General features: G+C 45.6%; 2 protein-coding genes and 1 pseudogene across 5 annotated transcripts; 1 reads left to right on the forward strand and 2 right to left on the reverse strand.

Moving 5' to 3' along the window:
* Nucleotides 1-121,748: 121,748 nt before the first annotated feature.
* On the reverse strand, nt 121,749-307,787 carry RELT (RELT TNF receptor). 4 transcript variants are annotated; one of them, XM_086933843.1, is made up of 12 exons: nt 307,676-307,783; nt 205,862-205,960; nt 187,564-187,677; nt 184,980-185,158; nt 184,513-184,598; nt 179,893-180,153; nt 166,125-166,205; nt 162,855-162,936; nt 159,462-159,698; nt 157,820-158,003; nt 152,594-152,643; nt 121,749-125,287 (listed from the first exon to the last, which is right to left on the reverse strand). In XM_086933843.1, the coding sequence occupies exons 2-11, from the start codon at nt 205,913-205,915 to the stop codon at nt 152,596-152,598; spliced, it is 1,326 nt and encodes a 441-aa protein (XP_086789969.1). In that variant the 5' UTR covers nt 205,916-205,960; nt 307,676-307,783; the 3' UTR covers nt 121,749-125,287; nt 152,594-152,595. The 4 variants fall into 4 exon arrangements, with proteins under 4 accessions (XP_086789969.1, XP_086789970.1, XP_086789971.1 ...); XM_086933844.1 differs by lacking the exon at nt 307,676-307,783 and adding an exon at nt 213,221-213,623; XM_086933845.1 differs by lacking the exon at nt 152,594-152,643 and having other exon boundaries at nt 307,676-307,787.
* Nucleotides 307,788-369,515: 61,728 nt separating this feature from the next.
* Nucleotides 369,516-941,818, reverse strand: ARHGEF17 (Rho guanine nucleotide exchange factor 17). Its single transcript, XM_086933847.1, has 21 exons — nt 937,103-941,818; nt 623,162-623,239; nt 539,056-539,238; nt 470,860-470,976; nt 463,836-463,928; nt 451,279-451,455; nt 448,756-448,806; nt 441,742-441,851; nt 436,694-436,779; nt 434,173-434,291; nt 429,123-429,336; nt 428,668-428,741; nt 427,640-427,833; nt 421,731-421,981; nt 415,799-416,045; nt 410,673-410,759; nt 403,783-403,850; nt 395,343-395,491; nt 386,946-387,120; nt 378,892-379,149; nt 369,516-374,295 (listed from the first exon to the last, which is right to left on the reverse strand). The coding sequence occupies exons 1-21, from the start codon at nt 940,964-940,966 to the stop codon at nt 374,102-374,104; spliced, it is 6,789 nt and encodes a 2,262-aa protein (XP_086789973.1). The 5' UTR covers nt 940,967-941,818; the 3' UTR covers nt 369,516-374,101.
* On the forward strand, nt 465,041-467,778 carry LOC147693639 (uncharacterized; annotated as a pseudogene).
* Nucleotides 941,819-1,153,433: the final 211,615 nt, after the last annotated feature.

The following is a 1,153,433-nucleotide window of genomic DNA, read 5'->3' on the forward strand; positions in this document are numbered from 1 at the left end:
GTCATAGTCCGACATCACAGTTGCTCATCCAGCTCGTCACCCTCTCCATCGTGAGGATAGGAGTCCAGCAATTTGGGAGCCATACCCCACCCGACATGTGTCATGGCCCTGAAGGACTAACTTGTGTGACCCCTAGATGATGTAAGCACTGCTGATCTCACTGGAACCTGCATATTCTCAAAGCTAGACTTATTCAAAGGCTACCACCAGCTGGAGCTTGACCCACAGTCCCACTACGTTACAACATTCTCCACCCATCTGGAGCTATTTTTTTTTACAAGTGATTAAGCTTTGGGGTATTTTCAGCAGCTGACATTTTTCACCCCGAGACTTTTTGCTTTTTCCTAGCCTGTTTCTGTGACCTGGTGTTGGTGATTGTAGGCCTCTGCGCACTTTTTCACGGTGGTAGCTGTCTCAAATGGAGCGAGGAATACTGCTTCGAGGCACAAGGATTGTCAGACCAAAGATCCTTCAATGACAGAGAGTCAGCCTGGTACATGAGCCTCACAGAGGCTTGGTGGCAACAAAGAAAATCCTGAGAGAAAAAGTATGGTTACCGGGACTTGACCGTCTGGTAGAAGACATGATCATGTGATGCTTGAAAAACAGTTCCTTGATGTCGATAGATCAGTCCTGGGCTATCACGGTGTCGTGAACAAACAAAACGAAACAGTTCTGGCTGACCGCGGGGTCATGGGCCAGCTACAGTGTCTGAAAGACCTGCAAACAATGGGCCCGATTCACAGAATGAACCTAAGACTCAATCCTAAACTTACTACTATTTTGGTATTCACAGAATGCACTTACTACTTTTGGCATCCACAGAATGAACTTAAGACTCAATCCTAAACTTACTACTATTTTGGTATTCACAGAATGCACTTACTACTTTTGGTATTCACAGAAGTTAGGATTTGGTCTTAAGTTTGTCTTAAGACAAACTTAAGACAGACTTAAGTTAGGATTTTGTCTTAAGTCTGTCTTAGGTCTGTCTTAAGTTTGTCTTAGGTCTGTCTTAAGTCTGTCTTAAGTCTGTCTTAAGTCGGTCTTAAGTCTGTCTTAAGTTTGTCTTAAGACAAACTTAAGACAAAATCCTAACTTCTGTGAGTACCAAAAGCAGTAAGTTCATTCTGTGAATGCCAAAAGTAGTAAGTGCATTCTGTGAATACCAAAATAGTAGTAAGTTTAGGATTGAGTCTTAAGTTCATTCTGTGAATCGGGCCCAGTACCTTTTAGAAATGCAGGGAGTCGGCGAGCTCTCGTGGAGCTTCCGAAAGCCCGGCGTCCGCAGAAGTCAGTTCCGGAGGTCGGTGCAGGAGTCATCCGGCCCTCGAAGTCACATGCGTTGCAGACCGAACTCCTATCTGTTGAAGTCAGGAGAGCTGGCTTTAGTAGGCATCGGGTGTTGCGGTGGAAGTGCAGCCGTGCGGTGTGCAGTGCCCTCAGGTCGCGGTGTGAGCAGCGGCTCGTGGCGGTGTCAGATGGCGTCGTTGGTGAGACCAGGGTCGCGGTGCTAGGTGAATGTGGCGCTCGTCGCGGTGCTGGCAGGTCGCGGTGCAAGCAGCGGCGTCGTCTTTGCTGAAGCGCTGTCGTCGGCTGACGGACTGGATTCGATGGTGCCAGTGTAGGTAGGCCAAGGCTGCGGTGCGGGATGAGGGCGGTGCTCCGCAAGATCTACAGGTGGATCCCCACTGAAACCAGAAGGACGGTCACCCAAGTCATCGTCAGCAGCAGGCTGGACTACGGCAACACCCTCTACGCAGGAAGCACGGCCAAACTCCAGAAAAGACTCCAACGCATACAAAATGCCTCGGAACGCCTCATTCTCAGAATCCCTCGCCACAGCCACATCACCGCCCACCTGAGAGACCTGCACTGGCTCCCGGTCAACAAGAGGATCACCTTCAAGCTCCTCACACATGCCCACAAATGACTCCACACCTCCGGACCGGCATACCTCAACGAACGACTCACCTTCTACACCCCGAACCACCAACTTCGCTCCGCTGGACTCGCCCGCGCCACCGTCCCATGCATCTGCCGAACGACCACCGGCGGCAGATCTTTCTCCCACCTCGCCGCCAAGACATGGAACACCCTCCCCATCCACCTGCAACAGACCCAGGACCTGCTGACCTTCAGGAGACATCTCAAGACCTGGCTGTTTGATCAGTAGTTGCTTCAATCCCTCCCTCCAGCACCTTGAGACCTTCATGGGTGAGTAGCGCGCTCTATAAATGCTTGATGGATTGGTTGGTTAAATGTCCCATCCCGCCGTTATCCCTCTTCTTTCATTATCTTTATGCGTCTCTGCAGTCTGGCGCTACTTAGGCAACTACTATATGTAGGACCCGGCCCTTTAGGGAGGTTCACCCCGAGACTTTTTGCTTTTTCCTAGCCTGTTTCTGTGACCTGGTGTTGGTGATTGTAGGCCTCTGCGCACTTTTTCACGGTGGTACAGTGTAAAGTGCGTGAGCTCTCTGTATGTGTGGTGAGTGACATGCCCTCCCATAGGAATGAATGGGGAATATATATGCCCATGGTAGTTCCTGATGTGTGGGGAGTGCAGGGGCGAGTTTGGTATGAGAGAACTCGTGAGACTGAATGCTGCGAAATGGTATATGCGGCATGACTGTGTCTAGTCTAGAGGTGCCACTTTTAGAAGTTGGTATATTTGTGTAATTTGTGTCTGGCGTGTGATTGGCTGGTGAGCCTGGCCCAGAGTGCCTGGGCCTGCTTGTGGATTGACTGTCTGGTTTGAGGGTGACAGGGGCTGGGGAGCCCAGGAGGTTGTCTGAGTCAGCCCATGGATGAAAGGCAGCATCTGCTGCCAGGGAAGTGGGAGGAGATGGCACCTGATAGTGAAGGGCTGTGGCTGCCTGACCACAATGCTGGCTCCACCTCCCACTGGGCGACTGTCACCTCTGTCCCTGATACTGAAGAGACTTCCCTATAACCAGTTCTAGCTGGTTCTCACACTGCCTGCACAAAGACTTCAAAGACTTTTCCCTGTATAAGAAGGGGCTGTGTCCCCTTCCAAGTTGTTCTTGTTTCCAACTTGAATCTGCCAGGGGCGTGCTGCTGCTTGGGCCCAGGGGAATCCCTGGGCCAAGGGGAATCCCTGGGCCCTGCCCAGCCCCTGGGTGCCTGGAGGACTTCTGGGGGACCCCTCTGCCTGTCCTGGAAGGATGGGGAACTTTGCTCTGCCCTGGATACCTGATGGACCTATCTTGAACTCTGGAGACCTTTTGCTGGGTCCCCTTTGCTTCCCTTGCTGCTGGACTTTGCTGGTAGCACTGGGGGAGTGCTTTGTTTGAGACAGAGACTTTTTTTCTTTGCTATAGCACTTGGGAGCGCTTGATTTGTCTTCCCTAGCACTTGGGAGCGCTTTGTGCTTTATATGAGCGTGTCTCTGCCCCGCATTTTGCGTGGGGAATTGCAGGTGCCACCCTGCTTTGTGCCCGATATCGCTATATTTTTAGTGATGGGTGCCACCCCATTTATTTACGTGTCTAACGGGTGCTCACCCCGTTTCTACGTTTAATTTTGAAACCGAGGGTGCCCACCTCTCGTTATGCCCCTTTGTTCACCGCCGCGGCCCGAGCTGTGTTTAATGGCCGCCGAAGAGAAGCATTCCTCGAGAGCGGCGCAGCCATTGGCTGGCTGTGGGAGGCTCGTCCCGTGAGGCCGCGCTGTGATTGGCCAGCGCCGGAAGCAGTGCTTCGTCACCCGGGGGCTCGTCCTAGTGAGCCGCGCTGGGATTGGGCCTCGGCAGGAATAGAGAAAGTGCAGCTGGTCTATCGCGATCCGGGGCTCCGGTGAGTTATGGAGAGCCCCGGGGCCGCCACGAAGAGGAGAGGACACAGCGCGAGTGGCTCCCTTGCGATGGAGGGAGCCCCGGAAGCCCAGCTACACGCAGCGGAGATGCCGCAGCAAGAGAGGAGACGCGTTGCTCCCCCGCCGAAAGAAGCCCCAGTGAAGACGCCGCCTCACAGCAGGCATCCGGTGAGTGTGGGCGTCTTGGGCGGGGGTCTCCAATGGATGTGTAGAGCGGCCCCGTCTGGCAGCGGGCCGCTCCCCGGTGTAGGGGCGCATTTTCGCAATTTAGAGCCCAGAGAGGCTCCGTGGTATTTGTTTGAGCCCCGAGGGCTCTGGGGGCCATTAACTCTTGAGTCCCCCGAGTGGGACTCCAACGACGGGGCAAGACTTGTGTTTAGAGCCACGGAGGCTCTAGGGGGCCCATCGTTATTTAAAGCCATGAGAGGCTTTTGGGGGCCATTTTAGTTAAGAGGGGGCATCGGGGCCCATTGCCGGTGCCCACCCCCTCATGCCTGCGAGAAGCTTGTGTACAAGCCCAGCAAGGCTCGAGGTGCCACATTTGTTTTAAGAGCCCAGGGAGGCTCAGGGGGCATATCTGTGCAAGAGCCTGTGTGGCTCCAACGTTTGGGGACATGTGCGATGCCCAGAGCCTGTGTGGCTCCAGCAGTGGCGCAGTTTGCGCCTAAGGGTCAGTGAGGGCCCTGGCGCAGTTTTGATGATTCCCAGCTGCCCAGCAATTAGTGGGCAGTTGCACCGTTTAGGTCTTGGGATTTCACAGGTGCCCAGCAAGTAGTGGGCACCTGCTACGTTTAGGCTTGTGCTTGGACTGGCGCTGCTTGGCAGCGCACCCTGACATTTGGACACAGGGCGTCTGAGCCCCAACAAGGCCAGTTGGCCTAGGGACTGCCACAGAGGGTGGCTTATGTAAGTTTTGCGCAATTGTATGGTTATTGCACCTCTGAATGTGTTTTCTTGCATCATGTGTTATTCCTGCACCTCTGAATGTTATTAGGAATCATGTGATTTTTGCGCTATTGTATTGTTCTGGCACCTCTGAATGTTTTTAGGCATCATGTGTCTTCCTTTCTTTCCCTGCGCTGCACCTCTGAATGTTTTAGGCATCATGTGTCTTCTTGCGCTGCACCTCTGAATGTATTTTATTGCATCATGTGCTTTGTTCTTAACACCGCTGAATGTGTAGGTTTATGCATCATGTGTTTCTCTTTACTGCTCCTCTGAATGTATATTTATGCATCATGGGTAATGTGTTCTTTCCTAGACCCCTAAACGCTGTGTGATACTTAGGTGGTTGTCCTTACACCTCTGAATGTTTTAGGCATAATGTGTTTTTCCTTTACTACTCCTCTGAATGTGTTTCATGCATCATGGGTAATGTGTTCTTGCTTATACCCCTAAATGCTGTGTGATACTTAGGTGGTTGTTCATTTTAGTACAGGTGGTCCTAGTAAGGTCCTGGTTCCTTGCGTGACATTCTCCTAAGGTGGTTAGGGTTGCGTAGGTGGTACTTACCTGTTACCAGTAGATACTGGTTGTGAGTTATAACTGTTACTTTGTGCTACAGTGATTTTATATCCTATATTCTAATTTCTACTAAGTGCTAATTCTGACAGTGGCCCATGCGGCCCTGTCCTGTAAATAATCCCATGTGAATATTGCCCGTGCCAGTTGGCACCATGTATTTTGTGTGATACTATCTGATGTGTTTTTACAATACAAAAGTTATTTTATAATAACCTTGTGTGGAGTCTCTTTTGTGGTGTGCCTAGTATGTTGTTGCTGTTGTGTGCTGGCGCAAACGCTTTACACATTGCCTCCGAGTTTAGCCTTACTGCTCGTGCCAAGCTACCAGGGGGTGAGCAGGGGTTATCTTGGCGTGTGACTCCCTTGCCCTGACTAGAATGGTGGTTTCTGCCTGGCTTTGGCGTCATCCTTAGCCTACCAGAAATAGCCAGTTCTAACATTGTTGGTCAGCGGTGTGGATTTGGACTTGTGTTTGCGCAGTGCCACAGCGACAGCTGGCTACATTACAAAACTCTGCAGTTTATAGATAGTCACATGTTTGGGATTATTGTTTTTGATTTTTGTTTTTCCTCAAGAGTGTCATTTTCAAATGTGTTTCTGCGCTTTATGTTTAGTGGCAGATGAGAGAAATTGACAGGGCGGGACACCAGTAGAGGGGGAGGTTCCCATAGATTAGGAATCCCTTGCTGGTTCCAGTGCCCATCCCTGGTCCTGTCCCTGTGTGGGTAGATGGAAGAGAGGGAGTGTGGAGGAGAAATGACTAGCTTGGGAGGGTGGTTATCCCCTGAGTGTAGTGTGTGTGTCTGGATTCCCCAGTATGGTAGGATCCAGTGGTGGCAGCTTAAATGTGTCCAGTGCATGTGAAGTCCCATTCCCAGTTCCCAGAGTATGGTGCCTGGTGCTCAGTAAGAGGGGTACAGGTTGTGAGTCAGAGGCAGCGAGGAACTGTCTCACCAGTCTGGAGGGGGAGTGTGTGGATGAGTGGTGTCTTGAACTGGAGGAGTTGGTGTAAGTTTTTTTTAAGGAGCTTGCACTTGAGGTGTACCTCTGGTGGTGTGCAGGAGATCCTGCAGAGGCACTGGACAAGAAGGTGGATGTCTGGCGGTGTGCTAGATGTCTTGCAGAGGCATTAGGAAGTGAACCTAAAAGTAGTGGCTTGGGTATCTGATGATCCTGTGAAGGGGAGGAGGTTCATGTGTAACCCAGCTAGGTCCCAGTAGTATGGTAGGGGTATAGGGGCTCACGCCCTGTCTCAGTGGAGGCGGAGTGAGTGTGGGACGGTGTGTCCCACGTTGGCCCGAAACCCTATCTCAGGGCCTGGAAGGTTACCTAAGGGAGCGCCAGGTCAGGGGCCTAAGCTGTACATAGGTCATTTGAGGAGGATCTTCCTGTGTCTAGAGGACGGGTAGTGTCTGTAACCAGAACTCCGGCGGTCCTAGTGTTAAGCAGTACCGCTCCTAGTGGAGGGTGCAGAAGTCCTGCTCGCTGAGCATTTGACCGTCTAGAGTGCTTGCCCATTTTTTTTTGGGGGCCTCTGGAGGTTGTTCCCCGAGGAGGGGGGAGGCCAGGTTCAGGTTCAGCCTGACCTGGAGGGAAGGGCATCTGTACTCAGTGTCCTGACCGGTTTTGGCTTCTAGGGGTACCGCTCCAAGGTGGGAGGGTGCAGAACTCTGGAAGGGGGTACAGAGGGACGGTGTACTTCTGACCCTGGTGCAACCTGAGGTTTTAGATCCTAGGTTGGGAGATTAGGAAGCTTCCAGGTCAAGAGGAATCTCTACCAAAGTGGATCAGCTGAAGAGACTGAGGGGGCTGCCCTTGCTGTGTGATCTGGGGCTCACCTGCAGTTTGTTGTTTCCACTAAGGTAGAGGAAAGGGGACTTTGCTGTGTGCTGTGTCCCCCCACCTGCTTGAAGAGGAACAGTGCTGTTGCTTTGTACCTCAGAAGTGAAATAGTTTCCAGGTGGTAGACCAGTGATGGAGTGAGGTCGTGATCTGGTAGGAGAATTGTGTTCTGGTGAGTGCTTCTCTGTGAGGGTGCGGAAACCCAGAAGTAGAGGTAGGGTGGGGCATTCTTGCCTGTGACCTCTGGTCAGCCTGAGGGTGTGGTCCCTAGGTTGAAGGATCAGTGGTAGTTGTAGCTACACTGAGAGAGAAAGTGGAGAATGGCTATTGTGTGCCAGGGGTTACTACCCCCCGCTGGATTGGTGTCAGTACAACGCGATGTATTACAACGCGTTCCGTTACAACGCGATTTTTACATCGCAAATACCATTACAATGCATGCCATTACAACGCATGGCATTACATAGCAGATACTTTTACAACGCATGGCATTACATCGTAAGTATTGGTAAGTATATCTTTTTTTAAAAAAAAGGAATAAAGTTAAATAAATTAATTTAAAATAATAAAAATAATATAACATTTTTAAAACAGTAATTAATTAAATTATAGTAATTTAATTAATATTAAAATTGATATTAATTTAATATATTTAAAATAATATAATTAATGAAATATAAAAAATTTATAAATAGTAAATAATATAATGTAATTAATTACAATAAAGATAATTATAATTTAATTAAATTATAAATAATACATAATATAATTATATTTAATATAATTAAATAATTTAATCAATTAAACATTTTTAAATAATATAATTTAATTATAATCGTTTATTAATACAATTAAATTAATAATTGTAAATATAGTTATAAATGTAATTAAATTAAATAAAATTAATTTAATTAATTTAATTTATATAAAGTCGTAATACCCCTGTACCCCAAAACCCAAACCCTGCCCTAAAACCTAAAAACACCCCTGTACCCCAAAACCCAAACCCTGCCCTAAAACCTAAAAACACCCCTGTACCCCAAAACCCAAACCCAGCCCTAAAACCTAAAAACACCCCTGTACCCCAAAACCCAAACCCTGCCCTAAAACCTAAAAACACCCCTGTACCCCAAAACCCAAACCCTGCCCTAAAACCTAAAAACACCCCTGTACCCCAAAACCCAAACCCTGCCCTAAAACCTAAAAACACCCCTGTACCCCAAAACCCAAACACTGCCCTAAAACCTAAAAACACCCCTGTACCCCAAAACCCAAACACTGCCCTAAAACCTAAAAACACCCCTGTACCCCAAAACCCAAACCCTGCCCTAAAACCTAAAAACACCCCTGTACCCCAAAACCCAAACCCTGCCCTAAAACCTAAAAACACCCCTGTACCCCAAAACCCAAACCCTGCCCTAAAACCTAAAAACACCCCTGTACCCCAAAACCCAAACCCTGCCCTAAAACCTAAAAACACCCCTGTACCCCAAAACCCAAACACTGCCCTAAAACCTAAAAACACCCCTGTACCCCAAAACCCAAACACTGCCCTAAAACCTAAAAACACCCCTGTACCCCAAAACCCAAACACTGCCCTAAAACCTAAAAACACCCCTGTACCCCAAAACCCAAACACTGCCCTAAAACCAAAAAATACCCAAACACCCCAAAACATATACATCAGTACCCCAAAACATATACTCCTATACTCATACTTATTTTAAAAAATACTTAAATTAATATATTTAATTTATAATATTTAAAAACGAAATAAATATTTTTTTATAATTAATAATAATTAAATCAATTATGAAATATTAAATTAAAATTTTAAAAAAAATTAAATACTTACCAATACTTACGATGTAATGGTATGCGTTGTAATAGCATCTGCTATGTAATGCCATGCGTTGTAATGGCATGCATTGTAATGGTATTTGCGATGTAATAGCTGCGTTGTAACAGCATTACGTTGTAAAAGATGCGTTGTAGCAGTAACACACCCCCCCCGCTCTGTGGATTGGTTAGGACCTGTGATATTTGGATGGCCTAGGGCCTGGTCCTGGCTGTGGATGACTAGCGAGTACCAGTGGGGTATCCTAGTTGTGTCAGAGAGTTCTTGTTTGGAGGAAACCATGTAGGTTCAGAGTGGCGAAAAACCGGAGGGTGTCCCTGCCGTGCGGGCCCGTGTCCGTGTTTTGTCGCCCAAAGCAAGGAAGCCCATCAGTGGAGTGATTGGTCTACCCTGCGTTTTGGCTGGAAGGGGGTTGTGTTGGATCCGGCCTTTTAGGCAGGTTCATCCCGAGACTTTTTGCTTTTTCCTAGCCTGTTTCTGTGACCTGGTGTTGGTGATTTTAGGCCTCTGCGCACTTTTTCACTGTGGTACAGTGTAAAGTGCGTGAGCTCTCTGTATGTGTGGTGAGTGACCTGCCCTCCCATAGGAATGAATGGGGAATATGTATGCCCATGGTAGTTCCTGATGTGTGGGGAGTGCAGGGGCGAGTTTGGTATGAGAGAACCCGTGAGACTGAATGCTGCGAAATGGTATATGTGGCATGACTGTGTCTAGTCTAGAAGTGCCACTTTTAGAAGTTGGTATATTTGTGTAATTTGTGTCTGGCGTGTGATTGGCTGGTGAGCCTGGCCCAGAGTGCCTGGGCTTGCTTGTGGATTGACTGTCTGGTTTGAGGGTGACAGGGGCTGGAGAGCCCAGGAGGTTGTCTGAGTCAGCCCATGGATGAAAGGCAGCATCAGCTGCCAGGGAAGTGGGAGGAGATGGCACCTGATAGTGAAGGGCTGTGCCTGCCTGACCACAATGCTGGCTCCACCTCCCGCTGGGCGACTGTCACCTCTGTCCCTGATACTGAAGAGACTTCCCTATAACCAGTTCTAGCTGGTTCTCACACTGCCTGCACAAAGACTTCAAAGACTTTTCCCTGTATAAGAAGGGGCTGTGTCCCCTTCCAAGTTGTTCTTGTTTCCAACTTGAATCTGCCAGGGGCGTGCTGCTGCATCGGCCCAGGGGAATCCCTGGGCCCTGCCCAGCCCCTGGGTGCCTGGAGGACTTCTGGGGGACCCCTCTGCCTGTCCTGGAAGGATGGGGGACTTTGCTCTGCCCTGGATACCTGATGGACCTATCTTGAACTCTGTAGACCTTTTGCTGGGTCCCCTTTGCTTCCCTTGCTGCTGGACTTTGCTGGTAGCACTGGGGGAGTGCTTTGTTTGAGGCAGAGACTTTTTAGGTTTCGCCTGCCGAAGGCTGCGCTCTGCGCAGCTTTTCGGCGCAGGCGAAATCTATTGTTTACAATATGGGCTTCAGAAACGTCCCCTGGCTCCCATTGGCTAGCTCCAAAAATGGAGGCTAGCTATTGGGAGCCGGATCTGTCCGTCAAGGCCGGACCAGATTCGGGGGCGTTCCCGCGATTTTTTCGCTCTCCACCCACTTCTGATCGTCATCGCGGCCGTGGGCGGGGTTTATTTTTTTCGTGCGTCCATGTTTGTGTTCGTCATTCCGCGGCCGATCGCCGCCCGAGGAAGTCCAGGTGAGGGCCTTCCTTGCCCCCTCCCGCTGTCCGTTCCTTTCCCGCCCCCCCTACCGCTGTCCGTTCCTTTCCCGCCCCCTCCCGCTGTCCGTTCCTTTCCCGGCCCCCCCTCCCGCTGTCCGTGTCCTCGTCGGTGCTTGTTAGTTATGTGTGCAGCAGAGATTCGTATTTCTTGTTTAATTATAAAGGCCTGTCTGCTGGCGGCCCTTCTGAAGAGAAGCTGGTATTTAAACGGAAGGTTCTCGGCTATCTTTGTCTACATAATAAAAATAACGCGCACAAGAGCCAGCGTCGCTGATGAGTTTTTCAGGCGAAGATAAAAATACAGTATCTTTTGTTTTCATTTGAGCCGCTTTCGGTTCCTATTTCTAGAATTTAGACTCCGAGTCTTTCCTAGGACAAATAAACCAGGCTCACGCGATTAGGAAGCCCGAGTCAGACATCTGGCATTTTAATCTTGTCACATGGCAAATTTTACCTGATTTGTTTTTTGTGTCGAGCGCGTGTGTCTGGGTGTCACAGGGAAAGGAACGAAAACACTCTGAGACCCTACTGTTTATCTTTGCAGGCCCGGAGTCCTCCTTTTGGCCACAATGCGTGACGTACACATCGGCGTTGGTGAGTGGGGTGAAATAACAACATACAGGGCCCATTGTGCCCTTTCTCTGCTGTGCAACATCTACTATTATGGCTTGACTTTATTGACTAACCCGTGATAACATCGCCCCCAAATATCTCCTTCGCAACCCCTGCAATCAAAACACATGCAGTACAACCTCAGCTTGCCTCAGCGTTCTTGACAGCACAATGCAAACGTGTCAATACCTAGCCAATCACAGCATCGAACACTTGCCCCCGAGTGTGTCAGGACTCAAACTAGCCCCCCCAATGAGACTGGTCGTAAGATAAGCGAGGGGGGCTTTCTGCAGGAGCCCCCGCGTTACTAACAAGTCAGTACTATATCAAGTATCCATTTTATGCATCTGCTGTAGATATGGTGTTGCGATTATATTAGAATTTCTGTTGTCTCTGCTCTGACGTGGAAAAATGTTTATGCTGCAGGTGTATGACGTCCCAGGCTGATGTCTACACACGCAGCGCGTGCAATGTCTATTTGTTTAATGTATAAGAGAATGCAATGCATTTTTTTTAGTTTAAACGCGCTGCAGACTTCATTCAAGTAGTCATTTCTACATTAATTATCAGGACTGAGTGGGCACGCGTGCTTTGTAACTTTATTTATATTTGCAGATGGAACAAGAGAGAGTGGTCACATTTACTGTCAGTGCACACAACGCTAATGCAGCGCCCCTCCCCTGCCCTCCCCCAGCCAACACAACCTACACGCCATTATTCACAATTGTACCCATTCATATTTTCACAGTCCTTTCCATATCAATCCTGGCGTTGCGCTGTTCCTTCCAAGCAGCAGGGGGTCCAAACAAAAACACAAAGCTGTCCTTTAAAGTGTGGGTTCACGCGTTCATTTTCTTTGAGCGTGTCCTCGCGGTATAGAGACAAGAACTTTCCAACACAAAGCTATGAGTCCCGCCAAGTACACAAAATAAGCTGTGTGGGGCTCCAAGTAACACGGCAGCTGTTTTTTAAATGCGCGCGCTGCTTCGGTTTAGGGAAAAGCCTTAAAGTTGGGAAGGAAATGGCGCAGCACACCCCCGTAGCAGGTTGCTGTGCCTTTTCTTAAGCAGGGGCGCAGAGCGGGCTGAGGTTGCGCAGATGCTGCCTTTGTTTAAAGGGACAGCAATTAAGGGCAGGGTGGACACACGTTCGTAAAGCGTGCCCTATTTTCCCTTGATCGGCTGTCAGAGGAAGAGGGGGTCTCCTTAAGACGCCCCCGTGGCCACTTCCAGCTGTTGGCGAACATCCTGTCAAGAAAGCGGGGGCCCAGCTTGGAGCCCGCCTCTCCGGGGCCTTGGCGACTGAATAAGCTCAGAAAGCAGCGCCTTCGCTTACTGACCCCCGCGAAGGCCGGCCTTTTTATCCAGGAAAAGGGTGGTGTTTTTATGGCGCCGCTTTGTGGTCCAGGCAAGCAGCCCCCAGGCCCAAAGCCAGCCATGCACCAAGCCCAATCTGACCTCTGCTGTAAAAGGGTGCAGGCTGCTGTGAGTCAGACACCCTCCCCAACCCCACCTAGTCGAATTGAGCATTCAACAGTTCCGCCACTGGCGCTAGGAAACCTGCATTGGGAAACAACGCACTTTATAAAATAAAATAAAAAATAAGAAAAACCTCTGTACAACGCGGGGTCTCCAACACACCGCACCCAACGTCTGCCAGAACGAGGGGTGCAGCCTCGTGGGCTCTGTACACTGCGCCTGTGCAGTGCGGTTCACTCGACAAGGCCCCTGTGCCTGTTGTGGTATTGGGCTTTCCTGCAAGAACTCAGTTTTAAGGGAACGGACTGAGCAACCCAAAGCGAGTTTCGGAGGATTTTGTAGATCTGTGCCTGGAATAAAAAGGTATAAAATCCACCCCAAATTGAAAATTGCAGCTATTTACCTTGTAAGTACTTTATTTGCTGTCTTTTACTTACTTAGGTGCGCTATATACGATTGAATAACACGTGAACTCAATTACGAGTTTTAATGGTTCAAATGAGTTATTAAATATTACATTAAAAAAAATGTAATGTTTATTTTGTATTTGCTTTTGTTTTTGGGTTCTGGCTTTCCTACCATTTCCCTGTTAAATACGGGTGAGATAGACAGCAGTGTGAGAAAACTTTTATTTATGTTTTGGTTTTTGAAACATAAATAAAATGCATTGTTATTTGCAATGTCAATAGCTCAAACTCGCGTAAATACGCGACCTATTGCATTGCAAATGCAATAGGTCTCGCATTTGCGAGAGATTAAGCTATTGGCATTGTAAATGGCAATGCCATTTATTTATCTGTTTTCAAAACCAACACATAAATAAAAAGTTTGTTATTCACAATGCCAATAGCTCAAACTTTTCCAAAGGCGAAACCGTTGCATTGTAAATGCTTGTTTTTCTTTGCTATAGCACTTGGGAGCGCTTGATTTGTCTTCCCTAGCGCTTGGGAGCGCTTTGTGCTTTATATGAGCGTCTGGCAGCGGGCCGCTCCTCGGTGTAGGGGCGCATTTTTGCAATTTAGAGCCCAGAGAGGCTCCGTGGTATTTGTTTGAGCCCCGAGGGCTCTGGGGCCATTAACTCTTGAGTCCCCCGAGTGGGACTCCAATGACGGGGCAAGACTTGTGTTTAGAGCCACGGAGGCTCTAGGGAGCCCATCGTTATTTAGAGCCATGAGAGGCTTTTGGGGGCCATTTTAGTTAAGAGGGGGCATCGGGGCACATTGTCGGTGCCCGCTCCCTCCTGCCTGCGAGAAGCTTGTGTACAAGCCCAGCGAGGCTCGAGGTGCCACATTTGTTTTAAGAGCCCAGGGAGGCTCAGGGGGCATATCTGTGCAAGAGCCGGTGTGGCTCCAACGTTTGGGGACATGTGCGATGTCCAGAGCCTGTGTGGCTCCAGCAGTGGCGCAGTTTGCGCCTAAGGGTCAGTGAGGGCCCTGGCGCAGTTTTGATAATTCCCAGCTGCCCAGCAATTAGTGGGCAGCTGCACCGTTTAGGTCTTGGGATTTCACAGGTGCCCAGCAAGTAGTGGGCACCTGCTACGTTTAGGCTTGTGCTTGGACTGGCGCTGCTTTGCAGCGCGCCCTGACATTTGGACACAGGGTGTCTGAGCCCCAACAAGGCCAGTTGGCCTAGGGACTGCCACAGAGGGTGGCTTATGTAAGTTTTGCGCAATTGTATGGTTATTGCACCTCTTAATGTGTTTTCTTGCATCATGTGTTAGTCCTGCACCTCTGAATGTTTTTAGGCATCATGTGATTTTTGCGCTATTGTATCTGGCACCTCTGAATGTTTTTAGGCATCATGTGTCTTCCTTTCTTTCCCTGCGCTGCACCTCTGAATGTTTTAGGCATCATGTGTCTTCTTGCGCTGCACCTCTGAATGTATTTTATTGCATCATGTGCTTTGTTCTTAACACCGCTGAATGTGTAGGTTTATGCATCATGTGTTTCTCTTTACTACTCCTCTGAATGTATATTTATGCATCATGGGTAATGTGTTCTTTCCTAGACCCCTAAACGCTGTGTGATACTTAGGTGGTTGTCCTTACACCTCTGAATGTTTTAGGCATCATGTGTTTTTCCTTTACTACTCCTCTGAATGTGTTTCATGCATCATGGGTAATGTGTTCTTGCTTATACCCCTAAATGCTGTGTGATACTTAGGTGGTTGTTCTTTTTAGTACAGGTGGTCCTAGTAAGGTCCTGGTTCCCTGCGTGACATTCTCCTAAGGTGGTTAGGGTTGCGTAGGTGGTACTTATCTGTTACCAGTAGATACTGGTTGTGAGTTATAACTGTTACTTTGTGCTACAGTGATTTTATATCCTATATTCTAATTTCTACTAAGTGCTGATTCTGACAGTGGCCCATGCGGCCCTGTCCTGTAAATAATCCCATGTGAATATTGCCCGTGCCAGTTGGCACCATGTATTTTGTGTGATACTATCTGATGTGTTTTTACAATACAAAAGTTATTTTATAATAACCTTGTGTGGAGTCTCTTTTGTGGTGTGCCTAGTATGTTGTTGCTGTTGTGTGCTGGCGCAAACGCTTTACACATTGCCTCCGAGTTTAGCCTTACTGCTCGTGCCAAGCTACCAGGGGGTGAGCAGGGGTTATCTTGGCGTGTGACTCCCTTGCCCTGACTAGAATGGTGGTTTCTGCCTGGCTTTGGTGTCAGCCTTAGCCTACCAGAAATAGCCAGTTCTAACACTATACTTTCATGCAGCAGAACGTTAGGTATTCTTTTTTGATCTACACGTTTACGTCATGTGAGGCGTCAACATGAGAATTGACTCATTAGCTTTTCGAAACACCTGCTCTAGCTGATTGTCTGGAATTCTTCACTTTTGCACCAACACCATTGTTGATTATGTTCGCCCAAGAGCATCTCACAGGTCCAGAGACCCATCTGACTTCTGAAGATGAACTGGATGCTTAGGTTTGAGGATGCAATGAAAGGAACTTTTAAGGCTCTGACGCCCTCTGTGGGGTATTCTCCTGTGGCCCAACTAAAACACCCTTTTATTGTAATAGGTATGCTCCGAGTCTGCTTAATTTATACTTATTATGTGTAAGCTTTCACACTGTTTTTATATTAAAGATTTTAATTTGAAACTTTATGTTTAGGTTTTGAGATTTGTCCCAAGAAGGCCCTGAGTTGAAATGTGAAAACAAATAAAAACACTGTGACATTCTATCATAAAGGTGAATACAGTTAATAATGGAGCTTACAACAATTTATCACAAATTACATTTGTGATAAATGTCAAATCACGAGTCCTAAAAAGTGGAAAGTCAGGTATACAGAGCAAATGTCTTCATGCTGAGGGCAGCATTTCATACCTTGGTAGTTCATATTCAATATAACATTCATAATCACAGATTCAAAACAATCCATCATCTTCATGCTTACGGTCAGTCATATAAAATTGTCTTCACCAATGCATTTGGGAGTCATCAAACCTCTTCTTCTGAATTTTTACATGACTTGTAATCATTAATTAAAATCAATATCAATACGGTGCAGGTGGCTGACAGGCTTAACAACTACTAAACATTTGTGCACAGTTCCTTATTTTTAATACCGTATTTATAATAGTTTTCAGAAACTGTACTTGCTCTTGCCACTGCAGGATTTGCTTATCATGTGCTTGTTCCTAAAAAACGTATTTTCCTCCTTTCAGGTAGACCAATTAGGAGAGAGAAACAACAATAAAGGGCTAGGAACAAGGTAAAAAGTACCAGTCATTACAAAAATGTGCAAATTAGGACTACCACAAGTATAACATGAGAAAATTAGGTGAAAACACATACATTAAATTGTCAAAAGATGCAACCACAGAAATGATTAAACTAATAGGGAATCATTATCTTTAAAATCAAGCTAAAGACAAAAGTTGGATAGATAACAATGCAAATAATTCCTTCATGAATAAAAGTTCAACAATACTGCTTTTTTATAGTGTTTGAAAGATCTATAAATCTGTGGAACACCTGTTGGGACAACTCATATTTTCAGGTACAAATCTGATTTTACATCCTCTTTCAATATATGTAGCTATCATACTTTATCATACTTAATCCTTTGATTAACTGGATTACATACATACTAGACGAGACAGGCGTTTTATGCCAACTTACCTCAACCTCATTGAAACATAATGAAGAAATATTATGTTCACAATGGACATACTGAGTCTATACAAACATATAGAACATGAGGAAGGAGTAGAGGCAATTGAATGACACCTGCTGAAACACATGAACAGCATGGGAGCAAACAAGGAGTTAACAATCCAGGTGATGAGAGTTATCCTTTACAATAAAAATGTCAGATATAGTGGACAGTTTTAGGCTCAAATTATAGGAACAAAAAATGGTTGCAAATGGAGTTTCAACATATACTAATAAATCCCTACACTACTTTCAATTAAGGTACACGATCAACATTTAAACACCAATACTTGCTCTCACATGATGGAGCAGGTACGTTGACCATGTGTTTTATGTATGGGAAGTACCTGGAGATAGCTTTTGGCATTCCATAGAAAATGAAATGAAATGAAATGAAAATTGGTACTTGGAAAGCACACAGCTACTCCACGGAGTGTCCCGGCGCTAAAGGACCACCTGGTAACAGGCAACCAAAGCCCAGAGGCCAGCCCGCCCATAGAGGACAATTGCTGAAACAACCAGGTTTTTAGCTGTCTCCTAAAGAAGAGCAGGTCCTCGAGCTACCTAAGATGAAGAGGCAGACGGCTCCATGTGTGGGCAGCCAGTACTTGAAAGGAGCGACCACCAGTCTGGGAACGGGCACATTTTGGAATAAGCATTAGGGCCTGTCCCAAGGACCTCAAAGCATGTTTCGGCTCGTAGTGCTGGACCCTTCTCCTGAGATATACAGCTCCTGTGCCATGAAAGGCCCAAAAAGCCAGAACAAGGGCCTTAAACTGTATCCTCTTCTGAATCGGTAACCAGTGCAAGGCTTCAGGTGGGTCATCATACGTATTCTGGATCCCACCATGAGAATGGCTCTGGCCGCCGCATTCTGTAGCACCTGCAGATGGTTCAGTAAATACTCAGGTAGGCCCAGATACAAAGCATTGACATAATCCAACCCGGATGTGATTAAGGCCTGTACTGCGGTCTTTTGGTATTCAACCGGTAGCAGGGGAAGGAAGGTATTTAGCATTTTTAACATGCCAAAACAGGTGCTAGCAACAGTTTGAATGTAATACTTCATTGTTAGAGTGTAGTCAAACTTGACCCCCAAATTCCTCACAGAACTAACGTGAGCAGTGGGAGGGGACATGTTGCAAGTCCACCATTGGTGCCATGATTCGCAAGGCCGGCAACCAAAGAAGATAATCTCTGACTTTTCAGGGTTACATTTTAATTGGTTATGCCGTAACCAAGAGAAACCCTCCATCGGACAGATGTTAATCTCGTTGCCTTTAAAATCCGTCCCTTTGTCGCACTAAATTAGCAGTTAAGTATCATTGGCATAGGATACTATCTTTGCGCCATTTGACTCAGCTAATTGTGCGAGCGGGCGATATAAATATTAAAAAGGGACGGGCTCAAAATAGATCCCTGTGGAACCCCCACTTTCATGCGCAGAATGGGGTATGAGTAGGGGGGACCAGATTTCCTGCTGCCTGAATGAGAGAAATAGATTTGCATTACATATTGGAGAACCAAACATCAATTTTCTGGATATGATGGTGGTATAATCAGATCCACAGATGCTTAAACAGCATGAACATCTGTTTCTAAGTTGTAGAGCTAGAGGTTACTAACATAACATACTGCAAGAACGACAGAATCAATCTACTGAAAAGAAAGGAACTAAAGACAGAGAAGAGTAGACAAACAATATTTCCACAATACTCAACATTTTCTTATAAAGTGAGTAAGATTATTGAAAGGCATTAGGAGATGATATACAAAGCTGATTTATAAAAAATGTTTCTTCAGACTTACCCATTATTTTTCAGATATCATGAAGCTTGAGGAACATCCTAATACAAGCTGAAAACTTAAAGAAGTGAACAATCCAAAATAAGTTACGACTGCACTGTTTGTCTTGTACAAATTTCAACCAAAAATGAAGGTAGAGGTGTCAATATATTCACATTCAGGAAAAAAGACTAAGACTATGAGGATTTTCACCTGTGACACTATATGTAGTATCAAATGACCCTGTGGACATCTTCACATAAAGCAAACATTCAAGAAGCAAAAGACCAGGTGAAATTAACTCAGGTCTAACATACTGTTACATAATCAAAAATCACAACTGAAATTCCAAACTCTGGAAGAGCAGAGTAGGAAACAGACATATTTAATATAAAAGAGAGATGCTTTGAAATCATTTGCTTGAAACGTTAAGGTCAGGAGGAGGATTGAATGTTTTACATGTTGCCTGTAATGTAGAGTCAATAGATGGCTGACCCAGATTGGACAAACTGGAAGATCTAATGAACTTTAAAGATGTACTGTGAACTGAAAAAAATCCAGAATCTGCATAAGTATTTGTTCTAGCAATTATTTGTTTAGAAGTGCGACTTAATTAAGAATGAGGGAAAATAAAGATTACAAATACAGAACAATAAACTGATGCTCGGATTTTTTTGTTTGTAAATCTGTTTTATTGGGTTTTATGATTAGTACAGCATAAGTCATATTAGAAATAAGCAGTGTTGGGCACGTCAATTGATATTTAGCGCGGGGATGCCTCCGGGTCACCAGGCGCTTTATAAATCGCTAAATAAATAAATATAATGCACAGCAGACACATAGCATTTGTACATTACTCGCACGAAATAGCGTACTGAGTGGACACAAATGAAACTGACCGATACATGTGCAGCATGATAATCATATCACAGTCCACAAGGAAAATGTCCACTGAGGTAGAAATGCTGGTGAATGTCCGTTGCCGCACATATATGCATGTACTGTCCCATTAAGCCAGCAGGATACTGACGCTCGCTTGCAGTTGAGTGCCAATGACAGATTTACTGTTAAACAACAAAAACTAGGAACTGTGAATAGAAAAGAACGGAGCGAAAGGAAAAGAAAAAGAGAAATGCACAATGTGTGCAACTAAACATGTAGCCCGTAGCCCCCCTTTCATGTTACCATGTATAGTACGATCTGTGGTTCGTGTGTCCAGCAGCAGCTAGCTGCCACCCCATGTCTAGAGGCTGTATCAGGTGGATGCCCCAGGTAGTTCGGGTTTACCAGTAAGAGAGTGGCGCGGCGAGTACAACACTACTGAGTACAAATCTGAGTGTTGTCCAAGGCTGGCGCGCCGGGGAGGTCTAGTGGTGGCGGCTGGAGCTCGAGGTATATTGTGTCCCAATAGGTGGCAATGAGGTCCCTGCGTAATCCTAGTGTCTCCTCACGCCTAATTGCTAAACATTCTGGTTTGGCCCACGCAAGCATAGAGTGGCGCCAAGCTTGCACATGTGGAGGGTCATGCGCTTTCCACCTTTTACTAACCAGCTGCTTGACCACTATCATCCCCAGATCGAAAAATCTGGACGAGACCTTCATGCTGGGGGTTCTACGAAATTTGTGCAGTAGACATGTAGGCCAAGTGAAGGGTAGCTCCCGGTCAGTGCACTCGTGCAGCAGAGTGGCCACTCCCCTCCAGTATACCTCCATCCTAGGGCAAGCCCAGAACATGTGTAGCAGATCGGCCCCTATTTATCCACACCACGGGCACGCTGCATCTCTGCAGTGGAAGTATTGGTTGATTTTCGCAGGTGTGAGACATGCTCTGTGGACGATATAAAGCTGTATCTGCCTAAAACGCATGTTCCTGGGGATGGGTGTGGGGCTTTCAAGTACCACAGCCCATTCTTTGTCTGTAAACTGGTTACCCTGGTCTTGTTCCCACTTGTGGCGGAGCGGGGCAAGGCTCAACGCTGTGTGAGCTCGGAGTGAGGCTGCGAACCAGCGTGTTAGGTGTCTACTTCGCCCCATGATATGCAGAGATTGCATGGTGAGATGCCTGTGTGGCTCCGCTGTGACCTCTCCCATTTTACCGTGAGTGAGGCCACTAGTGCGCGGTGAGTGAGAAACTGCCCAGGTGGTAGCCCCACTTCATCAACGAGGGTTGTGTAGACCATGAGTGTCCCGTCGTGGTATAGGTCCCCAAGGGTGTGGATGTCTTTATCTTGCCATTCCCTTAATGCGATGGTTGTCAACACTGACTGCCCACTGGGAGTGCCCCCCAGGGGTATCGCCGGCGCATAAGGGATTATGCTGCGTGTCAGACACAAGCTCCTACAAAAGCAGCTATAGGCTACTGCGAATAGCAGATGCTCCGGTGGTCGTGGACGTGTCCCAGGGTGAAACAACCGGACTATGTGTTCCAAGGGATAAGGCGGCTGCATAGTTGCTGTGTCCGTGCAATTGCAATCTGACAGCCACCGGGCTATCCATCTCAGTTGGGAGGCAAGATAGTACTACTCGAAACAGGGGGCTGCCAGCCCGCCCTGGTTGTCGTAAATATTTAATTTACCGTCTTAATTTCTATGCAGGTAAGTACTTAATCAATAATAACTCAATCGGAAAGAAAGAAACAGAGTCCGTGGTGTTAGAGTTCTTAGGGGTTTTATTCCTTAAAAAGGAATCGTTCCGGAACTGGATATCAGGTTCCTGCAACCACAAAGGGTCCAGGAAGGGATAGAGCAATATTTTATTGACAATACATAGCTTATATACTTAATTTACACCATAGAAACCAATATAGGAGGCGTAACAGCTGAGAGAAGACAAGATAACAGCATCCACGTGTTACTAGTACGTAATCAGAAGGTGTGGACTAGGCGTGAACTAGAGGTGCGCGCTAGAAACGTCACAGGTAGGTGTCACATGGGGGTGGCACTAAACAGAAATGTTGCAATGTCAGCAGAAATCGGAGGCTTGGATGCGCGCGCAGCTGCATGACGTGTGATTGACGTGAAACTGGAGGGTGCAGGGGACTTGACATTTACACTGACGGAAAGAGACAGAAGTCTGGCATGTCAGATCAACTTGTACTTCTATCATATCTGATATCTGATGTTTGGGAACCATATTATCAGAACGGAAAAGGTCTCTGGGGCAGAAGCTATTCTATACTGACTGTGAGTGCGTGTATAAGCGCCTGAGTGTCTGCATGAGAGGCGTGGGGGCATGGGCCTTCCATGGGAGCATGGTAACAGAGGCTATGAATTACTTGCACGGAGACAGGCCGGCCCTTCTGCTCTGCAGCTGGGAGGATGTTTACTTAAACTAGTAGGCAGGAATGTATTTTCGAAGGAGCGGAACAGATAATTCGAAGGTTGTAGTCAGTCTTGGCAGGCAGCAGGCTGAGCTAAGCGCGGTGGGCCGCGCTGGAAGTAAGTCAGAGTTCACGGGTACAGAGACAGCCTGGGCTGAGGCTTTCAGAGTCAGAAGCCAGAAAAAGGCTCGATGGCAGAAATTCAGGGCCTACTTTGCCAGAGCTGAAAAACGTGTAAAGTGCACTACAAAAAGACGTTGGCATAGCATACTTAGGAACGGACTATTCAACCCATTCAGGGTGGGTCTGAAAGAGGACATGTTAACGTTGGACGCAAATGTATTTGCGTCTTCATAGCTGGCACAGGAGGGAAGTTACATGCACTTTAAGCTGGTACATGGAGACGGTGGGGTACACGCTAGGGAACACAACTTGACCATAAAATTTATATTTCCTCATTCCCTCCTTGTTCCCTACGGACCCTTCATGATATATCGATCCTCATGAATCGATCAGTTTGTTCTTGTAACATCATTTGCTCTTCTTTCTTTCTTTGACGTTGTGAGAGAAAACTAGAATGTTCAATACAGGATGTGGCGCACAGTCCACAAATCGCTGGACCACACTGTAGGCACAGGCAGCAACTGAATACTAGGACTAAGCCAATGCCTAGGAAGGATAGGATCTTCCATCCCCAAGCTGTTAACGTTGTCCAGAACCAACCGGACCAAGTCCAGGTGCCTGGATTCTGATGTATCAGATTGGCAATTTTATGAAGACGTGTAATAGCTTTGTATACAGATGGCGCGTTTTCTGGAATGAAAACACAGCAACTTGACCCGATGACCTTACAGGCTCCACCTCTATCTGCCAAGATGACGTCAATAACAAGACGATTCTGAAGGACAACAACCCGCATGGCGGACTGCTCTTCGGTTAAGTTACCTAGGGCGGAGGCAGTTTCATTCACTACTGCTTCAAGGGTTCTAGTTAATCTGCGTATTAGTTTACTATTTTGGACGGGGCCTAAAAAGAAAAAGAATCCTTTATTAAAATCGGTGTATTGTTCCCATGCCGTTTCTGTGTAGTCGACAAGCGTGAGATCTCTTCGGAGTCTATTCTTTACTAGATTTGTGTTTCTGTGATAATCAGGAGGAGCTAGAAAAACAGGTGGCAGAAGGAATGCAATATAACAGGTACCATCCCAATCTGGAGGTAAGCGTATGTATGCGGTATGACCACAAACAAAATAGGAGTGACGGGTAGCTTTGAAGGACGATTTACCATGATCACTGAATTCGACCACAGTAGTACATTTACTATGACCTAAGTGTACTGAACCCTTCTTCCTGACACATAATTCACCAGTGACTGGTAATACTGACATAGCGGGCAGAACTGGTGCAGCTTCTGATTCAACAGTAAGAATCATAAGGTTAATTGTGTAATTACTTAATCCATATACTTCATTTTCTAGATCAGTTCCTATTCTAGTGGGGAGTCCCTCCTTATCAGGGTAACAGACATCGAGCAGAACTAAGTTCAAGTTTCCCCAAACCCAGCTCCCTTGGAAAACAGCAATATCAGGATCTAAGGAATTAATTATTTTAAACCATGCACCACAGGAGCCATTGTGAGTGAACGGGTACGGGAAGAGGGGCAGAGCTCCCTTGTAATTCTGGTAGGGAGGGAGTCGGCCACATATCCAGCAGTTTGTAGCGTTATTAGTCTGATGGGAATGATGTAGCATACTAATGAATGTGTTGTTGCGCAGCGCAAGTCTGTAAGAAAGTTCATGTGGAGGTAACTCGCTAAAAGAATGTTCAGCAGAAACATTGTAAGCAGATTGTTCACGCTTGAAAACAGGGCAATAGATAGGAAGTAGTATACTTGCAACAATAATCAGAATACTTAGAAAAAACATGATTAATAATGTCACTATACAGTGACTACGCAGTGATTTGCAGTATGTACGTTTCTTGAATTGTCTCTCTCTCTCTCTATCTCGATCTAGGGGATACATGTCAGAAACTATTTAACCGATTCACCTAGGGGAGGACTTAAACAATTAAACTGTCTGACTTGCTAGACCGGAGCTTTAATCGATACTCCTCTTGGGGAGTTTTCTCTCGTTCAGAAACTTTAAAGTCACTAGGCTCGATACAGTCTTTGGAAGGGGTGGACGAGCCTGGGTCTGGTTTCAGTTCATTGCATAGTTTAATGTGGCTCGTGTGGATCCACCCCTTTCTGCCCTCCACTTTCACTGCTGTCCTCGTAGTAAGAAGAACGGTCTTCGGCGCTTTCCAGCGGGGCTCCAGCGGACTTTTCCTATCGAAGTTCCTTATTAAAACCAGATCGCCAGGACGGACATCATGCGGCTTTACATCAGTGTTGTCAGGGAAGGCTGCGGCAACCTGTGAACGACATGATTGGAGTGCAGACATCAAGGAGGCAAGGTAATCTGTCAACATATTGCAATCAACATCAGTAATTTTCTTAGGAATGGGCGTCCCCCACATATTCGGTGGTCTGCCAAAGACCACTTCGTACGGGGATAGTCCTGATCTCGAGTGGGCAACCATTCTCATGTAGAACAGTGCCACTGGCAGGGCGACTATCCAGTCGACCCCTTTCTCTTGACATATTTTACCAAGGCGGGTCTTTAATGTCTGGTTGTGCCTCTCTACAAGGCCTGCGGCTTCGGGATGTCGGACACAATGGAATTTCCACTGGTATCCTAGCAGCAAGGAAACTTGCTTCATTAATTCGGATGAGAATGGCTGTCCGTTATCTGAGTACACGACACGAGGCATGCCGTACCGTGGGAAGAATTCACGAACCAGCTGCCTGGCAGTGGTCGGAGCAGTGTAATCTGGGACTGGATATGCTTCGGTCCAACGGGAAAGGGCACAAACAATTACGAGGACATATTTGAATCCTCGACAACGGTCCATCTGGATATAATCCATCTGGAGGACTTCAAAAGGGTGATCGGGAGGATGAAATCCACCTTGCTCTACAGGGACGCTTTTACCTGGATTGAACTGACAGCAGATCATGCAAGTACGCACTTTCTGTTTTGCTGCTGCTCGTAAGTGTTTATTGCTCCAAAGATTTTGTAAACTGTCTAACATCGCTTTCTCTCCTAGATGTGCTGGACTATGTGCTGTATTGATCATGACTTGAACCATAGAATCAGGGAGAAACCATGTAGATTTTCCCTTCGTCATCCAACCTTGATCCGTCTGGATCCCTCCTAGTTCAGTCCATTTCTTTATTTCATCAGGGGTAGCATGTGTCTGAATATCGATTACATCTAGTGTGGGATCCCTGACTGTCATACAATTTGTTGGTCCTATTGTCTTTGTCATGTCAGTTGTCTGAGTGTGAGTTAATGCTGTATGCTTTGCTGTCTGGTCTGCCAGGTCGTTACCCTGGGAAACAGAGTCTGTAACTTTAGTATGTGCTTTACACTTCATGACGGATATGCCTGAAGGCAGATGTATTGCTTCTAACAGTGCTTGAATGAGGGGGCCGTGTTGGATCTTGGTACCATGAGAGGTCAAAAAACCTCGTTCTTGCCATAACATTCCGAAGTCGTGTACAACTCCGAACGCATAACGGGAATCAGTGTATATGTTGACATTTCTGTTCTTGGCTAGTATACAGGCTCGGGTCAGAGCAATAAGCTCTGCCGCTTGAGCGGACAGTGTGTCAATACGATGTGTTTCTTTTACTTCGGTTTCAGTGGTCACTGCATACGCGGCCACTAATTCTCCTGTACTTGTTCTCATACATGAACCATCCACATAAAGTGTCAGGTCTGGATTTGTCAGTGGAACATCTGTTAAGTCCCGTCGGGGCTTTGTTACTGCATTAATGATCTCTATGCAATCATGCGGGGCTGGATCTGTCACAATTGAAGGTAACAGTGTTGCGGGGTTCAGAATGCTGCAGCGTTTGATTTCTATGTGTGGCTGGAATAGCGTTAATTCATAACCTGTCAGTCGTGCTATAGTCAAGTGTTGAGTCTGGGTTCTGTTTAAAAGAACCTCTACAGAATGTGGAACTTGTACTGTTAACTGATGTCCTAAAACAATTGAATCGCTCTGTCTGATTGCTAATGCTGTTGCTGCTACTGACTTTAAGCACGCAGGGAGTGCCTGGGCTACTGAATCCAATGTACTTGAAAAATAAGCGCAAGGCTTATGTGAACCTGCTTGGTCTTGAGTGAGGACAGACAATGCTGTGCCATCACGTTCTGTAACAAAAAGTGTGAACGGTTTGCTGTAACATGGTGTCGCTAAAACTGGTGCTTGGCATAAGGCTTTCTTTAATTCCTCAAAGGCTTGTGTGTGTTCCTGAGTCCAAGGGAGGACAGTCGAAGTCGCTGCCTCCTGTGTTGTTAACTGAATGAGTGGTTTAGCTAGAAATGCATACTGGGGAATCCATTGTCTGCAGTACGAGGTGAGGCCTATGAAGGCCCGCACTTCCTTTTGCGTCTGGGGTTGTGGCATATTTACAATTAACTGAATGCGATCGGGAGTGAGCTGTCTCCCCACTTTGGACAGCAAGTGACCCAAGTACACAACTTGCTGAACACAGAATTGTAGCTTTGAAGGAGACATCTTGTGTCCCTTGTCGGCCAGAAAATGTAAAACTGTCAGTGATGCTTGTTCACATTCGGGCTCACTTCGTGCGGTGATCAGCAGATCATCGACGTATTGCAGTAAAGCGGTGTTAACTGGCATTTGAATACAATCTAGTTGTCTTTTCAGTGCTTGACTATAGATGCTGGGGCTTTCTGTGAATCCTTGAGGTGCGCGGGAAAATTTGAAAGTTCGTCCATTTAAACTGAATCCGAAGAGATATTGGCTCTCTGGATCAATGGGTACACTAAAGAAAGCGTTCTTGAGATCAATTACAGTAAAGAACGTTGCTTCAGAATCAATAGCAGTCAATAGGGAAGAGATATCGGGGACCACAGGGTACTGTGGTACAATGCATTTATTCAGCTCTCGCAGATCAATCACCAGCCGATATACTGGCGGTGCATTGGGGTCAGTACGTTTAAGAATTGGAATGATGGGTGAATTACAGATATTGGAGTCGGTCTCTACGACCACTCCTTGGGCAATGAGCTCTTCAATGATTTCCAGTAAAGCCACTACAGCATCAGGTGGTAACTTATATTGTCTGATTCGTGGTAAGACAACTCCTGTCTTGAGTGTAACACGGTATGGTGTGATATGCATACAACCTACATCAGTTGGGCCTTTTGCCCACAAGTGATCTGGTACATTTTTCAATCTGACATCAAACTCTCGTAATACATAATGACCCTTGAAATCCCGCAGAAAGAGTCTAACTCCCTCCGGGGAACAGCATATTATGGCTCCTAGAGCCTTCAATGTTTTTATTCCTAACAGATTTTCTGGACATGATTTCGTAAGTAACAAGTCTGTAACTCGTGATAACGGACCCACAGCCAGGGGGATTGGTTCTGATACTTCATTTACAATGGGCTGTCCTGAAAAACCAAGGGAAACATTCTGTGAGCCTGAGAGGGGTGCCCCTGGGACTTCATCATGGCTTATTGTGGTGCGGCTTGCCCCTGTGTCAATTAAAAACTTTCTGTCTTTTCCCAATACTTGACTGTGCACATAAGGACCTTCTTGATCTACAGGAATTTCAATAAGAGGCAAACCCAACTCCCTCTCTAGGCTGTTTCATGCGTATCGTTGGTAATCGGGGTAAGCAGCTTGGGCATACTGGTACATCTGTTGGGAAACTTGTTGAGTCGCGGCAATGGGCTGTGGCTGTGATACCGCTACTGTCTGTGCTGTGTGAGATGAAGCATGCATAGGCTGCGTGTTCTGCATGGGCTGTACGTTCTGTGAGGTCTGTTGCTGGGCCTGATCTTGTCTTGGTGGATGCGGTCTCTCTTTAGTTTTACCTGTTGATATGTTATGCTTCAGAACTGGACATTCATGTACGTAGTGACCGGGCTGCTTGCAATAGTTGCATGTCCCTTTAACGGGAGCTGCGGCGTGACCTGTCTGGGTCGTACCCTTTCTATGGCCGTCGGTAGGGACCGACTGGGCTACTAGCATTTTCATTTTCGTGTCTTTCATACGTTTCTGTTCCTGATCCTGTTCTTCTCTAATTCTGTTCTGATGGTATTGTAACATTTGTAACATCTGTGATGGCGTATTTGCTTGCCATGTACTCACGACCTTGTATACGCGGTTTTTAACTGCTAACAGGGAATTCTCAACTAACTTTGATACAAAAAGATGCGGGTACGACTCGCTACTTGGTTTAAGACCACTATTAATAATAAAACATTTCTCGAATCTTGAATAGAAATCGCTAGTATCTTCGTCGGGTTTCTGTTTACATGCTGAGATTGCATCCCAGTCTTCTTTTCTTGTTGTCAGTAATCTTGGCAGAACCTGTACTATCAAACCTGGTAATGCTTTAGTTTTCTCCCCAAGGCCTACCCCTGGGACACGTTTGTTCTCTTCGTCTTCTATTTCTGCCCATACAATCTTTTTCTCTCCCACCTCCCATTCCTTTTCCTTTCGTTTCTCGTAGATGCCCGTGGGCAGCAGTACCTTTAACATTTTCATGATATCTTCGTATGTGTAATCCCCCATCAGTAATATGTCTTTAAGTTCTCTGTGAAAACCTGCAGGGTCTTATTCATGGCACGGGACTAGTTTCTTCATTTCTAACAGTTCTAACTTTGTCAGAGGCGTGTGTACATACACACGTTTCAAGGTATGATCCTCACCCATAACTGGGTGCACTTCTCGTAAGGGGTTCTGACTTTCAATGCCATTCAGACGTTCCATATGATACATTTTTCTTTCTGGAGGTGGAGCGGGAACATATTCGGAGCTTATAAAAGTGTTGTATCTATGTCTTTGTTCTAGAATTATTTGTATTAACTTGGTACTTAGACCTCTCCATCTATCCATGAGAAGTGCTTCTAATGTTTCGTGTAAGGGACCTGGATCAGAATGTTGGTTTCTGTATTTCGTAAGGAGGTGCTGAATCATGTATACACCTGCTAATTTCTGCTCGTCTGGGGAAAGGTTCAGGAATGTCTGTGCTACGGTGTCATCATTGTATATATCCGGATTGTCAGTCCATAATATGGCTGACCGGGCTAGTTCTTGTTCATCCATAGAATTGAGTACATGGTACCCCATTCGTTCTCGGAGCCTTTTATCAGTCTCCTGGAACTGATGTTCAGGAGAATTCGGGTTTGTTAAGGCAGAGAGAAAAACTCTCTTGCTTTCTGGACGAATGCCTTTTCTAAGGTAAGTTCCCTTACCTACATACGCTATAGTATCTGTAGTCTTTTCTGGTTCTTCAGGTTCTTCTTCCCCCTCAGAGGAAGCCTTTTCTTTCTCTTCTTTGTGTATGTCTATCACTGCTTTTCTTATTTTCTTGTACATACTGGCTATGCAAGTCCCCTTGTCATGTTTTCCTTCAGATATATTTTGACCCCACCTGTTGAGTGCATCTAATTCACCCTGATCTGTCTCAGGCCTGTCTCGTTCTCTTATTAGGCAATTTATGAAAAAACGTAGTATCTGTGCTTGAACGTCAACTTTCTGATGCTCCATGGCATCCTTAATACTGTCTGGGTCTTTCCCAGTTTGAACAAACTGATATATTCTGTCTAGGCGCTCCTTCATTCCTGCAAATAACAGCAGGAAATCAGTAGCAGATCGTAACCGTAGTGATGCCATCATCATTCTATCGTCTTTGCCGGGTACTGGATCGTATCTGCAAACTGTAAGGTTTTCTTTGAGTATGTCGAGGCGGGGTGTTTTGAACGTGAAAGGACTCTGCATATCCTTAAGGTTTAATCTGTGTGTTAATGGCGGGGTCCGAAAACCCCCGGTCGCACCTCCTGAGGCGGAAGCTTGGACATTATCTCTCTGTGGAGTCTGTATCTGGACTTGAATTTGTCTTTTAGTAGAGTCAGGTAGACGTGGTTTCGGTAGATCAATTTTAGGTGCGGGAAGTGGTGGAGGTGGAGGAGTAGCCGATCGAACGGGAAAACCTGGTTGCAGTTGTGGCAGAATTTGGTCTGGAGGCGGGTTGACACCCCCGTCTCCGTCAGTAGGCGGGGTGCGAACAGGCAGATTGGTGTAAGCGGGTGCTACATCCTCTAGATAGGAATTCAGGAATATGTCTTTAGTGGTCCTGTGAGTTACTTTAGTTGGAACCAATGGTGGCGGCAGATTTTCCGGTATTTCTGAAATGGCCTCAGGCGAACCCTCGGCCGCGAGATACATACCGTTTACGAGATTGTTTCGTGCACGGTCTACTTGCTCTGATTTTACTCGGATCCCTTCAGTAACTAATTCGTTTTCTTGGGCTTTATCTGATTCTTTAAGTCTGTCTTCTCTACGTAGTTCTTTTTCAGCACGCTTATGTGATTCCTTACGCCAAAACTCTATGGCGTCTTTCTGAGATTGTCTGGCTTTCTTTTTCCATAATGCTTCCTCTACCTTCATGATGCACTCGGCATCCCATGTTCCGGTAACTGGCCATCTGTGTCTCTCGTCTAGATGCTTAGTATAATCGGCCCATAAATCTAGATATAATATGGCATCTATGCCATGCTTATGGTACATAAAATTTCCAGGAGTGTCCCTAGGGGGGATAGGAATTTCTTCCTCTAGTATCCCTTTCCTAGTTCCTATCTGCTTTAACTTGTTGAAAAACGGCATCTTGTTTACTTAGTACTGAATGCTCAATCCTTGCTACTTAATACTGAATACAGCTAGTTATACAAGAACACAATAATGCACATTAAAAACAGTCACACTCATACCACGACATTAATCACATGAAAAACATTTGAGACATATATGACTACCCCCTATACCGGATGTACTGCTAAACAGCACAGATACACTGTCAGAGACAATGCAAAAACTTGAATAACCGATGTACTGCTAAACAGTACAGATACACTGTCTAAAAACAGTGCAGACCGGACTTGTGTACCCAAACCCATCTAGATACGTCCCAGCAATGGTACTCACCGGGAAGCACGGAAACAGAAGGCCTCGGAAAACTCGACTGGACTCGACTCGACTCGACACGTGGATACTTCGGAAAACTGGTGGGCCTCTTGACACCTCGGACCTTGCTTCTTTCGGCTAGGGTCTGGTCGGGATCCTCCGCACTCCTCACCGCCTCGTCTGGGTGCTGATCGCAATCTTCGTCACCTCCGTGGGCCAGAGGGAGATACAGGAAATCCTGCCGGTACGCGTAGTTTCCTTCTAACTGATGGCAGGGGACAGAGCTTGCAACGCACCAACCGGCGCGTGGGGTGGGGGAGGGGTTCCTATTCGGGCGCCAAAATGTCGTAAATATTTAATTTACCGTCTTAATTTCTATGCAGGTAAGTACTTAATCAATAATAACTCAATCGGAAAGAAAGAAACAGAGTCCGTGGTGTTAGAGTTCTTAGGGGTTTTATTCCTTAAAAAGGAATCGTTCCGGAACTGGATATCAGGTTCCTGCAACCACAAAGGGTCCAGGAAGGGATAGAGCAATATTTTATTGACAATACATAGCTTATATACTTAATTTACACCATAGAAACCAATATAGGAGGCGTAACAGCTGAGAGAAGACAAGATAACAGCATCCACGTGTTACTAGTACGTAATCAGAAGGTGTGGACTAGGCGTGAACTAGAGGTGCGCGCTAGAAACGTCACAGGTAGGTGTCACATGGGGGTGGCACTAAACAGAAATGTTGCAATGTCAGCAGAAATCGGAGGCTTGGATGCGCGCGCAGCTGCATGACGTGTGATTGACGTGAAACTGGAGGGTGCAGGGGACTTGACATTTACACTGACGGAAAGAGACAGAAGTCTGGCATGTCAGATCAACTTGTACTTCTATCATATCTGATATCTGATGTTTGGGAACCATATTATCAGAACGGAAAAGGTCTCTGGGGCAGAAGCTATTCTATACTGACTGTGAGTGCGTGTATAAGCGCCTGAGTGTCTGCATGAGAGGCGTGGGGGCATGGGCCTTCCATGGGAGCATGGTAACAGAGGCTATGAATTACTTGCACGGAGACAGGCCGGCCCTTCTGCTCTGCAGCTGGGAGGATGTTTACTTAAACTAGTAGGCAGGAATGTATTTTCGAAGGAGCGGAACAGATAATTCGAAGGTTGTAGTCAGTCTTGGCAGGCAGCAGGCTGAGCTAAGCGCGGTGGGCCGCGCTGGAAGTAAGTCAGAGTTCACGGGTACAGAGACAGCCTGGGCTGAGGCTTTCAGAGTCAGAAGCCAGAAAAAGGCTCGATGGCAGAAATTCAGGGCCTACTTTGCCAGAGCTGAAAAACGTGTAAAGTGCACTACAAAAAGACGTTGGCATAGCATACTTAGGAACGGACTATTCAACCCATTCAGGGTGGGTCTGAAAGAGGACATGTTAACGTTGGACGCAAATGTATTTGCGTCTTCATAGCTGGCACAGGAGGGAAGTTACATGCACTTTAAGCTGGTACATGGAGACGGTGGGGTACACGCTAGGGAACACAACTTGACCATAAAATTTATATTTCCTCATGGTCCGTAGGCAGATAGAACTTTTTCCTGGTCATCCTGTGCCTAGCACCACCCCAGATGAAATCTCAGAGCTGTTTCTCAAAGGTAGTGAAAAAGGAGGCTGGGATATACATGGGCAGGTTCGTAAAGTAGCATAGGAGCCGCTGGAGAATCACCATTTTGGTAAGTGCTATCCTACCCATCACAGCCAAAGGCAGCTAGTTCCAGAATCGCATCTGCAACTTAATGGATGTCACCGCTCTACTAAGGTTCCCATCATAGAGATCCCGCGATCGGCTGTGTGTGCGAGTTGCTGTGTGTCTAGGGCCTCCGCGAACACCGTATAAAGGCGCTGCACAAGTGAGACTTGATATGCCTTGTAGTATTTGGATGGTAGTCCCTCTGGCCCCGGGGTTTTCCCTGAAGCTAGGGATCGAATGGCTGCACCAATTTCTTCCCATGATATCTGCTCACTGAACACTTCACAGAGCTCTTCTGGTACTGTGGGAAGCTGTAGAGGGTCAATGAACCTAGCTAGGTCTACCCCATTACATGTACATCGGGTTGGTAGTGGCGTGCGTAATGTTGCATCAGGGCCTTGTGTATGTCACATTGCATAGTTAGCAAATGACCCATAGGGAAGCGGAGTGACCCTATAGGGGCATACGCGTGTTCCTGACGGATCAGCCAGGCCAACAGCCTGCTCACCTATCCGCCGCAGTGGGGGTACGGGCTGTGTGCGCAGTGCAATTATGGAAACGGAGTTGCTCCATAAGGTCTGCGTGTTCAGAGCGCAACGCCTCTAGGCGCCGCGAGTCAGGGCCCGCCCCTTCACCTTCGTGTTCATAGAGTATCAGTTGGGACTCAATCCCCGCAAGGGAGTCAGACAGTTGTTTGTGCATGTTCCATGTTGCCGCTGTACAATGGCCTCTAATTGTCACCTTAAACGCCTCCCATTCGACAAGCGCTTCACTAGCTGTGCCCTCATTTAGCTCGAAATATTGTAAAATCAATGTACCCAGTGACGACCGAAACCTGATGTTAGGATTTATAATAAGAATTAATCTTTTTTCTGACAGACACCTACTGTCAAGATAAACAGAAAGACATTACAAAGTGGCTGCATCACTTTGAAATAAAAAGGCTGAAATCGCAAAAGTGTTTTTTCTGTAAATAATATTTTTTAAAGGAATTATTATACAAATGATGTGAATATAGAACGTAAACACAGCCCCATTAGAAGAATCAAATAGAAACATCTCTAATAGAATGTCTCGCAAAGTCATGCTGAACATAAAGAGAGCAGTAGATGGTGGACACACCTAAGCCATGTAGAAGCTAATGTGCTGCAGAAGTGGCAGCAAGTTTCTGACTTAAGCATGTGAAGACGGAATTAAATAATAAAGCATAAGTGGATAAGTCATGGTGCGCATAACTCGAAATCAGAGAAGTCTGAAAGGCACTATGGACCTGACTATCACATTATGCACAGTCAAGAGGGAAGACAGTTCATGACTTGAATATGCCAGGGACTCGCAGGTCAGGTCGACTCTGTCTTCATAATTTTTAAATTCTAGATGAACAAGGACAGGACCATGCCTAAAGTGGGTTGCAAGTGAAGTCCATTCTCTGAAAAGTATTATACATAGGGTATGTAAGAATAAGAAGTTGTGTAGCAAAAGCATAATTGTCAATGAGAGAAATACTTTCACAGTACTGATCTTGAATTTGGTTAATTAAATTATGTGAAATACAGATCAGGTAAAAACCCTATAGGAGAAACTTGATGATTTTGCATGACTGGTCATAAGCGTGACGATAAAGTATTCTTTTGAATGCTCTATTATGCATATAATGATACTTATGAAATTCGTGTATAAGCCTATATCTGAAAAGAAGAAATTAAGCAGACTTGAAGAATAGTTATTTCTTTGAATGGATTTTTTTAGGTGGGCCACAGAATAAGACCTTGCATTGTATTCTTTGAGATTGGCATTTAAAGTACAGAGATCCAAGAAACAAGTACTACCGACAACAGATGGTACTGAATGCCATTTAGCCTCCTTGGGTACCGGGATTGGGTTGTCCTTTATTACTGGTTAGTCCTTCCAGACATTAGGAATTTGGTTTAGAGGAGGCTGTTTGAAATGATGTTTGAAAATAAAGAAAAAATGACATTGAATTCTTGAGCGTGGAAAGGATATTTAAAGGGTATTTGAGTGTAGCCTAGATTTAATGGAAGCTTTTGTAGGGGCTTGGTGGTAAACATATTGGGGGCCCCTCTCTGGTGCATGAACAAGGCCTCTGGACATTTTCAAGGCATTACCAGTATGTGGTATGTGTGTGCAGATACTGTGTGTACTTTGGAGTAAGAAGTATTAGCTGATGTCTCTAGTGTGTATGTACTCCACTCCCGTAGGTAAACGTGTGTGAAAGTGCATTCAGTTGTAAATTTCGTGTTCCCGCAGGCACGCTGAATCGCGTCATCCCCCGCTTGAGGCCCGGCTCCAGTTTTGTTTGATGTTAAGCTTGTGGTGTAAAGTCGTGTATGCAGAGAGTTGAGTGGGTGACAGCACGCACTGGAGACGCTGCGCGTGTGGGAAAGTGCAGTCAGTTCAAAGGTTAGTGTCCCAGCAGGCGCGCTTACTCGCGTCATCCTTCGCGTGAGCCCAGCTCCAGCCCTGGTTGATGTTGTGCGCCTGGTGTCAATTTGTTTATGCAGAGAGTTGAGTGTGTGACAGCGCACAGGAGGTGCTGCAGTTAGTGTCCCCCGCAGGCACGGTCCTTTATGCAGAGAGTTGACTGGCTGACAGCGCGCAGGATACTGTGCAGTTATTGTCCCCGCAGGCACGATCAGTCGCGTCTGCCCCCGCCTAAGCCCGGCAATTGCCGCATCCATTGGCCACGCCCCTTGGCCCAGCGCAATTGCCGCACCCATTGGCCTTGGCCATGCCCCCAGCCCGACGCACACATTTGTTTTCCACATGCCCTCAAGGCATGTTTTTTTTGGGGGGATGTGCTGCGCGATTGTTGCCGTTTGTCGCGCCCATTGGCCACACCCCTTGGTGCCACGCAATTGCAATTGCCGCACCCATTGGCCTTGTTCACGCCCCCAGCACAACGCACACTTTTAAGGAACACTTTTTTTTGTCGTCATGCTGCGCCCCGCCCACGCCCACAAGGGACTACTTTGCCGTTAAGGTTCTTTTACGTTTCTAATGTATATGTTGGGCAGCTGTATAGCCTATGTCCATCTGCTGCAACTGTCCTTTCCAATGCTGTATTGGGTGTTGTGATTGGTGCTGTGGTTCCTGAGGTTACCCGCCTCAAAGGTTTGGGCTCTCTCTTTATTATATTAGTATATAGATTTAGCAGCTGCAGCAGGGGACCATGAGAAGAGCAGGCCTGGGGCAAATGGCCCCAGCTGTTCCAAATTGTGACTGCGCTGGTTTAACTCCATGACCACAGGGTCACATTCTGGCAGGCTTTTCAGCCTCTTATCCTTCCAAGGTTGATAAAAGAGCGAAATGGAGTGGAGTTACAAAAACAGCAGCTATGAGTGCCAACAGAGTCCCCATGGTGAATAAACACTTTACAAATACACATTATCCGTGTACATCATTTGCCTGTGTTTGTTTTTCATAATTATGCACCTACACCTTTAAATGCTGAGAATACTCTGAAACAGTATTCCTCAGATCATTCTACACTGAAGTGCCTTGAAGCTAGACTGGTTTCAACATTGTTTGAGCATCATGGCGAAAGAGAAAGAGAGGTAACTGGCTAAACGGCGACTGGGAGAATAAGGAAGACAGACTGGTAGATAGGTAGATAAATAGACAGAGATAAATAGACAGATAAATAGACAGAGATAAATAGTCAGAGAGAGAGAGAGAGAGATAACAAACAGCAGCAAATATTTGCACCATGATAAGATTTACTGCTAGCAGAATACAACCACATTTAATTTAGAAGTATTGATTACATTTTCCATGGAGCTCATCAGTATTGGTCCCGTGCACGTGAGAGCAGTGGCCTTTCTGGAACAGAGAGACGGCCTTTGGTGTATAATAAGACAGGAGACTTCCCGCCCCCCAGGCGCGACCTTTTGCTTCTGCTGAACGCGAAGCTCTGGGTAAACATGGCTCCCTCACTAGTGACGTCGGGTCACTGGGTAGCAGCAGGCGGAGCGGCGCGAGGCTTGTGTGCTACCGGTGTATCTGGTGGAATTAGAATGTTTGGGGGCTTCTGTGTTGTTTAATGAGTGAGAGCTCTGAGGGGGGTCAGTTTTTGGCTGACTGACTGGGAATGACTGAGCTCTTGCTGTGGCGTCTCTTTATATTCCAAATGACGGACGTGTTATGTTATGTTTCAAAATTATACAGCGCACGATTACCAAACGTGTGAAGAGTTGGGCTTAGCAACAGATTTATAAGTGTTGTGGGTTGAGGACCTTTTTACACAGAGAATTATGGGGAATGAATATAGCCAAACCAGGTGTTGTAAAATAATAGAAATGTAGAGGCAATTCCCAATTGGAGCCAAATTAATAATCCACGATATTAGGTATATTAGGTATGTTCTACCTGAGATCACCTTTTTTTTGCAGCATAAAAATAAATATAAGTGCCCATCAGAAATCAGTGTTCCTGGCAGAAACACTGGGCACAGGGGAGATACATGTTTACATCAGAGGAGAGATTGTACTTCTAAAAATTTGATTTCCTTGTTGATTTGGGTAGAGGGGCTGATACACAAACGTACGTGCGTTTCTACTCCCGTTGGGGCATGTGATGAGAGCAAGGGGATCTCTGGTGTTCATAATTGTGACCTGGGCAACCTTAAAATGACAACTGGTGGCGCAAAGAACTTGGGCAAAATAAGACCGATCGCATCTTTGATTCTAGCCGTAGCAAAAAAAATCCTATTCAAACTCTGGCTGTGGGTTGATCATCCTCAAAACACATTAGGATCTGGAGGACTCATAAGGGTAGTCAGTACCACCTCCTCAATTATCCCAACACACAAAAACTGACTGCCCCTGGAACCAAAGTTGGGTGTAGTGAGTAAGGAGAACTTTAGAGTTTTAGAACAAAGGTGGCATGCTTTAGCCTCGGGCCTCTCCTAGCACAACACTGAATATTCAGGGAGTAAGATAGTACCCACTGAATTGGTGGGGAGTTTAAAGGGGGCATGTGTTTTTTATTGGAGTATGAATAAATGCCTAACTAACAAAGGTATGAGTAGAAAATGCAGAGGGGAAAATGAGTGTGTCTTAAAACTATTTCCTGGGTGGCATATTGTATTTTATTATGTTCCTCAGAGATAGGGTTAGAAAATATGTGGGGAATAATTGTACAGACTTCTGGAGGTCGACACATTTCTACCTACATGAACACTATTATGAGGTGTCAGTGGCATTCATCAGGATGTGTTACTCTATCTGCTAGAAAGTGAAAAAATAAAACTGTAATCACAACCTGTATCTACATGAAGTGTAATGATGTTAGGTACGTTCCTTATGGGTTAATAATCTGTGATCTGTAAAAACAATTCTGACATCCGTTAGATATCATGTAGTGCTGACACTGCATGCAATTATTGTTTGTAGTGCAGACAACACACCTACATCATGAATGGGTGAACTGAGGACCACTGCAACTATAAAGTGTACATTAAAAGGTCTCCAGCTTGTTGATGGAGTCAAAGATTGGGGCAAAAATAAGTCTATTAGTCAATAAGTAGAAAAAAAAGTGATAGGTAAGTGTGGATTCATAACTTGTCCCCAGTGTGAGAGGAAATGAATGCATATGATGCCGTGGTCACCAGGACAAAGATCAGTGCTTCTAGTAGCTGAGTTTACTCTGCGGATGATAGCATATTGAAGTTGTAGGTTTGAAATGCGTGTAAGTTATAGAGCATAGTGTAAAGAGCAATTTGTTTCGACGTTTATAAAAGAATTGTTTATGAAAGCCTCCTCTGATTCTAGGTGTGTCGCTGTCCATGGCATACCAACTGTTTATAAAATAGAACAAACTGTTTATGCAATAGACCAGCGTGATGCCAGGGAGAGGTGCAAGGTAAAAAATCTACTCATAAAAATCTATTGCATGGTCACACGCAAATATCATGCTACGTATACATAACCGCGTGGTTCATTACAGCGCCAAGTATGAGTGGCATGAAGCGCCCTCATTTTCATTGAATGGGATGGCTGCTCATAGGAAAGAACTGTATGGTTAGTAATTGAATGCAACCAGTCGTTTATATCTCTGCCTTGTCCTGTATCGTGGAGTGTGAGTAAGTGGCTTACCACCTGTGAACTGGAGGGTGCCTACTGCATTCTCCCCCATGCCGGCTACTGGCACCACCATGCAGCAAGGGTGATTCCATAGTCCGTTCCGAATGATTTTTTTATGTGTGCGTATTGACATCAAACATTGTGTGCCTTCGTGGGAAATATAGAGGCTTATGTAGCCGAAGCTTGCTCCGCCACAGCGTCACTTTATTTTGACACTCCGCTGGTGCAGGCATCTCAATCATATCTGTGGGGACATGCCAAGCCACTTTGAGTGACTTTGAAGGGTCTCTTAGATATGGAGTAAGAGAAAGCAGTGCAAGTCGCTGTGTTGCCTCACTCTTCATCAAGGAGGTGTTCCATGGGCATTGAGGTGGGTGTTCCTATGCAAAAATACGTGGGGAATAATTTTACAGACTTCCGAGGTCGACACGTTTCTGCCTACATTAACCCTATTATGAGGTGTCAGTGACATTCATCAGGATGGGTTGCTCTATCTGCTAGGAAGTGAAAAAATAAACTGTAATCCCAACCTGCATCTACATGAAGTATAATGATGCCAGGTGCGTTCCTTATGGGTTATTCATCTGTTAACTGTAAAAACAATTCTGAAATCCATTAGATATCATGGAATGCTGCCACATTGCATGCACTTATTTTTTGTAGTGCAGGCAATACACCTAAATCACGGATTTTGATGCTGTCCCAGATTTACTTGATCACATAAACCTAGGGCAGCTCAAAACCTTATGCCTCCCCAGAGCAGGCGTAACGAGGAGAAATATTTTTATTTCTCCTCGTTTTTTCCTCTTTCCATGTGTGTTGCATTCTACAGCACACATGGAAAGAGGAAACCATCTCTTGGGATTGTTTTTGTGCAGGAATGTGCCCCTTCCTGCACAAAAACAATCCTCCCTGCATTGGGGGCGCCATTGCACCATGGTGCAAGGGTGCCTGCATTGGCGCTAGGCAGCAAATGATGTGCCAAGCTAGGAGAAAAGGACAGGAATGCACCGTATTCTATAAATACGGTGCATTCTGCCCTTTCATATTGGCTTAGGGCAGCGGAGCAAGAAGCCTTGCGGCGGTGCCCGATGCCAATTTCCCATACATTAGGCCCTCAGTCCCATGGCAGATCAAACTATCAACAAGCCATTGAGTCATCACAAAGACTGTGCTGATATCGAGGTTTAAAGTCATGTGACTCCGTGGTTGGCTACGAGTCTTGTGGTGTTCTGCCTTATAGGAGTTACCAATATTACCCATGAGACGTGGTATGCCACACTTATTCTCTTCTATATATTGCAGTCGTGCAGAGACTGAATCAATAACATCTTAATAAAACAAACACTATTGATTGGTCATGACCTAATAAGGCTACAGTGTTTATACGGCAATCCCGAAGATCACTTAGGTCACCAAAGTCTATATAGAAATGGGGATCGAGGAACAGTAAACCCCATAAGGATTTTATTACAACCTCTGTAGTGAGATAAAATGGTCTGATCAGGTGGCCTCATTATTTAGTGTTTAATCTGAGAAAGGGATATCCAGGGAATTTTTTCATTCAAGCCCAGTAGATCAGTTTCCAACCATTGAATCCAGCTTTGTTCTTGCAGTAGTAAAAGGTCAGACTAGTTAATTGCATTGCTGTTAATTTTGGGTTTATCAATCAATATTCATGCGAAAAAAATTTCTGTGTGTGTTTAGCAGTGATGACGTGAATGGTTAGTTTAGTGGTTCTTCGTCAACAACGTATGTTGCTTCTATGATAGCTGAAGAAGACCTTCACCTTCCTGGTTGTCATGGCAATGTACCGCACTGAGCTAGGATATAATTACCATATAAACAACTCCCTCATGATTACAGTCGGTGCAGTTATGTTGAACAACAATCGATGAAAATGTGTTCGCTGTCACAGTATATTACCTCGCGTGATGTTCCTCTCTCATATGAGTAGGTAAACCTTTTAGCTTTTTAAAAGAACCTTCACCCACTAACACTAGTTAGTGGCATGTTTCATCCTAGGGTTCCCTTCCGAGACGCCTAGTGCATCTGGGTGTGTTGCGACGCCTGTAGTACAGCGGAGCGGGTTTTGTTTGTGAATCTCAAGTGAAAAAAAGTGATTTTAAAATTGCCTCCAGACTGCCAACCATTCAAGGTGTTTTTCAATAATGGTAACCTTCGGCAAGTTTTAAAAACAGTGGTGGATGTGCTGTGAGATGGTGAATGTCTCCCACGTCCTTGATCTACATGTTTCAGCCATTTTATTCAAATGCCCAGTGGGTCAATATGACTTTCTTCAGGACCAGTGCCGCATGCGCGCTAAGACAGGAGGTGCTATTATGACAGCTCGTAACTTACAATACTCTTTATCACTCCTTCTGATTTTCTGTGGTAAAGACAATTCGAGAAAGACATCATGGATACATGGGAGCAGTTGGTTAACCTCTTCCACGCTGATGACGAGCTGGGCTCGTCACGTAACATGCGATTTAAGAAATCTCAGCGCAGGAGCGGAATTCCGCTAGCGCGCATGAGGTTAAGCTGAAAATGAGCACTGCCTGTGCAGCGCGAATAAGCCATGCACTATGTCCCAAGCACGCTGGAACCTACAAGAATTCACAGTGAACTTGCTATCAACATGCCACATTAGTTTTCATGCAGTGAGTTGTTTTATATATTGACTATACAGGAGTCTTCCTTCATGGCTCCAACATACGTGTTTCTTTGGCAGTGTGATGTACTTGGACATGCATCGCGTGATGTGTTCAGGCTTAGAGTATCTTAAAACATTTTTTAAACAGTGGTATAAGAAACGCTATGTTTCTCATACGTTATATGTGCACAAAGTAGGGAAACATATTTGTTGTGCGGAATTCCCTTACAACCTGGAAGCTCTGAGGGGGGCAGACCCTATAGTCACCCCCTGTGAGGTCACAAATATAGTCAGATACTGCCCTTGTCTCTCTGGGCGTAAATGTGGCTTCAGAACGACTCCCCCATTTACATTGTTAAGTTCTCTTATCTACTATATACCTCATTTGGTCCTCGTAAGCTCCATATCTTTCTCTCCTGATAGCCTCGCCGGACTAAATACTTTTAGCCGTCAGCGGGGATGAGTGCTTCTGTGTGCGCCTGATGTGCACGTGGGCGCCTGTCAGCGACACGTGTTTGCCGGCGTCCATGGACTGTAGTCCGTGGTCGTGGCCAGTCTTTGTTTTTGTTTCTAGCCACACGCCTAGAGGATGTGGTGGATCTCAAATATATCTGTGCTTGTGGGTAGGCTATGTGTTGTTACTGATAATCCTGACATACAGCAAAAGCACAAAGGGGCAGATTTACAATAACTGGCGCATCCCCAGGGATGCGCCAGTTATTGTGCGCCGCAGCTCCGCCACCCATGGTGCGCCGCATTTACAATGCGGCGCACCATGGGGCAAAAACGGCACAGATGCGTGACGCATCTGTGCCGTAAAGGTGACGCATTGCTGGAGTAGACGCAGCTCCAGCAAGGCTCAGGGGTGCCCTATCTGTCCAATGTGCGTCAAGCCTTATGCCTGCTTCAAGCAGGCGCAGGGTTTTGACGCAGCATTGGGCAGATAGGGCAGATTAGGCATTGGCCTAAAAGTGACTGAGTGAAATCTTGTAGATTTCACTCAGCCACTTTTGCGAGGCGCACCTGCCCCGGAATGCCCACCCTGCGCCGGAACGCCCACATGTGGCGCAGGGCTTTACAACGTGACACATCTGCCTAGATGCGTCACGTTGTAAATAGGTCACAGGGATGCACCACGTTTACACCACCGTTGCGTGACGCAAACGTGGTGCAAGTCCAACATAAATCTGCCCCAAAGTTTCTAGTTCCTAATGTAGTAAGCTTTAGTGCTAGCGGTCTGCCACCAACCACTCACTACAAGTTCTGGGTGAGTGGTGGGTACCAAGCCGCTAGCATGACTAAGGTTGCCCCACTAGTAGTGCTCCAGTGACTTACCTGCACATGTTTAAAGGTCCTTTCTGTATAGGCAGTGATTTTTCGTGGGTTGCAATCTAACTGCATAAGATGAGTCACAAATTGCGACTCACTACAGTTACAGGGATGGTGGCCTACTAGGGTCAGCAGACAACCATGTTTGTGATCATTTTTCGATAAAGCAATTGTTATTTTTTTAATGCAGCCGGTTTTTCCAAAAATGAAAACTTTTACAAGGGTATTTTAGGAGTAAATCAATAGTTCTTGGACTAGTGCCTACTTCTAAAAATGTTTTAAACAGTCACAAAAGAGAAAAGGTCCCTTAGGGACATCTCCCTTTTGAGAATAGTTACCACCTGTTTGAGTTGTGGGTAAAATATCTGTTTTGCAACTGGATTTTCTAGGCCCATTTAATGATTCAGAAAACCTTTTTTGGATCTTTAAATGGGCTTAGTACATTTCAAAAAGGGGTTTAGAATTTGAAAACCCTCTGATTTACAGCAGCCGAGGATTGTGAATGCTGAAACTCTCAGTACATGAGGCCCCAGATTCCTGTAGGTCCTGAAAAAGATTCAAGAGAAAAGACATGTCTTTGCCGAGCCGAGGATATTTGTCTCAAATTTAAAGGTAAGGTATTGTTCAGTGGTGGGTCTCTCACCATGAGTGATAAGCCATTCACTCGGGATATGAAGTCAGTATCGAGAAGATCAGCCATTGAGTACCACAAACCTTTGGTAGATTTGCATTTCTAAAGTGGTGATTTCATGCAGGCCGGCACCAGCCCAAGTAAGGACTTAGGACCAGATGTACAAAGCATTTTAATAGTTGCAAATGCAAAAGTGTTAATACTTCTTATGTACTAATCCCATTTTAGGAGTTGGAAGAGCTGTTCAGGATCCTAAAATGGGATTTTGAATAGATACCCATTCAGTATCTGGAGTAGGCGTGTTGTAGGTATCCCTTCAAAATACCAAGTCAGTAGTTTGCGTTCATTGTTTTTAATACAGTCCAGTTTCATTTACAAACAACAGGGTGCATTTAAAAACAGTTTGCATTATTACTACCCCAGTAGGCAACCATCCCAGTGATTTTCCAATAGCTGTGATTAATATTCACAAGGTAGGCCTTATTCCACCTACTACGATTCAGATTTTAAAGAACCAACGTACAGTACATAGGTCTGTTGTTTAAAATCTTTACTGGTCACAAAAATATCGGTCGCAATTTGCGACTAGTATTTTGCGACCAGATGCCCTCTCCTTCACTGGGAGCCTGTGAATTTCTTCTGCGCAGGAGGAGGAAGCTTGCATCTGCTGGCTTCTCAAATGACAACTGTGTGGCCTCAATCAGCAGCATATCATGGAAATATTAGAGAAGCTATTTTTATCTAATGTGGTAAATAGTCATGTTCAGGTTCCTGTAATGTAGGGATTTGTCTATAAAAGGTTACTGTAATTAGTTTTCTCTTTTTTTATCAGCGTGCTTGTCCATAAAATGTACCACTCAATTCCATTTGCTCTTATTCTGTACAGCAGATATGCACTCAAAAAACCTAGTAGGAACTCAAAGCCATAACATTTGTAGAGAGATTTAGGAGAACTAAGATACACTGGGGCTAATGTACTCAGCTCACCACTAATTGATTGCTGTTGGAAGGAAACAGTCAAGGATTTATGATCTGAGAAATAGGTCAATAAATGAACAGACAAAACAAGTTAGTTACTGAATGAACAAGGCCCACAGGGCATTTTCTGGCGAGCAGAAACTTATACAGTCGGATGTGATCCCCATTGGTCAGTATGGTGCTAGACGGCCCTCCATGGCTGTGCCCCCCAGCAGCCCCCAAACAGTTGTACAAGATGGTCCTGAGATGTAGCGTGGAAGACTCTTACAGGCACATGCATCAAAGCTATTTGCGATTGCAAACGGTGCAAATCGCAAAAATCGTCCGTTTGCGATTGCAAAATTAGCTTTTGCGATGCATGAAACAACTTGCCACTCGCACTTGAAATAATCGCAATTATTTAAGAGTTTTTAAATTGCGATTGCAGTTAAGGAATCACAATTTGCGATTCCTTAAATGCAATGCAACAACCACTTGAGAATAGCGATTTCGCTAATAGGGGGAGCAAATTACCATGAAGTTGAACTTCATTGTAATTTGCAAAAACTTTGAAAAATTTACTTTTGTGCATTTTTTAAAGTTTCATGTGCACAGATCAATTTCATGGGTGCAACAGGGTGTCATTTTTACACCCTTGCACCCTGAAATTGCATGTGCAATTAGCGAGGACCTATTGGTACTCGCAAATTGCGCATGCAATTTCCCATTCATTCCTATGGGCGGAATGAATGGGAAGCCATTCCTCATTTGTGACTCGCAATTTGTGAGTCGCAAATAAGGAATTGGTAGGAATCGCTATTTTTATAGCGATTCCTACATGCATAGGCTTTTGCGAGTCCTTAATTGCAATTCCTTAATTATCGTAATTAAGGACTCGCAAAATCCTACCATGATGCATGTGCCTGTTAGTGGCAGATGGTGTTCTTATTTTTTTACATTCGTCATTAACTGGCTTCTTCTTGAGTGAAAACAAGGGAGAGACTAGGTTACCACTCCAAACTTTTAAACCAACAGCACAGTCATGTAGAGGCAGCAGGGCTATTGTTTTTACATTAAAGTGAGGCGCATCTAACAATGCTTAGTAACCATAGCATTCAAAGGCTGCCTGGATCTAACGGGTGGTTGTGAACAGTTGAGAAAGGAGTAAGATATGGATAGAGAGAGCCCTACCTTGGGCTTAAATATGAATCTTGGTTGGTGTAGTGACACGATCAAAGTGCTGCACTTTACTTGTTTTACAAAGCACTTTTTTGAATTGTAGAAGATATAGAAAAAACCTACGGTTGATAAGGCAATGAATACCCAATGGTTGGTGTTGTCCGCACAAAAGAATGAACCAGGATTTGAGTGTTCTTGAATTTGTGAATTTCCAGCTAGAGAATAGTGCCCCCTCTTAGTTACTGGATGCTGTAATGTGGGGTTTTGTTAATTGTTTTTAAGGTGAGGCACATAATTGTGAATGCTATTTCAGTGTAAATAAGAAGAGCTTAGATGGAATGCAAGACTATTGGGATGTGATAGAATTTTTAAGTCTCATGATCTAAAGCTCAGTACCATCAAGAACAGCTTCAATGCTGGACAGAGTCAATATCTGTGGATTGATCAGTACTGAACTTCACAAAGCAAGTGTTGAGAAGACCAAAACAATAGAGTTGGAAATGTATAGACTTTGCAGTCATATGGGCCTTTTGGGCTGTCTATATTGCAGAGCATCCTATTAAGGATAGTTTGAGGATAGCCCCATTTGTAGAGTTGTTTCCTTCATATGCCAAATGGGGATGGCATTGTTTGGAAAATAAAAACAATCAGCATCCAGGAATTGATTTGGTTCTTAACCTTTTTTTTCGACTACTAAAAACCGTATCAAGATAACCTTGATTGGATCGGTCTGGTCAGCTGGTGGATTACAGTGGTGATCTTAACTAAAACCAATATTTGTCTCTTAAAATGGATAGATAATTGCAATAGATAAAACGGATAGCCACAGGCAAACCTTATACAACAGCCTGATCATCTTATAATTCATTAAACAATTAAAAACTTTCTGAAACTAGGTTCTCATAAGCCAAAAGAGAACCTCACATCACTGTTTAATTCAAAATGTTCATTACATTTAGCATCATGAGACATAGACTTAGTAGCACATAACTTGTCTGATATCCAGTTTCTCATTATTTGCATTCTTGCTGTTAGAATATCATAAAATGTTAATCTCGACTCACAGTCCATCACACTTGTCTCTTCTATTCACAAAATAAATAATTGTTGTTGGACCGGGCCCTCTCTACAGGGTCACTTCTAAATGTTTTGCCTTCAGCCCTCATGTTTTGGTGAATTTGTTTTTGTTGGCTTTCGGACTAAGTGCACTTTACCACTGTTAACCAGTGCTAAAAGTGCCCTTTACTCTCTACCTCAAACATCATATCTTGGCCTACACCTCATTGGCACAGTTAATGTATTTCTATGTCCATAGTATATAGTGTTACATATACCCAGGGCCTGTAAATTAAATGCTACTAGTTGGCCTGCAGCACTCATTGTACCACCGGCTAAAGTAGCACCTTAAAAACATGCCTCAGGCCTGCCATTGCAGCCTTTGTGTGCCGTTTTAAACTTCCATTTATACCTGCGAAAATAAACCTTTGGCCAGGCCCAAACTTTCATTTTTAATACCCACAAATCACCCCTAAGATAGGCCCTAAACCCTTATAGGGCTGGCTGAATGTTTTTTTTAAAGTTGGCCATGTGAGTTTCAGTTTTTCATGCCCTGGTAGTGGAAAACTTCAAAGTTTTTTTTCACTACTGTAAGGCATATTTCTCCCATTGGCTAACCTTATTACCTTTAATAAATGCTAACTTTGGAATAGGAGTAGATAGAGATATGCTGTTTAGACTCAAATTATTTGTAATTTAAAACCATCTTTAAAGATAAAATTGGATTTTAAGTCACCATTGTGAAAGAGACACTTTTGGAAAGTTCGTATTTATCTTGTCCTAGCCATTTGTGGCTTCTGCCAGTGTCCTGAGTCACATGACTGGTATAGGCTCTGCATTTGGGGTTTGTGTATTCCTCCCAAACAGTGACACATAAGGGACTAGGTGTGGACAAGATGGGCCATTCTGTCAAGATGGCTGGAGGCAGAGCTGCTCCCTGTCCCACTCACACTTCAAAGGGCTTGCCTCCAGCACATACAGAGGAACCTTACACCATCTCTTTGTCACCCTAGACAGTTTGGAGCCTTGACAGGGGAAGGGAAGAAGTTTCCAAAGCTATATGTGGACATAGGCCAGGCTGCACTCCCAAATAAAGGCTGGTGCCAGGTGAAACAAACAAGATGATAGCCGGAATGTTGCACATTGGCAAAACATTCACCCCCCAGTCACAGATCTGGGTTTAATCCATCTTTATTTTGCTCACCACGCCACCTCAGTTCAGACATGGCCATATGCAAATCAGTCTTGACCCTGTGCCTCATTGGAACAGTCCAGCCCGAACTGCCAACCCAATCAAGCATCCTAGGATTGGTTTCTGGCTATCAACCATCATTAGCCAGGATAGCTTGATTCCAGTGGCGTAGTGAGCACGGGACCCTCGTCTGGGCATACACTTCCCACATAGGGAGAACAGCAAAACACACAAGATGATCGATGGAATGTTGCACATTGGCAAAACATTCACCCCAGTCACAGATCTGGGTTTAATCCATCGTTATTTTGCTCACCACGCCACCTCAGTTCAGACATGGCCATATGCAAATCAGTCTTGACCCTGTACCTTATGGGAACAGTCCAGCCCGAACTGCCAAGCCATGTCTCTCCTGGACCGGAATCAAGCATCCTAGGACCGGTTTCTGGTTATCAGCCATCATAAGCCAGGATAGCCTGACTCCAGTAGCATAGTGAGCACAGGACCCACGTCTGGGCATACCCTTCCCACATAGGGCGAACAGCAAAACACACAAGATGATGGACGAAATGTTGCACATTGGCAAAACATTCACCCCCAGTCACAGATCTGGGTTTAATCCATTGTTATTTTGCTCACCACGCCACCTCAGTTCAGACATGGCCATATGAAATCAGTCTTACCCAGTGCCTCATGGGAACAGTCCAGCCCGAACTGCCAAGCCATGTCTACCCTGGACTGGAATCAAGCATCCTAGGACCGGTTTCTGGCTATCAGCCATCATCAGCCATGATAGCTTGACTCCAGTGGCGTAGTGAGCACGGGACCCACGTCTGGGCATACCCTTCCCACATAGGGTGAACAGCAAAACAAACAAGATGATAGACGGAATGTTGCTCATTGGCAAAACATTCACCCCCAGTCACAGATCTGGGTTTAATCCATTGTTATTTTGCTCACCACGCCACCCCAGTTCAGACATGGCCATATGCAAATCAGTCTTGACCCTGTGCCTCATGGGAACAGTCCAGCCCGAACTGCCAAGCCGTGTCTTCCCTGGACCGGAATCAAGCATCCTACGACCGGTTTCAGGCTATCGGCCATCATCAGCCAGGATAGCTTGACTCCAGTGGCGTAGTGAGCACAGGACCCATGTCTGGGCATACCCTTCCCACATAGGGCGAACAGCAAAACACACAAGATGATGGACGGAATGTTGCACATTGGCAAAACATTCACCCCCAGTCACAGATCTGGGTTTAATCCGTCGTTATTTTGCTCACCACGCCACCTCAGTTCAGACATGGCCATATGCAAATCATTCTTGACCCTGTGCCTCATGGGAACAGTCCAGCCCGAACTGCCAAGCCATCTCTTCCCTGGACCAGAATCAAGCATCCTAGGACTGGTTTCTGGCTATCAGCCATCATCAGCCAGGATAGCTTGACTCCAGTGGCGTAGTGAGCACGGGACCCACGTCTGGGCATATTGGACCCTCAGACCACTCTTCAGTCCTGGACATGTGGAAGTCTCAGAAGAGGGACTGCAAAGCTGCCCTGTTGCAAGAAGGACTGCTCAGCTACTGGAAGGACTGCCTTGAAGCCATGAGGAAGGAAGGCTCTCCCTGTTCCTTGAACCCAGGACCACAAGAGTGATTCCAAGGACTCTTTGGCGGCCTCCAGTGTGAGCAACAGAGACAAAACAAGCTCCTGAAGCTGGAATGAGTCCTAACACCCTAAGTGGTGACCCCTAGGTCCTTGGCAGTGGTGTTGCTGGTACTTCACCAATACCCGGGATTGAAAAACTTTTTCAACAAAAACTGCTCTGAAAACCAACAAGAGTCGGGGATCAACAAAGCCGACGCTGTCATCGCACCCCACCTGCGAGACATCATCAACACATCCTTCGACACCGCCACCTTCCCTGAGAGCTGGAAACACGCCGAACTCAGCGCTCTACTCAAGAAACCAACAGCGGACCCCACCGAACTCAAGAACTACCGCCCCATCTCGCTCCTCCCGTTTCCAGCCAAAGTCCTCGAGAAGACCGTCAACAAGCAGATGGCCGCCTTCCTCGAGACGAACGGATCCCTCGACCCCTCACAGTCCGGCTTCCGAGCCAATCACAGCACCGAGACCGCCCTCATCGCCGCCACCGATGACATCCGAGCCCTGATGGACAATGGAGAAACAGCGGCCCTCATCCTCCTAGACCTCTCCGCGGCATTCGACACGGTCTGCCACCGCACCCTAGTACAGCGCCTCAGCAACATCGGAATCCAGGACAAGCCGCTAGAATGGATCATCTCCTTCCTCGACGGAAGAACACAGAGAGTCCGCCTACCACCGTACAAGTCAGAGGCCTCCGAAGTTATCTGCGGCGTCCCTCAAGGATCATCTCTGAGCCCCACCCTCTTCAACGTCTACATGAGCCCCCTCGCGGCCATCGTACGCAAACACAACCTCAGCATAATCTCCTACGCCGACGACACCCAGCTGATCCTCTCCCTGACCAACGACCCCGCCTCCGCCAGAGCCAACCTGCACGAAGGGATGAAAGAGGTAGCCGAGTGGATGACGACCAGCCGCCTGAAACTGAACTCTGACAAGACGGAGGTCCTCATCCTGGGCTCTTCACCCTCCGCCTGGGACGACTCCTGGTGGCCTCCCGCCCTGGGCACCGCACCAAAACCGACAGACCATGCACGCAACCTGGGCTTCATCCTGGACTCCTCCCTCTCCATGACCAGGCAAGTCAACAACGTCTCCTCGGCGTGCTTCAACATCCTACGCATGCTACGGAAGATCTTCCGGTGGATCCCCACCGAGACCAGGAAGACCGTCACCCAGGCCCTCGTCACCAGCCGACTGGACTACGGCAACGCCCTCTACGCCGGTACCACCGCCAAGCTCCAGAAGAGACTCCAGCGGATCCAGAACGCCTCAGCCAGACTCATCCTCGACATCCCACGAACCAGCCACATCACCGGACATCTGAGAGACCTTCACTGGCTCCCCGTCAACAAAAGAATCACCTTCCGCCTCCTCACCCACGCACACAAAGCCCTACACGACCAAGGCCCGAGCTACCTCAACAGCCGGATCAACTTCTACGCTCCCAAACGCCACCTCCGATCAGCCAACCACGCCCTCGCCGCCGTCCCCCGCATCCGAAGAGCGACTACAGGAGGAAGGTCCTTCTCCTACCTGGCCGCCAAGACCTGGAACTCCCTCCCGACCGACCTGCGCCTGACCCAAGACCACCTCTCCTTCAGGAAGAAGCTGAAGACCTGGCTGTTCGAGCAGTAGCGGCACCCCCCCCCCCAGCGCCTTGAGACCCTACGGGTATGTAGCGCGCTATATAAGTGTCACTGATTGATTGATTGATCTACCTGCTAGCCAATCTGATGACGGTGTATGTGGGGTTGACTTCACCGCAGCTCCCATTATGTTCTCTGCAGCAGCAAATCCCCTTCAACAGTAGCTTTTGATGAAGTTATCCAGCCTCGTGGCGCACTCTTTGGCTACAGCCTGCGGCTGCCCCGGAGGAGCATTTTGACTTCCGAAAAATTGTCTACGTCCAAAAGTAGAAATCTTCCAATGGCTTCTCGATGACAACGCCTCCTTCTCAGACACAGCTTGCTGCCTTGCCCCGCTGAAATCTTTACCTTCTCCAGGAACTTTGCTGAAATTGTTCTGACCCCAAAGGTAAGGTGATACTGGGCCCAATCCACCCCCTGTATCTGAGCCAAGCTCCATCGGGGTCAGCCTTACCTTTTGACTTTGACCCAGACTCTTGCAACCAGATATCCATGATTGTCGCTTTGATCTTTTAGGCGCTAGATTTCACAAAAAACCTTAACCATTCATAACTCCGGTTCTAGTAATTGGATTTCATTCTTTTTGGTGTCATTTTAATTATTAGAAACTCTATATAACTAATTGGTTTGGGTTTTTTCTTGTGTTTTCTTGTGTTGTGTTTTCACTTAATTACTGTTTGTGTTCTGCAAAAATACTTTACATATTGCCTCTAAGTTAAAGCCTGACTGCATTTGTGCCAATCTACCAAAGTGTTAAGCATGAGTTAATTTTGTAACTTATATGCCTACAAGGATTGTTTTTGTGCAGGAATTTGTCCCAGTACACAGTGTTCCAGTGCAAGACGAGAGTAGACATGCTCCATATCTTTGAAAACATTGAGCATTTCTGCTCTCTCTCTTTCACGTAACGTGGCGCAGCAAAGGAACATGCTACGACCCTTTACGTGATCTAATAGTAAATGTGCCCCAGGATCTCCCCCTTCCTTTTCTCCAATCAAAATATGGAATTTGTTTTGTGTAAATGCCCATCATGCATAAGGTATTGCATGAACAGGCTCCATCACTTCTAGTGAACAAAATCAGTATTTACTTGTGTTCTCTGTTTTAGTGGTCTGAATCTATTTGTTGTTTCTAATGCCAGAACTACCACTTTGGAACAGAGGGACTTTGCTGTGGCTGTTATTGAAGAATTGACTATTTGCCTATAGCACTCTGGGCTCAACAATCATTTACTCAATTCAGAAACATACTAAACCCTGTTTGTTTAAAGCAGATATTAATGGATCATAATTGCTCTCTCCAAATTGCAAGCTTAGGTTCCTCATTGGAGATGTATTACTCTTCGCGTCAAGAAGCTGTGTTGCATGCACAGACCAAGAGCAGCAGGGACTGTCCACCCATGTCTGGTTGATTGTCCACAATAGATCACCTACCCGCAAAGGGTTCAGTGCAGCACAAACGATGTGGGTAGTAGGGGCTTGTCTTCTACGGGACCTTGGGTGTCTAGAGTGAATGGGCTCTCGGTGATGAGTTGTGCACAGGACAAAGACTTTCTTTAGTAGGTGCTTGGCATCCTCATTGGGCTTGTGTGTCTGGAGGGAGTGGGCTCTTCGCGAAACTTTCTGCACAGGGTGAAGGCTGTACGTAGTACGAGCTTCACCACGTAAGAGGGCTCGAGTGTCTGCATGGAGAGTACTCTTGATGAACAGTTGTGTACTGGGCGACGTAGGGGCTTACCCACCTGTGTCTCATTTAGTGCATTCAATAACAAAAGGAGCTTAGAGGGAATATTACGGGTATTAATGGGAAAAGCCCTCCACTCATCAAATGCAATCCAAAAGATTCCCAAAACCCGGGACTGGTGTTAGAAATTATCTAGCAGGCATGCGACTTTGATCCGCCTCAATTCTCAAGAAGTAGAATTTGGGAAAAACACCCGGTATTATTTCTACATTAAGGTGTTTGTTGTCTCTAATGCCTTACCGTCCTGAAACAGACATTCTAGTCTGTCGTTATCGCTAATTGTGGGGGGTTCATAAATTTTCAACTCGGCGCAACCCAAAAAATGTCAGCCCTGTTTAGGACCATACACAGAACCACACATGTACCAAAATAATAAGTGAAAAAATGAGTGGCGGAGAGGAAGGCACCTCACGGGCGAACACCCTCGGGGCAATCTGGTCAGATATTTACCAGAGACTTGGCCCCTTTCTCATCATAGGCGGCCGTTACTATTACAGAATTTTGGTGAGTAAGTGAGAGAAAAGAAAAGAGAGAAGGTGCATATCAAGGAGATTTAGAGCGTGACTCCTTGGACCAACAAAACAGAGTGAAGAATAAAATCAACAACCACACCACTCGTACTACTTTTATTTATGAATCGGGTGTGCGAAGTTGAAATAAAAAGGAGGGTAGCTTAAAGTTGCATACCACTACCTGTGACCCTCCTTTTTATTTCAACTTCGCACACCCGATTCATAAATAAAAGTAGTACGAGTGGTGTGGTTGTTGATTTTATTCTTCACTCTGTTTTGTTGGTCCAAGGAGTCACGCTCTAAATCTCCTTGATATGCACCTTCTCTCTTTTCTTTTCTCTCACTTACTCACCAAAATTCTGGAATAGGAACGGCCGCCTATGATGAGAAAGGGGCCAAGTCTCTGGTAAATATCTGACCAGATTGCCCCGAGGGTGTTCGCCCGTGAGGTGCCTTCCTCTCCGCCACACATTTTTTCACTTATTATTTTGATACATGTGTGGTTCTGTGTATGGTCCTAAACAGGGCTGACATTTTTTGGGTTGCGCCGAGTTGAAAATTTATGAACCCCCCACAATTAGCGATAACGACAGACTAGAATGTCTGTTTCAGGACGGTAAGGCATTAGAGACAACAAACACCTTAATGTAGAAATAATACCGGGTGTTTTTCCCAAATTCTACTTCTTGAGAATTTAGGCGGATCAAAGTCGCATGCCTGCTAGATAATTTCTAACACCAGTCCCGGGTTTTGGGAATCTTTTGGATTGCTCTCATTTAGTGCACACAAGAGATTGACTCTTCGCAAAGAGTCCAGTACAGGCTCTAGGCTGTGCATAGCGGGGCCTTGGCCACCTAACAGGTATTGCATGTCAGACGGCAGTGAGTGTTCCATGAAGACTTCTGTACAAGGCGAAGGCGGAGCGTTGTAGGGGCTTGGCCATCAACGGCTCATTAATTGCGCACAAGAGGTCATCTATGTACACATGGCCCAGTGCAGTACGACGGCTGAGCGTGTGACGGGCTTGGCCATGTGAAGAGACTTGAGCTTCTGGAGTGAGTGGGCTTTTGGTGAAGGCTTCCTACCAAAGCAAAGGCTGTGCGTTGTAGGGGCTTGGCTACCCATGTTTCATTGATTGTGGATGAGACGCATCCGAACTACAAATGGTCTAGCTCAGAGAAAAGGATGTGCGTAGTTGGGACTTGGGTGTCTAGATGTAATGAGCTCTCCATGAAGACTTTTTCTGTACAAAGCGAAGGCTGTGTGTTGTAGGGTCTCGGCCATCTGAATCTCATTGATTGTGCACAAGAGGCCGCCTAAACGCAAAGGGTCCAGTAACATGGCAATGGTTATTTGTAGTAGGGGCTTGGCCACTTAGTAGCCTTGAGAATCTGGATCGAGTGGGCTCTCGGTGAAGGCTTCTGTACAAAGTGAAGGCTATGCGTTTTGGGCTCTTGGCCACCTGCATCTCATTGATTGCACACAAGAGGTCATGGAACCAAAAAGGGTTCGGTACAGGGTGAAGGCTGCAGATAGTTGGGGCTTGTCCTCCTAATGGGTCTTTCGTGGCTGGGTGGAGTGGGTTCTCCATGAAGACCTCTGTACAAAGTGAAGGCTGTGCACTGTAAGGGCTTGGCAACCCATGTCACGTTGAGTGCGCTCAAAAGGTGTCCTAACCGAAGAGCGCCTGTTACTTTGCAAAGGCTGTGCGTAGTAGCGGCTTGGCCACCTAATGGGGCTTGAGTGTCTGCAAAGAATGGGTTCTTTGTCACTTGGGCACACAGGAGCTTGTTTTTCATTTTTTTCCAAGGCCCATGGTACACCCACTGGAGCCAGCGCAGATCCCTGTGCGCTCTTGTGGGAGCCCCGCTGGAGCACTCAGGGGCCCATGCTAGCTCCAATGGGAGTACCAAGGGATCAGCAAAGGCAAATGTTTAACTTTTTTTTAGGTCCTGGACAGGCTCCCGGTCACTTTAAGGGTGTCAGGGTTCCACTACCCTGCCCCCATGTAGCTTAATTTAGTTTTCACTCTTTTGTCCCTGTGTCCTGCAATTGCGGCTGCAACATCTTTGTGAGCGCGGCAGGCCAGCCCAACACGTTTCTGCAGTCAATAGACTGTAACCAGCACTGTGAAACATGCATCACTCCTAGGTGTCCTGGTCGGCACCCACCTCCTTACCCGGGCAGCGTCAGGGGTCTGTTTGTTTATACTGGCCGCCAGTAGTGAGGCAGAATGGCGGAGTGGGCAGGACAAATACAGCTTGGGCACCGGTCTCACCTCCCTCCCACCCCCCATGACTTATGTTTGTGGACTGCATGCATGGGTGCTTGTCTGTCTGTTGTTTTGTTTGGATGGATGCCTGTATGCTTGTTGGCCTGGGGATGTGGATGCAAGCCTGTATGTCTGCTGGCCTGTCTGAATGCATCCCAGAGTATCATTTGTTAGTTTTCCCTGGGTGCCTGTTTGATTGCTGATCTGTGTACATGGGTGACTGTATTTTTCATGGAGTCGGCTTTTTCAACTGGGTGTCTATGAGTCTGTCGGTTTGTGTGCAAGGCAGTCTATAAAACCACTTGTCTTTCCAAGTGTTTTCAAATGTGTGTTGTTTGTGACCGGGTGTTTGTATGGGTGTGTGTGTGTTTGCGTGTGCCTATGTGTAAGTGTGTGTGTTGCGTAGGTACTTTTATGTCTTTTGTTTGGCATGGCTTCCTGCTTGTATGTCTGTTGGACTATGAACATGGGTGGTGGCAGTTGCCTTGGTCTTTGCATGCATGCCCCCCTATATATGCAATTCTCTGTCTCAATCAGCCTTTGTATGTATGATTTATGTTGAATGTGTGCATGCATCTTGTGTGCCTCTTCCTATGTTTTATACAAAAGCCAAAACTATTGCCATGTTAATCACTTCTCTTAAAAAGCATTGGACTGGAAGGGAGAGGAGCCTGAACACTTTGTTAAGAAACAACAAATGTCATTTTAATAAGCTTGGCACATCCACTCTCTCCATGCCTTGGGTTTGATCAACTTGAGGGAATCAATGCAAAGATAATCACCTCTGCTTCACTTGCTGCTCCTAATGAATCCGCCCAATGAGCAGCCCTCTCCCCCCAGCAAGCATCTCACGTACCTTTCCTTCTGTGAAATAAACCTTGGAGGGGATGATTAGCTTGACAATTAGAATTAAGATTTACTGGAACATTTATCTGCTTTCGACTTTAACTAGAAGTTCTGCCGTTCGGAAACTCTAGAGGACATATTTTTTCTTCTAAATCCATTAATTTCCAAGAAAACAAAAAGCGGGAACATTTGTCTCAATTCTGCTGGGAAAGGAACATGATGACAGCCCAGGGAACACAGAGTCTGATACTAGGAAAGCTATATGCGCGCGATATCACATGCATTATATATCATATTACAATTATATCACACCCGCTACATCCACCTAACCACTTCATCGCAAGGTATGTCGAGTTAAGTACAGAAGGTGAATAGAGAAGTTATTAGGGTTAGGGAGGATGATGTAAAGGTAAAAATAATAAGAGGTTACTGTGGAGTTTTAATGGAAAGACATATCCCTACCATATTGCATGCATTATTTCATATGACAATTACATGACATGGACGACATTACCCAAACCAGTACACTTCAAGGTATGTGTACTTAACTACAACAGATGAACAGAGTAGGTATTAGAGTTCTGTAGATGACGTAAAGGTACAGTAATAATATTAATATACTTACCATGACGATGGGATGTTAGGCCATGTACTGGACGCAATATAATTGTAGGTTGAAATTTGGACCTCAATATAGTGTCATACAGCCTTATCTCTGCGGTTGAGGCCACTCTGCCAGTGGATACACCTTCAGAGTTAAATATGAGCCTTTCCCCTCACCACTCAACTCTTGATGTGAGCCACAGTCTCTTAAGATATGTGGGAGCGAAGCTGGTGGCAGCAGCTTCAAGCGGGAGCGCAAGGCTCCTCCGCCACTGCAGGCTTTGCCGAAATTAATTAAGCACACAGTGAACAGTGATACAATTGCTAAGCTGAATACATTACTACTGCCGTCTCTCCCAACCACATGCACACTCTCCAACTGAAAATGGCAGAGTCGTTAATCTATCAATAACTTATAACCATCTCAATATCTCTAAAATATTGCGATACGTGTGACGCCTCATGTTTCTATTGAGGATCGGACTAGGGTTGTTGAGCCGACAACTTCTTAGATCTGTGACTTGAGTCTAACACACATGCCAAATCCCAGGTCTTGGAAGACATGTAGGGCCCTTTTTTGGTTTTAAGTTTCTTTGGCAGCTATTTTGTCCACTAAATTGGCGGATGGATTGGCTTCGCTCCTGGGCATACTTACTATGGTGATTTGACCAGTGTGTGTGGCATCTACACCCATTACCCTGTGCTCCGGGGACTCCAGGACTGCTCCCTCTCAGACCCCAGTGCTTCCCTGAGCCAGCATTCACCACAAAGCCCAGCATTGGGGGTGCAGACTGCCATCAGCCATACAACTCAGATTTACTACCATAGGATTACTCTGATGTATAGAAACAGAATTTACAGGAGCAGGCCTAAGGAGCTGAAACTGTTGCAGATTTCCCTATAGTGCCTTTTGTGAATTCCATTAGAATACATTTGCTCGTGGGAAAAAACCCAATCAACTTGTAACTAACTTCTTTAAAGTTTTTTTAATAAAAATGTGTTTCTATCTGGAGAAGCCACTTCTTCATACACTCCCGCCAATTTGGGGGCGTTCTCTCCTTGTAGCCTGCAGTCCACAAAGTTTCTGTGGCAGATACTCAACTCACTGATCTAATCGTCACATTTCACAAGCTCTTTTTATGCAACACACAGAGAACTCAAAACCTCGCTGGATTTGAAAGCAGGGGCGGCCTCTCCGCTAAGGCGAAGGAGCGTCGGCCCACTGCTTTAAAGGACGCAAAGGAAAAATACAATGATAATAACTGAACGTTAACTATTGCAGGTGCAGTGCAGCCAGTTCGTTAGGGTGGGGCGGGGCAGGACAGGGCTGGGCTCCCCAGAGGTCGAGGGAGGAGAAGTGGTGGCTGCACCTTAAGTGCGCATGATGGTTTTTACAGCCGTCTCGGGCCGACCCGCTGTATCCACAGGCTGTATTGTACAGTATGGGTGGAGAACATGCTCAGCTTTCCAGTCCCTGTCTGAGCTCCGAACAGGGCCGGACTGAAAGCCGAAATCGGCCCTGGCAAACTGCTTGTCCGGCACCCCTGTGAAGCAGGGGAGCCGTTTACAAGGGCCGATTTCGGCTGATTTTGTTACAGGGGGCCGATATCGCTGGCCCCCAGTAACAAACACTGCCCCCCATGGGACCAAAACTGTCCCCCACCCTGGCAGCCCACCGGGGAAACGCCCAGAGTCCGCTACAGCCAGTCTGGTCCTGGCTCCGAATCACGGCACTCAGACCACTCACAACGCTGCTGTAAGGCAGAGTTGTGATTGGTCAGGGATTCTGGGAGGCTGTGTGCTTCCTGGTCCCTGCTGAAGGAGAGGCGGCGGCTGGCGACAACGACCACCAGGTACATTTTCTTTTTCTCCTAATCCTCCACCCACTTTCCCCCAATACCGTTAGCTACCAGCCGCCACTGGCCTGACCCACACTCAGAGTGAGGATCCTTTTAATAGATGCACAGCAGGCAGTCTACCGGCATCTGTTTCATAGGTACTAAAGTACCTACAATCAAAATAGAGGCAGAAAACACAGAGGGCGCACCCCCTGCGCCCTCAGGAAAGAACCGCCGCTCCTCTATTGACTGTAAAATGTCTGAAAAATAAATACAGGTTCTAAGAAAACGAAAAGCAAGTGCTACTAAAGGACATTTCTGCCAAGTGGCCCCACGTAAGTCAAAATAAGTTTGTTCTGTACGTCTTGTATGCATTATTAAGGTTATCATACATGGATCAACCAATTAAGTATAGAAGGAGAAAGGAGGATGGGGAAGGGCATGGCCGTTGGCCCCATATAATAGCCGGTAACAAATGATTAGTTTGTGCTTATTAACTATATACATACATCTCCTTGAAGCCTAAATTGATTGTCGGCTCCCTAATAGCATACAGCAAGTTGAGTAACATAGATGTCCAGAGGTAAAACAACTCATTGGTATGGGACATCATATCGCTCGCTCAGAGTTGGTTACAGTCTCCAATAGAACCATGCGCCAGTTCCTGAAGGAACAAGGAGGAAGGATACACGTAAGAGGGGGGTTACGAAATAGGAGAAAGAAGTACCGTCATGCATGAGGTAATAGGCATAGACAAATTACTATGAGAGGTATTCAGCTGATAATCTAGAGTTAGGAGAGGAGTTGGCCTAAGCGCTAGGGCGGTCGACCTCGAACCTGGGGGACTGGGTTCGAGTCTTGAAATTGACGCTGAACATCCTGTGATTCTGGGCAAATCCCTTAATCTCCCCGTGCCTAACAAAAATGAATGTGTCCTCACGTAACGCAATTGGTGTTATGTAAAGCTCTCTGATATCCGATACCTTCGGGTTAAGTTTGCACTATATAAAACTCAGTAAAAAAAATAAAATAGTTATATTGAGATAATCGTAATTTGCTTTGCAGTGTAAAAGTAGTTAATAGTGGCATATACATCTGAATAAAGGGCTAATTAATATAATTAATTCATGCATATAATTTACTATGGCAAGAAAGGATGTTGAGGTGGGAAAGAGATACCAATATGTACGTTCAACTTGGAATAATATATGGAGAGAAGATACTCAATTTCAGGTAAATGTTAGTGCGGGAAACATCCTTTAAAACAAAGCCTGAATCATGCTGTGCCTGTACAGCACCGTCAATAGAACAAACAGGTCCTTACCACGCATTCGTTTAGCACGCAACTCGTTACTGCGACTTGCTTTAGGGGGGCACATTGGTGGAGTGGTGTTGGATTTTAAGTCTAGCACCTTTCCTACTGTTGCGCAGACTGGAGTTGGAATAGTAAATGAGACTATTCCAAAGTCTAGCACCCCCGAAGGCAAGTCGTTGTAACTTTGTTCTAATGCCAGCGTGATGAAGGCATGTGGGCTAAACGTATGCAGGATTCCGTCAAATATTCTATACATAGTCTCAAATGGATTGACTCGTCTGAAGTGGAGGTGACATTTTCAAGGACACTCCCATCTGCGGATGTGGAATACCGAGTTCCACCAGAAACAAGCATTTGCAATGCAATAGGTCTCGCATTTATGCTAGTTTGAGCTTTTGACATTGCAAATAACAATGCCTTTTAGTTTTGTATTCGTTTTAAAAACATAAATAAAAGGCATTGTCATTTAGAATGCCATTGGCTTAAACTCGGGTTACTGCGAGACCTACTGCATTGCAAATGCTTCTTTGAATTGCACGAGGAAAATAAAACGGCAGCCTCTTGTCAAAATGTATTTAAATGTAGAGTAGCAGACTATGCTTTTTGAGGCGGTAATACATTTTTTAAATTCTCCTCTCCTAGTGACGAAATACATTTTATTGGCATTGTAAGGCAAATAATTCACATAAGTTCTTTAATTAAAACCACCCAAATTCTCTTTTTGATGTTGCAGTATTCATAGAGGGAGGCTGTCCTTTGTGTTCACCCCTCTGCATTTTAAGCTAAGTCCTTTTATGTGTTCGCAAGTTGCAGTTTGTGCCTCGTGTAGTGTTTCTTTCAGACCAGTTAGTGATGCATTTCTTACTATTCTCTCGGACCTGGCCTTTTAAAAACCCTGTGTATGCAAACTGCGTCACTGTGCACGGTCCAGCGGCTTATAATGCGTTTGAGCGGGGATTGATGGTTTCCTCGATCGCACTGACTCAAAAAATATTAATATTACAAACTGGCTAGGAATGAGATTATTACATTTGGAAAGCTCAAACCGACCTCAATTTTATAAACTGGTTTACTTGGAAATGGGTAATCGGGATGGGATGCGCGGTTAGGAGGAACAGTTAGCGATATTGAAAAATTCAAGGAAATGCAGTTTTCTTTCATTAGCAGATAAAATCATAAAAATGTTTAGCTCTTGCATGCCTTCCAATGCACACAAATTACAGCATATGTGTGTAAAAATACCAATTCAGGGGACGATTTGGCATTTAAAAATTACGGAGGGGGATTAAATACTGATCACAGCGCGGGGACACGCCGGGATGTCGTCACCAGGCGCTTTATAAACCCCTTTATTATTATGTGATCTAACTAGAGGGGCTACCCCAGATCGATAGATGGCCTAATCACAAGTCCATTGTCCATTCCGGGAGAATCAACCTATTTAAAGAGAGGAGTAAAAAAGATAATCTAACGATAGGTCTCTCGTGGCCACTGCGCGCCGATTGATTATACAGGAGGGAGGGAGGGAAAGGTAAAGCGCGCCATGCGCGTGCTGTGTTGAAACGCCGAGTGCACATCGCCTGTTCTGGCTCGTGCACATCTGCTGTCCCCCTTCGGACGCAAAACCCATAACAATAGATCTTGCCAAGGCAAGCAGCGCATGTGCTGCGTCGCTAGGCGAGACCTAAAAAGGGCCAAATAGGAAACATGCTGAGTGAGGCACAGTCCACAGGACACTCCAGGAGTTTAATTAGTTCTCTTAAGGGGTAGATTTCAGAGTGAAATCGGGTAGCTTTTTTCAAGAACAGTTAGCCTTGGAGAGCATTATTTTATAGATATCCCTTGAAGTTTGCAACCAGTTTGAGGTTGACATAAGGCAGGAGGGCAGATGCTCCAGGATACTGAATCTGTTAACAAATGTCCACCAAATTGACCTCACTGGGAGATTCGCTTTTAAAAGCCTTCGTAGAGAGTGTAAGTGTGTTTTAATATCAAGATGTGATTCCCGTCCTAGAGTATGTGTGACACTGGCTAAGGATACATTTCTGATTTGATCCCTTTGTATGTAAGGAGACTTTAGAATAGTGCTTTTTGTTTATTAAACAATAAACAGTAGCTTACACCTGTGTTAGAGGTTGAAGTGCCTCTGATTAATTCACATAATAAATGAGACATTTTAACACAGTTGTGTTACTTCCTTTCAGCAGGGTTGCACACACTTTGAAGAGGAGTAAATAGTGTGCATCTTTGATTAGAATTTGTTGGACACTGAAAATAATGTTTACTGTCTATTGGTGCCAAGTGAAGGTTTGATTTATTTTGCTTAAGTGGTCTATGTAGCCATAAAGTGCTCTTGTACCATCTCTCCTATAACACATCCTTATTGCACCATTTAAGCAGAAACTTTTGAGTCGGTGCAGTCACCGCACTCAACACCGACAAAATCTCAGTGTCGCTTCTGAGTATCTCCTCCGAACACATTGTAGACCCATTGGCCATAATTCTGGTTCCTCTCCTAATAATGGTTGTGGCACTTTTTTCAACTGTGGAGAGCTCTATGCATCTTTACCAGACTGTTCACAGTAATTTGTAGAAGTGGGCCTTTTCTATTTTCGAGATTGTATGTTTAATGTTGCTTTGTGATTGTGTTAAACAGTCTTTTGGTTAAATATTTCTATTGCTAATTTATTTCGGTTCACAGAGGGAACAATCCAGTCACCAAAAACACGCCCCATTCCCAAGCCAGCAGTTAAAGTCCTAACAGGGCCTCCCCTTAGTGAGGCTGCATAGTATACCCTCAGAGTAGGTGGGGTTCTTATGTCAAATGAGGCAATGTCAAAGGTCAGTGCAGTCAATATCAAAGGAGTGTGAGAGGGGTTTACACAAGTGCCTAATTTGTAAAAATATAAGTGCCAGGGCCCTCGTCCGGAGGCCACTGCAGCTTGCACCACCTACTGCCCCCGCCAGCCCTGGCAATGATAATACCAACACAGCTACCAAATACCACAATCCTGTAAGTGTGACAGTTCAGACTATTCCAGGTCCCCAAAGCTATAAGAATGGCTTGGGAGGCAGGTATTAGCCATTTTTTTTATGTAAATGGAATTAATAACTGTTGTGCTCAACTCTAAATTAGACAAACATTACCACTATGTGGCATTCTCTCATAAGTGCTGGTGTTGCCCTTTAAGTGGAGGTGTCGAGCATCGGAAACCATCTGCTCAAATTAAGCATTACTTTAGAGACTCACCCTTCAAGGGCCACCTTCCATCCAGGGTGCCTCTGGGAGTGCAGTCAACCAGTCCTACCAGGTCTTTGACAGAGATCCCCTTCACTGAAATACTTAAAACCACAAACAACTGCGGTAATTATGAGACCAGAAAACGAGATTCATTTATTGTAATAAATGACATCCCTTTTCCCAAATTAATGGTAGGATGCGGATCTTTTAAATGTATATAATCAATGGCATCCAACACACACGCAATGATGGGAGGTTGCTTGCAATAAGTCTAACCACTGTCAATAGCTCGGGGTAACACTCCAATCCATCGGCCTTTTAAGCACCGCAGAATAGACCCAGCCACATGCAAATCAGCTTGAATCTGGTCCAATAGGAACAGTCCAGCCCGAACTGGCAGGTCAGGTTCTCTCTGAACCAAAACACAAGTAACCCAAGACCAGTTTTGCCCTGGTTGGGGCTCTTCAGTTGGGTGTAGCTTGGTTCCTGTGGAACTGTGAGCAGGGGACCCATGTCTGGGGGGGAATGGTGGCCAATAGAACAATGGTTGGGAATGCAGACCGAGCAAGTGCCAGTGGTTAGACATATTGTAAGCATTTCTCCCTTCACCTTCTGTGTGTTTGATGTTAGCAGTGGCAGCTAAAAGAGTGGTACAGAGCTCGCTCAGAGTTAGGCGGCCATCTTGATTGGTGTGCAGTCCTGGAGCCCCCCTTTAGGTTCTGATGGTATGGAATATTCTGGTATCATTTCCCGCATGTTTGAGCGTGAGTGCTCTCTTCAGGTACAAAATCAATCCTAGGTGTCAACACTGATTAGGTACCAGGGGCCTCATTTATGAAAAGTGACGCATCGCTGCGTGAAAACAGCGATGAGTCACTTTTCACTGCGCACTCCTTGCGACACCAATGATGCGTCATATTTAATGTATGACGCATCATGTCGCAAGGACTTACAGATACGTCAGTATTTCTGACGTATCTGTATGCGCAAAAGTGACGCATTGCTGGAGTGTGTCACAAAAGTGACGCAACTCCAGCAATGCGTCCTTTCACATGGGGAAAGCCCCATGTGAAAGGGCTTGCGTCAGTCTTACGCCTGCTGTGAGGCAGGCGCAAGATTTTGACGCAACAGCATCCTAAAAGTGACTCAGTGAATTCTCATAGATTTCACTGCGTTACTATTACGAGGCTTTTTGCGGGGGAACGCCCCCTCTGCATACATTATACCTGACGCAGGTATAATGTGGCGCAGGGGTTTAAAAAGTGATGCATCTACCTAGATGCGTCACTTTTAAAATATGGCGCAACAAGGCGCATATTTTACGCCGCTGGTGCGTCACAAAAAGTGACGCATCGGCGGCGCAAAACTGACGCAAGGCCTCATAAATAAGGGCCCCGGCGTGCAACGCCCATTGGGATCAAAGGGCTTCAGCCTTCAGCCTCACCCCTCCCTCCCCCCCGTCGTGTGTGTCAGCTACGGCTGAGACAGCTTCCCGCGCTGGTGACCTTCTTATTGCAGCCGCACCAGAGTATTTCACCGGTCTTTAAAAGACCATTTACTTGTTAGCGAGGCTTTGTTGAGTTTTCACCCCTTCTTAGAGCCCCTGCTTCTCCACTCTGCCTATTGCTGGAAAAATTACCCCTGGATTCTAGTTGCGCCTCTGTTAGGTACAGTGGGGCAGATTTATGTCGGACTTGCTCCACGTTTAAGCCACCGTTGCGTCAAGTAATAGCGGTGTAAATGTGGCGCATCCCTGCGACCCATTTACAACGTGACGTATCTAGGCAGATGCGTCACGTTGTAAAGCCCTGCGCCACATGTGGGCTTTCTGGCGCAGGGTGGGGCCTCGCAAAAGTGGCTGAGTGAAATCTACAAGATTTCACACAGTCACTTTTAGGCCAATGCTGCGTCAAAAACCTGCGCCTGCTTGAAGTAGGCGTAAGGCTTGACGCAGCATTGGACAGATAGGGTACCCCCGAGCCTTGCTGGAGCAGCGTCGCGCTTGCGTCGCAACTCCAGCAATGCGTCACCTTTACGGCACAGATGCGTCACGCAACTGTGTTGTTTTTGCCCCATGGTGCGCCGCATTGTAAATGCGGCGCACCATGGGCGGCGGAGCTGCGGCGCACAATAACTGGTGCATCCCAGGGGATGCGCCAGTTATTGTAAATCTGCCCCAGTCTTCTTAACGGGGGGAGGAGCAGGGTTTTAAGAAGACGAGGGAGAGGATATAGTGCAGTCCTTTTCTCTCTTTCATCCCTTTCTGAAACTTGGGGAACAGAGCACTTTGTGTTCATTCTGCAACCCCTACTAAGACAATAGGGATACTGAATTGTTTTCCCTTAGGGGGTATCTGTGTCCATGTTAGGACAGCTCCCCAGCACTTACACACCTTGAATAGGACCCAGCATTTAAGCCCCAAAGAGTCTGTGTGAAGGTCACAGAACAAAAAGCCCACGGGCTCACATTGCCCAGTCTGTTCCTGTGTCTCTTCTCTTGTTCACCCCGAGTTCACTGGACGGGGGGGCATCTGCATCTGGCCTGAGCTCCAGAGGACGGGAGGCTGCTGGACTCACACAGGCCTGAAGGATGCAGCAACTGGGATGCTAAAATAAGCACCCTGCTATGGCAACCGAGGGGCTGTCAACAGCGCACTGCAAGGCAGGCTGCATTCGGTCACACCAGGCCCCGCCCACAGCGCGCGCCATCACTGAGGGTCACTTTCATGTTGTGTATACTGCTGTGCACGCCCTGTATGTGTCCTGTATACACACACCACAAACCACTCCTCTGCAGCTGTGCTGCAGACATTCATAATATAAACTTGGCTCAGGACAGTGATGTCGGCGAACGTCTTTGTGATGTTAAATTCAGCTGGCTGAATATATGGATAGATGTTTTTTAAATGTATATTTTGGGGGGGGGGGGGAGGGGGTTTATATAGCGCAAACTTGACCCAAAGGAATCAGGTATCAGAGCGCTTTGCATGAGCACCAGTTGCGTTACAGGACACATTCATGTTTGTTAGGCGCTGGGAGATGACGTGATTTGCCCAGAATCACAGGATGTTGAGTGTCATTGCTGAGACTCGAACCCCTGTTCCCTAGATTTGAGGTTGACTGCCCTAGCTGTTAGGCCACATCTTCGCCATTTTTGACTGTAAGAGCAAGTCCGAGAACAGTGGCCTACTTTGGTCAGAGAAGACATGCACATTGACAAACGCCTGAAATGTCTGATAAATACATACCTCTGCGATTGTTCCAGCACACACAAGGGAATATTTATGAAATAGTGGCACAGAGCAGCGCGTTGCTGCACTGCACTGCGTCACTGGGAAAGGGCAGGAATGCGCTGCACTGCACTGCATCACTGGGAAAGGGCAGGAATGCGCTGCACTGCACTGCGTCACTGGGAAAGGGCAGGAATGCGCTGCACTTCACTGCGTCACTGGGAAAGGGTAGGAATGCGCTGCACTGCATCACTGGGAAAGGGCAGGAATGCGCTGCACTGCACTGCGTCACTGGGAAAGGGCAGGAATGCGCTGCACTGTACTGCATCTCTGGGAAAGGGCAGGAATGCGCTGCACTGCACTGCGTCACTGGGAAAGGGCAGGAATGCGCTGCACTGCACTGCGTCACTGGCAAAGGGCAGGAATGCGCTGTATTTAAAACATACCGCGCATTCCTGACCTTTCCCCCAGGGCAGGTGCATAATGGGCTGCCTAGCTCCGAAGCAGGCACCCTTGCATGCAGGAAGGGACATTTTCCTGCATAAAAACAATCCTGAGAGGCATAATCCTCTTTCTGCAGCACACATAGAACGAGGAAGTAACAAGGAGAAATACAGATATTTCTCCTCTTTACCCCTCTCTTGGGGAGGCGTATCTTTTTGGCACATTTCCAGATTTACAAGGCCTTGTAAATCTAGGAATACATAAAAAAGATGGCGGTTGCACAGGAACACCCACGCAACGCCCATGGAATACCTTCCCAAGGCAGAGTAACACAATGCAGCAATTTGAGCTGTGTTGTGTACTCCAGATTTTTGGAGCCACTCTGAGCCACGCAACGTGGCTTGCAAGGCTTCAAAAGTCTTAGTTAAGGTTTGCGTCACTCTTGCACCACCTTTAACCCCTTCACTGCGGCGGCTATTCCGCCGCAGTGCTAAGGGGGTGGGGGGGCCGTGCGGCGGTCCCGTGCTCGTGACGGAACCGCTCCGTCACGGCACGCAGGTGAGCTGTGCTTGTGACGGAATGGTCCGTCACGGGCCCGCCCGCGCTTCAGAACATCAGCGCAGGCGCGGAATTCGCGCCGCGCAGGCGTGGCGAGAGGGCCGTGATGGAACCGTTCCGTCACCAGCACAGCTCACCCGAGGCTCGTGATGGAACGGTTCCATCACGAGCATGGGGAGGGTTAATATAGCCCTTAGTTCCTCGGGACAATTGTTATGATAACTGCATCCATTAACTACTCTTTATTTTACGTAGAAGACGTAAATGAAATATCCTCTTTTTGTTTCAGTAAAACTTTACAAGCTTCAGACAACGGTATTGAGCCTGTTGAAAGGTCTGCTACTGACTCATTTTGTGCCTTGTTGGCTTTGACGGTAAGAGCCCCCTCCCCTAGTGAATTAATCTGCACATCACCATGGTACCTTTGTCTTTTGTATTTCTTGCCTCTCTGATTTCAAGTGTAACCTTCTACTGGGGAGATACACTCTTCCACCCATTCTCTGCAGATGTCCCCAACTGTCTCCCTTTGCCCTTAGCACCTTCCTGCTTGGTGACCACCTCCAGGAAGTGATGTCACCATTCAGGCTGGACTGCTGACTCTTCAGTCCTTGCGTTCCCTATGGAATGAAATGGATGACAGGACACTGGCCAATGACAGCAAATCATTCCATCCACTTGGGCTGTTCAGATTTACTTTCTTTTCGAAAACAATGTCCTCTCTTTACTAGTCCAAGTCAAATTTGTTGTCAAGGAGGTGCTGAAAGAAAGAACTGGGTTAAAGCGTAAACTGCATAACTGATTTCTTTTAACTATCCTTTAAAAGCAATGCAGATTTGGTTGACTTTAATTGTATTAGAAACATACATGAACACGCTCGGCATTCAGCTTTACTCATGTCCTTGGCCCAGTTTTTAATTCCTAGGTATGCATTGGATATAGGGTTGCCATTATTAACCGGCACCACTGGTACTTTAATGTCCTGGCTAGTACAAAAATAAGCAACATCACCTAAAGTCTGTATTTTTAGCCCTTAACTGTACATACTTCAAACAGCAAATATAAATAGAAAGCACTTTTAAATGTGTTCTAGAGCTGCTTTAATGGTCGCAGGATAATAATTAAAATAAACTAAGACCCAAAAGTCATGTTACAAATGCTCAGCTTGAGCAGTGATGGAGCCAAACCAAGAGTCGTTACACTCTGGCTACCTTAGAAGCTTCAGCTCCTATTGGAATGGCAAGTTTGGGGGTAAGTGAATTGTGAGCTGTGCTCACCAGGGCTATCGGGCAGATTATGCACTCTAGCGACTGCAGGGAGCCCTTTGGCAAGGGGGCAGTTCTAGGTGGGGTTAAAAGAGGTTGGCATACGGTGTACGCTCCTCTTTTTGGTATGTGGGTGGCACATTGGCTACTTAGAAAAGATAGGCAGATTTGTCTGGGAGCAACCGTGGGCCCAGTGAGGCTTAGACAGTGCTTAATTTGTAAAAAACATAAGTGCCAGGGCTCTCGTCAGGAGGCTACCGCAACTCGCACCACCTATTGCCCCAGTCATCGCTGCCAGTGACAGTGCCTACACAACTGCTAACCATCACACTCCTACAAGTGTGACAAGTCAGACTATTTCAGGCCCCCAAAGCTATAAGAATGGCTTGGGAGTAGGTATTAGTTATTTGGTGTATATTGTATTAATAAACAACTGTGGTTCTGCTCACCTCTAAATTACACAAACAGTGCCACCATGTGGCAGACTGTCATAAGTGCTGGATTTTTACAATTAGGTGCCAAGCACCAGAAACCACCGGCTCAAATTAAGCACTATTGCGCTAAGGACCGGATTTAGATTCCGGTGGATGGGTTACCTGTCAGAACGATGACGGAAATCCCATCTGACAAAATATAAACCCCATAGGATGTTGTGGGATTTATTTTTCGGCAGACGGGATCGGGATCAGGATCCATCCGCCAAAATCTAAATCAGGTCCTTAGTGCGGAAGCAAGGCTGGTTCAAGTAATGAGGTGGTGGAGGATTTGCTAGCTTGCACGGAAGCCAGCAGGGAGGACTTCTTATTGCCTGGAGTACTGAACCAGGCTTGGTGCCAATGCAGGCTCAGACCACGTGGAGGTCATTGGATGTAATTTCTGGTGTAGTATTTGTGTGCCCACACCCACCGATGAAGATGAAAAAATCAAAGGACAGTAAGTCGAGTGGCAGAGCAGAGGGAGGCATGCCACACAGGTGGCATTGCTGACACTGGTATGGAGCAAAGGCTGAAAAGGGTAGGGTGTGCTCACTCACCACACCTGCAACGAGTGGCACGGCAACAGCTCCCATGGTCCATTGGGTGGTGTGGCACCTTTTTGTCTGGCCCATGGTGTAGGTAAGGTGGGTGTGGTGCGCTGCGGAGGTAGACAGGTGGTGCTATGGGGCAGTGTAATGCTGTCCCATGAGTAACTTGTCAGTGAACACAGCAATAGTGCTTGGACCTCGGACCATCACTGGCAGAGAAGAAGGTCTAGCTGCCAGTGGGAAGTTTAGGGAATGCACGCAACAAGGTGGCATTTACAGGGCAAGTGATGAGAGTGAAAGGGGTGGGGGACAGCAGTGCAACTTTGGGTCTGGAACAATGGTGTTGAGGGTGATAGGGTAGTGGGGTGTCTGCACAAATGCAATTGCAGAGGGGAAGGGGAAGGGGCAGAACAGAGTTGGGTTACAGAAAGGGGTGAAGGTGGGGAAAGGGAGGATATGGAAGGGGATCTGAGCATTAGCATAGAGATCCAGGAAGTCAAAACAAAAAAAGTGGTACTGGGTCAGGTGGCAGGTAAGGTGGGTTATGAAGGATGTGTGTTAGAGTTGGGAAGGAGCCAGGAGCAGATGGGTATGAGTGCAAAGTGAGGATAGGAGTGCTGGAGAAGCAATAAGCATAGGGCTGTGTTGGACAGGACGCCAGACGGATATTGTTGAGTGGGATATGGAGAAGAGAATGAAGAAGAGAAGCAGCATCCGGCAGCAGGGAGAGCTGTGTGTGGCTCCCAGACCTCGACTGGAAGACAGGGTGTGGTCTGGTGTGTTTGAATCAATGATGTCAAGGGGCAGGTCTGGAGAAGTGCAGGGAAGGTCTGATACAGCCCCCCCCCCCGAAGAAGCGGACAAGGGGTTTATGGGTCCTTGACTTTGATGACCGCTGTCTGGGGGTGGGGAAGAACCCAGTAGAAATAGTATGGGGAGGGAAGAGACAGAGACTTGTTGGACTATGGTGAGGAGAAAGATAAAGTGAACAGGAGGTGGTGGTAGAAAGGTAGCATGAGCAGCATGATGAGAGGGAGGATGGATGGTGGTTCTGGTCTGAGGACCTAGGAGCGCAAACCCAGTGATGGAGGTTGATGTGTGTCTGGAGTCAGCAGAACCACCTGGTGTGTGGAAGAAGCTCGCCGTCTCAGGGGATGGATGTCAGGCTTTGGCAGGTCGCCAGACCTCGGTGCGGGCGCCCAATCACAAGGTCAGATCAGAGTGCTGAAAAAGGAAGGCAGGACCAGCACATTGGAGACGGGGTGTGATTGGATGGTGATGGGGTGAGCTGGGACAGGTAAGGGAAGAAGTCCGTCTGTCGAAAGGATAATGCATGATTATAATGGTAGATAAGGGTATAGGGATGGTGCAAGAAGCGAAGGCGGCGGCATACGGAAAATTAGTTACAGCATTGATAAGTGGAAAAAGTGATTTGAGTGAAGATCTGGAAGATAAGGAGAAAAAAAGGGAATAAGGAAGTGAAATTCAAAACAATTCCATAAATAAGGGTGACAAAGCATTTGGGTGCTCATTTAATGTCTGCAACAACAAAAAACGATTTGGAAGGGCAAATACATTGAGCTGGTTTAATTGTTGCATAGAGAGGTGAGAGCTAAAGAGGGATTGAAGGAAGAGCAATGTAGGCTCTCTTAGGGGCCGAAGGTGCCTGTGACTATTGAGAACTGGACATAGACATGGATTTGTGGATGCGGCCGACTGCTCCCATGAGACCCGCCACCGCTACATGTCAGGCCATTGGTCTGCCAGGTAGTTTAAAGGCCCTTTTGGGAATGGCTCATCCTGCATATGCACATGTAGTGGCATATCTTAGTAGATATGATTGTTGATCAAGATGTTGATGATAGATATTTTGCTGTTTTTCTCTCTCCCTTTGACGCAACTGCCCTTCGTTTTGCCAAAAGTTAGTACATATGCGGCATACTGTTTAACTCACTGAGCTATCTTGCAGACATTCAGCTATTTCGTTAATTTGGTGCTACATTCGAAATCAAAATACCCAAACACCATCATCTTTGTTAGGAGCAACAGTGCCCTAGTGAGACATGAATACAGTTATACGGTTATACGACTGAATATCGACCTGCAAGAAGATTGTGGACAGAATCTCAAAAGGTAAGTGCATATAGGGAAGAACAGATTTACTATTCCTATCTTCAAATCTTTGGATATTCAAGGAGCACACCATGAAAATGATAGTTTGAGCCCGGGGAATCGTAGATAATGGCCCTTAGCTAAAAATGATTTAGACAGCGAAATGGAAAACATTCAGGGAATTCATATGTCCAAATGAGTGAAAGAAATTAAACAAATAATGTTTGGTCACCCAAATCAATATATTTGGCTTCCCCTATCAGGTATGTACCCAAAAGCAAGTTAAAACACCAGGCGACCAAAGATGGTGACCTTTAGATCCTACAACGAGAAAACATCAGAATCATGGACATGTGAGGTGCTTCGGTATTCATCAAGAGAGAAGTAATAGCATTAAGTTTTCATTTCTGCTGAAACAGCAAGTAATAAGATGTTATTAATGTAAGAAGCAAAGCAAGATGCAATGGAGGTTTAATATGGAAAATGAGGACAGAACAGCTATTTTTTCCCAAAACATTAAAAGTGATATGCCTTATGCCAACATGCTATGAAGGGTTGGTAATATGACATGCCGATCCGCATGCGGCGGGAGTGTTTATAGGCTGATGCCTGCGGCCACACGTTTTCCACGTTGAAGATCCTCTCCTCTTGACAGGATATCATCATCTACTCGAAGCCTTATCTTCAGTACTTGTGTATTCCACATCCATGAGCTTCTAATATATGCAGCCTTGTCTTTTATTCGGAAGAGCAGAAGAAGGAGTTCCTTTAGTGCAGATTGAGAATAACCGCACCGGTCATTCATCGGATTTAAGTCTTTAGTAAGTCCACATTGTGACCAGATAATTCAAATTATTTGTCTCATCTACTTCTGAGTACTTATGAAGGGGAAACATCCTTTACAACAAAACTTTTACCACGCAGTGCTGTTACAACGCAAGTATTACAACAAAAACCTTTACAACGCATTACACTGGGGGCTCTAGGATAGTCCCCTCCCTTGTTGTTTTATTCTTCACTGATACATCAGTCTGTGCCCTGAAGAAGGAGGGTGGTCGGCTGACCACTTTACACCGAAACACGCATCAGACTAGCGCTACAGCCATTCAGACATCGAACAAAAGTTGGATTTAGAAATGATGCTATTTTTCTTTGTGGATGTATATGCTCCCTGCCGCTTTACCTCACTCATGCAGGTTCTATTTCATCCCTGCTATTTCCTTTGCTATCTCCCTTTGTCACTGTTTTTCTGTCTTTCTCTTCATCCTCTTTTGTGTTTCTCTCTCTCTTGTTATCGATCCAAGTCTGTTGAGAAAAAATGAGTGCGATGGGCCCCACCTGAAACCACCGGCTCAAATTAAGTACTGTTTATTCTTAGCATTTGCTAGTTTAGAACGTAAACAAACATTGAGAAAGCCTATAGTTCTTGTTTTATTAAGCTATTACCTCTGCCAATGATTTTACTGACACTGTGTGAATTCGCAAAAAGAATAAAAAGATAAAAAGGCAAGCTGGCAGGGTGCGTCATTCCTTAGTCGTGTCCATGTTTCACCACGCATGCACATCTACTGAATGATGCAGAGGCCCTTTAATTTAAATTTTTATTTACTGGTCCAAGATGGCGTACGTTGTTTAGATCAGTGCATTTTGAAAAATCAGTTGAGCTAAAGCACATTTGTCTAAGCACTGTGACCCATCAGCAAAGAGGAGTTGCTGGAGGCTCTGAATAAAGTTAAAAAATATTGGGGCAGATTTACAAGCCCCTTGCGACACATTTGCGCCGTCGTTGCATCACTTTTAAGATGCAGCGGAAGCATAAAGATTAGGCCAATTTACAATATGACGCATCTAGGGAGATGTGTACCGTTGTAAAGCCCTGTGTCACATTATACCTGGGTCAGGTATAATGTATGTAGGGTCGGCATTCCCATGCAGGAAAGGTTTGTAAAAGTGACGCAGGGCAATCTACAAGATTTAACTGTGCCACTTCTAGGACGCCACTGCGTCAAAACCTTACACATTTTTGAAGCAGGCATAATGAGTAACGCAGTGTAATGAGAATAGGCCGAAACATTCATTGCTGGAGTTACGTCGTGCTTGCGGCACGACTCCAGCAATGGGTAACTTTTGCGCCAACAGATGTGCCAGAATTTCTGACGCATCTGTCAATCCTTGCGCCATGGTGCGCTGTATTGGAAATACGGCGCATCCATGGTGGCGCAAGGGTTTCACAGGCAGGCGCAGGGAAACTGACGCATCTCTACAGATGCGTCAGTTTCTTGTAAATCTGTCCAATTACATTTATGAAGGACTGCAAAGTGTGGGAGAGCAGCTAAGGAGTGGGTGGAGTGACGCAATGGAGTGTGGGTGAGTGGTCGAGGGGAAAAGCAGCACACGAGTAAAGGAGCAACGCTGGGGGAGAAACACACAAGGGAGAGAACAATATGGGTGAGAGGAGAAGCACAGGTGGGGAAATGCAACAGGGCGCATTAGGGAGAAGCACAGGGGAGAGATGGTAGGGATAGAGAAGCACACAAGGGGACAGCTGGAAACCACATGCAGTCTCATGGAGTGCATAACCAAAGAGAAAAAAAGCATTTGCAATGCAATCGGTCTCACCTTTGGGACCTTATATGTATTTAGCTATGCAGCACATTAGCCTGAGTGCTGAAACATCTACTGTTCTTTAACATGGAGGAAAAGTAAGCACCAAACTGTGTGACACGGCTGGTATGGGAACACATGGAAATAAATATTGCCTTTCAGCCAGAAATGGTATAGTCCAAAGCTCTGTTTTTAATATAAAAGCAGGGCTTTCGGTGGTCATATCACTGAAAATACAAGATTTGAAAAAAATATTATTGTCTACGGGTGCTCGTGGAAGACAATTTCTATGAACTGAAATCTAGAGAATGCTAACGTGATTCTGGTATTTTACTGACCTTTGCTGGTCGTTTTCTATCAAGAAAGTTAAATAGAGGTAGTTACCAGAAACATTTAAAAAAGAAAGCCCCTCAGCAGAAAGCAATTCTGGTATTCTACTGGCCTCTGCTGGTCGTTTTCTATCAAGACAGTTGAATAGAGGCAGTTGAACAGAAAAAAAGTCCTTAAGCAGAAGCAGACAAGTCCTAGGGCTGATCTCCAGAGCCCAAAAAGTACATACTCATTTAGGTATATACTAAAGTATATACTAAACTAAAGTATATATACTAAAGTATATACAGGAGGTCTCTAATGCTCGACCTAAAAAGTGGTTTCCTAAAAGTGAGCAGTGGAAGGATAGAAGCCAGCCAATCAGGGAGATGGTAAACAGGCAAGATCGTAAGGCTGGTACATGGAATACTATTGAATGAGAAGCAAAGAGATGAAACCGACAATTAAGCCAACCAATGGTAAACCATGGGTGGCCTATAACCCCTGGAAGATGTTGGTAAGCCGAGAATAGGCCTTTTGCAACCAGGCAGCTTTTTCTGTCTGGTAGGCTCCTCCTACTGTGTCATCCTTGATTAGACGAGTCATTCCTCCGATGATAAACCATAGGAATACCGCCATCCCTCAAGTCACCCCATCGTAACTGCTGAGCATTCGAAATGGGAAAGATGGGGTTGGTAGGGATGCATTATGGAAAAAATCTGCAATCTGCTCAGTTCTACACCATTATTTAGGAATGGAGCAAACCCCACGTTACCCCAAATGTTGTCGAGGCACTGTCACGTGGCGTTTTAGCAAAGTTCAAAGGTATAGCAAACTGGTATAATAACTCGAGTATTTAAGTGATTCCTATGCAATAGACAATGGAGCAAAGCCATTTTGCACCACCTTTCAAATTTGAAAGCAGACTTTGGCCTAGATTTAATAATTTTTCAGGCAATGTAGCTCTGAAACCGTATTTGCTGTGCAATGTTGTGTAAGCGGGAAACAAAACGCAGCACCAAATCTGCTAAGATTGGCCCGCAGCTCCTGTCCTCCTCTGCTCTAATAAGGCTGCCTTGGGCACAGCACAGCCTTGCGCCATGGTGCAGAAGTGTGTGTGCGCTGTCTAGCAAAGGAGCTATACTGGACGTATACCCTTCCAGTACACATTCCTATGCCTAGAAAAACTCAGAAGGATCCCACACAATTGGATGCCTGCTTTGCAGTGCAGCACAAAGCAGTGCATTGTTTTTTGTTTGAATAAACACACTTGCCCTTGTTTACGCCTGCTTCGAGTAAGTGTCAGTGTTTGACGCGTGACTCTGGCTACCTTACTAGGCCAGACTTTGCACCGAAACCTATAGGTGTTTGCACTGATACACCCCTCTAACACTCCCATGACTTAAAGCGATACAAAACGGTGCAGAGTGGATTTTACACTGAGAAAAGGCCAACTTTCAACATCAAAACGCCTTTTGCAAAGTGCCTGAATAATAAATACCATGGGCCACTTTGCGGGGCATTGCATTGGCTCAACGCCTTAGTACCTCTGTGCCTAAGTTTCACATTAGAAAAACAAAAAAAATTTTGCTCCTTTTCCTGTTAGGTAAGCAGCAATCACAGCACACTATAATGTTTCCCATTTTTGACTCATCTTTAGGCAATGTGGCCATCAGCAAAATCTGATGTTTGCTCCATTCAATGTAACAAATGTTGCAAAAATGGTGCAAAAAAGACAGGCCTGATTTTCCAGAGTACTAATAATGCTTGATAAGGCCATTACTCCCAATGCCATGACAAGATAAGTGGAATTTTAGAACAGCTTACGATTTTGGAAATTCTGCCAGTGGAAAAATGCATGGAACACCCACAAACTAACACGTTTGTTGGATTCACAATTGTTTCCACTCTGGAAACAATAGTGAAGTTGTTTCCAACAAGACAAGAATAACTGTGCCTCTAGGCAGGAATGACCCTCAGACTTCCTGAAGGTTGAGGGATGAAACAAACCCTAAAAGAAATAAATGTCCAAATGCACCTTTTGATTAACGTAGTGATGCAGACTTTAACAAAAAGTGGAAAATCCACTCAAGTATATATTGTTCACTAAAGGTACTCTTGGAAAGTACAATTCCCAAAGATACCTGACTCTCTAGAGCAGAGCTTTGCGAACCAGGCCTAGAGAGAGTAACAAAATACCTGAGGCCAAGCACTCCACCCAAGACCCTGCCAACATGCCACTACTGTTGAATGGGCCGAGCTCGTTGCAGAGCTACACTGTATACATACATGTGCTACACTCTATACATACTTGTACAGCTATCTATTTTACACAATCCTTGATGGAGTGAAACAGAACACTCTTCGTCAGTGGAGGTTTGGCAAATGAATCTATTTCACCGTGTGGGTATTTGCATGTGTGCACTACACATTTTACATTAGACATGTGTGCAACGTGGGGTAGAGGGGTTTGCTCAGAATCACGTGATCTTTGGTCCAGTGATGAAGCAGGGATCAGAACACAGACGGGCAGGTTCCAAGGTCATCAACTGAACCACCAGGCCACATCTCTTGGGAGAACTTTGGCAGAACCCTCTACATATGCTAAATAGAGCAGTTCCAAGATGGCCGCTTATATGGCCACTATCATTCCCTAAGGCGTGCTTCAGCTACCTTACATATTTTTTCCCATATTGGCTCTCTCATGCCAGGCTATTCTTTCAACTAGGTGTCACATATGGATATGCCACAAAATGGCTTAGGGTCATTCTATATCACGCAGATGCAACATTTGACTACAAAAAACATATCCTACTGTGATTGGGAACAAACAGTGCAATAGAAATGCTGGACGGATGCGTATAAATCGCTGAGAATACCGCAGGAACTGCATGTTCCATCATGTCTTAGCTTGTCTGAGCCATCACAGAATGGGACCAACCTTAGCCAGATGAGTCCCGACTTGAACCGCCATCCCTCTTCCTCCCAGTACCAGACAACAAACAACTCAGAACAATTTCAGCCTCATTGGGCTTCACCAGTGAGGTCAGCTTACTGCTCTATCATCAGCGAGCAGGAGATCCACATATGGGCACGAACGCTATGAAGGATCCTCGACAGAGAAACAAAATGTGATTAAAAGGTTTGAGCTACAGAGAGGCCTGAGAGGGGGATGTTGGCTTGCTTGATGAGGAGGACTGGACGGAGGCCCTGGCCTCCCCGTGGGGGGGGGGGGGGTCATAGCGGTACGACAACATTTTTTTTTAACCCCTTCCATGCTGATAACGGCCGGGAGCCGTCATGGCACACAGTGCTCATGTGCTGATGACGGCTCCAGGCCGTCATGATCGCACCCGCGATCGGAATGTGTTGCACAGACGCAGAATCGCAGCCGCGGGGTTAATTTTCAAAAAAACCTTTATTGAGAGTATTCAAAACTGACACAGCAAGATGCCTACATCCCAGCGGTCCAGCATTGCAATACGATGAATTCTTTAACCAAAGGCCGTGAGGGAAGGAACACAGCAGGCCGCCTACAACCTCAACGTGCCGGCCGCATTAGGAGGGCAAATATTATGGTCTGCTATCAATATAGGTCACAAACGAGAAACAGGAAACAATGTGATCCGGTATCCACAAAAACATCGCCATCGGTCGCCTATTGTGTCTAAACAGTGCCAACTCCGTATTTAAGTATTATCCGCCACCCAAGCATGTTGTCCCAGCTTGATTAAACAAAAACCACCATCAGAGCACTGCACTCACTTCTCCCCGATCACTAAGGAACCTTCAGGTTCGCAATGCTCCACCACGTCTTGTGTAATGACCTCTTCTTGACGGGGGTCAGAGTCTGTGACAACGGTTTCGGTATGTGCTAAAAGTTATGTTTGGAGAGGAGCCCAGATATCAGGCGGGCGAGAGGAGGGTGGCATAAGTTCTGCATAAGTGTGTAGCTGCTCCTGGCTATAAATAAGGTCATTCAGCCAATCTTTAAATTCAGGGACCCGACCCCTTCCCCATCGACAGGCAATCCGTTGTTTTGCCAAGAGGAGAGCTAAGGAGGCGTATCTCCGTATCTTGGCAGGGTGCTGTTCTGTGTAACCTAGGAGAGCGGTGAGGGGGTCATCGGGAACATGTGTTCCAGTCATTTCATCTAAAGCGTGTTGGACTTCCCTCCAATATGCACGGACAGGCGGGAAGCTCAGGCTAAATGCCCGAAATCTGCACCCCGCACCGCACCTATCACAGCAGTCATTGTCTCGCAATTGCAGGTGGTGTAGACGAGCCTACTTGTAATACAGTCGGTGAATATACCTTTAATTTATGAGGCGTAGTCTACTATTGGCAGAGATATCGCCAGTCTGACGGCAAGAGAAGGCCCACTGTTCGAACGTGAGGGAATGTCCCACTTCTTCCTCCCATTTGCTCACAGCTGGGGCAGGGTCATCCTCCCGTTCTCCCTTAGTGGTGCGATAGAGCAGTGGTACTAGGTGCTCAGGAGAGGTCTGCTGTAAAAGAGTGTGAAAGGGAAGCATAACGGAGGTTCTGACGGGAAGCATTGAGTGAGGGTTCGCACATCTTGTTGACCCCAAGTGAGGCGGGAGAGCCTACACAGGATGCAGCAGCACCCCCCTTCCTGCGTGACCGGTAGTGTGATTAACGCTGCGGTGTACACTGGATTTGGTTGTGTCGCCGTGCTACCCGAAGAAGTGAGAAAGAACGTGTAATTTGAACCACGCCTGTTCTACATTACCCTTATCTGAGTGGACCCATTGCATATCTAAGGTATAACTTCCGGTACTGGGCCTAGAAAGAGATTCCCGCCCCACCCTCTTGTGGGTGGTGACGTGTACTAGCTGCCGACATCGGCCTGAGAATTTTGTTTGGGCCCTAAGGAATAGAGTACCCATGTTCTGATGAAGCCTATGTCATCTGGCTGAAACACGACTGCGTCGACACCTTTTGCTTCGAATGGAGTCCCCTGTTACAAATTAAAAAAGATTTGATTTTTTTCTGATGTGCACCAATACAAATATAGATTGGGTTGATGTTCTAACCCCTTGGTGCTTTGCTCTTGGGACTACCACTTTGTCGTGCACTCCATTGTAAATTAAGAGGAGGCACTTACTTGAATTGGTGTATATATATTCTTATATATTTCTTGTGTTTAGGGTACAGATAAGCGTTTGTTGATATTGTAAATGTTGTGTATATTTGTATATGATATATATGTGATGTTTTGTATATAGACTGTTGGTTGTTGTGCCTCCCTTGATGTCCGCTCATATGTGTGTAGATGAATTAACATATATATTTTCTCAATATTTAATTTGTTATTCACAAGATAATTAATTGTCTCTTGTTTGAAAATTAAAATTGGATTGATCCCTTCGGTACCCTTTGTTGCTACTTTCTCATCCTTGGATGTCTCCTGCTCAGGTACGGGAGGGTTAAGTGGGCAGAACCCCTAACCATTTTTTTGCTAGTCTGACCGGTAGATCGTGTCTCCCCAGTAACTGCGCCAGCGGAGAATAAAGTATAGGGCATCGAAGTTTATGCGCCGGTACGCCTACATCTTATCCAGTTCAAATTTCTCGATCTGGTTTATTTTACAAGAGTCCGGTTGTGAAGGCCGGGTATGGTGTCTTCCTCGGCATGCCTTAGATGTGAACGCGAGAAAAAGGGACCCTGATACACGGTCTGGCACTGTCCTTCCTTGGCACGGTTCTGGAGAGGAGTGATGTCCTGCCTCTCAGAGGTGCTGGGCTGGGATCTGCCCCGGTCGCCGAAGTTAGTATTGCTAAATGTCATGGAAGGGATTGGGGGCAACATTTATAAACACCATCTTATGTTGTTGGGGTTCACGTTGGCGAAGAGAGACATCGCCAAGGCATGGAAGGCTCCAACGCCACCCTTGGTGTCGGTATGGAAGAGGGGCCTGGACGTTTAATGGGCTTAGAGCTCCCTATCTTCACGGCAAGAGGGTGCCCGCAGAAGCATTTTAAAAATTGGAAGCAGTAGGCTGATTATCGGGGGTTGCTGCTGGAGCCGGTCGCTGCAGGGGGGGCCCTTAATCCAGATTGATGTTACCCCGTCGATGCCAATGGTAATCAATTGCATATATAAGTGTATGGTTGCAAGTGGTGTGGGGCAACACCATGTTCCAGTTGGGTCTAGGAGGTTGTTAGTGTGACGGGGGAAGTTGGAGGTGGGTTTCTAAAAGGTATTTTTTCATCTGTCTCTGGCTTACAGAGCCCGGCTCTATATGTGTCATTTGATGATAAAATCTGTTTAAAAACAAAAAAAAAAGGTTTGAGCTACAACTTCTAAATTACAGGGTATACCTTGATATGTTCATTGGTGCTTGTCTTGTATTTCCCATTACCGAAGAGGACCGACATGATACAAATGAGCCCAACACTGAACCGATTGGAGCAAACTGTATAAGAAGCAGGGACTAAATCCCCTCTACGCCAGACAAAATATGAGTGTAGGTCCCATTGTGTTTCAGCTTTAATCCATAGACACTACGCGAGGGGTAAACTGTGCTCTAAAGCCATTCAGCCTATTGTTATCTTCATGTGTAACCCATGGTTTCATTCAACCATCCATGTCACATCATTGGCCAATCATGGTTGACCCTGGCTTGGTCGTATTTTTAACAGGGTATTTGCTTGGACTTGCATCTGAGGGGAAACATCCTATACAATGGAACCGTTACAACGCGGTACGGTTATAACGCAGGATTTACAACGAAAGTCGTTACAACGACTTTCGCTGGAGGGCGCTCTAGGATAGGGGATAGTTTAATTTACTATCCAACACCTTCCCTACTATCCACGGGGACTGGAGTTGGAATAGTAAATTAAACTATTCACTATCCAGCACCCCCCAACGCAAGTCGTTGTAACGACTTGCGCTGTAAATCCTGCGTCCTAAAGGTACGCGTTGTAACGGTACGCGTTGTACCGTCATACATCCGCATCTGAGTCCTGTGACACTTCTGAAGTGTCTTTGCGACACCCGAGTCTTCGATCCTCACCCTTCACGGTGGAGAGACTCCTCCATTTGAGAGTTTGGCTTCGTCTTCCTACACCCCCTTAGGTTTCAGCGTCCATCACTCCCTCCATGGCCCGTCTCTGCTGCTCCCCATGCTTGTTACTCATTAACAGCGCTCTCTGCACTTGGCAGAAATCTCCAGAGGAAATTAGAGCTTGTTATCCTCGCAATTGCAGAATCTGATTTACCTGATCTTTGTACTCCGTCTCAGGGGAGATTTATTTGCTGCTCTCTGAAATTGTGTGTAATTTGAACAGGATACTCGGTCTGCCTGGACTCCCGGCGAGCTCTCTGGCGCTTCGCTATATTTTTTATGTCCTCTCTATTCTGCTGCAGCATTGGATGATGGGAGACAAGTCATGGCTCTCTCTGGAGTGGGGGCATTGGCAGTCTATGGAGATGTTCTCGTGCCCTGATGAATTCGCCAGTAAGTTGTTGTGTAGACAACAAGAAAATTGCCTACCCACCACAATTTTTACACAAAGTTCAAAAGGTCAAAAAAGCGTTTGTCAAGTTTGACCAGGTATTTATTAGTACCAACTATTTGTATATATTTTAAATTTATGAAGAAAAAAAAATTCGACAAAGAAAGGCACTATACATCCATATATTTACAATATTGTACATTATAATTTACAAACAAATGTGTTTTTACTGATATATTCGAATATTTATTATGTATAGTGAAGTCGATAATTTGATTTAGTGATATTTTAGTGGTCTATATTTTAGTTTTCGATATTTTTGATTTTGTCTTTATGTTTGTTGAAAGTCGATATATTTTATTTGCGATATTTTTTAGGGTAGATAATGTTGTTTTCGATGTTTTTTGTTGCGATATTGTTGAGTCGATATTTGTGTAGTTTTATGTTTAAGTATTGGGAGTCGATATTTTTGTACTTGATATAATTTGTTTGTAAATTATAATGTACAATATTGTTAATATATGGATGTTTGGTGCCTTTCTTTGTCGAAATTTTTTTTTTTCATAAATTTAAAATATATACAAATTGTTGGTACTAATAAATACCTGGTCAAACTTGACAAACGCTTTTTTGACCTTTTGAACTTTGTGTAAAAATTGTGGTGGGTAGGCAATTTTCTTGTTGTCTTCATTTAAATAGGGTCCAGCTTACCCACTTGTCCTTATGGGCCTAACCCCTTAGGTTTTCACAGTAAGTTGTTGTGTGGCAATGAAACATGTCAGCCGTTCACACTAACATGGCCTAAACATGTGACTTGGTTTTAATCATGAGTCTAGCATGGATTGGAATAAAGATATATGCTAGATGTCACTTTTAACTCATTTTTAATATATGTATTTTTTGTGAGGAAGATAGAACAGTCATTACTTCCTCTGCGAGAAGCTAAGGAGGCTGATGTGTGCCTTCGACTTGACAGAGGCACACAAACAGCGCCATTAGATTTTGTCCTTGTGTTGGTCCCGCCACCTTTTTTATAGGAAAGGTGACCAATGATGAGAAAGTGAGCCAGTTGGTGAGTAACAACCAACAGATTCTTGGTGGTTGCTTACGTTACGGTTACGGCTAGAGCGGTTGACCTCGAAGCTGGGGAACCTGGTTTGAGTCTCGGCAAATACGCTCAACATCCTGTGATTCTGGGCAAATCACTTAATCTCCCCGTGCCTAACAAAAATGAATGTGTCCTCGTGTAACTAAACTGGTGCTCATGTAAAGCGCTCTGATACCTCGGTCTATAAAACTCTAAAGAAAAAAAATATATATTTTATTGATGGGGAAGTCCTTTGTCACTGAGCCTGGCAAAAGTATCACACATAGGCGTAGGGGTAGTATCTGAATGTATAACAGAGCAGGACACGCCCCTTAAACTCAGATGCTTGGGGTTGCCTTTTGAAAATAAAATATATTTACATCTTGTGTGACAAGTATCAAGGGCTGTGGAGATTACATAGGTTATGGAGGTTGCCAAACACACCCTGGGAGTAGGAAGGAGTGTGTCACGGTGGATCATTTTGATGTGATGCACTGGCTGTGTCCACACTAACCTCGCCCATCTTCCTCTCTGCTGTCCTTGCATGTTTAGGGTGCCGCACCCCTGGAAGCAGGCAACTTTTTACCTTTAAGTTGACTTGAATGTACTCTAAATTAAGAAATTGTGTTTGGGGTTTGCAATCTCTATTCAGAATGAGAACCCCCCACCCAAGAAAACCACATTTATATAGCTTGAGCACAATGTGTGGGCTGGGCTGCTCACACAGGAGCAGGGGGAGGAGTGGGGGGCACACTGTAAGTGCGCATGAATGTTTGGCAGGCAGTCTCAGCCCGGCCAAACAGTCATGCGCACTTCGCATGCTTTCCTCCCAGGATGTGTTACAGCATAGGTGGAGAACATGCCCAGGACCCCACTGCCTGTCTGAGTGCCAAATCACAGCAGCATTCAGACCAATCACAAGGGAGCCTGGGTGCTTCTTGCTTCCTGTTCCGGCCAGGTGAAACGACGGAGGACAGACTCAGTTAAATGTAAGTGCATATTTTTTTTTCTGCCTCTGTCCCCCCGCCTCGCCAATCCCAATCCGTGCCAGCCGGCTTTGCTGGAAGCTTCCAGAACTTCCTCCCCACCCGACCCATCCATTCTAAACATATCTACATGCAGCATTGAGTATGTATGTTTGCTTTACTTAGCATTTCATGGTTAATATTACTACATACATTGCACTTTCTTTGTATGAACATTATGGGCCTCAATATGAGCGGGCTATTTCCCCCACAGTGTCACTCTTCCCTGTGAGTTACAAAAACCAGGGTTATTATTAACTAAAACGTATAGATATCAGCGGTGTCAGTAACGAGCAGGTGAATTGCAGGGGTTTTTGAGGTGTACTCTGAGGAAATGCTCAGAAATGATGAATTACGCTCAAGCCGAGAGGGATAGACTAGAGGACAATATTACCATGGCAGAAGTCGTAGAGGTCATTGGTTAACTAAAGAAGAGGATAAGCACATGATGGTTGTAACATAGTACATTGCAATGTAGACCACCTGGTTTTTATGTTATTTTTGATTTATAGCGATGCTCCCTGAGGAAGGGCTCTGTGCCCGAAATGCATAGGAATTAAAGCTAAAATGAAATGATGAAATAATTTCATGAACGTAAGCCTACAAAAATGAACAAGGAGAATAAATAACGATTGAATTACAAAAAAAGAGGCAAATTTCATTTGTGGAGTCCTAGTTGTAATACAAGCAACCAGAAGGTGTGCACATGGGGATGCAACTAATGAACCTTTAGGAGCACATGTACCAGGTTGAATTCAGACGTCCAGGACAGGAGGCGTTACCCGTATAGCACTCATAAAATTTTTTTGAAACTCAAAATTAATTTGGATTAAATAATGAAGGCTGTGCACCAATCTCCACATCATTTATAAAGACTGGGAAAACCACGGGCCCTCATGGGCTCCCGGGGGAATTTTTAAAGGCACACAGTACCCTATCAGCTCCACATTTACTTACAATATTCAAGGTTTCCAAGGAAACGGGACGCTCTCACCGGACCTTAGAATGGCAACGGTGGTGGTGATACCCAAAACTGGGAAACCCCAGGATGAGTATCAGTCTTACTGTCCCATCTCATTGTTAAACATAGAAACCAAGACACTGGCTTCCATCTTTGCGACATGTCTTTTAACCGTTATCACCTCCCTGGTACAGGGTGACCAATCCGGCTTTATGCCAAAACGAGCCACACGCTATAACCTGAGACGCGTGGCTAACTGGATGGATGCTGTCCGAGATCGAGAAGAGGCTCACCTGCTCTTGTCACTCGATGCTGAGAAAGCGTTTGACACCGTCCATTGGCCTTTTATGAGATGCACGTTGGAGAAATTCGGATTTGGCCCAGAGTTTAGGGAATCGGTGGAGCTATTATACACGAATGCAGAAGCTAGAGTTCGGGTGAATGGCGCTTTCTCGAGCACCTGGCCGATTCAAAGGGGGACTAGGCAAGGAGGCCCCTTTTCCCCCTTACTGTTTGCCCTTATACTTGAACCCTTGGCCTGTGTCATCAGAGCCATCCCGGGGCTGGGTGGTTACGTGGATGAAGCCCATCTGATGGACGACGAACGCATATCACTGTATGATGACGACATTCTGTTATGTGTGACAAATCCAAAGGAGACACCCCCTCAAATCCTTCAAATTGTTGAGGACTATGGGCACCAGGCCGTTTATAGGATCAACTGGAGTAAATCCACCCTATACCCAGTAGGTGGGGTGGTGGAGCCGCTGGCCTACTCTAGCTGCTTGCGCTGGTCAACGGAGGGCTTTACCTATCTAGGTCTCTATATTACCAAGGATGTGGCAACTAGCCTAGCTCACAACCTTAGGTGGGTTTTTTCCAACTTCCAGGAAGATGTTAAGAGATGGAGGAGGCTTCCACTGACGATTAAGGGTAGGGATGCCATGTATAAAAGGATCACACTTCCCCTGTTGCTTTACGTGCTGCAAAACACCTACAGCAAACTACCAGAAATCATGTTTAAAAGTATAGATAACGAACTGCGCCTACTCCTCAGGGATGGGGCCCAGGCACGCATTACACTACAAGCACTCCAAAGGAACCAATATAATGGGGGTTTGGCCCTTCCGGACATTATGGCATACTATAGAGCATCCCATCTCATTGTAATCAATGAACGGATTCATGCACCTGGGGACCACCCGACGTATAGGCTGGAAAGACTGCAGTTCAGGGAGCATGCACACCTGCACTATCTCTACGGAGGTAAGGGAAGTAGCCGATTGTTACAAGCAAACCAGAGGACGCTGGAGGTGTGGAAAAGCGCTGAGCGGCAGATGAACTGGGACCAAAACCCAACCAGAGAGACACCCCTATGGGAGGGGAATAGACTATTAGAGATCAGAAAGCTCAGGGGTTTTAGACAATGTGACCTAATTGGTATCTCCAAAGTGGAGGATGTCTTGGAGAAAGGTGTATTGGCCTCCTTTCGCTCACTCCAAGTCAGTTATCAGCTCCATGACACTCAGGCGTACGCCTACCTCCGTCTGAAGCATGCATGGGCGGCAGAAGGGCTGGATAGAGAGACAATACTGTTCAAGTTCAAGTTCAGGTTCAGGAATTTGTATAGCGCACTACTCACCCAGAGGGTCTCAAGGCGCTTGAGGGAGGGTGGGTACATTACTTATCGAATAGCCAGGTTTTTAGTTGCTTTCTGAAGGAGAGATGGTTCTGTGTAAGTCGGAGGTGAGTGGGGAGAGAATTACAGGTTTTGGCCGCTAAGTAGGAGATGGATCTTCCTCCCATGGTGGATCTGTGGATGCGCGGAATTGTGGCGAGGGCTTGATTGGATGATCGTAGTTGGCGGGTGGGTGAGTAGAAGGACAGTCGTGTGTTGAGGCATTCGGGTCCTAGGTCGTAGAGGGCCTTGTGTGCGTGGGTGAGGAGACGGAACGTTATTCTCTTGTTGACGGGGAGCCAGTGGAGATCCTTCAGGTGACCGGAAATGTGAGCATGACGGGGAATGTCCAGTATGAGTCTGGCTGAGGCATTTTGGATGCGTTGGAGTTTTTCTGTAGTTTGGCTGTGGTCCCGGCGTAAAGGGTATTTCCATAATCCAGTCGGCTGGTGACCAGTGCGTGGGTGACTGTCTTTCTTGTTTCGGTGGGGATCCAGCGGAAGATTTTTTTGAGCATGCCTAGGATGTTGAAGCATGAAGATGAGACAGCGTTGACTTGTCTGGTCATCGAGAGGGAGGAGTCTAGGATGATGCCCAGGTTACGTGCGTGATCTGTAGGTAGGGGTGCTGTACCCAGGGCCGGTGGCCACCATGAGTCGTCCCAGGCAGAGGGGGATGATCCTAAGATGAGGTCTTCCGTTTTGTCTGAGTTAAGTTTTAAACGGCTGTTCTTCATCCATTCGGCTACTTCTTTCATTCCTTCGTGTAGATTGGTTTTGGCGGTGTGGGAGAGGATCAGCTGGGTGTCGTCTGCGTAGGAGATGATGTTGAGGTTGTGTTGGCGCGCGATGGATGCGAGGGGACTCATGTATACGTTGAAGAGGGTGGGGCTGAGTGAAGATCCTTGTGGTACACCACAGATGACTTCGGTGGCCTCTAATTTGAATGGGGGGAGGTGGACTCTCTGGGTTCTTCCGGCGAGGAACGAGATGATCCAATCCAACGCTTTTCCTTGTATTCCGACGTTGTTGAGGCGTTGTATGAGTGTGCTATGACATACTGTGTCGAAGGCGGCGGAGAGGTCGAGTAGGATGAGGGCAACTGTTTCTCCGATGTCCAGTAGCGTTTGGATGTCATCTGTAGCTGCGATGAGGGCGGTTTCGGTGCTGTGTTTGGCTCGGAAGCCGGACTGCGAAGGGACGAGGGACTTGTTGGATTCAAGGAAGGCGGCGAGCTGACTATTGACGGCTTTCTCAATGACTTTGGCAGGGAATGGGAGGAGTGAGATGGGGCGGTAGTTCTTAAGTTCAGAGGGGTCTGCTGTGGGTTTCTTCAGAGGGGTCTGCTGTGGATTTCTTCAGAAGGGCGCTGAGTTTGGCATGTTTCCAGCTTTCCGGGAAGGTAGCGGAGTTGAAGGAACAGTTGATGACATCGCGGAGATGGGGTGCGATGATGGAGTCTGCTTTGTTGAAGATGTGGTGGGGACATGGGTCGGTTGGCGATCCTGAGTGAGTGGAGTTCATCAGGCGGATGGTGTCTTCAGTGGTGATTGGGTTCCAGGTGAAAAGGTTGTGAGAGTGCTGTTTTGGTTCGGAGGTGGGTGGAGTGGGCTGTTCATCGGACTGGTTTTCAAAGCTGTTATGTATGTCGGCGATTTTGTTGTGGAAGAAAGAGGATAAAGAGTCGCAGAGGTATTGGGAGGGAGTGATGTCGTTGGTGCCGGCGGTGGGGTTGGTAAATTCTTTCACGATGTTGAATAGTTCCTTACTGTTGTGGGCGTTGTTGTCGAGTCGAACCTTGAATGCTGATTTCTTGGTGGATCGGATCAATTGGTGGTGTTTGCGGGTGGCGTCCTTGAATGTGGTCAGGTTGTCAGAGGTTGGGTTTTTTCTCCAGGTTTTCTCGAGGGTACGACATAACTTCTTGGATTTCTTAAGGTCATCGTTGAACCAGGGGGCCTTTTTGCTACCTTGTTTGATCCGATGGTTTTTCAAGGGTGCTAATACGTCAGCGCTGTGGGTGATCCATTGTGTGAGTTTGGTGGCAGCTTGGTTTGAATCCGATGATATGGCAGGAGGGTTTTGGTTTAGCGATGTGAAGAGTTGGTCGTGGTGATTTTGTTCCAGTTTCTTCGAGGAATAGGTTGTGGGGGGTTGTGGGTCGTGGTCTTTCTGTAGCTGAAGTGAACGCAGTTGTGGTCTGTCCAATGGAGAGCTGTGGTGTGATCGAAGGAGATGTGTTTGCTGGAGGTGAATATAGGGTCGAGCGTGTGTCCGGCAAGGTGGGTGGGGGTGTCAACAAGTTGTTTGAGTCCGAGATTGGCCAGGTTGTCCAGAAGGGTGGTGGTGTTGCTGTCGTTTTTCTTTTCCAGGTGGAAGTTGAGGTCTCCCAGTAGAATGTAGTTCTCGGAGGTGAGGGCATGTGGGCTGATGAAGTCGGTGATGTCTTCGTTGAATTGTGTGCGGGTTCCTGGTGGTCTGTAGATGAGGGTGCCTCTAAGTGTGGTCCTGGGGTCGGTGTGGATCTGGAAATGAAGGTGTTCGGCGGTCGCTAGGTTATCGTCGGAGCAGGTCGTGATTCGGATGGTGTTCTTATGGACGATGGCGATGCCTCCTCCTGTTTGGTTGGTGCGGTCTTTTCGGATGATCTTGTAAGCGTCCGGGATGGCTATGGCGATGTCGGGCGCTGATGAAGCGTTCATCCAGGTTTCTGTAAGGAAGGCGATGTCCGGCGATGCAGTGTCGAGTAGGTCCCAGAGTTCAGTGGCGTGTCTGTGGACCGAGCGGGTGTTCAGCAGGATGCACTTCAGGTGGTTGGAGTTGGAGCTGTGTTTGGAGGTAGTGGATTTGGTGTGGGTCCTGGTGCAGGCGAACTTGCAGGAGTGGCAGGCGAAAGGACCATGGGTGTGTCCTGGGGCAGCTTCGCAGCATTGTGGTGTGCGTCCGGGGTTAAGGGCAAAGAGGGTAGCAGCGTCAAACGTTATGCGGGAGGAGTGGGTTTTGCGAGGACCAGGGAGTCTGGCGCTGGGCGCGGTCCAGGCGCGGACGGGCGTAGACGGGCTTACCTTTGGCGCGCCTTCGGCGCGCATGGGGCGTGTCCGCTGCGCGTAGGTCCATCTGTCATAAATGGATATTGGAGAGGGCGGAGGGAGGGAGGGGCAGCTGGGAGGCGGGAGCGAGGTGGGGGGACGGGCTGGAGGCACAACCACCAAATGGCAGCGACAACAAGGCAAACAGGATGAGACTGGGGCACGATGTGAAAATGCAGCTATGGGCACAATCAGGCACAAATTAAACTAAGGAAGCTATGCGGGCAATGCGAGCAGTGGAGCGCTATGATAGTACACAGGCACAATTCACAATTAAGCACAAATATTATTATAGACAATGCGAACGCTTGAGCAAAATTAAGCGTTACAAAACTGAGCAGGCAATTAAGCGCTACAAAACTGAGCAGGCAACAATTAAATGTGAGTCAGGCTGGTCAGAATTGTTTTTGGCAGCAGTGGGGAGCAAAGCACTACGATACCAAGAGGAGATACCAGGGAGGAGCGACCGCTACTACAGGGGTCAGGGGTCTAACATATGCCCTGTTAGAGAGTCGACTACTACAGGAGGAGATCCCAGCTAAAGCTATTTCATATACCTATAAAACGTTACTCAATAACATGCCAGACAAATTGGGTCCCCTCCGAGCTAAATGGGAAAGAACCACTGGGGAGCGACCCTTGACCCCACCAGGTAGGTCGCTCCCCCTCCGCACAGCACTGCCTGTGCCTCCCTGCCCCAGCTGCCGCCGCTGAGGAAGTTCGAGGCCCTCCACCACCCGCAGGCTACCACCCGCGCCTCATCCCTGGTGGCCAGTGGTAGGCCGCAGGTAGGTTTGTTCATCCTCTGCTTTATTGCTTTTATTGTATTGCCTGTATTTTCATTGTTTTTTTGTTTTTTTTTAAAACCTTTATTTGTGCAATGTTAGCATACAGTTACGGGCCTACAACCATCCTGGCCGGCCTCGACATCAATTCGCAGCACATACGCAAATTATACGACAGCTCAGCAGTCCACCAATACAAAAATAGCAGATATTCCGTGCAGCACGTAAGGTAAACGTGACCACCGAGATGCAGGAGTAAATAAGGTTCATTTCAAAGTTAAGAATATGAAGGATCAGATGCTATTCAATCGAACAAGGACACCGAGTGGGCAATGCACATCAGGATGGCGACATAGCGAATAATCAGAATACCAGTGCTAAAATAAATTTAACAGGATAATGGAATACATATTCACACGTCGCACCAGTTAGCGCCCACCCCATGAACATGGGACAATCCTAATACCTCTTGCATTACGACATTGAGCGAAAACAGCAAGAGGCACCACAATGACCCACCATACTGACCCAAAAGAGGAAAGAACAGAAAAGGGAAATAAGAAAGAAAGAGAAGGAGAAAAAAGAGGCCCATAGTAACTAAGAGAGGACAAAACAAAAAGCCCATCCCCCAACCCCCCACCTTGCACCCCTGCAGAGGCTACGGCCTACCCCCCCCCCCTAGCAGCGTGCCTGTCGCCCATAAAACGAATACCCGAAATATAGATACAGCAAGAGAAAAAGACTTTTAAACTAGATAGAAGGGAAAACCCATGAAAGAAGACAATAACAGAGAAAGAACACAGCGAAAGAAAGAGGGCCATAGAAATAAAGAATACACAAAACTAAAAACCCCCCCTTTCCCAACCCCCCCACCCTGCACATCTGAAGAGGCTACGGCCTACCCCCCCGCCAGCGTGCCCGTCGCCCCCCCCGAAATGAAAACCCCAAAGAAGGGAAAAAGCGGAGGAGAGCCATCAAAACTGGGCCCCGGCCATCCCCCGCCCCGCTCGCACTCAGTAACCCAGGATCGGTCTTAAATAAACCCGGGGAGTGTCAATCGATTATAGCAGTATTAAGAACAAAACAATAAAGCACACCCCTCTCAGTCGCTGGCTAGGCATCCGTCCCTTAGCATCTGGAGGAAATTCACCCCTGACCCGCTCTAACCCATCCATTGGTACATGTCAACTGATCAGTCGCCATACAGTACAATCCCACATGATCCGACGCGCCAGGAGAACAAAGCAGAACCAACACTTCAGGGGACTCCAGCAGCAAGGAACCGACAAAACACAACTCACGAATGTCCAGGTCTGATAACAAGGTTCCAAGTCCTTTTGACAATAATAATCAATTGTTGATCTATGCTTTAGTGCTGGGATTATCAATTCTGGTGATTAGGAATATATTGATGTTTAGAAACTTGTATAAATTATTGTAAAAAGTTGTATATATGGTGAATTTAAAAAAAGTGATAAAAAGCAAAATAACATTTGAGTGAGAAAAAAAGTAATTAAAAAGAAGTTTTATAAATCCACAATTTTGGGTATTTCAATCTATATAATAACAATATGAGATAGAGTTCTAGAAATACACACATAACCCGGTGTTCAAGTGAACTTTCAAAAAGTCCAAGTCACGACACAACCAGGGCCGCAGAGGATAGAGAGCCACATCAACAGGGTGCAGAGGCGGTGCAACTCGGGTGGGCAAAAGCACTGTTCCGTGGAGATGTTCCGCCTGCGGTGTAGTTCCAAGCCCCCACACAGCACTCGTGTAGTCGGCAGAGCAGAGCCCGTCTCTCATACCTGCCAGGGCCCCCCACGTAGCCAGCTGTAGTTGTGCAGCAATAACCCTCGGTGCTGGTGCAAAGTCGTGCGTGGCATCTCTTGTCTGATGATCATCGGGGCTCCCATTCACCGATGGGACAGCAATGGCGTCCAGCTTCTGTCCAAGTTCTCTGGCTCCTCCCCTCATGGCGGTATGGAGGGAGCCGAGAGCAACAAGGAGGTCTCGAATTGTGGGCTCCATCGTGCGTGTCTGGGCCAATCTCCGTATCTCGTGATGTAGCTCCTCACTCAGTGGAGCACCAAACACCCGGATACCCCTCTCGGGTCAAAGCGCCAGACAAAAAGCCACTGTCCGAGGCCCCCAAATATGGTGGCGGGGTTCTCTAAGTTCCAAGGAGAGCAACTCCTCCCGGGGAAACTGGGGCAGTGGCCGGGCTAAACTGCACGTCAAAGGTCAATAAACTGTAAAAAGTCCACGGAATTACGGCGCTCAGTCCAATCCCGGAGCGCACAGGAGGTCAATCTGACAGGGCGTTACTAGGCTCGGGTCGATCGACTCACATTTCCCGGCTGACCGTCACCTTCCCCACTCCAGCAACCGATATTGACGCTGTGCTGTCCGGCTGCGCTCCACACGCAACGCCCCTGTCCCGGCACTAGAAAGGCCGCGTGGCGCGGGAGGAGAGTTCTTCGGTTTCCGAGCTCGCAGGAATTCCCGGACACCACCGCCAGCGACAGGAAAGCGTCGCATTAGTAGAAATGCGGTCCTGGCTCAGGATGGGCGTCAGGATACGGGAGCGGGGCGAGGAGGCCCCCGGAGCCGGGCGTCTAGGCAGCCGTCACGGTCGCGGTCGCCATCTTGGCTCCTCCTGTATTTTCATTGTTGTGTCTGTGACTGCTGTTGTCTGTCTTCCCCCGCTGCCTGTAGGTGGTTCGTACCCCTTTTTCTTCCCTCTATTCCCCTCGCTGTCCCCATGCTCTCTCTGCCCGGTCTTTCCTTCTGTACCCCTTGCTGCCCCTGTGTTTCTGCCCGGTTTTCCCTTCTGTTCCCCTCACTGCCCCTGTGCCTCTTTGCCTGTTCTGCCTTCTGTTCTTAGCTGCCCCTGTATTTCTGTATTCTGCATTTTGCCTCTGCGCCACTCATTTTCCTGCTATTTCTGTGCCCTTTTTGCCTTCTGTGCCACTCGTTTTTCCCTCGTTTTTGTGCCCCTTTTGCCTTCTGTTCCACTAGTTTTTTGTTCCCCTCTTGCCCTCTGTGCCACTCGTTTTTTCCCTCGTTTTTGTGCCCCTTTTGCCTTCTGTTCCACTCGTTTTTTGTGCCCTTCTGCCTTCTGTGCCACTCGTTTTTCCCTCGTTTTTGTGCCCCTTTTGCCTTCTGTTCCACTCGTTTTTTGTGCCCTTCTGCCCTCTGTTCCACTTGCTTCTTTGTGCCCTCCTGCCCTCTGTGCCACTCGTTTTTCCCTCGTTCTTGTGCCCCCTTTGCCTTCTGTTCCACTCGTTTTTTGTGCCCTTCTGCCCTCCGTTCAACCTGTTTTTTTGTGCCCTTCTGCCGTCTGTGCCACTCGTTTTGGTGCCCTTTTGCCTTCTGTGCCACATGGTTTACCCTCGATTTTGTGCCCCTTTTCCTTCTGTTACCTTCGTTGTCCCTCAACGCCCTCGCCACTGCATTCCCTGCGGCCCTGCCCCTCTGACTGACAAATGCCCATTCACTGCCCCCTCCTCCCGCCTCCCAGCTGCACCTCCCTCCTACCTCCCCATATATGTGAGCCCGTCTGCGCCCGTCCGCACCTGGACCGCGACCAGCACCAGAGCCCCTGGCCCCTGCCACGACGACCGCCGCCACTACAACGCCAGCACTCTGCACGCTCTCAACTCAGGATGGAGCCACACCTGCTTCAAGGCCGCCCCGAAGTGCACACAAGCGCTTCACCTGCCGGAAAAGCAGCTACACCAGCGTCAGAGCAAACGAACCACCTGCCAAGAAAGACCCAAACCACCTCCGATGCATACTACTGAACACCCGCAAAGCACGCAAGCATGCCGTCGAGCTCTAGGACCTTCTGGACACAACATCCCCGGACATCGCCTTCCTGACAGAGACCTGGTTTAACAACTCCTCCGCACCCGACATCGCCATAGCCATCCCAGATGGCTACAAGATCACCCGCAGAGACTGCACCAACGGAGTCGGAGGAGGAATCGCATCGTCCACAAGAACAGCATCAGGGTCTCGACTAACACCGACGACGTGCTCAGCACCGCCGAACACATGCATTTCCAGATCCACACAGACCCAATTCCACCCTCAGAGGCACCCTATTCTACTGACCCCCCCCCGGACTCCGGCCCCAGTTCAGCGACTCCATCGCCGACTTGATCAGCACGCACGCCCTGACCTCCACCGACTACATCCTCCTCGTAGACCTGAACTTTCTCCTTGAAACCAACAATGACAACAACTCCACAACCCTGATCGATAACCTCGCCAACCTCGGACTGAAGCAACTAGTCACAACGCCCACCCACTCCGTCGGCCACACGTTTGACCCCGTCTTCTCCTCAAGGCCGTACGTCTCCATCAGCCACACCACCGAACTCCTCTGGACCGACCACCCTGCATCCACTTCGCCTTCCAGAAACCCATCACACACCCCGCACCCAACAGATTCCCCGCCGCTGCTGGAGCAAAATCACCGAAGACCAACTACATGCAAACCTCACTCTCAGCCCACCCACCGAACCCTCCAACACCGACGATGCTGCCCACAGCCTCAGATGCTGGATCGAGGACTGCGCCAATACCCTCGCCCCGCTGAAGAAACACCCCCACAGAGACACCAGCAAGAGGGCCAGCTGGTTCACCCCAGAACTCCTAGCCTCCAAGTAAGCCTGCCGGAAACTAGAGAAGAAATGGCACAGTGAACAAACTCCGGACAGCCACGCAGCACACAAGGACGACATCCGCAACCACCACCACCTCATCCGGGCGGCCAAGAAGACCTCCTTTAAAGACCGCCTCGACAACAACGCACACAATAGCAAGGAGCTCTTCAACATCATGAAGGAACTCTCCAACCCCAGCTCCAACACCAATGACATCCCGCCATCGCAAGCCCTGTGCGACTCCCTCGCCACCTTCTTCCACCGCAAGATAGCAGACATCCACGACAGCTTCAACACCGAGACAGGTCCAACAGACAGCAACACAACAGACCCTCCGTATACCATTGACCACGACCCCCTGCTAGCTTGGGCCAGCGTGAGCATCGATGACACCATCAAGACCATGCGCTCAATCCACTCCGGCTCTCCGTCAGACCCATTCCCGCACCACATTTTCAACAGAGCAAGCAGCTCCATCGCACCCCACCTGCAATACGTCATCAATCTCTCCCTCGAGACCGCAACCTTCCCAGAGATCTAGAAACATGCCAAGATCAACACCCTACTCAAAAAGCCTAAGGCAGACCCAAAAGACCTTAAGAACTTCCGGCCCATCTCTCTGCTCTCCTTCCCGGCCAAGGTCATCGAAAAAACCGTCAACAGACTAACCCAGAATCGAAGAAAACAGAATCCTGGACCCTTCCCAGTCAGGGTTCCACAGCAACCACAGCACCGAGACTGCCCTCATTGTTGGGTATGTACATATGTTTATGGGAGCGGTCACGAGCGCTCACAGATGTCTGGTAGCTCGTGACAAGCTCGTGTAGTGGGACACTGTGTTTGCTTTTGAATATGTAGAATGTTGGGTGTTAAGACTGGGGAACTGTTATGGTCATTACTAGCCTGCAACCTAAGACGAGAGGATCTGAATAAACTCACGTCCAACTTCAACTACTCTTCTGCGTGATTATTGGCTTCCCTACACTGGCGACGGGCGGGATTCGTTACCTGCATCAGAGGGACATCAGAGGAACAAGATTTTTTTTTTTTCTTTCTTCCCTGAATTTTACCTCTGTATGAGATTGATTTTGCGCTTTCTGGATTACTACGGAACAGCGCAAGACTACTACAATTCCTTGGGAAGCGGAAGATTTATTTTTTTTTAAGCAGGAAATTTTAGAAAGATTACTCACTTTTGTGTGGTGGCATTATTTGAAATTGCCAACTTCGACTCGCGAGCAGTGTTGTGTTGCCAGCGTACGCGCGCAAGGGTTCGCGCATGAGCACTTGAAACGACGTTGACCCAGCGCGACGTCTGACGTCATCGCGCAATCTTAGGAGCATTAGAGACGTGCTAACTTGCGGTGCAGAGACGCTCTTTTCTAGTCTTGCTGATCTCGTTGTGGCTCCTTTCATTGCGTTTCAACGTGGAAACAACTACGTGCAGAGACATCCTTTCATCACGTTTCCATCACGCAGACTTTCAGCTTTTGAGGAGAATCGTTTTTTACAACGCGAGTGAGGAAACCACACTGAGGAAAAATTACCTATTTTAAAGGTTTTCAGTGACACGCACACTGCGTGTTTTGACTGTAATTTAAATTGTTTATTGTGAATTTAAATTTTTAATTTAAACTTATTTTTTTTATTTTACATTTAGACTTATTTACGTAAAGTTTGTTAAATATTTGAATTTAATATGTCTGGCATTGTACCTCCTCCTTCATTCTTGTCATCACCTGGTGAACCACCCATGGCTTGGGAGATTTGGGAACCTGTCTTCTTAGCCTACGTAGATGTGTTGGAAGAGGGGGAGTGTGAACCAGAAAGGAAGTTATCACTGTTAAAACATTGTTTGGGTGGAATAGCTTTGAAAGAGTTCAAAACATTACCAGTACTAGTAAATCCCGGGAATATTAATGTGTATGAATATGCTTCATTACAGTAAAGTTTAAGATATGGGAAGAAAAAGAATATTGTCATGGAGAGGTTTATCTTTTATTCTCGGAAGCAATGCACAGATGAACCTGTAGAAGATTTTGTCTCAGCGTTAAGATCCTTGGCTGTTACGTGTGATCTCGAGCACATATCCTATGAGCAAGTCTTAAGGGATCAGATTTTGATGAGGACTAATAACAAAAAAGTGCAGGAACGCCTTTGGACAACGTCCGATTTGTCTCTTAATAATGCCATAGATATTGCGAAGTCAATAGAACATTCAGAGAAGTTTGTCAAGGAGATTAGGGGCAATGATAAAAGTGATGTCTTTAGTGTTTCTAAAGATTTTGACAAGTCAAAGAGAAGTTTTTCACAGAAAAACGAATTTTCATCTAGAAATGATAACAAATTCAGGAGTCAAAAACATGACAAGAAAACCTCAAAGTTATTGTGTTTTAGGTGTGGAAGCGATGGACACTTAGCGGATTGTAAGAATTGTCCAGCCTTAGGCAAAACATGTTCAAAATGCTACAAGAAGGGCCATTTTACAAGATTTTGTAGGTCATTACCGGGGAAGATGAATTGTATACATGAATGCTGCGAAGGTTATCAATTGGATGATGAAGAAACATTTCAAGTTAATACTGTTATCAACGTATGTGAGGATTAAGCATGAGCGAATTTTGCGGATCTCGCGTTCGCGAATTTTGCGGATTTGCGGATTCGCAATCCGCAAAATCCGCGAATTCCTGCGAATTTGCGGATTTTTTTATTTTTTGTGTTCGCCCGTGTTTCTGCCAGTTCGCGAGGGTTTTTACAATTTCGCAATTTGCGAACTTACCTGTCGGGTCGCAAGTTTTGCGAACTTGTTGTTTCTACGTGTCCAGCCGGTTTGGGACACTCTTCTTCATCACTGCCACTCTCTGTCACCACTGCCACTCTCTGACTACTCATGCCACCCTCTGGCCCACCCATGCCACCCTCTGTTTCATCACCACACCCTCTGGTTGTCCAGTGTACATTATTTTCGGCAAAGCAAAGCACACCTTCCCTGCCTCAAGTGACCTGAATTAATTTGGGGCTGATTAATGTGTCACAGAATATTTTTTTAGCTGGCACCTGCTTCCTTAGTGCGCCCTGATTAGTGATCTTTTGCACTTGCTAAGTGCTTTCATTGTTGCAAAATTAGTTACAACACCTGCCCTGCCCCAACTGACAATAATGAATTAGGGGCTGATTAATGGATTTTAACTTCCAGCCTGGCTCCTGCTTGTCTCCCTTAGCTGTAATTCAGGACCTTTGTGGCATATGTGTAACTATTCTGAGGTTCAGAGCAGGGTCACATAATAGTTTCAACTGGCAACTGAACTCTGGAGGGGCCCCTCAGGAAGCACTACAGGAAATGGCTACTAATGATGAGCCTGAACTTTTGAACCTGGTAAGTAGTTACTTTCAGTTTTGCTAAGATCGTATTTCTGCAATTTTGCACTTATTCGCGGGGCGCGAACTCACGCGAACTCAATCGAACAGTGCGAGCTGTGCGAGCAAAATCCGCTGCTCGCGGATTTGCGGATTTTGCGGGAGATTCGCGAATCTCGCGGATTGCGGATTTCCCGAAAATCCGCAAAATCCGCGAGCGGAACGGATTTTCCGCCCATGCCTAGTGAGGATGGAGATTGCACTAAATTTCCATCTTGTATTATAACTATTGATGATGTGAGTTTGGAAATTTTCGTAGATTCATGTGCATGGTATACCATCATTTCTTTAAGTGTTTTTCGAGAACAATTCCCGAATAGGAAATTACTCGAATCTGATGTATCCCCTGGTGGCTACACTGGCCACAAAATTGATCTAATAGGTTATTTTATTGCAAATATACAATTTTCTGACCGACACACATCTGGAAAAATGTATGTGTCAAGATCTGGGTTATCACTTTTAAGTTGGCCACACCAACACCAATTAGGGATGAAAATTGATCCCAGAGCTAATCCTCCTGTTTATGTTGTGCAACCGTTGAATGTTTCAAGTGATGCTGGGGATAGTTCACTGCTTGTAGAGAGCTTACGTAAATCTTTTCCTAATGTTTTCAGTGGCACTTTGGGTCGGTATAAAGGATTCGAACATGTCATCAAATTAAATGAGAATGCCATTCCTGTTAGGCATAGAGTAAGGAATGTTCCTCTATCCTATAGAGTCAAACTTAAAGAAATGCTAAAAGATTTATGTGAGAAAAACATAATTGAACCAATAGAGTCGTCACCTTGGGTTTCTCCTATTGTAATTTCCATTAAGTCCACTGGCGAACTTAGGTTATGCATTGACCTTCGCAGTGTCAATGGTGCCATTTGGGTGGATTCGCACCCCTTACCCAATCTTCATGAAATGGTTTCGACCCTGGCTGGTGCACAAGTCTTCTCGTGTGTTGATCTAGCCAGTGCCTATCATCAGGTGGTACTAGCTGAGGAGTCTAAGAACATAACTGCATTTATCACACCTGAGGGTTTATACAGGTTTTGTCGCATGCCTTTTGGCTTGGCGAGCGCAGCCTCAGTGTTCCAGAGGCTCATGAAGGATACCTTGGAGGGTTTGAGTGGTGCCATAGCATTTCAAGATGACATTTTGGTGCATGGAAAAGATGTAAACTTGTAAACTTGTAAACTTGCAGATTTATATAGCGCGAATTGTTGCCCGGAGGCGTCCAAGCGCTGAGAAAGCCACAAACCTACTGATAGGCAAAGGAGGGGGACAGGCAGTTAGTAAGAGGATGTGAACAGAAAAGTCTTTAATTGCTTGCGAAATACTGTGAGGTTAGGGTTGGCTCTGAGATGGAGTGGGAGAGTGTTCCAAGTCTTGGACGCGTTATATGCGAACGTCCTTCCGCCAGATCTAGATCTTTTTATTCTTGGCACCACTGCCAAGAAGGTCTGGCTGGAACGAAGACTTCGGTTTGGGATGTAATGGGTGACCAGATCACGGGTGATACTAGGGCCCATATTCCAGAAGGCTTGATGGGCTATACATAGTGCCTTGAACAAAACTCTCTGCCGAATTGGTAGCCAATGAAGGCTAGTCAGTCCGGCCCTCACTGAGTGTCTACGGGGGATTTTGAGCAGAAGACGCGCTGCGCAGTTCTGTACAATCTGCAGCCTGCGTAGAGTATATTCTGGGGCGCCGAGGTAGAGTACATTATTAAAATCAAGGCGTGATTGTATGAGACCTTGAATGGCTACCTGTTTGGCTTCCATGGGAAGGAGAGGAAATATTTTATTTAGCACCCTCATGATGCCAAAACAGGTGGCTGAAAGCTTTGTGGCTTGCACATTGAAGGATAAAGATCTGTCCAGCCACACTCCAAGGCTTTTGATGTTATTTTTGGGGAGTGGAGGGGGACCTAGACAGGGAGGCCATAGAGAGGGAGGAAGGACCAGATCAGAAGGGCCTAAGAGCATCAGCTCTGTTTTGTCCCCGTTCAACTTCAGGGATGATGATGACATCCAGGTCCTCACTTCCTCCAGGCATTCTCTGAGCCCACCTGGCGCAGTATGGTTTGCCTCCTGCGCCAGTGAGACCACTAGCTGCGTGTCGTCCGCATAGGAGATGATCTTAAATCCGAATGGGCGGACGACGTCGGCTAGTGGTCTCATGTACAGATTGAACAGTGCAGGGCTCAGAGAGGAGCCCTGAGGAACACCGCACTTTAAAGGCCTACTGGAGGACACAGACTCGCCATCAAAAACCCTAAAGGATCTGTTCTCCAAAAAAGATTTAAACCACGCCCAGGCTTTATCCTTAATCCCCGCACAGGCCAGGCGGTTCAGTAGGGTGTCATGACTGACCGTGTCAAACGCCGCGCTTAGATCAAGGAGGATCACTGCCACTGATCCTCCTTGATCCAGGATTTTTCTAGCTTCCTCGGTAACCATGAGGAGAGCGGTTTCAGTCCCGTGTTTTGGTCTGAAGCCCGTCTGCGTGGGATCTAGTATGTGATAGTCTTCCAGATAATTCACTAGCTGTTGATTAATGTATTTCTCTAGGACCTTGCTCACCCATGGGAGCAAGGAGATGGGGCGATAGTTGGCTAAGTCAGACGGGTCCAAATTGGGTTTCTTAATTAGTGACCTGACCAAGGCTTGTTTCCAGACAGTTGGTACAGTGCAGGAAGAGATGGACGCGTTTAGTACCTCCCTGACGACGGGCAAGATAATCCGGGATGCTGCCATTAAGATGTCTGGTGGGGCAGGGTCGTCCGGTGAGCCGGATTTGACACTGAGAGCTAGTGATTCAAGGGTTGAAAGGTTCAGTGGGGGAAAATGGGTTAAGATGTGTTGGGAGGGAAAGGGGGAGAGGATAGGGGAAGTATTGGGTTGGATTGATAAGTTAATTTTTGGGGAGGGAAATGCTGAATAAATCTTGTTTACTTTCTGATAGTAAAACTCAGCAATATTATTGCAGTGAGTGACAGATTTCGCGACCTGCAACGCAGGGGGTGGGTTTGTTAAGTTTTTAATGATCTGGAAGATCTCTCTAGGTTTAGATTTGGCCTGCAGGATTTTATCGGCGAAGTAAGTGGACTGAGCTGCTTTTATTTGGGTTTTATACTCGCTAAGAGTTTCACGGTAGCGGGTTTTGTTGTCTGCTGAGTTGTCTAAACGCCAGCGTCTTTCCGCCCTTCTACAGAGACGCTTCTTGTCCCTAAGAGACTGCGTATACCACGGGGCAGTTTTATGTGGACGCTTCAGTACAGTCTTGCTCATAGGGAGAGTGATGTCAAGGGTGTGAGTAATCCAGTTGACATAGGCCTGATTCGCTAGGGTAGGGTCCTCCTGATTCTCGGGTTGTGAGCTGGCAAGTTTAATGGACCAGTTATCAACCACGAGGCGCGACCAGGCTCGCCTGAGCCTTGTAGTAGGGGCTGGTGGTGGAGTTTTAAGTGCGGTCCACCTAAAGGGGATCAAAAGGTGGTCTGTCCAGGGCAGGGGAATGCCTGGGTCCACTGTGATGTCAGGACAGTTGGTGAAAATTGGGTCCAATAAGTGGCCTTTGGCATGAGTGGGGGTAGTGACACGTTGGGTAAGCTGTAGGGCTGCGAGATCCTCTAGTAAGATGATGGCTGTATGGTCAGAGGGGGAATCAAAATGAAAGTTTAGGTCACCTAACACGGTGAAGTTAGAGGAGGTACTAACTCTGTCGGCCACACTAGATGACAGTGATTCATGGAATTGCTTCGGGGGGCCGGGCGGGCGGTAGATAAGGGTGCCCGAAAAACAGCTATTGGGTGAAAGATCGATATTAAAACCAATACTTTCGCAGTCTGAGATAGTCTCCAAGGTGACTCGGCAGTGGTATTGTTCCTTGTGAATAATAGCCAGGCCTCCTCCTCTCCCTTTAAGTCGATCTTGCCGTGTGATTTGGAAGCCGGCAGGGAGGGCATCTACTATCGCAGGATCGGACTCAAAAGTGAGCCAGGTTTCCGTCAGGAATACTATATCTGGGGTGTGTTCCTCCAACATCAGGGCCATTTCTGCGCTATGTTTGGGCAGGGAGCGGCAGTTTAGTAGGAGCATGTGAAAATCATGCGTAGGCGCAGAGCAAGGTTTAGGTTTGAGCGATACGGAGCATGTGGGGCAGGTTACCGGTAGATCCTCGGCTTGAAGAATATGTCGAGTACAGGTGTTAGCAGAGGGCCTTAGTCCATAGAGGGTTGCCGGGGTGTAGCATCTGCGCTGTAATGGCTGGGGGGCAGGAGGAGTGGCCCATGGCCCGGACTCGGCGCGGACGAGCGCAGACGAGCTTGCCTTATGCGCGCCTTCGGCGCGCAATCGTCGCGCCCGCTGCGCTCGTCCGCTGCGCTTCCGGTATATACACATGTTTATAGCAAGGGGCAGTGCAGGGGCATGGCCTCGAGTGGGCGTGTCCCAGTTAGCTTGTGAGGGATACAGCTGGTGTTAAAGATGACATAGAGCATGACAATAATTTGAGGTGTGTGATTGCTGCTTTAGCGGAGAAAGGTCTTACACTACGTCTTGACAAATGCAAATTTAGGCAAAAAGAGGTGGAATACCTAGGGCATACTATTAGTGGAATGGGAATCAAACCAAAGAAAAATCATGTTAAGAGTATCACGAATGCTCCCGTGCCCACATCGAAGGAACAACTAGTGGCTTTTCTAGGTCTTATCGAATTTTATGCTAAGTTTATCCCAAATTTTTCAGTTAAGGTTGACCCGTTCAGGTGTTTATTGAAGAAAAATGCTAAGTTTGTTTGGACTGATGAAATGACAGATGCTTTTCAGTCTTTGAAAATGTTTGTTGTGAATGCTCCGTGTCTCAAACCTTTTGTGGTTGGTGTGAAATGTATTATGATGGTAGATGCAAGTTCTTCTGGTCTTGGTGGAGTACTTCTGCAGAAGGATAGTGAGAAAGAATGGGTTGTTGCCTATGCGTCAAGAGCCTTGAGAGATGCCGAAAATAATTATTCTGTCATAGAAAGAGAGTTACTGGCTTGTGTTTGGGGAGCTGAGCACTTTAGACCTTTCCTATGGGGTACGAGATTCTTGATAAAAACTGATCATAAGCCCTTGGTGTATCTCATGGCTCCAGGTGGAGGCAGAACTATGTTGGCGCGTCTTGCAAGATTAGCTTCAAGATTGCAATCTTTTCAGTGCAGTATTGAGTGTGTTCAGGGTAAGGCGAATGTACATGCTGATTGCATGTCCAGATTGATTTCTGATACTAATCCTCCTGAAGTGGTTAATGAAGAGGAGTGTGAAGTTGCTTTCACTTTTCATGATGTCAACTTAGTGTGCGGTGAACGGTTTGCCTTGCAGGAAGATGTTTGGATGGAAGAGATGAGTAAAGATTTGGAATTGTGCAGTGTCAAGAGGTATCTTGTGCATGGTTGGCCGGAACAGAGGAAGTTATCTGGAAATATGATGGGTTTTTTTAAGGTTCAGGAAGAACTTGCTGTGGAAAGTGATTTAATTCTTAGTGGTGACAAGATTGTTCCACCTTTTTCTATTAGAAACACTTTACTTGAAATTGCCCATGAGGTACATTTGGGGATATCTTTCACCAGAAGACGTTTAAAGGAGTCCTTCTGGTGGCCAGGGATTGACTCTTGTGTGGACCATTTTGTGCGTTCCTGTTCTTATTGTTCTAACAGTGACAAAACAGCTGTTGCTTTACGTCCTGAACCTTGCCCCATTTACTTACCTTCAGGTCCTTGGCGGAAACTGGGGATAGACATCATTGGGCCTTTTGGTTGTTTACCAAAACAGGAAGCATTTGGTATTGTCCTTATAGACTATTATTCCAAATGGCCAGAGGTCAAGATGGTTAAAGAGGTCACTTCTCGTCAGGTGATAGAGTTTTTAGATGAGATTTTTTGCAGAGAGGGCATTCCTCAGGAAGTTGTGACTGACAATGGTCCGCAGTTTGTGAGCAAGGAAATGGAACAGTTTTTTGTTAAATGCGGTATCATTCATAGAAAGATTGCAGTTTTCCATCCAGAAGCAAATGGCCAGGTTGAACGGTTCAACCGTGTGATCAAAGAAGCCATACAACTTTCTATCAAGGGTAATTTGAATTGGAGAAATGCATTGCAATCTATGTTGTTAGCTTACAGGACTTCACCTAATTCAGTGACTTTGGTCACTCCTTTTGAGCTTTTAAGAGGACGGAAGCCTAGCACAAAGTTAGTTCCTTGGTGGTTAAAAAGGAATTTAGCTGGTTTTGAGAATTGTTTGAAAGTGGATTTTGAAGCGGTTCAACACAGGGTTCAGTTGTACAAGGATAAGATGAAACAAGATATGATTAAGAGGATTGGTTCTACGTCCAATCGTTCTATTAAGGTGGGTGATCTTGTTCGCATTAAAAAGAAAGAGGGTGTGAGTAAAGGTTTTCCTGTTTGGTCAAGTCCAAGGAAAGTTATTGAAGTCTTTAGGAATGCGGTCAGAGTTGATGGTGGTTCTGTGTGGAATTTGAGCAGAGTTTCTCTGTTTAATGGGATTAGTCAATCGGTGGATGATTTTGACAGCAATGTTTTTTTGGATGTTGGGGAACAAAGAGATAATGGGGATTGTGTACATACTGAATGTAACCCGGATAATACTAGAGTTACACGTTCTCATCGTTTACCTGTTCGGTTTAATGATTTTGTGATGATCTAGTTTTTTGGGTTTTTTTTCTCTTGTTTTTTTTGTTTTCTTTTTAAGGGAGGAAGGTGTGTTGGGTATGTACATATGTTTATGGGAGCGGTCACGAGCGCTCACAGATGTCTGGTAGCTCGTGACAAGCTTGTGTAGTGGGACACTGTGTTTGCTTTTGAATATGTAGAATGTTGGGTGTTAAGACTGGGGAACTGTTATGGTCATTACTAGCCTGCAACCTAAGACGAGAGGATCTGAATAAACTCACGTCCAACTTCAACTACTCTTCTGCGTGATTATTGGCTTCCCTACACTCATCTCAGCCACCGACGACATTAGGACCCTGCTGGACAACGGCGAGACCGCAGCACTCATCCTCCTAGACCTCGCTGCCGCCTTCGACACTGTCTGCCTCCGCACACTACGTGCACGCCTCCACGCCGCATGGATCCAAGACAAGGCTCTGGATTGGACCACCTCCTTCCTCTCCGGCAGAACCCCGAGCATCCACCTCCCCCCATTCCGTTCCAAAGCCTCCAAGATCATCTGCGGCGTACCCCAGGGATCCTCCCTCAGCCCGACGCTGTTCAACATTTACATGGCCCGCTCGCACATGTAGCCCGACAGCACGACCTCAACATAATCGCCTAAGCCGACGACACTCAGCTGATCCTCTCCCTCACCAAGGACCCCATCACCGCCAAAACCAACCTCCACGAAGGAATGAAGGCCATCGCTGACTGGATGAAGACCAGCCGTCTGAAGCTGAACTCAGACAAGATGGAGGTCCTCATCCTCGGCTCCAACCCTTCAGCCTGGGACGACTCCTGGTGGCTGACGGCACTGGGGGCAGCCCCGACACCCACCGACAACGCACGCAACCTGGGAATCATCCTTGACTCAACGCTCTCAATGACCAAGGAAGTCAACGCCGTCTCCTCCTCCTGCTTCAAAACACTCCGCATGCTCCGCAAGATCTACAGATGGAGCCCAACAGATACAAGAAAGACAGACACCCAGGCCCTCGTCAGCAGCAGACTCAACTACGGAGCCCCGACCAAGTTCATCAAATGACTACAACGCATCCAAAACGCCTCAGCACGACTGATGCTCGATGTACCAGCGCCACGGCCACATCACCCCCCCCTGAGAAACCTGCACTGGCTCCCCTTCAACAAGAGGATATCCTTCAAGCTCCTCACCCACGCACACAAGGCACTCAACAAGACTGGCCCAGACTACCTCAACAGACGGCTCTCCTTCTACATCGCCAATCGCCAGCTCCGCTCCGCCGACCTCTCACTCGCCACCGTCCCGCGCATCCGAAGAACAACCACCGGTGGGAGTTCCTCCTCCCACCTCGCCATTAAGACATGGAACACCCTCCCACTGAGCCTACGACAGACCTAAGACCTACTGACCTTCAGGAGGATACTCAAGACCTGGCTGTTCGATCAGTAGCGCCCCCCCCCCCAGCGCCTTTAGACCCTCGCGGGTATGTAGTGCACTTTACAAATGATTGATTGATTGATTGATTGACTGGGAAGCGGCACTCATGCATCCACATGAGGTGGCAATTAAACTATGGTTGTGCCTCATCTAATACGAAATACTGCACCATACCTATTTTGACAGGGCAAGAGTGCAAAATATACGGAGAGCTCCGAATTCAGATTGTCTTAGATGTCACAGGGAAAGTGGAACATTTATACACACCCTTTGGGAATGTAATACAGTCTGACCGTACTGGGGAAAGATTGTGGCAGAGCTCAGTAATAGGAATCCAACTGGAGCTGGAACCAAAGTTTCTCCTTCTGGGAATTCCTACGGAGGTGGATCTCCCGAGACGGGATCACTGACATAATATCGAGGGACAGAATATCGACCATCAAGAATATCGTTGAAAAAATATCGACAGACAAAATATCGAGTTTCTATCTACAAACAGGTAAGCACAAAAATATCGAGTTAAAAATATCGTTTACTAAAATATCGTTTTTAAAAATATCGACTTTACTAAAAACAATGTTAAATTAAATTAATATTAAAAATTAATTACTAACATATACTTAAAAATACTTAAATTAACTTATAATAATTAAATAATTAATGAAAATTTTAAAAAAAATGTTTTAATTCATATTTGTTAAAACATATATATATATAGTAACAAAATATAATTAAATAATAGCCAATATTATTAACGTAGAATAACAAAAGTGTAAAAATTACTATTCCCACTCCAAAGAGTGCAAACGTAGGGAAAGCATTGGATAGCGTAGGGGTTAAAATTACTATTCCCACTCCAGTGGGTGCAACAGTAGGGAAAGCGTTGGATAGCGTAGGGGTAAAAATTAATATTCCCACTCCAGTGGGTGCAACAGTAGGGAGAGCGTTGGATAGCGTAAGGGTAAAAATTACTATTCCCACTCCAAAGAGTGCAACAGCAGGGAAAGCGTTGGATGGCGTAAGTTTAAAAATTACTATTCCCACTCCAAAGAGTGCAACAGTAGGGAAAGCGTTGGATAGCGTAGGGGTTAAAATTACTATTCCCACTCCAGTGAGTGCAACAGTAGGGAAAGCGTTGGATAGCGTAGGGGTTAAAATTACTATTCCCACTCCAGTGGGTGCAACAGTAGGGAAAACGTTGGATAGCGTAGATGTAAAATTTACTATTCCCACTCCAGTGGGTGCAACAGTAGGGAAAGCGTTGGATAGCGTAGGGGTAAAAATTACTATTCTCACTCCAGTGGGTGCAACAGTAGAGAAAGCGTTGGATAGCGTAAGGGTAAAAATTACTATTCCCACTCCAAAGAGTGCAATAGTAGGGAAAGGGTTGGATAGCGTAAGGGTAAAAATTACTATTCCCACTCCAAGGAGTGCAACAGTAGGGAAAGCATTGGATGGCGTAGGGGTACAAATTACTATTCCCACTCCAGTGGGTGCAACAGTAGGGAAAGCGTTGGATATCGTAGGGATTAAAATTACTATTCCCACTCCAAAGAGTGCAACAGTAGGGAAAGCGTTGGATAGCGTAGGGGTTAAAATTACTATTCCCACTCCAGTGGGTGCAACAGTAGGGAAAGCATTGGATAGCGTAGGGGTTAAAATTACTATTCCCACTCCAGTGGGTGCAACAGTAGGGAAAGCGTTGGATAGCGTAGGGGTTAAAATTACTATTCCCACTCCAAAGAGTGCAACAGTAGGGAAAGCGTTGGATAACGTAGGGGTAAAAATTACTATTCCCCCTCCAGTGGGTGCAACAGTAGGGAAAGCGTTGGATAGCGTAGGGATTAAAATGACTATTCCCACTCCAAAGAGTGCAACAGTAGGGAAAGCGTTGGATAGCGTAGGGGTTAAAATTACTATTCCCACTCCAGAGAAAACAACATTAAGGAAAGTAAATACTTCATATATTATTTTTAAAAAAAATGAATATCTATTATTAATTAATTTAAAATAATTAAAAATGTTATATAATATAATAATTAATATATTAAAATTACTAATTAACAATAATTATTTCAATTGATTACCTATTAATACAAATTAATAAAAAATTAACAATAATTATTTAATAATAAAAATTATTTACCAATTATTTCCAATTAAATAAATGTAAATAAATTTAAATATTTAATTAATTATTATTGAATTACTTCCCACCCTATTCCCCTATAAACCCACAACCCGCTACAGAAAATAAATTATTAAAATTAACATAATTAACAATTAATCAATTAAATTAAATTAATTGGCAAATAAAAATTTTATAATTACCCATAAATACTTAATTAATAATTAATTCTAAATAAATACCAATAAATAATTTTATATATTTAATTAATTATAATTTTATTACTTCCCACCCAATTCCCCTATAAACCCACAACCCGCTACAGAAAATAAATTAGTAAAATTTACATAATTACCAATTAATCAATTAATTAAAAGTAATTACCAATTAAAATTTAATTAATTAACAAATATAAATTAAATAACAATTAAAAATTACTATCAATAAATAAATGTACATATTTAATTAATTATAATTAAATTACTTCCCACCCTATTCCCCTATAAACCCACAACCCGCTACAGAATAAAATTACGCAATAATTATAAAAACAAAATTCATTAATTAAAATTAATTATAACATAAATATACACTTTTCACACATATTATAACATAAAAACACACTATAAAACATTAGATATTATTAAAAAATCGATATTTTCAACTATCTATATTATATACTTCGATATTTTAACTTTCTATATTTTTAACAGTCGATATTACATCACTTACCTTAAAAACGATATTTTGGTTATCTATATTCTGTCCTGTCGATATTTTGTCCAGTCTATATTTACAACTCGATATTATGTCCAATCGATATTTTGGACTCGATATTATGTCTGTGCACCCCCTAGACGCAAACTCATCCTGGCCAACCTGGGGTTTGTGGTCGCCAATCGTGACATAGCTAAATATTGGGGTGGCCCGCAACTACTTACTCTGAATGAATGGAGGGCAAGTCTTGATTTGTATATGGTGGCGGAACAAGTAACCTACAAGGCTAGGGGTTGTCCACGGAAATTTCGGAAAATATGGGCACCATGGATAGAGTACTACGATCTAGACTTGGGAGGGGAAGAAGGTAATGGGGAAACCCCCACCCCCTCAGAAAGGCAGAGGAAGGAGCATTGAATGATGTAATGTTTGCCTTACTACTGGTACCCAAGAGCATTGTAAATAAGACCCTGTATCCCTTTTGCGCCCAGGCTATTCGAACTTGGCCACAGCTCCACCGGCTGACGGCATTTTGCCCTTCTAATTGTCTTACTATGCTGCTATGGATGGATATCCACTGTGTGTTGTGTATTCATGTTTTGCTTGATATTTTGTTTCGCAATAAAAAAAAGAAAAAAAAGAAATTAATTACTGGGGAATCAGTAATGCAGCCCCCAATTGCCTCAGTAATTCCTCACTTTCCCACAGAGTTTCACCTGGACGTTTTGCCTGCCTGGAGCAGCCGTAGAGTTTACAGGAGAAAAATGCTGGTTCTTGGAGATCTGAGGCTTTTTGGTGGTGCTAGCACCTCATGTTCCAGCCACATCTGATTCACACAGTACTAGCAAAGGTACCAAAGGCACAGGAGGGAAAATGTCCCACTCATTAGCGGTTCTCCTGCTCCTAACTGGCGGGAAGAAGGAGAGATGCTAATAACAGAAGCATCTTTCACTTGATTAAATTTGATTATAGGTAAATGTTCCCCTATGACGTTTCTCTCTCCTAAGTTTGGGGAAATACCCTGAGACCAGATACAAGCGAATATTTTTGCATGTTTTTCGTTTGTCTTGTTTGTATTTTAAATATTTGAGACACCTCATAATTCACTGATATGTGAGACATAGGTATTGCTATTGAGTGCTGATGAATGCCTCTTTCCCTTTAATGCTCGATAGGAAGGCTGAAACATGTCGACTTGACTCAGGATGGTGGAATACTATTTTACCTATTACATCCACTTATCATGGTTCAATCTTTGACACACTTAGAGGCAATACAATATTGATTGTTGTTTCAAGACATGTCTGATCTACTCTCTTCAAAACTATCCATGCCCCTATATAATGTGCTTCAGCCATCCTGAAATGATCATTGTCGGGGTGTCGGCAGGCCCGATGATAAAGCATGCTACACACTGTGGGTGAGGGCTGTCCTTGCAATTATTCTGTGTAACTAGAACTTCTACCAGTACCAAGCCCAAGCTTTGAGCTCTGTAGTCTTATAGTTAACTCAAAAAGGTTTAATCGAAACTACAGCCTGGCACCAAGATGCTAGGAACAACTGACATCCTTGGGACGATGTACACCTTACAATCTATCATGGAACAAATCACAATACACCCCCTTCCCTTCCCTAAAAGAACAAGAAATGAAGAGAAAATGACAAGGGATAAGACAAAGAGAAGAAATAAAACACAAGCACCAAGAAAACCCACGGTAACCAACCAGATCACATCTCATAGTCCTCTAGGTACGTGGGTGCACTCCGAGTCCTGGTACTCTGCCGAGCATCCCCACTACTCTCCCTCACATGACCACATGACCACCAACACTAGCACCTCCTATATTTCTCACAACCGGACTCACCCCCACATCACCATCACCACCATGACCACTCAGAAACATAGCACCTGAGCATCTCCCTTACTCTTTCCTCATGCACTGTCCTCCTTTTTGATACAGAGCAACATTCCTACAATTCCACTTTTCTCCATTGTCCAAAGTGCCCATTTTAACAATGTGAAATGGACCCTTAAATTTGGAAAGACCCCTCACAGTTTTTCCTGACTGAACCTTGACCCAATCACCTACACCCCAAGTCTGCAGCAAATCACCCCGTCAGGTTGCATCTGACCATCATGCTTAACCCACTCTCTCAACCAGGAGGGAACTAATTTGGTGCCCTTTAAACAGCCACGCATATCCAGCAAAGGAATCCTCTGTGTTACACTATGTGTAATTGTCCTATACACCTTCACCATATCACTCACCATGGCTCCCACACCCTCTTGGTTGGCAACGGCCAATTGTATAGTAGCCTTCACCAACTGGTTGATCCTCTCCGCATTCCCCAGGGGGTTATATAGTGATGGGTGAGAGTGCCTGATACCACACAGTTTAAGAAATGTTGTCGTCTCATGCAAAATTAACTGGGTGTCATTATCAGTCACCAACACAAGTGGGACACCTTCTTCCTGAAAAATCTCCTTCAGCATTGAAATGGTGCTCCTTGTGGTGATGTCCTTCAAAAATGTAACAAAAAACACTTATGATATCCCTGACAAATCTCCCTTTGGACCAATAAAGTCAAAGCAAACTGAATGCCATGGTTTACCAGGGTCATCAATATGCTGCAAGAAAAAATGTATTCCCCACTTTCAACCTCTTCTCAGTCTCCTTGCAACTACGATAGCACTCCACCTATCTTTTAACCTGATCATCAAGACCTGGGCACCAAAACTCATTCTTGATTCTCCTGCTAGTCAAGCCTTGCCTCAAATGTGCAAGGTCAAATGACTTATGCCTCAACCCAACAGTAGGGAAAAAGCGATCTTCCCTCGTGATGACATTGGAACCACACACCAACAACACATCCAGTACCTTAAAATAAGGCCGCAAAGACAGAGATAAAGTACTCTCCCTTGTGGCTCCACAACAAACCAAAGAAAACACTTCTTGAAGAAAAGTGTCCTTTTTCATCTCGTCCTCACACTGAGCCATGGTGAACGGACCAAAACCACTCACCACCACATCCTGCACTGAAGCTTCTGCCCCTTCTGCCTGAAAATAATTCATGACATTTTCACGATCCACAGTCTCTAATGGCAAAGCTAGCCTTGAAAAACAATCCGCTTGGACATTCCTCCACCCTTGCACAAATTCCACGGTGTAAGAATATTCCTGCAGGTGCACCCCCAGCCTACCTAATCCGGCTTACTCCTTGCCTGCACCTCCCGAAGACAAAATCTTGATCAAAGGTTTGTGACCAGTTCGCATAATGAAAGTCAACCCCCACAAATAGACCCTGAAATATTCAGCCCCCTACTAGGAAGCTAACGCCTCACACTCTATCACTAAATAATTCCTCTTGGCTTGGGTGAAGGTGCAACAGGCATAATCAGCTGTCCTTTCTTTCCTTCCATGGAGTTGTGAGAGTACCACCCCCAACCCACTGGCACTGGTATCAACAGTGAGTATACACTTCAACTTGTAGTCAAACAGAGACAGAATCCCTGCCTCGCATTTATCAGTCTTAATAGTGAGAAAACCCTTCTGATGCTCACTCCCCCACACAAACTTCTAACCTTGCCTCAATAATCTCCTCAAAGGGTCTGTCCTGTCCACAAAATTGTCTACACATTTAGAGTAGTACTCAACAAGCCCTAAAAAGGAAAAGGGTTGATCTTTCTCTATGGGTACAGGTGCTCCCTTTATGGTTTCCAAAAGAGATCTTTTAGGATATAGTGTGTCCTAAGTTTTCCGCTTGTTTACGCAAGAACACACATTTATCTTTATTCAAAGTGAGACAAAACTCCTCCAGTTTTTTTAACACCAATATCAACGTAGCATTATGTCTCTCCACAGTCCCTACCATCACCAAGATGTTGTCCTGGAAATAGACAACAACTTTCACTCCTTCAAAAATCTTAGCCATCATAAGCTTAAAGACACTTGCTGCCGATCCAAAACCGAACAGCATGCAAGTGAACTGAAATGTGCCTTCGACAGTAATAAACGCTGTCAAAGCTTTAGAATCATCATGCAGCTTGATCTGATGATAGGCACTTCTCAAATCCAATATTGAGAAATACCTACCATCTTTTCACCAAGGACAACAGCTCATTCATATTAGGAAGGGTAAAAGACATCAGTCACAAACTCTAAGTTGAGCGTCCGAAGGTCCACACAGAATCTCAGACGGCCGTCAGACTTCTGAGTAAGAACCACCAGAGAAATCCATGGTGAAACCTCTCCAGGTTCAATATTCCTATCTTTGAGCATGTTATTGAGCTGTGACTTAACACTCGCTCTCACAGCAAGTGGCATGCTCCTAAGTTTGTGTTAACAAGATCGTATGCACATACCCCTTCAAACATCCAAGCGACTCTTTTCATATACAGCTTCAGCATTCACCAGCACATCCTCTATAACAGTGTCCTCAACTACCATATTTTGGTTTATGTGCTCTGGGATTGATCATAATATTCAAATCAAATTGGTGCATTCATCCTAGAATCGGTGGGCCCTACACTGACACATACACTTCGCCCCGGTGTATCGTTCACCATATTGGATAGTATCCTCCGTATAACCCCCCCCCCTCCCATATCAATGGGTGTGCCTTGGTATCCTGCCGGGTTAATATCTCTAGGCAACAACTACACATTACCCCATTGTTACTTAAAGATCTTTTGGGGAATGATGGTATACATTGAACCAGTATCGACCATCAACTCCACGTTTTTCCAGCACACAGCAAACATAGCCAGGGGTCTGCACATACTTCTGCTGTCACTCATTTGACCCTTTACATTGGAACCATCAATCACAAGAACCTCCTCCACACTACCCACCCTTGGCTTGTTTTCCTTGTTCCCAGCATTGATTACTTTACACATGCAAGCATATTGACCTTTACACCCACACCTCCTACATTCTTTGCTTACTGCAAAGCACCTTTTTGAATCCGAAGTATGATACCCACTACCAAACAGTGCATACTCCCTCTCCTTATTTTAGCACCAAACAAAGTTGCACCCTTGCCTTCCTTTTTTTTTTACAACACACACCTCACCCTCAGGACCTGAGGAGCTGCCTTTCATGCTAGTAACACCATTCCTATTTTTAGTTAGTTCCTTCATGAACTTTTGCGACTCTTCAATGACTTCCGCCATCTATAGGCCTTTCGCTGCCGATAGCCTCTACTGGATCTTTTTATCCTTACACTGAACAATCATCTTGTCGGTCATCGCGTCAAATGACTTTTGATTGAAAGTTCTCTGGGGCAACAGAAAAGACAGTGGAAATAGAAAAGGGGCAAGATAGTACAACATCATGAAATTAACAACAGATGCACCACAGGGAAACATTAGATTCACATTACCAAACACTGTCAGCCTGAGATCAATGTAAATGCCAATATTAGAGTCAGGGGGCCTTTCTCCCATGTCAGGCACAGTAATTTAGTACTCTGGCAATGATTGGCCTGAGGAAACACCCACTGGAGGGCAGCATCCCAGAGACCTGTGCACCCTTTTCACACCCAAGATTTCAAAGAAACATTCCCTTCCCAGGAGCAAAGCCAGTAAAGATTCAATAAAAGGCTCTGGCTTACCCATGGCAATGGTTTCTGGAAGGCTCACTCTGTTTGTGTTGTTTCTGTGTGATCTGGATTCCAGATCTTCATTTTTTGTCATGACCTTCAAGAAGTCCCGTTCAAGTTGCTGCACCATAACTTAAATGATGGTGTTTTTATCCTCTAGAGTAGAGATTCTAGATTCCGCCGTACTTAGGTGTTCCCCATGCTTATCAGGGATTTCTTTTATGAGGTTCATCTTTGCATTGAGTTGTTCTATTTTAGTATCAATTCCTTAAGGCTGGATTTCATCTCTTGAGGGATCGCCTTTATTTCCCCGTCTCCAGTCTCGCAAGCATCGGGTAGCACAGGAGTGGCCTGCCTGGACCGTGCCCCAGCCTGTCATCTCCGCTCAAATGGCAGTTTACCCTATTTGAGATCCGGCTGTCCCATACTGGGGGTAAAGCAGAGCTCCTCATGGATAGTGAGTGGCAGAGGTGACTCCAGGATGTTCTCTCTAGGTGAGGATGTGAGCTCCGTCACCTGAAGGAACAGACTGTCACCAAGAGAGGGGCGTCAAAAACACCATCCAGCACCCCAGGATCTTTTGATAGGCCCCGTGTCTCTCCAAGTGGCTCACACCTGTAATGGCTCCGCTGTCAGGTCACTGCTTCGTGGTGTTGCACCTCTCCCATATCACAGGCCAGACCATGGGGTCCTGCAGGGAGAACCGGCATAGAGAACCAGAAGGTAGAAATTAGGTGGCAGGTTGCGCAGGCTAGGTGGTGCACAGCTCCATAGCATTTGTTAGGTTTTGGGTTATGCCTCTGCCCACAATATCAGACAATCTCTGTGGCCTTCAAAATTCTGCAGGGAGTGTAGGTATCACATGCCAAACTAGGGGGTGTTGCAGGGAGCACCGGAATAGAGAGCCAGCTCGCAGAAGTTAGGAGGTAGTCATGCACAGGCCCGGGCACGAGCCACTCGCCCCCTCCGCCTTGTGTTATTGACCTCCGTAGCATTTGATAGGTTTTGAGCTATGCCTCTGCCCGCGATGTCAGATGATTTCTGTGGCCTACAAAATTTTGCATGGAGTTTTGGTGGTGATGGGGGTGAGAGCTTCCCTTCATCCTCCACCCTAAAGGGTATAGCATGGCCCTGTCATCAACATTGCGGCCCATTCATATGACTGGTAGGCCAGCAGAGTAGCTATAGACTGAGCTCATCTCTGCCACGTGTCTGGATTGCGGCAGCCACGCAGGTCACCAGAAAACCCCAGGCCACACAGTGATCGGTTCCATGAAGCGTGCACTGATGGAGCCACCCTGAGAGAGAGTGTCTTGGGTGCTGTATTCAGTCTTTTATTGCATTTTAGTGTAGCAGGTGAGAAAGAGCTCCGCTCTACGTGGCCATCTTGGTTGGCACCTAACCCCGCCCCTCTAGATTGTGTGTATTCAATGTACATCCTTTGGAATGGTTTAAGGCAGCAATCTATTGTGCTATGTTAAGTGTAAACCTAAGCCATGTTCTGAAGTTATCTGACTGGTGGCAGATTTCGATAACCTTTCGACACAAAGGACTATAAAGCTGTTTCTTGCTTTCTGTTTCATGTTTTCAGTGTGCTCAAAAGGGGAGCAAAAGAAAATGATTTACCAGTAACAGTTGTTGTCTTGATGGTATGCATTAACCCCTTCACTGCGGCGGCTATTCCGCCGCAGTGCTTAGGGGGCGGGGCGGCCGCATGCTGGTGACGGAGCGGCCGCATGCTGGTGACGGAACCGCTCCGTCACCAGCGTCGGTTGCGCTGTGCTTATGACGGAGCGGTTCCGTCATGGCCCGCCCCACTCAATGGAACGCTCAGCGCAGGCGCGGAATTCGCGCCGCGCAGGCGCGCCGAGCGGGCCATGACGGAACCGCTCCGTCATCACCACAGCGCACCCGCAGCTGATGACGGAGCGGTTCCGTCATCAGCATCCAAAGGGTTAAGCCAAATACTCTCTTACAACAAGCAAAACACCAGAATACATGGCGAGCCAATGCTAGTTTCAGACTACATTTTTAGACGTTCATTGTGGTCTAGGCTGGGTGAATCTTGTCTGATTTTATATCAAGCCTTCAGATTGAAAGATAAGCATTGGCAAAGCCAGCAGGTCGCACCTTTGAAAGAAATTAGCAAACCTTTAGGCTTTGGCATTCCCTGTTGCCGATGCTGTTAGGAACTGGGTTCAACAAAGGATAATGGGGTGGAGGGAGGAAATCAAAGCTGCTGAAGGAACAATGAAGGAGTTTGGGAAGGGGCGTACATTTAAAAAATAAAAAGTAGTAAGAAGCCCAGCAGGATAAGGAGGGGCAGGGGAAGCAACAGAGAAACGGGGAGAGCGCAGGTTCGAGAATGTGAGGACATTTTCTTTTATTTAGCTTACAACAGTCAGTCTCCTGTGTCGTTGTAGCAGATGCATTATTGTCTTTAAAGTAACAAGGACTAGCAGTGTTCCTTGTTGCAGGTTTCCAGCTTTTACATAAAAGGCTATGTGTATTCCCGGTTCACACGTCTGAACTGGTTCAGCAGGAATAAAGTGATCCTGCAGAGTTCAGCAAAAAACACAGTTGATGGACAGAATGCAGAACAATGTCTTACATTCACCCCAGTACAAAGATCTGGGCCTAAATCCATCGTTTTTTGCACTCCACACCACCCTAGGTCAGACACTGGCTATATGCAAATCAGCCTTGACCCTGTGCCTTATGGGAACAGTCCAGCCTGAACTACCAAGCCATGTCTTTCCTAGACCGGAATCAAGCATCCAAGGACCGTTTTCTGGCTATCAGCCGTCATCAGCCTGGATAGCTTGACTCCAGTGGTGTGGAGAGCCTGGGACTCACGTCTGAGTATACCCAGCACACTCGGGATGAAAATTGCAAAAAACACAGTTGATGGACAGAATGTAGAACAATGTCTTACATTCACCCCAGTACAAAGATCTGGGCCTAAATCCATCGTTTTTTTGCTCTCCACACCACCCTAGGTCAGACACTGGCTATATGCAAATCAGCCTTGACCCTGTGCCTCATGGGAACAGTCCAGCCCGAACTACCAAGCCATGTCTGTCCTAGACCGGAATCAAGCATCCAAGGACCGGTTTCTGGGTATCAGCCTTCTTCAGCCTGGATAGCTTGACTCCAGTGATGTGGAGAGCCTGGGACTCACGTCTGAGCATACCCAGCCCACTCGGGGTGAAAATTGCAAAAAACACAGTTGATGGACAGAATGTAGAACAATGTCTTACATTCACCCCAGTACAAGGATCTGGGCCTAAATCCATTGAGCTGCACTCAAGAAGAGAATATCCAGCCCGTCCCCATAGTGGACATCAGCCAAAAGGCAAAAGAAAGCCCTAATTCGATGGTTCAGTGGCGGTTCCTCGGTTAAGGCAGAGGAGCGTCGCCCCACTGCTCTCTCAACAGTGAAAATATGAAAAATAAAATGATAATAAAATAGCTTATCGTTTTATTTTTCCTGGCTGAGACAAGTCTAGAGTGGGGCGGGGCCATCCTAATGGACAGGAGCAGCATGGAGGAGGAGTGGTGGGCACTGCTGCAAGTACCCATGTCTATTTATCCAGCCGTCTTAGGACCGCCAAACCAACATGCGCACTTAGATCTCTTCACCCGAGCTGTGCTGCACAGGCCAGTGCAGAACAGGCACTGGCTCCCTGGGCCGATATGAGCATCAAAACAGGCCGCTCAGTCGAATCCTGGCGCTTCTCTCATGCTTCTCAACCTATGTCATGAAGTTTTACATTGTGCATGTATTGTGAATGAACTTTCTAGTGTTCTGATCGTTCAAAACCCTTCCGCTATTGTTCCGTTACTGGGCCTAGTCTTACCTGTTTGTGTAAAGATTCTTTGTTAAATATTTCATACTACTTGGACACATCTGGATAGCAATAACATGGACGATGCTCAATGCCTTATTAGAATGGGTTTGTGTTTCTGAACTTTAGAAGTGACATTGACGACTCTGATTTGTCGAATAATTTTTGTGTTACATGTGATCATGGCACAATCAGAATCAGACTGCGGTGTCCTGAATTTGTTATGCAAGAATTGTGTAAAAGAACCTCTTGATTTTGGGGGTGTGAGTCAGAGATTTCCCTTAACCTCGGTCAGCTAGGAATATAGTCTGATTTATTTCCAATTCTTCCGCTCATTTGGGGCTTAAAATATTTCCGATTCTTGACTACTCTGTATAACTTTGTATTTAAGCCTTCATAGCTTTTATTCTCTACCACTTGTTTGTGAGATTTTTGTAATAAAACCCTTTATCTATTCCTCTGATCTAGAATTCAGTTATTGAGTGGTCACTGTACTTTCGATTACTCTGCTAAATGGATGTGGGGAGTGTACCTTTTTACGCAAGATGAAATGGGGCAGAACTGTACGAAGACCCATTTTCTAGCCTAATCGCGAAATTGCAGAAACTGTAAAATCTCTCACTCCACACATCCCTTGATGGCCTAGCTATAATATGTTTGTGCCCCCTTTTGTGCGGTCTGGGAAAGACATCAATCGAACCAGGGGACCAATCACCTGATAGTGTCTGGTTTTTTTGTGGTTAGTGAATTTGTGCAATGTTAAGTTACAAAATGTTTTGTGTGACTTGATGCAATAGTATAATAAGTTATTTTTAGGTGGATCTTTGTGGTCTTTATATTTATATATAATGTAGGTAAATCGAAGCACTAGCCGTTCTTTCGACTGAAAAATTGTCCATTCCTTGGTCAGAATATTGAGCTTTTTTTACAAGCATCACAACCCAGGTGTGCGTCATATGACTCAATGTTGGCCTGATAAGGATGTCTTAAGTTTATGCTAGTTTTTACTGGGTGTGTTTTAGAGTGTATGTTATTGTGATACGTGACAGGTCCGTTGATTTGGTATCACTGTGCAACTATGTGGTCTTGATGTTGTTTACGTGTGATGGTGCAGGCGTTCTCTGTACTAAGCTCTGTCTTAGTGCGACCAATTGTGGGTGAGATTATAATGAAGTGTGGGGTTACTGTTGGGTATGAGGTATTGTAGCATGAAATAAAACAGTTGCACAGTAATATTAGGTTTTCCTTGGTAACACAAATCAATCATGATATTTTGAGTATTCCGTGAGCACTGATGATTTGATTACGAGTATAATTTCTATGTTTCTGTGGTGTGTTCACTCACCCAAGCATCTATAAGATTGAACAGGCTAAGAGAAGTTCCTCCATTAACACCTTAGCTGCGTCGAACGTTCAGCACCCAGTGCTTAATGTTCGAATAACGAGCGCTGGCCCGTCGGCCAACGGTCGTTCGCAGCACTGGGGAGGTAGCGTTGCAGTCGGCCGTTGGCCGACGGCAGCGCTTAATGGGTTATTTAAGCTTGTCTTTTATAGAAAACAACCTTGTGTGCACTATCTATTGAGGACAAATTATTCAGTGCTCTTATCCAACAAAACGGTTCTCATGTTATTGACCTAAGGAGGCTGAACATCTGACTGTGCACGAGAGACGCATGAGGGCATATTTGCTAAAAATTCACGCAACGCAGGGCAGCAAGCAAAGATGCTCACACTCAGAGACCTGAACACAAAGGACTCCACCCTGCAGCCTTCAAAAGCACCACCATTCACAATGGAGAGCATCAGTAAACATGCTTTGTTTTCATTCCTTTGAGGGGGAAAATGATGAATAAATAAATTACCAAGCAGTCATTTGAATAACTTTATTTCTCAAGTTGCAGAAACAATTTGGTCTACAACTGCTACAATAAATAAAACCAGCCAACGGCTCCAACTCATAAAAAGTTTCAACTAAAAGCAGTTCGTTCCCTCGTGATTCAAACGTATAAATAACAGAAATCCGGTTGTTAAATATTATAAACAATGGTCGACGGGCAGGCAGCAGAACAAGTCAAGTGTAAACGCACAGCGGCCACTGAAACCACACGAGTAGCATGTTTGGCGCCGTACTAGTCTTAATAACATAACGTAACAAAACTTACTGTAAACATGGATTTACAAAATCAATAATTTAAGTAGCATTTTCTTTACAAAATAAAGCAGTTCGCTGGCCACAGTAGGAGATGAGGCGATTAATGACCCTTAATTCTGAATATTTTGTGGAACCTATGTCGTGGTATGTCTACCGAAGGCAGCAAAAGAGTGTTGAACATTGTTTAACTTCTAGAGGAATTACAACAAGGCACAGGACAGACCTTGCGACCAGGAAAATATGATTTTGCAGCTTTGCTTCCTGGCGAGTCGCACCTCAGCCCACTATCTGCGACTTGTTGATCTTCAAAAAATAAAGAATGGCTGCCATAAGGGCCAGACCACGTGTTCCTGAGTGTCTTATGTGCAGTGACACCCAGTACAGATGGGATGGTCGGTAGTGCAAGCAAACCAAGGCAGTGGGAAGCAATCAGCGGCAGAAAGGTGTTATCATCTTGAAAAAGAGGTAGGTAGTGGCAATAGTAAAAGGCTTTCTAGCCACCAACCAACATTAAAAGTATGTGTGAAGCAACTTTAGAATTATAAACGTGCTAAATTAATAAAGCAAGTACAATGTCTCTTTCACCTCACCTCCCTTTGTAGCTTCTTCTAGCAACATACAGCATATGTTTTTCCTGAGCCAACCAGCAGATGGCGGAATAATGTACAGCATGTGAATCTAGAATAGGTACATGTTGCAATAAACCTACACTAAGTACGCTACAGTGATATTTCTCCCAGGATACACCTGGCTATCCACAGCTGTAGCTTAATGGTCTGCAATACATATGTGTAGGGGTAAGTCAGTTCTGAAATTAGCAGGTCACGATTATCCTCACCCTCCCTAGGGACTGTCCCATGCAGAACCTGGTTACAACCAAATGCGAAGTACAATGCTTGATGCACGCACTCAGAAACCTCTTCATTGGTTCACAGGTGAAAATCCAACAGCACAACCAGTGAGAGACGTAGTAGACGTAAACACCTGGGTAGTAGTGGAGAAATACCTCCAAGGTGAGGACGCCTTGGCATCGTCACATTGGGCCCACTGACCGCCATCTTGCATGCAGTTAAAACCACATTCACTGGGCGTGCAGTTGGATAAATCATTTTGAGGGAAGTTGGCAGTTTGGGATAACTTCCCCGTTTGTTAATTTATGAATTTAATGTTGCTGATCACTAACATCAACATTTATGTATGATATGTAGGCAAATGAGAATAACTTAATGCAGATTAAAAACAAAATAGTGGCATAAAGATCTTTGATCATGTAACTCCCTCTCTGATACCACTGTCCTAGCTCAGGCACCACCTGCACTATGGAACTCTTTCCATAAAGAGACATAATTCGAATGTTGTGCACAGCTTTGTTTGTGAAAAGTGTTTGTATTATAGGATATTCTCCCCTAAGACTTACTCAGTGATGGAATCCATACTTCTAAAATTTACTCTTCTAATAACATCATCTGTTTGTTCATCCTCTATCCGAATTAACCCCAAAATATACAATATAGAAATTAACCCTATATTGCATTGGCAGTGTGAAAAATAAATGCAGTTGCTTTAGGGAACTCAATTAAGCAGGAAGGTAAGAAGGGCCTGCTCAGTTATGTCTACCAATGTGTCAAAACCAGGCCTGGGCGGTGAACTCTGTGCCGTTCACGGAGTTTTCTGTACTCCGCGGAGCTCGTGGAGTGCAGAAAACTCTGCCCCACATAGCGCAGTAGAGTTTTTTCCCCGCTCGCCAATGGTAAGTCGGCGAGCAAGAGCTGCTGCTCAAAGTAGAATTTCTACTCAAGCAGCAGAAAGATCAGTGCGAACAGCAGTTCACACTGCACTCCAACGCTTGTGGAATTCCACGGTGGCCCAGGCCTAGTCAAAACATATTTCACAAACAGCGATACGCAAATTGTCAAATAGTTTGTGGCTGTGCAAAGCCCCCTGGGGCAAATTCTATCTGTAAAACTCATTCTTCAGCCAACATAGTGTTGTTTTCATTAAATAAGAAAACTATTCTTCTCTTCAAAAGTTGCCCATTCAACTCTAAAACCTTGAAAAATCCTATGCAGTGGAATACGTACATCTCATCAGAATGAATTTGTTATATTTTTGGAGTTCAATGGGCATGTATACCAGTGCCATTTGTTAGGACTCTCAGTTTCCTACTTCAACGTCAAGGAAAACTTAAACAAAATATATCTCTTGGAACATATACCTTAGTATGCAAATCTATATGTGGTTGCTTTTCTGAGTAGGTTGGAATGAAAATATTGTTCGCAATGTTTTATTCTTTGGCTTTATACATTCAGTAGACCTTGAAATTGCATCTACTGTTCGAACATTTGCTGACGTGTTAAATTGGTTGGTGCTCACGTCTGGTCGCTAGTGGATTTTACTTGTTGATACCTAGGACAGTGAATTCTGATTGCCTGTCTCTCTGGCTGTCTGCAGAATGTCTGAGCCTCCCTTGTACCAAGCTGCCACTGGATGCGGATGTCGCAGTGATGAACTCTGATGGAATATTGTGATATGAAAAGGCTCCTCTCATCTATACGGCCATTGTACCTTTGAAAAGAGGCATGAGGGAAGCGTTCCATCGAGGGGTCGAGGGGGGTTTACCTGCATGGAATACTTGTTAACACTTACAGCATCAATTTATGCTGCTCTTGGGACATGCACACTCCCAGCACAAAATCATTTTGCAAGTACCAGTACAAGTTTGTCTTCGAAGTCTTCAAAGTCATGACTTAATCACGGTGCTATATCGAGTTGACTGTAGCGTGGAAGGCCTCTGTTGAACTGAATTGCCAGTGCAAAGCACCTTACGTGCAAATTCAGACCAGCTTTCAACTGATATCCTCCCACGCCAAAATGACCCAACCCAAAAATACTTTTCCTGTCTCTACCAAGAATACTGTCTTCTTCGTGAAAAAATACTTGGATCGTTGCCATGGAAGCTATTGGCATGTAGTGGTTTTTTTACGCGTTGTAACTAACTAGAAATATACATCCCCTCCCCAGATTCTTCATAAAAATAAGTTTCGTAATGGAAGGCGCGTTCTTGGAGAAATGATCCCCTGAACCACAGCACGTTGCAGTTTCTGCCATCCAGATCTCCTCATGGAATGTGCCTCGTTTTCGACTTCTGGATTCCCACAATTGTCTTTCGCGTTCTCACTAGAACTCTTGGTCCAGAAGCCTTGAAGGGACACTTTTTGTCAGGTCTTGTGGTTGGTGAGGCAGTCAATCGACATCCTGGAGAAGACAGAGGGGAGTCAGTTAAGACAGGAGACACTTTCTAAACAAGGTAACATTAACACAACAATCTTGCCCCCAATGACATTGAGGGGACGAATCTAGGCAGTAAGTTTGAAAAAAAAGATGGAAAACAAAGTGAAAACCTTTAAACTTGATCATATAAACTTTACATACATGCAAATAGTTTAAAAACATTTAGGGGCAGATTTATCAACAATTTGTGCCTGGCAAAGCCAGAAAAAATTACGCAAACTGGTGCAAAGTGTTGCTTTTTTGTTTACTTTCCAGTTCACAACCTTTTTTGCGCTGGAAAGTTACCAAAAGTAACACAAAGTAGCCTTTGCATGACATTTCGTGAAGGGGCATTCCATGAGAGGTACATGGCCATTCCTACGCTACACCCATAGTTTTTAAACGCAAACTATACTAACTATACTATATACTAACATTTGTAGGCATGGTTTTGCACCAACAAAATATACCTCCTTGAGTCAGATATTAACATGGAGAAATGTTTTGATCATTCCAAACTTTGAATGTATGCTGTACGGTACAGGAAACAGAATGTCTGAAAGATTTCAAATGTCTAAGCATAGTGTGCAACCACACACAACACACTCACACACCTTTTTTGTGTATAAAGGTGTATTTGTGGTGCACGGCAGCCTGTTTGAGAGCCTGGTTTTCCGCTCTATATTCCCCTTGGGAAACACAGTGCAGCAACTCTGGGTGCGGTGCAACATTTTTATAAATCTTTCCTTTAGTTAGATATTCTTCCACATTTAAACAACCTTGGGTTTGACCTTACCTCTAATTCTTATGGCAACTAGATGCCCTTCCCCTTAGAGCTAACCGTGACCCTAACCTGAGGCCCAGGTGTACACCCACTCGTGGCCTTCGCGGGGCAGCACTTGCAGCTTGTGCTGCACTTGTTCAAGCAGGCAGGGCTCTTCAAAGTGCTGTTGTAAGAGTGCCACCTAAAGCACACCATGTTCTAGGCTCAGGAGTTGTTTGCCTCTCTGAGTTATGGCACACAACGCCTTTTGCAGGTTTTCTAAGGAGAGGAGTGTTATTGTTAGCCGCTCAGTAGAAGTGTGATGCTCACAATTGCATCTGAAAGGCCATCTCTGCCCTCTCACTCACTGGGATGTGTAACACATGATTGTCTACAAGAAAAGAGGGAGAAAGCCATGAGCTATATTTTACTTTTCCGTTCACAGCTCTGTGATTTGGCAGTATGACAAAGATACCGTCATCTATTTATTTCACCAAACAGTGCAAGTTGCATTGTGGGTCTTGTAATTTTGCATTCAATAGATTCACAATGGGCTCAAAGGTACAAAGTGCTGTTGGCTACAATGCCAGCTTTGGCTGATTGTCAGCCATGTTTTAAGTTTTTACAATGTCATCTTTTCAGGTATGTTTTAAATTTTGCAAAATTGACTACCCCATTTTCATGCATAAATTGGAGAGTAAACTTGTTTCATATATTTTATGAGGGTTCACTCTTACTCACATCATGCATTAAAGCAAACACTGGAAATGTGAATCATTTTTTCTTATGTGCAATGGAATATTTTACACCGAGATTCAAGACACAATAAAGGTAAAACATCCCTAACACAATTAAGTTAAGGATAGGTGGCAGCAGCAGAAGGAACATAACGCAATTCTCTCACAAATACAAGACAGGGAGCTAACACACTATGGGCCTCATTTATGAGAAATGCCGCATCGCTGCGTGAAAGCAGCAATGCGTCACTTCTCAGTGCGCATTCCTTGCGACATTCCTGATGCATCATATTTAATGTATGACGCATCATGTCGCAAGGAGTTACAGATACGTCAGTATTTCTGACGTATCTGTAAGCACAAAAGTGACGCATTGCTGGAGTGTCACAAAAGTGACGCAACTCCTGCAATGCGTCCTTTCACAGGGGGCAAGCCCCATCTGAAAGGGCCTGTGTTAGTCTTACACCTGCTGTGAGGCAAGATTTTGACACAATGGCGTCCTAAAAGTGACACAGTGAAATCTCAAAGATTACACTGTGTCACTTCTACGACCCTTCCTTGCGTCAATACGCCCCTCTTGCATACATTATACCTGGCGCAGGTATAATGTGGCGCAGGGGTTTACAAAGTGACGCATCTTTCTAGATGCGTCACTTTGTAAATATGGCGCAACAAGGCGCATTTTTTTTGCCATTGGTGCGTCACGAAAAGTGACGCACCGGCGGCGTAAAAGTGACGCACGGCCTCATAAATGAGGCCCCATAGATTGAGTTAGAGGCATTAAATAACTGTTGTATAATTTCCAGAAACCTACAAGAAGTATGAATGTCCTGGAAGAAGCAGTGAAACTTCTTATGGAAGTAACATACATTCACGTTCTCATATCGATGACGAATGCTCACCTACCTAGCGTGGCATTCTTCATCAATGGGTTCCGTATCTTGCACTGGGAGGCATTCAAGGATGCTGCTGTTCTCTGTTTATACAGTCTCCTAGCTCTGGGTTCTCTAGTTGGGTGCGGTTTTGTCACTTATGTCGACATTTATGTTCTCCCTTTGTTAACCTGTCACACCTATATTAAAATTATATGTGGGTGAGCTAAAAGTATTGTTTTTTGGTGTCTCTCTACCACAACTTTAAAAACAGAACGGTTGAGCACAGACCCTTCTTCTCTTTTCCATGGGCATGTTTTGGTCCTCGAATATTACCCCTCGGTGTTAAGCATCTTCCCCTTGAATTTAGGTACCTAGGTATCACAAATCAAATATTAGGAAACAGTCACTTCCAGTGCATGTTCAGTAGTCTCAGAACAGAGGTGAGGGGACAAGGGGCCACATTTCTTAGCCCCCACTCCTTAACCCCTTGCCCGCGGCCGGAATTCCGCGCCTTTGCGGCACATTCCGATCACGGGCGTGGTCATGACGGCTCCCGGCCGTCATCAGCACACGCCCACCGTGACGCATGACGGACGGGAGCCGTCATCAGCACGCAAGGGGTTAAAGAGGCCTTGCAACATGCTATTGGGGAGGCTGTCCGCAAGTGCACCATGTTTCCGAGGGCGAGTCACTGTAATCATAGCCTGTGCTATGAAACAGGCCATGCACAGCTGCCAAGCCAATCACGCAGCTGACTTGGTGTTGGAAACAGGCAGTGCCGGCCCCTTCATTAGGGCGCAGGAGTGTCACCCTACCCCGTTTCAGTGCAGCAAAAGTGAAAAATGAAATGGTAATAAAAGGAATTACCATTTTATTTTCACAGCTCCCAGCCCAAGCAATGTTTGGGGGCGGGTCATTGTTGCTGACTGACAGCAGGGAGTGGTACTCACTCCACCAGTTTACACTGCTTGTCACTTTAAGCCGCTATCTTGCGACGGCCAGCCTGACATGCGCAGTGTAAACCTCTACACCTAGCTGTCTCAGACAGCTGCGTGAAGAGCAGGCACAGGCCCCTTGTGGCTGATGAAGCGTTGAGGCAGCCTGCTCTATCCAATTCTAGCGCTGCTCTAATGGCACCCCTCTGCAGCATGAGAGTCAAGGGTGGGAACTTCCGCAGGAAGCATGCCGACGTCACCGGATGGACACCAAAAGGTGGGACGTCGACGCCCACCTGGGCTACGAAAAAAAAACAAAGAAAAGACTGATTCCGGACCCAACCACCAGACCGCGGAATAATGCACAGCATAGTGAATCCAGAAAGATCTTCAAGCTGCAAAACTACACCGACAAGTAAGAGACTATTCTTTGCCTTCAGTCTTAATTCCAGAGCTCTCAGTCACGCTCTGTTATAAATTTTGTTAACGAGCCATGATTGACAGCTTGGAATGTGAGCCAAAAGTCATTGTGATTTATTAAAGTGCCTGCCACTGTGTTTGGCACTCAGCTCAACGACCCTCCACTGTTGAGTCACCGCCCGAGTTCATAGGCCTTGAGACTCAAAGCCACAAACCAAATCCCAAAGCATCTCCGGCTTCGCTACCAGTGCCAGTAGGGCAGCGGTAGTAAGGTGGTGGCGGGCGGGTCCTTTAATTCTCCACAGCCTTCTCTATATTGCATCTGAAAAAGCAGCACTTTGGAGGTTGAGGAGAAAGGCACTTAGCTCATCCTGGATCTCATGGTCTGCTGCAAGTGTCGCTAACTGCAACTATATGGTTGAGGTACAAACTTTTACACAAAAAATAGTGGTTTGGATTGTTTCACTTTAGCACCTTAGATTATGTCATTGCTCTGACGTCCTTTACTAGAGTTGATGAAGCAGACCCTTTCTGCTGCAACAGTTGTATTAATGACTCGAGGGGCAAGTCAGTTGTCTTCTTTCTCCTATATAAGCCTTTGTTTTTCATGGCTGGAGGAACATTATGGTCTATTAAACCATACACAAGAGAGATCGTTGTACAGTATGCATCCTGAACTGAATTATTACAAGGTGTTATGATCCTGAAAAAGGAGACACGGGAAAGAAAAATAACGCCTAGGACCAAACAGTTTGGTCAAGCCTGGAAGCTAGGACTGAAACCAGGTTTCCTGACTAGAAATTGTGCAGTTCTGATCAGTAATGGATATCACGTCCATTCCCCCTTCAGCATGATCACAATTCTTTAAATGACCCAAGAAGCAAGTCATTTGTCTTATGTTGCAAATACATGGCCTTTTATGTTATACATGAAGCAACAATGTGGCCTATTAAAAAACGTAAGAGAGCAGTTTATGTATAGTGCACTTCCTTAACTGAATTATTTCAAGCTGTTCTCAAATATGAAGATCACAGAAAAAGGAGGGAAGATAAATAACTGCCCAGGGCCACACTGTGTGGTCAAGCTGAGAAGCTGGGACTGAAACCAGGGTCTTGGGGTCAGCACTAGGCCTTAGTGGAGTTCGTGGAGTTCTGCTTGCGAACCCAAAAACTCTGCTGCACTAGGCGGAGTGTGCAAAGTTGTGCTGTTCGCGCTGATATTTAGCGCAGGGTGTTTGTCCAGCTCTGTACAATCAGCGCAAATGGCACCGCACGCAGCGCATTAGGGCGCTGCTTCTTTCTCCCGCTCGAGTAGATGTTCTACTCAAGCGGCAGCTTCCTCAAAGACAACGGAAGGTTTCTCAACGCGAGCGTTTGCGGCCATCTGCGACTGCCCGCATTGAGAAATCTCGCTGGGAAGTGTTCTGAAGTAAGACTTTCCCCGCTCGCCAACTTAACTTTGGCAGGAGCGAGCGAGGAACTCTGCACGCTATGCAGAGCTCGGAGTGGGAAAACTTTGCAAACTCCACAAGCGGAGTGGAATTTCACATCCAGGCCTAGCAGGATCCCACAACTAGTGCCCGGGGTTCAACAAAAGCTTCTGGCTGGCCTGGGCACGTTAGGCAAGAACATTCAAAATATCCTTTGTATTTTATAAGATGGGGGCAATAGTACTGGAATGAATGAATGAATATGTTTTATAAAGCGCAACAGCTGCTCCAACAGGAGTGTACCGGCGCTAGCTACCGAAAAAATGAGACTGGAATAAACAAGCCATAAAATTGGTCTCTGAGGTAGTAGTCTGAAGATGATCAGGAAGAAAATTCCATAGCTTAGAAGCCGGAAAAGAGAATGCTCGACCTCCAGCTCTAGATCTGTGTGTTAGGGACGCACAATGAGTATTGGTAAGTCGAACAGAAGTTTCTGAGGGGTAGGTACTTTTTAATCTTATTTTGTATGTACAAAGTGCAATTCTGGTATGATGCTTTAAATGTAAATAGAAGGATGTGGAATCCTATTCTTTGGCTAATAGGAAGTCAATGTAGTGTCTTTAAGTCCTTCCTGGTTGAGTGCCGTTGTGCAATGGTCGGCACCAACCGTGCCGCAGCATTCTATACCCGCTGCAGTCCGTTTCTCAGCTCTTGAGGGGACCAAAGGAGCAGGACATTTGCATAATCTAACCTTGATGTGATGAAGGCACGGATGATGTCTTTCTCAACTTGAACGTCTTCTCAAAGCTTTCAATAAGGCAAAGCAAACTCCAGCAGTGGTTTTGACTTGGGGCTTAATAGAGAGTTGTGTAAATCTTGACCCCCAGATATTTAGCAACAGCCGTAGGGGCTGGAGCATTACCCAATTCTTATGGCCAATTTCCAGTCATGGTAAGTGTGCCAAAAATGAAGATTTCAGGTTTCTCAGAGTTTAGGCTTAGGCAGCTCTGATGCATTCACTTAGCTACTGCCATAAGGCAGCTCTGGAAACTGTCTGTAAGTGAATCGTCCAGGTGGTTAAAGGCATACATCAATAGAGTGTTATTTGCATGAGACACAACGTTGAAACCCCAAGCTTTTACAATGGAGGCAAAGGGAGTAATATAGATGTTAAATGAGATAGTGGAGTAGTGTGGCTCACTGGTTAGAGGTGACAGACCCAAAGCAGAGGTCGGCCCGGGACCAGGGTTTGATTCCCGACGCGGCAGCGTGTTGGGCCAATGTCAGCGGGCTCGATAAATCTCGCCTTCGGTGCCACTCTAACCATGGGTTCCACTCAGCAACTCTGGGCAATAGCTTGCTTAATCTCCACAAACGGCTCCATCAACGTCGGGGATGCCTGGCTTCACCTTGGGGGTTCCCAATAGGGACCATCTCACAGGGAAAGCCAGGACAGGTTCCCCAGCGTTATACAGCGCCAGGAAACCTACGGGTAGCAGTGCGCTTTACAAACTCAAATACATACATACAGATCGGGCTCAGGGCCGAGTCATGCAGGACACCACACTTGGCCTTCGGAAATGCAGAAGTGAAGCGTGGTAGGAATACAGCTTGTTTACTAGCAGAGGAAAGGTTTTTACCAGGTCCAAACAGTACCGGCAATACCCCTCTCTTCAAGTAGGATGTCATGAGGCACCGTATAAAACGCAGTAGATAGATCCAGCAGCACTACTATAGATTTTTTTCCAAGGCCAAACCGTGTTTTAATACAATCTGTCACCTCTAAGAGGGCTGATTCTATGCTGAAACTGGCACAAAAGCCAGAATGCGAAAGATGCAGAAAATAATTCTTGTCTATGAATTTGGTGATTTGAAGACTGACTAAAGATTTGAGCACCTTTCCTAGCACGCGAAGTAGAGAAATAGATCTATAGCTACTCGGGTTTAATGGATCCAAGTTAGTCTTTTTTAGCAGTGGAAGCGTCATTGCCTTTATCCAGCTTGAGTGGACGGATACAGAGTCTAGGGAAAGATTAAAGAGAGAATACATCTGCAAATTTAGTTACTCAAAACCTCAGAATGTGCGGAGGGCAACCATCTAACGGAGAGCCAGAACTGGCTTTCCGGATGATCATTTCAGGATCTTATAGTGATATCTTATTTAAAAGAGTTGTTGGGGAACATTATCCGGAGCCTTTCGAGGTGATCTGATAGCGACATGATTCTCATTATATTTACATTTGAGTAAATATTACTAACTATTTCATGGAAGAAACTTGACAGATTATCAGCGCACTCCTAGGAGGAGGGAGGAAACACCACTCTTCATAGAACAGGCCAGAAACTGTGCAAGCTTTCCAAAATCTGAGGACAGGTACTCCTTCCCCGTCACAGGACAGGAACAAATTGGACAGCAGCAGCACAGGCTTTACTTCCACACAGAACCGGGACTGAAAGGCAGTAAACTTCCCTCTCTCACAGTCGGCGATACATGCAGTCTTCCATTTCTCACAGAACCGAAATTTAATCTTTCACAGAACAGGTACAGTTATGACATGAGTGACATACAGGTTGCAGACAGATCCTGGAGTTGGTGCTTAACCCGTTTGCTGCCTTAAACGTTCCTCGCCAGTGCGGAGCGTTCCATTGAACGGGCCGGGCCGCGTCTGCCAACGGATGTGCACAGCACTACGGAGGTAGTGCTTGCGACGGCCGTTGGCCGACACCCGCAGCGAACGGATTAAGTCACTGAGATGAATGTATAGGTGGATGAGTGAGTGAATATTCGAGTTTTGACAACATTCTCGCATTGATACTATTCCAGGTCAGCCTCCAGAAAGTCCTACTGCTGTAGTTGGAGACCTGCAGTTTGTGTTGACTCTTTGGTGTGCCATGTATTCGGAAGTAGATTTAAGTCATTGTTATTCGGAGCAGCCGCACTACAGCATACCTAACTATGCTCCAAACAGGCAGACAAGCGCCAACCTCTTCGAAAAAGTTCTGAATGCACACGTCCTGTGCAATCCCAGACTCAGTGCTGCATCTGCTCAGAAAGTGGAGGGCCACCAGTGCGTACCCCTAGCAGTAACAGTAACACTAACTTTCACTCCTCACCCCGTTGTGTATTTTGAATGCTAACCCCCTCCCTTGATCTCCAAGGGTAAACTGTAACCTTCATACTACCCCCATCAGTTACTCGTTACCACAGCCCTAATTGATACAGTAAATCGTCTGCCTTAATTTATCTTCACGCTGTCTCTGTATCCAACCAAAACCTTTCCCTTAACACATCCCCAGTGTGAGGACGTTCCCCTGCCTTATCACTCACCTACCTCCTTTACTTGTTTTCCAGCATTTTTAGAACTTTTGTTTCAGACTAAACATTTACAAACGTTTTGCTTGACATATCTTTAGTTTATAATGTTTTCTTTCTCACTATAGTTTTCAGACTTTATACTTGAAAGGGAGTGGTCAGGTGAGCCAGTTCTGGAAATTAAGGATCAACATGTTTCAGTACTCAGAAATAGGCTAGCAGCTCTCCGACGTTTGGAAAGGTTTTCTCATCACACACAATAATTTACTAATCCCTGATCAGCTTTTGTTTTGGACATCTGGCTGCTCGTCATTGAGCCCTTATTCAGGGATATGATGTCAACATTCCGGCTTTTCACGGTTGGCTATGACTAAGGTGCCCATGGCAACCAGACAGGCACTTCCCCTTACCGGCTCACCTGCAGCGGGCTGAAGCCGTCACCTGAAACAAGGTCACCGCTCACTTACACCCGTTAATCCAACAGGCTGGGCGGAGGCGGGGTGTAGCCAGTGCTCAAAAGAATGACTGGATCCCCAGAATTTAAAGTGAGTATCTATCAACAGCCGGGCTGGGGAGGATTCTTACCTGCCAATTCATACGGTGACACACAATATAGGCTTCCATCCCACGATCACATGGTGAGGAGCCAATATCACACTGTGGAAGGGGAAACAAGCTGAAAATCACTATAAATGGTAGATTTCAAGTTCGTTTTCGGAGGCTTTGAGCTGCCAACATCCATTTAAGGAGTGTGAAAACACCCTAAGACATCCGCACCAGCCTCAGCAGGCTTCTTTTTTGTGTGGCGGGGGGGGGGGGGGGGGGGGGGGGGGAAGAGGGCTTGGGGGTTAGGTACGTATCGGCACGAGGCCCGCCCCCTCCTCATGCGATGAGATTTTCGTTAAAGTTGGCAGGTCTGGGTCTGTTATGTTCTCAATCTAGTTGGCATTCTAGCCATATTTTTATTTATTTATTTTCATTTTAAGTTTTATATAGCGCTAGAATCGACTCTGAGGCGTATCTCTGTGCTTTGGACGCGTATCATATACATTTGCGGAGATTGCAGAAATTAGAAACAAAAAAGGGTAGCTTTAAGTAGCTTTCTAAAATGAAGATGATTAGAGCCTTGATCTCTGCAGCTGCCTTCCGGACTGCAGCTAAAGGTTATTAACACCATGCGCGCTAGCGGAATTCCGCTCGCACGCTGGGTTTTGCGAAAACGCACTTTACGTGACGAGCTGGGCTCGTCATCAGCGTGCGAGGAGGCTACGCCATGACGAGCCCAGCTCGTCATCAGCGTCGAAGGGGTTAAAGGGGTCATCCAGTGAATTATGTCACAATAGGTCTCAAAACCGAAGAAGACAACAACAAACAAAGGAACACGCTAGAATGCCTATTATTGATGTTTTATTCGGACTGGTTAAGGAGAAATGATTTTTCTCTACACTGGCGGCCCCTTTCACATTGACATAAAGAGCATACTGGGTCTGCCGACGGGCCGCGTGCGAAAACATAGAAAGCAAACAAATCATTGATGAACACATAGAACCAAAGATGGGAACAACCTCTTCATCTTTCTAGAAGATCTCATTACAAATGTTTGACTTGAACATAAACTATCGAGCACCTGCCCTCGCGCATGGAGGCACTGGAGTTAGACAAATTAGCCCAGTCCAAGCATTTGTGCAAGTGAGATTGGCTGTAAATGGGCTGTAGGGTGAATATTTTGTGCAAAGATGTAGGCAGGGCCTGTTTACACGTGCCCCCAAGCCATCAATACATTACACCTCAGGACATCCCTTCAGAGAAACAGTACAGGTTACCACTACCAAAACAGATCATGCATACATTAAAAACAGAAATGTATAGAATAGTATGGTGAAGGCTGCAATGCCTATGATATTTGAGAAGCACCTTGCCCCAAATATCAGAGGACTGGAGTTGGAAAAGTACTTTGCCTAGTCGTGTATTGGCCAGATTCAAAACCTTTTCCATACATCTTAGGCAGATAAAAAGCATCACTTGGCAGGAAAAGTCCAATTTCTAAATCAAGAATAGAGGGGTTTTGCCCTAGAAAGTTGGATTTACTTCCATGGAAATTCTGGCAGTATTGTGGTGTTTCCTTGTGAATGTTTAGGGGTGTTTCAGGGTGGGTCTGTCCCTAAAAGGTGATGAACACTCAAAATCTCGCAAGTTTTTATGCATTTACCAAAAATGTGCATGTAGTTATCCACCCAAAAAAAGCGTGTATGTTACACTCAATGTCAGGAGTAAATGCAGTATCAGGGGGTGGGAATAGGAAGGAAAACCCCAAAATTGATAGGATGCAGGAAGAGGGGTTTTGCGACAGGGAAATGATTACCCCTGCAGGTACCCTGGACCTCTCAGTCAAGAGGACTCAATTGCAAGGGGAGTCCTGGCTCTGCCTGTAGATATCCCAGGATGCCTTGCGCTCCTGCACCACTCATGTTGACTCTGCAGTAACCGCTTACACCAAACTCTCTAAGGTACTGTAGGCCTTCTGAAAGGGGAAAGCATTAGAACACACAATGAGGACGCATAATTAACTTGAATTTAGCAGAAGAATTGGAAATATTGAAGTTTCTCAAATGTTGTTGTCTCTACCATCCACTCTCACCCCTCCTCCCTCTCTCTCTCATGACCCCTCCCCGTGTCTGCTGCAATTAACCTTTGGGAGCTACGAAAAGTGGCCGAGGCACCAGGAGAGCCCCTGGGCTTTCAAAACCGACCTCCTAGGGATCCAGCCCACCAGGGAAATGCCCAGTGGAATAAAAGGCCTGTCCGGCCGGGCATCACCACCCGGCTACTGCCTAGGGCAACACGTGGCCTAGGATTCAATACTTTCGAAAAAGCCAGACCTCCTTGGGCTCCAAGAACCTCTAAGATTCCAAACTCTTGTCAGGTGTGACTGACAGCTGCTAGCGCCTCTGACCACCTTTGTAGTGTCCACTGAACCTACAACCTCCCCGACTCTTCGTCAAGGGACTGGTCATACCGTCACATGCCCGTTTTGCCAGCAACAAGAGATCGTCCTTCCCAGAAATGTAGGAGTAAAACAAACTTGGTCTGGAGTAAGATGCAACTGCTCCTAGAAAAGAAATTCAAGTAAGAGGCACAACGAGCGACGAGGTGCAGGTGCTGCCATGGGAGATGTTTCTAGTTATGAAGAAGTCAGATGCTGCTAACTCGCCCTGGTTTACTACCTCCGACTTTATATACACCCACGTTCCCCAAATACCAAAGCAGCTGTCTATGCCTGTAGATCACGCCAAAATATATACCTGCTTTGGAATAATTTCTACGATTTTATCAACTTCAATATGATAGAATTCTGAAACATGGACTAAAATCTCCTTCCTGTTAAAGGCAGCTTGTAGTAGATTGTAGTAAGTAGCTGGAGACCACAGGAGTAGCAATAGAGGTTTATTGCAGGAAAACAGAAAGAAGCAACCTCAACACAAGCTGGCCAGGCACAAACTGTCACCAGCTAGAACACTAGAAGGAGACAGAGCCATGCACATTCTGGAATGAGTGACACAGGTAAGAATTATAGTGGAGCATGGAAATGGAAGAAAGATAAATATACAACACATCTGACACAGGTAAGAATTATAGTGGAGCATGGAAATGGAAGAAAGATAAATATACAACACATCTGACACAGGTAAGAATTATAGTGGAGCATGGAAATGGAAGAAAGATAAATATACAACACAGCTCTTTGCGGCAGGCTCTCTACCCACTGAGCTACCTACCTTTCCAGCTGAGGAAGATTGTATATTGCTACACAGAAGTTTTGCAGCATGTTATAGCAGACGGGGGCTGTGAGCTGCACTCCTACTTCTCCCATGCTTTGTCAGGCCCACTCCCCCCCCCCCCCCCCCCCTCTCTCCCGCCACCACCCCCCTGGGAAGCCTGTAGAAGCCCGGGTCTGCATCTGGCCTCCAGCGTGAGATGGCACAACACGGAACCTGAGCACAAATGTGTGACGTGCGGGGGCGGGGCCGTGGGGAGGACTCATCCGCTGAATGTCACACGTAGGGTATGAGTATTCCAATCACGGCCGCCATCTGCCCCCGCGCCCCCTCCCGGCCGGTCAGGAGGTCGCCCGCTGGCCCTCAGCTTCGGATGCTGATGGCAGGAGTGAGTCAGCCGGGCTCGGAATAGCTCGAGGCGCTATTTCTGTCCTATGCGTTGAGAGGGCCGAATGGAGCCTTCGGGGAAATCTAGGATACAGTGCCCATACATACACGGAGACCCCGTTACTCGGAAGGGGCCTCGGTTGACGTACCCTGGAGGGGCTGTAAGAATATGAGGCCCTGCTCCGAGCGCTCTCGGGCTGAGTGAGGCGCAGCCCCGCAGGTGTAAGGGTGCATGCTGTGGGGCTGCTGCTCAGGCCCTGCAGGTGCGGGGGTGCATGCTGTGGGGCTGCTGCTCAGGCCCTGCAGGTGCGAGGGTACATGCTGTGGTAACGGTGCTGGGAGGTGCCTCTGCAGAGCTGCAGTGGGCCTCAGCTCCTCAGCCCTGCAGGTGTGAAGGTGCATGCTGTGGGGCTGCTGCTCAGGCCCCGTAGTTGCAAGGGTGCATGCTGTGGGGCTGCTGCTCAGGCCCTGCAGGTGCATGCTGTGGGGCTGCTGCTCAGGCCCCGTAGTTGCATGGGTGCATGCTATGGGGCTGCTGCTCAGGCCCTGCAGGTGCGAGGGTGCATGCTATGGGGCTGCTGCTCTGGCACTGCAGGTGCAAGGGTGCATGCTGTGGGAATGATGCAGGGAGGAGCCTCTGGAGAGCTGCAGTGGGCCTCAGCTCCTCAGCCCTGCAGGTGTGAAGTGCATGCTGAGGGCTGCTGCCTAGGACCCGTAGGTGCGAGGGTGCATGCTGTGGGGCTGCTGCCTAGGCCCCGTAGGTGCGAGGGTGCATGCTGTGGGGCTGCTGCTCAGGCCCTGCAGGTGCAAGGGTGCATGCTGTGGGGCTGCTGCTCAGACCCCGTAGGTGCGAGGGTGCATGCTGTGGGGCTGCTGCCTAGGCTCCGTAGGTGCGAGGGTGCATGCTGTGGGGCTGCTGCTCAGGCCCTGCAGGTGCAAGGGTGCATGCTATGGGGCTGCTGCTCAGGCCCTGCAGGTGCGAGGGTGCATGCTATGGGGCTGCTGCTCTGGCACTGCAGGTGCAAGGGTGCATGCTGTGGGGCTGCTGCTCAGGCCCTGTAGGTGCAAGGGTGCATGCTGTGGGGCTGCTGCTCAGGCCCTGCAGGTGCGAGGGTGCATGCTGTGGGGCTGCTGCTCTGGCACTGCATGTGCAAGGGTGCATGCTGTGGGTCTGCTGCTCAGGCCCAGCAGGTGTGAGGGTGCATGATGTGGGTCTGCTGCTCAGGCCCTGCAGGTGTGAGGGTGCATGCTGTGGGGCTGCTGCAGGGGCTGGGAGGCGCCTCTGCAGAGCTGCAGTCCTTATGACCCCCGGCTCCTCCCCCTTCGCCTGCAGATAATTAATTGCTCTCTCCCTCGCCTGCATTCTGCTGCACTGCTGAAACCCCTTATTCATCCGGGTCACCTGCAAGCACGGCAGCGTGACAGTGAAATATGGCGCAGAGTGCGGCGGGGGGGGGGGGCAGCTGGAGCCGGCAGGAGGGGAGAGGGGGGAGGGGTGGGGGCGATGTTTGAAGTGACGGCTCGTCTCCTCCCTCCGATGCCTTGGCTGAGGCGCTCGCCTCCCATTGATATACCCTGTCTCCCTTTACACCATGTTAGACTAATGTTCTGATGTGTTACCTTTGCCTCAAATTGTAAAGCGCTCTGATATCCTTCTGGATCGAGTTTGCGCTATATAAAACTTTATAAATAAATAAACCTATAGCCTCTTCGTAGTATTTCCCTTTCCCCCATTGCACCCAGCCCCTTCCAGGGCAGTGACCCATTTCCATCACACAAGTGAGTCTCCTTCCTTGCCAGTCCCTCGTCTCCATCGCGGAGTCATTCTCCTTCATACCCGAGTAGTCACCTTTCATGTTAACCCCCTCTCATTCCTGTGCTTTGCCCCCATCACATGGAGTCAGCCTCTCTTCCATGGCTGTGTCTTGCCTCCATCACATGGAGTCAGTCTCTCTTCCATGGCTGTGCCTTGTCCCCATCAAGCGGAGTCAGTCTTCTCCCATGGCTGTGCCTTGCCTCCATCACATGGATTCAGTCTCCTCCCATGGCTGTGTCTTGCCCCCATCGCATGGAGTAAGTCCCCTTCCATGGCTGTGTCTTGCCTCCATCACATGGAGTCAGTCCCCTTCCATAGTTGTGTCTTGTCTCCATCACATGGATTCAGTCTCCTTCCATGACTGTGCCTTATCTCCATCACATGGAGTCAGTCTCCTCCCATGGTAGTGCCTTGTCTACATCACATGGAGTCAATCTCTCTTCCATGGCTGTGTCTTGTCTCCATCACATGAAGTAATTCTCCTCCCATGGCTGTGTCTTGTTTCCATCACACGGAGTCAGTCTCCTCCCATGACTGTGTTTTGTCTCCATCACATTGTGTCAGTCTCTCTTCCATGGCTGTGTCTTGTCTCCATCACATGGAGCCATTCTCCTCCTATGGCTGTGTCTTGTCTCCATCACATGGAGTCAGTCTCCTCCCATGGTTGTAGTTTGTCCCCATCACATGGATTGAGTCTCCTCCCATGGCTTCGTCTTGCCTCCATCAAGTGGACTCAGTCTCTCTTCCATGGCTGTGTCTTGTCTCCATCACATGGAGTCATTCTCCACCCTTGGCTGTGTCTTGTCTCCATCACATGGAGTAAGTCTCCTCCCATGACTGTGTCTTGCCTCCATCACATGGAGTCAGTCTCTCTTACATGGCTGTGTCTTGTCTCCATCACATTGAGTCATTCTCCTCCCATGGCTGTGTCTTGCCTCCATCACATGGAGTCAGTCTCTCTTTCATGGTTGTGTCTTGTCTCCATCACATGGAGTCAGTTTCCTCCAATGGCTGTGTCTTGCCTCCATCACATGGAGTCAGTCCCCTTCCATGGCTGTGTCTTGCCTCCATCACATGGAGTCAGTCCCCTTCCATGGTTGTGTCTTGTCTCCATCACATGGATTCAGTCTCCTTCCATGACTGTGCCTGGTCCCCATCATGCGGAGTCAGTCCCCTTCCATGGCTGTGCCTTATCTCCATCACATGGAGTGAGTCTCCTCCCATGGTAGTGCCTTGTCTCCATCACATAGAGAAATTCTCCTCCCATGGCTGTGTCTTGTCTCCATCACATGGAGTCAGGCTCCTCCCATGGTTGTGGTTTGTCCCCATCACATGGATTGAGTCTCCTCCCATGGCTGTGTCTTGCCTCCATCACATGGATTGAGTCTCCTCCCATGGCTGTGGCTTGCCTCCATCACATGGACTCAGTCTCTCTTCTATGGGTTTGTCTTGTCTCCATCACATTGAGTCATTCTCCTCCCATGGCTGTGTCTTGTCTCCATCACATGGAGTCAGTCTCCTCCCATGGTTGTGGTTTGTCCCCATCACATGGATTGAGTCTCCTCCCATGGCTGTGTCTTGCCTCCATCACATGGAGTCAGTCTCCTCCAATGGCTGTGTCTTGTCTCCATCACATGGAGTCATTCTCCTCCCATGGCTGTGTCTTGCCTCCATCACATGGAGTCAGTCTCTCTTCCATGGCTGTGTCTTGTCTCTTTCACATGAAGTCAGTCCCCTCCCATGGCTGTGTCTTGTTTCCATCACATGGAGTCAGTCCCCTTCCAAGGCTCTGCCTTGACTCCCTCACATGGAGTCAGTCTCCTTCCATGGTTGTGTCTTGTCTCCATCACATGGATTCAGTCTCCTTCCATGACTGTGCCTTGTCCCCACCATGCAGAGTCAGTCTCCTTCCATGACTGTGCCTTGTCTCCATCACAAGGAGTCAGTCTTCTCCCATGGTAGTGCCTTGTCTCCATCACAAGGAGTCAGTCTTCTCCCATGGTAGTGCCTTGTCTCCATCCCATGGAGTCAGTCTCCTCCCATGGCTGTGTCTTGTCTCCATCACATGGATTCAGTCTCCTTCCATGACTGTGCCTTGTCCCCATCATGCAGAGTCAGCCTCCTTCCATGACTGTGCCTTGCCTCCATCACAAGGAGTCAGTCTCTCTTCCCCGGCTGTGTCTTGTCTCCATCACATGGTTTCAGTCCCCTCCCATGGTAGTGCCTTGTCTCCATCACATAGAGTCAGTCTCTTTCATGGCTGTGTCCTGTCCCCACCATGCTTAGTCAGTGTCTTTCCCTGGCGTTGTACTGCCTCTACCACAGCAAGTCAGTCTCTTTCCTGGTCAGTCTTCACCTCCATTACACCTGCTCCTTCCATGCCTGTGCCTTGTCTCCATCACACCCAGTCAGTCCCATCCCCTAGTAATTCCAGGCACCCATCACACAAAGGCAGTTTCGTAACCTGCCAGTGTCCTGTCCCTCGGAGGCAAGTCAGCCTCCACCTCCTCCGGTAATTCCCCGGCTTCAGCACCTCAAGCTTTTCTCCTTCTGAGTCAGTCCCCTCCCTATCCCCCTATCTCCATCCTACCAAGTCACTCTACTTCCCGGGTAATCCCCTGGTTACATCACATAGAGTCTGTCTCTATCCAGGTAAATCCCATGTCTCTATCACGCTGAGCCAGTCTCTTTCAGTGGTAAACCTCCTGAACCCCTCCGCCCCCAGCCTCCATCAGAATAAGTCAGCCACCTTTCCTGGTAATCTCACACCCCCATCACAGCAAATGACCCTCTTTCACTTCTACCAAGGCACTGAGAAAAGAGAACTCTGACAGGACTTCTGCCTGTCTCTGTCCACATATGGGTCAGGCGGAAGTGACATCACTTCCAACGCAAATATTTAGGCAAACACCAGAAGCGTGCTTTAGTAATGTTGTTAACTATGGAATACATTATGGCTGATCCGCCGACCAATCAGAAGTGACAGATCTGCCGCCACGTCCGGCGGGGTTAACTCTGCGACAAACTGTCACGGAAATGTTGGCAGACTTTCACAGAGAGGTAACGCTGGTGGCTCTAATATGCTGGGAAACACCCTTGCTAAATTTGTGGGCAATGACTGGGTACTGAACGAGTACCACCCTCTGGAGGAAGACTCTCATTGCTAATACGCAGCCCTGCCAAGTGCCACGCATCAGGTGTTAGACTAACGCATTTTAATATGGTGGTCGAATTCACTGCATTAAAATGCATTATTCACGCATTTTGACCTTCTGCGTGCGGAGGGTGAAGCAAGTAAGTGACAGCAACAGTGGGAACGGCATGTGCAGCCCGCGGCGTCCGAGTGGTAACGGAGGGCTGGGGTAAACGTGACGGCGACGCACAGCGAGCTCCGGCGACCTGGTGGCTCTAGAATGACGTAAGCAGAACTCTGGAGTCAGCCCCTGGGGCCGAAGCCTGCGACACATACGCATCCTGAAACATTGGCAGCTATGCACACCCCTTGCGGCGTGATCATGTTGTTACACTTTGAGGGCATGCAGCGGCATGATGTCGCACATTGGCGTTTTCTGTTCTCAACTTCACAGTGCAGGGGACATGGGGCACGGCAATCATCAGCATTCCCGGTCTTCTAAATTGGAGTCAACTGAGTTTGGCTCCATTTCAAACATGGCTGTTTAAAGTCCGTTCTTGAGCCAGCATAGGCTGACCAGGCGTCCCGGATTTGTCAGGACGGTCCCTGTTTTTCACCAGCTGTCCGGGCAGATTTCGAGAAATGTAGCTCCTGTCCCGGTTTTTGGAGAGGGTCGACTAAACACAGGGGGAGGTGTTACAAAGCAGGGATAGTTACCCGTTGTTCCAAGAAAGCAATTTAATTCACAGGCAAGCTACTGAGTTTAAAAAAATGCATCTTATGTATGTCCTTACAGCTTGTTTTGTAATTTTCTGCTGAGGAGCGCTGTCATTCTGTGCGCTCACTTGACCTAAAATTATAGTCCTTTTTCAATTTTTGTGAAATGTCCTGTTTTTTTCCTTTAAAATTCTGGTCAACCTAACCAGGCACTACTCAGACTTCCAAATCTGAATTCCCCTTGGCCCATTTCAATGTGGCAGTGATTGGCTCAGCAGACCGCTGACCTTGTGACGTGTTTCATGTACTAACATGGCCTCTTCGGCGCCAGCCTTAGCTCCCTGGTCTCGGGCTCCCTGCTTTGCTCGGCCACACCAGCTGTGTGGAGAAAGCAACAAGAGGGTAGGGTTGGGTCGGAGTCAGATGCTGCCAGGCATTCCATCACCATCGAGAGGCCAGACCATTGGCAGAGCTGGGAAGTAAACCGGCACTTACCTTCCCGATTTCATAATCGTTGGCGAGAACTACTGTGCCTGTAAACTTTGTAATGTGTTTAAACAGAGAGAGACCCCTTGTCAGCAACCAAGGGAGTAGAGTGCTATCAGTACAAAAAACAAATTATCCCTTGATTCACCCAATCAACAAGAACCCCCTATCAATAGTGAAATTCTTAATTCATATAAAACACATAGATAAACTAAAAAAAGATCTCACTCAAAGTCCCTGAACTACTCAAACAATGCTAGTACTGTATCATGCAGTGCAAACAAGTCAATTTATTTCTTTAGTACTTGTGAATATTATTAAAACACAAATATTATAAAAACACCTATAACAAAACATTATGTTTGATTGAGTGAATGAAGGGATAATTTGTTTTTTGTAAACGTTTTAAAGACAAAAATGAGCGTGATAGATGCGCTCGCTGTGTTTTAGCACTGGTTGTTACCATGGTGAACATTTTACAACATGGGGGCTCTTTATTTAGTTGGAATAATAAGTTCTAAATAAGCCTGTACATCTTGTGTTTACCCCCGGAGGTGCTTTACGTATCTTATCCCGGAGGCACTAATGAGAAAAATTCCCCATAATGTTTGGGAATTATGATATTAGATGAAGCAGGTAAATATAACCAAGCCACTCTATCACAGAACAAAAGAAGTTATATTTACAATTGAGTGGAAAATAATATCGTGAGTGGTATCAACCCCTTCGCTGCGGCGGCTATTCCGCCGCAGCGCTAAGGGGAGGGGGCGGTCGCGCGGCGGTCCCGTGCTTGTGACGGAACCGCTCCGTCACGGCACGCGGGTGAGCTGTGCTTGTGATGGAACGGTTCCGCCACGAACCCGCCCGCCCATTATTTCGTCAGCGCAGGCGCGGAATTCGCGCCGCGCAGGCGCGGCGAGCGGGCCGTGACGGAACCGTTCCGTCACAAGCACAGCTCACCCGTGGCTTGTGACGGAGCGGTTCCGTCACAAGCATGCAACGGGTTAATTGCATCCCAGGGTACTTCTGAAAAAATACTTTGAAGTTTAGCTTTGTCCGTTCTCTATATTTGCAATAGAAAGTACCCGATTGCTTTCCGAATGTATTTATGTAAATATTCTGGGATTTTTATGATGTTATTACATTTCTGGGTGTCTGTGGGATATGGATGGAAGAATCTTCCCCAGAACCCTCCCTAGGAAACGTTTCTTTCCCCTTGAGGCCAGTCAGAGTTCAAGTTTAATATCACAGTCACACATTTGTTTCACACTTCGTTCAGGTTGCAAGAACACTTTCGTTTCTGGTGCTTTGCAGCAGCTGTAAGATCTCCTTACAGTTTCTGGTTGCTCAAATGGGTGACATTTCTGATATTTATATATTTTTCCTGGTCTTCTTGCTTGGTTTTGCGCCTGAGCAAAGTGTCACTCATAATCGTTGAATATCACTCACAATTTCACTGAAATTATGAAAATGTCACACAGACGCTGTCTGAAACCTTGGCAGCTATGCATACGTGGTGCCGAAAAAAAGTCCAAACACATTGGTGTGGTTCGTCTTCTAAGCTCTACACCCGGCTGCAGATCTCAGATGCAAACCAGTTGCAATCACAGAACACACGCTGAGAAAATACACTAAACAACAGAAGAGAGATGCAGTTTCAACACCAACCACATAAAAGAAACGAAGCACTTCCAACTTGTTTGTTCATTTTTTAAGATATTAGAAAGTTCCTTTGAAAGGTATCAGTGTTAAACGCACACCAGGGCGGATTGGCAAATCACCGTCCACGTGATGCAAGCTCCATCAATCCCTCGATGGGCTGCACCTGCACCTGCTGTCTCCTGCTCAGGAAAGGTGACCCCATGTCGGCTCTGGACAACACCAAAGAGGAGGCCGGGAGGAGGGGGCAACAGGGGGAGGGGGGAGGTGGCGGCTCCCTCCCTTTGAGGTGAGCTTGCTTGCTGTCAGGATTTTGAGGCCTTCAGAAGTTGAGTGACAGTAGCAGGGTCGGGTTGGTGACTGGGGCACTCGGGCAATGCCCGAGGGACCGGTGTCCAGTTCCAGCTGTGTGCTGCTTTTTTGAGCAGCCTGGGGGGTGGCTATTTGGGTGGATTCTGCATTGTTCGGATACAGCCAGCGGCCCAGTGGGTGTCGGAGTGGCCTTTCTGGAGGTAGATGGGCCTCCATTACCTCCCTTTTACGCACGGGGCAGAGGTGTCACTCCCTTTCTCTCCCTGGGCCGGCCCATTAATGTATGCATACTGAGCGGGGGCAGGGGGCTTGATCAGAAGTGGCCTCACTTGTTTTCAGGTGTGTTTCACAGTGTAAACTAATCCGCCCATTCCCCCCCCCTTTTTTTTAAATAACATTTTGCTGAAGCAGTGTTTTGCGGAAAGGCAATATGCATTTGTGGGCCACTTTTTTTTAGCCTGCCCAGGCCGATTTTTAATCCCAATCCAACCCTCGGCAAAAGGCATCGCTTACTTGAGCGACCATTAATGGCGCGCCGCGTTATTCCTTTGGTTCCAAAAGAGCGGGTATTTGACGGACAGGAAGGCAGCGGTGGCACGGGGAAGGGCTAGGAGGTTTCTCAGAATAGATCAGCCCTGTCCACTGACCCCTGTCCTTACTCAGAACCCACCCACGGTTCCAAGGGGTGGCGGGCGTGGTGGAAGGATGGTGATAAACACACCACACAGATGTTTGAGCACTAGATAACTCCCAAAGCATAACGTTTGAAGAGATGGCCGTCAGGGAAGAGGTGTGGTGCAGTGGCCTGGGCGGCTGACTTCGGAACCCCAGGGCTCATGGTTCGATCCCCGGTGCTGATGGCAGATCAGCTCAGCACCATGTGACTCTGGGCAATAGCTTGCTTAATCTTCCCAACGTCCCCCAGCACCATGACACCCTCGGGTAATTGTTTGCGCTTTACAAATACTGGACATTTACATAACACCCAGCACTGACGTGAACTTTCAATGTCTATTTTCAGCTTTTGAAAAAGTCCATCACGCTAGTGGTGTTCGGAGTTTAATTGATGTCGAGGGCCATTTCAAGTAGCTACTGGGCTTGTGGTGTAACTACTAGGAGTAACGTTGGAATACACAATTACCAGCTGGGTCTGGTGGCTCAGTGTACTAATGCATCCACTGCAGGGGCCTGTGTTTGACCTCATGGTCACAGGTCAAATCCCAGTGGGTCCACTCCGCCTTTCATTCATTTGAGGTCAATAAAATGAGTACCATTGAGTTGGGCAACAATATACATCTGTTATTTCAGCGCCAAGTTGCCCCGTTGCTGGGGTGAACGTGCGCTTTACGAATACACATGTTACGTTATTTTATGAATAGCACAATGAATCCTGTCAGCCGTGTCCTGATTGGTTGCTGAAGCATCAGTTAGCCCGATGTGCAGCTATGCACGTTAGAACGAATGCCTCACCACTGCCAATGCTCACTTCTGACGAGACGGCTGTCGTAACGGCGCACGAGTAACGCCTGGTGACAAATGGCATGAGAGGAAGCTCTAGGGAATTGACCAATTGCATACGTTTGAGGTTCTATGACATCTGACAGTGGCACAAGAGTATGGTCCTATAACAATTGACATGAGGGTCTATGGGACTGACCAATGGTTTTGAAGTGAGTGTCTATGACGCGGGCCAAAGGGTGATCTGTTGGCAAATGGCGTAAAAGTAAGTCTTCGGCACGGACTACTCGCAGAAGAGCGTGGTCTATGGTATTGGACAATGGCAGGGCAGTGTGGTCTGAGCTGCTCTGGGGATGATCACTGAGAGTTATTAGAAAGAAAGAGGAGAAGAAAGAAAGGGGTGGTTGTGGTACGACAATAACAAACCCCAAATGTATGTCTAACAGAGGCAAAGCAAACCACATTCTGTCCAAGTCCAAGAACCTCAGAGAGCAGCGTGAAGGAGGGGGCATCTGTGGGTCAAAGCTCGAACCATGGACAGGAGGAGAATTGATGATTTACCCAGTCATCCACTTATTTAAACTTAGTGGTATATACTTCAAGTTAAGGCACTTTGGAAGCAGGTCTAACAAAACAATGTTACAACTGTGAGGCTTGTCTCTTTAATTGCCCTCTTTCCCCATTCCACATCTTCTGCCCCATGGTTCTCCTTTACAGGTGTCTTTCCTTCTCTATTCTCAACTGTTGCCTTTCTTCACCATTCATAGCATTTGTACTCAGTGATACCTCCTGCTTAAACCCCCTCACTCTCTGCCCTCTGTACATGGCAGTTTCCCAACCATGGCCTTTTAATCACGATTCACTCTAAGGTCTTTCTTCCCACTGCATGTCATTTTATCTATGTCTCTCTCATATCTCTGACCTACATGACTTCCACACTTTCACTCACGCCTCTTCCCATGAACGTCTCTTCCCATGATCAATCGGATATGTTCACCATCACACTTTTTTACATAATGTGTCTTCGCATATCTAATGCACCTCTTGCAGTGTCTCTTTCGGATAAACATGCCTTTTCTAATTTATATTTCTTCTTCTAACGCCTCTCTTCAATGCCTCTCCCCTCTCCGTATGTCTCTTCTGTCACCTCTGTGTTCCCCATGTCTCTTTCCCTCTCACATTTCTTCCCTACCTCCTGCTTATTCATATTCTTGATGCTTCCTAAGTCAGTTGCATCTTCTCGCTTCTCTTCTAGTCTTTTCCCCTTTTGTCTCCTTCATTCCCCCATGTCTATTCCTCATCTCATGTGTTCCTCCTCTCCTCTCTGTTCTCATTTCAGTTTCCCACACTCTCTCATGTCAGTTTTCTCCAAGCCTTGTTTTTTTTTTCCTCTGCCCAGGATACCTTTTCTCTCAATGAGTTGCCATCATGACTTCCATTCCTAGTCGGTTTCCTGCAGACTTCCATATCCCCTCTCTGCAGGTTCCCAGCTCCACTGCCTTGCGGGTTCCTGCCTCCTTTTTCTGTAGGTATCTGTATTCGCTGCCCGCGTGATTTCCTTCTGTTTCTTCCTTAACCCCCTGCAGAACCTACCTCTCGTCTCGTAGGCTCCTGCCTTCGTTCCCTGGCAGAGTTCATTGTGGGTTCCTGCCTCAGCGTCCTGTATTTTCTTACCTCCACTCCTTGCAGGTTCCTGTTTGAATTTCCTTTCTATATTTCATGTAGGTTACTGCTTCAACCCTCTCCTATTTCGCCTCCTCACCTTCCAAGTCCCTGCTTGCCTTCAAAGTAGGTTCCATATAGGTTTTCCTTGTTGTAGTTTCCTGTTTTCTGTATGGGTACCATGTAAGTTCTTGCTTCTCCTTGTTGCAAATCATTATCTCTCTTCCCTTCATACTTTCTATGCAGTTTACTGCCTCAACTCTCTAGGTTGTCACCCTCCTTGGGACTTCTGTATGAATTACCTATGTAGTATAAAGATTTTTTTCAGTGTGGGACAAGCCCAAGTAGGCATCAGACCCGGTGTAAATGGATTGGACAACAAGGATGAGGAGACACATTACACTACAATAAGCAGTTGAGGGGGTTATTCAAATACAAGATACAGGTAAAAGACGCACCCCCCATTGATAAGCATGTGTAGTGTTTACTTTTGTATATGCTCTCGCGGCGTGCACTCGGTATTCCAGTTTGGAATTATGGAGTTAGCGCTGTGACAGTACCTGGAAGAAGTTGTGGCAAGAAGACACGTTTCATGGTGGTGCTCTTTCCAGAAATAAACTTACGTTAAGTACATCTTGTCGTTGTGCCTTACTTAACAGCATGGATCTGTAATTCAACTAAGTAGGAGACTGCTTAACAAGTTGTCCCTGAGCAGCTTGAAAAGGTACAAATGTGATAGGTAATCAGGGTACCAGAGGATTTTCATGTGTCGGCGGTTCTAGACACAGGGCACGGTCTTGGAGACTCAACATGTCTTCTCTGTGACTTTGTCTCTTGTGGGCCACACATTGAGATATACAGAGCTTCTCAGCTAGAAGATTTGTTTTACATAAACAGTTTAGTGCCAATGGTTTGCAACTCCGGAGAGAGCACGTCACACTGGAAGCCACAGGTTTGTAAAGACAGAGGTAGAAAAGGTTGAAGATATTGAGTAAGTAACCTGTGACTACCAGAGACGTTTCAACCTGTGGCACAATAAACCTGGTTGGGTACAGACATTGGGCCGTTTTGGAGAAGGGTACATATGGGTTTCCTAGACTGTGGTACTAAAATCTGTAACAAAGCGAATGCATTGACTCTCATAAAACTTTTAAGCTTGTGGGGAATTAGATGTAGGTTTGGGGAGACAGTAAAGCAGAGGAATCTCGGAAGAGGTTAATGCCAGAGATATCCTAGTATCTGGTTATTACAAGCAGCGTGGCCTGACTTAGTTGCGCACACTACCCTTGGTGTTCTAACACCTATATATAAACCAACAAATCTTTTGCAGTTTATCTTGATATTTATTTGTGATGTTTCACACAATATTATCTTTTACTCATTAATTAAAAAAAACAAACAATCGTACATGTCATATTTTTGCACACTCAGTGCATAACAGAATAAATAACCTCTATGTACATTGTTAATACAATATTTTTCACTAAAATGATATAATATAATTTTCGCAAATTCATTGTTTATTCAATGATGGCGCCCAATGCATTTCGGGTTTAAAATAAGAGAAGTAGAGGTGTGCACCCCCATTTATAAATATTACAGAGATATCCTAGTAACAGACGCCAATGGACACCTTCCAAAGCTTTGAGTCAATCCCCTGTCTATGAAGGGTTAAGTTTTAGTTGATATGATGCCATTTATACATTCATAATTTTTATTCAGAACTCTGAGTCTTTCATTTTTAGAATGCATGCTACGTTTAGTATTGCTGTATGCTTTCAACGTTATGGAATACCACAATGCTGACCGTTCACAATGCCCGCCTCAGTCATTCATTCCAAAGATTGGATAGCTTGTGAGGTTGGATCAGTCTAGCAAAACTTCAGAAGCAGGATGAGGCAGACAGGCTCAACTTTCTCCTTCTTGCATCTCATTTGAGATTCACTGGGAAGGAGAATCTTTTTAGCTTGATTTATAGGCACTCATCCTGCCCTTTCACCACTTTGTTTTATGGCTTTTCTCTAGGCATGTAGCACAATCCTCGCATGAATGAGTGTGGCGTTGCCGTGTCTCTTGTGGCTCCGAACCTAGCTGCCGATTGATGAGAATGTGGTGAGCATGATTCTGGATCTGCCCCGTTACTTCTCTTCCTGGGACGTTTCTGGGGTGAAATAGGCTTAAAAAAAAAGGAGTGAGTTGCTAAACCACATGCTGTCGGCAGTATTCTAGGGGTGGACTGACAACAGAATGTTCATGGGCCCGAGGAATGAGGCTCGGTTGGTGAGACAAGTTCAGGACTTCAAAATTCAAGGGAAGCAGTCAAAACAATTCATAATGTTTGAAGACCACTTTGGTTTTTCAGACCATGGAGACTTTGATCCTCAATGCAACCACCTCAACCTCATGCACGTCAAAAGTATACAAGGTGGAAAAGGCGACCGTCAGCTGGGGCAGGAAGAGGAAAGATGCCCAGAAGCCTCATAAGAATTTTCCTTATTTAGATTTTTAGATAATTCATTATGATCTCACTATATAGCTGGGTATTTCATGTTCACATATAGCTTCCCATTTGGCTCCATGACTATTAGAAAACAACCTCTTCTATGAATTCCACACTATATTTATGTCCTCCACAATACTGGTTCAATTCTATTAGTGTTTTCAATTCTGCAATGCCTGTTCTGATCTCTAGAGCTCTAAATTAAATAAATGCTCTGTATATTTACACACTTTTATTTTATTTTTATAGGGGCTTCCTTTCCGAGAGATCTTAGATCGTTCGCCGTGGGTGAAATAGGTGACGGGGGTCTAAGTGGGAATGGTAGATTGGTCTGGAGACACATGTTACTCTCACTTCTGGGTAATGGGTAGTAGTTCCCTTTAGGAGAATTAAATACAAATATGGCCTGCGGAAGGTGTTTGCTTGAAGCCTTCTGACTCCTAACAACATTGAAAGTGAATGAGGAAGGTTGGCGAGGGGGGGGGGGCAGATCCTCTGGGCCAGTATTACGCGCAAACACATGGTAAGACAACAGGAGTCAAACAGTAAAACAGGAAATACTTCTCAGAATATTTCAGGAAGCAAATGCAGTCAAGAATAAAGGTGGCTGTGTGGGTGGTCGATAAGTGGAAAGTCACAAGTGAGACAGTGGCGAGGAAAGCTGGTGAGTCCCCAGGCTGAAAAATGGTATGTGAAAAAAGGGAGAAAGCGTGTCACCGACCAATAGCACTACGCATCGAGTCCGGCAGCCAGTAAGCAGAAGCAGAGACCGAGGTTTAGTGAGTTCAATAGCACAGCACAGATCCCCACAAGTGTTAGAAAGCAGAGATGGTGGCCAGGTCTAACACTCTACAGCGAAAGAGCCCAAGCATCCTTGACCCGTTATGACTAGCAGCATGGGCGTGATTATTACCTTCAGAGGACCAGATCTTTCTCTCCTCGGCTAATGAGGTGCATACTGTCCTGAAAGGAAGAATCGTTAAATTTAGAAGAATGCATCTTCAAACAGGATCCAAGCATCACACCGCTGGTAGACGTCTCCATTTGCTTCGAGGAACACATGACTTCATTCCAACAAACTCATGCGAAGATTTGTTTTCTCTTCTTCCACTGATGCTCTTATAAAATTACTCTAGCAAATTCACATCAAACACCACCCAGCAACCATAAGCACAAAAAGAAGAGGGTGTTTATGAGGAGGCAACAGCACAGGTGTGAACACGTAGCTGGAATTGCATTTTTTCCATTGCCACGGTTCTGCTGGTTTGAAGATTTAGTGAGTCACAGGGTCCACCAGACTGATTTTCTCTAATTCAAGGGTGCAGGTCCATAAAGCGTTGCATTTGAATGGCTTCCCTCCTGATGAAGCCCTTGCCAAGTACAGTGATTACAACGGAGATGCGCAGAGGAACTGCGACTGTCGGACGAACATATTGATTGTGCTATCTCCAGATGTTTACCTAACTGAAATCCCTTGCAACCTCGCTCTCCATCCCCGTGCAAAATGTAATGTTAGATCTAAAATTTGATTGTTTCTGAACAAGTGACAGAGCAGGGCCCCCAACATATAGTGCTACATGTACATATTAAGAGATGACAAAACTCCAATTAAAACAAAGCACTTAAGAGACATTAATTTCCCCATGCCCAGCCCCTTGGTCTATCCTGTACTCTGTCCTGAAGGCGTAGCCGATGTTCTCGTTTCTACAGTGAGGGGATATGCATGGAATTGGGTTATGGAGCATTGCTCTGCACTGTGCGGGCTTGTTTGCCCTGGTCTCCCAGTCTAAAATGTCTCTTCTCTGGACCATCTACCAGCAGAAGGATGGAACCAGCAAGTGCTAAACCACCCCACTCTACCAGCCCTACTGAGTAGCCCACTGAGGAACAATCACCCAGAGCAGGAACGTGGAGATACACAAGACTGTATGTTGGTATAGAAAGAGAATAATAGTGAAGTTGCAACACACAGTGATTAAGTGACTTGACCAAGGTTACAAAGTACACCAAGCAGCTGAGCTTGTCTTAAACCCACATAATTCTAAACCGAAGGATGTCATGAACATTTGTTTCTATGCAGGGATTGTGCACGAGGTCCATGGAAGGCTGGGGAAGGGTTGGTGTATTTAAATAAAGACTTTTCTGTGGGCACACACCTGTCTGAACATTACCAATTACAGGTGCAATAGAAACAGAGGCTGCTCAGTGACTTGTCTATGAGCACACACAGAGTCTGGGAGGACCTGCAATGGAATAATTATACTTCTGATGCTGCCCTTCACTCGACCACATCTTTGACACCAGTGGCCGACTAATCCAAAGACTTATACGGCACGGAAAACAACTTGAGTCATCATTAAGTACACTAGCATACAGATCTATAAACAGACTGAGTCACATGGCTCTAACAAGCTCCCAAGCCATCCCAGGTAGACACCTAGGTAAGAGTGATCTGCCCACTGGCCAGAGGATAAGCGCCCTGCTTGGAGTTGTCTGCTTCCTGTCCAGTTCGAATCCTTGTAACTTCTGCTTCGATGATTTTACTCCTGCTCTTCGCGTCACCCTGGGGCATAGGGCCTGGAAATCTCAAGATAGGCAAGCAGTGTGTGATGTGCAGTGGTGCCACTACGTCCCACTGGGGCATGCTCCCAGGCCGTCTTCAAGTCTTCCTAGATTTTGTTGTGGTCGTAAGCCACATATGTTAGAAGAGGATGCATGACAGCGCAGATTAAGAGTCGGATATCACACAAATCCTTGTGAAGAGAGTGGTTAGTCGAGCTTCATGCTCGTAGATGAATGATGGTCAAAGGTCCAGGTGGAACTGCCTCAAGGATACAGGATGCTAATGCAATGTTAAATAAAATGACTTTGAGGGTAACTCTACTCTAGTTTCACAGTAAATCGCTAGAAACCTCTCATTCTATCTAGATCAATCAATGTATCAAGTTAAATGTGTGTGCCTCCTATCTATCTGCATACTACCTAACTATCTGCAAAGCTCTATATATCAGCCTATCACATTATCGCTTTCATAGAGGGCATGTATGTCCTCGTCAGCAAAGTAAGACCTTTCTTCACAATTTCCTTGGTTATCAAGAAATTGGCCCCAAAGTGTTTTTTGGAGATTCCGCCATTCATTCCTCTACCCTACAAGAGTGAAAAAGGTGAGCGACAAAAGTAAGGGCTGAGGAAATTCCATGATATGAATTGAGGAGGTGTTGCAAAGATAACAGATCATATAAGTTGAGACTTGCGTTGGAAGCACACAACTAATATGAGCCTGTTTTTCTTCGCATACGCATGGGAGAAAGGGAAGGAGGAAATTCGCATTTATGATTTATTTGTAGTTTGTAGGGGTGGACATGCACCCTGAGACCTCTTCAATCGTATATTAAAAAAGGACTAGGAAAGACACGGAGGAAATACTGTAAGAGCCGGAGACTACGTTGGGTGTGCTTTCCTACAAGACTCACAGAACACCCAGATTAGAATGGCCAGCTTTCTTGGGTTTCAATTAATATTTATGTCCTATTTAAGAATCACCAGATTAGCCAGTGGCATCTGAATGCTGGTAATTTCTGCTACTGTGGGTTACATGAGTAAGAAATCTGTCCGGGAAGAGATTCTCTGAGAAATGCAGAAGTTAAATACTGCTATAAGCTTGACACTGTCTCGCAATTAACCCGCTGCTCACCAAAGAGCGGTGAATAGTGTCCTGAACACAGATAGTCCATCAAAAGCCTGAAGAACAATATGTGCTGGAAATGTCGGTGACAGTCCTGAATAAGGTGTCTTGAACTCTGTGGCACTGTCTGCTGTTTGAACTCTAGAACCACTCACAGCGTGCATTGAACTGGGAACATGATGCAGCAATTGCAAGTTCTCCAGCCCTCAGCATGGACTGTGGTGGCAGCACAACCTCAACCGCATGGCCCACACCTTCACTAGCTTTCTCTTCCAGGACACAGAGTGCCCTACAGACGTCCTGCTTCCTTCGAAGAGATGCAGGAGTAGTCAGGGCATTCTTCACGACTGATGCCCACTTTCGCAATGGCGGTTCAACTTCAGTGGCATGACCAGGAAAATCCCTGGCTTTCACATCTAACACTTTACACAACATATTGATACAGCGGATGGGCATGTGACCCTGAACTCCACAACATAATATTGATCTATTCGAACTTTTCGATACAGAGGTGTAATCTTGTATACTTCTTGGAATTTCATGTTACACCAAATTCCCCTAATTTTGCCATCATGCCTCGTCGCATAGTTTCAAGTCAGTTCAGGTAAAAATCCTATTGCGGATGTAGTGAACAACAGGCATTGTTTGCAGCAATTGTAATTTTTGTGCTATACTTTAGTGTGAAGTACCAGATTTGCATTTTGTGTTATTTTGCTACATTTTTATGAAATTTGGCATAATTTCACAAGAGAAAAATGTGCAAATTTAGCAAACACCCAATAATAACATACATGTGTGAGAAAGGGTGTGCTGAAATAGCAGAGAGGAATGGGAGGGAAATTATATTCTTCTTTACAAGCCTGCTACCAATCAATAAGCTTCCATTGAATAACTGATGGCCGGCAACTACAGTTCTTGGTAATCAATCACTCGATGGCAGCTCATTGACTGACAGCAGGCCAGCTATGGGTTTCCATTCCCGCTAGGTAGACAACTGAGGAACACTTCCGTTATAAAGCACAGGCTGTTTTTCACTCCGTGTCCTGGGCCTACTGATAAAAGATAACACGCATTCAAAACAGAGGTTGTATGTGAAAATATCATATACATATGTCATCTGCCATATGTATTGTGGGATGTATGACGTTACAACGCATACTTTTACAACGCATACCTTTACAACGGAACATCCATTACAACACATTCCATTACAACACATGCCATTACAACACATTTTTAAAAACTACCTTTACAACGCATTCCATTACAACGCATACTACCTTTACAACGCATACCATTACAATGCATACAATTACATTGCATGTATGGTAAGTTTTGGATAGTGTAGTGGTAAAAAATACTATTCTAACTCCAGGGGGGTGCAACAGTAGGGTAAGTGTTGGATAGTGTTGGGGTAAAAATTACTATTCTAACTCCAGGGGGTGCAACAGTAGGGTAAGTGTTGGATAGTGTTGGGGTAAAAATTACTATTCTAACTCCAGGGGGTGCAACAGTAGGGTAAGTGTTGGATAGTGTTGGGGTAAAAATTACTATTCTAACTCCAGGGGGTGCAACAGTAGGGTAAGTGTTGGATAGTGTTGGGGTAAAAATTACTATTCTAACTCCAGGGGGTGCAACAGTAGGGTAAGTGTTGGATAGTGTAGGGGTAAAAATTACCATTCTAACTCCAGGGGGTGCAACAGTAGGGTAAGTGTTGGATAGTGTAGGGGTAAAAATTACCATTCTAACTCCAGGGGGTGCAACAGTAGGGTAAGTGTTGGATAGTGTAAGGGTACTATGCGTTGTGATGGTATGCGTTGTAATGGTATGCGTTGTAATGACTGCGTTGTAATGACATGCGTTGTAGTGGTATGCGTTGTAATGGTTGCGTTGTAATGGCATGCGATGTAATGGATGTTGCGTTGTAAAAGTTTTGTTGTAATGGTTGTTTCCCATATTGTGTACTAAATATTGTTCACAAAAATGTCATCCATTTGTGTGTTAAGTTTCTATTATTTATTCCAATGGGGTGATATTTTTGTAGAATATATGTAGGACACAATATCTATCCCGTAAGTTATTCTGGTACCACATCAAGGCGGAGGATTCCAAGTAGCGCTCAGTCAAAAAGCTGCAACATTCAAGACCTTCCAGTTCCTTTGGAATTAGTTCGTAAGACCACTCCAGACCGAGCCATCCACAGCACCCGATTAGGGCAGGTTGCTAACGCAGGAGCTGCCTCAAAACAACCCTGTCCTCATTCACCAAACCTCAGGAAGACTGCAGAAACTTCTGCAGCAGCATGTAAGAGAAAGGGTCTCCAGCTTAAAGATCATACTATTGGGTACAGATTTTTTTGTTTTAGAAGAAAATAATTAACAGTTCTCTTAAAACAAACGAGATACACAACCTCCGGGAGCTGAGCAAATCTAGCCCTGGACACAGATTACGCACCTCTTGCTTGTTTTCTGCTGGTTTCAGCCATTTCGTCTTCACACCATTTCCGAGTAACGTCTTCTGCTCCACGGGAAGGCTGGGCGCGACCTCTGTGGTGTCGTGGTTGCTAGACTCAGAGATGGTTTTCAGTTCTGTGGGGTTCAAGCTCTGTCTCTGCTCTGGTATGCGAGCTACTCGGAACCTAGAACAAATGTATTATGATGAAGAAGGATGAGTACAAATATATCTACACAACAAAAAAATGTCAGCAATATATTCTTGCTTGGCTGGAGGAAATCACGTTTCAAAATCTTACAAACTGGACTGGTTGCCCTAGTTCCTCTGCAGGTCTACAGGTGTTTGAATGTTGCATGCAGGGTTCAGAAGGTTGCTAGACCTCACGTCTACGTTGAAGGTGCACTTCCAGAAGACCCACAAGCTCAGATAAATTAAACTTTCCCCCTACTTTGTTTTTAGCATCCTGTTTTCAGTCACATTGAGCTGTGCAGTCCTTATCCAGTCACTCTACCAAAGATGAATATCCAGTGTAGCTGGATCATCAACCTGCCTCCTCCACATGTGCATACCTAAAACGGCACCTGATTTGCCTTTGAGAAGGATCCCAATCTTATTACCCAAAATCAGTTCAGTGTGGTCCTCTTGTGCCTGAACATTCTATGCCTATGGCTCCACCCTATCTTATTACCACTCAGGGAATGGACAATTTGTCATCATGGAGGTGGAGATGCTTATTACAGCTTCAATCCCTCTATGGTTCACCAAGTCAAAGAGTCCCTTTGGACATCACTTGCCAGACAAGTGACGCCCAAGAAATATTTTGTTGTGGCAGGACCCAACCATATTATGAACCACACAGCGGGATTGGCCTTCATCACGAGCAATTGTGCTCCATATTTGGGTACCGCAGGATTGTGCTTGGAAGAAGGATGGTGAGAGCTGCTTCTAAGTGATCTCCTTACTAGGTTCCGTTTTAATCTTTTTTTCAGGTTAGTTACTTTTCCTAACATCCAAGATTGGTCTCATACACTTATTCCCTGTCCCTGTGACGATATTTCATCCCAATCGACAATGCACGTTTTATTCTTTTGTAAATTTTATTCTCTTCCCAGAAAGGCCTGGATTTTGCCTGTTCTTAAATTATTAGGTCTCAGATCTTGTAAACCTGCATACCTGTTCCTGCAATTCCTGGAGTCAAGTTTTACTGCAAAATATATTGCAAACTTTTTAAAAACCTGTATTACTTATCGACATAATTATGAGTAATTATTATTATTTCTTCAGTCAATGTTAAACATCTATTCATTTTATTGTCCTATTATACTTTCCCTAAATCATGACTGCCTTACCCAGTAAATGTCTTTTAAAATGTATAACAATGTATAACAATGTTTTAAAATGTTTTTTGTACTTTTTATGGTTGCAAAAACAAATGGCAATCGAATAAAAGTTTATGAAACGAAACAATTGTGATAAGGAGAAGAGTGTACAATGAGCTATAAAAAATGGAAAGTCCAGAAACATCACCTAAAAACACTTTGAGCTCCAAATCCCATAAATGTAATGAAGAGTCTGAAAAATTGTTCAATCACACAAGAGTGTCAGTGAATAAACTACACATGCTAAAAGTGCCCTGACTTACCTTCCCACAGAGAGGATGGTGATTTCTCCTGGTCGGCTGGCCTTGACTGCTGGCTTTGGGGGCTTTGCTGGCAAGGCGGCCATTGCTGCGGCCGTCTCCGGAGATAGGAGCACCTCTGGCCATTTTTTCTGACTGCAGCGTGAGCAGCAGGAGCCGGAGCGGGAGCCAAGGCCCTGCACCGTGTGGAGGTGGTGCTGGTGCTTGCAGATGTGGGGTATCTGGGGCAGGAACTGCAACCTGTGGAGAGAAGGCGGGGGAGTGAGATGAGCAGACACATACCGAATGTCAGCATCCCTAACACAAATAGTAACCTCCCCCTTGTTCTGTGAATGGATCACCCCGGAGAGTGTTCTCACACGTACACATGATCAAGGCTAATTGCACTAGGAAAATAGTGAACCTAAAAGTATGTAGCGTGCAGGGCTCGAGTCGGGGATACAGGCAGGTACATGGCGTCCCCCCACTCTTTTTCACAGGGTGGACGCTGGACCCCCTGCCAAGAAGTTGGGCCCCACAGAAATATGTTAAACTTGTCCCAGTGTAAGACACTGGGACACATTCAGCAGCACATGCAGGCAGCAAGGGAGTCTTTTTTCACCGCCAGCTGGGCCGAAGTTAAGGGGCCATCCGGCCTCCTTTTGTTTGTATATGCTGACTGGGGGCTGCCTGGAAACTTACATTTAAATGTAAATACCACAGAGGGAAACAAAGGCACACAGCTTGCCTTCTCTTCACAGCTACTTAAGAGAGGCATGCTTTTGCCTTTGTTCTTTCCCTGTGGGAAACATCCTTTACAACGTAACTGGTACAACGCAGTACCGTTATGACGCAGCTTTAACAACGAAAGTCGTTACAACGACTTTTGCTGGAGGCCGCTCTAGGATAGGGGATAGTTTAATTTACTATCCAACACCTTCCCTACTATCCACAGGGACTGGTGTTGGAATAGTAAATTAAACTATTCACTATCAGCGCCCCCCCAACACAAGTCGTTGTAACGACTTGCGTTGTTAAAACTGCGTCGTAAAGGGACGCGTTGTAACGGTACGCGTTGTACCATCATACATCCGTCCCTGTATATAAATGCAGACACTGTAAGACTGTCAGATGGGTTTGTCTGTCCCAGTTTTTACACAAATAATTTAAATTGTACTATTTTATTTCTTTTATAGTGCTACGTCGCTGATGTCATGAGGTCATTTGCATATTGTCTTACTTGGTCAGTCCCCCCACTTCTTTTTATAGGACTTGTGCCCTAGTAGCATGTCCTGTGTAAACCTGCACCCCACTGAGTACCTGGTAATCCTCCAATTACCCAAACCTTTGTGCAGTCCTCCTAAGCGTTGTAGCTCGGTTTATGCTTGATAAATCCTTCAACATACATATATAAAACGTATATACATGCACTGCTGTATTTATGTTAGAGGCAAGTCAGTTTATTTTATTCAAATAAACAGTAATCATCTTGTCTGAATGTTTTGCTATGTTATGCCTCTTTATACTCCATTTTGTTTTGTTTCCATACATTTTTTTTGTTTTTATGCTCCATATCTTTCTCTTCTGTGCCAATTCCTTTCTAGTGTTCTATACCATGCCATGCTCGTGTATGCTTCTATAGTGCGAGTGCATCTCAAGGGTGCTCTAGTTGGCGCTATCTGTTGTATGAGTACTAAAACCTGCCTCCTGTCATGCTTCGAATCTTTCTAACATTCAGCATTCCTCTTGGATTTCTATGGGGCATTGCAGCATGTGCCTTAATCAGATTTCTGACTTTCTAGAGCTCTGTTTTCTTACCTTGGCCCATATATGTCCCACTAGAACTGCATCCACTGACTTCTATATACAGGAAGGCTGGTCTTGCATAGACTATAATACCTGGGGAGACAGCCTGCTTCTGTGTGTCTCATAGTCATAACCCTCTTTGTTAACCCCCTGGTCTGCCTTTGCTATTTGTGGATGTGGTTTTCGTGACCTACAGCTGGTTGGGATGATGGACCCTTGTGCACCATCGTGCTGCGAAGGTACACCATGGTGGCATCTCAGAGCAATGAATTGGCAAAGTCAGGGGAACAGTTCAGTGGCATAATGCCCACTGCACACATAATGTCTCAGATCACAGCCTCAGTTGAAGTTGTTTAATTGACCCCAGAAAGGTGGAGTTCATGCAGGTCCTGACAAAAGTCAAATCCATTTTCTGTTATTCTTTAATGTGTGGCTTTTTCTGTATACTCATCTACTCTCTTATTCTCCTTTTAAGTTTTACTCATTCCTCTTTCTATTCAATACTATTACAGGTCAGAGAGGCGATGCAGGGACGACTCACCCTTTCATCCTTCTGAGGCAGAATACTAGCCTTACAACTGTGTTGAGTGTTAGCAACATCTGTCAATTACACTGAAGACTTGTCTCTTTTGTTGGTGTATTTTTCTAGTTTAGACCTGTGTTGTGCCCTAGTGGTTCCGAGCGCCATGCTAATGCTAGGTTAAAACAATGTTATATAAACTCGTAAATATGTAAAAACATGTACATTGTTATGAATATAAAACACTACAGCCGCACTTTATTCAAATAAAATTGAATTATACCTTCAGCCAGCTACCATATACCCATCTCCACTCTTCCCTCTTCATATCCTCAGCTTCCCTCCCAGATGCATCTGTGTTTCTTGGACCTGCTCCTTTTTAGCCCTTCTCATCTGTCCCTATTTACGCCCTCTCTCTGCCGTCTCTCCTGCTCACCTCCAATCCCATATCTTACTGGTGAGCTCTGCAGAGGTAAAACATGGAACCTGCTCACTCTTGAGATAAAATGACTAAGCAGAGGGCCTGATTTAGATCTCAGCGGCTGGGTTACTCGATCACAACGGTGACAGTTATCCCGTCGGCATAAATAGAAATCCCATTATATCCTATGGGATTTATATTTCGGCAGACAGGATATGCGTCACCGTTGTGATGGAGTAAACCGCCCGCCGAGATCTAAATCGGGCCCAGAGTCTTGACAGTAAGAAACATACGTTTTCAGAAAGGTAGCGGGTGAATACAAATTCTTGCTGTCGTAGATCCCTTTCATGAAAGCCCACTTAGGGGCCGAGTTGTTAGGGTGTTCATGCAGGAGGCCAGATCATAGAAGCACATCCCTCTCCTTCACTTTCCCTGTACCCCTCCTCACTTAAACCATGATCCTTTGTGAACCCTTTAAGTATTCAATCACTCCTTTACAAACAGGGAATACTGCTCTGTTGCTGGGCGTCTCTCTGTCCCATGCTAGCTGACACGTTGCGACCCCTCAGACCTTCATCAGGCACACAAACTCTTGGATTCTGAACAACAAGCCATGCATCGCAGCGATAATGCACACACAAGCAGCGCACACTTATCTGCTGCCACTTACTTGCTCGGAGGCTTGCTGCTGGTCGTCACAATCTGTTTACTCTGATAATCCTTCAGCAGTTCTTCTAGGGCAACTGCGTTCTCTGAGGGGAAGCAAAGACAGGGAGAACTCAATAACAGCGATGCTGCAAGCGTTGCTTACTAGGAAATTATTGTATTTGTTACGTGAATCCCAGAGGCTCTTCAGTTACTGGAATGAAGTTATATTAGAACATTGGAATGTTTGGCGCTCCATTGAAGGTCATGGAGTGCTCTGGGCTTATAATGGCTGGTAGAAGCCCGGAGCTCCAAAATTGCAATGTTTGTTCACAGCTGTTGCTGATTTCAATCTCCTTGGGCTCCGTGAGGCCTTTGTTTTCAAAATTAGAATATAATGCTCTCTAGGGGCGGAATGTTCTAATAGCCTTACAGCCCTTCGTAGCGGACTCTACCAGCCAATACCGTCCATTAAAGGCCCGCTCCCTTGGTAAAGGCTCTCGTCTATACGCTGGAGCAAGCCTTTAATGGCCGATAGAGTCTGCTACGGCGGGCTCTAAGGCTATAGTAAGGACTTCTGTAACACAGATCAAGATTTCTAAAAGAAAGGACTATTATAGTCCAAGATAATCAGATGACACTTTAAAGTCACGGGAGAAACAATTTACGATGTGCAATTTTTTTTAATAGCAAAAGGAAAGGATTATCTTGAGAATCTTGAAGAGTGATCCCTTTTCTGATGCTGGAGGTTGGAGTTTGATATATGTTCCCAGGCACCCAAGGAAAGATTTCTTTATACAACAATAATGAATATATATATATATATGCCCTTTACTCCTTTAGATCTTATACCTTCCTTTCTGTAAACTATATTTCTGTATTAAATACTGTACTGAATACATTTGTTTTTGAAAAATCAAAACAGTAGCAACAAAAAATAAAATTGCTTTAACCAGTGCAACTTTGGCTTCGTAGCTGTTTAAGTTATGGGTAAAGCATGCGGCACACAGGTTTAGTAGTGGGAGGCAGCAATAAGTCTCAAAGATCACAAAAATATTAAAGATTCAGGGCCTCATTTATGAAAAGAGTTGCATCGTTGTGTGATAACAGCGATACAACACTTTTCAGTGCACCCTCCTTCCGACAACATGGATGCGCCGTGTTTACTGTACGGCGCTCCATGTCGCAAGGATTTACAGATACGTCAGTATTCCTGACGTATCTGTAAATGAGGCACATTTTGTACGCTGGCGCACAGGGTTCATAAACAAGCCCCCTCAGTCGTTACAAGAGTTAAGGAGCTCCAGAATGTCATCTGTAGAATGTCCAATGGGAACAGTTTCGGAGCCCGCACATTCGTACATTCAGCTCCTAGAAGAAGGGGCAAGTTTGTCTCCGAATCTGCAGCTGAGCAGACTGCAGGTAGCTTTATTTTCTACTATCTAAAGGATGCTCTAAAATCAACCTTTGGGTGCCCGCATGGGAGCCTTGGATGTGTCCTCCTCGTGCATGTCGGCGAGCCTTACTACTTGGAGACAGGCAGATACTTGGACCGGGGGCACATCAAGTTTAACAGAATCAAATATCGACAAAGTTTCAGCTCTGAATTAAAAATACTAAGCAAATACAAAACCTAAACAAAATAAGGACAGTAAATACAGTTACACTAGCATATGGATCACATATGAGTTTGTGATGGAGAAACTACCCAACCAGCTTGAAACTAAAGAGTATATGTTAAAGCAAAATAAATGTGTGAGCTGGAGAGCGGTCCGTCCTGTAACAGTGCTGAAGATGAGGACCGAGCGCGTTCTCAATCACTGGTTCTTCTTCACATCAAAATAAAGGGCATCAAAGTGGCAGTAAACGCTGGATCAATGCACCGCCTGCTTGCAGCATAGCAATGGGTAGCACTCCAGCAGGCATGAGATTGAGGGATGCTGCGTGCAATCCATTCCTAAATGTCATGCATGGGGGGGCCAGCAGCAATTCTGTGACAAAGAGGAAATTATGGATAAAAGCTCTCGCTGAGATGTGCTTAGTGCACTCTGCTTTGAAGAGACTGGCAGACAAGAAGGCAGGCTCCGCTGCTCCTTGCGTTAAGAATGTAGGATAAGAGAAAAGGGGACTTAGGGGATAGAAGCAGGACATGGCCGATTCTAGGAGCTCTAATTCGACTGGGTCCCCTCACGGGTGGCTCCTGTGTTTTGGGGTTATCCAATGACAGTGAAGCTTTTGGTCTCACAAAGGCTTTCTTTGTCTATGTGACATGTATTTGTTGGTAGGACTGGTCTCCGATGGTCAACTTCCTCCTGATTGAGTATGGTGATATCACCCATCGCATGCGCGATCACTTTGCCTCAGTGACAAGATAAGATGTCCACTGCACGTGGAGAGATCTAGAAGATCATTTTGCTCTTTATGTACAAAGGGAATCATGAATCAAGTCTAGCAAAATCAATATTAAGTCCCATCGGAAGCAAGTGGGATCCCAGGGATGCGAAGACTGGTCCAGAGCAGCAGATCGCATCTGCAGAAATCTAAACGCAAACAGATTCAATCATAGGTGGGCAACATGGTGCAGCAGTTAAACCACAAATTCAATCATGTAATCATGCGAGAAGGTGGTGTCTCAGAGAGGACATCAGAAACCCATACTGGTTGAGAGCATCACCAGGGGACTGTTCTCATTGTTTCTGTAAGTGTCCTAGTACCAGAGGCCACAAGGTGATGTTGGAATGTGCAGGCTCCGGCCTACCATCGGAATCTGTTCTGCAACTAGAAGGGCAGTCACTTTCCAGTGCGAGCAATAAGCACATACAGATAAAAGGCCTGATTTAGATCCAGGAGGACGGGTTACTCCGTCATCATGGTGACGTACATCCTATCCACCAAAATATACATTCCATAGGTAATATGACATTTATATATCGCCGCACGGGATATCCGTCATCGTTGTGACGGAATAACCCATCCGCTGAAATATAAATCAGGCCGAAAGTATAGTCAGTAAGAGCTGGGACAGTGGTGTAGGAGCCGGAGAGAAGCTGAATGCCACATCTATCAATCAATTAATCAATCAATCAAACAGGATTTATACAGCAAAGCTAATCACCCGTAGGTTATCAAGGTTTAGTGGTCAACACTAAGTGGAGGATAGGCTAATTAGAGCACCCTAGAAGCTTTTATCTGCTTCCAAGCGTAGATACTGTAGTTCGGATTTTGGCACACAAATACAGAAGTTGCTCGATCGAGGTATTACTCGGCACCCTTCACGGCATTGCCTGCCACTCACCTTTCTTTTCTGTGATGAGGCGCACCAGGACTCCGATAGTGTCCTCATTGGCGTCTTCCACTCCGAACATAGGGTTGTTCGCTGGAAAGAAACAAACAACTCTTAATAAATGATGCTCAGTTCTCGGATATCCTCCAATAATGCCTCAAATCTTCAGCATGCCCACCATTGATTGTACACAACAGATGAAAGAAAAACATTTTCTTTTTTGGGTACCAGTAGTTCTCTACCCGTCTTGATGCGCCCACTCTTCAACATGCCCACCAGTGATTGAATACTGGACATAACAGACGAGACAAAAAAACATTGTCCATCTTGGGTACCAGCAGCTTCTCACCACTCCTGATGCCCACAGACATCAACATGCCTTCCAATGATTGGATGGTAGACACAAATGAGGAAACGAAAAGTCATTGTCTATCTTGGGTACCAGTACCTCCTCACCACTTGTGGTGACCACACAAATAAACATGGCTATAAGTGCTTGGGTAATATATGCAACTCCTGAAATACAAAACAATGCCTAAAGATGCGCCCAATGACCAATCATATGTTTTTATCTCTAGCCAGTCAGATAGCAGTATCCTCTTCTCAAAGTGCATGAAAAGTGGGTGCCACAAAGAATCACGACTTCAAAATGGCTCCTGCTCGTCAATGGTAAAAGTGCTGGGGGTCAGCCAGGTCAAACCAGGGAGTAGGCAAGTCCTGTGACAACTAATGCAAGAGGTAGACCATCGGCCTCTTTTTTGCCATGACTGTGTATTGTTTTTTCTGTAACCGTTACACCCCAAGAGTGGACCCTACTCCCTGAGGAAGAAGAGTGCAGAAAAACAAAGCCAATGTACTTAGGGGAAGATAAAGGTAGGGAATACAAACAGCAAGAGACGCAGATTTAAAAACTCACCGGAATACCAAAGCAGAAACAAAATGTAAGATATTGTACAACAAGCACTAGCAAAACTAATAGGCCTGGCGTTGATTGCCAGTCCTTAACAATGCTTGGTATATTGTCATGTGTTTATGAAAAACTTTATTGTCTTGGGAGCTCCTGTGTACCTGCTAATACACGAAAAAACACCTAGACTAATAATAAAATAATTTTTGGTTTCATAAATCACATGTTGCCGTAGTAGTCTCTGACACTGAATGGAACTACTTCACGTGCTCCTTGTGAAAGGGCAGGATGCTGTCAATCACATTCAAGTTAGCCAGTGACTGAAGTGGGCTGACCCGCTTTCCCATGCTGTATGCTGCAGTGAGCAGAATGAAAATGTGAGTGATACAAAAACAGCCCAAAGGATAAAGAGGGATGGCTGAAAGTCCCTACAATTAAGTATATTATATATCTAATTTTAATAAAAGCAAACGGTCCTCCTAACTAACAACAGAACTAAAAATTACAAGATAGAATAACAATAAAGGCTACTTTTGGTAAACCTGGGACACAGTCCAACATAACTCAAGAGCCCAACAGTTTAGAAGCTAGTCCTAATTGAGGGAGGCACTTGTTGGATATTATAAGTTGTTTTAGCTATTTATTTAACACCCAACACAGAAAAAAACTATTTTTTCTCTTTCCCTTTAAAGAACATGTGATCCTTACTAACCTCCGGAATTGTACTCATTCATCAATATCAGAAGGATGAAAGGATAAAAGGTCCACGCAGGGTTTCAAAAATGTCACTTGCAGCTCACAAACACAGCAGGCACTCAACCTACAGAGCTATCCTATCACCTACAAAGATTGAAAACATGTGTTGTACTGAGCACATCACCTTCCCTCCCCTTTCACATCTGCGGTTTGGGAGGACGTTACACAACTGTGGTGCGACAAAACAGTGAAATCACCCGCAGTGGCCCAGACAAGAGGTGGCCCTCTCCCTGACTGGCCAGCGAGCCACTTGAAAACAAAAAAACAAAACACACTCATCGACAGATTTGGAAAGGGCGCGGACATGTAAACAACCACATGCCGGCCCGGTGTCCCCGGCACTGCGACATCAGCCAAAGCCGCTGTCACAAATAACACACGTCACTGCTCCAGACTGGCGGCTACCAAACGTTTCCAATCAGTGTTCACAGCTAAATTGTCGGGTGAGATGCACAACACGACAAACACCTGATTAATTGTGAAAAAGGCTGCTTTAATGAGACAGGACTGTTCTGATACCACATCTTCCAGCATAAAACAAATATCCTCAGAAAAAACATGTCCACAAACTAACACCCAAGTGGACCAAAGGCTAGAGCGGTCGATATCAAAGCTGGGGAACCCCGTTCCAGTCTCGGCAGGGACGCTCAACAACCTGTGATTCTGGGCAAAATCACCTCATCTCTCTGTGCAGGACAAAATGAATGTGTCCGTCTGTAACACAACTGGTGCTCGTGTAAAGCGCTCTGATACCTTCACCGAGTTCGCGCTATATAAAACTCCCCCCCCCCCAAAAAAAATACCTCCCTCCCTCTCGAAATGCAATCACCAAATAAACTATTCCACATTGCTAAGTGACGGTTTGCTTCAGTGCAAGTGTTTTTTTTTTGTTGAACTTTCGGACTTGTCGTCCTTGGTTTATAATGGAGTAAACAAGACTAACTACAAGTCCCTACATTCAAAGAAAATAAAAAAAACCTGGGAGCAGATATACAAGCCCCTTGTGCCACTTTTGTATCACTTTTCCCATGTTCAAAACGACGCAAAAGTGGCGCAAGGGCCTTGTAAATAGGTCCACTGGACTGCAGAAGCTGGTCACGCATGGACCTGGGGCTTGTCAGCTATGTTTGCATTCGAGCATCTTCACCCCTGGAATAGGCCTCTGTTGTCCCTCTCCTCCCAATATCGCCCCCGAACCCCCCCGGAGGGGGGGGGGGGTGCCTTGTCTACCCAGCCTCCCTGTCAAGCTTCAAACAGCTCCACACACTGTCGCACGAACAGTCACGAACCCTTCGGAGAACCGCTTCTAATCTGTCACGGCAGCGGCGAGGAACTACAGAGATAAGCAAAACTTACACAACAGCTCGCCTTACACCCTCTGCCATACTTACCTCCCCAACCCGTCTAACACTCCCTCCTCTCCCCCATAGTAGGTACTGCGAGAGGGCCTCGCAGCTGAGCCTGCTCCTGGTGCGCTGTGAAGGGCCACGAGGAACATTTCCCAACACCCCAGTGCTTAATTTGAGATGGTGGTTTGCAGTGCTTAGCACTGACACTTAATCATCAACAAGGGCGCTTTTTTATATGAGGACCAGTTAAGGACACATTACTTTATGGTAGGCACAGGGAGATTAAGGTCCAGAAGTACGGCCATTGGCATTAGTGACTCGCTATTTGCGAAAAATGGTTAGTCGCAAATTGCAAGTCGCTAATGCCAATGTACAACAGTGTCAGAGACACTGTTTGCGATTCCCAATGGGGTTGCAAAATGCTAGCCTCCTGAATATTAATGAGTCATTCGCAATTTATGACCCCATTGGGAATGGCTGACCCTCCTAGGGCTCAGCAGACCTCCATGTCTGGGACTGCTTTTAAATAAAGCAGAGTTTTTTTTAAAATGTAGCCCGTTTTCCTTAAAGGAAAACAGCATGCATTTTTTTAAAAAATGACACGTTTTTGTTTCATTTTTTAAGGGCAGGCAGTGGTTCCTGGGGAAACATTCATACATGGCTTGTGAGTCGCTATTAGGAAGGGAAAGTCCCTTATTTTTTTATTTTACAGAGTTTTATATAGTGCGAACTTTACCCAAATCGGGTATCAGAGCGCTATACATAGCACCAGTTGCATTACATGAAGACACATTCATTTTTTTGTTAGGCACGGGGAGATTAAGTGATTTGCCCAGAATCACAGGATGTTCAGCATCATTGTCGAGACTCGAACCCAGTTCCCCAGATTCGAGGTCGACCGCCCTAGCCGTTAGGCCAACTCCTCTCCCCTTTCTAATAGCGAGTCGCAAAACACAATTTTGCGAGTCACAATTTTTAACAAATCGTAAAATAGTGTTAGTACATGGTCATTTAGGTTTATGCATGTGCAAACGGGTCACAAACCCATTTGCGCATTCAAAACTGGTCGTATATCTGGCCCCCTGGGATTTGCCCAGAATCCCAGGATGTTGAGCCGACGTTGAGACTTGAACCCAGTTCCGCAGCTCCGAAGTCGGCAGCTCTAGTCATTATGCCACATCCTCTCCCCACTTTCATGGTTAGTAGTTGGTTCTGTTTTAGGCGGCGCTGACAGGAGAAATGGACTGCTTCCTCCTGATGAGAGCCCCAGCATTTTTTTTATTTTTATAAAGTAATCCCTGTATAGCCCTGATGCTCCAGGCCACTGATTCATTCACACAACAGGATTTCACAATACAACTCTTGAGCTACAAAAATATTGTGGCACTGACAATGGGAGAACAACATTACACCAGCACAACAATTTGAAATATAGAGGTATGGGTAAATATGATGGTCAAAGTTAGGCACAGCGCAAAAAAATAGCCAATGACGAAAGGGAAAAATTTAAATTAGGGGAAGGAGCCTATGGGGCAAAGGGGGGCTTTCATATATAGGTAAAAAAGCAGAATGAAATCAAAGTTTCCACCGGCTTCCTCAAAAAAAAATGACCTGAGATTATTGTGGGGAAATTAAAAAGCATAAGAGCCATAGATCAGAGCGATTGATTGTTCCAAAAAAGAAACCACATAGAACTGAGTGTCAAGGTTGCAGCTTCAAATGTAAGTACAGAACTGCTTCTTATGGTATCTGCCCCACTGACCACATACACTTCATGCTCCACTGGTCTGTCGGTTTGTGCCTTCGAGAGGCTTTGGCACGCCTTCGTTAGCCCTAGGCATCCCAGTTGGTGGGATAATGAACACAAACCAGAGTCCAAGTAGTCAGGTAAGTCATTAGGTATGCTGTGAATCTAGGAGGTTTTCTCAATTTCAGAAGTTGTTAACCATGATGGCTTCTTTATAGAAAATGTAACCATCACCTTAGTCAATGCTGTGTCCCTCCATGCCGTGACAGGTCATCGTGTGTATGTAAATTGAATCTGTTGACCTTAGTGGGAGTGCTAAACCTGTCTGGCCAGTGCCAACTTTGGAAATTTGCAGCACACACCTGCTAGTCACATGTCTCCACTCCATGCTTGTAACCACATCTATATCTAAACTGACTCGCCCTAGCTTGCCCTGAACGCATCGGCCACTTGAGAGCTTCCGCCGCGAGCTCAGTTTCAGTAAGTTAAAATGTGTCCTCCAGGAACCACCGTATACAGCTGCAACCTTCCCAACAGAGCCCGGCAATGCAAGAGCTTGAGCCCCAGGGTCTCCTGACATGCAAGAAAGAACCGGTGGAATAAGGTGTCCAACACAACTACTGCGGGAAACCAAACACCATGGTTGGGGCCTGCTGCAGACCCAGCGGTAGTGCATCTATTTTTGAATGAAACGTGTATCCTCCCTGCCGGTTTACACGTAGACTGCCCACACAGTCTACTATAACTGGAAGCATGTTGGTCTCACATATCGCATCACAACCACAATTAAATAGCATATATGTTGAATAACTGATCTATTAATGTAAATGGAGGTCCATATTCATCAGTCTCTTTGGCAACGTATGCCTTGTACAGTGAAGTGAACCAATGCATCTCATTCTCGACCTCGGCACCGCAACAACAGGCGAGGAGTTGGTAGCCAATGGCAACCACAGCTCGACAGACATCAGAAATAGTCAAACCAATTCTTAATCCTGAGTCACTTTTGTCTGAAACCAGTCATTCATATCCTCTGTAGATGATAGTCCCACTTCTATTTCACAGTGCTTCACTGCGTTATAGATAGGTTTGTGCCTTATTAATATTCATACACATATATGTGCATATATGTAACGCAACAGAGCCTTAGATGCAGCACTACACCCTGTCTGTGCAGAAAGAAAAGGGCTTATGGTAGTGCACGGGTGGGGCTCGCATCTCATGGAGACCCCTGGAAATGGAACAGGGAGAAAGCCTGAAGTTGATTCAGAGCAGCCTGGATTGTTCTTAAAGTGTAACATCACTAAATGTTGTAGAAGTGTCGACATGTCGTCACAGGCTCACGCGATGAGGAGGATTAAATGTAAACGTTTGTGTATACCGTGTAGAGTCGTCTACGGCTAGATGTAAGAAATACTGTTTGGCGAGTCCTCAGTGGTCCACGGATGGAAACGAGCAACCCATTTCCACACAGGAGGTTCTTTGAATCGGGTGAGGCCTCCTCTGAGAAGACCTCTCCTCAGTCAAGTGTTCATCCATGGGGACCCTTTACCCTACTATCAAGTGAAGATTCCAGGTGGGAGTTCCATGCCATCACTGGAATTCCTGCCCAGAAAGTGCTTAGGGCACACATGTATAAAATGATAAAAAGCACAACTGAACACCAGTGTGAAAGTGTGCATTGCTCTTTGTCTCTGCTTCTCCTGAAAATGCTCTGTTCCAAAGGCCTACACACAGTGGCATAGCAAGGGGGGTGGGGTGGCGGTCCGCACCGGGCAGTACGAGCATTGGGGGCGGTGGCATTGAAGTCCACCCCCAATCTTACATGAGTTTGCCACAGGGGTGGCAAACGCAGGAATCATCGCCATCCCCTCGCTCTTCACCACGGCCATCGCGGGCGGCAAAGTGCCTAGCTACGCCACTGCCTACACAATCATATCAATTCATCCAACCACTCTAGCGGGCAGTCGGACTGTGCCCATGTTCGTTGGCTGGCAGGATGGGCAGCTAAACTGGTTTTTCCTCTTGGCTGTTTCTAGTAGTGTGATCTCCAGACTAACAAGCATTAAAATAATTTGAAAGTATTTCATTGAGGTGCATGTGTTTTCTTTCCTACAGCAAGAGGGGGGATGCATAATTTGTGTCAACTACAGTCTGGTGCAAATGTTCATGTGTGTGTCGATCCCGAAGTCTCACATGGGGCTAGATGTAGGTAACAGGGAAATACTGATTCCTAAATACCGAATTTTACCGATTGGGTATTTAGGAATCGTATTCCAGATGTAGTTAAGAATTTGGTAAAAAATACCGAATTCTTAGTATTCGTTATAACCGAATCGGTAATTGAGATTCGGTAATATTGAATACCTACCCATTCATTCCTATGGGCTTGGAGGCCCATAGGAATGAATGTGAAGACATTCTGTATAATACCGGGAGGTATTCCAAGGGTGCCAGGGTGTCCAAAGGACACCCTCTTGCACCCCTGAAATGTGCATGTGCGCACATGTGGCACACATGCATGCCCTAAGGGTATGGATGTGTGCCACATTTCAAAAAGCAAAAAAGTGCTTTTTGAAAGGAAATCGCTATTTACCACCAACTTGGGGTTGGTGGTAAATAGCACTTCCTTAAGGCTGAGGTGCACTGTTTTAAGTGCTACCTACATTGTATTTAAGGAATCGGTATTACTGATTCCTTAAATGCAAGGCCATTAGGATTCGGTATTTACCGATTCCTTAATACCGAATCCTTCCCTACATCACAAATGCCTAAAAACCAGTCGGTAACGGTGAAATTTAACGAATTTCACTGTTGCCGACCGGTATTGGGCCACCTACATATGGCCCATTATCCCATGTCCATTATGCTAAGTGTGACCAGTTTTGTTTTTTCTTTGAGGTCTGGGACTTGCAGTTTTTAATTTCTCAGGTACTCTGAGAAATACAACGAGCTTAATTTGTGTAGAGAGTGCACAAGCATCCTTAGTGGCGTGTCAAGATCATCACCATTTTTGATAATCTGCAACTTTGGCATCTCCATTCACAACTGGGTGCACAAAGGGCAGTTGGCTTGCATTGATAATGGGCAGGCGAAAGGCATTGACACAGGGGTCACCTTACATTCTTCAGAAAATATTGGCTCAATAGGGTGAGCCTTGCATCACTGAAGAGCTAGTAAACAAAAATGATCTATTTGTGCAGACCAGAGCTGGGCGCACCAACCCGGATCTACACTCCATTAGTAGATTGCATTGATTGCGCTAAAGTGTGAGTATTGATGGGCGATGGTACCTTAAGGCATCACCTGTAAACAAGGATATCCACAGGGCTTGGGAGCTACAGCCATCCGCCTTCGGGAGTGTTTTGTAGACAGGGCACATATGCATTGACTACAATTCCTAACCTGCACTGGACTGTGGAATGCAAAAGGCCTCAGTTAATTTCATATTCTTCAATTTTATAATTTACACAAATAATGCCAAGAAAGGCAACAGTGCCGCAAGTGTCCCAGACGGCGACAGACCATATATTCTTTGTAAGGGCTACTTACAGGAGGACACTGTCACATGCAATTCACCATGTGCGGGGCAACTTCAAAACAGTATAGATCGGCGAGGATAGGGCTGTGGCGCACAGGTACTCACAAGTATGTACTCACTTATACCAGACTTAGGAGGCTCCACCGCTGCACCTGTCCCCAATAACCACAGGGGGCAGCAATGCAAAGAACGCTGCACCCACGCACCTTTCCATAGAAACAGCGCCCCAGTGACACACGAAATGTCTCGCCATCGACCAGCCCCGCGGAGACTCGCTACACGTAGGTAAAACAACCTGCTCCTCTGGTGACATTACCTTCCAATTTGTGCAAACTTTGCTTCCTTAACCGATGCCAATTAGCGAGTAAAGCTTGCAGGTACCTGTGGTCCCCGGAGAGAACACTGTTTGTTCTGGCATCTTACACTGCTCACTCGCATCCCACGGCTCCCAATTACTAGACCAGAGCCGAAGGCTTAACGGAAGCGCCATGCCTCTGTGTTATGGTGGTGAGGGGGCAGGGATACAGCATACGCTCTCCGCGGAGCGGGAGCCCTTTCATGACACCTTTTCAAGATGGAGGACAACAGGTCACGTGGGAGTAAGGAAGTCCATGCCAGGGCAAGGGGACGAGTGAATATGGCAACTCGCCCCAAGGCAGGCCTCAACAAATTTCTCAAAATCAATGGCCAGAAGTGCTCTCATGTACCCCCATTCACCGGATGAGAGAAGGAACGTCACCGTGAGCAAGTACTCTGTGTCCGTGATAGACCATGGCTGCAGGAGATGCTCTATAAGCACTGTGGATATCAGATGTTCTCCAACCCACTCCGACGAAGCTCATGCTCTCCACCTCGAATAGAAGAGGGATACGATGGCCTTTCCAGGACTCACTCATGTGGCCTGTAGATCATTTAAGATGCTAGCAGTGGAGACTTCAACTCACTGAGCCAGCTTTCCGGTAACCACCAGCCTGATCCGAAGGACGCTGCGGAATGGCTCGCTGAATTGAGGGAAAACACTATCACAGATACGCATTATATTACAATCCTATTGGCTGATACTGACTTATCATAGTATCACTGACCTCGGGGGCATCCAAGCGCTTTACAGTATGTCCTGTAATGGACAATAGCACTCTACATATATGTTAAAGAACTGGTAACTATAGGTCTTGCATGTAGATGTGCTGTCAATCTGGACCTTATAAAGGATGTGGAAATTAATATACTATCAGTTTTTGATACATAATTCATATTTAATACAAATATTTCGCAATGGTGCCCAATAAAATGCAGCATTTAATTGTGCTGCACACATGAAAATACAAGCAGTACTGAAGCTGCCCACAGTGCCTTCTGATCCCTTTCTGTCCTCTAAGCGCCATGTCTAGGGTTACTATTCCTATAAAATGGTGTGCGTCCAAAATATGTGCCACCATGTCGAATCCGCGAGTAATGAGGAGGCGCAGGGAGTGTTAGGGGTGCATAACTATTTGACGTGTATATTTTCTCTTTATGTGGCTTAGCAAAAGTGCACCCTATATATCTTGTACCTAGTTGAAGGGCCTTATAACAGGGAAGACAATGTATAAATGCCCGGATATCAGTCAGGAACGCGGTGGGATGGACATGGCTGGTACTGGTCCTGAAAGCCTGGCCTTGAACAGGTTGTACAACGGTAGAACGCAGGTAAATACATTGCTTGTCTTTGCCACGCATTTTTTAGCACACATGTTTTTACTGCGAATATGCATATGCCACTTTCACGCATTGGTTTTAGGTTTAAAAACAATGTATTTTTGGGGGGAGACACCCCACCTGCCCAACTTACCTTAAATGTTGTGGTATTGGCATGCGTTAATGCATAATTGCGGTAACAATTTGTGTGCTAAAAATGCATGGTAAAGGCACAACAAGGTAAAAAATTTGTTGTAAAGTCTGTTTCCCCCGTGAACGGGCTGCACAGCAACAATCACATCAGGACATTCCTTTTTCCAGATGTGACCTATACACTTGTTTCTACCTATCACTGCATTTAGATTGTGTGAGATGGGTCAAGTGGACAGTAGTGGCTTCCTCTGCACAATTAGTAGCGAAAAGACTGTCAGGGCATGAGTAAAGATGCGCTTCGTGGTACTTTATTTACAGCTCCGCACGTGTTTTGGGGGAGCACAGAAACTTTACTCCAATTTAGCAGTGCTACACCGCCCAAAGTTCTAAAACCAGCAACAGCAACACCAGGCAGAAAAAAAAATGAGGGGACTTTAACAAAAAATTATGCCATTCCTTCAATTGTGTGTTATGTGAATGAGCTAAAGCTAGAATTGTTTGCATTTCAGGTATTACCCAGGCTAAGCCTCTCTAAAAGCAGTACGTCTGTCCATAGCCCTTAAGACAAAGGCCCTGATTACAAGTAAAGGGCTAATTCAGCTTTTGAGTGGAAATTCGTGCTTGCGCCCGAAACAGGATTCACAGTTGGACGATATTTGGCAACATGCTAATTGAACATGTGTGGAAACTGAGTACCTAACCCTGCTTGCCAACAAGATTTCAGAAAGTAAAACTAATTAAGAGTCTTTTTGGCAAATAACACAAATTTCTGATGCAGCCTGGAAAACGTTCCAGGTTCGCAAATCAGAATTTTATGTCGCTTGTGAACAAAATCTCCTTTCGTCTGCTGTAAACTTTTGAGCAAATAATGATGGATACAAAGAATTGCACAATTACACTTGTGCAATTAGTGCATGGGCTAATAGGAACAGGCGCTAAACCTGAAACAGACGTAGCCAAGCACAGATGTATCTGGCCATAGTTTGAATTGTGTTGAGATAATTAGCTCCTGCAACAGAACAAGAGAGCTGCTCACTCCACTGCAACAGACCAGAAACTGCCCACAAACACCTTCTTCCCCACCGCATCCACCCATCCCTTGCGTCCAATCACTCCTTTATCCATACGTTTCGAAGGCGTTTGGCAAAGCATTACTGGGGCTGTGTAATTCTGTTTACATTGATTTCTCGGAATGATGCTCCTAGCTGTATCGCGGCAGCTGGAGAGAGGCAGAAATGGAGATTTAGCAACAGAGAACTGCTGGTCCACGAAGGTAACAATGTTTAAATAAATTACATTATCTGCAGAAGCCCTCTCTCCGCTCAGCTCCATTCAGTTACAGATCCCGGAAACTGTCCATCGAACGGGCGAATGACGCCATCTTAGCTTCACTAATAGAGAAAATGGCCGCTTAGGTGTTCTTGCCCTCTCAGATCATGGACAAAAAGTGGTGAGGACTGAAAACAAGGGTTGACCACATGTGTTTCCAATCCTACACAGTCCTGACCACCAGAAAGGGACGGGCCTTTAAAGTTTTCCTGGCACTTTGTATTCTGGGAATTTTAGTCCTGCTAATCCCACTATAAAATCAAAGACTACAAACCCCAAAATGCAGTGCAAAAATGTGGGCAGTTGAGCTACTCATGCATGGACTTGGGATACATGAAGGCCCTGCAAACATAGGTGCTGGTAGAAGGGATGCGAGGGGGTGCTACAGCATCCTCAAAATAATCATGCTTGAGTTCAGAACGCGAATGAGCAATAAAGTTGCCTTTAAATGTTTTTTTTCCGGTGACAATTTCTGTATGTCCAGAGCCAGAGGTGAAATGTCAGGCTGTCTTCTGATAAATTGTTGCTTATTCTTTTAACCTGGAGATTAATGTTCATTTCTTTCACTTACTGCAAAGTTAGAGAATTTTGTCAAGTAAATTATCTGAAAATCTTGCTGGGTTACAGGGAGTGGAAGGAAAGGACATAAGGTGTCAAGTTTTTCTAAGTTACAACATGTAAATACCTGTAAAATAACTGTACAAATATTTCAAAATATATCAGCGGTTAGGAAAGCCCAAATGAAGCCCATTTTTGTATTTCTGAAGTGTAATAGAAACAAAGATTTTTAAAGGATCAAAACAAATCAAGACACTTTACTTGGTGATGTGTAAATGGTAAATATTTGCTGAAAACCGATTTCCACACATTAAAGTTATATCAGTAAAACTACATGTCAGTGCGAATTTTGAAAATGTGCTGTTTTTATATGATGGTGTGCCACCACCGTATGCTTTAGGAATATTTTTTGCAACCGTATGCACTAATATCTAGAAACCACACTCATAGACAGCACCCTTTTCAGAGCTCGACCAAGAGCACACAGCAGCATGCGAACCGGGGGAAACAACCATTAAAACGCATGCATTACAACGCATGCTTTTAAATCGCATGCCATTACAACAAAAATGGCTTGCTGTAGGAGGTATAAGGTGTTGGATTTAACTCCAACACCTTCCCTATTGCTGCACAGACTGGAGTTGGAATAGTAAATCATACTATTCCAAAAACTCTAGCGCACCACCAACAGCAAGTCAGGGGAAAAAATTGCGTTGTAACGGCATGCGGGGTAAAAGCATGCGTTGTAACGTCATACAACCCGAACCAGGACCAAAACACACATAGGAGAACGAGAACAACTATAGCCTTATTATCAATCAATCTTTGCTGGTATCTGGCAGAGGACTCACACTACTCCTGGCTCAGCCGTCCCCGTGATCCAATAAGAGACTCTAATGTTTGTACCCCAGGCATGTGGTGTGGTAGCGTACTTTCTCTGCAATGCATTTTTTAAGCTTGCTGTACCCGATCGGACACATTCATTAAAATTGTTCTGAGTGGACCTCTACTTCCTGTTTTAACCCCACATTTTTACATTTACACTCACTAGGGCCCTCACACGCACTGCACCCATTGGCCAGGAAAACAGATCTCCGCTAAAGGGCCCCATCATGGGTGCCAATGGGGTATTTGAGCGTCGACCCGACGAGGAGCAGACCCAATGATGAAGCAAGACACCTAGCTGACTGGGTGTGTGAGGGTCTTTTTCCGAAAGGAGGACGTTTCCTCCTGCCTACAGTGAGCATAATATTTCTCCATACACACATCTACCTGTACCATCCAGTAGGAACAGCATACCACTCTGTTTTGTATTGCACCCTCCTCTGACCCTACGTCACAGTGTAGATGCATGCCGGCTACCACGCCTTCTCGCCAGAAAGAGCCCTCCCCAACCACATTCAGGCCAGAGAGCAGATAGTCCCTCTTCCAACCCCTATGGTACTGGACGTAGATGTGTGCCTCCTTACCCGCCTTCTTGCCAGATAGCCCTCCTCGCCCAGGTTCAATCCAGTCAACAGGTACACCCTCTTCTAACATGTATGCCACTGTGAGCACAGGAGTGCCGGCTTACACACCTTCTTGCCATATATAATTCCTCACCAGGTTCAATGGGCCATCAGGTACCCCCTCTTCTAACCCTCATGCCACTGCGTGCAGATGCGTGCCAGCTTACCCACTTCATAGCCAAATACAATTCCTCACCCAGAAGGTACACCATCTTCTAAACCCATGCGACTGTGTGCAGATGCATGCCAGCTTACCCGCCTTCTCGTCAGATAGCGAGGCCTCCTCGTCCAGTTGCTTCTCGGCCGTACAGTGGTAGCCCTTCTTCTTCAGCAGGTTGCAGAGCAGGATGCCCAACAGGCCCATCAGGCAGAAGACTGGCACAATGGCAAGCACAGCATACTCGGTCCCGGACTCCTCCAGGCCGCCTGTCTGCGTCCCGTTGATGGCCACTTTAGTCTCTCGTTTCACTAGGGAGATCGCTCCCTTTTGAGGTCGATCAGGAGAAGCTCTAAAGCCTAAAGTGGAAGAGATAAACCGGGACATGGGATGAGCATGAAGGAGAATAAGACAACTTTATAAACGTGCCTTAAGGCAACCTAAATCACCTTCAAGGCAAAGAGGAAACAAGGACTTAAGACCACAAGACCTCAAAGAATAGGATCTCCCTAAATGGTGTAGTGAAGGCCAGAGCACAGGGTTTTCCTCATATTCTCTTTTTTTCTCCCGTGTCTTTCCTCCTCACTTATATCCCTCTTCCACCATTTTCATCTTGCTTTTCCCTTACCTCCTTATTTTGGTCTTTCTGCACCTTTACTCTTCCATTCACCAGACTTCCCTTCTACTCCAACTCTTACGCTCTTTTTTTCTCTCAATTGAATTCCTGAACCCTACATTCAATCCTTTTATTACTCCCTTTGGTGTTTCTTTGCAATCCTTCTTTTTATCTTCAACTCTCTTTTCCTTGCTTCATTTCTCCAGCTTCCCTAGTCCTATCTCTCATTTTTCTCATTCTCAAACTGCTCCTACCAGTTTTCTTTCACTTTTGGAACCTTAATTTCTTTACACATGCACCTTTTCTCTACTTTACCTCACCAACCCACCCAACTTTTCTCTTCTTGACCTGTATTTTGTCCTACATTGTCCTTTTTGTATCCATCCTCGTTTCTCTTTTCCTTAATCCCTGCTTACCCTTAAACAATTGGGTGATTAATTCCCCCTTCCATATGTGTATAATAGCCTCTTCCATTTTCTTCTTCCATCAGAAGATTCGCCGTATAAGGGTTCTATTTATATTCCTTCACACCTCCAGCCCTTCTTCTGCATTCTCTTCCTCCTTTATGCCCTACTTTTCGACTGTAAAATGCATCTTGTTTTCTGCAGATGATACCAAGTCACGTGTAGAAGGGTTGCCTAATGCACCACTGTGCTGAGACCACAAAATATACTGTCTTATTTACTGTAAATAGAGGCGGTTCTACCTGCTGGATTCAGGTAAAAAAACTGAAGAGTAAATGCCCTGTTCTTTTCATATTGCTCAATACTTGCCAAAGGCTTGTTTCTGGGATTTCCCAATCCTTGTGTGTAGGAAAACTAGTCACGGGGAGATACGCAAATGTGCAACAGTGTGGTTGAAGTGGGAGCCAGGGTTCCTAGCATGGACAAGGCAACAGTGTTTGCAGTACACAGGGACAAAAATCATTCCCTTGGCTGCAGCCCATTTCCCCATCCTGACCTGTTGTCAAAATAAATATTATTCATTATGATTGGGACTGTGAGTGACTGGCTCTGTTCTGGGCCACAACCCCTGAAACCAGTAAACCGTGCCACTGTAATTATACGACAGGAAAGGGCCAAATTATGAGGCAGGGTTGAGTAAAATATGCGGCAAGAAAAGGCAAATTATGCTGCATAAGGCGGCACATTTTGTAATAGTTTTACTTCATTATTTCGTTATTTCTATACTTGATAACACTGTCTGGGCATTGATCGCACTTCAATAGTACCAGTAGCAATAGGCAACAGAAAGCTGACCAGTCCAGCTTTGCAAAGGGCCTTCCACTGCATGGCAACACGTGTCACATACTTTTTAGTAACTTTTGAACCGTTTGGGCTACAAGAAATAGTTTGGGGGATAAAATATGCAGATTATGGAGCAGATGATGGATTATGAGGGAAATGCGTCAAATCTTTAACTATGCGAAAATCGCAGTGGCTGCACAATCGCATAATTCCAGTGGCACCGACCATAGGTAACCATGACTGGTCAATAGCAGGCGGTCCTGCTCTTTGGACTAAGGAGAACTAGAAGACACAAATTTGGATGAACTGACCATACGGGTCTACTCTTGGCCAACACCAGCTATGCTTTGACCTCAAGTGGTGGCCAACCCAATGGCGCCTGCTGATCATAAAATACCACGGTGTAACATCAATCATAATTACCAAGATATGTGCTTTTTCAGTCAGACCAAAATACTCTGCAGAATGCAAAGGGATATTTTTGCTCATACTCTTTCTCAGAGTCCAAAGGTAAATAAAACATTTTACAGTTAGAAATTGGTGTCCAAAAACCCGGTTTATGTAACAAAATTGTCTCTGAAATGGAAAAGAAAGGAAAGAAAAGGATAGAAAGAATAATAATAATAAAATAAAACGAACAAAAGAGAAAAGAAACAGAAAAAGAAAAGAAAACAAGAAAAAGAATGGAAAAAGAAAAGACGTTGTGCGGCTCACAAGAAATGTCTTCTGTCTTTGACAGCGGCTGCACATAAAGGGCCTCCAGTGTAGTGCTTGGGATTATGCATCACTCGTCGTGTCATCAGCCTCGAGTGGATCAGTTTGGAGAGCTCCTATTGTTAGCAGCTGCACGAGAGAGACATCACTTATGAGGGAGAGAAAGAATGTCTGTGTCTCTGGCCAGAGCTGACAACATGTCCAGGGTGAAAAAATGACGGAATGGAGTGCACCCAGAGCAATCACAAGTGGCGAAGATTAACTCAGCATTCCATCCATCACATTTTGTTCTTCTCAGTGAGGCGCCCGGAGTGCCAGGGATAAGCCCAGACTTGGGTCCCGAACCTGACTTTACTAGTATAGGGACTAACGAGGCACCTCCCTGATGAGGGCCCATAAGGCTCAAACACATCTGCCTTTGTTTTCCTGTCCAGTGGGGATGGGGCCTGGCAGTTTGAGATGAACTTTTGGTGCGGGCCAAGTCTGGTTTGCATATGCATGGCAGGGGATTGTATTGGCATAGTAAGCAAACCAATCCTGGGAGAGAGAATGCCCAGGGTAACTATCAGTGGTGGGACCCCTTCCCAGTGTGTGAGGGTGGAGAGGGTTGCACTAATGCATTGCTCAAACGTGCCTGTCAGTGGCAGCACCTCGCCCATCCTTCTGAGCTGAGGGGTTTATTACTGCTTGCACTGCCCCCTTGCTGCAGAGGAGGTTGCCACTGGCACTGTTGCAAGCTGCCAGCTGAGGGCGCTGTCAGCGAATACCCCTCATTGATTGAGGAAGTTGTCATTGTTAGCGCTGCCTCTTTCCTGATAAAGGCGTTGTCACATGAAGCACCGCCCTCTTCCTACTGAGGACGTGGTCATTGGTTGGACTGCCCTCTTCTTCCCAAGAGCGCTGTCATGATTTGTACAGACGCCCTCCTGCTAACGGCATTGAGGAAATCATCACTGCTCTCGTCCTGTGGAAGGGGTCATGGCTGCACCGCCTCCATCTTGTTGAGTGTGACTAGAGGGCCATGTACTGCTCTTGATACATGGTACTGAATGACCGTTCCGAAGACAGCCTCCCTGCTGCCCAGGTGCAACTCTGCTCTGGTGCATGCCTCGGCCTTGGTCCTCAGGATGGGGTGGAAGAGTCTTTTAGTTTCCCTGCCTTACTTGGAAATGCCTTTTGCCATTCAGTGCCCCACCGGGAGTGCAGAAAATTGAATTAAGAAAGGTGAACTCCCAAATAATACCTTCTTTCCCACCCCTGGAGCTCCTTTCCGGTTGTGTGGGTCACGCAGCGTAGAGACCTCAGGAGATGCCATAACATTTAGATATTCAAGGGGAGAGATGCTATGCTCAGTCAATCCCTGGCATACGTACTGGTGGCCACAGCCTTCTGTTTGCGGAAAGGTGCTTGGGGTAGATGGAGGGAGAGCCTGGCACTTGAGGTCATGGGACTTGTGAAGGCCTCTTGTTTTGGGTGAATGAAATGCTCGGTCTTACGGTGGAGAATGGCACCCAACATGGAAGCGCTCATCAAATCAGCCACACAGTGAATAATGTCTCTACAGTTCTTACACCCCAACCAGATCCCAGACAAAGGGACCTTCTGAAATCCTTGATTGTTGGTCATTCATGGTTGGCTGAAGAGAACAGCTTGCTTTTCTTTAATTGGAGGACTCCTTTAAGGTGAACCAACCAGTGAATGATGTCACAATAGGTCTCATAACCCAAGCAGACATCACCAAACAAAGCGACATTCTAGAATATCGTTTGTTTGTCATTGTTGGTAATGCAATACTGAGTAAAGAGAATTGTTTTTCTCCACACTGGATGGCCTTTTTAACTGTAATGAAGCCCGAAGAGAACTGGACAGTCGAAGAGAGACAATATGGTGGAATTGATGCAGGCATTAATATACCACTGGAATGGTCTAAGACTGGGGACGCCAATGCAGGTTCAGCAGAGTTAGACCCAGGCCAGATTTTCAAGAGATCTACATACGACTGATCATGCAAACAATCTAAATGGCGCTCAGTTACACAGGCAGCGATTATTCTGAAAAAATGACCTGGGTCCAAGCCCTCCTTGTTCTACCTTGAGAATCGCAGGACGAAAGTACTTTAGTGCACTTCGTTTTCAACTAACCTTCACATCCAGAGGTGTCCTGCAAGGCGGAGGAGCAAGGAAGGCATGCCGCAAGATGGCTGGCCTCTCCAGCCGGTGCGTAGAACCTGCAAGACGAGGAGGTGTTCAGTGTGAACCAAGCAGCTCCGCTCATGGCGGATTCTCAGCTTAGAGGATGCCCCAGTTCCTCCATACTATGAGCAGAATCATCCAAACACAGACAAACCCATGTATGTACACACAGACCTATGCACCTGATAGTAACATGTCACTTCCTGGAAGCAGCAGGCCACACTACTACAACAGCAGACAACAACAAGACAAGCTGTGAACACACCAGGCTGTGTCTTATCAACTTTTCTTTTGAGTTCACAATTCCTTTTTTTGCATTCTCTGCAGAAACACTCACAAGCGCTATATATGCCCTTCAGCTTGCACTGCTCATGTGCATCCACTGTGAAGCAACAGACAAGAGAGGGTCAACTTACCCAGAAATGCAGCCTCCGCATTGGCTGTTGGTGGTGGCTGTGCCAGGCTGCACCAGTACCCTCTTCACCGTCTCACATTGGGTGTACGGTTGGCATGGTCCTGTTCCATGGATGTCCGAGAAGGTGCCAGGGGGGCAGGCACGACAGCCCATCCCCACGCCTGTCCCAAAACCACACGTCTATGAGAAACAATAAAAACAAATTCTGTTAAAAATTACGTTTGATCTCATCTTGCCTGCTGTTGTGCAGAATGGTCATAGACATTTCGAACAATGGCGATACAGAATTATAAAATGGCGTAAACGAAGAGAAATTGTGGATGTACCATGTTACAACGCATACCATTACAACTACCTACTGTTACAACGCGACCATTACAACGCATACCATTACAACGCATAGCGCTTTGAGGTGCTGGATAGTGGTAAGTATAATTTACTATTCTAACTCCAGTCCCCGTGGACCCTAGGGAAGGTGTTGGATAGTAAATTATACTTATTCCCTATCCTAGAGCGCCCCCCAGCGCAATACGTTGTAATGGTATGCGTTGTAAAAGTCGCGTTGTAACAGTATTGCGTTGTAACAAATGCGTTGTAACAGGTGTATACCAGAAATTGTTGACTGGGTCGATCACCCAGCTTCCAGGTATAACTTTCAGGTCAAAAAGGTCTAACGAAAATGTGGCATAGACAAGGTGAAGTTGACCACATTTCCCTAGGGCTGAACTGCGTAATGCTGGGCAGATAATTCTATTGACTGGTACTTCGTTTTTGTAAATCAGGTGCATCCGAAGCATGTTTTAGTGTGCATTAGGCAGAACCTTAAGAGATTCCAGGTTTTGGTAGGTTTTCTGCTGGTAGTTTATCCAATCACTTTTCTCCTTAGTATTCTGGTACTTGTATTTCTGTACGTATAACGGGAAGAGCAAAACAACCACTCCTGGAAAGCAAAGGAAATGTTGCACGACTGGATGAGCTGTGCATGGGACACCGTGCGAGCTCTGAGTATTGAAAAGCTACATTTATATTTTATCACAGCAGGGCTCAAATTTTCCACAAGTGGATACGGAAGGCTCTTCCACGAAACTGCTCTGATGTTAATACATTTGTATCTATCATCACCTCTTGTATTCTATTTGTTGCAATTTGAGAAGTAATCCATTTAGATGCACCACCTTTATCCACACATATAAATAGCATACTATCAGGGCCACAAGAGCATTCACACTTGGCAGAAAAGGGGAAGATTCCTGCGTCACGTGTGTTTGCGCGCTCGATACGGAATGTACGGCAGCGAGACAATATATTTTGGACAGAACAAGGAACCCAATATAACTACTGCCAGAGAACAACAATAGACCAACACAGAAGACCTTCGTCATCTGAGCCAAGGGAAATTTACGAAAGACTGTGTCAGGTGGCACAATGAAACCGTGGATCTGATGGAGTGGAGGCCAGGCCCGTCCAGAAACCCCTATTACTTATGTACTCATTACGCAAAGACCCTGTTATTTCTGAGTGAGGTAGATGCTTGGCTACTTGCCGATAACAACTATGCTGCTAGTCCAGTATGTTAACCCTAGAGTTGGCATACAATATTCAATATGTAATGGCCTATTACCCTTACTTGTATTGAGCACTATGGCGGAACCTATTGTCCGGTAGTGCTGTCAGGAAGCTGCAGTGTCCTTCAAGGTAGCTGGGGTCGTGTATTTGGTCGGTGATAATCTATCATCCAGTGTTGTGTTTGCGTAAGTTTCTTTCGGGTTGAATAAATCGAGATATGCCTCGCAAAATAACTTTCTGCTCAACCACTGTTTGCGGGTGCATGGGCCATAGGACTTTGCGATAATGTTTTTCCATTATTCAATTTTTAGTGTTGTGGCTGTTGATGCTGTGTCCTTTTCAAACTATGTCGTTTTGGTGTCTTGTGCAGGCGTGAGCTGTCTGTTTAATCTATGTTATAGTTTGTTAGTAGAAATGCGTGTTCTGTTGGTTCTCTGCAAAACAAAACAGCGATTACCCTGGGGTTCAGAATTTAACAAGTCTGATCATTGTTATCCTACCAAATGTGGCACCACAAGCTGATTTTTGAGGTTTCTGCATCAAAAGCCACATGTACTGATGTGACGTGGTATTCTCTGCCAGTTGAAGTGAAAGTTGTCAGGTCTGACCTGCCAATATGTACAAAGAGGACAATAGCAGGGGTGCAGAGTTTGACCCCAACAGCAAGTACCAGGCACAGTAAAGTTCACATTGCTCCTTATTCTGACCCCTGCGTGAACCCGATTTGCTCAGGCACCAATTATCTGGCCACCCCGTAAACAGAGAGGACAGTCTGTCTGATCAGAGAACCCAAAATGTCTAATGTGTATGGTTCAGGCGGGCCTGAATGCATCTGTCCATTGCAGTCCATGAAGAACAGCATTCTTAATGGTAAACAAAACAGTACACATAAACACAATCTCAAGAAAAAACAGAACAAACTATGAGTTCCCACCACTTCAGTTCCTGTTTTAGGAATCAGAATGAGGAATAACTGAGGCAGGCACTTTGTGTCGCCTCGGTCTGACTTCCTGGCTTACCCTATCAGCTTCCTGCCCAGGCGGGCACTCCGTACAGGGTACACACTGCCCATCTTCCGCCTGGTACTCACGTTCACCACACTCTAGCAGGAACGCCCCGTGCCAGTTCAGAACCTACAGACAAAATACATCAAGGTCAAGACAATTCATAATGGAGGGAAACCGTGCTTTAAAAACCATGGCATACGTGTGATTACTGTGCTGATTTATTTTTGTTTTCAATGTCTGTCCTCAAAAAATTGCCAAAAAAATAAAATGGGATGCTCAAGTGGTTCTGGCTTATTAAAGTAGTGGCACAAAACACTACTGTAATTTAATTTAACTTTAGGAGGGAAGGTAATGCACCTGCTGCAGAGATATAGGTGATTCTGCAAGGCTAAGGGTGTAATACTTTAAAGATAACGCTAGATGTTACGAGGTTTGCTGGAGGGATACATGTGCAGCTTCTAGTCTCATGTTTAAATCGTCATAAAATAGCTCAGTGGGATAAATAAAGCATGTCTATTTCCTTTGTGTGAACTTTTCATAATAAAGTGATCAGGCCTATGTAATTTGGCATAACTTTTCTCAATGAACAAATTAGACCTACAAGCTTTTCACCATAACCAACTCAGACCTACTGTCTTGAGCCTAAGGTTTCCCATAAGGCATATGTTAAGTATTTCTTATTTTAATTACAAATATGTATAGTATTATGCTGGTCATAGCTATATAATTTTCCTGTTAAAAAGGATATCACTGTGCAAATATTTTATCCCCATGGTTTCTGCAAGTGGCTCACCAGAACCAGACCCCTTGCCTAGTTTGCAAAGAGGTGAGATTCCGTGTACCACATTCACGTCCAAGCCTACTTTAGCATCAAATGCCTCACCAATTACTGCAGGAAACAAAACACTTCCGCCTGCTTATGGTGCCTGGTTGTTGCAGACCATCTCCAACCACAAATGGATGACACAAACCCTTCTGATGCTGAGGACACCAAATGGGGCCTGCCTGGGAGCCTTTCTCTGATGGTCCAGGCTTGGAAGCTTTAAGGCGGATGGATCCACCCTTGAATGGTATCGAGCACTCGGCACCCCGACTGGCCTAGCCTGTTCCGGTAGACCAGAGAGGGTTAATTGCAGGACCACGAGCTGGGGGAATTGGGATCTTTTGTTACTCTCCCCACTTGGCAAGACTCTTCTGCTGTGCTCTCTAGCTAGACGCAAAATGGGGGCTGGTCTGATAAAATCTGACAGGGCAGTTTGGTTCCCAATCTGGGGCTGACATTCCACGATACTAAATCTCTCCAAGTGCTTTAATACAGAATAATAACGTCCACCTTGAAAGGTCAACCTGTGCTTTTCACAATAAATGTCATTCCTACTTCCTTTATCATTCTGTTTCATTATAACAGATCAGGCCTACAGTCTTGATCATTGGCTTGCCACTGTAACTAAATGAGTCCTGCTGAATGAAGTATAAGGTTTTCCACAAGACAAAAAGTACAAAGCAAGCACTCTTTCAGTGGAAGCAGACGCCATCTTCCCAATCACATGAGGTACTCAAGGCAACCAATGTGTGGGCAGACCCCAACGCCTCAAACAAGAAGTAATTCTAAAAGCTCTTTTTCTGTTGATCACATACGGTAGCAGCAGTAATGCTGCCGGGCCAGACTAAAATAGGGGCACCTTTTGTAAGTATATGTTGGTGCTGGTGTTGATTTGAGGTACGGCACTGGCTGGTCTACACCATCTACGAATGAAAAACCCTCCCCATATTCTCACTCAGTTTCACAGCAACTCTTAACCTTGAACACACAAATGCATAGGCACCGTCAGTCGGCCGAAGCACATCCTTCTGTTTCCATAGCAATTAATGGAACAAGAATATTGCTTTCTGGCTGACACCATGCATAGCAGGGCCCATCACACCAGCTGGCGATGCGCGGTCTCTATTATGGATGAGGGTGCGGGAACCAATGGCGGTGACGGTCACACTAATGCGTACATGGTGCACACACCTGCCTTTGCTCCGCGTCACATATCCTTGGGGGATTCCCAGCCAAGTCAAGCAGCACCTGTCCCAGGAACACGCTGTACCTCTGTAGCAAGGGGAAAACGGGGGATTGGCAAGAATAACGGGCCTGCGATGTAAACTTATCCAGGTGAGGCAGCTACAGGAGCAGGAAATGAGTCTCCAAAAATGTCCCACAACTTGTAGGATCAATCCAGAGAGTGCTTCTAAACTAGACATCTACCAGTGATTAATTTGAGCTGGAGTTTCCGGTGCTCAGTACCGGCACTTAATTGTCAACAACGATGTTTGTGACAGTCTGCCACAAGGTGGCGCTTTCTGGCTAATTTAGAGATGTAAATGTAAATGTATGAAACTTATATAGCGCAGGACTTACCCTGGGGCATCTCCGCGCTTGCTTAGGGAACCCGTCCTGGTATTCCCCTGTGAGATAACCCTGGAAGGGTATCCACAAGGTGAAAGCCAGGCATCCCGCCGCGAAGGGCCGATGTGGAGATTAAGCAAGCTATTGCCCAGAGTCGCAGAGTGTGAACCCGTGAGTCGAGAAGGCACCGGAGCGAGAATTATCGAGTCCATGGGATTATTGAGCCCAAGACCCGCCGAGGCGGGGAATTGAACCCTGGTCCAGGGCTGAAACTCAAGCTCCAGGTCTGCCGCCTCTAACCCCTGAGCCACACTTCTCCACCTACAACAGGTAATTATTAATTCAATATATATTGAAAATGACTATTACCTGCTGCCCATAGCTTTGGAGGCCTGAAATAGTCCGAATTGTCACACTTGTAGGAGTGTGATGGTTAGTAGCAGTGTTTTTACTATCATTGGAAGCATGGCTGGTGTAATATGTGGTGCAAGCTTCAGGGGCTCCTAACCAGAGCCCTGGCGCGTACATTTTTTGTTACAAATTAAGAACTGCATCTAACACATCTCTACTAACCATACAAAACTAAGCAATCATCCATAACCTATCAATAGAAGTCCTAAAACATTAAAAGAAGGCGCCTAGATAGAGCAAGCCCTCAGATGCCTTACTAATGCTAGAAGGCAATATACAAATGCTGATTTATTTATTTACTCATTTGATTTGAAAGGTTTTATAAAGCGCGAACATGACCCACCAGCTGATAACATAACACATTCCCTCGCCCTTTTCCCCTGGCAATGGGGACATATTTGCTGCTTTTAGGGGCACCCTGGGCTCCCAGGGTGGCACCAATTAGGCTTTCACCCATTGCCATTCTGTAGAACCAGCCCTGGCATCCTCTCACAAAAGGAACTCTGTAAACTGCTCTCTAGCATGGTCCCTTGCTCACTTTGCCACTGGATTCAAGCAAGCCGGGCTGAAGACGGCTGTAATGCCAGAAACCGGTCCTAGGAAGCTTGTTTCCAGTCCAGGGAAGGCATGGCTTGGCTGTTCGGGCTGGACTGTTCCCATGAGGCACAGAGTCAGACTGATTTGCATATGGCCATGTCTGAACTGGGGTGGCAGAGTGGGCTAAAGAACGGTGATGGATTAAACCCAGATCTTTTAACTGGGTGTGAGTGTTTGATTGGTTCAGATGCTCCGTCCATCACCACCCCCTTTTGTACTGCTCTAGCATGGTAAGCCAGCTTTATACTGAACTTGAACTTGAACATAATGCCACCTAATGCACCTTTGTACAATTGTTCTCTCTACCAGCTCAAAAGAGGACAGGGCTTCTGTATTCAGAGCTGTCATAACTGAAGGCATGGCCTGATCAACTCACTTTAAGGTCAAAGTTTGCCCAAAGGCATCAACCACAGGCCACAAGGGTCAGTTAGTGGCAGAACATGCTACCACTATGTTGCTCTATCTGCAGCCTGCTTTCTTACGCCTATGAACAGTACCACTGGAAGTATGCAACTCTGCGGGCCTCAGCATTTTCCGCATAGTTACTGATTTGCCATATTTGCCACATATCTCAAAATCTGCTGCATGATTTTCAAATTGTAACAAAAACAATGTGTATCTAAGTCAAACAGGTCAAAAGTTATTACAAATGAAGGTGACTTGCTGCCTCTCAGTGGATGGCCCTTTTCCAAAGGTTGGTTGGTCACCTTTCAGTTGCTTATGGCTGTATTTGAGGGTTCATCTGTTCCCAGTGGGTTCAAGCCTCTGCCCAGGCAGTGTTAACGTGTAAAAACAAAACAAAATAATGAACTTATACGATAAGAAAATGTGCCACGTCATTCCGTACAATGTGCCCTTTTCCTGCTGCATAATTTAGTCATAGCTGTTGCCTAATTTGCTCCTCCCCTGTCGCATAATTCCAGCGGCCCTGCCTGTGATTAATCGAAGCTGACACAGAGTCTTTTAAAAGTAAACACGCCTTCAGTGCTTGCTCGCGTCTGTTTTTAATCCACTTATTTCAGATCAGCGCAGGGTCACAGAGCTGGCTGCAAAGCAAAACCGTACCCGGGAGCCGCGCCTCTTGCTGCAGCAGACAAGCCCTACGCACTAGAAGGGGTTGGCAGCATGCCACTTTCCCTGGCGAGGGCAAGCACTATTGCTACCCAGGGCTGAGGGCATCAAAATGCCACCAGCCTCAGGTGTCACGAGTCCTTGTGCTGCCTCTGGCATCACCGCACAAGTGATTTCAGACTCCACGTTTGCTTGGAAAATCCTACTGCCCCTCGCAATCCCACCCCGCACTGCCCCTGTCCCACACTGCCCCCATCACCTTAGCCGCCATCTTGCAAAATGGCCGAACTTGCATAGTGCAGAAAGGAGCACGCGCGTGTTCACAGATGGTGCGGTTCGCACCAGGGCAGACGGCGCTTCCAGCGCGGCGCCGTGCCGCCTGAGGCCATCTGTTCCTGACACTTCCCAGCCTCGCTGGCTCTGCACCAGTCAGGCTGCGAGGGCGGCATTTCTTTTACTTGTTGATTTTATGCAGAGCTCTGAGCATTTCTGGAAGAACACACTGCACACAGCAATAGCAGGTCGCTACAGTGGACACCTAGCAGGCTGGGTGGCTACCTAGAGAAGGGGCTGGGCTGATGAGGAAACAATACATGACTTACTTAAATGCATTAAGGTATTGTTTACATATATAATGTGCGTGCGTGCGAGGTGCGTGCGTGCGTGGGAGGACATCACCCTCCCACGCACCAATGGCAAACACCCAGTTGCAACTTATTTTACTAAATAGTGGACACATTTCAGAATAGCGCCCACGCACACTGATGTCACCCCGCTTGGTTCACGTCTTCATGCTACATAATGCGTGGCTTTTGTAGCGCATGCATACAACCTGCAGGTCCTTCTTGGCCCTACAAGATTTGGGTTTGCAAGCTAAGTAAACCTTGCTGTAGCCGAGGTACCTACCCTTTTGCCACTGAATGGATGGATCAGTTGTAAAACTGCTGGGGAAACATTCCATTGCACTTGAAGGGCATCACTGCTTTTAAAAATAGCAATGTTCGGTGACTCCTGGAGGGACACGTGATTCTCTGTCTCCTGGGCTTTCCAAAGTGAAACTGACCAAGGAACCCTCCTACTTGCTAATAGCCACTCATATAGATTTTGTTTTATCACTCAAATAGATCAAATATGCTTTAAAAATGCACAATGTTGCAGTGTTTAGTCCCAAAACTTTCAGATCTGTTCCCAAAAAGTATCTTGTGTGGACCCTTCCGTTCATTAGTGAAGAGCGCTGGTGGCTCAAGGACCACGGTGGACGGTGACCAAGGTGGGGATGGACAGAACTTCCATGGAAGGGGGTTATTGACTATATGGAGGACGCCGTCCAATAAAAACTGCAGCCAATCCACTGGCCTTTGTCACTGGGTGGTATGCCCTGATAGGTTGGAATCACTGCTTGGCACCCAATCTCTTAAGGGACAAAGACTCCCAGGAAAGAGGGAATTCTTACCTCCCAGAATGACACTCACTGGTCCAGAGCGTACAGACTTCGCTATTGGATGGAGTAATCATTGAGCAATGTCAATATTGCGCCATTTTGAAGGTGGTGAGGGGTGGTTGCTGGCAGACCAGGAGAACTTTTTCATCTCAACCCAAATCATTCTGAGTTTCACGTCCCTCGGGGATTCAGAGGCCGGCTAAACGTCTCCTAAGTTTGACGGGCCAGGTCCACCATTTTGGGACCTCCTGAATATTTTGGGCAATTTAAAAGGTCACTCTAATTATTCAGATTACAAAACTGACCCATGAGAATTAGCAGGTCACCTCGAGTTTGAGAGGGTGACATGCAAATATTGACAGGTTTATTTTAAAGGCTTATTGTTCATGACTTTTTTTCTTCCGACAGTACAGGCAGATTTACTAAGATTCATGCAACGCAGCACTGAGTGAAAACACGCGGCATAGTGCAAACTGAGTTCATCACTTCAGTGTCATATTTACCACACGTTGCACCTTGAGGAGGACACCACGAGTGCAAATGCAAATAGATCTGCACACGTGTGATGCCAAATGCACTGTAGCATTGCACAGGGCCGGTCCGAGGATTTTCAGGGGCCTGGGCAAAAGGGAATGTGCGAGGCCCCTGAAATTTACCTAAGTGACACCTTCTGATCTCGGGAAGCTGCTTTGTGCAGACTCCACCTGGGCCACAGCCCCTCCTCTAAGCCACCCCAAGCACCTCTTGTACAGCCTATTTTGGACTGAAGGTGTGAGAATTACTTGGGGGCTGAGTGAAACCTGTGTGGGATAAGGTGCTGACAATGGGGGCCCTGCCGAGTCTCTGATTGGGCAGCCTGAGAGGTGTCCCCCTCCCCATGGCCTTCCCACATCATCCCTTAGAGGCCACACGAGGGGGGGGGGGGGGCCTCTCCCATTATCCCAATTGTGAAGAGACGCATTTCTTTCACTCTGATCGGCAGGGGTACACACACGAGGACTGGTGGGGTGTTAATTGACATTGTGGGGGGCCCCATCCTGGCAGGCAGAGTGTGAGGCCCTGGGCAGCTGCCCACACTGCCCATGCCTGGCGCTGGCCCTGACATTGCACCATGGTGCAAATGCCTTTGAGCAGCATCTTTTGTGACTTTTGTACTCAAGGTGCACTCTTCAGTTCAATTAGCTTCACATGATGGACCTCCCGAAGGTACAGAGAGTAATGTATGTACTTTGCATGAGTGTTACGAATATTACATGTTAAAACAACATCCAATGTGACCCATGCCAACCTTTTACCATTGCTGCACCTGTTTTTATTTCACATTAGCAATCCACACTATGTTAGGTTGCATTACTTTGCAAGACTTTAGTAGGTATAGCTTTGACCAGGGCTTTAAGCGGGGCGGGTCTCACCGGGTCTGAGCACCCACATTTTTTTTAAGGAGGCCTCAAAACGGGTCTCCATCGGGCTCTGTTTTGTGCCCTGGCAAGTGGAAGCTTTTACAATATTGTATACAACGAGCCATAGTTGCTGCTTATTTATCTAATGCAACAAACAACCATTGACAAAGGAAATTGTCCTGACTTGTAGGTATGATGTTACTTGTTGGTTCATATATCTAGCTGCAATGACAGAGACAGCAAAATACAAGTCGGGCGACACACTATGCTAAGAACTGATTTTTTGCGTAAATCTTTTTAAGCAACGCCCTTAATCACATTGGCCACGCCCCTTTGAGAGACCCGCCAGTTTTTTCATCCCACTTAAAGCCCTGGCTTTGACCCTTCTGGTGGTTGCATTTACACAGTGCCTGCCCTGTAAAGCCCCCTTTCCATATATGTGTTCTCCAGGGCTTCAGAGGCCAGGTGGGTAATCATGAGGTTCGCTCTACATTACGCAATGTCATTCTGAGTGGGCAGAAACTTTAGGCGGGAAAGGCTGTTGATCAGCGCTATTGTTGGAGTTGCAAGAGAACCCACAAAGACGTCAGTGAATATGGACCCTTGGATGTGCACATAGTTCATCGAGCTCTGAGACGACTGTAGAGTTGGGAGCCTGATGGGTTCTGCGCACTACATTTTGTTGAGTTATAGCCTGTCCTACATTGTTTTTTATATGAGATATCAAACCCGAAGCTTGGCGCAGAGCATCATTATGACGGGATCCACGTCCCGCTGGGACTTTAGGTTCCAGGGATTCTGCGAGCGAAGCAGAAGTTTCAATTTGAATACTGCAAGATTTGCAGAAATGTTATTGCAATCTTTGCAAATACTTTATCACGCATACTGCAACCTTTGTATACATCAATTTGTGCTTTATATAGTTTTACCAGCAGATCTGTATGTCTATGCAAATTTAGTGGTAATTTCAATTGAAAATATGCGGTCTGTAATGACAGTGTGTTACCACACCGGTGTTCCAAAAGGGACACCGCTACATACTGCAGCCTTGAAAGACATATTGCATGAATAGACTCCAATATCAGATATTACCCTCAGTGAATGACTGTCCTCACTGAGTAAAGCATGCTGTAGAACAGCGTTTTTTAACCTTTTGACATCTGTGGACTCCTACTTAATGATTACTAGAATCCGGTGACCTCCCACTGACTCATTATCGGAATCCGGGGACCCCCACTGAGACATTATTGGAATCCGGGGTCTCTAAGCAATTTGGATGATTTGTACCTCAAAACAGTACACAAAAATGCAGAAACAAGCATTCATCAAACAAATACACAAATTATTAATTCAATATTCTATTCAATTCATAAGAAATATATAAAAATATACATTTTCATGGCAGAACATTTTTATTCAATTCACAAATATAAGAAATATACATTTTAATGGTAAGGGTGGAGCTTTCCAAAATTCAGTTGAGGACACCCATCGACCATATTATATTCTGTTTGATGCACTTATATTGCTCCGCGAATCTATCTGAGGAAAACAGCTTAATTTTTAGCATCCAATTTCAATTTCTTTCACACTTACAGAATGTGTTCACATTTTCAAATGTACATTTTGCCTCTTTATTTACATATATGTTATTAATCTGTTAATATTACTTAATTTTCTAAGCAGTCGTGGACCCCTTTAGTAGGCGTCAGAGACACCTATGAGCCCGTGGACTACAGATTAAGAACCACGGCTGTAGAAGAATGTAGCTGTTGGCACCACTGAGTGTGTTGGGGTTTTAATATAACACACAGCATGCGAAGCCCTGATATATGTGTGGGGGGCACTGATATACTAGATTGCTGCAGGGTCTTTAATATTACATACTCCCTTGGCAAAGGGCATTCCTCATTGGCTTGGCATGCTGAGTGAGGAAGAATGTTGCTGTTGGCACCTCCTAGTGTGAAGGGATTTCCTCACTGGCTACGACAGGCTGTTGGCGGGTGTTGTTATTCAATGCTGTGGACATCAGTGATTTAGAGGTGCAAACAAAATCTAATAACTGAATTTATTTTGGCCTGGAAGATCTTCCTCTTGTCTCTCTAAGTGGCAGGGAGGCCTATTCTGGAATCGACCCCCTTTTCACAGTATTTCAATTGCCTGTTGGATCAGCCTTCTGACATACCTACATGAGTTCAAAACACCACAAGTTAGCGTCAGAGGTGGTAGAAAAATACAATGTGGCGGGGGCGCCGGTGCTGGGGCGCCGGAAGGTTAGGATGCTGTAGTTCCCAATAACCAGTCTATGTAGGTCCTGCCAGATCTATAGCTGCCAGGTTACGCCCATTTCATGTACGACACCTTGAACGAGTCCTTGGTTACTAGCCAGAAAACCGTGGCGCTATGCAGTATTTATGACCATATTATAATTATAGAAACAGAACTACCTGTTCCAATATGCAAATAGATTGTGGCTTAGAATCAAGCTAGGGTTGGGTGCAGGAGACCCCCTGAGACTTGTGTACCCTGGTGGCTCACCTTTTGAAATCAGGGCTGATACTTTATTAAGGCAACTGTGGGCAGCTGCCTTACACTGCTACGACAATAGGGCACTAGATAGCAACCAATGGTCTTGAAACGGCGCAGGTAAGGGAGGGGAAGCATCCAGACAGCAACATGCCTTTTGCCTATGGTTTAGAAAACCTTCTGGGAATCCAATCTTCAATCTTCATTCTGGAGATGGGAATTTGGGGATGTGCCTTTAGTTGGGTAGCAGCAATTTGGCCGCTTGTGTGTGTGTGTGGGGGGGGGGGGGAGTGGGGAGGGGTGGCAAGGCAGATGAGAAGCACTGGAATTTATCTGCTATTTCTGTGCAATGATTGGAAAGCAGAACACATGCGTGAAGAGACCATGAAATCAGAAATTAAGATCAGCTTAGCTTAAAAAAAATAAAGTATGAGTCCCCTATCGCCTCCTTTCACGTAATTATAAACCACAGTGTAGTAAAAATAACAGCACAACCAAGCAATGCCATGATCTGCTCCATGAAATTTAACTTCGTATCCATAGGTGAATTTTGTAGGCGAAAGGGAGGTGTAAAGGTCGAGGGGGCGTAGCAGGGGGTCCACAGATACACCCTCATTTCTTAAATAGCACAGTGCACGTTCACAGGAGTGCCCACATTTCAGAGTTGCCTGTAGACAGCTGCCCATGGCTCTAGGGCAGGGGTCTCTTGCCCCACTCTTGCCTCTCCAAGGTACCAAACCAGTGAGGGAAAAGACACGGTCCTGGAAGGCAGATCTGCAGAAAGGAGTCTTCTGTATTTTGGGGGATTCTGAAACTGAGAGATGGGCAAAGATCCAGGCTTGAAAATGGCCTCAAAGAGCAACTCTATGTTTTTTCCTAGTGATACTTTTGAGATTGCAAGTGGATTCCTGCATGGTTCCTAAAGGAAGCCTGGGAGATCCCTACGCGAACAGGAAACGATGTCCAAGCTGAGGTTATTACAAATGGCTTATATATAGCGCTTCATACCGCACCTCTGTTGGTTGTAAGTAATGTAAATACAGTCTACAGGATTTTGTAGAAGAGCTGCTGGTTAAAAATAAGACAGTAGGACCTTATAGAACCACTAGGAAATCCCATGATGACCTTAAATGGCCTGTCATTTATACCAGTTACATATATTATTTCTAAAGGAGTTTCATAGACTCTGGGGTTTGTGGTTACAAGTGTCCTGAAAAGCTCCTTACAAGCATCTCTTCAACCATCACCAGAGGACTCTTGCAACTTTGGTTTTCTAGGGAACGTAAATGCAATAGATTACTATCCAGAGTCCTCCGGCTGTCAATGGGGATCCCCACATTTCCCGTGCTGCTCTTACCAGTAAAACTATTACCTCCTCCAAAAGGGGTACACAACCACATAAACTATTTATTAACATTTTTGAATTTTTCCTGTGTTTTGTCGATGATCTTTACGATTTTTATTCACAGGTACATCGTTTCAGGGCTATCTGCTCTTTTTCGATTCAAAGGAACTGACATGAATGCATTCTTGTGTTTGCTAATTTAAGTCTTGTTAACGTAACTGGTGTACATATTTTCTGAAAACGAGCTTCATGCCGAGCATCGTACCATTGACTAGGCAGAACATAAAGTTTAAAGATGCTTCTTTCTGCCTGTATGTGATCAATCTGAATCTTTCTTGATCCCAGCTTCTGGTTTAAGGTGACATCAGCTGCTGTTTTTTTAGGGTATTTGTATTTATTTACCATTGCAGCATTTTCTAACAGAAATGCTGCAATGAGCACAATCGTATGTAAGGAGAGAAATCAGTTTCGGTACGGAAATAAGAGATGGGCGAGTGCAGTAAGGAAGAGAATGACGATGGTCTCCGCTGTCCTCAGCCACCAAAGGGAGCTGGGTTCAGATCCCCCAGACCTGGAGAGGCTGAAACATGGTTCCTTGTAGGGTCCGGGATCTGCAGTGATTATATCACATGCGCCGAGACACCTAGTGCATGTATGTGTGCGCTATTCAAGTGCAGTGAGTCACGAGTATTCAATGATCGTACTATCATCGATGTTTACATAAAGCGAGTATCTTACATATTTACATCACGTAGGATTGCACTGGGTTATATCCAAGACTATAGGAGTAGTCGGTCCTGGTTAGTGAAAGAGGGGGGCTCTTTCGTCGCTTTGGCCCTTGAGATGCAGTAGATGAGATATTAAGGTGGCCACAAATTAGCAGGGGGATCAGATCAGAGATGGTTACAATGAGGAAGAAAAACAGAAGGAAAGACCAGAACCTCGATGCTGGACCGGGTGGTCTGGTGGTTCTCGGGTGCTCGTCCGCGGAACTCCTCACAGGCGGTAAATATAATTTTCTCTCTGGTAAACAGAATATCAGTGGATTTGCAGAAACATGGCAGGGGAGGAGTAAAGGAGTATTGTCCTGTCCCATGCACGAGTGACCCTGTATCTGCCGCTCCGCACGCGTGACAAGGCTGGAAGCAAACCGCGTCCTTTTCTTTGTTCGGTCAATGCTGATACATCAGTTCCCACAGCGTTGGCAAAGAGGCAAATCAACAAGCATTTCTACAGCTTATCGAGGCATGGGGCAGAGCTTGAGAATAAATACAGCACCTAAATCCTGGGTGCAGCGAAAAGATGACTCACAGACGAATCTAGAGGTGTGCGTCAGCTGCAAGCAAGTAGTGTCAACCACAGGTTATTCAAGAAGAAGAAAAAATACCCGCCACCTAGTTATTTTTACTCCACATTCACACCATAAACTCTGCAGTGAAAGCGATTAACACCAGTCTTATTTTTGCTCCTCTTTCTGACATTACTGTCTTTTATTTTTAGGAATCCGAGTAAACAGGATTGCGGGTACGGAAGGCTTCGTTTACCATAGGCACCATCTAGGATAAGGCTTGGAGTTGGTGGGGGAGGCTCACTGGATTTATGCGGCAAGGGGGGACCAAATTTTGAAGCATGGTTGACTAAATTATGCGCAAGAAAAAGATACAATTATGGGGTGTAATGCGGCACATTTTGTGATGGCATTAGTGCATTATTTTGGCTTTTCTTCACAAATCAACAGTGCCTGAGCAAAGGTTCACCATCCATAGAAACAATTTAACTCTCAAATACAGTGTTTGGCAATTGAAAGTTGACCATTCAATTTTTGTTAATGGCTTTGCACTGCTAGGCAACACGTGGCAACTCATTTTAGTAACTTTTGATCCGTTTGGGCGATTAACAATTTTTTGAGGTAAAATCTGCAAATCATGCAGCAGATGATAGATTATGTGGCAAATGCGGCAAATCCATAATTATACGGAAAACATTGTGGCTTCAGAAACCCATAATTTTAGTGGCTCTGATGGCAGGCAATCAGGAATGAAAGTCTCACCAGTTCATCAAGGGTGCTTGGGTTTTTTTTTGGGGAGGGGCATGCATTTTTTCGTCTGATAGCCTGTTTATGCTTGTTTTTCAGATTTTGAAAACCTGAATGTTTTATCTATTGGCAAAAGGCCCTGGAGTTTGGAGTCAGGAAAGACCAGAGTCAACAGGATCTCAGAAAGAAAACAACTTTGTCAGATGTTCAGACTGTGACTGGGCAGTTCCTAGAAGGAATTATGGGACTGATTTAGATTTTGGCAAACAGGTTACTTCGTCACAACGGTGACGGATATCCCATAGGTCGAAATATAAATCCCATAGGATATAATGAGATTTGTATTTTGGTAGACGGGATGTCTGGACAAGGTGAGTCAGAGAAACAGCCTCAACACTGACTCGCGTGAGACGATGGGATCTTTCGATAGCTGTACTGTTTACTCCTTTTGTCACGTGTTAATATGGCGACCTGAAATGGACACAAGACATTTGACAGGGGTCTTTCTATCCCTTTATGTTTGTCAAGCTGTGAAATGACCAGTACTCAGCAAGGGAATAGAAACATTAGATATTGGTTGATGTGGAGTTTCACGTAGGCACAAGGCTATCTTGGTCTTAGTTGAGGGCACACCATCAAGGAGATATGTCATGAAACGTCTGTGGAGGGTGCCATGAGGGAACAGATAAAGTATCTAATGCCTCTTCTAGAGAAGCGGTCTGGAGTTGCGGCTAGATGTACTTGGGCAGAAATGCAAAGACCTGGTGCCGGAGCTGGTCAAGGAGGGTTTGCTGGAAATTAGAGAGAGAGAGAAACTGGAGTCCTTCTACTTTACTGTTACCACAGTCCAAAAATACCAGTCCATCTGCGGTTGGCATACAGGCACCCGTGCAACGAATGCGCATGTGCTGTGAAATATGAGCGTAATGAGACAGCAAGTATCTAGCTCCTATGAGTAACTCACCACAGGGGCAAAGCTTCGAAGAACTGGCGTCTTCACAAATAAATACTGGATGGTCCCATGGACACAGGCAAACACCCCCCAGGAGGACTGAGCGATCGGAGGGATTCCCAGGCAGTTCGACCCTAAAAGGAGCCCAGAGGGAGCGGAACAAATCTACTACTAAAGAAAATTCAGATGTGTAAGTCAGTATCAACAGCTGTATCGAAGCTTGATTGGCTTCCTGTGAGGAAGAGAGTGATGTTTAGGGCCTTGTGCATGGCACACCAGACCTTGCATGGTGATGGACCAGCATACCTGAGAAAAAAAAGTATTGGTACCTCCCCAGAAGAGCTGTGTACCTGGCAAATTCTAAGACAGTTAATGTCTCCAAAATCAGAAGGAAGAATTGGGGTGGAAGCAACTTTATTCATGCCCTGTCCCAACTCTGGAATAAGTTACCTGGCCCGCTTAGAGGTCAGTCTAACCTATTCAGCTTTAAGAAATACTTTTGAAAATGGTTATTTTCTCAAACACTCTGGTAGTTGTAATCCTTATTTGTGCTACACACGGTAGCACCCGCTTCCCCCACAACTCTACATCTTAGATGTCAGCGCCAAGACGCCTTTGGCATTCGCTCTATATAAATTATTTCAATATCAAGTTTCTTCTAAGCGCATAATTCGGTTTCATGCTGCAGACACAAAAAGCTCCTGAGTACACAGAAGTACGGGAATATTTAATCACTTCCTCTATAGAGCTGCATATTAAATGAATCACATTTCAGCCTATATATTTGGTTAATGGTGCACTAAAATGGAATATTTGGCCCAATTTTTTCCCACGTTCTAGAAGAGAATGTCCTCAGACACACCTCTTGTGCTTGCAGGGGGCACAGTGGGCGTTCTCCGGGGCTCACAGGGCCGCTTCAGCTCCCAGCCTGACCCTGACGAAATGAAATCCACCCCAACGTGAAAGGACCCTCTCTCTGTCTGAGCCCCTGTCCTGGGACAGCAAGAGTGGGCGTGGGACAGAAAACCACAAAGCCAGAAAAATGACAAAACAGTGGCCAACTATCAGACGACACGCCTGAGCAAGAGCAGCCCTGATTGGTCGGTTTGTTCTCAGCTCAGGCCTCCAGAGAAGTCGGTCCATTATTCGTCCAAGTATTTCGCAGAGTCCGGTATCAGGTGCTCACAAAAGAAAGTGTCACCCAAGCCTGTGCCAGTGGAGGTCACACCTGTTGAGTTTCCTTCCAAGTCAGCAGACAACAAAGCCCTGGTGCACCAGAGGCAAAAGTCGTTGCGTATATAAAAAGAAACATGACCTTTTCTTTCTCCGAGAGTAGGGATCGGTAGTGAATTTCAGGACGCCGCGTCCGCGGAGGGAGGGCCTTCTGTCCGCGGAGGCGGGAAGCTCTCAGACCGGGGACCGCCATGAACTAACTGAACCGCCATGTGCCCCAAAGCACCACACTACTTCCTGTGGGGGAGGGCTCCTCAAGAAAGATGGCGTGCACCAGTGCTTAATTTGACCCAGTGGTTTCCGTTACTGGGCTCCTGCACCTAATTGACATGGTGAAGCTGTCTGGCTAATTTAGGTATGAGCACAACAAAAGCCATTTATTAGTACAATTTACATTTACAATGACTGATACCTGTCTCCCAAGCCATGGAATAGTCTGAATTGTCACACTTGTAGGAGTGTGATGGTTAGGTGTTGTGTTGTTACTATAATTGGCGCCATCGCAGGGACAATGTGTGGTGCAAGCTGCAGTGTCCTCCCGACGAGAGCCCTGGCACTTTATATTTTACAAATTAAGCCCTGGCCTGCACACCTTGCACAGTGCAAGCCTTTCCCAGTAAGAAGGATCACTTTGTGCAATCTTCGCCTGTGGTCCCGGAAAAGTGGGTGAGTCTTAGAACAAACGCTGGTGATGATATAGGTGTGGAGGAAATGTTCAGGAGAATTTCGAAACATGAACAATGTCCCTGTTCCCTTTTCAGCCCAGAGAAGCTGAACCACACACAGCAGGTGGGGAAAGAAGAAAGCCCAACACAGTTGCTTTTATGAGCATTGGAAGAGGCCCGAGTGAATTTGTGCAATTTACTTTGTGGAAATCACACGAAATTCCTGAAAAATGATGCGAAAAGTCGATTCAGTGCTTTTCACTGTTTTTTAGTGTGAGTTCATTGTGCACATAAAAAGAGTGCAAAATTGCATGTGTTCACATGGGCTCCCAGCTTTATCTTATTTATTTTTTTGACATTTCTGTCTGTGTTTATCCATATTTCTTTTTTGATCATTTCATCTGAATTATCCATATTTATTTTGGGTTTTGTGACAAAATGAAGCTGAAATAAGTATATTTCTACATTTATTTAACCAATAAGTATGCACAAAATGCCTAAATGCCTGCCCGGTTTAAGTGATATAAACACACAGATGATAAAATATGCACCTATGTGAAACATCCAAATCTTAGTCTCAAGGTTGTGTATATCTACTGCTGTTTAACCCCTTCCATGCTGATGACGGCCCCCATCCGTCATGCATTACAGTGCTCGTGTGCTGATGACGGCTGGGGGCCGTCATAAAGCCATTGATTCTTTAAAAGCCTAGCACACGAGGAAAATCGGCCCAGCATGGAAGGGGTTAAGATTCATTACAAAAATTATTTTATTTTGTTCAAACCCCCATTATCTTTTCAGTTGTGATTGACAGCATTTACAATCACCCCCCCCCCCCCCAAAAAAAACACTTCCCGTTTTTATCCACATTTAAAAATAATTACAGACAGGAGAATACATTGTTTTCTGTTTGTATTTATCTGTAGAAATCAGAAAAAAACAGAAAATAGAGAGCCCTAGCCTTAATTAAAAGACTGGCATTATAGCTTAATCTTAAGCATTTTGTGTAACAAGCGGAACACGACATGCCAGAAATGATACAAGATATGCTGGTTTAAACTACATGACAGTTTGGGTGGGGAGGCGGGACTTTCTCGGTGGCCGCGTCCAAGGTATGGAACACCCTCCCCGGGGCCATCTCCTGCCTTCAGGCCACACCCCTTTCCATAAGGCCTTAAAACCCTGGCTCTTTACTCTCTAATGGAGGTATGGGTCTTTGAGGTTGTTACTCCTGTTTTCTGCTTTTTCCTTCTTCTGTAGGTGTAACCCTATTAGCGCATAGACGCCTCCGGGCAGTTGTTTGCGCTTTATAATTTTTTTTCATTTAGTTTCATATTGTTTAAAGAGGAAGATGGGGAACCCGTAGACAGGCCCGCTCCGCTCCTTCCGCAGGTGTGGGAACTTGAGATCCTGTTACTAGAATTATATCTACTCCTTAATGCCAGGACCCAGTCGAATGCACAGGACTGCGTCAAGGCTGCAGACATCCATGCCCATAAACGGAGGCACTGGGACTCTCCCCCAGAAAGTGATATTTTTAATGACATGGTTTTTAGCTGTTTTCATAATTTCTTTATGCTTTCCGATATTCTTTAGTAGGAAAGTCCAAATAGGGCAACTTGACACAGGACATTTAACCAAGACAATGTCTTCCAAAGGCCAAAAATTGTGGAACATTCACCAGGCACCATTTTTCATGCCTACGGCTTGACAATGACACGTTTCGGTCACACTATGACTTTTAGTACTAGTACTACCAATGATAGTAACAATAATATTATCCATTTACATAGCATCTGCTATAAACCGGACTGCTTCTTGCCGCGTACTGCTAGTTTTCAGTAATTCAGCTCACTAGTACTCCTGTTATACACCTAAGCAGGACAAACGACTAACTGGGGCCTGCTGAGATGTAAACCTGTCACCCCCGGGCTGTACACAGGACTGTGGCAAGGGCTCCAAACCCACTGAGCTATCGCCTGTTCACATATCTCTTTACTCTTTTATGTGTTAACCCACTAGCTAGTGATAAGGCAAGCAGTAAGCACTCTAATTGGTCAGATTACAAAAACTAATATAAAAAGTCTCAAAAAATCCAATGCAAGCTTGCCAATGCTGGAGTTTAAATCTATGCCCAGCAGGCTCTGCACATATCTCTGCAGCAGCAGTTGCTCAACCCACTGAACCATCCTACCAAGGTTCCATCAGAGCCTCAGCTTTGAAAGCGACAACTCATACTCACAGTGACAAGCAGAGCCAGCGCCATCCGCAGGCCGGAGTCGTGATTCATCGTCATTTTGGAAAGCCTTTTCACACCAGACAGGTTTCTTCACAGGTGAGTCTGCAGAGAAGACAAAGAAAGAAAAACATGAGTCAGCACTTCAGTTTCATGCAGCGACAGCTATTTGTATAAATAGTAGACAATGCTCTACGTCACTTGGCAAACTGGTTTTCAACCGTCTATAGTACCGCCATCAGAGCCACTGGAAATATGCGATTCCGCGCCACAGCTTTATTCACGTAATTATGATTGGCCATGTATGCCAGATAATACATCATCTGCCGCATAATCTGCTGTTGTTTCTAGCTCAGTCAGATCAAAAGTTACTAAAAACGTGGCGATGTGGCTCCACTCACAGTCCAAGGCCCTTTGTTAAGGTTAACTGGTCACCTTTTGGCCGCATTTCATCTGCATTTGGTTGTTAAATTGGTACTTATGAGGTGAAATATTTCCCCAGGCAATTTTACCATGTGTAAAAATAACAAAGTAAAGGAGTAATGGTAACCAAAAATGTGGGGCATTATGCCTCATAATTTGCCTTTTCTTGCCACATATTTTTGTCTACTCTGCCGCACAAGTTGGTGCTCCCTTGCCGCATAATTCCAGTGGTCCTGAATAAAGTATTAGTGAACAGCAGCCCTTCCATTCTTCATGTAGAGATTCTGTAGGACAACCTGGACCACCCTACAACTGTCAAAAACTCTTTCTGAGGAAAGATGGAAGCATCAAAGAAGACGCTGGCATGGCGGTACAGACAGGGATCCAACGGTGCTCCTTTTCATAACACAAGCAGGACGGTGGCAGCACGTCCATAGCACCTCCCAAGACCTTATGCACAACTCTGACACTTCCCATGGAGGACACACTACAATCCTGCTCTCCATCAAACATGCCTACAACCTGCAGCTTAAACTAAACTCTGACAAGGCAACCCCACTTGCAAACAATCCATACAATGCAACCATTCACACACACTCTGACTTGCACTATGCCACATGAAGCAACCACCTATGCTAGCTCTGGCTTGCCCCACACTGGACACTGCAGCCGTTCGCCTGAGCTCTAATGTCCACTATACCCGGGCGATGACTAGAAGGGCTACAGAGCCACACAATGCGGATCCCAAGAGAAAAACCAAGGCCTTCAGTCCTCAGAAGGGGTTTCTTTGACTGGTTGCATCTAACTGAGCCACCAGTTGTAAGGCTAAGTGGAGTTAAACACTCAACCACTGGCAAGTTCCACAACACACCCATGTTGTCATTACAAAACTTCAGCTGTAGCCGGATCATGAATCAGGAGTTTAAATGTACTTCATTATAAATAACTTGATTGAGAAGATGGGGCAGTAAACATCTTTAAAATAAAAGAAATCCATGGACGACAACCTAGATATGTATCTATAGACGGCATGAACCAATCACTTCACCGACGTGTAGTGCAATGCCTGATAAGTTGCAAATCAGGCAAGCGAACTACCAAAGGAGGACTCTTTCGAAAACAGTGCCCTGGGGCTGTCCGCAGCATGGACTCCCAACGAGATCCCGAAATATGACAATATGGTCACGTAGCATGAGAGACCGAGTTGGGAACTGGCGCAACATCTGCATTGGGCATCGCTAATAATTTGTGGAGGGTGGGCGGGTAGACATGGTGCAGGTTCTTATGTTCTAACTATTTACTGGATTTTCTATTACAAAGTTCTGTACAGGTATACAGGCCGGCTTAGCCCAGATATGAGGCAAAAACTCAATAAAATGTGTTAGGAAAAAAAAGTGACCTGGGGTGCAATAGATTGTGTGCACCAATTTTCTGCACTGTCGTGGTTGGCACTTTGGTGTTAGAGAAAGAGCTGGCACAACATAAGCGTTGGCACAATCTGAAAGCAAGGTTCCCTCATTTGCATGGGGGCGGGAACACTTTGCTTCTGCGCCTGTGCTTTATTACAGATGCAGGCCAGCGGCAACTGAGCTGCTAAGAGGCATACAGAGGTGGAGCACGGTGAATGCGCCCGCCTGAGGGCACTCTGTAAAATGAGGCAAAGGAATCAATGGAGCCCGAGGCAACACCCAGCAGGGGGGTGAAGTCACTCACTCATTACACCAGTGGTGCATTGTCAGAGGAGGGGTGCGACAATCACTGTTACATCACTAAGTCATAAGGATTGTGAAAAATTCAAGCGTCTCACAAACAACAAGTGTAGCAAATGTATTCAGCAGAGGGGTACCGGCGTAGCACGTACCTGGATTTTGAATCAATTATCACAAATATATTGCTAAAGCATGGTGTGGTAGTGCATTGTTGTTTATAGGCAGCACAGTTTCCATTGAAATTTCCACTAAATCTGCAGAGACATGCAGTTTTACTGATAAAAAACTATATAGAATCACAAACGATAAGGTGTGGAAATTGGGTTTCAGCAAATATTGTTTCCACATCACCAAATAGTGTCTTTGTTTATTTGGATCCTAAATTGCAGCTTTCTACACTTCCTGTACTGCCGCAAGATTGTCACACAGTTCCCTTTACAAAATCCTCCCACTTTGCAGTCAGAAAATGAAAAGTAAACACCAATTTGACATTTGACCTCAGTCTTCGAACACACAGCAAATGTGAGAAGCCAAAAGGCAAAATTAAAAGGCATATTCAATGCTCCTTCTCCTTCTGAACTCTAGCATGTTTATTTTGGGTGCGCAGCAGCAACCCCCACACCTCCCCCCCACCCCCTGTTCCCTTGCTTGGAGCACCTGTGGCATATACCTGCAGGGATATCACCACCCCCTTCAAAAGCAGCAGGCAGATTGCCACCTGCACAGTGAAAGGACGATTGGTGGCTTCAAACAGAGGGTGAACTATTCAGTAATGCTGCACAGCTTTTTTACTGTACTAGAGTGCACAATCCCATCTGTGCGTGCCGCATCCTGTTAAAGGTGTGTTGCAACACAGACCTGGGGTCACCTGGACTCTATACACACTATAACTCATTTTCACCCTTAGTGGGATGGGTATGCCCAGACGTGGGTCCCAAGCTCTCCATGCCACTGGATTCAAGCTGGTCTGGCTGATGAAGGGTGATGCCCTGAAATCGGTCCCAGGATGCTTGATTCCAGCCCAGGGAGGACCTGGCTTGGCAGTTCGGTCTGGACTTTTCCCATGAGGCAAATGGTCAAGACTGATTTGCATATGGCTGGGTCTAAACTGGGGTGGCATGGTGATCAAAATTCAAAAGAATGATAGAGTTAACCCAGATCGCTTGACTGGGGGTGAATGTATGAATAATTCAGCATTCCGTTTGCGTAGCACTTGGCACAGCTGACCTGTGCAGGCGCCCACGGTCCGCACACGGTGCGCACCGCAGACCTGGGCAGGTGCCCGGGCTCAAGGGCACTGCAGATCTGGGCAGGTGCCCTGGCCCCACACACGGTGCGCACCACAGACCTGGGCAGACGCCAGCGCTCCGCACACGGTGCGCACCGCAGACCTGGGCAGGCGCTCGGGCTCCACATATGGTGAGCACCACAGACCTGGGCAGGCGCCCGCGCTCCGCACACGGGGGCATATCATCAAGGGGGTTTATCTCCTCTTTTTTGGCTTTAAAATTATCCCCCTATTACCTAGCTGTCGCTAACACCAGTTAGCGACAGCTAGTAGGAGATAGCGACCATTTTGGGCCCCACTTTGCATGTCAGTGATATTTATCACTAATGACATGCAAAGTGGGCGTGCCAAGATGTTAGCGACTGGAAACAGTCGCTAACATCGCTATCTCCTATTACCAACTTTTGGAGATATTCGCGCTAAGCGAATATCTCCAAAAGCTAACACCTGCCCTGAGCAGTTCTTAGCCATGTTATCCAATGGGAGGTGGATAACATGGCTAAGAGCATTAGCTCGGTAATGCATGAATATCGCTGACTTTTCAGCGATATTCATGCATTGCGGCCGATATTTATCGCATTTGTGATAAACCTTGATAATAGCAAGGTTTATTTGCGGTAAAAATCGCCGCAGCTTAGCGGTAAATTGTTGTCTCTAACCAAGCAATAGCGATAATTATCGCTATTGCTTGGTAATATGCCCCACGGTGCGCACCGCAGACCTGGGCAGGCGCCCGGCTCCACTCGCAATGGCATCGCCAACCTGGGCAGGTGCCTGGGCTCCACATATGGTGCACACCACAGAGTCAGACACGGGGAGGCCCTGCAGAAGGTGTGATGCTTCAACCCACTCTGCGGCTGCTGCGGTCGCCTGCGTCTGGGAAGCTTTGTTCACAGCGCTGTATCTCGACCCCCATGCCTTCTAACCGCTCTCAGAAGTAGGCCAGTCTCCGCAACCGTTCGTCTACCCGGGAGGGGGAAGGTTAGCTTAAGCCCAGGCCGGCTGATGCGACACCGAGCTCGGTTAGTGCCCGAGGGACGAGGCAGCAGAGCCTGCCTTGTGCTCTTCGGCAGAATCTAATCATGAGACATCGGCGGGTACACGGTGTGCGCTGGGACTTCGCAGCAAAGAACATCCCTCGTTGCGTCTTTTCTGACCCGAGCGCCTGGTGCCGGCGCTGGGCCTGAAAGCAGCAGCCGAGCGGGGCTTGCAGTCGGCCCTTTCTCAGGGAGGTGACGCTGCGAGATATCTGTGCTGCAGGCCCAAGCACCGGAGGACGGTACCCCCTGTCTCAGTACAGCGCGCCTGGCGTCCCTTCACCTGGTATTACCAGAGTCCTCCAATAGCAGCAGTGGGGAAGGTGCCAGCCCCGCCTCTGGGGGATTCAAGACCAGCGCACAAAGCGACTCAGGGTTGAAATATCACAATAACATCAGGGGCTGCGCACAACCTCGGGGGGATTATTTGGAAAATGTTGCAACTTCTGGAAGATTGCAAATTGTACTCTTCTTTTCCACATTTACGTGGCAATCACGACTTTTACGAGTATATTTGTAGCAAATATCCTTATTAAACCCTAAGAATATGGTTTAGCTTGTAGGTCACTTTACAGAAATCAGTTACCTCCTCAGTACGTGTCCTGTTATTTTAGGATGGTATACCACACCCAGTGAACACAAATACCGTTAGCGCAGCATTATTGCACCATTCCGAGTTCTGCATCCCGTAATGAATGCACCCTGTAATGCCCAAGGCCACTGGAATTATGCAGCAGGGGGGAAAACAATTTATGCAGCAGAATTGACTAAATTATGTGGCATGAAAAGACACATTATATCACATAATGCTGCACATTTTCGGTAATATTACCTCAATATTTATTAAACATGTTAACACTGTCTGGGGGAAGGTTTCACCTCATAAGTACAGGTTTGAAACCCAAATAGAGCAGTAAGCAACAGAAAGGCGACCAGTCGACCTCTGCAAAGGGCGGTCTTCCACTGCGCAGCAACACGTGTGACTGCGAGGAAGCACGAGTAGAGACAGGGTGCAAAGAGCACCTCTACTATCTGGTTCTAGCCCTCACTATATCTTACGTGGTGGACTTAAGTGTTAGTTACTCCCACCGAAAGGGGTAGCCAGGGCCGGCGCTAGGCATGGGCAGTGTGGGCAGCTGCCCAGGGCCTCGCACTCAGCCCACCAGCATGGGGCCCGCACCGATTGTGTGCCCTGTTATTTCCCTGCCTCCTTGCAATTAGGGTCTATGGGAGGGGTCCCCTCCCTGGGCCTCTCAGGGATGGTGTCTGGAGGCCTAGGGAGGGAGACACTTCCCCTTGTCCCAATTGCAAGGAGACCCATTCAGAGCACTGCGGGAGGCCCATTGTACAGGATCTTAGCGCCCCCACAGTGTTAACTCAAGCAATTCTTACACCTATCAGGCAGGAGGTGTGAGAATTGCTTGTGAGCTGAAAGTTAAAACTGGGGGGATGCTAAAATCCTGTACAATGGGCCTCCCGCGGTGTCTCTGAATAGGTTCCTTGCAAAGGGTCACTTAAGTCACTTAGAGGGCCTCCGCATTCACTTTAGGCCCAGGGCCTCGCAAATCATAGGTAGCGTCCCTTTGGAGTTTATACTCTTAGCCCAGAATGATGCTCACAAGCCCTGAAGACGCCACGCACTCTCGCATGGTGATGACGTCACTGCAAGTTCTCCAGCATTGCCTTCAATGTAGAAAACATTAAGCAGGCACCGTCAGTACCGAGACAGTGTATGATCGAACGGGACATTCACTCATGCAAATGTTTGCATCCCTTGCATAGGTGAACAGACAGCCAGGACACACATCAATGTTCACTACACGGCAGCATCAGAATTATAGCCGGATTAATGTCACACCAGAAAGTAAAAACGTCACCTCAATTACAGAGGAGCGAATCGAGAATGCATGGGGTGTGGAATCTTGCAACCAACGTCCAGATATATAAAAAAAATGTATACGTGTATTTCAAGTATGTAAGGTCGTGTTGAATAACTGCTTATGGGAATACATCAGGGGGCTGGTTAGGTTGCACACGGCAAAATGAAGAATACCGGGTCCAAATCCCTCCTACAAAATATTGTTTATATTGTGTGATCTTGGGCAAAATATTTTATTTCTCTGCGGCTCGCTGCCCCATCATGAAGTGTCTACAACAGGCTCAGTTTCAGTGCACAACGCTACATAATTACATGGGTATATGCATCACTTAACAAATTAAAATCTAAATTATATAACATCTATACCTCGAGTGTCTGCAGACCTCACTCACACACCTCCCGTTACCTCCCACGAAGACCTTAACTGCAACCAACACAAGATCAAGCAAGCTCCGGGGCAGGGCTACATCCGCGGTACGAGGCGCTATTACATTCCTACAATACAATAATACGAAAATAGCGCTTTGTTGTTCCTCCCGTCGTAATTAAGTTAAAAAAAGACTCTTGAGTAGGGGGAACCAAGATCTGTATTCCAGCATTAACAGAAATCACAGCTGTTAATGCAACTCCCAGAGCAGGCCCGGCGCTTATTCCTGCTAAATATAAAGGCGAGTGAATGCAGCATGTAGGATATTTCAAGGGTTCCCATACTCTGACAGCCCTACAGTGCCACACACAGACTCATAGCATAAGACAGTCTAGGACATAGCGCTTTGCACACTCGTGCACTACAAGTGTGCAAAGCGCTATGTTTTATTCATTCACAACAGGCTCGCCCTCTTCAACTCTGGGGGAGCAGTCAAGATCCTTAAACACAAGGACTGTCCGTCTCACAGCAGGCCCCACCATGGGTGGGCAGCTGGGTGTCGCTCAGTTATCACCCCTTGCTCCATGGCTCCTTCCAGCATCTGGAGGAGGGAAGGAACTGGAGTACATCTGCTTCAGATTCCTCAAGTGTGCTCATCTCACCTGTGTCAGCAACTGGAATGCTTGTCTTTATGTCTCGGTGGACCGTGCGCGCTCCTCGAACTCTTTAGCACGAAGTCCAAGATCACACAGTGTCGTCCTGAACGCCGGGATCTCCTGACGCCAAGCGGCAGATGAGGCTACCTGTGCCTCCCGTTACCTGCCGGCACCTCTCCGAAGCTGTCAGCCAATGGCAGCCCAGTCTGGGCTCTGGAGATCAGCGGTCTGGCGCGGACCGACAACTGCAATTAGATCCCGTCAGCAGCCGCGTCTCTGCTGGCTCATCACCGGGGGAGAGCGAGTCCTGGCAGCGCACTCTCATTGGTGACTCACCCGTGACCTGGAGCATGAAAACCCACTCTGCCTGTCTCGAGCTCGGCTGTCAGAGACGAGTCCACAGGTGTGCGGTGCGCTCCAGGAAACGGGGCCACTTATTCCTTTCGGGAGGGGGGCGGAGCCACCTGGGCCTTCCTCTTCCCGCCCCACTGGACCAGTTCCCGCTGGAGGCTGGGGCCTTTCCCATCTCCCCGGAAGCATTTAATTTTAATTGATATTCAACTTTTGCAATCGGCTGCTTGTCTCCTTCTGGTTACTTCAGAGCGAGGAAAGTTTTGGCAGAAAAAGTCAACTTTCAGCAGTTTGGGTCTGAATCGGTGAGGTTGGTGGCTTGTCCCAAGTTCTTCAGTCATGACCAAACGTCAGGTCCAGATTTACAAAGGTGGCACTGAACACACTGCACCAACCAAAGTTGCTGCGTTGCGCGAGTTGCGCAAGAAAGCGCCATATCTACTAAGTCAGAAGTGACGCAACGGCAGCGTAAATGTGTCGTAAGGGGCTTGCAAATCTGCCCCATAGGGTTTTGCGTTAAAAACCATGGGGCAGATTTACAATAACTGGCGCATCTCTGCATAGTAGCAGAGTTGCACCAGTTATTTTGCGTCACAGAAAAATTGCCTTGCGCCACCATTGTTGCGCCGCATTTACTATGTGGCCCACCGTGGCGCAAGGATGGAAAGATGCGTGACGCATCTTCTGACATATAGGCAGCGCATTGCTCCAGCAATGGTTAGGAATGCCTATTCCTAACCTGCTACGTCACTCCTTATGCCTGCTTCAAGCAGGCGTATGGTTTTGACGCAATGGCTTCGTAAAAGTGACTCCGTGAAATCTTGTAGATTTCACTGCTTCACTTTTACATGGCTTTCCTACGTCGGAACGCCCACCCTGCATACATTATACCTGACGCAGGTATAATATAGCGCAGGGCTTTACAACATGACATCTCGCTAGATGCGTCACATTGTAAATATGTTGCGTAGTGGCACATTGTGTACGACACAGCTGCGTCACAGAAGTGACGCAACAGTGTCGTAAAGATGTCGGGGATTGTAAATCTAACCCCATGGGTGGTTGCGTGGGTCCGCCCATGTCCCACCCTTGGAATGCCCACTTGGCACGGAGTGACGCAAAGTGATGCTTTGCATTATTTTGAGGCAACCTGCGTGGGAAAGTACATCCCAAAATACATTTTGCGCCGGGTTGCGTCAGTGCAAAATGTTTGCCAATCTGAGCCTCAGTGTTAGGTTCAATGACAGGGTTTGCGGTGAATCCTGAAGAGAGTTTAGTTTGACTTGCCAGTAGGGAGGACATTACTGTCTTTCTAGGGCTGAGGAAAAAACAAGCCATTCGCATACTGTATATTTATTTCTCCAAGAATATCTTTCTACGGGTGTCTCTCTGGTTTCCAGCTCCCTTCATCCTGTGGCCGCCCAGGACGACGGGAAAACCCCGGGAGGCTGGAGGGCTGGGGCCTGGCTGCTTTTATGGCTGGGTGGACTGAGGGTTCGTCAGCAAAATCCAAATTTGAAAGTAAGCCCAAGGGAACGATAACTTTTTCTAATACACCCAGCAATAATTATTTGCTGATACGGAGAAATAATCCTCCTAGGTTGTTTGATACAGCCCGGATTCTTGGAATATTTAATATATTCCTTTTCTGAACAGTGTGCAAAGCTTTTGGCTTTTTAAGAAATGCATTTGCAAAATCGTGCTCTGAAATGCCATCTGGGCCCATTTTCCCTGAAACAACTTCCAACCTCCCGGAAGAATGTCAGACCACGCCATTCACGGCCAAGTGGAGCTGGTATGACCCTTTTGGGTTCCCATCGCCGCCCTGCTATTGTCTGGTGGCCTATGAGGGGTTAATGTGGTGGAACAGACCAGGTCTGGCTGTGGAGTTAGGCCTCTGCGCGCGGGCTGCCTTGCTTATATATTACAGGCTGTGGCATCAGACGTGGTCTGTGGGTCGGTGGAGCCCTCAGATTTTCCGGGTCACACCTGAAACTGTCCAAGCAGAGGACGAAAGGGCCTGTTCAGGCTCCTGAACCAAGACCGCTTGATTAGGTAGCCAGGCTTTGAGAAGTACAAACATATGGTAAGTTAAGTAGGTGGTAAGATAGCTCAGCGAGCTACAGATCTGCTGCCCAGATGTTTCTAATATATAGGTTTACTTACTGCAAAACACAGCGTTTTGGCCTCAGAACAGAGTGTGGGAAAAAGTTAGCCAAAAGGCCTGCTTCATTTGAATAAAAGTGACACCGGATATTTTCAATACTGCAAAACCGATAGTAAGTGATATATGTAAAATATATTTTATTATTACGTTGCATGTGGGCCATTCCCTGTGGCAACATTCTGTGCGCCTGTGGGCGGAGCAGAGACTGGGGCAATACCCCTGAAGGGCATCTTGTCTCTTCTTTTTTTCTGTGAATTGTTGCCAGGCCCGCCAGGAACCTCTTTCTCTCTCTCTAATAAACAGGGCCACTGGAATTATGCAATTTTACGACTGCAAAGTTTTCTGCATATTGGTTTGTCGCATTTGCCGCATAATCCATAATTCGCTGCGTATTCTGAAGATTTTAACAAAAACATGTTTTTAGGTCATATGGATAAAAAGTGAATAAAATTGCTGCAACCTGTTTTGCAGCACAGTGGAAATGGCCTCTGCAAAGGTTGACTGGTCATCTCTCAATTGCTTATTAATATATTTGAATGTTAAACTGGTACTAATGAGGGAAACCTTTGCCCTGGCAGTGTTAACATGTGAAGAAATGACACAATTATGAAGTAATACTATCACAAAATGTAACGCATTAGGTTGCATAACTCTTTTCCTCTTGCATAATGTAGTCAGCCATGCCGCATAATTTGTTCCTCCCTGCAGCCAGTGGCCCTGCTAATAACGAAGGAGTACACACCTCAAACTGAACTATCTCCTGGCGCCGCCCTTGAATAATGATCCCGGCAAGAGCTAATTTCAGCGACTTGAGAAAAAAAAACGCTGAGTCGACCATTCTAGGAATGACAATAATCATACACAGTTAATTTGAAATATCCGCTGCAAGTGCACGAGCCGCTGAACTATCTTAACGCCTTACACCTCGGTTACACCAATGCTGCTGATAATAAGTTAGACCATATAAACAGGACTGAACTACCTGTGCTTAACACGATGAGGTCATTTCAGTAACTTGAGAAAAAGAAAAACAGAACAGCTGAATCGACCTTGGTAGAATGAACCCCCGTGATGCAAAGGTTACTCTCAAATCTCTACTGCAAGGGCATTAACCCACAGAACTATCTTATCTTCTTATACCTCTATTACGCCAATGCTGTTCAAAATACATTAGGCCTCATAAATAACACCCATCCCATCCCAAACTTTACTATCTCTCATGGCTTTTTCTTGCCCAACTCGATGTGCTCGATTTTGTAACTTGAGTCACCGAATCTAGGATTCAGACCAGTGATCTGCACGTTACTCACAAATCTCTGCAGCAAGTGTATTAACCGACTGAGCTATCCGACCAGCGTATACCTCTATGATAAGTCTCTAATGCCGAGGTACTGACTGCAGCCTGTAATTATCCGCGACTGGCCTACTCCAGGGGGGAGAATCCTGCCTGTGTGTAATAGAAACCGCGAAATCCTGTAAACTCCGGGCGCTCCGGTGTAATTAGAAAGCATTTCTGCCGGTTGAATCAGGTTAGCCCTGCACCAGGAGCCCCATTACAGCCTCACATTCTTGGCACCCGGAAATCCACTTGAGGGAGCAGCTTGCTTTCCGGACAGGCCGGCTCCATACAATGGACCTCTGCGGGGGTGGCTTTCTGCACCCCCTCTGCACAATGGGATAACCCGTGCAGCCGCACGTGCAGCGTTGGTGTAAATGAAAGCATCAGGTTAGGTAACAACTCGTGCTAATTACAAACGCCGCTCACGAGATGTATCTTTGATGGTAATATTAATTATCATGTCGAGTGAAGGGCATCATTAAAGTGTTCTCCAGAGCAAATCATGTTACATAACTCGATTGTGCTTTATCAAGCGAGGAAGGCTGGCAGGGTGGGGGAGCCCATGTGCAGCGGAAGCTGCAATTATCGGCTGAGCAGAACACCTCTGCCGCAGGCGCATGAGCACACTCAGATTCGGATCTTACCAGAGCATCCTTTTCTGCTGTTTCTGCAAATCAAATGTGATTGTTTGCGGTGCCTGGCAGACAGGGCAAGGCTTGGCTCCAGTAACACAATAAGGGATGTAGACCTGCAGGCCAAGCACGTGCACATGTCATAATATTTAAATTGCACTCAAATTGACACAAGGCTGTGCATTGTTTCTTGATTCTTGTAGCGCAGGCATTGTTTTTAGCTCAAGTGTTAGCCAAGATATTTTGATTTTACAATTATATGCATGTTATATGCACATTGAAAATTCAACCAGCTCTGTTCAGTCACTGGCCTGTTATTGGGTCACTCAAAATCTTCATCCATTCAATTACAGCTTACAGCAGGGGTCATTGGGCCAGCCCACTCCAGCCATTGGCTAACTTCATTGTGAGTGACAGCATTCTGCCCACTGACAAGGAGAATATCCACACACAAAGTTCCAGGTTCAGGCAATGTGTGCTTTTTGAGACCAGAAAAACATATATATATTTCGTGGACAATGTTTCTTTTTAGAATGACAGGGACCCAGTGGCTTGCACGACAATAAACTATCGCAAAACAAGCATCGACAAAGCAAAAAGCCTGGCAGTCAGTACCCCATCTATTGGCTTTGCCAATGCTTCCTAGTAAGTGTTTTAAATTCAATGTCCAGTGCTCTGACACCAGTGGCGGCTCCTCCGCTTTCGGAGCAGTGTAAAATGCAAAAATAAAATGATAATAACTGAAGTTATTTCTGTATTTATCATATTATTTTGGCATCAGCCAGGTTGGGCGGGGCGTTGCTGGGCTCCTGGGACGTCTAGGAGGAGCAGTGGTTGCTGCACCCAGACCAACAGTCATGCTCACTCTTCATGTTCCCCACCAGGATGCTTTACACAACCTGGTGGGAAACATGCCCAGCCTCTCGTTCCCCGTCTGAGCGACGAGCCACGGTGCTCAGACCAATCACAACATTGCACTGCACTGGCTTAGGGAAGGGAGCATGTGTGCCTCCTGCTTCCCCGCAGAGAGACGAGACCCACCCACTCCGCCGGGCACGCACTCGACCCCATCTTCTCCACCAGCAACCACGTCTCCATCAGCCACACCACCGAGCTCCACTGGACCGACCACCACTGCATCCACTCCTCCTTCAAGAAAACCACTGCACACAACCACCAGCAAAGAATCTCCCACCGCAGCTGGAACAACGTCTCCGAAGACCAGCTTACCACCACCCTCGCCCGAGACCCATCGACCGATCATACCAACACTGACACAGCCGCCCGCAACCTCAAGAGATGGATCGACGACTGTGCCAACACCCTCGCCCTGATCAAGAAACCCACAAACAGATGCATCGACGGAAGAGCCATCTGGTTCACTGCCGACCTCCAGACATCCAAGCAGACCTGGCGGAGGCTAGAGAAGAAATGTCGCCACGAGCAAACACCGGACAACCATGCAGCCCTGAAGAACGCCAGATGCGGACACCACCAACTCATTCGAACCGCCAAAAGGACCTCCTTCAGGGAACGCATTGCCAACAACGCACACAATAGCAAAGAGCTCTTCATCATCGTGAAGGAACTCACCAACCCCAGCTCCAACGACATCCCGCCGTCACAAGACCTCTGCAACTCCCTAGCTACCTTCTTCCACCGAAAGATCGCAGACCTCCACGTCAGCTTCAACACCCAGACCTCATTGACAGCCAGGACGCCCCAGACTCACCGCCCCCCAGTCGCACCAGTCGCCTGATCTTCTGGAACCATGTCAATGACAAAGACACCAACAAGACCATGAGCACCATCCATTCCGAATCACCATCAGAACCCTGCACCCACCACATTTTCCACAAAGCGAGCTCCATCATCGCACCCCAACTCCGTAAGATCTTCAACAGCTCATTCAAGACTGCAACCTTCCCGGAAAGCTGAAAACACGCAGAGATAAACACCCTGCTCAAAAAACCCAAGGCAGACCCAAAGGACCTCAAGAACTTCTGGCCCATCTCCCTGCTCCCGTTCCTGGCGAAGGTCATCGAGAAGATCGTCAACAGACAACTGACACAATTCCTGGAAGAGAACAACACCCTGGACTCTCCCCAATCTGTATTCCGCAGCAACCACAGCACCGAAACCGCTCTCATAGCCGCCACCGACGACATCAGGGCCCTGCTGGACAACGGCGAAACCGCGTCCTTCATCCTCCTGGACCTCTCGGCCGCCTTCGACACCGTCTGCAACCACACCCTATGCACACGCCTCTGCAAAGCAGGAATCCACGACAAAGCCCTAGACTGGATCACCTCCTTCCTCACGACAGAACCCAGAGAGTCTGCTTCCCTCCATTATGATCTGAAGCCACAAAGATCACCTAGGGCATACCTCAAGGATCATCCCTCAGCCCGACCCTCTTCAACGTATACATGATATCGCTCGCCAACATCGTCCGATCACATGACCTCAAAATAGTCTCATATGCCGACGACACCCAGCTGATCCTCTCCCTCACCAAAGACCCCGCCAGCTCCAAAACCAACTTCCAGGCAGGGATGAAGGCCGTCGCCGAATAAATGAAAACAGTCGCCTGAAACTGAACTCGGACAAGACGGAGGGTCCTCATCCTCGGTTCCACTCCTTCCGCCTGGGACAACTCCTGGTGGCCAGCCTCGCTGGGAACTGCGCCGACACCCACCGACCACGCACGTAACCTGGGGTTCATCCTGGACTCAAACCTCTCAATGACCCAACAAGCCAACGCGGTCTCCTCCTCCTGCTTCAACACCCTCTGTATGCTTCGCAAGATCTACAGATGGATCCCCACTGAAACCAGAAGGACGGTCACCCAGGCCCTCGTCACTAGCAGACTGGACTATGGCAACGTCCTCTACGTGCGAACCACGGCCAAACTCCAGAAGAGACTCCAATGCATACAAAACGCCTCAGCACGCCTCATCCTCGTTATCCCTCGCCACAGCCACATCACCACCCACCTGAAGGACTTGCGCTGGCTTTCCGTCAAGAAGAAGATCACCTTCAAGCTCCTCACCCACGCTCACAAATCGCTCCACAACGCAGGACCAGCATACCTCAACAAGCGACTCACCTTCTACACCCCCACCCCCCCCGGCAGCTCTGCTCCTCTGGCCTCGCCGTCGCCACCGTTCCACGCATCCACCGAACAACCTCCGGCGGCTGATCCTTCTCCCACCTCACCGCCAAGACATGGAACTCCCTCCTCATCTACCTGTGACAGACCCAGGACCTGCTGACCTTCAGGAGACTCCTCAAGACCTGGCTGTTTGATCAGTAGCCGCACCCCCCACTCTCCCCCCCCCCCCCCCCCCCTCAGCGCCCTGAGACCCTCACGGGTGAGTAGCGCACTTTACAAATGTTTGATTGAATGATTGATTGAGTGGAAATGGGGGAAAACCAATATTGTAATCCTGGAAAGGACCTCGAAGCTGGAGGACTGGGTTTGAGTCTCGGCAGGGACGCTCAACATCCTGTGATTCTGGGCAAATCACTAAATCCCACCCTGCCTAAAAATTAATGTGTTCGTCTGTAACGCAACTGGGGCTCATGCAAAGTGCTCAGATACCTTCGGGTTGAGTTTGTGCTATGTAAAAATAAAAAAAAGGGGATGTGTAATGTTCCCGAGTGGAAGAGGGGATATTTAGCGGCCCATTGGGATGGCGGGCGGATCGCCCCCGCCAGGCTGGTGATAGCCACCGCCGGCCTGGCGGGGGCGATCCGCCCACCATCCTTGCCCTGAAAACCCCCGCCATATTAGGATGGCGGGGGGCATCGCGGCGGACGGTAAGACCGTCCGCTGCATTCCCGCCCCGGTCGCCTTGGTATAATATGGTGGCGGTGTCTATGAGACACCACCAGCCATAATATGATGGGCCAATTGGAATGCCTTTCCTTGGCGGCAATGCCGCCACGGAAAGGCATGCAGAGAATCCCTGCGGGGGCCCGTTGCAGGCCCCCAGGGACTCCAGGGGGTGGGAGGTGCACATGGGGGTACCTATGGTATCCCCCGCATTTCAAAGTGCAACATGGCAGGCACCGCCTGCCATGTTGCCTGTCATGTTGTGCTTTGAAATGCACAACGTGCATTTTTACCATTGAGGCGGGCGGCGCTTTCAGCACCGCCCACCGCAATGGTAAAAATACAGGATGCGCCTGCCACTGTGGGCTGCGCATCCTAATGCCACCATCGGGACCCCCGCCCTTATGGCGGGTAGTCCCTTTTTCCGATGATATGGCGGGCGGACAAAGTCCGCCCGTCATCCTAATGGGGGGCCTTAGTATTTTTGAGCGAGAGAAAATATGTGATATTGGTAAGGTATTTAATAAGAATGCCTTTTGTCAGATAACATATGTTTGGTTGGAACCAGGCATCGAATACCTCTCTCATGGCTTGCCCATCCCCTCTTCCTACCGCTGCCTTTTAGGTCACACCCTCCGAAGCCTTTATTTTCCGGGTTTTAAATTCTAGATCAGAATTTCCTTGTTAGAGAGTTCGTCATCCTTGTGAGCGAGTGAAGTACATTCCCTGACACGGGGTGTCCCACACCCGATGTCCAGGGTAAGCAGCTAAACACGAATGTCATTGGGCAAGAGCTCGGATTTGGGTCGACGTCACAGAAAAGGAGTTTTCACGGTGTTGCAAGAGAGTTCCCGGGCCCCGGAGCGCACAGATGTTGCACAATCACTTCAGCGGTGCAGGTCGGGAACCGCATCTGGACTGTTCTGAGGGTTCACTCATCCTAACCCAACAAGGTCTTTGGCACCACACGTGTTCCATGGGAAATCACGATGCTCTTGTCATAAACCCAGATTGGTGATAAATTCTGTCCTACCACAATACGCATTCACGTGGAATCCGGTCACGTTTTTGTTTTTGGTTAAATTATTTACAAAACGACTGTTTCTGCTTATACTCTCTTCCCTAGGCCCAGAGTGGGAACATTCCAGAAGATTTTGCAGGAAGTCCAACAAACAGCACACTAAAGATCCGTAATGAGGCAAAAAAAAGTGTTCTATCACTTCTTTCATTATCCTCCCCTCTTCTCTTCACCTGATAGAGCTTTTGCCATGCATTTCGAAGCACAAGTACTTCATCCAGAAAAAAAAAAAAAAAAGTGGTCACCTTCTCACAAAGTGTCAGAATATCAAAACGTGGATGGTTCACGTTCATCCCCCACATGCCCTCGGCCTCCACTGTGGCCACCCCACTCCGCGGTCTCCTCAGGCTCGGGGCGTCACTGGGGCTCGCCCCGTCCGCGCCGTGCCAGGGTCCTCATGACGCACAGTAGCCGGTTCTCGTTTCGTCACACGACCCTTCAGCAGGGCTCGCTCTAGGATGAAGTCTTTTGTTAAACTTGCATTTGTGTTCACATTAGGATGGGCTCTTGTCGAGGTGCGGCCCCGAGAGGGGGGACTCGCTCACATCTAGGATTTCCCATGCTTCAATCAAGGCCAGAAGACAGGAAAACAAGCATTTGCAAATTTCTTTTTTTTGCACATTTTTAAATAGCGTGAACTCGACCCGAAGGTATTAGAGCGCTTTACATGAGCACCATATTTACATTACACATTCAGGCACGGGGAGATTAAGTGATAAAGTACCCAGCCACGCCTGAGTGGGAGGGTATCATTATGCAAGTTTGGCTTGAAGCAGAGCAGGCCTTTGTGGCGTGGGCGGGGAATTAGGCGCCCTTGTTGATGGTAGTGAATTAAATAAGGCAGCAGGGGGTCCCTTGTGTTGACTGGTCAGTACCCGGATGAGCAGGGACTGGGAACACCACCCCCACCCAAGGCAAACACCCAAGAAACATTGTTTACAACGCAGTGTTTACAACAATACCATTACAACGCAAGTCGTTACTACGACTTGCGCTGGATGGCGACTGTTACGTGGGCTGGTGTTGGAATATAAAATTATAATAATCCTCAATCCGCGCACACCAACGGAAGTCGTTGTAATGACTTGCGTTGTAATGGCAGCGTTGTAAAGTACAGCGATCTAAAAGATTGCATTGTACTGACGTACATACCAAACAACCCCCCCCCCCCCCCCCCCCCCCCCCTAGCACACCTCACACTGGTTGATAGCTGAGCTGCCTGGGGGTGGGAGGGGGTGATTGTTTTGTTGAAGGTGTGTGTCAGCAAGGGTCAGAGGGTGAAGGGAGGGTTAAAAGGGTGTTGAAAACATCACCCACCATAAGATAATGAAGGACTAAAACCACTTTAACCTGGCAAATCAGACAGAAACAAACAGGCAGGGATAAGGACAAGACTGGAGCAAGATGAGAAGGGCGCTGCTGTTGGCATAACCTTAATGCAAATATATAACAACCAAAGAGTAGACCAAGTCTAGAAGGTGGTGTGTATGACTGAGCAAGTGAACATGCAACCAACGAAAATGCATGCAGGTGGTGTCGAATACTGTTGACTACCCGAGGTTTTGAATAAAACCCATCAGACCGCCCGTTTGGTGGAAATTCATCATTTAGGGCTTGGTACATATTCAAACCTCTACCTGGCCATTTTAGTGCCAGGGTAGCATAGAACCTCTGTGTACAATGTTCCTCACTATAATGATGTTGGTAAAGTGCAGTGCTCAAATAATAATGGTGAGTAAAATTGACTACTGAGCCTTAAAAAAAAATTTTCAAAGCGAAGGTCAGAGTGTCAAAACTTAAAACCACGCCCTGTAGTTGAAGATGGAAACTACTCTGTGGCGCTAAGCAAGGTGGTCACTTAAAACCACGCCCTGTAGTTGAAGATGGAAACTACTCTGTGGCGCTAAGCAAGGTGGTCAACATGTTTCTGCCTAATGGGGAACTACCCCGGCTTTCTTCAGGACCTTTCTCATGTAAACTTGCTACTGCAACAAACATTAATATGTAAATGTGAGGAATAATGAAAAGTAGTGCTTATAAAAAGTCACATAGCTACCAGGAACTTTTACATTCCAACGTTCACTGGAAGATGAGAGACAGGACTTCTTCCCAGCTTTGTGTGGGTGACGACCCCACCTCACCCGGCAACCGCTCTGGAGAATGAGGCCCCGCTCTGTCCGTCGGTACCCCTGATGTTGAACGAGCTCGTTCCTGGTAGCTATGTGACTTTTTATAAGCACTACTTTTCATTATTCCTCACAATTACATATTAATGTTTGTTGCAGTAGCAAGTTTACATGAGAAAGGTCCTGAAGAAAGCCGGGGTAGTTCCCCATTAGGCAGAAACATGTTGACCACCTTGCTTAGCGCCACAGAGTAGTTTCCATCTTCAACTACAGGGCGTGGTTTTAAGTGACCACCTTGCTTAGCGCCACAGAGTAGTTTCCATCTTCAACTACAGGGCGTGGTTTTAAGTTTTGACACTCTGACCTTCGCTTTGAAAATTTTTTTTTAAGGCTCAGTAGTCAATTTTACTCACCATTATTATTTGAGCACTGCACTTTACCAACATCATTATAGTGAGGAACATTGTACACAGAGGTTCTATGCTACCCTGGCACTAAAATGGCCAGGTAGAGGTTTGAATATGTACCAAGCCCTAAATGATGAATTTCCGCCAAACGGGCGGTCTGATGGGTTTTATTCAAAACCTCGGGTAGTCAACAGTATTCGACACCACCTGCATGCATTTTCGTTGGTTGCATGTTCACTTGCTCAGTCATACACACCACCTTCTAGACTTGGTCTACTCTTTGGTTGTTATATATTTGCATTCTGGGGAGTGAGTAGACAGGTCGGTAAACTATCCCCTTGACCCTCCACACTGTTTGTTTTTTGAATAACCTTAATGCACACAGCTCCGTGCGCCCCTCAAAATATTGGCGCCCTGGGCAGAGGCCCAGTTCCCTCATGCTAAGGGCCGGCCCTGGTTTGAAGTGTGTCTGTATTGGAAAAAAAACATTTGAAATAAAATTTTGTTTGTGAGAGAGTCAGATTCCAAAGCCTTTTAATTAAGGTTACCCAACAACTGTATGTCATGGAAAACGGTGCAGTGCATTCTGGGACTTGTAGTACTGGTCCCTATTAGTTGATCCATTTGATCTGATATACCTGAAAACAGCGATTTGTGGAAGAAAAGCAGAAAACTGGAGCATGTTCTCCGTGGTGACGTCAGAGCCGTCTGGAATCCGTAAATATGAATATAATCAATTTTCAAGATTAGTAAAGGAGAGAAGGAACTAAAAAAAATGCTACATTCTGGGACCCAAAATAGAGGTTTTCCTCTATGAAGAGGAGTTGTTGGGGTATGCTACAGCTTTCCCCTTGGGATAGTTACACTTTATGTGTACACACAGCACTGGAGCAATTATGCAGCGAAAGGACTTCATTTTCATTTAGTTTCATGATTTTAGCTCACAGGGTCTTTTTTGACAAACCCATAGCACAGTTCAGCTGCAGGAGTTACTGCTGACAGCTTTGGGTCTGGTGTAATTACCCACCCTCTGCATCAGCGAGCACAGGCGAGAACTAATGCTGCTGAATATTGATATGAACGTCAGGAGACTGGTGATGCCTTTTGAGGGATTATCAGGAATAATTATATGAGGAACTTTTAGGGCTTTTCACTTTAAGGATGTATCTCCTTAATGTCACTTCTTGGGCCTGGTGGCACATTTCTCACTTATGTGCCAGTCAGTGGGACTGAAAAGCATTCTTATCACTGCCAGCAGAGACCCTCTGCCATCCACTGCTAATTGGCATCTGCATAATCCCCTGTCGCTTCAAACCTATGAGCATTAATCTCTTGACACATTCAACAAAACTGAAAATGAGTGCAGGCCAAAGCTTGTCTGCAGCTCTGGAGCAAGGAATTTCATAGCCCCAGACAACATGAGAGTTTGCACCCCTCACTAACAGGGCCTTAATTAGAGAATTTCTTGCAATCTGGTACCCTCTTGTGCTGGTACCATAAGGCCAATTCGCTGGGCAAGGCGCTTTTCCGCATAATTATGGATTTGGCCGAAATTGCCATATAATCCATCATATTGTGCATTATTTGTAGCTTTAAACAAACAATCAAAAAAAGTTCTAGCACAAAAGGATCAAAAGTTACAAAAAATGCTGCAATGTGTTGCAGCTCAGCAGCAGACTTTAAGCAGGTCACATTTCAGCGGCTTATTGCTGCATTTTGGTGAAAACTTTGCCCATGCAGGGTTAATGTGTAAAAGTGACAAAATAGTGAACGCCGCTTAAAAATATGCTGCATTACAACACATATTTTGCCGCATAATTTAGTTAAACTTGTCACATGCTGCATAATTGCAGTGGCCCTGTGCACCACTTCTCAAGGCTAGGGTTTGGAGTTGGAATGCACATGCAGTTAGAGGCCAGATCTCTTCTGGTGAAACACAAGCTCCCTGTGGAAGTCCTGGGTGACGCCATGTATCCTCGAACCCAAGATCACAGCTGAGGGTGAGCACGTAGCTAGCATTTCTTCGGCACAGCTCAAGTAATGTTATCCTGTATGGCCCCTTCCATCGCCTCCCTCTCCCCTTACCCAAGCCCCCAGGGTGGGAATCCTATTTCTGTTGGCAGCTGCCTATCACTGAGCTGCAGTGGGTGATGTCATCTGTGGTGTTACGTGCGTGGCCCAACGCAGTGTATGAGGGGCAGAGTTCTGGTTTGTTTGAAACTCTCTTACTTTTAAGGTCAAGCCTAGCGGCAGCGAGCATGCGCTGCTCGCTCTGTGAGGCATGCTGTAGTAGAGCATGCTGTGGAAGCCTCGCCCACTATCCTCTCATATTTTTCATTGGCTGATGTAATTGTCCTTGGCAAATGCTGGCTTCTGATTCATTATGAGGCTTGTTAGGCCCTCCTTGTTACCGCCTTGTCACCATTTGTTACTGTCCATAACGACTGGACATTTACTTGGCATGTTACATGGTCGGCTTTATTTAGGGGGTCAGAACTATTTTGTTTATGGGCACTTATGGGGACAATGGCAGATGCTATTTTTTTGTATTTGTTCCCTGAGCGCGGCGCCCGCTTTAGGGACACTGCGCTCAGTTTATTTATTTATATTTCATTTTCATGTTGAGCACAGCGCCCACTTCTGGGACACTCTGTTTGTTCTTGTTTTTTTTCAAACTTTCATTGTGAGCGCCGTGCCTGCTTCAGGGACACCGCGCTCTATTTGTTCTTGTTTTTTTTTCTACTTTAAAACTGAGCGTAGCACCACTTCAAGGACACAACACTCGGTTTCTTTCTTTCTTTTTTTTACTTTAACACTGAGCACAGCGCCCGCTTCAAGGACACTGCGGCGCGCTCAGTTTTAAACTTAAATAAACATTTGCAATGCAATAGCTCTCACATTTACGTGAGTTCAAGCTATTGGCATTGTAAATGACAATGCCTTTTTTTATGTTTTAAAAAACAAAAATAATAGGCACTGTCATTTGCAATGCCAATAGCATAAAAACTTGCGTAAATGCGAGACCTATTACATTGCAAATGCTTGATATTTTTTGTAGTGGGACTTTTGGGTACTTCCTTAACTTTTTCTACATTAAGAGTAAAAGAGGTCGAGTACTCTCTGTCCCTGCACATGGGTCATGCAAGCAGGGCATGGACGTAAGACCGAAATATTCTAACAATGCTTAATAGAATGATCATATTGACCATTTATAAATCTCAAATAACTGGTGCAACTACCCAAATTAATGGAAAGCACTCCGACCCAGCAAAGATGAAACGTGCGCCAGCCCTCCGAAGCTAAGCTGTGGTCTGCAGGTTACAGCCGGAGCCTGGTTCTCGTCGCTTAGCATCCTCTCTTGTGGTTGCACCATCAGCACCAGTACAGAACTCTCCTCTTGCAATTAGGGTTGTCTAAATTATAAATGAACTTTTTTTGCATTATTTAAGCAACGATAACGACCGTTTTGTGCATTATTTAAGTGACAATAATAAATGAACGTTTTTTGCATTATTTAAAAGACATTAATAAATGATAGTTTTTTGCATTATTTAAGTGACGGAATGTGGCCCTTCATTGCTTCCAGCATAAAAGAGGGGTGGCGTGATGTGCTGTTAGTCACCCTTCTTTATTGGCACCAACAGGCCCTCAAGGACTGCAATCCAGACACTCCATAGGAGGTGGAATGATACACCAAACAGCCAATAGCATGAGGTGGGAGGGATTACTAGCAAGAGGTGGACTAAACTCCACTCTGCCTGTGTGTTAAATAATTGGTAACAACAAATCCAGCTACGTGGCCCAGTCAGACACAACAAGTTGTTATGTCTGACTTGACCACAAGGTAAAATAGACAGGATGGCTCAGATGTCGGCACAGTGAGCGGTCCCTACGGCTGCAACAAAGGTCCCAAAACGTCACGCTGCTGGAAAGGGCAGCAGGCCAATTTTTCAAATAAAGGCCTTCGCTGGTGGGGGCTAGTGGCGCGTTTCTATTTGCAGTAACAATGATGGTCATATTTTTTTAATTTATTTGTCGTGCACGCTGATGGTGCCTGCGTCCATTAAGGGCTGTAATTAGCTGCCAGGCAGAGAGCGCCAGTGATGGCGCCAGTTCCGTCAGCATTCCTGACGCCAGGTGAGTCAATGTGTTTCTGTGGAAACAGCGGTGATGCTGCAGAGGCAGGTGGGGGAGGGGCTAGAACAGTCGCTGTTGCCCTAGATCCATTCTGATTTGTGGGTACTCACACACAGTGTGTTGAAAAAAAAGAGCGCCCTGAAGACACTTTATTCAACCCATCGTCTTTCTGGCCCTCTTGCATATTGTATTTTAATTGTATTGTAATTGCATTTATATAGCGCTTACTACGCCTGATGAGGCGTCGTAGAGCTTTTCAGCGAGTAGCAAGCTACTCCGCAACCCATAAAGGATTAGTGTTGTATTAGTATAGTGAAATATGAAAGTAATTTGAGTGGTGGATAAGTTAGTTAGTTATTTGAATTCAGAAGGATAGCGGAGGGATAGAAGAGGGAAACAAGGCTTGTATTTATATTGTGCTTGTTACCCCTGATGGGGTGTTGAAGTGCTTTTTTGGAGAGTAGCACGCTACTCCGGAAACCCATAAAGGATTAGTGGTGAATTAGTATAGTGAAATATTAAAGTCATTTGAGAGGTGGATATTAGTCAGTTATTTGGATTGAGAAGGGTAGGGTAGGGATTGAAGAGGATAAAAGATTTGCATTTATATAGCGCTTGATGATGTGTTGAATCACTTTTTTGGCGAGTAGCACGCTACTCCTGAATCCATGAAGGATTAGTGTTGATATATAGCAGGGGCACAACTAGACCCAAATTTTGGGGGTGAGGCTAAGATTTTGAATTGTATGGGCGCAGTGATCTCCAGAGCCCGTGTCAAAATGACCCTTTGGGGACAGCAATGTAACAACGTTGCATTTTAATGCACATTGGGGCAGTGACCTGGCAGGATGCAGAATTATGTGTTCCATTTTCTAGGACAGTCAAAGGCAAAAGAAGTATTCTTAACTACACTGGGCCCTTTGGGATGAGTCTCAGTAGAATCAGTTCGCGAGACAACTCTCCTGCTGTCATGGGCAGATGCTAATTGTTAGATCTGGGGGTCTCTAGTTGGCAGAGGTAAGTACCTTAGACCAAGTAGGGACCCTTGCTTCTAGTCAGGGTGAAGGAATACACACAGTAGATAACCTCCGCTCTCCCTCTAGGTAGCTTGGCGCGAGCAGGCAGGCTTATCCCCAAGGCAATGTGTATAATATTTGCACTCAACACAACAATAATCCCCAATCCACCACAAACTGAGACCACACAGGTAAGTATATTTTATAAAAATATATATAACTTTATCTAGTTTCAGCAGCAAGAATCATCAATATACATTAATTACTTCTTCAGGTAAATGTTGCACATAATCTTAGTGGTTGCACTGGTGAATACTTTGTCATGAAACTTAATTCTTAAGGTTTGCACTTGTTGTCATCAGGAAGCTTCTTCTAAAGAAACAAATATGGTCTCTAGTCTCTTTATCAGTGATCAAATAATGCCACTAATCGTTATTGGAATTGCCCTCAAAACGAGCAATAATCACAATGCCCACGTACGTCTTTGCATGTGGCCTTCAGCGCTGCCAACGCGCTTTCACGCAGGGTCCAGGGACTCTCTCTTCTCCCCGGCACAGCCTCGCGCTCTAGATAGCCTACGGCGCACCGCGCCAAACAGATCTCGCTCGCCCCCGCCCCGGCCGGTCCCCTTTCCTCTCCCGCCCGCTCTCGACAATCCAACGAGCGGCGGGGGAGGCGGTGCTGCTCACCTTGGAGGGACGGCTGGCCAGGGGTGCGGGGCGCTGTTAAACTCCCTCGGCGAGGTCGGCTCTTCTTCACGGGCTGAAACGCGGTGCTTCTCCGCTCGTCCAATCGGTGCGCGGCTCACTCGGCGAGCCCCCTGCGTGACGTAGGCACTCCTCGAGGGGGTGACCACTCACAGCGCGGCTCCACCGGCGAGCCCTCCTATGACGACGCGACTCCTTCCTCCAAAGCCAATGAGAGCTCAAACCAGGCGATGACGCTGCCGCTAGGGAGCCAATCCCAGCGCGGCGTTTGGTGAGGGGGCTCGGCACTCCGGGCCAATCAGGGCTCTGCTCCTTCGGTTCTCGCCCTCGGCGGCCCCGGCCAGATGCCGATTTTCTCGGGGATGATTCTGGACACGGGCAGCGGCGGTTCCTAGGCGGCCAGTAGAGTGTATGCAGTCAGGAGCGGGCAGAGTGTTTGAGAAGCCCCCACGCTTGCTAGGGGGATAGTTCACGGAGGGGACACAACCAACCTCCGGTTCTCCACCACAACGTGCCGATGAGCACGACGATCTTCCTCCTTGGCCACAGCTACTAGTCACGCTTTCAGCAGGATTGAAGCACGATCTTCTTGGCGCAGTTTAGTTACAAGGGAACCTTTTGACCCTGGGTTCCCAGACAGGAGGCCAGCTCTTCTCAGGCCCTTGGAGATTCAGTTGCAAGACACAGCACACAGCAAAGTCTTCTTAGTTCAAGCAGGCAGGGTCACAGCACACAGCAAAGTCCCTTTCTTCTCCTCTCCTTCAGTTGGACAGCAGGATAGGTCAGCCCTTAAAGCACACAGCAAGGCAATCTTCCATCAGCTCCTTCAGCAGTCCTTCTTCTGGCAGAGGTTCCTCTTGATTGTAGAATCTGATTTTCTGTAGTCAGGGGTCCTTCTCTTATACCCCAAAAAGGCTTTGAAGTCCTTTGAAGTCTTTAGAAGTCTTTGTGCAAAGGGGGCCCTGAGCCCGGTCCAAACCAGTTCTGGGGGTCTGGGGTGTTTCTGGTTTCCTTCTTCCTCCCTGTCCCAGGGACAGAGGTGACAGTCGCCCAGCAGGAGGGGGAGCCAGCTTTGTGGTTAGGCAGGCACAGCCCTTCACTATCAGGTGCTATCTCCTCCCACTTCCCTGGCAGCAGATGCTGCCTTTCATCCACGGGGCTGGCTCAGATAACCCCCCGGGGCTCTGCAGACCCTGTCATCCTCAACCCAGACAGTCAATCCACAAACAGTCCCAGGCACACAGAAAGGTTTAGACAAGAGAACAGCCACTTTCTAAAAGTGCCATTCTCAAACACAGAATTTAAAAACAACCTTTACTAAAAGATGTGTTATTAAATTCTGAGTTCAGGGATATCTTTCACTTATGTCCCATCTTGTTCCTATGGGAAGATAGGCTGGGATCCAATGGGACCAGCCTCCCCCATGTTACTCTATGGAGCAAGATAGCCTTACAGCAGTGAGCACAAAAAATGGCTGCTGCTCACTACCAGAGCATGTTACCTGCACTAGTACATGCTCTACCTTATCCATGCACTGCACCCTGCCCAGGGGGGTACCTTGAGCCTTCCATAGGGGTGACTGGTGTGCACAGACAGGGAAGGGTTAGGCCCAGCCAGTGGGGACACTGGCCAGGCGGACATGGCAGTCCACTGACTGCACACAGGCCCTGCGCTGGCAGGCCTGAGACATCATTTTAGGGCTACTCATGTGGGTGGCGCAATCTGCGCTGCAGGCCCACTAGTAGCATCTGTCATCACCAGCCCTGGCACACACAGTGCACTTTACTAGGGACTTCATGGTGACACAAATATGCCAATCAGGTATACCCAATCAATATGACAATTTACAGAGGGAGCACTTACCCTCTGACACTGATCAGCAGTGGCAGAGGGTCCAAAGCATCTAAACCAGCAAAAACGAAATCCAGCACAGCATCAAAAATACATGAGTCAGAGGCAAAAAGATGGGGAAAAACCACGCCAAGGATGTCAGGTCTAACACGTGTCCCCTCCAGCTGAAAGTGGGGAGAACTACCCAACCTCTTGGGAGTCCTCATCACTAAGGCGGAAGAATCTGGACAGACCATCAGCATTGGCGTGCTCTGTACCAGGGCGGTGCTCCACCGTGAAGTCCATCCCCTGTAGGGAAATGGACCACCTCAACAGTTTTGGATTCTCACCCCTCATATGCATTAACCATCTGAGGGGCCTGTGGTCGGTCTGAACACGGAAGTGAGTCCCAAACAGGTAGGGCCTCAGCTTCTTCAGAGCCCAGACCACAGCGAAAGCTTCCCTTTCGATTGCACTCCATCTCTGTTCCCTGGGGAGTAGCCTCCTACTAATGAAAGCCACCGGTTGGTCTTCACCCTCCTTATTGATCTGTGAGAGTACTGCTCCCACGCCTTGCTCTGAAGCGTCAGTTTGCACAATGAACTCACTTGAAAAGTCAGGTGCCTTAAGCACCGGTGCTGTGCACATGGCAGTTTTGAGGGTGTCAAAAGCAGTTTGACAGGCCTCAGTCCAATTCACTTTCCTGGGCTGATTTCTAGATGTCAGCTCTGTCAAAGGGGCTACAATGGTGCCATAACCTTTGACAAACCGTCTGTAATACCCGGTGAGACCTAAAAAGGCTCTCACCTCAGTCTGGGTCTTGGGGGGTTCCCAAGCCAGAATGGTATCAATCTTTGCCTGTAGGGGCGCCACCTGGCCGCTCCCCACCTGGTGTCCCAAGTACACCACAGATCCCTGCCCTATCTGGCACTTACTGGCCTTGATAGTGAGGCCTGCCTTTTGCAGAGCCTTCAACACTGCGCAGAGGTGTTGCAAGTGTTCCTCCCAAGTGGAGCTGAACACAGCAATGTCATCCAGGTATGCTGCGCTGAATTCCTCCAGCCCTGCTAATACCTGGTTGACCAGTCTCTGGAATGTGGCAGGGGCATTTTTCAACCCAAAGGGCATGACACGAAACTGGAAGTGCCCCTCTGGTGTTGAAAATGCTGATCTTTCCTTGGCCCCCTCAGTTAAGGCAATCTGCCAGTAACCTGAAGTCAAATCAAAGGTGCTCAGGTACCGGGCAGCTCCCAACCGATCCACCAGCTCATCAGCTCGGGGGATGGGGTGCGCGTCAGTCTTGGTGACCGCATTGAGCCCACGGTAGTCCACGCAGAAACGGAGTTCCTGGGGGCCACCAGGGGTAGCAGCTTTCTTAGGCACTAAGACCACTGGGCTAGCCCAGGGGCTGCTGGAGGGCTCAATGACCCCTAGCGCTAACATCTTAGAAACCTCTTCTTTGATGCTAGCCCTGACCTTGTCAGCCACTCTGTAAAACTTCTGTTTCACAGGCAGGTTGTCACCAGTGTCCACATCGTGGACACACCAGTCAGTGACACCTGGGGTCAGGGAAAACAGGGGGGCGAACTGACCCAAGACTTGGCGACAGTCCTGTTGCTGCTCTGGGGTCAGGGTGGGTGAGAGTATCACCCCATCAACTGACCCATCTTGCTCCTTGGTTGCCAGGAGGTCAGGGAGAGGATCACTATCCTCCTCCCCTCCTGCATCTGTAGCCATGAGCAAAGTCACTGCTGACCTCTCAAAGTGGGGTTTGAGGCGGTTTACATGCAACACTCTCAGGGGCTGCCTGGGAGTCTTCAGGTTAACCAAGTAGGTAACCTCGCTCTTGCGCTCCACCACCTCATATGGCCCAGACCACTTGTCACGGAGCGCACAAGGCTCCACTGGCTCCATCACCCACACTTTCTGCCCAGGTTGGAACTCCACAAGAGAGGTGTTCTGATCATACCATCTCTTCATTTCCTCCTGGCTAGCCTCCAGGTTCTCTTGAGCGAGCTTCCTGAAGCGCTTGGTCTGATTGCGGATGGCCAGCACATAGCTGAACACATCCTGAGGGGTTTTCCCACGGGATTTCTCCCACCCCTCCTTCACCAGAGTGAGAGGTCCTCTGACAGGGTGGCCGTACAGCAACTCAAAGGGGCTGAACCCTAAGGATTTCTGAGGCACCTCCCTGTATGCAAATAACAGGCATGGTAACAAGACGTCCCACTTCCGCCTCATGGGCTCCTCTAGGCCCATAATCATGCCCTTCAGGGTGCGGTTGAATCTTTCAACCAACCCATTTCCTTGAGGATGGTAAGGTGTGGTAAACTTGTATGTCACTCCACACACCTCCCACAGAGACTTCATGTACCTAGAGATGAAGTTTGTACCCCTGTCAGAAACCACCTCTCTGGGGAATCCCACACGGGAAAAGATCCCCATTAAGGCACGGCCCACCACAGGGGCTGTGACTGTCCTGAGAGGGACTGCTTCAGGGTATCGGGTGGCATGGTCCACCAAGACCAGGATAAACCTGTTGCCTAAGGCTGTCTTGGGGTCCAGGGGCCCCACAATGTCAATGCCCACCCTCTCAAAAGGGGTGCTCACCACAGGAAAGGGTTGGAGGGGTGCCACGCACTTCCCTCCGCTCTTGCCACTGGCTTGACAAGTTTGGCAAGACTTACAAAAGGCAGCGACGTGCTTCTTCATCTGGGGCCAGTAGAAGTGGGTGACAAGCCTGTAATAGGTCTTGTCTTGCCCCAGATGTCCTGCGAGAGGCACGTCATGAGCCAGGCCCAGTAGGAAGTTCCTGAAGCGCTCGGGTACCACCAGCACACGGGCTGCACCGGGCTCAGCGAACTTAGGCTCACTATAAAGTAAGTCATCCTCCCAGTAGATCAAATGTTCCTTGGACCCCAGGCCTGCTGCCTGGTCTGCAGCCTGCTGCCGCACACCAATGAGGGAAGGGCACTCCTTTTGAGCTTGGCAGAATTCCTCCCTGGAGGGACCACCATCTTGCTGCCACTGGGACAGCTCAGGCAATTCCCCTAGTTCGGCCACCTGTTCCCCTGTAGGTTCCAGGGCATCCCCCTCAGGTTCTGCTTCCTCCTGGACCGTGGGAACAGTGGGGGCTGGTTTCCCGCGCCCTCTGCCCCTTCCTCCCTTGACAGGTCCCTGGGCCATTGTTCCAGGCTCCAGTTCTGCTAATCCACCCTTACTGGCTGCCATTGCACGTGTGGTCACACAGATCCACGCAGGCAAGCCCAACATTTCCAAGTGAGTCCTGTGCTCTACATCCTTCCATGGAGAGCTCTCCAGGTCATTACCTAACAGACAATCTACAGGCAAGGCATCACTTACAACAACTTCCAATGTACCGGAGACTCCTCCCCACTCAAATGGAACACGTGCCAACTTGCAGAGGCGCACTGAACTGTCAGCTGCCACCACAGGACGGAGTACATCGGGAATGATCTGCTCTTCAGACACCCATTGACACCTGACAGATGTCACACTGGCCCCTGTGTCTCTCAGAGCTTCTATCTCTTTTCCATTGATGGTCACCTTCTGCCCATATTTCTTAGTGTTTAAGGGCAGCAAGGTTTCCTGGGCCATCTCTTGGTCTCCTAAAGAGACAAGGGTCATCACTGCTAACCCCTCCTCCCCACTAGAAATCAAATCCCCTCCCAAAGCTACACTAGCTAATGCCGGTGTTGGAGCACCAGTGGGTGCTGGAGGTTTCTTTGGACATTTGGGGGCAATGTGCCCCACCTCCCTACAGGCATAGCAAGTAGGTGGGGGCCTGTTGTCCTGCTTGCCCTTATGGGGCCAGGACTTCTTAGACTTGGGGGGTTGAGACTCTTTCTCCTGGGAACTATTTTGGGGCCCTTTAGAAGACTCCTTTTGATTACCCGTGTCCCCCCCACTCTTCTGCTGGGGACCCTGTCCACCCTTGGCTGGGGTACTTACCACCCCCTTGTGGACCCTGGTGCTAGTCCAGCGGTCCGCCTCTTTAGCAAGCTCACTGGGATCAGTTAACTTGCTGTCTAAAAGATGCTGGCGCAGCTCTGGAACACATAAACTACTTAAGTGCTCCCAACTAATCAAGTGACACAACCCCACATAATCAGTAACTTTGCTGCCCTTTATCCAACCTTCCAGTGCACGCGTGTACATACTCACACACTCCACCCAAGTACTTGAATCAAGCTTCTTGAAGTTCCTAAACTTCTGGCGGTACTGTTCTGCAGTGAGCCCATACCTGAGGCACAAAGCCTCCTTCATGGAGGGGTAGGCTAAAGTACCTGTTGCTTCTAAGGGTGCCAAGACATCCCTCCCAGAGGCCTCAAAGTGCTTCCATAAACCTGCCCCCCAACTTTTCTCAGGCACTTCATTCATCTTTAGGGCTAGTTCATACGCTCTAAACCACGCATAAATATCCTCACCCCTCTGATAATTCTGTACCAGATCCTTTGGTATGTATACCTTACCCGCCTGTACTGGTTGTGCGCTGCCACCATTAGAGCTGGACCCCCCTTGCTTTTCTTTGATGTCCAGCTCCCTCATGATCCTCTCATGAACCAATTGGAGTTTCTTCTCCTCCAAAGCGAGAGCATGTCTTCTCTCCTCCGCCGCCTTCTCATTTTCAAGGCGCATTCTCCTTTCATCTGCTTGGGCTCTGAGTTTAAAAATCTCAATCTCATGAGCCCTAGCTCTCTGATTTTCCTCCACCTCCTCTGGAGAAATAACCCTACTGGAACGGTTGCTGCCAGCCTTAGATGCTGGCCGCGCTGGCAAATCACTGAGCGAAAAAACATTCTCCGGTGCGCCTTCCACTTCAGTAGCTTCTTCTGAGACATGTTTGGCCTCCCACCAGGCCCTTAGAGCTTTCTGCAGCTCTTCCTTGTTTGCGCTGCCCTTTGCTGGGCATCCAAGCTGTTTGCACAATTGTTTCAGGATATCCTTTCTGTAGTTGTACAGCTCCTGAATTTCGAATTCCACTTCCAATTCTACTCTCACGCTTGCCGCTTTCACAGACATGATGCTTCCTAACCTTTTCAACAAAAGGTTTCACCAAAAAGAAAAGAATCTTGCGCAACCTGTGCTGCTAAACTAGACTAGTGATGTACAAGAGATCACTGCAGGTCAAGTGCAATTATTAGTTCAGAATCCGCACCGCTGTCCAACAATGTTAGATCTGGGGGTCTCTAGTTGGCAGAGGTAAGTACCTTAGACCAAGTAGGGACCCTTGCTTCTAGTCAGGGTGAAGGAATACACACAGTAGATAACCTCCGCTCTCCCTCTAGGTAGCTTGGCGCGAGCAGGCAGGCTTATCCCCAAGGCAATGTGTATAATATTTGCACTCAACACAACAATAATCCCCAATCCACCACAAACTGAGACCACACAGGTAAGTATATTTTATAAAAATATATATAACTTTATCTAGTTTCAGCAGCAAGAATCATCAATATACATTAATTACTTCTTCAGGTAAATGTTGCACATAATCTTAGTGGTTGCACTGGTGAATACTTTGTCATGAAACTTAATTCTTAAGGTTTGCACTTGTTGTCATCAGGAAGCTTCTTCTAAAGAAACAAATATGGTCTCTAGTCTCTTTATCAGTGATCAAATAATGCCACTAATCGTTATTGGAATTGCCCTCAAAACGAGCAATAATCACAATGCCCACGTACGTCTTTGCATGTGGCCTTCAGCGCTGCCAACGCGCTTTCACGCAGGGTCCAGGGACTCTCTCTTCTCCCCGGCACAGCCTCGCGCTCTAGATAGCCTACGGCGCACCGCGCCAAACAGATCTCGCTCGCCCCCGCCCCGGCCGGTCCCCTTTCCTCTCCCGCCCGCTCTCGACAATCCAACGAGCGGCGGGGGAGGCGGTGCTGCTCACCTTGGAGGGACGGCTGGCCAGGGGTGCGGGGCGCTGTTAAACTCCCTCGGCGAGGTCGGCTCTTCTTCACGGGCTGAAACGCGGTGCTTCTCCGCTCGTCCAATCGGTGCGCGGCTCACTCGGCGAGCCCCCTGCGTGACGTAGGCACTCCTCGAGGGGGTGACCACTCACAGCGCGGCTCCACCGGCGAGCCCTCCTATGACGACGCGACTCCTTCCTCCAAAGCCAATGAGAGCTCAAACCAGGCGATGACACTGCCGCTAGGGAGCCAATCCCAGCGCGGCGTTTGGTGAGGGGGCTCGGCACTCCGGGCCAATCAGGGCTCTGCTCCTTCGGTTCTCGCCCTCGGCGGCCCCGGCCAGATGCCGATTTTCTCGGGGATGATTCTGGACACGGGCAGCGGCGGTTCCTAGGCGGCCAGTAGAGTGTATGCAGTCAGGAGCGGGCAGAGTGTTTGAGAAGCCCCCACGCTTGCTAGGGGGATAGTTCACGGAGGGGACACAACCAACCTCCGGTTCTCCACCACAACGTGCCGATGAGCACGACGATCTTCCTCCTTGGCCACAGCTACTAGTCACGCTTTCAGCAGGATTGAAGCACGATCTTCTTGGCGCAGTTTAGTTACAAGGGAACCTTTTGACCCTGGGTTCCCAGACAGGAGGCCAGCTCTTCTCAGGCCCTTGGAGATTCAGTTGCAAGACACAGCACACAGCAAAGTCTTCTTAGTTCAAGCAGGCAGGGTCACAGCACACAGCAAAGTCCCTTTCTTCTCCTCTCCTTCAGTTGGACAGCAGGATAGGTCAGCCCTTAAAGCACACAGCAAGGCAATCTTCCATCAGCTCCTTCAGCAGTCCTTCTTCTGGCAGAGGTTCCTCTTGATTGTAGAATCTGATTTTCTGTAGTCAGGGGTCCTTCTCTTATACCCCAAAAAGGCTTTGAAGTCCTTTGAAGTCTTTAGAAGTCTTTGTGCAAAGGGGGCCCTGAGCCCGGTCCAAACCAGTTCTGGGGGTCTGGGGTGTTTCTGGTTTCCTTCTTCCTCCCTGTCCCAGGGACAGAGGTGACAGTCGCCCAGCAGGAGGGGGAGCCAGCTTTGTGGTTAGGCAGGCACAGCCCTTCACTATCAGGTGCTATCTCCTCCCACTTCCCTGGCAGCAGATGCTGCCTTTCATCCACGGGGCTGGCTCAGATAACCCCCCGGGGCTCTGCAGACCCTGTCATCCTCAACCCAGACAGTCAATCCACAAACAGTCCCAGGCACACAGAAAGGTTTAGACAAGAGAACAGCCACTTTCTAAAAGTGCCATTCTCAAACACAGAATTTAAAAACAACCTTTACTAAAAGATGTGTTATTAAATTCTGAGTTCAGGGATATCTTTCACTTATGTCCCATCTTGTTCCTATGGGAAGATAGGCTGGGATCCAATGGGACCAGCCTCCCCCATGTTACTCTATGGAGCAAGATAGCCTTACAGCAGTGAGCACAAAAAATGGCTGCTGCTCACTACCAGAGCATGTTACCTGCACTAGTACATGCTCTACCTTATCCATGCACTGCACCCTGCCCAGGGGGGTACCTTGAGCCTTCCATAGGGGTGACTGGTGTGCACAGACAGGGAAGGGTTAGGCCCAGCCAGTGGGGACACTGGCCAGGCGGACATGGCAGTCCACTGACTGCACACAGGCCCTGCGCTGGCAGGCCTGAGACATCATTTTAGGGCTACTCATGTGGGTGGCGCAATCTGCGCTGCAGGCCCACTAGTAGCATCTGTCATCACCAGCCCTGGCACACACAGTGCACTTTACTAGGGACTTCATGGTGACACAAATATGCCAATCAGGTATACCCAATCAATATGACAATTTACAGAGGGAGCACTTACCCTCTGACACTGATCAGCAGTGGCAGAGGGTCCAAAGCATCTAAACCAGCAAAAACGAAATCCAGCACAGCATCAAAAATACATGAGTCAGAGGCAAAAAGATGGGGAAAAACCACGCCAAGGATGTCAGGTCTAACACTAATGTTTAGGCACTGTCAGCACACAGGATGCAGAAGCTGCAATCCTGGTGATGCACAGTAACCCTGAGGCCCAGCTCCTCAAATATCCTTAGCTTTTGACACTCCCATGGTCTAAAATGCAGCACACATTGGAAAAGATGTTAGCAGTACGGCAACACGAAACACCCAAAAAATCAAAAAGCGTAAGTATCCATGGTGGTTCCACAGCAAAGACCAGATACCCAAACCTGCAGCCGAACGATAGACATTAGAAGCAGCGGAATATAATATAATAACACCTTTTGTGAAAATATCTGCCAAAATAATTTTCTTTTTCAAGGACCATCGTCCTGTGGACCTTTCCTTCTGCCTATGACCTCCTCGAACCCGACATTTCTAACCCTGATGGTCTCTGTCCTCCCTGCAGCCCCACTGTCCCTCCCAGTCTAGCTGTCCCTCTTCATCTGTGGGCACAGCGCAGTGTCCTAGGTAGGATCATGAAAGGTTTCGCTGTTGACACTCTAGAGAAGATGGACCATCTCCGGCCTCAGCGGCTCGCCCGGCCCGCCCTGGTACACTGTGCGCTAAGCTCTGAATCCGCCACCCCACACACGTATGTCTGCACTCTCCCGCTCCCTTCCTCCCTGTTAGTGGTTAGAGGCCTAAGACAGTGTATCATGAACCACTGTTTCTTCTGTCTTGGAGAAACCACTCCCCCTGCAAATCTCCTTATCATTCCCGTTAGTGTTTCTCCTCAATTCCTCTCTCCTCGCCCTTGTTTGTCCTTCTCTTGCCGCCTTTTGGCAGCGCTTTGAGGACCCCTTACGTCACTTGAAGAATTATCCCGATAGCTATAGAGGAGATGAGCTGTGGACTTCCCCATCGGCCGTCAACTACCCAGCCGGACTTTGGGCAGACTCTCCCTCGTCTCTCCATCCTATTTCCTGCCTACCCCTTGACCCTACCCTTTCAAGCTTCATTTATCTTGTCTTTACGCTCTTGAAATATTTTTCTAGTAACTGATGTAACTGGTAACGGATTTAACTTTGTAACTTTGTGTGGAACCTTATGTAAAGCGCTCTGATACCTCCAGGTCTATCCAGCGCTATATAAAACTCAAATAAATAAAACAAAAAATTTACAAATAAGAAGCATAATAGTTTAGGACGGCCAACAACCACAGCCCCTGATCATTGACATGCTAAGCCATCACTTTGAAGCAATACTGGGTTACTTTCACTCAGTATCACTTTTGGGTATTACAAGATCTTTCTCTCTCTCCCTCTCTCTCCCTCTCTCTCTCTCTCTCTCTCTCTCTCTCGGTCACTCTTTCTATGAGTCCTCCTCTCTTTCGGTCTCTTATTCTCGAATCAAACTTGGGCCTCTCTCTCGGTCTCTTACTCGCCCACAGTGGAGCGTGAATGTCAGCACGATGGAAAACTACTGTTCATTCCTAAGAGAAATTGAGAAGGAATATGTAATTGTCACCAAACAGTTCTTCATCTCTCCTTCCTCCCTCCTGGCATCTTCCACACCTCTCAACCACATAGTACGACAGCCCCTGTATCCTACACCGCTCAGAAGTTCCTCCTCTGCCCCTCATCCTACACTCACGCAGCACTTCCTTGTCCTTTATCCATCTCTCTTCACAATTCCCACCCTATTCTCTCTTGAGGATTTGCCCTTAAACACCCAGAAGATTATTTACAAGCCCTTTGTTCCGGCGGAACGTCACTTTTTCCCATATTAAAAGTGACGCACCGGCAGCGCAGGGAACTTGTAAATAAGCCCCCCAGTGTTTAACCTGTGCCGGAGCTGGGCACCGTCACTAATGCGGCTTGCCAGCACCGGCAACAACCACAACTGATGTTCAAAAACTGCTTTATTGTGGCCTGCTGGTAGGCGGTCACCTGGGGGTCATATGGTCTGATGCACAATTGGGTGAGTATTGGTCCTTATGCCCTGATGAATTTGCCAGTAAGTTGTGTGGCACTGAAACATGTCGGCCGTTCACAATAAAATGGTCTAAACATACAATTTCGTTTTTATTCATGAGCATCAGAATAAAATAAAGATGTATGTGATATGCTTTATATGACTCATTTTAGTCTTGTTTGTGAGGAAGATAGCATTGTATTTTTTCCCTTAATGAGGGCGACAAGAAGTTGATGGTTTTTGGTTGTCTAGAGAAAAGTCGTACTCAGTGAGCACCATTAGCGTTTGACATGGTGTTTTTATTTTTTTATTTTATATAGCACGAACTAATCCCGAGACATCGGGTATCATACGCTTTACATGAGCACCATTTTCGTTACAGATGGACACATTAATATTTTTTTGTTAGGCGTGGGGAGATTAGGTGATTTGCCCAGAATCACAGAATGTTGAGCGTCGTTGACGAGGCTTGAACCCGGTTCCCCAGCTTCGAGGACGACCGCTCTAGCCGTAAGGGTACATCCTCTCCCTGGTTCCTCCTGTTAGTATAGCAAACTGACCGATGATGATACAGCGAGCCAGTTGGTGAGCAACAGCGAACTGGCTGGTGGTGCTAGCTTACATGAGGCCCTTCCTATATATATTTTTTATTAATTTTTGATCTGCAGGTACCTTGGCACCGGCCTTAAAAAAAGGTATCACACCTGGGCTCAGGGTTTGACTCTAAATTGTTATTGGAGCGTGACCTTCCCTAAAAGTGATGCTTTCTTGAGGGTGGTGCCTTATATACACCTTTATATCATTTCTGTTGGGTGTGACAAGTATCAAGGGCTTTGTTGTTGGTACTGATACAGTGAGTGAAGGGCGCCCTTGGTATTTCTTTAGTCCTTCTGTGGCTCCTTTTTGTGTTTGACTTCTAAAAGTACTGCCCTGCCACCTTACATGTCTTCTCCAAACAGAACCAAGACACAAGAAGTCTGCAATTCTGGGTCATTTCCAATGTTTTCTTCAAAGGTTGCTGGGAGAGTGGATTTTTCAAGGGGACTGCAATTCGTTTTTATAGCTGACACATTCTGCAACGTCAGAAATGAGGCCAACTTAAATGGGGGGTGGGGGTGTAGGTTGTCAGCTGTTCACCATTCCTGCTCCATCTCCTGGGGTTACAGACCCAGTGGTGCCCCATCAGCAGTCATTTTAGACCTGCCTGGTCATATAAAGGGGTTGCAGGCCATTGGTGTCATGAGGTGGATTGTTGTTCTGTATAGCAGCACTATTCCTCAGTCCTGCCTTTTGCTGTGTTCAGCCTGTTTGAAAGAACACAGCACCACTGTTTGTAGAGAACATTTTTTGAGAGTTTTTATTTGTTATTACCAACAAACATAGAAACATAGAACACATATTAGTAGAGTGCAAGTTCAACCCCCAGAGTTTGTTTGTGCTCTTCAATGGTAATGCTTCCTCAGCACAATGGTACTCATTTCATCAACCTCAGAAGGATGAAAGGCTATATAAACCCATGTGGAATCGAACATGTGAGTATGGGGGTGCAAATACAAATCCTTGGAGTGGGCACATTAGCTCCTTGAGCCACCAGTGCCACACATAACTGCTATTATATCACGTGTTCCGGTAAGATAATGGTGTTCGAACACTGAAGTAACACAGAAAGAGTATAGTCTTTAGCTGCTATTGCTGTTCATCTCTGCAAAATTGATCATAAAAAAAATCAAGCAACAGCAGGGGTTGGACCGGCTGAGGGCAAGGATGGCTAGGTTCTGTTGGTTCTGCGGACTGGCTCTCTGTTTTGCTCGTGTGCATGTCCTCAGAGCAGCCTGTGACCACTAAGGGGACACTCTGAAAGCCCACTGGCTTCCTAGAAGTCACTGTCTGCAAGCCATGCTGACTGATTATACTTCTTATTCCCCTGCTGACCTCTGACCCTCTCCAAACCCACTGACCACAGCCCACTTTGCGGCGACACCTGACACACACTACAACCCTAACTTACTCAGTAAAACCACATGCCTTCCACATACTCTGCAAACCAGCTAACCCACAACACATTCTACAAATCTCACCACCCTAAAACACAATGCAACCCTCATTGTGCACACAATATATTGCAAGCATGCGCCGCAAACAAGGTACAATACAACAAAAACAGTACAATTCATCTGTAATGCCAGAAATAAAGACCTATTTAGAAGCCCTAGTGCAGTAATGGCGGCAAGAAAGAAAATGTCTTAGCTAGAACAGAGTGCAGTGCTTTAAATGGTCGGTGTTTTTATTTTTCTCAGGCTGTGTGGTGCGTGAGTCTTAATCTGTGATCTGCAGGAGGAGTAGGAGACAGTCTTTGGATAATCTGGGCTTGCTTGGGTTCTGGCCTAAAAACTGCAAAAAATAAACTGCAACCTTTGGTGCCCACCTTCGGCTGTTTGTATTTGTGTGTTCTAAGGGGACAGCAGTGGTTGGTTGGACCCTTCTTCCCCTGCATCTGAAGGTACAGTAGACACGTAGAAAGAACAAACGGAACCTCGTGACGCGGTACCATTCTCTGGCAAAATAACTTCGGATCCAGCAGGACTGCAGCCCTCGCCCAGTGAGCCCAACCCGGGGGGGTTTTATAAAGCCCTTTTAGCAGTATGGTCGCTGCACGCCTGATATATTGCTATAATACATCGAATGCACCCCTCCTAAATGGGCTGGTCCTCCCATTATGCAATATTCTCATCCATGGAAGTTTTGTCTATTGTACTATGCAGTAAAACTCGGGAACACTTTATGCCAGCCCGCCCTTTCCTAGAAACCAGTGTAATGTGGACATTGTGTTCAATGGAGGCGAACCAGGACACCATTGATAGAATCTACTGGACTGTTAAATGAAAGCCAGGTACTGAGAACCAATGATGCTCCCATGTTCAACAAGTTTCCCTCAGACGGTCATGCACCAGATTACATTTCCCTATTCACCCTATGTACTAAACAATCGTGGGAAAAAACACCCAACAATTAATACTGACGTACTAAAACACTAATATGTTTTTTGCGGTGTAGCGGCAAAACACTGCGGCTCTAAAAGAGAGGGATCGCAGTGGTGACAAAATCATAGGGTATTTTCACCTAAACTTTAAATGGGATGAATACATTATTTATGGTGCAGATTTACAAATTCTGCAATGGTGGCCTGTCAAAAGTCTATCAAAAATATGGTGGAGACATTCCTCCCTTCCAAGAAACACAACAAAAACGCCCTCACATTGTTGTGTGGTGCGCCAGTATGGTTGATGGAAGTGTGCGCTGCCGGGGGGTCCCAGGTTGCGCCACATTGGAAGGATATGTACCTATCAGACCTCTCCCATATAAATCCCTCCTCGTCTTGGTGAATGTACCCTCTAACTAACCCCACTGCTGGTCAGCATATCTCAAGCTGGTCCAATTTCTCTAAGAAAACCTGGCGGCCATTTTGGCTGGACTTCCATTTGTCGGCTGTTCCCGTTGCCCTGATAGTGGTATGTGTGTGGCTCAATGATTAGAGCGGCAGACCCTGATGCAGAGGTCTAGCCCGGGACCAGGGTTCAATTCCCCGCCTCGGTGGGTCTTGGGCTCAAAATTCCACGGACCTGATAATTCTCGCCTCAGTGCCTATTCCCATCATGGAGTCCCACTCTGCAACTCTGGGCAATAGCTTGCTTAATCTCCACAACGGCCCCCACAACGCTAAGGATGCCTGGCCTCCACCTTGGGGGTGCCCAGGAGTGGACGCCTCACAGGGAAAGCCAGGATGGGTTCCACAGCGGTATTCATACAAGCGCCTTGAGACCCTTGCGGGTGAGTAGTGCGCTATACAAGTAACAATTTAGACACCTCCATGCCACTGGGTCTGGGGGTTTTCTTTTAAAGTTCATTGTTGTCACGTGCTTTGCTTCGATTGGTTAAGGACAACTCTCCATTCCATTGGTTGGTACTAATCTCAGAATGTAATGATTTAGTAAGGAAAAGCACAGAGTGGAAACACGGAGGCCTGATATGGAGCTGGGAGCTAAACCTTCTTATGTACAACCAGGGCTGGCCTTTAGCATAAGTGAGCTGGGCCAAGGCCCAGGGCGACAGTACTCTGAGGGGCGCATGGAACTGTGTGCATTAAGGTTATGCCAACAGCAGCGCCCTGCTCGTCTTGCTACAGTCTTGTCATTGTCCCTGCCTGCGCCTTTCTGAGTGAGTTAAAAGTGGTTTTGGTGAGGTGGGGGTCTTTAACACCCCTTTAGCTCCCTCCCTTTCACTTCACCCTCTCCCCTCCCTGTCCCTGTCCCTCACCCTCTGACCCCTGCTGACACACATCAACAAAACCATTATCCCCTAGGCAGCTAAGCTATCAGTGATTTAGTTGAACTGGGGGAGGTCCGGGAATGTTTGCCTTCAGGGGCCAGGCCCTGCTCATCCAGGGACCGACCAGTGGACATAAAAGGGACCCCCTGCTGGCTCATTTAACTCACCCCTTCAGCATGGGCGCCAAATGTCTCCCGCCCAGGGCGCCGTCTTAGCAAAGGCCGGCACTGTACAAATCACAACAGAGAACTACAGGCCCCGTCTTCAGGTTTCCGCCTGCTGTGGCATTACTGATGCAATTATTAAATAAATGTGTTTTGTGATTCTGTTTGCTCCTTTAGTGCCGGTTTGAAATGTTTCCATAATGTGCACGAATTAGCTGAGTGGGATGACGTCAGTGGCGGTGTGTGCTGTAAAGTTTGTTTGTGTAATGTCATCAACGTCCGCCTGCAGGCGCTTCTACAGCCTGACCCGTTATCGGAAGTTACGCATTACTACATTTGCCTACCCGGAGCACATCAGGCCAACTTCCGCCCTCATCTTCTGCTGCTCCTGTGCCTCGAGATTTAGCCAGGGATGTGCAGACGTCACGTCCACGTCCCCCATCCTCCCCACCCCCCCTCCGCCGTTCTTCCGTGTGCACCACACAGGCCGACACCCGAATCTCCCGCCTGCCTGGCCTCTCTCCTGCCCCTACAGGGCACCACAGCTGCCCCGTGTCCGTAGGCGCTATAAGAGCTCGCCTCCAAGTGTGGGGGCGGCGCCCCTGCAAGGAGTGTCCCCCCCCCCCTACCTCCCAACGACTGCACTGCTGACGCTCGACTCTAACTCTGTGCCAGAGGGACGCGTGCACTGTACCGCCACGGACGTCGAGGCACCGCAATGCCAGGGGTAGCAGAACTGATAGCAAGCGCCCTTTGACCCCCAATGACATAATACATTTGACCAATTGAGCCACCTTCAGCCCTTTCATACCATATTTGCTACCGAAGGGATAGAGAAAAGACAACATGTGTAAGGGAAGCTTGCACTGCAGATGGTGCACACAGGGTTGGATTGGGGTCAAAACTAGGCCCGGGTACCCTTAAAAACACAAAAGTGGTACTCTCTGCGTGCTTGTGGCTTGCGCCGCTGAAGCCCGTGTGGTAAGAAGAACAAGGTACGTGTGAGTGGGAGAGACTCTTGCACTATTGATGCCTGTGTAAGAGGCGTCTATTGTCCATGCGAGAAAGATTGCACCGCTGATGCACGCCCGTGACTCCCACTACTGATGCCTAATTGGTATCATGTCGATGCCAAGAGGCAGGCGTGCTGCCCCCGCGTGTGGTGAGTTTGTGAGACCGACGCTTGCACTGCTGGTGCACCTGTGGTATCCCTACTTCATAGAAGCTCGGGGTAGGCTTTGATTGTATTTTATTTATACTTTGTCTAGGACGGAAGCAGAGGATCCGGTCCCAGGACAGTCGGTGTAAGCCACACCACGTCTGTCACACTGCACAACACCACTCGGGAAGCCTGCCTTCTCCACACTGCCAAGAGGCCTGCGAATGGATGTGCGTCTGCGTAAACTGGCCTCCTGCAGGCAGACAGTCAGGGTGCCAATGGCTCCTGTACGGACACTCTTGGTTTGTAAAATCGTGCACCAAGAAGACATTCCTGATTCACAGCGTGGTGAACTCTGGGTGGAGAGATAGCTCAGCAGCCCGAGTGCCTGCTGCGGAGAGCTGTGCGGACCCTCATAGTGTCACTGTAAAGTAACCAGCGCGGCAGCCAGGCTCACCACTTCAAATTCCAAAGTCAGTTTTGTGACCAGGATTAGCCCCTCCCAGAGTCACAAGTATGGAGTCATTTCACTTTATGGGGACAGTGTGATCAAATGATTACAAATTACAGAAAGCCTCCATGCTCCCCAGGTGATGACTCAGCAATGTGTGACGTAGAGCAATGCCCTCCTGACCCCTGGGTATTTAAACTCCTTGTAGCAGTGGAAGCCGGAAGAAGGGGTTGTTTCTCAGATAAATATAAATGTGCCACACGTTTTCAGGGAAGTTAAAAAGATTAATTTTTTGATTCAGGCACATAAGAAAAGTATTTTCCTTTCTTCCTTGAAAGGTGAGAGGGTGCAGGAACGTCAGCATATAAATAGAGTATTACAGCGTCTAATTTCCGTATCCGACAGCTCACCTGTAGCCCGGGAGGGGAAATAACTTCACAAGACCTTTGTTGAAAGGTGTCCTAATTAAGGATGCAGTTTTACAAAATTACATGGCGCAGTGGGCGAGGCGTGTAGGTAAGTGTAGCGCCGCTCCCATGGAAGCAAAAGCACGTGTATGTTTATAGAGAGGCGCTTTGTGGGTTCATAAATGCAGAATATGTGAGACATGAAGCGAGCTCATGTATCCGCCGTGAGGCAGTGGCTACCGAAACCTGAGGGGGGCCCCCTGTACCTAGTACCTGGGCCCCCGGTACCCAGTCAGCCCGTCACCAGTGCTGGAGAGGGCCCCCTGGGCCCCCCCCCCCTCCCCCCCCTCCCAACCCTGCTACAGAGGCCACTGTTACGGCTTTGGATTCTATGCAGCGGACACCCCAGAAGGCCAATGCCCAATGGTTCCTGCTAGATCGAATCTGTACTTATTACAGTTTAGACGCTCAACGCTGACATCCGCGGTGCAGTACAAAGCGCTATATACAGAGTTATATTACTAAGCAATATCACAATGGAGCTTAGAAAGGGAATTTAAATGACAATTACATATTAATGAAACTAGTTTGTCAGGGCACCCTTCCTAAGATTAGAAACCAGTCCCTGGGCTCAACTCTGTGCTCGTCCCATCTGTCCTGGCAGTCACCTCATCACTTCTAACCATCACTGTCCCCCCAAAACTCTTTTAGCGTGCCTTGTACTCCCGTCCTTTTCTTCCACCCCTTCTGCTCCCGTAATTTTTACTTCCATTCCACCCGCTCTTCCAGTCCACTTCCACCAGCTGATCCATAACAATCTTTAATTCCACCCCATACCCTCCCAATCTTGACTTCAATCATACCGAGCCCCCCTAAACTTTACTTCCACCATTTCATACTTTCCTAATCTTTACTTTCATGGTGCAGGGCTTAATTTGTAAAGGAATGAGTGCCGGTGCCCAGGGCTTTGCTCAGAAGCCAGCGGTCGGTGCAATGGAGTCGGTGCGTCCAATCACGGAGGCTGCGCAGACACACACCCAACTCATGCCTCGTGCCTCTCTAATTCTCTACCAGACACCCCCTTCATCTCACTCCTACAGGTTCCTACCTCCTCCCTTGCTGACAGTTTTCAGTTTTTCTCTTCCTTTGTCTTTCCACTTTATGTCCCCCCCTCTTCCTCTTGTAAAATGTCTGATGCAGAAAAAGAAGAACCGGCCCCAAACATGAGTACCAGGAGCCCCCACCGGCAGCCACCAGCTCAAATTAGTAAACAAGAGAGTGGGGAACCCAGTAAGCCCGTGGAGGCTTGGGTACCCAAGTATATCAGCAGGTAAAGGTGCCCACAAGGGATTCCTTCTTATTGTAGTTTTCATGAGTTCTGTGGTCAGTTGCGATTAGCTCGGAGCAGTAGCTTACCTTAATTATTTTGCAAAAATGATTCCTTATTTTGACGTGGATTAATCAACGCTCTACCAATCTTTACTTCTATCCATTCCTTATCCTCTCCCAACCTTTACTTCCACCTTTTCAGCTCTCCCAACCTTAACTTCCAACCTCCAGCTCCCTCAATCTTTACTTCCACCCCAATTTTTACTTCCAACCGTCCACTCATCACATCTTTACTGCCACCCTTGGCTTCTCAATATTTATTTTCACCTCCTGTTCACATGATGTTTACTCCCACTCCCTACTCATATTTCTTCATTTTTACGTCCAACCCCTCCGTCCTCCCAATCTTTCTTCGGCCCTCTTCGCTCTTCCAATGTTTCTTCCACTCATTCTACCCCTTAAACTTCACTTCAGCTTCCTCTGCTCCCCCAGTCTCTCCCCCGGGGACCCTCTGCTCTTTTACTCTTTACTTCCATCCTCTGGCCTCATAATGCTACTCTGCCCCTGCTCTCAGTCTTTACTCCCACCCTCTCTTACTTCAATTCTTTACTCCCACCCTCTCTTACCTCACATTCTTTACAAACACCACCTCTACTTTCCTGGTGTTTACTTCTACCCCCATACTCTTCAATCTTTAGTCCTTTCCCTCGCCCCGCAATATTTACTTCTCCTTTGGCCCAATCCTTACATACGTCTCTCTCTCTCTCTGTCTCCTTCCCTCTCTCTCTCTCTCTCCTTCCCTCTCTCACTCTCCTTCCCTCTCTCTCTCTCTCTCCCTCTCTCCCCCTCTCTCCTTCCCTCTCTCTCTCTCCCTCTCCCTCTCTCCTTCCCTCTCTCTACTTCTCTCTCTCCTTCACTCTCTCTCTCTCTCCTTCCTTCCTTCCCTCTCTCTCTCCCTCTCTCTCCTTCCCCCTCTCTCCCCTTCCCTCTCTCTCTCTCCTCCCCCCTCTCTCTCGCTCTCCTCCCCTCTCTCTCTCTCCTTCCCTCTCTCACTCTCCTTCCCTCTCTCTCTCCCTCTCCCCTTCCCTCTCTCTCCCTCTCTTCTCGTCTTCCCTCTCTTTCTCTCATTCCTTCCCTCTCTCTCTCCCTCTCTCTCCTTCCCTCTCTCTCCCTCTCCCTCTCTCTCCTTCCCTCTCCCTCCCTCTCCCTCCCTCTCTCTCTCTCTCTCTCCTTCCCTCTCCCTCTCAAACCATCACAGATGCACAAACAATGCATACATCGGTCTGAGAATCTGTAACCACTGGTTCACGCAGAAAACTGTTTTCCAAGTATACTACATGTGTACAAACAACCTTGCCCACACCTCGGAGAGACAGTGTGACAGCCTCTACTTTCCAGAACATTCTGGCTTTAAAAATATGCACTTCATAGTACCCACTGTCCGTGCCAGTCTCTTCTCGCCCGTTACCCTGGCTACTGTCACGTGCTGATGAAAAGTTTACAGAAAAGGAAAGATTCTTCCAAGAAACGAGAATTTGCAATAATAACACTGGGTGGATACACGGCGCGAGCGCCAGCTGAACGGCCCTCGCCTCTTAATAGTACCTGGAATTGTTATTAAACTTAATGCTACTGGGATTTACTAGGATTTATCAATTTAGAAAAATGTACAAGTATGAAGTTATTTTCCTGCTTAAATTCGAGCCTACAACCTTTAGTGGGGGCCATGGAAGGTGCTTAACCCACTGAGCTATCCACAGCAAACCCCACTAGTCCCTGCACCTATCGCCATTCTGCTGGGCGGCCAGCATTCCACCTTTCCCTACTATACATCCCGGGCAACTATTTTATAACGTAAGCGTACTCTATGTAAAGTTCCACCCATGTGGATATCAACCGTCATTGGTTCCTTAATGGCCGCTCCTGCCCTGTATGTGGATCCGAAGTCCACCAGGCGCACACTATGACCCAGGCGGAAATTCCAACTCGGATGGACTACTGTTATTAACTCTGCCTAGGACTTCCAGCAGGGGCGGCTCTAGGCTCATGGTGGCCCTGGGCAGGGAGCGTAGGTAGGGGGCCCCGGAAGAGGGTATCCGGGCAGGGCGGAGCGCGGAGGCCAGTAAAGAGGGGGGGCTAGGGGTTCAGGGTGTTTAGAAGTGGAACAGATGGATGGTGCAGTGAGCTAAAAAACAGTGATGGATCAAGCCCTGATCTCTTGACTGGGTAGGAGTATTCTGCATCATTCAGAAACTCTGTCCATCACCTTTTCCAAAATTGATTTTATCCACACTAAGTGTGGGAGGGTATACTCAGATGTGAGTCACTAGCTCATTGCACCATCAGGATTCAAGCAAGCCGGGCCGACGACGGCTGAAACGCCAGAAACCGGTCCCCGGAAGCTTGTCTCCTTCCCAGTATAAGAATTGGCTTGGTAGTTTGGTTTGCCCTGTTCCCATCATGCACTGGGACAGGAACAGACTAATTTGCATGTAGCCAGGTTCTGAGCTGGGATGGTGCAGTGAGCTAAAAATCGGTGATGGATCAAGCCCTGATCTCTTGACTGGGTAGGAGTATTCTGCATCATTCAGAAACTCTGTCCATCACCTTTTCCAAAATTGATTTTATCCGCACTAAGTGTGGGAGGGTATACTCAGACGTGAGTCCCTAGCTTATTGCACCATCAGGTTTCAAGCAAGCCGGGCCGACGACGGCTAAAATGCCAGAAACCGGTCCCCGGAAGCTTGTCTCCTTCCCAGTATAAGAATTGGCTTGGTAGTTTGGTTTGCCCTGTTCCCATCATGCACTGGGACAGGAACAGACTAATTTGCATATAGCCAGGTTCTGAGCTGGGATGGTGCAGTGAGCTAAAAAACGGTGATGGATCAAGCCCTGATCTCTTGACTGGGTAGGTGTATTCTGCATCATTCAGAAACTCTGTCCATCACCTTTTCCAAAATAGAAGTGGAACAGAGCCAGAGCCGCCAAATCCCTGCCAGGGGCCACCACGAAAATTGGCGTGGCGTGGTGCAGGTGCACAGCTTGCACATGCCTAAGGCCGGCCCTGCTTCCAGCTTAAACATTCCAAAGAGGGCAACTCGTTCCAAACATGGCGTCCGGCATTATCCTGGGCTTGCCTCCTTGTGCGACCAGGAAGGTGCTCTGGTGATACGAGGGGCTTCCGGCACCGCGGGTGGTCATGAAGCCATGACTGATACAGCAGCGGATACGGCTGCCCACCAGTAGGCGATCCCAGAGGACACATGATGCAGCGAAAATGTGGTCTTCTTGCCCTGAGGAAGGTGCCACAAAATTATTTGGCAATGAAACATGTCGACCGTGGTTTTAATCAAGTGCAGAGGGACGGCATGAATAAAGTAGAATAGCCCCATGGGCACGTTTTTATTCTAGTGGTCACGAGACCTAGTGAGTGCACAGCAAACTTCTAGATAGAGGATCGGACACACTACGCCCCCCTTCCAGTTCAAAGTACCATGCATAGACCAACTAACGCGTTTCCCACGTTGGATGTGTGATGTACAGTGCAGCTCACGTGCACAGTGGGAAGAGTTAAGAGAAATAAAAGCATTTCTCCTTTTAACACCTGCTTCAAAGTGGCACCATTTTTAGGTGCAAAACCCTGTCTAAACTTGTTAGTAGATCGCGTTTTGCACCAAAAAGCACGAGTCGTTGCATGGGAACGCCCATGTACCACCCAAGTCTGACGCAGAGTAATGTAAAGCAGCCCTTTGCATTACTTTAAGGCAACTTTTCAGCGAAAAACAAGTTTTGCGTTGGAAAGTAATTCCAACAAAAAAGTTTTGCGCAGCATTGCGCCACTTTGTGACGCAAACCCAGCGCAAAGGGTTTGCAAATCGGGCTCCTATTTTCTCTCCACTGGGTACCGGTGATAAAGTACTTTATTTTAAAGGCTCTTTGCCGGTGCTGCAGAATCTACAATGGCACCAGCCCAGCACACCTTCGTTGCCACTGGTTGGATACACACCGGCAAGAAGTCTTTGTTGGATTACCGCAAACCTCCTACAACCACCTCAGATCAAGAACGCCAGGTTATAAGCAGGAGGTTTTTTTATATCTTGCTGCTAAGTAATCGTTCATTCAATCACCACAGTCTTTCTTCAGGTGACTAGTCCTTGTGCCTAAAGATCCTCCCTATATATTAAGTAATTTAATTTCCAATTTAATCAAAATTAACTCTAACGCACACCTCATTATTCATCCGTAACAGGGTGGGGCAATTAAGGAGGCTCTCCAGGGAATTACACAATTATTGTGACCTTTCAGGGCACTAAGATATTCCCCCTTGTCCCTTGACGACAGAATATTTTCAAAGAAAAAAAAAGCAGTGGCAAAGTCAATACGTCTGGCCTTGGCTGGCAGGCTTTTACATTTACCAATGCTTTTTTTGTTTTGTCATTGTTTTTGTAAAACTTTATTTTTGGAGGCCTAAAAGCAGAAATATTTTGGGGTCTTCAAAGGCACATTGCAACAGTAGTCCATGGGACTGAAGTGACCTACTCTAAGTGAGGATGTGTTCCTTGTGAAAGAAAAGCTGTAGCAAATAGCTGGAGTGGGCTCACCCATTGGCCCATGCAGTGGGCGGAAGAAAATGTGAATGACACAGTAACAGACCAATGGAGGAAGAGGGTTGACAGAAAGCCCCTATAAGAGAATATTATTGGCTAACACCAGTACTTAATTTGAGGCAGTGGTTTTCAGAGTGGGCCACCGGCAGTCATTTTTGGGGACCCGCACGCACTTTTCCACATCGGACATTTGCGGAGCAACACAGAGGGAAAAACACACAAAGTGGAAGACAGAAAAAACATCATGAAGGGGGAAAACGGGAACATGCGAGAGAGAGAGACAAAGGGGTTGGGGTGCCTGGTAGTGAATTAAAGAGGCATCCAGCAGATTCAAGACTATGGAGTCTTGATATTGGGTTGCCAATATTTAATTGCTCGACCACGGAATTCTGAGCAGAGCTTCGGGCACCGGCACTTTCTTGTACAAATTAAGCACCGGCTAAAACCAGACCTAAAAATGCACTTTTCCAAAAACTGGCTTTGATTAGGTTCCTGAGAAGAAGGTTACTAAAGTAAAATGAACTCGAGCAGACAGCAGAATACATTTAATGAGCAGGCACCATCGAATCTTTTTTCCACACGTCTGCTCGTGTGTGTTCACCAGACGGTTGAAGTTCCCAAATCCCGGCGCAGTGGACTCAGCCCTTTCAGCTTCTAGTGCCGCTCCACCCGGCGCTGATTTTCTTCGCCTAATGATACCGTGTGACCCTGGGCAGGAGACACGGCTCGGCGCGGGCCCGGGTTGGCTGCGGACGGGCACTTGTGCTAAATGCACGTTAGCAGGGACACTCCTGCAACCACTACAAATTAGGGCGCAGACATGTATTTGTGCACAGGGAGCGTCCAGGCGCGTTATTTTAGGTGTACGTGCTGTGCTGGTGAAGCCGGTGAACTGCACCGGAAGTTACGTGTGTATCCTGTGCTAGGGCGCGTCTGGTAACAAAGCAAGGCCTTCCTTTGTTCTTGTGGAGGCGGCTGTTGTATTTTACCCTCGGCTTTCCGGTGCAGTTCTGCAATCGCAATCCTTTTGTAGATACTTCCTTAGGCAGACACACAGTAAACAAATGCACACTTGAGAAGTAAACAAATACTACAGACAGAGGGGAGGAAGTTGCAGGATATACCGAGTGTGTTTGAGAGATGGGATAAATCCTTTCTGGTTTCCTACCAGAGAATCCGCGGGCATGTTAAGCCCCTCCCCCTTCCTTTCAAGTTTCCCTGTTTTCACTCTGAGGTCTGTGACCCTCAAGGAGCACCACGGGACCACTGGGTGTTCACTGACAGAGCCACGTGGTGCTGCTGGCTGGGTTAGGTGACGCCATGCATGCCAAAAGACTCGATTCAGATTGGACACACCCGATTTTAGAGAAAAAAATGGCTTTATTTTAACTGCCTCCATCGTGGAAATTGCCTCTTTTTTTATTAGAACATTGGAATGTTGAGCGCTTCATTGAAAACAATAGAGTCCTCCGGGCATCAACATTCCAATGTTTGTTCACAGCAGAGGCCTCACGATTTCTACCCCCTCCGGCTCTATGAGGCCTTTGTTTTACAAATAAGCACATTCTGCCCTCAAGGGGCGGAACGTTCTAATAGCCTTAGAGCCCTCCATAGCGGGCTCTACCGGCCATTAAAGGCCCGTTCCTTTGTTAAAGGCCGAATAGGCCTTTAACGCTGGAGCGGACCTTTAATGGCTGGTAGAGCCGGCGGGCTCTAAGGCTATAATGGAACTCAATGGGGAAAATACATTCCCCCAATTTTTTTTACAAAATCCCCCACTTTCCCGGTCTAAAATGTTTCATATATGCGTTATGACTAGAAATGGGGTCATTAACAAAGCTACAGACTTTATTTGGTCTTGCGTGTGTTATGTCCCACGACTAATTAAAGCAATAGTACTTGCTTGGTAGCTCTCTGAAGTTTAGAGCGCAGGCTTTTCCTGTACCACTCGGGCGAAGCCTACAGGGCCTGGAATGGTCCCATGTGCAAGGCTTCTAACCACCACCATGAGCGAATAGTGCGTGGTAAAAAGCCAGAAACAAATGGATGAACCGCCCTCTTAAGTGATTTGACCCCAAGACCTTATCCGCTCCTTAGAAAGGTAGCAACTTTGTGGCCCTCTGCCCCTAGCCAAAGTAAATTATTCTATAGATTTTGTGTTTTTACACCAACTGGACATGGCAGCAGCAAGGAAACCCATGTGGACCGTGAAAAATTGGTGAAGAGGGATGGCTGCCGCACAGGGGGCATACATGTTTTGAGATAATGTAGCACATTTTGTAATAGTATTACCTCATTATTTTGTCATTTTTTCACACATTAACACTATCTAGGCAAATGTTTGAACTCATTAGTACTAGTCTGACACCGAAATACAATAACAACAACAGAAAGGTCAGCCTTCCACTGTGCTGCAACACACGTTGACACGTTTTAGGAACTTTTGATCCAGTTGAGCTGAAAACCAACACTTATTTGTTAAAATCTGAGGATTATGCAGCAGCTAATATTGTGAGGAAAATGCAACAAATTCATAACTATGCATGAAACACAGTAGTCTTAAAATCTCATAATCCCAGTGGCCCGCACATAGACTGCAAGGGTCACAAATACCACGGAAAGACGAAGATTAGCCATGGGCTAAACATTGACTATTCCTTTCTGTATGCAGGTGCTAGGCTATGGGGCTAGCGGCAAACACCCCATAAATTATCACTGACCCATGCATTTATATGGGAGCAGTAGCCCCGGTAGGTTTGGTGGTCCTATTCCCGTAGCCATTTGGGTTTAAGGCTTGTTCAGCCTGTCTCTATATGGAGTAATCTCAAAAGAGGTCCCTCTGGTTGGACACTGACTATATCAGAATTTATTGTGCTTGTAAATGTAAAAATGTAAATTGATACTTGTATAGCGCACTACTCACCCGCAAGGGTCTCAAGGCGCTTGTACGAATACCGCTGTGGAACCAGTCCTGGCTTTACCTGTGAGGCGTCCACTCCTGGGCACCCCCAGGGTGAAGGCCAGGCATCCTTAGTGTTGTGGGGGCCGTTGTGGAGATTAAGCAAGCTATTGCCCAGAGTTGCAGAGTGGGACTCTATGATTAGAATAGGCACCGAGGCGAGAATTATCAGGTCCGTGGAATTTTGAGCCCAAGACTCGCCGAGGCGGGGTATTGAACCCTGGTCCCGGGCTAGACCTCTGCATCAGGGTCTGCCGCTCTAACCATTGAGCCACACTTCTCCACCGCTCCACTGCTTGAGACTTCACGCCGCCTCCCTTGAACAAGGCAATACCAGCTCCACCACACTCACCTCTACTTAGCTTTCTGAGGAGCATGCCACTTCCGCTAAAATCTGGACTTCAGGTCCTGCCCCTCTACTTATCTCCCACATCTCCGGGACCCCACCCCCAGTTTATATTATCTTCTCCCTCCCTACCCCCACTGAGCAAAATGCACCCCCAGCCAATCCATATTGTGTTCTTCTTGAATTGCACAGCGCTTCCTCGCTTTGCAATTAGGTTTGGCACTATATAAATCTCACTCATACATGAATACACCCCAGGGGTTGCAGGTTCCTGTCTCACTGAGGCATCACCTTTGAAGCTGCTCTCAACCCTCCCCCCACACCAGGATGTTTTTGCTCTGTATCCTCAGCAGGCACACATCAGCAGACATTTCTAGGTCGAGCCTTCCATGCACATCTGTCCTGCAGTAGGACAAAGAGTGTTGTTTTCAGGATGGCCTCGACGCGCAGAGGATCACCCCTAAGTTATATGACACACGCAGCACAAGGGTCCTCTTGTCCCACAAGCGGGCACCACCATCTGCATCGAAGCACAAAGACACTTTTTAAAAAAATTTCTTTAGTAGGTTTTCTCCAAATCAGCAGCTCGCATCCAAAACAACAAGTATACATTTCGTCCACCTCAGCCGAAGTGATGCACATCACAATAAGAATACATGTCAACGATAATGCCTGAGTTCGCAACCGTGGAGAGTTCTCAATCTTCAACAGTATCTACGGTTTTGTCTTTTTATGTGCATAATCAAACCCAACGGTGTTAAACTCCTCTTCCTGCCTCCCATCCCAACCCCCTTTCCCAACATCTCCCCTCGATGGAAGCACGAAGACACTTGAGGCGATCAATCCACCATATCACAATTAAGGCTCAGTTTTCCATTTTTACTGATTTTTAACAGATAAATAATGATAGAAAACAATGTGTTTCTTGTCTGTATTTATTTTTTAAAAGCGGAAAATTACTGAAAATAGTGCTTTTTGGAAAGACTCTCCATGCTATCTCATGAATTCCAGGCAAAAACTGAGCAGATAGATAGAGAGAGAGTTACAAAACAGGATCAGATTTTCTTAAATACAGGCATTTGTTAACATATATTTGTAGTATAAAGCTAATATGCACCCATGGGCGTAATTTTTTTAATATGTGGCTGCTAAATGTGCTAAAACGCAACAGGCTTCCACGTATGAGTGTCCGCTTAAGAGTTATTTAAATGTGGAAATGTACCACTTTCGAACTCCATTCATTCTTAAAACACAAAATAAATATGGATAAATACCAATAGTATGGCAAAAAAATAAATATGTATAAATACAGAATGAAATGTAAAAAGAACAAAAATGTCATGAAACTGGGAACCCTAATCATTAACACCAGTGTTTATTATTTTTTGTCCTCTTCACAGAAAGTCCAATGTACCACTTGTGCAGTCACCTCTGGAAGGTGAATTTTTATTTATTTATTTATTTATTTATAGAGTTTTATATAGCGCGTACAAGACCCGTGGGTGTCAGAGCGCTTAACAAGGAAAGAATAGCAAATAGACATTATAGTAGCAATAATAACAACAACATATATATGAGGTAGAAGGCAATATAATGAATGGACGTGATTAGATATATAAGTTCTTAATGTCTGTGCAATTAGCATTGGTCTCGAACCAAGTTCGGTGAGGTAGAGTTATAAGGTATTCCAGTGCATAACAGGTTAGTATAGATTAATAAATCAGGTGAGGTAGAGGTTTTATAGTTTTTTTTCAGTGAGATAAAGTTATCAGTTTACAAGTCTATGAGGTAGCAATATGTGTCTAGCCTCGGCTTGAACCTGGACACAGTCAGATGTCAGGAGTTGCTCTTCCAACATTCATGAAGCGAACAATCCTCTGGTAGCGTGAATGCTCGTCTCAGTAATCCGTAGGTCTCTCTATGTAGGGTATTTACTCATCAAGTGGCTCTTAAGTTCTCTTTTGAATGATACTGTATTTTGAATCTTCCTGATGCTTGGCGGGAGAGAGTTCCAGATTCTGGGGGCAGCTCCAGCGAATGCTCTGTTGTACGTCTTTTTCTTGTGGAAAAAGGCTGGTCGCAATAGCAACTCTTTTGCGCTTCTAGTTGTTCTGTTACCTCCTGATAGCTTGAGTTTTTTGGCTAGGTATAAAGGCGTGTTGTAGTGAACCGCTTTATGTGTAATACAGGCCATCTTCATTTGGATTCTGGCTTCATAGGGAAGCCAGTTTAGTGCTTTCAGGTGCGGAGATATATGATCGAATTTCTTCGTTCCCGTGATGAGTCTTGTCGCTGCGTTGAGGCAGGCTTTTAGTGGTGCTGTGGATGTTTTTGGTAGGCCCGCTAGTGTGGTGCAGCCGTATTCGATCCTCGAGATAACTAGTGATTGGATAGCCAGTTTTAGATCTGACTCTGAGATAAAGGGTTTCAGTTTTCTTAAGTAGTTTAAGTGGAAGCGGGCGCTCTTGGCCATTGAATTAATATGGTCTTTCATGTCAAGGTTTTCATCAAGGGTAATTCCTAGTGACTTGGCTGAGTTAACTAGTGTCGGGGCGCAATTTAACGCCGTTACCAATTTAGTCCATTCCTTAACATCAGGTTGGCTCCTTGTCGGTGAAATTAGCAGGAATTCTGTTTTCTGGGCGTTTAGTTTCAGATGGTTCATTGTTAACCATTGCAGAGCTCTCTTTAGTGTTTTGTTCATTAGGTCAATGTCCTCAAGGGAGGCGATCTTTATGTATAATTGTGTGTCGTCAGCATACATGTGATAGGATATCTGTGATTGTTGAAGAATCTCCGTGAGAGGTTCTACATACAAGTTGAATAGATCTGGGGATAACGTTGAGCCTTGTGGGACCCCGATTGCATTGGGGCTCGGGGAAGAGATTGCTTGATTCACCAAGAATCGCTGAGTCCTGTTTTGTAGGAAGGAGTTGAACCATTTCAGCACATTTCCGGACAATCCCATCCTGTTTTGTAGCCTGGTCATTAGCACTTCATGGTTTACCGTGTCAAATGCTGATGACAGGTCTAGGAGGATTAGTAGGCATGATTGATTTCGGTCTAAGGCTTGTAGGGCGTCATCGACAATATGCAGGATCGCAGTCTCAGTACTGTGTCCTGTTCTGAATCCTGATTGGCAGTCATCAAGTAGTGAGAATTTTGCGATATGTTGACTTAGTTGGCCCTGTACGCATTTTTCAATGAGTTTGGCCAGTAGTGGGATGTTGGTCACTGGTCGATAGTTGTTCGGGTCTGTTGCATCAGCTGTCGGTTTTTTGATGATGGGCACTACCTGCCCTGTTTTTAGGCAGTCCGGGAGGGTTCCTTGTGCAAGTGAGGCATTTATTATCTCGGTCCAGATCGGGACTAGAGTGTGGCTGATTTTTCTTACACACTTTCCCGGTAGAGGGTCTTGATAGTGGTTGTTCGATCTGAGTTCCGCCAGCGTTTTGGCGATCGTTCTCTGGTCATATAATTCAAATGTATCCCATTTTGCCATATTTTTTGTTTGGAGATCTTCTGTTTCGACATTGGCCTCATTTTTAGGTGGGGGAAGGGTCATGAGGTTTGTTGCTGCATTTGAGAGTTCAACCTCTAGTAATTTGGATTTTTCCGTGAAGAATATGGAAAATTCCTCACAGCTTATGGGAGTTTTTGTCTTCTCTTGAACTGTTTTGGCTAGTTTGTTTGACTGTAGTTTTAAAATCTCGAAGAGTTTTCGAGGTCTGTTTGTGGCACTGTCCAATTCCGATCGGATAAATTCTTTTTTGGAGTTGATTATCTTTTTATTGTATTCACTTCTAGTTTTCCTGAGGGCTTTCAGCTCCGGGGAGGAGGGATGTTGTCTCCATTTCCTTTCGGCCATTCTCAGTTTGCGCCTGTCCTCGTTCAATGACTCATTAAACCAAGGATTTTTTGGTTTCTCTGAGATCTTTTTCATTTTTTGGGGCATGGTGTCATTGACAATGTTACCAATCGCGGTTGTATAGTGATCCGTCAGCTCGTTTACATTTTTCTTATTGCAAGGTGGTTTCAGATCTTTCTCACACCTTTCGACCAGTAGTTCAATATTAGCCTCTTTTGTGTCTCGGATCAGTTTCTTGAGCTTGCGTGGTTGCACGGTCCTACCCTTTTTCATTGTCGGTATCTCAAATGTTATGACGTGGTGGTCAGACCAGTCACATGGGTCTATAGTGAGGATTGATGCCTCATCTTTTCTTGCAATAATCCAGTCTAAAGTCGCTCCTTGTGAGTGAGTGGGCTGGTTGCATGCTTGTATAAGTTTTAGCTCACTGAGGAAGTCTTTAAGCGAGTTGACCAGTTTGTCATTGCCGTCATCCCAGTGGAGGTTGAAGTCGCCTAGGAATATGTTGTTGGCATCCGAGTTAGAGTTGGTCGTTATGATCTCCATCAATTGTTCTGTGAACTTTGCATTCTCTCCTGGTGGGTGATAGAATGCGTGCAAGATGCAGCTTTGATTATTTGGTGATCTTACATTGATACCAAGATATTCGCAAGAGTCTAGTGGGTCAGATTGGAATTGGCAGACCTCGATCTCTGAGCGGTGAATGCAAGCTATGCCACCTCCTACATTCCTTGGTCTGTCCAACCTGACGATGTTATATTGTGGTGGTATTAAGAGGTCCATGGTAGGAGATGATGATTCATTGAGCAATGTTTCCGTGAGGATGGCCAAGTCAATCTCCTTATTAATGATGAGGGCAGCTATGTCTGATGCATGTTTCGTTGCCGAACGACAGTTAAGTAGTAGACAATTCAGGGGTTTCTGAGATTTTACGCATTTTCCCTTATCGGATTCGGGTGCGGCTAACTGAATTTGTTTTAAATTTTGGTGAATTGCTTTCCTGTCATTCTTTCTGGACTTTCTATTGGGATCAGTGGGTACTACTATGATATTCTTCTCCCTACTCCGGGCAGGTTGTTCATAAGATCGGAGCAAAGTCAGAGCTTCTTCATTAGACACGGGCTTGGTCCTGTTAGGTCTGTTGGGTCTGAGTATCAGATTCTGGATGTGTGAGACCTTGGTGTGCGTATTTATCGCCATCTCCCAGATTTTTCCACTTGTCTGTGAGATTTCCATCGAGTTTTGTGTCAGGTTATCTACGTTTTTCTGAAGTTCCTTGAGTTGTTTCTGTGTTCGGGATGATTTTGCATGTGAGATAGCCCTAGCTGGATTGGTAGTGGAGTTTGCCCTTCTTCGTGGGTAATCTGATCTGTTTGTCACAGATCTTTTCTTAGTAATCTTGATTTGGTTTTGAGTTCTGGTTCTATAAGATGTTCTATGAGAGATGTCCCCATTAATTCTAATGTTCTGGGGTGTAAGGGGTGTTTTTGTGGATGAGGGTCTCTGGGGCTCAAGTCTCATCTTCGAGGGAGGATGGAGTGGGTCCATATCATCTACGTTAAATCTTTCGATAACTTCGTAGCGGGACTCACTTGTCATATCATCTACGTTAGATCTTTCGATAACTTCGTAGCGGGACTCACTTGTAGCTGGGGTACAATCTAATTCAGGCGCGTTGGAGTTGTGCATTAGCGGCAGCGGCTCTTTCCTTAGGGTCTGGTTCTTCTCTTTATTTCGAGGATTAGTGGACAGCGCTGTCATTACTATCTCATTCTCTGGTATTATCATCGCGTTTTCGGTTAAATCTCCGGTGTTACCAATTTGGTTGTTCTGGCCTTCCGTTAGAATGGTGTCTCTAGTAGTGGGATCGTTGCTTCCAAGTGTGGCATCCGGTAATGTCGCGTTTTGTTGGTAGCTTGGTCCTTATATGCGTTCCTTTAAGTTTTGGAAGGCTATCTCAAATTTCTCAAGTTCTCTGTTGGTTGCTTGTATCAGCACAATTCCTGTTTTATACATGGTAATGCATAAATCTGTATTACTTCTTTTAGTTAATGAGGTCGTTATTTTTGTGCCATATGGTATGTTTTTTATAGTTTTAGTGAACAGCATTTCTGTCAGGACGTTGCGCCATTTAGCTGTTTTGTCAGTGTAGAATATGAGGTCGTTCATCATGCTGCCTTTGACTATATCATAGTATGGGTCAGAGAACAGCATGTCCGGATTTTTTCTCAAGGTGTTGTGTTTGAATTTTTTGGCAGCATTTTTGGATAAATTTGCAGGATAATCTATGCTCTTTGCGTTGAATCCATGCGATCCTTGGTATCTTCCATCCATGTTCGCTCCACAATGAGGGTCTGCAGGAGCTTATTGACACTTTTGCACTGAGTAGTTCCTAGCTGGTGTATCCAGGGGATCTAGAAATCAAGTGACTCAGTACTATGGTTTCCAGATGTAAAGTATAGTTTCCTTAACGGTATAGTCTACTCTTATTGTTAAATCTTTGTAGGCATGTGGGAGGTATGAGTGACTTCCAGCCAATTATTTGAGTGCATCAGTACAGTTCATACAATCCTTCAAATCCTATGATCATATTCATGGCCGCCATAGTAGCCGGGCACAGGATTTCAGAGCCACGCACAACCATGTTCACAGTACTGTGCATAAAACTACGATCACTGTACGGCACAGAACCAACATTCCTACCACAAAAGTTTGAGAATCATCATCCTGGGCAAAACCTCCAACCCAACACACCCCTACCGTTAGTTCAAAGTACCATGGTTCCACAAACCGAGAGGTCACTCATTCTCAGTGAGAGCCTACAAACTCTGGAACTCACTCCATACGCGGATAAGGAAACTGAACAACACCTCACTTTCCCAAGGCAGAACAAACTTGGCACTTAAAATGTTCACACCCTTGGGTTAACTCCGATCAGTATTATGACATCTGTAATCTAACTACAGGTCTCTTAATTTTCACATGGAGATTAAAATCTACATGTGCAGATCTGTGGGAAAATGAGGGATTAGCATTGAAATCAGATCATAAATGTCTGATTCTCCAGGAAGACCTCATTTCTAAGGGGAACTTCAGGGTCGTGGTTGTAATGGGATGGATTTTACTAGTCCCCTTGGTATGGGTAACTCCAAGGGTGGTAACATCTGGGGCATTTTTTGTGCCACAATGATACCTAGGAAACTCCAACACCTATCAACCACAAAACGGGTGGACCACACCACAAACAAAATAATACATATTACAGGTGAAAGCACAACAACAGGAAGCATAAAGCTGCATGAAGTGCAGGCCAGCTCTCTCAAATACGCTAAAATATGAGCAATGCCACACATGCTCGGTTACTAATAGGAAAGGTGTTGTGACCTCACACACCTCACCAACTCTTTCCACATAGGTCCTACTACAACCTCAGTTTCTACAAACATGCAGAGCCACCTGTATTCGCCCCTGGCGGTTAGAGTGCCATGATGTTACAGTAGTGGCAGGTGAGCACTATATGGAGCAAAATGAATTAAGAAACCCTGAAGTGATAGATCAGATTTGGGGCTTGAGCCAGAAGGCCTCTCAGCCAGATCCTGTGCCATATGGACTCGAGCGGCACATCATGGATGAGACCCAACAAAGCCCTACCATATTCTGGGTTGCTTCTGTTCTCAGTCACAGGGGGAACAGCAGTTCAGGATGGACTGCCCCCTGTTTGGCTGGCGCCAAAGAAATATTGGCAGTCCCCTTCTGTAAACTGGCACAGCTAAAATGGATGGTATGGAATGCTACTTGGAAGACTTCTCGGTGGCCAAGATTCATTTACGCATGCCCATCTACCACTTCTGTGCTGTACACACTACTCAGTAGTTATTCAAAGCAAAGATGATCTTTATAATGTCTATGAGCGATGGGCAGGGTCTCAATAGATTCCCCGTGGACCTTGAAGGTCCTTTTAGCCAGGACGGCACCGCCAGGAGTCAGCAGCCTTAGTGTACCACACGGTGGCAACACCAAATTATTGTCAACGGTCTGAAAAGTGGCCCTTTTAGAGTGTTTAAAGGGTTTTGGGAGCGCTCCAAGAGGCAGAATTCTACTTAGCTTGGACCGCTGAAGATCCTTGTTGCAGCGTTTGTGGTCAAAGAAAAAGGGTTTTGGACAGACCGTACCTGAGCTGACCTCAGTGAATGTCTGGACGCGCCAGCCTTCACAAACTTCTTTAGATGAACAGGTGGATCTTCATAATCTTATCACTTTTGTAATTATTATTGTCATTGTTGCCTGACCTTCATCAGAGAAAGATCAGCCTTCTTCAAAGAGTGGGCCAATACAGGGGTCTCTGGAAGGGGGGCTCACATGCTGTCTCTTATGAAGCAACTATATTGAGCCATTGTGAGTACAGCAAAGAGAGAGTTAAAGCAGTCCAGACACAAACTAACACCCCAACTACTGTCTCAAAATCATGTCATTCAATGTTGTTCATCTTCGGGATCTGAAAGAACCCGCCGCTACCTACGGTAGCATTGATCGAGCCGCTCGACGGGACACAACCAGGAAGGCACAAATGTGACCCTGTGCTTGGTAACACACCTCAGTTTACCATGTGGAGTGTGACCGGCTGCACCATGGGCTTCCAGTGTTACACATAGATAGCCCATGTTGGCTGCAGATCAAGGCCAGCAGTTGTAATAGTCATATTTAAGCCCAGTCTTTCTTCTTTTTCTATGATTGCACAAGGCCTTTTTTGAGGGATATTAAGAGAGGGAAAGAGACACGCGAGAAGAGAGAGAGAAATAGGGAGAAAATGTTTAAAAATTGGAAAATAAAGCACAAAAATGTATTAGTAAAAAATAGTGTTGGGATTAAAGAACAACGCCGGCATGCAGTGTCTGTGAGTGTGCGGCGACTGTACTTGGGTAGCGTACTACAAGGGGCGGCTCTAGATTCCGGTGATGTGGAAGCCTTGAACCGCTGCTTCATCCGCTCTTGTGATCTGAGAGCATGGGCAGGAAGCTTCTGTGTCACCAAAGGAAAAAACAAATGACCACACAGCGACAAAATAGTTTGCGTGACCGGCATTTCATTCTCGTGCAGTACACTACAGACTATTGCTTTCCGGGATCCTAGTGGATTCCAGCTGAGGGGCGAAATGTCCAGTGGAGAAGGGTTCATCGGCATCTGTAGACCACTAAAAGAGCAGTCACGGTGTGGTGGCCACCACCCACCACCACTGGATGACCGTAACACCAGCAAATGCCCAGCACAAAAGGATCCATCTCATACTACACATTGCCTCTCTAAGCGAGCTAACAAATCTGATCTCATCTCTCTGGCCTCATACTACACATTGCCTCTCTAAGCGAGCTAACAAATCTGCTCTCATCTCTCTGGTTTCATACTGCACATTGCCTCTCCATGAGTCAGCGAATAGCTCTGCTCTCATCTCTCCGGTCTGATACTGCACATTGCCTCTCTGAGTGAGACGACAGCTCTGCTCTCCTCTCTCTGGTCTCATACTGCACATTGCCTCTCTAAGCGAGCGAACAGCTCTGCTATCATCTCTGCTCTCATCTCCCTGGTCTCATAATGTTCATTGCCTCTCTGAGTGAGACGAAAGCTCTGCTCTCATCTCTCTGATCTCATACTGCACATTGCCTCTCTAAGCGAGCTAACAAATCTGATCTCATCTCTCTGGTCTCATACTACACATTGCCTCGCTAAGCGAGCTAACAAATCTGCTCTCATCTCTCTGGTTTTATACTGCACATTGCCTCTCTATGAGTAAGCGAATAGCTCTGCTCTCATCTCTCCGGTCTGATACTGCACATTGCCTTTCTGAGTGAGAGGACAGCTCTGCTCTCATCTCTCTGGTCTCATACTGCACATTGCCTTTCTGATTGAGAGGACAGCTCTGCTCTCATCTGTCTGGTCTCATACTACACATTGCCTCTCTAAGCGAGCAAACAGCTCTGCTCTCATCTCTCTGGTCTCATACTGCACATTGCCTCTCTAAGCGAGCTAACAAATCTGCTCTCATCTCTCTGGTTTCATACTGCACATTGCCTCTCTATGAGTCAGCGAATAGCTCTGCTCTCATCTCTCCGGTCTGATACTGCACATTGCCTCTCTGAGTGAGACGACAGCTCTGCTCTCCTCTCTCTGGTCTCATACTGCACATTGCCTCTCTAAGCGAGCGAACAGCTCTGCTATCATCTCTGCTCTCATCTCTCTGGTCTCATAATGTTCATTGCCTCTCTGAGTGAGACGAAAGCTCTGCTCTCATCTCTCTGATCTCATACTGCACATTGCCTCTCTAAGCGAGCTAACAAATCTGATCTCATCTCTCTGGTCTCATACTACACATTGCCTCGCTAAGCGAGCTAACAAATCTGCTCTCATCTCTCTGGTTTTATACTGCACATTGCCTCTCTATGAGTCAGCGAATAGCTCTGCTCTCATCTCTCCGGTCTGATACTGCACATTGCCTTTCTGAGTGAGAGGACAGCTCTGCTCTCATCTCTCTGGTCTCATACTGCACATTGCCTTTCTGATTGAGAGGACAGCTCTGCTCTCATCTGTCTGGTCTCATACTACACATTGCCTCTCTAAGCGAGCAAACAGCTCTGCTCTCATCTCTCTGGTCTCATACTGCACATTGCCTCTCTAAGCGAGCTAACAAATCTGCTCTCATCTCTCTGGTTTCATACTGCACATTGCCTCTCTATGAGTCAGCGAATAGCTCTGCTCTCATCTCTCCGGTCTGATACTGCACATTGCCTCTCTGAGTGAGACGACAGCTCTGCTCTCCTCTCTCTGGTCTCATACTGCACATTGCCTCTCTAAGCGAGCGAACAGCTCTGCTATCATCTCTGCTCTCATCTCTCTGGTCTCATAATGTTCATTGCCTCTCTGAGTGAGACGAAAGCTCTGCTCTCATCTCTCTGATCTCATACTGCACATTGCCTCTCTAAGCGAGCTAACAAATCTGATCTCATCTCTCTGGTCTCATACTACACATTGCCTCGCTAAGCGAGCTAACAAATCTGCTCTCATCTCTCTGGTTTTATACTGCACATTGCCTCTCTATGAGTCAGCGAATAGCTCTGCTCTCATCTCTCCGGTCTGATACTGCACATTGCCTTTCTGAGTGAGAGGACAGCTCTGCTCTCATCTCTCTGGTCTCATACTGCACATTGCCTTTCTGATTGAGAGGACAGCTCTGCTCTCATCTGTCTGGTCTCATACTACACATTGCCTCTCTAAGCGAGCAAACAGCTCTGCTCTCATCTCTCTGGTCTCATACTGCACATTGCCTCTCTAAGCGAGCTAACAAATCTGCTCTCATCTCTCTGGTTTCATACTGCACATTGCCTCTCTATGAGTCAGCGAATATCTCTGCTCTCATCTCTCCGGTCTGATACTGCACATTGCCTCTCTGAGTGAGACAACAGCTCTGCTCTAATCTTTATGGTCTCATACTACACATTGCCTCTCTAAGCGAGCGAACAGCCCTGCTCTCATCTCTCTGGTCTCATACTGCACATTGCCTCTCTAAGCGAGCAAACAGCCCTGCTCTCATCTCCCTGGTCTCATACTGCACATTGCCTCTCTAAGCGAGCTAACAAATCTGCTCTCATCTCTCTGGTTTCATACTGCACATTGCCTCTCTATGAGTCAGCGAATATCTCTGCTCTCATCTCTCCGGTCTGATACTGCACATTGCCTCTCTGAGTGAGACAACAGCTCTGCTCTCATCTCTCTGGTCTGATACTGCACATTGCCTCAGAGAGTTGGCAGCTCTGCTCTCATCTCTCTGGTCTCATAATGTTCATTGCCTCTCTGAGTGAGACGACACCTCTGCTCTCATCTCTCTGGTCTCATACTGCACATTGCCTCTCTATGAGCGAGCGGCAGGTCTGCTCTCATCTCTATATGTAGGTGTCACGCCAGCACACTGCCTCTTCTTGATAGCGGGCCTGCTCACATCTCACTGGGTGTTTCACCAGGGCATTGCCTGTCCTTGAAGGATGGGTAACTTTGCTCCCAATACCCTACGTGTTGCACCAGCACAGTGTCTATTCACGAGCGAGTGGGCATGTCTGCGCACATCTTTCTGGGCGTCACTAACACGTGAGCACACGGCCTGAATGAGTAGAAAGAATAGCAACATACAAGCATATGCCAATTATACTCTTCATGTCTTGGCAAATGTAGCTCTAAATGTGCCCAGCAGAACAGTACAGCGTGCACTGTACCAGAGACTTCTTAATGCAGTAATTTAATTTAATTATCTCCGGTGCTTCTAATCAGCCACATTCCGGCTGCACTCGCTTTCAGGCAGGTTCCAAGTACTCAGAGTGTCACACCTATTGGGTGCCTACAAGAGATGGGTGGGTTTCCTCCCACCTCTCCGGCTGGCAGGAGTGCACATTGCCTTTATGAACGTATCTTCTCTTTGTCACACTTATTACATCTCCTGGCCAGATGGGTGGGTCTTCACCCATATCTCTGGGTGTCACAGCAGCACACTGCTTCTATGAGCGAGTGGGCGGGACTTCGCCCATCTCTCATAATGCCACACTGATCACCAGTCTGATGAACACCAGCCTAGAAGAAGGCCTGTAATAGTTTTGTGCATCAGGCGGCTCACTGAGTTAATTGCTCGCTGTTGACATCCGCAGGTAATGAATTGACTTGGAACCCCCGGAAGAGGCAACTCAGCCCTTCATCTTTCCAAGGTTGGTAATAATAGCACCTATTTTGCATAATTTAAAAAAGAAATATTTTTTTAAATAAGCAGTACATAAAAATGAAATATGAATATTACGAGACGGTCTTGCAAGAGATGAAAGTCAAGCTATGAGAAAGCGGGGGGGAGGGGGGGGGGCTCTGGTCTTGTGTGTCAGGGCGGTGCTCGAGTCTGAAGCAGGCTCTGCGCACATCTGCATCCAACCAGAGAGACCAAGGCTGAGGTCCAGAAGTTTAAAGGCCCTGTCTAGGACTGGCACCTTCATAAGGCAGGTATGGCTGCTGTTGCACAACTAGATGCACAACTAGATTGCACAACTAGATGGCGCAAAGTCACGATAAAGACACAAACAAATTGTATTTTTAAGGTTGTGAGGTAGGCTCAAAAGGAAAATAATTTTTGCCTGAAGGGCCGAAATACCCTGCGCAGTTCTAGCTGCTGCTCCACCCTAGCAGCTCGGGCCCTTCTGACAAAGGCTTCAGAATGGGTCAGGGCATTGGTTTTTAGAGGTGGTCCTCCCACTCCATGTTATCGTGGACATCATTTTTCCAGTTCTTGGCACTTGTGTGTCAACCTAATGCTTTATGGCAGGGCACAAGTCCTAAAAATAGAAGTGGGGGGACGCTGACGTCACAACAGGAAGTGACATTACGAAAGGTGGCTTGCACTCAGTTGCAGTTTATAGTTATTGAGCTCCCGGTAAAATAAGTGGGGGGATGCCGTCCACCCGCGTGGTACCCCGACTCGAGCCCTGGCTCTTGCCCGGAACATAGGATTGGCAGGGAGGTGAAACTGACCAATGAGTAAGCTGTTTAGAGCTTATAAAATCAATGGTCGAATAGTTTGTAATGGTCACCGGAGCTAAAGGACAGGACACCTTACTGTTGTTGAAATGCTTAATTGTTGGTGAATTGTTGCTAATCACTCGAATAATGATATATAGGGTCAGGGCACAAGTCCTAAAAAAAAAGTGGGGGGCGCTGTCACCGGAAGTGACGTCACGGCAGGAAGTGATGTCACAAACGGTGCTGAGCTCCTCGTCCCAGAGAGGCCAAAGAGTGAAGTCCAGCTGTTTGGCAGGGGGGACGGCGTCCCCCCGGTAAAATAAGTGGGGGGACGCCGTCCACCCCCGTGGTACCTCGACTCGAGCCCTGCTTTATGGGTATTGTAGTCCTGGTTACTGTCATTGAATTCATAAAACTACAACACCAGGTGGCAATGGTTGTAAGTAAAAATCCCACAATAGGAAATAGGAAACAAGGTGCCCATGATGGCATGGAGTGAGGTGCCCACCCGATTGTTGCCGGTCAGTGAACCCGAAGCAGCTGGCTCCATCTCTGGGGGTTCAGGCAGGTTATGCTGCAATTATAAAAAAGCACTGGGCAAGGCACCCCTGCAAGACAGGGTGAAACCGATGGCTGCTGCCAGCCAGTCCCCTACAACCCCAGTGAGAGTGTGACACCCCAGGTTCAGTGCCCTTATGAAACCCCGACATGCCTCTGCTCCTAGAACGCCCCTGCAGCCCTTGGCAGAAAGAGGGGGTTGTTATTAGCCCCCCCCCCCAAACTTGTCCTGGCCCATGATCTGATCAGTATGCTATGTGTCTTTTATGAGAAGAGTGAGGGGGCGGTAGGGGCCCTGGATAGTTTCTCAACGTGTGTGTTTACTTTAGCTTTTCTAAACCTCTCCTCATCCCTTGCTCTCTCTCAGCCGCTATCCCAAACCTGTGCCCTCATTCTGTTCTTTCAGGTATCCTCCTGAGTGTCACGAAGAGAGGAGTCCTCTCAACATGAACTATAACTATGCCTATGTAACTATAACTTGCACATGGGTAGGGTACCCCCTTTACTGAAAGCAGCCGCCCAGTGCTGGCTTCTGAATGGCTTCACTACATTAAAATGGGCGATGTGGAACCTGTTAGTACTTGACAGAACATAGGGAACCCTGACTGTTCGTGACTGATGGCGTATCCTGGAACCTTTGTTGGTGGCATTGACATGAGACATTCCAGAATCCATGCTGTTGCTGATTGTTGTTGCTGAACATTCTGGAACCCTCGGTGTTTGCAATCAGTGGGCTGTCCCCTAAAGCCCTTGCTGTTAGCGACAGATGGTACATTCTAAAACCACTAAAACCAGTGATTGGTGGTACATTCAGGAATTTCTGCAGTCACCTACTGATGGTACATTCCAGACCCTTGCTGTTTAGTGACCGATTGTACATTCTGGAACCACTACATTCAGTGATGGATGACATATTCTAGAATCCTTAGTCACCGATTAATGGTACATTCTAGAACCCTCAGTCCATTGTCAGTCAGTAGTACAGTCTGGAACTTTTACAGTCAGTGGCTGGTGGTACATTCTGGAACACATCCTGTCAGTGGCTGAAGGCACATTCTTGATCCCTTTCTGTTACCACAGATGGGACATTCTGGAGCCTTTGTTGGTGATTCTACAACTTGCGTCGTCAGGATTGACTGAGCCTTTTGGGACTCTGGCTGTTGGTGATTTTAGGCATTCTGAAACCTCTGTTGCTAGATGTCGATAAAGGGATGAGTAACAAGAACCTTCTTTTCCTTTTGGCAGGGCGGTCCCTTTAACTGGCTCTGGGAGACGGCGAGGTCACCCTGGGCGTCATGACGCACGCACGCGGAGCACCACGCGCATTACAGAAAAGGGAGCTCGTGCTGACTCCTTCCCTGACTTGGCTTTTCTGAGAAAGAAGCGGGGAGGAAGGCAGCGCGGTTTCCACCCAGAGCAAACCACATTTTCAGGAAACGGCGTCACATCAGAAGAGCAGCAGGCCGGTTTTGGTTCCCAGACCGGCCCTGAGGCCTGTGTTCTGAGGGGAGAAGCAGTCACTGCAGGCTTCAGTGAGCACTGGCTGGCTGCGCCTCTGTGCGATTTGTTCTATTTGTATAAGCTCTTCCCGGTGTGACTTTACAACTTGTACTTTTGTAATTTTTTTTCCTGTGTGTGTCTTTTATGTAACTCATGTAATCCTAAATCCTTATGTATTGCAACTGGTTCTTTTGTAAAGCACTCTGACACCTTAGGATAATGTTCGTGCTATAGAAAATCGCATTAAATTAAATAAAATGCGAGGCCGCTCAGCTCTGTGGTTCCCGCTCTTTATTTATGCCTGGCTCTATTAGGTATGTCCCTGCCTGGCTCCAGGCACCTTCCGCCTGTACCACTAGATGCAGAGACGTTTTAAGGCAAGGGCAAAGTGGGCACTGGCACAGAGACCCAGCCTTTTAGGGCCCCCCCTTATATAACTTGCGCTGTTCCGCAGAGATGTCTTCCCCAGATAGCCTTGAATAATACTTAAACCTGATTGTTTTAATTATCGTTTTCCTTTAATTTCTTTTTAATGTAGGTGATGTGCAATTTTATTACCGATATTTTGCAGAGAAATGTGTTTATGTTAAGTGCAACATGCATGAAAAAGTTTCTTTTTGATCAAAACAGGACCTCAAATATGAGAAATGGGAGGGTGTCACGGAGATTATGGGTAGTAATATTAGCGGGCAGCTGCTATGTTATAATATTGAAAACACACATCACTATTCCTAAATATTAGATGTAAACACATTTAGAATTTGGACCAGTGTGCCTGTGCACTGTCAGTGGCCTGGCCAAAGCGGACATGAAAGAGCTGAATTTGCATCATAAATTCAAAACGGTTCCAGACAGGGGCCCCCAAAATATGTTTAGCCCAGGACCCCAAAATCCTTAAGATGTCCCTGTCTAGATGCACCCTTTCATGGCCTCATCTGCCTGTGTCTCTGGAACCCATCTTCTCTGTTACCCAATGCCCACAACACCGTACATGTGTTGGGTGCAGCCTCTCGCATCTCTGGGTGACCCCTGCTTCCATCTCATACGTAGCCCCCTCTGCCTGTATGTCTGGACAGGGTCGGCTTTAGTGCTGGACACGCCCCTTACGACAATGTTTGAGCCTCCCAATGATATGCGTGGATTCCCTCACCACCACCCGTAACAGTGTCTCCAAAACCACTCTCTCTCCATACAGTTCTTATGTTTTATAGCACAACGCATACCCCAGTGTAGGGTGTCAGAGCACTTTACATCACATAAAGACAATCATGCGTTTGTAAATCAGTGTACATCACATAAAGACAATCATGCGTTTGTAAATCAGTGTATAGGAAATGTTACATAAGACAGGACAGGTGTAGGATTCACGTCAGCCATACTGGTAGATAGTATAGTTTAAGTCCGGAGAAGCAAAAACTCAGAATTTAAAACGTGGCACCATGGTTGGGGTTGTGTTTACTAATAAGAAAGATTTATACCAAATGAACCCTGTTTACAACATTAGGATAATGAAGGATGGAGGGAGGAAAGGACATAATTTTCTAACCCGTGGGTACTCGCAAACATTTTCTCTGGGCCAGAAGGTGTGGTCAGTGATGTGACAGAGGGCCGCATTGATGCCGGATGTGTGCAGTTGGGCCCAGATTGGGTGTGTGTGTGTGTGGAGGGGACATTGGTAGTAAGGTAGGTGTAGGGGAGGCAAAGCATATACATCAAGTTGCTGAATTGCACAATGTGAAGCCAGAAAACCCGGGATTAATCCCGGCTTCCCCACTTTTTCCAAATGGTGTGATTCTAGGCAATAGTTTCATTTCACTTTCCCTCCTTTTTCTTCATGATCAGATATACGAGGAACTAGAAATACAGGAATTCGGGTTGCACGCTGTACACAACCTCCCCCTTTGTTTGATTTAATAAACTGTAATGTTTTGCTGATATAATAGGAACCCAAAGAGTGCACATCATTTCAAACGTGCCTCTTCCGTTCACTATTGTCATTCTTGTCCCCAGGGTGAGAAGAATTAATGTTGATAAATTTATGTTTGAAAATCATCACTTTAAAAATAATACTTCTCAATGCACCATTATCATCTGATGTACTAAAGTGAAAAGGTTCTCCATATTAGTTAGATACACTTTTTGAATTTGAGACTTTTTCATATTGTTACACTTTTACTGCGGGATGGCTCTAAAAATGAATGTGCTCCTAAAGTTAAGTGCTGCAGCACTCAATAGTTACTTCCTTTATTTGGCACCAATTAACCTTGATACTCAAAGTACGGCCCGGGGGCCACATGCGTCCCTCCTGACCTTCAGATGCAGCCCCTGGTGTACAGAAGTACTCATCTGCTGTTTACTAGAGAGATGCTAACACACAAATATGTTGAATAAACAGGCCTGTGTTTATTTGAAGGTTAATTTGTGCCAAATAAAGGAAGTAACTATTGAGTGCTGTAGCACTAAACCTTAGGAGCACATTCATTTTTAAAGCCATATGTTGAATAAACAGGCCTGCGTTTATTTATAGGTTCTAACCCATACCTGGCAACATGCATGCAGCTCTTTGGTGACAGTTAATACCTCAGTGTGCTATATTAGGATTGTAACCTATACACTGCAAGTAACAAAAGGATATCTGCGACAAAAGCAGTAACCCACTGAACTAGCTACATTATAGGCTCTTTGGGATCTGCATGGTACGCGCTTTTTGCACAAAATGACGGGTTGGATGCTGCCCAGAACTTTTACCTGTGGTTTGGATTATTTGCAAACGTCCTCCCATCACCTTTTGTGTGTGTGATTAAGTTAGTGCCAAATAAGTTGGATAGTTGCATGTCTGATGCAACTATCAAGTGTCTAGAGTGCAAAATGCGAGTATTAAGCACTATATTATTGGAACTTCGACTACTGTTACATTTTGAGTTTGCAGGTGTGTGACTGTGGTTTAAAACACATTCCATGACAAAATGGCATAGACAATTTGAAATTGGCATCTAGGCCCTGACGTACTAGCCTATTTTGCAGTTTCAAATGCTGCGATTGACAAAATAGGTGTGTTTGTGATTGCAAAATAGGTGTTTGCTATGTACTAATCCCGTTTTAGAAGTCTGTAAAATATTACTGATTCCTAAATTGGGATTGTGTAGGGATACCGATTCAAATTGTAAGCAGCGTGTTGAAGGCATCCTTATAAATAGCTAATTAGTACGGAAAACAAGCTTCATAAAAAAAGAAAATGCAAAAAACAATGTTATTTAAAAGGCAATCACAGACATAAGGGTCTGTAGATCCTAGTACGGCCCAGCCTTGTGATTATTCGTAGTGAGTCACAAATTACACCCTGCCTAATGACTATTCATTTGTCTGCAATTCACTAAGATTCCTTACTTTGCTAACTGACCAATTAAGTGCAAACATCTTCATAAATTAGGCCTCTAGTGCTGTGAAGCCATAACGGAAGAATGTGCGCTATTTACGTGCGTGTGGCATAACACAAAACAATTAATCGACTCCTCTGGCAACCTCAATCTGATAGGTGCGCCTTTGCAGCACTCTACTAAAAAGCCAAAGGATATAGGGGCAGATTTACAATAACTGGCGCAACCCTGCATATCAGCAGGGATGCGCTAGTTATTGTGCGTCACGGCTCCGCCACCATGGATGCGCCGCATTGTAAATGCGGCGCATCATGGGGCAAAAACTGACAGATGCGTGACGCATCTGTGCCGTAAAGGCGGCGCATTGCTGGAGTTGCATCATAAGTGCGACGCAGCTCCAGCAAGGCTCTGGGGTGCCCTGTCTTTACAATGCTGCGTCAGTCATTATGCCTGCTTCAAGCAGGTGCAGGGTTTTGACGCAGCATGGGCTCAAAAGTGACTGACCACTTTTAGGAGGCGTTCCTGCACCGGAACGCCCCCTCCCCCCCCCCCCCCCCCCTTGCGCAGGAACGCCTACTTCTGGTGCAGGGCTTTACAACGTGACGCATCTCCCAGATGCGTCACGTTGTAAATACCCCGCAGGATGCGCTGGTTTTGTCCCGCCACTGCATCACAAAAGTGACGCAACAGCGGCATAAAAGAGGCACAAGGGGCTTGTAAATCTGCCCCATAGTGTCTGCACGTAAACGTGCAATGAAAATACACACATCCATGTTCTCTGCAGGGAAGCGAGGCCACGTGCCATCTACCATGTATGAGCCGGAGTCAGTACTTGAACTAGTAAACAAGACGTGACCACCCAGGTCAGGGGGCCTCTCACTTCGGGCGTCACTCGCCTTTATCTCTGCGAGCAGGCCTCAGAGTGGGGCCCACGGGTGCACGCACGTCTCCAGGCGTGCATCTGTCGCCCCAAACATGCCGCGTGCACCACGCCCTTCGCCCACTCGGGGCACAATTACAGGTGCAGGCGCCGGGCCCCCGGGCGAGCTCGAGACATGACCGCATCCCGCGGCACGTTGAAGTGGGCACCGAGCCGCGTGCATGTGCCTAGCTCAGCCCTTCTGTGCGCCCACGGGAAGCGGGCTCGCCGACCTCTTCCGAAAGAAATTATAAGCTGCCCTCAAGATGGAGGGGTGCCAGGCACAGCCGAGGGCATCCTCTCTGCAGGCCGTGGCAAGGGAGGACCCTTGGCAATAGTAACTTGTACTTGCAAAGCGCTTAGACTTTAAGCTTCGTAGCACTGCAAGTAACATTCTCCTTTCGTTGATCCATAAAGGATAAAACGCAGTGCTTGCATCTATTGGGATTCAAACGTGGGGGCAACTAGAACACAGACCTCACCACCAGGTGCATTAAAATGTGTGCACAAATGGTTAGTACACACGTGCAGGGCCGCGTCGCTTCCCACACGTTCTCCTACCTACAGCAGCATTTAGGCACAGCTGCAAACCATTGTCTGTCATACATGCACATAACACTTCCCACGTTGCCTCAATGCACTCAAACACTTCCTGTCTACACTCACCCCAGCACTTAAAGCTTCAGGCCCCTTAGTCCATTCTTCATCAGGGCCTTGCGCATGCGCCGCAACAAAACAACGTGAGCACACATCTGGTGTTCACACGTGATGTCACACGTCCACCCATACTGCCCACAACACTGCCCAGATAGCACCCTCTGCTACACATAGCACTTCGGCACCTCTTCAGGGAGAGGAGGTGTGGTATGCAGCCATATTCTCACTCCTTTAAGTGGTGGATGCAGTGGGTAATTGAAGGGTTTTACATATCTAGTACATCTTTCACCTCTCTATGTCAGGTGTGACTCCAATTGCAGTGGGTCTGATATGCTTTAGTATAGGTGGCTTCCTTAGTCAAGCGCGAGAACCTAGTGCATGGCCTTTATACAGTATATTGTGGAAGAGGACCCATGCAACTAAAAAACAAAGGTGGCAGTCTCAGCAAAGAGGCCAAGGAAGGAATGATCAATAAGTGATTTTGATATAGTGGTGCATTATTTGTTTTGCCTGTTCTACCCTCGTAATAGCAGCTGTTACGATTACATATTAAAGTATACAACACAAAGCGATGGATGGAATCCTTGAATTACTCTCAGCCAGTGGTAATTTCTCGGGCCGCATCATAGTCCAACGTTGTTGTCTACACCGTGCCTCCTCAGTTAGAACCCAGCCATATGCAAATCAGTCTTGTCCCTGCTCCAATGGGAACAGTCCAGCCCGAACTGTCCGGCCAGGTCCTCCCTGAACCCGGAACATACGCAACCCAGGACTGTTTCCCCTAGTTAGGGGTCTTCGGCCGGGTATAGCTTGGTGCCAGTGACCCAGTGAGCACGCAACCCACGTCTGGGCATACCCGTCCCACATAGGGTGACACACTAAAGTAGGCTGCTTGTGTTCTAATCTGGACTGTCCCTGTTGGTGCAGGGTCAAGATTGATTTGCATACGGCTGGGTGAAAAGTGGAGTTTCATGGTGTGCAAAATAACGATGGACTGGGACGTGGCCCTGGTGATTACCTGTAGGAAGGTGGCTACCTGACTATGGTTACCCCAGATTTTTTGCCCTGTGTTTAGCTGGTTTTCGACTTAGTTGGCCTGGTTCCCTGCTAATCAGGGCCCCAGGCTATCTGCTCTCTCTGTAAAACGGATTCCATGTACCCTAGGTGCATAACTAGATTGGCTTGGGTCACCTTATCAGCCCCTGTACAGAGCACTATAGGTGCCCAGGGCATAGGTGCATCCAAGGCCTACCAGGGGCTGCAGCATATCTTTTGCCACCCCTGGCTGGCTATCTAAATTGACACAACTGGCTGATCACTCAGCTGGGGCAAGTGGGTGTAATCACCCCTTGCTTAGATATAGTATACCTATATCTAAACCTATATCTGGACACATATATAGCCTGTAAGCCACTCCTATGGAAGGCCTCATCAATCCTGGAGGCAGAGTGCGTGGTTTTATGTGAGATGGTGCTCTGGCGTGAGCTGAGCCTGTCTGCAGCCGTCGGGAACAACTCCCTAAGCTGATCCGGGGTAATGCCATACCATATACTCTTAAGCGCATTATAATCCTCGCGGTTATATAGCAACTTTGGTTTGGCTTTATCAAAACATGTCGTGTAAGGTGTCATACGAATTGGAATACTACCCCCTCGCCAGTTCTGGCGACGGGGGTAGCATTCCACCCTTCTAGAGGGAGAAGACATGTTACTTTACTGAAACGCGGTTAATTTAAAATGAGCCTCAGATCCACAAAATGGATGCCCCTGCCACAGACACGGGTCTGACCTCCTGCTGCTGACCGAAACCCGGCAGAGGAGGCCTGGACAAAGAGTTTCCTGTCACAGGGCGGTGTCAAACCACCCCAGACAGGAGATAGTGGATTGGAGTAGGGAGGTTTCAATGAAACCAGACACTGCCTGGGGAGCACAAGGCTGCCCCTTGCAGGATCCGGCCAAACCGGTTCTGGGGCCTCCCAGCCCCTGTCCCAGCGCGGCCAGGATCAAAGGAGAGGGGTGTAACCACCCCCTTCCTGGGTCCCACCCATAGGAGGGGACCTAGCAGGATGTCCAACCCCCTAGATTCGAATAAGAGGGGGAGCAGTCCCAACGGACCTCAGATCATCCTGAAGAAACATAAGAAACGAAATCTGGACCCTTCGACTTTCTACACGACGTGAGAAGACCGAAGAATCTCCCTTGTGGTCAAGGAGTGACCACCCTGTGCAAACAGGCACCATCCAGCCCTCGACCCTTGCTTTGTTGCAGTTCCCGCCGGAACTCGAGCGACAGAGATCGACGAGATCAAGCTTGCCTGCCTTCTACCTGCCCGATCCACAGTCCCTGCAGAGCTGAGACCCGTGGAGGCGACCGGAAGCGTGGGGCACGCCATCTTGAAAAGGCCACGAGACGCTGACCGTGCGGCCCACGAGTGACCCTCGAAGCTGTACACCGGGGTTTGAGAAGCCCCAGCCCCGAGCTCCACTTGCACCAAAGCTCACCCCTCCACACTCGCTGAGTGCTGCGTGGGGCCCTTCTGCTTGTGTGCGCTCGACGCGTTGGCCCGGTCACTTGCCAGCTGGCTTGTGGCCCCTGTGCCGACGAACTTTGAAATCCGACTTGCTTTTCTGGTTGCTCCAGATCTGCACCAGCTCCTGTGAAAAGGAGCACCCACTCTGACCCTCCTGGTTCGAGTGATAAGCAATCTCCCGGTTCCGCGTGGATTGCTTTTGCCAAGTGCTGTTTGCTACAATCTTCAAGCCGACGGTGCTGACGGCGAGAGCCTACGTGGGACAGATCGTGACCTGCTCCTGGACGTCGCAGATGCCCCAGAGCCCACGTGACAGCGGAGAGAAGCCTATCGACAACCGCCTGATTGCGCCCGACATTGCCTGGTTCCGTCCTGGTTCCACCCTGGTCACTGCTGAGTGACCCAGACTCTGTCCCCTCTGCTTTCAGGTACTTTTCTACATCGATCCACCCTTGGATCGCACCGGACACTTCTGCTTCACAGCGCCTGCAGCTGCAACAGCTCCAAGCACCCAGAACCTGCGTGACAGAACCCGACGCCACTTCGACCCTGTGCACCCACGGCCTGTGGGTGAGGTAACTTTGCAACGCCGGTGTCTTTACACTGGTACACACCTCTAGGGTCTGTGTCTAAAGTTTTGTGTTCCTAGGTTCAGCGGAAGTATCTTTTTATTCACTTTTATTGACTTTTACGCACCATTGACAGTGCATTGGTGCGCGCCGCACTTTCCGTGCTGCACCCGTCTCCTGTGGGCTACTCCCGACTTCTTCATTGCTTGTCCTGACTGCTCCCAGCGAATCTCTAGGCCCTAGGCCTAACCATTGTTCGTAAAGTGTTACTTATACCACTTTTTTGATATATGGTCTGAGTGGCCACCCGCCCTCATCCATAAACGTGCAACTTTATATGTGTAACAGTGCTTTTGATTTAACGCTTGTGCCCCTTTCCTCATAAAGAGTACTGGGGAGTAATTTAGAAATAAATACATATATTTTTATAATATATACTTGTGTGGTGTCCTTTCATTTGATTACAGGATTGTATGTGGTAAAACAGCTCGCTTAACACGACCTCTTAAGTTAAGCCTTTAAGGCTGCTTAGTCCATGCTACCACTAGGATAGCTTGTCTACAAGGTTGACTTACAACCTGACATCTTTGGGGTTTGTTTGGACTGATAACCAGTGGTTCCAGAATTGGAAACACTACCTATCAGGCCAACTTCTCACATTACCAGTGACTGAGAGTAATTCAAGCATTGCATCCATCATTTTTTGTGTATACTTGTACATAGGGTAGTGCTACTCAGTGCATCAACAGTAGAAGGATGAAAGGCTTCGGAGGCCCGGCCAGAGCTCAACCGCGTGGCTTTGAAGGTGAAACCAGATGCTAGCAACGTGCAATTTAAGACAACCTGCACTGCTCTGTGGTACCTCTGCCCCATGAGCCCCCAGGGCCACCCACCCTGCTCCTTTCAAAGCCAGAGATCACGTGATACCTCGTAATAGGTCTGAGGAGCTTTTACAGACACATATTTACTATTTTTAGTCTGGTTACTGTAGCTTTAAAACTCCAAAAGCAAGGGGAAAGTATCGGAAATGAACACTATTGCACAGTTCAGCTCATCAGCCAGAGCTTGGCAGAACAAAGTGGTGTGGGGGGAGGGGTGAAAGGAAGAGAGAACATGAGAAGTGGAAGGAGAGAGAGAGTGCCAGGTGTGAGGCAGCATAAGTTGCGGGGATGGAAAGAGGCCCTGTCTGGCCAGTCCGCACACCTGACAGGTGTTTCCAGAGAGGAGCGGGCGGGGGAGGGGGTTGCGCGAAAGAGAGTGAGGAAGAGTCTTTTCCCGGCTCGGCCCATCTGCCAGGTCTTGGCAGTGAGGTGGGGCAGAGCGGGCGCTGAGAATAGAGAGCGCAAGGAAGAGGCGCTACCTCGCTGCCCGGGCCACGTGCAGGCCTTTGCAGGCTTCCATAGCGCCTCGCTCCCAGAGTCTTAAATCTGGTGCCAGCTGCTGTCTGAGGGAGAGGCTGGCATATGTCACTTAGGGTCTTTAACGGCAGAGCAGATGCACGTGCCAGAGAGTGTCCGTCAGTCGGGAGGCGACCTGGGAGGAGTAGAGCTGAGGTTTCCCCAGATGACTCCCTGTTACCCCTCACCCTGTTAACCCCTAAGGCCACGTTACTACAAGACTGCACATTACCAAGGGGGCAATTCTCAGTCTGAAGATGTCCTTTTACAGACCGTTGTTTTTAGGTGTATTAGTCCTATTGATGCCGCTTAAGTGAAGCAAGACTACAGCTCCCAGAATGCATTTTGCTCTTAAACAACTGAACCTCGGGAAGCTGCCTAAAAGCCCTTGAACAAAATATAGCAGGAAATGCGTGGGCAGTTCCTGTGTCTGTCCAACAAAAGACGAATAAACAGTTCTCAAATTAAACCCCAAAAGTTTCGTATGCCATGCATGAGGCAGTCACCCAGTCCAGGGGTTTCCTTTGCGACCTAGATTTTATAATCTTGTTCGTCCCGAATGTGTATCTTATTTTTTTATTTGGGGAAAGGCCCCAAAAACCTCCCCCATTTTTTAATTATTATAGTGATTTATTTTCTGAAGGCAACCTTTTTTTGCAACCATACCACGCTATTCCCTTACCCACTCCTAAACCCTAAAAACACCCATACCACCCAATTCCTTACTCCCCCAAACCCTAAAAAACACCTTTACCACCAAATCCTTTAGCCACCCTAAACCCCCAAAACACCCATACCAGCTTATACCCTTGCCCACCACAAAATCCTAAACACACCATTAGCACCCAATAACCTTAGCCACCGATAAACACTAAAACACCCTAACCACCACCTTTACCCACTCATAAACCCTAAAACACCCTTCCCACCTATACCCTTAAAACCTAAAAACACCTTTACCACCCTATCCCCTTATCCCTAAACCCTCTAAAAAGACCCTTACCACCCAATACCCCTACCCACCTCTAAGTCCTAAAATGCCCTTACCACCCTATCTATACCCTTACCCACTGCTAAACCCTAAAAAACCCTTACCACCCTATACGCTTACCCACCCTAACCCTAAAAGTACCCTTACCAGCTAATATCCTTACCCACCCCCAAACCATAAAAATACCCTTACCACCCTATTCCCACCCATCCTTAAACCCTAAAAACACCCTTTCCTATATACATACACACTCACACTTACCTTATATATACTTACTCTTGTGTGGTAATAAATGTGTGGTAAAAGCATTATGTGGTAATGGATGTGTGGGAAAGGCACTGCGTTGTAAGACCTGCTTGGTAAAGGCTGTTTCCCGTTGGTCCCATTTTAAAATCAAAACTACGCGTCCCTTGATGCAAAGCAAAAGACCAGGATTGGATGAGCTACTCATGCATAGAATGAGAATTGGGAAATTTGAGAGCTCGGTCAAGTCTGTCTGGGATCCATAGACCGGTCCCAATGTCACATCCCTCTGGCAACACCTGCAGCAACACAGCCCACATTGTTTCCGTCAAGCCCGCAATAGCCACGTCCTGCGGCATTCCAATATGCCCCCAAGCCCGCCCCCCAGAGTTATCACGTTTCCCAAACTTATGCATGAACAGCTCAGGCAGCCCTGAATTTCTGTGTATTCTGGAACTTTTAGTCTTGATTTATTAACGGAGTAATCGTCAGTGCTTTAATTGGGCGAGTACTGTCCGGTACGGAGTACCAGCACTTTTTTTTGTGAGAGGGAGAGTTCAGGCACTTCTCAAGAGAAATGCTATACTTTTAATTGGAGAGCACCGTCCTTTCTCAGAAACAAGCAGGTACTCTGGTACAGAGTACCTGCATTTCATTTTTTCCATTTAAGGCACTGGTAATCGTTACTACAAATCCCAGAATGCAAACATTGCATTGTGTCAGACTGGTGGTAATAATGTGAAACCTTTGCCCAGATAGTGTTAACGTGTAAAAATGTGCAAAAAGAACAATTGATGGACAGAATGCAGGACAATGCCGTACATTCACCCTAGTACAGAGATCTGGGCCTAAATCCATCGTTTTTTTCCCTCACCATGCCATTCCAGCTTGAACCCAGCCAAATGCAAATCAGTCTTGACCCAGCACCCAATTGGAACAGTCCAACCTGAAATGCCAGGCCAGGTCCTCCCTGGACTGGAAACAAGCATCCTAGGACCGGTTTTGGGGTTTCACCCCTCATCAGCCAGGATAGCTTGACACCAGTGGCATGGAGAGCACAGGACCCAGGTCTGGGCATACCTGTCCCGCTCGGGGTGACAAATGCAAAAAGAACAATTAATGGACAGAATGCAGGACAATGACATAGATTCACCCCAGTACAGAGATCTGGGCCTAAATCCATCGTTTTTTTTGCGCACCATGCCATTCCAGTTTGAACCCAGCCATATGCAAATCAGTCTTGACCTGGCTGATGAAGGGTGAAACCCTGAAACCGGTCCCAGGAAGCTTGTTTCCGGTCCAGTGAGGACCTGCCTTGGCTGGACTGTTCCCATGAGGCACAGGGTTAAGACTGATTTGCAAATGGCCAGGTCTAAACTGGGGTGGCGTGGTGAGCAAAAGAATGATGGATTTAACCCAGACCGCTTGACTGTGGGTGAATGTTTTGATTTGTTCTGCATTCTGTCCATCAAGTGTGTGTCTTTTGCATAATTTGCCTTATCTCCTGACGGGTATTTTGTTCCACCCCTGTACATGACTATACGATAACATCTTATATGGGCCTCGTGGCAGGGGTGGGGTGGGGGGGGGAGGGCTTGTAAACAGAGACACAAGTCAGCACCAGTTGAGTTTGCACTTTAAGTGACCGGCCAATGAGGCTTCCGCTACAAAGTGAATACACACTGTGGCAGTGAAAACTGTCTTCTCACGCTGGAGAACCGGCCTCCTGGTAAATGATTAGCGGGCCACCGGTGTTGATGCAACAGATGGCTTCCAGGCGGCGCCCCCTCCCGAAGCAGGAATGTCCCCTGCGGCAGGAGGGCCGCGCGCATCACAGAAGACAAGAGTGTAATCCCTGACGGAAACTCCCTCGTGGACTCACAGCGGGTCATGAGAGAGGGCGGGGCCACGGACAGCTGCCCATAGCTGGCATGGGTGTCCGCGTGCCAAGAGGTGGGGGGATTCCTAGGCCCCTCTTTCCTAGATTACAGCAGGGCGGCATCTTTTTTATTTAACTACTTAATTCCATTGACAGAGCTCTCCAACGTCCCGGGCCCACGTGTAAGCGGCACAGCAAGGCCAGGTTTTTGATTAGCATTAAAAAAAAATTATATAGCGCCAACTCGACCCGGAAATATTGGGAGGTTTTACACGAGCATCAGTTGCATGACACAAATTCACTTTTTCATAGGCTCGGGGAGAATGAATCCCTCGAACATGGGGGCCACCCGCCATTACCCTGAATATTCTCACCGCCAAATTAGGATGGCGGTGAGAATGGGAAAGGTACCGCAGCCGACGGAAAGACCGTCTGCCGTGATCCCGCAAATCGGTCCTTTTCCTCCCGCCTTGCGGGACATGCACCGCCGTGGGCATTAGAATGCCTGTCTTTTTCGGCGGAGATCCCGCCCCAAAAAAGACAGGCGGTGAATGCCGTTGGGGGCACATTGTGGGCCCTCGGGGAGGTGTGAGGGGCTGCTACCTATGGTACCACCCTGCAATTGCATGTGCAAGGTGGCAGGCACCGCACAGTGCCTATCACGTTGTACATACGTATGCAAAACATGTGTTTTTACATTGTGGCGGGTGCTGCCTCTCGCCGCAATGTAAAAATACGGGATGCCCGTAATTTGTATTGCGGGACCGTCGCACCTATGGCGGGCGGTCCCCTTTTGACGATGCTATGGCGGGCGGACATCGTAATCGGTCCCATGGTTCGAAAGTCGGCAGCTCTGGCCCTAACGCCACTTCCACTCCACGAGACATCGGCATTCTGGGAGGGGTAGTCCTGTGTTATGCAATTGTAAAGCAGGACAACTCCCAGAATACAAAGTAACATACCAGGCGTGCATGAGATACTCACGCATTCACATGGGAAACATGAGAGCTCTGCAAATTCTCTTTATACCGGGCCAACAATTTCGCATCTTTCGCCACTTTGAAACTTTCCAAAAAGTTTTTTGATCAACGCTCAGCTTTTAATGAAACACCAATCCTCATCTCGAACTCTAAGCATTCTAAATTTTAGAAAGACGAAAGAAATGAGGAACGAGCTCGAGGTATTTGCTCAGGATCACAACACTTGACAGGATTCTGCGAATCCCCTTGCTACTTCTAATGTTAATCTTAAAACCAGCATGTTTCTTTCAGCAGCTGCCTTTTCTGGATTTTTGGCTTGTTTTCTGCTTAGCTTCCTTCTGCACGCAGAGCTTTGTGCACGGACGAAAAATACTTCAAAGACCTAAACAAACACGTCCTGCCCCAGCTGCCTAGCTAGAGGCCCAGTAGGGAAAAGACGCTTTGGGAAGAGTTCGTAATGCTCTGTGAATGGACTTCTGTTGAACTAATTTCCCTTTACCTTATAAGAGAAAGGAAGAGCCCGCCTTGGCAGACCGCCCATCCGTAGAAAATAGATCTCACGAACAGACAAAGGCTATGCTTGACACCATAAGAGAGTCTTGAGATTCTTAAACAACTGTTGCATTCTGGTACTTGTAGTTTCAATTCTAACACTGTAAGCATGGACTCAAAATTCTCATCTTGCAAAGTCGCCTTAAAAAGCCAATGCCAGAGGCAAGCCTGCACCGAAGCCGGTTGTGTGGCTTGTCCACTTTCTATTTCTATTTCAGACTACATCACCCAGAGTACATTTGCCCTTGAGAGCCCAGGACTGGAAATACTGTCAAGGCTCTTGTGTCGTTAGGTGGCCACGAAGGCTCACGTAGGCCTTCTCAGGCTGCCCGCCAAAGAGAAACACCTGATTTTACACTAACCTGCTCCCTTGCATCTGTAGACTAGCGCTATGAAAAGGCAGCAAGGAGATGACGTAGCGCTGTAAAAAAACCCTAAATACATATACAAGTGAACTACAAGTACCAGCGCTTCCGAGCTGGCCTTTTAAAATAATTTTTAAGTCCAAGAAAGTACCAAAACACCAGGGGCCTTATTTATGAAGGCCTTGCGTCAGTTTTGCGCCGCCGGTGCGTCACTTTTTGTGACGCACCAGCGGTGTAAAAAAATGCGCCTTGTTGCGCCATATTTAAAAAGTGACGCATCTAGGTAGATGCGTCACTTTTTAAGCCCCTGCGCCACATTATACCTGTGTCAGGTATAATGTATGCAGAGGGGGCGTTCCCCCGCAAAAAGCCTCGTAATAGTGACGCAGTGAAATCTATGAGATTTCACTGCGTCACTTTTAGGACGCTGTTGCGTCAAAATCTTGCGCCTGCCTCACAGCAGGCGTAAGACTGACGCAAGCCCTTTCACATGGGGCTTTCCCCATGTGAAAGGACGCATTGCTGGAGTTGCGTCACTTTTGTGACACACTCCAGCAATGCGTCACTTTTGCGCTTACAGATTCGTCAGAAATACTGACGTATCTGGAACTCCTTGCGACATGATGCGTCATACATTAAATATGACGCATCAGGAATGTCGCAAGGAGTGCACAGTGAAAAGTGACGCATCGCTGTTTTCACGCAGCAATGCGTCACTTTTCATAAATGAGGCCCCAGGAACTCAAAATGTATAGAGAAGTTTAAAGTGTCCAGGGCTCTTTGCTAAAAAGACAGGCTGAGTGCATCACGAGTGACAGAGGGCTACTGGTCAGGTATGGAGATCAGTACATCGCACCTGCACAGGGTGGGCATTCAGTGAATACAAGGGCCCCACTGTCAATTCTCTATAGAAGTAGGCGACAGGCAACTGACAACAAATTTGTGAAAAAAGCTGCCAAAAATGCAAAACTAGACAAATCTGCATTCATGTGTATTCTAAGTGCAGAATTTGGTTTGAGAAAAACCGAAGCAGACTAGAAAAAATGTCATTTTACGCCTTTACACTGTGAAGGCCTGTCTATAGGCAGCGATCCAAGGATTTCCAACGTAGGCATAGCATTTCTGATTGGCCAGTATCAGCCAATCAGAGTGGTGTTAGCACCAATTCCAATTGCTTGAAAGGTTGGCCCCCCACACTATATTTTAGGGCCGTTCTATTTGGCTCTTGGTATGCCCTCAGACTAGCAGAGACGAAATGCCCCAGACTCGTGTGTCGATTGGACTGCCGCCTCCTGGTTTTTTTGGTGTGACAGGATACTATATAAAAAGCAGATTTTCCTGAGGATTTACTTACCACAGAAAGATAAATAAATAAATGTGTCTAGCCTTAGAACTGACTTTTCCACTGTTCTTAGTCATTTTGCACCAATGGGGTATGCGTCTAACGTAGGGCGACCAGGAGCACCCCTCACGTGTTTCCCAGGTCCATGCATTGTGTTGGTCCAGTCCAGTTTTTGTGTGTAATTCTGGGACTTGTAGATCTGTTTAGACCATTATAAAACAGGACAAGTATAAGAATTCATCACACGAATAGTGAATACATCACTCGTGGACCTGGCAGCTAGGCAGGAGCTCCAGGTTTGATGTGATAGTCCTAGTTTTTCAGCATTTGTCGCAGAAGATTTCTGTGAATGTAACTTGTGACTGAACGCAGAGGAAGGCAAGTTTTCATGGTTCAAGTGGAGAAAAATTAGCTGCCCCCTATCAGAAAGCCATTTAGTTAAAACCGATTATTCCGTCTTTAAAAATTGAATTCAACCCAGAATTTAATTTAATTTTGAATTTAATTCTACTTTGTGCTACTGCTGTCAATTAAGTCTCGGTGGATGAAAACATTAGTCCTACTTCTATGTTTGTGGTACATCCCTGTTTTTGGTATTCAAGCTCTGGTCAGCTAGTCTTGTGTCTCCAGAGAATGCCCCTTCACATACAGTGTCAGGGGGTTCACCTGCGGCTGATCCCTGCCAGGTTCACGAGGAACAACCTTTGGTTCATCATCAGCTCTGCGAATAATCTTCTTACGGAGAGTCCCGGGCTCGCCGCCAGCCCCTGCTCTTCGCTCAACATCTATCTTGTTTTCTGCCAAGCTGTTGTCAGGACTATCATCGAAAATAAATTCAATTAGTCTGGTAACAAGACATGTGGGTTAGTCTTGCTACGTGCAGTCCTAGTTCCACATGAGTACTTTTTTTTTGTTGCAGTTTTATATAGCTTGAACTTGTCCCAAGGGCATTAGAGCACTCTACGTGAGCACCAGATTGCATTACTTCTTTTATTAGACACAGGGAGATTGGGTGATTTTCCCAGAACCTCAAGATATTGAGTCGATCCTGGAACTCAACCTGGTTCCCCAGTTCCTACGTTGGCAGCTCTGGCCGCGAGGACACACCGCCTTCCAATGGCTGCTGTAGTGCAGCAGGAGCACAGAGGGAAAGAGGTGGTGCATGGGCTTCCAGGCTCTAAATGTTTACCTAGGCATTCATCTCACTCCCTGGAGCAGATTTTTTGTTTTTGTTTTAATTAGTTGTCAGATAAAATGTTCATGAAATGAAGAATTGAGTTTGAAGATCTGTAGTCTGCAGAAACTATGATACAACACAACTAGTCAGCAGGCCCTGAAAGAGGAGGACAGAGAGAGATTCTCTGTCAGGAGGTACCTGACAGGGGAAACAAACTGCTTCTCCTCCTCCTCAGACTAGGGCAGGATAGCTCAGCAGGCCCAGGCAACTGCTGTAGAGCTCTGTGTGTAACATGCAGGTCACAGGTTTAAATCCAACAAGATCCATCTGCCTTTCATTCTAATGAGGTTGATAAAATGATTGCCAATGAGGTAGGTGAAATATCCTGTGCTCACCGTGCCTCTGGAACCAACCAGCACTCGACTGACGAGCCACATTCAGGGCAAAACCGATCCTGGGTTGCTTGTGGTCCAATGCAGGGAGGGCCTGGCCTGGCAGTCCTGGCTGGGCTGTTCCTATTGGAGCAGGGTCAAGACTGATTTGCATATGGCTGGTTCCGCACTGAGATGGCATCATGGGCAAAAGAATGGTGGATTGGAATGCTTTCCCGAGCGATTGCAAAAGATTAGACTTATTGCATCACCTTCTGTGTGCTTGATGTGATATATATCACCTATTATTTGTCAGGCGACATTTCTTTTATGGTGGAGCGCTTTTAATCGGGCAGAAAAAGCCACCCATCAATGGCCTGTCCAACACGCTGATGAGATGCAATATCACTGACTGGCACCTGGGGCTATCTGTGACCCCGTGCAGCGGGCATCACAAATAAATTCTGCTGTACCACTGAGAAATAAAATTAACTTTGATTTGAAGCAGGTATATAGCATAATTTCAATATTTTTTGCCGAAATCAGGTGGTGGTATTGTGAGGCTGCATTGTGTACAAGGACATTAAAGAAAATCTGTGTAACGAAATTTAGAACTATATGCAGAAGTGTAAAAGTATTGTGGCATGACCAACAAGCAGGGAATTAATATTAGCCTAATTCGTTATGGACAGGTGAGGAAAAGACTGATTCGACTCTGTGGAAGATTACGCAAGCTTTTTTTTCTAGAGGTGGGCAAGCCAACAAATTAACAGGGAAAGACGAGCTGAGCCAAGTGTCGGCGTTCTAAGAGCCAGTGCATACGCCGAGCCAAGAAAATATCTGGCATGCAAATCATGCAATGAACATCATGTAAAAATACACTCTTCAAAATTTTTAGAAGTGTATTTCTTTAACATGCGGAAGTGTTTCACCTTAGTACATCAGATTATAACTCTGCATTAAGAGGAATCAAGTGAAAGTTATTTAACCATGAAATTTCCTGCCACCCCCCCTCCCCGCCACTGACAACCAAGAGGCCACTCAGTTGACATGCGTGCCATGTATGTGTCCTATATTCATAATGTAGGTAAAGCAATATTATAGTCTTTTAAATCAAACACAAGAAGTTTTTGTACAGCGCACATCCTGAGCTCAGATAGTTCAATGTGCTCTTATAAGCAATAATGAAAAAAGGTGGCTCCGTGAAATAAAATATTTGCCTAGGATCACACAGTTTGATCAATCAGTGAAGCTGCGATTATTCAATGTTTTTTTGATTCACATTGTACAATTCAGGCACCCGATCCATCTATCTCTCTCTCCTTTTTTACATCAACGGTTGTGCTTTGCCTTTATTTTTGGCACACGAGGTTAGAGAGTGGGTGGCAAGCCTAAACTACCTGGTAGCTCGGCTCGATCTGGGCTCGAGGATCAAGAAGACCACGGGCTGAGCCAGGCATGTGGCTCGAGTTTTCAGTGGCCTGCTCCATGCTACCGTTTTAAAGAAGTGATTGAAATCGGAGTGTTGTAGCTGTGCGCCCCAGGCAGGTTGAAATGTACCCCTAAGGTTCCTGCAGAGGGTGCTGGGTCCATAATGTCTGGGGGAGGGAGGGGAGTGGAAGTACAAACGTGTACTTTGATTGCGTTGTTATATCCTGACAATATTACTGTAATGGGGAGTAACATTTTGATTTCCCCTCATCTAGCAGACGGGCTACATGCCGATGTTATACCGCACAATAATAAATGCACATTTCACAAGAAAGCCTTAAATAAATAAATAAATATATATATATATATATATATATATATATATATATATATATATATATATATATATATATATATATACACACACACACATACACATATATATATATATATGTGTGTGTGTATATATATATATATATATGTGTGTGTGTGTGTTATATAATTGTCCAAGCCTAACCACTGTTAAAATGTAATCCTGTGTCACTTTAGTATTTGTATATATAGAACTCTAACCACTAGTATATGTAGTAGACCTTTGTACTTACTACCATTCCTATGTGATTTTAGAGTGTATCTGTTTGTGTCTTTCCTTGAGTGACTTTACAACTTGTACCGTACATGTGAAATTTCTTCCTGTTTATATCTCTCCGTTGAGTGACTTTACACCTTGTACATTTGCAATTTTTCTTTTCTGTTTGTATCTCTTATGTAACTCATGTAAGCCAAAGTCCTTATGTATCTCAACTGGTTCTTTTGTAAAGCGCTCTGACACCTTTGGGTAATGTTTGCGCTATATAAAATCGAATAAAATAAAATAATTAAAATAAAGTTTGTGCCCAGGCCGGGCCCACCCTCTACACCAGCAGCAACAGCTTCTCCCGACTTCAATTGCTGCTGACCTGCGCACGCAGCCGATTCTGGGCAAAACACACACAGGAAGGTCACTTCCGCCGGATCCACTCCACTTCCTCACTTGAAGGCCCAAAAAAAAAAAAACACACAAAGTTCCATTCAACATTTGCTTCCGGGTGTGAATGAAACACAGCAACCCGCTCACAAAATGGCCCTCCCACTGCAAAATACGACGAGGAGCCTTAAACTATCACATTACAAAGGCCCAGGCCCTGAGGGGGAGGATGGAAAGTGCGGCTCTGGGGAAGCGTGGGGTGGGGGCGAGGGCTCCTCACACATGACAGCAAGTTCATGACACGCTGGTGCTTGGCCCCACCGCTGCAGCTGCTGGGAGAGGTGCACCGAGGGCCCTGATAGTTACACTGTGAGCACACTGGGGCTTTTAGCCGCTGTGTTCAGGGGCGGATTGGCAATGCGGGCATTCGGGCATCGGCCGAAGGGCCGGTGTCTCCGTGCCCTCTGTGGGCCATTTTTTTCTCCCCTTTCCCAGCCTCACAGTGAAGCTGCTTTCATTTCTCGGTCCCTGTCTCTGTGCTCTCTGTGGACTAGGAAAGGGGAGGAAAAAAAAACAGCCCACAGAGGGCACGGAGACAGAGAGAGAAATGAATGCAACTTCACTGTGCGACCACAGTCACCCCCTGCCCTGCAAAGCAATCACGCTGAGGGTGGCTGGGGAGGGGGTGATTGAAAAAATCGGCCTCCCTGGGGGCCAGGTGTTGCGCAGGCCTTTGAGCCATTTTCACCCACCCAGCACATAAACAGTGTTAGTTTCAACACCTTGCCCACAGCCCTTCACATTCAGGGCATAGTGGGTGAGGAAGAATGGGTCTCGCTGTGGGGGCCAGGTGATCTTTGCAACTTGCACCATCTTCACCTCAGCCCCCCCCCCTGGCTACCATCAATGACCCAGCAGCTGTGTTTTGTGCTCCCCTGCCAGGACATTGCCCTGAGGCCTGGAGGGCTGGGGAGGGCTGATTAATTTACTAATTGCAGGGGCCTTACTGCTATTCATGTGCTCCTGAGCTGAAGGTCTGGTGAGGGCTGAGTAGGTTAGTAATAGCAGGGGCTTCCTGCTTATTAGGTGCTCCTTCCCTGGAGGGCTCGAATAATTTTGTGACAGAAAGGACCCTGGCTGTGTTCACCTGTGAACTCTACACAAACCAAGAGCGGGAAACAACAGACCGAGGCCCCTGTGAGCAGCTAGACAAACAAAGCTTCAAATGTGTGAAGGGGACACCGCAGGCTCTGAGGGACCAGGGGAGCACCGATCCACCAGAAGAGAGCCCCCTGCTGGCCAAGTACACCTCCCCTAACCTCCCAGAAGAGCGCCCCCAGGCGGCCAGGCACATCACCACTAACCTCCCAGAAGAGCGCCCCCTGCTGGCAAGGAACACCTCCACTAGCCATCAAGAGCACTGCCCCCTGCTGACCAGACACACCACTACTAATCTCCCAGAACACTGCACCCTGCTGACCAGACACCACTATTAACCTCCCAGAGCACTGCCCCCTGCTGACCAGGCACACCACTACTAACCTTCCACAGGCATCCCCAGTGCAAAGAGGAGGAGAACGCACAACTAAGCAGAGATCGGGTGAGATCAAGCATTGCGGAAGCGCGGCTCGAAATCCAGACACCTAATGGCGAAGGGGAGAGAATTGCACAGCTTTGTGGCAATAAAGCTAAAAGAGGGTCCTCCTCTTCTGCCTCTTTTAACTTTCGGGGCAGTGACCAAGTGCATGTTCAAGGAGCGGAGCGTCCTATTGGGGGCACAGTGGGTAACGGGCGGCTGAAGGGTGGGAGGGCCTCTCCCGTGAAGGACTCTATGGGCAATGCAGAGAGACTTAAATTCAATTATTTGAGCAACGGGGAGCCAATGCAGCCCCCCAGCCCCTGCCGGGCTTTAATTGGGACCTGGGGATACCCAGGAGCATGCGTGCAGCTGCATTTTGCACCACTTGATGTTTCTGAATGGTTGCCTCGGGAGAACCCAGGAATAAAGAGTTGCCGTAGTCCAGGTGGGAAAGAATTAAAGCCGGGACTACAACCTGCCACGAGGTTTGGCGGAGCAGTGGTAGAATCTTGTGCAGCTTCCACAGCAGCCCCAAACAGCTGGCTGACATTTTACAATACACGTGCATTTGAAGACAGCAATAACTGCAGTACCCATCCCCTCCTCTGGGGAAGCAATTTCACTGCTGCCCTTCCCATCTCTGTCTCTCACACAATACCCACCACCCTCAAACACACAACACCCCAACCCACCCCACAAGATACCAGAAGGCACCCGCTTCAGTGCCCAGGAAAAAAAACTTAAAATGTTCAAGTTTTGCAAGTAGCTGAACCAGTCAAGGAACTTTTTTTGCACGTGCTTAGTAGGGTGGCCAACTTAAATACATGCCAACATCTTAGAAGAAGGAAGTGGGAGATAAAAAAAAAAATAACCAGTAGAATGTATTTCCCCCATTGACTTCTGTTGCAGCAGATACAATTTCAGGCAGGAGACAGCCAAAGTAAAGCCATTTTTAGCTACATAAACCGAGAATCTCCCGCCTTAACCGGGTCTATGGCATGTATCCACTTGGATAGTTTGCGCGTACGGAGACACCATGCATACAGAAAGACATCAGAAGACGTTTGTTGAGGAGCGTGGAAGCCAGGAGTCATACAGCGCCTTTCTTTTGGGGTTTCACTCCATAAATCCCATTTTAAAATCAGGCCAGGTTGAAAGATATAACTTGGCCATAATCATGCTTATTGTTTATATTTACTATGCCATACTGCGTTCCAACAGGATTACCACCTCATGGAGTAAGCCATAACATCTCGCTATTGCCACGTTTGATAGACAAGTTTACAAAATTAATAACTCTGTTCACCACATGGAATAAAATAGACTTAACCCCTTCGCTGCGCGCGTCGGCCAATGGCCGTCGCGAGCACTGCTTCGGTAGTGCGGCGCACGTCCGTTGGCCGATGCGCCCTGCCCACTCTTCAGAACTCCCGCACCGCGGCGGGATTTGTGTTGCGGGTTAAGGAGTTAAACCCTGAAACACCAACGGTAAACAATGTTCCCCACTGCGGATTCTGACCGTAACCACCCAATGACAACACATAAAGGAAAGGTCTAGCCCAGGGGTCTGCAGCCTCTTCTGTAACAAGAGCTACTTATGTTGAAAGAAAATCATCCCAAGCTACTAATATTATTAGAGTTATAGTAGTGATGACATTAGACAGGATTCTGTTAGTGCCCCCCCCTATGCAAGAATGCAAGCAGCGGTCACCTCAGTGAATCAGGCAGGGTTGCCAGAATTTTTTTAAAAAAGGATGAGTCACCTTGGAAAGGCTTTAAAAAGTAAATACATGTTCTTGGCCATATAGCAATGCTGCTGGTGCCAAGAACATTATACAGTTAATAAGTCTCACCAATGCCACATCATTTATCACTCAGATATCAACTTAAAAAAAAAATATTTAGGAAATTCAATAATTTTTCATCATGCATCAGTTTATGAGCTAGGAAAAAGCACACATTATCGTCTCAAACACACACTTTCAGTTTTGGAACAAATATATTAATTCAACCAAGCAGACGCTTAAACTTTAGTAGGCTGGACTGCAACCTAGAGGAGCTACTCACAGGTAGCTGGAGATTTACTAGTAGCTCACGAGCTACTCGTTGGAGAGGCCTGGTCTAGCAATTCGAACACGTTTTTCCCTTATTATATGGAAATAATGGTGGAGCTCAGAAAAAAGCTCTACACAGAAGTGAAAGCTACATTATATAAATGAGCCTTAACAGAACCCTGACAAGGTGGGCAGGTCACTGGGGTGGTCCAGCGGGGATCCTCTCTGCACTGAACTAGCACACTTGCCATCTAGTCGCGGCTTTACTACTTCGGCGAAATATGCTGGAAATAGACTCGGTACTCTACATCGGATGTATGACGGTACAACGCGTACCGTTTCAACGCGTGCCTTTACAGCGCGTCTTTAAAAACGCAAGTCGTTACAACGACTTGCGTTGTTGGGCGCGGATAGTAAATAGTATACATTTCCTATTCTAACACCAGTATCCGCGGATAGTAGGGAAGGTGTTGGAATAGTAAATATACTATTCTTTATCCTTTAGCACCCTCCAGCGCAAGTCGTTGTTTTCGGCTTGCGTTGTAAAGGACGCGTCATAAAAGCACTGCGGGGTAACTTCCGCGTTGAAAAAGATGTCCCCCTCTACATCTGGAGAGGGCCTACAACAGTGATATTTCTTGAAGGATAGATTCTGGGCGATGGCATTAAGGACCATGTCCTCCCTAGTGGTGGGCGAGTGGGCTAGCTCGAAAGTGTGGAAACCAGAGATGAACTTTCTAATCCCAGCCTTCCCATTCGGTTAAACTGTGTGTCCTTGGGCAATCACTTTTTGAACTTACTCTTTCTTTCTTTGAACTTTCTGTCAAGACGAGCATCATTTTTAATCCATGTAAACACTGCTAGTAAATATCTAGTTACAAACTGGGCTAGCTATTAGCTGGAGGTGGATTAGAGACATTACCTAGTCTCCTGGTCTAATCACCCAAATGAAATATGGTGGTAAATTAGACACAGCGCCAGGTGTGATCCTCCTCTCCTGCTTGCCCTGAGTGGCATAACCAGGAAAGTTGGCACCGCCAGTAGCTCGACGTGGGCACCGGGACAGATAACACAAAAGAGGGGACAAACATGCAGAAAATTGGACAGTTGACCACCCTAGATGGGATTTGTAGTCCTAATTACAGAATGTGATTTCTGGACTACAAGTACCTGAATGCAAAGACCAAAGCTGGAGTGGACGAGCTATTTACGCGTGGAATGTGGACACTTGAGCTGTGACTGGTCAGTACATTAGTGCACAATGTGACACCTAGTGAAAGATGATATTGCAATGTCTTCAAATGGCTTAATAACAAATCATTATTTTTGTGTAGGTCTAGCTGTTTCTTTTCCTTTCCAGTCAACTCTCCGCCTCCTAGACGCCCTCGGGCATTAGTTAGCACTTTACAAATATACAATCAAATCAAATCATTGCAGGTGTCACGTGTGAACAGACAGCATCCACACTCTAGTGGGGCAGTTTCCAATCCTGCCACCCTGGGTACAAAAAAGAAAAAAAACTGAGAAATGCTATGGGACATTTTGCTGCCAGACTGTAGCCTAGCTGAGCCGACTCCGCCTTTCATCTTTCTAAAGGTCGATGCGTGAGCATCAATACAGTTGTTTCGGATGTGCTCCTTATAAACTGATACAGGGGAGAGGTGGCTCAACCTGGGGGCAAGGAGAAGGTCACAAGGTCTTGTGCATGCAAAGGAAAGTGCGTCATTTCCGGCAGAAGGGTAAGTTTGGTGGTGGTGTAAAGCTACCAGGTCAATCCATTCTCAATTTCCTCGTCTAATTTTCAGACCAAAAGCACAAATGTGTCTCGTCTATACTCCACATTTCATCTATTACTGATCCACAGGTCTCCTTTCATGCCTGGGTCAAAAACAAAGTGAAACCTGCCAGTAAAGAGCATTGGGGCTGGACGGCCTCCCATAGGAGACGCGGAATCCCCATACAATGACACAGAACAGGTGGCAAAATGCTTATAAAAAACAAGCACTGGCAAAGCCAATAGGTCTCGCCTTTGTGACCTATTGGCTTTCCCAGTGTTTTTTAGCCACGCCGAATGCCACCCACTTTGCTGTGCAAAAAGACTAAAGTTTAAAAAAAAAGCTGTGACGCACTCGCCATTTTGTTGCGCTCGCACCACACATGAACGTGTCAATATGATTACGAAGGTGTTTTTTTTTCTTTGTAGTTAGTTAGGTGGTGGAAGCGTTATATCGACGATGTGTTGGTGGTGTGGAGAGGCACTCTTGATTCGGTCAAAGAATTCCATCTGTGGTTAAACACCGGAAATCAGTATCTCAAATTTACGATGGAGGCACATAATGAAAGAATTGCTTTCCTAGATCTGTCCATTTATGCCACACCTGCAGGCTTGCAGAGTGAGCTTTACAAGAAACCCATGGCGCGCAATTCTCTGCTCCTATACCAAAGCTATCACCCTAAATCCTTATGCCAGAATTTACCCTATGGACAGTTCCTACGGGTTCGTAGGAACTGTTCCAGTAAGGAGGATTTTGAGACACATGCGAGAAAACTCAGTACACAATTGAGGGAGAGACATTATCCAAACTCGCTCATCAAGAGATCAAAGAAAAGGGCGATGAACAATAATAGAGAAGCTCTCCTCGAACCTCCCATTGCAAAACCACTGTTAGAAAGGCTCACATTTGTGAGCACTTTCAATACAAGAAGCAATGTTATCCAGAAGATTGTTAGAAGACATTGGCGCCTTCTCAATCATGGCAAGGAGAAGATAGCGCAACCCTTATTTGCCTTCAAAAGAGCCAGTAGCATCCGTGACCGGCTTGTACACACTCGCCCCAAAGAGATCACTAAAAAGATTGGTGAAACCTGATGGAATCTACCCCCTGTGGTAGGGCACCATCCTTGTGGTACCTGTTCAATTTGTCCGCAGACTAAACACACAAGCCAAATAGACATAGGTACAAATAGACCTTGGGTGCAGAACAATTTTACAAATTGCAACAGCAACAACCTAATCTATATGCTGACATGCCCTTGCTCCATCCGGTACGTGGGCATGACCACTCGAAAAGTTCGCACAAGAATGCTAGAGCACAAGAGCTCTTTTCGCTGTAAGAAGTCCAACACCAAACTTACAAGACACTTCCTGGAGCATGCACATCTGGAAACGGACTTCCAATGGACTGTCCTTGAGAAGCCCTTTATACCAGGCCATGTAAGTGATGTGTCCGGTTATTTGTTCTTAAAGGAACAAAAGTGGATTCACAGGCTTCAGTCTGACAAATGTGGAATGAACAATGACATTCCTTGGACCTTGCTGTAGGTTGCCTTCCCTAGGTCCAACCACTCTTTTACAACAATACAACTGGAGATGTGAGTTATTAATCCCATCAACACAGTTATGGCAGTGATAGGCATTAATTGCAGCTATAGCTATTTCACACAAATGATCTTTTTACCTCAAAGTGAGTTTTGCACGAACCAGCAGGACACACTTCTGTCATTGACATACACCACAAGAGTAGTCAAGATTTGGGACACACATTAATGGATTTAGGGACACTAATAGTCCATGGTGTGTGAGGACTAGTATGGATGTTCTATTGTATATACATAAGTTCCCTTAGATTCTATATGAGCTACGTTACTCGCTAGGTACACAATTGCTAGCATCAATAACGGAAGGACACACCATGTGCTGATGGGCAATATGCGATGCGTTTGATATGCACTGCTCCGCGTCAGCAAATGGGTACATAAGCAACCCTTTTCAAATTCTAAGAATATTGTTACTACTCTTGAGAGACAGTGCAGCCTGTTAATAGACATTGAACCATTAAAATGAAGGACATAGTTCTATCTAGCAGTTCCCCACGTGATGTCTTCTGTGTGTTATAGCAGAAATGCGCTTTTGGGTCACTTATTCTTCAGTTGAGGAGAGGACTACAAAGAGGGAGGAAATGACCTCATTCCGTAGTTCTGATCGCGAGTTCTCGCGATGTTTCGAGCGCTAAGCGTTGCCCTGCAGTACATGGCTAATATAAGAGGAATGAGTATGCCCCACATAGCATTCTCTCCTTCGCTCTATTTGACAAACAGAGGGAACCTCGGGGTTTGAATATGAATATAACAGTGTAGTAGAATGTTATTTGGGCGAACTCAGGCAAAGAGGACTACAAATATGGAAGAAATGATGTCATCCAGTAGTTCCTAATGCAAGCTTTCGCGTTCTTTCGCGCTTGTCGCGTTTTTTTGAGTACAAAGTAGTGCGCTTTGATTTACACCATATAACATATGAATTGAGTAGATCCCACAGTATATTCTCTTGTGGTTCTAACTGATAGGGAGAGTGAGCCCTTGGGACATTATTCTCAACTTAGCAGCACAGTACAATGTTACTTGAGAGTATTTTTGATGGAGGGATACCATACAAACACACCTCCTTGGAAACTATGAATGATGACACCATCTACCAGTCGGTGCCTCCCCCAAGTCTCAGATGGAAGCTTGAGGCACCGACGGATAGGTGAGTCCTTAAGGTGTTCATAGTAGGTGATAGTCAGCTTGTACAGCTGTATAAATATTTTATTCACATTTAATGATACATAAAGAGTTTTCAGCCTATTAGTTATCCCACTATGATTAAGTTACCAGTCTGGATGAGAATAGATTGGTGTCTAGTGTTTTGAGACTCCTAAGGGCTGGGCACACAGAGTTTTGGGGTTTGAATTCTCTCACATGGTGGCCTTAGATATAGGGGATTTGTCCCACAGAAATGAGGTTGGGCATCATAATAAGGTTTATTTACCTTGCTTGATGGCGCTCTATTTCTGTTTTACTTCCTATATCTACAGTGCGGGGCCTCGTATAACCTGAGCACGGTCCAGGTGAGGTGAGGTCCTTTCCCCTACCAAGAAGGGTGAGCATTAATAAATCAATCCTTTCTTTAAAAAGGTAATTTTGGTGATACACAATGCATAAGTGAAGGACACAGCTAATTTATAATAATGTCTATACATTTTCCTCCACAGAATTCATATTTTCAAATTGATATGGAGGGGTAATGTCGTTGGTTGTTACAGGTCGTACCGTATTCAACCTTATTTGATCACATTTTATATATTTCTCCTTGGTGATGGTGGTGTTTTCTTTGTTTTCACTACTATGAGTGCAACTATCGTAAGAACATAGGCCCTGACGAATGCCGAGGGATTCAATACCCAATAGGCAGAAACATGTTGGCCCTCTATTAGACAGATATTTGCTGACTGTCTTTCCTTTGCACTGTTCTGGTTTTTAATTAGGAGGCGTGTCTTGTCCACAGAATAAAGTTATTACTAGGTGGACACTCCATCCTATTTTAAAGTCACAATTTTTCTGTTGCACTGTTGTTTAATTTACCATCAAAGATCAGCCATCTCAGACGGTTTGTTTATGTTGGTTGTCCAAATCCTTAATTAGCAACCAATGGTGCGGTGTTTGATGTCCCAATGATCAGGGGACCAGCCTGACATGCACCAGGGTTTGGCCAAATGATAGGACTGATCATTGAGTCAATTTGATGGAAACCCTTTGCTAATCGCTTTGAATTTGTTGGCCAATTTTGAACTGTCCAAGCTGTGTTGGTTTTTTCCTTATGCACTTAGTATCAACCACTATATTGCAATACGCTGTCTTTATGTGATTTATACACTCCGAGATCTTGTTGACTCGGTTTGACAGCACAGCCTCATAATTAAGCTGTTAGACCCCCTGTGTTTTTCTGTGTTATACAGTTGGTAGTAGCTGGGGATAAGAACCAGGTATGGGTCTTTAAACTTTATATCCCTGTGACCCTCTTTAAATTGTTGTGTTGTTGTTTATTAGTTAGCACTTTTCAAACATACAATCAAATCAAAACATTGCAGGTGTCACGTGTGAACAGTCAGCATCCTTACTCTAGTGGGGCAGTTTCCAATCCTGCCACCCTGGGGATAAAAAAGAAAAAAAACTGAGAAATGCTATGGAACATTTTGCTGCCAGACTGTATCCTAGCTGAGCCGCCTCCGCCTTTCATCTTTCTATAGGTCGATGCGTGAGCATCAATACAGTTGTTTCGGATGTGCTCCTTATAAACTGATATAAGGGAGAGGTGGCTCAACCTGGGGGCAAGGAGAAGGTCACAAGGTCTTGTGCATGCAAAGTAAAGTGCGTCATTTCCGGCAGAAGGGTAAGTTTGGTGGTGGTGTAAAGCTACCAGGTCAATCCATTCTCAATTTTCTCGTCTAATTTTAACACCAAAGGCACAAATGTGTCTCGTCTATACTCCACATTTCATCTATTACTGATCCACAGGTCTCCTTTCATGCCTGGATCAAAAACAAAGTGAAACCTGCCAGTAAAGAGCATTGGGGCTGGACGGCCTCCCATAGAAGACGCGGAATCCCCATACAATGACACAGAACAGGTGGCAAAATGCTTATAAAAAACAAGCACTGGCAAAGTCAATAGGTCTCGCCTTTGTGACCTATTGGCTTTCTCAGTGTTTTTTAGCCACGCCGAATGCCATCCACTATGCTGTGCAAAAAGACTAAAGTTTAAAAAAAAACCTTTGACGCACTCGCCCTCGCTATTTTGTAGCGCTCGAACCACACATGAACGTGCCAATAAGATTACGAAGGTGTTTTTTCTTTTCTTTTTAGTTACCGATCCGATGGGTAACTAAAGAGAATATAAACATGCAAAGGCATTTTTTTAAGCGGATTGATGGGCAGGGCAAGCATAGCAACTGATGTTAGAGTGGGCGGTGGAACGCTGAGAGGACGCAAAGCAACACAAGGCCAGGTGGTAAAGCAATGCAGAGAGGCACGCTGGTGAGCGCAGGAGGCAAGGACAGGCAAAAGCTGTAGCCGAGCAACAGAAAGTGCAGGGGAAGAGACGAATATGAGGAAGACGGCAGGAAAACACATGCACTCTAATGGAGTGCTTCACACAGCAAAAGTAGTGCTCGGGAAGCAAGTACTGGGAGCATTAATGGCTGCTAACCAATCAAAGAGACTGTGAAGAGGCAATGCTCCATGGGTGGGACGAACCCATGATTGACAAGCTCGGGCATGAATAAGTGGCAAGCAAATGAAAGTGATGAGGAAGGCCAACCAATGGTAAGCAACGGGCAGCTTCAAGCCCCTCCATGTTCTTGGTGTCACAACATGCCTCAAGAGGCGGTAGGCCCGATCTAGGGAGGGTAAACCCTGGATCAAAATATATTTATTTATGTTGTGTAAGGCTCATTCTATGCCCAGTCGGGGCGGGAGAGCACTGTACAACATGGAGAACCAGCATGGAATAAGAGCAGGGAGACCAAAATAACCGCACAAGAAGACGCCAAAACACTGCAATGCAGCAAGACCATAGATGCTGCTCGCTTGTCCTTGCAGCTAGAAGTGCAAGGCCCACAAATGGCTGTGCAGATTCAAGTGCAAGGCCCAGAAATAGTCGTGCAGGCAGATGTGCAAGGCATGCAAACGATCGTGCAGCCAGAAGTGCAAGGCATACAAACGGACGTGCAGCCAGAAGTGCAAGGCATACAAACGGTCGTGCAGGCAGATGTGCAAGGCATACAAACGGACGTGCAGCCAGAAGTGCAAGGCATACAAACGGACGTGCAGCCAGATGTGCAAGGCATACAAATGGCCGTGCAGCTGGATGTGCAACCAAGCAGCCGTCGGTGCAACACAGAGAAAACTATATAGAAGTGATACACGTGGAGGTGACCCTAGAGGGGGAAGGGCATGACGTGCCACGGTGCAGTGCCGCGCAGTGAGAGGTGACACTAATGGTGCTGTAACTGACGGTGACAATAAGACAGTGGCGCACATAAACGCACGGCTAGGACTGAAAAACACAGAAGCCAGACGTGTTCGTGCAGTCAGAGGTGAGGGTTCACAGAACGTTGCAGCTAAAAGTGAACGATGCGCTACGCCGCACTGGGTCAAGCGCCTAGAAGTGAAAAGTGCCACACGAAGCCATGCGGTGTCTCGACAGTGCCACAAAAGATGCAAATATCTCGGCCCTTGCTCCTCTTTCTTTCCGCTGCTGTTTTCCCTCAGATCATCCCAAGAAACGAATATCTGCCCGCAGTCGTCAGCGCCCAAAAGCAAACAGAAAGCAGCGCTACATATTGACAACGTGTAACTAGAACATACTCCATATAAACAGTTTACCCCTATCTCTCAGGTCCAATTCAGATCTTACCTCTTTTAGGAAGCACCTAAAAACTTATTTGTTTAATAAATAGTTCTGTTCTTGTTCTGTCACTTGCCTAGCTGTCCATACACTGTTAGCTTTAGCGCTTGGACGCCTCTAGGCAGCTAATTGCGCTTTACAAAACACATTTTCATTTCACTTCATAAATCTGGATCTGGCCCGGTTATGTCAGTTAGAATCTGCAAATTGACATGAATATGACATTAAAATAAGTTCGAAGATATTAATGATAATCCGCGAACACACAGCGCTCGAGGCGCTATAGATACCGTGCACTTTACAAACAGATGGCAAGGGATGCGACATAGACAGAACATGCTGCACATCACAAGCTAGAGGGACGGTGTACACTTTACAGCAAGAGAGAGGCTAGTAATGGTAATCCGCGTACACACAGTGCTCGAGGCGCTATAGATACAGTGCACTTTACAAACAGATGGCAAGGGATGCGGGTCACTAATAGACAGAACATGCTGCACATCACGAGCTAGAGGGACAGTGTACACTTTACAGCAAGAGAGAGGCTAGTAATGGTAATCCGCGTACACACAGTGCTCGAGGCGCTTTAGATACAGTGCAAACAGGTGGCAAGGAATGCGGGTCATAGCGCATAGATGGAACATGCTGCACATCACGAGCTAGAGGGACGGTGTACACTTTACAGCAGGGGAGAGAGCTTTACACGCCCCGTTCACCAAAAGCCATATACATTGTCGCCATAAGATGTACCCAGTGTACAAAGGTAGCGAGGCGTGCAATGTACGTAGCAAAATAACAGGTACGTGTACAGAGAATACACAAACTGTACGTCACAGCAAAAAGCACGGTGTACGTTGGCAGACAGAGACTGTGTAAAGTACTTTTAAACAAACACGCTATATATATATTACAACCGGAACAAGAGTACTTCTAAACAAACACACCATACATTCGGAACAAGAGTACTTTTAAACAAACACACCATACATTCGGAACAAGAGTACTTTAAAACAAGAGTACTTTAAAACAAACACACTATACATCCGGAACAAGAGTAGTTTTAAACAAACACACTATACATCCGGAACAATAGTACTTTTAAACAAACACACTATACATTCGGAACAGTGCCCCACAACTCTGAGCATCACGAACATCACAATGCCCGTAAACACGTTGAATAACCCCCCCCCCCCCCCAAAAAAAACACTATACACGACGCGATTGAGGTTTACTCCACAGTGTAAATGTGAGAATGGTGCATAGGACCAGCAGACATGGGACACAGGTAACCACAAGTACATCACCCCACCTGCAGTAGAGTACAGTCTACCGTGACCTTACCGACCCCTGAGCGCCCCCGGAGGGACCATGCCTACAGTCCCCTATAGAGTACACAGCCAGCCCTACAGTGCCCCTATAGAATACACAGCCAGCCCTGCCGTGCCCCTATAGAATACACAGCCAGCCCTACAGTACCCTTATAGGACCATGCCTACAGTCCCCTATAGAGTACACAGCCAGACCTACAGTGCCCCTATAGAATACACAGCCAGCCCTACAGTACCCTTATAGGACCATGCCTACAGTCCCCTATAGAGTACATAGCCAGACCTACAGTGCCCCTATAGAATACACAGCCAGCCCTACAGTACCCTTATAGGACCATGCCTACAGTCCCCTATAGAGTACATAGCCAGACCTACAGTGCCCCTATAGAATACTACAGTGCCCCCATAGAATACACAGCCAGCCCTACAGTACCCTTATAGGACCATGCCTACAGTGCCCCTATAGAATACTACAGTGCCCCCATAGAATACACAGCCAGCCCTACAGTACCCTTATAGGGTCATGCCTACAGTGCCCCTATAGAATACACAGCCAGCCCTACAGTACCCTTATAGGGTCATGCCTACAGTGTCCCTATAGAATACACAGCCAGCCGCACAGCGTCTTTATAGACTACACAGCCAGAGGTACCGTGTCCTTATAGATCCAAGAGCGCTTCCGGAGATGTCGCCCGCAGACCCCTATAGAATACACAGCGCTGGCCGGTGACCGTTGCTCCCAGCGCCTCCTCTCACGCTCCATCCGCAGCCGCTTCCAGGCGCTGCGGATGCTGCTCCCTGAAGGTCGCGGTTCTGTCCGCACTGCGCACAAGGACATCTTACCTGAGCTCCTTCCTTCCCGGGGGTCCTTCAATCCGGGGGCACCGAGGGCAGGGCGGCACCGGGCACGGGCGGCAGGACAGGGAGGACAGTCTTCAAACTCTTTGCCGGTTCTGGGGTCTTTGTGACCGGCTCATTTGCATAGCCGCGCCCGAAGAGTCATGGCCCCGCCCCCTTCTCACCCTCACAGAGCGGGAGGCGGGATGCTGCGGTTCTTTGAACTGGACGGGCTCAATAGGGATGCGTTAGCACCGGGCAGCGGGCGCCCCCTACCGGAAAGATCCGGGTGTGCAATGCGATGAATATTCACGGACCGTTACTCCGAGGCACAGAGAGGCTGGGGAGACTGGTCTGGTGCATAAGAAGTCTATGGAGAAGAGAGCAGAGGCGAGCACTGAAGCGCACCAATACACCCTAAAGCTTCAAAACCATACTTTTCCGTTTATTATGAATTTTAGCCAGCCCCTTATTAGACCCCATTTTTACATGTTTGCCCTTGTTAGAAATTGGGTTGTTTGTTGAGGGGTGATCCTTTCTCAAGCAACAGCTATAAAACTTGTTTCTGTGAACCACAAAAAGTCATTAAATTAACCAGTGCGCAACCCTGGGTAACTTGGCACAGAGCAGTTAAGTTTAACTTAGAGGCACAAAGTGTGTAAAGTGTTTATGCAGCACACAAGCAGTTATAAAGTGCAACCACAACACAAGAAAAATCACAACCAATTTAGAAAAATAGAGTAAAATTTAACAAATTATTTGACGCCAAAACAATAAAAATCCAATCAGTAGAACTGGAGTTATGAATTTCAAAACTTTAAAGTGAAAAATAGCACCTAAAAGAACAAAGCACTAACCGTGAACATCAGGTTGTGTGAGACATAGGCAAATTCAAAAATTATGGCCGAACATTATACAGCTCAGTTCGGATGCACGAAATGGAGGGCCTGGTCTTCGTTTACCTTCAGAATTTTTTTTTAGACAAAATGCCTGAAAAGTTAAAGTTCAGTGGGGCAAGGCAGCTGGCAGTGTCCGAGGAGGAGATGTCATCGTTGGGGAGCCGCTAGGACGAATTTGCGGTGAAGATTTCTACATTCAAATTAAGCTCAGATTTATTAAGGGCTTGCGTGGTGCTTGCATAACACAAGCACTTGACTGGGATTTACCTAGCCATGTAAAGCCACTTTGCGTGGCTCTGCATGGATTAGTAAATAGCCACCCCGCGTAAAGGATGCAGTCCATCGGTTCAATATGGGTATTCCCATTCATCCATCCATGGATTTTGATGCAATCCTAAATTTACTAAGGCCAGTAAACCAGGAATTGCGTCAAAATGGTGCGCCTCCCTGACCCAGGAGCAACCAGGAGAAATATCTTTATTTCTCCTCTTTATTTCCTCTTTCCATATGCGCTGCATTCTACGCAACACATAGAAAGAGAAATATGCCCTTACAGAAGGTATCCCTTCCTTCACGAAAAGAATCCTGCTCGTAATGCAGGCCCCATTGTGCCATGCTGCAATGGGGCCATCATTGGTGCTAGGCAGCACACAGCGTGCCAACATCTTTGTAAATATGACACATTTCTGTCCTCTCCCTGTTGCACAATGCAGCGCAGCATGCACACTTAATGCGTTGCTTTGCAAGACTTTCTAGTAAATCTGCCATTGTCTCTTATTTTGAAAGTTGAACATTTCCAATCTCCAGCATGACGTAGCTGCAGGCTGTAGCTGATGAGTTCATGATTTTTTGCTTTGGAGAAGAACATAGCGGGAGCTACAGAGAAGTCAGGCTGACCGGCGATGCACCATGGGCGGATCGGCGAGCAGGGATGTCTCAGTTTACTACCAGTTCTCAAGGTACATTTTGGCTGAAAGTCCCAAGTTTTGGATTTGAGCACGTTTAGCACGCCTTCCGAGAGTTCAGGTCCTCCAAGAGTCCTTCACAGGTACAGAAGTGAACTTAAAAATGGGTCTGACAGTCCTAATTATATACCTGGCACCAGCTTTGAAGTGAAAGAAACTTATGGAGTTCCCCCCTCCCCCAGATGGTGTTGCAATTTTCTTCCTCTCTGCCTTGGTCCCAGAAAGTCTGGGGTCACAAATGGGCTAGTGTGAAGTTCTTTGTGTGTGGGCTGAGCACCTTCTTTAAAGTGCAAGTCAAGCTATGCACAGCTCCACCTCTTCCATCCTGACAGGCTGGTCCATCCTGCCAATGTCCAATCCCCCTATTGTGTGATTGTCTGTGAGTAATACGCAAAGCCCATATGATAACTACACCTAGTCATGTGACCCAGGAAACAGGCTGCAGGCACCACAGGGTTTGCAGAAGAAAATGCCAACTTTCTAAAAGTATATAAAAAAGAAAGCGATGGATAGCATGCTTCAATTCATCTCAGTCCCTGGTGATCGCTTGGGGTCGCATCTGAACCCCTCATTCTTTGCCCACCATTGCCACCTCAGTTTGGACACAGCCGTATACAAATCAGCCTTGACCTTGCTCCTTATGGGAACAGTCCAGCCCAAACTGCCAGGCCAGGTCCTCCCTGAACAAGAAACCAACAAGCAGTTTCGTCCTTATTATGGGCTCACCAGCCAGGTACATCTTGGTTCGAGTGGCACAGTGAGCACGGTACCCAAGTATACCTGTCACACTTAGGGCATCAAAAAGCAAGGTGGTGGATGGAACGCTTGAATTATTCTCAGCTACTTACGATCGCTCAGGGCCGCATCCCAATCCATTGTTTTTCGCTCACTATGTAACCTCGGTTTGGACTGAGCCGTATGTAAATCAACCTTGAGCAGGGCGAAACCAGACCTGGGTGGCTTGTGTTCCGGTTCAGGGAGGCCTGGCTTGGCAGTTCAGGCTGGACTGTTCCGATTGGAGCAGGGTCAATACTGATTTGTTTCTAAACCAGTTCTCTTTTCAGTATCAATAAGAATGAAAGAACAAGTTGCTCACCAACAAAAAAAATATGTGGATGTACCTGTTGTGTCTTTGGTATCATGGCACGTGCTACCCAGTTGATGGCACAGTCAAGTTTCGGAAGTCCAGACTCATGTTGAGGACTCAAATAGACTCTCTGTGAGTAGAGTTGGCAAGTTAGTGGGACAAGTACGTACAGTCCTCAGCAGGGCTTGACTGGCCATAGCGGGCACCAGGCGTTTTCCTGCTGGGCCGGTTTTTGAGTGGTGGGGGCCGGCTTTGTTACTGGGGGCCGGTTTTGCAGCAGCGTTGCAATATCAACCCCCTGTAACAAAAGCAGTAGCAATGCTGCTCACTAGCACCTCTGTCCACCCCCACCCGGGGCTGGTCCAACTGAATTGCCAGGGATGGTTTATGTTCCCAGTCCGGCCCTGCTACTCAGGTGACCCAGGGTGCCTTCCACAGCCAAGCAGGGATTCTGCAGTTTCTAAAAGTTAAAGGGCTCCTAAAACCACGGAGAAGCATCTTCCTGCTGTGGGTATCCAGGCCCCTTGCCCAGGTAACCATACTGAGACAGACCTGCACTGGTAAGGGGATGCATATCACCAGTCTGAAAGCTCTCCTTGACCAGGGAATGCCCACAAAACTGGACACTTTCACATTTTCCTGCCTCTTCTTAATTCGTTGTCCATATTTTGGGCCATATTTAGCAAGCTTTTGCTTTGCCCATGCACCACGCAATGGGGTGCAAAAGCGACACAAAACCTAATTGATATTTATCAAGCTCCGCAAGCAGGGCCAGACTGGGAACCAAAACCGGCCCTGATAAAGTGCTCGGACGACCCCCCCCCGGGGCTTGGGGGTGCCGCGGAACTCTTTGCCAGGGCTGGTTTTCGGCTGATTTTGTTACAGGACCGATTGTGCAAAAACGGCCCTGTAACAAAACCGTCCCAAAACCTGCCCCACCCGTGCGGCACACCGCAGGATTGCCCGGTGCCCGTTACGGTCAGTCTGGCCCTGTCCGCAAGGCCACCTTGCGGACAGTGGAACTCCCTTCCTCTTGAGCTCAGATCTACAACTCTGTACCCTCAATTTCGGAAGAAACTTAAAGCCCACCTATTTGACAAATGCTTTAACTAAACCACTTGGTGTTCCCCCCTTCCTCTTCTGTTCCCCTACTACTACCTTGGAGATCTGTCTATTGCAGCGCCATGAAACCGCTGGTGAAAGTGCGCTATACAAATATTTTAAACTCAAACTCAAACTCAAACCTTACGCAGCACTGCATTGCTTGCTAAATCTAGAGTAACGCAAAGCATAGGAAATTGTTGCATTACTCTGCGGAAGGGCGGTATTCCAGGGGAGGAGCCTGGGTGTTTCCCAAACATTCACCCATGGATTTTGGCTGGGAATGCATCAAAATGCTAAGCCTCCCCATTTGAGGCGTAATGAGGAGAAATATCTTTATTTCTCCTCTTTCTCTGTGTGCTACATTTTGCAGCACACAGAGAAAGAGGAAAATGCCTCTCAGTATTGTTTTTATGCAGGAAGGTGTCCCTTTCTGCAGAAAGCAATCCTGCCTACAACGCAGGCACCCTTGCACCATGACACAAGGGTGCCTGTTTTGGTGCTAGGCAGCCAAAAGTGTGGCTGGTGTAGTTCATAACAGCAAACCATCAACCACATGCTCCAGAAACACCAGGGTTCATATTAACTGCAAACCATGTACCACATGCTCCGAAGACCTCAGGGTTCAGGGTAAAAGCAAACATTCTACCACATGCTCCAGAGACCCCAGGGTTCATATCAACAGCAAACCACCAACCACATGCTCCAGAAACACCAGGGTTCATATTAACAGCAAACCTTCTCCCACATGCTCCAGAGACCCCAGGGTTCAGATCAACAGCAAACATTCTACTACATGCTCCAGAGACCCCAGGGTTCATATCAACAGCAAACATTCTACTACATGCTCCAGAGACCCCAGGGTTCATATCAACAGTAAACCACCAACCACATGCTCCAGAGACCCCAGGGTTCATATCAACAGCAAACATTCTACTACATGCTCCAGAGACCCCAGGGTTCATATCAACAGTAAACCACCAACCACATGCTCCAGAGACCCCAGGGTTCATATCAACAGCAAACTACCAAACACATGCTCCAGAGACCCCAGGATTCATATCAACAGCAAACCATGTACCACGTGCTTCACATACCCCAGGGTCCAGATCAAAAGAAAACATACTACAACATGCTCCAGAGACCTCAGGGTTCATATCAACAGCAAATATTCTACCACATGCTCCAGAGACCCCAGGGTTCATATCAACAGCAAACCATCAACCAAATGCTCCAGAAACACCAGGTTTCATATCAACAGCAAACATTCTACCACATGCTTCAGAGACTCAAGGGTTCATATCAACAGCAATCCACCAACCACATGCTTCAGAGACCCCAGGGTTCATATCAACAGCAAACCATCAACCACATGCTCCAGAAACACCAGGTTTCATACCAACAGCAAACATTCTACCACATGCTTCAGAGACCCAAGGGTTCATATCAACAGCAAACCTCCAACCACATGCTCCAGAGACCCCAGGGTTCATATCAACAGCAAACATTATACCTCATGCTCCAGAAACACCAGGTTTCATATCAACAGCAAACATTCTACCACATGCTCCAGAAACACCAGGGTTCATATCAACAGCACTTTCATGTTAATTTAATTTCCTGCATCCATGAGCCAGGAATACATAATAAACTCAGTTTTCTTTAGGGGACTCACTTGCTTCCTTCAAAGAGGTTTAACCTGTCCCTCCATGTCCCCTGGAGCTACCTACGCCTTAAATTTGCTATCTCTGTTAGATTGTCAATGCAAATTCCTGTGCTTATGCTTCCCAGACTTCCTCCAAACCCTTTTTTCCTCTGACTGGAAATCAAATGAGTTCTTACATTTTTATCAACTTCTGCAACTGTCATGTGCCTTAGTTAGACCCGTGCAGGAATGCTGCCTTTTTTACCATGTACAGTTTTTCTAAGTTGTCTTCTCTGTTGCACGATGAATTTTGAAACACATTTGCATGCGTAACCATGCAGGATTAGTTTCTCTGAAACTACATTGCTTACAAATTCCACCTAGTAGGAACATTATCTTGACACCTTGAACGGTGCACAGACATAATATCGACTCCAAAATATCGACTGGACATAATATCGACTTGTAAATATAGACTGGACAAAATATCGACAGGACAGAATATAGATGACCAAAATATAGTTTTTAAGGTAAGTGATATATTATCGACTGTTAAAAATATAGATAGTAAAAAATATCGATTTTTTAATAACATCTAATTTTTTGTGTGTATTTTTATGGTATAATATGTGTGAAAAGTGTGTATTTATGTTATAATTAATTTATATTAATGATTTTTGTTTTTATCATTATTGCGTAATTTAATTCTGTAGCGGGTTGTGGGTTTATAGGGGAAGAGGGTGGGAAGTATTTTAATTATAATTAATTAAATATTTAAATTAATTTATTGATAGTAAATTTAAATTAATAGTTAATTATTTTATAATAGTTAAATAATTAAATTTTAATTGGTAATTAATGTTAATTAATTGATTAATTGGTAATTATGTAAATTTTACTAAATTATTTTAGTAGCGGGTTGTGGGTTTATAGGGGAATAGGGTGGGAAGTATTTTAATTATAATTAATTAAATATTTAAAATGAATTATGAATAGTAAATGTAAATTAATAGATAGTAATTTTATAATAGTTAATTAATTAAATTTTAATTGGTAATTAATGTTAATTGATTAATTGGTAATTATGTAAATTTTACTAAATTATTTTAGTAGCGAGTTGTGAGTTTATAGGGGAATTGGGTGGGAAGTGATTAAATTATAAATAAATAATTAATTACATTTATTTATATTTAATTAATTTCAAATAATTGTTAAATACTTTTTCATTATTAAATAATTAATTGTAAATATTATTATTAATTCGTATGAATAAGTGATCAATAGAAATAATTATTGTTAATTAGTAAATTTAATATATTAATTATTATATTGTATACAAATATTAATTATTTTTAAATAATTATTAATAGATATTCAATAATACATTTATTAATTATTTATGAAGTATTTACTTTCCCTAATGTTGTATTCTCTGGAGTGGGAATAGTCAAGTCAAGTCAAGTCATAAAATTTGTATAGCGCACTACATACCCAGAGGGTTTCAAGGCGCTTAGGAAGGGGAGGAGGATTATTTGTCAAATATCCACGTTTTAAGCTGCTTTCTGAACGCTAGGTGATTCTGGGTGAGGCGAAGGTAAGCGGGGAGTGAGTTCCTTGTTTTGGCAGCCAGGTATGAAAAGGATCTGCCTCCCATGGTGGTCTTGTTGATGCGAGGTACAGTGGCGAAGGCTTGGCTGGAAGAGCGAAGTTGGCGGGAGGGGGTGTAGAAGGACAGTCGAGAGTTGAGGCAATCTGGTCCGATGTTGTAGAGTGATTTGTGTGCGTGGGTAAGCAGTCGGAAAGTGATCCTCTTATTGACGGGTAGCCAATGGAGGTCTTTAAGGTGGCCAGAGATGTGTTCGTTGCGTGGGATGTCTAATATGAGCCTGGCTGAGGCGTTTTGGATTCGTTGTAGTTTCTTCTGGAGTTTAGCGGTGGTACCTGCGTAGAGGGTGTTTCCGTAGTCCAGTCGGCTCGTGACTAGAGCGTGGGTGACTGTTTTCCTTGTTTCGGAGGGGATCCAGCGAAATGTTTTTCTGAGCATGCGAAGGATGTTAAAGCAGGAAGAGGATACGGCGCTGACTTGTCTGTTCATTGAGAGTGAAGAATCCAGGATGACGCCAAGGTTCCGTGCATGGTCCGTCGGGATGGGTGCTTTTCCGAGGGCTTCCGGCCACCAGGAGTCGTCCCATGCCGAGGGGGAAGTACCTAGGATGAGGACTTCTGTTTTGTCTGAGTTCAGTTTCAGACGGCTTTGTTTCATCCATTCGGCGACTTCTTTCATTCCTTCGTGTAGGTTAGTTTTGGCGGTGCTGGGGTCCTTGGTGAGAGAAAGGATCAGTTGAGTGTCATCCGCGTAGGAGATGATGTTGAGGTTGTGTTGGCGGGCGATGGCCGCGAGGGGGCTCATGTATACGTTGAAGAGGGTGGGACTGAGTGAGGATCCTTGAGGTACTCCGCAGATGATTTCAGAGGCCTCGGACTTGAATGGTGGGAGGCGGACTCTCTGGGTTCTTCCGGTGAGGAACGAGGTGATCCATTCCAGCGCTTTTCCTTGGATTCCGATGTTTCTGAGGCGTTGTAAAAGGGTGCTGTGGCAGACTGTGTCGAAGGCTGCAGAGAGGTCGAGGAGGATGAGGGCGACTGTGTCTCCATTGTCCAGTAGAGTTCGAATGTCGTCTGTAGCTGCGATGAGGGCAGTCTCAGTGCTGTGTTTGGCACGGAAGCCAGATTGTGAGGGGTCGAGTGATTTGTTGGCTTCGAGGAAGGCGGCGAGCTGGTTGTTGACAGCTTTCTCGATGACTTTGGCCGGGAATGGAAGAAGCGAGATGGGGCGGTAGTTTTTGAGTTCGGTGGGGTCTGCTGTTGGTTTTTTCAGAAGGGCAGTGAGTTCAGCGTGTTTCCAGTCTTCTGGGAAGGTAGCGGAGTTGAAGGAGCAGTTGATGACGTCTCGGAGGTGCGGAGCTATGACGGAGTCTGCTTTGTTGAAGATGTGGTGAGGGCATGGGTCTGTGGGGGATCCAGAGTGGATGGAATTCATCAGGCGGATGGTGTCCTCAGTGGAGATTGGGTTCCAGGCGTTGAGGGTGTTTACGGGGGGAAGATGGTCAGCAGATGGTAGGGTGGGTTGGCTTCCGGGTTGGTTGTCAAAGCTGTTGTGGATGTCAGCAATCTTGTTGTGGAAAAAAGAGGCTAGGGAGTCGCAGAGGGTTTGAGAGGGGGTGATGTCGTTGGAGTTGGCCGAGGGGTTGGAAAATTCCTTGACGATGTTGAAGAGTTCCTTGCTGTTGTGGGCGTGGTTGTCCAGTCGATCCTTGAATGCTGTTTTCTTGGCTTTTCGGATCAGTTGGTGGTGAGTACGGGTGGCGCTTTTGAAGGCGTCCTTGTTGCTGGTGGATGGGTCTTTTTTCCAGGCCTTTTCAAGGGAGCGGCACAGTTTCTTGGACTTCTTGAGATCGTCGTTGAACCATGAGGCCTTCTTGTTGCCAAATTTGTGTTGACGTTTTTTCAGTGGTGCTAAGGTGTCGGCGGTGTTGGATAACCAAAGGGTGAGGTTGGAGGCGGCTTCGTTGGCGTTAGAAGAGAGGGCTGGGGAGGTTCGAAGGAGCGATGTGGAGATCTGATCCGTGGTGATTTTGTTCCAGTTTCTTTGTAGAGTTGGTTGGAAGTGGATGATGGGTTTCGGCTTGTTGTAGGTGAAGTGAACGCAGCTGTGGTCAGTCCAGAGGAGATCCGTAGTGTGGCTGAAGGAGACATGGTTGCTGGAGGTGAAGATGGGATCGAGTGTGTGACCTGCGATGTGGGTGGGGGAAGTGACCAGTTGTTTGAGTCCGAGGTTGGCTAGGTTGTCCAGGAGGGTGGCGGTGTTGCGGTCGTTGATCTTTTCAAGGTGGAAGTTGAGGTCTCCCAGAAGGATGTAGTCTTTGGAGGGGAGCGCGTGTGGGGTGATGAAGTCCGTGATGTCTTCACTGAATTTTGCGCGGGGTCCTGGTGGTCTGTAGAGGAGGGTGCCTCTAAGAGTTGTCTTGGGGTCGATGTGGATCTGGAAGTGAAGGTGTTCGGAGTTAGCGAGGTTGGCGTCGGAGCTGGTAGAGATGCGGATGGATTTCTTATGGACGATAGCGATACCTCCTCCTGTATGGTCGGTGCGGTCCTTGCGTGTGATCTTATAGTCATCAGGGATAGCGATGGCGATGTCAGGGGCGGAGGAAGCGTTCATCCATGTTTCCGTTAGGAAGGCGACGTCAGGAGAGATGGTGTCTAGTAGATTCCAGAGGTCAATGGCGTGCCTGTGGACCGAGCGGGTGTTGAGAAGGATGCATTGTAGGTGGTTGGGGTCGGGAATCTGTGGTGTGGTCGTAGCGGAGAGGTTGTCGGTGCCGCTAAATTTGCAGGAGAAGCAGGAGAACGGTCCATGGGTGCGTCCAGGTGCGGCTTGGACGCAGTTGGGGGCGCGACCGGGGTTAAGGGCTAGGAGGGTGGCGGCATCGTAGGTGATGCGGGAGGGCTGGGCAGCGCGAGGGGCAGGGGGTCTGGCGCTGGGCGCGGTCCAGGCGTGGACGGGCGTAGATGGGCTTACCTTTGGCGCACCTTCGGCGCAAATTGGGCGCGGTCGCTGCGCGTGGACGCTGCGCGCGGGAACAACTGTCATATATGGATAGTGGAGGAGGAGGGGCGAGGGCGTCTCAGCTGGGAGGCGGGGCGGGCTAGCTACGGAGGACAACAATCATCAAAATGGAGGCGGAGGGGTCTGGGCGCCGATAGCGCTTGGGGAGAACGCAAATGCTGGGAAGAATTAGGCTAAAAATAAACTATGCAGATGACGCTGGCAAATAAACGTGGAATAAATGCAAAGCGGCGGTCAGAACACACAAATATTAAACTATTAAGATAACGCTGGCAGACTAACGTGAAATAAATGCAAAGCGGCGGTCAGAGCACACAAAAATAAACTAAGCAGATAACGCTGGCAAATAAATGTGAAAGTAGTTATGGGCAAAGCGCTGCAATAACGATACCACGGCCTCAGGGAGCCTCAGGGGAGCGACCACTCTGCTGGGAAGCGGAGATCGAGTCACGGCGCTTCCAGGTGCTGGAGCGCTGTTTGTTGACTGTGGGAGGGCGTCTCAGCTGGGAGGCGGGGCGGGCTAGCTACGGAGGACAACAATCATCAAAATGGAGGCGGAGGGGTCTGGGCGCCGATAGCGCTTGGGGAGAACGCAAATGCTGGGAAGAATTAGGCTAAAAATAAACTATGCAGATGACGCTGGCAAATAAACGTGGAATAAATGCAAAGCGGCGGTCAGAACACACAAATATTAAACTATTAAGATAACGCTGGCAGACTAACGTGAAATAAATGCAAAGCGGCGGTCAGAGCACACAAAAATAAACTAAGCAGATAACGCTGGCAAATAAATGTGAAAGTAGTTATGGGCAAAGCGCTGCAATAACGATACCACGGCCTCAGGGAGCCTCAGGGGAGCGACCACTCTGCTGGGAAGCGGAGATTTTAACCCCTACGCTATCCAACGCTTTCCCTACTGTTGCACCCACTGGAGTGGGAATAGTAATTTTAACCCCTACGCTATCCAACGCTTTCCCTACTGTTGCACCCACTGGAGTGGGAATAGTAATTTTAACCCCTACGCTATCCAAAGCTTTCCCTACTGTTGCACCCACTGGAGTGGGAATAGTAATTTTAACCCCTACGCTATCCAACGCTTTCCCTACTGTTGCACCCACTGGAGTGGGAATAGTAATTTTAACCCCTACGCTATCCAACGCTTTCCCTACTGTTGCACCCACTGGAGTGGGAATAGTAATTTTAACCCCTACGCTATCCAACGCTTTCCCCACTGTTGCACCCACTGGAGTGGGAATAGTAATTTTTACCCCTACGCTATCCAACGCTTTCCCTACTGTTGCACCCACTGGAGTGGGAATAGTAATTTTTACCCCTACGCTATCCAATGCTTTCCCTACTGTGGCACACACTGGAGTGGGAATAGTAATTTAAACCCCTACGCTATCCAACACTTTCCTTACTGTTGCACTCACTGGAGTGGGAATAGTAATTTTAAGCCCTACGCTATCCAACGCTTTCCCTACTGTTGCACCCACTGGAGTGGGAATAGTAATTTAAACCCCTACGCTATCCAACACTTTCCCTACTGTTGCACTCACTGGAGTGGGAATAGTAATTTTAATCCCTACGCTATCCAACGCTTTCCCTACTGTTGCACCCACTGGAGTGGGAATAGTAATTTTAACCCCTACGCTATCCAATGATTTCCCTACGCTTGCACTGTTTGGAGTGGGAATAGTATTTTTTACACTTCTGCTACCGTACGGTAATATAATAGTATCTTATTTAATTATAGTATGTTACTATATATATATGTTTTAACAAATATGATTGTAAACTTTTTTTTTTATTAATTTCATTTATTATTTAATTATTATAAGTTAATTTAATTACTTTTAAGTATATTTTAGTAATTAAATTTTAATATTAATTTAATTTAACACTGTTTTTAATAAAGTCGATATTTTTTTAAACTATATTTTTGTAAACGATATTTTGTACTCGATATTTTTGTACTTACCTGTTTGTAGATACAAACTCGATATTCTGACTGTCGATATTTTGTCCACGATATTTTTGCAAGTCGATATTTTGTCCCTCGATATTATTTCAGTGATCCACCTTGAACATCACGTAGAAGGACTCAACACACATTGTGCAAATGTCATTATTGTTTTCATCCATAAGGCGACGCACCTATCAATAGATGATGACAATGTCTTCTTCACGTTATTACGGATGGCCAATATTCCCAATGATTTAATTTAGTGGTTCCTAATCTGGGGTCCGGGGATTGTGGGGGAGCAGATGGGATCAATGCCTGTTCCTCCTGGCCTCCTCACTAGGCCCCACGAGGCTGTTGAATGCTGCCACGTCCTGGGTGGTGATACAGAAAAACAGACACTGCACCTTGCAACACAGTTAATATGCCAAGGTACATTTCACTGCAAAGTAGCAATTGTGTGAAGCAATCCACGAGCCTACATATTTACTTAAGAAGTTTAAATAAGACTCACATGCATGTGTCTATATGTATATTTATCTGCATATATCTACATAAGTGTATATCTATATTACACCGTGGCAATAGTGACTCTGTAGTTATGGTTAAGGTGCACTTTCCATTGAAAAGACATTTTTGGATTGCTCATAATCATTGGTATCTTGGGAGAATTCTATCCCCTCCCTCACTTGGTTTGTCCTGCCCGTACTCCTCAGCTATTCAATACCTCTCTGTGCTGGGCAGCAATACAGAAAAAAACAGACTTCAACATGCATGTACATTAATTTGTCTAAGTGCATTTCTTTGCAAAGTAGCGATTGCTTGAGGCAATATATTTGCCTACATGTTTATTTAAACTTTCCAATTATGACCTCTCTCTCTTGATGAAGGAATGCCTATATATGTGTGGTGTTTTTATGTGTGTTGTGAGTGTGTGTGCTACTGGGGAGTTATAGTTAGAATCACGTTTAAATAGGAAATTGATTTTTGGTTTGCTTGTAACGTTGGTGCCCTTTGACAAATCTTCACAAAACTTTACAAACAAAAGTTCTCATCCACCTCTGCTCATTCCTGGAAAGGTTTGGGGTGATCCGTCAAACGAAGGGCGAGAAAAAAAGAGGATCCCAAAAAGCGTTTTCCCCATCTATTTTCCATAGAAAAGTGAGACACAGCTACAGCCAAAACCGCTAAATAGAATTACATTAGATTTGTCAGAAAGCTAGATATTGGTCCAGAAAGCATTTTTTTTACGATTTGTTATAAACCCATTCTGTATTTTATTTTACAGAGTTTTATATAGTGCGAACTTGACCCAAAGTATCGAGTATCAGAGCGCTTTACATAGGACCAGTTGCGTTACATGAGGACACATTCATTTTTTTGTCAGGCACGGGGAGATTAAGTGATTTGCCCAGAATCACAGGATGTTCAGCGTCATTGCTGAAACTCAAACCCAGTTCCCCAGATTCGAGGTCGACTGCCCTAGCCGTTAGGCCAACTCCTCTCCCCAAACACAGGATCAAACACTCTTGTGGGAGGAAGAGATTCACACTAGTCCCACGAGAGCACTCGATCTGATTGACTGGCCGTAACTCAAACAGAAATGTTGCTGCTGCCATTACAGGACTCAGGGACTCAGTCCTGAAAATTAAAAAATAATTGAGATATAAGAAGACAGGGTAGGGATACCTTGCTCCCTAGGCCTCGCAGGGAAGGGCCATGAAGGACCCCACCTGGGATCAATTTAAAAAAAAATTATTTTAGGGTGCTGCCATCACATGGTAGTCTCTCAGGAGTCAGTGCGGCCCCTTGTGCTCTCAAGACAGGTCTTGCAGGAGCACAGGCGGACACCCTGGCATCCAAGATCCTCTCGCAAGAGTCACATGAGATCAAAAAAAGAATTTGATAAAAGAACTTTGAGCAGCAGGGGTTTGGCTGCCTTTGGGGTGTTGGGCACAGGCACAGTCGAAGGCTGTTTGCAGCGGGGGGTTAGCCACCCGCATGGGGTTCGGCACAGACCTGGCCGTATGCCAGGCCCTATTGCCAACTCCAAGCAGTGCCCAGCAAAAGGCAATATGCGGCGTGGGGGGTTGGAATAGTTACGTATGGTAATACAATCTTACTTTATGTAAAAAAAAAAAAAAAAGAAATTCACTGAAAAAAAACTACAATTAAAGTGAGGTTATAGTTACGCATGGTAATAATATCTAACTTTGTATTAAAAAAACTTAGAGATTCACCGAAAAAAACACAATGACTGTTAAAATGCAACATTTTAAACAAAAACAAAACCCACAGAAATTTACCAGTTATAGTTAACTGAAGAAAGTGTAACTAATACCCTCGCCATGACTGTCTATGACCTCACATATTATGTCACTCATAAAATATTATATACCATCATTGATAACAAAATTACACAATTGATGACGACACTTTGCATGATGGGGTTGGAGTTATAATTTCTTCAGTTAACTATAACTGGTGAATTTCAGTGTTTTTTAGGCTGAAATGTTACATTTTAACTGATATTTTCACTTAACTATAACATCACTTTAGCCTTTCATTGATCTATGTGTGTGTGTATATATATACATATATACATATACATATATATATATATATATACACACACACACATATAAACGTTCTGTTATCTATTTGCTGCTTTTTAATCTGATGCTGTACAAAGAGACGACAGCGACATCTGCTGGCTAAAAGTGTGTAGCTGCAGACTGAAAGTAGTAGTTTCATAGAAGTTGATCTTGTGACTCCCCAATCCTATTAAATAATGCATGATTCATTTTTCTTGGAACACACATCAAAGTAACTCCACGTTTCCAAGAATCGCACAAACTGGAAGGAAGGCATCCTGTTTTAGCCGCATTGTGTCAACAATCTTTAAGAAATAACCCAGGAGAGCATCGCAAAGACAGAAATAGATAGCCCTGGGGATCAAATTGCTGCAGTGACTGTGGTGAGAGCACAAAACTGATAATTTTCCCCAGCTGCTAGACAGCTAGCTGCTAACAGACCAGTGCACCCCAGGATCTGACGTTCACATTTTCGCATTGAAAGTAGCAATCTAAAAGTCAAACATGCCGGGTATGTCTGGTTGTACTCCCGACATTGACTGGAAGGGTCACAAACAAAATGCAAAAATGAATTCATACCTCAAATGTCAAGTGGAAAAAACAAGGGAAAGTCATCGGGTCTGATGCAAATGCCAACTGGAACAAATAGACCCAATTACACCGCAATTGCCAGTTAGAAGGTGCAACTGGAACCAGTTGAATTGCTCTATGTTTCTTCTGTTCAATCAGAAATCCGAAACCCTTAAGACAAAAACTGGATCCAGTACAACCCATTTGTAACTGGTGAAGGGGGACCTGCATCAGGGAAGGATGCTCATATCAGTTGCTATGGTATATGAACAGTGGTTCTGCCACCTTACAATGTATCTTTTCTGTCCCCCTGAAGGAGGGACTTTCAACACAAATTGATGTTTCATGTTTTTTGTATACCTTTTGTAGTATTTTTTTCCAATACTTATATTTTTCCAAACTGATGCCATTCTGTTTCAGTGTTGTGCTGTTTATTCGTTTTGTGAGAGTCCCACCCTCAGGAGGACAGAAAAGATACATTTTAAGGTGGCATTACCACTGTTCATATACCATACTTATCCCCAGGTTCTGCGCAATACTGGGTTACCCCATTGAGAATATCAACATCTCAGTTGCTAGGCATGTGTTTGTTCAGTATAGTGGAATGTTTTTTACATCCGTCATCCCCCTGCCAGCTGCATAAACCCCCAGGTCAATGCAAACACGTTCCCTTGAATTCATCCACAGGAGAGTGCAGTCACTTTCAGATCACAGCAGAGGTGGGCGAGTCAGCACGTGCACAGGGAGGGTTGGCACAATGCCAACCCAGAGGTCTGGTTTGGCTCTAAAAACAAAGGCATGCGCCCAGCCAGCTAAAGATTCGTCATGCAAATGTCATGTAAAAATATCCCGAGGATGCTTTCAGATAAAAAATAGGTTATTATCCGAATGCTTGGTTCACTTTGGTGCATCACTTTACATTAATACATTTGCACCTGTTGATGGAAATCGTGTTTACACATGAACTGTTGTCAGTTTGTCATGTGCAATGTGTATAAGACCGTCCTCACTATCAAAAGTAGTTTATTTCGCTAAGATGTACCATAAAAAAACAGGCAATAAACACAAAGACAAATGAATAACATAGTACAAAATGTATCTCTGAGTCTAAAACAGCAGAACACAATTTAACAGCCTTCGGTAGAAAAGGCCCTGTGTCAACACAACCCCAGGCTGGTGGCAACCTCCTGAAAGTGTTTAATAGCCCCCCTACATCTACAAAATGCCCATGTTTTAGTACCCGGAGAAGAGACTGAATTCCAGCCAATCTATAAAAGTTGCAAAAAATATATATAATGCGTAATAGATTGTATCAAATCATTGTCAGAGCGACATATAATAAGAGAAACAGAAAAGGACCTCTCTTGCGAAAAGAAAAGCTTTAAACAGCAACGCCAGTTCTAAATCTGGCTAGCAAATAGTGTTCATTCACATTAGCTACCCATTCCAAATAGGACTTTAAACCGCATATATAGATTTAACAATAAAGACCTATGTTGTTGTATGTGGAGCAGTTTAGACCCATGTTAATCGATACATAAATTAGGTTTTTAAGTAATGCAACCTGACCTGAGAGCTAGATTTAACAAAAGATTGCATTGCCTCTGCCTCACGCAAGGTGACGGAAGGGTAACGCAATCCTTAAGTTAGATTTACCAAGTCATGCAAGGCCACCTTGTGTTGCCCTGTGCTGCTCCGGGAAAGTGTTATGTGGGTGGAAAGTGGGTGTTACCACACATTCACCCATGTATTTTGGCCCATTCTCAGATGTAGCAAGACGGGTAAAACTGAAAATGCGTCAAAATTGTACCCCTTCCCGAAAGAGAAAAAATACCTTTATTTCTCCTTGTTGTTTCCTCTTTCTGCGTGTGGTGCATTCTGCAGCACACGTAGAAAGATGGAAACACTTCTAATGATTGTTTTTGTACGGAAAGATGTCCCTTCCTGCATAAAAAAAAATCCTGCCTGCAAGGGAGGCACCCCTGCCCCATTGGAGCAAGGGTGCCTGCGTTGGCAGCCACTAGTGCGCCGGTGCCAGGAGAGAGCAGGGATGCGCTGTATCTCGATAGATACGGAACATTCCTGCCTCTTCTTGTCATGCAACGCAGCAAAGCAAGTTGTCTTGTTGCATTGTGTGATATTTTAATAAATCTGCCCCTGAATTCTTAACTGCATCGGATCTGGCACTCCATCAAAATGAGGCACATTGAAGTAAAGAATTTGAGTAAGATAACACAATTTAGTTAAGTGTGAAAGCCAGGATTCGAACCAGGTTTCCCTGTTACATCTTGTGCTCTTCATCCTTGCACTATATAAATGCAAATCTTTTTCCCTCTTCTATCCCTCCACTATCCTTCTCACTCCAAATAACTAACATATACACCACTCAAATTACTTTCATTTTTCACTATACTAATTCACCACTAATCCATTGTGGGTTCCGGAGTAGCGTGCTACTTGCCAAAAAAGCGCTTCAACGCCTAATCAGGGGGTAGTAAGTTCTATATAAATTATTTCATGACCTAAATTGCTACACTATGTTCAATAAATCCAAGTATTATATACAAAGAGACGACAGCGACATCTGCTGGCTAGAAGGAAATTTAGTGACTGGGATGCTTGTCATAGTTCAACAGACACCATGAACTAGGGCAGAGGCGCATAACTAGTCCTTCCGCCCCAGCCAGGCTCGCCCACCTATTATCTGGTTTAGTGTATGCAATCTTCGACGAGACGTTTTTCACAAAAATCGCTCTTTACCCTGTGAAAATTCGCCCGACAGTGTTCATTGCTCGTGATCTAATAGTCGATTTTTTGGGAATGAGAATAGGAAACATACTTTGTTCGGGCTAGTTAATCTGATCGCTGAAAATAGAATCACAGCGACACCTAGTGATAATAACTGAGTAGAGCGCGATGGACCAAAGTGGAGTTCATTAATTCAGTTGTCTAGGCAACAATAACCAAGGGATAACACATGTTCAAAAAGTGATTTAATTAGCAAGCACAAAACACCTTTCCAGCTCTATTGTGTCAGAATGTCTTGTAAGAAGTAGGTCGGGAAAAAACAAAAGGATTTTGAGAAAATGATTAAAGAGTCGGTAGTAGAAACTCCATGACAATGAAACCACCAATTAACCTTTGTTTAAACACAGATTAGTTTGGAAACAATTCATGTGGCTGCAGTTTTCTAGGCTCCATTCCATGGAAAAGAGGTGATTTTTTACATTTTCACCCATCTATGTGAGCTGGTCCTGTTCGGGTGGCGAGTGACAGCACATTGCCGATTCTAGGTCCTGGCCCTGAGAATGTTCGTCCTTCCAAGGCTGTTCTCACTTGTCTTCTTGGTTGCAGAGACCTCCTCTAATATAGCCTTATAGCTCGCCGTAGAGGGCTATACCGGCTTTTAAAGGCCCTCTCCAGCGTTAAAGGCCCCGAGTCGAAGGCGAGGGCCTTTAACAAGGGAGAGGGACTTTAATAGCGGTATAGCCCATCTACAAAGGGCTATAAGGCTATTAGAACATTCTGTCACTAGAGGACAGAATGTTCTAACAAAAGAAACAAAGCCTTTTGGGGGCGTGAGGGGATTGGAATCCCCTCAGGCTCCCTGAAGCCTTTTTTCACAGCCAGAGCTGTGAACAAAGAAACATTGGAATGTTGGAGCTCCAGGCTTATACCAGCCATTGGAGCACTCCATTCTTTACAATGGAGCTCCCAACATTCCAATGTTCTAATATCGATTAATGACATTTATTATGCACACATTATAGTAAGGTTTATTGATAAAGGTACCTAATTTACATGTGTTTTGATTGCCTTTTCAAAAGTGGCTAGGGAGGACATTTGCATCAAGGTATATGGCCCCTAAAGGAGAAGTCCCTCCCTTATTTACACTTGGAATTCCCTCTTTGTGCTGGGTTGCAGTTCGGATAATCTGTGAATCAGTGCGCTATGCAGATGTATATAGAAAAGCCAAATAATAGAAATCCATTTGTAATCACTCAAATAATTGAAAATGAATACAAAGTAAGAACAAATGAATAGAAATAGAAGTTCGAATAACAGGAAAATAATCCAAGAACTCTCGCAAAAAAATTATATAGATTCACCACAAAAATATTTGTAAAAGAAAGAAATACAAGTAATATAGCTGTTATACTGCATCAGATAAATAGAGGTTAGGTGGAAATGAGAAGACGTTAGTGAAAGGGGTTCTAGGAGTTCTATATACATGCATATAAATATATATATATATATCATGTGGAGCCTCAATAAGAATCTTAAACTTGCAGATGGACATTTATTGTCTTGATCTCTCTTTCTTCCCACTGCTTCCTTCCACTCTCCCTGCTGCTATTGATACAGGGTAAGGGGCACCACACCCCTGGAACCACAAAATAACATCCCACAAAGTGAGATGTATAGGGAGAATGCTGGATGCTCTGCTCTTCATAGGATTCGCATATTTGAAAATGGAAGGTATGGACTTGTACTTGTTCCCAAATATGATCCGTGGAAGGGTGGGGTTCAGGACTGCGGCATCAGTGGTCTTTTCTTCTTGGGGTGGGCAGGAGGTGTGCTGTGTAGGCCCACTCTCAGTACAAACCAGGGGAATACATATTCCAAATTCTTTTATAACCTTGGGGTTCTTGTCCTCAACTCATCTCTGCATTTCAAATGTATTTTTGTGGTGCCACTCAACAAGTATGACATTCCTTCAGGTCAAGAGAACAACATCCCTTGAGTCCAGCAGCGACAAATGTGTTCAATGCTTACAAACCATGTCGTAATAAAATATTCCATTTGTGATATACAATTTGTTGAACCAAGATCAACATATTATATAGACATATGTTGAACTACGGACAAGAACCGTCCAGACACTTCTGCATCCAAATTGTCAAAAACCCATCACCACATAACAAATAAGATAAGGGGTATGATCTAAAATTCCTCGACAAACTATAGACCACCTGTAACTGAAACTTCCAGGATACTTCCTGCATCAGTGAAGCTGCCACAAAGACTCAACGTTATCGCAGAAGATTGAAGGTAGTTTATAAAATTGATTCGAAAATGCAAACCGTCCCCACCAAAGACCCCCCCAAGGCTCTTGCATCTGCGACTCTCGGTTCTGTTCCCTCCTATTACAAAACACAGCATTCTTCATCCTTATTCTCTTAGGGCCTCGTCTACAGGGACACAGCACGGCGCCGCAAGCAATTTAGCAGTGACGTGCTGCGTCATTTTCAAAGCACAGGGATGCGTCATATTACCAATAACATGACACATCCCTGTGCTGGCACACAATTGGCTGCCATGCGCCAAGGCAGTCACCCTTGCGTCATTTTGCAAGGGTGCCTGCACTGCGGGATTGATTGTTTTGTGCAGGGAGGTATGCCTTCCTGCAAAAGGCAATAATTATTGGCATTTTCCTCTTTCAATGCAGCTCGCATAGAAAGAGGAAAAACAAGGGGAAATAAAAGTATTTCTCCTCGTTGCGCCATTCCTACGCCTCCTCTGTTGTATATTTGGGAATATGCCAAGTTCCAAGGATGTTGTGTAGGAACGCAGAGTAATGCATGAAAGGGGCCCATATTTACAAGGCCAGGAGGAGTCGTGCAGGGTGACTTTACATGGCCTTATAAATATGGGCATACACATTGCGGCGCCGGTGCATCAAAAAAGGTCACGCATCGGCGGTGCAATGGGTTTGTAAATGAGCCCCTTTGGGCCAGATGTACGACCATTGAATTTTGCAACTCGCAAATTGCGACAAATTGCGAGTTGCAATTTGAGAGTCGCAAAATTCAATGTACAACAGTATCTCAGACACTGTTTGCGATTCCCAATGAGGTTGCAAATTGCATGCCTCATGAATATTAATGAGGCTGTCACAATTGGCAACCCCATTAGAAATGGCTAGCACTCCCAGGGGTGGTGGCCTGCTCGGGTCAGCAGACCACCATGTCTGTGACTGCTTTGTCAATAAAGCAGTTTTTTTTAAAATGCAGACAGTTTTCCGTGAAGGAAAAGGGTATGCATTTCAAAAGGAAATTTTTCAGTTTCATTTTTTAAGGGCAGGCATTAGACCCTGGGACCACTGCCTGCCCTTAAAAAATATTTGGGCACCCATTCGGTAAGGGATCCCCTAGGGACCCCATCCTGTGTGCGAGTGGCTTACCACCCTTCTGAGAAGGGTGGTAAACTGCGAGTGTTTTGCAACTGCAATTGCGGTCGCAAAACAATCATACATTGGGTATGGACTCGCTATTAGGAAGGGACGCCCTTGGCACGCCCCTTCCTAATAGCGAGTCACTAATATATTATAACTAATAGGTAAGCGACTCAGAAAATAGGGTTAGTACATTGGGCTGACCATTTTTGCGGTCGCAAAAGGGGTCGAAATCCCCATTGCGACCGCAAAATACGGTCGTACATCTGGACCTTAGTCTTTAAGTCCTCAAAGATGTAGTGCAAGGCCAGTTAACTCAAATCTTGCCTTCACCATACAGAGGATGAGCCAACCAACAACAAACCTCAAGCACAGCAATGATCAATTGTCAAACCAATTAGCCTCACACAATCTTATTGTGGTATTCCTATTGCTATTCTCCATTATCAGAATTGTATGTGTGCTTAAGTTCCATCCTAGCATAGTATGGAATGTTCTGATGTCATTAGGGGTTTGAAGGATGCTGCTCAGTTGGAGCTTACTCTGGCAGCTGTTGGATGGGATCCTTTGTACCTGAATAAACTTCTGATGAAGTCTACAAAGTTTCCTCATATTGCTTTATATGGGATGTATGATTTTTAGCATATCGATGTGGGCTCATCCTAGAACTCATCATCCTTTGATTAAGTGATAACAGCGGCTGCATGATTTTCCTTTATTCTCTGAGCTATAATTTCCATTCAAATTTCTCAGAATGGTTGCTCGAGATTTGGTACTTTTGTGGAAACAAGAAGAATTCAAGGAAAACTACTTGTTGCGAGTTTTAGCATTGGAAAGTGATTTGCTGAATGCATTTATTTAGTCAGAAAGTGGGGTTTTATTGGCATGATTCAGCTTTAATACTGTACGTGTTGTGACTCAAACTTTTCAAGGAAAACATTTAACTTTGCATCAAATACCATTTGCTGGATGCATAGATTTGCTGATTTGTTGGAAATGTATACATTTGAAGACTTTGTATTCACTCGGGACTGGTGAAGATAAACTCCTACCTACTTATCAGAGACCATTTCACCAATTTAATTCCTGACTATGGCAGCGTTTTGCATATTTTTCACAAGATAAAGGTACAGTGTGCTAATATTTATTTTGTGATTTCAGCAGGTTACACTCTGTGGCAAATCATTTTTAAAAAGATATCAACAGCGATTTGCACGCTCACATCAATATTTTATTTCATCTACGGTGACTGTGATTTGGACGCTTATCAGAAGATAAAGGTACTGTGGGGCTAATATTACATTTTGTGGTCATAGCGAGTTGGTGTCTCTTAGTAAGTACACTCTGTGGCAAATCATTTTTTCTACTAAAACACCTCAACAGCAATTTGCACGCTTATTATTGACAGACTGTGAATTGCATATTTTATGAAAAGCACATAATTTTCATCAGCGATTCGCACGCTTACATTACTTGAGCATTCAGCTTTATTGAAGTGTGGCCTATATCATTAAACGATGTAGAATGTAACGACGGCACCTTTCTTCTTGGAGTCACTGGGTGATCCTCAAATTAGATGGAAGAAATGGAAGCGTGTTTTCGAGAGATATGCCAAAGTTTGTGGGACATCATTAAGTGCTGAAAGAAAGACTTCACTTCTTTTACATTGTTTGGGATCAGAAGGACAGGAAGTGTTCGATCATTTACCAGAATTACCATCTTCTGAGGTTAATGGGTTGAATGAATATGAAATTTGCATTTGTAAATTGGATAAATATTATTTGCCTAAGATAAGCACGATACTTGAAAGGTATCATTTTGGGAAACTCACGCAAAAAGATGGGGAAACTGTTGAAACATACATAACAGACTTAAGAAAGTTAGCTTCATCCTGTAAATATGACAATCTAACTGATGATCACATACGTGATCAATTTATGTTAGGCTGCAACATGGAAAAGGTGAGAGAGGAGTTGTGGCTTCGAGATGAGCCTACTCTAGAGGAGGTTCTTGGAGTTGCGAAGAGAACAGAACACTCGTTTAAGTGTGTTGATGTTCTTAAGAATGGTGATGTAAAAGAGGAAAAGGTTTAATCAGTTAAAAGTAAATTTCACAAATCTAATCCAGCTGTGGAAGGTAAAACTAATAGAGAGGTTAAAAATGAAAGATTTAAAAATAAGGAGAAGTTCACCACATTGAAATGTTTTAGATGCGATAAGGTAGGGCATTTAGCTAATGATAGCAGATGTCCTACGCTAAATCATATATGCTCCAAATGCAAGAAAAAAGGTCACTTCTCTAAAACATGTAGGACGAAAATATCTCCCAGGGTGAAGAAAGTAGAGGTGTACGAAAGTAACTCAGAGTCTTCTCAGGACGACTTCGAGTGTGGGCAGATAGTTGTCCAGATTCAAGATATGTCCGCGAAGAGAAATTGTCCTTTTGACGACATACTCATTGAAGGTGAATCAACAAGAGTCCTTTTTGACTCTGGGGCAAAGATAACTATAGTTTCTAATGAATTCTATAACTTAAAGCTTAAGAATAAAATCAAACTTGTAAAACCTGATATTATTCCATTAGCTTATGGAGGTGAACCAATTAAGCTTCATGGATACTTCATGAGTGTGATTGAGTACAAGGACAGAATGATTGCAGGGAAGATTTATATATCTAAGAAAGGAGATAGTTTAATAAGTTGGTTACATCAAGGAGATCTAGGTGTGTTTCACATCAGAGAAAATGTTTCGGTAATTCAGAAATCTAGTTCTAGTTCAACACTTGAAAGTGATAGCAGGAAGGTTCTAGATTTGAAGCATGAACATACTTCCACACATGTCTGTATCAAGGGTAAGGAAAATGAATTTGTGTTATCCCTCATTGAAAACTTTCCTAAAGTGTTCAAACATGAGTTGGGATGCTTGAAAGGGTATCAACATAAAATCAAGCTAAAGAATGGATCAATTCCTGTATTTTGTAAAGTGAGGAATGTTCCTTTGTCTGTAAAAGATGATATGCAAAAAGAATTAAAGAAATTGATGGATGGTGGAATTATTGAGGAGGTTGAGGGAACGGAATGGTTGGCTCTGGTGGTGGCCGCAAGAAAACCTAATGGCGATCTTCGTCTATGCATCGATTTGCGCCAACTAAACAAAAATGTGGTGATCGATAAATATCCTTTACCTAATATTCATAAACTGTTAGTGTTATTGGGTGGTGCTAAAGTATTTAGCACCATTGATTTAACATCTGCGTATCACCAGATAGAGTTGGACCAAAACAGCAGAGACTTAACAGCCTTCATTACGCCTTTTGGCACTTTTAGATTTAAAAGGATGCCATTTGGTCAAGTCTCAGCCTCATCAGTATTTCAGAGAGTAATGAAGAGAGTGTTGAAGGGTTTACCTGGTGTATGTGTTTATCAAGATGACATTTTGGTATTTGCCAACAATATGGTCGAGCATGATAGTAGATTAATGGCAGTGTTACGCAATCTGAGTGAACGTAATCTCACGGTGAAAAAGGAAAAGTGTACATTTTGTGCGGACTCCATAAATTATTTGGGTCATAGGATAGATGCAAACGGGGTTAGACCAAAAGAAGTCATGATTGACGTTATTCAGAAAATGAGTCCTCCCAAGTATAAGGAAGAACTTATGAAGTTCTTAGGCATGGTGGAATACTATGCTAAGTTTGTAAAATACTTTGCTGAGGTGACTGTCAATATGAGATGTTTATTAAGAAAAGTTGTCAATTATTGTTGGTCTCCTGAATGTAATGCAGAATTTGCTGGTGTCAAGAAATGTTTAAAAAATGCTCCATCCTTACAAAGTTTTGATACCTCTCTCAAAGCTAATGTCACCAGGGCCGGACTGGGAACTGAAAGCAGCCCTGGCAAATTTAGCCAGACCAGCCCCCATCCAACGCGTAGCGAGCGCGCGCAGCGTGCGAGCCCAACCACTTCTATTGGCTATTATACACATTTCCTATCTATGAGATGCCCTTCTTCACATTCACTCCTGTTCAAGTACTTTCAGCCAGAAACAATAATCTTCATCTAGCTATTCATCATGCTTTTTTTTTTTAAACGTGTTCTTTCCCAAAAAGAAGGGCATTCTCCCCAGTTACCTTTCTTTCCCTTGCTACTCTTTTTCCTAATCCTACCTTCTACGCTTTTTCAGGGGCGGCTGGTGACATTTGAAAGTGGTGAGGCGTAAACTAATTTGCATATTGCACCGAAGCGAGCGAGCTCAGCGAGCTAGCCCGAACCACCTTGCATCCATCCATACATCATTCATGCATCCACCCACCCACCCATCCTGCATCCATACATCATTCATTCATGCATCCACCCATCCATCCACCCATCATGCATGCATCCATGCATCCATCCATCATTCATGCATCCATCCATCATTCATGCATCCACCCACCCACCCATCCTGCATCCATACATCATTCATTCATGCATTCACCCATCCATCCATCATGCATCCACCCATCATGCATGCATCCATGTATCCATCCATACATCATTCATGCATCCACCCATCCATCCACCCACCCATCCTGCATCCATACATCATTCATTCATGCATCCACCCATCCATCCACCCACCCATCCAACCTGCATCCATCATTCATGCATCCATCCACCCATCATGCATGCATCCATCCATGTACCCACTCTCCCTGTTCAATTTCCTTTGCTGCAGCTCTTAGAAACTGGCCAATCACGTTTAAGCTGGGTCCCCCAACTCCACCATCTAATATATTCACATTCATTTTACTCTTACTGTAAACATCCGTGGTCTCTTTGGAGGAAAACTGACCTGACAGGAGTCTGCGAGAAACTGGCTATAAGTTTGTGATTTACATCCCCACTGAACTTTTTTCACACTGTCTACGGTTGATTAATAGCCACATTGCACACATCCGTACAGGGTGCACTCTTTACTTAAGACTGCACGCTTTTCTTCTTTCAGCACTGCAGTGCTGTCGGGCATCTTAAACAAATAAAACACGTCAAAACACTTTTTTCCTCCTTACTTGCGTGTGGTCACTCTTTTGCACACCTCGTGTCAACAGGCTGCCATGTCCGCACTAATTGTTTCCATATTTCAGACAATCTTGGCGCTGCAGGGGCACAGGTTACTCTAGGCCCACAGCACGCCCATTAGGAGACCGAAGGGCTCCTAATGGGCATGCGCAAAAAAGCACGAACACAAGTGCGCATGCGTGGGCACGGGTAAAAAATTCACCCTCCGTCCCCACGCATGGGCAGTCGTGTTGCTGCCTGCCTGGTGACAATCATGTCAATCAACATGACGCCTCCCGACGTCATGCTGACTGGCATGCATTGTCAGTTCTCCCTCTGTGTCTCCCCCGCCCCTATGGACGCACCGCGCCTGCGCTTTTTACTCAGATGTCAAATTCTCCATTCTTAAACTTTTGCCATTTTATTTGCCTCTCTTTTTCCTCTGCTCTCTTATCCTTTCAGTTCTTATCCTCCTTGTCTCTCCCTTTTTCTAACCCATGTTCTAAATATATTCTCCCCTCTCATTCCATTGTGTTCCTTTCTTTTCCCTTTCATTCTTCTCTACCATTTCTCCATGATCACCTAAGATTCTTTACTTAATTCCTATCCTGGTTAATGCGCTCTCATTCCTCTCTCCCTTATCCTTGTTCATCCTTCCTTTCACCTCATTACTTGATTCAATTCCTTCTCTCATTTCTTCCTCTTGTTTCCTCTTCCTTCCACTCTGTTTCCCCATCCTCAATGACCCACTGTTGTAGGGTAGATTGCGGCACAACTGAATTCTGGCAGAACATGCAAATATTCACAGGCATCAGCGCAAACTTAGCTATCACCCCCTCAGAGGTCTGGGAAAGGACCGGTTCCCATCCAACTCCCAGCCCGGGGCCTAAGCCCTTGCCCCTTTTACTTTCCCAGGTTCAGTAATTCAGGGGAACAGGTCATAAAATGAGGAGTGCCACATCTGTGTGAAACTTGTCTCTAGTAAAGGGAATATCTACATGCTAATTCCAAAACTGTTGTTTGATTAGATAGAGGCGAAATGGAGGCGTTGATTAAAAACCTCGTCGTGCTTCAACATCCTCCGCATGCTACGTAAGATCTTCCGGTGGATCCCCACCGAGACCAGGAAGACGGTCACCCAGGCCCTCGTCACCAGCCGTCTGGACTACGGCAACTCCCTCTACGCCGGAACCACCGCCAAACTCCAGAAGAGACTCCAGCGGATCCAGAACGCCTCAGCACGACTCATCCTGGACATCCCCCGCCGCAGCCACATCTCCGGACACCTGAGAGACCTGCACTGGCTCCCGGTCAACAAGAGAATCACCTTCCGTCTCCTCACCCACGCACACAAAGCCCTACACAACCAAGGCCCAGGATACCTCAACAGCCGCCTCAACTTCTACGCTCCCAAACGCCAGCTTCGATCGACCGGCCATGCCCTCGCCGACGTCCCCCGCATCCGAAGATCACCACAGGGGGACGGTCCTTCTCCTACCTCGCCACCAAGACTTGGAACTCCCTCCCGACCCACTTCCGCCTGACCCAGGACCATCTCGCCTTCATGAAGCAACTCAAGACCTGGCTGTTCGAGCATTAGCGGACCCCCGTCCCCTAGCGCCTTGAGACCCTCTGGGTGAGTAGTGCGCTATATAAATGCTTTGATTGATTGATTGATTGATCTGAGAATAGAGAAAACACTCCTTTTGTTGAGGTCACAGACTAGCTCCAGCACCAACAACAACAACAACAAAGGAGTTTATAAAGCGCCTGGTGACGCCATCACGGCGTGTCCCCGCGCTGTGGAAAGAAGTCAAGTGAGAGTAGGGAGTTACAGGGAGAACAGGTGAGTTTTTAAGCTTTTCCTGAAGGCGGTCTCCGAGTCCGCTAGAACCAGAGCCTGCTGTATATAAGGACTGTAGTCCCAGATCACACCAGCATCCGTCTCTATAGAGCAGCCAACATGGGAAAGGTAAGAGCACATTTTCATGAACAATATTTGACGACAAAAGCAGCCAGCCTTTAATGTATAGGTTGTCAACGCGTCAGGTGGAAGCATCCATTAAAGCAGGGCCGCTTTAGCACTGATGGCAGCCTGTGCGACAATGTTTGTCGGCGCCCCCCCCCCAATTACCACCTCCGCCATGGATTACCTCATTACCACCATTTGACAATGCCCCCCAAGTTTCCAAAACCACTGTCTCTTAGATTCATTTAGTTTTATAGCACCTCACATATGATTTTAAGATGTCAGAACACTTTACATCACACGCATTGCACAGAGACAATCATCACTGTGCAAATCAGTATATAGGAAAGGTTACATATGACAGAGGCCTACAAGGAGTAGGAGTCACAGGTCATCCTTGCTGGTAGGCAGTGTAGTTTAAGCACAAATTCTGAATTTAATTTAATTTAAAATGTAACACAATTGTTTCATTAATAATAAGATTTGATTTCTCCTTTGATTTCTCCTCAAATGAATCCCTTTTGTAAAATTAGGACAACGAAAGACTTGGCAAAAAAGATATGGCTCTAATATTTTCCTTGCAGTTTACATGCAGCAGGCACATTAACCCACTGTGAGGATTCATAACTTCTACTAGTTAAAATTGTTGGGCGTAGGAGACCAAAAATTTAAAGCCCTGCTTATTGTACGCATTCGATACTAAGGAGTTACACAATTTACTATCTTTAAACCCTCCAATCTCTCACGTCACAATGCCCTGGGTCTGCACAATGCACTCTTACTTAAGTTTGACAGAAAGACGGAGCCAGCACGCGGTGTTTCAATATTATGAGCACGCAGCCAATGGATTTAAGGATTGCATGCAATTAAAACGACTGGACGGTGTCCGGTCCAGTCGTGAATAGACTCACCTGCGGGCGGCAGTCCAGACAGGGGGAATATAATCAGGGGGTGTCTCGCTCTTTCCCAGTCTCTCCCTGGCCTCGGAGATGCCTGCCTCGCCTCCTCGACCTCGGAGGTCATACTGCGCACACTTTTTATTGCGTGAGCCAGCCAAATGCGCATGAGCATCACAGGCAGCAGACTTCACAAGTTCAACTAACTAAAACCACAGCGCGCAGACGCGGAGGAGGTGACATCTGCGCGCTGCCTGCGTCTACGTCACTCATCATTATCAATGATCACATGGTGAGGTGTTTTCTAAAATAAATCATAACAAGTCCGGTATAGTAGGCTGCCTGCTGCTGCCTAAATAAAATTAAAATCGGCCGGCGGGTCACTGCTCACGTCACGTCACGGAGGGTTGTTCTTAATGCAAATTAATGTTATGTTTAGCTTTATTTTGTACGGTCGGTCTGACACAGCCAAATCGGCCCCCAGCAACAGAACCGGCCCCCATCATAAAACCGCCCCCCAACCCATCCAGCCTACCGGGGGATTGCCCGGTGCCCGGAATTGTCAGTCCGGGCCTGAATCTCACGACGATGCTAGTGAGAGGGGTTTAGGTGCTGTATTGCAGCAATGCGGTCCATCTGGTACTAAAACCATAATGTTTTTGTCTCGAAGTCCCAGGGATCCTGAGACTAGATATTCAGTTGTAGAAAGAGAGGCTTTAGCAGTTTTTTGGGCTGTGAGGAAGTTGAAAAATTTTATATGGGGAACAGAATTTGAGGTTAGGACTGACCACAAACCCTTGGTGGAAATCTTTGAGAAAAAGGGCCTAGATTTGATTTCTGGCCGAATTACCAAATGGATAATGGGGCTGCAAGAATATTCTTTTCGCATTAGATATATTCCTGGGGTGGAGAATAAAATAGCGGATGTTCTTTCTCGCCTTGTTCCTGAGGTCGGTGTTGAAGATTCAGACGTAGATGAAGAGTTTGAGGGTGTTGACAATGAGTTTGAAGAGGAATGTGTTTGTGCTTTGGATTTGGCAAGTATAACTGAAGAGAGATGGGTTAATGAAGTTGGTTCAGATGAAACGTTGAGTGAAGTTTTGTCTTTATTAAGAGATAACTGGGTTAGTGCTAAGGCAGGGACTTTGTCTATAAGTCCGTTTTGGTACGTGAGGCATGAATTATCGGTCAATAGAGGTATACTGTTTCGAGGCACGAGATTAGTTCCCCCGGACATTCTTAGGAAAGAGTTGCTGGACATGGCTCATATTTCACATTCCGGTATTACTAAAACTAAAGAGAGGTTACGGAGCACGTAAAAGGTGGCCCGTTATGGACAAGTTCATAGAGAGAGCGATTTGGGTATGTGTTCCTTGTGGATTATGTGATAAATCCAAATTTCCTAGAACTCAACCCATGGTAGTAAGAAGACGTCCTACGCGTCCGTGGGAAGACATTGCATTGGACATTTTAGGACCCATTCATAGTGGTGGTTCCCAAACCTTTCTTTTGGTCATCATGGACATGTTTTCTAGGTGGCCTGAGGTTTTCTTTTTATCCAGTGTGGAGACACAAAGTGTGATAAGGTGTTTGAAAGAATTATTTTCGAGAGAGGGTAATCCAAGATCTATTCTGTCAGACAATGGCGTGCAGCTAATATCCAAAGAAATGGAGGATTTTTTGATGAAAAATAATATTGTGCATAAAACTTGTTCGTTATATCATCCTGAGGGTAATGGAATGATTGAGGGGTATAACAGAGTGTTAAAGTAAACTATTACTCTTGCAAAATCTATGCATCTAAACTGGAGGTGTGAAGTACGTTAGAAAGTCAGAGTATAGATTAACCCCTCATTCTACAACGGGAAAATCTCCTTTCTTTCTTTTTCGGGGAAGGTTTGCAAATACTTGTTTGGAACCATTTTGGGTTAATGATTATTGTAGACTTGAAGGAAGAGTTGAAAGTGTGGATGGTCAAGATTTAAATGATAGAGAGGAACATAAGGCTCAGCAAAGGAAAAGGAATTTTGATGCAAAAAAATCTGTGAAAAGAACGGTTGTTACGGTGGCAGATTGGGTAGCTATTAGACGTCCTTGTTTATTTGGTGGTGGGAACTCCAAATATCTCAAATCAATGTTAGTCATAAAGGTTTTCAATAACGCTGTGAAAACTCATGATCACAGGATATGGAATCTTAATAGAGTGGTCATTGTAAGATTTAAATCAAATGGAAATGATGGTTGTGGTGATGGTTCTAAAAAAAAAAAAGGATGCTCACTCTGTGGAGAGTCAACGTGCTTCTACCAGTGGTAGCCAAGGAGAACATTCTGATAATAACAGAGATGAGCACAATTATCTTCGTCATTCCTTTAGGACTTCAAAACGTCCTACATATCTAAAGGATTATGTATAATGTTTTGAAAATGTTGGCATCTGTATATAATTATAGGAGGGAGATGTGTGGTATTCCTATTGCTATTCTCTATTATCAGAATTGTATGTGTGCTTAAGTTCCATCCTGTAATAGTATGGAATGTTCTGATGTCATTAGGGGTTTGAAGGATGCTGCTCAGTTGAAGCTTACTCTGGCAGCTGTTGGATGGGATCCTTTGTACCTGAATAAACTTCTGATGAAGTCTACAATGTTTCCTCATTTTTATGGAAATTCTACACTTATCAACAACCATCAAGAATTCCAAAGAGGGGGAGGAGCTACGACAGCAAACAAGATGGCCGCTTAGTCTCCCGGCTCCGCCGACCTCCGTCTTTCGCTTGAAGATCCTGTCATCTATCCTGATATTCCGCCCCATATCCGTGTCTATGAACTAACCTGCAGTCCGATGGAGCAATCCCGAGACTTTTCCGACATTGTGGAGTGGAGTAATGTCGAGGTTTGACTTGAGGCCTAACCCAGTCTGGAAGCCGGGGTCTCGAGTGCTGGTCCAGCCGGGTCCCAGTTGAACAACAGCGGACCGGTGAGGGCGGCGGGGTCCGGACCATGGAACTTTCAACATCTTTTGGACTGCTGTGCTGCCGATCTGCTGCCTGGTCTCGTATAGAAGGTGAGGAGACGAGTGTCGCCCGAGGCGGTGTGGTGGGGGTCCCTGACCCGGAGGCCTAGTGTTTGCATCGCCGGTGCCTTTGGGTTGGGGACTTGGTGCGCACGAATGCGTGTTGACGATCTGTCCCTCACGGTTCATCCCTGCTCCGCCTAATCCTCCCCCGGGGAGATCGGCTCTCCGAGGGGATCACTATGCCTGATGTCATGGGAGACCCGGTGGAGCGGGCCGAGTGCGGCCCGTCGTTGCGGTTAGTGCTGGCAGCCCTCGAGGCACTTCAGGTGACTATGGAGGCCCAGGTCTGTAAACTGATGTCGGCAGCAGCTGGAATTAGGCGATTGGGACCGGACCCTGATTCGTCGCTCTGGACTCGGCGGCCAGCTCTACTCCCGATAGACACCCTAGTGGTGTATTCGGACCCGGTGCTTGGAGCTGTGCCTGCCCCTACAGAAGTGGAACTGATTGAACATGCTGAGATCTGTGTATCGACTATATGGTCGGAATCCTTGGTTTTGCTACCAGTGGAACATTTCACTGCTGTTCCCACTCTGGAAACTTTTGGTCGAGACTGTGAACTGCGTTGGATTGTATCGCACCCCCTTCCCAGCTGGTTCATCAAGATGGCGGAGGAGACAGTGTCTAGCCTTGGAGTCGGGGAGGGGCATCGTTGGAACTGGCCATGTACTTTGGGGTTTGCCATCCTTTCTCCATCTAGCAGACTATATTTCGGCAACTTCTATGTATATTTTGACAATTTGTGGATGGAGCTCTACTTACCAGAGGGAGTCAGCAAGTTTGATAGACGGGGTCAAGGCTGCGACTGTTGTTTTGGGTTTACTATTGTGGTTTCATCGGTAACGGGATTTGCTTTATTAGGTTAACGGAGACCGGGCGGGGTTTATAGTTTCCTCCGGTGTAATGTTCTATTGTGTTCTGCTCGATTGCGTCAGCTTTGTGGGGGATTCTTTGTTAAGGCGGTGGGGGGAGACCGGGAATGTGTACGACAATGCCCTCCTCCATTTCTACTCTTAGTGTAGGGGTTTAGTTTCTCTTTTATATCTCTTCGTTCTTCCTATATTTCGGGTTTCAGTTATTTGGGGCGACAGGCACGCTGCTAGGGGGGTAGGCCGTAATCATTTGCAGGGGTGCAGGATGGGGGGTTGGGGGAGGGGATTTTTTGTTTTGCCTTTATTGTTTCTATGGCCTTTTTTCTCTTTCGTATCTTTCCTTTTATCTTTTCTTTCGTTTCTTCATTTTTCGGGTCAGCGTAGTGGGTCCACTCTTGTGTCTATTATCGATTTTTCTTTATCTGTGCCTATACTTTCTACAGTATATCAGTATCAATGGGCGGGCGCTTAACTGGTGCGAACTGTGATTGTATGCTTGTTTATCCTGCATTGTATGCCTTAGCGCCACTGTTCTAAATGAGATCGATCTAACTGTGGATGTCCTACTATTTTGCCCGCCCTTTATGTGACTCTGTGTTATTGTATGGCACCTGATCCTTTCACTTTTTATATTATAAAATGGAGTCTTTAGAATCCTGTTATTTGCTTGGTATGCTCCATAGCCAGTTTCAATCGAATTTGTGGTACCTTCGCTTCCCGGGCTGCCGAGTCGTGTCCTAACTGACTTGCTGTGATGAAACTGATTAGCGGCCGGCCCTGGTGGTTGTAGGCCCATATTTGTAACTGTTTGAAGTAACAATAAAGGTTCCCCCCCCCCCAAAAAAAAAAGAATTCCAAAGAGAATAAAGACCCGGCTCTTCCCAAGTTTTCATCTCAACTCAATCCCACAACAAGAGGTAGGAAAGTGCTATAGAGCTGCTACCATAAAATACAATATAATCAGACTTACCATAACCTGACCATATGGAAGCTTTAATAATGAAAGCACGGAGAAATACGCTGCTCTTTCTCCCTCATACCTCATCAAAAACCATGCACACACAAAGACAGGGCCTCAATCACTATATTTTGATGCACTGCAGCACAGCAAGCCTTTCTGATGCACTGCCCTGAGTCAAAATAAAAGTGCACACATGCACAGTATCTACAAGATACATCGCATTCCTGTCCTTCTCCCATGCGCCAATGCAGATATTCTTGCACCATGGTGTAAGGGTGCCTAAGTTGCGTTGTGTTTGTTGTTGTGCAGCACACAACGAAAACAAAAAAACGAGGAGAAATAAAAGAATTTCTTCTCATTGCACCACTCCTATGCCTCCCCGGGTGAAGAGTAGGATTGTGATGCATTACTGGGTTTATGACACTTTGTAAATAAGGGAATTTTTCCAGTTCCTTGGATGGTGCGTGGGAACACCCACAGCAAGCTAGTACTCCCCCGGTGATGTTTATTCTGTCAGTGAAAAATGTCATGTGGCATGCACACTAAGTAAAGGCATGCAAAGGCAGTTTTGTACTTGCCAATCCAAACATAACTAGAAAAATAAACCCCCCTGATGAAGGCCCAGGACCTAACAGGCCATTAGTGTAGGGCTGAAACATGTTTGTGATTTAAAGGGTCATAGGAACATAATATCCCCAATGCCCCTTTTTAGTTATTTTCAATTGTTCCCATCCACCCCTCTAATAAAGGGATACCTTGGGAGTGTATGTGGGGTTTTAATGTAATTGTTACTCCCCACTAAACAATAAGAGCTCCCTGGAACATAGTCGAGCCCACCCCGACTTTTAGGGGCAAGGGTGAATCTAATGATGAAGCATGCCACTATTAGAGTGGGCGAAGGTTATTGATATATACAAAAATATTCTTTTCCCTTTTTCACACATCCTTTTAAGGTGGTGTACAGACGTGGCACATAACAACCCCCTTCTTGAAAAGATTCCCTGGCACTGGATGTCAGAGGAACCTGGGCAGAGCGACCAATAACAACTGCTCCCGTTGGGGTCCTTCCAATGTACTTAATAAACCCTTATTTGATAACCAGTTGCTGTGTGTGTCATTCTGTAAGTGACTACATTTAACACTGGTGATGAAGAGAAACTGAAGAAGGGAAAGAAGACATGAAGAAAGTAGGAGAAGAAATGGTGACAGGGGACCAGAGCTATTTAAGGGGTATGCAAAGTGGGCAACGTCCAGGTGCCCTACCTTCCGACAGACTCCTGGTAAAGAGATCAGGACTGTTAGAAATCCCCAGCGCGCAAAAAAATGTGGTTTAAAAATTGACAGCTGGGTACACATCTTCACAGAAGTTCAATGTGCATGCCCAGTGGGTCGAACAAAAAGCCCTCATGCTCACAGGCAGTTGGTGTGAATCGAAATTAAATAAACCTTTGTCTCAAGTTTCTTTCTTTACTTTAATTCATGTCACGTCTTCGACCTCACCTATCTTTCTTTACCACTCTCCTCGACCTCTGTGTGTACCTACCCCCTTTTGGTTTCAACTCTCTCTACTTCATCTATGTTTACCTCACCTTTGTATTAAAACACCTATGTCTATCTCAGTTCTATCTTTCACTCACAGTCTCACCTCTCTCACTACCACTTGCTGTGTCACCACTACAGCTCTACTCCCTCTTTGCCAACTCTCTTTGAACCTCACTGCCCTGTTTCCATCTCTCTTTTACTTCATCTCTCTCTTAAAATGTGGTCTCTTTTCCTTAATTTTCTTACCCTCCCTCTATCTCTCCATACCTATCTACCTATTTAAGCTTACTGTCTCATTTCTCTTTGTCCCACCTCTCTCTACCGAATTCATCAATTTGCCTCATCATTTAATCGCCAGCTCACATCTGCAGCTCCCCTCTAGCGCTGTTCCTTCTACCTCACCACTCTTGTTTTTTACATTATTTTATGCTAACTTTTTCTGCACCTCTTTTTCTCCATTATTCTTCCTTGTCGGGCGCCAGGACGCTCCTTCGCTGGAGCATCTGTGCGCTTAGTAAATGAGCCTAACATTATTCCTTCCTCTCCGCCTCTCATCTCCTACGCCACTTCCATAATTCACTCACCCTCTGTACACCACCTTTCTATCACTACCTCAACTCTGTCTCTACCTCACAACTTTCTGTACCTATCTATCCCTGCAACAACCCTACTTCTCTCTCCCTACCATATCCCTGCCTCTTTATTTCACCCTATACCGCTTATTCAATTACATCCTTTACCCCTCGCTCTGACTCACTACACTTCACTTGATCTCTCCTTCTATACCACGCCTTATTTTGCCTCTCTCGCTCAACAGTTTGTCTACCTTACATCTCTCTATTCGTCTTGCTGACTCACCCCTCGATTGCTACCTCTACATCACCTCTTTCTAGCTTGCCCATCTCTCTGGGTTACATTCTACTTGCCTCTAATGGTCTACCACTCTCTAAAACCTTACCTATCTTTCTCTCTTCCTCTACCTCCAGGGGCGGCTCTAGGCTCATGGTGGCCCTGGGCAGGGAGCATAGATAGGGGGCCCCGGAAGAGTGGGCCCGGGAGGGTCGGAGCCCCCAGAAGCTCAGGAAGGTGTTTTAATAAAACGTTGAAGTGGAACAGAGCCGGATGCCACCAAATCCCTGCCAGGGGCCGCCACGCAAATATATATCCATCCTCAGAGGATTATTATATTAAGGATATATATTGGCGTGGTGGCCCCTGGGGTTTGGTGGCCCTGTGCAGGTGCACAGCTTGCACATGCCTAAGGCCGGCCCTGCTACCTCTCTATATCTTCTGTTTGGTTACCTCACCTTTCTCTCTTTACCTTAGGACTCTCTCTACCTCGTTTCTGCTTCTACTTCCAGGGGTGGCTTCTCTGCTGTGGCTGAGGAGCGTCACCCCAATGCCGAAATGCAGCCGTCACAAGGAAAATAAAATGACAATAAAACTATTTTATTGTAATATTATTTTTACTTCCAGTCCGCCGAGTCGAGGGTGCAGAAGGGCACGGCTGCAGCGTCACACAGCAGAGGGAGGAGGAATGGTAGGCTCTAAAAGTGCCCATGCCGGCCAAACCGACATGCACACTTCGATATCTGTAGGCTGTTCCTTGGAGATATTCTAGTGCTCAGGGGCACAGGCTCCCAGTCCCTGTTGGAGCGCAAAACCGGCTACCTCAGCCCAATCCCAGCACTTCTCTCATTCTGGGAGCCGTGCTTGGATTGAGTGGGGTCTGTAGTGTTGTAGTGTTGGGATGGGAGCAGTGGAGCAGTGGAGCAGCGCAGCGTGGGTTGGGAGAGGATCGCGGCGGCCGGCAGGAAAGGTAAGTTTATATTTTGATTATTATTTTTTTTCCTGCACCCCCAACCTCGAATTGGCCGCAGCCTCCGCAGTGTACTTCATCTTTCTTGCTACATGTTTCTCTAGTTTCCTCCAGTTTCTTTTACTTATCAGAGTTGGGGGTTTCGGTCATGCGAGAGACATGCACACATTGAAAGAGGAGAGGTGGAACAAGCCTAGGTAACAGAATGAAGGAGAATATTATTGAAATCTATTAGAAAGGTGGAATTCGGAGTCGTGCTTTGATTTTCATTTTTGCAGCAAGATTCCCAGTCGTGCATGTGATTTATTTCTAAATACGAACATCTGACAAGGTTATAATTTCGAGCACCATCTGTATAGGTCTTATTGTAATGCTGTGCACAGGTTCACTAGACATTGGTTAAAGTAGCTGCATTAACTAATAGAGGTTTATAATGTACGATAGTGCACTTCCCACTGATTGATATAACTTGTACTTAATTTTCATTTCAGCTGTGAGTTATTTTATATGTAGTTACCTAGAAGGTGAAAAATCGAAAAAGTTACAGTTCAGTTCAGTTTTAGTTTATTTGATTCAGTTCTCTTGCGAGAACAACAAATTTTTAGCAATAAAATTACAATTTTGGTTTTAAAATGATCTATCTAATACAATTTTAAAAATGATTAAAAAAAGTTATACACTTTGATACACACGAATTCATTGGGTGGAGCATTGCAGAGGATAATCAAGTTCTGAACAGAATTTATATTACATTTGATTTTAATCGGTGTTATGTATCTGTTCCTGGCAGCCACAATAATCGGATTTGGACAGGCAAAGAGAACATGTTCCAGATCTTGCACCCCACCTTTGCATAAGTCACAGAGGTTAGACCCTCCTCCTTTTGGCAACCATTTGATTGTGTATGATTTCAGGGGTAGTATTCCAAATCGTAGTAGAATAATACTTCGCCGGACTACATGATTTAGATTTAAAAAAATATATTGTTGTGTTTTTTTTTAAGACGATTGTATCCGCGTACTGTTTGTACATTGAGAGGGCAGTGCAATTTTGCTTGTCGAGGGTCATGCTTAACCTGGGGGTAAGATGCTTCAGGCATAGTTTCAATTGGGCTGGTGACCAAGATCTTAGCATATCTAGAGTGACAGATGATAGTTTGAAAGCTCTGCATAAGTTTTTAAAAAACACATACTTCGGAGAGTCTGGGTCAAGTGTTTCAGTTTTTAACAGAGCTTGTAAAGAAAGTTCCTTGATCAGCATGGACCAGGTTATATGCCCATCTAATTATATTTGTGATCCCTCTGGAAAAAGAGCTAACTAATGATAGTTCGAGCCGGAGAGCTTGAACCAGCACAGCTTGCGGAATCCTGGTTAGTTTCCGCACGATTTTCCCTTCTTTGATATCAATTTGTTTCCATTCGTTGATTGGAATATGTTCTATTGCATATGATAGAACGGCTGGAATTTTAGAGCTATAGACCTGTAGCAAAGAAGAGAAGTGTCTTTGGCCGGTAGAGGTATATAATCTTTGAAGGGCTCCTAGGTGGACATCTGCTTTTCGACCCATTTTTTGCAAGTGAGGCAGGTTGTGCAGGGACTGGGTAAAAATTCTCCCGAGATATATATATTCTTTTACGATTTCCATTGGCTTTCCCCCTAGTGTCCAGTTATATTTGACATGAGTCTTCTTTCCTGTGAATGGTACTATTTTTGTTTTGGTGACATTTGGAATTAAATTATTTTCTCCAGTATATTTAGTGAGTGCCAACAGATTTCTTTGGAGCCCAAATGGGGTCAGGTCTAGAATCACTACGTCGTCTGCGTACATCAAACAGTGGATTTTAAAATTTGCAATCTTAGGTGGAAAATTGTTTACCTGATTAAGGTTTTCCGGTAGGTCGCTCAGATCTAAGGAAAACAGCAAGGGAGCTAATAGGCATCCTTGACGCAGACCATTTAAAGTTGGTATTGGCCTTGTAAGGCCCTTCTCTCTCCCCATTTGGACTTGGCACCATGTCCCAGAGTGCAGTGAGATTATTAGGTGAAGAAGATTTTGAAGGATTCCCATTTGCTGAGGTTTTTTCCAAAGTTTGTCTCGGTCAACCCTATCAAATGCAGTCGTAAAATCGACGAAGGCTGCATACACTAACTGCGACTTTCTGATCACGTATTTTTCTAGTAGTGTTTGGAGTACTGCGATGTTATCGGTCACCGAATGTTTGGGTCTAAACCCAGCTTGGTTAAGTGGAATGGAGCCGGTAGAGAAGGCCCACTCTTTTAGAAAAAGTTACAGAATATTTAGTTTTTTAGCCATGCCTCTGACCACGCCCCCACATTCACTCTTCCCACCACCACCACTGCAAACAGCATCACAGGTCTCATACTTTTTTTTAATGCACTTCGACCAGTGCTTATTTATTTATTTAAAGTTTTATAGAGCGCGAACTTGACCCGTGAGGGTATAAGAGTGTGCTTAAAACAAAACCTCTCCTGGGTGCATGCTGGTTTCTGAAAATCCGCGGCACTAATTGAGATGGCCTCAGGTATGCCACCTTCTCTGTGCCTGTAGGCTGGGGCCCAGCCCGCAGTACTGTAGGGGCTGCCGTTCTAAGCTAGGGTGCGAAAGAGCTACCTGTGATGCCCTGATGTAACCAATGTGACCTGACCCCGTGACCCTGCTGGCCTGCTCCCAGTGCAATCAAAGGTCACATCACGAGCCACAAAAGGGAGGTGATGGCACCCCTGTATTCCCCACCATCCCCCCGGACCCATCTGCCTTTTATTTTCAGCCTCAGCCCGAACCTAAACCCTTTGTTTTTCTATCGGATGATGAGGCTGTGCTGGCCACTTGGTCCCACTTGCTGTGACATCACCACCACCACGCGATGTGGAAGAGAGGACAACTCCAGTGTTTTAGTCTATTTGCCTGGTGTCAGAACCTAGTTTCCCGGCTACAGGGCACACAGGAGTTACTGGGCCTTTTACCCCCGATGTCACGGGTTCCACCCTCCTATGGATCCCACTCAACTGGATCGAGCGCCCACTTCTGCACCGGACTCTCAGCTTTGTAGCGCAGCTCGAGCAATCAAGGCTCCCTCAGGGAAGGTCAGATACAATTCAGTGAACACGACTCATAACTCAACATGCGGGCAGAGTGGCAATGCAACAATGTCCAGTCAAATACTTGTTTTTGTATAAAAAGAAGTATTTTTATTCTAACTCTACGCATGCAAATGTAAACGACAAAAAGCAATAACAAGATCCCCTTGAGGTTGGGGGTCTGATTTTAAAAGCTATTTTCAAGATGTCACTCATATAAAATTCAATGCAGCCTGCAAAAAGGACGGCCATTGCCTTGATGAGCTAATCTGTATCAACATTAGGACTAACAATGACTTTCTAGGACTATGCTATGAGAAAACCTAATCATGTAGACCTATGCATTATGATCATATATTCCTACGTATTGGTTTGACCAGTAGCTTTCAGTATGCTTGCTAAACTGGCTTAGAAGCCATGTTATTCAAGGTTATACATTTGCACATTTCTGCAAAATGTGACCTTGTTTTCAAATCCGGCAACTGGAACCAGGATTTTGGGAGAATAACGAGCTCTGTATTGTATTCATAAATGAAATCTTCTCCTCCAAGACGTCCAGCGCTTTCTGCCACCTGCTGACTAGATACATTTTTGCTGAAAGTAATTTCTGTCACGTGATTAGGTTCCATAGACTTGGATTGGGAGAAAGCCTATATAAACTGTACACATTTTATGTATATTAGAGTTATGACCCAACTGAGCCTTTTCTAGCGAGAGCCCTGGACAGCTGAAATGACAATTGTCTTTTAATTATTTTGCTATGCGGTTGCTGAAATTATGCATTAAAAGCACTTTATTTGGGAAGCCCAAAGTTCAGACAGGTTTTTTTAATAGTTTGGACGGGGGCAGCCCCCCGCCGTGATGGAGGAGGAGCATCACCCCACAGCCCGCGCCAGCATATCTCATTTTATTTATTCTGCCTGTCTGAGCCCTGCAATAGCTATAGGGGTGTGGCGGGCGGGGCATGTCAGGGAGGAGGAGTAGAGTGCACTTATAAGTGCGCATGTGTGCTTGGCCGGCCAAACGTACATACCAACTTTTGTTTCTCCAACCCGGCTGTGTTACACAGGAGGGTTGGAGAAAAGGCACAGGCTCCAAAGCATGGTCTGAGCGCAAGTAAGGCCGCTCAGACCAATCCTGATGCTGCTTTCATGTGAGAACTGCACCTGGATTGGGTGTGGAGCCTGTGCCTTGAGGGCCCATCCCCTTCCAGCCCTACTGTGACGAGAGGAGCAGCGAGGTACCTGTCAGTGGGAGTGGCAGATAAGTCTATTATTTTTTTTCTTTGATATTATCTCAACCCTACCTCTCTCCAAACCGCTGCCCTCCTTTCCGGCTGCCTTACCACTTAAGATAGATGGCAGCCGCCACTGAGTTTTAACAGCTATTTTGGTAACCCATACACATTTTACTTTGCACCACATTGCCGCTGGAGCCTGCGTTGAATGCTGGAACCTAGTAGAGCAGAGACGTGCGGCACAACAGGGGCTGCAGAACATAAAAGGCTTTTTTTAACGAAACAATGTGTGCCTAATTTACATCTGTGGCTTCGCTGCTGCCTAAAACACAAATGGAGTCATAATTTTCATGGATGTTTGAGCCAGGGCGCCAGCTTGAAAGGAAAAATATTTTCTAAAACATTTTAGGGTAAATATTAGATTTGCAAGCAGTACAAGATTAAAAAATGATGACATCCCCTTTTGAAGGAAACGTGTATAATTGATTTTAATCACTGCTGCAGAGTACATTCACTAGGCTGTGGCAGAGAAACGGGATTTGAGAAAATGCTTTCCTGCACTTCCTACTTCTCAACGACTGTTCATTTTAAGACTCAGACCACTAAATAAGGCAAATAGATTTAGTAACTTGCCAAACAAAAGTTTTGAAGATTTCGGCAATTATCACTTTTCTGAAATGGTGTCTACTCTTCGATTTAAAGTAAAATATACAAATACAATCTGGTTTCCAAAAGACAAATATTCAATTGTACATGTGATCATTTCGGTTAGTAACTAAGCAACTAAATGCCTTTAAACCTCCATGTTTAAAAAAAAAAACGCCGACTTCATTTCTTTCACATTTGAAACACGGAAGTACTCAGTTAACATAGCGTTTTAAGATAACGCTGGTCGCATTAAATTCGATCTCTTTCTGCATGAATACAGTGTCATACATGCAACGTCACCAAAAATTCAGAGCAGTAGATAGTCATCACAGGTCAGACAGGAACAATAGTACTAATCTTAAACAATTAGAGAAACGTGATTTTACCATTATACAACCATGTAGTCTTTTAGAATGTATACGTGTATCAATGAACTGAGAATATGCTTATACTTTTTTTATGATTTATTATTGGTGAATTCTAATTGTGAATTATATGCTGTAGAGCTAGCCTAAATTTCCTTTTCTGTTCCGTTTTATAGACCCCTGAGGAAGGGTCCCATATGACCCGAAATGCATAGGGTATATGTGGAATTCATGAAGCCGTATTCAAAAACTAATTATATATAAACAATTTGAGAAGATAATGGAATTCTGAAATAAAAATCATTCTTAAAAAGTGTACAAAGAGTGGAACAATATTTGCTTGAAAAAGAAGAACTGGATAATAATAATAATAGGGAGTCTTGTAAAACGCTTGGTGACGCACAACGGCGTGTCCCCGCCCTGAGAGAGGTGCGAGGGTTAGCAGAGAAGAACACTTGAGCGTAAGGCAGCTACCTGGCGTACAAGAATGTCTTTAGCTTCGCTCTAAAGATGGACTCTGAGGGTTCCAGACGCAGCGCGATGGGGAGTTTGTTCCAGCTAGAGGCTGCCAGATACCTAAAAGATCTGCCGCCCATCCGAGCTTTGAACACTTTGGGAATGGACAGGCGCCCTGAACCAGAAGATCTAAGGGAACGGGAGGGTTCATATCGTGTCAGCAGACCTTGCAGAGGCCGAGGTGCCCTGCCATTAACAATACGATGGCAGGTGCAAAGCGCTTTAAATTCCACCCTGCTTCGCACCGGAAGCCAGTGCAGGGCTTGGAGCGCGGCTTTAGACGCTGATCTTCTGGGCAGTCTAAGAACCAGGCGAGCTGCGGCATTTTACAAGACCTGCAGGCGACTCAAATTCTTCTCCAGAGTCCCTAGATAGAGTAGGTTGCCGTAGTCCATTTTGGACGTTACTAGTGCATGCACTAGTGTTTGGCGGGCTTTGATGGGAAGGAGCTCCAGAACCTTCCTGAGACTCTTAAGGATCCCAAAGCAGGAGCCAACCACTCGATTAACCTGGGGACCGAAGGTCAGATTGGTATCAAACCAAACACCTAAATTCCTCGCCTCCTGGCAGGGAATTGGTGTCGGACCCAGGCAGGGTGGCCACCACGCCGACGTCCAGGCCGCTTGGTCTCCACCCACCACCAGCGCCTCAGTCTTGCCTCCGTTGAGCTTGAGGCAGTTAGCGGACATCCAGGCAGCGAGATCTTGCATGCATGCTCTGAAGATGTCCGCTGCTAGACTAGGTGCGCGTGATAGGGAGATGACCAACTGCGTGTCGTCGGCGTATGACACCAAGCGTAGACCGTGGCTCTCCACTATGGTGGCCACCGGGGCAACGTACAGATTAAAAAGGGTAGGACTCAGGGACGAGCCCTGCGGCACTCCCTGGTCCAAGGCTACTCGCTTGGAGTAGCAGTCGCCCTGTCTGACTTGGAAGCCGCGGTCAACCAGAAACAATTGGAACCACTTTAACGCTGCACCTCCTACCCCTCCTTTGTTCAGACACTGTAGCAAGGTGGAATGTGCTACAGTGTCGAACACTGCGCTCAGGTCCAGAAGAATCAAGGCCATGGTATGGCCCTCATCGGCGCCTTGCCTGATGGTTTCAGATGCCATTTGCATTAACTGCAAATTATCCACCTTCTCTGCCACTTTGGAGAAATAAGGTAGTAAGGAAATGGGGCGTAAATTCTCCAGCTTTTCGAGGCTGATGTTGGGCTTCTTACGAAGGGGGAGCACCACAGCTTGTTTCCATTCCCTAGGCATCTTGCTGGACCTGAAGGAGACATCCAGCAGGTGTCTAATATAAGGTTCAAGTGCCATCAGACTGTCCCCCAGCCGTTTGGGAGATACTGGGTCCTGTGGAGAGCCTGATTTCACTGACCTACATATTCTGATCAGATCTTCTGCTGGAGGGCAGGTCAGCTTGAGCAGCAAGTCCTGGCCATCTGCCTCTTTTATTAATTCTTCAAACTCACCCCCTGCAGAGGGTCGAGCAGGGAATGCCGAATACATTTTGGCTACTTTGTCGCCAAAATATTCTGCAATGGGATTACAGGTGTCTACTGAGCAGTCCTCCGTACCTGCTGAGAGCTTGGGGACGGTTAATGATTTGTAAACACAGAACAACTCTTTCGACGAGTTCTCTGCATCCAGGATCCTGTTGGCATAGTGGGCAGCTTTCACTATCCTGATCAGGTTATGATATGCCCGTCTATTTACGAGATATCTCTCTCTTGCCTGATTGTCATAGGCTACCCTCCACTGCCTTTCTGCTCGCTTGCAGTCCCTCTTGGCTCCACGCAATTCCTCGTTAAACCAAGGTGCCGTTCTCTGTTTCCGGCCACCCTCCTTCGTCCGGCCAAGAGGGGCCGTGCGATCCAGGGCAGCCGTGATGCGGTCATTGAATAGTTTATTAGCTGTCTTCGCATCAGTACCTCCGGGAGGGCCCTCCGCGGTGAGAGCCATATTAAACTCTGACAGAGAGAACTTGGCCCATTTCCGTCTTTGGTAGTTGAGGGGGGTACTATCTGTCTCCTTGTGTTTTGGGAGCTGAATTACAAATGGCACCAGGAAGAGGTCGGTCCAGGGGAAAGGCACAGGTCGCGCCACTGCGACTGCATCCCAGTTCGCAAATATCGGATCTAACAGGTGTCCTTGCTGATGAGTCGGAGACTGACCTTTTAACTCTAATTGTAAGGCCTGAAGGTCTTGTTGGAACTCAGCCGCTCCTTTATCCTTCTGATCCTCTAGGTGCATATTAAAGTCACCAAGGAGCAGAAACTTGTCTCTCCGTAATGCTGCCTCCGTAACACTCTCTAGAAGGTTATCTTTAAACCTTGGCAGGGGTCCCGGGGGACGATAGATCAAATAACCCTTAACCGTGGTACCCCCATTAATTTTGATGGTGAATGCGCCGGCCTCGCTTTCAGCTATTTGGACTAATTCTAGATGACAGGCAACTACTAATAGTCATTATACAAGTGCACACACCCACCAAGGGTGGAATCCTCCACCCTTCCTTGTGACAAAATATCAATATAGTGTTTCCAGACAAAACACTGGGAAGGAGCTGCACAAAGATTAAAAACAATTAACTTAAAAAAAATAAGTGCAAATAGAGTGCACCGACGGACTTAAATATAATTTCAAAAGGAACACATATGGGTTATTCTAAAAATCAATGTTTCTATCTTTCATCTTTTCCTCCTACCATCACACCCCTGCTTATGTTTCCACCCTGGCCAGCTGGCATTTCCTATAGAAGCAATTTTCAGATGACTGGGTGTAAATGGATCTAACAGTTTCTGGCATACATTGGGTTGTGATAAAATTAGATATATGAAAGAGATTAGTTTCCTTGTGACCTGGATCTGTGTTAAGGTGCCAATGACAATGAACGCATTGTTTGGGGGGTGGTGAACTCCCCAATCTTTTTTTAAGTAACGCTTAAAATCTGAGTTGTTGGAATGGGGATTTCAGTAAAATAAATGGAGATGAAAGCACTTGTAGGAGGGGTATGTAGATTTGTAAGGCACGCCCTCCCCTGGACGGGGATCCTGTTGCTGGTGAGGAGGTTTTCAGAACAGGAGACCCCATTGAGGTCCGTCAATGGAAGGCACTTTCCTTGATTAGAGGGTCAAATGAGACCAAGGAGGGTGGCAGAGGGTGATCTGAGAGGCATGTAGTCTTTTTTCGGCTTAATAGTAACTTTCTTCACATTACATTTACGTTAATGGAGTCCCCAATTTGTTTTTCAACCCCCCCTTCTTACCTATTCCTAAGCATTAGTTTGTGTGGGCATTTTTAACAAGCATTGGCAAATCTAGTAGGTTTTTCTTGCATTCGCAGTTATGAATAAGACCAATTGGCTTTGCCAATGCTTGTTACAAAAGCATTTCATTTGGCAAATTACCAAAGACACATGTGATGTAGCCAATTACATGTTGATAGCCAGTGTGTAACTAGCACAATACATAACAGAGTTGACACTGGTATGTGTAAGGATAAGGGGCCTGATTCATGTTTATTTCATGCAACGCAGCAAGACAACTTGCGCGCTGCGTGAAAGGAAGAGGGTGGGAATGCCTAATACTTACCAATATATGGTAAATTCCTGCTCTCTGCCTGCACTGGTGCACAATCTCCTGCCTTGCACCAACACAGACATCCTTGCACCGTGGGGTATGTGTTGCTGCGTTGTAGGCAGGAATGTTTATGTGCACGAAGGGACACTTTCCTGCACAAAAACAATCCTCTGAGGCCTCTTCCTACCAGTCTTGGTAAATATGGGAATGCTCCTAAATCCATGGATGGATACCTGGGAAAAAACAGGCCCCGCCCATGGAACGCCTTCCCAGGGCAGAGTAATGAGAGGCAGAAACTTGCACTGCTCTGCGTCAGTCGAATTTTTACCAAGCAACACAGGGCCATGCAAGGTGGTCTTGCGTTGCTTGCTAAATCTGACTTAAGTATTGCGTTGCCCTTGCGACACCATGTGTGACACAAGACCAACGCAATAGAGTGATACCTCTGGCCCATGGTGTTTTTGCAGGATCTGTGTCGCTGGCCACCTGCACTGACTCACTGCAGGGTACATACATATAGTCACTATCCCACCAAACACGCAAAGCTCACCAAAGCTCTCACTCACACCAGTTCACCCATAACCCACTTCAAGCATTCACTTCATGTCTCACAAAGCACCCACTCACAGGTGCTCAAACAAGACTCATGCACTTCTAGCAATACACATGCATGCACTCACTGTACATCTACTCACACCGACCTTCATGCACTGGCATCACCAGTCATCCATTCACCAGACGTGGTGTTAATAACGACTAAGGAGCAAACTCTCCAGATATATTTCATTTCATAAAAAGCAAATTAGAAGTTCAACGTGTTGCAAAGTTCAGCCCCCGCCACCAAACGCACACAGCCATAAAAGCTCCACTACACATAGAGCACATCTGTAGTGCTTACAGGTATCACAGTTGAAAACTCTACAGCATGTGGCGGTCCGTCTGATCCTGGAATGAGGTAATAGGAAATACTAGGGAAAATTGTTGTCCGTCCATACACACCCAGGATCTGGAACCCAAGATCCTTATCAATTAAGTCTGCCCCAAAGCTGCTCCAGTTTAGTAATGAGCTAAAGACACATCACTTTAAAGAACACTACATCACCATGCAGTAACAGCTCATCCCTGGACCCAATCTACCCCTGTAATAACCAGTTGATTGCATCTTTGGATTTGACTCAGTACAGCCCTCTGCTGCCTTTGGGGTACGTTCACTAGATATAACCAGATACGTAGAGGTTTAACACCTTCGGTGCTCATGACGAGCTCCGCTCATGACCCCCGCAGCGCTCCCACGCTGGGATAATTCCCCTACTGTGCTGAACGTTCTAAAGAAACGGGCGTGGTCATGATGAGCTCAGCTTGTCATGAGCAAAGCGCCACCGTGCAGCGTGACGAGCTGAGCTCGTCACGAGCACCGCACGCGGCCCCCTCCCTCCCGCACCGCGGGGGAATTAGCCCCGTGGCGAAGGGGTTATAATCTTAGGGGGCTAATTTAGCGTTTGGCAACAAGGTTAATCCATCGCAATGGCGGAGTGCCCTATCATCAAAATGAAGGTTTTCCCTCCTTATTTACAATCGGGCAGACATTAAGCACGTCAGCAACGGAGCCTATCCCGCCTCGGTCACTGACATACTTAAAGTGGGCGGTTGAATTGCCAATTTTCACTTTCACTTACCAACATGAAAAACCTGCTAGTAAGGGACACTACAATCGTTTAAATGACCCGCATACTGTGGGGTAAGGCTGCAATGAGAAGACAATGGTGTGGTGGTCTTTCGTTTTTGTTTTTCAAAAACAAAATCCCACTTTGGGATTTTGGTTTTGAATAAACAAAAACAAGATAAAAGTTTTCAGGCGTCCGTCAAGTTTAATCCTCACTTGTGCTCCCACCTACAATTTGCTGGCAATGTGCAACTGTGGTAGATACTGATAAGTACTTTACCTTCTTGTTTAATACCTGAAATAAAACTTCTGCACCATAACAATCCATCTAGGCGTTAAATCCACACCAATTTAATTGGATTATACAAACTAACCAGGTGCATAACAAGGGGAGGGAAGTTGGGGCTCTTTACCCTGCAGTTTTTGTCGCAAAATATATTTAAATTTTTTTTAAAGCAGGCCTGGTCTGAGCCTTCATGAGCCAGCTATCATGGGGGAATCACCAATTGGCGACAAATTCAGTGTTTTGTCTTTCCATAGTGAACATTTTTATCTCAATATGAAATGCGTCTTGGATTACAACCTGATGGAGCGAGGTGGCAAACGAAAAATTTTGTGTATCCCTCTTGAAGTCAATGTCCCATAACAATAATATTCACTAATTACATGTTTTGTGAAAATAATCAACCATAGAGTAAGATGCACACATTATTTTATTTTTACACACGGGAATACTAATTTTGCAATAAAACTAGCTAATATGTAATGTTATTGTGTTCTGAACTAATGTGCTGTTTAGTTATAAACAAAATGCTATTTAAATGTGCTTTTTGTACATGTTTTGTGAAAAGAGAGGGTCGATTATGTAAGCATAAAACGCATCTGTGTGGCTTATTTGCTAGGTAACAACTAATGGGAAAAATTAGTATGGTGGGAGGTAAACAGAATGGGTTTCAATTCAATAATTAACATGAACCTGTGTTTGTTTCTATGATAGTACCAAAAAGTGGCCTCTGAGGCCACAAAGGCTCTTCGTAGGATTTTTTGCTCTTGGTCCACAAAAGGATCCCTCACACATTACACTCCTTATGTGTAGTCTTGCACCAGCTACACAAGGAAGTTTCCTCTCTGCCACTGGGCTTGTTACACACTTGGGTAAGGATCAACTGGTTAGCACATACGCTCTACCATGATCTTGCTTGAGCTCCAAATACCATGTTTCAAAAATATACCATAACAAAACTCCATTCTATGCAGTTTGCACAAAATAGTTTACAACAGCTTTATCCTGGCCAGGATAAAAAAAAAAAAAAAAAAAACATTTGATTGAAGTTGACGGTAAACAATCACATACTGCACTTGCATATTGATTATAACGTATGGCATCTTGAAGATATTTGCAGATCAGGAAGCCATTTGTTCACCCAACCCCAAGTCCCACCCTTTGCCTTCCCAGGCCTAGTTTTGGCTCGGTAGTCCAGGGTCAATTCTCTTTGGTCATCCCGGTGCATGGCATACAGTCCGTTCCGCTTGCATGCACCAGTCCATATTCAATGCCCAATGGATCGTTCTGGGTGCTGCCCTGCTGACCCATAACAAGCAGAATGTCTCTATTATTCACCATCAAGGCCACATTACAAAACATGAGGGGATACCCGGATATTGCCTGTTCCCCCACATTCCAAAACACACCACCTGTGCGGACAGTTCGATTGGTTGTTCTATTACTTCTTCCATGTATCCCCGTTTACTGTCAGAAGGTTCTTATGGCCGGGCATTCCCATGTAGAATGTACCAGTGCCCCGCTTTGGTTACAAATTCAAAGACACCTCTCGTCGGAGGTCTTTCCCATGTTGCGGAGCCTGGTCCGTACATAGTACGCTCTATGCAATATCTGAAGCTGTACGAGTCAGAAACCTGCTCTTATCGCCACCTCCCTGGGACACCTGCACGCATCCTCACAATCCGTATCATCTATGAGCCCCACTTCCCTTTTAACCTATTTTAAGGGTTGCAGGCTGTTCCTAGATAGGGTTGCATAGATCTGTGAGACTGCCTGCTTGTGTAGTGGGCTGCCAGGATATTGCATTCTAACAGTTTCCTTGGCAATTTCTCCCAGCTGTGCCGTGTGTTTAGGCAGAGAGTGTTTCACATGGATGTGGACCGCAGAGGTCTCCCTCCCTGGAGATACAAAAATAGCAATATTCAGGAACACAGCAACATTCACCATTTTGCTCAGTTTAACTTGCTCAGACCCAGGAAGAGGAATCCTGCACTTGCCACAGCCAGGCTGAGATGAGCACTTTAGCACATTTGAACTTGTCACTGTCTGACACAGAAGGCCCCACTGAAAGTGTTGAGTGGTACTGTTAGCAGTGCCAGGCCCAGCAGAACACCTTTGAACTAAAGCTTGCAGCTGTCAGACCCAAAATAATGCATATTAGTACTGGCTCATAAGAGCAGTTTGGCACAATTAAAGCTGCCATGCCAGAACATGATGGATGCATGCCACTCTTGCCAATGCCAGGATCAGAAGAACACTCATCACTGCATGGGTCACAAGGACACACTGCAAATGTAGCGTTCTACCCTTGACATATTTTTATTTATAAATATTCTTAGTGCACAGCAAATGCCAGGGGTCCAGTTTCTAGGTGTAGCCCATAGACTTGATAGAGAAATTAGCTTCTTATGGTAGCAAGTTAAACATTGGCAATAGCATACAGGACAAGTATCACAGTTGCAAATGGCAGGGCCAGTCCTAAATAAATACTTTGCACAACTGAACGTGCACTGCTAGACCCAGCTGCATGCTACCCTAGCCAGTGTCAGTCCCAGAAAACACTCTAACATTGAACTTACAAGGACAAGAAGAATGATCCAGACTACTGCTAGGCCAAGACAGGGGGATGCAGACAGGGCATAAGACACAAGAGTGCACCTGCACTTTATTCTGCAGCAAGTCATGCACCCCCATACCATGGGCTGCTCTCCTATAAAACCTCGTTGCATATGTAGAACATACATATGCAAAGAGATGTCAAACACTTATCCTTGAATCAGTCAGTAATAATAAAGGAAATGTGAGTAAACATGATGCTTTGGACTACATTTAATAGTTCTTGAAGGAGCAGTCCTTCAATGGCATGAGTGTGAGTGAGTGAAACCACTTGAATAGCACAAACACCTACTTCAGGCAGAAGAGTCCCAGGACTATTGCAGGTGCGAGTCCTGGGTATAGACCTAACGTGAAGACTAGATTTATGTAGTTGCATTTTCAAATGTAAACCAAGAACATTTATTTTTTGGAAACTTCTGCCATGCCATGACACTTCAAGTAAGGAGCAATTTTCCCGATTGTGCAACTTCATTGTTGGTGTGTAAAATATATTTAACATTTTTAATAATGTGTTCTACTTTCAGGTCTTGAAATAGGTTCTATGGAAAAAATAAAATATGGCACAACTGCAGACAACAGTAGAGAGCATCACACATGTGGTGAAAGAGCGGTGCAGGTCCAAAAACTTGTGCTGATGAGAGAGAGGTGAAGAGTTCACTTGAAAACAGAATGAACAACTTGTAAGGTCAGAGTTAAAGGACAACTCGCGTAAAGCAAACTTGACAGAATTTATGGCCTTAGCACACTGGCACGCATTCTGTCTTTTCAATATATTAAAACAATAATTAGACAATAGGAGCAAGAGATTGAATTAGCCAAGAACACACAGAATCCGATAAGCGGTATTAGAAGCACAATGATAAAGCACACAAGTAAATAAATACGCATTCACCACAAATACACATGCATTTAAAAGAAGAAGAATTTAGTTTGCTAAGCATTGTTAGAACTGCAATAAAGGATGTGTAGAGAATTAGGTTAAAGTTTAGGGTCACAAGTGACTTCATGTTTTTCCAAAACCAATGTGTATCAATATGCAACTGCCTAGTAATTCACAGTTTGAACTTTTGTAACAAACGTTGTTTGACTCTGTATCAAAGTAGCTGCCTCGAAAAAAGCAAATTGAGACTGGCTGTTTACCTGTGTGGAGACGGTCGCTCTCCCTGCCGCGACAGTAATGAGCTGTTTTTACATTGCTAAGAGGAGTCTGTATTTTTCTCTGTTTTTAAGATACCCTGCAACATAGGTCTTGAAATTAGATTTTTAAATGTGCCTGGCAGACTATACATGTATTAACGGAGTGGCAATATTGGGTTACTTTTGGGCTATCTTTTGGTTGGCTTTGGCCTTGAGAGGTATTTCATAACATATTAACACTGTGTGCATGTGCGACAGCCAGTGCTTCCAGTGAATGAGTTGTTGGCACTTGCAACACTAGCAAGAACTTCCAGTGCCAATAGATGCACAGGAGGAGTGTGGTTTCTGTAGCAGTCAAGATATATTCTGCTAATACTCGGCAAGTGCCACATGGAGAAAATGCCAGCAAGCATACAGTCTGATGGTTGTAATTTTTGGTAGCTGCTGTTGGTGTTTACCAGTGAAGTTACAGCAGATACTGTGGTGTCAAATTGAAAGGGAGGGCAGCAGTGGAGGGATGGCTGCTCCCTTTCCTTTGGGTACATGCAATACACTGTGCAGCACAAAGGGGGATATGAAGGAAGAAAGCGTGACTCAGAGCAAATGCTGAGTGGAAACACCTGCTCTCTTCCCTCAACACATATTAAGGGTCTTTGGCATTTATTAATATGGTCGTGCCCAACGTGGAGTTTACAAACATACTCAACTTTCAAACTGTCATGCTTCATATCAGGGACTGGATGAACCACAACCACCTTAAACTCAACCCTGATAAAACCGAGTTGGTGTTGACGGGTGGCTTATCCAGTCCCTGGTCCCCCCTTTTCTGGCCCCCCTCTCTTGGTTCTTCTCCCGTTCCCTCCTCCTCAGTTAAAACCTTGGGCATAAAACTTAACTCTCAACTCACCCTTCACTCCCAGGTCAGTTCTGTGGTATCTTCCTCTTTCCTCTCATTGCGTACTATACGTAGGGTGTCCCGCTTCTTCACTTTTTCTGCCCTCAAACTTATCATCTTGGCCATGGTGGTGTCCCGCCTGGACTATGGGAACGCCCTGTATGCTGGTATCCCTGCATACAGCCTGCGTCGCCTACAGCAAATCCAAAACCAGGCGGCCCGCCTGGCCTTCAATCTCCCCAAGTTCCACCACTCTACCCCACTCCTGAAATCTCTTCATTGGCTCCCCGTGCGAGCTAGAATTCAATTCAAGCTCGCATCCATCACCTTCCTGGCCCGATCAGGTCTGGCGCCGGCCTTCATATCCTCTGAGATTGTTTCTTACGCCCCCACCAGGGCCCTACGTTCCTCCTCCCAGTCCCTCCTCACCATCCCACGTTTCCGGAGAAAGAAGTGGGGCGGATCCAAATTTGCTTTCCTTGCCCCCACCCTCTGGAACTCCCTTCCCCTTGAACTTCGCTCCACCCCCCTCTACTCACAATTCCGCAAATGCCTTAAAACCCACTTATTCACCAAGTCCTTCGCATAATTGCTCCCTCAGCCTTCCCTGCCTCTAACCTCAGTCCCCGTTAGCTATAGCGCCAAGAAACCGCTGGTATACGTGCGCTTTACAAGAACTTTCAAACTCAAACTCAAACTCAAACACCGGTAGATCTGAAACCCACCCATGCAAATGCAGGACACTGATGCATTTCAACAGGTTAACTTAAAAACTACACAGAGGAGTACGGTTGTAGTCACCAATTTGTCCCCAGGATCAGCAGAAAAGGAGGAGCTCAACTCCAATTCACCTACTCAGGGAAATTGGGGTTGTAAATTCATTCACAACATGCTACTCATACACTGCAATGGTGCCTGGTTCATACGCACAACCCTCCTGGCCCGTAAATGCCTGAACATGACTGTTGTTGCTGCAGAACTAGTCCTGGCTGCCTGGGCCAGGACTTTCTATGACCCATTGTCCCTGCACTGAGAGCAAAGTATTTGTAGTTGATGACACTGCCACCTACTGCAAGAGTTAATGGACAATACTGAAATGTAACGACACTCTAGAGTGTACGCTTAAATAACACTGGTGCTACCTTCATACCTCTATATTTGGTCAACATCCATCACATCTTAGTTCTTTATTGGCATTGGCCCTCCAGCTGAGCCTTCACAACCCACTTCTTCTGGCAGCCCTGGCATGGTGTGATGGAGAGCAAGGCTGGGGCCATTACCTCCCAGGAGCATCTGTGTTATGGAGGGGACCTAGAGGGCCCAGATGCATATCCTGAAGCCAAGTTATCTCGGGAGATACTGTGCCCCGTGGAGTAGGGAATAGTTGTTATAACCAGTTGATATCCAAACTTTCAGTAACATTTCTAAAATTTCCAGATCTCTGTAATAGTAATCTTTTTTAGAATGTTTTTCAAGTTGCTATGCTTAATTATTCCTTTTTTATGCAGCCACATTTCAAGAGTCTACTGTTTCCATGCTTTCGGATTTTAAGGTCCCCCACACCTTAAAGAGATCATACTGGCCTTTATACATTGAAATTGTCCTCATGTGGGGTTTGCAATGAGACTCACTTGAATGATTTGCTTTAGAACGATGATTAATGGCTGAAAACTTCACGGGCTAACGACACAGATATTAAAACCGATATAAAGCTCCCTAGTTTTCTTGAATTATCTGAACATCCTAATCATCATTCATTCACATTCCTATCGACTCAGCCACTTATCCTTCTACAATCAGTGGCATTGTTGCCACTGAGTTGGGTGATGCCGATAACTTCCTGTTAGAATCCTTGCTGATTGGCTGGAGGATGGAGAGCAGCGAAGAGAACCAAGAAAGGCAAAAGCTCCCAGTGCTGTCTCGTCTCAATGACCAAGGCGGCTCAAGCCAACCAAGCAGAGCTGGCGGAGAATCACCAGGAGAGTGGGTCTCATGGACACAAGGGGGCCATCTTTGGAGGAGTCACCTGAAAGGTGAGTCCATTACAGAGAGACAAGAGTGCAAAGCAGGTCAGCTCAGTAGAAATGGAGCGGCGAAGTCCTCAGCTGCCTGACTTGAATACTTGGATGGCTGGCCCATGACATTTTTAGGGCTCCCCCAATTTACTAAGAAAACTGATGCCAGTCTCCAAAGGTAAGGTCTGGATAGTGGCGGATCGGGTTTGTTGCTCTAGGGTTGTAACTGGGCAGCTCTCGAGGGGGTGTCAGGAATCCGGATGTTCATGCTCTACGGGGATCGTGTCCAGTGTTGGAGGGTATGGTCACATATGTCAGACTCCATGATACAAGATTATTAAGGGCCGGCCTTAGAGACTGGCAGACGGTCGGCCTGGGAGGCGAAGGAGATTAGAGTCACAGGGTAAAATAGGTCATCCCTTTCGGGGCAAGGTGGAAAGAGCCAGAGCAGTTTGGAAAAGCCATACTATTCTGGAAAGAGCTGGAAGATCGTAGACACTTCCAGGTCATTGACTGCCAGGAAGGTTTAAGCACCAGTCACAGCAATGCACTTTGCCAGGAACAACAGTTGATGGGTTCTCTATATTTGCATTCCATTCTCTAATTTTGTGTTGCTTCACTTCTTTTTTCTTTTTCTTTTTTTAGAGTTTTATATAGTGCGAACTAGACCTGAGACATCGGGTATCAGAGCGCTTTACGTGAGCACCAGTTTTGTTACAGATGAACACATTCATTTTTGTTAGGCACGGGGAGATTAAGGGACTTGGCCAGAATCACAGGATGTTGAGCATCATTGTCGAGACTCAAACTCAGTTCCCCAGTTTCGAGGTCAATATCTCTAGCCGTAAGGCTACATCCTCTCCCAGAAACGTTGGTTTCTGCCGGTAGTTGGGGCAACTCAGATGAACCCTTCCTTTCACAGATACTGAAGAACACATCTCTAGTCACCTGAAAAACCTTCACTGGCTCCCCGTCAATAAGAGGATTACTTTCCGCCTCCTAACCCACGCACACAAAGCACTCTACGAAATTGGACCCGAATGCCTCAACACACGACTGTCCTTCTACACCCCCTCCCGCCAGCTACGATCCTCCAACCAAGCCCTTGCCACTGTACCTCGCATCAACAAAACCACCATGGGAGGGAGATCCTTCTCCTACCTGGCAGCTAAAACCTGGAACTCACTTCCCGCTCACCTTCGCCTTACTCAGAACCACCTAGCATTCAGAAAGCAACTTAAAACGTGGATTTTCGACAAGTAACTCCCCACCCTCCTTCAAGCGCCTTGAAACCCTCTGGGTATGTAGCGCGCTATATAAATCTCTTGACTTGACTTGACTTTTTGTATTGGGTTTTGGGACTGCATCCTGGTTGTCTGTGGGATATTCACAGCCTCTACACTTCTATACCCTTGCCAGCTATTCTGTTGGTACTCTCAAGACATTGTTTCCTGTTGTAGATAAGTATATTCAGATAAATGGTCGCTAGTTTTATAGGATTTTTGGGGACCCCCAGTTACCGATTGTCCTTACCGCACACCTTCCACCAGTCCGTGCTCCTGAGGTTAGCGGGCTGAAACGCTTATAGAGTTTTTCCTCGCTCTTCCCCCATGCAGTCACTTTAGATTCTGGAGTTCATTACAGATCTTATTTGACTGAAAGTAGGTTTAGCATCACAGCCCTTGGCCTGAATTCCAGAGAACTCCGGACACGAGGACTTTTAGGTACATTCCTAATGAAGGCTCAGTGCAGCCTTCAGCCTGACGGTGTGTACACCTGTTGACGTGTGATGTTGTGTGAGATTGCTAGGACCTGACCATACGCTCAGAGTGAGAATGTATATGATTATGCTGTGAAGGGCACTCAGCATACAACTACATTTCCTGCTGCGCATTTGTCCCACCACGTAGCTGGTCTCTAAGATTTACTCCCCAGAGAAGCAGAGGTTAAAGAAGCTAGCACAGTGAGCTCAATTATTCTAGGAGGACAGGGAGCGGGCGTGAGGGTCAAGATAGGCAAAGGTCATGCATAGCGCCAGACCAGGATGCTCATAGCCTGCAGTGCCCAATGAGAGACAACGTAAACATTGTCGAGAACCAAAATGCCTGAAAGGAGCTGGGAGACAGGACATGTCCAGTAGTAACTCCTCATATTAGAGGAGATATGGTGGGGAGTTCTATTAATTAGATACTAGTTTGCACTCCACCATGAAGTGTCAGTCATGGGTTTTTGATTGACATTCCTACCTGAGAGCAGGCTAAAGTGGATTTAGCAGCAAGTATGATGCATTTGCAACTTATTTCATATGATAGTTTATGCACTAATATAAACACAAGTGATTGTGCGTGTATGGAACCTGTGCACTCCTGTGCAAGTTGATTCTATACGAGCACATTAACTTTCACGAGGTGCGGATGGTGCAGGTGGAGTAGCCCCTGGGTGGCCAATGGCTCCTTTCCTAGGCCTTGCATTTAGTGCACCCGAGCAAGAGTAGGAGTCGCGTTCAGAATAGTGACGTCGGGGCGGTGCAGGCCCAGGAGGAAGAGAAGGGAGAGATTACAGGCCCTTCATGGTCTTGGAATATGATTGGCCTATTGGATCAAACATGAACTAGAGGTTTCAATCAATCAAAGACATTTATAGAGCGCACTACATACCCGTAGGGTCTCAAGGCGCTGGGGGGGGGGGGGGGGGGGGGTGCCGCTACTGCTCGAACAGCCAGGCCTTCAGCTTCTTCCTGAAGGAGAGGTGGTCTTGGGTCAGGCGCAGGTCGGGAGGGAGGGAGTTCCAGGTCTTGGCGGCCAGGTAGGAGAAGGACCTTCCTCCTGTAGTCGCTCTTCGGATGCGGGGGACGGCGGCGAGGGCGTGGTTGGCTGATCGGAGGTGGCGTTTGGGAGCGTAGAAGTTGATTCGGCTGTTGAGGTAGCTCGGGCCTTGGTCGTGTAGGGCTTTGTGTGCATGGGTGAGGAGGCGGAAGGTGATTCTTTTGTTGACGGGGAGCCAGTGTAGGTCTCTCAGATGTCCGGAGATGTTGCTGGTTCATGGGATGTCGAGGATGAGTCTGGCTGAGGCGTTCTGGATCCGCTGGAGTCTCTTCTGGAGCTTGGCGGTGGTACCGGCGTAGAGGGCGTTGCCGTAGTCCAGTCGACTGGTGACGAGGGCCTGGGTGACGGTCTTCCTGGTCTCGGTGGGGATCCACCAGAAGATCTTCCGTAGCATGCGTAGGATGTTGAAGCACGCAGAGGAGACGTTGTTGACTTGCCTGGTCATGGAGAGGGAGGAGTCCAGGATGAAGCCCAGGTTGCGTGCATGGTCTGTCGGTTTGGGTGCGGTGCCCAGGGCGGGAGGCCACCAGGAGTCGTCCCAGGCGGAGGGTGAAGAGCCCAGGATGAGGACCTCCGTCTTGTCTGAGTTCAGTTTCAGGCGGCTGGTCATCATCCACTCGGCTACCTCTTTCATCCCTTCGTGCCTGTTGGCTCTGGCGGCGGCGGGGTCGTTGGTCAGGGAGAGGATCAGCTGGGTGTCGTCGGCGTAGGAGATTATGCTGAGGTTGTGTTGGCGTGCGATGGCCGCGAGGGGGCTCATGTAGACGTTGAAGAGAGTAGGGCTCAGCGAGGATCCTTGAGGGACGCCGCAGATGACTTCGGTGGCCTCTGACTTGTACGGTGGTAGGCGGACTCTCTGTGTTCTTCCGTCGAGGAAGGAGATGATCCTTTCCAGCGCCTTGTCCTGGATTCCGATGCTGCTGAGGCGCTGTACTAGGGTGCGGTGGCAGACAGTGTCGAATGCCGCGGAGAGGTCTAGGAGGATGAGGGCCGCTGTTTCTCCGTTGTCCATCAGGGCTCGGATGTCATCGGTGGCGGCGATGAGGGCGGTCTCGGTGCTGTGGTTGGCTCGGGCCACTGGAATTATGTGACGGTGGTGGACCAAATTATGAAGCAAAATGCAGCATAATCCGCTGCAGTATTATTTCGTAGTTTGTCATTTTACCAACTAATAATAATCAATCAAAATACTTTTTTTGCGGCATACATGCAATGAAAGTTTTCACATTTTCAGCTCACATACACATTCCTAATACTGTCTAGACCAAGTTTCCCATTATTCATACAAAATTTTCAATTGATGAGAAATCTCAGCAAGTAAAACGTAACCAGTTGCCTATGTAAAGTTTGTGCCGCTGCACAGACCCACGTGTGCTTTGTTTAGTAACTTTAGATTGTTTGAGCTACAAACATCTTGCAGTCACTGACTTACAGTCTTGCAGGGAACCAAGAGACTCTGTTCTTTCAGGTGCAGATCCTCTTACGCCATTGTCGACAAGCCGCAGCAATAGCCCTGGGACATGTTTGGCCCAATGGTGATTAGAGTCAGCCTAGATCTGGCATTGCCAGCCCTTGGGTTCTCGCGGGTCCTGTCCCAAACGCCGAAGGTACCACTCATTTTCCAAGGGCCTGCTGAAAGCAAACATCTCCTGGGCACCCCCTTGGCATTCTGCAGCCAGTTCACTATCAACAGAAGATTCCCATTTCATTTCACCTGAGGGTCCAGCAGCTCCTCATGTTCTACAAACACATCTTCTATCAGCCTGGGCAACAACACTCTGCCACCTACCTGAAGTTCTGTCCAAACACAAATCTCTGTCACTCACCCACCTTTGCAGGCCTTCCTGTAGGGAAAGGGTCCCTGCAGTGACAGTGAGATCAGATGACGTTTACATCATGACTTATGGGGCTCATGTATCCTTTGGTGGGTGAGCTACCAAATCGCAGAGGTGCCAGAGTTTCCATTTTCACCATCTCCAATTAATAAATTGAGAGCCCCGCCATTCGAATGGAATAAATGCAGATAGTGCATCCACTGACTCGACGGGTGCACTCTCAGCAAAACTGCAATAATTTAGTTTTTTAAGGGACAACCACCAGAGTAGGTCTTTGTTTCTGAAAAACTAAAAACCAAGGTTGCTGAAGCGGAGTGAGTTTTCTCCCTGCATGTCAGGGACATTGTTCCTTGTTTTCTGCCTTGGGCTTGCAGTGTGGTCAAAGGCAGGCCATATCTGCATATGAAGCCCCCATCCTATCTTGGGCGGTGCTTGCCAAGTGGTTCCCCCGCCTCTAAAAGAGGCGGGGGAACTAACAGTGGGTCAGTCAGGAAACCTGCTGTTTTTTGGTGGGCTACCCTTATTTTATAATGACTTCAAAAGAAGGAAGGCTCGCAGGACCCCTCGTCAATCCCAGATCTCTTCCGGTAGTGACAATTATGACCATCAGCAGAACATTTAAACAGTCTTCAAAAATCCCTTGCAGGATCAGGGAGATTGAGACGTGCGGGTGTTGTCCTTCTCTAGTCTTCAGTATCATTTTCGTAGAGTGTTACCAAGCTCAGAGGAAGGCAGTGATGTAACTAGAGGTTGATGTAGTGATCGGACTGCGTCACAGTTATGGCATGCTGGTCAGCAAGTGAGATGGTGCTTTGACAGAAGGTACCTGTCTTAAGGAATAAGTGGGTCACCAGCTCCCAGAGAACAGGTCGATCTACGCACAGTCGTAGGCCTTGGTTGCTGGGTGGACATGAGTCTGGTGGATGACCAAGCATCAATGAACTGGTAATCTCAATCAAGTAACAAGAGGAAGAGGTAGGACCTTCACAACCTGAAGCCCAGCAACATGCAGAGGAGTCTTTACACCTTCTATGGTGGCAGGAAAAAGGCAGCTTGGAACACTATGGGTGTCATCCACTGATACACTTGCAGCCATGGTACAATCCTCAAAACCGGTCCAATATGGTTTCCAGAGTGGTTTATAAATTCAAAGTTGGCCAAGTACTGAAGTGAGGCAAATTGACTAATTGAGAAATGTGCAAGACAAAGCTTAAAACATAATACAAACATATGGAAAAGAACACAACTGAATGCATTTCTGGAAAAGCTGCTTCCAAACATCTTCAACCACCCTGCAAAGTGGTGAAAAGAGTTGAGATACATCAGTGTAAAGTCTGACACCAGTGAACTTTAATTACAAAGAACCCACAGTGACAAAAACCGCAACAGGAATAATGTGATAGTCATGACAGGTCACGCGACTTGCTGTACTTCAGAATAAAAAGCAGTCCTTTCGGTTTCTTCTTTGTTTCGTGTGCTGTAGTAGTTATAACTTATCTGTGGAGGCACTCCTGCTGTGCCTGGTGACTCTTTAACAAGTATATAAAAATAGGCCATTAAATTCATATCAACAATGAAAGACTTGAGAACGTTATGTACAGAAGAGGCACTATATACCAAATATTTACATTACATCAGGGTGGCGTATCACAAACAGGCAAAAGTTAGTGGGTAAGAACAGTACGGATCAACAAAAAAATGAGTGATAAAAATCGAACTGTGTTTTTTTGTATAGTAGCCCATGTTTCATAAGGTTGTGCATTTGCAATATTTCAGGTCTGGGTGTTTTTAATCTGCATGTTATGTGGCAGGTCCTGACATATACTTCAGAAAGGTGCATAGCCCACTAAGACTCAAGGCAGGCAGGCAGACAGACAGACAGACAGACACACACACACACTCACACTCACACTGAGACAAAGCAGGATGTCCTCTTAAAGGCATACATTCTTACTCGAGTGCCTGCTCTTTTCAAGCTCCCCTGAAAGCCTTTTGAGTCCACACTTGCAGACTTACCTCCAATGTTCAAACAAAAAGTTGAGTCTACTAAAGCCCCCACTAACATCCCTAGAGGTGTGGCGCACTGATAGAGGACTAAATGTGGTAATTAATGGCACGGGTACAAGTGGAGTGATCTTTGTTTTTTTGCAGTGCCGTCTACAAGTGCCCTTATGACAAGTGAATGGACGCAGACGATCCTGTTACGCCTCTATTCCTGCTAGTGCCAGCCTACTGAATAGTTAGTGACTTGGGCGCGTGCTTCTCTTACCCATGTTCACATTGTGACAGAGCATGTGCCAAAACACTGCTCAGTCGTTCGGCTCAAGCACCTTTCTAGGTTATACCCACAGACCTGTCATAAGTCGGCTCTGAGGCAACCATGCACTTCCCTACTCATTGCTAGGAGGCTGCACACTTTTCCCTTGACAAGTGCATAGTGTTAAAATTGACCACCCTATTGACTGTTAGATTCTCATGACAATGAAGTCTTCGAGTTAAATAGAATTACTTTCCTCAGCATCGTACATGGGGAATCTGGTGAACTGCTAACCACCCGACTGTTCGCAGCATTTCAAAATAGAGACGTGAACCACAGTACGGTCTAAGGAACACTTGCCTACAAAGTAGCTGTAAGTGCTATCCTGGAACTCAACAAATTCCCAGTTCATTAGAGCAGACAGCTACCTTTGGAAGTGAGTTGGCAATGCACCTTGCTTATTATCCCATACTACCTATTTTGAAAGGTCACCCATGCTTTATTAGACCATCTCAAGTTCACTTACTTTTGCTCGCACCATCTTCTTACCTGACAGAAGGCACTTGAAAAAAGACAAATAGACAAAGCCCATTTTGTAATTTTTAGAGATTTGGGGCAACTATCATCAACCCACAACATATCGACAGAAATTTGAAAAAGGTTTACTGTGATTTTGCCCAAATATAAATTAATTCGGCAGATCCTTGGTGTAGCCTTGTATTTTATCAACAAAGAGTTAGGGCTTGGTGTGCCAAGCACAGTACCAGACTCACTGCTTCCTTCAAATCACTGAGGATTAAGATTTTTGTGTCCAAATGGAAGAAGATGCAGGATACAATCCTGATTTAGCAGAAACAGATCCCAGGCACACAAAAGCCGCTTTATTCCATCGCAATCAATGGAAACTAGCATTTGGACATTCCCAGATGAGTGCTTGCTTAGTTTGCAATATGGTTTATAAGTCCCCACCTGATTAACAACCCTAACAGGTAGATGAGTGGTTATCCATCAACATAAAATCACTTGCTGATTAGTACTTCAGAAACACAGTCTGGATGAAGCAAGGTGACATTTGACCATTCCCCAATTAGGCTGCACAGTACAGATCAACAACTGCTGCCAATTATTAACTATTTGGATGAGCAAAAAGTTTTTTTTCACAATAGGGAAAAGGTAAAAAAACAAAATAGACAAATGGAAATTTGTTACTGGGCATGTAGAGCTACGACAAAGTGCAATTCGAACAATTACCTAGATTATCTTAAATTGCTGAGCACCTTCTACTGTAATTTATCTGCAAGAATTTGCTTTGTGGCAGAGTATGCAATTAAAGAGGAATCAGTCTTAACGGAGGAGTCAACCATTTAATTCCCTCACTGCTATGTTTTTTTTGTATTTCATGTGTTCATTCAAGCACGCAGCCTGATTCAGAGCAGATTCATCCTCCTTTGCTGCAGAGACCTATCAGCCATAACTTGCCATGAGAAAGTTAAAGATAACTCACAGCCTGGTTCTGCACCTCAGGCTTCCAAGAGTAACTCTTGGGAGACTTTTTTTTACACAAGCAATCACTCAAATGGTTGAAAGGACAGCATGAGAAGACATGGGTTGCTGCTGAGATAGACATGAGTTGTTGATGAGATAGACACGGGTTGCTGCTGAGATAACATTGGTTGCTGCTGAGATAGTTTGTCCACACTAGTACACTAATACTCTTCAATGGTCCCTGGGAGAGTGGGTAACTCAGTCTGCATAGGCTTTTGTTCACTATTTTTTTTTTAGTTCAGTATGAGAGGAATGAACACTGGAAAATTTGATTATCTATTCCATGCAGAGATTTTGTTGAAGGCCCATCAACATCACATTTGAAACATTCATGTATAGACCTACTTCACGTCGAGTTACTTGTTAGGTAAAACATCTAGTCCGCAGGCCGAACCCTATCCTCTCTCATTTTCAAGCTACATCATCAGCTGTCCTCTTATGCCTTCTGCCCACAACCAAAAGACCTAATCCAATTACACTGCCAGGGGACTTCAACAAATGTATCCGAAGGGCAGGCGAGAACATTAGCTCTTGATGAGACATGGAAGCGTAGGGCGGGTTAATACTGAACAATCGCCAACGTTGCACATTTGATTCAGTAACTTACAAAGCTGCTTTGCACTTACACATAAATACTATACAAGAAAGGCCACTGAAGTGCTCCATCGCACTCATCCTGCAGATTCACAACTCACACTTTCCAAGAATTATTTTTTTCTTCATCTCCAGTACACAGCGGAACAGCCTCACTACAAGTCCTCCATATAACATTCAAAAGAAGTCCAGCCTGAGTCTTTGAAAGACAGTCAGTTCTTACCTTGCCTTCCCTCTCTCAGGAGCCTCAATAAATATTGCACATTTACTTGCTCATGGATGCCACATTCTCTTAAAATCTGTTAATTCCACTGCCACTAACTAACCAAGCTCTTCGCTCAGTGGGCCTGGTTAGTTGCCACCTTGAAAGCGAGATACATGTCCTTTTGTCACTACTAAGTTTTCTGGAGTAGCCTTCGTAAACAAGTGCCCAGCACATCACAGGCCTTAGGCATGACGCTGGCACTGGGTGATGCAGAAGAACGCGAGGGACATCTGCAGGCTAAGCCTCCCTTCACAACATAAAGCACACGGACGATATAACACACACTGCATGACAGCAAATGCCCTGCCCCCATCCAACCATTTTCGGTCACACAACTTAAAAAAAAGAATACGTTTGTAAAATGTTTTCCAAGAACAATAAATAATAATTAAAAAAGAAAGCATTTACGAAAGGTTACAATGCCGGGAATGGATGAACCACGACTATCTAAGCACAGTGTGGATGCAACTAGGAAGTGGAGATAATTCAATTTTTTTCACATGATATAACTGAGATAATGGAGGATGTGTACAGGGATCCAACCGTGAACAAACAAAAATAAAATCTGTAAAATTCAGTCTCGGTGTCTGATTTCCAAGGCTTTTCCTGCCTTTCTGTGGTTCATTGGCAGCAGCTGAGGGTGGGGGCAAATAAAAGACGAAGGCTGTTGCAGTTTCCCAGTGTTAAGAGTGTGTCGCCCTATTGTGAATTGTCTTCCGCCACCGGCTCTTCTAACTCCTGCTTGGTTCTTCAAAACAAAGCACAAAATGTTCCATTACTTGACGACAATGGAGTGTGTACTGTACCGTAACAACCGTATGTCAGCGCTGAGGGTCTGCCGTACCGACCCCGCTTCCTCCATCTGACACATCTGTAGCTTCTGCCTCCTCCTTGTCGTTTCGGGTTCCTACCTCCATGTAACATTCTGACACCAAACAAGGTCCATAGACATACACGCACACAAGGCAGCAATCTCCGGTTGTGCGAGTATGGACAATATATATATCTATATATATATTTTCAACAATATACACCTATGCATGGCAATATGCAGTTCTTCTGCTGCTCACAAAACCTCTCCATGTGATGGAACTTTTGCCACGTCCACACGCATGCTGAACGCCCAGGGTGGCGGTGTGGCACACCAGAAGGAGGAGGGGTAAGACGACAACAAGAGGGGCAGTGGTACTCTGGAGATGATAGAATGGCACTTTCCATCAAAGAAAAGAAGCTTGCCAATGGCAGCGCAGCAGTCAGACCCGCCACAGGAGGAGGTGATTGGTACTGTCGTCTCGCCCCACAGTTTCACTGCTGTTGGTGAGCCGGAAGTCCTCATATCCGTCACCTCCACTGATCACAAGGATTTTGGATTTGCCTTGGGGGACAGTAGGAGTTGGCCGGTGTCTCGCCGCCTCTTTCTTTTCAAGGTCCGTGAGCTTCTCAATGACTGGCAAAAAAGAAACCGTCAGTGTTAGGTTGCGCATTTTAACACCATCAACTTTAACAAATTTACAAATTTTATTAAGGTGATTAAAACCCTACAATGACTCATTTAATTTTCCTAGCTACACAGAATAATGACGTAAGCTTTTTTACTCAAGAGTGGGGATATGAGGTAGGAGCTAAATTGACACCTTCAGAACCAGTAAATCTCATTTCTATTTCTGGCATACCCACTACAATTTCATTATCCTCCAAAACTAAATATTTCCCAGGATTAAATTTATTTTATTTATTTTATTTTAGCGATTTGTAAAGCGCCTGGTGACCCGAGGGCATCCCCGCGCTGCATGGAATATGAAACTGCACACTTCAAGTCTGATTCATAAAGGTAACTTACACTTTTGAGGAATGTACACTTTTGAGTAAGTTAACCTCAGTTGCTTACTGACGAAATCAGAGTGCAAGTTAGAACCAAAAAAATACTAGAAATTCCAGGACCACACATGGCCAACCTCTGGATCTGCAACAACATTCCATAGCAACGCACTCCCATAGACAATAATAAAGTTACGGAATTAAAATTGTAAAAAAAATGTAAATGTTAAACTAAATTATATAAAATGAATAAATATAATTTAATGTAAAAAATATATACATATAGTTCATATTTATTATGTAATTATAAAATATGTTAATATGCTATTTTGAATTTGAAAATAAAGGTCCTCGATGGTTGTAATATTCCATCTTTTACTGGATCAAACAAATGCAAGGGATGCAATACTTGACCTCATCCGATCTTGGGGTACCTTCTCCCTGGTTCCTAAATCTAAGAGCATTTGTGTTTTCTAAATCTAAGAACACTTCTGGTTCCTAAATCTAAGAGCACTTCTACTTCCTCAATAAACATGTCTTGTTTTAGTTCTATTCACTGATCTCTTTATATATTCAATAGATTGGCACAGTATTCCACACTCGTGTTCCTTTTCTGGTGGTTTCTCCATTGGAAGAACTGGGAAGAACTGTAATCACCCTCTAATAGTTAGGATTAAAGCATTCTCAGACATGATCAGCACTTGGTGTAGGCATTACCTCCTGCTGTGTTTAACCTTTTTCTATGTGTGCACCTCCTTACGCAACTCTCAGGTGAGCCCTCGACCACTTCAATTGTTGTGAGAAATATTACCAATCACTCCACAGTGCTTTTACTTGCTTGAATCAGGTGTGGCTCTTAGAGGTTGCTTTCTGTTGTAGATCTCATTAGGATTTAACCTAAACTTCAGAGCATAACCTAGCTATGTATCATCTAGAAGGAAAGCCTGAAGGCATTTAGCTTAAGAAATATGGTGCCAACATTTGTTTCGCTGTTGAAACCAGTTTTGACACAGATAGTGCCTTCAGTGACTTAATTTTAGATGCTGGTAGGTCTTGGTGCCAACTTAGGTCAGCCCTGAAGATATTCTCAATTTTGAAGCAGAGGCATCAGTCCAATTTGCAGTTCGAACTCTTAGGTGATTGATGTGGAGACTCTGGCCTTTGTTTCCAAAAGGATATATTTTTTCAGTGACATACTTGATCCCAAGCCTAGATTTTGCACATTCAGAGACAGAGATTTGAGTGTCCTCCTCACATTCTAAGAAATAATAGATGAGATGTTATGGGATGTTTTTTGTTTCCAACTCCAAGCCCTCATACTGTTTGATCAAAGGAATCAGCACCAGCACTTTCATCAGGATAAAACCATCACCCATTCCCACCTGGCACCGAGGGTCTCCATTTCTTTTCTCTCACTCCAAGTGAGTCTTAGATTTGCATCTTATAGGGTAAGTTGTGGTCAATCAAAAATGTAATGCTGGTCTTTTCATCCAAACCTTTTTTGGCAGCCTGAACAAAACCTAAAGTTTGACCTAAAAAAAGAAGTTAGGACAGAAAATACCATTTTAAATGTGCTTTACACATATGCATACAACTAGACTTCTGTCTGACCAAGAGGATCTCTCAAGTGTATTTTAAAAAGTCGGCTGTCGTGGATGGGCACAAGGGCTCAAGAGAGCTCCATTCTTGCCAGATTCCTTGGTCTGGCTCCATTCTCTTGCGCGGTGTGAAGCCACTTCCAGCAGCAGAAGTTCCAGGAAGCTTCTACTGTGACTGTGAAATGCTGTGCATCTTAGGCAACATCTTCTTTCTATTAGTAATGCTCCTGGAGTAAAGGAAACCAGACGGTCATACTCCCAGTTTCCTGGCCTGCAACAGCTGTATCAGTCTTGACTGGAAGTGGAGGACCAGCTTTCCCTATCTTGCCAGTGAGAGGGAAAGATGGGCCTGCTTGAAGGGGACAGTGGAGTGCAGGATGGAGAGATGTGCATTACGGTGGACCAGATCTGGAATTTGTTGGTGATGGAATAGAAGCGACTCCCATGAGCTTGGAGGAGACACAGGGGAAGGGGCCAGTGGAACATCTGCAGACCTCCGGGCATTGGTGCAGGCCTCGTTGCACCTATACAGTACTTCCTACCATCCTGGTAACATTTGAGACATCCTGTGATGGCGTCAGGCCTGTGCCCGGGGCATGCACCTTACACATGTACATACTGCAAAACTGAGTCAGTCCCACGAGTGGCCATTTTAGACTGGATAAAAGTACACACAGAATGGAAGATGAGATAAAAAAAAACGACTGGCAGTAAAGACTTTTTTGATCTGCATGACACTGCACAGCAAAGCCCAACAGTGAGATACTATTATTCTGGATTAACAATGTTTTTCTTCAGGGAAGAAGGCACTAATGAAATCCATTCATGAGCTGCATGTCGATCTGAGTACCAAGGTCCAGAATGCGTCATCAGTGGTGTAAACGACTGGTGTGAAGATGAAATGTTTTGCAGAGACATTTGTGGGGGGGTAGAAAAAAAACAAAAGTGAGCAGACAAGACATGACTCTAGAGAACCGACTGTAGGTAACCTTCACTCCTTTGCAAAGGGAGTAGAACAATTTCAGAGCGGCATGGCCAAACACGTCGCGTATGGACAGCAAACATGTGGTGCTGTGTAACGTGCGTTGAGGTGCTCTGATAAGAAACGTCCTGCGACTGCCAGGTTCTTTTATTTGCAGGCTTGAACCATAGGACACTAGAATGGAAGCTAAATTGTCTGGATACCTTGCTGAGGAAGGTGATTTGGACTGAGTTCTATTTGTGCTGCTTTCCTAGGGGAGTGAACATGCCTTCTGAATGTTCAATGATGTGTCCTGGTTAGAGTTACTTAGACCCTTAGCTTTCTCCTTCGCCCACGTTTGCGAACAGGTTACCATGCAGAAAATTGTAGGTTTCAGTTTTTCTGGTGGGTACGAAATTTAAACTTCATTGGGGGTCTTTCCTACAGTACATTGCCACTCCCAGCTCTGACAGAAATGTTGGTGGATTATTTCGGTAATAATTTTCCACAAAAACAGATAATCATTAAAAAAGAATTGCTGTCCTCCAGTCTGATCAAAAAATTGTTCTGCTTCGAGTGACACTGGGGTTCAAGTAAGGGTTTGAGAACGTGTTCGGAGACCTACTTGACCATGAATCAAAACCTAAAAGACTGAGCTTCTTTTAAAAAATACTTACAAGGAAAATGTAAGGTCCAAAAAACAGTGTGGTAAAATATGCAAAGAATCTGCCTCCATTATAGTTCCTGTTGTTGTTGTGTGGGAAATAATGTCACCCACGGCTGACTGACATCTCTGCTCCTCCTGCAGAGAAGAAATCTTTCTTTGCGCCACATAGCTGCCTAAAACTATTGGGGGAAAGTTGGGTGCTTGGGATTCATTCTAGGAGACAAGGTCTGCCATCAAATCTAAACAGAAAATGTCTTGAGATGCAATTAAACAGAAGCAGAAACGTGTTTACATAAGCATTCGCGAACTCCGGGCAGGTTTAGAGACGATGTAGGCTTTAGAGGCAAATGGACCATTCTGTTGGGCTTTTGGTCTTCATCTTCCAGCACATACTTTGTTTCTGTCTGTGTGCTTTAAGCTCTGGGGACTGGCTGGTGCTGTTTGGTAGCCTTACTGCCACATTTTAATTAATTAACACAAGCCGGTTGACGCTCATAGGAGCTCTGGAGGCGTGGGTCTAGAGAGCTGAAGTCATCTAGGGAGCAAAACGACTTGGTTCAGCTTTAAGGTAGTTGGGATGATATCCGGAAGAGACACCTCTTCGAGCTCTCCCTCTGGAACTAACTTCTCTTTGGTTGTCTCCCATTCTCTGCACTTAAAATTGGGCAGCTGTCATCTTTTAAGTTTTATTTGTATGTTACTTCTGAAGTATTTTGCTGCCAGATATGCACTGTACAAAAACACCTTAATAAATAGGTGGTACTGCTGCTATATCAACTTTTACAACCAGCTACCTGCTTGTGCAAATATATCTGAATCCATTTCAGTGTATCCAATCCACTGGAATTGGATATATTACTGAATGCATACAGCATTTTACTTAGATGCCATGGTTACGGATCATAGGAAATAATGCAACATAACTACATCATAGTTCTCTTCTTAAAATGTCACTACTCATCGTGAAAGAGACAAGACACATTTAGCATGTGTACTTACCGGACTCCTTTGGTAATGGGAAAAGGACATCAAAACCATCCGGTAACTCAACAGATGTCAGGAAGCGGACATGTCCAGTGTGACCTTGCGACAAACCAACCGGGATCAACGGCACCTTTAGGGAGGTTGAGTTGGAGGTTATAGACAGGGTAAGCACTACTCCGGCACTTGTTCCGATCCAGAGCAGATCCTTGCATGCCAAGAGGGCCGTGATTCGAAGGCATGCTGCTTTGTGCTGGCGAATAATAGCATCGGAGCCTGGAAACCAAAGAGAGAAGACAATATCACATATTGTATCACCCCCTTTAAAAAAAAAAAATAATTTGTAATCTTCTATTTTTTTTATTTTTTTTTGCAGAGAAAAAACCCTTGGTATGCATAACAACTACTAAACATATGCAGATTTGGCTATTCTACACACCGAGATGCATTTACAACCAAATAAAATATGAGCTCTAGAACCAAACAAAGAAATAATTTGGCCAGTAAATTCAAACATAGTGGTTAAAAAATATACATAACCATTAAAAAAAAATAAGAGAGGAAAGCATAGATTTCAGTGGTTGGGAGTATTTGTTGGTAATAGATTGAATAACGAATAATAATTTAAAGGGTCCACAATGGAACTTCAATTCTAGCAGCCCCCGACCAACAAAAGAAACGAGTCATAGTTGTTTGCTTCTGAGCGGATTAAGGAGGTTTGCTAAAATAACTATTTTGAGACATGCTGATTGCAATGATAAACACCATCTAACATACAATTCATGTTCATATCCCTGGACAGGACATTCCTTTCAATTCCTAGAGGCTTTTTTTTGCTTGTGTGATTAACCTAGATTTATGAATGAAAAGTTGTTTCATTGATAAATGACGTGCATTTTCTTCTCTGATTCCTACCATTTAATGCTTAAATTGTAGGTCCAACAACCTAGGTTTGCGGTATCTCTCAATGTACCCTTAGGCCCTTCAGATTTGTGTTCCATGATATGTGATTAGCCTGCTAATGCAAGGGCATATTCACGGGTGGTAGATGATCCTGAATACAAGGACAAATCACTTTTCATAAAGTAGAGTTTTGATGGTTGCCCAATGTCACTCTTTTCTGAGTGGCATCATAAAGACATAGTTACTTACCTGTGGGAGCAGTTTTGTAGCTTGAAGAAGTTTTTGGATTCACATGCTGTGCATTTTTCTGCCATCTAGTGGTTGGGTCTGGAACTCTCCTTGTATGATATACTCTTTTTAGGTCTCGCCTGAGCCAGCGTTCAAGCGCTGTCTGCGAGGCATTTAACCTCTGAACCCTCCGTGGTGGGCGGAAAGCTCTGCAAAATGGTAAAAAGTCTCTGCAAGCATGCAGAATTCCGCAAACATGCGGAATTGCTTGTTCCGCCCATCGCAATGCGTTTTTCCTGTTCGCGAAAGCTGTTAGCGGGCTCGGACGTAAATATCTCACAAACACGCATTTTGAAAGCACACACAAGCAAAAAAATTCTGCAAAGCCGCGGAATTTTTGGCAATTCCACGTTCTCCGCGGAATGCGAAATTACCCAAAATCTGCGAGCAGAACAGAATTTACCGCCAAGGCCTACTCTGAACATAAGCTCGTGCTTTTATTTTTTTAATCACCCGCAATCGGCCTTAGCGTGCGTCTTTCTAAGAAAGACAGCACGCAATTGGCCCAAGGGAGGTGCATGTCCTGCCTCCTCTGTCCCCTGGCCTAGAGTGCTCGGGAGCAAGCAGCACCGCCATCTGTTTCCAATTATCGCGCCCTTATTGCCATGGTGATCAAAGAAGCAAAGTCCTGTGTTTGTTTACTCTGAGGTCAGACTTGCTATTCTTCTGTGGAAATATCTGACATTGGGGCTCCCAGCTGCCCATTGTCCCAAAAGATATCTCTGTGCCTAATACAATGTGACCTTCCATGTGGTGTGTTATAAAAAAAATAATTTCTCTAACATCTATCAGTGAAACAAACCTATACAAATATCTGCTGTAATGCGCAGTTGATGGTAACAGTGCTATTTTTGCTACGGTGCTTCGAGTCCATGTATAAAGCTTCTCAGCAAGTCGGGTCGCACTGCGCTTCTGGCTCCTAGAACTATGGCGCCCCTACCTCTCTCCCCCACCACCCTGCCGTGTGACATTTGGCAGGTGCAAGTTAGGATGTTGCAGACAGATGACAAATGGCAGCCAGTCCTGCAGCGTGTACCCCCACAGGCCCTACTACCCGGATGGATTGCACTGAAAGAGCCCTTGATAACACTTCCGCCGGAACTTCTCCAGGCCCAGTTGCGCAGCCCAGCGCAGGCTTTATACCCAGGGCGCTCCGGATACACAGTTACACGGTCTGTATGGATAACACTCTGTGCTGTATGAGGCACGGGATTCACTCGCCGCCTCTCCCTCCCCCACCGTTGGCAGGACAAAGGAGAGAGGCTTTTTTCTGTTTCCACATCGTGCGAGGGGAGTACATCACAGACCCCGGTAACAGAATGCTGGCAGCAGCAGAGATGGCAGGATCAGGGTGTGACTGGAGCTTACTCATGCGTGTCACTGAAAATAGCAGCACGTGTAAGGCAGCCGAGGTGTCCCCCACGTTGAGAATAGCATTTATTAGGAGTGTGAAAGCGAGTGAATATAAAGTCTCATTCCTATTTTAAAAAACTGTATTTACTGCGAGCTGGTGTGGATTGTGCTGTTCGCTCATATCCTACCTCCCTACTTCCACGCACACAAGATGAAGTGCAGGCAGACTTATAATAAACTCACAAATATGAAAAGGCGACATGCACCCATGCAAACGGTGTGCAGGTAGAAATACAGGCTCGCTGACACGTACAGCTCGAAACTAAACACAAATAAAGGCCGCTTTTCTTTTCATTTCTATTTACCCCTGGTAACCAGCGCGAGTGAGTTAACTCAGCCCTGGGAGTCGTCATATTGTCAAAGCAGAGGACAAATCTCTTTCTTTCCAAGTTCACACTGGGGTGGAATTATTGTCCAATCTCTTTATTACCAGGCATTAGCAAATTGGCAGAAAAACATGTAAACTCTATTCTGGCTGCCTATGTTGATAATAATAATGCTTTACACCCCATTCAGACGGGATTCCGTAGTAAGCAGGGCACGGAGACGGCCCTCCTTGCTGTGGGGGAAGAGGCAAGGAAAATTGTGGATACCGGAGGCTGCGCTGCTATTATCTTATTAGATCTCAGCGCAGCCTTCGATACAGTAAACCACTGCATCTCTCCCATTTAGCTGTGAAACATTTCCTAGTTGTCGGTCTTCTTGCCTCCCTGAGGGCTGCCATCACTTTCTTGGGCAGTTCCAGATGACCAAATTCTTTGTCTCCAGGAGCCATGCTGCTAGACTCTGTGTTTGGTTCTGGGTGAAGTACCTTCCCTCCCTGCATCGAAAGCAGGTCTTATGAAGCCGGCAGTATCTGTATTTTGTGTTCCATCTCGATCAGATCTGAGAACCAGGTTTGTCTTTCCCACTGGGGAGCGATGAACATCAGTGTCATCTGTGATTGTCTGCATTTGTGGATCACCATTGATAAAAGCGGGATCGGGGGAAAAGTGCAAGCCAATTTCCTTGACAAGTCGATCGACAGCACATTCTCTAGGGAGTGAGGGTGTGGGGGTCTGGCTGCAAAGAACTGTCATTTTGCGTTTGCGGGTGTTGCAAACAGGTCTATTTCTGGTGTCCCATCTTTTGAACACTTTCTCGATCACTGAGATTTAACTTCCACTCATGTGAGGTGCATGCTTCCATGCTCATTTTCTCCGCTTCCAAGTGGTCTACTCCCGATAGAGGTATCGTTGTTATGGTTATCGGTCTCTAGATGGCCCACCTCCATATCTCCTGTGCCAACTTTGATAGGGTCAAGGATTTTGTCCCCCCTTGCTTGTTGAGGTAGAACATTGTTGCAGTGTTTTCTGTCTGAACTTGCATTGATTTGCTCCACAACTGCCTCTGAAAGACTTTTAACACTGTCCTTAGTTCCAGAAAATGTATGTGCTGTACCGCTTCTTCTGGTTTTCAGACCCCTCTGATGTTGAGCTTCCCCATATGAGTGCCCCATCCAGTGTGTGGCATCCATGATAATGCTCACTGTTGGAGTTAGTGGCATGAAGAGTCTTCCTACGGTTATATTCGTCCTGTTCTACAACATTATTTCCTCCTGTACTCTTTTCTTGTCAATCACTAGATCGTCCCAGTCGCCTGTTGCTTGTGACCCTCGGCTTTTGACCAATTCCTAGATTTATCTCATGTGCAGCCTTGCATGTTGTATTAATGGGATGCAGGAAGCCATCATTCCCAGCACCTAGTGACACTATTGTAGCATAAAGGGTCTGGCATAGTCAAATATCATACTTGTAGGATGTGTTGATTAGTAGTTGTGTTAATTCAGTCACTAGCGGCACATATTGGGGCAAGGAGTAGTGCAAGCTGCAGTGGCCTCTTGACAAGGGCCTCCACTTATTTTATTTTTTACAAATTAAGCACTGTGATGGAATAATGCACCGCATGTGAATACAAAAAAAGATTGATGCTGCAGAATACCCACTGATGATGTACCCAATTTTGGCAAATATTGCAAATGACGCACATGGATACGTGATTTGCCAGTATCAAATAATTTCATAAACTGGAAGGGTGAGATTTTAAATATTGGGTCTTTGTTGAAGTCAAGGAACACAGTCAGACTAGACTTCAAACCACACAGGGCAAAGGTCAAGCTGACCTCAAGTATGTTCTGGAGGGTTCCAGAGCAACATGTTTTGATTTATCTTCTAGCACAAAAGAGATACTTGGTAACCTATTTGTAGGCGGACCTTACTGCACGAAAGATAAACAAAAGTCTTGGTTACAACAAACTCCATTTCCTGAGAAAAGAGCACAGGAGTGGTGCCACCTAAAGGTCAAGATCCTGAATTTACTTCCATAGATGAATATTGTGGAGAAGTGTGGCTCACTGGTTAGAGCAGGCAGACCCTGAAGCAGAGGTCAGACCTGGGACCAGGGTTCAATTCCCGACCCGGCAGGATCTTGAGCTCAAATGTCCACGGACTCGATAATTCTCGCTTCGGTGCCTGACCTAATCATGGGTTCACACTCTGCAACTCTGGGCATTAAGCTTGCTTAATCTCCACAACGGCCCCCCGCGGCGGGATGCCTGGCTTTCACCTTGGGGATGCCCTGTAGGGGCTATCTCACAGGGAAAAAGCCAGGACGGGTTCCCAAGGCAAGCGCTTAGAGACCCCTGGGTGATAAGCGCTATATAAATCCAACATACAATACAATACAATATGAAAAAGTATATGAATCCAAGAAACTGGGGAAGGGGGCTCTCACAGAGAACATTCTAAAAGACATGCAAATGGCTTCTGTTTTCAGCTGTGGAGAGGGAAGTTTAGACAGAGTTGAACTTCCAGCAGAACAACTTCAGATAAGTAAAACCCTCGGACTTCGTGGGTTCCCTATTTAACTTTTTATAGAGCTAGGAATTGAATACATTAATTGAGCTCGTTTACAGGAGCATGGAGCTACTGCCTCCCAGAAAGCATTAATTATGTGGCTCTTCACAGTGGGTACATTTGGGAAAAGTGTAGATCAAATCACCAAATCCTCCCAACCCCTCAAAGCACAGGCTTAATATTTGACAAAATGTTTGTCCAACAGGCTGGGAAGGCGATTTCTTTATTGAATTCCAGCTTTATCCACAAGGCTGAATCTGAGGAGTTTGCAAACCACCCTAAAAACTACCCTAAATATGATAGGCCGGAGGGGAAACTCGACAAATCTTCTTTTCATATGCAAGAAAGGCCTTTCACTCTATTGAATGATGCTTCATATTCAGAGCTAACAAATGAAAGCAAGTCTGGAATTACATAAAAATGTGTCAGGGGCAAACCAGATGGCACAGCAAAGCTTTAGAAAAGCCAATAGGTTCGGTTTTTTATTAGGGAAGTGTTTAGTAACAGTTACACAACTTACTGGGTTGCCCTCAGATGTCCTACAAACAAAATTACATATTAAAGCAGTATCTTGGGCTACCGTAATTAGAAAATTAGGAGCAGGGCCCTTTTGCTGATAGAGCTGCATTAGCAGAGTTAAACTGTGCCCTCAAAGAAGAGTGGTATGCACAGAGACAGAAAACTAAGCGTTGTGTGTGGATTTCAAAGATCTACATGGCAGAATATTGCTTAGTAAATACTTTTAAGATATATTAATTTAATTGCATCATTATGAAAGTTCGATGTGCTCACAAGTCCTTAGTTTGTGAGCAAAAATGCAGCAAAATCTAACAACATGTTATCAGGGCAGCAGAGAGAACAAATGAACACACAAGAACAACTAGAGAATCGCACTGTGTTATTATTATTAGAGGCTAAGACATCCAAACAACAGCACTTCCTAAACAAAAACGCTATTGATCAACATTTAAAACTTTTTTTGTGTCAGCAAAGTACCACGTGTAAAGTAAAGATTACAACAAAAGTCAATAGATCAAAGAATCCAAAATGACTTTTCTTTGCAAGCTACAGGTTAAGTTGCATCCACAGCGCACCAAAGGGACTAATGGACCGTCATCACCAAAACCAAATGGGAACACACGTGGGACAAATTTCACCATCCTTGAAATACAATGCGCTTGCGACAGCGTATCCAAACAATGAAAAAACATGAAAAACACTTAAAAGCTGATGTGGGCGGATCCAAACATGTCTTGCAAACACCAAAATCTATCAATAGCCAGGCCTAGAAAATAAATGAGTTATAGCTCAAGAGTATTCAAATTGTGAAGCGGCAGGAAAGGCGGTCTCTTTTCAATGTTTCTTATTCAGGAAACACCTAGAGGTTGTAGCTAAAAGGATTAGAGGAGACCCTCTTCCTAAGAACTTCAGTTGCCCAGAAGGGAATTGGCACAGGCATTTCTTTATGAGAACGACCCGTAATTATATCGAGGGAACTCAAAATTATAGGCTCTCCGGGGGTAATGGCAATGAGTAAATTGGTCAAATTTCATATTCCTCATTCACTAGGACCAGAGGAGGAAATTCAATAAGATGAACAAATTAGAGTGGAAATAGGCTGATTTTGATGTCTATATAAAGACTGAATTAACAGTAAAAAAGAATCCTACCATGAAGCCTACAAATGTGTTTAATGACATTTGGGGCCTGCGGAGGGGACTGGGATAGCCATCTTGTTTAAAATGATTTTGCCAACAAAATTCCAGTATCTTTTGCAAAACTCATCCTTCGCGATATCAAAAAATCAACTCTAATATGATGGTGCACTAAATCTGCAAGCTGCTGCAGGATGGTAACACCATTAAAAGGCTCTTGAATGGTGAATGATGACGTGACCGGAGTACCCCAAACACAAAAATAATATTGGGTGGTGAACGACAGAGAGGACCTCACCTGGGGAAAAGAGAAACAACAAAGGCCAGAATATTAAAAGACAATAAAATATTTTTATTTCTGGCACAGTGGCAAAATGAGGAAACTATGCAAATGCTCATTATTTAAGAGTTCTCCAAAACAGTTTCACTGCACCCTATCCTCTTGCCCCTCTCTGCATCTTGACCATGCATATGTAAGAAACAAGGTGCAACAGGTGTGACTATTGGCACGGTTCACGCCTTCCTGGAGCAACATCATAAACATGTGATACAAAGCCACAGATGAAGCAACACCTGCAGTCCGTATTTTCAGTGCTAAGAAGTAGTAAAATGTTGCAAAGTTTGTGTTTCTGACAATTCAATGATCAGCTATAAATGTAAAAAAAACTGAAGTGACACTTTTTTCAGGATAAGGAATCGCAGAATTAAATTCTTAAAGGCAAACATAATTCAGGATGCCTTTCTTGCTGTATACCTTATGAATGATTTACAAATGTTACCCTCAGCACAATCATTATCAATAAATCATGACTACACAATTTCTGAACAATCTGCAACAGATCATAATGTTAAATGTGTAATCAATAATGCGGATTGTATCCTTTTGTCTAAAGGTCACAATCGCTCTTCATTGCCTTACCTGCCAACATTTTGTGGACTGGCGGAGCAACGTCCACTTCCGCCAACTGTTCGTATGTGGTGGCGTGGTAGAGTCGCACCTGTGCGCTGCTCTGAAGCGCAACCCAGATGCCCAAACAGGAGCCAACAATGCAGGTGACACTGCGGTTGCTGTCCTGCCCGATGGTAAATGTGTGCTGTATCAGGAAGAGAAACAGAGAGCCCATCAGAGACAATGCAGAATCTCATGTTCCGTGCAACCAAGAACCGATGGCGGGAAGGACATCTAAAAATAACAGGAATCTGTAGTCTATTTTTGGTACAATGTCAGAACCAATATGAAATCCATAATTCAGACTTTCTAGTAAAGAGAGGTCTTGACCTACATACAGTACTGTAGGTGATACGTAACGTTTGGATGCCCAATAAGAATATTTTATGTCTGTTTTCTGTACCATTAACCACGTCAGTTTGTGCTATGATTTCTTCTCTCTGCCTTTCCCAGTCCAGTTTGCCGTCTACTGTTTTCTTCCACCATCACCCTCTCTGAAAGGTGTTTTCCTGCACCTTTAAGGGACAGATTTGCTTTGGTTTTGCTCTTTTGTTACTTGGCAAGGTATATTCAGATCTTCACCTTCTCTGCAGTCCTTTGGTCAACACCTTGCCACCGTGCATTTAGGCACGCACATGGCAAAAACATTTTAGCCACGTTGCCAAGTGACTGCTAAAGATAAAGAAAGGCATGGGAACAAGGAAACAGAACCTGGCAGAACCATTCAGTCATGGCGTTTCAATTACACTGGTGTCATTTCTGGCATTTCACATTGTGCTTTTCATTAGTGGCGGCTGGTATGGAACGTGGGTGGAAGGAAAGGAGAGATGAAAAATAAAAAATAAAATTTAAAAATGTACCTCTTGCGCCGTCTCTCACTTTCTCTTTCTGACTCCAACTCCGGAAGAAGCAGAAAGCACACAGGCTTCCCTAAGCCAATTACAACACTGCTGTCACCATGACAGCAGCGTTGTGATTGGTCTGAGAGCAGTCGTTCAGCGCTCAGACAGGGACTATTAGCTTGTGCTGGTTCTCCAACCAGGCGGTCCATTACAGCCTGATGAAGAACATGCAAAGTGTGTATGACTGTTTGGTCGGCACAAGACGGCCGGCCAAACCGTCATGTCACTTATTGTGCACAAACCACTCCTCCTCCCTGTGCCATCAGCCATGCCCCGCCCTAACCTAGCCCTGTAGCTACAAAAAATAAAATGATAATAACATTGTTATCATCATTTTATTTTTCCTGTTTCCACTGCTCTGGGAGGAGTGGGGCGATGCTCCTCCGCCTTAGCTGAGGAGCCGTCCCTGCTATTCATGCAATTTAAGAAATTTCACGCAATCACACAAGTAAATCCAGCTAAATTCGCACATTTCTAGTTTTGTCATGAAGGGTGCTGGTGCCTGTGGTAGTTACACCAGTGAGTCCACACATAAGGAAGTTCCAAGTAGATTTATTGTAGAGATAAGACAGCTTATACATCCACAGTAGGCAGGTAATCTCCAACTGATCATTCCTGCTTACTCACATTCTACGTGACATACTAAACACTCTACATGACCTATGATCATTCTAGGAATGATCTAATACAGGGATATAACACACCTCCCCCTTAAAGAAACAAAAAAAACAACAAAACAAAAAAAAAAAATAATAAAAGAGAACCCTACAAGAAATAACAAAAAAAAAACAAATACATATCCAGAATGCTTTGTTCCCAACTTTTCTTTTTTTTTAAGAACATACAAAGTCTTTGAATTTTTCAGGAAAATGTTTCACCCTAGAACTGCTGCGTACAATAGGTTCCACATTACAATCCAGAATACATTCATCAGAAACAACTTCATCCACTGAAGAAGCAACCTGAGGAAAAACATTGCTGTTAATATGGGGAACAGTTGCATAGGAAGACTGCAAACCATCAAAAACTGCATGTGACCCAGGAAAACCTGAATCAATCTCAGTCAATGGTTTACTTCCTTGAGACTTCACATCTGAGCAACCATTCCTTTGTTGTTTTGAAACATCAGATTTGCAAATCGATATGCGCCTAAAATTACAGATTTTCCCACCTTGCACTCTAACAGCTTTAGTGAAAACTTCAGTGACTTTAACTGGAGAGGACCACCTGGAAACACCCTTTGGAATAATACCACCAAACTTCACCCTAACTAGATCACCTACAGATATTTTGGAAGAAACATTCTTCTGAGGAAAATTCTGTGACATCTTTTCTTGGTATTTACCAACACGATCTCTAACTTCCTTCATGTCTAATTCTGAATACCCAGAATCCTTCGCCTTCAACCACCAAGGGAAAACTTTAGTGCCTGGCTTCCTACACCGCAAAATCTCAAAAGGAGATAATCCTGTTACAGAATTAGGAGACATCCGATAAGTAAACAAAGTGGCTTGTAAAGCTCTTTTCCATTTCAGACCACTTCGCAAGGCTAATTGGCAAGACTCTTTAATTACTCGGTTGAAACGTTCCACCTGGCCATTGGATTGTGGAGAATAATTGGAGACCCTCTTATGTTGGATACCACAAGTTTTCAGAAACGAAACAAAAACTTCACTAACAAACTGTGGTCCATTATCAGAAACAACTTCTTCTGGCAAACCCTCTCTACAGAAAACCTCATTCAAGAATTCCACAATAATTTCAGAATTGACCTTTTCAACAATTTTTAATTCGGGCCATTTTGAGAAATAATCTACAAGAACAACACCAAACATATCCTTCCCTGACTGATAATTGAAAGGACCGATAATGTCAATTCCTAACTTCCTCCAAGGTCCAAGAGCAAATTCAATAGGAGAAATACCAACAGAGATGGGTTTCACAGACTTATCACTCAATGAACAAGGAGAGCAGTTTCTGACCCATCTGTCAATCATGGCATCCATACTGGGCCACCTGTAAAATTCTCTGATCCTTCTCTTAGTGGTAGACATCCCCATATGGCCCTCATGGGCCAGACCACAAATGGAGTCTCTAATACCACTCGGAGGAACAATTTTATCTTCTCTATATATCATACCATCAATTTCCATTAATTCGTCCTTTACCTTATAAAAGGAAGCTAAATCACCGCTCATTCTCTTCTCTTCAGGCCAACCATTTTTCAAGAAAGTTTTAACTTTCACAAGAGCCAAATCTTGACCCATGGCGGTAGTCCAATTACTCTCGGTTATAAGGTTTTCATGATCTTTCCCAGCTATTAAGTTAACATCACACAAGGTGAATGCCATATCACACTCATCAGAGCTATTCTTGTCAGAAGAATTACTAATGGGAAAACGTGACATGCAATCTGCATGCACGTTAGAGCGTCCAGGAACATAAACCACTTCACATCGATATTCTTGCAATTTAGCAGCAAGACGTGCAAGGCGAGCAGTGAGGGTTCTTCCACCACCAGCCGACAACATATTTACAAGCGGTTTGTGATCTGTTCTCAATGTAAATTTTGTTCCCCAAAGAAATTGGCGAAAATGCTGAGTCGCCCAAGTGCAAGCGAGAAGTTCTTTTTCTATTGTGGAATAGTTAAATTCAGCATCTCGCAATGTTCTGGATGCATAAGATACCACACATTCACCTAAATGATCCTTTTGCATCAACACCGCACCCAGGCCCACATTACTCGCATCCACACAAACTATACACTCATTATGGACTGAAAAAGGTTTCAGGAAAGGAGCATTGATGATTTTACTCTTTAAAGTGTCAAAGGAAGACTGTTGTTCTTTACCCCATATAAATTTAGCTTGCTTTTTCAACAAGGCCCGTAAAGGGTGCACAATAGTAGAATAATCTTTAACAAATTTCCCATAAAACTCAGTAAGTCCTAAGAAAGACAGTAATTGCTCTTTAGAAGAAGGAATAGGAGCATCAGTAATGCTTTTAACGTGATTGAACTTCGGTTTGATGCCATCTTTAGAAATCTCGTGCCCAAGATACTCCACTTTCGGTTGTCTAAACTTGCACTTATTAAATTTCAAAGTAAGACCTTTTCTTTGGACGTTAGATAATACACAATGTAGATTGTGATCATGTTCTTTAAGATCTTTACCGAAAATTAGTATGTCGTCTTGGAACGCGACAGCTCCATTACAGTCGGCAAGAACTTCTTTCATTAAACGTTGAAAGACAGAGGCAGCACTGGCAAGTCCAAAAGGCATCCTCAGGTATTGAAACATGCCCTCTGGAGTCACAAAAGCCGTTAATTTCTTTGATTCTTCGTGCAATTCAACCTGGTGGTAAGCACTGGCCAAATCAATTGTGGAAAATACAGTGGCACCAGTGAGTGAGGAAATCAGTTCATGAATATTCGGGAGAGGGTGTTTATCAATCCATATTTCTTTATTTAAACTGCGGAGATCCACACATAGGCGGAGCTCACCAGAACTCTTAAGGGACAAAACTACGGGAGAAACCCAAGGAGAGGACTCTATTGGCTCTATGATATGTTTAGACACTAGATCCCCCAATATTTCCTTAAGTTTCTCACGGTATGCTAGGGGAACATTCCTGACCCTGTGTCTAACTGAAACAGCATCATCGTTAAGAATAATCTTGTGTTTGAAATCTGTAAATTTTCCTAGAGAATCACTAAAAACCTCAGGAAATTTTTTTTAGTGTCTTCTACAAAAAGAGCATTATCACCTAAATCACTAATGCTTAGTATGGATGGATCACCCAAATACACTGGAGGATTGGCATTGGGGTCGAGTTTGATCCCCAATAACCCCTGATGTGGCCACCCTAGGATAGCGACACCTTTGGTAGCTACATATACTTTCCCTTTGGTGTACCTATCTTCTACTTGAATATCAGCCCAAAAAAAACCTTCAATATTTATTTTCTGCCCAGAATAGTCACCAGGAGAAATGTCAGGATATGATAATTTTCTATCACCCCAAAAACATTTGAAGAGACTCAAACCAATAATGGAATACCATGAACAAGAATCCATCATTAAAAGAATGGGTTGATTATCGATTAAAATAGTGTAAGAGGGAAATTCTTTTTGTTCCGATTCATCAACAGACAAAATACAATTGAAACTCTGTAAAACTTCTTCTTCTTCTTGAGAAATGTAGTTAACCCTTTGGGAAGAACGACACGCATTGGCAAAATGACCTTTTCTCTTACACTTGACACATACTCTGTCCCATGCTGGACATCCTCGGTAATTCCCTAAATGGTTTGAACTGCCGCATCTATAACAAGATACATTTCTCCTGTAAGAAAACTTATTATCTGTAACATTCCTATTATCTGGAATTTTTTTCTCATTGTCTTTCTTGGAAGGGAACTTATTAGGACCAGATGAAGAAGATTGACCTTTTACCAATGCAACTTCAGTCTCAGGGACTTGTGATTTAGATGTTTGGCCCCTAATCTCAGAAACAAACAGTTCTGATTGCTCAATTCCCTTCGCAATGTTAATGACAGCACTTAAGGAAGATTCCGTGCCCAGCCAAAGTCGCTCCTGAATTTTCTTACTTTTTGTGCGCATCATTATTTGATCTCGTAGAACTTGTTCGTAAGAAATAGTCTCAAATGCGCAAGAACAAGCTAACGAACGTAAAGCAGAAACATAGTCTTCGATCGATTCATCTAGTTTCTGGACGCGGGAATAAAACTTAAAACGTTCCATGACTGTATTTATTTTCCTGCCAAAACGGACTTTCATTTGTCTAGAGGCTTTTTCAAATACGTCAATATCTCCAGCATCATCAATGGGCGGAAGATTATCAAATTCTTTGATCCCTGCTCCACCAAGGCAGTGTCTAAGGAGTGCTAACTTGCGCTTTGCTGAACACCCATCTTTTTCCAGTACATCAACATAGGCTAAGAACATCGGGTACCATAGATCCCACTCAATACTAGGTTCACCAGCAGTTTGTAAAAAATGAGGTGGGGCAGCAATATTGGACATTGTAATTATCACAAATAAAATTTAAAATTGTCGTTATTATTATTATTTTTTTTTTTAACTATTACCTTGTTGACTGTTGACAAAAGTAGTCGATACCTGCTAAAAGTAATTTTCAGTTGACTGCACTGATCAAGCTGTTTTGTTTTGAACAAACGCTCCGTAATAGAGCTCTCTGTGAAAAAAAAAACGAAGAAAATTAACAAAATGGCGGCACGTTGCTGACGTCAGACGTCAGTAAGGTGAAAGGGTACTACCCAGGGTGCACTTCGTTCGTCCGCCGGAGAGATGCTCACAGTCGCGGGATTGTTGGGTGCGCGATGGAGTCTTTGGTGTGTTGCTAAGACACACGAAGATTCAGTGCTGTGGCGGGTGCGCAGGATTATGCTGCCGTTCAAATGATGCACCATCCAACGGTGAGATACACAATGTGCGGATGAAAAGAATAATTTGTACGAAAATGTAACTTTTCACTCACGGTTGTAGCCTCGTTATCAGCTTTCTCCACTGAAGCATTCCCGTCGGCAGCAGCTTTTCTGAATTGCTGTAATTGCTGTTCTTGCTGTTTTTCAAGTTTTGATTTGCAAGCTTAGAAGAATAAACGTTGCTGCATAATCATCTAGCGCGGCAACGATTTTACCGCGTGTAAGATGCAGGCAAACAGGTTTCTTTAAGGAAAAAAAAAACTCCTGACTTTGAAATAAACTTTTCTCAATAGTGAGCGCTGTCTTGAACTCTTCTACTGTCGGTGGTTTTGTTCTCCCGATCGTCGCCAGTAATTATGTGGTAGTTACACCAGTGAGTCCACACATAAGGAAGTTCCAAGTAGATTTATTGTAGAGATAAGACAGCTTATACATCCACAGTAGGCAGGTAATCTCCAACTGATCATTCCTGCTTACTCACATTCTACGTGACATACTAAACACTCTACATGACCTATGATCATTCTAGGAATGATCTAATACAGGGATATAACAGTGCCTATTCATATGTATTGTATCTGTTACAGTGCTTTACAAAAGAAAAGAGAAGAAGTGCATAGATTTTGCTAATACTGTATAAATGAAAGTGATGGGCTTTAGAAACTGAGGCAAGTTGGTGAAGAAAGTTAAGCAGATAGTCAAACTCAAACAAAATGGCAGTTGAGATAGTAGTGTAATAGCTGCAGTGGGGGGGGAAGATGTGTGACAAAATAGGAAAAAAGAGAATTTTAGAATTTTGGGATTCAATTTGAAAAAGTGGGCAGTCATCCAAGCCTCAGCAATTGAGACACGATGAAAGGTTTGCATTTGAAGCTCAGTGGAGAAGGAAGAAAAAGTAAAGCAAATTAGGAGTTTCTACATGAAAATGTGACTTTAATCCGAAGGAGGCAATCATAGAAAATAAGAGAATACTATAAAGAGAAACAAGTACTATTAAAGCCCATCGGTCCGGCATCTGCTGTCAGTCTTTTGGCTTGTTTCGTTTTGACATCGTTTTTTCAAAACATTCTTCTTCGAGAAACATTGGCCTCTCATCCACCTAAAAAATCTTGGCTAAAAGCAAAAATATGTTTTGGTCTCAAAAGCACACATTATCATCACATTAGGCTCTGGCATGGAAGGGAACTACCTTGTGTGTGGATGTGCTCCTTGTGAAAGAGCAGAATGTGCCACTTGTAGTTAAGTTAGCCATAGGCAGAAGTGGGCTATTCTTGCCCCACTCTATATGCTATAGTAGGCGGAGCAAAATTGTGAATGTTACAACAACAGACTAATTGATGATGAGGGCTGGCCGAAGGCCCCTATTAGCAAGAATGCCTTATAATTCATTTTATGATATTAAAAGGTCCTGTCTAATGCAAAAAAGTAGGTGCCCAATGGAGAAAATTGAGAAACACCATGGTGAACAGGATAAGGGGCAAACATGACATCACACCAAGATACTGAGACGGTACGATGGAGTGAGAGTCCAATCTCCATTTTAGAAACCAGCTGTCTCTCCAATCACACAAAGTTACTAAACTAATAGTGCTAGTAGAAAAACAAGGACATACACCATATTTTACATGAGACAAGAAGTGAATCTAAAAACAAAATATCTAAAATCTAAACCTGAAATCATGATACTGGTTGATAAAAATATACTCCATCTGTCGTATTGAGATTAAAACCTAGGCTCTACTGTCTTAGTGAAGACTTGGAAGTTGACATGGCACTACTCAAAATAAAGATACCCGAGAAGATGCACTCTAGCTTTAGGGTTTGGCCCCATGTTGTGTAAATATAATATAATAATAAGAATTTTTGTGGTATGTGCTATGCTCCCTCAGAACCTTAATCTTCTATACATGTCAATAAGTTAAAGCGCAAAGTGGCATCAAAACTGTTGCAGCGTTGGCAATCTCTTTCCCATCAACAGGCATGCAGAAAGCCTCCTTACCTCTTGCAGGAGTGTGGACGTGTTCAGCACAATGATCCGGTTTTGGCACCCGCACCACAGTTTCCCCAACACTGCCACCATTTTTGTAACCGGACTTCCAGGGGATCCCAGGGCGAGCGATTTGGAGTTTTGTGGATCCCAAAAGCTTCCTGTGAAGGATAGAAGAACATATAAGTGTAGGGCCGAACAGAGCGGTGTCGAGCCTACAGACAGCACAAACACGTTGCAACTCGTTAATGAGTCCTCTTGGTGTCGCTGGGCCACTGAGTCGGTACAGCTTTAGAAATGGTGGAGAGAAACTACTACAACATTGTGATCAGTAGGACACTGGCCACAGGCTAATAATCTGAGTAGCCGACAGTTTAGTGTCAGAGCAGCAATCAACAGCGGTAAATTACTTCTGCAGAGTATGCTCCTTATTTGCTGCTAATGAACTAAGGGAAGTGCGTTAGTGTCTAATTAGTTCTAACTGCAAGGCAAAAGAAAAAAGCAATGCTCAGACACAGTGTGAGCTCTCAGGTTGGTGGCAGCTCCTGGGGTTTACTCGAGTGATTCAGTGTGAGAACGAGCTGATTTTCGAGCTACTAGCTCGCCATTCTTGTTTTAAAACGTGTCAGGCCACTGTATGCACGCAGGCATGAATGCGATGTCTGGGAATTATGCATTTTAAAAATTTCGTATAAATTGTCACTTACCTTGTTGGAGCACTGATTTTAAAGCGCCCACTTTCCGCTGCATATTTTGTACATTTCCACCCTTCCTACGGCCTCCCTCGCCCCGTTCCACCGCAGCTGACAGTGCTGTTTGAGTGGAGGGCGAGGCGCCATCTTGGGCTGAGTTTCCACTGAAGCCTGGCCGGAGTTAGCGGTCTAGCGCTTCTTGGGGAGGCTGGGCATAAAAAGACACGCAAGGCTGCGCTCTCTGTGAGCTCTCAGGTTGGTGGCAGCTCCTGGGGTTTACTCGAGTGATTCAGTGTGAGAACGAGCTGATTTTCGAGCTACTAGCTCGCCATTCTTGTTTTAAAACGTGTCAGGCCACTGTATGCACGCAGGCATGAATGCGATGTCTGGGAATTATGCATTTTAAAAATTTCGTATAAATTGTCACTTACTTTGTTGGAGCACTGATTTTAAAGCGCCCACTTTCCGCTGCATATTTTGTACATTTCCACCCTTCCTACGGCCTCCCTCGCCCCGTTCCACCGCAGCTGACAGTGCTGTTTGAGTGGAGGGCGAGGCGCCATCTTGGGCTGAGTTTCCACTGAAGCCTGGCCGGAGTTAGCGGTCTAGCGCTTCTTGGGGAGGCTGGGCATTAAAAGCAAATGTGCTTCCGGGAGCGCAGCGGACGGGCGCAGCGGGCGCGTCGATGGCGCGCCGAAGGCGCGCCTAAGGTAAGCCCGTCTGCGCCCGCTGCGCCCCGGCAGCGCGCAGGGCCAGAAATGCTGCTCGGCCTGAGCCCCAGCAGGCGACCCCCCACATAAGGTATAGCAGAGAGGCTCTCCAATCCCTCAACAAAATCACCTGTGATATCGGCAAGGCATGGGAGGTCCAACATTGTGCTAACATGTCCTGTCCTGTATGCCAGTTCCAACTTAAACCGGACCTTCCCTCCCCATACGACCCGGGGAAAAAAGTGGAAGATCCCCTAATCCGAGCTGCTCTCATTAACGCCCGGTCCCTAGTCAAACACACGGAAGAGGTCCGCGAGCTGATACTCGACAGCTCGCTTGACCTCTTATTTGTGACTGAGACCTGGCTGCACACTCATTGTGCCCCCACTATTGAGTTAGCTATCCCCAGGGGCTTCAAAATTACTAGGGTGGATCGCAGCTCTGGTAGGGGAGGAGGACTGGCAGTTATCTATAGAGATAGATGGTCCCTAACCAAGGAATGTACTGGGGTCATCGAGGATGGGGAAGCATTGGAATTCTCAATTGCCCTCACGCCTAATTTCACCTTGGGTGGGCTTCTCATCTATCGCCCTCCGGGCGCCTTGGGCTCCTTCATTCCATCATTGGAGGAATTAGTGGTCCAGAGAGCGCTGAGATTCCCTAGGTTCCTGCTCCTGGGGGACTTTAACATACACACGGATGTCCCTTCAGCCCCTGGGGTTAGTGACCTTGTGGAATTATGCACCTTAGCACAGCTAAAAATGCAAGGACCGGATGCTACTCATTGTGGAGGCCATTGCCTCGACTTGGTTTATTCCAATTTTGGTGCTATCATCGAAACTCCTTCCCCAGTTACATGGTCGGACCATTTCTTGGTGAACTTTTCCTGGGTAACGGATAGGGCTCGCGCCACAGCGGATAAACATCAGCCCCCCTTCCCCCCTAGGATTAGTATCCCAGCCCTGGCAACCTCCCTATCCCACACCCTGCCGGACAAATCGGGAAATCTCGAAGAAGCTGTCGAGAATTTCTCGTCATGGATCAGCACCTCCGCAAGCCGGTTATCGCTTACCAAAGCGAAGATTCGCCCACGAGCCACCCCGGCTTCCCCCTGGTATACGGATCAGCTTAAAAATCTAAAAATAAATTGTAAAATGTTGGAAAGATTGTGGAGAAGGGAGTATTGCCCGTTAGCAAAGACAAAACTCCGAGCAGGGCAAAAAGATTACTATGCTGCAATTAAGAAAGCCAAGGGAGACTACTACGCAGATAGGATCTTTAAAGCTAAAAATAATAGTAAAGAAATATTTGCCATAGTAAAAAGTTTCACGTCCCCGGTTGCAGAAACTCAGGCAGCCCCCCCCTCGGAGGAGTGGTGTGAAAAACTGTCTACTTACTTTATCGATAAAATAAAGAAAATTCAAGACAGCCTTAAGATCATTGGCTTTGCCCATCCCCCACCTGCTCAGGCCACACAAGAACAGGACATCTCTCCCCCCCTCCTCATTCCTTCTATCGACATAAAGACCAAAGAAGTAATGTGTTCTTTCACAGAGGTTGAGGTGAAGGATGTCTTGACCATTCTAAAGGCGCTGAAATCAGGCTCCCCGGCGGACCCCTGTCCGGCCAGAGTTCTGAGTGGAGTGGCGGAAATCATTGCACCGATAGTCACTGACCTGGTTAACGAATCTCTTTTAACAAGTAACGTACCATCTCAGTGGAAACAAGCCAAACTTCTCCCACTAATTAAAAAACCTTCCGCAGACCCCCTGGCTGCCTCCAACTACAGACCCATCTCTCTGCTCCCTGCAATAGCCAAAGTCTGTGAGAAAGTGGCTTTTCGTCAACTTCAGAGGTTCGTGGAATCCACGGGGGCATTACACCCTGCCCAGTCAGGTTTCCGCTCCTCCTTTAGTACTGAGACCGCGCTAGTGGAGGTCACCGAGGCTATTAGAGACTGTCTGGACGGGGGCGGCAGAGCGGCCCTAATTCTTTTGGACCTCTCTGCCGCGTTCGACACGGTTCCACATGTCCAGCTGATCTCTAGGCTAGAGGACATTGGCATCACTGGCGCGGCTCTCAAATGGGTCAAGTCCTTTCTCACAGACCGTTCACAACAAATCTGGCTCCCTCCCTACCAGTCATCGATTAGCAAGGTGGACACTGGAGTCCCCCAAGGGTCGACTCTAAGCCCCCTGCTCTTCAATGTATACCTGACCCCCCTTGTACATCTTGCAGAGAGTCTGGGTGCTAAAATAATGGCCTACGCCGATGACACCCAGCTTCTCTTCACGTGGGACAAGAACAACCTCGATACAATGAGAGTCCAATTGTGCCTGTCCTCAGTATTTGCCTGGCTGGCCAAGGCTGCCCTCAAATGCAATGAGGACAAGTCGGAGATTCTCTTGTATGGCCAATTCCCAGCGGGATTCAGGGAATCCATCTGGCCCACTGGATTGCCGTGCCCGTCTGGAAATTGCGGAGTTGCTAAAAACTTAGGGATCTGGTTTGGCGCCGATCTGTGCTTTCGAGATCAGATCTCGAGATTGGCGGGAACCTGTTATGGTACCCTTATTACCCTCCGGAAGTTCTTTCCACTTCTTCCCCAGGAAGCGAAGGAAACAGTGGCTAGAGCACTCATTCTTTCGCGTCTGGATTACGCCAACGCATTATATGTGGGCGCTCCTGATTTTCTGCTTTGCAAACTGCAAGTAGTCCAGAACGCGACAGTGAGGCTCCTATACAACATCCCCAAATGCCATAGTGTACGAAGACAACTTGCGGAACTCCACTGGCTTCCAGTTGCCCTCAGAGTGCGCTTCAAAATCCTAACACTAGCTTTCAAGGCCTTACACGGTCCATGCCCACCATACCTTAGTGCCAGGTTTGCCTTTTATCAGCCCCCGCGTCAATTGAGATCTGCTTCCCTCAGACATCTGGTCACTCCCAGATTTAAGAGAGCCCGTCTGGGGGGAAAATCCATGACGGTTAGAGCCGCCCAGCTATGGAATAGTCTCCCTGACCATCTGAGACATACGACAAACCTTACATACTTTAAAAAATACCTAAAAACCTTTTTATTCAAGCAAGTCACGTAATCCACATGTCTTTTCTTGGCATCTCTTTCGTTTCTGACACTGAACTTCTCTCGCGCCAGGACAGTCTCGACTAGCAGTGCGCGTTATAAGAAATATATAACATAACATAACATAACAGTGAGGTTCACACAAGACTATGTTCTGTGTACTTAACTCAAGTTCCTCAAGCCACATTCATAGGTGGTAGACCCAGACATAACAAGAAAGAAGCAGCTGCAGACACTTAACATAACACTTGAGTGAAACTTTAGTAAGGATGTTGTACAAAGTATGACTGGATAACTCTGAGGAGGCCCTAAGATTATCAACATTTGATCTACATCATATGAAGTCTCTGGTGTACCCTTATGGGTCATTTGTGGATGTGGTAACCGCTTTTAGAATTATTCATTGCTACTCGGTACCCTTTTATCTTAACTTTCACAACCAGTACACTCTGTTCAGGTACTCAAGGTCAGATTATACAACCTTAAAACTAGTAAATAAATTAAATTCCCTTGAAGCATTTTGGAAGATTCTGGTTCACAGCAGAACCCTGGTGGATACTAAGACATAAATCAAACTATTCTTTAGATGATTTTTCCTACTTTATTTTACGAGCCAGGTTTTTTTCCATCAGTTGAACCATAATTGAAGCTTCAAATTTGTACCTATTTTTGATAAAACTGTTAGGAATTTGGGCATCAGAAGCTGTAGTGAGCCAGAACGCATATTGAAGACCGATACATCACAACAGGTCGTCTTTTGCTCTAGCAGGTTCTTATTTAGTTTATACCTGACAAGGAATAAAGTTGGGCTAAAGTTTTAGCGCTAACAATTCGTTCTTCCAATGTTTAGTAGAAGAGTATTGCACTTGCACTTTCCAATTTGATTATTTTAATTGTGACTAAAGTCCGCCTCCCTCTGACAGCACTTTTGTAGTTATTGAATGGAATACTTTTTATATTTTAAATGTATTTATGATTATAGATAGGTTTTATGGCGAATAAGGAACGGATTAGAAACTTGTATATTGATGCCCTTTTGTTGTATCCCAACCTTTGAACTAATTCTTGGATCAATTTTGGTTATTGTAAAAACTATCTTTTATGGTTGCAAATGACCCAAATAAAGATTAATGAATGAATGAACAGTTGGTCTGCCTCTGTGAACAGCTGGATAGGAAGTGTTGCTCACACTCCCCTAGAGCAGATTGGGCCCTCTACACTTTTTCTAGCAAGTGTTAGTGACATTTGGTCACATGGCGTGGTGCCAACTGTTGGCAGACATAAGCGCAATTGACTAGCAGTCCGGGGTAGCATTTGAGGCAGAACATAGTCCTTGCTGCAGCCCGAAGATTTTACTATTTTCTTTCAGGACTAAGACAATTTTCTTAAATGTATTAGTACAATCAGTACCGTTATGTTCAATGGCCAGGGTATCAAGTCATTTCACAATACTGTCATTCAAAATATTGGATCCGTCCTCCTCTTCATCTTGTTGATGAATGTTTCTTTCACCCTCAAAAGCCACCCCTGTAGCATTTACCCGCAGTTGGAAAATGGCCCTCTATACAGGGTCACCACAAACGTTTTGACTTTCTCCTCTTTGTCTCACCTCATTTTTGTTGGCTTTCAGGCTCTGAGCACTTTACCACTGCTAACCAGTGCTAAAGTGCGTGTGCTCTCTCCTCTAAACATGGTAATATTGGTTCATACCATTTGGTATTTTTAATTTAATTATAAGTCCCTAGTAAAGTGGCACTACATGTGTCCAGGGCCTGTAAAATAAATGCTACTAGTGGGCTTGCAGCACTGCTTGAGTCACCCACCTAAGTAGCCCTCTAACCAGGTCTCAGAGCCTGTGTGTGCAGTTTACACTGCCAAGTCTATTTTGCAAAATAACCCATTTGCCAGGCCCACACCATCCTTTTTTATACATATAAGTTACCCCTAAGGTAGGCCCTGAATAACCCAGAGGGAAGGGTGCAATGTATTTAAAAGGCAGGACATGTAACTATTCTGTATAAGGGTCACCACTTTTTATATTGTTGACCAACAATCAGCTGTGCATGATCGCATTTGTTTAGAAAAACATTGGTGATTGTTTTCAAAGCATCCATGATTGTTTTAAAAACATCAATTTTAGAAAACAAACTTAAGTGACCACTTTAGTATATAAGACCCTCACTTCCCCCAACAAATTAGAGAAGAATTCCTTCCAAGCTGAGACGGGGTCCTGCATGCTGAATCTTCGACATACAGCGGTCTGACATCCGTTTCGGGGTGTCATCCTCGAAGCAGGGACTGGACCTTCATTCTAAACCATATGGTGAGGGGGCTGGGTCATCCCTAGGGGTTCCTTGGGTACATATACGCATATTCATGCTACACTTACAGATCTAGGCAAGGTACATTTAGGCAAATTACTTAGGGCGCCTTTTAGGAATATGCGAGTGCTACTGTTTTTATCTGAATTGCTTATGTTCATCTTATTAGCACTTTGGTAGAAATGTATCTACTATTTACTATATGGGTACTTGCAATCTCTTTCGTATGCTTCTGCCTCCTGATTGTCGCAGTACACATGTTTGCCGCTGGTCCAATAAATACTTATTGAAACGTCCTAATCGCCATCATGTGTATTTTCGGAGTGTAAGCAAGCAGGAGTGTCTGAGCGAAATGTACAGTACTGTTTTCCACTTTCCCTGAGGAATCAAGGTTGTCATGTTCAGTGGTTGCCAGAAACTATCTACACCACTGTAGACTACAGGGGGGTATTAGTGGCACTGTAGAGCTAGATGGTCTAACGGCTGACATATCCTGTGGGGGTGTCCAGAAGAGGTTTAGACACCAAGCACTCAGTTTAGATCATCCATAAAGCGCAGATCCTGGGAATTACTAGGAACTACACAACATTAGGTTTTACATGTCCTGGAAGTGAAAAACTCTCTCCCATTGGATAACATTAGGATTACCTTCTTTGAGAAGTGATAAGATCTCCAAGTCTGGTGTCTCTGGAATCACAATTCAAAATCACAATTTATGGTCAAGTTGGATTTTAAATTGCAATTCTTAATATGCCGCTTTTATAAAGTTAGCAACAAAACAGTGGGAGACCCAATATACCCTAGTGGGCTTGGGCAAATAAACTAGTAATAAGTGATAATGCCTAACAGGGATTTCATTTATAATTCCTAATCAGATTTCAATTAAACTCATAATTTGGGTGTTGAACTCTACTTTGTAGCTCAACCTGGAGTAAACCTAAACATCAGTGAAATTATTCATACCTTGAATTTTCAACTAGACACTTTTGAGAAACACGGGTATATCTTTTTTAAAAAAATATACAATTTTAATGTAATCATAAGTCAATAGGGTACATTCAAAAACAATAAAAGACCATGATGGAGGAAACATAAAAGAACCTACAAATCATGAGTGTGTACATCTATTCCAAATTAATATATCAAGGGAAAATGAATCAAACAATTGATAACAATTCCTAGGAAGCAATCAATGCTGGGGAAATAGATGGGATTTAGTCTTTTTTTTTTTTACAAATTAAGCCCTGCCCCATGCAGGATGGATAGATGGCCTCTGAACTATATGTGAGGAACACACCCAATTAAAGTTAAAAGGTCAGATTCAAAACACAAGAACTGCCATAAGTACAGGTGATATTGAAATGATTCAGGATGAAAGCCATGTAGCTCTAACCGGTTCTATGTGCGTTTACAAAAAGGATAGGCAGACCCTTGTGTTATCCAAGCTGCACAAAAGTGTTAACTTCACAAATTATTAAATGCAATAAGTAGACATTCATGATTTCAGGGCTGCTTGTCAAAGAATTGATTGTCTTTGAGTTTTGAATGATGATATTTAAGATGGTGTCTTTTTGGCTGCAGCACATATAACAGAAGATTTTTCTGTTGGTCTTACTCAGTTGTAATGCTTCGGAATGTCCTTACCTGCCTCTCTCTGATACACAATCAGTTCTCCATTGGCCAGAGACACGAAGACCTGGTTATCGAGATACCTGTGCAAAGAGAAGAAGAGGGGGACAATCATCAGCAAACAACTTAAAAGCAGCCATTTTAAACAATGACAGATGGCGCGGGCGGGAACAACCCTCCCTTTATAGAGAGACTGCATACCTGACACGGTCGACTGCCACTCAAACGTCACTTTAAACAAGAGGTGATTGTCTGCAAAGAACGCTTCATTCAGGCCCACATTTACCTCTGAGTCATGCCTAGTTTTCTTTATTGATTTCATGGTAATGATGTCATGCGTCACACTTGCCAGTTTCACTGCTTTTCTCTTGTATATTGTTCTTTAATTAGTTCTGCAGCTTTACAGAAATGCAGAAGGAGTCCTTTTATATTAACATTGTTACTTAGAACAAACCTTGCCAGTTCCTAACACTGTCGTAACTTTCTAAACATCCTTTTAGAGTTTTACTCTGAGCATGAGTATGCCCAAAAGCCTGAGAATGGAGCTTGACATCAAAACTCGGGCAAGGGCAGTGACGCGGGCAGAAGAGGAAGTGGACACACACATTTAAGCATTCCAAAAGAGAGAGCAAAGAGAAGGGGGCAGACAGTCACCAGGAAGAACCAGTGAATGCAAATTACCTAAACTAGGTTGGGCAGCATAAAGAAATATTAATCAATTGACATAGCTGCACAGAAGGACAATATCCCACAAGCCTACCATTGATTTTTAGTCTGACCGTATGTTTTATTTACCGTTTGTACCACAATGTTATATTTTCACACATTTGTCAACTGATGTTGCAGTTATTACACCAGCTCATATGACAGGCCTGAGGTGGATGGAAAGAGAATCCCAGCTGGTGTTGCTGGGATTAAAATGAGTGATCTGGAGGCTACTCGCAGATCTGATTTGTGAGTTCTGCACTCCCTAAAGCCATGTTTTGGCTTTTGAAATGATAAATCATCAAAAGAGCACAGCAGTTTGTGGAGTATTAAAAGGCGAGTGAACCGGCTTCGGGTACTCGACTGCCATCAAGCAGTCGCCGCAGTGAAGAGCAGTGCAAAAGAAATAATGTAAGCCAAAAGGCAGACATGATCATACACTCTGAAACAGAGTTCTTCAAGGATTTATGAAATCGGGTATTACTAGGCAACCCTAAGAGAGGTGTGCTGTAATATTTTACAAAAATGAGAAAAACCTGCATACGAGTTTACAAAGAAGCTTCTCATTTCATAGGATTTCAAGAAACTACAGCCGGACCTGTGACTTTGTAAAGCAGTGCAGGCGTAAGCCCAGGGAGGCACTGAACGACAAAGCCCAAGGCCTCGAAGGCTTCTCGTACCTCCACATGCAGTAAAAGCTGCCTACAGTGGAGGTGATGGACTCCCACATCTGGAAGGGCCTGTAGTCTTGGACCTCCCAATCTATTCACATAGTGTCTGAGTTTGTAAAGAGACAATGAATTAAGACACACCAGTAGAATTGAGTTTGATGCCAATAAATGTACTGAACTGGCTTTTGAACTCATTTAGCAAACTACAAATTTCAGAATAAAGTAATGTCAACCATCTCTAAAGGCTACATCAGCGACAAAAACATCAGCAAACAAAGTAGAATCACCCGATAGCTCTAAAACTGTTCAAGCAGACCAGTCTCCATTCTGAGCTGGCCACCAACACAGCTGTGGTAGCATACCTTGACTTTGATACACAAAGGATTGCCTTTCCTTTCTGTCATGCTATGCAGTGCTAAATCCCTAAGTGCTTGTTTCCAAGTGCCCTAGAGATTGTTCTGTAGTATAAAATATGCCCTTTGCACTATTCCCCTGCCAAATTTGAAGATTATCAATGAAGGTCTGGCAATTACTTTACACCAGCATCTTTTAGTGTCAGTGTGTCGAACAATACTGTGTACTTACTCATCACTGGAGCCTATGACTCCTCAATGTTTTCACTTTCTGTTAATGTGCAGGAAGTAAAAGAGGGTATTGCGTTCTGCCTTCAAGCAATTTACTGCATTGCCGCAGGTCAATAAGATATTGAGTCAGACGGTTCCGAAAAGATAGTGGGTTAGCTCTGTGGGCTAAGTACCCATTTGGAAGACTGCAACTCAAAGGTTTATATCCCATTAAGGATAATTTAACATTTTATCCTTACAAGATCATTAAAATCAGAAATATTGAATTGGGGAAGAATACATCTAATAATAGCACTAAGAGACAGTTCAGGTTGGGATGTGTGCTAAAGAAGAAGGTATTTTTTAATTGAATAGTTTTGTCAATATAACGGTCATCAATATTATGACATCACTACGACTTGCATAGCACGTTGTGTTCGGTCCTGCACAGAACATCTCCAAAAGCGTGTCACTATCAGTCTTAAAGACATTCTTGGTGAATCATTTACCCTGGAAAGCAGCAATAAAATGTGGACCTTATCGATAGTCATATTCTATAGAGGGTGAAAAAAGTACATAGGTGGATCGCAAGGAGAAATGCCCCCCCCCCCCGAATGCACTGGGGGTTATCATCAATTACTGACAAACTGGAAAAAGCTTATGAATGATAGGAAAGTGCAGAGAGACAGAATGGAGACAGAAGGGGTGTGAGAGAAGCAAAAAAGAAAGCAACTCTGATAAACACGGGGAAAGGATGTGAAGGAGGCAGAACAAGTTTATTAAGATTTGAAAAAGGCCCAAGTGTCTGCGTGAAGGGAGAATATTCCACAATGGAGATGTAGAATCATCATAGGACTTATGATTGACTCATAAGACCATTACCTAAAGGACCAATGGGCAGTTTAAGCAGGTCATAAGCATCCCTAACAGGGACTACCAGGCATTGACAGAGTGATGGGAACCAACATTTGGAAAAGTGAAGATCCATCACTAATTGATCCACTTCTGATACAAAGATTGATGATTTTGAATGTGTTGGTTTATGAAACTGTTGGCCACATTTACCCTAAGTGGTCACATGGCTGATGGGGGAAAAAGTGTGTGAGACTTACAGAAACACTGACAATGCTTCATTACCATTAATGACCAGAAAACCTGGTGACAGTGTTTATAGAACGTGTTTTAACTGTCTTGTGAAATTAATGCTGATACACAACTTCCACAAGAAGGACGTCTGAGCATAAGTGTCATAAGTACAAAGGATTATCGATTTATGTCTGAATGTGGAAACAGCCCTATCCTCTTCTGTACTTAACAGGCAAATCCCCTATATTCCGTTCAAGATTCAACAATGACCATCGCTGGCGTAGAGGAAAAAGACAAGAAACAAATCTGACGTTTTCAATCACCAGTCACACAGGACAACCTACTTCATCTCTGGCAACATGGGGCCAATTCATCAAGTCGTAAAAGAGTACTTGGGGTACTCTTTTAAATACGCTTACAAAGCCTTCGTGATTCGATCTCAAAACATTTAAAATGGGAATAAAATTGGAATATTCAAGTAATATTTATATACAATTAGTACAAACAGAAAGGATAGTGCCCTCTTGGCAATTTTACTAATAGGAAGCAAATCAGGAAAGCATGTGAGAGCACGTACATTAAAACTCCTGTAGTACAACTTCTCGTACTTATAAATGCTTTTGTGAATCTGCCATGTGGACTTGTAAAGCACAAAGAGTCCTGCAAGAAATCCGTGGTTGTTTGATGCTGTGCTGCACATACAGGATGTAAGAAAGGTGCCTCCAAGACCATCAATCAAACATTGTCATGTTAGTGGGACAATTGCTACTTAAATCTTCTGATTAGTAGTGTCAAAAAGCGCTACTTGGACTTGGTAAGGGGTCAGGCCCTTTGGGCCTGACTCCTTACCTTTGGGGGCCCACGCACAACAAGGGACATACTCTTGACCAGGTCTTCTCGACATCTCCTTTGGAGGTGAAGGAGATTATTCCGGTGCTTTGGTCAGACCATAGACTAGCCAAATTTTGGTCAGGGGCACGGCGAAACCGTCTAATCCCGTGTCTCAGCAGCAGGGCCGAGTTCCCAGGGCATATCATCGAGTGACTCCAGCTATGCTGGCTCAGGCCGCCCTGGATCACCCATGCCCCCTTACAGGAGATTTGGAGAGGGATCTGGAATCTCAGCAAGTATGGCTATTGGACAGGCTAAATGATCTTGCCCCGGTGATGACCCCCCGCTTAACATCTAAGCGTGTCTCGGCTCCCTGGTTCACTGCGGCACTGTCGACCGCTCGGCAGCAGTGCAAGGCAGCTGAAAGAGCCTGGCGATCACAATATGACTCTGTGGCAAGGCTGACTCATAAGACAGCGGTTAAGGCCTATCATCGGGACATTCGCCTAGGAAAAAAAGCCTATCTGGCAGGGAGGATAGAGGCTGCCTCTAACTCCTGTAAGGAGATTTTTACCATTGTCAGAGAATTTATGGCCCCTCGATCTAATGCATCCCAAGGTGTGCCTTCTGAGTCCTGGGCCTCTGATCTTGCAAACTTTTTTACTAGCAAGATTAAACTTATCCAGGATTCTTTCATTTTGGTGGCGCCCGTGGGGCTGACCAACCCCGAGGACGACTCAGGCTTATCGGCCCCTCTGGGCCCTGTGCTGGCCGTTTTTCCATCCATCTCAGCCCCTGCTTCCTTGGTGCTTATGGGCAATCTTAAATCTGGGTCGCCTCTGGACCCCTGCCCTGCCAAATTCTTGGCAAAAATGGCGGAAGTTATAAACCCGCTGACGAATCCACTCCTGAATCTCTCGTTGAGCCAGGGAGTGGTTCCGCAGGCCTGGAAGCAGGCAATGGTCATCCCTCTGCTGAAGAAGCCTGGGCTCGATCCTGAGGTTCTGGCCAATTATAGGCCTATTTCTCTCTTGCCTGCTTTTACGAAAATTTTGGAGAAGCATGTGCACACGGTGCTCTCCAATTTTCTGGAAACTCATGAGATTCTGCATGCCACTCAATCTGGCTTCCGCCCCTATCTAAGCACGGAGACGGCGCTCCTGGAGGTGTCAGAAACCATTAAAGGGGTTCTGGACTCCGGGGGCAAAGCCATGCTGGTTATGTTAGATCTGTCGGCGGCCTTCGACACCGTCCCCCATGAGGGCCTTCTCGCAAGACTCTATGAGATTGGCCTACGGGGGACGGTGCTTAGCTGGTTTTCATCTTTCTTAGCTGGCCGCCGACAAACGGTCTGGGCCTCCCCAGACTCTGCCGTGATGCCGCCATTGGGAGTCGGGGTTCCGCAGGGCTCTGTATTGAGCCTGACTCTTTTTAACATCTTTATGGCCCCTCTGGCGGCGTTGGGGGAGTCGTTCGGGGCCCAGATCGTATCCTACGCCGACGACACCCAGCTCCTCTTTTCTTGTAAGAAGGGAGGAGACTTTGATGGAGAGAGTATCCGGGATTGCCTTGGGGCTGTTTTTAAATAGTTCCAGCTGAACAGCCTCAAGTGCAATTCCGATAAGTCTGAGGTACTCTTCTTCGGGTGTGCATCGGATCCTGACTGGCAGGCTTGGTGGCCCATTAACATGTTCCCTCTGTCTTGCTCATCCCAATTAGCTAAGAACCTGGGGGTCAAGATGGACAAGGGTCTGACGCTGAGGTCCCAGATCCTAGGTGTGACGGGTACATGTTTCGGCCTCCTCAAGATGCTCCGGAAGTTTCTGCCTCTCCTGTCTGAGGAACACAGGAAGCTGACTGTGCAGGCTCTGATCGGCTCAAGATTGGATTACTCCAACGTCCTCTACTTGGGCCTGCCAGAGTATCTGCTGCAGCGGCTTCAAGTTGTGCGAGGGCCATTTATGGCCTAAACAGGCGAGCCAGCGCTGCTGGCCTTTTGCAGACCCTACATTGGCTGCCTATCCGAAAACGGATTGCCTTCAAGGCGTTAACTTTGGCCTATAAAGCTCTTCATGCGGTGGGAGCTAAGTATCTCCAAAGGAGACTCGCCTTTTACCACCCGGCTCGCTCTCTCAGATCAGAATCTCTGTTTCTGGCGGCTGTGCCGCGTGTAAAGAGAGCCCGCATTGGAGGCCGCTCCTTTGGATTGCTGGCGTCACAGTTGTGGAACACTCTGCCGCTGACGCTTCGCGGAGCTACTAATTTACTTGCTTTCAGGAAGGGCCTTAAAACTTGGCTGTTTACCCTCTAGGCTGTTTCTCTTCTGCTCTGTTCTCTATTATGTTGTTTTATTACTGTGTTGTGTTATTCTGCTGTAGGTCTCTTTTTCAAAAAGCGCCGGGACACTCTTTTTGAGTAGCCGTGCGCTATATAAGAATAAATATAACATAACATAACATAACATTATGATTGGGGTCCGAGCATGGATTTGTGACTGGATGAGCTCCAAAATGTCATCTCCTAAAGTTCGCACTTGTATTTGCAGAGTGAGATCAATCAATGATGGCAATCAATGAAGGACACTAGATCTGCAATTTCATGTTTTTTTTGTATGTTGTTCGATTTATTTTCGTCATATATTCAACAAGTGATGTCATGTAATGTTTTCGGTGCACATAAGTCTTGTCCCTTGTTATTGTGTTTAGGAATATCATTATTATATGTATGATGTTGCTGGTAAAAAAATATTTCATATACGTAAGCAATGAAAAAAGTAAAAGCCTAAAAAAGAAGAACATTGATTTATTCTATTCAAATTTACACGAACAATACATTCTGACGCGATACACCCAAGTGTGCAGTTTTGCAAAAAACATTAATAACAACAGGTTAAGTCACAGACACCGGAAGGAACAATTCTTTGGTTCCTTGGCTCAAAGAAAGATTTGATTGATGGTCTGGGAGGCACCTTTCTTAGATTAATTACGGGCTGATTCCAGCCTCTAAAGTCCACAACTGAATCCCTACCCCGTAAGATATACGCACTTACAGGATGCACATGATGGAGGCAGAGTGCTGCATCTTCATACTGTTCTTGCGGTTCCTGATGTTGTCCGAAGACTGGTAAACATGGATGCTGGAAAACACCAAACACAAGAATGTACTAGGTTAGTGTTAGTATGAAATAAAAAATAAAAAATGAAACGGTTCGAGTTCTGAGTATTATCACTTTGGGACCAATCAATATATTGTTTTATCACATTTAGATGCGATTAATTAAAGTGGCAATGCAATAAACCTATTTCATCAATGTGGAAACACATGAACACTCTTTTATATCTAAAATTCCACAATAGGAAATGCCATAGTGAAAGGACAAGTGCAAATGCATAATTCTCTAAAACTTCCAAGCACAACTTTAGATAGTTAATCCTCCAGTTGTGGATTGCCAATGGTAATGTCATTTATCATATATCTTTCAATACATTGCTGGTGCTGTTGTCACCTCATAATCAATGAAAACCCCATATAAAGTGCTAGCGCATTGTTACACAAAATAGAAACAATAGCCACGTCAGAAATCATTACCAGAGTTGGTGTTTGCTGATGGGCTTGATGTAATTCATACTGATAAAGTGCTAGTGCTGCTATTATCTTTTGATGATCACAGACCAATCCAAGTAAAGTGCACATGCATTATTGCACAATTAGAAACAATGACCACATCGTAGTGTTTTTACTGGATTTGGCGGTTGGAAGATGCAAGTGCATGATAGTTCAAGAGAACTTTCAAAATATGAAGTGCAAATGCCTCATTAGACATATGACCACATTCAATTGATCAACAATCTACTTTTCAGCAGTAAAGTGCAAATGCATTATAACACTCATAAAATCAACAATCGCATGGCAGTGCTTTTACATTGATTATCAGGACAAGAAACTTCCCTCTAACATAATCTTGCTGAGTTCACTAGGATAAAGTGCAAGTGCAATCCTTTCCTTTAAAAATTATCATTATTTTTTGCTTGAACTAAAGTGCGACCCACACTAATATACCAATTTATTAAACTCAAATTCTCCTTTGAATTTCAAACAGGCATCTTAGGTTTCTGTAACTGTACCTCCTGTGGACCCACCCTTTCTATAAACTGTATACTACTAGGGTTTTTTTTCTCCTTGTTTATGTTATTCTAAAATGAAATAAATTATACATTATCTTGATTCTTTGGTTCCGTGATATACTCTTTCCTTCCTCGTTTCACCATTCCTCTATTGTCCTGTAGTTTCCTACTACTTTCTGGTAGCTACAAAGAACGATTCCTTTTAAATATGTACATACTGGTCCTCTTCGGAATTTAGGACAAACGGAATTTTTGTATTGAACATTACAATGCACCTAGACTCTAGTTGTCTTAGTTTCTGTTCTCGGTTTACACCTCTTCTATTCTTTACAACTTGTCCTATTACGTAGTATGCAAGATCATGCACATTTCCACCATGTATCTCATTAATATTCCTGGCAACGGGATAACTTTTGTCATTATTTTTCACCGCCCTCCGGTGTTGAAGAATTCTTATATGCACCATTTGAATGGCGCTGCCCACATACAATTTGGGACAAGAACATTGCAGTACATAAACCACAAACTCCATGGACTCATAAATAGGGGCGATTGAATTTCTTTTTTGTTTAGGCCATACTTACAGGCCTTACATTTCAACATTTTACAAAGTTCGGCCTCGCCTTCCACCAACCTTTCGTGTTCACTGTCTCTGGGCTGCTCACTACCAATTCCTGTCCCATGGATTTATCTCTCCTGAATGTTAATTAAGGCTTTGTGTGAGGTTATGCTGCTCAGTATGGGATAATTTTTCACTAGGTGCCAATGTCTATTCAAATAGTCTCTCACCCTGGCATGGTAGACATTGTACCCAGTGATCATTCGTAAATCAATCTTACCAGTACTTTTTTCAGATCTAGCGGTCTCTCTCTACTGATCTTCTCAACTTTACTTTGTGCTTGATTCAGCACTTGAGGACTATACCCTCTCAGTAAATCTCTCTGTCAAATCGATTTGAGCTTTTTTTAAAGATGAAATCTCACTGCAATTTCTTTTCATTCGTAGGTGCTCTGTATATATATATATATATATATATATATATATATATATATATATATATATATATATATATTAATTTTTTCAGGTTTATGTAGCACGGCTTATCACCCGTGAAGGTATCCAGGTGCTGTAAATGGGCACCGGGAGGTTAAGTGATTTGCCCACAATCACAGGATGTTGAGCACACGCCGAGACTCTAACCCGTATCACCAACTCCTGAGGTGGCCGCTCTGGCCGCTGCACCACATAATCATTGCTACAGTTTGCAGCTAATATCTTGGCTACATTCTTGATGTTTATAGCTTATTTTCCTCAGGTCAGAGATCTGTATTAGTCAGTGTCGGTAAATTACTGCTTATCAAACCAGACATCCTTTGTGACCACAGTCGTCAGTGAAGCCCAGACTGTAGACCCGCGGTCTATACTCACCAGCCACTGTAATCCCAGGACAAGGCAATCATTTGGAAATGTTATTCCCCTTTTCATTTTTAAATTATGAAAATGGATCAAATAATCTAGGATCTTATACAAATATCTATAAAGTTTCAAGAGCCCACACGACATTGCACTTTATACCCCGCTCTAACTCTAAGAGATTATATTAAATGAAAAGGCGCCCACTTGTATGAACTCTATGAAACAGGTTTATGATGGTAAGTAGTGAAAGATTTAAGTATGCAGAATGATTCTAAGGAAATAAGATTCTCTCCTTCAAATGTGACTACAGGGTCTCAACACCCCCTCATTACTGGCGAGCATCCCTAATGGATTTGTACTTGCTCCTTCTTTTACGCACTTAACACCACCTCCCTAAGAGACATTTTCTCCTCACTTAGATTTTTGTACCATATTTAGGCTGATAACACCAAAATCATCAGGAACCAAGGTAGACTTTTTAAAAATCAACTGATGAACTCAGTTTCTCGATACTTAGACGTAAAGTTCGTAGAAGGGATAGAATCATATTTAATATGGGTCTCAAACATCGAACATTGATTTTATCTGACCCGTTTTAGACTTAGCACCTTGCACTTTATGGTAGCCTATCCACAACAGGGCATCTAATTTCAAATCCTACCACTTTGTCCTTGCAACAAAACTTCTAAGCAAACCCTTGCACAATTTATGTTCTTTTGCAGTTTTTATGTGTGTCCCAGACTACAATATTTACGCCCATTGCCGCGTACTTACGGCTCTAGTTTATCTAATGTATGCTTGTAATGTCTTTAGCTTTTGGTCTCAGAGTATTGCTGGTCAGTCAATATTTGTTATGTTGACAAGCCCTCTGAATCAGAAAAGTGGAGAATTACACTAACCCCGAAGAAACTTGAATTGCTTCATGTAAGGACTAATATTTATGCCACCTTTTCTGTACTGAATGCTTTTGATCACAACAGAGCCCACAATTTGTCTAATTCTTTTAGAGATACATTTATGCATTACAAATTTTGACTTATCAATAGTTTTAAATATTTTTTGATTTATATATTTCCATGTCTGTTCAGTTGTTATTTGTTATGTTCAAGAAGGTCTCAGAACCAGAAAAGCGTAGAATTACACTAACCTTGGTGAAACCCGAATTGCCTTACTCCAGCGTTTGTTTTTTTATTTATGTCACCTTCTCTGTATCGAATATTTATATCCTTGATCAAAACAGAATTCCCAAATTGGCTAATCTTTCCATAACTACAGAATTGTTTGGTGAATTTTGTTTTCAGCTGTTTAGCATCTTGTGTCTTTTATTATTCATATATTTGTATGTCTGTAGTAATGATTCACGTATGATGTTATCCTTTTATGGCTTTTTAGCCAAATTAAAGTTTTTGAACTGAAATGACACCAAAATCATTTTCTTTTTTTGCACCCTGCATTTAGTAACGTCTGCTGAATTATCTTCACAGCCACCAATCACTGGATAGCCCAACTGTGCGGCATGTTAAATCCTCAAAAAAGTAGGTTGTGTATTTCCCCTTCTCAACTACACCAATCTTGTTGACTGATTCAATCCACTTCTCTTCGGACTCAAAGATATTTGTCCCTTCTACTAGAAAGTCTGATGTCCCTTTCAGACCTTCCAAGAAGTTGGAATCCTTCATCACCACTAACAGAAAAACTGCATGAAATACAGAACGTATACAAGATCCACCACCCCATTCAGTACAGCTAAAATCCTCAACAGCTCACTTGTACTCAACAAACTAGCTTACTGTAAAAGTCTAACTGAGGGCCTCTTCCATATTTAGGGCTTCCCTAATATTCCTTTGACCCACACACCAAAGCCTTAAATTTCACCACAACAACCTCAGATAATGTTTTAAGGCACACTCCTAACTCCTATCTGAAAAAAGAAAGCCATATACAATTTAGTGACACCTGTATAACAAGGCACCAAATGTTGTTGTTCCAAATTACCTCTCTGATAGGCTCTCCTGTTGCTCTCAAATCTGAAATCTAAGATCTGCAAGTCATAATCCTATAGTTCTTCCCAAGCTGCCTGCTGCAACTTCAAGGTCCAGGTCATTTTGCTTACTAGGCCTTCTATGCCAGAGCTACCCATCACCTGAGATTTGGACAACTTTTCCTGCAATAGTTCACAAACGCACCAAACTGTCATCTAAGATGTGCATCTGTCTTTGCCAAGGATATTCACACAACTGGTACAATTGTTCCTCGCCACAAGAGATCCGGTGTGCTATTTGTTACCTAAACTATCCATCTGTGTTATACACGTGTTTCTTTCATAAAACATTTCTCTCCAAAATCATTCAGATGTTAACGAAAAGATGGATAATAAAAGCTTGCTTCTCAAATTATAAAATGTCAACCGAACCACTGGCTGGAGTGACAGTGTGGCACGTGCGTCTTTAAAGGAAAATATGGTCTGAGAAATGGGGTCTCTATACTTAGTTTTGGCGCTTAAAATAAAGCCTGTTCTTTAAGCCGTCTCACCTAGGCCATGACCAACATATCACTTATTTGCTTGTAACCTTTGGTGGCCTGCTCCGCCTGTGCTACAATTCTAACCACTTTGCACTTGGTGCCGTCAACGTACCAGCCATCTTCTGTGCCAAGCCACATTGAGCTCTGATAGGCCTCTGGGTCTATGCTCAGCAAATCCTCCAGGCTTCCCCGGGTGAAGGACCCGCGGCTCGACCGTCTCAGCGCTTGGCCATCGGTGGGGCTCTCACTGTTCCTGTTCTGGTTGAAGCTGCCGGGGATGGGAAGGAACGAGGGGTCCTGCTCTTCTTCAGAACTGGTTGTCTCTGCTGTAATGTCTTTGGAAATTTGGATTTCTTCATCTATTTAAGCAGGAAATAAAACATATGATGGTTACGCAGTGTAATAGAAGGCTGCACTTTCAGATCATACCAAATCCTATCTACCACTTCATAACATATTCATGAAGCGCCATCTGGTCACACAGGAGGGCATAACTATCTGCCAACTGGGTTAGAAAAGACTATATTTAGTCCAGGCTGGACTACTGGCTCCAACCAAGATGAGTCTCTTCCAAGGTCAGCACGTTTTTCACCATTCCACCTGCAAATATTACTCTTATATGAAGGGCATGCAAGGGTTGAGGAAGTGTTGTGGTGGAAATCAACATGACTGTACACACGCGACCCTTCGTGTTCCACCTGGCACCATTGCAGAGCTAAATGGTAGACCCCAGAAATAGCATAAACCACACCTAGGTAGCTTGCATCACAGAAAGGGGCATATCTCCAGACTTCCCATGCATGGCAGTGCCTATCAGGGACCACGGCAACCCTCTAAAGTACCTCGCTAACGAAAGGGAAATCTTGAGGGTTCGCTCACCTGTACTGCAGAGCAGGTCAGTGGCAAGTATCCACAGAGGACTCCATGAGTCCTATGCAGGGCAACAGAATGATCTTGTGCATAAGGACAACTCTCTGCCCCCTTGCTCGCCCTCTTGCCCCATGTCATAATCGGGTGACAAGCATAGCCACAAGATTTCGAAATGAAAGATTGACAGGTCATTGGCGGGGATCCTGCTATCTGGCTGGCAGTATCCTGCATCCTCCAATGGCTTGTCTTAAGCAGTGTGTACACACATACACACACACGTACACACACACACACACACACACACACGTTTTCCATTGAAACAGTTCATTTTTTGTCGATGTAATTCATTTAGATGTGTCTTACCAGTGCACTTAATACGCCCTATTGAATCTCCTGTAACCTAAGCCGTATTAGCAGTTATTCATACCGAATGACCTTGTGACTGGTGTTTGTAGCTTATCAGATTCATCCACCCTCAGTTTCACACCATTCATGGAGGAGACACAATTCAGACATCTAGCACCCATGCTGTAATGAGGGATAGCGCTTAAAAGACAAATATCATGCTTCCTGCAGCTGCCAAGCTTTCTAAGACTTAACCCATGAAATAGGTTCCATTTCTATTTAATCTTGATGCATAAAGTGCAAACGTGTGAATGAACAAAAGCATTAAGGTGGAGTAATTTACATTACTTTGAGCATACAGACAGCATTACAGTTTTAATCAATATGGTGCAGAGCGGTAGCAGGCAGAGGGATTATTTTTAGCAACAAATAATGGGACGGAAAGTTGTTCTTCTTTAATTGTAATTGTATTTATATTGCTATACTGGAACCGAAAATAAATTAGTGGTGAATTAGTATAGGGAGATATTAAATTAATTCGAGCGGTGGACATATGAGTTTGTTATTTGGATTGAAAAAGAATTGTGAAGGGATAGAACTGTTTGCCTTTATATAGCGCTTGCTTTGACGTGTCAAAGTGCTTTTTGGCCGGTAGCACGCTACTCCGGAACTCGAACAGAGTTAGTGGGGATTAGAATAGGAAAATATGAAAATAATCTGAGTGGTGGACATGATGATGTTAGTTGGATTGAAAAGGATAGTGGAGGGATAGAAGAGAGAAGTGTCTAGAAAGTGGGTTGTTTGGGGGGGAGCTCATAGCAGTAGGGGGAGGTTTGGGATGAGTAAAGGGGAGATGCAGTGGGAAGAGTCAGAGGAAAAAGGTTTAGAAAGGCCTGATTGGGAGATCTGAACAGTAAAAGAGGTTTGAGATTATGCAAGGAGGGGTAGAGGAGTGAAGAGTCTAGAACAGGTTATTTTGGGGATCATAGTAGTAGAATGAGGTTTGAAATGATTCGGGTAGAGGATATATTGAGAGAGGTATAGGGTGAGATGGGTAGCGCGTTGGAGATACTGAATTAGAAGTGAAGTAATAAATATAAAGATACATAGGTATAAGGAAGTATATGTGTATAAGGAAGGTAATATCTGTAGATTTAAGTTATATTTAATAAACTCAGACTTTTAAGTGTGCAGTACTTTAAGTAAATGTATTTGGTTTTATATATTTTTTCCGCAATTCAATAGTGAAGCAATTCTAAATAAATAGTTATGATAAAAGATTTACTTAATTTATGCAGTCATCTATATACATGTTAAACATAGAATAATATAACCATAAGTAATATGTACATTTGTTAAGCAGAACTAACGAATATCTACATATTTATAAGCATAATTATACACATTTATACAAAGCAATACACATATGTATATTCACATCTATAGTTCAAATAAATGCTTATATAGAGAGGGATATGCTGTATATGTATGCTTGAGTATGGTAGTTATATGGGTAAGAGCCACCATGAGTAGTCTTCTGAGGATAAGGTAGTTATCCATGGGTCTTATGTTAGAGCGTAAAGAGTTTCGTAGTTTGGCTGCCCGTACAGAGAAGGATGTGCCACCTATGGTTTTTTTCTTGTATGGTGGGATGTTGAGGCGAGGTGCCAATCTAGAGCAGAGGTTCCTTTGTTGAATGTATTTGGTGATTTTATTCCTGATGAAGAGCGGTGTTGTTCCATGTAGCACTTTGTGGGTGATACAAAGCAACCTGAATGTAGATCTTTTAGTAACCGGTAACCAATGTAGGGCATTCAAGGCAGGGGAGATGAGGGTTTGTGGCTTTATATGTAAGAGTAGTCTGGCAGTCAAGTTATGAATCTGTTGTAGTCGTTTTATAGTTGTCGCAGATGATCCGTGGTAGAGGCTATTGCTTAATCCAGTTTTGCCAGAACAAGAGAGATGGTAGCTTGGACCTTGTGTGGAAATCCCAGGTGGGGGAAGACGCGTCGCAAAGTTTTAATAGTAACAAAGCTTGATCTTGCTAGTTTGTTCACTTGGGCATTCATAGATAGCTTGGAGTCCATGGTAATTCTGCGGTTTCTTACTTCCTCAGATACTTTAGTCAGCGTTCCCAGATTGTCAGGCAGCGAGAGGGTAATAACTTTTCCTATCGCCACACGTGAGTATTTCCGTTTTGGAAGCATTCAATTTGAGATGGCTCCATGCCATCCACTTATCCACAGTTCTAAGATAACTGAAAATGTGCGAGTTTCCAATGTCTTTGGGGCTTTCCAGTTTAAGGAGTATTTGTGAGTCATCTGCTTAGCTATAGCACGTGAGATGATATTCATTGATCAGTGCCGGTAATGACTTCATGTAAATGTTGAAAAGCATGGGTGAGATGATCGAGCCTTGAGGTATCCCTGCTTTTGTGAAGTACGGTTTGGATGAGAAAGGGGGGTATTGATGACATTATTTCTGTTTTGAAGGTAGGATGTGATCCAGTTGCGAGCAGTGCCCTCTATGCCGGCTTCGTAGAGTCTTTGTATAAGAGTGTCATAGTCAACTGTGTCGAAAGTAGCTGTGAGGTCCAAGACAAGTAGTGCAGCAACCCCCTTCTGGTCAATTGTGTTCTTATGGTCATCCCAGATGGCAACAAGGGCAGATTCTGTGCCTCTTCTTGGACGGAATCCTATCTGTAAGTCTGAAAGTATGGCATTATCTTCAATGAATTGTGACAACTGGGTGAATGCAGCTCTGTTAATCCATGTGAAAGGTATTTCAACTGGCTGGTAAGTCTGGATACCAGGATACTGATCTAAAGAACCATGAATCTTCCAAATGAGTATCGATACACAAGAAACATTCAGAATCAACAGAACATGGCCGCCGAAGTCAGCCGGTTGGAGCAGGGAGAGGGCGAGAGAATGCTCCCTTCTCCTCTGAGGTTGTCTTTGCCGAATGTGAATTACCATTGGTATCCAGTCTTATCAGACAGTTCAAATACCTTTCATATGGATTAACATCTCCCCACTGGATCGATAATTGACACACCTACGGTATACCACCCACTGAATGGGACACCACACCCATACATGACAGGACTGTCTGCCCTCTCGTCTCCCTCACTTTGGGCGCCTGGCTGGGCCTCTCTGTGAGTAACCCTTGCTTTTCCAACACTTGTCCTGAGCCACACATTTTTTGGTGTGCACCATTCACACTGACAGTCCATTGTTCGCATTTCAGGTGTTCGCTATTATATGGTCCTGATGATTTGCGGTCGAAACGCAGTCGACACGTATTACAAACGAAATACTCTTTCAGCCTTTATCATTGTTATCGAGGACTGCTAATTCATCAAGTAACCTTACCTGTGGTCATTCTGTACAAGTTGAAACCGTTTTTTTTTTATAAGTCACTAACTGTCACTCCCCCTACTCTAGGTTCTAGTTCACTTGGGACACTGAGCACACTGTCTGTCTGATTTTATGATGCACAGAGTAAAAGCTTAGTAAAAGTACCTTTGAAAATCTATAGTGTGTATGATCTTGATTCTTTATCCGACATTCCATCCCCACAAGTCTATGCTATTGAGCGTTTTTGGTATCAAGTATTGTGCACATCATCCACAGGAACCGTTGTTCCCTCATAAACACCTTTCACACCTCAAAGTATGCACTATGCAAGACAATAAGATGCAAACAAAAACATAAAGCAACACACCATGATGTAATAGTTAACACTCTTGGGGGATGTGAGATTAAGTAAAACATGTGAAATAAGGCATGGAAAAGGCCAGTGAAGAATAGTCTCATGTAGCACCTGGACAGGATGAGCAATCATTCCTGGATTTCTCGGGGTGCTTCCTTGTCTTCAAGTCAGATAGACACAAAATACATTAAAAAATATATATTTTTCACCCTTATCAATGCTGTAACCTGTGTTGCATTTACCTATCAAGCCTTTTTTTCCTTCAGTATTAGTCTTTTAAAACGTTTTTTGTAAGTGCTTTTGCTACTTATGTTGTCCTCCATTTTGTTAACTCCATCCCACAGGAAATTACATCAGAGGATGACAAGGAGTACAGCATGTTAATTTAGTGCAGCTGCAAAGTTGCAAGATCTATGACTGCAATTCTTGGTGGGAAGGGGAAATAAAATGCAATCTGTTACATCTGTAGCTGAAAAATGCAATGCTACTATATTTTCTGTCAGCTTCCAATGTTAGACAAAAAAGACAATTAACAGTAGAAGGCAGCAGAAGTTAGACAATGCTTACATAAAAAAATCAAATAAGGTAACAGAAAATGCTGTCATCAGAGGTACCTCTAAATTACCAACAGTAGGTATATTAAAAAAATTAAAAAAACATTATGCGCTCTTTAATCCCACATGTTGCTATTTGAAACCTTTTCACATTATCTCTCAATGTATTACCCACCCAAACCCTTTTTTCTCTGTCAGCTCCTAGAACCCTCTGGTATAATTACCCTCTCCTCTCCGGATCTTCCTTTCAAAAGCTTTCTTTGCCACTGCTTTTCCTCCTTCCCTCTCTCCGATTCCCCTCCCTGCTTTTGGGCAGTACTACAACAGCATATATGTTCTTTTTATGCCCAACCGTTATTGTGACTCTTTACTTTTGTTCCATTCTACCCTATCTTGTGTTGCCTTCTTCCCCCCTTGTTCCCCTCAGCATCTTGAAGTGTACTTATAGTTACTCAAATACGAAGCAAACACAGTATAACATTCAAGAAAGATTGCATTTAAACAGATTGTTTAGTAAAGTCTGTAAGTGCCTGTGTATCCCGTGCAGGGGACCGTACTCACTTCCGAAGCTGGAGGAGATGGTAGAGCGACTGGCCTGACTCTGCAAAGTGCCCGACGGGCTTGGCGAGGATTCGTCATCGGTGTCGTCGCTGTCGAAGGGCATCAGCTCCCGGTTGGCACTGTCTACGGGCTCCGAGAGCTCTAAAGATGAGCCGGATATTGAGATATGAAGGCACTGCTGAGAGACATGGTCTTCTGGTGTGGAAGGTGCAGGATCTGAAGCCGGCCTCCCCAGAGACTCTGTTCGCTCTCTGCTAAACAAAGAACAGGTAAGAGAAAGTGCACACACAAACACTCCATAGATATGCAAAAACAGTCTTTGCAATTATCTTGTCTGTGAGGGAGTTGACTCCTCATCATTTAGATGGTTAGGACTAAAGCAATAATGACAAAATCTGGGCAAAATAATAAAGCTTTCAATTTTGCTAATCTTCCATCATGGTCGCATTTTAATGGAAGTGCTAGTGGAAAGATAATGGATGGAGGTTTGAAATGATAGTAGGTTTCTACTTTTGACTATTTAAAAGAGCTCAACAAAGGCCATAGCATTGAGATACAAAAAGTCCACTAGCTGGAGGCATGCATGTAAAGGTACTCTACAGAAGAAGCCATGATGTAGCTTCACGGGTTGTATGTAGGTAGTACGCTAGTCTCCCCATTCAGCTTACATAAAAAGCGATGGGCAGTAAGTACAAGCCAGAGTTGGTGAATAGACCGAGGGTTGACGAGGTGAGTCTTGGGCACAGTGAGGGGAGATGCTCAGAGCTATACAAGGACTGCGGAGGACTAATGTGCAAGCAGATGAGGCCCAAATTGTTATGGTTTGGGCTCACAGGCCAGCATTCGGAAAGCAAAACCAAAATAATGACCATTGAGAGAGAGTGAAGAGGAGCCAGACTGGGTGAAGTGGTGGGGCGGTTGCGGGAGTTAGTTTCAGAGGAAGGTGGTTCTCGGATTAGAATATGTAACTCAAAGGGGGGAGGTAGGGGAGATAGACAAAGGGACTCATCCACCATTCACCATAAATAAATAGAGACCATCCGTCACTTTTGGACTTGTTTTCTACTTCAGGTTTTGGAAAACAATGTTTTTTTAGATAAACCTCACCCACCAGGGCTTACCCTCCCCTTGGTGGCATGCTTCATCATTGGGTTCTTCCCGTTCCGCTGTAGAACGGGGCATGCTGTGGCCTCCGAGTTATGTGGGAGCACTTTTGGTGTTGTTTCTGATAGCTGAAGAGAATGTAAGAAAATAGGAGTGGGAGAGTGTTGTGTGGAAGATTAAAAATACCTGGCTAGACAAAAAAAAATAAAAAATACCTGGCTAGTAGGAAAAATAGTTTTATTTGTACCTCTAGCTGGTATGGTTAAAAAATGAGGCAAAGAGTGAAACCCAATAGAATTATGTCCCTAAATTTCAGAGGTCTACATGTTTCAAGGCCTACCCCAAGACTATTAATCGGGACCAAGGATTACTACTCCCTGATTCCATTCCTGTCAACACTCTTCGAAAAGGAACAACGATGGGTGGTTAGATTAAATACACACATTGATGGTCTAAACGAAAATATACCCTGGGGCCGGTTTATAAACCAATACAGTGATCAATTCCAGAAACCTGCAGGCCAACCCACTGTTTTGGACCCCTCTAGGAAAACATAATATGTATCTTTTTCTCCATGATGGTAGGTTATTCATTGTTACTTGTGACATCTAATCTATGTTACAACCTTACCAAGAATGCATTTGTAATTCTGACTACCCTTCAATGAATCCACTATATATTGGATTATTTTCCACATCACCATCTTTTTTTTCATTTTTTTTCATACCACATCTAATTTTTTAATATCAGATCTCTTTTTATATATGCACTCCCAAACTTTTTTCTATAGATTAAAAGATGAAGCTATCAACTCCTATCCAATTTTTAGTTACATCCTAAATATCACATGCTATGGGTACAAGAACCAGGAATTGGTTCCATTTACCGGCGGCCATCTTGGACGGTGGGCGTCTTAGTCTTTCACAGGCACGAGTACACCGACGTTATCCCGGCAGCTCTTCCACCATATACATAGCTCAGCGTTAACACGTCGGCAACTTTGGAGCCATGAGCGGCAGTCCCTATGCGATCCAGCAAGGGAGTAGCCTTGGAATAGAGAGTTCATCATAGCTGCTTTTCAATAACAAAAGCACCTCTCAAGAGCAGTCTCTACAATAATATGCCTATGCCAATGCCTCGTTTCTTATCTTGCATTCTCCACAGTGTGTGACTACAGGAATCCCTCCCCCCACCATTTTTGGACTCAGATGCCGGATTTATGCATTCTACATGTATGTGTCTACTTTTAATTTACTTGTTATGTTTATGTTCTGGACTGACAGTCCTTTGGCTCCCACATACATATGTGTGCGTGTGTGCCTTTTTGTGTCAAGTTTTTTAGTAGCACTAGAAGTGTACACTTTTATCTACATTGAAAAACATCACGAGGTTCACAATGGTGATGTTCTCCAATGATCACAATATACAAGCATAATATGTTTAATATGACCAGGAGCCAAGACAGACTAACTTTCACTTCGTATATCCTTACAGATCTTCCAGATTTAACACCAAATTGATGCTGTATGTATAATTTCTTTTACTTTTCCAGCACGCAATTGCTTTTCAACTAGTGTGTTGACAGGAGTGAAATCAGGGAGTAGTAATCCTTGGTCCTGATGAAAAGTCTGGGTTAGGGCTTGAAACATGTAGACCTCTAAAACCCAGGAACATAATTCTATTGGGTTTCACACTTTTACCCATTTTTTTTTAACTATACCAGCTAGCGGTACAAATAAAACTATTTTTCCTAATATCCAGGTATTTGTAATCTTCCACACACAAAAACCCCACTTTTCTTTTGTTTAGATTCTCTTCATCTATTAGAAACAACATAAAAAGTGCTCCCACGTAACTCGCAGCACACCCCGTTCCGCAGCGGAATAGGGAGAGCCCAATGATTACGTATGCCATCATGGGGAAACCCCAGTGGGTGAGGGATATCGAGAAAAAAAATAGTTTTCCAAAACGTAAAGTGAAAACAAAGTCCAAAAGTGACTGATGGGCCCGGTTTGTTTACGGTCAAGTTCTCCAGATTGGAAGCCAACCAAAAGAGAAAAGCTAACCACACTAGTCCCAGCCAGGCGTAAATGACTAAGTATACACCCTCGGGCTGTGCACTGTATTAGACAGTAAGACAGAGGCAGTGGGTGAAGATACTACTAGTTCTGCTTTCCTTCTACGCTCTTCCGTTCACCAAATAATGCTGTTGTGCATGGAAACAGTCTCTAAGCTAGTGACACACCATTTGTTGATGTTGGCAGAGCAAAAAAGTAGAACGTCTCTGCTGGAGCTCAGCCAGCGTCAAAACCTAGGTCTTCCAGGGGCGTAGCATGGTAACAAATTTTTCCAAAGTGGAAGGAAGCTGTCTCACTCTAAGCCCACCAAGACACTAGCCAAATTATACAGCTGGATAAGATATGCAAACAATTTATTACACACTAATACATCTCTTACTCTGACGAGCTACAAGCTTATACCCGTTAGCATTTGGAAAGACCATGTGTATGGGCCGCCTGCAAAGTACGGCCACAAACCGCTACAAACACTAAATAGGACAGCATGCCTTACCATGGGTGAAAAACAAAGAGACAATGTGAAAGCAGCAGCGTTAGCAAAACAACAGTTCCACTATGTTTCAAGATCTTCAGTGCAATGCACAGAGTAGTTTGGAATGTCGCCTCAGCGTCTTCAGAGTAACAGGAGAGAATTCTAAACAACTACATTGCTAAATATATTTCACGTTAAGTCTCACTGTAGGTTAAATGACAACGCCCTGAGGAAGTACACCGGCAGGGGTGCGTCCCTTCTTCTGGATTACTCGTTTGTTTGAAAGGATAGAAGATATACTGAGATTCATAAGTCTCTGAATGCCATGTTATCAACATCTAGCCTTGAGGATTTCCCAGCATAACTCATGGAGCAGAAATTATTAGGATGCGAGTTATGGGCCTGGTTGCAGCAAGCACTCTGTAAAGTTTCATGCAGCATGTGACACACAATAATACTTCAGCTATCACACAATATGAGTCACAGAGCTTCACAAAACCTGAAACATATGTTATCTTATAGCTATGGGTATGTGTACAGTGTAGTGAAAACCACTTGGTGTTTTATGGATACTATGATATACATTAGAGGTGTCCTACTCTCCAAAACACATTTCATGTAGGTGAGCAGTGTGGAAGATGTGAGTTATTCTTTTGGAAGCGTTTCATAGCCAGGGGTGGGTCTTGCAAACTTCCAGCCCAACCCATGGAACATTTATTGGGTCCCATGTACTTGGCGCCAACTTCCCTATGTCAGCTGATGTTTGCCAGATACAAGTTTGTTCCAAATGATCATCTTATGGAGAGCAGGTTATTCTTTCTTTTTAACATCTGTGTGTAGTTGGCATGAAGATCTTTTTTGGCGTTGATCTGCTAGCTGTCCTGGAGTTCCTTAGTCTGGTCGCTTGATACTTCTATGCTATCACTTGAGGTCAGGTAAGGTGCCTGGTGTTATTCTAGTGTGGTCGGGTCTTAGCCCTTGCTCCCTGATCCCATGTTTCTGCTTGTCCCAGTTTCAAGGATGTGGAATACAAAAATGGCAAATTCCTGTGACAGGAACCCTAAATCCTGGCTAAATGTTTAATCCTCTGTATTCTATGTATCGTCTGCATTAGTAATTCTTGACACTGAAGGAGTAAATGAAATTCAAAGAGTAGGAGTGTAGTCGGACATATGTGTGGTTGGGGTTCCTGTAGTCAAACCAAAGTGTATGAGGTCTTTCTCTTCCAGGTTTCCTAATGTACAAGTAAAGATCATTACTCACTTTTTGACTGCCTGCTTATAACAAAGGATATTCTTGTATTATTACTGTTACTTGCCAAGTGCCAGAGTTGAGTGCACTGAAAGTTACTAGACAGCTGCAACATCGGCCAATGTGGGGTGTGTTTAGGGGCACAAGGGCTTTTGTGTGATGGTGTTTGGATGGCTGTGCAGGTTGCTTGGTTGTATACTTGTGATGAAGAGAGCGAAGGAGTGTTCTTTTGTTCCGACTTGCTGTTCTTAGAAGGCTCTGGTGTATTTGCTATTGGGAGGGACAATAATTGTCACCTTGCCTTTGATTGGTTCAAGTTAAATGCTTTGGAATGTAGAGTGGTGATGCTGAATATTGAAGAGGATGGTAAGGTTTGATTACGGGTGCTATATGGTGTGTTATGCTTAGTAGTATAGGGAGGAAGAGTAAGGGGTGGTGTAAAGGGGTAGATAATATGTCAATAAATGAGGTTCGGGCTTCTAGCAGCGGGTAGGTGATGGAGGGGTCGACTGACTGAGTGATGATCCGTCCAGCTCACTCGTATTATGAGTTACAGGTTCTATTGTCTTGTGTTGTTATATGTCTATATGTATGGGATGGGTAGGTAGGTAGCTAGTAGAAGGGACAATGACAATAAAAATGTACATGCTATAATTATATGGCGAACCAGATTTGCTTGGTGAATCTGTGCACAAATAATGATAAACAGTTGTGATACTTTTGGGCAATTTAATTATTCAGATGTTTAACCTACAATAATGAAGTCAAAAAGAACCTCACTGGGTTACTCAAATGAAATAAATTGTAGGACTCGAATTATTGTTTCCATGTTTGATAAATATTATGAACACATTTATATGCAAGCGGTATATTCATAAATAGGTGCCACAAAATAATTCCTCGCACACACACGTCATCCAGACGACTTAGAGCTATTTCAGAACCCAATGTGCATCATGTTACGGAAGAGACTTCTACGTCAGCACATGCAGGCTGGCCTTTACCTGCTGTTCTTCTTCAGGCCTGGCACGGAGGCGATGCAGAGGATCCGGGCAGAGCAGACCGCGATGCATGCTTCGACAGTTGGTTCGTTCTTAATGCTGAGAAGGCACACCTGTCCCACGTAGCCATCGCTGTTGCACACCCAGACTTCATGGGCATTCTCCACGCTGCTGTGACTGGGCGATGCGCACGAGAACTGCAGGAGGCAAGCACAGAAGACATCAGGGAACAGATCATTGATGTCAATACGTGCAACATTTTATTGGAACCTTCACAAGATCTACAGACAATCAAATATGTAATGTATAGAGGTTCTATGTTTTCTTTATGGACACACTCAAGCCCACATTTGTCAGCCAAAGAGGAATCCTGAAAAGGCATGACGGTGACACACAACTACATATGCAAAGGAATAAATAAAGAAGACGTGATGCTAAAGCTAGTGGCAGATCTGAAGAAATAGGCATGATAAAAATAGATAGGGGTGAGTTTTCCTTTGAGGTCCAATTCTTTTTAATGAAATTAGAACGCAGAAGAGGGCAAGCAAAATGCTTAACGACAAACTTAGAAGATACTGGAACTTTCTAAGGGACAGGCACTTGGGTGTATGACTATTCTGGCTGGCATATGGTGAGGGATGTCTAGACAAATTTTCAAATGAGTATGAATATCATCGAATATGAAGTCCTGGGACACCGTCCCGGGTGATCAGCCGCACTACATAAATCCACTGATTGATTAATTTCCTTGGTAAAACACTGCACACTTTATGTATTTTTATATTTTATTGCATGTATTAAAGCTGTGAGTAGTGTGACATACATGTGAACATGTGCTTCTCGTGCCAAATTGCTTTTGGATGGCCACGGGGTATCTAGGTATAACACCAGCTGAACAACCATCGCTCCTTGCAAAAAGCATCAGAGAAATTGGTTTAAAACATGAAACTTCTGCACATTTGATATTTTTCCATTAATATTGAAACATATGCCAGCTACGGTCAGTGAGCGACTTGAGCATGCAAACATACCTGCATACCGCTCCTGGTCTTCATGATGGGGATAGCCTTCAAAAACTCGGGATCCAGCCGGTTCCTGTTGGAAGCTGTAAGTCAGAAAGAAATAAGAGCCACAGGTCCTTAGGTGACTCGTTGATGGCAGATTTTTTTTACGGCCATTGTTTCTGCAACTCTAGCCTAAAACTAAAAGTATTAGTCTGCAAATTCCCGTCTCTATGTTTCTTACCACACTTAGACCTAGACTTTATTAATAAGCATGCCTCCCTTGCCTTGCCTCAGAATAGACCCGCAACATATTCATAGACTTCGAAAACACAATGGCTACAACATCAAAATATAGAGAATTCAGCCCCATGTCCTCAGATATGCACATGGGAATATGCATATCAGACGTCATAAGGTGCAATGGTGAAGGAAAGTGGACCTGCCCCTGGGACGCCTTCCCAATCTAGATGAGGACCATTTACCCAGCTTCTTCTTGGTATCCTCGAACACCTGCTCGAAGTGATTCCGGCCATCGGGATTGGGAAACTCAAAAATGAAAGACTCGGTCCCATCGGCTTTGGTTGTGGTCAGCTCCATCTTGTTTGGTGGAAATGAAAGAGAGAAGGAGAGCGACTGTTTCTCCGACAGTTCTCGGTGGACGGCGGCCATCATATCCTTGATGACATCATCAAGGCTCTGCGGGGGGAAAAAGAGAAAGTGAAGGTCTCTAAAAATAGAAGAACGAGAGAATAGAGGCAGTTGAACACAGGTTCAATTTGTAATGAATTTTACAGACTAACGCAAGATGGCATTTTAATTTAATTGGAGCACAGTCAGAAAGCATTTGGTTATTAGATGTACGACCAGGTTTGAAACAAGGTTTCTGGAGTTACACTGAGTCAGCCACTAACCTTAAGGAGAAGCAATGTTTGGGGCCTGAGAACAAAGTATAGAGGTTTCACAGCAAACCTAAAGGCTTACATAGAAGTCCAAGCATGTTTCCAAGCAGTACCACTGCTGTAAGAGATCACATTCCCATGTATGTTTTGCTAAGGTCATAGGAATATCACAATAAAAAGATCTAAAGCTGGAACAGACCACTTTATACAGGTGCAAAAACCGTATCTGGCGTTGATCATTTCCAAGCTGTTTGCCGACAGTCTGAGGACTCTACGTTCAGCCACAATTACGTGATCTATGTCATGGTTTCAAGGAAACAAGCACCTTCATCCTTGATGGAATTAACTTTGTGTTGTCAGCCAATCAGGGTACAGCATGCCTTCCAAAATTAATCTTTCAAACATCCTCTTGCACAGTATGCCCCCTATGGACCTGACTTGTGACTTATGCTGGACAGCTCTTAGTTTTTTTTTGTCAATTGCAGAGACCTTCTTTCTACCAGGCATACTCTCCAACTTTGTCATATGAGAAGTTCTGGAAATATTGTCTTTCGAGGGCGCAGTCATTGTTGGTGCAGCAGGTACGTCACACCGGATCACATGAACAGGACGACTCGCATAGGAGCCAAACTATTGCTACATAACTGTGACTTTGAGCAATTGCTTTGCTCCCATTGAGCCTCACCCCATCAGGAGAGGAGAGCCAGCCACTGCCAATATGGTGCGACATAAATAAGAGAAGTGCAAACTGAAGTGAATTTGCGGGCATTATTTGGTTTCATCAAACTTGGGACAGGTCCACAAGCAACAACAAAATACTACACAAAAAACATCAGCTAACCCATCTTCCATGACTGGGGGCAGATCAAGCACCAACACTTGTCTTTTATTTGAATCCTTTTTAGATCACATTTTGCCCTGGCTTGCCTAAGCAATATCTGAAGTTTAGCTTGAGCACTTGGCCTTTAGAAACTGTGGTTAAATGTGCTAGGAACTAATGGTTTACATCTTATTGCTGCCACTGCCAAAAACTCCAGAAAAAAATCCTATGCCTCCCAGAACATCTGGAGGTGGTGGGATCACTCGTTTCGCTCCGTCAGTTGACTTTGGGCAGGCCACTGTCTCCAGTCAACGAAATCAAGACAGAGTAGGTTTTGTGACTTCCCTTCAATACCTCCTATAAGGCTACAAAACAAAAACTCTTTCCCTGTTGCTAAATTGTTTTGGTTTGGAACGCCCACACAAATTAAAAACACCTGTGCAAAACACCTGTGCAAAGTCTAGCAGACTCACAGAAGAAACCTGTACATAAGCCTGGAAAATGGACAAAGTAGTGGTTTTCCCTAAGTCCAACACGATTGTATTAAGTCGTAAGCTAATTGAGTACAAACACACACAAATTCATTGTTCAGCATCCAAAGTAATTTTGAGGATGTCAGACCCTCCATGCTGGGGCTGCAGAGCACACAGGGGCTACTGGGTATAGCCGACGTGGTTGGGGTCATTTGCCACTGGGGTCCTGAAGTTCGTCCTAGTAGGGTTCTGCAAACTGGACCAATTGCACCCTTTCTGTGCCTGACTCTTGAGGGAGGGAGTGTGGCAGACAAGCTCAGAACTCAAAACTCGGCCAATAGACACAATAAAATATTGTTCAGCCCACTGCTCCTATTTAACCGCTTCGATGCGGATGACAAAGCTAGCTCGTCATGGGCGTTACCTGCGCTGCGCGCATGACGAGCTGGCTTTGTCACGTAACCCGCGAATTTCGAATCTTCAGCGCGCAGCGGGAAAACCCGCTAGCATGCATGCGGTTAAGGAAAAAGAAAGCTTGCGGAATCACAGGATGGCGCTACGCATTTTAAAATCTGACACTACCTCCCTTGTCATGGTCTGCGGGCTAGCCAAGTACTTGGGCAGTGCTTGGCTAACACGCACCAATCTGCTAACGAAAAAGAAGACGAAGAGACAAAGAAGAGCAAGGTGGCTGCGGGCCCATTTTGAACTATTGTTTTTATTGGCTGTATATTAACTGGTTTAATTGACTTATTGTACATATTTTTTATGATAATTTTTATATGATTTTATACATTGGTTGTTTATAAAAAATGTTTTTTTAAATTTATGAGTCGAGAATGTATATGCTTTTATGATAAATTTTTATCGAATAAAGTACATACAACAAGAAAAATAAACTACTGTAATTTCAAGCCAAAACGAAATAGTACGTACTTCAATGGGGCTACAATTACAGAGCTGCCCTAGTAGTTATCTCACTGAATACTTCATAGGTCAGTTCAATAGATATGTAAGCCATAACAGCTTAGCACTACTAAAGGTTAGAGTTCTAACAACAGATTCACCTTTGCCAAATATAGACACCGTCTTAATCTTTGTGAATTCCGGCCCGTGTTACGTGCTCAACAGAGATGTTGTTCAGGAGGCACAGGGTGATGCAATTGGTAATCTCGCACCTTCAGCCTTGGCTCAAATAAGGGGGAGCCACTTGGCCACTGAGGTTTAATAGTGTGCTGGACCTGCTCGGCAGGTGCTCGTCTTTAGCAGTTGCTCACTCCAGGCTGGGTGCAGGTCTTTGGTGGTTGCAGCCTCTCGGATGGGTGCAGGAGGATTCTTGTCTTTGGCAATTGTGGCATCCGAGCCAGATGCAGACAGATGCATAAAAGCACACGGAAAAAGGTCAAGGCACCCTAGACCTGCACCGGTATTTTAGTAGTTCTAGATAGTTTAAATCTTCAGTGGTAGTGCACGAGCTGACAGATGCATACCTTCGTTCATTGACAGATGTTCATGTTTGGCAGTTACATCCTCCAGTCCAAGGGCAGGATGTCCACTTCAGTGGCAACAGAAGCTCCTTGTGGGGCTACACACGTCGGCAGTAGCACAATGCATACAGATGCCGCGGGGGTCCTGGACAGCACTATGTCATTCTGGCTAGTTGTGTCTTTATGCAGTTCACCAAGGGGACAGCACTGGGTGACCGCTCATGACACAGCTTTGCTCGCAGTGGTAGCCAAATACTTCTGTGTGGTCCATACACTGGGAACACAGTGGACGTCTACGCCTGGTCAGTGTCTCGTCCTGCACAGCCATGAAATCTCTCCTTCCCTCTCTGAGCGGACAGGCAGGCTTCTAAGAACTAGGCGGACACTCAGCTTCTCCAGAAAGTTGTACAGAATTCAGGTGATGTCCCCTCAACTCCGGGAGATTGGCTGTCATGCATACGCCAACAATGGTCACAAAACAGCTCTCCAAGCACTCTTCAGAGCTACATTTCAAGATAAAGTTGGAACTAAAACAAAGTGAGGTGGTTTGGATTCTACCTTTACTCATTTAACAGGCAGGAGATGTGGATCAAATTGTCTAATGGCTTGGAGCAGGCTCCTTTTCTTCTGTCCTGTTCTTGAAGTAGTACAGTCACAGACTTTGTGCCAGGTGACATCTCTCACCACATGTAGTGAAGAGGCTGGCTCCATGCAGGAATATCTAAACCATGAACATGACGACTCTGCAGCTGGCTGTAATCAGCCTTCCTGAAGTAGCAACGCGGGATAGACATAAGGGCAGGCCCATGCATAGAAAACATACCACCTTTAACAGAAGAATCTGCCAGTTCACTCCACTCCTCTAGAATTACCAAAGGACAATTCTCATGTAAATCCAATTGCAAACATTTGCTAAAAGGCCCATGTGATATTTCTTAGGGTAGCCCTGTCTCCATCCTCCCTTACTTCTGTTCCAGGGTCACAATCTTCCAGCTACAGGAACGCAAGCAATACCTTCCCACTGTCTAGGGAAGCTGAGCACATCTTCCATCTCAAGTCAAACTAAGGGCAATCCAAAATGGAACCCATTGGTTTCAGCAAACATGCCAAAATTGCATACAGTTTCACTGTTGTGTGTGCACCACATACACAATGTACACACACTCTTGAAATGCACATGGAATGTCAGAACAGGGGGTCCAAGTGCCGCATAACACAGAATGTTTATCCAAGTTCAAAGGAGGCTGGTAGGCCACATTCCTCTCTGAGGCGCAAAAATGAGTAAACACTTTGGGACCATTCTTTTGCAAAAATCGGTACTCTGCCACCACCCTTTCATGTCAACAACTCTAGACCTGGACCGCATTCCCACTGTGATACAAGATGACACCCTTGGCGTGCTCCTCAAGGTCAAATAATCTGTTCTAGACCTTGGTGTTAACATGGTCAATGCTAGTTTTAGAAAGCATGTCAGATTAATATGTTGGCTAGGGAAGTGAAAAGTCAGGATACCAGCTCCACATGCATTTGGGTTACCTGCACACCTGTGTACTATGCAACAGGGTCAAAATCTAATTTTTGCTAACTGTGTATCTGCAGGACAACACAATGCTGGGTAGGGCATCCTCTACATCCAGGGAGCTTTCCCTTTGAGAAGGCCCCAGGTCAGTGTCCCCCTCCCCCAGTGCCACTTCTGTGTAATGCTTACTTCATAGAATAGATTGCTCCCTAATCAGCACTGTCCCCCACCAATCCTGCTCTTCCATAGTTCCCATTCCTCCCAACTGATCCCCTGCTCCCAATTCTTCCTCTTCCAGAGTCTACCCTGCAGTTTCCCCAACATTGCCCCTTACCTGATGAGGGAAGCTGAGGGTCTCCGAGAGCTTGCTTATTTGGCCCATTGTACTCAGGTCTTCATCCAAGCGGCTGATGGCTTTCTGGATGCTCTCTTTGTTCGTGGCCTGAGACGCCCCTGGAATATCAAAGAATAGATTAGCTTAGAGGGGGAAAACAATGATTTTGTATAAGGCTACTCATCCACCGGTTTCCCAGATCCCCTCACAGTGACGCTGCAATTTCCGTGAGTATGAAGTACACAGCATGGGGGACTCTCCCAGTTTGCCATTTGGTTGAGTGCTTTCTCTGGACAAAGTCAGCAAAGCAGCAGAGACAATCTCCAACCCTAGGACTGTCGCTTGTTCTGCTAACCAATCAAAGGCAGCCTTTCTCGCTGAGGCTGCTGCTAGAGGTGGAGATTTCTCTGGTCCAGATGGGTATGAGGGGAGGGTATGGTCTCAAGGAACAACACCAGTCCAAGAGGCTCTTCTTCATCACACCACCTCTTTTTAGTGGTTGCTGCCTACACGCCTGTGAGGCTCCTGCTCTTTGCACTCCACTCGCACCAAAGCTTGGACAAGTTTCTTGCAGGTTTCCTGTGCCCAGAGAGGGATCAGCAGACCTGAACAACTGTTAAAATGGGTGAACAGGGCAAGGGAAGCTTTCAAGGTAACATAAGAGATTCCCTAAGTGGGCCACTTGTCAGACGGTGCACAGGACTGTGTCAGCTCTGAAGACGATTACTTCTGTTTTTAGACTGGGTCAGCTTTCTGAACCTCTATATCTTCACAAGAGATCTTGGTACAATATTTTTCTGAGCCACGTTTTGACTTTTGATGATCAATTATGTCTTTTTCATCACAATCCGACAATCAAAACACAAACGTTTCAACCAGAATGGTCAAGTATAGTTTTTTGCCGGAGAACAATATTTACGTGAAATGCACATACTACTCACAGTTCTCGTCTCATCTGCATGTACTCCGCATTAATAAAACAACACTACTTCGCACAGAGCTAGCTACAATTGGAGTCAGGTTGGACCCTACAGGCAGCTTCTTCCAGGAGTGGTGAAGAGTGTTTCAGATTTTGTGATAGAGCTTGGTGTGGGAATGGAAAAGGGAATTTTAGCAAATCTCAAAGCTGCTGACAAGCCCTATTCACAGTCAATCACAAATATTTTTGTTTAGTTTAGTCGCTGTTCTGATTTTGAGGATATTACCCTGCCCACAGTCTTTGTTGGAGTTTTAGTCTAGGCTACATCCTCTTAATGTGATTTTAGACTGCTGGACGCTCGATTACTGAGTCTTAGTCAAGTTAACTTCCACAAATAGGATTTTAGCACCACACACGACTAGTTTGTTTGGTTTTAGCAAAGTTCACTGTCATAAATTGCACATTTAACTTCAGTGAGGCATTCGCTGTTTGGTGTTTAACCTCACTCGCAATGTGTAATTTGGATTCTATTCACATCCACAGGTTTTTTGATAGTTTTAATCCAGGTCATCTTTGCCCATTTGCCATCTACCATCAAAGCTCTTTTTGTGCTTTCTTTTTTGGGATGTTTTTTTTTGCGGTTATGCACAAGTATCACTCGGGCCATAATCGGACAAGGTGCAGAAATTGGCTGTTTCATAGGTAAAGTTTTTCCCCAATATATAAGGTATTACGAATAACTAGTAGATGAAAATAATAAACTAGAAAGCGAAACAATAGAAAGATGAAAGGAATAGATTGAGAGGGAACCCTAAAGGGAGAGGAAGCGATGGAACATATATGAAAACAACTGGAGAGCAATGGGTGTGATTGGCGGAGAACCCAATGCAGTGAAAACATGTGGAATAGGCTGGGAACTCTAGGGCAAACGTTTGGGGTATGTAGGAAAAAAGAAAAATTATTGGACTCTAGTGTCCATGGAAACCAATATAGGGAGTTAAGGGAAAATCATAGCGAGGAAAGGGGGTGGTGATAGAGAGCCAATAGAGAAGTGGGTCTGGGTGTGTAGGAAGCCAACAGAGGTATACAACAGTGAGATGAGATACAGGGGACCAATAGAGAGCACAGCAGTAGATGAGGTCATGGATTGGGGCTCAGGTGATGAAACCATTAGCACTTGGCAGTCTCCCCTGGCCTGCACGCAGCTCAGCGTCATATTAAGGATTTTTGAGCCCCGGGCAAGATATATTATGGGGTCCCATGTTCATAACAATATAGAATTTTATTTCCCACTTTTATGCTAACTGTATGCCGGATGATACCAAACAAACTTTCGGAAATGGATCTGGCCCAAAAAACTGTTGAACTGGGTCTTTCTGAGGAACCCAAACATCCTTAAAATGACATTGGGAAAAGAGAGGTAGAGGTAGTCAGAGAAAAGAGAGATTCAGATCAAGAAAAAGAGAGGAAAGCTAGAAAGCGAGCGAGGGATTGCATTTACTTTCCCAGGGAGCCCCTTGGAAGGTGGGAGTCCTGGGCAATTGCCCACTTCGCCCATTCCTTTTAATCGTCTCCGAGTCCGCGCCCATTAATGCTACCAACCTTTCACGATGTCCACGTCTTCCAAAGGGAGCTTCCAGAGTAGCTTGTACTTGCTGGCTATGTCGATCATGCTTGCCGCAGTGTAACTAAAAAAGAAACAGAAAAGAAGCGAATGAGAGGGGGGTTCTCTCCATGTAAATGCTGCGTCCACAATATGTACTCTGGGGTACGCAACGCTCACCTGACAGCCTACTTTTTGTTACAAGAGCTCCGTGCACCAACAGAGTGGAATAATGCCCTAATGTTTTGATTACAGGCTCACTGAATGTGTGCTGGCGGAGGTCATTAACCCGTTCAGCACGGCGCAAATTCCTGCGCTGTGCTGAAAGTTCCATTGGGCCTATGGAAGCATGACGGAACGGTTCCATCATGAGCACAGGCCAACCGACGCTCATGACGGAACCGTTCCGTCATGAGCATGGCAGGGGTTAAGCAAACATCTGCATACGCACAAGAATACTATTATAAAAGCAGATTACTTAGAAACATAATGCGGTCCGCTTAAAAAAAAAGACACCTCCCAAAGATGTTCAACTACCACAGACATGGTTCACCTTGTTTAGAACTACAAGTCACTGTTTTGCATTTTGAAAGTAATAAGGAAAGGAAGAGGTCAACACAAATCAGCAATGTTCTTCAGAGGGAAAATATATGACTGGGGCATCACATAAGAAATTATGACAATTTGGACAGCGAGAGAGGAGAAACATAGAAAGGCGGCAGGAAAAAATATAAAAAAAGGAAGGAAAAAAGAAAGGGAAAAAAAAGTGGAGATAAATAACTCTTACAGATAGAACATCTCTCCAGCACCAATATGCAGAGGCGGTCGGACCTCCTTGCTTCACTCAATCAGTGCCTTAAATGTATGGATAAAGGAGAGGGCATTTTATGTTTCTGCTTATTCCCTTGAAACTGACATTGACCCAAAAGGAGCTCAATCAATGTTTTTCCCCATTTTTTGTTTAACTTTAGTCTAATCGAACTAAACTCCAAGTCACAAACAAAAGCACCAAGAAACTGACCCCTTCTCTGCGGCCCAGCTTGATGGGTCCCCTCACGTCAAGGTGGCGAACAATCTGTGACCCTTGTTAACACAGGACCCAGGTTTCCGAAACAGGCCGTACTTGCCGCTGGCATCTTAAACTACCACAGCATATTTTGATGTGCATTGATCCAGAACCCTATTCCTCAGTGCCTATGGTCCTATCTAGAGCCCTTTAGATTATGAAAAGCCACATCCATAAACTGCTCCAAGGGCTCGAGGGGGTCCAAAATGCAGCTTCGGCCCTCCAAACAGGATGGAGGTGACGGGCCATAGCAGCTAAGTCTTACCTTACAGAAGCACTCAAGCGCTATGTTCTAGCACCAGAGTTATGGGATGGCAGCGCATACAACAGTGATGCTGGTCGGGAATTTTCCCATTCTGTTTTACTCCTGCTCTAGTTAGGATTTCTTCAGGATATTAACTAGTTTCCTTTTCTGTTATTTTTCTTTTAGCTGTTGTGATTATTCAAATAGCGCCAAGAAACCTAGACGAATATGCGCACACAAATGAAATGTAGCATAACATATAACAAGGATATGTACTATGTATAGTGATTTCAAGATTATTATTTCTGTGTGTCAGTGTTCAGGGACTAAGGAGACGTACTATGAAAAGTAAACAATGGGTGTGCATGTGTATGTACAGGATTTACGTATGTGTAATGAATGTGTGTGTGTATCAAGGAACAAAGCATATATAGTATGTTATACTATGGAGTGATAAGGGAACCAATATGATGAGGCATGACACCCAATGGTGAGTGAGGGTCATCCTAAAAGGATTTCTCCTTCACTTTTCTTTTCTGATCAGCTTTGATTTGTTTCACCTATAGCCAGTTTTACAAGGTGTGATATTCTTAAAATGCTATTGCCATGTATAGGAGAGTGGCCCAAATGCCCTGCATGTCCAGCCGCCACCCTTCTAGTGTAGTAAATGTCCTCTCCACTGTTCTTGGGTTTAACTTATGTACTTGTTATCTTGACTCATTTATCTTACTTGGAAGGAACCTACAATAAAGGATCTTAACCTACACAGTTGGACTGTGCATCTTCCTTTACCACACTAGTCTTATCTACATTGACTGTCAACCGATCCATTCCATTATCTACTATACTGAGAGAAGGCGGTCAGAGCCTTCACACCGTGCTCTCTGATGATCACATCCTGAGGAAGATCTGCTCTCCTTCCAGGTAGTAGCGAGTCAGCCATGGCGGCTAAACGGGCTGGGAGGGGATGGATCATGGACAACAGACAATAGCTGCTCTACGCAAATGACGTTTGCCTACCTGTCTGCATCATCTTTCTCACTGTCTTTTATAGGAATTACTAGAGATTGATAATTATGGAACTGCAATGATGCAGGGGCCGGGGAGGGCCGGGGAGCGCAGGGATCGAGGAGCGCAGGGACCAGGGAACACCAGGACCAGGGAACACTAGGACCAGGGAACACCGGGACCAGGGAACACCGGGACAAGGGCACACTAGGACCAGGGAACACAATTACTAGGGACATGGGTATGGGAGAGAACTATTGAGAAGCTAGGAAGGGTTTGAGCACCTTACCCAAGCTAGACAATGCACAACTCTCACAAATGAGTGCTTGTGGCCCCCACTGGAATAAATTAAGCACTGGCGATCTGGCGCCTGAACTAGCCAAGTGCATGCTCAATACATATAAGAATACTGAAAGTCACTGAGGAGTTCAAAATCATATAGAGGCCGAAGGCCAAGTTACTTTATAATGTTATGGCACTCAGAGATGACTTGCAATATCCTTATCATGTACAGCAGGGGGTACTTTATCCCATATAATACATCGTCACACCCAGAGGCGCAGCTAGAGCCAAATTTCAGGGGGGGGGGCGGGAGACTAAGAAAAAATTGGGGGGGGGGGGGCTGAACCTTTAATCAGTAGGCAGAGTGGAGCTGCAGGGGCTCTTAGAAGGGTTGAAACAACTGCAAGGCCTAATTAACATTAAAATGGTATTTTAAAGACCTGTGAAACGTTCGGGTGCGGCTCTGTGTGTGCCCGGGATCATTCTCATTCCGGGCTGCCACACACGACGGGCGGGGGTGGGGGGGGGGGGGGGGGCTGAAGCCCGGTGAGTCCAATGGGTGTTGCGTGCCTGGTCACACCATCACCCTTTCCACAAACCACGTGAAACCTTGGTGCGCAGCTCTTTCATCTGGAAGCATATTATCAAAAATGAAGAATAAAAATAAAACCTTTAGCGCAAAATTAAACATGCAAAATTAAACACACCAAAAACATGTTCGATATTTGTGGCAAACTGATATTAGAAACAGTTCAATACAAGTCAGTTTAAAAAAAAACTGCAGCACCTCAGAATTTGGAGAAACATACTGGAAGATTCTAGCTTTTTTCTCAGGAGTACAAAAAATAAACATTCTCTCTGCTTGTCATTATAAGCTGTTAAAATAGAGCCGACAAAAGAAAAACAACCTTCCGTGTTTTCGTTGCTTTAAACCGCTGCTTTAATTATACCCCATGACCTGACCTGCCTTTAATCTCTGCTGCAGGCTCTAGCAGCAGACATCGTGACGTCAGAACTCGATGGCAATAACTTATTATAGTAGAGTTCTGATATAATCGTCGTCTGAGTGCGTCACAAATCACCGATTTTCGAGACAGCCGATTATAGATGAATTACAAAATCCCACATTTTATAAAACGTTACATCTTTGTACCGAAATGTGCGCCACATTGCCCAACATGAACACTAGGTGGCGCCAATAAGCCTATATTGCAAGTACTTATTAGAGGTACAGCATAACTCCAACACATTTCATTGAACTTAGATAGATTTTTTTTCTACGTGCATTCGTTTAGAAAGGTGCAAAGGTAGGGTCCAATGAGTTACTAATATATAATGTTAGTTACTAAATGTAAACTTTATTTACTTTGGCAAAGAAAAACTGTATCACTTTTATAGTCATTCAAATTTTCCTAGGAGCAATATGGCAGTGACCAATTTCAAAGGTTTTCAGAAGTAAACTGATTGATGTGCGTGTGCCCTCCCAAACCACGTGGGCACTCCCCCGCCAGCAGGCTGCTGGCTCCCAGGAATGCAAGCTATGCCAGGGACCTGCCAGGAAGGCAGGCACCCAGTGGCCGCAGCTGCAGCTGATGGAGGTGAGCGCCTCGCGCCGAGCCCTGGGGCGGTGCCAAGCCTGCTCTCCGGCGGGGGAGGAGGGAAGTAGGAAGCTATTCAGAATCCGTCCTGTGGGGGAGGCAGGCGGAGGAATGCCACCTCCCTTCCACCCGTGACTCATGGGATCATACCTGCCCGCTCACCTCTGGCAGGCTCGCTGCTCTGGGTTACTCAGCAACACTACTTCTGCCCGCCCCCCTCCTGCAGAACGGGATCAGTTAGGCCTGCCTGAAAACAATTTTAAGCGCTTGAAAGCCAAAGATCTTATGTTAGTAAGGGTCGCAATATAACTCGAATGATAACGAAAGTAAACATACGCAGAGCATGGGAGAGGGGACCGTGCTATAGTGAACTATTTTCTCCTGAGTAAAATGTTTACAAAGTGCCGGTAAGCAAAAAACCTGGAATTTAGGGTTTACTTATAGAAACTGGAGTGGCAGCACGGATTTTCACAAGTTATGGCCCTTTCCTTTTAAAAATTCTGTCTGTGTGCGGTGGTCATCTCTGGAACGCCAAGTCATCCTTAGAATTAAAATGAAGGCTCCCTGTTTTCTGTTTCTTTCGATTTTTTACAACCTACAGTTAGAATACAAATCCAAACAGCTTAGTTGTCTTGCTTGTCTTGAGAGAACCAGTATGCATCTATGCTTCACGCATTACTTCTTGCCCCTCTGAGAAACATGTATGATCCTAGAAACAGTGGGTTTGTAGAAAGAGCCATCTTACAAAACTAACCAAAATGACATCCCTCAATCAATGTTCTGGCAACAGATGTTGCCAGATGATGGCAACAGAACAATGTTATGGCAGAGGTAATGACTGGTACTTACAGGCTCATGGAGCTGCGGCGGAGCGACCCCGACTTGCGTTTCAGCGTGGTGCAAACCAACAAGTCTGTAAACAGGAAGAGGGAGCGGTCTTTCTTGCCACCGACAGCCTTCTGCAGGAAAAACAGAAAAGAATGCATCACAAAATACTGTCACAACATAGTGTTGCATACTCCTAGAATTGCAACAAGTTTATAAACTGATCCCTAGCTTTAATGACACCCAAATGCAGCCTGCAGTTATTGCAAACATCAAGAGAGTGAGCTCAGAACCCAAGAACCTCTGTTGTGGAGTAAAGACATGAGAAAATCACTGTATCAGCAAGAAACCCATAACAGCAAGAAATGAATGCACAATTGAAAGCCATCAGACTGTGTGTGTCTGCAAATGCATCAAAGATGACTTGAATGGGTGGAATTAGAAAGCAGTCTCTCTTCGTCCTCTGGTATCGATTGCACAACATGTTTTTTTTGTGGTGTTCTTCTCTCAGGTCGCGAAGCACAGGACACTTGGACCAATAGGACTAGTCAAAACACAAACCAATCTTAAAATATGTGGGCTGATTAAATTAGCTGAAAGGCCCGACACCTTTTAAGAAATGTGCTAAATGGCCAAAATAATCACAAGATGTTGTGTTCTATTGCTCTTTTGGATGTGGAGTGAGTGTTTTATGGTGCACGTGACTGAGGAATGTGTTCAGCATCTTGGATAAATTGGTGCAAAATATTATGAGGACTCATTTCAGACATATGTGTGTAAACAATAATCAATAATAAGACCCAGGATGAAGGCTTGCATCTTTTCTTCTGCTTTTCAGGACTTTGCTTTGGCTCAGTGATTATGAGACATGGGGGTGGGGCTGTGGACATGCCGCAGGAAGCAGGAGGGGAAGTGTAAGGCTCTCGGCTACGGCATCACAAATTTGTAACATTTTCTTAACACACAATCTACACCATCAAAGTCTGGACCCAAACCAGGTTCTTCAGGATATCCTTAATACATTTTAACTTCTGTTAGGGCTGTGGTCTGGCAACATGGACATCAATTGAGAGTCGCATCTGCGACCCCTAGCTTGCCCTTTAGTACCTTTGGCAGAGTCCATGGGACCCCTGACTTTTAGGGTGACGATTTACTACTGAAAAAGAAAAACAAGAACTTTGCTGTAGTGGGACCTGCGTGTCGTGAAAGCGCCGAACAACGCTACAGCGATTGACTTACGTTTACTAAGTTAGTTTCGGTTTCGTTTTCAGCTAGTGTTAAGTGCTTACCTACTAATACTAACATTTGCAATTTGCAATGCTTAGAAATGGCAAAAGTGTGTATGGAAGCACTGTATGAACTAGGTATTATTATTAGAACATTGGAATGTTGAAGACAATGGAGTGACTCCAGGCCTATAATGGCTGAAATGAGTCCGGAGCGCCAACAGTCCAATGTTGGTCTTTCTGTTTCTCCCTTCTTAATTTACAATATTCTATCCATAATGGGTGGAATGTTCTAATAGCCTCATAGTCCTTCTGTCTTGGGCTTTACCGGCGGTAAAGACCCTAACTCTCATTGTAGGCCTTTACCTGCGGCTCGGGCCTATAACTTCAGTTCAGGGCAATTAACCGGTATATGCCTGGGTAGCGGGCTATAACGCTATATTAATATTATGTAATAGTGCATTTTTATACAGCACTTCGTACCTGAAAACAAAAACATTTCTAGAAATATTTAACAACACTTGTCCCAAAAAATCACTGAAAACACAAACTAATACAGAAAACACTTATAACTGTTCAACATGCATTTCCATTGTGGCTTTGGATTACTATTATTAATAATAATAAAAGTATCCATCATGTGGGTACATGCAGCCTGCGTGCAGACTTATTTTGAGCGAGAGAAGAGTCTACACATGCATTTATGAGGCATTACAAGGGTATGTGAGCCTACACCTGGACAAAGAGTTTGTGTTTGCAAGGAGGTTCTGTCTGAGGATACAACATCTTTGCCTTGCCATATATATTGATGTGACTTTACATTAGATTTTATGTCTGGGCATTTGAGACTATGTATGTGTAGAAAGCTGGCTCTCTATATAGTGCACTAAAAAGAAGTACCCTGCGCAGAGAGTCCAGAGGCTCCCCAATTGGTTTACAGAGGCTGAAGAAGATAATAGTGTACGCTTGTCAGAGGATAGTGCTAAGCATTTGCTGTACTCATAGAGGCGATAAATGACACACACTCAAAAAGTACATCCAAGACCAGATTAGAAAAATAACACTTCTATTTATATATTTTGTAAAGCCAAGAACTTCGTTCAAAAGTAAGCACTGTTGGGTGCCCTAAGAAATGGGATAGGAAGTGGTCCCATTGGAACAGACATAGGGGAGATATATGTGTGTCACCCACAGTAGAAATGGAAATGCGCCGGCAGGTACGCCTGGTGAGAGATGTACCCTGAAGACTGCTGACTGATGATGACTTGCAATTTTCTGAAGTTATTCTGCATTGTGTTGTTCGATCATGTACTGTATTAATGTGATTTATTTAAACAACGAATAAGGAAATTTACATACAAAAAAAAAGTAAGCACTGTTTTTATTAGCAATTGTTACAGGTAAGTAATTATTTCTAGGTGTGCGCCTTTACGCACAATGCAGTCATATGGAAGGCACAGTCATATATGCATTCCAATAATTACAGTCAGTTTCAGGGCAGGTTCACCTTCTGGGTTTAGAGTTGTGGTGAGCAAAGTTCTAAAGTACTACCAGCCGTTCTTCAAGAACGGCCCAAGTTTAGCTGGCAGCAAGGTGCTGGTGACATTGGTAGCTGTGTGCTACTGAGAAGGGGGCCACCTGGAAACAGCTGCACAGGACGACTTGGGGACAAGTGCGGAAGCTCTCAAAAGGGAGTTGGGTCGCAAGGGGTCTTGGAGCAGGGGGGCCCAGCTGATTCTTTGGTACCCAGGCCAGGCAGCTCAGGTGCAGAGTGGCTAGGTCGGCTGGTATGGTATGCAAAGGTGCTCCTTTGTGTTAAGGACCAACAGCTGGCAGGGGCAAAATCAGGACAGCTGGGCCACTCACAAAGTAGGTCTCAGTGATGTGGACATCCCTCGACGGATGCTCTGTCATGGTTCAGCGAGAATCCGGACTGGACTCTCACTGTCAGTGTTTGGTGCATTTGGTCTGGTACCCCGTGGGTTGGTGCTGCACGGCTCTGGTTGGTCCTGGTGTCTTCACACTCGGTGGGGAGACAGATCTGACCTTCCACAGCACGAATACCTTCTCCTGGTTGTCTGCGGCGTTAGCCAACCTGGGGAGCTGCAAGTCAGTGAACCGGACTCTGCTGGTCTGTGCCTGTTGTCTAAGGGTAGTAGCTCCTCTGCTCCAAGGTAGACTGTAGGCTATTTTCGAAGTGCTGGCAGACTACCCGAGACTGTGGTAGGTCTTCAATTTGCAGGACGAGTCACTCCATTGCGACTGTCAAGAGAGTTGCGAGCAGGCAGGGTTTCACGTCACAAGTTTGCAGTGCTTCTGCAGTTCTCGCAAGGTTTGACTCTTCTTCATTCTTCTTCCCTTGATCTGTCCAATCTGTGTTTTTGAGTTCAGGGGGCCACCTAAATGCTTTATTTAGGGGCGTTAAGGGGAGTGACAGGTATTAGCCAATGTGCTACCTACCTTTAGGGTGTTTACACTCTATATGGCCACTTCCTTCAGGAAATGGGCCTAACCCTGCCCCTAGAAGGCTAATTCTGTCCAAAACAAGATGGAGGAATCTGAAATGGTGGTGTGCACACCATCTAGTCCACATTAGTAGTGGTGCTGGTTCGGTGTAGTCTTACTAATTTTCCTGCCTGTCTTGCTGCACACTACACACTAGTGTTCGGTAGGTTTTCAGGGGGCACTTCCAAGGTGCCCTCTGGGTGCATTTATTAATAACTCCAACACTGGCATCAGTGTGGGTTTAATAAGATGAGATATTTGGTACCAATCATCTGGGGGTACAGTGAACCCATCATGTGTTTGGGGTATTCAGAATCATGAGTGTCCAGGCCATGTACTCATTATGGCTTCCCAGTGCACTTGTGATATCCAGGAGTGAACTTGGATATCACGGGGACGCACAATGCTCATGCAGATATGCCCAGAAATGGGTATAGTACATGCTGCCTTAGGGCTGCGAGGTCTGCTGTAGGGGTCACTTACCTATACCACACATTGTGCTTCCAGGCATGGCACCCAGGGATGTGTGCCATGTCGATTCTTCATTTTTCTCTGCACCAAGACACGCAGGCTGCAATGGCGGTTTACGTGAGCTTGGTGAGGGGTCCCTTAGGGTGGCCCTATTCATGCTCAGTTAAAGGAATACAATGCAGCTGACCATGGTTCAGCACCTCAGTTTCAAAGTAAGTAGATAATGTAATTGTCCGTGCAAACACGTCGCCTCACTTTCACTCCACTGAGGACCAGATAAATAAGTTCATGAGGAGAAGGACGGTGCACCAGAATGAAGTCACAACGCTTCAAGTATATCCAAATATATCCTTTATTTTTATATCAGTTTAAAATTCAGTCCTCAGCCAACGCGTTTCGTTCCGAATAGAACTTCGTCAGGGCTCCGTATTTGCCTTGAGGTCGAATCACTGGGCCCTATTAACCCCAAGTGTAAAGACTGATAACCAACGGGCCAAAGTAGCGGCCATCCATCCATGTCAAAGTCGAAGTGCTCCCTTGTAGTACCGAGTCCGGTTTTTGTAAGGTTCATGCTGCAGCCCTTAAGGACCCTCTTTAGTCCCAAAGCCCTAGGTACCAGGGGTACCATTTACAAGGGACCTACATGGAGTCTAAAGTTGTTCCAATTGTGGAACAATGTTATAGTTTAGGGAAAGAACACTAGTACTTGGGACATGGTCAGCACGAACCCAGTACACTTTCAGTCAAAGATGCATCAGATACCAGGCAAAAAGTGGGGGGTAACCTTGTCAAAAGCGGCACTTTCCTACAGTCTGGAAATATGATGATTGTACTTGAGCATTATATGGTTGCGTCTATGATGGCATGCCCCTGTGCTGATCACTGTTGTATCTCGGGCATACAATGCAGCATTCTGCTTTATATATGGGTGAAAACTGAATAGCGTTATCTAATTTAGTCTCTTTTCTAATATGGTAGCTTGATTTTTTTGTAGGCCTTTCAAATTCATTGATATCACTTCTTGGAAAGTTAAGCAATGTTGAGAGCCATGAGATGAGTTCCTGTGATGTCATAAAGGGTGTGCCAAAGTGTCTGATGTCACTTCTGCTACTCCTGGAATTTTCGTGAATCGAAATCCATGTCTGGCAAACCTTTTGTTTCACCCCTTCGATCACACCAATCAGCTGCTGATCAGGCTCCATCAATTCCAACATGAAGAAGGAAAAAGGTATAATTCCCTCCCCAACAGCATCTATGTAGCATATGCCGGCATCCTCCCTAGACACAACTCCAGCAGGGCCGTCCTGGTACTCCAGTCTCTACACTGCAGCTAGTCTTCTCACCAGAGCCCTCCCCTTTGACCAATTACCCGTAGGCCTGATGGCTCGTCACTTGCTCCCTGGAGAAGCTCACAAGATCTTCTGGAAACTAAGTGAATCATCCACTTCAACCAGCTGCCAAACTTGGTATCAAACTCCTCCTTAGCTCTAGTGAAGTTCAATAGAAGAGGAGTCCAGTCAGTGCTGCTCACCAGAGACCACAATCTTTCAGAGAACAAACATCTTGAGGCACTCCTTGAAAAAGCACCACCCCTTGCGTCTTACACAATTCCTCCCACCGGTTGGCTACTTACTCTAAACTCCTGCATCCCATAGCCCTCTCAAACCATCTGTTGTGGAGCCCTCCTTCTTCCAATCGTATTTTTCAAAATATAATGCTATATGCCACACTTATGACATTTCTAAGCATTGTAAATAACAGGTGTTACTATTGCTCATTGTAAATGTTCTCCAACCTCTGAAGGATGAAAGGTCGAGCTGGCCTTGCTGGGATTTAATCTTGAGACCTGCAGTCAATGGGAAAGCACAGGCTCGCCACCCAATACCGGCTCTGCTCTCATGCTATGATAGCAGCACCAGGATTGGTCTAAGTGACCTGGTCTGCCGCTCAGACAGTGACTGGGAGCCTGTGGCTTTTCTCCAACCCAGCTGTGCAACACAGCTGGTTTGGAGAAATAGAAGTGTTCCTGCCTGTTTGGCCGGCCTAAGATGGCTGGCCAACTGACATGCGCACTTACAAGTGCCCACCATTCCTCCCGGTCATGGCCCGGGCCCTGCCCTACATACGCATGCCTAGGCCAAAGCTAGTCACAAAAAAATTAAATAATATCATTGTTTTATTCTCATTTAATTTTTCTGTGAATGACCGAGCTATGGCCCGACTCTCCTTCGCCATTACGGAAGAGCCGCCCCTGAGTTAGACTATGATGAAACGCAGGGATACATTACTTCGAGCCACATTCAAAGCTTGCTACACCAGAGACTTCTTTGTCGCCGAACTGGGACGGTTTAAAAAGTAATGTTTATATCCATATCACATCACCATTGTGCTGTAGGAAATTCTGTGGAGGCGCGAAAGAGAGATCGGGGTGGGAAGGAAGGCGGGGAGGGAAGAAGCGACCAGTTCTCTTGCAAAAAAAGTTGTTTGGGGGGAAAACATTCTGGACTACAAATATAGGAATGCAAATAAAAAAATCTGTAGTAGACGAGTTACATGGAACTGTGAATGGTCTGTAACAACCTTGTATGAAGTGGGTTAAATACATCAGTATTTTCTAACCTTGGTGCTAACATATCATAGGCTTAGTGACACTGGGAGTTCCGCCCTTTAATAAGCACAAGACTTCTTCACCAGAGAGGTATGTTAGGAAGTTAGTTCAATAAAGGAAGCAAACCCTAGCTCCTTACTGGAAGCACATGGATTTCCTTGTTTGACCGAGAAGTGCCCTATTACACCAAAGTACCAACAAGCATTCGCCAAGGGAAGGAGCTCTTACCACTTCAACCACCATTTCCTGGCGCAGGAACCTGCGTAGAGGTGCTTGGAGCTGTGGGAAGAGAAAACAGTAAGTGGTCGATTGGCAATATTCAACTGTGCTTTTGTCTGGAGATAGCAGAAGCGTGCATGGCAGCTGGGAGCAGAAGGAATATGGTTGTGATTGCAGCATTAACATTTCTGTCTGTAGTAATAACCTGTAGAAATAAAATTATACATCAGGGAACCAGACGTACGGGTTGGCCGAGCATGTCCACGAGGCACGTCAAGCAGCCGTTACATGCTCGTCTTCTATCCTGGAGAGGCTTTTGTTTCTTTGGAAGACATCAGTGGCCTTAAAATAACCTAACAGTGAGGCAAGGACTGCATCAGGCACAACTGAAGGCCCTTAAGTGCGAACTCAAGATTTCAGCCTACAACATTTACGGTCTAGTGAATGCTCCACTGGTCTATACAGGGGTCTGAGACAGGGATGGCCATATGAACTCAGGACAAGGAGCTCTATCTGGGTCAAAGATCTTACACATATGTTCATGACTAGCATGAATGGATTACTTATGTAACCGCCGAACAAATAGAATGATTGCTTATCATGGTCACGTGGTAGGTCTATTAGACATGGTTATCCACTGCAAGGTTAAATTGTAAAGCCGAAGTAATATTATATGCATGTCGGCTGTCTACCAACAACTGGAATGACATATGTAAAGTGTCTTTCTGTGCTAACATGTTTTCATGTGAAATACTCAATCTGTAACATGTACAATCTCTCCAAAAACCAATAAAACAGATTTAAAAAAAATGAATGGATTACTTATTATTGTAATCTACTGACATATTAAACTACGCCTGGCAAGGACAACAAAGCAAAGACAATGGACTTGACGCATGGGATGTTTGCAACTGTACATTAAGTACATTTTGGGGATGTGTGGAGTTGTAGTGTCAGGCTAAGCCTGGAAGTCTGCAGCTTCACCTCAGGGGTCACACCGACTTGCTTATAGGCAGTAGCCGGCTCCTTCAGAATGGGGCACAATTTTGCAAATGTGAGATTTCTGGGATATACGGAGTTCCACAATCCTTACATCTCAGTAGCCTAAGATCACACATTACAGCAAGAACCCAAGTCTTCTGAGCCCACAGGAGAAACATTAGTGAACAGATCCCCTTTCTGAACAGGGCACATTGTGAGACCATGCATTTGATTGATCAGTGACTGGAGCAGCACGATGCACTTCAATTATCCTCAAAGTGAATACACCTCTGTCAGTACTACGGGGTATAAACATACTCTGCACCTTTCAGTACAAGCAGTATGACACAAGGACAAAGTATTTAATGACATTCATTCTCACTAAATGCTGTTACTGTGTACTGGGGACAATTCTAAACAAAAAGGCACGTCCTTTTTCTAGGGTAGAAAATGCTGTTAATCTACTTATGTATGTGTGTATTCATGTAAGGAGCTGCCATCAACATGTCGCTTCACAGCTCAAAGACAGTTCCATACAAAAGTTAAAACATTTGCAGATAAATAAGGTCCAGCCCCTTTGTAAACCTCAGAATAGGTGCTTGTTTACTAATTTTTATTGCCATCTAGAATGTTCTGGAGTTATAGATGCCCCTCTCTAGATCTAAGGAGCCTTGATACTGCCACCCGTGTAGGCTGGAGCACAAGGAACAACACTAGGTGTAGCCTGACACTGAAAACAACGGTCTTGGCCCCAAACAGATGCTATACACAAGGGTGGTACTTGAGCCAAGTCTTGACTAGGGATAAATTCTACAGAAGCACTCACTCACCTCTAGCTCAAGGACCAGGGCTCTGGAGTGAATACCTAGTGGTTTTACGAGAGGCAGAAATCAAATCAGGGTCAGAAAACATCGCAAGACAGCTCTTTCGCGGCGATAATGGAGGGGCCGTCAAATACGAAAGATACCGTGCTCTCCAGAACTATACCCTACCATTCCAGAGGAGCAGCATCAACCATACTCTAACGCCATCACTCAAATGCATACAACATGGCTTATAGAAACTAATACAACAGGTGTAAGCCCAAAACCACTTTTTTTGTGAACGTGAGAAATCGGGGTTAATGCTCTAGTCTTCACTACTGGCTTTAACCTAAAGGAATTTGTTCAATGGGCAATGTGTTGTATCTAGGCTTCCGGGGGCAACTTATTTTTCTCCTCCCTCAATACGCTTTAAATAAGGTTACTAGAGGACTCCATATCTTCGGGTACACAATGTTCCAATCTCAGGAATGGCCAAATGCACTCTGGGAATTGTAGTTTGGATGTCTCCATTAAATTCTAGATTTCAATGATTTGTCGAAAAACGAATTGGACATTAACATGGAGTCCACATTGACAGAGTTATTTGGCAATCTTGGTTTTAAAGGAAGCCCTTTCTGCTCTTCCCTACCCTAGCAAAGTTACTCTACTTGTATTATATTGCTCCGATGTCTGTCGGTGAGATATATACTAAACAACTACACATACGTAGAGATATTAAGACACCTACATCCTCCATTCCTTCGATGTGCGCCTCCACCTCCTGCACGATCCTGGTGTCCCTCTCGGCTTCCTCCGCACTCCTCATTCCTTTATTGATCCGCTCCGCGAGCTGCTTGATGTTCCTCTGGGCATCCATCAGGCAGGGGTGATCTGGGTGGTCCTCGGGTGTGTGCTTCAGCAGGTCCTAAAAAAAAAAAAAAAAAAAAAAATTATAAAACAGTTACATATGGAAGGACGAATCCCAGTGGGACCTCTCGGAGCTCAGGAAGGATGAAAACGAGAACTTGCACAAATAAGAAGTGGAAAGAAGGCCACACAGCTTCGGACACCAACTTGCGAGACCAAAATATGGAAGAAGAACTTCATCCAGAAATAAATAAAGCACTTGACACAGTACTGCAGGAGACAAGGGGATTATCCTCACTTAGGATTTCTCTCTCCAGTCTTGCTCTCCTGCTTATCTTGATCCAGGGCTTAATTACGTTTTAGGTTCAGATATGTACCCTTATAGGTGATGCACCATAGCTGGAAGGTGGGCCTGGCTTTTAATGGTACCTAATGGAGTTTTCCGAGAATGGGGGAGGTATGGCTGAAATTGTTTGAGAAGGTAAGGGTTCTGACTGCTGAATTCTTACCTCTGATGATGGAGTAAGGCCAGAGAAGAGTGTGGAGCCCAGCTAGGATGGATACCAAATATCAAGTCTGGAATTTATGCTGCAATGTAATTTTTAATTGCGTTAGATGTTTTATTTTTTTGTGCGAGCCGAGGAAGACAAATGCAGCTTTCTCTGCATTACTAATGTGTGGAGGAAGGTTAGGGAGGAATCCAGGGTGCAGTGCTTAATTTGTGCCAGTGTTTTCCGGTGCTCGGCACCAGAGCTTATTTGCAAACACCGGCCCCTACTAATAAGAGTCCACCACCTGGCGGCGCTGCATGTTTCATTTAAAAATTATCAGCCCGATTCATGAAACAAAATTGCGCTCGCAAAGGGCCAGATTCTGAGAATCTGGCCCTTTGCGAGTGCGATTTCTGCATTTGGGATTCATCATCCCAAATGCAAAAATCTCTATTTGCGAAATCGCATATTTGCGAGGAATTGGATTTAAGGAATCTCTAATAGAGATTGCTAAAAAGCAATTCATCAACCAATTTTAAATTGCGAATTCACAATATTTGGTCGCTATTTACCACAAAGTCTGACTTCGTGGTAAATTGCGAAAAAATAGAAAAAAGCACTTTAGTGCATTTTTCTCTTTTGCATGTTACACACACACATGTCCTTTGGACATGTGTGTGCGCAACACCTGTGTAAATTTGCATTTCAGGGGTGCTACAGGGTGTCCTTTCGACACCCCTGGCACCCTTGAAATCGCTATCTTATTTGCGATTATCTAATTGCTAATCGCAAATAAGCATTAACTCCCCATTCATTCCTATGGGCCTTTAGGCCCATAGGAATGAATGGGGAGTTATTCCTTATTCGCGATTAGCAATTTGCTAATCGCAAATAAGGAATGTGTAGGAATCACAATTTATTTTGCGATTCCTACATGAATCCCGTTTTGTGAGTCTGTAATAACAATTCCTTATGAATCGCTATTAAAGACTCGCAAAACGGGTCTTTGATGAATCTCATTAGTGGAGCATTTCATGGTTTAATTTATCTTAAAAAAAATATAAAACTTGGACTTTAAGGTGACATGCGGGTTGCACCAACTACAGTTGCCCCATGAGACATGCTGTAGGCCCTGGCACTTAATTTTTTTGAAATGAAGTACTGAAAGGGCGGTTCCCATCAATTTTAACCTTCTTGAGAGGGTGGCCCAGCTTGCATTTCTGTGAGGGGTAAAGAGGAAGAACTGCATTTTGCTGGGGTTGAGAAGCAGAAAGTTTTCAGCTATCCAGTTGTGGAGTGCACCGGGCGTGAGCGCACGCAGCACAGCTATGACGACAACAGACGAAGTTGAGGCCAAATTGCGCGTCATGACCACAGAGAGGACACTCTGGACGTCTCGAGAATCCGACTCAGTGGCTCCTGATGCAGACTGGACTGAAACGGTGGGAGGGGAGGGAGAAAAGGCCCTTTGTAACAGGCCACAAACTTGGAGAAAACTGATTTCACTATATTTCTATCTACATAATAAAAAAAATACAATAGCTACATTCCCATTAGCTTCTAAATGTGAAATATGGACCAGCATTTACAGTAAAATCAGTTTGTTCCATTTTTACTCTAAACTAACAAAAATAACAGTTTTACATATAGTGCTTTATACGGCGCTTCTTTTTCTAAGTGCTGAAAATAATGGGTGCTTCTGTAACCCATTTTAATGTACTCTGTTTACCGACCTCAAAAGTCAAAAGGATGGAAGGCTAACTGGGTCTGTGAGCTTTAAATCACTGCATGATTCTCGGAGGCTCGTCAATTCAACTATCTTGCAATGCCATAACCTTCTGGCAAAGGAACTGGATTTAAAAAAAGCAAATGAACTAACTGGAGCAGTCCAGAACTGAACTTCCCGCTCAATTTTCAAATGGCACCGCCATCTTGCATTTTACGGTTTGTAAATTTTTAGAATATTTTATTTCACAATAAGATACTTTTCAAACTACCACTCGTCGACTGCTCAAGCACCTGATTGCGTTATGCACGAACTTCTAGCATTGTCAAAAAATCCTAAAATTCTATTTACAATGTATTATGGTGGTTTGTATACCCTTTTATGATTTTTACTAAAATCAAATAAAAGTATTATGACTTGACACTGCATGATTCCATATCAAGCGTGCAACGCACTGAGCTATCTCAGTGTAACATTAGTTTGCACTGCTAAATTTTAAAAAAAAAATTTAATTCAATGGCTCGAACTTCTATGTTAAAATTAACGCTAAATGATGCATAAGTGATGTATTTGTTGCACACAGTTTCACAGTCCGTTTTCTCCATTTGTGCTCTGGTGTAAACATCTTTCAGTGACGACTGACGAGCGCTGTTGCAAAACCCGTCTGCTCCATGCCGCAACTACACAAGTGGAAAAAAGTTGCAGATGGATTTCTCCTGGTTTCAGTTTTTTGCAAAGAATCTGTGACACGTGCCCTGGGGCCCAATCATTGCATTAGCCCTTTGGAAGGCTTTCCAGTAACACCACCGTGTGCACATATATCAAGGGGCCCCTGTAGGAGGAAGTCCCTGACGGACGGACGGACGGACAGATGTGGAGTGGGGCTGCCACAGTGGGGCATACCTGTGCGACAGACAAGATTAATGCAACACCTTGGTACTAGAGATGGGGCGGGGCCAAAGGTCAGGGCGTCAAATGGTGCGTGAAGGCACAGCTGGAGCCAGACAGGTGGCTGATGGGAAAGTCAATTTAGAAATATGTTGAGATGCAAGGAAGGAAGACAGTGAGTGGCAGGACAAACAGGCGAAAAAACAAGCTAGATCACAGCAGCAGCCAAGCAAAACGGTTTTATGTGCCTGCAAAAAAGAAGAAAGTTGAAGGAAAGACTTCCTGAGGAGGAGATCAGAGGGAAAAAGGTGAGACTATTGAGTGAACCATTCAGGAGAGAGTGGGTGGAGATGGTCCATGTAAAACCAAAACAGGGAGGCACTTAGTACCACTTTACTGGAAAGTCACTCAGGACCAAACAAAACCATACACTTACTAAGTTACCTCTTGAGATGCAGGCCGTAAAATAACTGTGGAACAAGAGAGTCAACCGGAGAATTTAGGAATTTTATGAAGTGGGTCCCAGGCTCACTGTGCCATTGGATTCAAGCTAACCTGGCTGATGAGGGGTGAAACCCCGAAACCGGTCCCAGGATGCTTGTTTTCGGTCCAGGGATGTCCTGGCTACGCGGATCGGGCTGAACTGTTCACATGAGGCACAGGGTCAAGACTGATTTGCATATGGATGGGTCTAAACTGGGGTGGCATGGTAAGCTAATGAACGATGGATTTAAGCCAGATCTCTTGACTGGGGGTGAATGTTTGATTTGCTCTGCATTCCGTCCATCATCTGTGTGTCGTTTACAAGTCTAGCGCATGCCATCTTAACCTATAAGGTTCATCTCCTCCACTGAGTCCATCATCCTCTGTCATCTAGGACCACTGGATGAGTTCTTCTACAAGCAACTGTACCTGTGTCACTCAAATCTGTGGCTGTCATATTTTCAACCTCAAGCTCTCAGTCATTACAATCTCTTCTGCAACTTCTCAGGTTGTTGTTAGTATAAGTTCCCCATATCTTCTTGTCCCGACCCACATTGATTCTCCTCGCTGGGTTTGTCTCTGTTAAGATAGCAATAAGCAATCTTCAAATTATTCCCATCACTCTCAGTCGTTCTTTTCCATTGGCTCCTTGTGGCTGTGTATGCCTGCCACGTATCTGCATTTTCGAGCTATGGTTTCTCTTCGGTTCCATTTCGGTCGTTCATGCCTGGCTTCTCAACTATGCCTATCAAGGCCTTTAGTTACATGTCTACCTCCATCACATGTCCTAGGAAGCCATTATGTGCCATCTTCCAGGCAGAAGCTGCAGCTACTTTTTGGGACTTACATATATTTGAGGGAGAGGAGTTGGCCGAACGGCTAGGGTGGTCGACATCGAATCTGGGGAACTGGGTTCGAGTCTTGGCATTGACGCTGAACATCCTGTGATTCTGGGCAAATCACTTAATCTCCCGGTGCCTAACAAAAATGAATGTATCCTTATGTAATGCAACTGGTGCTATGTAAAGCGCTCTGATACCCGATTCGGGTCAAGTTTGCGCTATATAAAACTCTAAAATAAAATTAAAATAAAATAAAAATTTGCCCCGTGAGGTGCTCAGGTTCCTACTTGGAATGTGGGCGAGTCGGTAGGAAGGTGCTGAGAATGATGGTGTTGGTGCTCCACAAGATGGTGTATCTCTGCTACCCTAGGTGCTACTGGCCCAGGAGATGGGTCATATGGATCACATGAAAGATAACAATCGGAGGAGTCGAGGGGTTGAAACCACTGGTCTAGTTTTTGATGCCTGCGGGAACCCTAAAGGACAACCCTGAATACACCCATAATGTATTGTTATCTGGGACATGGCCTAGGGGTTCAGGCTGCACTGTTGCTATTGGAGTCTGACCAAGGCTGAAATGCATGTGGTTGATCTCCTTCCGTAATGGCACAGATGGACTAAAATCAACGGAATGGAATGTACCCGGAGTTATTAACAGAGATACAGATTAATTCAGTCATTTCCATCCGTCGGTTCTTTGACTTCATAGTTTCCTTTCAGCATTTTGACAAATCAGGATTCTTGAAAGGTGTAGGACGGAAAAGACTGATAACCAAGCGTGTCTGTGCTTATACAGAGCAGATATCAAAGGAATGGTTGAGGGAACCCCTCCCCCCCCCCCCCACAGTGCTCAAAGGAAATTAGTGAGAAATTCAGTTTACGTTTTAAGGCACTATCATTTTCTGCCACAATGTGCAGTCAGATTGAAAATGTATTCACACACCAGAAACTTTGGTTTTACAGGTTTTTTCCAGGAACCCCAGTAAAGAACACCGGAAAGACGGCCAGCAGACAGGTCCAGTACGAGTCCTAGCAAAGCGTTGAATGGAACAGCGGCATATCACTTCTGGAGACATGACACGTCATGAGATGCTGAGATTTTTCTCTAGAGGCACTTTTGCACAAAAATCTAAAATGCAAAAAATTGCATATTCCCAAAACAAAAACTGCAATTCTAATAAATCCCATCACCCATCTGTACTACATAACAACCGCTGCTTTGTGTCAACAGGCTGCCACTAACATGGCAGTTGTCAACGCAACATAGTTATTTATCAGTTAACTTCTCAATTCAGGCTGTTGACAAAAGGTGACAGGAGATGCAACTGTTGCCCACTACTGATATATTATTGTCAAATGCATAGTGAAAACAAACCAGAAGGTCAACTCATGGCCATGCATGGGAGATCCTGTATTAAACCTGCATCACCATGGCAGGCCCATGAACATCAAAACAGTGGGAAAACCCATTTCCTATAATCTCTCATTGGTTGCCCTGCAGGTGTCAGTGGTTAACATGTCTTAGGCTAGCATACTCTTACAACATTTTAGAGTTATCACTTGTAATACCGGAGTAGCAAGTCTTCCTACTTAAACAGTAGTGGTCTCTAATGCAGTTGAATACATTTGCAGGCACATTTCTCAGTAAAAAGACCTCTCTATGAATCTACAAGTCTCTGTCAAAAGTCAATAGGTCTTGGATTGGCTTCCAGCCTTTTGGCTTTGGCATTGCTTGTTTTGTCATTTGTTTTGTCAACATTTTTGTTAGAGGAGTTGCCAATATGTAGACATTTTTTTTTTTTTTTGCATAATAGCAAAAATATTTTTTGCTCCTAAAAGCCATATGGCGCCATATCAGCCTATAGCATAAATAGAACTTCTTTGTGGACTGATGTGCTACTTTGGAGAGAGTGGAATTCCGTCGCTTACAGGGAAGTTAACCAGTGGCTGAAGTGGTCTAATCCACTGCCCCATGTTGTAGCGGGCAGAAGAAAAATGGGAATGATACAACAGACCAACGGATAAAAAAGGCTGGCTGACATCCCCAATAAGTAAGAATATTACATATGCAATTATTAGTTAGTGGTCAGCCTAAAAAACTTTAAACAAAAAGTAAGATTTCATCCATAGGCGTTGAGGTAAACAAGAGTTGCCACTTGGCTGTGTCACAGCGCTCTCTGGTTTCTTCTAGTGTTATGCTATACCAAAGTTATTCTGTAGTGTGGGAACTAGCCCGCGGAGGGCACTTCAGCCCATTAGCGCAGTGACTTGTCAGTCTGTCCCCACTGCAAGCAGTTGAGTATGGGAGTCACACAGGGTGCGGACCTGGCTATGCATATGCGCTGGGATAAGTAAATTTTCAATCTAAAGGTGGGAGACCATAGATACACTGATCTGAAACAAGGTAGGCTCTCAGGAGCTGGCAGCAGAACAGAAATTTCACAGTGTGCAAACTGTTAATAGCAGAAACAGCAGGTGCATGGGGAGAAAGTTGAGAACTGAACAGAAATCGTACTGCCCGACTTCCATGTGCAAAGCAGATGGTTCTGCTGGAATAGAAAACCTAGAGGAGAAACAGTCGCCACGTTCTTGAAGATGCTCAAAGAAAACTCACCAAGATTATTGCACTGAGGGAGAGACAGCAGCTGCCCAGGAATGTGGACATTTAGCAAGCACAGGTCGCCAGTAGGTAGTTATAGTTAGGATCTAGTTTCCACAGACAAAGCGTTTTTAGTTTTGCTAAGAATTTTTACCCAGATACTGGTTTCAAATTCCTGAATTTATCCGTACATTCATTTTCCCAAATGTATCCCTAGTTCTTCCCCACAATTCATTCCTCTGGTGGACTTTGTGAAAAGGTCAATGATGTACCTAGATTCCAGGCGCCTTAGACTACGTAATCTATCACCTCCAAGCGGATTTACTGGAACATGATCTAAACCAAAGTACTGTAATTTGTTCCTATCACTGCGATGGAATTCCGCAAAGTGGCGTGCCACCGGGTATGCAGGATCCGATAAATAGTATATGGCTGCTTCACTGACAACCCGGGAGAATGGACTCAGTAGGCTGCAGGGGTGTCCTGCTCATGCAGGGGCACCCTCTCACTTAAATGAAAAGGGCTGCAGGAATCCTCCCTGGTAAATTAAAAACAAATACTTACTTTGCATTTTAATTTAAAATTTGAGGTAATTGCAGATAAAAAAAATCGGAGCTATAAATTAATCACCACAAGATTAACCAACCCTGATTAATTAACTTGAAAAACCACCTGGAACCCTAGTTTTATAGCAGGATATTTCTGAAGCAGGGGTGTCCAACATTTGTCCAGAGGGGGCTAAAATGCCGATGTTCATGATAACCTCGGACTATGGATTGAATCTTTTCTGCTAAAGTGGTTTCTTCCATTGGGTTCATAAAATTATTTTTGTAAAGTGCTTTATCCTTTGCTTTTCGTGTTTCCTGAAAGGCGCTAGCAGCAGATTCGGAGGATGAAAATGAAGACGGCCTCACAGGTGGAAACAATGCAAAAAATGTGTTTACCCTCTTGATTATGAAACGGTGTCTCAGCCTTGAGTGATCTGCTACAGCGCGGCGCGGACAAAAATGCTTAATAAAGAGAGAAATGCGGCTGCTAATAAACCGAGGGGTGAAAAATGAGTATTTCCTCGTCATCCATCTGGCCAGGGTGCTCGACTCAGTCACTTTAAAGTATGCGAAGTATGCCTGGTACAGGGACAGCTGGAAGCCGAGAGCTAGCACCGCTGCCCATCGTGAAATTACCATTCTATGCCACTTATGTGAAGTATGCCTGGTACAGGGACAGAGGCAGGTGAAAACTGAGAGCTATCCCTGCTGGCCACAGTGAGTTTACCACTCTATACCATATGGAAACTACATTTATGCGAAGTATGACTGGTGCAGTAACCTGGGACAGCTGAGCTAGCACCGCTGCCCATGATGAGACTACCACTATACGCCCTTGTGGAAACCCCACTTAAACAAAGTATGCCTGGTGCAGTAACCTGGGGCAGCTGAAGACTAAGAGCTAGCACTGCTTCTCACGGAGAGATTACCGCTCTATGCCCTGGTGGAAACCCCACTTATGCGATGTATGCCTGATGCAATAACCTGGGACAGATGAGAGCTAACACCGCTGGCCACCGTGAGATTACCGCTCTGCACCCAGGTGGAAATCCCATTTATGCGAAGTATGCCTGATGCAATAACCAGGGACAGCTGAAAATGGAGAGCTAGCTTTGCTGGCCACAGTGAGATTGCCGCTCTGCGCCCTGGTGGAAATCCCACTCGTGCGAAGCATGCCTGGTGCAGTAACCATGGACAGCTGGAAGCTGAGAGCTAGCTCCGCTGCCCATCGTGAGATTACCGCTCTACGCCCTGGTGGAAACCTCACTTATGCAAAGTATGGCAGGTGCAGTAACCTGGGGCAGCTGAAAACAGAGCTATCACTGCTGGCCAACATGCGATTACCACTCTACGCCCTGGTGGAAATCCCAATTATGCTAAGTATGCCTGTTGCAGAGACCTGGGAAAGCTGGAAGGTGGCACAGCTGAGATTACCATTCAATGGTCTGACGGAAATCCTACTTATGTGAAGTATGCCTGGTGCAGTAACCTGGGAGAGTGGAAGTTGAGAGGTGGCACCGCTGGCCATGGTGAGATTACCGCTCTGTAGCCTGGTGGAAATCCCATTTATGCAAAATATGCGTGGTGCAGACAGCTGGAAGCTGATCAGGTGTGCTACTGGACACAATGAGATTACCGCTCTAAGGCCTGGTGGAAAACCCACTTTGGCAAATAATGCCTGGTGTAGTAACCTAGGGAAGCTGGAAGCTAAGAGCTGGCACCGCTGGCCATGGTGAGATTACCACTATACACCCAGGTGGAAATCCCACTTTGGCAAATTATGCCTGGTGTAGTAACCTAGGGCAGCTGGAAGTTAAGAGCTGGCACAGCTGGAAGCTAAGAGCTGGCACCGCTGGCCATGGTGAGATTACCACTATACACCCAGGTGGAAATCCCACTTTGGCAAATTATGCCTGGTGAAGTAACCTAGGGCAGCAAGGAGCTGGCACAGCTGGAAGCTAAGAGCTGGCACCGCTGGCCATGGTGAGATTACCACTATACACCCAGGTGGAAATCCCACTTATGCAAAGGTGCCTGGTGCAGTAACCCAGGACAGCTGTAAAATAAGAGCTGGCACCACTGGCCACTGTGAGATTACCGCTCTACGGCCTGGTGGAAATCCCACTTATGCAAAGTAGGTCTGGTGCAGTAACCTGGAACAGCTGGAAGATGATAGCTGACACCGCTGGCCACGGTGAGATTACAGCGCTTCGGCCTGGTGGAAATCCCACCTATGCGAAGTATGTTTGGTGCAGTAACCTGGGACAGCTGGAAGCTAAGAGCTGGGACAGCTGGAAGCTAAGAGATGGCACCGCTGACCATGGTGAGATTACCGGTATATGCCCTGGTGGAAACTGCAGCACTGAGGCACGTCCTGTATCTTGCCTGGACCTGGACGGGAGTTAGCAGTACCTGGCTAGTTGGCTGTTCTCAGATCCTGGCTTGATTTTAGGTGGATCTGGTGGTTACTGGAGCACAATCACATAGGCAACTTCCCTGTTTTCATGTTCAGTGGCAAACCATGGTTAACTATGGATGATCACGGTTTAGCTTCATTTTTGTCGGTGCTTTTATATTGAAACTAAAAAATTATTTTTTCAACTTCGTGACCTAGGGGTACTCCCTTTTGTAAACTGGGAGCGGTGATCAATCAAATACACTGGCCAAGAACACACAAAAGTTCATTTTACAAATTTGGTTCACAACTTTTGACAATCCCTACTCTAGAGAGTGAATAACCTAACCTGAGGTTATCCTCAAGTGCAATACCTACCTCTAAAGGGAGCAAGGGCAATCATGGACCGAGTCAGTGGTTTATGCATCAACTTAGACTCCTAGAGTGTGTCCATTTTTGTTCCCTAGGTCAGGGGCAGTTGACAAGAATATTCCATGGACCTCATTTCAGCACCAACTCTAAGTTTCTTTCTCTGCTTCTATTCATCTGTTGACTGATGATCCATCACTGGACAGCTTAAAACCAGTGTGGTCTGTGGATTCTTCAGTATGCGGAGGCCACCGAGCAGAGAACTTGTCTAGTGGACTTCGTATCCAACCCATGATCATCGTCTTTGTTATTCTACAGGGAGCCCCTCTGCCTCCGACTCCATCCTAAAATCAATCTTGAAGTGTATTCCCTAGGGCAGTCTCTGTTAGCAGCCCTATTCCACTTATATGTCTGCGCATCGCCAAAACACCCATTATTGAATCTTTTTTCAGACATTAGCATAAATTCAGTGATGAAAGCAAATATCTGTGCGGATCATATTTCTGTTTTACAGGAACAACGGTCCCCAACAAGAAATCAATGTCAGGAGGATTATTTATAGAAATATAATGATATCTGTATTTGGCTATCCAACTGGACATGATTGTTTACTATGAAGGAATAAAGGAGCAACATACAGGTGGGGACATGTACAACATAGAAAGGAAAAAACTCAGGCCTTACATGGAGCATGGCCAAAAATTAAATCAATTGGGCCAACAAACGATATACATTGATGTGCTCTAGCACATACAAATACAAGTATACAGTTGTGTTTAGAGTGCTTAAAAGTCAACGTTTCGATCCCTTTAACACATTAATGGGGTCATCTTCAGGACTACAAAATAGTTGCCTGAGCACCATGCCTGTTTTAGTCATTGCACACAATTCTAGGTCAGAGTCCTGGCTTAGTAAGAAGAGGGTCCTCCTTAAATTTACACTCGGAGGTAACTAGGCGATTGGGCCGCCTTTCTGTTGATTGTAGACGATCCTTCATATTAAACTATCATGTCCATTTGGATAGACAAATATATACATCATACCATTTCTCTATAAATAATCCTCCTAATGTTGATTTCTTGTTAGGGACCGTTGTTCCTGTAAAACATTCAATTCTCAAGGGCCCTGACCATTAATTGGGCTGCCTTGTTTTTGTAAAACACGATCACATTTCTGTGACACAGAGCTTCACGTGTCTACAAGAACAAGCAGGTAGGCTATACCCAAAATGTACTTAGCCTGTGAGGTAGTGGAATGCACAGGACAAAGCTGCCCAGTTGCCTAGTAACAATTATTCATAAGTGGGTGTGTCCGGACTATGAATAATCATGAGCAGATGGGAGACCACACAGTATCCTATAGAGAACCGCAGTGGGAACAGGTGAGAGCCGCCTGCCTCAGGAGAGCAAAGCACAAAGAAGCTGCACTGCCATATAAATGGTAGAAATGCCCTAAACAAGCACTGGTAATGTACAACATTTACAAACGCAAGGGGAAGGGCATCATGTCAACAGATCAATGTGTCTTCCTGCAATCCCTAACATATCAAATAACGTTTTTCACTAGATAAGCAAACTACTTTTACCAATCTGCGCAATTAAAAAATATAAATATTAAATTAGATTACGCCATGGCTTACACTTCTGGGACAATGTAGGTTTGTAGGAATTGGGACAAAAGCATCTATAAGAGAAAAGTTAGCTATTTCACAAACTCTCCATAAGAAAATGTATCTCTCACTGTAAGTGGTTTAAATTTTGTTTCCAGAGAGTGCCGTAATGGTTCGTAATGACAAAGAATATGCTATTTTATTTAAATAAAATGTCTTTCGAAGTGTTTCAGGCTAGACATTGGGAACAGACAGTTTGAAGGGACAGTCAACGTCATCCTTACCTTAGTCATTACAGATATTTAGAGATGATGAGTTGATATTAACCCCTTAAGTGCTGCCGTCGGCCAACGGTCGTCGCGAGCACTACCTTGCCAGTGCTGCGCACGACCGTTGGCCGACGGGCCAGCATTCGTTCTTCGAACGTTCAGCACTGGGCGCTGAACGTTCGACGCTCCTATGAGGTTAAGCGTTTCTACTGCACCTACCTTTACAATCAGCTCATAGCGAGGGATTCTTTGAACAGGCTTGATCATTAAATCGGACAGGGCTTGCTTCTCCTTGTGTTCTCTCATGCATTGCTGGAAAGAAAGGAATGAAACTAAAATCAGCGCCATGTCCTACATATCACAATAGCCTACAATCTAATATAATCTCGTTTACAGTGACCCACATGGTCATTATGACATACTCATGTTTATTCAGGGAGCAAAAATGTACCTTTTGTACACCTTGCCTGAACAGGCCCAAGAACCTGACTTTTGTCTACTCTGGGTATGCACCCCTCACATTAGACTTTAGTTGAGACCGCGTTGTTTCCCCCTACGTGAAGGGGACCATGAGTGGAGTACAGATTCGTCCGAGAGGGTCTCTATGGGAAAGCCCCATACCTTTGATATCGCTGTGTTAATATTTGGTAGCAAGTGTTTCAGCATTTGTGATACAGATGATAGCTATGAATGACTATTTGGGGACCAAGCCTCCTTTCTTGCTCACCAGCCGGTATGGGTACCTTTCGGGGTAGCTTTGGCCAGCTCAACAGAATCCTACTCCGTCACCTCATTAATTGGACACTTTGCATCTTCACACCTCTTTTTTGCCATCGCTTTGTATTAGTTAATTATCGGGCCCTTTGATTAGCTCATGTGGTATACTATAAATTAGCTCTTTAATTGCCACAGAGATCTTTTCATTAAGAAACTCTGTTTCTGACGAGGTTGACCGCAGACCCAAAACTACTTTCAAGGTTCCCAACCTACTATTCCCAAACCTGCTGATGGCAGGCATCCTCATCTGCCCGCTCGAAGAGCATGTGAATGGTAACATCCTCCGGCATGACCAGAGTTCAGAATTCAAACCACGCAGAAGCACAAAACCCTCCTTGGTCGACATCAGGCTACCATCGCTCGAAACAGCCCTGAGCTCAAGATCCTTCTCAACCTATCAGACGCATGACACGAGGGAACTGAATTACTCCTGGAGAATCTGGAAAATGGGCAGGATGTAAGGCAAAGTGGCAAAACTTCATTTCAAACTAGAGCCCACCAATGACAAACATCGCCACCTCTGTATTAACTCACGCAGCTTCACATACTGTGCCAGATGGTTGCACGCGACACCCAACTATATATAGGCTTGGTAGCGATGCTCAATAACAACTCAACGTAACCAAACGTCTATGGGAAATATATGAATGGCTAAGCAGAGCAACTTGCACCTTAGCGTCACAAACATCGTCATGCTGGTAAACAGTGACACACCAAGTGTTTCTTCTACCTACAGGATACGAGAAGAACCTCTTCACCAGCAGAAAAGGTACACATTTGGGATCTGGTCTGCACATTGCATCACACCGCTCAGAAAAAGAATAACTATAACTTTATGATGCGGAGGAGTTTCCCCTCGGAAGATACAACTAATTATACTAACCAGTGCCTTACTTTTTCCCCAGTTGTTGTTTGGTTGACCACTAAAGAAGGAAAATCAGAAACTACACACTGTCGAAAAGTCATGCCAGCGGTGAATCTAGTCCACCATCTACCAGGGAGGAAAAAAAACAAACTGGATCAAATAGGACCCGAGCAGGAAGAAATAACTCAACAAAAGATGTTATCCCTCTACACTCGTAAACGCAACCAGTCCCCCACCCCAGAGACTGAAAATAGCAAGGAGGTAGAGTCATTGGAGTACTGGGTCTGGATCCAACACCAACACCCACAGTGAAAAACCAAGCACGCTTGTAGGGTTAAGGGTAGCCTGAAATAATCTTTAAAAGGAAGACTTCAACTGACACCAACCCAGATCTTGAAGGTTTCCACCCCCTTCAAGATGCAGTCAAACACTACATAAGCATCACCTGAAGCACCAATATCACAGACCTCTCAATCTGCCGCTGTGGACCCCTCTTCCCGGACGAGAGGTCTGTGGATGGAACCCTCTTTTGAAGACTTTCAAGTATTGCCAAGTGGCAGCAAGGTGGTAAGTCAACATTCCACAATTGATAAAATAGAATTGATTCGACAATTCGACAGTGAGGTAGTGTGGCTCACTGGTTAGAGGCGGCAGACCCGAGAGCAGAGGACGGCCCGGGACCAGGGTTCGATTCCCGGCGCGGCAGGTTTCTGGACCAGGGTCAGCGGACTCGATAATTCTCTCGCCTCGGTGCCCACTCTGATCAGCGATCACACTCGGCAACTCTGGGCATTAGCTTGCCTCATCTTCACTAACGGCCCCACCAGACCGCCGGGGATGCCTGGTCTCACCCTGGAGATACCCATTAAGGGACCATCTCTCAGGGAAGCCAGGAAGGGTTTCACAGCGGTCGAAGCGCGGAGATACTCCCCCGGGAGTGATTCTAGCGCTATATAAACACGCAAAATTAAATTAAATAATGAGAGGCTTATACCGGCCTATTTCTGTACTATACGCAGGTCTTACGCGATGCAGCTCAAATCCGCTTGTATCTGCTCAAGCGTTAGGCTCTGGATCGCCTAGGTCGCCGTTACGGAAACCAGGGTGTTAATATTCACTTATATCAGCTCATCAATTGCTCATATTCTATGACACCCAAACTTCCAAACTTTAAATTGGATGGGAGTCCTCATCATCAGGGTGACAGGATATTTATAGCACCCATACTAACTATCCCGAGAATGATACAGATTACGTTTATTGTAGTATTATTTCACAAGGAGGGCCCCATTACCATGCAGATTGCCTCAATACCACTTTTAAAAAACTGGCATTTTGCGCAGTTCCATTGACAGCAAATCAGTAAACAGATGACAATTAACAAAAGGGTGCAGATTACATTACTGAGAAATGGACAAATATCAAAGCTACTATGCCGGAAACTTGGACAGACTTGTTTTACCCGAAGAGTGACCAAAAGATCACCCCTTGTAGGCCTGAGAGCAGCATTAAGAGACGAAGAGGCAAGAGGAGATGTAAGCTTCGGAGGAGGAAGGGAAGGCGTGGATGCAGGAAGAGAAGAGGATGGAGGAGGAAGAGAAGAGGATGGAGGAGGAAGAGAAGAGGGTGGAGGAGGAAGAGAAGAGGGTGGAGGAGAAAGACAAGAGGGTGGAGGAGGAAGACAAGATGGTGGAGGAGGAGGAAGAGAAGATGATGGAGGAGGAAGAGAAGATGATGGAGGAGGAAGAGAAGATGATGGAGGAAGAGAAGAGGATGGAGGAGGAAGACAAGATGATGGAGGAGGAAGAGAAGAGGATGGAGGAGGAAGAGAAGAGGATGGAGGAGGAAGAGAAGAGGATGGAGGAGGAAGAGAAGAGGGTGGAGGATGGAGGAGGAAGAGAAGAGGGTGGAGGAGGAAGAGAGGAGGAAGACAAGAGGGTGGAGGAGGAAGACAAGAGGGTGGAGGAGGAAGACAAGAGGGTGGAGGAGGAAGAGAAGATGATGGAGGAGGAAGAGAAGATGATGGAGGAGGAAGAGAAGATGATGGAGGAAGAGAAGAGGATGGAGGAGGAAGAGAAGAGGATGGATGAGGAAGAAAAGATGATGGAGGAGGAAGACAAGATGATGGAGGAGGAAGACAAGATGATGGAGGAGGAAGACAAGATGATGGAGGAGGAAGACAAGATGATGGAGGAGGAAGACAAGATGATGGAGGAGGAAGACAAGATGATGGAGGAGGAAGACAAGATGATGGAGGAGGAAGACAAGATGATGGAGGAAGACAAGATGATGGAGGAGGAAGACAAGATGATGGAGGAGGAAGACAAGATGATGGAGGAAGACAAGATGAAGGAGGAGGAAGAGAAGATGATGGAGGAGGAAGAGAAGATGATGGAGGAGGAAGAGAAGATGATGGAGGAGGAAGATGGGGAGAACAAAATGGAGCGTAGGAGAACGCAGGGAAGTGAAGGGAGGAACGAGGACGACAAGAATGGAAAGGAGCAATACTGGGAAGAGTAGAAGGAGGTGGAGCAGAAAGGGATGATGATGAAGGTGGAGCTAATGGGAGAGAAGGGGCACAAAGGGTTATAGAATGGGAATGTAGAAGGAGGGAGCGGGCGAGATGGAGGATGTGGAAATGAGGAAGTAAAAGACACAACTTAAGAGGAGGACAGCTAGTGTAGGCCATTGTTAGAATGTAAGTAGGAAAGGTTGAAACAGTGGTGTTTTTACTGCCTTGCAGAAGCCGCAAATCATGGGGCAAAGGCAATATTTTCTGAAAGCGAGAACACGCTTCGACAGGCCTAAAAGTGATTCTCGAAATTTCCCTGTCCACAAAAATAACTTCGGTCTTGTCAATGTTTTAACTTCAACAAATTTGTTTGCATCCATGTGTTAGTAGCCAGAAAAGTCTACAACTAGTCTGATTTTTACAGATTATTAAGTTCATGTCAGACTGCAGCCTGTGGCTATGTGGGTAAAAAGGTTGTTCTTGAAGGACCGAATTAATCCAGAATTATTTAAAAATCCTATGAAGACTGGTGCTCCCCAGGGATTGACCCTGTCCCTCCTTCTTCAGGTGCCCAAGCTTGAGCAAAAAAACGTGTCTGAACTTAGAGCATCTGTACACCCATGACCCATGTCATTCTAGCGCATTTAAAGGTCCATACCAACAATTCAGAGACTGTAATCCCTCAGTGACCCTGGAGATCGCCAATGAGGGGAAGTGGGATGGAACCCTAGCCATTAGGAAGATCTGGTGATATTTTGGTACAAAAACAATGACATCACAACTTCATAAACATTTTAACAATAGATATCAGGTGGAGCAACCGCCAGATATTGCCTGTGATTTGCCCATCCTATTGAGGGGCCAATCTGCAGGAGCGGTTGAACCACGGGGCTCAAATAGGCAATTTATTTTTTTTTACAAAAGTTTTTTGTTTGCTTCACATTAGCCTGGAAGTGTTGGTTGAGCTTTCCCGAAACTGTTCTAGGAGAGATCCTCTGCTTCCCAACCTGTGCTTCAACCTACATTTTCAGATGTATTTCCCAACTAGCAGGATACTCTAGTTCCACTTTCTGTCCCATTCCTTCCTCTCCATAAAAAATAATGTTGCAATGTCTGGATATTCATAGGTCTCTGTTCGTTTCAAGTGTACATCATTGTTCCATCACCCTGATCTCATCTTTGTCAAGGAACAGATGCGGACTTCACTGGGAGCACGTGGGGTGGATTTTCCATTGTGAAGACCACCCAATCTGCTGCCCAGAAGCTGGTACACGAACCCCCCTACCGCCCACAGGGCTTGAGAGCTTCTACACCAGCATGCTGGGTTAAGATATGCAATGCATCTACTACAAAAACCTGCACATTTTTGTACGAAACCATCAGGTCTTGGGAAGGGTTAGAATTTGCTTCTGAATCAGGAGAATTTAGTTCAGTGACTTTAATAACCAGGATGAGAGTGTGTGTATGTGACAGTGTGTGTGTGAGTGTGTGTGTGTGTGTGTGTGTGTGTGTGTGTGTGAGTGTATGAGTGAGAGTGTGTGTGTTTGCATGTGGGTGAGTGTGTGTATGTGTGTGTGTGTGTGAGAGAGAGAGACTGTAAGTGTGTGTGAGATTGTGTGAGTGTGGGTGAGAGTATGTGTGTTTGTGTGTGGGTGAGTGTGTGTGTGAAAGTGTGTGTGAGTGAAAGTATGTGCGAGTGAAAGGGTGTGTGAGTGAAAGGGTGTGTGTGAGTGAATGTGTGAGTGAGTGAAAGTGTGAGTGAGTGAAAGTGTGAGTGAGTGAAAGTGTGGGTGAGAGTGTGTGTGAGTGTATGTGATAGAGTGTATGAGAGAGAGAGAGAGTAAGTGTGTAAGTGTGTTTGTGTTTTTCTCTTCAGGCCTGCTGGATTACTGCTTGGTAAATCCACAGTGTAAGATTTGTAAAGATGAAGGCCGGAGAGGTGGTAACGATGTGACGACCTACTGGTAATTCTTATTCATCAGAGTCCAAAGCTTCCTTATCACAGCCCTTGAGTTCCTCGTGCAGTAGGAAGTTTAGGCCTTCACCACTGACTGTTCTACACCAACAGATGATTCCTGGCGCTGAAGGTTTTACAATAAACAGAGGACTTTAAAAAACAGACAGAGGACAAGCTATTTGCCTGCCACCAAAAGCAAGACCCATCATCTTGGTGTAATACCTGCACTCACTGCACCTTTACTCTGCACCAACCAATCCTGGGGAAAACAGAAACCCCTCTGAACTACGCAAGTACCTCAAGCACACAAATGCAGATGTGACCAGGGGTCTCCTGTGAGTGTGTTGCGGTCTTTCGGTATGTGTGGTGTGTCCTAAGTAGGTGTGTGAGAGAAAGGTTCAGAACCACAATGAAGGCAACCCTGAAACTTAAAGATACTGCTGAGAATACAATGACAACTCAAAAGGCGATTGTAACTACCAAGCAAAACTAGGTGTTAACCAAGGGAGAGTCTATCAAGCTGTAACTGTAAATCATCGACATACACATGAAGTTTGTTACATTGCTGGTGTTGCGAATCATGCACAATTGTTTGTGTAAATATTATAAGGAGATCTGGGCAACCATTTGGGATCCCCACCGCAGGCCACTACTAAACGTTTTGTGAGTTCAAGCCTAGATTTCATGACCACAGAAATGTCACAGATTAGTACCCCATGATTTAAAAAAACTAGAAAACAGATTTTAAAATATTTCTGAAAGCTATTTTAGCTGACCACGTGGGATCAATCCAGGTATGAGTCATTTGCGAGGATTAGGCAAGCAAGGGGGAGTCTTAGGGAGCTACTTAGGCCGGTGACTCTAATGACAACCTTTGAAAGTAAACCCTTTGGAGATAAGGTTATTGCTTCTCTGGACATCTAGCAATAATCTGTAAACAGGGGAACAGCACATCAGCCAACTGAACTTAAAAAGCAGACCGGGAGGAGAGGCAGGAACAAGGTGGATTCCCCAAAAACAGGACACTTTCTGGAAAAGGAATGTTCAGATCGCTTTATTTTTTCTTAAATTGCAGTGTACTTTAGAAGCTTGATTGGATCACCCCTTCCCCCCAATGATGTATTACACATACCTCCAGGAACTTCAAAAAGGCAGGTCTTGCTTCTCTGGCGATTCTTACAGCATCTTTGGCATTGAGGAAATTGTCGATATAAGCTGAATAGATCTTCACGAGGATGTCTTTGGAAAACTAGAGAAGAGAAAAAAAATCAATGAACTACTGGGCTAGTGGACCACTGAGCACAACTCCTCCAAGGCCAAACTTGCCTCATGCATTAGCGCTCAACCCGCATTTAACTTTGTCTGAACAATGGTGTGCTCCAGGTTTATTTCGTGTTCCTCCAATGCAAAGCCCGGTATCCTTGGTTGGTGCTCTTCAACTAGGACCTGAGGTGCCAAGGTGAGGATGAGTGAGAGCCCAAGGCCTGTGATTTCTTCCTCATAACAAAATTGTTTCCATAGTCAACAAAAACACAAGCCCCTTTGAAGGGCCACACTCAGTAAACCCTGATCTCAAACTACTGTTGGTTAAGGCGTGGATGAGAAACGTGCATGATTGCTTCTCCGATCCTGGGATAAGGAGAGGGTGATCCTGGGACAAGGAGAGGCCGATCATTGTCAAGGAGAGGCCGATCCGGGGACAAGGAGAGGCCGATCCGGGGACAAGGAGAGGCCGATCCGGGGACAAGGAGAGGCCGATCCGGGGACAAGGAGAGGCCGATCCGGGGACAAGGAGAGGCCGATCCGGGGACAAGGAGAGGCCGATCCTGGGACAAGGAGAGGGTGATCCTGGGACAAGGAGAGGGTGATCCTGGGACAAGGAGAGTACGATCCTGGGACAAAGAGAGGCCGATCCGGGGACAAGGAGAGGGTAATCCTGGGACAAGGAGAGGGTGATCCTGGGACAAGGAGAGGGTGATCCTGGGACAAGAAGAGGGTGATCCTGGGACAAGGAGAGGGTGACCCTGGGACAACGAGAGGATGATCCTGGGACAAGGAGAGGGTGATCCTGGGACAAGGAAAGGCCCGCTCTCCTTGTGCCGGGATCGGCCTCTCCTTGTCCCAGCATCTGGCCTGTCAATTAGGGTAATATTGACAACTGGCCGGCAGGAGGCGGGCCACTTGTGTTTATTATTTATTTATGAGTTTTGTAAAGCTGTGTGTGTGTCTTCTTAGTTACTCTAGAGAGCTTAAAGCGCTAAAAAGGTAAAACAGATAAAGAGACGGAGAGGATCATTAGAGTGAGTGGTGAAATAGACCTTCACCCGATGTTCTTCCATTGTGTCGTCTTCTACGTGCACTTGTGTTGAATTTATTTAAGCCTTTGGATGGGGTATAATAGAAGGCTGAGACAAATGCCATCACTGTAGTCAAGTCATAACATGAGCGCTTTTACGAGCGTCACAATGTGCAGGAATGAAAAGGGGGTCCATCTGAAAGTTCAGAAAAGGCGTAGAGATGTGAACAAAGTTTGGGCACAGGCAAGTGGCTGACAGCTGGAGGATGGTTAGTAATGTGGGTTTAAACTGGTGATGTTAAAAAAATTACTGAAATTAAACAAACATATTGGGGGGAAAAAAGCTCTGAAAGTCTTTGCATAGTATCTAGCTTCATTAGATATACAGGAGTTGTGTGTTAAGTCTGTCTTTATTGTCTATGGTCCACTGCACTAGACACTGAAAAAAGCCTCAGCATACATACAACTGACAATAGCCATGCTGAGAAATAGAGAAAAAGGTCTAGCATAAGCAAGGAAGTATGATGGGTATTTTTTTTATTTTGTATTGCAAGCATAAAAAGGAATATGTCATTAACCAATAGTGGGTGCCTTATGCTTGCAACAGATTTACATTTAAAAAACATTTGCTGATGCAGTTGTTTTTACTAATGATTTTTTTAAACAACAAGCTTTTCAGTTGTGTTATGCATTTTAATTGCATTATTTAAGAAGATTACCTCACCATCTAACTAATTACTCAAACGGTAGGCAGCTCCAATGTTACACCTTCACAAACACTTTATAACAAATGTTCAAAATGCAGGTAAAAAACAGCTGGTATTTTATAATTATTATTTAAAGAAAACATAAAAAGTATATGGTGAAATGAATTAACAACTGAAAAGAAAAAAGCTACTTTTAAATGGGTGTGGATTATATTCTCAGACTTTGTGCAGTCACTCAAAGTGAAGGGAACCAATGGATAAAGTAGGCTGACTTATTTCCCCATGCTGTGGTGGGCGTAAGCAAAATGTGAGTGACAATTTCATAGACCAATGGATGAAGCCCTATGATCACAAGCCCCATCGAGGCATGTATATTATGGATAATTTAGCGCAAAAACAATAGTCTGGCGATAGCCTTAAAAAAACTAAACTAGCATTGGCATAGCCAATATGTCTCACCTTTAGGACATTATAAGTGTTTAGCCATGCAACAGTTGATGTTGCACCAAAGATATTGTGCAGCATAATTAAATACTTATAAGGTCCCAAAGGCTAGACCTATTAGCTATGCCAATGCTTGTTTGTTTTTAGAATCGAGCCCTTTAGTATTCTGGGACCAGCGTCCCTATAATAGGCAGCCTCTAGGTGCTGTACAGTGCGAGCTCAGTACAGGCTGCTCTGTTCTGATTAAGCGTGCTCACACTAAGTGACATCACTGCAGAATTAGCATGTGCCTTCCATGTGCACATGCATGCTCTGTTCTGATCACTTAAATGGCGGTTACTAACAGACACCTCGGTGACGCGTGTGAATGGCCTGTTCCACTGCTGCTTATCTTGTTTCACCCTATGGGAATTAACTTCCACTCACCTCTGTCCATTGCAAAGATATTGATTCACAAGCAAAAGCACTTCCTTTTATTATATTTCATCATGAAATAAATGTCGAACCCTCCTTTGGGTGCAGAACACCACGTGGCTCTTTTATAACTGTGTGTGCAAGAAACAAAGCACCACGTTATAGCAGTTCTGCCGATGGCCCCATTCTGGGAAACACCAACAAGTCATTACTCACCCTCCCCCGACATCTCCGTTTCGTAAACCTTTATTGCCAATATATCCCCAGGCCGCTGGCACGTGCCACTTTAAATACTGTACTTTATCAGCACCCTTCAGCGGTGTGCTTCACGCCTGCCAACATGCGGCGGAAATAGAATGAGGCATGTAAACGTATTCCAAAGACACTCCCGGTCAGCGGTGTGTTACCAAGTATGTTTATACAGTGCCATAGGCACAGGTGATGCTGTTTATAGTTGCTGCAAGTAACTGGTGTTACAACTAGTTTCCATTTTAAATGTACCGTGTCTCTCCGCATTAGGAGGCTGAAAGACTGAGCAGGTCCTGCCAGGATTTGTATTAGTGACAACTGCGGCCATCTTGAGTACCCCACTCTCAAGCTTGTCTCATGATGGTGGTTTTAAATTGTGACAACCAGATCTTAGAAACAAGCGCATCTGTGCATGTCTGTGTCAGGGTGGGAAAGAGAAGGACACACCTCCAGAAAGGATGCAGTTTTAGGGGACAGGTCATGTCCCAGTGGAGAAGAACAAACAATAACAAGAAAGCACGAAAGTGAAAGCTGAAGCTAATTAGACAAGCGCAGCCGCGAATGCAGCTGCAGCGTCCCGGGAGTCGAGTGGGGCACGCGCACGATCGCGCAACGCTGCTCGTAACCGCAAGCCATAGGCCGGAAGTCCAGAGCGATTCCAAGAGGTCGTTTTATCCTAGAGCAGCGCATGCGTGCTGCGCTAGGCTCGACCTACAAGCAGAGCAGGTTGAACAAGTAGTAAGCACACAAACGAGGCAGGGCAGAGGTAACTTTTGGAAATCAAGAATGGAGTTCTGAAGATGGGGTGGACGGTGTGCATATGGAGCATTCCCCCTTTAGAAATGCAAGGGAATAAACAAGCAAACAATAAAAGAAAAACTAGATACATGAGGGAAAAATAGAGCAGCAATATTGAAAAACAAATGTAAGTAAAATATAATTATAGACATTACAAATGAAAACGTTGAGAAACCGAGAAAAAACGGAGCTGGTTTTGAAAAGGTACTTGGGAGAAGAGACTTTGACCTGGGAGACATTTACTTTAAATAAGCAACTGCACTCTGTACAGCGAGAGCTAAGAAAGAGCCCGGATTATGCAAGCATGGAAGAGGTGAAAAGACTATGGCGCTCATGTTCCTCCTCTGGCAGGAAATGACGCAAAGATGGCCGGTGATACGCTGGCTAAAGAGACCATCAAACAGCACTGCTTTGATCCCACGTGTGGTCCAGTTAACAGATTTCCATTAACTGACGATGGAAATGAATAAATGACGCCTCCCTGCGTTTCATACAATGTACAGATCATGGGCAAGCTGCGTCCGCCGAGCTCCACAGCACGATAACATAGTAAATTAAAAAGCAAGAAATCAATTTATAACACACCAAAACAAAGAGCTCTTCTGAGCTATTAAAGAAAGATAAAAGAATTAAATTAAAGTCTTTCAGACTTGTTGTTCTCAGAGGCAAGAGTTCCCTCGGTGAGTTAACCTCGTGCGTCACACTCGCCCCACACAGCACGTGCGCCTGGAGGCCCTGGCAGCAGAAAGCGATGAAAAACGCAGTATACTGATGTAGATTCACAGCTATGCAAAACTCGTTGCTACCTACAATTGTTAGCCCGTCCCCATCCGCTAGCAGCTCCAGTGTAGGGTGCCTGGGGTCTAGGGCTAGGTACTACGTATGAGCGCACATCTGCATGGCAGCTGTTCTGTCAAACGGAGCCTCTGTCGTCCTTTCCAACGTGCTCCTGTTTAGGAAAGGGAAAGCAGGGAGTTTTTAGACCTCGCCTACTGTCAGCCTTACCAGTCTGTTGTGGATGACCTACTGTCAACAATACAAATACAAAGAACATACACGTTGGTAGTAGGGGTGCGGGGGAAGGAGGGTTCTGCAACACCCCCAAAATAACCACGCTGGAGCTCAAATGAGCCATACATATGCTGTCAAATATTGGTTTTAGCTGCTCATATCTGCTGTGCTTTGATAGAAGTCAAATGTCAGGCAGTTTTATCCAGACAAACACTCTACACCACTCCACTCGAGAACACTACACCACTCTACAACACTCTACTCCATTCCAGTCTACTTCACTCTACGACACCCCACTCTTCGACACCCCACTCTTCGACACCCCACTCTTCGACACCCCACTCTACGACACCCCACTCTACGACACCCCACTCTACGACACCCCACTCTACGACACCCCACTCTACGACACCCCACTCTACGACACCCCACTCTACGACACCCCACTCTACGACACCCCACTCTACGACACCCCACTCTACGACACCCCACTACACCCCACTCTACGACACCCCACTCTACGACTCTCTCCTCTTTGCCCTAACTTTTAGCCAAGCTGAACAGCAGCCACACTGGGGTACAAGCTGTCTAAAACCCATTGGCAAACCCAACAGCTCGTGCACACGCGAGAGCTATTGGCTTTACCAGTGATTGTTATGACTCCTGCCCAGGCAGGCTGAACATTGACACTGTGCTCCACTGGCGGTGCACCACATGGTATTCCGCCCCACATCGGGAGTGAGCAGTAGTTACTGCCTATTCAGGAACACTGGTCTGAGTTTTTTCTTTGACTGCGGTGACTGAAGAGGGAAGGACCTCGAGGGAGGCCACAGCATCAGGATGATGGGACGCAGGCTGAGAAACAACTGACACAGAGGAGACATTGTCTTTTAGAGATAACCAAGTGCATGATTGGGTGAGGGAGAATCATCATTTTAATTCGGGGGCATAAAAACTGGAGCACTGCGATTTTTTTTTTTTTTTTAAAGGGACCCTGGCCTTTGAGGAGAGGGTGGTTATCAATGGAAAAGCAGAGAAAAAGTTTCCAGGAAGACAACAGTTGCACTATGTAATAAGTTTTCCTTAACAGTCATTTTATTTTTGATAAAGCTAAGGACCCTAATTTATCTGATGACTTTTCAAGAAGTTTCACTTACCTTTCTGTTCTATATTATTCTATTCCTTTCCTACCAGTAGGAGCGAGTTCTCGCTGTCTCAGTCTGATGCTCTACAATCAGGCTTTCTTTGGTGCTTCAAGGGGTCAATCAAGTTATCGAGCACCTGCCCAGTTGCTTTTGGGTCAAACATCAATCTGGCTCCATTAACCCCTTCACAGCTGGGCAAATTCCCCTGCTGTACTGGGGGACGGGGGGCGCGAACAGCGCCCACCTGCTCAAGAGCCACGGTGGTCTTGGGCTCATGACGAGCTAAGCTCGTCATGACCACACCCGTTTCTTTAGAACACTCACACAGCAGGGGAATTTGCCCAGCATGCGAGCGTTCTAACGGTCATGACTAGCTCAGCTCGTCATGAGCACACGAGCACCGTGGCTCGTCTTGAGACTCGAAGGTGTTAATACCCCGGGTTATAGAACCTACCCAGCATAGCCTTTGCACACTTTAGTAGTGTTCTGGCTTGTGAATAGATTTCCAGTGACCGCACACCCATGTGTTCTTCTGCAACTCGCCTGATTTTTAAGGCCTTGGTCTGATGGACGTAAGTATCAGAAAAGAGAACCACCCCCTCCACCCCCCCGCCCCCAACTGCAACCACTCTTGGGCCTTTGTTTTCCTAGATTTAATACCCTCCCTCCGCTCTCATATTTTATCTCACTTTATGTCTGCAATGATTAAAATATAATTGCTGATTTGTCACTAGGTTCACACCACAAGTCACAATAGCTAGTCTGGTCCTCGGCATCCCACACCACCACCAAACAGGGGTGTAACACAGGTCCCGTAGCCCCCGCGATGTGGGAGGGCCCCGAGCTGCAGGGGGCCCCCTCGGCACAGTACTCCGGCCCAATAGCTTCAGAATAAATCCTGAGAGGAAACCCCTCCATGTACGTGGCACGGGGCCCCCTCAACTTTCGTTATGCCACTGCCACCACATAACCCAACACCTACCAGAACTTCACTGGCTCCCCGTCGAAAAGAGTGTGACCTTCAAGCTCCTCATTCACGCCTACAAATTCCTCCACAACATCGGACCCCAATACCTCGACAAAAGAATCTCCTCCTACACACCCAAGGATCTTGCCCTAGCTGAAATCCCGCACAGCCAGAGCGGGACGGCGTTCCTTCTCTTACATCGCACTCAAGACCTGGAACGAACTCCCTGTCAGCATCGGACAAACCCCCACACTGCAGGCCTTCAGGAAAAGCCTTAAGACCTGGCTCTACAGATAAAACATAGCTGCGCACAACCCCCCCAATGCCTGGAGACCCTCGCGGGTGAGTAGTGTGCTCCACAAAATCCCTGATTGAAGTCCACGTAAATCATACGTTTGTCACAAAGTACTAAAAATCGGTCAACATCTAAACAGGTTAAATAATTTTTCAAAAGTGAGTGTTCAACCTAGAGTTTGTAGGAGTTGGACAACAGCCGAGTAAGGAAAATATCAGGTTCATGGAAGTACCAGGTGGTAAAGGGGCAGGTTTTAAGACGTTTCCACGATTTAAAATGTTCCAGACTGCAGCATAGGGTCCATGAGATTGTATTTCTCGCTGAGAAACTCTCAACCACCTTTCTTGTTCCTACAAAACCTGGAATTAGTAGATGTCCAATTAGCAGTTTGAAAAGAAAACTTGAATCTGGGAAGTTCTTTTTCATAAGGTGAGACGAGTGTCCATAAACTGGTTACAATATAGTCTTGAAAAGGAATCCAGTGGACACCGGCAAGCTTTGGGAAGAGTACATAAAAAGACTCGCAGGTACAAATTTGAGGACACCGGTAACAAATACGACTGCCATATTTTGTAAAGATTGAAGGCAAAAAATTAGATATCTTAGACAACTCAAATATAGAGAGTTCTCCTAATTTAATCTCGACCTGATGACTGCGAATACTGTTGATATGTGGCCAGCAAGGCTCTCCGAACCTGTTCAATTTGAAGAAACAAACTGGCGCTGTGGCTGTATTCCGAAGGCGATCAAAATTAAAATGCAAAACACACATTTTCACTATTTTTAGCCATCGTGGAGCAAACTCCGAGCTCCTAAGGCCAAAGGAGCTGAGTCCAGACATCCGAGATGCCACCCACAATCAAAGCCTCATCTGAGTTCTGTTTGACGCACATACATGTCCATAGGGCATGTATGTGCGCCATATGCACACAAATGCTGATTTCAGGGGTACAACAGGGTGTCCTTGAGACACCCCTGCACCCTTGAAATCATTCTCATTTTGCGATTAGCAAATTGCGAATCGCAAAATGAGATGTATTTCACAATAATTCCTAAGGGCCTCCTTGCCCATAGGAATGAATGGGAAATTATTCCTTATTTGCGAATTCGCAACTTGCGAATTCGCAAATAAAGAATATTAAGAAATCGCAAAAAAATAGTGATTTTAAACATACATCCCATTTTGCAATTTCTAAATAGCGATTCGCTAAAAATCGCTATTAAGAAATCGCAAATAGAAACGATGATACATCTAGGCCTTAGATTCCAATATAGATTTTAAAGGGGCCATCCAGTGCAGAGAAAAAACAGGTCTCTTGACAAGTCCCAAATCACTAACAATCACCAACAATAGGCACTCTAGAATGTTGCTTTGTATGATGATTTCTCTTCTGAGATGTTCTGTGACAGGTCTCTAGACAGTGCTGAATCAGTAACAATATCCAACAAAAGGCATTCTAGAATGTTGCTTTGTATGATGATGTCTGTTCTGAGATCTGCTGCACAGTTCTCTAGACAGTCATAAATCAGTAACAATCACCAACAATAGGCATTCTAGAATGTTGATTTGTTTGATTATGTCTGTTCTGAGATGTGCTGTGACAGGTATCTTAACAAGTCCTAAATCAGTACAATCACCAACAATAGGCATTCTAGAATGTTGCTTTGTTTGAGGAGGTCTGTTCTGAGATGTGCTGTGTTACATCATTCACTGAATGGCCCCTTTGAATATAAGGTCCATTATTCAATAGGCATCTGTTCCTCGTCACCCCTGCAATCTGGGGCCAAGGTAGCCTCATTGAGCGTGGGCCCCTCAGGAGTGCCCTAAAGTAGACATGATTGCCCATCCCACCCCCATACAGGTACTATTCTTATTAGCAGCAGCCCATTAAAATTTGGCAAACTGATAATTCCATCAACAGTAGCTTCTTTCCCTGCATCGTCTGCTCTGTACTGTATTCACTAAGCCGTGATAAAACAAGCATTAGAAATGCAATAGGTCTTGCATTTTTTGAGTTAGATCTATTGGCATAACTCATAGCTACCAGACAGAAAATGCCACTTTGCATGTGCTGAACAGAGCATTGCTCCGGGAAACGGCCTGAAATCCTAAAACGATGTTGATAGCCTACAAAGTAGAAAGGCAGATCAGGATGACCAGGAGGAACCACAGACGTATAGGGATGGCCAACGCATGCAAACAATGAGTAAAATCATCTGGGCGTGACCCAAGCATGCAAAGGTGGGAGAATCAGACCCAATGCACCAATAAAAACCCGGTATTTCTAAATGGCACAACAACAAATAAATGGCACTTCATGGGCATGCCAAAAGCTGATAGAGGAGAAAACAACAGGTCATGCAGACAGTGCGTGCACACTGCCTAGGCTCGACCCGAAAAGAGTGCCATGGGCCCTAATGTAAGAATGGAAAATAGCCCTCCTTTAACCTTCCCTCCTCTTTATGATTTCCTTTCTCTTTCCCTCCTTTCTCTCATTCTTCTATGCTTTTTCTCCTTTTCTCTCCTCGCTCTCCTTAAACCAACTCCCCTCTTTTCTTTCCATTTCTCTCTCCCTCAGTTGTACTCCCCTACCCCCACTATTCTCTTAATCTAAATGTTCTCTATATCTCCTTGCTCTCATCTATATCTTGTCTGCACTTCGCTCTCTATCTTCCATCTCCTTCCTTCTGTTCTTTCCCTTTCTGTCACTTTTTCCTCTTCTTTCTAATTTTCGCTCTTTCCTTTCACATATATCACCCTTTCTAACCTATCCTCCCAGTCCTAATTTCCCCACCCTGCCCCTTCCGCCTTAACAGTAAATAATGCCAGGACTTATGCAGACTCCATGTTTAAATCACCCAGAGTAGGTGCCCCGTAACCTACCCACAGCCGATACACGGCAGGCTGGACCCCTCTTCCACCTATTGGCTCCGGTGCCACTGTACCACTGATAGCTAGATCCCTTCCATTAGGCTGACCTAAATGGGGTTCTTGCTCTCAGTATTTCCCTACCCTGTCCCAATTTTTGCATTTAGTAGAACATGCCATTAAGAGCCATTTTGCGCCTTCTCACACATCTTGCCCTTTCGCGATAACATGGAATACCATTTCCCATTCAAGACTCCTGTTGCTACTCGGCACTCTACACGTCATCCAATGGCATCATGGCTTGAATGTATGTTCCATGATTCATGTACGCTACTGGAAAGTACCAGCATACATGACCTTACAAGGTATATTCACTGCTTTCATGGTAACATTATTCAAGTCTTTATTCTTTAATTTATGTTCTTTCACCTCTTTGAGGTTCTTTTCTGCCATTCCTGGTTTCTGACTGTTGCGACAGAGAAGTCCTCTGTGTGGTGTTGGACGTGTACCCGTGTCCTGAGCCCCCAACTCTGTTGGCTGGATCCCTTGAGCTGATTTTTGGTATCATTGGCAAACACGGATCATGCTTGTGTGCCATGACATTTGTTTGTCCCGCAGATTGAGGTCTTGCTGGGCAGAGAGGGATGCCCAAAGCGCTACTCTCAGTGGTGGAAGGCTACTGCTTTCACCAGGAGTTACGCAGCCCGAGCGCAGTGGTGGCAGCATTCTGTGTAGTGATCCGTAGGAGTGAACAGGTCCTTTTTAGGTCGAAGGCCTAAAAGGCTGCGCTTGCGCAGTCTTAGTAGCACAGAAGGTCCCGCCTCCCTGCTCTGTCTCTCCACCATTGGCTGGCTTCCTAAATGGAGGCCAGCCATTGGAGGAGAGAGCCATCCCTCCAAAGAAGCCCCGTCTTTTTCGGATTTGGGGGCGTCATTTTTGCTGTTCTTTAGACAGTGACGTCGTCCGTCACTCAGAACAGCAAAACACACCCCCAATTCCGAAAAATTTCAGAAGCGCCGGCCGCCATTAAGCGGTTTGTTGTAGATGAGGTAGGTCGCATGCTCCTGCTGTCCTCGTTCCCGCCCCGAATCCGAAAGTCGTTGTGGCCGCCGTTTTGTTTTTGCCGTCTTATTTTTGTTTCCATTAGCAGAGTGGCTGATGTCAGAGATAAAGGAGCGGGCGCGCGGGGGCCCTTTGAAGCTCTGCGTGCACTCATGACATGTCCCGTGGGCTCGGCCGGTCTCGGCGTATCACGGAATCATTCTGAGAAATGTCGGGTTTAGATTTTGCAGACATCGGTTTTATTGGGGAGGGGCGCGGAATACACGTTCTGAAAGAAACAGTAATGCGTCTCTTGGGAGTTAGTGGTGGTTTACTGAGCACTCCGTGCCCCTTCGCTCCCAGCGCCCCCGGGCTGCTGCGGACCTCTCCTCCCCGCGGTGGAGACGCCTCTGGAGGCTCTTGTGCGAGGCAGGGGGCGCGCTGCTTCACCACCTCTGAGTGTGCACAGCCCTGCGCGGTGCTAGTGTGTCCCTTCGTTCTGTCCTGCTGCTGACAAACACCGCCGGTGTACAGAGTTAGCGTCACGTGTGCATTCATCTGGCGTCTGCATTGCCTCGGTGGACGCGCTGTGTGGTCTTGGCCCGCAGCTGTACTCCTAAAAGTGCCTTCTTGCTGAGGTGTAATGTGCAGCTCGGTGGGCCGGCGCGAGGTTACTATCAAATGTGTTTAGTGCCCCTTAATTCACACTAAGTACAATTTCGTCAGTAATTAGAGAATTAACGAGGGCGCAACAGGCTGCACGTTTATTGCCGATGGAGAACATGGGCGCCAAATGGAATGGAAGTGCTCGCAGCATGCGCCGGGATCAGTTCTAAGCCAGCAGCGTTTGACACTTTACTCCGCATGCACTTGTTATTTGGGGAGTTGGGGAGTCACGGGCCATTCAATGTGAGGATCGTTTTCGGTCAAAGGGTGGGGGTGGGGGGGGAGACCTCCCCATATCTGCGTAGCATCATGCATGACTGAGGCCCTAGCCCCCCTTCCGTACACACCACACATTTTACAGAGGTTGTGTGGTAAAACGGATTAATCCGCGCACTGCCTGGGTCAGCTCGGCTTTACGTCCTCTCTCTTTGTTGCTTTTATGTCCCGGTTTGGGGGCAGGGAGTTTTTTTTTACAGTGCGGCATTCAGGTGTTTCTAAAGTGGCTGTTACCTGCCACTGCATAAGCCCCAGTGTCGGTTCTTCGCGGAGCAGGGCAAGTGCCAGCAGTGTCTGCCCCCGGGTGCACTGCCTGTCCGCACACACAGACCTGGGGAAAGCATGGAGGCCCATTGCCCTGCCCCGGAGCACCACACCAGGGGGCAGCCCCACGACTCATGGCTCTTTACAGCCCTGTTCCAAAAAATACGCCACTGCCTCTGCCCTACCGCGCCTGTGGCGGCAAGCGCACCAGTGTCCTGCCCGAGACCACCTGGAAAGAACAGTGCTCGTGACACCCACTACTTTAAAACTGTCCGAAAATAGCCCCACTGTCCCTCCGTGCACTGCGCCAGAGCAGGCATGCCCAACCCTCTGCCCATGGGTGAGGCTACTTTAGAGAAGTCGCCGCGTCCTTCCGCGAAAGAGCCCCCAGATACGTCAATGTAGCCCCCCACAAACTAACGTGACCAGGGGATGTTTTCAACCTACCGCTGGCGAGTTTCATTTGTGACGATGGCTCAACAAGGTGTGGATGTAAGAAACAAGCTTATCGAAAGCACGCAGACTAACACAGTAAAACAATGCCGCTCATTATCTCATACATTTTATTTGGCCTTTAAAACCAGTCTAAAGTGCTATTACCAACGTCCACAGGTTAAAAGCGTGTCACTTTCGGCAGTTTCTAAGCACAGTTGCACTTTCAGAAATCATACACGTGAAAAATATAATAGTAAAGCAGACTTCAAAAAAAGTTGCTTTCCGTTTCTGTGTAACTGCATTCGTTTGTTGTTTTCGTGAAGCCCATATACAATCAAGAGGCCACTTCGGATCATAAACCCCCTTCACCGACTTCCGAATATACAGTGGATGTTAAGAGTGTGTAGTTTCCTAATCAATATCTCTATCAATCACTTTTATATTTGTTTGTCATGCTATGCTTACAAATGCAAGGATTATACTACAAGTATACAGTCACTTACGGTCTAAAACATTCACTGCTTTACGTTCCTAGACAAGTTAAACCATGTGAATGCTAGGTTTCGTTATTATTACATACATTGTATAGATATATTTACATTCTTATGCATATCAAGGACAGTGTCGAAAGTTTGACTGTACAATAGGCCTGTTTCCTTTTATCTGTGGAATATCACGTAGGCGTGATGTCACTTTCTCTGAAGTCACTGCATTTGTCGTCATTGTAGATGCTAATTTAAACAAAACTACAGAGTGGTGTGTGCTGTTGAGTGCAGAGTGTGAGTGTGTGCAGAGTGGTGAGTGCAGAGTGCAAAGTGTGAGTGTGTGCAGAGTGGTGTGTGCTGTTGAGTGCAGAGTGTGAGTGTGTGAAGAAGTAGGGTGTGCTGTTGAGTGCAGAGTGTGAGTGTGTGCAGAGTAGTGTGTGCTGTTGAGTGCAGAGTAGTGAGTGCAGGTGCAGAGTAGTGAGTGCAGGTGCAGAGTAGTAGGTGCAGAGTAGTGAGTGTGTGCAGAGTAGTGAGTGCAGGTGCAGAGTGGTGTGTGCTGTTGAGTGCAGAGTGCTGTGTATTGGCAATGTAAATGACAATGCCATTTATTTATGATTTAAAGACAAAAAAAAGAAATGTCATGAGCAATGCCAATAGCTCTACCTTTAATGATGCCGAGACCATTGCATTGCAAATGCTTGTTAACCTGTGTCACTGGAGTGAGGTCTACAGGCTCACGTCCCTCTGCTATGTTCGTAACTCACATTTGACCTACATCATTTAGATGCAAAGTGCTGCGCAACGCTGGAGTGTTGACTCCGTGCTGGATGTATGTGTGCCTGAGAAGGGTACAAAGCAGTGCTGTGCAGTGCGTGCAAGAGGAATGCATGTACTGGGCGTATGTATACCTGTGACAAGTACAATATATGAGAGCACTAGTGCTAGGCAGTGTGTGCATGGTAAGTGCATGTAATGTGTGTATAAACCTGCAAGAACTACAGTACATAAATGGTGTAGTATGAGCAGCGCGTGCATGGTGAGTGTGCGTGCTGGCTCCATGTGTGCTTGCAAGTCGCAACAGAGAAAGGCTACGGTACTGAGCATTGCACATAGAGTGAATGTATGTACTGAATCTGTGTGTGGCTGTGGTGGCACAATAAATGGGGGTAACAGGGCGCGTGCTGCATACATGCACTGAGTGCAAATGTGATTGTTATGGTACATGGAGGACTCTGGGTTCCATTTTGGAAAGCCCAGATTCCTTGGTGAAGACACGAGAAGTAGAGGAATCCTCCCAGACAGATTTATATATTGCTTCTTTCTTGTGAGCTGGGTGGGACACACTGGAGCGGGTAGAGAGCAAGAGACCACCCCCCCCCTATGCACTTCAAAGGGTGCCCTTTGATTCACATGGAAGGGGCCTGGCCACATAAGAGAAGAGAGATGGGACTGATAAGATAATCCTACAGAGTTGGGCTGGGGCCCATGATGAATCTTTTGATGCACTGACACTGTAGCAGACACCCAGGTGTGACCTCTAGTCACTCCCATAGCATGTGCTGTGGAACTATCAGCTTCGGAGTCTCTCCTGCTGTGACAGACGGCATTCCAAGAGGAAGAGAGAGAAGGGAGCACTTCAAAAGAAGCAGAACCCCAACATAAAAACACAGTCACTAAATCACATTTGTTGTCTAGAAATGGACTATAAGAAGGGGAGGTTAAGACCCCAAAAACTCATTTGCCAAGTAGCCAGACAGACTGTGTGAGGAGGGGAAGCTCTGCAAGACTTATGCCTGTGTCCAAAACTCCCGATGCGAGGTCTGAGGAGACAGCTGTGCACAGAACCGGTCATTGCACATGTGCAGGGTCAGGTAGGCAACCAGGGGGTATGCCAGGAGAGGGCTGCAGGAAACCAGCTGTGAGTGCTGTGCGAGGAGAGTGAAACCCGTACCGCCTCATTGCAACTTCCCCGTATGCCAGGAGGAGCTGCTGTGGAAGTAATTGCTACGGACAAAGTACAACAAAGTGTGCAGGCCTTAGCGGTGACCCCGTATAATAGGATGGGCCGCCGTAGTATCTGTTGCTGCGCAGTGAAGACTGGGCCTTGCCAAAGGGAATCGTAGCAACCCCGTATGCCAGGAGGAGCAATCGTTACCATGTACTGAGAACTTCGGCTGCCACCCAGAGAACTGAATGCTGCAACCCACAGGTTCAGAACAACTGTTGATACCTGCCCCTGACCTGTCCCGCGGACTCAGTAGGATACAGAGAGGACATCACCACATCGCTGGGACCAGATCAGGAGCACCAGAATCAACCTACCTCTAGCCCTGTTAGACAACAGAATATCCAAGCTAAGCTCCATGAGGAGGATACTCTTGTTTCCCCACTATCTTATGCCTATGTATGGAAGCTGTGATGCGCTGTGGTCATCGAGTGTTTTACCTCTCGGTCATTAACACGATGCGCATGGTGTTGATGCGCATGGTGTTCTTACGCAGGGTTTGGGGTCTGTATCGAAGGGTCATTTTATCTAATTGTCTCTTGGGATACAGCCAACAAACATTCTCCTGAAGGTAATTCACTAAGACAACGCTGAAAAAACTTTGGGGCAAATACAAGGCGCTAGGTTGTGCCAGTTTTTGTCCCTCACACTGCGCACCAAAGAAACCGCCATAAAACCTGAAAGCTGGTTCTGTTTTCTTTGTAAAAGGTTTGTGTGTTTCAATAGAGTCCTCCCTGGGTGCAGTCACACCTCGGCTCCCCTCCCCGACCTACAACAATGCCATCACTGCATTCTTTTCTGTGTGATGTGTAATACCAGCTTGTGGCCAGTGCTTCTGATTACCACTGTTTTGGGAGGCAATGCTCTTACAATACTTTTTGTTCCTGATTTTCAGGTTGAGCCTATCAGATAGCTCAGAATGTGTGGTTGCGAAAGACATACCATGAATAAGGCTATCAGTTTTCTGTTTTTACTGATTTATTACAGATCACTACAGAAAGAAAACAATGTGTTTCTGTATGCATTTATCTTTAAATGCAGAAAAATCAGAAATGTGTGCTTCTCCTGAATGATTGTCTGTGCTGCCCTTCGTGACTTCCCGGGAACTAGCGGAGCACATACACAGTATGGCTGGGTAAAAAATGGAATGATATGTCCTTAAATACAGGCATAGCTTAACATAGATTTGTACACAATGGTAATATTTACTTGTGAGGACAATGGAGCGGTGCACTCCCAGGACGATATTGCGTTAATAAAGAAGCTCGATCGGTGTCTTTGTTGCATCAATCTTTTATTTTGACAATCTATGTGGTTAGCAAAATACATCAGCCAACGCGTTTCGTTCAAGGATTGAACTTCGTCAGGGCAATGTGGATGTAGGAAGGATAAGCCACGAGTGCGTGGAGAACGTGGGTTCAGCAGGCCCAGCCTGGGCCGCACCCTATTCGTAAGAACGGAATCAGAGGCACTCAGTACAGTCGCTAGCAAGGGTGAGGTGGCATCCTTGATAAGAGCCGGCAAAGAGAGACCTGGAATATCGGACTCGGCGTGTCAGCTACCCGCAATATTTACCTGTTGGTGTAGTGTTTTATTATTTTTGGGCTGCCTAATTTGCTAAAACGCAGCAGGCATCCAAGAATGAGTGCAAGTTTATCAGTTAAATAAATGTGCAAATATGCCACTTTACGACTCCATTTACTCTCAACCACAAAATAAACATGGATAAATATCAATAAGATGGGAAAACAAACACCTGCAATGCAATAGGTCTCGCACTTACGCAGGTTTGAGCGATTGGCAATGTAAATGTCAATGCCTTTTATTTATGGTTTGATTTTTAAAACATAAATATAAGGCATTGTCATTTACAACGCCAATAGCTTAAACTCTTGCAAATGCGAGACCCACTGCATCCCAAATGCTTGCTTAAAAGTGTGTGTGGGGTGAGAAGGGAAGGGTGCAAACAAAGGTAGCAGAAAGAACACAGAATGGGAGGGTGTGGGCAAGGAAAACTGAGGGTGCGGGTGCAGGGAAGCAAAAAAATGATGGCTTGGTGGGGAAGGGGCACGGAGGGCATAGAGAAAAAAACAATATACAGAGCAATGTGGCGGACAGGGGTCGAAAAGCAAATGAGCGAGAGCAACGCTAAGGTGGGGATGAAAGCACTCCCTTTACAGGTAATCTGAGCAGAGAAGCAAAGCACAGTGAGGTAAAGCGCTCCAATACCTTCCCGTCGGGTTCGCGTTTGCGGAGAGTGTGTTCAAAGAGACATTTGCAGCCAAAGAATTTCTTTTTTGGATCCATTTAACAAAGGAACACATTGAGAAAAGAGGGTAAGAGCCCTTTGTTGAAGTCATGGTTTTTAGCAAGTGAGCGGAGGAGCAAACCTAAAGCATATTCATGTTTAACATAGTTGTTCGTTCGGAAAATAAACCCGCCAGATCTAGCAGAATTTACATGACACGCCTTTGACCTCCCTAAAGGCATAGCCGAGTTGCCCGCTTCTGTCTCCCTTGGCCCCGGAAGAGCTCCCCGTTTGCGACGAGTTAAACAAGCTGGTGGTCACAACTGCGCACGAGAGACCCTCCAGCAGTAAGAGAAACTCATTAAAGAAAATAGTGCCTACAGACTAAAAAAGACGTTCCGTGTAACAACCGAAGTAAAAGGACCAGTCCTCATGAGAGGTTACAAATGAAGACAAGGCAGTACTAAGGAGGGACTAACACCTGATAACCAATCAAAAGCCAGCATTTACGAAGGGCAATGACAAGCCAATGACAAATATGGGCGGAGAAGGGGCGGGGCTTCAAGTACATACTCCAATACAGTATGGCTCGCAGAGCAGTGCATGCGCTGCCCTGGCTCGACATAAAAATAAACATGGATAAAAACAGACTGAAATGTTGAAAAAAAAATACCATCAAATCGGGAGCCCTAATTATGAAGTTCAGTGGGCTTACAGCTCGCCCATTGCTTACCGTTGGTTGGCTTTATTTTCTCTCCGTTATTTGCTTCTTATTCAGTGGCCTTCCTTCATCTTCGTGTTTGTTTGCCCCTCCCCCGGCGCAGAGCCTCTATATGATCATTTTGATTGGCTGACTTGTAGCCTTCCACTGCTCACATTTAGGGAACTATTCATTTTCTTTTTCATTCAGCACTCCATGAGAGCACATATGTTTTCTAGTTCTCTCCTTTGTGTGCTTCCCCCTCTCCAGCAAACCCCCTCCATCCCTGTGCTGTGATGTTTCACACACACCCCTCCCAGCTTGTCTGTAAAGGTGCAGTAAATATTTTTTCTAGGGCATGGCTGAGGAGCAGACTTTTAGCGTTGTTTTTGTTTTATTGCATTCAACATATTGCTTGAAAGCACAAGTTTTGGCACACAAAGGCTTCTATGGTGCTGCGGAAAGGGCCGGGTGCTGCACTCACTCAGCTGGTGTCGGAGGCAGAAGGTGTACTCAGCATGACATTTCTCATGAGACCCATAAACCTGCTCCCTGGACCACTACAGAGGACCAAATGGCTGTATCCTGCGGGGAATAATTTGAGCCCTGGCAACAATTTTTCTTTATATTCGAACATTGTCCGTGGTTTACTGAGTGAAAAAAATATTTTAAAAAATAAACCATGCCATTTATCAAGATTGAAAACATTGAATTCAATGTATAGTTTTAATATACCAAAAGAGATGTGTTTGTTTTTCCTCCAGAATTTTGGATTTTTCTTTTTTTACCTTTTTTAACAATAGCCAAAAGCTCTGTACTAACCCTATAAAGGTGAGACCTTCTAACTTTGTCAATGCATGCTTTTAACAAGGAACCAACGGGTAAGTCAGCTATCTGCATTTTGTACATTAGACATAATCAAGAATAAGAGGGAAAAAAACCAAAAAACACATAAAAGGTTCACTGAACTACTACATTGCGATTGTCAGATAAAGCGTCATTATTACACTTGACTAGAAAATAACTTCTATTTATACAAGTAGTCTTTAACGTATGACCTACGGGTGACGTAAAATATTGCCAGCCACTAGCAAATCATTTAAAATCCATGCACCTTGTGCAGTCACACTACGAATCAACAGCACCGAGGTGAAACACAAGTGTGTGTTTCATTCTCCCAAAAGATAACGAAGGATTAAATAAAAATAACAAGCATTGGAAATGCAATAGGTCTCGCATTAGGAAAGTTTGAGCTATTGGTATTGTAAATGACACTTTTTTTTATTTGTGTGTTGGTTTTGAAAGTAGCAAAATTAATAGCTTTGTCAGTTACAATGTCAATAGTTTTAACTTTTGCAAATGTGACACCTATAGCATTTGTAATGCAATGTGTGTTGTATTTACGTGACTTAGATGTATTGATATTACAAATAACAATGGCTTTTAATTTTGTAAATAATTAATACTTAAATAAAAGCTATTGTAATTTATAATGGCAATAGCTTAAACGTTTGTAAATAACTTTTGTGAAGATTATGTTCAGTGTATTTTATTGTGACGACAATCCAAGAACATTGCATTTGCACCTACACACACAGAGCCACACACATGTAGATGTGGTGGATCTGGGGGATATGGTGGTGGTGGATGTGGTGGTGGATGTGGTGGTGGTGGTGGTGGATGTGGTGGTGGATGTGGTGCTGGATGTGGTGGTGGTGGTGGTGGTGGATGTGGTGGTGGTGGTGGTGGTGGATGTGGTGGTGATGGTGGCGGATGTGGGGATGGATGTGGGGGTGGATGTGGTGGTGGATGTGGGGGTGGTGGTGGATGTGGTGGTGGTGGTGGTGGTGGTGGTGGTGGTGGATGTGGTGGTGGAGGTGGTCGATGTGGTGTTGATGTGGTGGATGTGGTGGTTGTGGAGGTTGTGGATGTGGTGAAAGTGGTGGTTGTGGACATTCCACAGAGGTCTACTTTATTTAGACGTTAATGCCCTTCCTCTGATGGAGGGGAAGACAAGTTAGAACTAACAGTTGATGATTATACCTGGTCAGGTTGAAGCTTGTTTTTACAAATTTTATATGACAGATTGTCTTACCAATCAAAAACTGAAATTGATGCATCTTTTATGTTCCCACCTTCAGCCTCCTTGTGGCCCCTGCCATTCATGATAATCCTCTGAGCACTATTAGCATAGTTCATTGCTTGTTCTCCTTCTCAATGTATTAGCTACCACTGATGAGAATATCTGGCACAGAGGACATTGAAAGAGAAGGCTTTTGGCAACGAAATAAACCATATATTTAAATCTTACGATTGATTTAAAAAAAAAAAATGTTTAGGTCTCACACACATGCACCTGTTGCATTTTTGTTCTATCTTCAACTTTCCCAATTTATATTTAGCATTTAATAATGTTTCAGCACTTGATCTTGTGACCGGGTCCCACCAATAAGTTTATGGACTTGGCTCCTGCAGATGGGTGACTATTAAGGACGAATGACCATGGTAAAATGTTAAAATCGGGGTAGAGATGAGCTGGGAGAATCATCTGAAAACTAGACTGAGCTTTCTGTAAATCAAAGTTCTGAAACACAACTTTTCGTACCTCAGTAACTCATGTTCCTGCATTTTAAATGTTTCTCTTAAACTATATTTCCAATGTGTGTTGTATATCTATATAGTTCTATATCCCCCTAAGGCCGGTGCACATAGACTACACACTGCTGAAGCCACCACAACGCCCCCCATCCCTGCAGTGCATTAAATGAGTAGAATAAACTAAATATGGTAAAACAGATGCACCCAATTAAAGTCTTTATATCCCTTTTTACGATAAGTCAAGCTCAGAACGAAGACTGCGGCATCCTTGTGACCGCGAGTGACGTGTGCATCATATGCCATCCCAAAATAAACAGACCACACAAGTAGAGACAGACAGGCACAGTTTAAAAGTCAGAGAAACTAGGGTACAGCGAGAGGCAGAGGCAAGTTGTGGAACAGATAGAGACGCAGTCTCAGTGGAAAAGATAGAGGCAGACAGCAGAAGAAACAAACAGGCAAAGAAAGAAAGACTCCCTGGAAAACAGATAGAGGCAGAGACTGAGGCTTGTAGAGTGGGTTGGGGGGGAGGGGGGGGGGGTTGGCACACCGCTGTAGTAGAACGGCGACCTCTGTTCTGTCTCTAGAACCTCAGTGGCGACGCCAATAGTTTTACACACAGCAAATGAAATGCGCATGATCTTGCTCTTCCTAATGAAAGGGGAGTTGTGCTTTTTTGGCATGAACTCCAGCGACGCCGATTTTTTGTAGGTACCATGAATAAATATGCTTAAGGAATGGTCTGCGTGCACTGTGACATACCATATGCCACTGGCCTTCATAGCTCCCTATTCAAAGGAGATGCTCTTTACAAATGGACATTCCTGTTACAAAGGAAGCTGTGTGGTCTGTTTTCACAAGATAAATAAGTCACCAGTAATTTACGGCACATTTTGTTGCTTCCACCCATACCGCAGTCCAACATGGGTAACTTCTTCCATACTGAATGCCTAAAGAGTGCTGCACTCATACTCATTTATCGTTTTGTATTAGCCCCTTAACTGCGTATGTTTACTCCAAAAACGAAAAGTCTCCTCCCTTTGCACATGTAAGTGTTCCTTGCTCAATACGTTTACGTTTACAGATCAAACAAGAAACGGTGAAATAAATTAACATAGCCATCTAAAGTAAACAACGAGCATGGCGTCAGTGATGAAAGAGTCTGCACACAGAAAATGAACCAGGGCAAACAAAACACAAATGCTTCTCACTACAGTGCAGGCTAACATAACAAGAGAAGCGCTTGTTACGAAATAAATAAAAAAGTTGTACTTACACAATGGTCTCTCTCAGCATACTGCTTCTTATGCCCTGCAAGACTAAACTCCAGCACTTGTTTACTGAAAGACGACATGGTCGCTGTTATAGATTAACAATACGGGCGCACGCTGCAGCCCCCTTCGAATGTGCTTTCATTGCAGTTTAAAAATGGACGTGCGCCCGTGTTAATTTGAAAGTCTGATTTTACGGAGGTCTGCATGTAATTTAAAAAATAAGCACAACAAGAGAAAGGCGTGTTCTGAAAGAAAACAAGAGAAACACCGAGCACGGCGTCAGTGTTGGCATTGCTGGGGGTAGGGGGTAAGTGGGGATTTAAAAAAAAAATGCGACACGGCGGGCAGGGGAGGGGGCGGAGCGGGGAGAGGGAACAGACGGAGGGAAGGCAGATAAGGGGAGGGGGGAGGAGAATTGCGACACGGCGGGCAGGGGAGGGGCGGAGCGGGGAGAGGGAACAGACGAAGGGAAGGCAGATAAGGGGAGGGGGGAGGAGAAATGCGACACGGCGGGCAGGGGAGGGGGCGAGGGGGGGGGAGAAATGCGACGTGCGGATGAGGGAACTGATGTGCACGCGCTTTTAAGCTCAATGCGCATGCGCATTGAGCTTAAAAGTCACGGGCACTGCAAGGAATCGCCACGATTCCTTGCAAGTTGGTTCAAGAGTGGATAAGCCCCCATAGTCTCGCAAGCTCGATGCGCATGCGCATCGACAGGCGAGACCTAAAAAAGGTCTACACTTGCAGAGACCATCTTGCAGGCAGATTGGGCTGGTGCAGTCAGCCAATAGTATGTCAGGCTGAGGCAGACATTTGACTGTTTCAGCCACTCCTTGCATGCCCTGTAGAGGCATCAACCTAGGATAGACATGCCCTTCTAGGCAAGTCCTGTTCTGTAACATTGTTTTTACATTCAAAGAGATTTGGTAAGTGCCTAATAAATGTGTACCCTTCATGGCACTCTGCACAAGTCAACTTGGCAATGCGAATCACAATATAAAAGTAACAAACCACAATTTCCAGAAAAAAGTAGAAACAAACAGCCAATGTTTGAACAGAGGAGAGGTTACCAACCATTCTGAAAGTCTCAGGTTTTTGTTAATTTCCGAAAATGTTTACATTTTGATTATTCATATGATTTTATGAACAGTGAGAAACTGGAATATTGGGCGGGGTAAGAGAGTGGATATGGTGGGAGAGGATGAGAAGGTGAGATAGTAGGTATCTATCGCTTGAGTGTGTGGAAGAAGTGCTTAATTTGAGCCGGATCAGCACTTAATTATCAAAACCGGTGCTTTTCAAGAGCACCGGTTAAGGACACATTCACTTACACGGAGATGAAGTGATTTGCCCAGAATCACGGGATGTTGAGTCGACGCCGAGACTCGAATCTGGTTCCCCAGCTCCGAAGTTGGTAGCTCTGGCCATACGCCACATCCTCTCCCCACTTTCATGGGTAGGAGTTGGTTCTGTTTTAGGCGGCGCTAACAGGAGAAATGGGCTGGTGCAAACTGCCTCCCGCCGATAGCCCGGCACTTTATATTTTTTACAAATTAACCACTGGTGGATGAAAAGTAACAGTAGAAAGGGTGGGGGTGGGTGGAGAGGGAGGGGGTGGGAAGAACCTATCTGCAGCAACAAAGGGTGGGGAGGAAGGGCAGAGACTAAGAGTAAATGACAGCCTTGGACATTTAGCTGAGCAGACTCCAAATAAGCACAACAAAATACAATGACAGCTTTTATCTGAACATTCTTTTTTAATTTCTATTCAACTATAATTGGTACCAGTGATATTTGGCATAAGAGACATTAGCAACAGCAGCAAGAAAAGGGTAGTCAAGATATATGTAGGGCAATTCAGAAAGGCATTTATGAGTCTGCAAAGCCGCACTCCTGTAGGACTAATTCATCGACTAAAACGCTATTGTGTAATGCCACAAAACATCCAAATGGGACCATTCATGGAATATTCATCTACAATTACCACAATTAAAATGATCTGAGAGCTCTCTGCACTTTAATTGACGGGGCGGCGGAAATTTCACAAAGGTGTTTTGGAGTAAGTGGGTTAGTACTATGTCATGTCATGACTAGACACCCTGTTATTTTTTTTGTCACTTTGGAGCTATTCTGAGGGACCAACTATTTAACCATTTGTACACCCATCTTGAGCTTCACAGTGAAAAAACAAGCCTTATGGAAAAGTATATTTTCCTACCAGAATCAAAAAATCAGGATTGGCTGAATATTTACCCCGCAAACTGTCAATGTCGATGCGAAATTCCAACAGTTCCAGGTGGAATTTTCACAGTCACAAATTTCGAATTAGGAGGATAGGAGCTGGTTTCCACCGGGGAAACCGAATACATGAACGTTTACTCATGTCCAAGGCGGTGCGAAGTGCACCGCCAGGTTGAGAATGAGGAGGGAACCTTCCCACTGTGGCGGGAGGGATTTCTCCATATAAGGGAAAAAAATGAATGTGAGAAAAAAAATCAATGTAGAAATGCACAAGTCAAATTTATTCATGCAGAATTTTCCATCTGCTGGAAATGCTGCAAGTGTACACTTTATGCATGTGAGCACTTTAGGAAATTAACAACTGCAGCAGATTTCAAGAAACTCCAGTCGGATCCGCTGAGAATCTCATGGAATCTGAAAATGAGCTACAAAAGTAGAGGTTGGCCAACAGGAGACAATGTCAACTTTCAAATTCAGGGCTAGGTTAATCAAGTTGCAGGAGACCGAGAGAGGAGGAAGAGAGGGGGGAAGGCGACGTAGGGGAAGCAAGGGTTATGGCCAACATGCACACTGGGATGGAAGAGGAGGGGTCCCAAGACCAGATCAGAGGAGCATTAGGACAGAGTCAAGCGGGAGAACAGAGCGAAAAGCAGCGAATCCATCCAAGTGATGTAGGCACAGATACAGGATGCTTGCCAACTGTTTGAGAGGACAAGGCTCCGCTTCAACCCGTACAAACTTATGCTGAAACTGGGATATAATCTGCAGCATAAAGCACAATGTCTTGGAGGACAAAGGCATACAGCATCCCATACTAACAAAATGCTGTATTCTACAATATTTCGTCAGAAACAACTAATGACGGGATTTTAAATCATGTGGATTTATTAGTAACTCTGTATATTACTCTAAATGCCACTTGCCAAGAGCACACAGTTGATATAATATTTCCAGACTTAGTAAACATTCCTAAGGATTTGTTGAAATAGGAAATGTACATTTACCCTGTCAGGTCATAGCAGAGATATGCCGAGACACTTCAACAGTATGCGTCCACCAAACTTGTGATCGGGCTCTAAGTGTCTAATTGTAGAGATAATATCCTCGTTTTCCGCACAAGTTTGTACGGGTTGAAGTGGAACCTTGTCCTCTCAAACAATTGACAAGCATCCTGTATCTGTATCAGTTTTATTTAGATCGTTTCACGGTCCTTCATTCTTTTCTTCCCGTTTGACTCTGTCCTGAGACTCCCATGATCTGGTCCTGGTACCCCTCCTCTTCCATCCCAGTGTGCATGTTGGACAGGTTACTCAACCACTAACGTAACGGATATCCCGACTGCCGCATTACGAGTTCCATTATATCCAATGGAACATAATGGAACTCATAATAGGGCGTACGGGATATCCGTCACATTTGTGATGGGGTAACCCGTCCGCCAAACTCATAATCAGACCTATATTGCCATGGACGACAAAGGCATACTACATTCCATACTAACAAAATGGTGTATTCTACAATGTTTCATCAGAAAGATTTGTCTAGGATTCTTTCTTTGCCATTGTTTGTCCTTCCTATGACTGTATCCATCTTCATGTCAAAATAATACGAATATTAGTGATTTGGACTGGTATATCTAGGTAAACAGTCAACCTATTTTCTGTCAGTTACTCTTACACATTAAATTTGCGGATGAGTTGGCTGAAAGGTCTTTAGGTTTCGAGGCTCTTGTAACAACAGAAATATGCGTCTTGTAATTATGTGATTATTCATGCTTTTATTCCTACTTAATGTCGATATTGTATGCGTTACCGTCATTCCATCCTTTTTGTAAAGCGCTCCGATATCCTTCGGGATCTTGTTCGCGCTATATAAAACTTAATAAATAAATAAATAAATCAATGAAGGGATTTTAAATGTTGTAGCTTTATTAGTAACTCTGTATATTACTCTAACTGTCACTTGCCAAGAGCACACAGTTGATACAAAATAATGTTTCCAATCTTAGTAAACATTCTAAGGATTTGTTGAAATAGAAAATTTACATTTACCCTGTCACGTCACAGCGTAAATATGCGGAGACACTTCAACAGTGTGCATTAAAAATTCATAAAAGCAACAATACTTTCAAAGAATCCAAGTGAAACAAGCCATACTCCTGTATCTTCAAATGGAAGCTTAGCAACAGTTTGTACGCCTTGTCTTGCAAGCATCCATTCTGTGTTAGCAACAAAAGTACTACTGCTGCAAACATGCAGCAGGGCTGGTGGAAGCAGTGCTGGAGGCCAGAGGCAGTGTGTCTGCACAGGGGAGAGGCACAGCTGGAGACAAGCATTGCTCACCTAACCTTTCTCTGGCAGTCTTTCCTCAGTGACTCCTGAATGTCAACAGAGAAGCTTGTGAGTGACTGACAGCACATGAGGACGAGATGCACACGAGGTGAGGAAACCGGGCACATGCATGTAGGTCAGCGTGGGATGCTGCAGCGTGCAGCCATGGCACCGCACATGGCAGAGTGACACGTACACCAAGAGACAGCACATGGCAGAGCATAAGATACACCAGGACACAGCATATGGACAGGAGTAGCATAGAACTGTACAACTTATCTCTAAAATCCTACAACTGCACATCAGATCTTAAACAAGATGCAGAGCACATGGCAGAGTGTAGCATACAAGAACTAAGGAGGGAGAGGGGGGGTCCAAGTGAAATTTATAGACCAGCGAGGACTGGTTCCCCAAACATTAATATAAAACACAGAGTCCTTGTGTCTAGAATGCTGGAGAAAGCATCAGGCGGGACAACAGCAAAGATAACAGCAAAGATAACTTAGTCACAAGGTGGCATGCTTCATCATCTGGGATTCTCCTCTTGGCAGAGAATCCTAGCTCCGCCAAGGGCTACAACCCCCTCACTATGAGGGAGGAGCTCAGGGATGTTTTATGACCTCTACTCTAGGGAGAATGTGCTGAATACTACAGCCCAGAAGCTTAAAATTGGTTGGGTAGGGAGCGCAGTGCAAGAGAAAGAAACTCAGAATGTGAGACAAGTGATATTAAAACTAACTACTAGGAGTGAAAGAAACTTTATTGGTTCATTCCTAGTGTCAGGATTAAAAACAGTGCAACTGCAGCATAAAAACAATGACTACTCCATGTGACAGATGAACCAGGTCAACATGTTTCGGCCTATGTGACCCATAGAGGTGTCATGGCCTTCTTCAGGACCTACAGACAAAGTGCTACTGCAATGATTGTGAAACGTGCAAAAGTAATATGTATGCTTGGTAATAAAAATGGATACCAAAGTGGGATTACTGGTTTGCCTACGCCAGGACTCGTCATATACAGAGTGCAGCCAATGCCAGGACTCGTCATACACAGAGTGTACCCTATACCAGGGCTCGTCATACCAAGTTGGGATTACGGGTTTGCCTACGCCAGGACTCCTCATATACAGAGTGTACCCTACGCCAGGACTTGGCATACACAGAGTGTAGCCTACGCCAGTGCTCGGCATACACAGTGTGTAGCCTACGCAAGGGCTCAGCATTCACAGAGTGTAGCCTACACCAGGACTCGGCATATACAGAGTGTAGCCTACACCAGGACTCGGCATACACAGAGTGTAGCCTACACCAGGACAGAGGATATGGACGAAATAACAGAGTAACAAAAACCTGGACACAACATAAAATGAACTGGTGCAAGTTCTTACCATCACCGATGCAACTGACTCTCGCGTGGCAAGGCTTTAATTTTATTACTTGTGTCTATCACTATCGAGCGCTTCTTGGTTCTGATAGAACATGTAACAAAATAGTCTCTAAGCACCAAGTGACTGGGTCCTAGCCTCTCTCGAATGATCACTGTAAACCTCAACGTGTACAAAACCCAACTTAATTTTAACTTGGATGTACCACTGACCACAGCTTTATGCACTCCTGGCCAGCGATTCGAACACTACTCCAAATGAAAGAAGCACTGGGGAAGCCAACAGGTCTGGTGTTGGCTGCCAGCCATTTGGCTTTGTCAATGCTTCTTTTGTCATAGTTTTTTGTAAAACTTTATATTTGAGGAGCTGGCAGAGCCTCGCCAATATAAAAACTAAATATTGGTTAAAAGCAAAAATATTTTGTGGTACACTTTGACACAGCAGCCCTGCAGTATGTGCGCTCTTTGTGAAAGGGCAGAAGGCAGTAATCAATCATCAGTAGATTTATATAGCGCTACTTGTCACCCAAGAGGGTATTCAGGCACTGGACTGTCTGGAAGGTGAAGTTAGCCAATAGCTGAAGTTGGCGGGCCCACTGCTCCATGCGGTATGATGTAGTGGGCGAAAAAACACATGAATGACCACAACAGACCAATGGATGATGAGGGATTGCTGAAAGTCCCTATAATTATGGAGTGTAAATAATGTTACTAAAATGAAAAGGTCTCGGTTAACGCCAGACCTAAAAATTTAAGAGTCATCCTCAACCACACAGTGAACCAACAAGCTCAGTGGTCAGCACACTGCACTGCCAACTTGGTCTACTAAGCTGCAGCCAACTCTCACCACCCTCAAGAACTACCCAACAGTAGTGGGCACCACCTAATACCCAACTCACACGACCTGCACTGCTGGAGCAGCGAAACTTTCACCTTTGAGTGATACTGAAAACTGAAAAAAGACTTGCATCCAGGAAGAAGTCAAATATGCACATATGCATCAATTTATGCTGATAGCTTTAGTCCAACAGACCCCTTCTTCGGGTCTATAAACTCTCTGCAGTTTAAAACGAGACCAGTACTTCTCAGCCCAGTACTGGGCTCTATCCAACTATCTGCAAAAAGGACAAGCAGCTAATATTCACACATAAGCTCAACATCTTTCTTTACACTTTAATAGATATATGGGCAAGTATATATTATGGATATATGGATATCTCTGCATATATATATATATATATATATATATATATATATATATATATATATATATATATATATATATATATATATATATATATATATATATATATATATATATATATATATATATGTTAAAAAAACCTTAGAACTTCAATGAAAAAAAGAAAGGTTGAACAAGGTTAATAAGATTTTTCATAATGTATGCTTGTATATGTGAATGTGCGTGTATTTGTGAGTGCCTGCTGTGAATGAGTATGTGTGTATGTATTATGTATGTGCTTGTGAATGCATGGGTGTGAGTGAGAGGGCACATAGATGGATGAGTGTGAAAATGTGAGTCTGTGTGTGGCCCGCCAGACCGCCCCCGCCAGTTAAAATTAGCAGCCCCCACTGCTGCCCGTGCTTATGAGATGTACAAAATAAATGAGAAGCAATGATTATGTTGTACAGAAAATAGGTTTTAATTCCGATACTATGAGACTGTGCAATAAAATTCCTTAGGTCTGTGGAAGGATCCGTGGTCTTCGGAATCTCAATCACTCCCGTTCTTCGATTCACAACACATTCTTCTGAAATCTCTTTATGTTAGGCACCTGCGTCCTTTTTCTCTCCACATCTTTCTAAAATCCTCCAAATGCATATCTCAGCACATCTCTTTCCTCTTCAGCACCTTCTTTTCACTCTCTCCTGCATGCACTTCCTTGCATCTCCGTCACTTTACCGGCCGCTGTACACACGACACACCTGTAAATACTGCCTAATCCTGAGGCAAGCCAGATTTTGTTTAAGGCACTGGCTGAAACATGTCGACCAACTGATGGATGTAGGAGGTAGTAACTCGCCTCCCCTAAACATCCCCAAGCCTTATTTTAACCGCTGACGGGGGCCCAGTTATTAAAATGTAATTTACCCTCGGGTACTGGGACCCTCGCCAAGCCGTTTTAACTCACACTTCACTTTACACCTCACACTGCACTCTCAGTAAAATACCAGCTCCGCTGTAATCAGGCGTCGCAGCACACCCGGGACTCATTAGGTGTCACTGGGTGGGCCCGATGACGAAGCATGCCACCAACCAGGTTGGTGGATGAGGGCTTCATGAACTCACCAACGAGGTGCCCATGACAAATCTAATCAGAGTCCTAACAATATTGGCCATATTTAAGCTAGTCTCTTTTGATAACATATATAAACTACGGGGACTCGGATTAGCTTTCTAGTCCTCTCTCTCTCTCTCTTGATACGCGCTGACAATTGCAATTGACACAAATAACCATTGGTCAGTGTGCTCTGCAGAGAGCCCAGGGATTGAGTCAGCATGTACTCAGAATACATTTACGACCCACTGAAAGGACTGCGAGAATTTATTTATGCATTTTTATATAGCGCGTAATTTACCCAAATGTGTTGGAGAGCTTTACAATGAGAGTTTTTTCAGCCCAAACTCCAGAATTGTCAATGGAGCCCCATTAAACACCCACAACCGCACCCTCGAGGCCTGCTTGCCTGATCACTGTAGCTGACCGCTCCCTAAAGGCCGACGCATAGCTTGGGTGACCAAGCCTGCTGGTCGTGATGACCTGGCTGCAACACGTACATATTCACGATCAAAAGCACCAACTACAGGACGTGTGAATAGAAATGATTCCGCCTATTTGAGCAATTAGTGCAACTGAATTAAATGCTTGCTGAGCTCCCCGTTTATTTTACTTTCCTCTAAATACAATCATTTTGCTGTATTTATTTTCGTAATAGTACATTATGTAAATATATCCTGTAAAATTATTGCACAGGAAACGAAGTAGAACGAGAGGGGAGCACAAACAGACTGTAGCTCACCAGTATCTTAAACATATCCGGTAAGATTATGCCTGACTTCTAAACAGTATTCAATTGGCGTAATGCCCAGAGCTGCCACATTGGGAACAAGGTTTGAGTCTCGGCATGGGCTCAACATCCTGTGATTCTGGGCAAATCACTTAGGGCCCGATTACGTGTTTGGCAGTCCTGGAGCAGTCTGCCATGCCACTGCCCCGCTCTAGGCAAGCAAAACCTGTGTACCCGCTAGATTAAGACTCTTCCTGTCACTGGTGGTTAGTTCTTTAGTGTTCCCACAGCAGTGCCCACAAAATAGGCACCACAAGGGGAACGGTAAAGGCAGTCCATGGGCTGGTGCAGTTCATGCCGTGAAGATACTGGGGTGCCTGCACATGGGGGCACAACATGCACCCCATGGCCCAGAGGCAACAGCGGGCCCTGTAGGGCCCCCTTCGTTTCCTCTCCGCCAGTTTTCATTGAGTACGAACCGCTATGAAAACCATGGCAGAGAGGAAACTTGGAATATGCTGGGTGGGACCGTGGCAGTCTCGCCAATCATATTGAAGACTTAAGACTGCCATGCCACCGCACAGATCTCTGATCCCTGCAGGTTGCAGTGGTGCAATGGCGGTCCGACCTTGCATTGGGGCAGCCTTCTCGCCGGTGCAGCGGCTTCTGGACCGCCACCCCGCACCCCAGGGAGTCTTGCGGTCGGTCCTCCGACTGCCAGAATTTGATTGAGGCCCTTAATCTTCCTCCTGCGTTAAAAACAAAAAATTAAGTATTCTTGAGTAATGTAACTGGTGCTCATGTAAAGTGCTCCAAAACCGTCGGGTCGAGTTCATGCTATATTAAACTGCAAAAAAACTTGCCAATGCTTGTGTTTGGGTGTAGAGCGGGTTGCATTCTCTTTGCATCCATCTGTGACCGCTGCACAGCAGCCTGGATTATGTGGAGAGAGAATCCTGTTCAAGATATATGTGCCCTGATTCCATGAATACGTGCATCAGTCTAACAGTGTGCTGAGTGTGAGACCTTTGCCCACACACCACAAGTCTTATCTGAAGTTGTATTAAAACAATTTTTTTAGTGTGTGTGAAGTTGCCAGCTATGAAGCAGAAACAGGCTGTCGTTGGGAAAGAATCATCTATTATAGCGCTTCCAACTCCGTCACTGTACGAAGCACTAGCAAAGGGCTCTTGGGAGTGTACTGTAGCATGACTGCAGGCTGCTCCTGATGCACAATACACACCATCTCACACAGTACAAAGGTTTCTGTTTCACTTGGCAGGGATGAGTGTGCAACGTTTTATAGGGCAGACTGTACTTGTTGCTTCGCGTTTGCACTGTGCACAGCGCGCACGAGTGAGCTGTGAATCCGGTCTGATGACATCACCAGTGAATCATCACATCCTAAAGTCACAAATATTATGGTGGTAACTGGATGGTAGATTCAGCTATTGAAGCAGAGGGAGGACTCTTGCATCACAGCAAAGTTCTGGAACAGCATCCGCCATGCCCTCTGCCCATCACCTCACTTCCGGAATTCCGAATGGCTCTCAAGACCTGGCTGTTCGAATAATCCTCCAGGGCCTGCTCCGCCTGGATACCCTATCGGGTGATTAGCTGCGCTTTATAAATCCTGATCGATTGATTGCTACTAGAGGTTTTCCTTTAGAGGTGGAAGGGACAGAGGCCGGCAAGAGTAGCTCCTTTGACAGTCACTTATCAGACAGGTGATAAAAAGATGGTAAAGGGCAAGTTAGTCCTGGTGCTTTAGAAATATGTTAGAATAGGTGCACTCAATGTGAGGTACAAGACTAACTAGTAGATAGAGGACTGTGCCTTCTTGATTTGTTTTACCGTGTCAGATAAATTAATGATGCCATTTTATTATGTGGAGTGGTGTGGCTCACTGGTTAGAGGCGGCAGACCCGGAAGCAGAGGACGGCCCGGGACCAGGGTTCAATTCCCGACGTGGCAGGGTCGTAGACCAGGGTCAGCGGACTCGATAATTCTCGCCTCGGTGCCTACTCTAACCAGGGATCACACTCGGCAACTCTGGGCATTAGCTTGCCTCATCTCCACAACGGCCCCCCACATACGCCGGGGATGCCTGGTTTCACCTTGGAGATACCCAGTAGGGACCATCTCACAGGGATAGCCAGGACGGGTTCCCCAGCGGTCTACAGCGCCAGGACGCCTCAGGGCAGCAGTGCGCTTTACAAGAACACATACATTATTGTTTGTAGTTACCCCCGAAGAAGGGCGCACAACGCCCGAAATGCATTGGGTCAATAAAATACTGTCTGTTTATGAACTCCATGCCTTTGTACTTGTTCTGGGAATAAGGCCCAGATAGACAAACCTGAACATGTGAAACAATCGACAATTCGCATAGTTCCTTGCGTGTAACTGAAGAGAAGAGTAAAAATGGAATAATATAATAAGAACAAAGCAAAACCACAATAACATTTGAGTAAAAAGGAATATTTGATGGAAGTCTGCACAAAGCTGTGCCTAGGAATTTGGGGCGGAACGTCGTCCCAAAATGCAGTGATGTAGTACCCATGGTGCCAACAAGGCAGGGCACCATTCCTATGAGCACGCAATCACAATTAAAGGATACAAGATAAAGATGAACATTGTTTAAATGAGGTGTGCATTCCCTACCTTGCAAAATGGAGTTGCCTTAAATCTGCCTTGACAGGGCTTGCCCCAGGCGCTAACAAGGTTTCTACAACAAACTATGGAGAAGTAAAGTTGCCACACACAAGGCGGAAGATTCAAGTTCATGAAGCAGTGTTTTTTGGAAGGGACATCTGAAAAAATATGAACTGGCATGAACAGTGGAGCAATCTGAACATGGTGCCATGTATATAGGACATATGATGGCGTTTTGATTTTACCTAGTTTTTATTAGTGAGCTGTTTATGGAACCTTATTTACACATGTTTTTGGTGCAACATGGGAATTGTAGTTTCTTTAGGAAACTTGAAGCGTAGTTTAATGAGGGCGCGTTACTCTTCTTTATAGGTTGTCAAACGAGGTGTTTAATTACGGGAGGATTTTAAATGCGGCATTTGGGCAATACATGAGACATTTGCTTCGCACGGGTTACGGTGTTGAGGCAGGTATGTGAATAATTGAGCTGCAAGATGAAAGTGAACAGGATTTGTTAGAACACATGCAAGGGTTATTAGAACATTGGAACGTTGGGAGCTCCATTGCAGACAATGGAGTGCTTGCTGCTTCTACGGGCCGGTAAAGGCCCGCAGAGTAACATTCCAATGTTCTACAAAGGCTTCTCGAAGCTCAAGGGGATTTATATCCCCTCGAGCTTCGAGAACCCTTTGTTTAATTTGTTAGAACATTCTGCCCTCTAGTGGCAGAATGTTCTAATAGCCTTATAGCCCTTCGTAGCAGGGCTCGTTTAACGATTCAGCGGGCCTTTAATAGCCGGTATAGCCCGCTACGGCGGGCTATAAGGCTATAGAGGAATGAGATGGTGCGTATGAAGTTCATCATGCAGAGGCTGTGAGTGATGACTAACGGGAGGGTGTGAGCGAGCGGAGTGAGTGAAATGTGTATTTGAAAGTGGGAGGAAGAAGGGGAGCGTGGAATAGTGAGGAAAGGGTGCATATTGAAGAATAGAATTTAGTTATGGGAGTTACAGTGGGCAGAGTGGGGAGTTTGAGTAGAGTAGAGGATTTGGAAACCAGTTCAAGTCAAATAAAGCTTTGGCAGAGCAGCAGTAAACACGTGTTGAGGTCCAGGTGCACCGTTGGGATGATGATGGCTAATTAAATGGTGGGGTAACACAGAGGGAAGTGCATTGGAACTGGGTGGGTAAATGTGAATTTTTTTCACTATATGGGGAGTTGAATATAGAGGTGAAATGCATATTGTAAAAGCAACTCCTTCGTTTGTAAAAATAACTCGGTAGATAACTGTGTAGTCGTGAATTGTGCTAATGTCTAAGTTTTACGGTGTCAGATAAATTAATGATGCCATTTTATTATTGTTTGTAGTTACCCCCGAAGAAGGGCGCGAAACGCCCGAAATGCATTGGGTCAATAAAATACTGCCTGTTTATGAACTCCATGCCTTTGTACTTGTTCTGGGAATAAGGTCCGGATAGACAAACCTGAACATGTGAAACAATCGAAAATTCGCATAGTTCCTTGGGTGTAACTGAAGAGAAGAGTAAAAATGGAATAATATAATAAGAACAAAGCAAAACCACGATAACATTTGAGTAACAAGCATTGGAAATGCAATAGGTCTTGCAGCATTAGAGTTAGTGCTTTTAGAATTGTTTATGGGTTTTTTTTGTAAATCTTTAGCATTTTTGTTTCCTGTAGCCAATGCTAAAGAATTACAAATAAATAAGCCATAAACAAATCTAAAAGCTCTAACTCAAATGCTCCGAGACCTATTGCACTGTGTGAGGGTGAGGGGTTGAGGGTGAGTGAGGGTGAGGGTGAGTGAGGGTGAGTGAGGGTGAGTGAGGGTGAGTGAGTGAGGGTGAGTGAGGGTGAGTGAGGGGTTGAGGGAGAGTGAGGGTGAGTGAGGGTGAGTGAGAGTGAGGGTGAGTGAGAGTGAGGGTGAGTGAGGGTGAGTGAGGGTGAGGGTGGGTGAGGGTGAGTGTGAGTTAGGGTGAGGGGTTGTGGGTGAGGGTGAGGGGTTGAGGGTGAGTGAGGGTGAGTGAGGGTGAGGGGTTGAGGGTGAGTGAGTGAGGGTGAGTGAGGGTGGGTGAGGGTGAGTGAGGGTGAGTGAGGGTGAGTGAGGGTGAGGGGTTGAGGGTGAGTGAGGGTGAGGGCGAGTGAGGTGTTGAGGGTGAGTGAGGGTGAGGGCGAGTGAGGTGTTGAGGGTGGGTGAGGGTGAGGGGTTGAGGGTGAGGGTAGGTGAGGGGTTGAGGGTAGGTGAGGGGTTGAGGGTGAGTGAGGGTGATGCTGAGGGGTTGAGGGTGAGTGAGGGTGATGCTGAGGGGTTGAGGGTGAGTGAGGGTGAGGGGTTGAGGGTGAGTGAGGGTGAGGGATTGAGGGTGAGTGAGGGTGAGGGGTTGAGGGTGAGTGAGGGTGAGGGATTGAGGATGAGTGAGGGTGAGGGGTTGAGGGTGAGTGAGGGTGAGGGGTTGAGGGTGAGTGAGGGTGAGGGGTTGAGGGTGAGTGAGTGAGTGAGGGTGAGTGAGGGTGAGGGGTTGAGGGTGAGTGAGGGTGAGGGGTTGAGGGTGAGTGAGGGTGAGGGGTTGAGGGTGAGTGAGGGTGAGTGAGGGTGAGGGGTTGAGGGTGAGTGAGTGAGGGTGAGTGAGAGTGAGTGAGGGTGAGGGGTTGAGGGTGAGTGAGGGTGAGGGTGAGTGAGGGTGAGGGTGAGTGAGGGTGAGGATGAGTGAGGGTGAGTGATGGTGAGGGTGAGTGAGGGTGAGGGTGAGGGGTTGAGGGTGAGGGTGAGTGAGGGTGAGTGAGGGTGAGGGGTTGAGGGTGAGGGTGAGTGAGGGTGAGGGTGAGTGAGGGTGAGGGTGAGTGAGGGTGAGGGTGAGTGAGGGTGAGGGTGAGTGAGGGTGAGGATGAGTGAGGGTGAGGATGAGTGAGGGTGAGTGAGGGTGAGTGACGGTGAGGGTGAGTGAGGGTGAGTGAGGGTGAGGGGTTGAGGTTGAGGGTGGGTGAGGGGTTGAGGGTGAGTGAGGGTGGAGGGTGAGGGGGTGAGGGGGTGAGGGTGAGGGGTGAGGGGTTGAGGGTGAGTGAGGGTGAGGGGTTGAGGGTGAGTGAGGATGAGTGAGAGTGAGGATGAGTGAGAGTGAGGATGAGTGAGAGTGAGGGGTTGAGGGTGAGGGGTTGAGGGTGAGGGGTTGAGGGTGAGGGGTTGAGGGTGAGTGAGGGTGAGGGTGAGTGAGGGTGAGTGAGGGTGAGGGTGAGTGAGGGTGAGGGTGGGTGAGGATGAGTGAGGGTGAGTGATGGTGAGGGTGAGTGAGGGTGAGTGACGGTGAGGGTGAGTGAGGGTGAGTGAGGGTGAGGGTGAGTGAGGGTGAGGGTGAGTGAGGGTGAGGGGTTGAGGTTGAGGGTGGGTGAGGGGTTGAGGGTGGAGGGTGAGGGGGTGAGGGTGAGGGTGAGGGGGTGAGGGGTTGAGGGTGAGTGAGGGTGAGGGGTTGAGGGTGAGTGAGGATGAGTGAGAGTGAGGGGTTGAGGGTGAGGGGTTGAGGGTGAGTGGTTGAGGGTGAGTGAGGGTGAGGGTGAGTGAGGGTGGCTACGGTATGGGATGTCTCATATTAAAATTACGTGTGACCTGTGAAAACGTGAGTGAGATACCGGCATGCCATGTTCTCTTGTACAAGCGCAATCGGGTGTTCAACAATGCCATAGTGGGCCGGTTCATGGCTACGTGTTCTATCATAAAAATAGTGCAAATGCTCATGTTTAAAAACGTCAAAGCCAAAGGAAAGTGCGATTTAATTTTAAAATCAAATAAGTAGAAAAAAATATATAATTAACAGCCATTAGGTTTAAAACAGAACCAATGCAAGGAAAGGTGTATTTTAAAAGGAGAATAATGATGTTAAAAATCGAACACAACACATAAGGAGGTCCAAGCCCAACGAGCGTGTAATACAAAATAGCAGGTAGCCAAGCAAAACTATCAAAAGTCTATTGTCATTTAAATGAACCCCGGCTGATGCTAGAAAATGGCCAGGTGGAGCAGCATGCTTACATAATGTACATTTTGGTCCGGCATATATACATTTCCTGCTAAAACACATCAATGCAGAGAGATTATGAGACAGCAATTAGCCTCAGCAGCAGAACGAATGTAATATGCAGGTAGCTGAATCTTTTCCTCCAAGGAGGCGCAGAAAGGCATTGAAAGGAAGCTAGCATCCATGCCCACAAATACAAGAATCTCCTCACAAAACACTGCTTCCTTTTGCTAGGTTTAAAAACAAGGTTGTACTTACTAAAATATGCAGTGTACAACATGGAGCAGCAGCGTTCCTGGTCACACTTTGACCCAGCAAAGCCATCAGTAAATGCAACACTGTAATGGTTTAACCAGAAGGAAACACTATTTCTGGTCGGCCCACAATGAATATATTCATAAACATTCCTACGTTGTCTTCCTTGCAGAACGCCTGCCCGCCTGTTGGCTACAGCTTCGGGAATCCCACCAATCGTCTCTTCTGGGATAACCTCAAGGTGAATGACATCAAGTGGAACTTCGAGAAGTTTCTGGTTGACCCGGATGGGAAGCCCGTCAGACGCTGGCACCCCCGAACCAACGTGTCCGTGGTGAAGCGAGACATCATTGAGCACCTGCGGGCGGCGCGCAGTCCACAGAAAAAGATTTACAATCAAGCCGAGCAGAAGTAGAGACCCCGCGTGCAAGAGGAGGGAGGGGGCGAATGAGAGAGAATGTATGTGAGGTTAAACTAGGGGCACTGATTTTGTGGGTGGACCTTCAGAGATCTCTTGTTTTTAGGGGAGGGGGGAGGAGAGCGAAAGGATCGGAGACACGCGCAGGCAGCTGGAGAGCTACAACCACTAGCTCACGAGTCGCTCTGGAGACACCAGGTATAGACCAAAGCAGAATGTTTCCAAGAAGTACTTCGTCACAAGTGGCGTCTAAAGAATTACTGAACAGAAGTGGCCATAATTCGGGCAATGCTGGTACACAAGGGGAATGTGAACCTTAAAAATGGAAGCAGAAGCTGTTTGGATTAGCGAGAGTGCTTTTAAGTAATAATTTGACTAATCCATTCTAAGTAATGAGGTAAAAAAGTCGCTACTCGGAGGTTAAGAAAAAAGAAGCCGGAGGGAAGAGAGGGGAGGGGGGAGGAGAAATGCGACACGGCGGGAAGGGGAGGGGGCGGAGCGGGTCAAATAAACAAAAAACAAGCTGGAGGGAAGAGAGGGGAGGGGGAGGAGAAATGCGACACGGCGGGAAGGGGAGGGGGCGGAGCGGGTAAACAAAGACGGACGTGCACGCGCTTTTAAGGTCAATGCGCATGCGCATAAGCTCAATGCGCATGCGCATTGACCTTAAAAGTCACGGGCACTGCAAGGAATCGCCACGATTCCTTGCAGTGTGGATAAAGAGTGGATAAGTCGCAATACTCTCGCCTTGCTCGATGCGCATGCGCATCGACAGGCGAGACCTAAAAAGAAATATTTGATGGAAGTCTGCACAAAGCTGTGCCTAGGAATTTGGGGCGGAACGTCGTCTCAAAATGCAATGTTCTTGATTTGTTGGACAGGAGTTGAATAATTTCCAGGATTTAATGATAGTTTCCAAAACCAAAGTTTTTATTGCGAATTTTCACACAAAGCAAAGAACAGTCGACACGTGTTTCGCCTGTGTGGCCCGACGGCCGTGGGCTTTCTCAAGGCAGAAAGTCTTTGCTGGTAATCCAGTCCTGTGGCGGTCATGTGTGGCGGTCCCAGGAGAAGAGGTACAAGACTGGGAAGGTAAAGAAAATGGTAATTATTTAGCTAAATAATATGACCACGCAAATGATTTATGTGTAGAAAAGTGGGGCGCGGTTGTGATATCTGATAGAAAGCAGCAATGGACAGGACTGTGAGCGAGTGAGAGTTTAGAAGATGCAAAGCTATGGGGGTGATGTGAGAAGTTTGACAATAACTGCTCGCCATAGAGGTTGTAGTCCAACTAGAATTTTGAGTTAAAATGCATTAAACTGCACTGATAATTTGCATGGCTCAAGGAAGGAAGTGCTTAAATTCGGATTTAGATGCCCCGTTGAGGATGCTTTATTTTTTGGTTGCTCGTGTTCTGGGCCTCTGTTTTTATTAAGGAAGCAGCATTCAGCCTCAGGACCAGGAGCGTGCATCGTCCAGGGCGCCCAATGTTCATGCTGCCCCTGAAAAGGCTGCGTACCTTGCAGATAACTGTGTGCGAGTCTGCAAAGCGGACTGACTCGCAACGTCACGGTTCTGTTTTAAAAGTATGCTTTCCAAGCCACGAAGCTTGCAAATTAAAACAAATAAAAGGTTTCAGCTTCAAAGTGAAAACGATGTAAAATGCACATTTTGACCCACTTCTTTGAAAATGTTCATTTGGGGAGAGCTCTCTTGAGGAAGCCGCGCTCACTCACTGCAATCCAGCTTTCGCCCTGTCCATGACCGCAGTGTAGTCGCCCGTTTAGGACGTGGGTAGGAGCCCAGCGAGGAGTTTTGGGCACCTGCACTTGTTTTATTACACATTAAACACCTGCAGCAAAGCCTTTGTGTGAGTCTCCAGTTAGGGAATGAGTGCACCCTGTCCTGGGTAGCAAGGAATGAAGACCAAGCCTGATGGGAAGGAGGAGAGTTCCGTCACCTGTGACATGGGGCAGTGCGTTTGGAATCCCAGCTCTGCTTTTCTTTTTATTTCAGACACTGTTTCCTTGCATTTTGCAGTCATGCAGTTGTGAAAGCAGAAATGTTCTCTTTTAGAATTAAATGGTCCCCAGATGGAGATGTGCTGAATAAAAGGTGAAGAGAAGAGGTGTAAGGCTGGGAGAGGAATTATGTGTTTGTTTTTAAAAGAATGTGAACAGAGCTGTCAGGTTGCACTTGTGTCAACAAGATGAACTCATAGGTTGCCAGATGCTTTGGCTGTTCACAAACCTACCTAGCAATAATATGCAGGCCAATTCCAGGCACCGTAGGGCGTAGAACTCTGGCGCTCACAGACTTATCTTATAATATATGGCTTTTCGGCAGAAAATATATGGTTAGAAATAATCTTTGATTATTTATTGATGTTCGCCCAGATAATATATGGCCTGTTCCTAGGACATACAGAGGTAAATGTATGTAGCTCTTTCTATGGCATTCTTTAGGTAGTTTAGACACCTGTCCTAAAACAATATATGGCACTCATGCTGGCCATATATGGGTCCCTTGCTCACGTTGCCACTGGATTCAAGCTAGCCTGGCTGATGAAGGGTGTTACCCCGAAACCGGTCCCAAGGATGCTTGTTTCCGGTCCAGGGAAAACATGGCTTGAAGTTAGGGCTAGACTGTTCCCATAAGGCACAGGGTCAAGACTGATTTGCATATGGCTGGGTCTGAACTGAAGTGAGCTAAAGAATGATGATGGATTAAACCCAGATCTGTGACTGGGGTGTGAGTGTCTGAAAAGTTTCAGCGCTCCGTCCATCATCTCCTTCTGTTTGCTTCATATATGGGTAAAAGCGAGCAGCACTCTGGATAAGAAAGGTTTCAGATATTTACTTATTGTGAAATAATATACAATGGTATAACCACACAGCTCTCAGGATGGTAAATGCTTCGTTTATTCACAGACCTTCCCTACTATGATCTGACACATGGCTGCTTCAAGTTGCAAACAATCAGACCTCGTGGTGCAGCGTTGCCCCAGATATACTCAGTCATTATTACCCCGTGTAGCATCGTTTTTATCGGGTTCCTTTCAGCTCAGATAGGGAGTCGCGGTCATTCATCTGTTTAGGGTTTGAGCCAGGGTTGTATCTCCCATCAGGCTGTTGCCGGCCCTGCAATCATAGTGGTATACCCTTACAGCGCTCAAGGTCGCGAGACTTTAGCCGTTCTTTCCTGGGCAGCCATGTTAATGAAGCAATGTGGAACCGTGTTAAACTCACCTAGATGGAAAGGGTTTATTATTGAGAAAAAAATGGAGTACCAGATTTTCATTAAATTAATAAATTATGTTGGGGATCGGTTTTCTAAAGAGTGTACATTGTGGTAGGTGAAAAATACATCATGTTCGCGCTATATAAAACTTTATAAATAAATAAAGAATGGGTAATGGGCCCCCCTCACTTTACCTAGCAGGGGGGCACCCCTGAGGTTTTGTTACGCCATTTCTGACACCCTAGAAGCAATTCAGTACGCATTGTACAAAGGTAATATCCTGCACGGAAAAAAAAACTATAGAGAAACCACATCCTAAAAATAAACAAAAAACATTCTTAGGGAATGAAATATTAATTAAAGGAAGTGAAATGTTAACAGGGGCTCTACTGCTCGTCTTAATTGCTTTTACAGTCACCTTTCAGAAATCGAGGAGTGTTTCTGCCGGTCAAGTTAAGGACATGAACACAGAGCCCGACACTGACTTATTTTAAGGTTGCCTTTTATTTGCTGCCAGGTCTGAGACCCGGGCCACTTAATATCCTGCCCTTAACACAGGGACATTTAAGGAAGGTACTTGAGACCCAGGCCGATTTCGGATTTTTAGGATTACTATATTAAAATCATAGCATGTAAATTTATCTCACAAGGATATCCTGAAAACCTGCTATGGATTCGGCCCTCCTGTACTTGGGTTGGACACCTTGCCTTAGTCTATTCACTAGATATGCTGCCCCTCATTTCACAGGACTTCAAGGTGCTCAAAGGAAGGAGTGCGCCATGACTGCCCTCTACTCCTGTGAGGCGCTTCTGTGTTGTTTACTAGATACATTTAAGAACTGTAATTGACTTTACTGCTGTGATGTACATTCAGTGATCCAACCACAGACATTGCTTCGGAGGTGAAGTTGCATTTTTATTTATTTATTTGTGTTTTATATAGCGCTGGCTAGACCCGGAGGTGTCAGAGCGCATTATATAAGGATCCAAAAGTTACAAAATTACATCAGTTACAAGAAAACATTTATTTTCTACAATGGCGCGCACAAGTGTCTTAACGGTACAACGTGAAGGGCCCGCGCTGGCCTTGCTGTCAGTCTGTGATGATTCACCGCGAGTCACTCGTTCACGAGTCTGGCAGGTGCGGTGGCAGCAGGCGAAGGCAACACGTGCAGAGCAGATTATATATTCACAGGCAGATCGCGGGGAGATCAGATTTGCATAAACATTCACGGTGGAGATAAAAGGATTGAGGAAACAAACAGACGGGCGCAGTATCAAACCTTTAAAGGGATGCGTTAATGCCATTTCCCGCACAGTGGCCTTTGCAATGCACGCCCGTGCCACAAACATGTGTACTTCTGAGATGGACCCCAGACAGAGATGGGATTAAAGTGAGGCCTGCATAGTTTGTCTCTGAGGAGGTGGGGTGCACCACAAAAGGAAAATCCACAGAATTGAGCTCGGCTGAGGAGCTGGGGCGAGATGCGCCCAGCACTAGGCTTTCATTTGTTTTTTGGGACTTGTAGCCAAGGATGGGGGGCGGCTGGACCGGGTGTTTACCCTGGAGGCGGGGGTACTGTTGGGGGTTGGGGGCAGCTTTGCACCAGTGCTGCAATATCAGCCCAGCAACAAAATCAGCCGGCAAGCATAATCCAATCAGCACTCCCTTTCGTTTCCAGCCTCCCTGTGTTTTGAAATATGTTATGGTTTTAATATGTTATGGATTTAAAAGCACCCGCTGTAGAGTTCCTTGTATATCCAGCAGTTTTCAGGCAACAATAAAAGTGCCAATTGAGCTCTGGGGATTAATCTTCTTGATGGAGAAAGATTGGAGTTTTGTCTGGTAGCAGTTTTAAGTCATCTAAGGTAGCGCAGAAGGTTAATATGCCTGCTGTAAAGAATGTACTAAGCAGATCACAGAACTGTATTTCATGTGCATAGCTCAGTGGGTTACTGCTATTTTACAGATATCTTTTTGGCACTATTCACTTCACAAGTTATAATCAAAGTAGCACAGTGAGCTATGAACTGACATCAAAGGGGTGCATGCAAACTGCATGATGCAGGTTGGAAAGTTGTGTTTTTTTCCCAGTCTTTCATTATCCTAATGTTTCTAAAGGATTAGTTTGGGTAGAAATAAATTCTTATTAGTAAAGCCAACCCTTAACCATTGTCTTACGTGACATTTTCTATACCCTGATTTACACATGTATGATTCACTGTCTCTGTATGTGTGTGATGTAAAGTGCTCCGACACCCCACACTGGTATGAGAGGTGCATAAAAACAAATAAAATACATATGAGCGAGGGGCTATGGAGAGATGAGAGACGATGTTGGAGGGTGATAGTGAGGGAGTTACTGAAGGGCCCCAACAAAGATTGTTGTATCGTGATGCACTGTAAGATCACCATTTACTATACTTTAAAAGTGAATATATAATGACAACTGTGTTGTGGAATGCACCATTTTTGCCCACATTTTTTTTGTGGAAGAATCCACCCTAAATCCTCCATGTAGGGTGACCAACCGTCCGTAAATTTCACGGACAGTCCGTAATTTCTGCCGTCTGTCCGTTGTCCGTGAAGGATTCTTTAACGGACGCCATTTGTCCGTAATTTTAACCGGGTACAGCTTGCCCCCACCTCCCTTCTTGACTCCGATGCTGTATGAAAGCTCAGACCCCCAGCAGCACTGTAGATGCACAGCGGGATGGCAACTCTCACACCTCCAGCCCTCGATGAGCTGTTAAGAGGTGCTTGAAGGTGACAGAGGGAGGGGCTGCAGGTTCAGGAGCAGGGGCATTCATTCACATGCAAACAGCCCTCAATGCGTCTTGTATCTGCTATTTAGAGGGGCCGCTGCCTCACACATTCCATTTCTACCCAGGGCCCCAAACATCCTAGACTCAGCCAGATTACACCCCTGATTACACCGAGGCAGCACCTGCTTCTCTTCACCGAGCTTAATTACGGTCACTAATTTGTAAGCAAACCTCGGTTCTTCAAACATGCAGTCTATAATGTAAGAAAATAAAGAAATGGCACAATCGCACCCACACTGATTAACAAAGTATGGAGGACAATCAGTTCAATCAGTTCTCTTAGAGTATCTCCTGTAAGTACTGTATATCACAGTGGGGGATGGCATTTTGGACAGAGAGCCTGTCTTCTTGTTGTCTTGTGCAGGAGGGAGCGAGAAGCCCAAGATGATACTAGAATACTGCATGCCCACCCCTGTGTTCCCTCTCCTGTGATGACTCCTGCCCTCCCCTCAGTGATGGCACCTGTCCCCCCATGTGGTGGCTCCAGTCCACCCCACGCCTGGGATGGCTCCTGTCCCCCCATGTTGTGTCTCCAGTCCACCCCCGCCTGTGATGGCTCTTGTCCCCCCCTGTGGTGGCTCCTCCCCCCCCCCCCCCCCGCCTGTGATGGCTCTTGTACCCCCCCTGTGGTGGATCCTGTCTCCGCCCTGGGTGGCTTCTGTCCCAGTCCCGGAACAGCCCCTGCAGCGAGGGTGAAGTTCTTGATGGGCCTCTTCTCAAAAGGGCTCAGCTCAAAATTAATATGGAAAGGTGGGCGAGTAAGTAAGTGAAGGGATGGGTAAATGGCTGGATGAATTAGTGAAAGGGTGAATGGATAAATGAAAGATTGAATACATGGATAATAAGAGAGGATAGATGGATTGATGAGTGAGGGGAAGGATGGAGAGAAAATGTAAAATAGCTGGATGTATGGGTGGAAGGGTAGCTGGATGATTGATGAGGGGAAAGATGGATGAGGGGAAGGATGATGGATGGAGGGGAAGGATGATGGATGGAGGGGAAGGATGGATGGATGAGGGGAAGGCTAAATGGATGAGGGGAAGGATAAATGGATGAGGGGATGGATGGAGGGGAAGGATGGATGGATGGATGAGGGGCAGGATAAATGGATGGATGGATGGGTGAGGGGAAGGATGGATGAAAGGAAGGATGGATGAGGGGAAGGATGGATGGATGGAGGGGAAGGATGGATGGATGAGGGGCAGGATAAATGGATGGGATGGATGGATGGGTGAGGGGAAGGATGATGGATGAGGAGAAGGATGGATGGATGGAGGGGAAGGATGGATGGATGAGGGGCAGGATAAATGGATGGATGGATGGGTGAGGGGAAGGATGGATGAAAGGAAGGATGGATGAGGGGAAGGATGATGGATGGAGGGGAAGGATGGATGGATGAGGGGCAGGATAAATCGATGGGATGGATGGGTGAGGGGATGGATGGGTGAGGGGAAGAATGGATGAAAGGAAGGATGGATGAGGGGAAGGATGGATGGATGACAGGAAAGGATGGATGGATGACAGGAAAGGATGGATGATGAGGGGAAGGATGGATGGATGGATGATGAAGGGAAGGATGGATGGATGATGAGGGGAAGGATGGATAGATGGATGATGAGGGGGTGGGTGAAAGGATGGATGATTAGGGGAAGGATGGATGGATGAAGGGAAGGATGGATGGATGGATGATGAGGGGAAGGATGGATAGATGGATGATGAGGGGGTGGGTGAAAGGATGGATGATTAGGGGAAGGGTGGATGGATGGATGATGAGGGGGTGGGTGAAAGGATGGATGGATGGATGATGAGGGAATGGATGGATGATGAGGGGGTGGGTGAAAGGATGGATGGATGGATGGATGATGAGGGGAAGGATGGATGCAGGGCTTTAAGTGGGCCGGGTCTCAAGGGGTCTGAGCACCGGCAGTTTTTTTCAGGGGGCCTCGAAACGGGTCTCTATCGGGCTCTGTTTTGAGCCCTGACACAGGCAGCCCGTTTTTTTTCCCGGACTGCAATGACCGCTGTTTGCTGTCACTGCAGTCCGGAAAAAAGTGCCAGGGCGCAAAACAAATACTGATAGAGACCTGTTTCGAGACAGCACCAGGCACAAGGATGTGCGCTGCTCACACTTTACTACTTCTCAGTAGTAGAGAAGTTACAGCATGACGTCATGCCAGGGGAGCGTTGTGGGGGAAGGGAAATCCTTTAAGAGTCATTTTCTTTCTGCATTTCCCTTCTCTTTCTGAAACTCAGGAGCAGCAACATTGTGGTAGGGTCACCAAGGATTTAATTGGAAGCTTTGTCAATATTATATACAAGTTATAGTTGCAGCTTATTTATCTTCTGACAAAGCCAATATTACTTACTTATTGTAGGTATGATGTTACTTGTATCACATATCTGGATGCAATGACGGAAACAGCAAAGTACCAGAGGGGCGGCACACTATGCTAAGCACAGATTTTTTGCGTAAGTGATTTAAAGCCACGCCCCTAATTACACTGGCCACGCCCCTTTGAGAGACCCCCCCAGTTTTTTCATCCCACTTAAAGCCCTGGATGGATGGATGATGAGGGGAAGGATGGATGGGTGGATGATGAGGGGAAGGATGGATGGATGGATGGATGATGAGGGAAAAGGATGGATGGATGGATGGATGATGAGGGAAAAGGATGGATGGATGGATGGATGGATGATGAGGGAAAAGGATGGATGGATGGATGGATGGATGGATGGATGATGAGGGGAAGGATGGATGGATGGATGATGAGGGAAAAGGATGGATGGATGATGAGGGAAAAGGATGGATGGATGGATGATGAGGGAAAAGGATGGATGGATGATGAGGGGAAAGATGGATGGATGATGAGGGGATGGATGGATGGATGATGAGGGGATGGATGGATGGATGATGAGGGAATGGATGGATGGATGATGAGGGGAAGGACAGATGGATGGATGGATGAATGATGGGTGGGTGAAAGGATGGATGGATGGAGAGTGGGTGAAAGGATGGATGGATAAGTGGGTGGGTGAAAAGATGGATGGATGATGAGTGGGTGGGTGGGTGAAAGGATGAATGGATGGATGATGAGTGGGTGGGTGGGTGAAAGGATGGATGAGTGGGTGGGTGGATGGTGGGTGGGTGAAAGGATGGATCAGTGGATTGGATGGTGGGTGGGTGAAAGGATGGATGGGTGGGTGGGTGGATGATGGGGGGGTAGGTGGATGAGTGAAATGATGGATTCATGGATTGATTGATTGATAAGTGCAAGGGTGAATGAATGGACATATGAGTGAAAGGGTGGGTGTAAGGATGGATGGGTGAGTGGAAGGGAGGGTAGATGGACAAAGGGATGAATAGATGTGTGAAGGAGTGAAATGATAGATGGATGAGTGATAGGGGCAATGGATGGATTCATGAGTGGATGAGTAGATGGATGGATGGGTGGGTGGATGGATGGATGGAAGGAAGGCTAAGTGAAAGGGTCGATGGAGAGAGAAAGGGAGGATGGATGGATGACTAAAAGAGTGGATGGGTGGAAGGATTAGTAAGTGAAAGGATGGCTGGATTGGTGAAAGGGTAAATGGCTGAATGGATGAGTGAATGGATGGAAGGGATGAAGAGTGGATGGATAAGTGTACAGATGGATAGGGTGAAAGGGTGGATGGATGGATGATGAGTGAAAGGATGGATGAGGGGATGGATGAAGGGATGGATGAGTGAATGATAGATGGAAGGATACATGATGGATAGGTTTGCAAATGGTTGAATATGTTTGGAAATGGCTGGGCTTACTTATATACTATTGCGTGACCTCTGATGTGTCTGTAAAACGTACCTATTGTCCTGAAGTTTTGTCCTGAATTTTGACCTCCTGTCCTGAATTTGTGTCCTGAATTTTGACCCTTTGTCCTGAATTTTTACACTCACCGTCCTGAATTTGCACCAATGCCAGTTGGTCACCCTACCTCCATGTAGCAGTCTGGCTCGCTCGCTGCACTCGCTCTGCACCGTACAGGGCTGGTCTGACAAAACTTGCCAGGGCTACGTTGGGTTCCCGGTCCGGCCCTCCTTGTAGCACTCACAACAAACTGTCCTAAGATGCTCTACACTGCCCACAGCTAAACCTTCCAAGGTACCCGCGCGGGAGTGGACTCTGCTCTGGTAGACTCCTATTCCCTTTCTTGTTCTGTTTGTGTGCGCAAAGGGTGTGATGAGTTGCTTGTAGGTGATAATTGTGGTTTCAAGCCATTATAAACCTCTAGAACAATCTCTACACCACTGAATCAAATATCGTGTTCCCTGCGTGTAATTATTGATACTTTGCAAACACACTTCGTCTTGGACTGAGTTAATGTGCTGTCGTAATTCTTGATGGCAAGTGCCTATTCGTGAAAGTGCTTTAGGTACAGAGTGTAGTGCAGTTGAGAGTATTCTGTGCCAAGGTTATGATTCAATGTAATTATTGTATAGCGGTGCCATGTAAAAGGTTCGGTTACAAAGCTCTTCTGTTGTGTTGGGATTATTTTCAGGCCCAGTGCCACCCGAGGCCTCTGAAGAAGTTCGTGAGCGGTGGTGAGCAGCAGATATACAGGGAAAACGTGTTCTAAAGTTAAAAGGGATGGTAGGCCGCCTGTCCCTGGGCTGTTTCTGGTATGGTGTGGACCTGAGCCGGTCCAACCCAGCACTACCTGCAGGTCACTATAGAAGCTGCCTTTTTGGCACCACCACAAGTGGACTCCACACTGCAAGAAATGACCATCAAAAGGGCCTTGATGGCAGGGAAAGCGAGCACCCAAATGGCAAACCATAACTTTGGCTTGAACTCTGAAAATGTGGCATTAAAGGAAGTACATTCTTCAGCAACAATATGGAAACGTCCAGAATTAACTTTGTGATATGTCCATCTGCCCGGAAGGCTATCGACTGGTCAGTCTGAAATTTGCTGCATGGACATCACCAAGTTCCTGAGATCCCAGACTTTGTCTCAGATCGAGCACTAGCCGACCAGGATCCGTGCACCCCATAACAGCTTGCAGTGAGCCCACAGATGCAAACGAATTCTCCCCCATAGCATGTAGAGAGGTTTATAGATATTAGTTTGGCCTTAACATGCTCAGGACTAGACTAAAGACCAAAGTTATATGGGAAGAAACGTTTTCACGTGTCTCTCTCTACCACTAACTAGTGGGGTACAGAGGAGCAGACAAACTTTTTAGTAGCCTTGTGTAGTCTACACAAGATAAACCGCGTCCATGCATCAAAAGTCATGAGAAGTGGGGCTGGACTTCTCGTCCACGAGTGGAACTTGAAAGTGAAGTGGTCTCTCAGCTAGAAACTGATGACCCATGTGGTGTGATATACTGGGACCCATCCATAAAAGACAGATGAATTCTGGAGTGGCCTCACCCTCAGACAATGGTACACCTGGGTGGGTGGCAGTGTACACCCACAGGTAGACTGGCTTGTGTCCCTCACATAAGCCCAGTTAACTAGCCTGAGCATCCACTCCGAGGTCGGACGTGGATAAGCACTGTGGATCTCCAGTCCCAAGGAACACACTGGACCGAAACATCAGCAAAAGCATCGCCTACAGACGAGAGCCTCGTTTTCACTTCCATGGTCCACTCACTGACATGACGGGGTGCACGAATACCTCCCTAGCACGCTTCACTCGGTGCAAGAAGACGAGCATTCAACCTCATATGAGGACAACTGGCTAGCAACTTACGACTGTTGACAGCTTTTAGGCAGCAACAAACAGATAAACAAAAGCAATTTCCCTATAATGGTAAACATGGAGGTCAGCGGGGACAGGCGTCCACGCACAGTCCAATGGCGTGTCCCCAGTGACCCAAATAATTGTGGCTCAGTTTTTGTACAAACTGCTCCTTGCATCGGAGGCCGCAATGGCGCTTTGCATTACCTCATGTATAAAAGAAGCTATTAACTTATTTTTAAGGCAGCATCGCAATCAATGGCGCCAATTACTTGAGCATCTCCGGCAGATGTGATGAAACGGTCATCCTGCCCGGCCGGAAGCCACCTTGTCACTGATGGGACTCCTTTTGCTCTGCTGTTTGCAAGTATTTCATGACTATTCTGGAAGTGAACGGAACCTGAAGTGTTACTAAAAGATATACATCTAATATAATGTAGCAATGCTGCTCGTTACAAAAGTAACGCGAGTGCCATCACCTCAAGGAAAACATATACCAATGCCCCAAAACTCAATACTCAATAGTAAGATGTTACAAAGTGAACTTGGAGCAGTAGAGAGTGATGGCTGGAGACAGACAGGTACAAGTAAACACATGTATTGTAGTAGCAGACAAGCAGGAGGTGGGCGCGCAGACACACAGGGTGAGGTATATGGGTTGGCGAGCCACTAGGAACACGATGTTACTTGCTCACTCCGCTCGCGAGGCAGCTGAACAACGCCACAAACTACGCACGCAAAGATGGAACCTTATGACATCAATGGGAGACCAATAATAGGACAAACCTTCAGAATAAGAGAAAGATAACCATGATCATCAAACAACCACAAGTCTTAAGAAGAGAACAAAACAATGAACTAATACCCAAGAAGCGGTGCCACCTTACTAAGGCAACTACCCCCTCCCCAAATTGCAAATTATCTCAGACTCTTCTGATTAGAGTTACTTATAGCTCTCGTGCTAAACTGGGGCATGAAAAACTTTGTCCTAAAAAATCCCACCATGTGTACTATTCTTTCCAACCTCACCCACAACTGCAGCACTTTCCAAAAAAGACCTACCTGAAAAATTGCTCTGCAGTACCCACCCCTCTCCCCCCCAAAAAATCGATAAATCTCCTAATCAACCACAACATGAACACTCAAACCAACTCTGTCACAAAGACGGCATTCTTCCAAATCCACCAGCTTTAAAAAACCTCACCTATTACATTTCAAAATTCCATGTGGTTGTAGAATGTGTCCTGTGACCCTCCATACTTGACTGAGCTACCACAACCACGCAGGTCTCGCTGACTATCAATTCACTAGACTTCAAACATTCTGAAATTAAGTAGCCACATCATTACGGATCTAAAAGAGAGCAGCACCATATTCACCGCCCGGCGGAGACTGCACTAGTTTCTGGGTGGAGCCTAGATCAAACACAAAATCTTCTGCGTGAAACAAAAGTTCCAGCCATTCCACAATAAATCACAGTCAGAAGAAGAAAAAAAACAAGTAAAATAGTACGACCATTGCAGGTCAATCACACAATCCTACATGGCGGATGAAGGCGAGCAGCTTTGGCGGAGCACCACCCTTGGAGTAAGTGTGACTAGAGGGGGGGCTCTTCTTGCCCGCCGCCAGTTCTAACTCGAAATAGGTTTAAACTCTTAATTCCACTACTTGCTAGAGGAAATCCCTCAATACTAAAAAACTGGTTTTTAAGACACCCTTTTATTTCAACTGGAGGTGAGAATATGAATACACTGGGACAGGTAGAGTCCTGAAGAAGGCCGGCGTGACCCTACATGTGGGGCATACACATACGGCCGAAACATGTCGACCACTTGGCAGTAAAGGAGGGGTGTTTGGAGCACATAGCATCTCCCAATCACCACCATCCTTCACGTTTTTAACCCTTGCCGGAGGGTCCAGGAATAAAGTCTTAGGCACAGCAACACTTCTGAGCTAGTTTTAACTCACACAACACTGTACTTTCACTACCGTCGTTCCCAGCCACTGTGAAATAAACGGTTTCTCTCTGTGTTGTATTGTCTTCAACCACCCTATTGTTCCACCCCCGCGTGGCTATGCCGGGGAGTATTGTAAGCAGCCCTATGAAGAAGTATGTCACACGTGGTGTGTGAGGGCAGTATTAGCACACACAGCACGTGCCATCACGAGATATAAACATTTTATTACTCCCTACTCCTTCTGGTGTACTAAGTATTGACAGGGGGTTCAGGGTAGGTGAGTCCATACCCTCACCCCTTCTTTTGTGTGGACCAATCACTACAACCAGCCATGGGTGGCTGCGAATCATCTCTCTGAGTCTTCTCACTTTGGAACAAGTTTCCTCCATACATCAGCTACTGGCCATCGCTCGGTGGCATCTTCAAAAGCCCTCCGGTTACATCGGGTGTGGAAATCAATTCCAAACAACTTCCATGGCACCAATATACAATGACTATATTGCATCATAACCCTGACACACAAAAAACACCCTCAAGCATATAACTCTCGTTACCTGAAGCACTTCCTCTAACAGGCACTTGACACAAACAAAAACAGCAAATTAACCCAGTCAAAGATAAAGTGAGAAGTGTGTTTTGAAACAGAGCCAATAATCCCATGAAGAGAACAAGGTAAGAGGATCTATGCAATGAAGAGGTTGTTGTAGGGGTGGGGTATTATGATATGAGTTATAATATTCACCTTCAAGATAACTGACCACACTCTACACAAATCACCAGGACAATAAGAAAAGGACTAGAAGTCTACCAACGCCAAGTCCTTCGTCACTCCATCCGCATGAATAGCCTTGGAGGTCTAGTTGTGAGCAGTGTAGACCATTATAGGACAACTTGTGTGAGCTACAAGTCACTAACAAATTAAAGAACAGGACTGAGTGCATCCTCGCTGGCTGCACAGTTCCAACTCTTCTGAATCACCGATTCTGATACAGAAGTGTTGGATAGGAGTGTTGTGACCGAATCGCTAAGGGCCTTCAGCGGTCTTCAGACCCATTCAAAGGTAATGCCACCCGCTATCATTTTGTCTTCGGAGGTTGGCTGCTACTTCTGCGTTTTGTTTATTCTTACAAGAGCTATGTATGAAACTGGAAGATTTTCACAGCCATGCGCTTCGATCCCTCTGGAAATTGAATTGCTCTCCCCTCTAACTCCTCCATCCATTCACACCCCCATCTTTGATTCTGGCTTCTCATTGCAATGCACAAATTGGATGAACATTTTTTCTTTTGTTCAATTTTCTCTTTCCGAAAAGCTCATCCTACCATAAAACCAGTGAAAGCAGAATACATTCCTTTATCATGTTCATTACTTAGAAGGTTCACATTGAAACGGTTATCCTCTTTTATATGCATAGATTTCCTCTTGATTATCACTGCTCGACCGCCTTCCCACAGTATTCCGTTTTTCTGCATCGCACACTGTTCCAACCTCCTGGTTCCACCCAGACGGTCTCCATACATCTTTAACTCCATTTTCCCGCATCCTTGATTCTTCACATTACACGTTCCCACAGCGTCGACAGATGTGCTCAATATTTTCCTCCACTCTACGTCTCGGTTCTTGAACTATGGTTAGTTACTCTCAGTTCACTTTCAGAAAGCTAGGATAGCTTTCTCTGCCCACCCCTGCCCTGACCTCCTGGTACTTTTGTTGGGAAACGGCCCTTACAACGAATCATTTACAACGAAATCGTTAACCACGCATGCAGTACAACGCATGCGTGGTTAACACGAAAGTCTTTACCACGCATACCTGTACTACGAGGTTTGTAGTAAAGGTATATGTGGTAAAGGTAAAAAAAAAAAGGGGGGGGGGGCTTGGGGGGGGTCTCCCCCCCCAAAAAGAAACTCACCTGGAGTCACGTTGGGTATCAGCGTCGTTTAAGAGAAAACGGAAAATAAACTTCCGCTTTCTCTTAACGACTATGACGTCACCACGCTAGTAATTGTGGAAAATGTTATGCGTGGTGAACGAATTCCGTTGTAACGCATGCGTGGTACAGGCATTCGTTGCAACGGAATTCGTTGTAACGTCATATATTCCTTTTGTTTTGCATATATCTTTATTTCTTTTCAGTTATGAATGTGGCAATATAATCCAAGGGCATGCCACCCAAAACCAAGAAAAATCTTGCAGTAAAACTGATGGAACTGGAGAACATTGTATGCCCAGGGTTGTAAACAGACGTAGCTTGATTGTCTGTATATTATTTTACATGCATTTATGTACCCTTTCTACCTTCTTCCTAATGCACTTTCAGAATCTGGATGCTCTTACGCTTTGGTATTATTGGTGACCAGAGTCAAAGAAATGTATATACATTGTGCTTGGTTCTGCTTAGTACTGATTAACGGCGCAACATCCTTGATAGCACCCGATAGGGTTGGAAAAGGAATGCGCGTGGTATGGTACTGGGTTATACGGAGTAGAGACCGGCTTGATGCCGTTATGGCCCTGTGCCATGCGTTAGGTGCATGGACGTGCGTTTCAATGGAGTTTGCTGTGTTTTGAGCACCGCGGTGGTGCATTGTAGTCTATTGCTGAGCTCAGAGAGCGCTTCACTGTCATCTTAAAGTTAATAATTATGAAAAGCTGGACCAATGAAGCACCTCCTACCTCTTCCAGTTGTGCTACTTCGAAAGACCCTATTTGTCTACACATCTAGACCTCACTCTGCTCTGTCCCACCTCCCCTTCTTGCTTTATCCCAGGGTAATACAAGATGGTAAACGAGGGGTTTTCATTAAAGTGCACACTCCATCTTACCTTCCACTTTCCCTTCTCTTAAGCCCTCTGCTTTCTTCTGCTGTGGCGCACATGCTCACCCCACAACATGACGTCATCCTCCTCTCCTGCCTACCTCACACCAACTATGAAACATTTTTTACTGTGTGAGAGTGGGCGGGCCTTGGAAGGGGGCGGGGCTTGCTAACCATCACAATATGAACACAATGGTGGGACTTTAAAGGGGATGGGGTTGGGTGTCATGGATCTTTGGACTTTAGCAGCCACGTATGTCCTGCCCAGCACAACAACACACCTAATGGTTCTCAAGACGTGTCCCTAGGAGGCTACAAAGTCTGTAATGGATTTGTAGAGTAGCACAACCACAAAAGTGCTGTGAACCTTCCCTCTGCTGTGGTTTCCAGCTTGGAATATTCTGGGTTGCCATTTCAGAAAACTCTAGTGAAAGGATCTCTTGTCAAAATCTTGAACAAAGAAGAACTACGTGCATGAAGATACGTGGCAGAACAACTGATACATGGCAGAACGACAGAGAAGTGGCCTTATTCCCACCAGTAGTACCCGTAACATGTCAAAAGCCAACAAACTCCCTAAGGACGCTCCAATGGATATCACCAAGGGATCGCAGGCGAGTGCATAAAGCATGAAGTCCTGCGCTGAACATACAAAGCAGAGGCTGAGCAGTGGACAAAACCAAAGAAGGCGTTACATTAGTGGCAACTGCAGGAGCATCTCTAATTTAAAGAAACAGAACCCTGGAGCGGCCATTACCTTGCATTCCACTTTGTCACTGCGAAACCATTTTCTGCAGAATAACTGCATAATAATAGGGGTCTAGGCAGACCCCTAGTGCACAGTAAAGAGCTGCTTGTTTTCTTGTAAGCTACAATGTCACCATGTAGCCACTACTAGCTGTTAATTAAAGCCCAGATGTTGCTTTGGTCCAGTTTGAGGTACGATTGGTATGGGTAAGCGACTCTCAGCAGAAGTGCCAGGGTGTAACGCTGGACAACTCCAATTGAGATGATAGATCGAGGCCGGGGAGTCTGATGTGCCCTTCGTGTGTCAGGCCAGATTCCTCAGTGAAGAGGGGAGCCCTGGGCGGCTTGTTTGAACCAAAGACTTGGCTGAACAGACCCTTCTTGGAGAAGAGGAAGCAGCCTTGGGTTCCCAGGAGCATTTCAACCAAGATGGATTGACTTTCCTGCTAGATCCGCCCGTGTGTGGCATAGAAGACACTGTAAGAATACCACAAACCTTGCAACACTGATATGAGGTGTCAGACCTTTGAACCATCCAGGCCTTTGTCCCCTGAAAGCTTTGTTTATAGTGGTTGATAATTTGCCCTTTATGCAGGGTCATCTTAAATTTTTGCCTTCTGCTGGCAAACCAGCTTTTGTTGGCCATAGTAAACTGTGCACTTTACTCCTGCTAAGCAGTGGTATCGTGTGCATGTGTGACTACAATTTAAACATGGTAAAATTGGCATATACATGATTGACACATTTCATTTATTTTCAAGTCCCTAGTATATGGTATTACCTATACCCAGTGCTTGTAAATTGAATGCTGCAACACTCATTGTGCCGCCCACTATAGTAGCACTATAAAACAGGTCTCAGGCCTTCCGTTACAGCCAGTAGAGCACATTAAAAATGCCATTTCGACCTGGCAAAATAAACCTTTTGCCAGGTCTACACCTTCCTATTTTGTAGTTATAAATCCCATCTGAGGTAGGCCCTAAATACCCATAGGGCAGGGTGCATGGTATGTAAAACGTAGGACATGCATATTTAAAGTTTTAAACGTCTTGGCAGGGAAAAACCTCCTAAGGTGTTTTTCCCTGTGGCAAGGAAGGGTCTGACAAACTAAAATTGGTTAACATTACTGCATATAATAAATGCAAAATTCAGTTCTGGAACAGCTAAAAAAATACTTCTTCCACTCATTTTAATTGTAATTTAAAATCCTCTTTAATGGTAAAGTCAGATTTTAAATTACTACTTTGGAAATGCCACTTTTAGAAAGTTGCCAGTTCCCTGCCTCAGGTTTTTGGTTCCTTTCTGTGAGTGGACAGCTGCCTTGGGCTGGTTGTTCCCTCCCCACTGGGACATGTGTATTGGAGCCAGTCAGTGGACAAAGGGCCTGGGTGTATTTATTTATTTATTTTAGATTCTTTTATAGCGCAGGAATTCAATCTCCGGAGAGATATCTCCGCGCTTTGTTCTTTCTGATATCCAAGTCGAGACAGTAAAATGTGAAAAGTAAATGATTGGCATATGGGAGCTAAAGAGTGGAGAATAAATATGTCTTTAAACATTTCTTAAATACAGGTAGATTGGAATTAAGTCTGAGGGTAAGTGGCAAGGAATTCCAGATAGTAGGGCCCTTGTAAGATAAGGCTCTACCTCCTTGTCTCTCTTTCCTAACTCTGGGGATTGAGAGTAAAGCCTGGTGTTTTGATCGTAAAGAACGACCTGGTTGGTAAGGCTTAAAGACTTCTACAAGATATCTGGGTCCAGTGCCGAACAGGCATTTGTGGATGGTACAACAAATCTTGAATTTCACTCTCAGGCGAATGGGGAGCCAATGGAGTTTGTTTAGAAGGGGACGGGAGGGAGTCCTAGCTGGAACATGTAGGATCAGTCTAGCGGCCGTATTTTGTGCCACTTGTAACCTCCCCAGTTGTTCCTCGTTGGCTGATATAAGTAGCCCATTGCAGTAATCTAACCTGCTAATTACCAGGATTTGTACTAGTGTTCGTCTATGATGGTCTGGGAAGACTCTTCTAAGTAGGCCAATCACCCTCATACAGGTTCCTGTAACCTGTATGACGTGATCTTTAAGTACTAGGGATTGGTCCAATTTAACGCCTACGTTTTTTACATTTTCTTTAGGGCATGGAGTCGTGCCTAGTTCTGGCGGCCACCACTCAGGGGACCAAAGAAGTGGAGCATTACCGAAGAGCATGACCTCCGTCTTGCCCACATTACACTGTAGGCAATTGGAGGCCATCCATCCAGCAATAGCTCTCATTCCAGCAGCAAATGAGTCTTTCACCTCAGATGTCATATTCTGGAAGGGAAATAAAAGCTGAGTATCATCAGCGTAGGATATAGGTGTAAACCCATATTCTCTCACGATAGTCGCCAGGGGGGCCACATATATAGTAAAAAGTGTAGGGCTCAGGCATGAGCCCTGCGGAACCCCCTTTGTGAGCTCCCTATAGATGGAACTGTGGGAGACCAGGCGAACACATTGTGAGCGGCCTGAGATAAAACTTTGCAGCCATGATAGGGCCACTCCACCCACTCCCACCTTTTTTAGACGACTGATGAGGATGTCATGAGATACCGTGTCGAAGGCAGCGGACAAATCCAATAGCACCAGAATCATTGAGCCTCCCCCATCTTGTGCCATCCTGATGGTATTGGTCACAGAGAGGAGAGCTGATTCTGTGCTATGGTTTGGTCTGAACCCAGATTGTGAGGGGTCCAGGCCGTCCGCTGCCTCGATGAATTTCGACAGGTGAAGGTTGACATGTCTCTCAGTCATCTTACTTAGGTGGGGCAGGAGGGATATCGGGCGGAGATTGTTAAGATTTGACCATGGTAAGGAGGTATTCTTCCGAACCGGGTTTACAACTGCTTTTTTCCATTCATTAGGGATATTTCCCTTCTTGAGGGAGAGATTAATTAATGACGTAAAGCTCGGAGCTAATAAGCTTCCTAGAGAGACCAACATTTTGGCAGGTTTCTTATCTGTTGGAGAGCCAGTTTTTATTGAATTGAGTAGGATGGTGACTTCTGTTAAGCTGATTTCTGGGATTGTAGTCAAAGTGATCCTACTGTCGTCCATTTTGTCTAGCTTAGGGCTAGGAAGGCACAATATTTCTCCATTATTTATTACCTTGGTGATTTTGTCATAGATGGAGTCAATCTTGTTTTCAAAGAATATAGAGACATCATCACACAAGGTTTGGCTAAAATCGTCCGAGCTTTCGAAAGCTACGGGCTTGACGAATGTTTGCAAGATTTTATAAAGTTCTCTTGTGGAGTTTCCAGCCTCCGTTATTTGTTTCTCCAAATTATATTTCCTTGCTTTTTTTATATTTTTGAAGTACTTGGATTGTGCCTCTAGATAAAGCATTTTACTAGTGGGGGTATGTATTTTCCTCCATTTTTTTTCCAAGCTTCTACATTTTTGCTTCTCAACTCTTAACTCTTCCGTATACCATGCTTCTTGCTTGGTTTTTCGGTCCCTGCTTCTGTAGTTCTAGTGGAGCCAGTAAGTCAATAGTTTCCAAAAGTGATTTCTGAAATTTGGCAAGCCCTTGTTCGATATTCTCTTCAGTTAAAAGCACGGGTTCTATCCATACTTTTTCTAATTTTTCTAGGGTTATTTTGTGCCACTTCCGTTTCCAAATCGCAGGGAGACGTTTTTTTTTTGTAGAGGGGAGTGGGACTTCCTGGCAGGATGGCTGGGGAGGAGCTGTATCCTGCCCTAATTACACAAAAAAGAACCCAATATTCAGCCTCCCCTTTTCTTTTGTTTCACCACAGCTAGACTGGAGGCAAACCCAGGGAAAAGGGAGAACTGATCAGAAATGGTTTAGTGGATAGACAAAGGGTTTGTCTCCCACCCACAAGCTGGCACTGGATAGAAAATGGTGCTCTCAGAACCTGCTGGATCTGAGAAGATAAAGAAGGAGGACTGCCCTGCTGTCTGAAGAACAGGACCCCAAAAGGGACCCCAATAGTCAGTTTACTTACATCCTGCTCAAGCTGCAGGGAAACAACAAGCTACAATTGGCCTTTTACTACAACTATCCAACTGATCAGGACTGGATCCTTCTGTGCCTCTACTTCCTACCCTGTGAGTCTCTCTAAGTGCCTTACCTGAAGTCCTGGGGGTGTATGTGTGTGGGGAGAAGGGGGGGGGGGGTGGCTATAGAAGTATACACCTGTGATGGGTTGGGACTTGAAGGACTAAAGTCAGAAGGTAACATTTTTGACCAGGATAAGCCTGGTTGATGTATCTGACCTGAGCTCCATCGCGGTTAGCATGAAATTGCATCTGGGTCCTGTCCTACAAGGACCATTGACTATTATTTGCACTATGTGCTATTTTTACTTAAAAGTTAAAAAATGAATTTCCATTTCTACTCATTGGATGTCATTTAATTTATTAAAATATTCTCTATTTTTGTGAATTGGGTTGTGATTTTCTCTAGTGTTGTGGTTTCACTTTATTGCAGTGTTGCAAAAATTATTTACACATTGCTTCTTAGCTAAGCCTCACTGCTCTGCACCGTGGTACCAGAGGGTTAAGAACAGGTTATCTATTGACATTTGTGGTTTACTCTGACAAGGACTGCAAATATTCTTTGAAGAAGGTCCTCACCTCCTTCAACAAATAACACAATTTCTTACAATGATTCACACAATCTTGCAGTTGACTCTGAAGTTCTCACTATGAAGTTCAACACTGGTTTCAATAGCAGAGACTTGATTAATGCGCATTAAGAAACATTATGATGGATGCCGAACTTCATCAATTGTTTTTACTTCCCAACAATCTCCAATTCTGACTCTGCCTAAATCCAAACCCACTCTGAATTGTTCAGACGACCATGGACGAGAAACGGACTGTCAAAGTCTTTATTAATCGCACAAGGGTTGGCACAGAGTTGGGTCCAAAGTTGGCCCAGAGTTATACCAACAGGGCACTGCATTCTCCTTTCCCTGCCTCCAGCTACAACCATCCTCCCATCCTTGAGGGTTCCCATAATTCACATGCATGGATTTTCTCTTCCCCGCCAGCTTAGCAGTCAAGTGGCATGTGGGAAAAAACTGCTTAAAATAAAAACACTATAAATGTAGACTAGACTTGATACTATCTAGAAGCAGGAAGTGGAAGATAATACACAGCGATTGTGCCAAGTACTCGCAACGTACATTACTGTACAGAGGCAACGGAATAATACTGGAAGAACAGCAATGAAAACAAGCGCGGCTTGGACAAAATGACAAAGGAGAATTTCTTCAGCTCAAAAAAATTCTATGTACTGCAAAGACCTTCTTCTAGTCAACTTACCTAATTTTGTGTTTGTAACACTGTGAGGGGGGCAGCACTTAGGTTTCTATCTTATTTGGGCGATGCAGTGTCCAGAGACTCCCCCAAGCATAGGTTGATGCTTGAGGTGGACATGCCAGAAGGCGGTCCAACAGGGTGCTTGGAAACACTGGCCTTGGATGTGCCAGTGCATCCCTTGAGAGGCCATCTAGTGCTATGAAAGAGCACATAAAGGCTGAGCAGTGATGAATCAGTACAGGAATTTATATAGCGCAAATCACCGAGCGGTTTCTAAGCGCTTGCTTAGAGAACCCGTCCTGGTATTCCCCTGTGAGATAACCCCAGCAGGGTATCCGCAAGGTGAAAGCCAGGCATCCCGCCGCGAGGGGCCGTTGTGGAGATTAAGCGAGCTATTGCCCAGAGTCGCAGAGTGTGAACCCGTGAATCGAGTAGGCACCGGAGCGAGAATTGTCGAGCCCATGGACATTTTAGGACTCAAGACCCCGCCGAGCCGGGAATTGAACCCTGGTCCCGGGCTGACCTCCGCTTCCAGGTCTGCCTCCTCTAACCAGTGAGCCACCCTTCTCCACAACCAGTGAGCCACACTTCCTCTAGGTTCATAGGATGTCCCGTCAAGAATCTTAGATTGGCTTGGGGTCTTATTCTGGGAAATACAGAGCGTTGAGATAAGAGTGTGGAGCAGAAAAACTAAGTTTGTTTCACCAGGAAAAAGTATCGAGACAAGGTAGAGAGACCTTTTCATGCTACTAGCACTGCCAGGCCCTCAGAGAGAATCCAAGATGAAAAAAAGAGTGAGGATTGGTCAAGTAGAGATGCAGGTCAAAGGCTACCAAAAAGAAAACTAGGAAACAAAAAGAGATCTACGGTATAACACCATAGATGAAGCATGCTGATAGCTGATGCAAGAAAAATACATGCAAGAAAAGAGTACAAAGACCATGGAAGGGAATTCTAAAATTCAGTGCGTATGAGGTAGCAACGATCATTGTGAAGGTAGTGGATGAGAAGTGACCACGGAGAAAGAGGAAGGTCTACCAAACCCACAAGAGACCCCCAATTATTATCTTTTTAAAGTGTGTGCAAAAGAAAACCCAGGTGTGCCAAACCTGGAGATGGAGCAGATTCCAGCATTGTTCATACGGCCAAGTAACCCAGGCCTGCCATACATCACAATGTTCTTTGCCTCGTTTACGGTACTTCTAAGTCTCTTTCTAGATATGGCAGCTATTTATTACTACAACATTTTCTGGGTGTACTTCAGTTCCCTCCTCCTTATCTTTTAAAAGGCTTAGCAAGTGCTTAAAAGCCACCCTTTAAATAGATCCTGTACTGAACAGTCAAGTTATTTTATGTTTTTTTTGTAATTACAAACCTTCCTTTGTTAGAATTCCTCATTGTGCAAGCAAATGTGCTCAAAGACCTGACGGTCCAGCACTTCGGCCGGGAAGAGGTTTTGCTTTTAGATGAAAGCTAGCATGGTGCCAAGTTATTGGTATGGACTACTAATTTATTCCTTCACAGAGATACTCACGTCACGACAATCTACCTCAAAATATGTAAAGATTTTATGTAGATATGCAAGGTTAAACTGTACTGTGTCTTGTCCAATACTGGCTTGGTCTCACCCAGACTCATCCACCCTTACCTACTTCCAGCATCTCACGAGCGAGGTGGTCATGCTGCAATAAAAATGTTCTTTAATGCCCACCATTGTTCATTGGAGCTATTTTGCAGCAACATATATACCCCCCCCCAAAAAAAAAAACATCTGTTCACCGAATCTCCTCCTCATTCCAAGTGCTTGGCAACTTTCTACAAAGAAATGTATATAGTAAACATCACGTTGCCCCTAAAGACATCACAGCGCAGGAAATGACATGCTTATTGGTCAGACAAGGACGGGGTGCAGTGGTGAATTAGACCCCAGTACAGTTGCAGATGAATACCTTCTCTGTTGAAAACCCCAGTTTCTCCTAAAAGGTTGAGCATGAGACCAGAACGATGGTTGACCAGGAATTCTTGGCAATAGTTAGATGAAACAAAATCTCCTAATTTGAAAATAATTGTCTAAACTCCCAAATCCCGTAGGATTTAAAATCTGCTTTATTAAATTAGTGTATTTGTGGTTGTTCAAAATCAACAAATGAGAAAAAAAGATATACGCTTCATGGTTTCAACATACTTACAAAAACTATTACATTGAAGTATTTACCTAAAATAACTATAAAAGATTTGTTGCGACTATTCATATTATCATATAGAGAATGCTCTAGATGTTGGCTAGTATTAAATGTAATCTCAAGCGGTTGTAATACAAAGCAATTACATAAAACATACTGAAGTTTAAAGGTCAGAGCTTCATGCACAAAACAATGACTTTGCATCATGATCTAAAAAATAGGTAGCTGACCAAAGTAAATATATATATATATATATATATATATATATATATATATATATATATATATATATATATATATATCTATCTATATCGGAGTATTAAGAATTTTATAATGGATAAGCTGAGAATTTGTGTGGTCACATTTTGTGTCTCTTTTTTACCTAGCAGAAGCATCCGCTTCAACAGATTTAAGATAGAACTTTTGTTGTAAAAGATATGAATGAAGACAAATCGAAAACTAAAATCTTGCAATTAACAAATCTCAGCAATTTCCAGGAAAAATTGGCCTATAGTGCAACTACCTTGGAAGAACCAGCTCTAGGTTAATGTTAAAAGAAACAACCAATAAGTTTGTTGCTTAACTCCAATCTAAATAGCTCAAGAAACGTTAATTTCTCATTCAACATACCCCGTCGCGGTTCTTCAAGCTTCACAACTGGCATGGTATAAACAGGGGTTCAATATAACTATGTTATTGTAAATTTGTCTTAAGGGCACATTGCAAATCCTTCAAAGTCAGAATTGATGCCTACGAGGGCATTACGAACAGTATTTGAACTTTTTTTTTTTTTTTTTACAAAAGGAAGCCAAATAATTGTGCTTCCTGACTTTTCAGCAACCAGGTATAACAAAGATCCAGCAGCCCTTGAAAAGAGTTCTCACCAAGACCATGCACAAACCATTCCCCTTCATACCTTTGCAGTGACAGAGCGATATGAGTGGAATAACAACGGCAGGAGTGCCAGGGTGGGTCTCACCCTCTCATTTCAAGGAAAAGTCTGCAATAGTTGTAGATCCCAAATAACCACTATTGCTAAAATTAGCTACGCAATTTAACATCTACAAACAATTAATAACTGAATTAAAATCAGTAATATTGCCAAAACCCCACCCACTTACTTCTAAGGTAGAGATATTCCAACGTAGACCAGAAATGATTAGCGTTCAACAAAAATAATACAGTGTATGCATAATATTAAAATATAAACCATGTGTAACCAAGCATAGGTTTAAAAAAGAGAACATACAAGTATAAACAGAATTACTGTTTCACCTAAAAAAAATTCCATACCAAAACCTAAACATTCAACTGAGTAACCAACCGCTTACAGAATACTGTAATTATTTATTACTTATCCTAAATGCACACAAAAAACGTTCAGTCTGATTATACCCATGTTCTGCACAATAAATCTTATCTCAAGTGCACTTAAAAATGTAAATATGTTTCCTTGTATACCACCACTGAGCCTGTAGTAATAGAAACATAAGAATAGTGATGTGATTTCTTAAACATTCATTTAATCATAAATAAGATTTTAAACATCTATTTAATTCTAGTATTACATTAACGTAATTACGTACTAACTGAGCACACTATGTAATCTCATCTTCCGATCTTGGCTAATAATACAACAGTTACTCGCTGAAATAGAACAGTTCATAAATTAATCCCCACCAGAACTGTAAATCCAGGCTATGTCGAAATACAAAACATCGTGGTGCTATCACCTTTCATGTGCGCCGTTCATCTTTGAATAATACTGTGATTACCATCCACTAGCACTAAGAAACAAGACAAACTATGAAGGATAAAATACATATTTAAAATCATATTATGATTACATGAATGTCTAAAAAAATGCATTGCTTTCTTTGTTAATTGGACAACTCCTGATGAAGGACAGCTTCAGGTCGAAACGCATTGGGAATAGGTATTGAATGCACTAATGGACACCTCATTACAAGCATAAAAGTGGCTTGAGATAATAGATTTATGCCTAACAAATTTAGAGCAAGCCGATGTAGTTGACTATGCTTTGCTCGATGATCAGGACCAAAAAAATGTGTGCAAATGGATGAAATTAGGAAACCCAGTGGGTACCAAGAGGAGGGATGCTAGTAGGGAGACACGGTCCTGTGACAGGACCAGTGCTTTAGGGACATTTCAATCCGCACCTAGGATCGTTACATTAATAAATCTGTTTGACAGTCAATCAACTACAGGAGTGCGCTGGTACCAATATGCAAAGGATGCATGTACATGAACACGCTGTTAAGAGTTCTGATTTCAGCAGGAAGTTCTAAATCTGAATTAAAATTCGAACCACAGGTGCAGCATACTGCATGTAATGCAGCTGGTGGAGTCTCTTAAGGATTTAGCACTTCCCCCAGAAATAAGAAAACTTTCCCCCTAGCACCTAGCTTTTATGCCCACATTGCTAGTGGTATACAAAACAGTGATGGGTGGAATGCCTGAATTATTATCAGACACTGGTAGTCACTCGAGCTTCGTCGGTATTGTGCACACCATGCCACCTCCATTTGGACCCAGCTACATGCAAGTCAGTCATGACTCTGCTCAAATTGGAACAGTCCAACACGAACTGCCAGGCCAGGTCCAGACTAAACCAGTACACAAGCTATCCGGGACCAGTTTTGCCGCAGTTATGGGCTCATCAGCTGGGTTCAGCTTGGTTCCAGTGACACAGTGGGGACGGGACCCACATATGGGCAGACCCGTCTCACTTAGGGTAACACAATAAGTGTATCAAACAGTTATGGATGGAATGCTTGACTTAATCGCAAGCACTAGTAGTCACTCGGGCCGCATCCCAATTCATCGTCATTTTGCACACCATGCACCTCAGTTTGAACCCAGCTTTAACGATGGACTGGGATGCGGCACAAGTGATTACCAGTGGCTGAGATTAATTCAATCTTTCCATCCATCTGTTTTGTATACATTGCAAGTGGGGCGGTAATACACCTGTGGTAATACCACACCCAGTGTTACCAATACAGGTATATCTTAATTAGGGCTCCCGGTTTTATGTTTTTTTTTTTACATTTCCGTCTGTATTTATCCATATTTATTTTTTGCCCATTTTATCTGTATTTATCAATATTTATTTTGTGTTTTGTGTATAAATGATGTAAAACTGTACATTTCCATATTTATTTAACTGATAGACGTGTATTCATCCTTTGATCTCTGTCGTGATTTAGCTATTTAAGCTGCAAAATATGACTTAACAATACATCCATTAAATATTAGCATTATACACAAATGTATGTTGACATATGCCATTATTTAAAGACATTTTATCCTGCTTGTTAATTTCCCATGCTGTCCATTTGCTCAGGTGTTGGGCTACAATTAATTAGAGATAGTGCGAAGAGTCACTTGAAAGAAGCACCATTTTCTGCATTTATCCACTTTTAAAAATAAATGCAGAGAGAAAACACATTGTTTTCTGTCTGTATTTATCTGTAAAAACGGAAAACAGGGATCCTTAATCTTAATTGCAGGTTATGGTAGTATTGGGGGACTCTGCATCCATTATAGAACTTTGAATAATATGCAGAAAACTGTGGTAGAAGACAGATTTTTGCATGAGATTCCTGAATTGTGGCCCTTTTTACAGGGACATATTTAAAATGTTTGTTTGCGTGGAATTATCCCTGTCATCAGCCGTGGTCATACTACATACATGAGGTATTAACATAACACGTGCAGTACAGATAAGGGCGGAGGAGACAGTCAGATCACATAGACATAGGTCTGAATATAACCTACATATGTGGCAGCCTTAATGGCATGGCCACTTTCTGTCATAACTATTTTAATTGAAAAGAGTGACTTACTGGACCAATATTCGGGAACTGAGACATTGTACTCCAGGAATTATAAGTAACTCGTCACTAAAATGTTGCCAATTTGGATATTTTTGCATTAAAGACTTTACATATACCAACATCAATTGTGCTCATTCTATCGACCTTCAAAGAATGAAAAGCGAAGTCAGCTCCACTGAGTGTTAGAGCACAGGTCCCCCTCAGATCTCAACAGGAAGTGATTGACTGACTGAGATATTTCAGTCATTTTACACTAGTTTGTCTGACGTTACTGAGGAGTGTGTCACCAAATCACAGTATGCTGCAGAGAAAGTAGGCCAGGGACACAACCCACTGCCAGAAGCTGGAACGAACGAGAAGAATGGAAAGCAAATGGCTGCCTTAAAATCATTCCAAATCAGAAATCATCTTTAATGGTACAGTAAACATCTCTACCTTATGCCCTCTCAGATGTCAGTGCTTGGCAAGGAGCCATCACCATTTATCAGACTCCTCCTTTCAACATTCAGCATTCCATACACCAGTATCTGGTAGATTAATTTAGAACTAAAATCATAAAGCACCTTACTACTTAGGAAAGTAAGTTCAGTCGTTGGCGACTGTAAATGTCTTAAGGAATTCTCCAAGATCACTTAACTCAGCGTTCAAATTACCCTCTCAGCTATCTGCAGGAGACAACTTCATGATAACTGGCCCAACTTGCACCTTATTATCGACAGCAGTCCTGCTTTGCACCCAGAATCCCACTGGCAACATAATCCAGGAACCAGATGATTCTGGACCAAGATGCCAATCACTCTCTGACAATCAAAAACTGAAAACCCATCTTTTCCTCTCACATCTTTCAGATATTATGGAGAAGTAGGGGTTCTCCAAGTTTACTTGTTCCATTTCATTTTCCACTTTGATTTTCAGACACCCTTGTTGGGTGTGTATTTGGATGCGGCGTGTATACGTTAGCATTGAAGGAAACATGGGTGCAAATGCAAAATAACTGTGTTTACTAGCATCATTGGTGCAAGACAATTGCAGCTGTGACTTGTCTAGAGAAATGAATCTTCAATCCCAACATACATGGACACAAGACACATACTCCTTGCACTTACCGACTGCACCAGGACCTCGCCCACTTTCTGCATCTCGTGCCAGCTCTGCACGCAGTCGCTGACCTGCTCGAGGAACTGCTCGTGGTGTTCCAGAAGCTCCGGGATCTGGTCGAAGATCTCGTCTACCAAGGCGGGGTCGCACAGGCAGGAGTTCTCGGGCTGCTTCAATGGCTTCATGTAACCCTGGTGAGAACAGAGATAGTCACATGAAATAAAGCACACCAGGGATGCATCATAAACAGACAAACATATTAGCACTAAGGCAGTCTCATCAGCACCTGGCGTCCTCAAGCCAGCAAGACAAGAAACGCACAGATACAGACAGAGCAATAGTAACATGAAGGGATTGATTCCAGACAACAATCCAGCTAGGATGCTTTTCCACAGCAGTTCACATGCTTGGAATTCTCAATTCTCTGCCACTTGGAAACCTTATGATTATTGTTATTTTTACAATAGATTTGCAGATGTTTAAGTCGGACAAATAAAAGATTACAAGGCCTACTGTATTTGTAAATGTAAATGTATTTGAGCTTATATAGCGCACAGCTACCCGCAGTGGGTTTCCCGGCGCTTGCTTAGGGAACCCGTCCTGGTATTCCCCTGTGAGATAACCCCGGCAGGGTATCCACAAGGTGAAAGCCAGGCATCCCGCCGCGAGGGGCCGTTGTGGAGATTAAGCAAGCTATTGCGCAGAGTGTGAACCCGTGAGTCGAGAAGGCACCGGAGCAAGAATTATCGAGTCCGTGGAATTTTTAGCCCAAGACCCGCCGAGGCGAGGAATTGAACCCTGGTCCAGGGCTGATCTCAGCTTCCGGGTCTGCCGCCTCTAACCTCTGAGCCACACTTCTCCACTTCTCCATTTGATGCTAACCTGCATGGTTCATTTAAAAAAACCTTCAGTCCAATATAGCACAATTGGATTTAAACCAAGGTCTCCTGAGACCCACAAGTTCATAAAAGAAACACTACTCACCCTAGCTTTTAAATCTCAACACCTCTAGAAACGGCGCTGAATTTCTATTCGGGAGCAAACTCTGCGTGTTCTATGCAACTGGAATCGCAAAGAAGCTCGGCTTGCGTCTTTCTTTTACGGTTTCGAGACCAAGAGGGACTTGTGTGAGCTGGGCGAAGCTCAAAGGCTCTGGGGTGCAGAGCTGAAGCTGCTCCTCCCATTACTAGTTCAGCTCTCCAGGGAGAGCATGCAAGCTCTCATCAGAACATGGCAGTAAGACGCGATATCCCCACGGTGCTTTGAGCGTCAGAAGCATCAAACCGCTCCTAATTTGTACGACCATGTTACACTGATGCGAACAGCGCATTCAAATCCCACTGCAGCGCATCATGCATAAAATGCACTCTGCTTCAGCAACCGGGATCTCCAACCATCAACCAGGAAACCCTGGCAGAGACAGCACCTGAGCTAACAAATTCTCCACCTCCACCACCCCTGAGACAACTAGATCAGATAATGCTTTATTCGATTTTGCTTCAAAATCATGAAAGCGTACAAATAAAAGACAATCATAAAAAGGCAGCAAACATACAGACAATAATACAATGCAGTCAAATATCTAAAGGTAAAGTAACTACAAGTTAAGCAACATGTGCCTAGACATTTGAAGTACTTTCAAAATTTTTAAAAACGTACTGTGTTTAAAATTGGGATTACCAACTAAGCTGATACATGAGGCTGTCCCTTTATACAATTTCATCAGCAGTTACAGTTATTATACCGCGAATCAAGTCTCTTAGATGCAAACAAGTTACTACCGCTGAAAGCGTAGGGACCCCTTCCACGCAGATAGGTATAGTCTGCCTTAGATCTTATTGGCAGGATATATGGGGTACTTGGGTAGAAATCATATAAGTCCCACACAGATATAAAGCCGTCTCCTTTTTGGGGCGGGTTGGATCGTAGATAGGGGACGATGTTCCTGTTCCTAAATTTCACTAGAACCAGGTCCCCGCTGATGTCTTTGGTTAAAGACCCTAGCCAGCCCACTCTTCTAACACACAGGATTCCACCGTCGTGGTTGGGTGTAAGTGGTCTGTTTTTAGATAGCCAGAATATGACCTTATTTAAAAGTTCCTGGCGACTTTCAGGTCTCCCGTGGGAGGGTGCCGGTATTCCTGAGAGAACAAGGACAAATGGGGCGGCGTCTGGGGGTAAGTGTATGGATGCTGCTCTGTTCGGGTCCACTCTAGCAGCAGTATACTTAGTAAACCCAGATTTAGGGGCGACTTTAGGGGCAGTTGTAGCAGTTTTGTTAGGAAATTGTGGAGAAGTTTGGGCATGTTTACTTATGTTAATAGGCAAAGGAGCATTGGGGGCAATAAGTATGTCAGAATCATTGGGTATTACCTTCTTAGAAGTGGACGGAGAATTGGTTTTAGTGGTTTTCTCCTTTCTTATGGTAGTTAGCGAAGGGGCTCTTCCCCCATTAGATGGATCTTTAATGGTTGGTAGAGAGTTTGCTTGAATGATTTTCTCTATACCTGTTAGTCTATCACCCAGGACGTAAATTTTTTCTACCAATGGTAATACGATAGAATTTAACAATAGCTCTAACTGAGACAGTAGAGGGAAACGGGGAGAAGATACTTGGGCGTCACATTTTCCAGCCTCCACCGTAGTTAAGATGGGGTTAGTGACTGGCGATGTAGGAACAGCGCACAGTTTTGGTATTATCGGATGATTCCAGCTGTCATTAGTCCCGTCATGCTTCCCTTTAGCGTTTGGGCCCTGGGACAATGCAATACCTTGGGTATTGTCTTTTAGAGATGGTCTAGATGAGGCACAAAGTTTCCTAATTGGTGTAATGGTGCTGATGCAGTTTACTGGGGAAGGGAATGCCACTGGGGCATACTTAGTGCCACACAAAGCCTTTATTTCCTCCCAAAAAGACAAGTTCTGCGGACTATCAGGGATCGGTGGGGGAGATTGCCTAGTAACTATGGATTGGCGTAGGTCATTATCAGCTTCGCTAGAAGTGGGCAGTGTTCTACTGGTCACAGTAAAATTTAAGATCCCCTGACTTGGGTCGCGCTGTAAGGAGATTTCTTATTGGTCCCCTTATGTGACATAATACAGTGTGGTACTATGTAAACGATGATGATGGCATTCAGGGGAAAATAAACTGTCCATAGATTGGCAATGTATAGTTCAAATCGATGTACCTCCTCTTGTCGCTGAACCATGGGGGGTGGCCCGTACCGTCCTTCTCAGGCCTCCAGAGGGCCACAGAGGGCCCGCCCTTTGCCCGGGCTTCGCCCGGCTAGTCCCGCGCGCGTCCCGTGATGCGGAGGGAGCGTCTGAACTTTAGTAGCGCCTCCGGGCGCGATCCTTGCGAAAACCGGAAGTCCCCGCAAAGCTCTCTGGGAGCTGTAGTCTCTGGCCGCAAGATGGTGGTGGAAAAGTGCGTGCAGACTACAGCGTCTGGCACCCAGGAGCTACCCCCGCAGGACAGCGTCTTTCAGGGCAGCAGCAGGTAAGGTTGGGCACTTCCACTTCAACAATGCCCTGACAACTATAACCCTCTCAGGTTCAGAAGGGATCCCAAGACGCACCTCTTGAAATATCTCGGTGCTCCTCAAGTTTCTCCAGCCTCCACTTGCCCCCTCCCCACCCCCACTCTGCGTCTTCCTTGTCTGACAGTTTCATGTTCACCACTTCCTACCCCAAGCAGCTGTTCCAAATGACCCCAAAAAAGTTTTTAAAACGTAAAGGTCGCTGGGTGCACTTTATTCAGCTGCAATATAGGTCTTAACTTTGCTATAAGAAATATTGTGACATGAAGCTGGCAAAAATGAAGGACTTGAGTTATTAGTCCTGCCGTGCAGCAGGCAATCCGACCTCATGGACATTACACAGAGAAAGGGAATGCATCCGCACCAGACGCAGCTCTGAAGTTTGAGATACTACTCGACAAAGGGATTGCTCTGTTGGCTGGAATGACTGGTCGAACGCACTATTTTATCAGAGCCATAACCATACTATTCCTGGCCTGCCGGTTCTCAAGATAAATTATAGCTAAGGCTTCCAGTTTTCCGTTTTTACAGATTTTCACAGAAAAATAAAGACAGAAAACAATGTGTTTCTTGTCTGTGTTTATTTTTTAAAAGCGGAAAAATACTGAAAATTGTGGTTCTGGTGAGAATCTCTATGCGGTCTTTCATAAACTCCAGGCAAAACCTGAGCAGATAGACCGCATGGGGAGTTAAAAAACAGGTTAAGATTTTCTTAAATACAAGCATATGCTAACAAATATTTGTAGTATAACGCTAATATACATCTGTGAGTGTAGGGTTTTGTTATACATGGCTGATTAATTTGCTAAAACGCAACAAATACCAATAAGATGTCCAAAAAAGAAATATGGATAAATACAGATGGAAATGGTAATAAAATAAAGATCATAAAACCGGGAGCCCTAATTTTAGGTAATTATTGTAGACGAGAGAACAACCCCCAACCGATGAAGAAAAGATAGAATGCACCTGCGAAGCTGCAGCTCGAGAGTTTGAGAGTTTATGGGGATGTTTTAGGGCCTATGTGTGACGATGATTGTGAAATATACTTTGTTTGAAATCAGTAAAAGTAAAATTTTCCGTTATCTGCAAGTCCGACACGCTCTTTGGGCGGTGATCACCTGGGGAGGACCTTCCTGAATCATCACCACTGGAAGTTAGATTATTGGACAATCACATGAGTTGTAAAGCGATCTCCCTCACCTATAAGAAGCTGATCAATAACTCCCCGGACATGCTCCTTCGGTTGTGGGATAACTGGGTGGCAGACCTGGTCGGCCTAGTCGATGAGGACTGGCCAGAGGCCCTGGCTTCCCCTAGAGGCGCAGCGATTAGAGGAGGGTTCAGACTGGTGCACCTTAAAATACTCCGCAGGGATTACCTATTTTGTAACACAGTGGTTAAAATGGGCAGGAGGACGGATCTGACCAGTCATAGACAGTGTGGGCATGGGTGTGTCCTCCTTCCATATCATCTGGGATTGTCCAGCGATTCAGCCCTTTTGGGGATCTGTGGTGGCGTGTATGAACGGTGTCTGTGGTGGTGATTTGACTCTTTAAGCTAAGTGGTGCCTCCTAAATGTGTGCGATGCTACGGACTTGGAATGTATGGAGCAAAACTGGATATCCCTAGGTATGGTGATTGCAAAACGCAACATAGCCCATCTATGGGGGGCATAGTCCACACCACTCCTTAGAGATTGTAAACGAGACATGAAGCGTTGTATGGTGACGGATATGGTGGTTTATGAAAGAAGGGGCTACCCCAACAAGTCGGAAAGGATTTGGGGTAAATGGAATGTTTATAGAGGAAGTCCATGTGCTGCCCCTACAGTGATGTCCTCAGAAGCCAAAATTGATAACTACGCTACATTTGATATGTGACGGGTGGGAGTGAATTGTAACACCGGAAATGGTCCTGTCCGGGCTGGATTGCGTTGTGTATACTTGATATTTCTATGTACAACAGCTGTGGTGTATTGATTTGCTACTCCTTTACGGTGTTTGTTGAACCTAAAATTCAGCTGCAGATCACTCTGAATTCCCTCCTACTATCTCCGCTATTTACTCTTCTGCGGACACTAGAGAGAAGGTAAACTGCAATTCACACATTTTTTTTTTGTAAATAATTTTTATTGCAGATCCAAGCATATGATACGTCAATCACATAGACACCATCAGTGTGAAATCCCCCCCTCTCGGTGCAAGTTCCCCAACCGGTATACACAGCCGTTTAGCCCACACCCCGGAGGTCGGGCGGCGTAGTCACAGAGCATTGCAATCCTCACAATCGGCCGGTTCTGTACATCGCATGCGGGGGGTTCCACTGTCTGCTTTTCAGTTTTTTTTGGCCTAATCCCCTCCCTCCCTGTAGTGCCTATAACTGAAACTTCCCAACTCCACTACTGGCAAGGGAAAAACCACCCCCCTCCCCCCGTATTTCGCCCTCCCCCCCCCCCCCCAAAGTTTCATCAATCATTCCAGGTCAGGGAGTGGGTCAGTATGACTGCGATCAGAGGGTCCTAGTTATCTACTGTATGTGTGTGCCTGGAGAGAGAACTGGTATCCCCGGTCATTAGTGGCCTCAAGCATCGCCTCCCGCTCAACTGCAATTCACACACGTAAACAAAATGGAAAAAGTGGCTCCTGAGAAAGGCTTCAGAACTTCTATCCTGATATCGCCCATTGGTAGAAGCCCCCATCAAACTCCCTCCAATTCTTACAGAATTCAAGAATTAAGGGGTGACTACTCCAATATAAAAGTCCAGTGGAACTGCAACAGGATGCCCAGACCCAAGAGAAACAGCATTCCTACTAACCCTAGGGCCCTGGCTGTTTCACGCTAACTGACCAGCTTAGGAGGTACATGCCTTCCCTTAAACAGGAACAGAACCCCACACAAGCTTTAGTCCTTGCTTCGAATATCTACCAGGCAATTCGTGAACTAAATACAAGGTATGCGCTTTATCTAGAGCAGAAAACCAGATAAGATTAACTGATGGACGCCGCACAGCCACAGGTCAGCATCTGCCAGTGGGCCTCAGTGCCTGCACATGCTCTGATAACTCCACAATAGTCACTATTTCATCTTGCTATGGTGTTTACCCAAGATGACCCAGCTCTGCTCCCATACCCAGTGATCTTATGATTGTCAAAGCACCAAAGAGAATGTTAGAAGGGATAGGATAAGGCAGGATGAGTCATCCGCTATCTTAGTCTGAGGCCGCTGGAGCTGGAACCGGCTTCTTTCAAGAGGGGCATTGTCTAGAGGAAGGCTCCATCATTCCCTCCCAGCCAGATGGATTCACAAGTTTTATCATAATGGAGGTTCTCGTATTTATTTCATGTTTTCCCGCAATAATCATGATGGCAGGAGGATAAATGATAAATTATCGGTTGAACAATTGGCCTCCTCCTTTGTCCTCGCCAGAATACACATTTCCCCGAGGACATGGTGTACTCAATATGCAGTCCTAACAAACTCAGCACATTAAAGTCAAGTATGCATTAACTATGCACATTACTCGGTTTTTCCATCTTTTTTCTCCACAAAGATCTGTGATTGTACCCAACTTGTAAGATACCTTTTTAAATATTTTCCACCGGTTTGTTTTTCTCACAATGCCTTTTTTTATGAACATATGTGCATATTTATTGTTCCATTACATTGGAAGAAGATTAAACAAATGGGCCTGACTAGAGACCTGCTCTTTAACCCCTTGCATGCTGATGACGGCCCCCGTCCGTCATGCAGCACGGTGGGCGTGTGCTGATGACGGCTGGGGGCCGTCATGAACCCGCCCACTCTTTAGAAATGCTGCACAGGCGCAGAATCCCAGCGCATGCAAGGGCTTAAGGTTCTAAGGAAACCGGTTCGAGCCTTTTGTCACCCCTCTTCCTAACTTCACTGTTGTCACCTCAGACCACACCGCCATCGAGCAAGTAAAGACTCCCATCCATGAAGTGCTAAAACTCAAATAAATAAAAATCCCGAATGTAAACAGTGTTAAGGTAATCCATTAACATGGTAACAATATGATCCAGAGACGAAACAACTGGAGGATATGGAGGAGAACCACTGAAAAAGGAGGAGGAAAATGAAGTAAACACGAAGGCCATCCAATTAGGAGGAAAGGGGGGACCAAAAGGGAAGATATATGTATATATGCATGCATCTATCTATCTAAATATTATAAAAAATAAATATATATATATATATATATATATATATATATATATATATATATATATATATATATATATATATACACACACACACACACATATATATATATACACACAATCGATATGGTGGGGTGTCGGCGGGCTGCAAATCACCACGGTGCCCCGTCAGGTGGGCGACCGCCAGTGCGTACTTTAGATTGCAAACCATCAAGAAAGAATAAACGACACTCTGAAATGCTTTTTAAAATGTATTTAATTTGAAAGCGCTCCCGGAGTGCTGTTATTTCTTTCATGACAATATATATATTTTTTTTAGGTCTACGACAACAGACTGGGGCCTAAAAGGGAGTCGAAAATACATCTGGTAATGAGATTACTAGTAAATGATATTTCATTTTTCTCTCTGCATCAATTAAATCTGGCGTTCTAAGTACGCACACAAGCTGCGAAAAGCTTATTTTCCAGCACAGTGACCTAGTAAGCGGGTGAGACATCTGCTGATGCACATGTCCCACTTTGCTGCATATCCCTAATCTCTGCACATATGTTCCCAAGTATCCATTTAGGGACTGAAATTCAGAACAGAAATGCAAGTGTCTGTTCTTCAGAGGAGCAATTCGGGTTCAAAGAAGGCAATGGAGAGTCTACAGTGGTGTAGTAAGGGTGTTACGCCTACGCGCCCATGTGCAAACATGGAAAATGGGTTCCCGTCAAATGCGGACTAGGAACTAGTACAGCCCTGGGCTCTGGTGCCACTGCATCTTCTGCACCATTGATAGTAACGCCCCTCTACTAAGCACCGCTCCCACCTTACTAGCATTGGGTTTCGGTTACATCTCGCTAATCTTTGCTGAATGACCAAGCCTTCTGCAGGTCTGCCACATACCAAATATTGCATCATGCACTTCTCTGTCTGCAAGCAGCCAACCTCGTGCATCCCCTAGCCCAGGGAAGAAAGAAGATTATTGGTCAAGGTAAACATGTCACAATGTAAGAGCCACAGCTAAGCACTAAAGGGCCAACCAGGAACGCAGATTTGGATGTAGGGGAGAGCCTGTGCTCGTACTAGGCAACCAAGGGCACAATTACCTTTGCATCTCTGCATGGTATTCACGCCAATGATGGCCAAAGCCCACTTCCCTAAGGCTACACTTAGAAGACAAATGCAGTTCAAACATTATGCCAATGAAGGGTTAAGAAGATCTAAGGAGTGCCTATGGTTCTGAAGAGTCAGGTTGGGTTTCAGTATGATTCTGGCCCCCCTTGCTGTGAAGGTGCAGACCAACTTCTCTTCTCTCAGGTCTCCTGATTGGAGGATTTTTTTTATTTGCTATTGTGCCGCCACTAAGTATCTGCAGGGTGCGCAATGTACCCCTCTCCTCAGCCGCTTGTTCCTCCCAGCTCCCTGTAGCGTTGGCTCCACCAATACTGCTTGTCCCGTGTAGTCATCTTCCGTCGTGGACAACCGTGAAGGAGGTGGACCAAAACTGGTACACCATTTCTTGAAAACACAATATACTTTGCATATAATACACACACACTGAATATATTCTGTGTTTTTTCTGGTCCGGTCCGGCTTGACAGCTCAACAGCCTGGAAGATACATTGTGAATAAGCCTTCATAAGGAACAAAGACTGGGCTTTGACACCACCCAGAATAGAATACTCTCTCTCACCTCATGCTATTGGCTACTTGCGGTATCATTCTGCGTTCTAGGAAGTACTCCTATTTGAATCCTAAGGGACTATTTTACATCTGAAAAGTGCACTCAATCAGAGCTTCTCGCACTCAGGAGCATATTAACAAGATGTGCGTTAAAAAACGCACATCGCACATTTCACTATCGCCGGCTATGGCCGGATTTTTTCGCTGTGTTAACGCGTTATTATCAACGCGCAACACGTAGGCGATAGTAAATCCTGCAATAGCCGCGATAGTGAACATTAGCGCGTGAAAACAAGTGTTGTTTTCACGCGCTAATGTGTGCCTTGATAATGTGGGGGGTGGATTTAGCTTTATGAATCACACCCCCATGTTATCAATGCCTAACGCCTGGTCAGAGCAGGCGTTGGGAGACCTGCGATAAACGAGTTTATCGCAGGTCTTTCCCTCCTAACGCCTGCCTTGGTGATAGGGTGTTCCCACCTCCAACCACATTTTACATGTGGTTGGACGTGGGAACGCCCACTTTGCATGTCATTAGCAATGTTTCTCGCTGACATGCAAAGTGGGCGTAAGGCAGGCGTTGCAATGCCCTTGTTAATAGGGCGCTGGAAGTATCGCCGCTTTCTCGGCGAATTGTGCCGAAAAAGTGGCGATACTTCAGCTTTTTAATATGCCCCCTAGTTCTTTATCTGCTCTAAACATCTGTACATCCAAGACGCGTAAACATCATTTGTAAAGGCCCGAGTTTATATGCTTTAGTACATTAAAGCTAGATGCATTGATTTTGCCAATGTTTCTGCATAAAGAGGTTGTTTTTTATTAGTGTAAAACGTACATCCTGGCTTTCTTTTTGCATCATGTGTATTCTCAAGATGTTGTCTCTTTATAGCCAGCGTATCGAATGTAGGTCCAGGATTGCCGGATCCAGGCCAGATGTTCACGATGACCACTGACTATGTAAACAAGACCCATTTGGGTTCATGGTTTGTAAATTATATTTGTCAAAATCGTTTCATATTACCCATTTCTGTGGCGAACTAGAGCAATATGAAACAGACAGCTAAAATGTTTACCTAAGACAACGAGTAGTATCGAAATTTTTATGGTTGAACCCGGTTGATTAAAAACATTTTTATAGGGAACATTCTGTTAAAGTCTTTCAGTTTTCATGAGCCTTAGTTAGTATCACTGATATTTTAAACTGATCCGCAAATTTCACTCTAGGGTCTCGGAGAGCCAGCAAAACTCATTCAGAAAAAACATCTGCATAACTTCAGGGCTGCCAGTTCCATGGAGGAGCTTTTTGGAAAGACTATGGGCCCCATCCACAAAGATATTTTGCAGGATAAACAAAGACATTTTGGAGTATGTAAAGTAGTACACTTGTAGTAATCTTTTACATACATGTCTTTGTGAATTTGCCGCAAAACATCTAAAATGGGATTATTCATATAAAATTAGTAGAAATAGAAAGGACCGTCCATCTTTGGATTTTTACTAGTAAAGAGATGGACATTGTAGGTCAATTCACAAAGGCAAGTAAGACTACGTAAAAGAGTCCTCCTGTGGTGCTACTGACCGTACTCGCAATGCTTTGGTGACTGGGCTACGATATCTCTTGAAATAGACACCAGATGAGTGGGAAACCAGCTTTTTTTGTTTTTACTGAAAATCATTGTCTTTTACAAACTACCACAGAAGTTAGTCATGTCGGTCCATCCACCCCTTTGAACGATTGTGTAGATTTTCAAAACGAAGAAATAAAGATGTTGCTTGATTTATTTTAAAAATTACACATCTACCTTGTACGGATCTTGAATTATGGTTTTGCTACATTACACTCAGGGCTAACCGGCAAATAACATCAGTGTGGTGCAAAACACAGACCTCAGGGTCTATCCCCCCCTTGAAAAATGGGAAGAAAAAATTGAAACCATATACATTCTAGATTCCTATATCGATTTTGTAGGATGACGCAAAAACAAAATGCATTTGAAGGCACTAGTGTTAGGATTTCTTACATTTAAAAAAAAGATGATAATGTCACAGTCTTTGTTCAAAAACCACTTAAGGAAGAAAACATGTGTGGATACACCAGCAGAGCAGTCCACAAAATTACCTTTACCATTGACATCATAGACCAGATGAAAAATGACAAATTTGAAATCAGAATAGAGAGGCACTCAATACGCGAATCGGAGCGTAGAATCGACATGAGCACGCTATGTACATGTTATAATCGTCTGCCTGTGGGAGGACACTCACAAAACATGGTGGCACTAAACTTTTACAGTAATGCACTGTTCAGCAATCGTCTTTAAGTATGGTGCAGACCCTCACTCGATTACACCAACATTAATGAGGCAGCTCCCAAAACATAAGTAGGATTTTCGAGTCTCGTCTTGTACGTTTTCAATATATTAGCTTGGGACCATTCAGATGTGATAACGGACATACAAAAAGTAGGTGATTTTTTCTTAAAAATTTGCTGAGACAAAAATATATACATCTATGGAGTTCGGTCCTTCGGGGCATGGGGTAGGCTGGACCTTATTTTATCAAGAAAAAACGAAAATGCCTCCTCCACCCTTATTCTTAATCTACTTCAAAAGTCAAACTACAATCTATTTAGTTTGACAGGGTATTTTTATTTATACCATCCAATTTTATATTTTTAGATTATTTTTCAGATTTCATAGATGCAAAACAAGACCTCTGTACATTGATCTATTTGCGACACTATACATTACCATTAATACGCGATCTGTGCTGGCTAATTCTCAGGTTGACCTGTTGGCTAGTTTTGCCAATATATATCATCTTACATGGGCAGACTACTATGTAGACTACATTCCTAGTCTTACAGTTTGAGAAATCTAGATGTTTCTATTTCGTGCCCCAATGGCAGAATTCCTTCCCTTCGATGGTACTGGGACAGGCCACGCAATTCCCACATTTGTGGTGGCCCTCTATGGGTTTCATTTGCCATTGTGATATCAGGTCACCTTTCTTTTTAGGTAGTGGCACATCAGCACGGATAATCTGTTGCCCAATCGACTGGTTCTTTTGGAAGAATCCACGCCAGTTCCCCACAGCCCCCTTCTTCTGTTCAAATCATGGTAGGTTGTCTGCATATTGGCAGATAAAGGGCTGTAGACAACTAGTGCAATTGAAATTGAGAGGTACCCCGATTTTTTGTAAATAAAACTTTATTGTTTTTTACATTCCATGTAGATAATGACAAAGCCGTGATGAGATTCTGGGAACTGGTTCCCCGGGATCGAAACGCGTCGGCAAACGGGAAGAAACAAATTGTCAACCATAATATCAATTAACAACATTTAATGTGTAGATATATTGGTCTCATTAATTGAACTCCTCATTGGTTCACTTTGTCTATTCATTTTGGCATTTGAAGTGTACATAATGTGTTGCTTTGTTTAAAATTGTTTGTGTTTGGGATGAATGATTGATATTGACCAATTAATTTTGATTTACTTTTTTGTATAATATATATTTCTAATGGTAATGTATAGTGTTGTAAATAGATCAATGTACAGTGGTCTGGTTTTGCATCTATGAAATCTGAAAAATAATCTAAAAATATAAAATTGGATGGTATAAATAAGAATACCCTGTCAAACTAAATAAATTGTAGTTTGACTTTTGAAGTAGATTAAGAATAAGGATGGAGGAGGCATTTTCGTTTTTTCTTGAGACAAAAATATAGTTTAACAAATTAATAACTAATAATTCCATATCACATTCAGGCATCATAAGACTCCTAATACGATCAATAACAAATCATTTAGAAACCATTTTTTAATCCATTGTTCTTACCCTCATACACAAAGAAACATGATATATTCACACAGCTAGTCATTCCTTTAAATGCGATAAAAGCAGATAAATTGACTTGACCATAGTTCATAATTATATTGTCTCTCTTCATAATACATCTATAAGGGCGCCGCACCACAAAACAGCTTAGTTACACCACTTTACAACACCAATAAAAAATACAGCTGATTGTAGTTTATTGTTCCAATTAATTAAGTGGTGAACACTTGACAAGAATATCCACTAATGCAGAAATTCTTAATCCTTTGACTTCTGTCGACCTCACTGAATGGCTACTGGAACCCGGGGACACCTGCCATTCTCATTTCCATGGGTTACACTCAAAACAATACAAGAACTTCAAGCAACTACACAAATTATGAAATATTTTAGTTCCCAAAGAAAAGACCAAAATAAATACACATTCTTAATGGGAAGGTTCAAGTGTTTTCATTGTTGGTTTTATTTCTAAAAGGTTAAGCAGAATACTAGACCTTAAAATATCACTTCGCCTGTTTGCTCCTAATGCATGCTATTTGTTTACACATTCTAGTGCTTCAGTTGAGGCCACCAATCACCCAGGCTCCTGTTTGCTGTACTTGCTCAGTTCCCACAGATCAAGCTAAGAATACCAACTTAATTTCTAGCCTTCAGTTTCAAATTTCTTCACATTTGAAAAGCGTTTAAAAATGTTTAATTTTACATTTTGCTTTTTATGTATACATGCTTTATTAATTTGCATCGTGGACTCCAGCTTAAAAACTGCTGTTCTAATGTTGTGAACAGCCCAGTCCTTCCTTTATTTTGCATTGTCTAACATTCATATAGCCTCTATAGCCCTGACGAGCCTCCGAGTGCACACTGCACCGCAGGAAATGGTTTGCTGGGAGAATGTTGAGTTGCAATGTGGCTTAGGTGAGAAGTGTTCTGGTGCTGTGCATCATCACAGCAGTTGTGCAATCGTATATGGGCCGCTGCACTTAAGCAAATAGCAGAGTGAAGAGAAGTGAGGTAATGAACACCGGAGCTCTTCAACAATTCTTTGTGTTTAGTTGGAAGGGTGTGGGTTATGCGTTTAGCCAATGTGTAAAGTGCTTTGGTGCACAGTGTAATAAGTACCGCGATTCACTTCTGGTGCAGCTGCGACTGTGCCGCTGTGCTTACACTTGGAGTAGAATGAGCAGAAAGAGAGACATTTGTGCACAATACACTGTATCACCATCATCTAAGGTTATCTTTAAATTAATTTGCCTCAAGGGCAAATGTACGAATTAGGACTGCCTCGAACCTAAATGGCAAACCTATATAACTAAAAGAAATGCTACTTGCCTAGGAGTCTCATGTGTGTTTGATGTTAAAATTTGTCATGTCGTGTTTTTGCTTTACTAGAGACACAATTGCAACGCACAGAAACGTAGAAGCAAAGACCTTCGGGTGTCAGGATAATGTCAAACTATGCAGCTTGGGAAAAAAATGTAAAATATTTTACCAAAAAATGTACAAATTAGTTTTGAGCTTTAGTACTTTAGATATCTCTCAGGCTAAATAACAATGTTCTTATACCGGTTGTATAATTTCTGATATATATATATGTTCCACCTCTGCACCGGGAATACTTTTTAAGTCTGGCCACAGAGAGCTTTGCAATTTATGACCCTACATTAACACTCATTTTAAAAAGTACATGAATTAAGTAGTACAGAGAGTGTGGTTTGAGTCCGTCTACTTCAACAATTGGCTTTCGTGAGTTTGTCATGGTTTACGAATGCTGGAGGGGGGGGGGGGGGTGGGGGGGCTGTCCATCAAGACCAAAGTCATGTTCAGTTTGTGGATTGTTGGATTTGGCCCAATAGCGTTCCAATTGGTGACATTGCTGAACTAGTCAATTTGTTGGACTGCAAAGTAACATGGCTTGTTCAAGGCCCGTATGTGTTTGTTGTATTTAATTACTGACATGACACATTTTATTTGCAGGTTTATGGTTGTTCGTCTTTAGGTCAGGCTATCGCTATTTATGAAGGGCTCTTGCAAGTTCACCTGTTTTACTTTGTTGTCTTGATAACATGTTGCTGGATTTACAGTTTTTTTGTTTACAAAATGAAGAGCTGCTCACACATATGCTTTCTTACAGCTGCACTCAAAATATTGGCCCATTGTCAAACTTTGCAATATTTTCTTATTTTAAAGTGCAGAATGAATCTTCTTACGCTTTTTTGTAACACTCCTCTTTGAGGGTCCAGCTTAACTTGGATAATGGAGTCCATTCAACCTAGAGGCACTACTTACAGCTTGCATATTTTATTTATTTATTTAAAGGTTTTGTAGAGCGCGTAGTAACCCTAGACCATCCCAGCGCTAAACATGAATCTTCGGGGGTTTCAGCAGTGGAGGGAATTATGGATGAGGGAAAAGGAGGGTCTTTAGTGATTTCCTGAACCGGAGGAGATTAGGTTCTGTCCTCAGTTTTCGTGGGAGGTTGTTCCAGTGTTTGGCCGTGTGGACCGAGAAGCGGCGGCCACCGGCCCTGGCTTTTTTAAAGACAAGGCAGTTGCTTCACTATTGTTTTTTCTTTCTCTGACATCTGGGAAACAACACACAAAGTCACCCAACTAATTCAAACACTTCCACTAACAAAAAAGTCAGCTGTATTAGCTTTGCCATCACATCGTTAACAGTAGTGAGACTGGTAGACCCGACAACCTTAGTGTGGAACTCTCCGAAACGTTTTTCTTTCACTCCCTTACTTTGCTGAACCAGTGTTTGTTGCCATTTGGACTCTGTGCACTTTAAACCCTGATAACCAGTTTTAAAGTGCTTGTGCTCTCTCCTTAAAGCATAACAAAATTAGACTACACCTAACTGGAACAATGAACTCACTTGCAAAGTCCCTAGTAAATGGTAGTACCTGTACCCAGGGCCTGTAAATTAAATGCATAATGTAATGTAAAGTGGACTTGTAGAGCTCTGCTTGTCACCTGTGAGTGTATCCAGGTGCTGCGCAGGTGTGTGTAGGCGTGTGGTGAGGCTGGGCCTGTGTACAGGCAGTCTTGATGCTCCCACAAGACGACTAACTGAAAGGCCAGGTCTTTGAAATCCTGCAAAATTCAAGAAAAGATTGAGTAGGCCCTGATGTGTTGAGGGAGGTCGTTCCAGGATTTGGCAGCTTGGCAGGAGAATCGCTGACCTCTAGTTCTGCTTCTATGGATACGCGGTGTGGGTGGGGGTGAGAGTGATGGTGAGCAAAGTTGTCTGGGGGGTTGGTGGAAGTGAAGCCGGTGATTGAGGTATGCGGGTCCCGTGTTGTGTAGTGACTTGAATGAGTGTGGAGGAGTTTGGACTAGAATCGCTTCTGGCTGGGAAGCCAGTGGAGCTCTCAACGGAGTGGTGTGGGTATGAAGCGAGGGGTTGAGGACCAGCATAGGTTAATTTAGTGACTTTGGTGATTCACTCTGACAAGGGTTTCAGTGGTGCTTCCAACACTCTCAACTAATAACCCCATTTCTCACTGAGACCTGTCGGTTTGGCCAATGCATTTCCACGTATCTTTAATAGCACTACATTTTCACTCTTCAAATTAGTATCTAGAAATCCTAGGCCCACCACCACTAACTGTTCCTCCGAAGAGGTCTGCACCACGATGTGGGAATAGTAAGCGTGTACCAACTCGCACTTCGTGCAGAAACATCGGATTCAAGATGTTCCAATTCGACACTGACCGGAGCACAGGGCAGAAGACCATTTACTACTGCACTCAGGAACCAATGCAAACGTCAAGCGACCTACAAAGCAAGCCCTGCAGGAAATGGAGAACAAACCCACCAGTGCACTCAACACCAGTTCCAGCACCCATTGCACGGTAGGCCTGCAGAACCTGTATCTATGGAAGTGCATGCTTCCTTTCAGATCCTTGGCAGCAACACGAAGCCGGTCACAAGAATACATTTCAAGATATGCCAAGCCGCTTTTGGCTCCAAGGCCGCGCCTCAATATTGTGTTGAGTAATTCAAGAACTTTTCTTTGTGTGTTTGGAATCCCCTGGAGGGGGGTTGGGGGGGGGGGGTGATGTCATTTGCTGGAGCAGAGCAAGCTCTCGTCTAAGCACCAGTGTACCTGCCAGGGGTTTGATCTACGTTTGGCTGAAACATCTTTATTTACGTAAGAGCCTCGAAAGGAGGCGCAGGTTTCCAAGTCTGATGGATGGGGCGGGGCCCGGGGATAAACAACACGCAGAACTCACAAGAAAATCGTTCAGAAAGACTAAACATTTCACGGAGATGTACAGTATGCGAGTTACAGTCCATAAGCTGTTTCTCATCTAAAGTTTCCTCCACCCTTTATGATGTCCTGGAAGTGAAACACTGGTCCCAGAACAGCTTAATGGGAGAAGAACAGCACTTAATTTGTGCCGGTGTTTGCAGGTGGCGGGCACAGGCACACATTTGAGCACCAGGACCTATTTTTCATCATCAGACTTTGATCCAGAGCAAGAGATGGAAAGGCAGAAAAAGGAGTGTGTGAAAGCTAGGAAAACAGTGAAAAGAGGTAGAGGAAACAGAAGAGATAAAAAAAGAACCTGCAAGAGTGAGATGAAAAGACAGGAAGAGTAAGGGAGTCGAGTCAAGAGGAATGAAGTGAAATCAAGATTAGGCAATCATAAGACTCCGCAGCGCTGGTGATGGCTCCTACGAAAAACTTTAAATGCCCGAACGTAGAAGAAAAAAAAAAAAAAGAAAAGGAATCAAATTAGGCCACAAGGCCTAATCCCAGCACTCACAGAAATCCCAATGGGGCTGGTAACAAAATCTATAATCCCCATGGGGATTACAAGTTTCACCGCCACTTATTATTACAAATGCTACACATGAGGCACTGTATGTATACATATTCATGTATGTATCTGTGTATGTATGTATGTTTGTGGTAGTTGTAGTGTTCGAAAATAGCCAAAAGACTGCAGAGTACTGTAAAGGGTCAGTAGCAAGCGCCAGTAATTGAAGGCACAGCTGGGTTGTGAGTGCACTAGAGAGAGACAGGCTGTCACCACCCTTCGACAATGACATGAATATAGCCTTAGACCCCGCCGTAGTGTGCTCTACCGCCCATAAAAGACTGGCACCAGCATTCAAGGACCCTTAAGAAGAAGTTGAGCCCACTACAGAGGGCGCTAAGGCAGGGGCGGCTCCTCTGCTAGGGCGGAGGAGCGTCGCCCCACTGCTCTCAGAGCCTAATAAAGTAGCTGGAAAAACGCAAGCTGCTGGATGCCAAGTTTGACAACATCAAAACAAGTCTCAGATTTGACAACTAGGAAAAGACGACAACATGTCAGAGGCGGCTCCTCCTTAATGGCGGAGGAGCGTCACCCCACTCGTCAGAGTCAGTGACAGAAAAATAAAACAACAATGAAACAATTTAATTTAATTTTTTCTGTGACTGGCTCTTATGTGCACGAAGGCGGGCTGGGCCATGACAGGCAGGTGGTGGGCACTCAAGATGAGCATGTATGTTTGACTGGCCAAACATACATGTGCACTTCTATTTCTCCAACCCAGCTGTGTTCACAGCTGGGTTGAAGAAAAGCAGCAGGCTACGCAGCAGTGTCTGAGCGGCAGACCAGACCACTCAGACCAATCCTGGCGCTGCTCTCACAACAGGAGAGCAGCGTCCGGATTGGCTGAGCAGCCTCTGACTTCCCAACACTGCTGGGAGGGCTCCCTGACGGGTGTCGGAGGCTGCAGCGAAAGTTTATTTATTTATTTATTATTAATTTCCATTCCCCACCCTCAGTCTGCCTACACGTCCCGTTCCCCACCTTCATGTTGTGTTAGCCGCCACTGTGACATACATGTACAAATGTCAATTTTCCTTTCAGTACACTGAAAAAATTGCCAGCAGAGACAAAGCCTACTTTTGGGTCCCTTCAAAATGTCCAAGCTCAAAGAGTGCTTATGGTGAGAAGCATTAGCTGAGCATGATTGGAAGGCCACCTAGTGATCCGCGCCGGTAGTGAAAAAGGTCACCTAGTTATCTGTGCTATTAGTGACAAAGGTCACCTAGTGATCCGCACGAGTAGTGACAGAGAGCACGTAGTGATCTACACCTTTAGTAACAAAGGTCACCTAGTGATCCGCGCCAGTAGTGACAAAGGTCACCTAGTGATACGCGCCAGTAGTGACAAAGGTCACCTAGTGATACGCGCTGGTAGTGACAAAGGTCACCTAGTATGCCGTGCCAGTAGTGACAAAGGTCACCTATTGATCCACGCCAGTAGTGACAAAGGTCACCTATTGATACGCACCAGTAGTGACAAAGGTCACCTAGTGATCAACGCCAGTAGTGACAAAGGTCACCTAGTTATCCACGCCAGTAGTGACAAAGGTCACCTAGTTATCCACGCCAGTAGTGACAAAGGCCACCTAGTGATCAGCGCCAGTAGTGACAAAGGTCACCTAGTTATCCACGCCAGTAGTGACAAAGGTCACCTAGTGATTGGCGCCAGTAGTGACAAAGGTCACCTGGTGATCCGCGCCAGTAGTGACAAAGGTCACCTAGTGATCCGCGCCAGTAGTGACAAAGGTCACTTAGTGATCCGCGCCAGTAGTGACAAAGGTCACCCAGTGATCCGGGCCAGTAGTAACAAAGGAATTTTCCATGCACATCTAATCCAGTGATCCCTGGCTCTAGTGCACTCTAGGAACTTTCCAAGGATAGGATGTTGGGGCTCAGAGTTTTGACATCAGAGTTTTGCTAAAATAGTTTAGACTATGATTTGCAATTGGGGAAGAAAAATTACTCACTGTAAGTCCTGGTCTGCACAAAAGGAAAGGGTGATCTGCCAAACATGATGGCCATACTAACAAAGAACCGGAACACCTGCTCCCCTGTTCTAATGCGAACTGCCTAACCACAGAGTCAGGCAGGTTCTCCGGGCCGGTGTGACTCAAAGACAAGTCCGCAGCCCAGGTGAGAATTACTGCAGGTGTCCCTGGGACAGAGGAGACAGATACTAATGTGAGCTTACTGGACTGCCAAGTGCCTCCTCTTTTGTGATTAATTTGCAGGGGTGTCGAAGTGGAACCATCGAGGCTTAGGCTTGGAAATCAACATGGTGCACTATGTCTAAATGACACTGATCATATATTACTAGCAATAAAAAAAAAGTTCAAGCAGTGGTACCCTTTCAGTAAATATGAATCCAGGTGCAATCACACAATAATCTCTTTCTATAAAAAAACATCGGTGACTGCAGGGTGAGGACATTATGCCTTACATGAGCACCTACTTATCATGCAGCTCATCTCCCCCAAAAAGCAATAAGCGTTGGCAATGCCAATAGGTCTGGCTTCAAAGGAATGTTGTATGGTAATGTGGAGATTTAAAAGTAAATAGCATTGGCATGGATATGTGTCTGTGTGGAAGCACAGAACTGTAGAATAATATTGGTGTAGGTTAAAAAGCAAAGTGACAATTGCACGGTTAAGCCAGACCTAAAAATCCATGTAGGTTAAGGACTGCCCTCCTCCCAGCTGTGCAGTTGTCAGAGACAAACATAAGTTATCCCAGACACTTTCATGGCAATCTAATGTCATGTGTGTGGCCCTGAAAGGTCAAGCTTACACAGCTGAATAAATAAACTATATGATCACAGCTGTGCGGAGGGCAAGCATTTTTTTGTGGAGGCACACACCTTCTTCCCAAATTAAAATATGTACCCTGGCTCTCAACATGTGGGCGGAGCCAAAGTCCCTCTCCAGTGATGCTCACATAATGGTCTGGCGACAGCTGTGCTGTCAGGCCAGAACATAAAAAAGCAATGCCAAAGTCAATAGGTTATGTTATGTTATGCTATGTTATTTTTATTTGTACCGCGCACAGCTGTCCCAGCAAAGGGGCGTCCTGGCGCTTTCTGGGTTTAATGTGCTACGGCATGCCGCATTAGCTCAAAACAAGGGAGGGAACCAGCAGGAGGGGAAAGAGAGTGCTACAGTTGTAAAGTATTACGTCATGAAGAGCAATGCAACAATTGGAGTGGAAGTGGAAGGATACATTGAGAAATTAGAGTTAGAGGGAGAAACTGGGCAGAGATGCAATGTGAATGGCACAGCTTCCAGCCAATGCCTGAAAGAGGACAATTGGAAAATAGCCTATGTGTTTGAAAGGGGTGGAACCCAAGCCCGTTCTTTGTATAATGTTAGCAATAGGTCGTTCTAATCTCTGAGCTGTCAAAACACAGTCGTTAAAAAAGTGGTTGGTCTGAGGGTCCAACAACCAGCCTTATTAAATATCAAAAAAGGAGTTTAAATCTGTGCTGATACAACTCGGGACATACACAGAGAAATCGTTTCATCCTTTCCCAGACCAACCCATGTGCTTGGCCATAATGGTTCTGTTTTACGCCAACCTCACAGTGCTGCTTCAAACTGTAGGAGAATAAAGTAACTAGTTGTAGCAACTATGTCTTTCCCTATGCTGGAAACGTAGAGTCGACATGTAGTTGCTCAACTAGCATTCTCTTGAGATAAATTGTTCCTGCTCAGTTACGTCAGATACCTACCAACCCAATTTGGCGTAAAAAAATATTCAAATTGCAAGAGACACAATTCAGCCAATTCTGAGGCCGAGTCTCTGCACTACGGTTTAAATAATAAATTTCAATAAAAGCCCGGGATGTTGACCTAAAAAGGACGCCATTACATTAAACAGTTCCAGCCCAATTTCTGCTTTTTTTTTTTTTTTTTTTTAAACCTTTATTGAATCAAAGCATTACAAGCGCAGGCCTACAACCACAGGGGCCGGCCGCAAACTCAGGATATAGATTCAGGTGGCATGCAAATGTATACGACCGCGTAATATCAACGAGACAAGCATAGCTTATGATTGCATGTGCCATGAAGCGAAGGATATCAAAGGTTTCATTTTTTGGGTTATGAAGAAGCAGTAGTGGCTGCACTATCGATGGCGTCACACCATAGAATAGAATTAAGAAGAGATGGGGGGGGGGACGCACCCTGCAGTGTAATCAGAACCAGGTGATTAACATTACAGCCTTAAACATACTACGCCCGCTAAGGCAGACAAGGAGCAAAAATCAGTATAATAACGAGCGATTCAGCTAGAGCATCATCCCGAAAACCCACCCTCCAGAGATAGTAAGGCATAGGCAAGTATAGACGCCAAATAGAGAAAGAAGTGAGATAGAGAGAGACAGCCAACCTACTAAAGAGGAAGGAAAGCCCCACCTGAGAGAAAGAGAAAAGAAAGAGACCATAGAACAAAACAAACTAAAATAATAAACCCCCCTCCCCCAACACCCACCACCCTGCACCCCTGTAATGGCTACGGCCAACCCCACTAACAGCGTGCCTGTCGCCCCAGAACTGCCCTAAAGAAAGGAAAGAAAGCGGAGGAGGAGAGCAATAGACACACTCCCGGTCCTCATTACACCCCACCAGCAGCAGCCTCCCCAAATTCCATGTCGACTATTAAAGCAAGTATTGAACACGTACATGGGGAGAACTCCAATAAAAACCTCCTGTCTCCCAGTAGTATACACGGTGCATATCCGGCATAAAACAGATAGAAAAGCTAACCCCGAATGTCAAAGTCAACCTTGACCAGTTCGGTTCTTCACAAAAGCCCATGTCGTCCAAGCCACAGCAATCACGAAGAAAGCGAAGCGTCCAAGACAGTTCAAAACAATGGCGACGGATCGAGGAGAGGAGACAAAATGGCAGCATCCGAAAATTCGACAATAGAGGATGAAGAAGGAAGACAAACCTCTCCGAAAGTCACTGAAGAACTGTCCTTGGCGGTAAAAACCTTTAGCAACAATGTTCCGTCGAACAGGAATGGAGCAGGGAAAGCCAACGACGATCACATGTGCACCCTCCATAAGGCGAGAGTCATCAAAATAGGCTAAAACAGGCTTCCGTCCGGGGGTCTCTAAATGGTGCAGAGAATAATCCACGGGGTCCAAGGCATGCTGACAACTTGTCGGATTATCCGCTTCTGGTTCCAAGTGTGCGTTATCCAGCTTTACAGACAGCCGTTGGCACAGGACGGCAAAGTGAGAGAGGAGCGCCCCAATGGCGGCCATTACGGACCTCAGCGATGGTGTACCGTCAGTCTCCCCATCTCCTCCGGCATGAGACGAGGCAGGATTTGGATCCCTGAAACACCGTCCAGGAACCAGGCACACACGGGGCTGATGACAACAGCGAGCGCTCACACAACAGGCAGGGTCGGTATTTCGCCACTCGCGGGGGCCAGCCCGACAACCCGGGCTCCCCAGGGGGTCACCGGGCATAGGACCCCCGACCGTGCTCACCGATATCACATGCGTCACTGTGCCGTGTCCTTGAATAAAGCGGATTGCTCAGTTGCCAACTGGAATTAGAAGGATTGGACCGAGGTCGGGAGACCGGAAGCAACCCTGGTCCCACAGCCGATGTTGATCACATCCAACCAGAATGGGCCAGAAATCGAGGTCCCGGCGGAAGCTCTGGAATAGGCCGAGAAGTAAATTCGACATCCAATTTCTGCTTTTAACGAACCTCTAGCCACCATTTTGCCTTGTGGAGGTATATGCATTTTAACAATTTGTGAAGGCCACACCTCAAAAGCAATAAGGGAGACTGATATCTGTTTGAGACGCCCAATGAAAATGATGAACAGTAGTATGTGGGGATCTGCTGGGCACATTTAAACACATAAGAGTGCCTCATTGCACGAGAGGCGGGGGCTTTCAGTTGAAGCTTTCTCAAGCGCAAGAGGCCACAATGCGTGAATGGGTGAAGGCAGGGCACAGGCAGGGAAGAATGCAGCCCCAGGCGGCCAAATATTTGTTACGCCAGTGAAAACTTGCCTACATCACTCTTCTTGGGTGTCCCCGTTTCACATATTTTATTTCTTCTCACCCACGCCTTTTTCATAATTTCTTACACACCTGCGATTGGTTCAACCAGAAAATATAGAACCGCTGCAGAGACATTTTACAATTTGACCAGTCTGCCATCGGTATGTCGTGTTACTTTTGTGCTCAAGGTGTGCCCTCTTTGTACAATTCGCACCCAGACAACTGGTGAAATGTATTTTGCATAATACGCATCAGTTTTAAGTAAATTGCATGCACCGGGCATGGGAAAAGATTCTCAATTTTTGCCTACCTCTGTGCAAGAGGTGACCTGCAGCAGTTTCAGCAACTATGCTTTCATGAGAAGAGCTGAAAATGAATGCACCAGAACATGTTTGTGACAGTGGCAGCAGAACAAAACTGGAGACATAGCAGAGACCCTCAGACTGGGTCTAGCCTGGAGGTCATCTGACGTCACATTACGTATTTCTATGTTTGTGAAACTATTCCCCCAACAACCACAATTCTGTCTCCATCTCGCTCGGAGCAGATGTGTGTGGCAACTCGAGCCCTGGGCAACAGTTGCCGTGTTTACTGCTGTCTCCTGGCGGTGCTGGGAAGGGCGAGCACACACATGTACGGACCGGCCTCCGAGCTCATTTGTCAAAAGACTTCAACAGGCCAACAAGTGGGTCGATGGAGGCCATAAATCAATCTCTTGGGGGCTGAGAGCCTCGTTAGCAGGAGAGAGCTCGGCAGCATGGGACGCCCAGGCCCCCTCCATCAGCAACTGGGTTAGCGACACCCTCTGAAGTCCATCAAAAGACCTACACACTCAACACATCCCAAGGCAGGCCCTGCAAGCACAAGGCCATATGACCATACATGCCAATAGACCCGATTCCACCGGGAGACTACTGATTTTTCAAGCCAAAAATTGCTTCATTTGAGCTGTCTCCTGCCTGAAATTGCATTTTCTACAATGAAAGTCAATGGGGAATTTTCATTCTCCCGATTTTTGATTAGAAATCTCCCACGTCCCTGTCCTACAATGTTGGCATGTGTGCATATGACGTGCACTACAAAGGTCCCATGATGACAATACAGCACAAAGATGTCTTTGCAGGCCTTACACACACAAAGATTCCTCGAGAGGCCCTACAAAGATCTCATAACAGGCCCAACAGGCACAAAGATCCCATGACAGGCACTAAATATACAAAGATACCATGACCGACATTGCAAACACAAAGGGTCTCATTAGAGCCCCACTGCAGCCCCTAGAGACATAGATCTGAAGACAGGCCATAAAAGGAAACAAATCTCATCTCATGACAACCGCTCGACAACCCCCTCACACACACAACACAGTTCTTATGACAGATCCTAAAAACACAAACATCCCAATACAGACCGCACAATCTTAAAGGGTGTGAATCGAGTTTGGATATGAACTCCCGGTTCCTCTAATCATTTCTTTTTGCCTTGTTTCATTTTTATGCCCCCCCTTCCCACTGACCACTCTGTGTACAGATGTGGACTACGAGACCTCCTTGATATTGTCCTATCTTGTCTTTCAAGGGCGCTGCCCGTGGGAACACCACACGCTATGTACCTAGCGCTCTGTTTCATCTTACACCACAATATATTACTGTTTCACATATGGTACCTTAGGTTCTCCATAGCCCCTTCCCATATACACGGTTTTGATCTTCCAATAATCAAATGTGGAGAAACCCCCCCCCAAAAAAATACAAGAAAGCCCATGCAAGCAAACAAAACTCATGACAGGCACTACACACATACAAAGTTCTTATGACAGACCCTACAAACATGACATTATATACTGTACAATCTTAAAGAGTGCAAAAATGTGAAGGAATCACTACCACCCAGCTTTGCTACTCACCCTCCCACCCCTGCGGTGGGAAACTGTTCACGGCACCACAAAGGTGGCGAGACATTCGGCGGACAGGGAAAACGTAACACCACCCAGAAGTCTTCCCAGCCCTACATAATCTTACCCCACACAAACAAGATATACTTTATTTTGTAATCAAATCCCCATTTATGGGCAGGAGATGATGTGAATCCCTAAGAACAGTGGTTTGTAACTCAGTGGACTGCCTCACTACCTTGAAAGCATTGGCAAATTCTATAATAAAGCTTTTAGTTTCCAGCCGACGACTAATCGTGATAGGTTTCAATGACGTTTCACAGTGGGATGACCTCCACTCCATGACTGTCATCCTGGAGCATCCTTGGTTGTAGATCAAGGACAGTAAAAAATTATTAAAATCTACTGCGCATCTGCACCGATATAATAATGTTCCAGGAGACCTGGTTGCGGAAGTGCCCAGAGACCGACGGGATTAGAACGGTAGATAAGCGCGACTCCAAGCAAGATGTCCTCACTATATTAGCAACAAAAATAACAAAATCCTGTGAAAGAATAAAAACTGATTGTCAAAGGGTACTAGCTTTTAAGGTGGAAATAATATGGGACATTCGACCTTCTTCTAATGTAATGCCACATGAACTTTTCTTTACTGCAGAGAACCCTCACTCAGTAATTATGGTAGCTGGGATTTCAACCAGATGAAATAAAATCTAACCCGGTCTGAAGGCACAGCTGCAAATACGCAACATTCCCAGAACCAATTTTAGGATCTTTGCAATAGAGAGTCTGGCGACCTGGGTAAAAGCTCTCAGCTCCTTACTAGTTCAATGGGGGTTGGTGTCTGAATAACAGGAGCATAAATGAAATTTCTGCCCAAAAAACTATGTTTTTATACATATCAATCATTATGATTTTTATTTTTTATTTTTTACAATTCTCTGATTAAAGAAATGGTAAGCAGCAACCACTGTAAATAGCATGCAGAAATACTGCCAGCCTCTAAAGCTAGATCATCCTACGTCGCTTATCTAGAAATAGGTTATCTTCACAAAATTTGCCCAAAACTCAGCAATGATAATCTAAACTGACTGTCTAAGTTTCTTTTTAATAGTTTTTTCTTTTTTTTTTGTTTTTTAATAGTTAAACAGACTGTCTAAGGTGCATTTAAATCTGATAAGGGCCAACCGTTTTTTTTTCAGGAAGTCTCTCTGGAACAGTGTAATGCAATAATTTCTTGGTGGTATGTAGAATAAAGATGGTGGATGTTAAGCAGAAAAAGAAAAGAATTGACAGCTTTCCAAAGTTTTTAAACTTTGGATTTATCCCAGGTTTGAAAAGCTAAAAGCGGAATTGCAGGCAACACAGCCTGTTCTTAAGAAGAAGCGACATCCAGAAATAACAACTGAGGCGTGCCTCGTCATAGTAATGTATACAAGGCTATTCAGGGTTGAAAAAAAGCTTTTTCTTCTGAATTAGTCGGAAAAGCGGACTGAGGTAATTGGCTCTGGAAACTTCCAACTATTTTGGAGATCAGTGAATTGAAGGTAGAACTGTAAACCTAATTCATCAAACTTGGAATGTGTCGTCCTTGAAACTTCCAGGACAGACTACCTCTCTTCTATTTAACAGAGAGGTGATCATAGAAGTTGGCAGGAGATCATCGAAGATGAATTCGTGATCAATGAAGTGCCCCTCTAGCTGATGGAACCAAGTTCTATTTTAGAGTTGATTATGGCAATTAAAGTCACTTGAATAGCGGGCCTGGACAATCTACCTAATCTCCTCACCTACTTTTAAGCAACTTAGGGGCACATGCATCAATGAAAATTGTATTCGCAAAGGGTGCGAATCGCAAAATTCGTCCGTTTGCGAATGCAATTTCATTATTTGGGATGCATCATCATTTTTGTATTGTTCGCAATGTAAGAAATCGCAAAATTGCGATTTCTTAAATTGCAATTGCATTTAAGGAATCTCAAATTGAGATTCCTTAAATGCAATGCATGAAACTTTAAAAAATAGCGAATTCGCACTTAGGGGGAGCAAATTACCATGAGGTTGAACCTCATGGTAATTTGCGAAAACTTTGAAAAATGCACTTTTGTGCATTTTTCAAAGTTTCATGTTGTGCACACACATGCCCTTAGGGCATTCTCAATTTGCGATTCGCAAATTGCTAATCGCAAATTGAGAATGTCTTCCGATTCTAGGCCCATAGGAATGAATGAGGAGCTATTCCTTAATTGCGATTCGCAATTTGTGAGTCACAATTAAGGAATTTTAAGAAATCGCAATTTATTTAGCAATTTCTTCATGCATAGCCATTTGCGATTCCTTATTAGCGATTCCTTATTTTTCGCTGATAAGGAATCGCAAATGGCCATGTTGATGCCTGAGTTCCATAAATGAGATCCTAGAGGGAAGAAAGGGCTATGATAAGACCAATTTTCAAAAATGGTGGTTGAGGAGTGCCCAAAAGTAATTGTCTTATCTCTCTTTCAGATGTCACGTCACACAACTTTTCAAAGTTGGTCTGAGAAGAATTTCCACTTGGACAGGAGAACCTGCGATAGACCCACAGGAGCAAGGATGGATTCCCATGAATCATCAAACAATTGATCATTCCTTTCCACTATGGTCATTAGCTCGATGCGTCGTGAATCGATGCATTGGCTTTGTTGCAGCTCCATCGATGTTCGAGCAACTTTTGATCACGTTGAAAAAGTAACCTAGTGGAAAACATTCACAGCTTGGGGCATACCTTCTCAGTTACTGGGCATATTGAAATTGTTACACAATGACAACTGGTCGACTGGGAAGGTAGACAATCTGATCACTTCCCTGTTAATAATGGAGTTAAGAAGTATTAGCTTACATTTTTTTCTCCTTATACTTCGGCAATCTACTTTCGTCATACAGCCTATTATTTTTCTCCTAAAATGGCATTTAAAAATGTATGTCTAATTGTGAGCTACTCCTGTAGGTCTGCAGCATAAAGTAGGCGCCCTCTGCAATTCCTGTAAAGACAACAAGCGAACTGGTGTTGTGAACAAAACTATGGCTGTTATTTGTGCCCCCAAGGTGCAAAAATGTTTGTGGTTGCCAGAATGGATGAAAATAAAACCGGTTCACACAATAACTATATAGGTTTGATGTTATCTTCTAAATTAAAATCTGATCAACATTTCTGTAATGATTAAGACAAATGTTTTAACATCAGTCAACACCTTTCTTCATTTCAATGCTCACTACGGAGGATATTCGTTAGCGCCCTTTATTAGACTCATTTAGAGAGAAAGTTGTCCTTCAGGCATTATATGGGACTGAATTATTAGCCCTATATTGGTTTGTGAATTAGGGCATTTTACAGGGTCTGTGCCCGAAAAACATACTGAAACCTCTCTAAAATACAACGCTTCAAGTGTTGAGCACAGAAATGGGTTGAAGGTTAGATCTATAAACTGTGCCACACGGTTAATGGCTGCGAAAAGAAAGAAAAATGCACATATTTGCTGTAAGACTTTTTGAGTAGGAGTGCTGTATGACAACTCCATTTAATCGGCGTTTGCTAACTTTGTGGAATTAATTAATCCTAAATTGCTCATTTTATCTTATTTCACCATCAGCGCCAAGAAATCTCTTCTGAACTGTTATGAGGCAACTAACTGTGGAAAAGAAGTCTGAGTATTTTAGTAAGAAGCCATCAGTTAGTTATTCTAAAGATTGACTAGGGAACTTAGAAATCTTCCATTAGCTGTCATATCTGCCAGATAGGAAGTTGTGCTTAGAGATTCTTTTATTAAGGGCTAGTTACAATCTGTTTTGCCATTTGTCAGAATTGTCAACTATAATAATAACTTTTAAAAAATCATTGTACCTTTGGACTAAATGGAAAACTGAAAAATACATCATGTTTCATTATCTGTTTATAGGTCTCCTTATAGAATTTATTTGGCGTCCTTTTAAAAAAAAAAAAGTGATTTTTAACCCATTAAGCTATACAGAGCCATGTGCCTCAAAGTCCAAACAGCACAATCATTCTGGTAGAACAGCCTCAGTCTCCCAAAGTTGGAGAATTCGAGGACAAAGTGAGGGATCAGTGACCGGCCGCCGCTCAACATCCAGGGATTGTCGTTCAACATTGGTCGGTTCACAATGTAGCACACGCCACTTGCTTATGGCAAAATGGATGCAGAGCCCCCCTAGAGAGCAGATTAAAGGCCTCCGATTCTATGGCCAGGAAGGAGGCGGACCCCTTGCTAAGTTCAAAATAGTCCGTTATGTGATCTGTTAGGGCGCCCCTGAAGGATGGATTCTCCAGCATCGAAGGCTGGAGGCAACAGGTGGGGATTGGCGGCCGTACCATACCCCAGGTTATTTGAAGCGAGAGGGTTATGGTCTGAGAATGTTCAGACCAGGTAATCCGGGGAGGAGGTAGATGGGCAGAGGGTGGCCGAGCATACTGTTCTGTCGAGGCGCACATAACAATTGTAGACTGGGGAGCAAAAGTTATAAAGTTTGACCCCTAGGGTGTGAAAGCACCATACATTACGGAGGGACCAGTTGGAAAGCCAGGTGATAAGGTCTGGGCATTAACGAACATTAGGGTGCTGTGGAGGGGAGGGTGTGGTCTCCATACAACACCTCAGGATTATCTGGGAGACTTAGTTTGGCCGGGCCCTCCATGACGAGGAATGGCCCAAGGTGCTTGAATATCCTAGTAAAGTCTCACGAAAGGCCTGTTTCAAACAGATCCAATTTCATATCCTCCACAGGGCTCACTTCTCACCAGCCAAACTCCAGAGAATCTTTCAGGATGCTCCTGACACCTGGAACTGCTGTCAGGCCCCCGAGGCAGACTTCAAATATGTACTTTAGGACTGCCCCAGGCTGCAGCTCTACTGGACTCAGGTAAACCAAAAACGCTCTACCGTTACGGGGTGACCGGACAAGACACTTGGGAAGTGGGCACCCTGGGTCTCCACAAGCGATACAAAAAGTGCAAAGCCACCGCCCACTTCTTAGACTTAACGTTAATAGCGACAAAGCACAAGGTAACTATGTCCTGGAAAACTACCCCGCTTGGTGACCACTGGCTGAAGACCCTGATCTGCTGGGCAGAGGCCACGGCCCTCCACAGAGAGGATTTGAGAAGCATACACTGATGCTCAAGCTTGCCGGCTTTGGCGAGGCTTCTAGAATATCACTCCGCCCCACCCAACGGTCACCCTCCACTACTCGACAGCCCTCTTTTTTCACCCCTGGCCCAAAACCCTATCCAATTAATTACCTTCACTTTTTGAAATATATTTTTAGCTGGGTACAGGCAATTGGATTTTTAGCTTAAATGTCTTCATTGCAAATAGTTGATTTTGAGAAATGTTTAATTATGCTAAAAAAAACTGCATGGTTTTATTGCATAGTTTTACAAGATTGTCTTACTACATTTATCTTATTATATATCTAAAATATTTTATTAGCGCAGTTAGTAGCACTACAGGAGTAGTCTTATGTATTCTTAAATGTTTTTGCTAATCTGTCCCGAAATGCCCAACTCTATATTAATAAAAGTGCAAAGAGAGCATCATGCTATCTATCTGTACTAATTGTATAAGGGTATTTCCTGAATATTTCAATGTTATTACTATTTTAGGACCAGTTCACAGAGACATGTAAGAGTATGTGTACTATAGGCGGACTACTTTAAGTGTTCCTAAATGTCTTTTTTAAAATAGACGCCAAAGATCTATTTGCAGGCTCTACAAGCGCAAAACCCCAGTGGCAGGCCCTACAAATAAAGATCTCGTTGCAGGCTTGACAATCACAAAACCCCAAAGGCAGGTCCTACAAACACTTCTTTACAGCCCACTATGTTCCCTTCAACCCTAGCGGGTTTTAGAACCCATGTTCTATGTATGTTGTAATGCAAAGCGTGGGTTTTAAGCAAAAAAGATACAAAGTTCTGCACAAAAGGTACTTTGTGCCTCTGTTATACGTCAGAATAGATACGATTAGGCATGAGTGTGACTCCAGATAAATACACACATTTACCAGAACAGCGTAAATTATATATAAGTTAATGGTTAGCAGCAAGGAGATCGATGCAAGGTGGGCATGGTAAAGTGGTGTGGTGTGGCTCACTGGTTAGAGGCGGCAGACCCGGGAGCAGAGGACGGCCCGGGACCAGGGTTCAATTCCCGACACGGCAGGGTCGTGGACCAGGGTCAGCGGACTCGATAATTCTCACCTCGGTGCCTACTCTAACCAGGGATCACACTCGGCAACTCTGGGCATTAGCTTGCCTCATATCCACAACGGCCCCCCACATACGCCGGGATGCCTGGTTTCACCTTGGAGATACCCAGTAGGGACCATCTCACAGGGAAAGCCAGGACGGGTTCCCCAGTGGTCTACTGCGCAGAGATACTCCTTCGGGAGTCGATTCTAGCGCATTACAAACCCACAATTAATTAATTAAAGGTGTCTCCTTGTCAGACCCATTCTCAACAGTGCGATCTAGGGCAGTCTTCTTCATGCACCTCATCCCACAGCACTTTATTTTCCTTGGTGACCTCTGCTCGAAAGTGATGTGACCGCGATGTGACCGCGTTACCTCTACTGACCCATGTTTGACAGTGATGCATCCTTTCGCCTCCACTGTCCACCCCTTTTAAAAAAAGGATGAATCGGCATATTCCTAACGGGTATATTTAACTTGCCTATACATCCCTAGGATATAGTACAAAGTGTACCCAGGGCCTGCATGTTCAATGCCACTTTTGTGCCATCTACTACGGTGGCAGTGCAAACATGGCTTCATGCCTACCCTTGTAGCCGGACTGTAGCAGTGTAAAAACTACAAAACGATCTGTCAAAATAAACCCAATGACAGGTCAAAACCTCTGCCGCTATTTTTTGTCTGTCAATTCAAGTACGACAACTCTCTGACCCTGCTACCTAAATGTGTCTTATCTAACCAAGTTCGACAGTGCTGTAAATTGACGTAACAAACAGGATGTCCCCACCTTAGGGATACGGAGAGGGACCCCTGAGATTCCATCTCGCAGATACTCATAGCTTTGGGTTGAAAGGAGGGCCCGAGAATGAATGGTGGACGCCACTAAACCATGTTCCTTCGGTAACCCATGTTCTCCACTGCTTCCATTACTCGTCACAGAGTGTGATGCGGTCAGAGAGACTCCACTCTGTGGCGATGCGTCACTGATGGACAGTCTGCCCATGGCACTTCAAGGCTTAAAAATGAAGAGCCCAAGTCAGAGTTGATCTGTGAAACTCCCCTTCATCATGAGACAGAGGACTTCCAAGCGCTTTGTTGGGCACTTGGCCACTCCTGTGGGTCTGTCTGTTGGTAAGTTCCTGATCCTGCTGACCATCTGCTTTTATCCTAGTGTCTGTGTTCTTGCCCTCTGTGCTCTCTGTCCGTACCATCGATGTCCACCAGATGGCTCCAAGGGAAGGTTGCAATTTGCTACATTGCAGCCTCCTGTACGGCAGTGCTCTGAATTTTACTGTGGCATCTGTGATGGGAATATCCCACCCCAAAGAGCAACTGAAGAATATTCTATCCATTTACATCAATACGTCGGCAGCTATTTTGATTATCCGCCAGGACATGATGTTGGGAGCAGTGCTTAATTTGAGCCTCTGGTTTCCGGTGCTGGGCACCAGCACTTAACTGGCAACACCGGCGATTGTGACAGTCTGCCACAAGGTGGCGATGTCTGAGATGACCACAACAACGATCAGTTATTAAATCAATATACACTAAAAATGACTATTACCTACCCCCAAGACATTCTTATAGCTTTGGGGGCCTGGAATAGTCTGAAGTGTCAAACTTTTAGGTTTAAAGCATTTTTATTAAGACAAAAGAATACGGGGAAGGGGAGCAGGAGGTCAGGGTTACATACAATATATTAGAGAAAAGAAGCGCAATATCAGGAGCGTTGTTAAGAAACAGTTCGTAGTCCAGAGGAAAAGCATTGGCAGATGATAGGACAAAAAGCAACCTGTATCCCTGTTCTGAGCATATCCAGCCCCCAAATCCAAACAGAAAAAGCAAAGAGAATAACCCAGAAAGGCACAACCCAACCCCTCCCGGAACCCCTGCCCCAAGAAAAAGGAAACAACTCCCCAACTCCCCCCAACCCCTCCCGTCCAACGGCCCACTACCAATACTGCCCGCCCCTAAGCCGCACCCCCGCCCCCCCGGAACCCGCCCCCAAGTTATCCTACTCTGACGGAGTCACCGGCGGCGTCAGCCTCAGAAGTCTGAGGTACCTCGGGCAGGTGAGCTCCTTGAACTCGGTGGTTAGCAGCGCGAGGAAGGGTTGCCACAGCTCATCAAATTGGTCAATCTCCCCCGCCACTGTGAGCGACAGTTTCTCCATCCCCAACACATGCCAAAGTCTATGTAACCAACCCGTAATGGAGGGGACAGTGGTGGTGCGCCAATGGATAAGGATATTCTGGACCGCAGACCCCAATGCGATTGCGATCTGCCTACCCCTGCGAGATTTCAGTGGGTACATCAAACCATTAAGGAGGCCCAGCAAGACATACGCCGGGAAGCGCGGGAGCTCGATTTCAAAGTGTTTATCCACCTCATCCAGAACCTCCTTCCAATAGGCGGCCAGCAAGGGACAATCCCAAAGAATATGTGAGAGGGTTCCCACCTGCCCGCAACCTCTCCAGCACCCCCTATCAGTGAGCCGATGCATCTCACACAATCTCTCTGGGGTGTAGTACCAGTACGTGGACACCTTGGTAAACGTCTCAGTGAGGCCAGTATGGTACGCAGAGTGTCGTGCCCGGTGTGCGATCTGGTTCCATTCCTTGTGGCTAAGTGTTCTGCCCAGCTCCCTGTGCCATCGTACCCTCCCCGGGTTATAATAGTGGAACGGTGGGGGTTGTAGATGCTTGTAAAGATCAGTGATCAATTTGGCATCGGAGGTGCGGGTCACTAGCCACTGCTCATACGGTGTAATCTGACGGTCGGCGGTGTCCCGCACCTGGGGCTGGAGGGCCCAATGCCAGACCTGCATGTAACGTAGCCTATCCAACTCCGTCAGGCCAAAGTCTTGCCGCAGCTGCTGAAAGGGAACCACGCCGTCAGGCCCGTAGACCTGGAAGAGCGCCCTGCAGCCCGCTGTTCTCCAATGGGAGAAAGCGCCCGGCTCCATCCCTGGGGAGAAGTCAGGATTACCCACTATGGGTGTAAACGGTGAGGGGAAAGAGGAAAGGCCCCGAGCCTCGCAAACTGCGTCCCACACCCTCAAGGGGACCCGCGTGACGAAAGAGGCGTATAGGTTGGGGGGACGATGAGCACGGCGTAAAAATGGAACCTCCTGCAGAGTGCGGCCAGCCACCGCCTGGTCCTGAAAAAGCCAGTGCTTATCGGACTCCCACCTGCTCCACTCTACCAGGTATCGTAGCTGCGCCGCCTGAAAGTACTTACGGAGGTCCGGAATGCCGAGGCCTCCTGCTTCCGGGGCAAGCGTGGCGAGGACCCTCTTCATCCGCGGCTTGCGGCCTTGCCAAACAAAGCGGGAGATGTCGGCCTGCGTTTGTCGAATCCAGCCCACTGGAGGCTGGAGAGGGAGTGCACGAAAAAGATATAATATTTGGGGCAAGACAGTCATCTTAACCGCCGCGATCCGTCCTAGCCAGGACAGCAGGCCCTTACTCCAGCGGCCAAGCTCCTACCTAATCTTCTTACTAAGAGAAGTGTAATTGGCCGCCACCATCTCCGGCAACGTGGGTGCCAGTAGGATCCCTAGATAAGGTACAAGGGACGAAGACCACTGCATGGGGAATAGTCGCTGAAGGTCCCTCCTAGTGTCTGCAGCCAAAGACACATCTAGAGCCACCGATTTGCTCATGTTCATTTTAAAGCCGGCCACACGTGCAAAGGCATCCAACTCCTGGATGCAGGCTGGTAAGGACCTCCTGGGGTCGTCTAGGGTCAGCAGGACATCGTCCGCATAGAGGCTGACTGTGTGAACGTACTGGCCCATCCTAATCCCAATAGCATCCGGGTTGTGGCGGATCCTTTGGGCGAACGGCTCCATGTAGAGAGCGAACAAGAGCGGAGAGAGGGGACAGCCCTGCCTCGTGCCGCGCTCAATAGCGAAACCACGGGAGCTACACCCGTTGACTCGCACAGACGCCGAAGGATACTTATAGCAGTTGAAGACCATAGTGCAGAATTTATCACCAATTCCCAGTTTCCTGAGAACTAGTTCGAGATACGGCCAATGAACCCTATCAAAGGCCTTCTCCGCATCAACTGCCAGCAACATCCGCTCCCCGGGGATCCGCGAGGCCTTCTCCAAAACGTGCGTCACCCGCTTGGTGTTGTCGACCGTCTGCCTGCCGGGCACAAAGCCAGCCTGGTCCGCCTCAACCAGACCGGGGAGGTGCAGGGCCAGCCTGGACGCCAAAATCCCCGTATACAGCTTGAGGTCGACATTTAAGAGCGAGATAGGCCTATACGAGCCGCATAAAGCCCGGTCTTTTCCGGGTTTCGGGATCACCGATACAGTCGCCCTCAAGAGATCCGGTGGGATAGCTCCCGGGTCGGCGAAGGAATTAAACAGCTGAGTTAAGACAGGGGCCACAATCGGGCAAAAGGTCTTATAGAACAAGGACGTGTAGCCGTCCGGGCCCGGAGCCTTCCCGTGCTTCAACCGAGCTATAGCGGAAATCACCTCCTCAACGTGAATATCCCGCTCCAGGTATTCCGCCTGAGCGGGGTCCAGCGCCGGAAGGGGCACCGACTCCAGATATTCCTCGGCGACCCGCGGCGAGGAGGGCTCCGCAGCGTACAGCGTTTCGTAGAAGCTGCAGAAAGTTTCCGCCACCTCCGCGTCCCCAGAAACTGCCACTCCGTCTGTACTCACAAGTTCCTTCACGACGTTACGCTGTTGCGCGACCCGAAGTCGATGCGCCAGGAGCTTGCCACATCTGTCCCCCCCAGTGTAGTAGGCATGTTTCAAGCGCAAGGCGGCGTATTCGACTCTATCCAGGTCCAATGCCGACAGGAGCTTCCTAGCCGCTTTCAGCTGCCTCCAAACCCTCGGAGCACCCGTACGGCGGTGGACCTGCTCAAGCTCCCGGACCTGTACAGTCAGCTCATCCCTCTTCCGTTGCCGCTCTCTATTTTCCGCCGAGGAGATGGAGATGAACTCCCCCCGAAGAACCGCCTTCAATGCAGCCCACTGTGTCGCTAGTGAAGTGTCGGCATTGCTATTGTGTGTCTGATAGTCCCGTATGACCTCTTCAATACGTTTCACCACCGTCTTCTTGTGTAGAAGGGTGTCCTTAAGGCGCCACATCCCCCGAGAGGGGGAGGCCGCCGGCCAAGCAAACGCACCTGTAACCGGCGCGTGGTCAGACAGTGATAGGACCCCAATGTCCGCCGTCGTAGCGGCGGCACGCATCGGTCCACTAACCAGAAGATATTCCAACCGTGCATAGGTTCAGTGCGCATGCGAAAAGTAGGAGTAGTCCCTATCTGTGGGGTGCATGGAGCGCCAGAGGTCGTGTAAGTCCATGTCCGCAATTCGGGCCTTCACAGCCTGGGAAAGTTCTCCAGTCTGCGGAAACCGCTGTGCTGACCTATCCAGTACCGAATCAAAGACGATATTAAGGTCCCCCCCTAGAATAACATGGCGATCGGGAGAGGCAGTGACATCCACCAGTACCGAGTCCAAGAAACGTTCCTGATGGTCATTCGGGCTATAAACGGAGCCAACCGTAAACGCTATGCCTCCCAAACGGAGGCGATAGGCCAGAAGCCTCCCCTTCTGCTCAGCATATTTATACAGCACCTCCCCCCTAAAGGAGCTCGCTATGAGGATGGCCACCCCCGCGGTTTTGGTCGCTGCAGAGGAGAAAAACTGGGTAGGGAACTTAGCAGAACGCAATCTATGGCAGTCACGGGACAACAAGTGGGTTTCCTGCAAAAGGCAAATGTCAGCCTGCGTCCCCTCAAGCAGGGACAAAATCGCCCTGCGCTTAACAGGATTATTCAGTCCCTTAACATTAAGGGTCACCACCTTCAGGGACGACATGTCTCCCAGGGACCAGGAACGCTATGCTGCGGGCAAGAAACCAGAGGGCGGGGGGCGCGGGGCGGCAGCGCGGGACAGGCCAGAGCAGGCCAAGCGTGGATAAGGACAGCATCGGACGGGACTTCCCAACTTCAGAACAACACTCAACCCCACCCCAAACACACCCATGGCAACTAGCCAAATGCAAACTCAAACAACCCATTGTCTCAGTCAAGCCCCAAAACGGGCAAGTCCGTAGAAAGTAGAAAAGTGGACGTCCAGCCACTCACCTCGACCCATCCCCTCCCATCCCCCCCCCCAGCCCCAAACCTGGCATCGAAGAAGCTATGTTCATCTCCCCCCGGAGTGAGTCTAGGCCGTCAAGGCCACGCCGTTGGAGTCGGCCAAGTTCTCGGCTGCCGCCCTCAGGGCACCGGCCATGTCCGCCCTGATAGTAGGGGAGTAAGGACGCCCAGCGCTCGCTGTTGATCGTCTCCTCGCTGATCTCCGCCGGCCCCTTCTCTCTGATCGCCTCCACGACGGTGTGGCTCCATCCTCCTCCGTAGCCGTGAGTCCCAGGACACCGCAAACGTCTTGCAAGGAGCGTAGTTGATGCAGCACTCCGTTCCAGCGAAAGATCAAGCGAAAGGGGTGCCCCCAGGAGTATGGTGTCTCCTGGTCACGCAAGAAGTCGGTAGCAATCCTGAAAGACCTGCGTTTCTGCAGTGTGATGGCGGACAGGTCCTGGTAGAGCGCAACAGGCCGTTCCCGGAAAGTCAGCGGCTGTTTCCTGCGGGCTTCAGACATGATGCGCTCCTTCAGCGGGAAGTCGGGCAAAAAAGCTAAGATGTCCGGCGGGGGCGCCGATGACTGGCGTTGTCGGCCAACTCTATGGGCCCTATCGATGCGAATAGGAAAGTCTGCGGCCTCCCCCAGGATCTCTCGGAACAGGTCCTGCAGATAGCCCACCAAATCAGTCCCTTCGTCCGCAGATGGCACCCCACGCACTCGAATGTTGTTCCTCCTGGACCGGTTCTCAAGGTCCTCGGAGTGAGCTTGGAGCTCAACGCACTGCTCCCGGAGACGGAGAACGTCTTGTTGTAAGTGGACAATCTCATCGTCCCGGCGTTGAGACGCCGTCTCCACCGTCTCAACCCGTTCACCAAGGCCCTCCACCTCTCTGCGGACCTCCCGGACCTCGCTAGCCACTTCCCGCTTCAGCGTCTGGAAGTCTTCTTTGAGGGAATTGAACAGCTCCTCCATGAAGGATCTCGTGACAGGGGGTTCTCCTCCAGACGCGTCCGCCGAGGCCCTGGAAGACCCCGGCGACGGCTGTGTTCTGTCCCGTAGCTGCTGGGCCCTGCCAAGCATGTCCGGCAGGGTACGGTCCCCCTTCCTCGAGCCCCCTCTTTCAGTCATTCCTGAGGCTCCAACTGCAAAGTGGGTACAGGCCCACCGCTCCGGGGAATGCCCAGCCACCAGCAAGCACTCGATGTGGGGAGCTCCCGTCGGGTCCGGGGGACTGCGTCACAGATGACAAAATGGCGGGCCAGTCCATGTGCCACCAGCCGTGGGCGCCCAGTCGGGACGGTAGTTGGAAACTGAACTGGGGGGCCTCGGCCAGTACACACCACAGGGAAAGAGCCGTGCAGGGGCGGAGGGCGCAGAAATCCGCCGTCAAGTGGCTCCGGGGAAGGCCAACGACACCGACTCCTCGGGGACAAAATGGCGGCCGGGTGGGGCCAAGCAGATCGCCCGAGCCCGGCGACACCACCGGGGCACCCCAGAAAGCAGGCAACCGGAAAAGTATCACAGCCAAGGCCACACTGTCACTCAGAAAGGTCCGGAGAACCTTCCCGATTTCAGGCCGATTGCTCTCCAATCCCGGGATCGGGTCCCCCATTAGGCAGGGTGCCACCACCTCAAGTCCAAGCGCCAAGGTGCGCCACCAAAGTCCTCTGCGTAGCGGATCCTCTAGTCCGCAGCTCTCCTTCGACGCCGCCGTTCAGATCGCCAACTTTCAGCACTAGGCCTAGCCGAGGCGCATGGACAGCACTCCGATACGCTCCGCCTCCCGGGCGCTCCGTCGTCCCTCGATCTTCGATCGGCCTTTTGAGGCGCTTCCACCGGAGCGATTAGGGTCAAAGCGGCATCAATGTGTGCGCCAGGTGCTTCGCCACACTCCTCTCATCCGCTGAGCTTCAGCGGGGGGAGAAAAGCTGAAGAAAAGGGCTCGAGCCTAGTTGGGCCGGAGGAGCTGCGGGAGGAAGCGTCCGCTCACCCCGCCATCTTGGCCACGCCCCCCATGTCAAACTTTTAGGAGTGTGATGGTTATCAGTTGTGTTCGTACTGTTATTGGCTGCACTGTTTGGGGAAATGCATGGTGCAAGTTTCAGTGGTCGCCCAACAAGAGCCCTAGCACTGTTTTTTTTACAAATTAAGCACTAGCTGGGAGTATACTCTCCACTAAACTGACAGTGACCACATATGAATTGTACCCAAGTCCTAGGGCATGTATCTCCGGAGAGGTGTCTGCTACCCCTGACAAACTAGTCTCTACATGGAACCCACTCGAAATCTGCTCACTGATAATAGCATCAAAATTCACCAATAGGATTATGATACACTTCTCTAGCGGAGTGTTCCCTCAGCGCCAGACATCCAATACCTCAAACACTACTGCAGCACATCCAGACCTAGATGTCCAGCACCAAACCCAAGGTCAATATCACTAAAACAGCATTCCTGTTATTTGGCAAGAACATCTGATCAGAAATAGTCCACAGATGGCATGTTTTGGGCTAAAAGGGGGCCCAAGAAGGGTGGACTCCTCCAGCAATGACATGAGCACCTGAAAAGTTTCAAACCCCAAATTTCCTCCACTGCAAAGGCACCTGAATTCACATTGGACACAAACCACACCCTCATGGAACACATTGCCAAGAAAATAAAATCTGCCTGGTGCCAGCTCATTCTGCTAAAGAAAGTGAAACTGTACTGCCCAGAAAGAGCCTTCAGAATGTCATGGACGTACCGTCACCGGACAGAGACCCCTCTGCCCTTGAGCCCCATCCCAAGGACACCTGACGTTTGTGGGTACCACCAGTGAATCCATCACCCCTGAACATCCCAAGGAATCACAGGTTTTGTATATCTGTACATTTGAATATATAAAAAATGATTTTTGGTTCAGAGCACTTTTTAGCAGTAGCACCCTTAAGTCCTGAAGAAGGCTGCAACACCTTCAGGGTCACAGGCTGAAACATGTTGAGCTTTGTTACACTAGAGTGGGTCTAATGTTTCCCGCTGTGCCATTATGTTTTTAATCCTAGCCTAGGGTAACCCGAATAAAGATCTGCAGATAACCCTATAGTTAGTTTTAATCACTTCACCGCTTATCGCACTGCACCCCCCACCACCACTTCAGCTCTTTCATTTGGTATTTAGTATATACCTCCATTAGCATCAAAACATCCCTGAGCTACTCCCTCTCCGTGAGGGGGGTTGTAGTCTGTATCATGACTAGGCATCCTGATACGAGGAGGTTCCCCCATGATGAAGCATGCCACCTCGGGTGGGTGAGGGAAACCATCCTTTAAAAGGATGCCTTCTAGGTAGGTGTGTTTTCTTCAGCCAGGCTTACACTATTAGACCCAATGGTTCATTTTGTGTTTGGTTATATGATTCAAGGGAGCAAACTTTTGCTGGTCTTTAAATCTCCTCTAGTCCGCCCCTTCTTGTGAATCATCTATTTGCATTACCTTCATATGTAAACATCAGAGGGGCACGAACCTCAGGGGCCTCAGGGGCTCTGCGTTTGGTTAGATAGCGTCCTTTATTACCGATCGGATGCAGTCTGTGAGACTTGGCTCCTTCACAGCCCACAAACTACCCTCACTCTGCGGAGTGCCACAGGAATCGTCACTCTCACCACTTTTATTCAATCTATATCTGAGACCGTTATTATACTTATTAAAAACTCAGAAAGTTACCATTTTTAACTATGCTGATGATTTACAGCTAATATTCCCCCTGAATACATCGGATGCTGTCAGCGAGTTTCAGACAACAATGTCGCTCATACAAAAATGGATGGACCTAACCCACCTTAAGCTCAACCCAGGCAAAACAGAACTAATTTTGCCTGGGAAAAGCGAGCTCAGTTGGGGCCCACATCTTTGGCCTCCACATTTGGGCTCCCCGCCTATAGCATCTCAAAAAGTAAAAAGTCTGGGGGTTACACTAAACGCCGACCTCTCATTGAAAGGCCAAGTGGGAGCCATTGTTTCATCTAGCTTTTTCCAACTACGGAAAATCAGGAAAATTGCGCATTTACTCACCCACTCAGCACTAGTGCAGGTGATAATCGCCCTAGTACTCTCTCGCCTTGATTTTTCTAATGCCATCTATCTTGGGCTCCCAGTCGGTGCATTGAAACAGTTGCAGATGGTTCAAAATCAGGCGGCGAGGCTGTTATGCAAACAGCCCAAATGGCAGTCAGCCCGACCAAGCCTGGAAAAACTCCATTGGCTACCAATAGCCCAAAGGATCAGCTTTAAAACGGGGTGCACTGTATTTAAGGCTCTACATGGAAAAGGCCCAAAATTTATCAGACAGTTTCTAACTGCACATAAACCACAACACAACCTATGCTCAGCACACCTGAACTTGCTGACCATCCCCTCCTTCAAAAGGAAGAAGCAAGGAGGAAGTTGCTTTTCTCACTTAGCAGCTGTTCTGTGGAATTCCCTCCCTACCTCACTCAGGAAATGCGACAGCCTCTTGGTCTTCAGAAAATCACTAAAAACATGGTTATTCAAACAAGCCTATGATTAGGGATTATCTCAGGACCTCAGATATCAGCGCCATGAAACCCTTGGGTGTACGTGCGCCCTTAAAACTTTTCCTTTTCTTCAGGCATTTCCCGGCTAACCTCTCATGGGACCCTCTGTAGATACTGTTGTGCTCCTCAGCGCCAGGAAGCCGCTTGGCCGCAGTGCGCTTTAGAAATTTCTTTTTCATTTCTACAAATAACCAATAACATAACATAACGAACATATAGTCCCTCAACTAAATTACTTTTATGACAGATAGCTTATCAACTACTATACAACAAGGTTGTAAACAACGACCCAAACCAGGTTATTGATCCTGTTTTAAAACAACATGTTTCTTAAACTTTTACAGTTCAGTCTCCATACTTAACCCTTCTGGATCTTACTACAGCCTTTGTTACAGTTGTCTATTACATTTTGCTTGACACTTTGTGCAGGAAATCTGCCTTTTTTCACACAAGAATTTTCATGTTTTGCTGGACCTTGTATTTTTGCTGGCTTTTGAACTCTGTGCAGTGATTGTCCACCCCTTCTAAAAAAAAGTTGAATTGGCATATTCCTAACAGGTATATTTAACTTGCCTATAAGTCCCTAGTATATAGTACAAAGTGTAGCCAGGGCCTGCATGTTAAATGCCACTATTGTGCCATCTACTACAGTGGCAGTGCAAACATGGCTTCATGCCTACTCTTGTAGCTCGACTGTAGCAGTGTAAAAACTACAAAACAACCTGTTCAAATAAACCCTTTGATAGGTCAAAACCTCCCTTATAAATATTAATATGTTACCACTATGTAGGTCCTTTGTAGCCCACATGCTAGGGTGCTTTCTATATAAAAGTGGGATATGTAGAAATTAATGCTAACAGAACCTTACAGTGATTAGCACCCGAAATCTATTTTTTACTGTGCTGTCCTACGTGGTAAACCAGAGTACAGATTACAATCCTAATACTGTATCTCTGGAATGGGACTGACTAGAACAAACATTGGCAAAGCCAAGAAGTTTCTCCTCTGTGAAATCTATTTTTTTAGTCAATGCATTTTTTTTAGACATGTAGCACAGCAGCACAAGCCATTGTGTAACATGCCTTAAAGTAAAAAAAAAAAAAACACTATGACACGGCCAGACTTGACCACATCCCAGTGCTTTTCTCTGTTAAAGCATGTTGCACAGCAGCAGATGCTGCTGTGCAATTGTGTGTAAAAAAGCCCTGGGGAAGGGGTGCTTAAGTTGCATGAGGGCAGAGAGTGGGGGGACAAAACGAACAGGGTGGGGTGAAAACAGAGGGCGTGGGGGTGAAGATGGAAGGTTGGGGTGAAAACGGACAGCTGAGGAAACAGCTATTAGGGGATGGGGTAAACGGACAGTTGGGGGATCAGGAGACCGTACCGTGCCATGCAATCTTATAGAGTGCTTGGCCAAAATGATTTTGCGGCCAGTGGAAGAACGTTGGCTGCAAATAGAAAGCTGTGCAGGGTCGATGCTCCACGGCATGGATAGAAGCCTCACAACAGGAGAAGGTGCACAGCCGGCAGGCAGCAGAAGGCATGACCAGTACCAAGCAAGGAACTGCGAGTTAAGTGGGCGCCAACCAATGGCAAGTAGTGAGCAGGGTCTAAGCCAGTTTGTAAAGTTTTTTTGTAACAATAGCTTTTGCTGACAGCAGAGGCACACTGTAGTCAAAACCTATTAATAAATAACTAGTTTAATAGTTATTAAATATCGAATTCAATGGAGAAGCTGGACCTTTATTAAATATTAAGGAAAAGTAACTTTTAGGAAGTTACTTTTCCTTAGTTGAAGTTCCTGGGGCTAATTTGCATTTGCTCTCTAACTTCGTCCGGCCAGAGATTAGCATTTTAATAGGTGTGAAAAAGGTATGAAATGCCTTCTGAAAGGGCAGAGATGACTTCCTTGAACCTCCCAGAATACAGAAGGTGGGGGCTGTGGGCATCCTCTATGGCATTACAGTGTCAAATCCTGCTGTAGTATCAAATATTGCTTGACAGGTCTACTGGGTTTACATATAACACTGGGGGCACACTTGAAAGGAAGGGAAGATGATGTCAAAACAATTCTTGTGTTTGCAGTCTGGCTGCTGATAAACAATGTTTTGTCCTACCAGACTTTTGACTCTGGGTTTTACACATAAGACCCAGATGGATGGGAAGGGGAAAGGGTTCCCAAGACCAGCCTTGTGCATCCACTGCCTGGTTGCTAAAGGATCCAGCCTTCGCTCTACCAGACTTCAGTCTCTGGGTTTATTGAGAGTACAGTGGTAGCTTACAACTGGATTTTGGTGTTAGATGTGGGAGGACAATAGGAATACCACAGTACACTCCCCACAGACCACCAGCACTCAGAGCCCAGGTTTAATGTAGCCAAAGACTTTTGTCAGCTTGAAAATGCCAAAGTGGGTAGGGTTGGCCCCAGGGACTTTTACCACATGCCCAGGAGCTATTCTCATCCGTCAGCTCCTGCCAGGCATAAAAGTGGCTTCTACAGGCATCCTCTTGAGACTCACTCTAGGAGCGATGGAAAATCAGAAGAGAACTGAACCTGCTGCCTGAGAAGAGCCCAGAAGGATTGGGCCTGCTTTCTCTTGTACCCAGGATAAAGAGGAAGACTCCAAGGATCAGAAGGCTGGCCTGTTCCAGCAACACGGACACAACAAGCTACAAAGGTACCTAGACAAGACCCTGCTGTTGTCCTCTGCCTGACACTGTGCGAGTCTCTAATTGCCTCACCTTAGGTCCTGGCTGGCTGTGGGGTTGTACCCCTGTGGTGGGTTGGGACTTAAAGGACTAAGCAGAAGGTACAACCTTTGAGGAAGACAAACCTGGTTGGTGTATCCATCGTAGTCAGCCTAAAATTGCACCCAGGTCCTGGCCTACTACAAACACTGACATTCATTAGTGCATCGTGCTTATTGGTGCTATTTCAACATAAAACTTAACATATCTCTGGTTCCCAGTGTTTGGATTTTTCTCATTTGGTTTGAGCTTCTGTTTATTAAATATTACTCTGTTCTTATTATTCGATTTGGGATTTCTATTGTTTTGCATTTTGACTTTATTATTGTTTTGGTACTGCAAAAATACTTTACACATTGCCCTAAGTTAAGCCGGTCTACTCTGTACCACAGCTACCAGGGGGCTGATCTCAGGTTAAGTTAGTGACTTTGAGGGTTCCCCCTGAGAAGGGTTGTGATTACTCCTTGAGGTGGGTAGTCGCCCACTCTAAATAATAATCCAATTTCTTACACTTTGAAAAACAGGTGATTTCTTAAAGAAATGATTTGCAATGAGGAATAAATATAAAACCATTTTGCGCAACCTGAAAATAGATTTGAGGCTCAGTTATTAAAGATATTCAGAAAAATTAGGCACCCGACCTTACCTGACACACCAGATATTACATTATAGTGGGAATGTCCACATATACTCAACAATGGCAATTTTACTCCTGTGGATATATACTACCATGTAGTCAAAGTCAAATAGCCTGATTAGCTTTGCATAACGTACGCAAGCAACATTCTATATTGAAATACAGAAGTGCAGGTACTCACTTTTTAGAGTACCTTAGAGGTGCTGCTACTATCCCATTTAAATGAAAGGAGTGCAGGTACTTAGTAACCGACAGCGCCTGGCCAGTTAAAGCACTTAATATAGGTATGTAGAAGATATTTCTATAGCGTGAACCTAACCAAAAGACAGCAGAGCCCTGTATTTGGTGGAAGACAATCATAAAGTCAAATAATTGGAGAGAAAGCTGGCTTGTGGGTGGTTAATGCTTTGTGATGTAATGTTCTTTAAAGGGGCGAGCCTTCAACTGGTTTGTTAATTGGAGCAGCGTTGAGGCAGTTCTGATGGATACGGGGATGTTTTTCCAGATTCTCGGTGCACAGATGGAAAAGGCCTACTGTCTAGTTTGTTCTTTTTTTACACTTCTTTATCTGCAATCTGATGGTGTTCTGGTTGCAGGAGTGCACAGAACCACCAGAGCTCGTCTGCAAGATAAGTGGGGTGCTGGGTGGGATGGCTTTGTAAATTATGCAGCTTGTTTTGTTAGGATGGTGCAGGTCGACAAGTGGAACCAATGGAGTTCCTTCAAGACAGGGCGATATGATTATATTTCTTCAGGCCCCGGATGAGACATGTAGCAGCAAGTGTGCAGGGTGCTCCGAAAGGGTGTCAGTTTGCGTCTTGGAGGCCATATAGAAGGGCATTACCACCATCCAGATGCGAGATTATGAGGGTTTGAACAACAGTTCTGATTTTGCTTTTGTGGATGAAACAGTTTGTGTTTCTTCAGAAGGCAGAGTTGGTGCCAGGTGTTTTTTTAATTTTTTGGGCCGTGTGCTCCTTAGGATGAAGTTGGCATCCAGGGTGAATCCGAGTGACTTGCAATTGGTGAAAGCTGGGGTTTGAAGCCGTCAAGGTTCTAGTGATTATATCAGGTTGTGCCACATCTTGTTAGTTGTTCTCAACAAATTCCAGGAATTCTGTTTTAACTGGTTTGAGCTCCAGGTAGGCGCTGGACATCGACGTGTGGATGATGTGCAAGCAGTGTTTGAGGCACTGAATGGCTGAAGAAGAGGAGACTTTCAAATAAAGTTGTGTATCATCGGCATATTGCTGGCTCTTGAAGCTGCTATCTGTGGTTAAAGTACCAAGTGCCAAGATGTTAAGGTTGAAGATGACCGTAGACAGTATGGAACCCTAGGGACTACACAGGTAAAGGGGATCTTTTGTGATCTGGAGGTGGCCATGTGAGCAAACTGCTGTCAGTTCGAAAAAGTAGTAGAAGAATCAGTGAAGGACATTGCTGATGTATCTCATTCGAGACTACCGGGTGCGTACGAGGGTGGGATCATCACCGGTGTCAAATGCAACAGAAAGGTGCAGCGATATCGGCAGGCAGGGGTCATGATCTGTGATCAGGAGGACATGATCTATAATGTGTAAGGTAGGGGTCTCCATGTTGCAGTGTGATCTGAAGTCAGACTGGTAGTCATGCAGGAGACAGCATAACGTGATGTTGGAGTTGAACAAAGATTGACTTTTCAAATGACCTTGTCGATGAACGGTGAGTGAGTGAACTCCCGGAAGTTGGCAAGGTCATCATGGTCTGGTGTAGGTTTCTTTATGGTGTGGGAAGACCTGCCCTGTCCTGAGAGCTTCTGAGAAGGTGTCTCGAGTGTGGGAGGCTTTGACAATGCTAAGTAGGGATAACAGAGCATCCCCAGGGAGAGCTTTGATGAAGGATACTGGTAAGACATCTTCATAAGAAGTGGCTTTGAGGGAGTTGAGTAAGTCAGCAAGATTTGGGAGAAATTTGGCTTGAAGGCTAACCACTGTAGGAGTCTATGGGAAGAGGTGGATGTAAGAGATTAAACAGGCTTGGTGTCGATGTGCTGTCGGGGTTTCTGCATTTTTTCAATGAAGACTAGGTTGATGGCATTGCACGGCTCTGTGGAGTGAGGTATAGGTGGGTCTGGCAGGGGGTTGATGCAGTACTCGATTGTGCTCCAGCAGTGACACAGCACCCTCTCGCAGACACAGGAGTGACGTCAAAGAGATGTCAACACATAACTCTATGGCTTCTCAAAGGCACAGCCACCTTTCTGCCCACTGCTAGACTCAGACACTACGTGTGCTGGAGGTTCCTGCCTCCCTCGCCACCATGAAGCAACTCGTTATGAAGTGATGCGCTGCAGACACTGCTCTTGGCGCCCACCCTGCATACTTTGCTTCCCCGCAGGATGCGCTGCGAGGTCGTTTACCTGTCATGCAGCTTGATACAAGGCAGGGAGACGACCACAGCTCGCCACTTCACACCCCGTTCCTGGGTTTCTTGCACGCATCCCGCCATTTTGAAAGAAGGATTGCTCGTTCCGTGGGTTTGTGTTCTGCCCTTGCACTAAAGGTTAATAAAGTACATTTTATGCAGAGACTCTCCAAGCACAGTTAGGCCAAAGCCGTTTCCCCGAAAATAAGTAAATACATAATGAGCGGCAATAACACTAAGAAGAAAGACAGCCTGGAACCGGCTAATCCTTTCCTTCCTACTGCAGATCACACCTGCTTTGGACCAATTTTTATTTACTTTGCCTGTATAATTAATTTGGGCAATATTGCTGTACAGAGGGACCGCAGTGTACTTATCACACAGTTAGGTGGGCAGAGCCACCTGCCTTCATCCCCAGAGGGGTCGGGGGGAGGATGCAGAAGGAAAAGAGCTTGGCTCCAAAATGGGTTTTGGGCGCTGTGCTTTTCATTATCCGGGCGCACTCACTTGTAACTTCTTTGCTGGCTCTGTGCAAGGTCCCTAATTTGTACCACGTTCATTTGTATTTAGGTAATACATAAATGAAAGGTCAGCCGGTCCCCATACAAAGGGAGTATGTCCTATAGGGCACTCTATCACCCAGTTTCATGCAAAAATAACCTGGTTATACAGAACACATTGTAGTCTTTATAAAGTTTGCTATACTGGTATTCTGTACTCCTAGGTATGGCTCTGCTAAATTATGTAGTCATGCCCACCTCCAAGTGTTCCTCATTTAAAAATTATCAACTATCCACACCTATTCTCACACCCACCGAAGAAAAAAAATGTGAGAGAAGTCAGAAAGTGCCTCACTTAAGCACTATCCGTGGAGCTACTGGTTGGTACTCACCAGTTTGCTTGTTCTGTCATCATCACCAACTTTCTTGACAGAAAAGAAAGACGCGTGACCGGACTCTTAGGCTCGTGTGAAGTGGTGAAAAAATAAGAAGGTGCAAATGAAGGTGTAATCTACCAAACATCTAAGCCCCGTAATGTAGAGTGGGCAAAGCGCTCAATTCACCCACTGCAAAAAGCCTATATACATGGCCTTTTGTACAGGCCTCCACTCAAAAACCTGCCTCTAAACCCTAGTGGACACTTTTCAGGTGGCTCTGGCTACAAGTCCTGCACTTAGGCCCTGCACTTAGCCCCATGTGTGAGAAGTTGGCCCGATATGCAACGTTCGCTATTCTAGCGACCGCTATGTATCGTTCCAACGACCCTTATGGTGTTTGGTTGTAAGTCAACCTATAGACCAGCTATCCTAGTAGCGTGGATACGAGCAGTCTAAGGCTAAAGACTCGAGAGGGCGCGTTAAGCCAGCTGTTTACCACACATGTACCCCTTGAACACCCAGTGAAAGGACACCACACAAGTGTTATGAAAATAAACAGTATATTTATTAAGAATCACAACAGCCCTGTACTCTTTATGAGGACAGGGTACTAAGCACAAACCAAATCTCTTTAGCAAATACTTCAAGTGCACAATTAAAACAAGTGTCCGAGGACACGGAAAGATTAAGGTCTCGGGCGGACCCGATAAGGCAAGTCGGAAGCGAGGGACTCAGGACCCTAGAGTAAGGAGGCTATGCAGGCACCGAAATGCCGAGTTACCTAGCCACGAGGGCTGCGGCTGCACAAGTCTTACAGGCGTCGGGGTCTTCGCTGACGAGCCAGGAGCCGGAAGAAAAGAAGTTGCTGGCCGGCGACCAGTGCTGAATAGTTCGTAGAGATCCAAGCCTGGATCGGAGATTGGTGAAACCTGAAAGCAGAGGGGACCAAGTTCGTACTACTAGCCAGTAGTCAGAGGGTACCAGGAAGGCACCGGTTGGCCGTCACCTCGACCAGGTGAGTGGGCGACGCTAGGCTCTGCAGTCTCACGGACCAGGAGGCGTTGTCGGCGACCACGGCGGAGGTGCGAGCTGTCCCACGAAGGATGATGCTGTCGGCGTCGCTGGGCCCAGGATGGGGCAACAAGCCTTGGCAGATCTCAGGGCCACGTGGTGGGCCTAAGATGGCGTCTTGAGTGGACCAGGAGGGTCCGGGGTGCTTCTCGCAAAGATGGAAGTAAGGGCCAGTCTGGAGCAACCAGACCAGCAGTGATGATTCTCGGATGTCGTCACAGAAGGGCACAAGCCAGCGGCTAGTGACCAGACAACGTTCTGAGCAGCGAGCAGAAGGGCCCCACGCAGATCGTGGAGATGCTGGGAGACTGCACTTCGGTGCTGGAGCGGCTCAGGGTCGGGGCTTCTCGGACCCCAGAGCACTCACCAGAGAGTTACCTCGATGGTCGTGCTGGCGTTAAGAGCGTGCAGGTTCTGATGATGGCCGGTCCCTCGAGGTCTCGTCGCACCCACAGATCACAGCTGAGCTGATGACGTGGGTAGAGGTCAGAGGTGCCAGGGAAGCCGGTTCTCGTCGAGCTGGGCCGTCGGATTCCTTGAGGAAGGACTTACAGCAAACCGCAGAGTTCTTAGATGGTGCCCGCTGATGCAGGGTGACTACTCCTTAGTCACAAGGGAGAAATCTTGAGAAGAGTTGTGAATGTCCTTTCGTAGAAAGTAGTTCTTGAATCAAAGATGATCTAATTTGGAAGGGTCCCCGCTCCGGTCTTTATTCTAAAGAAAGGGGTGGGTACATGACTAGGTCCTGCCCTAAGGGTGGGACCAGGAAGGGGGGTAGTTACGCCCCTCTCCCCTGCCGGACTTTCCCCAGGCCAGGGCCGTCGCCCCTGGAACTGGTTCTAACCGGCAGATGCGTAGTGAGCACCGGGGTGCCACTCCGCAGTCACCTTCTCGCCAAAGCCCTACCTACCCAGAATACACAAACCCTGTCTGGGACGGTGCGAACACCGCCCTCGACAGGAAACCCTTTGTCCAAGTGCTCCTCGCTGGAAGGACTCCCAGCAGCAGGAGGTCAGACTCGGGTCTGTGGTGGCAGCATCCATTTTGTGGAGCTGAGGCTTCAGTTAACTTTAACCGGGGTTCACAGTTACGTACATGTCGTGTCCCTCTAGAAGGGTGGGATGCTAACCTCATCGCCAGAATTGGTGAGAGGGCAGCACCCCGATTCGTATGACACCTTACTCGACATGCCTGGATAACGCGACACCGGAGTTACCGTTATGGTACGCGTTATCATGGAACAGCCATTGGGTCTTGATTCCGCAAGCTGCAACCGGGCTCGGCTCGGGCCTGAACCTAGCTCACACGAGCCCACGCACTCTGCCTTCAGGATCGTTAAGGCCTGCCATAGGAGTGACTGATAGGAACTCGGGTGTCCATTGTATGGTTAGATATAGAGCTACTATACCTAAAGCGAAGGGTGGTTACACGCCTTCGCCCCAGCTGTCGTGCAGCCAGTTGTGTCAAATTTAGGAGGCCAGCCAGGGGTGGCATAATACATGGGTACACCTATGCCCTGCGTTACGGGGTCTGATAAGGTGGCCCAGTACCAATTGGTAAATGCACCTAGGGTACATATCGTAATTTAGAAAGAGAACAGCCAGGCTGTGGGTCTGATTAGCAGGCCCACAGCCAGGGAAAGTCGTAAACCAGTGAAACAAAAGCAAAAAATCTGGGTGATCATAGGATTGCAGACCCTACTCTCCTACATGACCCCCCCCAAACGTCGGAACAATAAGCTAACCTTGACCAGGTGAGTCTTCTTGTTCTAAGTGGAAATATCTGGAGAGCCCATCGGCATTGCCATGATCAGTACCAGGTCTATGTTCCACTGTAAAGTCCATCCCCTGTAGGGAAATGGACCACCTAAGCAGTTTGGGGTTTTCACCCTTCATCTGATTTAGCCACAAGAGGGGCTTATGGTCGGTCTGAATCTTGAAGTGAGTGCCAAACAAGTATGGCCTCAGCTTCTTCAGGGCCCAAACCACAGCAAAGGCCTCCCTCTCAATAGCTGACCAATTCTTCTCTCTAGGGGTCAGCCTTCTGCTTATAAAAGCAATGGGCTGGTCTTGACCATCAAAATTCAGTTGAGAAAGAACAGCTCCCACACCCAACTCAGAAGCATCTGTTTGGACAATGAATGGTTTGGAGTAGTCCGGACTCTTGAGGATAGGCGCCGTGCACATGGCCTGCTTTAGGTCATCGAATGCTTTTTGACAGCTCGCTGTCTACTGAACCTTTTTTGGCATTTTCTTACTTGTCAGTTCGTTTAATGGTGTCACAATGGAACCATAGTTCCTGACAAACTTCCTATAGTAACCAGTCAGGCCCAAGAAAGCTCGAACCTGAGTCTGGGTGGTTGGAGGAGCCCAGTCCCTGATTGACTGTATCTTGCTCTCCAGTGGCTGAACCTGACCTCCACCTACAAGGTGGCCCAGGTATACAACCTGTGTCTGCCCTATCTGGCACTTGGTGGCCTTGATAGTGAGACCTGCTGCTTGCAGTGCCTCTAACGTCTTCCGCAGGTGGACCAGGTGATCCTCCCAGGTGGAGCTAAAGACAGCGATATCGTCAAGATACGCCGCACAGAAGTCATCCAGCCCAGTAAGGACATGATTCACCAACCGTTGGAAGGTGGCAGGTGCATTTTTCAGACCAAAGGGCATTACCACGAACTGATAATGCCCACCAGGGGTTGAAAATGCGGTTTTAGGCTTGGCGTCCTCAGCTAACCTGATTTGCCAATACCCAGCTGTCAGGTCAAACGTACTTAAGTAGTTGGCCGAAGCCAATCTATCGATAAGCTCGTCTGCCCTTGGTATTGGGTGGGCGTCAGTCTTAGTGACTGCATTGAGACCCCTGTAGTCTACGCAAAACCTCATCTCTCTCTTACCACCCTGGGTGTGAGGTTTCGGCACTAGAACTACGGGACTAGCCCAAGGGCTATCCGAGGGTTCAATGACTCCCAGCTCCAACATTTTCTGCACTTCACTTTTGATGCAGTCTCTAACGTGATCAGGCTGCCTGTAGATTTTACTCTTGACGGGCAAGCTGTCACCAGTGTCAACCTCATGGGTGCACCAATCGGTCTGACTGGGTGTTAGAGAAAACATATGTCTGAACGACTGAAGAACCTGTTTACAGTCGCTCTGTTGATGTTCGGAGAGGCTGCCACAAAAGACAACACCATCTACCGAGCCATCGTCAGGATTCTGAGTGAGCAGGTCGGGGAGAGGGTCACTCTCCTCTTCCTGTCCCTCATCTAGGGCCATGAGCAAACTCATGTCCTTCCTGTCAACATATGCTTTTAGCCTGTTGACATGAAGCACCCTGTGGAGGCTCCGGGGAGTTCCCAGGTCGACCAGGTAGGTGACCTCTCCCTTTTTCTCCAGGATGGTGTAGGGCCCGGACCATTTGTCCTTGAGTGCTGCTGGGGCCACTGGCTCCAACACCCACACCTTCTGTCCGGGCTGGTAAACAGTCAAGACAGCCTTTTGGTCATGCCAAGCTTTTTGGAGTTCTTGGCTGGCCTTAAGGTTTTCAGATGCCTTTTCCATGTATTCAGCCATCCGCGAGCGGAGGCCAAGCACATAGTCCACTATGTTGGCTGCAGGCTTTTTGAGAGGTCTCTCCCATCCTTCCTTCACCAAACACAGGGGTCCCCTTACAGGATGCCCGTACAAAAGTTCAAAAGGGCTGTAGCCAACCCCCTTCTGCGGGACTTCTCTGTAGGCGAACAAGAGGCAGGGGATCAGGACGTCCCATCTACGCCGAAGCTTTTCCGGTAGTCCATGAATCATCCCTTTTAGGGTCCTGTTGAATCTCTCAACAAGCCCATTGCATTGTGGATGATAGGGTGTAGTGAACTTGTAGTTAACACCACATTCCTTCCACATAGCAGTTAAGTAGCTCGACATAAAGTTTGCACCTCTGTCGGAGACGACCTCCTTAGGGAAGCCCACTCTGGAGAACACTCCAACTAGGGCTCTTGCCACAACAGGTGCTGTAGTGGTCCTAAGGGGAATAGCTTCAGGATACCTGGTGGCATGATCCACTACCACCAGTATAAACTTGTGCCCTGATGCTGTAGGTGGTTCCATGGGACCGACGATGTCGATCCCCACCCGTTCAAAGGGCACCCCCACCACAGGCATTGGTATAAGGGGGGCCTTTGTCGCGCCACCTGACTTACCACTGGCTTGGCAAGTGACACAGGAGCGGCAAAACTCCTTGGTATCTTCGTTCATGTGAGGCCAGTGAAAGTGTGAGACAAGCCTGTCCCACGTTTTCGTCTGGCCTAAGTGACCTGCTAAGGGAATCTCGTGGGCCAAGGTAAGTAGGAAACCACGCTGAGACAAGGGTACAACCAGCCTCCTGGTCATGCCAGGCTTGGGGTCTCTTGACTCAGTGTACAGGAGTCCATCTTCCCAGTATACCTTGTGGGTACCTGTGGCGTTCCCAGCAGCCTCAGCAGCAGCCTGCTGTCTGAGGGGTTCAAGAGAAGGGCAGTCTAACTGGTCCTTCCCCAGGTCTTCCCTTGAGGGTCCCCCTGAACCCAAGAATTCAACTTGATCAAGTTCGAATTCCCTAGGCTCAGTTTCCCTCAATTCCTGTAGGTCAGCCTCCTCTGAGACTTGATCCTCGACCTGGGGCAAGGGGGAAGGCGCAGCCTTAACCCTACTGCTCTTTTTCTTGGGAGGTGTCTGGTCCGTTGTTCCAGGATCCAGCACCTGTTCAGTGGGGCATTTCCTGACCTGTGACCTAGTCACAGCGAACACATGTGCTGGCAAACCTAACATTTCCATGTGAGTCCGGTGCTCCACTTCTGACCATTGTGACGACTCCAAATCATTGCCCAACAAACAATCCACTGGGAGGTCTGGACTAACTACAACCTTCTTGTGGCCAGTTACCCCTCCCCAGGAGAAAGCTACAATTGCCATACTGTGATTGGTAGTGACATTGCTTGCATTGGTCACCAGGAATTCTGTACCTGGCATGATCTGTCCAGGGTCCACAAAGTTAGGCGTCACCATGGTGACGCTGGCACAAGTGTCCCTATAGGCCTGAGCCATCTTTCCATTTATGAAAGGCGTCTGTCGGTATTTGCCCAACGTATTGGGGCTTACGTCAGGGGATACGTCTGCGTCCCCTGTACTGACAAGGACAGCCTGAGTGAGTGTGCCAACTAAGTTGTCACGCCCCTCAGAACCCAGGGTTAACCCTACTAAACCCTTGGGAGGCGCACTACCACTGCTGACTGTACTAGGGGGCACAGGTGCCTTAGGGGCGGCAGTGGCAGGAGTCTGCCCTCCTCCTTTCTTGGTGCACTCACTAAACCAGTGAGATTTACTTTTACAGTACTGGCACCATCTTTTGGATTGGCCTTCTTTCTTCTTTTGGGGAGCCTGACCCCCACCCTCTTTGGGTTGTTGGGGACCTGTCGAAGACTTCTGGTCATTTTGTTCCCCTTTAGAATCTTTACCCTTCTGGTCTGCTTTCTTCTGACCACCTTGATTCTGGCCCTGGTTCTGTTTAACTCTTGTACGAACCCATCTGTCTGCCTTCTTTCCCAATTCTTGGGGAGAGGTCAGATCCGAGTCGACAAGATGCTGATGCAACAACTGGTTCTGACAATTGTTTAAAATGTGTTCTCTCATCATCAAATTATACAATCCTTGATAATCAGTAACCTTACTGCCCAGCAACCAGCCCTCAAAAGCCTTAGTGGCACAATCGACAAAATCAGACCAATCTTGAGACTGCGTTTTCTGGGTATCCCTGAACAGCACCCTGTACTGCTCAGTGGTTAGGCCGAACCCTTCAACGAGTGTATTTTTCAAGATTTGGTAATTGTTAGCATCCTCCACCCTTGTGGTGAGGAGCTTGTCTCTTCCTTTTCCTTCAAAGGAGAGCCACAAGATAGCTGCCCACTGACTCTGGGGAACACCCTGCACAGTGCAGGCCCTCTCCAAAGCAGTAATCCATTTGTGGATGTCGTCCCCTTGCTTAAAGGGGGGCACTATCTTACCAAGGTGTTTCGTATCGAAACTCTTTTCCCTATTACTAGGTACATTGCTGCCACCAGTGGGGACTGCCCCACTTAACTGTTGCTCTCTAGCAAAGGCAAGCCTTTCTTTGGCCAGGGCAAGTTCTTCCCTTTCGATCCTCAGATTAGCTGCCCTTTCCTTAGCTTCGTACACTCTCCTCTGAGGTGACGTCATCCCTCTCTGAGAAGAGTTGTGAGAGCCATTGGTTCGAAGGGATCTGCCAGAGTCTCTTGACAGAGATCGGGCTCGTCCATTCCCAATGTTAAGCTGGCCTGATAGTGGCCCCAGGGGTCCCCCAGTACCGCTATCATGTTTGCTTAAGTTGGACCTGCTTAGTCTGACGACTTCTACCTGTCCCTTATCTGCCTCATCCCCAGAGAGATCCTCATCCTCATCCTCCTCCACATCTTCGTTCTCAGTTGCGAGGTGGATGAGGTCAGGATCGTCTCGGGTTCCCTCGAGGGGAGGCATGTCTCCTTCTGGATTAGAAGAGCTACGAAGTTTCTCAGCTCTCCTGGCATCATAAGTCTCCAGGAGACCAATCAGAAAGGACGTTGTGGGGTTAGACCCCTGCTGAATCTTCCTGGAGTGACACAGTCGTCTTAACTCCTTGAAGCTCAGCACAGTATATCCTGAAGGGATGACCTGTGGAGGGTCAACTGACACAAGGGGAGACCCAGAGTTTCCTCCTTTGTCCGACATACTGTTTCTAGTGTGGTGTAAGTGATGCACCTACCTACACTACGTGTTTACCTACTGTACCCTTGCTAAGAGTTGTAGCCAAGGTGTGCTAAGCCTTGAGGAGCTACAACAGCTGGTTCAGTAGAACTCAGAGTATTCTAAGCTTTTAGTTATATGTACTACAGTACTTGTGCGATCTTTCAACAAGATATTCTTAGGATACGTGTGGTAAAACAACAGCAAGCTCAAATCCCAACCGCTGCTCACCAATGTGAGAAGTTGGCCCGATATGCAACGTTCGCTATTCTAGCGACCGCTATGTATCGTTCCAACGACCCTTATGGTGTTTGGTTGTAAGTCAACCTATAGACCAGCTATCCTAGTAGCGTGGATACGAGCAGTCTAAGGCTAAAGACTCGAGAGGGCGCGTTAAGCCAGCTGTTTACCACACATGTACCCCTTGAACACCCAGTGAAAGGACACCACACAAGTGTTATGAAAATAAACAGTATATTTATTAAGAATCACAACAGCCCTATACTCTTTATGAGGACAGGGTACTAAGCACAAACCAAATCTCTTTAGCAAATACTTCAAGTGCACAATTAAAACAAGTGTCCGAGGACACGGAAAGATTAAGGTCTCGGGCGGACCCGATAAGGCAAGTCGGAAGCGAGGGACTCAGGACCCTAGAGTAAGGAGGCTATGCAGGCACCGAAATGCCGAGTTACCTAGCCACGAGGGCTGCGGCTGCACAAGTCTTACAGGCGTCGGGGTCTTCGCTGACGAGCCAGGAGCCGGAAGAAAAGAAGTTGCTGGCCGGCGACCAGTGCTGAATAGTTCGTAGAGATCCAAGCCTGGATCGGAGATTGGTGAAACCTGAAAGCAGAGGGGACCAAGTTCGTACTACTAGCCAGTAGTCAGAGGGTACCAGGAAGGCACCGGTTGGCCGTCACCTCGACCAGGTGAGTGGGCGACGCTAGGCTCTGCAGTCTCATGGACCAGGAGGCGTTGTCGGCGACCACGGCGGAGGTGCGAGCTGTCCCACGAAGGATGATGCTGTCGGCGTCGCTGGGCCTAGGATGGGGCAACAAGCCTTGGCAGATCTCAGGGCCACGTGGTGGGCCTAAGATGGCGTCTTGAGTGGACCAGGAGGGTCCGGGGTGCTTCTCGCAAAGATGGAAGCAAGGGCCAGTCTGGAGCAACCAGACCAGCAGTGATGATTCTCGGATGTCGTCACAGAAGGGCACAAGCCAGCGGCTAGTGACCAGACAACGTTCTGAGCAGCGAGCAGAAGGGCCCCACGCAGATCGTGGAGATGCTGGGAGACTGCACTTCGGTGCTGGAGCGGCTCAGGGTCGGGGCTTCTCGGACCCCAGAGCACTCACCAGAGAGTTACCTCGATGGTCGTGCTGGCGTTAAGAGCGTGCAGGTTCTGATGATGGCCGGTCCCTCGAGGTCTCGTCGCACCCACAGATCACAGCTGAGCTGATGACGTGGGTAGAGGTCAGAGGTGCCAGGGAAGCCGGTTCTCGTCGAGCTGGGCCGTCGGATTCCCTTGAGGAAGGACTTACAGCAAACCGCAGAGTTCTTAGATGGTGCCCGCTGATGCAGGGTGACTACTCCTTAGTCACAAGGGAGAAATCTTGAGAAGAGTCGTGAATGTCCTTTCGTAGAAAGTAGTTCTTGAATCAAAGATGATCTAATTTGGAAGGGTCCCCGCTCCGGTCTTTATTCTAAAGAAAGGGGTGGGTACATGACTAGGTCCTGCCCTAAGGGTGGGACCAGGAAGGGGGGTAGTTACGCCCCTCTCCCCTGCCGGACTTTCCCCAGGCCAGGGCCGTCGCCCCTGGAACTGGTTCTAACCGGCAGATGCGTAGTGAGCACCGGGGTGCCACTCCGCAGTCACCTTCCCGCCAAAGCCCTACCTACCCAGAATACACAAACCCTGTCTGGGACGGTGCGAACACCGCCCTCGACAGGAAACCCTTTGTCCAAGTGCTCCTCGCTGGAAGGACTCCCAGCAGCAGGAGGTCAGACTCGGGTCTGTGGTGGCAGCATCCATTTTGTGGAGCTGAGGCTTCAGTTAACTTTAACCGGGGTTCACAGTTACGTACATGTCGTGTCCCTCTAGAAGGGTGGGATGCTAACCTCATCGCCAGAATTGGTGAGAGGGCAGCACCCCGATTCGTATGACACCTTACTCGACATGCCTGGATAACGCGACACCGGAGTTACCGTTATGGTACGCGTTATCATGGAACAGCCATTGGGTCTTGATTCCGCAAGCTGCAACCGGGCTCGGCTCGGGCCTGAACCTAGCTCACACGAGCCCACGCACTCTGCCTTCAGGATCGTTAAGGCCTGCCATAGGAGTGACTGATAGGAACTCGGGTGTCCATTGTATGGTTAGATATAGAGCTACTATACCTAAAGCGAAGGGTGGTTACACGCCTTCGCCCCAGCTGTCGTGCAGCCAGTTGTGTCAAATTTAGGAGGCCAGCCAGGGGTGGCATAATACATGCTTCAGCCCCTGGCGGCCCTGGGTACACCTATGCCCTGCGTTACGGGGTCTGATAAGGTGGCCCAGTACCAATTGGTAAATGCACCTAGGGTACATATCGTAATTTAGAAAGAGAACAGCCAGGCTGTGGGTCTGATTAGCAGGCCCACAGCCAGGGAAAGTCGTAAACCAGTGAAACAAAAGCAAAAAATCTGGGTGATCATAGGATTGCAGACCCTACTCTCCTACACCATGGGCAGGCATGACCTCAAAAAATGCTAAATGGGCTCCGCTGAAAGCCTGGTGGGCACGGCCTCCAGCCATGCTCAGTGAGCTCTGGGGACTGGGCGTGGCCTGGAGGTAGTTCCTCTCTTCTGCATCCTATTCCCAACACCAACTAGGACCATCAGACGGAGACGCACAGCAGGTTCCGGGCACATCAGTGACGTGATATCTGATGTCCATTGCGATATATTGCCGATTTCATTTGCGATCTTATGTGACTAATGTGTGAGGACAAGACCAGCTTACACCTACACCTGCCCCCCTCCCGAGCACCTTGAGACCCTTATGGGTGAGTAGTCGCGCTTAACAAATCCCTGATTAATTGATTGATTGATGCTTATTAAGAGAGTTACACAGCTCACCATAACTGGTGAGATGTATTTCATTTTATGTTCTGGATTATAACTAACGTTTCTTCAACTGACAATTTCTATGTCTTTTTAAATAAGAAGTTATTTTTATTTTCTTGTTTAAGCAATGAAGTATAATTTGCCTTTGAAAAGATCTTTTCCAGTGATTTTTTTTGTCTTGATTAAAATATATATTTGACCACTAGCCAAAGTGAGGGCTTGCTGCACCTTGGACGCGCTTGAGGATGTGGTGTCCAGCCACTTCCGAAGGTCAGTGATCCGGAGCCACTAAAGGTTGCCCGTATGCTCCAGAATCCACTGAGCATACCCCTGCTGGGCATCGTCTTCATGCACAACCCCTAGGCTAGGTTACACCCAGGGCCGAGTCCTTATGGCTCCCAAGAAAACTGATAATTGGGCTCCTTGACTATGCACAGCACACGCGCGGGCATTCAGAATCCACGCCACCTTAACCACCATGCATGGCCTTAGGCTGTGCGTAGTGGACACTGATTGCAGTATGTAGCCTGTCCCCACGCCCTGAGCTCAACACCCAAATGTACAGTCTTTAGCATAGACCTGCTTGTGCGCAGCAAGAGGCCAAAAACTCAAACATCCTACTGTATGGATTATAGGGTTGTTTCTAGAAGTCTTAGATCCAACACAACACCTTTGATTGTGTTAGCTCTGCCCCCCTTTTTAATGGGAGTATGGAGACTCAGTCAGGGCAGTGTTGATCCATGAGAATTGTCCATTGTTGTTGGCAACGGACCCACATATCAACATTTTAGCTCGACCCTCTAATCTAATGGCCTTCCCTAATGAGGTGGTACTGGAATCCAGAAGTACAAGTCATATAGTTCCAGCCTGTTTTGTGAAACTTCATGTCTAGGAATGTTTATTGATTAAGCTATTACTTAAGACATGCTCATTAATTGCCTTTATGATGGTTTTTTTAAGGATTTGATTGGTTTTAGGTGTTTTAAAGTTTTTATATGAACTGTATTTATGTGAACTTTTATGGCAGCATTTGCCGAATAAAGAATATGATGATGATGAAATAAAAAAGTATATTCTGGGCAAAGTTCTACTGTAATGCCACATTTAGCACCCTTCTCATGCCAAATGCATTGACACCAAAAACACAACAAAGTGCCTGAAGAGATTTAGAGACCTACAGGGGTTAATTCTCCTAATACAACTATACTAATCACAACAAGAAACCCAAGGGTCTATAATGATTGGAAGAAGTGGGTGAATGAAACCGTCCTTTAAAAGGGGCACTCAACCACTACTAGGGCACCTTAGTTAGGTTTCTTCTGTTCATTATAAACCCTTGGGTTTTGTGATTAACATTTTGTGCCACTCCATTCTGAAGTTTATGCAGTAGCGGACAGCAAATACTTCCATGGGACTACCAGTGTGTATGCTATTTGAAACAAAGATGTATAGCAGAATAGGGACAAAACGTATTAGAGACCCAAATCTTCCCTTTCCTGTTGATTAATCAATTTAACCGTAACACATTTGCTGTCTCCGACCAGGTCAGGGTTTTTTTTTCTAACATGTATAAAGAGTTTTGACCTGCTTTTATCAATGCTAGAATAGGCACTACAAGAAATTGGATATTAGTTAATCTAAATAATAATGAGACCCATTTGACTTTATTACGCTTATACACTAGGCCTGATTATGATGTCGAGCGGATAGCCACCGACACGCCTTTGATGGTGGTTCACCCGACATCTCAGGCTGCGGTCCGACTACCCCACAATAATGATGCCGTTGGTTGGAGCGACCAACCGATGTCTCTGACAGGCCCAAGGAGCCCGTCGGGTCGTCGGTAAGAGTGTAATCCCTATACTGGGGGCAGTGCCAGTGGAGGCACTACCGTAGGGATTACGATGACCCTCTTCCATCTGCCTTTACGTAGTGGTCTGACTGCCATGTGAAGGCAGATGGAATGGGACTTTGGGGGCCCCTAGAGGGACCCCGTACCAATGGGCCTTAGTGGAGGAGCAGCCCCTGAGGAGGAGTCCTCCTGTCCTTTGAGAGGGAATATGTCTTCAAATCCAGTGTTGTTGTGATTGGCTGGAGCCATGAATTTTGACTACGGCAATTTCCGTGATTGTCAATAACTGCTTAACAACCTCTGACTGTGAATATGACACTACCCTCATGCTGTCAAATCACATCATGGACACACCCCAGTGCTTACGGGTGTTGCCGATATGTTCTGCCAATTTCCTCCAGGCTAGAAGAAAGGCTGCACTCTGCCCAAACCTTGCTGCTGCCATGACTCCCTATGTGGGGGGCTAGCTGCGTCCAGGTCCCGAGCATCTCCGATCTAGAGCATCCTGAAAACAACTTGTTAGGGCAGCAAATTAGTTACGTAGGACATTAACAGGGTTGTTTGTGAAAAGACAAATATGTTATCTTCAAAACTTTACTCAAACATAACGTGTATTTGTAAAGCGCACATTCACATATAGGTATCTTGGCGCTGTAGAACAGATCTTTATTGTTACTCAACTCAATAGTACACATTTTATCGACCTCAGATGGATGAAAGGCTGAGTGGACCTGCCGGGATTTGAACCTGTGACCATGAGGTTGAACACAGGCCTCTGCAGTGGACGCATTTGTCCACTGAGCCCCCCATACACAGCATTAAGCAGGGCATATATCGGAAGCAAAGGTAACGTCTTTATATTTGTTCCTTAAACCGACCTTAATTTTATTGCAAAATCCACTGGCCCGTGTTTTGGTTTATTTGGGCTCCTCAAAAAATAAGGTCCCAACCTCTGGTACCTTAAATCCCAGGGGCATCATCTGCCCTCCAACGCACTTTTAACACACTGCCCAAGCACAGAGCACAAAGGAACCCCCAACGTCTTCACTCCTGGCTGTCAACAAAAAAGGCCCCATCATCACTCTAACAAACACAGACGTCTGAAGACAGAACGCCATTGGTGGATCCGGACTGACTCTCCTTACATGCCCCAAGTTGGGAGTCTCGCGCTGTCCCTTCACGTCAGCACGCCTGCTCTCCGGAGGGATGCGCTCGCGCCACAGAGCAGAACGTCTTCCGTTCACAGCAGCCTGACGCACGTGCTGCGGAGACAGCGGCGAGGCGTGACGTCAGTACCGGGAAGGGACTACAACAATGACATCCAGAGACTCCCCTGTGGACAGAACAGGCATCCGGGGAACACACAACGATGACGTCGCCTCTTCTTGCAACACAAGCTATGGGAATGAGAAAAGAGTGTGGCATGGTGGTAGCTATCCGTGCTTTCTATGGCCCCATGATTCACTAAGTGGTTTTAATGCCTCATGTAGTGCATTTTATCTGACGGGTATGTATTTAGTGCTTAGCAGAACCCTTGTGAGGCATAAACTACTGCTTGTAGCCTCCCTGCCTCGGCTGGGCTGTCACACACATTGTTAATGTCCATCCAATGGTCAAAGGCCCTCGCAACGCCAGAATGTGACTCAAATAAAAACTTCAGCCAAGCCAACCCTAACCCAGTTTTACATTTTGCCAATGTCAAAATCAAAACTACAAGTCCCAGAATGCAGTGCGTTGTTGGTTGAAAATCACAGACTAGCTACCATCAGACTATTTCACCAACGTAGATTACATTTTACATTGTCCTGCTGCAGCAGCTGCCAGCATTCCCGGTTCAGGCCTCCATTACTCTGCAAAAGGTTCCCTTTCTTAAAATACCAGCATGGAGTTTACTGGTGGCTCTGCCAGGCGGAAGCCTGCCTGGAGCGGAAAATCTACTTATGGCCAGACTCCAGGTATCACATTCCAGTCAGATGCCAGCAGGCTTGGTTGGGGGCGAGATGTGGAGATATAGGAACACGAGGAATGCTATTGTTACAAGAAACACTATTTTATATAAATTGATTAAAGTAACTTTCAGGGCCCTTCACATTAAAGGTTGTAGTGCAAGACAGAGTCAAATGTTGTGCACGTACAAGAATAGAAAACATTGCATCAGTCACATATGTAAACAAATTAGCGGTGCACAATTCCAATGCAGATCTGTACAAATATTTTTACAATTTCTGTCTGAAAAAACTAATATTCTGGTACAAGCAGAGTATCTTCCAGGGATTTCTGATGAGATGACAGACTGGACTCAGCTTCTTCAAAAGAGAAGCAAATGAATGGAAAAACGTTCAATATTATCAGCAACCTATAGATACCTGTTCGCATCTCACCTCCCACAAGAAATTACTCATATTCTTCAGTTGGCAATCAGGACGCAAAAGCAGGAGCCCTGAAGGCTTTGGTAAGCATCCTTTCTGCAATATTCCCAGGACTGAATCCCACTGGAGGGACAGAGCTGACTTGGCCTCATCTGACACCATTTGTGGCTTGTTCACTTGTGATTTCTCCAGATTTTTTACCTGTGTAGTTTCCCCCAGGTAAATCCCGACATTCTACCGGTTATTGTCAAATCTGATGGGATCACCTCTCACCCTAGCACTTCCAGGTCCTTTACAGTTGAATGCTTGAAAGATTTCAGAGATTCCTGGTAAATTCCAGGACTTTCGAAAGACTCACTGTCTTAGACTCCATCAACTGAGACAAATTTGCATGGTCTGTCTGGCTCAGCCAGTGTGTGGAATGGTATTTTGATCCAGTTTGAAAAACTTCTGTAGAAGTGATACATTTTTTATTTTCTCTTTTCTGTGAGTTTGTGGCTTCCAGCATTGTTAAACAGCATCTCTCGTTAAAAACGAAAAAAGAACAGCCTGCAAAGTTGACTATCCAAATTGCAGTGGCAGCTTCTCCGCAATGGCGGAGGAGCGTCGCCCCACTGCCTGGCTCAGAGCCAGCAAATATACTTTAAAACGATGTTCTTGTATCGTTTAAATTTACATTTCCCGGCTCTTAGACATCGGGGTTGGGAGGGGCGGAGTCAAGGCATGGGAAGGGGGAGATGGAGTGCTACGTACACCCTATGTACTCCCGAAGGACGCATATGCGTTTTGGCCGGCCATCTCAGACCAACTAAAACACACATGCGCACTTAGGTTTTCTCCAGCCCAGCTGCATTGAGCAGCCAAGCTGGAGAAACCCCACAGACACCTTGGTCTGAGCAGGGCATCTTGTCTGCCTGCTCAGACCAATCTGGACAGTGAGTCTGTCCCAGGGCCTTCTTGGACCAACAAGCAGGAAAAGGAGAGGCGGTGCGATGAGACACAACGCTAGAGTGCCCGGCGGCAAAAGGTAAGTTTTATTTATTTTTATATTGTATTCCCCGCGCGCGTGACACTTCTTGCGCGACCCCACCCGCCTCAACACCCTTCGTTTATGGCGGCCGGCCCTGCCAAATTGCAAGTGAGGGCATCTATGGCTGTTGTTCTGGGCATTAATTAAAGAGCGCGCTAGAGACCGCGATCTGAGCTATTTGAATGGGAAAATATCTACACAGATTTTAAGACAATCTTGGCTAGAGAAGGAGGTGATATCATATCGATGCTTTAACAAATGCAGCCTTCAGATTTGCACTTTTAAAATGTTTCGTTGGGGTGAATCCAGTTCTTGCACGTTCCTCTGCTTAGAGGGGGCACTCTGAGTAATAGCACCAGTACGTGTAGGTTAAACGTGAAATGTAATGCCGCTCATGTTTTTTACTAGATTGTTTATCTGGCTTTTATTGGAATGTGAAGCACTTTTAAGGCCGATTTTCATGAAATATGCAATTTTAGATCGCAGGCATGCAGCTGAATGTTTAATGCGTTTGAGGTATTTTGATGTGATCAGTGCATTAGGGAGCTGTTTATTAGCTGAGAAGGAATTTTAAAGAGTTTATAACCGATTTTGATTTTAACCCTTTTATATTTATGGGATTTATGAAAAAGGAGACTATTATCACTATGGTAATTTTTACTGTCTGGTCTTAATGCACATAGATGGAATCCCTTTATTTTTACAGGAATTGTTTAAAGTCAAAGGTCTAAATAAACATGTTTGTTTGTTGTTGACTGACAAAGTGGACTATGCTTTGGTATCGCGTCTTCATTGAGAAGGATGACTGATGTGACGGCTTTAAAAATGGGTAACCGGTTTTTTTCCTGAAGGAATCATTCCTTTATGCGATTGAAACCGTTTTTCTGCTACAATATTTTATTCCAGATTTTGACAATGTTAAATTATGTGTTTTTCAATATCTCCCATGTTATGCAGCAGACTGCCATTTTCAAGCACTCCGCGCCATCTTAACTTTTAATCTGTTTCTAGGGGATTTTACCACAAAGTTCTGTCGCCTTAGTGAGCTAGATTTGATGGTTAACGCCAGATGCAGGAATAGCTGCATCTGTATTTTGGTTTCCCTTAGCAACCGAGGGCGGGGGAGTTGGAATCAAGAGCATCCTGATCTTCAGGAAGGTAATAAAGCATTGTTAAAGCTGCAAACTGTTGGCATTATTCTACCTTTAGAACGTTCAATTGCAAGCTGGTGTCTCACAAGACGACTGACAGACTGAGAACCTGCCATAACTGAGCCCCCGGCCCTGCCACTGACTGTAAACTCTCCCTCGCTGGCATGACTGAAGAGTCGGATTCAATGGAAGCCAGTTATCCAATCAACCTTTCACTTCAATTCTTCTTTTTCCCTCATACTTTCATTTTGAGGTCTGCATTCAGATCATGTCGCCTTTGGAGGGTTGAGTTGTAGGAGTGTGTTCATGTTTGGTGCTTGAATGTCTGGCTTTCTTTCAAAGGGATTGAAGTGTGAGCTGCTGGGTCATGTGTGGAGAGGAATATGTGAAGTGCTTATGGCAAAAGAGACAAAGCAGCGCAGACGCGGAAGGCGTTAGTCGGACCCTAGAGGGGACTGCGACTAACGCCCCTGCGGGTGGCTACTTAGGGACAAGCCGAGAGGCTTGTGAAAACATGTGGTAATTGGCACGCTTGTTTCAAAGCGCCCAATGGGGGCCATAGGACGGGGTCATTACAAGGAAAAAAGGGGGCACTGCGGGGGGAGGGTCACACTGGTAGGGGGGTGGCAGGATGACCAAGAAATGACATCACAAAGAGGACAGAAAGAGAAGAGTGCCCAAAACAGAGTCCTTGGGATGCATCGCGGCAGGGGCACTGGTGGGCAAGCAAAGGGCTAAGAGATGTTCAGCGCTGGGCAAACACAGCACTTGCTGCCAAGGCAAGGCCACAGGGTTATGAATGCTAGACATCGGTAGGATGGGAGGCTTCGAAGCCACGACTCGCTGTACCAAAGAGGCGGCAGAAAGAGCTGTCACAACAGGACTCACAGCGACGAACAAAGTGCTCTATGGCCAACCAATAATGGCTATGACGAAGATGGTTTGTGACTGGTCATGATACAATACTTTTGTGACTGAAATCAGATGGATCATCAGTGAATGACCCGCTGGATGTATAAGATAGCTTCATGACCTGAACATATTTATCACCGGCACTTGTGTCTCAAAATTATGAATAATGTAATAAACTGTGGCTGTTCTCAGACCAAGGAAAGTCTGTTGGTCCGGCCAAACAGTCATGCGCACTTAGCATGTTCTCCACCAGGCTCTGTTGCACAGCCCTGTAAAGAATGTGGCTAAGCTCCCTGGCACTACCTGAGCAGCCAAACAGGCCGCTCAGACCAATAACCACGCTGCATCGTTATAGGCTGGTAGAGTACAGGAGCCTGGATGCTTCCAGTGCTGCCAGCAGATTAAGAGGACGGAGAAGCGGCAAACAAACGTTTATTTGGTTTATTTTTTCTATCCATCCCCTTAGTCCACCACGCCCCGTTACGAGGGAGCTGCCACAATTTTCAGCGAAGAATAGTCATATTCTTTGTGGCTGTGTCTTTAATGGGACCAAACGCTAGAAAGCAAGGGATTTAAAGAGACACTGGGCTAGGCCTCGTATAGATCTCGGTCCCTGGGCCCCGATACCTCTTTGCTATCCCTGCTCCTCTCGCCTCTGCAGCCAGCTCCCAACTAACATGATGACCCATTTAAGGTGTCAAAGGGCAGTATCCAGAACCAACATTCCCCCCACAGGGCTCTGCCTCATCCCGTCGCACTTATCCCTCCTTACGTCTCTTCGCTTCGAGGGGAGTTTAGGTGGCCTAAAGCATTACAGTACAGCACCATGTGGAAGGGAGTTGGCCTGACGGCTAGGGCGGTCGACCTCGAATCTGGGGAACTGGGTTCAAGTCACTGCAATGACGCTGAACAGCCTGTGATTCTGGGCAAATCACTTATCTCCCAGTGCCTAACAAAAAATGAATGTGTCCTCATGTAATGCAACTGGTGCTATGTAAAGCGCTCCGATACCTGATTCAGGTCAAGTTCGCGCTATATAAAACTCTGGGAAAAAAATGTATTGTTATTGGCTACATTAATGCGGAAGGTGGGAATGCAATGGGTACTGCGGCACCACTTTGCTGCCTTGAATGAATGCAGGAATCAGAAATAAAATAAAATGTAAACAGGGGCAGTGCTGCACTCAGGTGATGTTAGGCAGATGGCTGATGACGACACCAGATAGAGGCCGCCATGTTGCAACTTAAGACCTCATACATGGCCCTTTTGCTTGAAGAGGTGGGTGGGAGCCCAGCTCCAGCAGTGTCATTTTACATGAATCCCCTCACAGTGGCGTCACTAGGGGGGTGCGGGGGGTGCGGACCGCACCGGGTGACACCAGTAATGGGGTGACACCATCCACCTGGTTACGCTGTGTCCTGTGTATGTAACACAGCTCAGTCTGCGGCTGGTGGCACGAGCTTAAAGGGAGCCTGAGAGCGTGACTCGGTTTCACCCCTCTCAAGTTAGAAGCGGGAACAGGCGTCCGGTTCTCAGTAAACACTTGCAGTGAGTTTGGAAGCTTTGAAGAAACCAGTGTCGGGTGAAGAATGTTAATTGAAAATACGAGCCTTTAGGGAGGAATGAGGTTACTGTTTGCTGTTCAGGAAGTACTACGCCCGAGTGAATCTAATAGTTTTGTAAATTTTATTAAGAAACCATGATCACGTTTAATAGCTAAAAATAGAGAAGTGTGCTGGACAAATACATGGGCTTTTATCGAGTATTAAATGATTTCATTATAGATTGCGCTCATAGGGACAGTGAATATGTTTAATTAAAAGCCTGTCCTCTATTTTGAATTTTTAGAAAAAGACCCTCCAATAGTATTTTCCAAGTTTTTGTCTCATGAGTGGTTCAAAAACAAAGCCACCATCCGCATTATACAAATGTGGGACGTGCAGGCAGAGGGTGAGATTGTGCAGGCAGAGGGTGAGATGGTGCAGCGAAGGGGAGATGGTGCAGACAGAGACAGAGATGGTGCAGGCGGAGGGGAGATGGTGCAGGCTGAGGGGGAGATGGTGCAGGCAGGGGGTGATGGTGCAGGCAGGGGGTGAGATGGTGCAGCGGAGGGGAGATGGTGCAGGCTGAGGGGGAGATGGTGCAGGCAGGGGGTGAGATGGTGCAGCGGAGGGGAGATGGTGCAGACAGAGGATGAGATGGTGCAGGCGGACGGGAGATGGTGCAGACAGAGGGAGAGATGGTGCAGGCGGAGGGGAGATGGTGCAGGCAGAGGGGGAGATGGTGCAGGCAGAGGGGGAGATGGTGCAGGCAGAGGGTGAGATGGTGCAGGCAGAGGGTGAGATGGTGCAGGCAGAGATGGAGATGGTGCAGGCAGAGGGGGAGATTGTGCAGGCAGAGGGGCGATGGTGCAGGCGGAGGGGAGATGGTACAGGCAGAGAGAGAGGTGGTGCAGGCAGGGGGTGAGATGGCGCAGACGGAGGGAGAGATGGTGCAGGCAGAGGGTGAGATGGTGCAGGCAGAGGGTGAGATGGTGCAGGCAGAGGGTGAGATGGTGCAGGTGGAGGGTGAGATGGTGTAGGCAGAGGGTGAGATGGTGTAGGCAGAGGGTGAGATGGTGCAGGCAGGGAGCTGGTGCAGGCAGAGGGAGAGATGGTGCAGGCAGAGGGAGAGATAGTGTGGACAAAGGGAGAGATGGTAGAGGGAGAGATGGTGCAGGCAGAGGGGAGAGGGTGCAGGTAGAGGGAGAGATGGTGCAGGCAGAGGGAGACATGGTGCAGGCGAAGGGGAGATGGTGTGGACACAGGGAGGGATGGTGCAACCAGAGGGGAGATGGTGCAGGCAGAGGGGAGATGGTGCAGGCAGAGGGGAGATGGTGCAGGCAGAGGGTGAGATGGTGTAGGCTGAGGGAGCTGGTGCAGGCAGAGGGAGAGATGGTGCAGGCAGAGGGAGAGATAGTGTGGACAAAGGGAGAGATGGTAAAGGGAGAGATGGTGCAGGCAGAGGGGAGAGGGTGCAGGTAGAGGGAGAGATGGTGCAGGCAGAGGGGAGATGGTGCAGGCAGAGGGGAGATGGTGCAGGCAGAGGGTGAGATGGTGTAGGCTGAGGGAAAGACGGTGCAGGCAGGGGGTGAAATGGTGCGGACAGAGGGGAGATGGTGCGGACAGAGGGAGAGATGGTGCAGGCAGAGGGGACATGCTGCAGGCAGAGGGTGAGTTGGTCCATCTGGAAAGTTGTGAGGGGGTGACACCATGAGTTACCCGCACCGGGTGACACCAACCCTAGTGACGCCACTGTCCCCTCATGCTCGGCTCCCAAGTTGCAACACACACATAAAAGTCTATAAATATCTTTTCAAAGTTTAAAAACAGGAAGTGGAAGCTGGCACGCGGCCTCCCTGCCGGGATGATTGACTGCCGGGACCTGCTACTCCGTGCAAGTTATGGACTTTCTCCTTCCGCGCCATGAATCTCAGTCCTGAGTCTTTTAAACAGATCGTTACTTGAGCGATGTGGGAAAGGACGGACGTCGCCTCCCGGCTCTGCTGCTGCGTCACTGCACGAGGGCGGGGCCTGGTCTCTCAGGCCTGCAGAAAGTGCTGGAAATGCTCCAAGTGGCGCTTATTTTTCCGCATCAGACTTTGCCCCAGAGCAAGAGAGAGAAAAACACAAAAGGAGGAAAAAAAGAGAAAGAAAACCTGTGACAAAGGGATAAATCAGGGATGAAAAAGAACTTGAAAGACGGGGACAAAGTGGTAGGGAGTGTGGCTCACTGGTTAGAGGTGGCAGACCCGGAAGCAGAGAACGGCCCGGGACCAGGGTTCAATCCCCGACGCGGCAGGGTCGTGAACCAGGGTCAGCGGACTCGATAATGCTCGCCTCGGTGCCTACTCTAACCAGGGATCACACGCGGCAACTCTGGGCATTAGCTTGCCTCATCTCCACAACGGCCCCCCACAATCGCCGGGGATGCCTGGTTTCACCTTGGAGATACCCAGGAGGGAACATCTCACAGAGAAAGCCAGGACGGGTTCCCCAGCGGTCTATAGCGCCAGGACGCCTCCGGGTAGCAGTGCGCTTTACAGGACACACACATTTACACTTACATGAAAGAGGCATGAAGTGAAATCAAGACAAGCAGCCAGTGGGGTAGCTAGACCTTTGGCTGCCCATGGTGGCCTTAGCGTTTGCCGCACGTAAGAGCGGGGAGGGTAGGGTGCCGACGAGTCCTGTATTTGCTGCCCTGCAACAGCCACAAGTAAGAGCGGGGGTATGGGGGTTAGGCTGCCACCCACAAAACTCGACCACTCAGGGCTCGAGTCGGGGTAGCACGCGGGTGGACGGCGTCCCCCCACTTATTTTACTGGGGGGACGCCATCCCCCCTGCCAAACAGCTGGACTTCACTCTTTGGCCTCTCTGGGACGAGGAGCTCGGCACCTTTCGTGACGTCACTTCCGGTTGTGACGTCACTTCCGGTATCCGCGTCCCCCCACTTATTTTTTTACGACTTGTGCCCTGCGACCACTCAACCCCCCCTTGCTATGGCACTGAACGCAGCCTTGGTATTCGGCCCCTGACATTCGAAAGCGTCGGCCGTGGGCACTGAGCACAACTTGGGGCCCTGGCACTTTTGTCACAAAATAAATACTGGTCAGCAGCTGCGAGCAGATGAGAACCGCTGGACAGATGCGAGCAGCAAAGCCCAAAGTATGGGTCCCAAAGTAATCCTAGCAAGGCTGTCGCTTCCATATGGAAAGGGAGAAGCCTCAGTAGTCTAGTGATCGTGTTGTGGGGCACAAAGCCAGAAACCTTGCTCTCTTCAGAGGGGTGGGAGAGTGCTCCATTAGCAAAATGCTATTTTGCCCTGGGTGCTGCAAATCCTAGTTCTGTTTCTGTATCCTCAAACAGGCGGTCAATTACGAATTTGTTAAAACGTGACCTTGCCTTTAAAACGCACCGTCCTGGCTGCCCTATTTCCACTACTGGATGGCAGCTGCTACCCCGTAGTGCCATCTTTGCTGATACAATATCCAACTTACTTCACTATTGTTGCAGAGTGGTGTAAATCTTCCAGTCACATTTGTGCATCTTTTTAACGGAGCTTAGTGGATTATGGGGCTCCTTAAGATATTAAAGTGTACCCTACAGGTTAGAGGCATGGACCCCAGTAAGGGAGCTAGCCTGGGTAATTCACACTCTGTAGTGGCTGATGCGTAACCGGCAAGTCACTACTTTGAATCTTAGTCAGACAGAACAGAGGGTTACTGCACGCGCTGCAGGGATCTTGATCAAGCCCAGAAGCTCAGGTATGCCCCAATCTTATCTGGATTTGGTCAACAGTTTATCGTTTTAAAACTGTACAAAGTATAGTGAAGTGTCATTTAATAACATCCATCACAGCACAATGCGGCAAGTTTCTTCTCCCTACCTCTAACCTCAGCTCATATCCAGCCAGTGAGAAGTGTGCACCAATCCAACAAAACTTACAAAGGGGCCACTGACATTTTAATATCAACAATGACGTCACCTCTACTCTCTCGCAGCATGCTCTGGGGTCTGACACAGAATGCCCTCAAACTCGCTCTAGGGAGACCAATAAAACAGGAGTTTACAGATGTTCTGTAAACTCCAGGTCAATTTCCCCAATTCGGTTGTGATATAAAACACATATACTTCCTTTCAAAATGTAGACTGCTGCTTAGACGAACGGTTTTAAAAAAAAACAAGGCATTGGCAGTGTCAACAGATGTGGCATTTAGTGAGCTGGTGAGAGGATTTGTTTGTACAATCGTAGGCCACAAAAATTCTGAGAAAAGAAAATATACCTCAGTTTAAACGTGGCAGCCATGTGCTCTCAAAAAAAATGTTTAATTTTAAACACAAATTAACCATTCTATAGGATTGTAATAGTACAGTGGGGATGCTTTCTAATAGGTATTGTGCAAAGAATAGAAATAGAAACTCTTTTGAGTTTCATTGCACGACACAGGAAAGTATGATTTTATTGGGACAAAAAAGGTATTATTGGCTTTGAATTGCTCTAACCTGTGAACATAATTTAAACACAAGGGTGACTAAAGATTAAACAAGCATTGGCATAGCCAATAGGTCTCGCCTTTAGGACCTTGTAAGTATTTAGTTATGCAGCACACTATCCTTGGTGCAACATCATCAACTGTTGCATGGCTAAACACTTTTACGATCCCAAAGGCGAGACCTATCGGCTATGCCAATACTTGTTCTTTTTTTATGTGTGTATTCTGCAGCACACATAGAAAGAGGGAAAAGCCTCTAGTGATTGTTTTTTACAGGAAGGTTTCCCTTCCTGTACACAGATAATCCTCCCCGCAATGCAGGCAGCCTTGCACCATGGGGGCAAGGGTGCCTGGGTTGGCGCATGGCAGCCAGTTGTGCAGCAGCGCTGGGGAAAAGGACCGAATGCACTGTATCTGATAGATACAGCTCTTTCCTGCCCTTTTCTTTTGCCATAGGGCAGCACAGCAGCAAGGCCTGCGGTGTTGATGTACAACAAAACCTCATGAATGAGGCCCTGAGTACCCATTCTGGTAACTGTGGCATCGTGAAAAAATTGCCCCTATGCCTTGGTGGAGCAGAAGGTGAAATGCCCACTGGAATAAAATGCATGTCCGGCCCAGGGAGGATGGCAAAGATCCTGGCACCTGCCCAGGCCCTGCAGGGAGGGCAAGATGGTCCTTGGAGGGGACTGGGCCAGGTCTGAAATGTGGCTGTTCCCTCTGCCTGCAGGGGACCCCCGGGGCACCAGACCACAGGTTAGCGCTGAAGGTAACACAGTTCGTGCCATGCGCCCTTCTGCTGGGCACGCCCCAGTCTTGCAGATAAAGCGGCTGTTACGGCTGATGGAACATTCTTGAAATGCAGCAGTTTCTGGAAAGGAGCTTCTTTAAAGAGGCTTTTTAAACATTCTAATCCTTTTATATTTTAATGAGAGCGCGGACCACGTCATGCGGGCGCCCGCCAACGGCACCCAGTTTAGCACCCATAAATCTGCATGAGCTGACACTTCCTGGTGGTGGATTTGTAATGGGAATCCGAGAGAAAAGCTTAATAGAAACGGTCTATAGATTAACTTTGATCCCTAACTTTTAAGGCGAACTTTTAAGGCGATCTGTTACGTCTCGTCAGAGCTCATTATGTATGCAGACCCGGTGCTGGGAAGGAAGGTTAAAGTGGGGGCAGGCAGAGGGGGGACGGGGGCGGGGGGGGGAGAACGACAGAGGTCTCTTCCAGACTGACGCTCCCGTTGACAAACATTAAAAGTTTGTACTGTGCTACAGTGATGAAGTGGATGGCTCTAAAACTGCAAAGCACATCACAAGGCTTGAACAAGCCTGGTCACAAGACACTCAAAACAAGCACAGCCGTGAATGCAGCTGCAGCGTCCCGCGAGTGGTGTGCTCGCTTGCGCGCTGCTGCTCGTAACCGCATCTCGTAAGAGCTCATTACGTATGCATGCCCGTGCTGGGAAGGAAGGTTAAAGTGGGGGTGGGCAGAGGGGGGGACAGACGTCTCTTCCAGACTGACGTTCCCGCTGACAGAAACATTAAAAGTTTGTACTGTGCTACAGTGATGAAGTGGACGGCTCTAAAACTGAAAAGCGCATCACAAGGCTTGAACAAGACACTCAAGACAAGCACAGCCAGGAATGCAGATGGCAGCGTCCCACAAGTGGTGCGCATGCGCGCCGCTGCTGGTAACCGCAAGCCATAGGCTAGAAGTCCAGAGCGATTCCAAGAAGTCGTTTTTCCTAGGCAGCGCATGCTCGCTGCGCTAGGTTCGACCTAAAAAGGGTAAGGGATTGGAAAAAAGGCATTTGCATAGTAATGTACTTATTCCCTAGCCCAGGCTCTGAAGCATACTTCTTTTTAGGTTGAAGGGCGCATGTGAAATAGCAAAATGATGCCACTGACAGTGTTACAGAGCCTCTGGTTGAAGGGGCTGAATCATTTAATGTTGTGGTGGGAACAAAAATGAGAATGACAGTTGAGGAGACCTATCAATTAAGAGGGCTGGCCCAAAGCCCCTCTCTATGTGTGCAAAATATTTCCATTTTTTAGATCTCGCCTGTAACAGCGCATGCAATCTTGTTTACTACAGATAATGTATACAACAAGGGCCCTGCAACCCACCCATTGCTTAACATTTACTTAACATATGTTGGCTTCATTGTCACTGTTATTTGCTGCTTTAAAATTGTTTGAGTGCTGGCTTCACGCACTCTTCTTTCAGATGGAGCATGGACCAAGTACTGATTGCTTCAGCGGGATTGCTCTCCTTCCGCTGATTGCGTTGTGATTGAGGGTACTCATTTTATTTTCTCTTCCCTGTCGTCCTTGTTGAACCTCTAGCCATTTGTAGCTATGCCACATGCACTTGAAAGAATCCCTTTTTTTCTCATTGGAAATAGATGTTTTTATGGCAACAGATGTTATCTGCTTTTATTTGTGAAAACAGATGTTATCGGCTTCCAAATGTATTTTCACTAAGACATGGACCTGAGCGCAATTGTGCTCTTTATGTGATATCATTTTTTTGCCATATGTCATTTGTTTTTGCTTTTCATGCAAGAGGAGATTAACTGATTTGCTCAGAAACACAAGTGTGTTGTGCCAAGACCAATCAAGCATTGGCAAAGGCAATCCATCCCGCCTTTGTGAATACTGGCTCTGCCATTGCCTGTTATTCATGCTGTATAGCATGGGCATTGCCGGCGCAAGCAATGATTTGTAGTCAAGCTGTATAGCAGTGTGACTGCTTTGCGGCATGGCTAAAAATCCTAATTAAAGAAGGACTATGATGAATTCAGCGCTAAGCCACTTTTTTAAAGTACATTAGCCTTGGCTGTGTCATAGCTAATTTTTAAATTTGTTTAAGCCACATTGCAAAGCATGTGCAGCATGTCTACAAAGCATTGCCAAAGCCAATAGCTCTCATAGGCGAGAACTATTGGCTTTGCCACTGCTTGTTAATACAAGAGGCTGATGACCCAGATAAGGCTGACATCAGGCCAGGCATAAAAAAAAGGTAAGTAAACGTTTCTTGACAGGTCTGTTTTAACTATCAATCAACAGGATCAACACTAAGAGCTACTGAGTAATGTCTTGGCGGGTGACCCTTTCCTCTGCTTTACAAATTGGCTTCAAAATCAGTTCAAAAGCTGTGAATGAACTAGATTAGCCCCTGGGGTAGAGATCAGCTACATACATAGTCTGATAGGCCAGCTCACAAGGTTAACGCGATAGCTCCAGCGCTGTGTACTTCTTTGCTTAAATTCTGAATTTTTACCTTTTTTTTTTATATATACACAAGGTTTAAAGTAGCATTTCTTACTCAAACAATCTTTTTTCGGTTGCAAATACAACCAACTATACTAATTCAACACTAATCATCTATGGGTCTTAGAGTATCGTGGTACTTGCCGAAAAAGCGCTTCGACCCCTTGTCAGGGGAAATAAGCGCTACATAAATGCAATTACGATACAAAACAATAAAAGAAAAGCAAGGAGCAAATACATTAGTTCACCAACTAACTACAAGATATACGAAATACCATTTGAAATCACAAAGTACTTTACAATAATTGCGCATATGAACCACATTAAAACCAATTAAATCTAGAAGGATTCGTTCACCCCTTAGCGTAGTTAGCCCTCTGTAACCGGTTTAAATTAGCACGCATGAGCCTGCTGTATAGGTTTCAGAAACCAGGCTAGGAGCCAATTTTCCTACTACAAGCTGCCATGTGTCAGTTCCACACTAATATATGGCGCCGTCTCACTCAATAGGATTTGGGATCATCAGTACAGAATGGGACACTCTGGTGATGCAACCTATTTATTCTGGAATCAGGTGAGCTCATTAAAACCCTACCAAGAACTCATGCTGGTTGCTTACATATAAAAAGAGCATTTGGTGTGCGTGTTGTGTGGGTTCCTCCCAGGGCTTTAAGTGGACCGGGTCTTACTGGTGCTGAGCACCGGCAGTTTTTTACAGGAGGCCTTGAAACGGGTCTCTATCGGGCTCTGTTTTTGGCCCTGACACAGGTGGTCCGTTCTTTTCCGGACTACAGTGACAGCAGGCACATCGATGTGCGCTTTGACACTGCTCACTTCTCACTAGTGGATGTTACGGCATGACGTCATGCCAGGTGAGCGTTGTAGGGGAAGGGAAATCCTTTAAAGAGAGTCATTTTCTCTCTGGATTTCCCTTCTCTTTTTGAAATTCAGGAGCAGCAACATTGTCATGGTGTCCCCAGGGCTTTAAGTGGAAGCTTTTTAAATATTATATACAAGCCATAGTTGCTGCTTATTTATCTAATGCAACTAACAACCATTGAAAAAACCAATAGTCCTGACTTGTTGTAGGTATGATGTTATATGTATCCTATATCTGGATGCAAAGACAGAAACAGCAAAATACAAGTCGAGCGGCACACTATGGTAAGAACAGATTTTTAGCTTACGTGTTATTAAGTCACGCCCTTAATTGCACTGACCACACCCCTTTGAGAGACCCCCAGTTTTTTCATCCCACTTAAAGCACTGGTCCCTCCCGCGAGTTTGTTTGCCGCCTGGGGATGTGAACATTTTCCAAAACTGACTTTTGCCAACTTCATGAACTTGCATGTTAAAAAAGACATACATAAAAAATAGTAAGGACTGTGGAAGAAAAACCTTTGCATAAAATTCTCCTGCTAACACGAAAAAAGTTTTTATTGTGAATAAAAAAATTCTGCAAAATCTTGTTCTGCCAGGAAGTTCAACAGCAAGACGACGTTTTGCAGAAAGTTGCAAAGTTTGTCACTTGCCTTCACGAAAGTTTAATGTCATAAAAACACATCATTTCACCCATCCCGATCACTCACACCCAGAGCACAGCAAATGTTTGTATAAGTAGACTGGACATACTCCATGGTTAAAGGTGTCCCGTTTTTAAGGCTTTGCCCAATGTAGCTGGATTTTTGCCCAGGGTCCCGCGCCTTTGAAAGTCACCTTCTGGTTTTGCTTCCTATTGGGTGACGAAGGTATCCTGCCACGACATGTCTGATGACCCACGGTGCATTGCAAAAACCGCATGAAACCTGCAAAGCAGCAAGAGTCCGTTCCCTCTGGGTCTGGCATGCAAGCGTCTTCGGAATAATAAAGGAGGGACCTGCTGAGACTATTGCGTTCACCACAGAGAGGGGCACTGCCCAGAACATTGCAAGCCCCCTGCTGCCAGGCACTGAACATAACTCAAGTGCCAAGCAATTCTGTGCGACATGAAAATATCAAAACACTTGACTGTGAAAAGAAAAGTGTGGCCAAACACACACTGTCAGCTGACATCACGCAACTTAGATGCATACATTTATTTGCGATTTAAACCCGCATGCTTAGTCACGTGCACGCCTCCGACAAACAGCTCTACTTCAGCTGCGATGAATCATATAGAAACACGTAATACCTCAATTTGGATAAGTAAATCACATTTTCCAGGGAATAAACTGACCGGTTATTCAAGCTTTCAAGGAAAATATTGTAAAATACACAGTAGCTTTTATTTGGCAGCTTTTTTATAGGCGAACTTGGCCCTGGGCATTAGAGCGCTGTACAGCAGCACCAGACTAGGTTACGCAATTTTAAGTCCTGGGGAGATTAAGCGATTTGCCCAGAATCACAGGATGTTGAACAGAGGCCGGGATTCGAACCTGTTTTTCCAGTTCCAGTCAGCATTTCTAGCTGCTAGGGCACATTGCCTCCACTAGGGGGCGTTTTTTATTTAGAGCGTCTGCTGCCAGGAAATAGCCCTTAGTGCAAAACATGTACTGTGCATGTTAGATAAACGCTGAGGGGGCAGCACGGCCTCAATGAAATGTCCCTTTCAAGGATTGGTAGGGCTGGGGTCAGGTGCATTTATGCCTCCAAGAAACACTTCTTTCTAATCTCTGATGTTACCTTAGTTTTCTGGAGTACAAATGTATTTACAATGTAACTTCTGAAATGTCTGCAATGTTCTAGTACCACCTTGAGTAGCAGTGTTAATGCCCAATGAAAAGGTTCCAATGTAATGCATTTACGCCTTCCAATAAGTAATCCCGTTTTAAGTGCACATTCAGCAGAAACGGTACAAACAATTGTTTAAGAAGGATGTGTGATTATGTTCTGCTTGAGTTTAAGGAACTTTTCAAATACAAATAACACCTTATAATCGAATAACCTCACAGAATAAATAAAATAAATCTTCAATTAAGGCCCATAGCAGGGTGTCCCCATCCCCATGGATGTGAGCCATCATGGTACCCTCCTGCCACCACTGGTAATAGACTGCTGTCAAGTGCCCTCACACCATGTGTAGCGTTCACCCAAGGCTGGTTTCTTTATCACCACTGATGAGGATTCTGGGAGTTGTAGTTTCACTTTTCTCACTACAGATATGCCTCATCAAGTCTAAAGATGCTTATTGATGTTGGTCTAAAAATCAGGACTGATTCTTGGTCCCACCTCGACCCTGGTTGAGCACGGTCGCTCCCTCCTGCCCTCGCTGACCCCTGCCCTGAGCTGCCTGGTATTGCATACATCGCGCTGCTAAGCTTCCTGGACGCTTCTGTTAACTTGCTTTGTTGCCTGCATAGTGCTGCTGCCCTCGCTTAGCGCTAGAACGTGCCTGCCTGCTTGTGATAACTGTGCCTGCATTATTTGATTTTTTTAGAACTACCTTTGCTGTAACCTGCATTTGCTGGCCATTTATCAGCGTTTTTCAGCCCTTACCTCTGCTCCTTCCTCAAACCGGGTCAAAATCGCGCTATAGCCGCCATTTGCTTCTGTTGTTGTTGTTCTGCCCTGAGACCGCCCCCTCCACCACGCAACCGCCTCCCATCTTATCCTCCCTCGCCCCTCCCCCTCCACAACCTCTTATGACAGTTGCTCCCGCGCGCAGCGTCAGTGAAGACATCACGGACTTCATCACTCCACACGCGCTCCCCTCCAAAGACTACATCCTTCTGGGAGACCTCAACTTTCACCTCGATAAGATCAACGACCGCAACACCGCCACCCTCGTGGACAACCTCACCAACCTCGGACTTAAACAACTGGTCACTTCCCCCACCCACATCGCAGGTCACACACTCGACCCCATCTTCACCTCCAGCAACCATGTCTCCTTCAGCCACACTACGGACCTCATCTGGACTGACCACAGATGCGTTCACTTCACCTACAACAAACCAAAACCCAGCATCCACCTCCAACCTACCTTGAAAAGGAACTGGAACAAAATCACCACAGACCAAATCTCCGCTTCGCTCCTTCAACACACCCCAGCCCCCTCCTCCAACGCTAACGAAGCCGCCGCTAATCTCACCCTATGGTTATCCAACACCGCTGACACCTTAGCACCTCTGAAAAAACGTCAAAACAAACCTGGCAGCAAGAAGGCCTCATGGTTCAACGATGATCTCAAGAAGTCCAAGAAACTCTGCCGCTCCCTTGAAAAGGCCTGGAAAAAAGACCCAACCACCAGCACCAAGGACGCCTTCAAAAACGCCACCCGCACTCACCACCAACTAATCCGAAAAGCCAAGAAAGCAGCATTCAAGGATGGACTCGACAACAACGCTCACAACAGCAAGGAACTTTTCAACATCGTCAAGGAATTTTTCAATCCCTCGGCCAACTCCAACGACATCACCCCCTCTCAAACCCTCTGCGACTCCCTAGCCTCTTTTTTCCACAACAAGATTGCAGACATCCACAACAGCTTTGACAACCAACCCGGAAACCAACCCACCCTGCCGTCTGCTGTCCATCCTCCCCCCGTGAACACCCTTAACGACTGGAAGCCAATCTCCACTGAGGACACCATCCGCCTGATGAACTCCATCCACTCAGGATCCCCCACAGACCCATGTCCTCACCACATCTTCAACAAAGCAGACTCCGTCATAGCGCCGCACCTCCGAGACGTCATCAACTGCTCCTTCAACTCCGCTACCTTCCCTGAAGACTGGAAACACGCTGAACTCACCGCCCTTCTGAAAAAACCAACAGCGGACCCCACCGAACTCAAAAATTACCGCCCCATCTCGCTTCTTCCATTCCCGGCCAAAGTCATCGAGAAAGCCGTCAACTGCCAGCTCGCCGCCTTCCTCGAAGCCAACAAATCCCTCGACCCCTCACAATCTGGCTTCCGAGCAAAACATAGTACTGAGACCGCCCTCATCACAGCAACAGATGACATTCGAACTCTACTGGACAATGGAGACACAGTCGCCCTCATCCTCCTCGACCTCTCTGCAGCATTCGATACAGTCTGCCACAGCACCCTTCTACAACGCCTCAATAACATCGGAATCAAAGGAAAAGCACTGGAATGGATCACCTCGTTCCTCACCGGTAGAACCCAGAGAGTCCGCCTTCCTCCATTCAAGTCCGAGGCCTCTGAAGTCATCTGCGGCGTACCTCAAGGATCCTCACTCAGTCCCACCCTCTTCAACGTATACATGAGCCCCCTCGCGGCCATCGCACGCCAACACAACCTCAACATCATCTCTTACGCGGACGACACTCAACTGATCCTTTCTCTCACCAATGACCCCGGCGCCGCCAAAGCTAACCTGCACAAAGGAATGAAAGAAGTCGCCGAATGGATGAAACAAAGCCGTCTGAAACTGAACTCAGACAAAACAGAAGTCCTCATCCTAGGCACATCCCCCTCTGCTTGGGACGACTCCTGGTGGCCGGAGGCCCTCGGAAAAGCACCCATCCCGACAGACCACGCACGGAACCTTGGCGTCATTCTGGACTCTTCACTCTCAATGAACAAACAAGTCAGCGCCGTATCCTCTTCCTGCTTCAACATTCTTCGCATGCTCAGAAAAACATTTCGCTGGATCCCCTCCGAAACTAGGAAAACAGTCACCCACGCCCTGGTCACGAGCCGACTGGACTACGGAAACACCCTCTACGCAGGTACCACCGCTAAACTCCAGAAGAAACTCCAACGAATCCAAAACGCCTCAGCCAGGCTCATACTAGACATCCCACGCAACGAACACATCTCTGGTCACCTTAAAGACCTCCACTGGCTACCCGTCAATAAGAGGATCACTTTCCGACTGCTCACCCACGCACACAAATCACTTTACGACATCGGACCAGACTGCCTCAACTCTCGACTGTCCTTCTACACCCCCTCCCGCCAACTACGCTCTTCCGACCAAGCCCTCGCCACTGTACCTCGCATCAACAAGACCACCATGGGAGGCAGATCCTTTTCTTACCTGGCTGCTAAAACATGGAACTCACTCCCCGCTTACCTCCGCCTCACCCAGAACCACCTAGCGTTCAGAAAGCAGCTTAAAACGTGGATATTTGACAAATAATCCTCCTCCTCTTCCTAAGCGCCTTGAAACCCTCTGGGTATGTAGTGCGCTATACAAATTTTATGACTTGACTTGACTTGACCCTCCTAAGACGGTGGGGATGCACTTAACAGCTAGGAATCACATTTTGGGGGGAGGGGGGCAGTGTGCATTGACTGAACTTGAGAAAGTGTGAGTCACGTTACTCACCAACAGCACCACATTGAGATTAAACGTTTAGCAAATGCTTCAATGAATACCAAAACATCACAGACCATTTATGGGTCAGGTAATACTAGGAAAATCATGGAAAAGTCCAGACAAACACCAATAACCTGAAAAATCACATTTTCAAAAGATTTGTTTAGAAATGCAAAGTATGGACTATGGTAAGGTGACAACATGCCTCCTAGTGACCATGCTTAAAGGCTCCTCTCCAGGGGTTTAGTGAATTTTCATAATTCACTTCATTTAAGCTCACTGAATTAACACACCTGAAACACTGATCTGTAAAGGGAAAACTCAGGACTGGAACATTAGGTTCCAGCTGATATAGAGTTGTGTCGTAACCTGAACTTTCCCATTAAAACTTCTTTTGTCACCAGTGGATATGAAGTACAATTGTAATGTCATTTTATTGCAAACTGGGGCGCCCAACGTGGAGAAGCACGCTCAGGATACAGCGTGGATTCACAAGCTCTGGATCCATGCCATCTTTTACCATCTCCACCCTGAACCGCTATCGATACATGGAACCTTAATGGGAATCATCAGCCTGTAATTATTATGAAAATCAGGAACAATTCCGGTCCTTGTGGACCAACTTTGGACACCCCATTGCACACTTAAAAACAACAAATGCCCCAAATAGTACTACAGACCACTGAGCCACACTACCAGACACAGGACATGACCTACCTGCATCAAGGTGCGAAGGGATTCCACGTAGGACTGTTCTGTGTCCAGAAGGGTCATGATAACATGCTTCCTCATGTCCTGTAGGGGAGAGAAGAGCACGTGGTCAATCGTCACGCTCACACACGCATGCGCTCTAGAAACTGTTGCCACATCTTCTAACATGGCGGCGGTAGATATACCAACGCCGACTTTTGAACAGCAAGGTTTTGGATCATTGCATGTTATCAAGTTCAGATTAGTATTATCACCACGAGAAAGCGCCAAGATATACAAAAACTCTGCGACAACACATGTAAATTAAATTAAACCACTTGCTGTGTACAAGGAGATTCAACCAAATCTGTTCCACATTTGCGGGGAACGAAACCACTTTCTCTGCTGTACCACTCACGAGAAACCACAAAATGTCCTCTGCCAGACCCCTGCTAGGAATATAAAGCAATATTCTGCTGCAAGCTCTGCACAGTAAATCACTGCATTTCTTAGAACAAAGAGTGGCAAATAAATCTCTTGATTGGAAAGGCAGCGACCAGGAAAGGAAATCGCTTCATCTTCATGGACATTCTGGGAAAAGGAAGTAGCTTTCCCTGCCCTGCCAGCTTTGTGAAGCAATGTGACCCACTTCCCTGCCCTCGTGAGTATATTTATAGAGCTGCTTTCACGGGAGTCTAGTGGGGTACAGAGCTTCCGACACAACTTTGCGATACTCAACCCTTAGCTCGTTTTTGGTTGTCATCCAGGGCACTCGTCTGTATTGACCCGCGTGGTCCATTGCTGGACTGGGTGGGTGACCTGAACATGGCCAAACCTTTTTTAGTACCTTCCACAACATCATCGGCGAGCCCACCCAGCCCTCACCTACTGGAGAGACTGGGGTGTCAATGCCGTCAAGGGTTCACCCAATCCATCTCATGGTCGTCATCTCTCATACGCTGAATCCCCACACCCCGCGGTGCACTCCATATTGTCACCAATAGTCAAAGTGAGAGAGAGGGATTCGAGAACACCCTTGCTAAGTATCCCCCATACCGATACGTAGGGCGTCAGCACATGGCGTGGAGATCTAGTCAATTCTAGAGAACGTACCATGGGCTCCTGAGTGGCAAGAGAATTGCTGATCCCCACCAAGATGCACACGCCGAGCATCTTTTCCATTTCAATAGTTTGTATTGAAGTTTTTAGTTGATTCAAATAGTGAGTGGACACAGCCACCAAAACCATCGTCCTTCCCCTCCCGTCATGAACACTTTCCTCATCTTTATATAGTTCCCAGCATGTGAGTATATAGCATTCCTAGAAGGCTCATGGCACACACACATACATATATACACACATATACATATATAAACACATATACACACACATACATACATATATACACACACATACATATATACACACACATACATACATATGTACACACACACATACATATATCCATACACACACATACATACATACATATGTACACACACACACATACATATATCCACACACACATACATATATACACACACACATACATATATACACATGGAAGGAGGTCCACTCTGATGGCGGAACATGTATCCTGTCCTAAGAGACTGAGGCGAGATCAAACACACTCGCCTGTCAGCGCAACATCCATTTGAATAAAACGTGATGCCCGCAGCTTCCCTCCCATCCTACTTAAGGATCTTAATGACAGCAATGAAAGTGCAGACACGCCAGCCTACTCAAGGTTACTATTTTATTTCACTTCACAGGACTACATTGACCATGAGTCCCGGTGTTGCCAGACTCCACCCACTCAGGGAAGACGACGCCAGCTGTTCAAACTTAAACGCGTTTGACCAGCGTGAAGAGAACATGGTGTTGAACTGTGCACAGTCCATGAGGAAGGGGCGTTTGTGGCCCCGAAACGCGTCGGACCCAATTTTAATTCAGGGGAACCTGTGAACATTGCAGAGGAGCCAAATACAGACCGGAGGGTCGGATGAAGCGGTGAGCCCTCCCGAAGCGCTTGCGCAATTTGCTCTACCATTTACACACATATATACACATACACATATTTTCAGAAATTGGAGAAATAACCAGGAATTAAGTAGATACATATCCAGAAACAATAACTCTAGGGTGCCTGGCAGCACACCTCTACCTGCTACACTCAAGTCATGGTAAGATAACTTCCTGCTAGTACCGGAAGTAAACAAGTCATCTTACCCCTCTGGGGCACGAGTGAGCTACAGACAACCACGCATGGTTACAGCGACTAGTGGGCTGAGAGGAATTGTCATACAGTTCTCTTCACCTTAATGGAATATTCCACAAAAATACCTCGCCTGCCTAGTATTTTTCCCATTTCGGTCTATCCCAGAAGACCTGCAAGAAAGCCAGGATGCCCAAAATCTCACCAGGGTTTTTTGATTTCCAATTGTCTACTGCGTGCAGTCCTTCTGGTGTGTGATGCCACCTGTAAAGGGGTTTGTATTTATCTCTATTCCTTGTGCGTGTCTGGAAAGGATATTTGTACTAGTAAAGAGATCTTTACTAGTTCTGGGCCACAAGTTTCTTATCCTGATGGTTGGAGTTTAGCAATTAATATATCTGGGATACTAGGGGGCCGATTAAAACTCTGGAGGTCCATGGACTGCCAGACTCACGGGGTGTGGCCGTGGTAGTCTGCCGACTGCCCTAATACAAGTAGGGCGGTTGGACCGCCATTGCAGGTCTTGAGGCCGCAATATGCTTGGCAGGATCGCCATGGTCCTGCCAAGCATATTACAAATGTCCTATATGCCACGGTTTTCATGTTGGTTCCTCCTCCATGAAAAACATGGCAGAAAAAAGGGGGGCCAACAGGGTCCCCTGTTGCCTCTGGGCCATGGAGTGTATGCAGGGGGGCACATGTTGTGCCCCCTGTGTGCATGCACCCCAGTACCTGCACGGCATGGACTGCACCAATCTACGCTGTTCAGGTACTGTCTTTGACGTTCCCATTGCGGTGCCGATTTCATAGGTACCACCGTGGGACTGTTAAAGAACCGCCCGTTAGTGGCTCAAAAAGTCATAATATGGTGGGCGGTGTGCACATGGGTCTGTCAGTGCAGCAGGGGGTGGTTCGGCCGCCGCACATCCAAACTCATAATGAGGCACATAGTGTTGTGTATTGGTGAGTCTTACCAGGAGGCGCTTGAATCAATTCAGGGTAATAATAGCTCTATCCTTTAATTTAGGGCGTAGCACCAAGTGTCAGCGTTGTGTATGATGGAAGTGTTCATTGACAGCCATTTCTCTTCCTTTATCTCCTCAGAGGTTTTAATGTGGCCTCTTTACATAAGTCTCTCGATTTTTTACAGCCTCCCTTCTTCCAAGCTTAAAATTGGGATCGACCTTTTCCTTGGGTGCAATGCGCACTGACAAATGAGGTGTGAGGGGTGGGTCAAGTTTGCCCCCTCGCGTCAGCTGATCTCAAATTAACAGGAAGACCCTCGTGATTGATGACATATGATTATTTATTTTACAGAGTTTTATATAGCGCAAACTTAATCCGAAGGTATCTGGTATTAAAGCGCCTTAGACTGGCACCAGTTGCATTACATGAGAATAGATTCATTTTTGTTAGACACCGGGAGATTATGTGATTTGCCTAGAATCACAGGATGTTGCGTGTCCTTGCCGAGACTTGAACCCGGTTCCCCAGATTTGAGTTCGACCACCCTAGCTGTTAGTCCAACTCGTTTGTTTGGGGCCCGTTTATGTAGAATCCCACGGGTAGAATTACCAAATCCTAACCAATAACACACCAGTGGGTACCACTCTACTGGGTACCGGAGTTGGACTACTTGGAAGTAGACCTTATAAAATTTGCCCCACCTTGGACACATCAGCCTAAAGGCTGAAGCCCATGTTGGTGGACTATTGAGATTTGACTCCTCCTCGGGTAAAAGACACTTTGCTCCTATGCTTGAAGTCTATCATTCAAAGATACCCCCAATTATACTTTATACACTGGAATATATACTGAATAAAGCATGGCAGCGACTGAATGTAAAAGAAGGGACTCTACAACGTAAATGGTTAAAAGTCAATCAGTCAGCACCCGTTCAAGCAATTTGCCTTGAGCTATCTATAGACCGCGTGCATGCAAAAGCTATTATAAACATACTCCGCTGGGCCTATAATCGTTTACATGCAGAACAAGGGACCATAAGGTATATCCTGAAATTGGAGACTTTCAGAGACGATGCACCCCAGCATACTTTTAATAAGAACTTAAATAATGCACTAACTCAGTCCAGTTGCACGATTGCACGATTTAAATCTATGACCCCCATACATCTGAAGCTTTATCTAAAGAACCTGACCTCAAGATTAAGCTAGGAGCTAGATTTAGACCACTGTTCTCGGCTAAAACACTATGCGCACTTTGCAGATGGTCAACAATATAAAACACCAAAACAGTACCTACATTTTTCATTAGAGCATAGGGTCAGGCGTACCATAATTTTAACAAGGCTAGGGATCCTACCCTTAACCGCATCGCTGCGGCGGTTATTTTTCCGCTACGCAGCTTTTTTCTAAAAGCCGCGTTAGATGACGAGCTCAGCTCGTCATCCGCACACGCCCACCGTGGCTGATGATAAGCTGAGCTCGTCATCAGCATCGAAGGGGTTAAAGACCGTGACCTTTAAATGGTACAAATCGGATAATTCTACAGAAACTTGTGATTTATGTAATGGAGGATGGCAGCATCTCGTACATGTGTTATAAATTCATTTTCCAAACTGGATTCTGATAAAGGCCCGGCGCCGGCTTATAAGGCCCATTTGTTATAGACATAACCTCAGATCTGCAAGAAGTTTAATTGAGTTTTGTAAATCTCCACCAGATTAATGTACTTGTTATAATTTATATGTTTTTAAAAAGTTTTTTTAATTATTTTAATATTGAATAATACAATGGTTTTATCGTTTTCTAATCGTGTATTTGTTGACCTCAGTTGAGGTCTAAATCAAATTCAATAAAATTCAAATTCTCACCGAGAAGTTGTAGAAAAATACAACAATTGTAGGAAAATACAGGATTCAGTGGGCCCTTCGGTTTCTGACATCGGAGTCACCTTACCGGCTGCACCGATACTAACTACGCCCCTGGGTGCTGGGGCGCTGGACCGGGCGCCCCTTGTAGGACAACCAGGAGTCATCACTTTGGTACAGAGGCAGCCGACAGCGCCAAGAGGCGGGTGAATAGCAGACGTTGTGTTATTTAAGAATTACATAACAGTCTGAATAATAAAGTTCTGTGTTAAATCTTTATTATTCTAAAGTCAGACGAAATTGACACTGACGCCCAGGGTAAATGATATCGTTGGTTTAGAACCACTTTGAGCTGTAGCAAGGTGTCCATCGACCATCTAGGCGCTATTAAAGTGAATCGTGCACCTCGGTCCTGGCCAGCGTTACTGTTTGACTTATTTGGGTGTGAAAAGTTTCTCTCAAGATGCTGGTTACATAATGTACATTCAAGTCATGCTTTGCGGCAGGGGAGTAACGGATAATAAACGCATTGTTGAAGTATCAGGGGTTGGCCACCAGAGGGCGCAGTATACCAGGAACACTGCTGTGAAAGAGCGTTAAATCCCAGCAGGGCCTCCCCACCTCTTCATCCTTCCCATGCCTGTAGATCAGCGGTCTTCAATCGGTGGGGCCCGACAACCAGGGGGGTCGTGGAGTCCTGGGAAGGGGGTCGCAGATTCTGCAGAGTGCAGTTCCTGGCATTGGGCTGAGGGTGCTCACGGGGGAGGCCTAATTCACACCGAGGTGTGAAAAACATCAATGCCTCATTAACAAGTAAAAGGTCTTTTAAAGACCTTTCAAGTACTTGGGTGTGACTGTGTGTGTGTCCCTGAAGCTGTTTCAGCCGGGCTCACATACACGAGCTGGGGGGACCTGGGGGGGGGCAAGTGGGGGCAGGCTGGCTGGGGGAGTGGCTGTAGTTTAGCCCTTTGAGTTCAATGGATGTTGCGCACCTGGAGCTGTGGGTCCCATGACAGGTCCCCCGCCCCCAGCAGGGAGGCACAGAGATGCCCTCCTGTGAGCAGGAAAGAAGAAGGACGACGACGCAGAGAGATACTGACCCCCCCCCCCCCCCCCATGAGAGAGGCACAGAAAAGGTGGGTGGATGAATGATGGGTGGATGGATGGATGGATGTAAGGCTGAAGGATGGATGGATGTGGATGGATGTAAGGCTGAAGGATGGATGGATGTGGATGGATGTAAGGCTGAAGGATGGATGGATGTGGATGGATGAAAGGCTGAAGGATGGATGGATCTGTGAAAAGGTGGGTGGATGAATGCTGGGTGGATGGATGGATGGATGTAAGGCTGAAGGATGGATGGATGTGTGAAAAGGTGGGTGGATGAATGATGAGTGGATGGATGAATGAAAGGGTGGATGGATGAATGATGGATGCATGGATGGAAGGATGAAAGGGTGGATGGTTGAAGGATAGATTGGTGAAGGATAGATGTATGGATGGAAGAATGAAAGGGTGGACGGATGAAGGATGGATGGATGAAAGGGTGGATGGATGAATGATGGATGGATGGATGGATGTGTGAAAAGATGGGTGGATGAATGAAGGGTGGATGGATGAAAGGGTGGATGGATGAATGATGGATGTATGGATGGAAGGATGAAAGGGTGGACGGATGAAGGATGGATGGATGAAAGGGTAGATGGATGAATGATGGATGGATGGATGTGTAAAAAGATGGGTGGATGAATGATGGGTGAATGGATGGATGAAAGGGTGGATGGATGGATGAATGATGGATGTATGGATCGGAGGATGGAAGTGTGGGTGGATGTATGAATGGATAAAAGGTTGCATGGATGAACGATGGATGGATGTGTGAAAAGGTGGGTGGATGAATGATGGGTGGATGGAAGGATGGGTGAAGGGTGGATGGGTGAAGGGTGGATGGGTGAAGGATGGGTGAATGGATGGATGAAAGGGTGGATGGATGAATGATGGATGTATGGATGGATGGATGTGTGAAAAGGTGGGTGGATGAATGATGAGTGAAAAGGTGTGTGGATGAATGATGAGTGAATGGATGAATGAAGGGTGGATGGATGAATGATGGATGGAAGGATGAAAGGGTGGATGGATGAAGGATAGATTGGTGAAGGATAGATGTATGGATGGAAGAATGAAAGGGTGGACCGATGAAGGATGGATGGATGACAGGGTGGATGGATGAATGATGGATGGATGTGTAAAAAGATGGGTGGATGAATGAAGGGTGGATGGATGAAAGGGTGGATGGATGAAAGGGTGGATGGATGAAAGGGTGGATGGATGTATGGATGGAAGGATGAAAGGGTGGATGGATGAAGGATAGATTGGTGAAGGATAGATGTATGGATGGAAGAATGAAAGGGTGGACGGATGAAGGATGGATGGATGGATGAAAGGGTAGATGGATGAATGATGGATGGATGGATGTGTAAAAAGATGGGTGGATGAATGATGGGTGAATGGATGGATGAAAGGGTGGATGGATGAATGATGGATGTATGGATCGGAGGATGGAAGTGTGGATGGATGTATGAATGGATAAAAGGGTGGATGGATGAATGATGGATGTATGGATGGAAGGATGAAAGGGTGGATGGCTGAAGGATAGATTGGTGAAGGATAGATGTATGGATGGAAGGATGAAAGAGTGGACGGATGAAGGAAGGATGGATGGATGTGTGAAAAGGTGGGGGGATGAATGATGGGTAGATGGATGGATGAAAGGGCGGATGGATGTATGGATGAAAGGGTGGATGGATGATGGATGGGAGAATGAAAGAGTGGATGGATGAAGGATGGATGTATGGATGGGAAGATGAAAGGGTGGATGGATCTATGAATGGATAAAAGGTTGCATGGATGAATGATTGATGGATGTTTGGAAAAGGTGGGTGGATGAATGATGGGTGGATGGAAGGAGGGTGGATGAGTAAAGGATGGATGTATGGATGGAAGGGTGGATGGATGAAGGATGGATGTATGGATGGAAGGATGAAAGGGTGGATGGATGGATGTGTGAAAGTGTGGGTGGATGAATGATGGAGGGATGAGATGAGGTCTAACAGGCGCATTTATGGTTGTCAAAAGTTGATGATGAGGAGTACCAGTTTCTAGAAACTTTTCTCGGAAGGGGGTCCTTACGCCTAAAAAGGTTTTACAAGGGGGTCTCGTCATCAAAAAGTTTGAAGACCTCTGCTGTAGATGGAGGAGTATTACATCGGGGAACAGGTACACGTGACGTCACATCCTTTTCCGTGTCGTCTCGGCTGTCCTGCCCGAGTGGATGATGATGCAGTGAGGTGTTATTGTACTCTGTGGTGCCAGTGTGTGCTGCATTTGGCACTGCGCGGCTGGCACGGGAGGTACGATGTCAGACCCAGGTGAGTGTGGCTCGCTGCTTTATAAAATCAAGCATTGGTCAAACGCATCGGTTTGGCATTTGCATGGCATCTAGATCAGACCTGAGCATGCTATAGAAACATTGAACCAGATATATTTGCCAAAGCTATTTTTAGCCCAGCTGCGCTAGTCAATAAGCAGAGACACATGATCTGACAAAGGATGCTACAGAAAACTAACATTGGCAAAGCCAGTAGGTTCGAGTTTAATGTGCTAACACAAGCAGAATTTGCACACTAGAGCAAGGAAAACAGGAGAGTGCCACCAGGAGTGGGCAGAGTGGTCTTCAATCAGAGCAATGCCAGCACTGGAGTAGAAGCAAAAGGATCTACACAGCACAGAACAATGTGCCACACAGCAAAAGACGAACGCAAAAAGAACAATTGATGGACAGAATGCAGAACTATGTCATACATTCACCCTAGTACAGAGTTTTGGGCCTAAATCCATCGTTTTTTTGTTCACCATGCCATTCCAGGTTGAACCCAGGCATATGCAAATCAGTCTTGACCCTGCGCCCAATGGAAACAGTCCAGCCCGAACTGCCAAGACAGGTCCTCTCTGGGCTGGAAACAAGCATCCTCGGACCAGTCTCTGACTTTCAGCCCTCATCAGCCAGGATAGCTTGACTTCAGTGGCATGGAGATCACAGGATTAACGTCTGAGCAAACCCGTCTCACTCGGGGTGACAAATGCAAAAAGAACAATTGATGGACAGAATGCAGAACAATGTCATACATTCACCCCAGTACAGAGACCTGGGCCTAAATCCATTGTTATTTTGCTCACCATGCCATTCCAGACGGCACACTGGATAGAGGCTTCATAGCAAACATATGGTGAATGACACAACCGATACACATCACAATATAAAGCACAACACAACCACACTCCTGGAAACTCAACAGAAGGGCCCGTGTAAAACCGAAGCACAACATGGCTACGACACCAGAGGGAGGCGGACAAGGTGGTCGCTGCTGAATTCCACTTTCCAATCCTGAAGCCCTTGTGTCTGCCCTCCCCTTGCCTCAAAGAACCACATCAAAAAGACTGTCCCTGACCAAGGAGCAGCTACACACATCTTTCAAGGGAAACGAAAATCCAGGCTTGAAAAACAAGTACCATGTTCTGCATCAGAGGAGCATCTGTTTGACATGTGGGGCTCAGCTCCAAGCAGAGCCTGACCACAAAGGAAACAACTAAATAAACACAAGCAGTGGGGGTGCATCTGACGAGCAGGGACACTATTTAAAGAATTCAATAGTGCAGATATCAGTGGACCTGTGAGGCTGAATCAGAGGACAGTCACATTTTGTCAAACAACCAAGAGTTGGCACACACCACAGCCGGCGAATACATCTGAAAAGGTCTCACACTCAAAGCACCAAATTGGACAGCTTGCAGCCAACACCCAACTACACCGCATAAGGAGCAGGCGCAATACACCAAACTACGCCTGCCTGGTTTCTGAAGTTGTAGAGTCTCCCCTTTGCCAAAGGGCAAGCTGATAAACTGACGTCCATTTACGCCTGGCATGTATGTCACATCATACATTCGGTCAACAGATACACGGATATACATATGGCATTTAATGTTGCTTTGATGATTCTGTGAATCGAATAAAGATATTTAATATCATATGGCATAGGGGTTGTTACACATCAGGGCATTATGTAACATCTTACTATTAGTCTAAGTCACAGAAGATGCTGAAACTATGAGGTAATTCAACACTTGGAATGTGTCGCTTGTCGTACAGTAGGTCTATAAATAAGTGGTTGTGCCAATAAAAAGGGCTTTTTTTTGTATACATGGGCGTTATCTTGGTTACATATCTCTACGTCAATGTTACTATCATTCCCCACTTGAAAGGTAAGTTGTCTTGTACAGTGGAGCTTCATATAGGTCGCCATGGAGTGTTTTATACACAATGTTCTGTCGCGTCACATTTAGTCTGCATATTACGGAAGGTACGGACACAATGAGGAAATTCAAGATTTGTAAGGTATGTTATGACGTTCAGCAAATCTACCGGTTACAGACCACGTGGACACTGGGCTGATGTACTTATGTACAGGATTTACATTCTGGACGCTCTCTTGCTGACACTAATCCGTTTAACATCTGGAACACATAGAATATGCACAGAGAGGCCATGTGTGTTCTGCATGGCGTCTTGCATCATAGACAGCCAACATGTGACGAAACTTGCCATAGTAAGTTATTACACGCCTGGGAAGTAGACCACAGCAAAACGTAAAACCAGCCTACATGGTAAGATGATACTGGTATGCCACAAGATTCTGAAGCACTATCAATGCCGGTGTGATACCAGCTCATCTATCGTACAACACGCGGGCATGCCACATCATTGTGAATGGTCAATTTGTGCCATGTGGTGGCCTGATCTTATCACAAGCATTGTGTAATTCAGAGTTTGTGCGGTTTCCATAACACTATTGTCCTCTTCCAAAACCCTCACAGCTTCTGTGGTTGCTTGTGTCCTCACACTACAGGGAAAAGTGTGTGTAAAGCACAAGTGCAGACTAGGCAACAAATTCACAAATGGCACAGCGGATACTGGTAATGTAAACCCATTGGCAAGCTGCAGAGATGTATGTATGTATGTATGTGTATATGTATGCGTATGGTAATTCTCTAACTAGAACCTAGCCTAAAGGCAGCAAAGCACTGTACAAAGTCAATGGCAATGGTACAGTGAGGTAGCCGGGTTCTCTAAGGCTCTAAGGCTTTTCTCTACTCTGCCTGGTAGGTGTGTGTTTGTTCTTCTCAGCGCCGGGACGCCCCATTGCTGGGGTAGCTGTTGCGCTTCACCAAACCTAGAAATTAGAAATTAGGTGGGCGGTGACTGCACTGTGGTAAAAGTGGTCAAGGGGGTGAGCCTTTAACTCTTTCCAGAACTGGAACAGTATTGGGGAGGTCTTGATGGATAAGGGGATGTTGTTCCAGAACCTAGACCACAGATGAAGATGCCTGGTGCCTGGTTTTTGGGTTGCCTCAAGTCTGACGGTGTCCGTGTTGGTGTGTTGAGATCCACAGCCACAGCGTGTCAGGCTAGGGTGCTGGGAACAAACCTCAGGCCTCAAACAGTTCTGGATAACAGGAACACCAACCTGCGGAATGTCTCAGGTGAGATCTTTAAAAAGTCACCAGAAGACCTAGCCTGGATAAGGTGTCTGCAGAGCGCACACAACGTTTGGAAAGTTCCTTTCCAAAAAAAATAGAAGAGCAGAATTGAAACTAAGGACCAGGGAATGCCACAGAGGAATATAGCAGCTGCTTTCTTAACTTGGAGAGATGCAACAGTCCATCCAAAAGCCCGTGTGTGGAATTCTGGGTCCGTCCTGACAGCCCCTCTGGAATTCTAATCCTTACCCATCTGTAACAATCAGATTGGCCCATGTCCTGACCAATCGGATTGCTTGAAACAGATGGTTTCATTGATAGGTTAGAGGGTTAAGACGCAGAATTAAGAGGACCTGCCCTTCAAGGAGCTCCCCGTAGAGGGCAGACTAGCCTAAAAGTTGGAACAGGGTCCTGTTCTCCATGGTTGCTCCACATGGCATGGGGCAGGCGGCCCGTTACACCCATCCATACTTATAACCCCGTAGCTACACTGGATATACCATGAGGTCTCCTGAGATTGATAACAGCAGGAGATCAGTCGAAAGCCAAGTCGGACTGCTTCTGGCGAGTACAAGAACGGGTTGTTACAGAAAGACCCCTCATTCGATTCCTTATTTCTATGACCACAGCCTTCAATATTCACCAATGAGCATTGAGCTATCTCTCACTCCCCATCAAGACATACTTTGTTACACATTACATATGAAGAACCTGTAATTGCGGCTCAAGTTAAGGTTGCAACTTGCTTCTGTAAAAATAGGCAGCTCTGCCAATCTATAACTGTGACCACAAATGTAAAATTCACACCAAACTTTACAAACATTTAATTACACAAATCTGAACTTTTGGGGAAAGTTTGCTGACATTTGAGGAAGTTCAGTCAAGAGAGGTCGCATTAGAGATGAGATCTTTTCCATTAATTAATTAATTAATTAATTATGTGCTTATATAGCGCTGGAATCACTCCCGAAGGGGTACCTCCGCGCTTCGACCGCTGCGAAACCCTTCCTGGCTTCCCTGAGAGATGGACCCTTAATGGGTATCTCCAGGGTGAGACCAGGCATCCCCAGCGGTCTGGTGGGGCCGTTAGTGAAGATGAGGCAAGCTAGTGCCCAGAGTTGCCGAGTGTGATCGCTGATCAGAGTGGGCACCGAGGCGAGAGAATTATCGAGTCCGCTGACCCTGGTCCAGAAACCTGCCGCGTCGGGAATCGAACCCTGGTCCCGGGCCGTCCTCTGCTCTCGGGTCTGCCGCCTCTAACCAGTGAGCCACACTACTTCACTACATTATACCCTCATGAGGAGTTTGCATTACACAAACAACTTATTTCATTAACAAAAGATGAATTTCTAAACATTAGCACTTCTGTACATCAAAGTTTCAGTCTGTAAGTATTCAGAGGAAATAGAAATGGATGCACATTTATTAAATTTCGGAGGGAACATAAAGGTTCTACAGAGCCATGAAGGCACTTGAAATAACATGCAAATCACAATAAAAATATGATATATTTTTTTAGATAGCATGCATGTTGCCATTCTTGTGGGTTTGTGGTATAAGTTAGGTTGGGCACCTTCTGGTCCTGCTCGAGTCTTGTGTTTGTGAGTTGTGGTGAATAGCAAGCAGTGTAAAGAGGTTTGATGTTTTGTTTAGGAAAACTAGAGCACATCCTATATTCCCGAAGGAAACTAAATTAAACACAAATGAAAGGTAGTAAAGGAAACATAGGACAAATAGCAAGGACAACTCACAGCTCAATAACGGTGTTTGCTCACAAGTGCTTAATAATAAGAAAATAAGATAAAATTAATATGGATGGAATGATAGTTGTATGAAGTAAGATCTCTTAAGTAAAGGTTTGGTGGAAAGTTTTGTCAAAAGGATTGTGAAACAGCATAAGGAGTAATGGAGATGTTTCAACTCTGTCTACTTAAGTGGGTCTTCATCAGGACAGAGGGGCGTAGGCAGGCCAATCGCCTAACAGGCTAAAAAGACAAAGAGGGCAGTCAGGACTAGTCCAAGAATATGTAAAATAATAAAGAAAGAGATCCCAAGGTTCGATCAAAGGATTTATTTCCAGTTACATAGTAAGGGATTTTTCGCCCTAAAGTTACGGCCCTGAATGCTGCAAGCACATATACTAGATTTTACATATAATTTAAAGGAACCGCCACTTTCATGCAACAATATAATTTGATCTTTCCACTTCGTGTATAAAAATATTATTACTTCAAATTAATGCTTTGTGAACATGTCATTGTCGTCAATTGAAGTTTGTAGTACATTTAAAACTGTCCCGATAATACACAGCTTCTCTAGTTCTTCGACCCATTTCTCCCACACTCACAAGCAGACATCTGTAAAGAAGCTTCCAGCTGCCTGGGTAAAGTCAAATTTCAGGAAAAAGGGATGCAAAGGCTAAACCAATCAATAATACGTCTAATTATCTAAGTGAAGTGCAGCCAGAACGAGTACCGGAAACAGAGCGAGCCAGGAATATTTTCTTAAGACAGCTAATGGGTTATGTATTTATAGAGCACTGGTGAGCGCGGAAGGTTTTTATTATAGCTAAAACGCCAAATTGTCATGCGAACAGTCACAACAATAAACAATATCCAGCTCGTGCCCTGCAACTGCTTACAGTAAGTATTGAAGGATTTATCAACCTGTGATTTTTTTATTTTTGTTAACAAACTCCTAATATAACCTTGGCAGATTCATTCTGCAATAATAACTCACACTGTGAGCGCCTGGCAGCCATCTTGGAACATCTGCAGTGTCCGCGACATTAGTAGCCAAGACTGGAACATTAAAGAGTTTTCGTATCCAGATCCTGATCGGTTACTTTCCCGTGGCCCGCCCTCCTCCGCGTGAGACTCCCCACCCCTCACGCGAACGGGGTGCATTTAAGGACAATCGCATCCTCAATCAGGAGTCATGGCGATAACTTCCAGATACTTAGGCAGCAATGGAAATAGAAAAAGGTTTTCTTCAATACATATTTGTGAACTCAAAATTTGCTCATTGAATTGCAACCTTTATATAGCGCTTACCACCCCTAAGTGGGGCACTGAACTGCTTGCCTACATTGGGCCATCTGTGGTATAAGCGGTGGGAAGTGTGTTGCACAACTTTTTGATCCTATGTGGGAAGTGTTTCCATGTTGTGCGTGATGACCACCGGGGTGGGGTTATCATGTTATGGGACCCACGCTTAGCAGTGTGGGGGATGGGATGAAAAGGTATGAGAGACAGACGTACAGTTTATGGTTTTCAGTAAGCTGGCAGCTTTGTGGCATTTCACGGGGTTGTCCAATCGGATGTATTTTGTTTAAAAAATGATGGTTCTGTGCAGTCAATGGTGTGGAAGATATGCCGGAGTGGACTTTGTTACTATCATCCCGTAGTTACTGTGAGATATAAATAAAGGAGTGTTCATAGTGCCAAGCTAGTTCAGTGAGGATGTGGCGTAACGGCTAGAGTGGTCGACCTCGAAGCTGGGGAAGCCGGCTCGAGTCTCGGCAGGGACACTCAAAATTCTGCGATTCTGGGAAAATCACCTAATCTCCCTGTGCCTAACAAAACGAATGTGTCCGTCTGTAACGGAACTGGTGCTCATGTAAAGCGCTCTGATATCTTGTGTTGAGTTTGCGCTATATAAAACTAAAAAACAAAAATAAAAAATAAAAATAAAAAATTAAAAAAAACTGCAGTGATGGACTAGATTGGAGTCCTGGGATTGGCCGGCAGTATGGGTCAGATTTCTTCAATTGTGAAAGGTCATTACGTTTAACTTATTGAGGTATCGAGCTGAGTTGCTCACACATTAGAACCAAGGCCGAATGACATTTTCATCAACCACCCAATTGTGTGATCCTGAGCAAATCCTTCCATCGATAAGTGCTGCAGTTTTATCAACAGAGCTTGAAGGTATGCAAAATGCTGGCTGTATATGGTACATAAAGTAGAAAAGCGAAAGGCATCGGAAAAGAGTGGTGCTTGGTTTAGAATCAGTAAAGTGACATAAAAATGCTAGAGTTTTCTTGAATAAACGATGGCCGTTCACTGGTACACAAGTAATATAACCGAGTCGTAAAAGGGTTCGCAGCACAGCTCCTCTTCCTCGGAAACTGCTGGACAATTCATCACATGATTCATAATGGGCAAAGAACACAGTTTCCATAACAAATGACCGCTGCCTCAGATTACAACTTTGGAAAAAGTTTGCAGAAGATACATTAATGCTTATTTTTGTCCTAGAACTTGGTGTGCTCGGGGCTGCGCCGTAACTCAGCCAGGACAGCGGAATATCCCGCGCATTTTGGCCGCAGTGGACCAGGAGGGGTGACAGCGCCGTCACGACCCCCGCTCCATTTTACTCTTACTCTTCGGGTCAAAAAGAAAAAAAATCATTTTTACAGAGAAGTCGATAAATCACCGCATTTTTGTTTCTAATTTAAATGGGTCTAGGCGAAAATAAGAATGACCAAATTTAGAGTTAATTAACGTTCGAAAGTTCAGAGCAGTTCTTGAAAATAAACCATCCACAGACCCAGAGCAGCACGGTCCTTGCGCAGGCCTTGAGAGGTTGGGTGAAAACGTCTTTTTTTCATGTCGACACACAACATGAAGGCAGAGGGGCTGTGTCTTCGAGGCACGTGCGCCACCACTACAGAGTCCAACCTACAAGGCAAATGACTGGACTTTGCGCAAATGACGCTGCAAGAGCTACTACCCACAGGGGTGTAAGCCAGTGCTTAATTTGAGCCAGTGGTTTGCGGTGCTCGGCACCGGCACTCAAATGTCAACACCGAAACTTATGACACTCTGCCACAAGGTGGAGCTGTTTATCTAATATATAGAGAGAGCACGAGAGTTTTTTTAAATTAATTGAATATGTATTAAAAAGGTCTAAACTTGCCACCCAAGCCATTCTTATAGCTTTGGAGGCCCTAAAAACTCTGAATTGTCACACTTGTAGGAGTGTGATGGTTCCTAGTTGTGCTGGTACGGTCATTAGCAGCGCAGTAAGGGGAAATGGGTGGTGCCAGCTACAGTGGACTCCTGACGAGGGCCCCGGCACGTATTTTTTTATTTTGACATATTGGGCATAGATTCTATTGGTGTGGCAGGCGCAGTCCACCGGGGCCCAGAGGCCTACTGAACCCTAGTTATAGCTGAATATTAAAGTTCAAACATTTTCTTCTTTGCACTATGGCCGATGGTGCACTGGCCACCCCACTGGCTCAGCGGGAAGGGGGGGAGGGACGCTTCCATTATTACAATTAATAAATACATGTTCTGTGTGAGCTTCTCGACAAGTGTTCGGAGCATAAAGATAGACAGACAAATATATGCCACAGAATTGAAAGCAGAGGCTGGCAAAAATGTATTTTTTCTCCAGAAGTGAAATCTTCAAATCAATGGTAGTGCGCGTCTCTGCTCTCTCCTGCGATAGGGTTTCCCCCCAACCCTCTCTCTTCATAGGGATCTCTCATCTACAACACATGCTCAAGAACCCTAGTTTAACTTAATTTAACTACCTAAATCTAACAATCATTTTGCCAGGATTGTACTGGACTACCGCAATAACTAGCCATAATAGAATTACGAGTTATGCGGTATTACCACATACCAGTGTATTTACCGCACACAAATTAATTCCTTCAGGTATTACCTGGAAGAAGGCCATGTGGAAAAGAGGCCGCTAGCTGATGCAGAGTTTAGGAGCGGTAAAACAACTTTTGCAAGTTATTCCTCATTCTGGAATGTTCATTCAGAAGAGGGCAGCGAAATTACCCCAGGGTAAAAAAGCAAAGAGTGGGAACACATTTATCTTAGAGAAATTTTACTAAAGAGTGCCATTTGTGATGAAAGCCTTGGCAAGCTGTCACACTACAAATATTGCATACGGCGACAAATGGATCATGTTAGTAAAAGTGACAATTATTAAAATATACCCATTAAAGAGTAGTAATGGGCTGTTCGACAAAAAAAGCCAAAATTCTTCTCTCCAAACAGCAACACGAACAGTGAAAACCCATGGGAAACTTGTAGGTAAACAAGAGACTCGAGACTGATTGGCTGGAAATGGACCGAGTCAACGACTGCACTACAAACTCCACAATATTGGGTTACCGCCACTAAGTGCACGGCTGGCACGGACCAGCACACCTGGCAATATCTGGCTGCGGAAGGGAAACCCCAGCTGAAGGCTGGTCACAACTTCTTCTCTTAACATTCAGAGAGCTCATAAATAAACCACCGGCTTCTTTAAATGTGGTGTTTGGTTTTTGATCATGTGTATTTTTGTGGCATGAAAACTGACTCAGGAGGGATAAAGTCTCAATACAAGGCGCAAATGTTTACAGAAAAACAGAGGACCTGGGAAGTGAAAGGCCAGTCACCACCAGCTCACCACAAGAAGAAGCAAAAGGCAGGAATTTGTGTACAATGTAATTTAAGAAAGTTATACGGTTGTGAGTTTGATAGTACAGGTGTTTTCACTTCATGCCTAATTGTTTTTCTCCACGGTGCGGATTCTTTCATTGAGTAGGCTATGTACTTCTTCTAAGTTCTACAATAACAGTGCGCATTCGACAACTTCTGCACCATCACACAAGCAACAGGGCCCCCCAGTTGCCTAGTCAACAACTCATCTCTAAACTCTCACCGACCCATGTATCGGTCATCCGCAAGAGGTAGACTTGAAGCTTTCACGTCGCATAGGAGGGAAACATACTTCACAACGGGGGCATTACATCGCAATGCATTTACATTGAGGGCATTACAACACAAGTCGTTACAACTACTTGCGCTGGATGGCGCTCTAACCGAACGAATAGTATGATTTACTATTCCAACACCTTCTCTACTGTATGTAGACTGGAGTTGAAATAGTAAATCATACTATTCCTAAGTCCAGCGGCCTCCAGCACAAGTCATCGTAACAACTTGAATTGTAACAAACGCAATGTAAAGTATCGCGTTGTACATTTTTAATTTTATTTATTTTTAGAGTTTTCTATAGCGCGAACCAGACCCAAGGTAGGTTATCAGAACGCTTTACATAGTGAGCAAGGTGTGAATAGCACATTTAGTAAAAACATGGCATACAAAAACATAGCATACAAAAATGTATGCATAGTATTGTCATACATTCATGAATGGATCAGGCAGAGCCAGATTACGCCTCGTTGAGGCCACTGGCAATAGAAATTTCGGGGTGCTCTCGCAAATGATCTCATAATACTTTTTTATTTTTACCAACCAACAATTTTAACCCCTGTCACCCCTGTCACGCCCCTCGGGTGGGCTGTGCTGGTGACGGAACGGTTCCGTCACGGCCCGCTCGCCACGCCTGCGCGGCGCTGATTTTGCGCCTGCGCGGTGCGTTCTATTGAGCGGGCGGGGCCGTGATGGAACCATTCCGTCACAAGCACAGCTCACCCGAGGGGTGTGACAGAGCGGTTCCGTCACCAACGCGGGAGCGCCGCGTGGTCCCCCCCGCCCCTTAGCACTGCGGCGGAATAGCCGCCGCAGTGAAAGGGTTAATAAACCAATTTTATTACACAAAACTAAACATTAAAAATTATTAATGTTCCTAAACAAAAATTAATTGAAAACAATTTAAGAAAGCTGGATTGAAATTTTCTTTCAAGATGAAATCAATATTATTTTGATCTGTTGTCGATGGGGCCCATAAAAGGAGTGGTGCGCAAAGGCCGGTGCCTACTTTGCTGTTTCTGTAGGCCTGATCCTAGTTCCGGATTTCCAAGCAGGCAAAGATGCCTCACAACACAACACACACCTGAAGCCAAGCAAGCGATAGCCATCAACACAAGAAGAATGAAGCAAACAGAAAAGTAACTACAGGCATTGACAAGCGCGGAGAATCACGATACGCGCACTTAGGACCCGGCCTCTCCGGACCCCGCCCCTGGTCTCTGGTGGTTGGTCGGACGGACGGCCCAATCGACGTCCGGCCGACCCATTTCCGGTCCGGCGATATCGCGTGACCTGGGGGTCAGGGGGTGGAGACCTTTGGCCTATTTAGGGTCAACTCCCTGTGACTGGGGTCTCTGTTCCCGCTATCACTCCTGGATACCTGACTGCTCACGCCGGCACCTGGCCATTCTCGTGATCCTGGCCGGCTTTCCGAAATTCCCACCCACCCGTCCCTTAGATAAAATGGTTTGAGGGGCGTTCTGCGGATAAGAGACCTGCGATCAGTAACCAGTGGCTAAACAAAATAGATGGGAGCCCGCCTGCCGGGCTCCATAGGCCAGCTCTGAGGGGGGATATGGCAAGCTCTCCACTGGGAGGAAGTGACCACCGGCTGGGGAGGCTAGGGCGACAGATTTCGAGCCTCCCGGGCGTCCCTGGGCAGCCTGGTGGTCGAGAGGTGGGCCCCGGTAATGGCGGACAAGGACCGGAGGGCGGGACCCACCACTCTAAGGGGCAGGTGCACGGCACCTGGCGTAGGATACCCAGTTGCGAGATGTGAACCAGATGGTGTTCCTCCCTTAGGGTTGGGAAGGTGAAGGAGCATGATATGCTCATGGAGCTGATATGCTCATCGAGCTGATATGCTCATAAATGTAGTTATAAATGCAATTTGTAAATATTAGATATGCATGTTATTTGCTTGTCATGTTTATACAATGTTGTGATCAAACATGGCCTTTTTACCCCACCTGAATCTCTTGGTGATTTCAAATGTGGGGAGTATGCATGTCTATGTCAATTGGGCGGCGGGGGCATATCTGGAGGGTATGAGTCCTAGGATCCAAGCACAATAGTAATGCACTCATTCATAAGAGGAGCTAGACAATCATTATCTCAATACAATTTATCACACAAAAAAATGTTATTCTCCCCTCTTGGAGGCCCGGGGTTGCCCCAAACTTTTTGGCAAAATATGGGGCAAATGGTTCAACTTAATGCATGTTTGAGGGGTACGAGTGTGTCATGTACATGAACGTTTGTAAGCAAGTGTTTTACTAATCCCACAAGTGCATTACAAGTCTCTGCCGGCTTCTCTCGATTGGACTTTATCTAAATATTGTGTCTGATTTGTTACCGCTATATCTTTTCTCTCTAAAAACCAATAAACTTGATTATCAAAATAAAACACGTTATTCTACTGGAACATTACAGGACAATCATCATCATCCTCCCATCTGATCAAGGCTCAAAGGCCTTGTAGAAGCAATTTCGCTGAGTGGAGGTGAGATAATCCTGTTACCAAGCGTAGAGATGTGAGTTTACGAAGGGACGGGGAGACATACAGGTAACACACACCGTCCTCTCAGCAGGGGAGCACACTGGTAGCAAGCGCTAAGTACATTAAAGCTGACAAGGAAGGCGCAAGTTTATGTAATACAAGGAAAGTGCAGTAGGTCATAGGCCCGATACCACTACACTCCTGTAACAGTGGTATGGATGTAATTGCATTATCCTCGGCTTTAACCCTAGCCACGCTGGTGTCTAAGCGGTGTGGAAGTAATTACATTGCATGCAGCAGCAACACTAGCCGAGGAGAATGCAAATTTGTCCATGTGGGCTACACAGGAATGCGATCTTATCTGGCCTACAAGCTACAACCCTTGCCTGCTATTACATCAACTTAGGCCTTCCTTCAGCAAGCTATGTTTCTTACCATTGGCTGAGCATTACACGTTTCCATTATCTTCACTTCTCGTGAATAACTTAGAGAACTTTATGCCATCAAATACGGTTTCATTTCTATACTTGGAAATAAATGTAAATGTAAATGTATTGCGACTTATATAGCGCACGTATCACCCGAAGGCATCAAGGCGCTTGCCTTGGGAACCCGTCCTGGCTTTTTCCCTGTCAGATAACCCCTACTGGGCATCCCCAAGGTGAAAGCCAGGCATCCCGCAGCGGGTGGGCCGCCGTAGTGGAGATTAAGCAAGCTATAGCCCAGAGTTGCAGCGTGGGACCCCGTGATTCGAGCAGGCACTGAAGCGAGAATTATCGAGTCCGTGGACATTTTTGGGCTCAGGACCCTGCCGCGTCGGGAATTGAACCCTGGTCCCGGGCCAGACATCTGCATTAGGGTCTGCCGCTCTAATCAGTGAGCCACACTCCTCAAATTGGAGTGTCTTACATTACTCAGCAAAATGGTCTACGCAAGCGCTATGAGCAGTGCCGTCTACAGTGGGGGGGCACGTGGGACCCTGTCCTGGCCCCAAAATGCCCTAAATCTGATGTTTCGCGGTAACTAGAGAAGCAATGAACTGTTGATAAACAAAAAGGGGTTTGGGCGTTAAACACACAAAACTGAATATCACAAATCACAAGGAAAAGACGCCCAGTGGAAGCCCCCATCAGACCCTGGAGGCTACCTACGCCAACTACCTCCCAAAAACACTGCAGGTGGAAGAGAAGAACCAATTAAAAAAGGCAGATGTACTTTAATATGTGAAGGGCAAGCACACAGGAATACTAACACTGAAAAGTGTAGCGTTACACTCAACTTGTATAGTCAGCTTTACATACCCAAGTCACCAAGTAAAAACACTTTAGACACTTTTTCCAACCAAATCAACTCAACATTGGAAATAAGGCAAAATTACGTCATCTCTACAAAACCTGGTATTCACATGTGCAAACTGCACTCTGCATTGAGAAATATGAGGTCTAGCTCTCAAACATACCACAGTCGTGACACCATCTGATCGCCCAAAGTCACTTTCCCGGTATAGTTCTTTGAAAATCTACTAGAGACATGGTTTTAAGGGCCACGTTTGAAAAATAAGGCATATTTTGAAAAAACCCCAGGAGAGAGGCTGGTCATCAGGACGCCCTGCAATAGCTCTTCACTGAACAGTCCAATGGGAACAACACATCAACCATTACGACAACCTGGCCAATGTCTTTGAGATCCGCAAAAAACATAAGCTATTGATAAAAAGTACTTAACCCCTTCCATGCTGGTGACTGAACCGCTCCGTTACCAGCCTCGGTTGCGCTGTGCTGGTGACTGAGCGGTTCCGTCACGGCCCGCTCGGCGCGCCTGCGCGGCGCGTTCTATTGAGTGGGCGGGGCCGTGACGGAACCGCTCCGTCACAAGCACAGTGCGCCGAAGCTCGTGACGGAGCAGTTCCGCCACGAGCATGAGAGCGCCGTGCAACCCCCCCCAGCTCTGCGGCGGAATTGCCTGCGCAGCAAAGAGTTTAATTAATAGGGTTACCAGATGACGTGGTCTTGGTTCATCTGGAGCAAGCCAAAAGGATGAGCAGCCGGAAGCAATGATTTGTAGCTTCCCTGTCACAAGAGGGTAAGGCAGGGTTGCGTTCTATCCCCCACACTCTTCACAATCTATGTTAACCATTTGATTGATTACCTTAGTGGGTGTGTGGGCGATTTTTCAAAACTTGTTGGATATAGGGTCCCCGCACTAATGTTTGCAGATGACGCCCTACTGATATCTAAATCACCCATGGGCTTACAGAAGACTTCTGACAGTTTTGATACATTTTGTTGCAAGAGGGGTTTGGAAATGAACGCCTCGAAGACAAAATATATGGTCCTTAACCCCTGTCCCACAACCAAACCCAGTCCCAACCTCAAGGACTCCATTTTGGAGCAAGTGCCCACCTTTGAGTATTTAGGATTCATTCTTAACGCGCAATTAGACTGGTGACACCACATCGACGGGTGTAGAGTAAAACTTGAACAGAATACTGGAGGGCTGATAAAAGTGCAGAGCAGGTCAAAAGTTTGCCCAATATCACTGGCACTGCACATTTACAACCAACAAGCTATGGGAGCTGCACTTTATGGGGTGGAGCTCTGGGGTTACAAAAATGTGACCCCAAAGTGGCCCTCACTTTAGTTGAAAATAGATTTATGCATCAGCTGCCAGTACCCCATTACTCCCTCTTAGGTTAGACATGAGCATTAGGCCACTATCAGAAGGGGGAACATTGAGCCCTATTCTCTATTGGAGGAGACTCTGGGTTACCCCAAAGTTCATAACATATTTTAAGGGGCTAAAGAAGATTCTTCCTGGTTCTGTCAAAATCCCATGGATTAGGTACAGTAGAGAAATGCTGGGAAAGTTGGGTGTAGGGTCCCCGTGGGAAAACCCATTGACAGCTGGGTCCATAAGCAGGAATACTATAAAATCACATTATGCTCAGTAAAAATTGGATTGAATGCAGTCCCAAGTCCCCCTTGGCCCCTGTCTGATGCTTTCCTAGCGGCGAAATTCAAGTTCAAGAAGGAAGGGTTGCTTAATGAGATCGAACCAGCGGGAGCCTGAAAATTATATCTGCAGTTTCATTATGGCACCCTTCCTCTATTTTCCTTCACCTCAGGCTGGGCTCGCCAGCATGAGCGGGGTAGATGGGACTGTCCCCCATGTGGTGCCAGTAAGGAATATGTCCAGCAATTGAATTTCTTTGCATTTCTACTTTCCAAATGTAAGTCATTTTGAAACATGACCGCTACGCTAATTCACATGATTGTAAGGGTACCCGCAATTTCGGAGATGTGCAAATAACCACTGCTTCTAAACTCTATATTTTGTTCCCATTTCGGAAATATATAGGTTTCCTTGGTACCTATTTTTCACTCTTTATATTTTACCAAATGAATTGCTATCTACCCAGTACACAATGAAAAGCTATTGCAAGATGCAGCTCAGTTATTGGCTCATCGGTTCCTGGGGTTTCTTGGTGAACCTACAAGTCCTATATATCCCTGCAACCAGGAAGGTTCAGCCGATGTAACGGTATATTGCTTAAAAAAATCTTTCACATTTAGAAGAAGTTACAGGTGAAAACGGTGGCACAAAAGGCTGTTTTGATCAACTCAATTTCAATATTCTTTTATTTTCAACTTAATTTCTATAAAAAAAGTCTTGACGGATCTACACAAATGAACCCTTGCTGAATTCAGAATTTAATCTTCTTTTTAAAAATGTATAGCTTTTCAGGATCCATTATTGGTTTCACACCCATTTCTATCACCAACTGGAAGGAGGTTGAAAGCACGAAAATAGCAAAAATAGGTATGTCCCAGTAAAATGCCAAAAATGTGTGAAACATTTGGATTTTCTGATGAGTTTGCCGGTCCCTGAAAGCAGAGAATATGGTGATTTCATCACCAAAAACCCTTTGTTGATGCCATTCGCTTTCTTTTGCAGCACTTTTTTCTCTTTAAAAATAAATTTAAAAATTGCTGTATTTTGGCTAATTTCTTGGTCCCCTCCAGGGGAATCCACAAAGCCCGAGTACCTTTAGAATCCTCAAGATGTTCAAAGTAAAGGACGCAAAGTTGGCATTAATACCTTATGTGGACAAAAAGTTACAGGCGCCTAAGCACAAACTATCCAAAATAGCCAAACAAAAGACCTAGCAGCGAAGGGGTGAAGACGTTTTTGCAGACTTTGTTTTCACATGCGACCAGCTCTGGGCACTGAAGATGCAGTGTGAACATTTATGTATGGAGTATTTGCTGCTTTGACGTAATCTTCGAAGCGTTATTACCGCTCCCATGGCGAGACCTGTGTGGCTTTCTGGTCTCGAGCCTTAGTTCCTTATGTAGGAGCAGCCAGAAGCGTTGTCCATTATTTCCAATGCATGGACTCTGTGGCCGAGCCCTGCGCCGCAGCACACCGCTATAAAGCTCTTGGGCTCCATAGTTATGTGGTGCTAGTTCCTTAGTGTAACAATGCTTCCCACAAAGCAACAGGTGTCATTGACTATATTCAAGTGATTCTACTACATCAGTGTTGTGGTGGTCCCAGCACCCCAGGGGTTCTTGGCCTCCGTTTAGATGGATCTCTTACCTTATCATAGCGATGCGGCCTTCACTGCACCAAGGATCTTGGATTCTAATCATATGGTCCTCTACATTAGTGTAGCGATGGGTTCTCACACCACAGTGAGGGAGGGGAGGGAAGGACTTTGTAGTCTATAGTCAGAAGGCTATATTGATGCATCAGGGGCGGCCTTAGGCATGTGCAACCTGTGCACCAGCACAGGGCCACCAAACCCCAGGGGCCACCACCCCAATATATATCCTTAATATAATAATCCTCTGAGGATGGATACATATTTGCGTGGCAGCCCCTGGCAGGGATTTGGCGGCCTCCGGCTCTGTTCCACTTCCCAACACCCTGACCCCTCCTCTTCACTGGCCTCTGTGTTCCGCCCCGCCCGGACCCCCTCTTCCGGGGCCCCCTACCTACTCTCCCTGCCCAGGGCCGCCATGAGCCTAGAGCCGCCCCTGGATGCATCCTGCACCGCAGTTCGGAGTCCTGGACGCCAAAGTTATACGTCTTTTACCTATACATTAGGGTAGTGATGGTTTCCGCACTTGAACAGTGGTAGGGACACGCCCTCGTTTGAATGCATACACCGCAGCGGTGTCAGGAGAAAGAGTAACTCACCCACACAGTGTAAGATTGAACAACCGCGCTACCTGTGATACTTAGAATTGCAAATTTGCACTCAGATGCCCATGTGGGCATCTATACATTGAAAATGAGAGAAAAATCTAACTAAGGCTCAGGAAACATAAAAGCAACATTCGCGCCAACAATCTTAAATCAAACGCCGCCTTACATTAACAATGAACAGAGGCATAAAATTAGTCAACTAATATTCCAAGTTCTTGAAACAACACTAGTTACAGGAGACAAGGACAAGAGTAAACATTTATAGCAAAAGGAACTATTCTGGATAAAAAAAATCAAATTAATTGCTAACTTATGGGCTCAATGATAGAATAAAGAGGTTTGGTTTTCTACGATTCAGTACGCGGATTATGTAGACATTTATTCTGTATTCACGGATTAGGTAGTTCTTTTATTTTTCAATGACTATGGCTTAAAGGAGAAAAGCAAATATTTGCCTCACTGTAAAAGGCCACAAAAAGATTTGCAAATTCTAACAATACAAGCTGGTTGGTTTAACTGAGCAATGCTGTTCATTCACAATAGTATTTTAAACGTTGTCGGCTCCTTTTCCTTTTTCCTCTGCTAATATTTGTTCAGCTTGTCTCTAATCATTCTTTTATAGCTCCACTACAAGATGGCGTCAGTTTGGTGACCGTACAATCAAGAATAGGACCACCCGGCATTAGTCTCTATGATGCATTTATCAATCACCCTGTCATGCACACTTAGCCTTTCTCCACCTAGCGGTGTTGTACAGCTTGGAGGAGAAACCAATACAGGCTGAGTCAAAGTCTGAGCGACGAACTGAGGCGCTCAGACCAATCCCAGCGCTGCTCACATGCTGGGAATAGCATTCCCAGCATGTGAGCAGCGTTGGGATTGGGAGCTGGGAGACTGTGCCGTGTGTGAAGCAATTCCTGGAATGGAAGGAGGCGAGGATTGGGCGGAAGGCAGCTGCCGTCAGAGTAGGTAATGGCTTTTATTATTTATCTTTCTATTCTGTCTCCGCCCCACCACTTCACAGTACTGGTGGCTGCTACTGGTTCAGATAAATATGTTAACACCACAAGTGCAAGCCCATATTGTAGAGACAATTTTCTCCATCTCTGAAGTAGATATACTTTGTGTATACTGACACTGGGAGGCAGCCGTGATGTGCAAATGTCTTTAACCTTGTTCACGGGTGATAGATGGATGTGGCCATCACAAAGTTCTGGTTATGAGGAAGCATTGTTTAAAATTTGCACTCCCAGTGTAATGGTATTTTTATTTTTATTTTATTTTTTAACATTTCTGCCTATATTTATCCACATTTATTTTTTGGCCATCCTATTGGTATTTATCCATACTTATTGTGAATTATGAGAATACATTTAACAAAACATTACAACCACAGGTAAATACTAACATTATACTTCATATATACGTTAACATATACCTTTATTAAAGGAAATCTCATCCTGTTTTTTAAGTCCCTAAGCGGTCTACTCCCTCAGCTGTTTACCAGGAATTCATGAAAGAAAGTATGGTGAGCCACTCACAAGAAAAACAGTTCTCAGTATTTTTCTACTTTTAAAAATAAATACAGACAGGAAACACATTATTTTCTGTCTTTGTAAAAATCAGTAAAAACTGAAAACTGAGAGCCTTATTTATAATGCATCAACTGGCCACCTGTTAGTTTTCAATATAAACGTATCACATAATTCAGCGGCTTACCTGCACATAACTAGGCAATCCTTGCATACGGAAAACCAGGTTTGCTCAACAGATAGCCCAGCATGTAAAGAGAGCTCGCTTAAATGGTACCCAAGTTCATAGTCCCATTATCCGACCCCACATCTTTTTTATTGTGATTACGCACTGTGGGGGGTATGTGCTGTGCCCATCAAATCAAATAGAACGTGCTTTTTAGAAGTTATCCTTAATCTATGTAACATGACTGTGTTAATCATTTACAGATGAATTCATATACCCATTATGAAGAGGATTTATGGCTGAATTGCGGTATGCAACGGTTACCACGTATTTTTTACAACGCGGTACCGTTAGCACGCTACTTTTACCACACAGGTCGTTACAACGAAATGCGCTGGGGGGCGCTCCAGGATAGTAAATACTTTAATTTACTATCCAACTCCTTTCCCTAGAGTCCACGGGGACTGGAGTTGGAATAGTAAATTAAATAATTTACTATCCAGCGCCCCTCCACGCAAGTCGTTGTAACGACTTGCGTGGTAAAAGTAGCGTGGTAACGGTACGCGTTGTAAAAGTACGCGTGGTACCGTCATATATCCCTGAATTGCACAGGGGCACCAATGGAATAGAATGTTAATAGATTTCCGAATTAATGAAGAAGTCGAACTAAAGAAACAGCCATGCTTTGTTTTAACTGTATGAAAAGAATAGCATACATGTGTGTGGGTGTATATACTATTTTTTTCATACAGTTTTTTTTAAACAAAGCATAGCTGTTCCTTTAGTTCAACTTCTTCAATAATTCTGTAAGCTATTAACACCCTATTCCACGTGTGTGTGTGTGTGTGTATATATATATATATATGTGTGTGTGTTTTGTATGGCGCTAGCCAGACACGTAGGTATCGGAGCGCTCTTTACAACAAAAAAAGTGAAGCAATTACTCAAAATGTAGGCTTTGTTTTTAAAAAAATATATATACACACCATAAAGCAAGACGCCACATCAATAACAGATACAGTTCCAGATAAACTAATAGGCACCGCCTATGGCCCACACTCCTTTTAGGGACCCCGTGACAATGGATCAAAATAATATTCCAAGATATCCTGAAAGATTTCACCACAAACAAATTGAGGAAAGTGAATATTTAAAGTTATCTTAGTTTTTTCAAATTTAAAATAATTACAATATGTTTAATAAAATTAATAATTGGTAATGTTTAGTTTTGTGTAATAAAACTGGGTCATTAAGATTGTTGGTTAGTAAAATTATAAACGTATTAGGAGATAATTTGTGAGGGGGAGCCACAAAATTTCAACTGCCTTGTAGCCTCCACAGGGTTTAATTCAGCACTGAACAGATACATGTATGAGTAGCCTTTTAGATCTCGTGACCTTTATCAATGTGCATGCATTGATAGGTCACGAGACTATAGGGCTTTAAACAGACTTTAACTAAGTGGCGATTTGGTGCTGTGCCCGTGCTCTTTTAGGTCAATGCGCAAGCTTAACCTGAGCTCTTATAACACCACACACACGCACACACACACACACGCACGCACACACACACCTACTTTCACCTGTTCTATGGAACGCGCTCAGTAACCAACCGAAACCCTCAGTGTCATGTAACAGAGCGCTTGAGAACCCACTCATGCCTCACTTTGAGTGTCTATGCAGGGCCCGGCCTTAACTTCCTACTATTCACCAGGCAGATCTATCAGGAGCGTTGGTAGGCATCTGGTGGGGGCCAGGAGCCTGCACCTTTGCCTGGCCTCGCATAGTTTTTCTGAGCGAAGAATCAGCTTTGATTAAGAAAGATGCTCTGGGAGGGGGCACTGCTACATCCATTAATACTACATCAGTCAGGCTGATTCGGATGGAGTAACTACGGATTACTCACCTTGCGTTTCTAGCCTCCAATAAATTAGCAGTACATCTGCTTCAGGAACATACTGTAAAAAGAAAATACTACAAAAGGAGAAGATGCTGCAGCGCGCTCGCAGGTCTTTATCTTCTCTCAGCCCATAATGAAGTGTGTTGAAATGATGGATGAGTCCCGTCGGCAGTGATTTGCTCGCCTTAGCATTAGCAAAATTGGCTTTCAGTATCCAAACTTTTATGTCAAGATGGTTTGCACTTGATACACGTGTGCTGGGGTTTTGTATTCAATTGCAAACACACACACACTCCCACTCACACATGCACACACAAGCATGCACAAACAGAAGCACGCACACAGACACACCACCACTTTGGAAGTAGAACTAGTGGCAGGCTAAAACACTAAGTACAAAATAAATAAAAATCAGCAGATAATATTTATGACTGGTAATATGCTGCCACTGACCAAGGTAAACAAAAGTTAGCTCACGATCTGCGACACTGCACGTTCTTGTCTTCGCTCAAGTTTGGCTTGCAACTGCTTGGCACCAACATAACATTTTTCAAAATACATAAAATATACACCGTAGCACTTTGTACATTTCCCCCCCCCCAAAAAATATGATATAATCTGACCTGTTACACTGCTAGGTGTGTGTTGGTTAGTAGGCGTGTTGGTACTGTTATTGGCAGCTCTGTGTATGAGAAATGGGTGGGGAAAGCTGCAGTGGCCTCCTGAGGAGAGCCCTGCACTTATTATTTTCACAAATTAAGCACTGACGGTAATCCTCTGGTGAACACATTGACAATGTCTTTAAGGTAATCTTCGGTCACCTTGGAAAGCCTGTCATAAAGAACGGATTTAAATCTAGAGAGCGCTTACAAACATAGACAGCATACACAAAACTTTCTCAAAATACAGCATGAGGGAATTCTTCACACACACAGACACACACACGCAGGCACTTGCAAACAGACTCACATGCATGCACTCACATACACACACCCACATGCACACTCAGACACACACACACACACACACACACACACACACACACACACACTCACACGCACACACTCACATGCACACACACTCACACTCACATGAATACTCCCACTCAGACACACACGCACACAACTAGCGGCAGGCTGAAACACAAAGTAAATAATAAATACAAAACAACATGTAATCTTTATGACAGGGATTACACTGCCACTGACAAAGGTAAACAAACGTTAGCTCAGGATCTGCAACACTGCATGTTCTTCTCTTCGCTCAAGTTTGACTTGCAACTGTGGGGAGGGGACAGTGTAGTCGCCAGAGCACTTCCACCTCATAATCTGGAAGCATAAATCACCCCGCCCTCCCTCGCCCCATTGTTCGGCTCCCATTTCCTGTAAAGTTCAATTCACAGTTTCTGTATTTTGTGGTCGCCTTTACATAGTGCATTACACAGTGAGTTACAGCCCTCAGTTCACGACAGGCGACACTGTTTCAAGCTGTTTTCAAGCTTTATTACAAATCACAAAAAATATGTTAATATTTCACTTCTGTTCTTGGATTTTCATCACAATAAAAAACACTGAATATAATCTTCACAAAAGTTATTTACAAAAGTTTAAGCTATTGCCATTACAAATTAAATAAATTATTTAACAATTAAACAAAAAAAATAAAAGCCATTGTTATTTGTAATATTAATACATCTAAGTCACGTAAATAAAAAACATGTTGCATTACAAATGCTATAGGTGTCACATTTGCGAAAGTTATAACTATTGGCATTGTAAATGACAAAGCTATTAATTTAGCTATTTTAACAAACACATAAATAAAAAAAAATGTAATTTATAAGACCAATAGCTCATACTTTCCTAATGCGAGACCTATTGCATTTCCAATGCTTGTTTTAAATGTGATTTATTGGAATTCGGTAATAAAAGGAAAAGTACTCTAGTAGCCAAAAGAGTAGCGGGCTACAACCCACATGATTTGGGGTAGCATAACAGATTCTTTACGTTTGGTTGTATGATGGAACAACGACAGCCGGAACAACGTCAGTCTTTACAACAATGCCTTAACAACAAATTACCCTTAACCACAAATGTTTTAACAATAACTATTTTTTTACAACAAATATACCTTTACCACGAATGATTTTACCACAATAACACAAAAATGTATCTATTTTACAGGTAAGTATAAACCCTCATATATATTTATGTAATGGGTTTGTATGTACCTGTAAAATACATTTTCGAGGTAAAGGCATACATGTTAAAGACATATGCATGGTAAAAATATTATTGGTAAGTATTATATATATATATGTATTTATACATACACAGATATATATATATATATATATATATATACATACACAGATATATATATATATATCTGTGTATGTATAAATACATATATATATATATAATACTTACCAATAATATTTTTACCATGCATATGTCTTTAACATGTATGCCTTTACCTCGAAAATGTATTATATATATATATATATATATATATATATATATATATATATATATATATATATATATGTATTACCTACTGGCGGTCGCCAGTAGGTAGTTCTAGTTAGGATTGGTTTCCATAGGGAATCCGCAACATTCTATTGGGAATAACTTTGGTGCCGGTTGAGGAATCTGCCTGAAATTTTCCTCAAATTTGCCTCGCTACGCTCCGTTCCTGCCCTGAAAGTTTGGGGGGGATCCGTCAAGCGGGGGCCGAGATAAAAGGGGGGTCGTAAAACGTGTTTTCCCCATGTTAATTTCCATAGGGCGGTTGGACTCACTTTTAGCCCGAACGGCTGAATGGATTTCCACCAAACTAGGCAGAATTGTAGGGACTGGTAGTCCAATGTGCCTTTGCTATGTCTCAAGATATGTGCTCCAGTGGATTTTCAGTAATTTAGGTTCAAAAAAATATATATATCTATAAGCGCGCCCCGGTACGCACACGCGAGTGGAAAGCTGATTGGCTCTCGGGTGTCTGTCAACATTCTAAACAGTCCGGAGCGGTCGCCATCTTGTGTCTCGGTAGGATCGAGACACAAGAGGTGGCAAAAACAAAGGGGGAAATGACCTAAAGGGGGCAGAGTAGACCCCCCTGACCCCCTAGGTTTGATGTGGGGGCCATAAAAGGGCCCCGCGGGCCAAAACATTTTTTTTTCTGATTTTCGCGGGGGGGGGGGGGTGCCCGTTATGCGCACCGGGGAGCGTACCAGGGAGCGTACCATGGGGAAAACCCAGTGAAACAGTAAAATAATAATTTAAAGTCTTTAGAGTTAGGGTAGCTCTGAATAGAGTTGTTGTGTTGTTTGGGTGATTTAAGAACCAACATGTAGGTACCAATGCAGAGTCTTAAATTTAATGTATACTGTCTCCTCTGTAGATATCTTGCATGTTGTTACAGAAGTTATTGTGATATATGGAATCCATACCATAGTCTGTCAGGAAAGCAGAAACAGATCCTTTAAGCACTCCCTGAGAAGGCCTAGGGGATCATGGGTAGTCTATCCTGCTCCCTTATGATGTTTTCAAGTATTACATTTTACTCTCTTCTGAATCTACACGAAATTGGCGGTGATATGGTGCATAAGAGACAGACAGTGAGAGAAAGGAGGCAGGAGATGAAAAATATGTCAAATACACATTGGAGATAATATAGTGGGAGAAAGGAAGTAACTATGAGTAAACTTACTATGTAACACAAAAAAGTTGCACAGTATACTATACGTCTCACTTTATATTATAATCATTTTGGTACTACTTCATGAATTACATATAAAAATGAATAATGTCTCAAACAATTTTTAATTATTAAATATAAATGTATTCTTCAGTATTTTCAAAATTTAATAACACTTCCAACAGTCTGGAATGTCCTCATAATTTTGAATGCCCGATTCTATTGTTTCCAAACAGTCAATTAATTCTTGGTCCAGAGAGTCATCCATGAAATCCAAGTCATCTATATTTTCTTCAGGATTGTTCTCAACCACTGTTCCTTTACTCCGGTTCTGTCACTACCCCTCATTCCCCATCCTTTACTCTCCTTCCCTTTACTTTCAACACCCACTCACATTCTCCCAGTACCTCCGCTTTAGTCTTCTTCCTCTCTTTTCTCTTCTTTCGCTCCCTTATTCATTTCCCTTTTCTCAGTTACACCCTCTTACACCTTTTCTCTGTCTTACTACCTATTACACAGTCCCTCTGTGTTCCTCCCTCTAGCTCTCTTTCGCTTAACATCACTCTCTGTCCCCTTTCCTCATGCTCACTCCATTTTTTTTTTTATAATTTTTTTTTTTGGTGCGCTAACGGGACGCGCACCGGTACGCGCACCAGAAGACTGCGCTTACCGGTGCGCTCACCGGTACACGCACCGGGAGCACTCCAGGGCAAAAAAAACAAAAAAACGAACAATATACATAAAAAACTAGTATTATATAAATATGCAATATAGGATTCATTAAAAAAAATATTACATTTCATAGCTGTAGAAATTTGCTATTAAAAAACCTTTGAAATTCACTGAAAAAAACATAGGTTTCACACCAGTTATAGTTAGCAGGAAATTTTACTGACATAAAACCATTGAAATTCCCACGTTATAGTTAGTTGGACTCATTATAACTTGCGCGCCTGCAATGCACTGCTGATGACGTCACATATTACATCACTCATGACCTGGCCAGTGACATCACTCATGACATCACTGATGACACCATCCTTGTGACAGAGTGACAGACCTCCTTTCAGTGTAATGTAACCCTTGAAACACATTCAAAAAAATGGAGATACCCATACCAGTTACAACAACCAATACAGTAATTCCACCATCTATATACACTTCCACTCATTCACCAACAGTTCTATATAGTCACTCATACATATACTCACTCATCATATGTAGTGATACACCTATACATCCTGTTACACACCGACAGTCATCCAAAAGTTACTCACACACATACTCACACATGCAAATAAACTATTGAACATCCATTTATTTGCATATACAACTATACACACACTACCACCTTACTTCTACACATACTTACTTACACATACTTACTCTCTTAAACACTTATAGAAACACATACTTATTTAAACAGGAACTCTTACAATCTCTCACTCTCACATATACTCACCTATATACATCAATACTCACATATACTAGATTAAAACATATGTTGTTACTAATAAAGACACTAGTGAGACAGTCATTCACTCACTAACACACACATATATACACACTCATCCACCCTTACAATCCTACACATATGCTGTCTTCAAAACACATACAAACAGTGAGTCAGTCACCAAACCATGCAGCCACTTATACACAAAGTGAAACACTGATACATATATTTAAATATTTAAAAATTACTCACTAATATATGTATTCACTAAGATACACTTGATAAGCCAGTTAACCAATCAATTTTTTTAATATAAACATCCATTTACACACTTATTTAACCATTTATTCTTCCATCGACCTTTACAAATACATATATAAAACATATTTATTTTTCAGAAAGACACATTCACGGGATGGTGCCATGAGTGATGTAATATGTGACGTCATCAGCAGTGCATTGCAGGCGCGCAAGTTATAGTGAGTCCAACTAACTATAACGCCGGAATTTCATTGTTTTATGTCAGTAAAATTTCCAGCTAACTAGAACTGGTGTGAAACCTATGGTTTTTTCAGTGAATACACACGCACATACACACACACACACACACACATATATACCTACACCCACACCTTAAATTCCCTATCCACCCAAAAACCTATACCCACCCTAAACCCTAAAAAAACATACAATACCCAAAACCCATACTTCCCTAAAATTACCCTTTCCCCCAAAAACCGATACCCACCCTAAACCCTAAAATTAACTTTGACATCCAAATACACACACATATATATATATATATATATATATATATATATATATATATATATATATATATATATATATATTACCTACTGGCGGTCGCCAGTAGGTATATATAGTTAGGATTTTTTCTCTATGGGATTTTTGAAAATTCTATGTCTAATAACTTTGGCGTTTGTGGACGGAATTGGCTGAAATTTTCAGGAAAATGGAACATTTTGTTTCTGAGCAGCCCCTGACAATTTGGGGGGGTTTCATCAAGGGGGGGCCGAGAAAAAAGGGGGGTCCCAAAACGCGTTTTTCCCATGTTAATTTCCATAGGGCGGTTGGCCTCACTTTTAGCTCGAACGGCTGAATGGATTTGCACGAAACTTGGCAAAATTGTAGGGACTGTTAGCCCGATGTGCCTTTGCTAGGTCTCAATATATGTGCTCCAGTGGATTTTGAGTAATTTAGGTTCAAAAAAAGATATATATCTGGGCGGAGCCTAACCACACATCTGATCTGATTGGCTGTCAGCACTTCATCCAAGAAGTGTTGGCAGCCATCTTGGGACCAATATACATGATAGCACCTCATTAAAAAGCATTGTAGTTAATAGAGGGTTTTAGGACTTTAGTTACATTATAAATCATTTGTTGATGGTACCATACTCGTTTTAGGAATTGTGGTGGGTTCTAAGGTGATTTTACCATGTGAAAAAACCTTCTGCTGTGATATCATGAATATTGTTTGAAAGAAAACTAATATCTCATGATTTTCCCACAGTGGTTTGGAAGGGGATCTATAAGCTAAACTGAAAGCATATTTTCTGTAAATTCACATTATCTTTCTCAGTCATGTGAAAATGAAGTCTGACATTCTCAGTAAAACATGTACATCCAACAAGGACAGAGACTGTCAGTTGATTCCTTTGTGTTCTACTGCAGCCTCCTAGAGTGTTCTAAAGAACAACTAGAGCGCTAACAGTCCTACTTATTACAAAGGTATGGCACACCTGAAGCCATCTTGATTGGAATAAAGTGGTAACTCTTAAAACATTTAATTTAAAAAGAAACAACATGAGGGGGTATATTTTGCCATAGAAAGTATGATTAGTGCTGCAGAATGAAAAATTAGGGCACATTTTGAGTGACTTCTCAAATCCTTTTCTATTTCATTAAAACATTCTGACATGCAGTCTCCCAAAATGGCCACCAGAGACAAAAGAGCCCAAATGTAGCCCAAATATCACCCAGATGTAGCCCAAGTATAGCCCAATGACAGAATGTCCCAGAGTGTTCTAAAGAACCACTAGAGCGCTAACAGTCCTACTTATTACAAAGGTATGGCACACCTGAAGCCATCTTGATTGGAATAAAGTGGTAACTCTTAAAACATTTAATTTAAAAAGAAACAACATGAGGGGGTATATTTTGCCATAGAAAGTATGATTAGTGCTGCAGAATGAAAAATTAGGGCACATTTTGAGTGACTTCTCAAATCCTTTTCTATTTCATTAAAACATTCTGACATGCAGTCTCCCAAAATGGCCACCAGAGACAAAAGAGCCCAAATGTAGCCCAAATATCACCCAGATGTAGCCCAAGTATAGCCCAATGACAGAATGTCCCAGAGTGTTCTAAAGAACAACTAGAGCGCTAACAGTCCTACTTATTACAAAGGTATAGCACACCTGGAGCCATCGTGATGGGAATAAAGTGGTAACTCTTAAGACATTTAATTCAAAAAGGAACAAAATGAGGGGGTATATTATGCAATAGAAGGTATTATTATTGCTGCAGAAAGAAAAATTAGGGCACATTTTGAGTGACTTTTCAAATCCTCTTCTATTTCATTAAAAAATTCTGACATGCAGTCTCCCAAAATGGCCACCAGAGACAAAAGAGCCCAAATGTAGCCCAAATATCACCCAGATGTAGCCCAAGTATAGCCCAATGACAGAATGTCCCAGAGTGTTCTAAAGAACAACTAGAGCGCTAACAGTCCTACTTATTACAAAGGTATGGCACACCTGAAGCCATCTTGATTGGAATAAAGTGGTAACTCTTAAAACATTTAATTTAAAAAGGAACAAAATGAGGGGGTATATTTTGCCATATGAATTATGATTAGTGCTGCCGAAAGAAAAATTAGGGCACATTTTGAGTGACTTCTCAAACCCTCCTCAATTTCATTTAAAAATTCTGACATAGTCTCCCAAGATGGCCACCAGAGACAACAGAGCATAAATGTAGCCCAAATATCACCCAGATGTACCCCAAGTATAGCCCAATGACAGAATGTCCCAGAGTGTTCTAAATAACAACTAGAGCGCTAACAGTCTTACTTATGACAAAAGTATGGCACACCAGAAGCCATCTTGATTGGAATGAAGTGGTAAGTCTGAAAACACTCAATTCAAAAAGGAACAACATGAGGGGGTTAATTTTGCCATAGAAAGTATGATTAGTGCTTCAGAAAGAAAAATTAGGGATCATTTTGAGTGACTTCTCGAATCCTCTTCTATTTCATTAAAAAAATTCTGACATGCAGGCTGAAACATGCACTTTGAATACCAGCAGCAGACGTCCCTGGTGAGCAGTAGCTTTACTACAGTGATCTAATGTGCAACTAGAGTGCTAACATTCAGAATTTATGGCAAATGTGTGACACATCTGAATGCCTTCTTGATGGAACCAAAGTAAACAAGCATTGAAAATGCAATAGATCTCGCCCTCGTTTAAGTTAAAGCCATTCTGTTTGTAATGAGGTGGCTTTTTAGCTTTGCTTTTATTAGTGTTTTTTCAACTTTCATGTAAATAACGCACCGTTTTCACCAAATCGACTTTGCCCAAGCACACCCTTCCCTTCGGCCAACAAATCCCAAAAATTCGGCACACCTGCCGATCCACTCTCCCTACAGCTCACCCAAGCCCCGTCCCTCTAGCGCAACTGGAACACCCCAAATTCACCTTCTCCATGCGCACCAAAAACTCCCATTGAATAACATGGCAATTCGCTACTCCGCACAAAAATTGCTCTTTAAAGCACTTCCACTGCTCCGATCCGCTTCAAACTTGGCTGGACACTAGTTCCAGCGATTCCCTAACATCTCACCAAAAATCAGCCCAATCCATCCACTGGAACGGGAACGAATTTCAACCCGAATATGCGCCCCCCGCAAACACAAAAAAAAGCCATAAAACGGCCAAATCTCGACCAAAAACCGCCAAAATCCCTCAAAACCTTGCCAACACCAATACGCACGAAACTGAACCGGCCCCTCAGCCCTAGGCTCCGGGAACCCTACTTAATTGACCCAAAAGCCCTAAAAAAGCAACATAATACACACGAAAACGCCCTAACAACCCTAAAATGCATATAAGTATATGTATGCATGCATTTATCTTTGTATTTATATAGATATACAGATGATATATGTTTATATATGTATGTATATATATATATTCACTGAAAAAACCATAGGCTATAGACCATATATAGTTAGGAATTAGCATTTACAAAACCTTGAAAATTCACTGAAAAAACCATAGGTTATAGACCATATATAGTTAGGAATTAGCATTTACAAAACCTTGAAAATTCACTGAAAAAACCATGGGTTATAGACCATATATAGTTAGGAATTCGCATTTACAAAACCTTATTTTACTCACACAAAACCATTGAAATTCCATATATAGTTAGTTGCACTAACTATATATCGCGCACCCGCAATCCACTGCTGATGATGTCACATATTACATCATTCATGACATGGTCAGTGACATCACTGATGACATCACTGATGACATCTCAAATGACATCACTGATGACATCACTGATGACAACATCCAGTGACTGTATGTTTCTGTAAAGTTAAAATATGTCTTACATATTGAAGAATGAGTGGATGTATAAGTGTCTGGATGAAGGATTTAGTAGGTGCATGACTGACTGTATGAGTGAGTGATTAAATGTGTCTCACTGAGTGCATGGGTTAGTGACTAAACTGTCTTAATTTGTGCATCATTATGTCTGTTGTTCTGTAAACTGTTGCATGTGTTGATAAGTAGCTATATGAGTAACTATATGGGTTATTGATTGGTTGCCCAAGTATTTGTATGGGAGACTGAGTTTGTGTGTGGGTGGCTGGGAGGTGTATGACTGTGCATAGATGTGTGAGCAGTTGATTCACTAGATGTATGGTTTCAAAAGTGCATGTGGAAACAGCTGTATGGGCGGTTGACTGTGTGCATGAGTGTATTGGTGAGTGAATGGATATCTCAGTGCTACATGTCAAAGTAAGTACATATGTAAAACACAGTACATGTGAGAGTTGACATATATAAATAACTGTGCATAAGAGTCAGTGAATGTGTGAGTGGCTGTATGGATCATTGTGAACTTGTATCAGGGATTGTATAAGAGAGTAAATATGTGTTAGTATATGCTTGAATAAGTAAAGTTTGTATAACTGTATAGTTGAGGAAATGGAGGTGTGATTGATTCTTTGCATGACTGACTAGGTGTGTGAGTAACTCCATGGATGAGTGACAGTCTGTGAGTGTCTGTTTACACTGATTGTATCTAAGGTTATATTAGAGTCTGAAGAGGTTCATCGTATTATCACATGAATGATATCATCAGTGATGTGATCAGTAATGTCAAATGAGATGTCATCAGTGATGTCTTCAGTGATGTCATTTGAGATGTCATCAGTGATGTCATCAGTGATGTCACTGACCATGTCATGAATGATGTAATATGTGACATCATCAGCAGTGGATTGCGGGTGCGCGATATATAGTTAGTGCAACTAACTATATATGGAATTTCAATGGTTTTGTGTGAGTAAAATAAGGTTTTGTAAATGCGAATTCCTAACTATATATGGTCTATAACCCATGGTTTTTTCAGTGAATATATATATATATATATATATATATATATATATATAGTGGTAAGGGTATTTTTTTAAAGGTTTAGGGTGGGTATGGGCTTTTGGGTGGCAGGGTTATTTTAGGGTTTAAGGTGGGTGTGGGTATTTGGGTGGCAAGGATAATTTTAGGGTGGGTATGGGTTTTTGGGTGGAATGGGTGATTTTAGGGTTTACGATGGGTATAGGTTTTTGGATGGCAAGGGTAATTCTAGGGTTTAGGCCGGGTATGTGTTTTTGGATGGTGAGGGAAATTTTAAGGTTTAGGATAGGTATAGGTTTTTGGATGGCAAAGGTAATTTTAGGGTTTAGGGTGGGTATCGGTTTTTGGGGGAAAGGGTAATTTTAGGGAAGTATGGGTTTTGGGTATTGTATGTTTTTTAGGGTTTAGGGTGGGTATATATATATATATGACGCTGTCATTACTCAGCCTTCGTTGTAAAGGCATCCGTTGTTCAGCCTTCGTGGTGAAGGCTGTTTCTCATTACGTTTAAATTGTAGAACACAGAGTACTACTTTGATCCGACCACCACCACAGTGGTCACAATGCCTATATTTTGCATTGCGGTGGGGGCTGCTAGCTGCAGCACCTGCCGCAATGCAAAAAAGGGACACTGCACATATCCCTGCACTACGTGGCTGTCACCATGCGATGCCTGCCATGTGGTGTGCAGGGATATGTAGGGGGGCACAATAGGTGCCCCCGGGTCCCATGTCTGGGTACCAAGGGGTAAGGGGGCCGGCTAGTGGCCCCCAAAGGCTCTTTCCACCAGCCTTTTCATGGCGGGATCACCGCCATGAAAGGGCTGGCAGAAAGGAACATTGTAATGCCTATGGCGGTATCTGGGAGGCACCACCACCATTGTAGGTATTACTCTGCCTCCAATGGACCAGATCCGTGGTGGTCGGTCTTTCCGACGGCCACACAGCTGTCCACCATCCAAATGTGGCAGACGGTAAACTTGGTTACAATGGCAGGGAGACCGCCACCGGTCTCCCCACCTTCGTAAACAGGCCCGTAAGCGCTCTGGGTGATAAATTGTTAAATCAAATATGCTGCGACAGGGAAAGGCAAAACTTAATGAAAATATAGTTCCAACGAAGCGGATGTTAACAGTAATTCAGCAGCGAGAAACTGATAAGAGAAGCAGACTAGCAACAAGCATTGGTAAATGCAGGAAACAGTGCTACAGCTAATAGAAATGGAGGAAAGGTAGGTGGCACGCACAGGAACCAATAAGAAGCAAGGAAAGAGGAGGCAAGCTATAAGTCTCTTAAGTTTATATTAAAAACAATAGATTTCTCAAGGACAGCGCAAACGCTGTGCAGGCGAAACCTAAAAATGACCTAGTCCTATCAGTGGTGTGCATAAATACAAAAGAGGCGAGGAGTATCCTTTGGCCCAAAATATGGTTCTATTACAGAGGGGCACAAAATAAGACTTGTTGAGGTGTGCTCAGGATAGACATAAATTCCCAACAAGGAGGATGTTAAACACACGTATCCACCTTCTAGTGGTACAGTTGAGCTGGCGGATCGTGGGCCTGAAAAAGCATACACAGAAACAATTGCAGTGTGATGGGGAAGGCCGGGGTAGAGGCCAGAGTGTATGTCACGCCAGAAGCAGTGGAATGGGCAGACTAAACACGCCTGCAGTCCCTCCTTTCTATCAATGTCTTTGTATGAACTTAAGTGAGGTTTTCCCTTATTGACATATGTGAATTAATCTACAAAAACATCTATAATTTTCTAACATTTCTGTCAGCAGCATTGCATTCCATGTTTTTGAAAGGCTAGGAAGTTGTGCCAATTTGAAGCAGAGCATGAAAGTTTTTCACTACTAGGCCAAAGTACACACATGGAACCAGACATGAGCGCGGAAACGTCTGAGTGGCAGAAAACTGCATGCCTCTTCCATAAAGGGCAGCTATGAGCCAGGAAGCAAATATTCTACCCCAGACGCTTCAGGAAAACTTTCTCCAAATCTTCTGTACATGATTGGTGATCATGGAGCTTTGTCTCCTACGTCATCAATCAACGTTAGCTATGAGCATTGTCAGTACTGATCTATTTCCGAAACCTATTGGGGGTTGGGAGCACACTGCCTGTGCCTGTGAGTGGTACTGTGACCCGAGATGAACTTGGCAGCATTTCCAGCAACCCCAAATGATTTTTCTTTGCTCTCTAATGCTGCTGCTCTCTACTGATGACGGGCTCAACCCAGAAACACGTGTCTAGAGATATACAGCAATGACTGCACCAACTTTGGTGAAAAGTTCCAGCTAATTTTGAAGTAAGTTTGAACTGTGTACTGCATTTACCAGGATGCAAAGGGGTGAACTGTGCTGGGACTGTGAGGCAGTGTGCTCCCAACCCCCATTCTATTTCCGAATTCTGTTTGATCCTATTTCAATCCTAGTGAAGATAGTGTCTCACTTTATAGAATTAAATGTCTCTTACTGATTATACTTAATACACACACTCATTATACCATACACGTAAATAGACAATGATTGCTTAATATGCTTTATTTGGAATGTTATGTATTTATATAATGTGCGTTTGTATACTTTATGTATCCTAGGTTGTAAGACAACTTGTGTAGTCAAATTATTTTCTTTAATGACCTATTTTGTTGTTTCACTATACAAACATTTATGCAGTGGAGAAGTGTGGCTCAGGGGTTAGAGGCGGCAGACCCGGAAGCTGAGATCGGTCCTGGACCAGGGTTCAATTCCCCGCCTCGGCGGGTCTTGGGCTAAAAATTCCACTGACTCGATAATTCTCGCTCCGGTGCCTTCTCGACTCACGGGTTCACACTCTGCGACTCTGGGCAATAGCTTGCTTAATCTCCACAACGGCCCCTCGCGGCGGGATGCCTGACTTTCACCTTGTGGATACCCGCTGGGGCTATCACACAGGGGAATATCAGGACGGGTTCCCTAAGCAAGCGCCGGGACACCCACTGCGGGTAGCTGTGCGCTATATAAGCTCAATTACATTTACATTTACATTTCATATTGTTCATTAGTGACTTTTTCAAATAAATAAATAAATAATATGTTTAATGTAGCTTATTGGACATGGCGTAGTTACTGTATTGTAGCAATTTTATAGCAAAGTGGCGGCTTTTCCGCTATGGCGGAGGAGCGTTGCCCCCCTTGCTAGCCTCAAAAAGAAAAAAATATAACAATAATAAATCAGTTTTATGATCATTTTATTTTTCAGGTTCTGAGGGCTGGGTGAGTCTTGGGAACTGGGCCATCCTAAGGGCAGTGATGTAGGGAGCGATTGCACTGTGATCAGTGCGCATGTCAGTTTGGTCGGCCATCTAAAGCCGGCCTAACAGACATGCGCACTGAGCTGTCTCCAACCCAGCCGCGTTGCTGGGTTGGAGACAGCAAAGCTCAGGACCCAGTCTCTTTGTGAGCACAAATTCACAGCACTCAGGCCAATCCTGACGGTGCGCTTTCAAGGGATTGGCACCTGAGGAGTCTGGGAGCCTGTGTGGCAATGAGGACATGGAGAAGAGCGGATGGCAGTAGGTAAGTTCTTTTTCCCTATTTTTTTAATGTTTCCTAGTTGTCCGTTTCCCCTCCCTCCACATCCCACTTCCCCATCAACCGTCATCGTCCCTCACACTCCCCCAACCCACCACTCCGCCCACACAGCAGCCGCTACTCTTATAGCACTTTCTTTACCTCATCGCAGCCAGATAAATGAGCAATGGCTGGGTCCACACAGGAGTGACACATGGTCACACTGGTTCCAGGCAACCAAATAAAGGCCATTAGGTCTACCCAGGAAAGACAGAGGAGCATTACATGGCGTGCACTGGGTGCAAGCAGCCAGATAAATATCCGCGGGGTCCCTGCGGGAACAAAAAAACTACAAAGCAAGCACTGGCAGCGGGAAGCCAGATAAAAGCCCATTAGATCCTCCAAGGAAATAAGAGAAGCATTGCATGGTGTGCAAGGGTTACAAGAGGAAAGAGGAGATGCCGAATGGCCTCCAGAAGCGACAGATGAATGACTGGACTATAATCCGATGCAGCACAGGTATTATTTGAAAGGTGCTTCATCAGACCCTTTCTCAGGGGGCAGAAGACATTTGCTTCTTGCATGTCTTGAAGATGGTGGCTCTTTTTGGTGCTTTCTGGGAGTGGTGTGAGTGGTTGTTGCACTGGCAGGGTTCTGGCCCCAACAAGTGATTTGCACCAGGAAGTGACAGTGCATCTCAGACACCCTTACCATAGGACACCTGGGTGACAGGACATCGAGAGTCGGTGAAAAGCTACAACATTGTCACGTACTGTAGAATTTTCCTCAGCATAAATCATAGAAGAAAAATGAATTCTATGGCAGAAGAACAAAATGGATTTATACATGATTTTATTCAGTCATGTAACACCCAAAACTATACAATGTGGAACAACAAAACAAGAAGGAAAATTTTCAAAGCTCAGACATTTCTTATAGAATAGAATTAATTTTTCTTCTATGATTTATGCTTAGGAGTATTAAGCAGGAAGGGACCTTTTGTTCCTTCATAAAAAATTATATCCATGTTCCCTTATATACCTTTGGGTTCCCTTGTCTATTATTATTATTATTATTATTATATTCTTATATAGCGCCAGAATCGACCCCCAAAGGGGTATCTCCGCGCTTGCCTTGGGAACCCGTCCTGACTTTTCCCTGTGAGATAGCCCCTACAGGGCATCCCCAAGGTGAAAGCCAGGCATCCCGCCGCGGGGGGCCGTTGTGGAGATTAAGCAAGCTTAATGCCCAGAGTTGCAGAGTGTGAACCCATGATTAGGTCAGGCACCGAAGCGAGAATTATCGAGTCCATGGACATTTGAGCTCAAGACCCTGCCGCGTCGGGAATTGAACCCTGGTCCCGGGTCTGACCTCTGCTTCCGGGTCTGCCTGCTCTAACCAGTGAGCCACACTTCTCCACAATTATAAAGACAACATTGTCACATGACCTACTCAGATGGATCAGACAAGCCAATCACAATTGGACCCTATTTCAGGGAACTGCAATGCTCTGGTCTTAAACAATTCTTCACAAAGACATTAAGCTAACAACAATGGCCGTCTCTGAAGTAGCAAAGGACTCCATCTATGCTTCCTTCGACTCTTCTTTCCCCACTGCCATCTAACATTTCCTCATCTTTCTCTTCTTCGCTGCTTTCTATCAACCACTCTTACTTTTCTCTCCAACTTAATTTATTTTTTACTTTTTTTTCTATCCTGCTTGTCCGCCCTGCTTTTCTCTCACTCTGTCCCTTTTCCCCCATTTTCATTTCTCTTTCACTGTACTGTACAGTGGAGAGGTGTGGTGCAGTGGCCAGGGCAGCTGACTTCGGAGCACAGGTCTCTGGTCCCGATGGAGTGGGTTGCTTTCTATTGCACCAGCTCAGCTCAGCACCATGTGACTCTGGGCAATAGCTCACTTAATTTCCAAGATGGCCCCCAGCGCCTTGAGACCCGTAAGGGTGAGTAGTTTGCGCTTTACATATACGGATTTACATTTTTTTTATGTGGCAGTGCTTACCCCCCCCCTTTCTTTATTTGATACGGGTCATTTAGGGGCATTTGCAGCAGACATGTAGGCAGAACAAGCCATTGAAGAACTAAATAAAATGTTACTGGCCCAGTGGCAACCCCCGCTGTAGCTGCAAGAGTGGGGTTTATTGATGCCGCTGTTTGCCCTCTTTACATGGGTGACCGTAAGGGGAGTGGTTATGTCCAGGTGGGAGTCCCCAGCTCACTCACCGTAGGGCCACAAGCTGTGCACAAATCAGTAGGTCCCACAGGGCTGAACCATGTCTGGGTTTGCTGCTGGGACAGTTCAAACAGAAGGGGAGTACAGCAGATTGGGCTGACCTGCAAAGAAGAGTGAGGAAGGGTCAAAGCTGATTTGCACATGGTTGGTCCCTCTCTGCAACAGATGAGCCAAAAAATGATGGAATTGAATGATTCCAAAGTACAGACTGTTTCTGTCCAACCCTTTGTGCTCACTGTTGGAAAAAAATATTGGGCTTGCACTGAGCAGTAGAGCTGGTGTGTGAGGGGCATGTGTGAGAGAGTAGGCTGTGAGTGTATGGAACAGATGGGTCTGGTTGAGGGGGAGCTCACAGGATACTTGAAAGGGATACTAGGGTGCGCGTGGGAGAGTAGTTAACCTGTGGGTAGGCAGGTAGTTAGCATACGTCTAGGAGACTAGAATGGGTGAGTCTGGCAAGCAGTGCAGGTAGTAAGAGTAAACTTAGACAGAATTATTTGGGGTAAAATCAATGTATGTGTCTGAAGGAGAATAAAATGTAGACATGTAGCAGATAAGTATTGTATATATGCGAGAAGGCATAGAGGTGTGTGCTAAGTCTATCCTTTTGTTCTTTGCATGTTCAGGACGTGCTGCTGCTACTAAATGCACGCACAGACATCCTTAGTGGAGTGGTGTGGATTACTGGTTAGAGGCGGCAGACCCGGAAGCAGAGGACGGCCTGGGAACAGGGTTCAATTCCCGACGCGGCAGGGTCGTGAACCAGGGTCAGCGGACTCGATAATTCTCGCCTCGGTGCCTACTCTAACCAGGGATCACACTCGGCAACTCTGGGCATTAGCTTGCCTCATCTCCACAACGGCCCCCCACAAACGCCGGGGATGCCTGGTTTCACTTTGGAGATACCCAGGAGGGAACATCTCACAGGGAAAGCCAGGACGGGTTCCCCAGCGGTCTATAGCGCCAGGACGCCTCCGGGAAGCAGTGCGCTTTACAAGACACACACATTTACATTTACACGTCAGTGTCCATTTTGGCTACTTTTTTCGCAATAAATGTTCATTGATTTTCCAGTGTACCAAATGGGCGAAGCCCTACGGGGATAATACAAATAATGTGCAGTAGATAAGGTACGTAGGTACATCATACAAAACCCATATGGCCTGCAGAACAACAGACCCAAAATACTTTCAACAGCACCAAACACACTTATAAAGCATTACACATACAATATATACCAATTTTCATCCACAGATCGACAAGATCAGCACACTACACAGGTGAGTTGCGAACCACCAATGGTTCAATGGGGTCATGGGAGGCAGACTGTGACATTGGGGGCAGAGCTCTACCTCTATAAGCAGTCCAACGGGCCCAAATCTTCCCGTGCTTCTGAGGGCACCCTCTCGCCTCAAACACCACAATTTCGGGCGTCATACATCTGTCCAAAGCCTCTTTCCATTCAGTCACCCTGGGCGGGGAGGTGTCCTCCCGGTGCTGCGCTATGTCCCTTTTGGCTAAAGTGAGGCCCAACAATAACAGGTGCTGTTTATAGCAGTTCCCCCCAATGCCATCTGTGCCATGTAGAAGCACCCGTCTGGGGTCGAGCGGAATAGTCCACGCCAGGACCTGACCCTGGCAGGACACCACACTGGTCCAGAACGGCTGAATCGCCACGCAACTCCACACCGTATGCAAAAAGGAACCATCCTCAGAACAGCAACGGAGGCAATAGATTGCACCCATTTTCCATAAACGATGGCGTATTGTAATACACTCGATGGAGTTGGCTACTTTTTAATTTACTGTCAGATGGCCATCTTGGTATCATCCGTAAAAAAAAAATTTTAAAAGCACATACACACACACACACACGAAAAGGAGGCCAAAAGCACCTTTTAGGTTTCACCTACTTGACAGCACAGGTGGTGTTTGTTGCGAGACTTATCAACAAGATACAGAGGTGTGTAGCCTGCCTCTGTTGGCTCTCATGTAACTAATTTGCCTGCTTCTTATTCGTGTCTCCGTTCGTCGAGAATAGCCTCTTTACTATCTCTTTTGATTGGCTGGCATCCATACCTCCACTGCTTACTTTTCAATTGCTACTTTTTCTTTTGGGCTAAGCACTCCTTGGGAGTGTGTGTGTTTTCCAGCTGTCCCCCTCGTGTACTTCTCTCTCTCTCTGCACTATGTGTTGCTCTCTGTCGCCCATAGGCTTCTCCCCACCCATTTCCTTGTTGCGTTCGCCCTCCTGTACTCCCCCCCCCATTGCTTTCTCGCCCACCTGCTTCTCCACCCCCCACTCCACTTTGCACACTTTCACCAGTTTGCTCTCTCTCCCCTACCCCTCTAGTGCTACACTTTGCTCTCTATGGTCTCTCTCCTCTCACCCCTGGAGTGGTGGGGAAAGTCACTTGACAAGGGGGTGGGGTATTGTGGAAGAGCAAGAAGATGAATGCGATGGGAAGGGATCTAGTTGGAAACAGCACACAGGCAAGACAGCAAGTAAACACATGCACTCCCATGGAGTGCTGAAAGAAAAAGAAAAGAGTGATTCCCTGAATGAAGGCAGCGGAAGGATACAAGTCATCCAATCAACAGGATGGTAAAGAAGCTAAGCACCAGGAGAGGGACATGCACAACAAGAGGTAGGAAAACCATCACATAAGAGGCAAGGAAAAGGATAGAGACAAGAAAATCAACCAATCACGAGCAATGGGCTGAAACAAATCCCTCTCTAAGTATTGTACACAATATATTACAAAACCAGGCAGCTAAAACGGTTTGTAGCCAAGTCCTGAAAAATGTTCTCTGGTGATACTGATTAGTGCTCCTAATTGTGATAACCACAAATAGTTTTAGCTCTCAGACGACTCAATGTGTGACCTTTGGCAAGTCACTTGCTTGAGCTTCATTCAATGGAAAGATTAAGTGTGCAGCAACCTCCTCTGTGCAGAAGGCCTTTCATAGACACCCTCCTTCTCACCAATGTGCTGCTGCAAAACCAGCTGACCATACACCGGAGGGTGGCTGCTGAAAACTGACCACATACATTAGATGAGATGCAAATGTTTACAGCTGTAAGAAGTGTTAAAATACAGTTCAGTTCTATTTTAGCTTCTGGTTGATTTGAGAATCTGGGTAAATCAGGGTAACCCCAATTCGGAAGATCTTCCCTGCGGGTTGGAGCTAGCTGCATTTTTTGTGATGACGGTTTGCAGCCTGCATGGAGAAGGGGGAAAGTGCGCACGACTGGTTTGGATGACCCGAGAGGGCCGACCAAACAGTCCTTGCATACTCAGGAGTGGGCAAACCACTCCTACCTTGCACTGCTGTGAGAGCAGAGCAGCCTCGCCCGCCCGTAAAGCAGCAGGACACCTAAGCATTAAATGATAATAAAGTTATTATCATTTAAGGTTTCTTCTCCACACTGCTTCAAAACAGTGGGGCGACGCTCCTCCACCATATTGGTGGAACCGCCACTGGTGTTTTGTAAACCTCCATAGAGAAGTGGGTCTAGCCTTTCAACTTTTGAGGTTGATAAAAGTGTATCATTGAGCTGGGAATACAAAACCTATATCTTTTAGTGCCTAGAGAAAAGCTATCTGTATGCATGCACTGTACATCATATGACATGGAAGCCTGCAATCCCTCCATAATTGTTTTTTTGTAATTTTTTATTGCACCTTTGTTGTGACATCACTAGTGACATGTAATTCGCCAATGATGCGGCTGCTCAAATATAAGAATTAATTACAGTCGAGTTGTGACATCACAAACGCCTTTGTCAGATTCAGCGTACACTGTGAAAGGCAGTTGTTACGCAAAAGTACAACTGCTATTTAAAGAATGAAAATATTGAGAATTTGTTCTGGAGGGTTTCCTCAAATGAGCCTTGCTTAGCAGGAAGGAGCCATCTAGGGCGATAGTGATACTGCATGACATTAAACCATGAATGTCTGCAAGCTACCACACATTAACTGTAGCTATTTATCAAAATGAGTTGCATTAAAGTGCATACAGTATATGTTTGCAAAGAAAAATACTAACTGTATACTAGTTTAATTCTGCATTCCTCACTTATTTTGCACATTTGCAACCATACTCATTCACAAAAGGAGGCAAGAGACCAAGGGCTTGGTTTTTGAAGGAAGGCTAATGGTGTGACTTTGCATTATAAACAATAAACTATTCTCTGCCATGTGCAGAAGAGGCTGACGCGCAGACTTACAAACAAGCAACTACTCCCCGTTTTAGTAGGCGGACCCTTTAAGGCCAGTCCACCCATCCATCCCTGGTCTCAGGAACGGATGCCTATGGTGGTCGCTTGTTTAGTCCCTGTGCCACCCTAGCCCCACGGGGTACAGTGCATCAGCGCGTGCTCTTTCTCCACGGGTGGTTTCAAGTCACACCAGGTGTTGGCCAACCAGAGAGATTTGTCGATCATTTCCCAGGCCTCTTGTTCGTTCACCTAATGGCAAAGTAAGTGCCGGCTGCACAGATCTCCTGTAAGCCCCATCACCATGGAGAAAGCTTTCTACTGTAATTTGCCCTTTTCATTTGTCGCTCGTGGCGCGGACCATGTCATTTGAGGGGTTGCGCTGTCGTCGCTGGTTGCCATGTGGAAGCTCAAGCGGTGTTCGTTCTGTCCTTGGGATTGGTCCTTTCGTCCCTGGACCTGAGCTGCACCAAAAGGTGCAGCATCCTTCTGACTGAAGCGCCCCTGCAGCACATGCAGTCAGCGACTGATCAATGCGCCCAGAGTGCAGCCAGACACACCATGGGGGTGGTATTGTACGAGGTCTTACATGAATAGCCATACAGAGGGATTGTCAGACCCTCTGAGAATGGTATCTCCCATCTGGGTTTTAATGGGGTTTTTGGGGGGTGGGGGGTTGAGGCTTAGTTATAGATTTGCATATAACTGGCCTACCAGTGCCTCACAGGAGTGAAGGAGGTAGGGAATGGTTTTTACCAGACAAAGTGACAAAGTGGGCAAGGGACTCACATCTGAGCATACCCTGCCAACTTATGGCGAACAAAGCCGTACAAAAGGGGGTGGTGATGGACAGAGCATCTGAACCAATCAAACACTCACACCCAGTCAACAGATCTTGCTCACTTTGCCACTGGATTCAAGCAAGCCGGGCTGAAGACGGCTGAAATGCCAGAAACCGGTCCTCGGAAGCTTGTTTCCGGTCAAGGGAAGACATGGCTTGGCAGTTCTGGCTGGACTATTCCCATGAGGCACAGGGTCAGACTGATTTGCACATGGCCATGTCTGAACTGGGGTGGCAGAGTGGGCTAAACAACGGTGATGGATTAAACCCAGATCTGTTGACTGGATGTGAGTGTTTTATTGGTTCAGATGCCCTGTCCATCACCACCCCCTTTTGTACCGCTTTCAAACATTGTCTTTCTTGGACCAGCCCTTTTAGCCACTGGCTTGAGGCTTGTCCATTACATCTAGGCTCAGCCCAGTGGACTATCATCTCTCACTTAAAGCTATTGGCTGTTTGGCTCAGTTGGCTGTATCCTTCTGCCACCCTCTTGAACGCTTGCATTGAACTGTTGGTGGGACTAATTTACAGCTATTGCCCTCTCTCTGCCCCATTTGTTTCCCTGTAGGTCTCATTGTTAACTAGGGGTGCGTAAAATTTTTGGAATTTGCTTATCGCAATCTTTCAGAAAATTATGCTAAACTAAGAGTAATTTGGCAAAATGCAAAAATTGCATTTGGCAGTGTTTTATTGCGAAATATGTCCTGATGTCCATTTTGGATGTAAGAATGCATTTTAGGCCAACAAAAAGGTGTAAAAAACACAAATACCACAAATAGCAGACACTTGCGTTCTAGTTGTTTACATTGTTCCTGTGTACTTCCCATATATTTATTCCACAAACAGAAGGAAATTATGCAACATTGTGCAACAGCGCCATTTCTGGAATATCAGCTAACAAGGGTAACCCTAAATAATCAAAAATACGCAGTGTCACACAAATTGCCAGAAAACAATGCCACGAAGACACAGTCCATTTCTCTTTGTTAATGCTTGGTTATATGTGCAGCCACCAATCACAGAAAGCACATCCCTTTTGCCCTAAGCTGGCAGCGAGTGCCGTCTTATGCATGGGTACGCTAGGCAATTGCCCGGGGGATAAGCATGGGCGAATTTTGCGAATCTCGCATTCGCGAATTTTGCGGATTTGCGAACTCGCAATCCGCAAAATCCGCGAATTCTCGCGAATTTGCGGATAATTTTTTTTGTGTTCGCGCGGGTTTCTGCCAGGTTGCGAGGGTTTTTGTACAATTTCGCAAACGCGAACTTACCTGTCGGGTCGCAAGTTTTGCAAACTTGTTGTTTCTACGTGTCCAGCCTGTTTGGGACACTCTTCTTCATCACTGCCACCCTCTGTCACCACATGCCACCCTCTGGCTCACCCATGCCACCCTCTGTTTCATCACAGCACCCTCTGGTTGTCCAGTGTACATTATTGTGGAAAGCAAAGCACACCTTCCCTGCCTCAAGTGACCTGAATTAATTTGGGGCTGATTAATGTGTCACAGAATATTTTTTTAGCTGGCACCTGCTTCCTTAGTGCTTCCTGATTAGTGATCTTTTGCACTTGCTAAGTGCTTTCATTGTTGCAAAATTAGTTACAACACCTGCCCTGCCCCAACTGACAATAATGAATTAGGGGCTGATTAATGTGTCACTGGATTTGAACTTCCAGCCTGGCTCCTGCTTGTCTGCCTTAGCTGTAATTCAGGACCTTTGTGTAACTATTCTGAGGGTCAGAGCAGGGTCACATAATAGTTGCAAGTAGGCAACTGAACTCTGGAGGGGCCCCTCAGGAAGCACTACAGGAAATGGCTATCTAATGATGAGCCTGAACTTTTGAACCTGGTAAGTAGTTTCAGTTTTGCTAAGATCGTATTTCTGCAATTTAGCGCTTATTTGCGGGCGCGAAGTTGAACTGGGAAGCCGCGAACTCACGCGAACAGTGCGAGCAAGCCATAAAATCCGCTGCTCGCGGATTTGTGGATTTTGCGGGAAATTCGCGAATCTCGTGGATTGCGAATTTACCGAAAATCCGCAAAATCCGCGAGCGGAACGGATTTTCCGCCCATACTTACCGGGGGACCCACAAGCATAGGGGTCCCATGCAAATTAGAATTTAACACTAATTTTCCGTTAAACATGTTGATTCCTGCGAGTGGTTGTGTAGGCAGGGCCCAGTGCACTGCTTTGCCGGGGGGCCTATAATGCTGTTAAGAAGGCCCTGCATCTAAGCCGTACCTGGAGTCAGTGGTGCAACGCGCACTTGTAACACATTGTAAATAATATTCGCACTGATCTACGGCGCATGCGTGGTATAAACGCTGAGGGGGGTGACTAACATAGTAGCAAATGGGTTAACAAATGTATTTTGGAATTAACGTGGAGTTTAAAATATTTGGCAAGCCTCTGCGCTGATAAGACACGGTGCGTGCATGGCACGCGACCCCCAAGAAATGCATCTTCAAAGCCAGCATGGAGCCCAGAATCAGTTGTACACGCCTCGGAGTCGGTGCATTTCTCAGAAGGTACCAAGATAAAGCCCGTAGGGAGCACGCAGTCTCCAGGGGATCACGCAGTCTCCAGGGGAGCACGCGACCAGGAGCCCCGCTCACTGGCAGACGGACCATCCGAGGATGACAGGCCTGCCAGGGCCCCGGCGCACAATGATGGCTGGCTTCCCCCTTCAGGATGTGATGAAGGGCCCCTCTGCCCCATATCTTACAACCAGGCATCGGCTCTGGGCTGAACGGGGGCCCACTGATGGCCAGGAGGGCACCCTGATGAGTTAGGGTTTCCCGAGCGCCCCAGGGGTCTGCGTTCCACCCCCGAGGCCTGCCACGGACGAGCACACATTTTTAAAGCTTTTCCAAATCATGCACCAGGATGCCGAAGTGTCCTACTGAGCCACCTTCAATGCTTTTCACTGGCACGAGGTGTCACCCAGGGTGGGAAGGGGGGAATGTCCCTCCCAGCACACCGTAGACATGGCTGAACCTCTGGTGGCCGAGGCGCGCGCCGACAACAACATCAGCATCATCACAGACACCAGAAAAAATAGCAAAGGGGGGCGGGGTGGTCCTCTTCAAACTAGGTGATATCAAAAACAGAATACACCGAGGCAGACTGGTCATTAGCCCCGGCGCAGGCCGTCAGCGGAAAATTACTGCTCTTGGGTGGCAAATGCCTGCTTGGAGGCTGCAATTACAGGGCAGCTTTCGCCCGCACCACTGTCTCACTCCAGGTAATCACAGTGCAGCGCTGCCTTCCCCTGTAGGGTTGATTTGTTTTTATTTGTTTGACTTGTATTTTGTATGTATCAACATGCGTCGTGTCTCTCCCTGTTTCAAACAAAAATGGCTCGATTCGCTATGTGGTGTTATTAAAAAAGCCTGCGTCACCAGAAGCCCCTGTGTGATCCCTTACAAATTGCATCTCCATATTCAGTTTAACGGGATTCGCCTCCGAAATATGGTGTTAGTGTTAAATCAATCGACTGGCCGAGCATTTTTTACCTTTCGACAAAACACACAGCAGCTGACACGCACCGACCCACAAAAACCACCTGCTGCTCTTCATAAAGGACGTGGCGCACGCGACACCAAGGGGGGCCACGGCGCCCTGGTCTGACATTTTAAGAACCTGCCCCCTCCCCCGACCCCCTCGCAGGCAGCCACCTGCACCAGAGATGGCAAAAGAGTGGTCCCTCGTCACCTCGGTGATGCCGTTGCTATGGCCGCCTCCATCGCCGCCGCCGGATGCCTTCTCCAGCATCTCCTCGGCCGCTCTCACCCCGCTGGGGGCCAGGGACGCCTCTGTGCCGTCCACGACGTCTCGCATGTCCTCCAATGCGATGGTGAACTGGGCCAGCGTCTTGACCATCTGCAGCATGCGGTGACCAGGCGCGCCCGTCAGGTGACAGCAAATCACGGGGGGCAGGAAAGGGACGAACCACCGGGACTTCCCCAGCGGCAAAGCAGGGGGAAGCTAGGGCCAGCGTCTCTTCCTCCACTGCCCTCTCCTTCTCGCTCCCTTCTTCGGCCGTCCTCTCCCACAGTAATGCAAGCACTCCCTCGGTCCTAGCAGGTGTGATTATTTCCACAGACATCCAGCAGGCAGAAGCAATCGCCACCGGAGCAGGCAGGCTTGGCGAGGGCTGCTGCTGCCGCCTTCCTCGGGCACATCAGGAGAGTCACACACGGCAGGGCGCAGGCGGCGGGGAGAATGACACGGGAGGCAGGCGAGTGTGGGAGGCAGCGGAGCACCGTGGTGCACATGGCGTGCGCACGGAGACGCGCAATTGGTTAGAGGAGCGGGCGCTGGTGGCTTGGCGCGGAGGCGCTTCGACGCAGCCGTGCCAGGGCAGGGCTTCCCCAGTGTGGCAGCGCGCCGCCAGTAGCAGCAGCGGAGAGGTTTACCCGAGGGTTCACCTTCCCAGCCGAGGTCCCATGTGTGCCAAAAGGGTTCTGTGCCCCTCTGTGTGGTACTCTGGGACCCCAGCCGAGGTCCCCAGAGTGCCCCACTGTGTGGCACTCTGGGGACCCCAGCCGAGGGCCCTCGCGTGCCAAAAGGGTTCTGTGCCCCTCTGTGGCACTCGGGGGACCCCAGCCGAGGGCCCTCGCGTGCCAAAAGGGTTCTGTGCCCCACTGTGTTGCACTTTGGGGACCCCAGCCGAGGTCCCAGCGTGTGCCAAAAGACTTCTGTGCCCACTGTGTGGCACTCTGAGGACCCCAGCCGAGGACCCTGCGCGTGCCAAAAGGTTTCTGTGCCCACTGTGTGGCACTCTGGGAACCTTGCCAGACTGTGAATGTCACTCCTGCGAGTTTCTCACTAGCGTTGGTGCCACAAGTCCTGGGTTCGAGTCCCACCTCATGAACTCAATGCTGTGTAGAGAATGTCCTGGTTTGGACTATCTGCTACTGGAGGGATAAACCACTGACATACACTTATGAAGAGATTTCTGTAAAAAGAGAAAAAAACTAGAATCTTAGCTCTTATATAAGGGAGCATATTGTTTCCAACTACAAAATGCTTCTCAGTGAAATGGACAAAGCATCAAGCTATTAGTGTATATTTCAATATTTATCCGCAAGAGCACGAGTATGGGGTGCATTGGCCAACTAGACCCACCTCATTCCGCTGCTGTAGAGGGATTCGCCAGAACGAGTCGCAGATATTCAGAAAAACGACGAAGCGGTATGAACCCATGGGCGTGTTGGGCCTAACTCGAGATCTTTCCATCCACAGCGAGGAGAGGTTTTAGGGATATTGGCCCTAGTTCAGAAAGCAGCGAAGGCACAAATAGAATTCCAATTCTCGTGTTCCTTCTAGTGACTTTGCGTTAATGGGCACATCGCTAGGCCACCCGCCATGCAAAAAGATGCCAACCCAAGACATATGCCAAGGGCATTACAAGTCCTTGCCATACCACGGGCCAACAGACCCGCAGGACATGTCAACGGTGCAAACAATTCCTTCTGTTGGGCAACTTCTTAAAGTACAAAAAGGCACAAGAAAGGGCAGAGCAACCATGTGTCACCCGCGTCCTCCTTGGGTTGTGCCAAGGTCTGCTGACTGGTTTAAACAGCCCCATGATAATGAGACAGGGGTTACCCTTAAAGTGAAAAGTGCAAACAAATTTTAAGATGAAATTTATCGAGACCACAAATATCACATATAAGAAAGAGGATTCAGCTACAAGCATGAGGATGCACTTGACATCCTGCAGAGGGCCCTGCATGGCAGCAGTGCTCAAGGATCAGAGCAAGCCATTCATTGGTTCCCAGGTACTCTGTAAATGTCCTGTACCGGCATCCTTATCGCATCTGACCTCAGCACAGCATCTATGATCCCTTTCATAATAAGCACACTACTATCGCTCAATATAAGCACCCAAACTTCTGTCCTGCAACAGGAATGTAGAGTTTCACGAATCATCTTAAATTCAAGAGCCTTCCCAGCAGCACTTGCAGAGAGTCCCCTGTTGAGAGAAGTTTGCCTGCAGATGCTAGCTGGCTTCAGTGTGATGCCAAACTCCTCTTTTGGCAGGTTAGGGGGAGACACACACCCTTGTTCCATGACCCTCAGGCAGCTAGCTGTGGCCAGTGGGGGTGGACGGCCCGGGCCTCTTCTCTAGGTCCAGTTGTCCAGTGAAAGCCCCCTGGGTACCGGCAAAGAGATGGATTGGCAACTTCAGTCTCTCAAAGCTGGGACCAGACCCGCAGTTAAGAAAAAACAACAGCGCGCTGCATGTTGAAGCCACACACAGATCTGTTTGGATGGAAACATGCAGAAGGACTTACATGATCACGTGGTGATTCAATCTAAGTGCACTGAAGTTACTGGAAATGGGAATATTTCGAGGAGGTGTGCCAGGCCGTTTCCCGGGTGGTAAAGTTTGAGGGGCCGCCCACCGTGATCGAAGTGACACTGCACGGGTTTCCTACAAACCAGCATGTTCTGAAGCAGAATTCGAGGCCTTCCGTGGACAGTAAAGGTTTCAGGTTTCTTGACCCAACTATTCAAGAGATAGTCAAGAATGTATCATTAGCCAGGTCTGGGGCCCTCTGTACGGCTACCAGGTCTCATAGGAACCAGTGGGCCACTGTTCTGCTATGAGCGTTCAGCACCATGGAGAGCTCCCGAGCTGTCCGGAGTGCTGGCTGTTTTTACGCCTGGCTATAGACTGCTTTGCTGCCTTTATGCGGGAAATACACAGCTCTAGATATTTGCCGGACCTTTTGATACTAGTTTTTAAAAAATGTATATAGAAAGTACATTGTCTATGCCAGAAGGGACATTTCTCTGTCACCGCACGTGAATGCGTTTTTGGTGTATCATTGCTTTCATTTCAATGCACGAGGGGGTGTTTTACATATAAAAACAAATACTGGGACATCACACTTTTTGCCACTTTCAATTGTTTATCTCATAAGTAAAAAAAAAACGCAGTTTCTAATACCCCATTATTACCACCACAACCACACCACCCCGATACCATCAACAATACCTCCACCACCTATGCCGCAGCACAAATACCACCACTACTACAAATAAAACATGCTGAGACAGTCCCCATTCACTAATGCCACACTACCACCACCATCGTTGGAACCACCACCAAATTACCACCAACAATATCACTAATACTGACCACTAACAGTACTAATACTATGACCAGCACCAAATCAATACCACCACGATCAATATACACAACTAACTGCACTAACACCATGACCGTCACCAATCAATACCACCACCACCAACATACACCACTACTACTATGAACACCACCAATCAATACCACCACCATCAATATACAACACTAACTGCACTAATACCATGACTGACACCAACCAATACCACCAGCAATATACACCACTACTACTATGAACGCCACCAATCAATACCACCACCATCAATATACAACACTAACTGCACTAATACCATGACTGACACCAACCAATACCACCAGCAATATACACCACTACTACTATGAACGCCACCAATCAATACCACCACCATCAATATACAGCACTAACAGTACTAATACCATGACCGACACCAATAAATACCACTACCATCGCCAATATACACCACTAATAGTACTAATACATGACCGTCAACAATCAACACCAATATACACCATCACTACTATGAACACCACCAATCAATACCACCACCATCAATATACACCTGTAAACACTAATACCATGACCGGCACCAATCAATACCACCACCACCAATATACACCACTACTACTATGAACACCACCAATTAATACCACCACCATCAATATACAACACTAACTGCACTAATACCATGACTGACACCAACCAATACCACCAGCAATATACACCACTACTACTATGAACGCCACCAATCAATACCACCACCATCAATATACAGCACTAACAGTACTAATACCATGACCGACACCAATAAATACCACTACCATCGCCAATATACACCACTAATAGTACTAATACATGACCGTCAACAATCAACACCAATATACACCATCACTACTATGAACACCACCAATCAATACCACCACCATCAATATACACCTGTAAACACTAATACCATGACCGGCACCAATCAATACCACCACCACCAATATACACCACTACTACTATGAACACCACCAATTAATACCACCACCATCAATATACAACACTAACTGCACTAATACCATGACTGACACCAACCAATACCACCAGCAATATACACCACTACTACTATGAACGCCACCAATCAATACCACCACCATCAATATACAGCACTAACAGTACTAATACCATGACCGACACCAATAAATACCACTACCATCGCCAATATATACCACTAATAGTACTAATACATGACCGTCAACAATCAACACCAATATACACCATCACTACTATGAACACCACCAATCAATACCACCACCATCAATATACACCAGTAAACACTAATACCATGACCGGCACCAATCAATACCACCACCACCAATATACACCACTACTACTATGAACACCACCAATTAATACCACCACCATCAATATACATCACTAACAGTACTAATTCCATGACCGGCACCAATCAATACCACTACCATCACCAATATACACCACTAACAGTACTGATACCATGACAGGCAACAATCAACACCACCACCAACACCAATATACACCACTACTATGAAGGCCACCAATCAATACCACCATCATCAATATACACCACTGGGTCCTAAACTACATACTTTTCCAAGCCAGAGATATGCTGAGGCTAACTTCTAAAAGGAGACACAGGCTGAAACCAGCTGTCAGCATTTCATACACCCCATGTTGGTTTTAGTGGGAATACAACTAGAATTGGAAACTGGATTTAAAACATAGGTTGGCATCATAAGATCACCAAGGAGGAATGTGTATAGGGGAGTTTAAATGTAGGATGTAATGAATGTTATTTTTCATTATGCACTTCATGCAACTGGAAGGTCGTTTCAAAACTCGGGGCACATGCCTCCTATTCGGCCACATTGGATCAACATTCACAAGCAAGTACTGTTCCAGTGACATTTAAGAAGCTTTTAGGACAAACATAATAAACTGAAGGTTAGGTTTGGACTTGCAGTTAAAAGATGGGCAATTCATTTATTAAAAAGTAAAAACCCAACTGGGGCCTTGCCAATGCAAGTCCTTTAAGACATAGCAGTGCTTGGGCACAGCATAGCTTCAAGAAGAAGGTACAGGTGTCCGTTGCTATCAGCTAGGTCCTGTCATTAAGATGGTCTTCAACCAGTCCTGTTTTTATGACCAGCAGCTCCAAGCAGGTTGGGACATGTAGGTCAGTCTATTGTTTTCTTCAAAGAGGCATTTGACACCTTTTCACACTTATTCATGGCAGAGCACAGGCTTAGAACTGGCAGAAACGTATGCTAATTAGCCTGCTGACAGTACAGGCGGGTAAAGGGTAACTTTCTAAAGGTTACTTTTCCTTAATATTTATTAGACCACCATTGAACTAGATTTCTGATAACTAATAAAAAATAGTGGTTTAATTATTTGTCTTAGCTGATCGTGTTCCTGAGATACAGTATTACTGTTTTAATCTGTACTCTCGTTTTCTACAAGGGAAAGCTAGGCCATGTGGAAAATAGCTTTCAGGGCCTTATTACTGTAGGGACATGGTAATATTCATTTTCTACAGACCCTAGTGTTAAATACCAGGCACCCTGCCTTATGGTCTACAAGGTGCACATAAGGTAGCCTTACTGACATTAGAAAGGGAAGGTTTTATCGGTCAATTGGCTTTATTTTGACAGGTTGCAGTGCATGTCTTGCACGGTGTCAGCCAGGCTACAGTGGTAAGTCTGACGCCATGTTTTACAATGCCACTGAAGTTAAAGGCTCAATAGGTTTTGTAATCTACTCTTGGCATTTAACTTCCAGATCCTGGGTACATTTTGTACCATATAGATTAGGGGCTTATCGTGAAGTTAAATATACCAGTTAGGACTATGCCAATTCCAGAATTTTTAAGGGGGTGGGGAGGTGCACAGGCCTGGTTGGCAGGGATAAGATGCACAGAGCTCTAAAGCCAGCGAAAATCCAGGGTCCAGGAAAAGGTGAAAAATCCCAGGTGGATTCAGAAAAGGTAGACAGCCTTTATGACATGGAGTCAAGCTGAAATCTACATGTCTGCTTAAAGTGGACACCAATTGTAAATATTTACAACTCATGCGCGACAGCTTGGTTTCCAACACTGCTGTGAGTTAAAAATAAAAAAAGCAACACAAGTATGCCATTATGGTGTCCCACGTGCATTCACCACGTGCTCTGGGTCGCGGTCTATTTTAGAAAATGTTACTGGGGGTACCAAATCGTTTACCAAGGTCCTTCTGGCCAGTGAACACGACTTTTGTTCACCTCCACTGGGAGTGATATCTCAGGACAACTGGAAACATACAGAAGGTTACCCCACCCAGGAGCTGAAATCTGCCACAGCAAAGACAGCCTACATGGACTCTTGCTCCATTAATTACAGCTAATTAGATATCTGTGGCTGCTGTAGCAACTCCAGCAGGTCCTCCCTCTGGGGTAGGTCTTCAGGCAGCAAATTAATTTCCTCTGCCAGCAGCTGTGCACCTTGCATGCAATACATGACTTCAGGGCGCTAAGATGCACAGGGCTGTACTATATGAACACAGATTGAAGCGCCTCGGTGTGGGGCTTCACAGAGGCTAGGCCTATCAATGGTTACTCTAGTGGAGCTATAGTCAGGGCCACTGAAGTTAAGCAGCAGGGGAGGACCACATTATGCAGCAAGGTTGACTAAACTTTGCGGCAAAACAAGGCACATTATGTGTAATAATGTGGCATATTGTGTAATAGCATTACTTCCCTATTTTGCCATTTTAACACCTGCTAATACTGTCTGAGCAAATATTGCACCTCATTAGCACCAGCCTAACACCCAAACACAGCAATGAACAACTGAAAGATTACCAGTCACCCTTTGCAAAGCGCTTTCCACTGCGCAAGGGCAAGTGTTGCCATGTTTTTGGTAACATGTGTCGTTGCATTTGGTTGTGATCCATTTGTCTAGAAACAACAAACTTTTGGTAACAGCTTGAAGGAATATGCTACTCACCAGTATGCATCTGTTCTTGGCATAGAGGGCTGCAGAGTGGTACATTATGAATAGATCGCCATCTGGTGTTGGGCTCGGATGATTGCACTTTGTTTTTCTCTTGGAGAGTCTTTTGTCTCTTGGTGACTCCTCCCTTGGTTGGTAGTGCGCATGGGCATCGGCTCCATCCTTAGATTGTTTTGCCATAGTAGGGTTAGATGGAGTAGTATAGTAGAATACAGATAAGAGTGCCCATGTAAGTGTATCTAAATAAGATAGTGTTGGAACAGACACAGGTTTCCGGGGAGGCTGGGAGGGCATGTACCACTCTGCAGCCCTCTATGCCAAGAACAGGGCATACTCTCCCTAGCGGTGGTCGCCCGTGTCTGTTGCAACTGTCTGAAACAATGTTTTTAATACTGCCTGTCCCACTCTAGCTTGTTGTGTTGTGTGCACATCTACACAGTAGTGTTTTGTGAAGGTGTGCGGTGTAACCCAGGTAGCCGCTTTGCATATGTCATCTAGTGGAATGTTTCCTAGAAATGCCATAGATGCTCCTAGTTTACGTGTAGAGTGAGCTCTAGGAGGAACAGTTAATGTTCTCTTTGCTTTTAGGTAGCATATTTGAATGCATTTTACAATCCATCTGGCAATGCCCGCTTTGGAGATGGGATTGCCTTTATGTGTGGGAGAAAACGCAACAAATAGCTGTTTTGTCTTTCTGAAAGTTTGTGTTCTTTCTATATAATACAATATGGCCCTTCTAACATCCAGTGTATGTAGGGCTCTTTCAGCTACTGTTTGTGGTTTTGGAAAGAAAACCGGTAATTCCACTGACTGATTGATGTGGAATGCTGAAATAACCTTCGGTAAGAATTTTGGGTTTGTTCTAAGAACCACTTTATTTTGGTGTAGCTGCATAAATGGTTCTTGAATCGTAAAAGCCTGCAACTCACTTACTCTTCTAAGTGACGTGATAGCTATGAGGAAGGCTACCTTCCATGTGAGGAATTGTATTTCACACCTATGCATAGGTTCAAATGGTGGCCCCATTAGTCTGGTAAGCACTATGTTGAGATTCCAGACTGGGGAAGGTGGCCTTCTTGGTGGAATGACTCTTTTGAGTCCTTCCATAAAAGCTTTAATTGCTGGTACTTTGAACAGTGACAGATGTTGTCTGTTTTGTAGGTATGCCGCTATGGCTGCTAGATGCACTCTGATAGAGGTATATGCTAGGTTACATTGCTGTAAGTGCAACAAATAGCAAATTATTTGTTTAGTGGATGCGTCCAGAGGGTTGATGTGTTTACTGTTACAGTGTATAGCAAACCTCTTCCATTTTGCTGCATAACATGCTCTGGTGGTAGGACGTCTGGCTTGTTTAATGATTTCCATGCATTCTGGTGGTAAATCTAAATATCCAAATTCTATGACCTCAGGAGCCAGATCGCTAGGTTCAGTTTGGGATCTGGGTGCATTATTTCTCCATGGTTCTGTGTAAGATGCATGGGTAATAACCTTAGCTTTTGATGTGGTACTTGTGAGAGTTGTAGCAGCGTGGTGAACCACGGCTGTCTTGCCCACGTGGGTGCCACTAGTATCATTGTCATTGAATGTTGCTGCAATTTCCGAACCAGTAATGGAATTAGTGGTAGAGGAGGGAACGCGTAAGCAAATCTGTTGGACCAATTTATCCACAGTGCATTGCCTTGGGACCTTTGGTGCGGGTACCTGGATGCGAATTGTTTGCATTTTGCGTTCTGATGATTTGCAAACAGATCTATCTCTGGTTGCCCCCATTTTTGGAAGAATGGCTGTAGTATTTGGTCGTGCAGCTCCCATTCGTGTACTTGTTCCGACTGTCTGCTTAGGATGTCTGCTATTTGGTTTTGAATTCCTGGTAGGTGTTCCGCTAACAGGTAGATCTTTTGAGGAATGGCCCATCTCCATATGTCCTGTGCTAGTCTGGACAGTTGGAGAGAGTGTGTCCCCCCCTGTTTTTGAATATAATACATTGCAGTCATGTTGTCTGTTCTGATCAGGACTGCTTTGGCTGTTATTTGCATTTGGAAAGCTTTTAGTGCTAGAAATATTGCTAGCAGCTCTAGGTAGTTGATGTGCAGTTTCTTTTGCTGCACACTCCACTTCCCCTGTACTGTGTATTTGTCCATATGCGCTCCCCATCCGGAGAGCGATGCGTCCGCTGTTATTATTACTTGTGGAATTGGCTCTAGGAACGACCGTCCCTTGGAAATGTTTTCTGTGTTCCATCACTTCAGAGAGCGATACGTCCGGTCGTCTACCAACACCAGATCTGTAATCTGCCCTTGAGCCTGATTCCACTGTGTCGCTAGACACTCTTGTAGTGGACGCATTTGTAGTCTGGCATGTGGTATTAGCAGTATGCAGGAGGACATCATGCCTAATAGTTGCATAAACACTCGTGCTGGTAGTGAGTGTTGTGGTTGAAATCTTTGTATTAACCCGATCATTGTCTGTACTCTGACTGGGTTGGGGTATGCTGTTGCCTTTTCTGTGTCTACTGTAGCCCCCAAGTATTGTTGAATCTGGTTTGGTTGCAGGTGTGATTTTTTGTAGTTCACCGTGAACCCTAGGTGGTGCAGCAATTGAATTGTCTTCTGCGTGTTGTGAAGACATTCTTCCTTTGACTTGGCCTTTATTAGCCAATCGTCCAAGTATGGGAAGACATGTATTTGTTGTCTTCTTAGGTGTGCTGCCACCACCGCTAGGCATTTTGTGAAAACTCTCGGTGCTGTTGTGACACCGAATGGAAGGACTTTGAACTGATAGTGTTGTCCTTCTAACACAAACCTTAGGTATTTTCTGTGGGCTTTGTGAATTGGGATATGGAAGTAAGCGTCTTTTAGATCCAGTGTAGAAAGAAAGTCCCCTTTCTTCAGTAAAGGAAGTACTTGCTGGAGAGTGACCATGTGGAAGTGCTCCGAATTTATGTAAGCATTGAGAGGTCTGAGGTCTAATATTGGTCGTAGGGACCCGTCTTTTTTGGGGATCAGGAAGTATAGAGAGTATACCCCTGTGCCCTGTTGATCTTTTGGAACCTTCTCTATTGCATGCTTTTGTAGAAGTGCTAGCACTTCTTCTCTTAACAATGTCAGATGATCCTTGGACGCTGTTTGGGGGGGATGTTTGGTGGGGTATCTGTGAGTTCTAGGCAATAACCATGTTGGATAATTTGTCTCACCCACTTGTCTGACGTGATGTTTTCCCAGACAGGTAGGAACTGTGATAGGCGTCCCCCGACCGGTGTTATGTGGTCTGGGGGGAGTTCTATGAAGTCACTGTTTTGGTGTTGAGGCGTTGCGGTTATTGTTATTCCCGCGGCCTCTTCCCTTATTGTTGTTACCTCTGTAATTGCCTCTGGAATTACCTCTGGGTGATGTTGGAGTGAAAGATGTGGATTGCTGATTCGTTCCTGTGTTCTTTGAGCCCCCTCTATAGGTGGATCTACGAAAGGAACCTCTGTGTGTTGGCTGTTGCAATGCTCCCATTGACTTAGCCGTTTCAGTATCTTTCTTCATCTTCTCTAATGTCTCGTCTGTGCTTGAACCAAACAATGTCTTTTGATCAAATGGTTTGTTCAGTAGGGCTGTTTGTACCTCCTGTTTGAATCCTGAGATTCTAAGCCATGCGTGCCTTCTTAGCATGACGCTAGTGTTAATCGATCTTGCTGCGGTGTCTGCCGCGTCTAATGCACATTTAATGGAAGTATTTGTGATTATTTTACCTTCCTGTATTAATTGATCTGCCCTTTTCTGATGTTCTTTTGGGAGATGTATGAGAAGTCTTTCTAACTCATCGTAATGTGCCCTGTCGTAACGTGCGAGTAGTGCTTGTGTATTGGCTATACGCCAGCTATTCGCTGCCTGTGATGCCACTCTTTTGCCTGATGCATCTATTAACTTCGACTCTTTATCTGGTGGAGGAGCCTCTCCTGTAGATAATGAGTTCGCTCTTTTGCGAGCGTTCGAGACCACTAGCGAGTCTAGCGGTACATGCCCTCTAATAAATATTGGGTCCTTTGGAGCCGCTTTGTATTTTTTGTCAATTCTTGGGTTTAACACCCTGGCTCTCACTGGGTTTTCGAATATCTCATCTGTGTGAGTAAGAAGACCCTTTAACATAGGAAGAGTACCTGATGTTCTTTGTGCATTAGGTAGCGTCTCTAACAAGAAATCCTCTATTTGAGGTTCTGTATGTACATCTACCTTATGGTATGCCCTATTAATGAGTTGCACAAAACCTGTGTTATCCTCAGGTGGTGAAGGCTTTGAGGGGTATAGCTCTGGGTCGTTGTCCTCATCTGACCCTACGTCATAATTTTCCCATGGATCCTCCTCATCTGGGATAGTTTCTTCATCCCCTTGAGGTTCTCCCTCCCCCATGTCACTGTCTACATCTGACTGAGGTGTAGCTGGTCTTGGTGTGCGTGGCCTATTGTGAGGAATAGGAGAAGAGGGTGTGGTCTTAGGACGAGGAGAAGCAGGAGGAGTTATATTCGTCCCCATTGTTCTCTTTTTTGGAGGAAGAGGTTTATCTTCTGGTTGTTCACTCTTTCTCTTCTTCGTGACCACTTTCCCCGTTTGTGGATCAATAAACAAGATCTTTTGTTTGGGATCTGTCTGTTGCTCCTGAATCGGTACCGAGGGTCCTGGTTCCGAGAGGTGCTTTTGTTTTCGATCTTCAGATCTTGTCGTTTTCGACACTGAATGTTTGCTCGATTCCGACTTTCTTGGTATCGAGTGTCTCTTGGGCGAAGAGTCATATTTATGCTTCGACATGGAATGTTTCGATACCGAGCTCTCCTTTGCATGTAGCCTCGGTGCCGAAGTCGATGTCGCCCTTTTCTCGGATCCGGCATGGTGGGAGTCCGAGTGTTTCGGTTTCAGTTTCGGTTTCGTTGCCGGGCCTAAAGGCGGGGCGTCGGAAACTTTTTTCTGCGGTTTGACCGGGCCCAAGGGCGGGGTCGTTACCGCGCGGGGTCGGTTTTTTGGTAAGGGGACGTCGTCACTCACGGTTTGTTGCTCGATGAGTTCTTCCGTCTCCGACTGGTCCCCTTCCGACCCCGACTGGTCCTCTTCTTCCTCGATTTGTTCGTCTCCGAACAGCTCCGGGATCTCCTCCGCCTGCATTCTGTAAACCTCGCGTCTTCGAGCTCGACGATTTCTAATCGTTAGCTTGGAGGAGAATGCTGCGCAGGCTTCGCAGTCCCTGGATTCGTGTTCAGGCGATAGACAGAGGTTGCACACCTCGTGTAGGTCCTTGTGTGGGAACTTAGCACCACACGTTGGACATTTTTTGAATGGAGTCCTTTCCATGGACCCCGGGCTTGACTGCGTCGAGAAGGGTCTCCTGTTCTTCGACGTAGATTCAAGTTTTTCTCTTTTATTATGAATTTATAACGCGCCGGAATGGAAATGAACGCGTTCGAATAACAATACCGTCGAATTGGAAAGGGAATACGTGCCGAAAATCACTTTTTTGTGAAGTTGATCTGGAGCGTCTCGATCTTCATCCGAACCCGATGGCGGAAAAAAACAATCTAAGGATGGAGCCGATGCCCATGCGCACTACCAACCAAGGGAGGAGTCACCAAGAGACAAAAGACTCTCCAAGAGAAAAACAAAGTGCAATCATCCGAGCCCAACACCAGATGGCGATCTATTCATAATGTACCATCTGCAGCCCATATGCCTCGAACATTGTGTATTAGATAATGGATTATGTGGCAAATGAGGCAGATCTATAATTTTGCAGAAAGCGCAAAATAGCAGTATCGCATAATTCCAGGGGCCCTGGCTGTAGTGCTCACACCCTTCATGACTGCATTCGCTTAAGGCTGGTGTGGTGAGTGAGGGGCCGTCTTGGCTGCTCTAACCACGGTTAGTAAAGTAGGGCTATCTGGCTTGTCAGAAGGAGAGAGGGGCAGGTATATTTTGTAAGGGTGCCGATTAAATGCCTTGGGTGCAGCTCCATTGCACATTTATAAGATCCCCATGCCCAATTACGTTTTGCCATTGAGCACTTCCTTCCCCCACTAACGTCAAGGCCACTTTTGAAGCAATTCGTAGAGATTTGTCACCTGTTTCTGACAATCCGTGATGGTGCTGTAAGGCAGTTGCCTACAATGGCCCTAAACTGGCACTGATCCGGTCGGTCTGGGACCGTGGAGGGCAAAGCATCTTCAGACAGATTGGCAGAGCAAAAGGACGTGGATGGTTGTTTAGGGCAATCTTGTGCTTAGAAACTCTACAGAAGGTTGTACCTGCGTGGTGTTTCAAGGCAGACAAGAGAGCAAATGATTGGGCGTGGCTTGGCGCCAGGAGGAAATGGTCCCTCTCCGTTGATGCTCCGGAGCAGCTCGAGAGGATTTTCGAGCTCCGTCCCTTGCTAACCGCATACTTGGAGGTCAGCTGCATATCCTCTTCGTAAACCGTGCGGGTTTCTGATGCAGCGATTCTTGTCAACCGGTGAGCAGTCCTCAGGCTCCTTTTCTTCTTTTAAACGTGCAGTGAGATTTCTCCACGGGACTCGCGCCAGCCATTTTGAATTTTTCACGGTGTTACGGCGCTCACCGCAATGTTTTCTTTTCACTTGTTCACTCCTTAAATGCTTTTCATATGAGTTTTACCTGATGCCTTTATCATTTTTATGCTACTGTCATCATTATGGGGTCAACTTTAGTTTTCCGTGATACCTGCACAACTGTGTATGCTGCGCTCTCTAGGAATGATGTTTGAAGGCACCGCAAACATTTTTTCTCTCATCACAGTCGTTCTGGTAATAAATCCCTTTCATCTGGTTCCTATAAGTTTTTGTGTGAAACAATTTCATTCTACTACTGCTTTTTCTTAAGCATTTGAATTTATTTTTTGACTACGGCTACTATTATTTTTTAAGGAAGTAACACTATGTGGAACTGACAATTTGTCTTGAATATCAATGAATCTTTTGTCAACAATCCTATTGTCTTGTTATTGGGCTACACTGTTTCTACAAGTCTCCAACCTATGTTTTGTTCACAATGTGCCATCACAGTGCTTCGTTGGATTAAAGCTGTGCTCTTATTGCAACCTTGCTATTTTTGTTGAATACTCCTGTCATTCGTCTCTTTGAAGGAATATCTCCAACATATTATTCAATGACTGTTCTTGCTTCATTTTCTATGTAGAAGTATTTTTCAACTTTGCTTTTTCTTGTTCCCAACGTATATCTCACAACATATTTTTTCTCTCACAAATCCACGACTCTCTCCAGTTTACTTAGTCATTCTCTTTTTTTTCTGTGCATATGACATATAGTTTATGGGGAGAACAAAAACAGTCAGACGCACCACACAATTGTCTGTTCCATCTGCTCATTTTGAGGACTATAATCCTTTCACGGTTCTTCAGTTCAATATGGAAGAGAATTCTAACACTAACGTACCCCTCTCACAGGGTGCTTCTTCATCGACTTCCAACATCCAGCTCCCAGTGACAAAATTTACACTCAAATCAGCGGCTTCCTCCAACCTTTCCTCTGGCAAACTTGTTAAAAAAGATCCTCCCTCTCCTGCCAACTCTCCCCCTCCCACTTCTCTAGATCTAGTTCTGGAGGAAATTCGTGCTCTTCGTCCTTATATGGAAGAAACTAACAATCGTCTACATGCCTTGGAGGATAAATGGTCACTCTCGGAAACCAAAATTATACAAATGAAACACTGTGTTGACTCTCTTCAAGTTGGGGTATCCCACATTCCCACCATGCAAATGGAAATCTCAGCTCTTAAAAATACAAATTGAAAACCTTGAAAATCGTAATTGCCACAACAATCTGAGATTATACGGTCTGGTAGAGGGACAAGAAGTTTCATATCCTATTGCATTTTTCAAATCTTTTCTTCCAAAATTTCTAGGTATTCCTGAGTCTCCATCTCTCAACATCCAAAGAGCACGTCTTTTGGGACACTTTCTATGTTCTCCAACTTCTTCTACGAAACCAAGAGGTGTTATGTACTTTTTGGAATATACTGATTTGAGAAAAGTTTTGCAAGCAGCCAAGTCTAAAGGACGAATATCCTGGCAGGGTTCCAACCTCTTCTTTTCACACGACTATGCGAATGAAACGGCGGATAAAAGAAATTTCTGGATATGAGACCAGCATTGCGAAATCTTAACGCTAGATTTGGCCTATTTCATCCTTGTTTGTTTAAAGCAACTGACAAAAAACAAGACTACAAATTTTGATGATCCGGCTTTGCTGCAACGTTTCCTAGATTACTGTAGAGAGGTAGACATGGACGTTTCTAGAATAGCTAACCTCTGATGGTATATTGCATAATCTGTCTTCTTTTGCAGTGTCCTTTATATTACGCCTATAGTAATGCTTCCTTGGCAAGTGTACAGATGAGGACCTGGACGCTTTCAGTATCTTCAATTTTCTGATGTTTTGCTGCATAGTTTTCTCTTACAAAAACAAAGAAGAAACATTATCTTCAACAGTTGTATTAATTACCTCAACTTTAAACTGTGTTTTTCATGTCTCCTTGTTCTCATGTCCCTTTTTTGTCACTACTAGGTGAGGTATCCTGTTTATATCATCATTGTGAACCTTGGTCTCGTTTGGATGGAGTGTCCTCCTCCCCCGACTTTGCCTCGTGTTGTCTGGTCAGTTGTCTCATCTTCCTCATGTGGCTTCACCACCTTTGTTTTTGGTATGTCTTTTTTCAGTTTTTTTTTCTTGTTCTATGTATATTCTGTGTTAGTTTCCTCTCCTCTTCCTCTCTTTTCCTCTTTTTCTTTCTTTTTCTTTTCTCTCACTCACTCTTCCCTCGACAATCCCCTCACTTACTTTATTATGGACCTCATCTTTTTTCTACTCCTTTATGCCTCTTTTTAATGATCTTCTCCTTTGCCTCTTGTGAGGAGGAGCAGGACGGGTCCCGTGGAGTTACCCAGGAAGGCACTTCCTCTTTGCCATCATGCATGGACCAGGAACGGGCCAGCGCTCTAGTCTCAGGCAAACCGGAAGCGGCGGAGCTGAGTCTGACTGTGGAAGTGAAGAGGATAAGAGGACTGGGGACGGAATGGACGGTGTGCAGCGTTGGAGGCAGGAGAGCCGAGCACCTGGAGGACGGAGAGGAGAACCAACGGAGAGGACGTATTCCAGTAGGAGAGGAAGTGACGGACGTCGGAACAGCGGAGGAGAGAGTCGAGAGCTGCGTCGGACCAGAGGAGGAGGGAGCAGAGAGCCGCGTCGGACCAGCGGAGGAGGGAGCAGAGAGCTGCGTCGGACTATTGGAGGAGGGAGCAGAGAGCCGCGTCGGAGCAGAGGAGGAGGGAGCAGAGAGCCGAGCAGAGGACCCGGCGAGTGAATACCCAAGTCAGAAGAACGTCTTCTACAATGCGAGTAAACACGGTGCGCCGACAGGAGGAGGAGAAGACGCCCCGGGTCCAGGCGCCGTGGTCCAAGGGACGGGCCGCGGCCACAGGCAAGTGCCGTTGCAAGGGGCATTCTGGTGGGGTGTTTGGGGAAGTAGAGTACTTGATTCGGGGAGGTGGGAGGCAGGGCACTTGAGTGGAACTGGGTTTTGTTTAATGTTCCTCACACCCCTCATCCCCACTGACTGGTGACGGTAGCACACATAACAGAGAGGCAGACTAGTGGATTGACCCCGTGTCTTGCACCCTTTTCTCTTCCCTTCTGAGGCCCAGAGACCCGGGATACCAGAGAACTTCGAGCCCAAGGAGAGACCCCATCATCCTGACCCGCTCTGGACAAGCAGGAAGCAGAGAACCAGTGCCCTGAGATCCCATGGATTCCACCCTTACATAGTGTTGTTCGTAACTGCCAATATCTTGAATAAAACAATCAAGAACATAAGTACTGTGGTCTGGCTATTTACATCCCTTGGGTCCCAAAATCCATACACCTCTTTTTAATGATCTTCTCCTTTATGATCACATCTTCTATGTCATCCTCTTTTACTTATTTAACTTACTTTATTTAGTATTTCTTTTCAACTTTAGATGACTTTACGTATTGTATCATGGAACTTTAAAGGTTTGGGCTCTCCTATAAAGCGTCAAAGAGTATTAACATATCTTTCCAAATTAAAATGTGATATTGCCTTGATTCAAGAAACTCACGTTGCTGAGAAGAAAATTGCCAAACTCAAGCGATAATGGATTAACTATGTTTTTGCTTTTTCAGGGGATGGGAAACGTAAGTGTTGCTATTTTATGTCATAAGTGTTTAGATATTCAAGTACTTTCACAAGAATCTGATGATCAAGGTAGATGGGTGTGTGTTTCCCTTTTAGTTAATAAAATTCCTATTACCCTATTTAATGTTTATGCTCCTACTTCTCCTGACAATTTCTGGCTGACAATTTTGTCCAAATTAATGACCCATCAAGAGGACTATCTATTGGTGGGCGGTGATTGTAATATAGTGAGTGACCCCATCCTGGATCGCAAATCTAAATCTAAATTTGTTCCCTCCCTAATGTACACTCAATTCACCTCCACCATTACTCAGCGATCCTTAGTAGATGCATGGCGACTTTGCAACCCCACTCTTTTAGAATACACTTTTTTCTCTCCAACTCATGGTTCCCGATCTAGATTAGATTATTTATTTATTTCTCAATCTCTTACACAACACATTACTCAATCAGAGATTGGTTCTATTCTTATTTCGGATCATGCTCCAGTATTTTTTAATATAGCTCTCCTTCCTCCACTTCCCGGCATCAGACGATTGAGATTTAATAACTCCCTTCTATTGGATCATAATTTCTCCCAATCTTTTGAATCCTTTGCTCGTACTTTTTCTTCTCGAGAATGAACCCTCCCACACTTCTCCACAAATTATATGGGATGCCTTTAAAGCTGCCTCCAGAGATTTTATAATTTCCTTTGTATCCCGTAAAAATAAATCTACCCTAGCTACTCTGAACTCTTTTACTACACTCATTAAACAGTTAGAACATTCATACTATCTTACAGACTCTAAACCCACTCTGCAAGATCTCATTAAACTTAAATTTACTTTTAATAAACTGTCCACTGACAATGCAAACTCATTTTTTCTTAAAGCCTCTGCAAAATATTATGGAGGTCAAAATAAAGCAAGAAAACGTTTAGGCGATTATCTTAAAACAAAGAAAGAAAGATCCAAAATTAATTAAATTCTCGCGTCCTCCAATCAAATCCTTACAAAAATGATGATATTTTGGCAGAATTTAGCCCTGGTGGCTTTACCATTGAGTTTTACTCTAATTTTTCTCAGCTACTTTTTCCTAAATTGCATCAGCTATTTCTTTTCTTTATATCTTCTAATTCGTCGGCGGCTCCTTCCATGACGCTCCTATTTGTCTTTTTCCCAAAGAAAACAAAGACCTCTTATTGTGCAAAAATTATAGACCCATTTCCTTGAATAATTTAGATTACAAAATGTTTGCAAAACTCTTAGCTCTCCGTTTAGAATCCTTACTACCTCAGTTGATTGGGGGGAAAAATGTGGCTCTCGCAGGTTGTCATATTGCAGATATTATTAGATTGTTTTTTAATGTCCATAGCAAATCCTAAAATTTTAAACATTCTTTATCAGCTAATTCCCTAGACGCTGAAAAAGCATTCGATCTTCTGAGTTGGCCCTTTATTTTCTAAACTCTTTCATGGTTTGGTTTTGGCAAAACCTTCATTAATTATGTCTCTCTTTTATATTCGTCCCACACGTCATCTATTTTAATTAATGGTCTTCTTTCTCCTTCCATTTCCTTATATCGGGGTGTCCGACAAGGTTGTCCTCTCTCGCATCTTTTATTCTTGCCTGTGAACCATTTTTGATAAAGATCCGTACTAATTCTCTAATTTCGGGTTTTCGATATGATACAAAACATCTCAAAGTATCTTTTTACGCCAACGATATTTTGCTTTTGCTTTCTCATCCTCCGGTTTTCTTCCTGCTTTCCTACCTTAGGTACAACTTTTTGCTTCGGTTTCGGGATACAAATTGTGTTTTCATGCTGACTTTATTGACTCCAATTTCCATTGGAAACTGGACAAGATTAAATTCCTTGGCTTATGGTTCATGCCTACTATTAAAGAAACAGTATCCTTTAATTTTAAAGAATTACTTTTAACCCTGAAAAGCCTCACTTCCAGATGGAATCCCTTGTTTTTGCCCTGGTGGGGCAGTTTGGATGTAAACAAAATTATGTTGGTACCAGTCATTCTTTTTTATATCTCTAATCTCCCTATAAATATTCCTCTTTTTCAATATAAATAATGTATTCCATTTTATCAATTTTTTGATGGAACAATAAAAAAACACGTATGTCTCTTCAGAAACTTAAAAGACCCAAATTTATGGGAGGTGCTAATTTTCCGGACTTTCATGCTTATCATACCACATTTTTTCTCAAACAATCTGCTCTTCTTTTGCAGGAAGGTCTTCTTTCAACTCTACCACTATGGGTCTCCATTGAAAAATCCTTTTTACATCCGTTTTCACTCAGAGAATTTATATCCTTCACAAGTAGACCCTTATCCTTGTCTCTCCCTATTTTCAATCACATCTCTAAAATTTTCCAACCTATTTTAATTTCTCATAGTCCCCCGAGTGATCAATTCTTTCATTCCTCCATTTGGTACAATCGTAATAGTTGCATTCACAACAAAACTCTTTTTTGGATGAACTGGCATGCAAAAGGTCTTCATTGGGTTTCTAAACTCTTTCAAGAGTAAACTAAATATTCATTACCACATTCATTACCACAGCTGCATCCACTTCACCTTCAGAAGAACGACGATCCACCACCACCAGCAACCGGTTGCTCGAAGAAGCTGGAACAAGATCACAGCTGACCAGCTCGCCGCTTCCCTGAGCCAGCACCCCCCCGCCAGATCAGCGAACCCCAGCCAGGCCGCCGACAACCTCACGAATTGGATCAACAACTGCGCGGACGAACTCGCCCCACTGAGGACCCCGCCTAGCAGACCCGGCAGCAAGAAGGCCCCATGGTTCACCGACGAACTCAAGAGCTCCAAGAAGAACTGCCGAGCCCTCGAGAAAGCCTGGAGAAGGGAACCAACGCCGGACAACATGACCGCCCTCAAGCTTGCCACCCGGAAGCACCACCAACTGATCCGCGCCACTAAGAAAACCGCATTCAAGGACCGGCTGGACAACAACGCGCACAACTGCAAGGAACTCTTCAACATCGTCAAAGAGCTCTCCAACCCCAACGCCGGAAACAACGACATCACCCCATCACAAGACCTCTGCAACTCCCTCGCCTCCTACTTCCACAACAAGATCGCGGACACAACAGCTTCAGCACTCAACCGACGCACGCCACAACCGAACCACCGCCCCCCACCACCACCCTCCGCGCCTGGACTCCGATCAACACCGAAGACACCATCCGCATGATGAACTCCATCCATTCCGGATCTCCGACCGACCCCTGCCCTCACCACGTCTTCAACAGGGCCGACGCGGTCATCGCTCCCCACCTGCGGGACATCATCAACACCTCCTTCGACACCGCCACCTTCCCGGAGAGCTGGAAGCACGCCGAACTCAGCGCCCTACTCAAGAAACTACAGCGGACCCCACCGAACTCAAGAATTACCGCCCCATCTCGCTCCTCCCGTTCCCAGCCAAAGTTATCGAGAAGACCGCCAACAAGCAGCTGGCCGCCTTCCTCAAGACGAATGGATCCCTCGACCCCTCACAGTCGGGCTTCCGAGCCAACCACAGCACCGAGACCGCCCTCATCGCGGCCACCGATGACATCCAAGCCCTGATGGACAACGGAGAAACAGCGGCCCTCATCCTCCTAGACCTCTCCGCGGCATTTGACACGGTCTGCCACCGCACCCTAGTGCAGCGCCTCAGCAACGTCGGAATCCAGGAGAAGGCACTGGATTGGATCATCTCCTTCCTTGACGGAAGAACACAGAGAGTCCGTCTACCACCGTACAAGTCAGAGGCCACCAAAGTCATCTGCGGTGTCCCTCAAGGATCCTCGCTGAGCCCCACCCTCTTCAACGTCTACATGAGCCCCCCCGCGGCCATCGCACGCCAACACAACCTGAACATCATCTCCTACGCTGACGACACCCAGCTGATCCTCTCCCTGACCAACGACCCCGCCGCCGCCAGAGCCAACCTTCATGAAGGGATGAAAGACGTAGCCGAGTGGATGACGACCAGCCGCCTGAAACTGAACTCAGACAAGACGGAGGTCCTCATCCTGGGCTCCTCACCCTCCGCCTGGGACGACTCCTTGTGGCCCCCCGCCCTGGGCAGCGCACCCAAACCGACAGACCACGCATGCAACCTGAGCTTCATCTTGGACTCCTCCCTCACCATGACCAGACAAGTCAACGCCGTCTCCTCGTCATGCTTCAACATCCTGCGCATGCTACGGAAGATCTTCCGGTGGATCCCCACCAAGACCAGGAAAACGGTCACCCAGGCCCTCGTCACCAGCCGACTGGACTACTGCAACGCCCTCTACGCCGGAACCACAGCCAAGCTCCAGAAGAGACTCCAGCGGATCCAGAACGCCTCAGCCAGACTCATCCTCGACATCCCACGACACAGCCACATCTCCGGACATCTGAGAGACCTGCATTGGCTCCCTGTCAACAAAAGAATCACTTTCCGCCTCCTCACCCACGCACACAAAGCCCTACACGATCAAGGCCCCAGCTACCTCAACAACCGCATCAACTTCTACGCTCCCAAACGACCTCTCCGATCAGCCAGCCACGCCCTCGCCGCCGTCCCTCGCATCCGAAGAATGACAACGGGAGGAAGGTCCTTCTCCTACCTGGCCGCCAAGACCTGGAACTCCCTACCGACCGACCTGCGCCTGACCCAAGACCATCTCTCCTTCAGGAAGAAGCTCAAGACCTGGCTATTCGAGCAGTAGCAGCACTCCCCCTCCCCTCCCTAGCGCCTTGGGACCCTCCGGGTAAGTACTGCGCTATACAAATGCCTGTGATTGATTGATTGATTACCCTCTTCCTGGGAAGCCAAATTTAATTCTTTAATCACAATGATTCACCACGCATACACCTTTCTTCTGACTTCCCAGGTATCTTCCACTATCCCTTCTGCATTACCTATTCTTCTGGAGTCTTCCCCCACTGCTTCTCAACTGTATAAGCATTCCCTTTCTCAACCAGCTAGTATGAGAAAACAGGGGTGGAATTACTCTGGGAAGCAGATCTCCAATCTACTTCCTCTATTCCCATTTGGAACAAGATTTGGTTAAAAATATGAAGATCTTCCAGAGCAGCTAATACCACTCAAACACTATTCTATGTATATAATATACTTCTTTTTACTCCAGTTTCATTACACAAGATACATCCATTCCCACTTCTTGTTGGTCTTGTTCTTCAAACCATGCTAATTTACGACACATGTTATTTGATTGCCAAAATGTTTTTACTTTTTGGTCCCAGATTTGGCGAGAAATAAATGCTATTTCCCATACACAAGTTCTCCTTACATTTGTCAACATTTTCTTAGGTAGTATTTCTGATGATTGGCATCCCCAGTTATCCAATATCTCCATAATAGACCTTCTTTTGGCGTTGCCTTTCAACAGATTACAAGGGAATGGAAAAATTCCGCTAATATTTCTTATCGTGCCTGGTGGTATGCGCTTTGCTACAATCATAGGTTATATAGGGCATATCTCTCTCCCATTTCCCTTGCATTTAAACGTTATACCCTTTGGCAACCTATAACTACCTTTCTGGATTCCTCTGCCATGAACACCTTCTCTCAGAATCCCCGAATTGAGGAAGTTCCCAAACCTCCATGAATGTATTTTATATCATATATTATTAGTGCATATATTAATTATTGTTTATATTGTGCATATTTTCTTATTCTTCAATTTGATGTTATTTCATTGCAATGTGATTATGAGGCTTGTTACAATTTGATGATTTTCTCTTTTCTCTCCTTCCTCCCCTTACCCATGCACTTTTCTTCTACTCAGTCAATTACATGTATGATTTTATCTTGTTCTGTATTCTATTGTGCTTATTTTTTGCAAATAAAATCTCAAACTAAAAAAAGAGAGCGAATTATTAAGGAGAGCTGAGCAGGGTGTCTGGCTTGGATCCAAAAGACAAAACAGGAGCAGAGCCATCCAAATGATTAGCATATGACCCGTGCGACAACTGCCATGTAATATAATATATAATAAAATATATATTATATATGTGTATATATATATATATATACATATATATATATATATATATATATATATATATATATATATATATATATATTTTGAGTTTAGTCCGATGCAGCACAGCAGAGCGCAGCCACGCCACGCCACACAGCAAAACCAGAAAGTTGAGTAAAACCACAGACTCCGTGCTCTCGTTATCAGTGCCTTTTATTCGTGATGAATAAACAGCCCACCAGTCGCCATGCCGCATTTCACCTCAGCCGAGGCTTGATCACATGTCATGAAAAGAAGGAGGGAAGTAACTTTTAAATAGCAAAGTTGGTCACATGACCGGTAGTATATCCTGCATCTCTTAAAGTGGTATACATCCAACAATTATCGAGGGCGCAGTGCCCTTATTAACACCACAGTCATGTATCTAAAATAGTTCACGATAACATAGTTCATTTGTACTGAAACAGTCAGTCAAAGTTGCAACATTAGTATACAACGAGAGGCAAACAGATTTCATAAATGTCGATGTTTAAAAAAAAGGTTCTAAAAACAATCCTTTTGTAGAAAAATATATAGATCTAAATTCATATATTTACACAATGTACAAAAAGTATATGATTATTTACACAAACATTCATTTTAAACATTCACATTAAAAATGCCTCCTTAGCCGTAGCCATTACAGGGGTGCAGGGTGGCGGGTGTGGGGGGGGTTTGTTATTTTAGTTTGTTTTGTTCTATGGTTTCTATCGCTCTTTTCTGGCTTTGGGAGGGTTCTTTCCCCTTTTGTACGGTTGGCTGTCTCTTGGTCTTGCACCTTTCTTTTTCTTTACTCGGCTTCTCGATGAGCCTCTGTTTTTCAGTTCTTGGGGGTAGGCTCTTTGGGGTGATTTTTAGAACTGTGGATCATTGTAATGTGGTTTCCCATCCAGTATTATCACCGTGGCTGCTTGGATTGTATAGTTGCTTTGGTTATAGCCTATCTCCGGCTGTGATTGGGGTTGGTCCCAATCGTTTCCTTTGTGCTCCTATCCTGTGAGGTGCGATGCCCTTGTTGTTGCAGCCCCCTCTCTTCTTCTAAAATTTAAAAATGAAAACCTCATATCCTGTCTGCGAGCCCCACAACCGCATTTGATGTACTTTGATATATCCTGTTTCCTGCTTGGCTTCAGTTTCTCCTGTTTTATTGACTGCTTTTGCGGCCGGCCATGATGGTTGTGGGCCTGCGCATGTATCTTCTTCTTTTCTGAATAAAGGTTTTCAAAAAAAAAAAAAATGCCTCCTTAGTCCTAAACCGAATTTGTCAGTTTGTTCAAATTACTTAATTTACTAAGGACTCAGACTGATTCGTTATATGTGGTTAAATATATCAAATAAATGACGACTTTTGGCAGTGTTTATAGAATATTACCCAAGTGGGTGAAGATGATACCTAGTGTTGACTACCAGTGCCATATTAGATATACAGTTCTAGCTGGTTACCTCCCTGCGGGTTGTTGATATAAACCAAAATTAAAGTGACTGTGCAAAAAATTATATATAGTAAATTGGAAATTAAAATGCAGGCTGCCGATCACAATAAATAGATCTTATATTGTGTTATCAGCTTGAAGGATAACGGTGACAAGGTACAGAGGTCCCTTCATAGACATGTATAGAGATCCTCCGTATTATTCAGCCCCCCAGGCTGTTTGCTGTTTAATTCAAGGATATAGCGGGTTTCCAGTAGACGCAATTTGCTGTCTCTGTCTCCCCCCCCTCCTCAAAGGTAGAACAGAGTCCACCAGGTAGTATTGCAGCACTTCTGGGTTGCTATGGTGACATTTTTCAAAATGCCTAGCTACTGGATAGGCTTGGTCCTTTCCAGAAATTGCCCTTAGATGCTGAAGGATGCGTTTGTGGGCTGGGAGACGAGTACTTCCCACATATTGTAAGCCACAAGGGCATACCAATACATATACCACAAATTCTGTTTTACATCCCAGCTTTTGTCTGATGGCAATAGGCCTGTCATGGAAAGGACTTGTGTAATGGGTTTTATTGATGGCGTGCTTGCAGGCTTTACAGACTTGACATTTTTTGAAGCCTGTGATACGCTCCCACCACTTTTTAGGGACGTCTAAGGTATTGCTTACAATAGCACTGCCAAGAGAGGGAGATTTCCTGAATGTGATCTCTGGTCTGTTTTTCACTAGATCACCAATGACAGGGTCTCCTTGTACAAGATTCCAATTCCTTGAGAAGATTTTACGAATCTCAGCGTGTTGTTGGCTGTTAGTGACTATGGCCCTACACTGAATTCTTTCTGTTGATGGATTTATAGTTTCAGTTGCATCAGTGGGGTCAGGACAACTATCTAGTAACTGTTCCCTCTCAGGTTTTGTGGTTTTCTTGATAGCTTCATCTATCATTTTAGAGCTGTATCCTCTTTCCAAAAAACGCATCTTACACTGCAGTTGAGCTATTCTACATTCCTCTTCATTACTGCAGATACGTTTTATTCTTAACATCTCCCCGTAGGGGATGCTATGAATAAGATGGCGAGGCTGGCTGCTGGCGGCATGTAACACAGTGTTACCAGCGGTAACCTTCCTGTGTAACTTGGTTTCTATTTTGTTGTTCTTAACATACACTTCTACGTCCAGAAAACTCACTGAGACATTACTGATTGTAGAGGTAAACTGAAGATTCAAGTCATTTACATTGAGTTTGTCAACAAAATCAGTCGCACTTTTCATGGAACCCCTCCAGATAAAAAATAAATCATCAATATACCTGAGGTACAAAATAGCATGTTGTTCCATTATTGTTCTGTGCTGTCCCATTAGGGTTTGCTCCTCCCACAGCCCCATGTGTAGGCATGCGAAACTGGGGGAGAAGCAAGACCCCATGGCCACCCCCCTCAATTGCTGATAGGCCTGGCCCCCAAACAAAGAAATTTTGTTGTAGGCATATGTTAAGCATCCCCATAAGCATTTTGTTGTGTTGTGCATTGTGTATGGGGCGTTTGTCTAGAAAAAATTGAGTTGCTTTCAAACCATCAACATGCCTTATAGATGTATACAGAGAACAGATGTCCAATGTCATAAGTAAATAGTCCTCATTCCAACTCTGCCGAGATAACTTACTCAAGAAGTCACTTGTATCTCTAATGTAAGAGTTCAGTCCTTTAACCCATTCTTGTAAAAAGAAATCAATGTACCTGGACAAATTTTCTGTTGCACTATCAATTGCCGATATATATACACATATATACATATATATATTTTTAAAGGCTATATATAATCTAATTAACATAATATAATACATGTTGTTAAAAAAACCAATCATAATATGCTATTCCTGCAGCATAGGGAAGCATACCCCTTTAGTACATCGGATTATGTCGCTGCATTGAGTCTCAGTCATTAGAATTGATAACTTCTATTTTAGGACTAGGAAAGGTTCACGAATCGTTCAGATTAGGATGTCACAAGTGAGTCAGGAGACAAGTCAGTTGTCATATGCCCGCTCTATATGGCTGATACTATTATGGAGCAGTGGGGTGGTCAATTAAACCTTACACAAGACAGGGTTCCCTAATAGAGCATATCCTGAACCGAATAATTTCAAGGTGCTCGCAAACGTGGTTATCTAGGAAAAGAAGGCACAGAAAAGCAGTGGCACACGATCACACAATTAGGGCAAGTAAGGAAGCTGGGAGGGCACCCAGATATCCTTGTTACATATTGTGCAGTTCAACCGATGGATGGGTGTCTCTTCGCTCTCCATTTAACAAAGGACAATTCAAACAAGTGCACATACAAAGTGCTAAATGGAGCTCACCCAAGTAGCCTTCATTGAAAGGGGCACTAATTTAAGGGAAAGAAATGACATTCTATTTTCTATATTGCTATCACCATTTCCCCCCCAAAATTAACTAAGAGAGCGACTTCAGGTCAGGAGAGGTTCAACACCCCAGTAATAGCAATTAACACTCATCAAACAGAAGTCTCGGAGATCCCGCCGAGTACATTTCTCAGGGAGACAACATTGAAGATACTGAGCTCTGCTGCGCACAGGTGTCCCTTACGTGCTTCGATCAGGCTCTTTACATTTTTTATCACCAGTGCTTTAAATGGGCAGGTACTATATGGTACTGAGTACCAGCACTTTTTACATTTGAAACGGAGAGTTCCAGCACTTCTCAGCACGGTTGCAATAGATTTAATGGCGGAGTACCGGCACTTCTTTAATCTGAAAGTGAGAATGCTTGCACTTCTCAGCACGATTCAGGAGAAGTGAAGTACTAAATAGTGAGCACCTGCACTTCTATTTTTCCATTTAAAGCACTCAGCAGCATAACAATCCTTAGGGGGTTCCCCTGCAAAGTACATGGAGGGGTCCTAACTCCGGACTCACTCTAGGGGTCTTAGGCCAGGGTACTATGCTGAGAGCTTAGGCCCCCACACTGTGGGGGCTGCAAGGGCCTTTGTTACACCACTGAAAGTACTGCCTGCCTTGGTGGGCGTGTAATCAGAAGTACTCCTGAACAGGTGGAGGTGGTGGGGGCGGAGAAGCTTGGAAAATGAGGTGCGATCCCAGATGCCAGAAAGAAGCCACATGAAAGCTTGGCCCGTTTTTGTCTCTGGAGTCCAGGAGGACCACATCTGAGCGAGGACCAGGATCTGAGCGAGGACCAGGGTCTGAGCGAGGACCAGGGTCTGAGCGAGGACCAGGGTCTGAGCGAGGACCAGGGTCTGAGCGAGGACCAGGGTCTGAGCGAGGACCAGGGTCTGAGCGAGGACCAGAGTCTGAGCGAGGACCAGGGTCTGAGCGAGGACCAGGGTCTGAGCGAGGACCAGGGTCTGAGCGAGGACCAGGGTCTGAGCGAGGACCAGGGTCTGAGCGAGGACCAGGGTCTGAGCGAGGGCCAGGGTCTGAGCGAGGACCAGGGTCTGAGCGAGGACCAGGGTCTGAGCGAGGACCAGGGTCTGAGCGAGGACCAGGGTCTGAGCGAGGACCAGGATCTGAGCGAGGACCAGGGTCTGAGCGAGGACAAGGGTCTGAGCGAGGACCAGGATCTGAGCGAGGACCAGGATCTGAGCGAGGACCAGGATCTGAGCGAGGACCAGGATCTGAGCGAGGACCACATCGGAGCGAGGACCCTGATCTGAGCCAGACTCATGCATCTGGATCGGGCTTCCGCTGCCTCACCACCTCGTAATAGCATTGTTGTGTGGACAAGGTCTTAAATCTAACTGGAATCCATGGACGTTTCTTACTAAGGGCAGGGTAATGAGGAAACGCCGCTCAACCCGTGCTGCCATGTTTTTAAGATAAATTGCATATTGGATAAGTGCTTTAAAGGCTTGCTCTGAAAGAACTCAGAAGCAACAAAATTAGAAAAGCAACGTAAGCATAGCAACCCAAAATTGGCATAAGGCCGGAGTGAGACTGTTCCATATGTCTAGGGCCCAAACAGAAAAGACCTTGACACCAAATATCTCTTTCAGATACTTTCAGATACTTGGTAGCCCCAAGGGGCCATTTGTGGAATATCAGCACAAAGCAAGGTAACGTAACCCACATTAGTATACCCCAATTTTACCAAATCTAAAACACAAAATATAACATGAGAACTCAACAGTGAATCACGTGATGAAGCAATCTGGGTGGAGCTCAGCCATTCAACAAAGAGATCCAGAAAGGTGTGATTCTGTGAAATGGGGGTATGTCTGGTAGATGCACCAAGAGGTCATTTTTGTAACACAAGTACAACATCTGATAATCTACATCCACTTCTGGTACTCGGTTACTATACCTAAATCGCAAAATATAACATGAGGACCATGCAGTGATCCCAGTGAACCAGGCAGACTTGAGGCAATCGACCAAAGGATCCAGAGAGGGATAATTCAGTGTGATGGGGAGGAGACACTACTTGTACCACCAAAGGCCACTCGTATCAATTAATCAGGATTTGTAAAGTGCAGCAACTCACCCGTGAGGGTCTCGAGGCCCTGGGAATGCTAGCTGCTTCGCGGTGACCCGTTCATTCGAACAGCCAGATCTTGAGTCCTTTCTTCACTTGCTGGAGCATTGAGGCTCGTACAATATATTATTATTATTATTATTATTATTATTAGGGGCATTTGTAAAGCGCCTGGTGTACGCCTACAGGCGTGTCCCCGCGCTATAAAAGTGGGGTAAGCAGTTAGCAGCAAGCGCAACCGGCTACCGTCTGAATAGGTAGGTCTTAAGTTTCCTTCTAAACACGGATTCTGATGACTCCAGGCGTATCTCAGACGGAAGGTCATTCCAGTGCTTCGGTGCCAGGAATCTGAACGACCTTTCCCCCATACGCGCTTTCCTAATTCTAGGAATTTTCAGGAGGCCTGTACAGGAGGAGCGCAGAGTCCTTGTGGGCTCATACCTGGTCACCAGACTCTGAAGCGGGGCAGGGGCTTTGCCACCCAGAATCCGGTGGCACGTGGCAAGGGCTTTGAATTCCACCCTACTCCTCACAGGCAGCCAGTGCAGAGCCTGAAGTGCTGCCCTAGAGGAAGATCTTCTTGGGAGCCTCAAGATAAGGCGAGCGGCAGCATTTTGCAGTACCTGTAGGCGATTGAGAGCCTTTCCCGTGGCCCCCAGATACAGCAAATTGCCGTAATCTAGGCGTGAGGTGACTAAGGCATGCACCAACGTCCGACGAGCGGAAGTGGGCAGGAAATCCAAGACCTTTCTCAGAGTTCTTAGGACTCCAAAGCATGTCCCCACCACACGACCAATCTGGGATTCAAAGGCAAGGTTGGTATCTAGCCACATCCCAAGATTCCTGGCTTCCTGGCAGGGAACCGGTGTCTCTCCGAGGCAGGATGGCCAACATATGGTGCAGGATTGTCTGTTCAGGATGCTGTCAAAGATATGCCTTGGGCCCGGTGTACCACAGTGAATGCCAGTACTGGAAAGGCCCCGTTTGAGATGATGTGAGGTAGGCAGCCTGGATCTATGTTGGTACCACCATGGATGCGCAATGGAGGAGAAAAAAAAAGTTTAACTCGGGGAGTGAATCGGCAGAAGCATTTCATTGATGTGGAAGATTGGGTCAAAGTGAAGCCGGGTGGAGTTGGTAGAGGTTTGTCAAAGTTTCAGGCCTTACAGAATCAGGAGTGTAGGTTGAAATTGGGTCAGTTTGGAAAAAGGGTAAACATGGAATCTGAGTGGAGTTGCTTTGTGCCAAAGGCACAGAAGGATAGTTCAGAAGCCTGAGAAGAGTAACTCATGTTAAGCTTGGCTTCTGATGAAAGACAATAAGTTTACAAATCACCAAGAGAGGACCAGTAGTGGCTGTGATGGGAGTGCTGTGACTTTTTGGGGTGGAAGAGAGATGAGCACAAGAAGACCACCAGGTTATTTGGGGAATATCCGTTGGGGTAGATTTGGTTGGGCTGTTGTGTACTTTTTCTCTTATGGTTTTTGAGGTTTAGCTGGGTAGACTTATGTTGAAATATGGTAGGGTATAGGTTTAATCTTTCTGTGAGTTGAATATTTGGTCGTCGAACTTAGGCGTGTAGTGCTGCTCAGTTAGCGGTGTGTTGTAGTTGTATTGAACTATATTAGAGTAAATTGTTTTGTCGGTACCCAATGTTTTGTCTGTTTGATATGCTTTTGTTTTTCCACTGAGCGTGGGAGTGCGTTGTGGTTTGGTGAGCTTGGTCATTGGGTCTTTTTTGCTGTGAACGCAATGTTCAGTGGCGTTACATTCTTTTGCCAAAGAAGGGAGATGTGTTACATTGTGCTTAAGCGGCATCAGCTATGCGGAGGCGGTGATTGTTCTTATGAAATAGCAACATTCTATGATGACATCAATGCACTCAGTGAATTTGAAGCTGTCCGTCCAGCTGCAGGCCGTACCTGGCCTAACTGCGAATGGATTATGTCTCTGATGAAATAAACTACTTCATTGTCACATGTGAAAGATCTGTCTCTAAGTACAACAACTACCCAATTCAAGGCACCCAGCACTACCAAACAAAACATCCCATCCTAGAATCACTGTACAGAGAACAAGTCCAGTACAGGGAACTTGTAAATACAAGAGTTTACAGTAAGTTTTGCAAATTAGAAATCCAGCCATCATATAAATCGGATGTCATGTGAAACTTACTGAATGTATAAAATCCTCATTCTTGTAACGTCCGGATATTGGCCTTGTGTGCTTTTAAACAAGGCGTTGTATTGGGAGTTAACGCATGCTACATAAATAAAGTAAAAAATGAAGGTTGTAGTGGTATTACATTTATATCATGCTTACTATCACTGACGAAATAAAAATACAACAAACACCTTGCCTGTACTGATACTTACTAAGAGCTCACACTGTTTTTTTCTGATTGAAAAACTTAAGTAAAAAAAATAGTTATCTAAAAGATTACCTGGTTGTTTGTTATGTGTTACATGTTTTGTCTATGAGTCAGTCGTATTGAAGTTGTCCATTTATGTTGGAATGACCCAAAATCATTGATTGTCTTGGTTGGTCAAATATTTTCGGCAGCCCACGCAGGAACCCCGTGCACACGCCTAATCCCTGCTGATGAGCGGTAATGAACGCAAAACACGTGTCCAGGGATGGCAAGCACACCAGTGAACACCCTCAAGAGTCAAGACTCGGGTAGAAGCGCACCCGCTGATACCTACTACATCGACCATCATGCTCCGGAGTCACACGCTGATGGGACGAGCAGTGTGCGACCTCATTCGGACTTACTATTTATACAGGCTCCCTTGAGCCGGTGGAGGTGACGACCTCGAGACAACGCACCTGCGCGCCTTAAGAGGTATCTGGACCTACGAATATTTTCGGCAGCCCACGCAGCAACCCTGTGCACACGCCTAATCCCTGCTGATGAGCGTTAATGAACGCGAAACACGAGTCCAGGGTTGACAAGCACACCAGTGAACACCCTCAAGATTCAAGACTCGGGTAGAAGCGCACCCGCCGATACCTACTACATCGACCATCATGCTCCAGGGTCACACGCTGATAGGACGAGCAGTGTGCGACCTCATTCGGACTTACTATTTATACAGGCCCCCTTGAGCTGGTGGAGGTGACGACCTCGAGACAACGCACCTGCGCGCCTTAAGAGGTATCTGGACCTACGAATATTTTCGGCAGCCCACGCAGCAACCCTGTGCACACGCCTAATCCCTGCTGATGAGCGTTAATGAACGCGAAACACGAGTCCAGGGTTGACAAGCACACCAGTGAACACCCTCAAGATTCAAGACTCGGGTAGAAGCGCACCTGCCGATACCTACTACATCGACCATCATGCTCCAGGGTCACACGCTGATAGGACGAGCAGTGTGCGACCTCATTCGGACTTACTATTTATACAGGCCCCCTTGAGCTGGTGGAGGTGAAGACTTCGAGACAACGCACCTGCGCGCCTTAAGAGGTATCTGGACCTAAGAATATTTTCGGCAGCCCATGCAGCAACCCCGTGCACACGCCTAATCCCTGCTGATGAGCGTTAATGAACGGGAAACACGTGTCCAGGGATGGCAAGCACACCAGTGAACACCCTCAAGATTCAAGACTCTGGTAGAAGCGCACCCGCTGATACCTACTACATCGACCATCATGCTCCGGGATCACACGCTGATGGGACGAGCAGTGTGCGACATCATTCGGACTTACTATTGGTTCTGTGATGTGTTTTGTACAAAAACTTTTGAATTGTGATGCATCTTGTGAAGATGTATGTAAAATGATTCTTGAAATTAGAAATTATATTCTGCAATAAATGTTGAATTAGGGTGACATTAATTTGGTTTTTGTTACCTTTGATTTTGTTCCTTGAAAGAAAGTATCAGTAGAGGCAAAGTGTTTGTTGTATTTTGATAAGAGGCTCAGCCTTGCTGATTAGAACCAAACCCTCCGTTGTTAGAGTACTACCACTGACGAGGCATTAAATCGCTGTATGGCCAGAAGCACGCTACTCCAGAACCTAAGATTAGTAGCAGGGCTTTAAGTGGGCCGGGGCTCACCGGGTCAGAGCACCTGCAGTTTTTTTAAAGAGGACCTCGAAACGAGTCTCTATCTGGCTCTGTTTTGTGCCCTGGCTCAGGTGGTCCGTTGTATTCCAGACTGCAGTGACAGCAGGCACATCGATGTGCACTGCTCACTTTTCACTAGTGGAGAATGGCATGACGTCATGCCAGGTGAGCGTTGTAGGGAAAGGGAAATCCTTTAAAGAAAGTAATTTTCTCACTGGATTTCCCTTCCCTTTTTGAAATTCAGGAGCAGTAACATTGTCGTTGTGTCACCAGGGCTTTAAGTGGAAGCTTTTTCAATATTATATACAAGCCATAGTTGCTGCTTATTAATCTTAAGCAACAACCATTGGCAAAGCCAATAGTCCTGACTTCTTCTAGGTATGTTACGTGTTGTATCATATCTGGATGCAATGACAGAAGCAGCAAAATACAAGTTGGGTGGCACACTATACTAAGCACAGAAGTTTAGCTTACGTGTTTTAAGCCACGCTCTGAATTATACTGCCCACGCCCCTTTGAGAGACCCTCCCCCCCCCCCCCCAAGTCTTTTCATCACACTTAAAGCCCTGATTAGTAGCAAATGTATACACCACATTTGGGTTGCTCGAAGCATCCTGCAGTAGGGATGTATGACGCTTGAAGGAAATACCTTTGGGAAAGTTCAAGTCTGACCATCTAGCAGAGAATTTTAGTAAAGGAAGCAGGCGTCACGGTTTTATTTTCAACCAATCCCGCTCCATCTCACGGGAGACGGGCAGACTGGAAGACAGCACACCTCGTCCACGTGCTGCGCCTGCAAGCGGTGCACGTTACTAGCCATCAGTCATCTCATGCGAAAGTGCAATCAATCTGTCTCGCGCACGCTCAGATGGCGGGGTCACGACCCCGGAAGCATCTGGCAGAAGGTGCTGCGCTTGTTATCAGCAGCCTGGGGAGGAGGCGGCCGATAACCTCGCTCTAGCCGCCACTTTATTTTAGTCATGTTTTACAAATGTCTGGCAGGTTCTGCGCCCTCAGGCAACACTTCCAGCACTTTCTCCCTCACGTCAGCTGGTGGCGGGCACTTCTGGATGCTAACCTGAAATCTCACTGAAATGGATCCTTTCGCACGAATCTTAACCTACATTCCAAAGCAGTAGACCTCAGATTACACCAACAATGTGCAAGAGACATGAATTGCGCAACAACACATAACTGTGTGTTTTGTGAAGCGATCAGCTGTCAACATTCCCTTACAGCTGCAGGGCCGCTGGAATTATGTAGCAGGGTGAGACCAAATAGTGCAAACGAGTTGACTGAATTATGTGGTACAAAGCGGCACATTTTAGGATAAAATTCCTTCCTCATGTTGTCATTTTCACACAGGTTAACACCGTTTGTGCAAAGTTTTCATGTCATCAGTACTTTTAACACCCAAATACTGCAATAAAAAAGTAACCACGCAACCTTTCAAAACAGTCGTTCACTGCGCAACAAGACGCGTTGGTGCATTTTTATTAACTTTTGATGCTAACCACATGGCCCTGCATCACCCCAGAAGAAGCAGCCATCAGCATGAAATCATTATTATTATTATTATTATTATTATTATTATTATTTGGGTTTTGTAAAGCGCGTAGTAACCCATAAGCATCCCAACGCTAAGATCAGGGCAGTCAAGGGGGTGACATGGGAGGAAATCAGGGGAACAGGTGCGTTTTCAGAAGTTTTCTGAACCGAAGGTAGTCTGGTTCTATCCTTGGAGTGCGGGGGAGAGTATTACACAGGCGGGCTGCGTTCACAGAAAAACGCTGTCCGCCAGTGCGCGCCCTCTTCACTCTGACAGTGGTGATAAGGTGTTCGTGGTCAGAGCGAAGGGATCTTGCGGCTTTGTAGGGCCTGATGAATTTGTTAAGGATGGGGGGGGCCTTTGTCCTGCAGGAGTTTGTGGGACAGGCAGAGGGCCTTAAATTTGACTCGCTCTCTCACTGGGAGCCAGTGAAGATGCTTCAACGCTGATTTGGCAGAGGATCTGGCCGGAGTGTTGGTAAGAAACCGAGCTGCGGCGTTCTGGATCCTTTGTAGTTTGTTACGGGTTGCTTCGGCGGCACCCAGATAGATGGCATTGCTATAGTCCAGCCTTGACATGATGAGGCCTTGGATGAGCAATTTCTGGGAGACAGGGGGGAGTAGGGGCAGAATCTTCTTGATAGATTTAAGGAGCCAGAAGCAGGTCCCAGCGATTTTTTTGGCTTGGGTCTTGAAGGACAGATCTTTTTCTAGCTAGATTCCTAGACTCTTGATCTCGGTCTTGGGGACTGGGGGTTCACCCAAACAGAGGGGCCAAATGTTAGGGGGAAGGAAAGCCCCTTTTGGCCAAGGAGTAGGATGTCCGTCTTAGATCCATTGAGTTTCAACGACGAACTATTCATCCATCCCTGGATTTCTGAGAGGCAGCTATGGAGGTTAGATGGCTCCTGGTTGGGATGAGATAGAGACACCACTAATTGGGTGTCATCAGCATAGCTGATAATTTTCACTCCGAATGGGGTGACCACCTCCTCCAATGGGGACATGTAGACATTAAATAATGTTGGGCTTAATGACGAGCCCTGGGGCACTCCACATTGGAGGGTGGTTGCGGGGGAGCGGGTGTCGTTCTCTCAGACCTGGAAAGAGCGGTGGTCCAAGAATGATGCGAACCAGGCCAGGGGGGTACCGTCCACCCCAATGTTTTTGAGTCGCTGGATGAAGACCCGGTGGTTGACAGTGTCGAATGCTGCACTGAGGTCCAGGAGGATCACTGCCACTGATCCTCCTGCGTCCAAAATGATTCTGGCCTCTTCCACTGCCACAAGCAGGGCGATGTCCGTGCCCTGTGTCGGGCTAAATCCGGTTTGCGAGTTTCTGAGCAGGTTGTTAGTCTCTAGAAACTGCGAAAGCTTTTTATTGACTATCTTTTCGGTAATTTTACTGGTTCCGGGGAGGAGGGAGATTGGCCTATAGTTGGCCATGTCCAGTGAAGGTTTTTTAGGAGCGCCTTGACAACGGCTGCCTTCCAACTGGGGGGGACTTTTTCCTGGAGCAGTGATGAATTGATGAGGTCAGTTATAGGGGGGCGATCGTAGGGGCCACTTTTTTTAGAATGTGTAAGGGCACCGGGTCGCTAGGGGAGACGCTTTTGATTGTCGCTAGTGTAGTTAGAACCTCTTCAATAGTAACCGGGCCTAAAGAGTTTAGGTGGGTGGTAGTTGAGCCCGAATTAGTGCAACCTTCATCAATGAGACTGAGGTCGACAGGGGGTAGGGAGGCGAGAGTTTTCTGGATTTTCTCATGAAAGAATTTGGCCAGATTCGTGCATTTCTCTTCCGAGGTGTTGGAGTCTGGAGGTTTCTCTGATCTCGGATCTGGAACTTTGAGTAATTCTTTTAAAATGTTAAAAGTTTCCCTGGCAGAGTTTGATGAGTTTTTTATCCTTTCCTCAAAGAATGTGCTTTTGGCATTGCGTAAGGCTGATTTGTAGTTTAAGGAGGTGCGGAAGGCGAGTTTTTTGTCTGTGGATTTGTCCTTTCTCCATGCGCGCTCTGTTCTTTTGCACTCCTTCCGTATGAGGTTAAGGTCAGGAGTGTACCAGGGAGCCGGGTTCACTCTTTTGACTTGTTTTAAGGTGTCAGTTCTAGGGAGAAGATTGTCCAACCATAGCTTTATACCATTTCACCTTACAACAAGGGAAGCCAACAGAACCCAACCAAATGGACCCAGACCTCAGAAACCAACTCCCTGTTGGACAAAAATAATCGAACATCCGGATCTACCCATATGGGTTAAAGAAAACAAACCTTTGACCACTGAGAATGTGTTTTCAGATAATCTCAACTATGAAAAATGGATGAGAAAAATAGGGGAGAAAATAACCTCGGGAGGAGCAACCAAATCAAAACCTAAACAACGGAAAGTCTCTGCCCCCTGGTATACTAAAGACCTCAAAGAGACACTACGCGCAGTACGCAAGCTAGAACGTACATGGCGTAAATATTATAAAAAAGGAGGACCAAGACAAGTATAAAACAGCCAGACGAAAATATCATGCTCAAATCAAACAAAATAAAATAAACTATTTCACTAACAAAATAGATACATCTCAGAATAACCAAAAAGAGATCTTTCATGTGGTAAAGAGTTTCCGAGATCCAGGGTTTTTGTCACAGGAAATACCTCCATCACAGAGTTTCTGCAATGAAATCGCAGATTATTTTGAACAAAAAATAGTTAACATCATAAAACACTTTCCTGAAGTGATTGAAAACACCGACAATCCAGCTGTAGAAACCAGCCCAGATAAAATTAGATGGAATTCTTTTACTACAATCGATCTGCATGAGACATCCCATACTATGTCAAAAATTAAATCAGGATCACCATTGGATCCCTGCCCTCCGGCACTAGTCCATGAAATCAAAAATGAGGTCAACCCCATGATTAATTCCATCATAAACGCCTCACTCCAGTCGGGGGAAATCCCCAGCACATGGAAGACGGCGATAGTAAAACCCCTACAAAAAAAACCACTACACGATCCATCCGTCTTAACTAATCTGAGACCCATCTCACACCTCCCCGCGTTATGTAAGTGTGCCGAAACCCTGGTAAATAAACAACTCTCATCATTTCTGGAAACAAACAATATATTACACCCAAACCAGGCAGGTTTCAGAGCCAATCACTCTACAGAAACAGCACTCCTGTCAACGACAGAAACCATTAGAGCGGCTCTTGACCAGGGGAAGAAGGCAGTCCTGATTCTCCTGGATTTATCTGCAGCATTCGACACGGTGTCCCACACCATATTACTACATCGCCTAGCTGAGGCAGGCATTGGGGGCACCGTGTTGAAATGGTTCACAAATTTTCTGCTCCACAGAAAACAAATAACCAAATTGGGACACTTCTACTCAGAGGAGAAGGAGGTTAGGTCAGGGGTGCCCCAGGGCTCTAGCTTGAGCCCAACCTTGTTCAATCTGTACATGGCACCCCTGATCAACCTAATTGCCACGCATAATGTAACCACGGTTGTATATGCAGACGATACCCAATTGGTCCTGGTCTTAGATGAAGATACAGGAAAGGCTGAACAGATACTGAAAGACTGCCAAACTGCGACTTTTGGATGGATGCACAATAACCATCTAAAGTGCAACTCTGCGAAAACAGAGATCCTGCCCTTCGGGAAAAATAACATCTTTTCCCCACTTACATGCTGGCCATCAGACGCAGAAGCCCCTCCCAATACCATCAGTGCCACACGCAACTTAGGTATAAAATTTGACGATATGCTGTCCTTTAAACAGCAATCCAAAGAAGTGGCCGGTATCTGTTTCAACATAATCAAGGGCCTCAGAAATTTTTTTGACTACATCCCACTGGCCGCCCGCCGTACGGTTGCAATCGCTCTCATAACATCGAGAATCGATTACTGCAACAGTTTGTACGCAGGAGCAGCTAAATCTATCCTGCACAAACTGCAAATGATTCAAAATGCGGCGGCCAGGCTTGTCTTAAGATGGCCTAGGAGATCATCCGCATCAGCTACTCTGAATGCGTTGCACTGGATCCCCATCCAAAAACTGATACTATTCAAAGTCCTTCTGATCACATACAGAGGCTTTCATAAATGCGGACCCAAATATCTGTCAACCAAATTTCACAGATACCTCCCAAATAGGGAACTTAGATCAGCCACTGCTAATCTAATGACCATACCCAAGTTTCGACTGACCACCAAGGGTGGCAAATCCCTAGCAGTCCTAGGCGCCAAGGCCTGGAATGCCCTTCCAGCTAAACTTAGAGCATCACCATCAGAAAAAATCTATAAAAAACTTCTAAAAACATGGATCTACGGATTATCTGATGCAAAATGTAAGACTCTAATCTAAGGACATCTACAGCTCAGCTACCATCCCCAAATATTTCATCTTTGCAGTGAAATCAGCAGCGCCAAGATGCTCCATGGAGTGTATGTGCGCTATACAAAAACCAACAAACATCAAACATCAATGAGTGGGTGAGCCAGGAGTTAAACTGACTATCTGCAGTGACTGGGTCGGAAGCCAAAGAGGGGGTAGTGATCCTGAGTGTGGCAGCCCATTCTTCTGGCGAGAGTTTGTGCCAGCGTCGCTCGGTAACCCGAGTTTTGGACGGAAGGGTAGGTGGGACAAAAAGAGGCCAGTGAATGGGTATCAAGAAATGGTCTGTCCAGGGTAGGGGAAAAGGAGTGTGGGTTTTGAGGTCAGAGATGTTGGTGAGAACGGGATCCAGAAGGTGTCCTTTGTCATGGGTGGGCTCAAGATTCACTAGTCGGATACCAAATGACATGAGGTCAAGGAGGAGTTCGGAGGCAGTTGTGTCTTTGGGGTCTAGTAGATGAAGGTTCAAGTCCCCCAAGATTAGAAAGTTAGGAGTAGTAGATGCCATCTGGGTGACATCACAGAAACTGCCTTCATCACCGCCACAGATGACATCTGCATGACTTTGGACAGGGGAGACACAGCAGCTTCATCTTCCAGGGCCTCTCTGCAACTCTTGTCACTGTCCGACATCCCATCCTCATCCAACACTACACAACTTCGGAATCCAAGGAGATGCACTCCGAATAGATCTGCTCGTTCCTGGCTGTAAGGACACAGTCAGTCAGGCTGGCACGGTACACCTCATACAGTGGCGGCTGGTGACATTTAAAAATGGGGAGGCGTTAAAGTTAGGGATGACTTTTACCTAACAAGGGAGCGAGCCCGACTAACATATAGGCAGTACATTGGGGTGATAGCACTGGGCTGGAAAAAATTCCCATCAGCCCACCCGTCTGGTGGAGGATCGTCACTTGGGAGATGTATCATCAATCCAGATCTCAACCAATGCACCTATTGATGATGCAGAGATGGATTATGTGATGTAAATTCAAACCTTTCTGAGGTTGTTTATTACATTTCCACCCTAACAGAGCAGGGCCTCCTTCTTCCCGAGTGGGTGCCGGGTGAGGTGAGGCAGACTCCCACACAACGCTGGGTGAGTTTACACATGTCTAAATTGTTCGTGATTATAGATACACTAAAACCGGTAAATCCTAGTGTTTACTCTGTCAGCGGCGAGACAATTTCTCCACCGTACTGTTTGTGTGCTTAGTGTTTGTTTCTTGTATCCTTGATACCGTTAGACACTAATCTCTTTTCTGTTGTACACCTCTCTCTTTTTTCCCCTTCAGGATATACCACAAGATTTGGAGTACCACCAGTATACATCTGGGCTCAGAGGAGCTGGTAGGATTTATCCAATATATAGTGTACACAGTCACTCATTTTTTGTTTTTGCAGTCGCAGTTTTCACTTGGTCCTGAAGAAAGCTTGGACCAGATAGTCCATCTAGCTGAAACATGTCGACCTTCACTAAATCTGCCTTTACATAGTTATTATTTAAAACTATTTTGGCATTTTAATTTTGACCTTAGTACCATACTTATTAAACTTATTTTTGGTCCTAGGAGTCAATTTTATCCTCACTTTTTTCTCACATTAATTTTCACTTGCACTGCACCCCATTAGCATCACCAGTTAAGCACTGTGGTTTGAGTTTACATCACATAATCCATCTCTGCATCATCAATAGGTGCATTGGTTGAGATCTGGATTGATGATACATCTCCCAAGTGACGATCCTCCACCAGACGGGTGGGCTGATGGGAATTTTTTCCAGCCCAGTGCTATCACTCTAGTGCTACTAATGGACTCAGGGTTCTAGACTCAATACGGCACACCCACAGTCATTTAGACCAGGCTATTTCTTCTTTTTTGCTAGTTATAGTAGGGGCACAAATAGCTCTGGTCGTTAAACATGCCCTGTTGACCCTCCCTACAATATCTTTCCAGTACATTGGGGTACCTAATAAACCTAAGCTGTACCTCATGATTTTCTTTTTTTCAGTTGTATATACAGTGCGAACTCAGCCTAGGGGCATTGTAGTGCTGTACAAGAGCACCAGTTACATTACACAAAGTCAGATTCGTTTTTCAAGACACAGGGAGGGATATTAAATTATTTTCCCAGAATCATCACAGGATGTTGAGACGACGCTGGAACGTGGATCCCCAGTTCTAAAGTCGGCTACATATTTTTCATTTGCGGTACATAAAGCAGTATCAGTGAAGACTCTTCTTTAACGCTGAAAACTACTGTCAGCAACAGTGTGAGTGCCACATCCGAAACAGGAGGACGGTACAGCACAAAAGCGGTGCCCGCTTCTCTGGCGCACACTCACACTAGCACTAGATCACTTTACAAATATATTGCACAACAGGCGCATAGGTCCACACCTCCCAATAACATCTCACATCTTCTCGTAACCAATCCAATTTGATGAACTCATACCTTTTCAAACACTTCAGTAATTTACCACAACTCGACAATTCCACAAGGAAAATGGAAGCACATATTACAAATCTACTACCTATTATCTACGGGGGGGTTTGGAAATGGGGTCGCGACGACATGAGGGGGGAGGCGGGAGGGGTATGGAAAGAAATATATATAAAAAATTAAGTAAACTTACCGTCCGGAGACTCCGTCCCTCCCCTCCACCGCAGCCAGCTCTGTGATTGGTTCGACCGGCTGCTCTACCCGCGTCATTTCTCTCTGTATGCTGCAGAATACAGAGAGACAGGGAGAGTGGGAGGTGTTACTCGAGGGCAGGGGGGAGCGGCTTGCCTACTGTTGTTAATACTGTCTCTTTGGGCAGCCTCTCAGGCTGCCCAAACAGACAGTATTAACAACAGTGGGCAAGCTGCTACCCCTGCCCTCGAGTAACACCGCCCACTTTAAACTAGGAACTTCTGCTTTCTCAACGTGCGAGAAGGCAGAAACAAATGGTAGTTATTACGGCAATAACTATCATTTGTTTCTGCCTTCTCGCGCGGCGAGAAAGCGGGGGGGCAGCGCCCAAACGCCACAATGGAGGAGCCGCCGCTGACCTCAGATGCCTGCAACCTCATCTGCGGAGTTCTCCAAGCATCCTCCCTGAGCCCGACACTCTTCAACGCATACATGAGCCCTCAAACTAGCATAATTTGCTCTCACAACATCATTGTCAAGGCCACTATCCGTATGGGGATGGATATATTCAGTAAGTTTCATATAAGACTTCCGATTACAGTAATGGCTGGATTTGTAATATGCCAAACTAACTGTATGCTCGTGTATTTACAAATTCCCTTTACTGGACTTTTTCTCTGTAAAGTGATTCTACAATGGGATGTTTGTTTGGGAGCGCTGGGTGCATTGAATGGGGTATTGTTGTATTTAAAGAGACATAATCCATTAGCAGTTAGGCCAGGCACTGCCTCCAGCTGAACTGACCGATTCAAATTCACTGAGTACATTGATGTCATCATAAATGTTGCTATTTCATAAGAATAATCACCGCCTCAGCATAATTGATGTTGCTTAAGCACAATATAACATCTACCTTCTTTGGCAAAAAAGGTAATGCCACTGAACATTGCCTTCACAGCGAAAAAGACCCAATAACCAAGCTCACCAAAGCACAACACAATTCCACGCTCAGAGGAAAAACAAAAGCATATCAAACAGACAAAACATAGGGTACTGACAAAACAATTTACTCTAACATAGTTCAATACAACTACAACACACCGCTAACGGAGCAGCACTACACACCCAAGTTTGACGACCAAATATTAACTCACAGAAATATTAACCCCTTCGCTGCGGCGGCTATTCCGCCACAGCGCTAAGGGGGTGGGGCGGCCGCGCGGCGGTTCCGTGCTTGTGACGGAACCGCTCCGTCACGGCTCGCAGGTGAGCTGTGCTTGTGACGGAACGGTTCCGTCACGAACCCGCCCGCCCATTAATTAGTCAGCGCAGGCGCGCCGGGCCGTGACGGAACCGTTCCGTCACAAGCACAGCTCACCCGAGGCTTGTGACGGAACGGTCACAGCATACAAGGGGTTAAAGGGGGGATTATTCTTACTTCCTAACTCGGCATCCTAGATCGGCAATTGTGTTAGGGTGATGCTCCTATGGCTGACGAGGCATTGAATCGCTTTATGGCCATAAGCACGCTAATCCGGAACTAGGCCTAGGTAGAGTTTGCGGACTGATAAAAAAAACTGTGCCGCACTACGCGGAGATCTGCAAATGCGCGGAGTGCGTTAGATCACGGTGTTCGCGTTGATTTTTAGCACCAGGCGTTTGTCCCGTGCTGGAAAATCCATGTGAACAGCCAAGAGGGCGCTGCTTCTTTCTTCTGCTCGAGTAGATGTTCTACTCGAGTGGCAGCTCACTCAACGCGAATGGATGGTTTCTCAACACGAGTGGTCACGACCCTCCATAACTGCCCAAGTTAACCCTTTCCACGCTCGTGACGAGCTCAGCTCGTCATGATGCACGGTTGAGCTGTGCTGATGACGAGCTGAGCTCGTCATGAATAGTAGGAATGACGAAAAGTCAGCATAGGAGGGGAAAACACCTAGCAGCCAAGGTGTTAAGAAATCTTTCTGGGAAGTGGTCTAGCTTTGGATTTTCCTTGCTCGTGCTCGCCAACCTAATATTGGGGAGCACGAGCGAGAAAAACACTCCGCTTTGGAACTACGCAAACGGAGCACAGTTCACCGCACAGCCATATCCGGAATCCAAAGTTCTTAAGGCCAGATTCTGAAGGCATTTATGCTTCAGCTGAGTATGCTTTGTGGATGGAGCATATCATCCTACATCTGATTTTAATGTGTGGTAGGAACCAAAGGAGTTATTTCAAGGTAGATTTGATGTGATCCCGCTTGCTGAGGAGTAGGCAATTTCTGACTTCCTGGTGCTGTACATCATCCGCCCTACATTCTGAGAGCTGCACCGAGAGAGCAACCAAACAGTGCCTTTACTGCCCCTGATGTGATTCATTCCAATCACTAACCTGAATCCAACCTACAGTGGATCATTCCTTGAAGACTACCTTTGGTATCTATTATCTTTTCCTCTGGCTGTTCCCCTGTCCCCCCCGTCCTGAAGAAGACACGCCGTAACTACAATTCTAATCACGCACTCTTCTGGGTCTAACGTCGACGTGCTTGTCTAAATCCATACCCTACTATGTCCACTTCCTGTGAAAGGCAAACTAAGTCCCAGTCGGACTGGAAATTCATGTACATAGGATGTCTTTTGAATTAGCATTTTTAGAAACTATTTGTACAGCACTGTTTATATTTCAGTCACGTACAGCACTTTTTGCACCTCTAACACTTAATCACCTTTGCGCTGTTTCTCAAAAAGCCTTACTTTGTCATTACTACAACCCAAATTTTTTTTTTTTTAAAGTATTTAAGCTGTCAATATATATATTTTTTTATTTACTCATAATTGGTATGTTCGTCTCTTCTCTATTAAACTCTTTATTGACTAAGCGTTGGAGCAATTGCCCCTCTCTCTTTTATGTTTATTACTAAGTGTTAAAGCAATTTTGTACCCGACAGAACCAACATTACTTCACAAATTACCTGGTTCTGTAGGCTTTGTAGACTGGCAATGAGTTCCTTAGAGAATCCAGTCTAAACAGCGTCATAGTAGTCGAGACATGTCAAGACCAGAGATCGCCAGTCAGGGATTGGTTTTGAGTAGTCCCTAGGCTTGGGCGGTGAATTCTGCTCCAGTTGTGGAGTTTGCAGAGTTTCCTGCACTCCGCGGAGTATGCAGAGTTCCGAAAAACTCTGCTCTGTGAAGTGGAGGTTTTTCCTTGCTCGCCAACGTCAAGTTGGCGAGTACGAGCGTGGGAAATCCAACGCAAGACCACCTCCCAGTGAGATTTCTCAAAGAAGAGGGTTGCGGATGGTTGAGACTGCTCGCGTTGAGAAACCATCCGTTTGCGTTGAGGAGGCTGCTGCTCGAGTAGAGTATCTACTCGAGCAGCAGAAAGAAGCAGAGCCCTTTTGCGCTGCGTATGGTGTCGTTCACACTGATTTCCAGCACAGGATAAACACCTGGTGATAAAAATCAACACGAACGGCAAGAACTAACACACTGTGCACTTGCGGAATTCCACATAGCGTGGCAGAGTTTTTTGGTCACTTTGTGGCATTCTGTATAGCAGAACTCTGCAAACTCCACAGAGGCCTAGTAGTAACAGTATTTTTTAGATCAAGGAGAGATGTAAATTGATACCATGATCTACCGCGTTGACTTGTAGGGCAAATTATATTCAGAGCCAAAAAGTAACCCCAGGTTCCTTATATTAAGAGAAGTTTCGGGATCCCAGGGCTAGTCAATGTCTGAATCAGTTCCTCCTAAATCTGTTTTCAATTGTTTCAACTTAGGCATGTCATAGTGATGGAGTAAGCACCTGGGTTACTATAATTAAAGACTTTCTCAAAGTTTCCTAAAACTTGAACTTTAAACACTTGTGGACCCAGTGACCCAAAGTTGCTAATAGCAATATATCGGGACTGTTTCAGCTGTTCAGGCGTAGGAGCATCGCTTCCCCTGCTGCGAGCCCAGCAGGTACACACAGAATAAAAAAAAAAGGTCATTACCATTTTATTATTCTGTTTGCAGCTGGCTGTGCTAGTGCACGCGTGATGACGGGGGCGCGGCAGGTCACACAGATTCCTGCGCACTGCAGGGTGACTGCCCAATGTGCATGACAGATTGGCCGGCCAATCTGTCATGCGTACTTCAAAGCCTACAATCGTGCTGTAAAACTGCTGAGGGTTTGCAGGCACAGGCCCCCAGCATCAAAATGAGCACTGGGTTAACCTGCTCCAACCAATCCTGGAGCTGCTTGAGCAGCTCCAGGATTGGTCAGATTCGGAAGCAGGAAGTAAACCACCTTCCTTCCTGCTTGTCGTCCTCGTCAGAAGTGGCAACATATCAGTGGGTTTACAGCGCGCTGCGCCTCACCGATATTAATAGTTGCTAGCCGCCCCTGGTTTCAGCAAAAGAGATGACAAATTGCTACTCTTCATCGGCCTGAAGTTGGGCTTATTTCCCTATCTGGGCTAAATTCATATGTTTTGGCATTAGAAAATGAGAAGTCAACAAAGGAGGCTCCTAAACACCAACAAAAACATAGCAAGCCTGATGTTCTCCACCTTCGGGTGCAGTGCCTTTAGCTTGAAAGGGTTTCCTACCCAGAATCTGAGACCCAAAAACACAGATGAACTTGATTTGGAGTCTTTTGTACTACTGAAAACTGTAAATATCCTCCTCGGGTTTTGCACATCGAATTATAATCAGAAATGGCACTTTCGAAAGGTGTGTTATGGCAGCTGCCACATAGTGCTACCTGCTGGCGATGCCGAATCAAATGAAAATACATGACATTTGTTCAGTGCATCTGCAGCACTTCAGCAGGCAAAATGCTATTTTGCTTAGTGTGCTGATGACTCCCACACCATTTACGATTCCAAGTATAAAAAATTGATACTTGTATAGCGCATTACTCACCCGCAAGGGTCTCAAGGTGCTTGTACGAATACCGCTGTGGAACCCGTCCTGGCTTTCCCTGTGAGGCGTCCACTCCTGGGCACCCCCAAGGTGGAGGCCAGGCATCCTTAGCGTTGTGGGGGCCGTTGTGGAGATTAAGCAAGCTATTGCCCAGAGTTGCAGAGTGGGACTCCATGATTGGAGTAGGCACCGAGGCGAGAATTATCAGGTCCATGGAATTTTGAGCCCAAGACCCGCCGAAGCGGGGAATTGAACCCTGGTCCCGGGCTAGACCTCTGCATCAGGGTCTGCCGCTCAAACCATTGAGCCACACTTCTCCACAATGACAATGACAATTCCTCTGTTTAAACATTGTTTTCAGACAGACTGTATTTCATTTTTATTGATACACTATAATCAGGGATTATTTCAGGTGATGCAATATGTGATAACTGGTTTGTCTCTTCATACCAACAGTTTCTCATCTTTTTTCATCCTCGTGCCTCCTTGCAGACCTTTGCATGGCCATATGCTTGGTGCATTCATCATTTTTGAGGCTGGTAATTCAATATCTGTACAAATATATTTAGACATATAAATGGAGCTCAGAGGCATCTTGTTTGTGAGTTGGGGAAAACAGGCACTGTGAATTTTCCCTCTGGGTGCATGTGCATCTTTTCCCCTTTGTGGCTGCTCACTGTTTACATATCAGGGTTGTACAGCCCAGGCTTGGGAGATGAGATCACTTAATGCAGGGGAGAGGCTGTGATATGAGGGATGGCATTAATAATCTTATCAACAGAATATTAGGATTTGAGGCAATGATTAATTTGTAAAAAGGTAAGTGCCTGCATCCCTGTGAGGAGGCCACTGCAGAAGACACCACCTACTGCCACTATCATCACTGTCAATAACAGTACCAACACAACTACTAACCATCGCTCTCCTACACGTGACCATCAGACTACTTCAGTCTCTCAAACCTGTAAGAATGGCTTGGCAGTAGGTAGTAGTTATTTATGACGTACATTGAATTAATAAACAACTGCTGTTGTGCTAATGTATTAATTAAACAGACAGTGCCACTGTGTGGCAGACTATTATAAGTGCTGGTGCTGACAATTAAGTGCTGGTGCCGAGCATCAGAAACTACGGGCTCAAATTAATCATTGGTTTGAGGTGCCACAAGTCTACACATTTTCGGGGGTTCCTGTGTGGGCTACTCCGAGGTCACGGGGCTTCCCAGAGTTCTAAAAAATCTGTAAATTAAGTACCTATTCACAAAGTATTGTTTTAATCAGTGTGTCGTACTCCTGTGAGTATGACAGCCAGTCACATCTAGGCCAGGAGTAGGACATAACTATTCAAAGGTAAATGTTGGTGAATCAGACACAGTATGTCTAGTATGTGTATAGGCAGGGCTGGACTGGCCGTAGCGGGCACCGGGCAATCCCCCGGTGTGCCCCACGGGTGGGGGCCAGATTTGGGCCCCTAGGGGCCATTTTTGTTACAGGGCCGTTTATGCAGCATAGCTGCAAAATCGTCCCTGTAACAAAATCGACCGAAAACCGGCCCTGGCAAAGAGCTCAGCGGCGGCCGAGCTCTTTGCCAGGGCCGGTTTTGTTTCCCAGTCCGGGCCTGTGTATAGGGCCACCACTGTGAGCATGAACTTTGCACCAACTATACTGTATTAGGCAGGGTTGGATTGGGATCAAAAATCGGCCCGGGCACACCAAAAAAAATTGGCCCACATTTGCGTATTGCCTTTCCGCAAAACACTGCTTCAGCGATGTTTTACGAAACGAAAGGGGGGGGGCATGTTTTATTAACTTCATTTAGAAAACAAAAATGCACAGATTAGTTCACACTGCTGAGCCACACATGAATCCATGCGAGACTTCAGCTCATGCCACCTGCCCCAGTTCAATCAGCATACATTAATGGGCAGGCACAGCGAGAGAAAAGGAGTGTTACCTCCACCCATCTCCTCTAGAAAGGCCACTCAGGCACCTACTGGGCCGCTGGCGGCACCCTAACCGCACAGACAGCCCCCAGGCTGCCCAAAAAAGCAGCTCACACAGCTGGAACTCAGCTACCGGCCCTTCGGCAAGTGCCGACGTTACCAATCCGACCCTAGTCTTGAGGGATTTGATTCAGATGCCAAGTACGTCTGCGATCTGGGTCATTAGTAAGCCAAGATATTAGGATAAGATTTGGGTAAGTACTGGCTCGTATCCATTATTCAGGACCGGACTGGCCATAGCGGCCACCGGGCAATCCCCCGGTGGGCCGCATGGTTGAATGCTGGTTTTGGGCCCCTGAGGGATGTTTTTGTTGCAGGGCCGTTTCTGCAGCATAGCTGCAAAATCCCCCTTTACCAAAATCGGCCGAAAATCAGCCCAGGCAAAGAGCGAGGCGGCACCTCCAACCCCCTCCGAGTGTTGGGGGGGGGAGGGGGGGGGGGGAGCCGAGCACTTTGCCAGGGCCAGTTGTGGTTCCCAGTCCTGCCCTGCCATTATTTCACTTCCTTTATGGGAGACTGGGCCTCAGTTCAGTTCAAATATCTGTTTTTTTTTTAATGCATGCACATTTGAAACCATGTGGATTTAGTCCTTGAAGTGATGGGGCACTTTGCAGAGAGGCTTTGTGCAGGATCATCCTAAATACAGTCTGTTCTACATAGAATGTATGGAGTAGGGCGGCTGGTTTAAACTAGAGTACAGAGCAATGATGAGATGGGGAGAGACTTTGGGGCGCGATTGGGAAGGCACTCTGTGCAGTTACTTTTCCCACATTTCACACAGTGCATGCCACTTGATGCAACAGGTAATTATGTGAATATCCCAGAATCAGGAGTTGGGGTCAAATCCTCAAGACAAGATTACAAACTCCAGCATGCAAGGGCAGCAATTTAGCCACTGGACTGTTTCCAGTTTGGATATTTCCTGGGTACTTTTCTATTCCTTGCACACATGCACCGCATAGTGTATCTTACCGGTTGCATTCCTTGGAAGTTCCATTGCAGGTGTGTTGAAACGTTTGCTTGTTTGGGGGGTTTAGACGCGCTTGCTGGCCAGCATGTAAAGAGGGCTGGGTCCTCTGGCGTGTTTAGAGGTGGTACCCCACTCTGCGGCCATCTTTGAATATCCCTGTAGCTGTCAACGTTTCTCCATCATCGCTCTAGACATGAGGCTAGCTTCATTCTCAGCTTGGAAGCGTCTATTGCATTGCTCTCTGCTGGAATAAGTATGCGTGCAGATATACACGTACACAAACCTATCATAGGCTTCCAGATGTGTTAATATTTATTATCATGAAGAGTGTGAGGATGAGCCGTGACTTGAGAGGAAAATCTCTGGCGTAGCAAGGTCAGGTGGTTCGGAAATTTTCTTGTCACCCCCGGCTTAACAAAATGGCAAAAATATTTATTTTAAATACATATTTTTTGCCTTTTTGTCAAGCCCGGGGGTGACCTCCGTCATCACTGAGGGGGTGACAAAATGGCAAAAATATGTGTTTAAAACAAATATTTTTGTTACTTTGTCAAGCCCCCCCCCCCCCCCCCCCCCCCCCCTCCCTCTTCAGTGATGACACCCGGGGCGGCCCACACCCACCGCACCCCCTTTCCTAAGCCCCCCCCCTTTCCGGCCACTATGTCCCCACCCTACAGCCTCAAACTATGGTATTAAACAACATATTGCACTCCACGCATCTGCATGTATAGTTTATGGCATGTCTCTCAATTGTATCCGTTTAAAACATGTATTTAGGCAAAACGAAGACGCAAGGGGTTACATTTGTACAGCAAGTTTCAGTCGCTTTAAAGAGGGCTTGTGTTTATCAGGAGAGCTGCTCCGCTGTGTAAAGGCAGAGTAACACGCAGCCTGCGAGGGGGTGTTTATCTGGCACCAGAGTGGCTTTACTACAGTAATACCATGTATAGTATATATGCAGATGTGCCGAGTGCAATCTATACTACTAGTATAAAGAGAGAACAGAAACCTTTTGGCAAGGTAAACTCTGGAACCACAGCGCCAATCCACACACCAAATACATTGTTGGAATCCTCAGGGTATGCAGATGGACATAGGCGACCTAAAATAAAAATAAAACGTAAATTAAAAAATTTAAATTTACAAAACAAAGTAGTCCCCTAAAACTAGCGCCGGCCGCGACATAGCGCTGACCGCGACCTAGACGTGCGTGATAACGACAGGCGAGGAGGAGCGGTGACGAGCGGCGAGGAGTGGCGGTGAAGTCCGGAGCTTGGGGAGGAGCGGCGGCTCATGTAAGGCGAGGCGGTAGGTGGGAGGTGGTCTGGGCAATGTCGGAGCGGGCGGGGGCCCGGGAGTGGCGGTGAAGTCCGGAGCGCGGCTCAAGAAAGGCAGAGGCGGGCGGGAGGCGGTCTAGGCAATGTCGTGGCAGGCGGGGCCCGGCCAGGACTGCACAAAAGCCGAAAATGCGGTCCCCAGCACCCCGTCTGCCCCGGGCAACGCCGGGGCGGGCTGCTAGTAGACTATATAATGCTTTATTGCGTGTGGGAAGGGGCCATAACCCCTGAGAGGCAGAGCCTTGAGTGGGTTGTGATGTCACTCCCTCCCTCAACAACAGAGTAAATAGCATTTCACACTCTGCATCTACGGATTACGTCAAGACTTGTTTTCAGGAGCCTCTGCTCTTTAATATGTACTTTAAAGCAGGATGCAGTGGGCTGACGGTGCGTAGGGAGGTATAGCTCCATTATTTAGAACGATGACAGAATGTAGAAAACCTGTTACATGAAATGAAGCCGGGGCAGTCGGGTCCCCGGAGGCTGTTGACTCGGTTTTAGGGCCGGGGAGGGGGCTACAGCGCACGCTCCGTGAAACACACCATAAATCACTCACACGTGCAGCGCCCCCTGGCGCCCTCCGCGGTGCGCCCGCGGAGACAGGTCTGACGGATGTCAGGGAGGCAGCCTTGTACACGCCAACCTCTGACCAGCCTGTCAGAGGTATAAAAGCGTGTAAAAAATAAATTACAAAAAAAAAGACAGCTTTGTGCAGCCCTGAGCCCTCTGATGAGAGAGCAGATACCTTGAGGGGTCTGCCGCCCACCCCACTGAGAGGGCGTGGGGCCATCACCGGAGAATGTGTGCCCTGGAGCGGCACGCACCTGTGCAGGGCCCTGCGCCACCCCAACCCCGGCGGGGATAGACACCACGGTTTGTACAAATGGAGGCCCCGAACTCACAGGTTAAAGGTCACGAAGGTCAAAGCGAACAGGAGCCGACCTACTAACAATAAACCTCTCGTTTGTTCCAGAAAAGAATATTATATTTGTCCAGCAGCAGGTGACAGGAATATATCAGGCCTCAGAATATGTACAAGGTCATTTACACATTTTATTACATGTTTATGTGCTTTATTTGAATGTTAGGATTTTATTACATGTTTATGTGCTTTTTTTAATGTTAGGATTTTTTGTCGAAAAGAAAAGAACAAAACACGCCTGCATTCTATGCTAATCCAGTCGTTAAATCCAAGGGAATAGGTGTTTTAAATAAAAGCTCTCTTGTTATAATTCTGTAGCGCCACACTGCCATGTTGGACGTTTACAGTCTAGGCACCTGGATACACAAATACAGATTCTTCCACTTTTAGGTCGAGCCTACCAGACAGCACAACAAAAAAAACTGGCAAAAACAACAAGTCTTACATGCAAGACCTATCAGCTTTGCCACTGGTATCTAGCTTTTGTAAGTCGCGTGTTTCTCTTTCATACTTGAAGTAATAGAACTCAATTAAATGGAACACATAAAAAAATGGCAGCTCTGATACATGTTGTTTGATAAACAGACACCCTCACAAACCAGAGCTGTGTTGAAATAGTTTCCTTGTAAGAAATGATTGGCTCCCTCGGATTTCCTGCCGCCACAGTCAAATATGTGGGTGTGTTGGGGTAATGGACCGGCCCTGGGGCCCAAAACAAACCGCCAGGAGTGCAGGAAAGATTCAGAATCTCACCTCGTGAGCAGGGGCGTAGCTTCAGTGGGGTGCACCGTTATAACCCCACAGTAAATTTATCTAATAAATAGTGGAGTACAGAAGGTTTCAGTCAGGTAAGTTACAATGTCTGTTCGACTTCACCTGGGATATTTAAATACTCAGGCAAAAGCGCACACACTCGTCGAATGGCGTAACAAAACTTGAGGGGGCACCCTGCAAAGTAAACGGAGCACCTCCCCCCTTCTGAGTCAGTCAGAAGCTCACAGGCCAGGGTACTGTGCTGAGGGGGCCCCCTAGAGCTCGAGGCCCTACACACCGCGGGGGCTGCAGGGGCCTATGTTATGTCACTGCACTCGTCTCTGTTTTGAAGGTCTTAAAACATGTCTATCTTACAAAATACTGTTTATAAGGACCCCTCACAAGCCGCACTCCATTCCCTTCTCACTGGCCCTTAACCCTTTGGATGCGTCGGACGGCCCCCGGCCGTTCGATGTCACGGTGGGCGTGTGCAGACATCCGGGAGCCGGCCGATCTGCGCACGCGGAAAATGTTGCCGCATGGCAGGGGTATTCCGCCCGCATTCAAAGGGTTAAGACCCTCTCGTGAGCTGCTTCCTGTATAATGATTAACATGATGTGCCAGCCCGATTGTCTGAAACTCACTCCCCCTCCCCTAGTCTTACTGTCCAAGCCGCGCCCCTGACTGTGAGCCCCCAGCCCACCATGGCTCCACAGGGGAGGAGGTCTCTTATAAGGCCCATGCTTTTCTGGCTCTGCTGAGCTGGGGGTGCTTTCACATCACTCCACTAGCAGATGAATGCAAAATCCTCCCTTGTGCTCAATAATTAAGGTGAGCAGTTTTTCAAAACAAAAAAATTGTACATTTAACAAACATAGAAGAAGGACCATAACTATATTTTTACATCAACTGAGTGGCACAGAATGACAAATGGCAGCGCTCATCAACATAGAAACAGACAACGAAGCACTATGGGACTACATTTAATGGCAACATTTATATCTAACCGGATGCATGTTTATTAAATTGCTTCATGATAAGAGCAGCTACTCCCCTGCCTTAGAAAACAAAAAACCTGCCTCGCTCTGTTTTCAGTAGATCCTCTTAAAAACATAGACGTGCTAAATTTGCCGGCATTTGCCAGGACAGCTGGTGAAAAACCAGGACTGTCCTTGCAAATCCGGGAGACCTTGTCACCCCATCAATAAGGGTACATTGCCACTAGCTTGGATTAGCTAGTTGCTTCCCTTCTGGTGGAAAAGAGTTTTTAGATTTTCATGGTTGGTTGTTTAATAATAATAATCCACATTTGTAAAGCGCAAACAATCACCCGTAAGGCTCTCCAGGCGTTGGGGGCCGTCAGGAAGATTAAGCAAGCTTTTGCCCAGAGTCACACGGTGCTGGGCTAATCTGCCGCCGGGGATCGAACCGTGATCCCCAGATTCGGGAGTCGTTCACCCTGGCCGAGGCGCCACACCTCTCCCTCTGTTGTTTCCGTGGATAGTTGGGTTGCTACGCATACTATCCCGAACTAGAGTCTTTCCTAAACGGGTCAATAATGCTTGGAGCATTTAGGTAATGGTGTTTATCATCACTCACCCCCCCCCCCCCCCAACATTCCTCGCTTAGCTGCAGTATTCAGAAGCTCCTGCAGATAGTTTTTAAATTATTTACAGACCCTGGCTGGACAGCATGCCATGTCCCAGATGTTTTAACATGCCCGCCCTTACAGCACATTGGCTTTCTCATCTGTCACAGCATCCTGGATCTTCCCATGCAGGCGGCAAAAGTTCAAGGATTTCCAGCCTTCCAAGCAAACGCGCATTTTGCCATCTGGAGTGCTCTTTGTACACTGGAAAAGGGCAGTTTTATGGCCATTTTGAGACATTACCTGCCCTGTAGTTCTAATTACAATGAGAGTTTCTGTAATAGGCCAGTGACTCCACAGATGTGGATTTACAATCTAGGTTTATATGGGGATTTACAAAGCACCAATCCTTAGACAAAGAAGCTGAGCGCTGTTCGGAGAGGGAAGTGGGGAGGCGCATAGAGAGACGGTGTGGAACGCACTGCAGAAAGGACCAGGAGGGTTACCACCTGAGGTCCATCCCCGGAAGGGATACACTTGGATAAGACGTTACTTCAAGAGGAGGGTCCTCTGTTTCTTTCTGAAGGAGTAGGGGCTGATCTGGGTGGGTAGGGTCTTCCTGATCACAGCATCAGCGCTACGAAGCAAGCCCAAGGTGAGTGGTGGTGGTGGGGTTGAATGTAATAGTGTTTGTTAGTGTATGATCCACAGTACATGCCGACTTCAGAAACCATCTGTGAATACAAAAAGTGATATGTTAAATGCTTGCATTATTCTCAGCTCCTGGTAAATTACTCGGGCCACATCCCAGACCTTGCCACCTCAAGTTGGACCTAACCATATGCAAATCAGTGTTGACCGTGCTCAAAGAGGAATAGTCATGCCTGAACAGCCAGGCCCTCCCTGAACCAGAAAACAAACAACCCAAAATCTGATTGGTCCTTATTGGGACACATCAAAGACAAGAAGATGATGGACAGAGCGTTGAAACTTTCCAGACACTCTCCCCGAGTAACTATTGGATCTGGGTTGAATCCATCATCATTCTTCTGCTCACTTCACCACCCCAGTTCAGACCCAGCCATATACAAATCCGTCTTGACCCTGCTCCACATGGGAACAGTCCAGCCCAAACTGCCAAGCCAGGTCTTCCCTGGACCGGAAACAATCATCCTGGGACCGGTTTCGGGGTAACACCACTCATCAGCCAGGCTAACTTGAATCCAGTGTTGCAGTGAGCAAGGGACCCACGTCTGGACATGCCCTGCCAACCTTCTTGCGACTCTTCATTCTGGTGTAGCTTTGGTTCCAGTGACACAGTGAGCATGTCTAGGCATACCCATCACACTTAGTATAAAAAAAAGTGAAAATTGAATGCTAGAATGAATCTTAGACGCTGGTAATTACCCAGGGCTGCATCCCAGTCCATCGTTATTTTGCACACCATGCCACCTCAGTTTGGACCCAGTCCTATGCAAATCACCTTTGACCCTGCTCCAGTAGGAAAAGTTCAACCAAAACTGCCAGCACTTCTTGCTTATTGGGTGTGAGTCGTTTGAACCCTTTTGCCGCTAGAAAAGGTTTGAAAAAAAGGAAATTAAGCTTCTAGTCAAGGAATACTTATTAGAATGTATTTCATAAATGAACCAGGCCTGCCAGCATCAATCTCCTAGTTTACTTTTCCCGAATCATCGTCACAAAATCCTTCATTACGAGTGCACCGGGTGCAGCGTGGGGACGATGGGTCCATACTTCCTACTAACCCACGGAGAATAACGCCCAGCTGTTTGTGTTTGCGAAATACTGGTTCCAGCCACTGATAACATGGAACTCTTCAGATATTTGACCAAACCTGTCCTCGCTCTTCACATGAAGAGGGTTTTTAGTACTTTTATCCTCAGTGGCATTGAGAGCAGCGCTGGAATAAATGGTAGACCCCCCCCCCCCCCCCCACCTTCTCATATTCATCTCTCCAAACAAAGCACATTAAAGGCAGATATTACAGTGCACTTGAACGACCAAGAATTGAACTGTGCAACGCAGCAAGTTAGTTCACTGAGTTCGTCCTCAGTGGATTCAAGGTAAAACGCGTTTGCGCACATCTTTACTTCTAATTAGGCGTGGGCTCCGAATTTGCCTACTCAGAACATCCGTGGCAGGCACCAATGGTGCAGCAGATGCAGTGGCACCGGGGCTCGGGTGTGAGGGTCCCACTGAGCTCCAAAAAATGCTGAGTTTTACTACCCAGCCAGGAAACTGGGGCCATTTTCCTTCCTCGGTTTGGGGCCCACAGAGCTCTAGCTTGGCCACTGGCCACCGAAATTGCAAAGCTTCCCCCCCACTTGTGACTCGCACATTGGGGTGGGAGCAAGATTAGAACAAACAGATTGTGCCTGTAAGCATTGCCGTACACTCTTGCATTTACCCGGTCACAAGACCAGCAGACAGAGAAGGTGCCTGGATCCACAGTAGAATGAAGGTGGAAAGCAGGGGAGGGACAGGTATGTACCACCTGCACACCTGTGGTCATGCACAGCATGAATGCCTATATGTTCGCATTACATTTCCCAGTACTGGACGTTTTAGGCCCCTGGAGAAATATGCGCTCCCTGGTCCGTGTGGGCGGAGTCTCCTGGACCCGTTACCATTGTTGAGTGAGGGACGCGTCATCATGGCACTACCTCTTGTGAGTCATGGCCCCCTCCTGCACAACAGAATTGGGACAGAAATAAACAGTAAATTATACTCTGCATGTGTGTGTGTATATGTGTACACACACACACACACATATATACACACACACACACATATACATAAATATATACATATATATATATATATATATATATACATATATATATATATATATATACACACACACACACACACACACACATATACACTCACACACAGGGTCAGACTGATTTGCATATAGCCATGTCTGAATTGGGGTGGCAGAGTGGGCTAAAGAATGGGGATGGATTAAACCCAGATCTTTTGACTGGGTGTGTTTGATTGATTCAGATGCTCCGTCCATCACCACCCCCTTTTGTACCGCTTTTGGCCGCCATAAGTGTGGCAGGGTATGCTCAAACGTGAGTCCCTTGCTCACTTTGCCACTGGATTCAAGCAAGCCAGGTTGAAGATGGCTGGAATGCCAGAAACCGGTCCTCGGAAGCTTGTTTCCGGTCCAGGGAAGACATGGCTTGGCAGTTCGGGCTGGACTGTTCCCATGAGGCACAGGGTCAGACTGATTTGCATATAGCCATGTCTGAACTGGGGTGGCAGAGTGGGTTAAAGAACGGTGATGGATTAAACCCAGATCTTTTGACTGGGTGTGAGTGTTTGATTGATTCAGATGCTCCGACCATCACCACCCCCTTTTGTACTGCTTAAATTGGAAACTGTCCATTTCGGACTCTGGTAAATCTCTGGGGATGACTCTTGACTGCCACCTTAGCATGCAAGACCATATCAATTCTCTGCAAAAAGCGCATTCTGCATGCTGAAAACCCCCCAAAAATTCAAACCTTTCATCCCCCTTTAAGACCTAAAGACGGTGGTGTAATCCTTAGCCCTTCCCAAGCTGGATTAGGACACTGCAATGGTTACAGGCATCCCTAAATCTTACCTAAGTCCATTGAAAGCCACACTCCACGCTGTGGCCAGACTTATATCGGGTGAAAGGCTCTTTGATTATTTTTCGCCCACCCCCAAACAACTCAACTGGCTGCCAATTGAGGCTAGGGCCATATTTAAAACCACCTGCATAACTCACAAAGCGCTATACACTGAAAAACCAATGTACGTCACATAAACCAACTATTAAAAGCCAGCCAAGAGAGACCCTTACGGAGCCCAAAAAGGCTACACTCGATTCCTCCAAAATTTAAGAGACAGAAATGTCGCACCTGCTCCTTCTGTGGGAATGTTCCCAAAATCTGGAACTCACTGCCCCAGGACCCGTAGTAAAATAAATTCTACCCACAATTCAAAAAGAAACTGAAGCTTCTTCACCTGAACAAATACCTCAACCCCCCCTCCTTAAAGCACCGGACTAGCATGCGGGCTCCCTCCCCGCACCCTCCAAACAAATCTGTACACTACTATCATGGGAAAACCTGTGCAGGAGAAGGAGAAGGAGGAGGAAAAGAAGGAGAAGGAGTAGAAGAAGAAGAAGGACTAGAAGAAGAAGAAGGACTAGAAGAAGGAGAAGGAGAAGAAGAAGGAGAAGGAGTAGAAGGAGTAGAAGGAGAAGAAGGAGAAGAAGGAGAACAAGGAGAACAAGGAGAAGAAGGAGGAGAAGGAGGAGAAGGAGGAGAAGGAGGAGAAGGAGGAGAAGGAGAAGGAGGAGAAGGAGGAGAAGGAGAAGAGGAAGGAGAAGTGGAAGGAGGAGGAGGGGGAGGAGGAGGAGGTGGAAAAGAAGGAGAAGGAAAGGGAGAAGGAGGAGAAGATGGAGAGGGAGAAGGAGAAGGAGAAGGAGGAGAGGGAGAGGGAGAAGGAGAAGGAAAAGAAGAAGGAGATGAAGAAGAAGAGGAAGAAGAAGAAAAAGAAGTAGAAGAAGTAGGAGGAGGAGGAGGAGGAGGAGGAGGGATGTATATCAGCAGCACTGGTTCCTTGAAGGAACACTGCTATTAAAAAAAGTGTTCAGCATGGGAATGTAAACACAGTTCTTTCCAGGCCACCATCTTTGGGTAAGTAGTCGGTCATAGTGATCGCAAATAGCGACTTGCCTATTTAATGCTAATTAGGCACAGCTGCCTACCACTCCCTAAAACTGGATACATTTTCAGAGTGACCTGTTAGTACATAGGTCCAGGCTCACAGGGCTTCAGCCACCCTGTCATGTGTGTCAGCCCGGGCTGACACAGCCTTGCGGGCTGGCCACCATCTAATTGCAGCCGCAGAGTTCTTTAAAAGACCATTTACTTGTAAATGAGGATTTTGTTGTGTTTCACCCCTTCTTACAGCCACTCTGTCTATGGTTGGAAGAATTAGCCCCCCCCCCAATATTTTTCAGCCCCCCCTCCTCCCCCCCCCCCCCTTGAAATTTGGCTTTAGTTGCCCGCCTGCATAGGTCACACTGCTAAATTAGAGAACGGTAGAAAAAATTCTGTCCACAATTTATGACCTCTTTTTGAGACCCGTGCTCCATGCAGGCTGTAATGCAGTCTGCACAGAGAACAGGAAAGTGCACATGACTGTTTTGGGCGGCCCGAGAGGGTCAGCCATACAGTCGTTGCACACTTATGAGGGTTCTAGCACCCCTCCCCTGTAGCCCTACCACGCCCCCTCACGCAAAGCTGCCGCAGAAAGAGGACATAGTAAAATGATAATAACATTCCGTCATTTCATCTTTTCCTTTATTTTACTGCTTTGAGGCAGTGGGGCGACACTCCTCTGCCTTAGCGAAGGAGCCGCTACTGACTTACAGATACTACAAACTGAATACTACAAAAGTGCCAGAGAGGACCCACTGTTCAAAGGCTCCCAGCTGGTGATACCGCTTTCAACCCAGATTCAATAAACGTACTCTCCGTCACCACTCTTGACATTATTCTGTCCCATCTGAAATCCTGGTCTCTTATGGAAGTTCTGTTTCCACATTTTCCATCTGACTTCAGAGATGCGGATGAGACTTTTCTATGCTACCCGCATAAAACTTACCTAAGATTAAAAAAGCACACCCAGGGCAGCCAAGCATGAGAGAACGGTGGGCAAAGTTTGTTGAATTTTTCTGAACTGAAACATGTTTATGCAGTTATAAAAGGCTTGAAAAGAAAAACAAAATTCCTCCAAGAAAGAACAAAAATATCCACATTAGAGAGCCGTGTGTGAATGCGCGTAGAGTCTGAGAAAAAATTTAAACTAACCAGTGCATAATTTGCAAAAAAAAGTAAGTCCCAGGGTCCTCGTTGCAAGGCAACTGCAGCTTGAACTATCCATAGGTTGTCCCAGTGCTGCCAAGGACAGTACCAACACAACTTTGAACCACACATTGCCGCAAGTGTGACAATTCAGACTATTTGAGGACCCTAAAGAAATCAGAATGGCTTGGGCGGCAGGAGTTATTTGGATTTAATGTGTATTGAATTAATAAAAAACTCGCTCATCTCTAAATTACACAAACTGCGCCACCATGCGGCAACTGTCATAAGTGCCGGTGTTGACAAATAAGTGCAGGTGCCGTGCACTGGATAACACTAGCTCAATTGAAGCACTGAATCTAACTTACAGCAGTCACAAGTAAGTGATCCCAGGGTACCAGCAATGGGGGCAAAATACAGACACTGGAAATTGTTCTCCAACATATATTGTCTACAACATGGTCTGGATAGGCCCAAATTAAATCTGTGACATCACTAAGCAATGACAAAAAAATACTCATTTGTATCAATGTAGCCCCGGCGAGGCCCTACCTGAACCCAGAACTCGAATACAATTTGCCAACTGAAAGACACATTAGAATTACAGAGCATGGGACTTTCTATATAAGATGTATGAGCACGCCCAGTTGTAAGAACGAATTTTTGTAGACGTCAGCTGATTGATATTAAGTTATAGAATATTTTATTAAGTCAAGAAACCAGTCAGATGTGGTAAGGAATAAGTTACTTATCTGTAACAGTAGTTTTGCAGTTTGAGCTCATTCTAGATTCCCAATGCCCATTCTTCTGCCATCTAGCGGAGGCACCTGAGAGTGCCCGCCACAAAAATGAAAGTTTCAATTTTGGGTGACGTTCACATGTGGAGTAAGTGAGCCTCGCGAGAACATTGGCCATCAGCCCACAATGCCCTTCGTGATCGCAAACGCCAGATTCGGATTTGTACCACTGGGAATATGAGCTGCAAGATATATCTGAGCATGTTCTCTATTGGGATTAACAACTGTGGCTCCCGCCTGTGTCGCGCTGTGATACCCGGGAGGTTATAGTTTTCCAGATAGATTGTTTGTGTTTCCACATAATGGCCAACAGGTTTGTATAGTTCTTGGTAATGAAAAAAGTTTAAAATTCTAGAAGTATGATATCTGGACTCCTTATTTTGTTTTTGGTTTGATACGATGAATATAATTTTTGACTAGTCGTACGACGCAGTCAACTGTGCTCTGTTATGGTGTTATATAAACGCTGACACTTCATCCAAAATCACAACAGTAAATTGTTTCATACATTAAAGCTCATCATAAAAATGTAGCTGAAGAAGGTTCAGAAGTTTGAACTTCAGCACCATCCACTGGGGTAAGACAAAAGTGATGTAGAGAAGTGTGGCTCAATGGTTAGAGCGGCAGACCCTGATGCAGGAGTCTGGCCGGGACCAGGGTTCAATTCCCGCCTCGGCAGGTCTCGGGCTCAATTTCCTCGGACCTGATAATTCTCGCCTCGGTGCCTAATCCAATCATGGAGTCCCACTCTGCACCTCTGGGCAATAGCTTGCTTAATCTCTACAACGGCCCCAACAACGCTGAGGATGCCTGACTTCACCTTGAGGGTGCCCATGAGTGGGCTCCTTACAGGTAATGGCCAGGAAGTGTTCTTCGGCGGTATTCGTACAAGCGCAGAGATGCCTACGGGTAGTCGTGCACTATATAAGTGCGTAATTATCCTTTATTTATTATGACACTTTGTAAGAAAAGCACTACAAAGTGCACAGGCTGACAGTAGCATGTCCATGGTTTGCTTAAATATAACATAATCATTTACTTAGATTGTGTAAAATACTATTGGGAAATACCAATTTTCCAGAATTGGAAAGAGTCATAGCCCAATCACTTGAAAAAAATGCTTCTTAAGCTTTGATGCCTCCTTTATCTCGTCTATTTCTCTGCCAGCCAACTCGTGTTTCGAGGTAAACTTCTTTTATCCAGGCTGAAAAGAATTAAGAACATCTCTTAATTTGAATTGTTTTCAGGCTTGATGAAGCGGGTTACCTCGAAACATGAGCTGGCTGGTTTTGAGTGTAAGGCTTTTTGGGTATTACACAGCATCAATACGGTCAGAATGGATGTGTGAATAAAGGAACTACTGTTTTTAATGAACCTTTGCAGTACAACATCTTTAATACAATTTCGATTTTGTTTTGGATTGATTAACACCTCTCAATAGGATACTATGGGTATGGGACACACAGATAGGGTCGGTGTTCGAGGCCGCAGCATGGTATGCAGACTTCTGTAACACCCCGCCCCCCAGTCAATATCTACTCATGCGAGTGCCCGTCACCCCCTAGTATATTGTTTGGCTACATGGTTACGAGCCGGCCGACTTAAATGTTACCTTTTTGTGTGTATTTATTAGGCAGTCTTATTAATTTCACAGGATTATGATTCATGTTTATGGTGTTAAGAACTAGAAAACAGAAAATCATTATATATTAAAATATACACTTTGACTACTATACAATACACAGTGGAACTGAAAACATTTAGGGTTCGATTGCGATTTCGTTCGGAAAGCATACCGAACGACTCGTTCCAGAATGCTTTCCGGATGACTCGGAGTGGTAGAGTCTGACCGAACTTGTACAATGCATTTGAATGTATCCAATACGATTCGGTCTGGCTCCCATTAGCTTTAATGGGAGCCTGTGTTCTGAACACAAACTATCGGGGCTAGAAGAACCATGGTCCAGGCCCTGGTCCTCTCACGCCTGGACTAAGCGAACTCCTTGTACCTGGGTGCGCCCAAATTCACCACAAGGAAACTTGAAGTTGACCAGAATTGCGCTGCTTGGTGGTTACTTTGTACCCCTAGAACTCAATCCGCCAAGCTGTGCCTGAGGAACCTTACACTGGTTACCCATTCTGGAGAGGATTAAATTCAAATCCATCTGTATAGCCCATAAGACTCGTATGGGCAATGCCTCTTTATTTTATAAGTCCCTTATCACTTTTTACCGCCCCAGGAAACTGCTCCACTCTGCGAGTCAGAGCTTGGCTGTTATCCCTGAAATCCATAGGATGCGAAGTGGAGGTAGCTCCTTTTCTTACAGCACAGCCAAGCTTTGGAATACCCTTCCCTTTTTTCTGCACTCTGAGACCCACCATCTCACCTTCCGAAAGCATCTGAAAACATGGTTGTTCCAGAAAACTATTCTGTAAGCCTCTTACCCCTTCTGTTCTGCCGCTATCGTTGGAATGCCTAAGGGTAGCTATGCAATCAAGAAATGGTAAATAATAATAATAATTGACAAATGGGGTGTTGGGTGATAATCGTGCATCATGTGGCGGGACGCCCATGGTGCCTGGCACAATTTTCTTGAAAGAGGGGACCCATGGATACCCCCATTTGCCCGATTCGGAGGGCCCAGAGTGCAGGGGGTGGCCAGCTTTGGGCCCCTAAAGATCAATTCCCGCAGCCTTTTTGTTCTGGGCAAACCGAATCGGAAAGGCTGTCTGAATCGTTCATCGTACTTGCTCGCTCGGAAAACCTAGTCCATAGACCTGTACGAATCTGCTCCAGAAGGCTGTCTCTCTTCAAATACCTTCTGAAACTGATTTGGTCAGCGCGAAGGGTCTCCAGGCATCGTACTTGGTCGTTCAGAAGTGTGAACGATTCAGTTAGAAACACGGGCTCAGAATCAGATTCGGATCCTTCCAACTGAGATCGGAATCGACCCCTTAATGTATAATAAAAAAAATATTGGTGTAGAGTGGAAGCCATACATGTTATGGACATTTCCTTGGAGGCCTACTCAATGAATGGTGTGAAACATATTTTCTTTTTTTTAATTTTATTGAATTAATTTACATAGTACCCAAGCGACAGACTTCAGATCAATTATAGCACTTAGGGAAGTTTCAAACATTGCTTCAAATGTCTTTGCTTAAGTTTATTAACAAACTGGCTAGTTTTTTGCTCCAGTAAGCATGCTGGTTGGTTGGTTGGCCCAGTTCTCAGATGCTTTTGACGTTAAAGGTGTCCTGAATATTACACCCTTCCCAATATTGGCTACAAATATGACCATGCTACGTTTTACAGTTCCTAAAAATCAGCGAGCTTACAAACCAGTAAAGAATTTCCCCGAGAACAGACACAATGAGTTCAGTTCACGTGCCAAGTTCAGACCACGTGCCCCAAGTCGGGCACAGACTCAGGTCTTCTTATCTCCACTTGACAAGACTGACTTCTGTGTATTAAGTGACTTATTTACGACTGTTCCATTCCTTACGACGCATAGCTCATCACATTCGGAGGGCGCTGACACTGCTAGGCACAGCCAGGGCCCCTGGCCTTACAAGGCAATGTTAGGGGCCCTGGCCCTAAAAGGCACCAAACAGGCAGATCCCATAGGAAATGACTTAATCTTTCCAATGGAGCAGTCCGCAGCGAAGTACACTAAAGAAAAAAGTTACTTACACGCATAACTTTGGTAAATTTGTATTTTTTTATTTTAACAGACTTGGTAGACAAATGACTTCAAAACTTGTTTTTAAACTGGGAACACGAGAGAGCAAATATTCAAAAGCGGAGCCTAATTTTACAAGTTTGACATTTTTAGTCTAAGGGGTCGGTGTGAAATTCACACATTTTACATGGTGCCTGTGAGCAGTGAGTTACAGACCAAAATAATTGCTGGGGGTAGAGTTCAACTATTCAGATGATGCCTCGGCAATGGCTCACCGAGTATGAATGCTGAAGGCAGACCTCTTTAACCCCTTCCTCTCCCTCAGATAAAGCAGCAACGGGGCAGGGAGCAACGATGCTAATTTAAGCCCTGGGTACTGGCAAACATTTTCCCAAGGGCCACAAAGTTTGGTCTGTTATGGGGCCCAGGGCCGCAATGATACCAGCAGGGTGGCGGTTTGAGCTGGCGAGGGCCCGGTTGTTGGTAAAGTGGGTGTAAGGGAAGCGATGCATATATAGGCAATTGTTTTATTTCACTTTTTCTTCCATACCACACATGAGGCCCTCAAAATACACGGCTTCAGGATGTGTGCTGCAAAAAATCTTCCCCTGAATATGATTTAATAAAATATAAAGTTGTACATTGATAATAGACACCCAGGCCACTTAAAGAGTGCATATAACAGACTTGCCTTTTAGTTCACTATTGGCATTCTCAGGCTGGGGCGTAATTATGAATGTTTCTGAATTCATGTTTGAAAACGATCACTTTGAAAAATATTTATCAATCCATAGATATAATCTGATGTACTAAAATGAAACCGTTCCGCCTATTAATGAAATACACTATTTGAATTTTGAACACACTTTATCCTACATTTATGGCAAGATGTTTTTAAAAAATGAAGGTGCTTCTAAATGAAGGTGTTTCTATAGTTAAGCAGCCCAGGACACCCTAATTACTTCCTGTCTTTCTTTAACTTCCATTAACCTTTGAAAAAAGTGGAGACAAACCCACCCTGAATGCCTGTCCAAGTTGGCCATTTAACATCTGAGAAGTTTACATGTGGACCAATTAATAACTTCCATTCAAGCGCTAACTGTACAGCCCAAGGTAGGGCGGGAAAGGTGCGAGAAGGGATGTGGCCTCACACACATTTCACCAATGGGCTGTACTTCTCGTCTGTACTGCTTGATAACCATTCTGACAGAAAGCAGATAATTTGGCCTCAAGCGGTTCCTCATGGCAGCCATCTTGAATGAAGCTCTAATGAAACCTGGCAGCTTACAAATTTGGGTAGGAGTATTGCCTTAATTTCTTGGAGGAAGTGGTTTAGTTGATGTCACTCAGAACCCCTCATTGAACAAACATCCCCATAATTTGCAGCTACCAATCTCTAATTCTACATGTAATTTATAGCTCTCGCGGATAGCTGCTATTGAAAACATTGGATTCTAAATCTGGATATTCACTCAAATAACATAGTAGCAGCAGGAAACACCATTATTACTATGCTCAGAGGAACTCCAGGTTGCTCTGATGGAGGCTCTCTGAGAGCCTGTCAGTACTGTACTTGCACTCTTCTCTGAAGCAGAGCAGAAACCACAGCTTCAGGAGAGAAGACGCAGAGGATTGTGGGGTGGGTGGCAGGAGGCCAGATATATATATTGTGATCAAGGAGGTGAATCCGCCGAAACACGTCAGGGCCTCCTTGCAAATAAACTGTTGGTGTTTAACTATCCACGATGTCAGTGCCTGCTTCTGTGAAAGGGGAGTGGGACTGATATATATATATATATCCACATTCCGCACCTTTTCCGAAGATCAAGTGAAGAGGCCACAGCAAGGGAACCTTAGGAAACAGCTTTATTCCAACGCATAGGCAAGTATCAGTCTCACAACACCCGCAGTAGGCAAATGCATTTCGGCGTATTATCTGCCTTCCTCAGCGCCAGGGGTGTGAATAGTTCAGGAAGGGTCGCGTTTCTCAGATATAATATCCAGCCCTTCCCGATAGGTTGAACAGTGTTCCGCTCCTTAAAGGTATATACTCAACGCATACAACCCTGGTAGGTCGTTGGTGGATCGACGCCTACCAGTCCCAGCATGCAGTGTCCATGTTTGTATCTGGATAGGTGTTGCGTGGGGCGGATACACATTTTTGCTGTGGGAAACCTTCCTTATCCCATGTTCATGGAACGCGCCGTCTCCTTGTGTTCCCAACCGCTTCACCCTGCCCTCACCGGGATCGCTATAGGCCTTCAGACAATTGAGGGATGCGGACTGTTACACTATAATCAACAGGGCAGAATACGTCAAAAGCACCATTGACTTCCAGAAATAGCTGGTAGATTGGAAACAACAAGAAATGCTTAACATGGACGAATTCTTATACCTACAGTGTGAAACACCCATTTTACCAACGTTCTACCACCTGCCAAAGGTCCACAAAAATTCAAAAAGACCACCAGGACGACCGATCGTCTCATCGATGGGCAGCCTACTTGAGAATGCATCTAGATTTATTGACAGATATATTGCACCAATAGTAAAAGAACTTCCCTCATATGTGAGGGATACACAAGACTTCCTGTGGCTAATTGACAGTACTGCTTGGGAACCTGGTTTCCTACTTATAACTCTTGACGTTGTGAACCTCTATACTTGCATTGCTCATGAAAACGGTCTGGCAGCGGCAAAGTGGTTCCTGGATACAAAACATGACCAATTCCGGGAACACAATGAAATGTTAATACAAATGATGAGATTCTGTTTGTATAACAATATATTTCTGTTTGCAGGACAGCTGTACAGGCAGGTTAGAGGTACATCTATGGGCTTGTGCTTTTCTCCCAGCTATGCGAACTTGTTCGTGGGCTGGTGGGAGAAGCACGAGGCCTGGGGGGAGGCCAATGACCAGTGGACAGACAACATCTTACTATGGACAAGGTACATAGATCTTTTTGTGGTTTGGCGCGGTAATAGAACCTCGGCTGAGGACTATATTGCTGCGTTGAATGACAACGTGTGGAATCTCAAATTCACCAGCACAATAAGTGACACCAGTGTTTACTACCTAGATCTAGAAGTTTATGTCAACAGGGGGAAGATTCAAACCCGATTATATAGGAAATCCACGGCGGGAATGCTGTTTTGCATGCAGCAAGCCATCACCCCAAATGCCTTATCGGAAACGTCCCCTTCGGCGAACTCCTACGCCTGAAAAGAAACTGCTCGGATGAGGAGGAGTACGTTCAGGCAAAGGAAGAAGCCAAAATAAGATTCCAGATTAGAGGATTCTCTCACAATATATTAAAAATTGCTGAGGAGAAATCCAAGAAAATCCGGAGAGAGGAACTTCTGGTAGCTAAACCTGTACAGAAACAAGATGAGATTCCCAGAATGATCACAACTTTCAATGTGAAGTCAGGAAGGATTATGCATATTTTTCAAAAAAATTAGCATATCCTTGGCACTGACCATATAATGAAAAATGTCCTTCCAGAGGACCAGTAATAACATATAAGCGCAGTCAATCACTGGCGGACCATCTTGTCCACAGTCACTTTACGTCCCAGAAAAAATCCATACAACTCTCGAAATCAAAAGGATTTTTCCCATGTCTAGGCTGCAAGGCCTGTAAAAATAGCAAAACAACTAAAACATACCCAGGCAGAACCGATGAAAATGAGCCAGACAGAACCATCAAAAAATTACTTAACTGTAACTCTGTACTATCTACTGCCTCCTCTGTCCATGCGGGAAACGCTATATAGGTAGTACAATCAAACCTACAAAGATGCGAATCCTTGATCACATGCGGGCGATTGCGAATAAAGACAAGTCGTACCCTGTGGCCCGACATTTCGCAGAACTCCACCAAAGCGACAGGGACCTGCTCAGCTTTTATTGTATAGACCAAGTGGAGCGCACTGAAAGGGGAGGAGACAGGGAAAGATCACTCCGTACTTTAGAGTCAAAGTATATCATCAGTTTAAAAACAATGGCCCCCTGGGGATTAAACAACAATGAAGAGATGTGGGTACACCTGTAGATACAAATCGGTATTGATTCAGCAACAGCATTGAAAATAACATCTTAGAATGCAATAATACAATCATGTAGGTACAAGCCTGTGAAATGTAAATTTGAGCGCTGTTCGACTGTCTTCAGGGACTAAGATTGCCCATCCAGGGCTTAATTAAGAATTGTCCCAACTGGGAATCCGGACAGGCCCATTCAGGGCAGTATCTCTGTGTGAAAGGCGGGATTATGGCGAAAAACGGGTATTTTTCCAAACATACTGCTGACAATATCCTAGCCTTTTGTGAAAATGCTCAATTACCGTGTCTCAATATGTACGCATATATAATGAAATACTAACTTGTTGCTACATCTGTTTTTAATTTGCACTAGAGCACTTTATTGTACATAGCGCCGTTTTGGTAATAAGAATTTATTTGCTTATTTGCACACTAAAAGATGGCCGCTGCATTAGCTTTCCTATTACAAGTTAACCGTCATCTATGTTATTGAAGGAAATGTGAAAAGTGGCTTTAAATGGCGCCGTGTAATATTAGACAGGTTGACACTGACGAAGCCTTCTGGTGAAACGCGTCTGTTGTGGGGGTTAGGGGCTTGAATTAAAAATCATCATCTACGATATCGGTGTGCTGGTCATTCTTCTAGCCTGATTGGAGTGGATCGTGTGGATATATATATATCCACATTCCGCACCTTTTCCGAAGATCAAGTGAAGAGGCCACAGCAGGGGAACCTTAGGAAATAGCTTTATTCCAACGCATAGGCAAGTATCAGTCTCACAACACCCGCAGTAGGCGAATGCATTTCGGCGTATTATCTGCCTTCCTCAGCGCCAGGGGTGTGAATAGTTCAGGAAGGGTCGAGTTTCTCAGATATAATATCCAGCCCTTCCCGATAGGTTGAACAGTGTTCCGCTCCTTAACCCCTTCGATGCGGCCGCTTTTTTTCCCCGTGTGCGGCCGCCGGCCGAACACGGGCGGGCCATGACGAACCCCAGCCGTCATCAGCACACGAGCACCGTAGTGCATGACGGCTGGGGTTCGTCACCAGCATGGAAGGGGTTAAAGGTATATACTCAACGCATACAACCCTGGTAGGTCGTTGGTGGATCGACGCTACCAGTCCCAGCATGCAGTGTCCATGTTTGTATCTGGATAGGTGTTGCGTGGGGCAGATACACATTTTTGCTGTGGGAAACCTTCCTTATCCCATGTTCATGGAACGCGCCGCGCCGTCTCCTTGTGTCCCCAACCGCTTCACCCTGCCGTCACCGGGATTGCTATAGGCGGGGGCTCGGCTGACAATCAACTTTGCCCAATGTGAGGCTGGATGGCCCCAACGCCGCCGCACCTCGTCCCGAAAACACAGGGGGGCTCTGGTAGTTCCGGTAACCCGGATAGAATCCTCCACCGAAGCAGAATCCAGATGTCCAGAGCCTACTCTAAGTAAAGCGAGAGCCTCTTTGCGCGTTACTGGACCCGCGCTAAAATATCCTCATTCCGCACCTTTTCCGAAGATCAAGTGAAGAGGCCACAGCAGGGGAACCTTAGGAAACAGCTTTATTCCAACGCATAGGCAAGTATCAGTCTCACAAGGCGGGTGCTTACCGCCGAAACGCGTCAAGCAGCCAATAAGTGAATAAAACTTATTTGGAAATCTAAATTTCACGGAGTTCGTGCCTTTCTTGTATGCAGAAGTTTGGAGTGTTCCTGATATATATATATATATATATATATATATATATATATTATACACACACATATACATCACACCATGCTATGGACAGCCCCCCTTTTACTCCTCTTTCCCTCCGTACACATTTTGGGGGTCATATATAACAAAGTTACAGATGGGTGGAACGTGAATAATGTGGATGTTTTTTCACCTGGAGGTTGCGAGTGACTCAGTGAAAAGCGTCCCCGTTATTCACTGTTACCCATTTATAGTTCTACAGGTTACTCTGTTAATTTGGAGAACACATTCACGCGTTGCTCAGTTCACTTCTTGGTTTTTAAATCCCCTAGAAATGAAGGGTAGAGCCAGCCATACAAGTAGGCACCGTGGTCAAATTAAACCAGTGCATTCAGGGTACCCCTGGCATTGCGGATGTGAGTCTAGAAATCTATTCAGGTGTTTTTACTCCTTTGAATATACCTACATCTGTAGCACCTGAGAAAATGCATACCTTAGGACTATGTGTTCCCAATAGGTAATCTGTATTTCCTTTCTACCATGCTGTTTTAGAACAGGGGTACTGCCCTTTAAAAAGTGTCTCCATGTGCATGAACATAAACTCTTTGCAGGTTTACTATTCATTGGCCCCATGCAACCAATGGACCCATAGTATTACAGTGTTATACATCATGACTGGAACAATTGAAGGCTACAGATTGGCACAGTTGCTGCATGCACTAATGTCACAGTGAGCCGACTTCAAGTCTCCCTTCCTCAAAGGGACATATCACTGTCGATGCACGTACAGGGACCATTTCTGCAAACAGTGTGTCCTCCTTTTATGAGGAGCGTGTCAATAAAGCACGCACACGGAGGAGTACAATTGCTCAAGTGATTCCTGTAACTAAGCTCCAGTAACTGATGTAACTCTGTAACCATGCTCTGAAACAATGCTTGTTCCTCATGTAAAGCGCTCTGATACCTCCGGGTCTAGCCAGCGCTGTATAAAACTCAAATAAATAAATAAATAAATAAAAATCTAATGATTCATGCAAGATGTAAAAGATCAAAATATAAGCCCAATTGCCATCCAAATCACTAGCCAAGGAGCCTATTGTCTCTCTGGACTAATATAAATGTTAGGTTTATGGGGCCACTAATGGCGCACAAGAAGCTGCGGATCGTCTTTGCAGGACAACGCGCGTCTTGATGGTGTGGAGTAATATGTCTGATCTACCAAACATTCCACTCAATATCAGCAATAAGATCTATGGCAAAGAAGAACCACGGGCACTTCATCGTTTATCCGATTAACTGATGTTACAGAGCCCTTGTTGCTGCTACAGCAGTGGCTGTGGTTGCAAGTGTTGTCACTTCTTTTTTCTGCTGTGGCAACAGCTGTGCTTGATGATATTATTTCCTCCTCCAACTGCAGCTGCAGCCAATGCTGAAGTCGCCTTTTGGGGTAGAAGCTGTAGTTACTTCTGTCGAGACAACCACTGTCTCGGCAATTTTGCCTCTGGAGGTGGCAATTGTAGTCACTGCTATGATAGTCGATCGGGTTCTTGTTGTGGGGGTAGCTGTGGCCCCTGATGTTATAACAGTTGTGTTTTCTATTGAAGATGGTCAAAGGGGGAGGTCCTAGTGTGTGAGTGAGAGCGTGTGTGTGTGTGTGTGTGTGTGTGTGTGTGAGAGCGCTTGCTTGTGTGTGTGAGTGTGAGTGAGCGTGTGTGAGTGAGAGCGTGTGTGAGTGAGGGCGTGTGTGAGGGTGTGCGGTGGAGAACGTACGTTTGTGTGTGTGTGTGTGAGAGCTTGTGTGTGTGTGTGTGTGTGTGTGAGAGCGTGTGTGTGTGTGAGAGCGTGTGTGAGAGAGCGTGTGTGAGTGTGTGCGGTGGAGAACGTACGTGTGTGTGTGTGAGAGCGTGTGTGTGTGTGAGAACGTGTGTGTGTGTGTGAGAGTGCATGAGGGTGTGAGAGAGTGTGAGAGAGAGTGTGAGAGCGTGTGCGTGAGAGTGAGTGTGAGAGAGAGTGCGTGTGTGTGTGTGAGAGCGTGAGTGTGAGAACGTGTGTGTGTGTGTGTGTGTGAGAGAGAGTGCATCAGGGTGTGAGAGAGAGTGTGTGAGTGTGCGTGAGAGTGAGTGTGAGAGAGAGTGCGTGTGTGTGTGCGTTTCACCACATGATCCTTAGCTGACAGAGTTCTTTCTAGCTAGACCTAAAAAGAACGTCCCTTTCTCTACCTAGATAATGTCCTGCAATCACTTGTTAATTAAATCATCAGCTCCTGCAAAGAGGTTAACCAACATTCTAAATACCGTCTCTAGATACAGGGTTTTTTGTCTCTTCGCTATGAACTCTCATGAAAAGCTGAAGCTGTTTCTAGCAACATCTAAAGGATCAGGAAAGCCGTAGGGAAAAACACAGGGAATACTGTAGGAGGGATCTATGAAGAGTAAACGGAAACAGCAAGGAGAAAACAAAAAGATCTCATAAACAATTAAATAAATAAGGCGCGAGAACTTGTTGCCCCAAAACGAAAAAATAAGATTTCTCTTGAGGAGTTCTAGATTTCGATATTTATGTACTCTTTGCATTTATGTTTCCATATAGAACCAAGCTTCTGAATGCCTTTCCCCCATAACTGCATCTAAATACTAAACCACTTTGATAAAATGCAACTGATTAGAAGAGAATTGCTTTATCAGCGGTGTAAAAAGTATTAAATGATCTGGTCAAAATAATCCAAGCTATAAATAGTACCGACTCCGGCATGATGCCCTTTCTACCCAGATCTAGTAGAGTGACTATGGTTTAGCCAATACAAAATGTTGTTCCTTCACCTCGATCCATCAGACTCAATCATTAGTAAAAAGTGGAACCCTCTCTATTTTACACTACCCAGTAAACTTAGCAAGCGTATACAGGGGGAATTGATCGATGAGGAGTCTAAGTTTGTGGGCGGAGAGGAAATGGAAGGATGTAGGGATCCCGCTCACCATACTGTAAACCAGATGCAAGCTGTAATGAAGTCATTACTTATTTCCTCTCATCATACATGCCGCCTGAAAGCTCCACCCTCAGCACGCGAGTGCAGCTGGAGAACATGAGGTGATCTCACCGAGACCATGTCGAGCGAAGGCGCGTGCGTCTGGCGGCCAAGGCTTCTCAATGATGGCTCCCATGTGTTTCCTTCGGGTTCACGGTCCGAGATCTATCTGGCAATTAAAGTTTTGAAAGGGAATGGAACTTTGTCTTCTCTACCGAAAGAGCTGCTCAATCTTGGCAAACAATTTATGAACCCACAGGAGTTACTCTAGATGCTCCCACCCAAAGACGCAGACATAAAGAAAAGTTGGGAGTTCTATATCTTTTACACTGAGACAGCTGTATCTAACAAACCATCAAGCTTCACTTGTTTAACCACTCAGGACAAAGCATCTGCTCCTCAGAAATCTTTGCAAGTAGATTACAAATTTTGAAAAACTGAAAAAAGTCAGAAACTAAGTGACTAAATTAAATTAAAAATGCTTTCAAAAGAAAATGTAAACATGGAGAAAACAATTCAGAAGTAATATTCTACGCTTTTAAATAGTCTCTAATTTTTTCTCCTTGTAAGGTAAAATCTTCTCTGTGACACTTACTTTAGCTATATTGCTTTCCCATGGTGTGACCACTACTAACTACATACTAACATTAAAATTAATGCCAACATCAATACTAATTCTTAACCCAATCCTCACCCTTATTCAAGCCCTAGTTTACAAATTACATTTCACTCTAACAAGTTTGCTGACTTTTTTTTTGCCTTAACCCTATTTGGAGCATAGGCCTCATATTTTAAGTTTCCACAAATCTCTGCTTCGTTCGAACATTTTCAAACTATTTCTTGTGGTCTGCTCACTTTATTTACCTTTAACCTAGAAAGCAACTCTTTGTTCAACAGTTAAATCTATTCATCTATACAGCCTCTCATACAGGAAGAGAAGTTGCTGTTTTGGAACTAGAGAACCTAAATTATTATCTCCGTTCCCTTACTTAATCAGGCTGCTATCTTTTTTTTTCCTTCAGGAAGAGTTTCAGAAGAGGCTACCCTTAGCATGATGCATTACATAAAACATGACACATACATCTTAGATAAAGATGTACTGCTTGATTCTGAATTTATGAATACAAATTCTGATATTATGTGAATTTGTTGAATACACTCTTATTAAACTAGGGAGAGTTTGAGGCATCTTCCCCAAAATTAAATATGGGCAGCAAATACTCTACAAACAAAAACACGAAGTATCTTTCATTTAGGTCCCCATTTAAGGGCAGAAGGAGGACTTGTCATCCATGATAGGCAGGTGTGAATGATGCTAAAATAAAGCCGCAATTGGCCAGATAAAACCCAGTTATGCTTTGCATTCAGTACAAATATGAAATTAGTTTAGTCCTACAGAATGAGTTTTGTGTTATACACAGCTAAAGGAGAAATTGCTTTTGTTGATGTGAACCTTTTTCTCCCATAAATCTAGCTATTTTTGCACAGAAGAGCTAGTCGCTTTGGTCTGTCCTTACCCCAGAACCAAGAACCCAAACCGGACTTCAACCTATGATTCTAGATTGTCACTTTGCTTACAGACCACTGTGCTGTTCACCTCCCTTTAACCGGGGTCAGTAGTTAAATTGCGACGTCGACCTATGATTCCGAACTTAAGGCACAGTCTCAAGGCCAGACATGTTCTTCAGAACTTCCTACCAATGATCAACAATGCGATCGCGACTTCGACCAATGATTCTAGATCACAAACCTATTTCAAGATCACTGTAAATCCGAGGTCCAGACAGAGAATGCTTGAACCATGGAAAATCCTCCCCTATTGCCATAAGTTACTTATTTAAATGGATTTGCTTTTTTCATGGTCTGTGCACAAACTGGGAACTGCTTTTCTGTAGTCACTTTAGATGGCATTGTCAGGGTCGTGCATTGTATTGTGGGCTTTTTCACTGTTTCTGTTCTTCGCCCCCACCACCAGAAAGCCAGATCTGGTGGCTCATCTTTCACACAAGTCTGGAGCAACCTTCCTTTTATTATGTGGTGTCCTCTAAATCTGATGTAATTTTGCATATCGTGAAAAATCCATCTTTTCATTTCTGTTCGCCGCCTTCATTCCCTTGATAGCACAGACCAAGCACGAGAAGCCCCTACGGGTCGCCGCACACTTTATAGATTTCGTTAATACGATCTTAACTGGACCAGGAACGCAATCTCTGACTCTAGACTTCAGACAGTCTCAAGACCGGACATGCAGCTCACCTCCCTTGGTGAGCACCTCATTGGAATAGGGCCTCTGTGTTTTCATGGATGGGAATTCTCTCACTTGTCTGACCGGTGCCCGCATCCCTGTGTCATGTCACTCTTTTTCGTGCCACCCACTGCTCAGCACTTTGGCGAGCCTCGCTGCACTACCAACAGGACTGGACAGGTGAAGATAAAACCACACACAGTTCGAAGAGGAGTACAGCTATCTCAAGGTCAACAGGCCTCATGAGAGGAGAATTATGTGGCAACTTGCACAACAACTCCAGGAAAGCTATCTTGAGTGGGCGAGTTGCCTTCAAGCACAGCGGTTTGGCCTGTATATCCCCTATGGCAGAGGCCCATCCTCAACTGATCCCTTATAACCCTCCTCTGTGTCAACCCCAAAAGGAAAGCGTCTGTGCTTCGGGGAACGTTGGCAGCTACAGTAGTGATTGTATGCTCTTTGTGGTGACCTGGCTCCAGTGTTGTGCTTCTTCCTTCTAATGAAGCGGATAAAGGCATTATGCTGTTAGCAGGCTTCATCCCTGGACCCTTGAGGCTTGCTCAGCCCCCTTCCCACTGATGTAGGAGGTATGGTTTGAGTTAGGTGCCCATAAGGTACAAAAAGAGAGATGCAGAATAGCATCCATGACGTCAACCTCTTGCACTAGAGTTCAACAAATTCTAAATACCAAAAATGCTGCTCATCTCCTACTCACAATCAACAACGTGATCACGCCTTCGATGTAAGACTACCCGAAAAACTGGACTTGCTGATCACCTCCTCTGAAAGGGAGGCCACACATCTTTATACTAACTTCTCTAGTCTATACAAACAGAAAATTGTACTGAGCCATGCTCTGATCAATGTTATCTAATCTACAATAACTACACTCGACTTTTACTTCTACAGTGTCTGCTGTTAGACATTCTCCTACTTTCTTCACCTGCCCTGCACTCCTCACCTTTATCACATTCCTGTTTTGTGGCAGTCTTCAGACAAATTCTCACTCAAATTTCAGGTGGGAAGAAAAGTCTCAGGTGAAACATAAAAGGCGGGGAAACAGAACGAAACGAGCATTGGAAAAGGAAAAGGTCTCGCCTTTTGAAAGATAAATGAAAAAAATTAAGTATTCATGGAGACACTGCACAAATAGAGAGAAACGAGGGGCTCAATAGCAGTGTATGGTCTCTGTGATCTTGTCAAAATAATGTATTTATAAAAAAGAAAAAAGAGGAAGGTGGGGAGGAATGGAAAACAAAAGAAGGAGCTGGACATTAACGTTAGCGGTGTGCAGCCGACGAGACTTCGCAAAAGAAATGGTAATCAGCAGGAAGAGAGTGGACGGAGAAGAGAGTGGACGGAGAAGAGAGTGGGCGGAGAAGAGAGTGAGCGGAGAAGAGAGTGAACGGAGAAGAGAGTGGACGGAGAAGAGAGTGGACGGAGAAGAGAGTGGACGGAGAAGAGAGTGGACGGAGAAGAGAGTGGACGGAGAAGAGAGTGGGCGGAGAAGAGAGTGGGCGGAGAAGAGAGTGGGCGGAGAAGAGAGTGAACGGAGAAGAGAGTGGGCGGAGAAGAGAGTGGACGGAGAAGAGAGTGGACGGAGAAGAGAGTGGACGGAGAAGAGAGTGGACGGAGAAGAGAGTGGACGGAGAAGAGAGTGAACGGAGAAGAGAGTGGGCGGAGAAGAGAGTGGGCGGAGAAGAGAGTGGGTGGAGAAGAGAGTGGGCGGAGAAGAGAGTGGACGGAGAAGAGAGTGGTCGGAGAAGAGAGTGGACGAAGAAGAGAGTGGGTGGAGAAGAGAGTGGGCGGAGAAGAGAGTGGGCGGAGAAGAGAGTGGACGGAGAAGAGAGTGGACGGAGAAGAGAGTGGACGGAGAAGAGAGTGGGCGGAGAAGAGAGTGGGCGGAGAAGAGAGTGGGCGGAGAAGAGAGTGGACGGAGAAGAGAGTGGGCGGAGAAGAGAGTGGGCGGAGAAGAGAGTGGGCGGAGAAGAGAGTGGGCGGAGAAGAGAGTGGACGGAGAAGAGAGTGGATGGAGAAGAGAGTGGACGGAGAAGAGAGTGGGCGGAGAAGAGAGTGGGCGGAGAAGAGAGTGGACGGAGAAGAGAGTGGACTGAGGAGAGAGTGAGGAAAGCCATATGCTTCCATGGAATGCTAAAACAAATGGCAACAATAGTTCCTCAATGTTAGCAGTGGAAGGATACAATTCATCCAATCAAGACAATGGTTTAAAAAGCCACGCTGTAAGGGTGGGACAAAAATAATAATAGGGATGAAAGCCATTGAACGAGAAGCATGGTAATGAGAAGCATGGTAATGAGATGCAGCAGAATTCATTCATAAGCAAGGGGCTGGCCAAAGCCCCCGCGTTATGTACTGGGGATCTACAAATAGGAGACATCTTATGGAGCCGGATGCGGCAGATCCTGAACCAAGGCGCCATAACTAATTACAGCAGGTGTAGTGGCACCGGTGCCAAGAGGTGTGAGCACTCAACAGCACCAGAGTTATGGCTGCGTATACTCCATAACCAGGAGGCAGGAGCCCACAGTCCTGTGCTATGAGACTGCTGGCACACTGGCCATGCCTCCATTTTGAAAAGCAGAACCATCTTGAGGCCACCTGTCCTGCCAGTGACCTCTCTACAAACAACTGAGCTGGAAGACATGGGGAGCCAAGTGAAGCTGCTTGAATCTGTTATCAGAAGATGGCAAAATACTAAAGTAAAACTGAAGCTCTCTGTGGTTTTTGTTTTTTTACTCATAAAAAGTAGTTTCACTATTAACACCTTGACCACGGCGAATTCCGCCACGGTGCTGAAATTCTAATCAGTGGGCGGGGTTCGGACGGCCCCCAGCCGTCCTCCGCACACGCCCACCGTCACATGGGACGGTCAGGGGCCGTCCGCAGCATCGAAGGGATTAAAGGTAAATCATTCTTGCATAAGGGAGTTGCCCTGATTCACACGGTTTCCAGTCAAGTGCTGGAGCTGAGATTTGAACCCAGGTGGCCGTGTTCCACAGTCAGCAGCCTAGTCAATATGTCACAGTGAATTGTGTTCCACTGCCCTGGCCAGGTAGGTACAAAACAAACCACCAAGTGTAAACAGATTTCAATAGAGCCACCAGATTCATTTACAGTAAATTGTTATACAACATTGGCAATCAGGGCTGGAGAAGGCATCAGGAAACAGGTGCAACACAGCCGCAGCATTACTTACAATTCCAGCTCACTTTCAAATGTATTTTTAAGGAAATAATAAGATGGGAACTAGTTTTGAGTAGGTATTTTACTCCAGAAGTACTAAGGATATTTACAGTTGCAAAACCTGGGATTTGCAAAATCTGAGGTTTTGCAACAGCGAAAAATGTTTTGATATGTTCTAAACCCCATTGTGCAATTCAGAAAACCTTTTCTGAGTTACAAAATGTAGTTTCCAACCCATTCCAAATCCCAATTTAGTGTAAGAGTCCTTTGTTAGGTCTCGCCTGTCGATGCGCATGCGCATCGAGCAAGGCGAGAGTATTGGCACTTATCCGCTCTTTATCCACACTGCAAGGAATCGTGGCGATTCCTTGCAGTGCACGAGAAATTTAAGCTCAATGCGCATGCGCATTGAGCTTAAATGCGCGTGCACATGCCCCCAGCCGCCTGCCTTGCCTACTCTCTCTCACAGCCTCCCCCAGCTCCGCCCCCTCACTACTTGATTGCACGGCCGCTAGGCCATGCCTCCCCTACTCTCCTCCCCCCTCCTCCTCTCCTCCCCTGCCTGCCTGCCGCTAGGCCGTGCCTCCCCTACTCTCCTCCCCCCTCCTCCTCCTACTCTCCTCCCCTGCCTGCCTGCCGTGTCGCACCTCTCCCCTCTCCGCCCCCTCCCCTGCCCGCCCCCTCCCCTGCCCGCCGTGTTACGGTGAAAGGCTTGTTCCGACATGTCACTTCCCTTCAGGTTGAGGTGCACCGGTAAAGTACAGCTTCCTTACGCTCTGGTTCTTAAGTGGTTGTGTCCGATATCTCTCTTTTTTTTTTTTTTTTAATGTTCCTTTCCCCCATTGCCGCTGCTCATCAGTGCTTCTTTTTTAATTTCATTTAGTTTTATTTTATTATTTACACGGGGCACTTCTGTGCGTGGCCACAAGCTTTTTGTCAGCACGGTGCACGTTTCACGGCCCCACGCTCCATGAAGCTCAGTGGGCGCCGTACTGATAAAAGAAGACACAGACTTTTTAATTAGGCGCTAGTACTGGGGTATTAAGCAACTCATGCTGTAGTAAGCCATCTCTCTCACGCACGGAGCAGGCACATTTTGCAACGTCACGCCCCGGCTTCAACATGGTGGCTGCTTCTTGTTTTAGTGAGGAAGAATGATCGGACCGTAACACAGGAAAGGGACTTGCTATTCACGCCTGGCTTTGTTTACACATGGGAATTGTGAACTTGCCTCATCTTTCACTTGGAAGCACTCTGCTGCCAACCGCACCCGGAAAGATGTTTCGAAACATTCTAATTGCATGGCGAAAAGTCCTTGCTACGAGCCAGCCAACCCCCTGCAGGTCAATTTCTAAATTGTGTCAAAACTATAAAGAAACGAGGAATTAACTATACGGGCAGCGCCTCCAAACCGCGCCTTCAGGTTGAGGTGCACCGGTAAAGTACAGCTTCCTTACGCTCTGGTTCTTAAGTGGTTGTGTGCGATATCTCTCTCTTTTTTTTTTTTTTTTTTAATGTTCCTTTCCCCCATTGCCGCTGCTCATCAGTGCTTCTCTTTTAATTTCATTTAGTTTTATTTTATTATTTACACGGGGCACTTCTGTGCGTGGCCACAAGCTTTTTGTCAGCACGGTGCACGTTTCACGGCCCCACGCTCCATGAAGCTCAGTGGGCGCCGTACTGATAAAAGAAGACACAGACTTTTTTATTAGGCGCTAGTACTGGGGTATTAAGCAACTCATGCTGTAGTAAGCCATCTCTCTCACGCACGGAGCAGGCACATTTTGCAACGTCACGCCCAGGCTTCAACATGGTGGCTGCTTCTTGTTTTAGTGAGGAAGAATGATCGGACCGTAACACAGGAAAGGGACTTGCTATTCACGCCTGGCTTTGTTTACACATGGGAATTGTGAACTTGCCTCATCTTTCACTTGGAAGCACTCTGCTGCCAACCGCACCCGGAAAGATGTTTCGAAACATTCTAATTGCATGGCGAAAAGTCCTTGCTACGAGCCAGCCAACCCCCTGCAGGTCAATTTCTAAATTGTGTCAAAACTATAAAGAAACGAGGAATTAACTATACGGGCAGCGCCTCCAAACCGCGCCTGCTGTTTAAGGAAATGAGGCAGGGGTTCCGGTTCATTAAACTTTTTGTAAACCACATATTCAAGCCTAAAAGATCGTCAGAGTGCTCAATAAAACAACAAACTTAAAAACAATTGCATTTTGTTTTTTAATTAGTGCTTAGATCATCACTCCCATTGTTTTGATAAGGAAATAGTTCCAAGATGGCGGTGAGGTTTGCATTGTGTGCAGGGCGTTCCACAGATCATGGTCTTTCGAGTTTTCCCAGTCAATTGCGTACAACCACGAGCCTCGCCACCCTCACTCACCCTCAACCCCTCACCCTCACTCACCCTCAACCCCTCACTCACCCTCACCCTCACTCACCCTCACTCACCCACACTCACCCACACTCACCCACACTCACCCACACTCACCCACACTCACCCACACTCACCCACACTCACCCACACTCACCCTCACACTCACCCTCACACTCACCCACCCTCACTCACCCACCTTCACCCACACTCACCCTCACTCACACTCACCCTCACTCACCCTCACTCACCCTCAACCCCTCACCCTCCCTCACCCTCAACCCCTCACCCTCAATCCCTCACCCACACTCACCCACACTCACCCACTCACCCACACTCACCCACACTCACCCACACTCACCCACACTCACCCTCACTCACCTTCACCCACCTTCACCCACCCTCACTCACCTTCACCCACCTTCACCCACCCTCACTCACCTTCACTCACCCTCACTCACCCTCAACCCCTCACCCTCACTCACCCTCAACCCCTCACCCTCAACCCCTCACCCTCAACCCCTCACCCTCACTCACCCTCAACCCCTCACCCTCACTCACCCTCAACCCCTCACCCTCACTCACCCTCAACCCCTCACCCTCAACCCCTCACCCTCACTCACCCTCACCCTCACTCACCCACACTCACCCACACTCACCCACACTCACCTCACTCACCCTCACTCACCCTCACTCACCCTCACTCACCCTCACTCACCCTCACACTCACCCACCCTCACTCACCCTCACCCACCTTCACCTTCACCCTCACCCACACTCACCCTCACTCACCCTCACCCTCACTCACCCTCACTCACCCTCACTCACCCTCAACCCCTCACCCTCACTCACCCTCAACCCCTCACCCTCACTCACCCTCAACCCCTCACCCACCCTCAACCCCTCACCCTCACTCACCCTCAACCCCTCACTCACCCTCACTCTCACTCACCCTCACTCACCCTCAACCCCTCAGCCTCACCCTCAACCCCTCACCCTCACTCACCCTCAACCCCTCAGCCTCACCCTCAACGCCTCACCCTCAACACCTCACCCCCAACGCCTCACCCTCACTCACCCTCAACACCTCACCCTCACTCACCCTCACCCTCACTCACCCTCAACACCTCACCCTCACTCACCCTCAACACCTCACCCTCACTCACCCTCAACCCCTCACCCTCACCCTCACTCACCCTCAACCCCTCACCCCCTCACTCACCCTCAACCCCTCACCCCCTCACTCACCCTCACCCTCACTCACTCACCCTCACTCACTCACCCTCACTCACTCACCCTCACTCACTCACCCTCACTCACTCACCCTCACTCACTCACCCTCACTCACCCTCACTCACCCTCACTCACCCTCACTCACTCACACTCACCCTCACTCACCCTCACCCTCACTCACCCTCACCCTCACTCACCCTCACCCTCACTCACCCTCACTCACCCTCACTCAGCGCAACCACAGCATCTTCACTAAATATATTTAATAAACTTTAAGCTATTGGCAATATAAAATAAAATCCATTTTATTTACGTATTAATTATTAATTGTTTTTTAAATCCATTGATTTTTTTAATATCAATACATATAAGTCACATATAAGTCCCGTTAATACAAAATATGTTGCTTTACAAATGCTAGAGGTGTCACATTTACAAAAATTATAACTATTGGCTTTGTAAAGAAGAAAGCTATTAATTTAGCTATTTAGAAAAAACAACACATAAATAAAAAACAAAAAAATAAATAACACCTATAGCTCAAACTTTCCTACTGCGAGACCTATTGCATTTCCAATGCAATAGGTCTCGGAGAATTTGAGTTAGAGCTTTTAGAAATGTTTATGGCTTTTTTTTTTTTAATTCTTTAGCATTGGCTACAGGAAACAAAAATGCTAAAGATTTACAAAAAAAACCATAAACAATTCTAAAAGCACTAACTCTAATGCTGCGAGACCTATTGCATTTCTAATGCTTGTTTTTCAACTTGCATGCTAGTATGTACCACTGGTTTGCCACCGCAATTCCGGTTGGAAACCACTGATTAGCGTCCACCTCCCAAGTTGGGGTGGTAACTGATTCATAGGCTAAAGGGTCTCCTATCGACCCAACCATATTTGGGAATTGTGGTGGCAGCTTTGGGGGTGCAGCAAAACGTTTTGAAGCAGCCCAAGTACTTTTAATGAACTCGGGCTGCTTAATTTTATTTCTTTTTTTATAAACCAAAGCGTTCTGTTTTGGGATGCTATCACATGGATTGTGATCCGCTGAGCCTTGCAGGCCGACAAATCTGTAATTATAGCCAATTGAAGGGGAGTTACCAACAACTGAGCTGGAAGAGATGGGGAGCTTAATAAATATCAGAATTAATTATGTGACCCCAAGCACTTCCTTATTTTGAGAAAAGTCATATTAGTACATAATTTACTTGGCAAACTAAAATACTGCTCACAGAATTCAGTGAGCAGTTTGCAGCTGGTTTGTTAGTCTGGCCTCTTGTCTTTCTGTTTGTCTGCACTACTGCCAGAATGGCTCTACATTGTTCATAGGCAGCGGAGTGACTACATAGTCAACACTGGAGGTGATGGGGTGGCCCGTCGTGGCAGACTTTAATCCTACATTCCTTTAACTAGTATTATTTGTTTAGACAAAAAAAAGCCTCTTTATGGGTATCCCGGTCCTTGGGCTGTTTATTCTGCACCCGGTACTTACCAATACCATAGGATGCGGTGTGTACTGGGTTTCTTGTTACTATCCCATTGCAAACTCTGCACCTCAGAATGGGGTATTAGGATGGTAAAACCTAAACGTTAGGCTCTGTTCTGAGTGTAAACTTGAAATATTTCTGTAATTCCGCGCACAAATTTCAGGTTTAACCCAGTTAAAGATACGTGGGAACGCTGCACCCCATGTGATCCAGATTCTGGTATAAACTCCAATTTGAACTCGAAACGTGGTTACCGGGACACTCAGGATGAGCGCCATACTGTGGTTTTGATTGCAGCGGGTGTTCTCAGGTTGCCATGGCCTATGCAGTGCTTTATTTGTAAAAGAATAAGTGCCGGTACTCAAAGCACTGCTCAGACACCCGCGGCAATAAAACATCAGCGTGCCGAATACTGAGGGCGAGTAGTCCTGAATCCAAATCTACAGCCTGATTCATCAAGCTGAAATCAGCTCGCAGAGGGCCAGATTCTCAGAATCTGGCCCTTTGCAAGTGCGATTTTTGCATTTGGGATTCATCATCCCAAATGCAAAAATCGCTATTTAGAAATTCGCAAATTTGCGAGGAATAGCATTTAAGGAATCTCTATTAGAGATTCCTTAAATGCTATTCTTGAAACATTTTAAAATTGCGAAATCGCAAAATTCGGTCGCTATTTACCGCGAGGTCAAACCTCGTGGTAAATAGCGAAAACTTAGAAAAATGCTTTTAAAAGCATTTTTCTAAGTTGCGTGTTACACACACACACATCCTTAGGACATGTGTGTGCGCAACCCCTGTTGAAAAGTGCATTTAAGGGGTGCTACAGGGTGTCCTTTGGACACCCCTGGCACCCTTCAAATCGCAATCTTATTTGCGATTAGCAAATTGCTAATCGCAAATAAGGAATCTGTAGGAATCGCATTTAATTTTGCGATTCCTACATGAATCCCGTTTTGCGAGTCTGTAATAGCGATTCCTTATAAATCGCCATTTAAGACTCGCAAAACGGGTCTTTCATGAATCTGGCCGTAAGACTCTTAAATTTGCTGCCAGACACTCCCTGATGCGTTATCGGAATCTTGCATTTACCAGAATGAAATGGGGTTAACAGTGCTGGGATGAGAGGCAGTGTGCTCTCTCCCCCTTTGCAGCTCAAGTTAAGCACTGAGCCAATGGAATATGCTAGGAGGTTTAGACACATTCAAGTACTCCATTCATGCAGAAGGTGCAGTGGCACCAGGGCACAGAACCCGAAAGGGGCCCTTTATCCCTGATAATTTCTGTATATTACCACCCCAACAGGAGTCCAATGGGCCACTTTCCCAGTTTGCCCAAGGGCCCATGACTTCCTTGCTATGCTACGGCTTCCAAACAAACCCCGCTCCCCCGCACCTTGAGCGCTCTGGGCATGCGCAGCTCTGGTAAAGGTAAGCGATACAGTCAGCGACCTCGTGACGTGCCGACGCTTGAAAATATCACGGTGCAAGCGTGGTGGACATCCAACCACATAAAAACACGACTTTATTTTAAATGTTAGTGCTTGATCAAACAAGCCAAATAAATACATGTTCATACCCCAGCATACCACATTCTGCTGGCGCTCGCAGGCCCAAGGTATCAATTTATAGCTTACTAGCTGCACATTAATTTGTCTGGATACCTACTTCACGCCACACTTTCCAGGAAACTCCATCATTTGGAAACCACTCTGAAGATCTGAGCAGAGCTTTTTTTTTTAATGATTTTACTTTTTTACTAAAAATGCATTAAAAAAAAAAAGAAAGGCTAAAAGCTAAATTCATGTTGAATAAACAAGTCAAATTAATCAAGCGTGGATCATAACACTAAAAATAATAAGTGTTTTCTAAATATTACTCAACGTCTGCTGCTGTAAATAACAGATGCTACTATTATCCACAATAATGGTACCGGCAGCTGTTTCTGCCTAGCTGGGATGCGAAATTGTGACTTCCAGATCACTGCAGATGTCAGGGGAGAGCGTTCACTCGTTATGCATCTTACCGCCATTATTAAAAAGAATCATGTCAGGTTCTCTGCGGTTTACGTGATTTAACTCCCAAGACCCCCTAGGAAATTCTACAGAGAACGCACGGTCATGGATGAAAGTGTACAGTTTTTTTTCATTCTTATGTAGTGTACAGCGCTTCAGCTGCCTTCCAAACACGTCAGAGCGCTAGTCCACTAGATACACAATGAGCATAAAGTGTTGTCACTGTGTGTAATAAAGTTAAAGAAAGGAACATGCGGTTTATTCTTGCTCAGGGTCTCATGAAAGATAAAATAGCAGCCAGAAATGGGGTACGCTGGAAATAGGGTTGGGTAGATTGAAGGGGTATGACCCGGGCACCCTCTTCATTTTATTTATTCGGCTGCTAAACTGCTGATCAATACTAATACCATTGCGGACTGGAGAAAGGGTATAGACATATATATGGCGGCTGAAAGTTACTTATAAAGCGAGAGGCTGCCCGAAGAAGTTCTGTAGAGTGTGGGGGAAATGGAGACGCTTCTATGGCCTGGATGGGGGGCTCTGAAGGAGGAGGGTGGGCTCCACGGGACGTTTTACTGTACACAGGAAGGTCCTGGGGGCAGCAACTTACCAGGATGGAGGGTGGGATTTTCAATATAGATGCATTGCTTTGTTTAGTGGTATGCGGGGTAGGTGGGAGGCGGGTGGAGGGAGGGTAAGAGGGGATGACTGTTTGGATGTGACATGCTCGTTATGTTTTTGTTTTCCTTTTGGTTTGGAAATGCAAATAAAAATAATAATAATAATAATAATAATAATAATAATAATAATAATAATAATAATAATAATAATAATAATAATACCAGCATTTGTAAGCGCACAGCTACCTCAGGCAACGTGTCCCGGCGCTGGGGGCCCTCGGGAAGATTAAGCGAGCTATTGCCCAGAGTCACATGGTGCTGCGCTTACCTGCTGCCGGGGATCGAACCGTGAGCCCCCGTGTTCCGAAGTCAGCCGCCCTGGCCGTCGCACCACACCTCTTCCCTGATATATACGTGATGCTCTTGTAATTCAATACACAATGCTGTAGAACACCATTTAATGTTCAACAATAAAAAATGCCCCACCACTGGCCATTTACAAACACACACACAAATACACACGAACACACACACACACACACACAATCTCTCTAATTGAGAACACTTCTAGACATGAGTCATTTGTTTGGAGTTTAATAGAGTGCTGCACGCCACCTTTTGGCTACTTCGGAGCGCTATTGGGCGCCAGAGTCCAATCGGTAAAAGGGGACAGACTGCGACATCCATCATCGCAGTCCCCGCCACATGCAGGAGACTCAGAGCCAAACTAAGAGTGTTCACGTTTCAGGGTGCAAGTATGTAATGCTTTACCGGACAGACTACAGTCAGTCAAGGTATGGTTGTCTATTTCCCAGAGATGGGGTTGGGTGACCTTTGACCTTCTGCAGAGTTCACGGTAGTTTGGTTGGAGTTGATGACCAACTCCATGAAAGGTGAGACTAGTGGACAGGTACATTGGAATTAAACATAAGAAACCAATGGACTCCTTTTGTTCAAGCTTTAGGAACTTGAATAGTACAAGTGAATATAGTGACTTATCTGAAAGCTTTAGGTATCGAGACAGCCGCGGCTCCTCCACAATGGCGGAGGGGCGTCACCCCACTGGCATAGCCAGCAGCTAAAAAATTAAATGACATTTGATTATCGTTTTATTTTAAAGCAGCTGGCTCAGCCAGTGTGTGCAGGGAGGAGCGAGGCAGAGGCATGAGAGGGGAGAGCAGGAGTGCTATGGGTACTCTTTAAGTGCTGAAACACACATGTGCACTTAGCTTTTTCCAGCCCGGCTGCATTGAGCAGCCGGGCTGGAGAAACCCCACAAACTCTCTGGCCTGAGCAGGGAGTCTTTCTAGCTTGCTCAGGCCAATGCTGGACAGGGAGTCTGATGCATCCCCAGTGCCTGCTGGGACACGGAGGAAGAAGCAGCCGGAACTCAGCCGTCAACTTAAGATACGTTTTTATTATTTTATGAATCTTACCCCCTGCTCTCCTCCTCACGTGCGCACCGCACCCCCTTTCCCGCCCCACTACCTTTTGTATGTGGTGGTCGCCACTGTATCGAGACTAACCCTGGGCGGAGTTCGCGGAGTTGCACTACGCCGAGCTATGCAAAGTGCAAACCCTGTTGCACTACGCAGAGCTCTGCAAGCAGCGGAGTATGGTAGAAAAATGCCATTTGTGGTGATTGCACCGTGCCGAAGGCTTGTCCGCACTGTGTAATCATTGCGAACAGCACCATGCACAGTGCAAGCATACCTTTTCTGCTGCTCGAGTAGATTTTTACTCAAAGGGCAGCTTTTGCAACATGGACGGGCAGTTTCTCAACGCGAGCGGTCGCAAGAATACGCGACCACTAGCAATGAGACCCGCGTTGAGAAATCTCACAGGGGGGTTTATTTTCCACGCTCGTGCTCGCCAACTTGACGTTGGCGAACGAGGAAAAACCTCGCCAGAAGGTGGATTTTCCTCGCTCGCCAACTTGACGTTGGTGAACGCGAGGGAGGAAAAAATTCAGCACTGCTGCGTGAAGCGGAGTTTTTCGGAACTCCACAAGCTCTGTGTAACGTGGAGTGCGGGAAACTCCAAAAACTCCTGAGCGGAGCGGAGTTCACCGCCCAGGATTAATTGAGACAGCATCATGTGGTCTGTCCAGGGCAGGCTTCGCCAGCGGGAAGCTCGTGAGCTACTGGAAGCTTTAGCTGCCTGTAAGCAGCTCTCCTGTGTACAGCTCAGCCTACTAATTAGAAGGTTTTGCTTGGTTGAAGTAATATATCTACACCAAAAGTGTAACGTGTGCATTTGAGACAAAAAGGGGGGCCCGTTCAGAACTCAAGCTGATGATTAAAGAAAAATGGTTGAATAAAAAAAAAAAGAATGTAAAGCTGATGTTTAGAGTGATACATAATGTAGCGGTGGGGAAATAAATTACTAATATTATTAACTGGGTGCCAGGGGAATTGCAGTTATGGCTGTTACGTAGTGGCATTTCACGTTGGCAACGCGTATTTTTCATTACTGTTAGCAATCCTAATCCCAAGTAATATTTCCCGGACTTGTAATGCAGGATTGTCTTTCTACAACTTGTTCTTGCTTTGTGTGTTTTAGACTTTGAATGTTTTCTGTACAAGTTCAGAATACGGTGTTGCCCCTCCAACCTTAACATAATTAGCAATAACGTGCGACAATGTGCTGCATCGCAACATTAATACGGTCCCAAAGGCGAGACTGATTGCATTGCAAATGTTCGTTGGAAGTACTTCTGATACTGGCACCTTCATCTGCATGGGACAACATCAATGCACTGCTGCCCAATTGGACATTTTGGAAAAAGAAACTTTTTTTGTATGATTCATGTCATCCCTTCAGATTTTCTTCCTAAACTCCTTGGAATTCTGTTGTAATTAGGGAATGTCCATTCCAAGTGGTATGTTCATGTTTCTTTATTTGGGCAAGATGTTACACAGAGAGCAATAGACAATACTTTTATTACAACAAATTCATATATGCTTTTAACTTTTGATCACTGGAACCTTTTCTTTAAAAGCATTAAATTGCTGTGTTTTTAAGTAAACTTGGCCTGTGCCTTTAAATGCTCAACCAACGGTATTGGCGTTTGGTTGTGCTGCTACACACCTTGCAAGGTTTCTCCAAGAACCTCCTTGTAGCTGCGGCCCAGGTTACAAAAGGGCGGGCCAATTGACGCAAACATACTTCTTGTTACCTCTGTTGCAGTGAGCTAGTAACCAGCCCTGCTAGCTTTTACCCTGTGGGTCCAAAAATATTTGATTGCGGCCACCACCCCATCCCACTGACCACACAGGAAGTTGCCACTGTCGGCCTCTACCATTATAAACATAACTGCAGGGGAACACTGGGCTATACCAACTGATAAAATAGGTGTCACTGAGCAACAGATTTTCGAGGACTGTCCAGACTTCCTCAAGAAGGGGCGACAGTTTAAGGATGTTCAAGGCTGTGAAGGGTGTGAGGGCGTGATGAATTTACGCCCCTCTTCTCTCCCGCCCCCAGGACTGTCACAGCCACTTCATTACTGACTGACAAAGTAAGGAGACAATTAACAGATCATCTGGGGTAGCCAGCTGAAAGGGACATGGGTTAATCTGTCTAATAGGCACTCACTCCAGTACACAGAGCACCAGCAGCCAAGGTCAAGGTTCACCGCGGTCCCTCTGTCTCCGATTCGTCCTGCCCTGCCCACCTCCCCCTTACTGCCCTCCAACCCCCCTCCCACATTCTTCAGACAGCCTCCCTGGCTTCAAGATGCCCCTGCCTTCGGCTTGCCATGCAGGTGATTGGCGGCCACGTTGCTAGGGGACGCCTGTCGCCATGGGAACCTCCCAAATGGAATTTGATCAGCCTTGCAAGACCCGGCACAAGGGGTGAACTTGGCCATTGGAGGCGCCGCTGTCTGGGAATGCGCGCTGCTCCGGCGAAGGGTGTGCGTAAATGGCTCGGGGAGGAGGGCGCTTTACCACCCCGCCCACTGCATCCCACGAGTGACCCGGCCCTGCACTCCTAGCATTCGAAACATGTGGGAAAATCAGGGGCGGAAATATGACAACTCGACCCTACACTGCCCTTCACAAAGCAGAGCCTCGACGACAGAGCCTGCATGGGGTCCCCACAAAAATGCAATTAGCGGGCTGCTCCGGCCTTAGAGCCTTTTTCTTTTTAAACTCCGCCTTCGCCAGGTCTTTCTTCAGCTAGGACACACTCTCTCCGTCACCTAAAACATGGTGTGGGTATGTCAAAAATGTAGCACTTCTTAGCTATTCAATAAGCGCTTCAACGCCCCGCCCGGGAGGCTAAGCGCTATAAAAAACAATTACAGTACAAGGCAATACGCAGCACTTCGTATGTACAAATACAACTCTTGAGCATCATTTAATAACCGAATGGGTTCCGGATCTTTACACCTGGCTAAGCCCGTGCGCCAATTAGACCAAAGTCCTTGGTTACAATGTTTTATAGAATGAAAAACAAACTGGAAAACGGCGACCTGTTTGCATGGAGTCATTTGCAACCACTTTTAGAAGCCTCACAGGCTTCATACACAAGCGCCTGGATACCCTCGCAGGTGACTAGAGCGCTATACAAATCAACTGGCACAGTTCACAACTGTTGTGTTAGCTCTGCGGCGCCCCAATTCAGTTCCATCTTGGGCCTGCACGGGACCAGTGGAAGCCAAAAAGTTACTGTACTCAGGACCACTGGAATTATATTATGCAGCCTAGGAGGGCCACATTATGCAGCAGAGTTGACTAAATTATGCAATAAGAAAAAGCCAAATAATGCAAAGTGATCGGCCACATATTGTGATAGTATTCTTTCATTATTTTGTCAATTTTTGGTCTGGTTTGCCAATACTTCTTATTTTATTAAAATATGTATAGTATACTTACATATAAGGGTTTTTAGTCACCTTGTTTCATTCATTGGTCTGTTGTTGTGTCATTCACATTTTGTTTCCTCCCACTACAGCATGGGAGCAGGGGGTACGCCTACTTAAGCCACTGATTAACTTCACTTTGGGTGACTGCATTTTGCACTCTCACAAGGAGCACATCGGCACACAAGCTAGTTCCCTTCAGCAGCAGTTTAAAAAAAAATGTTTTACTCTATAATTACTTTAGTGTGGCCTTTGTGTTTAGTTTAGAGCCTGATGCAACAGCAGGACTTTATCAGATCCTATTTCATGCGAACGCTGCTGTAAATTTCATATGGAGTGTTTTGCTTTTCGGGTTGCTGCTATTTCACAGCCTGCCAGATTGAGTCCATTTGAAACTGTTCTGGGTGAGTTATCCTCTTTTTACTTTTTTCTACCTCTCCTTCTCCTCGTTTTCCCTTGCCTTCTTTCATCTTGTATTCTTTTTTCTTCATGCTCTCTTTCTTGTCCTATCATACTTTTTTCTTTTTCTTTCCTTCCTTCTTTTTTACTTGTTTTTTTCCTGTCTTCCCTTCTTTCTTTTCTTCTCCATTTCTTTCAATTCTTTCTTTTTTCAATTTCTTTCTTTTTCCTTCTCTTTCTTTTCGGTTTTCTTTCTTTTATTCCTACTTCATTTTCTTTTTTTTTTAAGGGAAAAGACTTCGAGGCAGCACCAGACAGTTATTTTTTTAACTAATTCCCTTCAGTACCAGGGTGTATACTATGGTAAAGTGTTTTTTTATTCGACATAAAATGTTTTTTTGTCTGCAGATTTTTATTTTTTTTAAGATTGAAGAGGGTTCGGCATTTTCCCAAAGAATAAAGTTTTGTAAAAACAGTGACCAATAAAGAATAGCAAGAAAGCTGGCAGCCAAAGCCAGACCAATGGGGTTTTCCAGTGCTTGTTATACAGGTTAACACTGTCTGGGCAAAGGTTTCACCCAATTAGTTTAAATTTAACATTCAAAATACAAAAATAAGCAAAAGGTAGGTGATCACTCAATCTTTGTGAAGGGCCTTGAACTGCACCGCGATTCACCACACGATTAGTAACTTTAGATCTGTTCGCACTTGAATTTTTTTGGGGTTAAAATCTGCGGATTATGCAGCAGATGAAGGATTATGTGGCAAATCCAAAATTATACGGAAAACACAGATGCAAAATCACATTATTCCAGTGAGCCATACTATAACTGAGCATGCAGTGTCACTTCTCTGTCCTGAGCAACGAAAGCTGAGGGAGAAAAGTGAAAACTGAGAAAGGCAGAGATGAATATCGGGGGAAACTAAGAGGCATACAAACAAGATCCTCTATTTAGGGATGAAGGTGTGGAGTGGGGGGTAATGTACCTGGCAATGCAAGACATTTTACTGTGGGTGGGATGTTCCTGCCAGATTTGATCTTCTCGGAATGTAGGCATCTGTTTGTAGGGAAGAGCAAGAAAGTCACAATTTTTTGTGGTGTCCAAGTCAACTACTAAAATGGAGCCCTTTGAAGGACAAGGAGTTGTTTCAAAGGTAAAAAATATCTTCTGACACTTTCCTGCTGTTCTGAGGAGACTTAGGATGAGAAGCAGAGGCTGGTTTTTTAATAGTTTAGTGGATGGGTAAGCAAGGTATAGGTGGGTTGGCCTGATCACTATGCAGATCTGCACGCTCAAGGAGGTTTAGAAGCACGGTGCACCAGTTGCCTCTGATGGACCAGTATGGCCATAGATGGTTGCGGCTGAGATAAATCAGAAGGCCAAGGATACTGAATGATGGACAGGTAGGTAGGAGCTGGGCCGAGGCAGGTTTACACAGTACCACAGAGTGAGAACTTCTGGACAAGAACAAGTGGTGGCACCCAGAGAAACCCTGGTAACTCGAGAAAGAGGGCAGGTCCTTCAAGAGCTAAGCCAAGCTCTGGTGCTTCAAGATATGTTAGTGAGCTTGGTTAGGATACTTTGTGAGGCAATGGAACCAGCTGCAGCTACTTTACTGAAGTACAGCTCTCCCATTATATCCGCCTTTACCCAATGTGTATATATCGTCTCTGTCACGGATTCCAGCCAATGAACATGTTTGTGGTTTTTTTTGGTGTTGTATGGCAAAAATATAGAAAATCAAATTCAATAACAAGTCAACAATTCCAAAAATATCTAGATCCGGAGTTTATGCACAATCTTCTTTGCTTAGCAAGATCTATGAGAAAGGCACTTGAAACCTGGAGGTGTAAGCAGAGGCTGGAATAGAAGGCGAATGGACCCCGCTTTGATTAGCCAGCATCCTCCATACAAAACCACTGGTTAGGCGCAAACCAGAGATTGAATGGACTCGAGAGACAAAAAAACGTTGTTACTATTATCCATCACATGGTACTTAAGGCATCAACGGCCACATGCATCATCCCGGCCTTTTGCGAATTCCAAATTGCGAAAAATAGGGAATCGCAATTTGGAATTCGCAAAATGGGATGCATGTATATTTTCGCAAAATATTTTCGTTTCGGTAAAAATCGCAATTTTTACCGAATCGCAAATATTATGCGAATTCCAAAGTGCGAATTCGCAATTCCCATTGATTCCTATGGGCCAAAAGGTCCATAGGGATCAATGGGAAGGCTTTAACAAATTGCGATTTTTTTTTTGAAAATCGCAATTTGTTAATGCATTCCAAGGGTGCAGAGGGGGGTCCAAAGGACCCCCCCTGCACCCCAGAAATGTAATTTGAAGTGCATGTTTCACACACACATGTACATGTGTGTCTGAAACATGAAAGTTTAAAAAATGCATTTTTGAGCTTTTTCAAAACTTTTCGCAAATTACCACGAGGTTCAACCTCGTGGTAATTTGCACCTCCTAATTGCTAATTCTCAATTAGAAAAATAATTGTGCATTGCTTTTAAGGAATCGCAAATTTGCGATTACTTAAAAGCAATCGCATTTTTGGAAATCGCTAAAAATAGCGAATTTCACAAAAATGCATGATGCATCCCAAAAACTTATTTAGGAAGTGCAAACGGCCGATTTTACCGATTCGCACCGTTTGCACTTCCTAAATAGGTTGATGCATATGGGGGCAAATCTTGGAGGATGAAAGGCTGAGTAGTCAGGTAACTAGACTGATTTTCAGGTTACCCACCAACCAGTACATCAGTAGCTGAACGCAAGTATCTGTCTGGAGGGCTGCATTAACTGGCAACCAAGTAAAGATAACCCTTTGGAAAAGCATATGCTTTTAATTGTATTGCCAATGGATTCTTACATTTGGACACATTCTTGAGTTAACAGATAAAACCTTAAAGTTTCATAACTGCACGCTGCAGTTGTGCACAAGAGGCTGGCTGCAAACCAAAATGGACATGGAATTAGTTAGTCATTTGGCAAAGACAAGGAAACCAACATCAAACCAAACAAGCATTTGCAATGCAATAGATCTCGCTTTTGTGAAAGTTAGAGCTATTGGCGTTGTAAATGATAATTTTGGTGGAATTTTTTTTTTGCTTGCAGTGGCGGAGTAGAATTTCTTACTTGCCTACTCAGACAGAAGATTTTTTTTTTATTCAGAACGCGAAAAGAGACTCCCATATTACATTCTCCAAATGCCACCACAATGTCAAAAACCATTGTGCGGTAGTCTAACCTAGAGAAGCTTTGGAAGAAAGTAAAAGCATTGTTGTGGCTTTGTAAGGGGAGTGCATAGGTTATACGTGGTAAAATCAGGTAACATTGCAATTAAGTATTTGTCTTGTCAAAATACTCCTTATAAAGAAGCTGCTAGATAAAATATAAGGCTGCGCAGCTCAAGTCACAAAAGCAGTTAAACGCAACTTAGAGGACCGGAAGCGGTAACGTGGGGTAGCAGCTTAGGAAGTCTTCCAGAAGCTAGTAGAAGGGGGAACTGCTGAGCAAGGAATACGGGTTTGTAGTTCAGGGACTGTGTAGCGGCACCAGCGAACCAGGTGCATGGACGCTATTAATAAAGTGAAAGCACTGCATGTCGTGCTGGTAATGAATAATGTTTGAAAAGTTGATTTGGGTGAGCCGCACAGAAGAAAATAAAAGTGCGGCAGCCATATTAAAGATCAAGCGCTGTGTGCCCAAAAGCAATCTGCATCCCCCGATTATGAAAGTAATATCGTGGCATGGCGAGTTGCCAATAATCAAAAAAGTAATGTTAAAAAAGTTGGGTTGGGCAAGCCGCACATAAGAAGCGTGGCTGCCATGTCAAAGATGAATTGCGGTGTGCATCACTGCAAAAATAAAATATACAAGGTTTTACTCCATGCACTCTTACTGAGAGCAGCGCACTAAGGGAGAAGTCACAATGCAGTGAGACACCAAGGCGGGTTGCAAGATCGGGAGAGCATGTTGTGCCTCCTACAGCAACTACAAACAAAGCATAAATTAACTAAATATTGTTCTGTAACAGTTAATGAAGCATCCGGAGTAAGGACACATTTAAGAGGGGCTGTCCTTATGAGAGGTTACAAGTGAAGAGAAGGAGGTACTAAAGAGGGACAAGGAGGGACTACTAAACAAATAAACCAATGAAATCAACATAATTCCAAAAGACACTGAAAGGAGCCAATCAAAAGCATGGGCAGAACATGGGCGGAGCTTAATGCCCATATCCTGAATACAGAATGTCTTGAAGAGACAGAGCTAGCGCTGACTAGGCGAGACCTAAAAATGGTGATGGCACCTACAGACTCCCAGTCAATATGACAAAGAAGTGTTAGGGCAAGAGATAAAGCTTCTTCCGTACAGATTATGTGCTATGGTCTCAAATGCGAATGGCTTCTTCACGCACCTTTGGATTTAAATGGATCAATAATGTAGAAATCCAGCACACATTATGTTTTAGCAGAAATTGAATTAAAGAGAGCTTTGTGAGTGCATGTCTTTGTTTTAGCCAATTCATCGATCTTCGCTGACACGCGTTTTACTCAAGCTCACCGTATGCCCTGGGTCTTTTTCAAGGCACTATGCATACGATGGAGCCAGATTAGAGCTCATTCCATCAAGGGTGCACGTCTCCTAAGAAGGTATCCTTTCAGCCAGAGACAGTGTTCCTAGTAATGTATAAGATATGTATGTAACTAGTCTATAGACCAGCGGTCTTCCTACTTTTTAATGCAGTGCTTCCCAGAGTGTAAATACATTTATTCACCCTCTCCCACAAACGACAAACATCTTTTTTCTCAATAAGACAATAAAATTGAAAGCTCTAAATGTATTTAACAATTCAAACAACGCATTGATATACTAGAGATACCTTTTCAAAATGCAATTAAATACATGATTGATCGCATGCTGTGGGCGAGGCTGCCCCCCCCTCCGCTAAAGTGTGAAAGTATCCACAGTCAATCCTTTATCAGAAATGGGTGAACAGATCTCGAGGGATATTTGGATGATTGGCTCTTATTACCCAGCCAGGATAGGAATGATTAAACACGTTACTGATGGCCCTTTACATCACTCAGTTTTTTTTCAGTAAAAACAGAGCATGGTTTTCAGCATCAAGCTTCTCTTGGGGAGTGCTTGGCGAGCCGCCCATCCCACTTAAAGGCCTGCACTCTAAGCCAATATTACAACCAGAGCCACTGGAATGATGTGATTGCACTGCGGTTTTTACATAATTGTAGATATTCCACATTTGCCACATAAGCCATCATATGCCACATAATCAGCAGATTTGCACAAAATGCACATTTTGTTTCTATCTCAAATGGTTCAAAAGTTACTAAAAACGCAACAACATTTTGTCGCGCAGTGGAAGGCTCTTTGCAGAGGTTTACTGGCCACCTTTCTGTAACATATTGCTATATTTGGCTGTCAAACTGGTACTAATGAGGTGCAACTAATGCCCAGACTGTGTCATCAAGGTTAGAAATGACAAAATACTGAAGTAATACCATCACAAAATGTGCCGCATAATTAGCCATATTTTGCCACATAATTTACTCAATGCTGCAGCATAATTAGACCCTCCACTGCCGCCTAATTCCAGTGGCTCTGATTAAAACTGAGGAGGTCACTGCAAGCATTGAGAAATATCTTTCGAACTGTCATATAGAAGCAAACAAAAAGGCTACATTTACAACCAGTAGAAATAATTTGAACGTACAACTTTTTGCAATGGCAAGATCAATACTTTTTTTGCAAAAAAGGGACCTCAATTGGGCACAAAGGTAAATTCTTTAAAATATTTTCTAGGACTATGAAGGACGAGCATTTTCTGACCAGCACAGAATAGGAATCCCCATTGGAATTCTTTGAAAGGCGCAAAGATGTATTTTTGATGTGGTCAAGATCAAAAATACAAACTAAGAAAATGCATACAATTTGAAGAACATACCACAGAGAATCAGAGTCACAAGAAGCATACAAGAAGGAACAGGAAACAACATTTTTGGATGCAAAGGATTTGAAAACAGTAGGATAAGTGGAATACCAACATACATGTGAAATAACAAAAAAAAAGATCTTTTTTTTTACTGCACCACGCATTAACTATAAAAATTCTAAACAGTATCTTCAAGGTAGATTAATAGACGATAAAGAATTATTTGGCAACAAAATAATCTCAGCTAAGAAACCGAATTTGAAAATAAACATTTTAAGGAAGTGAAAGGAGTGCAGCACACACAAATGGCTGAAGCACTGAAATATTAAGGAAAAAAACTAAATAATTAGAATGGTATAGTAATGATGTTTTCACAGCAGTCAGACAAAATATGTACAACTCTACAAAAAATGAAAAATTACAAGATGCAGAAATACAGTCGAAACTGGAAGTAAAAGTTACAACATTTTGTCGAAACTGTGAAAATATAGGATTCGTCCTAACAAATCCAGCAGGAATTAGTAACAAAAGACACTAAGAAAACTGAAAATGGTAACATACCGATGTCTAAACTTTGCAAACTGTTCGTATACAGCAGAGGGACAGATCGAAACATTGTACATCACCTGTATTGTGGAAAAAGCAACTTGCATGATTTTGCAACAAGTGAGAAGAAAACCTCGTGGCCATGTTGGAATGACATAAATAACTGTTAAGGTGCACATAACGAGCATCACTCTACTGCAAGGTTAACCAATCAAACATCCCTGGTGGAGATTAATTTAGCAAAAAAGCAACATAATAGTCCCAAAATTCGTTTTTCAGATTTGGAAAAAGTGAATGAGTGTTAATGGAAGAAATTGAAGACTGGTCTTAATTAGGAGAGGATAATTTTTCAATCAAATTATTGGAGACTTGATGGAACTAAAGTAGTGACAGAGAAGCGAAAGAGGTATTCGCAGAGATGTTCAAGTTCGAAAGAAACGAGATTGAAAGGGAGCATTTTATCTGAATTTGTCGCCTTATTTTTTCTTGTATTGTTTCCTTGCAAATGAACAGCAAAGATTTCGTGATATAGACTCAGGGGGAAGTTCTTAAAAAAAAGAAGATAAAATAGAGAGATCTAACATCAGGACTGTTGAATTAAGAAAAAGAGTTTGAATTGTTAACTAATGAGCAGCGATTGTTTCTCACAACAGAGTGCAATGTCACCCAGACAAAGAAGGTTAAAGCCTAGTATTCAAGGATTTGATTAGGCGTCAACCCAAGACTTCAGTCAAATGCTCTACAAAATCATAGAATTGGGAACCCATTTCATATACCCACCACTCATGCCCAAAATGTGCCCAGGCATTGTAGCTGGAGGGCAGTCACTGAGCAAATGGTGTTCATTTTGCAGATCACACATGGAGTCACGTCCTCGTGCACTTATAATGTATTCGTTTAACCCCATCACTGCGGCGGCTATTCCGCCGCAGTGCTAAGGGGGCGGGGCGGAAGAGCGGCGGGCGCATGCTGGTGACGGAACCGCTCCGTCACCAGCGTCGGTTGCGCTGTGCTTATGACATAGCGGTTCCGTCATGGCCCCGCCCGCTCAATACAACGCTCAGCGCAGGCGCGGAATTCGCGCCGCGCATGAGCGGCGGGCGGGCCATGACGGAACCGCTCCGTCATCAGCACAGAGCCACCGCAGCTGATGACGGAGCGGTTCCGTCATCAGCATACAAGGGGTTAAGTCAATCAAATCAAAACTGGATTTGTATAGCACGGCTAACGCCAGTGAGGGTATCCAGGCGCTACGAGTCCTCCTGTAGGGGGGCTCAGTTGAACAGCCAGGTCTCGAGTACTTTTCTGAATTCCAGCAGAGAGGATGTGGTCCGTGGGTGAAGAGGGGGTTCGTTCCAGGCACGTGCTGTTTCATGCACTGATCGGCTCATGTAGCCAGTCTGACGTCACAGCCTCCATGTTGGTTCCAATAACACCCGTCTTTTGGCTGCGCTCCCAGACCAGTGGCATTCTCCCCGACTCGCAGCAAGTTACATTTCTGGGTATGGTTTACAAACTGGCTGTGCTCTCCAGTAAACTCGACCCACCCTCCCAGGGTGATCCATGGTTCAAGAATGGGCCTGAGGAATGTCTGCCCTGCAGATGGAAGGAGATCAAGGCGATGGTTTCTCCATGGTGTGTTGCACTTCTGCCAAACGGAACCACAGGCACTTCAGACATTCGCATTCTGGACCAGTGCACAGTCAAAATACAGAGGTGGAGGATGGGAGAAAGGCATCGCGCAGGCGCGGGTATCCAAACGGTGCAGTGGTCCTTTCACAAGCAGTAGGTACATACAGGGCTTTAAGTAGGCCGGGTCTCACCGGTGCTGAGCACCAACAGTTTTTTTAGGGGGCTTCGAAATGGGTCTCTATCGGGCTCTGTTTTGTGCCCTGGCGCAGGCGGTCTGTTTTTTCCCGGACCTCAGTGACAGCAGGCACATTGATGTGCACGTGCTCACACTGCTCACTTCTCACTAGTGGAGAAGTTACGGCATGACGTCATGCCAGAAGAGCGTTGTAGGGGAAGGGAATTCCTGAAAAGAGTAATTTTCTCTGTGGATTTCCCTTCTCTTTTTGAAACTCAGGAGCAGCAACATCGTCGTGGTGTCACCAGGGCTTTAAGTGGAAGCTTTTTCAATATTATATACACGCCATAGTTGCTACTTATTTATCTTATGCAACCAACAACCATTGGCAGGGCCAATAGTTCGGACTTGTTTTAGGTATGATGTTACTTGTTGTATCCTATATCTGGATGCAATGCCAGAACCCGCAAAATACATGTTGGGCGGCACACTATGCAAAGCGCACATTTTTAGCTTAGGTGTTTTTAAACCACGCCCTAAATTACGTTGGCCACGCCCCTTTGAGAGACCACCCAATTTTTTCATCCCACTTACAGCCCCGAGTACATATCGGATCACTACAGGTTCTGCACCTACAGCAGGACACTGATTAATTGGGCTCAAAAGGCAATTGCATTTCAAAACAAGTTCTGGAACACTTATTGTTAGTAATGGAAATATACCTTTTTTTAAATCTTTTTTTTTACAATGAAATCTTGGACCAGCAATTCTGGATGAAGCACCCACTTGGGGGGGAGGCTTCACATACTTTAGTTCCCCAGGGCCTCCAGTTCTGGTTCCCAGGGATTCAATTGTAAAATCAGAACTGCCAGGGCCCTGTTCAGGAGGCGTCTGCAGCTTGCACCACCCATTGCATCTGACACTACTGCCAATGACACCGCTACTAACCGTCACACTTTGATGAGTGTGACCATCACACTACTACAAGTGTGACAATTCAGACTATTCCAGGCCCCCAAAGCTATAAAATGGCTTGGGCTGCAGTTATTAGTCATTTTTAACATGTATTGAAATAATAAACAACTACTGCTGTACTTATCTAAACTAGAAAAACAGCGCCACCATATGGCAAACTGCCATGAGTGCCAGTGCCGGCAATTAGGTGCTGGTACCGAGCACTGGAAACCACCAGCTCAAATTAAGCACTGACAGGTGCCAGCTGCACTTAAGGTCCCTCTTCACAGGAAGTTGCCCGATTAATGATGCACTGGCTCCTGGCATTGTTCCCCTCTGTGTGTGTGCTTTCGTGACAAGCTCCTCGTCCGAGGAGGAGATAAATAAATCTGTATTTGCAAAGCACAAACTACTCACCCATACGGGTCTCAAGGCGCTGGGGGCCATCATGGAAATTAAGTGAGCTATTGCCCAGAGTCACATGGTGCTAAGCTGCCGCCGGATCCGGGGATCGAACTGTGAACCCTGTGCTCCAAAGTCAGCTGCGCTTGCCACTGCGCCACACCTCTCCAGGAGGAAACACTGTTTGCAGAAATAGTCCCTGTACCTGGAACCAGAATGATATGTCCCTTTGAGGAAGGGAGACCAGAAGTATGCTCACTGTGACATTAGTGCATGCAGCAACTGTGCCAATCTGTAGCCTTCATTTCCAGAAATGTATCGAACATTTCTAGGAAGTCAAAAATGTGCAGGTCTCAGAGTTTGATTTGGTTGGTTCACTTCTCGGATGACCATCATATGCTCCAGCAGACCAAATTCACACCATTTTTACGATCACCACTGAATATATAAACCAATTTTATCGAGATTCATTGTATTTAAAAAAAGAATTCTGAGGCTATTCTGGAAATCTGGCATGGATCCGGCCCTCCTGGACCAACATTGGACACCCCTCCTTAAATTCACTATCTCCAACTGCGTAATTGGATGTTACCTCTTTAGACCAGGCATTAGCTATTCACAGAGTGACAGCAAGGCCAACTTTGCCAATTAGCAAATTATCGGCAGGATTCTTGCAGGGTTGAATCCAATGATGCTAGCAGCACAGAGGCACCAAGCAAGGAACTTCACACCGGAGTAGTAAAGGTATATATTTTTAATTCCCATCATTGATTTATTGACCATGACCGGCAAGGCACGGACTGGACAGTACCGTTTATTTCAGATGATATGAACGCCAGTCTGGTGTGTTAGGTCCTTGAAAAGTATCATTTCTCCAAAGCAAAGACAGTTTCCTTTGGCTGGGTTTCTGCTCTGCGGTGGGGCGGTACCTTCAAGGAATCCAGTCTCTCGCGACACCACAGATACCAATGAATAGATTAGCAAACAAACAGCATCACTTATGCTAAATTCGCTTTTGCTATTGCCCTGGAGTTTGCATTCTTATGCGTGTTGTCACCAATGTTTTCTGTACAGCTGCAGGCAAACAGCAGACTAAGTGATCAGGGCCTGGGAAATGGATTTAAAGCTCAGAGTAGGAAAGAATCCGTTTGCAGCACCTACATTCTGCCCTACTTGAGAAAAGGAGTACCACAGACGGCCATGCTGCCGCCAGACAAATACTACCTTTTCCAGTCTAACCTTTCAGTAGCCAAGATATACATATGGATGCAAACACGAACCTCAAAAACATTTCCCAATCAATACCCCTGAAACAAACCGATTTTACACGAATTCTTAAAACTGCTAAAGAAGATGAAAAGAAACTAACACCATTGCCAGGAAAAAAATTGTTCAGGCTGTTTTCCTCCTTCGCGCAACGCATACCTTCTTTACCAAAATGTTTCATAGTCATCTAAATTGAAAAGAAAGTAGAATATTTTACACTTTCACATAGTTCAACAGCAGTTCATAGCAAAGAAATTCCTATTTCAACTATAATTTCTCTGCTCGGTTTTCGTCTCGTTTTTTTTTCAACAGCTGTGAGGGATGCAATTAGTACCAAAAACTCAAAAAGCTTAAAGGGGAACACACAAACTCTACTAGTTGCACCCTTTCAGGAGTTCTGGAACCCACAGGTAAAAATGTCAAAAATGCCAAAGAGGGAAACAGCAGGGGGGGGGGGGTAGGAAGGGGGGTGCAGTGGGTGTGTGCCGCCCTGGGTGTCATCACTGAGGGGGGCGCCAAAATGGCAAACATATGTGTTTTAAAAACATATTTTTGCCATTTTGTCAAGCCGGGGGTGGCAAGACATTTTCCGCACTGGGTACCACCTGATCTTGCTACGCCACTGGGCAAAAGCACATTAAAGTCCTGCATAGCTGCCTAGACACCCAAGCCACAGCTCTGGTACTAGCAACAAGCACATTTTAGAACATTTGTTGCAGTATGGCACCCTCTTGTGTCCACTTTTGGTTAGGTCATAAGACAGCTGCCTGCAATAGTAGTACTAACACGTCAGATATCATCATCTCGTCCTACTACCTTCGCGCAGGGCTTGGCATGCCTCTAAGCCACATCCAGAGCTTCCCGGGGAAGAGGGTTGCTCTGTGTTTTTTTTGCAACTAACTTTAAAGATAACTTTTAAAAGTGTATTTGAATTACCACACAGCATCTTGGGAAGCTTGCACTGCTAGTTCACATGCCTGGGCTGCCAATGCTACTTAGCATCTCTGTGTGAGGGAAGCTTGCATTGCTGCTTCACATGGCATTGCTCTTATGGAGCTTAGCATTTGTGTATGAAGAAAGCTTGTACTGCTGCTTCACATGCTGGGCTGCTAATGCTGGTTATTGTCTGTGTGGGTGAAGCTTGTACTGCTGCTTCACATGCCGGGCTGCTAATGCTGGTTATCGTCTTTGTATGAGAGAAGCTTGTACTGCTGCTTCACATGCCAGGGCTGGCAATGCTGGTTATCGTCTTTGTGTGGGGGAAGCTTGTACTGCTGCTTCACATGCCGGGCTGCTAATGCTGGTTATCGTCTTTGTGTGGGGGAAGCTTGTACTGCTACTTCACATGCCGGGGCAGCTAATGCTGGTTATCGTCTTTGTGTGGGGGAAGCTTGTACTGCTGCTTCACATGCCGGGCTGCTAATGCTGGTTATCGTCTTTGTATGGGGGAAGCTTGTACTGCTACTTCACATGCCGGGGCAGCTAATGCTGGTTATCGTCTTTGTATGGGGGAAGCTTGTACTGCTGCTTCACATGCCGGGCTGCTAATGCTGGTTATCGTCTTTGTGTGGGGGAAGCTTGTACTGCTGCTTCACATGCCGGGCTGCTAATGCTGGTTATCGTCTTTGTATGAGAGAAGCTTGTACTGCTGCTTCACATGCCAGGGCTGGCAATGCTGGTTATCGTCTTTGTGTGGGGGAAGCTTGTACTGCTGCTTCACATGCCGGGGCTGCTAATGCTGGTTATCGTCTTTGTGTGGGGGAAGCTTGTACTGCTGCTTCACATGCCGGGGAAGCTAATGCTGGTTATCGTCTTTGTATGGGGGAAGCTTGTACTGCTGCTTCACATGCCGGGCTGCTAATGCTGGTTATCGTCTTTGTATGAGAGAAGCTTGTACTGCTGCTTCACATGCCGGGCTGCTAATGCTGGTTATCGTCTTTGTATGAGAGAAGCTTGTACTGCTGCTTCACATGCCGGGCTGCTAATGCTGGTTATCGTCTTTGTATGAGAGAAGCTTCCACTGCTACTTCACATGCCGGGGCAGCTAATGCTGGTTATCGTCTTTGTATGGGGGAAGCTTGTACTGCTGCTTCACATGCCGGGCTGCTAATGCTGGTTATCGTCTTTGTATGAGAGAAGCTTGTACTGCTGCTTCACATGCCAGGGCTGCTAATGCTGGTTATCGTCTTTGTGTGGGGGAAGCTTGTACTGCTGCTTCACATGCCGGGGCTGCTAATGCTGGTTATCGTATTTGTGTGAGGGAAGCTTGTACTGCTACTTCACATGCCGGGGCTGCTAATGCTGGTTATCGTCTTTGTGTGGGGGAAGCTTGTACTGCTGCTTCACATGCCGAGGCTGCTAATGCTGGTTATCGTATTTGTGTGAGGGAAGCTGGTACTAGTTCTTCACATGCCAGGTCTGCTAATGCTGGTTATCGTCTTTGTGTGAGGGAAGCTGATAATAGTTCTTCACATGCTGGGGCGTCTAATGCTGGTTATCGTCTTTGTGTGAGGGAAGCTGGTACTAGTTCTTCACATGCCGGGGCTGCTAATGCTGGTTATTGTCTTTGTGTGAGGGAAGCTGGTACTAGTTCTTCACATGCCAGGGCTGCTAATGCTGGTTATTGTCTTTGTGTGGGGGAAGCTTGTACTGCTGCTTCACATGCCGAGGCTGCTAATGCTGGTTATCGCCTTTGTGTGAGGGAACCTGGTACTAGTTCTTCACATGCCAGGGCTGCTAATGCTGGTTATCGTCTTTGTGTGAGGGAAGCTGGTACTAGCTCTTCACATGCCGGGGCTGCTAATGCTGGTTTTCGTCTTTGTGTGGGGGAAGCTTGTACTGCTGCTTCACATGCCACGGCTGCCAATGCTGGTTATCATCTTTGTATGAGAGAAGCTTGCACTGCTAGTTCACATGCCGGGGCTGCTAATGCTACGTAGCGTCTGTGTGTGAGGGAAACTTGCACTGCTGCTTCACATCTCCCATCCATAATAGGTCACTTCAGATGTGGCCAATGTAAGGCCTGTGACTCTACGATTCAGACGAAAGAATTCCAACATAATCATGTGAAGGTGCAGCTCAAGTCATTCAGTAATTGCAACACAATGAACATTATTTATGCAATAGTCTGCCCATGTGATTTAATCTACATCGGCCAGACACAACAAAGTGCGCATCCTCCAACACATGAGCAGGATCAGGTGTGAGGTTCTAGGCGCACCTCTGGTTGATCACTTTAAACTGACTTCCCATTCTCCTGAAAGCCTCAAGTGGGTGATACTTGAAAAAGTGACATTAGGACCCCGGGGTGGTAATATTGCAACCATTCTCAACACCCGGGAACTTAAATGGATGTTCCACTTTGACTCAATCCAAATCAGGTCTCAATGAACATGATAGTTCATTTTCACAACTAGCTACTCTACCTTAAACCTGTCCATAAGTATTATCAATACTAACTGATACTGGCTGATTTTTTGATGATATAATTGTGTAGGTTTTCGCTAATTGCGGTTAAAGATTTGACTCCTTAATATTGGTCTGATTTTGCTTGACAAGTGTGAATATCATGTACTGTACTATGTTCTCGACTCCAACTGTGTTATACTTGCTTGTTACATAACCAGTATGTTATCACCATCCCTTTATCGAGACTACTCTCTCTCTCGCGGTATTACCACAGTTAACTCTGTTAGGGCATGATGTTTTTCACTTCATGATAATGTAATATGGCCTTACCATCATGTGATAGGTACGCCATCTGTATATATAATTGGAATTACCTCTCTCCCCAACATGCGTTCATTGAATATCCTTTCTGTGCAATATAATGTGGCTCTAACGAATTCTGTAAGGTACCCCTTTGACATTGGTAATTCTAGTCAAATTTGTTTTGCTCCACGACTCTCATGATCCTTGATCTAATCTAGATTCCCTCTCGATCACGGACTTCATTACATCTAATTCCCCAACCGTGATTCCTATTTAGTTCATAAATACATTTTAATCATCCTGGGCAATATTACATTTTTCCCTTTAAACTCCTTTAATTTTGGAAGATGATTTAGACCTTGAACATACACCGATAATATGTTCTTTTCATAGTCTTTTAACTATGTCTATACGGAACCCGACACCACGTGGCTCCGTTTCCATAAGCACTGAAGAATAACCAGAAAGCCACGTAGCCAGTACAATTTCGGCTGGGATCTCGCCGGTTTGACTTGCACACCGGTCCGTCTTCATGATCGGTAAGCCCTTTGACTGACGCAGCTTTGGTCTCCACCAAGCACTGCGTTTACTGTCCATATCCGACGAGCACGCCAGTAACTTTTGCCATGCTCCTCTTCATTCTATTTTAGCGGGCGACTTTTGAATGACTGTACAGCGCCACGCAAATTGGGAACGACCGTCACTCAACCCCCTTCCCCGGGTAAGCAATCAGGGTGACATTTTTTGATATCGGACACTGTTCTCAGTCCTAATAAGTAATGATCGACTTAGCCCCTCATTATTTGTTTTCTAGACACCTCGTTTGATGAATTCCTGCCCAGCGTTCCCGGGCCAGTTTACCACTCGAGCCATAACATATCTAGACGTAAGTTCTTCCCATTTATAACACTAGCACATTTGAACTCATGCTATATCCTAGCCCCCACTATACAGCCAACTGTAATTAGGGTGTTTATAATCTCCACAGGATTCATTGACAGCGGAATCCCTCTACCGATGAGCACCGATTAATTGAGGTATGCTCTCCACTGACCTTGTGCCCATTTAAATTATCCATTTTTGGTTTGTAATATATGAGTTAGTAATTTGTACTCAATTATTAATACTAATAGGTTCCTAGCCCCCCATCAGTCCTGATGAAGACCCCGCCGCAAGGTTTCTACTAACTCCTGCCATCCAGTGGGTCGAAACGTCGACAACCCTCCACAAAACCCCAGCCCCACGCTTGAGACTTTGTTAATTGTGCATTACATGGGGCATGTGTTGTTTAAAGTGGACTATTTGGATTTATCATTGTCCTTATACTACAATTGAATCATAATTATTCGAGACTTTTGCTTGCTTTTAATGTCACCATCCCCACCTTCACTATCCTCACCATATCACTCCTTCCGTTCTCCCAGGGGCACTGTTCAACCTTTACAAAATGAATAATGTTGGATACTATATCCCTGTTACGTCTACTTTGTGATTAAAACATCGAAGACCAATTATGTGTACTATTTTTAATTAATTTTGGTTAATATGTATGTTTCTTTGCTGGGACCCCTTCCCTCTCAATAACATTGCAACCCAGGTCCCAGTGACTTCTCTTGGGTAAACACCCCTCCTACTTTGCTTCACATGCCAGGGCTGCTTATGCTGCTTCCTGTTTGTGGGTGAGGAAAGCTGGCACTGCTGTCATGTGAAGTAACCTTGCAAGCTTTCCTCAGACCTGCTACGGCATCCCTGTCAATGTAACATTCCAGCCACCCACCCCTACAGACTGGTAGGGGGTACACTTACATTTTGCAAGGAGAGCATTGGTGTCCCCAGTACCAGTTCAACTCTACCTCTTTGTACGTACTGGACCCTTCACTGCTGCTGTCTGCGCTGTCCCTGTCATGTACATGGTGAGCACTGTACCTACTGCTCCCGGCTATGTCTGGATCTGCTATCGAAGGTTGAACCCTGGCCTGATTGGGAACCAAAGGAGGGCTTGGAAAAAATATCCAAACCAACCCTGCCCCCTTCCCCCATGGTCTCTCATCTCTCTTCTTCTTGCCCTCATCGCTCTTTCCACCCCCAGACCCCACTGCTCTAATGTCCTGGAGAAAATTGAGGACGTAACAGAGGCTCATGGCTCCAACCTACCGGGGAAATGCCCAGTGGTAAAAAAAGGACAGTCTGGGCACTGGTTTCAAAAATACTTTTCACTCTTACAAATGCATTAGCTGTGTCAATGCTTGTTCCCCCAGTTGTTCCCACACTTGGCTATAAAGTAGCGAAAATCAGCAAAACCATTGTCCTTCGCAATTCCTCGCACCACAAGCAAAACAACAATTCGACAATAATCGCGGCTGTGCCAGCTAAGGGTAACCGTTTTAAAACCGGTCCATCTCTATCTGATAAAAAACTGTCAGAAGGGCAAGCTACTGGCGGTCTTGGCGCACAGGATGCTACCGCATAACCAGCCGACATTCAGCTGCTCCTGCGGCTGCCACAGAGTCCGGAGACTGCAAGGCTGCAGTTTCCATGTCCCCGGAGCCCGAGAGCGGCCTGGTGCAGATTGCAATCTGTCACAAAGGAGCATTTTCAACGGTTTCACAGGGAAGTGTGCGCGCTTGTGCCCCGGGAATTGCTTGTACAGACTGGTGAAGCAGAAAATATGTAGATAATATTTAGCTTAACTCGTACAGTGCAACTGAAACGTATGGAGTGATGAAAGGTGGAGGTGGTGAGAGGGGACTGGAGTTAGACAGGCCGCCCAAAAACTACACAGACCTGGAGTGCTTAATTTGGGTAGGTGGTTTCCAGTGCTGGACACCGGCACTTAACTGTCAGCATAGACGCTTATGACTTTCTGCCACATGGTGGTGCTGTATGACTATTTTAAGTATGAGCATACCAGCAGCTGTTTATTAATTGAATATACAATAACATTGACCAATACGTGACATCCAAAGCCATGCTTATAGCTTTGGGGTCCAGGAATAGTCTGAATTGTCACATCTAAAGGTGTGTGATATTTAGTAGTTAAGTTGGTACTGTCATTGGCAGCGCTGGCAGGGGCAATGGATGGTGCAAGCTGCAATGGCACAGAAACACACCGAACAAAAAGAAATAGACATGCGGAAACAAACACAACAAGCCGCGCCAGAGAAATGGAAGGCGCGTCAGCCATTGTTGAAGATAAACGTGGTAATACCAAAAAAAAGTGCTTAGCGGCTAATTAAGACACACTGTCTTCCGCCGCAAGTAAAAGATTCAATCCCGGTGGGCGGGGCCAAAAACGGACAGGATGGCAAGGAGTAGGGATTAAAATGTCTCCGGTGCAATCATTACACTGTGATTTGCATAATCTAGGACGAGAAACAATGCGCACAAATGAAAATTGCAGATGGAGCAGAGACACGACTTCTGGAATCGTATTGATTCCAAGAAGCCCTGGCATGGCGAGAGCAGCGCATGCGAGGTGCTAACGCCAGGTGAGCCCTAAAAAGACCGGATGACAACAACCACCATTGCGGGTCTTTCATTGGTACAACTTCCCATGGTTTTTTTGTAGCAGTTTGTTTTAGCAATGGCAGGCAGGCATGTTTCAGTATCAAGGCCATGCATCAGGTCCTTCTTCCGCTGATGTCACAGTCAGAGACATAGATCGCCACAGGACACTGACCATGTGTAAGTTCTCAAAGCATAACATGACCTCCGTCTTGGAGTTCCCAAACTTTCCAGGGCTTCCCGTGACCGAAGTGACCCCTACACATAACTCAACCAGTCACAGAAATGTCTGGGGCCTGGGTAGGTTATCATACTCGGGGAATTTTCACTCTTACTCGCTGTAGTAAGTAATGTGCTGGTGTTGACAACATTCCATTCCCACAGGGGCTTAAAAGGTCCATGGGATATTAAAGGAGAGATTTCAAGTCTGCTCCCAAGCTGTTTTTTTTTTTTTTTTAATCACAAAAAGGCTTTAGCACAAGATAATGAGCTGACACATTTTAACCAAGTAAAGTGTGAATATTTTGGGAAATTTAAGTACATCCTTGTGCTCAATTTTTTTCTCATCAAGTTTATGAAATTCGCAAAGTTAAAAAAAGAAGAAATAAATGGGAAAATCCAGTGGAAGCAGCTTCTTATCAAGAGAAAAAAAAAACACACAAAACCGGTTTCTGTGAGTGGATTCTCCAACAAACAAAATACTCAACAAAAATATCTTTTTTGAAGGAAAACGTCAGTCACCAATGAAGTTGAAGCTCAGTGAGTACTATATAAATAAAATTTGTAATACTTCTGCCTGATTCAGCAACATTTATTTTTACTCTAAAAAGAATAGGTTATTACGGGGTGTAGTCGGTGGGCTTCCTCTAAAGCGTGATACACCACATTAATAAAATCCTGTTTGACTAATGTGTGAACTTCTGAGTTGCTGTAAAAACTACTCATTGTTAAGCAATGAATTTGAATTCTGGCGAGCATGCGCAAAAATGCAGTAGCTCAACGGGCAAACATTTTAGTTATTTTTTTTATTCGTAATATTCACTATGCACATGCTGTGAACCAAATTATATTGAAGCACCAGTTGACCACAAATCGGTTGGGTGGGGGAAGAAGGGAAAGATGGGATTACTTACTAGGAGAGGAAGCCAGTTGAACAGGGGGGCATGAAGGCTTCCCTGAACAGATGAGCACAGGCCGGGGTCTTCTTTCCACAAGAAGGTTGTGCCATAGTCAGGGAGCCGCAACAGCCAATCTAAGTTGGCCTTGTTTGGTAATTTTAGATGGATGGGAGGGAGTGACTGTCAAACCTCCGATGCTTGTTAGGAGTGTAAAATTGGATGTATATGTCAGATAGAGTGGGGTGTTATGAAGAAGGGGCAAAAAATTCTGAAGAAAAAGAGTATTTTATTTCCAAGTACCGAGAGCCTAGGGTCTGTGACGCGTTCAGTGTCCATTAGAATGAAAGCAGCATGCCATATAAATGAAAAATAAATGCAAATATTGAAGCGGACCAGATTGATGCAACATGTTCAGCTCTTTGTAAATGACTGCCTAAGAAGTCATTTCGTGCACTTGCTTCACTGTTAACTAAAAAACCAACAATAAATATTTCACATTATGCCTCTTGAACCCACATCGCTGGACTGAATAGTGCACTCACGAGTGTTATATCTTGAAGGTTCATTTGTCCAGAAGAATAATAGGGTTTTCTACCGAAACGTGCAGACCTGAGTAAAAATGTCCTCATTAGTAAAGTTCTGATAATACAATCTTGAGGGATCCAAAAAAACTGTAATATCATTCAGCATCATGGAAGATGACAAAATCCTTAACATCTCCCTGGAAAATATATGTGGAGAAAGGGAATACAGATGGAACCAGCACACAGGGGCTTGACTGCTCTACCTTTCTATAATTTAAATAAAAAGTTTTGGGACCACCCAATTTATCTTGACTTTAGTATTGAACTTGACATGTATTCGAAATATTGTAGCATTTCTATTGTATTTCATTGGGGAAATGGATCCCTTTATTGGTGTTACCAGCACTACATAAACATAACTGCTTGTTTGGTGGGGTGAGGGCGAGTGGAGATCAAGGTGTCCAGAAGATAATTCATAAGTCCCTTGGCCAACCCAAGGGCCATACTTTTTGTCCCCTTTCTCTAGTCTGGAGATCTACATTCAGGCTATTTATTGCAAAGTATATCAGTGCGCCTCATTCAATGTGGTTAAATGTGCACCAAATTACATTTAAAACGAGCCTGGTCTTTCCTTAAACTGGAATAGACGGACGTGAGCATTATCCAAACTCGGTTCCATTTCATGGAAAAACAAACTTGTGTGTTTTTTGTTTTCTTGCCTTTTTCTTTACTTTTTATCCCTGATGCTTCTGATTCTGGTGTGATCTCAAGTGGAAGCAGAGCATTACTTTCCTCCTCTTTTCGCCATCTTCTTCTTTGTGCCACCTGTCCCACACTTGTAGACGTCTTACCTGTCCATCAAGGAAGAGGACGTGCTAGCTGTCTCGAGACAATTTGTGGACCTCATCAGGTTTCGATAAGATGGTTTTCTCACAGTTGAGTGGATGTTACAGCTTCCCATGGGTTTATGTTCTGGGAAATGCACACTGCAGTTTACACTGGGTGGGATGGAGGTGGAGCTGAAGAGACCATGAACAAGAGAGCTGCTGGTGTTATCTTGGCACCTCAACAAACACACTTGATACTTTGTGGTTAGAACTGGTGCATCCACCCTCTCAAATCCAGGGGGTGAAGGCAGGTGAACCCTTGTATCAAGGCAGATGAACCCTGTAAAAAGCAGAGAATGCACGTGGCATTTTTCACAAAACTAGAATTGCAGATGAGAATGCATTGAAAAACATGGGAGAAACTCCAGATGAATGTATGGTTAGTTATTTCACGTTAACAGGCAATATGGTACAACATCATACGTCCTTCAGTGGTAGGTGATAACGTAACATGTAATGAATAATAATCTAGGGTAAAACAAGATACAATTCATTTTGAATTATGTGGGCAAAGCATTTTGGACAGCTTATTTGAAATTCCTAGAATAAAGAGCATGCATCGTTGGCTTGGATACATTTTCTTGGCATTTTGAAAAAGGCTATATTTTCTGTCTGCAAGCACGCTTCGAAAGCAAAATAAACATAGTGCTACTAGAGTGCACAGTAAAGTCTCCACCCTTGAATACAAGACACTTCTATAGTCTCCGGATAGGACCAAGGGACGAGGGGCTACCTTAAAGGTAAAGGAGAGATGAGCGAGGTGAGCCACATGGACTCTCCTCAAAATATCACAAATGAGGCATTCAGAAGACCTTATATAATCCACTATCTCACCCGGCGAATGGGGGGTTGCACCAAATTCCTTGTTGGAAGCACAAGACACAATGAGGAACCCTGGACATGGTATTGTGACCTTCTCACACCACTCTACCTGATCTATCATGGTTCATAATCACCCACATGCAAGGCTTTAGTGGTCCGGGTCTCAGACCCACTAGTAATTTAAAACGGGTATTGAAATGAGTCCCTATCGGGCCCTATATTCATGTCCTTAACTCTACTGGCACATAACACTGACAGTTTTTGAGCAGTTAACCCCTTCAGTGCTCAGGACGGCCCCTGGCCGTCACGCGTCACGGTGGGCATGTGATAACGAAGGTCGAGGGCCGTCCGAACTCCTCCCACTTTCTATTTTGCCCGCACAGTGCGAAAATTCAGCCAGGGCACAAGGGGTTAATGTAAAAATTTTAAGGTTTTTCATGTCAGTGATTTCGTTCCTATTTACAATTCACAGGTTTTACTTCATTTTGCATCAAAATACAGGTCCAGTGACACACTTTAGGGATCACAAAAATGTATTTGTGTGTTCAAACCACACCCATTATTATATAGATCATTCCCTTTTTAGGGACCCCTCCCACTTTTTGCATCCCTCTTAATATAATATTGAGAACAAAGTTCAAACAATTAGTTAAAAGTAAGGTCAAACTTGGTAGGCCTTTATTTAGAGTCTTTAATCAAGTATACAGTACTTATAAGAAGAAAGTAAAGTTTGGCAAGACAACACATCACTTGCGAATCCTGGTTTGGGGGGGGACATAAAGAATCTGGTTAAGGGTAAAATCTGAACTTATCTGATGAGTTAGTTCTAAAGTTTGAATAATGTTATTTTTTTAGTCTCGGTCAAAGCTCCTCCTCTTGATGTGCACAGGTGAGCCGGAGAAGGAAGCATAGAACGCGCAGGTGCAGGGCCTAGTATAGAACTACCATTCATAGTCTTTCACTGCACTGCGATTGGGTGCATGAGACACTTGATGTGACGACGTCTTTACAGGCTTCGACATTGGTTCGTTGAATGACGCTAGGACTGTATCTATGTAGTATCTTTGTATATACTGGTACTGACCAACCGAAGTACTCTGGACCCTGGTTCTGACCCATTCTGACAGTGTTTACCTAGGTTTACACACTCCCCTTAAATTAGAGAAGAAACCAACATACATTTCAACTTGACTTTTAATCTCGGTCTTCAAAGCGTGGGCTGCCTCGTTGGAAATCCTTATTGGGAGCCTGGAATCTGCAAGAGGAAACATCCACTTGCCGCCTGCCATTGTTCAAGCTGACCTCAGCTTCCTGAGAGTAAACTCATATAGAGTGAAAGTACTTCATTAACTCCTCCTGTGGCTCTCCCGCCTCATCAGCCACGGAGGAAGCATCGGTACCAACAAGGGTGGGACTGTGAAGCGTCCCCCGAACTCGCTTCCGCTCACTCTTCGCAAACGTAATCTGGTTATGGGACCCGCTTCTCCATGGCTACCACTAGATGCGTTCACGTCTTTGGTTTTCATCTCTCTGATGGACTCAGCACTGCGGTAGGGATGCTGAGCTTGTTACATAGGTGCGCAAGACTTTTCAATCACAGAGACATGACAAAACATTTATAGCTTTGTTATGGTAGTGGTGACAATTTATGCTTTCTGCCTACTTGGTGCCTCACTAACAGAGGCGAGTAAATAGCAATGGGGCCTGTAATCAAGGTGCAGTCCTCAATGGTAATTGTGAGGTCACTAGAGTTACCACCAAAGTTTCCCATGAAGATTTCGGCTACCAGAAGTATCTGAATTCTTTGGTGGGAAACTGCTGGGGAAGATCAGGCATTTCTGGGGAGGTGTCTGGAGCAGAATGACAAATTCCTTAGTTTATTCACCATTCCCTAGGGGATACTCAAGGTTCAGCAGAGTATTCCCTTGAATTCTTTATTTTCAGGGTTAATGGGACCCCTAATATCGTTAGCTGAAAGGATGCAGAATTAAAAACCCGTTATCGACGAGCTAAAGTGAAAGGAGGGTTAACAAAAAACAGAGAAAGAGAGAGAACTTGAAAAAGAGACAAAAAGGCATAGGCTCCCGGTAAATACTGGCAATTCGATATCAACATTTAGATTGTATGTCCAAGTTTAGTGTGATAAGTGTCCCGCATACAGTGTGGTGCTTGTCAAATATTTAGATGTCTCACCAGGGCAAACCTCAGCTCGGGGGGCAATTCCTGGCTTTGATCTGAAGTGAAATTTAGTGAAATGATGGAAGTCCTGCATGGGGTGAATTGGAAACGAGTCTCTGATAACAGAGGATGGCTCTGATCAGGTCAGCAGGACCCCTCCATGAATCCATTACATGGCCTTTGGCACCCCACCCATTGAGGGCACAGGATTTACGAGGATCAACAGAGCACGCTAGATATATAATACATGTGTACCGGGCTAATATGCAGATTCCACCAGGAGTGCTCCAGAGACAGGAGCGTAAACAAATAGGACAGTGGAGCCCTGCCCCGTCTCCAGCCTTGCCCACTCCCTGGATCTCTCGCTGCCCGGTGCCAGCCTGCTCCGCCTTGCTTCACTGCCAGTTTCTACCTACAGTAGACACCAACAATGCCTATTAAAAAAAGGTAACTGGTGCGGGGGCAGTGCCAGTCTGGCTCTTAGAGCAGGTGGGGGTTGACAAGCACTTTCCCTTCAAGGCAGATTTTGATAATGGCAGGTAAGTCTAAGTTGGGGTTCGCCCACTCAGTGCGGTTTATGGAGCACAGTGTTTGTGCCCCCCCCCCCCTCAAGATGCACAGGTACAGAACAGGCAGGAGACATTACTTAAAAAAAACAATCCACTCCCCTGAACCATCAGAGTCCACCCTTAAAAAGCTAAATATGACCACCCAGCAAGTAGCCAGAGGGGGACTCAGAAGCTTTCCTTGGTCACAGTGCAGATGGCTTAGAGTCCGGGTCCCATGAGGGGAGGGACCGGGGTGCGCCCCTCCTGCAGAGTCACTGCGCTCCAAAGAATCATACAGATCCCATAAAAGGGGTGCAAGGAATCCTGGGGTCTCCAGCAGCCGGGCCTCTCAGAGAGCCCGGGTGGGCAGGTAGCATCGGGTCACAGGGAGGTGTGTGGGGGGGCCCTGCCCTTTGTCTCCCGCTCCCCTGCTGGGAATAGGGACCCTCCTCTGGCTTGGTGAGCTCTGATGGCCACATCTGCAGGGTTGGGGCGCCATATGGCTTTAGATGGTTTGAGGGGGCTCTGCAGAGAGTTCTGGATGGTGTGTTGCTCACCTGTTTATTTGAGATGGGTGTGAGGGTGGTACTGGATGGTGTGAAGGCATGCCGACACATCTGGAGGAGGTACAGAGAGCCTAGGCTGCTCCTGAAGTGCCTACGATATGTTGTAGCATCTGCACCTAACGCTGGAAGTTCACAACACGCACACTACGTGCTTCAGAGATGTGAGCAGGGTACGTACACTGCACAGGGTGATTGGAGGCTGTAAACAGGTGCGAAGGTTGTGAGCAGAGCTAGTACAACCTGTGGAAGGGTGAGAGGAAGTGGGCACTAGTGTCGTAGAGTGTGTGTGTAGGGCGCTGCTGCTTGTGCACCTGGTACTGAGGGGGGAGCAGGGTGGGGATGTGGGTGCTTGTGGGTATAAGGGGGTGTACATATGAGTGTGAGTCGATGTTTGAGCAAGGTGCATGTTGGGTGCTGGCAGTCGCGAGCATAGAGTATATAGAGTGCGGTGAGTGTGAGCAGAATGTGCTCTGTGGATGTGTGTCACTGTATGAGGAGGGTGTTAGGAGGATGTGTGTGGGTTTGTGTGTGAGGAGAGTGTGTGTGCTGTAGCGCTGGACTGAGCGCATAGGTCTGGCCGGCGTCGGGAAAATGCGCGCACGGTACTCACGAGAAGCAGGTGCGGCTTGACTCTCCTCCTCACCCGGCGGTCGCTCGTTGGTGCAGCCGCCCTGCTGCAGGTGGGCCTCGACGGAGGCGCAGCAGTAGCGCAGGACACAGGAGCCGCAGCAGACTGTGGCGTCGGCGGTTTCGAAGGACTCAGGGTACTGGAAGCCCTCGTGGTAGCGGGCACCGCTGTCCATCCTGCCGTGGCAGTACTCGCCCTGGGCGGCCGCCGCCCGCCAGCGCAGGAGCAGCAAGAACAGCAGCAGCGGCGCCTGCATGGCCTCCTCGGGTCCCTCTAGCGCCCCTTAAATTCCTGTGCTGCTTGTGTGAAGGAGGTGGGTGCGCACTGAAGAGGCAGCAGCCGCTATCTGAGCTCGCTAAGGGACAGGGCTGTGGGAGGAACGGAGCAAGCACTCGCCATGACATTGTGTTTTCACTGTAAGCCCCGTCCTTTTCAGACTGGGGGGCGTTTTTTTCTAGAGGAGAGAAAGAAACTAAGAAAACACGCCCCTCAATCCGAAAAGGACGGGACTTACAGTGAAAACACAACTTCAGAGAGACCTCTTCTCCAATGGCTGGCCGCCATTTGGGAGGCCAGCCAATGGAGAAGAGGGGCGGGTTCAAGCCCTACTACTAGAGACATAAGATCTCGCGAGTGAGACTGCGCCAGCGCAGCCTACGCTAGCTGAGACCTAAAAAGGGGAAGGAAGTGTTTGTAAGAACGCTGTGACATCGAAGATGTTGTTAAAATTATTTCAGGCACTTGACAAGTTTGTTACTCCAGCTTTGAGCGAAGGTTTTGAAGCCTTGAATTACTATTGGTCTGTTATTAAGGGCAACATAACCTGTGACACCGAAGAGACCCCCCTTAGGCAAGTACAGCGGGGTCCAAAATAAATCCATGCTTGTTTGGCCAGCACAAAAATGGAAACGTGGGGAAGGGCATGATTTTACTCAAATCCTTTGGAGACTGTACAATAGTGGCAGCAAAGGAGTTTTTAGAATTTTGTGACAAGAGGAAGGACAAGTTTTTGCACATCAGGGTGGAACATGAGTGACAAGCAGTGGCGGCTGGTGACATTTAAAAGAGTGGGGTGTGAAAGCTGGGTAGGACATGTGGCGACTGAAGCAATCAAAGTTAATAGACAAACGTGAGGTCCAGTGTGGATCCTCCTCAAGAGAAAAAATGGAAAAAACAAAGTGTGTGCTTGCCACTGCATATGCTCCAACCAGGCTTCAGGAAGCACCCACAGCTGCTGACTGCAATGAGTGACATAGAAATATGTGCCGACAGGTCTTTCGGTGGTATGAAAAAAGCGGGGTTCTCTCAAAGACTAAGAGAACATATAAAATACATTTCTGTGATTCCCGACCAGTATTTTGATTTCTCCCTGAGATATTACTGCATCCAGATATATGACACAACAACTGACATACATCTAAAACCTTTCAGTATGATTGGATGTCAATGGCCGTTAGCTGTTTAAGATAAATAAGTAACAGCGATTTGTTATAAATAATTAACATTGAAAATGTTTCAGTTCTGAAACTGTAAGACTGTGAATTGAATATTATTGAAGTCTGTGGAAAGAGTATTGGCCTTCAGTTATATGTAGTTTATGTTCGATATGTAAACCCGTTTTCTCTGCACATCTCGGCCATCTGCAATTTTTAACTTCCCGTCTTTTTTATTCGGCATCCTATTTTCACTCTCCCCCACATACACTTCCTCGCATCTCCCTCATTTCACCACCCCAAACAGGCACTGCACTCGCTGACATTTAGCACTTTATTTTCTTTTGCCTTGTAAGTATTTTGAGATCAGTGCACCCCCTTCACACACATTTGCACAGAATTTCAATTGCAACTAGAACAAAGCTTCCTTACAATCACTATGAATGAGGTCAGCGGACACTTTGCACATTTCGGAAACAAATGCGTTGACTTGGTTTTTAGACGCAATATGTTTAACGCCCTATTTTAAGAAGACCGAACAAACTTGTAATTTTCTACTTCAAACCCTCGTACATATTCACCCAAAGTGACAACTGGGCGCTTAAATATTGCCCCTGCGATGCCAAGTAAGCACAATTTCAATGCGCAAATAAGAATGTTGTCATATCTGATGTATTTTATGCTAAAATTGTAATGATTTTAATTAACTACACAGTAAAGTCATTCTTCACAACTAGAATACATTGTTCTGTGTGCTCTGCAGAGAGGCCAACCCACTGACAGGCGCTTTACTTTGCCTTCCACCAGTGCTCTCAATCAAAGCCCCTAAAACACCTGGCACAACTCAAAATATGCACTATGCAAGAATAAGATGCATGAAAAAAATGCAAAAACATAATGAAATAGCTAACTCTCTTGGCGAATGGAAGAATAAGTGAAGCATGTGAAATATGAGAGGAACTAAATCGCTGACATGCATTATCTTAACGTTTTTAATATTCACTGTTTGTAAATCAATCATTTTTTTGGCATCAATGTTAACTTAAGAGCAGGAAGACCAGGCCAGTTTCAATGTCGTACATAAGCGAACTGTCTACTGTAAACACATATTTCTCACTTTATGCTTGACTTGGATATTTGGATTAACTTCACAAGGGAACAAGAACCCTGCTCATATTTTGGATGAATTTCGCGGGGGAAACAAATACAACAGGTCCACTTCAAAAGGGTCCTGTGACCAGCAGCCAGGGCCTGGGGTGTCACAGTAGGGGGTGGTTGGCATGACGAAGGGTCTCAGCACAACATACAAAACACAAGATTAGCATCCAAACACTTACCATTACGAAGGACAAGGCACCAAATCAGACATGCTTGCATCCACTCCTATGTAAGCCAAATGAGAAAGTGTGTTACCCACGCCTGTGAAGGACGGCGGCGGTCTGATGCGGGGAGTACCGTCCACCAGATACGCATGATTCCTGAACCACCCAATTATAGGGTTTTCTAAAGCAAATAATACTTACTTTAGGTGAGAGCCGTAGGCGTGGCATGACTGCTTAGACAGGTGGCAACGCTAAAAGCCCTGACAAAGGCCTTAGAGCCATATTGGTTTGAAATGTGGCCCAAAATACGTTGGCTTTTAAAGTGGTAATTGAGCTATTAACACTCAAAAATATCACATTCTGTTTTTTTTTCATACATATAGGATATCCATCTATTAAAGGAACTTTCCTGGGGTATGCCCCAAGACATTTTTATCCAGCCACAATTTACATAAGAACTCCCATATTTTGGGTCGACTCCGCCCTGGTGGTACCACCCTACCAGGGTGTGGATAGGCGCCAATGATGATGCATGCCACTATTAAGTGAATGAGGCATCTACTCAAAAATCTTTGGATTTCCTCCAGGACCTTCTTTTTTTTTAAATTCAGCTTAGTCGCCTGCATGTGGTTGTAATTGATTAAGACGGACATCTGGAATAAAGCAGGGATGAAGTCTCCGACGCCAGAAACCACAACACTGATTGCATCACTGGCCTGCAGTACATACCACCTTAGACCACAATGGCAATGAAGGGCTTTAAAAAGGTAAGCCCTGTGTTGTGGGTCACAGTGCAGGAAGTTGATTTACTGCCTGGCTTCTGCCTCCTGCTCCAGAGCAAGGCGGGGCAGGCAGCCTGGGACAGCCCAGACTTAAATACATCAATTTGTTTAGAAATAAGATTGCATCTCTTAATAAATCAATTTAATAATTTGTATATAAATGTGTAAGAATTTTAGACGGGTGCAGCCCAAGAGCTCTGATGGAGAAACCGCCCCTGGAGATGAGGAAGTAGGTTTAGGGAATGTAATAAATGGATTGAGCTCTGTTGTGATGAAAGAGATAGTATGAGATGCATTGATTTAGGACTGGAGCAGGTGTTGCGAAAGCGATGGAAGGCATGGATTCATTTTAATTGTGGGTTTCTAACGCGCTAGAATCGACTCCCGAAGGACTATCTCTGCGCAATAGACCGCTGGGGAACCCGTCCTGGCTTTCCCTGTGAGATGGTCCCTACTGAGTATCTCCAAGGTGAAACCAGGCATCCCCGGCGTATGTGGGGGGCCGTTGTGGAGATGAGGCAAGCTAATGCCCAGAGTTGCTGAGTGTGTTCCCTGGTTAGAGTAGGCACCGAGGTGAGAATTATCGAGTCCGCTGACCCTGGTCCACGACCCTGCCGCGTTGGGAATTGAACCCTGGTCCTTGGCCGTCCTCTGCTCCTGGGTCTGCTGCCTCTAACCAGTGAGCCACACCACTCCGCTCCGATGCAGAGGAGATCAAGTAGATACGTTGGTGGAGATCGAAGAGGGAAAAATACTACATAAGGGCAACCGTGGTGAAACAGTAGAACACTAAATGACTGCTTGGTTCTTGGCAATGTTAAGACACAGGTCCTAATGTGCAATAAAATAGTGGGGACCAATAATCAAGCAGGACTGAATGCAGCTGCAGAAGAGATAGTTTAGAGATGGAATAAGATTCAGTTGCAAAGATCTGCAGAAGGAAACGTCTGCAGGAATATGTTGTAATGAAGAGGTTTAAAGAATCGGTGGCTAAGAGGTTCTCTGACTTGTGAATTTTACAGATATCTCCTCTTCTCCCTACCTCCAGCCATGCCAGCTCAGGACCACAACTATACACAAAATTCGGGCTAGGACAACCCAGAGCAATAACCAGCTAAGCAGGCTATAGTATACAAACTGCCTTAAAACTGCGCGTCTGTCTCTCACACTACATCATCCACCACGCTGCGTCCCATAACATGATAACCGCACCTCAGAGGTCATCATGCAAGACTTTCGACATAGGATCAAAACAAAGAACATCCTTTCAACCAAACTTCCGATGGAGCATGCTACCCATGTAGGCAAGCGGGGATAAGTAATGTAATAATGCAGCAATACAATACAACTATTTATATATATATGTTTTGGGTGCAGCCACTAGCACCCTGTGAGCGCCCTCCTCAAAAGTGCTTCGGAGGCTTCTGTGGCAACGTGTGGACATTTGAAATTCTTTCAAACTCCGAGGCCCTGCATACCTGGAACAGTGCACTGTGACATTGCTGATGGACCGCGACTTTGTGGGAGGCGACTCCTCACTCAAGAAGTCCCTGCTGGTCCTGCTACAGGAATCCTGCAGTGAGGTGAGGGATCGGGTTAGCGGCTGCCATTGAAAGATCAAGCCCGCAAGAGATCATAGCCAAGCAGGGGGAACGGAGCAGACACGGCGCACTGGGGCAATTACTTACGTTGGTGTCTGTTCCGCACGGACTCACAGGGTGAAGTCCGAGCCAGGTTTTCCCCATAGCAGTGCCAGCAGTGTTTCCAGCCAATCGCAGATGAACATTGCATTTTTAAAGTGTGGGCTGAAAGAATTCACGCAATTGCGGCATCTGATGCAGTTCTAAACGAACGAAACGAGTCATGCCGAGTGATTTAATAAAGCGCCTCTCCCCTGAAAACCTTTTTGTGTGTTGCTAATAACTTTGGAGCCCTTTGACGAATCTCCACAAATCCTTCAAAAAAAGTGCTATTTTTGTTTTACTAGTTTGGAAAAGGAAAGTTTGAGGGTTATCTGTCAAGCAGGGGCTGGGAAATGGGGGAGGGCCCAAAATGTGTTTGGAAATTTAGACACAGCTACGGCTTAAACCACTGAATGGATGTACAACAAAATTGGCAGAAAGCTAGATCTTGGTCCAGAAAAAATGCTTTTTGTATTTTAGTGTAACTCTGTTCTGTTGTTTTTGAGCCATTAACCCCATCAGGGCTCGCGTCGGCCAACACGAGCACTATCTTCTGGGTGCTGCGCACGACCATTGGCCGAAGCAGCCCGCCCACTCCATAGAACGCCCGCACAGCGGCGGAATGTCTGCCACGGTAAACGGGTTGATACTCAAAAACTTTTATATCTGGGGACCCAGAGCCTACACGGATCCTGACAGATCTCAAGCTGAGATCTGATTGGCTGCCACCTAAAGGCCTCCACTGGAAGAGGCTGGAATGTAAGAGACGCCATGAGCAGTCATTGCACCCCTCAAGGCCTCCACCGGCAGAGGCTGAAATGTAAGAGACACCAGGATCACTCACTGCACCCTCAAGGCATCCACTGGAAGGGGTTGGAATGTAAGAGACGCCACAAGCACTCATTGCACCCCTCAAGGCCTCCACCGGCAGAGGCTGGAATGTAAGATGCCAGGAGCACTCATTGCACCCCTAAAGGGCTCCACTGGAAGAGGCTGGAATGTAAATGACGGTTATGAGCACTCATTGCACCCCTAAAGGCCTCCACCGGCAGAGGCTGGAATGTAAGAGATGCCAGGAGCACTCACTGATTCCCTCAAGGCCTTCACTGGCAGCAGCTGGAATGTAAGAGATGTCAGGAACACTCACTGCAACCATCAGGGCCTCCAACGGCAGAGGCTGGAATGTAAGAGACGCCAGGAGCACTCACTGCACCCTCAAGGCCTCCACTGGAAGAAGCTGGAATGTAAGAGACGCCACGAGCACTCACTACACCCTCAAGGCCTTTACCGGCAGCAGCTGGAATGTAAGAGACGCCACGAGCACTCACTGCACCCTCAAGGCCTTTACCGGCAGCAGCTGGAATGTAAGAGACGCCAGGAGCACTCACTGCACCCTCAAGGCCTCCACTGGAAGAAGCTGGAATGTAGGAGACGCCACGAGCACTCACTGCACCCTCAAGGCCTTTACCGGCAGCAGCTGGAATGTAAGAGATGCCAGGAGCACTCACTGCACCCTCAAGGCCTCAACTGGAAGAGGCTGTAATGTAAGAGACGCCACGAGCACTCACTGCACCCTCACGGGCCTCCACCGGCAGCGGCTGGAATGTAAGAGACGCCAGGAGCACTCACTGCACCCTCAAGGCCTCCACTGGAAGAGGCTGGAATGTAAGAGATGCCACGAGCACTCACTGCACCCCTCAAGGCCTCCACCGGCAGAGGCTGGAATGTAAGATGCCATGAGCACTCACTGTACCCTGCAAGGCCTTCACTGGCTGGAATGTAAGAGATGCCATGAGCACTCACTGCAACCATCAGGGACTCCACCGGCAGAGGCTGGAATGTAAGACACCAGGAGCACTCACTGCAACCATCAGGGCCTCCACCGGCAGAGGCTGGAATGTAAGCGACGCCAGGAGCACTCACTGCACCCCTCGAGGCCTCCACCGTCAGAGGCTGAAAGAGAAGAGATGCCAGGAGCACTCACTGCATCCCTCAAGGCCTCCACTGGCAGCAGCTGGAATGTAAGACGCCAGGAGCACTCACTGCACCCTAAAGGCCTCCACTGGAAGAGGCTGGAATGTAAGACGCCATGAGCGCTCACTGCACCCCTCAAGGCCTCCACTGATAACGGCTGGAATGAAGAGATGCAAGGAGCACTCACTGCACCCCTCAAGGCCTCCACTGGAAGAGGCTGGAATGTAAAAGACGCCATGAGCACACAATGCACCTCACAAGGCCACCACTAGCAGCGGCTGTAATGTAAGAGACGCCACAAGCACTCACTGCACCCTCACGGCCTCCACTGGAAGAGGCTGCAATGTAAGACGCCACGAGCACACACTGCACCCTCAAGGCCTCCACCGGCTGCGGTTGTAATGTAAGAGACGCCATGAGCACTCATTGCACCCCTCAAGGCCTCCACTGGAAGAGGCTGGAATGTAAGACGCCACAAGCACTCACTGCACCCTCAAGGCCTCCACCGGCAGCGGCTGGAATGTAAGAGACGCCACGAGCATTCACTGCACCCCTCAAGGCCTCTACTGGAAGAGGCTGGAATGTAAGAGATGCCATGAGCGCTCACTGCACCCCTCCAGGCCTTTACTGGATGAGGTTGGAGTGTAATCGGCCAGAAGTGCTCACTGCTCCCAATCCCCCCCAGGGGCTCCTCTGGCAGCGGCTGGAATGTAAAATGCCAGAAGTGTCCACTGCCAACCCCCCCCCCCCCCCCCCCCCCCGTCCCTCCTCGCCCCCAGGGGCTCCGTTGGCAGAGGCTGGAAGGCCCTTCAATCCCTCCTTGCATCTAATATTATTCTCCAGAGTGCGCGTGTTGGAAAACGACAAAGTTCAACTGGGTAAATAAAGTACGTTTCAAAGCTTCTAACCTGTCACGCAATTAAAGGAAAAACGGATTAGACACGGGATACATTCTGAGGCTGTGAAATATGTGCTTAAAAATAGCTCCGGAACGAACCCTGCTGAAAAGCGGCCCTCTCGTCCAGGATGACGACAAGGGCCGGAGGGAGGGAGTCCATGACCGCGGGCCTGGAAGCCCAGGCGGCCTTGGGTGATAGGAGAACCGGGGGCCACGGGGTGATGCACGTGCACCGCACACACGGAGTACCATACACAAGGTTTAACACGCGCACTGTGGACATTAACACCACACGCACAAATGAATGTGCACGTACCACACGCAAAAAGTGCGTATGAGTACATATTCACCACACCCAAAAATAAACAAACACACTGAATGCATGCTCCTACAAATACACAGCGTGCATACAGTCCTGTCAAGTATCACGCATTATGTGTGACACCAACGCATTTCAGTGTGGTGATCCGCATCACCGCACTGAAATGCATTTTCACGCATAATTTGCAGTGCGTAAACCTCATGAAACACTGTCTAAAACTAATATTATGGTGTGATAAATGGTAGCTGGCAGCGTACCGTACTTGCATTGCAAGCGCTGCTCCTGATGGTTTGGTGCTTGTAGCTGAGCTAAGACTGCTGCTGGCAGGTAGTTCACTACTACATTGTATCAGAGTCCTTTCCTGTGGCGCGGCTCTCAGCTTGACTTCAGTGTCAAGCCAAATGGCTTCTACCCTCACAGCCGGGGCGGGAGCGACCGGTCAGATCAAGTGATTTATTTTAGCGCTGAGGGGTCACGTGGGAGGAGATGTGCCGTCACGTCCTGCTGCCGAAGGTGGGGAGTTTGTGTATGGGAGAAAGTGTTGGTGCTTTAATTATGGCGCGTGCAGCACTGCATCCTTCTGCTTTTCGCACTGTACCTGGCTGCCACGGCAGTCAAAAATATAATGTGACCGGCGCCGCTCCTAATTAAGTTACAGCCGCGCCTTACGTCACAGAGCAGTGATCGGCGATTGCAGCGCCCGCACAGAAACACACCGCAATGAAAGAGGTAACGGTGTCTTCATGTAGAATGATTACTTGTGAACTGTGCCGCCCCCTAATTTAAACGTGATTGCTTCAGAAACCCCTAACTGATGCCTTTGTTGGTGCTGTTCCATTGTGGGGCTCAGCGGGCAGAGTCTTCGACATATCTGAAGGTGTCAGGTCAGATGCCAGAAAGATGGCTTAGCACATTGCTGTGGAGTGAGGGTCTGAAGCGCGATAGTCAGCGTGAGGGTTTTGAGGTTGACCAAATTATGCGGAGGCGTTATGACCTGTCCAATGACTGAGTCTGCTTTGGCGGGTTGTTCATGGTGTCCTGCATGAGAGTTAGCAGTGACATTCACCGGACAGCAGCAGACTCACAGAAGATAGTCCTGGACTAAGGAAGTGGGCGTTGCGGAGGGTCCCGGCCTGAACCTGCCTCCTAGAGTCCAGGCTCATGGTTCCCATGCCCGCAATACTAAACCATCACACCTCACCTGTAGGTCCCGAGCTAGTATGCCATGATTCTCGACTCTCTGCATTTAAGGTAGGGGTGACACCTCTGCAGGTAGTGTCTTGGGCCACGTAGTGAATTTATAAGGTTGCAGGCAGACACACCAGAAGCAGATATGGGAGAACTCAAACATCCAGCACAGTGGTATGTTAGTAATATGGCCCAAACCAAGGTGGCGTCCTTTTCATTTTACACACAAAAGGCTTGGCAATTCTCAACAGCTTCAGTAGTGCCTACCTGCCCTCTGTTACTATGGACTGCAGTCACACAGTTTGTGTCCGGTTACTGCCCTTCTTTTTTTGGTGCTTTGCAGCAGTTTTAAAATATTAATTAAGAGTTTCTTGTTGCTCAAATGGGTGTATCTTCTGATATTGATATGTTTCCCTCATCTTTGTTACTTGATTTTACTCCTGTGAAAGTGTCACTCAGTCATTGAAATGTCACTCATAATTACACATAAATTATGACAATGTCACACATAAGCAATCTGAAACCTTGGCAGCTATGTGCATAAACACGCCCACCACATTCACGGACTGACATAGACACAGCAAGCGCGTGCAGGACGAAAGTAGTGTAAATTTACAGATGAATAGGCACCGTACCCCCCCCCACACACTGATACAAATACAAATTCACATACAACTGTTTTGAAAACGCATACAAACAATCCACCAAATTGACAGTGTTTATGCACGCCAGTCTACAACACTCAGTCACAGACATCCATGCACCATGCATAGAAAAGGGTTAGATATGCAAATACATAAGTGCAGACTGAAACTCTGAAACTGTAAGCAATGGGCTGAGTGGAGCTGCAGGGGCTCTTAGAAGGGGTGAAACAACAACAAAGCCTCATTAACATGCAAATGGTCTTTTAAAGACCTGTGAAGTGCTCAGGTATGGCTGTGTGTATACCCGGGAAGCTGTATCATCCCGGGCTGCATCACACAACGTGGGGGGGGGGGGGTGCGGGATTGAAGCTCTTTGAGTCCAATGGGTGTTTCACGCATGATAGACAGCACCCACACACCAGAAGAGAGCAGCTGAAAGCAGTACCTGCTCCTACCACTCACACAGCACCCACATACCTGCAGAGAGTAGCAACTGCTCACACCATTCACACAGCACCCACACACACACCTGCAGAGAGCAGCATCTGCGCCTACCCTCACACAGCACCCGCACACCTGCAGAGAGCAGCATCTGCTCATACCTCTCACACGATTCAGAAAAGGGGGTGGTGATGGACAGAGTATCTGAATTAAGCAGAACACTCCTACCCAGTCCAAAGATAAGGGCTTGATCCATCACCGTTTTTTAGCTCACTGCACCATCCCAGCTCACAACCTGGCTACATGCAAATTAGTCTGTCCCTGGCCCAGTGCATCATGGGAACAGAGCAGACCAAACTACCAAGCCAATTCTTATACTGGGAAGGAAACAAGCTTCCGGGGACCGGTTTCTGGCATTTCAGCCGTCTTCGGCCCGGCTTGCTTGAATCCGGATGGTGCAGTGAGCAAGGGACTCACATCTGAGTATACCCTTCCACGCTTATGGTGGACAAAACGATTCAGAAAAGGGGGTGGTGATGGACAGAGTATCTGAATTAAGCAGAACACTCCTACCCAGTCCAAAGATCAGGGCTTGATCCATCACCGTTTTTTAGCTCACTGCACCATCCCAGCTCAGAACCTGGCTACATGCAAATTAGTCTGTCCCTGGCCCAGTGCATCATGGGAACAGAGCAGACCAAACTACCAAGCCAATTCTTATACTGGGAAGGAAACAAGCTTCCGGGGACCGGTTTCTGGCATTTCAGCCGTCTTCGGCCCGGCTTGCTTGAATCCTGATGGTGCAGTGAGCAAGGGGCCCACATCCGAGTATACCCTTCCACGTTTTTGGCCACCACAAGTGTGGCAGGGTATACTCAGACATGAGTCCCTTGCTCACTGCACCACCAGGATTCAAGCAAGCCGGGCCGACGACGGCTGAAATGCCAGAAACCGGTCCCCGGAAGCTTGTCTCCTTTCCGGTGAAGAATTGGCTTGGTAGTTTGGTCTGCCCTGTTCCCATGAGGCACTGGGACAGACTAATTTGCATATAGCCAGGTTCTGAACTGGGGTGATGCAGTGAGCTAAATAACGGTGATGGATCAAGCCCTGATCTCTTGACTGGGTAAGAGTGGTCTGCTTAATTCAGACACTCTGTTCATCACCACCCCCTTTTTTGAATCATACCTCTCACACAGCACCCACACACCTGCAGAGATCAGCATTTGCTCCTGCCCTCATACAGCACCCACACACCTCCAGAGAGCAGCATCTGCTCATACCCTCACAGCACCAACACACCTGTAGAGAGAAGCTGTAAGCGGGCAGCAACTGCTCGTACCTTTCACATAGCAATACCAAAGGAGATGATGGACGGAGCGCTTGAGCAAATCAAACACTAACCCCAGTCAACTGATCTGGATTTAATCCATCATCATTCTTTAGCTCACTCCACCACCCCAGTTCAGACATGGCCATATGCAAACCAGTCTGACCCTGTGTCTCATGGGAACAGTCCAGCCTGAACTGCCAAGCCATGTTTTCCCTGGACCGGAAACAAACATCCTGGGACCGGTTTCGGGTTCATAACCATCATCAGCCAGGCTATCTTGAATCCAGTGGCAAAGTGAGCAAGGGACCCACGTCTGGGCATACCCTGCCAACTTAGGGAGAACAAAGTGATACCAAAGGGGATCATGGATGGATTGTTGAACATTGCAAGCACCCCAATTCAGACATGGCCATATGCAAATCAGTCTGACACTGTGCCTCATGGGAACAGTCCAGCTTGAACTGCCAACCATGTTTTCCCTGGACCGGAAACAAACATCCTGGGACCGGTTTCGGGTTCATAACCATCATCAGCCAGGCTATCTTGAATCCAGTGGCAAAGTGAGCAAGGGACCCACGTCTGGGCATACCCTGCCAACTTAGGGAGAACAAAGTGATACCAAAGGGGATCATGGATGGATTGTTGAACATTGCAAGCACCCCAATTCAGACATGGCCATATGCAAATCAGTCTGACACTGTGCCTCATGGGAACAGTCCAGCCTGAACTGCCAAGCCATGTCTTCCCTGGACCAGAAACAAGCATCCTAGAAAACCAGTTTCTAGCTTAATTCCAGTGGCATGGAGAGCACGGGACTCACGTCTGAGCATACCCGTCCTACTCAGGGTAACAAATGCAAAAACAACAGTTGATAGACAGAATGCAGAACAATGTCATACATTCACCCCAGTACAGAGATCTGGGCCTAAATCCATCGTTTTTTTGTTCACAATGCCTTTCCAGTTTGGACCCAGCCATATGCAGGTCAGTATTGACCCTGTGCCCCATGGGAACAGTCCAGCCCGAACTGTCAAGCCAGGTCCTCCCTGGACTGGAAACAAGCATCCAAGGACCGGTTTCGGGCTTTCAGCCCTCATCAGCCTGGATAGCTTGATTCCAGTGGCATGGAGATAACGAGACACACGTCTGAGCATACCCGTCCCACTCGGGTGACAAATGCAAAAACAACAGTTGATGGGCAGAATGCAGAACAATGTCATACATTCACCCCAGTACAGAGATCTGGCCCTAAATCTATCGTTTTTTTGTTCACAATGCCTTTCCAGTTTGAACCCAGCCATATGCAAATCAGTCTTGGCCCTGTGCCCCATGAGAGCAGCTGTAAGCGAGCAGCATCTGCTCATACCACTCACAGCACCCACACACCTGCAGAGAGCAGCATCTGCTTCCACCATTCACACAGCACCCACACACCTGCAGGGAGCAGCATCTGCTTCCACCATTCACACAGCACCCACACACCTGCAGAGAGCAGCATCTGCTCATACAACTCACACAGCACCCACACCTGCAGAGAGCAGCATCTGCTCATACCACTCACACAGCACCCACACACCTGCAGAGAGCAGCATCTGCTCCTACCCTCACAGCACCCACACACCTGCAGAGAGCAGCATCTGCTCATACAACTCACACAGCACCCACACACCTGCAGAGAGCAGCATCTGCTCATACCACCCACACAGCACCCACACACCTGCAGAGAGCAGCATCTGCTCATACCACTCACAGAGCACCCACACACCTGCAGAGAGCAGCATCTGCTCCTACCCTCACACGCACCCACACACCTGCAGATAGCAGCGTCTGCTCATATTACTCACTGCACCCACACACCTGCAGAGAGCAGCATCTGCTCATACCACTCACACAGCACACACACACCTGCAGAGAGCAGCATCTGCTCATATTACTCACAGCACCCACACACCTACAGAGAGCAGCGTCTGCTCATACCACTCACACAGCACCCACACACCTGCAGAGAGCAGCGTCTGCTCATATTACTCACAGCACCCACACACCTGCAGAGAGCAGCATCTGCTCATACCACCCACACAGCACCCACACACCTGCAGAGAGCAGCATCTGCTCATACCACTCACACAGCACCCACACACCTGCAGAGAGCAGCATCTGCTCATACCACTAACACAGCACACACACACCTGCAGAGAGCAGCATCTGCTCATATCACTCACTGCACCCACACACCTGCAGAGAGCAGCATCTGCTCATACCACTCACACAGCACCCACACACCTGCAGAGAGCAGCATCTGCTCATACCACTCACACAGCACCCACACACCTGCAGAGAGCAGCATCTGCTCATACCACTCACACAGCACCCACACACCTGCAGAGCAGGATCTTCTCCTACCCTCACACAGCACCCACCCACACACCTGCAGAGAGCAGCATCTGCTCATACCACTCACACAGCACCCACACACCTGCAGAGAGCAGCATCTGCTCATACCATTCACACAGCACCCACACACCTGCAGAGAGCAGCATCTGCTCATACCATTCACACAGCACCCACACACCTGCAGAGAGCAGCATCTGCTCATACCATTCATACAGCACCCACACACCTGCAGAGCAGCATCTGCTCCTACCCTCACACAGCACCCACACACCTGCAGAGAGCAGCATCTGCTCCTACCCTCACACAGCACCCACACACCTGCAGAGAGCAGCATCTGCTCGTACCACTCACACAGCACCCACACACCTGCAGAGCAGCATCTGCTCCTACCCTCACACAGCACCCACCCACCTGCAGAGAGCAGCATCTGCTCCTACCCTCACACAGTACCCACACACCTGCAGAGAGCAGCATCTGCTCCTACCCTCACACAGCATCCACCAGGCCGCGTAAGGAGCAAGGATTCAAGAGCTGGCCTTCATGTAGCTCCTTCTGCTGGTGTCAGGCTGCTGGGCGCATGGATGGAAACTACCAGCGAGGGCTTCCGTCAGCTCGCGCCAGCAAGGGGTCGCCATCACATTCTTAATTCGGGGGCATAGTAGAATTTCGGAATTTCTGCTTTAAAATTAGAATAACTGAGAAAAAGCACATAGAAACATTTCAAAGATGGTATTTTTTTCTAAACAAACTGTGAAGAGGTAATATGCAAACAAGCTGCATTTACTTTGTTCCTACTGCACAGCTTTACGATGGGCTTAAAATAGTATCATGAAATATGTTCAATCTTGCAGGCCAGCTAGAGGGGATTCATTCACTGAAAACAGCTACAGCTTTGGTTGTACTAGATGCTAAAACAGAAATGGAACAGGGTGGTTTCTTCTTTTTCCCAGGTTTGTTTTGGTGAAAAACTAAATGTCTTCTAAGTACCTCCTTAACAAATGAAGTACATTTCTGGCTCCTGAAAATACTCCACACTCAGGAGCTAGTATTAGCTCCTCTCACCAAATCTTTATTTCATCCCCTGCCCCACCTGTACACCATGCACGTGCATGTACATGCATTAACCTTAAATGCATCGACCTCACATTTGCTATGAATGGCCAGATGCCTCACACACAGTTAGAAACAAACACACATCTCACACTACACACAGAAACGCACGAGTCAAACTCACCCACCTGACGTAAGGACAGCCCGAGTTAGTAAACGCATATTAGCAGCAAACAGATCTTGCATGTGCAACACCAAAGTCCTGCCCAACGGTGCTTATAAGACCCAACCACTAACCCGTCGCATTCCTCAAAATAACACCCCACCCAACTTGCACTGTTGCTGACCAACTGGAACTTGTTTATCAAAAACAGGTCCACAAACATGGCCAGTGGAGAAAGAATTACACTTAAACCCCTTTGAGATGTCTTCAAAGTCAACAAGCCCTTGATTTAAGGATAAAAAAGTAGAAACACTTCTAAAGCCAGCGTTGTTACGGTGCTAAATAAAACAAAGGGATTCTGAGTCCAGCGGAAGTTCCTTCTGCCAAAAAGTGGTCCTGCCACCATGTGCAAGTCAGATGTTACATATCGGACACATCAGCCCTGGCCCGCCGCTTTGGTTGAACATGGAGAACCATGCAGGCCCCTCGTATATTCAAGCGGACTCCAACGCTGCCCCACTGAACAAGAGACTATGTCCCGCTTTTATGCTGCTGGCCTCCTGCCTGGAACTAACTCGGCACCGAGGCAAACTTTAAAGTGGAGGCGCAAGGCCTAAACTCTAGAAACAGGCTAAATAGAACAGCTGCATACACACGCCTGCATTGGTGCCAATTACATGGAGTTTCCAACATTAAGCGTTCGTCAAGTCTGCCAGACCATTACATCAATACTGCCTTCCTGGAGGCAACACGCGACAGAGAAACTGATCCACACACATGACCAAGAGGTGACTTGATTGGTGTTACATCGAGTGGGAGAACAGAAGTGATCGAAGAAGGATCTCAACGTTCAGGGGCTAATCAAGAAGGTTATCAAGAAGTCAAAGGCAAATTTGCTGATAACTCGGAATTGTGGGATAGTGAGCGAACCAATGGGGTATTAATTATGCATTTGGGTACACCTTGCTTTTTCTAAAATGATTTTATACTTTGTATCCAGGTCCAAAAAACAGAGCTTAAATGCTACAGGTGTATCATCATTTTGCATGCCATGTTATTTTTTTAGATATAAATGCAGGAAAACGTATTGTTTTAAGTAACTCTACAAACACATTTAAGCTTCAATTTTAAAGAAGTCTTGGAAAAACAATGTTGCCCGTTGCCTTAGGTGGAAAAAGTGGCAAGAGGAGGGACGGAGGTTCAACCCCTTAAAACATGGTCCCATTACCATACGCCAGGAATGGAACGGAAGGAAAGTCCTCCAAGCGTGCATCCGCGGAGCACCAGTGAGAAGCGGGAGAGGACAGAAAATCTATCAACAGATATGGTAGAAGAAGAGACCAGCGAGGACAAAAAGGGGAAAACTCCAGGCATCTGGTACTCACAGGTGCATGTTTATCCCAAGCGAGAGCATATGTGGTCCAGTACATCATTTTAATCAGGACAACAGGTCTAATACACCTAAACTAACACACGGATTACTGAAGCACAAGTCAAATGCCATTGTATCCCTGGTACAGCCTAGCTAGACTGAGAAATCCCTGCTTACTGCCTCATAGGTTACAACTCACACTAAAGAGGAACACAACTGAGGTGAGACTCACAGGGCATATTTAATAAGAGGTTATCTCACTGCATGAGTTTAATTAAACCTTTGTGATCGGCTTCAGGATAAAGGCCTTTGTTTACAAAGTTTACACATGAAGCCGCATGGCCTAGCCATGCATAAAGGTATGCTAATTCCGACAATGTTTGGGAGACAAGAGGGGTATCATGACCCACTCTATGTTCCGCCTCCCATGAGTCGTCATACTCCCATCTGTTATGAGAACCGCCAAGGGGCGTGGCTTGGTCAGTACCACTGGGGGTATGGTGAGGGTGAAGTTCAGATTTCCCAACAATAACACTGGCATATATTGTTGAAATACATATACCAAGAGGGGCGTAAGGGGCAGAGGAAAGGGAGAGGAACACAAATTGGTATGAGTACTAATAGAGAGAAACAACATTTTGTCAATTAATCAATATTTTTTAGGACTTTCAAAAAAAGAGATGAGATAGTGTGTGTGTGTGTTTTTGTCAGTGTGTGCATGCAAAAATCCAAGGTGAAATCTGACAGACACCTTACCATACCCGATTGAGAGCACCTGAACCCAACAATTCATCAGAAAATACATTTATTTGGGCTCCTCCTGAAAATGTTGGATCCTTATTTGTGAATCCTAGAGAAATAAATTAAGACAAAATAATATGGCAGAACGTTTCTATATTTTGCCTCTGGGTTTCTGGCAAGGACTGTGAACGGAGTGCTTTTCTTATCCATAGTTTCACTCTGAACGTGTTTTGTTTGGCTGTGGCTCCACAGCTTTATTCTAAGGTATGTTGTGCCTTGCAACATGTAGCATCTTGTCAATGAGGCGGGTGTCAATCCACGTCCTTCACGAAGCATACATGTGTATTGTAGCGATATTTGTATAGCACTTGCCTCCTCCTTGCGACTAATTTACAAGATTGCAAAGTGAATCTTTAGATCCTCACGACCATAAAAAATAAAATGTCTGTAATTTTCATAGTTTGTATAACACTTTACATGACCTGCATGGTAACGATTCTAAAAGCACTTACTTTTGTTCTGAACTAAGTGGTGGAAACAGGGGCGGCTCTAGACTCATGGGGGCCCTGGGCAGAAAGCGTAGGTAGGGGGCCCCGGAAGAGGTGGTTCGGGCGGCGTGGAGCACGGAGGCCAGTGAAGAGGGGGGGTCAGGGTGTTTGGAAGTGGAACAGAGCCTGAGGCCACCAAATCCCTGCCAGGGGCCGCCACGCAAGTATGTATTGATCCTCAAAGTATTATTATATTAAGGATTTATATTGGCGTGGTGGCCCCTGGGATTTGGTGGCCCTGTGCAGGTGCACAGCTTGCACATGCCTAAGGCCGCCCCTGGTGGAAAAATGTGGGACATCCATACATGTTCAGTTGGAGCTCATCAGATCCCTTGTGTGTGCAGATTCGCATATCGTAAAGTATGCTCCAAAAATCATTAAACAGGTGAACACGTAGGTCTGGTTTCTTGGAAAAAGCAAAAGGAACAAATGATGGACAGAATACTGAACAATGCAAACCTTCACCCCCAGTCACAGATCTGGGTTTAATCCATTGTTCTTTTTCTCACCACGCCACCCCAGTTCGACCCAGCCATATGCAAATCAGCCTTGACCCTGTTCCTCATGGGAACTGTCCAGCCCGAACTACCAAGCCAGGTCCTCCCTGGACCAGAAACAAGCATTTTCAGCGCTACGTCCATCATCTCCTTGTGTTTTATTGAAAAATGCATCACATCCCTTCCCATTTTGAGGCACGTGGCACATAAGTTGTCGGCACTTAAGTTATTAGTGTGTGACAATGGCTAGTTAATTGTTGGAAAGTAAAACAAGAGCTATGCAAATGGTCCACTTAAAATTGTGGTATCAGGGGGTAGAATATATATAAAATATCTGATTGTTTAAGGGACCGGATGCTTCAGAAGTCTACTGCTCATGTAAATAAAGAAAATCCACTTGTCCACTTTGGTGCCATGCAGGGTGGTAGTTAACTAGGTCAACATTCCCGCTGTAGGAGAGCTCTGATATTAGCCTCTCTGATTGGGACAGGGCCCACATTATATCAGAGTGAGACTGAATTCTAGCAAGGCTTTGATTTTGCCATCATTTTAAAAATCCACAAACTGGGGGGGCTGGATGTAGGCAGGAAATGGTAGAACATAGGCTGGAACGCCCTATGAGTTTGCGTGCACCTACAAACTAACATGTTCAAGGGTATTTTCCAACTTCTCTCCAATCTCGTCCCACACTTGAAAAGGTTAGTCATTTACTTCTGACAAGGGTAGAAGTAAAACTTTACCTGGGTTGGGTAAAAAGTGAAGAAGGGATGTGAGAAAAGTGGATTTGCAATCACTCACCAGATGCTCACAGGAGCAAACATGCACTTGAACATTTGCTCATGCAAAAAAGAAATTCAGAAACGTTTGATAGGACTGCGTGTGTTAAGCCTACCTCTGTAAACTTCTGTGACTTCCTGAAAGTTGAACCTCTGCACCAATAGAGGAACGTACACCTGCAGCATTTGTGTCTTTCTTTAAGGATCGGCCCTTCATTTTTTTTGAGGGGTGTGGAATTCTAATCGCCCCAGTAAATATTGCTTAAGGTCAAGGGCAACAAGTTTTCATGGTTATTTTGTCTCCAGGACAAGTAGGCCAACGCCCTGCAACACAAACACTTTGACTGCCCCATTTGAAGTACCCTAGGTTATGAAGGAGAATTGTCTACTATCAATCTAAGGTTTGTACCCCAGTATATAAATAGTTCAAACTTGTATATTTGGTTAATTAAAGTAACATTATTAGGGCGAGCATTCATAGGAAATATAATGAGTTGTGAGCTCAGTCTGCATTACTAACATTGGCACCACTGTAAATATGTGCAAAATACAATATTTAACAATTTGAGGCTTTCTATAATGCTACCTAAACGCTCCCCGATTATGTGGCAATTTATGCAAATTCATAAAAGCAAGATTGGGGATTGTTTGTTTTCAAACTGAAATGTACACAAAAATTGCAACTAGAAAAACATGTTTTGCTAACCAATGTGAAACTTTAAGTACCTTTTCTCTGCAGTATCATTTTGTAAAAGGTGCGTGATGCATACCAATGATAAAAAAAAAGATTAATAATAGAATCGGTGCAAAATCCATTCTGGACAACATGCAAAGATTAAAATTCGATCTAAAACACTGAAGATTTAAAACGTAGCATTCCCATTGGTGCAATGCTTCAGCCAATCATGGAATGTGTCGGTTCTACTGACCTCAAGTCTGTTCCGGTGAGCTTTCATTGAGCACAACACGACATAAGTCTACAGCTGGAGATTGAGATACAGATTACATTACTTGAGAAGATCTGGGATAGAGTCCAGTAAAAGGTGATCTTACAGCAGGTGGAGAAGTGTGGCTCAATGGTTAGAGCGGCAGACCCTGATGCAGAGGTCTAGCCCGGGACCAGGGTTCAATTCCCCGCCTCGGTGGGTCTTGGGCTCAAAATTCCACGGACCTGATAATTCGCGCCTCGGTGCCTATTCCAATAATGGAGTCCCACTCTGCAACTCTGGGCAATAGCTTGCTTAATCTCCACAACGGCCCCCCCAACGCTAAGGATGCCTGGCCTCCACCTTGGGGGTGCCCAGGAGTGGACGCCTCACAGGGAAAGCCAGGATGGGTTCCACAGCGGTATTTGTACAAGCGCCTTGAGACCCTTGCGGGTGAGTAGTGCGCTATACAAGTATCAATTTACATTTTACATTTACAGCTCGAGCTATGAAAACTTTTGGACTGCAAAGGCACGTTTTGATTGATCAGAAGATATTATCAAGCCAAATCAATTTGATTCAAAATGTTGGAGGCGGGCTTGCAAATGATTGGCTATACTAAGCTGGGATATTACATTTAACTGCATTTATGATATAAGAGTAAATTTGAGAAAGGAGAAACAAGGTGTTCTTCAGTTTTTTCCCAGTCCCTCTCAAAGACGAGTGCAGAATGTGTGAATGCGACTACCGTCCGCTTGTGAATGATTGTTTAGCTGCGAGACGGTCCAATTCACTATTTGGGGCAAGAGAGCTCAGGATTTGATAAAGAGAAGTGAATGAGAGCGCAGGTGCTTCTACCAGGGAATGTACAGGTACCCATCATCAATAACAGTCACTGATTATCAAGTAAAAACCAGCCCCAGTCTATAAGAGAGCATTGCATTATAATTTAATTAGAAAAAAGTATAAAGACAATTAGAGCAAAAAGGTAAATACATTGAATAAAAAGTGCATTTTACAGTGAAACTGGTAAAAGTGCAAGACCGTACGAGTGCTTGAGTGTTTTTTTTTTTTTGAGAACACAAGTAATTCCAAAAACCACACTACCACTAGGTCAACCACTATCCTTGGGTTCCGGAGTAGCGTGCTCCTTGCCATAAAATGTCTTTAGCGTCTGAATAGGGTATTGAGCACTATATGTATGCAATTACAATTAAGTGTGATCAAATGCCGGACATCTGGCTCAACACTCTAGAATGGGCGACGGCGTCTTGTCGAGTGTACTACCCCTGTGCTGTAAGGGGGCACGTTCACGTGAGGATCTATCATTACATTTCTGATATCTGTTGATCAGGAGATGACACAAAGCAAGACCCCTCACAGCCAGCAGACTGTGTTAGCCAGCTTGGATCCGGTGTTCGAACTGAATCCACTGAGGGCCAATACACAAGCTGTTGTTATACTGCTCTTATTTCTAGGGGGTGGGTAGCAGCTAAGACCAGACTACGTAAACTTCGCAGAGGTGCAAAAAATGGATTTCAGAACCCAAAACCCAATCACTAGTCCTAAACTCCACCCCAGTTTAATGAAATTTTTCCTTGAAATAATCTTTCTTTTAAAATTATTAGTTTCATTTTCGATTTCTTTGTATTTCCTTGAAATTGTCTCTCTGTAAAATTGGTTTTCCAAGATGTGGCTTTCTACAATGTGGTTTCCCAGGTTTGGTTTTCCCACTAATTCACTTGCATCATGACCCCAGATCCATCTCATTTCAATGCAAGTCTTTCGTTTGATGAAGCTTACCGAATGTTTATGTCCCATGTCTTCTATTGGACAGGCACACCAGTCTCACACAAGAGAACAGATGTAAGCAAAACTGCATTATTTTCAGACACTTAACCCCTTCGATGCTTGTGACGGAACCATTCCGTCATGCCTCACGGTTGGGCTGTGCGGATGACGGAATGGTTCCGTCACGACCACACCCGCGAATGGAATGTTCAGCAGCGGGGGAGAATCGGCGCCGCAGGCAAGGTGTTAACTAAGTGCAGACTAGTGCAATCGGTTGGATGGATGGATGGATGGATGGATGGTTGACGGTTGACTGAGGGTGGGGAATAGGGGTGGGTGCTTGCGTATGCACCATACTGGAGGGAAGCACTGGGGTATTTAATGATTTCTGGTGTGCATGTTTGCATATTGCGCAATCGCCAAAAAGACATTATTTTACCTTTCCGGCAGGGATACAAAGATTACTGTCAATAACCATATTCTATTCTTCGAAAGTTGAAGAGGACCATAGAAATAACCCCAAAATATTTGAAGGCAAGGTAATTTGCTATTGCACTTTGGTCGTAGAATAGGAAAGCACATTTTCAAGTGTCCTAAATAAACTTCCCCATGGTGTTCCAGGGTTGGATTTTGAATAGTCAACTATTTAGTTATCTAGTGTGTGGGGTATTACTATGCCTCCACTTCGTTTTCTGGAAAGGCATAAAAATACAGTTACTTTCTCCTGACAACAGAATTTACGCTCTTTCCTTGTGCTTTCAAGGGGAGGTATATAATGACGGTGGGGCATAACAAAATGGCATTACCTGCCTGCACCTCTTTCGAGGGGAGACATTAATATGTGGGTCTCTAAAAATATGGCCTGCAGCAGTATTCCCACGCCTCCCTCTTCGCTTCTATGACATCAAAAAATACAGGAGCGCCAACAGCTTCAATACTTTGCATCATTATTCTGTATAAGCTATGCTTAAAGTCTGCGCAATATTTCAGTTATGCGGCGTAGTTACATACATTTCCCATTACGCTTATTACACAAAATTCCCCTAATTATGCCCTGTGGTGGTAACATCTCATATTGCAAGCGCACAAACCACCAGAACGAGAGGGGCTGTTGTTTGTGGCACTTGTGTTTTTGTGCTATTTTTTGGCATAAAATATATCCATGTGTACAAAACAAACACAAGAGTGCATTTGTTATGTTATGTTATGTTAATTCCACTTGTAGCGCGCGAGGATACTCATGAGTGTAAATATTGCACTAAATGCCGGATTGTAATTTTGCATAATTTTTTAATGCAATTTCAGATATTCACACAAAAACAAGTTATGCGAATTTCATAGAACACTAGTTAGAAACCATTGGTGATCCTATACTTCAAAAATCAAGGCTGTGCAATGAAACTTCCTGGCCTCAGATACCGGGATTGATGCTCCATTATGCATAACCTGGGGCCTACCAAAGCCATAGACTGGTAAGGAACATGGGGGAGGAATAAAACGCATAAGGTCAGTCCATATGGAATATGCCCAAGACGCTAATTGTGTCCTGGACTGTGGGCAAGAGGGCACCTTCATACACACACTCTGGGAATGCGCAACAATACAGAAAAATTGGGGGAGGGTGGTACGTATGATGGAAGAGGCGTTAGGACAGCAGATACCATGTACCATAACACTGATTTTGCTGAACATCTGGGACCCCACGGACCTCAGTGCTAAAGAGAGACTTTGGGTGGCTCTGGGATTCATAGTGGCCAAGCCTAATATTGACCGTCTCTGGAGGGCCCTGAACCCACCCAAAATTGGCGACTGGGCCAAGAACATGGACTGGAGCATGGGGTCAGAGATGCCTATCTATGTCTCCAGGGGTCCCCGACGAAATGGTCACAAATATGGGAGCCATGGAACACTTTTCGGGAGGAAATATGTGAACCACCCAGAAGCGGGTAGGAGAGTGCTGCTGTAATGGTATAATTTGTGATTTTTTTACGATATTTGTGATGTACTGTGCCATGAGATACTGCTGCTGTATTAATTTGCCTCACAGACCTTTTGATCATTGTGGTGCTTCGATTGTTTACATGCCTTTTTCAATAAAAAGAATTATAAAATAAACAAAAAAAAAATCATAAGGTCAGGAGGCGACCCAATCAAGATTGGCCATTTTATTCCAAAATACAATATGAAATCCGTATCCAATGCTATAAAAAATAAACCATACGGATGCTCGAGAGCCAGGGTTTTGAGAAAAGTTCCCGCTTAGAGAAATAAAGTTACGGCATAAAGTGTGGATGTTGTGTTTACTCTTACATTAAACACAATTAAAAAATGGATAAAAATGAACAATTTGTAAATAAAAAAAATATAAGACAAAGCAGAATGCAATTAGAAATATCCTACATGTTATACAAAGTTGACAAAAAGTACCCTAAAAAGTGTAAAGGCAAATTTAGCCAGAAATCCTGCCTAAATCAGGACTACAGAAATATGCTTAGGAATAGATGTCCACCTACCACTGCCTGGACCACTGCGGCTTTGAAACTGGGACGTAGCATATCGCAGTTATTGCCCTGTGAGGTTGACTCAATCCATTGGAGCCAACTTCTGGTGTCCTTTCCAAAAATAATTCTGCCTCGAAAAATGTACCTACCAGTGCTTGATCCAGCCTTAAGAGAACACGTGAACAATGCTAGAGATACCTTGAAACTTCCCTTTCAGAGACACACTTCTGCTTTGATAGGTCTACTGCTACTCACATGGCCCGGGCCATAACCACCGTTAAGCTCCTCAAGAATTGATGCTTCTTCCAGGTGGACACGGATCACTCGTGTTGTCGTCTTTCTGGACCTCACTGTTAAACTAAGGGCCTTTGATCTCCTACTACCACCTGGAGTTTAGCTTTCTTCCCCATTGTTGATTATTACCATCGCCTCCTGCTCCATGTTGACTAAGTCGACATATCAACCCTATATCAATTATTTAATTAAACGTATCAGATTTCACCAACACAACAGCTCACCTTACTTAACAAAACACACCAAAGAAAAACAACAAAGAGTCAATATGGTAGGGGATTAGGGATTACCCCGCGCCCGCTGCTTCTATAGTTGAAAAGCACAAGAAACAAGGATCACAAAGAAACAAGGATCACAAAGAAGCAGCGTACATCCTCAGGTCACTTCCTCAGTTCACAAGCCGGCAGCATGGATAGGGGACATAGTTCAAGACAACAACATTCTTGAGTGTCCCTGGAGAGGCAACCGTCGTTGTGATATTTTAAAATCTATGGTTAGAAACAATCAAGTCATCATTACTGGTCCAAAAACAGAATTTTACTACAATTTCCCAAACACTTTAATAGACTTTTGAATTATTTTCAAAAACCAGTTCCGCTCTCCTCCCCTCACACCTCTGGGACAACAGTTAAGATCCGCTGTGAGTTTCTGGGCACGCGGCCAGGCGCCCCACCCCTCGTTGTGAAGGAGGGGATACTGTGACCTCCTAAATACTCAGCAGATGGCAAGTCATTCTGGACCACGTTTGTTGACATAAACCATATGCTTGCCTTTTTCAAGTGGGATGACGCTGGATTCTATAGCCACAATCTATAGGCAGGTTTTCCGGCACTGAGGCACTACTTACAGTGGGTTCTTATGTAAATGTAATTCCGTATTTGTAAAGCACAAACTACTTACCCTTACGGGTCTCAAGGCGCTGGGGGCCGTTGTGGAAATTAAGTGAGCTATTGCCCAGAGTCACATGGTGCTGAGCTGAGCTGCCGGAGCCGGGGATTGAACCTGTGCTCCGAAGTCAGCTGCCCTGGCCGCTGCACCACACCTCTCCTTACCATAACCATATGTTTATAGGTTTCACATTAAAACAGTTTTAAAAATTGAGAGTTAAAACAAACATAATTAATAATGTAAGGACAGTCTTAAAATCCATTTCAATGCCCATTTGAGGTCAGTGTGTCTACTCTTGTCGATCAAATGGTAATTTACACCCCCAGCTCGAATTACTGTCCAGAGTTTCAATGAATGTATTCAGTGCCAAAAACCAAGACCACATCACTTTGATTTCCAATAAATGTGTGATATGCACATATTTATGAAATTTGGCCGCGGGTTCTGGAGAATCCTGGCACTCTCTGCGCAAGATGCGGGACGCCCTAGGACCCCCGGGTTCCGTTCCTTGTCGCGGGTGTGGGATCATGAATATTAAACTCATCTGCTTCATTTGAACTCCCCCTGCCTGGATTGCTTCCTTCTCGAAACAGAACGCTTACACTCACAGGTTTGCCTTGATTTCCTTCACCCGGCCTTTCTAGGTGGAGTGGTGCTTGGCCTTCACATAACCGGTTGTTCTTTTAGATTGTAATATTTTGTTATGTAAGGCTCTCTTAGAGCGCTATTAGCATTCTAAATCCAGTAATTCACTGCTATGATTTAGAATGAGTGGGTAACAGAAATTGTTAACAATAGTTGCTCTGGAGCAGCACAGAAAAGTAGAAGCACGGCTTCTGGAGCACAGAGAAGTGAAGGCACAGAGGGGTGAACGTGGTGGAAGGAGACCATGTATTGGGGGAGGGGGGCGGGGAGGAGGGCTCATGTTATGTATAGGTTCCCCCCTTACTCCTTTGCTATCAGATGAAAGCAGGGGCAGATGATTTTAGGGGATATAAAAGTATACATAGGTGAAAGTGAATTATGGGGATGTTTTTCACGTCGAGGTTCTGAGTGACATCATAGGCAACTCAAGCTGCGCTCTCATTGTTTTTTACGTCACTCAAAACCACTCGGTGAAAAACATCCCCGTAATTCACAGTTGCCCATCTATAATTCTATATTGCACTAATATTGCATTTCCTTGTAGACCCACAGGATTACCCGAATTCATATTTGTTTTTTTTAATGATGTGCATTCTTTATGTTAAATTTTATTTAGCAGTTTCCTTCTGTTGTCCACTTCTTAAGAGCCTGACTGCTACCTGATGTGGGGCAGAACTGATGCTGACTTCTACTCTCCTGTTTCACCTTCACTGTAGCCGTAAAATGGCAGCGGTGTCATCTGCACATCAAAGTCAGGCCAGTCTGTGTCCAAACGAGGTTAGTGGCTACCCACAATGACCACCCCTTGACAGGATACACACCAATAGATGGGCTCGTTAAGTGGATTTTAAACTTGTATTTCATCGACTATGCCCTCAGAGGAAATCAAGCAAATCCTCCAGAGGGAAGAGTTATAATTCCTTCTTTCCTGTGGTAAAAATTAATTAGAATTAAAAACGAATGACCTAATTAAAGCATGTAGCTATATTACCTGCAAAGCAATTAAACACCGGGCAAGAATAAAAGCAGGAATCTCAATCAATAATTGAGCTTTTATTTATTACAGAAACTTGACATTTTAGAGGTCTTGCTACCAGACAATTCTAAAATTTTGAATTGAGCATTCCTACAAATGTTGCAGAGGAATCGTCTTAATTTATTACCGATGCATTAAAGTACACAAGAAAAACTGTTCTTACTCTCCTGGGCCTGGAAATGTATTATTACATTTACAACACAATATTTATATACCTTATGACTGCATCATCTTTAACCGTCCTCCACACTTGTCTCTAGGACAATTTTATTGACTGGAGGAATTGATTAGGTTTGCCCATCCTTGCTTACAGGGGATATGATCCTAGGAGATTTTAATATCAGGGCAGATCATCAGGTCAAGTAAACTAGCTCCAAAATACTTCACAGTTTTAAGCCAATTAACCCCGACTTAACATGTTAAAGTGAGAGATACACAACACTTGATTTTTCCTTCCACAAAAAGAATAGAATTTTGTTCACACACCGGAATTACGATGATCTGACCACTTCATAGTCGACACTGCAAAATTAGAAAAAAATTTTGTGAAGTTACTTATAAATAGATTACTCGCCACAACTGGAAATTAGTGACCCCTTAGGATTTTAATAATAAATGTCAAGAATCTTTCATGTTAGCAGGAAACTATAAGAATCCACAGAATGTAGAAGACAACGCAATCAGTGTTGAAGCACTGCTAAAAGAAACCCTAGTTCATGTAGCTCCTATAGAAACAGAAAAGCAAAACCCAAAAATAGCAGGTGCCGCTTGGTTTATTCTGGCTCTCAAAAAAAAAAAAAGAAATAGAAAAAAATTAGAAATGTCCTGGCGCAAAATGTATAACGTTGCAAAATAGATTGAATAAGTAACGCAAATAAATAAATATAATCAGTTGGTAAGGACACCAAAGAGTATCCAATACTCTAAAAATAAAAATTAAGAAAAATCTACAAGCCAAAAATGCTGAACAAGTACCTTTTTGAAATGGTGGAATTTCTAAACACTCTTTCGTCCACAATTAGCAATATTGTTTCATCTCAGAAACTAATGGATAATCTCACACCTTCTTTTAACAATAAAGGGAATAATATGAAAGAGAACCTCCATTGTGACACTAGCAGTCTTGAAGTACCTAAACATTCAAGAGCCCACCCACAAATAAACCAACGTCACCACCTTTACACCCATAGCAGAAGATGAATGTGTTAAACCAAATACCTCCAGTAAACCATCGAATTTGGCACTTGATATCAGCCCAGCAGCCAAACTAAAGACTTTTAGTTAATGCATTTTTTCATGGGATCATTCACGTGATCAACAACTCACCAACTACTGATTATTCTCTCACTTTTTGAATCAGCCTTTGTAAGACCTCACTTGAAAAGACTTTGAGCCAGGGAGACCTGGCTAATTTTCAGCCAATACCAACGTTTTCATACTTGCCAAAGCTTTTGGGAGGAGTTGCAAACTCTCAATTGCAAACAAAGGTTGAAAAAAATAATCTACTAGAAACAATAAGTAGGATTTAGGGAAAGTTTTGGCACATGGTCATTGGTTACTTCAGCTGTCGGTGACCTAAGGAAGATAGTTGACCTCAGAGCTTCAGAATTAATTATAGTTTTGGACCTCTCCATGGCATTCAACACCACAGACCAAGGACTACTATTGAAATGACTAGAAATTCTAGCCCTCAAGGAGACAGCCCTTCAATGGGCAAACATGTTTATCTTGAACCAGATTTATCAATCCAAACAGGAGCTTTTTTCCTCAGCACCTTTGACACTATGATGGGGTGTTTCACAGTTTCAGCCTTAACTGCCCCCCGAATAACAGGACTGGTCCTAAACTGAAATTAGGTCTGGCAGCGAGCAGCAGGATAAATTCTGTCAATATTGCTTAAGTTGGGGTTTTGAGGACCATTGCGTGGATGTCATCTGAGGCAACTGGGGTTTTAGTTTCAAAGTTTATACAGGGACACTAGGAACCGCAGGAGTGGTGTGGCTTTGCTGGGCCTCAGTTGTAAGAAGTAGCGTTAGTACCTACGTCACACAGAGATAATGATCCGAATCTGGGCATACACTCCCATATCGACTCACTTAGGGAAACACTAGAAAAGTTATGGATAAAAATTGGGATTAGACATGCCTCACAAGGAGGCTTAACAAGGCTGAATCAGTTCTGCGGTCTATTCGGCTGCCATTCAGAGGGAATGTAGCATAACAGTTTAGGCTGGACTGTTTCTTTTGGGATGGGACCAAAGCTGATTTGCATGTGGTTATTCCCCTCTATAAGTGCAAGACAAGCTATAAAACAATGGAATGAAGAACTACCAAGAAGAATTCCTATTGGGTAATCTCGCATCAGGCTTTTCCACTCAATACTGTTGTTTTGTCTAAATGACTAGCCATTAACTTGATGCTTCCCCTGAAAAATATTTAGGTCTGTGATAAGATGCTCGTCACTGAAAGGGGAAATAGTTCCAGAGAGGAGGCACCGTTTCTCAAACGAGTTCTAATTTGGCCACCCTTCACTGTTTTTATGTAGGGATGTCACTGGTCAATTAATACCAGAGGGGACATCCTCGTTTTACTTTTAGTCTTACCTTACTTTTCCAGCATTAAAAATCTTAAGGTCTAGTAAAGGTAATTTTAATTCTCGCTGTGACATTCTGCACTCCCACCAAAATACCCGCTCCGCTGTAAAACAGGCATTGTAGCACACCCGCTCTGGTGGGAACCCCATGATGAAGCATGTCACCAATTAGGTTGGTGAGTGAGGGCTCTTTTTAATAGCAATTGCTACTCCTTCTGCTTTGTGCAAATATAGTTTATGTGCCAGGAAATATTTTGGGTGAGACCAAAACAATCAGGGGTTCTTTAAAATGGTCTTGGCAAGGCCACCTTCAGCTGCTCTACCCAAGTGTTCTACATACACAACTGTGCGCAGTGACATGCGGTGGGCTTCTTGCGACCTCGGGATTAACACATTTGGATTGGCTCCTACCATGCTTTAAGTCTTGCTTTTATCAATGAACAGCCAAGAGTGTAAGATATTGAAAGAAATAAAATATTGCAAAGCCGACAAGGAGGTGTAGTCCATTCAAAGAGCTGAAAACCGTATCCAATATCTGTTCCCAATACTATATATATATATAAATACACACACACACACACGTCTCAGCAGTATGCACTGTGAGCAACATCTACTTTACTTGTCTCAGAGTGGGACTAGATATCTTCTGTGTCTGTGATTGCAAATTCTTCTCGTTGGCTAGGAATGGGATGGGAACGGTCCAGCGCCATGGTCCGGCCCACTTCTCTGCAGAACTCGGTGCATCAACGTCTCACGAGGTGCGCCTTTCTCAGCCCTCATACTGCACTATTTCATCTGCCAAGTCACAGCTGCAAATGGTAGTTTTTTTCAGTACACCTTCTGGCGAGGTTATGTCTGCGTGAACACTCACATGCAAGTACAAAGAAATGCAGCACTCTACTTGGTGCCTAGGGGGCGCTGTTGTCATACTCGCCCTTCCTCAGGGGCGCCATTCTTGCTCATGCCTCAGGGCGATCACCAAGGCTGTGGCACTTTGCCAACTGATAAGTTGTAATTTTAGAGTCCTTCTGTGGGAAGGCACCAATCAGCAGGCAGTCTGTGTTATTTTATTGTTTCTCATTAGGACACTGGATTATTTTCTCAAATATAAATAATATGGAAAATTACCAATTTCAGCATTAAAAAACAGTCAAGCCCCCTGAGAAAGTGGAAGAGGCAGCCTTAAAAAATATTTCTATAGATCCTTTTGTGGGTCAGTCTCAAAGGAAGGTGCATCTTATTCTTAGAAGTCTTTCACGCAGTCAGCCCATTGAACTGTCCATGGTGACTATCTGAAGGAAAAGCACTTTCAAATCCCTGTGGTTAGATAAAGTTCTAATCTTCCTACCACCTTTTCTTTTAATCTGTTCCTCTGCTTCTGACTGTACTGCAGAAAAGAAAAAGGCAAAAGCATTCACAGAATGCCTCCGATTCATCAGCAGATACATTTACATCTGTATCTGCTCAAACAACAGAGCCCATACATTCAGCAAAAGACAGAGGGTCTATTCCACAAAAAAGACCCTTCATTCCAGAGGTTGGGAACCCTGCCCCGAATAAAGAAAAGCATTACGGATTCCCAAACCGCGACCAATAAAGTTATGACTCCTGTTACCATAGAGACGACGATGCTTCAAAATCTCAGCGGTCTGGGCCACCAAGAAAGCAGACTTTCTCCCACTTGGAAATTCATCAATGAAAAACCACAGTAAGAACAGTCAGCTGGCCATGTCTTTGATCGAATGAGAGCTTCAGCGCTGCAACCAAACCAAATGCAGGATTCACACTTCTCTGAGGGGATTCATGTGTGACAAGTAGCGGAATATGCCCACATTTTTATCAGATTGCTGGAAGAAAACTTGGATTTTTAATCTACCCAATGTCTTTGTAATGGCTTCCACCTAGGTCCTATTATTGGACTGTACACTATTTTAGCGCCAGGATGCTCCTTTCAGAGCGACAGTTTGCGCTTTACAAATATCCAAAACAAAATACAAGATAAACTGACTAGGATTAAACTGGAAGCAAGTTGTCTAAGACCCACCTTACTGTGTATGGTGGTAGAAGCAGCATCTATCGGCCAAAGTTGCACATCATTCTGGATAAATCTGGTAAAGAACCAAAAGAAGGTATAGATCTGGCACGGGGTCATGGACTGGGAATTACTAGGTTACAGAAGCGGGTGTCAGATCTTGGTGTATGTGTTAATAAAGATCTATACCCCCCCCCCCCCGTAGGATCCATGGGGCAATAATCTCCCACATCCGATATAATCGCATGAGTTTTCTTTCAGACAACGCTGAGACTACAACCGTAATTCTGCGGTACAACCTGCCACAGGAGAGGGTGCACCTTAGCGTGTGCATACCACTGTGGTAGTCTTGGTCCTAAAGAAGGCCTCGCTAATTTGCATAAGGAGGCTGAAACATGTAGACCGGCCACCCTTCACAGTTTTTATGTAGGGATGTCACTGGTCAATTAATACCAGAGGGAACATCCTCGTTTTACTTTTAGTCTTACCCTACTTTTCCAGCATTAAAAATCTTTAGATCTAGTAAAGGTAATTTTAATTCTCGCTGTCACATTCTGCACTCCCACCAAAATACCCGCTCCGCTGTAAACAGGCATTGTAGCACACCCGCTCTGGTGGGAACCCCATGAGGAAGCATGTCACCAATCAGGTTGGTGAGTGAGGGTTCTTTTTAAAAGCAATTGCTACTCCTGCTTTGTGCAAATATAGTTTATTCAGCATCACTGTTCTGTTGTGTATATAGATCAGGCACGGACATCAGGGGAAGATGAACTTCAGGGGTTGTTGAGCTTACAAATAAATATACTGGATGCCGCGGAAGAGACTAAAATCAAATGACTCAGTCATTGACACTGATACACTCTCTCGGTGAAACATCCACATGCCTACCAAGCAACACAAACGGTGCCATGTCGACAAAGAGAAGAAAGGGTTGGTAATTAAATTAGACCGAAACTCAACTGAGACTCATTTCTGTTGCGGGAATCTCTACACATGTAGGTATACGTTTTGGTACTAATGTGGGCAGAACCAGGAGAGTGGTGGCAAATTAGGGGATATTTCCTCAAAAGGTGGGCAGAGTTTAAGAAAGTTTGAGGGGGGACATGTTAATACAAAACATAAACCACAAGGGAGTACAACAATTGTAATTCACAAAACACTTCTGGAGTTACTACAGCTGTCAAGATGTCAAACCAGGCTCAAATGCACTTCAAGAGCCCAGCATTGGAATATGTCAAGCACCACACATGGTCAACCACTGGTACTGCAACATGCTTTCATAGAAAACAATGGAAGCAGGAAATTAAAACACCCCATATGAATTAATGTTAAATTAAATTCGTTTGGCCTTTTAAATTAAATATATATTTTCAAGTAATAAATTACTTATATAGAATTATTGCTTTTTTCACATTTAAGGAACTTAATTTTAAAATAAACTTATCTTTTCAACTTTTAAAAAAATGCAAAGTGTGTAACTTAATGAAATAAATAACTTTAACCAAGTTCACTAAATATTTAATAAAATCTTTTTTTAATAAACATTTAGTCTGATGAGGTAATGCGTTATAAAATTGTATTTTATTATGTCCAGGGTATTAATGAATGGTTTAAATTACCTACATTTATCTTACACATGTAAAATATTTTCTTTTTTTTGTCTAAAGAATAATAATCTTTTATCAATTTCCCTACACTTTTCCATTGCAGGAACCTATACCTCAAACGCATAGATTTCCACCAACAGGTTAATAATTATTAGTTGCAAATTTACATTCAATTTCTGATGTATGAAGTTCCAAGCTCTCAGGGGTGGAAACACGAAAGTCTACATCTCCACTCAGAAATGACGAATATTAAAAAGTGAAGCGTTGCACCTGGGTGTACTAGTAAATATACACCGAGTTACCATACAAGTGCATATTCATCTTTGTGAATTGAACCCAATTTGATTTCTTTCCTTCAATATTGCGCCTGAGCGCATTCACTGGAACATTAGCAATGGGACAGTCAACCAGGTACCTTGTAAAGGCGGCAAATAACTCCCAGTGCAGGACCTCGGTCGCAGCACTCACAAAAGATTTGATTGCGAAAGGAGAAGCCCATGGTGACTCCTTGCACGAGCATGTGCTAAAAGCAAAGAGGACCTTGGATTCGGTCAGTAACACTAGTTACTGCCCCTTATACATATCAGGTGTCCTCCTACTGAAGCTTGGGTCAACCAGTCGTGTGAGGTCCATAACTAGATCGGTTTAGAAGCAATGAGGTTCCAAACAGAAATGTTTTACATCCGAGCCGTGGGCAAAACTGGCTTTGGTCCAGAGTCCCAGCCTTTCCAGGGCCCCTTCCATGATGGAGCCTGCTCTGTGATGCAGAGAATTTTGCCCTGATGACCTTGAATAATCATTAAACAGATTGTTTTAAATACTGTTTTCCTCTATTTTTGATGTGGGTGGTGAGCGAGAGTCTATTACAGACATTTTGCAGAGAAATGTTATGTTTACGTTTCATGCAACATCCATAAAAAAAGTTTTTTTGTTCAAACCAGGACCTCACAGAAGAGAAATGCGAGGGGGGGTCGCAGAGATTATTTGCATTAACATTAGTGAGCTGCTACTGTGGTTCAATATTTAAAACACACATCTCTACCCTAGATATTAGATGGAAACACATTTAGAATTTGGAGGAGTGTGTGGTCAGTGACCTGGCCAAAGAGAGCATGAAAGAGCTGAAACTGATCAGAAATTCAAAGCTATACCAAACAGGGGCCCCCAAAATACGTTTGGCCCAGGCCCCCAAATCCTTAAAATGTTCCAGTTTAACAAAGTGGTATAGATCATTGAAGGGTTTTCAATATAATATAGAGAAATAGCATTTGCTGCAAGATATAGTTGTGATAATTATATTGCTGTTGCAGGTGAACAAAATACATTAGTCTACTCGGACTATAGAATAAACAGCCTGATCTATAAATGCAAACAGCAGAACTGAAAGTAATTGTTCCTTTCTTTTGAGTTGAAATGAAAGTCCTTGGCATGCCTCTTAAACTCAAGAAGGGAAGCAGTTGTACAAGTGTCTGGTTGTAGTAATGTCCAGTGGAGGGGCCTAGAAGCAGAACAGCTTAGAGATAGCAGAGGGTGGCTTATGTGCGAGTGGGGTGTCTTGGTTGGTTTCTCTTGGGTTCCTGTAGTGGGGATTATACCATTTACTGCTTTCAATACAAGTGTCAGTGTTGTGTATGTGGCCCTGTTCTTTGCATTGAACCAATAGACTTGGTGTGGCAGGAGGGGGTGTCTAGCTGCAAGTATAGAATGTGGGTTGCAAAGGCCATGCCTTTTTTTTTACGGAATGAAAGAGACAATTGGGGGCGGGGCACGAAGACGGACTATTAAGGCATTGGTGACTCTTTTGGCTGTACTGAATGGTATATGTGCTTTAATCCTACATGCTATAATGCTTATGAAAGATTCCATCTCCGTGCATGGGCTGGAGAGATCCCCAAGTTTCTCACCGAAAAGGTGAATCTCAGAGAAAGTGTAGCGGAGTCCAAACATTAAAAAACAAAGTTGCTGATATGGAGGAAACCTACGAGACCTCATTTTTTTCGTCTAATTCTAGCAAACAGCTTAGCTGTCTCGTTGCAAAGACATTCAGAACATGCTGAAAGTCCACTTATGAATGCATTCCATCCATTGATTAACATGGGCTTTGTGTTTTTTTCTCTTTGTGAAGCAATCCACAAGAGTGCATGTGTTTTCCAGCTGTCTCCTTGCGTACTTCTCTTCTCGATCCGCTGTGCTAATTGTCCCTCTCTCTTTCTCTCTCATGTGCTTCTCTCCCACACCACCCGAGGGTTGCTTTCTCGCCCGTGGGCTTCTCTTTATCATCTCCACTTTGCTCTCTTCTGCCCGTTTGCTCCCCCGTGCATTCTGTATTGCTCCCCCCTCCCACCATCTAGTTTGCTTTCCCCACCTCCTTCGCCCGTTTTGCTTCTGCCCTACACCCACATGTTGCTTCCGCCTCCCACCCTTGCCCCTTCGTGCTTCTTCTGTCACCCCATCCCTTTGCCACTCGCTTTTTCCCCCATACACTATTTCAATTTTTTTTAATCTTCTGCATGTTCTTTCTCCTCACTGATCCAGCAAGGACCAGTAACTAAAATTAAAAAAAAATCTCCCGTGGCAAATGCATTTTCTTTTTAATTCTTCACCCATGCTGTGCAGCATGGCATGAAAACGATTATCAAAGCAAATAAGTCCCAAAGGCGAGTTCTATTGGCTTTGCCAATATTTGTTATTTAATGGCTCCATGGCCTGTTATTCTATATGAATATGTTTAAATAATGTTGCCCCCGGTTGCAGCAGCTTGTCAGTTTCCTGCTCCGACACAAACTGCCGTCCTAAAGTAACATTAAAAACCCATGGGTGACCAGGGGCAGCCAGGGCTCTGAAAACTAAACTGTACACTGCCACGAAAGGCAAATTAAAGGCGCTGTTCCCGCTCAGACAGTCCTCAGATGTGCGCCGAGATTTGCTTTCTCCCACGGGTCCAAGATGTCCAAGTGTTTCCAAAAGCCACAGCTTCTCAGGGGGAGGGGCGGAGGAAGCACAGAGCCGGCCCCGCTCCCAATCGGTTCTGTTTTTGTTGCTAATAATACACCAGTGTTTATTCTCCCCCCCCCTGGCAATCTCTAGTCGCTTTCTTTTAACTGTCCGCAGTCACTCCCTGTTTTTTCCCAGGCTTCGGCGCGGCGTGTTTTTTTTCTTTCTATCCTGCAGGCTCAAAATGTGAATGAACTTTTGTCTGCGTCTTTGCCAAAATATATATTAGATACCACGTGTGCAAGCAGCAGCTTTTAATATCTCTCTAATAAAAGAAAGGTACAATGTAGCGCCTAGTAACGCAATGTTTGCTTTCCATGCGCTGTATATAGCACGTGTTGCTATAACCCAGATTAATGGCACGCATGTTACTGACCTCAGAAGGATGAAAGGCTGAATTGGCCCTACAGGGAACAGACCACTAGGCTTGTCACTCCCGTCAGATGTCAACAGCCAATGCCTAAATCGCTGTGCCATTTTCGCTGTGCCATTTTCGCTGTGCCATTTTGCCACCAATAGTTTTTAGGTCAGCTGTTAGTCGGATTTTACTACAAATATTTTTCAGGACTAGTTTAGTTAATACATGTGGCTTGAGACCAAAAATATATATATGCTTTTAGTCAAGTTGTCATTTCATTTTTTAGGTTGAAGAGGACCCTGGACGTTCCACAAAAACCATGACGAAACATAATCATTGCCAAAAGGCCGTTGGCCAACACAAAAAATATTGGCTTTGCCAATGCTTGTTCTGCACGGTACCACTACGTGTGGGCCACATGGATAATTCATGATGCAAGCATCTAAAGGAAGTTGAGGGATTATGCAATGTCTACTCAGAGGAACACAACATCACTAGAGCAAATGCGCACAAAGAATATGAGGAAGGCAATCGGAAACCTGCTGGTATATACACAAATGAAGGTGCGACTGAAAATATCCCAGCACTTATAATATTATTAGTCTGTTATTGTGGCATTCACATTTTTTTCTGCCTGATACAACATGGGGCAGTGGTTGAGCCTACTTCAGCCGTTTGGCTAACTTTACTGTGATTGACAGCATTCTGCCTTTACACACTGAGCACATCAACACACAAAGGAGTTCCCTTCTCTGCTAGGAATGGCTGTATCAATGTATGCTGCCTCAGACTAAAAACAAATATTGAGTCCATTGCTCACTTTGCCACTGGATTCAAGCTATCCTGGCTGAAGACGGCTGTAATGCCCGAAACCGGTCCTCTGAAGCTTGTTTCCGGTCCAGGGAAGGCATGGCTTGGCAGTTCGGGCTGGACTGTTCCCATGAGGCACAGGGTCAGACTGATTTGCATATAGCCATGTCTGAACTAGGGTGGCAGAGTGGGCTAAAGAACAGGGATGGATTAAACCCAGATCTGTTGAGTGGGTGTGAGTGTTTGATTGGTTCAGATGCTCCGTCCATCACCACCCCCTTTTGTACTGCTTAAAACAACATGGGGCAGTGGTTGAACCTACTTCAGCCGTTTGGCTAACTTCACTGTGATTGACAGCATTCTGCCTTTACACACTGAGCACATCAACACACAAAGTAGTTCCCTTTGCTGCCAGGAATGGCTGTATCAATGTGTGCTGTCTCAGACTAAAAACAAATATTGTTGCTTTTATTTATTTATTTTAGAGGTCTGGCATTAGCTGCCAGTATTTGGGTTTTGTCAATGCTTGTTTTGTTTTGTCATAGCTTTTGCAAAACTGTAATGCTGGGGAAGCGGCCAGGTCCACGTAAAAAAATAAAATAAAAAAAAAATAAAAGCAAAAATATTTGAACAGACTAATAATATTATTAGGGCTGGTACATTTTCCGTCGCACCTTCATTTTTGTATATATCTCAGCATGTTTCCGATTGCCTTCTTCATATTCTTCGTGCGCATTTGCTCTAGTGATTTTGTGTTCCTCTGAGTAGATATTGCATAATCCCACATGTTCCTTTCGGTGCTTGCACCATGAATTATCCGTGTGGTGCTCATGCAGTGGTACTATGCAAAATAAGCATTGGCAAAGCCAATATTTGTGTGTTGGCCACGAGCTTTTGGTTTTGGCAATGTTTTTGTTTCGTCATGGTTTTTGGGGAACCTGAAGGGTCCTCTTCAATCTAAAAAAGAAATGACAATTTGACTAAAAGCAAATATATATTTTTGGTCTCAAACAACATGTATTAATTACTAAACCAGTCCTGAAAAGTATTTTTTGTAAAATCCGAAGGCCTTGGCTAACACCTGACCTAAAAACTATTGGTGGCAAAATAGCACAGCGATTTAGGCATTGGTGTTGACATCTGCCAGGAGTGACAAGCCTAGTGTTCTGTTCCCTGTAGGGCCAATTCAGCCTTTCATTCTTCTGAGGTCAATAACGTGAGTGCCGTTAATCTGGGTTATAGTAACACGTACAATTTACAGCGCATGAAAAGGAAACATTGCGTTACTAGGCGCTACATTGTACCTTTCTTTTATTAGAGAGATAGTGAAAGCTGCGAGGTGAGCTGCTTGTATAAGTGGTATATATATTTTGGCCAAGACGCAGACAACAGTTAATTCACATTTTGAGCCTGCAGGATAGAACAAAGAGAAAAAAACACGGCCGCGCCGAAGCCTAGGACAAAACAGGGAGTAACTGTCTCTATATTCAGTGATTTTTTAATGTATTTATAATGTATGTTAACAATACTAAGAAATAATGAAAAAAAGTTTTTGATGAAATAAAATAAGCATTTTTGATAACTGTTGGAATTTTTTGTCTAGTGGGTTTAAAATTTGGGTTGGGTGCTCACTGTAAGTTTTGGGATTGATTCTGTTGTGTAATTATCTAGGTCATGAGGGAGATTCTTGTTGTATCTTGGTGTGTGCACGTATATGTCATCACTCTGGGGTAAAAAAAGGCAACATCACTGATGCGTCAAATGAAAATGAGGGGCACTGTGGCCAAGGTGCTTACTTGATGGGTGTGGATGGTTGCAGTGAAATGATTCCCAGGGTCACACAGCGTATCAGCTTTCTGAGCTCAGGCTTGCATCCATGTCTCTTGTTTCAGAGACACGAGTTTGCACACCATATGTTACTAACTTTAGATCTGAACATGCAAGATGCAAAAGTGGTTTTCATTTTTACACAAAAGCTATTATTTCCATTTTTGTGGTTACTTTCCAGGGATTGAAGTATGATTGTGTTGGGCGCGTCCCTCCTAGAGTGGTTTATTGTAACACATATTCCTTCTTCCTTCTCTCTATTACAGCCTTGGAGCCTGCCGTTGCGGGCTCTACCGGCCATTAAAGGCCTGCTCCAGCGTAAAAGGCACAAGCCGAGGGCCTTTAACAATGGAGCAAGCCTTTAGTGGCCAGGAAAGCCCGCTACGGGGCTCTTGGGCTATTAAAACATTCCGCCACTAGAAGGCAGAATGTTCTAATTTGTAAAAGAAAGGGCTCACGGAGCCTGAGGGGGTTGAAATCCCCTCGGGCTCCCCTAGGACTTTGTTCACAGCAATAGCTATGAACAAACATTGAATGTTCATGCTCCGGGCTTCTACCGGCCATTAGAAGCCTAGAACAGTCCATTGTCTTCCGTAGAGCGTTCAACATTCCAATATTCCAATAGTACGGAAGTTTTAGCAGGCAAGGCCAGTATATGATGGGGCTGCTACATGGAGAATGCAATGGGCTTTAGTCGATCTGAAGATGCAGTGGGGCATTTGTTTAAAGAGCTGTCAGTCCTGTGCTTGCCACAACCGTATATTAACCGCATCGCTGCGGCGGTTATTTTTCCGCTGTGTGGCTTTTTTCTAAAAGCCGCGTTACATGACGAGCTCAGCTCGTCATCCGCACACGACCACCGTGGCTGATGACGAGCTCGGCTCGTCTTCAGCAGCGAAGGGGTTAACATAAGAGCCTATAAAACATTGACTAGCCCTTCGCCATGGTCAACTGGATTCACAAATTATCTGTGAAAATGTGTTAAATCTATACTTTGTTTAATCTATACTTAATGATTTGCAAAGTTTTCTAGTGGTTAGAGGCATTACAAGCATCCCCATGAGTACATGAAGAAGCTTATGCAAAGTGTGAACTGCCATCTCCTAGTGTGATGCATGCATTCCTAAACATTGTCCAGACAGCTAGCTATCAGCAATGAGTGTGGAGGAAAGTGCATTTGCACTTAAAACTTATTTTACCATTTTTGTTATCTACGCATCATGTAAAAGGTAGGAGGTAGAATCAAAGCGTGTGATTATGACGTGTAAAAAAGCATGGCAAAGCCAATAGGCATGACACTATGTTGGAATGTTGGAACCTTCAGTGCGATTGAAAAACTCCCTGGTAGAGGTTTCATGCATGTACTGTTGTACAACGCGACTTCTAGTCGAGACATACCAAAGGCAACAGTGGTAGAGGGAGATGGCATGGACAAGGGCCACCAACTTTGCTGGAATCCCTGAAGGAAGGAAGCGAGGAACAGAGAGTCTGAGAAATGAAACTTGGAGACAAGGGGTTGAAATCACAAGACAGCCTCAAGGAAAATATTTAACTGACATCATAATTCCTTATGTATATGCAATTGAGACATGTGCCTGACAACTCTGTAAGAAGCAAAGGAGGCGTCCAGAACGAGGAAACAAACATTGGCAAAGCCCTTAGGTCTAGATTTATGCTAGGGGAGTTGCTTGTTAACAATCTGGTGACTGTGTGCGTTACCGCAGTTGTCCTAGAAATACATCTATATATTGAAGCAAAGTCTTGGATATCAACATTATGGAATCTGGGAGTAGGGCCTATCTGCTGAACAAACAGCATTAGCAGAGTTAAACTGCACCCCCCCCCCCACCCAAGAGAAATCCTGTCTAAAGAAGACAAGACACAAGGTTAGTGTCACTTTTTGTGAAATTCAAAAACATACACATATAGATATTGCCCAGTAGATAGTTTTGATAATGGGCCAGTATTTTTATTGCATCTTTAAATAAACTTTTGCGCGCTTAAGTCTTTTGTTTATAAACAAACAAGTAATCCATTGTTATCATCACAAAGTAAAGCAACTGTGGGTGTGAGGGTGATACATAAATAGCACTGCGTCCTCATGACAGGCAAAGACATCCATACATCATGCACTTTCCAAATAAAAAAAGCCAAGAACATTAATTAAAATGTCCTTGTGTCAGTAAAGTAAATGTATCAAAGAGCACATACTTGCTCTAGTGTAACAACATGACAACTGACGCTCCATCACCAAAATCTAAAAGAACACGAATGTGACATCACAATCATCCAGGAAATGCGTTGGTCTTGAAGGATAGCTCGTCCAAGCAATGGCAAGCCATGGAAAACATATGAAAGCCAAGGCTGAAACAGGGTGACCTGAAGCCCACTCTCGCTCTGCACTTCTTAATGCACTTTTTTGAAGCATTAATTACAGGTGGTTTTCCTAAAACTAAAGTGGTCAATAGCTAACCCCCAAAAAGATGTACAAATCGTAGGAGACCTTCAAATGTCAATATCGGACAATGTTTCAAAACTGTCCCTGAAAATGAAAAGAGGATAGGAGCCACGGATGATGCGGATTCAGGGAGGTGCATACAAGCCCCGGGCCAATGCTGGGTTAATGCATTCCACAATGTGCCTCTCTATGTACTGTATCATAGGAGGTATGTACAACATTTGTATTTCAGTAGCTTTTCAACTTATTAAATACATGCAAACATAGAAACACATCTAAAGTAAAGGCAAAGAATGAACCCGGGCGTAACTTGTATATTGATTCTTCTTGTAATATGGCTGACAGTAGTCATTAGCCCTTCCTTAGTGTTTTCACCTCCTCAGCCTCCCAGAATACCTGTGAGTGTTCTAACCTGTACCAGAGTCTTCTACCAGTGTCAGTTGATGGTCTGGTCAGCTGGCGAGTTTTGTACTCCGCTGTGTCCTACAATAAATCTACATGTAATCAACTTGAAGTATCCTGTCATCTATCACCATCTTATTTACAACATAACTCATTCGCACTCATTGAAACGGGGCCTGTGGTCTCTGGGCCAAGAAAGTGTGCAAACAGCATCCCACTCGGATTTAGTCGGTGACCAGTCAGGCCAGCTCATACCGATGGCTCAAATTCTTTCTGCTCCTGCTGAGAAGTGCTTGTATTCTTTCTTTCACGCCTTCGCTGCGGCGGCAATTCCGCCGCAGCGCTGGGTGGGGGGGGGGGGGGGGGGGGGAGGGGAGGGAGCGGCGCTCGCATGCTTGTGACGGAGTCGCTCCGTCACGAGCCGCGGTTGCGCTGTGCTCATGACGGAGCGGTTCCGTCATGGCCCCGCCCGCTCAATAGAACGCGCTGCGCAGGCGCGAAATCAGCGCCGCGCAGGCGCGGCGGCAGGGCCATGACGGAACCGCTCAGTCATGAGCACAGCGCACCCGCGGCTCATGACAGAGCGGCTCCGTCATGAGCATGCAACGGGTTAAATAAAGAAGTCCTGGTACTCCATACCTGCTCATTTAAATGGCACACCTTAAAGTGACCACCCAGTGTACAGAAAAAAAAGTTTCTTTACACAGCCCTTCTTCACTGCCAATCACCTACATGAAGAATGCTGCTTTGTGAGATGACGTGTGATTGGGTTTCGAGACCTATTATGACATCATTCGCAATGACCCGATTGGATGGATTATGAATGGTACAGACTGGCCTGCAGCAGCACGCAGCGTCACAACAGCTCTGCCCTAGCATGCACCGTGAGCAGCGCTAGTAAGCAGTGGGAGGGTGGCGGCTCCCGGGGGTTAAAAGAGGAGTTCACAGCACAGAGCCCGCCTGAGAACAGCCGCATCTCGGATGGGCCTCGGATCCGGCTCCAGGCCTCGGCCGCCCCCAGGACTCTTTACCCAAATATGGAGGCTTTCTGCCTCGGTTCCAGGCGCGCCGGCCGCGGCCCAAGAGCTCCGCTTCCCTGATGGTTAGGTCACACACAGCGGCCCGGCCGGGCCTCTCCCGCCCTCCCTGCAGCGGCCCTCTCCGAGCAGGCCGTGGGCCCCCCTCTCTATCTACTGAACGCTTCAGAACCGAGAGAAGGGTGTCTTGCAGTGGCACCGTCCAACTGCAAACAACCGCTCTCTCTACAACGCAACTGAATGGTTACTACTTGTTTTCTCTTATAAAATATAAGGTAGTGTCTGCAATGACGACCATTTCCGTTCACGCCAGTTGGCTATCGCAACTTGACAGCAGTAGCCACTTTGGTAAATTGCCACGTTAGCCATCAATGCTGTTTTGCGATATATCGCCAATGCGCCACAAAATGTGCCGCAACTGGGCTCACGAGCTACCATCTGTAACTGGTCAGCCTGAATTTCCGCCAGGGGACACATTTTTACCTTACTAAGGGAGTGGGAAGTATTATCCTCGTAAAGACACGTCAAAAACTTTGCAACTTCTCACTACTGCAAATTTTTATGCTTTCTCCTATCAACTTGGAAAGTTACATTTGCACTCATTTATGATGGAATAGGCAAACCTGCAAAGACAAATTCTGCATCTATTTTAACAGAGCAAATCGATAAACTCTACAAAAAAAAAAAACTTGTAAAAAGTCTGCATACAATTTCCATCTGGCCTGGGTTTGATTAGAGTGAAAAAGATCTTTTCAATGAAGTGAAGATTTTCTTGCAGTGCGCAGAAAAACTTTGCAGCGGTGAATGTGAACTTAAACTGGCAGCCTGACCAAACTTCACGAAGAACAACCTGTGAGATTGGCAACCGTATGAAAATACGTGGCACACCTGAATTTTCGACAGTGAGTATTTAGGATTGAGTGTGAAGTTGTTTGACACCATGGTTGTACTCAGGTGGTCATCGGAATGAAGTGTGTCAGCACTGAATATACTTTAAAGCGTGGGCACTCAAACCTTTTCCCAAGGGCCAAAACGTTTGATCTGTGATGTGCCAGAGGGCCTTATTGAGGCCAGAAGGATGTTGAGGGGGTTGGGGGTATTGGCGGTAAGGTAAGTGTAGGGAAGGCGAGGAATATGCATCTAGTGGCTGTATTGAGCAATGTGCTACTAAAATAAGGAATCAATCTCAGCTTCCTCAGTTTTCTGAATTGTGTGATCCTAGGCAATTGTTTCCTTTTACGTTCCCTCCCTTTTCTTCATTATCACATATAAAGACTGCGACGCACATGATTTCAGGGTAAGGGCTGTACAAAACCTACTCCTTTGATTGAATAAACCATAATGATGTTCATGTATAATAGGAAGCAAAACACACAAGATGATAGACGGAATGTTGCACAATGGCAAAACATTCACCCCCAGTCACAGATCTGGGTTTAATCCATTGTTATTTTGCTCCCCAAGCCACCCAGTTCAGACATGGCCATATGCAAATCAGTCTTGACCCTGTGCCTCATGGGAACAGTCCAGCCTGAACTGCCAACCCATGTCTTTCCTGGACCGGAATCAAGCATCCTAGGACCGGTTTCTGGCTATCAGCCTTCTTCAGCCTGGATAGCTTGACTCCAGTGGCTTAGTGAGCACGGGACCCTCGTCTGGGCATACCCTTCCCACATAGGGTGAATAGCAAAACACACAAGATGATAGACAGAATGTTGCACAATGGCAAACATTCACCCCCAGTCACATGTATAATAGGAACCCAGCCCACCCAAAAAGTGCACATATAGAACTGACTTGCCTGTTAAGTTCACTATTGCCGTTGTTGTCAGGGTAGCAGAGACAAGTTAATGCTTCTAAATTCATATTCCAAAACGTATCACTTTAAATTAATAACTCTCAATGCACTGATATAATCAATTGTACTGATGTGAAAAGGTTCTGCATGTCAATTAAATAGGCATTTTGAATTTTGCAGAGAATGTCATCATTTTACACTTTTGCTGCAAGTTACAGCCTTTCTTTAACACCAATTAACCTTGAAATAAATGATTGCCTGTCTATTTTAACATCTTTTTATTGTTAGTGCTGAGCAGAGTAAACAGCAGCCCAGTGTTCCTGTTGACCAGGGGGGGCCACACGAAAAGGTCAGTGGGGTGGGCCCAACTTGGAGTGTTCATACTTTAAAGGATAGTGTGGGCGCTACCAAAATGGAGGGGGGTGCTGGTTATTGAGATAATTTATAGAGTAATTGAACACTGAGTCGCTTTGAGCCAGGGGGTGATGTTTCGAGCCAATGGGGTGCGGTGCTCGAACCAATGGGACGAGATGTTCAAGACAGGGGTTTGCGAAGGAGGTTTGCACCCAGCACAGTAGGTTAATTCCATTCGAAAGTTCAAAAAATGGCGATTCAGTTCTGTTGGGGTACGCAGTTAGGCTGCCATAGACTATGGTGAAAAGGACTCACATTTAAGAAAAAGATCCAACAGTGGATCAGAGTCCTTGCATGCCTGAACTCTGCTCTCCAGAGACGCTTGATAAACCTTTGCCAGAGCCTCCCAACAGCATTCAACCTGCGATGGTCCTCATATGATCTTTCACCCAATCACAGACTGCAACAGAGACCATGAGAAGATTGAAGTGGCGATTATCCATATTTAAATGGACAAAAAAGGAATAAGTTAATGAATGCAAAATAGAAGACAGAATTCCTTCTGGAATATTTCAAGGTCTTCCTGGGATAGATGCCTGGCCAAGGGCACATTACAAGACCCTAAAAATGGGCAGGTTGGAATGGAAATTTGACAAGATGATAGGACCCTGGAACCTCAGCAGTTAACTTAGATGCCCACTTGCCCATGGGTCATCAGATACATGTGATTGTGATCACCGAAAATTGTCAACTTAACCTCTTGGATGCTCATGACGAGCTGAGCTCGTTATGAGCCACGGCGCTCCGTTGCTCATGACCAGCTCAGCTCGTCATGGCCCGTGGAACGCTCAGGTGCGGGGAGAATTCCCCCGCTGTGCTGAGCGTTCCACGGGAGCCAATGCACCTGTGATGAGCTGAGCTCGTCATGAGCACAGGAGCGCCGTAGCTCATAACGAGCTCAGCTCGTCATGAGCATGGGGGCGCTGTGCGCGCCCACCTCCCCAGCACAGCGGGGGAATAACCCCCACAGCGAAGGGGTTACATTGTTGGCAAGCAAGCACAGTCCTGCAGAAGAACAAGATCATGTTGAGATTACCAGGCCAATTACTGGGGTCAAAATTGATTATTTTAAGCCTTTTCTAATTGGCACCTCCAATGCTTATGTGAGTGAACTACAATTCTTGCAAAACGCGCCGCTCGAGCACTAACTGATTTACCTAAAGACTGCACATCTCGCTACTTCCGAGTAGTATGCACTATTTCCTGGTGAAGTTCAGGATAAAGGTCGCACCTCTGTCCATGACACACAGGATATTGCATGGCAGACCATCAACCCCCTTGAAACAGAGGGCAGATTTACCAACCATCATGACCCTTAAGATCAGGTGATAACATTCAATTTCGATCTGTCTGGAACCAGAAGGAAGTGGACTGAACAATCCTTTCCACCAGATCAGTGGACACCCCTGGAAGGATTCACCAGATAAGATGTGGCATGTTTAGCAATTGCTACCCCACTTAGAAGGCCTTGAAACCTACCAAATTCAGGGCAAGTTGGCCAATGACTCCAACATGTGGACGCCTCTTACGACTCATCAATTTAAAACGATACTTTTGGATAATGCACAGCTTCTAGAAGGGATGGGTCCTTTACTCGGCACGGCCACGAACGAAGCAAAGTCGTCGAGGGTCCAGCCAACTGTTGCCACAACTACTGCCAAGACCCTTTCTGAGCAGATGGAGACCTGGAAACTTGGTTGGGCCTCCAGCATACAAGAAGCTGGCAGGAAAGGCAGCCCTCTTTCCCCAGACATCCTCCATGGGTTTCCTGGGAGAGACAAAATGGCCCACTTGCGGCATTGACATTATTCAAATAAGTGTCCTTTCTGAGATAGAAATAATGTGATTTCACTTCATTATTTCTTTATATAGCAGCCATAAGATCTTGGAACTGAAATGCTGTGCATTGGGACAGCACTGTAGACACCGTAGAAATGAAGAATAAGTGGGATAATCTATAGGCCCAGCAAAGACAAACATACAGTTTAAAACTAACCATAACAGGAAACATAAGTAAAATACACATATTCATAGAGTTTGGGGAGTGAAGGTCGTCACTCTTTGCCTTCTGGTGCCAGAAGACTATTCATTAGGGCTGTTTTAAACTCCTGGTTTGAGGAGCTTGTGAGTGAGTATCAGAGGATGGGTCCCACTGGGTAAAAGGAATCCGGTTTGGGTGAGACACTTGCAACCACTCTAAGCTGAAAAGTGATGCAGATAGATTTTCTGGCATACCTCGATCAGAAAGTGAACCATAGTCTGCCTTAAATTTTGTGTCCTTTTTCAAAACTGCACACCTGAGCAGAACTGAGCCTGCTGCCACCGTATTACAGAAATAAAACTATGAAAGAATTCCATGTTGCATTTTAAGGAAAGATGGCTGCACTTGCAGCTTCCAGCCTTCTTACATCTGTCTGATGAGGGCACCTCTATGATGGAGGAGATGTGGCGAGACCACTAGAGCACTCTACTTTGGAACTGAAAACCTGGTTTGATTCCTGATTTCAGCTCGACATCCTGCGATTATTCGCAAGTCACTAAATTATTCTGTGTTACAAAAAAAATAAAAAGTGTAACATGATGAAGTTTCAAGCAAGCTGGGCTGAAGACGGCTGGAATGCCAGAAACCGGTCCTCGGAAGCTTGTTTACGGTCCAGGGAAGACATGGCTTGGCAGTTCGGGCTGGACTGTTCCCATGAGGCACAGGGTCAGACTGATTTGCATATAGCCATGTCTGAACTGGGGTGGCAGAGTGGGCTAAAGAACGGTGATGGATTAAACCCAGATCTTTTGACTGGGTGTGAGTGTTTGATTGATTCAGATGCTCCGTCCATCACCACCCCCTTTTGTACCGAAGTTTCATTGTAAAGCCGCTCTAATGCTCATCAGACGAAGAAAATGGACTACAATATCCTAGTTTTGGAGTAAAAAAATAACTATAACTGGCGTACAGTGGCTCCCTTGCACCCCTGGGACCTGGTGCCACTCCACCTGCTGCACTATTGATAGCTACGCAGGGGCGGCTCCTCCACGTGGGCGTCGGACCGTCGCCCCACTGCTTTCTCGCAGTGCGAGAAGCAGAAACGTAAAATGCAGTGGCGGCTGGTGGATTTTCAAAGTGGTGGGGCGAAAAGTTCTGTACTATTCAGTGGCGGCTGGTAGATTTTCAAAGTGGTGACATGCTCCTATCACTCGAGAGTACTGCTCTGCTTCCGGAGATGTGTACCTGCCCCATAGAATAATACTGTGCGTGCCCCATGAGACGTGCACTGCCTGCCCCCCAGAGACTTCTACTGGCTCTCTCTCGGCCCCAGAGGTTTTTTTTTGCTCTGCTCCTACCCATGAGGTCACCATACCCTTTAGGGGGCTCCGCGCCAGTCACCAAAGCTCCTCACATCCAGAGAAACCCAGCTGCACGTGAAATGCTGCTTTACTCGTTGCCTGATTAATCGTAACAAATGGATATGCCCTAATACTCTTTTTGTGAATCGTACATTTCTCCCTGCTTCTTCAGTGAGAAAACTCAAGGTCAAAGAGGACAGGGGAATGAATACATGGCGATGATTCTGCCAGACGCAGTCGCGTGCAGACAGTATCCCCAGGGTTTCGTATACATTTATGGGCAATAAATTGGAGACAGCAGGGTCACAAGCTTATATTTCAAAAGGACCAAAGTGCATGGCGCATCGACTCATTACCGCGTTGCACAAATAACAGCTTGTTTGCATTCTGCTGGACAGAGATATATAATTTAGTTCCAGGACCATTACAGATGCGAACCCCAGGCTATATAGTTTACAAAGTTCGACCATTTTCTGTTACATAACACTCATTTGATCGCGACATCTGCTTTAGTTTGAGTGCGTACCTCGAGGACATATACATGTTTTTGAAGACTGTCCCATCACTTCTAAGACACCAACCACAATAGATCAGTCACGGCTCGCTCACAGGGGGGTGGGGATAAATAAAATAAAAAACTTACCTTGTCTTCACTTGACCGGGTCCGCACCATCTCTGCTCTGGGGTCCCGTTGGCGCCTAGACTGATGGCTGCCAACTTGCCGATGACGAGGGACAGTAGTAGCCAATCCTGATGCTGCTCTCTTTAGAGGAGAGCTGCTCTCTAAAGAAAGTAGCATCAGGATTGGGCTGAGCATTAAAAAAACGTCGTTCGTTTTTTGAGCAATGGGGTACGTTGCATTAGGCAGGCAAACCCCTAATCGGTGGTTTTTTTTAAAACCACATAGTTATCTAGTTAAAGAAGCCCTGCCGGGCAAACACCACATGCGCAGTGAGTGCGCACTGTGCCGGCACAGAGTCAGTCCAGCGCCACCCAGTGTCAGACAGTGCATACTGTCCAAGTCCATGACACACACCACGGCCGCAGGGCAATAATTATCGGGCAATTTATTCGAGCGGCGCGTTAATTTATAAAACTTTTACTAACGCGCCGCTCGAATAAATTGCCTGATAATTATAGGTGGGGCAACGCCCAAACGCCCTAATGGTAAAACCGCCACTGGTAAAATGGTATAAAAAACATTTTAAGTTTCTGCTTTTCACGTTGCGAGAAAGCAGAAGTAGGGTATGCCTGGATGGGGGCGGACAGGTGGGCGGGTAGGAAGGAGTGGCTAGTCCAATGTTATGGCCCCAGGGCCGACCAAACCAGTCATAGCACTCTCCGTTTTCTTCATTTAGGCTGATGCGCAGCCTGCATGAAGAAAACGGCATCCCTGTAGACGCCTGTAAGGACGGCGTCCTAGCCACTCACAACAATGCCATTGCAGCTTGTGATTGGCTTAGTAAAAGAGAGGGAGGCTGCCTGTTTCTGCTTCCTGTTTGCAGAGAGCAGGAGGCGCAACACAGGAGTCCGGCACCGGAGGCGAAGATAAGGTTAAAACAATGTTTTAAAAATTAAATTAACCCCCTCCCCGCGTGACCCCTCCTCCCCCACTCGAGATTCCTGCCGCCAGCGACTGTAGCTACGCCCCTGGGAGTAAGCAGTTGTGTTTTTATCTATCATTGTAACTTTTTCGTGAGTTTGACAACAAGAAAGTAATGATTCTGTATTTGTGCTGTCTTGTCACAACAAAGTTTACACCTCGCAGGGGATTTACAAGGATTATGTTAGCCCAAACAAGTGCAGCACGAGTCGAGTGAAAAATAAGACCACTAATGTTAACAAGTATAAACCTAGTAATAATCAATAACACACATAACACTCTAGTAATAATCTGTGTGCTACAGGGGGTGTATATTTGGTAGTGATAATTATTATACATGCGTCACAAGCTGACTGCAGCCCAAGTACAACATACAAAGTAGGGTGTCTGCCAACAGGGATTGAGGGGTCATAAAAAGTTTGAATTCATCAGAAATAGGGTCTGGGGTCCTAAAAGGTGCCAACAGATGGGAAGGGCCGCCCTACCTTCTGAAACATGTCGTAAACCCGAGCGCGCGCGCTCGAACCAGGCCCCAGGAGCCCGCAGGTCACATCTCACCTCATAACACCATGACTTCATTGAGAGTTTTAGGGGATTACGTCATTCCCGGAAAGGGCTGAGGCCGAGACACACTCCGGGATCACACAGGCAGGCCCGCCACCGCTCACTGTTTATAACACTCTAAACGATAAAGGCGCAGCTTTCATTTCAGAAGTGCCGCTGACTTACATTTTTTGGACGGTGTGCAATTCCCAAAGACAAAACGGAAAAGCACTATTTATAGAGAAATGTGCCATCTAAATTTAGATATTCTTTAAAGCGTGACCCCTTTTTAGGTGTTGCCTGCATAGTGCTTGCGGAATCTCGTGTATTTAAAAAACAACATATATACACACACATATATATATATATATATATATATATATATATATATATATATATCCACAGAAATGGCTCCAACACTTGCAGTCCAATGGCGCTCTTGTCACCGGTGCTGACTACAAAGCAGAGCCCCGCTTTTCAATAGTCATCCAAAGCTATCAGCCGATAGCGAAAGTCAGCACTCAACAAGGGTAAAGTTTCCCAAAATTCACGATTTATTTCAAGACAGCAGCATACCTCGCACAACACCAACGCGTTTCGCAACCCACTGTTGCTTGATCACGGTAGGGATACAATGTTGCAAGTTGCTTTGCTTTTGTATTTTAGAAAAAAACGCCTCAAAACATTCTATTGATGTCACTTCCTGTTCCATGACAGGAAGTAGTCTGGGAATTGTAGTTTTTTCAAAAAATTAAGTGTTAGGGGTATGAGTAGCGCTTTTTTGACAGACCCATTATTATCACATATCGGACATTGCAATTTCTCATTATGAACATTATAACTTAGCCATACCAATTCTTCAAATACCGATTTGGTGGGCATTGCTAGTGAGATATGACCTCTCCGTGTGTATATGCACACCCGGTGGCAACAAATGGAACTTTCATGTTTAACATTTCACATGGGTATTGACGCCCACGAGTGGGCCAAATCATACAATATAACCAATGTAATAGAGCTCTCTAGTGAGCAATTATGCTAAAATTTGTGCATTCAATATAGCCCTCCAGTGGGCTATTGGACATCACAAGCTTGTCCCATTTTTTCAAATAAATTTGTGCCCTTCATATTTCATTCCGGTAAAACTAGTATATTAAGCCCGAATTACTTATAATATGGCCAGTTATAAGATCATGGTTCTTGTATCCTACACGGTAATGGGTACGCTGTTCCCTCATATTTCATTCCCTTCCCTTATTTTTGCATTTATTACATTTATTCAGTTTACTATTAGTCTCTATTTCTCATTGCAAAGAAAGAAGGTTCGGTATTTACAACAGTTCTCCAAATGTCTAGTGATTCATAAATGTACATAGAGTTCCTCACTCTGATTCAAGCCCCAAGGGCTCATCGTTCGAAAGTTTAAGATTTGCCTGGATTCTCTGCACCTCAGTTGTTTTTCTTGGTCTCCACCCCTTTCATGTGGTAACACACATTCCAGTGCATATGTTTTTAAAAGTTTCCAATCACTGTTGTGCATTAATTCCATGTGTTTTGCCACGGCATTGTTTTTGTCTTTATTTATTGTGGCTCTAATATGCTCCAAGATGCGTAATTTGAATTGTTTTTTTGTGCTTCCAATATATTTCATTGCGCATGGGCATTCAATTACATAAACCACATGTGTGGTTGTGCAGTCTATTAATTGGTTGATTTTCCACATTTTTTTGTTAGGCAACATCACTTCTTTCTTGTTTGTAGCAATTAGGCAAACTTTGCATCGTTGACATTTGATGAAACCTTTTGTATTCATCCATTGGATTCCTTTTTTCCTTTTTGTCTTATCTTGGAAGTGGCTCTGTATTAATCTGTCTTTCAGGTTTAAAAAAAATGTAAATTGGTACTTGTATAGCGCACTACTCACCCGCAAGGGTCTCAAGGCGCTTGTACGAATACCGCTGTGGAACCCATCCTGGCTTTCCATGTGAGGCGTCCACTCCTGGGCACCCCCAAGGTGGAGGCCAGGCATCCTTAGCGTTGTGGGGGCAGTTGTGGAGATTAAGCAAGCTATTGCCTAGAGTTGCAGAGTGGGACTCCATATTGGAATAGGCACCGAGGCGAGAATTATCAGGTCCGTGGAATTTTTTAGCCCAAGACCCGCCAAGGAGGGGAATTGAACCCTGGTCCCGGGCCAGACCTCTGCATCAGGGTCTGCCGCTCTAATCATTGAGCCACACTTCTCCGAAGAGCATATATTTGTTAAAAAGTGGCTTAGAGTCCCTCCCATTACTTTCCTTTCCTTACCATAGGCTGGCTCCCATGTCACTCACGTTTCCTTGCTTCCCACTGGTAAGTGTCTCCTCCTTGTCTCCATCTTCCTCCTGAGCTTCCAGACTTCCACTTGCCGTGGAGCCTGGACTAAGTACTGCTTCCGGTGGTCAGTACAGGTACTCTTAAAATAAATAAAAAATAAAAATGTGTCCCACCCTTCGTTTCTCCCACACTCTCTTCCACTTTCTTTTGTGTTTCCCACCTTCCTCCCTCTTGTACCAACCCCCTTGCTGTTTTTTTTTTTACATGTTGCACTGCAGTGTGGGCTGCTGTGCAACATGGCTTAAAGTATATATATATTTTTAGAAGCGCCATGAAAGGCTAAGTGCTGGCTGTGCCATAGTGCTTTTATTTTTATTTATTCTATGTTACACAGAAGGTCGCACTGCTGTGTAACATGTAAAAAACATTGACAAAGCCAATAGATTTTGCATAGGTGAAACCTATTGGCTTTGCCAATGCTTGTTTGCCCAGTTTTACCATGCAGGCCCATTACACAGCTGCAGTCAAAGGCTTAGGGCAGTGATTCTTAACTTGTGACCCAGGAACTCTCAGGAGGTCCGCAGTTGCTTAGAAAATTAAATATTATCAGATTTTAAAAGAGTATATAAAGAAGCAAAACGTACAATTGAAAATATTCTCTAAATGTGAGGGAATTTGAAATTGGAGGCTAAAAATTGAAGTTCGTATCCTCAGTTTGATTTGTGGGAGCAGTGCAAACACATCAAACAGAATATAGTATAAACAATGAGTTGCCTCAATTGAATTTAGACAGGGGTCTAGTTCGCGCCATACAAAACTAACGTTTTTTTTTAACCCTTTCCATGCTCATGACGAGCTCAGCTCGTCATGAGGCACAGTTGAGCTGTGCTGAAGCTCCATCCTTCCTATTAAAATGTAATTTTTTATATTTGTTTATGAATTAAATAAAATATTTCCCCATTGTTGTATTTGTTTGATTAATGCTAGTTTGTGTATTGTTTACTGGTTCAAATCATCGAAAATGCTTAGGTGGGGTGCCCCGGGTTACAGTAATGTTTGAGTAGGGGTTCACTTAAGCCAACCAAGCACTGGCATAGCCAATACGTCTCGCCTTTGGAACCTTATAAGTTTTAGCAATTTACAATATGTTGTTTTTTTGTATTTTTTCGTGTTGCCTGTTACTCTTGTATATCAGTTCATCTTAAAGAGCTAATAATAATTGACAGTCAGTAAATAGATAGCTCATAAACGCATCAAGCTACGGTTGAGCGTCACAATATGGAACTCAGAGGTTTACTTTACCTATTCAAGCCACCTGCGAGAAGGTACTGCACGTCTGAGAGGTGTCACTCATCTGAGAGCTCACGGCATAACGGGTGCAACTGGCGAGTCCTACAACTGTGAGAAAGAGCTACAGATGTGAACATCGTCAATTGTCGGAGACCACAAGGGGTGTGCTACAGGTTTGTATGCAGGGAAAATATTTCACAAAGGTAGTAAAATGTGCTTTCATCTGGGTCTGAAGCACGGCCGCCTTCAGGATACCTGCCCTCGGGCAAGAGCAAGGGCAGCACGAACGAGTGTTAATAGTCAGGGTGGGCATTCGCCTTCAAGGCAGCTCAATACATTTGCCTTTCACGTGTACCCGCTCTCAAGCGCCAAGAAAACGACATTGATCATCTCTGGCACCAAGTGGAAGGCACACTGCTGCCTTTTTTACTTACTTTCTTGACACCCCCCTTTAGGGTCTCCAGTGCCCTGCTCCTTTCTCCCCCAGCTTCACAATGGCCAGGCAATTGCCTGGCATTATTCTGCCCTTTCTCTGAGCGGTCTCCGAAATCCAATCCCTCACACCGCTATCTTTCATCATCACATGAGGGTCGATTTTCCCCCAACCAAGATCCAAGCATGGTCTTGGGTGTTTTCAATCGGCCCACTTGGGCAATCCAGTGTGGATGACTTATAGTGACATCAAGAATTGTCGGTGAACCAACTCTGTCGAAGTTTGTTTCTTCTTTGTTATGAACCCCAGGATTGTTGGCCCTCTGCTTATTTTCAAGGTGCTTCCGCTGCCAATCAGGCCTGGCGGTAGTTCGCAGAGTTTTCTACGCAGAACTCCGCGAAGTTCAAAAAAGTGGCGGAGTGCAGTACAGATTGCAGTTTGTGCTAGTAGTCTTACTGCTCCGGTAGAAATTCTACCCGAGTGGCAGCTCGCAAACTTACCATTCGTGATGACGAGCAAGGAAAAAAATCAAATGCACATCGTGAAGCGTAGTTTTCTGCACTCCGCGAGCTCCGTGGAGTGCAGAAAACTCCACGGATTGAAGTTCACTGCCCTGGCCTACTGCCAATCCACACAGCACAGGTTTTTAATGACGTGCACCATTCCATCTCATAAGTAGTTTCCAGTAGCCAAGTGTTGACCCCCAATCAGTGTTAGTCTACATTTCACCTTCCACCCACAATCCCTTTCCGTTTCAGCACAATTTCATGAAGCCTATACGATTTTGCATTCATTTGTGCTGTATTTTGTTCAATCTTTACTAGCATATCCATTGTGCAGGCTTCTCAGAGCGTCTTCCATGGAGGGTGCGAGCACGCCCTCGGCTTCAGGCTTCTTACTTCCTTAAGTAGACCGTATGTTTTTCCCTTTGAGACATAGTCCAAGTTCCCTATAGCCCCACATCATTCCATGATGGCCGTCTTTAGTGGACCCAGTCCTCTTTCTAGTAACTGCAGGAGGAGGCCCACAATGAGTGGATTTATCTTCCCACTTGAACCAGCTCCAGGCGACTCACAGCCCATTCCTGCTGCTCATCCTGCAAAACCCAGCTCGGTTTGGATGTCCACTCGGCCAACTGTCTGTTAAGAACCCTTTCTTTCTTCTTGTAAGGTGTTTGTACTGTATGCTCAAAAAGTCCCCGATAGCATTCTCAGAGCTCTTCAACCTAGTATTCCTCCCAATTCCCTTTCTCCTTAGTGTTCCTCTTTTGGCCACTGTGGCCTCTTGTTCAGTGAACAGGAGTTCTGAGTCCACACAAACCTCCAAAGTCACTCCCCCTGCCGTGGAGAGGGGGGGGTCAGCACGTCACTAGCCTGTGTACGTAAGTGGGCAATGCATCAATGCCCAAGACCCTCTGGGTAGGACCAAAGGCTCGTGTTTGGGGTCCACCGAGTCTGGGGGTGCTGGATTGGTTGGTCTTTCATCACCAGGCTTTAGATGGGGCTATTTTCAATTTTGTTGACCCACGTCATGGAGCATTAAAAAGATGATGCGTTCACGTTTTCATCCCCTGAAGAACTATCTTTCTGTTCTCCCTCTCGCTATATCTTTATTTTTATTACGTCAAGGGCACATTTAAAACACACATTTTCCCACATTTTGTTGTCAGCCAAAATAAGATTTGCGATAAAAAGGGTATCATGGTGGTGAATCCCAAGCTGCCAGATATGAGGCACTACTCTGAAGGGGTGCTTTGAAGTCAGGCCAAGGTAACTATCAATCATACTGAGAGCAACCAATCACACCACATTAACACATCACTACTATCACATAGGCCATTAGGTAAATACAGCATCCAACAGCTGCAAATGCAGTTTCTGCTCCACTGTCAATGGCCCGTCTCTCCCTGGCTCACTTCCTCCCTCCAGACACTGGCGAGCACTATTGGGAAAACAAGGCTCTTTGAACTGTGCTAGTCTCTGGCCAAAGCCTTAGGCGTTGGCATCCGTCGTTGCACCACAAATATGGCCCTACTGTACCCAGGCCAGCAGACAGCTTTAAAACAGACAGGGCAGTGTGCCGTAAGTCATGGAAGTGAATGCCCACTGCATTAGTAACTCTCACCAATCCCCGCGGGGCCGCCAGGATTAGACTTCTTGGATCTGAGCATATATTTAATGAAGCCCGGTGCCAGATCTGCCTTCAAAAATCCTCATGAAGGACTGGACCAACTCCAGGCTCGCTGCGCGTCTAACTTAAGTGATGATTGAAACAGGCACTGAATTGTGAGCCGACCGAGCAGGACCATGCCAAGAGTTGCAGCTTCGTGTAGCGAATAGGCAGCAGGATTCCAATGGCGGAAAATGGTACGGCTCATCAAGATCCACTAGCGTGCTTCCTTACTGCGGCTTGGTTTACACTGGATATACTACTAATAATAATTCCCCATATTTCTATACATAGCGAATGTATCTGTGAGTACAGGAAAACTGAGTATATGCACAAGGGAACAAAGAACAATATTGAGAACAAGGAACAGAAGGCGGCGTTTAGTTCCTGGAAGCTGACTGGCTGCGTCATGACCACGAGTAGATGGACAGATGCTGGTATCCTAAGCAAGCAAGAGCCCATGGTTGACATCCACAACTTCCCTTCATACGATGCCTTACACTCCAGTTCAACTGGGCCACACCACTCCTGCAAGAGCTAGAACCATTACATCCTGGTCTTCCGTCAGGGGCCACCTTCGATACAACCCGCTGGGATTTCTCCAAAGTTAGGACAATGTTTCGGAGCCCTTAAGCAATAAGTGCGATTCAATAGCAGAGCTCATTTTGGAGGGTTCCCCAAATGTGCTACTAGCACAAAATCTGCACAATTAATGCCAATTAACCACAATTAACATGGGCCAACATGTGCCCCTTGTGTATAACGACCTGTTACCAGGAAGTTACCTCCCCGACAGGGCCAGACTGAGAACCAAAAGCGGCCCTGGCAAAGTGCTCGTCCGCCACCACTTACCGGAGGCGGGGGGGGGGGGGATGGGGGGGGGTTGGGTGTCGCCGAGCTCTTTGCCAGGGCCGGTTTTCGGTTGCTTTTGTTACAAAAACGGCCCAGTAACAAAAACGACCCCCAGGGTCCCCAAACCGGCACCCTACTCATGCGGCGCACCGGGGGATTGCCCGGTGCACGCTACGGCCAGTCCGGCCCTGCTCCCCGATGGATTAGCCCCTCTGTCCTACTATATGGCAGTGGTGCTAAGGATCCGCTTGAGAGATTGATTTGTTTGGGTGGGGAAAGTGAAAATATTGCATCCATGAAAGAATAGGAATTTCCCAAGGAATAGGTTTTGTTCCTGATCCACTAAATGTGGCCCCTTTAGCTGTTTTGTACCACCACTAGAGTGGGGCGGAAAACATGGGTCCCCTAGCTTTGAGGCTGGGCCAAGACACCAAACAGGATACAACACTGGAAGCTTCAGTCCTAAGGAGTTATAAAAATGCACGAGACATGTGACCACCGAACATCAAGCATTGTCATCCGATGGACCGATGCAGCATTTGTGAGCCGAAGAGATAGAGCTCTTGCCACAGACCCCAGTGCGTCTGAGATTTACACCTGCAGAAGTGTGCAGGGTAGCACCAACGCGACTTTGAGGGGCAGGGGAGGCTGGATAGAAGACTCTCCTGGTCTTATGAGTGCATCCCTCATCTTTTGGATTTAAAAGGTGTGGAGGCCTGGTTCCAGTTCCTCTCACCTGGCCAAAAGACATACACAAGCAACAATCTCATTGAAAATGAGCCGCAGCGCTCTTCCACACCCATTGTGGCCGATCACTCTTACGGACCACTTTTCGTAAGTGACATTGTTCCTAATGTGCCTTTGTCAGGGGTCATAGCTTCTGATCTATACAACTGTGCCACAGGGACGGTAGGGATGTGGGACATGACTTGGTCTTCTGTCAGAGTCACTAGTCTCATCATCTTAGAGAAGCACAAGAACAGCAGTCACAAAGAAAGTCTTGTGGGTACCAGATACTGGCCTCAAAGCCCCCAAAACTAGCAGGACGCCCGTGCTAAAAGGACAATGAAGGACAAGATCACGTGCTTTGTTTTTTGACTGGATGCTTTAGTGAGGAAAGGCAACCCGTTTTAAAAGACAAGTACTCACAGAACTAATGCATAAGTCATTAAACTGGATTTCTATTAACCGCATCGCTGCTGCGGTTATTTTTGCGCTACGCAGCTTTTTTGAAAAAGCCGCGTTCGATGGCTAGCTCAGCTCGTCATCCGCACACGCCCCCCGTGGCTGATGACGAGCTGAGCTCGTCATCAGCATCGAAGGGGTTAATAAAGATGAGTCTGTTAGGCCCAATAGTAATATCTGCAGGGTCCGCTGTTAGCGAGCGAATAGGAATACTCGCAGGACTAAACAGCATTAGTTATATCGAACGGCACAAATATCTTTGGGACTTAACTAATATCATTAGAGATATCTGCAGGATAAAATATGAAAGCCAGATATTGAATTATACGACTAACTTGAGTGTTCCATTCATTGTATGTTGAATCCTTTCATGTTATTCTATATGATATTTCCATAAATAATGTAAAATTCCATCCACCTCTGTTTCTACTCCTATTCCTCTCACCAAACACTTTTTCTCATACCACCTTACAACCTTTAGAAAGGTTTTATTACATTTAAGGCTATTAATTGCAATATGTGTTGCTTTAAGTTTAGTAATGTTTAAAATTGTGCTTTCCATAGCTGTGCAAGAAAGAAGCATATCTGAAAAAATGAGGATTTCATTCTTCATATATAATATTAATCACCTAGCTTCGTACAAAAAAAGTCAAATCAATAGCAAGAATATAAACATAATATTTTCCTCTAACTGAATATCATGGACGCAATTTAGGGGTAACAGGGGTTGCAGCTGCGACCCCTGGTTTGCCCTTTGCAGCCCCTGTCACTCAGTGGTGGCTCCTCTGCTATGGCGGAGGAGTGTCGGCCCACTGCTTTCTCGCAGTGCGAGAAGCAAAAACATAAAATGGTAATAACTTTAGATATTACCATTTCATGTTTTCTTTTTTTGCTGGTAGGCGGGTGGGCTGGGCTGCTTTGCTTACAGAGCAGGGGGAGGAGTGGTTTGGCCACTCCTGATTACACTATGACTGTTTGGTCGGCGCTCTCGGGCCACCCAAAACAGTCATGCACACTTTCCCCTACTCTGCAGCCTGCATGGAGAACATGCTCACCCCTCCAGCCCCTGACTGAGCGCGGTGTTACTGTGCTCAGCTCAATCACAATGCTGCATTGCAGCACCCTCCCCCGCGAACCGTGCTGGCTGCCCCTGCCGGCACAGTCTTTGTGACCCATGGCCTCCAAGGTGGGAAAATCAGTACCAGGAACACAGGGCTAGCTCGTCTTTATAGACGTCGATTTGGGCCTATACTGTCCTCGTTTTCTGTCATTTCTATTACACTAATAGTGAATACTATATTATTCACTATTAGTGTTAAAAAAATGAAGTGCAATTAACTGGAATATGACGCTCCTTGTCAACTGCAGTAGGCTAACAATGCTGTGGGTGCATGCTTGTGGGTGAGAGTGTATTTATGTGAGAGTGTGTGTATGTGTGAATGTATGATTATGTGTACGCATGTGTGGGTGAGTGAAAGTAAAGGTCAAATGGAGTGTGATGTCACCTCTGCAACCCCTGGCATTTGGGTGAATTGACGTCCTGCTGACTAATAGGTTTGATTAGAAGTATATTAGACTGGATGGAAGGGAAGAGAAAGAGGTGCAAAAGGACAAGAGAAAGTTTCCTTTCATTAAAACACTAGTGAGTGCCTCGAGTAATATCCAGCCAAAAGTGGTGAATTTAGAAATAGGTCTGGGACAAACACAGCAGAGTAAGCGCACCAAGCTCGCAACAAAGGTAAAGCAAGAGAGAAGGTAGGGCAGGGGCGGCTCATCCATTAGGGCGGAGAAGCGTTACCCCACTGCTTTCTCTCAGTGCGAGAAGCAGAGACATAAAATGGTATTTTAAATACCATTTTATCTTTCTACTTCTCGCGCTGCGAGAAAGCAGAAGGGTACGGCTGGTTGGGGGCGGGCGGGTCGGAGTGGCTTGCCCAATGCTGTGGGCCCCGACTGTTTTGTCGGCCCTCTAGGGTCGACCAAACCAGTCATGCACACTCTGCATTTCCTGTATGTAGGCAGCATGCAGGCCACATAGAGAAAATGGCCTCCGCATAGGCGCCCACCAATCACAATGCTGCCATTGCACCGTTGTGATTGGCTTAGGAGAGGGGAGGGAGGTTGCCTGCTTCCTGTTCCTGTCGGAGGCAGGAGAGCAGGAAAACACGGGGCCTGGCCAGGAGTGGAGGCGGCACGGGATCCAGTAAGGTACGTTTAAAAAAAATGTAATCCCCCCTGGGCGCGAGCACAAACCCCAACACGCCCTTACCTCCACGAGTCAAGCCGGCTGCGACTGAGGAGGGGCATGCATGATGAGGGAATGCGTGGATGTACGCAGTCTGGATGGGCCTGGCGTGCCTCATCCGATATCAACATCTATGTCACTGCATGCAAATGGGCACATAGTCCCACACGACAGAGCAAAAAATGGACCGTTGGCAGCCACCTGGAAATGCACCACTGTTTCAGTTCATGACCGAAAACCTCACATTTTTTGTAGCAATACGGATCACCATAAAATTCCTCCTCGCAGAGTCATTTGCATTAAGACCCACCAGCAAACTTAAAAAAGCTAGAGAAGTAGTGTGTAAGGGTGACAAGAGGGAACTGGGGTAAGCACAATAAAAAGCAGCTCTCACACATATTTTAGGGCCATTGAGTTGTGAAACAGTACTATATAATAAAGGCTTCCTGTTATCCGTTTTTACGGATTTTTACAGATAAATATAGTCGGAAAATAATGTGTTTTCTGTCTGCATTTATTTTTAAAAGTGGATAAATACAGAAAATCATGCTGCTTTTAACTGAGTCTCTGTGTTGCCTTTCATGAATTATAGCTGAGCAGATAGACAGCATGGGAAATTAAAAAACAAGATGAAATTTCTTTAAAAAAAAGTATGTATCAATATACATTTGTGTTATAATGCTAGTATGTACAAGTGCATGTATTGTTATGTAACAGATGGCAGTTTACATAGCTAAAACACGACAGACATCAAAATAGGAGTGAACGTCTCAGTTAAATAAATGTGGCAATGTACAGTTTTACAACTTCATTTATACGCAAATCACAAAATAAATATGGATAAATACAGATAAAATTACCAAAAGATAAATATAGATAAATACAGACGGAAATGTTAAAAGAAATACCATAAAACCGGGAGCCCTATGTATAATCCATCATAAATAACCTAAGATAGTAAAAACTAAAAAATGGATATGAAGAGAAGATCAGGCCCATACAAAAAGGAAAAGTCAATAGAGAATTCCTCTGTAATGACTAACAGTTTGAAAAGCAAGCCTAATGTGGATGCCAAATGTCTTTAGTCAAATTGGACAGTAAAAAAAACATAGTGGGCACTGACTTCAGTGAAAGAGAATTGTTTAACTACAAAGAGGTATGAGGAGATTGAAAATAACTATAATTTCGGTAAAGTTGTGTGGTCCGCAGCTTTCGGGATATATTCTCTGGCGGTGTCTCTAGTTTGGGGCGGTGAGGTATAGATACTGAACGTACAGACAAGAAAACAAGGATGATTTAGGGATATTCTAACAGAAAAGGTATGTCTTGTTCTCTGTTGCTCTGTAACCCAGGCTTATCCCTAAGGAAAAGAAATATAGTTCAACTACATCCCAAGGGAGTAATAATGGGGAATTCAGCCAAGTAAGCAGTCCAGGTGAATTTTGGACATCAGCTGCAAAGATGTGTGTAACCTGCCGGACCGGACATCTGATCGCTGACTGATCCTTCCAATGCCAACTAAGAAGTCAAAATAAAGCACATACAAAGTTATGTAATAATTGCACCTATAATTTATTTTATGGGACAAGAGACAAATCAGTTTGGGAGATAAAGAGGAAGAAGCAGATTCACGTGAGCAATGTATTCGTAGTAATTCAGCAAACGACGTTACTTGTCAATATGGTCTTCATTTGGATGTGTGAATGCAGTGACCAGATACCGTACGCCCCACACCGACCACGTGGAGCCTTTTCCGATATAGTGACTTGCTACAGTAAATTCAAAATACACTTCCTGTGCACTTTGCGCAGTCACAGAGACTGGCTACTTTGTATCCACCAAGTGTATCCGGTTTGGATCTAGTAACTTGCTACACCATGTGAGTATACACACTGTGGCTATTGGTTGAATGCAATGATTTTATACAGCATATTAAATATAGACAATGTGGCTATTATCTGACTGGCTTTTTGGGTGTAGCAGCTTTCTGCTTTATGTCGTGTATAGTAAATGGACCATGTCGATATTGTTTGGAATGGTGATTTGGAGGTTTCTGTTGAATATAGACCGTGTGGTTATTTTTTGTAGAATCTTAATACCATTTAGTCTAGAATGACTTGTTACAATCTATGCGCCATGGACTTCATGAGTGTTTCAATATCAGCGTCTTGATGGTAACAAGGTAAGGTTGTCACTAGTATACTGGCACAGCCTTGACCCATTAATTCAAACTTTTCATTTCAATTAACATTTCATAAGATTGACACAAAGGGTGAGGTTTTGTTCTTAACGCTGCTGAATCTTCCATTTGGTACAAAGTAACATGTGACTTCTGTGGAATGGACTGTTTTTCAAGAAACACAATTTACTTTTATAAATATGTGTTTTTATATGAATGCTTATCTCAAGACTTTTATACACAAGGTAGTGCCTGCAGACATAACATACAAGCATTTGCAATGCAATAGGTCTCGGATTTGTGAGTTTAAGCTAAAGGCATTTTAAATGACAAGGCTGGTTATTTGTCTGTTGTAATAACACAAATAAAAGGCATTGTCAATTACAAGTATTGTAAATACGAGACCTATTTCATTCACTTCAAATAAGCGCCCGCCATTGTCAGAGGCTGCTTGAAAAGTGAAAGCGTGCATGGTGCGCTGAATGTTGTGGGAAAGCATTTTGTGCCTGCATTAAGAGAAACTCATTAAAGAAAATAGGGCTTCCAAACTAAATAAGACATACAATGTAGCAACAGATTTAAAAGGGCCAGTCCTCATGGGAGGTTACAAATGAAGACAAGGCGATACTAAAGAAGGACTAACAAGCCTATTAACGAATCAGAAGCCAGCATTTACAAAGGACAATCACACAAGGCAACGAAAAATATGGGCGGAGCTTCAAGTCCATACTCAAATACAGCATGCCTCGCAGAGCAGAGCATGAGCTGCCCAGGCTTGACTTAATAAATTAGAGTCAATATGGAGACAACACTAGATCTGAGGAGAATCGAAAATAGTCATGCTGCAGGTAGGTTTTGATGAAAGTCAGTTTCTGAGGTCAGAATCAATTTCTAAAGCAAAAAAAGACTGCAATGAGTTTCAGTATTCATACATTTAGAGTGTCTGTGTGGGTTTTTGTTCCCACAGTTTTTAAATACCAGACTCACGGATTCCTAGATTTTTTCTTAAGACTTCATAACGGTTTCAATATTACACATCTTGTGTACACCTGTCAGTCAGTTTACAGGACTCTCTTACTTACATTTTCAAAACAATCACTAACAATTCCAAGAGGTCAGGCTTGCATTTTGAGACCGGGTAAAATTATTTTTAATGGCTGCTGCAGTGGAAAAAAGAAAATGAAAACTATTGTTTTTTTGTATGCAGCGCATCTTTGAGAAAAAGCTTAACGTGTGATGAATCAGTATACTTTTGCGATGTAAGATAGTCCCTCATACATTGCAATGCAAGAACTCCATAGGAGGCAGAACGATACTCCAGATACCCAATAGGATGAGGTGAAAGGGTAAACACACGTGGGTCTCAGCCAAAGCCCATTCTATACGTTTGTTAAAGAATTTGAAACAATACATCTGGCAAAAAGGCACAGTCAAGCCAGACCTAATCATTCAAACAGCTGTTTAAACCATATATAACATCATTTTACCAGGGGCGGCTCCTCCCTTTGAGAAAATACAGGACAATGCTATTTATCTTGAACACCATAATGCGAAGGCAGGGGGTGGGGCTGAATCCTGCAATTGCAGGGTTACAGCTGCCCCCTGCAGTGCGCATGTCAGGTTGGCCAGCTCTATTGCTACGGCCAGCCTGACATGCGCACTGCGCATCCAGCAATCTCCTGGCTGTGAAACTGCCGAGGGATTACTGGCACAGGCCCCCAGCCTCAAAATGAACACTGAGTTAGACTGCTCCTGCCAATCCTGGAGCTGCTCTCAGCATGAGAGCAGCTCCAGGATTGGTTGTATTGGTGCCCACTGAGCACGAAGGAAGTCCTTACCTTTCCTGCTCGTGGGCGCTGATAAGGAAAGAGGTGCGCACCGGGGAGGAGTATATGGTGAGTTTGGCAATGTGGCGCCCCTATAATATTTTTATAATTGTAGCCGCCACTGCCTTTGACATATCAAGTGGTAGTCAATGCAACCTAGAGCACTACATCTATACTGCTATCTGATGGAGAATGAAGGGTGCGGCTGCACTTATATAGACAATATGTTATATCAAAGTGAATACAATTACCACACTTCGGTGCCTGAGCTATTTGACGCACACGGATGCGCTGCGTAAACATTAACCCTATTTTCAGGAGTTCTGAGATCCAGGGTACTCTTAAAAGCATCAAATGCACTCTTCAAATGTTACAGACTTACAACAGGTTTATAGCACATGCGATACATGAACTATTGCACGCCAACTGAACTACGTACCCCAGATTGGTACATCATAACACAAGGTTTTTCAAAATTGTTGCGCTGTTCGTAGCACTGAAAGTGAGAGTTGTTACTTTTATACAATTTAATAGTATGGACATTATCAACCTCAGTAAGATGAAGGGCTGTGCTGCCACGACAAGCATGCGACCGGCATTCGGGTCTCTTGTCTGAGCCGTGTTGCCAGAGTTTAGTTGTAATAAACAAGTTCTAGTGCAAACGTGATATAAGTCGTTCAATCAATGTGTCAATGGTAAATGTGCTTTGTCCTGCCATGACAACGGATGAATTATTGAATTATCAGATGAAATAAATCACAGGGAGTGGAGAGGACAGACCGCTGCACTGGGCCTAGGAGCTGGACCCAAGGTCATTCATTTAGCAGCCCTTTCTTTATTTCTGGAGACCCCTGGGCTGGCCAGCATGTGTACATTATATAGGGTGTATCTAACCATCTAACAAAGCATACAACTAGGCCTCAGAGGGATTACAGTGGGCTTTGCTGTTCGCTCCATCCATGCCTATAGGTTACATAAAGAACCACAAAGGCAGCCTTGGAGTTCATGGCCGGAAATGCTCTCAAGAACTACCCTTCCACAGACCTTCATCAAGGAATTCTGGGTAAGTCTTTCCCAGAGGTTAATTACAACTGAAGTCGAAAAAAAAAACAGATGCTCTGGAAGCCACAGCGGTGCTCTGCAGCCAGGTTCCAAACATCAGTCAAATTTAAAAAAAATATTCTGGCAGGAAAATTAGGCTATTTAAGAAGCAAAAAGTAAATGATGTCTTGAAAAAATTGAACCGCAGAGGGATGGTGCTCAACATTTAAAGGTTAAAAACTCTTTGTTATTAATTACATTATTTAAATTCATAAAAATGAGTTTAGTAGAAAGGCTGGGTTAATGTGGTCCATACAGTGGTAAATTATATTTCGAATAAATCCTAACAATGCATGGTCCATGGACGGAATATTAATCACATGCACACTGAAGCGTCATGACACTGAATACCACAAAAAAACTGTTAACTAATCCAGTGGTGGTCGATGTAGTTAGTGACCTTGATGTAGTTACACCTTGAAACACTGGAAACTTAGGTAGTCTACAGGAGTGGGGAGGTTACTGTAGGGGGGCACGTTGAGGGGATTGGTTGTTTACATATACCAAGTGTGAGGGAAGTATAGGTATTACACATTCTTTACCACCTCCTACCTCTTTACGTAAGGGCAGATGCCCAGTGAACAATACATGTACCTCATTACGCTGAAGTGGGTGCTCTCGGACATGCCCTGTCAATTCTCATGGGTACAGCTCAGGGGGTGCAGTTCACCATATGCTGCTCACTGGGTGACATAGCATTTATCTGGGGGGTTTATGAAGCATCACTGGTCATCTTCTGGCCACAGGAGAGGTGTGTGCGCTTTCAGGGGTCAATCTAATAGTAGATTTACGGGACTCCCCTTTCAGGTGAGGCTTCTAGAGAGTCCTTCAGTGTAAAACAGATGAAATCACCAAAAGGTGTTTTTGAGACAGTCTACAGAAAAGAGGGGAAGTACTTAAATTATTCAACTCAATGTGTAAATTTCACAAAAATTGATCATCCCGGGGCAGCAGAATGGTTAGAAGTAATTGAAACTGGCGCTTACAGTTCAAGCATCTCGGGTAAAGCCCTCCCCTTTCCATAAGAGTTGCACTTTAACCCCTTGGCTGTGGCGGTAATTCTGCCGCAGCGCTACGGGGGAGGGGGGCCGCGCGGCGCTCCCATGCTCGTGACGGAACCGCCCGCTCAATAGAATGCGCCGCGCAGGCGCAAAATCAGTGCAGCGCAGGCGCGGCGGCCGGGCCGTGACAGAACCACTCCGTCACCAGCACAGCGCGCCCGGGGCTGGTGACGGAGTGGTTCCGTCACCAGCATAGAAGGGGTAAAACCAATGTAGTCAAAAATCCCCTTCCAGGGAAATACCTCCTCATGATCCTGTTTCACAAATGTGGTCTCAAAATCAAGATTTGGTAAAGCCAATCGATCTGGCTGGCATTTTAGGTCCTGACTAAAATATTTTACAAACAAATCACACACAATTCTGCCCTATATATATAATGCATCTAAATCTCCAACCTTTTCTGGAGCACAGGTTACTCATGTTCAATGAAAATCATCCTGGGCTCATAGCATAATTAGTGTTGTAATAGTGAGAATATAATACAAGATAGCATTATTGATCACCGCAAGATTATCAATAACGATCACATGACATTCATGTTTTTGAGACTCATTATTTCTTATATTTTTGTCTGAATACCACCATCTCATCATCTTATCCTTCTGAGATTTGATTACTTGGGTCACAGTATTGTATTGTAATGCATTCATGTAGCGCTTTCCTATCCCATGTGAGAGTCGAAGCCCTTCAGGAGGGCAGAGCAAGGGGACGCTCTTCTTCTGATGTGTATAGTTGATAAAGTGTTATCCAATAGCATAACAGGTGTATCCAGTGGCGGCTGGAATCTACGGTAAGGGTGGGGGGCAGCCGTGTGCTTAAAATAATATACGTTAAATAAACGAACTCTGCGACGTCCTCGCTTTGGACCTCTTCTTTCGGCACAGGAACCGGATGCTGTATCTCACTTGGCCAATCCTCGCCCTGCTCTCACAAGCATGAGAGCAGCGCTAGGATTGGTGTGAGCAGCCTTACTCTGTGCTCTGGAGGCTTTGGCTTGCTCTAACCCTGCTGCTGAGTTAGATATGTTTAAAGAACGCATGTGTGGCTGGCCTTCGCAAACCGTCTGGCCCAAAAGACATGTACACTTTAAACAGTGCCATATCAGCTCACCCTCCTCCCTGCAGAGTGACATGCTTCTGTCACTCAGCAGCGGCCCCGCCCCCGTCCTGACACACGGCTCGGCTATGAAAAATAAAATGGTAATTCATTAACATTTAATTTTTCATCTTTGGGGGGGATTTTTAAGTGGGGCGATGCTCCTCCACTCAAATGGAGGAACTGCCCATGGGTGTATCCGTAGAACGCCATATTCACTCATCAAGAGCCTCTTGTCACTTTTGGTATATTATTGTTACGCAAGTCAGTAGTACTCCTTTACCAACCTCAGAAGGATGAAAGGCTGGGCGACCTGCCATGATTTGCCCCTCTGACCATGAGCTGAAACAGATCCCTGGGCTATGGATGCATTAGACTGTAGAGTCACCAGCCCTGAATAGGCATAGTAAACATGTATAGAAATAAAACAGCTAAGAGTCCATATCCAGTTGTATTTTGATGTATGATTTGCAATTTCACGTTACAAGATGATACACTCCTCTGAGGTAGCTCCACCACAGTGAGTTTATTTCTGGAGAACCAAGTTATGCCACTATACAAGCATTTTCTTGAACTACAAATTAACAACATCGAGCGCCTTAATCTCGATTCTACTTCTTTGTCAAGTAATCTTCCATTGCTATTTATTTAAATACTCCTGTCACATGGGCACATGTTTGAATTGCGGCCAACAAAGCCCACTACCATTCCACCTCCAGCAAAGAATGAATGAATAAATGAAAGGTCTATATAAATTGCAACGAAGGCCCGTAGGTGTCTTGGCTCTATGCAAAAGATTAAGGACGTGCAGTTTGATTTTTTTAATTATTATTATTCCAATATGGTGGATGGAAGAGCCATGTTTTTAGCTGTTTTCTGAAAGCGGAAAGGGGTGGTGCTATTTAAGGTTTGGACGCTAGACGATTCCAGTGTAAAGCCGTTGATCCGAAAAAACGTCTGCCGCCCCACGAGGCGCGTTTGAAAGCAGAAACGACTATATATCTTACAGAGCCAAAGTGCAGGGTTCTGCCAGGGTATACCATTTTAGATTTTTTTTTTTTTTAATAGGATGGGGCCTGTCCATGCAAGGTCCTGTAAGCCCAGCAGAGTGCCTTGAAAGTAATGCGATGCTTGACTGGGAGCCAATGGCTGTTTTAGCCAATGGAGATTTTGGGATCTTGAACAGAAACCGAGCAGGTGTGTTCTGGAGGGTTTGCAGTTTATTTAGTGAACCCTGGGGCAAATCTACATACAGGCTATTACAGAAGTCAAGTCGTGCTAACACGAAAACACTAACTACTGTTTTTAAAAGATCCACAGATAGAAATTATAGAGGCGAGAGGTGTTGAATAGATACATACAGGGCTTTAAGTGGGATGAAAAAATTGGGGGGTCTCTCAAAGGGGCGTGGTCAATGTAATTAAGGGTGTAGCTCAAAAACACATAAGCTAAAAATATTTGCTTAACATAGTGTGCCACCCGACTTGTATTTTGCTGTTTTTGTCAATGCATTCAGATAAATGATACAACAAGAAACATACCTTTAACAAGTCAGGACTATTGGCTTTGTCAATGGTTGTTAGTTGCATATTATAAATAAGCAGCAACTATGGCAACTATTGAAAAAGCTTCCACTTAATGCCCTGAGGACACCACGACAATGTTGCTGCTCCTGAGTTTCAAAAAGAGAAGGGAAATCCAGAGAGAAAATGACTCTCTATAAGGGATTTCCCTTCCCCTACAACGCTCACCTGGCATGACGTCATGCCGTAACTTCTCCACTAGTGAGAAGTGAGCAGTGTGAGCACGTGCACATCCATGTGCCTGCTGTCACTGCAGTCCGGAAAAAACAGACCGCCTGTGCCAGGGCACAAAACAGTGACCGATAGAGCCACGTTTCGAGGCCCCCTTTAAAAAACTGCCGGTGCTCAGACCCAGTGAGACCCGCCACACTTAAAACCCTGGATACATAGGTAAAAGCTGACATCACACCTTTGTAAAGACTACTACATCACGACCAAGCAGCAGTTCACTGCTACTGTTAGAACCCAGTTTCTCATCCAACCACCCGTTGACTGTAACCTCGCCACCGACTCTTTACAGCGCTTTGAGGCCTTTTGGCTAGATCTGCGCTATACAAACACCGAAGACATAAATACATACACCTATTACACAATGTCAAGTGTCATTCTTTTACCACTTGAAAAACTGTTCATTGTTATTCCTAATTAAGGAGAATTTTAAAATGATAAACTGCAGGGGTCAATCCAGGAAAACTTCAAGGCCTAGAAATGAGGAACAACTGAGCAGCCACCTCGGTCTGCATAGATGGTGGTAACAACCGGAAGTGATGCAATACCTCATTACCTATTTCCCCATGGAGTAGTGTGGCTCACAGGTTAGAGGTGGCAGACCCAGAAGCAGAGGTCGGCCCGGGACCAGGGTTCAGTTCCCGACGCGGCAGGGTGTTGGGCCAATATCAGCGGACTCGATAAATCTCGCCTCGGTGTCACTTTAACCATGGGTTACACTCAGCAACTCTGGGAAATAGCTTTCCCAGACGATGGGGCCACAAACGGCCCCATCAACGCCGGAGATGCCCGGCTTCACCTTGGGGGTGCCCAATAGGGACCTCCTCAAAGGGAAAGCCAGGACGGGTTCCCCAGCGTTATACAGCACCAGGAAACCTACGGGCAGCGGTGCGCTTTACAAGCTCAAATACATTTACATCAAGACACCCACGTGCTCTGTGAACCAAACACTGCTAAAGCTACTTCTAATAGCACAAGATGATTTGGTTGTCTGCACCAGGGTACGTATGCAATGTAAGAAAAGGGACATAATAGGGATTGTAAGGGTTTGGGGCGCAGCAGAGATACTCTGAAGCAGGTTATAGTGCAACTGATTGGTGTGTGCAAGCAGGGAGCATTCATCTATGTCACAAGCTTCCTTATTACAGGGAACCAGCTCTGTGAGACCAGGGCACACCAGAACCCTGGCAATCTTTTGCCCACCCTTTCTGCCTCCATACCTTCCAGAACCTACCTCGAAGGCTCAAGTTCTTGCCAACTTCTAATTTACCACCATCGTCTGTCATCCAACACTCGATCGGATAGTCTCTCTTTGCAAGCGTCCGCCATGAATGGTGATGGGGAAACTTGAGGTCCCTGATCAGAGCTGGCATTTGTTCAGATAGCGCCCTGGGCAAAACACAATTTGGCACCCCCTCTCACTCGTCTTCTTTATTTGACATTGTGTTGGCAAAATGGGAGGGGTTTAGGTAAGGGGGAAAAGAAAAAATGTGAAAACAGACTACCTAACAATAGTTAACACACTTCTTTATAACCAGGTTGAAGGGAGACCTCTGCAAGCTGCTATGGAACCCCTCTGAAGGTCGGCGCCCTGGGCGCGGGTCAAGGTCGGCACCATGGGTGCGGGTCAACGTCGACACCCTGGGCGCGGGTCCAGCTCGCCCATGCTAAAGACGTCCCTGATACCAATTCATTTAGAATTTAAAACATTTGTAGAGCGCAGCATTCACCGTACGGTTTCTTGGCGCTATAATGGTAGGTCCAACAACTGAGGACGGAGTGAACCTGTCGCAGAGCAAGGGGGGACAAGTTACACGGGGAAGGCCTGTTTAAACAGGAACGTTTTTAGATCTTTGCGGAAGGAGGAATATTGTGTGGCAGAACGTAGGTGGTCGGGGAGGGAGTTCCAGAATGTGGGAGCCAAGGTTGAGAAATTGGCTCCACCCCACTTTTTACGTTTGAAACGTGGGATTTGCAGGAGGGACTTAGAAGAAGAGCGAAGCTCTCTGATCGGGACATATTCGGTGATCAGAGAGGAAATGAAGGCAGGGGCAGTGCCCTGGCGGGCCTGAAAAACCATACAGCCGGTTTTAAAAAGGGAGCGTTCCTTGACAGGAAGCCAGTGGAGCTCCTTGAGGATGGGTGTAGAGTGGTGAAAGCGTGGGAGACCATACACCAACCGGGCCGCTTGGTTCTGGACCATCTGGAGCTTCCGCAGGCTGTATGCCGGGATGCCGTTATTTAGGGGACTCCTTTACCCTGAAGTGATGGATGAGATAGGTTTTGTTTAGAAAGCATTAACTGAGGGACAGGCCAAAAGTGAACATATTTTTGAAATTGGGTCTATGGATCATAAGACCTACATATACATATGCTCCAGTTGAGGGAAAATGTACAGAAATTAAATGAATACAAAATCCTATTGGGGAAACGTGTTGGCTGGCTCCATCTGTTGTTAATCTATGAAACCAGGTTTTTTTTCTTGATAAAGACTCAATATACAAAGATTCAATATTTTAGACAAAAAGAGGAGTACTTCTGGTTATATATAAACTATTGATGACTTATCGCGTCACCTCCTGTTGAACATTTATATGATCACATCTTCGTGGGATACACATGAAGGTGGCACCTTTCACTTGTGGAGTTTATAGTGACGTATCCATCAGGGCCACATGCTTAGCCAATGAAAATTATGGTTACAAAAAACAAGCGGAACATCCTCACAGATTTATTTTGCTCCTATCTGCTCAGAAGAACCTCAGCATCCTTTTACGTGCTCCTCTCAGTACTGGTTACGGAGAAGATACCGGTGAAAATAGTTCGCAATGTAGGAAGTAGCAGGGAGCTAGTTGGGTGCTCTTGCCCCCGCCTCCACACAGGTTTAAAATGTGACCAGAACCGTATTCCTTCCACCACCCATAATAGGGGCAGCACTGCCGCCCCTTCAACTCCGACATAGGGATACTGGGCGGCAAACCAAACTACTTGTCTGTTTACATGCCAGATAACCACATTGCTTAAAACAGGGTTCTCCAAAGTCGGTCCTGGAGGGCGGATCCATGCCAGATTTTTTAGCATATCCACATTTAGATAAATGCAGTTTTATTAAAAATCTGGCATGGATCCACACCTCCAAGACCATATTTGGAAAACCCTGGCTTAAAACAACATGTGGCTCCCCATGACAATCAGGCCACAGAGCATAAAGATAGGGGTGTCAATGCACAAAATTGAAAGCATAATCACTACCAGTCCTTTCCAGGGTGGAGGAGGGGTGAGAGATGTGGGTGTTCTAAACTGTGGTGGATTACACCATGGCGCTTTCCAGCTGGATGATCCGCCTACCCAGTTCCCACCAAGATTGCCCAACAGTTCCTGGGCATTTTCTAAGAGTGCCTCATCCCTGAAGGATGGGCACTTCTTGAGTCACAACAGGAAGAGAATGCTAGTGAGAACACCGCCTGCGTTCATTCCTAGAAACCAACATTCTTGGATTCTCTCCTTGGTAGACTGGACCATGATCCTTGTGGAGGTGGAGAGTGAATCCGCCCTTCATGGCCCCACCCCATCTCGGAATGAGACAAGAAAGCATTGCCTGGGGAGCCACTTTTCACATTTGCAAGGACTTGGGAAGCATTCTCTCTTTTGGCTGCAGGCCTTATAGGTCTGCCCGCTAATTTGTTTACAGTCAGCTGGGAGGGCGAGGAACGATGGGAATGCAAACAAACCGGTTGGTGGATGAGCAAGCAAGGCACTTAAGCAAAGTTAACATTCTAGGCTGCCGAAGCTGGGTCGCCAAATCCCAGATTTCAGCCTCGCTTCCTCAACACACAAAAGGGATAGTGCTGGTCTCTTTAAGTCCGTCCATTTTCCTGGCTGCCATATTGTATCGTTGGCCCTACATGATATGCAGTTGTTCCGTCACTTCGTCACTCGCCTTACAGCGAATACCACAACTTTTTGCTTTGCCCTCCATTGCGTCATTCATTTCTACGTTAGAATGAGGCTGGTGAAATATCCCAGTTCGAAATATCTGAATGTTGAGAAAATGCTTGGCAACCCCCATTAACTGAGTAAAAGAGCATAAACTCAGGGTTCAGAAGTTTACGCTAATAGGGCCCTTCCATCAGCAGAAATCAGTACCATATAACTATGTGGGATCCCCAAGGTCTACAGCTAACGCCACAGAAAAGTAGAGGCCATAATTATTTATTAAACAATGAAAAACAAACTACATGGAAATAAAACTGAGGATTTTTCCTTTTACTGGATGCCTTTTCCCAGTATGTTGTTAATCTCTGAATTTGCTATACTCTGGAATCTTTCCAAGCTGGCATCACTTTGTACGTTTTAGACACTGAGAACGCTTGCGATTAGCCGCTCCTGCATCTGACCAGAAGTTGGGGAGGGAGGGAGCTAGATATGAAACCATGGAGAAGAGCCAGGAGGGAAAAGCATAGAAAAGGAGCTAGAAGTTGTGGATGACCAGAGAGAACAGGAGAAAAAGCACAATCTAGAAGAAGGTCGGCTATCATGGTTCGCTGTCTGAAAGATACCAGACAATCCAGAGTGAGACCCTGAGAGACAGGAGACTGCCCCCGCTACCTCCACAAAATCACAGTACAGACCTCAGATGCAGGATTTTTCGTATCATCTGGACTAACACATTTGTGCATTTGTATCCTCGTCTTATCGGGCAACAAACCTTGGGTGATGACAGAAGATAACCAGCACAGACACAACACATACTGCTCGGACTGTGTGTGCAGGTTCCATAGTGGAGGCGAGAGCCTAACACGGATGGACATTCAAGCTCCAAGAAGAAGCCAACATGACAATTGATGCTTGAGGGATAGTTGTTACAGAACTTGACTCCTGGCATGATTGCTGGAGTGATAACTGTGGCAGGGCGATCACTGCTGATAGAGTGATCATCTCCGCTGGAGCGACAATGAATGCTGGCAGTGCGATTACGGCTGCTAGTGGAGTGATCTCATCAGACAAAGCGATCGCAGCTGCTGGTAGACCGATCACTTCTCATTATCCCTGACATGGTGATCGTTGCTGCACGAGGGATCATCGTCCACCAACTTATCCTGCATTCTATTTTCAAGGAATTTCCACAGTGACGTGTCAGATCCACCTCTATCACTTTTGCTTACTTCTTTAGAATGATCGCCAAAGCTACTTATTGGATCCGAAAGCTGCCCACAGGATACCGAAGAACGAGCAGTGACTTCTGTTCCCTTTCATCAGCGTGCTATGGACGGGAACCCGTGTCTGAACATTGTAGGTTCCATGGGTGTGAGATCGAACATTAGTTTGTTCTGTGCTTTTCAAACCTCAACAACATGCTTCGCCTAGTTACATGAGAGGAAGAACACATAGAAAACCATGATAAAGACACTTTGAGCAGCAGAGACATGGACAACTCATAACAACAGATTATATTAGGCCAAGAGAGTCCGGCATGATACACATCTGTAATTCTACTCTCCTCGTTGTGGGAGTAAAGATGCACTTGAAACATTCACTGTACAAAGGCGAGGACTCTCCAATGCTCTACCTGGTACCAACTTCCTACCCAGTAGATCCAAGCCTGTAGGGGGGATATACTGCCCAGAACCATGAAGTTTCCTAAGGAGTCAGACCCCACCAGGAGTCACAGGCGGTAGAGCTTCGACTGCTTCCAGTGTTGGGTTCCCTTCCAGCCAATGAGATTCCCAGATGCTAAAATCCCATCTCTTTAAATGCAGTGCCCAAATGTAAATACTACCTCTCTCTACGGGCCACCTTATGACAAACTCTTCCTCTGCACAGATGCACCACGAAGATCAGGCAGTGGGGTTGCCAGATCTCTTGGTGTTGGCGCGATACCAATGTTTCCAGGCTTGGACCGTCATTTAACAAATCGGTGAAGTCTAAGAGTTGTTGTCTTGGTAACATTGAGTCAATCAGAGTAAAACAGCTGAAAAACCACGATTTCTGAAAGGGAACCCCAGGATAGGAAGCACAGTGTCCGGTCAACATGGAGTGGTCTGCTAAACCAATCTGGGGATGGATAGGACCTACAAAAGAAAAATTTAAGAGACTACAACCCACACATTCCCAGATCTGAATATGGTCATTCATGGTTAAAAGCACTTTATCTGCATGAGATGCCACGTTAAAAGGTGTTATTCTGCGCTCAAGCAAACTAAAAACAAAACTGCCTCTTGGTGCATAAATAAGGATCTTGTTAAAACCTGTTCAAAGAGATTCGTTTTATCAGGCTCTCACAAACACAACCCACAGGTTGCATTCAGATCCCCACAGCAAAGGATCAACCCACTGAGCGATCTTTCTGATTTCCTCAAAACTGAGCTGTGGGAGTTTTCATAGCTGAATTATGCATTAACAAAGTGCAAAATATGGATCTACATTTGAATTTACATGTGTAGACTTACTGGATGTTATGGTCTTTAAACGACTTCGCTATAACCTGTTCAAATGCCTTTTCTTTGCTTATACTAACTGGACCTCAGTTAGGCCACGACATCAAAATGGACGTCTCATCTTGCACCGTCACTGTTTATGGTTTCTACTGCATATAATCAAGCAAAGTCATGTTTGTCTATTTCTGAATGCTGTTCTCTAAGAGGATTTTCTAATATGGGCTGAGTAAAGTTTCAACTTCTCACAGTCTCTTCCGCCTGTTCGCTGTACCATGTTCATTCATAACAGTTCACTGTTGTTTTGTATTAAGTTTTTATTCTGCCATCTCCAGATGACAAGAGCATAGTTGGGGGGCAAATGAATCTTCATGCGGTGGGATAGTGCTTAGGAGGTAAGTCAATATGATGTATACGAAACCCTGTGCTCCGATTTTCTGGAATTGTAATTCTTTTGCTCACCCCATGATGAAACTGACCTTTCAATATATTCATATTAGAAGATTTTCCACCTAAACCCTCACATTTGGAGGGGAAGGGGATCCAGAAATTCTGTGATGACTTTCCAATGTGACTAGGATAACTGTCGGATTTCTTAATGATTTTGCTGCTCATTGGGACTTAGAATAATTTTTGATTTTTCTTCCTATTCTCTATTGCTCCATAACAAAGATCCTTCAAGGCAAATACTTTTACAACTACAATTCATGATTTTCGTATTGAACCTTTTTGAATTTTTGTAATAGATCCTTAAATTCTCTAATCCTGTTATAGAACTCACTTGGGTGTGTCCTTTTTTTTAACTAATTGTTTTTTTAATATGCTACTTTGTGCCTCATCTTGGGACACATTGCCTCATGAAATTGAGGTTTAACACCGTGCCAATTCATCCAGCCTTGGGTGCGTTATTGAGGCGAGTTCTGGGGTATAAGATTATAGGGGTTCCCCCTGCCCACAGGGCCAAATAACAATAGAGAAATTAAAAACAACAAAAAGGTCCTTTCTCCAATGTCAGACATTAGCACGAATGACTTACACCACCAACGGTGTGGGGGGGCCCACCTAACATTGGATTCAGCGAGGGCAATTAACGCCACCAGAGGGGAATCAATGAAGTGAAATGGAAACATTAAATATCGCTTCCATGTCTCATGCAACTCTCTTCATGGGTTTGAGCCAATCACTCTTTGCATGCTGTGCCATTAACCCTCATACTTACAATGCAGAAAGTGCAACTACAAGTCCCAGAATGCAGTATTTACTTGGGTAAAAAGCCCTGACTAGTTGAAAGGACTCACATATGACATGGACCACTAGGCAGCTAAGAATTGACAACCTTACTAGGTGCACATTTCAAATCTAACATGGTGTATTAACCCATTCATTCCGCCGCAGTGCTAAGGGGGAGGGGCGGAAATGCGGTGGGCGCATGCTGGTGACGGACCCGCTCCTATCACCAGCGTCGGTTGCGCTGTGCTTATGACGGAGCGGTTCCGTCATTGCCCCGCCCGCTCAATAGAATGCTCAGCGCAGGCGCGGAATTCGCGACGCGCAGGAGCGTTGGGCGGGCCATGGCGGTACCGCTCCGTCATCAGCACAGCGCCTCCGCAGCTGATGACGGAGCGGTTCCGTCATCAGCAGGGGAGGGGTTAAAGCACTTTAAAGAAAGTGTGCTTACTGACAGGTTAAAAAGGACCATCCTGTAAGTGATGTCACAACTGGGGCTGGACGACTTTTTTTTTTTCTCAACCCACAAAAGTTTATTTAGGAGCCAATACACTTTCAGGGAAATGTGTTTCTGGCTGCACACAGGCTGAAAAGACAAGCATTGGCAAATCCAACAAGCGTCGCCTTTGGGATCCACTGGCTTTTTGGTGATTCTGAATAGGATCAGTACAAACCAATTCTGTTTGCTGGTGCTGTTTAGCATCGTAGTATCATCAAATTAAAAAAGGCACAATGACACGGCTGTTGTTGGCGGTCTCGTCATTCTGACGGCACGTGCAGGTGTCATGATGGATGCACCGGCTACAGAACGACGGAGCGCAGCGCCATATTCTTTCACTTTTTAATCGATCGATAAAAGATAGTGCATGCCACTTAAATCAATCCACAAAAAAAATGATAAAACACAAAATCGCTTTAGTGGAGGACTGGAAGAAATTTGCTGCCTGGCCTGCCAAAATAAAAAAAATAAAAAATACACAACTGAGGTGAGGGAAGTGGGGGCAGCGAGCTGGGAGAAATGCAAAGGGAAGGGCAGGTAAGAGGCCGATCAGCACAGGGGTGGGGGAGAGAAGCAGATAGGAGAGACAACATGGAGTGCGGGGGAGAGAATCACGCGGAAGACAGCTGGAAACCAAATGCACTTTCATGGAGTGATTAAGCAAAAAGAAAAAGTAGTACGCTAAATGTGAGCAGTGGAAGGACACAAGTAAAGAGATGAGAGTGGCAATAAAGGTAGCTATGAGCATGACAATTAAGCTAACCAATGTTAAGCAATGAGTGGGCTTTAAACCCAACATAAGTTCTCGAAAGGCTGAAAATAGTTTTTAGGTTGAGCCTATTAGACAGGAGGAGAAGCTATCCGGTTGCAAAAGACCTAATGGCAAGCCCAAACAAAAGCAGGCTAGTTTCACTGTTTCTATCACAGTACCCAATTTTTATTGGTTGAAAAGGTAGCCAACAGCAATCTGAATTGGCCCCCTTTGCATAGGTTCCTGTTTAGAATCATTCTGATTGGCTGTCCTTAGAGTCCAACGCAAACCGACACCGTCAAAGAAAGACTATGTAGGATCTGGAAAAGAAAAGTCGCATTTTCCCTTCAGGACAGTCACTTTAAAGGGGCCTTCAGGTACATGATGTCACAATATATCTCAAAACCCAAGCTGACGTCATCAAACAATGCAACGTTCTGGAACGCCTCTTGTTGATGATTGTTATGATGGGTAAAGAGAGCGCTTCACTTCATCGGATGGTCCCTTTAAAAGCTGCACATCCTACGGCTAAGAATGTCAAAACCAGACCCGGAGTCCCAAGGAGCGGGTCCTTGCGGTTGTTCTCTTGGTTAAAAATAAAAACAACCGGGTGTGTAAACAAAATGTCAGGCCTCAAGAAAGCAGCGCCTGAAACAAAGTGGGAAACTCTGCTCTCCGTCTCCCACTGAAACCGACATTTAATTATAGATTTGCAGCAGCCCTGTAAGAAAAATGTTCCAATCATGTCCTGGAACTTGTTTCCATGGAAACCTTGCTGCAAAGAGAAAGAAAGGAGTGGGAAAGGGAGGCTTGCTCGGCCTGTGCCAAGTTGGTATAAATATATAAATAGACAATCAGAAATTGCGTCAAACGCCCATAATCTGCTTTGTTGTTCCTGCTCCTAGGAGCTGTAACGTTTTAAATGCCATGGGAAGCGCGTTCATGAAACCATCGCGGCCTATCAGTAGATCATCCTGAGAGAGGGGAGGAGACCGGAAGTGAAGAGGCAGGGAGAGGGAAGGGGAGAGAATGGACTGGGAGAGCGCGTGGGCCCTGGAGGGAGTGACAGACGGACGAAGGAGCCGTGAGACAGAAGCAGAGGTGACGATGGCAGGAGAACCATAGAAAAGGAGCAATTGGAAAAGGAGAAGATGTTCTGAGGATTGAAGTTGAAAAGAGCAACAAAAAAAACAAAGAGGGGTGAATCATGAGGAGATGGAACAGAGGCACAGAAAAGGGGAAGCAGTGGAGACAGGCAGATAAAAGATAATAGGAGAAGAAAAAGAAATAAATAGACACGCGAGAGATGGGCTGTAGAGAGAGGAGAGCTTCTCAAACAAGCATTTGCAATGCAATAGGTCTCGCATTAGGAAAGTTTGAGCTATTGGTATTGTAAATGACACATTTTGTATTTATGTTTTGTTTTTGAAAATAGCAAAATTAATAGCTTTGTCATTTACAATGCCAATAGTTATAACTTTCGCAAATGTGACACCTATAGCATTTGTAATGCAATATGTCTTTCAATAATTAATACTTAAATAAACGTTATAGTAATTTATAATGGCAATAGCGTAAAGTTTTGTAAATAACTTGTGAAGATTATGTTCAGTTTATTTTATTGTGACGAAAATCCAAGAACAGAAGGGAAATATTAACATATTTTTGTTACATTTGTAATAAAGCTTGAAACATTGAGAGAACATATTTGAACCAGGTGTTGCTGAAAGTTTGCACAGATTGATGCTGTGGTGGCGCTGAGTGATGTGATGGCCAACGAGTCATGCTGTGGCGTTCAGTGATGCTGTAGTAGCGCATAGTGATGTTGTGGTGCCCCCGAGTGATGCTGTGGTGGTACAGAGAGATGCTGTATGCTATGCTATGTTTTGTTTTGTTTTGCTATCCTATGTTTTGTTTTGTTATGCTATGCTATGTTTTGCTATCCTATGCTTTGATTTGTTATGCTATGATATGCAGTGTTTTGTTATGCTATGCTATGTTTTGTTACGCTATGCTATGCTTTGCTATGCTATGTTTTGTTGTGTTTTATTATGCTATGCTTTGTTTTGCTATGCTATGTTTTGTTAAGCTATGTTTTGTTGTGTTTTATTATGCTATGCTTTGTTTTGCTATGCTATGTTATGTTTTGTTATGCTATGCTATGCTTTGTTGTGTTTTGGTATGTTTTGTTTGTTATGCTATGTTTTGTTTTTCTATCCTATGCTTTGTTTTGTTATGCTATCTTTTGTTATGCTATGCTGGTGAGGGTGTGTGGGTGAGAGTGAGGGTGAGGAGGTGTGAGGGTGAGGAGTGAGGAGGTGTGAGGGTGAGGAGTGAGGAGGAGTGAGGGTGGGTGAGGGTGTGTGAAGGTGAGGAGGTTTGAGGGTGAGTGAGGGTGAGAGGGAGTGAGGGTGAGAGGGAGTGAGGGTGAGAGGGAGTGAGGGTGAGAGGGAGTGAGGGTGAGAGGGAGTGAGGGTGAGAGGGAGTGAGGGTGGGTGAGGGTGGGTGAGGGTGGGTGAGGGTGGGTGAGGGTAGGTGAGGAGGTGTGAGGGTGAGAGGGCGTGAGGGTGACAGGGAGTGAGGGTGAGAGGGAGTGAGGGTGAGAGGGAGTGAGGGTGAGGGTGTGTGAGTGAGTGTGTGAGGGTGGGTGAGGGGGTGAAGGGGTGTGAGGGTGTGTGGGGGTGTGAGGGTGAGGGGGTGTGAGTGTGGGTGAGGGTGGGTGAGGGGCGTGAAGGGGTGTGAGGGTGTGGGTGTGTGAGGGTGTGGGTGTGAGGGTGTGTGAGGGGGTGAGGGGGTTTGGGGGTGAGGGGGTGTGAGGGTGAGTGAGGGGGTGTGTGGGTGAGGGGGTGTGTGAGGGTGTGTGAGGGTGGGTGAGGGTGTGTGTGGGTGAGGGTGTGTGAGGGTGAGGAGGTGTGAGGGTGAGGGGGTGTGAGGATATGAGGTTGTGAGGGTGAGGGTGTGGGGTTGTGATGGGGTGTGAGGGTGGGGGTGAGAGGGTGTGAGGGAGGGTGAGAGGGTGTGAGGGAGGGTGAGGGTGATGGGGTGAGGGTGACGGGTGAGGGTGTTTGAGGATGAGGGGGTGTGAGGGTGAGGGGGTGTGAGGGTGAGGGGGTGTGTGAGGGTGAGGGGGTGTGTGAGGGTGAGCGGTGTGTGAGGGGGGTGGGTGAGAGGGTGAGCAGGTGTGTGAGGGGGTGGGTGAGGGGGTGTGAGGGTGAGGGACTGTGTCTGCGAGAGCGAGTGTGCGTTGTCAGAGCTGTGTGTGTGTGTGTGTGTGTGTGTGGGAGAGTGCGTGCGCGTTGTCAGAGCTGTGTGTGTATCTGCGTGTGCAAGAGTGAGTGTGCGTTGTCAGAGCTGTGTGTGTGTCTGCGTGTGCGAGAGTGAGTGTGTGTTGTCAGAGCTGTGTGTGTGTCTGTCTGTCTCAGTAGAGCGGAAGCTCAGTGGCCTGGCAGAGCAGTGTCTCCTAGTCCTGGAAGGTCATGTATGCTGAGTGTCATTGAGATACTTTGGCAGAGCAGCGTTTGTGTGCCCTGGTGCCCAAGTTACTGAGTGCTCTGGGCGACACGGAGGTGCACTGGCAGAGCTGTGTGTGCATGACCTTGTACTGTGAGAGCAGAGGTACAGAGTGCTACTGAACAGCACGGAGGTGAACTAGCAGAGCTGTGTGCGTGTACACTGTATGGTAGAGCAGGTGGTGCTGCGGTTCTGGCAGTCACATGTCTGCATCCTAGTTCCAGAAGGGCAGGGTGGATGCAAGTCGGCGGGAGGGTCACTGTTAGCAGAGCTGGGCAAACCAGCAAATGAACTGGGAGGTCGAGTCTTGGCCCAGAGTGGGTGGTAGCCAGAGCTCGAGCCCGAGCCGAGCCGTAATGCACGTGGCAGGTGCATTGTGCAACAAACAACATGTAAAATATGGCAAAGACTTAAAAATCCCCAAAATAGGTTTATTTTTACATGCAAAACATTTCACTTCCAGGATTTATATCATCGGTATGAGTGGCATTTATTAGAAATGATGGTTTCTAAACATGAGCTTAGAAACATGTATGCCCATTCTCCACCGCCTTGACGACAATGCCATTACTAACCCAAAAAGCAAGTCAGTTGTCGTGCATATCCGGTCTGTGGCTTAGATTGTCACTACAGATGGAACAACATTCAAATGTAGCCAACAGCATGTTTTCGTACTGCACGCACCCCAAACGGGGGAGTTTAAAGGTGATGATAAAAGGAGGCACAGTGGAGAATAAGTAATTGCCTAGGATCACACCATTTGTTCAAGTGGGGGAAGCCAATATTTATCCCGGGTTTGCTGGTTTCATGTTGTGCAGCTCAGCGGTAAAACAGGTGTCTTTTCTTTCTCCCGAATTACATCAAAGGCTAATGCCATGCTTGTGGAATCCTGTGAGAGGCAGCTGCTGCTGTGCTTAAAGCGAGTCCATCGGGGATGAGTAGCTTTAAAAACAAACCAATACGCCCACTTTTTTGGGATACAGGATTCTGCATACAATTTTCTTTTCTGACATGCTGCAAGTTGCGAAGATCCGACGCTGAAAGTGCTTCAACACAAAATAATCCATGAGCAAACCGCGGGAGGGGAGTAAGCGGACTGTGTTGAAAGTTAGATGCAACATGAAAAATGAAAATAAAGCTCTTCAGCGGTGCTGCTATTTGCATCGGATTAAGTTAAAGAGGCGAAAGAGAATGGGTGAAAAGGATGGGGGTGCGAAGGGAGGCTGCGCAGAGGAAGGAGGGAAGGGGAGAAAGAGAGACGAAAGCTGAACAGGGAGGCTTTAGAAAAGAAGCTCTCGGCATTGCTGTGGGGGGGAGAGCATTCCTTTGAAGACTGCTGCGGCGGGCGGGGGAGGAGAGGCCATGAGACAAGGCAGCGCTGGGAGGGGGGCTGGGCAGAAATGCGAGTCACGGCCTGGCGGCCGTGAAGTGTGAAGCAGTGGGCGGGGAGGCAGGATCAAATGGTAAGGGGAGCCTTTGAAGAGCAAGGCAGGAGGATATAAGCTCGTTCACGAGCACGTGCACTTCTACAAATCCGCATCGTAAAAAGTCAGCTTTGTGGTTTGGCTGCAATAGGTCTCTCTGCGAGACCTAAAAATGAAGGCAAAACAGATTAATAAAGGGAGGAATAAATGGGATGAATACGTTTATTGTATTAGAAGCAGTAAGATAAGTGAACAATATATAATTAAAAACGATAAAAAGCATCTAGATGATAAATTAAACACCACCCTTCTAATACAAAAAGGGAAATAATTAAAGAAAGCTATTTATAATTCCAAAATTGGCATTATCAAACGTTCTTATAACTAACCTGGCGTAATGTGAGATTTGAAAATATTTGTATTCTTACTACATGGCAGAAGGGAGGAGGTGAAATGAATGGAGGGGAAGGAGGTAAAATGATGAACGGTGAAGATACATAACTAAAGTTGTGCGGGGACCTTGAGAAAACCAAGGGAACAGGACCAGAAGAAGAAAAACAAAGAAAGAAAGAAACACCTATCTCTGGGTAAAGACACAATGATACTCTGGGTCACAAAGCAGAATTAGTGCTCACTTTCTGCAGGGTAATGCTTATATACACATATTTTGGCTACACATGGTTATCTTTTGGGTTGTCTCTCGTTAATATTATTCCATTATTGTCAGACTGTCTCTTCTCGTTCCATGCAAAGGTCTTTAACTATCTTCAGCTCAACACCTTGAAGGCAGAGCTTCTCAGCACTAGGGAAGCCGCTCCTTAGTGGATTACATCCATCGGGCCTTCCACGATTAGTCTACCACCAGCCCCCACGAAGGCAGTAGGCACCCGGGGTTGTCCACACCGATACCACTTTTTGGGGACATACCCAGGTTGTCAAGGTGTCCAACACTGGCTTTCTGTAAATTAAAACTCCTAGGCTTCATTACATGTGGCCCATTCATTCCGATGGGCGCGGTAACCGCACAGATCGACGTGTCGGTCCCAATGTCCTTGTTTTCAACCATGACTCAAGTAGGGGGGATCAATCAATCAGGAGTTTGTTAAAGCGCGACTACTCACCCGTAAGGGTCTCAAGGCGCTAGGGGTGGGGGGGTGCAGGTTCCATTCCATCAAGGAGGGGGTCTGTCGAAGAACCAGGTTTTGAGGTTTCTTGCGAAGATGGGGAGCGAGGTTGTCTGTCTGAGGTGGAGCGGAAGGGCGTTCCATGCTTTGGGCGCGAGGAAGGAGAAGGAGCGGCCTCCCGATCTGGTCTTTCTGGTGCGGGGGACCACGGCGTAGGAAGCTGGGCTGATCGTAGGGTCCTTTGGGGTGCGTGGAATTTGAGTCGGCTGTTCAGGTATGCTGGTCCGGTGCCGTGGAGGGCCTTGTGTGCGTGGGTGAGCATCTTAAAGGTGATTCTCGCCTCGACGGGGAGCCAGTGGAGTGTGCGCAGGTGCTGGGAGATGTGGCAGTGTTTTGGCAGGTTGAGGACCAGTCTTGCGGCGGCGTTCTGGATGTTCTGTAGCTTGCGGATGAGGTTTTTGTTTATTCCGGCGTAGAGTGCGTTGTCGTAGTCGAGTCTGCTGGTGACCAGGGCGTGAGTGACTGTCTTTCGGTGTTCGAGGGGGATCCATTTGAAGGTCTTACGAAGGAGGCGGAGGGTGTGGAAGCAGGAAGATGAGACCGAGTTGATCTGGCGGTCCATTTTGAGCTCGGAGTCCAGGATGATTCCCAGGTTGCGTGCGTGGTCTGTGGGGGTTGGCGGGTTTCCGAGGGCGGTGGGCCACCAGGTGTCGCTCCAGGCGTCGGGGTTTGGGCCCATGATGAGTACTTCTGTTTTGTTGGTGTTTAGTTGAAGGCAGCTGTTTTTCATCCATTTGGCGACAGCTTCCATGCCTTCTCGAAAGTTGCGTCTGGCGGTGTTGGGCTCGTTGGATAGGGAGAGGATGAGCTGGGTGTCTTCTGCATATGACACGATGTTGAGTCCGTAGGTTAGGGGATATATTGTAGTTTGAGGGCATGGAATTCACACAAAATCTGGAGCCTCTCCGATAGGGGTTAAGTTATTTACTCCACGTCACTACAAAATGCCACCTAAGTGGCTTCTTCTTTGAAGCTGATCTACAAGGTTCTGGTAGCTTCAATTGGCACTGAAGGCAGCCTCGCGCCCGCTCACTGGCCTCTCCACCTGTGACCAAGTCTTTCCTCTATTACACATGCTACATGGGCCCCCGGTACGGAGCGGAGTTTTAAGTCCATGGTGATAACCCATGTGGATGATTATCAAAATCCCTCGATTTTATGACATTGAAGATTAGTTGGAACAACCCAGGATGGGTATTTCGTTCCACCCACTGGACCCTACCTCTAACAACAACCCCATGAGTTACATTTGGGAATATATTTTTAGGTCCCGCCTAGGCAGCGCTTGCGCGATCTCTTCAAGACATGCAGTATTCAGCATTGACTTGAAGCTCGGCCCATTTTATGCCCATCTTTTCAATTGGCTCCTGTTACTGTCCTTTCTAGATGGCTGCTTTTGATTCGTGAATAGGCTTAGTAGTCCCTCCGCAGTACTGCCTTTTCTACTTTTGTAGCCTCCTATGAGGACTGGCCCTTTTACTTGTGTTGCTACTCTGCAGGTTATATTAACAGACTGTGGGCACTATTTTTTTAAAGGACTTTCTCCTAACTGCTGTTACAGGCAGGACACTCTCTCCCGCAAGCGCTTGTTTTGCAGTTGTAGCGCGAACCTGTCCGGAAGCTATTGGAGCGTTTTACATAAGCTCTAGTTCGCCGGACTTGATCTTTAATAATGGCGGCCAGGCTCCTTTCCTTCTGTTGTGCATGGTACACCTAACAACATTTGTTTTATTTATTTATTTAAAGGTTGCCCTTTATCAATGGCGGCCGCACGCCTTTTCTTTGGTTGCGCGCCGCTCGCCTAACTGAATGCTTGTGCCTGTAGGTGCAGCGGGCACACCCGCTTGATCTTTATCAATGGCGGACATGTGTCTTTTCTTTTGTTGTGTGCAGCTCATTTTTATTAGAAGTCCACATGCTTTTTAACGGCACACGTTCTGCATAAAAATAAAAATAAAAACTTGCAGCGCTTTTTGCAGTCTTGACATAGTTGAGTAAAAACACCTTTAAATCTTTCTGGCTTTTCAGCATGATGCATGCACATGGCTCACAGTGGGCCAATAGGTTTTAAACTAGCACAGCAGCAAACACTTTCACTTTTAAACAGTGCTGTCTGGTGGCAGCTATGGAACACACCATCCATGTCCTATTCAAAGTAAGCATGGGTTTATCACTCTGCTTGGAGTATCACAGGCACCTTTTTTTGTTTTTATTCATTTTGCATTCAATGTAGAACAAGGTTCTCTTTCAGTCTGTAACCTTTGGGCGAGCATATGCGGACTCTATCGCTTCTGCAGAGTTTTCTATTCACTCATCAAGCACAATATTCGGCACGTTTAGTACGGAGCAGTTGCGTTTTCTAGCCGCAGTGTCATCACAATATATAAATATGGTGATAACATATCAGCCTTACTGACATATGTTTTGCATTGTAGTAGTCTGCTTTCGGGGCACGTTAAATTGATACCATTTCTTTATTTACACAGATTCCTGAGCTGGGAGGGCTCCGTGAACTGTTGTCTCCCGTGTTTTTGTGCCCTTCACTTTCCTGCCCTTGTTCTCCATCCTCCAGCATGCACCGGCTGCTAAGTGGTGATTATGGCGCTCCAGTAGGGCACAAATTCAATTTTCTTTAGGCTGCTCATGGCTGTTCACTTGTGGTCCTGATCCTCAACGCTCTCCCTAGAGGTTAACAAGAACATGTGACTTGAGGGAAGAATAGGTTGCTTGGCGGTGCTTGTCCACAGAGGCATGTAGCGACGGGCACTGAGAGTCAGTCTGGAAACAGCCTGATCATAAGCGATATCTCAAACAATGGGAAACCCAATAGACCCTTGGAAGCTTAGGCCGTTAAATAAGCGGGTATGAGAGCCTACAAGCGATTAGTTCAAAATAATGTTTATAGCAATTGGGAAATTACAATTGAGTATGGTCTAGCTAGGAACTGGAACGCTCTGGATAAAGCAGCTTTTCTGCAATCACTAGCCAATTCCACTCCCACTCTCCACTCTGATGTTAACTCCTCAGAAGCCAATCTGTCAGGCTGGCTACAGGCTGCTAGTGATTTACATGCCCCCTACAAAAAAATTAGACTGGCACAACGCGCTGACGCCCATAGATGGTTTTCTCCTGATCTAAAATCCAAGAAATTAGCCTTGCGGCAGCTGGAACGTAAATGGTGCCGCGACTATGACCCTGAATTAAAGACCACCTACTTAAAGGCCAGGAAGGAATACATGAATGCCATTTCCGCTGCGAAGGTGGCTTATTTCTCTTCTCGAGTCATTAACTCCTCAAACAGATCCAAGGATATTTTCTCTATCCTCAATGAATTAACGAACTTGGATAATGTCCGTCCCAGGATAATTCCTACCCAGTCTCTCTGTGACTCACTTAATACTTATTTTAGTGAGAAAATTGTAGACATTAAAGCCAGCATCCCCCAGCCTGTGACCTCAATGACTACCGGTATGACAATCAAAAACAGCCCTGGTACTCTTAGCAGTTTCCCACCTATATCCCAGGATCAATTTCAGGAACTATTAACAAGAGTCAAATCTGGTGCCCCCTCGGACAGTTGCCCTCCTCACGTCCTGAAAGAGTTTTTTTCCGTCCTTCCGGCCCCTGCCCTTACACTCTTGAATGACTCTCTGACTTCCGGTCTAGTTCCACTAGCCTTCAAGGAAGCCACCATCATTTCACTTCTGAAAAAACCTGGGGCTTACCCATCCTGTAAGGCAAACTACCGCCCTATTTCTTTATTGCCCTATTTGGCTAAGATACTGGAGGCTCACGTAGCTAAATGTCTCTCCAACTTTTTGGAGGAATCTGGCTGCTTTGACCCCCACCAAGCAGGGTTCCGGCCGGCACACTCAACAGAGTCAGTGGTAACCACAGTCCTGGACACTCTCCGGGACTGTGCTGATAAGCGTTCTCCTCAGGCTCTGGTGCTCCTTGACTTGTCGGCCGCGTTCGACACGGTCAATCACAACATCTTGATCGACCGTGTCGGACAGGCCGGCATCTGGGACACGGCGGCCTGCTGGCTAATGTCCTTCCTGGAGAATCGTTCCCAAGCAGTACGCCTCGGAGACCTAGTTGGCTCTAATCAGCCCATCACATGTGGAGTTCCACAGGGCTCCTCCCTGTCACCCCACCTGTTCAATCTCTATATCCTCCCACTGATTCAAGCCCTTAGAGATGAGCAGGTGAGGGTTTTTAACTACGCTGATGACTTACAGCTGCTTTTCACGATTGACAATTCTGAATCTTCCATCTCGCACTTCCAATCGACCATGAGGTTCATCAAAACATGGATGGACCAAAATCAGCTGAAATTAAACCCAGGAAAAAAGGAGTTGGTCCTCACCGGAGATAGCGCCAAGCACTGGGGCCCCCACTATTGGCCATCAGACCTGGGTGCAGCCCCGTCCCCCTCACCATCGGCAAAAACACTTGGGGTCACTGGGGATTTTGACCTTTCATTAAAAACACAAGTGGGCCAGGTGGTTTCTAAATGTTTTTTTCAACTAAAAATCCGAAAGGTTCGGCGTCTTCTCACTTTGGAAGCAATTACCCAAGTGGTGATTGCCACCGTCCTGTCACATCTAGACTATGCGAACTCCATTTATCTAGGCCTCCCCCTTTATTTGTCCAAACGCCTCCAGATGGTACAAAACCATGCTGCCAGACTTATTTTGAACCAACCCAGGTGGCATGCAGCCACTCCCCTACTTATGAAACTACACTGGCTCCCAGTGAGCCAACGCTATGCCTTTAAAACAGGATGTATGATCTTTAAATCCCTGTACTGCAAAAGCCCCAAATTCATTGATCAACTCATCACAAAATATGTACCATCACGCAACCTACGTTCATCCCATCACGCCCTCCTCCAGACGCCAGTCTTCAAACTTAAGCGTTCTGGCGGTCGTAGGTTCGCAACACTGGCTCCCTGTCTGTGGAACACCTTCCCTCTTGAGATTCGGACCTGTCAGGACCTCCTCTCATTTCGGAAAGCCTTGAAGACATGGCTGTACAGACAAGCATACCAATAATTCTTCCTCTCACACCCATGGCTATGTTACTGTTGATACTAGCGCCAAGAAACCAATCGGTGATAGTGCGCTCAATAAATACCTTACTAACATAACATAACATAACATGGTCTGTTCAAGTCGCTTATAGTTAGTTTACTCAAACAACAATTCAATTAATTTGTCAATGAATCAAACATTATAGTTGAAAAAGAGATAAGAACAATACAGGTATAGGTATATGAAACCTACAGTCATCGGCGTTCTTTCCTGGAGACTCTCTTGGTTTTACTGTCAGAAATTCGTGTTCCTTTTCTGCTTGATTGCACTTGCATTTACCAGGGTCTTATAACAAACCTCGATGAGCCTCAAAGCGTTTTAAACAGCTGTTCTTTTTGACCCACTGCTCACATGCAGACTACCCAGCGAGCGCTCTAAACCTGGAGACTCTCCGTGTTTCACTATCAGAAATTCGTGTCCATTTTCTGTTTGACTGCACCTTCCTTGAACCGAAAACAAAGCAGTGACAACCATTTGTTTTGCTTGACCAGAAAGTTGATTGATCGACTAGTTGCTTCAATCATTGACTTTTCCTAATGTGAAGCGTCTTCTCTATCAACCAAAGTAAAGCCCTGATGATGGTCTAACATACAAAGTCAATATTAGATCGAAACGTCGACTTATACACCTATTCCCCATTTTATTATAGTAAAGGCAATTTTGGTATAGTGTAAACTTTTCAGATTGCCTACAAATACTTTGTGAAAAGGTGTCTACAATTATAACTAAGAATATTATCTAACCATATGTATTTTTGTACTTCTGGTTATATTGTGTTGATTGATTTTTTGATTTCTTTACCCTCTGCAATCAATGATTTTCTAGTAATATAAAATTAGGTTTCAAAATACCTATACCGTGTTGTTCTTATCTCTTTTTCAACTATAATGTTTGAGTCATTGACAAATTAACCAAATTGTTTTTTGAGTAAACTAACTGTAAGCGACTTGAACAGAGCTTACTCAATTGGAATTTCCCAATTGCTATAAACATAATTTTGGTCATAAGCGAGGCTTACCAGGACGTTCCTGGCAAGAGGTAACCAGTTCTTAAGTGACAACTTGGGCTAAACTAACGCATTGAAAGCCCCCAGGGGAGAAACATACGCTGACTAACAGAAATAGCTGTATTTATGAAGGATTGCGTTAAGTTCCATTCTTTCTATATTGTATAGCAAAAAAAAAATATGCGTAGCTTTGGATAGGCACCTGAATCTTAATGTAATCAACAACACATTCGCCTAGAAAACCCAAACATGACTCCCAGTAACATTCTGCCCTATTGAACAACTGTGTTAAGGGCAAATGTCCCATCAGCAACATACTTTAAGGCACTTCTGGTGATGTACATCATTTGTAGGTGATGAGCTGGGGTGATCATATGATTGATAATAATTGTAATGTACAAGTACCTGCCAACTGCTCCTATGCCATGCATGACAACTTCCTGCCAATCCTAGGTTTTTATTTAATTTTTTTCACACTGGGCTGTTTGTGCCAACAGGTTTCTTCATGAAAGGAAAAACTACAAGTTCCACAATATGAAAGAGCTGTTGCGTGAAAATCCAGAACTGTCGGGAGATGCTACACAAAGCATGGGTTCATTTGGAAGTTGTGTGCATAACTGCATGGGAAACTTGGAGATGGCTCTTAAGACAAGGTGAAACGCACCTATTCCTAGAACACTACATATTGTTCTTTACAATCAATGTCCCAACTTCTGCCAGTTTTTTTCCACCAAATATTCATCCCTGCTAAATATGTACATTTAGGTTTTTTTCCCTTACTGCTTCTTCCATTTCATAAATCACATACAACTATTGAAACAGGAAGTAACATCAGAACAAAACCCATACAGCGCGCAGCTAATTTTGGGCATGCGTCTGTGGTTTTTAGGTCGAAGCCTACCGGACAGCTCAGCGATCTGGTTTACTAAGGACATCTTGGGGACATTCGGAAAAAGTCCCTGGGAATGCTTTCCACCCATTGCTTACTATTGGTTTGTTATTTCTACGCACACTTGCTTGCTTTCTATTTGTTGGCTCTATTTGTTTTACGCTGTCCAGCTTGTGTTCGGCCCTTCTCTTGCCCAAATCCGATTGACTGTATTCTTCCACCAGTACTGGATTGCTCTATCCCAGTTTACTTTATGCTCTTCAAGTGCTGGCGTGGATGCTTGCAAAAATAAACATGCTTGGGTGATCTGTTTAGTCCCCTATAATGTGTACCTTCAACTGAATCACTGTGTGTCTCCTGTGAGTCTATTTTTGGAGAGGGGTTATGTTCAGCTGTGGCAGTTTCTGGAGGCATCCTACTCTTCTGTGCTTAAAACCTGCTCCATTTCCAAATATTGACCCACCATAGCTGGGTAATCAGGCCCCAAAATCAAATCCCTCAGCTCTCTTTCGTACATTCTGCTCTAGCCTCCTCCTCACAAATTCACGACCACTCTCTGTTTCCCGCTCCCTGTCATATTCCTTCTCCCCTGCCTCATTCTTATCTAACCATCCCTTTCTCCCCGTCACTTGCGCACACTTCTCTCTTAACCCTCATTCACTCTCTCTGTCTCTCACGCACATTTCCTGCTCTGGTATCACGCTCTCTCCGGTCATACATTATCCTCCACCATTTACAACAACTTTCATATTTTTAAAGTTCCTTTATCCATTGGTGTCATTTTATTTTCCACCTCCCTTGCCTCTTAACCTATTTCCCATTTTCTTGTTCTCCAGCGCCGTGCGGTCACACGAATGGCAATAGCGCTATGCAAATATGATCACTCCACTGCAAACAAAGAAACAAAAGTAAAAAACATTGTCATTTACAACACCAATAACTCTAACTTTCACAAATGCGAGACCAATTGCATTGCAAATGCTTGTTTTCTATTGGAGCCGTAAAAGCTTGAAACTCCTAGGAAGTTTCCTAGTCTAGTTTCAGGAAACTCCTCCGCGCCTGTCAATTCCGCCGCAAACGTGTCCACGCCCAGGTCTGTTCCCTTCAGTGCCTTGCGAGTTTTACGGTCTGGGGCGTTTCAGCTCTCCGGTTTTGGCGAGTTATAATCTTGTGTGTTTTTTGAGTAGGACATTTGTGAGGAACTAAGGTTACCTCTTTTAGCCTTCAGCGACTTTCATCAACTATTGCGTTTCTACAGCGCCCAGAAAGTGTGAACGAGCGCTTTATGAATTAAAATAACATAAAAGAACAAGATCGAGTGTGGATTATAAATCAAATAGTTCCATGAAGCATAGGGAAGTGTTTACGTTGCGTTTAAGTGCATGTGAACAGAATGCTACACAGTTGTGGGAACAGATGCAGAGATACACTGGAACACATTGCATCACTGGTGTGCACTTTAAGTATACTTTAGACATCCATCTAAACATAAATAATGCGGTATTAGTGTTCCCTTGACACCAAGTTTTGAATGGACAGCTATGTTTCTAGCTCTGGGTATAAAAGCAACGATGCCATGGGACACACTGCAGTATTAATGTCCACTTTATGCCCAAGTGTCATCAGAAACAATAAGATATAGTTTTAGGTATGCATGTATTAATACCCAGAGCATACTGCAGTATTCATGTTCCACTTTATGCCCAAGTGTCATCTGACACAATAATATGTAGTTTTAGGTATGCGTGCATTGATACCCAGGGCATACTGCAGTATTAATGTTCACTTTATGCCCAAGTGTCATCAGCAACAATAAGATTCAGTTTTAGGTATGCATGCATTGATAGGGCATACTGCAGTATTAATGTTCACTTTATGCCCAAGTGTCAGCTGAAACAATAAGATATAGTTTTAGGTATGCGTGCATTGATACCCAGGGCATACTGCAGTATTAATGTTCACTTTATGCCCAAGTCTCATCTGACACAATAATATGTAGTTTTAGGTATGCGTGCATTGATAGGGCATACTGCAGTATTAATGTTCACTTTATGCCCAAGTGTCATCAGTAACAAGATACAGATTTAGGTAAACGTGCATTGATACCCAGAGCATACTGCAGTGTTAATGTTCACTTTATGCCCAAGTGTTAGCTGAAACAATATATAGTTTTAGGTATGCGTGCATTGATACCCAGGACACACTACAGTATTAATGTTCACTTTATGCCCAAGTGTCATCAGTAACAATAAGATACAGATTTAGGTAAACGTGCATTGATACCCAGAGCATACTGCAGTGTTAATGTTCACTTTATGCCCAAGTGTTAGCTGAAACAATATATAGTTTTAGGTATGCGTGCATTGATACCTAGGACACACTACAGTATTAATGTTCACTTTATGCCCAAGGGTCATCTGACACAATAATATGTAGTTTTAGGTATGCGTGCATTGATACCCAGGACACACTACAGTATTAATGTTCACTTTATGCCCAAGTGTCATCAGCAACAATAAGATTCAGTTTTAGGTATGCATGCATTGATACCCAGGACACACTACAGTATTAATGTTCACTTTATGCCCAAGTGTCATCAGCAACAATAAGATTCAGTTTTAGGTATGCGTGCATGGATACCCAGGGCATACTGCAGTATTAATGTTCACTTTATGCCCAAGTGTCTGCTGAAACAATAAGATTCAGTTTTAGGTATGTGTGCATTGATACTCAGGGCATACTGCAGTATTAATGTTCACTTTATGCCCAAGTGTCATCTGACACAATAATATGTAGTTTTAGGTATGCGTGCATTGATACCCAGGGCATACTGCAGTATTAATGTTCACTTTATGCCCAAGTGTCATCTGAAACAATAATATATAGTTTTAGGTATGCATGCATTAATGCCCAGGGCATACTGCAGTATTAGTGTTCACTTTATGCCCAAGTGTCATCAGAAACAACAACATAAAGTTTTAGGTATGCGTGCATTGATACCCAGGGCATACTGCAGTGTTAATGTTCCCTTTATGCCCAAGTGTCATCTGAAACAATAATATATAGTTTTGGGTATGCGTGCATTAACCCCTTCGACGCTGATGACGAGCTGGGCTCGTCATGGCGTAGCCTCCTCGCACGCTGATGACGAGCCCAGCTCGTCACGTAAAGTGCGTTTTTTAAAAACCCAGCGTGCGAGCGGAATTCCGCTAGCGCGCATGCGGTTAATGCCCAGGTCATACTGCAGTATTAGTGTTCCCTTTATGCCCAAGTGTCATCAGAAACAACAATATATAGTTTTAGGTATGCGTGCATTGATACCCAGGGCATACTGCAGTGTTAATGTTCACTTTATGGCCAAGTGTCATTAAGAATGATAATCTATAGTTTTGGGCATACATGCATTGATAGGGCACATTACAGTATTAATGATCACTTTATGCCCATGTGTCATCAGAAACAATAAGATAAAGTTCTGGGTATGTATGCATGGATACCCAGGGCAGACTGCGGTATTAATGTTCACTTTATACCCAAGTGATGTTAGAAACAATACTATATAGTTTTGGGTATGTATGCATTGATAGCCCGGGCATACTGCAGCATTAATGTTCTCTTTACGTCACGGTATATGCTGACGTCCCTCTTTATAGCTCTGGGTAAAGATGCATGGATATCCTTGGCAATGATACAATAGGCACACTTCTGCATTAAGGTTGACTTTATGCTCTATACCCTGAGTAATACTGTGGTATTAATGTTAACTTTACAGCCAGGTGCTGGACAGCCATCTTGCGATCTCTCCAGCCTACGTACGGTCAGATGTGTGTGTACAGAAGCCTACCTAGCTCCGAGCATAGATGCAATGGTACCCTTGGACGTATGGTAGTATTAATGCTTGCGATGCATTCCAGCAATGTCCGGCTAGCTCTCTAGCTCGTTACACCCTGGTGCATGTGGAAAGAAGTCTACCTCTGGGCAAGGATGCTGTGATACTCTGGAGATACTGGACAGTTAATGTTTACTTTACATCGCTGAACTGCACAGCGGTCATCCTCGGACTTTACACGGTAGTATATGTTGATATGGATGGAGTGATACTCCACGACATACTGTAGTACCGATGTCCACTTTTAACCAAGACAACTTTGACTTCTGGCTACAGATGCATCGGTACCCTAAAAATGCTGTAGTATTAATGTTCACGTTGCCACCAGGTATTGCACAGCTATTTTCTATGACTTTGCACTTTGATATGTGTGGAAAGAAGCCCACCTAGCTCTGGGTATGGGCGCAGAGATACTCCATGACAAACTGGAGTACTGATGTCAACTTTTAGCCCGGACTGCTTCGGCTTCTGGCTACAGATGCGTGGATACCCTGAAAATGCTGTGGTATTAATGTTCACTTTACAACCCGGTATTGTTCAGCTAGTTTATCAGCTCTTTATACTAAGGTTGGGGTCTCCAACCTTTACTGTAACAAGAGCTACTTATGTTCAATTAAAGTAATCCTGAGCTACTAACAAATATTATCGTTGTCGTAATAGTGACCACATGAGACAAGAAGACATTAGTGAACAGCTTTTGCAAGAGTACCTATAGCGAGGACCTTAGTGAATCAGAAGTATTATAAAAAAATGTCTCATCATGGGTAACACAACAGCCATAGCAGCAATACTCATTTTACCAGCGTAATGATTTTATCAATATGTCTTCCCAATGCAACATCATTTATCATTGAAATATTATCATTGAATATTAGGGGGAAATTCAAGTATTTTCTACAACTATCAGCTTATGAATTCTGAAATTAGACACGTTTTCAAATTGTGTATACATGTTTTAGTTAAATGAAGCAAAGTCAAATTTAATTGGCTAGGCTGCACAGAGGGGAGCTACTTACCGGTACCTGGAGAGCAAGCAGTTGCTCATGATCTACTGGTTGGAGAAGCATGCACCAAGGAATATGTTGAATGATGTCTACCTACCTACCTACCTAGCTCGGGGGATGGATGTACTGACACTCTAGTCTAGAAATACTATGGTATTAAAGTTCCTCCATTCTAGTGCTCTACCTCTTAGGTCTGCCTCAGTGAACAACCTATACAACAAAACTTTTACAACGCACTACCATTACAATGCAGGCATTACAACGCAAACCATTACAACGCATTGCGCGGGGGGGCGCTCTAGGATAGGGACTACGTTTAATTTTCTATACAACACCTTCCCTAGTGTCCACTGGGACTGGAGTTGGAATAGAAAATTAAACTTTTCACTATCCAGCACCTCTAAGCGCTATGCGTTGTAAAGGTTTGCGATGTAAAAACCGCGTTGTAAAGGCATGCGTGGTAAAAGCATGTGTTGTAACGTCATACATCCGTCTGCCTCGCTCAAGGTATGGACACAAGGACACCCTGAGACATACTGCAGTAATGATGATCACTTTCCACCCTGTGGTGGAGAGCTACCTTTCCAGTTTCTACCTCTTTACGCTCAGGTGTGTGTCGGCCAGGTCTGCACAGACATGCAATGCTCAGGTACACGTGAACACGACTAGCAACGAGAGGCCTGTGCTTGCACGGCCAGCATGCCCACTGAGCCCAGCACTGCCGCTTTAGTGCCTCCAGGGCACGGTTCTACTCAAAAACTAAAACAGAAACCCAATCCAACAAAGGCAGGGCTGATTAGGCCTCCAAACATCCTGGTGAGATAGAAGATCTCTCGAGGTGCGACCCTCAGGGCTCGGGAGATCAAGGACAAAACGTGCCCTGGCAGGAAGATTAATATGAACATCACAGAGCAGAGAAAGCATCTCTGTACACGCTGGGCCTTTGATTCAAGACACAAAGGCAGGGAGGAGGGGGCCGGGGCTCCGATCAAGGCAAACTCTCTAAAAGTTGTGGTTTATTACAGTTCTGGACTTGGAAAATGGCTTATTATTCCGATCTATTAAAGTTACCATAGATATATATACACCTCTCAAAACGTTCAACAATCATAGACGCATTCTGCTTCCGTCTTTTGCAGACACATTTATATTTAGTGTGAACCTGCCCACAGTAGATTAGAGTTATTTTTTATTCTTTTAATTCCGATTCTTAAAACGAAAACATAGGTTATTTGAAATTAAGAGTGTGCCCACCTTACGCGTCTTCATTCCGATTGGGGGGTGGAAGGCAGTGAGGGGGGGGGGGGGCACGCTTTGCTAAAGGTCTGCAACCTAGGGGCGCATGAGGTATGGGGATTTTCAAGTCGGATTCGGAGGGTGCTGCAAAAATCCATCTTCTCGAATTGCAATTTAAAATGATCACTATTGTTAAGAACAGTATTGTGAAATAGACCCATTTGCTAATGGATTCCAGCCTTTACTCTGATTTTTGCCCTTGCCAAGCAGGCATTAAGCTCTCAGTTAAACTGTACTGTACTATGTACTTGAGTCAAATGACTTAGCTCTTTCAGAAACAAATTCATATTAACAGCAATTGGCAAGCATGACAACTAACATGAGAAAAGCAATGGCAAAGCAAATAGGTCTAGCTTACGCAAGAACAATTGGCTTTGCCAATGTTTTATTTTCCATGTTGTACAGTACATGGCTGAAAGAGAACAAGAAAAAAAGCAATAAGAACATGGCCAGCAGTGGCGGTCTCATACAACTTTCTAAGTCTCACCCGCGAAAGCACATCCGCTGCATGCACTTTCACTTGCGAGAGATAATGTATACAACAAGGGATTTGCAACCCGCCCATTGCTTACCATTCATTGGCTTCACCGTCACTCTAATTTGCTGCCTTCTAAATGGCCAGCGCTTGCTGCTTTCACTTCCTCTTTCAGCCAGAGCTCGGACCAAGTACCGATAGCTTCAGCTTGATTGTTGCGATTGTGATACTACTTTACATTTTTTCTTCCCAGTTGTTCTTGCTAAATCTCTTGCTAGTTGCAGCTATGTTTTACTGGGCCACACACACTTCAAAGAAGCCCTTTCCTCCTTTGAAATGGATGTTTATTTTGATAATAGAGATGTTATCTGCTTTTATTGTGACAAAATGTAATTTCACTAAGATATGGACGCAATTGCTTTCGTTATGTGATAGTTTTTTTGCCAAATGTCATTTTTTTAAAACCTTTTTATGCAGGGTGTGGTTAATTTGTTTAGAATCACAGGCGTGTTGAGCTAAGACCTAACAAGCATGGGCAAAGCCAATAGGTCTGGTTTTTGAGACTTTTGTCTCTGTCATTGTGCTTTGTTCTTGCTGTACAGCATGGGCATGCTGACGTTGTCTATGATTTGTAGCCATGCTGTATTGCAGTGTTGCTAAAAATAACATTTTAAAAGGACTAGGGTGCATCCAGCGCTAAAGCCCTTTATAAACATTTTTTTAAAGCACATTAGCTCTAGTTGTATCATAGCGCTGTTTTAAATTAGTTTACGCCATGCTGCAAAGCATCAGGGCTGCTGTACAGTATGGCCACCAAACACTGCCAAAGGCAATAGCTCTCACAGGCGAGACCTAATGGCTTTGCCAATGCTTGTTTTGTTTACTGTCAGCCATGCTATACAGCAGCCGTGCTACAGTATAATATGACTAAAATGCATTGACAAACCCAAGCTCTTCAATAATTGAGACATCAGCTTTGCCATTGTCTGTTTTTTTATGGGTGTGTGTGTGGGGGGGATGGGGGAGGCAACAAGTACCCAATAAGAATGGCATTTAAAACACAAATTGGTCTTGAGTTTACACTGAGCAAAACAACAAGAAAACCTTTGTGCTGAGACAGTCCCTACCAGAGGCGTTTCTTTGTGCCGGTCAGCTGTGAGCGGCCACTGATGAGCTGCGCCGGAGCCACAGCGGTTCAAGACCCCCCACCTTCTTCTGTCCACAGCAACCCGGGAGCAAGTGGGAGGCTAGAGGGGAGTGAGGAAAGGAAGGAGGACAAGAGCCAACGTGGTGGCAGTGAGGAGGCATCGCCTTTCCTTCACAGCATCCCATACCATCACCCAGGGCCGGGCTGGGAACCAAAACCGGCCCTGGCAAACTGCTCGGCTGGACCCCCTGGGGTGAGGGGGGGGGGGCAGCCGAGCAGTTTGCGAGGGATGGTTTTGGACGATTTTGTTACATGGGCCGATATTGCTGACCCCCGGTAACAAAAAAGGCCCCACCCCAGGGGCTCAAAATCGCCCCCCACCCAAGAGGCCCACCGGCGAAATGCCTGGTGCCCGCTAAAGCCAGTCCAGCCCTGCCATCACCAGCAGCCTGGCCACGAGCAGCGCCCAGTCCCTGGCCCCAGTCTCTCTTCTATATCCACACAGATGCAGGCCCTTGACATGATCATTATTTGCATATGAGGGGTCCGTTCTGGGAAAACAACGGCTGGAGGAGGGACGGCTGGCAAACAACAATGACAGGCGAGCAAGCAACAACAACAGAAGCCAGAGGGGTGCAAACACCAACAACGAGAGGGGAAGCTACAATGACGGGAGTGGGCAGGTGGGCAAACAACAAAGACGAGAGGCAGCCAGACGCAAGCAACAACGGGCAAGCAATGACAACAAGGAAGCAAAAGGAAAATAACTTACCTGAATCCGAGCTTGTGCAACAGAAGGACACTAATGAAGCAATTAAAACAGTGCTTGGTATATGCTCCATTAAAGTGACAAACACACGAAGAGAAAGTGAAACTGGCAAGCACTGACCAATGAGAAGCAAGAAAACGAGAGCGACGAGGAACCCAACCAATGGTAAACAATGAGCGGGCGTCTAAGCCCCCTTTAACCCTTTGGACGTGGACAGAATTCCCTCGCTGTGCAGGCGAAGTCCACCCGTGCGCAAATCGGACGGCCCCCGGCCGTCTGATGCACACGCCCACCATGAAGTCGGACGGCCGGGGGCCGTCTGACGCATGCATAGGGAAAAGTTTAAATAAACAAAAGATCTTGAAAGAGACAGTGAGTGCACGGTATCAGGCGACACCCAAAAACATATATTATATATATATATATATATATATATATTCACTGAAAAAACCATAGGTTATAGACCATATATAGTTAGGAATTCGCATTTACAAAACCTTATTTTACTCACACAAAACCATTGAAATTCCATATATAGTTAGTTGCACTAACTATATATCGCGCACCCGCAATCCACTGCTGATGATGTCACATATTACATCATTCATGACATGGTCAGTGACATCACTGATGACATCACTGATGACATCTCAAATGACATCACTGATGACATCTCAAATGACATCACTGATGACATCACTGATGACATCTCATTTGACATTACTGATCACATCACTGATGATATCATTCATGTGATAATACGATGAACCTCTTCAGACTCTAATATAACCTTAGATACAATCAGTGTAAACAGACACTCACAGACTGTCACTCATCCATGGAGTTACTCACACACCTAGTCAGTCATGCAAAGAATCAATCACACCTCCATTTCCTCAACTATACAGTTATACAAACTTTACTTATTCAAACATATACTAACACATATTTACTCTCTTTTACAATCCCTGATACAAGTTCACAATGATCCATACAGCCACTCACACATTCACTGGCTCTTATGCACAGTTATTTATATATGTCAACTCTCACATGTACTGTGTTTTACATATGTACTTACTTTGACATGTAGCACTGAGATATCCATTCACTCACCAATACACTCATGCACACAGTCAACCGCCCATACAGCTGTTTCCACATGCACTTTTGAAACCATACATCTAGTGAATCAACTGCTCACACATCTATGCACAGAGTCATACACCTCCCAGCCACCCACACACACACTCAGTCTCCCATACAAATACTTGGGCAACCAATCAATAACCCATATAGTTACTCATATAGCTACTTATCAACACATGCAACAGTTTACAGAACAACAGACATAATGATGCACAAATTAAGACAGTTTAGTCACTAACCCATGCACTCAGTGAGACACATTTAATCACTCACTCATACAGTCAGTCATGCACCTACTAAATCCTTCATCCAGACACTTATACATCCACTCATTCTTCAATATGTAAGACATATTTTAACTTTACAGAAACATACAGTCACTGGATGTTGTCATCAGTGATGTCATTTGAGATGTCATCAGTGATGTCATCAGTGATGTCACTGACCATGTCATGAATGATGTAATATGTGACATCATCAGCAGTGGATTGCGGGTGCGCGATATATAGTTAGTGCAACTAACTATATATGGAATTTCAATGGTTTTGTGTGAGTAAAATAAGGTTTTGTAAATGCGAATTCCTAACTATATATGGTCTATAACCTATGGTTTTTTCAGTGAATTTTCAAGGTTTTGTAAATGCTAATTCCTAACTATATATGGTCTATAACCTATGGTTTTTTCAGTGAATTTTCAAGGTTTTGTAAATGCTAATTCCTAACTATATATGGTCTATAACCTATGGTTTTTTCAGTGAATATATATATATACATACATATATAAACATATATCATCTGTATATCTATATAAATACAAACATAAATGCATGCATACATATACTTATATGCATACAGATGCATGTTATTTACATGAAAGTTGAAAAAACACTAATAAAAGCAAAGCTAAAAAGCCACCTCATTACAAACAGAATGGCTTTAACTTAAACGAGGGCGAGATCTATTGCATTTTCAATGCTTGTTTACTTTGGTTCCATCAAGAAGCCATTCAGATGTGTCACACATTTGCCATAAATTCTGAATGTTAGCACTCTAGTTGCACATTAGATCACTGTAGTAAAGCTACTGCTCACCAGGGACGTCTGCTGCTGGTATTCAAAGTGCATGTTTCAGTCTGCATGTCAGAATTTTTTTAATGAAATAGAAGAGGATTTGAGAAGTCACTCAAAATGATCCCTAATTTTTCTTTCTGAAGCACTAATCATACTTTCTATGGCAAAATTAACCCCCTCATGTTGTTCCTTTTTAAATTGAGTGTTTTCAGACTTACCACTTCATTCCAATCAAGATGGCTTCTGGTATGCCATACTTTTGTCATAAGTAAGACTGTTAGCGCTCTAGTTGTTCTTTAGAACACTCTGGGACATTCTGTCATTGGGCTATACTTGGGGTACATCTGGGTGATATTTGGGCTACATTTAGGCTCTTTTGTCTCTGGTGGCCATCTTGGGAGACTCTATGTCAGAATTTTTTAATGAAATTGAAGAGGGTTTGAGAAGTCACTCAAAATGTGCCCTAATTTTTCTTTCTGCAGCACTAATCATAATTCATATGGCAAAATATACCCCCTCATTTTGTTCCTTTTTAAATTAAATGTTTTAAGAGTTACCACTTTATTCCAATCAAGATGGCTTCAGGTGTGCCATACCTTTGTAATAAGTAGGACTGTTAGCGCTCTAGTTGTTCTTTAGAACACTCTGGGACATTCTGTCATTGGGCTCTACTTGGGCTACATCTGGGTGATATTTGGGCTACATTTGGGCTCTTTTGTCTCTGGTGGCCATTTTGGGAGACTGCATGTCAGAATGTTTTAATGAAATAGAAAAGGATTTGAGAAGTCACTCAAAATGTGCCCTAATTTTTCATTCTGCAGCACTAATCATACTTTCTATGGCAAAATATACCCCCTCATGTTGTTTCTTTTTAAATTAAATGTTTTAAGAGTTACCACTTTATTCCAATCAAGATGGCTTCAGGTGTGCCATACCTTTGTAATAAGTAGGACTGTTAGCGCTCTAGTTGTTCTTTAGAACACTCTGGGACATTCTGTCATTGGGCTATACTTGGGCTACATCTGGGTGATATTTGGGCTACATTTGGGCTCTTTTGTCTCTGGTGGCCATTTTGGGAGACTGCATGTCAGAATGTTTTAATGAAATAGAAAAGGATTTTAGAAGTCACTCAAAATGTGCCCTAATTTTTCATTCTGCAGCACTAATCATACTTTCTATGGCAAAATATACCCCCTCATGTTGTTTCTTTTTAAATTAAATGTTTTAAGAGTTACCACTTTATTCCAATCAAGATGGCTTCAGGTGTGCCATACCTTTGTAATAAGTAGGACTGTTAGCGCTCTAGTTGTTCTTTAGAACACTCTAGGAGGCTGCAGTAGAACACAAAGGAATCAACTGACAGTCTCTGTCCTTGTTGGATGTACATGTTTTACTGAGAATGTCAGACTTCATTTTCACATGACTGAGAAAGATAATGTGAATTTACAGAAAATATGCTTTCAGTTTAGCTTATAGATCCCCTTCCAAACCACTGTGGGAAAATCATGAGATATTAGTTTTCTTTCAAACAATATTCATGATATCACAGCAGAAGGTTTTTTCACATGGTAAAATCACCTTAGAACCCACCACAATTCCTAAAACGAGTATGGTACCATCAACAAATGATTTATAATGTAACTAAAGTCCTAAAACCCTCTATTAACTACAATGCTTTTTAATGAGGTGCTATCATGTATATTGGTCCCAAGATGGCTGCCAACACTTCTTGGATGAAGTGCTGACAGCCAATCAGATCAGATGTGTGGTTAGGCTCCGCCCAGATATATATCTTTTTTTGAACCTAAATTACTCAAAATCCACTGGAGCACATATATTGAGACCTAGCAAAGGCACATCGGGCTAACAGTCCCTACAATTTTGCCAAGTTTCGTGCAAATCCATTCAGCCGTTCGAGCTAAAAGTGAGGCCAACCGCCCTATGGAAATTAACATGGGAAAAACGCGTTTTGGGACCCCCCTTTTTTCTCGGCCCCCCCTTGATGAAACCCCCCCAAATTGTCAGGGGCTGCTCAGAAACAAAATGTTCCATTTTCCTGAAAATTTCAGCCAATTCCGTCCACAAACGCCAAAGTTATTAGACATAGAATTTTCAAAAATCCCATAGAGAAAAAATCCTAACTATATATACCTACTGGCGACCGCCAGTAGGTAATATATATATATATATATATATATATATATATATATATATATATATATATTCCAGAGATCGTAAGCCTCACTGCATCCAAAGCAAGCATTAACACCGACAAAGCCAAAAGGTCTGGCTTCCATGTAAAGCCTAAAACAAACAAACAAACAAACAAACAAACAAACAAACATATATATATATATATATATATTATTTTTTAAAGCTAGCTGGAGTGAAAAAATAAATACAAAAAAAAATTGTTCTCTCTAAAAGACACAAAGAATGCTATGTGCACCAATTCAATGTGTTTTTTCTGGATTGCAAAATAGTCCCTTGTCCACTACAAAGAAAGCAGGGGTAATGAGCTAATAGCATTACGTGAGAGAGTGATGCTCCTCTGTGGGGAGACAAAGCCCACTTTATGCACATTTTAAAGCACTGGTAACCATAGGTCTGCAGAGAGCTGCATTGTCTAGGCAGACTTAAAAATGAATTTCTGGGTCTCACTTCAAACCTGCATAACAGATCTTGACTGGTATCCCTCACAAATCCCCCACCATGCATGAGAATTAGATCGTTTGCACGCAGGGCTATATCCAGTGGTTATTTTGTGAAAAAATAAGAGCTGGAGCTCTCGTCACCAGCCCATAACAGAACCAACTACGAACCATGAAACCCTACAAGTGGGGAGAGGATGTGGTCTAACAGCCAGATTGGACGACTTTGGAGCTTGGGTGCCAGGTTCGAGTCTCGACCTAGGCTCAACATCCTGCGATTCTGGGCAAATCACTTCATCTCCCCATAAATTAATGTGTCCTTAACTGGTGCTCATGAAATGCGCTCCAATACCTTTGGGTTGAGTTCACGCTATAATCATCAGTCTTGGCGATTAAGTGCAGGCGCCGAGCACCAGATACCACCCACTCAAATTAAGCACTGACTATACCTTGCTCTCACCAATCCCAGCCAATCATCAAGCTCAACAAACCGGCCCTAGTTTCCATTGTGTGGCGACAAAGCTTCAGAGGATGAGCCACAAGCATTGAACGCTGAACGCCAGTACAACCAAACTTCTGCTCTTGGGTACTAACAGTGCTTTGAGTGGGTAGGTACTGTCTGGTACTGAGTACCTGCACTTACTTAATTTCAAAGGGAGAGTACCTGCACCATACATTTAATGGGAAGAGTACAGGCATGTCTATGGAGCAAACGGGTCATCTAAAAGGGAGTACCTGCATTTCTATATTTTCATTTAAAGTATTGAGAGACAGAAATACAGGTCCGTGATGCACTACTGTGGTGGTCTCAATTGTAGAAGTATCTTAGCATAAACATATTCTGATGTTCTTCCATCTCAAAGTGGCACAACTTGGAAACAGGCAGGGACGACTGGCACGTATGGGTGGCCTGCTTTACTGATCCCATAATTTAAATGCATTACTGCACAGGATTACTTCTTGATCGTGCCCAATCACTTCAGTTCTCTAGTGAAACTCACTTCTGTGAATTGTGTCTCTGCTGCTTCTGGGTGAACGCCTTACACCTATATACTTTGGTGTCTGTATTTCCTTAGGTTGTCCCATAGCTGGTGATAGGCAGACTCGTAAACCCATATATTGTGGGGTCTGTCAAATTCATTGCAATACATGCTCATCACTTGTGGGACAATCCACAGACCTATATACTGGGGTGCCTGTGGATGTTGTCGAGTTACACCCTTGCTGCTTCTGGGATGACCCATAGAGCCATATACAGTGGAATCTGCTGATTCCGTTAGGTTACACTCTCGCGGACTCTGGGTAGATAGAGATTCTAGCAGGTTTGTCAAAACTCTTGCCGCTTCTGAACTGCCCCATATACTGTAGTGTCTGTGGATTGTGTTTTGATGAGATCTTTGCCACTCCTGCGTAGACCCCTAAACGCATTTACTGTGCACCGCACCGCACCCAAACCGACAGACCATGCACGCAACCTGGGCTTCATCCTGGACTCCTCCCTCTCCATGACCAGGCAAGTCAACAACGTCTCCTCGGCATGCTTCAACATCCTACGCATGCTACGGAAGATCTTCTGGTGGATCCCCACCGAGACCAGGAAGACCGTCACCCAGGCCCTCGTCACCAGCCGACTGGACTACGGCAACGCCCTCTACGCCGGGACCACCGCCAAGCTCCAGAAGAGACTCCAGCGGATCCAGAACGCCTCAGCCAGACTCATCCTCGACATCCCACGAACCAGCCACATCTCCGGACATCTGCGAGACCTTCACTGGCTCCCCGTCAACAAAAGAATCACCTTCCGCCTCCTCACCCACGCACACAAAGCCCTACACGACCAAGGCCCGAGCTACCTCAACAGCCGAGTCAACTTCTACGCTCCCAAACGCCACCTCCGATCAGCCAACCACGCCCTCGCCGCCGTCCCCCGCATCCGAAGAGCGACTACAGGAGGAAGGTCCTTCTCCCACCTGGCCGCCAAGACCTGGAACTCCCTCCCGACCGACCTGCGCCTGACCCAAGACCACCTCTCCTTCAGGAAGAAGCTGAAGACCTGGCTGTTCGAGCAGTAGCGGCTCCCCCCCCCCCCAGCGCCTTGAGACCCCACGGGTATGTAGCGCGCTTTATAAGTGTCACTGATTGATTGATTGACTGTGGTGTCGGAGTTCCTTAGGCCACGTCATCACTGGACCAGCGAGGGGTAGCAAGCCCTGCATGTAAGAATTCTTCGATCAGGTATGTCGAATTCATACTGCGTGGATCGTTCAATGCGCAGTATATTCCATTTGCTTACCTCTTTAAACAACGGCACATGACTATACCCGCCTTCGGGCAGCCTGCCACCATGCATTACCCATGGGGCGTGCCACAGGAACACTCCTCTCCAACTAAACATACTGGTTCCTATGCATGGGCCCTGGCAGTCTGACTGCAAACATGCCACACTAGTGGTACTTGTGAACAAAATAAATGCTTGTTAATATTAAATGCTTCCAGACATTGTTTCTGGACTACCTGCACAAAAGAGAGCGCTAAATAAATCATATTCACAAGATTTTTTAAAAAAAACACAAATCTGCTTAATGTGGTCGAATTTATTGCCGCCAACAAATTTGAATATTGTGAAATAAATATATGATTTGGACTTAAGTTTCACTCTTAAGGTCAGTTTCTTGCTTCAGTTATGGGTCATCTGTGACTACCAAGTATAGGGCCGGGTGATTTTTTTTTATCCACGGTACACAGGTGCAAACAGCAGCACAAATAAATAAATAAAACAAATAAAATAAATAAATAAAAATAAATAAAATAAATAAATTAAATAAATAAATAAATCCTCCTATCCCCCCCCCCCCCTTACCCTATATCCACCTCAATGAGCAAAAAAAGAAAAAAGCGAACTGTAGGAATGAATTTCACAAACCGCTGTCAAAATTAAAAGGACAGTCGTGCTAGAATACACCCAGTTCTTCTCTTGTTCATATGCAGTGTAGATTTGGGCACTTTATGAGTCCCATTTCGCTCCAAGGGTGACATCAGAGCTTTGGTGCCAGTCAAGCCAGCAGCCGCCTAGCCTTCCACTGCCCACCTAGCTCCCCATCCACCATTTTGTATGGTGAGATTGAGGTCAGGGGAGAGGGCTCCTCATTGGCTAGATCTCACGGCCGGTCGCGAGGAGGGCTGTAACTGCAACGTCTGGGATTTGTATCACTAACGGGAGGAAACGTCAGAGGGAATCCCTGCGTAATCACGTTGCGTAAGCGTCCAGAATGGGGTCCAGATGTGGGGCTGGCGTGGCGAGGGTTCCCGCACACACCTGCCCATGACGGCAGGACTGAGGTATGCCGGGGATTAGTGACTTTCCACCTTGTGGTGAGGACTTCCAGGAAAGGCAGAGAAACATGGTCTTAATTTTACTTTCATATCAATTTGACTCAAACGAAGCAGGGCATAGAGACAGCAAACGTCTGCCAAACGGGATTAACAAATACACGCAAGCACGCACGCACGCTCGCGCACACACACGCTCTTTCGTTTGGAATGTTGTGCAAGTGGAATGGAATTTACATCCACGGCCCCGCTGTAATCTCAACATTAAGCGTTACAGACAGCGGCCAATCCGAGGGAGATGGACTTTATGCAGCCAACCATTACAAAGTCTACCCAAGGGCGAGGGAGACTATGCAGCTAGGGATTACAGGGTCCACCCAAGCCCAAGAGAGATGGAACATATGCAGCCAGACATTACAGGGTCCACCCGAGGGAGATGGAGCCTGTGAGTCTTTACAGGGTCCACCCGAGGGAGATGGATCCTAAGTCAACCATTACAGGGTCCACCCAAGAGAGGTTGAGCCTATGAGTCATTACGGGGTCCACCCAAGGGAGCTGGATCCTATGCAGCCAACCATTACAGGGCGCACCCAAGGGAGACGGACGCTATGCAGCCAGCCATTACAGGGCGCACCCAAGGGGAACCAACCCTATGCAGCCAGCCATTACAGGGCGCACCCAAGGGGGACGGACCCTATGCAGCCAGCCATTACAGGGCGCACCCAAGGGGGATGGACCCTATGCAGCCAGCCATTACAGGGCCCACCCATGGGGGACGGACCCTATGCAGCCAGCCATTACAGGGCCCACCTAAGGGGGACGGAACCTATGCAGCCAGCCATTACAGGGCGCACCCAAGGGGGATGGGCCCTATGCAGCCAGCCATTACAGGGCCCACCCATGGGGGACGGACCCTATGCAGCCAGCCATTACAGGGCCCACCTAAGGGGGACGGAACCTATGCAGCCAACCATTACAGGGCGCACCCAAAGGAGATGGACCTTATGCAGCCAGCGATTACAGGGGCCACCCAAGGGAGACGGACCTTATGCAGCCAGCCATTACAGGGGCCACCCAAGGGAGACGGACCTTATGCAGCCAGCCATTACAGGGCGCACCGAAGGGAGACTGACGTTATGCAGCCAGTTATTAAAGCAGCCTACCCGAGGGAGGTGGAACTGGTCCTTACAGGGTTCCTCCTGGGGGAGCAGAGAGTCCATGCAGCGAGTCGTTACAGGAGCCCACTCCAACATTCCAAGAGCTCTGAAGTGCCCACAAATCTGCGCCCTGGTTTTACCCCGCTCCTGTGACACTACCCTCGGAAGTAGGAGACTTTTTCAAACAGATGCTGACATTTTTCATAGCTTCCCCTGCATTCCCTATCACCAGGCCCAACTACCTGCACAAAACCAAATGGGTTACTTACAAAAGCTTCCAATGCGTCACATAACCCCGGCAAGAACCATCTTCTGCAGTGACGCCGCTCCCATGCTGGGTGTCGCAAACGACAGCTTCGGACAGGATCAGCACAATGGAGAACCCGACCAGTGGCACGGGCTCTTAAAACCTATTGTTGGAATGGGTAGCCTACACTCCGCATGCCTCAGCATTGCCGCTGCACAAACAACACAGGCATTGTGGAATGGACAGGCCAGGCCAAACGAGAGCCTGCCAGTCATGGCAACGCGGGGAGGAGCCAGCCTCGAACATACAGAGCCATCTTTCAAACGTGGAGGCTTAAATTAACATAGGATTCATGTAAAATGCGTAGTTACAATAAATTAAGGGATTATGCAGCACGCAGAGGCCAATGTGCTGCCATCTGTAATGAGCAGTTCCAAAAATGTATCCTAATTCAGTTCGGATTGGTCAATTGACCTCTTCCAAGCACTTGCACCAGAAGTGATTTACATTGAATAGACTCGATTATAAAGTCATTATGGGCGAACACTTTCAAAAGTCTGGCTTCAGACTTCACTGCCAAAGAGACTCTCCTATTACAAAGGTTTGAAAGTCTCTTGATGGAACTCTTGTTACCAGTTGCATGTAATAGAAAGGCGATTCAAGGATGAGGTGCAGACATGTTCTAGTGTTCCCGTGGTACCGTCTCCTGTCACTGATGGAATCCACTAACGTGTACCCTAGCCAGGCACTGATCTAGTACACTTATGTGTCATAGAAAAGTGACTTCCCTACTCTAATAGGTTCTGTCCAAGGCACTGGTATAGTCCAATATGTTGTATCCTAACCAGGCACTGATCTAGTCCACATCTGTGCCCTAGCCAGGCACTAGTCTAGTCCACACCTGAGCCCTAGCCAGGCACTGATCTAGTCCACACCTGAGCCCTAGCCAGGCAGTGACTTAGTCCACATCTGTGCCCTAGACAGGTACTGATCTAGTCCACATATGAGCCCTAGCCAGGCACTGATCTAGTCCACATCTGTGCCCTATCCAGGCACTGATCTAGTCCGCATTTGTGCCCTAGCCAGGCACTGATCTAGTCCGCATTTGTGCCCTAGCCAGGCACTGACCTAGTACACATCTGTACCTTAGCTAGGCACTGACCTAGTCCACATCTGTGCCCTAGCCAGGCACCGGTCTAGTCCACATCTGTGCCCTAGCCAGGCAATGGTCTAGTCCACATCTGTGTCCTAGCCAGGCAATGGTCTAGTCCACATCTGTGTCCTAGCCAGGCACCGGTCTAGTCCACATCTGTGCCCTAGCCAGACACCGACATCTGTGCCCTAGCCAGGCACCGACCTAGCCCACATCTGTGCCCTCGCCAGGCACCGACCTAGTCCACATCTGTGCCATAGCCAGGCACTGACCTAGTCCAGCCTTCATCTTGTCCACTGATGTGTGCCTTTGCCCTATAAAAATCAGTCTTCAGATATGTTCCAGGAAACCAATGAGATTGGTTTCCCAGTAAAAAAATAATTTCAGAGGCGGTGGGTCTAAAATGTGACTCTGCAACCATGTTGTGACTGGATGAGCAGCGAGGTAGCAACAGAAGAGTACACAAATTACCTACAGATGCCCTCTGGTCTTTGTAAACAAGAGGCAGGAGGCAGCCCCATAAAGAAAGCTAAGCATTTAGTCGCAGCCCTGCAAATGGTTGCATGTTGGAACCACGCAGGCATTCTATATGCATGCCTTTACAACGTGGTACGAACCATGTACGCATCCTTACAACACTTTCCTTTACCATGTAAGTAGTTACAACGATTTGCCTCAGGGAAAACGTTGGATTTGGAATAGTATAATTTGCTATTCCAACTCCAGTCTGTGCAACAGTAGGAAAGTGTTGGACTTAAAGCCCAGCATCGATTCAACAACGCATCCCTTAAGGCAAGTCACTGCAACGACCTGCGGGGTAAAGGAATGCATTGAAAAGATGCATCCATGGTTCAGACCACTTTGTTTAGGCACAGCGCGGTTCGAGCCGTGGGACAAACACTGTTTCCCCTTGCAAATACCACTCAGGTGTTCATGGGAAATGAGATTAGAGCACCTTGGGGAACGGGTAGTATTGAATTTAAGGGTTTCTCGTTGTGACTAGATATGCAATTAACTGAAGGTACGCAATCTGGTCTTTGGTGAGTCCTTTATTAACTCCTTGCGTGTTCATGACGAGCTCAGCTCGTCATGAAGCACGGTGGCGCTGTGCTTATGACGAGCTGAGCTAGTCATGACCGCCGCTGTGCTCACACGGGGGCAAATTCCCCTGCTGTGCTGAGCGTTCCACAGAAACGGGCGTGGTCGTGACGAGCTCAGCTCATCATGAGTATAGCGCCACCGTGCAGCGTGACAAGCTGAGTTCATCACGAGCACAGCAGCACCGTGCGCGGCCCCCTCCCCCGAGCACCACGGGGGAATTAGCCCCACAGCGAGGGGGTTAAGATGGCAATGACGGGCACAGACAGTTGCACTGCTACGTGTCCCGGCTCCACCAAGACAATGGCGCTTCTAGTCTCTTGCTGCGCCCCCTTGATAAAAAAATTATTCAACTGCTCCATACAAACGGGAACCATCCCTATAGCATGGAAGGAAGTTTGTGTACGGCCCATACTGAAAAAAGCCACTCTGGACCCCCAAGTACTCAGCAACTATCGTCCAATCTCCCTGCTGCCTCTTTTGGGTAAGCTATTGGAAGGCCTAATAAACAGGCAGCTGGGATCCTCCCTTGAAACAAACAACATCCTTGACCCTTCTCAATCGGGGTTCCGCTCAGGCTTCAGCACAGAGACTGCGCTTTTGGCCGTGACTGACTCTCTCAGACAGGGGGTGGATGCAGGAAGCCCGGTAGCACTGATATTATTTGACTTGTCCGCGGCCTTCGACACCATCTCCCATCTACGGCTCATAAACAGACTGAAGGCCAGCGGCATACAGGGAACAGCACTGAAATGGCTGCAGGACTATATATTATACACACACACACTATATACACCCCGCTGGCAAAGATCGCAGAGCAATTCAGCTTTGAGATTATCTCATATGCTGACGACACCTAGCTTATGTTTACCATGGGCCTAGACTTAGAATCAGAGAAAGAGCGCTTCTCGGCCGGAATGATAGCAATCTCTCACTGGATGACTAAGAGTGGTCTTCAGCTTAATCCAGAAAAAAATGAGATTATGCTTTTCTGTAAAGCTCCAGCCATTTGGACGATGATTGGTGGCCCCACCAATTGGGTGCCACCCGGTGCCTAAACAAAAGGAATAAAACTGGACCAAGCCCTAACAATGAAAGACCCTACTGCTGCCATCACAAGCTCCTGCTATTACAATATGCGTCTTCTGCACAGAATTTTCCCCCTCCTCCTCACAAAAGCCCGTAGAACCCTGGTCCAGGCAATGGTGATCAGCAGACTGGACTATGGGAATGTTTTACTGCCCGAAGTGGGTGATACCCTGCTGTCAAAGCTGCAGGTGGCCCAGAACACAGCAACTAGACGTATTCCTAACCGCCCTGCCGGCAGCCCTTCTGCGCCCCTGATCAGGGAACCGCACTGGCTCCCAGCGTAGAAGCGTTCCCATTTCAAAATCTGCTGCCTCACGTGTAATGCCCCGAGAGGCAATGGGAAACTCTCTCTTACAACAAGCATTAGAAATGCAATAGGTCTCGCAGCATTAGAGTTAGTGCTTTTAGAATTGTTAATGGGTTTTTTTGTAAATCTTTAGCATGAGGGTGAGGGTGAGTGAGGGTGAGGGTGAGTGAGGGTGGGTGAGTGTGAGTGAGGGTGAGTGTGGGTGAGTGTGTGTGAGTGTGGGTGAGTGTGGGTGAGGGTGAGGGATTGAGGGTGAGGGGTTGAGGGTGAGTGAGGGTGAGGGGTTGAGGGTGAGTGAGGGATTGAGGGTGAATGAGGGTGAGGGAGGGTGAGGGGTTGAGGGGTTGAGGGTGAGTGGGGGTGAGTGAGGGTGAGGGGTTGAAGGTGAGTGAGGGTGAAGGTGAGTGAGGGTGAGTGTGGGTGAGTGTGGGTGAGTGTGGGTGAGTGTGGGTGAGTGTGGGTGAGGGATTGAGGGTGAGGGGTTGAGGGTGAGGGGTTGAGGGTGAGGGGTTGAGGGTTGAGGGTGAGGGGTTGAGGGTGGGTGAGGGGTTGAGGGTGAGAGGGTGAGGGTGAGTGAGGGTGAGGGTGAGTGAGGGTGAGGGGTTGAGGGTGAGGGGTTGAGGGTGAGTGGGGGTGAGTGAGGGTGAGGGGTTGAGGGTGAGTGAGGGTGAGGGGTTGAGGGTGAGTGAGGATGAGGGGTTGAGGGTGGGTGAGGATGAGGGTGAGTGAGGGTGAGGGTGAGTGAAGGTGGGTGAGGGGTTGAGGGTGATTGAGGGTGAGGCGTTGAGGGTGAGTGAGGGTGAGGGGTTGAGGGTGAGTGAGGGTGAGGGTGAGTGAGGGTGAGGGGTTGAGGGTGAGTGAGGGTGAGGGGTTGAGGGTGAGTGAAGGTGAGGGTGAGGGTGAGTGAAGGTGAGGGTGAGTGAGGGTGAGGGGTTGAGGGTGAGTGAGAGTAGTTGAGGCTGAGTGAGGGTGAGTGAGAGTGAGGGTGAGTGAGGGGTTGAGGGTGAAGGTTTGAGGGTTGAGGGTGAGGGGTTGAGGGAGGGTGAGTGTGGGTGAGGGTGAGTGAGGGTGAGGAGTTGAGGGTGAGTGAGGGTGAGTGAGTGTGAGGGGTTGAGGGTGAGTGAGGGTGAGGCTGAGGTGTTGAGGGTGAGTGAGGGTGAGTGAGTGTGAGTGAGAGGTTGAGGGTGAAGGGTTGAGGGTGTGAGGGTGAAGGGTTGAGGGTGTGAGGGTGAGGGGTTGAGGGTGAGTGAGGGTGGAGGGTGAGGGGGTGAGGGTGGGGGGGTGAGGGTGTGAGTGTCTGATTGATTCAGATGCACCGTCCCTCACCACTCCCTTTTGTACCACTTATTTGATAACGGCAAAAGTGCCAACAATGGTCCCTTCACTACAGCTCTAGGCAGAGCCTTGGGGTGATGACGGGCCACAGAAGGTCCCCAGGAAGCTGGACTTTTAAAGAATACATCCAGGAGTCGGCCGGCAATTATTCATCTGTCACCTCCTGCTGTACAGCATTGGTCTCCGTAATGCTGCAGAACAGCAACTGGAGTGCACGCAGGGGCAGCCACAGGTCTGCTCAATGCTAAGCAGACATTGAATCCGACTGGCACTGCCAGACCAAGCCCAACGAAATAATTATTAGGGGGTGTACCACTCCATCCTTGCTTGTGACTGACGCGGAAGACCAGTGAGTGAAGGAGGCGACATTCTGAAAAACACCCGGACCGAGTATCCTGCTGGAAGGCTCTACAAATACCATCTGGGAATGTTCCAGAAGGGAACATGAACAGAATGCCTGGGACCTTATCTTCGTTATTACACGGACACCCAAAGAAGTAAATGTAATAATGAGTGCGTATATTGTCCATTATCACTCAAATATGAAAGCCAAAATACAAGTGAGTAAATACACAATTGCGGCTATTAGGTGGAGTTGGTTACGAGCACAACACATCGAGGGCAGTTTTATGTCCAGTACTGTGTACTGGGCTAGGCAGCAAGGCGAACGTCAAGTCTGTGCTTTCATTTATTCCTCAAGTGCCCACCCTGCCAAGTCTGTCCTGGGCCTGTGCCTTCACAGCCTGCCTGGCCCAGTTCAGCAGTCAGCCCTCTGCTGCGGATATCTACCGGGAATCTCACACGCTGCCCCAAGCAGGCGCAGTGATGACTGCATTAGAGAGCACGGCAGTGATTGGCCGAGTCATGTCAAGAAGACACCACTAATAATGTAATAATAAGCAATACTCATTCACCATGCCTGAACCAAGGTGAGCCTGCATGTTAACACATACCAGCGTTCTCTTACCTAGTTATATTCATTTTGAACAGTTATCAGGAATTCCGACCGCAGGTGAAGAAATGTATAGCCCCGACCCAGTGCAGGGGCAGAGCAGCAGAAACCCCCGGCACAAATTAAGCCCTGCCTGCAGACAGACTCCTGCTCTCCTCTTATGAGCTCCCTCGAGAAACTAAAGTCCAGAGGTCCATCAATGTTCAGTTATCTGCCACTGGCTGAGATCTATCCGGGAAAGAAGCCTCACAGAAACGGATCCTGTAAAGCGTCATGTGTTTAACGAAGGCTCAAGTGGGCGCTGGGATTGTGCTTGAAGAGAAGCTCTCAGCCTCCTGCGGGCCCCTGTGTCCGGTTCTGACACTCAGAGCTCGGCTGGTGTTATTGAATGGAGTGGGGCAGAGCGGGGAGTTTGTTGGTGAATGGTGATGCTGTCGGAGGTAGCAGTCGTCGGGCATGCAGTGGTTTACGTTATGGTATAAGGGGGGTGGTTAGGGGCGGGGTTTATAAAACCATGCCTTGTGGAGTGCTCAGCCTTTCATCCCCGCTCTGCCCCCTTTGACCGGATCCCTCCTCGTCAGCTGCTCCGACCGGGCTTCTGAGGTCATGAAGATACTAAATTGCTATTTATGGATGCAATTTACCCGAGTTCAAGTGACTCGGGCTGTTGTCCGGATCTTGGGAAGATCACTCTAGTCCCGTGGCTGAACGCTTATTAACCAGACACTGTAGAGAACAGAAATATATTTACAAGCCCCCGAAGCACATCATGAAATACTGTGTGCGTCTCTGTTTGTGGCTGCACATGCTTGTCAGGAGCGGTGCGCGTGGTGAGATATGCATCAGCATCTGCTTGGGGTACAGCGTGTCTTCCTTCGCACAGTCTGCCGTGAGTCACACGCTGCGCCATGCGGCCCGTGGGCGTCTCGTGGGTTCGGCTCATTCCTTTTCAAGTCACTGTTTCAAGGGGGGTGATTAAGCACTGGGCGGTGTGTGCAGCCCCGCTCCCCTTTGCTGAGATGTATGTGAAAGTCTATGGCCACACATTGTTCAGCCTGTTTCTGAAGGCTCCAAATGTTGGCAGGAGTGAACGCGTCAGGGAGATAGAGGGACCACCCCCAAATTATTCTGAGATCAACCCTGCCCCAGCTTGCTCAATGAGAATCGCCTCCGAGCTACTAATATTAGTGGTGTCTTAATAGCGAACATATCACGAGATTACTTCAGTGGAAAGGCTATTTAAATTACCAGCAGTGATCACCTTGGTGCAGGGTTTCCAAGAGTAATGAAAACAAGACGGAGGGAAGAGAGGGGAGGGGGGAGGAGAAGTGCGACAGGGGAAATGCGAGACGGCGGGCAGGGGAGGGGGCGGAACGGGGGAGGGGGCGGAGAGGGGAGAGGTGCGACACGGCAGGCAGGCAGGGGAGGAGAGGAGGAGGGGGGAGGAGAGTAGGGGAGGCACGGCCTAGCGGCCGTGCAATCAAGTAGTGAGGGGGCGGAGCTGGGGGAGGCTGTGGAAGAGAGTAGGCAAGGCGACACGGCGGGAGGGGGCGGAGCGGGTAAACAAAGACGGACATGCACGCGCCCGTGACTTTTAAGGTCAATGCGCATGCGCATAAGCTTAATGCGCATGCGCATTGACCCTAAAAGTCACGGGCACTGCAAGGAATCGCCACGATTCCTTGCAGTGTGGATAAAGAGTGGATAACTCGCAATACTCTCGCCTTGCTCGATGCGCATGCGCATCGACAGGCGAGACCTAAAAAACCTTACCGCCTACATCTTAAACCGAAATCTTCGATCAAGTACTCAATCCCTTCTGTGCGTACCCCGAATCCGTCACACCCGCACCAGGGTTAAGGCTTTCTCGTACTGTGCCCCACGGTATTGGAAGAACCTGCCCATAGCACTCCGAGAGACCCCACATGTAGCAAATTCAGGAAACAACTAAAATCTTATCTCTATTAAATTACCTGGTCTGCTCCTCCGGCCATGGATCTGCAACAGCGCTGAGATGCCCCCGGGTGATACATGCGCTATAGCAAATAGCGCTAAAATAACAACTTAACATTTACGGGTATATACATTTTGTCTGTTAGAAAAAATAAAAAGACACCCTATTGCTTTTCCATTCACTTTCCCCACAGCCCAGCAAGATCGTCACATAGTTCATCTCAGAAACTTTTCTCACTCTCAGATTACAAAAAGTAAACATCAATAGCCCTTTTAAAAGAATAAGCAGCAATTTGGCAGGGACATAAGCGGACATTTGACCCCTATCTTTGAACCATTGCAAATGTGACGAGATAAAAAGAAAAACTGAAGGCATAGTGCTCCTTCACTTTCTGAACTTCGGCATGGTTATTTTGGGGGTGCAGAAGCACCCCTACTTCCAGCGCCTATGCACCCACTCGTGATTCGGCTTCCCTTGAGCTCTAGGTCCCTCCTATAGCTCCATGTTGAGACCCGAGGGATTGGTCGGGCATTAACAATTCCCTATTGGCTGACTGAAAGCCACAGGCTTCCTCCCACTGATTTACAATGAAATGGGTCAAGTCATGTATCACTTTGCTGCATTTATAACAGTAGCTAGCTGCATAATCAAAGTTTACAGATATATTAACTTGGTTTCTCGAATCCACATTAATTTTCCTTTGCGCTGCAGTGCTCATTTGAGTCGCAAATCTTTGCAACCCCCTCAACACCTCCCTCAGATTAAGTCTTGAGCGCTGGCTATGATACTGTACAATGTGATACAAATATTTTAAGAAGGTACTTTTTGTTCCTGTCTGTGGGAGATTAGCATGGCACATTTACGTCTTTGGTCAAGCTGCTTAGTCTGATAGGAAGATCTTTCACAAATGCTTGTTTCAATACACAGATTGAGGAAAACTGGGCCCGAAAGGAGAGCAGGGAAAGTTTAGCGACAGAATCCAAAAAAGATGGCCGATGGGGAGAAGGTGGCGGCTACAACATTGGTCGCAAGGCAGCCATGGAAAGCATCCCCATCAACACCCATGCAAAGTTAGAAAAAAGTTTAAGCAAGAGTAACACTGCAACACATCTCATGTTTGTGACATAGAAACGGCAATGTTAACATCTTGTCAAAACAAGCATTGGAAAAGTCAACAGATCTAGCTCACATTTTGAGTCCTAACTCAGTTATAAATCATGGTAATACGATAGTTGCACTTGTTATAAAATTGTAGTTTTTTTTATATAGAGGTGTTACAAAGTTTAACATTTGCACAAATCATGAATTGTAAATATTGTGTACATATTCGAACATTTGTAAAACTTTACACAACTATTTATCTGTATATAGTATATTTTTAAACTGTAGCTTCCATAGCGGTGCTATAAAGTTTGTTACCTGCATGAATCATGAACTGTAAATATTGTGTATATGTATGAAAAGCTGCTAAAACTTTGCACACCTATTTATTTGTATATTACATTTTAAATTCTCTTTTGCAACTTGTATGTATGTTTGATGCTGCTTTTATGATTTTAAATAATCGAAATAAAGACTTTGACTGACTGAGTCCTAACTAAAATATTTCATTTTTAATGATTCAATTTAATTCGGAGATGTAAAATAGTTTATTGTGCATTGCATTGCACGCTCTATAGGAGGTGGAGTGATACACAAAGCAATCCTACAGGAGGGGAGAAGGAAATATTCCTTTGGGTGGAGCCAAAAAGGCAGTGGCGGTGCGTCCATTGGGGGCGTTGGGGCGTTGCCCCCCCGCCCGCACCCGCAGCTCCCTCGGCATACTGCTTTGAACTGAAGTAAACTCTCAGTTTACTTCAGTTCAAAGACGCCGACGGACAATGCCTGTCAGTCAGCATGATGCAGGACCGCCCACCCCCTTCAGAGTCTGAAGGGGGTGGGCGGTCCTATGTCATGTTGACTGACAGGCATAAGGCATTGTCTGGGGCAGGCAGCAGCACACAGGTGCGCATCAGTGGGGACGGAGGCACGTTTTTCAGCCTTGCCCACGCATGCGCACTTGTGCCTGCTCGCATGCCCATTAGAAGAGCGATACCTCGCTCTCCTAATGGGCAGGCGGGCAGAAAGCAACCATGCCCTGTGTCAATCCTGGCTCTGCTCTGGCGCCAGGATTGGCTGAGGACGGAGGGCGGGATTTCCGCTTCAGCAGTTGTAGGCGCCAAGGTCCCAGAACCGAAGATCCAGCGCTGACCGGCGTTCAGGTAAGATTTCTTTCTTTAATTTTTTTTGCGGCCGCCAATGCTTTTAATTACGATGCTTTTCAAAGGTATGCTGCCTGTTGCTGTTAATAGTATTTTTTTCTCACACTTGGGAGTTTTGTTAAGCCCGGTGATTCCAGTTGTGCCTCGTGTGGGTGCATTCAATGCTTAGCAAATGATACGTGCTCTGTTTTAATGGTCTCTAAATCCCCAATTTGGGCCGGTCGATTCGAGAAAAAGGTTGGAGGTAGAGGCTGTGAATAATGTTGGAGGATATAAAGGAACAGTGGGAGGGAAATCATTTTGAATAACGTTCCTCTGCCAGCTATGGTCGCTGGCAAGCCAGTGTGAGTGATCAATTTGTCAGCAAGATTCTGGGTTTAAAAAAAGACAGATTGTCTATTTCCGATTCCTCTCTTCAGTTGGCGCTTTGTGTGATCTTCGGCAACTTAAGTAGTGACAGTCTCCATATGTAATGATGCATGGGAACAGGTCGGGTCCGTTTTTCAAGGATCCTAGAGGCATATTGTGTTGCCCGCCAGCAGCTAATTGCACACAGACTAGAGGCGCAGCGCGGACCCGTTTAGTAGTTGTTTAATCTTCCCTGCGGGCTTCCCCCCCCCCCCCCCCTCACCCCCGGGCCCCGAGTATTGGGAGCAGGATTCGTGACTGGCTGCATTATGATGGTCACTTCACACTTGACCCAGCGGAGGCGGCAGAAGTGACCCTCTTGTAGGTGTTCAGGGTAACACCAGTGAAGGTGACGTTTGTGAAGGGTCACCAACTTATCGCCCGAACACCACAGCAAAGGGTGGTCTAGCACGAGTGTGGTTCCCATCACTGGCTGAAGAGACAGAAACACACTCACGCTCCAGTCCCCTGCCTGGATAGGTGCCAGGCCCAGGCTAATAACACAAATAAAATAGGATGTATGAAAGTAATGTTCATCGAATCCGCTCTTTTTATTGCATCCTGAGTGAGTGACCTTGGTCTTATATTTTTTTGCTGCGCGCTTGCCTTTGACTTAGTGGTGTCTTTTCAACAATGCAGGAGGATTCGTAAAGATTATGGTATTATTCACAGAAGAACAGCTTTGCCCGGGGCACCTTTAATTGTAAAATGCTATCACCGGCTGTATATTTTTGTTTTGTCGAATGAAACAGCCCTGAGCTACCAAGATGTATCAAATATTTAAAGTGGTTGATCGTTCCAACATCGGTTATTTAGGTGGTTGTGTTTGCCTGCACATTAATGTTGTGTTCCAATCATTTCAATTCACTTTCGAGATAGTGAGATCCTGAGACGAATAATGGAAAGGTCACTATAAATGCCATACTCAGGCTTTTCTGCTCGCCGCAGTTGCACATTTGTATTGCTTTTCCTGGGGGAAAAGTGGAGTTTTATTTTGTGTGTTTGTTTTTTGTTGATTTTGAATTTTTCAAAAGGAATTCAATCTTACACTTGTTTTCTCCTCTAACTCCGTAGATCCGTATGAAGGTGTGGAATTAGAGAGAGAGTGAGAAATACATTGGGAGACAAAATAAGACAGAAGGACACAGCCAGAATGATAGAGAAAAATAGAGGCATGCAGAAACAGTGTGAGAGAGTGTTGAAGAGTAATGTAAAAGTGAGTGTGCCCGGAGAGGCCCCGGCCATTAGGGGAATGCTAGGCAGAGGGAAGTGAAAATGCAGCAAACTTTAAATGGATGCACTTGATCTGATATTTCTTCTCGCACCAGCGAGAAAGCAAAGTAAAAAAATGTCTTTCTGTGCTCAAATGCAGTGTCACAAGGTAAGCAAGTGCAGTCGGTGATGCTAACTATCATTCTAAGTTACTTACAGTAGTGGAAATTCCTCACTAAGTCTTGGGGGTTCCTCTAAAGTTTATACCGAACAGCCTGCCCACCTATGGCTCTGTACTGGGCTTGTCTTTGGGAAGGATCTTTATTAAAGTATTAACTACACTTTCACCATTGCTGTATTAACCTTCCTGCTTTCTCAAATTTGCTTGAAAATGCACCATTTGTCCACTCTTTTTTCAAAATTTCCCCTCCCATAGGTTGCTCTGGCTCGCTCGCTTGGGGTGCAGTATGAAAATAATTTTACGCCCACCACTTTCAAATGTCACCAGCCGCCACTGCAAAAAGGTGCTCTAGGTATATTTTAAAGAATCAGTAACAATAGATCTAGCGACAATTGCACTGCTAAGCCAGACCCAACTAAGGTCTCCATTTGTAAGATGACTCAGCGAGCTGTCCACCTGCCATCGACATGTAACAGACTTACTCCAGCTCTGGCATGGCCAACCCTGCTGATCATCCTTTCAAAATGGCTGAACCCGCTGGGTACCAATACTACCTAGAAATTAAGTGCTGAAAGACACTTCACTTTGCAAAGCGTGTTTGCCCATATCACGACAGAAGCATACTATCCCATCCCAAAAACAGAACAACCTAAGAACACAGGAAATTATGCGATAAAAAAAAAATACCAGGCCTGATAAAGACTGTAGCTGACCGGGGACCTATTTCTACAGGACTTCTGCCTAAGCTATTTAATGGTGACACTAATTATGCACGGTTAATGAGGTGGATTACTGCACCCTACACATAAGGGCTGCTGCAAACAATTGACTTTACCTTGCAACATCATAGACAAGTTGAGAAAAGCAAACATGTGGCTAGGATTCAACTTTACGATTCTTTGCCATAAAACTTCTTATATACACATACATAAATAACCACATTACAAACACTGACTGTGCATTCACGAGGAGCCTTGGCTGCGTTTTACATCCTCATAAGGCCCATGGAATGCAAACAGTACGCAGATGGCCCTGTCCGGTTCGTGAATTCGCAGAAAGTGTCCTGGAAGGGGCAGCAGTCTTGCTGCCGCATCCGGAGGCTTGCGCAACTTCCGGTGCAGGTGCAGTCAAAGTGCTGGGACTGCCACAGGCCCAAACTGGGATCTCAGATCTTCGCTGATTCCAGGTACACAATCCCTGCTTTCATCCCTCTGTTGCTAAGCGGCCTGTGGAGCGCCCAGCATCAGTGCATCTAGGCGCTCCCTTAGCATGCAGTAAATGTTGCCAATTGCAGAGGCTATACTGTGTGCCACAGAGATGTGCGCACTCAACCTAAGCTTCATTTCTGCAGCATGTTAGCATCCATTTAATAAAAATTAACATTTTTATCAAAAATAGCTTGCTAGGGCGGGTTTATATTTTTGTAGCACTGTAAGCTTCAAACTTTACAATTACCCAGCTTTCCTTTCGAAGTTCAGTGTCTACTCGTACCTATAGAAGGAGGCGATGGAGTTTAAGGGCTTTATGTTCAGCAAGTCCTGCCAGACATGCTTGAAAACATACTTTGAGATGGGTCTCTCCGGGGACCTATATATTTCCTTAACACTACAAGCAAAGGCAGTGATCGATTTCGCAACAATGACTGTAAAAACCCTCAGAGTAATCCATGTCAGCTATGCAGTCCCTGTTTACAATTCACGTTTTAATTGAAATGCTTAAGAGTTTTTTACGAGATGTGCTTTTTATGTTTTTTCCCCTCCATTGTACAGTGTATAATATGAACGGGGTTGCCTCTAGGTGTGTGGGTGAGTTCCAATTGCAAGTGGTTGTTCAGGACAGGCCCGATTGGCAGCTGTTGAGTTGAGGCTGACGCTGTGAGTGTTTCTCACAGTGCTTGACAGTAGGCCATGTAGGTGCTGAGACTGTATGCCCATTCATACCATAGCCTCTCAGCAGTGCACTGGTCACACATGTGGCAATTGTAACTACCATTTTATGAGAAAGGAAAGAGGAGTGAAAGAAAGGAAAGAGAAAGAAAGATAAGGAGAGAAAGAGAAAGAAGAGAGAAAGAAGAGAGAAAGAAAGGAAAGAATAGAGAAAGAATAGAGAAAGAAAAAAGAAAGAAGGAAAAAGGAAAGAAGAGAAGAGAAAAAGGAAAGAAGAGAAGAGAAAAAGGAAAGAAGAGAAGAGAAAAGGGAAAGAAGAAAAAGAGAAAAGGGAAAGAGAAAAAGGAAAAAGAGAAAAAGGAAAAAGAGAAAAGGGAGAGAGAGAGAGAGAGAGAGAGGGAGAGAGAGAGAGAGAGAGGGAGAGGGAGAGGGAGAGGGAGAGGGAGAGGGAGAGGGAGAGGGAGAGAGAGAGGGAGAGAGAGAGAGAATTAGGAAAGGGAAGTGATCGGATTTCATCTAAGTCACCTGTATCTTCGATCAGTGCATGGATCTAGAATGACGTGTTCATCTCTGCCTCACTGGAGCACACTGTGAACCGTCCTGCAGCTTCACTGAGGCTTTATGTCCAGTCCTCAAGGACTTAATGGCAAAAGGCAGGTTGAATGAACGAAAGACTAATACTGTAACCAGAGGTCACAACAGGACCCGGCAGCAGGCAAACTCAGGCCTTCTCATGGAGGTGGGAGTGAAAACAAGGACTCACCCCCACTGGAGCAGCGAACACAAAACAGGTATTCAATTGTCATTGAGGCTTCCAGTTTCTAGTTTTACTACACCTGGGTCAACTTCCAAAAATAGTAGTGGATCAAAAACAGATAAATCAATAGAAAACATTCCAAAGCAGATCTGGAATGACAGGACCGAGCAGGCATATGAGCACACTTCAAAAGGATTAATAAACACACTGGGCAGACTACATGTGCTTGGGTTTAATCAGAATAATAAATATACTAACACACTTTCCCCCCCAACTCTAGGCATTTAATACAGGTGTTAATTAATAAGCAAATGAATGTTATTTATATTATCGACCCTGGAAGGGTGACAAGTTCAATGGGTCTGTTGGGAATCAAACATGTGATCACGAGGTACACATCTTGTGTTATATATATATATGAGATAAAGTACTCACTTCTCTACTTTATATGGATATTGCAAGTCAGTTGACCATGTACAGCAGTGAGAATTTTATTCCGTATAATACATGTTCAGATCATCACCTTTCCCACAAACCACTTTAGTCCTGTGGGAAGGTCTTTCAGACGAAAGAGAGAATATTTGCAAATATGAAGACTTAAAATAGAATCTCGGGTGCAAAATTAAACACATCAAAAAAGCTGTTAGATATTTGTTTCATAAAGATATTAGAATCAGTTTAATACACATCAGTTTTTTTTTAATAATACAAAAAGAAACAGTAGCTTGAACGTGTAGAAATATGCAGAGTTTAACTTTTCTATAATTACATAAAGAGTGAAACAAATTGACATGTTGCCATAAATGTCTCCTCTTTTGATTGTCACCATACAGCTAAAAAACAGAGCAAAAAAAAGAAAGCCATGTTTTGTTCTTTAAACAGCTACTTTAATCCTGCTCCGTGACCTGATTTGCCTTTCTTTCAGCTTGGCTGCTGGCCGTAGGCATTGTGACCTCAGGACTCAGCTGTAATGGGTATTACAGAGGAGTTCTGACGTCATTTCTTTATAGTAGGCGACCAGTGCGTCACGCGGATTGCAGAATCCCATGTATTATAGCCCCTAAGCTTTCTTATCCGCTTTCGAATTGCGTTTTCAGGGCCAAGAGCGTGTCCTGCAGGAATAAAACAACGTGTAAGTGTTCTGTTCCTGCACAAGGGTTTCCAGCTTCTACTGCAGAGTTACTTCCGGCTGAGGGACCGGCTCGCAACAGCGGTGCGCGGTCTAGTCTTTTCTAGCAGGGTCCATAGTTGCCATGGCTTACACGTCTCTAACATTTCAATACAGCCGAACCCCCACAGGGCCTGGCATCCACTGTGCACCATAAACAACAGGTCAGAGCGAGAGACAAGTGCCATTTCCAGAGGTTACTGCGCCGGAAATGCCAGCCCTCATGGCACTTGCATGGGATGCACGTCGCCACAGCAACCCGGATATTTTTAAATACCTTCATTTAACGCCTCTGGTGCGATCCTGCTGGATAATATGGAATTTATATTTTAAAGAAAGCCAAAAGGGCGAAAATGGAACGACGCCAGAGGAAAACGAAACACTTCCCAATCAAATGTACGTGAAATTGAATGGTTTTGTGAGTTGTTTTCATTGGTCCAGAAATAATGAGTGAAGTCTTGAACACAGATGCAATGCCGGAACCCTGCAACCAGCCCCTGGCATAGTAAATCTTTGTCCTGTTGTTAAGAATACAAACTTTCCCTGGACACAATATTCCTTACCCGCTGACGTATTGTGTGATCATTAACAAATCACCAGGCCCTTGGCGTCTGTTACTCAACTCCTTGTGTGGCAGAACATTACAGAAGCCCTGGTGGTGACATGCTTGGATTACTACAATTTAACCAACTCCGGGGTCCCATGGACAGGCTTCAAAGATTACAAAATAAGGCAGACAAGCTGCTTGACCCATTTAAACAGCCTTTAAAGAGATAAACTGGCACCACTGGGATACCCTACACAAAACTCAACGGAGAAAAGGGCCAATATAGCTACAGAAATGGCTACCACACTGCAAGCCGCCTCAAAGGAGTCTTCACACCCAACAAGCCTTCAAGAGACAAAAACAGAAAAGGGTCATGGGGTGGTAGAGCCCCCGCCTTAGGAACATCTCGAACCCAAGCTGGAGCAACGAATCACCTTCAAAATGAACTGTTCCACCTCGCCTTCCACAAATCTTTAAAAAGGGTTGTGATTGAGTGAAATTAACAAGGTCCCATCTGCACCTGGTCCAGACCATGACATGCCCCATCTGTCAGAGGTAAATGCATCTTCTATGTGGATGGATGCCACTTAACCAGTGCCATTGGCTGACGGCATTCCACCCGTGCTCGGAAACGCCTGCACCGCGGCGGAATTACCGCCGCGGTTAACGGGTTAAATGGAACTATAGAAGGGCATGCACTCAATCTTTGGAGTGCCTGTTAGCTCCTACGAAGTGCCAGTACTCTCCAACTAATTATATTTAGGGCTCCATGTTTTCCGTTTTCACTGATTTTTACAGATAAATGCAGACAGAAAACACCATCATTCCTAACTATCAATTTTTAAATGCGGAAAAAAACAGATAACTTGGCTTCTTTTTTTAACCCCTTCCATGCGGCCGCGATTCTGCGCCTGTGCGGCAAAATAGCAAGTGGGCGGGTTTATGACGGCCCCCAGCCGTCATCAGCACACGAGCACCGTAGTGCATGATGGCTGGAGGCCGTCATCTGTATGCAAGGGGTTAAGTGACTCACCATGCTAAGATTAAAGACTTTCAGGCCAATAGCTGTACATAATGGCAGCGTGATGTGCTTCAACTACTGCATATATCAACATGTACATGTGCTATTAAATATTTTTTTATATGTGGATTTATTATTTTATTATTTTTGGCTGCGTAATGTGCTACAATCCGACAGGCATCAAAGTATTTGAGCACATTTATCTATTGAATAAATGAAGAAATATACAAGTTATCACCTCATATGTTCACAAAACACAAAATAAATATGGATAAATACAAATAGTATGGTAAAAAAATAAATATGGATTAATACAGGCGGACATGTTAAAAAATACCATAAAACCGGAAGCCCTAATTATATTGCAGCTGTGCTGAGAAGTGTAGGCACTCTGCCGTTGAAATGAAAGAAGTGCAGGTACTCTGTACCGGACAGTCCCTGCCAATTTAAACCACTGTCTTTATCAGGAGGAAACTTGAATTCGAAAAGTGTAAGATGGATGGTTTTGCAGGGCTTTGATCAGACAGAAAAACACAACACGCCACATGCTTCTTTATAAGTGAGACAGGGCGTTCCAGTCGTAGATCTTTTTTTATATTGATCTATTCTGGTTATTTGTAGGGCACAATTTATCGCTGGAGCTTCAAAACGTTTACTGAGTAACACTTGCGGATGCGTAATACACAAGATACAAATACGGTTCCACAAAAACATTCCCAAAAGATTTTCAACTTTTTTTCTAAAGGCGAAAAAGTGTGAACCATCATCATGTTGTTGGTACTTTTATTAAAATGCCTTGAACCGATGATAATAAAAACTACACGTCCCATATTACAGTATTTTGAAAAATGAAAGCCTAGGGCTTAAAACATGGTGCTGTGGCGAAATATAGCCCTAGAAGGGCCGGATTACGACTTGGGCGGTTAATTCTGACTTGTGCGTAAATCCCCCGTTTACACACCAGTTGGAATTACGAGTGGTTAGGTGTTTAACGCCTCCTATAATTAATTGAACGTGTTAAATAACTCAGCCTTTGTTAAATGTACTGCAGAACACACCTGCCGAACTTTGACAGGGGAAAAACAGAGTATCTACCGTATCATGTGAATTTTGGTGCGTTATAACCAAAATCCGCATGTTAGGCCCCAACAACTCGCAATAGGTGGTATTGATCACAACCGATAAATTACGTACCCCATGGTTTTGTTATTTATCAAGTGGGCTAAATGCCATCTACAGCCGTAATTAGGGCCTTAGAAAGTCTTCTCTCCAAAGTATTAGCTGCCAAGTGCCGTCTTGTGACAAGAACACCTTAGGCCGGTACCAGATTTCCAATCAAATACTCTTTGCAAACTGCAATTAATGGGCAGACTTTATAAACATGGCCAGTGGAATTATGGAAACCCAACTCAACAGCGTTTTCTGGATGATTATAGATGTACAGCACTTGCCACATGATTTGCAGAGACCAACAAAAACCATGTCCTGCTCAAGGTGATCAAAGGTTGCTGAAGCAATTGGTGTGTGGTGTGACAGACTATTTCTAACTGGTCACCTTTCAGTTTCAGATTGCTGTATTCAGGGGTTACACTGCTACTAATGTGGTGAAACCTTTTCCTACACAGTATCAGTATGGAATAAAATGGCAAAGTGAAGTAATACTGCCATACATTATATAATTTGCCATTCGTGCTGCAAACTTTACTCGACGTTGCTCATACAATTTGATCCTCGTGTGTCACACATTACTATAACGAGGGCCAGTGGAATGATGCAACTCTGTAGCCGCAGCACTATCTGCATAATTATTAGTTTGCTAAATTTTCCATAGCCCATCATCTGCAGCATTATCTGAAGATTTATAAAAAAAATAAAAATTTTAAAAAAAGCTCGTCAAGGAAATGAATCAAAAGTTACTAAAAAAGTGATAACAGGTGCTGCTCTGCAGTGGAAGGCCCTTGGAAAAGATTGTAAATAACAAAGAAACTTGAAGGTCTGAAATGAGCTGAGTAATCTAAGTTATCACCATAAGCAATACACTGAAAATACAGTGCATCAGCTACCACATGATGGAGAGACACTTAAAGTACTAATATAAGTCCTATCAGCCCACCCAAATGGCGGAATGTCGTCATGTAGGACGTCATGAACCAGGTCTATGTGCCCACGCCTTGATACATCGGCGTAGTGTCAGCAGGCCATGGTTCAGAGGATAGCAGTGTCCTCGCTACCAGCGGTGCTGATGTAATGCAGTGCAGTGAGACAAATGAAACAAGCATTGGAAATGCAATAGGTCTCGCATTAGAAAAGTTGGAGCTATTGGTCTTGTAAATGACAAATATTTTATTTATTGGTTGGTTTTTAAAATAGCTAAATTGATAGCTTTGTCATTTACAACGCCAATAGTTATAACTTTCGCGAATGTGACACCTATAGCATTTGGAATGCAACATGTTTTGTATTTACGTGACATAGATGGCAGCTCTGGTCGTTAGGCCACATCTCTAGAGAGCAGGAGAGTGCAGCAGGGGAGAGAAGCACAGCAATGCAATAGGTCTCGCATTAGGAAAGTTTGAGCTATTGGTATTGTAAAGGACACATTTTTCATTTATGTGCTTGTTTTGAAAATTGCGAAATTAATAGCTTTGTTATTTACAATGCCAATAGTTTTATCTTTCGCAAATGTGACACCTATTGCAACACAATATGTGTTGTAGCACTGAGTGGTGTGAGGGTGAGTGGGGGTGTGAGGGTGAGTGAGGGTGAGGGTGTTTGAGGGTGAGTGAGGGTGTTTGAGGGTGAGTGAGGGTGTTTGAGGGTGAGTGAGGGTGAGTGAGGGTGAGTGAGGGTGTGTGAGGGTGAGTGAGGGTGTGTGAGGGTGAGTGAGGGTGAGTGAGGGTGAGTGAGGGTGAGTGAGGGTGAGTGAGGGTGAGTGAGGGTGAGTGAGGGTGAGTGAGGGTGAGTGAGGGTGTGTGAGGTGGTGAGGGTTAGGGGGTGTGAGGGTGAGAGGGTGACTGAGTGTGTGTGAGGGTAAGGGGATGAGGGTAAGGGTGTGTGAGGGAGAGGGGGTGATGGTGAGAGGGGGTGAGGGTGGGTGAGGGTGGGTGAGGGTGTGTGAGGGTGAGGGGGTGTGAGGCTGAGTGAGGGTGAGAGGGTTGTGAGGGGGTGTGAGGGTGAGTGAGGGGGTGTGAGGATGAGGGGGTGAGGATGAGTGAGGGTGTGTGAGTGTGGGTGAGGGTGTGTGGGATTGAGGGGGATGAGGGTGAGGAGGTGTGAGGGTGAGGAGGTGTGAGGGTGAGGAGGTGTGAGGGTGAGGAGGTGTGAGGGTGAGGAGGTGTGAGGGTGAGAGGGTGAGTGAGGGTGAGAGGGTGAGTGAGGGTGAGATGGTGTGAGGGTGAGATGGTGCAAGGGTTAGGTACAGACAAACACTCAGGATGGCTCCCCGAACCCATGGGTCCCTTACCTGCTCTGGACACAGCGCTTTGGGTGACTGCTCTGATCATCAATGGCAGTTGCTACAGATAACAGCTCCGTCCAAGCCTTCTGCTTCTGCTTTCGGGTGACTGCTGTGCCCTTTGATGGCGAGGGCAGAGGAGAGCAGCTCCGCCCGAGCCTCCCACTTCTATTGCTGCTTTCAGGTCCAAAGCATCATCACCGAAAGGAGCACATTAACAGCGTGCAGAAGCTATGGGCTACGCTGGGCCCCTGATATATGTCGCGCTGCAGCACCGGGCCTGAGTAAAACGGGTGTTGTGGTTATACCAAACAAATGTATGTTGGCCAAAGCAGGGTCAAGCCTTCTGCTTATGCTGCTGCTTTCGGGTGACTGTTGTGCCCGTTGATGGTAGTGGCCGAGGAGAGCAGCTCTGCCCGAGCCTCATGCTTCCGTTGCTACATTCAGGGCCAAAGCACCATCGCAGAACGGAGCAAATGAACGGCGAGTAGCAGCTATTTGGGCTACACTTGGCCCCTGATGCATGTCACACTGCGTGACCTACCAGGCGGCAATGGGTGCCATGGCTGTAAATTCTTTTTAAATGATAAACGCAGGGTGCGCACTAAAATGGTGCCCCTGTATGTTTCACTTATGTGCATGGCGGCCGTGAAGCGGGCGTCCATGGTAAACAAGGCGGAGGGGGAAGGCAGAGAAGGGGAAGGGGGAGGAGAAATGCGACACGGCGGGCAGGGGAGGGGGCGGAGCGGGGAGAGGAGTGCTACAGAGAGGGAAGTACTGGCTTTCGTACACTAGTGATCGAGACCCATTGCAGGGAGAATAGAGGTAGATTAAGCCCTTGCTGTGGGATTGTGTCATTGGAAGTCCCCCAGACTGGTCCGACGATGTGCTTTGTTGACAGCTGCCTTAGGCCAACACATTTATTCTCTACCAGATGGTCCCTCACTCCGCCAGATATGCGCAGCACTCCCGGGTTGCCTCGCTTTTGTACGTCTTGAGTGTGAAAAAGGCATTGGAGTGTCAGCACAATTAAAATTAACCGCACTACAGAAAATTGAAACATAGAGACCGTGTAGTGAGTGTGAAAGTGAAAAACTGAATTTAATAACAAGTTTAAACGAGACCCAGAGGAGGCCATCTTAAAACAAGGTTGTGCTGGGAGAGAGAGAGTGGGGAGGAGAGGAGGAGGAGGAGGGGGGAGGAGAGTAGGAGGAGGAGGGGGGAGGAGAGTAGGGGAGGCACGGCGAAGTGAAGAGACAAGACGGAGGGAAGGCAGAGAAGGGGAGGGGGGAGGAGAAATGCGACACGGCGGGCAGGGGAGGGGGCGGAGCGGGGGTGTGGGAGGAGTGCGCCTGAGGGAAAATACGGCTGGGGGCATGTGCACGCGCTTTTAGGCTCAATGCGCATGCGCATTGAGCTTGAATTTCACGGGCACTGCAAGGAATCGCCACGATTCCTTGCAAGTTCGTTAAAGTCTGTTTAAGCCCCCATAGTCTCGCAAGCTCGATGCGCATGCGCATCGAATAGCGAGACCTAAAAATGAGTGGTGTTAAAATGACGGTCAAGGCAAATCAAACAGTTTAATAATATTCACCTGGACGTCAGATTAAACAAGCATTGGAAATGCAATAGGTCTCGCAGTAGTAAAGTTTGAGCTATAGGTGTTATTTATTTTTTTGTTTTTTATTTATGTGTTGTTTTTTCTAAATAGCTAAATTAATAGCTTTCTTCTTTACAAAGGCAATAGTTATAATTTTTGTAAATGTGACACCTCTAGCATTTGTAAAGCAACATGTTTTGTATTAACGGGACTTATATGTGACTTAGATGTATGGATATAAAAAAAATCAATGGCTTTAAAAAACAATTAATAATTAATACGTAAATAAAATGGATTTTATTTTATATTGCCAATAGCTTAAAGTTTATTAAATATATTTAGTGAAGATGCTGTGGTTGCGCTGAGTGAGGGTGAGTGAGGGTGAGGGTGAGTGAGGGTGAGGGTGAGTGAGGGGTTGAGGGTGAGTGAGGGGTTGAGGGGTTGAGGGTGGGTGAGGGGTTGAGGGTGAGTGAGGGTGAGTGAGGGTGAGTGAGGGTGAGTGAGTGAGGGTGAGTGAGGGTGAGTGAGAGTGAGGGTGAGTGAGGGTGAGTGAGGGTGAGTGAGGGTGAGGGGTTGAGGGTGAGTGAGGGTGAGGGGTTGAGGGTGAGTGAGGGTGAGGGTGAGTACCCAGGTGTTCTGCAGAACTCCTGAGGCACTCTAAACTGACCACACAAAATAGAGAGATTACGGTCAGAATTGTGAATGATAAAAGGGATATAGTGGCGTAAAACTGGACTGGGTGAGTGAGGGTGAGGGTGAGTGAGGGTGAGGGTGAGTGAGGGTGAGGGTGAGTGTGAGTAAGGGTGAGTGAGGGTGAGGGTGAGGGGTTGAGGGTGAGTGAGGGTGAGGTAATTTAAGATGGTATCAGTGATGTCTTTTGACAGGTCATGAGCAGTGCAATGTTGGTGCTTGTTATGGTTTACATAGCATGCCCTAATTGGCAGTGTTTTGGTCTTTAGGTTGTATTTCGTGTACAAATGCGCTGTTTTGAATAGGAGGATGGCTGCGGAGTTCCACGCCATGTAGCCACAGGTGATCGCTGCCCTGCCCCCGGCAATGGTGGATCGTTCCTGGCGTGCGGAAGGCTGGTGTCCTCTGAACCCTTTAATTGTGGCTCTACTCGGGAGCAAGTGCGAAAAGCAGCGAGGGGCAATCGACAATACTAATGGCAACGTGGTGAGAGACGGTAGCTGCAAATGCGGCGGCCGCTTTCTTTGAAGTGCTGCTGGTACCGCTCTCTGCTTGGGGGTCTGGCACCTCGCATCTGTTTGTAAAGAGTAGGGAGTCTTACCGGTGTTCTCTAGCGGCGGCTAGAAGAAGATCTCCGCAAAGAGAAAAGTTGCAGAAGCGGCAAGTAGCTCTTTCAAGCACAGCAGACGAGTTTTCCCTCAATGCGACAAAGTGGTGAAAAAAGGCAGAAAAGGCAGCAGCGGTATATGCTGCGGCTGCTTGTCCTGAAGTGCTGGGGGCACCGCTATCAGCCTGGGGTGGGGGGGTCCGGCGCTCTTTAGCAGCCTTCTCTAGCGCTTCTACCCCACGAGGCCCAGAGTTCAATTACCGGCATGTCCTCTTGTCTAATTATGTGGCGGCAAGAAGAAGAGCTTTGAAGTTCTGGGATTCAGCAAGTTGCTCTCTCAAACATTTCAGACGCACTCAGGGCTGTGAGAACAGTAGTTACAGCAACTGTAACAGTAAAAAAACAGTGCTATATGGCAAAAGCGGCATGAAAGTACTCCTATCTATCCATTTGTGAGGAGTGTTTAGTGCTCTTCAGTAGTCTTGTTCCTTTTTCCTGTTCAATTACGTGGCGGCAATGACATGGCAGGCAGGGGAGGGGGCGGAGCGGGGGTGTGGGAGGAGTGCGGGAACAGACGGCGAGGGGAGGAGAGTAGGAGGAGGAGAGTAGGGGAGGCACGGCCTAGCGGCCGTGCAATCAAGAAGTGAGGGGGCGGGAGAGTAGGCAAGGCAGGCGGCTGGGGGCATGTGCACGCGCTTTTAAGCTCAATGCGCATGCGCATTGAGCTTAAAAGTCACGGGCACTGCAAGGAATCGCCACGATTCCTTGCAAGTTGGATAAAGAGTGGATGAGCCCCCATAGTCTCGCTTGCTCGATGTGCATGCGCATCGACAGGCGAGACCTAAAAACAGTGTAAGAACAGTGTGAAAAAAATCACTGTGGATTTTGCTTGGTAATCAATGAGGCCAACATGTTTCTGCCGTTAGGTGGAAGTACACCGGCATTCATCAGGGCCAAGCTAATAAATATGCTACTGCAAAAAATACACTATTGAAGGTGTAAAGCAATTAAACGTGAAAAAGAAAACAGACCGGAACTTGTCTGTAAGAAGTGAATGTGGTCAGATGGACCATCCTACCGTATCCTCTTGATTGACGTTAGTTATGGAGGATGCTGTTCCCAACTATGTGTGGGAAGATAGCCTCACCTCACCCGGCAATGGCTCGGAGAATGAGGCCCCGCTCTATCCGTCGGTACCTCTCGGCGAAGTCCAAAGCCGAAAGGGAGGCCGGCGTTTTTTGCAGTAGCATATTTATTAGCTTGGCCCTGATGAATGCCGGTGTACTTCCACCTAACGGCAGAAACATGTTGGCCTCATTGATTACCAAGCAAAATCCACAGTGATTTTTTCACACTGTTCTTACACTGTTTTTTAATCTGACGTCCAGGTGAATATTATTAAACTGTTTGATTTGCCTTGACCGTCATTTTAACACCACTCATTTTTTCATTTGTCTCACTGCACTGCATTACATCAGCACCGCTGGTGGCGAGGACACTGCTATCCTCTGAACCATGGCCTGCTGACACTACGCCGATGTATCAAGGCGTGGGCACATAGACCTGGTTCATGACGTCCTACATGACGACATTCCGCCATTTGGGTGGGCTGATAGGACTTATATTAGTACTTTAAGTGTCTCTCCATCATGTGGTAGCTGATGCACTGTATTTTCAGTGTATTGCTTATGGTGATAACTTAGATTACTCAGCTCATTTCAGACCTTCAAGTTTCTTTGTTATTTACATAGTTTCGATAGGGGCTTTAACTTGAAAGGTCTTTAAACATAGTCCCTTTGACCCTCCTCTGAAAGTTGTTTGTTTCCCTTGGAAAAGATTGCCTGGCTAATCCCATTTCTGTGACTTTGTTATATTTGGTTGTTAAACTGGCACGAATAATGTGAAACCTTCGCTGAGACAATATTCGCCAGTGTAAAAATGACAAAACAAGGACGTTATACAAAGTGTGCTGAGTTTTTTTTACCACCACCCACCTCGCCCAACTCCTCGCCCCCCCCCCCCGATTCATAAACCTAGTGGCTCTGCTGGCAATTTACAATACTCACTGACGCCGAATGCCCTTCATTTCAAAGGTCTGCGCAAAAAAAAAAAAAACACACAACAGGACAGAATACGAACGTCACACATGTCATGGTGACGTCACCTGGGAGTTATGCATGGTTTATACAGACATTCTCCTTCAAGGCGTTTTCCCCATCGGCTCGAGACCAACAACACGACTCGTTTAAAATGAGACCCGCGTCTAGGTACAGGCGAGTCGCAGGGCGCATGCGCGTTGTGCTGATAACACCAACCGGCATGACTCGGGGAGGCCAGAGGAGAACCAAAATAGGCCGCTCGGTTTCCCATTTCACCAAATCATCATGCCATGCCCTCCCACCCCCAACAAGGGGAGGGGGCAGCGGCATTCCCCAGAGCAAACAGGAAACACCGCCTAATTTTCTTCAGGCCCAGCCAAAAACTCCCCTTACAAACAAAAAAGCCTTTAAAGTTGTAAATATTTAAGGGCAGAGAGATCCGAACCATAAAAGGGCAATACATTGGCAGATGTTTTTTAATCTGATCCAGGACGGAAACTGCCCGGCAAGACTAGATTTATAGCGCCTTCCTTTTCATAAGCACCGACCGGCCAAAGAACCCGGCGATAAACTGCGAGCGGCAAATAACTAACGAATAAACAGAACTCGGTAATGACCTGGGCACTCAGATAGCAAACGGTGGTGAAAAGAGAACACAGACATGTTGGTAGAATCGCAAATTAATAGGGTCCAATAAATCACTCGCTCTTTGCACTCCCAGACATAAACAAACAAATAAAGGAACCAGAGATGCGCGCAGCGTTGAATTAAAGTACTTTAGGCCACATGTATCAAAAGTCTTTTTCCATTCCTTAAATAGCGAATTTTAGGTAATCGCTATTTAAGAAATGCAAAATGGTACATAAGAAAATAGCGATTACCTAATAGAGATTCCTAAAGATTGGCAATCGCAATTAGGGAATTACTATTCGGTAATAGTATGGCCTTCGTTTCTAAAGGGCCTTAGGTGCGAGAAGTTTTGCATGACCTAATTGGCAATTGCAAATTAGGTAATGCTATACCAAGGGTACCTGGTGCCTAAGGCCCCCTTGAAGAACCCCCCCCCCACTCCCCCCTCCCCGAAATGTGCACATGTAAAGCGCATGCGAGGGCTACATGGCCCTTTGAAAAACGCATTCTTGTGCATTTTTCAAAATTTGCACGTTTACCATCAACTTCGATGGTAATAGCATTTCCAATATGCACAGGTGCATTTAGAAAAGGCTTTGTGCATGTGCTAAGGGAATCGATTCCCTATTTGTAGTCGCAAGGTAATCACAATTTTTGTGATTACCTAAAATTGTGACTGCTAAGCCGTTCATACATCTTTAAAGGCTATTTTGCATTCGCAAACGGGCGAAATTACAGATTCGCACCACTTGCAATTGCAAAATTGTTCGATACATGTGGCCCGTGAGTTACTACCCAGCCTATTGGTCGTCTCAGGGGCCACAAGATGCACGGACCGCGAAAGATGACATCAAGAAATTGTTAAATACACAGTAGCGTGACAAAGAGATGGCCGGAAAGCTCAGAGTGTAGATTACCATCCATGACTGGCATTAGCCAAGTCCTTTTGATGTTAATAAAAATATCTATAAAAATATGCTTCTAGTGGCCTTCAGCCAGCTCTCTTCATCCATTGGTCAGTCAGTCACATTTTTGTTCCATCAACCACATGGAACACAGGAGGATCAACACATTTAAGGGATTGGGTTATCGCTCTGTGAGCGACTGTATTCTGCTGAGGCACAATGTGAATTTACACACATTAAGTTAGTCCCTTTGCACAGTTTTACAAGAAAACATTCACAAACAATGAAATGAAATGAATGAGACTTATATAGCGCACGACTTACCCTGGGGCATCTCAGCGCTTGCTTAGGGAACCCGTCCTGGTATTCCCCTGTGAGATAACCCTGGCAGGGTATCCACAAGGTGAAAGTCAGGCATCCCACCGCGAGGGGCCGTTGTGGAGATTAAGCAAGCTATTGCCCAGAGTCGCAGAGTGTGAACCCGTGAGTCGAGAAGGCACCGGAGCGAGAATTAACGAGTCCGTGGAATTTTGAGCCCAAGACCCGCCGAGGCGGGGAATTGAACCCTGGTCCCGGGCCGAACTCAAGCTCCAGGTCTGCCGCCTCTAACCCCTGAGCCACACTTCTCCACTATGGAAAAGACAAACGTTGCCAGCCAGAACTATTGGCTTTGAAAATGCTTGCTACTTATCGCAGTGACAACCTTTGGATCTAGTTGTAACCCCAAGTGAGACAGACTTTCAGCCGCTGCCCTATAGAGTCGCTCTCCTTAGCGACTCAATCCATACTGCCCTGAGGAAGACCAACGGAGACGAAACATGTCTGAGCTTGTTCTTGTTCAGTGTAGAGAGAGAGACTGTGGCTTTGCAGCTCTGGGTGTCATGGACATGAATTAGGCCTAGCCACGGGTGGCATGGTTCATGCAACCCCTACTTTGAGGGCTGAAGCACAATTTCGAATTTGTAGTTTTCGCGACTTGCCCAGCAGGAGCACATACAAGACTGTTGGGTCATTAGGGATGGGTCAAGGAGTCACCCCTGTGATATCACAGAGGGTCAAAGGGGGGCTGATGTCATCTTGGGTACCCCCTGTATCTTGGTGGATTGACACCTGTGAGTGGGATAGGAATGGTTTTCATATGGATGGTCCTTAGCCCCAAGCAAAGAGAAGTGAGGATATCCAGCAAAGAGGATGCACAGGTGCAAGTATTCTTATCTAAAAGGATAGGACATTGGTGTAACCAAAACAATGAACTCCTGCAGGTGACTTCTAATATGTGAGACTTAACGCGAATGTAGCACAGTCAGACTGAAGGAGAAAGTATGTTCCTATCACAGGATACATTCGAGAACCGCACCCAATGGAGCGACACCAACCCAAGCTTAGCAAACAACCGTCTTTCCCTTATAAAATATCAAATTGAGCAAAATCTACTCATTTGAAGGGTGTTTCTTCTGGAGCACTGTCTCCCCTCTAGTTTGGCCAACCAAAGCTTTGACTATGTAGGTTTACTATTGTGACTCTGGATCTAACCAAAAACAGCCATGTTAGGGAAGTGGCCATGTCTGGGGAAGATTAAGCTGAAGAAATGGACAAGTCGGGGAAATAGCAAGGACAAAATAATTTGAATTAAATAAATTGCAATTAATGTTTTGTAAGGTAACAGGGGTGTGCACTAATATCTATTCTGTAAACTGTAAATTGCTGCTAATTTTCCTTGCTAGATATCTGTCACTGCCTGCCTGCAAACCTTCCTTTTACAGTTATTTGCCCTCCTTTTCTGAAGGCTTGTTTCTCTTTTCAAACATAGAAAGAACTTCCTTGCAAACTGGTGTCAGCTAGTCATACGTAAGCAGACCTTGGTCACAGAGGAGAATACATCAACAGAACAATAAAAGGTGTAACAGCTGACAAGACAGTCAAAAATACACTGCAGAAAGTCATCTCCTACCACTAAGGTGGTGCAATAACCTCTTTACAACATTGTAATCATAAGCTAACAAGGCATCTTGAGCGACGACACAGCCATGTCCTCCTGAGTCGTATTAGGAATACAGTAATGCCTTTGGGGACAACCCTGTTCTTGGCATCAGATCACTTCAGATCTTTCCCTTGGAGAACCAAGGGGCACTTTGGTCATTCTTTACAGCAAAGGGCACTGTGTGGTAGACTGAAATAACAAAATGGGTTCCTATTGGACAGACCCTACTTTTTGCAAGGAAAGGGCCACATGTGTGGCCAAGCATGGTCTCAACAGCCACAAAAAAAAACACACAAATATTGCCCTTACTGAGGCCAGCAAGCTCATACCTCCAGACCATGTCAACCTTGAACCACAGAACATTTGACAACAGGGAGAGGTCAACCCCATCATCCCCCCCAGCAAACAAGTAGCACTCTGTACCAAGGCACCTCCACAGACATATCAATTGCAAAATGCCAACAATTGAAATATCACAACAAACACTGTTGTGTTAATTCACAAAACCAAAAACCAAAGTGTAGTCAGATTTCAGCCAATACAACTGATGACAAATCAGTATTTTTCGGGAATACATGTACATACTTCGAACAGCATGTCTACCACTTGAACAAGAAATGCACATCAACTGAAAACCATTGTGTATGGTATGCACTTACCACATAAGGCTTGACTTTGCCCCCACTGGCGGTGAGTTCATCTTGTAGCTTGGGAGATCTCAGCAACTTTGGCTCTGTGGTGGTTGGAGTGGCCGGGGTAGACCTGGGCATATCCACACTGCTACTGGCCTCCGAGTCGGTTGAGTTGAGAGTCAACATGTACTTCTTGGTGACATCCTCAAGGGAAGGAGCTTGTAGAACAGGGTATGACTTAATTGACAATCTTGATGGCTCAAGGACACTAACGAGGCCACCTTGGTTTCCCAAGCTACTAGATCGAGGAGACGTGATTGGTATAAAGGCAGCGGGCTCACTTGCGTTCCTTACATGCTTGGACACCGGTCTTGCTCTCCCTAGGATGGTTAGACTTGGCGTCGAAGTCTCATCTTTTTCGCTTTCCTGTTGAGTAACTCTGTTTGTGCGCTTTTTTGAGCTGCGTCTGGCGGTTCTTGGAGACAGAACGTCTGCGAGTTTGATGTCAAAGCCGAAGTTTTGATTTGTTTCAGCATTGTTTTCTCCAGAGCATATGGGCAGGACATCCTCGGACTGGGAACGCAGCTTTACAGCGACCTTCCCCAACTCTTCCAGTTCACTCAACTCATCTCTTTGTTCAGAAAGAATTGGTTCACTGCTCGAAGGAGGAATAGGCTGGTCCATCTCATTTATAGGCTCACTCGGACCATCAAAGCCTGCTGGGGCCAACTCGCCACGGCGACTTGGATCGCTAAAGGACTTCTTTTTAATGGTTTTACCATTGCCCTTCTCGTCAGTAACTTTGTCCATTGCCCCAGGTTGACTAACAATGTTCCTCATGACAGCGTTGTAGTCTTTCACTCCATCGCTGCAGACAGACAGATCGCTAGCAGCGCTTCCTGTGCATTCTGACAGGGCAGTAGCTGAAGTTTCTGGAATACCAGGTTTAGAATTCAAAGACCCAAGGAGGTTACTATCCACAGAAAAGTTCTTGGCATCATCTGTGATGGAACAACTCCGATGAGGCATTGGGTCGCTTAGCGATCTATACGTTTCCCCACTAGACTCTCCATTGCTTGAATCGGACCCATTGGTGCCAATGGACGGAAATTTTCTTCTACGACGGATTGTACCTGGCGTCAATGGTGCTTCAGTTGATCCTTGAGGAACAATTTTACATGCAAGATCTTCTACACCAGAAGCACTCTCTAAATGTGTTCTAACAGGAGGCATGAGTGGAGAAAAATCTTTCTGGAGGCTAATATGTGGTTCCTCATCTGCTGTGTTGAGTCCTGACACTGTCCACACAGTGACCGGCTCATCGCTGTCTCTGTACTGACTACTAAAAGGGCCTGTTTCAGGCTCGGTGACAATACCTTCGTCAGTCAGACTGGATTCATGACCAGACAGCTCTTCCATGGACTTTCCACAGGACAAGTTTTCCTCCGAAACAGCCTTCTTTAGATACGAATCCTGATCCTCGTCTTCAAAAAGTGCTGCTTCAGACTCATTCCTTCTTTCTATAAACTCATCAGCAGTTTTTAATTTTCCTTCGTCCTTTTGTTCGGTGTTAAAGTTATAATCATGTTGGGCGCCAATCTGGCTGATCTTTTCGAAGACCTGCCTCGCCTCCTGGAGATACTGATCTTGCATTAGGTCTTGAGCGGGATCTTGTTCAGTTCTCGGTCCCGAGTCCCCACAGGCACTTAGGACATCGTGATCGTCTGTGCTGGCGAGCATGAGCTCTGAACTGCTTTGCTTCAGGGTGCCCGGAACATAGAATCGGCGTGATCCCGCTTTATCTGAATACGTGAAGGACTTGGCACGCCGCAAGGTTGCTGTGAGATCCTTTAGTGTTGGGCGGCTGCCTCTGTCCAACTGATGGGTGCTTGAGCTCTGAAGTCGGTTTCTTCCGCTTCCCAATTGTGGGTGGCCGGAGGAACCCTGGCAGCTGTCGTATCTGTTGGCAGTGGTGGTCTCCAGATCTTGAGAGCGGGTCTCACCACCCTCTCTTTTCACCTTCAGCTCTGAAAGGTCAGATTTGAGGAAGCTCAGCAGAGTTAGAGTGTCTGATGCTATATCAGGATTGGACATAGATTTGGCGCACTTTGAGTTCTCAGGCTCATCTTGGGCCCAGCAATGCAGATTTCTCCCAGCACTTTCAGCTTTCACTTTCACCACTTCGGGTGGAACCTTTGGCCGTTGACGCACATGCGGCCTTTGAGTATTATCACTTTGGCCAAAGCTTGGAGATCTGTACATTCCAAAACCACCCTGGAAGCTTCTGCTGTACCCCAAATTTGTGTCGTCGTCCTTCAGGGTCTCAGTGCTTGAATACCTGCTGCCGGTCTTCGAGCCGCAAGGGCTGCCCATGAATGGAGGGATGTTGACCATGGCGACTCGCGACACACCCGGCAATGCTGAGCCGAGAGGTACCGGAACAGCAGATGAGGTGGTTCCACAGTCTGAGGACCTCCTAAAAACTGGTCTCTCGCCCTCTGGCTGCCCGGTACCTTGGAGGCCGCCCACAATGGGAGTACCATGGGGAAGGGTGGCATTTAGATTGCCACCGCTGTAGTCTGTTGCAAACTGTTTAGCCACCAAGGAGGCCTTGACCGCATCGTTGTGATGTGGTATATGGTCCAAGGTTCTCCCATCACGGCTTCTTTGGTGCCTTTCGACAAAGTCCATCATGGCTTGTTCATCGCTGTCATCGGACTCATCCCCCCTAGAGCCCCCCATTCCCTTCTTTTTTCTCCGCACAGACCGCTTCCTGGAACTTTCCCTGTGGGCACGCGAGCGGCCCTCCTCGTCGCTACCCGAGGACCTATCCAGGGACCGGACCCTGGTGCCATTTCGGTGCTGCTGGAACCCCTTCTTCTGCAGGTCTTCCTCGCTGGAGCTCTGCCCCAGACTGGCAGTGGGGGAGGGGCAGGCCTGTGGCTTGGCAGAGCTATGCCCGGAATGCAAGCCATCCGACGGCGGCCTGGCCCCCTGCTTGGTGGGCACAGCGCAGGGGAGGGAGTGCGCCCTCAGGGTGAAGGGGATGCAACTCCGTGGGGGCGGGGGTGGGGGCTTGGGCTTGCCAGCCCCCCTCTGCTCCTGCTCATAGGTGCAGAGGCTGCCCTCGGGGGTGCTGCTGCTGGAAGGCGGCCTGCCCTCACTCCCGAGGCTCGTGCGCCTGGCGGAGGACGCCCCTGGCAAGCTGTCCTCCGAGCTGTGGTGGCCGGGGGTGCCCTCGGCCCAGGGGTGCTTGGGGTGCTCGGGGTAGCCAGCTAGCAGAGGGTCCCTCCAGTGCTGCCCAGGGGCCCTCCCCTCCTCGGGGCCCCTGGGGTACCTGCTGAAGCTCTCGCCGAACAGCTTGCGCATCTCGGTGACGCTGGGCCAGAGAGCGGCGGCCTCGGGGGTCTGTTCCCGGGGGTCCGCCTTGCGCAGGCCCTCCAGGGCCAACTCATCCACGGGACCCTCCGGGCTTCGGGCCTTCTCGCTGGGTCCTGGAGAGCAGGAAGCGGGGGGCTCGGGGGACACCCCCAGAGGTCCTCTGCGCTCGGGGGTCCCAGCATGAACCCCTCCGTCTCGGAGCTGCCCTTCTGCCCCCCTGGGGGCGGCACTGAAGCGCTCCGACAGCTGCCTGACGGACGGAGAGTGGGAGCGGGCGGGCCGCCTGGGCTCCGGGCTGGGAGTGCTGCTGGCACGGGCTGTGGAGATTTTGGACAGCTTTCTGGACACACTCAAAGAGCGGAGAGGAGCCCGGTGAGTTTTTTCACTCGAGGCTCGGGCGACACCCTCCGGCTCCCCAGCCCCCTCCGCCGGGGCGCTCCTGATCTCCAGGCGCTTGAAGGACACGCTCCTGTAGATGCGGTACTTCCCTCTGGTCGCCCCCTCTGCCATGGTTCAAAACAAGCCCCCCTTCTGCTGCCCAACCTTTCACAAGCTCCACTTTCAAGTACAGCGCAAAAGAAACGCCAAATCCAACGGAGGAAACTTTGAAAACAAAATACCCGGTTTCACCCAAAAGTAAAAACAAAACTTAGTAAAACAATCCATGTTTTTTTGTTCGTTCCACAATATTTAAAAAAAAGTGTCTTTACATTCCTTGCAAAAATAGGCCGATTTTCTGTGTGTTGCAGCAATCATTAACTCGATTGTAATCCATCCAGCACCCGTGTGATGGGTGGGGGTGCTTGACAAACTTTTCTGCAGCTCTGGGCTCGGTGATAGCCAGTTCATCTCGGGATCTGCCCCCGTCCTTCCAAAAATCCACCATAGTTTTGCCCGGAATCCTCACGCATTGCCTGGAAGACAACTGCCGGGGGTCCGACTCCCACCCTGGGGGTTTCTGCAACTCATTTTACAAAATCCACATTCTTTCCCCAAATCCTCGCTCTTTCCGTTCATCACTCCCGAGTTCTCCAGTTAACCTTCGTGGCTTCTTTCCTTCCTCCTTGGGGGCGCAACAACCTCAGTGGCCGGGTCTCGTCCAGGAGGGGGATGCCCCGGGAAGAAGGAAGCATTTCTTGGCACCGCTCACCGGCTCGGGGACCCTCCGGGGTCTTGCGTATCGCCCCCCTCTTTCCTTCTGCAAGGAGACGCCGTATCCATGCGAAACCATTGAGCGCAGCCGGGCCGGTCCCCGGGTCCCCCTGGCTGCGGGTGCAGCGGTGCGGCCTAAGCCCTACCAACCCCTGTACAACTTTATTCAACTCATCTGCACACAATGCAGTCCGCCCGGGAGAGTTCCGTAAAAAGTAAGTTGCAATCAGCCCCTTGAATCAAATCCCCTCACTCAAGCCGGCCGTAAAACCCGGGCTGGAATCTGGAAGGTGTTCCCGTGTGGGCGTGTTGCAAGGAGTGGGAAGGTCTTTTGCAACAAGTTTCAGCAGAACCAACAGCCCTCCCCGATGAGTTTCCTCACGCCCCCATCATTGTTGTTTACACAAACTGATATACTTTGATCCCGAAAGAAGCGTGTGTGCTTTCCCACAGACTGTGAAATAGCAGTCAGCGCAAACTTTCAGTGTGTGTTTAAGACGCGGAGCGCATACTTGGGTCATTCTTGAAATAGAGCAGAGTGATACAGAGGAACATGTTGGTGTGTGTGCGCTCTCTTGTGGCTGAAAGGAGAATTACAGCACAAACAACTTAAAATAAAAAACTCAGTTTAATAGGGAAGTAAAATAAGAGCCTGTTTATGAGTGCCCTGGAGGGGTAATCTGTAAATAGCCGCACCCGGTATAATCTGACTCCCCGGGGTTCGGATCTGGTGCAATAAATAGCACATATTCCGAGTTTTTCTCTGAAACTGGAATTATAACTTGGATTTTGGCGCTCAGCGCACTAAATCCACATGATTTAGTAAGTATCTGCTCTCCCACCCCTACAAATTCAAGAAGTTTTGCATAAATTAACAGGGGTGCGAACTTTATTGCACCTGGTATTTAAAGGGTGTGTGCACTGCTAACATTACACCGCTTATAACTGCGATGACGCAGCGATTGGTGTTTAACGGGAATTTGTAATACGCCCGAGAGGGTGATACTATTGTAACAGGATTTATACAGCACGTCATACTCCTGCCGAGATGCTTAAACAAGGTATGTTGTTGGTCACCTGCATGGCTGATATATCACTTTTTGCGTGTCGCTGTTCAACACACCTGTTATCAGTACTTAATTTGTAAAAAAACATAAGTGCCGGGTTTCTTGTTCATTTTATTTTATTTTATTTATTTGATGAGTTTTATATAGTGCCGGCTAGACCCGGATGTATCATAGCGTTTTGCATGAGGTTCCACATTTTTAGAAAGTTATATCAGTTACAAGTTACATCTGTTGCAAGAAAACATTTAAAGAGCATAGAAGACGAGATACATGGAGCGTAGAAGGGTAGGGGAGTAAGGTAAAAGGGTAGGGGGGAGATATGGCAGAGAGACGAAGGAAAGTCTGCCCAAAGTCCGGCTGGGTAGGTGATGGCCAAGGGGTAAGTCCACAGCCGATCTCCTCTTAGCTATCAAGGTAGCTCCACCGAGCATCGGCCAAAATGCTACGTCTCAACAGTTGGTGGCTAGTTCACAGATACAATGTCCTAATGGGTGAGCCGGATGAGGGATATGCTCGAGGTCTGGTCGATGTCCACTTTTTGTCCAAGAGTAGTAGCACATCGTGGTAAAGGATCACTGTGGCGGCCATCTTGTCAGGAGGCCACTGCAGCTTGCACCACCCAATGCCCCTGCCAGCGCTGACAATGACAGTACCAACACAATTATTGCTATCACACACCTACCAGTGTTACAATGCAGACTATTCTAGCCCCCCAAAGCTATAAGAATGGCTTGGGCGGCAGGAATCAGTCATTTTTAATGCCTAGTAAATTAACATACAACTGTTGTTGTGCTAATCTCTAAATCAGACAAACAGCGCCACCCACCGTGTGGCAGACTGTCGTAAGTGCCAGTGTTGACATTGAAGTGCTGGTGCCGAACACCGGAAACCACCAGAACAAATTAAGCACTTCCTTTATCCTGCTACACCCCTATGTCCCTCGTTCTCGTCCCCGTCATTACTAAAACGAGGACCTCCGAGGCCCGTAAGGGACCACCATAGTTAGATGCCCCCTCTCCTCCAGAAATTATGAGAGAACTTTCTTATTTAAGGGAAACTTAGGGGGGGGGGCCATAAAGCAGTCTTTTTAACCGTTTAATCGCCAGAGGGTCTACCCTTCAGGCTCCTTGGAAGACATGCATTGTCCTTCATTTCAAAGAGATGCAGATTGGGGGACCCCAAGCATCTTGCATATTTTCGTGAAGGTCATTCTGGAGGGAGTTACATCCTGTGATGGAGCAAACCACCTGCTCAGCGAGCCCGCCCTCACATTGTCGGTTCCCTTGAAGTGCATTGCTGAGAGGTTCGACCAGTTCTTCACCACCCACATGCTAAATTGAACCGCCGCTGAGTTGAGGGACTTTGACTGTGTACTCCCTTGATGGTCTATGTTGGAGCCTGTAACCGTGTTGTCTGTTTTCACCAGCACATTCCTCTGAAACAGGACAATGTGAAAGAACTTCAGGTCCTAAAATACTGCCAGATACTCTCTCCAATTTGAAGATCTTTAACTCTCCAGGAAGGACCACTTGAACTGAGATGTCTTGTCAAAGAGTGTTGCACCCCGTCCCAACTGACTGGCATCTGTTGTGAGGACTACTGGGGAGGATATTGATGCATCTTCACCCCTTTAACCCCATCGCCGCGGGGCCGCGCGTGGCGCTGCGGTGCTGATGACGAGCTCGGCTCGTCATGCAGCACGGTGGCCGTATGCTGATGACGAGCTGAGCTCGTCATGGCCACGCCCACTCAACGGAACGCCCAGCACAGCGGGGTAATTATCCCTGTGTGGGCGTTCTGCAGAGGCCATGACGAGCTCAGCTCGTCACCAGCACACGGCCACCGTGCTACATGATGAGCTGAGCTCGTCATCAGCATGCAAGGAGTTAACAGTTTCTGCCTGTCCAGCCACCAGGCAAGATAGTCCCTTACTTCTGATAACATTGATATCAACTTTCTCCAAGGATGACTGGTAGATGACCACGGCTGTTGAAATACCATAAAAAGGGGCATACATGCAATCTTACCCACTGAACCATGTGCACTGATGCTGCCATCTGTACCTCAACGTCCAAACAAAGACTGGGCAGAGACTCCACAGAAGACAACAATCTTTGTATCATCAAAAGGAGATGTAAGATTCTCTTTTCTAGATGAAAAACCTTTCCCAGATCTATTTTGAAACAAGCACCAATAAATACTCGGTCCCTGGAATGAGACAAGTGGATGTTGAGGAGAAAACCTAGCTGAGCGATGGCCGTCCATGACTGATCTCACCTTGTTGAATTATGAAGCAAACAGTCGTCCAGGTATGAGAAAACCTAATCCCTTTTAGATGAAAATGAGCAACCACATGAGCCATCATTTGTGTATCATCCATGGCGCTGATTTCAGACCGAAGAAAAGGACCTAGAGCTACCAAATCTGATTGTTCACTGCAAACCTCAGAAACCTGAAATGATGTTTGACAATTGGTATATGGAGAAATGGACCCATCAGATCTTAGGTTATAAAAAAAAATGATTGGGCGGAATCAACAGAATAAACGTCTGTAGGCTGTTCATCTTGCTGAACAAAGGTGTTGTGGCCGTTCAAATTGATCATAATATGGAATTCTATTGAGGAGCCCTTGTTGACGTCCCGAAGAACCCATGGCCCATAGTCTTCTTTCTTTATTCGGAAATGAATTCTGAATCCAATCTCCAACCTTTAATGGAGATACCTCTGTCCCGGCATAGTCAGGAGGACTGAGCCTTGGATTTCATGTCATGCTTCTGCTTCATTTGCAATCTGAAAGAGAAGGACTTCCCTTCAGACTTAGTCGATCGATCCTGGGATTGATATCTTCTTGATGGCTCCTGAAAGGAAGATTTTGGCTTAGATCAACTTGACTGCCTCATCGCTTGACGCTGGAAAGACGAATAATGTTTCAGTTCTTTAAATATGTGGTGGAGGTTGTCCCAAGCTCAACACCAACCCACCTTGAACTCCAAAAAGTGTATTTTCAACACTCTAGGCCTCTGTGCATCATCAGTATTCCATTGTTTGAGGTATAGGTTCCTTCTGGCCCCAATAGAAGCGCCTTGTGCCAAAGCAGCCGACCTCACCAACAAATATTATTGGTAACCAGGTCTAGACTTGGGCGCACTGCTACGTATCTGGGCAAGGATTAAATCACTAAAGTAAGGCAGTGCTTCAAAGGGCGGAGGGATCGGTTACCAAACAACCCCACAAGTACCCACTAGGTAGGCACAATCTAGACTCAACAACAATTCCTCCCTGAGCGCTAACATGTAAGAGTAAATAATACATGTGAGTAAACTGATTCTACAGTAAATCCAAAATTCTTGGTTAAAGGTGCAGAAAAGTCATCATCAAATCACGATTTCTCAAATATTCAAATGCAAATGCAATCGTGTTTAATTGACAGTTCAAAAGAAAGTCCTTATTCAAATCCGTTCATCACATATCCAAAGATTCTTCAATTCCAACTGAAATCTTCTTTGAATGAATTAATATACAGTTCCAAGGTGCGACTTTAGACTCCAAACGCACAGCCAACACGTGTTTCGTCATGCAATTCTTAGTGCATCATGACTTCATCAGGGCTGCAACCCAAAATAAATAACATAAGAACATTGTATCTCTGATACTTCATCTTAACATTCGGACCATAGCCCAAAATCAAGTTAAAAAAGAAGTAAAGCAAAAGAAATAAGCCCCAAATCGCCCATCGTGATATCTTGAAAAGGTGCAAAGGAAGCTAGTAAGAAAGTTTGGTGTTTAGTTAAACACCCTGATGCACATAGGACCTAAGAGATAAATACAAGTACTAAAATCAAATTTACAAAATCACCTTTAACATCATTTCTTGTAATCAATCCTATGACATTTACTCCGACTAGTAAAATACACCAACAATCTGCCATAAGCCACTGTCTTTACCAGTATCGTCATGCCGACCTCACCACATTGAATACAATTTCTAATAAAAATGCTATCTGCCGTTCCCTGTCTTCTAACAAAGGCAAACAGTCAGACTCATCCTGAATGGCTGGAAATAAAGCCTTTGCATCCAAAATCAAAGGTTGAGCTGTATACGCTCTGTATATTCCTGCCCCCATTGCCACAAAAGATCCAGAGAAGACTTTCTTAAGTGGAGAGTCCACCTTCTTATCCATGGGATCCTACGATATGTTCTCCTCTGACGTTGAAGAGAAGAAAAACCCACCAGATTAGCCACAACCGAGTCCACATGAACTTTGTCTGGCAACACTGAATCCAAATCCTCCAAAGGGTAAAGTTTGGCTATAAATCTAGGAAGGATGATCTTATCCAGATCTTTCCACTGTTTGAAAAAATACAAAACAAATTGATGAATCCGCAAACTGACATTTTACTGATTTCTGGAGGCGTCTGAGAAGAAAGTCATCCCAGGTTCCTGGTCACTCAGCAGAGGGAAAAACCATGCTACACCTAAGATGAGCTAACACAGTTGGCAAAATGTCTTTGGAAATATATTTGCCCTTTTGATCAATGGTGGCTAGTTCATCACGACTATCTGAGGGAACCACCAACTTTTTCTTAAAGGAGTCCTCTTACACTTTAAGAGCAGACAAGGTTTCCAATTTAATCATATGGATTCTCTGCTCTTCCTCCTCTCTCCCATCCCTGCAGTGTTTGGGAGAATTAGACCCATCAAGAGAGTGGGAATATGCCAAAGAGGGTAACAGCAAGCACATGCTCCTGAACGAAATATCCCACAATGGAGGGGCGCCCACTCCCAAGCCTGGCAGGGGAGGTAACGTACCCTCACTTCTAGCCTAAGTCCCGCAGAGAACCTGCCACGTTTCTTGGCCCGGCGACAGGCAACAAACCAGGAGGAGCCAGGAGTGCCACACCCCTTTCTGGTGCTCAGGTGAGGTGGGCGGGGCTAGCTCCTTTTGGATCCTCCTGCTTTGATTCTTGTCGTGAGGTGACAGTCATTAGGAATGGCCATGATGAGGACAAGATGAACTAAGGTTAATGAAGGTTACCGGTAAATAACCGGGGCATTCTAATCAATCCGCTGTGAAAATGACGTAGTTTTTTTAATGCTGTTTGGCAATCAACTTCTGTGATTTATCGTACTTCATCCTGGGTAACTCTTTGATACCCTGCTTTTTCAATTAGTTTAATGCTATTTTTGTTACTCTGTATGTATTGTTGTAACTATATCCTGTTGGCTGCCCAGCCCTGCGTTCTGCTGGCTTGTTCTCTATTTCTGATAGTGCAATTTACTGAAACCCAATTTGCTGGAGCGTGGTTATATAACACATTCTATAAATTACATTCAGCATGCAACAAGTTAGGGAGTGTTTAGTTGTTAGAGTTTAAGTTGGAATGTGGCCTGTGTGTGGCACATTATGGTCTTGTGCAATGTGACAAGTTGTGTTTTAATTCTGATATGGTTGCTGCCCTTAAATGTGTAGTTCTGTCTTTGAGTCAAAACCAAATTGCCACCAAGTTTCAAGACTTCTGACTTTCCAAAGCTGAAGATATACTTGGGCAATCATGTAAACCAATGTTGAGCTTTCCAGAATCCTGTGGGCTTGAGTTGTGTATTTGCTCACCTAGCACCGAACGCCTCAGTCTCTCTGGTGTATTAGAAATATTGCTTCATCGTCACTGCCTGACCGTAACATGCTTCTCTGTCAGCCTTCTGTCCCTGTCTCCTTCTTCTGATGTCCTCCCCCCTCTTATGCAGGATGTGACACAGAGTTTCTCAGTGTGCTCCTGAATCTAATGTGCCACCTTCAGACTTCTGTGTTCAGTGGGCTACCCTCAGTGTCTGACAACACATCTCAAAGGCTATGATTCAACCGCTATGACTGTGGGCAAGCAAAGCTACACATACCAAATAAAGGGGACTGGACTCCCTTGAGTGTAAGTCCGCACCAGAGCTGGTTGTGAATGATTCAGTTTCTGCTGAATCTAACGTGCCACCGCCCTAAGCGTTATCTCATGGAATGCCTGTGTGTGAGGCAGGACACAACTGAATAGCGTCAATGAAACTGTGTGTTCCAGTCTGCTCTATAGCGATTACGCTTCAAGCTCCACATGCGAATGGATAACTCTGGTGCACAAGGAGCAGCCTATCTGAGCAAGTCCCACCGCATACCACCATTCAGAAGACGACCCTATCATCAGCATCTCAATCTGGAAAGCGTGGCTAGGTCGTTTGAACAATTTCATAAATGCATCACACAAGAAAGATGGGGGGAGCAAGGGCTTGTTGCTGTGACACAAAATTGGCGAGGAGATTCGCAAGTTGTTTCTAAATGTGCTGGATAAGGCCAATGCCCTTTACTTGGGACTACCAGACTACCTTCTCCGTCGCCTTCAGGTAGTACAAAATTCAGCAGCTAGAGCGATCCTTAGACTGAAGTCCAGGTCGCATATGACTCCTCATCCTAAATCTTTACATTGGCTCCCAGTCAGAGAACGGATAAAATTCAAGGCCATGGTTATTTTCTTCCAAGCTTTCCATGGCATGGGCGCCGACTACCTTAGGAAACCTTCTAGCCGATACACACCTACTAGAGCACTCAGATCATCCTCCGCCAATCTGGCCTGCATCCCCAAAACATGTCTGGTGCGCAGAGGTGGTAGGTCTTTTGGCTTCCTTGGAGGCCAAGCGTGGAACAAGCATGGGAGAGCATCATCAGATCTCTCTCACTTAAAAAAACTGTTGAAAACATGGCTTTTTAGGAGCTAAGCCTCCTTGTAGGGCAGCCATTTGTGAACTGTTAGCGCCGGGACACTCCTGCCGGAGTAGCTGTGCGCTCTATAAAGCACCAGTCATTCATTCATGATGATTTTGAGAACGCGCTTGCTCACTTCAACCCAGAGATCAACCCAGATTATGAACATTTCTCATGAGACAAGGACAGCAGAAAGAAGGAGAGCCTTTGTGCAACTTTGGAAAATTGACAAACACATGGACAGACTGTGACGAAATGAAAGAAGTGAATTCTCAAATATTACAGTGTGTAGATTAGTGTTCCTAAGAAGTCTTCCTGTTCATGAGTCTGGAGGCCATATTAACATTGAGTTGATTGCAATAACTGTTCCATGGTTGGCCATATGAATGGAATCAACTCTTGCAAGGGGTTCCAGATCTTCGCAGCAATATAGGAGAAGGATCTTCCTTCAGCCCTGGTCTTACTGATCCGTGGGACGGTGGCCATGGCCAGTTGGGTGGAGTAGAGATATCTAGTGGAAGTGTAGAAGGAGAGATGGTGATTCAGATGTGCAGGTCCGGCATTGTAGAGTACTTTGTAGGTGTGTGTGAGAAGCTTGAAGGTGATTATTTGTTGACAGGTGCCAGTGAAGGTCTCTCAGGTGGCCAGTGTTGTGATTGCTACGCAAACAAATGATGGACGGAATGCTGAATGAATCATACATTCACCCCCAGTCAAGAGAAATGGGTTAAAACCATTGTTATTTTGCTCAACTTGCCACCCCAGTTTAGACCCAGCCATATGCAAATCAGTCTTGACCCTGTGCCTCATGGGAACAGTCCAGACCGAACTGCCAAACCAGGTCCTCCCTGGATCAAAAATAAGCATCCTAGGACTGGTTTCGGGGAATGTCACCCTTCATCAGCCGGGTTAGCTTGATTCCAGTGGCACAGTGAGCAAAGGACCCACGTCTGGGCATACCCATCCCCCTTAGGGTGAAAAGTGCTACGCAAACAAATGGTTGCAGCGTGGGATGTGAAGGATGAGTCTGGCAGAGGCATTCTGGATGGTCTGCAGTTTTTTTTAGGAGTTTCTGGGTGGTGTCGACCAGGAATTTTCACAATGTATGCTCATCGAACCTGAGCAATGCTCCTGTTTTTCTAGGGACCTGCTTTCAGGAAGAAAAGGGACAAGATCACAAAACACTCACCTTTAAACAACGCCGATTCCTAACACGGGTATCGCCGTGATCCCAAGGAGACCGGAGTAGGGGTTGGCAGCGAGCATCTAACCTTGACAAAGTAAGGTTTTCTTTCTTCTTTACCAGGTAAATATCTGGCGAATTACAAACCACGGTGTAAGTTCCCAGGAGCTTAAATTCTTGAGTATACGCCGAGCGCTGCTCAGCAAATACTTTATGCGTTTTTCATTATTTTTTCATCATTTTCCTACAGTGTGTGACTAAAGGTGTACACTCCTCTCGGGATCTGTAAAAGCTACAAGAATCACGTAGCTAGTGTAATTATGCTTTATATGACATCAAAAACTACAGCATGCATAAAACAATAGTATATGTGCACACACCATAACAATCATTGATATATAGTTCACGCTAGCTGCCATACTGCACAAAGTACAATGGCCTAGCCACCTACAATCGTAAACCTATATACGCTGTGACATGTGAATAAACATGCCACAACAAGTGCCAATGTGACTAGACATGCATGCCCACATGAAACCATAATGCATGATCTAGTACATACAAGAAGCATGTTGCATGTCTGAAGCAGGAATGTGGATACACATGATTGAATGACTCGGAGAGTGCTTTTGGCAACTGCTCTTATGGGCAGAAGATGGCACCAACTACGTTTTTACTTTATTTGTTGTTTGCCTCTTTACTTCTCCCTCTTTTATTTTACAGGTTTGAATCTTAGCGTGTGTGCGGCAAAAAATACATGTGGCTTATTTTTGCCACCACTTCGCTATTTTTTTTTCAGAACAAATTTTATTATGTTGTTGACGAATTACACATGGGACACCGTCCCTCAATACATCGAAGGACCAGTGAGCAAATAGTGAGTCATCACATACATGCAGTTCAATCAACATTTGGAAATGAAATAGCCCTCCCAACTTCCCACCCCCACCCTCCTTCCCGGATCCCACCCCCATCCCCGCACAGTGTCAACATAGTCCGAAAGCAAAGGTTATCGAATCGCTAACAGTGTGTACTCCATTTCACCCAGGTTCAACTAGTAATTGTTCTGCACCAACGTCCTGTTGCGCAGGTGGTTCCAGCCACAGCCCTCTATAGTCCGCCCATCGCTTCCATATCTTAAAATGTTTCCGGGGGCAGCCCCTGGCCTCGAACACTGGACGCTCCAGCCCCATGCAATAGTCCAACCCCCTCCTCCACACTTCCAGCAAGGGGGCCCTGGGGTCCTTCCAGGCCCGAGCTATATCTCTTTTGGCCACTGTAAGGCCTAGAACTAGTAGATGGCGTTTATAAATGTTTCCTTCAACCTGTTCCATAACGTGCAGAAGGCCCAGCTGCGGCGAGCGGGGAAGGTCCCAGCCCAGCACCTCAGACAGACAATTCCATACACCCATCCAGAAACTCGACAGCCTCTCGCATGACCATACCATATGGATAAATGTGCCCACCGCCCGCTCGCACCACAAGCACTCGGGGGAGGCAATCAAACCAGCCCTCCACAGTCGGTCTCTGGTATAATAGGCCCTATGTAGGTATTTGAATTGAATGAAACGTAAGCGCATAGCTATTGCCGCTCCTCTCGGGGCTTCCAGGGCCTCCCTCCAGTCCTCCTCCTCGAAAGCCCCAATGTCTCCCTCCCACACAGAACGCAATTTATCCAGTGGAGAGGAGCAGTGTGTGACCAGGGTCTGATATATGTTAGAGATTTTCTTTTCCTCCAGGTCCCCCATAAACACCTTAGCTTCAAGGGGACTAAATTCGGGCAACGAATCTAAGCCTACCAGGGAGGGGGACAGGGCGTGTCGCAGCTGCAGGTGCCTAAATAATTGGGTTCTAGGCATAGCATATTCTTCACTCAACGCTTGGAACGACTTAAGGGTTGTGCCTTTCATGACGTGCCCCAACGTCGATATGCCGATGGCATCCCAGCCCCGAAACCCCTGCAAGGACGCCAGGGCCGGCAGTTGTCCATTCTGCCACAGCGGAGTCTCTCTCGTCAATCTATTCCACCATCTCATGTGGCGTAGAGCACCACGCCACACTCGGAAGACCACTTGGATAACCACGGGAAGCCTCTAAATGACGGCCGCCGAATACAGGATGGTATGTAGCGTGTCTGGTTCCATCATGTACCGTTCGAGGGCATAGGCCGGGTCACCCCGGTCCCCATACCACCATTCATTTAGCACCAGCAAGTGAGACGCTTGGTAGTGTGACAAAATGTCCGAGGTGGCTAGGCCCCCACAGTACGTGGAGAGAAAGCAAGTAAGAAGAGCCACTCTTGCCACTCCTCCGGCCCAGAGGAACTGGCTTAACGCCGAGTTCACTTGTCAAAACCACTGCGGCGCTATGGGATATGGGTAGTTCTGCAACTGATACAGGAGGCGCGGGAGGGCCACCATCTTAAATATTGCCAAACGACCATATATGTTTAGGGGCATTCTGGACCACGTTTTCATATCAGATCGCATGCGATCCCAGACAGGCACCACGTTGCGTGCCCAAGCTACTCCCGGCACATCAGTCAAAAAGACGCCCAGGTATTTAATACCGCCAGCCGCCTCCTGTAGCGCCGATGCCCAGGGTCCCCTCCTCTCACGTCTCCCCAGCACCCACAGCGTGGATTTCTGCGCGTTTAAATGTAAGCCTGATATCTCCCCGAACACACGCATTATCTCAAGGACTCTAGGCCCAGATCTATTTATGTCCGTAAGAAAGAAGAGGACGTCGTCGGCGTAGAGTGCAATACGGTCAGACGGACCCATCTCCCATTCGAGTCCCCGCAACTGTGCGTCCATCCGCACCCACGCCACCAGCGGCTCCATGGCCAATGCAAATAGATAGGGGGAGAGAGGGCAGCCCTGCCTGGTACCCCGGCCGATAGAGAACGGGTCCAACACCACTCCCGCCACTCTCACAGACGCCGTCAGGTCTGTGTACAGCAATTGTAGGTATGAGAGGAAGCGAGGCCCAAGATTCAGGCGGGACAGAAGCGCTCGGAGATAGACCCAGCTTAGGGAGTCAAATGCTCTATCTATGTCGGCCAGAAGGAGTGCCGCCGGGATCCCGGCAGCCCGGGCCGCCTCCACCACCACCTGTGCGCGACGAATATTGTGTCTCGTCGCCCTATGGGGCATAAAGACAGACTGGTCAGGGTGAACTAAATCTGTAATATATGGGAGGAGACGATTGGCCAGGGCTTTCACCAAGATTTTCGCTTCAAAATTTAGGAGCGATATCGGCCTATATGAAGAAATGTGTTCGGGGGGCCTCCCGGGCTTACAGAAAACTACAATTTCGGCATGTCGCCAGTCCGCCGGAAGGCGACCACGTTCCCTGGCCGCCTCCAATGCCCTTCTATAACGCACCCCCAGTTGGAGATGAAAGGCCTTCATGAATTCACATGGGAACCCGTTTGGTCCAGGAGCCTTCCCAGTGTTCAGCTCCCCCAGCGCCGTACCCAGCTCCTCCAGTGTTAGAGGGAGCTCCAGCCGGTCGCGACCCTCGTCCGAAAGCGCGCGCGGCGGAAGGTCTGCCAAGAATTTGTCTATGTCTTCCACTGGGAGAACTTCTTGGGGGGCATACAGGGCCGCATAATACTGTGCGAAGCTGGCTGCAAGGTCCTCCGGGGCCGTCACAGGGTCCCCCAGCTCGTCGCGAAGTCCCGGCAGGGACTGCGCCCGGAAGGTATTCGGGCAGAGCCTGTAAAGCATGGTACTGGATTTATCTCCCCACTGATATATTCTACTCTGCGTGGCCAACCACAGCTGGCGCGCCTCGTTCAGTAACAGGGATGTATAAGATTGCTGCGCTAACAGCAGCTGCCCGACAGCCTCAACCGTGTCCCCAGTACTACACTCCCCCTCCAAATCCCGGACCCGCCCCGCTGCTTCCTCTATGTCCTTCCTACGGGTTCTGCGGGCTCCCGCACACTAGGCAATGTCGACTCCCCGAATCACAGGTTTTAGAGCTTCCACAGGGTGACGGCATCCGTTTCGGGCCTATCACTTTCGTCCCAGTAGTGAGATATGGCCTCTCGAATATGTGATTGGTAGCTGTCTTGTTGTAGGTGCCACGCAGACAGGCGCCACCTAAAGGGCTGTCGCTTCTTATCTAAGTATAGGTTTAGGGGAGTGATCGGATATACCGCGCAGGAGTACAGACGTAGAGGCTACTCTCCCTATCCAGGAATTAACAAATAGTCCAGTCTGGAGAAGGACCGGTACCACTTCACTATTTAACACTTTTTCACATTAATTGGTTCTGAAGAAAGCCTCCATAACATTTTTAAGAGGCTGAACATGTCAACCAGTGGGATGATGAAGACCAATTATTAGCCTTCTCTTTATCCCTTTCTTCTCTTTTAACCATATCCTGGGCCGCTGGGAATACAAAAAAAGGTCAGTAAGTAATCCCAGAGATATTTTTAATTTCGCCACTTTGAACACTTCACACCACCAAAAAAACCTGCTCCGCTGTTATCAGGCGTTGTAGCACAGCTGGGTAGCATTCGGCTGCCCAGTTGGGAATCCTATGATGAAGTATATCACCAACTAGGTTGGTGGGTGAGGGTTCTTTTTATAAACCCAAGAGGTGCCTGGCACTCCAGTAGTTGTAGCAGAGTTGTCCTCTGCTGGTCCTTCCATGTTGTTTATGAAATAAGTATTCAGGGATAAGGACGTTCCCAGAATATAGTCTTTGCTCTCTCTTTTGGTCTTATATATGGTGCTTTTTCATATCCATGGTGAAAAGTTAAGGCAGTCATTGGTGCAAACACCTTTCACCACCGTATTATAAAAGCAGGTTTCTGGCGGTGGTAATATGCGCTAAAATTGTTTGTGCAAGTTTTCTGTGTGACAAGTTGTTGTGCTGGTGATGTATTCTGTTGTTGTTTTTTTTAGCTGTTGTCTTTTGTGCTACATTATTGCAATTCATGTTGTTGTGCTATAGTGTGGTTATTGTGCTGTGTTCTGTATTGACAGTTTTATTTGTGTTGCTATATTTCTTTAATTATCAATCAATCAATCAGGTTTTTTTAAAGCGCGCTACTCATCCATGAGGGTCTCAAGGAGCTGGGGGTTGAGGTGCAGCTTCGGGTCAGCCGAAAAAAGCCAGATCTAGAGGCTCTTCCTGTGGGTGTGCAGGGTAGAGGAGCGTCTGATGTTGACTGGGATCTTGTTCTAGGCTTTGGCTGTGACGTAGGAGAAGGCTCTTCCACCTGCTCTGGTTCTGAGGATGCGAGGGGGTCTCTGCTAGGGCGAGGTCAGGGGAGCGGAGGTTTCTTTTGGGTACGTGGAAAGAGATCCTTTCGTTGAGGTATTTGGGACCGATGTTGTTTAGAGATTTGTAGGCGTGGGTGAGTAGCTTGAAGGTTACTTTCTTCCCGACGGGGATCCAGTGGAGGTCTTGCAGGTGTAGGGTCATGTACACAAGTCGTGGGTGACAAGGACAAGTCTCAGTGCAGTGTTCTGGATGGTCTGGAGAATGTGTAGCAGGGATTTGTTGATTCCAGAGTAGAGGGCATTTCCGTAGTCCAGTCTGCTGGTTTATTCTGGCTTTGGGGGGATCCACTTGAAGGTCTTGCGGAGGATGCAGAGGTAGTTGAAACAGGTGGAGATGACGGTGTTGATCTGGCGAGTCATGGTGAGGGAGCAGTCTAGGATGATGCTGAGGTTCCGGGCATGGTCTGTCAGGGTGGGTGGGTTTCCGAGGGCAGAGGGCCACCGGGTGTTGTCCCAAGCAGAGGGGGAGGGTCCAAAGACGAGGTTCTCTGTCTTCTCTGAGTTGAGCTTTAGGCAGCTGTTGCTCATCCAGGCTGCGATGTCTTTCATTCCTTACTGGAAGCTGAGTCTGGTGTCGTCTGGGTTCTTCGTGAGGGAGAGGATGAGCTGGGTGTCGTTGGTGTAGGATACTATGCTGAGCCCGTGCTGTCTGACGATGGTGGCAAGGGGAGCCATGTAGATGTTGAAAAGCATGGGGCCGAGCGATGATCCTTCGGGGTACTCCACAGTTGATCTCTGTGGGTTCGGAGAGAAGGGTGGGAGTCTGATCCTTTGGGTTCTGCCTGCAAGAAAAGAGCGGATCCAGTTGAGGGTGGTTCCCCGTAAGCCAGCGTTGTGGAGTCTGGCTGCAAGAGTGCGGTGGGAGGCGGTGTCGAAGGCTGCGTAAAGGTCTAGGTGGATGAGGGCCGCGGAGTGGCTCTGGTCGAGGAGCCTGCGGATGTCGTCAGTGGCGGTGAGGGGGGCGGTCTCTGTGCTGTGGTTGCTGCAGAATCCGGACTGAGAGGAGTCGAAGATGGCATTCTCTTAGATGAAGGTGGTCGAAGATGGCATTCTCTTAAATGAAGGTGGTCAGCTGGGGGTTGACGAATTTTTCTGTGACTTTGGCAGCAAAGGGAAGGAGAGAGATGGGCTGGTAGTTTTTCAGGTCCATCTGGTCTGCCGAGGGTTTCTTGAGGAGGGGCTTGATCTCTGCCCGCTTCCAGTCATCGGGGAAGATGCCGGATTTGAAGGTGGCGTTGATGGTGCTGCGTAGTTCAGGTGCGATGGCGGTGGCTCTGTGGAAGATGTAAAGCAGGCAGGGGTCTGTGGGGGCTCCTGAGTGGGTGCTCTTCATGGTCGTGGTGGTGTTTTCGGTGGTGACAGGTGTACAGGTGGTGATGGTGGGCTGGTTGTCGTTGCTGGAGGTGAGGGTGGTTTCTGGAGTCTGTTCGCTGAAGTTGTCGTAGAGGGCCTTGATTTTCAGGTGGAAGTAGGAGCAGAGCTTGTTGGAGAGGTCCTGGGACAGTGTGATGTCTGTTGTTTCTCTGGGGGGTATGGTGAACTACTGGATGATGTTGAAGAGTTCCTTTGAGTTGCTGGCATTGGGGAGGATTTTGTTCTGGATGAAGGTCCTCTTGGTGGCTTTTATGAGTTGGTGGTATTCTGTCATGAAGTGCTTGTAGGTGGTCTGGTCATCAGTGGTTTTGCTGTTTCTCCATCATTTCTTGAGACGTCTGCAGGAGCGTCTGGCCTCTTGGAGGTTGGTGGTGAACCAGGCGGCCTTCAGGGGGCATTGTCTGTCGGGAGGCGGAGGGGTGCAAGTTTGTCTGCGCAGCTGGTTATCCAATGGTGTAGTTCCGTGGCTGCAGAGTTGGCGTTGATCGTGGCGGAGGGGGAGTCAAGGATGAAGGTGGAGTGGAGGTGCTCCTCTGTGACCTTGCTCCAGTTCCTTCGTGGCGGGCGCGGGGCAGGCTTGTGGGTGGTGGTGGTGCTGAAAGAGAAGTGTACACAGTGGTGGTCTGTCCAGAGTGGCTGCGAGGTGTGGCTGAAGTGGAAGTTGATCCCTCCTGCAAAGATGGGGTCGAGGATGTGTCTGGTATTGTGGGTGAGGGTGGTGTTGAGCTACTTCAGTCCGAGGTTGCCGAGGTTGTCCAGCAGGGCGGTGGAGTCGGGGTCGCTGCAGTCGTCGAGGTGGAGGTTCAGGTCTCCGATGAGTATGTAGTCCGTGGAAGTGATGGCATAGGGTGCGTTAAGGTCGGCAATGGCAGCGGTGAAAGGAGCGCTTGGCCCTGGGGTCAGTAGGCGAGGGTGCCACGAAGTGTGGTTCTGGGGCTGGTCAGGATCTGGAAATGGAGGAGTTCGGTGTTGGAGAGAGAGTCACTCGTGCTGGAGGTGGAGAGTCGGAGGGAGCTCTTGTGTGGGATGGCGAGTTCTCCTCCTGGGCAGTGGGGGCGGTCCTTCCTCTGGATTTTGTAGCAGTCGGGAATGGCTGTGGCTATGTCGTGGGCGGAGGCAGCGTTTGTCCAGGTTTCCGTGAAGAAGGCGACGTCTGGCTAGAGGGTGTACCAAGGAGGTCCCAGATCTCTACGACGTGTCTGTGCAGGGAGCACACATTGAGGAGGATGCACTTCAGGGCTTCGGTTGGCGCAGGCATCTGGTGTGGGTGCGGAGGTCATAGGGGTGCTGTGGATGGTGAAGGAATGTCGGCAGGAGAACTGGCCATGGGTGGTGTTCTGCATCAACAGCTGGAAGCTGTTGTTTCTTCCAAGGATTGAGTGCGAGGAGGGCAGCCGGGTCATAGCGGTGGACAGTCGGAGATCCAGGGTCCCTGGTACAGGGTCGTGGACGGGTGCAGAATGGCTTGCCTGTGGTGCACCTTCGGCGCGCCAGTGGCATGCCTGCTGCATGTATTCGCACAGCAGCCACCATTAAATAGAGGAAGGGGGAGGGAAGTGCAGCTGGGAGGTGGGAGCGGGGAAATGACTGCGGGAGGGGCTGCGGAGGCTGCAGCAGTGAAGAACAGAAACGGAGGCAGGCAAGATCATGGGCCAAAAGCATTAAGGCTGCAGAAAAGGCTGTAAGAGAAGAAATAAGGAAATAGAAATAAAGCAATATAAGATATAAAGGCAAAAAAAGAAGTAGAGAAATAAGCCAAAATAAAAGAAGAAGAGGAAAAAAAGAAATACGGCAAAGCTGCAAGTTACAGGAAAATAAAGAAAAAGAAAAAAGAATACGACAACACTGCAAGTCACAGGAACACAATATCGCCCAACACAGCAGACTCGAACCTCTGCCAGGCACAGAGGTGGAAGGGGCAGCAGCGAGGAGGCTCAGTCAGTGGAGCTGCATGGGTGGAGAGCTGGGTCTTTGACTAGGAGGTCAGAGGTCCTGCTCCTAAGTATGTTATGTTCTGTTGTTTACTTTAGATATATTAACAAATGCTGTACATTTCTAGGAACAAGTTGCACATGCTTTAAAGATCCAGTGAGAAGCAGTCCTTTGCAACTGTATCTTAAAATGGGGCTCACTTTCTGTGGTACAGCCAATGGTGTAAAATCATGTGATCAATATATTTAAAGAGGGCAGGGAGAGGTCAGAGAGATGCATTAGGCTGTAAGACGTTTCACATTTGCCAGATCTTTGAAACACGAGCTGTATAGCATTCAACACATAACATTTGTTTTACACGTTGAAAAACTACTTTTTTAAATACACCAAGCAAGCTTACCTCCATTTTGCTTTACAGTGTAGTAATTTAAAAGGTCAACTACCTAGCTCGTCCCGATCGCATTTTGGCTTGCAGCCATCTTGTTATTGTTGTGGTGACCCCCAGCCCGGCTCTCCGCCCCGCTCCCCGCCTCCAAGATCATCCTCCCTCCCACTGTGAGCATTCAACCCGTCCCATCGCACGAAGCGCTGTGACCGTCCCGAGATCTTCGAAGGAGGTCGCTCCCCTCGCTGCTGCTAATCCCATCCTTGCTTGTTATCATTGGACATTATTTAATTAGCGCTGCTCGCACTGCTTGTGCCTGTGCCTTGCTTGTTATCATTGGACATTATTTAATTAGCGCTGCTCGCACTGCTTGTGCCTGTGCCTTGCTTGTTATCATTGGACATTATTTAATTATTTAACTCTGCTGCCTGTGCCTGCCGTGCCTTATTGCGCCGATCCCACTGGTGTTTGCTGACCGCCATTGCCTGACCTGTGCCCCTAGCTCGTCCCGGTCGCATTTTGGCTTGCAGCCATCTTGTTGTTGTTGTGGTGACCCCCAGCCCGGCTCTCCGCCCCGCTCCCTGCCTCCAAGATCATCCTCCCTCGCCCCTCCCACTAACCACATATGACAGATGTTTCTGCGCGCAGCATTCACGCGCAGCGGTCGCGCCCCATGCGCGCCGAAGGTGCGCCAAAGGTAAGCCCGTCTACGCCCGTCCGCACCTGGACCGCGCCCAGCGCCAGACCCCCTGGTCCCTGCAAAGCGCTCCCCCCCAGCATAACGTATGGCGCCGCCGCCCTCCTAGCCCTTAACCCAGGACGCACACCTCTATGCTGCGTAGCTGTCCCTGGACTCACCCATGGACCCTTCGCCTGCCACTCCTGCAAATTTACCAGCATCAAGACCCACACCACATCCACTAACACTAAACACAGCTCCGACTCCAACCACCTGAAGTGCATCCTACTGAACACCCGCTCGGTCCACAGACACGCCACCGAACTCTGGGATCTACTCGACACTACATCACCGGACGTCGCCTTCCTCACTGAAACATGGATGAACGCATCATCAACACCCGACATCGCCATAGCCATCCCGGACAATTACAAGATCATCCGAAAAGACCGCACCAACCAAACAGGAGGAGGCATCGCCATCGTCCATAAGAACACCATCAAAATCACGACCAGCTCCGACGTTAACCTTACAACCGCCGAACACCTCCACTTCCAGATCCACACCGACCCTAGGACCACACTCAGAGGCACCCTCATCTACAGGCCTCCAGGAACCCGTAAACAATTCAGCGAAAACATCACTGACTTCATCAGTCCACATGCCCTCGCCTCCGAGAACTACATTCTACTGGGAGACCTCAACTTCCACCTGGAAAAGAAAAACGACAGCAACACCACCACCCTTCTTGACAACCTGACCAATCTAGGCCTCAAACAACTTGTTGACACCCCCACCCATGTAGCCGGACACACGCTCGACCCAATCTTTACCTCCAGCAAACACATCTCCTTCGATCGCACCACAGCTCTCCATTGGACGGACCACAGTTGTGTTCACTTCAGCTACAAAACCACCTCGACCCACAACCCCCCACAACCTATTCCCCGAAGAAAATGGAACAAAATCACCACCGACCAACTCCTCACATCGCTCAACCAAAACCCAACCGCCCTCTCTTCGGACCCAAACCAAGCTGCCATCAAATTCAAACAATGGATCACTCACAGCGCTGACAAATTAGCACCCTTGAAAAACCATCACACCAGACAAGACAGCAAAAAGGTCCCCTGGTTCAACAATGACCTTAAGAAATCCAAGAAGCTATGCCGTACTCTCGAGAAAACATGGAGAAAAAACCCAACCAACGACAACATGACCACCTTCAAGGCAGCCACCCGCAAACACCACCAGCTGATTCGATCCACCAAGAAATCAGCATTCAAGAATCGACTCGACAACAACGCCCACAACAGCAAGGAACTATTCAACATCGTCAAAGAATTTACCAACCCCACCGCAGCCTCAAACGACATCACTCCCTCCCAAGACCTCTGCGATTCGTTATCCTCCTTCTTCTACAACAAAATTGCCGACATACACAACAACTTTCTATAACAGTTCCAACGAACAATCCTCTCCACCCCCCTCAGATCCTAAACCGCCCTCTAACAACCTCAGCCTGGAACCCAATCACCACTGAAGACACCATCCGCCTAATGAATTCCATCCACTCTGGCTCGCCAACCGACCCGTGTCCCCACCACATCTTCAACAAAGCAGACTCCATCATCGCACCCCATCTCCGTGACGTCATCAACTGTTCCTTCAACTCTGCTACCTTCCCAGAAAGCTGGAAACATGCCGAAGTCAGCGCCCTCCTGAAGAAACCCACAGCAGACCCCTCTGAACTTAAAAACTACCGCCCCATATCCCTCCTCCCATTCCCGGCCAAAGTCATTGAGAAAGCCGTCAATAGCCAACTCGCCGCCTTCCTCGAATCCAACAACTACCTCGATCCCTCACAGTCCGGCTTTCGAGCCAAACACAGCACCGAAACCGCCCTCATTGCAGCAACAGACGACATCCGAACACTACTGGACAACGGAGAAACAGTGGCCCTCATTCTACTCAACCTCTCCGCAGCCTTCGACACTGTCTGTCACAGCACCCTCATACAACGCCTCAGCAACATCGGCATAAAAGGAAAAGCCTTGGACTGGATCATCTCGTTCCTAGCTGGGAGAACTCAGAGAGTCCGACTTCCCCCATTCAAATCAGAGGCCACCGAAGTCATCTGCGGTGTACCACAAGGATCATCACTCAGTCCCACCCTCTTCAACGTTTACATGAGTCCACTCGCTTCCATCGCGCGCCAACACAACCTCAACATCATCTCCTACGCTGACGACACCCAGCTGATCCTTTCCCTCACCAAAGACCCCAACACCTCCAAAATCAATCTTCACGAAGGCTTGAAAGAAGTAGCCGTATGGATGAAAAACAGCCGCCTAAAACTTAACTCAGACAAAACGGAAGTGCTCATCCTAGGATCATCCCCCTCTGCCTGGGACGACTCATGGTGGCCTTCGGATCTGGGCTCAGCACCCATACCCACGGACCACGCACGTAACCTTGGCTTCATCCTAGACTCCTCACTCTCGATGACCAAACAAGTCAACGCCGTCTCTTCCTCCTGCTTCAACGTACTTCGTATGCTCAAAAAAATCTTCCACTGGATCCCCGCCGAGACAAGAAAGACTGTCACCCACGCACTGGTTACGAGTCGACTAGACTACGGAAACACCCTATACGCCGGGATTACAACCAAATTACAGAAAAAACTCCAACGCATCCAAAACACATCAGCAAGACTCATTTTGGACATCCCTCGCCACGATCACATCACCAGCCACCTGAAAGACCTCCACTGGCTTCCCGTCAACAAGAGAATAACATTCCGTCTCCTCACCCACGCACACAAGGCCCTCTACAAACTAGGACCCGAATGCCTCAACACTCGACTATCCTTCTACACACCCACCCGCCAACTAAGATCCTCCAATCAAGGCCTCGCCGCAGTTCCGCGTATCCAAAGATCCACCATGGGAGGTAGATCCTTCTCCTACTTGGCAGCCAAGACCTGGAATTCACTCCCCACTCACCTCCGCCTTACACAGAACCACATCTCCTTCAGAAAAGAACTTAAAACCTGGCTATTCTATAAATAATGAACCCCCTCCCCAAGCGCCTTGAGACCCTCTGGGTGAGTAGTGCGCTATATAAATTCCTGAACTTGAACTTGAACTTTTGTATAGTGTCTACAATGTCAGGAGGCTTCTTCAGTGCACTAAAACAATTGAAACATTATAACAAAATTGTCACAAATCTTTCAGATGCCTACCTCTGGCTTGTATATGGAAATATGTTGTAAGTTGTATATTTACATGCACATATCTTGTACATTACAAAGGTTTTATCACAGCTATGACTGAAAAGTAGGGTATGATAAGCTTGTGCCTATGATGAAGTGGCTCTCTTGCACAGTGCCAATACTAGTTATTGCTACACTTTTCCTTTGCATTGGTTCCCTGCTTTCGGGCTCAAGGGAGCGCAGTGTGGGTTTCCAGCGTGGGTTTGTTGGTGATGTCCAAAATAAATTGATAATTAAGTGGATTAATTATGGATCTTGATTAAGGCAAAACTTTCATTGATTTGTCCATTCCTTGGTTGGTTCTGTGGACTGGCAGGCACAGGAGTCAGGGCATCTTGCAGGGCACACTCTGGACCTGATTCACAAAGGGCCTCTGCACTCGTTGTGGAGGCCGCAGTTGTGGGGGGTCTCCACACTCGGGACGGAATCTCTGCAATGAGAATTCTCATTGCGGAGATTCCGCCCGAGTGCAGAGACTCCTCCATGACCGCGAGTCCTCCTCCACATGTGAGGATGCCCTTTGTGAATCAGACTCTCTATATTTGGCCTCTGTGAAGCTGCTCACATTTCCTGGCACACCAACAGTTTGCAGAACCTGGATCACATGCAACTGCAGCACAGAGCAACAGTGGTCACAGTTGAAACGTCATGACAGATAATGAGCTTGATGTATTAGAGTTCATTGAGACAAGAAGCTCTGTAATTTTAATTGACCAGAATCAGTTCATGCAGCTCGAGTCACGACTATAATTACAGATACCGCATTTGGATCTAGGCATAAGAAGGGCTTCAAGCTTCCACAACGGCACTTACATGTGACCACTGTTAAACATAGCACAGAGCAAGTAACCACAATTTGTAGCCAGGTGTGGGACTGTGCACCAAGTTGTCATAGCTCCACATTGACAAGACAGCTCAGTGGCCCTGTGACATCAAGGGATCCCCTCTCACATACAAAACCAGTTTAGAATTGAACTGCAAAAGCTGGAAGATGAGGACCTCATAGAGCAAGTATAAGGACCCATTCCGTGGGTGTCGCACAGGATTGTGACAACAAAACTCAAGTAACCGGATGTTGTCTGGATATGTGTTGATATGAGATTACCAAACAAGGGCATTAAAGAAGAGAAACGTGTGACACCTTCAATAGACAACATCATGGGTGACTTTAATGGGGCCATATGTTCATTGAGTCTGCACTTTGAATGCTGAGTATCACTAGCTCAAGTTGGACAAACAGTGTCAACACATCACCACATTCTCAAGACACATGAGGCTCTGTAGCTACAACAGACATACCTTTTGTAGGAAGCTGTCACCGGGCTGCTAGGGTATGAATGTGAGTGATGTTATCCTTGTCTATGCTGCAATTATCCACGACCACCAACCATTCTAATTGTTACTAACATGTCTGGAGCATTCCTCAGGATAGAGTGGTCTGCTGAAACCCTAACTTTGACCTTGTCTAGGATCTCTGTGTGGTCAAGTCTGTTAGCTGTGAGAGGATATGGCTATACCTTACCTATTCCGTGCAGCCCATACTAACCTATTCCGTGCAGCCCATACTGATGTTTTTGACCTGTAGAAGAGAACATTCACAAGACATACACTACACTAATTTACGGTATCACTGATATTGTCGCAGCAAAAAAGCCAAATAGCTTTGTCTTAATCGTGTAGCCAGTAATATGTTTTGTGAAAACATGCGTCATATTTGCACACAGCAAAATAAGGTACACCACAGACACTCGACTCACAACCATGTGGTGAATTCGTCCATGTGAGAAGTTGGCCTGGTATATGATGCTCACTAGTTCTAGTGATCACCTTGTACCATGCCAAGCAACCCTTATGATGATTGGTTGCAAGGGGCGTGGCTAAGCACGCAATGGCGGAGGACGCAAAAGGGTAGAGCTCCGAGCTGAGCTCCCCTTCCCCGGGCCAATTCTCCGTCAAATAATCCTCGAAACAGGCTGAATTAGCAGGCGGACCACGGCGGCAGTATCCTGGGCAGTCTGGCCGAGTTCCGAAATTGGAGACCCGAAACAACGGCACCGACCTTTCCTGAAGGCCACTGGCGGGACATGTTGCCGGCCGGAAGGCGTGGGGGAGTACGGGAGGCCGCGGCTTTGGCCTGACGACAGGGCCCTGCTGCGCAACACAGAGCCGGATCGCCGCGACCCCCTGCCACACCGGGAATCGACCGTCTGGACACTCTGACCCCTGCTTCCCCCCCTGCTCCTGGAGAGACGCGTGGGGCCAGCGCTGGAGTGGCGCAAAAATCGGCCGGCGGAGCACAGCTGTGACGCCGGAGGCGGCGAGTGACACCAATGCGACTGCCCGGATTTTGCTGCACACACGCCTGAGAGCGGCGCGACCCTGACGGCACAGCTCCCATCACACCGGCGGACCCGGGAGACCAGGTGAGAGGGCCCCCGCACCCTGGACATTGCCTGAAGCGGCCCCCCCGCCCCCACGCAGGGGTGGCGACACACGGGGGAGACGGACACAGGCGGGGGCCTGAGCTACACGCCATAGCACACGCATCAGCCCTGCTGAGGGAACCGGCGTGGCGTTCAGCGCACTGAGGGTGCCCTCCCCCCACGGCTCCTTGTGACCGGCGCCAACCGGGAGCCACAGGCAAAAGTACAGGCACGGAGAGACTGGGGCAGGGAAACCACACACAACTCGCCGCCACTGTCACCGGTCAGGCCCGCAATCGGTAGATGGTGGCGCGGCGGGCATCCCCCCCCCCCGCAGTGAAGACACACGCAAAGGCATCTGCGAACTCCCCCCCCCCCCTCCGCACAAGCACACGTGCAGGGAGGAAGGGAGGCCAGGAGGGAACGACCGGCCTCACGCGGGACACCCGGACCACAGGAGCGCCCGCTACCTCAGGGGCCGCGGAGGGGCGAAGACCCGACGGACCCCCCGCCCCCCCACGCGACGGCCGCGGCCGGGGAGGAATTAGGAACAGCGAGCCCCCAACCCAGGCCGGGGGTGGTCCCAGGAGAGCCACCAGAACGACGGAGACGATCAATCCACTGGCCGTTCACCACCGCACATGTCAGGAGGAGTGCGGACCCGCACCGGGACTGGTGGGGCCCCGCAGAAGGGGAAGACGAACAAGCAGCTCGACAAAATGGCTGCCGAGCAACTGGCCACGAGACTAGACTGCGTGCTGGCGGCCGTCGAGCGAATGGAACAATCGCTCCAGCAGACCAGGACCTCCCTGGAGTCCAAGATAGACGGCGTGGCCGTGGACCTGACCCTCCTGAGAGATGATCACAGGAAGCTGTCTGACCGAACGAAAGCCCTGGAAGGCACAGTGAAAGAGATAGAGCCCAAACTCACCCAAACGGACAAGCACGTGCAGGACCTCCTGAACAGGGTAGAGTTCCTGGAAGACAGGGCCGAGGATGCGGAAGGGAGGGCGAGACGCAACAACATCAGGCTCGTGGGTGTCCCGGAAAAATGGGAAGGGATCCACCCTGCACAACATGTGGAAGACTGGCTACGGACCCTGTTGCCAGAAGGCGCGCTCTCGCCCCACTTTGCAGTAGAGCGAGCGCACCGAGTGCCGACCAGGCCCTACACGACCGGCGCCAACCCAAGGCCACTACTCTTCAGGATACTGAACTACAGGGACCGGGACGCAGTGCTGCGGGAAACGAGGAAAATGGGCGAAATCCGCATAGACAATGCGGCGATCATGTTTTTTCCCGACTACACCATCCAGGTGCAGCGCCAGAGACATGACTTCCTGGAAGTTAAGAGGAGGTTGCGCACCGCAGGCCTCAAATACTCACTGCTCTTCCCCGCAAAGCTGAGAGTGGTAGCGGGGGACAACACGTACTTTTTCGGGACCCCCGGGGAGGTCGGCGAGTGGCTGGACGGAGGCACGGACGCGGCACCCAAGACCCATCGGGGGGGCGAGACAAGGCCCAGGCGACACGGCCCACGACACCGCCGGAGGCACGGAACGCAACAGTCCCAACGGGCAGAGGGAGGGTCACGACACTCTCCCCCGTTGGATCTAATGCTCCAGGAACAACGCGACGCTATGCGGAAAGTTTCCCAACTCAGCAACCCACCCTCCCAGGAATCACACCCCGAGGACGGGCAGCAGACAGCGCCCAGCGACGACGACGAAGCCATATACGGGATCCCGAACTCACAGATCTCTGTGGACCTGCCGGTGGTCACGCCGCAAACCTCAGACCTGATTCACTAGCCCCACAGAAGCAGTCTGGAACAGGGCCGTCCAGGCGAGGGGGATGCGGCAACGACCGGCGAGACGCTGGGGCGCAGCTAGCGCCGGGTGCAACTGGGAATGCACTCCTCCACCCCACCTGCCTGCCGAATGGACAGCGGACCACAGACACAGTGAGTACTGCCTCAGTGGCGTTGAAGACTGATGAGATTGATGATGGTGGGGTTGCCCCTTGACCCGTGCTTATCCTTGGCCGGCTGCGGGTGTGGCTTGGGGGGGGGGGCGCCCTCCCTGACTGGGGCCAAGAGATCGCACAGAACTGTGACCCTTCCCCCCAGACCAAAAAAAAAAAAGGCCGGGGTCCACACATACGGGGCTCCTTGGGACCAGAGGAACGTCAAGTGCCGGTCCACAGCCGGAGGCCAGCAAACGGCCTGCACCCTGAGGCTCGGGGATGGAGCCGGAACTCCTTTAACTGACTTAACTTCCTCTTAGCCTCAACCGTGCTAATGCGCACTGCCCCTTAGACTGGAACTGTTGTCCCTCTCAATTGAGATTATGGACGGTGGCCCGTTTCGCCACGGTCCCTTTGGTATTTCAGTGGGTCTTGCCCACAGTTGGTTAATGTTGATTATTGTTTTTCCCCCACCTAATGTCTACCTGATCTATGCAAAGTGTACTACGAGGGGTGGCGATGAACATGCTGAGGATGGCGGGAGGGGGGCCTCTAGTGGAACGGCTGTTTGTACGAGGGAGGGGGAGGAGTACACGCCGCTAGTATGACTTCGATTAAGATATGCACCTGGAACATCAGGGGAATGCACACACCTGCGCGCAGATACCAGATATATTCCTACTTGAAAAGGCAGCATGTCCAAATCGCACTCCTGCAGGAGACACACCTATGTGGGGCGGAGGTGGCTGCACTGCGGCGCAGGTGGAGGGGTCAGTTGTACGCCACGGAATACTCATCGTTTGCCCGTGGGGCACTACTGTGGGTTAGGCCAGGCACCCCCTTCACAATGTCTGAGGTGCTCATAGACCAGGGGGGGAGGTATGTACTGGTGAAGGGCCGGATGGACGGGCAGCCAGTAGTTCTGGCGTCCGTTTACTCTCCAAACACAGACCAGGGAAGCTTCCTAACACACTTATCGGAAAAATTGGCGCCCTGGCACGGAGTCCCCTGGGTACTGGGAGGAGATTACAACACAGTGCTAGACCCTACGCTGGACCGCTCGACCCCACCCAGGCCAGATGCTACATCTTTGGGGGTTGCACAGGCGTTCGCAAGATGGGCGACACAGTGGGACCTCAGGGATGCATGGCGCGCGCACAACCCGGACACCAAGGTATATTCATATTACTCGGGGGCACACACGCTACATGTCCGCCTGGACAGATTCATGGTGACAACGGAAATGCTACCGCACATTACTGAGTCGCAATACCTCGGCCGGACACACTCAGACCACAACCCACACACGCTGACGATAGCATGGGAACGCCCACACCCACCAATACCCACGTGGCGGCTACAACCCGCCCTGCTGCTCGACGCACCCTTCAGAGACGCCCTACAGGCCCGAGTAGCGCAGTACTTCACCGACAACTCGGGCACGGCATCCTCCCCAAATGTGGAGTGGGACGCCTTCAAAGTGGTGATACGGGGTCATTGCTTGGGCACACAAGGGAGCATACAGAAAAAGTTAGAGGCGGACCTAAGCAAGGTGGAAGCGGACCTGCTCCGTTGGGAACGAGAGGCAGTGATCGGAGCGAGTGACCGGCTACGGGAGGCCCGTGAGGAACACGCTACACTACTAGAGAGACTGAAACACGTCAACTTCGCGGCCCACTCAGCGAGGGTGCACCAACATGGCGACAAACCGGGGAGGTTGCTGGCTTGGCTGGTCAAACAGGAATCCCGCACGGAACCAGTATCCGCCATTCGGACAACTGGAGGGGAGATCGTGTACACACAAAGCAAGATACACCAGGCATTTGTGGGGCACTACCAGGCCCTATACAAGTCGCAGCTGCGGGTCTCAACGGCCACCATAGAGGGTTTCCTTGCTGACATCCAACTGCCTTCTCTGACGAACGCACAGCAGGAGGACTTAGGGGGCCCATTCACCCAAGAGGAATTGCGAGAAGCCATCTTCGCAATGTCCAACGGCAAGTCCCCCGGCCCCGACGGCCTGCCTGCCGAGTTTTTCAAGGCCTGCTCGGATGTACTGGTCCCGGAGATGCTCAAGCTCTACACACACGCGATTGAGGACTCGGCGCTCCCAAACTCTCTAAACGAGGCAAACCTGGTTTCGCTGCTGAAGCCAAACAGGGATGGCACGTGCATGGGGTCCTACAGGCCACTGGCCATGCTGAACACGGACTACAAAGTGTTCACCTCCCTGCTGGCCCGCCGCCTGACCCTAGAGGTCCCGGCACTGGTGCATGCAGACCAAAACGGGTTCATGCCGGCGAGGAGCACTTCCCGTAACCTGCGACGTCTCTTTCGGGTCCAGGAAGCGGCCACACTACATTGGCCGAGGTCGGGGTGCCTCGTATTAGACCTGGAGAAGGCCTTCGACTCGGTGGAGTGGCCGTACTTGGGAGCGGTGCTCGACAAACTCGGCGTCGGGGATGCCTTCATGGATATGGTCGGACTGCTATACCAGCGACCGAACGTCCGCGTAAGGACGGGCAAGCTGCTGTCGGAGACGGTGCGGGTGCGCAGGGGTACCAGACAAGGCTGCCCCCTGTCGCCCCTTCTCTTCTCCCTGGCGATCGAACCCCTGGCGGCTCTACTGAGGGACAAGGGAGTAGAATGGGGGATCCCACTGGCGGACGGGGTGCACACAGTCTCGCTCTACGCGGACGACCTATTACTCTATGTGCGAGACCTCACGACGGTGCCTGCAACGCTGTCGGACATATTCCGGACATTTGAAGGGGTATCGGGCCTCAGAGTCAATTGGACTAAGTCCGGAGTATTCGCCTTCAGCTCGGACCTGGAGGAATGTGAGGTGCACCTTGGAGGCGCCCGGCTCACCTGGTACCCGACCACGTTCAAGTACCTCGGGCTCCACATTTATAGAGACCCGCAGAATATACTGGAAGGCAACCTGGTGCGCGCCGTGTCCTCGCTGAGGGCCCAGATGAACTTCTGGAGGACCCTGCCGTTGAATGTACCTAGCCGGATCGCTCTGTCTAAAATGATTGCGCTACCGAGACTACTCTACCACTTTGCGAACGTCCCGCTATATGTCCCCACAAGGATCTTCCGCGAATTGGAGGTGATGCTCCGAGGCCTGATCTGGAACACAGGGCGCCCACGAGTAGCCCTGGCGAAGTTGTACTCCCCGACGGCGGAAGGGGGGCTGGCGGTCCCCAACATGGAGTTATACTACCTGGCAGCACAGCTGCAGTGGGTCACGTACTGGCTTAGTGACTCACACCTCGACGACACCGCCAATGCGGACCACCAATGGACACACCCGCAGGTGTGTGCCCTGTTTCACCCGCTGACCAAAGGGCCTCGCCCCCTGCCCTTGCACGTGGCCGTAGCCCGCAAATGTTTCCTTCGCTGCCTGAAGTTGACGAAGGACGTCAAACCGTATGCCCCCGCCCTCCCCCTGCTGAGTACCCCCCGGAGGAATGGGATGGTGTCACCACGTAGCATGGAGCCCTGGGTGGCCGCCGGAGTGGAGACAATGGGAGACCTCTACGCGGACGGGGGCCTGCTTCCTTTTGCGGAACTATCGGTGAGCACTGGCCTGCCAGCAGGGCAATTCCTGCTCCACGCGTCAGTGGTGCGGGAGTACACGGAGTCCTGGGGGGACATCCAGGAGGAGCCACAACTTCATTACTTGATCCAGTACCTGCATGTTATGGGCAGGGGATCACACATTACACACTGGCTGGCACAGGCGCTCCTCATGCACACTCAGAGGTCCACACAACCGATCAGGGACAAGTGGGCGACCCATCGGGGGAGGGGGTGGACAGACAAAGAATGGAAACTGGTCCTAGCCAGCCCTGTGAACATCCCACGTAACTCCCGCTTCCGCACTATTCAATTGTATATACTGCATCAGGCGTATCTGTCGCCGGACAGAATAAATAAGTATTTCGCGACAGACACCACAGCCTGTCCCAGGTGCGACCTGCTGGATGCCGACATCCTACACATGCTCTGGAGCTGCCCGACTCTGTCCACATACTGGGGGGAGGTGACATCGCTCCTGACGCACAGCACAGGCCCGGGACTACCCAACACGTGGGAGGCATGCGTTCTTGGGCTATACAAGAGAACTAAACAAAATAAAACACTAGCCCGGTTCTGGGACCTAGGCCTTATCACGGCCAAGCGCCTGCTCACCAGGCACTGGAAAAGTAGAGAACCACCAACCCCCACACACTGGTACACATCCTTTCTCAACTGGGCCAGAGCAGAGGGCACGGCACTGCGAAGTGAAGAGATAGCGGGTTTGAGGCAGTTCCCGATCGCACATGTCTGGAATAATATCCTGGGGTCCCTGCGGGAGGAAGGCGAGGCCAGGGGGCTCACGCAGAGACAGCTGAGAAGGGTAGGCGCCCCACGAGCGGCGACACCATAGGCAGGACCGCACGCCACGCTGGCCCCCCCCCCCCTCCATGTAGGCAGCACTGACTCCCCCCGACGTACAAGCCATGACCAACAATCAGCCACACACACGAGGACCCTCCACCACACAATAGCCCGACCACGGATCTTAGCAACTTTGCCCTGACCCAGCCCCCACGAGTACACTTTCCCCCCCCTCCCCCCCTCATGTCCGACCCCCCCCACGTAACCCCAGGTTAAAGATTCCGCACACCTGTTCTTACCAGTTGCGTGAACACCCACCGTCACACAGCGGCGGTCAAGCGCCACTGACTGGACACTCGACAAGGAACACAGGAAGGGTGCCACCCACCGAATATGCAACAGGGGTGACACTTGTGTCTGCCAAGCACGTCGTACACTGAACCGACGAACGGGGGGATGTCACCGCCCACCGAACCTGTTCCACACCAGCTTCACAGCTACTCACACACGCGAGCTACAGACCCCACATTTCACTGATGCGCCACCGACGCATGCCTAACATGTTGATGGGACGTTGGTGCCGTGCGCACAGATGATATGTGGCACGGCACTGGCAACACAGACACAATGGGACACAATGATATGATCATCCCTGTTTTATGTTGGAAAGTTATTGGTTGAATTATAGAAAAATGTAAAATGAGACGTCAATTATGGAACAGAACGTGTGCGAAATGTGAAGCGTATACATAATCCGCCAGTGAAGAAGCGCGCCGAACAAAGAATGAGCTGATGCATAATGCCTTCCCCTGTAACCCTATGCCCCTACAATTCACGGATTTCTTGCAGCCGGCCCGCAGGGTTGTAGGCTCTGCTATATGTACTGCACTTTTTCTTCTACAATAATAAACGTCTTCAAAAAAAAAAAAAAAAAAAAAAAATGATGATTGGTTGCAAGTCAACCTTATAGACCAGCTATCCTAGTAGCGTGGACAAAGCAGTCTTAGGCTAAACTCTTTAAAGGCATGTGAAGCAAGCTGTTTTACCATACACAATCCCCTTGAATACCAAATGAAAGGACACCACACAGATATATATTGAAAATATATATATATTTATTGACTTCAAATATCCCCTATACTCTTTATGAGCACAGAAGCAAATGCGTTAAAACAAAACACAGTTTAAATATACAAAAGTTGCACAATATGGATGAGCCCTAGGGGCCACCTAAACCATATACTAAAATAGTGGTATAAGAACCACCAATCGAAAAGGAAGTAGGCCTAGGGCCTGGGGAATCGCTGGAGCTGTTCGGGACTAACAGTGAAGAAGTCGGGAAAGGCCCGCGGGACTCGGGTGCAGCGCTTAAAGCACACGCATGCACCAATGCAATGTCAATGGTGCGTAAAAGTTATAAAGTTACTGTTAAAGGAACCTTCCGACTGACCTAGAAGGACAAAACTTTAGACCTAGACACTAGAGGTGTGTACCAGTGTAGGAACACCGGCGTTGCTGAGTTACCTCACCCACAGGAAGCGGGTGCACAGGTGCAAAGTAGTGTCGGGTTTCGTCACGCAGGTCGATGGTGCCTGAAGATGAAGATGCTGCAGGCGGGTCGTCGAGGAGGGTTCCGGTGGATCCAAGGGTGGATCTGAAGAGGTGAAGACCTGAAAGCAGAGGGGACAATGTTCAAAGTCACTAGCCAGTGACTACCGTGGAACCAGGATGGAACCAGGCGATGTCGGGTGCAAACAGGCGAAGAGGTGAAGATTGTTTCTGCATCCACGTGGACACGAAGAGGTCGAGGACGTCCAGGCGTCGGTCACGAGCTGTCCCACAAAGGCTCTAGCTGATGGCGGTGTCTGCTTCTTGATCGGAGCAAACAGGCCTTGGCTAATGCAAGCCACGCAGGAATCGATGCAAGCTTCTGACTCGGACCAGCAAGGTCAGAGCGGGTGCTCCTTTTCAGGGGAGCGAGGGCCAGTCTGGAGCAACCAGACCAGTGGTGTTGTTTGTAGGTTTCGTCCCCAAGATGGCCGCTAGCCACGTGGCAAGTGGCCGGGATGGTGCGTCGAGTGGCAGAGTGCAAAAGGGCCCCACGCAGATCGTGGAGATGCTGGGGGGCTGATCTTCGGTGCAAATGCTGCTCGGTGGTGGGGCTTCTCAAACCCCAAAGCACAGCATCGAGGATGCCTCGGGTGCTGCGCAGTCAGCTTCTCGGGGGTCTTTCGAGATGACCGGTCCCACGTCTCTCGGTGCCTCCACGGGTCTCTTCTTTTCAGGGATTGTGGATCGGCTCTGAGATGTCTGGGAGTCTGGGTCTCGTCGGGCTCTGGGCTCGGGCTCCGGCAGGAGGCGGCAACAAAGCAGACGTCGAGTTGCTGGATGGTGCCTGTATTCACAGGGTGGTCACTCCTTGGCCACAAGGGAGATGCTCTTCAGTCTTCTGTGCAGCAGAATGTCGAAGTCCAGTTTCCTTCTTAGTTTCAAGTCGAGTTCAGGATGATCTGAAGTCTCGGGACACAGCTCCTACTCTTATTCCAAATCTGGGGGCCGGTTCACCTGCTAGGTCCCTCCTATGGGTGGGACCAGGAAGGGGGGTGGTTACATCCCCTTTCCTTTGTCCAGCTCCGCGCCAGGACTGGGGCTGGAAAGCCCCAGCACCGGTTTGGACTGGCTTATGCACGGGGACACCTTGTGTGCCCCAGGCATGTCTCATTCTATTCAGCCCTGTCCTACCCAATACACAAAATCCTGTCTGGGGTTGTGCTCGCACCTCCCAAGGCAGGAAACCCTTTGTCCAAGCCTCCCTCGCTGGAAGGACTCCCAGCAGCAGGAGGCCAGACTTGTGTCGGTGGTGGCAGCATCCATTTTGTGATGCTGAGGCTCGAGTTTAACTTTAACCGGGGTTCAGGTTATGTACATGTCGTGTCCCTCTAGAAGGGTGGAATGCTACCCCCGTCACCAGAAATGGCGAGGGGGTAGTATCCCAATTTGTATGACACCTTACTCGACATGTTTTGATAAAGCCAAACCAAAGTTAGCAAGTAACCGCGAGGATTATAATGCACTTAAGAGTATATGGTATGTCAATATCCCGGAACAGCTAAGGGAGTTGTTCACGACAGCTGCAGACGGGCTCAGCTCGTGCCAGAGCACCATCTCACATGAAACCAAGCACTCTGCCTCCAGGATTGTCGAGGCCTTCCATAGCAGTGGCTTATAGGTTAACATGTGTCCAGTTAGGTTAGATATAGGTATACTATATCTAAGTAAGAGGTGATTACACCAACTAACCCCAGCTGATTGATCAGCCAGTTGTGTCAAATATGGAGGCCAGGCCAGGGGTGGCATAATACATGCTGCAGCCCCTGGTAGGCCTTGGATACACCTATGCCCTGGGTACCTGTGGTACACTGTTACAGGGGCCTATAAGGTGAACCAGATCCAATTGTGTATGCACCTAAGGTACATGGAGTCCATTTTAAGGAGAGAGCAATTAGCCTGGGGCCCTGAATTGCAGGATCCCAGGCCAACTAAGTCAAAAACCAGCTAAACACCAGGCAAAACGTTTGGGGGTAACCATAGTCAGATATCCACCTTCCTACAGTCCACACCTTCAGGTTCGCAAAGTTAGTTTTAATATGTTCAGTGGCACAGGCCTTAAATTCGTCCACCTGGCTTAGACCTATGATATTGAATGATAGGAAAGTTGAAACACAGAGATAAAAAAAAAAAAGATTACTCAGAAGTGTTCGTTGAGAGTAAAAATCAATCTAATAATCTGAGGTGAAGTGGAGGCCGCCACATGGAATATTCAAGATGGCGGTCATGATGCATAGAAAAGTACTTGCACGTCTACTCAGGCACACAAAACCAAACATGTGAGCACTGGTCCACCACCCGGTAAAGAAGCAACTAAAGTAAAAGAGCCTTTTAAGTAAACAGAAGTGAGCCTTTAAAATCTAAATCCAAGAGAGCTGAGGTTAAAGAGGAAAAAGTAAGAATGACAATGAAGTATGTTTTTGAAAAAAAGTAAGGTGTATTGGGCCCTTAGGAAACATTGGCATCTACTACGAAGAGAGCAATATGTTTCAGGGTATGTGAGCACTAAACCAGAGGTAACTTATAAACGTAATATAACTTTGAAAGACATATTGAGTCCTAATGTCACGAAGAGGTACCAAAGTATCACAGGAATTCTTGCTCTAGAACAATGATTGTTCAAGTGTGGTCACTGTGTGTGATGCCTATCATCGAAGAGGAAGCAGAAAACCTTTACTGATAGTACTAACAGTTGATAATATGATATCCGACTAGGATTTATAAACTGTAATATAACGTTTTTAGTCTATGTCATTACATGTATCTGTAAAAGGATATTTGTGGGGTCGACAATAAGAATATTAAAAGTAGGGAGGTAAGAGCCCCTAAGGGCTTAGAGGACAAGAGAGAGTCAATATCTGATGATGGTACATTTTGAGAATCATTATAAGTGTGAAATAAAATTTGCAGGTTTAGCAACATTTTGTCCAGACATGAAAGGAGGGAACATGGAAATTAAATTACACCAGATGGCAGAACTATGGATGTATAAACTAGGATCAACAGTAACAGGATTAAATAAGGGTGATGGATTACAAGTAGTTATAAACAATGTAAAACGTGAATGTAGTGTACATAGTTGAAATTAAAGATATTGATTCAGTTCTTTTACTCTTGGGGGCCGATTCACAGAACTAACTTAAGACAGAATCCTAAACTTACTACTTTTGGTATTCACAGAAGGCATTTAGTAGTAGTAAAGTTAGGATTTTGTCTTAAATTTGACTTAAGACAAACTTAAGACAAACTTAAGACAAACTTAAAACAGACTTAAGACAGACTTAAGACAAACTAAAGACAAAATCCTAACTTAAGTCTGTCTTAAGTTTGTTTTAAGTCAAACTTAAGACAAAATCCTAACTTTACTACTACTAAATGCCTTCTGTGAATACCAAAAGTAGTAAGTTTAGGATTTTGTTTTAAGTTAGTTCTGTGAATCGGGCCATTGGTAGGTAGGTAGAATGAGCAGCATTTACCGGTAAGTGTGAATACATTCCACAAGTAGCGCCTCATTTGTATTTCCACTGCTCCTATTTGGTTATCTGTTTAAACAGACCGTTCAGTAAGCCACTTAACAAAACACGTTTTTATTTTTAATGGCTCAAAGGGATAAGTGGTAATGAACTCTTTTTCAACTTTAGTACCAGAAATGTTTTCTATATAGTATAACATTATTGTCAAATGAGAGAATTAGAGGTAATGGAACGCATCAGAGGACGTCATTGGTCTGCCTCCCCTGGATGCATCTCTCAGGAGGGACCCACTCGGAAAGGATTCTCTCAGGCAGGAAGGACAGGAACGTGTTTGCCCAAGAGTAGGGTTAAAGGAGCAATACAGGGGTTAGCCAGTATATATAGAAAAGGTATTAGACCGGAGTTCCTGTAATGTTAAAAAACAGGTGCAGGCACTAGGTATAGCTAAGCAATCAATCAAAATCAAATTTCCAAAGTATAGGGAATCCAGAATGAGAAACATAGGTGTATTTATCCTATTTAATTATATATAAGGTAATCCCGTATGGCTAAAATCAATGGATTTATCATATTCAATTATCTACAAGGGTTTAATAACTTGGGGCCAGATGTACGATCAACAACATTGTGCCTCGCAAATTGCGACTCTTTTGCAGGTCGCTATTTGCAAGGTGCAATTTGCCATGTACAACAGTGTGTTTAACACTGTTTGCGATTCCCAATGGGGTCGCAAATTGCGAGGCTCATTAATATTAATGAGCCTCTCGCAATTTGCAAGCCCATTGGGAATGACAGGCCTTCCCAGGAATGGTGGCCTGCTGGGCTCAGCAGACCACCATGTCTGGGACTGCTTTTAAAGCAGTTTTATTTTTTTAAATGCAGCCTATATTCCTTAAAGGAAAACGGGATGCATTAAAAAAAAAAATGAAACGTTTTCATTTCATTTTTTAAGGGCAGGTAGTGGTCCCTGGGACCACTGCCTGCCCATAAAAAATATTATTAGCGACAGTTATTATTATTATTATTATGATTATTACTGAGTTTTATATAGCGCGTGGTTACCCTTGGGCATCCCAGCGCTCATCCAGAGTGAGCACCATAACAGGGAGAGCATTAAGCAGGGAACAGATGGGTCTTTAAAAGTTTGCGAAATCGCAGAGTGCCAGTTTCAGAGCGCAGGGCCAGTGGGAGAGAATTCCATAGCGTTGCCACATTGACGGAAAACCTTCTCCCGCCGGACCTGGCCTTTCTAACTCTCGCGACCTTCAGAAGATATTGGTGGTCCGAGCGAAGGGCGCGGGGAGCTTTGTAAGGTTGAACCATATCCCAGAGGATAGGTGGCCCTTTCCCCTGTAAGATTTTATGGGCCATGCAGAGTGACTTAAACTTCACCCTCTCCCTGACAGGGAGCCAGTGGAGCACCTTCAGCGCGGGACGGGCTGATTGTCGCCTGGGAATGTCCGTCAACAGCCTTGCAGCCGCATTTTGCACTTGCTGCAATTTGTTTAAGGTGGATTCTGGGGCCCCCAGAAACAGCGCATTGCTGTAATCCAGCCGTGAAATGATAAGCCCCTGGATTAGTAATCTCCTGGTGGCCATCGGAAGGAGGGGTAGGATCTTCCGGGCTGACCGGAGCAGGCCGAAGCACACGCCTGCAGTCTTTTTAGCGTGTGACTTAAAGGAAAGGTCCTGCTCCAGCCACACCCCCAAGCTCTTAATCTCCCGTTTTGGGGTGGGTGGCGCTCCAAGACAGCTAGGCCAGCTGCTCGGGGACAGGGAGGGCGGGGAGTTCCCCAACATCATCAGCTCAGTTTTTGAGCCGTTGAGCTTAAGTGCTGAGTTACACATCCAAGTGAAGATCTTAACTAGGCATGTGTGCAGCACGTCGGGTTTGTTCACCGACTGGGGGAGCCCTACCACTAACTGGGTATCATCAGCGTAGCTGATGATTTTGATACCCAGTGGTAGTACCACACTCTCCAGTGGGGCCATGTAAACGTTGAACAGTGTAGGGCTCAACGATGAGCCCTGTGGCACACCACACTGGAGAGGAACCGATGTTGATTTCTCATGGGGACCCCTTACAAATTGCAACTGCATTACCACCCTCTTGAAGAGGGCAGTAATTTGCAAGTGTTTTAAAATCGCAATTGTGGTTGCAAAACATTCTCACATGGGTTAGAGAGACGCTATTTCGAAGGGAAAGACACTTCCAAAAAGCAAGTCTCGAAGGACTTTTTTTGCAAGTCGCAATTCATTTGCGACTAACAAAGTTGTGTTGGTACATGGCCATACCAATTTCAGCATGCGCAAACGGGTCGCTAACGTGTTTGCACATGCTAAAATTGGTCGTACATCTGGCCCATGAACTATTAGATAAAGCGTGCCTGAAGCTCAGCTATTGAGTTTAGAACGAGGCCATTCGCATTTCTGGCCGGTCTCCTGTTGTTCACACCAAATCCTGCCTGTGAGAAGGAGGGCCAGCAGTTGGTCCTTCAAATGGAGCCAAGCAAAGGACGCAAGAGAGATAAAACATGGTTCAGCACTTTCAGACCACACCTACTCATGTGCAGCCCATGTAGTAAGCATTTCTTTTAACTCATATCAGCTTCACGCTTTAAGAGTCAAAAGCTTATGTGAAGATCCGAAACCTTTGTTCCAATATATATATTGCACCCTTAATAGATAGCAATTACAACCAAAGATGATACTAAATCAATAAGTATAGTGCATTCTAAAATGCAATCTGAGGGCAAGGAAAATTATCTATTGTATTGTTAAACAATACCAATGGGGAAAAGAGGGCACAGGCTTGACTGGGACTGTGGCTGCCCACTCCATCTGACTCCTAAAAGAGGTCTTTCTAGAGAAATACAGCCAGTACATATGCAGAAAAAATGAAAGCAACAAAGAAATAAAGATAATAAGAAGATGATGTAACGAGTAAAAGGTCTGATAAAAAAGAAGTTCAAATGCAAACATGAGGTCTTTGCAGCAAAAACAATGGAAACTTGAAAAATGAATATCTATTTTTGGGATGTGGTACACACACAACGACCTTGGCACTTTTTGCAGCTGACTTATGAAGGACCACAGTTGGGTAGCAACTGAAGGTTTTTACCAGATAAACCCTTACCTTGGATTTACACATTTTTCTGGAAGTCAAACCGTTTCAATAGGGCACGCCTTGAAGCTGCAGACAAGAAGGGCTACAAAAAGACCATGTACGTCTCTTGGGCCGTCCGACTGCTGCTTCGAAGTTTCAATCAAAATGGTTTCAACATTATTTAAATGAGAAACGCTAGTAAGATGAGGCTTCCAACATAGTGTCTTTTTCAGCTAGGCTTGACACCATGTCTTAAGTGCCAACTTCACAAAATGTTCTGTAACTTCATTTTCTTTTCATGAAAAGCCCCCAAACTCACATGAAAGGTTCCTCATATATTAAGCCATGGGTTCAGTTAGTCAGAGGGCTCCTCACAACTCAATTTCAGGGCCACACCAAAATATCCATCTCCAACAATTCCCTCCTTTGTCCACAAGACTTGCTGTATGCCATAGGCACATGAGAGAAGCTTCACAGGAGCAAACAGGAGAAGTGTCCAGTTGTAACTTAGCCATTGGTTATCTTCCAATCAGCTGCAGCATTCACTGTTCTTGGATCTACTTCACTCTTCAGCCACAGAACAGCCTTAGAGGAGTTTCCATGGGGATACATGGCCTTCACTTCCAAGACCTAGACCCTGTATCTTTGAAAATGAGAGTGTCTTGCCAGAATTGTTGTTCTCCTCTGCTGGTCTTTAGTTTCCTAAACCCCTCCCATGGCAGCCCAGTTACTCCCTCCAAAGATAAAGAAAATTGCCTCATGTAGCTAGTGACTCTTAAAGCATGAAGCTAGTATTGGTTAAAAGAAATGGTTACTACATGAGCTGTTCACGAGTAGGTGTGGTCTGAACCATGTTTTATCTCTATTGCGTCCATTGCGTGGCTCCATTTGATGGACCAACTGCTGGCCCTCCTTCTCACAGGGTGGATTCGGTGTGAACGACAGGGGTCCAGCCAGAAATTGTAGTTCCGTAGCTTAAGGGTCTGAAGTTCGGTGGTTCCGAACCCGTTCAATAAAGGTCGTCGGAAATAGACGATTCTGGTGTCAGCGGACCGCAAATCATGAGTGCGGTATGTACGAGTCTTTTCGCATTAATCGATCAATGAGAACACTATGTATTTGGGGATTTCGTTTGAACCCTCGGGTTCCATTTTGTGTACGGCAGCCATTTTGTGTGGTTGCCCTCACATAGGCCGATGACTGCGGCCGAACGAGTCTTTAGGACACGTACACCTTAGCTGACTTCTGAATGACCTGGCCGAACTGACTCCCTTGCCCGAGGCTGACCTCGCTGAGCCAGTTCCTTGTTAAGCAGCTGGTCAGATAAAGATCAAAGAGCAGGACATGCCGAAGTTTACAGTACACTGCACCCACCTTTCTATCTTGCTTCCAATCTGTTTCTGTTCCTTCCTTTACGACATAATCACTGATTTGGGTTGAGGTTTTATGATGGGTTTGTCCGGCCTGATCGAACAAGAAATTGGAATGTGCTTGGTCATTTCTGGTGGGCTGGACAATGGAAAGTGGGATTGTCGTCATGCGATATGTTTGAAATGTCACTATGTGATTGGCTAGTTTGTGTGTAACCGATGCCACCTTTGGAATGTGATTTTTGGCATAAAAGACCATGCTCCGCTCATTGAATTTGTGCAGTCTCTAGCAAACCACCCGTGTTGTGCTTCGTAGATCTCTGTTCCTGGTTGCAGCCAATAAACTTAGGTCTTTGACGTCATCAAGAAGCGTCCCGTGTCTCTGTTTGCCAAGGCAGGGGAACTCGAAGGCATCGGGCGTTTTCCCTGGCGCCGCTAGGTTCTAAAACCTGGTCCTTCAGTTGGCGCCCAACGTGGGGCGACTTCAGCGGTACCGGTCCAAGCCCGAAGATCGTGGAGAGCTTTGTGTGGAAATTCTGGAGGAAGGCCTGCCACTTCATCGACCCCTGTATGTTGTCGTGGTCCGAAAGTCTTTGCTGCGAGGTTCCCCGCTTTCCGACGGCTACGAAGGACTGCTGCCCTGACTGTCGCCCTGTCTTGGAGCCGTAGACGATTTGTAGAGCGAGACGAGTGACGGGTCTTCTGGTGACGCCATCGACATTTCAGTTAAGTATGATTGGAGCGTCTCCCAGTCCTTAGTTTATTTGGTATCCCTTCGTGGATCGCTTTGATTTGGTACCTGCAGGCCCCAAAGCCAAGGGACTCGTGTATTCACGAGGCTATAGTTTTTAGATTTCCCTTGTAGTTTGAAGCTAGACTAGTGAGCAAAGATGCCTGGTCTTAGTAGACTTGGAAAGATATTTAGTTGTGGTTGCTCTAAGGATTCCCGGTTAGAGGATTTGTGTCCAGTTCCTCCAATTGGAACTCCTACATATGATCTTTATGTGAAGCATGGTGTGGGTCCTATTAGTTATAATGACATCTGGGTATAATATACGAAGAAAGACGGTGTCCTACAGCGGCCCCGTTACGGTAGCTTCGAAACTGAGATTTTACATAATCTCGAAGTTAAACTATTAAAAAATAAAGCCAAACAGAAAGAAATTAAATTAGCGAAGAAGAATAAACGAGAACGAGGTTTGTCAATGGTGCAAGCTGCTATAGCATATAGGGATAATGAGGAAGAGCAAGAGAGCGAACAGATGCTTAGAGTTAGGAAGTTAGCGGTAGATAAATGCTACCCTGTTTTGACGCTTAAAGATCAGGAAGAAAAGAAAGACCTTGCGAAAGATCCTTTAATGTTGCATCTGTTGAGTTCGCCACCCCCTTATGCACAAAATGCTACAGCACCGCCACTACCAGTTGTAGTTCCACAACCTCCGGTTGTTGTGCCACCTGCAATTCCTCTACAGCCAGCTCCTCTTCCGTTGGCTACTGTTCCGTTGGCGCAGCCTCCTCAGGGGCCGCCAACTTTGCTTCCTTCTTCGTCTGCTACTCCTACGCCTACCTATAATACTCCTTCTGTTCCGACTTTGGATTCTTCTACTATTGTTCCATCTTCTCTTATTCTTTCACCGTCTCCTTCTGCTAGACAGAGAATGACTGCTGCTTTTTCTAGTTTCTTTTCTCCTTTGTTGGGACAATTGGGTATGTCTCCTGTTAATGAGCGTAGACAATCACGTGGTCAGTTGCCTGATACAGATGAACGTACAGTTTTGGATCATTTGGCGCGTAAATGGATTACGTACGCTTCTCAGTATGATCTTGAGGGTGTTATGGATGTCTTTCTTCAATGGGAAGCACCAAGGCAACGATATGTCTTTGAGATGATGTGTGGATTCCTCCATGAACAATGGGTTGAAGAAGTAGGTAAAGCTCCTGAAGAGTTGTACCGAATACGTTCTGAATTTGCAAAAGGGACCGTTGTGGGTCCTCATGATGTTGGGAGAGCAGTTGCGACTATCTTGTCGTTTCGTAGTGACACTCCTTCTGAGCGACTGTTTGAGCCTGATTCGTCAGTAGGGAATAAAGCGCGTCAATATCCGATGCGAGAGGTTCCTCCAGTTTGGAGACCTCAGGATGGAAATGTTGCTGCACATTTCCAGCGAGTATGGGTACATGTTCCTTGGAAGCGTGTTGAAGTTTTGGCAATCAAGCAGTCTTTGCCTGATCCGCGCAAAAATCCAGCAGGATATTATAAAGAGCTCACTCAGACTGTGGGTTCGTGCATCATGAATTTAGCAGATATAGATATGTTGTTTGGAAATGTTGTTCCACAGCCTATTTGGAGTACGATTCGACATACGGATCATGATCAAGAATTGGGTGATACATGGGTTAATATTAGTGCTGCGAATGATATGCAAGTAGAAGGTGCTAAGCCTGAAGATATCATTACTCAACTCCCTGGTAGGATAATTAATTATATGAAGACTTTGATGCCTGAAGTGCGTGTTAATTGGGACAAGTTGTCTGCTTGTAAGCAGAAGAAAGACGAGACGGTATCTGACTTTTTCTCGCGGTTTGAAGAGACCTTTGTAGATCATAGTGGTCAGGATATGGCTACTGAGGGGGCCAGAGATTGTTCGTCGACAAATTTGTACATAATTTTCTTCCCGAATTATGCATAAGCTGAAAGATTCTGAGAGTGCTTGGGCTGTTTCCACGTCAGCGCAGATTTTAGCTACAGCCCAGTACTATGAAAATAGGCGCAAAGATAAGTTAGAGAAAGCGGATAAGAAGACTAAGGAATTGAAGACTAAAGTTCTTCTACAGCAAGCTTATCCACCCCGTACTAATAATCAACGCGATTATCAGCAGACTCAGCAATATTCGAGAAACTCGCAAAGGAACGAGTCTTCTCAACAGCGTTTTCCGTATGGGCCTAATCAGTGTGCGTATTGCAAAGAAGAGGGCCATTTCAAGAATAGTTGTCCGGTTTTGTTGCAGCGCACAAATGGTGCTTCTGGTGTGAGAGGTCGAGGTGCTCAACAAGCACCTAGAGGTAGAGGTCGTGGACAAAATGGGCGTTCTTTGCCTCCACAGAACTCAATGAATAGTTTTGATCAGCAGCAAGGTTCGTCTGGTAGGACAGCACAGTACTATACGGATGATTACTACGTCGAAGGTGACGAAGTGGATGGTAATGATTGCTAGGACAGCCATAGACAAAGAGAGGGAGTTGTTTCAGTTCCAGTAGATCAGAATGGACCTTATGTTGAAGTGATTGCATCAGGTGTGTCAGAGCCTTTTCTGTTAGATACTGGTGCTACGAATAGTTCAATTATGCACTCTAAACTCCCTGGGGCACCTTTGTCTGGCTTTGAGAATGTTTCTGTAGGTTTTTCTGACGCCCCGGTTACGAATCCGATTTCTGCTCCGTTGTCTCTTTCTGTTGGACCTCGTAAATTTGAAGCACCCCTCATTTTGACTACAGGTTGCGGTGAGAATTTGTTGGGATTGGATTTATTGAAGAGATTGTATGCAACGTTGTATTGTTCTCCGTCAGGAGTACATCTTACGTTGGGTGAGAGAGTGATTTCTCCGATGTACATATCGAAAGACAGACTTCCACCTGAATTGTCTTCTTTACCAGATTAATTGTGGGCTATGGGTCCGAACGATGTTGGTCTTTTAGAGATTCCTCCATATGTTGTGACACTGAAGTCGAATGCTAAGTTACCGCGCATTCCACAGTACCGTATCTCGAGTGATAGTGAGCGAGCACTTTTAGCGATTATTTATGATTTGATCGAAAAAGGTGTGATTGAGGAAACAAGAGGTAATGTGTGCAATAGTCCAGTTTTGCCTGTTCTGAAGAGAACTGATTCTTCACAACCTCCTGTATATAGGTTTGTGCTCGATCTTCGCGAAGTGAACAAGATTGTTGTTCCACAGTTTCCTGTTGTGCCTGATATTACTGCTTTGTTGACTCTGATTCCGGCTACAGCTACATGGTTTTTGGTGATTGACTTGAAGAATGCTTTCTTCAGCATCCCGATTGCCGTGGAAAGTAGAGATATCTTTGGATTCTCTTTAGGAGGACGAAGTTTCCGCTTTAAGCGCACTCCTCAAGGCTATTGCGAGAGTCCATCGATCTATAGCCAAGCTTTGAAAACACAACTTGATCTGTTGGTTTTACCTGATGGTGCTGCCCTTATTCAGTATGTTGACGATCTGTTAGTTGCGGCTGACAATGAAGAGATTTGTAGAGAAGCTACTTTGTCGTTGTTACGCCACTTGTCTGATTTTCATCACAAAGTTTCTCTCTCCAAGTTGCAATGTTGTCGACAAGAAGTAACCTACTTAGGTCACTTCTTATCGAAGGAGGGGAGGAAACTGACCCCAGAGAGAATTCAAGCTATTGCGAAAATGAGTGTTCCTATAACACAGAGAGAAGTACGTGCGTTTTTGGGTATTACGTCGTACTGTAGACAGTGGATCCCTAATTTTTCTTTGCTAGCGAAGCCTTTGATAGCTCTTACTGTTAAGGATACTCCAAATCCTATTCCTTGGACTGACGAATGTCAGAAGAGCTTTTCCGAATTACGCAATGCATTGTGTTCGGCTCCTGTGTTGGGTACCCCTGACTACAGTAAGCCTTTCACATTGTATGTCCATGAGAGAGAGGGATGTGCATTGTCAGTCTTGACTGAACAGTTTGGCGCTAAGCAACTTCCATGTGCGTATTTTTCGTCGACTTTAGATCCGGTAGCTAGAGCGTTGCCGAGTTGCTTGAGAGCTACAGCGGCAGCGGCTGTTTCGATTCGACAGTCTGCTGGTTTGGTTATGGACAACACGTTAATCTTAATGGTTCCACATGCAGTGGATACCTTATTGAATCGTACCAAGACACAGCACTTAACTAGTGCTCGGTTGTCTGGTTATGAGTTGACCTTGTTAGCGAGTCATGTGCATATTAAACGATGCAACACGTTGAATCCAGCCACGTTGTTGCCGATTTCAGCTGAGACAGATAATGACACAGAACAGCATGATTGTTTTCTTAGAACTGAGGAAGAAACGAAAGGGAGGATAGTCCTTAGGGATACTCCTCTTCCAGAGTGTGATGGTACTTTGTGGGTTGATGGTTCGTGCTTTAAGTTGCCGAATGGTGATACGACTGCGGCATATGCTGTTACGACTTTGCATACGATTGTTGAACCTGCACGTATCCCACATAACTCAGTGCAAGCAGCAGAGTTGATTGCATTAACGAGAGCATGTGTGTTGGCGAAAGGAAAACGAGTGAATGTGTATACTGACAGCCAGTATGCGTTTGGTGTGGCTCATAGCTTTGGACGTTTGTGGCGTGAACTTGGGTTTTTGACTTCACATGGTTCGAAGATTCAGCATGGGCAGTTGGTGAATGAACTCCTTGAATCACTTACTTTGCCGTTACAAGTAGCGATTGTGAAATGTAGTGCCCATAAGAAAGTTACGGATGATGTTGGTCGCGGAAATGCGTTTGCGGATGAAGTTGCGAAAGAAACTGCGAAAAATGTGATGAGCCGAATGTATGTTGCAGGTCCGGCGAGATGGGTTCCAGAGAAAAGTATGTGTGAAGATACGATTGAGAGTGTGAAATCCATCCAAGCTGAAGCTACAGAGAAAGAGTTGAATGAATGGAGAGAAAGTAAGGGTAGATTGGACTCGAATGGTTGTTGGACTGATTTGTCTGAGCATCAAAGATGGTTGTTCCCTTACGCGTATGTGCTTCCAGTTGTTACAATGGCTCATGGGATGGCACATATCAGCGTGAAAGGGATTTGCAAGTTATTGGCTCCGGTTTGGCAAAATGTGGGAATTCCCAAATGTGCAGAGAATTTGGTTAAGAACTGTATGGTGTGTTTGATGTACAATCCTGGTAAGGGAACTCCAACACCAGCTGGTCATTTTGCTCCTCCTACGTATCCGTTCGAGGCTTTGCAGCTAGATTTCATCCACATGGAGAGGTGCAACAACCTGAAATATGTTTTGGTGGTTGTTTGCTCCTTCTCTAGATGGGTGGAAGTTTATCCTTTGAAGGACAATACTGCCTTGTCCACAGCGAAAGCCCTAATCAAGGAATTTTTCCCTAGACTCGGTTTGCCGAGAAATATTTGGGGTGACCATGGGAGTGAATTTGTGGGTCAAGTAATGAAGAGAGTATGTGAGGGATTAGGAATTTGGCAGAAGTTCCACGCTGCAAATCACCCCCAATCAGCTGGTTTAGTCGAGTGCTATAATGGCACTCTAAAGTTAAAGTTGGCCAAAATCCAAGCGAGCACTGGTTTGCAATGGCCAGATGATTTGCCTTTAGCACTTCTGTCCACAAGAATGACTGTGCATTCGCGAATGGGTTTGAGTCCGTATGAGGTTGTGTTTGGTCGCCCGGCAAATATTTGGGGCGTACCAAGACCAACAAAGTTTAGTGACCTCGAGTTTCCTGTGTTGCTTGATTACTTGCACGAACTGATGGCTAAACTGCGTGTTTTACACCAACAGGTTCATGAGAGTTTGCCACAATCTTCTGAGGATCCAGGTCACGCCATCAAACCCGGTGATTGGGTTCTCACCAAAAACTTCCAGCGGAACAAGAACGATCAGCCCCGTTGGACAGGACCACATCTAGTTCTCCTGTCTACACGTTCTGCAGTTCGAGTGCAAGGCAAGAAACACTGGATCCACGGCGTACATTGCAAGCGGGCTCCATTGCCCTTACCGTACGACCGGTGGGTCCAGGAAGGAATCCCAGACTCTGAAACAGAAACTGTGCCACGATTTTTGCCATTCAGCGATGCCCGTCTGATTGGAACACACTCAGAAAAAGAAAGTGACGATCTTTTGCAAGAAGCTGTGCCTCCTTTGAATCGATTGAACACTACTGAGCCTGAGCTTTTGTTCAAAGAACAAACATTGCCTGTAAAAGATCGTTATAATTTGCGACCAAGAGTCGTGGGACTAATAAAGAATAAATGAAGTTTTTATGATTTTTCTGTTTACAGGTTAACTCTCCACCGAGGATCTACTCATTTTTGGTTTTCGAACCGCCATCCGGGTTCAGCTGTAGGGTCGCGGTTGATAAGTCTTTGGAGTGCAAGCCTGAGATAATAGGTCGAAGGTTCTGGTTGGCCTAATGGAGTTGCCCTGGGTTGACAGAGGCATTCCTTAGCATAGAACACCCTACCATCGCGAGCAGCATATTTAGTTAGGATGGATTTCTTCGAGTTGGAGAGACCTGTAAGGACAATGAATTTCAAGAATAAGATACACAAGCTAATCACACGGAAAAGATTTTTAATACTGTGTTTGCTTTTGCTATTGAGTTTAATGATATTTTTAATTGGTTATGTGACATTCTCTTTTAAAGTGACGTTTATTCCCACTGTGCAACCTACACCTCCACCTACTATTTCTTCTCATTCTTTTCACCCTTTGCCTGAACATGAGGTAGTTAGACGACTGGAATTGCCAATAATTCCTTTATTCAACTTTTGCACCAACACCAGTTAGTGATGAATACAACGAATTGTTGGATTTGTGGTCTAATGCCCCATACGACCGATAACGGTATTCCGTACTTGGTTTTGCCTTTTAGTTTGAATGGTTCTATTTGGGCTTACAGAACGATGTTTATCTATGCCCATAGTGTCTATCCCCAACGTTCAGTGAAAGACAACCCGAAGAATAGTGCTCTGGTCAAGGGTATAGTCGATATGATTAGAGGGATTAGTTCGTATCGTATGAGACTATTCCGAGAGATGAGACACAAGCATACATTGGTTGGAACGTTACTGGATATGGAGTTAGTCTGAGTGTTAACCAGCGAGCGAAAAGTTCTCCACCGATTTGGATAGTGCCCCATCAGGGTCGCTATTGTCTGCAGGGTAATGGCAAGAATCCGAGAGCTCAGCTAGGGAAGAGTGTTTGTAGTGACACCTATGTATTTAGGTCTCAGACTTCCCCAGCATTTCTAGCCGCTAAGGGTACTTATTTTGTCTGCTACGATAAAGCATATACATGGTTGCCCCCTGATTTTTCGGGCACATGTTTTGTTTCCTTCCTGTTGCCTCCCACTTTTACAGCTGCGGCAGATTACCATAAGACGAGAGTTGCTAGAGGTGTTTTCAGTCAGGAAGACACTGCAGGGCAAGAGTTGGGAGATTTCTTTAAGGGTTTTCTGCCGTTCTGGGGACCTATGGCTAACAGCAGGAATATTCTCCAGTTGACGAGAGTGGTTGAGTCCACCATAGTCGAAACTGCCGGTGCCCTTAGTAACTTGAGTGCTGAGCTCCAGTCGGATAGACTTATGACACTTCAGAATAGAGTTGCTCTTGATGTCATACTAGCAGACCAAGGTGGAGTATGTAAACTGATTCAATCGAGCTGCTGCGTTTTCATTCCAGACAACGCTCCGACAGTCTTCCAAGCCATTTCTAAGTTACATAAGATCTCCGATTCTGTCCATTTGGATAAAGGAGATTGGTCATTGATGGGATGGTTATGGGGATTGATATCCACTTGGGGATGGAAGATTCTGATGGTCATTGGGATGGTCTTAGCTATCCTTTTTCTGTTCTGTCTCTGTGTACAATGTGCTCCTGCTATTTGTGGCCTCTGTGCTACTTCGTGTGCAAGGAGACCTGTCCAGAGAGAGGTACTAAGTACGAGGATGATGCTACAGCAACATATCGATGATCTGATGATGATAGACCTAGATTCAGATTGACATGGTTGGGTTTGTTGCCTATGTAAGGGCAAAAGGAGGGTCTGTAGTTCCGTAGTTTAAGGGTCTGAGGTTCGGTGGTTCCGAACCCGTTCAATAAAGGTCGTCGGAAATAGACGATTTTGGTGTCAGTGGACCGCAAATCATGAGTGCGGTATGTACGAGTCTTTTCGCATTAATCGATCAATGAGAACACTATGTATTTGGGGATTTCGTTTGAACCCTCGGGTTCCATTTTGTGTACGGCAGCCATTTTGTGTGGTTGCCCTCACATAGGCCGATGACTGCGGCCGAACGAGTCTTTGGGACACGTACACCTTAGCTGACTTCTGAATGACCTGGCCGAACTGACTCCCTTGCCCGAGGCTGACCTCGCTGAGCCAGTTCCTTGTTAAGCAGCTGGTCAGATAAAGATCAAAGAGCAGGACATGCCGAAGTTTACAGTACACTGCACCCACCTTTCTATCTTGCTTCCAATCTGTTTCTGTACCTTCCTTTATGACATAATCACTGATTTGGGTTGAGGTTTTATGATGGGTTTGTCCGGCCTGATCGAACAAGAAATTGGAATGTGCTTGGTCATTTCTGGTGGGCTGGACAACGGAAAGTGGGATTGTCGTCATGCGATATGTTTGAAATGTCACTATGTGATTGGCTAGTTTGTGTGTAACCGATGCCACCTTTGGAATGTGATTTTTGGCATAAAAGACCATGCTCCGCTCATTGAATTTGTGCAGTCTCTAGCGAACCACCCGTGTTGTGCTTCGTAGATCTCTGTTCCTGGTTGCAGCCAATAAACTTAGGTCTTTGACGTCATCAAGAAGCGTCCCGTGTCTCTGTTTGCCAAGGCAGGGGAACTCGAAGGCATCGGGCGTTTTCCCTGGCGCCGCTAGGTTCTAAAACCTGGTCCTTCAAAATGTGAATGGTTTCGTTCGAAACTCAGTAGCTGAGCTTCAGGCACACTTTATTTAATATTTCAAACTCATTTGATATAGACATATTCACATGATTTGTCTAAGATTATACTTTAGAGAACTTTGCCTTTCAATCTACCAAGTAATTAAAGTAGCAATAACATTACATTGGCAGAGCAAGCAGCATACAATGAAAGATGATGCCAACCCATCCTCTTGTACCTCAGTTAGGAGAGAGAAGATTGATTGCTTTCACCAGAAGTTCCAAAGGGCGTATTGACGCATCCAAATTGCACTGTACTTTAAATCGCTTTGTCATTCCAGCCTTGCCGATGAGCCCCTCAGCACCCTAGGGAAGCCTCCCACTATGTTTAGGACACTAGCTGAGATATTATCTCACTCATAAAGGAGAGCACCAGTCAACAGAACCCCCTGGTACTTCAAGCTAAAGTTCAAGAAGTCCTTTCTGTAGCGAGACGTTGGATGTGGATGGAGGACCAAGCCCGGGTGAATCAAAAACAATGTTACACATTGAGGATCCTACGCCTGCCCTTATATGGTCTGCACACTGGACGTCGGTCACTAAGAGTCCAGCATTACCTCTTTGAGGTTTTTTTCTATTCTTCTACTTACTGAGCATACTTGCTACAATCTCACTAGCCATTTGTACAGTTTCTTTGCAAACAATATCAAATCTTGTTTGCAAAGACAGTGTGAGAGTTGAATTTTAGAATAGCCACCTCAGATATCTTATGCTATAAAGATATTGTAGGAAGAATATCGACATCAAAAATATTGAGAAGGTAAGTAAAGATGGGTAGGTATATTGATGCACTACTCCTAACCCCACGTCTACATAGCTTGAAGACATATAAATCGGCAAAGTCCATATGTGTGAAGTTAAGTATAGTACATCTAGGCTTACTTATAAATACATACCTTTATAATAAGTTTGTTGTCAATATTCATGCTACAATATTTTTGTAGCACGATATTTAGGACAGTACATTCTGGTAGTATACCAGTGTACAGTCCTTCACTGCACTCCAGCAGAGGGAATAACCAAAACCAGTATTGTGGGCTGCCTCACGCGTCTGTGGCTGCTCACGAGAGGTGCATTGTGTCTTGCCACTGCCAACCTGCTAGAGAATCAGCAGGACATTATGATGCCTATCACAAAACTCCAGATGAAGACCCAAGTAGTGCTATGGAGCGACAGTGACCGACAGAGGAGTCCCACCATGTTGAAAAACTCGCCAGCTGAAGCCGGTCGCAGAGCAGCATAGCTCCAGAACAGAGTCGTGGCAGCAGACGAGTACTGCCTACTTAATTCTTTAATATGATTAGAATGGCACAACCAGAGAAGATCAGGGGCATTGGGCAAAGTTGCACCTGGCACCGAATGCAAGAAATACCAGAAAGGGCATGAGCACCCGAATAGAGATAATGGAGGCAGAATTGGAACATTGGAAAGTGGGGGTGCAATGAGAGATGCAAAGGAAGAATGACTATGGGCAACAGAACAATAGAGACAGGTATTAGACAGTGAGGGGTGAAGCACCTCAGACTCAACCAGGGGTCAAAAGAACCAAATCCTATCAATTTTCATAATAGCAGTAATTCGTCAATGTCATTCAACATGGACATTTTTCTCCTCCCAAAGGAATACACTTACTTAATTCTTCATTCTCTCCCACAATCTAGAGTAGATATCCCCCCTGTGTTGATCACTACCTTATTTTTTACAGGGCTGAAGCTCAAGGATTACAATCTTGTCTCCGAGTGTCAACACTCAGTGAGCATCACCCTCTGAAATGGTTCCCAAACGTCAATCTCCCTACCAGCTTACCGGCCACATTCTACACCTCCTTCCTAGACAGGGCTTTTGGGTCAGTGAACAGTCTGATCCCATCTCTAGTCTATCATGCACACGTCTGGAAGGACTGCTTGATATCGTACATACGTGAGAACGCAGGAGCAGTGTACGGAGCTTTTACGTGTCATTACCCTGATAGTCTCACTTCAACCTTGCCACCTTAACACCCTACAAAACCATGCAACTGATAGCTCAGTGCAATATACATGCTTGCTATGCATTTTAAGTAACCCTGGGCGAAGCACTACGCTATGCGCGCGTAGTTTGCGAAGTTTGCGCAACTTCGCACTAGGCGAGCTGCACGTAGCACAGTGCGAACATGCGTAGTGCAGCGAAGCATAGTGCAGCGGTCATTTTTTGCTTGTTCGCGGTCCTCAACGTCATGTTCGCGACAGCGAGCAAGCAAAATGACATCCCGGCGAGATTCTCAACGCGGAGAGGTCAAGTTTCTCATTGCGAGTGGTTGTGCATGCTCGCGACCGCTCGCAATGAGAAACTACCAGTTCGCATTGAGAAAGCTGCGGCTCGAGTAAAAATCTACTCGAGCAGCATAAAACTACAGCTCGCACTGTGCAAGATCCCCTTTTCAATGATTGCACAGTGCCGGATGCTTGTCCGCACTGTGCAATCATTGAAAATGCATCTTGCACAGTGCGAACATGCTACTACGCAGCTCGCATAGTGCTACGTGAAGTTCGCGTAGTGCGAAGTGCACTTCGCGTAGCGCTACTTTGCGAACTACGCCCACCCTTAATTTTAAGCCATATGATTAAATATATGTAGTATTCCATTCATCACTGGAGCCCCTGTGACTACTACTATTACCTTCTTGAACACTGATGTGATGAAGGTCTCCACCGTAAAAAGTGAACGATGATGGGTAACAACTATGAGACTGGCTTGATGATGATAGAAAGCCATCATCTATTCCAGTGCATTGGCTTTATGATGGTGGAGCCAACATCTGCCACTGTGAGTATCACTTGATGATGATGATGGAGAGACAGCATCTGCCACTTTGAGTATCAATTTATGATGATGATGGAGAGCCAGCATCTGCCACTGTATCACTTGATGATGATGGAGTGCCAGCATCTGCCATTGTGAGTATCTGTTGACGATGATGGGGAGCCAACATCTGCCACTGTGAGCATCACTTGATGATGATGATGGAGATCCAGCATCTGCCACTGTGAGTATCACTTGATGATGATGATGGAGAGCCAGCATCTGCCACTGTGAGTATCTATTGATGATGATGGGGAGCCAGCATCTTCTACCATGAGTATCACTTGATGATGATGGGGAGCCAGCATCTGCCACTGTGAGTATTACTTGATGATGATAGAAAGCCAGTATCTGCCACTGTATCACTTGATGATGATGAGGAGCCAGCATCTGCACTGTGAGTATCACTTCACGATGATGGGGAGCCAGCACCTGCCACTGTGAGTAATAGATGATGATGATGATGATGATGATGATGATGATGATGGGGAGCCATCATCTGCCATTGTGAGTAATAGTTGATGATGATGATGATTGGGAGCCAGCATCTGCCACTGTGAGTATCAATTAATGATGATGGAGAGCCTGCATCTGCCACTGTGAGTATCACTTTATGATGATAATGGGGAGCCAGCATCTGCACTGTGAGTATCACTTCATGATGATGATGGTGAGAAGCATCTGCCACTGTGGGTAATAATTGATGATGCTGCGGAGTCAGCATTTGCGTCTGTGAGTACAGATTGATGATGATGGAAAGCCAGCATCTGCTTATGTGAGTATGGCTTGATGATGATGATGGAAAGCCAGCATCTGCCTCTGTGAGTACGGTTTGATGATGATTGAAAGCCAGCATCTGCGTCTGTGAGTACTGCTTGATGATGCTGGTAAGCCAGCATCTGCGTCTGTGAGTACGGCTTGATGATACTGGAGAGCCAGCATCTGCCTTTGTGAGTACGGCTTGATGATACTGGAGAACCAGCATCTGCCTCTGTGAGTACGGCTTGATGATGCTGGTGAAACAGCATATGCATCTGTGAGTACGGCTTGATGATACTGGCAGAGCCAACATCTGCCTCTGTTAGTACGGCTTGATGATGATGGAGAGCCAGCTCTGACTCAGTGAGTATGGCTTGATGATACTGAGGAGCCAGCATCTGCGTCTGTGAGTACGGCTTGATGATGCTCGGGAGCCAGCATCTGGGTCTGTTAGTACGGCTTGATGATGCTGGTGAGCCAGCATCTCCCTCTGTGAGTACGGCTTGATGATACTGGAAAGCCAGCATCTGCCTTTGTCAGTACGGCTTGATGATACTGGAGAGCCAGCATCTGCATCTGTGAGTACAGCTTGATAATGATAGAAAGCCAGCAACTGCTTATTTGAGTATGGCCTGATGATGAGGGAAAGCCAGCATCGGCGTCTGTGAGTACGGCTGTGTTTGACCTGGCACCATTGGTGTGGGTCTCCCTTCCATTTTATGCTGCTGCCTTTGATGTTTTTGCTGGTTTTAGATGCTTTGGGCACTGTGCCACTGCTATTTAGTATCACAGTGCAAGTGCTCCCTGTGGTAAATTGATGTATGGATTAGTGACTCCATGTTTGGCTTATTTGGTTTACTTGTCAGACCCTAGTACAGTGCACTGCGTGTGCCCAGGGCTTGTAAATCAAATACTGCTGGTGGGCTTGCAGCACTGATTGTGCCACCCACCAGAGCAGCTTGTAAAGTCTGTCTCAGGCCTGCCATTGCAGAGCCTGTGTGCAGTATGGTACTGCCCTGTTGACTTGGCAAGTGCACACACTTGCCAGTCCCTAAACCTTCACTTTTCTGCATATTAGTCACCCCTAAGGTAGGCCCAAGTGCAGGGTGCATTGTATGTAAAAGGTAGGACATGCCCTGATGTGAGTGGCATGTCCTGATAAGGAATTGCAGCCAATTTCGTTTTTCACTATTGCAAGGCTACCTGTGCTCCATAGGCCAGAATGGGTAGTTTGATTATAACATCTTATAATCCTAGCTGACTCAGGGAACTAGGTAGAAATTTGAGTTTAGTATGCCTGAACTCAGAATGATAAAATACATCTTTTAGTGAAGTTGGTTTTAACATTCTGTTTTTGAAAATGCCACTTTCAGAAAGTAGGTATTTTCTTGCCTAACTATCCAAGCCTGCCTCTGCTAGGTTGTGTATTCCTTGTCTGGTTTGTGCATGACAGGGGCTGAGGGGGCTCCAGGAGACAGGGTGAGTCAGCACAGGGCTGAATAAACCTATCTGCATGTAGAGTCTTGGGAGGAGTTGCACCTGTGCCTAAATAGGGCTGTGCCTGCCTTCCACAATGCTGGTTCCACCTCCTGTGGTATGTCTGATGACCATGGCTCACACTGTCAAAGGAAGAGAAGGATGCCTGTAAACAAAGTGCTCCAGGACTGACCAGAACTGGTTTGGAATAGGTACAGACACTCTCTGCCTTCAGAGACAAAGGATGTTGGTGTATAAAAAAGGAGACCCTGAACTTTAGATCACTTCTGGGAATCAAGACGAACCTTTTCTGAGGAGAAGAACCAGGAAGCAGAAGGAGGAGATTACCCCTGTGCTGTGTGTTTGGAGGTTGGCCTGCAGTGGTTGCTTCATTGCCAAAGAAAGGAGAAGAGGACTGAGTGTGATTTTCATTAACTTGAAGAAGAATCTCCAAGGGCTCGAACTTGAGCTTGCCTCCTGCCTGAAGTCTCAGGGCTACAAGACTTCACCAACCAGCTCCCCCAGAATTCCCTTGCTGCGAATTGAAGTGCCTGCTGTTGTGCTGGGCATTCTGAGAGACTACGTGTCACTGGGAGCTGGAAATGAGACTCAACAACGAGAAACGTGTCGCTGCCGCAGCACTTGTCATTGCATCGCCGAAGAAGCGAGCCGCCGCTGCCACTGTTGCTATCGCATCGCCGAAGCGTGTCGCATCACTAGAGAAGCATGCCGCCGCCGCAGAGGTCACCGTCACATCACCTGAGAAGAGTGCCGAAGGGCCTGTCGCGGCTCCAAAGATCATTGAGTCGCCGCACGTCCGACAGGCGTGCACGCATCGCATCAACGTTGTCGCATCGTAACCAAGACGCCATTTTGTTGCTTTGCACTGAGAGAAGTATCGCATAGATGTGCCATCTTGTCACATCGTACCAGAGAGCAGTAAGAAACTGATGCATCACCTCCCCACACAGTAAGGAAGTGAGCATCAACTCCCCTGTGCAGCAGTAAGGAACCGACGCATCCACTCCCCTGAGTGTAAGGAACCGACGCATCACCTTCCCTGCGACCCTTGTGTTTTCTTTGCGTTACGCATCCAAGGTACTTTGAGAATAAAGTGTTGCATTTACAACTTGAGAGAACTGAGCTATTTTCTACTATTTTAAAGTCTATTTCTGAGTACAGTATTGTGGATTTTTGTCGTTTGGTCTGGTGTTAAATCTATATAAAAATACTTATTTTTATAATACAACCTGTGTGGTGTCCATCTGTAGTGTTGTCACTGTATTACTGTATGTGTTCACAAATGCTTTACACACTGCCTCTGAGATATGCCTGGGAGCTACCAAGGGGGTGAGCAGTGGTTATTTCAGGAGTGTATCCCCTTACCCTGACTAGATGCAAGGGTCCCTATTTGGTCAAAGGTACCTACCTCTGCCAACTAGACACCCCCAAATCTAACAGGCTTGAGGATGATGGAAAGCCAGCATCTGCGTCAGTGAGTACGGCTTGATGATGCTGGTGAGCCAGCATCTGCGTCTGTGAGTACGGTTTGATGATGATGGAAAGCCAGCATCTGCGTCTGTGAGTACGGCTTGATGATACTGGAGAGCCAGCATCTGTCTTTGTGAGTACGGCTTGATGATACTGGAGAGCCAGCATCTGTCTTTGTGAGTACGGCTTGATGATACTGGAGAGCCAGCATCTGCCTTTGTGAGTACAGCTTGATGATGATGGCAAGCCAGCATCTGCCACTGTGAGTACGGCTTGATGATGATGAAAAGCCAGCATCTGCCTCTGTGAGTGCAGCTTGATGATGCTGGTGAGCCAGCACCTGCGTCTGTGAGTACGGCTCGATAGTGCTGGTGAGCCAGAATCTACTTATGCGAGTACGGCTTGATAATGGCGAGTCAACTTCTTAAAGACAGGTCTTCTGCCAATGCTTGACTTGCCACTGAGAGGCCATTCACTGTATGGTGGCCCCTGCAGTTGCTTATGTAAATGATATTGGTGGGTTCCGGAGATTAGTTCATTGTCAGAACTAGGAAGGACAAATGTTTGTTTGGGCTGTTTTCGCAATATTCATATTCCAGGCACTGCAAACGTGACCTGTACTTTGCACAGTAATCTGCCATGTTTTTCCCACTTTTCTGGCTTTCAGATTGAGCTCGGAATAATTCGAAGAAAGCTTTCTATTCTCGTGCATACTTTTTGCACAGTCTGGTTTAAATTAGACCATGTTCCCAGAAAATGGCGATTAAAGCATTTCTGTAATATATCACCTCACGGTAAAGCATTTCTTGAGTGTGTGTGTTTGAGCCAAAACCGAAAAAACACAGGAAGGAAAATTAAATGAATCTTGATATTTATTTTACCTCCAGCAAAGTTTAAATAAACAGCACAAAATGTACAATACCCTGTCAGTTTCACTTTCATGAGAACGTTTCTATCTTCGTATAATTTTCAATATTACTCCTCCGTGCAAAACTGTTTCCTGGCCTGTGCAGCCCCCGCCCTATGGCTGAGACCACAGCCCCCGCTCTGATATCAGAACGCCATGTTAAGGCAGAGTCGTGATTAAAGGGCCAGCCCTTGTGATAGCAATCAATGGAACAAGAAACCCACACACAAACATAATGCAACCATCAGGGCAGTCCAAAGTAAACAGAGAGCCAGCGCCTTCTGCAAAGCTAATGCTTTCAAGAGCTGCTTTAATACCATCCTGGGCCAGGCAATGTTATCTAAGGTACTCTGAGTGGGGTTTTAGGTGTGCGTTAATAGGGGCATCCGGTGGATGATGTCACAGTAGGACTCTAAACTCAAGCAGAGTCTATATCCGGTGGATGATGTCACAGTAGGACTCTAAACTCAAGCAGAGGTTATCTCCGGTGGGTGATGTCACAGTAGGACTCTAAACCCTAGCAGAGGTTATATCCGGTGGGTGATGTCACCGTAGGACTTTAATCCCAAGCAGAGGTTATATCCGGTGAGTGATGTCACAGTAGGACTCTAAACCCAAGCAGAGGTTATATCCGGTGGGTGATGACACAGTAGGACTCTAAACCCAAGCAGAGGTTATATCCGGTGGGTGATGCCACAGTAGGACTCTAAACTCAAGCAGAGGTTATATCCGGTGAGTGATGCCACAGTGGGACTCTAAACCCAAGCAGAGGTTATATCCGGTGAGTGATGCCACAGTAGGACTCTAAACTCAAGCAGAGGTTATATCCGGTGGGTGATGCCACAGTAGGACTCTAAACCCAAGCAGAGGTTATATCCGGTGAGTGATGCCACAGTGGGACTCTAAACCCAAGCAGAGGTTATATCCGGTGAGTGATGCCACAGTGGGACTCTAAACCCAAGCAGAGGTTATATCCGAGGGATGATGTCACAGTAGGACTTTAAACTCAAGCAGAGGTTATATCCGGTGAGTGATGTCACAGTAGGACTCTAAACTCAAGCAGAGGTTATATCCGGTGGGTGATGTCACAGTAGGACTCTAAACCCTAGCAGAGGTTAGATCTGGTGAGTGATGCCACAGTGGGACTCTAAACCCAAGCAGAGGTTATATCCGAGGGATGATGTCACAGTAGGACTTTAAACTCAAGCAGAGGTTATATCCGGTGAGTGATGTCACAGTAGGACTCTAAACTCAAGCAGAGGTTATATCCGGTGAGTGATGCCACAGTGGGACTCTAAACCCAAGCAGAGGTTATATCCGGTGGATGATGCCACAGTAGGACTCTAAACTCAAGCAGAGGTTATATCCGGTGGGTGATGACACTGTGGGACTCTCAACCCAAGCAGAGGTTATATCTGGTGGGTGATGTCACAGTAGGACTCTAAACTCAAGCAGAGGTTATATCCGGTGGGTGATGCCACAGTAGGACTCTAAACCCAAGCAGAGGTTATATCCGGTGAGTGATGCCACAGTGGGACTCTAAACCCAAGCAGAGGTTATATCCGGTGAGTGATGCCACAGTGGGACTCTAAACCCAAGCAGAGGTTATATCCGAGGGATGATGTCACAGTAGGACTTTAAACTCAAGCAGAGGTTATATCCGGTGAGTGATGTCACAGTAGGACTCTAAACTCAAGCAGAGGTTATATCCGGTGGGTGATGTCACAGTAGGACTCTAAACCCTAGCAGAGGTTAGATCTGGTGAGTGATGCCACAGTGGGACTCTAAACCCAAGCAGAGGTTATATCCGGTGGATGATGCCACAGTAGGACTCTAAACCCTAGCAGAGGTTATATCCGGTGGGTGATGTCACAGTAGGACTTTAAACCCAAGCAGAGGTTATATCCGGTGAGTGATGTCACAGTAGGACTCTAAACCCAAGCAGAGGTTATATCCGGTGGATGATGCCACAGTGGGACTCTAAACCCAAGCAGAGGTTATATCCGGTGGATGATGTCACAGTAGGACTCTAAACCCAAGCAGAGGTTATATCCGAGGGATGATGTCACAGTAGGACTTTAAACCCAAGCAGAGGTTATATCCGGTGAGTGATGTCACAGTAGGACTCTAAACCCAAGCAGAGGTTATATCCGGTGGATGATGTCACAGTTGGACTCTAAACCCAAGCAGAGGTTATATCCGGTGGGTGATGTCACAGTAGGACTCTAAACCCAAGCAGAGGTTATATCCGGTGGATGATGTCACAGTTGGACTCTAAACCCAAGCAGAGGTTATATCCGGTGGGCAATGTCACAGTAGGACTCTAAACCCAAGCAGAGGTTATATCCGAGGGATGATGTCACAGTAGGACTTTAAACCCAAGCAGAGGTTATATCCGGTGAGTGATGTCACAGTGGGACTCTAAACCCGAGCAGAGGTTATATCCAGTGGGTGATGTCACAGTAGGACTCTAAACCCAAGCAGAGGTTATATCCGAGGGATGATGTCACAGTAGGACTTTAAACCCAAGCAGAGGTTATATCCGGTGGATGATGTCACAGTGGGACTCTAAACCCAAGCAGAGGTTATATCCGAGGGATGATGTCACAGTAGGACTTTAAACCCAAGCAGAGGTTATATCCGGTGGGTGATATCACAGTAGGACTCTATCCGGTAGGTGATGTCAAAGAGGGACTCTAAACCCAAGCAGAGGTTATATCCAGTGGGTGATGTCACAGTAGGACTCTAAACCCAAGCAGAGGTTATATCCGAGGGATGATGTCACAGTAGGACTTTAAACCCAAGCAGAGGTTATATCCGGTGGATGATGTCACAGTGGGACTCTAAACCCAAGCAGAGGTTATATCCGAGGGATGATGTCACAGTTGGACTTTAAACCCAAGCAGAGGTTATATCCGGTGGGTGATATCACAGTAGGACTCTATCCGGTAGGTGATGTCAAAGAGGGACTCTAAACCCAAGCAGAGGTTATATCCGGTGGATGATGTCACAGTAGGACTTTAAACCCAAGCAGAGGTTATACCCGGTGGATGATGTCACAGTAGGACTTTAAACCCAAGCAGAGGTTATATCCGGTGGATGATGTCACAGTAGGACTTTAAACCCAAGCAGAGGTTATACCCGGTGGATGATGTCACAGTAGGACCCTAAACCCAAGCAGTGGTTATATACGGTGGGTGATATCACAGTAGGACTCTAAACCCAAGCAGAAGTTATATCCGGTGGGTGATATCACAGTAGGACTCTATCCGGTAGGTGATGTCAAAGAGGGACTCTAAACCCAAGCAGAGGTTATATCCAGTGGGTGATGTCACAGTGGGACTCTAAACCCAAGCAGAGGTTATATCCGGTGGATGATGTCACAGTAGGACTTTAAACCCAAGCAGAGGTTATATCCGGTGGATGATGTCACAGTAGGACTTTAAACCCAAGCAGAGGTTATATCCGGTGGGTGATGTCACAGGTGGGACTCTAAACCCAAGCAGATGTTATATCCGGTGGGTGATGTCACAGTAGGACTCTAAACCCAAGCAGAGGTTATACCCGGTGGATGATGTCACAGTAGGACCCTAAACCCAAGCAGTGGTTATATACGGTGGGTGATATCACAGTAGGACTCTAAACCCAAGCAGAAGTTATATCCGGTGGGTGATATCACAGTAGGACTCTATCCGGTGGGTGATGTCAAAGAGGGACTCTAAACCCAAGCAGAGGTTATATCCGGTGGGTGATGTCACAGTAGGACTCTAAACCCTAACAGAGGTTATATCCGGTGGGTGATGTCACAGGTGGGACTCTAAACCCAAGCAGATGTTATATCCGGTGGGTGATGTCACAGTAGGACTCTAAACCCAAGCAGAGGTTAAACCCGGTGGATGATGTCACAGTAGGACCCTAAACCCAAGCAGTGGTTATATACGGTGGGTGATATCACAGTAGGACTCTAAACCCAAGCAGAAGTTATATCCTGTGGGTGATATCACAGTGGGACTCTAAACCCAAGCAGAGGTTATATCCGGTGGGTGATGTCACAGTAGGAATCTAAACCTAAGCAGAGGTTATATCCGGTGGGTGATATCACAGTAGGACTCTATCCGGTGGGTGATGTCAAAGAGGGACTCTAAACCCAAGCAGAGGTTATATCCGGAGGGTGATGTCACAGTAGGACTCCAAACCCAAGCAGAGGTTATATCCGGTGGGTGATGTCACATTGGGACTCTAAACCCAAGCAGAGGTTATATCCGGTGGGTGATGACACTGTGGGACTCTCAACCCAAGCAGAGGTTATATCTGGTGGGTGATGTCACAGTAGGACTCTAAACCCAAGCAGAGGTTATATCCGGTGGGTGATGTCACAGTGGGATGCTGTTGTAGGTTCTCCTGCCAAGCTAGCCTACTATTTTCCATTAGGTAGACTTCTAGATACGGAAAACCTTTTGTATGTAATCTCAGGTCAGTGGCTCAAGTTGGAGGCTGGGGTTGACCTCCCATCAGATATACAAAAGGTTTGGTGACATTAATTTGCAGTTCGGAGAATTCTCCGAAGATCTGCAGGTTCCGTAGAGGAGGGGCGGGTCTGATAAATAAATAAGCACCTCGTATGTATACACTGAGATCTTGTTTGAAATTTCAGGTCCCCATTCAAGGCCTTACATCTGTCCGTCTGCTCGAATCCACTTGTCAAGAGGCTCAATGGCCAGCGCAAAGAGTAGCGGAAAGAGTGGGCACTTCTGCCATGTGCCCCATTGTTTGGGGAAGGATGGTGACATTGAGCCTCCCACTCTGAATCAGGCCATGAGATTTGTCTAGAGTAGTTTGACTAGGCTGATGTATCTTAGTCCAAAGTTCATTTTGGTGAGGAGGGTAAAAAGATAGGGCGATTTCACTGAGTTGAATGCCTGACGGATATCGACCTGGAGCAGATGCCTTGTCCCTGGTATCCTGTCTGCTAACGCCAGGACGTTTTGGGCCCTTCAGACCATGTGGCTTGTAGTCCGGCGCAACATAAATCCAGACTGCTCTGCGTGGACCACGAGCCCTCTTCTGTCAGCAGTCTTTTGGCCAAGGCCTTTGCCCAGATATTTACCTCCAAATCAAGTAGGGAGATAGGGCGGTAGAAAGAGCAACAGGTTGGCGTCAGTCCTGGTTTGGGAATCACTGCAATGTTGGCAAGTCAGAAGTCAGAAGGCAGCCAACCTATTTTAATTGACGCTTGGGAAATGTCCACCATTGCTGGACCCAGTTGAGTCCATTAAGCCTTTAGGAACATTACTGGGATCCCATTCGGTTCTGGAATTTTGCCCGGTTGAAGTTGGGATAGGGCTTCCTTCAGTTCTTCCAAAGCGACCGCCTCTTTAGAGAGTGTTTCTCTTCTGACGTTAGACGGTGGGTAGGTAAATGCGCCACAAATCATGTTATATCCGGAGGTGAGGGTCTTTGAATTGTGGAACAGAGGTTGGAAATGCTGCCGCTCTCAGGGATCCGTACGTGATGTCATTGATCACATCATCTACTAGTATGCACATCGTCGTGCATGCGGAGGTAGAGGAGCATATTTGGCATAGGGTTTTGCTTGTCTTCTACCCCATTTATAAATGCGGCTCTGCATCGATAGCCATGCCAGTGTCTACTCATCAAGGAGTGTCTGTCATATGGACAACGGGTGTATGTTATGTTTCTAAGGAGGGCCATGTCTGGTGTCACAGTGTCTAGATTTTCCAGTTTGAGTAGTTGGGTCTCCAGTTCTGCTATTTCCCAATGGGTTTTTCGTTTTCCCCCAGTGTGGTAACTGATGACTCCTCTCAGAGTGACTTTGAGTTCTTCCCATAATGTCCCCGAGGAGGTGACAGACCCGATATTGTGCGTTCCGTATTAGTTTATTTCCTCTTGGAGGAAATCCTTTGCATGTGGGTGCTGAGATGCTTTCCTGAACCCGTCTGCTGTTAGTCGAGCCACGAAGTGAGCTGAACTTGGGGGTCCTCAGAGAGCCCTCTGGCCAATATTTTCAGTCTGCTAGCAGGGAAGATTCAGAGGTGGGGAGTAGAAAGTAGTCAAGTTGAGAGAACACTTTGTGCACCCCTGAATAATAGCCCTGAAAGCCTTAATGATGGAGGTGCCAGGCATCCATCAAATTCATGTTATCTAGGAAGAAGGTAGACAGGCATGTCATACGGGTGGGGGGGGGGGTGTCTAGGGTTGTAGATCTGTCTAGGACCAGGTCACCCACCCCATTGAGATCACCCCCTAGGATCCTTGGTTCCTAAGGGAGCTGCATTAGGAGTTCTCAAAAGGTACGGAGAAATTCTGCCATTAGCGGGGCTGGTGCATATACACTAAGTAAGAGATGTGTAGACTGAACTTCTGGCCTAAGACCGCCATGCATCTCCCCATTTACCTCTTCAGACTCGTGTTTCTTGGAAGAGTATAGTAGAGTGTAGTGCAATGCCACTCCACAAGAAGACCCGAGTGAAGCCTGCATGGAAGACTTGTGAGAATCTCGATTGGGCCAAGAAGGGGCAACGATCACCCACTAAGTGGGCTTCCTGGAGTAGAAATATGTCAGGGTTGAATCATTTGGCTGCCTTTAAGACAGATCCTCTTTTTACCGTTCATGTTCCAGGTCACAAATCGGACCCTGCCTCGCTCACGGAAGGGATAGCTGAATGCCATGATGGAAGGAGCCATTGGTAAAGGGTTGACTCAGCCTGTCTTTCTGTGATTGGCCTTGCTTCGCTATGAGGGCACCAAGAATCACTTCAGGATAATGCAGGAACACTGGACCATCCCCCCTCAAAATCAGGACGTAGGGTCAACTGCCAACTGGGCTTTGAACTTTTAACCTGTACCTACACTCCAACGCCAATGAAAGACCCCCCCCCCCCCAAAAAAAAATAACCCATCAACAACATAAAAGCTCAATCGGGGTGGTCAATTCCCACCCCACTTACATTGGAAAAGGAGAAAAAGATAAGCAGTCTTCATTGTCATTATCCAGAGTAGGCACGGCGGGAGGGGTGGTGGAAGTGCTTAATTTGAGCCAGTGGTTTCAGCACCTGCACTCAGTCCTCAACACCAGTGCTTTTCATGAGCACCAGTTAAAGACATATTCATTTTTGATTGGCATGAGGAGATTAAGTGATTTGCCCAGAATCACAGGATTTTGAGCCAACGTCAGACTCAAACCTGGTTCTCAGCTCCGAAGTCAGCAGCTCTGGCCATTACGCCACATGCTCTCCCCACTTCCATGGTTAGGCGGTGCTAACTGGAGAAATTGGCTTGTGCAAGCTGCCTCCTGACAAGAGCCCTGGCGCCTATTTTGTTTACAAATTAACCAATGGGTGGCAGACAGTTTATAGCTTAGTTGCTGTCCAGTGCCACTGAAGCTGGATCAGCCGTTTCTAAGGAAAGTACTGCTGCTTGTCTCTGCCCGATGCCACCTTTGATGACCGATGCGAGGCAGCTGTGTGCAGGGTCTCGGCCAGTTGCAGAGGAAGAGGAACCCCTCCTTGACTAAGTCTTATTTCTTCTATTCTGGGCATTCTTTGATCCATTGGCACATGCTCTCTGAAGTGTCAAAAAAGATGGGGGCAGATTTATGTGGGACTTGTGCCACTTTTGCGCCGCCGTTGCATCACTTCTGTGACGCAGCAGCGGCGTGAACCCTGCGCCACGTTGCAACCTACTTACATCGTGATGCATCTATGGAGATGCGTCACAGTGTAAGGCCCTGCGCCGCATGAAACCTGCGTCAGGTTACATGTGGGCGTTTCCACGCACGGGGGGGCGTTCCGTCGCAGGAACGCCCCTGAAAAGTGACTCAGTGAAATCTACAAGATTTCACTGAGTCACTTTACCAACGCTGATGCGTCAAAACCCTGCGCCTGCTTGAAGCAGGCGTAAGGCTTGATGCACCACGTTGGAAAAGTGCTAAAGTTGCGAGCCGCACGCAACACAACTTCAGCACTGCGCCAACTTCACGCCCTAGATTTAACACGCATCTCTTTATTCCTTCGCCATGGTGCGCTGCATTGTAAATGCGGCGCATCATGGGTGGTGCAAGTATAAACTTGCGTGCTGTATCTTTCCTGGCGCATCTCTGCTGATTTGCAGAGATGCGTCAGGCAACATAAATCTGCCCCCTGGTCTTTCCAGAGAGATGGCTTTTAGACAGACTGGAAGAGCAGCATGTAGTTCAGTTGCATAGCTCGCAGTTTTTGCTTAACACTGAGGAAGGAGTGACACTTCTGTAGTGTTTGCAGTGTGCAGACTGGAAACAGCATACCCCTTGCTGAGGAGGTCACCTTTCTAGCAGGTTGCCCCCTTTTGATTATTTTGCACATTATTTCTGTTATTTCAATCTGACTAGCTCGTTATTCCTCATATCATCATGTTTACCTCAACTCTATTTGATTAATCAGATTACTGCTGCTTTAAGGGTTATTTGCACCTCAGGACATTTATCTCACCATGACCTTAGCCATGATGTTATTTTGAACTTCGGATTCTTGTGTCTTTATGAACTGTCTTCTCTCTCTTCTTGGTTAATTGTTCATATTCCCCGCATATTCCACTCCTTGTTCCATCAAAATTATTTCACCACCCCCTCTCCTAGTCCCTCCCTCTACCCCTTACTGTTTTCCCTACTCGGTCTGTTCTGCACATCGCCTCCTTCATATGCTGCCCTGCTTCCCTTTCTCTCATGACCGTCATCTAATCTGATGATACATTACCTAATTCCCGCTATATGGCTCATTTTTATCTGATTTGATTTTCATGTAGTTTCCTCGGTGATCCCGGACCCTCCGCTCTTTTGTCCCGCTGTCGACAAGCACCCATTACTCTTACTGTTTTATCCTGCTCTGGACTCACGTCACCATACTGTCTGAACCTACCTAGATCTAGATCTAACCTCCCACACCCCCCCACTCATCCACTTCACCACCCTGTACAGTTATTTATTTGGTCAAATTTATCTGCTCCTACTTCCTAGACCTATACTTTTAATCATGCCCCCACGCACCCCCCCCCCCTGCTGTCTCACCCTCACCTATTTCTAAATCCGGCCTGTTCTCTTGGTCTGTCCTCTACCCTTCTCATCTCTCCAAACACGGTAAAAAAAACCTCAAGCACAAACTTCTCTGTCTTCACCCTGAAACCCTATTTGCAGACCATCATAATACCCTAAACTCCTAAACTCCTCCATCATCACCAACTACATCTTCTACACTAAACGCACTTCTAAATGGAAAAGCCTTTTTCTCCGCCACCTCCCTATCACTAATTCCCGCAATATCCCACACGGTTTAATACTCTCCACGTCTCCCTCTCCCTCCTTTCCGGGTGATATCGATATCTCTATCTTTAATTCGGGAAAAATTCTTATCCAAGCCTCTGAAAACCACCTACTCATCTTTGAGCTCCACTTCAACTCTCTATCACAATCCCTCTCACAATCTGTTCTGGCCCCCCTGTCTCCCCTCCCCACCCCACCCCACCTTCAACACCTTCCTCTCCCATCTTCACTCCCACCCCACTCTCTCCTCCCCTTGATACGCCATCCCCCTCCCCCACACCCCACCCCATCGACCCCTCCCAACAACTCCTGACCTCCCACGCCCCTTTCTATACTTCAATTAACAACACTACTCCTCCCCTCATACCTCGATCCCCTCCCTCCATCACACTCTCCCCCGCCCCCAAACATGTCGACCTCCCTCAACCACCACCTACCTACTACGGCAATCCTGTCCCCATATCCCTTAACATCTCCCAATCCCCAAATATCGCACAATACCCAACTTTCTCCTTATCTTCGAATGCCTCCCAGCCCTCCAATGTTCTTGTCCCCCCTTCCTCTCCCACAACTCTACCCCCCCCCTCCATACCCTTGATTTCCCCTAAATCGCCATTACCTCCTGATTTCTCCACACCCTCTCAGGCCTCTTCCCTAAACTCTAATCGTCATTTCATGACCATTCACTCTCCGCCTGTCGATCTCCCCCCGATTATTCCACCCTCTACCTCTGCTCTCTCCACCACCTCTACCACACCCCCAGCGTCGACTAGCGACCCCCTCTTACCCCCCTTCGCTAGCAATGCTTTCTCCTCTACCCTACCCCCTCCCTCCGACTCACCCCTTGTTCCCCCATGCTTAACTATATCCCCTAATACCCCCACGCCTGACGATCTCCTCTCAACCATTCCCCCCATATCCACAAGACCATCCTACCCCGCACCTACCCCTCCAGTCTCACCTAACTACCCTCTTTCATCCCCCCTTTTATAATATTTCGCTCTCCCTTAATGCCCTCCCTCCAACATACTCCCACTCTCCCTCACCCTTTGATTCGCCTAATTTCCTATGCCCCCCAAAAGCCCCCCCTCACCTCTCTACCTCCTCCCCGAGCGATGCCCACCATGCTCCCTCCTCTGTCCCCTCCTTCTTCCCACGTGTCTCCTTACTCACAATTCCTTACTGACTCTTCACCTCTCCCACCTATTGGTCCTCCAAAAGCTGGTCATCCTATGCCTACCTCTGATATACCCACCTCCTCTATTAACAACCATTGTAAATTGAATTCCCCACTCACACCTACTTCTAATATATCCCTTACCTCTATTAATACTCGACCACCTCACTACATTCCCCTCCCCCCTCCAGGCTTTCCCCCCCTTCCGCCCCATGCTTCCCCCACCTCAATAACCTGTACCCCACCAATCTCTTTAATTTATCCGATACACGTTACGCCTCAATTCCATCCCAATCACTCCTTAATGTTGAACTTTTACTTTAGTCCCTCGTATCAGAACTCTCCGCACTCAGAACTGATATCTCTCTCCTCCTTAAAACTCACCCGTCTATTTCCGACCACACCTCTATGACATTAGAGGGCACCGTCCCGCTGCAAGTTGACACTCTCCTCATACCACCCCCTAGCAAACCCCCTGTTATATCGACCCTCACCGACCCCCCTCTCCTCCCCTGTAAACTCACTACCCGAGTTAAGCTGAACGATTACCCCTTTAGCACCCCACCCAGCAACTGTAACTCTTTCTCTCCACCACATCCTGATACTAGCAACTTAATCTTGGGAACCAACTCTCTTATTACCTCTCCTGACTCCCCCTCTCCATCCCCACCTACCATCTCCTGCTCATCCACAATACCTGTTCTTGTTAACTCGAACAGACTCCCCCCTCAAACGACATCTCCCAGACCCCCCAACTACTTAGATCTATCCCCCCCTGTCCTCCCACCCCTCCTCCTATCCCCTCTCCCTTCGCTGCATGTTGATAAACTGCAGATCCGCCTCCTGCCATGCAACTGAGATTTCTGAAACCATTCTCAGTGAAAACATTGACATCGCTTTCCTTACTGAAACCTGGCTCACCACCCACTTCACCCCTATCCTCGACCTGCTTATCCCTCCTGGCTTCTCTATTGTCAGGAAGGGCAGAATCAAACAACTAGGTGGAGGCCTTGCCCTCATCTTTAAGGAGAATCTCGACATTTCACCCGTCCTACTCCAAGACCCTTCGTCTTTTGAATATCTCTGCGCCGACCTCTCTTTCCCTGGCTTTCCCACCACTCGGCTACACACCATCTACCACCCCCCAGGAAATTGCCTCCCCTTCACAGAAGAGATGACTGATCTTATTATCCAAGCCTCAATTTCCCACTTCAAAAATGTCTTCCTGGGTGACTACAACATCCACTGGAATAAGAAAGATGACTCTGCGGTCTCCCTTTTTAATGAAACCCTGGACATCACTGACCTGACCCAACTCTGTCTTACCCCCACTCACATCAAAGGCGCCACCCTAGATGCTATCCTGACGAACAAGGATTCAGCCTCTCTCTCGAACATAACAACTGTTGATTGGTCTGATCATCACCTCATCCTCTTCACCCTAAACAGCCCCTCCACTCATCCCGTCCCTATCAACACTTTCCCCAGTAAACCAACTCGTAACCGTCACCTTATCCCACCTGAAGAACTGGAATCAGCAATTAAAACTTGCTTACTCCTTCCCCCCCCTCTCTTGTCACCAATGATCTCACCGATCACTATAACAAATCCATCCTTGATGCCCTTGACTTAATTGCCCCCATTAAGTTAAAAAAACAAAAAAACATCCCTCCAAAATCCTGGTTCAACGTTGAACTCAATAACGAAAGACGGACCCTCAGACAATCCGAACGCGCCTGGTGCCAGGTTCTCAGTTATTGCGCCTGCATTGTCTGTGCACGCATGAAAGGGGGGGTGTGGAACAGTAGCGGAACATTTGCGGCTGTAACTGGAGTGGGATTACAACTCCCAGACTCCCCGGTAGGGGAAGTACTTATGCTGCTTCTACACGCTTCCTGTTGCGTGTAATTCGTATTGTGTCCAAGGAGGTCGGGAGCCGCTGCATGCCGCGGCTGCTCGGAGGAGAGACCGGAGGAAAGGAAGCCAGTGTTTGTATCAGCGTAATTGGATCCAGGTAGGATCTGTCTGTTGGATTTGCCTTGTTCGCGGGCGGTAGCGTCTTGCTTCGCCGCGCGTTTCTCCAGGTTATTGACAGAGCGGAGCGCGGTGGTATTCCGCCACGCGTTCCCGTTCTAAGCGTTCCCCGAGTGAAGTAACTACGGAGGAGAACAATAAGGAAAATGTCCATAGTGTACCTTGAGCAGCTGAGGAAAGTCTCAAGGGGTATTTAGTGTGCGGGGAGCGGTGGTGGTCGAAACTACGCGTCACCGTGCTATGCTCAGTTTTTGCATGGACAGCTGGTCACTGAGTAAGGCTTTTGTTTGGAAGCGATAACACTGGTACTATAGACTATTGAACCCTTCAGGGAAAGGGTCATTGAATATTTGTTCTTTTGTGTTCTTGTGCAGAGCGGAGTGTTGTGGTTCTTGCTTCCCACACACTGCCGTTTTCTGTCAGAAGAGGAAAACCTTGCTTGCCTTATCCTTGTGAATCTATTTACTTTACCTTCTACAGCCGAGTGCTGCATCTTATTTTGTATCCAGCTATAACGTCTCTCGCCTGTTGTCATGGTATGCCACCTATATGGATATAGCCTATATGGATATATATGGGGACTTAAGTGCTATGGGGAGTGTGTTGTATCTGACGTATCTTTTGTGTCCAATAGGCCAGTAAGGTGTCAGAAGGCGATAGAGGAGACATATGATCACAAAGCAGTTACCAGTTTATCACAAGGCATACAGAGTTCTTTAGCGAGATTGAATGAGAGTAGCCATTTGTTTAGGAATGCATATCTAAGTATTTTGTTTTTGTCGTTACAGGAAATCCCTTCCCTGCTGGCCCTTCCCTTTCCCTTCCTGGTTCTATTTATCCCTCACCTAATGGCTCAACCCCTCTGTGTATTTCTACAAGAGGCGTTGTGACGTTTGGAGGTGGAACATTGTAAGCATCGATCGTATTCTGTGGAGCAATTCTGGACACCTGGAGGAATCATCCCTCCACTGAAAACCTGGCCCTACTGAGATCTAACAGATCTCATTACAAAAAACATATCTTTAACGAAAAAGCCACCTTCCTCCGGTCTCAACTTGACCAGGCAAGAAACCGTCCCCGGGAACTGTTTAACATTATTACAAAACAAACTTCCTCTGACCCTCCTAAACTTGCTGCCTCTGTCAAAAGATGTGAAGAAATTGCCAGTTTCTTTTCAAACAAAGTCAACTCCATAGAACAATCCTTCTCTTCCCCTCCTCTCTCGCTCCAACCTCCCTCCATCCAACCCACCTTACCAAATAGGCCCAACTCACCTCCTTCCCCCTCCCTCTCTCCTCCCACCTATCAACCTCCCCCCATCAAAATCTCATTCCCCAACTCTCCCAATTCACCTACCTCCTCCTCCCTCACTCACCCCGACTCCACCCTACCCCTCCCTTCTCTCACCCGCAGGACTCTTCCTCCACATTTTCCCTCCCTAAAAATAACGCTTCATGGAATGTATTTATTCCTACCTCAGAAACCACTATCATCAACATCATTGCCAAACTCAAACCATTATCACATTCTAACGACCCCCTCCCCTCCCACTTAGTCCAACAACTCAAATACATCATTGCCCCAATTTGGACCACTATCATCAACTCCTCTCTTTCTTCTGGCTGCGTTCCTGCCTCCCTACAGCTAGGTCAAATCTCCCCTAATCTGAAAAACCCTACTGCCGATACTAATGATCTGAACAATCTACGCCCTATCTCCAACCTTCCCTTCCTATCTAAAGCCCTTGAAAAATGTGTTCTGTCACAGCTAGACAACCATATCTCCTCCTTCAACCTACTCGACACCTTCCAATCGGGGTTCAGAAAAGGATGCAGCACAGAAACAGCCATGCTCAATATTACTGATGACATTCATCGCTCTCTTGACAATGGCGAATCCTCCTTACTAATCCTCCTGGATCTCTCAGCGGCATTTGATACCGTACACCATCCCACCCTGTTGAACACCCTAAAAGTTTGCTTCGGTCTTAAAGGCGCTGCACTCCAATGGTTCACTTCCTTCCTCCAGAACAGATACCAACAAATTAAACTCAGTCATTGCCTTTCCAAACCTCAACCTGTCGCTCTAGGAGTCCCTCAAGGCTCTATTCTCTCTCCTACCCTTTTCAACCTCTTTATGGAACCCCTCACTCTCATTCTCATACAAGCCAAAATCAGTTACCACCTATATGCTGATGACACCCAATTATACTACAAGATCAAAACCCACAATGACATCCTTCACCTCAATGACACTCTGCTGAAAGTCCAAGCTTGGTTCCACCTTAATCATCTTAAACTCAATCCTAAAAAAAACTGAAATTATCCTCTTCACTCCTAAACTTAACTCCCTACCCATTCAACTCTGGACTAAAGACATCACTGCCCTTAACTGCTCCCTCGCCACCTCTAATTCGGTAAAATCCCTGGGTATCAGCATTGACCAGAACCTTACCCTCATCCCCCACATCAAAAATACAGCAAGAAGTGCTCTCTCCACCCTACACCACCTCAAAAAAGTTAAACCTTTCATTCCAGCTGATGATTTCAAAATTGTCGTACAATCTCTTGTCCTATCCAAGATCGACTATGGAAACGCCACTCTGGCAGGCACCCCCAAGGTCCACCTGGCACCAATTAAATCGGTCCTCAACATAGCCGCCAGACTCATTTCCGACTGTCGAAAATGTCGATTCTCCAATTAACATGAAGAGAGAATCTTGATTTCATTAAAGACATACGGAGGCTAACATTATGCAAATACTTTTATTTGCTGCCCAACATGCAGCCCTTTAAAGAATATTACTACATCACAATAAAATAGAACGTTAACACATGACAACCAGGATGAACAGGCTCCTATCTTCCTCGTGGGCTGCGATGACACAGGAGTACAGTGAAGATTCCATCGAAACAATTATTCCTTAAGATTGTTATCTGAGAAGGAACAAAAAAATATCATATAGTGAAAGAGGTAAAAATCATGTTTTCAGATATAACAAGAAAACATTTGACATTAATCAACCCAAACCTCTCAGGGAGAGGAGGGTGGGATAATGTTAGCCTCCGTATGTCTTTAATGAAATCAAGATTCTCTCTTCATGTTAATTGGAGAATCTTGATTTCATTAAAGACATACGTAATTCGACCACATTTCCCCTGTCCTCAAAAATCTGAACTGGCTCCCAATCGAAGGTCGCTCCACCTACAAGATTGCTTGCATCACCCATAAAGCGCTTCACCAAGACACCCCCTCTTACCTGTCAAGTAAACTACAAAAAGCAGGGAGCACTAGATCGCTGAGAAGTACTAACTTCCTAGTCCTTATCCCTCCCATACTTAAATGCAAAAAGACCCAATCTCGTTCATTCTCTGGTAATGCCCCCACTATCTGGAATGCACTACCCAAAGACCTTCGATGCAACCCCTCCTATCCTCTCTTCAAAAAGAGAGTGAGACTCAAAGCTCTTCTCCTCAATAAATACTGGGGTTCTTAATTCTCACTGACCTTGAACTTCCGCATCTCCCATCTGTCACTCTCTCTCTGTCACCCTACATTCTCCCCCTCTCATTTCACCCTCCCCCCTCCTCACCCTCTCCCTTAGCGTTATCCTCAACTCCCCCTGCACCAGCTCTAATCTGCTTTAATGACCATTTCTCTCACTGTATCTTGTCCATTTCTAACTATATATTTTACTTAATATGTACCTGCTATGTTCATGTGCCATCACTATATAAAGCGCTCTGATACTCTTGGGTCCAGCAGCGCTATATAAAACTTTTTAAATAAATAAAAAAATAAAAAATAAAGGATTGTGTCCCTGTCTGCAAAGTTGAGAATGCAGGCAATTATTGGTCTTGGGGAGGTCCCCGGGGAGGCGGCTGCACCAAGGATCTATGGGCTCGCTCCATTAGAAAACACAGCGATAAGTCGTTGATCGGCACCCAGGGTCGGAGCCACTGTGTGATGAAGTGTATGGGATTGGTTCCCTCGACCCCCTCTGGGAATTCCACTATGTGAATGTAATTTCACCGGGAGCAGCCTCCAGTGTCTTCCAGTCGATCCTCAAGTGCCCGGGCTGTGTTCTGGAGCTGTGTGATGGATTCCCGTAAAGTGCGGTCCATGTCCTCCATTTCCGATATGCAGCCTTCCACTTCAGTGAGTCTGTCTACAGCGTTTCGCAGGTCTTGGTGGAGAAGAGGGATATTAATGCTGAGTTCTTTGATCTTTCCCTGCATGGAAAATCTAGAGTCATGTATTGCTTGAAGTATTGCGGAAGCCAAGTCCCAGGGTGCCTCAGCTGGGGGTTCCTGTCTGTCAGCCAGATCGCCCTCCGGATTTCAGGTGGGCTTCTTGAACCTGTTAATTCAGCGTTGAGAGGATGGTGGTGATCCTTGCTTGTCTTTTCCCATTTTCTGCAGTCAGCAAGTAGACGGATCGATTTTTGCTTTCAGGTCTGGTTGTGCAGCAATCAGTACTGTGGCCCCTATTTCCCTTACTCGCCTGGTGTGGCTATATCAGGAGGCGTGTTGTTTTTTTACAGAGTTTTATATAGCGCAAACGTGACCCGAATCGGGTATCAGAGCGCTTTACATAGCACCAGTTGCATTACATGAGGACACATTCTTTTTTTTTGTTAGACACAGAGAGATTAAGTTATTTGCCCAGAATCACAGGATGTTCAGCGTCATTGCTGAGACTCGAACCCTGTTCCCCAGATTCAAGGTCGACCGCCCTAGCCGTTAGGCCAACTCCTCTCCCATGTCTGCTTTGAAGGGTAGTCTGGTTTTCACTGCACCCCCCCTAATTTGTCGCAGTCGGACACCCAATGATACCTCTCCAGGGTATTTTGCCTCCATAGGCCCTCACAACAGAACACTGTCTTGGATCCATGCTAATCAGTCTGAGGGTGGGTAGGTAGCCACCAGGCCATGCAAGCAACAAGGATTGACTCTTCTAATCCCCAGGGTGAGCAAGCAGCAGGGTAGTGCGTCAAGGACACACTGTTGTCAGCTGGCCACTTGGGTTCAGGCCTCCTCCAGTCTCACGGTCACCAAACACTGTCTTCATACGCTTTTTTCTCTATTTTGGTGGGCTGTTGCACCAGGCAGGTCCCCGGAGATCCCCTAATGAGAGACCTAGCAGGACAGCGCCCCAGCTTCCCAGCCAAGCTCTTTCACAAGTGCAGGAGCCTCTCTCCCAGGACTCCCATCTCCGTCGTATGTGTCGGGCTAGCGCTCACCCCTTATGAGCTTGCTGGGCCACCCGCAGCTGTGGGGTACACTCACAGCTTTACTCTGCAGCTCCAAGGAGACTCCGGCAGCCACTCTCTTCTTTCCATGCCCTGAGGCCCTTGGGCATGCACCCCACCTCCGGGTTTACTGGGCCATCTCCCTCCGTGGTGCCATCATGTTCTCTGCAGGAGGAGTTTCCGATTCAACTGCGCTGCCCTCCAGGCGGTTCGCTGCCCAGCTGTCATTTCTAAGGCTCTGGTTTGAATAAAGGTCTATAGCTCAGTCAGTCAGACATTTGACAACAAATACATAAAAGGTTCTAAGTTGATAAGATAGTAATGTAAGTAAATATATCCCACACATATGAAACCTGTCACACGTAAGTGATAGAAAAAATATATTCATTTTATTGATTAGTATTATTTCATATTTATAAGATTATGATAAATCATACCTTTCTGTAGTATCTTATTTTGTACAACGATTTATATTTTTTGTAAACATTCATATATATTAAAAATAATCAGGGTAAAATGAAACTCATTTAGATGGAGGCAGTGCGGTTGATGAAAACTACGCGCGTTTCGGCATTTGGGCCTTCATCAGGTTACCGTCTATTGCACTGAGTAGAATAAAGCAGGTTTGAGTAGGAAGTACTGAAGAATGATGGAACACATACAAGGTGTGTATATAACACCTGCTGGAGCAATAACCGAAGATTCTAAAAGCAGGAGCCGCAAAGATAATTGACTGGTTGAGGATTAATGTATCCACGTAGTGTGGGGTACTCCCAAGACAGATGGCTGATAATATAGACCTATGGCGCGTAATTAAAATTCTGCTTCGCGGCCTTGACCGACAGAACCCCCGTTATGGGGATTTTTCATCTCGCATCAGACAAAGTGTCCCGTGGCGTACGGCGTTTTTCAATCATCTAATTGAAGTATACATTGATGGAAATCTTTGAATGGTGCATCTACTAACAATATTAGGTATCTCCATACATAGTACTCACTTGTGATCTGGCGCTCTAACCGAGGCCATCGTCGACTGAACCCATTTACTATGCTTGTCGTCATATTTATTTTCAGATATTAGGTATCCCTTCTTGCAACATTCCAAGGCCGTTCTCAGTTTACTCGAAGATATCATTTTAGTAGTGTGGACCCATTGGCTCCGACGTGATTGCAGGCAGACCGGAAGGGCCACACTAACCGTTGATATTATCAGCCATCTGTCTTGGGAGTCCCCCACACTACGTGGATACATTAATCCTCAACCAGTCCATTATCTTTGTGGCTCCTGCTTTTAGAATCTCCGGTTATTTCTCCAGCAGGTGTTATATACACACCTTCTATGTGTTCCATCATTCTTCAGAACTTCCTACTCGAACCTGCTTTATTCTACTCAGTGCAATAGACGGTAACCTGATGAAGGCCCAAATGCCGAAACGTGCGTAGTTTTCATCTACAGCACTGCCTACATCTAAATGAGTTTCATGTTACCCTGATTATTTTTAATATATATGAATGTTTACAATAAATATAAATCGTTGCACAAAATGAGATACTACAGAAAGGTATGATTTATCATAATCTTATAAATATGAAATAATACTAATCATTAAAATGAATATATTTTTTCTATCACTTACGTGTGACAGGTTTCATATGTGTCGGATATATTTACTTAGATAACTATCTTATCAACCTAGAACTTTTTATGTATTTGTTGTCAAATGTCTGACTGACTGAGCTATAGACCTTTATTCAAACCAGTTATTTTCCCTATGTGTAGCAAGTCAATTAGATATATAGGGGTCCCCGTTTAAAAAAAATAATAATTCTAAGGCTCTCTCAGGGGCTGCCTTTTAGCACCCAGCAGTCAGACCTTGCTGCTAGGTTTTCGGCTGCTGCTCACTTCTCACGCTTGGCAGATGGCAGTGGATGACATACCCTGTGTACTGATGATAATACCGTGGCCAAGGCAGGGGTGTCTGCAGCCCACGTCTGAATCAGGTTGGATTAATGGCAGGGTGAGTGGTGGAGCTCAGAATTTCACATACACCATCTTTGGCATTCACTCCACATTCCTGCACTATTAACTAATTTAATGGTACTCAATTTACTGACCAAGGGAAGCATGGAAGGCTGAGTTAGAGTTGCTGGAATTCCAACTTGTGATCTTCAGATCACCACATGTTTCAGTGACGAGCATACACCCCCAGATTCATCATGGTCATGTTTTGCGAGTCCTTAATAGCGAATTTTAAGGATTCGCTATTAAAGACTCGCAAAACGGGATGCATGTAGAAATTGCAATATTTTATGCGATTTCTACTGCTTCCTTATTTGCGAATCGCTAATTGCTAATCGCAAATAAGGAAGCAATTTCAAGGGTGCAAGGGTGTTCAAAGGACACCCTGTAGCCCCCCTGAAATGGTAATGTACACTGGTGTTGCGCACACACATGTCCAAAGGGCATGTGTGTGTGTAACATACAACTTAGAAAAATGCACTAAAGTGCATTTTTCTAAGTTTTTGCTATTTACCACGTAGTTAGACTTCGCGGTAAATAGCGGCCCCAGATTGCGAATTCGCAATTTTAAAATGGTTCATGAATTGCATTTAAGGAATCTCAAATTGAGATTTCTTAAATGTAATTAATCGCAATTTAGCGATTTCTAGAATTGCGATTTTTGCATTTGGGATGATGAATCCCAAATGCAAAAATAGCGCTCGCAAAGGGCCAGATTCTCAGAATCTGGCCCTTTGTGAGCCGATTTCGGCTTGATGAATCTACCTGTAAGCTCACTGAGCCGGTCTCCCAGCTATATATCCGCCATGTCACCTTTTGGTTACTGATCCAACCGCCCATGCTCAAGCTTCAAGCAAATTGCACTGTCGCAGGAAGAAGCATTCCAACAAGTTAATGTAACATATATATATATTTTTTAAATATCAGTCAGTGCACTTATTTAATCATTCCAGTACCAGGAGCCCTTAAAGGATCTTTAAAGGCTGATTTAGAAGCTTGGTGGTGGAACTGTAGGGTCTTATTTATGAGCCTCTTCCGGCACTTTTATGCAGCTGGTCCATCAATTTGTTGACGCACTGGCAGCTTGTAGAAGTGGTACAGTGAGAACTATGAGATTTCACTGCGCCACTTCTAGGACGCCACTGCGTCAAAACCTTACGCCTGCCTCACAGCAGGCATAAGAGTGACGCAGGCCCTTTCACATGGAGCTCGCCCCATGTGAAAGGACACATTGCTGGAGTTGCGTCTGTTTTCATACACACCCCAGCAATGCATCACATTTGTGCCTACGGATACATCAGGATTCCTAATGTATCTGTAAATCCTTGCGACATGGAGCGCCGTTCAGTATATATGGCGCTTCCTAGGTGTCGCAAGGAGGGCGCACTGACAAGTATTGCATTGCTGATTTTCCCCAGCGATGCAACACTTTTCATAAAGAGGCCCTTAGGTGGTACGTCCTCCTCCACACTAGCTGTGGGATTTCTGCCTCATTAGGAGTTCTCCGCCATGGTGGCAGAGATTGTGCCTTCTAATTGGCTGCCTCTGCTACAGGAGGAGGTACTTCCGGGGGAAGTGGAACCACTGGGGGAAGTTCTGCCAATGTCCATGTTAGAGAGTAGAATTTCCACTTCAAATACGGGCACAGGAAACATTGCCCTCAAAAAAGTGTACAATGCAAGGGTCCACATATCTTGTCTTGCTCACATGCTCATGGAAGTTTCCCACCATGCCAGTGACACTGTTCTCATTTCTCATGGCAATCTTTCACAGTGATAAGCCCGTCAAGCACGCTGATGGATCTACCATTGTAGATGGTGAGGTGAACCCGCCACCTTCAATGGGGATGTATGTCGTTACAACGCGATGTTTTACATCGCAGTACTTTACGACGCATGTTTTACAACGCAAGTCGTTACCACGACTTGCGTTGTTGGGGGCTGGATAGTGAATAGTTTAATTTACTATTCCAACTCCAGTCCCCGTGGATAGTAGGGAAGGAGTTGGATAGTAAATTAAACTATTTACTATCCTGGAGCGCCCCCCAGCGCAATTCGTTGTTACAACTTGCGTTGTAAAAGTTGCGTCGTAAGGGAACTGCGGTGTAACATCCGCGTTGTAAAGGATGTCCCCCCCTTCAATGGTGGAGGTAGCTGTACGTCTTAGTGGACCTAAGACAGAGACAAAGGTGTTTTTGTTGAGAGGGTTGGGCAAAGAATCTGCCATTTTTGGTCGCTCCTACGTTACTGTCGTCCTTTAAATCAGCAGTCTGAATGAATGAATGAAATTATTTGTAGAGCGCACGATGGCCAAAACGGCTTCCTGGCACAGAGAGCTCTAAGGAACAGAACAGACAGGGCCAGGAGGTTTAACGGGGGTAGGCCAGGGCAAACAGAAAAGTTTTGAGCGCTTTACGGAAATGTGAAAAGATAGGGATAGAGCGCATGGAGAGAGGAAGGGAATTCCAAAACCGGGGTGCAAGAACAGAGAATCTAGTTCCACCAGTGCGAGTTTTGTGGAAACGGTGAACAGTGAGGAGGGCAGAGGAAGATGAACAGAGAGTGCGGGCAGGGGTGTGGAGGGAAATCAGAGAATTGATAAAAGCCAGTGCAGAGTGATCAAGGGCCCGATAAACAAGGCAACCTAGTTTGAACAAGGATCTCTGCAGGATGGGTAACCAGTGGAGGGATTTGAGGACAGGGGGGATGTGATGGGTTTTGGGCAAGTGAAAAATGAGACGGGCAGCCTGATTTTGGATTGCTTGAAGGCGGCGGGTTTCGTAGGCAGGGATGCCTGCAAACAAGCTATTACGATAATCAAGGCGGGAAGTGATAAGGGCAGAAATGATGATTTTAAGGGAGTCAAAAGAATAGAAGCAAGAGATTTTCCGGATCATCCGAAGGGAGAGGAAGCAGGAGGACACCACGGCACTGACCTGGCCATGCATGGACAGGTCCTGGCTGACCTTAATGCCCAATGTTTTAACGGAGGGAACCGGGGTGGGAGGGGGGCCAAGAATAGGGGGCCAGAAGGCAGGGGACCAAGGGCTGGATGAGCCGCCAGTCAGAACAAGCTCAGTCTTATCTGGATTGAGCTTGAGGTGATTGGCGCTCATCCACCCAGAAATAAAGACCATGGTGGAGCGAAAGAAAGATAGGGAGTGAGAAGAAGAAGAAAGATCAAAGACGAGCTGGAGGTCATCTGCGTAGTTATACACAGAGACCCCCAGCTCAAGGAGAGAAGAAATAAGTGGATGAATGTAAAGATTGAAAAGAAGAGGAGAAAGGGAGGAACCTTGGGGAACCCCACAGGGCACCGGGAGGGGGAGAGCGGAGAAGCTGGGGAGGTGGACAGCTTGTGAACGTCCTGTCAAAAAGGACGTGATCCAGGAAAGGGCGGGGCCTCGTATGCCCGCTGCGCTGACACGGTCCAAAAGAATGTTATGGTCGACCGTGTCAAACGCAGCACAGGTCGAGGAGAACCAAAGCTTGGGGAGAGTTGGGGTCAGCCTTGGCTTTGAGCTCGTCGAGAACGGCTAGCACCACAGTTTCGGTCGAATGACCCGAGCGGAAACCTGCTTGGTGAGAAGCAAGGAGTTGGTTCTGTTCGACATAAGTAGAGAGACAGGAGGTGACGTAGGATTCCAGAATTTTGGCAAGATAGGGAAGAAGCGAGATGGGCCTGAAGTTAGAAGGGAGAGAAGAATCAAGACCAGGTTTTTTAAGAATGGGGGAAACAATAGCAGATTTAAATGAAGAAGGGACCAATCCGGTAGAAAGAGAAGCATTGAGGAGGGAAAGGGGGGTAGCAGGGCAGGAAGAGAAGAGAGTTTTAAGAATGCGAGCAGGGGCACAATCAGTGGGAGAGCCAGACTTGATTTTTGTGAGCAGAGCTAAGAAGGAATCCAGGGAGAGGGGCGGGAAAGAGGAAAAGAAAGATTTAGACACAGAGGGGACAGAATGAAGTGGAGTAAAAGGAGTGACAGAAATGTTGGATTTAATTTTAACGATCTTCTCAATGAAGAAGTCGTTTAAAGAAGAGCAGAGGGCCTGGGAAGGAATAAAGTGAGGACAAGCACGATCAGAGGTGGCCAAATTGTTGACCAAGGAGAAGATCTCTTTAGATTTGTTGGCCGAAAGGATTACTTGTTCGGAGAAATACTTGGTCTTTGTCGCCAGAATGGCCTTCTTGTACTCTTTAAGAAGAGATTTATGTTTGGCCTTGAGGTCGGGGCATTAGCTGCGGCGCCAAAGGCGCTCAGAGCGTCTAAGTTCCAATTTGAGGACCTTAAGCTCAGAGTTAAACCAGCGGTGAGCCTCATGAGGACGAATGGACTTAACTAACTTAAGGGGGGCTACTAAATCGCAAGCGGAGGATAGCCAGTTGCCAACTGCAGCGGCCTGTGAGTCAAGGGAAATGCCATTAAGATCGGGAGGAGAAGAAGCAAGGGAATGAGAGAGGGAAAGCAAGTCAGCGCGATTCCAGCTACGTGAAAAAACATTCTTGGGACGAGGGGGTTTGTGAAGGGAACCAATGTTGATAGTGAAGGAAATGAGAGAGTGGTCGGACCAGGTACAAGGGAGGATGCTGGGGGGGGAAACTATGTCCTGGGATGACCAGACTTGGTCCAGAATATGTCCAAGATTGTGAGTAGGGATCAGTACATGGGACTTAAGGTTGAGACATAAGAGAGTGGCCGTGAAGTCCTTGGACGCTAAGTCCTCCCTGGGGTCGCCAGGCCAGTAATTAAAGTCACCTAGCAGGAGAACAGAAGTGTTGTTAACTACAAGCGTAGCAGTCTGACAGCGGCAAACCATAACAGTAGGTTCTCATCATCAAATACAGAGGAAGGCTAAGATAGATCTCAAGCGCTACGTGTCACCTGGATAAGACGACTGGAATCTGTGAAGCTGAAAAAGATTTAAGACTACATTTATTTTAAAACTAGGTTAGAAAAACCACCTACAGTCCATAAACTGATGGGAATAATGCTTGAATGAATCTCAGCTACTGCACTCATTCCATTCCATCGTTTTTGTTTACTATGCTGTTACAGAAAGGAAGCAACTGTATACAAATCACTCCTAAAAGGGATGGCACAACTATAACTGCTAAGCCACACTCCCTTTGAAGCAAACACAAGCAAGCCCAGACTGATTTCAGCCTCGCTGGACCTCATTGCCGCTGTGAATCTACCACAGGGAACATGGATGAGTCTATACAAAGGCATGGCTGGTTAACCAACTTCGTAAGAGTCTGGTAGGGGTCCAGCAATAGTGACCACTGATGCAGAATGTTTACTGGAAAATTCACATCAATTATAATTCCTGTCTTAGGACCTGATTACGAGGGTGCAGGGTTTAGGTGCGTTGATGTAGTATAGTCAGATTTTAGCATTTCTGGCTGGTATCTGAGCTCCTAAATTTTACTAATCCGAGTTATTTAGTTCAGAATGGAAAGCCCCATATGGACCCTGTTTTTCCAGGTAAATTCATGTGATAACAAGGATCCCCTATTTCTAAAAAAACTTCTAGGGCAGGGTCAAACAGTGTGTAGGTATCTCCCTAGACAATCTAAACAATACATGGATGTGTCATGCAGAAGCCTGGCGAGTAAATTGTCAAACAAACAAAACAAATGCAAAAGTACTTGGTTTATTGTATATTTAAAATAGGATATAAATTTATATTAAAAACACACAAGATTAAAAATCTTTGTATCTCCAAAATGCAATGCATGAAATATTCAATCATAATATTCAATATGCAATAAGTGAATATACAAATAAATCATCATTAAAAAGGTACATTATTCAAACAGTGCATAATATTATGTTGTGTGTGGCGAGATTAAGATGAATTCCAGGTAAATTCTGCATGCAGATCCCTGTCCCAGCTGTAACAATTTTTGGTTCTGAAATAAAATATTCTCTCAATACAGTTAAGAGAGAATAGTTTCTAGAAGTCTGGCTCTCTTTTATAAATGAGGTTCTCACTAGTGCAGCAAATATTCTTGTTTAAAATGTAGAAGAAAAAGGGGAGACCCTCACGACTGTTGCCCAAATCTCCAGCCCTTGATTTCCAGTTGCCAGAGTCATCTTTGTAGTAAAATATCCAGATGTAGCCGGACCCTGATTTCCATTTGCAGTAGATTTACTCCCTCTGTGTAAAGGATCTTTTCCACCCTGCCTTCTCTGTACATATTCCTTGTGTGCAAGGGAAAATTGCATTGCAGCTGTCCCTGTGGCACCCGTTCTGAGTGTGCGAGGTAAGCTTGAACTGTTAATGTCCATGCGGCACCCATTCTGTGTGTGAAAGAGAAGCTTCCATTGTTGATATCCATGTGGTACCCATTCCTTGTGTCGAGGGAAACTTACACTGCTGAAGTCTATGTAGCACCCATTCTGTGTGTGCGAGAGAAGCTTTCACTGCTGATGTCCATGTGGCACCCATTCTGTGAATGAAAGAGAAGCTTGCACTGCTGATGTCCATGTGGCACCCATTCTGTGAATGCAAGAGAAGCTTGCACTGCTGATGCCCATGTGGCACCCATTCTGTGAATGCAAGAGAAGCATGCATTGCTGATGTCCATGTGGACCTGATCTGGGTGTGAGAGGGAAGCTTGCACTGCTGATGTCCATGTGGCACCCATTCTGTGTGTGCAAGAGAAGCTTCCATTGTTGATATCCGTGTGGTACCCATTCCTTGTGTCGAGGGAAACTTACACTGCTGAAGTCTATGTAGCACCCATTCTGTGTGTGCGAGAGAAGCTTTCACTGCTGATGTCCATGTGGCAGCCATTCTGTGAATGCAAGAGAAGCTTGCATTGCTGATGTCCATGTGGACCTGATCTGGGTGTGCGAGGGAAGCTTGCATTGCTGATGTCCATGTGGCACCCATTCTGTGAATGCAAGAGAAGCTTGCACTGCCGATGTCTATGTGGCACCCATTCTGTGAATGCAAGAGAAGCTTGCATTGCTGATGTCCATGTGGACCTGATCTGGGTGTGCGAGGGAAGCTTGCATTGCTGATGTCCATGTGGACCTGATCTGGGTGTGTGAGGGAAGCTTGCACTGCTGATGTCCATGTGGCACCCATTCTGTGAATGCAAGAGAAGCTTGCACTGCTTATGTCCATGTGGCACCAATTCTGTGAATGCAAGAGAAGCTTGCACTTCTGATGCCCATGTGGCACCCATTCTGTGAATGCAAGAGAAGCTTGCACTGCTGATGTCCATGTTGCACCCATTTTGTGAATGCAAGAGAAGCTTGCACTGCTGATGCCCATGTGGCACCCATTCTGTGAATGCAAGAGAAGCTTGCACTGCTGATGTCCATGTGGCACCCATTCTGTGAATGAAAGAGAAGCTTGCTTTGCTGATGTCCATGTGGACCTGATCTGGGTGTACAAGTGAAGGACCGGGTTTTAGAACCCAGTGGCGTCAGGGAGAACACCTGATACCTTCGAGTTCCCCTGTCTTGGCAAACAGAGACACGGGATACTTCTTGATGACGTCAAAGACCAAAGTTTATTGGTTGCAACCAGGAACAGAGATCTACGAAGCACACACGGGTGGTTCGCCAGAGACTGCACAAATTCAACAAGCGGAGCATGGTCTTTTATGCCAAAAATCAAGCCTCAGGCAACATTTCAAATTAGCATTAGGTGCATACAAACTAATCAATGACAGTGTAACATTTTGAAAGTAGCGTATGACGACAATCTCAGACAATCCCATCTTCCGTTGTCCAGCCCACCAGAAATGAGCAAGCAAATTCCAAGTTTCCTGTTCGATCAGGATGGACAAACCCATCATAAAACCTTCAACCCAAATCAATGATTATGTCGTAAAGGAAAGGCAGGAACAGATTGGAAGTGAGATAGAAAGGTGAGAGCAGTGTACCATAAACTCGGGCACGTCCTGCTCTTTGATCTTAATCAGACCAGCTGCTGAACAAGAAACTTGCTTATCGAGGTCGGCCTCGGGCAAGGAGTCAGTTCGGCCAGGTCACTGAAAAGTCAGCTAAGGCATACGTGTCTCAAGGACACGTTCAGCCACAGTTATCGGGCCTATGTTAGGGCAACCATACAAAATGGCTGCCGTTCACAAAATGGAACCCGAAGGTTCAAACTAAATTCTCGAATACAGAGTGTTCTCCTATATCGATTCATACGAAAACACTCAGACACGCTACACTCGCCATTTGCGGTCTGCTGACACCAAAATCGTCCATTTCCGACGACTTTTGTTGAACGGGTTCGGAACCATTGAACCTCATTCGCAAACCACGGAACTACAGACCCTCCTTTTGCCCTTACATAGGCAACAGACCCAAACCCATGTCAATCTGAATCCGGATCTATATTCATCAGATCATCGATATGTTGCTGTAGCATCATCCTATTACTTAGTACCTTTCTCTGGACAGGTCTCCTTACACACGAAGTAGTACAAAGGCCACAAATCATAGGAGCACACTGCACACAGAGGCAGAACATGAAAAGGATAGCTAAGACCATCCCAATGACCATCAGAATCTTCCAACCCCAAGTGGATATCAATCCCCATAACCATCCCATCAATGACCAATCTCCTTTGTCCAAATGGACAGAATCGGAGATCTTATGTAGCTTGGAAATGGCCTGGAAGACTGATGGAGCGTTGTCTGGAATGAAAACGCAGCAGCTCGATTGAATCAACTTACAAACTCCACCTCGATCTGCTAGTATGACATCAAGGGCAACTCTATTTTGGAGTGTCATAAGTCTATCCGACTGGAGCTCAGCAGTCAAGTTACCAAGGGCACCGGCAGTTTCGACTATGGTGGACTCAACCACTCTCGTCAACTGGCGAATATTCCTACTGTTAGCCATCGGTCCCCAGAACGGCAGAAAACCCTTAAAGAAATCTCCCAATTCTTGTCCTGCAGTGTCTTCCTGACTAAAGACACCTCTAGAAACTCTTGTTTTATGGTAATCTGCCGCAGCTGTAAAAGTGGGAGGTAACAGAAAGGAAACAAAACATGTGCCCGAAAAGTCAGGGGGCAACCATGTATACGCTTTGTCGTAGCAAACAAAGTAGGTACCCTTAGCAGCTAAAAACGCTGGGGAAGACTGAGACGCAAATACATAAGTCTCAGTGCAGACACTCTTCCCTAACTGAGCTCTGGGATTCTTGCCATTACCCTGCAGACAATAGTGGCCCTGATGGGGCACTATCCAAATCGGTGGAGAACTCTTCACTCGCTGGTTAACACTCAGACTAACTCCATATCCAGTAACGTTCCTACCAATGTAGGCTAGTGTCTCATCTCTCGGGATAGTTTCATACGAGCTAATCCCTCTAATCATGTCGACAATGCCCTTAACTAGAGCACTATTTTTCGGGTTGTCTTTCAGTGAGCATTGAGGGTAGACACTATGGGCATAGACAAACATCGTTCTAAAAGCCCAAATAGAACCATTTGAACTAAATGGTAAAACTAAATACGGAATACCCTTATCGGTCGTATGGGGCATCAAACCACAAATCCAGCAGTTTGTCATGTTCATCACTAACTGGTGTTGATGCAAAAGTTGGATGAAGGAATTGTTAGCAAATTCCAATCGTCTAACTACCTAATGCTCAGGCAAAGGATGAAAAGAATGAGAAGAAATAGTAGGTGGAGGTGTAGGTTGCACAGTGGGATTAAAGGTCATTTAAAAAAAAATGTTACATAACCAACTATAAATATCATCAAGCTCAATAGTAAAAACAAACATGGAATCAAAAAACTTTTCTTTGATATGATTTTACATATTCGTTTTCTAAAAGTTACTGTCTGTACAGGCCTCTCCAACTCAAAGAAATCCATCCTAAACTAAATATGCTGCCCGCGGTGGTAGGTTGATTCTGCTAAGGAATGCCTCTGTCAACCCAGGAAGACTCCCTTAGGCCACCAGAACCTTCGACCTAGTGTCTCAGGCTTGCACTCCCCAGACTTGTAGCAACCGCGACCCTAGCAGCAAGAACCGGATGGCGGTTCAAGAAAAACAAAAATGAGTAGATCCTTGGTGGAGAGTTAACCTGCAAACAGAAAAATCATAAAAAACGTTATCAATCTTTATTTATTTGTCCATGACTCTCGGTCGCAAATTATAGCGGCATTTTCTAGATAATTCTTGATCCGTAAATAGAAGTTGAGGCTCTGTAGTGTTCAACCGATCCGCAAGGGGCACTGATTCTTGTAAAATATCGTCGCTCTCTTTCTCTGAGTTTGTTCCAATCAGTCGAGCATCGCTGAATGGTAAGAACCGTGGTACAACTTCAGTTTCAGAGTCTGCAAGTCCCTCCTGGACCCACTTATCGTAAGGTGAGGGCAAAGGTACCCGCTTGGTATGCACTCCGTGGATCCAGTTTCGCTTGCCTCGCACTCGGACCGCAGATCGCGTTGACAGGAGCACCTGGAAAGGTCCCGTCCAACGGGGCTGTTCGTTCTTGGTCCGCTGGAAGTTGCGCACAAAGACCCACGAGCCAGGTTCAATAGAAAGGCCTGGATCCTCTGAAGCTTGTGGAAGGCTGTCATGCACCTGTTGGCGTAAAACACTCATTTTAGTTGTCAGTTCACGCAAGTAATCAAGCAACACGGGGTGCTCAAGGTCACTAAACTTGGTTGGTCTTGGTACGCCCCAAATATTCGCCGGGCGACCAAACACAACCTCATACGGACTCAAACCCATTCGTGAATGCACAGTCATTCTCGTAGACAGAAGTGCTAATGGCAAGGCATCTGGCCATTGCAAACCAGTGCTCGCTTGGATTTTGGGCAATTTTAATATAAGAGTACCATTATAACACTCGACTAAACCAGCTGATTGGGGGTGATTTGCAGCATGGAATTTCTGCCTAATCCCTAGACCATCACACACTCTCTTCATAACTTGACCCACAAATTCACTCCCATTATCACTCCAGATAATTCTCTGCATTCCGAACCTCGGGAAAAATTCTTTTATCAAAACCTTCGCTGTGGACAGGGCAGTATTGTCCTTAAGGGGGTAAGCTTCTACCCATCTAGAAAAAGAGCAAACAACCACCAAAACATATTTTAAGTTGTTGCATCTCTCCATATGGATAAAATCTAGCTGCAAAGCCTCGAACGGATATGTAGGAGGAGCAAAATGACCAGCTGGTGTTGGAGTTCCCTTACCAGGATTATGCATCAAACACACCATACAGTTCTTAACCAAATTCTCTGCACATTTGGGAATCCTCACATTCTGCCAAACCGAAGCCAACAACTTGCAAATCCCTTTCACGCTGATATGTGCCATTGTAACAACTGGAAGCACATACGCGTCAGGCAACAACCATCTCTGATGCTCTGACAAATCCGTCCAACAACCATTCGAATCCAATCTACCCTTGCTCTCTCTCCATTCATTCAACTCTTTCTCAGTGGCTTCAGCTTGAATGGATTTCACACTCTCAATCGTATCTTCACACATACTCTTCTCTGGAACCCATCTCGCTGGACCCGCAACATACATTCGGCTCATCACGTTTCTTGCAGTTTCTTTCGCAACTTCATCCGCAAACGCATTACCACGACCAACATCATCCGTAACCTTTTTATGGGCACTGCATTTCACGATCGCTACTTGTAATGGTAATGTAAGAGATTCAAGAAGTTCATTCACCAATTGTCCATGCTGGATCTTCGTCCCATGCGAAGTTAAAAATCCACGTTCACGCCACAAACGTCCAAAACTATGAGCCACGCCAAAGGCGTATTGGCTGTCCGTGTACACATTCACTCGTTTTCCTTTTGCCAACACGCATGCTCTCGTTAATGCAATCAGCTCTGCTGCTTGTGCTGAATTATATGGGATACGTGCAGCTTCAACAATCGTATGCAAAGTCGTAACAGCATATGCTGCAGTCGTATCACCATTCGGCAACTTAAAGCACGAACCATCAACCCACAAAGTACCATCACAGTCAGGAAGAGGAGTATCTCGGAGGTCTACTCTCCCTTTTGTCTCTTCTTCAGTTCTTAGAAAACAATCATGTTGTTCTTCACTATCCTCATCTGTCTCAACTGAAATCGGCATCAATGTGGCTGGGTTTAGGGTATTACACCTCTTTATGTGCACATGACTCGCTAACAATGTCAGCTCATACCCAGACATCCGAGCACTAGTTAAGTGCTGTGTCTTCGTACGATTCAACAAGGTATCCACTGCATGTGGAACCAATACCACTAACGTGTTGTCCATAACCAAACCAGCAGACTGCCGAATTGAAACAGCCGCTGCCGCTGTGGCTCTCAAGCAACTCGGCAATGCTCTAGCTACTGGATATAAGGTCGACAAAAAGTACGCACATGGGCGTTGCTTATCGCCAAACTGTTGAGTCAACACTGACAATGCACATCCCTCTCTCTCGTGAACGTACAATGTGAAAGGTTTACTGTAGTCGGGAGTACCCAACACAGGAGCCGAACACAACGCGTTGCGTAGTTCGGAAAAGCTCTTCTGACATTCGTCAGTCCAAGGAATAGGATTTGGAGTATCCTTAACAGTAAGTGCTATCAAAGGCTTCGCTAGCAGAGAAAAATTAGTAATCCACTGTCTACAGTACGACGTAATACCCAAAAACGCACGTACTTCTCTCTGTGTCGTAGGAACACTCATTTTCGCAATAGCCTGAATTCTTTCTGGGGTCAGTTTCCTTCCCTCCTTTGATAAGAGGTGACCCAAGTAAGTTACTTCTTGTTGACAAAATTGCAACTTTGAGAGAGAAACTTTGTGATGACAATCAGACAAATGACGTATTAACGACAAAGTGGCTTCTCTACAAATCTCCATAGTATCGGCGGCGACTAGCAAATCATCGACATACTGAATAAGGGCTGCACCTTCAGGTAGAATCAATAGATCAAGTTGTGTCTTCAAGGCTTGACTATAGATCGATGGACTCTCACAATAGCCTTGAGGAGCGCGTTTAAAGCGAAAACTTCGTCCTCCTGAAGGGAATCCAAAGATGTCCCTACTCTCCGTGGCAATCGGGATGCTGAAGAAAGCATTCTTCAAATCAATCACCGAAAACCAGGTGGCAGAAGCTGGAATCAGAGTCAATAATGCAGTAATGTCAGGCACAACAGGAAATTGCGGAACAACTATCTTGTTCACTTCACGTAGATCGATAACAAATCTATATACAGGAGGCTGTGAAGGAGCAGTTCTCTTTAAAACAGGCAAAACAGGACTATTGCACACGTTACCTCTCGTTTCTTCAATGACACCCTTGTCGATCAGATCATAAATAATCGCTAAAAGTGCACGCTCACCATCACTCGAGATACGATATTGTGGAGTGCGCGGTAACTTAGCATTCGCCTTCAGTGTCACAACATATGGGGGAATGTCTAATAGACCCACATCATTTGGACCCGTAGCCCACAGTGAATCCGGTAACAGAGACAATTCAGATGGAAGACTATCTTTCGACAAGTACATCGGAGAGATCACACTCTCACCCAAAGTAAGATGTACTCCTGACGGAGAACAGTACAATGTCGCATACAATCTCTTCAATAAATCCAATCGCAACAAATTCTCATTACAACCTGTAGTCAAAAGAAGGGGTGCTTCAAATTCACGAGGACCAACAGAAAGAGGCAATGGAGCAGAAATCGGATTCCTAACGGGGCGCCAGAAAAACCTACAGAAACATTATTTAAGCCAGATAAAGGTGCGCCAGGGAGTTTAGAATGCATAATAGAACTCTTTGTAGCACCAGTATCTAGCAGAAAAGGCTCTGACACACCTGATGCAATCACTTCAACATAGGGTCCACTCTGATCTACTGGAACTGAAACAACTCCCTCTCTTTGTCCGTGGCTGTCCTAACAATCATTACCGTTTGCTTCGTCACCTTCAACATAATAATCATCTACATAATATTGTGCTGTCCTACCAGATGAATTCTGCTGTTGATCAAAACTATTCATCGAATTCTGCGGAGGCAAAGGACGTACATTCTGTCCGCGACCTCTACCTCTAGGCGCTTGTTGAGCACCTCTACCTCTTACACCAGAAGCACCATTCGTTCGTTGTAGCAAGACCGGACAACTATTCTTGTAGTGACCCTCTTCTTTACAATACGCACACTGATTAGGCCCATACGGAAAACGCTGTTGAGAAGACTCGTTCCTTGGCGAGTTTCTCGAATACTGCTGAGGTTGCTGATAATCACGCTGACTATTAACGCGGGGTGGATAAGCTTGTTGTAGAAGAACTTTAGTCTTCAATTCCTTAGTCTTCTTATCCGCTTTCTCTAACTCATCCTTACGTCTATTTTCATAATACTGAGCCGTAGCTAAAATCTGTGCCGAAGTGGAAACAGGCCAAGCACTCTCAGAATCCTTCAACTTAGTGCACAACTCGGGAAGAAGATTATGTACAAATTTGTCAACAAATAATCTCTGGCCACCCTCGGTAGCCATATCCTGACCACTATGATCGACAAAAGTTTCTTCGAAACGCGTGAAAAAATCAGACACAGTCTCATCTTTCTTCTGCATACATGCAGACAACTTGTCCCAATTAACACGCACTTCGGGCATCAAAGTTTTCATAAAATTAATTATCCTACCAGGAAGTTCTGTGATAAGATCTTCAGGTTTAGCACCTCCAACTTGTCTGTCATTCGCAGCGACAAGATTAACCCACGTAGCACCCAATTCATTATCATGATCCGTATGTCGAATGACATTCCAGATGGGCTGTGGAACAACATTCCCAAACAACATGTCTATGTCCGCCAAATTCATGACGCACGAACCCACAGTTTGAGTGAGCTCTTTATAATATCCCGCAGGATTTTTCCGTGGATCAGGTAAAGTCTGCTTAAGTGCTAGGAGGACTTCAGCACGCTTCCAAGGAACATGTACCCATACTCGCTGAAAGTGCGCCACAACCGGTGGAACGATTCAGAAAAGGGGGTGGTGATGAACAGAATGTCTGAATTAAGCAGACCACTCTTACCCAGTCCAAAGATCAGGGCTTGATCCATCACCGTTATTTATCTCACTGCACCATCCCAGCTCAGAACCTGGCTATATGCAAATCAGTCTGTCCCTGGCCCAGTGCATCATGGGAACAGGGCAGACTAAACTACCAAGCCAATTCTTCACCAGAAAGGAGACAAGCTTGCTTGAATCCTGATGTTGCAGTGAGAAAGGGACTCATGTCTGAGTATACCCTGCCACACCTATAGTGGCCAAAAACGATGGAACAGCATTTGCATCAGCAGGTCTCCAAACCAGAGGAACCTCTCGCATCGGATACTGACGCGCTTGTCTCCTAACTGACGAATCAGGCTCAAACAGTCGTTCAGAAGGAGCATCATTTCGAAACGACAATAACGTCGACACCGCTCTCTCGATGTCGGGGAGATTCACAATCGTCCCTTTCGCAAATTCGGAACGCACTCGACACAACTCTACATGTGGCACCCATTTTGTGAATGCAAGAGAAGCTTGCATTGCTGATGTCCATGTAGACCTGATCTGTGTAAGCAAGGGAAGCTTGCACTGCTGATGTCCATGTGGCACCCATTCTGTGAATGCAAGAGAAGCTTGCATTGCTGATGTCCATGTGGACCTGATCTGTGTAAGCAAGGGAAGCTTGCACTGCTGATGTCCATGTGGACCTGATCTGGGTGTGCGAGGGAAGCTTGCACTGCTGATTTCCATGTGGCACCCATTCTGTGAATGCAAGAGAAGCTTGCATTGCTGATGTCCATGTGGAACCTGATGTGCATGTGCGAGGGAAGCTTGTACTGCTGATGTCCATGTGGCACCCATTCTGTGAATGCAATAGAAGCTTGCATTGCTGATGTCCATGTGGACCTGATCTGGGTGTGCAAGGAAGCTTGCACTGCTGATGTCAATGTGGCACCCATTCTGTGAATGAAAGAGAAGCTTGCATTGCTGATGTCCACGTGGACCTGATCTGGGTGTGCGAGGAAAGCTTGCACTGCTGATGTCCATGTGGAACCTGATCTGGGTGTGTGAGGGAAGCTTGCACTGCTGATGTCCACGTGGCACCCATTCTGTGAATGCAAGAGAAGCTTGCATTGCTGACGTCCATGTAGACCTGATCTGTGTAAGCGAGGGATGCTTGCACTGCTGATATCCATGTGGGACCTGATCTGCGTGTGCCAGGGAAGCTTGCACTGCTGATGTCCATGTAGACCTGATCTGTGTAAGAAAGGGAATCTTTCACCTCTGATGTCCATGTGGCACCCATTCTGGGAATGCAAGAGAAGTTTGCATTGCTGATGTCTATGTGGACCTGATCAGCGTGTGCGTGGGAAGCTTGCATTTCTGGTGTCCATATGGCACCCATTCTGTGTTTGAATGAGAATCTTGCAATGCTGATGTCCATAAGGCACCCATTCGGAATGTGCTAGAGAAGCTTACATACTGATGTCCATGCAGCACTTTTTCTGAGTATGCCAAGGAAGCTTTCACTGCTGACGCCCAAGTGGTACCTGTTCCCGGGAGCTTACTAAAACTTGATGAAACTTTTCCACTAGATCTGGGTGTACATATGTATAAAACAACAATATCTCAATTGGATTCACTTGAACAACAGATATATTTGAATGTACCGACATTACAAAGGATCTGGACATAAAAGAAAGAGAGACTCAGAATTTCAGTTCTTTAGAAGTGCATATAGCATCATATATTTAAGGACAGATTTTTATGCAAAACAGTAAAAAAAACTGTTAAGAAACAGCACTAGAGGCATATAATGCGGTGACAACCCAAGGGGGCATTGTGCACTACGTGATAGTGAAACAAAAGGTGACGGCGTGAGTGACATGTGGGTGAAAAGAGCGGAGGACGCAGAGTGACACAATGAAAAAAACAATATATACAAAGTTGTTGGTTCCTACTTAGTGAATTAGTAATTCCTATTACTTTGGGAACCAAAGAAGGTAATGCGCCATGAGTCGCGCTGTATTGCGGGTCGACGGCGTTTCGATCCTATTGATTTAGGATCTTCATCAGGACCGGGTTGTCGGATAAGGTGAGTGAGGAGGGTGAAGGCTCAGATGAGTAGCCCCGTTTTGACTCAAGGACCATAGTAGTTGGTGTTGGGTGGCCAGGTTGCGGACGCACGATCCACTTTGTGGGTCCAAATGGTTTCAATAGGTGGTGGCTCAGAAACTGGTCCCCGATCTGGCCGGAAGGTAATGAAAGGTGACAAGGGCACTTTAGTGATTCAAGGTGTCCACTCGAAGTTGTGTGTGTAGGGGAGAAAGCACAAAGCCCCGTTCTGGCCCGTCTATGAATCGAAATGTTAATGGGACAGATATGGCACAGTCAATCGATCCGCTGCTGAGGTCCTAAGCGGATACCTCAAAGTAGGTGTAGTACCGCCGTCAAAGTCCGGGGGTCCAAGGGCGGCGTGTGATCTGGTCAGTAAACCACGATCCGCGTCTGGCAATGGAGACTCCAAAGCCAATAGGGCCCGCTTTTGGGATCTATTGTTTTTGCCAATGGTTTTTACAATGCGGTAGAACATTCCTGATGCTCTACAATACACTTAAAGAAGAATTAAAGGAATTCCATGACATGGATGCCTGCTTCATTTTTGTATGCAAGCCTACAAACTGAGGCAGGTGTTTTTTTTCTTTCTCTTTACAGATCCTAGTTGGATAGGTAAATAAAAAGAATACACAGTGTGAAGCTGTTTTTTAAACATGGGTGGGGGAAACATCATGGTGGGGTGCAAGCAGCACAGAGGAGGTGCAGTCTGGCAGAAGCAACATGGAGGACCAGGGGGGGACAGAAGCAACCCAGCGTGCATAGGTAGGGGGGAACCAACACACGTTCTGGTGGGGAAAGTGGGTGGAAGCAACATGAAGGGGGTGTGTGGGGGTGGATAAAAGCAAACAGTTGAGAGAGAGAGAAAGAGAGAGAGAGAGAGACTAATATAGGGCATGGGGCAAAAGCATATGGGCAAGAGAGAGAGCAATGTGGACCTGGGGGTAGAAGCAGAAAAGGAAATGAAAGCAACACAGAACAACAAAGAGAGATGTGGGGAGAAGCACACAGACAAGAGACAGCAGAACAGAGTGTGGAGGGGAAGAGAAGCACACTTGGGAGGCAGCAGGAAAACATAGGCACTTTAGTGAAGTGCTTAAAACAAAAAAAAAATAGTTCCCTAAAAGAGAGCAGTGGAAGGAAACAAACAAATAGGCATTTTCCCATGGGAGGAACAGACACCGGATGGCAAGGCATGTTATTAAATAAGAAGCAGAGAAAAGAAAATGACAATAAAGTCAACCAATGGTAAGCAATAGGCAGGCTGCAAGCATTGTTCTTGGTAAGCCCACAATATGTCTTTTTCAATCAGATAGCCATGCCCCTCTGGTAGGTGTGGCCTAAAAAGGACCAACTGTGTATAAATGATTCCAAAGCCAGTGCAGGAAGTAACAGACACAGCACAACTCTTAATTTGAATATGTGCAGTAGCATAAGTTACTGCACATGTCGAATTTTACAGGAAACACATATTGAGGGCCTATATGTTAAATGTATTCCAAGATATGTAATATGGTATCTTCATATTAGATCGATGAATACATTTCTGGGGTGCAAAAAGTTCAGCTGTACTCGCCCAAAACATATTTCCGAGTGAGACCTTATCTAATGCTATCTATCATACACCACCAAAAAGATGAAAAAGGGACTTGATCATATTTTGTGCCCCGGTGGACATATGGGTCACGCCAATAATAGCCCCTTGAATATTTGCAATTGTCAAATAAGGTTTATTTACTGATGAGATTTTCAAATAACTTAAAGAGTCAATTTATTATTACCTAGACTACACTGAGATATACTGCCTGAATCAATGGTCTTGTTATCTAGAAAGTAATGACATTTATTTTAAACAGCTATGCAGTTGTTTGGGAATGTGTGCCTTTTGGCTTGGGATTATAAAAATACATGCAGATTTTACCAGATAGTGGTGAAGGAGAGTCTCAATCTTAAAAAAGACAAAGGAGGCGAGTATTTTAGATCACTTTTCTTGCTGTTTATTTTTACAGCATTGTTAAAGCAACTACAACTCACATGATCCTACTCAACAAACAGGAAGTAGCAACAATAAACACCCCCACACACAGTGCAAATAGGGCAGTCCATAATTAATTTCCTCTTTTCTTGATGAGTTCAGAAAGTTCATAGTAAGTGTGAAAAACAAAGCAGCAAGAACAGCAACAAAAAAACAAGAACCAACCATGCGAGTTCTTCGTTCTCTTCCTTGGTGTCCTTCCGCACATCTGCCACTCCCAACATCCCAGGCTGATCTATAGGCTTTGACTTTGCATTGTGACCAAGAAGCCCTGATGTACTCTGAAGCAGACTTCCAAAAGTTGTGGCATGTTTGTGAATGCCTAGAAGGGTTCCACGCTATCAACTCCAACTTGCCCTGTAGGACCAGATTGCAATTCTGGCTGTAAGGGCTCCTCAGAATTGTCTGGAAGACTGATAGAAGGATTGGACAGTCCACAGACAGCTCCACCAGAGCAGGGTACTAAGGTTGAGATTTCCACAGCGGTGTGGCCCCTACCACCCTCACTGATTACTTGCGCACCTGTGTGAGACACCTGGAAATTATGGCAAAGGGTGGAAAGGCATGGCAAAGGGTGGAAAGGAATGACAAAGGGGGTATTCACGCCAACCAATCCTGAAGAAAGATGTCTGTCGCTAAAGCCTCCGTCCCTGGTCCCCATCTGTGCAATTTCTCCAGCGGTGTTGTCAGCCTGGATGCAAACAGATCTATATCGAATGGACCCCAGACTGAGCTCAGAGAGACTTTGAAAACCTGCCAAATCTAAACTCAATTCATTGCCGACATTGAGGCTTCTTGAGAGCCAACCGGCCACCCTGTTGGACGACCCCGGAAGGTTTTCCGCTGTTCCACTGTCACTGATATTCCCTTGTGAGAACAACACTCCCACTGTGCCTCAACTAATTTTCTAGGGACTTAAACCTTGTTTCCCCCTATATTGTAAATGTATCTGAATGCAATATTGCCAATGCAATAATATTATTTTATTAATACTATTTTTATTCGTAATGGCCATTTGATCACCATTTAGTAAATAGAACACTTATGGTGCTAATTTATCAATTTAATTTGTACTAGCTAAACGTACGTGATGGCCCCAACCAAAACATGGGAAACATATGCTATACAAATGCACAGAGTCAAACGTACATTGCAATATACTTATTTTGCATTGATGGGAGAAAAATGAAAAAGCATTCATATATTTACCCCAAGACTTTTTCTCAAACTTTAAATACAGATTAAAGGCTCCTGGCCCCTCTTTCAATGATTGTATCAAACAGGAGTGTGCTGCCTCTAGCAGACTGCATACTGAGGACTGAACAGGATGGGGCTGTGGGCAGGCTCTGCCTCTAAGATGTGCTCAGGAAATACAATGTAGCACATTGTCACAGCAAACAAAGTAGGCTTTGCCTCATGGGGAGTTTCAGAAATACAATGTAGGAACTTGTAATCAAACAAGAGTTTGATGCTTAAAAGCAGACTGGATACTGACATCTGACACTGACGGTGGACTCTGCCTCCAGGCCTGGTCCAGAAATACAATGTAGCAAAGTATTCTAGTTGTGAACGTCTGATTGAAACCAAACGAACAAGAAGTTACAAAGTAACCTGCTGCCCTCGCAGCCCTGCTAAAACTGAACCAAACTAACAGGACACCAATCCTTCCTGCTCAACCCAAAGAAGCAGATCATCTCCAAGCCAGTAGTTCTGCACCCTCACCACACACTTGACTTCTTTTTCCATCAGCAAGAAAAGAGCAAATGACTTTTGCACTGCTTTACTGATACTGGGAGGCGTGGGAAGGGGGACAGGGGCAGTCTTTGTTGTTGGCACTTACTGCTTGGGGGAACAGGATTATGGGAGTTGTAGTTGTTTTTAAACTGCTGTAAAAAAAATAATAAGCAGTAAGAAGTGTACTGCATAATATGAGCCTCTGCTCTTGTAATAAAATTACAAATGCAGTCTTAGAAGGTGGGCGTCTTTAGACTTGCCTGACCTGGAGAGCCCCCATCATTTTTATTTCTGGAAAGAAGAGGAAGCCAATTGTCTAGGTCAGTGGATTTGTGTAAATCTGTGTTCTACAAATGGTTAGGGCCAGATTTGCTAACAAGTGGTGCACCACAGCGCATGCAACGAGCAGAACTGCGTCATATTGTTATATTCCCAGTTTTATATTTCTATTTAATGCGTGTGTCAGCACAAAGACTCTTGCGCTGAGCACTATTTAACATCCATTTCTCCGCGTACTCTAACACGCTGCGGCTAACATGAAAATGACCATCATGAAACCGATGTTGCATTATGAGGCTTTGTTTCTTCAAAGTTGGCGACGAGAGAGAGCACTTCTTCTGAATTCTTGCTTAAATTACACGATAAAGACACGACTAATGTTGAAAACATGCTTGTACATACAGCATTGCTTAATGGTTGTCAACGTGAACCCCCCACTTTACCACTATGCACTCCTTCTGCTCGAAGAAGCTCAGCGGGTGAATCTGTTACTTACACAGTAAAAGCTAATGCTTGCTTTGTAATGCAAAAGAATTTGTATGATGTCATTATTCTTTTACAGTTGGTGTTATATTTTATTTAATCATTGTTAAAATTGTGTTTGTTTACTTTTAAAGGGAAAGGTTGTGTTATATTTTCAATTGTATATTTTGATTTATGCAGGCATCAGCGTAAAGGACGCTCGCACTGACCACTATTTAACATTCAATTCAATTCAATTCAAAAACTTTATTCGATCATTTTTAAAAAATATTCATAAAAGTGCATACAGTGCATCACATAACTTACAATTAACAAATTAAATTTTATAAACATTAAGTTACGAAAGACATACTTTTCCTGACAGATACAGATTTTAAAATATATACAGCGGTAAAAAAGCACACATCAGGTTCATCAAGTGCAAATAAAAGGCTCATGGCTGATTTCATAGAAAATACCTTATATTTTTTAAAAAGTGGTTTCAAGTAGATAATACGGAATTGCAGGTAATAAGGGCAAATCAGTAGAAAGTGCTCAGTGCTCTGCTTTGAGGTCCCATCACACGGGCATGGGGCTACAGTATGTAACTTGATGTGCGGACAAGCAACAAGCATGTGAACAGTCCCCATTCGTAGTCTAGTAAGGACATACTGGTGTGAGCGTATAGTTACCATTTTTAGATATTCTGCAAAACCAGGTTCAGCCAGGTTATATGTATTGTAAAAACAGTGTGTAGAGTACTGGCTGGTGGCAGCACTACGCTTTTGTGCCTTAGCCCTCATATACACATGCTTTAGCTCTTTTTTTGGGATGTCCGAGGCACTAGAGGGGTTTTCACGGACATTCAGCTTAAAAACATCTTTAAATGAAGAAAAAATGTAATTGAGCCAGGGAATCAGGTTACACTTGTCCAAGTGGAGAGAGTCATTAATGATTTTCCTCGTGAAACTGGTTTGTTCTTTAAGCCAGATAGATCTCCATACCAGTAGGGGTCTAAGGCCAATAAGATCTGATAGATGCTCCAAACCAACCTCCTGGTGGATCAAACTGGTAGAGACTGAGGATGGTAAACAGAGGAGTTTCTTAATGAATTTATTTTCTTCAACTTGAAGCAGGTTATGATTACAGTGTCCCCATACCCCTGACCCATAAAGGGCCAGAGCTACACATATATGGCGATATATGTACAACATATCGAATATGCGCCTTAAGCCCAATTTGGATGCAAATTTAAAAATACCAAATGCACATTTGCCCATTTTTGCCCTGACGTTGGTCATCTCATGAGACCATATACCCCCGCTGTTAAAAGTAATACCTAGGTAACAACATTTGTCAACCACTTGGATCGTTTGATCCTTGAACGAAAATGATCTTAATTTTTTTACTTTCTTTCCACAAGCCAAGATGAAAGTTTTTGAATTGTTAATCTTAGGTTTTCTCCCATTAATAAAATCCAGAAATTTATCCATAAGTCTCTCCAGCCCGACAGGGGTTCTGGATAAAAGAACCGTGTCGTCCGCGTAAAGCAGTACCGGTATTGCTAAACCATCAGCAGACGGAGCATCGGCACTAACTAATCGCAATTCCGACTCTATGGCATTAATAAAAAGAGAGAAAAGAAGGGGGGCGAGAACACATCCTTGCCTAATGCCGGAACCTACTCGGATACTAGAGGTACATTCACTCATTTGCCCAAAACGGATCTTAGCAGACAAATTGCTATACAAACGTGCCAAAAAGTGAATAATTTCGGGTGGGGCCCCCATATTCAATAAGGTTGTCCATAGTAAACCGTGGTCAACCAAATCGAATGCACTTGAAAGGTCCGCAAAACAGAGGAACAGCGAACCCTGTGTGGCACGCGTATACTTGCCTATAATAAGACTAGGTTGATGCACTGTTCTATAGTGCCTAGCCCCTTGCGAAACCCAAACTGGGAGTCCGCAAGGATGCCATTGTCTTCAGCCCATTCCTCCAGGCAAATCAATAACACCCTGCTCATTATTTTCATGGAGGAGTCGAGGAGAGAAATAGGGCGATAGTTCTTGGCCTCGCCCCTATCTCCCTTTTTAGGTCTCGGCTAAACGCGCGGAAGCGCGTCTCGCCGAGATCTTTTGTTAGCGAGTGTGCTTCCCAGGAGACAGTTTCGGCCGCGCGCATCCTTGGAGCCGATTTGAAACGGGAACGCGCGCTGTGGCCAGGCGCTGTCTCCTGGGAAGCTCAAGCACCACACACGCATGCGCATACACACACACAAGCGCCCATGCACGCACACACATACATACATACAGAGACACCCCCCCTGACACATACACACACACGCGCACACACACAAGTGCACCGAGGCCCCCCTCCCTCCCTCCCTCCCCCGCCGTCACCGTCGCACACATACATACACACACGAGCATACACGCACACACACAAGTGCACCAAGCCCCCCAGCCTTTTGGAACTTACCTGGCCAATGTCGGGGACTCTGCTCTCAGCACGCGGCGCCCAACCTCCTGCTGGCGCGGCCCCGGGGCTCCACACCGCTCACAGGAGCCCCGGGCGCGAGACGCATTTGACTCCGCCTGCCTCCTCTTCCGGTCTGGACGTGGCCCCGCCCCCATCACAGGCGACCGTGCCTGACTTCCGGGGCACAGTGTTCATTAATACAAATGTTTACATGCTGGCTTATGTGTTTAATCAAACGGAGAAGAGAGGATAAAAGCACAGTGCTAGTGCAATGAGTGAAACAAAACTGCTATATATGTCCTCCTAGATCCAACACACAGTCTTACATCGTAGGTGCCAAGAAATATATGAGAGTACCTACATACTGCATCCGGCCGTGAAGGGCATGTACACTACGGAAGGGAGAATGCAGAGTAGTGAGTGCTGAGTAGTGAGTAGTGAGTGCAGAGTAGTGAGTAGTGAGTGCAGAGTAGTGAGTAGTGAGTGCAGAGTAGTGAGTAGTGAGTTCAGAGTAGTGAGTGCAGAGTAGTGAGTAGTGAGTGCAGAGTAGTGAGTAGTGAGTGCAGAGTAGTGAGTGCAGAGTAGTGAGTGCAGAGTAGTGAGTAGTGAGTGCAGAGTAGTGAGTGCAGAGTAGTGAGTGCAAAGTAGTGAGTAGTGAGTGCAGAGTAGTGAGTAGTGAGTGCAGAGTAGTGAGTAGTGAGTGCAGAGTAGTGAGTGCAGAGTAGTGCATAGTGAGTGCAGAGTAGTGAGTAGTGAGTGCAGAGTAGTGAGTGCAGAGTAGTGAGTAGTGAGTGCACAGTAGTGAGTAGTGAGTGCAGAGTAGTGAGTGCAGAGTAGTGAGTAGTGAGTGCAAAGTAGTGAGTAGTGAGTGCAGAGTAGTGAGTAGTGAGTGCAGAGTAATGAGTAGTGAGTGCAGAGTAGTGAGTAGTGAGTGCAGAGTAGTGAGTGCAGAGTAGTAAGTGCAGAGTGCAGAGTAGTGAGTGCAGAGTACAGAGTAGTGAGTGCAGAGTGCAGAGTAGTGAGTGCAGAGTGCAGAGTAGTGAGTGCAGAGTGCAGAGTAGTGTGTGCAGAGTAGTGTGTGCAGAGTAGTGAGTGCAGAGTAGTGAGTGCAGAGTAGTGAGTGCAGAGTAGTGAGTGCAGAGTAGTGAGTAGTGAGTGCAGAGTAGTGAGTAGTGAGTGCAGAGTAGTGAGTAGTGAGTGCAGAGTAGTGAGTGCAGAGTAGTGAGTGCAGAGTAGTGAGTAGTGAGTGCAGAGTTGTGAGTGCAGAGTAGTGAGTAGTGAGTGCAGAGTAGTGAGTAGTGAGTGCAGAGTAGTGAGTAGTGAGTGCAGAGTAGTGAGTAGTGAGTGCAGAGTAGTGAGTGCAGAGTAGTGAGTGCAGAGTAGTGAGTGCAGAGTAGTGAGTGCAGAGTAGTGAATGCAGAGTAGTGAGTGCAGAGTAGTGAATGCAGAGTAGTGAATGCAGAGTAGTGAGTGCAGAGTAGTGAGTGCAGAGTAGTGAGTGCAGAGTAGTGAGTGCAGAGTAGTGAGTGCAGAGTGAGTGTGCAGAGCATTGTGTGCTGTTGAGTGCAGAGTGCTGTGTATTGGCAATGTTAATGACAATGCCATTTATTTGTGATTTAAAGAAAAAAAAATGTCATGAGCAATGCCAATAGCTCTACCTTTAATGATGCCGAGACCATTGCATTGCAAATGCTTGTTATAAATAGGGATACAAATCGACTCTCCCCAGGTCTGTGGTGTAGAGACCATGGCAACAGCGTTAAAGACCTTAGTCAACAGGGGGCTCCATAGCAATACATCTGCTTTGTATAGGTCGATAGGGACCCCTTCAGGGCCGGGTGCCTTTCCTCCCTTGCTACACCGGATGGCATTATCCACCTCAACGATTGTGATGTTAAGCGGTGTAGGGGGACCAGAGTCAGCAACCGTGTCTCTCTCTGGGGATGTCCCTCCTGAATTAAATATACTAGAAAAGTAGGATACCCAATTTTCCTCGCTTACTTGGGCAGAGAGTAGGGGGTATACCTCGTTATGTAGGAATGGGCTATTAACAGTATTCCAAAATAACTTGGTGTCCCGGAGTTCCACGGCCTTGGACATGTTGTCCCACGCTTCCTCCCTTAATTCCTGCTTCCTTAAATTCAGGTGCATTTTGTAAGTGCGCCTTAGAGAACTCACCGCTTCCCTGTCCCTGGGTTTACTAGCAAGGACATTTTTTAAATTTTGTAAGGATTTTGTACATGCCCTGTTAAACCACCCTCTAGGGGCCCCTAGTCCCTTTGCCTTGTTGCTAGTCAGAATCTTTTTCGTAATCACGTTAATTTTATCAAACCCAGCTAATATACCTGTCAGGCCTGTATTGGGCTCGAGACAACATTCCACCTCCTGGAGGCATGCAGACACGATTTTAATCAACAGCTGTTCCTCATTATGCCTCCCCCATTTAATCCTAGGACCATTCGGTCTATGTGGGATTAAATCCGCCACTGTTCCATGTGACACGTCAGCCTTATCCCCCCACATAAACAAATGCGTTGTAAGACAATTGTGATCACTAAGAGCCAGATCTAGTACTTCCGGGGTACTACACAAAGTGTTTATACTTGCAGAGACTATGAGGTAGTCTATGATAGTGGCGGAGTTCCTTCCCACAAAGGTTGGTACCAAGTTACCCTCGTTATCTTTCCTGGGCGACAAAATCAGCAAATCCAATTTAAGCAGAAGGGTATTAAGTGAATCACCATAGGCCGTATGTAAGAAATGAGCCTGGTCTTCCCCATCCTCCCCTCCAAAACCACACACCCTCGAGAAAGAATAAGGGCACATATGAATATTAAAATCTCCTCCCCACAAGATATCAAAGGGAACACAGGTTTGCCCACACAAATTGTCGACTGCCGCATCAAGTTCATCGACCACTAAAGAACTGGAATGGTTAAACACATTATTATAATGGTTGATTATTAAAACATTCCGACCACCATTGTGCTGCAACCATAGTACCTGTAAATGTGAACCAACTGTCATGTGAGTTTTAACTCGCACCGGGAGGCTCACTGACAGCAGAATCACCAGCCCACCTCTGCCTCTACCCATATTGGAGCTCTGGGCCGGACAGTTATAAGCAACATAGCCATTCAGAAGGATATCTTCAGTACACCACGTCTCCTGGAGACAAAGAGTATCAAACTTAGTAACAAAATCCAACCAACCAAGGCGGTCCGCCTTATTATACCACCCTGCGATATTCCAACTCATTAACTTATATCCTTTACCTGGAATACTGGCTTCCCCAGCAATATGTGTTCCCATAAGGGGGGGATGCAGGAATCTATTCAGTGGTTCATCTAAAAACAGGGGGTTGGTAGGTGCCATCCGGGGTGCCATGGGGGGTGAACTAACGTTTTGGGCAATGACTGGATCCGGGTACACCCCTAATCCCTCATTAAGGGGTTCCATTTGGGCCTGATTATATTGTGAGCAAACTTCCCTGTTAAGAGTAATAGAACCAGAGGGATCATTACACCCCATAGACCTCTGAGTATTGTCAAAAATCTCGGGGCTTCTGCTTCAGTTCTTCCCGTCGAGCTACTTAGGTGTGTTACAGTAGTTAAAGTGTTGTCCCTAGGAATCCCCATCACATCAGCTCCGTTATTAGTGCCCTCCGTGCTGAAGGTATGTATTCCACTTCCCTCAACCCCTAAACTCAAAAAACTTCAATCGCAATCATCCAATCCATTAAATATGTCGAACCTATTTGTGGTCTCCAATGGCGTAAATGGTTTTAGATGGTCCATTCTCCTATTGGCGGTTGTATTGAACCTAGAAGGTACAAAATTCCACACGTAGGGATCAGGAACCGGTACCGAATAAGGCACATGTGGAGGGTTCCTGACATTCTGTATGATTGGAGGGTTAGTATTAGAGTAAGCTTGTATTAGCGGGTGTTGAGGGAGTTGGTGCTGGGGTGGGAACAACACGGATCTCGGGTAAAAATACGTCAATGGTCGGGGAATGATGCGGTTGTTAGCATTCCCTGGGGGCCAATTTAATATAAAATGAACAGCGTTTTGGTCTCTGAAATTCACTACCACCACATCGCCCTCGATATCCTTGGGTCTACCCCCCAGCCACTGGAGGCGGCGGACATGTACAATTTCGCCGCTGATATTACTTGCAATTGGCCTGTATAAACTCATCCAATGCATGATTTTATTCTTCAGCTGGGCGAATCCCTCCCGCTTGTTCTCTTCCAGCTCGGGCACCCCTGTAAGTACTACCACGAAAGGCACTGCTTCCGGTGGAAGTTCTGGAAGGTGGGCCCTATTTTGTATCCCCCGATTATGTCTGATACTTCCCCCCTCCCTTGTTGGTATCCCCAGAGATGCATTACCCAGGCCCTTAGATGGTCTGCTAACAGAAGTGGCAGGAATCGGGTCAGGTTTGTTTGTCGGCAATTTAGAAGGTGGATTGTGTTGCTTATTATTTTTATTGTGGGGGGGGGTTTGGGGTAGCTGGAATCGTGTTCAGGACAGGGTTGGGGGCAGATGTAGTAGGTTGGGTAGGCAGTGTAATGGTTTGCGCAGCATTGTTTACTGCAGCCTTTATAGGGACTTCCTTTCTTCCCAGTTCCTGCTCTAATTTCCCTAGTCGTTCTTCCACCTTGTTTAATCTCTCTATGATTGCTAGGGAATAGCTCCTAATTATACACTCAATACTATCCAGTGGAGCATTATTGTGTGCTACTAGCGGCACAGTGTCAGCTGGAAGAATATCAGTACTAACCTCCCTATCTATATGTGTGGGGGATGAGGATGCTGGCATTGGGCCTAATACTTCGGGAGCAGGTATTGGAGCCTTATCACTTCCAGTAATAGACTTTACCTTTATGCCAAAGTCGGAGTGACTCAACTTTTGTTTTTGTGGATCCCCCCTTTTCCGCCTTTTTTGGTTAGGGGGTAGGCCGTAATTTCTATGCGGCGTGATTTTCTTAGCCCTATTTCGTATAATTTTACATGGTATAGGTGTAGGAGTAATCAGTGCCTCAGTTACAATGGTAAGGTTAGAAGTCGAAAAACCATTCACAGTTTTCTTAGGGCAGGTACTGGCTGTCAGCGTGCAATCTCTAAGTACAGGAGGCATGCTGTCCAATAAAACAACACTATCATTGCCGTTTTGACTCTCTTCAATAGCGGGGGCAACTGGTAAAGGTGACTCAATCAATGACCTATTCTTCATGCTTTCAACGGAACAACGGCGTACCGCTCGCCGCTCTGCTAAAGAAATTTCCTTGGGAACATCAGCGGCAGTCTTTGTAAAATAATTATCCAGAGTTCCATTGAGCAAACCCCCAGACCTGTCCGACATTACAGTGTCTGTGCTTAGTGCTAGCAATGACATTTATAAGTGATTTAAAACACCGTTAAATAATGGACCTGAGTAGACTTACTCGGAATGTGCTCAACGGGGCGATAAACAACCAGGGGTTCAGGCCCAGTCCAGTCTCCTCTGGCCTTTGAGGGCCACAGAGGGCCCGCCCTTTGCCTGGGCTTAGCCCCGGGCGCTCCCGCGCAGCGGGATACTCTGTTACCTATATACATGATGACGTTGAAGTAAGGGTGGGGCGGGGCGGTCAGGGAGAGCGGGCCAGGTGTGTCGGCCTCGGGGTTGCCGGGACTCCTGGGAGATCGAGTCCCAGTTCCCAGCGTTCGCAGCACTGCAGCCCTAACAATCACCCAGCGCTGAATCCAAAGTCCGGTGCAAGCAGCTCCGACGATGTGGGACCCGCGAAGCGGGTTCCGCGAGGAGTGAAGGTATTTCCTGGTATTTCCCGGTTAAGGCAGCAGAAGAAGTCTCATTTAGCGTCCCGCGCGCCAAACTGCAGGCAAAGTTTTTAAAGTAGTAAGGGTGGGGCGGGGCGGTCAGGGAGAGCGGGCCAGGTGTGTCGGCCTCGGGGTTGCCGGGACTCCTGGGAGATCGAGTCCCGGTACCCAGCGCTCGCAGCCCTGCAGCCCTAACAATCACCCAGCGCTGAATCCAAAGTCCGGTGCAAGCAGCTCCGACGATGCGGGACCCGCGAAGCGGGTTCCGCGAGGAGTGAAGGTATTTCCTGGTATCTCCCGGTTAAGGCAGCAAAAAAAATTTCATTTAGCGTCCCGCACGCCAAACTACAGGCAAAGTTTTTAAAGTAGTAAGGGTGGGGCGGGGCGGTCAGGGAGAGAGGGCCAGGTGTGTCGGCCTCGAGGTTGCCGGGACTCCTGGGAGATCGAGTCCCGGTTCCCAGCGCTCGCAGCCCTGCAGCCCTAACAATCACCCAGCGCTGAATCCAAAGTCCGGTGCAAGCAGCTCCGACGATGCGGGACCCACGAAGCGGGTTCCGCGAGGAGTGAAGGTATTTCCTGGTATTTCCCGGTTAAGGCAGCAGAAGAAGTCTCATTTAGCGTCCCCCTATTTAACATTCTATTTCTTCACACAAACATCTAAATTACCAATATGAAACAGCAGTTGCACCGTGAGGGAAGAAATTAAGAAGTCACACATTTTATCTCATCTCCTTTGTTTCATCAAATATCTTCAAAGAAATGGTGCAGTTCTGCTCTTCGAGTGCTGGTGTCTTTGGCCACCAAAGGTAGGTGCCATTGCGCCATAAGAAAGGGTAGAATGCAGCACACATGCATCGAGGAAACAATGAGGAGAAATAAAGATATTTTCCTTCCTCAGCCTCATGGATGTGCAGCATTTTGGTGCAAATCCATGTCCACAAATCTTTGTAAATATCAGTTTGCATCAAAATACATAGGTGGAAGCATGAGAATGCTCATGCACCACCCCACAAGACAGTGCAACGTGATGGGTTATGTTATTTTGTTTTTACAAAGCAATGCAAATAGCTATTTGCATTGCTTTGGGAATGCCAAAAAGGGTTTTCCTTTGGGTCTTTGTTGAAAAAGTAATGTAAAACTGCTGCAGAATCTTAGTAAATCTGGGCCTATATGCAGATTATTGACATCTTCATTTTTCAAATTGTATATAAGTTGGTTTAAGGGAATCACAATGTAGAATTTCTTTTGTACGTGTTTAGAAGAGAAGGGTATCATTGCTGCACATCCCTGATATGCTACCCCGAGGAGAACCCTGTAAGAGGGGCAGGGTGGCATATGTTCCAGGATTGCTAAGATTTCGAAAATGGAAAACGATATGGGCATAAGTAATGGCAATCACCGCTTGTGATATGCTTGATCATGTGACACTGTTGCGCTCCTAGCATGCATTGTGCATGGTCGAGAACTAGAAGTTTTTTAGAGACTATACCACCCATTAGCTGGAATTGTCATGCCTGTCAAAGAAGAGCCATGAGTAAGTATACCTTCAGTCCAGTCGAGGATGACATTGAACCACATTTTAAGACAAATGCACAGTGCGCTCGTACACAGGACTTCAGGGATGCAGGAGAAAATACGAACACTTCCGCATTGGGAGACTGAAGTCCCGCTTAGAATCGCGAGATAGCACCATCTTAATTGAGGATGTGTGTGCCCCTGAAAGTTAAAACTCAGGCTGCCATACTGCGGCTGGCTCACCCAAATGGATAAATAAACAGAGGGCCTCATTTATGAGGGTTTGCCGTAGGTGAGCGCAGCAGGCCTTCCTGCTGCGCTTCCCTACGGCAAAAGAAAAGGGCAGGAATGGGCCATATTTATAAGATATCTATAAAATGCGGCTCCTTCCTGTCCTTTTCCCTTGCGCCGGCGCACAATGGGCTGCCTGCGCCAACGCAGGTACCTTTGCACCATGGTGCAAGGGTGCCTGCATTGTGGGGATGATTATTTTTGTACAGGAAGGGAAACCTTTCTGTACAAAAATAATCACAAGAGGCTTTTCCTCTTTTTATGTGTGCCGCAGAATGCAGCACACGTACAAAAAGGATAAACGAGGAGAAATAAAGGTATTTCTCCCCTTTGCACCTCCCTGGGGAGGCATAAGCTTTTGGCACTGCCTCAGATTTACGATTTCTCGTAAATCTGGGGCAGTGTCAAAAGGCCATGGATGCTGCGGGGAACGCCCCCAGCAACACCCATTGCACTCCTCTGCAACGCAGAGCACTGCGTTAAAGAGACTGGTATTTATCAGGCAACGTTAAGCCAAAAAAAGTGACTTAGTGCTGCCTGATAAATATCACGCAGGCTTCTGCGCCACGGAACGTCACCAAAAGTGACGTTCTGATGGCGCAAGGGACCTCAAAAATGAGGCCCTAAATATTTAAAGCTGCTTGGAAGGGAAGCACTTTTTCTCCTGTGAAAGCACACAACTCCTTCCTCCATCAAAACATTTACTCCCGGCTACCAACCTGTAGGCAGAGCCAACGTTCCTGTCTGTAGTACTTTCGAAAGCTTTTTTTTTAGATTGATTAAATTTAACCCTGGGCGGAGTTCGCGAAGTGGGGCTTCGCGGAGCTACGTGAAGTGGGCGAGAAACTACGCCCACCTCCGCACTCCGCGTAGCCCCACTCCGCAAAACCACTGGCCGCCAACCCCGCCACCCGCCTCCCTCCCGCCCTCCCTAAATACTTTAAAATAAAGGAACGCAATAATTTTAAAAGCACTTACCTTGCCGCCGCTGGCCGCCGCGTTCCCCGGGGCTCGTTATCTTCCGTCTTCCGTATTTTTCAATATTGCGCATGCGCGGCCGTCCGCGCATGCGCATTACTGCAAAATACGGAAGACGGAAGATAACGAGCCCCGGGGAACGCGGCGGCCAGCGTCGGCAAGGTAAGTGCTTTTAAAATTATTGCGTTCCTTTATTTTAAAGTATTTAGGGAGGGCGGGAGGGAGGCGGGTGGCGGCCAGCTACGCTCCGTCTGCGGAGCGTGCGTAGTGCCGCCTGGCTCCGCCAGCTCCGCAAAATGCGGAGTGGGCGGCACTACGCACACTCCGCAGACGGAGCGTAGCTGGCCGCCCACCGTTAATTAAATTACAGGAAGACACTGCTGCGCTGTCCAGCTAGACCTAAAAATGTGATTGTTATCCCAGTGTCTCCGAATCAGCATCAAATGAGCATTGTGAAAAGCAGGCGCTTGGGAAGCAGGCGCTCTGGGGGGGGCTTTTTTCCTGAGTGAGATATAATAGGAAACATACTGATTTCTGGCCACGCGCCCAGAAGCTCACTAGCATGCCTGTTTACAATCAGGTTGGACAAAGCTTGTCCCCCTGGATAGGGGAATGTAAACAAAGTGCCTGGAAAAGCAGCAGAGCAGTTAAGCAAAAATTAATACACTTCCTGTTTGAGTATGTGTAATGCAAAAGTTGGCTCGCTTGGGCGAATCCTCTTGTCTGCGTTGTTGAGCGGGATCAGGCTCCATTGAGGAGGAACGTAGCGTCAGTGATTTGTTGGTCACAAAAAAGTGCAGCAGTTCTCATTTTAAACCTCCTCAGCCTCCCTGCACAGTATCTCCTGCCAGGATAAAATGGAAAAAATACATGGGCTTAGAAGTGGTGAGACACCTCCCTCAACTCTGCAACCCTCAGATGCAAATGGAAAAAGAAGAACCTTAGCATGTGGCACAGCCATTATATCTCAGCTTTAATTGGCTGAGCTATTGGCTTTGCCAATTCTAGTTTACACCGGCAGGGAAACGAATGCCTCAAGGTGCAGGCACACATCTGTCCTGTCAATCAATCTTGGAATGCATTTCCTATGAAAGGAAACCCCTCCTTAGATGTGTACCAAGCATCATGACGCACACACGGGTCATGACACGCTGTGATGCTTGGATCATGAAATATGTCAATGCATGAGTCATGATTGACGCGTGTGTATGCGTATGTGTCATGATATGGGCACTTTTTTTTTTTTTTTACTTAGCGTTTCAAATTGGCGTTGCCTACCATGGAGCAGTACATTTGAGAAATAAATAAATGTGTGCAGCAGAACATTTTGAGAAAGAGTGTTCGTCAGCATATTGCAGCTGCTGGGCCCTTAAAAATAAATAAATGAAAGACATAAATTAATAAAATAGCAGACACAATGGGGGGATTGGAGGATAGGGAAGAATGGTACAATGGGTCGGTGGGTAGAGCTGTAAGTAAACCGTGGTGACCAGCAAGAACAAAAAAAGCCAGGTGCGGTAGGCATTGCAATGTACAAGCTGGTGGAGAGGGCAGAGTGTGAGGGAGAAAAGCAACACACAGAGTAAGAGACAAAAAAAACACATGCACTCCCATAGAGCAGTGGAAGGATACAAGTTAACCAATCAGAACAACGTAAGAACGAAATACTCCTCGGCGGGACAATCACAGGAACAGGGAGATAATCCATTTAATCGAGTGAGTACCTGATCTTGAGTTTGGTGGATGGATAATGTACTGTCGCCATGGCGGGGCACTTTACTCCAGTCATAGTGAGGGTATTCGCCCACCAAATTTAGAAATGTCCAACTGAAAGTTTGATAGATTGGCTCCGTCAACATGACAGAGCCGTATGTCAAACTTTCAGAACTTTTTTCTCATTTCAAATGCAAAATCCTAAAGCAGGGTTTTGTTAAACAATATTAAAACACTGCAAGGACCTCCTTAACATAGGTGCTTTCTCCCGTGGTCTAGGTGTCAATTTGCAGTTTTCACTGCCCTTAATGCTAGGTTTTACCTTGTGGTGTTTGGACAGTGAAAACTTTCCATTTGTCTGCCCTCTCTGAATAAGGCCGGTGGCAGGGCCAGACTGGCCATAGCGGGCACCGGGCGTTTCCACGGTAGGCCGCTAATGTGGGGGCCGGTTTTGGGCCCCATGGGACCGTTTTTGTTACTAGGGGTTGGCAATATCGGCCCCCGGTAACAAAAATCGGCCAAAACCGGCGATCGTAAACTGCTCGGCTGCACACCCCCTCACCCCAGGTGGGGGGGGGGGCAGCAGAGCAGTTTGCCAGGACCGGTTTCTGTTCCCAGTCCGGCCCTGGCGGGTGGACAATCGGCTAAAGCTTTGACCGCCATTACTCTGTTGGCCTCCTGAGTAACCCTGGGCGTAGTTGGCGAAGTAGCGCTACACCTAGCTACGCGAAGTGCACTTCGCACTACGCGAACTGCGTAGTACCCTATTCGCATTGTGGAAGATGCCGTTTTCAATGATTGCACAGTGCGGACAAGCATCCGGCACTGTGCAATCATTGAAAACAGCATCTTGCACAGTGCGAGCTGTAGTTTTCTGCAGCTCGAGTAGATTTTTACTTGAGCGGCAGCTTTCTCAATGCGGACTGATAGTTTCTCATCGCAAGAGGTCGCAAGCATACGCGACCACTCGAATGAGAAACCTGACCTCCCCGCATTGAGAATCTCGCCGCGAACGAGGAAAAAGTCTCGCCGGGATGTCATTTTGCTTGCTTGCAGTTGCCAACTTGACGTTGAGGACTGCGTGCAAGCCAAAAAATTACCGCTGCACTACGCTACGCTACGCGTGTTCGCACTGTGCTACGTGTAGTTCGCGAAGTGCGAAGTAGCCGAAACTTCACAAACGACGCGAGCGTAGCGTAGTGCTTTGCCCAGGGTTACTCCTGAGGTGAATGTTACCAGCAGGTGGAGTAGACCACACCTGACCTTTGGGGTATTACAAGGGGGTCACATCATAATCAACGGAGTCAAGTAATAACACTAACAGCACAAAGGAAAATAATAAAATAAACACATACAAGCAGATAGCATTAAACATAGGAAGAAATACAAAGCTCAGACTCAGTAGATAGCACAAATAGTTACAATGCTACATTCTCATTCAAGCATCTGCTAACATGATGGTGTTGGGAAATCAACAGTCACAACTCTGCCACATCCATTGACATATAAACAGCTAACCACACACAGCCTGGACACATAGAAGAGCAAGCCAAACCGACTGCTTCACCATGATGGGGAATATCTTTCTTACCTGCTCCTCATTTTGAGGAACAACTACTTGAGAAGGCAAGAGACAATATGCAAGCAGAGAATCGCTCTGTTTGGCATGTCTAGAGAAGCAGTGGTGGAAAGATACAAACACAAGTCCTGTGCACATGTTATAAATGGTTAATCATGAAACGTTTTGTTTGGATGAAGAGTAAGGAGCATAAAAACAGTGGTAATGAGACACGGTTGACACGTATATAAAGTTTTTCTTAAAGGTGTATTATGCATTCCTGTTCTGGAAGGTTGACATCAAGACAAAAAACCAGCTGACACGTGTTTCATCAATCGAGCCAGTTTAGCTCGTGACTCTTCAGGCTGGGGGGAAGAAATAAATGACACAGTATAGGACAGAGAAAGCGACAGGATACGCTATCAAGCTTAGACGTGAAAGCGCAAAAGAACACCTCACGTGTGTGGAAACCCCTATATAAGTGAAAGAAGGAAAACCAGGTACATAGTCATCGTGACCTCACACAGAGCATAGAGAAAACCATAGTGAAGAAAAAATATATACTGTAAAATGTTCAAGAGACATTATGACTATTAGTCAAAAAACCGAGAGGCCTGGATGAACACCACCTCCTGGCCACAGTTTATTTTCCCTGCGGGTCACTAGTGACACAGTGACCATCTCAGAGGAATGCCACATCTGATGCTTGCACCAGGAATGAGTTGCATCACCAGGCAAGTGCATCAGTATATTGTGTCAGCGTTTCTAGAAGTCAATTGCACTCACGTGAGGTTCCGTGAATTCTGAACCTGGGTCATAAAGGTCATGGTTCTGTTACGATTTTGGTAACAGCGAACCGTAAACAGTGAGTTCAGCAAGTATGAGTGTTTTCGTTATGTTACACACATGGATTCACTATGTATTTTGAGATTTCATTCTGAACCATGGGTTCCATTTTGTGCATGGCAGCCATTTTGTGGTTGCCCTCACATAGGCCGATGACTTTAGCTGACTCCTGGATGACCTGAGTGAACTGACCCTGTTGCCTGAAGCTGACCTTGTTAGACCAGTTCCTTGCCCAGTAGCTGATCAAGATTAAGGATCAGAGCACAGGAGATTGTAAAGTTTGGTATACACATACACCCCCCTTATCCTACTTCTCATCTGTTTCTGTTCCCTCTTTTATGGCTTGTTTATGATATGGGTTGTGGTATTTTATTATGGGTTTGTCCGGCTTGTGTAAGAAGGAATGTTGGGCTTTTTGCATGCTTGCAAAAGCTAGGACTGCCCCTTACTTTTATGCTGAGTTTTGTAACCCTAAGCACATAAAAGGCCTCTGTTCTCTGTATTCCTCAGACTGCCTCATTCAGTTGCTACGGCAGCTGGGTGACGTAGCCTCACTAATTGAAAGTTTAATAAAGATGTCTTTTCATATTTCAGCTTATGTATCAAGTTGTTTGTTATATTAGTGAAACCCCTGAGAATGAAGATTTTCCAATTTCCGCAAATGGCGCAGCCAACGCGGGGCTCATCAGAGAAGTGACTTTCTGTGGAAGTGATCTTGTCAGGAGACTGAAATCTACTGAGGAGGACAAAACAGGATTCTACTAAGAAGGTACTCTGTGCACAGGGATTCTGGAGATTCTTTGTTTCTGCAGCCCAGTATATTTCGGATCTTCCTGATTTTGACCCTCCACATGATGTCACTCCTGACTGAGAACCTTTTTTGGCGTGAGTATTCTAAAAAGACCGTTAGGTCATGTAGAACTTGACAGTTAGAATTTGGATAACCTTTTGATTAGTAAAAGTAAGAGTTAAGTATAAGTGGGCCGCTCTCTATTTGGTCCTTAGGAACGGTGCACGTACGCAAAGTACCTTAAACACTACTTTGATTATAATACTTGCGTATTCCGCAGTATTTTTGGCATGCCTGTTTTAAGCTCACATGGAAAAATGTGTTGCTTTTTTGAAAGGTACCATAGTATGATGTGAAGTAAATTAGCCGGCTTCCCCTAAAGGGAATATCTAAATAGGTTAGATTTAAAAACATATTTCTTCCTTGGTGATTTTGTGTCCCCAGGGAATTAAAATATGACATAATACAAAACAAGGATCCTTTGTTCTGCGCAGTTTTATGAATGAAGATATGCAGAACGATTTTGTTTGGTGTTCTGCTAGCCAAAGCTAGTGAATTGAGTGTATTTTCACTTCTTGGACATACATCAGTCTGTTGGGCTGTTTTTGCAGTCTTTTGGAACACTATTGAGAAGCGTTTCTTGTAAATATGACTTACAACTAGTATTTGCAAATAGTTATTGATTTGTGGGTCAAATATGTGTTTAAATGTCTATGTGGTTTTCCCATTAGTGCAACTTCTGTTCACGAAATGCATGCCTAAAGCGCGCCGTATTGTGTGTCCTGAGTGTTGACCCTTTTCTGTTTATGTCTGAAATGAGCTCAAATGTGTGTTTGTGTTTTTTTTAATGTTTTCAGTCTATTAAGCAAAATGTCTAAATGTTTAAAATAATCAAATTAAAAATTCACATACACTAGGAATAAAGAAGCCCCAAAAATGAAAATGGTGTGTTTTGTAGGAAAACAAGCTTATTGTATTTTTTACTTACAAATATTGCATCAGATATTAACAGGCAAACACTCTTCAGCTGAAGTAAAGTCTTGCTGAACTCAGAAGTATATTATAGAACATGCATTTATGTGTTTTCGTTTGAAAAAGACTGCCATTTGTGCTCATGTTACAATGCTGAGAGACAAGCTAAATAAACAGGAGTATTTACTTAGCCAGGATTTTGCCCTTAGTTAAACACTGGTGAATACTTGCATTTCAGAATGTTGTTTTCAAAAGGTTCCAAAACTAAGGTTCATTATTTTGTATTACAGGAAGGCATTTCAATTAAGGGTTTTCTCTCTTTAAGCCTTTTTGTAAGCATATTCGTGGGTCTGTTGCTAAATAAAATTGTCCTTTTTAGAAAGAAAAAAAAATGTGGCGCCAAATTTTGTCATGTTTTAAGTTAGGCTTCTGTGCTTAGGTTTATAAATGAATGCGTCTTAAAATGATAGACAAGAGATGCAGCTTGCTTTTATATGTGGTATTATCAAAAATGATTGGGTTTATTAAAAATAATTATTAATTATGAAAAATAACTAATAAAAATAAGTGCTATGAAATTCGTTTTTTACTATTCATGAAGCTTAATGCTCATACTTTGACCTCCTAGCATTATAATTTAATTTAAGTTGTGCTATCCTGCATAATGAGGACATTACCATATGGAATTTTTACTTAGCGCAGGTGTAAAAAAACTCATTTTTATGAGGATTTACATGGGATATGTCTAATGTCCAATATCTGCAATTTGTAAAGAACATTCTGAGGATGATTAATATGTAACACAATTATAGGATATTTATTTGTAAGTGCCCCTAATATCAAAGTCGAATGTGGGTAAAATAGACCATTTAAAAAAACATTCTTGCCATTTTTAATAGCTTTAAAGTGCTTTGGGCTTCAGTGAATGCATACATTTGGGTATAATACAAATTTGCAGGTTGTCCCCATTTGGGTTTGCTTTTAAATAGCTCAGTGAGGTCCATTTAATGAGTACTGGGGGCTGGGAGAAGCTGCATAGGCTAGCTCAAGTTGCGCTGAGATGCTATCTTTGGTTTCCCTGTAAACAATGGAAGAGGCTGTCATGTTGACATTTGTGACCTTTTAAATTAGGGCCTTGTCTCTGTGGAATGCAGAATAACCTGGCTAAACAGGCCTCTAAAAGGTGGGGTTTCTGGTTTTTCCATAAGAACATCAATAAAATTAAAGAACTTAATTCCAAATGGAAAATATAAAAAAAGGTTTCTTTGGAAGTCCCAACATCATGTTAAATGCTCTGCAGAACTGATACATTTGTGTCTCTGCTCTGAAAAAAAATAATGTCTGGTAGTTGCTTTTATTTGACAGAAAAAGAAGTGTTGCATTAAGTCTTAGACAGAAAATAAGATGCAGCCCTTTACTAAAATGTTGAAGGCTACATGCCTAAGTGAGAACGATTTGCCAATTAAGAATTATTTTTTACAGTGGAGATTGTGGCACAAGGCTAACATGGAGTGTCAGTGAAAGAATTTTACTTTTGGAAAGTTAAAAGGGCTTCATGTTGCAAGGTGACTGACAAGATGGTAACAGTTAAGTAATGGAAATTTATTTTTGTATTTGTTAATGTGTATCATTTTTTGTCTTCTGTTTAAAAGTTATAATTGAAATTCATTTGTTATGAGAAATGTTCCTCTTTTGTGTGTTGTGTATTTTTTTATTGCTTCTGCCTACAGATCATTCAAGGATTGTTCTGGGTGATTTAAGGAAGTCAAGACACGTGAGTTTGGTTGGTTGAAAGGAGATGTGTTTTTGCGTAACTCCTTTGGAAAGAAATGTTCATGTGTCTTTTTTGTTTGTGTATTTGGTCCTACCATGAATTGTTCTTGCTGATCCTGTATTTTAGAAAGTTGTATTTGACAGCAGATATCCACTAACTGGTGATCTACTGTCAAAAGGAGGGTGAAGATTTTAAGCCTGACAAATTAAGCAGGCCCAAATATTGGTGGTCCATGACCTGGTGTTGTGCTTCACCGCTCATTTATATATGTTATTGTTTTGTCTATGCTTTTTGTGCCTGATATACAGCAAGTATATCTGTCATTCACATATGTTATTGTTTTGTCTATGCTTTTTGTGCTTGATATACAGAAAGTATATCTGATGGCTTGATGTTTTGTGCGTTTTTCTATTACAAGTTTACCTGTGTTGTGAAGGGATATACATGACGATGCGTATCGCTCCACAACAGTTGGGTTGATTTGCTAAATTCCACAGATATGATATTTTCATTTTGTGAACAAGACACAGACAACACTTCACCAGTGTATGTCAAATTTGGCTATAAATAGTATTTAAGAAAAATAAAAAAAGATATACAGGAACAAAGTGTGTCACAGTCACTTACTGCCTCTTCCCTTAAAGGAACAGGCAGCCCTAAATTTATGTATCCTGATTGGACGTAAGGATAAATTATAGATTTGTGACTCTTGTACATGGTGACCTAATTTCTATATTGCATTAGTCAGTTTTGTTCTGCTTCCTAAGTAGTGTATGGCTTTGTACCATAAAGGAAACCAGGTTTCATTTTTTTCCCTGAAGAAGGAACTGGAACATTAGCTGAGGTTACCGTATATGGTTTAGCGGCCAGTGGTAGAGCTAACTTTTGAAAACTATTGTGATTTTTTTTTTTGTGTATCACTCATACTCTTGGTATTGTGTCACATGCTTGACTATCACCAAAGTAATTTCTTGTTCTTCCTATAGATTTTTCTTTTGTCGCTTCTCCCCTGACAGATGTCGCATTGTACCTAGTTATTGGGGATTTTAGCTGTGTCCTAGTACCATTTCTCTTTTCCGTATTCCTTTCACCAGTCAGCTTTTATTATTATTAGTGTATTGTTCAGGTTCACACTTCCAGACTGCAGTAATGTACCAGAAACACCCATATTATGTATAACCCCCTTTTGTGTGACCAGACTGGTTTTTAAGAATTTTCTTTAGACTTAAACATGTCGCTATCTACCCTTAGATGATGGAGGATATGCTCTCACACGGAAACCCAATTGAAAAGCCTAGAGGCACTGTTTTGCCTACTGCTTTTTTTTTATTTGTATTGCCTTTTGAAAATGACAGTGTATTCTAGACCAGAATTGTCCCATGGTGTGTGGCCACTCCTTTGAAGATCGCAGGCCACCTGTTTGCAGTCCCCTTGTTATACAATGAACTGTTTAAAGCATCGCACTTGCTCCATCAGACGGCATTGGACATCACAGAACCAGAATTTCAGTGCAAAAGAGCGCCTGTCATGTGCTGGTAACCTCTGACAGTGTGCAGTCCCTTGCGCCCCTTGGCCTGAGTTTTGGCCACACGCACCCCCCTTTTCCTTTGCTCCAACGGATGTGCAGTGCACCGGCGGATCCAAGATTGGCAAAAGGCACTACATTCTGATGCCCATGAAAGAGCAGCCTGAGCGTCCTCTGACACTGAATGATGAGTGTTGGAGCCTGAGAATGTTCCTGGGTCTGCACGAGATGATCTGTGCCCATGACCAATGAAGAGCACAATATCTGTAGTGTCTGCCACAGAGGAGAGATACTGGTGCACTGCATTGAGACATTGAGACTTTTAAGTGAGCTATGAGTGTTTGCCAGGAGGGCACTCCAACAGATACTGAGAAGCAGCATTTACATGAAAGGCCTGAATGAAGAGGCCCAAACAAAAGAAGATTTGATGGACAATAGAAGCCTGCCAGAGAGGCTTTTGAACGGACTTTGGGCATAGTTGGTTTTACAAGAGGTTTCCGTGTGATTGTATAGGTGTTAGGAGACTGATTGTTATTGTTTTGCTGCCATTATTTTAAAGTAGTATTCTGTTTAGTAAAAGCAGAATAAAGTCCATTTTCTGTGGAAAAGTATCCCCTTTTTCACCTCATAGCATTGATGAGGATCACCACTGTTTCACCTGAACATAGAATAAATTACTAAAATACATAGGAGCCCTAAAAATGTTACTAGATACTTTTAGGATTTGTTTTTTTGCTTAGGGTTGTGAAAAATTATAATTTTGTTTGTAATAGGGGTCACTACTTTCACCTGTTGTCTATATGTTCTTAATAACGTGTTTTCTAGTGTTTTTTTAAACATGACGTTGTCATTTATGGGTGGGATTGTTTTTTTTTACTCAATTGACTTCTGCACCCACTTCCCAACCTATGTCTTTTCCTACTACTGCTTCTTTGCATTCTTTTCACCCTTTTCCTGAACATGAGCAGGTTAGAAGATCAGAATTCGTACACAATTCTTTTGTACAGCTTCTGCATCAACACCAGTTAGTAGTGAACATCACTAATTGTTGGGTGTGTAATCCTATGCCACCTACTACAGATAGAGGTATTCCCTATTTTGTCCTGCCATATGTGGCCTTTGTGCTACTACATGTGTAAGGAGACCTGTCCTGAGAGAGTTGCTAAGTAATAGGATTATGCTCCAGCAACATCTTGATGATCTGATGAATATAGACCTGGATTCAGATTGACATGAGTTTAGGTTATTGCCTATGTAAGGGCAAAAGGAGGGTCTGAGGTTCCGTGAATTCTGAACCTGGGTCATAAAGGTCGTGGTTCTGTTACGATTTTGGTAACAGCAAACCGTAAACAGTGAGTTCAGCAAGTATGAGTGTTTTCGTTATGTTACACACATGGATTCACTATGTATTTGGAGATTTCATTCTGAACCATGGGATCCATTTTGTGCATGGCAGCCATTTTGTGGTTGCCCTCACATAGGCCGATGACTTTAGCTGACTCCTGGATGACCTGAGTGAACTGACCCTGTTGCCTGAAGCTGACCTTGTTAGACCAGTTCCTTGCCCAGTAGCTGATCAAGATTAAGGACCAGAGCACAGGAGATTGTAAAGCTTGGTATACACATACACACCTCTTATTCTACTTCTCATCTGTTTCTGTTCCCTCTTTTATGGCTTGTTTACGATATGGGTTGTGGTCTTTTATTATGGGTTTGTCCGGCTTGTGCAAGAAGGAATGTTGGGCTTTTTGCATGCTTGCAAAAGCTAGGACTGCCCCTTACTTTTATGCTGAGATTTGTAACCCTAAGCATATAAAAGGCCTCTGTTCTCTGTATTCCTAAGACTGCCTCATTCAGTTGCTAAGGCAGCTGGGTGACGTAGCCTCACTAATTGAAAGTTTAATAAAGATGTCTTTTCATATTTCAGCTTCTGTGCCAAGTTCTTTGTTATATTAGTGAAACCCCTGAGAATGAAGATTTTCCAATTTCCGCACACGGAGCTATAGATAAAACTAGTATGGCCACCGACATTGGGCAATCATGAAGATTATGTATTTGTGTGGTTTGTGAGTGTGTATATTTAAAAAACGCAAATGTAAAAAAGATGTTGCTTTGGTTACGTATCATATTGCAAACAACAAGGGTTAAAGTGATGCTGTCAGAGTTACGTAACATTTTAAACTCAATAAGCCATTGAAATTCACAAGATAGGTTTTAATGAGCAAACTAGATCTTGTACCAACACCATGCCCAGTGTTGACAATGAGGTAATTTGAGTTGTTATCAGAGATGTCATAAATTGTGTCATTGAAGGAGTCATGAGTGATGCGATCTGTGAAGTCATAAGTAGAGCATAGTAAGGGTAGAAATTCTAGTTAGCTCTGGAAACCATAACTGGTGAAATGTAGTTTTTTTTTTTTTTAGTTTAAAATGTTAAATTTTAACTGACATGTTCACTCAACTATACCCTCACTTTATCTTTTCGGTTGTTCAGTGAATTTCAGAGTTAAAAAAAAATGTAAAGTAAGATATTATTACCATACCTAACTATAAGCCACTTTGCCGCATATGTATCAACATCCTTGTTTGCGATTCTCAAATAGCGATTTTTTTAGGAATCGCTATTTGAGAATTGCAAAATGGGATGTATTAAAAAAATCGCAAAAATGTAGCGACTTCTTAGTATTTCTTAATTGCGATTAGCAAATTGCGAAATCGCAATTAAGGAATACTTTCCCATTAATTCCTATGGGCCAAGAGGCCCATAGGAATGAATGGGAAATAATTCACAATTTGCGATTCGCAATTTAAGAATCGCAAATTGAGAATAATTTCAAGGGTGCAAGGGTGTCATAAGGACACCCTGATGCACCCCTGAAATGAGCATGTGTGCGCATATGGCACAAATACATGCCCTAAGGGCATGTATGTGCGCCACATGGCACGTTGAAACATGCCAAAAATGGCATTATTGACAGAAATCGCAAATTACCACCAACTTACCACCAACTTTAAGTTGGTGGTAATTTGCGATTTCTTAAGGAGAAATCGTACAATTTGTGTGCTTGATACATAGCATTTAAGGAATTGCAATTTGCGATGCCTTAAATGCTTACGCAAAATTAAGGAATCACCGATGCAATTTTCCTTATACATTGCGTTTTGCGAATTTTTAGTCGCAAACGCAGCTTTTTTGCAAATCGCAGCATTTGCGACTAAAAATCCATTTCATACATATGCCCCTTTAACCTTTGTTTTTTCAGATTTTTTTATGTAAAGGAAGTAAAGTAAAGTAAGATCTGGCCAAAAGTTTCAGGGTCTGATCCTTCAATTGGGGGCCATAAAAAAAGGGCGTCCCAAAAAACAAAATCCCTATGCATTTTCCATAAACATTTGTGGTATGCGTTTTCGCAAAAACTGCTGAACAGAATTATACTAAATTTGGCAGGAAGCTAGATCGTACTTCACAGATTGTGCTTTTTGTAATTTGGTCTAAATCCCTTCAGTAGGTTTTGAGAAATGAAGGTTTAAACATATTTGTATATATGGACGGTTGGCTATTTGTATATCTAGATGGTTGAGTTCGAGGGTAGGGGTAGGTGGAACTTGTGGAGTTTCAATATGCAGAATTCCTCGGAGTAATAGAAAACATCAAGAATCAGAGCTATACTGCTAACGGGTGGAAAATATGCAGCTCGCACTGCTGGCACTACAATTTAGCGCCGTCAAGCGAGCAGTGCTGAAAATAACCACAATAACCACAAACTGCACCATGCGTTGTGCAAGAGCGCTCAGCCATTTGAGTTGATTTTTATGCTGTTCGAGTAGAAAATCTACTCAAGCTGCTGCACATTTACTCAAATGGTGGCCCTCTGACAGCGACCGTTCATGAACGCTGGCGACTGCTCATGTTAGAAAATCATGCTGGGGATGTCAAGTCTCACGCTCTCTCACCAGCTTGTGTATTCTTCAGCCTTGCGAGAGAAAAAATTCGCCATGCGGTAATTGGCCGAATTTGGCCAGAACTCCCTATTAATGAGTAACACGGAGTGGCCAAAATTACACCGATTCTGCAGGTGGAATCACCCCTTTTTGAGTGACTCTTGCGAGAGTCCCTTGAACCCAATTTTCAAAAAACTGCTTTTTTTTTTCCTTTGGGCCAGTTTGTTCCCATGCAAGTCAGACTCTGATTGACAGCCATTACAGGACTCGGGGACTTAGTTCCCTGTCCTGAAATTACAAATAATACATATTATAAAGGGGCAGGGTTGGGATACCCTGCCACCCCTGGGTCCTGTGGGAGGGGCACGGAGGGACGTCTCCCGAGGGCAATATTAAAAACAAGGCAATTTTCGCTATGATCCTGTGGAAGTCCCTCGGGACCATGGCCCAACAAAAACGAATTAATCAAAAATCAAAAATAAAGTTCTTAAAAGTGATTCGTAACCGCTTAAGTTATCTTGACAACTTGTTAAGGAGTCCGTTTCTAGTGAGCTATACGTTTTGCTTAATTCAGGACACTCACCTAATTAACGGCGGATTGCGAACATGAGCGACGCCGACGCTTGGATAGATGTTAGCGTCTCGCGGCTGTTATCAGGATATATATCAACCGGGTTAACGTACGGCGAGTCATTTAAATAGCCGGTCAGTAGATCTCGCGTGAATAAGTAACTGCAGATCTTTAAAGGCATAGTCACATTAAGCAGATTATTGCTTCATCTATTTCACTATGCCATGCTACCTTTTTACAATGTATTCTTGTATGTCTTCCTTTTTTGCAACCTTTCCTCCTATATTGTCATTGTGATTGCCTAGGATTATTATATACAATTCACTTCTCACTTCCTCCTTCTTGGAATATATAAAAACACTTTGTATGAACAAGACCTCTCTTACTGAAAATTCTGATCTGTTGTCAGCCCTCATCCAAGATGACTCTGTTGTAATGTATGTACGCGGATCTTAGAATGTAGCTTAAGAATGTTAGGTATACTTATGACCTACAGTGGCAGCTATAGTGTTGAGTCCATATCTCACTGCTATATTATGATGTAACTTAGAATGTTGAGGCAGATAAAATGGAGACGCTGGAAGAAGAGTACTTGTACTTACTCTCTTCCGTTACTGCTGTGGACTACTTGTACAAATAAAGTACTCAACTCGCAATCTACTAGTTGACCCTTCTTACAATTTTGGCTACGATTTGGCCCCAGTTGTGACCCACTTGACCTTGTTGAGCGGCAAGGATGGATTACTTGTGAGGAACGGATCTCGATGCAGGAACCTTGCAGGCAATATTGGCAATTCTGGAAGCGTAGCAGCAAACTGTGTTTTTTAACATTCCTGAGACTTTTGTTGAGATTTGCAGAATTTGCAATGTGTCAGGCCCAACCATTTTACCTCTGACACTTCTGTCTTCGTTCGGTCCATTAGCAAGCTCAGCTGATGTACATTACTGATGTAAGCACGTTACAAGCAGCGTCCATCTTAGGTAATTCTACGTTATTACATGCAGTGGCGTAACTGGGGGGGGGGGTCGGTTTGCTTTGGGCGGCACTAGTTTTTGGGGTGGTAGCCTCCCCCCGCTATCATTCCGCTCCGCAATGCGTTTTCCCCCTAATGCTCGTCAGCACCACCCCAACGCTCTTCACTGCGGCCGCAAATACAGAGACCGCCACAGGCACCCATAGGGCTAACTACGCCATTATGCTTTACAGTGTGAACATTTTAAAGGTGCCGTGGTTAACCGGTGCGCTCTAGTGTTCTGCACCGCATCACTCCAGATTTACAGGGCGGCATCCCCATTTTCATTGTTATCCGTCCTATTTGACTTTCATGCGCGGTTGATTAAAGGCACATCTTGAAGCCCCAAAGGCTTGAATATATGGTTTCAGCATCAGTGGTGTTTTATCCTATTTTATTAAGGTCCTTTTTGTTTTTTTTTCAATGCATCCGTTTTGTTATCTAGAGAGTATAAAAATGCAGTCTTCATTCTTGAAATGGGACATACAAATTTCGGCTGAAGTTAGCTAGATGTGCAAAGTTATGCAGTTGATTCAATGTGCAAAACGAGCAATATAAATACTGGACTGGTAAACTAAAACCGTGGGTGCGTTTGCTAACTAAAATTGTCACACAGATTTCAATCTTAGATAGCAGCATAGCAAATGTATCATCTAAGAGCTGGTTCAATGTGCAAAGAACAACGAGGTATATACTTACTCCATTCTTAGTTTTAGACGTTTTTAAAGTGCGTGCTGTTGCTGGCACATAAGGTGCATGGTGCATTGTAAGATGATGGTGAATAACTTTATTTGCATGGTTAATTAAAACCATAGCAATGAGATATCACATTCTAAAATTGTGTATTTACCTAAAAAGAGAGTAAGACGAGGGATAGGGTACAGGAAGACATAATTCAGTGGTATAAAACACAAAACCTCTCATTCTAAGGTAAGAGAAAGTTACTAACTGCTTGTTCTTAGAATTTTTACCCCGCCACCTCCATAAATCGTACAAAGTGACACGACAGCTGAACATCTCCACCTCCAAAGCATGCCTTCACTGCTTTCCTACAGGATCCTATCCCCTTGATTTAAAAAAAGGCTTTAGTAGCAATCGACTTACTGATCTTAAGTCTTACTGAGTGCAAACTTAAATTAAACTGAGACAAAAGTCTAACTTTACTACTCGTAAATGCCCTTTGTGAATACCAAAAGTCGTAAAGTTAGAATTTTGTCTCAGTTTAACTTAAGTTGTGGTCTTAAGTCTATCTGAGACCAAAACATAATTTAAACTGAGACAAAATTCGAACTTTACTGCTCGTAAATACCCTTTGTGAACACCGAAAGTCGTAAAGTTAGACTTTCATCACAGTTTACCTTTGTGAATCGGGCCCATTGATGGTGCAGTTCACAACAAAGGTGCATTAGGTGCCTTCTTAAACTATGAGGTCTTAAGCATTCATAATGGGAAAAAGAAACCTAAGTGTATGATATCCATGGGTGGTGTACCAATTTCATTTACTGTGGATTCAGGATCACCATAGACAATTGTAAATGAAGAAGTGTGGAAGGAGAATTTTAAGCCAGTTTTAGGGGATAAGCTAGAGCTTCAGGACATTGCTCTGAAGAGTTTTACAGGAGAATCCATCATTCTTCTTAGTTATATTATATGTTGCTAAAGCCGGTCCTTCGGTCTTGGGGTGGTGGGACCAAGGAAGGTTAGACATTATTCTGAACCAGTACAGGCCCATCCCCTGACAAAGTGGTGGGGCGGGGCTGGCCAGAAGAGAGAGGCGGGGAGGGTGGATTCGGGGAACAAAAAAACCCAATAAAATAAGAATAAAAACTTACCTGAACAACACCCCTGCCGCCTGCCGCATCGTGCTCTTATGCTCTTCCTCTGTGCACAGGCTTCCTTGAAGTCACTGCGGCCAATCCTGATGCTGCATGAAAGCAGCATCAGGATTGGCCTGAGTGACAGCAACTTGCGCTCCCAGGCAGAGTGGGAGCCCGTGCCTGCTCTCTCCAACCCCAGAAACGCTGCTGAGGTGGAGAGAGCTTCAGTGCTCATGACGGTCTGGCTGGCCTGAGACAGCCGGCCAAACCTTTATGCGCAGTGAAGGGAGAACCCACCACTCTCCGAACAGCAGTATCATTCCCTGCATCTGCCCCCAAGACTCATCAGAGTCCTAGGTGTGGGTCCAGGGGATTAAAATAAAACAATGATAAAATGGGTTTAAAACCCGTTTTATTATCATTTTATTTGCTAGTGGTAGTGGGGGCGGTGCTCCTCCACTCTAATGGAGTGGCCACCACTGTTCTGAACCCCAACAGCGCTGACCCTGTTAGGTGATCCAAAAACAGCAAGATGAGGAGGAGAAAGTTCTGGTTCCATAGGTGAGCTTAAAGGATTCCAACAAAAGATAATTCTAAGAAACAATGCTGTCCCTTGTATGCATAAGGCGAGCAATATTCCCAGGTCAATTAGGGATGAAGTGTTCGAAGATTTGGAGAAATTACAAGCGGCTGGTATAATAGAGTCTGTGGAATCTTCTGATTGGGTATCTCCCTTAATTATAGCTAGACGTTCTAACGGCAAACTAAGAATATATATTGACTTAAGGGAATTAAATAAAAATAGTCTAGTGGACCGGTTTCCAGGACCCCAAATTATTGAAATGTTATCAGCAACAAAAGATTTATAGTGGTTTACGGCCATTGACTTAACTTCTGCACACCATCAGGTATCCTTGCACCCTGAGAGTCGTTGTTTGACAACATTTATTTCACCTTTCCGCTGTTTCCAGTTTGTGCAGAGATTAACGTTCAAGGCATTTAAGCAATAAAAAAAATTGATGTTCTTCTAGGACAATAACCTGGTTATGGGAAGTACAAAGGATGAGCACGATCGCAAGCTTAGAGCAGTGTTAACAATTTAGTAAAATAAGGGGTTGACTGCTGAATATGCTAAATGCAAATTTGCAAAGAAAACTGTGGCATGAGATAGGTGGAAGTGGAATTAAATCCAAAGATCTCGGGTTAAGGCTATAAAAAATGCTACTTCCCCCTCTAACAAAGATGAGGTGAGAACCTTTTTAATATGGCAGAATTTTATTCTAAATATGTGATGAATTTCTCTACTAAGACGTTTCCCACCAGATAGTTGTTGAAAGGCAAGGTTGATTTTGTGTGGACGGAAGAATAATAAGAAGCATTTCAAGAATGTAATTTGTTGTGCACCAGCATTACTGGGATTTGATTCCAAAGTAAGATTGGTTGCAACTACTGACGCTACCTGCAAAAGGGCTAGGTGCTGTTTTGATGCAGTTGGATAGCCATAGCAATGAACACATTATAGCTTTTGCCTCAAGATCTCTAACTTCCACAGACGAAAAATATGCTGTAATTGAGCGAGAGGCATTAGCATGTGTGTGGGGATCAGAGCGCCTCAGGGTTTAAATTTGGAGAATACACCTCATCGTTCGTAGTGACCATAAACCTTTAACAAAGGCTTTGACCATGCAGGATTTTTTGACTGCTTCTCCAAGATTGGCCCATCTATCTGTGAAGTTGTTAGATTTTAATTTCAGTGTGTTTTATGTGCCTGGAGTTAAGAACAGCATTGCAATTTTTTTTAGTAGAATGCCTCTCCCTATAAAGAGCTTGCCTGATGAGGATTTTAGAGAAATGTTGTGAAGGGGAAGTTGATGAGGGTATGGATAGCACTGGAGATTCAGAATGGGAGAAATCCATGGATGAGGATCTAGGGGCATATTATCAAGGGGGTTTAGCTTTAAAAGCCAAGAAAGCGAGATAAAATTATCTCCCTATTACCTAGCTGTCGCTAACACCAGTTAGCGACAGCTAGTAGGAGATAGCGACCATCTTGGGCCCCGCTTTGCATGTCAGTGATATTTATCACAAATGACATGCAAAGTGGGAGTGCCAAGATGTTAGCGACAGGAAACAGTCGCTAACATCACTATCTTACCAACTTTTGGAGATATTCGCGCTAAGAGCGAATATCTCCAAAAGCTAACACCTGCCCCTGAGCAGTTCTTAGCTATGCTATCCAATGGCAGGTGGATAACATGGCTAAGAGCATTAGCTCGGTAATGCATGAATATCGATGACTTTGCAGCGATATTCATGCATTTCGGCCGATTTTTATCGCTTAGGAGATAAACCTTGATAATAGCAAGGTTCCTAAGCGATAAAAATCGCCGCAGCTTGGCAATAAAAATATCGCCGCTAAACCAACATAGCGATAATTATCGCTAGTTGTTGGTAATATGCCCCCTAGTTTTACAAAATGTCAAAGAATGGATACAGAATAGTTGGCCTATCAAAAAGGATGTTGAAGATGGTTTACAGGTGTACTGCAAATTGAGACATGAGCTCTCAGTGGAGGAGAATTGGGTACTACGTTGTGGCAGAATAATTCCTCCAGAGGGTCACAGAGAAGGAATTTAAAATGTATGTCATGACTGACATTTGGGCATTTCTAAAATGAAGAACAACGTTAAACTGTTTTAGATCTGTCAATTGAAACGAAGGTTAGAGAGTGTGTTTTGTGTAACAATTCAGAGAGTCACCGGTTACATGTAAACCTCCTTTGCGTCCCTTAAAACACCCAGAGATTCCTTGGGAGAGAATCAGATTGAACATTTTGGGTCCTGTCTTAAAAGGTAATGTATCTAAATATGTTATTGTGGTGGTGGATCATTTTGCTAAGTGGCCTGAAATTGAGGTTGTGCCCAGAGTGGGTGCTCAGTCTGTAACCGATCACCGGAGGTCGTTCGGTTACAGTTCCTGACCGATGTCGGGCGGACTCCGGTCCGTCTGACATCGCAATCAGGCCCATAGTGGGAGTGACCAATCCCCACACTTTGAGGTGGGCTCAGAAGAACAGAGGCAAGGGATGGAAAGGGAACAAAATCTATCAGGCCATGAGAAGAAGAGTAGGTAGGGGAGAGGAATTAAAGTTCCTCTGAAATTATAAGATTATGTTTGTAGTAAATCATAATCAGTGGTGGCTGGTTGATTTTGAAAGTGATGAAGCAAAAAATGGTATCCTACTATAACAAGCAAGCGAGTCCAAACTGCAAAAGGAGGGTGCAGGTGGTTTACCACCACAGGAAAAATGTATTCAAATGGTGGCTTTTACACCACATATTTACTGCAAATAGTTGCAAACTCTGGGTCCTAATAAAGCATTTTAAAGCACAAGTGAGAAGAAAACATCAGAAACATATCAAAATGTTCCTAATCCTGTAACTGATTCAGAAAAGGGGGTGGTGATGGACAGAGTTTCTGAATTAGGCAGAATACTCCTACCCAGTCAACAGATCAGGGCTTGATCCATCACCGTTTTTTAGCTCACTGCACCATCCCACCTCAGAACCTGGCTACATGCAAATTAGTCTGTCCCTGTCCCAGTGCATCATGGGAACAGGGCAAACCAAACTACCAAGCCAATTCTTACACTGGGAAGGAAACAAGCTCCCGGGGACCGGTTTCTGGCATTACAGCCGTCATCGGCCCGGCTTGCTTGAATCCTGATGGTGCAATGAGCAAGGGACTCACATCTGAGTATACCCTTCCACGCTTATGGTGGACAAAACGATTCAGAAAAGGGGGTGGTGATGGACAGAGTTTCTGAATTAGGCAGAATACTCCTGCCCAGTCAACAGATCAGGGCTTGATCCATCACCGTTTTTTAGCTCACTACAATCCTGTAACTGGTCTGCTTGCAAAATGACCCCAAGCCAAACACAAACAACCAATGGAAACAGGCTCTCTAAGGATTTTCTACCTGTAGCACATCTCTGCCTCTTTGCTGTATTGGTTGATGAAGTCATCAAGGCTCACACCATTGGTAACACTGCACATTGCAAATACTTAAAAAATTAGATGGCGAAAGAGATCCATCCCAGGATTGCAGTTCATCCTTGATTTTTTTAAGATTAGCTGGACAAACAGAAATTAAATTCCAGCAAACTGTTTAGTTTTGTAAAATATAACATTTATATGCTATAACTATACACAGACAGAAGGTCCACATAACAGAAATTGAGGTGCAAAACATACAAACCTGACGACAAGATTTTGGGTAGAAAGCAGAGACATAGTGAAAGTGACAGATATGGTTTATAAAGTGTTTCAAAAATGACAATAGAGAAAAAGGAGTTAAAAAAATAAGTAGAATTTTTAAATTGAAACAAATAATAAAACATATATGAATGTAGAGCATAACAATAAATAAAATCAAAATCAGTGAAGAAATGAGTTTACATCTAAGGTGCAATTTTTTCCTCTTTCTCTGTGTGCTGCAAAAGGTAATACACATAGAAAAAGAAAAAACGAGGAGAAATAAAGATATTTCTCTGTGTTGTGCTTGTGCCTCTCTTACACCTCCCCTGGGGAGGCGCAAGTTTTTGGCGCTGCCTCAGATTACCGGTTTCTCTTTAATCTGTGGCAGAGTCAAAAAGCCATGGATGTTGCTGGGAAAGCCCCTGGCAACACCCATTGCACACAGAAAACTGTGTTACAGAGGACCACATTTACGAGGTAGCCTTAAGCCAAATAAAGTGGCTTAGTGCTGCCTCGTAAATATGGAGCAGGCTCCTGCGCCACGGAACGTCGACATTCCGGCAGCACAGGGGGCCTCATAAATGAGGCCCTCAATGTACAAAAGAAAAACAAAGTATAAAAGTAAACTTTAATTTGATATTAACACATAAATAAAAACAAACCCAGTTGATAAAATCGTAAGAAAATATCGTTAAATAAACACAAACATGTTGAAGTGACAAAGCTTGGCTTTCACTCTTTATATTTGAACAATACTATTAAACGAGGAACGGTAATTACGTTTTTTTTTACTTTTAAGCAGCATCGGCAAATAAAGACCACACACACAGAAAAATAACTATGCAAACCCAAAAGACGGAAATATAAAAAGTGCTCAAATCTTTTTGATGAATACTAAAAGCTTATAACAGCACCTGATTGTGATTTGTAAAGCACTAGGAAAATGCAAAAAAAATTCTCATTGTGATTTAGCTGTATAAGTCAAAATCCCCCCAAAAGGTTATTGGGTGTCAATCAGGTTCACTTTTTGTACAGAAATTATGCACGTCGATCCTTAAGAGTGACAACCTTCTCTAAAGTATGCTTATTAAAGTCTGGAATGTCTCTGATAAGTTCCTTTTCTATAGACAACATGGCCAATGCATTCAGACAAGTCTCTATCATAGTGTTCCTTAAGAATGTTTTCATTCTCTTTAGAGTTGAAAAACACAGCTCGGACTCTGCTGTGGTCATGGGTGTGGTGAACAGAATCTTCAAAAGATTCATAGTCTCTGAAAATGGTTCTTGTAGATTGTTTTCAACAAATAAACCAAATAAAGGAATGGCACCAGTAGCTCTCCGAAATTCATGCCTCCCATATCTGATCGATAGTTCAGAGTTTAATTTTTCTTTGTTTAGCACGGTATATGCCTTTATAGTTTTGTTGAGTATTTGATTTGCAAATGATCTATCATGTCTGTCAAAGTGGTCACTTTGGGGTAAAGTAGCACTTACAAGATGTTTGGTAAATTCAGAGTTCTTTGGTGTGGACAATGATAGTATCACAAACTTCTTTGGCAACTTGGACCAAGATCTTTAAATCAGTTCTGTGGCTTGAAAACTTAGATTCCACTGGCAGTCTAGCATCTAGATTGTCACAGATGCCCTTACATGGGTGACAAAATCTGTTTCTGTTCTTTGTAGATATAAGGCATCTATAGCCCGCTTTTGTAGTTGGTTATACAAAATGTCCACATGACGCATTATATCATGAAATAAAAAAAGGAAAAAAGAAACTACCTGTCTTCCAATGTTCTGATGAATCTATGGTCCTCGCGTACAGCAATTGATTCAAAATGACCGCTATTTTCAATGGCCCTAAAGCATTTTTTCAAGTCTTCTCTGTACTCATAGATCATATTGACAGTGCATATGTGGAAATTCCAGCGAGTTGGAGCCACTTTTGGGAGTCTTCTAGAAACTATTTCCTGGAGAACTTCAGGTCTTTTTAGAGATCTTGAGAAAAATGCAGGAAAGCCACCCACAATGGCATAAAAATGTTTTACTTTTTAGATCCTTGAGACTGCTTGCTCCACAATCAAATTAAGTTAATGAGCATAGCAATGCACATAATGTACATTGAGGTAAACATCTCTAACTTTTTATGGATGCCCCCAGAGCTGCCACTCATCACACTAGCTCCATCATAGCTTTGAACAATTACTTTTTTTTTGTCACCGGTCTCTGGGAAAATATTATTAAGTTCCTGAAGCAAAGTTGTGGAAATTGTATGAGCAGATGAATCGTTTAGTTGATTAAAACAATAGAATCTCTCAACAACTTTATTGCTGGCATCAACATAGCTGAAAACCAGTACGGACAAAGTCTGTGTGGATACATCAGTAGTATCATCTGCCTGAATAGCCACAAATTCAGAGCTTCGTAGCTCCTGTATTATGACGTGTCTTGTTACTTCCAACATACAGTCCAGGAGTTCATTCTGAATGGTTTTGTAAGTGCCTTTAAACATTGGTGCTCATTTTCAGTGTCTGTCCATTGCACTGGCAATGAAATCAACTAGGCCTCTAAAGATTACTTTATTTGAAGAGCCTTCCTGCTCATCGTGACCATGTAATGCCAATTCAAAAGCGCCGCAAAGAAGCACACAGTCAATCAATTTAGATAAAATATACCTGTTTTTATCAACTTCTAGGTTATGGTTTCTTATTCGAATGCGATAGCTGTCATCCAGCTGTGAAGCAATATTCATTCTTCCAAACATGGCACGCTTTATTGAGCTATCTAGATGAGATTTACATGCCTTGTGATTCTTTATTTTTTCAGAGAGATGCTTTAAATCCGTAACTCCTGTTTTTGTCCATGGTACTTCACCACCAAACAGTAAGTAGGGAGCGCAGAACAGCGAATTTTTAGTAGTGCTAGCAGTAAGTCACATTTTCTTTGTGTACCATGTAGAAGGGAATTTTGTAGTGTAATCTTTTCCACGTTCTTTTGTAGACTCTTCAAGCTTGATTTCAGGCTTATCAGGTCCTAAACTTTTGATCTGCATTTTCTCTTCTTCTTTCAGCCTACAAAATGGTGTGAGGAGTAGCTGGTCAACTGTATTAATTTTGTATAACAGAAAATGAGCGAGTGATTAAAGTGGTGTTATGGAGTAGGGCAGTGATTTGAGTCTTGTAGTGATGCTGACTTTGCTGCCAGTTACTGGGTCAATCAATGGCCCCTGCGAATAAGTAAATATGAGGTGTAGGTTTAGACACTACATAGTGCATAAGTAAAAATAAGATGTAAGATAATATTGCACAGAGCAAACAGTAGTGAGTAGTGCAACAGGGAAATTCTATGAACCAGGAAATTCTATGAACCAAGCAATGCAGAATGGTAGAATGTCCTAAATGCCAATGGCTTATTATCAAAGTCTCTGAAGTATGCCAGAAAGCGCTTTACAGACATGTTATTAAAATACTGCAAGGTGCAATTTAAACAGTTGCGCCATTCTTATATCAGATACATTTTATGTTATTGAAATCCATTTTATGTATAAAAACAGGACCTGCTTATGATGATGGCTTGACCTAGAAGCATTTATCAGATTATCACACTTGCAACATCTGCCTCACCCCGATGAAATAGTGACATTTAAGACTGGGACATTGATCGCTGTTTGCCTTTTCACATATAATGCCTGTTGCTTTTCAAATGCATCCTTGCTGGCTGCTCCTGCCCATCAACCGAGCTTGTTTTTGAAAAAGCATATGTCTTACTTTACACTGCTGAACTAGCAGAATTTTTGCTTTGGGGTTTATTCATTTGTAGGGGTGCATCATAATCACATGTAGAGAGCACCCACATATAATCCTGTTTCGTGTAAATGTGTGTTAGAAATGTAAACCATGTTAATGCATTTACATGCCATATGTTAGCAATTATCTAGATAATGAACAAAATAACATAGGCAATAGATGTGACGGCTGGAATTACTCATGTGAAAAACCTGTGTTACATTTATAATGTTTTAGTTATGGTTTACTACTAATGTGTAATTAAAAACCAAACCCAGGGTGTCGGGTTCTTAGACCTTGTTTAAGATTAGGGCTCCTGGCCAAAGTGGTCAGAATAGAGCCTGAAAGAAAGAAAAGTTTCTTTCTTGAGTCCCTTCACTCACCAGGGTTTCTCCACGGTGACATGCTTCATCATTGGGGCCATCCCAGCTCTCTACGAACTGGGGAGTGCTGCGACTTGCGGAATTACGTAGGAGCACTTATTTGTGGAAGACTATGTGGGGTGGAGTGGATGTATATTGGTTAAAAAATACTCCGCTAGTGGGCCTAAATTATTTGATTCCTGCTCCTAGGTTGGTATGGTTAAAAACGGGGTTGACACTGCGTACCTATCTATGATGAGAAGCTAATCAGTGTGTGGTCGACATGTTTCAAGCTACCCCTAGCTTTTCTTCAGGACCACACAGGGACCAGCCCTGTGTTTGCCACTCCTGTATTAACCTTAATAGGAAAAGTAGTAATAAACAAAGTGAACGCTGCTACTAATAAAGGCATGTGTTAGAAATACATACAATTGCTAGTTCTCGTTGTGTATCTGAAATGTAAAAGAATAAAGAAAAAGCATTAGATTCTACACCCCCCTCATTTGAGTGAGGGTACACATTTAGGAAGCGCGCCGAAGTCGAGCCAAAGTCCAGCCCGTCTGCGCCCGTCCGCGGCCGGAGGGGGCGCGGGGCCATAAACCCTGGCTCTCCCACTCCTACCATCGTAAAATATAGCAGACAAGATTTGCTTGATATCCAACCCTACACGCCAGCATGCTGCAAACATTCTATGAACGCCCTGTTGCTAAAAGAGTGCACCTTATGTACTTTTGTCCCGTTCAATCCTGCCCCCGCCACCAGTACGAGTAATACCATTAAAGCAGCCTTGCTTAATTGTAGATCCTTACGTAAGCACCGTATAGAAATCTTCCATCTACTTGTGGATCATGACTTTAACATCCTGTTTCTTACGGAAACATGGCTGGATGAATATTCAGATCCAGATATCATCCAGGCCCTCCCCACCGGATATTACCTTTCCAGACTGGATAGGAAAGACGGCAGAGGTGGTGGCATCGCCATCGCTACTAAAGCCCCTCTAGTATGTACCCTATCTCCCATTTTGGTTGACCATAGTGAAGCTGGCTCTTTTACTATTAATACCGGTCCCACCCACTCCGTCTCTGGCATCCTGATATATCGGCCTCCTGGAAGGCTATATGACTTTACTTCCACTCTCATGGAAGCCATAACCCACCTAGCACTAAGAAAATCTCGTTTATTAGTGCTAGGAGACTTAAATGCCCACTTAGAAGACCCCTTAGATAAGGATGCGACTGACATTAAATCTGAGCTACTCTCTGTACAGCTGGAAATAAAAAATAACGAGCCGTCACATCAATTAGGACATCTATTAGACCCTGTTTTTGGGAACTGGAAGGGAGTTCAAACCCTATCTCCCCTGCCCATACCCTGGTCTGATCACTATATCATCCCTATAATAATCCAACTTGATAGAACTGAGCACTATCATCTTCAATCTCTACGCTACAAACGTAGGAAATGGAAGAATTTCTCGGTAGAGTCGTTCATCAAAATTGTTCAGGATGCTGGTCCTCCTAGTGGAACTGATTGTGAGACAGCACATAAGCATTTACATAACTGCATCACTAAGGCCCTTGACGTTACAGCCCCAATTCGCACCATGACCAATGCCATGAGAACAAAAAAAACGGCTCCCTGGTTTAGTCAAGAACTTCAAACCATGAAGACGGCTTGTAAAAAACTCGAAAGGGCATGGCGCCACAAATTTTGCCCAGAAATCAAAGCCCAGTATAAAGTAGCGCAAAGAGAGTATAACAAAAAAGTACGCCTGTCCAAGGCAGCTCATTACAACAACCGTATTTTGGAAGCGGAAAACTCCTCTAAGGAGCTTTATCAAATTTATAAAGAAATATCTATAATTGACTCTAACCCCTCCTCTCAGAGTGATTCAGTGGAAACTTGTAATAACATTGCCAAATATTTCTCAGGAAAGATCACTAACATTTATGCCAGCTTTTCCACCAATATAAAGTCGGGAACTGAATTTACAGAGAATGAAGACCTCACACGTACTCTAGTATGTTTAGGCTCATTCTCTGTTCCTCCCTCTGAAACACTGGCTAAAATGTGCAAAAGCATCAAATCGGGTTCTCCTCGAGATCCTGCGCCACCTAAAATCCTAGTTGAAGCGTTCTCTGTACTAGAACCCCATTTTAGACACATGCTTCAAGTTTCCTTCTCCACGGCCTGCTTACCCACTGAATGGAAACAAGCTATAGTGCTACCAATTAAAAAAAAGCCGAATATGAGTCAGGACATATTGGAGAATCTTCGCCTAATCTCTTTGCTACCTTATCTAGCAAAATTAGCTGAGAAAGTTGCGAATGTCCAACTTATGGCCCATCTCGAAGCCCAAAATGCTTTTCATATATCACAATCTGGCTTCAGATCAAGCTTCTCTACAGAGACAGCTCTCTTGAGAGCTACTGAAACCCTACGGGAGGGAGCTGATGAGGGCAAGACCATGGCTCTCATCATGCTGGACCTCAGTGCCGCGTTTGACACTGTAGCGCATTCCATCCTGCTACAGTGTCTAAACAGAGCGGGGGTCACCAAAAAGGCGCTGGGATGGTTGAAAGCCTTTCTCATCAACAGGAGCTTTCAAGTCCAAAGAGGGACTTTTCTCTCTGACAGTGTGATGCTAGAACAGGGGGTGCCCCAGGGCTCTGCCCTGAGTCCCACCCTGTTTAACTTGTACATGGCTCCCCTGGCAGAAGTGGTGCAATCGTTCGGCGTAGAGCTTGTCTCTTACGCCGACGATACTCAACTTCTAATATCACTGTCACAAGCGCCCTCCCTGGAAGCTGACAACTTCAATGCATGCATGTGCAAGCTTGCCACATGGATTTATTTATTTATTTATTTATTTACGTAATTTTTATAGCGCAACAAATACCCTGGGGTGTCTCGGTGCTGTGGAGCTACTGGGGTCAGTCATCCTCTCACTGGTTAAATAACCACGTTTTTAAGAGCCTGCGGAAGCTCATCAGGTTCGGGGCAGTTTTGATGGAATGTGGCAGAATATTCCAGAGTTTTGGGGTGGCCACCAAGAAACGTCTATCTCCCCAGGTGGCCGTTCTTGTGCGTGGCACAGTGAGGAGGTTGGTATTGGCCGATCTTAATTGCCGTCTAGGAGTGTGTGGCTGAAAGGCTTCCGTCAGGAACCTGGGTCCTATGCCGTGTACTGCCCTATATGCAATGCAGAGGTCCTTGAATTTAATGCGGCTCTCTACTCTCAGCCAGTGGAGTTGACGAATGCCAAGAGTGGTGGAGTTGCGGCGAGGAATGCTCAGGAGAATCCTGGCTGCCGCATTCTGGATGGATTGCAGCTTTGTTATAACACGCTTCTGGGTATGGAGAAAGAGAGCGTTTCCATAATCCATTTTGGAGAAGACTAAGGTAGAGACCAGAGTCTTCCCAGCTGAGGGAGGGAGATAAGGCAGCAGCTTCTTAATCTTTTTCAGAATAAAGAAAGAAGACGACACAACCTTGTTTGTATGAAGGTCAAATACCAACTTGCTGTCAAAAATGATTCCCAGGTTTCTGGCTTTTTCCACTGGGACAGGTGGATAGCCGAGCTTTTCCGGCCACCAGTTAGAAGACCATTCTGGAGAGAGTTTTCCAAAGGTCATAACCTCGGTCTTGTCCGAGTTGAGCCTAAGACAATTAGAGGCCATCCAGGTACTGACCTCAAGCATAGCTCTCTGGAAGTTGGCTGCCACAGCGCAGCCGTCCTTATGGATGCCCAGGACCAGCTGGGTATCATCTGCATAAGATGTTAGCCGTACTCCATGTGCCTTTATTACCCTCGCTAAGTCTGCTACATAAATGTTAAATAGCATGGGACTTAGCGAGGAACCTTGTGGGACTCCACAGGGGAGTACAGAGGTGGGTGAGTAGAAATCTCCCAGCCTTACAGTCTGGGTACGGTCTGCCAGGAAAGATGAAATGAGATCCTTGACAGATGACAGAACACTGTCTTAAATTAAATGGCACAAAAACGGAGGTACTTATAATAGGGGGAAATGAGACAAAATGGACGAAAGAATGGTGGCCCAGCTGTTTGGGTCCCTTACCTACTCCCAACCTGGAAGCAAAAAGGTGTCTGGGTAGACAATAAGCTATCTTTTGACAGCCATGTGAAAAAAACAGTCGGTAAGTGCTTTGGAGTCATGAAAACGCTCAATCGTACCCTGGACTTGCTTCCGCTGAATTCCAGGCGTACCATGACTCAGGCACTTATCACATCCCGTATTGATTATGGGAATGTGTTGCTCCTGGGCACATCTGCAAAAAACATTAGGAGGCTACAAGTCCTGCAGAATTCAGCAGCCCGCCTGGTGCTAAGACTCCCCCGTAGAGCCCCTTCCGGACCCTCTTTGGCCTCCCTCCATTGGTTACCTATTAGCAAGAGGATATTATTCAAAGCTCTCCTCTGGTGCCATAGGATCATTCACCAAAAAGCTCCGTCCTATCTATCGGATCTGGCATCTTTGTATGAGCCGAATAGATCCCTTAGATCCAAAGGAATGGGCTTGCTCAGAACATCGCGCCCCAAAAAAGCCAGAATGGGAGGCAAGTCCTTCCGCTCACTGGCAGCCAAGAACTGGAATCTCCTCCCCACGAACATTAGGCTAGAAACGAATGAGGCCTCGTTTAGAAAGATGCTGAAAACACATTTATTTACTTCGTAGTGCTCCTGTCTCTTCCTCCTAACATTCTCTCTCCACAGCGCGGGGACACGCCGGGAGGCGTCACCAGGCGCTTTACAAACCCTATTATTATTATTTTTTTTTATTACTCTTCCATTCTTCAATCGTATATGGGTGGTATGCTGCATATCGGTGTGTGCAGACTTCCAAGGCGCGGGTGGTTGTGCCTAGAAGAATCTTAAAAGCAAGCAAAAATGCATGCGTGGCATGAATTCACACAAAGAAACAAAACAACACAGGACTTAATGTGACAGAATTAACACACACATTGTTTTACATAAACACACAGAGATGATCACTGTATCTTCTTTCATTACTTCTCAGTGTGCGTGTTAGCACAGCATGATCTCGGGGGGGGGGGGGGGGGGTTGGGCGGTGTCTCTCTTTGAAACTATTCTGTCATGGAAGGATAAAACAAAAGGGAAAGAAAACGACGCAATCATCGTTATTTCCAGGTCGTGGGTCTCAGCGTAAAAAGTGTAAGGTAATGGCCTCTCTTGCCACGGGACCTGTAGGGAGTTAGAGCACTTACTTCAATACTGGAGACGCCGCACCAGGACACCTACTTCTCTTCCCCGCCGGACCGCATCTTAGCGTGTCTACGGTGGAAGGAGTGTTAAATGGGCTTCCGGGTTCGTTTAGCCGCGCAATTTGCTAGTAACACTAGACCTCGCGTGTGCTTAAAAATGGCCATCCTGGATTGGAAAGTACGGCGGCCATTTTGGAGATGTTTGCAAGTGTACACGGCGACCCTCTTGATGAGAGATAACAGGCTGTGACGTATCTTGTATCTAATTAGCGGTCCTCTCATGAAAAAAGTGAGAGATAATTATCAGCTTTTTGATACTTCCCACATTTCAATCGCGTGTGTCGTCATCAAATGTTAGTACAGCTAGAATGCTTAGAAATGGCCCCAATGGAATGGAAAGTGTGGCTGCCATTTTAGGGGTGTCACAAGTGTATTCCGTGCCCTCTTGTTAAGAGATGAAAAATCATTTTGTGTCTTATATCCAAATAGTCTTATATTGAAAAAATAGACTTGGTGAGAAATTAATATCTACAATTTGATGTTATCTAGTCTTGGTCATGGGTATTGTTACAAATTGCCTATTGGTTGCTAGTGTGGTGGCAATTATAGGAATCATTTTACAAATAAATAACAGCACAAAAACCTCATCTCTGTTGTAGCAAATAGTTGTTTATAGTGATATCTGATTTAGCCTTCATGTATTGGTAAAGAAATATTGTGGGTGCTTCGGGGTTGAAGACTCATTATTTTTTCTTTCTTCAAATTAACAGAAAAGTATGGGGTGCAGTATTATGGTCAGAGAATCATTCTCAACACGTGGTTGACGATTCTAGCTAATCCATTGGGAAGCCTGTAAGGCAGGGGTCTTCAATTGTGGGGTGCAACCCCCAGGGGGGTCGTGGAGTCCTGGGAAGGGGGTCGCAGATTGTCATTTTGCCTTAGTGGCGTCGGGATGATTGAGGGTGCTCATGGCAGAGGCCTAATTCACACTGAAGTGTGAAAAACAACAAAGCCTCATTAACAAGTAAAAGGTCTTTTAAAGCCCTGTGAAGTACTCGGGTGCGACTTTGTGTGTGTCCCTGAAGGTGTTTCAGCCCGGCTCACATTCACGAGGGGGGGAGAGCTGGGGGCAGGGGAGGGTGGGTGGGGGAGGAGGCTGTAGCCCTTGGAGTTCCATGGACGTTGCGCGCCTGGAGATGTGGGTCCCACCTGTAAAGCACAAAGCACGAACCCTCATACCTGGTGCCTGTGCAGAGAAATGTGCCTGAGAGTCTGTTCTTCAGGTGAGATGTTGTTACAGCCTGTCCGCCACCCGCCCCCAGCAGGGAGGCACAGAGATGCCCTCCCATGAGAGAGGAAGAAGAAGAAAGAAGGCGCAGAGAGATACTGACCCCCCCTCCCCCCACTCCCCCCCATGAGAGAGGCACAGAAAAGGTGGGTGGATGAATGGATGAAAGGGTGGATGGATGAAGGATGGATGCATGGATGGATAAAAGGTTGCATGGATCATGATGGATGGATGTGTAAAAGGTGGGTGGATGAATGATGGGTGAATGGATGGATGAAAGGATGGATGGATGAAGGATGAATGTATGGATGTAAGGGTGGATTGATGAAGGATGGATGTATGAATGGAAGGATGAAAGGGTGGATGGATGAAGGATGGATGAAAGGGTGGATGGATGTATGGATGGAAGGATGAAATGGTGGATGAGGGATGGATGTATGGATGGATAAAAGGTTGCATGGATGAATGATGGATGTGTGTGTGATAAGGTGGGTGGATGAATGATGGATGGATGGATGCAAGGGTGGATGGGTAAAGGATGGATGTATGGATGCAAGGATGAAAGGGGGGATGGATGAAGGATGGATGTATGGATGGAAGGATGAAAGGGTGGATGAATGATGGATGGATGGATGGATGGATGTGATGAGGTCTAACAGGCGCATTTATGGTTGTCGATAGTTGTTGATGATGAGGAGTACGAGTTTCTAGAAACTTTTGTTGGAAGGGGGTCCTTAAGCCTAAAAAGGTTTTACAAGGGGGTCTCGGCATCAAAAAGTTTGAAGACGTCTGCTGTAAGGTCATATATATATGTCAAGATGTTTACCTCGTTATACAGAGAGTTTGACTAGCGTGCCCAAATGTGGCCCTGTGCAGTGATCTCGACCCCAAATGTATTTACAAGGATAGTGTCTAGTTTTGTGCAAACTAAGGACAAAAGGCGCCCCAGGGAATATCATCATTAAGGCCTAGGGTGTCAGTGCGGAGTTTGAACACCAAGCACTGTTCCCGCTCGTGTAATTTCACTTTTAGGTTCTCTTTGTTTTTTTATTTTTTTTATTTTTGAAAACCTTTATTGTGCACAAGGAAAATTAACAAATACGGGCCTACAACCATCCGGCCGGCCACGAACACTCAGTTGAGCACGAAAGCATACATTATGGCGACCCAGTACTGCATCAGAACCGTATGCATTGAAAGAAAGAAAAACTGGAGGATATCGCAGCACCGTGGCGCAGGATGAATGAAGGTTAAATTTTAAAGTTTTTTGTTATGCAACTATGGCCCAGGCCGTATTGTTCCGTACTAGCAAAATAAGAAAGAAGAACAAGGTCCATGTAGGTGGGACACGACATTAGCAACTGTAGCAAGCAATTCGCATATCAACAATCAGGTCCCCGCCAGGCAGGATGGTTACACAGTATCCATGCTACAAAGTAGCGTCTATAACCCATTAACACTACCACTGCCACCCATCACCCAGCACTCCCTACCATGGGCAAAAAGGTGAAATCATAGAGGAATAAAACAGGTCCCATAGAAACTAACAAAAAAGAAGTATAACCCCCCACCCTACACACATGCAGAGGCTATGGCCTACCCCCCCTCAAGCAGCGTGCCTGTCGCCCTATAAACCCGAAATTTAGGAAGAAGAAAAGTCGGAAGAGAGAAAAGGAGACAGCAAGAAACGCCAAAAGGAGGAAGAAAGATGAAAAAAAGGGAAAATGTCACTTTTGACTATAGGGAGGGAGAAAAGAACAAGCTAATCTACCACTCCCAAATAGGGGAAGATGGCGGGGAGGAGCCCACCCAGTAGCCGATCTCCCGGACTCCCAGTCATCTGCAACCCTAGTGCCTTGCGGAGTAAACAACCAGCGTCATGCAGGAGAGGAGGAGCGATTCTAAGGAAGTGGGCAAGGGGAACCGAAACAGTCCCAACCCGTCACCGCCCGCCACTGTATCTAACACATTGAGTAAAGCCTAGTTGTAAATATTACCGAACAGTCCCGCCATACAATCCGCCACCGCCCCGGAAATTCTAGTAAGCAATTACAATCTCGGTATAACTTGAGACGGGGCGAGGCCTATTAAATCACACATTTCAGCATATATTCACTAGTTTCCGTTCCGAGTCCCCGCCAACCTTTCAGTCCCGGTCACAAAGTTCAGCGTATCAGCCCTGGCCAGAGCGCGAGCGTCCCTTCAAACTCGGCAACCGAGGGGGGCCAGCTCCACAAAGTACCTGAAAGCAAAATTGCCGCCGCCGATGAGGATGAGGGAAGAAGAGGCAAAATGGACGTCCTGCAGTAGCAGCCGAGCAGCAAACCATCAGAAAAAGTATCCCCGAGTACCAGAGTAGAGATCCGGGCCAATGCTGGAGAAAGGGCACTCGGGAGGCAGTAAACGCAGGGGGATACTTATGTAGCGGCAATGAGGGTCGGGGGCACAGCACCAATCCTAGAAACAAAGTTCCAAGTTCCGCAGGGAACTGCAACAGTGTATCCCCATCTGAGTCACCAAGCAGTCCTGTGCCGGAATCACAGCTCCGGGAAACAATCGCCCCCTCGCCTGCAGCGGCCGGCACCACAGTATCCTCCGTGCCCGTGTCAGCTGGGAAGGTCGATTTCGCACCGCGCCAGGGATCAGCCACACAGTCCCGTTGCAGCTGTTGCACCGTACCGTCCATCCGGTCCCCAAGCCGCGCAGAGAGTGACCGCAATTCCACCCTAAGTGCAACGAGTGCATCCATAATATCCCGGCGTGTCAGCTCCCTCTGAGCGTTAGGCTGCCGCTCGTACTCGGCGGGTGTCGTAATGGAGCCTCCAGGTCACCGTCAAGCGGCGAGATAATGCCAGTGGGCGAGTTAGCCATCGGCGCTGTGAAAGAGGCAGCCGCCATTTCGGTCATCCAGGAAGAAGGGGGCTGCCCTCCAGGAGGAAGCCAAAGTGGACCCAGGGAGCTCGGGGCTAGCCGTGGGAGCCGAGTGAAACAGGAGGGGCGCACGGGGGGGGGGACACCACCGCCGCGCAGCAAGCAGGGGACAAATCGTGAGGCGACCCGCCCAATGGCCGCCGCGGGCCGGTTACAGCGCCGGCCAGTGGAGCGAGGACTAGAGTGAACACCGCTCCTCAACACTTCGGCTCACCGAGACGGGACTGTTGAGTGCAGCGCTAAGATTTCGTCCCAGGCCCCCAGCACCGGCTCCAGAATCAGGGATGATCTCATTCCCAGGGTCGCAGCAGGCGGCAGCCGTCCCGAAGTCCGCGACGGCAGGGAGTGGCGCCGGTCTCAGAGCGCAGCCATGGAGCCCAGCGCCCGGCACGGCGCTATCTTCGGGAATCCGGCAGGCAGGGACTCCGGAAAAACACCCAGAGCATCAGCGCGATCGCGGCTACTGTCCGCGGCTGCAGAATCACGGATATGCGAGCAGGATGTGGGTGCAGAACGCACTAGCCAGCGGAGCCGGGAATCGAGCGTCCGTTCAGGTCGCCATCTTGGCTCCTCCTAGGTTCTCTTTGTTGTTAATATGTTCTAAGACCACCCATCTCAGATCATTGGGTGTGTGTTGTTTGTCAATAAAGTGGCTTGTCATCCTGGTAGTGGCATGTTTGCATCGTATGTTACTTCTGTGTTCCACTATGCGTGTGCCCACCTTTCTCGTTGTCATTCCTACATAGTGTTGGTTGCATGTACAGGTGATAAGGTATACCACCCCTGTAGTGTTGCAATTTGTACACTGGCATAGTTCCCAAGTTGTGTTATTGTTTAGGACCACTACCTTTGTAGCTGTGGTCAAATGGCAGACACTGCAATTACTGCAGGGATAGTGGCCTGCTGGTAAAGGCTGTAGTCCACGGGTGCTGTTCTCTTTTGTGTTAGTGGATCTTGGTCGTGTATGAACCAAGTGGTTCTTCAGATTCATGCCACGCCTGTGACTGAACATGGGTGTGGGTCAGTACAGTTCCTTCTAAGATGGAGGAACTGTCTGAAGGGGAGGTTTTGTTTGAGATGCCTAGGATGGAAACTATCATATACCAAAAGGCAGTTTCTTGCAGTTGGTTTGAAGTGTGTTGTGGTAGCTAAAGCACCCTGTCTTGCCCAGATGTTGAGGTCCAGAAATACTAAGTGAGACCGGCTCATAGTGTGTGTGAATTTGAGGTAGCGATCTTGTGTGTTTAGCCATTGAAGGAAATCGTTGGCTTCTTCCTCGCTACCGTGCCAAATTACCAAGACATCGTCTATATACATCTTCCACATTTGGATATGGTGAATGTGGGGGTTGGTGTTGTTCAGAATCTTATTTTTCTCAAGATGATGCACATAGATGCCCGCCACACTCGGCGCAAATGTGCTGCCCATGCTCGTGCCATGTTGTTGGCGGTATAGTGTCTCCTCAAATCTGAAAAAGTTTTCAGTTAATGCTAGTCTGCAGCATTCAAGCACTACATGTCTGGGTGTATGGTAGGGAGGTTAAGCGCGTGGTTACGATGCCAGAACGCACGACTTAATTACTTTATGGAGTCACAATAGAAGGCTGAATCACCCTTGAGGATCACAAAATTGAGTCTGACCAGAGGATTACCAGATCTCTCAGAGGAGAAACGATATTGAATCATTCCTTCTTATGCAAAATTACTGAGAGGATTACACATTTCACTATAAGCCCTGAAGAAGTCTCTAGAAAAGAGACGAAACGCGTTGGCTATGGCTATGTGTTGGATGATTTTATCGAAAGGAAGAATTTTCTTAATCTGAATAATAAAGGAAGAAAAAGATTTGAAAAAAGAACATCGACTGCATTTGGATCATTTCTTATGTGCTCACTTTGAATACATGTTGAAATATAATTTTGTATAAGAACTTGTATCTAACAGTACTGATCAGTTGTTAGTGTGCTGAAACCATTCTTTGTTGTGCCAGTGTTTGTAGGTTGTTACTTACAAGTTGTGGGGAGTGGAGGGGGAAGCCCTCCCAGGTTTCGTGCACCTAGTTACAAAACGACACTACCGGTTAGGTAGAGTGCGGGCTCTATTGGCCTCTGCCCTTTGTAGTTTGTCAGTGTTTATGAGGAACAGTACTGGTGGTTAATTCACAATGAAAATGTATGTATAAAATACATCGAATTCTTGTTGGGCAAAATGAAAATGATTTTCTATTGTGAAAGGTCAATGCCAACATCACTTATGCCATTTTAGCCAATTTTCTTGAAAGTGCGGGGGAATACGAAGAATTCACTGGAAAGAATCCTAAAAAAATGTGTCCCTAAAAGTTAAGTCAACGGAAAAGCCATTTAAGCTTTTAAATTAGTGTTTACATTATGCATCAGGACCAATGTCTATGAATCCAAAGGCCAAGGTTTGCACACCTCTTGCCCAGGTTCTCGTATGACACCAAGTGACACACATTATATATTTAATCAGCTTTTTCGGGCAAAATTATTTCTACACTGAAAGCTTACCTGAGCACAGAGACAAACACATTTGAATGTGGTGTATCAATAACTGGGTAATATGATAATGCATACAAAAATCCATGGGAGTCAGTGTTAACCTAAAATCTACAAAGTGAAGGTTATACTGTTTGGCAGACTTGAGGAGATCAAAGAAGGAATAGAATAAGCAGGGGTATATTAGGAAACTTTCAGAACAAATTTCACTCTCCCTTGAGCCCAAAATAAGTGGGTGGCATACAATTCCAGCTTAATTAACCTTACTTGCTTCAGTGCATCTACTAGCATTACATTTCATCAAATATGCTGATGCCCATGGGGTGTAAAAGCACACTATCTGCATTTCTGCCATGTGTGTTAGATTCAACCCTGTTCATCACACCACATCCCCTGAGATTTCCAATAGCTAGTCCCAATCAGCAAGAAATAAACACATCTCCATGCTACTACCAAATTCCCACACTACCTATGTGCTCTTGACAGCATTCCTGTCATATTAATAATTCATATTAAATAAGTGCAAGTCTTAAGACCCCTGCATCAAAAGCCTACAACAGAACACAAATGAAAATACATGCACTCAAAAAGCAGTGATTTGGCATTCTCAGGTACAGAATCTGATGCCTAAATTTGTCTGATGGTAGAATCTGACCAGTTCATGATTATGACATGATTGTTTTGTGTTGCACATTGCTATACGAATTGTGATGTTCCTTGAGAAATACCCAAACACGATCACTTAAGAGTGTCTGATAACCAAAACTTTAAAATCCATGCACTCTACCACCCCCTGGGTAAAAAGACCAAGTTCATAGACCAAATGATAGAAATCATCACTGCAAACTCTAATCTGCATTCTAATGATATTTTCTTGGGAGACTTCAATCTTCATTGGGTGGATCATACGGACTATCAGATCACCCTTCTCAAAGCCTTCCTTGAAGATCACTCGCTGGTCCACGAATGTCATCTACCTACCCACTCCAAATTTCTACCTTAGATTGGATCATAGCTAAAGAAAAAGCTATCGATAAAATTGCAATTACCCCCTGCAATTGGCCTGATCATCACATCATTACCTTCGAAATACCATTCATAAAAACCAAAATGTTCTAACAACCTATTAAGCCCCAAAAATGGACTTGTGACACTAGAGGAATCAATATGGATAACGTTGCAGCTTGCTGTGAAATAGAATTGCAACCACCTAAGAACATGGTTGACGTCAGTGACCTCACGAAGTACTATAACAAGACGACAATGTCGAGCATTATTGAGGACATAGCCCCTTTAAAATTCAAAAGGATCTCTAGCAAAGATAAACACCCATGGTTTAATAGTGCCCTAAATGAGGAAAGACGGTCACTGAGACTTACAGAGCGAAAATGGCGACAACACCCTTCATCGCCCTACTTAACCCAACTGAGACAGTCCAGGAAAACCTACAATAAAAGCATTCTAAAGTCAAAAAAAGACTTCTTCAGGAAAGAACTGGATAATGCAATAAAGAGACCAAGGAAACTATTCGATCTACTAAAAGATCAATCCAATAAATCTGCCAAATCGGCACCAGCCACTATAAAAACAATCTTAAACAGTGAAAATGTCTCCTCCTTCTTTACAATCAAAGCAAACTCATTGGAGGGGGAGCTCAAAAAAGCAGGTGCAGACCTTGAAAGTGGTAAGAGCACCTTAGATGAACATCAGTTTCAACTAGAATTCGAAAAACCAAAAAACACTGCTCATTGGTCAGTATTCAAGCCTGTCAGTGAACTAGACATTACAAAGATCATTTCGACCACTAAACCTAACAATCATTATAACGATCCTTTACCTGCAAAGTGTTGGTCTTCTATAAACCATCTGCTCACCCCGTCATGAACAAAGGTCATCAATGCTTCATTGACACAAGGCCAAATACCCGTCTGCCTAAAAACTGGGCAAGTCACTCCACTTTTGAAAAAAACAACAGAGAACCCCTGATGCTAGCCAAAGTCCTGGAAAAGTGTGTGCAACAACAAATAAGAGATCATATTTTGGAATTCAATCTGTTAAATGACTTCCAATCATGATTCAGACCAAACCATAGCACAGAAACAGCAATCCTGCACATCATGGATGACACTTTACTTGCCCTCGACCATAACAAAGCATGTCTCCTAATACTCCTGGACCTATCGTTGGCTTTCGACACGGTAAACCATGCCAAAATACTGGATCGCATGAAAAACAGAATGGGACCCGCACATATATTTTTGGATTTGGTTCTATGTATGTCATCATGGTAAGCTTTGTTTTTTAAAGCAGCTTCATCCAAATTTTTCTTAATTTTACCTACAACCTTCTTAAAATCCTTGTGAACAGTAAAATCAAAATAAGGCAAAATAAGACTACAACTCTTCCCCCATATCAAATAATAAGATGAAACACCTGTGACAAAGTGAGGTGTAGTATGATAGGGCCAAAGCTTCTCTTTAAGAAAACCAAAAACATTCTTCTTACTCTCAAGAGCAGACTTTATGCCCTCTTTAATGAATCTGTTGGCCCTTTCCACTTGACCATTTGCTTTTGGACAATATAAAGGAGCCCTTTCAACTCGAATACCACATTTGTAAAGCAATTATAGCATTTTAGATTGAATAAATTGAACTCCATTGTCAGACATAAGTAACTTAGGAAAACCTTCAATTTGAAAAAAACAAATCCAAAAATGTGATGACTTCATCAGTGTTGGGATTCTCAACAAATTTATGCTAAATCCATTTTGAAAAATTGTCAACTAACACAATCAAAAATCTATGTTGTCTGCCTCAAGTATCATAACGCCCTGAAAAATCAATGGATACCTTCTCCCAAGGTCGCTTGGGGGTCTCTTGTAAACCAATCGGCTCACAAGAAATTTTACAATGTTTATCCAACTTCACACAAACAGCACAAGCCTCAACAAATTTGTCAACAGAGGTATCCACACCAGGTCACCGATAGTGTTGTCTAAGAGATCTCTTAGTGCTAGGAACACCATTATGACCATAAGGAGCTAATTCAATAAGTTTAGATCTAAGACCTATTGGAGGAATAAATAAGTCATGTGTGACCGAAAAACAATTCTCAATAGTGAGCTCACTAGATACCTGTGCATAACTGTGTAATCCTGTCTCAAGATTCCTAGTAGGTGTCCACCCTTGAACAAGAATGTGTTTGACTTTATTAAGCAAAGTATCCTCTTCCAAAAATGTGATCCATTCAGCTTCTGAAACCTTACCCTCACAAGTGTGTAAAATGTCCACTAAGGCAATTACACACTCATGATTATCAATATTGGAGTCTTCATTGACATTTTTAGCTGGCAATCTAGATAAATAATCGTCTGTAATATTTTTTCCTCCAGAAATGTGTTGAATCTCAAAATTAAACTCTTGCAATCTGGCAATGAGTCGAATAAGTCTAGAAGAAGCTTTTCCAGAACGCACACCATCCATCATATACACTAATTGCTTGTGATCCGTGACCAATTTTAAAGATTTTCCCCATAAAAAATTCTTACATTTCTCCACAGCCCAGACACAGGCAAGAGCTTCTCTCTCAATCGTACCATAATGTAGTTCAGCACCCCTCAAAGCTCTAGAAATAAAATAAATGGTTCTCTCTTTACTATCCACAAATTGACTAAAAACAGCTCCTAATCCAATAGAACTGACATCAACAGTTACTATAGATTCTCCATTGGGGTCAAACTTTTTTAGAGCAAGAGCATGTGAAATGAGTACTTTAACTTTCTCAAAAGCATTGTTATGAACTAAGCATGGGCGGAAAATCCATTACGCTCGCGGATTTTGCGGATTTTCGGTAAATTCGCAATCCGCGAGATCCGCGAATTTCCCGCAAAATCCGCAAATTCGCACGCAGCGGATTTTTTGCTGCGTGCGGTGTAAGTTCGCAATTGCGAACTGGTACAAAACCCTCGCGAACTGGCAGAAATCCTTGCGAACTGGCAGAAATCCTTGCGAACACAAAAAAAGCATTCAGCAGGTTCAAAAGTTCAAACTCATCATTAGTAACCATTCCCTGTAGTGCTTCCTGACAAGGGCCCCTCCAGAGTTCAGTTGCTAGTTGCAACAATTATATGACCCTGCTCTGACCCTCACAGCAGGCTCATAGAATAGCTACAAGTAGGCCACAAAGGTCCTGGAAAAAAAATTGCACTGCAACAGAAAGCAAATTACAGATAAGGAAGCAGGTGCCAGACTGGAATTTTAAAACAGTGACACATTAATAAATCAACCCCAAACTAATTCATGTCAGTTGAAGCAGGCAGGTGTGCTTGCTTTTCCCCCCCATAATCTACAGTGATGATGAACCAGAGGGTGGCATTGATGCACCAGAGGATGGCATGGGTAAAACAGAGGGTGGCGGGGTGAAACAGAGGGTTCTGGGAACCTGTGATGATGAACCACACGTAGAAACAACATAATCGTGACCGTTGCGAGCCGACATGTAAGTTCGCAATTGCGAACTGGTACAAAACCCTCGCGAACTGACAGAATTCCTTGCGAACTGGCAGAAATCCTTGTGAACACAAAAAAAGCATTCAGCAGGTTCAAAAGTTCAAACTCATCATTAGTAACCATTCCCTGTAGTGCTTCCTGACAAGGGCCTATCCAGAGTTCAGTTGCTAGTTGCAACAATTATATGACCCTGCTCTGACCCTCACAGCAGGCTCATAGAATAGCTACAAGTAGGCCACAAAGGTCCTGGAAACAAAATTGCACTGCAACAGAAAGCAAATTACAGATAAGGAAGCAGGTGCCAGACTGGAATTTTAAAACAGTGACACATTAATAAATCAACCCCAAATTAATTCATGTCAGTTGAAGCAGGCAGGTGTGCTTGCTTTTCCCCTTCATAATCTACAGTGATGATGAACCAGAGGGTGGCATTGATGTACCAGAGGATGGCATGGGTAAAACAGAGGGTGGCAGGGGTGAAACAGAGGGTTCTGGGAACCTGTGATGATGAACCAGACGTAGAAACAACATAATCGTGACCGTTGCGAGCCGACATGTAAGTTCGCAATTGCGAACTGGTACAAAACCCTCGCGAACTGGCAGAAATCCTTGCGAACTGGCAGAAATCCTTGCGAACACAAAAAAAGCATTCAGCAGGTTCAAAAGTTCAAACTCATCATTAGTAACCATTCCCTGTAGTGCTTCCTGACAAGGGCCCCTCCAGAGTTCAGTTGCTAGTTGCAACAATTATATGACCCTGCTTTCACAGCAGGCTCATAGAATAGCTACAAGTAGGCCACAAAGGTCCTGGAAAAATAAATTGCACTGCAACAGAAAGCAAATTACAGATAAGGAAGCAGGTGCCAGACTGGAATTTTAAAACAGTGACACATTAATAAATCAACCCCAAATTAATTCATGTCAGTTGAAGCAGGCAGGTGTGCTTGCTTTTCCCCCCCATAATCTACAGTGATGATGAACCAGAGGGTGGCATTGATGCACCAGAGGATGGCATGGGTAAAACAGAGGGTGGCAGGGGTGAAACAGAGGGTTCTGAGAACCTGTGATGATGAACCAGATGTAGAAACAACATAATCGTGACCGTTGCGAGCCGACATGTAAGTTCGCAATTGCGAACTGGTACAAAACCCTCACGAACTGGCAGAAATCCTTGCGAACTGGCAGAAATCCTTGCGAACACAAAAAAAGCATTCAGCAGGTTCAAAAGTTCAAACTCATCATTAGTAACCATTCCCTGTAGTGCTTCCTGACAAGGGCCCCTCCAGAGTTCAGTTGCTAGTTGCAACAATTATATGACCCTGCTCTGACCCTCACAGCAGGCTCATAGAATAGCTACAAGTAGGCCACAAGGGTCCTGGAAAAATAAATTGCACTGCAACAGAAAGCAAATTACAGATAAGGAAGCAGGTGCCAGACTGGAATTTTAAAACAGTGACACATTAATAAACCAACCCCAAATTAATTCATGTCAGTTGAAGCAGGCAGGTGTGCTTGCTTTTCCCCCCCATAATCTACAGTGATGATGAACCAGAGGGTGGCATTGATGCACCAGAGGATGGCATGGGTAAAACAGAGGGTGGCAGGGGTGAAACAGAGGGTTCTGGGAACCTGTGATGATGAACCAGACGTAGAAACAACATCATCGTGACCATTGCGAGCCGACATGTAAGTTCGCAATTGCGAACTGGTACAAAACCCTCGCGAACTGGCAGAAATCCTTGCGAACTGGCAGAAATCCTTGCGAACACAAAAAAAATCCGCAAATTCGCGGATTTTGCGGATTGGGAGTTCACAAATTCGCAAAATTCGCGAACGCCAGATTCGCAAAATTCGCCCATGCTTATTATGAACCTCTGTTCATACAAAAGATACACCTTTCCTAAGCAATTGCCTCAAAAGTTCAACTACTAGAGCATTTCCTGCACAAATCTGGCATAATACTCTCCAAGTCCTAAAAAGGATCTCAAGGAATCATTGTCATATGGCTTAATAGCATTGTTAAGTGCACTGATTAAGTAGACCTTAGGAGAAATGCCCTCACAAGAAATTTTGTGTCCTAAATAATCAATTTCTCTCACAAAAAATGTGCATTTCTCTTTGCTAACAGTCACGCCTCTGTCTTCTAATTTGGTAAGAACTTTATCTAGTATGGAATCATGCTCCTCATGAGACTTTGCAAAAATAAGGATGTCATCCTGGAAAGTTTGTACTCCTATAAGATCTTGAAACAAAACACCAACCAATTTTTTTAAAATGCTGGTTGCGAAAGCAAGTCCCAAAGGCATTTTCAAAAACCAATACACTCCAAAGGGAGTGACAAAAGCTGTTAAATGTTTAGAATCTTCATCCAAGATTACCTGATGGTACAAAGACTTAAGATCGGTAATAGAAAAATATTTAGCATCATTGACACCCTTGAGCAATTCTTGAATCCTGGGGAGGGGATGACTATCAATGATAATGTTCTTATTGAGCGATCTTAAGTCAACAAACAGTCGTAAATCACCATTTTTTTAAAAGTGCGATCACAATAGCCGAAATCCATTCAGAGCTATTGGTGGTTTCAATTATACCTTCTGTACATAAATTATCAAGATGCTCTTTAAGTTTTTGATGACCACTAATGGTACCATACGTACTTTGTGCTATACAGGTATGGCTGGCACCTTTTATTAACTTGACGTGAAGAGTAAAACCCTTCACATGACCAACTTTATCTGCAAACACAGCGTTGTGTTTTGTTAAAATGATATCAGTACTTGAATTTTGAGTAACAATTTGATTAACAAATGTCTGGTAATCTAATTGGAGTATCAGTACCTGGACATAACATTATACCCAACTTGTCCAGATCATACCATCCAACAGTGTTCTTACCATTGACTGCTACGTAAATTTTGGTGAAAATGCAGCATCCCTGAAATTTTTTATTATCCTCAAAGAAACCTAACATTTCAATGTCAAAGTTGCCAAACGCTTTGGGGTTGACATCCATGACTTTAAGTAGGGTACCTTTCCATTTTTCTTCAAAAGTAACATCAGAAATGACAGTAATCGGAGACCCAGAATCGGCCATCACCTCCAATGTGATATCACCAATATGGACTTTACCTAAAGGTGCTTTGAAACTAACACCAACCATATTGACATTAATCATGGGATCATACAAAGTAATAATCATATTCTCAAGATCATTAGTCACCTCACTAACAGAATTCACACTTACATTAGTACTATTTGCATTAGTACCACTTCTTATGTTCTTGCATACAGTTTGAAAATTACCGATTTTATTGTATTTTGTGCATCTTCTCTTGATAGCTGGGCATTCAGTGTTAATAGCAAGATGAAACTTGGATCCACATCTGTAACAAGAAGGTTTAACAGGCCTAGTGACATTGTAACTTCAAAAATTTTCTTATCAACCTGAATTGCACACACAGGATTGTTGACAACACCCTCCACAGATGATAACAATTTAGATGATTGTATAGATCTTTCAAATACCCTTGGCTATATCCAAAATTTTACTTAGCATGGGATTGCGACAAGCCAATAACCTTTCTTCTATTTTTTAGACTCGCAAATGAACACAAATTGATCCCTTATAAAAATATCAACATTAAATCCAAACTCACAATTGGCAGCAAGCACCCTTAATGCTGCTACATATTGTTCAGCAGTTCCATCTGTAAATTGTTTCCTCTTGTGGAAAGTGTTACAAAGTATGAATCTTCATGAAGTCAAGATGTAGGTTCCAAGTAAGTCTTTATTGTTATTCCGTTACAGGAAGTTTAGATGAGCCAAGATGGTAAATAAGCTATGAAGTATGCCCCACCAGGAGCAGGATATCGTTCCTGCTCAGCCTGCTGACATCAATTGCCTAACTCCCTGCACACCACATTCCATGCAGTCATCACATTCTATAGGCATCATAGGCTGAACAAGAGGAAAGAGCAAAGGAAGAAGAAGGGCATGGAATTAACTCACAACATATCCTCTTCTTTTACACACAGAAGAATGAATAAAATAAATAAAGAACATAACGAAAACGCCAAATAAACGGTGGCGCAAAACAGGAAGATACGAAACATATAATAAGCCATGGCATTGAAAGAGAAATCAACAATAGAAAACATGGAAAAGCACACACACCACCCCCTTTCTCATAAAGAGAGAACAACACAAACGAAATAGATATCCAGAAAATAAGAAACATAAAAGAAATCAAAGAAAATGAGAGGCCTCAGGATAAGAACAACATGCACAAGAACACCAGACGTCTCCGGCTCCCTACGAACAGTGAATAAGAATCCGCCAATAAACAAATAGTGAACCAGCACTATAAGTAAAGGCAAGACACTAAACACACAACAAAAGGAAATAAGAATGTACGTGAAGAATGAATGTCAAGAAAAGGAAGATACAAAAGATGCCCCAACAAGATCGCAGCGGGATACAGTCACTCAAAGCAAATTAACGGGATACACTCACTGGTGAAGTTAAGAAAAAACAACAAGTGGAATACACTGACCACATGTAAGAATATGAAGGGATACACTCACCCATCAAGAATATAAAGAGATACACTCACCCTCACACAGCCAAGCATCTCAGAAGCACCAGGATTATACTGTGCACATAGATAGAACGCAAGAAATAAAGAAATGCACAAAAACTGGTATAGAATATAGCAAAACAGCAATACATAATAATGCACATCACATAAGGTAAATAATACCATTACGAATAAAGCAGAAAATAAATAATTTCATAAGCACTCAATAGAAATGCAAGAAAGTCAACAAGAATAAAATACAAGTTAAAATGATATAGCGCAGTACCAAACTATTCCAGAAGATAGCAGAAATAGCACAAAATATAAATTAACTTGACCTAAGGAATAATTAGAACATTCGTAATTAAGGAAAATGAAAATACGGTGCCAGCAACATTAAAAAGTGTCAAAATCTAAAGAAAAAAGAAAAATATACTGTAGCTGAAGACAGCGGCAAGAAAGAGAAGCAATAGAATGAACTATGACGAAATATGAGAACATCATGGCTACCAATTAATGACTAAGAGTAAACGAACATCGCATGAATAAAAACAATAAATTAAAACAATGAAACGTAGTCACCGTAGTCTGTGGTCAGGTTTAGTAATATGCTTGAGGAATATGGTGGTCCCATATCGAATACAAATGTCTTTCTTGCTAAGTTCAAGGTAATGCTGAGAGTTGTTGGGAAAACTAGTAGAAACAAAAACGCTCACTTCATAATAATGAACAACTGCTCCTAAGTGATAGCGCCGTGCAGGATGTGAAGAGGAGTACAATAAGCAGGGCGTCCATCAGAAGAACGACAGCAATTGAGTAAATACTTTGCCAGCCCATATAAGTATGCCAGTGGCGGCTGGTGACATTTGAAAGTGGCGGGCGTGATGATGACAGTATCTATTCCCACTGGTCATCCCTGAGGACCGCGGCCGGAAAAAGAGATAGGAGTGCCGCAAACACAGGAACTGTAGAGTGCAGCACAAACACAAAGGCATACAACATTTAAGTTGTAAAATCGCCTTGTTTATTTAACTCCACTTTGGGCTATTGCTTAAACTAAATTACCATTGCTACAGGAGCTATTACAGCCAGTGCAACATGCATTTAATACTGAGCTTTAACATCAGGTAGAACGAATTTTAATTGAAGAATGTATTTTGCGCTGCATTACTAACATACTAGCCTTGAGGCTATTTAACCATGCCTGCCTTCTTCATTGCCTGCATGCTCATATCTAGTTACATTTGAGCTCTGTAGCAACACACTTTCCGTGTTCGTCCATTAGCATTAAACTTATAGAAAGCAGTGTTGTTGCATGCTGTCTTTCACCAGTCTCCTGCCTTTGTATCTTCAAATTCGCATCACATTTTCTTCATCAGCCTTCCACCTCATAGAGATTTCCCTTAGGTGAACCGTAAATGCAAATTCGTCTAAACACCTTGACCTTTTGATCATAAAATGCTCCAAACAAGAAGTCGCTGATGTGTTTTGTTAATGTAATTACCGTTGAGAGAACATGGTTGCACTTCTCAGATTAAAAGCTTGTGAAACAGCTGAGCTGTGTGCATTTTAATGGCTGATTACCCGCTCAAAGGGACTCTGTACTTAGCAGACGCTCAAACCAAACCTTGGCTAGTTAGGTCGTGATTGAAAAGTGACTTCACACGTTTCATACGACGACCATAAAGAATACATATTTCTTAAAGTTGTATTTTGCATTATGTGAACGGATGATCTCAGTTCCCTAGACAAGCACACGGTGAAAAGAACGTATCGGCACAGATAATGTCGGTCTGACTCGAAGGGACACGGTGGGAAAGGGAGCATGGAAAGGAAGACATATTTGCTATAACAGCAAAGGGAATTAATAAACTTAACTACTTACCTTACCTTCCGGCTTCCCGCCTACAAGTTAGCTCCGACCCCCGTCCTGTTCTTGAATTCGTCATCGGACTCGTCATGCAGGAAGCCAGGCAGCCTCCCTCCCCTCCGGCTCCACCACAGCACAGCAGGCGCTGTGATTGGTTCGGCCGGCTGCCCCAACACCACGTGATTTCTCTGTATGCTGCAGCATACAGAGAACAGGGAGAGTGGGAGGGGTTAACCGAGGGCAGGGGGGTGCGGCTTTCCCCGCTGTTATGAATACAGTTAATACAGTCTGTTTGGACAGCTCTCAGGCTGCCAAAGAGACTGTATTTACAACAGTGGGGAAAACCACTCCCCCCTGCCCTCGAGTAACCCCTCCCACTGAAAAAAAGCACAAACTTCTGGTTTCTCGCCGTGCGAGAAGGCAGAAACAAATGGTAGTTCTCTACTATTTGTTCCTGCCTTCTCGCACGGCGAGAAAGCAGTGGGGCGGCGCCCAAACGCCCATATGGAGGATCCGCCTCTGAAGTATGCACACAGAGACTTCAGCAAACCAAAGATGGAGGCTCGCATTATGACGGCATGCCGGGTGGCTTGCAGTGAAGACGTGCAGCAAAGCGTCCACAGCAAGCTGAATAAGCAGACGTCACGAAGAATCGATGACAGACTCGAGCCACAGGTAAAGCAGCGCGAGCTGTGTTTAACTTTTACATTTTGAAAGTTGCCAGTTGGCAGCATATAAGGAAAAAAATTGTAGCGTACCCACAATAAAATTAAGGCAAAAAAAATGCTTTACTCTGTGAGAGTTTGTCTGCAACGTAACAAAGTATGCACATTTCTTGAAAACGAAGTGCCGATGCCGACCGTTGAGGGAAAAACTCAAAGGCACTGTCAGGCAGGCAAAGTTTACAGTACATATAATTCTGTAAAATTAAACGGAGATAGAAGCTTTTTCTGCACAGAGTCTCTACAGAGCTGAAAGTGTCAATGGGCCACATCATGTAGTGGAAACTGTAGAAAAAATGAATAAATCGTAGCAGTCCAATAGCCCATGCATGTATGAAGATGCTAATCTTTCTCTGTCACGGTAGTATTAACTGGTGAAGAAAGATATAAAAGAAAGCAGTAATAATTCACCAAGCTAATATTACTTGAAACTTGACATACCCGAGTTGAGGCTGACTGGGGTCACTGGTGGGGCTAGGGCTGTCGAGAGGTTGAATGGATGATACAAGCTTGGGTTCTTAGTTGAAGTTGTATTGAATGAAAACTAAGTTGGTGAATAAGATAATTCAGATAATACCTTGAAAAACAGGTTGAATCCTTGTTTGCTGAATATATTCATTCAAATTAGTTGCTTGAAGCTCAGGTAGATTTGAAGAAGCATCAGGGTATTCAGGGGTTCAAGACCAGGATCGTCGCCATTGTTACAAAGTATGAATCTTTATGAAGTCAAGATGTAGGTTCCAAGTAAGTCTTTATTGTTATTCAGTTACAGGAAGTTTAGATGAGCCAAGATGGTAAATAAGCTATGAAGTATGCCCCACCAGGAGCAGGATATCCTTCCTGCTCAGCCTGCTGACATCAATTGCCTAACTCCCTGCACACCACAGTCCATGCAGTCATCACATTCTATAGGCATCATAGGCTGAACAAGAGGAAAGAGCAAAGGAAGAAGAAGGGCATGAAATTAACTCACAACATATCCTCTTCCTTTACACACAAAAGAATGAATAAAATGAATAAAGAACATAACGAAAAAACACCAAATAAACTGTGGCGCAAAACAGGAAGATACAAAACATATAATAAGCCATGGCATTGAAAGAGAAGAGAAAGCAACAATAGAAAACATGGAAAAGCACACGCACCACCCCCTTTCTCAGAAAGAGAGAACAACACAAACGAAATAGAATATCCAGAAAATAAGAAACTGTGATCGTGGGGGTGTCGCGGGCTGGAAAATCAGGCAAGGAGGCCGAATGTAGTGGGCTATAGTTGGTTTTTATTGGTACGAGAGTCAACAGACAGGATGGTAAAGGTAGTCCGGCAAGATGGGATGGTTCTTCCTGGTCGACGGTCGTCTGCTTGCAGGGTCCCGGGATGTTCTTCGTCTCCGTTGCTGGGGAGTTACCTCGGAGGGCAATAAGAGAAAGAAGGGACCGTTAGACCGAACCGGGTCTCAAAACGTATGCTGACACCGACACCGGGACGTGCGTGGGAAGAAAAGGAAGGACTAGTGAGGGGGGGGTTCTATGGGGAAGAGGAACGTACCGAAAGATAGGGAAGTAGGTCAGAGAAAAGAGTGTTAGGGTGACGGTGACGGGAAGAGGGGCGTTGCAAGGTGAAGTGCTTTACAATAATCACAGTGCAGTTAACGTGCGACAAGTGCCTAAAGGTGAGAGAACTATACAATATATACACAGAGCACCTAGCGTGCTCACGGGGAGGTTTACGCTACTCACGCGGTCCGCCGTAGCTCTCCAGTGAGCCACGGCCGCTCTTCAGCCACCTCCTCAAGGGCTCCACCAGTCCTCCGTCCACTCGTCTTCTTCGGCTTGCTCTTCCTCTCGCTCTCCAACACCAGTCTGAGTATCCTGCCACAATGCTCCGACTTCGTCCTCACAGTGGCGTTCGCTTTTCACTGGTGCTGTCGCTGCCTCCTGGGTGGGACTTCCGAGTTCACGATGACGTACTTCCGGTGCCTGAGGCCCGGGGATAGGTTCCTGGAACAGAGAGAGGGGCGGGGCACTGTGGGTCATGCTGTTCGCTCTGACACTGTTACGGACCCGAGGGGATTGTCTAAAAGTGCGTAAATGGGAAGTCCTCGACAACGGTAAGGTTTCAGGGGGGCATAGTCCAGGCGGGGGTGAAACAGGGACCGGGTCACATTCCCTTCCCCTGGCTGTCTTTCTTGTACAGGTGGGAGAACTGGGGTATCGGGACAAAAAGTCTGCGTTGCCTTGTTCAGATCCTTTTCGGTGGCGTGTCTGAAACCGAAAAGGTTGGAGAGACAGGAACCATCGGAGGACCCGGTCGTTATGCCCCTTATTCCGGGCCATCCATTCCAAGGGGGCATGGTCGGTGTAAATGGTGAAGTCCCTACCCTCTAGGTAGTATCTCAGGCTTTCGATAGCCCACTTGATTGCGAGGGCTTCTTTCTCTACAACAGCATAGTTCAGTTCCCTAGGAAAGAGTTTTCGACTGAGATACAATATTGGCTTTTCGTTTCCTTGTGAATCAATTTGCGAGAGGACTGCTCCTAAACCCTGATCAGACGCATCTGTTTGGAGTACAAAAGGCCGGGAATAATCAGGGCTTACCAGGACAGGACTGGAGGTCAGGGCGTCTTTCAGGTCGTTAAATGCCTGCCATACAAGGGGACTGGGGTGGTTTAGGGCTAGCTCGGTGTGTGTAGCCTTTTTTAACAGATCTGTAAGAGGGGCAGCCCTTTGGGAGAAGTTGGGGACGAATCTCCTATAATAACCTAGGAGCCCTAGAAAAGCCCGGAGATCCTTCTTTGTCCGGGGAAACGGGAGAGTCTCAATGGCTTTGGTTTTGGATTCCTGGGGTCTGATCAGTCCCTCACCCAAAAGAAAACCGAGGTATTGGACGGTTTGGGCGGCCAGGGTGGTTTTGGCAGGATTGATGGAAAACCCAAAGGAGCCCAAGGAAGAGACAACCGCATGTAAGTGGACGAGGTGTTGTTCCCAGCTATCGCTGTAGATGACTATATCATCCAAATAGGCCCCTGCATATGCTGTGTGGGGACGTAGTACCTGATTTATGGCCCGCTGGAAGGTGGCAGGGGCACCGTGTAACCCAAAGGGCATGACAATGAATTGGAATAAACCCTCCGGGGTAGAGAAAGCGGTCTTCTTCTTATCCTGCTCTCGGAGGGGGATCTGCCAATAACCCTTGCAGAGATCAAGGGTTGAAATATATTTGGCCTTCCCTATCCTTTCGACCATTTCGTCGACTCGGGGTAGAGGATATGTATCGAATCGGGAGACCTTGTTTACCTCCCGGAAGTCTATACAAAACCGGACAGAGCCGTCGGGTTTCGGCACCAGGACTATCGGGGAGTTCCACTCACTGACCGAAGGCTCAATGATTCCCATCTTTAACATGTCCTCGGTCTCCCTCTTTATAACTGCTCTGCGTGCCTCAGGGACTCGATAGGGACGCAGTCTAACCACCTTCCCGGGTTCTGTCTCAATCGAGTGTTCGGTGACGGTAGTACGTCCCGGACAAGAAGAAAAGACCTTCATTACAGGGGTCAGGGCTGCTTGGAGGGCTTGGACCTGTAGTGGAGTTAAAGCAGGGTCCAGGCAGGGGTCGAACGGAAAGGAAAAAGGGGGCCTACTTCCCATTAGAACAGGACGGGGTCCCTCCCACTTTTTTAAATGATTTACATGATAGATCTGGGACGTGCCTCTTGTGGGGTCGAGTTCTATCTCATAGGTTACGGGGGTGACCTGTCGTTGAATGGTATAGGGCCCTTGCCACTGGCCCAAGAGTTTTTGGTCCGAGGAGGGCATCATCAAGAGGACCAGGTCGCCCACGGCGAATACCCTGGCCTTAGTACCTTTGTCATATTGTTTTTTCTGTGTGTTTTGGGCCTTTTCCATATTCTGTTTCACTATCTCTCTTATCTCAGCTAAATGGGTCTTTAGATTGTTGATGTACTCTGGCAAAGGGCGGGTGCGGTCAGGCTCGGCTTCCCAGGCTTCCTGGGCCATATCCAGTAAGGTGCGCGGGGGTCTCCCATACAGCAGTTCATACGGGGAGTAGCCCGTACTGCTCTGGGGCTTACATCTTATGGCAAATAGGGCCAAAGGTAGGATTTCCTCCCACCGTTTGGCCTCCAGGCCTAACAGTTTTTTCAGTGTCTGTTTCAACGTTGCGTTATAACGTTCGACTAGACCATCCGTCTGGGGATGGTAGGCCGAAGTTCGGATTTGCTTTATTCCTAGCGTAGAGCAGACTTGTTTAAGTAGGGAGGAAACGAATGGGGTGCCCTGATCCGTGAGGATTTCCCGGGGAAAGCCTACTCTGGAAAAAAGTGTGATTAGCGCCTTGGCAATGTTCTGCGCTGTGGGTTGGCGTAATGGAAAGGCCTCAGGGAAGCGGGTAGCATAGTCTACTATGACAAGGGCGTAACGGCAACCTGTTCGGGAAGGTAACAGGGGCCCTATTATGTCCATCCCCACCCTAGTGAATGGGACATCAATGAGAGGAAGAGGTTGTAGTGGTACCTTAGGGGGTCGGTATCGGCTGTTTTTCTGGCAGACAACGCATTCGCGACAGTAAGTTTTGATGTGCTGATGGACCCCGGGCCAGTAGAATTTATCAAGGACAGTCTGGCTCGTTTTTTCGTCCCCAAAATGACCCCCTAACAGGTGACTATGTGCCAGAAAGAGGACCTTATCCTGGAAGGGACCGGGAATCAATAGTTGGGCGGATTGTAAGGGGCCTCCCTTTCGGTATAACAACCCCCGCTTCTTAAAAAAATAAGGACCTACTTGTGTGGGGTCTTCCTGTTCTAAGGCCCTTCCCCATGCTTCTTGCAGGAGCGGGTCCTCCTGTTGGGCGGCACGGAACTCTTGGTCGGTTTGCCAGGGTGAGTCATCCACATTCACTGGATAGGCAAAGGAAGGGTGTTTCTTCTCCTGTCTCTTCTGGTTCTTTGATTTGTGAGGTTTCGGTTCTTTGGAAGGAGAGGATGGACCCTGAGGGTAAGGGGCTTCTTTCCACCATTGGGACAGGGAGTCCGTAGTGTCCTGGAGAAGGGTCGGGAGTCCGGGATAATCGCTACCTAATATAGCTTGTTCGGGCAACGCCGGTACCAGACCGACCGTGAGGTGGGTTCCCGGGTCCCCGGGATGTTGTACCCAGACTTGTGTGGTGGGGTAGCGTTTAGTATCGCCATGTACACACTGTATAGCCACTGTTCCGGTTGTTGATCCGTGGGGGAGAACCAAGTCTTGCGGACGAAGGACGCTTTGTCGGCACCCGGTATCTGCGAGGGCCAGCATCTCCTGTCCTTCAATGGACACGGGGCAGTGAAACGGAGGAGGAGTGTCCCTGGGCGTGTTGCAAACATAGTTCCGAACCAGTCCGATTTCCATGGGGACCTCCTTCTGAGGACACATGCGGGCTATGTGTCCAAAATTCCCACAATGGTAGCACTGGGGTCCGGGATTGGGGGGACGATACAGGACAGGAGAATGTAAGAGAGGAGGAGGTTCAGGTCTTCGAGAGGGCAATGGGCGGGTTGGACGGCTGGCTGTGGGGTTGTGTGGTCGGTGCGGGTTTTCCTCCTTACCGCGTTGCAGCTCCTGAGCACGGCCATAGGCACAGGCTATTTCTACTGCGGTTTCCAAAGTCAGCCTAGTATGTTGCCGGACCCATCTCTGAGTGGCGGGATGTAAAGAGGTCAAAAACTGTTCAAGATAGATTTTCTCTAATATTGCGTCTTTTGTGGAGTTTTCCGGTCTAAGCCACCGGTTGGCGAGGTCCTTGATGCGGAAGGATAGAGCGCGCGGATTTTCTTGCGGCCCTTCCTTAGCTTGTCTAAGCTTCACTCTGTACGTGTCGTCGTCCACCCCCAAGCGCTCTAAGATGCATTTCTTTATGTCGGCATAGGGGTTGTTGCCTTGGATGTTGGCTTGCTGATAGGCCGCCTGTAGGTCTCCGGTGAGGAGGGGACCCAGATATTGGCCCCACCGATCCACGGGCCAGTTTGCCGCTTGTGCCAACCTCTCAAAGTTTGTAAAGAAGTAGTCCGGGTCTTCCCCCGGGACATACTTTTGCAAAACCACGGAGGGGAGAGAAGCCATGGCTCGTGGTTGTCCTAAGACGTCAGTCAGTTTGCCCATGGCTTGGTCATGTGCGGTTCCTTGGCCCTTCAAGACATCATGTAGCTGCCCTCTGTCGTCCTCGGCGGTTTTCATAAACTGCTCCATAAGCTTCCCCAGCTGTTCTTGGGAGTCGGCCATTCTCTTCATGACGGCCTCCATGCTTCCAGCTGATCCCACTTCTGACACCAAATGTGATCGTGGGGGTGTCGCAGGCCGGAAAATCAGGCAAGGAGGTCGAATGTAGTGGGCTATAGTTGGTTTTTATTGGTACGAGAGTCAACAGACAGGATGGTAAAGGTAGTCCGGCAAGATGGGATGGTTCTTCCTGGTCGACGGTCGTCTGCTTGCAGGGTCCCGGGATGTTCTTCGTCTCCGTTGCTGGGGAGTTACCTCGGAGGGCAATAAGAGAAAGAAGGGACCGTTAGACCGAACCGGGTCTCAAAACGTATGCTGACACCGACACCGGGACGTGCGTGGGAAGAAAAGGAAGGACTAGTGAGGGGGGGGTTCTATGGGGAAGAGGAACGTACCGAAAGATAGGGAAGTAGGTCAGAGAAAAGAGTGTTAGGGTGACGGTGACGGGAAGAGGGGCGTTGCAAGGTGAAGTGCTTTACAATAATCACAGTGCAGTTAACGTGCGACAAGTGCCTAAAGGTGAGAGAACTATACAATATATACACAGAGCACCTAGCGTGCTCACGGGGAGGTTTACGCTACTCACGCGGTCCGCCGTAGCTCTCCAGTGAGCCACGGCCGCTCTTCAGCCACCTCCTCAAGGGCTCCACCAGTCCTCCGTCCACTCGTCTTCTTCGGCTTGCTCTTCCTCTCGCTCTCCAACACCAGTCTGAGTATCCTGCCACAATGCTCCGACTTCGTCCTCACAGTGGCGTTCGCTTTTCACTGGTGCTGTCGCTGCCTCCTGGGTGGGACTTCCGAGTTCACGGTGACGTACTTCCGGTGCCTGAGGCCCGGGGATAGGTTCCTGGAACAGAGAGAGGGGCGGGGCACTGTGGGTCATGCTGTTCGCTCTGACACTGTTACGGACCCGAGGGGATTGTCTAAAAGTGCGTAAATGGGAAGTCCTCGACAACGGTAAGGTTTCAGGGGGGCATAGTCCAGGCGGGGGTGAAACAGGGACCGGGTCACAGAAACATAAAAGAAATCAAAGAAAATGAGAGGCCTCAGGATAAGAACAACACGTACAAGAACACCAGATGTCTCCGGCTCCCTACGAACAGTGAATAAGAATCCGCCAATAAACAAATAGTGAACCAACACTATAAGTAAAGGCAAGACACTAAACACACAACAAAAGGAAATAAGAATGTACGTGAAGAATGAATGTCAAGAAAAGGAAGATACAAAAGATGCCCCAACAAGATCGCAGCGGGATACAGTCACCCAAAGCAAATTAACGGGATACACTCACCCGTGAAGTCAAGAAAAAACAACAAGTGGAATACACTGACCCACATGTAAGAATATGAAGGGATACACTCACCCATCAAGAATATAAAGAGATACACTCACCCTCACACAACTATGCATCTCAGAAGTACCAGGATTATACTGTGCACATAGATAGAACGCAAGAAATAAAGAAATGCACAAAAACTGGTATAGAATATAGCAAAACAGTAATACATAATAATGCACATCACATAGGGTAAATAATACCATTACGAATAAAGCAGAAAATAAATAATTTCATAAGCACTCAATAGAAATGCAAGAAAGTCAACAAGAATAAAATACAAGTTAAAATGATATAGCGCAGTACCAAACTATTCCAGAAGATGGCAGAATCAGCACAAAATATAAATTAACTTGACCTAAGGAATAATAAGAACCTTCGTAATTAAGGAAAATGAAAATACGGTGCCAGCAACATTAAAAAGTGTCAAAATCTAAAGAAATAAGAAAAATATGCTGTAGCTGAAGACAGCGGCAAGAAAGAGAAGCAATAGAATGAACTATGACGAAATATGAGAACATCATGGCTACCAATTAATGACTAAGAGTAAAAGAACATCGCATGAATAAAAACAATAAATTAAAACAATGAAACGTAGTCACCGTAGTCTGTGGTCAGGTTTAGTAATATGCTTGAGGAATATGGTGGTCTCATATCGAATACAAATTTCTTTCTTGCTAAGTTCAAGGTAATGCTGCGAGTTGTTGGGAAAACTAGTAGAAACAAAAACGCTCACTTCATAATAATGAACAACTGCTCCTACGTGATAGCGCCGTGCAGGATGTGAAGAGGAGTACAATCAGCAGGGCGTCCATCAGAAGAACGACAGAAATTCGGTAAATACTTTGCCAGCCCATATAAGTATGCACACAGAGACTTCAGCAAACCAAAGATGGAGGCACGCATTATGACGGCGTGCCGGGTGGCTTGCAGTGAAGACGTGCAAAAAAGCGTCCACAGCAAGCTGAATAAGCAGACGTCACGAAGAATCGATGACAGACTCGAGACTCAGGTAAAGCAGCGCGAGCTGTGTTTAACTTTTACATTTTGAAAGTTGTCAGTTGGCAGCATATAAGGAAAAAAATTGTAGTGTACCCACAATAAAATGAAGGCAAAAAAAAATGCTTTACTCCGTGAGAGTTTGTCTGCAACGTAACAAAGTATGCAAATTTCTTGAAAACGAAGTGCCGATGCCGACCGTTGAGGGAAAAACTCAAAGGCACTCTCAGGCAGGCAAAGTTTACAGAACATATTCTGTAAAATTAAACGGAGATAGAAGCTTTTTCTGCTCAGGGTCTCTACTCAGCTGAAAGTGTCAATGGGCCACATCATGTAGTGGAAACTGTAGAAAAAATGAATACATCGTAGCAGTCCAATAGCCCATGCATGTATGAAGATGCTAATCTTTCTCTGTCACGGTAGTATTAACTGGTGAAGAAAGATGTAAAAGAAAGCAGTAATAACTCACCAAGCTAGAATTACTTGAAACTTGACAAACCCGAGTTGAGGCTGACTGGGGTCACTGGTGGGGCTAGGGCTGTCAAGAGGTTGAATGGATGATACAAGCTTGGGTTCTTAGTTGAAGTTGCATTGAATGAAAACTAAGTTGCTGAATAAGATAATTCAGATAATACCTTGAAAAACAGGTTGAATCCTTGTTTGCTGAATATATTCATACGAATTAGTTGCTTGAAGCTCAGGTAGATTTGAAGAAGCATCAGGGTATTAAGGGGTTCAAGACCAGGATCGTCGCCAATGTTACAAAGTATGAATCTTCATGGAGTCAGGATGTAGGTTCCAAGTAAGTCTTTATTGTTATTCGGTTACAGGTAGTATAGATGAGCCAAGATGTAGTTAGGCTATAAAGTATGCCCCAATAGGAGCAGGATATCCTTCCTGCTCAGCCTGCTGACATCAATTGCCTAACTCCATGCACACCACAGTCCATGCAGTCATCACATTCTATAGGCATCATAGGCTGAACAAGAGGAAAGAGCAAAGGAAGAAGAAGGGCATGAAATTAACTCACAACAGAAAGCATGACGTTCAATTAAAATATAGGTTCCTAAAATATAGGTTCTTCAGTAAATTGTTTTTCTAACCTAGCAACAGCTTCTTTGAAAATATCCCAAGAATCACCTGCTCTTGTTGGTGCTGCAATAGGAGGTACATTTTCAAAAAATTCAATGGCAGCTGATCATAAATAAGTAAATAAGAGCGCATGTTTACTTTCAGCAGATTTTTTTACCATCAAGTGCCACAATATAGTTCTCAAAAGTTTTATACCATTTCTTTCAGATAAATGTAGGTTTTCCATGTAAAAATATTAATGGTTGATTGCAGACTTGTGATGGAAGCTATGACTTAATAATATTAATAAACTTGTAAGCAAACACTATATGTATTTAGAAATATAAAATTTGTGCTTACGAATTGAAGAAATGTCAAAATGTAAGTACAAATTCAAAGTGTGCGCATCATTGATGTTGATACACACTAATTACTAAGGGCCCGATGTAGGTCACCAAATACCGGTCGGTAACGGCCGAATTCGGCGGTTACCGACCGGTATTTGGTGATTGAGATGTAGGGGGCATTATTTTACAGAATCGGTAAATTTACTGAATCAATAAATTTACCGATTCTGTAAAATACAGAATCGGTAATTTTACCGATTTGGTAATTCCCTGATGTAGGTAGCACTGTTTACAGTGCTACAGGCCTTCAGAATTCAGTATTTTACCACCCAATACAATTGGGTGGTAAAATAACGAATTCAGGTGTACATGTGCATGTACACCTGTGCCATGTGACACACAGACATGCCCTTGGGCATGTGTGTGTGCCACATGGCACACAAGCCTGGAATTGGGGTGCTACAGGGTGTCAAAGTGACACCCTGTTCACCCTTGCAGGATTTGGTATTTACCATTGATTCCTATGTCAAGGCCCATAGGAAGCAATAGGAAATACGGATTCGGTATTTACCAAATCGGTAAATACCGAATCTTACAGATTCGGTAATTCTAAAATAAGAATTACCTACATCTGCCCCCTTCCTATTTACCTACCCTTAAATACCGAATTGGTATGATTCGGTATTTAAAAGTAGGTAAATAGGATTTACCTACATCGGGCCCTAAATGTTTGCATTACTTGTAGTACAAAATACACTTAATCCAGAAGTATGTAGTCATAAATGTAAAGGAAACGAAATCCACTTCACAATATGCACTCCTGAAAAGAAATACCTAGGAAATTATGTCCACTGTAACAGTACGAAGTGAGGCGCTAAGGAGCTTCGTGAAATTAAAGTGTGTGTATCACAGATACACTGCGTAAAAAACATCTGGATAGGTTGCTGCTGAAAAGCAGATCTGTCGGAAGCAAAACCAATAAAAAATGGCGACCATGTTCCGTGTAGTGTGATGTACACTTTATAAAGGAATTAGGGCTTGTTTAGGCAGAGTGTGACATGACAGGATTGACTGGATGAGGAACGTCAATCACAAGTGCATGCAGCGCGAGTAAACTGGAAGAGCTCGCGCAGAGGCCGCTCCATCTGCCAACCGTCACAGCAAACTACCGAAGGTAAGAAAAGTACGTAAATGTAAGAAATATCCTCAAAACAGCAGCGGTTCCAGTAGAATCTTGCAGCTACACCAGCAGAGGTTCACGAAGATTTAAGCAGCAGTAGAATGGAAATTAAAAACAAAATCCGCAACAAAAGACGTGCTGAGGGTAGTCACAGTTCCTTCCTGCACGGTGGGTTTAGTCCCAGTTGTGCCAATGTAAAGATGAGTCTCACATTGAAGAAAAGTTGTAGAATGTGCATTAAGAAATAAACATATTAAAACCCACCAGTCGGGAGAACAGAGAACCTCCAGCACCAGTAAGCACAGCAAACAAAATGAACCTTAGCACATTCTAACTCGTGACCTAGCAACACATAGTTCTACATTCTCCAAGAACACATGAGCAATGACATAATAAAGATTCCACTCAACACAACCTTGTTTTGTTTGGCACTATCTACATGCTGGCTACAAGGAGGCTAGCAGATTTGGGAGAGTGGGCCTTCAATTGAGAGGGAAATGTGTTCCCATATTTATGAATGCGGACTGATGCTCTAAGGGGAGACATACATTTTTTATTTATTATTACAAATGAATTAATGACAGAACCTAAGCTCTTGAAAAACGCATGATGGCAAATTATAAATGTGTCTGAGTATTTTTATTTTAACCTCTTCGCTGCTAGGCCTCCCTCCGTGCTAAGCCTTTTTTTGGCTATTTGGGATAGTTCGTGCTTAGATCCCCGTAACTTTTTGACCACATAAGGTATCCACACCAAATTTGCGTCCTTTCTTCCAACATCACAGGGATTTTAAAGCTACCCAGGGTTTGTGAATTCCTGGAGGAGTCCCAGAAATTAGCCAAAATATAGCTACAATTTGGTTTTATTTGGAAAATGGGAAAAGGGGCTATAGATGAAAGTGTCTGGTTACTTTCCCTGCAAATGGTATCAACAAAGGGTTTGTGATGCTGAAATCACCATCTTCCCAGCTTTCAGGGCCAAGCATGCTTTAATCAGAAAACCAATTTTTTTTAAAGTTTTTGCATTTTACTGGAACATAGCCTATTTTTGCTATTTTTGTGTTTTCAACCTCCTTCCAGTTAGTGGTAAAAATGGGTATGAAAAAAATGATGGATCATAGAAAGCTATACATTTCTGAAAAGTAGACAACATTCTGAATTCAGCAAGGTGTCATTTGTGTAGATCATTCAAGGTTTTCTTATAGAAACTAACAGTTGAAAGTAGGAAAAATTGAAAATGATTTAATAAAAAAAAAACAGCCATTTGTGCAAACGTTTTCACCTGTAAATTCTTCTAAGTATTACAGATGTTTGTAGGCAATATACCGTTACATCTGCTGGACCCTTCTGGTTGTGGGGATATATAGGAATTGTAGGTTCACCAAGAACCCGAGGAACCCAAAGCCAATAACTGAGCTGCATCTTGCAATGGTTTTTTATTGTGTACCTGGTACAGAGCAATATATTTGAGAAAATATAAACAGGGAAAAATCGGTTTGAAAGACATTTATGTATTTATCAAATGGGAACAAAATATAGAATTTAGAAAATGTAGCTATCTGCACATCTCTGAAATTGTGGGTACCCATACCAGCATGTGAATTATAGGAAATGTTTCAAACTTACTTCTTTTTTACACATTGCATTGAAAGTCAATAGGTAATAACAGTTGCTCTACAAATCTGCAACTCGGCGATGCAGCGTGCTTTAGGTAAATTGTTTGATTTATTTAATTGCTTACCTTACTCCTGTCCTTCTTATGTCAGACTCTACTACCCCCCACCCTGAACCTCCTCCGCCCACCTCACAGCACTACCACGGCGAGCCGCCACTGGGTCGAAAGTTCTGCAATCTGCGTGGATCCACAAAATTCCACCCACCCTGCATTCCCCAAAGTCTTCCGAGACAAATGGTACCTCACTTGTGTGGGGAGACCTAGTGCCCACAACAGGAAATGGGCCAAAACGCAACGTGGACACATCACATTTTCACAGTGAAAACTGACCTTTTTTTGCAAAGTGCCTAGCTGTAGATTTTTAACCCTAGCTCTGCCAGCACCAAAGGAAACCTAGCAAACCTATGCATATTTGAAAACTAGACACCCAGGGATGTACAGTATGGGGTGACTTGTCTTGCTCTCACCAGGTTCTGTTACCTAGAAACCCTTACAAACCTCAAACTTTGTAAAAAAAAAAAAAACTTTTCCCTACATTTCTGTGATGGAAAGTTCTACAATCTGTGCGGATCCACAAATGTCCTACCACCCAGCATTTCCCCAGGTCTCACGATAAAAATGATACCCCACTTGCATGGGTGGTCAAGTACCCACGACAGGCAAGGGCCCAAAACATATTGAGGAGACATCAAAATGACCTATCATAAAAACAACTTGGTTTTGGAAGGGGGTCAACTGGGTTTTTAACCCCGGGCTTAATGGCCATCTTGAAAAACTACCAAACCCACACATTTCTGAAAACTAGATACCTGGGGGAGTCCAGCGAGGTATGGCTTGCGTGGATCCCCCAACGTTTTCTTACCCAAATTCTCCTGCAAACCTCAAATTTAGCTGAAAAAATCAAATTTTTCTTAGATTTCTGTGTGGAAAAGTTCTGGAATCTGCATGGATCCACAAATTTCATACCATGCAGCATTCCCCTAGACCTCCCGATAAAAATGGTACCTCACTTGCGTAGGTGGGTCAAGTACCCGCGACAGGCAAGGGCACAAAACGTATTGAGGCGACATCAAAATTACCTATCATAACACAACCTGGTTTTGCAAGAGGAGTCACCTGGGATTTTTGACCCGGGCTTGGCGGCCATCTTGGGGAACTACCAAACCCATACAGATCTGAAAACTAGACACCCGAGGGAGTCCATCGAGGTATGGCTTTTGTGGATCCCCCAATGTTTTCCTAACCAGAATCCCCTGCAAACCTCAAATTTAGCTGAAAAAAACACATTTTCCACATACTTTTGTGTGGAATCAACGTGCCGGCACAATTATCCTACCCCACAGTGTTCCCTTCAGTCTCCCGAGTAAAATGATACCTCACTTGTGTGGGTGTCTAATGCAGAATTGGCTAAAAACATATAGTTTTTTAAATGTGGCGCTTAGAATTATCGGTATTATACCCTTACTCTCTAAGTTTTTGTCTCTTCCCAGTCACAGGCCCTTGCCCCACCCACACAAGTGAGGTATCATTTTTATTGGGAGACCTGGGGAAACGCTGTGTGGAAGGAAATTTGTCGATACATGCAGATTCCAGAACTTTCCCACCCAGAAATTTGTGAAATTTTTTTTCAGCTAAATTTGAGGTTTACAGGGGATTCTGAGTTGGAAAACGTTGGGAAATCCACGCAAGCCATACCTCACTGGACTCCCCCGGGTATCTAGTTTTCAGAAATGTGTGAGTTTGGTAGGTTTCCCAAGATGGCCGCCAAGCCCAGCGCCAAAAACTCAGGTGACCCACCCCCTTTACAAAACCACATTATTTTGTGATAGGTAATTTTTATGTCTCCTCAATACGTTTGGGCCCTTGCCTGTCGCGGGTACTTGACCCACCCACGTGAGTGAGGTACCATTTTTATCGGGAGACTTGTTACAGTCCCTTTAATGGTACATCATGGGCAATAACTAGTGGATGTCTGTTGACCTCCTCTACGTGATTTGGGCCTATGCCTGTTCTTCATAGGGAATCTACTATCATGGCCGCCTCATTATTATATTTTGGGTCCTCTGTTGCAGAATTGCGTGCAGACTTCGCATGCCCAGGGTTTGTGTCTTCCGTCTTCAGCCGGTCGCAAGTGGCATCCATCATGGGGTGGGCATGTGACCATCCAGGCGGCAGCAGTGAATAAGAAGAAACACAATAGTTATGACAGTATGATGACATGACAGAGCACAAGTGTGATAGGTGCGACAACTTTTGTTGACGCTGACAAAAGTCAAAGGGGATTATCATATTCTCTGCATATGGACAACTTAATAATAGGACAGGCTTTTGAAGATGGTTGTATGGTTCCCAAGGGACGTTGGGTTACTGCAGCTATGAAGACATTCACATACAGAGTATTGAAATGTCACAACAATCATATGTCAGTACAGTAATTGAATGTTCACAGACTTGCACCTTGTTTGACATCTACTGAGGCAATGAGGGCAGAGTGAATCACACGTTCATGTGACGTGGAACAGTGGGGGATATGGAAACAAAAGCCATATCACTCTAGGAGTGCCTGCAATTTAGACATGGCTGCAGTGAGGGAGTGATGGGAGACATGCACATACACTCACCAATCATGTAGTGGAAAACCAAAGACATATGTTGTGCACCAAGAACACAGACAACAGTCCTGTTCCTACACACTTAAAACCTGTTGGAGAGACATGCTTCTCACAGACATCCTTGTCTGTTCATAAGTCACAGTTTTATTGTCCCGAGAGCTTGGACGTATAAATGGAGACATGCATGCAGAATGACAGCTTGACATCGATGTTGACTTACCAGGCCCTGTCATAGGTCTGTTGCCATATAGCAGCCCACATGGCAAAGCAGGCATTGCAACAGCAGCGGAGGGAGTGACGTGGCTGACATGCTGACCACATCCGGGCTATAAAACTGACAATTACTTGATGGAGATGTACATATGCAAGGCCAGTTCATTGACACCTTCACTATATGGTGAGGATTCTGTGTTGGCATATGCAGGCTAGATACATTTAGGGCCGTGTTGTGCTCAGACCATCTAAGTTGTACATTTCTCAGGTGTGTGGTTGTGACAGTCATAGCAGTGAGGTGTGGGCTGCGTTCATGTGCGTCCCCTGGTAGTGAGTGTCAGATCTGTATAATTTTCTTCAGGTGATACCTCTTTCACCATTCTGTTCATTTAGTAGTTCTACGTAGCCTAGGCAGCTCTAAAACTGAGCTGAGAAGAGCTGCATTTGACAGATTTATACCTAATGTGCCCTAAAAGCTACCGGTAGTAAAATGCATGCTTTCTACCACTTGTTGGCAGCTGTTTGTTAATTACATCTAGGTAGAGATTTATGGCCTGGCATATAGATCTGCAGCATGATTTACTTTTGTGAATTGGTTTTATGATGTTTTAAAGGTGCATTCATATAATTTTAGATTGATGCAGTTTGAAAACTGACCACAAGATGGGAGCATTGTACTTGTTCAGGAAGCAACTTTCTTGCTCGCATAAAAAGACTTAAGGTCACATGCATGAACACATTTTCCCATAGACACAGAATGGGCAAAACCCTTTGATGCATCTGGCCCTTTAGTCCTTTCCTCCTGTGTCTCGCATTAAAACACTTACATATGCCGCCTGGGATAGTTTTGTTTTCTGCATTTTGTTTTATTTTGAGGTATTTCGTATAGTCTGAACCTAGTTACAAGGTGAGAGGAGCGCTTTAAATGTTTTTGATTGTAGCAGAAGCATAGAACACACGAGGCGCCAGCTGAAAGCACAGAACGCATATTAGCAAGAACCTCGTTAAAATTATCGCCATTTTAGCATCAGGAAACTACCGCTAAAACGGCGATAATGGGCTTGCTTATATGCGTTATAGAATTCCAATAGAAGCCCAGGTTAGATGTGCAGGACATCTAACCTGGGCTTCTATGCCCCCATATTATTATAAATTCACTGAATAAATAACCTGTGCCTCTTTAAAAATTTTAAAGTTCGTTGTGCTCACACTTTTGAAGGATTTTCATTTGAAAATTAATTTACAATCAGGTAAATTTTGGCCAGCCAAATAGCATTTGTAGAAAGGCGTATTTTAGGTCTAGCCTACAGGGATTGCGCTGTTGCAATCTGTTGTATATACTTGTGGGGTCTGACACCTCCCGTACTTGTGGATTGGCTTTTGTGTGTGTGTCGCTTGACAATCGTAGAATCCAACTGGCTAATAGTGGGTGTATGTCCAACCTTTAAAAAAAAAAAGTTACCTTCCCTGGAGTGTACCTGGGGGAGCGAGCAGCGGCGCGCACATGTTTTAAATGTTGTGCCATGTACTGTGAATGTGCCCCGCTCCCCAAGGCTCCCACTGTCCCATGCAGATGAAGTTGAGCGAAGACTGCAGAGCAGCGGACCGAGAGTAGGGTGACCAACCGTCCGTAAATTTCACGGACTGCCCGTTATTTGGGCCTCTTGTCCGTTGTCCGTCAGGAAGTCTTTCACGGACGCCATTTGACCGTAATTCTGGCCGTTGGTGAAAGCTGTCCCACCTGCAAGCAGCCTGAGAGTTCTCTAACTCTCACTGCAGGGGCCAGATCGCACTGCTGTGAACTGAAGGGCCTGCAACAGCCCCTCTCGGCACAGATTGCTATCGGCCTTTATCATTCTGTTTGACTGTCTAATTTCCAAACACAGAATGATAACGGGCCCCTCCATACAGATACAGCATTTGCTGCCTCCTCCTGCCAGAGCACTTCCTACTGTGTGATGTGCCACCCTTGGGGCTTAGTGACTGCATTCCCAGGCCATAGCAAAGAAGTGTAAATGAAGATGGCCTGGAAGTGTGGCCTTTTTTTTTTTATTAGGCTCAATTCCAGGTGGTTTTCATTTACAGACTTGAAGTGAAAAGTATACAAATCGTGCTATGGGGCTGGGGTCATTGAGTGTGGTGATAGGGTCGAAGAGGTGGCTGAGAAGACCAAACTATCTGTAAGGAATTTGTTGTTTCATATCCAGTTACAAAGGGAAAAAAGTAACCCACACACAATGAAAGAAAAAAAATAATTCAAATTGAAACATGTTATTCTGGCAAATCCCTTAATCTCCGATGCCTACAAACTAATGTGACCTTGTGTAATGTAATAGGTGCTCATGGCATTCTGGTTTTGTTCTGAAACTAGTGATAAATGAAGGCGTCCAAAGGTATTAACGTAAGACGTCTGATATTTATCAGAAAATACTTCTACTATGTCACACCAGTAGGTACACTGAAAAAAACCTAGAAGGGTTCAGAAATATACAAATGAAAAAAAATCCAAATTGGTATAATATACATTATATTTGTGAACAGTGTGGCAAATTCAACAAATGCGAATGCCAGGGTCAGTTCCCCCAAACTGACTTAAGAGTTCCTGGTCGTCTGGATGATGCTGGTGTCTCATCTTCTGCACAAGGGACAGGATTCCTCTACATTCATAAAAAGCTGTGCAGCCTGCAATAGATTTACTCAAAACACAGCTTTGATGGAACTGGCTCTGGTCTAACACCACTGAGGTAGTTGAGCCTGTGGATGAGTGTTCTCAAGTAAATTTAAGAAACTTAGAATCTGAGATCAGTTTTTCATTATTCGCCATAGTTCTTTCCCAATGCTGCAAAAGCACTCCATTTTCCAAAATCTTTCGCCTTAATTTTATTAGGGACTTTTGCCGAAGTGTACACCACACCCAGAGCGAGGAAGGTGTCTCGTTTTTTTTTACACTGGGTGGGCTGCCTGCTCTTCTGCCACTGTAAAATGCTGACTCAGCAAATATAGGAGTCAATAACAAAGGTTTTACTGATCCAAACATTGCCCATTTTCACGTTTTAAGCATATATGATTTTAATTTATGGTTGACGACGGTGAGAGTATGCGTGTTTGTGCTGTTTTATGCAACTTCTGATGTCATTGGATTTATGTGAGTTCCTACTCTGTGCATATGATGTGGCATGTGTGCGTGATGGTCGGTGTGTGTATGTGAGGGTGCATCTTTATGTGGTTATGTATGATGTAGGGTGACCAACTGTCCATAAATTTCACAGTCCGTCCGCAATTTGGACCTCACATCCGTGGTCCGTGAGGATCCCTTTACGGGCACCTTTTGTCTGTAATTTTGAGCATTGCAGAGAACAGCACTGTTCACTGCATGAAGCCTCAACTCTCCGATGGGGCCGCATTGCACTCCTCCTCGGAGCATAAGAGCAGCCCCACCCGCCCCTTGTCGTTCTGTATGCTGGCTGATTGCCACATGCAGAATGAACATGGCAGGCCCGGCCCGTGCAGGGCGGTATACCGGGGCTGTGACGTCAGGTGGGGGAGGGGCAGGGTGGGGGGTTTAAAAATGCGGGATATGGACCATTACAGGTAAGTAACGAAAAAAATAAATAAAACGAATGTCGTTGCCTACGCTGCATCACATTTGGCGATGCAGAGCGGGCAATGAAATTCGTTTTATTCATTTTTTTCGTTACTTACCTGTAATGGTGCATATCCCGCATTTTCAAACCCCCCACCCTGCTCCTACCCCGCCTGACGTCACTGCACCGGTATAACGCCCTGCACGGGCCGGGCCTGGAACATGGTCCAGTCTAGGCTGGTATCGCATGTGGTGGGTCTCCCCCAGCCTCTGTCTGGGGCAGGGCCTTCTGTCAGACAGAAGAAAGGTTCAAAAACGCCAATTTTGCAACATGAGAATCCAGTTCAAGAAAAGAAGCTGGTGAAAGAAGTTAAATAGAAGGGGCTAGAGTTCTTTCACAGTCTCGTCATTTTAGAACTGATGCATTTTTAATATTATATTCAAGGAAGCCATGATTGCTACTTTTTTATTTTATGCAACTAACAACCATTGACAAAACCAATAGTTCTGGCTTTTTGCAGGTGTTATGTTACTTGTTGTTATATTGCTGGATACAATGACAGAAGAGGTTAAATACCAGTCAGGCAGCACACTATACTAAGCACAGATGTTTAGCTCACATGTTTTGAGCTATGCCTTTAATTACATCGAACACCCCCTTTGGAGAGACCCCCAGGTATTTTCATCCCACTTAAAGCCCTGGAAACAAACCATGTCACAGTCACCTCATGGCCTGGTACTGTGCATCATGCATGGCTCATGACTCAGATTGCCTATGTACAGGGGCAAAGTGAGCCCTCCCCCACCCCACCCATTGCTTTAGGAACTACAGAAAGGGTGACATTCTTGATGGGCCTCTTCTATCTGCAACTCGGCAGACAAAGGCACAGCTCATAAATAATATGAAAAGGTGGATGAGTGAGTAAGTGAAGGGATGGGTGGATGGCTGGATAGATTAGTGACAGGGTGAATGGATGAATGAAAGGGTGAATGGATGGATAATGAGAGAAAGGATGGATGGATGAGTGAGTGCAAGGAAGGAAGAGAGAAACTGTAAAATAATGTATGTATGGGTGGAAGGGAAGATCAATGGTTAAAAGGGTGGATGGATGAGTTTAAGGATGGATGGATGAGTGAACGCATGGATGATGGGTGAGTTAATGGGTGGATGGATGAGTGAAATGATGGATGTATTGATTGATGATTTGATGAGTGAAAGGGTGAATGGATGGACGGATGAGTAAACAGGTGGATGTAAGGATGGATGAGTGAGTGAAAGGGCGGTTAGATGGACAAAAGGATGGATAGATGAGTGAAGGAGTGAAAGGGTGGGTGGATTGATGACTGATAGGGTCAATGGATGGATTCATGAGTGAATGAATAGATGAATTGGTGGAAGGAAGTGAGGATGGCTAAGTGAAAGGGTCAATGGAGAGAGAGAGGGAGGATGGATGGATGACTGAAAGGGTGAATGGGTGGAAGGATGAGTGACTGGGTGGATGGATGAGTGAAAGGATAAAAGGCTGTATGGATGAATGATGGATGGGTGGATGGAAGAGTCGATGGATGAGTGTACCGATGGATAGGGTGAAAGGGTGGATGGATGATGGATGGATGAGTGAAAGGGTAGATCGAGGGATGGATGAGTGAAATGATGGATGGAAGGATACATGAGGGATAGGTTTGCAAATGATTGAATATGTTTGGATATGGATGGGCTTAATTGTATTCTATTGCTCGACCTCCTCTGATGTGTCTGTAAAATGTACCTTTTGTCCCGAAGTTTTGTCCTGAATTTTGACCTCCTATCCTGAATTTTTGTCCTGAATTTTGACCCTTTGTCCTGAATTTTTACACTCCCCGTCCTGAATTTGCACCCATTCCAGTTGGTCACCCTAACCGGGAGACACCCTTCCCCATGCGTGCTGATTGTTGCTTGCAGTCATCTCGGCTCAAAAGGAAACGCAGCTTGCATTCTAAAGTGCCAGATTTGATTTTAAACACATTAACAGCCTCAGACGTGACGATCACCACCTCGTTACTATAAGGCATGAAGCTGCGTGAGAGTCTAACGCACGCCTCCTCACTGTGGCGGGTGTTCAAATGAAAAATCTGCCTCGATCTTCGTTTAACCCATGAGATAAATCTGTGCTAGACTGACTCTATTTGAGTTCCCAAGTGCAACCCTTACAGTCACCCACATTTACCTTTTCATTCGAAGGAGGCTCCTGGATATAAATGTTGCTCACTAAACAGTCACCACCAGTCCTGCTTTCAAAAGGTCCACAGACAGGGTTATAACAACGCAGGGCCCGATTCACAGAATGAACTTAAGACTCAATCCTAAACTTACTACTGTTTTGGTATTCACAGATTGCACTTACTACTTTTGGTATTCACAGAAGGAACTTACTCATTTCGGTATTCACAGAAGTTAGGACTCCTAACTTTAGAACTCCTAAATGCCTTCTGTGAATACCGAAAGTCCTAAAATTACGATTTTTCTCAATTTAGTAGTAGTAAAGTTAGGACTACTAACTTTAGGACCCCTAAATGCCTTCTGTGAATACCGAAAGTCTTAAAATTAGGATTTTTCTCAATTTAGTAGTAGTAAAGTTAGGACTCCTAACTTTAGGACTCCTAAATGCCTTCTGTGAATACCGAAAGTCCTAAAATTAAGATTGTTCTCAATTTAGTAGTAGTAAAGTTAGGACTACTAACTTTAGGACTCCTAAATGCCTTCTGTGAATACTGAAAGTCTTAAAATTGGGATTTTTCTCAATTTAGTAGTAGTAACGTTAGGACTCCTGCTACTACTGCTGTGAGGCCCTCTCCTTTCCTCCATGTGCAGCGACCCCGCTTCCACCGTACTTCTTGTTGGTCTGCTGCCGTCGGAGCTGTCGAGAGAGGACAAAGAGGGTTAGTTTAGCCTCCCCCGAGGCTTTTGTACCCTCGGGGGAGGGAAGGTCGTCCCTGCCTTCCTGGTGACGTGTGCAGTCTCTTCCCTGTCCTTGTTCCCGCCTTGAGGACGTCCCTGCTGGCTCCCGCCCCCGGATGCCACTAAGGGCGCCACGCCTCTAGGATCGGGTGGCGTCGTTCAATCTCTAATTTGTTAATAAATGGCGGCTTGTGGCGCACCAAGTTGTCAATTATATAGAAAAGACGTCAGAAGTTGACTATTATAAATTATTACAGTTGAGTTTCGACGTCACAATGTCTGCTGCCAGAGCCAGCAGTCGAGGTGAAAAGCAGGTCAGGTCATGGGTCATAATAAAATCATCTGTTTAAAGCAACAAACGGAACTTTGCTTTTCCTTCATCTGCTCTATTTTCTTACAGTGACAAGCAAATAAAATATGTTTATTTTTTGCACTCATCAGGTAGAGAAAAGCTATAATCTTTCTGCATGTTTCTAAACATTCGGAGCTACTGCAACCTTTATTTTTTAAACTGACTTGTATTGAATTGTTTCTAATATCTGTTTACAACAAATATTTAACATGTTTTTGATCTGTTTAATTTTGTGCTAGGAGTTTTATTTGCATTCTTCATGTTTGCAAACATGGTCGCTCTTTCATATGGAAGAGCTACGCCCCAGTGTTTTAAGTGGTTTGGGGCTTTGTGGGAAAGGTGATGGTAGGCCCATATATTAAATGGGATAAAGTGCCCCCCTGCCGCACATTCTAAGGATTTTGAAAGTCACCTCGGAGCTCCATAACCTTATAAAAGGAACTCATCCTTCGGCCTCGTTCCTTTATATCATTGGTACTTGCAAGCATTTCCCCGGGAGCCACAAAGTACTGTCTTTGGCTTACCGAGGGCCGCACCGATGCTAGCAGGTCGAAGGTCGGGGTTTTGAAAGGTGGGTGTAGGGGGACACAAAGCAGATGAATGCTAAAGGTGAGTTGTCTAGGAAACATGCTTTTCTTCTTTACCTTTACTTTAGTTAATGTGCAAATAAAGTATAACAGTTTCACAGCTTTCTGAATATTTCTGCTTAGTCAAGTGAACAACAGCCGAATGCTGCTCTTCACCATGGGGGCGCAATTAAAGGTCAGGAGGGCCGCATGCAGCCCTCGGGCCGTACTTTGAGTATCCCTGCTCTATATGGTTATGAAACTCCTTAGTGACTTGCAATATCCTTGTAATGTATGGGAGTGGGTACTTTATCCCTTATGTAACAAACATTGGCTAACCAGTCTGTTAATGAATGTGTTCTGCTCTTGCACAATGTAATGTACACTTACAGACAAAAAATAGTCCCCTTGTACAGTTTAAAAAAATACACAAACAATGGCAAAGCCAAAAGTTGGCATTCAAAGGAAGACCTAATGGGCTTGCCAATGCTTGTTGGTATTTAAACAGGACATTGTATTTCAGTTCTGCAATCGGTATTGTCACCTCTTTGGTGCAGCAATACTGCATTATGAATCTCATATTAATCTGTGGAAAGAGTTGAAGTGTGCGATAGCTGGATTATAATATTGTTTCCCTAAAAGTATCATGTAAAAGCCTCACAAGCAGAGGCTGCAGTATTAAGATCAGCCCTATTCAAGTTCAGGTCAGAAGGACCTTTATCCCCACTCAACAGAAAGAAGTTATCCCAATACTGTTTCTCTGAATCAGTTAGTTTTTGTGCAAGGTTTTAATACGGCTCCCTTTCCTAAAACTGTGGCAAAATGAAACCTTAGGGGTTCCCATGCAAGGCTCGGTGAGGGGCCATCCTACTACACCCCACCCCCCTTCGCTTGTCCCCCACATTAATGCAGCCTCACTAAATTGTGTCCTGTGCAGCTACAGTAGATTACCACCAGTGCACCAAAATATGGCATTCCAATTGGATGCTCAAAATAAATACTTTTAGCACATGCTCCTTCTTCTCTAGGTAGTAAGGGTGAGCAGCAAAAACCTACTCTAGGTTGTGGTAGGGCCTAGCAACGCCTACAAAGTAAGACCACTTTCCGGCTCAATCGCTGTAATTTGGTGGCTACACTAAAGGCTGATTATGGGCCGATCCACAGAACTAACTTAAGACAAAATCCTAAACGAACTACTTTTGGTTTTCACAGAAGTTAGGATTTTGTCTTAAGTTTGACTTAAGACAAACTTAAGACAGACTTAAGACAGACTTAAGACAGACTTAAGACAGACTTAAGACAGACTTAAGACAGACTTAAGACAAACTTAAGACAAAATCCTAATTTAAGTTTGTCTAAAGTCTGTCTTAAGTCTGTCTTAAGTCTGTCTTATGTTTGTCTTAAATTTGTCTTAAGTCTGTCTTAAGTTTGGCTTAAGACAAACTTAAGACAAAATCCTAACTTCTGTGAATACCAAAAGTAGTACGTTTAGGATTTTGTCTTAAGTTAGTTCTGTGAATCGGGCCCGCAGAGTCTATGTTACAGAGCTGCTGAATGTACTGGGTCTGAATCACCAGTACCAATCAGAAATTGCACTTTGCACCGTGCAACTATGAGATGTTGTCCTCATAATGAGGAATAACCATGCAGACCTGGAATTACCGGGTCCAAACCCTCATGCTGATTCCCTATTCTAGGTACAAATCTGCTCCCATTTACTACCTGCTTTAAGCAGGTGAACGGCAAGTGGGATGTTGGGTGCGGAAGTCATCTGCGGACAATGGAGGCTGTGGCCGGGCAGGAATAACAGCCGCAGCACTAGGAAGAGGTCGGTAGAGGGCCCGGCTACACTCGTGCCTGCACCGACAGCCCAGCCCCACATTCCCCACGGCAAGTAAAATTAAGCCCAGTGTTCCAAAATGCAGCTGTAAATCAGGGTTCTGGAATGGACATCATTTAGGGGTAGCCAGGGGTCGCAGCTGCATCCCCTGGCTTGCCCCTTGCGACCCATGCACTGCCCTTGCACCCCATGGCCTCAGAGGTAGCAAAATCAGTGCCAAGAACACAGGTGCGGCTCCCCATTCCTTATTTTTAGCCCATTTATATGTATTCTAATAATGAATAATACTCTATTACACACTATTAGTGAAATAAAAAAAGGACCCCACTCAGCTGGAGCAGGACCTTTGGGTGCAGCTGTGGTAAGTGCAAATGTTTTTAAATATATGTTGTGCGAATGCTTGCGGGTGAGAGTGTGTTTATGTGAGAGGCAGCGTGTGTATGTTTGAGCATTGTCTGTATGTGTAAGCATGTGAGTGTGAGTGAAAGTGAGTGAGAGTCAGTGACAATAGGGAGCGACAATGTGTGAGACTGAGGCCCAGATTTACTATTCTTTGACGCAAAGCAACACTGCACCAAAGAAGCTGCACTGCCTTGTGTCGAAGGCAAACAGAACAAATGCACCTGATGTACCAAGGTGTGGTGCATTGTTTCTCTAACTGTGTGATTGCGCACCTTTGGCAGCCTTGCGAAAGCGCACACAGCCTTGCGCCGTTGTGCAATGGTGTGTGCATTCTATGAAGCATAGGATTTGTAGCGGAAGAGGTCCCTTCCAGTAAAAAATGGATGCTTTCAGGCTTTTCCCACTTTGCATGTGTGCTGTACAATGCAGCACATGTGCAAAGTTGGAAAACAAAGACAAATGGAAACATTTCTCAATATGCCTGTCTTGAGAAGCTGTAAGATTTTGCCACAATTTCCTCCCTGCCAATGGGTGGTTTCAGGAGCGAGCCCATGCACTACCCAAGAAATGCCTACTTCATGAAAAATAATGCAAGCAGCGTATAGCACAATTTTGCATTACTTTTGCACACTATCCAACAACATTCAAAATTTGCGCTGGATAGTAAATCCACCCCAGTGCAAAAGTGGCACAAACATGGTGCAAAGCCTTTGTAAACCTGGGCATAAGAGTCAGTAATGAGTATGAGTGTGATTAAAAGTGAATGCAAGTGAGTGAGTGAGAATGAATAAGAAGCATTGTAAGGGGGTGTAAGAGAGCGAGAGTGTGATGTTAAGAACGGGTCTTGTGATATATCTTCCTGGAAAAAAAATGGGGTCATGGATCATAAAATGTCACTTCCTGCAATGTCATTAAGGTCATAGGATATCTGATGTCACTTCCGCTACCCCTGGCATTTTCACGAATTGACGCCCATGATTCTGGAGCACCAGAGCATTTGTAATTGGGTAGAAAAGTATCCCACAAGGAAATATCACTCTGCCTGATTCATAATCGGGTCCCAAATGGTGCCCTAGTTCTACTGGATTTATTCATCTTATTAAACAGCAGCCCCGCAACTGTTGTCACGTCCACCATCCATGGCACTTTGGTGAATTGACAACCATGAAAGAATGTTTAAAAAGAGCCAGTTTTTCAATGCATGTCTGCATATGTAAAAATATACATTTTTGCACCTTTATGTGGATGGCGGTCTTAAAGGTGTGCATGAGGTCCAAAATCCCATTGGAGCAACAGAACATACACGAGAACTCTCAAAATAGAGAGTATATAATGTGGGGATAGACTTAGAGCTGTCGCTGGTAGTGTGCCCGCTTCCCAGTCCCAAGATGCACTAATATGTGACCCGTAGGTTCACTAAAACTTGTAACGATAAATTTGAAAATTATATGCCAACTAATTTGCTGCTGTTAGTTATTGTTTCAATAGCAGTTGTATTTCATGTCATATATCTTCATTAATATTGAAATGCTCTCTCTTTCATCCTCAAGATGGCAATTTTCCTAAATAGAATCCATTTGTACCATCCAGCGATTTTAAAGAGCCAATCAATGCATTTCAGGCCAAACGACCCTTCATCAGGGATAATTACAACAAAACAAAATAACTGTATAGCACAATGAGAGCAGCAGGTCTTCCAAGTACACCAAAGCAATTTTACAGTGAGACAGCTGTGACTTCAAGCGGAGACAAGCACTCATCAAGTGATGAAAAAATTAAACTGCCTGTGTTAATGATGCCGATGGTACAGATAACGCTCACTCTGAATCAACCCTCCGTCTCGATTCTCTGAACTAAAAAGGCGACATCTAAAATGTAGAATTCCAGCAAGTGAACAGTACGTCATGCTCAGCTGTGTTATCATGCATAGTTCGCGATGTTGTTAAGTTTACTAAGCGAGTTTGGATACACGCAGTAACCTCTATCGCGTGACATGCGGATTAAAACTGATTGGCACAGATCGAAGAAATGTTATGGGCAACGGTCTCTCATCTGTTTTTCTCTCTCTATCTCTCTCTTTCAGCTATCTATATCACGTCTCTTTTCTTCATCACCTGTTTCTTTTTTCACTTGTTTTTCTACTTCCCCGTGGTCGCATTTCCTCCCTCTCACTAGGCTTTTTATCTCTTTGGCCATTTCTGTGTTTGCCTCTTTTCAATTAATCTCCCCATGGAACACAGCCACACAGCATCAGCTAGTTGTTTTTAGGTCGAGCTAGACATCGCAGCTGTCTCTTCGAGACATGCTGAATCAGTCTGTGTGAATCAAGTCCATCCCCTTTTTTGCCAATGCATTTAATTTGTCTATGTTAGTGTCCTTCAAAAAGCCCTGCTTGCTTGATGTCAGTCCTGCCTCATTGTCCCTCCTTTCTCTCTTATGTTCCTCCCACAGAGCAGGGACTTAGTACTGTCTCATTCCGCTATGGTTCTTTATCAGTTCTCTGAGGGACTACTTTTTTCTTGGTTTCCTGCTCTGTTATTGTTTGTCCGTGTTCAGCTTCAGTGTCCTAGCTACTTACATTTAAATATGGCATTCTTCCTCCAACCCCTCTTAACGCCACAGTTGTATTACTGCTGCTTCTCCTGCCGTAGCAGGGGAAGCAGCAGTGTCTCCGGAGCTCAAGCAGGGACCAACTAGAGTGCTCCTGTATCAGTATGCACTCTACGGTCGCCGTGGGGTACAAGCAGGCATCCACTGCAGCACAGCTTTAGCTTGCTGGCGGCATTGTCTAGGTGGTGTGGAGGAAGGTGGAGTTTCCAACTATGCCCTGCAATGCAGTGTGGGGTAGGAACGTCTGGTTGAGCTATCCGCAGGACTGTCACTGTGAGGGCCGAGCGTAGGGTCATTTAGCAGCCTTTTTAAAAGGATTGGTGCTGACCCGATGGGAGAAGATGGAGGCCGAGAGATGCATGCTGGAAATACCAGTCGTCGCTGGAGGACCTGACTTTCAACAGCAAGCCGCACATCAACATACTGACCATCCTAGCAAAAGAGAATCTGCAGTCGTTTGCCAGGGATATCGTCGCTCTTATCGAAGCTCACATCGCCAAGGTTTTTTATATTAAAAAAATGTGATTTTATCTAACAAGCCCCCCCCCCCCCCCCCCCGGAAATATCTGGTCGTAGGTCCGCAGGGCCAAATAACATGGCGCACTATTCTCGCCTGGTGCACAGCCCTGGGTAACATGACGGGTACTAAGATAGTAATAGAGGGATAATCCCCTTTAGCCACTGACTACTAGCCTGCCCTTAGGCAGCTTTTACAGTGGTTTTCACTAAGTATCATGGCTTGCATGGTTCTCGTGGCAAACTCGCCTTGTCTCTGCCCCTTCTTCTGACAGCATTTTGTGAGCTGTAGTTTCACAGTCCCTCTCATTTGCAAAAGGGTATAGTTTGGGGCCACTAAAGTGTGATTCACACCCCATCCCATGCCTGTGTACTTCTGTTATCTGGCTCCTATAAAAGAGTGTGGTCTACCGTAAAAACATCTTGTCCACACAGTTAACTGCCACCTGTTGATATCCTGTTCTTGTACACCAACATAGATTACATGCCACTTGTAGTAAGACCCCAGTGCCCAAGAGCGGGAGGCTCTATCTATGTAGTAATTCTTTAACACATATCTGGCAGCTGTCAAGAGGTATCTTCTGAATTTAGGGACTCTTGGAGAGGGAATGGTATATGGCTTTGTAGTTTTTGTCGAGCACTCACGCCTAAGAACCTCTCCTTACGTAGTGGTGTCACTACCCCTGATCTTTAAACCCCTACCCACTGCTGCCTCTTAATGGGTCTTATTCAATCTAAGGGTTTCGGGGGCTGCTGCTATCACTTACCCGTCTTGTATGCAGATGCTTCTCTGTTTATAGTGTATCTAATGAATACATGTTTTTAAAATGTGACTGGTATTTAATCTGTTAATAAAGCCTATCAACTTCGTATTTGTCTTTTTATTTACTAAAATGCTCCGTGTGTGGTGGTGGTTTTAAATCGCGTATGACACAAGGGGGCATATTCACAAGGATTCATCTCCGAATTATCCTCACTTTAACGCTTCAAAAGTGGTGATAGAATTTACACCCCATTCACAAGCTGGTGCAAACTGCAGACATGGCCAGAATTCCCAAGGTAACATCCCCAAAACCCAACACTACGGCGGACACCACCAACTAACGCTAATGATAGGCAGAGTAGGCGTTCCTGTGCAGAAACACACAAAAAAAACAGCAACACCACTTACACAATAAGCTGACAGATCCGCAAAGCGAACCAAAAACACACGATAAGCTGTGTTAGTTGCAGGTATTTAACATCTGCCTCAAGCAGGTGTAAAGACGGACGACTAGCTGCAGTAGCCAATGGAGCCCGCACACAGCCACATCCGAACGACGCCATGGAGCTACTCATCATGCAGCTCAGAGCCCCAGCAGGGCCACAACAGCCAGCGACACCCCCACCCCCAGGACCACCACCACCCCCTGGATCCGGACCCGCCCCACCCCCCCAGCCACCACAGAGGCAGCGCAGAGTAAGACAGCGGACTTACAGAAAATGCACCATTCTCACAGACCTAATGCCCGAGGAAATCAGTGCCACCTACAGGCTCAAAAGGGCAACCATTCACCGCATCCTGACCCATATCGCCTAAAGGCTGACGGTTCCAACACAGCGGAGAACCAACATCCCTCTGCAGACACAGCTGCTGGCTGTGCTGCACCCGTTGGCCTCTGGTACCTTCCAACCAACAACTGCCAGAGCCGGAGGGGTCGTACAGCCAGCCCGATCAAAGTGCATCACACCTGTCCTGGATGCCATCCTCAGCTTCATACCCCAGTACCTTCACTTCCTCTACACTGCTACACTGCGCAGAAACAGCTGGAGACAAAGCAAGGCTTCTACGCCATAGCCGGATTCCCGGCCGTGTTGGGGGCAATCGACTGCACACATGTCCCACTTGTGCCCCCTGCAGATACTGCACACCACTACAGCAACAGAAAGCACACACATTCCATCAATGTCCAGGCAATAGTGGACCTCCGGGAACTCTTCACCAATGTCGCCGCCAACTACCCAGGCAGTGTGCATGATTCCTTCATCTTCTGACAGTCCCTCATCAACCAGCACTTCCAGGATGGCCCATATGGAACGGGACTGCTCGTTGGTAAGTACCAAGTCAACACACCACACATCACAATGCCTCAACAGCACAATGCACCACTGTGGGGATGCACATGTAACCAAAACGTATTCAACATGTCAAACTACACATCCATCCAACAAGACACAACCACAACACTCCATGGTCATCCTGGCCTACCCCTGCACCCTATACAGACTGGTGGTGTAGTTGCCAGCATCTTCTCATCCCTGCAACTGGCAAACACTCACCCCACACACAGCCAGCACAGGAGTCACTGGATTGGTGGACCTGCCATCACATCCTGCTGAACCAAGTATTGACTCTTTTCTCCCTGCACTGTCACAGGTGATCAAGGATATGCACTCTGCCCTTGGATGATGACACCCCTCCGTGATCCGAACACAGCCGCCCAGAGGCAGCACAATGCGGCCCACATACGCACCAGGGGTATCGTTGAACGCACATTTGGCGCATTGAAGTCACATTTCAGGTACCTGGAAGGTACAGGTGGGAAGCCCCTGTACAGCCCAGACATTGTGTGCAAGCTGATCGTTGCATGTTGTGTGTTGCACAACATCAGTGGTCGCACCAGGGCCCCGTGGATCCCAGTTTCAGAGGTACCGGCCGATGATGGTGGTGATGGAGGAGGTGGCCCACATCCCACTGCAGCAGAGGCATTACAGGCCCATAGGAATACCATCATTGACACTTACTTCTCATGAGCACGTCACATTGCGTCCATCCATGTCAATCATGCGACAGTAGAGAATGTTCAAATGCACTGCATGTGTGAATAAACATTTTCGCAGGTCTCAGCTTGTACTTGTGCATTTTGTTTCCCTGCTTTCCATATGTAATTTGGCAGGTTGTGCACATTTGCTGAACAAGTTGTGTCCTGTGTTAAAAGGTGATGAGGGTGCTGTTTGACCCGGGATGTTGTCACTGCCCGGGTGCACCTGATTGTGTGCCTATGCTGCATGGTGGGTGTGTTGCTCCTGCGGCTCTGCTCTGTCTGCCACTGGTCTCTTTCATGCAGTGTGCATGTCGGTTCAGTTCTTCCACGATGCTTGGATGTTGAGGTGTACATGTTGTCCCCTGCATTTGGCCAGGGTGCATTCGTCATACTCCGTTGTTGATGATTTTTGTTCAGTCGCATTTTCGATGTGCTGGTCCTGTACTATTTTCCCGCATTGCGCGTGAGTAATGCTACCCTCGCATTTGTTGTCACTGTTTTCTTATTGCGCTTATGTCCATCGAAGGTTTTGTCACGTTGGGGAATCTGTTTTAATCTCCGTCGCGGTGGTTGTTTCGCGGACATTGTCCGCGGTGTCGGCAGACTATCATATGCTACCACTATGTTGTGAATTCCACGTTGCCACAGGGTTATTTTCCCGAGATGGGCTGGTATGCTGAAAGTTGCGTTATGCTACTCTTGCGGTAGTTATCACACATTCTTGTGAATATACCCCAAAGTATTTCCACTTTTGTAATTCTAGTTTTCTTTTGTAAAGTAACCTTTACATCAAAACATTTTTGAATGCACTCTATTCCAGGGTGTACAAACGTAGTTATTTTTATCTTGTAACACCAGCGCAACTTTTGTTTCTGTAAGTAGATGAGTGGGGGAAAGAGGTGACCTAACTAGAAGCTATGAAATGGAGACTGTCAGGATGTCATTGTGTCGCCTCCTAAACGTCAGGTTACCTTTAAAAATTCATACAGTTTTATAGTTGATTAGCTATTTCCTGTCTGTGGCAATCTTGGTAAAAAGCTGGACATGAGGGGGAGGAAATTGTTCGGACACCACATTGGATGTTAGTGTTGTCAGTGTGTCCATGGCTAGATAACTCGTGATGCGTCAGTGCTCAGTTAACTTGCGCTCTAGCCCTATTTTACAATGAGCAAGATGACGTCAGATTATAAACCAACTGAAGAACACGTTATGTACATTTTTTTACATCCAGGAGTGCAGTTTTTCTGTTATTTGAAGATGGGCTTTTTGTACATCTAAACTTAATTTTCGTAATGTTCAGGACCGTTTTTTAAAGCTTAATATTACAAAGAATCTTGATAAGTTTATTTTTTTGTTTTGTTCAGGCCACCAACTTTAAGCTAAATTGTCTATAGTTACTGTACTTTTATCATCGAAGTTGGTTGGGTTTTTAGAGGAAGCCCAAACAGGAGCCATTTTGCAGTTAAGCATTGCATTTTGAAATGTTCTTCATATATGTACCCTGACACGTTATTTGTGGGCATTATCTAAATAACTTTTTTTCCTGTAGGAGTAAGGGGAATGTAGGCGTGTTCTAAACTGCAAATGTGTGCATTTATTTAGCATTGTCCGCATTTACATTTGTGAAGTGTATGTGAAGGACATCTAACATGGGCTTCAATTGGACTTCCATAGAGCATATTATCAAGCCCATTATCGCTGTTTTAGCAGCGATAATTTTATCGCCTGTCTTGATAATATGCCCCGAGTTCCTAAATAGACCACTACTGTGTATTTACACTGCTAAACAACAACACAAATGCCTGCCTGAGATTCAACTTCAATGGTCTGTAGCAATTATTTGTTCTGGGGTGCTTGTCTGAATTAAATTTCACTTAATTTCAGCCACACACCGCTTCGGAGCCCCAGCATCCTACATTGGTTTAAAGAGTTCTATTTCCATCAGCTGTTTGGTAAATCCTTATTTAATGGTTGGGTGGGGCTGCAAATACCACAGTATTTGGCTCTGGTGTCTACTACCAATGGTTCTGTAAATCTCCCATGAGGACTGGACCTTTTACTTGGTGCTGCATGGTCTGCTTTATCTAGTCTCTGAGCCCTATATTCTTTAATAACCCACTTTTATATTTTTAATAATAGTAATGGTTGCGGGTCCTCTTTAAGTATTGTGGCAGTGCTTATTTATGTATTTAATTTGCAGCGCGGTCCACTTTAACTACAGCAGTTGCGCTTATTTATTTAATTTGCAGCGTGGTCCTCTTTAAGTATAGCGGACGTGCTTTTTAATTTATTTAATTTTCCAGCGCGGTCCACTTTAACATTAGCGCACTACAGACCCTTTCTTATTTATTTGTAATTTTTAGATGAAAGCAACTCATACCACGCTTTCACTTTAATGTTGTCCGCGCCCCTTTCTTTTCACATTGCTCACTGGGCCCTAAATACGGCGAGCAGCATCTAAATAAAGGGGCGCAGCCACCATTAAAGTTGACTTGCATTTGTAAGAGTTTGAGCTATTGGCATTATATATATTACTGGCTTTTGTATGTGTGTTGGGTTTAAAAACACAGAAATAAAAGGCATTGTTATTTACAATGCCAACAGCTTAAACTCTCTCAAGTGGGAGACCTATTGCATTGACAAATGCATGTTTGTTCTTTTTGCCACACAATTGCACACACTGCAGAGGTGTTTGAGGGGCCATCCAGGGTAGGACACCTGAATCCTCCATGCTCCTTGGGTATAGCAGGAAGTGAAGTTGTGTTATCTCTTTGTACAGAAGTGTTTCCTTTTTTTTGGTGTACATGGATGTAGTCAGTACAACGCGATCAAAATGATCGCGGTACTTTACGACGCAGCCATTACAACGCAAGTCATTACAATGACTTGCGTTGGAGGGAGCTGGATTGTGGATTAGTTTAATTTTCTATTCCAACTCCAGCCCACGTAACAGTAGGGAAGGTGTTGGAATAGGAAATCAAACTATTCCTTTAACAAGAGCGCCCTCCAGCGCAAGTCGTAGTAATGACTTGTGTTGTAATGGCTGTGTAGTAAAGGACACGCGGTGTAAACACTGCGTTGTAAAGGATGTTTACCGTGTACATATATACAGAACAGAACTTATCAAATGTCTCTATTGGTTACATGCAGAGGACACAGTTGATCACTCTTTCCAGAATCAGTAGAATGTGGATGACAATAATTCTATATAGCCACACATGGACCCGGTCAGCTCGTTTATCCTAGGCTGGAATCACAAGAGCTATACATCCCATGAAACAAAACACCCAACACAATCAGTCAACACAATCTGCCATTGAAAGGGTGCCCGTGGCTAGTTGGCCAGTCGTATGATGCAGTCCACATCTTGCCCCAGGCCCCATCAGAGAGTAACCTATGTAATTCAGTGTGTGATCATGTGCCCAAAACAATGATTGGCCTATTAGTGTGGGGAGTTGTAGATGAGTAAGTTCCAGTTGTGGTATAAATCAGATCATTCAGCTCTGCCTCTGAAGCAGGGCAAGGTCCCCCCCCCCCCCTCCCAAGTGCAGGCCACTCTTCTCTTTGGCAGCAGTGGGGCAGTGGACGCTGCACTGCTTGTCAATGGTGCATCCTAACAGGGCCAGTATGGGAGATGGCTGGGACTGACCCACACTCCAAGATGATTAACTGATGTTGAACTCTAGGGGAGAGGAAAGTCAGCGCCCGGCCTGTGTGCCAGGTGCTATTGGGAAGACCATTGACTTGTTCCAGTTGTGATTCCAGACAGGGCCTTGAATAATGTGAATTCCCTTATGAGTGGGATAAGATTTTGTGCAGGAGTACACTTATTTAGGGCAATGTTGTCTGAGTACAGGGATACTATGCGATTCCAGGGTGAAAAGTGTTTGCCCCTCTTAGCAGATAGTTGTCAGACTGCAAATGCCAGTGCATACAGCAGAGGGGACAGTGAGCAGCCCTGTCGAGTTGCTCTACGTGTGGGAATGGTTTTTGGGAGTAGGCCATTTAAACAAATCCTGGTAGAGGGTTCCATGTATGATAGTCAAACCCAGTCTATGAAGCTCGCTGGTAGACCCATTATGATTAAGACAAGAAATAGGAAGTTCCATTCTAAGGAGTCAAAAGTTTTTTGTGGCGTCCAAGAGGTCCTCCACAGTGTCCAGTTCTGGGCTCAACTGGTGCATCGGGGCAAATAGGGATATAAGGTTATGAGCGGTGGCACTGCCGGGGATAAAATCCACCTGGCCCAGAAGGACTAGGTCTGATAAGAGCAGAAGCAGCCTATTTTCTAACACTGTGGCTTGGATTTTAGCGTCTACATTAATGAGGGACAGTGGCCGATACGAATTGCATTGCGTGGAGGTTTACCAAGCTTTAGAAGGATTATATGTACAGTTTTCTTTAAATGAAGGGGGGAAGGATACCCTCCACCAATGCCTCATTTTATACTTGTTGGATATGAGGAGCCGGAAGCTTTGACTAAGACTTCTGAAACTTCACAGGCCTTACATGTGGGTCATCTGGAAATAACAGCTGTGCTCTCCAGGGAGATGGGTGCTTCTAGGAACTGCCAGTGAGCACCATCGAGTCACGCTCAACTGATGTAGTTGATATATGCAGAGTAGTCGTTAGGAGATATAGAAACCCAGAGTAGTATTTAACACATTTTGCTAGTATATGATCAGCTTCATACAGTGCCCTGTGATTGTCCCTTCAAGTTGAAAATGTCCTGAGCCATACACGGGTGGGGCACTAATGTGACGAGGGTCCTGTTCAGATTCTCCGCCTCCCCGTACACCCTTGCCCAAGCGTGTTTGTGCAAGTGTTACACCTCCTAGTTGCAAACTCAGTAAATGGTACAAGTTTAGTTTGTAGGTTTGCAAGTGGTTGGGCAGTATGGTGGTGCATGTGGTGCGTTTCAAGCAATCTAATTTCTGAGTTAAGTTTGTCCAGGCTACCTTGAAGGGCCTAAAGAATGCCATGTTGCTTGTCAGTACAAATCCAGGGCCTTGATTGCTTTCCAAAGGGTACCCATCAAGCCCAGAGAGGAGTTATTGGTTTGAAAATTATTCAGTATCTACCCCGTGAGCACTGGGTTCTGTTTATCGTAAGGGGAATAGTGGAGCTTTGATTTAATTCGCCGGGCACGTCCACGATGCCAGCACCCATTCGAGAGAGCTTCATGATTGAAGAGTGCAACGGAGCAGTAATATATATATATATATTAGGTAGTTATAGTTAGGAATATTTTGTATAGGGAATTCGCAACATTCTATTGGGAATAACTTTGGCGCCGGTTGAGGGATCTGCGTGAAATTTTCTCAAATTTGCCTTGTGGCGCTCCACTCCTTCCCTGAAAGTTTGGGGGGGATTTGTCAAGCGGGGGCCAAGATAAAAGGGGGGTCCCAAAACGTCTTTTCCCCATGTTAATTTCCATAGGGCGGTTGGACTCACTTTTAGCCCGGACGGCTGAATGGATTTCCACCAAACTTGGCAAAATTGTAGGGACTGGTAGCCCGATGTGCCTTTGTTATGTCTCAAGATATGTGCTCCAGTAGATTTTGAGTAATTTAGGTTAAAATATATATATCTATAAGCGCGCCCCGGTACGCGCACCGGGGCGCGCTCCAGCGCGCTACGCGAGTTCGCGCGCGGAAAGCTGATTTGCTCTCGGGTGTCTGTCAACATTCCAAACAGTCCGGAGCGACCGCCATCTTGTGTCTCGGTAGGATCGAGACACAAGAGGTTACCAAAAGGGGGCAGGGTAGACCCCCCCTGACCCCCTAGGTTTGATGTGGGGGCCATAAAAGGGCCCAGCGGGGCAAAAAAATAATATATTTTTTTCAATTTGCGCGGGGGAAGCGCCCGGTATGCGCACCGGGGAGCGTACCATGGGGAAAAAAGAATGACAGATTTAAAAAAAAATGTAGCATTTTTTTATAAATTGGAGGTAGTTCTAAAAAGAACAGTTTTTTTATTCATTTTGTTGTTTTATATTTTTTTTATTGTTTTTTGGACCATTTTGTACTTTTTTTGGCTTTTTCAAACAATTTTATATTTTTTTTGATTTTTTATGGGGACAAACAAAAAACAGGGAATTGTAAACGGCTCAACTGGAGCAAAAAAATTAACGTTTCTTTGGGCACTTGTGGTTCTCACGAGCACGGTTGATGAGCTTAATGCTTTGCTCACCATAGGTAATTGTTTTACCACAAAATATACAAACGATTTTGTATTGTCCAAACTGCGTTTGTATGTTTGGGACCATCTCCCTTGTCTCTGGACCCGATGGAGTGGGTTGCTTACTTTGGGAGGTGCTGGGGGAAGATTGGGGAGGGTTTCTGGTCATTTCTCGAACCTCTGCCGCAGCATAGTTGTTAGGGTGCCGGGGTTGCATGTGGCGAATCTTGGTGTTATTGCCAAAAGAGTACTTTTTGTTAGGGTTCCCCCTGGAAAGTACAATGCCACAGATTAAACAAGTAACCAATGGCGCATTTACTTTCTTTTTGTCCTTTGGGATTGAAAAAAACTCCCAGATAATTTGCTCCTTTGGCTTATATGGGGTAGTATCTTCAGGCAGGAACCTCCTCCTCCTCTCCTCCTCTCCTCCTCCTCCTCCTCTTCTTCATCTCCACCACTGTGGTATTGTGGTGGTCCTTGTGGTGGTGGTGGTGGTGGCTGAGATGCACCTGCTGCTGCTGCTAATGTAGCCATTTTTCAGTACAAATTGGTACTAATAGATATCCAAACAGGTCTTCCTCAGTCAAAGGACAAAGTAGAATAAGGAAAAAAGGTGGGGGCTTTCATCATTTGGAAAAAAAAACTGTCCTGAACCAATGAAAAGTATTATTTTCAGGTCACATGACCCGGGCTTTCATCATTTGGAAACCAAAACTGTTCTGAATCCATGAAAAGTGTTATTTTCAGGTCACATGACCCGACGCGCTTACGCTGCGCGCCCCGGGGTGCGCACCGGGGCATGCCCCGAGTCACTTACGTAGCGCGATCGTATGCGCTCGGGTGCTTCTGGGTGCGCTTACGCCATGCGTATCACGCGGAAGCGGCTACGCGATACGTCACGATGATGTTTTCAATCGCTGCAATAGCGCTAACGGGACGCTCACCGGTACGCGCACCAGGGCGCATCGAAAGATTGCGCTTTTCGGTGCGCTCACCGGTACGCGCACCGGGAGCGCACCAGGGCAACAAAATAAAAAATAAAAAAAATAAAAACATGAACAATATACATTAAAAAACAAGGATTACATAAATATACAATATAGGATTCATTATAAAAAATATTATATTTCATAGCTATAGGAATTTGCTATTAAAAAACCTTTTAAAATTAACTGAAAAAAATTGGTTTGAGGCCCTATATATAGTTATGACTTAGCATTTAAAAAACCTATGAAATTCACTGAAAAAACCATAGGTTTCACACCCGTTATAGTTAGGAATTAGCATTTAAAAAACCTATTAAATTCACTGAAAAAACCATAGGTTTGACACCAGTTATAGTTAGATGGAAATTTTACTGACATAAAACCATTGAAATTCCCACGTTATAGTTAGTTGGACTCACTATAACTTGCGCGCCTGCAATGCACTGCCAATGACGTCACATATTACATCACTCATGACATGGTCAGTGAAGTGACATCACTCCTATGGTTTTTTCAGTGAATGTATGTATATATATATATATATATATATATATATATATATATATATATATATATATATATATATATATATATATACAACTCAATCCAAATCTCCGCACCTCCTCTCCCGGAGGCAACACGAGGATCAGGAACGAGGAGATGACCACGATGTGCAGGTGAGCAGTAGTATCTTTATTCAAAAGAGCGCCCTGCCAGCATTACGTTTTGGCCTGCCCAGAGGCCTTGATCACATGACGCCACGTAGGGAGCAGTCTACTTTTAAAGTGCAAGTGCAAGAAATAAAATGCATACATTGGTTGACACAAATCTGAAAACAAACAACAAAAGAAAAAAGGACTGTACAAGCGGGAAATTACTTGTAGGTAAAGGGTGTGGTGCTGATTTGGAATATAGTACGCCAATCTGTCACCAATACACGCCATAAATTGCATGATTCAATTCATTAATGAAGGCGAAAGGGTACTGTGCAAATAACGCTAAACAGTAAAATTGCTGACGCTGCAATGACCCTTCACGTGACCAGCTGTAATGTCATGCGAAATGCAATATAACAGTTTAAAAACCACCCATTGTTGTAATTCAACACCGTAAATGTCATGATTAAATTCATTGGCTAATAGGCGGAAAAGTACTGTGCAACTAACGATAAACAGTAAAAATTGCTGAAGCTGCATTTAACTCGTCACGTGGTCAGTAACAGAACGAATGACAATATTTTATCATAAAGGCGAGATAGTAATGACTGTAAAATACAATATTTTAAAATAATTATGGGGCATATTATCAAGACAGGCGATAAAATTATCGCCGTTTTAGAGGCAGGAAACGGCCGCTAAAACGGCGATAATGGGCTTGATAATATGCTCTATGGAATTCCAATTGAAGTCCATGTTAGATGTCCTTCACATTTAACATGGGCTTCAATTGGAATTCCATAGAGCATATTATCAAGGCCATTATCGCTGTTTTAGCGGCCATTTCCTGCCTCTAAAACGGCGATAATTGTATTGCCTGTCTTGATAATATGCCCCTATATTCTCATATAACTAACCACCATTTTGCTTTGTATGTCATATGACCCCTTGTGATTAATCTGATTGTTCACTACAAGCGAAAACAGCCCCACATTAGGCCATGATTGGCCACTAAACAAGTGACCCGATGTATCTGGTCCTTTGTGTCATATAACCAGTATGCAAATTAGTGCAGCAAGTAAATAACTGTGATAGTGATGTTAGAAATGCTTTTGATGACTAAACTATATACATGTGGTCAGTGCAGCGAAAACCAGGACGGTGGCCTGTTGACTTCCCCACATTTTGAAGTGCAAAACATTTAACTAGTCTTGGGACAACTGAAGCTGTAGCCCTACAAAAACTATTAGACCCTAGCCAGGTTATAAGAGAAGACTGTGGACAAAATATGGAACTGAATTCAAAACTAGATACTGATTACAGGCATGTATGGAAATCCTCGGTGGCGTTAAGGCCAATGGGGGACTTGCTGTCTAATTCCAGGATATACCTGGTTTCAAAGGCTCGTAAGGTAGCCTCCCTGTTACCCCCTCTTCTTTGGGGATGCATGGCATCTATCACAAAATATCGTAATAACTCACTTTTATTGTCGTGTTGTTTTTTAAAATGCTGTGCGACCTTGTACGCCGCATCGCTGGTATTGATGGCTCTAATGTGCTGGAGTATCCGTTTGTGGACCTGCAACTTGGTGCTCCCCACATATTGCAGGCCACACGGACACTCCAGCACATATACTGCGTACTCGGTCTTACAGGTGAGCTGTTTTGCGATGGTACGAGGAACATCAGAAAAAGGTGTAGTGAAGCTGCTTCTGTTGACCCCATGCTTGCAGGCTTTGCAGCTTGCGTACCTCCTGAAGCCTTTACTACCCTGCAGCTAGTTTTTTGCGGTTGCCATCTCCGGACTTGATTTAACCAAGGCATCACTCATCGAGCGTGCTTTCCGGTAGGTAATCGCTGGCTTAGATGTCAAATGCTCACCTATAACTGGGTCGTTTCGAATGAGGCTCCAATGCTTGTTAATTATCTTGCGGAGTGCCCCATGCTGTTTGTTGTACGTCCAGATAAGTCTGGTGAGCTGTTGGAAGTCTGCTGCACTAACCTTCTGGCTTTTTCTGTGTACAATGGCCACTTGCCTTGAAAGCGCATTGGCCTTTCTGATGGCATTGGTTATATCAGACTCCTTGTATCCTCTAGCTAGGAATCATACTTTACTGGCCTCCTGTGCCTGCTGACATAGTGCATCTGTGCTGCAGATGCGTCTGATGCGCAACATTTCCCCATAGGGGATGCTGCATATCAAATGAGCCGGATGGTGGCTCCTGGCATGCAGCACAGTGTTGCCGGCCGTGGGTTTCCTAAATAGCTGTGTTACCAGTTTACCGTTGTTGATCATGATCTCAACGACCAAGAAGTATGCTTTTTGCTGACTAATGCTAGATGTGAAAAACAGGTTGTAGTCATTGGAGTTGATGGTGTCCACAAAGGCTACAGCTTGCTCATGGGAACCACACCAGATTAAGAATATATCATCAATATAGCTATACCAATGCACAATGTGTTCAATACAGATATAATTGTGGTCACAATGGAGGACCTGCCTCTCCCAGTAGCCCATATGAAGACAGGCATAACTGGGAGAGAAACAGGCCCCCATGGCAACGCCCCTGACCTGTTGGTAATGCTGATTATTGAACATAAAATAGTTATTGTTGAGGCAATAGATAATCATGGCGGTTAGCATTTTGTTGTTTTCTGACATGTGCAGTGGTCTGTTGCCCGGGTAATATTGGACTGCCCTGACACAATCTAGATGTTGTATACTAGTGTACAAGGGCGAAACATCAAGTGTAATCAGCCAATAGTCAGAGTTCCATGGTACATTATTGATTTTCCTCAGGAAATCCCCAGATTCCTGAATAAAAGATGGCAAACTGGACGCATGTTCCTGTAAGAATGAATCAATGTACACAATGGTGTTCTCCAACAACCCACTGCGTGCGGAAATGATAGGTCTGCCCGGTGGCTTCTCGGCATCCTTATGTACCTTTGGAATGAGGTAAAGAACAGGCGTAGCTGGATGGTCGTTCTTTAAAAACCTGAATTCGTCCAGACTGAGCAGCCCCAAACTACGCCACCCCATCAGTAAGGAATAAAAGTCCGCCTGGGCTTTCCTCATTGACGTGACATCACAACGCCTGTAACACAAAGGGTATTCAGTTGGAGATAGGCTTCCTCCAAATACTGTGACCGGGGCCACTGGACGATGTTGCCGCCCTTGTCCGACTGCCGGACTATGATGTTATTGTCCCCTTGTATTTTTATCACTAGTTTGATATAGTTGTTCTCCTGTGTACGATACTGGCAAGGTGTTTTCAACATCTTGACGTAAAGGGACTTAATGTCCTTAATAGCCAGTTTGTGAAAGATGTCGATATTGTCATGTAACATCAGGGGCGTGAACGTAGACCGGGCTTTGAATTTAGTAAGTCCCGCAGTGTTCAGAAGCAGAGGTTCCTGTGTACTCTGTGAAAGAGACTGTTCCATTCTTAGAGCATCCAAATCATGTAATAATTGTAAGTTGTGGGCTTGAAGGCCGGCAGCCGTACTTGATTCCGATGGTTGAACAAGATTAGGCTGGACTTTATTGCTGAGGAAGTGCTTACGCAACTTAAGTTTGCGCGTGAATTTAAACAGGTCAATCCTGGTCCTTGCGTAATCAAAGTTATTCGCTGGGCTGTAGGTTAAACCCAAAGATAGTATTTGTAGATCAGATTCAGTAAGAACCACGTTGGTAAGGTTGATGATAGAGGGCTCATTACTGATTAGTCGCGTTGATCCTATTGCTTGTTGTTCCATCTTCTGGGATAATTTTTCTTTTTGGATTTTGCGCCTTGCACAGGCTTCTCTCCGCTCGCGCCGCTTTGTGCTGCTGTTTTTGCATTCTGTTGGATTGGTCTTCTTGGGCGGAGGGTTTCCCGCCTGTCTTGGCGCAGGTAATCCACCTCCTGCGCCAGCGAGAATTGGGTAAACCCCAAACGTGGGTTGCCCCGCGTTCCCTCTGTGTCAGACCCACTATCCACTATCGAGCTAAGATCAGAAGCGGAGGATCCCAAAAGTGGTGCGGCTGTCAGGCTAGATGTGGCATTGTTCCCGGCAGGAGTAAATCCAATTACCGCTCTTGGTGCTGAACCCACCATTCAGAGAAAACAGACGCTTTGTAATTCGATCAACTCACTGCTAGTTGCAGTGATTCTTTATTTATTTAGTCATCAGCGCAAGAAAAACGGACAGGATGGCGCGATTCGGCCAACAGGGCTATATACTAATATTCTAATATAATAAAGAGAGAGCCCAAACCTTTAAGGTGGGTAATCTCAGGAACCACGGCACCAATCACAACACCCAATACAGCATTGGAAAGGGCAGTTGCAGCAGAAGGACATAGGCTATGCAGACGCCCACCATATACATTTAAAAGGTAAAAGAACCGTGCCAGCAAAGTAGTCCCTTGTTGGCATGTCTGCGTTGTGCTGTGGACGTGTGCTGGGGGCGTGACAAACACTGGGGGCGTGTGGTACGTTCCGCCCTTCATGCCATGTCTCATATCGTGTGCTGTGGGCGTGGGCTGGGGCGTGGGCGTGTGTGGGGCGCGGGATTACGGAGGAAAAAAAAGCGAGCGTTGTGCCCAATATTTCATTGTTTTTTCTTCCCAGGTTCTGTACATTCCAGCTCCGGGTGTGCTTGCCCCGCGCTCCCAGTGACATGCACCTGCTTTACCGTATGGAGGTCAGGCATGGCACTATTCCCAAGGGCCGGAAGGTGCGCAAACAGGGGCCATTGTGCAGGAAATGTAAACTCGCCTTAACTTCCGGTGACGCCTGAAGCGCACACTGGAGATTTTCCACTTCTGTTGCGCACAGGCCTCGCGCCATGCACATCCGGACACAAGGCCCTCCTCCACGGAAATAGCAAGAAAGGGACTATCCCTCCTCCTCTGTGATGATATTCCGCAAACCAACATCCTGCATACCATCACTCCGCAACTTTTATAACGCGGGACTATTACTCCGCAAAGACATCATTTCTAAAACTTTTACAACGTGTATGACTTTATCATGCATGCCATTATAACACAAATGCATGTGTGGTAAAGTCATATACATTGTAAAAGTACATTATTAAAACATCAAATATATGTTTGTATGTATGTGTATATATATGAATGTCTGACATAATATCGACAGACAGAATATCTACATACAAAAATATCGACACAAAAATATCGAAATCAAAAATATCGGAGTCATATCTTCATAAAGGTAAGTACAAAAATATCGAAAAATTAATATCGTAGTACAAAAATATCGAAATTAAAAATATTGTTTTTTTAAATGTATTAATAATAATGTAAAAATAATTTTAAAATACATATAATTTTACAAATATTGAATAAAAATATTAAAACATAATTAAAAAATTAAAACTAATACATATACATTTAAAATAAATTAAAAACTTAATAATTTAATGTAATTTAATTTTTTTTAAATTCATTTAATTGATTTAATTTAAATTTATTTTATTTTTACCCTGTACGACTGTACCCCAAAAACGCAAAACTGACCCTGAACCCTAAAAATACCCCTTTACCCAAAAACCCAAAACTGACCCTGAACCCTAAAAATACCCCTTTACCCGAAAACTGACCCTGAACCCTAAAAATACCCCTTTACCCAAAAACCCAAAACTGACCCAGAACCCTAAAAATACCCCTTTACCCAAAAACTGAAAACTGACCCTGAACCCTAAAAATACCCCTTTACCCAAAAACTGAAAACTGACCCTGAACCCAAAAAATACCCCTTTACCCAAAAACTGAAAACTGACCCTGAACCCTAAAAATACCCCTTTACCCAAAAACTGAAAACTGACCCTGAACCCTAAAAATACCCCTTTACCCAAAAACTGAAAACTGACCCTGAACCCTAAAAATACTCCTTTACCCAAAATTAATTAATATTATTTATTTACCAATTAATTATTAATTAACAATAACAATAAAGTAAATATATTAGCACATTAGCTGTAATTAATTAAATTTAATAATTAATATTATTTTTTCCCAATTAATTAATTAACAATACCAAAAAATTATATATATAAAAAAACTTACTCTAATTAATGTAATTAACTAATTAATATTAATTAATTACCAATTAATTATTAATTAAAAATATGTACAAAATTATATTAATTAATTAACTAATTAATATTAATTAATTACCAATTAATTATTAATTAAAAATATTTACAAACATATATTAATTAATTAATTATTATTAAATTACTTCCCACCCTATTCCCCTATAAACCCACAACCCGCTCTGATACTAAAATGCAAAATGTAAACAAATTTACAAATTTTCAAACATACATTACAAAACATGTTTAACAAACATATAAACAACATAATAAAATACATAACACTAAAAAAAAATTCGATATTAGTAAAATTCGATATTAGTAACATACATACCTTAAAAAATGATATTCTGTCTGTCGATATTTTGGACATCGATATTCTATACTGTCGAAATTAAAACATCGATATTATTGTATATCGATATTTTAATTTCGATATTTTGTCTGCCTACCTATATATATATATATATATGAACACGATCTCAACATTCTCTCACCAGGAGCCCTCATGCAGGATACCAACGGCGCAGAAGAAGAGAGGAAGACCCAGGGTGCAGGTGAGCAGTGTTTTTATTCAATAACGTGGAAGGCCCACCTCAGCACATTTTTTCAATTTAATTAAAACATTTATTCTTTTAAATTGCATTATTTATATTATTTTTATTTATTATTTTTACCCTTTACACCCTAAAAACTAACCCCACCCTGCTCCCTTTAAATACCCCTGCACCCCATAATCATAACCCACCCTTGCTCCTTAAAATACCCCAACACCCTTAAACACTAACCCATCTTAACCCTATAAATATACCATGTACCCCAAAACCCAAACCTATCCCTAAACCCTAAAAATACCCCTGTACCCCAAAACCCAAACCTAGCCCTGAACCCTATAAATACCCCTGTACCTCAAAACCCAAACCTACCCCTGAACCCTAAAAATACCCCTGTTCCCCAAAACCCAAACCTAGCCCTGAACCTTAAGAATTCCCCTGTACCTCAAAACCCATACCTACCCCTGAACCCTTAAATTACCCCTGTTCCCCAAAACACAAACTTAGCCCCGAACCCTCAAAATACCCCTGTACCCCAAAACCCAAACCTACTCCTGAACCCTAAAAATACCCCTGTACCCCAAAATCCAAACCTAACCCTGAACCCTAAAAATAACCCTGTACCCCAAAACCTAAACCTACCCCTGAACCCTAAAATACCCCTGGACCCCAAACCCCAAACCTAGCCCTGAACCCTAAAATACCCCTGTACCCCAAAACCCAAAACTAGCCCTGATCCCTAAAAATACCCCTGTACCCCAAAACCCAAACCTAGCCCTGAGCCCTTAAAATACCCCTGTACCCCAAAAACCAAACCTACCCCTAAACCCTAAAAATACCCCTATACCACAAAACCCAAACCTAGCCCTGAACCCTAAAAATACCCCTGTACCCCAAAACCCATACCTATCCCTAAACCCTAAAACTACCCCTGTACCCCAAAACTATATCTGAACCCTTAAAATACCCAAACACCCCAAAACACATATCTCAGTACCTCAAAACATATACCCCTATACCCATACTTACCTTATCCAAACATTAAAAAAAACATGCTTTTACCATTCATGCATTTACAACGAATTTCGTTGTAAATGTATGCGTAGTAAAAGCATATAAAATGTAATGCCATGCGTTATAATGGCATTGCGGAGTCATGGTACTTTCGTAATGAAAGTATGCGGAGTGATGGTATGCAGAAAGAAAGTTACGGAATAATGGGTGTTTACCCTCCCCCGGTAAGTACATTGGTGGCACGGCGGCACACATCTCCAGCAACATACTCATATTTTTTCACCACCCATTTGAAAAATGCACAGGTCTCTCTCATTGATGGCCAGAACCGACATACACTTTTAGACACACCTCCCGCCACAAGTTCTAGAATTGCGAACTTTAGAGCTGGGGAGCTACGTTCGAATCTTGCCATCAGCTCAACATCCTGTGATTCCAGGCAAATTGCTTTGTCTCCCCGTGCCTACCACAAATGAATGTGTTCTTCTGTAATGTAAATTGTGCTCATGCTATGTTGTCAAGTTCGCACTATATAATATTGCAAGGAAAAATAAAGTAGGGAAACTTGAGTTCACACACTACTGAACGCACACTCTTAAGTGCATCAGCAGTGCACTGTGAATCGGAGTGTTTCACAGGCCTGTCACAGATAAGAAATGCTATCAAAACGAAATCCTACAAAACAATATACTGCTGACCGGCAGTAATTCATACCCAGACAACGTTGGGACGGGCTGCTAGTATATATATATATATATATATATATATATATATATATATATACATATATATATATTACCTACTGGCGGTCGCCAGTGGGTAGTTATAGTTAGGATTTTTTTCAATGCAAAATCTCAAAATTCTATTTGGAATAACTTTGGCGCCGGTTGACCAATCTGCCTGAAAACTTCCTCAAATTTGCCTCGCGAAGCTCCGGTCCTTCCTTGAAAGTTTCGTGGGGATTCGTCAAGCGGGGGCCGAGATAAAAGGGGGGTCCCAAAACGTGTTTTCCCCATGTTAATTTCCATAGGGCGGTCGAACTCACTTTTAGCCCGAACGGCTGAATGGATTTGCACCAAACTAGGCAAAATCGTAGGGACTGGTAGCCCGATGTGCCTTTGCTATGTCTCAATATATGTGCTCCAGTGGTTTTTGAGTAATTTAGGTTAAAAAAATATATATATCTATGGCAGCACCCCGGTACGCGCACTGGGGAGCGCTCTGGGCGCGCCACGCGACTTGCGCACAGAAAGCTGATTGGCTCTCGGGTGTCTGTAAACATTCGAAACAGTCCGGAGCATCCGCCATCATGTGTCTCGGTAGGATCGAGACATGAGAGGTGGCCAAAACAAAGGGGGAAATGACCATAAGGGGGCAGGGTAGACCCCCCCTGACCTCCTAGGTTTGATGTGGGGCTATAAAAGGGCCCCGCTGGGCAAAAAAATGATTTTTTTTTTCGATTTTCGCAGAGGGAGCGCCCGGTACGCGCACCGGGGAGCGCACCGGGAAGCGCACAAAAGAGAAAAAAGAATGCCAGAGTTTAAAATTTTTAGCAATATTTTATAAATGGGAGGTAGTTCTGAAAAGAACTTTTTTTTATTCTTTTTGTTGTTTTATATTTTTTTTATTATTTTTCTGAACTTTTTTTTGTTGTATTTTTGAACAATTTTATATTTTTTTCTGTTTTTTGAGGGGAACAAACAAAAAACAGGGAATTGGAAATGGCTCAACAGGAGCAAAAAAAAAGAAAAGAATTACTGCTTCCTTTTCTTGCTGCATTGGTGCATTGGTGGTTGTCCACAGCATTATTTATTAAGGTGACACTAAGTTCACAATAACATAATGTTTTGCCACAGAAAATGCAAACAATTTTGATGGTGCCAAATTTTTGTTGAACATTTGGCACCATTTGGCGTGCTTCAGGACCAGAAAGTGAGTGTACAGTAGAGGAGGTGCTGGCCACAGGGGGTGGGTTGTTTCGAAGTTCCTGTACTTCAGCCTGGGCTAAGTTATTTGGATGCCACCTCTCCATGTGGCGGATCATGGTAAAATTACCAAAAGAATATTTCTTTTTGGGATTGCCCCTGGAGAGGACTTTGCCACAAATAAGACAGGTGACTTTGGGGGCGTTCACCTTTTTCTGGTCTTCAGGAAAAGAAAAGAATTGCCAAATAAAGTGCACTTTAACGTGCCTTTGCCTTGGTTCTTCAGGCAGGAAGCGCCTTGGTTGTTCCTCCTCCTCCTCTTCTTCCTCCTCTTCTTCTTGTCCTCCAAGAAACTGTGGTGGTGGACCTTCTTTTCTTGGTGGTGGTGGTGGTGGTGGGGGGGCACCAGCTGCAGCTACAAGTGATGCCATTGTTTGCTCAAAAATAGCTCTTGCTCTCTCAATGAAGAAAGTTAGAATGAGCAAAAAAGGAGGGGGCTTTCATTATTTGGAGAAAAAAAATGATGAGAATCAATGAAAAGTGTTATTTTCAAGTCACATGTCCCGATGCGCTTACGTTACGCGCTCCGGCGCGCTTACGTTTCGCGCACCGGGCCGTAACTGGAATGGGTATCTCCATTTTTTGAAAATGTTAGTTTCTATTTTTGAATATGTGTTTCAAGGGTTACATCACACTGAAAGGAGGTCTGTCACTCTGTCACAAGGATGGTGTCATCAGTGATGTCATGAGTGATGTCACTGACCATGTCAAGAGTGATGTAATATGTGACGTCATCAGCAGTGCATTGCACGCGCAAGTTACAGTGAGTCCAACTAACTATAACGTGGGAATTTCAATGGGTTTATGTCAGTAACATTTACAGCTAACTATAACTGGTGTGAAACCTATGGTTTTTTCAGTGAATTTAATAGGTTTTTTAAATGCTAATTCCTAACTATAACTGGTGTGAAACCTATGGTTTTTTCAGTGAATATATATATATATATATATATATATATATATATATATATTACCTACTGGCGGTCGCCAGTAGGTAGTTATAGTTAGGATTTTTTTCTATGTTAAATCTCAAAATTCTATTTGGAATAACCTTGGCGCCGCTTGACGAATCTGACTGAAAATTTTCTCAAAATGGCCTTGCGGCGTTCCGGTCCTTCCCTAAAAGTTTGGGGGGATTCGTCAAGCGGGGGCCGAGATAAAAGGGGGGTCCCAAAACGCGTTTTCCCCATGTTAATTTCCATAGGGCGGTCGATTTCACTTTTAGCCCGAACGGCTGAATGGATTTCCACCAAATTTGGCAAAATTGTAGGGACTGGTAGCCCTATGTGCCTTTGCTATGTCTCAAGATATGTGCTCCAGTGGATTTTGAGTAATTTAGGTTCAAAAAAATATATATATCTATGGCAGCGCCCCGGTACGCGCCCCGGGGAGCGCTCCGGGCGCGCCACGCGAGGTGCGCACGGAAAGCTGATTGGCTCTCGGGTGTCTGTAAACATTCGAAACAGTCCGGAACGGCCGCCATCTTGTGTCTCGGTAAAATCGAGACACAAGAGGTGGCTAAAACAAAGGGGGAAATGACCATAAGGCGTCAGGGATAGACCCCCTCTGACCCCCTAGGTTTGATGTGGGGGCTATAAAAGGGCCCCGCGGGGCATTTAAAATATTATTATTTTTTTCGTTTTGCGCGGGGGGAGCGCCCGGTACGCGCACCGTGGAGCGGACCGGGGAGCGTACTATGAGGAAAAAAGAATGACAGAGTTTTTAAAAAATGAAGCCTTTTTTTAGAAATTGGAGGTAGTTCTAAAAAGAACTTTTTTTTTTCTTCTTTTTGTTGTTTTATATTTTTTTTGTGTTTTTTGAACATTTTTTACTTTTTTTGGCTTTTCAAAACAGTTTTATATTTTTTTAGTATTTTTTTAGGGGGAGAAACAAAAAAAGGGAATTGAAACTGGCTCAACTGGAGCAAAAAAACAAAAAACCAAAAGAAATTACTTCTTTTGGGGCACTTGTGATTGTCACCTGCAAGGACGATGAGCTTTACGCTCTTTTCACCATAGGCTATAAGCTTGCCACATGCAGTACAAGTGATTTTAAAATCAGCAAATCGTGGCTGAATACAAGGCATCATCTCTGATGTTTCTGGTCCCGATGAAGTGGGTTTGTTTCTTTGGGAGGTGGTCCTTGAAGACTGGGGGAGGTTACTGGCCAGTTCCCTGAGCTCTGCACGAGAATAGTTGTTAGGGTGCTTACGGGTCATATGTCGAATCATGGTATTGTTACCAAAGGAATATTTTTTGTTTGGGTTGCCCCTTGAGAGTTCTTCCTTACAGATTAGGCAAGTTTCCTTGGCCGCATTCACTTTTTTCTTGCCCTCTGGGAGTGAAAAAAACTCCCATACAATGTGTGACTTGGGCTTGTATGGGGTATTTTGTTCAGGCAGCCATCTTCCACCATCCTCCTCTTCCTCTTCCTCCTCCTCCTCTTGTTGACCACCAATGTAATCTTGAGCTGGTCCTCTTAGTTGTTGTGGTGGTGGTGGTGGGGCAGATGCACCAGCTGCTGCTGCTACTGAAGCCATTATAAAGATCAAAAAGGTACAGAGAGGTACAAACAGGTCTTCCTAAGTCAAAGGACAAAGTCAGAATAAGGAAAAAAGGTGGGGTCTTTCATCATTTGGAAAAAAAAACTGTCCTGAACCAATGAGAAGTGTTATTTTCAGGTCACAACACCAGGGGCTTCATCATTATGAAATCAAAACTGTTATGAACCACTGAAAAGTGTTATTTTCAGGTCACATGACCCGACGCGCTTACGCTACGCGCCCCCGGGCGCGCCCCGGGTCGCGTCGCGTATGCGCGTCGGATGTTTACGTTGCGCGATCGTATTCGCTCGAGTACTTCCGAGTGCGCTTACGCCGTGCGTATCACGCGGACGCGGCTACGCGATACGTCACGATCATGGTTTCGTTCGCGATATTGGCGCTTACGGGATGCTCCCCGGAGCGCGCCCCGGGGCGCTTTATAGAAGTACGCTTTTCAGGGTGCTCCCCGGGGCGCGCACCGGGAGCGCTCCAAAAATAAAAAATAGAAAATAATTTAAAAAATGGGAAAAATTGTAGGGCCTGGTAGCCCTATTCTTAAGTGTTTTTTACGAAAATTAACTTTGAAAAAATATGTATTGTGCTACATTGGGCTATATATAAGTTAGAGCCAAAATGTAGCCCAAATGTAGCCCAATGTAGCCCAATGTAGCCCAAAGATGGCCACCAGAGACAAAAAAAAATATAGCTCAAATATAGCCCAACTGTAGCCTAATGACAGAATGTACCAGAGTGTTCTAAACAACTAGAGCGCTAAGAGTCTTACTTATAAAGTGAGACTTATAGTTAGGAATTAGCATGAAAAAAACCTATGAAATTCACTGAAAAAACCATAGGTTTCAGACCAGTTATAGTTAGGAATTAGCATTTAAAAAACCTATGAAATTCACTGAAAAAACCATAGGTTTCACACCAGTTATAGTTAGGAATTAGCATTTAAAAAACCTATTAAATTCACTAAAAAAACCATAGGTTTCACATCAGTTATAGTTAGCTGGAAATTTTACTGACATAAAACCATTGAAATTCCACGTTATAGTTAGTTGGACTCACTATAACTTGCGCGTGTAATGCACTGCTGATGACGTCACATATTACATCACTCATGACATGGTCAGTGACATCACTCATGACATCACTCATGACATCATCCTTGTGACAGAGTGACAGACCTCCTTTCACTGTAATGTAACCCATGAAACACATATTGAAAAATATAAATTAAATTTTTTTTAAAAATGGAGATACCCATACCAGTTACAACAACCAATTCAATAATTCCACCATCTATATACACATTCACTCATTCACCAACAGTTCTATATAGTCACTCATACATATATACACTCATCATATGTAGTGATACACCTATACATCCTGTTACACACCGACAGACATCCAAAAGTTACTCACACACATACTCACACATGCAAATAAACTATTGAACATCCATTTATTTGCATATACAGCTATACACACACTACCACCTTACTTCTAAGGAAACTTACACATACTTACTCTCTTAAACAATCACTTATAGAAACACATACTTATTTAAACACGAACTCTTTCAATCTCTCACTCTCACATATACTCACTCATATACATCAATACTCACATATACTAGATTAAAACATATGTAGTTACTGATAAAGACACTAATGAGACAGTCATTCACTTACTAACACACGCATATACACACTCATCCACCCATACAGTCCTGCACATATGCCGTCTTCAAAACACATACAAACAGTGAGTCAGTCATTGATGCATCTATGTGCTAAGTAACACTCCCACCAAACCATACAGACACTCATACTGATGCTAAAAAAACATCTAATAACCCATATACACACACATGTAGCTACTCACCAACCCATGCAGCCATTTATACACAAAGTGAAACACTGATACATAT

This window comes from Lissotriton vulgaris, chromosome 8, assembly GCF_964263255.1.
Source record: "Lissotriton vulgaris chromosome 8, aLisVul1.2, whole genome shotgun sequence".
In the NCBI taxonomy this organism is placed as follows: Eukaryota; Metazoa; Chordata; class Amphibia; order Caudata; family Salamandridae; genus Lissotriton; species Lissotriton vulgaris.

Excerpts from the sequence above, each read along its gene's own strand:
- RELT (XM_086933843.1), bottom strand. The coding sequence starts at position 205,915 with ATGACGATGAATCACGACTCCGGCCTGCGGATGGCGCTGGCTCTGCTT. Across the intron at positions 159,699-162,854 it reads AGCAGCAAGCCTCCGAGCAA|GTTGCAGTTCCTGCCCCAGA; the intron begins GTAAGTGGCAGC and ends TTCTCTCCACAG. Across the intron at positions 152,644-157,819 it reads CAGCAGAAAACAAGCAAGAG|GACAGTATGCACCTCATTAG; the intron begins GTGCGTAATCTG and ends TCTTCCTTTCAG.
- ARHGEF17 (XM_086933847.1), bottom strand. The coding sequence starts at position 940,966 with ATGGCAGAGGGGGCGACCAGAGGGAAGTACCGCATCTACAGGAGCGTG. Across the intron at positions 441,852-448,755 it reads AGGAAATGGTGGTTGAAGTG|AAGGCTGTCGGTGGCAAGAA; the intron begins GTAAGAGCTCCT and ends TTTTTCCTGCAG. Across the intron at positions 421,982-427,639 it reads GGCCTGAAGAAGAACAGCAG|AGAGCGAACAGAGTCTCTGG; the intron begins GTAAAGGCCAGC and ends TTTGTTTAGCAG.